This window comes from Sus scrofa, chromosome 1 (assembly GCF_054392235.1).
Source record: "Sus scrofa isolate SSC_HxYL_T2T_F1_AM1 chromosome 1, Sscrofa_HxYL_maternal_Yorkshire_Landrace_v2.0, whole genome shotgun sequence".
Lineage (NCBI taxonomy): Eukaryota > Metazoa > Chordata > Mammalia > Artiodactyla > Suidae > Sus > Sus scrofa.
The window spans coordinates 10,154,487-11,172,240 of NC_139383.1; the positions used below are offsets into that span (position 1 = coordinate 10,154,487).

At 40.9% G+C, this 1,017,754-nt stretch overlaps 2 protein-coding genes, 1 long non-coding RNA gene and 1 other non-coding gene across 44 annotated transcripts in view; 1 reads left to right on the forward strand and 3 right to left on the reverse strand.

Annotated features, from left to right (window-relative positions):
* Positions 1-104,200, reverse strand: part of ARID1B (AT-rich interaction domain 1B) — a 434,918-nt gene extending 330,718 nt beyond the window's left edge. For 21 of the 29 annotated variants that reach the window (XR_014844179.1, XM_085022895.1, XM_085022839.1 and 18 more), the window contains exons 1-2: positions 102,093-103,969; positions 52,011-52,205 (exon numbers count right to left, since the gene is read on the reverse strand). Coding sequence is in view for 28 of the 29 variants with exons in the window: in XM_085022895.1 (XP_084879021.1) it covers positions 52,011-52,205; positions 102,093-103,844 (1,947 nt within the window). In the remaining variant the exon portion in view is untranslated. Of the gene's footprint in view, positions 1-52,010; positions 52,206-102,092; positions 103,970-104,011 lie in introns of those variants that run through there. The other 8 variants (XM_085022933.1, XM_085022923.1, XM_085022940.1 and 5 more) reach the window with 2 other exon arrangements.
* Positions 104,201-146,136: 41,936 nt separating this feature from the next.
* On the reverse strand, positions 146,137-231,237 carry LOC110259923 (uncharacterized). 5 transcript variants are annotated; one of them, XR_014844189.1, is made up of 6 exons: positions 230,853-231,237; positions 177,595-177,729; positions 156,090-156,372; positions 151,922-152,530; positions 151,187-151,305; positions 146,926-150,142 (listed from the first exon to the last, which is right to left on the reverse strand). XR_014844189.1 is itself a non-coding variant. In XM_021086565.2 (2 exons), the coding sequence occupies exons 1-2, from the start codon at positions 187,214-187,216 to the stop codon at positions 186,111-186,113; spliced, it is 570 nt and encodes a 189-aa protein (XP_020942224.2). In that variant the 5' UTR covers positions 187,217-187,345; the 3' UTR covers positions 185,969-186,110. The 5 variants fall into 5 exon arrangements, 1 of the variants encoding a protein (XP_020942224.2); XR_014844188.1 differs by lacking the exons at positions 151,187-151,305; positions 151,922-152,530 and having other exon boundaries at positions 146,137-148,289; positions 156,177-156,372; XR_014844194.1 differs by lacking the exons at positions 151,187-151,305; positions 151,922-152,530 and having other exon boundaries at positions 146,926-148,289; positions 156,177-156,311.
* On the forward strand, positions 175,342-883,930 carry LOC102161179 (uncharacterized). Of its 9 annotated transcripts, XR_014844204.1 has the most exons (10): positions 175,669-175,755; positions 222,238-222,396; positions 230,079-231,508; positions 451,456-451,501; positions 456,073-456,153; positions 628,504-628,578; positions 722,701-722,784; positions 807,055-807,198; positions 859,732-859,848; positions 879,524-883,930. It is a non-coding gene; the product is annotated as an uncharacterized LOC102161179 (long non-coding RNA). The 9 variants fall into 9 exon arrangements; XR_014844201.1 differs by lacking the exons at positions 222,238-222,396; positions 807,055-807,198 and adding an exon at positions 393,553-393,631 and having other exon boundaries at positions 175,470-175,755; XR_014844205.1 differs by lacking the exons at positions 222,238-222,396; positions 230,079-231,508; positions 807,055-807,198 and adding an exon at positions 393,553-393,631 and having other exon boundaries at positions 175,410-175,755.
* MIR9857 (microRNA mir-9857) lies at positions 359,584-359,653 on the reverse strand. Its single transcript, NR_128553.1, has one exon. It is a non-coding gene; the product is annotated as a microRNA mir-9857 (primary transcript).
* Positions 883,931-1,017,754: the final 133,824 nt, after the last annotated feature.

Genomic DNA, 1,017,754 nt, shown 5'->3' on the forward strand with positions numbered 1-1,017,754 from the left:
ATCCATGACCTTTTGAAGTCCATCTGTGAATGCTCAGGGTTCCAGGAACCTCAAAGTGAGAATGACCTTGAAGGAGGAGAGGAAAGGACACTGGTGGACAAGTAACGGCAAGTGCCTACAGCAGACTGCCCACTAGGCAATGACGGCAGAGAACTCAACTGGGGTGAAGGCCACAAAATGAGAGCGAACAGAAAAGCTCTGCCGCAGTTTGCAGGAATCAGTGCTCAGCAGGATGCAAGTAGTGAGGGAGGAACACCAAGCATGACTCCAGGTGGATGACTTAAAGGAGTGAGCTGTACCCTGACTTTATGGGACAAATGATGGACTAGGGAAAAGACAAGCCAATGAGATACTCAGAACTGAGCATCCAGAGACACATCCAGGTGGAGACGCTCAACTGGCAATCAGAAAAGAGAGTCTCAAACTGTGCACGCCATACTCGAGGGTAGAGTCATTGGACCAACATGGAACAGCAGAAGCTGCATGACACATCTAGACGTGTCAGGGTTATTAGGAGGACATGAGCCAGGCCAGAGACCCCAAGGGGAAGCTGGGATTCAGCTTGAAGTCCACAGAGGGGTGACGCTGGCAGGGCCTCTGTTCATAGCCAGACCACCACCACAAATGTCGCTTTATAAACAGAAACACAAATGTACTAGGTTTTAAGGGATTTGTCTGCAGGGTCACATCAGTGCCATCTACCCCCAAAAATGTAGAACTAACTCCATTCAGTGGCTTGTAGGTACAATAAGAAAATCAAATTATCCAGAGATACGATTCTTAATCATTGCAGAGCCCTGATGTCAAAAAGGATAGTATGCACAAATAAAATTTTTAAAGAATGCTTTTTAAAAACCGATATACTTTGGAATACTCAACTTCAGTAACACTAAAAATCTAGAAAGGAATTTGCAACCTCCTTTCAGAAAACCAACTCTTTCAACAGAAGTATTTAGCATGTTATATAAACATGTTATTCAGAGAAATGTACAACATAGGGGATTTTCATCACATTCACTACATTTGTTAGCCAAAATGTAGCACTCTTGTAATCACCAACAGAGCTGCAGTAAAACCTCTATAATATTAAACAACAACAAAACGTGGCAGTAAGCCATCCTTCTATTAAGAAAAGGAAAACAAAGAAAACATTCTCAATAAGTACAGCTTTCTTCGTGACTTTTTTTTCCCTAAGGAACTCGTTTTAAACAATAGCTTACTGGCAAAAGCATGATAACTGTTTTAATCTGGGCAAAGTCTGGCATCTCTACATTGTGAGAAGTTGGCAGGAGAAAAACTGTAATAATTTTGAGGTTCTATTATTCTCACACAAAAATACAGAGTATTAAATAGAAATAACAAACATATTAATACAGAATATAATCCTGGCTGATTATATCTCTTTACCATCTCGCTCAGCTTCTAACTTTGAGAATTATAAATAATCTGAAATAAATAGCAAATGGTTCTCTACTTTCCAAGGGAATAAAATACAGACGTCACGAACTGAACTGAAAGATGGACACAGATATGAAGAAAGTTTATGGTCCTCAGCAATTTCTAAAGCTCTGAAATCCAATTATGCAGTACATGCAACCACTTCCTAACATACTAAAGAATTCTTTCCTTCCACATAATGGGTTTTCTGCTACACAACATACAGAAATGCAATGGTACTTAATGCCAATGTAATAGAATAATGAGAGAACAGGGACAACGAAGAAATGGTTTTCAGTCTCAAATATTAATCTAGATATCCCTCTTGATCTATATACTCAAATAGGCAGTGTAAAGCTGGTCTTTCAAAGTACGTGGTAAAAACTCCTAGAAGAGAACATGCGCAAAACATTCTCCGACATCAACCACACAAATGTTTTCTTAGGGCAATCTCCCAAAGCAATAGAAATAAAAACAAAAACAAACAAATGGGACCTAATCAAACTTACAAGCTTTTGCACAGAATAGGAAATCATAAGCAAAACAAAAAGACAACCTACAGAATGGTAAAAAATAATTGCAAACAGTGCAACTGACAAGGGCTTAATCTCCAAAATACACAAACAACTCATATAACTTAACAACAAAAAAACAAACAACTGGATTGAAAAATGAGCAAAAGACCTCAACAGACATTTCTCCAAAGAAATAACAGATGGCCAGTAGACATATGCAAAAATGCACAACATTACTAATTATTAGAGAAATGAAAATCAAAACTACAATGAAGAACCACCTCATACAGGTCAGAATTAACAAGTCTACAAATAACAAATGCTAAAGAAGATGTAGAGAAAAAGGAGCTCTCCTCCATTGATGGTAGGAATGTAACTGGTACTATGGAGAACAGCATGGAGGTTCCTCAGAAAACTAAAAATAGATTTACCATATGATCTAGCAATCCCACTCCTGGGTATATACCCAGACAAAATTACAATTCAAAAAGACACATGCACCCCTATGTTCACTGTAGCACTATTCACAACAGCTAAAACATGGAAACAACCTAAATGTCCATCAACAGATGAATGGATTAAGAAGATGTTGTACATATATGCAGTGGACTACTACTCAGCCATTAAAAAAGAATTAAATGCCATTCGCAGCAACATTTATGCAACTAGAGATTCTCATACTAAATGAAGTAAGGCATAGAGAGAAAGACACATACCATATGATATCACTTATATGTGGAATCTAAAATATGGTATAAATGAACCTGTTTACAAGCTAGAAAGAGACTCACAGACATAGAGAACAGACCTGTGTTTGCCAAGTGGGAGGGAGAGGGAGGGGGACGGACTGGGAATTTGGGGTTAGTAGATGCAAACTATTATATTTAGCATGGACAGACAGTAAGATCCTACTGTATAGCACAGGGAACTATACCCAATCTCTTGGAACAGATTATGATGGAATAAAAAAAAAGAGATATATATGTATTATTGAGTCACTTTGCTGTACAGCAGAAATTGGCACAACACTGTAAATAAACTATAATTTAAAAATGAAGATAATGAAATAAATTTTAAAAAACAAAGTACATGATAAATTTTGGCAGGTAAAAAAGACATCACGTGTCAAATTCAAATATTTAATTGATCGATTACTATAGGCAAGTTAGTGTTCTTTATCCCATAGAGATGAAGTTAAGATGTGGCTCCTGCTCTTAGAGACCCAAAGGAGAAAGGACCAGTTCTCAAACTGCCATATGTCAAGATTCAATATGCGATGACCACGGTGAAAACCGCCTAAGGCACATTCTGAAAATGAAGACATGCTCCACGAAGGAGAATGGAATTGAGCTTTGAGGAGTGGCCAGAGGTTCAGAAGACAGAGATAAATAGGTAAAGAGATCAGGACTTCCAAGTCAAAAATAATGCATGGGGCATATTTAAGATGGTGGGGTTTGTGTAAGAGGAGAATAAGACACAAGAACAGAAGGAGATGAGGGGATGGGCTAGCACAGAGAGTTTCCATGCAAGGAAGACAGAGATCTCAAAGAATTCTCTAACAAGTGATAGGAGCAGGAGATGGAATTCCAATCTAAAGGTCTACCACATGCTGCCCACTGGACCTACACGCTACGCCGAGGGCCATGTCGCTTCACTCTCTCAATCAACAGCCTGATGAGGTAGAGAGCATCTTCTTCCCCTTACAGATGAGGAGACCAAGGCCACCCAGGTGAGTGACTTCCACATCACACACCAGGCCAGAAGTCTGGAAGACCTGGGGCTAAGACCAATACTGTCATACACGGAAATGACCCAAACTTGAAAGAAGAGTTAACCAAAAGAGGAAACCAGGGCAAAATCAAATATAAGTCTTTGACACTGCCCCCATGGGACTGAGGATGTCACGGTTTTATTAAGAGAAATAAACAAATCAGATGAAGGAAGATCTGTTCCTGAGGAGGCTTGAGAAACTCTTTAGCAGGCAGTTGAAAGGCAAGCCTGGAGCTGGCAGATAGGTTAGGGTTGGAGACAAAGATTGAGGAATGACTGGCCTCAGGGAGATAGCTGGAGCTGCCTGAAGCCTCAGACTATGGTTAACAGAGGGGCTGTACAGACACAAGAAGATGGAAGACCAGGCTTATACCCGGGATTCAATCAGGCAAACACATCTAAATTATGAGAAATTCTCAAAGTGCTTGAAGCATTACAGTAAAGCATTGTACAAGATTTCACTGCATCTGCTAAATAATTTGCATTATATATCATAGCTCTAATCCACAAATCAACTGTTAAGACAAAGGCTCTATGAAAGCAGATTTCAAATATATTATTCTGGATCTTCAATGATACATATTCATATTTTCACTTACCCTAGAAAATCCCATTTTTCCCTTTCAAAAATCGGTCTCCAAATTTTACGCCAACGTTCACAAAAATATGCATGTCTAAATTTAGGTTTAAGACAATAAAAACACACTAGTATTAGTTACCTTCTCCTCAAAGTATGATAATTTCTTCACAATAATGTTTTCTAAGAGGAAAAAAAATCTTCTTGCTTTGACCTTACATAAAAAATATATCAATATCTTGAGTTGAACTATATTGTACAATTACACTGACAGAAAATTTTATGCAAGTGGCCTAACCCAGAATCTTCTAATCATTAATCTACAGGTTAGTTTTACATGGATACCAAAACTTGTGCCCAGGCCCCATTTATTCAACACACTTTCCTTTCAGGCCTCCTATCTGTGAGGCGCTATGTGAGATGTCAGGAGGAAAAACAAGAAAAGCCACGCTCCCTGACTTTCAATACAGTTAGAGTTCACTAGGGAAAGACAATCCCAATGGTGTTTTTCACAGAAATGGGAAAAACTACCCGAAAATTTGGATGCAAACACAAAAGACCCCAAATAGTCAAAACAACCTCAAGAAAAATTAACAAACCTGAAGGCATCACACATTCTGATTGTGAACTGTTACAAAGTTATGGTACGTAAAGCAGCATGGCACTGGCATAAAAACGGCACACGGACCAGTGAAACAGAATATAGAGCCCAGAAATGAACCCATGACACATACAGTCAATTAATTTTTGACAAGCGTGTTGAGAACACTGGTGGAGAAAGGATAGTTTCTTCAATAAAAAGTACTGGGAAAACTGCATATCCACAACCAAAACAGCAAAAGAATGAGAGTGGACCCATATCCTGTACCATACACAAAAAGTTAACTCAAAATGGATTAAGACTTATATGTAAGATCTGGGCATTCCCATTGTGGTGCAGCAGGTTATGAACCCAACTGGTATCCATGAGGATGCGGATTTGAGCCCTGGCTTCACTCAGTGGGTTAAGGATCTGGCATTGCTGTGGCTGTGGTATAGGCAGGCAGCTGCAGCTCTGATTTTGAGGCCTAGCCTGAGAGCTTCCATATGCCACAGGTATGGCCCTTAAAAAAAAAAAAAAAAAAAAAATAGCCAGGACATGGAAACAACCCAAATGTCCATCGACAGATGATTGGATTCAGAAGATGTGGTATATATACACAATGGAATACTACTCAGCCATAAAAAAGAATGATGACATAATGCCATTTGCAGCAACATGGATGGAACTAGAGAATCTCATACTGAGTGAAATGAGCCAGAAAGACAAAGACAAATACCATATGATATCACTTATAACTGGAATCTAATATCCAGCACAAATGAACATCTCCTCAGAAAAGAAAATCATGGACTTGGAAAAGAGACTTGTGGCTGCCTGATGGGAGGGGGAGGGTGTGGGAGGGATCGGGAGCTTGGGCTTATCAGACACAACTTAGAATAGATTTACAAGGAGATCCTGCTGAATAGCATTGAGAACCTTGTCTAGATACTCATGTTGCAACAGAAGAAAGGGTAGGGGAAAAAATGTAATTGTAATGTATACATGTAAGGATAACCTGACCCCCTTGCTGTACAGTGGGAAAATAAAAAAAATTATTAAAAAAAAAAGGACAAAGAAAAAAAAAATAAGACCTGATACTGTGAAACTCCTAAAAGAAAACAAAGGAAAAACTCCTTGACATTGGTCTTGACAATGACATCAAAAGCAAAGGCAACAAAATAAAAAATAAATAAGTGAATAGATGACAGATATAGAAAATCCCCCCAACACACACACACACACCACAGAAGAATATTACTCAGTCTTTAAAAAAGAAGGAAATCCTGCCATTTGTGACAACATGGATAAACCCAGAAGACAGAGAAGGACAAATACTTGCATCATCAAACACAGGACAAGGCAACCGCAAGATGATGCTCCCATGACCTCACACCGTGGAGGGGAGACTACACACATGCTGGCCACCCCTGCAGTAAGAGCACGCAAGAAAAAGACATTCCAAACCAGAATACGTACTTCCACCTGGCACCTACAAACTCACAGAAGTAAGGTAAATGGTAATTCAGAACAGTGTTGGAGTCAGTGAGACCAGGATTCTAATCCTGGCTCTGTCACTCAATTATACGACCTTGAGCAACTTAACCATTCTAATTAAGTCTTAGTTCCCATCTCTATCAGGCCTTTTCTACTACAGGCTATATATAATGTTTAAGAGGATGATGCAAGAAATTTGATTTCTGTTCTATCAAGGACCATTTTCTTATATTTCCATTCATTATGTAAGTAAACAAGACCATGGGGGGGGGGTTCCCTCAACATTCTGCTACCACTTCATTGAAGAAACATGCACTTATCACCTCCTACACAGTGGGAACTCTACCGGCTAGGTGATGGTAAACACAGGGAGGAATCAGCTGTGGTCCTCAGAAACTTCACTCTTCTACACCAAAGACTATAGTTTTTATGGGTCTTTATAAGAAACATAGACTGCACAATACAGAAGAAACTATAAAAACAGGCTTAGTTTCAAATCTGCTTATTTATCTTCATCAAGGGGAGGTCTTTCTTTTTCTAGTTTAATGACAAGTGAAAACAATTATTCAAACTATAGTTACAAAACATAATAAGCACTAAAGCCCTTTCAAATGCAGTGCTAGAAAATCTGAAAGTGCTATGTATCACAAAACAAGAATGAAGATCAGAAATATAAAACAGGTTCAGACTTATGATGGTTGTTTGCGAGATATTGTTAGGGAATTTTTGAGTAGAGAATCATCACTAGATACTGTTGCAGGAAACTGATGTTTTAGTAAAATACTGTAACTCTGATTAAAAGTCCAAAGTCCAATGTGACACAATTTTTTAAAATATTTTAAAACATACACAAAATGCCCAAATATAATACACCTAGCAGCTCTTTTCCCAGTTTATGAGGTTATACACTATCATTCTAAGTACTGCTTAAAACGTATTTCTATTTTCCTGGCAAAGCCCAGAATCCACATTTTTCCGTCATAACTTCTGAGTTACCACAGAGTCAGTCTTCACTGGGACTTAATTCAAAGCAAGCTCTTCAATACACAGCCACTAAAGCATAAGAAACCTTTTAAACTACAGCTATATAGAAGACAATGAGATTTAGCCTAGACAATTTGTGAAATGGCAAATATATTTGCTCCATGTTATCCTAAGTCCTAAAATTAGGACATTTTCAGGTGTCTTTGGCCTCTGGCACCGGCTAAATGCACTGCATTCAGCGTCAGGCAGGGTCTAGCTATAAACAGCCATCGGAATACCAGCTTGAACTCCCTGCCAGCATCCTGTCTCTTAACACAAGCCAGTCGTAGGACTCAGAATTGGGACTTGCTATCACACCATAAATGCATGTAGCTGGGAGAAAGAAGGGAAATTTTTTTGAAACCTCAGTGAAACAGGAAGCTCTCTCCCATAATCACCCAACCAAATGCAAGATGACCAGGAGTGGGCATCTCGGCCATTGGCTTTCCAACTTCTTCAGACTCTGTAACCCAGGGTGTTACAGACCTAGAACAGTCTGGAGTGAAGAAGGTAAGCAGGAGTAACAGAAGAGGCAGAGTCCTGACTCAACCAGACCAGCAGGATGACAACTCCAGGAAAAAGGCAATGATCTGACTGGCTGTCCTCCTGCTGTCCCACTCCTATCGGTCCTTGCTGTGTAGGAAACACTCTCCAGAGAAATCAGTAACAGCCATAATTATCTACTGTTCTATCTTGTTACAATGAATATTAAAACTTTTTGGGGGTCCCGCCCTGGCTCAGTGGTTAACGAACCTGCCCAGTATCAGTGAGGACTCGGGTTCCAACCCTGGCATTGCTCAGGGGGTTAATGCCATGAGCTTTGGTGTAAGCTGCAGACACGGCTTGGATCCCAAGTTGCTGTGGCTGTGGCTATGGCATAGGCTAGCAGCTACAGCTCCAATTCAACCCCTAGCCTGGGAACCTCCATATGCCGCAGGTACGGCTCTAAAAAGACCAAAAAAATTTACATATACATTTTGAATAGATATCATGGAGTGGCCTAGAGGATTAAAGATCAGGCACTGTTACTGCTGTGGTTCGGGTAATTGCTATAGCACGGGTTTGATCCCTGGCCTGGGGGACATGGGCATGGCCAAAAAAAAATTTTTTTTTTAATTCAAAAAAAAGAGATGTCTGAAGTCCCTAAGTATGATTTTACTACTAGTTCTCAGAACCAATTTTCCCCCATAGGAACGCATCGCTTCTTTTAGGTAAAGTATCTCAATGGGCACATAAAATTTGATATAAAGAAATTCACTTTATAGCTCACTCCAGGCAAATCCATCTCTTCACATATTACCTGACATTTGTATTAACTCTTGATGGCTGGCTTCCTCTTCCAAGCCTGAAAGCCCCAACCTCTTAGGCAGAGTAGTTGATATATATATATATATATATCATTGATACATTCCTTCTTTAATTCTCTACTTTCAGATAAATCAAATTTGTGTTGACTAAGAGCTTAAAACTTGAGTATAAAATTTCACTAATATTTACAGGACAGTTGTGTTCAAGTTCATCTCCTAATAAGAGATTGTTCATGCAAAAATATAGGTACAAATTTCAAATATATACTATTATTCACTTTTTATAGTTAGATGCTGAGGCAATAGAAGATGAATGAATTATCCCAAAGAAAGAAGATGACCTAGGAGAAAGACACAAAAGATATTTTTTTAGTCTCTTATCTTTGCAAGAATTATTATTTGGAAAAAAAAAAAAAACATTAAAAATACTAAATTTGAGAATCTGGCCACTCTGAAACAAATCTGAATACAGATTTCCAAAGACTCAAATTCTTCTTGAAAAAATATATATACAATATATAGACATCAATTAAAATGAAACTGAGAATCTGAATTGATAACACAAGTAACAATGCATTCAAGGAGAAAAGACTACATTTATTTTTAAATTGGAAAAGTGTTTTAAACTATCAAATGTCTCTCCTTCGACTACTTAAAATCTGATGCCCCAAGTAAAATTAGGTATCTCAATAATCACCAGTCTTCACTAGTCTGTCATCTCTTTTATAATGAATTTGCTGAAATCCTCTTCAAAATCTTTCAATTTCACATTGGAAACAAAAGGGAAAGTGCCATACTTTAAAAGTGAAATTAAAAGTTATCTCAGGAGCTCCTGTTGTGGCTCAGCAGTTTACGGATCCAACATAATGTTCACGAGGATGAGGGTTCAATCACCGGCCTCACTCAGTAGGTTAAGGGTCCTGAGTTGCCACAAGCGGTGTAGACCACAGATGCAGCTCAGGTCCAGTTTGACCCCTGGCCTGGGAACTTCTATATGCTGCAGGTACAGCAGTAAAAAGTGGGGGGGGGGGGGGGGTTATCTCTAAATTGTATTTCTAAAGAGACCCTATTTATAGCCTCCAGAATAGTCTTGTGAGTGAATGTTTATTATTTTGTTTTGATTTGTCTTAAAGCCTTTCAGCATTTGTAAACTTTTTCTAAAGTCATTTCTCCATCACATTATCCTAATGTTATAATGTTATAATGATGAGATTGTAGTCCCAGGTACATCAGTGGTTAAAGCTAAAGAAACTCCCTTTCCTCCAAGAAGGAGGTGAGTAGTGGAGTCAATTTTTTCCTAAAGTTAGCGATTTATTCAAATAGCCCAACCAATAGTCAAGATCGAGAGGAAAGCGAAGCCAAAGAGACACAGTAGATACCCCTTCACGGCTGGGTCTTGACACCCATGCATTCCGCACAGGCTACAGTCCTTTCCTGCGGGGACGAAGGTTTAAAACGCCCCATTGTCCTCCAAAGCCAAGCAGAGGACCCAGTAGAAGCGGCAGCAGCAAGGCTCCAATATGAAGTGACTACTCATCTGGACATGAATTTCTGAACCAAGCACTTGGGTTTCTCCGTCTCTTTCAATAAAAGCTCACTTGTCTGCAAAGCAGCTGTGTGAGAAGCGCCAAGCCCGGAGCCGGGCTAAGGAGGGTGCGGGCCGGGGCTCAGACCCCGTGCGGCTCCCGAGGGGACAGCGGTCCTCCACAGCCCACCCAAGGGGACCCCTCCCGCTCCACGTGGGAGGACAGGCGTTAGCAGGCCTAAAGGAAAAATAAGTATCCCAAAGCATTATTTTAAAACTTCGAAACAGCATTCTGATGCTGTTCACACATAACCCAAACTGTTTAAAATAGTTTTTCTGATCCTGACATTGTTTGGTGACTCTTCCGCACATTCAGTTAAAGATTCAACTATGCCAATAAAATCGCAGGATCAGCACTCCACGGGCAGCAGGGTGTTCACCTCACTCACGCCATCGGGGAAAAAAACGGGTGGCAACTCTGCAGCTCTCTGCTCCCAGCCTCCCTGCACACCTGCTGGGGCTGGCTGGGCAGCAGGGGTCCGCCAGGCCCTGCGCGGCCACAGTGCCTCCACAAACTTCCAAGACTTCAGACTGCCTGGAAACTTGCATTTTGACATCCAGCGAGGTGATTTCCTTTGTTACTCTGCAGTAGGTCCAGAAATGCCATTTGTACACTTTCTGCGGGTCACCAAGGATCCAAGCAGTATGTGACAGTGCACAGTAAGTGGCAGGAAGAGAGGTCACTTAAGAGTTTCCACCACAAGCTCTAGCCAGGTGGCCCGAACAGGCTGAGGCTGGCTGGCCACGTCCCCTCAGAGGCTGAGCGATGCCCTCCCAGCGAGGAAGGACTGGTTATAGGCACCTACGCCCCTACTCAGTGCATTCATAGATGTCTTTGAAGGAAAATATTTCTGAAACAAATATCGTAATAGTAAGTGAGCACCGTGCCAGGCCATGTTGAATGGGGGTATGCGTGTACAGGGAAAGACTGTGGTCACAAGTCATTTTCAGAAGTCTCTACAGAAAATAAAATGCACGAAGTCACATTTAAATGAAGTGACTTCCCTGATGCTTGCAAAATCGACTGCATTTAACTTGCAAATAGTATAAACCACTCGGAAGAGATCACAGAGTGTAGACAGTTCTTGTAGCTGTTAATTACATTTTAATGTCTGTGACAATTGTGTTTATGTATTGGACAGACTGTAACCCACAGTCATGTACATATTCACATAAATTACAAAGCTATTTATAAAGTAGCGCACTTGGGTCAGACCTACAAATTAAATGTACATATTTATACCCTAAAGAGGGATTCTGTATAAACATGGCAGATTCAATGCTTACATCTAGTATCACTCTCTCCTAAAAACAAAATCAACAGCACAGTTTGCTTTTCATTTGCTTTTTTGTTTGTTTGTTTTTATAAAACAAACTCATAAGAACAGGAACAACAACAAAACTGTGAATGCAAAAGCAGATGGACAAGTAGTAACTAAGTTAGCCAGTACAGTCAACGAGGCAGAATCTTTAAAAGGAATCAGAAATTGGTGTACCAGACACCTCTGAGAGCACCGCCTCTGGTGCTATGCCCGGAGACAGAGGGCAGGGAGGGGGTGGGGGGAGTGAGCTGCCGCCTAAAACAAGGCAGAATACTTAAAGGTTTACTACAGAAGCGGCATCTCTCCTGCTAGGCACTGCGCCTCTCTCTTAACCTAGTAGAAGCCCAGAGAACTCCCAGAATGAATGGTTCCAGAACCCTCGCTGGAGGAGTACTACAGCAGCATCTATTGAATGCTGAGGTACCCTCATACAACCTTGCCCAACAGCCCTCTTGCCCTGGCCAATCTGAGGCCAACTGTGTCCTGGGGTGGGCATGGGGGCTGCCCGAACTCCCCTCAGCAGCCTACCCAGGTAACCTACAGTAGAATTTATGGTCAGCAAGGCCTGCCCAGGCATCCGGACAACCAAGGGTTACTGGTAGCTGCGGAAAGCCTTCAACATGAAACGGAGACCAAAACAAGCCAAGAAGACAAAGGAGAAGACAATGAAATGATGCAAAACGGAGCACAATCATTGATATCTCCAAAAGGAAAAAGAACACAATCTACCCCGAAACAAGAACAGGATTCTATTAAAACCAAACAAAAAAAGAATTCAGAAATACCAAGGAAAAAAGAGGAAAGAGGAGGAAAGAGGGAGAAGGGAGGAGGGACCTTGAAAGGACGAGGAAGTGCACTGGAAATTAAAAATATACAGGAACGAAGAACTCTTCCAGAAACAGGAACAAAAAGGAAATGACACAGAAAACAGTAGAAAAGAAAGTAAGAAGTCCAGTAAGTCCAGTCTGAGATGGAGAAAGTTCTAGAAAGTGAGAAAAGTAAAAATGAGGGGAAGGGAGATAAAAGAAATAATCTGAGCGATTTTCCAATTCAAAGCGCACACAGGGCAGTGGATCAAAAGGGTGAGATGAAACCTAAGGACGCCGGGGCAAAGACGTTAGGTCCCTCAGACATTAGCGACTGTCCAGAGAGGATGGGGAAGCAAGAATGGCTTCAGACTTGAGACGAGCAGCATGGTAGCCAGATGCAGGCAAGCAACTGTTTCAAAATCCTGAAGGCAAAGGATTTCCAGAATTCTATTCCCACTCAATCTGTAAGTCATGCATGAGGGTGAGATACGTTTTCAGAATACAAGATCTTTACATTTTATTTCCCTGCCACCATTCCTGAGAAAGCTCCTGGAGGATGGGCTTCACCAAAACAAGAAAGCTGCAGAATCTAGGAAACCAAAGATCCAAAGAGGTGCTGGGAGGCGCCAGTAAAGGGACACAGTAAAGGGACACCATGGTTAACAGGGGGTGGGTACCCTGAGAGACCGGAGGACGGCGGGGGCTCTAGCAAAGAATGCCCTAGAAGATAAAACTGACAATATGCCTGTTGGATCTGAACATTTTACATAAGATGGACAGCATAACGACAAAAACTCTAAAACGGAGTGAGGGGTAAGCACATGCAGGAAACGAAAGGATTTAATTAACTCCGAGGAAGACAAAGAGCTGTGTGGGAAAGGAGAACAGTCGTTGACGACATGGTTCATTTTTGAACAGACTTTCCTCAGTCTCAATAACGTAAACAGAACAGTGATCAAACCAAAATCATAACACATCTATACTGGAAGGATTCGTGCTTGCGGTGAGGACAGGGTGAGAAAAGAGAATTAAATCATCATCTGCCAGGAGAAATCAACAGATAAAACGGAAAGCAGCAATGCAAGCAGGTGATTCGAAAACACGGAGGCATCCTGGCAGACTCAGCCAGCAGAGGTGACAGCTGCTGCCTCTGGGGAAGGGGCTAGGAGAAGGAGGGCAGCGACTAATGACTGTGATGGCCAAACGTATGGTCATTGGATTTGTAAACCATTTACGTCTTGATACCAAAAAAAACTTTTAAAAACAGGCTAGAAGAAAAAACTAAAGACACCAGTGGAAAAGAAGTACAGTATCATGAGCCCAAAAATGTAAGAGCCACCCTTTCTGTGTTGCCATTACTCAGAATAAAGCTAAAAGCCCAGGGGAGGTGTTGAGGCTATACTCGCTGCCCAAGGCACACCTCCGAGAGACAAGCTAACGATTTCTCAGAGAGCGTCCTCTCCGCATCTCCCTAGGAGGGCTGCAAGATTATTAATCTTCTGAACACAAAGCAGTGGAAAACTACAATTCCCAGTGTACCCTGCAGCCCATTCAATTACTTTAAGTACATGAGGCTTTGCTATGAGGGAGAAGATTAATTTTAAGAAAATACAGAACTAGTTCTCACAAGCCATTTCTAGCCTACTGTGTTCTACAGACAATTTTTCCATTCTCTACTTGAAGAAAAAAGGATAGAGAATAAATCACTTGTGGGGGTTGACCACTACTTTTTTAAAGTTATTTCAAAGAAAAAATTCAAGATGATGGCACTGAAGGCACTAAAAATCTGGAAACACAGAATGTTCATAAGCGGTCATGGAATCTGCACCCCCACCCCCCATCCATCCAGTTCTGCAGAATAAGAACCCAGAACTCAGAGTGGCTCAGTGCCCAACCAAAATGCTCAGGAGCTGTGTGCAGAATTGTGAGATCAAACGATCCATTCAACAAATTAAAGCACAGGAAAGTATAAGAAAATGGAGTGAATAAGTTTAAGATTCTTTAAAAAAAAAAAAAAAATACACAACATTCTACTATCCTCACTATACACAGCTAACACAATCACCTCAAACTCCATCCCAAGTACTAGCCAGGCCCGACCCTGCTGAGCTTCCAAGGTCAGGCGAGATCGGGTGCTTTCAGGGTGGGATGGCCGTTATATCCAAAATCAAACTTATCATCGTCAGCCTCAAAACATGCCTCTCCTTCTATATTCTGGCTCTTGGTTAAAGGTTCCAAAATCTTCTCTTCTCCTAAACCGTGGAATCCGGAATGATCTAAGAATCCCCTCATCCTGCCCTTCTAACCTCAATATAATCAATCTCCATGCCACACGGAACTTACCTGCCGTATGTCTTGGTCCCTTCAAGCTCTAACAGAAATACCATCAAACCGGGGAGCTTAGAGACAGAGAAGCACTTCTCACACCTCTGGAGGCTGGGGACGTACAAGGCCAAGGCACCCGCTCCCTCCCACTTCCTGGTTCATAGCTGTCTTCTGGCTGTGCCCTCACGTGGTACACAGGACAAGGGACCTCTCTCTGGGGTCTTTTTTCTAAGTCACGAACCTCATTCCCAAGGGCTCTGCCCTCAAGACCTAAGCACCTCCCAAAGGTCCCACCTTCTAATAACATCACAATGGGGGTTAGGTTTCAACACATGAATTGGGGGGGGGGGGACAAAAAAAAAAAATTCAGCCCCAGCCCTTTCCTTTTTATCTTACCACCTCTGTACTAACCCATTAGGGCTCCACTTATTCTGGTCTTTGTGTCGCTAAACTCAAAACAGGGCTCCCTTTAAATCCTTCTTCTCCACCAAGCAGCTGGCAGAAAATGGCCTACCTAAAACACTAATTTCAGAGGGCCACCCCCCCCACCCCGCGACCTTCTTTAGAGCTAGAAAGCCTCCATATTGCTTATAGGATCAAGTCAAGCTTCCCGACTTGGCAATAAGAGTTCTCCACGAGCCAGCACTCCCTCCGGTATTATCCCGAGCTCGCTACTCGCAAGCAATTAAACACAGACCCTATAACAAGCAAGACTGGCTGGCACCACACACTATTCCCCACCCACCTGTATGCTAGTCTTTCTGCCTGAGACACAAAATCTGCCTTTTTTTTTTTTTAATGACTCTTATTCATCTTACAAAACTTGGCCCCATCATCTGATCTAATCATCATCACCTTACAAGACCACATACAAGCTCGCTGAGGTTGGGAAGTCATTTAGGCAACCTCACACTGCCGTGATCTAGCACCCACGTGGGCACAGAGTAAGCGATCAGTAATGCAGAAGTACATTGGATCGTACAGGACGAAACATGCCAACTCAAACAGTCGACGCGCACTGCCCTCTCCTTTCTTCATTCACTCCTCAAACCACTGCAATCTAGCCTTTACTAAATCACAGGGGGAAAAAAATCTCTGGCCACTTCATAATCCTTGTTCTTTCTTGCCCCTCCTGCAGCATAAGAATTACTGGCCACTCTGTACTCCTCTGGAACGGGCCACACTCACCTCTTTCATGATATGTAATACTCATTGCTCTGTCTGGTTTTTTTTGTTTGTTTGTTTGTTTGTCTTTTCTAGGGCTACACTTGCAGCATATGGAGATTCCCAGGTTAGGGGTCTAATCGGAGCTGTAGCTACCGGCCTACGCCAGAGCCATAGCAACACGGGATCCGAGCCATGTCTGCAACCTATACCACAGCTCACAGTAAAGCCGGATTCTTAACCCACTGAGCAAGGTCAGGGATCGAACCCTCAACCTCATGGTTCCTAGTCGGATTTGTTAACCACTGAGCCACGACGGGAACTCCTGCTGTCTTCATTATTGCAGTTTCTCAGTGTCTCCTATTTTGCCACTCACCCCCTAAGTGCCTGGGTTCCAAAGTCCGCCCCCAGCTCCCTTCCCTTTTCCATGCCTTTTCCTTTCCTATGGTTTCTACCCATGGACCACAACTGCAGTTCTAGGCTAAGGTTACACTAAGTCTAGGACCCACTCCAGATCAGTTAAAATAAACTCTCTGGGGAAGGACTCGCCATGGACACTTGCTCAAGTTCCCCACTAGATTCTAAAGGGATGACGGGACTCAGAACCACCGGGCCACATATTAACTTTAGAACAGAACCTCAAATCTCTTCAACATCCACACCCCCGACCCTATTTCTAAATGCCCACTGAACACTTCTGTCCCCTGCACACTCCTACCATAAAGCCAAGTCATGACCTTCCCTCGGGTCTGTTCCGCCCCTGGATTCCTTTGTCTCTGTACTAACATCTACACGGGTGCCCAAGCTACACCCACGCTAGTGGACCATCTTAAAATCCCTCGCTTGCCTTACCTGATACTCAGTTACTAAGATCCAGGTGTTCAACCCAGGAGAGGCACCCGGTGAGCCCGAAGGAGGCCAGCTTCTTTCTCACTCACCCTCCTACAGACTCCCTGTCCAGTCTGCCTCCACACCACCCACAATCACCTTTCTAGAATACAGATTTGCTTGTTATTCCTCAGGTAGAACTTCCTACAAAAAAGAGAAAGCCCTCCTATTTAGACATGGGAAAGTTCATATTCCTTGGAATGGTACTGTAAGATCACCCACACTCACAGCCTTTCTCTAATCTACTTTTCCAATCCAAATTTCTATCACATTCTCCAACATCTTTAGCCCTGTGAGAATCAGATACTCTTCGTCAACATACTGTACAAGTTTAGGATTAAAAAACATTTCCACCATCAAGAATATGAAATCCACACACACACACACACACACACACACACACACACACACACACTCTCTTCAGTTATTCTACTAAAGCCATCTCAAATGTCACCCTCCTTTCCTGCTCTTCAATTGTTCTCTAAGGGTCTAGAATGTATATCTTTTTCTAAATTAAGTTTTTCCTACATTAGAGAAATTACAAAATGTTGGTTGCACTAACAGCAAATACCTCGGCACAAAGGGAGAGCTTAAATAGACCAGAGGCTTTTTTCTAAAGAGACTCAGGTTGTCACAGGCTAGAAACAAAATAGCAAGGAAAAAAAGAGGATTTCTGTTTTAGGTTCTCTGTTCTAATTATGAGAAGTACAGAATGCTGTCCCTCAAAAATCAATTATCGACATCTTAACTAAGTATCTTTGGTGGGAGTTACTGAAGACTCCATTAAATGGAAGTAAAACCCACCATTTTGCAACTGAAGACTGGAATTATTTTTTTCTCTCATGATAATTCCCAAGAAAATGAAAGGGTAAAACTACTGTCTTCATCTTGGTAGAGATGTTAGATAATTAACTTGCAGGAAGAGCAAAATTTACAGCTCTGGACTACAGTAATACTATCATTTTATCTTACTACCTTTTTATTGGCATAAATCCCATTTTTTTAATGGTCTTCTTGTTCCTGACTATTAGAAATTATTGGCAGTTTACACTAACAGGCTTCCGTCATGTTTCATTTCCAAATCCTACTGTTAACTGTTCATTTCAATCAAAACCAAAATAGATCAATTTTTAATATTAAAAAAGGGACAGTAAAAAAATAAATTATGCAGGTAACTGAAAGTCCTTCCAATATTATCTATAATAGATTTTGAATGTTAAATAAGATTACGAAGATTATTAAATCATTAAATCTATGCTATACCAACTTTAGAAAATGAAATTTGTGAATATAGCATTAAAAATGGGTAAGAAAGCAAATTCTGCATAAGAAAATGTATCCGAAGGTAAAAGCGTTCATCTCGCTTATGCAATGGACTTAGCCACTACCTTCTTGAGCAGTGACGTTAAATTCTAAGTCCTTTTATGGTTTATCAGATTTTCAAATTTCCACGGTATCATATTTTAAAAGTCTCTGCCTGTGCCCCCCACCCTTTAAAAATTAGGCTAAGACCAAATGGCTAAAGCAATTCCTGCTGCAATTACATAACTAGACAAGAAAGGTGCGAAAGTTTGAATGAAAATATTAGAAGTGACAGCTCTCCACCTTAGTCCTTCTGTGCCCTCTCCAAACTGCAGGGAGCAGATGGTAATTTTCAAGCACATTTAGACCAGGCTTGGAAGGACGACTCAGTGAAAAAGAAATAACTGCACATGCAAAAAACCACATGTTTTGCAACCTACAGTTTTTAATCTAGAAAAGCTTTCGTCCCAGTGACACAAATGGAAAAGCTGCCATACTCACGGCTCCATATAAAATGCTGGCGTATAAATTATAAAATAAATGTTCAACAGTTTCCTTTTCACATTTGCTCTACAACACGACAGTAAACACTGTGATGTTTAAGAAAAAAAAAATGAAAAACTAAAAATTATTTAAGTCACCAAATACTAACACTTAAAGGAAGGAGAAGGAGGGCTCTTCCCGGCTCTGAAACCCATTACGGCCCCCAAATCAGACAACGGGTGGCAGTGCCAATGGCATCAACACCGGGATTACGCTGCACCACACCATCACATTAGGTTTAAGGCCAAAAGTTTAAAGGACAACAGAGAAGGAACGAATCAGACATTCATTTGTATTTCAAATGCAAAACTGACTACTGTACTGGTTAAGGAATACAAAGCTATTTGCCTCTTTTCTCTTCAAGTCAAACTAAAAAAGAAAAATGAAAATGAAAGCATTTCCAGAACAGGTGACCGGCACCTTGGTCGTGGTTCTCTAGCCCCCCTCTCAACTCTAGCTCCACCTTCAATTTCCAGTTCAAACAGAAATTTCAGGAAAAAAGCCCTCCCTGACACTGAGCCCAGAAATGCAAACAAGGAGCAGCAAACAAGGAGCGCTTGGCGGAACCCCCACACCAGAAGTTTGGACCCAGGCCATGGCCACACCAGGGCCTCTCCTTCTATCCACTGGGCCACCTGTCCTTTAATTTCAAGTGGCTTATGCCTGGCATTTAAGCTCCAGAGGGGCTACACACTGCCTCTACATAGGGAGGAAAACTGGGTTCTGACATTCTCCTGAAATTGTGGGTAACAGAAAAAACAACATACTTTTGTCACCAGAAAACCTAGGATCACCTTTTGACACTTCAAAAGTGTATAACCCTGGGAATGTTACTTAACCTAAACCTCAATTTCCTCCTCTGGGAAATGGTAATACTCCAGGCACTATTTAACAAGCCTACTATGAAGTTCAAGTGAGATTACTGGTTTAAATCTTACTATGTTGATATTCTGGTTGTGATACTTTTCGACGGCAGAAAATACAGGTTTCCCTCAATCACAGCTGTCACCACGGGACACCCATAAATTCAACCATAGGCATTTCTGGGCCATTACAACCTCGGAATAAATTAGTCAAGTCAGAGACCCCATCTTAACCTTACATCATCAACACTTCAATCTCTCAAATGCTCATTTTAGATACTGCATCAACCGTTTTTCTAGCTTTCCCCCCCAGTACCTTCCCTTTATGCTATAGTTTCAACACAGTATGATTTACATTTAAGCAAAGTATTTTAAGCAATGGGGTTTACTAGACCTAAGCATTTTTTAAAGCTAGCATTTATTTTCATGTGTGTGTGATATTCGTGTGAGTAAGAATACACACACAAACCCCCCCACACACACATATATGGGCTATGACACACACACACACTGAACATGTATGGCTCTAAGAGAGTGAGCCAAACATGAGAATCCAATACATGAACAAAATCCAACATGTGATGCTGAGGAGGCAGCATGGCTTCGTAGTTAAGAGTACGGAGCAGCACTGACTTGGAGCTTCTCCGCTGCAAGTACGGGGGAAAGTTAGTTATTAATCTCTCCATGCCTTTGTTTCATCGTGTATAAAATGAGATAGTATATACACCATAGAATCACTGTGAAGTGGCATGAATTAAATTATGAAAAATGCTAAAAACAGCACATGCCACACACTGGGGAATTTCAAGTATTTATATTAACATCATTCAAAGTGTCCTGAATATGTAGGTTATATGATCACCATAGAAACACGCACACGTGGACATACGGTTCTACGCATTCAGATATGGGTGACCTTTGAATGATGTGGGGTTGGGGCACCAAAAATCCAAGCATAACTTTACAGTCAGCCCTCTAAATCTGCAGCTCTTCTTCCGAGGTTCAATCAACTGTGCCTCCTGTAGTCCATATTTAGGGAAAGAAACCTGCATATAAATAGACCTGGGATCTCAAATCCTCGGTGTTCAAGGGTCACTCGTATTTCAGTGTGTTTAAGCATACATCCATCTTTCCATGTGGTATCTGCAATTACGTTCATTTGGGTTAACATGGGCAGCACAGACTGAGTTTGCCCTACGCCAGGCACTATTCTAAGAAACCAGTAATATATGAACACGTTTCAACCTCATGACAACCTCACAAAGAAACTGAGGTCCAGAATCACTCCAGAACCCACTGCCTTGTGGACACTCAGCAACCAATTTACATCAACACAGTCACAAATTACAATTACAGTACATAAAACAGTAGGCTATATAGCCAGAAGTTTTCCTTTGAATGTGATAACAAAAAACAAACCACTATTTTTCATGATGGTATTTTCAACAACTGTCTCTGTCATAAGAATACTATAGCATCTCTACGGATGCCATGAATAAGAGAGCAGTCAGCTAGTTCTTATATTCTAAAGCTAATTTTAATTTCTCTAATGTAAATCAATGGATTATATGTTCCTATCTCTAATTCTGTTACTTTAAAACAATAAACACACACACACACACACACACACACACACACACACACACCCCAGATTTAGGACTCCATTCAAAACAACTGTTTTGATGAGCTTAAAGTTTCATTGTTTTAATCAGTCTTCATCTAGCTAACTTATTGCTTGGCTGGATTTTTTTTTTGGGGGGGGGCCACATTGCGGCATGTGGTAGTTCCTGGGCCAGGGATCAAACTCACGCCACAGCAGCAATGTGAGCTGCTGCAGTGACAATGCCAGATCTTTAACCAGCTGTGCCACAAAGGAACCCCTGATTATTAATATTCCATCTTAATATAATTATAAAGTGATTATTTTAGAACTTTTATCAGAAACACTGCCTAAATATATTTTGTCAAAGCAGAAACTAAAAAGTAAACATGTAGGTTTGATCAAATGATTATTTATTCATTTGTGAAATAAATACCAGTTAAACCAGAACATGTAAAACACACAGAAGTAAAAATACAGATCTGCTATACTTTGTGTGCTATAATCAAATCACCTGCTTCTATTTTAACATACACATTCCATGGAGTTCCTGCTGTGGCTCAGCAGTAGTGAACCTGGCTAGTATACATAACAAAACCAGATCGATCCTTGGCCCCACTCAGTGGGTTAAGGATCCAGTGTTGGGGTGGCTGTGATGTAGGCCTGCAGCTGTAGCTCCAACTGGACCCCTAGCTTGGGAGCCTCCATATGCCGCGGATAGGGCCCTAAAAAGAAAAAAAAAAAATACACACTCCACAAAAGAAAGAGCCTATATCCTTTAGAAGGTAAACTCGTGCACACTTGTATACAATAATGTTTTTGTAGCTAAAGTCCACTCTCAGTGTAAATTCTAGTTAAAGCCCTAGCTTTTGAAAATCAAAGAGCAATTTACTAATCAACTTGTTTTTAAAGAATCATGCATACCCCTTGAAAATGTATTGGTAATTCTTAATAATAATTTAGAGTATTATCAACTTGTTCTTCCAAAATTGGGTGTTACTCCCTATCTCTCTGACCTTTTCTCATTCATCCCTTCTTGTTAAATTAAGCAGACACTGTTAGCATTATTACAGAATGGGTTTTACCTTTAACGTATATTCATTCCATTCCATATAGAAACATCCACCCCACCCCCTCCTGCCCTAGGCTACCTGTTTATCACAAAACCCTTATCAAGAAGCCCAAGTAGACAAAAACTGTCTAGTGGTTAACTGGAAGTTAAGAGGACAAAGCAATGAAAGAAACAGAAGCCCATGTTATCATTTAGCACATTTTGTTCATTTATTCTGATGATCATGTTTTTGTTTTAATTATTTATGGTAATTATTGTAGTTAATGTGCTGTAACATTTTTGCAAAAGAAATGAACTCTTAATATAATAAAATCTTCCCAAATTTTTTGGTATTTCATCCATGCCCAACACACTCAAACACAAAAAACCAGACTGCATTGCCTGAGTTGGTTTTGAGTCTGAAAGCATTCCACATCAACCAGGTCACAGGGACGACGGGAAATGAGTCCTCAACCACTTTTATCTTTTTATCATAAGACTTAAAGCAGAGGGAACAGAATGGTCTAGATTTCCTCAGTCCTGAGACAAATACGATTAACTCTGAGATCTCCCCAACACCTGCCTTGGGTATGAAAAGGCTGTTTAATAAGCCTGAACAAATGAACCAGACACTCAGACCTTCAGCATGCTCTGCTACTCCATGACCCCTAACCACCTCCGCCCACCCGAACAAAGGATCCTTAAACTGGCTCGAGGATGGGTACTAAGGATTCCTACCAAATTTTCTGAGTTCCATAGAAAAGCCCCACATATAAATCAATACTCAAGAGTTCCCTAGTGGCCCAGCAGTTAAGGATTTGGCATTGTCACTGCTATGGCATGGGTTTGATCCCAGGCCCTGGAACTTCTGCATGCCCCTGGCAGGGCAAACAAAATAAATTAAAAACAAACAAACAAACAAACAAAATGATAATCACTCAAACCCAAAGAAAACAGAAGCTTCAAATTCATTTTAGCTCACTATGGCAATCATGTTCAATTCTTAGCCAAAAAAGAAGAGGAGAGAAAAAGAAAAAAGGAGAAGAGGGTACGAGATGTTAGCCAGCTTTGAAGAAAACTATTCAAAACTCACAATTCAAAACTCACCGAGGAACCATATTTTTGTGAAAACATTCATAACATTTTCACACACACACACACACACACACACACACACACACAAAATGGTTTCCAGTGAGTCTGTTGGTAAATTCTTTACAAGTGTCATCTCATTTAACCTTCATAAAAACCGATGGAGACAGATGAATGATAATATCTGCATGTTACAGATGCAGAGACCATCTCTCAGAGGTTAAGGGTGAGCTTGAGAGCTCAAAAGTAAACAGGAAGGAGCACCTATGTCACAAAAGTAACACAACGTAAGACAAGAGCAACTGTGCTGGCAAACCAGAAGACACAAGGAGTCAGACATTTCTCCCACCACGAATGCCAAAGTGGAAGGAAAAGGAAGCAGGCTTCCAACAGGCTCCAGCTGTACCCTAACCCAACCCATCAGGTGACCTGGAGGTAAGCAAAGGCCTTTCTGAAAAGGAAGCTTAAGCCCCGAAAATGACCAACTTAGGGCCCATTATCAAGCCTGGGTGGAAATAAAACTCATCCTTAAACACTCTTAGGGCTCTGAATTTTAAAATGACAAGCCTGCCTTAAAGAATATATCAAAGAATTCCACATCACTTCCATATAGACCTTCATCTAGTCTCACAACCCATTACATTACAGGCTGACTTAATTCCAATGGGTTAATTAGGACTTAAAGCACAGAGCTAAGCCTGGAATTTCTAAATTCTAATTCCTAATCCAGTCCTTAAACTCTATAAGATTATCAAGTACCACCCTATACCATGATCCTGGTAATTCCACCTGTCAAAGAGATTGCCTACGTGCAGATGATGTGCACGGTACATTCCTCAAGGTAAAAGGAAAAAGGGTCTGGGCACTGGCCCTCCTATCCACACTGTAGCAGTGTGCTCACAAAGGTATAAGGAGGTTCGGGTTCTCAAGCCTAAGTCTGTGTGGCAAACGTCTATTCCTCTGGTCCTCCGATTAGATGGGGAGGGAGAAACAGTAAATATAAAAACCAAACCATAAAGGAAAAGAGAGAATTTAATCTCTGGGAAGGCTTGTCTCTGGGAACACTAATGACTATATCTGAAAGCTCTGAAGCACAGTAAAGCATAGCACTCAGGCACAGGAAAATGTAATTCCTTAGCTATTAATAGAACCAGAGAGTCGACTGTTGTAATTAAATCATAGCTTAATCTTCTGTACAATCCTCTGAGTTAGTCGTGACATGTTTCCTTGCGGTCAGTTTTGGAAAAACATCCGCTAATGGTAAAATTTTTGGTTCTGAAAAAGAAAATTATATCCTTCTGGATGGAAAAGAGTCATAGCCTTTAGGAGACTAATTTTTATGAAAACATTACATTAATGAAGTCCAGTCACGGGCTCGAAATATTTTTAAGTTAAAAGAGACTTAAACACAGAAACAAATTTATGAAGGCTACTACAAATGGAACAAACAAAATATTCTGATTCAAAGTCCCTATATGCTTATTCCAGCGATAAAGAGGAGAAATATAACTTTTTCCAATTAGAAAGGAAATCCATAATTAACAAGTATTTGTACAACTGAAAAATCCCTTTTCTAGACCAACCCAATACTAAGAAATAACAACACTTCTAAAAGACCCTAAAAATAAGAGGCCGTCCCAGACCACTGGGACCCGTTTACTGCCAATTCTGCTAAAGATCACTTAGACAGCTATATTCAGGTCCATATTTTTTTTTTTTTTTTAAAGTCAAATCAACTCTGAACATGTGCTGGGGTTGTTTTGTTTTGTTTTTTTCATTATTTTAGTATTCTACATGAAGCACTCAATCAATAAATATTCAAATACATTAACTCGGTAAGAAGTTTACTGTACTTAGTTGTTTGAATGCTTAAGTAGTAATTTTAGCAGTCTTTGCAAAATTCCATGTTACATTGTGCAGGCCCAATTCAAACCCACTCCTGACACCCTACAGCTATAAATTATCTCTGGGGCTTGAAAGTAAAAGATAGGCCAGGTCTGAAATAGCACAACAGTTGGACAGCTCCAGCTCAGAGCAGGAAAACTCTGCACTAACCTAGTTCCAGAGTCTCAGAAGGAGTCTAATTCACTGTCAAAAGAAAAAAATAAAATCCTTTCTAAAATATATTCTTCTTTAAAAAAGACTCTTTATTGTTATTTCTTAAATATACAATTAAAATATGGGAGTGCCAAAAGCAAACCAGAAAACAGAAGCTGCAAAATAACAAGGGACAAGCTAAGCCCTTAATGAGTAGATAGTATTTGGAGAACAAAGAGGAGATGTTTCCTCCTCAGAGTCAAAAATCTTTCGGAGTTCCTGTCGTGGCGCAGTGGTTAATGAATCCGACTAGGAACCATGAGGTTGCGGGTTCGGTCCCTGCCCTTGCTCAGTGGGTTAACGATCCGGCATTGCCATGAGCTGTGGTGTAGGTTGCAGACTCGGCCTGGATCCCGCATTGCTGTGGCTCTGGTGTAGGCCGTTGGCTACAGCTCCGATTAGACCCCTAGCCTGAGAACCTCCATATGTCTCGGGAGTGGCCCAAGAAATGGCAAAAAGACCCAAAAAAAAAGACTAGAAGTTTGGTCTAAGGATTTATTATAGTGTTTGCACCTACCCTGCTCTACCTCATGTTATTTTTCATCCTTTTAGGCATTTATGTCTTAAAACTTCAATCAGGAGTTCTCGTCATGATGCAGTGGAAACGAATCTGACAAGGAACCATGAGATTGCGGGTTCGATCCCTAGCCTCACTCGTGGGTTAAGGATCCAGCGTTGCCGTGAGCTGTGGTGCAAGTTGCAGACTCAGCTCAGATCTGGCATTGCTGTGGTTCTGGTATAGACTGGTGGCTACAGCTCTGATTCCACCCCTAGCCTGGGAACCTCCATCTGCCGCGGCCCTAAAAAGGACAAAAAAACAAAACAAAAAAACTTCAATCAAATCCTCACCTGCCTGAGAACAGAAACTTTCTCACACTGTGTTGAGCACTTTGCCCAGAGCAATGTTCAATAAATTACCGACCAATGGACATTATCCACGTTCTAAACTTTAATTTAGCTATAGTTTTGACTACAAAATCAAATAGAACTCAAAGACAAAGCATAAGCTCAAAGAGGTTTCCTAATAATACAGTAATCGATGCAGATTGTACAACAGGAAGAAATAATGTTCACACCAAATAAACTGCAGTTATCATTTTACTAATCATCTGTTATAAAATGCAAGCAAAATCTAAATATTTTCAAACACATTTTCTGTAAAGGAAGGTTTTGCATTCACAAGTCAGAAATTATACGAGAAAGTTAAATGACAAAAATCTCATTTCTAAACAAAAATTAATCCTGAGAGATTTTCCCCTTCAAATTGCAGTTTACCTAGAGTTCTAATTTTTGATGATATAATGAAAGAATACTTTTTTAAAAGCAGACAACTCGCCAAAGTTGAATTCGTGGGTTTTGGTTGTTTTCCTCCTCTTAGAAGAAAAGTAACTGTGACTCTCTGACCCTCCGATTTTACTTCGAGGAATTTATCTTAAAAGAAATACTCTCACAAGGATACAACTTGTAAGACAGCATTCTTTGCAACATCATTTTTCATAGTTAAATAATGGAATCAACCCAAATATTCCTCAAGCAGAAATGTGGCTAAATAAATGAAGATATATCTATACTAAGGAGTACTGTGCAGTATTATCTAAATATGGACAGTGGAAACAGGAAGAAAATGTCTAAGATATAGCAAGCATGGAAAGCCAGCAGTAGAAGAATATGTATAATATTCTACCATTTTAAAACCTTATTTGGAAGTACCTACACCAGGCTTGTTATTTCTGAGAAGTGAGATTTCAGAGGATTTTCGGTCTTTTATTTTCTGCAGTAAGCATTTCAAAATGCCTTTTAATCTTTTACAAAAGTAGTACTTTGTAACCAGGAAAATAAAAGGAAAGTAGAACTAGCCTCCCATTCACCCCAAAACGTGAAGTTCATAGTTCCCCTGGAAATAAAGCCTATCCAAACGGGTTATCGGCACCTCATTTACTGAAAACGAATACCATGTGCAACAAGATTTGGAAATGGTCTTAATTCACTCAGCCTACCAACCCCCTTCAAGTGATGAATATAAGCGACATTAAAAATAGAGTTGGTTTTATGGATTTCCCATCCCACAAAATTAGGAATTCACACTGCGAGTTTACAAAAGCCATTTGCACTGTAGAAACAGTTCCTTCCAAAGAAGAGTATTTATGAGCGAGTTGTGAGAGTTCAGTCCTGAAGGAGAACGTTAGAGTGCGCGATCTCCAGAACCGCCGTCGTCAAAATATCTAAGTTCAGACCGACCAGCAGAAGAAAAGACGCTGCAATCTAATCATAAATTGTTCTGAAGATTTTCCACCAGCGTCCCATCTTATCTATTAGCAGGAAAAGAAATAATGATTCCAAATGGGAATTTGATGCTGATGTACGGGGGAGTTTGTAAACTGGTACGTTTCTTTGCCCATCAACTTAGAGGCATGTAAGCAAGACATCCCCTCACAGGGATACGGGAGCCCTGGGTCCAGGACGACCCAGCTTGTCTGGTGCTACCTGTTCAGAGACAGCCCTTGCACGGGTACTTCAAGTCCTGACAGACACCACGTTGTGCAAAGACATCCCATGGGAGTATTACAAAACAGACAGCAGTGATGTTTCAGTCAACTCCATGTCAAAGGGTACGCTCACACTTTTTTTTTTTTTGGTCCTTTTGCCTTTTCTGGGGCTGCTCCCCCGGCACATGGAGGTTCCCAGGCTAGGGGTCGAATCAGAGCTGTAGCCGCTGGCCTCCACCACAGCTACAGCAATGCAGGATCCGAGCTGCTTCTGCAACCTACACCACAGCTCATGGCAACGCCAGATCCTTAACCCGCTGAGCAAGGCCAGGGATTGAACCCGCAACCTCATGGTTCCTAGTCGGATTCGTTAACCACTGAGCCACGACGGGAACTCCTCTCATGCATTTCTAATCCACAAGAGAAAGTGAACAATTGTCCTTCAATCATCAGTGTCAGGCCCAGTGACGGTTTCCCTTCCTCAGGGTCCACACCCCCGCCCTCCACAATCCCAACAAATATTTGTCTTTTTCTTCTTTTCCCCTTCCACCAAGTGGTATAAAAGGAGAAGGAAAATCAATGTGGTTGTCTGCTCTTCAGGACAGAAGAACACACAAAGCCAGCTAAGAACGTACACAGAGGTGTTTAAATTTTGATTATCTAAACTATGAAAACACAGATGCTTCTATGAATCAAAAATATTAAATAATGATGTTACTTAAGTCAGCAATGGGTCAGATGCCATGACCGACACTTCAGGTGTCTGGCCTGAAGATTATTTCTAATGAAAATTCTGCATCATCGCTCATAATTAAATCATCAAAGTTAATAACAAAACAATATGTGAATGGCATTTATGACTTTAACCCTACGGTTTTCGTGTAGGAAAGAGCACCCAGGAAAGAAGAGAGGATGACTGGGTGTTGCTGGGAGGAAGGGGAAGAACAACGGGAACAAGTGAAACCAGCAGGAGAAATCAAGCAACAGTTTAGAATAAAAAGCAGCATAATCCTTAGGAAATTCTGGACATAATTTAGGAAAAATGCCACTGGACACAGAAGACCAAAAACGAAAACTAAATGTCCCCAAGTTGTTGACATTTAATAAACATGTTTCGCTAAGAACCTGGTGCTCAATTAATTAGTCAAAGTATACGTACTTAGGCAGCAAAGTTTCTCCCTAGCAGATGGTACAACAGGCTTCAAAAATAATGGGAAAATTTACTTCACGTTGTCCCCTTGGTTAGTGTAACAGACATCTTACCAAGAGATATGGGCAGAGTGGGTGAGGGATGGGCATCAGACTACCCTTGTATTTCATTTAGGATGGCTGAGCTATGGGAGGATGGCAGCAGGGCCCCCAAGCCAGAGAAGACCTTACCCACAAGGCCACTCCTGCACCGCCCCTTAGTGCTAAGCTCCATTCCCAGGCCAGACAAGGCTATAAAAAGCCTGGCCTCCGGCCAGCTGGCCAGACCACACACCAGGTATTTTTAACTTAAGGGGGCCTGAGGATGAGGCCAACACCAGGGCACCAAAAATGTTCAGGGAAGAATAACCACCTCCAGCCAGGACGGTGGTCAACACCTAAGATTGTTTTCCTGAAATATCCTAATTACCAGTGTTTTAATAGCGATGGACGCATAAAAAGATAACATTTGTGGAAGCTGATACAAGCGGGCAGAGCCTCCATTGTGAAGAGCACGACCACTGTGAAAGACCATATGCACAGTTACATAAACGGCGATGTGAGCATCAAACGCGGGCCAAATAAATTGGACTCTTATTTTTTATTCCTGACACGTAAGGCTACAAACTTGACTTTTGTTATAATTACTCTAACAGTTTGCTGTTGTTGTGCTTAGTTTCACACTGGTCTTGGCACTGGGCCACACATACAGATACCATGAAGCTGTTCCCTGAGATAGAACATAAATGCAGCAAGATCACAGCTGAATGCTGAAGTACTCAAGGATTGCACTATTACAGTTACTACCATTTTCTAGATAAACAAGTATTCATCAGAAAGTTGTTTTAGTTTCATCCTTTATTGTTAAAAATTACACGTAAACATAGTTATTAGTGAAATTTTCTGCCTTAAATGAACACCATTTCATCTTTTTTTTTGAGAACTGAGGATTCTCGGAAGCCTTTGTCAGGGTTCTTACTCTTGATTTTGAAAGCAGAACTGTGCAGGGACGGGACCAGGTGGAGGCAGCAAAGTGGGGCTCAAGCACTGCCCCCTCTCTTTTACTGCTGGATCCTCTGGAGGCTTCCAGGGTGCGAGGAGCGGGGAGGGGGCTGCTGCCCCCAGCCTGCAGAGAGCACACAGACTGGGTACGGGCCCAGGTCTTACAGGCAGGAATTTCTTTCTAAATATAAGCTTGAAATACTTAACTTGCCCTTTTTTTCCTCCTAAACACAAAGAGCAACCAGAAAAATGTTGTCTACTTGCAGATGTGCACTAATAATTTTATCACAGAATGCACCCACATTCAACATATCCTTAAAACTGAAAACACTCGGATCATCTCTGACCTAAATGTCGTTAAAACGTCTGCCCTCCAACGTTTTCCCCTGCACATCACCTCTCATGCGGACTCTCCTCCCGGCTCCCCTGCACTGAGAGACTCTGACCCAGACAGGCACTGACTTCGCTGGCTGCTGAGAGCCTTGCTGCCGTCCCGCTCGGAGGTCCCCTCGCTGGGTCCCAGACACAGCTGGGGAGATCATTTTCCCCGAGCAGCGCTTCCTGAATTCCATGAGGCTTTTCCTGGCTAATCTAAACAAAGGCCACCCCCTGCCTCACACAGGCTCCTCAGGCCAGGCTCCCTGCCAAGCCGAGGACACTCCAGTTGTGCTGTTCAATTCATTTATTCATAGGTTTATTCTTAGTCTACAAATTCCTTGAGCCACTGAAAAGTCTAGCGTATTACCAGGTAGCCCACTGTGAAAACCTCTTAAATTCACAACAGATTGATAAGGAAAAAACTGCTTTATTAAAGATGTCTTTGTGGAGATTTCCCGTAAACAGGTCAGATTAAATAATCATGTTTAGCTCTACTGCCTCACAGAACCCCATTAAAATGAGAGTAAAGGAACTGTTTTAAACTGGAAACCCACAAGGACAAAGAAAACCTGAGATGAGACGATAGCATATAAGAGAGGTCAAAATTTTTTGGAAGAAGCAAAGCAGGCAGACAAGTGATAATTAAAGTTTTAATTTGTTCTAGGTGAGAGGATAAGGAGCAAACTAATTAAAGCTCAGAACCCCAAAGACTCATGAAGGAGAGGGTGACGGGGGGGCTGAGTGAAGGACCTGGAAGGAGTAGTTCCCAGCCCCCCCCAATCCGCACCCCGATCCCGTCGGAAGTCAGAGCATCACCATCTGGAGAGGCCAGCTAGAGGGAGGCCCTGGAAGAGAGAGGATTAAAGGGACACACACCCCCATGCGCACACGTACGCACACACACACAAACACGCACACGGGCAGCCTCCAGAAGCCCTGATTTCCTTGCTGGATGACGGACTGGTGGCAGAGGAGAATGCAGGTAACACCTGAGGGGTCTCGGAAGAATGATCCGATCTGCTCCCCGTCATCCAGGCTCCCGTCCGGTGGACAGGCCTGTCCGAGCACACGGAGCTTGCTCTCAGTTCTCAGCTCTCCACCATGTGCCCAGCCTGTGACAAGAAAGCCTCCAACAGGTACGGCAGTAAAGGGCTAAGGGCAGTAAGGACTGAAGGGAAACAAAGAACCCAACAGAGCACATCTTCAACAACCAACCCCTAACGTCATCTTCAGAGAGAGAAACTACCGCATCCCTGCAACAAGAATAAGGTGATAGCTTTAAAAAGGCAACTTAGTAGACAAAAAAAGTTCGTGGAAAGTGAAACCATGAAAACAGAAGGAAAAAATTCACCAGAAGCGGCGTTGCCACGAGCTTGTGGTGTTGGTCGCAGACGCGGCTCGGATCCCGCGTTGCTGTGGCTGTGGCGTAGGCCAGCAGCTGTAGCTCCAATTCGACCCCTGGCCTAGGAACCTCCATATGCCGTGGGTGTGGCCCTAGAAAAGACCAAAAAAAAAATCACCAGAAGGGCTGGAAAACAAACTATCTACGAGGAAATACAACAACAACAAAAAAAGGCAGATGAAAATGGGGTAGAAGAAAAGGTTTTTAAAAATAAAGATGTAATAAAAGCAAACAAATAAATCAATCCAGGATTTCTAACATCCAACTGATAAAAGTTCCAGACAGTAAGAGCAGGGGAAATCAAGATCAGGAAATTATAAAAGAAGTACAGCCCTCTCTTCCAAAAATTTCCCAGAATTGAGCTTCACACTGGATTGGTCAAGCACAATGAACAGAAAAATACCAACTCCAAGGTTCATTAATATTTTAGAATTAGAGAAAGAAAAAACTTCTAAAGTCACCAGAGAGGGAAAAAAGGTATCATATAAAGGATGAGGCACTAGATTTCTCAAGAGAAATACTGGAAGCTTAGAGAACAATCAAACAATAGCTTTTGAAAGAACATTATTTGGAGTCGAGAATTCTATTCTCAACCAAACAACCCACCAAGTGCGACGGTAGAAATGGCGTCTTCCTGACATGCACCCTCTTAAGAAGCTGCTGGAGAATGGAGTTCCCATCATGGCTCAGTGGTTAACGAATCCAACTAGGAACCATGAGGTTAGGGTTCGATCCCTGGCCTCACTCAGTGGGTTAAGGATCTGGCATTGCTGTGACCTGTGGTGTAAGCTGCAGACGCGGCTCGGATCCCGCATTGCTGTGGCTCTGGCACAGGCTGGGCGGCTACAGCTCCAACTGGACCCCTGGCCTGGGAACCTCCATATGCCGCAGGTATGGCCCTAGAAAAGGCAAAAAGACAAAAAAAGAGAAAAAGAAGTTGCTGGAGAATACACCCCACTAACATGAAGACATGGATTCAGAAAAACTGAGTTTGAGGCCAAAATAATTCTGAGAGTTCAGGGTAATTTTTACTACATATTTATAGCAGGTTGTGCAGAGGGAGTTCCCATTGTGACTCAGCAGTAAGAACCTGACTAGCATCCATGAGGATGCGTGTTCAACCCTTGGCATCGTTCAGTGAGTTAAGGATCTGGCATTGCTGTGGCTGTGGTGTAGGCTGGCAGCTGTAATTCGACCCCTAGCCTGGGAACTTCTGTATTCTGCACGTGAGGGCTTAAAAAGCAAAAACAAAATAAAACAAAACAAAACAAAACCGGAGTGCAGAATGGAGAATGAGGCAGAACCACTGCTTGCGGAAAACTACAGAAATTTGGAAAGAAGCAACATGAAACATGCTTCATTCCAGATCAGAATCTTCCACGGTCAGTTGAACTAAAAGAATTTAAGTCATCTGAATGTACCCTAGCTGCAAGGGAGGCTATGAATTTGAGTTCTAAATTCTAAATTGCAAGGCAGAGCCTTTAAAAGCGGGCATCTCCCCAAACATAAAACAGCTATTCAACAGATGGTGGGCATCTCTGAACATGAAAAACATGCAACAGAGTTGATTAACTGATGATTTCCAGCTTACTGAGAGAACTGTACAGTATGCTCATCAGAGGATGAGGATAAATTGGTGATCTATACATCTTTCAAAAGTAAAACATGAAAAATATACACATACATACATAAAGTAAAACATGAGGCAATTATCAACTCCAGGATAAGAAAAGATGGGCTATTAAGGAAATATATTCATGGATCATGTCTCAGCTGCAGAGAGTTCTTTCATATCCAGCATATTAACGTAAACAATGAACGCTGATTTAGCCTCAAAAGCACAAGAAGGGGAAAGAGAACTGCAAGGCCGGGCAACGTAAAAGAGTGAACTTCTACACAGTGGAACTAAACAGTCTAAATATGAAAAAATGAAAAAACAGCAACATAATCATGTCACTTAGAAATGGATTTAAGTACCGGAATAAACATTAAGAGTTAAAAAGGATGCCTCCAGGAAATGGAACTCTTGTGCGTGGAGAGATAGATGGGGTGGGAATGGAATTTTTCTCAAGAAGCTTTGGAATACTTTTTAACTGTGCACACATATTATTTAGGACATTTTTTTTTTTAGGGCCGCACCTGTGACATGGAGGTTCCCAGGCTAGGGGTCGAATCGGGGCTGTAACTGCCGGCCTACACCACAGCCACAGCAATGCAGGCTCCTTTAACCCACTGAGCGAGGGCAGGGATCAAACCCGAGTCCTCATGGATGCTAGTCGGGTTCGTAACCCGATGAGCCACAACAGGAACTCCCGTTTTTAACTTTTCACCGTACCTGTCTCCTCTACTAGACTGTATCTCAGTGGCAAGTCCTTAAGACTGAGTGAGGGGCAGACTGTGGGTCAGCTGTAGCCAAACGTCCAACCAACATTAAACATCTGTGACATGACTTTTTAAAGCATGCACACCAAGGAAAGATCCTTCAGAATGAATAGGATAATTCACTAAGAAAATACTGCTGGGCTCAAAACCTAGCCATCAGACTGACTCTGTCGGCCACACACCGGAACCAAACTAAGCAAAGTATAACCGCTACGGCAACAAGGGAAAATTGGCTTACACTGGTGGCCTTTTAAATGTAACATTTACAATTAACTTGCTGGATTTTGCAACCATGCATTATCTGTTGGAGAGTGCTTAAAGTGTGAATATTTGTCAAAGCAAACAAAACCTAAGTTCGTATTCAGTTTTCCAAATGGCAATCAACCCACGAGGGTCCACTAGGATTTGCAACCTTTCTTACTCACATGACAATTATCAGGATAAGTAATCAGCTTAAAACAAGATAAGTCATCCTTTATATCTTCAGCATGAAAAAAAAAAAAAATCATTTGACTCAATTCGTGTGTGGCTCTGGATTTCCAAACAACTGCTTTTTAATAGCCATATAATGCTGAGTCTTACATATTGTCGTTAATATAAAAACAATAGAATGAATACTAATGAAAATACTAAAAAAAAAAAAGTCTGCCCTAAAATATGTTATCAGGGGAAATAATAACAGACAACAACTGGTGGTAATCAGAAAAATGGATGAGCGGTACCGTCTGTTTTGTTTTGTTTCTTTTCCGGGCCACACCTGCGGCACATGGAGGTTCCCAGGCCAGAGGTCAAAGCGGAGCTGCAGCTGCTGGCCTACATCACAGGTACAGCAACACCGGATCCAAGCTGCTTCTGCGACCTACACCACAGCTTGCAGCACCGCTAGATCGAGGCCAGGATCGAACCCGCAACCTCACAGGGACAATGTCGGGTCCTCAACCTGCTGAGCAACAACAGGAGCTCCAAGAAATGCGGCTTTTCACCCTCTTATTTATAAAAGCAGAGGTCAGGCATGAACATAAAAGGCAACTAGTAAGCTCATTTAAGGGGGAAAATAATGTTTTTTATTCAAAACTTAGCTTCTTCACATATTTCCATATCATCATTCACCTGTTAAAAACATTAGAAAAAAAAAGTTCAGAGTACTGATTATACTGTCTGAATATTACTTTAGATTTCTGGCAAGTTCCTGTTTCCTTTTTTGTTCTGGGGTTTTTTTTGTTTGTTTGTTTTTTCGGTTTATTTATGGCCGCATCTGCAGCATATTGAAGTTCCCAGGCTAGGGGTCAAATCAGAGCTGCATCTGTGACCTACACCACAGCTCACAGCAGCGCTGGATCCTTAACCCACTGAGAGAGGCCAGGGATCGAACCCACATCCTCAAGGATACTTGTCAGGTTCATTACCACTGAGCCATGATGGGATCTCCCAAGAAGTTCCTATTTCTAAAAGCAAAACTCATCAGCGGTGACTGCACAGGGCAATATTCATTGTTTGAGCCACAGAGGTGTAATTGTATGATGCAGGCAGTTTTGCATAATCTCTGAGGCAGAAGAAAATAAGGTTAATAGAAATCACAGGCCATTTTTTAAAAGTGTACTTATTACAACAGTGTTTATAGATACATTCCGTTTCTGTCCCCTCGCTATATGAACAGCTTAGTAATTTTCTCCATTATAGAAGCCTAAGCATGGAGAGAGTTTCTCCGCTTAAAAATCAAACAAGATCCTGCCATCATTCATGCAGGAGCCCTGGTACTTTCTGAACAGACCCATCAAAGCACCATGATGGACAAAGATAAAAGGAAAATTTGGAATCACCAGAAGAAGAAATAAAAGATTCTATATTTGTACAAAAATAAAATGTGAAAAATTCCATAAAAATCCACTTAAAAATCCCTTGGAAGCCTAACTGAACCGAGAGGCACCCCCGCTTTCCTCTCCCAGACCCAGCAAACTCCTACTCCAAGATCCAGGTCTAACGTCCACTGTTCCGGGAAGCTGTCTCCCCTTCCCCACGGCGGCATGTTGTCCAGATCTTGACCACAGGCACTCAGCATACCTCCTTCTGAGGACCCACAGACGTGTCTTTCCTTGAGTGTATTTTGAGTTCTCCTACAATTCTCAATAAATGTCCAACTAAGTGAACAAACCATCAAAGACCTTAATCACATTCTATTATTCAATAAACAAACAAAAAAGTGAACAGACGTGTGAGATTATGAGATCATGGTATTTATCTGAATCCAAAAGATCAATTCTAAAAATTCAGCACAGGAGCTCCCGCTATGGCACAACAGGATCAGAAGCATCTTGGGAGCACCGGGAGACAGGTTCGACCCCCAGCCTGGCACAGCAGCTTAAGGATCCAGTGTTGCTGCAGCTAAAGCTTAGGTCTGGACTGTGGCTGGGATCTGATCCTGGCCCCATATGCCACGGGATGGCCAAAAAAGGGGGGAGAAAAGTCAGTAGAGGAGTTCCTATCGTGGCTCAGCAGAAACAAATCTGACTAGTATCCATAAGGATATAGGTTCGACTCCTAGACTTGCTCAGTGGGTTGAGGATCCAGTGTTGGGGTGAGCTGTGTGAGGTGCAGGTTGCAGACGCGGCTCAGATCCCGCGTTGCTGTGGCTCTGGTGTAGGCCAGCAGCTACAGCTCTGATTCGACCCTTAGCCTGGGAACCTCCATATGCCTTAGGTGGGGCCCTAAAAAGACCAAACAAAACAAAAAAGTCAGTAGAGACCTGTTATAATGAGCATCAGTCTGTACTCACACCTAAGGTCTAACACTCTCCCCACATCCCCCTACCTGTCCCTACTCAGTGAAGTGCCCTGCACGTTGCCACAGCACCGGGGTCACCATCAATACCTGCACTCACTACATACTGCCGCTCCACTGATCTCTTTGCAGAGCAGCTCAGGAGCAAAGACGTGGTTATCGCCATCTTCATATTCCCCGGTGCCTGCTACAGTGCAGAACACAGAGTAGACATTCAAAATATATGTGCTGAGTTAAACTGCAAGTGAGTAAACTCAACAGCATTAACTAGTTTTGTTTTTTTCTTTTTTTAAGAGAATTACCGTTTTTTTTTTTTTTTTTTTTGTCCTTTTAGAGCTGCACTTTCCGCATGTGGAGGTTCCCAGGTTAAGGGTGGAATCAGAGCTATAGCTGCCAGCCACAGGGAACGCCAGATCCGAGTGGCATCTGCAACCTACACCAAAGCTCAGGGCAAGGCGGGATCCTTAATCCTCTGAGCAAGACCAGGGATTGAACCCTTGGTCCTCATGGATACTAGCTGGCTGGGTTCATTAACCGCTGAGCCAGGACAGGAACTCTAAGTGAATTACTTTTTTAATTCAAAAATTTTATTTAATAATAAAACTGTATTTACTCCCATAAATGGAAAACCAGCATTACTTGCCAGAAATAGGTTATAAAAATAAATATTATAGAGACAATAAACTCTAGTTACATTCTACCTGGATATTGATGTCTGCCCAAGGCTTTCAGACTGCTCTTTTGAAAAAGAAGAAAGGACAGGAGGAGCTGTGAAATTCTGGAAAGGTGTCAGAGCACACTGCAGTTCATAAGGAAGTCAAAATGTACAAGAGAACTCTGACTGTGTAACCCAGTATTATTTAATGGTGTGTATACATGCCACCCAAAATGATCTTGCCCAACAGGAGCAGAAAGGACGGCACAGGGAGAGACCCTGGGCTGGACGGTCTTGAAGGCTACACTGTCTAAAGGAAAAACGGAATTCTCTACTAGTGCTTCTATGGCCTCAGGCAAGCTACCTAACCAATCTGTCTCCCCACTGGAAAGTATTACCCACCTCAGAGATTTGGTGAGAATCACGAGATGACACATAGAGAGGGTTTGGCAAGTTGTCCTGGCCTCGGTAAGTACCAGAGCGACGCTAAAATCCTGGGATTCTGATGTAAAATGGTACAGCTGCTGGGGAAAACAACCTGTCAGTTCCTTAAAGAGTTAAACCACAGACTTACCATATGCCGTAGCCATTCCACCTGGGAACATACCCCAAAGAACTGGAAACAGGCGTTCAAACGAACACTTGTACACACATGTTGATAAGAGTACTGTACACAAGAGCTAAACAGATGAGGGGATAAATAAAATGTGGTATTATCCACCCGAAGGAATGATGCTGAGCAAAAAAAGGAAGGAGGCAGTGACATAAGCCACCACAGGGACGCACCCTGAAAACATTACGTCAAGTGAGGGAAGCAGCCAGACGCAAAAGGTCGCATGTGACAGGATTCCATTTATACGCAACATGCAGAAGAGATGAACCCGTAGAGACAGAAAGCAGGTTAGTGGGTGTCAGGGGGAAGGGACCCAGGGGAAGAGGGACCAGGAGGTGAGTCTTAACGGGCACAAGGGTCTCATTTTTCAGTGACAAAAATGTTTTGGAACTGGACAGAGGTGATGGCTGCACCACACGGACTGCACTAAATGCCCCTGAACTGTACATTTTAAAGTGGTTAATTTTATGTTCCGTGGATTTCACCTCAAACAAAATGAAACGAAACCCTCCTCTCATTCTAAGTGTGACAGACAGGGGAGGTGACATTCAATTTTCAACTTGGTAAAAGTCACAAAGGAGCATGAAACTAACATTCAATGTCAAAATGAGGCTTCCTTAATTAAATCGGTCTTATTATTCAAAAACTCAAATGAATTCTAGTCTCAGTGATGAGAAGCATTCCAGCTGTACCAGCATCATGAAATGTAGTGCTAGCATGCGTCCAGGGTTAAAGTGCCAAGAATCTGGAGTCCTTGCTCTGCCACTCAGCTGCACGTAGATTTGAACAACCTGATGAGCCTCTCTCGCCTCAGTTTCCTGATCTATACACCGAGGATCATCGCACCTGCCTCCGGGGGCTGTCCTGCGGATGCAGAGAGTTAACCCAGGTAAGGCAAGAGAAGAAGTAGCTCATAGAGAATGAGCCCTGGACAAACCTTAGCTATTATTATGATTCATAAAGTGCAGAGAAATGCAAGTGTGACAAGGATTAAATGAGTGTAACGTAAAAGTACTAACTGCAATACCTGACACCAGGACTGTTATTAGTGTCATCTAGTGACTGTCTCACAATTTACCAATAAGAGAACCGGCTCGAGGAGATGATGGTGGAGTTCCCGTCGTGGCTGAGCAGTTAACGAATTTGACTAGCATCCATGAGGATGCAGGTTCGATCCCTGGCCTCACTCAGTGGGTTAAGGAGCCAGCGTTGCTGTGAGCTGTGGTGTGGGTCACAGACGTGGCTTGGATCCCGAGTTGCCTTGGCTGTGGCTGTGGTGTAGCTCGGCAGCTACAGCTCCGATTGGACCCCTAGCCTGGGAACCTCCATATGCTGTGGGTGCGGCCCTAAAAAGACAAAAAAAAAAAAAAAAAAGAAAATGCTGTTAATAACGAGGGGGAGCAGGAGGCCGATGAGAGGACATCTATCCTGAAGCACTACACTCCTATACTTCCTTAAAAGCGCAAAGGTAAACCACATGGCAATAATTTTTAAAAACTCAATCTAAATTATTACCTTCCTTTATTCCTAGGTGTGGCTTTCATTCTGGGTGTCACCACCACCACCGCTTTTGGAAACAAGCTACAGGGCAGAGTGGGTGGAAGGCAGCTCTTCCAAACCTCCATCCACAACGCTCCCTTTCGAAAAGCCAGGTTTCACAGACGTGCTCTGGCCCCACAAGGCACGTCTACCCAGAATAGCGAGTTCCACTTATCAGTTCCACTTATGGAGAACTTAAATGTCACATTTAAGGGTTTCTTCCCATAAATAAACACTGACTTTTACATAATTCCAGGGTGAGCGTGGATGGAGAATGTTCCCCCACCAGAGAGGGCTTCGGGCCCATCTCTCAGCCCCCACACTTCCACTGCGAAGGACTTCTCTTCCCTCCGGCAGTAAATCCCTACCGGAAAACGGGCTGATTTCTATAACCGGCATGCTGAGCATTTGGGGTGGTGGCAGGGTTTCCTCAAGAAGCAACGTCAGATGACCCGTGCTGGGATGAAGAGCTGAGCTGGCATCACACCTGCGCCAAGTCTGATTCGGCTTTGATCTGCAATCTCTGCTCGCCTCCCCTACTTAGAGCATTACTCTCAATCCGAGCACACTGGAAGAAACATCAGCCACCACGCAGCAAGCAGCAGTGGTCCCCAACTCACTCGGTGGGTTTGCAGCCGCCCGAGGAATACAGGGCCCTGCCCGACAGACACTGAAAACAGCAGCAATGAAAACCACCTCAGGTACCAGAAATCCCTCAGGAGTCTAAAAACATGGTTAAAAGTACAGCTCGGAGCCCGGCGGCAGGTTTCCTAGCAGATCAGCCACGGAGCCGGGCACTGGCAGTGCCGGCAGAAACTTAGCAGCCGGGCCCGGGCACTAAGACACCTTTCCGCGTTGGGTTCCACGGAGTTCCCGGGCCGGCGAGGACAATGCTGCAAATTCTTTCCTCCGCTTGTTGGGAAATGTTTGCTAAGTGCCATGTCCTGTTTGGACGATGGGCCACAGCAGGGCAGAACGAAGTCCCTGCTGTCTAGAGCTTGTCCCAATAGGAGCGACAGACAGGGAAGTTGCAAAGGCAGCTGGGGTGGCGCGCCTGGGAGGACGCAGAAGGGCCAGGCTGCGGGGCGCACGTGCTCTTACTTGAGTAAGTGGGAGACGGCGCCTCAGATGACCTTCACCGACCAGAAAGCGAGGACGAGGAAGAGCGAGCCTTACACAGACCTGGCCTGAGCCTCGCAGGCAGAAGGGGGAGCGCACCACAGGCGCGGAGGAATGGGTAGTGGGGGGACCTCAGGGACCTCGAGAGAGGTGGGCCGTCACAGAAGCAGGGCCTGGCCTGACTTAGGCCTCTAAAGAAAGGACCACCCTGGAGAAGCCCCCGATAATCCAAAAGCCAGAGGGGGCCTGGCCCGGGGGGGGCGCGCGGCAAGGGGGGGAGAAGCACTGTTTCTGAGAGAAGGGTAGCGGGACTACTTCCCAGCTTGAAAGGCTGAGGAAGAGAGGGTGACTGCGAGGTTTCTGGGCAAGCAGAGCAGAGGCACGAAGCTGCCATTTATGGCGCCAGGAAGGGGGTGGATTTTTACACAGGAGAAACTCTGCAACTGCCAAGTGTTCTCTACAAAGCTTGAGTAACCAGAAGCTCTGCCCCCACAGTTACCAATTCAGAACTCAATTCATAGCCTCCCTTGCAGCTAGGATGCACTCGATGACTTAAATTCTTTCGGTGAGAACAACCAGAGCCGAACTGGACTGGAACTACACAGGCTGCACGTTGCTCCTGCCTCACTTCTAGCCCTTCAGCAGCTGTGGTGAGAACCAGAATCCCTCCTGGATGCCTCTGCCTCACTGGCCATTCTGCACTTACTTCTCTCGTGACCTGCTGCTGCCTGTGTGCAGTAAAACATCCTTGACCTGTCTTTCTGGGGCCTTCTCTACACGTGCTTTCTCTACATCTGATGTCATGAAGTTCGGGGCCAGTGATGGCACAGGTGACCAGTCCTTCCGCCCCTTATTTCTGAAGCCAACGAGGAAGAAGAACAGGGGGGACCCAGCCAGAGACCACAGTGGACAAGGATGAGAGCGTGCTCTGGCAGTCCAGTGTGCGTGGAAGGGGATTCTGGTCTTTCCTCTTCTCTCCAGTTATCAAAATTTGGCCAATTACTGGCGAATGAGGTCCTCTCACCTCTGAGACCCTGACAAGTGCCAAAGGGCATACAGGCAGAGGCAGCAGGAAAGCCTCATTTCTGCATGAAGCCCAGACCACTGAAGAGAAACTCCAAAGCTGTAAAACACTTAAAATACCTAGATTATCGGATATTTATTAAAGGAGAGGGAAGTCTCCTTTCTGGCTGACTTTTTTTTTTTTTTTTTTTTTTTGTCTTTTGTCTCTCTTTGTTGTTGTTGTTGTTGTTGTTGTTGTTGCTATTTCTTGGGCCGCTCCCGCGGCATATGGAGGTTCCCAGGCTAGGGGCTGAATCGGATCTGTAGCCACCGGCCTACACCAGAGCCACAGCAACGCGGGATCCGAGCCGCGTCTGCAACCTACACCACAGCTCACGGCAACGCCGGATCGTTAACCCACTGAGCAAGGGCAGGGACCGAACCCGCAACCTCATGGTTCCTAGTCGGATTCGTTAACCACTGCGCCACGACGGGAACTCCTGGCTGACTTTTAAGGAAGTATTCTGGAGTCATACAGCCCACAGGCCAACAACTATTCTGACCCTTCCCTTTCCCCCCAGCTCCCTGTGGCAGCAAGGACGATGACCCTGCATCCCTGTTTGGCTGTCCTTTCTGTGGTGCGTCTCAGGCTGGTGTCCCCCTCCCAGAAGGCCTCCCCTCACCACCCCCCCAGGCTCCTTGGGACCAGCTTAGAACAACCATCTGGATAGAATGAGATTTTTTTCAGTCTCAGAGCCATTAAGTAACAACTACCTTAGCAACGATAGGGTTTTTTTGCGCTTTAATCCCAATACTTTCATTTTTTGCTACTGATACTGATCTTACTTTTTGTTTCTGAATGTTCAATGTTTTCTAGAACAAAGGCGTTTTCTCTGACTAACTCTGAAGAGCCAATTCCACAATTCTACTGGTCTGTTTGGTAGTAGTTGTTTGCTCTTTTTTTTTAAGTATACTCTTAATGATTTAATACCAATAAAGGGTGGGGAACAATTTAGTTAAATCTTTGGAATAGCCTATTGCCTCGATTAAGCTCTTTTTTTGTAGGATGTGGAAAACTGGGGAACCCTCCATTGTAGACAATTTAAAAGATCTTCGTGTTACATGTACACACTAACCACATCAAGTCTCAGCTCCAGAATTTCCAGGAACTTCCTAACACCTGGCTCCATGCGGGGAGTGGAGGCCCTCCTGAGGTCAGAGAAACCCGGAGGGAGCAAGCTCCCCAGCGCTGGTGAGGCCACCCCGCAGCCGCCCTGAGAGGAGCCAGGCAGCTGCTTCATCCGGCTCTTTTCCCTTGTAAATCCCTCTCCCCTCCAAGCACCTTCTCTCTACTAAAGTGCTTTTCTAATTCCACTCACAACTACAGATTTGACTCTTATTTTCAAAACTATAAGGGCAAAAGGCCTTAATAAATTTGTTGCTTATGATAATAATCAAACTGCCATAAACAATTTTTTATCAGAAAGAATTTCACTTTCTTCTACTACATAAAAGAAAAAGATTTCTTTGACCCTGAGGGAAAAACCTGTTGTAAAATACAGAAACAAAGCCATCCAAATCGTCTTTGTGGCAGTTAAAGAGGAGTTAAAGTAATGGCACTGAACAAATCTTTTTCCTTCTTTGTAAAACTTATAATTTCCATTCAGAATTCACTGTACAGTCTATCCCAATGCTGTACAGTATATACTGTTTTCACAACTACTTAAAAAGTAATAATGTGTAAAATAGGGAAGTAATTACTGGATCTCTCTTTGCTTTTTTGTGACTCCAAGTAAAGTTAGCATCAACCTAAGAACCTAAGATTTTTCTACACACTAAAAAAAAAAAAAACAAAAAAAAAAAACAATCTAACCTATACCAGGTCTTCAGAAGAAAGGGTCTATCTAAGACATTTTTCCCTTTAAAAATAATCAGTTAGAAAATAATTTATTGAACTGATCCCAACAATTCACTCATCTCTGAGGAAGATATAGCTCTTTCCCCTTTGAGGGAATTTAAAGAATTTGGGTTAGTAGCTGTATTAACACAACCTGTCAAGCATCAACCCATAAATTTCAGGAGACTGTATCTGAAATGACAAGCCTCTAAAATCTAAAACTAAAATAAAAAGACATTAACTTACTACTAACTTAAAGGGAAAATGCAAGCTGGGAAATCTTAAAGTCATTTGGCAGATGAGCCGAGTGAGATACAGGTTGTTCTAATATTGCACACAGATTGAGTGTTAACGGACAAGGACTAAACTGTCCCAACTCCTGGTTCCGGCCACATTTCATCCCTTTAAGCAGTGGTGTGTTTCTGACTCGCTGGGGCAGGTACAGCTGCAGGTCAGGAACCTGCTTATGGTTCTGTCTCTGACACCGGGGTGTTAGCCCCAGCTGCACAGGGGAGGCACCAGGGGGGCTCAGAAAAAAAGACGGAGGGAAGTGTTCACCTTCAGATGCCACTGATACGGGCATCCAAGCACGGCTGTAAAGCCCAGCAGGAGAGCCTGACCTTTGGCAAAGCTCGAGGACCCCTGGCCTGAGCTATATGCTACTCCGTCAGTTTAACTTCCCATGTATTTTCTGGTATTTTTGCCATCACTGTTTGTTTTTCAAGGAGCACGAAAGGAACGTGGTTGGTTGATTTTACTGATATCAACCGTTAGCTGAAACTGAATTGTTTAAAGTTTAACGTAACTGTCATACTTAATGTTTCTCTGATGAAGGCAAATAAACCAAGTTTATTTAAAACATAACTCAAGTAATTATAATGCTACCTAAAACATATACTCGATGGAGTTCCCGTCGTGGCGCAGTAGTTAACGGGTCCGACTAGGAACCATGAGGTTGCGGGTTCGGTCCCTGCCCTTGCTCAGTGGGTTAACGATCCGGCGTTGCCGTGAGCTGTGGTGTAGGTTGCAGACTCGGCTCGGATCCCGCGTTGCTGTGGCTCTGGCGTAGACCGGTGGCTACAGCTCCGATTCGACCCCTAGCCTGGGAACCTCCATATGCCACGGGAGCGGCCCAAGAAATAGCAACAACAACAACAAAAAGACAAAAGACCAAAAAAAAAAAAAAAAAAAAAAAAAAAATATATATATATATATATATATATACTTGAGATTTACATCTCAAAAATAAAAATATACTAAAAAAGCTTAATAGCTATTTTTTTATTTTATTAGGCTTCACTTTAATTTTATTCCATTTGTCCTCTTTAAACAACTTTAACAGATACTTTAGGTTGAAAGTCTATATATGTAATTTAGAACTCATATGTAAATAATAAAGCAGAAGCTACCAGCAGAGAAGAGGCACTGTCCTTGTATATAACCTTTAGAATCTCTAGGAGTTCCCGTCGTGGCGCAGTGGTTAACGAATCCGACTAGGAACCATGAGGTTGCGGGTTCGGTCCCTGCCCTTGCTCAGTGGGTTAACGATCCGGTGTTGCCGTGGGCTGTGGTGTAGGTTGCAGACACGGCTCGGATCCCGCGTTGCTGTGGCTCTGGCGTAGGCTGGTGGCTACAGCTCCGATTCAACCCCTAGCCTGGGAACCTCCATATGCCACGGGAGCGGCCCAAGAAATAGCAACAATAACAACAACAACAACAACAACAAAAAAAAAGACAAAAGACAAAGAAAAAAAAAAGAATCTCTAGAACAAGGTAAATGTTAGGACATTTTTTTTTAAATATGTGTATATACATATACATATATAGACATATATTTTATATATATATATATATAAACATCCTAATATACAAGTAGCTTTCCAAACTGAAAGATAAATTACTTTACATTTTCCAATTAAACTTTCAAGTATAAAACCTGGTCTTTCCTCATTTTTAGGAAAAAAAGGCTACAGATTTAAAACTTTACCTTTCACCTGAAATGTGATCTCTAATACACTTCTGTTTAGAAAGTCACATTGAATGCTTCAAAATATGTTGAAATTCAACTACCATACAGGAAGTAAATAAAACCAGTTAAATAGTCCAGAAATGTAAATTTTAAAGCACAAATAAAAATTACCATATCTAAAAATCCTTTCAAAAATATTTTCTTGGTACAAAACTCCATCTACAGGGAGCTTTGGCACCAGAGACAGGAGCATCTGCTATCTACTTGGAAGCAGAAATGTGAGGTGTAAATGTATTTTGCTGGGAAACCTTAAATACCTTCATATTCACTGATGAAGAACAACTGAGGGAATCAAGACAAAAATGCGGCCAACAAAAGGCCATTATTTATACAAATCTGCAATCCAGTGAAGAAACTCCAAACCTTTCAGGTGTACAAGCAAAGCAGTGTGGCTCCAAGTCTCTTAGTTCAGAACAAGCATATGTGAAAATGCCCTCAGTGACAGAGCAAAAGAAAGCTCACAGCATTCGCTACTTTACAGGCCAAAAGGTTTACCTTCATTTTATTGATGTGTTTATACATGTATATACCTATATACATGCAAAATATATGTCTAACATATTCTTTAATATACAGATATATTTCATTACGCCAGGATGCCAACATCACACAAATGTTCTGTTTTATATACGTGTGTGTGCAAGTGCGTGCCCGCACACAGGTACAGGTAGGTGTCTCTGAGTGAGTATAAACTATCAATTAGAGTCTGAATGTAAAACAGACACTAGGTGCCCACTGCTCTCCATTATGTTAAGCCTTCCTTTATTTCGTTAAGCCAAGCCTTGCTTTCTCATCCTACCACACTCTAATATGCTCCTTAAAAATAGGAAGTCTAAGGTCTTTTGAGAGAAAACCAAAACTAAGCCCTGACTGTTGAATTCACACCTAGGATTCAGAGAGTAAGTTGAAACAAACATGGCAAAAAACTCTGCATTTTTAAAGTATTTAACCAGTCCTCCTCGCCTCATTCTTCCTTATTTTTCAGAAACACTGTTCAAAACTATACCCAAATATAATCTTAGCTGTATTTTTAAAAGCAACTTTTTTCCAGAATAGACTGACAATATAAAATAAAGTAACACAGGTGGGAATCCTAGAACTCCGTTGGCTCCTTAATAACCCCAAAGAAAACATTTATTTTAGCCAAACAATTGTAGTGTTTGCCTCCTTTTAGAAACATCTGCTGCCAAAATAAACATTTGCATTGGAAGAAGTATTCTGGCTGTTAAGATGGTACCAAATAAAATGCTTATGTTCTGAAATAAATATTTTACTCAAAAAACACACAGCAAAATAGACACATCCAAAGCCTGTAGAAGATAAATTAAGGACGCAAATTAAAACACCTATCCATTTTTAGTGTCTTTCAAAAGAACCTCAGTTTTTAGGTCAGTTGCTATTTTGATTTAAAGTGATACATCCAGATGGGTCACCTTAATAAAAAAACAAGTTCTGTTTAATTTTGCCATGATACCTTTCAAAACAACTATTATACTCCATACTCTTGTTAATGGAAAGGTCTTTCCAATACAGATGTTTTTAAAAAACTAAAAAAGTCATGTTTTCCTATTATAAAAGCACTCATGAACTTAAATCTCTCACTTTGCCCTCTTTCCCAAGGTTTTATAATTGCAACAGGTGTCGGGTTATACAAACATCTGCAAGGAGATAAGGAGTTTTAAAATATCAATTCAATCACCTTTGATAGCTCAGGAAAAGTCTCAGACCACATAACTGAAATCTGCTTGACACAAATAAATATATTTTTGCTTCTGTAGCTTATTTCTTCTCAGTGCTATCTCTTTTACATGAAAAATCTTCTTTAAAGCAAGTTGGCACAGGCCTGTGTATACATTTATGATCACGGAGGACAAACATTTGCTCACCCAGTCCCTGATCCAACAAAAGATATCCTGGTGTCTAAGTTTAAAAAACAAAATCGGATTTTAGTAACATTAAAGATTATATACATCTCTGTGCAGCTCTGTATTAGATGAAATCAACAGTGTACTTCTGTTAACCATCCTCAGGTTGGAATTCCAGGAGCCTAGAGGCAGAACATTCTCCACAGAGGCATAGAAAATTCATTTCCCCTCTCAGCTCAATAAAAACCCAAGTAGACTAGTTTTTAGGGCACCATGCAAAACTAATCTGTTTAGCCATGTATTTGCCTGATGATGTGAGAGAATCAGCAAGTCAAAAACCACAAGTCTAGTTCCAGTTAATAAATACCAAAATGATGTACTTTTATCACATCATGCTTCAAAGACCCATCATGAGTATATTTCAAAAATAAAATCATCACCATACAAATCGAGAATCACCAGGTTAATACTAAAATCAAACGCTCAGTGGCCAGTTCCTCCTGACTCCCAGAGACAGAAAGTAAGCAGTGATACCATACACGTTAAATTTTATATAAGCACGTGGTTCTTTCTAACACAATACTCATTTAAAATTCCTATCACAGGAGTGGAATGCCAGCCAGGAATCAAACTGTGACCCCTGAGCCAAAGACAACTTACCACTCAGCTGGTAAGTGGGCAACTCAATTTACAAACTTGAATCCTGCATTTTAATCCTTTGCAGAAATATACGAGCAATATTAAATGAACTGGCTTCAGCTCATTAGAGGTTCACAAACCAAGCACAGAAAGCTTTTGGAGGCCGTCCAAAGCAAAGTCATGCCCAGGTGGTGATGTCCACTCAATAAAAACTCAATGTCATCATTACCTTCCAACTTTTTCCCTGAAGATGAGCAGCCAGGACCACAACAAAGCTTGGCCAATTACAATAGCACTGGGAGAAGATGGACAGGCCCATCAGCCAATCACTGTGCCAGGACCTTTTCGTAGACCAAATTTATAACCATCCAGAATTCACAAACAAAGCAACTCACTGAAAATTCCTCACCAAAGAACACATACTAAACCTAACCTAATAAATGTGCTCTAATAACCTTTACCAAAACCTTTTTCCCTTTCCAAAGCTATAAATTAGCCTAGACCTAACTGTAACACCTAAGTTCACATGAACTTGGTACTATGCTGTATGTCCCCTTTAAAAATGTTACCCATATTCAAAAATGCATTAGTAATTCTTTTTAGCTTTCATTTTTATTTATTTAATTTTGTCTTTTATTCTTTCAGGGCTGCATCCACAACATATGGAGGTTCCCAGGCTAGGGGGTCTAATCGGAGCTTTAGGCACTGGCCTACACCAGAGACACAGCAACGTGGGATCTGAACCACGTCTGTGACCTACATCACAGCTCACAGCAATGCCGGATCCTCATCCCAATGAGCAAGGCCAGGGATCGAACCCGCAACCTCATGGTTCCTAGTCAGATTCACTAACTACTGAGCCACAACGGGAACTCCCTTTTTAGCTTTTAGATTTCAAAACAAGGTACAATATTGCAAGGCTGTTTTATAACTAAATGAAAAGGTAAAAAAGCAAAGACTATTTAGAACTTTGATTAAAATTAACTCAATATGGGAATTTGACACTTTATAGCCAGGGCATTCAATTTCTTACCAGATACACTATTTTCATTTCATCATCTGTGCTTAATTAGAATTAGGCATTTCTTTTGGTTAGCAGTAAAATACCTAATCTGAAATATTAACAATTTTCTAAAATACTTGGTGGGTAATCTTTATCAATTTGTCCCTTCAAATAAATCCAAGAGCTACTGGATTTCCAAAGTACATAAGATTCACTAGGATTAAATAAAACCAAAATGTTAAGAAAACCGAGGTTATTCCATATATCTCTGTATGTCTTCTACTTTTAGCCTTACATACATGGGAAGAAAATAATGAAAAAAATATTCCTGGGTAATCAATCATTCCTCACACATCTCCATTTGGGACTGCAAACTAAACCAGTGTCATAAACTTTTTCCTTTTTTGTTTTGTTTTTTGCTTTTTTTTAGGGCCACACCCACAGCATATGGAAATTCCCAGGGTAGGGGCCAAATTGGAGCTGCAGCTGCCAGCCTACACCACAGCCACAGCAATGCCAGGTCCGAGCCGAGTCTGAGACCTACACCTCAGCTCACAGCAACAACAGTTCCTTAACCCACTGAACAAGGCCAGGGATCAAACCCACATCCTCATAGATACTAATCAGATTCATTTCCGCCAAGCCACACTGGCAAATCCCTTAAACTTCTAATAAGATTTTAACTCATTCAGAGAAAAAGGTAAAGAAGCATCCAGTAGCTTGCCAGGAGCAGCATCTTCTGTAACGGCTCTCAAATTTCCCTTCAGGAAAACAAGCTGGAAAAGAAGGTGCAGGAACAGGGAGTGGTGGCATCAACTTCTCACCCTCTTTCTGCCTCTACTTTCTTTCTGTGGCCAGAGTATCATACAGGTCTGTCAGCCCCCAAATGAAATTAGCAGTAGAGTAGAATTAGAACTTTAGCAGCTAGCTACCTGGGCCTTCTTCCCCTCAACTAAGGGAAAATTAGCTTTGAACGTGGGGGGAGTTGGAGAGAGAGAAGGAAGAAAAAAAAAAAAAAATCACAACTCTCACCTTACTTTTCAATCCCTTACAAATTATCTCCCTCTCATAACTAGCAGCCTCAACTAAAGATTTTTACTCTGGGCAGCACAATATTACTGGAAGAAAGGGGCAATGCTGAACAAAGTTACGAGCACAATTAAGTATGCAACTGACTGCTAGAATTCCGAGCGGCCTCTCTTGAATAAATAAGGGCTGAGAACTTCCGACAATAACGAAGGCCATTTAAAGAAGCAACAGCTGGGATTCAAAAGCTGAGCTACTCCCATCTTTCCTTACCAACCGCCTTAAAATGAAAATATCGCCAAAAGACAAACTAAGATAAACAAGAAAGGTAGTTTTCAGTCTCTAAAAAGAAAAGCCCCAGACGCAATTTATTCATGAGCTTTCAGGACACAGCTATGGAGCACATAAAGTAGGATGTATCATTCTCCACGTCCACTTTAGAGAGAACGAAAGTTCTACCCAGTTTTTTTTTTCCCACAACAATTTTTGGTCAGACATAGTAAGAATCACTGAGAGAAAGTACCGTGAAACTGTACAGCATAACCTCTCTGGAGGCAGGAAAACGTCCAAGGAAAGGCCCCAGCCTGACGCACCCCAGGTTAAAGGCGCTGTGCGGGGACTCAGAAATAGGCCTTGCTGGTGTCCCTAGAAACCACATACCCTGGCGAGTCTGAAGCTCAGGCCAACAGAGCAAAGCTATATGCGCAGTAGCCACAGACTGTAGGCTTACTCCTGCTAGAAGGCAGATGGTCATTTAAGGGAACTCCAACTATTTGATTCTAGAGAAAAAGGAGGAAAATATTGGATCTTTTTTTTTCAAGAGCAGGAAAAGCCTTTTTTGTTTGTTTTATGTAACAACAAAAAAAACCATCAAACCCAAGAAAACTGATACACATCAAATTCTCTTACCTGAAATACAGAAATCTTTTAGCAAAAGAACGTAAGAAATGTGTCAAGAAATAAAAGCAAAATAACTTTTTGGGAGGCTTAAAAAGAATTTAAGTTGATGCCATCTTTATGAGAAAGACCTTTAAATAACTTAAAACTTCACCTTAAGAAGTTTATTCACAGTTCAAAATCTGACACTGTCTGACATCAGAAATATTAGAAAGCCAAGTTCACTTTAGGGCTTAAATCTATATAATTTGCTGCAAAATGATGACACAGTCAATCTTTCCAATATAGCTGGGAACTCAGGCTTTCTACCAGACATGAATTTTATGCATTTTGTTCTAAGAAGCTCACTTTTCCTTCTTTAAAAGAAAGGTGGAAAAACTGTACCTGTGATTATTTCAAGAAATTTTGAAAATTTGGAGTTCCCGCTGTGGAGCAGTAGGTTAAGAATCTGACTGCAGCAGCTCCAGTCACTGCAGAGGTGAAGGTTCAACCCCTGGCCCAGAGCAGTGGGTTAAAGGAGCCAGCATTGCCACAGGCCATTGTCCCTGCTGGGAACTTCCATATGCCATGTGTGCGGCCATTAAAAAAAAGAAAGAAAAAAACAAAGAAAAAGAAACTATGAAAATTAAAAGAAAGCAGAAAATCAGTTAAATCCCTCCCAATTCTCTCAAAACTAATATTCAGTAGACAGTAAGAGACAAAGACAAAACCAGAACTGATTGTGGGGTGGGGTGGGGTGGGAGTAGTAAAAGCCAGCACAAACCTGCTGCTGTGGATACTGCATTCCCCCCATGGCCCCTGGGGTCCGACCTTGAATGCCGATTGGATACCGCTGTGGGCCCGGGGGGCCGTAGGAACCTGCCGGGTAAGGGCTGCTCTGCTGTGGCTGAGAATGAGGGTTACCACCCATCCCATACAACTGAGGTCTCTTCATCACCATGGGATCCATTGGGCTGCCCTGTAAAGAAAGAAATGAAGTAGCTTTATTAAGTCATTACTACAAAGGGGGAAAGTTTCTTATGCTAACATATACATTAAAAACACAACTATCTTTACTTTTGAAAATATTAAAAAACTGACCTGACAAATAAAACCCAGAAGAACACTAAGAAAAAAACCTAGGTAGATACAAGACATTTCATTTTTTACTTTTAGCAAGATTTTAACAATTAGGAGGGATCCGGAGCAATCAACATAAGGAAAGGTTTCGCATCCTATGTAGAGAGCAAACACCTGCATCTAAAATTCGACTGTGCATGTAGGACGCGGGCATGAGCGTCAATCTCTCCCAGCTCCTGTAGCTTCCCAGTAGCAAAGGCAAAGTAGAGTGAGTGGGCAGGAGCCCTTCTGACTTCAGAGTAGTCTTAGAACAACTGCTTTGTTTTAGACCAGAGTCTGCAAGCCCCGATCAAACATTAATGCATCTGAGTGCTCATTAGAAAGTGAAAGGATAGATTTTAGATAACACAGGACGTCTAGGGTAAAATTTTTCAAAGATCACTAGTGCACATGAATAAGCACCCAGACTGTGAGTCACAAGCCACCTTCCCTATGTAAGTAAGCATCTTACCAAACATAACTAGTTCAAACCTAGACTTTGAGTTTTATTTCTGGCTTGGTGAGTCAGCCCATGGGCCTCAGGGCCAAGGCCATTCAGGGGAGCCTGAACTGAAGCCTCTGCCTGGGCCTTCATGCCCCGGACGCTCCAAAAGAGCAAAGCAGGGGTGGGGAGTCCCTCGCCCCAGTGCACAAATGCCTCTGGTTCCTTCCTTCCAGAATCATTTACTGATGCCTACTGTGTACCAGACTCTGTGTCCACGCTGCGTACTTGGAGGCGGTCAGGAAGGCTTGAAGATGAGCAGGGTACATGGGAAGAAGCCAGCTGCATGGTGGGGAGAGGCAGGGCACAGAGCACCACAAAGCAGAAGACACAGCACAAAACACAGGCTGAGTTCCCATTGTGGCTCCGTGGTAATGAACCGGACCAGTATCTATGAGGATGCAGGTTCAATCCCTGGCTTGGCTGGCTCAGTGAGTTAAGGATCCAGCGCTGCCGTGAGCTGTGGTGTAGGTCACAGATGCAGCTCGGATCCAGCATTGTTGTGGCTGTGGTGTAGGCCAGAGGCTCAAAGGAGAAGAGCTGCCTGGCATGTGTGAGGAAACATAAACAGTTCATATCCAAATGAAGCAGAGAAGCAGCAACTGGAGCAAGCAGAAGCCAGTAGATGGGTAAGCCTTACATGTCATTTTACAGGCTTCAGACTGTATCCTGAGGGTAAAACAGTGGGTGCTTTTAACAGAGCACTACAGTCAGATCCACCTTTCAGAAGGACCGCTCTCCTGGCCGGTGCCTGGAGCCGGGGTGGGCTGTTGCAGCAGGCAGGTGAGCTGAGGTCCTGAGCTGGTAGCAGTAGTGGGAGAAAGCAAGCCCAGAATGGAAGCAAAATGACCTGGGAGGCCAACAGAGTGATGGAAGACAGGTTTGAGAGTGACTTAACAGATGATAAGACACCAGCTGAGACAGAGCACACAGGGGGTGGGGAGAGGCAGATCAACTCCTGCAGGGGGGCGGGAGCCTTCAGTCTTCTGAACGGGAAACTTGAGGTCCCTATAGGAAATCCAGTTGAGAATACCCAGAAGAGCCACCATGAATTTCCAGCCTGGGAGTAAGGTCTGACCTAGACTCCTAAGTAGGGAAGTCAGCACAGAGAGGGCACATGCTCCCGGAGGGCAGCAAGCTCTGTTTCACTCAATCACGGTGTATCTCCAGGTGGAACAGTGTACCTGGCACATAGGGAATGCTCAATAAATGCTGGACGGATTAATCAATCTGAAGCAAGTAAAACCCAAGGACTTTGTCCAACAAGAACACGTGAAAAGAGAATGATGGGTAGAAAACGAAGTTCTAGAGACTAACACCATTTATGCAAGAGGGGAAAAGGAGTCCAGGACAAGGCCAAAAAAAAAGGTCAGAAAGTGTGGTGGGAGGTTGTGGGGTCACTGGGGAGAAGGCACATGTGCAGCAACCGGCTAAATGCGGCGCAGGTGTCCACAAGCTGAGGGCTACAGCTCTGGCTGTGCTTGATGACCAGGAGGTGACCACGGAGCTGGGCAAGGGCAGTCTCACAGACAAGAGGCCAGGGGGAGCCACGAGTGTGGACCCCGAACCCAAGGTAGACAAGCTACAAGAACCACCAGTCCCCTCTGCTCCCCCCAAGGCCACCCGTGGTCTCTGCCCTGCCTCGTTAGGGATACCCTGGTGCTCATTTCAATGACTTGGGCAATCCACTCATCAACCCATCACTAAGCATCTACCATGCGCGCTGGGTGGGACACTGGAAGCAAAAGGCAGACACGTGTCAGCGGCTGACCTGGAGAAATGAACAGGGCATGGAAGGAGACCAGCTGGACAAAGACGACATCCTCTCGGGAGACACGCACTGAGAGGAGGGCGCATTCCCGTGGTCTGAGTTAACCAAGCCTCCTATGGAAACACCTGAGCTGGGACCTGGGGGAGCCACTCAACTGCGCCAGGAACTGATCTCACCTGAATGAAAACATGTGCTGGCCCAACAGTTCTGCTCAAAATTCACAATTTCATGGATTTTTTTAACTGCATTACGTTCACCGGTCAAGAAAACATTTACTTACAATGACAGGAATTGCTCAAACGATATCCTGATGCTACACGACCTGCGCTGACCGCACAATTCAACACACAAACCTAACACGTTGATCTCATGTAATGAGACTAAAATCGAAACCAGAATTTTCTCAGAATGAATTAAATGAGAATTAATGCCTAAGCAAAGCAAAATGTAATGATTTTCCACACTTTCTTTCAAAAGATAAAATAGAACTTTCTATGGAAGTGTGAAAATCAAGGCCAAGCTGGTGATGCTAGAATCCGCAAAGTGAATGCACAGCCCATAGAGAGACTGAGCAAATCAGATTTCAGGCTAAATTTCCAATACGGACCCCTGAGGCAGCCCTATCTGCACATTCAATCTGAATTAGCCAGGGCACAGGCAAGGCCTGCTTCTTCCACTTTAAACAGTGCATGACCCAAACTGGCTTAATTAAAGCAGAAATTTAAAATGGGAAAATGATTGGAATGTCTATATTTTAATGCTATAGATAACAGTGCAGCAAATTCATCTTATCAGTGACTAAAATTGTTTTGTAATATCTTTCTCATCACTGCCATAAACTCTCACAACCCTACTTAAAATTCAGTTAATTTGCACCCATGTCAAAATGTTAGCTTAAACCTGAGATTTCTGAAAATCGAAAGCATGAAATATACAGATTATCTCTACCTCTCAAAATGCATCAAATGCCTTTTAGTGAGACTTCAGATATGAAAACAGATACTTACACAGTGCAAATTATTTAATTTTAACCTTCTCTCCTTATGGCCTATTATTAAATATTCATCCACAATCCAAATTCATCCTGCTGTGTACTCTTGCTATTTTTAACACTAAATATGCACAACTGCAGGATCTCAACCCCTGCATTTTACTACTCTCTTCTTCAAGAAACTGAAAAAAAAAAAAAAACAAATCAAATCTAAGACTTTTCCACAAAAAACAAGTCACTTCTCATATTCACATCTAACCCAAAATGATTTTAGATTTTCATCATCCATCCTTTTGATCGATTCCAGAGTATCACCACTTTCAATCCTCACATAAAATGCACGTGATATCAGAGCCATCATCCACAGTAAGAACAGTCCTCAAATACTTCTCGAAAGCCATCCCAGGCCCTCTACCCTCTCCACGTACCATTCCGCAACTGCTGACGTTTGGACTTCAACTCCGGAAAGTAAGACGAGTGCTGTCAAAGTCACAATGTGTACAACCCATTTTCAAAGAGGTCTTAACTAGTCTCGGTTTAGTTACTGGCTTTTAATGAACTGTATTACTTGATAAGACTTTTTTATAACTCCTCCTTACTCAAGTTTTTAGATATGTATGTATTTAGATATGTACTTATATATATGCATGAGTTTCTCTCTTTCTCTCTCTCTCTCTCTCTCTCTCTCTCTCTCTCTCTCTCTCACACACACACACACACACACACACACACACACACCTCTCTCCTGGATCTCCTTCTGGGAAGCTGCCACTGCTACCTACATCCTCCAAAGCCTCGGAAGGTTTCCCATCCCTGGAGCTACTAAACAAGAAGGAGTACAATGCATATTTTTTTAAACATCTATTTGAATATAGATTCTAAATATATTAGGTAGCACAGTTAGGTGGTATTACAGGCATTTAAATAGGTTTTCAGAGGCTCGCCTGGAAATCTAACTACGCTTTAAAGATTATCCAAGTTCAAGAACAAGTCATTGTATTTTCAGTAAACTTCAGATATACTTGATGCTTTTTATATTTAGAGGCTCCCTCAGTATCACTCTTTCTGAGTATGCCTACACGCGTATTTTATAACAAAGATATCTATGTAACTGTATTCACCTCTAAATACCAAGTTAATGAGATAGTTTATTAATGAATACAATATTTCACAATTTTTCAGCCAAATTCCTTAAACCACAAATTGAAGAAAGGAACTGAAAAACCCACAGAAAGAGGAACTACGATATCTTCATGATCCACAGTCCGTATCTATATACCTGGATTAAACAAGAGCTCAGAAAAGAAACTCTTCCCATTTTGAAGAATTATTTGGGAAGAACTCCTGTCTTACCAACAACTAGAGAAAATTTCTGAAAGTAATATCCCACTACATACGAAACAACAAAAATAATAAAACCCAGAGTGTGAGTCAATGAGTATTTGAACTAGTGGGTATAAAGCAGTGGTGAACTCTTTATGGAATATGACAAAAAGCTTTAAGCAAAAGCTTTAAAAATGATGTTCCAACTACAATACTCGCTCAAATGGGGCAGGAGTGCTGTTTATCCTGACTCCTAAAACTGAAGGGAGACAGCCTGGCAGCATCGTCTGTCATGTGGGGCAAGCATGGGCTTTGGACTCAGCTGGGGTCCATGCCCTTATCCACCACTTATTACCACTGTGCGACTCCGAATACGGTGCTTATTTCTTAGTTTTCTCAGTCACTAAGTGGGAAAAAGGATACCCGGCTCATGATAATAATGAAAGTAGAATTAGTGAAAACTAAAAGGATCTCAGAGCCTCTAACTGTTCAAAGAAAACTGGAACAACACAACTAATAAACGATTACATAATATGAGAATGATCCACAATATACCAGCATAGTGGAACAGACAGGGACACGGAAAAAGTACTTCTAAGACAATGTCAAGTGCTTAGGAGCGATGGGCGTGAATTACAGCCATGTGAAAACCCAGCTGATGAGGATCACGGCCAGCCACAGGGACCTGTACGCAGCGGCCGTCATAGCGGGAAGCAGTCTATGTTGACTTTTCTGGGATGATGCCTCAGCAGAACTCTACAAGGCCTGTGTTTTCCCCAGGCATCCTGCAAACATGACCACAGCTTGCTGTGGAGTGGGGGTGGATGGGACACAGCTGTCCTGCATTCAGCCTCCTCCAACCCCCTAACCCACTCTCAGTTTCAGCACAAACATGTAGGAGGATCTCCTGCTCTCCTCTTGGCCTAAACCCACGCTCTCTCAAGCCCTGGTTCAAGGACCACAGAGCTTCCCCCTTCACCACACGCCCCGTAACACTATCTGAGGGACCTGCTGCAATCTGTCCCATGCAGCTTGTAACTGACTTCTGAGTTGCCCCATATTGATATTTAACTCATGAACATTTTTTTTTATTTGTCATGCGCTATTTCTGAACTCCCAAGCAGACTAAGATGGCAACATCCACATTTTGACCTTTTATGTCACTTAGCACATAGCACAAATGACTTAGAATAAACATGGCAACTCCGTAACTGCCTGGGAATAAGGACTGATCACATGAAATACAATGTTCTCAAAAATGAAAAGTAAAACTCACTAATTTCTACACTGATTCTGTACACACATGCAGAAGATGCATGGAACGTCAAGTGCAATAGTGAAGTTCTCCTCCTAATGGCATTAAAATCAATTTAAGTCAAAAACAGGAGCCGGGCACCAAAGTTTCTTCCCTCACTTCATTCACATTCCTCTCCAAGCCAGAAAGTACCAAGATGCTCAGTTATGCCGTCACCACCACCACAGAATCCAATTACCGAAGGTGGCGTCATGGAGGCTTGGAGCTGCGGGGACTCACCCCAAGGCTGCAGAACTAGCAGAGCTGAGGCGGGGACACACGTTTCCTGACTCAGGCCCACAGTTCCTTCTACTGTATCATGCTCTGTGTGCCTTCATGAGACTGAGGTAGGGGGAAAACGCAACCAAGTTTTCTTACTTCTATTAATGACGAAACAGTACCTGTTTATTAAGACCTGAACACTGAAACTTCAAATCCGGTTATAAATACAGTGTAAGTTCTTCTTGTGTCAATCAGGAATATTTGCCACATTTTGAAATGGTACAGGAAGGGAGTTCCCGTTGTAGCTCAGTGGAAACGAACCTGACTTAGTATCCATGAGAATATGGGTTCGATCCTTGGCCTTGCTTAGTGAGTTAAGGACCTAGACTTGCAGTGAGCTGTGGTGTGGGTCACAGTGGCACCTCAGATCCCACATTGCCAGCAGCTACAGCTCTCTGATTGGACCCCTAGCCTGGGAACTTCCATACACCACAGGTGTGGCTCTTAAAAAAAAAAAAAAAGTATAGGAAGGATCAAGAAATAGACTCCTGGGAGTTCCTGCTGTGACTCAGCAGAAACAAAACCCAACTCGTACCCATGAGGTTGCAGGTTTGATCCCTGGCCTTGCTCGGTAAGTTAAGGATCTGGCATTGCTGTGAGCTACAGTGTGGGTAGACAGTTGCAGCTCGGATTTGACCCCTGGCCCAGGAACTTCCATATGCTGCGAGTGTGGCCCTAAGAAGCAAAAAAGAAGAAAAAGAAATACACTCCTAAGACATCAGACAAGGCAGAAAAGGCTGTTTTGTTGTTGGCTCTAAGAAGCATCAAATTACTGCTGTGCTTTAAGCTTGATGCCATTCACAGCGTGCGAGGAGGGGCAGGCAGGAACCAAAATCCTCAGACGCTGACTTGGAAAGGTGACCTCTGTCAATATTTTTGCTTTTGGTTTCCTTAAGGCGAATGAATGAAATGAATGAAATCTGAAGGGGGCAAAGGGATGAGGAAAAAAAAATGTATTTGTGAAAATGGGATTACAGACAATTTTTATTTGGGCAGTTTTTTTGTTTTGGGGGGGTTTTATGGGATGCCCAAGGCATATAGAAATGTCTGGGCCAAAGATCTTACCCACCATACAGCAGTGACCTAGGCCAATGCAGTGACCACAGTGGATCCTTAACTTTTGTACAGTTTTTAATCAGAAATAAATGTTTTGATTTGTAGTTTTAAATAAAGAAGTTTATTTTTCACACATACATTACCATTAAACAAGACAGAAGACACAGTGCTTTTTCCTAACCACATTTTAAATCATATCTTGACTCAAATAATTTAAAATATCGCTGGATTTTTACTTTTCAAAATGACTAAGATTAGAAATAAAATATTAATATGTTGTTACCTGTATATAAAGTAACTTCCAGAAACTACCGATAAAAAGTAACAATCAGAAGCTGTGATTCTTTACTCTTAGGGATACTTTACAAATATATATATAAAATATATACAATTATGTATTTATACTTATATGTATATGAGTGTGTGTGTGTATATACATACATATATATATATGTATATATATATATGGAGTTCCCATCGTGGCTCAGAAGTCAACAAACCCGACCAGGAACCATGAGGTTGCAGATTTTTTTTTTTTTTTTTTAGGGCCGCACCTGTGGCATATGGAGGTGTGTACGTGTATATACACATACACACATACATGATGTAGATACATCTCAAATTTAGCATAGAGTCAGAGGTTCTCGTAATATACTCTAAAAACCCATCCAAAGACCCTCCCAACCTGCATTATCGTAGAATGACCAAAATCTACCACGCATTTCCAAAGTACTTTAATACATTATCATTTGATCACAATTCTTAAGGCACCTTGATAAAGGATTTATCAATGAAACACCGAACCTTAGAACCGAAAAGAATCTCATAACATACATATGAATCTCCTAAAAATGTCTGTAACCATGAATGTTATAAATTTCTTCCCTTTATATAATAGCAATCTGTTCCTTGTAATTTACATCCATTGGTTTTTAATTTGATCCTTTTGTAGAATATTTGAAGAGAGCTATCTATCTATTTCCCTTTCCTGGACGAAATACGCCAATTCTCAGTCCCCTTAACAAAAAACGTTTTAAGGGGAGGAACTTGCTTCTTTTCCAGATTCTACGTTAGTACCAGTCTGGCCTCAGACCTGTGATTGCTGGACAGCCCCGTCACATGCCTGATCCGCCCATGAGCTGTGCTCATACCCCACCTGCCTCATCTCCTATTATACAGCTGGTCAGCTGGCTCTAGTGGCAGAGTTTTTCTTTATCTCAGCCTATTTTCACTTTGCTTGTTTCTGGTCAACTATTCTAGCCTGACGTTTAACATATTAACTGTATTTCCTATCTTGACATCAGCCACCAATTAAACCAGCATGCCACTTCATTCATGCCTTCCTCCACAGCACTGACAAAAACACTGAAGAGGTCAAGGGAGAGCACCGAGCCATGGCTAGCTACGAGTGCCATTCACAAAGACTGGCATACATGCAAGTATCCACATTCCTGGACAAAGGTCTTCATTAGAAACCTTAGAAAAACCCTTTCCACTCAGCCACAGCACTCGTGCGAGTCACTCACTACACTTGCTACACGACCACAGGGCCACATCTGCCTTGTTGGGATGACAACCTCCTGCCCGCTTCTAATTCCTCCGTCTTTTCTAATACATAAATAGTCCAAAGTTTAGAACAACTCTTAGAATGAGACAAAAAAAAGCATCAGGGAAAGGGAGGTTTAGTGTTTGTCTATTTAGAGTCAGACAAAGCTGGGGATGACTTCTGCCTCTCCTACTTATGAGCTCCGTCAAATGAGGGTCACACTTAATACACAACAGCTGTGTTCACCTCTGGGGTTGCTGGATTAAAGGAGGTGTCACAGGATTCATCACATAGTGAGAGCTTCCTCAATCTTTCTTCTTTTCCTCTTAACAAATTAGCAAACTGAAGTCAGAGCAAAAACCACTCAATAATTTCATCTGTTTATTTTTTTGTCTCCCCAGCATGCCCTTCGTTAAAGGTGGAAATGCCGTCCTAATCATCCTGGCATCCTAGCACCCAGCACGATGCCTGGCATGATTAACATCTGCTGAAGAGAAAAAGCAACGACTTCCTCAGCACACGTCGCGGGTCAGACAGCAGGGCTCTACCAGCCTACGGGCCTCGATGGCCAACAGAGACCAGGGACAAAGGCTCCTGCATCCCCGCAGACAGCTTCACCTTTCCTAGGTTCATATCAGCAAGCCACAGCTTCCATGCCCTGCTCAGGCCGGTGCCCCCGACTGGGTCACCCCGGGCGGGGTGCTCTCAGCCCCGGAGCTCTACATGCAACGGCCGCCGCATTCCGCCCGGACGCCTAGGTTCCTCCCCTCCGGCTCCCCCTCGGTGAAAGGCACCCTCGTCCAGACGGCCCAGGCAGAGGCGGGGACTCCTCCTGCCTCCCCGCTCTCCTGTCCCCCGCAGCCCAGCCCTCTCCAGTCCGCTCAGCTGGACTCGTCGCTGCGGCCAACAGCAGGCCTCCCTCCCACCAGCCCGGCCTCTGGGGGCCTGTGCTGTTGCCGCCACGAAGGAGCAGCTCTGCGCCTGCGCTCCCGCGCCGCAGCCCCCCTCCGAGACTGCCCCTGAGGCCCACCAGGCTGAGGGGGAGCTCCGCGCGCGCGCTCAAAGAACACTTGTGTGCCTACGTGACAAACATCCGCAAGCACACCGTCCCACTGGAGAAGGTACAGCAAAGCAAGAAGACGAGTATTAAACCCATATAAGTCCAGAAAATAAGACTGTTTTGTTCCCTGATTTTTATAAATTGGCAAAACCTATTATGTCCCTAATCCCCCAAGCTCAGCAACTTGAAGTCATTTGATGAGTAAATTACTGTGACTGAACTATACTTTTTGTGTTTTGCTTTGTTTTGTTTTTGCTTTTTAGGGCCGCACTGGTGGCATTTGGAGGTTCCCAGGCTAGGGGTCTCATCAGAGCTACAGCCGCCGGCCTTCGCCAGAGCCACAGCCACTCGGGATCCGAGCTGCGGCTGTGACCTACACCACACACAACTCACCCAACGCCGGATCCTTAACCCACTGAGCAAGGGCAGGGATCGAACCCGCAACCTCATGGTTCCTAGTCGGATTCATCTCTGCTGAGCCACGATGGGAATTTCTGAACTATACTTTTAAATTTAATTTAGCAAATGTAATAATTTTATGAACAAATCAAAGTGTATGTATATTTTTTACTTCAAGAGCAAATTAGATCTAAAAGGAATACCAAAATAGTAATGGAATGTATTTGTTTTCCTTAAGATTAAAAAAAATTTTTTTTTTCTTTTCAGAGCCTCACGTGTGGCATATGGAAGTTCCCAGGCTAGAGGTAAAATCAAGAGTTGCAGCCGAGGCCTACACCACAGCCACAGCAACACCAGATCTGAGCCTTATCTGTGACCCACATCACAGGTTGCTGGATCTTTAACCCACTGAGTGAGGCCAGGGCTTGAACTCTCATCCTCACAGATGCTATGTCAGGTTCTCAACCTGCTGAGCCACAATGGAACTCCTACCTTCAGATTTCTTATGCTCACCATCCAAAACAACTATAAAAAATTACCATGGTGTTAATTTATAAAATGTACATCTCTAAGCATGTAATATTGTTTATATGTATGTATCACTATTTATAACCTAGTAGCAGGCCTTTAAATCTTTTAAAGCTGTACGATGCTAAAAAAGTCACTCCTTCTCTGCATCTCAGTAAACTCAGTGATACACCAAGAACACAAACACGATCACTTTACAATACTAGGAAGGAAGGAAGGACGGACGAGCGGACAAGACATGACTTAACTTCTCTGCATCTTAGTTAACTCAGTGATACACCAAAACACTACCACTATCACTTGAGTTGTGGGGAACTGGAGATAATATAGTCAAATTTTGGCACATGGCAGCCTTTTAAGAGGGACAGATTTTAGAGTTCCCATTGGGTGGTTAACAAACCTGACTAGTATCCATGAGGATGCAGGTGCAATCTCTGGCCTCACTCAGTGGGTTAAGGATCCAGTGCTGCCATGAGCTTTGGTGTAGGTCACAGACTCAGCTCGGTTCTGGTGTTGCTGTGGCTGTGGTATAGGCTGGTGGCTACAGCTCTGATTCAACCCCTAACCTGGGAACCTCCATATGCCTCAGGTATGGCCCTAAAAAGACAAAAGACCAAAAAAAAAAAAGGGACAGATTTTATTGACACCATTATTAAATGGAGTTATAGCTCCAGAAAAATCACTAAGAGGCATGGATACCCTCCACTCCTCCACTAATGTGCAGAGACAGGCATTACTAATCAACCCTAGCATCATTCTGCCAAAGTCCAGTTAGCCTCAGAATCTGTCACCCAGTGGAGATGCAGGCAGCCACTGCCAATTATCACATTTTGCAAACAAGCAGAATCCAAATTGCTCTCTCCAGTACAACGGAAATACATAATTTTGACAGTGGTAGACCTGAGTTCATATCCCTCTCTTGCTTCTGACCAGCCATGAAGTATGCTGGGTAAGTAATTCCAGTGCTCCAAGTCTTAGTTTTCCCATCTTTCAGATGCCTTCAAAAGGTCAGTCATTTGAAAGATATCTGATGGGTGGTCTGCATGGATCAACAATTCCAAAGACACATCAGAACAGTATCTAAAGACAAACAGAAAAGTTACTGATTTCTTTAGCAATCCCCATGGTTGCCATCATGCCTCTTTCAAAATACTTTATTAATTTTCTTAAATTAACAACTTTAAACTTGCATTACAGAGAATGCCATTAAAAATATAATGAATGTGGAATTCCCGTTGTCATGCCATGGAAACTAATCCAACTAACATCCATGGGGATGCAGGTTCGATCCCTGGCCTCGCTCAGTGGGCTGGGGATCTGGCATTACCATGAGCTGTGGTGTAGGTCACAGACGCAGCTCAGATCTGGTGTTGCTGTGGCTGTGGGATAGGCCAGCAGTTATAGCTGCGATTCGACCCCTAGCCTGGCAACTTCCGTATGTCCAGGGTGTGTCCCTAAAAAGAAAAAAAAATGATGAATATTTAGCAACTGACTTACCTATCTCTGGACAAAGAGTGCCTGCTGTGCTGATATAGAGACTACGGCCCCCTGGTATGAATGTGCTTTTCAGAGACGTGGCCCCATTTAAATAAGATCTACTTTATCAGAGCCATAATTAAGTGAAAGCATATACTGTAATGTGACTGTTCAAAGGAAAAAGAGTTAACATGACTTATATGTAGTCAAATTTTACAGGCGAAAAAAGACAAGGCAGCAGCTGAACGAACATATAAGCATGAGTGGGAAAGAAGGAAAGAGGATTACTATACAAAGGCTATTAGGGCAGAAGACAAAATTAAAATGTGGACTGTAGGTTAAAGTACTGATAGTGATCATTAAACTGGGGTATATAAAAGAATAACTTTGTTCCCAGGAAATACACAGGGACTCAGAGATATGAAGGTGTAAAGGCACAGGATGTATGCAGCCTGCTCTCAAATGATTCTGGGAAATACACTGTAAACAGATAGGTATGTGGGTGGATTAAGAAAGTAAATGTAGCAAAATGTTAAAAATTGATGTATAAGAGTAAGACGTATATGGGATGTCTCTGTACTATTCTTGCAACTTTCCTATAAATCTGAAATTATTTCAAAATAAAAGCTAAAAAATGGGGGAAGGGCAAAAAGGAAAGACAAGGATAACTGAAAACCAAAATAATCACCACCTCTCCAAAGGGGTCTGCAAGGAGGTCGGCAGCTCCTCAGAACCAAGAGCCGCCTGACTGCGCCCGCGACGCCAGGGGAGGAAAGGCAGTGCCCTCCTGGGAGAGGGGGCGCGGCAGAGGCAAGAAGACGGGTCGTGAAAAGGTTCACAGCGAAGGGGTGCGGCTGCTGCGCTTTTCCTAAAAGTACTCATGCTAGCAAAACATATTGAATACAAATTTTTACGTACATTTTTTTTCCTCCAAATTCTTAGGAAGTTTCCAAAATTTTAATTAAAAAAAAAAAGATCTTCCAGCTTAAAACCCTGAGACCCTTTCCCACAATTCACCTCTGCAGGTTGTCACCCTCAACCTCAACAAAGTAATGAGGCTTCTGTGGCCTTGGGTTTCTCACTATGTTTTTTGAAGGATCTCAACCTAGTCCTGAAAGATGTGAAATGTGCCCATTTTAACCTAGAGCTCTTCCTTATTTGCTTTTATAAATTTTAAAAGTGCTTTTATAACTGTCACTTTTCACATCACCCTGCTGCTTCCTCTTCCCTACGAAGAGGATAAGCAGACCAGCACCCTGAGCAGTGCCTCGGAGGACAGCCACCAGCAAGTCCCCATGTTTAAAATAAGGAAAGCGGAGTTCCCGTTGTGGCTCAGTGGTTAACGAATCCAACTAGGAACCATGAGGTTGAGGGTTTGATCCCTGGCCTTGCTCTGTGGGTTGAGGATCTGGTGTTGCCGTGAGCTGTGGTGTAGGTCGCAGACACGGCTTGGATCCCGAGTTGCTGGGGCTCTGGCATAGGCTGGTGGCTATAGCTCCGATTGGACCCCTAGCCTGGGAACTTCCATATGCCACAGGAGCGGCCCTAGAAAAAGGCAAAAAGACCAAAAAAAATAAAATAAAATAAGGAAAGCAACTACCCAAATGAAAACATATGCGGAATTAGGCAATAGCTCAAAACTACGATTGACAAAGGCTGCTTCAGTTGCAGGAGACAAAGGGTTCAGAGACCACCAACTCACTAACAGTTAAACTGCTCGCTATGAAGATGGAGCCTAACTCTCCAGCTCTGGGCCGCATAACCTGAAGAAGCTCTGGTACAGCGAGCGGTTGGGGGTGGGGGTGGGGGTCAAGTACACAGACTCTTGAGTTAAGGCCACTTGGCCTACACCCTGGCTCACCACTCACTGTGTGATCTTAGGCAAATCACATAAATTCTCTGAACTTCAGCTTCCTCTTCTGGAAAGTTAGGATAGTAATAGTACCCACCTCACAAAACGCTCAGAACAGCCCCTGGCATGTAGAAAGTGCTCAACTGTAATGTCAGCAATTATTCCTACTGGACAATCCCACTCCCCTGGGCCTCGCGACTCCTCACGTGTAAAGCGAGGGATTGGGAAATGGACTCGTACAGTTTCCTCCCATACCAGCATTCTAGAATCATCCACCTCCCTGCCAGAACTTTCAACCATCATGGTAAAGTATCAAAAGGAACGTGGACCATTGGAGATAGTTATCTTTTCTGTCTCCTTTTTTGACCAGAAATCTTATCAATAAACTGCTCTGAAGGTCAAAAGGTAGAGAGAGGGCTGTGAAGGCGTCTAAAGAAGTTCAACACCCAAACACTCAAGGCTCGTCTTAGAGCGACACACTTGCCACTCATCAGGTCCCCCGACACTAAACCTGGACAGCCCTCTTGTACAGCATCATGCCCAAGCACTAAAGAACACCCTTCTAGAATGTTCCTGCACACCACATACCTTTGGCTACCTGCATACTGAAGAAACTCTTCCTTTTTTTTTTTTTTTTCTTTTCTTTTTGCCATTTCTTGGGCCACTCCCGCGGCATATGGAGGTTCCCAAGCTAGGGGTTGAATGGGAGCTGTAGCCGCCGGCCTACGCCAGAGCCACAGCAACATGGGATCCGAGCCACGTCTGTGACCTACACCACAGCTCACGGCAACGCCGGATCCTTAACGCACTGAGCAAGGCCAGGGATCGAACCCGAAACCTCATAGTTCCTAGTCAGATTCGTTAACCACTGTGCCACGACGGGAACTCCTGAAGAAACTCCTCCTATTCCACAACGTACCACCAGATAAAAGAACTCTACCTTCTAGGGGCTCGCACCAAATATTGAGACTTTCTTATTCAATAGATATTAACCACTTTTCACCATTTATTACAACCAACTGCACCTCTTTGCTTATGTCAGTATGCCTCATCAGTGAATTCCTTAGGGGCAGAAATAATGTCTTCTTACCCTAATTTTTCTTATGGACCCAACTTCTCATATACAGTAAACAAAAACTGTTGCTATTATTTCATTAATTAAAAATAAATAAATAAAAGAAATTGAAGTGTACTGAACCCTTACCTCTTCAAGCCGTCTTCTTCTAAATAATAACGCACTGCTTTCCTACATGTGTCAATTACAAGTAATAAAAACTATGAAACCTGATCTTGAGCCTGGCTTGTAACAGGCACTTAACAATTGTTTGATATACGAATGTGAGAAAGACATCCAACTGTGTCCGCTCTGCCAAGTGCAACTTCTCCAGGATTCAGGTTATAAAGCTCCAGACATAGGCATTTTTATTTCCATGCTACAATGTCACTATTCCTAACAGTCTTAAAACATTATTATCCAAACCATGTTTATAACTGATACTGTAATTAAGAAGGGAAGATGTCTATAAAGCACATACCTTCCACTCTTTAGGATTCATAATACATGTCGGCATAGGAAAATCTAAAACATCCTACACAGAAAAAAAGACCTGTGGGGTCTAACTTGGTCATGCCCAAAGCTTGTCTGGGCAAGTTTTCTGTTTTGCTTTGCTTTTTTTTTTTTTTTTTTTAAAGTAGGACACAGGAAAACATAAACTAGGATGATTAAAAATATAATAATGCATTCCATTCTCATTGTTAGCTAGGTCTACGTAGGTAAACCCACAACCAAAGAGCATGCGTGAGAGTGTGCCTATGCAGGCGTCTGCCCTCCATCGCTGAAGTGTGGGGACAACACGGTGCTTAGCTGACTGCAGGCAGGAGAGCAACAACAGGTATTTTAAAATGTAGTCGGATAGTAAGAGTAACAACAAAGTATGCTGGTCATATATCCTTAGCATTTATGGCAAATTATTAATCAAGTCCCACCTGAAACAATTTGTTAAATTGATTTTAATCACTGGGCCTCTCATGTGAAGCTTTGTATAATCAGCATTTCATTTACAAAATTAATTGCCTGATTGATTCTCAGGAGGCAGTTGCTGTCATTAACCTGCTGTCATAACTTCTGAGTAGGGTGTCACAACATAAAGTTCTGACAGTATGAAAAGCACTTCTATTTTAAAAATGGGTGAGGGGAGAGAGGAATAAAAGTGGAAAACCAAAGAAGTTTCATTACCCCCTTCAGCCTAAAAGAAAGTTGAAAGTGTTTCATGCTAATTACACTCTGTATCAATACCCTTCCGGTAAATTAATTTACATACAAATCTAGGGTTCAGAGCATGAAGGATTTTTACCATCTTAAAAAAATAACTAGACTGTAAAAGCACAGATTCACCACTAGTGTTACATTTTAACCTATGTTCTAAAATATGTGTCTCGACATAGACAGATAAAGAGCAGCACGAAATTGGTCTGGCAGACTTGTCTACTCCTAACCATTCAATTTCCCACACTCAGCTTTTCTCACACTTTCTAATAAAAAAGGCATGACCAGAAATCTTAGGAGTTTATGACTAATACCATATATATTTGTTTTAAGCATGTGCAAAACACATGCAAGCATACATTCATTCAGTCTTTCAAAAACATCTCAATAGTATCCAGTATTGTTAGATCCTTTTTTTGTATTTAATACTTGGCTCACTATTTAATATTTAGTAGTCTATTGGTAATTGATGACTCTTTACCTAAAAACCTGTCACCACAATCAATTAACACAAATTAGGCTAAAAAGTACTTTCATGTAAAAGAAAAGGATGAGTACAGAACAAGAGAGGAAAGAGGAAAATCTTAAGGTACCGAGTAAGCATTACAAGTGAGACCACAAGCCTTTGCCGTCATATTTTCAAATGGACCCACGGGAGCATCAAACTTGTCAATGATTCTGTTTTTCTTTACCTTTAATTTGCCTTTTCAGAAAGAACTGCCCGATTCTTCAAAAGTACCCTCAATCTTGCAACCTCCCAGCTCACAAGTGCATCTCCCACAACCTCTTCATTCTGCACACAACACCAGGTTGTTCTCAAAAGCATACAATAATTTCCACAGTATAGATGGGGACTCATTTAAAACAATCCCCATTCAATGCAATTCAATCCCAAATAAGGGCTCTATTAAATGGGTCACTTTGAATTTAAGAGGTCTCCTCAGGAGATTAGAGGTAATTCACTTTCCTTTCAGTACACGGAATTTTGATTTCCATGTAGAGCCACAAGATCACCTCATAAATTTGCTCTATGTCGTTTGCCTGTCTGGTGAAGAGCGCTAACGGGGACAGTGTACCCACGCCCCCAGTGCAGGCTGACAGTGGCTGCAGAACGCAAAGGCCAGGCCTTTCCAGCACACACACGCCAGGGCAGCGGCGGGGACCTCCGAAGGGCAGGCCCCCCAGACCGCCGGCCACATGTTACCCCTCCCGCAGTGGTCTCCAACTTCCACTTGGCTCACAGGTTGCCCTAGGTGTTGATAATGTCTACAGAGTGAATTCTGGAAAGAACGGCATTGTGAAAGCATAATGGATGTTCAGGATGGCTGCTTAAGATGCACACAGGTAACTGTTTTGGAAAACAGGTTCATAAGTTCAAATGCATGATCAATTTAACACTTTTCATTACAAAAGAACGGAAAAAAGGGAATTCTCTCAAACACGTGCAGAGGGTGAAGACTTGACCTAAACATTTAATGCTAGCATCACTACTACCTGTGACAGGATTATGTTAGAAATGGTTTAGAGCAGCAGCAAGCCTCGGAAGGGAAAAGGGATGAGTGCCACATAAACAGAATGAAGCTGGAGGGAGGGTGCGGCTGAAAATACATATTCAGAATTATAATTTTCCACTTGGAAAAGGGGAGATGTATTATTTTTATAGTATACTATATAAAAATAGTTTGATAACCTTAATTGTTGAGGGTGTGCCAAGAAAAATTAGCGTCTGTCTTTGCTTTGCTTTGCTTTATAGGGCCACACTCATGGCATGTGGAAGTTCCCAGGCTAGGGGTCCAGTCAGAGCTACAGGTACTGGCCTACACCACAGCCACAGCAATGCCTGATGCAAGCCATGTCTGCAACCTACACCACAGCTCACGGGCAAAGCCGGATCCTTAACCCACTGAGCGAGGCCAGGAATCGACACCACATCCTCATGGATCCTAGTCAGGTTCGCTACCACTGAGCCACCACAGGAACCCCCAGCTTCTGTCTTTTCAATGGAGACGGGGAGTAGGCACCTGGTCTTTCAGCAGGAATAGGGACCCGAAGAGATGTGAGAAATTTAAGTTTATCAAAAGGAGGCATGAGTTAGAAAAGGTTAAGAAACAAAGATTTAGATAAAAGAAGCAACAAGTCAGAGACCATATCCATTCATTCATTCACCATTAGTTAAACTGAATGAACATTAAGGTGTAAGGCACCATGAGAGCTGAGCAGACGTGGAAGATGGCCCGTAAGAAACCCACATTATAGTCGAGGAAATGAGGTGTATATAAATAATGCAAGGTATTGGGAGTTCCCATCGTGGCGCAGTGGTTAACGAAGCCGACTCGGAACCATGAGGTTGCGGTTCGATCCCTGGCCTTGCTCAGTGGGTTAACGATCCGGCGTGGCCATGAGCTGTGCTGTAGGCTGCAGATGCAGCTCGGATCTGCTGTGGCTGTGGCTGTGGTGTAGGCTGGCAGCTACAGCTCCGATTAGACCCCTAGCCTGGGAACTTCCATATGCCACGGGGGTGGACCTAAAAAGACAAAAAAAAAAAAAAGCAAAGTATTAATAAGCTTATAAATGCCACAGGACAGAGGAAAATAAAGTCCTAAGAGAGTTCAGTTGACAGTAATAACTTCTAGTTGCAAGAAATGGAAGGACTCATGATAAATTTATCATTTAAGGTGGATAATAAGAAATGAAGATATACTGAAATATCAAGGCACAACTATGACAATCAATAACAGCCACCATTTAACAAGTGCCTGCTGTGAGCTCAGCACTGTGCTAGGTACTTTCCAAATGACAGGACCAACGAAAATCTGCAAAGTAGTTGGTGCTACAAACCACTGCTTTGGTGAAGGAAACCATCTCCGAGATTAGGTACTGTGCCCAAGGTCACCCTGGACGATGGCGTCCGGATTTCCCCAGGTCTGCCTGGTGCTCGCTGGGGAAGACGTCTGCAACAGCCACTGGGTCCCCTTCAAGCTGCTCCAACTAAGACTCCTTGAGATAAAAAACTGTGACTAGAAACTTCCTTTAACCTGAACTGTGTTCCCTCAAAACTCTTAGGCTGGCGCTCTAACCCCTAGCGGGACTGTGTTTGGTGATAGGGCCCAAAAGCAGGCAACAGAGGTTAAATGAGGTCCTGAGGGTCGTTGCTGGCCAGACAGGAGTGGTGGCCCCGTCGCAAGAGGCCTTCCGCCTCTCTCCGCACACAGACACAAGGAGGCCGCGAGAGCACATGGCACGCAAGGCGGACGAGCCGAGGGAAGAGACCTCGGAGGGAAACTATCTTGTGGGCTCCTTGACCTTAGACATCAGAACTCCAGAACCAGGAGAAATAAATTCCTGCTTTTTGGTTTTTGTTTTTTGTCTTTTTGCCATTTCTTGGGCCGCTCCCGCGGCACATGTAGTTTCCCAGGCTAGGGGTCGAATCGGAGTTGTGGTCACCGGCCTACGCCAGAGACACAGCAACGCGGGATTCGAGCCACATCTGCGACCTACACACAGCTCACGGCAACGCCGGATCGTTAACTCACTGAGCAAGGCCAGGGATCGAACCCGCAACCTCATGGTTCCCAGTCGGATTCGTTAACCACTGCGCCACGACGGGAACTCCAAATTCCTGTTGTTTAAGCCACTCAGTCTACAGCGGGTTATTACAGCAGGCTAAGACACACCTGCTACTTCTACTGATTTTTAGCATACGACCGGAATTCAGAGAGGGCTCCCTGGGCTTCCCGCCCTACTCCCATCTCCCATCCCCAGCACCACACCCCTGTGCCATCCCCTCCTCTGCAGTATGGGCCAGACCTGTGACCTGCATCTAACCCAGAGATCACAGCAAAGGTGAAGGGATTTTGCAGAGGTAATTAAAGTCCCTTATCAGCTGACCAGGAGTTAATCAAAACTGAGAAAATCCTGATGGGCCTGACATGATCATGTGGGCCCTTTAAAAGAAGATCCAAGCCTCGCCACAAGTGAGACGCTCCCAGCAGCAGAGATGCCCTCTCCGTGGTGGCACCGAGAAGCAAGATGCTATGAATTTCACAAAGCAAGGAACTCTGCCAACAGCCTGAGGGAGCTTTCCCCAGCCAAGCCTCCGGATGAGAATGCAGCCCAGCTGACTCTGACTGCAGCCTCTGAGACCCTGAATGAGGCCATGGCCTCGTCACCCCTGGACTCCCTACCCACCGAAACTGTGATAATGAATGGGTGTTGGTTTAAGTCACTCAATTTGTTACTAGCAAAAGAAAACTAACACACAACTAGTAAAAGAATGCCTTCCAAATAGTCCTCCCATCCATGTGCAAGCAGACTGCTGCTCCCAACCCTACCAGGCAGAACCTGCTGCTGCTCAAAATACTGCCATTGGTGCTCTGTACCTTCTCTGACAGGAAGCCTTAAAACACGGGGTCCCAGAAGTCATACGGGGCACTTTACTTTTCCCATTTCTGGGAAACTCTTGACTCGTCCTACAAACCTGCACTCAAGAATCACCTTCCCTGTCAAGTCTGTCTTGAAATCATCACACAGAATAAAAACTGCCTCTTCTGTGGTCTAAGAGAACTTTGAGGATACCTCTGTTATAATATTTAGAGCGTTTGGTTGCAATTCTCTGTTTACTTATCTCCTGAGGCCAAATTAAACAGCAAGATAGTTTATAAGGATAAGAGAAAACACCCCTCACATGGTAACAGAGACAGAACTGGAACAGTGAATCCAATTCTAGTTCACCAGCTAGAGGGCTTGAGAAGAGGCAAGCTAACCTCTCTAGGCCTCAATTTCCTCATCTATAAAACAGCACAGTTTGCAAGAGGGTACTAAATTTTTATACCCAGAACCCAGCATACTATATATGCCTGTGGACTGAATAAGACAAAAATATGCTTGGAAGGTCAACCTAAAGTCTAACTCAAAAAACCAAAGTTCTAGCAGTGATACCGATGTAAGAAAATGTGTAGAAAATTATGAATTAAAAGTAAGTGGTCAGCAGTTCCCGTTGTGGCTCAGCAGGTTAAGAATCCAACTAGTATCCCTGAGGATGCGGGTTCGACACACGGCCTTGCTCAGGGGCCAGCGGCTACAGCTCTGATGCGACCCCTGGCCTGGGAATTTCCATATGCTACGGGTGCAGCCCTAAAAAGACCGGAAAACAAAACAAAACAAAACAAAACGAATGGCAGCTCTTAATAGTATAAGCAGATATGCTATCAAGGGCTAGAAATGATGTAAAATAGGAGCAGTTTACTCCTCACTGCCCAAACTCATACCTAAGGGTGGCCTGAGGTCTGAGTCAGAGCCCAAGTCACCTGCGTGCCTTCAGTGCCCTCCTAAATCCTATTCCTGGGCTTTCGGCCACACAGGGTTCCCAGATGAGTGCTTAAATCCTCAAGTTTAGGGCCCTATCTCTTTACCTTCTTCATGTCAGCTTTCCACACAGTACCCCCTGCCCATCTCCACACAGCAAACCTTGCCCCCTGTGCTGAACTTAATTTGGGAAATCCTGTCACAGCTGCAGCCAGGTTTATTGTCTGGTTGGCTTCAGCCCAAGTGATGGTTATTTCTGAACCATTTTTGAAGGAACACAAACTTAGCGGAAAAGGGAGTTCTCCTCTCTCTTCTTTTAAACGAGAAAGGCAAATTTTTAAATGCTCTTGACAACGGTGGTACAGAAACCTCAGATTTGCCCACACTTATCTGAAAGCTGTATCTAACCTAGTAATTCTGTATAATGCAATTGGATTCGCTAGCATCATTTTATAATTCTGATTAGGTTTCTCTAAAATCCTGCTTATTAAATTGTTTCCTTTAAGCATGCATAGTTACTAATTTGTTTCCAACTGAATCAGGTATTGTATGAAAAGATTATATACATACTGAGGCAGTGAAAGAAAATGCCAGGGATTATGCTTCATCTAGATTTCAAAATTAAAATAGGGCAAAATTTTACAACTGTAAAATTTCTTTTTAAAAAGAAATAGACAAGCGAATTTATACATGTTTCTGGGTCAGTAAACGTCAATACCCCATTACAACATCTTGTGTACAAATGACTGCATCATTTACCAAGCATATGAAGCAAGGACCAAAAGACTCACTGTGGTCTCGTGCGATTCCCCCGCAGTCGGGAGGTCAGTCACGCTGCGACGCCACTCAGCAGTCCAGAGTCAAAACACACTGAGCCTTTATGCACCAGCTTGGTGCACAGAATAAACAACATAAAGGAGCCCCAAAATAAGAGTGGCCAGAGGTTTTTTACATTAGGTTACTGGTGTTTTACTTTTGAAAGAATAATAGCAAATCAAATGAGTAAATCAGATACAATGAATAAAAATCTCCAAAAAGTAACCGTTTATAGAGATTTCCTCGGCCACGTGACTTAGGTTAAGTTTAATTGGAGTCACAGAGATAAAACAAACTTCTATGTACAAACTTTCAGATATTCTCCCCTAAATCCAACGAAATTAAAATCCTTCAAACTGTTTTTCTAATCAGAGGTTTTAGTAATTCTAAGCGGGTTTTTTTTTTAGTTTGTTTGTCTGTTTAGGGCCACATCTATGGCATATGGAGGTTCCCAGGCTAGGGGCAGAATCAAAGCTACAGCTGCCAGCTGACACCACAGCTCACAGCAACACTGGATCCTTAACCCACGGAGTGAGGCCAGGGATGGAACCTGCATCTTCATGGGTACTAGTTTCCGCTGAGCCATGACTGGAACTCCCTAAATGTTTTGTTTTGTTTTGTTTTAGGTTCCTTTTGTTGTCTCAAGCAAAAACAAAAGAGGATATTCTTATATTTAAGCCCAGATCAACAAAAAGAGAATTTGTATGACTAATGCATAAATCCTTATTAACACACAAGATGTTTTTATTTTCAATTTTCATTAAATATGAAGATTTAGTGTACCCAAAATAAGTTTCTTCAGCTAAACTGCAAAACATTCAAGCATGAAAGAGAATGAAGGGAAAAGGTATGAGTCCCCGGCAATCTGGGGTCCGGGATGACAGGAGAATCACAAGCACTTGGTTCGGCACCTGGGCTGCTCTGGGTCATGGTCAATTTTGGCCAAAACCCCCACTCACAAGAACACCACGTGACAGAGTAACAAGAACGCGCAAAGAAGGCTCCCTTTTTTTTCTAGAGGTTTTAATTGCAAAGTCATGGCCTACGTCCAACTAGGATACCTACTCAGCCCTGTACCTGAAAGGGAAGGAGAACTTCAAGGAATCCAAGACCACAGACCCCACTCCAGGCGCTCCCTTCTGTTCTCACTCTTTTTTTCTGAAGCTAACGAGATACAATGAAAATAACTTATGGAAAAAAATTCAGCCCATGCCTTCCAAATAGGAAATGCTCGCTCATCGTCTCTCAATTACTTTTGAAATTTCAATTACTGAATTCAATTACTCTGAAATGTCTCCCTCTGCTTCAGCTTTGGAATACAATAGGGTTAAAGCATCAAAGGTGACCCAGCACTGAAGAGGCTGTATTTTAATAACACACTCCTTATGAGAAACTTTGTTATGGATGGCACAGTCACACAGGAGGCTTAGGACAGCGTCTGCGGGTGTCAGGAGAGGAAGGGAGGCAGGGCTGATGCCCAAAGACCCTTCGTGGCCCTTCCAGGCAAATCCTCCTGGCCAACTGCCTCAGAAGTCAATGACATTCCAAAATGACTCAGTGGCCTCGGGAGAAACAATGTGGGTTTTTTCAGTGACTGCTTAGACAACAGTAAGAGAACCTGGACACACAGAAAATTACCCAGAGGAGAAAAAGCAGAACTGCTGCGGTGTGCCTGAAGGAAGCTTCAATGGAGCTTTCGAAGGGCCAGTCCAAGACCATGTATAACACGACCTTACATGTGGATGTTTGTTGACACAAGTGCACATGTTCATTTGCAGTATTTTTTAAAGAAGAAAAATAGATGAGGGGAAAAACATCTAAAACTGCATCCTTTTGGGAAGAAGAAGCAGTAAAAGGAAGTTCAAACATTTGATGTATACATTGTTACCAGTGTCTGAATCTTTTACATAAGAAATGTATTCATGTACTACACTTAAGACAATTAAAAAAAAAAAATCTCCAGAATAAAACTTAAAACTTTGGGAGGAAAACTAAGGAATTGACAGAGTGCCAAGAATATGAAGAAACACAATTTATATCATAGCCAGTAAAAAATAAAACAAACCCTCGTACAGAGAGAGTCAAGAACTCTGGTTTAATACATGCAGCTCTATTTCTAATGGGATTTCCAACCCTGGGTGACCCCTTGACTCCCTCTGGACCTCAGTCTCATCTGAAGGACTTAAAATCTTCCCAGCTCCTTACCAGCTAAGTGCTGCTACTTGAGCCAAAATCCCAGACTTTAGAGTTGTGTAAATAAAGATGGCTAACAGGGGGAAAGGTGAAAGATCTGGATGGAACCTGAAATGGGAAAGTATATCCTGTCTATATTATGTCCAACTTCCCTAAACCAGAGGTTGGCAAACGACGGCCCATGGGCTAAATCAGGTTCACCACCTGTTTTTGTAGAACCAGTGCGCTAAAACCGCTTTTTACATTTTTAAAGAATTGGGGAAAAAAAAGGAAAAGAATATTTCACAACATGTAAAACTGCCTGAAATTCAAATGTCAGTGTCTACACCACTATGGACACACAAGCTCCCCTTCATTCACAGACTGTGACTACTTTAACGGGACATCAGCAAAAAACAAAAACAAAAACAAAAACAAAAACCATGCCCATAAAGCTGAGAATAATTACTACCTGGCTCTTTAGAGGAAAATCTGTGCACCCCAATCTAAATCCTGAGTGTGTCTATGCGCTGAACAGTTGTCATACACACCACAGAGATGGTGTGCTGTGCCAAGGTCAGATCTGGAGCACAAACTCTAGATGAGATTCCAAGTTGTGTCCTTAACCAAGTCAACATGCTTCACCTTCTGCATATATACATACAACAGGGATGCTAACCAAACCTCATAGGATTACTGTGAGAACTAGGTAAGAAAAGTCCTTTGGGAGTTCCTGTCATGGCTCAGCAGAAACAAATCTCACTAGCATCCATGAAGATGCAGGTTCGACCCCTGGCTCAGTGGGTTAAGGATCTGGCATTGCCGTGGCTGTGGTGTAGGTCGCAGACAAGGCTCAGATCTGGCATTGCCGTGGCTGTGGTGTAGGTCCCTAACCCGGGAACCTCCATATGCCGTGGGTACAGCTCTAAAAAGACAAAAAACAAAAGGAAAGAAAAGCACTTTGGAAATTATTAAACAATCTGCAGAATTATTATTACTCAGTATAATCAAGAAATCCACATTTAAACTTTGGTTGAAAATGTGATGCAGAAAAGCTTGTGAAATATATTTTTATGTGAAAAGTCCTTTTAGAAGAAAGGACACATGGCGAACAGGAACTTTGCTAATCTGGCTCTGGTGAAATTATGAGAGCCACGGACAGACCTGTGCTTCAACCAAGTGGCACAGAGGCACCGCGCCTCAACTTGAGAAACTAAAGCACTTTCTGAAGACCATACCATAACCTGTTTTTTTAATGCTTCAAAGGTTTATTTATATATACGTTGAACATGAGTTTATCATTTGCAAGGATAACTTCCTCAGGGCAGTTCACATAATCCATATTTTACTGATAAGGACAGAGAAGGTTTAGGGTTAAGATTCTGGGGTGCAGCATTAACCCTAATTTAGTGAAGGTGACAGCAGCAAAGCAGCCACTAGAGAGATGAGGAATGAGCTTTCTACCTGAAACACCATCGCATCACAAGGTTTCAAGATTGCAAAGAGTTGTAACTCTTTTTTCCTACATTTTTCTTCCTTCCAGGTAGAAAAAAAGAAAACAAATCCAAAGGTTTTGGATAGAAAAAGTTTTCCTATGTGAAAATGGCCATTGGCTAGAAAAAAGTTTTCTGGTTAAGAGCTCTAAGAGCAGAGGGTAATCCTAGAGGCAAACAAACACCTGAACCTGGATCAAGCATAGACCTGTTTCCTTGATAACAGCAATGGCAGCAAGCAGCAGCCAACACTTAAAACACTTTCTATACGCTTGATGGAGACGACCTCGCTAGTCCTCCTAACAACCCAGCACTTCGGTACTGCATCACCGTTTTACACAAAATAAGCGGCAGAGCTCAAACCAGTTGCCTCAGTTGCTGGACGATTCTATCTACGCCTTCCTCTGTAGGCACAAGGTCCGGCAAGAGGCAGGAGAAAGTGTTTATGATAAATCTGCCTTAAGATTCAAATCCAAGAAGCCAACACCATACCCCAGATAAAGCACCAAAGCAGCAGCCAGACTCAGGGTAAGTTAAGGGGAGGTTGGTTCCAGCCTGAATAATAAATATAAGCAAACATATACACATCTACAATAAGCAATTCCTGGTTAAACAAAGATTAAGATGTTTGTATTTATTAAACTCTCGTCCTAACCGCATGCCTCTTTATAAATACTGGCAATTAGTTATACTGCCTAATCTTTCGAATTTACTTTTAGAAGGGGGGGAAAAAACAGGGACAGATTTTAAATACACATTGACAAAAAGTAACAACAGACACAGGAAAAATTTTACATGAATGCCCACTCAGGAAAGGATATGGAACTTGAAGCTTATAAACTGATCTACTCACTCTGAGCAGTTGAGGAGGGACAGGAAGAACTAGATCAAGAAAAGGAAAAAAAAAAAAGGACAAAATGAGAGCAAGAAAGAGCACTTCGAAAACACAACTGGAGAGTTCACTTGAAGTAGGGGTGGGGCGGGTCATAAATGCAAAAACAAATCTAGGTAAATATGAGACAGACATGCACACAGAGGAGTGAAGAGGATATGACGATAGACGGACAGACAGCTGGTTAGCTCAGAGACGAGAGTCAATCAAAGAGAGGAGAAAGGAAAATATTTTGGTTTCCTCTTAAAAAGGCATGTACCATCCACTACAATCTTTGCAAGGCCTATTACGCCTCTACATGTGAAAATCCATAGGAAATACCCATGCATTTCTATTGCATAAATGTATAAATGTGGACTGCATTTCATGAATAAAAATCTGGCTCATATCTTCATTGAAAGATTTTTAATAAATGCACAAAATTATATGCAAAAAGCTTCAATCATTAAAAAAAACTGGTAGTAAGTTCCTAATTTTAAAAAAAACCTTCAATCATCTCTGCTGGATACTAGAATTAGTCTGATAAAAAGGACACACGGTGGCTGAAAACTGTACAATCTATTTCGAATACGCCTTACAAACACCTATCACGATAACAACAAGTAAAAAAAGTAAACAAAAAAGAGGGTGAAAAAGGTGGCTGCACGGAAACCCTAACCCTAACCCAGAAGTAAAAAGTAGAGAGAAAGATGCAAAAGGACGATCAGCCGTGTTAGTGTGACTGGATTGTGCCTTTCACCACAGTCCATACTTGCAGCCATATTAAATACATACACAAATGCAAGACACATACACATGAACATATATGTACACATATATTCATATAGCCCTTTGGTTATCAAATGCTGAAAATACTTAGAAATATAAAAATAACTCAGCCACGGGAAAAACACAGCCAATGTATAATCTTTCTCTTTATTAATTTAATACTTCTTCCCTCACACTTTGTGTGAAGCATCTATTTCAGCCATTCTATAATCTATCCTCAAAATTAAAAGCCCCAATAGGCCAAGAGAGCTGTAACCTTCTATTTGCGATCTCTTAAATTCTAAGAAGCTAAAGAGAAGCTTCAAAAAGAAAAGTGAAGGACGAGCAGCCAAAAATACAAAGTGCCCCCATTAAATGAAACCTCTAGCCATTCTTTAAATTAACATTTGGTATTCTAAAAGTAAAAAAATCCATGATTTAAACACTTCACTATCTTTCAGTTCAAGCATTATTACTCAAACAACTAAATCCTAAAATCCTACATCCTAAAAAGGATCTTATTCTGAGTACTACAAGGCACAGTGAATGGACAAAGAGTAGGGCCATAAAGAACCACTGACAACCCTTCCACATAATCGAGGTTTCAGAAACTCTAAAAGTTTATTTTTGCTTCATCTAATGATGATGTGAAATCAAATGTTTGCAAACAGGAAGTTTATTTCTTCCAATCCATAGCCTATAGTGCTTCTTAATTATTCCTCATAGCAACACTATAATCTAACACTTTCAGAAGGACTGTGATTTTTCTGACACAGATTTAGGTCCTCTAGTGAAGACAAGCTGTGAGAAATCGGGTAGGAGAAAAGGAGAAAGGTGCCGTTTACACATTTATCTGCTCGGCTCACACCTTGGGTGGAACATCACCAGCCAGTTAAACATTCCGTACTGCAATAATTTTGTCTCCATCCTTTTGACAATTTGCTTCACGCCTCATTTGCTATGAAGAGTTAAAACATTTTAGTCAACCTTGAGAAAGCAATTCGATTTTTTCCACAGCAGAATGCAAAACCTATTCCAACTACCAGGCCACTGGTTAAAGTTCAAACTGCCAGAAATCAAGTACTTTCCTTCCAACGGTGCCGAAGAAAGAACGAACACTAACCACTGGGCTTCTTTTACTTGCAGTGGCTATAAAACAAAAACCAAGTTAAAAAGCCTTCCACGTGCTCGGTGCCAAACAGCAGCAGCATCTCCTCTCCTATTAGAAAGCAGCGGATGACAAATCTGCCATCCCCGCTCCTATGATCCGCAGACAAGGCAGCAGAACCTCTGGGCAAAACCCTCCGAGAGAGAGAAAGAAATTCTCTCCTATGATATTGTTTCATTGGGTTTTTCATTATTTTTTAAATCTTAGATCATCACAATACATCTGTACTGTTGGTAACAAAGACAGCTTCAAAAATGGCTATTTCAAGATCCTTATCCTATTTATAGCCATCCAAAATTCAAGTAGCTCACGTTTTGCACTTACTAAGAGCAATGCACAGTTAACCACATGATTTAAAATTTTTACAAGATGCAACCCATCTCTAGAGCAGCACTGTCCTGTAAAATTTTCTGCAATGATGGGAACATTCTAGTCTGTGCTGTATTTGTGCTTTTAAGCACTTAAATTGTGACTTGAATTCATAATTGTATTTAATTTTAATTTAAATAGCCACATGTGGCTACTGGCTACCACACTGGCCAGAGCAGTTCTAGATGGTAATATATATATATATATATATATATTTTTTTTTTGGTCTTTTTGGGGCCGCACCTGCAGCATGTGGGAGCTCCCAGGATAGGGGTCAAATCAGAGCTACAGCTGCCAGCCTATGCCACAACCACAGCCACAGCCACATGGGATCCGAGCCACGTCTGCAACCTACACCACAGGTCACAGCAATGTTGGCTCCTTAACCCACCGATGGAGGCCAGGGAGAGAACCCGAGTCCTCATGGACACTAGTCGGGTTAGTTACCGCTGAGCCAAGATGGAAACTCCTAGAGGGTACTTTTAAATGCTAAAAAGACTGTCTGCTGGAAAAAAGATCCTTCAGTCAAGTTATATATCCTGACGCTGTTTTCTCTTCTGGAAGAAAATGGTAGTGGAAACTAACTAAACCAAGTATAAAGATGCCCTTCACAGTCTCATCAGAAAAGAGGGACACTTCAGTTCAAATCTGCTTCCTAGCTGGACGGACATGCAGAATAAAGAGGTCTGCCTCAGGGGACCGCTGGAGGGACAGGGGGACAAGCCCCAGTGGGCACCTGAGAACCATGTGTCCTAGGACACCAAGAAAAAGGATATGACTCCTCTAGTCTCACCCGCTGGCCGGCGGTCACGCCACCTACGGTGTGGCTTCCCAGAAGATTCTGTTTTCTGTATCCCTCTAACCCAGTGACATCAGATCTATGGAAAGGAGCTATCTTTCTTCATCAACTTTTCCAATATCCTCATAGAACATCGAATGATGTGAATGCAACAAGAAAAAAAATGCTACTATAATGACAGCTTCCACAACATAAATTCAAGCCACTCGCCTAAATCTACTCATGCTAGTAACTGCTGAGAGCGAACAGAGACAGCCGAGCATCTGAGAAGGCAATGGAGTTCCCGCTGTGCCTACGCCACTTTCTTAACATGTGCCTTAAGCGGGTCTAGACTGTGCCTTTGTCTACTCATTTTAAAATGGGTACAATAAGAGCACCTCATTCATAGGTGATGCATACATGGTGCTTAGCGCAGTGCTTGACACCTAACAACTATTCAACGAAGTACATTACAAATGATTCAATACTTAATATCTCAGTACAATGGAAAAGCTAATGAGGTTCCCTAGAGGTTTCAAGCACCAGAGGAAATCTGACCTGGAATCTTAAAACTCCCAAGGGGATGTGGATGCGAGCTGTAATTTAAAGAATGGCGTCACTATAAATAAGTAGTAGAAAACACACACCTGTCTCAGAGTAACAATTTTAACGTCAAAGTACAACTTTCAACATAGACCAAACCGTTTAAGAATATTTAGTGGCCAATCCTGACTGCCAGCTCTCAAATACAAGTTTTCAGAGGAGATAATGAGATAATGTTTAGCAACTTTTACTCCTACTGACCATCGCCTTAGCCCAAGATTATTGCCAAAACCAGAGCTAATTTCCCAAATACAATCACCTGTTTCTTTTGGGGGGAAGGGGCAATGGCTTAACCACACCTGCAGCATATGAAAGTTCCCAAGTCAGGAATCAAACCAGATCCTTAACCTGCTATGCCACCAGGGAACTCCTATTTTAAGGAGTCTCTCCAGACAGCAAAGATATTTCCATCAGACCAGCTGGCTCACTACTCCGAGGTCACAATCCAGCTTGCCAAAAGGTTATCAAGAGCACCCAACACACACTGTAGTTCAATATATTACAAAATTTATTTTCTGGAAATGTTTATAAATAATCTTTATAAAAATGTAGCTCCTTCCTCAGCCTACAAACCTAGTGAAACACCCTCCGCCTTTAATAAACGGTGAACCTGACTCAGACTTGACTCTTGGGGCCATCATTTCATGGCCTTGGTTGAAGTACATGTGCCCCTCTGATCCTACGTTTCCTTAGAATCTATAAAAGGAGGATGCAAGAGCCGTCACGAGGGAATGCTGCAAGGATTTAACAGGAGATGATCCAACGGGCACGGCCCTCCACAGGCACACAGCAAGTCCTGTCCGCGGGGGAGGCATCAGGCACTGGGGACACAAGGAAAAGAACAGTCCCTTCTATGCCCGCCAGAGCAGTGTCTGTCCACTGGGAGAGGAGAAAGGACAACTGACACTTAGGGGGCACCCGGCACAGTGCCTGACACAAGGAAGACAGCACAGCAAAGGCGAGTTCTCTACCCCTCTTCCAGGTCTTTTTTTTTTTTTTTAATTTTGAAACCAAGCCAATAACCCCACCCCTCTTTCAACCATCTCGAAGCCTCTTTCTCATTTCCTAGTCACTGCTGCTCCTACTGCTTGTCTCCTTCCCGACTGCTCTCCCAAAGGTCACCAATGACCAAACGACCCGGACATCGGCTCCCACTCTTACCTGACCACTCCTCGGCGCTTACCACAGCTATGCACACCTTTCTTCCAGAAACCTCTGCCCTCCATGGCTTCTGTGGAGCACGCCCTACATTCTCCATCTCCTTCTACAGCTCTCTGGCTGGCTCCTTTTTCACACTTTAAACGTCAGTGCTCCCTGAATTCCTCAGCACCCCTCTCTTCACACACATGGCAAGGGCAAGCTCATGGACCCACGCTCCACCAACACCCCCTGCTGAGCACCCACGTTTATATTCTGGGCCGAGATCTCCCTCCTCTACTCCAGATCCCTATTTTCTATCTGCCTACGAGCATCTCCATTTAGCTGTTTGGAACACATCTCAAACCCAACATGTCCAAAACCACAGCCTGCTACTAAATATACCGGATGATTCAAAAGCAACTGAACACCTTCAAAAGTTACGGTACCATGTGATGTCTCCCTGCGGAGTCCGAGCCAGAACTCTGGGTCTGCACCACCCCTTCTTCTCAGCGAGGAGGACATGCAGGCAGCATTGGGGCTGCCATGTGCCATTTCAACCAGTGACAGTGAAAATGTCACCATCCTGTGACACAAGAGGTGCATTTCTAAGAGACTACAGAAAGAACCGGTAGCTCCTTTACAAATTTTTAGTATATATAGTTTGTTGTTGTTGTTGTTGTTGTTGTTCTCATGACCACACCGCAGCATGTGAAAGTTCTGGGGCCGGGGGCTGAATCTGAGCCGCAGCTGCTGCAATGTCAGATCCTTTAACCCACTGGGCTGGGCCAGGGATCAAACCCATGCCTCCACAGCCACCCAAGTCACTTAAGTCAGATTCTTTTCTTTTTCTTTCCTTTTTTTTTTTTTTTGCTTTTTAGGGCCACACCCACGGCATATGGAAGTTCCCAGGCTAGGGGTCAAATCAGAGCTGCAGCTGCCAGCCTACACCACAGCCACAGCAATGCAGGATCTGAGCCGTGTCTGTGGCCTACACCACAGCTTACGGCAATGCTGGTTCCTTGACCCACTGAGCGAGGCCAAGGTTCCAACCAGAGTTTTCATGGACACTAGTCAGATTCACTACCTCGGAGCCATGACGGGAACTCCTGCAGTCAGAGCCTTAACCCACTGCACCACAGCATGAATTCCCGCAGTACATATTCTTATACGGCCTCATTATTATGAAATCTTCGATTCTTTCAAGTTCCCCCGTGCTGCTGTTCCTCCCTGGTAGATGCAGGGATCTGCCATCTCTGGGGACTCAGTTGTACTGGAAGATAAACCCAGAAGCAGGGTCTGGGTCTCATTCACTGCTGTAAGCCTAGTTCCAACACTCTGTCACACAACAGGTGCTAAACAGATATCAGTGTCTCGATAGGCATGGAGAGCTGTTTGTTGAATGAGTCAAGTACACATAAAGTGGTGCAGTAGCTGGCAATCAACTCAGGTCCAAGCCTGGCTCCCCACTCTTCCTCCGCAGGATCTCTTGGGGCGTGGAGGGTGTCCCCAGAGCTCTACAACCCTGTTTCTCCTACAGACGGGGCCCAAGGTGCTCCAAGACACCAAGGCATGTCCGCCTGGCCGGCTTCTCCCCGATGCCCTTAAAAGGTCACAAGGGACCAGCCAGTGCAGCCTGCCTCCTCCCTGAGGCCTGGCAGAACTTGCTGCATCTCACCTGCCTGCTTCTACAGGTGCCTCGCTTCTAACCTGCCGCCCACAGCTGCTCGACTAACCTCTCCACTCTGTACTCTTCATACGGCCAAGGGGAAGGTTACCACGGCGAACCAAATTACTATCACCTGTGCCTGGAAAAGGAGGCGATGGCTTTATTCTTCTTTGACAGAGTTAAGTTCATGAGCATTTTGACAGTGATTTTCTTAGGGCTTTCTCAGCTATTTCGGAATGTTAAGATTATACTGTCGAAAATCATAGCACTAGATGAATGATACATTCCTACAGAAATTCTCTGAAAGCACTGACACGGGTAGACAGCTGTTAGCTTTCCAGGCAAAAGATACCTCATATCACAACGAACAAGATTAACACGTGGCTGCAAAGACAATGAAGATGCCCAGCCCTTCAGAAGCCTGAAGGCCGAACAAAACCAAAGGTCCGATCTTAGAGAAAAGGATGTGCCTGTGACATTCAGCAACAAACCTAAAAACAGGTTTCCAGTTTTGTTCTGTTTTTTTCTCTCTGCGGTTCCTACAGGATGTTAATTCATTTGCTTGAGATGGGTTAGGTACAGTCAGCATTAACTACAAAAACTATAAACCCATGGGCACTCCAGTAGTGATACATTATTATAAATAAAACAAAATCAAAAGAGGAAACAGAGACAGGAAAGCCTTCATTTAATCCCAAGCTAAAAACAGCACTATAGCAATACCTCGTCTGGAAATTCTTGCAGCCTCAAATTTAGGAGCAAGCAGGAGGTGAGGGAAATGCAAGCGGAAAACCCAGGAAATAGACATGAACAGAGCCAGTGCTGCCATCCTGCCTACTGCTCAAAAACCTCTGCAGCAGTGGTTAAGTGGGATTTAACTTCACATCACTTGCTTCAAACAAGGTTATGAGCCAAATTGATTTTTTTTTTTCAAAGCTATGAGATTTGGTTTTATTTTAAAAGACAGAATCAGTTGGGGACGTAAAAGAGAAATTCCCCAGTACTGAATGGTAAGGATCATCAGACACAATGAGGAAGACAAGGACCAAGAGGGTCTCCGGACCCATCCAGCATCCTGTGGCCTGGCCAGCCTAGACGCTGTTCCTCGGCTAAGTAGGTACAAATCAAAATGAGATACACGCCTAGGTCTAGTGACGGGGTGCTTTTAACACCTTCCCAAACCACGGCCTCCAGAACAGCCATGAGGCAAGAGCAAAGGCAGACATAATCATGACTATGTGTCATGAAATGACCTCACCAAAGAGAGGATTTTTCTGCTTACATTTGTTCTTTTAGCTGTATTATTAACACCCTGATGGACTTAAGATATGCCAATTTGGGGGTTTGTCTTACAACTTTCACCACCATAGGAGTTCACTCTGGGCACATAACGACATTCGGTTCCATTTTATTGATTTTTCACTCTAAAATTTTCTCCTCCAGCTGCCTGTGTTCCCCCTACTCTCCAATCTTCTGCTCCCGGATGGTCACTTGTCCTCTTTCCTTCATTCTTAAACTTACCAATTTCTGGACCCCTAACACCAAGTGACCTGAGACGTAGGCCCGTCCATTCAACCCTTCTCTCGTCCAAAAATATTTATTAGGCATGTATTAGTAGACACTGTTCTCCATGCCGGTCCATCACCTGCCCATCCCAGAAACTTCGGTCACAGCCACGTACAAATAACTGCAGACGGAAGAGAAGCTGGGTTCCTCTGCAAACATCACAGCCTCCCTTGACAATGCAGCTTAAAGCAACGACCCAGACCATGGAGCAGAGCTTCCCTCGACGGCCAGACGTAGATTCATGTTCAGTGACACTATCAGAAAAACCCAAGAGCCACCTGCATGGGCTGGGAGCACATGCTCTCTCCCCTCCTCTGTCTGGTGTGACCAAGGGGCCAAAATACACTAAAAGCTCCTCAAGCGTAAGAATGTAATTCTGTACATCTTCGTGATGACAAAAGGTCTGTTTATCTAAACTTTACCTCTAGCTCATCAATGACCTCTGTAGGTGGCAGAGAGCTGGGTGTACAGGTCATTCCAGGTCCTGAGAGCACCTGAATCCTGGAGCAGGGTTTGGGGACCTTGTCTGGCCCCCTGGGTGAATCTGACAGGCAGCCAGATCTGGAAGCACTCCTTTAGTGGAGAGAACTGGGCTTTAGCATCAGGTAAACTGGGGGTTGAAAAGATTTCTTAATGCTCCCGGCTTACCCATCTAGGAAAGAGGGAGACTGCCTTGCAGGACTGTTGGGATGCTGCAGTGACTCCAGGCCACATGCCTGGCACACAGCGCAGGAGTTCAGAACAGGAGCTAGGATCGCTGGTACTGCCCTTACTAGATCACTATTATATAGGACTCTTCTAAAAATCTTTCTCTGAACTTACACTTCCTATGTGCGAGGCCAAAACCAGAAAGCAGTGTGTAAGCGTTTTGTCAATCGTGCCAGACTGGAACGAGACTGACTTCATGTGTCTCCACACGGCAGTCTTACACAGGCCGCCCTTTAAAACAAAAAGGGAAAACGCACTCGAGGTTTGGCTGCTGACTCACTACCACCTTGCCGCGCTTCCTGCCTCATCCGCACCCAGCTGGCCGCTCTTCCAGGAGGGCCACTCGCACTGGGCCGCTCTGCCCTTGATTACGTGGCCACCCAGCCCCTCCTCCAACAACAGGCTCACGACGCCACCGCCTCCGGTGCAGGCCACCCCTCCTCACTCCCACCTCGAGTTAATCTAATTCTGCGGGCACACCTGCTGCTCCATCCTCCCAGCAGCACACAGAGATGCTGCTCAGACATCCGTCCTGCCATCTATGGGCCACCACTCCTCAAAAGTCTGCCACGTTAACAGAAATCCACGCCAGGCCCCACGTTCTGCATGAGATGACCCAAAACTTTTCCCAATTTTTTGCTCGTCCTCATATGGAAAAGACACAAGCCTTTCTCAGGTCAGGGGATAATTTCCCTTCCCTCTTAGTCTACTGTATCCACTAAGCCTAGTCCCCACCCAGACATCCTCTTCTGCATCCCACAGAAAGAGCTGGGTACCAACAACGCCTCCCACGGAGCCCATAACGGATGCTCTGACCCATAATATTTCACAAGCCCTAACACACACAGGAAAGGCTGGGCTCTGCAAGCCACACAAAAGCGCTCATAAATTTCAGCCTGCTCTCATCATCCCCTCCGCCTCCTAAGGAACGAGGTAGAATACCACTTCAGACACAGGATTCTCATAAGAAACTTCCTTTTCAGTACTTTATCACAGCAACCTAATCAAGGGTCAAGACTATTATTCATGGTGAATTTTACTTTAGTTTCAAGCACATTTACTAACAGAGAGAAGGTAAACCTTCTTCAAATCTAGGAATGAAAATCCAAAAATTTGCTATTAATCATTACAAAACTGAGTCAGGGCTCTCACATGAGCAAAGCTAAGTCTACGAGCATCGATTCACTTCGCAATTCTGGGGTGCAGGAGTTCTCTCATGGCATGGCAGGTTAAGGATCCAGAGTTGTCACTGCAGCAGCCTGAGTCACTGCTATGGCCCGGGTTTGATCCCTGGTCCAGGAACTTTCACATGCCGCTGACGTGTTGAAAACAAAACAAAATTCTGTAGCACAAAGACAAAGAAACATGCTGACTCCTCCAGACACAGGCGATACATTCATCTCTCCGACTTACTGATGTCTTCTTTCGAAAGACTCATCTAAATTAAGTGTATTTAAGCCCATGCTTGCCCACAACATTAAAATTCTTTTAATTCTCAAGTAGTAGTAAGGAAGAAACAAAAATTCAAAGAAGATTTCAAAAATGTAGGTTAGAAGAGCGGAGTCCAAACTGATTAGACATGCCCGTAAGGACAATTTCCTTTCTCAGAAGGACACTGTTCCCAAACTCCTACACTTCTTTCTCTGTCCCTCTCTGTCCCTCTCTCTGTCCCTCTCTCTGTGTCCGTGTCGCTTCTCAGACCCGTACGTACCCTGCGCGTCATCCACACCACGGACAGTTTCCTCCTGGACCAGGAGGTGAGCCTGCCTGCCTCCCTGTGTTATCTGTCCACGTTCCACTTGAATCCAATTTCCTTGCATTACCTCTGCCCAGGTCAGGGATGAATGGCTGTCAAATTCCCAGAGGAATAAAAAGAAAAAACCCTTTCTTCCTGAGGCAGCAAGTTTCAATTCACAGAGCACATGGCTAATCTACATATGTGAAGGTCACGGCACTTCAGTCAAAGAGGTTAAGAATGGAGCGGCTCACGTAAGGGGTTGTCTTAAACATCTTGGCATGAGGCCCAACAAGTAAGATTGTTGAAAAGCAATAGATAGCTTCTGGCAGCAGCAAGGGGAAAAATATTTTGATCATGTGATGCCATACACACTATCTAGTTTATTTTGTGTGTGAAAGTTTGAGAGTCCCTAAAACATACCACAGATGCAAATCAAATCCAGATTTTAGCTTTACCAGTTTAGCCAGGCTAGCACACCTTCCTCTCCATAAAACGCATTTATATGAAATTTCTAGGTGCACTGAGAATTAAATTTCAACGTACTGATGACCAGTTGGCTGATTACAACTTTCTTTGCGTTAGTTTTTCAAAGAGCCTTGAAATACTGGGAAAAGGTTATTTACACTAAAAAAAAAAAAAAAAAAGCACATTTCCTTCAAGTTCTCAGAGTAAAACTGTCTTAAATAAAATTCATCTTCTCCCTCCATTCCTCTCTTTCTTCACTAACAATATAACAATATGGAAAATTACTGGAACTTAGTGCCCAGTAAAAGACAATCACAAAACTGCTTTTCACATGCTATTTTTACTAATGAATTGTTGACTAAAATAAAACACAACTGCTTTAAAGTGCTCCTACCTCTGACAAACATCTCAATAGAGGATAAAGGACAAAGTCGTGCCACACACAATGGATACCAGGTGAGGGACCAGGGGGAGAAACCAAGACATTCACAAAGCATGCCTCTGCCTGCTGGCAGCCTGGCACAGCCCGAGCTGACGCTCCCCAGACAGATGAAAGGAAAGGGAGCTGGCACCCAAAGTGGGGGGACGGGAAGGGCTTCAAACCCAGCAACATCATAACAAACGTTACTACAATTTTTAAAACTTTTCAACAGTTAACAATAATAAACTATTTGTTTAATATTATGGACAAAATTAATTAGAAGCAAAAGATCTATTTTACCAATCTGGAAATTGTCTGCCTACCACCAATTTCTTTCAATGCAAATTTAGATTGCTTATGAGGCCAGAGTTATTCTATCCATATTTTGAATTAAATGGAATGATAAGTAAAATAAAAATATCCCACAAACTATCTTTATTTTAATCGCCAATATTCACTTAGCAATCTAAGGATATTGATCTATGCTAAACAACGAAACCACCACACTGTTGAACAATTTTCCAGAGTTCCCTGGCGACCTACCGGTTAAGAATCTGGTGTTCACTGCTGTGGCATGGGTTCAGACCTTGGCCTGGGAACTTTCACATGCCCCAGCTGCAGCCAAAAAAAAAAAAAAAAAAAAAAAAAAGATTTCCGATTTTTCCGATATTCTCTGGATTACTTCTTATCTAGTACCTTGTCTCTACCCCCTACACCAAGGTCACTAAATGTTTGCTGATGATGGTGAATTTTTATGTTCTAATTATGAATTTTCCAAATTTATTTTTTCCTTGGTAGTAAAAAAAATTTGACTGTGAAAAAAAATTGAAAAACCACAGGAGACATTTTAGAAAGGTGATCAATTGCTCCATAAATACGCCTAAAGACTTGGCAAGGCAAGGACGTATCAGGCAACAGAAAACTGAAACTGTCTGGATTAGCTGCAGATATCAACCTACTTCTTCTGAGAGGAAAGTCTAACAGGTGAATTACGAGGTAAGGAGCAGAGAGTCACACCGAAGTCATCCGGCCCCTCATTCCCGTCCCCCTCTCAGGACAGTTGCGCCACTCAGCTGTGTCTTCGGGGCTCCCAGAGGCAGAGCCACTTGGCCAGGGCCGCAGAGGTAGGAAGCGTCGGGCCTTCCAGGTTCCGTAACCTGCACACCTCCGGCTCGGGCCCGCGCCCCTGTTTCACCCCCAGGCCTCTTCACTCCGACCGACCGTCCGACGGTCCGCCGCCGGGGCTTGGCTTACTGGCCCGACGTGCACAGAGCCTTCTACTCCTGCCCGGACCCAGGCCCGGCCTATCTGAGGCTCCCTCCTCCAGCCCGGACTGTTTACACTGCAGTGGGTGTCGGATCTATCCGCCCTTAGTCACCGCACCGGCAGGCAGTCAAGGGCCAAGGGCCCGGGATCCACCCGCCACCCAACACAGTGCCGGGCACCCAGCAGGCGCTCCACAAACACCGGCCTGTGGTTCCAGCTCTCGCTTCGCTGACACTGATCCAGAGGCCCAGGGCCCTGACACTGTTCACCACAGTGAAGGGAAAGGAACTGAATGTTAAATCGTTCATAGTAGTGATACTATACAGTCATTTCTTTAGCCAAAAAATCGCCATAGGATAACCCCAAATACAATCCAAATTAAGATCACTTTCTCATCAATGTCACAGCACCCAAGAACAACCTCCACATACAATGACCTTCCACTTGACATAGTGAAACATAGAGTGACACCCATCAGGAAATCTGGGGTCTGGATACATTATCGTCTAAATACTTAGATGATGCACTTTGACGGATCTAGTCTTTCTGCAGAGAACTGCAGAAGAATAATGCAGCCATTTATTTTAATTTCCACTTTGTAAAACACCAGGAGTCTATGATAATTCACCAGGGGAAATTATGGATCATATGTTGTATTTACTCTTTGTATCTTAAGCACCAAGTGGTGCTCAGTAAGTATTTGTTCATAATAGAATTAAATTTTGTCCCTGATACTTTAAAAAATGTCACCATAAAAAAGAAAAACCATTCTTCTCTACTCACATGAGGCAGGCAGGCCCTTGGCATTCCCTGTTTTGACTGTCTGAAAGCAGCCTTCAACTTCCACGATATGTAAATTATAATCCTGCGAAGGACCAAATCTGAACCATATATTCAGTGAAGTTGAAGCAGATACAGAAGCAAGTTACTGAAGTAACGAGAGACCAAAGTCCATCACCCAGAATCTCAAAGACGCCTAGTTTTATATTTTTGAAACTTGGTTCCTTTGCAAAAAGTACTTCTCCTAAAAAGCCAGTCATTTTTGCAGATCGTGACAGTGGGAAAGGTCTAAGAGGCAGAAGAAAGGAATGACTCTTGGCCAGAGAAGAGATCTTAATAATATACAGGATGGAACACTGAATGGGGAAGTGGCTTGGATCCAATGGCATCAGTCCACCGTAGGCAATCTTGGTAAACCAAAACCAATTCATGTAGCTGTTTACAAAACTCCCAATCAGTACAGAGCTACATTTTGTGAGGGAAATTACACTGGAATTCACAAGCTCTGTATATTTGCACAGGTCTCAGTTGATATTCTCTGAACAAGTCTCGGATCTAGTGTAGTTTAATAAGATATCCAGTGGTGCATAGCTGATTAGTCAGTATTTTTTTTTTTTTAATTCAAAGCAGCACATAATTTGGTAGCTGGGAGGGACCAGGGGTCACTAACTGATGGAGGCAGGGGCTTCTCCTCAACTACATCCTGAGTGGGCAAGACAGGCAGAGAACAAGAACCCAGGCCCCCTTCATTACACCAGTGGGCAGACAGGTGCCACGTCAGGATGCCACAGGACCTGCCACACCAGCCCCAGTGATAATCCGGCCCAGCAGGCAACAGAACAGATAAGGAGACTGAGCCCGTCGATGTCAGAGAAAACAGGCACTGAAGCCTATAAATGAATCAAGGTCTGACCATCTCCAAGCCCACAATCTTTCCATTACATCAGGGTGTCTTGCAATGTATTCTTATTCTCTCATAAATCCTCATAATCACAGAAATTAATATACAACAAATATACCAGTTCCCTGAGAAATATGTCTGCTTCTTCAGAAAGATACTTGCTCAGCAGTAGCAATGTTTTACATTTCTAATTCCAAGGTCATTTATAATTCATTGGATAAAGTGAATTTATTATAAAAAACATGAACAGGAAGCAGGTAAGTTAAAGGATAGTAAAAATGGGTTTACCGCTTGATATATATAAATATATGGTCACTAAATCTTAAAATGTGCTTCTTAAAATTTCAGAAATTATATGCCAAATTCTAGACAAATTTTAGAACTATCAACTACTTCAAAATAAGACTGAAGTATGGTGAGTGGTTTCACTTCTCAGATGCTCATCACAAAAAGAAACAGGAGATACTAAGAATTCTGGAACAGCCTCCACTAATCATCAATGCCTTGCTTTCTGAAAGGTTTATTTCAGGACCCAGAAGCAGTAGCTGAATTTACTCCTCAGCCAGCATACATTATCTAAACAGTTACCAAAAATACTCTAGCAATCTAAGTATCTTCCTAAATCTGAGCAGACTGTTTTAACTTTTTTCCCGGGAGCCTATATAATGTAGAAAACTGAGAAAAAGAAAAGGAACCATTCTATATATTTCAAAATGATCATATTTTCCTGCGTTAGTTATTATTCTCCGTAATGGATCTGTATTTTGCTCTGGCACCAGGCCAGGAATTGACTGATAGAAATGGTGGAGTCACTAGCTCACATCAACCACTCACAACAATCCACAATGATCTGTTTCACTAAAATCCACTCCCCCACCCAAAAAAAAAAAAACAAAAAAAAAAGGGACAACAGACTGCCGACCCACGTGGCTGCTATTTGCACTTTGTTAAAATGAGCCAGTCAACGATGCCAAAAATGCCAAGGCAGGTACAGTGGAGCAGGCTTCGGCGAGATGTCTCTGGCCTGAACTGCACACAGGAGCAGCAGCGATCTCCGTCTCCAGCCCCAGCTGCCGTCTGGGTCTGGCACATGGCTGATTAAAAACATGGGTGCTCAATAAATATTTGCCAACTGATAGTCTGGAGTAGACATTTACCTGACATACACCTCATGGCATACACAAATGCTAAATGTTTACACCTTAAGAAGTAATTGTTGCTTCCCAGCACAAGCTCTTAAATCACAGTTCATTTTCTCGGTGCCCTCTGTGGAATCTGGTGTTGAAGCACGTAACTGATCGTATGAAGATGTGACTACATATCACCATCACTAGCACTAAAATACAATCCCGCTATTTTACACACAAAAAGCCCGTTCATGAGAAAGCTAACCAGGACACAAGCTGCCTCTAAAATTTAATTAAGAGGCCAATCATCTTAATTTAGGAATTTTTTCCACCTACAAAGAATTTCTGCAGTTCTGCAGAAGATGACATATTAAAAATGTGAAGGGGGGAAGCACAAGTTTGGAGCACAGAACGCCACGAAAAAGGACAGTTCACGTGGTGGGTTGTTTGCTCTGGGTTAGGCGGGTTAGATGCCCCCAAACTTTAAACACACTGTTTGTTTTTTGTTTTTTTAATTACCATTATAAATGATTCCCACTAATAGGAGAAAGATAAAACCAAAAATTTTTAAAAAGAGGCTAAAGATGCAAAAGATGAGAGAAACAGGGACAAAAGATCAGGCTAATAGTTCATTTCCATATCCTATTACCTAACAAAGTCCCAGATTTCTCTCAACAAACTAACTTAAATCTTTAAACAGAGAGGCTTCAAAAAGCTGCTTTTAAGCTTTTAATGACACAACTGACAAGGCAGCAACTAACCTACACAATGCGCATTTCCAATTTGACAAATCCTGGGAAGATTACCCTAAAGTGAGAATCGGAAGTAATGGACTGAAAACGAACAAAATATACCGTTAGTGTTCCTATGGAACATGGGAGGACACATTTTACTAATTTTACATTTTACTGTGAAGTGGCAAAAGCAATAGTTATAAAAATAAGCTTATTTCACTTATAATACATGTTAATATCCAAAAATTTTAAACTTTCACATGAAAGGGATGAAGAATATGTATTTTTTAATTTCAATTTGGAAGAATGAAAAGGTTCTGGAAATGGACGGAGTGATGGTTGTGCAACGGTGCGAATGTACTTAATACCACTGACTGTACACCTAAAAATGGTGAAAATGGTAAATTTTGTTAGGTATATTTTACCACAATCAAAACAATACACATATATGTACAATTGTTTAGCATCTCATGTAGAAAAAAAAATGTGGTCTAGAATTTTCTCATGTATTTAATCAAATATGGTTTCCCTTCCAGAGTCACCTGATAAAGAATGACTTCTCATCAGATTCTCAAGTTTCACCTTTGATCAAGGCCCAAGTTGATACTGAGAAGTGCGTCCTACAGAATATAGTTTACAGAAGCCAAATCTAGTTCAGTTCAAAAGGACTGTCTTGCTATGACAGATCCATTCCAGATTCTGCTGCCATCTACCAAAAATAGAATCTATGAGTAAATGAGATATACTTAAGATTTTAGGGCTTTAGTCTCTTTCCTAGCAATAAATATCATTCAAGAAACAAATTAATTTCATCAACAGTTCACCTGTCAAATTCAGTAGCTTTCTTTTTGTGCTGTTGTTTTTTTGGTTTTGTTTTTGTTTTTGTTTTTTTTTTGTCTTTTTTTTAGGGCCACACCCTCGGCATATGGAGGTTCCCAGGCTAGGGGTCCAATCAGAGCTACAGCTGCCAGCCTACACCCCTGCCACAGCAATGGAGGATCCAAGCCACATCTGCAACCTACACCACAGCTCGTGGCAACGCCGGATCCTTAACCCACTGAGCAAGGCCAGGGATTGAACCCGCAACCTCATGGTTCCTAGTCGGATTCATTTCCGCTGCACCAGGACGGGAACTCCAAATTCAGTAGCTTTCTAATATCCTTAGCATTAATCCATTCAGAAGTGAGTAGGAAAACCGGCTACTGGATCCCATTTGATTAAGCAAATCTACAGAATAGTTTTCTTAGAATTACTCCACGAAAGTTCACGACTTTGAAAATAGAACATATTTGTTGAAATCTTACTGTGGAAACACACATTTTACTTTGATAAATTCAGTCACTCAATTACCATGAAGTGTTACAACTAAAGTACACATATATCAACAATTCACCATTCCAATGGCATAAGGCAAAATAAGTGGACACTCAGTGATAACCAGGTAATTATACCTGCGTCATTTTCTTTTCATCACTTTTCTAAGAGAAAAAGTCACCAATATGTACCAAGATTTTAGATCAAAATTAACGCAATCACTCAGTTAAACCAAAAAGGGCCAACCGAGTCACATAAACAGCCTCTTAACTGCAAACAGCAATGTTGTGTGACAGTTCTACGTCTATATACACGTATCTTTGGTGGGTGAGCAGTTCTGCCTGGGAGTTCTGCCCCACACAACAGGGAAGGAGGATTGAGATTCCTCAGCGTCAAGCATGCACACCCAGCAGGTGTGCAGCTCTAGTCTCTCACAGAGAATCGGACCAGAATCCTGATAAAGAAAAGGTACCTTTGAAAAGCATGTGATCAAAAACTGCCCAATTCCAAAAAAGACCTGAGATATGGATGTGGCCCCTTAAAAACAAAGAGGACTGTAACATGTCATAAATTTTTGTAATATTCATTTTGAAAAATCTAAGTATTGCCAAAAAATGGAATCTGAATTGTATTAATACTCATTTTGAGCCTCCATAAATCTGTTGTGTTTAGTAACACATAACAGTTCCTTCAAACACAAATATAAATCTCAAATTTATACAACTCCACACAGCCCAAAATGAAGGTGGCTCAAGTGAATTATTAGTTCCTTTTCCTCAAATCTGGATCAAAGCCCAAAGATCCACTAACTGAGCAGTGTCAGTCTTGTGTAGAGCAGGACACCGGACCAAAAAACTAATGCAGTTTCCTAAGCCGTTACATCCAAAATTTACATCTCCAAGTCAGCCTTCAAAATAAGCAGAAAAATTTCGCAGAATGCCCCCTTCAAAATTTTAAATGAAACCACTCTTTCTAGGAGAGGAAGGGGTTAAATAAATGAAATGATTATCTTTTTTGGTTTGCCTGTCATACTGGTATTTATTCTAGGGAAATAAGTAAGTTCCTATTACTTCAGGAGTCATTTTTTAGATACACCCTGCTCCAAATTATAAAGTAATAAAGTCCAATAACAAGAAATAGAACTAAAACTCAACCTCTGTTCTGTTACACCTGTTTTCTTTCAAATATGTCCATGTCTAATAAAACTACCAAATGAGTTTTATATTAAGAGACTTCCTCTACAATGTCTTTCATTTTTAAAAATCGGTTCTCAAACCAGAATCAATACTATTTTTATCCCAGAGTGAAGATGTTATTCTCTCAATTTTAATGACAGAACATGATATTTAGAGAGTAGGTTCATTTGTACAAGTGTCTAAGTGTGATCTGGAATATTTCCCCATCCACAACACAATTCTGCTACTTCTGATACAACACAACATGGGAAAAATGGAACGAGTAGAAAAAGCTTTGCCAAAAATTCATTTCTAAATATAGGGGAAAAAAACAAAAAAAACAAAAAAAACAAAAAAAAAAAAAAACAAAGAAGAACCCAGGGATTAGTGTTTCTCATTACAGACTCAAGGTAAGGATAGGTTGTTCCCTGGATATACTTGTTGATTTCGTGTTACTATAAACCTAAATTTAACTGATAGCTGTCTTACAGAGCAGTTGCCATTTAAAAAATAAAAATTGTCGGAAGTACACAGAAATCAGGACCCTCAATGAAAACAATTTTAAGCCATGCATAATTTCATTCCAGATAACCTAGGAAAACATCAGAGTGCAGACATCTTTGCTATTTTGTCTTTCTTGTTTAAATGATAAACCTTTCTTATGAACCACAGTTGCCAATTCTACCTCTTCTGACGACAGGGCAGCTAGCCAGCCATACCTCCCTCAGCAAATACGTCAATTTAGGCCACAAAAAATTCTTTACAAGATTTAACATATCAGAAAGGGTAAGACTGCCCTGAGAGGGAAAGTGGGGAGAACTATTATGCTATAATGTATCTTATACAAATTTTAAGGTAATCAGGAACCAGCCTGTAACTTCCTGCTTTGTAAGACAGCTAATCACTTTTCTTTTAATGGTAAATAAGGCTCCTTATTTTTATTACATTGTATTATATTCTAGAAAACTAAAGTTAAAATAGCATTAATAGAATTCAGCACAAATGAAAACATCATAAAATCTTAGTTATGTGAGCAGACCTCAGTATTCCTTTTGAGATTGCTTTATCTGAATACTTTATCTCACAAAAACCCACTAACAAACTGCATCGTAAAATGGCTTATTTCACTTACTAAAAAGACCCTCCCGCTACAGTACAGGGATATGTTTTGTTCCCAATTATAAAAAATATTTGCCACCCAATATAAACCATTCCTAAAATCAAAAATGAAACTAAATGTGTTAAAAGCCACAAGAAAATGTCCTCTTTTGACAACGTGACTTAACAGCATTTCATGACCTATGGTTATGTAGTAATTTAACATTTTGGACGATTGATTGCTTCCTGGTATAATTACCATAACAAATACTAAATAATACCAGCCTTCCAAAAAGAAAAAATATAAAAAAGGGACACACTCCACATGTGAGACGGTAAGGTACCTAAGAGAAATCTGTGACTCTAGGTCATATGCCCGTCGTTTTTCTTCCCTCTCAAAATAAAAACGCTATTCCCAAGGGGTCATCCTGAGGACATAATGGACTCACTCTCATTCCAAGAAAGCAAATACTTAAAATGATTGGTACCACTACAAAAAAAATACCCTAAAGTAGCAGCGACCTACATCTGCCTCTATCACCCTGGTTTCTAGTTTAGTTTACAAAGATGTGAATGTTTCCCTTTAAAAGGAAGTTGACAAAGCACATCTTTTTAAAATGATTTACATGGATTTATTTACACAAGATTTTTCTATTTTTTTACTTGTATTCATCAAAAGTAAACACAGAAATCCCAAGTTTTCTATGAAGAATAGGAAAATATATTATTCTTAAAAGTAAAACTCCCCTAACTAAAGATTAGAAGGGAGTAGACACCAACATCCTTAGCCTGGGATTCACATGATTATATGTTACATGCATTACTGCATTCACTCTTGACAAGTCTCTCCTTTAAGAAACGATTATTAAAATACACCTTCCTAAAATAAATGAGCTGAGTAAAATATATATTATAACCACTGTGAACCCTAACAGATTTGAATGTTATGAAAGTTAAAAAAAAAAAATCTAATGGCTATGAAAGAAAAATTATTTGGAAGAAACATACCCGGCAAACTTGTATGTAATGTACTTTCCCTAAAACATTGTGTAAGAAGTTCAAATGAGACTCACATTACCTAATCTAACAAAATACTCAACAGAAGGAAAAAAAAGAAAAAAAAGACTTCTGGGACACTTTTGTATTCTCCAAATTAGAAACAAATATAAAACGATTTTTAAAATTTCACAAGAACACCCATTTCCTTCCCTTTTAACTAATTGTTGTCTGCAAAAATTATTATTTTCATTGCTTCATGTTTCCTTTAATATAATGTCAACCCTAACTAAAACTCCTCAGCCACAATCATCTTAAAAACATCAGAACTGTTAAAACACAGACATATACTAGAAATACACCTTTAATCTTGTTACCAAGCTGATTAATAGTAAAAGATACTGTTGGATATCCGAATTTTGAAAACTATAATGTTATAAGTTTTAATTTTACACTAAACTACATATGACATAATTCAAAATGTTTTCATGGTTTAATCCATAAAGGGTACTTCTACAAAAGCCTTGCAAATCCAAAAACTGGTAAAATTCTTGGTTTAATTATTTTTCAATTGCCCTATTCTCCCCCCCACAATTAAAGTGCATGACATATGTAATGTCTAGGCTAAGATGGTCAAAGAGCTGAATTTTGGAACTGCCCAGGACTGGACACCAGCATAATGTTGTTATGTATTTAATCCTCTTATTAATAACTACGATTCATAATAATTTAAGCTTTAAATAATATTCAACCTTACATCTGCTTGTAATAGAGCTCAGTTATTATTTGTGGCAAGAATTTTTGTGACTGTACTGCTCAGCACTTCTATTTACATCAGCAGTGCTAAATGCCCAATGGTGAGAGGGGAGCCAATCAGATGGCAGATTAGATGTCAACTCAGAGGCAGCTGTCTGGAGACTATTACAGCCAGTTTACCTCCACAATTCAAATTCCAAACCTTGCAAAGGAGATCAAGTCAGTCTTCAGGCTCAGCCTACGAGCAAGAAACAGCAAGAGTGCAGGACACCTCCTAACAACGCTGCAGCTCTTGGGTGTCAGGAAATTTAAAATCCAAATAAATCCTATCCAAAAAGATCAATTTTCACTGGTCCGCTATTTCCCTGGATTCGCTGGATAAAATGTATGCCGAATCCACGATCAAAATAAGTTCAATCTAGCCGGAATGTGTTCCTTCAACACAGTCTATCTGTTGAAGGTGACTCCTTTCGAGCAGCCTGCAAGCCAAAAAATGGACTTCCCGGCTATTCTTAGGAATGAATCGATTTATTTTAGGATATTTTACCTCCACATCGCTGTAAACGTGGGTATTATTTTTGCTACTACACAAACTCAAAGCCCGCATCCGATATCTCCGAATGGCTGGGCACAACTACGAAACACACTCGGCTGCCACAAAGCTAACCTATTTTTCCTGCCTTCACCTAATAAGCTAAGAGGGAACGTAGTGTGGCCGGAGGTAGGACAAAGTTCCTCATTCTTTTCCCAGTTCTAGCTCATTGTTGGCGCTAACCGAGAAGAGGGGGTCAATCTTCCTTCCCCGACCGTACCGGCCGGGAGCGCCTATTTTGTTGAAAAAGCTGCCCGAACGGTCCCCGGCGCCCACACGGCTTCCCGGCGGCGCGGTCCCCGACTCCCGCACGCGCGGCTCGGCGCCTGGGGTGGGGTGGCCGGGCGGGTGCTGCGCGACCGGCAACCGCGGCGCCCGTCCCGGGCCTCGGCCAGACCCCCTCCCCAGGCCCCGGGCCCCGCGCCGCGCAGTCGGACCCCGCGCGCTGCCCGGCCTCGGAAGGAGGCAGCCGCGAGTTAAAATGGCTTTGGGCGTCTCGCCCCCGCCTCCCCCGACAGAAGACGCAGAAAAAGTACGCGGAAAGAAAGAAACTAGGGCTCGCGGCGCGCCGCGAGGCCGCCGCGGCGGAAGCAGGCCCGACCGGCGCGGGGGTTACCTGGGATCTGCCCATGGTCGGGCCGGGGGTGCCGGGGCTCATCGCCGGGTGGCTCCTTTGTTGCGCGGCCGCCCAGGCCGGGCTGGCAGCGGCGTACTGGGCGCCCATGTCCTTGCCCAAGCCCATGCCCGCGGCCGCCTGCTGGCCGCCCGCCGCCGCCCCCGCCGCCGCCGCCTGGGACTGGGGCTGCGACGGCGGCGGCGGCGGCGGCGGCGCGCTGGGGCTGCTGTAGTCGGGGTAGCTGCCGCCGTAGCTCCTCATCATGGGGCTGGGCGAGGTGAGCAGCTGGTTGAGGGTCGGGGTGGCCCCCGACGGGTGCTGGTTCTGCCCGGCGAAGCGCTGGAAGCCCCCCGCCGCCGCGCCGGCGGCCGCCTTGCTGAGGCTCGCGGCCCCGCCGCCCCCGGGGCCCATCATCATGCCGCCGCCCTGCTGCCGGGGGGAGCTCAGCACCCCGTACCCCGAGGACGAGCCCCCATAGCCGCCGCCGCCGCCTCCTGCTGCTGCTGCCGCCGCCGCGGCCGCCGCCGCCACAGCTCCCGCTCCTGCTCCTCCTCCTCCTCCTCCTCCTCCGCTGCCTCCTCCTCCTCCTCCTCCTCCTCCTCCTCCTCCGCCACCGCCGCCGCCGCCCGCGCTGGGCCGGCTGTAGCCCGGATAATGGTTGTACTGGCTGTTGGGGTACCCTTCGTGGGAGTTCTGCAGGGGGTCCATGCTGTTGGGGGCTCCGGCGGTGGCTGAGGCGGAGTGCATCATCCCCATCCCGGGGCTTTGTTGTCCGCCATGTTGATCAAAGCAAGGCCCAGCGCGGCCGCCGGGGCCGCCGCTAGCAGGGGCAGCGCTGCCATAGTAATTATTAAACTCCGAGACGGCCGCCGGGCCGCCGCCACTGCTGCCGCCCCCGGGCACAGCGACCGGCGGCGGCTGCGCGCCCAGGGCGCCCAGGCCCGGCTGCTCGTAGCGGCCGCCTGCCGGCTCCCCCATCTTGGGCGGCGCGTCGTCCTCGTCGCCCGGCTTGCTCAGCAGAGGCTGGCCCGGGGGGTCGGCCTGGCTGCCCGCGGCACTGTCCTTGGCGCCTCCATGTTGCGGCTGCTCCATGTCGGGACCGGGCTGAGCCGTGCCGCCGCCCGCGCCGCTGAGGCTGTTGTTGTTGGAAATGGGATGTTGCTGCTGCTGCTGCTGTTGCTGCTGCTGCTGCTGGAACTGGTTTAGCTGCTGCTGTAGTGCGTGGTGGTGGTGGTGGAGGTGGTGGGCATGGTGGTGGTGGTGGTGGGCATGGTGGTGGTGGTGGTGCTGCTGGTGGGGCGGTGCGGCGGGGGCTTCGCCAACGGTTTTCAGTTTGTGGTTGGGGAGCAGCCCCGTCTCCATGGCCGAGCCCGGGCCCAACGAGGAGGAAGAGGAGGACGCCGCCGCGGAGGAGGAGGAGGACAGCGCGGCGGCGCTTCCACCCTCCTTCAGAGCCGCCTCGGAGCCGCCGCTCTTGGCGCTGTTAGTGCTGGCGGCGGCGGCCGCCGCGCTCGCGTTATGGGCCATGTTCAGTTCGTGACGGGGGTGCAGGGGGTGGTGGTGCACATTATTCAGGCCGCCGCCGTCGCCGCCGCCCCCCAGCATGGGTCCCGGTGCCGCCGCCGCCGCCGCCGCGCCGCGCGCCCCCGCCTCCAGGTCCCGGGCCCCGAGCGCCGGCCGCGGCCCGGGGGGCGCCCGCCGCTCGCCGCTGCCCGCCCGCGCCCGCGCCGCCGCTGCTGCCCGCGCGGCCATGATCGCCGCGGCGTGGCGAGGCCGGGCGGGGGGCGGGGGGAGACAATAAAACCCACTTTTTAGTCTGCGGCCCCTCCTGTGCGCATCCACACGCCCCGACGGGAATCGAGCGAGCCCCCTCCCCCTCCACAGGCCCCGCCGGAGCCGAACCGGGAGTCACGCCTTACGGTCTGGGCCTGTTCCCGCTGTGTGATTTCATGGTGAAAGTTTTTAGTTCAGGTTTAAATGAAACTTTTCTCTTTTCCTCTCTAACCCGGATATGGGTAAATACACGACTCACTGAGCCTATCGGGCCCAGCATGGCATGAGAGGGAGCCGAGCGAGCCCGAGCAACTATTATCCACTTCTCTCTGATTACTCGTGCGCACTCGCAAAACGCGGACTGGACTCGGCCCGGGCCGCCGCCGCCCGCGGCGCCCTCCGCCCGCCTGCCCGCCCGGGCGCAGCCTCGCGGGCACCGGCGGCCCCGGGCCGGGGGCTCGGGCCGCTCGGCCGGCGCCGGGCGCGCGGCGGCGTGGGGCGACGGGAGGCTGCACTTTCCCCTCGTGCCTCCGTCTCCTTGCCAACCGGGCGTTCGCGTGTTTGTTTTCACGTCTAAAAGGAACGATTCAAAGGTGGAAAACGAGTCTGACGAGCAGACAAAAGAGGGAGAAGGGCTGGGGAACAAAGTTGTCTGTTGGCCTCAAAGGTTACGAGGAGCCGACGGAGAAAGAAGATATTTGGGCAATCTGTGCAAAAGCACTGCCTCTCCCAAGAGTTATGTAATTTTTCAGCATGTTAGCCTCTCTGCCTTGATTTCGGGCCGTCAGTGTAATTCCCACAACTTTAAACTGCATAATTAGGAAAGAGTTTAAGTGAAGGTTAGCCGCATTCCAGAAGCGCTGTGCCCTGTACACAGCAGGTACTCAATAAATGCTTAGGTTGATTGCACCTGCCCCAAAAATAACGTTGATATAACTTTTTTTAAGGCATCTTATATGTGTACGTAGGCTTATCAATGAAAACATAAAGTAATCCCAAAGGAGCATTTTTCCTTCCCATGCACTTGTCTGTCCTCGCTCTGAAGAGAAAGTCTTCAAATACGTAGCGTGGTGCGTTATGCTCCCAGCAACTTGCACGTGGAAATTTAACTCCTGGTGCCATAATAGCGACTGCAAAGGTTTATCTCATGTCTTCATAAATCTGTATGACATCATACCTGCATCGTATTTCAGAGGTTATGTGCACAATTAACCCTCTTGATATGAGTTCATTTCTAAGCAATGTGAGACAAAACTAAAAAAAAGTAACATGTTATTTAATAAACATAAAATCAATGATGATATAAATCCATCAAATCTAATCCTAGAGCTAAAAGGGTTCATGCTTTGTTCTTTTAATATTAGCTATTGTTTTATCACTTTATGATGTTTTAAATTTTTTTATTGTGAATTTCTCACCTAGTAACATCCTGAATATCTTCAAAAGCAGGACTTCTTAACCTAAACAATGGCTCAGTTGTATTAGTGTGGACTCAGTTTTCATGGAGAGAAAGCATTTGAAAGCAGAGCTTTCAAGAGGTCATGCTAGCTGAAATAACATATATGATTTTGGTAGAATATAGTTTTCTAAAATCACCTCATTCTTAAGCTTTCCATAAAGACTATTTTAGTTTATTTCAACCACAGGGGTTATTTTTGTTTGCTTGAGGAAGTGTTAATATGTTACATGACTAAATAGAAAAGGATAGATGTGAAAAACTGGTGACTAATTGGGGGGAGGGGACTCAGGTGCACACCCAAGGGTCATTATAGAGTGTAAAACAACAAATTGCAATTCTCTGCAAACAACTGGAAAACAGGAGTTATAGCATCATGTATAAGAGAGAATAACAGAACTGTAAGGTGAATTCATGCCAAATAATTCATCACTTTTTGCCAAGAGAATACTACATCTTTGTTAGTGTGCCTCTTTGACATTTTCTCCCAGATTTTCTCCCTTTATATTTTCATATACATACCAATTATACAATTACACCACATAAGTTGAATTTTTAAAGTTTTCATATGCAAGTAGAAATACGTTTTGTGTATATGTGTACATACAAATATTCTAAAATCAATTACATATTTATGCTTTGTGACATTCATAGTCATGCTAAATACATACATATAATCACAAAAGTGCATTTTTTTTCAAACTGATAAAGCATATCAAAGTCAGTCGTATGAGTGTAGTCATATTTTGTGGCTTATTTTCACAAATAATCCTAAAAGGGGAAAATGAGTCACCCAAGTTCAGCTCTGGCCCTTAAAATTTTTCTTCATAGAGAAAAATCATGAAACCTAAACAGAAAATGAGGTATATATATCGAACGCTCTTTTAATTCCATTTGCTTCAGCAAGTCAACTAGAAGATTGGAACCAAGAGCCTATGAAATAGAGGCCCTCAGCACAATGAAATCAGTCTGCTATAAAAGGCGACACATGCCAGTTTCTCCTCCCCAATGGCAGATGCCACACCCTAAAGCAGACAGAAGGCACTGCAGTCTGTAAGAGAAGCACAACACAAAGCCGGCAGGACTTGGTTTTGTCTCTTAAACCACAGAGAATGCTAACATACCTTTTTAAGAGTGTCTTGCTGAAGATAAGTAGTGGCCTATTTATTCAACTTATGTTTCTCAAACACACCTTCTAAGGAAAACAGAATAAAGAGCCTCTACAGTTTCATTTAAAAACCCAGGACTTAAGCAAAATCGCAGTTGTCAGGGGTCTATTAGAAAGTGATGATGGCTTCGCATTTCACAAGAGCACAATTTAAACTATAGATCATACTTTCTATTGTGTCAGTTGCCTCATTTGTCCTCTATGGAAATTCTACAGTATTTTTTAACATAAAGTACTAGAAATCACCATGTCTATGTTTCCTAATGAGTTCCTTATTTTTACACCTCCTGCCTAAATTTCAAATATAATGACAACCTTAATAAGTCAGTCGAGCCACGAAGGAGCCAAGGAGGTGAAGGCCCAAAGCTGCATCGTGGCCTGGCTGCACCTGCAGCCGACCTCCCACTCACAGGTTGCCCCACGCCCTCGTCTTTAGCGAGAGGATTACCCATTACTTTGTTAAACATTATTTTGTGGCTACAAAAATGGAGTTAGGTTTGATTTTTTTGTTTTAGGGGTTTTTTACTCTATGAAAAATTAATATTCAAATACTCTTCCTTTTGAATAACTTTTAGGGCACTGAATAAAAGGCTCTTCAAACTTGCCCACTTAAAGAGGATTGAGCCAGACGGTAGTTTAAGAATGCCACAGTTCTGTTCTTTTTGCCTCTTCCTGGCCCATCATGCTGTTTGCTTTCAGATGAGTCCCCTTTTACTCTTCTGGTTATTTATTCGATAACTGAAACTATCACGATTCACTACCCATCATATTTCTCCGTATTCTTTACATAATTTGGAAGCAATTTAGAATAAAGCCCTGTCAAGGTTTTACAAATAAGAACTATTAAAGAATAAGGCTTTGGATACTGGCTTTCCTTTTAGATTTATGAGAAATGTGATGAATGGAGCTAATGGGATTTCCCTACTGATCTTGGTCAGGGACTATAAAGAGCACTAAACGATTGTCCTTTTCACGTCTCTGATTTAGACGATAGCAGTGAATAGCTGAGTAAATGCAAGATATGCTATATAGCATTTGATTTGAACAACTATGTAAATTTAATAGTGGCCCATAAGTTTAAGATGCAAAACAATTAGGATCTGAAAAAAACCTAGGCAAGAGATAATTTAAGTACATCTGGGGACCCTAACAGTAGCACTATTATATTTACTAAGAATATTATAGTAGGGATAACAAAACCGGATGGGGAAAGGCGTAAACTACACTTGGTTCTTTTGAACAAATGTATCTAGAATCTACTTTGTGACATTCCCTGAGAATAAAAAGATAAATATTACCTTCGCCCTCTCCTCAACAGGGGAGATAAACTCTTACCTAAAACATACTCCGGGTAGCCCAAAAACGTCGTGGAGGATCTGGCCAGGAAAGAAGCAAGTTCAGACTTCCCCACATTCCCAGCAGCTCTGCCTTGTTGGCTGCTATTTGCCAGGCACCTCACCCTCATCCTCAAACTGGCACGGCTCTGACATGATGCTGGGAACCCACCAATGTTGGAACCAGACTTCCAGGACCCTAAGTCAAGTTTACCATTCGGCTACTACAATTTCTCTCCAGAGTCCCTAGAAACATAGTAACAGGAGTGAAATAAATGATATTTATTTCCTTAACAGATTTTGGAACACTGTACTGTGTGTGTATCTTATGCAGGGCTGTCCACGTTTTGAATGATGTGTAATAAAATCTTTTCTTACAGCCTAGTTTAGAAATTTTCTTTAACTTTCAGACAAATGTGTGTTCAACGGCATTTCCTTCACTTTATTGTCAGTATTGTCCTCATTCATTTTACCATCATCAGAATCACTTATTGAGCACTTTATTGATGATACCACTCTAGTTCCTCAGAAATAAATATTTCAGAAATAAACATTTGAGGTCATTTTGTAATAATCAAAAATACAAGGGAAGTCATTTGGAGAGATAATCACCTCAATTTTGGGGGAAGATCTGAGTGATTTATCTCAAGGCCTTCTGGGTCTTTGTCAAATGCGGTAAATCCCTTCACAGTACGCATAAGCTTCTAAAATACAACTACTTTTCAAGCACAATAAATTCCAAACAATAAATAACTTAGGTGCATTAATGTAGCAAATTTGTAATATTTATTTCACCCTGTTTATCTTCAACTGCTTTGTCCCTAACTCATTAAGAGAATCAGTAGTCACCTTTAAGGGTAGATTAGGACTGACTGTTCTAAGGGCCAAAGGACTTGATTATATGCTTTTCTTAGATAAAATGACATAATTTCATTGCCTATCAATGCATTCCTCTAGAAATGCCCAAGTGGTTAAACATAATTTTTTTTCTCTAACTTAAAGCAAGTCTCTACATTGTAAAATGTTTCTATAGGACTTAAAATTCAGTGGGCTATATCTGGCATCGTCTCTGAACCCTCAGACGTCTCCTCTCAAGCTCTACTTCTCGCTGTGGTGCTGGTGACCTGCTTTCTCGGGGACCACGTGGGTTAAAGGTTTCCTTCCCAAAGCATAACCCATAAGAAGCAGTTGGGAAGGCAGCTTCTTGGCTCAACCCCATTCAGTCATTCAGCAAATAATTGCCAAGGCTTGCCTGCTCTGCACCGGCCCAGTGCTAGGCTCTGCGGACCCTGCAGTGAGGAAGAAAGAAAAAAGAAACTCCCGCACTGCCTACCAGCTCGACATTAATCAGATGATCCCACTAACAAATGCGTAAATGCGCAAAGAAAACGTGCTCTGAAGGAGAGGTGCAGGCTTGTAGGAGCGAAATAAACGAAGAAACTGACAGAGACTGGGGCCTGGGGAAAGACTTCCCGGAGGAAATGGAACTGGGGCTGAAACCCGCAAAGTGAGGAGGCGTGAACCAGGGAAAGAAGCGAAAGGGCGTCCCCGACAGCAGGAGGCCGGTGGGGCTGCGGAGCAGAGCCGGGCTGGCGCACCCGCAGCGGCCGCGGAGGTGGGGCCACCGCGCCGGGCACGCAGCCCAACTCCACCAGGGCTGGTCTCCCACGAGCTGAGCGAACTATCTGCGGCCTTTAAACCGGGGCCAGCGGGCGGGGCCGGGTGGTCCCGGGACCCACTGGCTGCTGGGAAGAGAGGCGGAGCCAGAGTGTGGGGGCGGGAGTGGGGGCGGGCCCAGGCTGGGGGCTGCTCCGCCCAGGCCCGGCCACCCTCCTGTGCTGAGGCTCCCAGTGTTTGGCGATATTAAGGAACAATAAAAGAGGATCATACAAATGACCTTTTTTTAATGTTTACAGTTTTTAAAACATTCGGCCTCAAAAACAGAAGGCGATACAAATGTGCGTCTCACGGAAAAATTAACATTTATTTAATTCACAGTGCCCCCACAAATACACAGTCTGTTAACAGATCCACGTTGAAAAACAAAAAATAGGATGAACACCTTTTCGTCTAGTCATTGTACCTCCAGAGCTAAACACATAACCCAACTTGGCAACCACACCAAAGTCTAAATTTGAGCCTTTTTGTACATGGCTCTCCCACCTGTCTTGTGCACATGAGAAGATGGAAGCAGGAGGCACCATGAGGACAGAGATAAGTGAACCAACTCGAGTCCACCATTTAAGAATGGGCGAATTTTTCACTGATCAAGGGGTCTCAGCCAAGGCTTACTTGCCACTCACTGAGTCTTGACACTGGACTTAGTCTGCTGGAGGATGGGGTGTCTTTTTCTAACTGGCACAAAGCATCAAACATGCTTGCAGTGGCCCTACATGGGAGAGAGGTCGAGGCGAGAACATAGGAGGACTTGGTAATAAGTCAGTCACGAGGGTGAGGAAATGGACCAAATTTCCTATCTCTCACTTCTTTTTCATCCCACCCCCTCCTGGTCTACACCAACGATGAAGCAACTGGAAACTCCAGCTTCTATCCTACCACCCTGTCTGTCCACTTCAGCCTATCTATCTATCCTACCCACTTTTCTCTATACCACCCCCAATCTACCATGCTGATAAGCCAACTCTGTTCATAATAGAATCTTAGACCTAAAAAGAGCTTAGAAGTTTTAAGAAGCTGAGGGAAACTTCTCAGAACCATACAGGGCAAAAAAAAAAATTTTTTTTGGCCACGCCCACAGAATGAGGAAGTTCCTGGGCCAGGGACTGAACCTGTGCCACACTATGACAACAATTCTTAACCCAGTGTGCCTTAATCCACAAGTGTGATATTTTGTGATATAAGAGCCTTCTCTCTTATCTAGGAATTTGTGACTTTGAGACGATCCATAGAAAACTCTTTGAAAGAAATAAACCAAATAAGTTGACACCCAACCCCTAAGTTACAATTTGCCTCCTTCCCAGAGCCTCCTGTTTACACAGAGCCAGGGAGTGTCATGTTTGTTGTCATTCATCTAAAGGACACCTCTCTCCAGTATGGCTGCTTATCCTCTGGAGTTATGCAGTGTGACTGCCCTGCTTCTTCTCCATCTGCCAGAGGCCAGAGCTATCACTTGCAGCGCCTGAAAAGGAGCATGGGAAGAAAGCAGAAGCCCAGGCTGGGAAATGCCCAGACCTGGGCAGTATCCTTGTGTCATGACCTGGCTTTCTGCCACCTTTCCACAGGTGCAAACCTTGCGGCAAACTACCTTTAGTGTCTGGAGGAGGAAAGGGGGAGAGGCCAGCCTTGGGAGTCGGTGCTCCCAGGAGGCAATGTTTGGAGCACACAGCCTGCACTGCCTTCTCCCTCACACCCCTCTTTAAGGATAGGGCACGGGTCTAAAAAAGGGAAAACCTCAGGTGGAAAAGGTTGTATTTAATCAACAAACCAAGCCACTTCTGGGCTGCGGTTTTATAATTATTATTACTTGGAGTTCCCGTCGTGGCGCAGTGGTTAACGAATCCGACTAGGAACCATGAGGTTGTGGGTTCGGTCCCTGCCCTTGCTCAGTGGGTTAAAGATCCGGCATTGCCATGAGCTGTGGTGTAGGTTGCAGCCGCGGCTCGGATCCCGCGTTGCTGTGTCTCTGGCGTAGGCCGGTGGCTACAGCTCTGATTCAACCCCTAGCCTGGGAACCTCCATATGCCGCAGGAGCGGCCCAAGAAATAGCAACAACAACAACAACAAAAGACAAAAAAAAAAAAAAAAGTATTATATTTGATTTACATTGTTCTGTCAATTTCTGCTATACAGGAAAGTGACCCGGCCACATATATATGTTATATATATATGTCTTTTTCTCATGTTATCTTTCATCATGTTCTATCAGAAGTGATTGGAAATAGTTCCCTGTGCTATATACAAGTGTTTTTTCCTTTTTTTAATTTTGTATCAGAGTATAGTTGCTTTACAGCATTGGGTCAATTTCTGCTGTACAGCATAGTGACCCAGCCACACATGTACATATATTCCTTTTCACATACCGTCTTCCTTCATGGTCTGTCCCCAGAGATGACATAGCTCCCTGTGCTGTACAGTAGGACCTCATTGCTTATCCATTCCAAATGTAACAGTTTGTTTAAGTGGGCTCATGAACACCTGTTTTTTGTTTGTTTGTTTGTTTTTAAGTCTACATTTCTCAGATCCCATGGAGGTAGGTGTGTCCATGTGTTTAAGAGAGCTGTGGGGCTGGCTTAGTTACTATCTATCTCCAGACTTGGTTTATGAGAGAGAAAAATAAACCTTTAATTGTTTAAACTACTGATTTTTATTTTATTTTATTTTTTCCTCTTTTTGTCCAGTGGGAAACAAAATCGAAACCTGATATAGAGTGGTATGGTTTCTCATATAATTCTTGCAACAACCCTTTGAGGGTTCAGTAAACTTCCAGCCTTGATTTCCTCCTATGTAAAATAATAGTAACTACTTCCCCGGGCTTCTGAGGATTAGATGAAATAATCCCTGCAAAGCTCTGAACACAGTGCCTGGCACAGGGAAGTATTTGACACTATTCTTTATCTTACTAAGGACCGTTTATCTCTCTAGCTGGATCATCATTTCCTTAGTGACAAAGTCTCTCTCTTCAATTTTTCTTCCGTCTTCCACAATGCTCCAAACAATCCTGCACCCACGGCGGGCTCCTAGAACTTAACTGTTGGAGGATCTCTGTGGCTGAACACAAATGTGCAAATAAAATTATTTACCTGCTTGTTCAAATTAAGCAACGATAACTTTTTATGTGATTACCCTTTAAAAATAAAGACAAGATTCCTAATTTCATTTTTTATTTGCCTCAAGGTGTGGGGAAATGGTTTTAAAAAGTCAGGTCTACCTATTTGTCTGCTTTCCCATTCCCTTCTCTAGGTAAGACTTCATGATTCCTGTTGGCTAAAGGAGCATCGGGTGGCATGAGAATTGTAACTGGAGAGGGCATTACAGAGTTGCTTTGAGCATGTTTAATGCTGAAGCACATCACTGTTAGTCTCAGTCTGTACTAGCTTAGCATGGCACTTGTTTATAAACAACACGATTATTAGTGCCGATACTATGAGATTGGTTTCCCACTGACCCCAACAGAAACAATACAAAAACTCACCCTTTTCTATGGCATAGTAAAACTCCTGTGGTTTTTGAAACCAGACCAAGAATACATGTAGAAAAGCCCATGGATTATTTTAAGTGAACTTATTTTTTTAATCTCATTAATTTTTCACCATATGCTGTTTATTTTTTATTCCTGCATAGGCTGAAAAATGAAAATAAACCAGCCACTATGCTTCATTTGGGGCACATTGTTACAAGGGTGACATGCACAAACGCTGGGCAGTTTGGAGAAAAGCAAAGATGATTAAGGATGTTTTTGAAGAGGACTTATTGGAAAAGATTTTTTTTTAAGCTCTATATGTTCATTAACAAAAAAATCCAGGAGGCAAACAGGAAAACTGTTTCCCACCTTGCGAAAAGAGTGTTACCTTGAGGGGTTTCCCAATCTGTAGAAAGAAGCTGGATGCACCTCCCAGTTTCACATCTAGGGCTTTTGTGAGTGTTTGGCAACTTACTTAACTTTGTTGTGCAGTAGATTTAATGTGAAACACTAAATATCTACTTTGTAGGACTTAGGGGATAAGAATTAAATGAGAGGATATATGTAAAGCATTTAACATATTCCCTGGAATTAAACAGGTAAACACGAGAGAGAGAGAGAAAGAGTGTGTGTGTGTGCATGCGCTTTAATTTCTAAAAAGAATAGGTGTCTGGTGTGTGATTTCAGAAAAACCAGGTATACTCCACTCAACCTCAAACATTTCTATTACCTAATTAAAATTTCTCCATTAAAGGTTTACGGAATTGTTCCTTTCTCTAAAGGCTTTGAGGAGTTCCCTGGTAGCCTTGCTATTAAGGATTAGGCATTGTCAGTGGTGTGGCTTGGGTTCCATCCCAGGCCTGGAAACTTCCTTATGCCATGGGCACGGCCAAAAACTTAAAAATAAAAAATAAATAAATAAAGGCTTTGCTCCCCATCAAAATACAAATATGCTTCTAACAAGTAATACCTTAAGCTTTTTTTTTTTTTTTTTTTTTGGTCTTTTTGTCTTTGTTGTTGTTGTTGCTATTTCTTGGGCCGCTCCCGCGGCATATGGAGGTTCCCAGGCTAGGGGTTGAATCGGAGCTGTAGCCACCGGCCTACGCCAGAGCCACAGCAACGCAGGATCCGAGCCGTGTCTGCAACCTACACCACAGCTCACGGCAACGCCGGATAGTCAACCCACTGAGCAAGGGCAGGGACCGAACCCGCAACCTCATGGTTCCTAGTCGGATTCGTTAACCACTGCGCCACAACAGGAACTCCAATACCTTAAGCTTTTATCAGTCATTTATACCTTATGATAAAAATATTTCAGATCCATGCATGAAGGCCTGCTTTGATGCAGAAGAAGAGGGGATGAGAAGGAGGCTATGAGGACAAGAGAGAAGATGAGAAGACGCAGGAGCCACTGCAGTGCATGGGGAGGCTGCAGTGCATGGGGACAAATTCTGTTTACTGCAGAATTCTGTTATCCTCAGAAAGAGCACAGCATAAGTGGCTGAACATATGAAAAGGAAAGCACATCTGGCATTTCCAGATGGCTCAGTGGGTTAAGGATCCAGCACCATCACTGCTGTGGCTCAGGTCACTGCTGTGGCATAGGTTTGATCTGTGGCCCTGGAACTTCAGCAAGCCTTGTGAACAGCCAAAACAAAACAAAACAAAACAAAAAAAGGGGTGGGGGAGTATATTTGAATGTTGAAGAAGTTATGTTTTCCATCCTAAGAACTCGGGCTTGTGGATCTTCAACCCATCCCTAAAGCCTGGACTCCCAACATCTGTCACTGCTCTGTTAGAGCTGACCCTTGGTACATCAAGGTAGGCACTGATTGGGGGGCTGAGGGGAACCGCCGTAGGGGGGTGCATTTCTAGGCCAAAGTTCATTCCATGATTCTGTGGCTTCAGAGGACCGCATGACGTAGAACGCTTACTTTGGAGGTGATAATTAAGCAGTGAATCACCTACACAACAAAAGAACACCGGTATTAAAGCCGGTGGGAAGGGAGGCGTGAGGGGCGTGGCTGGCCCCGAGGTCTCTGGAAGCCCTGCCCTCCTGTCCGGGCTGCGCTGGTCTGGCTGCTGTGCTGAGGACTTGTGGGTGCTTGGAGCTGAGAAGTTGCCTCTTCTTGGGTACAGTGGAAAAGAAGACAAAGAGGGAGGAAAGAAACTGGAAGGGAAGGGAAAGGGGGAGAAAAAGAGGGAGGGTTGGGAGAAGGACCACAGGCGGACTTCTAGAGACAGTCAGACATTTTGTTACTAGACATCTCACTAGGTCCGGAAAAAACAATGTTGCAAGTTGCAATTTATCCTTTGACACATTTATCACTAACTGTCCTAGACCATCTTACTAATGTGAGATAATTCACGGAGGTCATAAAAATTTTAGGTTAAAGGTTAAAACTTTAGAATAACCTTTCATGCTGACTTTCCATGGAAGGTAAATTCCAAGGAGTATAAATTCCCTGGAGAGTTGGTCCACCTGCCTCCATTTTATTTCATAATCCCTGCCATATTCTGATTTTTAACCTTACCTGGCCACTGGAAAAATTTCATCTCCAATTTTTTTTTTTTTTTCTTTTGGCTGCACTCATGGCATATGGAAGTTCCTGGGCCAGAAACTGAATCCAAGCAGCAGCTGTGACCTATGCAACAGCTGTGGCAATGCTGGATCCTTAACTCTCTGTGCCAAGCAGGAGCTCCCTTATCTCCAATTTCTATTTTCTTCCAGGAAAACCCACTTATCTTTTCTCAGCTTTCCTCAGCTTCAATCTTTTGGAAACACACACACACACACACGTATGTAGGTACGTACATACATACATACATACATACATAGAAACCTGAAGGATGGTGTTCTGTGATCTTCATTCTGCTGCTTATTAAAGTTGGGGGAGGTTGGAGTTCCTGTCATGGCACAGTGGAAACGAATCTGACTAGTAACCATGAGGTTATGGGTTCGATCCCTGCCCTTGCTCAGTGGGTTAAGGATCCAGCATTGCCACGAGCTGTGGTGTAGGTCTCAGATGCAGCTCAGATCTGTCGTTGCTATGGCTGTGGTGTTGGCGGGATGCTATAGCTCTGATTCAACCCCTAGCATGGGAACCTCCATATGCTGCAGGTGCAGCCCTAAAAAGCAAAAAATAAATAAAGTTGGGGGAGGTCTATTTAGATCATCTAAACTCTTCTAAGTGCCAAGTAGCAATGAAAAGATTCAAGGGTGTGGATGGGATGGGAGTTTTGAGGACATGTGATAGAGTCTGAGACCTGAAAGAAGCACGTACTGGCGCAGACTTCAACTTCCTGACCTGCAAAAGGAGATGAAGGAACCAGTCAGTGGGTACTCTAATGGCTCTTTAAGTCTCATAATTGTTTTCCTCCTTCTCTGACTTCCTGAGACCATCCTATCCCAAACTTCTATGCTTTCTCTTTTTCCATCACCAGCTTCTTTTCTTCTTAGCTGCCAGCTCCTAACCCTGAGGATGCACCTGCTCCTGCTTCCCTGAGGCCAGCCGGCTCACCACGGTGACCCTGGGGACAGCCTTGCCTTGGTCAAGATGGCACTCTCTCTGCCTGATTCACTTTTGCTGGTTCCTTTCTCTGAGCCTTGTGCCCTTCATTCGGCTGAATGTCCAGCCACTTCCTCCAGAGTCTGGCTCACTATTCACCTACACTGAGGCGTTGTCCCTGATGAATTACATTTCTAATCACTTGCCCTACCGGACTCTCTCATACCTCTCTGCCTTTACTTTCTATTCTCTTTCTTACTGCTTGCTCAAGAACTATTGTCTTTAAAAGTTCAGCCCAAACATCACTCCCTTTGTGAAGCCTCCTGATCACAGTTCCCACTAGTGAAACAGTCACCTATGAGCTATGCAACTGTGGACATCACTGTTTTAGTCTTGTTTATATTATGATATAAATTTTTGTGAATTTTCATGTCTTCATCCCTAGACTGAGTGTTCCGGAAGGGCACCCTAGATTTTTTTAAATGTCCAGGGCCTAATTTAGGACCCAGTGCTCCATTAGTGTTTGTTGACTGTGTGAATGACCGCTGCAACCTATCAGAGTGATAATAGGGCAAAATCCCCTCCCCCTGGCATGGTACTAAAATGACTGATATACTTGAGCTCCTCTGGTGCTTCCTGAGGAGCCACAAAGTCCCATGCATGAGAAAGTATCCTTAGTAATCAGTCCATTATCTAGGGAAATTAAGCAGAATCCTTCTCAGGTCAGGACGTGGGCGGCGATTTCAAAAGATCACCCAACAGAACCACGTTATTGCAAAATAAGTGCCAGCCACTCTGCTCTGAATGCACTTCATAGTGGCTGGTGCAGGAACGTGAGGTGAGACAACCTCCATCCAGCATCAACATCTTGGAGCTGGAGAACCTTTCACATCAAGACCTCCTCAGGGTCCCTACTTAACAAATGAGGAATTTTGCTTTGGGACAATATGTAACAAGAGTCAAAGATGGAGGAACAGATATCATGGATGTTTCCGTGATGCACAGCTGTTACTGTGAGGGGCGGTGTCTGGAATAACATGAAGGAAATGAGATTTCATGGAGAGGAGCTTTTTTTTTTTTTTTTTTTTTAGCTGCATCTGTGACCTCCACCACAGCTCATGGCAACGCCGGATCCTTAAGCCACTGAGCAAGGCCAGGGATCGAACCTGCATCCTCATGGATACTAGTCAGATTCATTTCCACTGGGTCACAAGGGGAACTCTGAAAGGAGCTTTTAACTAGCATGAAAGAAGACTTTGGGCCCACCCTGCAGACTTAGGGTTTTTTTTTTTTTTTTAGTGCTATAACTAAAATATATGGTTGTAAGATCTTTCTCACTATAATGCCAAAGAGCCCAAGATTATTAAAATTATTAGATACAGTTACTAAATATTTCTTTCTACTACAGCAAAATAAAATCATTAGCATGGTTGACCTACAACTAGGCTGATCATAGCTGAGTTGCAATATATTATCAACTTTGGTTTAACTTGGATTTTTTTTTTTTCTTTCTAGTATAAGATGCTAGTTATTTTAAGACATGCAGTCATGGCCTTATAATAGTCTGTCAAGATCTGATTTTATTTCCTTGTTTTGAAAAGTTTTAAACGTCTAAGTTTGGGGAACTATATGTATATATATCATAGTCTCAGGAAAAGCGTTTCAGTTAGCTTCTGGCAGGCTCCATGTGGAAATCCCCCAGTAAGGGTGGCAGGGCCTCAAGTGGAGCGGGAATGTTCTCTCCAGGACAGAAAGGCAGACGTTATACTACACCCAGGGCTCCGTGTCGTCATCTGTTCCTCTAGTCCTGAGCACCAGTATCCCCTATGTCCATAAAAACCCTGAGCCTTCTCCAGCAGTTTTCTCAAAGCCACTTCTAATGACCAGAGTACAAATGAGAAAAATACAAGGTAGGAAAGGATGTACCCTTCCATACCCACACTCACTGAAAATAAAACTTATTGGCGATCACCTGTGCTCCTCCACAGACCTCAGTCACTCTGGCAGAGGCCTCCAGGCAACAACTCTCAAGTTATTCCTGTTCTTGGTCTGCTAATTGTACGACAAGTCTTCAGAAATTCTTCCCACCGCATCCCACCTGCCACAGGTAATACACAAGAGGCAGCAGCCAGAAGGCTGTGCTCTCTTTCCTCACAAAATATTCGGATCTATGGCATTTAAAGGGGAAAAAAAAAAAAAAAAAAAAAGGAAGGGAGAAGGCTCATTTCAAATAATAAAACATTACTTAGTGAGGGTTTTTATGAAAGTACAATTCACCTTTGATGCTCAAAGAGCAGTCATTGGCTAAAGGGGGTGGGGTTGGAACAATTGGCAGATTTCAAAAGCTCTGGCCAGATGTTTTAGCCTGGACATCCACTCCCCTTGGCTGCTGGTCCTCCAGGGCTCTGCTGTGCCTGGTAACTGAGATCAGTTCTTCATTTTGTTCATCAGTCTTGCTAACTACATCCTTATCTTGCTTCCTGGGATTGGGTCCCAGATACTGAATCCTGCCTGTTGTTCTATCCTTCTGAGCTGGGAGCTCTGCTTTGTTCCTAGCACTGTGGCAGGTTTATCTTTCCACCCTCCCTTGGCACTGAAATCTGGTCCCTCAACCCTTGGCTCATTGTGGCCTTGGTGTCCGCTGACAACTGTATCTGGTGCTTCCCATCTGCCTGGGTTGCTGAATATGAGCGTCCTCCTTACTGAACACTCCCTAACTGCTACTGCATCCCAGAAATGCTGGAGTAACTAGACAGTGACAGCGACAGTGAGTGTTTGCTGTGTGACAGGGCAAGGTGCATCCACATGCGCCATCTAATTTGATCTTCATCAAGGTCCTATGAGGTAGGCATAAAGATAAGGATCCTGAAAAACGTGAAGTAAAATAACTTGCTTAAACACATGCAACCAGTAAAGGGAGAATCTGGGGATGGACACAAGTATGTCTGGCTCTAACTGGAGTCTGGTTCACATTTTAGGGAAGTCCTGGGGCCAGTGGCCACGCTTTCCAGACCTAGGGGAAGCCTGAATAGTTGCACCTCTCCCAATGTCCCAGGCTGAACTGGGTTCTGCAGTTTCTGCCCAAATGAATAGATGGGTCACGTCCCAGGATTGGACACGGCCAAGCTGTTCTGATCTACAGTATTTCCATGCACGCTTCACTCACAGCACAGAAACCATTCTCCTTGCTTCTTCTAGCTTGGCACTACCAATAATTTGGAATGGGAAATGCTACATTTATGAAGAAATAATTTATATTTAGTAAGACTTATTAGGTTTTTACCTTTCCCACTTTAGTTGCCTTCCCTCCTTCCTCCCTCCTTCCCTCCCTATTTCATATTTTCATCCCCTCTTTAGGATTTCCTCTTTCTTTTTCTTTTTTGCTTTTTAGGGCCACACCCGTGGCACATGGAGGCTCTCAGGCTAGGGGTCCAATTGGAGCTACAGCTGCTGGCCTCCACCACAGTAACAGCAACATGGGATCCAAACCACATCTTTGATCTACACCACAGCTCACCAGCGACACTGGATCCTTAACCCATTGAACCTGCATCCTCATGGATACTAGTCAGACTCATTTCCACTGAGTCACGATGGGAACTCCCAGAATTTCAATTTTTTTTAACCTTTAAATTAAAAAAAAATTGGTACATATATATTGGCAAGTGATTTAGAGAAAGATATTGTTTGAGCTTTAGTAATTTAGAATTAGAGATCATTTGAATAAGGGCGAGGTAAGTAAGTATATTCATGGAAAGAATGAAGAGAAATTAAAAATCATTAGGCACAGACACCTACATCCCCAGCAGTCTCCTTCAAACACACATACACACCCACCACCCAGATATACCCAGAAACAAACATATAAAATATCATTAGGAAATTGAAACTATGGGCATTTAAAAAGTTATCAGTCCAACAATCTGAAGGATACTTGAATTTAAAGATAATACCAGGATTAAATACCAGATTGAAGGGTAGAGATGGAAGTGAGAAATATTTTCTATATGGAAGCATAAAACAACTAATGCTTGTTATTATAGAACATCGAGCCTTTCCTGATTGACACCATTTCCTGTTCCATTTATTGCATTTACTTGAAGAAATTTTAAAAGCATTAAAAATACTCAGGCTTTAGATGATCTTAGATTCATTTTCCTCAGTTAGTCTGAATTGGTGACATTTCGTTGTAATGCATTCTAAAGTCAAATATGAAATAATTTTAGAACTTTGTGTGTCTTCTCCCCCTGCTTCACATAGACAGTTAAGAGTAGAATAATTTCTGAACTGTATGGGAATATGATAACCTAATCTAGCTTTTTTTTTGCTTTTTTAGGGCCACACCCACATCATATGGAGGTTCCCAGGCTAGGGGTCAAATCAGAGCTACAGCTGCTGCCTACACCACAGCCACCAGCAGTGCAGGATCCGAGCTGCATCTGCAACCTACACTACACCTCACAGCAATGCCAGATCCTTAACCTACTGAGTGAGGCCAGGGATGGAACCTGCAACCTCATGGTTCCTAGTTGGATTCATTTCCACTGCACCACGACGGGAACTCCCCTAATCTAGTTTTCATTAAACTCTCTTTTCAAAATTGAAATCGTTTAATAATATTTTCAACTAATAAACGTATTCCTTAGTCATTGTATAAATTCTGGACAATAAAAGTAAGGCTTTCAAGAGTTCCCGTCATAATGAATCTGACTAGCATCCATGAGGACACGGGTTTGATCGCTGGCCTCACTCATTGGGTTAAGAATCCGGAGTTGCCCTGAGCTTCGGTGTAGGTTGCCAGACATGGCTAGGATCTTGCGTTGCTGTGGCTGTGGTGTAGGCCAGCAGCTGCAGCTCTGATTCGACCCTTAGCTTGGGAAGCTCAATATGCCACAGATGTGGCTCTAAAAAGCAAAAAAATTTTTTTTAAATTAAAAAAAAATAAAAGCAAGGCTTTCATAGAAAATCAAAATCACCTGTAATCCCACTCGATGGAGACTATTTATTCAAATATAAGGCAAATTTGGGTGTAAATCAAGGCTTTTTCGACTACTTCTGGTTCAGCCACATGAGGGACTGATGCAGACACTCTTCTGTAATAAACACATTAATATTTTGAATAAAATATAATCAAACAAATAAAGATATATTTGTAGATATTTGAGCCAGAAAAGAAGAGAATAAGCAGATTTGAAATAGGACCAAATTGGGCTCCTGGAAATAGAAGATTAATTCATCCAAATTAAAAACTCAATGAATAAATCATCATGTAAAATAGTCAACTGAGGAGTTTCCATCGTGGTGCAGTGGAAACGAATCCAACCAGGAACCATGAGGTTTCGGGTTTGATCCCTGGCCTTGTTCAAAGGGTTAAGGATCCTATGTGGCCGTGAGCAGTGGTGTAGGTCGCAGACGCAGCTCGGATCTGGCGTTGCTGTGGCTCTGGCTTAGGCCAGCAGCTACAGCTCCAATTCAACCCCTAGTCTGGGAACCTCCATGTGCCGCGGGTGTGGCCCTAAAAGGACAAAAGACTAAAATAAAATAAAATAAAATAGTCAACTGAAAAATAGATAAGCAACGAGGATATATTGTACAGCACAGAGAAATATAGCCATTATATTGTAATTATTTTGAATGAAACATAATTTATAAAATATTGAATCTCTGTTGTACACTTGAAACTAAATTGTAAATCAATTATACTTCAATAAAATATCATTAAATTGATAACATCATAAATTCAGATGTAATTGATAACATCACAAATTCAGATACAACAGAAATTTAAGATAAGGAAATGCTATTAATTAACTTTATGCTAATAAAATTTAAAAATTAGAAGAAAACATGCTAATTTCCAGAAAAATGTATATTGATTTTGGATCTATCTTGCTAAACTCTCTTATTAATTTTAATTTCTGTGTGGATAATTTTTGGGTTTCTGTGAAAAATAATTATATAACACATAAATTGTAACAATATTTTTCTTCTCCCACTATCTCTTTGAATGTTTCTGCAACCTTCTCTCTGGAATGCCTCTCAGCAGTATTCTGGGGAATTCCTAGTGTTGCAGCAAGTTAAGGATCTGGCATCGTCACTGCTGTGGCTCTGTTAGCAGCTGTGGCAAGAGGTCAGTCCCTGGCCCCAGAACTTCTATATGCCAAGGGCGCAGCCACAGGAAAAAACTATACTGAGATGTCTCAATGTATCTTCCATGTCTCATAATCACCCCTTAATATTTCCATCTTGTTATCTCTGTGTGGCATTTTGGGTGACTCATTCAGATCTTTTAGTTGACTGTTTTTCCTGCATCCCATAATGTATCTTCTGTATAACAAATGAGATGAGAGGTAATAACACATACATATAAAAACAAACACTGATAAGATACTTGAGATACTTACGATGTACACCCCTTCAATCACATCATATAAAAGATCAGCTCCAGGTGAATTAATGGACTACATGTGAAATAAAAAACTATAAAAATTAGACTTCGATATAGGAGAGTACTTTTATGATCTCACTTTCTTAAACAAGAAAAAAAAAATGAAAACCACAGAGAAAAAATTGACAAATTGGCTACATTAAAAATAATAATATTGGGGTGTTCCCGTCATGACTCAGTGGTTAACGAATCCAGAACCATGAGGTTGCGGGTTCGATCCCTGGCCTTGCTGGGTAGGTTGAGGATCCAGCATCGCTGTGAACTGTGGTGTAGTTTGCAGACGCAGCTCGGATCCCGCGTTGCTGTGGCTGTGGTTAGGCCGGTGGCTACAACTCTGATTCGACCCCTAGCCTGGGAACCTCCATATGCTGTGGGAGCAGCCCTAGAAATGGCAAAAAGACAATAATAATAATAATAGTAATAATAATAATAATAATAATATTGGAGTTCTTCTGTGGCACAATATGGATATGGTGCAGCTTGAGTCTCTGTTGTGGCATAGGTTTGATCCCGGCCTAGGAACTTCTGCATGCTGCAGGTGTGGCCAAAAACCAAAACAAAACAGGGGTTCCCACTGTGGCTCAGCAGATGATGAATCTGACTAGCATCCAGGAGGACACAGCTTCTATCCCTGGCTTGCTCAGTGGGTTAAGAATCCAGCATTGCCGTGAGCTGTGGTATAGGTCACAGATGCAGCTTGGATCCTGCATTGCTGTGGCTGTGGTGTAGGCCAGCAGCTACAGCTCCGATTAGACCCCTAGCCTGGGAACCTCCATATGCCAAGGGTACGACCCTAAAAAAGCAAAACAAAACAAAATTAATAATATCAATTTAGCAAAAGACACCATAATGAAAATGAAGTGACCAGCTACAGACTGGGAGAAAATAGTTACTAAATATATAATTGTCAAGATATTAGAATCCTGCATATGTAAAGAGTTATTACAAATCAACAAGAAAAAAAAGGCAAACCAATTTTTAAAGCTGTCTAAAGAATTACGCAGGCATTTTATGGAATACATAAATGGCCAATAAAGTGTCACTCAGTTTCATTACCAATCAGAAAAATGCAAATTAATCCTACTATGAAGTACTGTTACATATCCACAAAATTGCAAATATGAAAGTCTGAAGCTATCATTCATTGGCAAGGATGTGGAACAAAGCAATCATTTATATAGTACTAGTACTATATAGTATTAGTACAGTCACTTTGGAAAGCAATTTTGCTTTAAGAAGATGCCCATACTCTATGACCTATTAAGTCCACTCCTAGGTATAAACTCTAGAGAAACTATCCTTTTCCAGGAGGCATTTATGAAATGCTTAAAGTAGAATTATACCTACTAATAAAAAACTAGAAACAGGAGTTCCCGTCATGGCTCAGTGGTTAACGAATCCAACTAGGAATCATGAGGTTGAGGGTTCCATCCCTGGCCTTGTTCAGTGGGTTAACGAACGATCCGGCGTTGCCCTGCGCTGTGGTGTAGGTTGCAGACGCAGCTCGGATCCTGTGTTGCTGTGGCTCTGGCGTAGGCCGGTGGCTACAGCTCCGATTCGACCCCTAGCTTGGGAACCTCCATATGCCGTGGGAGGGGCCCAAGAAATGGCAAAAAGACAAAAAAAAAAAGAAAAAAAGAAGAAAGAAATATTAAGTTGAGGATAATAACGGGCTGAAGGGAGAGGAAATAGTTGGGATTGTTGGGGGAGGGGGTACAGGGGAAGTGAAGAATGATGGTGGTATTTTCTTCTTTTCCTACATTGGATGGTGAAGAACCCAAGTGTTGTATTATTGTTCTTTTTAGTTTTTTTCCATATTATTTTCACTTTAAACACTTTTTTTTTGGCCACGCATGAGGCACATGGAAGTTCCTGGCCCAAGGATCGAACCTCCACCACAGCTGTAACCAGAGCCATAGCAGTGACAACATTGGATCCTTAATCCACTGAGCCACAAGGGAACTCCACTTTACACATATTTTTTTGAGATTTCATTTTGGATCTGTTCAGTATTTATTGAAGACAATTTAAAAGAGAGACGCTGGGAGTTCTTGTTGTGGCTCAGTGGGTTACGAACCCAACTAGTATCCATGAGGATTCGGGTTCCATCCTTGGCCTGGCTCAGTGGGTTAAGGATCCAGCATTACTGTCATCTGTGGTGTAGATAGAAGAAACAGCTCGGATCCCATGTTGCTGTGGCTGTGGTGTAGGCCAGCAGCTGCAGCTCTGATTCAGCCCCTAGCCTGGGAACTTCCATATGCACAGATGTGACCTGAAAAAGAAAAAAAAAAAAAAAAAAAGATGCTAAAGAACCATACTTTCCCAAGACTGAAAAAGGACCTCAGTACTCCCCAACCCTTGCAAGTTTAATAAAAACAAATTCAAACCTAGGTGGATGAGAGTGACTCTGCAGAACATAAAAGACAGAAAGAAAAGACAAAGGACAATGTACATTTCTTTGCAACAATGACAAACTCCAACAGGGAAATAACAACTTAAATACTCAAAGGGGGAAAATCCGGAATAGCGTTCTTTACCCAGTAAAGTTTAACTCAAGAGTAAGGGCTAAGTAGTGACTATCAAAGTTTAGCCTTAACAGACCTTCACTGGAAGAGCTACTAAAAGATGTACTTGATTAAAAAGGAAAATTACCCGGAAAAAAAATGTGGGAAACAAGGAGTGAAGAAATTAGCCATCATTTTTGTAAAACTGAAAAAAAAAAAAAAAAAAAAAGAGGTGGTCCATGTTTTCTGGGACCTAAAGCTTTCATAATTTGAGAAACACTTTTTAGGAAAAGAATATCAAAGTATTAAAAGAAAATTAGGTACAAAAGTATATGTTTCCTTAGAATGAAAATATAAATCACAGCAAATAAAAATTTACATTGCAGCTAAGTCCTGCGAAACCTCACATAATCCAGCAATGTATGCAATACAAACTTTTATTATTTTTATTTTAATTTCATTTCCTCTATGGCTCCCATTTTTTGGCTGCATACTCTTTGCTCACCTCTTAATGTGATAATTACTTTAAAATATCACTTATTCAAAGAAGTAGAAAGATAAACCAGTCTTTTAACATAGCTGGTCAAAATTTGTTCTTTAAAAAAAATAAATCAGTCATAGTTTAGAAAGGTTTATTTTAGCTTTGAATTCATTATTGGTGGTGGGGAGACTCTTCAGATAACTCTAGTCCTTTGATCCTACTGTTACAGCAGGCTGATCAAGGTCGGCTGGGTTTCACCACGCCCAGGGACCCTCCCACCCCCTACCTTGCCAGGGCAGTTCTCAGCAGTGGGTGTGCCAAGGTGACCATGAAGCCAAGTCACATGGCCCTCAAGCTGAGAGTGGAGCAGTGTCTCAGTCAGATTCTTCTCCTTGGAGAGGATGCTGACACTCCAGGGCTCCATGGAGTGCAGGCTGTCACTGTGGACTGGTGCCCAATGCCCGCCCCATCTCCTGCAGCTCTGAGACCACTACAAACAAGAAGAATGACCTCCAGGCTAGCAGGACTTCATTCCTCCAACATTCATGGAGCTGCTGCTTCTTGGTATCATTGGCTTGGGAGGGTCCGTCAAACTAAGGGCCCTGAAGCAGAACCATGAGCTTCATGGTAAATCAACCTTAAGCAAGGACTACAGAAAACAATATTAATAAGAACAATTACTTCCCACTCATATCCACAGAACAGAGAGAAATGATACTTCAGTTTCCACAAGGAATAATATAAGAACACTCTCAAATTCTCTCTGCTCCCTTAACCATTCCTCCCTGATGGAAAGTTCAGGAAGAAGACCCAACACGCTTGTCTCAGCCTGTTTTCTCTCCTTTAGCTCTGCCCGCCTCACTGAAGGAAAACTCCCGTCTGCCTGTGTGCAGGTGGTGAGCGACCAGCCTTATTAGGGAAACCTGCTGTTGTCTCACTGCCCCATCCAGGCTAAGTCCGTCTAATTCAGGAATAAAGTATCAGCAAGCCCATCTGGCCACGGACCTAAAACCACTTTCTCCAATCAGCTTAATCTGATATAAAGCTAATATTGTATTTTGATTTTCCATCTCATTCCTGCCTCTCTCCTCCCTTCTTTCTTCATACTGACTCTGAGTTCTAGAGAGGAAGACAAATGCTATGTATGGGACACCTTACAACCCTAAAAACACAGACTAATTTGGAGAGCTTTTAAAAATAGGGGAAACTAATAAACTGGGCAACAATAACATAGCAGAAAAGTGGTCAGAGCTATCAGTCTTTCCTAAGTCAAGTGTAGCATATTCAAAAATGCTAAAGGGTAATCTCCAAAAGAAATAGGATATCTATCTTCCAAAACACTGGAGGTGGCAAAAGGGAACAAACTCAGTCCAATAGGAAGTAGGAAAAAAACCTCAAATAGTGAGAAAACATAAGGTAAATAAAAAACACAAAATAAGATAGTAGAAATAAATAAAACTCTCAGCAATTCTAATAAATGTGAACACTGAATTCACCTGTTAAAAAGCAGAAATTATCTAAACTGAAGTACAAGTTTTATCTGTGAGACTTTTGCAAGCATAAAAGACAATGACCCTCAAAATTCGAAGTAAAATTATGGAAAAAAATTCCAGGTAAATACTAAACAAATAACAATAGAAAAGCAATATTAATTAGATGAAATGGAATTTAAGCAATAATAACTAGGTATAAAAAGGGACCACTATGTAATAAAAAATGATTACCAAGAAAATACAATAATCATGAACTTGCATGCACCCAAAGCCCTAGTCTCAAAAATACATAAAGACAAATAATGATACATACTAAAAGATTTAACTAAAAGTGAGACCCCCCAATCAGATAGGTAATTTTAAAGCACATCCCTCAGAAAATGATATAGAAAGCCTGCAGATAATTAGGAAGTATAAAATGTCTTAAACAACATGATAAGCTGGTTCTAATGAACATATACAGAATGCTGCTCTCAATAATTAAAAAAAAACCTGATAATTATCAGAGTGACCTCAAGCTAGTCACCCAAATACCAAAGTATTCATTTCATACATAGCACATTTAATATCACAAGGCAATACACTCAAAAGTTAAAAAACCAACAAGACAATTTAGAAATTTTATTATTTTAGGAACTAAAAAGCATTTCAAGATAGATAAAAGGGCAACTGGATAGATAAGAGATTTCATTCTCTGATTGTACCGTATTTCAGTTCTTACTGAACCATTTATGAGTCAACATTTTCGTTGTGTGGCAGAGACTACAGGTTACCTCCTAAGACCCTTCTTTCTTAATAAGAGGACTTCTAGATTTACCCGGAAGGTGCTGTTTGGAATAAAGGCTTATTTCCCAGTTTCCTTTGCTATTCGTTCTGGTCATGTGGCCAAACTGAAATGTCATGTTTAATTTCCAGGAAGTATCCTTAAAGAGAAGACCTGTGCCTTTCTTTCTTCATTTCTGCTTAGTGTATCTTCATATACTCCTTCCAGTGTATATGGATTGGATGCTTGGAGATCGAGGTAGAATTCTCACATAGAAGAGATTGATCATGGATTTCTTTTTTGTTTGTTTTAGCTTTTTAGGGCCGCACTCATGGCAGATGGAGGTTCCCAGGCCAGGGGTCAAATCGGAGCTGTAGCTGCCGGCCTACACCACAGCCGCAGCAACGCAGGATCTGAGTCACATCTGCAGCCTACACCACAGCTCAAGGCAATGCTGGATCCTTAACCCACTGAGTGAGGCCAGGGATCAAACCTGCTTCCTCAGGGATGCTAGTCAGATTCATTAACTGCTGAGCCACAATGGGAACTCCCTGATCGTGGATTTCTTATGTTAGGATTTTATTTATGTGGCAAGAAAACAAATTTCTACCTTATTTAAGCTATTATTATTTGAGATTTTCCTCAATGACACAAGTTGTCTCATGTATTCTGCTAGTGATCGGCTGCTAGAAACATTCCTTTATGTATGTACTGCCCCACTTCTACTGGAATGGACACGTCACGCAATATATTCCTTTTAGAGGCTTTTGAGGTGTACTGCCAAATTTCACCCCATGAGATTGTACAACTTTACTCTTCCGCCAGCAGTGTACAGAAGTGCTCCCTTATTCCATACGCATTCCAACACCACGCATTATTCTTTCCAAACTTTGCCAGTCAGGTAGGCCGAGAATAGGACTGCATTTTTTGATTACTAGGATGGTTAAACATTTTAAAAAATTTGTTTCCTATTTGCGTTTATCCTTTAACATATATTTTTTTTCTTTTTTGGACACGCCCACAGCATGTAGAAGTTCTGGGGTCGGGATCAAACCCTTGCCACAGCTGCGGCCTGAGCCACAGTGGAGAAAATGCTGGATCCTTAACCCACTATGCCGCCAAAAGAACTACTTGTATGTTGCTTTTTTAAGTTCCTTGATCATTCTTCTATCAAACATTCTTTTCCATGTTGATTTTAAAAGAGTATATATTGAGTACTTTTTAACCTTTTGTTAAATTTTTTCTAGGTAGTTCATTGATGTATAACATTGTTTGTGGTATTTTTATACAAGATTTTTAAAACTTTATCAGGATTTCTTTTTTAATTTTCTTTTTGGTATCTTTTTTTTAAAGTTCTTTCTTCTTACACATTATAGAAATATTTGCCTACAATATCCACTAATAAAGTGTTGTTTTTATTTGACTTATTTTGAAACTGTTATTCCACCTAGTATTTATTTTGTTTTATGATAAAGATCTAAACTTTTACTTTCCAAGAGGATATTGAATAAGTTACAGCTGTGGCAACAGTGGATCCTTTAACCCATCGTACCGAGCCAGGGATTGAATCTGCACCTCCACAGTGACCTGAGTTGCTGCAAGTCAGATTCTTAACCCACTGCCCCACCAAGGGAACTCCAAATAAGTCATCCTTTATCCCTGATACAAAATGTTATCTCTAGGAAAAACTAAATTCCCCTTATGTACATGGATAATTTTGAACTCTCAGTTGTATCTGTGATCTATATATCTATTTCTCTACCAGTGCCATATCTTTAATTATTCTAGCCTTTTTTTTTTTTTTTTTTTTTTTTGTCTTTTGTCTTTTTGTCTGTTGTTGTTGTTGTTGCTATTTCTTGGGCCGCTCCCACGGCATATGGAGGTTCCCAGGCTAGGGGTTGAATCGGAGCTGTAGCCACCGGCCTACGCCAGAGCCACAGCAACGCGGGATCCGAGCCGTGTCTGCAACCTACACCACAGCTCACGGCAACGCCGGATCGTTAACCCACTGAGCAAGGGCAGGGACCGAACCTGCAACCTCATGGTTCCTAGTCGGATTCGTTAACCACTGCGCCACGACGGGAACTCCTATTCTAGCTTTTAATATTTATTTGTGTAACAACCGATGTGGTATATTTTTCTTAATGAATTTTAAAAATTTTCTCAAGATGTTTTTGATGCTTTTACAAATATAGTCCAACAAAACGAAACCAAACCTATAGATATACCACAGTTGGGACTTTTATTGGAATTTCATTATAGTTTTAGATTGATTTGAAAATATTTGACATCTTTTTACTGTTGACTACCAACATGATATTGATATCATCTGCCAGTATGACATTTTTACTTTCAAATGAAGTCACTTTGATCTTTTTCTGAGATGTTATCAGGTCCTTGAAATTAACTAGGCCACTAAGCCAATATGTTAAACATATTGGTGGGAGTAAGAAAGTCATGAAAGTAGCATTTACCTCCAATGTGCTTATATTCCACTAAAGATAATTAAGATTGCATTGAGTTGACATGAAGCCATGTTAAACAGAAATAAAATGGTCTGTAACTTTATAAATTTACTTCTCTGTACTTATAGCTTACAACCCTGGCTGCAATGACAAATGGCAATAAGAACAGAATGGGATTGATCTGGAACGGTGAAGGCGAGAGTGAGAGTCATTGCAGATGGCAGAAGTAGCATTTGGACAGGAGAAAGCAAATTATGAGGCAGATTTTCATGTGTTCTGAGCTAGCAAAGATAATATAAATGTACAATAATTTTTAGAAAGGGAAATTAGGGAGAAGAGAACCAATTGTTAGAAAACATTTCAACATGGATCAGCAATATGGATTTTGCAGCAGCAAAAATTTGGAACAATTAAAGTTTCTGAAAATGGGTCTGAAAAATCGAAATGGTGCCTAAGGAAGATAATTCTTACTGCAATGAGCACACAAATTTGAAGTCAGAAGGTAATTAATAGTTTGTTTAGGAAATTGGTACAATAATTTATTGTAGAATTTTATCTATTAATTCAATGATTTTTATGGCATATTACTCATTATGTGCCTATCATTGTGTTAGCATTAAAATGACTGTTTGCATCCCCAAACCTATTTTTCCAAGGCCTTCGTGACAGATGTCTAATGACACCACTTACAAAGAGGGAGACATTCCCCAGGTACTTCTGTACTTTGTTCAACAGAAATTTAACTGCCCAAGCGGACGCGTGATTGATGTTATTCAATGATTAATGCAGCAAACTCCTTACTTTACCCTCTGCAGCAGAAATCTCCATTTAATCCCTTGGGATATGTAAGTGCCTCATTTCTTAAGAAACTACAGTGAGATTAGGGAGAAGGGAAGACTTCACAGAGCAATTAGGAAGAGAACAGATTAATCCATTCTCCTCCTTATTGAAAAGCAGCTTCAACCAAGGTATTGCCTACTAAAATAAACTTCTACCTACAAAGGAGTTTGCAAGAAAATTTGATCAAATAGGAAAATATGAGAAATAAATAAAAGAGCTATTAGGATAACGTATGTCTCGTCTTCTGGTTTTTGTTTGTTTTTTTGGTTTTTTCTAGTGCATTGAGTCCAATAGCAGAAAAATCTCAGTGACAAGCATTTATACGTGTATCACCATTGCTTTTCAGTCTGCAAGAGTCACTCTCCTGTAAGTATGGAGATTTTATTTTTTTTAATTTTTTGTCTTTTTGCTATTTCTTGGGCCACTCCCACGGCATATGGAGGTTCCCAGGCTGGGGGTCTAATCGGAGCTGTAGCTGCCAGCTTACGCCAGAGCCACAGCAACACGGGATCCGAGCCGCATCTGCAACCTACACCACGGCTCATGGCAACACCGGATCCTTAACCCACTGAGCAAGGGCAGGGACCGAACCCGCGACCTCATGGTTCCCAGTCGGATTCGTTAACCACTGCGCCACGACGGGAACTCCAAGCACGGAGATTTTATTGTTTTCTCCACACATAACGAACATCTGCGTGATGTGAGGCAACCATGGTGCTGCTTTAGAACTGGAAGAGTTGTTTGGAATTAGATCTACCAAAGAGAGCTTCAAAATATCTACTTCATTTCCTCCCTTTAATTCTTCTCCAATTTCCCTTATTTGAAATTAATAGCTGCTAATTGAGACAGTATGAGAGGATATGAAAAAGTGACCCATTTAAGTATAGATTATTTACAAAAGCACATTCAACTCTTGTTTTTAAAGCCCACTTCCCCCCTCAGACCAGCTGTGCTCATGTCCCTAAGCAACTTCTGGCCTCAGAGGCACCTTTACCTTCTAAAGTCAACAAAGAAGAGTCTCTCCACCATGGATGCTATGAGGGAGACCAGAGAGAAGGGACCAATAATATTCCTAATTTTGTTCCTGTTCTTGGAAAAAGCACAGATGTTGTGGCTCTCTGCAGACTCAGGGACACTGAAACAAAACTTTTAACATAGGTAAAGGTGACTTTCACTCTTAGCTATACCTTTTTATAAAAATAACACAGGCTCTGGGCAACAAACAAGCAAAGAAATAAACAAAACAGAACAGCGAGAAAACCAAAAAGAAAGAAAATAAAAGACGTGGTATGGGACAGAATAACATACAGAGAAAAAGTACTTCTTACTCTCCCACTGCCCAGTGTTTTTCCCAGAGCATGTACATAAAATATTTCCTTCAGACAAACAGGATTATATGTTTTCTCTCTTGCTCTTTTTTTACATGAAACAATTTATCTTGGACTTCTTCCTAGTAGCATATAGAGCTCTATTTCCTTCCCTTAGTATCTGCATGCAAGCACAGATGTGCCATGACTTTTAAGAGAATCAGACCCTTACTGATGGATATTGATGACAGCTGGTTTTTGGCTATTTACAAATATCGTGGCGATGATTATTCCTGTTCATGTATGTAAAAAGCTATAGGGTAAATTTCTAAATGGAATTGTAAGATGAAAAGATGTGTTATTTAAATTTAAAAGTAAAATTTATACATTAAAAATGAATACATCCTGCCAAATTGCTCTCTGCAAAGGTCGTACGATTTACACTCCTACTGGTGGTATCTGAGCCTGCTGATTTCCCACACCCACAACAAATATTTTCATCCCTGGTGACGTGAAAGAAGAAAATTAATTTTCCTCTTTTAGAAATTTTTGTTTCTTCTATTGTACCTGAGCTTGAATTAGGTGTATGTTTATCAATCAGTTTTTTTTTTTTTCCTGTAAACAAACTGTCTTTTTTTTTTTTTTCAGGGCTGCACCTGAGGCATAAGGCATATAGAAGTTCCCAGACTAGGGATCAAATCAGAGCTGCAGCTGTCCACCTACAGCCACAGCAATGCCGGGTCCCAGCCGCATCTGTGACTTAACACCACAGCTCACGGCAATGCGGGATCCTTAACCCACTGAGCAGGGTCGGGGATTGAACCTTCGTCCCCAGGGATAAGAGCCTGGTCTGTTAAGGAGCCACAATGGGAACTCCCTAGCTATTGTTTTTAAGTTGACTTGTTTATGTTTTAATTGACATGTAAGAATATTTGGATAATAGGGAAATTAACAACTTGTCATATGTATAAAAAATGTTCTTCCAAGAATGTGTAATAAACATTCTACTTTAAAAGGATATTCCTAATTTTACCAGTAGAACCCTTATCCAGAGTGAATTTGATTTAAAAGCATTTCTATTTATCTCTCTCACTAGGGAATCTTGAATTAATCAATTTTCCAAAGAAAATGCATTGTTTTATTTGATTTGATCTGAAGACAGTTGTTTGATGTAACTTTAGTACACAGTCATTATCTCAAAGATAGATTTATGTTTCAGAAAGAAGGAAAAATTAGGGAAGAACAATGAAAAGCCAAAGAATGACGATGACCATCTACATGTCTCATGAAATCTTCAGAATAAAATAAATTAAGAATACAAAGCATAGAACATTCATGAGGATTTCAAGCCTGGTTCAGAACTTTCTCCTTAATTAATTTGCCAATTTTTTTCTTTATCATTTCTATTGCAATTTTCTCTTTGGGGGACATATTCCAGACTCTCTCTCTTTATCCATGCTCTCTTTCCCAAATTATCTCATCTATCTTCTGAAATTTTATGTATTTTGAGGGAAATCAGGCTTGACTTCAAAGTTAATCACTGTTAGATTTCATACACAATTTTATAGAAAGATCATTGTCTAAGGCTCAGATCAGTGGGCATACAGTTTATCAGTAACAGTGTTTTTTAACCTACTTGATTTAATTAATGTTCATCAAAGTGTTACCACTGGTAAATGAGAACATTGATGCTACATGAAGCAGTCTAAATGCTAAAGGCGAGTTTATGTAAAATGAAATTCTTTAATTTTTCTAAATCTCTGAGAAGCATATTATTCTATGGTTTAGCCTCTAAAATTCTATGAACTTAAGAGTCTAAGATTTTATATGGAGGGAAGTATTTAACTATGTTTATAAACCATTGTTGCAGGTTCCAGATTGTTTTTGATGCTCAGTGGTTTTTATTTTTAATCGATTGATGAATTTTAAGAAATGAATTATTCCTTGGACTAAAGTGTCTATAAAATTGCAGGCACTGTAATGAAGTGACTAAATTAAAATCTGATATAATTAAAATAAGCACAAGGCAAGCATTTTTAGTTTATTTTTAAATATGATTGATGTAAGCATTATTTAAAACATCTTATATAAAATTTTAAGAATATTTGTTATATTGGAGTTCCCGTTGTGGCGCAGTGGTTAACGAATCCGACTAGGAACCATGAGGTTGAGGGTTTGATCCCTGGCCTTGCTCAGTGGGTTGAGGATCCAGCGTTGCCGTGAGCTGTGGTGTAGGTTGCAGATGCGGCTCGGATCCCATGTTGCTGTGGCTCTGGCATAGGCCGGTGGCTATGGCTCCAATTAGACCCCTAGCCTGAGAATCTCCATATGCCGTGGAAGCAGACCTAGAAAAGGCAAAAAAAAAAAAAGAATATTTGTTATAAGAAGTTCCCATCGTGGCTCAGTGGGAATGAACTCAACTTGTATTCATGAGGATGCAGGTTCGATTCTTGGCCTGGCCCAGTGGGTTAAGGATCCAGCCTTGCAATTAGCTGTGGTGTAGGTCGAAGACATGGCTCAGGTCCCTCGTTGCTGTGGCTGTGGTATAGGCCAGCAGCTGTAGCTCCAATTCAACCCCTAGCCAGGGGACTTCCATGTGCCCTGGCTGCGGCCCTACAAAGACAAAAAAAAAACAAACCAAAAAACCAGTGTAAAAAAAAAGAATATTTGTTATAACATATTTATTTTAATTTATTAATACTTATTTTTCCTTTTTAGTATATTTTGTTTTTATTTTTGACTAAAGGAAAAAAAAGAAGACATATTTGAATATAGGCAGACTTTCAACCCAAGGAATCTGGAGGTGGCAACATTTATAGACCCTTCCATTCATTAAGCTAGTATTTCCTGAGCTCCTGCTGAGATTAATTTGGATGAGAACTGAATTAAAAGTATTTGAGGAATTCCCATGTGGCTCAGCAGGTTAAGGATTCTGCATTGTCACTGCAGTGGCTTGGGTCACTACTGTGGCACGGGTTCAATCTCTGGCCCAGGAATTTCTGCATGCCTTGGGTGTGGCCCCCAAAAAAGGAATTTGCAATCTGAGTCAAGGGCTATCTGGACTTTGTAAAAGCCAAGTGTATGGGGTTTTAATCCAGGAGCGTCTGTCTACCCCAAAATAAATTCAAATTTTAGTTATGGCATATTAGTAATGTGGCAATATAACCAATTACATGTCTTTGAAAATTACTTTATACTGCATTTTAATTTATTCATTGGGGGGAAAATGTCAGTCCTGCTAGTTTAATAACTCATTTACTTTTATTTGTTTATTTATTTATTTATTTTTGTCTTTTGTCTTTTTAGGGCTGTACCCACAGCATATGGAGGTTCCCAGGCTAGGGGTCAAATTGGAGCTACAGCTGCCAGCCTACGCCACAGCCACAGCAGCACAGGATCCAGGCCATGTCTGCAACCTACACCACAGCTCACGGCAATGCCGGATCCTTAACCCACCAAGTGAGGCCAGGGATGGAACCCACAACCTTGTGGTTACTAGTCCGGTTTGCTAAGGACTAAGCCACGATGGGAGCTCCTACTTTTTTTTTTTTTTTCTTTTTTTGCTTTTTAGGGCCGAATGCACAGCATATGGAGATTCCCAGGCTAGGAGTGGAATCAGAGCTACAGCTGCCAGCCTACACCACAGCCACAGCAACGCCAGATCCTTAACCCACTGAGGGAGGCCAGGGATCAAACCCATGTCTTCATGGATCCTAGTTGGCTTCGTTACTGCTGAGCCCCAACGGGAACTCCCAAGACACATGCTTTTATATGTAAGAGAATTCTTGTTGGTTGTAACCCTCTTGGCTCTCTGAGGATAAATTCTTGCAGCTGGAGGGCTATCAGTTTAGGGATTCTCGGAGAAGCTAGGGAACTTGGCGTGATGACTGGATTACCCTGCTTACTAGGCAGGGGTGGGGGTAGGTGGCAGACAAGTTTACCTGGAGAAAATCCTGGAGGAAAGAGCTAGTCTCCAGGAGAGGCTGTGCTGGAGAGTGTGTGAGGAGACCGGACTCCTGAGGGCTGGGCACCTGGGGTCAGGAATGGGGTGCGAAACAGTCAACAGGGCTGTGGCATGAAAGTGAGCACAGTGTGGGTTGTCCCTGCTCATGATGCCACCGCAAATCTTCAGTAAACCCTGAAGGATACTGGGCTGATTGGATTTCTTGTGGAAGCCAGTGAAGAGTTCATGTCCAAGAGGCTCCAGGCAGAAACAGTGTATCACAGATGAAAAGGAGAGCAGACACCTCAGTAACACATACCAAAAAATCGACAGATGAGTACCAAGAGAATTTTACATGTATATGCATATGTGAGACGCTTTGCCATTTGGTTGTGCCTGGGGCTGTGAATGCTACTGGGCCTATGCAATGTTTCTCAAGACACCGTGGCCTGCCTCTCTGGAACAGTCATCAGAATTCACTACAAACACGTTCAGAGACGAAAACCTCCCAAAGCAGCCCTCTATGGATGATTTATTAAAGAAATTACCTGAATATACTCCTCAACAGATTTTTTTAGGTCGTAAGGGAGCCTAAAATCAAAATGATCATATTTTAAAAGTTAGTCAAAAATTTTTTTCCAAAAATAATCTATATACTTAAAAGTCTATTTAATTTTCTTTTCTGTTTTTCTTTTCTTTTCTCTTTCTTTCTTTCTCTTTCTTTCGTGGGGTGGCCTTGCCCACAGCGTGTGGAATCCTGGGCCAGGGATTGAATCCGCACCACTGCAGAGACAATGCCAGGTCCTTAACCCACTGAACCATCAGGGAACTCCCAAGCCTATTTGATTTTCACGGTCATGTTTTAAAGAAAAAACAAGTTTTTCTATCTGTACTGTCTCTGCTCCATTATCAAATATTTTAAGGCTATTCAGACTTAATAAATCTATTATAACATGTTTCTAATATTTGCTATTGGCGGGAGAACACTGTTTTCAATATCTCAGTCCTTAATGTCAGTAATTTTCCTCCGTAAGCCTCAACTCACTGCGGCGATCAGTAATCCTGCCCTACAAGGACAAATTTTGTTCAGTTCTATGAAGACAAATATACTTCCAGTATGTTTGGAAGAGATACCTACACTTTCTAGCATTCACAATCAGAAAGTGAGCATGGTGGGCAAATGAGACATGGAAAGAACCCCTTCCTAGTACAAATTCCTGGAAGTGATGGATAGAATGAAAAAACACAACTCCCCAGATGTCAGAAATAAGGCAAGAAACCAAAGCCAATGCAATATGAACAAGGTGATGCCATAGGGACATATGAGGGTTTGAGCCCCAGATTTATCCTAAAAGCCCCTGGAGATGAAGATGGTACAGATGAGGCCTTACAGTCACTGGCAGGGAGGCTGAAGCCAGTCCCCTGCTGAAAGCCTAGAGCCTCAGAAAGAGAGCTAGTGAAACACCACTCATTGGCCTGTGGCGCAAAGAAGTTTGCTGTCAGTGATCCCTAGAGTGGGCACAGGTCAGGAAGGGACATCTTCTAAGAGAAACTGACACTAGCCTGGGTCACATACTGAGAGGTCTGAATTTATACTATTTGCTTAGAAAACTAACCCTAAGTCCATTTTCTTGGCGTGGACTCCCTACACCAATAAACGAACATAAAATAGGGCCAGAGCCTTGAACTCCTAGGAATCCGATAGAAGCAAATGCAAAAGCACTCTGTGAGGTTGCTTCACCAACAGAGCATCTTGGACACTAAATCAGAGTTTCTGGATCAGAGATCCTAATTGTTGCAAATGCTTGTGTTCAAGAAGCACTGGTTTAGAGTATTGTGCTGTCCACCTAATAAAGAGGTAACCCCCCACTTTTCTTTTTGTCTTTTTAGGACTGCACTCGTGGCATATGGAGGTTCCCAGGCTAGGGGTTGAATCCTAGCTGTAGCTGCCCGCCTACACCACAGCCACAGCAACGCCAGATCCAAGCTGAGTCTGAAACCTATACCACAGCCCATGGCAATGCCGGATCCTTAACCCACTGAGCAAGGCCAGGGATTGAACCCACATCCTCATGGATGCTAGTTGGATTCATTTCCGCTGCGCCACGATGGGAACTCCAAAGAGTTACCTCTTTTAACTCATCGATAATACCCAAGGAACAATGTGAACATTTTCCTATAAACCTACCTAATGTGGCATTTTGATATTCTATTAATAACTAGGAATCACAGTAGGATCTCTTTTTCCACATGTAGGGAAATCTAATATTTAAGTCTATGAAAGAATCAGAAAAAACTGTTTCCCTTTCGATTTAGTATGAATGCAGGCTTGCTCACAATTGCTAATTTGGAAGCAAAGAACTGCTTCCTTTCAGGTTAATGGGTTCCCCCTCATCAAGCTGTCCTTCTTTCATGTAATCGAGACTTGCCTTCACTTATTTATTTTTTCATAACTGTGCTTTTTAATAGGATTATTCATCCTTCCAATATTAACAGCAATTAGACTCACCTCATGGCGCGTCATGCCAACTCAATCTGCGACTGTCAGAGTAGGATGATCTTAGTCTTGTCTCAGTAACAAACTTTGACAACCAAAACAAAGCAGCAGGCAAGATACATGAAGAGAATTAGCAATAACGGATCGCAGACGGCCAGAACTTCTCGACATGGTGGTGGCCTCCGCCTGGTCTGTCCTCATGGAAACAAAGAGATTCACTCTGCTCTGACTGATGTCACTGTGACAGAGCCTTAAACTGTATTTTTCAGGAAAATTTTTAAAGAAGACTCTTTTAAAGCTCTAGAACCATTAGCATTCTCCGTCTAAATCTAATCTATTTAATTTTATTGGAAAACATTTACAGAGCTCATCAGCAGACTCCCTAGTATTGAGTAATATTTAGCATGCTGTAATCATGGGAAGGAGAGATTTAGATTAAATGCTGCTTTTTATTACTATTCAATCATCATAAGTTGTTCCACTTTTTATCTTTTTAGTCAACAGATTTCAAAGGTGGGAAAATATCTTCATTTGCAGACATACCTGTATTTATCTCCTATTATAGTTTCCATTAGTGTCTACCTGAGATTTATTCCCAATGACTCCCAACAAAGTAAATGTGAATCTCCTAACACTAGGTGCTAATAATACAGACAAATGTACCCTATCTCTGAAAGATGTTGTGAGAATAAATTAGATAATATTTACAGGGGGATTTGACCTTCCTAGAGAAGTATATAAATGAATTGCGGGGGGAAAAAAACACGTTAGAGAAAAAAAAAAATTCCATTCAATTGTAGCTAGACTGACTTGACAGTACCACATTATGTTCTGAGTAAAGAAAACTGGCCTACTAATAGTGGTTCTGCTAGTTGTGAGTAAATTCCAAATACTGACAATGATTCTATGTCTGGGCTGAAACCTTAGGCGTCAGTTTGGATAGGCACAACACGAGCTGTTTTTCCTTTTCTTTTCTTTTTTCCTTTTTTTTTTTTTTTGTCTTTTGTCTTTTTAGGGCCTTACTTGTGGCATATGGAGGTTCCCAGGCCAGGATCAAATCAGAGCTGTAGCTGCTGGTCTAGACCACAGCCACAGCAACACGGGATCCAGGCCACATCTGCGACCTACACCACAGCTCACGGCAATGCTGGATCTTTAACCCACTGATCCAGGGCGGGGATCAAACCTGCAACCTCATGGTTCCGTCTTGGATTCATTTCCGCTGTGCCATGACGGGAACTCCTGGTCTTTTTCTGTATGTCTACAGTTATTATACTTGGGATACAGGTAAAGCCTTGCATATGTGGAGTTAAATAATCAAAGTTATTTTAAACCTTTTTCTACACTTAATAACATATAAGGATTGTTAATAAAGCAGTGCTATGAACAAATTTTAAGGATATATGTAGTACATACACCTCTAGACAAACTGTTTTTACATTTATATCATCTTGAAAACCAAAAAGGTGCTTTTAGCAGGACAGTGGGCAAAGAGGGAATCACAGTTATTGCAGAATGAAAGGCACAGTTGTCCTTCCAGGTATGGGGAAGCCATCAATTACATTCTTAATATTATTTGTGGGACACAGGAAAGTCCCCCAAACCTACATATTTTTCAAACATCCTGTCTCACTGCATTAGATTCTACTGGTTTAAATTCTTCTGAGTGAAGGGAAGTGGCTGCATATTCATGTAAAAAGGCAAGATTAAAAATCATAGGATGATGAAGACATTCTGCAACGTAATAAATGAACACTTACTGCATACCTACTATGTGCCAGGCACTACTCTAAGTGCTTTTCCGGAACTATCTCATTTAATTCCCACTTCAGACTCATGAAATAGATACTATTATTATCCCAGTGCCATAGATGTGGGAACAGGCAAAGAGATGGTTAAGAAGCCTGCCCAAGACCACACAGCCTAGGAGTTCCTGTGTAGGAGTTCCTAACGAACCTGAGTAGCTTCCATGAAGACGCCGGTTCAATCCCTGGCCTCGCTCAGTGGGTTAAGGATCCAGCATTGCCATGAGCTGTCGTGCAGGTCGCAGATGTGGCTTGGATCCTGCATTGCTGTGGCTGTGGTGTAGTCTGGCAGCTATAGCTCTGATTGGACCCTGAGCCTGGGAACCTCCATATGCCTCAGACGAAAAGACAAAAAACAAAAACAAACCAAAAAAAAAAAAAAAAAAAAAAACCCAAACAAGAAACAAAAAGTACTTGGCAATCTTTGATACAAAGAAAAATGTGAAACCTGAACATTTTTGGACTATTTAGGCTACTGTTGCATTTTTCCAGAAAAGCCAAGATTTTAATACTGGGGAAGCCTCCATTTTGAATGATGGACTCGTGAAGAACAGCATTCACTGAACAATCCTCCCGTGCTGAAACTGCTCCCTGAGAATGGAGCACGAGATACACTGCCCAAAGGAGAGCTCTTGTGGCACCACCAGCAGATATTCAAGTAGAAATGAGAAAGGCCACAGGACACGAGTTTAGAGATGGAGAGTAGATAGCATACTGGAAGTAATTGCCGTCTATAGCATTATTACTATAATAATGCTATACAGCGTAAGAGGCTACTATGGATCTTAGAAGGCAGACTATCTTCTTGATACATATAAGGTACAGAAGGCCTTTAAAACTGTTCTCTAAGGTCGGAAATATGGGCTGTACATGTTTTTTGTTTTGTGTTGTTTTATCTCAAAACATACGGTTTTTAAAAAGAGCTGAACTGATATCCCAGCTTCCCGGCTCCTAACAGAACACTGTAATATGGTTAAGTACAAACCTTTCCATAGCAACAGACATTGTGTATCAGGCCTGAACCCTATGTATCTCCCTTGAAGAAAGCTTTAAGGTTATAACAGACAAATTCAAAATAAAGCCTATGATCCCATCACCCTGAAGCCTGCTTCCCCAATGGGCTCAAGAAAAGATACATTGACAAACAACTCACCATGGCTTCCTGTAGCTCATTTCTTTGCCTTTCTTTTTCTTTAAATGGCACTTCAGCTTTAATAGTTACAAAGGTTTTCAAGAGAGAAGACTAGCACTACCTGAAAAAGAAAGGCTAAAAATTCAATACAATCATGGTTTGCCGAAGTTCAGCACTGGACAGGTGGGGTAGTGGTTTCTCTGCTTTGAGACCAAAGGCATCATTCCTTCTTCCAATCCTTCGCTGTGTTATTCAGTGCTTTTCCTCTGTGAACACTATGTGAATGCTGGTCACTGGTTAGCGATAATTCTAAAATAGGTATTTTACATAGGGGAAAAGCTAGCTTCGGGGGCATCTTGAAATGTTTTCATAAATACATATAAAAAGCCATGTTATCAGGCAATTGGATGTAGTGGTTAAAACAGGGGCAAATTGGATATGCCGCTGATGCATACTTGCATATGCACACTGCAATTAGGTTCCCCAAATGCTTGCCTGTGCAGAGTGGATACCTCCCTCTGCTCACCCCAATTAGGCAGGAGGTGCTGCCCAGGGCCCAAGAGTGATCTACTCACTGTTGTCTCCGCGTGGGGAGAAGTGAACCTCTGTGCAGCTAACATGGTGCTCTGCTTTTAACGTCTGGAACAGGCTTGCAGACGCTATTGATTATTCTTAGGAGGGAGGAGGTTAATGATACGTTGTGAGTGTACACACTGTATTTCATCCCTATTCAGGTTTTAAACAGCATCCTCTTTCAAATATTCTACTCCAAATATTCTACTCTATAGGTTGCATGCTAAAAAGTGAAACAGATGGTCTAGTTTTCTATTTCTTTTCCTTTAGAATTTCTTATGCAGCTCAGGGACCTTGGTCTTCCGGGATCTCAAATTATATTTCAGCCCATTATACGTATTCAGTTTTGATACTAAGACGGTATGTAAAAATTATTCAAAATCCACATGGCTGCAGCCTTTGCTGGTTCTTAGTGTGCCGTGTGCTGTTCATTTTAATTGAAAATATTCTAAAAGCAAGATTGATGTGTTTTCTATCCCCCTAAAATAGAAACAGGTTCTGGGCTCATAATTGAGCACTCATAAGCCCCCTCTCCTTATTAACATGCCCTCTCTAATTTGTGCCTCTGTTTGCACAATATAAATGGCCTTTAGCAGCCCTTCATTCATACAATGGTCTCAGTAACCCAAAGAAAATTAGTAGCAGGCAAAAGCCTATTTTTACTGACACAGAGACAAAAATGCTAATTACCTTAAAATATTCTCAAGTGTATATCTTTGGCATCCTTCCAGGCAAGGCTCAAAAGTTTTTTTTTTTTTTTTTCCCTCCTGTTATTTACCAGTTATAGGGGAAGTTGTTTTTGTTTTACATTCAGTCCTATACATAAGTAAGTTTATAATTTGAAATCTTTTATTTTGAGTCCAGAGTACTGGTGATAGTTGAGGTATTTGGTTGCTTTCTACTTGCCCATGGGTACACTTGAAAACATTGACTATTTTGTGATTAATTATGTTTTTGCTATTTTTGTTAAGAGACTTAGGGACATTTATAGGAAAAACAATACCTAAGATTTTGAGTTTATTTTATTTAAACATATTAACTACCATAAAATATTAATGTTTCCTCAGAATTCCTTTTTTCTCTGATAATTAAATTTGCTTGTGCGAGTTTATATAAGCACTCCTTCCTTTCAAAAATGGTTTTAAAATGGAAAAATCTGATGTACAAAATAAGTAATGAAGAAACTGGGCTCAGCAGGTTATGAAGCCAACTAGTATCCATGAGGATGTGGATTTGATTCCTGGCCTCGCTCAGTGGGTTAAGGACCCAGTCTTGCTGTGGCTGTGGTGTAGGCTGGTGGCTGGAGCTCTAATTCAGCCCCTAGCCTGGGAATATCCATATGCTACAGGTGCAGCCTTAAAGAGAAAAAGAATACAAGAAAAAAAGCAATAAAGAAAATTCAATTTGACCTACTAAATTATGATACCAAGTGTTCTGATCATATTTTCATAAAGATGATTGATGAGCTTTTTATCATTTATGCAAAAATATTGAGAATATACTTTTTAGAGCATTTTTGCTAGGACTATTTTAGAAAAAAGAAGGTGAAAGTGCTTGGTTTCTTGAAGGAGTTTAAAAATCAAGTTTGGAGGGAGTTCCCCTTGTGGCTCAGTGATAAGGAAACCGACTAGTATCCATGAGGATGCGGGTTTGATTCCTGGCCTTGCTCAGTGGGTTGGGGATCCAGCATTGCTATGAGCTGTGGCATATGTCACAGACATGGCTCAGAGTCCAAGTTACTGTGGCTGTGGCCTAGGGTGGTAGCTGTAGCTCCGATTGGACCCCTAGCCTGGGAACTCCCATATAGAGAAAGTGTTATTGATGGATGGATAAAGGAAATGTGGTATATACATACAATAGAATATTATTCTGTTATACAAAGGAAATGTTGCCATTTATGACAACATGGATGGGTCTTCAAGGCACTATGCTAAGTGAAATAAGTCAGAGAAAGGCAAATACCACATAATCTCACTTATACATGGGATCTTAAAAAAAATGGCTCATTCATATAGAGAATTGATTGGTGGTTGCCAGAGGCTGGTGTGGAGGGGATGGGTAAAATGAAGGAGGTCAAAAGGTACAAACTTCCATTTATATAAATAAGTCCTGGGGGTATAATATACAGTATGATGATTAAAATTAATAATGCTGTATTGCATATATATATATATATATATATATATATATATATATATATATATTTTTTTTTTTTTAATGGCCCCATCTGCAGCACATGGAAGTTCCAGGACCAGGGACTGAATCTAAGTCACAGCTTTGGCAAGGCCAGATCCTTTAACCCACTGCGCCAGGCTGGGGATCAAATCTGAGACTCCACAGCAAGCTGAGCTGCTGCAGTCAGATTCTTAACCCACTGAACCACAGTGGGAGCTCCTATATTGCATATTTGAAAGTTGCTAGGAGAGTAAATCTTAAAAGTTCTCATCACAAGAAAAAAAATTCTTATGAATGATGACAGATGTGAACTAGACCTATTGCGATGACCATTTTGCAGTATATACAAATATTAAATTCTGTTTACATCCACAATTAAAATGATTATATATCAATTATACTTCAATCGAAAAATTTAAAAAAAAATTGAAGAAAGAAAATGCATTCTCCCTAAAAGTTAAATAACAGTATAGAAGTTCAGTAGACGTGGAAGACAGCAGAATACAAGCATCATGAGTGTAAGATGAAGGGGTAATTAATGGTAAAAAAAACCAAAGAAAAGTGGTGTCCAAGCAAGGCAGTTAACCTAGTTTTAACAATGAGCAAAAGATTTGAATAGACCTTTTAACAACAAAGGTATACTAATGTCTAATAAGAACACAAAAAGATGTTCAGCGTCATTAGCCATTAGGGAAATGCAAATCCAAACTGCAATGAGATATCAGTACCCACTCACTAGGATGGCGATAATCAAAAAGACAGACAATAGGAGTTCCCGTCATGGCGCAGTGGTTGGTGAATCCAACTGGGAACCATGGGGTTGCGGGTTCGATCCCTGGCCTTGCTCAGTGGGTTAAGGATCCGGCGTTGCCATGAGCTGTGGTGTGGGTCGCAGATGCGGCTCGGATCCTGCGTTGCTATGGCTCTGGTGTAGGCCGGTGGCTGCAGCTCCGATCGGACCCCCTAGCCTGGGAACCTCCATGTGCCGCGAGGGCGGCCCAAGAAATGGCAAAAAGACAAAAAAAAAAAAAAAAAAAGACAGACAATATAAAGTGCTGGCAAGGATGTGGAGCAACTAGAACCCTCATACATTGCTGATGAAAAAAAATAAAATGATATAGACACTTGGGATAACAGATTGGCATTTTCCTAAAAAGTTAAACACACACTTACCATGAAACACAATTCAAGCCTATGAATCCACTCAAGAGAAATGAAAACATATGTCCAAAGATATGTGAATGTTCACAGTGGTTTTATTCATAATGGCCCTAAACTGAAAGCAACCCAAATGTCTATCAGGTGACAAATAGATAAACAGCACGTGGTATACCCATATAATGGAAATCTACTCAGCAATAAAAAGGACCAAGTAATGAAACATGTTATAACATGATAACATTTTTTTTTTTTCTCTCTCAGCCCTGACCCTGGCATATGGAAGTTCCTGGACCAGGGATCAAATCCGAACCAGAGCTGTGACCTATGCCACAGCTGCAGCAACACTGGATCCTCAACCCACTGTGCCAGGCTGGGGATCGAACCAGCGCCTCTACAGAGACAAGCCAGATCACAACCCATTGTGCCACTGTGGGAACTCCCTAATGTGGATAAATCTTAAAAACACATGCTAGATGAAAGAAGCCAGATGGAAAAGACTACATTTATGTGATTCCATTTATATAAAATGTCAAGAAAAGGTAAATTTACAGAGACATCAAGCATGCCAGTGATTTCTTGGGGCTGGGGGTAAGAAAAGGGATTAACGGCTAACGGGCAAGAGGGAACATTTTGATGTTATGGAAATGCTCTAAAACTGGTTTCTAGTGATGGCGGCACAACTGCATGCTTACAGTTTCTATGGCATGTAAATTACACTTTGATAAAGCTGCTAAAGGAAAACCCAGTGGCATATGTCTTCATTGGAGTGGGTCGAAATAGTCATCTGAACTTTTTATCTTGGCTTCAGTGCTGCCATGTATTTCAAACATGTAACCACATCCACAGATGTGAATAATACTTCACAGTTTACAAGGTCCTTACAATTTCAAATTTATTTGCGCTTCACACCAGTCCGGTGAGGTAGGATGAGCAAGTATTACATAAAAGACAGTAAGCACTTTTCTTTTTTCTTTTTAGCTTTGCTTCGAGAAAACTTTAAATACTGAACAGAGTAAATTTAAAAATCAAGGCCAATCTGGATAATGTAATATGAATAAAGGGGATAACAAATATTAACTTTGCCCCCAAGGACTCCAGATGCTTTTGCAAAGATAAATACCCTCCGTTTACCAAACTATTCTAAACAACAGGTAAGTCCCCAGCTGGAGACTTGTTAAGGTCAACAGATTTGACTGAACAACCTCACCTACAGACCCACCCTCTTGTCCGGCTGCCTGGCTGAAGCCAGTGGTAGTGGTCCACTCTAAACATTTGCGTTTATAAATACTGAAACACATCTCATATAACTATATACACAATTAAGCACACAACAACTAACATTACAGGAGCTAATATCCCCTGGCAGAAACAAAGCTGCCCCCCAAAACAGGAAAAGAAACTAGTGTAAAAATTTGGTTCATAGCAAATCCTTCACTACTATTTCTCTTGAAAGCGCAAAAGGAACTTATACAAACAATTCCAACTTAGCCTGAAGCAGAGAATGGCATGTTTAAAGAAATGAGACTTATACATAGAGTGTCCAATTATGTACTTTGAAAATGTATGCAGCATATGCACAAATATATCCAGACTAGTTTAGAACCACATGAACCTCCCTTATTTTGACAGTCAATACACAAGGCAGGCCAAAATCACAGACCTTTGTTATTTCATGCTCTGGGCTTCTGGATCAATCTCTTACCACTTTCTGCTCAAGGAATTAGGTGTGAAAAGAGCTCTCAGCGGTGGAAAAGGACCAAACTCTTCCAAATCAAAGTTTCAGCCTTCCACTATCAGCCTCAGATTTGCTAATCTGTCTCCATGACATGCTTATGCAAGCTCTGCTTTCCAAGGAAGGCATGAATGCTTTGTGTATTTTAGTATTTTGTCTCCCTGTTTGACCTCCTGAAATCCTTTTGCAGGAGACAAGTGTTGTTTAACGATGTTTCTATGATCTTCGATCTAACACAAGCTCTGTTTTTTGACTGTGACTGAAAGTGAACCAGACTGGACTAGTCAAAATAAACATAGAAATATTCACCTGATTTTGGTCAATAGTTACTTTTGGTATTTTCAAGTTGTAAAAGTTTTATGTTCATTTATATAATGCAATACATAGATTAGTGGAAAAAGCATGTGACTCAAGGCCAAGAGAATTGTGTTTGGACCTGGAATCTACCCCGGTAACTGCAGTGAAGTCCCTCATGTTCCAGGACCTCAGTATTCTGAACTGAAAAGAAAAAAAAAAAAAAAAAAGATCAGAATTTGGAGGTGAAATAGTCTCTAAAGTCCTAATCATAATTTTATAATCATTTCTTGAGGTGCTACTGTTAGTCTACAACATAAAAATATTTATCTAAATAACTTCATTAAGGTCACATGTATTTTGTGCTAACATGCCCTCTGACTTTTTCTGTGGTGTATTTTTTTTAAAGTAAGAATTTGAAACTTATAGACATAGTATCCATTTGCACTATCATAAAATGCCACAAAAATTGCAGCTTGAGAGAAAGAATGATAAAGATAGGAGCCAGATATTGAGTGAGATTTCACAAACACAAAAGTAGGTACATGTACACAGTTGCAAGGAAGAGGTATCTCATCTCCAACAGTGTCCTTTATTTATTTTCTTTTTAATAAGTCTTACAGTACTACACTGGCTTTCACACTTTCTAGAGCTCCTGTATTCCTCAAAGGTGCTTCTGTGGCCCCCTGAAAAGGTCGAAAGCACTAAAACCTGCTCGTCCCCTGGCTATGCCCCAACACTCTGTTTTTATCTATTTTAGTTATTTGGCTTCTGTTTAATATGTTTTGGGGGAAAAGAATCCTTGGTTAAATGCAGTCTGAAAACCGCTACACGATATAATGTAAAAGATTTTTCTTCGATGCTGTACTTTTAAAAAGTGTTTCATTATTATACATACCAGTTAAAATATAAATCATCCTACAAGTTGTTCCAGCAAAGACCAAAGGTTAGAAAATAATCTTATGCTATATTTAATTTGGGAGTCCCAGCACAAATCATCAAATACTTTAATAACTATACAAATATTAATATTTGATACAAGTGATCTCCCAAGTTGCAGCACAATCATAACCCTGGATTGATAGGGGGCTAAGTGGGAAAATCCTGTCGAGAAAATCGTGAGAAAAGGGAGAGTATTTAATGAAACAGCTTTGATAGTCTTATTATAAAATTGATTGATATTTGGTGTAATCTTTGCCAAAAAGAATTTTGAGAAAAGGAACAATCAGTAATTTAGATTACTCCCCCTACTTTCCCCTTCAATCCACTTCATCTACTTCTTACTCTGTGGATGGTCCTTTGGTCTGTTGGTTATAACTATTTTTTGCCCCATGATTTAAACAATTAAGAGTTGGTTTTTAATTGTATTTAAGGACACATGTCAGTGTTGATTTGCAAAGGTGTAAGAAAAAGACTGCCCCATTGTGAATACCATTAACTTTCGAAATTGACTCAGAGAGCATAAGGAAGAGTAAAAACGAAATATAATCTTAGGATCATTTTCTCCATGACTTTGAACCTTATTTACCACTCAGATAGGTTCTATGTTATGGAGAGCCTTCGTGAAATAAAGGATAAATTATTCCAGCCAAAGGGTTTTCTCATTTCAGTTCCCTAAATGTCCGTATTTTCCCCATTATAATAGATAGATTTAGATTCCGCTGTAAAATGCTTTGGGGACCACTGTGATAAAGGCCCATAAAAATGACCACTATATTGGAATAAAGTCGAAAGGGTGCCTTTTCTCCTTGCAGAACACCTTCTAATAAATAACTGGATGTAGAGAAGCAGCTGGTGTCACCGTGAAGATCACTGTAGAATGTGCTGGACGGTCATGAGGAATGGTGTCATTGCTCAGCTTTTTTCAAATCCCATGGAGGTGACAGCATGATATTCTTGTCAGTTTGGGCTTGTAGATCTTTGGGGTCTGACTTCCAGTAGGTTGAGATCACAGCACAAAGCAGAGTGAAAAAGATTTCCTTTATTTTTGATAAGCGGTTCAGCTTCTCTTTTTGCTTTCTTCCTGCGGGAGAGCCTCTGTTTTTCCAAGTTCCACTCTGTTCAAAAGGAAGGCATTCCGAAGATCAGCAAGCTCATTTCATGGTGGCAGAGCCTTCCATAGTTTCCACTCCCACCCGTTTGTTGTTGTTGTTGTTGGGAACCTGATGAGTGGGCGGATCTTCCAGAACAGGATTTTGGTGTCACTAAGGGGGAACCCCAGCGGGTTGGAAGGAAGCCACCTTATGCCACCTTCCTTCTGCTGCTCTAAATTCCTGCAGATCTGCAGGTACACATGCTCAGAGAAAAAAGCAGGAACTGCTGACTCTCCCTGACACTCTAATTTTTAAGAGTCTTAGAAACTAACAATGATTTTACTGGAAATGTAAAAACAGAGAGCGAGGACAAAATTATGATTCCACATAAAGATAAGGGAAACAGAACAGTAAGAATGAATTGCTTTCTTTAGGATCAACTTAGATTTGTGCAGTATGTTCATTGTGACTGTACTATATTACTTTAATCCTAAGAACTCGATTCAATGCCTCACTTCTCTTTTACTATTAGCGAACTAGGTTTCTAAAGGGGATGGGGGTAGAGGTAAGGGTGCGGATGGCGGGAAGCGTGTCCTGAACCTGCAGCCCAGAATTCAGTGACCTCTTTCCTTATTCATGCGAAGGCACCACGTAGCGCTGGCACCAAGCTCGCAGGATTGCTCCAGAAAAACTTTGGCATAGGCCACAGAGGAGGAGAAAGTTCCACAAACAACCCCAAGATCCCTGCGCCCAGGTCTCGTTACACCTGGTTTCTCAAGAGCAGATTGCTTAGCCAACGTTAATAATATAATCCCAGAGGACCGCCAGGGCAGGAGGCTGGATTCCAAACTACCTTTGCCCTAATTTATTGAGGGCTTTAAAAGTAGAAAATAAAACTTTGAACTCAACTCATCTGAAGCTTTGTGAGTCAGGTGTGCTACCTGCCTTAAGGGGCAGCAAAGATCACTCAAGTTAAAGTGACAAAAAAAAAAAAAAAAAAAAAAAAAAAAAATTCTGGGAGCTGCAGAACAGAAAAGCGTGTCCAGACCCGACACAGCTGGTTCTTACACCGCATTAACTTGGCAGCAGGAGCAGAAGTCCCCGGCTCTGCCCTCATCCTTTTCTTATGGGTAGGATTTCCCCTGCTTACAGCCCTTTAATCCTCCTCCTCTCCAGCCATCCAGAGTCTAGAAAAAAGTAACCGTGGGGGGAAGGGAACAGAAAGAAAAGGATGAGAAAAGGAGGAAAAGGACCAAATGAAAACGACTTCTGAGAAAGAGCTAGAGAGAAAAACAATCGGTCAAGGGTGAAATCACTTGTAACTTACGTAGTATTGAAACTTGAGTTTAAAAAGCTAGCTCTGCAAGTCTGAGCTAGTCAGTATGACTTTATACAAACAGCACGACCTACTAAACCCCTTTTCCTTCGCTTACCAGGCAGATATTAATAGCAACCCCATGCCCATGAGTGACGACAAGGTGAGTTAATTTTCGTACAAGTGCCTAGCGTGGTGCCATATCATGGAAGGGGATGAATTTAACTCTGAACCGAAGATCCCGCTGCTGTTCCACAGAAGCAACTGAATGCTATTTTAACCCTTTTAGTTACAGGGAAAGCCAGGCCCAAAAGGGAAAGAGCGGTTTTTGGCCACCCAAAAGTGGGGTGGACTTCCCTCCCTCGCCCTGGGAAGTCAAGCTTCCAGGCTTTTCTAGAGGAGGGCCTGGAGCAAGGGCTGCCTTCGGATTTTTCCTTATCGCTGAATTCAGCTACTAAGCACCTTCCATGGAAAGGGGAGGCACCTACCAGCAATGCCTACTGGCCCAGTGGGTGGCTGTGAGGGAGTGCGCGCGCCCGTGTGAATGTGTGCGCGTGCATGTGCTAGACAGGGCAGGCTTTGGGTCGGGAATCCCTCGGTTCCCCGAGGTTCTCATCAGTAGTGCGCCAGGATGGAGGCCCTGGGACGTGCCTGGCAGATGACTGGTGTTCTTCCCCGCTGGCCGACCCTGGGTGGGCTGGCACGGAAACCGGTTTCCTTCTCCCCAGTGCCTCCTTGGCGGGCGCCTGGGCATGGGGTGGGGAGGCCTCCCAGTGCCCCGCCCCTCGCAGGCCGCTCCTTTCCAGAGGAAGCGTATAGAACAGGACACAGGCATCGGCTTCTGAACACCGGACGACGACTCCCCAAGGGCGTGTGGTGTGTAAACAGAATGGTTGTCAATCAGGTCGCGTCTGTGTTCCAGGAAGTGAGCGGTGGACTCTGGGAAAAGGAAGGTCTCTTTGCTGGGAGCACACGCGCCCCTCCATAGATGTCATTGTTAATTTCTGGTGGTCGTCACCTTTTCCAGTTTTGTTCTGAGTTTCTTTCTTCAGGCTTTTTTGAGAGCCATTTTACCCTTGTCATCTTCTATTTTCCACCTGCTGAAACTGCTGAGAGCATCAGGAGTTAGAACTTATCAGCTTTAAAAACATGAGTTTTTAACCCAAAGATTGGGGTGAATGGGGAACAGAAAAAATGAGAACTTCTGAGCTCTCCAGCATTCAAGGCAGAATGCATGTCCGTTCAAATCACCCGCATTTGATTCTCTGAGCTGGGCTTCTCACCCCCAGGGTATAGCCACTTGGGACAGGTCCCCCCTTATTCTTTTGGAGGAGACAGTGGTTATTTCACAAGGGATGGAGCGATTTATGTGCACAATTTAAATAGCTTTTTTTTTTTTTTTTGAGCTCTGAGGAATGCAAAATGCAGCAGGACTTGAAGGTACAGTATACTTGAGGGAAAACGTGGAATGCACCAAATGTTTTCCTTTCCTTCTTTTTAAAGCTCGTTTAAATCTATTTCACTGACGAAACTGTTTAACCATGTGCAAATGTGTAATTCTGCCTCCTGACCAAGTCGGCCAGGATTGGGATCATCAGCCCTGCCAAGGCTGGAAGCACAGGGGCTTAGACACCCAGGGGCTTCCCTGAGCTGTGGAGTTCCCCCTAAGTTTAGAATAGGAGGAAAGAATAAAAATGACTACTATTTTTTTTTTTACAAGTTCAATGCCTTTCTTGAAACCCCCTCTTAAAAAAAAATATGTGTCTTTTAGGGAAGGGGGGGTCATACATTTTCATTTTTTCCCCAGTGAAGATAGTCTGGGTTTTGAACATAATTGGGTAATAACTGTAATCAGATTTTCTCTTTTTTTTTTTTTGGGGGGGGGTCTAAGGCCGAACCCATGGCATATGGAGGTTCCCAGGCTAGGGGTCAAATTGGAACTGTAGCTGCTGGCCTACATCACAGCCCATAGCAATGCCAGATCCTTAACCCACTGAGCGAGGCCAGGGATCGAACCTGAATCCTAGTTGGGTTCAGGTTCATTAACCACTGAGCCACAAAGGGAACTCCCAGATATCCTCATTAAGTCATTTCTGTTTTAGCAGAAATGAAATATTCTGGTTTGGAAATGTTTTTGTCAAAAAATATATACAAATATTTTAAGAAATTAGTCCAAAAGTCCATGATTGCACCTTCTAGAAATGAAATTAATTACATTTCTAGAGGTACACCTGACTTTAAATTTTTATGTCATTGTATGTGTTCTCTTTTATTGTGAAACATTTCAGGCATATGAAAAACCCATGAAGAAACAGATAACAAACATCTGTACGCTCCCAGTCAGCCCAAGAGATACAGCATTTCAGGTATAATTGAAGCCCCCACCACACCACGCGTCCTTCTTCCTAATCTCATTTCCCTTCTTCACGTAAATTGGTGTTTATTATCCCTGTGCATTAAAATTATTTTTTGCGGAGTTGCCACTGTGGCTCATCGGGTTAAGGAAACCACACAGTCTCTGTGAGGATGTGGGTTTGATCCCTGGCCTGGGGAACTACCATATGCCAAGGGGGCAGCCAAAAAAGGAAAATAAAAAATTTAAAAATAAAAACACTGCTTTAATGGCTGCAAATCAGTTCATTGTAGGAGTAATTCTTTGGTTTTACCTGTTCAACATTCGGATAGTAATTTCTTGCTCTTATAGAGAGCAGCTGTGGTGAAGTACAAACTAAACATTTTGGGGGGCCCCACCCTCACATATGGAAGTTCCCTGGCTAGGGATTGAGTCCAGGCTGCAGCTGCAACTTATGCCACAGCTGCAGCAATGCTGGATCCTAACCCATTGCATCAGGTCAGGGATCAGACACATGCCTCTGCAGTGACGTGAGCAGCTGTAGTCATATCCTAACCCACTGCACCACAGCGGGAACTACAAAACATTTTTTGATTAATCATGGTAATTTTGGTGACTTAACCAGTCCTTTTGCTGGAGCAGCTAAAATCTTTAGGAATAAAATAAAAGCCTCTAACTTATTTTAATTGTTTTGATACTCCTCATCTTAATTGTCTTATTCCTTTCCCTGGCTGTAGAGGGGTTCTGGTAGAGAACTGTAACACAGTTTAGTAATCCTTTCTATAGGAGACAGGCACTGGGATTGTCTCAGGTTTTTGCTGTTGTGAACAGGGCTGCTGTGTGTGTTGACTAGGAGGAGAGCTTTCAGAGAGCTTTAGCTCTTCCAGCTCCAGCCATCAAGTGCCAGTTTTGTGACTGAACAAGTTACATCACCTTTCTGAGTTTCAATTTACATCATCTGCAAAATGGAGCCAGCAGGGGTAATAACTGACATTTATTGAGGGCTTTTGACAAAGCACTGACTGCTCTAAGTAGTTTCCGTGAATTACCTCAGTTAATACTGACGACGTCTCTACCATTACTCCCATGTCACGGACAGTTAAACTGAGGTAGAGAGAGTGTAAGTAAATCACCCAGATTACAATCAATAAGTGGCCAAACCGTGATTCAAACTTACAGGCTCTGCCCCCATAACCTACCCTCCACTTTTTTTTTTTTTTTTTTTTTTTGTTGTTGTTGTTGTTGTTGTTGCTATTTCTTGGGCCGCTCCCGCGGCATATGGAGGTTCCCAGGCTAGGGGTCGAATCGGAGCTGTAGCCACCGGTCTACGCCAGAGCCACAGCAACGCGGGATCCGAGCCGCGTCTGCAACCTACACCACAGCGCACGGCAACGCCGGATCGTTAACCCACTGAGCAAGGGCAGGGACCGAACCCGCAACCTCATGGTTCCTAGTCGGATTCGTTAACCACTGCGCCACGACGGGAACTCCAGCCCTCCACTTTTAAAAGACATTTGACCACGCTCGCTTTTTCAGTCTCCTTCTCTCTCCACATCTTTTCCTGCTGAACCGTTTTCAAGTTGTCGACATCTTGACATTTGACTCCCAAATACTCCAGGATTACTAATCCTAAGAAAATTAACACTAATTTAATATCCCCTAACTTACAGGCTCACAACATCTACATTATATAATGTACTTAGGAAAACAACAGCCAAGATGTAGGGTATACGCACCAAGTTTACTAAATACAAATTGTTCTTTACCAGCTTTACCCATGTAGACACCGCCACCCTCTCACTAATTTGTATGAGAGTTTCTGTATTTTCACACCCTCATCAACACTTGGTATTGTCAGACTACAGATTTTCGCTAATCTGATGGGGTGTAAAATGGTGTCTCATTGTGGGTTTAATTTGCATTTTCCTGATTATTTATGAGGTTGAACTTAGGAGACCATTCTCCCCACCCCCCTTATGTGAAATGCCTGTTCATTTCTTTTACCCATTAAAAAAAAAATTGGTTTGTCTTAAAAGCTTTTCTTTTTCACAACATTGTAAATCAACTATACTTAAATGAAAAAAAAAAAAGGTTTTCTTTTTAAGATGGAAACTGGCATGACAAATTCTTACTGTAACCTCGAGTTACTCAGTAGCTTCGCATCGCAAATAAATAGTCCATGGAGAATGGAGCTGAAAGTAGAGGAATGCTTTCCTAAAAGTGATTACTTGGATATTTGGATTTCAGAGGTAGAAATGAGGCATAGAGCTTCATGCTGAATAGCACAATATACCAATACTTACAGAATTTCCCAGGATAAGTAACAGAAATAGCAGCAGTGCTATATTTAAGCAAGAGAGACGAGTTGAATTCCGTGTCCTATTTCCCACCTGTCCTATTTCCGGGCGTTGAAATCTAAGTTATGAGGATGCTTGTAGGAATGAGCTCCAGCCTTTGTGACTGTCCTTCAGATGGTGAGTGGACTTCAGTCATTAGTGGTCCGAGTTACTCCATTTTCACCAGGACTGAGGCACGGAAAATCAATAGTAGGATCGTTTAATAATGCTCCAAAGACTTGAAAAGAGGCTGTGAAGAGAGGTTTAAACCCAAATAAAAGAATTTCAGAGTTAGGTGTTCCTGTACTTGTTGTTATTTTTCCTTTGACTTAAAGAGAACCATTTGCAGCTCTGTACCCCCGCTGTTAGCATGGAATTCAGCCTAGACTGTTAATCCAGATAGGACAGAAGATAAGGTGTATCAGCTTATTCATATGGCAGTAGAAGAAAATTTGAAAAGAAAATAAAGAATGATTAATCACTTTTCAGCATACGAATGTTAAGATTTGCACATTAATGTACAAATCACTTTACAGTGATTTATAGCATTTTCTGCTTCTTATCTAAATGACTATGGAAAATAGAACTATTCTTATAGATGGGGTAAAATGTACTGTTTACTACACTGTATCTCATTATCTTCAAGTCTTGGATGCTGTTTTTAAGATTGCAAATATAAGATTTGGAAATAGAAGCTATTGTGTTTCATTGCTATTGGGTCCATCCAGAAAATAACTTTTCTTTAAAAGTGATTTTATGGTGTACATTGATTTAGATGGGAGTGGAGGAGTTCCCGTCGTGGCTCAATGGTTAACGAATCTGACTAGGAACGATGAGGTTGTGGGTTCGATCCCTGGCCTTGCTCAGTGGGTTAAGGATCCGGCGTTGCCATGAGCTGTGGTGTGGCTCGGATCCTGCGTTGCTGTGGCTCTGGCATAGGCTTGGCAGCTACAGCTCTGATTCGACCCCTAGCCTGGGAACCTCCATATGCTGCGGGTGTGGCCCTAGAAAAGACCAAAAAAAAAAAAAAAAAAAAAAAAAAACACCAAAAAACACACAAAAAAACATGGGAGTAGGGAGTTCCCGTCGTGGCGCAGTGGTTAATGAATCTGACTAGGAACCGTGAGGTTGCGGGTTCGGTCCCTGCCCTTGCTCAGTGGGTTAACGATCCGGCGTTGCCATGAGCTGTGGTGTAGGTTGCAGACGCGGCTCAGATCCCTCGTTGCTGTGGCTCTGGCGTAGGCCAGAGGCTACAGCTCCGATTCTACCCCTAGGCCTGGGAACCTCCATATGCCGCAGGAGCGGCCCTAGAAATGGCAAAAAGACAAAAAAAAAAACCAACCAACCAACCAAACAAACAAACAAAAAGACGGGAGTAGAATTTCATCAAAATTAATAGAATTAACTTAAAATAGGGCATTTTGTAATATATAAATTATGCCTCAATAAAAAAAAAGAAAGACTTGTCAGGGAAATGACAATGCAGGATCACCCTTCTGGCTGGTATTCCCTCCAGGAATTAGGGAAGGATCTTCAGGACTGGTCCAGGATGTCACGTCTGTCGTCTTGGTGTCTGGGTGAAAATCTTTGCCATCATTTTGAAAAAAGACAGAAGGGCAGGGTCTATATTTTTAACTGCCATAAACTTAACAACACAAACCAGGAGTAAATGCTCAAACTGACATGGTCCCCATGGCCTGCCTGGACTGGGAGAGATGTAATTAGAGCCCGCTCTCTCTCCGCTCTGGCCAGGGTAAGGAGGCTAGCTGTCTGGAAAAGCATACGGAGGGGAATTGTGGAAAGCATCCACATTCAAAGTTTATTCCAGTTCTCTTTGCATCTAACTCTTTGCCTGAGTAAGAAAGGGGGAACAAGTAGGTGAAAGTAGGTGGGTGGTTTCTGCTGTGGTACCTCTCATCTCCCCTGCTCCTCTCCCCCTCTCTCCTTCTCCTCTTCAGGACTGTGGCCAACACCAGGGCGTGCAGGGACTTCCTTAGTTTGAGACTTTCTGAATGGGAAAACTCCCAAGGGGCGCTTTTACCATTTGCCATTTACCCAGGTGTTTGCATGCCAACACGTCGGAGACCCAGTGATCAAGTGTACCATTTTGCTTTCAGAAATAAAATTTTATTAGGCAAATCATTTTTACTTGTAAATATTTTAAGGAAACAAGACTCTTCCAAAACATATATACTAACCTCTATGAAACGTCTACTTTAACCTCTGTAAAAGGTTGAAACATCCTCAGAGTCACATAATCCTTCCTGCACTTTCATAGCAATCTTTTCTTTTGCAAGTTCAATTCATTTTCTCTTCTAGAAACCTCTGCAGATAGATAGTACCAGTAACTGAAGACAAACTGTGTTCAAATCAGCTTCCGTAGGTTTTATTTCCTACTTATTCACACTATATCTGTTTTGTGTACAATTCGTTAAGGGGTAGTTTTTGTGTGTTGCCTATTTGTGTGTAATTACCCTTGGATTAAATCATTTTTCTTCCCTCACTCCCTCTCTTCCTCTTTCTCCTCCTCTTTCTTTTTGAATCTTTTGGCTGAACTGGCAGCACACAGGATTTCCCTGGCCAGGCAGGGGTCAAGCCCAAGCCACGGCAGTGACACTGCTTTACCTGCTGTACCGCAGGGAACTCTTCCTTTCTTTATATCTTTCTGTTTCACAGTATAGAGAAACACTGTGAAGATACGTTGAAGCCTTTGTACCTGTCGTCGGTCCTAGTTTCCTCCCTTCCTCTCCAAAGGTGGCCACTATTGTGAAATTGGTGATTATCTTTCCTATCCTTGTTTTTATATTTTTTCTTCACGTATCTGTCCATTAGCAATATTTTATATTGATTCATATTTTAAAATACATTTATATTCATATATGCATGTATCACTCAATAGGATGTTTTTGGGTTTTCTATTTAGAGTTTACTTAGAATTTGTAACTCGGTTTTTTCCCATCCTCTTCATTTCTTGCCTTTTATTGGATTGTCAGTATCTCAAGTTCTCTTTTTAATTTCCTTTTTTTTTCTTTTTTGATTTAAAAGTTATATTTCTATTCCTTTACTATTTATTCTTAGAAATTCTTAACAGAATGTAAAGTTAGTCAATATGTCTGTTCTCCTCCAAACCAATACAGGACTGTATGAGCTTTTAATTCAGATCTTCCTTTGCAATGTCCCATGTAGCTATTGACTGGTGTCTTAGTATTACTTTTTTTTTAAAATTAAAGTATCGTTGATTTACTATGTTGTGGCAATTTCTGCTGTATAGCAGAGTGATCCAGTAGTGCATATATATATATATATATATAATAATGTGTGTATATATACATATATATATATATATATGTATATATACACACATTATTTTTCCTTATTATCTTCCATCATGGTCTATCCCAGGAGACTGGATATAGTCTGTGCTATACAGTAGGACCTTATTGTTTATCCATTCTAAATGTAATAGTTTGTTTGCATCTACAAACCCCAAACTCCCAGTCGTTCCCACTCCCTCTCCCCTCCCCCATGGCAACCACAAGTCTGCTCTCTCTGTGAGTCTGTTTCTGTTTTATAGATAGGTTCATTTGTGATCCCACATATAAGTGATATCATATGAGCATTACCTTATTTTAAAAATCCTCTCAAATTAGTTACCAGTTTTATTACCTAGAGTAAATCATGATTTAATTTTGTTAAGATGTTTACCAATTTCTTTATTCATCCTCATGTTTTACCTTCCATTTTTTCCTTCTGGATTCAGTTGTTTTTCTTACTGAAGTAAACCCTTTAGGAGATTTTTTAGGAAGAGATGTTGGGTGGTAAACTCCTAACCTTTGTTGGTTTGAAACTTCTCTTTCACTCTCAGTCTGGAATAAAAATTCAGCTGGGTATAGAATTCCAGGATGAGTAATATTTACTCTTAGCAGTAGAAAGATGCCGTTCATTTCCCACAGACATCTATAGTGACTGATGACAAGTTTGATGATGGTCTAATTAGATATTTTATTGCTTTTTGTTTTAAGGATGTCTACTTTGGTTGCTTTGAAGATTTTTCTCCTTATCATTGACCTTCTGAGGTTTCACCATAATACATTAAATCATGAATTTGAAAACTTATACTGTTAGGATGTTTGTATGCTTATGAAATCTGAAGATTTATTTATGTTTTACTCTTTTTCTGGAAATTTTTCAGGTGCTATTTTCGTTTATCTCTTACACCCTTCTGCTGTTCTTTGTTCTGTCTAGAATTTCTCCTTGATATATACTGAAACTTCTTTTTTTTTTTTTTTTTTGTCTTTTGTCTTTTTGTCGTTGTTGTTGTTGTTGCTATTTCTTGGGCCGCTCCCGCGGCATATGGAGGTTCCCAGGCTAGGGGTTGAATCGGAGCTGTAGCCACTGGCCTACGCCAGAGCCACAGCAACACAGGATCCGAGCCGCGTCTGCAACCTACACCACAGTGCACGGCAACGCCGGATCGTTAACCCACTGAGCAAGGGCAGGGACCGAACCCACAACCTCATGGTTCCTAGTTGGATTCATTAACCACTGCGCCACGACGGGAACTCCTTAAACTTCTTGAGCTATTTTTCATGGCTCTTAGCCACAGTTACATAGTTTTTCTGTCCTACATTTGAGAAACTTCCTCAAATCTATCTTCTGGTTTATGAATTCGTTATCATTTTTATACTCATACTTAACTATTTATTACCCTTTTGAGTGAGTTTTTAATTTTAGTGGTTATGTTTTTCATTTATAGAGGCTCAATTTGGTTCTTTTTCAAAGTTGTTTATTCTATTTTTATATAGTCTTCTTTTTTCGTTATGGTTTCTATGCCTTTATTTGTATCTTTAGTTATGTTGTAGGCATTTCATTGTTTTTCTTTCTTTCTTTTTTCTTTTTTTTTTTTTTGTCTTTTTGCCATTTCTTGGGCTCCTGCGGCATATGGAGATTCCCAGGCTAGGAGCTGAATTGGAGCTGTAGCCACCAGCCTACACCAGAGCCACAGCAACTCGGGATCCGAGCCACGTCTGCAACCTACATCACAACTCACGGCAACGCCGGATCCTTAACCCAGTGAGCAAGGCCAGGGATCGAACCCTCAACCTTACGGTTCCTAGTCGGATTCATTAACCACTGAGCCAAGACGGGAACTCCTTCATTGTCTCTTTCTGAGTGCGCTTTATTTGTTTGTTTTGTTTTTTTGGGCCACATTTGTGGCACATGGGAGTTCCCAAGCTAGGGGTCAAATCGGACCTGCAGCTGCTGGCCTGTGCCACAGCCACCAGCAACATGGGATCCAAGCCACATCTGTGACCTATATCATGGCAAAGGCGGATCCTTAACCCACTGAGTGAGGCCAAGGATCAAACTCACATCATCATGGATACCAGTGGGGTTTGTAACCTTTGATCCACAATGGGAATGCCCTCTGAGTGTTCTTTTATATGCAGCTTACTGAGTGCTGATTCTTCCCTCTGCCATATCTGTTGACTTCCCCAAGGTAGTTTATTCTTTGTAATTTTTGACTGTGAACTTATTTTTAATTTTTTCCTTCCCAGGAGATGTGAAAGCATTCTCATGGAGTGAGTGTACATTTTTATGGCTAGGGCTCGAGAGGTTTCAAATGTCCTGACTTGATTTTTAAATTTAATTTCTCAACTTAGGATTCCTGAGTCAAACAAGTAGTATAAATTCAGCACCCCCCCCCCCACCCCACAACTCAGAGCTGGAGATTCTGTTTCTCAAAGGTGTTTCTCTCCCATCCAAGATCCCAGACATTGGAGTTCCCGTTGTGGTGCAGTGATTAATGAATCCAACTAGGAACCATAAGGTTGTGGGTTCAGTCCCTGCCCTTGCTCAGTGGGTTAAGGATCTGGCGTTGCTGTGAGCTGTGGTGTAGCTCAAAGATGCGGCTCGGATCCTGCATTGCTGTGGCTCTGGTGTAGGCCAGCGGTAACAGCTCCAATTAGACCCCTAGCCTGGGAACCTCCATATGCCGCAGGAGCGGCCCTAGAAAAGGCAAAAAAGACAAAAACAAAACAAAACAAGATCCCAGACATATAAGACATCATTTAAGGACGCAACCAAACCCTACTATAGTGGTCTAAGTCAGAAGAGTTTTATTTATCTAACATAACAAGAAGGCTGGAAATAGGCAGAGCAGGGAAGAAATACCATCATCCATGTCATTTTCCTTGAGCTCCCTGTATCCTCCTGCCCCTCCATCCTCAAAGAGTAGATGTTATCCTTGTGCTTGTTTCATGATGGCAAGCTGGCTATTTCCACTTCTAGCCTCATGGCCACAGCCCTTGAGAGGAAAAGGGAGAAGAAAAAAACAAGGAGGAAGGGGGAGTTCCTGTTGTGGCGCAGTGGTTAACGAATCCGACTAGGAACCATGAGGTTGCAGGCTCAGTCCCTGGCCTCACTCAGTGGGTTAAGGATCTGGCATTGCTGTGAGTTGTGGTGTAGGTTGCAGACGCGGCTCCGATACCTCTACAGCTCCGATTCAACCCCTAGCCTGGGAACCTCCATATGCTGCAGGTGCGGCCCTAGAAAAAGGCAAAAAGACAAAAGCAAAAAAACAAAAACAAAACAAAACAAAAAACCAAGGAAGGGATGGCCTCCAGATCAGGAAAACCAGACTTTCCCTAAAATCTCTAGCCTGCTTCTGCTTACATCTTATTGGCCAGAACTGTATCACATGGTCACCCCTAGCTGCAGGGGAGGTGGGCTACACAGCTTGTACATAATACCTTGCCTTTGGGGTTTCTCTTCGTTTTTGCCACTTGGAGATGTTCTTCCTCTTCCTCTACAACTTGACTACTAAAACACATTTTTATTTGTTAAACCTATTTTTGCCTTCTGAGTCCTTTTGGAAGTTCAGAGGTAGACAGGTTCTGCTGTATTTCTCCAGCCTCAAATATCCACATTGCAGGGGGTTGGGGTGGGAGTGGGTCCTTCCCAGAGAAGCATTTCACTTGGTTTAAAAAGCAATTCTGAGACCTGTAGCTGGGGACACAATGCTCAAAATATGTACAAGAGGCAGTGGGGCAGACTATCTCATGTATTCCTTTGCTGTTAATTAATTATCCTGGTTATTCGCGCCACTGTCTACTTAAGCTCTCCTTCACTGCTGAGCTTAGTCCTCCTGGGAAGAATGGTTCCTAGCTCCATAGCAGCCTCACTGGTGCTGGATTCAATCTGTGGTTTCCTTTGGCTTATCCACCAATAGGCATCCATCTGCTTTCTTGTCTTTCATAAATTTGTCAAATTTTCTAATTGACTGTTGGCAACTTTTCTTGTTTAAGCACTATCCTGGAAGCATTAGATTTTGTGTGTCATCATTTCAGTGGGATTTTGGGAAGTAGGCTGAGTAAATGTTTATATGCAATTTGCAACCTTGAACTAGAAACTCCAAGCATGTGGTCATGCATCCTCTTTGCTCAGCACTAAGCAAGACAAGAGAATATGTATAATGTCTAATCCTTAGTACCAGTGGTATGCTGTAGCCAACTTTCACCCATTTGCAAGAGCCAGTTGGTAAAAATGTAAGAATTTTATGAATTGGTGACTTTGCTTTGGTATCTTGAAATTGACTCTGGTCGTGGTGTTTATACCACTGACATCAGCAAATAGCATGCATAAGCCCCCCCTCCCCTCCTTGAGAACTAGTTGGTAGATATTTGTCCACACGCCGCTAGTCTTTAGTACTAATCTACAAGACATATACCGAAGAAAAAAGTCCAAGTAAGACAGCCATCAAATGCAAACCAGAGTAGTAGACACTCCAACGGCTAAGAAATTTAGACAGCAGAAATCACTGTTGACTGTAACAGCTGAGGAAGCTTGGCAAGGTAGCAGCAGTGCAAACAGAGCATTGCTGCTCTAGTCAAAGGATAAGGGGGGTCTCTGAAGCCAGAGCTTGAGTTCTAGCTCTTTCAGTTACTGCTGTGTGACCTGGAAGAATGACTAAATCTCCCTAATAAGCATAATGATAGGCAGCATTTACTGAATCCGTATCACGGGTAGGCACTGTGCTAGGTGTTTTTCCATAGATGAACTTAATTCTTACTTTCATCATGTGCAAAATATTGTCTACCTCAAGGGACTCTTCTGAGTATGCCATGACATCATTCATGTAAAGAGCGTGACATAGGAAAAGCTCCATGAAATGTGTCTGTTTACTGCCAGATTTCTTGTAGAAGGTAAGCAGATTTTTCCTAAAAGGCCTCGAAAGATGGGTGAAATCTGGTTAAGTGAAGGGACTAGCTGAGGGCATTTCAGCCACAGGGGAGGTGGATCCGAAAGCACAGAGAAAAGCCAGACAGGCGCGTGGGCCCTGGTTCCCACGCTAGCGGGAGCGGAGCAGAAGTTGTCCTTGGGGTGGGGCTGTAGTTCAAACATTTGAATGAGTCAGATGATAACCGTCCTATGTTCTAAGTAGAGAACTGGACATTTCATGGAGCCATGGTAAGTTCTTCTTCTTCTTCTTCTTCTTTTTTTTTTTTGTCTTTTCTGTCTTTTTAGGGCCGCACCCTCGGCGTATGGAGGTTCCCAGGCTAGGGGTTGGAGCTATTGCCGCTGGCCTATGCCACAGCCACAGCAACGCCAGATCTGAGCTGTGTCTTCGACCTACACCATAGCTCATGGCAATGCCGGATCCTTTACCCAGTGAGCGAGGCCAGAGATCGAACCCGCAACCTCACAGTTCCTAGTCAGATTGGTTTCCTCTGTGCCATGATGGAAACTCCAACCGTGGTAAGTTCTTGAAAGGGCAGAGGAATGACTGAGATGGGATTTTAAGAATAGGAGTCTGGCTGGCAGGCAGACACTTATGCAAAATGAATTGCAGAGGGTCAAAGGTGGAAGCATGAGGTGGTGGAAATGGGTGAGAAATGAAAAGGCCTGGTCTGAGAGTTCAAAAGAGGGATCTGACCAAGAATTGTGTTAAAAAGACAAAACATCAAGATTATTTTATAAATGAATAAGTTAGACATATGTAGTCACAATACTTGTAAGAGCAATCTGGACCAGAAATTAAGAATAAGAAGGGAGGATTCTTTCCTCATCCACCCCTCCGACCTCCACCCAAAACAAACAAACAAAGCCTACTCTAATTTAAAAGTAAGAATATATATATTTTTAATCAGAGGACAGTTTTTAAAAATTAATTTATTATTTATTTTTTGTCTTTTTAGGGCTGCACCCGCAGCATATTGAAGTTTCCAGGTTAGTGGTTCAATCAGACCTGTCTGTAGCTGCCGGCCTATACCACAGCTCCCGGCAACGTAGGATCCGAGCCACATCTGCAACCTACACTACAGGTCATAGCAACGCTGGATCCTTAAGCCACTCACTGAGGCCAGGGATCAAACCTGCATCCTCATGGATACTTGTGAGGTTTGTTACCGCTGAGCCTTGACAGCGAACAGGGAACTCCTGTTTTTGTTATTTGTTAAACACGCATGTGGGTGTTGGTACTTTCTTTTAATTAGATTAAATTAATGTGAATAAACTTCTTGAGACTTTGTTTAGTTTTGCAACTGAATATCACTGGTATGTGTCGTTAATCTTGTTTTCCTAAATACCCACAAAATTATGTTAAATCATGGTTTGTATCACGGTTTGGAGTGCTAAGTTTTTCTTAAGCTCTGCAGATGGTGGAGAAAGGGGGCAGGACATGCCTCTGGGTGTCCACGGGGAGTGTGGCAGTGAACATTCGTGAGCCCCTCAGCAGCATCTCCTGTGGGGATGCTGTGCTCGGAGTGCTGGGACCCGGCCTCACTCATGCCCTTGTGTGACAGCCGGCAAGGACACCAGAGGGCTGGGTGTGGCACCACACCAGCCCGCCTTCTGCCAAACCATTTTGTGGCAACTGCCTGTGGCAAAGACCTCCAGTGACCTTCGTGTTGCTCAACCCAATGGAGGTTTCTTGATCTTCAACTTTATTTATTTCTGAGCAGCCTTTCTTTTTGAAAAACACTCTTTCCTTTTGGCTTCTGAGATGCCACATCTTCCTGATTGTTTTCCCTCCTCTCTGGTTAGCCCCTCTTAATAAGTTTGTCACCCAGAGGTTAAATTTTGGAGCTTTTCAACATTTGGTACTAACATCGTTCTCTTTTTCGCTCTCTCACTTTTTGTTTTTCCCATTTACTCTCTACCTAGCAAGCTCACTGTTATCCACGGTTACCATCTATATGCCAGTGATTGCTAAGTGTATTTCTCTAACCTGACCTTTCCTTTGAATTCCAGACCTGCAGCCAACTGCACACTCAACAACATTTGGCTGTCTCAAAGGCACTTCAGATTCAACAAGTTCTAAATCGACAGCACAATCTTTTCCCTCGAGGACAGTCCTTTTTTAGTTTTACCCATTTCATCATAAGTCACCAGCATCCATCTAAAATCTAGCCAGAAACTTAGGCATCCCCCCCATAACTCCATCCCCCTCTTCCACCAAGGACCCAAGTCTGTCACCAAGCCCTGAAAATTTTACTTCCAAAATCGCTTTTGTCTATATCTACATCCTTTTTTTTTTTTTTTTGTCTTTTTGGGGCCGTACCTGCGGCATATGGCGGTTCCCAGGTTAGGGGTTGAATCAGAGCTGTAGCTGCCAGCCTACCCCACAGCCACAGCAACTCCAGATCTGAGCCACATCTTCGGCCTACAGCTCACGGCAACGCTGGATCCTTAACCTATTGAGTGAGGCCAGAGATCGACCTTGCAATCTCATGGTTCCTAGTCGGATTCATTTCTGCTGTGCCACGACGGGAACTCCTGTATCTACATCTTTGTATCTCATCATCTCACTGTTCACCATTGTGCAATTACTTGGATTAATGTAATAACTGCCTAATTTATTTTCTAGAACCTGCTTTGGTTTCTTTTCAGTAATCTACTTTCTGAATAGTACTTGCTCATCTTTTCCAAATATGAATTTGGTCATATTCCCTCTGGCCACATGAAATCCTTTGTATCTGTGAGAATAAATTAGGTAATGCTGTAATAACAAACAACCCCAGTAATCTTATTAGCTTTCAACAACGGCAGTTTATTGCTCACTCAATAAACTGCCGTTGCTTTGCTCCATGGAAATTCTACTTCGGGATTCAAGCTGATGGAGCAGCGTCTATGTGGAACATTGTTGGTCATAATGGCAGTGACCACGACTGAACACAAAGTGTGATCCTCATGCTGGCTTTTAATGCATCTGCCTGGAAGGGACACACGTCACATTTCATTGGCCAGAGTGGGCCACAGAGTCTCTTCCGAGCTCAGCAGGGAGGAATGCACCATCTTCTCACAGGGAGAGACACTGGAGGAAGTGAAGCCAGACTATTTGGTGACCAAGGGTACAATTTCCCACACTCTTCCTATTGTTTTGAGGATAAAACTCAAAACCCGTACCAGTCCTCCAAGGCTCTTGGTGATGTTCAAACTCCCTAACTTTGCCTACCTCTTGGTGTCTGTGTTCTAACCACACTATTCTTTCATTCTTCGATCAGGCCATGTACCTTCTCTTTCTGGGTCCTTGAACATGCTTCTCCCTCTGCTGGTTTTTTTTTTTTTTTTTTGTCTTTTTTAGGGTTGCATCCACAGCATATGGAGGTTGCCAGGCTAGGGGTCCAATCAGAGCTGTTGCTACTGGCCTTCGCCAGAGCCACAGCAACGCCAGATCCGAGCTGTGTCTGTGACCTATACCACAGCTCACGGCAACGCTGGATCCTTAACCCACTGAGCGAGGCCAGGGTTCGAGCCCGTACCCTAATGGTTCCTGTTGGATTTGTTAACCACTGAGCCATGACGGGAACTCTGCTGCCAGTTTTTTGTCTGTCTTCTCAACCCCCCCACCCCCACCCCCCGCCCTATTTTCCACAATCTCTTCATGTTTCAGTTGGATCGTCACTTCCTCAGAGAAACCTTCCCTGGTCCCCCTGACTAGGTCAGGTTCTCGGCTTATGCCTGCAGAGAACCATATTCTTTTCCTTCAGAGCACTTATCTGGACTTTTAAGTATCAGCTCATTGATGTGATTAGGTGATGAATGTCTGTCTCTCCTGACTTCACTCAGATCCGTGAGAACAAGAACCATGTCTACTTTGCTCATCATTATAGACAGCATGCAGCACGGTGCTTTAAACATGGTGGATCTTCAGTGACACCTGATTGGATGAATGAAGGAGAACAAAGTTGAAATGCCTAGAATATTCATAGGAAGAATTGAGTGCACCTGGAGACTATTCATGTGGAACAGGTGAAAAAGATATAAATGTATGAAGAGCTACCAAGGGAGAGTGGGAGTAGATTTATTTTTAGTCCTTCAGAGAGTGTATTTACATCCAAAGTTTAGAAGTGAGAGGCAAGGCAAGGCATGGAAACAACCTCAGTGTCCATGGACAGAGGAATAGATAATGAAGATGTGGTACAGATATACAATGGACTGTTACTCAGCCGTAAAAAAGAATAAAATAATGCTATTTGCAGCAACATGGATGGTCCTAGAGATTATCATATTAAGTGAAGAAAGTCAGACAGAAAGAAAAATATATCGCTTATATGTAGAATTTTTAAAAATTATACAAATGAACTTATTTACAAAATAGAAATAGACTCAACAGACATAGAAAACAAACTTATGGTTACCAAAGGGCATAGTGAGAAGGGGGGAGATAAATTAGGAGTTTGGGATTAACATATACCCACCACTATATAGAAAATAAACAACACAGGGAACTATATTCAATATCTTGTAATAACCTATCAAGGAAAAGAGTCTGATAAAAATATATACATACATAAAAACTGAATCACTTTGTTGTATACCTGAAACTAACACAATATTGTAAATCAACTATACTCCAATTAAAACAATAAGTTAGAGGCAGTGGATCAGAGTTCAGTGAACTCTAAGAATAAACTTTCTGCGTACGTTGGTATCAATATTAGAAATGGTATGTTTACTCTATTGGTTCAAGTAAAGACCAGATGAGCATGTGTTGAATATCTCAGTAGACATTCTAGATAGCAGCAGTAATGGAAGAGAGGCATGTGTTTAATCCTTAAACTCCAAAGTGGCATAATTCTATTAGAAAACATAGAGAGAGAGTAAAGAAGGAGACAAGGAAATACAAGGCACCAGGAGTTCTTGTGGCTCAGCGGGTTAAGTACCTGACACAGTGTCCATTAGGATATGGGTTTGATCCCTGGCCTTGCTCAGTGGGTTAAGGATCTGGCGTTGCCGTAAGCTGTGGTGTAGGTCTCGGACACAGCTCGGATCCCACGTGGCTGTGGCTGTGGTGTAGACTGGCAGCTGCAGTTCCAGTTCAACCCCTAGCCTGGGAACTTCCATATGCCGCAGGTGTGCCCCACCCAAAAAAAAAACAACGAAAAAAAGAGGCATCAATTATAAGGCAACAGAAGTGTGTCTCTAGAGTGGCACAGGCAATAGGGGCGATACTAACGTTGTTGTCTCAGCCTGAGATGTGTGAGACCTGTTACAGAGGATCTTTAGGTAGGTCATCCTCAAACTATGCCTTCACCTGTCATTGCTTAAATAAATTGATCATAGTTGTGGCTCTTTTAGAGGGCCCAGAGAGTAGGCAAAGTAGTTTTGAAAGATAGCCCTAGAAAACTAAAAACTCCAACACGATCGAGCATGCCTTGCTAAATAGTGCTTAAGTAGCGGTAAACATTGAGACACAACATGAAAGCATATGTGTTAATTTCATTTTCTAACACTATTATATACGTAACATGTAACATACTTTTTAAAAAATTCCCCTTTTACATTTTTACCAGAATAAGAGATGCGTGGTTAAAAGAAAAGTATGGTTGAGCTTATAATGTTATATTCAGTAGATGTAAATCACCATGATAATAAACATAAGACCACGTGTTATAAACTATTAGTTCAAAAGAAATACACTATAATAGTTAAAAGGGGTTTTCTTGAAGGAGGAGCACTTAAATGAGTCCCTAAAAAGTGGAGTAAATGTTTATAGAAGGCTGAATGGGAAGAAATGCTGTGAATATGACTATCTCATGTTCTAGATCTTCTGAGACAGTTTGATTTCAAATATACCCCAATACATGGTCCTGAAAGTAATTACTGGAGCTGGTGCCCCACTCTGGGATGTGAAATACGGTCAGTGTGGACATGAACACGTGCATAGAAGTGCAACAGGGGATGGCTGAGCAATGAGCCAAGTGGGTCAGTACTTAGTCAGAGCACAGAGTTGCGGTGGGTGGGACAGCAAGTATGTGTCATCCTCCATTGTCCAATAGCTATCGATCTCTGCATGTTCTAAGGCCCCTTAGTAAACCACTGTGACATCCTGATGTCCCAGGGGACGAAACATTTGCAACTGTTGGAAATGTGATAGAACAAGAAATGTGCAGTCAGTATGTACCATCAGCTGCATAGATTGTGAAAGAGCAGCCATCGTTCTATTCTGTGACTGGATAAAAATTGTAGCTCTTTTAATTTAACTTAATTTTATGGCTGCATACCAAGCATAAGGACGTTCCCTGGCCAGGGATTGAAGCTGAGCCACAGCTGGGGACAGAACCCGGACCTCGACAGTGACGTGGGCTACTGCAGTCCGGTTCTTAACCCACTGTGCCATGGCGGGAACTCCTGCAAATCTTTTTAAAGATAGAAACTCGAGCTTAAGAGAGACCCTGGGCACCATTTCCTGCAGTACGTGGCCAGGTCACGTTTTGCCACCCTCTCTCCCTCGGCCACTCCACCTCCCCGGCCCCATCTTCTGCCCCTGGGCCACGGGCCACGGGTTCTGGAGAGCAGAGCAGTTTGGTGAGATTTTGTTCAAACATTGTAGGCTTCTTGTCTTTCTTACTATTATAATAGCAAGGCAGTAGAAATAGGAAGAAAAAGGGAGGGTGGGACTACGGGTAGTAGAACTAATAGCAAACTGGACTTTCTTTTCTTTCCTTTTTTTTTTCGGGTCTTTCTAGGCTATGAATGAAATGTTCATGAACAACAAAAAAGTTGCCTATGAAGTACATTAAAATGTAAAAATATGAATCCAGAGGAAGTATCTCCATAGAATGAGAATATTTTATCATTAACCTTTCTTGGGTCCAAAATTCATCAAAGTAGTTTAAAATTGTGTAGTTTTTATATCACAGTGTTTATGAATACACTACATAAAAATATGAGTAGTAAGGCAAGATATGTTGTTCCAGTGTCATTTTTCTTTTGTTGATTCTTTAATTTTTTTCCTTTTATTGTTTTCGCTTAACAAGAGTCTTGCTTTAATTAAGAAAAGCCAATGTCTGGCAACTACCTGGTAGAATCACAAGGCCAAAGAGATGAGACTGTAGGCGTGACAGAAGGATCCTGATGTCTGCTATCCTCATTTCACTAGAAAATATCACGCATTTAACTTTATTCATAAATGCAAAGTTTCCTTTTTGATAGTATGCCTTATTTTACACCTTCCTTTTAGAATTACCTGGGTTCCCACAGTCCTCCTAAATCTGCAATATTATCATTATATTACACCAAATTAAAATAAAGATCTGCAAAAGATAAAAGTAGCTTCTTTTCTTTTTTTTTGTCTTTTTGCCTTTTCTAGGGCCGTTCCCACGGCGTATGGAGGTTCCCAGGCTAGGGGTCGAATCGGAGATGCAGCCACCGGCCTACACTAGAGCCACAGCAACTCGGGATCCGAGCTGCGTCTGCAACTTACACCGGATCCTCAACCCACTCAGCAAGGCCAGGGATCGAACCCGCAACCTCATGGTTCCTAGTCGGTTTCGTTAACCACTGCGCCACGACGGGAACTCCAGCTTCTTTTCTTGTCTTCTGTGTCTGCTGTTCCTTTCAGTTGACTCAGCTGTCAGCTGTGGCCCAGAGCAGCTCTGAACACATGGTCATATGACCCATTAGCATTTACACAAAGCCTGCATCTCAGCCATTAACACATTCACTCAAACATTTAAACCTTTAAAGACCCGCCTTGTAGGGTTGGTTTGTGCTCATAGAATGAGCCACCTGTGGGGCACCAATAAACATAGCTAATATCTTAATAGATAAATATGCTTAAGTGTATTTAGTTTTGTTTTTGATTTGGTTCCCCCCCCCCCCTCGCCCTGCCTCCAAATTGTCTTTGAGTTGGTGTGAAAATCATCTTCGCCAAAGTGGAAGGGAAATGAGAAGCATTTGGGTTTAGGGGAATGAGTTTACATTCTGCGTTTGGATGAACTGTAGAAGTCTGTGATGTGAAGAAAATGTCATAGTAATTGTGCTCCTTAAAATGATAGACAAAGCAAATATAACTGGAGCAGACAATACTTTAGTGTAGATTCATGTAGCAGAGTTTGGCTTAAACCAATATTTGTTGCTCCTTTTTAGATGCTTCAAAGACAGCAATCTAGGCAATGTATTTTGATGCATCACTAACTTTCTTCACAACTTTTAAAAAATTTTGGTTAATTGAATCACTGTTTCAAAACCACTGAGTACTGATACTGTGCCAGACAATATTTACTGCGCTACTCCGTATTCTTGTTTTTTAACTCAGTCTTTTCTCACTCTCCTCTTCCTCCTTTTCCTTCTATCTCTGAGACCTCTTACTTTTTAAAATTTTTTAATTAAAAAAAAATTTTAGGAGTTCCTGTCGTGGCGCAGTGGTTAACGAATCTGACTAGGAACCATGAGGTTTCGGGTTCGATCCCTGGCCTTGCTCCGTGGTTGAAGGATCTGGTGTTGCTGTGAGCTGTGGTGTAGGCCGGCGACTACAGCTCCTATTCGACCCCTAGCCTGGGAACCTCAATATGCCACAGGAAGTGGTCCTAGAAAAGGAAAAAAGACCAAAAAAAAAAAAAATTTTTTTTTAATGGCCACACCTACAACATATGGAAGTTCCCAGGATCCTTTTAACCCACTGATCCAGGCTGGAGATCAAACCTGTGCCTCTGCAGCCACGCAAGCTGCTGCAGTTGGATTCTTAACCAACTGTACCACAGAGGGAACTCCCTGAGAACGCTTAAATTTTCCTCCTCAGATTTGTCTTGAATTTTTCCTTTAGTTTTCCTTCATTATATGGATGTGAAAATTTCCCACAAAATCTATTTTCCTCCCTGTTTCAACCCTCTTAGGAATAAATGTCCTTTGATTGAAAAGTCGAAAATATCCACGAATTTTAAACGTAAGTATAATTATGTAAATATATAACAATGTTGTTTCTTTAGTGGTTATGAAATACTGAACTTGGTCACTGATTTGTTTATTTGGTATGTGTCCTTGCTTTTCAGGGAATTTCTGTCCACTTTCAGAACCACCTTACATTTCCTATTCGAAGAACTAACAGAAGCAAAGCAGCTCAGCTAAGAGTGAAATAATTTCAGCGACTATGAAAATTTGCAGAAAAGTGTGGCCAACAGAAAGTGTTCATTCTCTGTGTTTACATTGGCACCGATCTTAAAGGCATGGCATTAACTCAACATAAAGCTATGCTTTTTATTTTTTAATTAATTATTCTCTATTTTTAATTTTTTTTTTAGGGCTGCACTTGCAGCATATGAAAGTTCCCAGGCTAAGTGTCAAATCGGAGCTGCAGCTGCCGGCCTGTGCCACAGCCACAGAAACATCAGATCTGAGCCAATTCTGTGACCTACACCACAGCTCATGCAACACTGGATCCTTAACCCAGTAAGTGAGGTCAGGGATTGAACCCACACCCTCATGGATACTAGCAGAGTTTGTTATTGCTGAGCCACAACAGGAACTCCAAAGCTATGCTTTTTTTTTTTTTTTTTCCTTCTCTTTTTTAGGGCCACACTTGTAGCATATGCAAGTTCTCAGATTAGGGGTCAGATCAAAGCTACAGCTGCCAGCTTATACCACAGCCACTGCAATGGGATCCAAGCCGCGTCTGTGACCTACACCACAGCTCATGGCAACGCCAGATCCTTAACACACTGAGCAAGGCCAGGGATTGAATCTGAATCCTCATGGATACCAGTCGAGTTCGTTACTGCTGAGCCACAAAAACAAGTCAAGTTCAAGGGCATCCTGTTTATAACCGGTCATGTTCCAGGCCTATAAAATATTTGCAGAAACAATCCAAAATGGCATATAAGTTAAAGCTCACTCTGGGCAGCTTAAATTTACACAATCATCCTGGGACTTGCTCATCCCATCACATCAGGACACACGACCTCATGATCAAGTGCAATTCACATCTCACGATTCTAGGAATCAATGTACATGGATACAGTTATATTATTATTAAATCCAATTGCTTTGCAATTAACCCGATATGACACCAATACAAATGATTCAAATAACGAGCCTCATGTTTCACAGGAGACAATCAATAAAGTGAGATCACAGCTACTGACAATGCCAGCAATTTGGCTTGTTACTATAGTACTACATTTTTCTCAGGTAGAGGTTGCTGTTCCCCTGTTGAATCACAGCAATCATAACTTTCAACTATTGGCAGTGCCCATGCCTCATAAAGGCATAACATTCAAATATGTTTGGCCATTCCGAACCCATCTTTGCTGAGTCATGAGAAGTTACAATCAATCCGGGATGCAATAAATCACAAATTTTCCTTCTTTGCTCCCAAAATGGAATTAGAGCTTTTTTCCCCAGGAAAGACTCCTTATGGGTGGAAAAAAAAAAAAGTTGCCTTTGTTGATAGATAGCATATGTTCTTAGGAGAAAAGCAATTCTTACTCTTCCCCTTGCACAAATGTTTTCCAATCAGCTGACTGAAAGCAAAACCAAATCATAATAGCATCTTTCCTTGTTATTATTATTATTCTGTAGCTTTCTTATGTCCGTTTTAATTAAGTAAAAGCACCTCACAGTTACAACCCTGATCTAAACCAAAGTTTTTCGGAAATGTTACAACCCTCTTATCATCTCACTCTGTTTTGGCAGATGTTGCCAGTGTGTGTCTGACAGGCAGCTCGGAGTAGAGAATCACCTTCCTGAGGGCAAGGACTGTGTGTCCCTGGAATCTAGCGGACCTGTGCACAGACAGGTGTTTGTTGACAGCCCATTCACATATTGCCTGGTTTAAGACCTCGTGACTCCTTATTTTAAGTGTACTGAACTTGACCTTATGGAATATTTAGGACAGGCACGGACCGAAAAAATTGTATTTTTTCCATGTCTCTCTTTATATACTTGTTTCTAAACAGAGACCCGTCAGGTCAGGGTATGTTTCCATGATGCCATTTTCATCTCCTGAAGCGAGGCGAACAGATCACTAAGTATGCGAAACGTCTCTCTCTTTAAACAACCAGTGCCGATGATGGAAAACAATGACTTATATTTAATACTCTAAGCGGAGTCTGTTCTCCATGAATCATACTGTATACAGAACAGTGATGAAAACGTTCAGTGTTAAATTTCTCCCTGGCCAGGGAGGAAACCATGGAGGTGAATCACAATTTTAGTGATGACTGTCCTGAGGAAGCTAAATCGGGAAGCCGCAGGTTAAAAAAGGACTGGGGAGTGAACCCTTCCCAGGAAGGCAACGGTCATCACCTCCGAGAAGGCAGCAGACGCCCCCTTCCGCCGCTTACACCCAGGCAAGAGTCTGCGGAAGAGTTCCTGGAGAGAAACTCTGAAAGCAGAGGAAACCAAACCCAAGGTACACGTAGAGTTTCCCAGGGACTGGGGAAAAGAAACAGGGCTTCTTGTTGAGGGGAGATAAATGGCTGCCTGTTTGAGGAACACAACTGCACGCACTCACTCCTGTGAAAGAAATTCTTTTAAGAGCAATTGGATTAGAGATGGAGATTTACATGGATGGGTTTAAAGAGGAGGAGCGTGTAAGAGACAGACAAGATGTACATCCATCATTTGCTGCAGTACTGTTAACAGTGCTGGCGACTTAGGATACGTGTTAAGTGGGAAAATGGGCCACTAAACTATAATTAAAGTATGATTACAATTACGTTAAATACGCGTGCTATGGACAAAGACTGACCAGGAATCCAGAGAAATTAACATAGTTATTGTGTTAATGTTAATGTAGTGATGTTGTTTGTTTGCTGCTGTTTAAATTGTGTGGGTGTGAATGTGAGGGCCGGGGTGGGGAAAGACTCTGGGTTGAGTGTGTTAGTAGGACAGCGACACAAAGAATCAGTAAGCCGGAGTTTAGGGTTCACAAGCCACACCAGCTGTGGACTTAACCTCTCCGAGTGTCAGTGTCTTTATATAGACCGTGGGGATAACAGCACCTGCCCTGCACTAATGGGGCAGTGAAAACACTCTGTAAATGGAAACTATTGTAGGAGATCATGTGAGGGATTAAGGTCAGAGTGCTGTATAGACCAGAGGCTTCAACAGTCCAGAACTGAAAAAGTCATCCTGAATTTTTTATCTTAGCAGTCATAAGGGATCTGGACAGCGTGTTAAATCTTAACTACACATGCACAAATTACAATCACTTACTGGGCACCTACTAACTGTTTTACTAACCAGGTTTCCCAATATCACTTACAGAATAATCCATTTTTCTTCCATTTGAAATGATCTGAAATGCTCCCTTTATCACATGCTTGGGTTTATTTCTGAACTCTACTGTCTCTCTGTTTACCATTGTAACTTTATAACTGTGGTAGCTTTATAATGTTTAAAATTCAGTTGGGCAAGTTTTTTTTTTTTGAAACATCACTTGAAAATTTATTAGATTCAAAGCATTTCGTCAATATATATATTATTTCAGTCCTCACAATAATTCTTTTTTTTCCAGCTCTATTGAGATATAATTGACATATAACATTGTATCAGTTTAAGGTATACAAGGTGATAATTTATGTATATATTACAAAACAATTGCCACAATCAACACATCTATCATCTCACAAAGTTACCGTGTGTGTGTGTGTGTGTGTGTGTGTGTGTGTGTGTGTGTGTGTGTTTTGAGAATGATGGTTGGGCAACTTTTTATAGTTTTTTTTCTCTCTGTCTCTTTTTTTTTTCTTGGTCATTTTAGGGCTGCACCCTTGGCATATGGAGGTTCCCAGGCTAGGAGTCTAATCGGAGCTGTTGCTGCCGGCCTACACCACAGCCACAGCAACACTAGATCTGAGCCGCGTCTGTGACCTACATCAGAGCTCCAGCAACACCGGATCCTTAACCCACTGAGCGAGGCCAGGGATCCAACCTGTGTCCTCATGGATGCTATTTGGGTTCACTAACTGCTGAGCTGTGATGGGAGCTCTGGTTTTTTTCTTTTTTAAATAGTATCCAGGGTAGAGTGGGAGCTATTAAAGAGGATAACTAAGCTCGGGCCCAAAGAAGTAAGTAACCAGCCCAAAGGTGCAGGGTGGTATAGCATAGTCTTAGAAGAGACTTTGGAATCAGAGAATGGTTTACTGGGCTCAAACCTGGTTTATTACTTACCATCTGGGTGACATAACATACATTGCTTAATCTCTCTCATCTCTTTCTTCACCTGTAAATTGAAGATAACACCACCTACCTTAGAGTGTTGTGCTGTGGATTAAATTACAATAGGAATGTGAACTTCCCTAATACCACGCCTGGCACGCAGCCCTCCTTTGTAGGCACTCCTAGTGGTGAGGACATGGCTTCTTTTTCTTAGATTTTCTGGCATCTGCAAAAAGAAGCAAAAGAGCCAGGAATTATCACCAACTTCTACACAGCACTCCGAAGGCTAGTTTCATTGTACAGAGATATATGATGACTGCATAGTAAGGACACATACATATTTGCTGCTCCAGGACTATGGCAAAGCAGGAGACACCATGTACCATTTAATCCGTAAAGTACACTGTCTTGCTGCAGCCAAGCACATGGGATGTCACACAGATAAGGATGCCAGGCAGTACGTTCTTGTCAGACCCTGAGGGGAGGCGAGTGCAGGAGAGAGGGACACTGCCATGGGCGATGGGAATGGGGAGAATAATGGGGCCTCTCTTCTCTCTTCTGCTATGACAAGTTTGGATTTTAAGTGATTTAGGGGCAGAGATCATATTTATTATTCCCCTTTTGTAATTTCTAGATTATTGGATGATATTTACAATACTTAATGATCAGAGTGAAGAACTGTCACATAGGGCCTTGTAGTGACCCCCTGTCTCTGAGAGTAACCAGGACCACTTTTGTGGGAAGCTGCTTTCTTCTCTCCCTTGGAAGCAATGGATGGAGTCTGATTAGAGTTAATTTTAATAAAGACCTGACATGATGTGCTAGGATCTTGGGCATTCAAATGAAGTAGAGCTGGCCAGCCAGCTTGGATAAAAATAATCTCAATTCCCCCTCACTACTGGCTTAAGAACAAGTCAAGTCCAGTTAAAAAAGTATTTGCTTATTGAGTGATTTTTGTGTATAGCACTATAAAAAGGTTTACAAAAGAAGGACTCTGTCTGACATTCACTGTCTGAATTGGACAGACAAGAAATAAAATAATAATAGGCACCATCTGTTGAGCCCCTGAATTATACTGTGCTGAGTTCTGTGTTCAGCATCCATTATCTCTAATTCATGAATGCTTCCCACAAATGTTTCTTGAGTACCTATTATGTGCCAGGCATTCTGATTGCTGGGAACACCTCAGGCCTGAAGGAAGAAGAGGTCCCTGCCTTGAGAGAACCCACATTCTAGTGTCAGAAGCAAGGTCAGCCCACATTATGAAGTGCAGCAAAGCAGGGTGGCAGGATGGGGAGGGATTTGGGTGTATGTGGGACATATTTTAGGGCAGGCCTCTCCGACAGACTGAGCTATGTCCAGCGGGGAAGGGGTGTCCCAGGCAGAGAGAAGAGCGAGTGTACAGGTGCCTAGGTGAGATGCGTGTGGCATAGGTCCTGAGGCCAGTGTGGCTGGACTGGGCTGAGGGAGAAGGAGAAGCAGAAGCAGCAGGAGACACAGGCAAATGATAAGCATTTCAGGCTTTGTTCTGAGGACAATGGGAAGCTCTCAGGAAATTTTGGGCAGAGGAGTGTTACCTGGAAACAGACCCTGAGATGGAGATCAGCAGGCGGGAGACAGACTGTCTCATGACTGTAAGAGCACGAGACACGCAGGACTGGGTGATGGCAAAAACCTCAGGGGACCCTGCTGGAAGCTACGGGGTTGGGGCGACCCTGCAGAGTGTTCCCAAGTTGAGGCAAAGGGCCAGACCTGGGAAGCTGGCATCAGTTCTGCCTCTCAAAAGGGGTTACAAACTTTGGGTGAAGCCGCTTCCTTTAGGGCAGTGCCTGAGGAGGTTTGCCTCCGCAGATGACCAGCAGGCACCAGCCCAGCATCTGAGGCATTGACACCTCAGTCCTGGAGGGGAATCTCGGTGGCACACCTGAGGGTCACTACAAATCTGCTTATGTTTTATTTCTCATAACAATTCTCCAAGTTAGGTATTTCTGTGTTCTTTCTGAGATGCAGGGAGTTTAAGAAACTTGTTTAAGCTCACCCATCTGGCAGATGTCAGATCCAAACTTAGGTCCCTCTGAGTCCAAAGACCAGGTACTTTAAAAAATGTGGTTAAAACATATGTACACACATTTTAGCCATTTCCCCCCTTTTCTGGCCTCTCCATGGCATATGGAGTTCCCGGGGCCAGGGATCAGATCCAAGCCTCAGTTGCAACCTAACCTGCAGCTGTGGCAATGCTGGATCCCTAACCCACTGTGTCGGGTCGGGGATCAAACCTTTGTCCCAGCTCTCTAGAGCTGCCGCCGCCTAACCTGTTGCGCCACAGTGGGAACTCGTCATTTTAGCCATTTTTAAGTGTACAATCCGGTGGCATTAAGAACAATTAATATTGTGTAACCATCCCTGCCATCCATCTCTAGAACTCTTTTCATCTTCTTCTAAGTACCTTATGTAAGTGGGATCACACAATACTTGTCACTTGTGACTGGCTTATTTCACCTAGCATAAGGATTTCAAAGTTCACCCATGGTGTAACATGTGTCAGAAATTTCCTTTTTTTCAGACGGAAAGCCCTCCTTAGTATGTACAGACTACATTTCGTTTATCTAGTCTTCTGCTGATAGGCATATGCGTTTGCTGTTTCCACTTCCTAGCTATTGTGAATAATGCTGGGGATGCTGGTAAACAAATACCTGTTTGAATCCCTGCTTTCAATTCTTTTGGGTACATACCCAGAAATGGAATTACGAGATTATATGGTAATTCTATTTTTAATTTTTGAGGAATTGCCATACTGTTTTCCACAACAGTTGCACCATTGTACATTCCCAACAGCATTGCACAAGAGTTCCAATTTCTCCACATTCTTGCCAACACCGCCTTTTTCTTCTTTCCTTTCTTTCTTTTTTCCTTTCCTTTCCTTCCTTTTCCTTTTCCTCCCTCCCTTCTGTCCTTCTTTCCATCCTAATGGGTATGAAGTGGCATCCATTGTGGTTTGAAGACCATGCATTTTTCATGCTGCCATGCTGTCTCTCAGAAAGGAATCCAAGATTGCCAGCATGCATCCAACTCCAACTTTCCATTTGCGGATGGAAATGGTGACAATACTAGGTTAAATCCCAAACTCAAGTTAATTTCCCTGGGTTAACAGTGAGCTACAGCAGAGCAATTCTCAATATCCCCCAAGTCACCCAGACATCTAAAGAACAGGATAAAATTTGGCACTGTGTAAGAGTTAATCTTTAAAGGTTTTGCTCAAGGACCTTAAAATAGTTTAGGAAACTGTCTTCTTTGCACATTAAAGATTAATATTTATAATTTTATCATAAATTTAAACAGGTGCAAAGAATATAATTTGTAGCATATTGTAAATATTGACATTTTAAAATAAAATGGTTTCATTGGTTTTAAATGTATCCAAATGGAATCTAAATCATCCATTTCAGAAATACACAAACAAGCTCATCTTTTTTTTATTACTCAAATGAATTTATCAACAAACAAGCTCATCTTTACCAAGCAAAAATTATATCGTTTTGTTTTCTCTTTGAAATTTTATTTCCATTCTACTTTTCCTTCAAAATTTTATGCTAATGTAACATATTTATGCTTGCACCTCTTTTACTGAGTAGTCCATCATACTTTTATCTATCGAACATTTGTATAAAAGTTAAAATGTATATACACTTTAGAATTCCTGTGACCATAGGGTCTAAGTAATTTCTGGATTGAGTTACCATTACAATTATTAGTATTGCACAATTGATCAAAACAATTTAAATGAATAGAACACTTTGATAAATGTTAACATAAAAGTAAAGTTTTATTGGATATTCTCATTTCTTAATAAGATGGATGATACTATCTTTATTCAAACACAATATGTAGTATAGATAAATACTACATATTGTTAGAATGACAGTGTTTAGCATCCATTCCTTTTCTATTTTTCATTTTTTTAGAGATGCAAAATCTTGTTCGTAAAAAGAAAGAGATGGGAATGGAAAGAGTTTTATTATAAAAATGTCTTCAAAATCTTTGAAACGCCTTCTGACTTCTTTGCCCCGAATCAAATGATAGTTTTAATGATCTGACAACTTCACTATTTTTTCCTTCAGTCTTGTTGAAAGCAGAGTATTGAAAACCACCTGATTTCCAAAGGATTTATCTAATGGGTTATAAGTTGAGTTGTATATCCACCAAAATTCATTATGTTGAAGTCCTAAACAATGCCACCTCCAAATGTGACCTCGTTTGGAAATAATGTTGTGGCAGATATAACTAGTTAAGATGAGGTTATTAGAGTGGACCCTAATCCACTATGACTGGTGTCCTTATAAAAGGGAAATTTGGACATGGACAGATAGCACAGATGGCGGAGGATATCAAGACACTGGGAGAAGCTGGCTGTCCACTAGCCAAGTAGAAAGGCCTGGAATAGAACCTTCCCTCACAGCCTTCAGAAGGAAGGAACCCTGCCCACACCGGGATTAGAACTGCAAAGCACTGCACCTCTGTTGCTGAAGCACTGGTTTGGGGTACTTTGTTACAGCAATGCTAGCAAACTGATACACAGTTCCTAGAGCCATTCACTGACCCTATACTTATGCCACCACCAATATCTTCAACTTTTCCTTTATTTGGTGCCCAGGAGGGTTTTTTAAACTTCAGGGCAATGCATCCTAGGAAGATTGGCAAGAGTGAAAGGGGTGCCGTTCTTTCGTAAAGTGAGGGAAGAGCCATTGCGCAAAGGAGGCAGGGGTATTTAACAAAAAACGTATTGCATTTGAAGACATTTATGCTGCTTTCCTTCAAAATATTCTTGTCTGCAGGCTCCTTTGGAAAGCCTTCCTCAGCCTCAGAGGAGTAAGTGTACCTACTTTGAAGATGACTGGGCTTAACCGTAGAAAACCTACTGAAATTCAGAAATGTGGAAAAACTTCTGTCAGCTGGAGGTGTTGATGACATTTTAATGGAGGATATGACATCTGCTGGCCCTGTGTGCAGAATTTTGACTTGTAGCAAGGAGAAGGAAGGACATTCTAGCCAGGGTGGGAGCGACTTGGGAATGGACTTCTGACTAAACTACTGACTTGGTGGGCCCAGCCTACAGAGGACCTACAGTTATGGGCCCAGGAGCTTGTACTTAGGTGCTAGAGATTTTTGCGTGACCAAGTGGCATGTTGAAAATGATGTTTAGGAAGATCAGCTGGGAGTCAATGTAGAGGATGGGAGGGCATGGGCAGAACTAGGAGGCAGTAAGCAATCCAAGGGTTTGGTCATTAATTCATGGACCAGTGTAAGGGCTTTGGAAATGGACAGGTGGCTTCCTCGTCGATTGTGATGGAAATAGAAATTGCACGCCTGTATTATAGTTAAATCCTGTGCCGCCTGCTTGACGATCTTTTCAGATGGGCTGCCAAGTCCCAGAATGAACTCCCTGTCTTGCCTCCACTTCTGCCATGCCTTCTGCTTTAGTGGAATACTGAACGTCTAGAAAGAGGCGACGCTTTTCAGTTGGTCAAGGAGAGGTACAACAGGGGCAACGCTGGTGTCCTATTGTTTGGGGATCCTTCCATTGTAAGGATGGGATGAGTAAAGGCATGGGGAAGCACTTGGTTGACTATAAAGCACCCTGCAAACGTCAAGCGGGGACTCTTCATTACTGATTACTCTTACTGTCACTCGCTGCTCTTTCTTAGAGGGAGTGAAGAGGTTTCCTGAGTGCCTCATTTAGCATTAGCCTTGAGTAACTGAAATCCAGGTAATAGAGGCTCCATTGTGCCTTGCCTGAGGATTTCACTGGGTTTACATCCCTTTCCAATTGGGAAGGTGCTACCAGACCCCTTGCTGAGCCCCAGTGGGGAGAAGAGCCACTCTTCAAATTCCTTCTGGATCCTGTGAGGTGTCTGGCCTCGTGCCCAAACATCCTCCGAGGGCTGTTCATTTTCTGTCAGAATTGTGAGCCTTCCTGATTATGTAGCAACAGAAACAAAGCAGTTCTATGCTCTGAGAAGCAATACTTTTCTATGGCCACAGGCTCTTCTCACTCCCCAATCTGAGCTGGGGCACGCAGAGCATTAGAACAATCCAGAAACACAACCCTCTTATTTTCTCTCTTATATTAGAGAACACTGTGTTTTTAAGACTCTGAGAGGGTAAGAAACTGGTCTCATACTAGAAGAAATGGGGGGTCACTAGCCTATAGTCATCCCTTAATCACATTCACACGAGTGCCCCTCTATCTGTGACCCTGAGGGTCACTGGAACCTTTCGCTGTTCTTAACCTCCAAAGGACATCTTGGCTGTCCTGGGAGAGACATGACGTAGTGGCCATGTGGCTGCTAACACTACTAGGACTTATCATTTGGTATTTCTTCCAGGGATGTAAAGGCGATTATCAATAACAGTTGAGTGAGTTTTCTTACCTGCAGTGACTCTGCTATCTCTTACTCATGTGTATGCATCTTTACTTGTATGGATGCCATATAAGCTTATCCAATGGTAGAAAGACAACGTGCAAGCAACAATGGACCGCCTTGGTATTGCTGCCTGCTCCTATTTCATAGATGCGGATGCTAAGCCCTCCTGTTGAGATTACAATAATCCCTATCGTTTCCTGTGTACTTCCCAGAGGCCAGACAGAGGGGCCAAGCGCTTTACACATTAACTCATTTTCTCCACCAACCTATGGTGTGGGAATATTCACATCTACATTTTACAGAAGAAGAAATGGAAACCTAGAGAAGTTAAATAATTTTCCCAAGGTCACAAAACAAGTCAGTGGCTGTGTCAGTCAGTGTGAGTTAGTTAGGCTTTGTGACAAACAACCCCCAAACCTGAGGTGCTTACAACGAGAAAGATTTATCCTCACTCACATTCCATGTCTATGGAGGGGGCAGGAGGCTCTGCTTCTCTTCACTCTGGGATTTGGGCAGCTAGAGCAGCCCTTCCTCGGGATTTGCTGGTTGTCGTGGCAGATGGAGAAGAGAACATGGCAGAGGCTCCCTCACTGGTGACACATGTTCCTTCTGTTCATTTTGTTGGCCAGAGTCTGTCACATGGCCACTCCTAACTTCAAATGGACAAGGAAGGACAGTCTTACCATCTGGAAGGGAGAGGAGTTATATCTGCAGGCAGAGTGGGCATCTGAGAGGAAAAATATTTTCTAAAGCCTGTGCTCTGACCTTCTCATGAATGTCTCTACTTGCTGAGCACCTCCTGGGGCTGGGCACAGTGCTAGGAGCTTTAAAGATGTGGTTTCCAGTCCTCAGGACAACCTGAGGGAGACAGTATTATTATCTTCACTTCACAGATGAAGTTCTTTGAGGCCCAGAAAGGTCCTGAAGTAGCTTGAATCAGATGGCACAAGGAAATAGGGTGCCCTGTGCAGCCTTCAGGTCAGCCTGACTCAGGAGACTGCCATGAGGACTTTCTGAGCCACGGATCACTTCACTTTCACAAGAAAAAAGCCATAACATTTTAAACATTTAAAAAAGGTTAAAACTGTAGTTACTCATGTGTTAATTTTCTAATGAAAAAGGTAATAATTGCTCATTGTTAAGATTCAGACACTACTTACAGGTTTGGAGAAAGTGAAAAATCACTAATGATCAAAACATCTAGAGGGAACCCCACTAACATTTTTGATGGGTCCTTCCAGAGGTGCTGACTTATAACTTGCTTCTTCACATAACATGTTTTTCCATACTTATACTTCATTTTTAATGGCTGCATTATATTCTATTGACTGTGTCACAATTTAGTTAGATTCCTTAATGATGTGCAAGATAAATGGCAAAGATTTATCTTGTTTCCAGTCTATCGCTGTCTCTTGCTGTTTTGAGTTCCATTTCTTTCTGAATAGTGATGTCTAACATCTTATCCTATTTTTCTCATCCAGTTCACACCTTCTCAAATGAGAAACTATAATGGTCAAAGATCTTTAATCAAAACACTAGTTTCATTGTTACCTCTTTTCTCTCTCTCTTCCATAAAGACCACCCTCACATGCTATTAAAATGTTTTTGTTCCTACAGTCTCAAGTCAGGGGTTTTCTTTGTCATTTCTTTTTCTTTTCATGTAGTTTGCCTGAAGTTCCCCTATAAACTGCTCTCCTTCTCTTTTGACTTTTTCTTCCTTTTCCTCTTTCTTTCTCTTCCTTTTTTTTCTGTATACCCATACTCCTTATCTTATTTTACATGTTCATGTCCCTATTCTGGATCCCATAAATGAAGCGTTTGTGCTCACGGTTCTCCTGAATTCGAGGCAGCTGCCTTTCTTCCTTTTCTACAGCCCCAAGTTCCCCTGCTCAGATCCACCACATCCCCGCCCACTGCACATCCCTCGATGCTGCCGCTGTTCTCCAATGGAAGGGCCTTTCCTGTCATCTGGGTTTGATCTTCAGAGTTCAGCTTAAATGCTGCTCTTTCAAGAAGCCTTCTTTGGCCCCTTTCTTAGTCAAAACCAGTCGTTCATTCCTCTATGCTTCACAGTGCTTTACTAGGAACTCTGCTAGGAACTTGTTCAGGAAAACATTTATTCAGCGCCTGCAGTATGCTCTGGAGTGCTGGGCCAGTTCGAAAAACTAGTCTTGGCATCCACTGTCTAGGAATCTTCAGCCCCTGGGGAGACAGATGGGTAAGCGCATGATCTCAGCGCCCCCACCTCCCGAGGTGAATGCTGAGGTGGAGGCGGGTGCAGGACAGGCACCAAGAGGAGTAACAGGGCCCGGCCAGCACTGGCTGACTTTTAAATGCTGCCTGTTTTCCCTTAATCGAGGTCAAGATCCATTTTCAAATTCACCAAATTTGTTGATAGTAAGTGTCCGACCTTAATGAACAAATGCCACAGCTGTGCTCAGGGGAAGGAACTAGTGGGTGGACACCAGGCACAGGTCCAAGCCCATTCCCTATATTCCCCGGAATCAGGGTCCTTCTCACATCTTTCTTTCTCCCCAAAATGGACGCACATTCTCCCTCTATTTAGAATAGAAGTAATGACTCTTCCACAAAAGCCTGGAAAATATGACTTTTCCAGAAATGGTTTAGGTCGGTTACAGATCTTCAGCTCCTGGCAACCAACTTTAGGACGGGCTGCGCCCTCACTGGACACGCTCTCTTCGAGGCCCGACAGGGAATCTCTCCGGGGTCCAGCTCACCTGCGCCTCGGCCACAGGCCACGTGCGCGATCCGGGAGAAAAGCCTCCCAGCGCCGCACACCTTGGAGCCGACGCCGCTTCTCCGGCTCTTCCCGCCATCCCGCGCCGCTCCCACCTCCGCGGCCGCCCGACCCCGTCCGCGCCAGATCCGGCCCGGGTTTTGCGGGCCGCCCGCCGCCGCCGCGCTCGCCGGGCAGGGAGCTGGCGCCGCCGAGGCCGCCACGGCCCGGGCGTGGGGGCAGCGCCGCGCCTGCGGGGGTGGCGGGTCCCCGCGCCCCGGCTCCGCGCGCGCCGGGGGCCCTCGCGCTGCCGCCCCGCCCGCAGCCGCCGGGAGCCGGAGGCCGCGCGGCCTCGGACGCAATTCCCCGCCCGAGTCCTCCTCCCGCGGCCGGGAGGGAACATTCCTGCTCTCCCCGCCCGGCCCGCGCCTGTTCCCGCTCCTCCCCCGCCGCGTGTTTTCCGCCCCAGTAAAGATCGTGCCACACAAATAAGCCTCGAATGCCCTTTGCTGAGCGGGCGGGAGGGCATCTAAAGCTGAGCCCGAGTGGGCCATTTTCAGGGCGCGTCTCGGAGCCGCTAAAAGTCTTGTTTTCTCCCTAAAGTGGAAGGTGTGGGGGGCGGGGGCGGGCAAGGGGCCGCTTCCAACTGCTACACACGCTCGAATAGTTGTCAGTAAAATCAAACTGACGTCAGCCCCGGGGAAAAAGATAGGTCTCTTTTGTTCTCCTGTTCTCCCCCCGCCCCCCCACCTCCCCTGCGATCAAAGGCAAAAAACATTTTTTGGAGGTGGGGGAAAGACAAAAAAGGAAAAGAAATTGCAATGCAAAGAGATAGCTTCCATTAGAGCTCCAGCCCGGGCGGAGAGAATGTTTAATGAATGCATCAAGCCTTTTGATCACCCTCGCTCGGTTGGGTTCAGTAGTGCCGGAAGGTTAGCTGCATATCCTGTGGCTGATCTGAAATTCGATCAGCAGAGGGGGCAAAGAAAAGAAAAGCATTTTAATGGGAATCAATAGAGGATCATAGGTCCTGGAAGGAAATACGTGTTGATTAAAAATACCACAAGATTAAAAAATGTTCACGACTGGTTTAAAAAAAGAGAGAGAAGGGAGAGAGAGAGAGAAGAGAGGGGGAGGAGAGGAAAAAACCCTTAGCAATCTATTTTCTGTGTGTGTTGCTGCCAGAGAGGCAGTCAGCAGACCAACAGTTTGTGTAATGCTTCAAGCTACAGCAGGCAAATTTAAAGCTGTATGCTCAGAACAACATAATAAATACTTATTGAAAATGCATTTCTATTTCTAAGCGGGGTTCACTCATGCATTATACAAAACACCTAGGGCTGCAGTATCCAGACACAAGGGGACAAATAAGGTGTACTGTGACTCAAGTTCTTTAAACTCTTGGGCTTTTAACAGTTGAGAGCAAGAGCTTGGTTTTTTTTAAAACATTGAAACCAAACTAATAGCTTTGTAAGATACCACAGACTTATTGTCTGAAACTTTAAAAAGAAGTTGTAATTTAAAAAAAAATCTGAAATCTATGAATGTGAAGAGAAAGGTAGGGTGGGGAATTAACAGTGGTAGATGGCATACTGATTGGGTTACAGAGTGGAAAATTATTGCCTTGTAGGTAGAGAAAGTGATCAATAATGTGATAAAAACGGTTGAGGGTTATATGGCTATTTACCTACTACAGTGGGAAAGGGAAACAGGCCTTTTAAATCCATTCTTTAACACAGGAACACAACTATACACCCTCTCTGCATGGCCTCTTGGAGGAGTCAATAGGGCTTAAATGTTTACAAGTTTAACAAACAAAATTCCTTCCTTATTGTGAGGGAATTCAGCTGGACCGGGTGGTGGACTCTTCCTTTCCATGGTCTCTTCCGTGCTCCTCAACCTGCATTCCTGTCTTCACTCCTACCCAGTTCTTCCTTTTCTTTCAGTCTCTCTGAAGAACAAAAAAGGAGCAAGGAGCATTTTCAGGGCAATTTCCCTTGGATATTTATATATGTAAGAATTTATAGAAATGCTTTCCTTCTCCAAAGATGCCGCCATCCAGGAGCCATGCCTCCTTTATTCAAACTCTTGTGTAGTCCCTGCCATGATTTGGGCTGCAGCTGAGGTGACACTCTGTGACCTTCAAGGCTACATCATAAGAATATTGCTGCTTCGATACCTCGATCCCGTGGAATGCTCCCTCTTGGGACACTGTCTCTCTCTCAGAACCCAGCTGCATTCTTTGAGAAGCATGTGGAGCCCAGGTCATCTGCAGTGCTCAGCTTCATAGCATGCATTTGCTCTCAGCAATGAGTTCCCAGACAACAGATAACATCAACTGCCCTCCAAGTGAATTAGCCATATTGGAAGTCCAGTCCTGTTGAACCTCCTGACAACTTCAGCCCAGCTGCCTTCGCACTGTAGTTGCATGAAAGACCCGAAGCAAAGAGTACCCAGCTGAGCACAGACAACCCATAGAATAATAAGAGATAATAAGTAATGAGTATGAAATGAGTAAATTATAGCTTTTATTAATATCTTAATTTTAGAGTAGATACCCAAACTGCTTGTTATAATAAACTTAAATGAAATAAGCTAGTAGCTCGCAGTCTCCTCCTTGTCCCTTTCCTCCTGCCCCAGGGTTTTTCTTCACCATCCACAATGCTAGCCCTTATTCCTGAAGGCTATTGAGCTGAGCAACATAAAGACACACAATTCTGTAAGCCTTTCCTCTGGGGGCTTAGAGTCCAACTGGGAATAGAAGATGCTTTTTCTAAGAAGGAGAAGCCATTTATGCACTGCTAGGTCCTGGCATAGCAATGAGTGTTAAACCATCTGTTGTTAAATGAAAATATTGTTTATTTTTTATAACATGCATTTAGGAGGGAGGAAAGCTATCTAGGGTTTGAGCTGGCCTTTGCTCACAGGTTTTTTTTTTTTTTTTTCTTCAGCTTCTTTCTGGTGCAGTTCTACCTTTCCTGGGATTTTCAAAATGTTAAGAGTTCAGGAGGACAAATATTTTCTAATTTTAGTAGGCACCAACATGAGCAGATCTCGGGTTTTATTTTAATATTTATAATACTAAATGATCACTTGGAATATACATCCTCCCATGTATGATGGAGCCAGTGCCCTTGGCTCTGCAGTGCCTCCCTTTCCATGAAACCTGTTGCATCTACCATGGCTGCAGCAGTCACTGGACACTTCTCCTCCATCGCGGTTAATTCACCCAAGAAGGGTATGAGGGATGGAAAGGTGTGGGCAGGAAGTCAATTCAGGCTCACAAATCTCTAAGGTATAATTTAATTTGTACTTACAATGTTTGGGGTTTTTTTCTTAATTTGCTTAAAGAGATTACTTTTTTTAAAAAAATTTTGATCTGGTTGATATATGTATGTGTATATATATGTATATACACATAATGAGCCTGGTGAAAAATATTTTTCAGGAGCAAATGGGTCAGCTATTACTCCTCATAATCCTTTATAGATCCTTCAGATATTTTATTCTGAATGTGATGGTTACACCACCTGCCGGAATAGAAGTTGCCTTCTGGAATGCAGAGTGGGAAAGTGTAATATCATTTCATAAGGTGCTGGCCAAAGTTGCATCCCGCCCCTTTGCTGCTACCTCTGGCTTGGTTTGCATCATCTCCAGGGTGGCTTTTCATGCTTCATTCCCATGAGGTGGTTGGGTCTTCCAGATCAGTGTTCTTGGAGTTGAGCTTGATTCTTGAAATGGGGCCCTTTCAATAAGTTTGAAAAGGAAGTACCATCCATTTAATTCTTCTTCTTTTCTTTTTTCTTTCTTTTTTCTTTCTTTCTTTCTTTCTTTCTTTCTTTCTTTCTTTCTTTCTTTCTTTCTTTCTTTCTTTCTTTCTTTCTTTCTTTCTTTCTTCCTTCCTTCCTTCCTTCCTTCCTTCCTTTCTTTTTCTTCCTTTCTTGCTTTTTTCTTTTTTTTGTCTTTTTGTCTTTTCAGGGCTGCACCCATGGCATGTGGAGGTTCCCAGGCTAGGGGTCCAATTGGAGCTATAGCCGCCGGCCTACACCACAGCCACAGCAACTTGAGATCCAAGCCATGTCTGCGACCTACACCACAGCTCATGGCAACACCAGATCCTTAACCCACTGAGTGAGGCCAGGGATGGAACCCGCATCCTCATGGATGCTAGTTGGGTTCGTTAACTGCTGAGCCATGATAGGAATGCCCTTCCTTCTTTCTCTTCTTCACTTCTTCCATTCTTCCTTTCTCATTCATTCATTCATTCATTCAACAAACAAGTATTTGTCTACTGTGGGCCAAACTCTGTTTAGGATCTGGTAATACAGGGATGGGCCTTACAACAGCTTCCAGGTTTGTTGGAAAGACCTGCAGGTAATCAGATAAACGTTGGTGGGGAACTGGAGTGATTATGAAAACTGCAAGGACAGCAGTCAGGGAATGGAGAAGGAAAGGGGAAGCCTCAGACAGTCTGAACTAGAAAAAAGCCTGGGAATTAGTCAAGGGAAGGCCAGGTGATGTGATAATGTAGTAAGAAGGGAAACTGGAATTGTAAGTCTTTGAAATGTTTAGTAGAGAAACATTACTAATTTTGCACTGAACTCTGTAAGGACACCTAGACAGAGAGATGTTTAAGCTAGTCCTGACATTTAAAAAAAATTTTTTTTTAACAGCGATAAATGCAAGACGTCATCACTCAGTCACCTTTCAAGCTATGAGCTGTTTTTCAGACTAAGTGAGTTTACTTTCACTTATGTCCTTCAGCAAAGGTTTCCCTTAAATGTGACTGACCTTTTTAAAGAGTTTAAAATATTTCATCTGAAATAGTGGTAGTAGCTGTTATTTTTAAAAGATTTTTTTCTTTTATGATTATTGTACTCTTAATGTCTTTTTGATGTTGATTGTACTAGTTGCTTTCTTTTGTACTTATAAGTATCTGAGCTGTTTGTACATATTTTGTAGTTACAGTACTCTAGTTTCATGTTACTTTTTTGTGTGTGTGGTGAAATAGCTTTATAACGTAAAATTACATGAAATTTACTATTTTGAGTTTTTTTTCTTTTTTTTTTGGTGGTGCCCACAGCATGCAGAAACTCCCAGTCCAGGAACTGGACTCCTGTCACAGCAGTGACCTGAGCCACAGCAGCGACAACCCTTAAATGCTAGGCCACCAGGGAACTCCCCATTTTGAGCATTTTTTAAAGTGTACCATTCAGTGGCATTCAGTACAGTTACATGACAATGCAATGATCACCACCATCCCTCTCCAATAACTCCCCTTTTCCTCTTCCTCTTCCTCTCCTCTGGAAACTGCTTCGTCTCGTGACTTTGACTACTCTAGCTACCCCATGTAATCATTTCACGTTTTAAACTTTTTGGCAGAATGGCTTTCAGACTTGAAATGATGCTGGAGAAAGATTTTACAAGATGAATTACTGAAATTTTGAACACATTTAAGTGTGCTGCATGCGGATTTTTAATTTTCCATGCATGCATGATTTATTCTGAAACAGGCTGTATCACTGTGTCTCAAGTCATCATGCACGGAACCAAAACTTTCAGCCTGATAAAGACTACTGAACAATTAGGGTGGCATAATAGTACCATAAATTGTCATGAGACCCTGTCTCATCTAATTTGATTGGGTCTTTTTCTATATGTGAAATTAAGTGTTCTCCAGCTAAAACAATCTGATTCACTACACTCCTCGGAACAACTGTGTCACTGGCTCCCTTAATATATGAAAGAGGATGATTAATACTACAATGTATTTTTATAATCACTCATTTTACACATTTCCGAAAAGAGTGAAAATAACATTTTATTTCACTCGCAGATATCTAAGAAATAACACTTTTTACTCTAATGTATAAAGATGTCAATTTAAATAGTAAAAGTGAACTCTGAGAAATAAAGATAGGAAACTACAGCTTCCACTGACTCAAACCTTTGTTAAAAAAGTATTATACAGTAAGATTAGAGACATACACTTGTATTAGAAATAATTTTATTGCCAAATTATCCATGTAAAATTTTAATTAATAAAAATTATATATTTCAATAAAAATAATCTCTACAATAGCAAAATTTAAGCTTTTAAAGCTTTTTGCTTTCGCTATGATGTCGTCTTTGCCAGAATTATTTGAAAAAGGCCTTCACTCTTAGAACTAATTTCTTTATAGGAATTCTAGTTCTTAGGTTGCAGTAAAGACAGAGGAACCTCATTAATTCTCATTTTGCTAATCCATAAACTCTATAATTTCCACAAAAATTCCTCAGCAATATCATTTTACTTCACAGGAAATATTTTATAGCAGGGAGCTCTAGGCAAAGCTCAAATCACTAACAATTCATTACTTTTGCCAAATATACTAGAGACTATTCACTAGCTGACTACCATAAAGTATTATGGCTCAACTACATTTTTCTAAATAAACTAGTAAAGCAAATATCATGATTTCAAATTCGGATGCTAAAAAATCATTTTGTGCATATATTCACATATTTCCATACATAAAAAATATATCATGTGGTAGACTGTGGTCCTGTTGAACTACACTTCCAGGTATTTGTGTCATTTTGCTACGCCTTCAAGCAAGATGTGGAGTATATTATTCTATCCTTCAGCTATGGGCTTACCTTGTGACTTGATTTGACCAATAGATTAAGGCAGAAGTGACACTGAGTGCCTTCTGAGGCTAGGCTTCTAGAGCCTTTGGAGCCTCAACCTTTGCTCTCTTGTAATCCTGAGACTACCATGCTGTGAATAAGCCCAGGATAGAAGACCTGAAGCAAAGGTCCAGGTCAGTCCATTCAACCTGCCAGCTGATTGGCACCTAGGACAGACCAGCAGAAGAACGCTCCAGCTGATTCACAATCTCATGAGAAATAATAAGTTGTGGTCATTTGAAACCACTAAGTTTTGAGGTTGTGTGTGTGTGTGGTTTTTTTTTTTTTTTTGGCCAAGCCTGTTCCTGGGCCACAGATTGAACCTGAGCCACAGCAATGACAATGCCAAGTCATTAACCACTAGGCCACGAGGGAACTACAATTTTGGATGCTTTTTTTTTGGTATGGTAATCAGTAACTTTTTACAGAAGTTGTTATCTGGAAGTGGGTGCAGCTGTAGCAAAAACCTAAAACATAGTATTGGCTTTGGGACTGGGAGCAAGTGAGGCTGAGAGGGCAGCAAGGAGTTTGTTAGCAGAAGCTGGAGGAGCAGTGAGGAAATTGCCACTGGAGGCTGGAAAAGGGGTGACCCATGTTGTATAATGGGCCAACAGATGTAGCAGGGACTTGGAAGATAGAAAATGTGCCTCATGAACTTGGGAACTTGGCCAAGGCAAAATGTTCAAAATACACACTGGATTTTTTTAATACCTAGGAAGAGAGAAATGAACCAAAAAATGAAATATTTAGTTTATAATTAGAATTTATAGAGAATATGGAAGAGCCAGGACTTTTCTGGCTACATAATGAAACTATTTTCCATTCCTGGTGTCTCCAGTGAACAAAAGATTCTCAAAATTCGAAACAGCCTGAAGGTAAACATTGAATCAAGGGTATGGCCAAAAGATCTTTGTAAAGATTTCAGAAGAATTTAAGGGAGTGCCTAAGAAACCCTCTCAGCTGGACAAAATGGCTTCTCACAGTTCTGTGCCCCTTCTTTTTCTAAGTGGGACTATCCATTGGAATGATCTGACTCCTATCTTTGCATTGTTTGTTGGGTGTTAAGGGAGGAGATAACTATTTAGTTCACCAATTTCCAGGTGAAGAGGAGCCACAATAAAGAGCTGCACTTAAATAAGCATGTATGTTTGGCCTTGGTCTGCAGGAGATCATGGACTCTGAGCATGATGCTGGAACTGGATAAGACTTTAGGGATTTTGCACGGAGACATGAATGGCTGGGGCCAAAGGGAAGACTGTGATACAAGATTATGCATCAGAATGGCCCTAATGACTCATGCTTTCTTATGTTCATGCTTTTCTGCAATGTGTCTTTGCTACTCCTTCCAAAAAGAGGTCCATTTCCTCACTCTGTATTCAAGCTGGCCTCCTGACCTGCTTTGACCAATGGAATATAGTCAAAGCAACATGGTACAACTTCCGAGGCTAGGGGTTTAAGAGGCTTTGGAACTTCAGCTTTTGATGTCTTGGACATCCGAGATTACTGTGCTATGAAAAAGCCCAGCATTAAAGATCATGAGGGAGAGAGAGTGTCAGATATCAGTCATCTTGATGGGGCACAAACCCCAGGTGGTCCGTCAATGAGTCCGCATAAATGAGAGCAGCAGAATCAGATTCCGCCTGGCCAACCCACAGAATGGCGAGGAATAAGTAACTGTCGTTTTGAAACACTAGGTTTTGGGGTGCTTTGTTGGACAGCAATATACAATTGATAAATGAGAATTTAGTACTGATTGGTGTGAGTAAAGGATTTCCTTAAAGATTTTTCCTGGTTGTAGTAGTATAGCTCCTCGCTGTGTGGCTTGGGTGACAGTACAAACCCCACAGCAGTTTAAAGTTAAGTGAAAACTGGGAAACCTTAAGAAGCAAGAACTAGAGAAACACTGAGTGGTACAGTGCCCAATTCAATTGCTTAGGGACTGCTATTTAAATCTCATTGCCAGATTAAGCAAAGGTTTTACAGTTTAATTTACCTGAGATCAAATTCTAGCTCCAGAACTTACTAGTTTTTTAAAATTAATAATCTTTATTTTTTAGAGCAGTTGTAGGCTCCAGGTAAAATTTAGCAGAAAGTATAGAGATTTACTATATACTCTCTGACCCCACATATGCACAGCCTCCCCACCTACCCACACTTCGCATCACAGTGTACTTTTAAGATGATCAATGAACCTACAGCAACACGTCCTTATCACTCGAAGTCCATTAGGGTTCACTCTTGGTGTTGTACATTCTATGGGTTTTGGCAAATGAGTCATGATGTCTATCTGCCACTACAGTATGATACAGAGTAGGGTTGCTGCCCTAAAAATCCTCTGTATTTATGCCACCTAGTCATCCTTCCCTCCCATTATCACTCCTCTGGCAACCAGTAATCTTTTTACTATCCCCATACTTTTGCTTTTTCCAGAGTGTCATAGAGTTGGAATCTGTGTGACTTCTGACTAGTGATGTGCATTTCTTTTCATTGCTAGGTGGCTCATTTCCATTGTCTGGATGTACCATAGTATATTTGCTCATTCACTTACTAAAGGACATCTTGGTTATTTCCAAATTTTGGCAATTGTGAATTATGCTGTAGTAAACATCCATGTGTAAATTTTTGTGAGAATATAAGTGTTCACTTCATTTGGGTAAACAGCAAGGAGCATATTAGGAGACGTGGTAAGAGTAGGTTTAGTTTTGTTAGAAACTGCCAAACTGTCTTCCAAAGTGGCTGTACCATTTTGCATTCCCACTAACATGGGCTCCACATTTTTGCCAGAATTTGGTGTTGCCAGTGTTTTGGATTTTGGCCATTTTAATAGGTATGTAGTGATGATTCATTTTTGTCTTAATTTGCATTTCCCTGGTGGCATAGGATGTGGATCATCTTTCATAAACTTCCTTGGTATCTGTATATCTTCTTTGCTGAGGTGTCTGTTGATGTCTTTTACCCACTCTTTAATTGGGTTGTTCATTTTCTTCTCGTTGAGTTTTAAGAGTTCTTTGTGAATTTCTCACAATTAAGTATGATGTTAGCTGTTTTTTTTTGTTTTTGTTTTGTTTTTGCAGATATTCTTTATCAAGGATGAAGTTCCTCTCTATGCTTGGCTTACCGAGTGTTTTTTGTTTGCTTGTTTCATAAATGGGTGTTGTATTTTGTCAAATGCTTTTTCTGCATCTATTAATGTGATCATGTAGTTTTTCTTTTTTGCCCTTTGATGTGATGAGTTATGTTAACTGATTTTCAAATGTTGAGTAAGGCTTGCATATTTTGGATTAATTCCACTTTGTTCTTTTTTTTTTTTTGCCACACCCATGGCATGTAGAAGTTCCCTAGGCCAGGTATTGAACCCACGCTACAGCAGGTACTCAAGCCACAGCAGCGACAATGGTGGCTCCTTAACCCGCTGAGCCATCAGGCAACTCCCTCCACTTTGTTCTTTATAAATACATTGTTGCATTAGATTTGCTAACACTTTGCTGATGATTTTCTCATCTATGTTTATGAAAGATACTACTGTATAGTTTTCTTCCCTTGTAATTAATGTCTTTGTCTGGTTTTGGTGTTAGGGTAATGCCGGATTCACAGAATGAGTTAAGAAGTATTATCTATGCTTTGAGAACTGGTATAATTTCTTCCTTCGATGTCTGGTAGAATTCACCGGTGAACCCATCCCAGTCTGCTTTGGAAGGTTCTTAATTATTGATTTAATTTAATAGACATAGGCCTGTTCAGATTGTTTATTTCTTCTTGTGCAAATTTTGGCAAATTATCTTTCAAGGAGCTGATCATTTCATCAGGGTTATCAAATTTGGGAGCACAGAACTGTTCACAATAATCTTCTATTATCCTTTTAATGTCTGTGGAATATACAGTGATGTCTCCTGTCATTTTTAATATTAGCTATTTATGCTTTCTCTTTCTCTTTTTTATTAGCCTTTTGATTTAATTTTTCCTACTGATTTCTGGTTTTCAATTTCACTGATTTCTGCACTAATTCTTTTTTTTTTTTCCCTGCTTCCTTTGGATTTAATTTGCTCTTTTTTTTTCTAGGTTCTTTAGGGTGAAGCTTAAATTATTAATTTTAGGTTTTTCTTATTTTCTAATGAATTAATTCAATGCTATAAATTTTCCTCTAATCACTGCTTTCACTGCATCCCACACATTTTGATAAGTTTTATTTCCATTTTCATTTAGTTAAAAATATTTTAAAATTTCTCTTGATATTGCTTTTTTGACACATTTATTTAGTCAGATGTTGTTTAATCTTTACATATTTTGGGTTTTTCCATTTAGAAAAAAATGAATTCTAGTTTAATTGCATGTGGCCTGAGAGCATAGATTACATGTCTTTTATTCTTTTAAAACTTGTTAAAATGTGTTTAATGGCCCAGTATGTGGTCTATGTGGTAAATGTTCCATGTGAGCTTGAGCAGAACATGCAATCTGCTTTTGTATGATAAAGCAGTCCATAGATGTCAATTATATCCAGCTAATTGAAGGTGCTGTGGAGTTCAGCTATGTCCTTACTGATTTTCTGCCTGCTGGATCTGTGTATCTCTGATAAAGAGGTGTTAATGTTTCCAATATAACAATGGAGTCATCTACTTCTCTTTGCAGTTCAGTTTTTACCTCATGTATTTTGAGGCTCTGTTGTCAGATACATACACATTAAGGATTGTTATGTCTTCTAGCAGAATTGACTCTTTTATCATTACATAGTGCTCTTCTTTTTATTTATTTAACTACAGCTGATTTATTATGTTGTGTTCGTTTCAGGTGTACATCTTCAGATTCTTTTCCATTATAGGTTATTATAAGATATTGAATATAGTTCCATGTGCAAAACAGTAAATCCATGTTGTTTACCTATTTTATATACAGTATTATGTGCCTATTACTCCCATACTCCTAATTTATCCCTCCCCTTTCCCATTTGGTAACTTTAAGTTTGTTGGCTATGCCTGAGTCTGTTTCTGTTTTGTAAATTAGTTGATCTGCATTATTTTTTTAGATTCCAAATGTAAGTTATATTGTATATTTGTCTTTCTTTGCCTGACTTACTTCATTTAGCATGATAAACTCTAGGTCCATCCGTGCTATTGCAAATGGCATTATTTAATTTTTTTATGGCTGAGTAATATTCCATTATGTATGTGTGTGTATAATTTAATTGAGAATTTCATATGGTTCCATTTTCTCTCCTTTCTAAGCACAGAAAATATGCTTCTTTTAAAAACTTTTTTCAGTGGTTTCTCTAAAGTTTGTTACTTACAGTTACCACTAATCCATGTCTACTTTCAAATAACAGTATACTATTTCATGAATAGTGAAAGTACCTTATAACAAAATATTCCTAATTCCTCTCCCACCTCTTGTGTCATTGCTGTCACTCATTGTACTTATTCATAAGCATACATAATCTAGCACACTGTTGCTATGTTATTTTGAACAAAGTGTTATCTGTCAGATCGATTAAGAATAAGAAAAACAAATTTTTGTTTTACCTTTACTCATTCTCCAGGGCTCTTTCTTTCCTCTATATAGATCTGGGTTTCTAAACCACATCATTTTTCTTTGATGTGAAGAAGTTTTTAAAGTATTTGTTGCAAGGTGGGTCCACTGGTAATAAATTTCCTTGATTTTTGTTTGAGAAATCTTTATTTCTCTTTCAAAGGGTAATATCACAGATAATAGAATTTTAGGTGGTAGGATTTTTCCTTAACACTTTAAATATTTGATTTTACTTCCTTTTTTGCTTGTGTGGTTTCTGAGAAATCAGATGTCATTCTTATCTTTACTCCTCTATAGGTAAAATGGTTTTTCACTTGGGCTTCATTCAAAGCCTTCCTTTACCTTTGATTTCTCTAACTTTGAATATGATATACCTAGGTGTAGGACTTTTGTTTTGTTTGAGTTTTTTTTCTTCATTTATTCTGGTAGGTGTCACTGAGATCCTTGGATCTGTGATTCAGTGTCTTACATTAGTTGGGGAAATTTTTAGTCACTGTTGCTTCAAATATTGCCTCTCCTTCTCTTTTTTCTCCTTCTGATGTTCCCATTATGCATGTTACTCTTTTTATAGCTGTCCCATAGTTTCTGGATATTTTGTTCTGTTTTTATTCAGTTTTTTTCTCTTTGCTTTTCAGTTTCTATTGTCATATACTAAAGTTCGGAGATTCTTTCTCCAGCTGTGTGCAGTTCACTAACAAGCCCATCAAAGGCATTCTTTGATTTCTGTTAGTGCTTTTGATCTCTAGCATTTCATTTTTATTCTTACAATGTCCATTTCTCTGCTTACATTATCTCTCTGTCCTTTCACGTTGTCTACATTTTATGTTAAATCACTTTGTACATTAATCACAGTTTTAGAAAATTACTATAGTATCTGACTCTGGTTCTAATGCTTGTTCAATCTCTTCAGTCTGTGCTTCTTACTTTTAGTATGCCTTGTAGTTTTTTTGCTGTTGTTGAAAGCTGCACATGATGTACTGGGAAAAAGAACTGCAGGAAATAGGCATTTAGTAATGTGGTGGTTAAGGTGTAGGGGGAAGGATGCATCCTATAGTCCTATGATTAGGTCTCGGTTTTTGGTGAATCTGTGTCTCTGGCCTGTGAACTTCGTCAGTACATCTCAAGTTTTTTTTCCTCCCCCATAAGTGGGACAGGATGGCTAGAGGAGGCTGGAGTTAGCTATCTCCCTTCTCCCAAGTGGTTTAGGTGCTGGTAAAGTAGATGCTCCTGAGAACAAGCCTTGTTAAGAAAAGAATGCTCTGGTGTATTTCAAAATGGTTCTTTTTCTCCTTTTCCTGCTGAAAGCACAAGGGGATTTATCTTTGATATTCACTATGAGGACCTAGTTAGATCCTGGAAATAAAACTCGCAGAAATGTTCCCCCTTATGACTAGGTCCTCCTGGAGTTTTGAACTTTGAGACTTGTCCTCACTGAGTCTCCAGCACTTCATCTATTATAATTCAGATTTTCCTATCCAAGCTCTGGTTTCCATGGAGGTTTCTGCTCATGGTGTCTGTTGCTGTTAAGTTGTGGGTCTCTGCACTTGCTTGTCTCTTGAATTTGGAGCGCAACAGTTTGCTATATAACCTCACTTTGATAGATTGAAGAAGAGTTGATTTTTCAGTTTTTTCAGCTTTTTTTTTTTTTTTTTAAGGGGTAAACCCATGACATATGGAGGTTCCCAGGCTAGGGGTCAAATCAGAGCTGTAGCCCCTGGCCTATACCACAGCCACAACAATGCTGGATCCAAGCTGCATCTGTGACCTACACCACAGCTCATGGCAATGTTGGATCCTTAACCCACTGAGCAGAGCCAGAAATCAACCTGCGTCCTCATGGATACTAGTTGGGTGTGTTAACTGCTGAGCCATGACGGGAATTCTCAGTTTATTCAGTTTTTTGCTTGTTAGTACAGAGTAGTCAGGGTCCCTACATGCTGGGCTGGAAACTGAAGTCTTCCTTATGAACTTTTGACCTTTGACACTTTTAACTGTTCTGGACTTCAGTCTCCTCACCTGTAAATGAAGATTATAACCCTCAAATGGCATGGCTGTAGTGAGAATTAAATCAGAAAATGTATATAAATCTGGTATGGGTGCTTGACAATATTGTGCTGGGGATGACCCTTCTCTGAAGCTCAACATTTTATTAGGCATGGCTATCAGACTGATGCTTGGTCCATGCTCTCTACTCAAGGCCCTTTTACCATCATTATTATACTCCATTGTTTCCCAGGTTACCAGGGAGTGGGTGGGCAAGTTATGTCCCTCCTACAGCAAGAGTTGCTCCCCAGCTATTCTTTGTAGCATCAACTTCTACTAAACCATAGCCATGAGCCCATCATCCTACTTTGGGCAGGAAGGCATGAGTTCCCTCCCTTTGGACCAAAGGCTTCAGGTTAACCATGAATCTAAGCAGCAAAGCAACAAACAGTGATAAGGCAGCAGCAGACCATGGAACGATTTATGGAGCATGGAAAAGACTCTTGCTTTCCCATTGGTATTTAAGCTCCATTCTAAGGCTCAGAGAACAATCACTGTCAGGCACATTATCTTTGAATACAAAGAGCAACAAAGTGTAATATAGTCTGCTGTTCAGTCCAACATTCTTGTTAGTAACATTTTCAATTTTTTATTTTTCTCACTACCTGACAATATTATGATTTTTTCCTCCAGGGGATGAAACTGCAGGCCCCTATTTCCCCGCTCGGCTATTATTTGAGGTTCTATTATAAGCCTCTGGCAGAGTGCAGACACATAAACATTTTCTTTTTTAAGGCTATACCATGGTTCTCGGTTTCCATTTATCTTTCTTCCACTCAGGTCACAGGTGATGCTGAGGACAAACCCTAAGATCTCTCTACTCTTGGGAATTTGGTTGAGGTTTCAGAGCCCTTGACTGTAGAGTCAAATCATGTAGATTTGGCAAAGCTGTTCCTGCCAAGCACTTCTATTAATCTGAATTAAAAAACATGGTGCCTGGTTCCAAGCTGTGTGCTCACTTTAAAAAATGCTGTTTTCTGGCATCATTTAACTCTTAGGTCATCATAGTTCAAAATACTGCTTTGCCTTCTGTTAACACCTAATGATAAGACCCTACGTCATTTTGGAAAAGCTCTGTCAATGTTGCGGTATTTTATATTTGGAAAATGAAAAAGAAAATCTGACTTTTTCCTCCTAAACAAGTGAGGAAGCAAGTAGGCAAGCAGATTCAGTGTCATACTAATATTTACATGATATTTAAGTTAAAGCATCTTTCAAGATAAAAATGCATTTAAACAATTACTGTTTGGTGTTTAGCCATGGTTTACTTTGCAACTTTAATGACCGCTGAAGGAATGTGTGACTGCTTATCAAAGAGGGCATGGGTTAATGAAAGTTGGAAAGACTATGGCAGGCTTCAATTTTATTATAAATTCAACACTCATTTAAGGTGATGGTTATTCTACGTCTTTGAGAGAGAAGCCAAGGGGCAGGCAGGCTCAGTACAGAAAACCACAGCGCATTGAAGAACTCTGCTCTATAAACTGATTTGGCCAAATCTCTGGAATCAGAGGGAACTGGAGTGAGCTCTGGTGCCATGGAAAGCACAGGGAGTACAAGAGACTGTTTGCCTATATCCATGAGGCCCTGGAGGTGAGCATTTAAGATGTTACCAACAGCATACCAGTGGCCTGGCTGGTGCTCCTAAGTGGCAGTGACAGCTCATTCAGCTGCAGTGTGAACTTTGGGAGAATGTCTGCCACTTGCCCACGTGGGAGAACCCCTGACTTTCAGGCCACAGGCTCCTTGCCTATGAAATAGGAGATTTGGATTAGATAATATGTAAGGGCTCCCTCTATTCTAAAATGCTATGATTTTATACAATTAGGTCCATTTGACCTAAAAATGGCATTGGGAACCTTCAGAGTATGTGCATGAAAAAGGAGTGGACTGTATTACAGATAATGAGAGGACACTCCTTCTAGCCTTATTTCTGCCTCTTTCCACAGTGCCTGCTATATGTTCTGTCCTGAGCAGATTCAGAAAATTCTGTGGAGGAAATGACTAACACATGGAATAATCACAGTATGAGGTTGTATATAATTCTGCATGGAACAGGGCTGTAGTGCAGATCCAAGAGGAACATGTGACATCTTTCACTTTTTAAAGTAGTTATTTATAACCATTTAAAAATGGAAGTACAGTTAATTTACAATGTTGTGTTAGTTTCAGATGTATAGCAAAGTGATTCAGTTATACATACATACATATATATATCTCTATATTCTTTTTCAGATTCTTTTCCATTATAGGTTAAGATATTGAATTTAGTTCCCTGTGCTATCTAGTAGGTCCTTGTTTTTTACTTTATATATAAGTTGTGTGTATATGTTAATCTCAAATTCCCAATTTATCTTCCCTCTATCCCCTTTTGTAACCATAAGCTTGTTTTCTGTTTGTGAGTCTATTTCTGTTTTATAAAATTTTTAAAAATTACACATATAAGTGATATATTTGTCTTTCTCTGTCCAACTTACTTCACTTAATATGATAATCTCTAGGTTCATCCACATTGCTACAAATGGAATTATTTCATTTTTTTATGGCTGAGTGATATTCCATAGGGTGTGTGTGTGTGTGTGTGCGTGTATGTATACCACATCTTCTTTATCCATTCCTCTGTTGACGGACATTTGGGTTGCTTCCATGTCTTGGCTATTGTAAATAGTGCTTCAGTGAACACTGGTGTGCATTTATCTTTTCAAACTTGAGTTTTCTCCACATACATGCCCAGGAGTGGGATTGCAGGATCATACGGTAGCTCTATTTTTAGTTTTTTAAGGGACCTTCATACTGTTCTCTATAGTGGCTGCACTAGTTTACATTCCCACCAACAATGTTAGGAGGGTTCCCTTTTCCCCACACCTTCTCCAGCACTTACTATATGTAGACTTCTAATGATGGCCATCCTGACCAGTGTGAAGTGGTACCTCATTATAGTTCTGACTTGCATTTCACTAATAATTAATAATACTGAACATCTTTTATGTGCCTGTTGACCATCTATATGCCTTCTTTAGTGAAAAGTCTATTTAAATCTTCTGCTCATTTTTTGATTGGGTTGTTTGTTTATATCTTTCATGTTTTTGTGCAGATTTCACCTTGTCAACAAGGCCTAGCCTGATACCTTTTATTATCTCACCTTAACCCCTGCTGCTTTCCCTGGCACATCTTCTCACCCTCACCCAGCTCTTTCTTGCTTATATGCTTCTGTTTACACTATATCCCCTGGGCCGAGAACAGTGCCTGGCACCAAGTAGATATTTCTTGGATGGGTGAATGAGAACGACCAGGGAGACAGTAGATAAGGAGAGGCGGGACTTAGGGTAGCCTTAGAGTGAGAATATGAGGTGACCTCTGAGAGGTGGGTCTGTGATTATCTCTTCTGGGCATTGCTTGGCAAGATGAAGGTCCAGAGAGTCCTGAAGACCTCAGATCCTTCTTCTCCAAGGACACACTAAGCCTCTAAGGAGGCCATTTTGATCATAACTGAGCTTTTTACTTTGGACTGTAAGACATCACTGGGTGGGTAAACAATCTTGTGCTTTCCCTTCTCCAGAGCAAGCCATTGTTAGAGATGGTTCCCACACCCAGTCACCTGAACAGTACAGCTGCTCTCCACGTGTCGTGGGCCTTGGCAGAGTGCAGAGAGACTGGCGCTGAGGCTTTCTGAGGGGTCATCCAATCCAGTGTTTGCTCCCTAATGCTGGCTGCATGTTAGGGTCCCCTGGGGGCTTTTAAGAAAATACTAGGGTTTAGGCCTCCATTCCTTCTCACAGATTCTAACTTAATTGGTCTGCATGGAGGGGCCCAGGACCCATGGTTGGTTTACAAGATCCCCATATGATTCTAATATGCAGTCAGCGTTAGAGATACCAACTCATCTACCTGCCTCATTTTATGTGTGAGGGAACACAGGCCAGAGAAATCAGGCGACTTGTTTAAAAGTGACAGGCTGTTATTCCCTTTAGAAATACATTAGAGGAGCTGCGAAAAATTTCTTTGGGTTGACAAGTTTTCAGTTGGCCTGATTCTGTGGTGAATTAAATGAATTGAGGCTAGATAATGAAGTCATAGATACGGACCAAATCTTAAACAAGTGGAGGAGACCTTTTCGCCGGATGGGAAGATTGGTGATGAAGCTACAGAGGTGTCTACCATGGGGACCCATACACCTGGGAGATCACAAATACATAACAAGGGGCCTTCTGATGAATCTCTTAAAAGGATTGATGATTGACACTACTGTAGGGTCATGAAGGGGGACTGTCCGGGTTTTGCTGTTTAATGTAAGGGCGTAATTGCAAAGCTCACTGTCTTGATGTGCTCTGCTCTGGGTGCCCTAGTAGTGTCAGGCTGGGGTGATTTTTGAGGCCTTTCCGAGTCTGGTCTTCCAGTAGGGGCCCTATATTGCATAAGAAAAGTCAAGGCTTCCTTTTTCTGCTGAGTGTTCACAATCACGCCAGAGAAAAGGAATCTGGTAGCGGATGTGCTACCAATCCGCTGTTCGCAGATGGAAATACTGTGGAAGAACTGCCACCCAGGATTACTGAAGCTCCAACAGAGCTCCCTTATCCAGTCAGTGATGTTTAAGAAAACACTGAGTCCAGTCGACACATAAAATTAGAGGAACCCAGGGAGGTGGGAGAGGCCCCTTTCCACTGTTCTTTCCTTCTAGAGCCAACGAGATACCAAGGAGTGGCTCTGCCTGGAAGCCAGGCAGATGTGGGGCTAAGCATCTTTTCTCCTGCCTCTGTGGTTCTATGCTTTCACAGCTCCTGGGTCTCTTGACTGGGCTGTGGGAAGGGACTGTGGGAGTCCCTGTTGAAGGCAGCTGCCCTAAAAGAGAACTGTGGTCGGTGGTTAGCCACATCAATATTTCAGACCACATGGAGGATAGTGAGCAGTGGGAAAGATACACAAGAGGTTGTTTCTGCAGGAGGGGGCTTCATTCAAGAGACATTCATCAAGTTCTTACTTGATGCTCTGTTAAACTGGGGAGGGGCACAGTGGTTGTTTTAGATATAACTAGAGAAAAAAAAGGCAGTGAACTGGATGGATGAAAATAAATGCATATCTGTTTTCCTTTCTTCTTGTGGGTATAATTATTGGGGAAAGGAAGCCCTGTCTAAAACTCTAATCTAGTCTAAAGAACATATAAACTACAATTTCATAGTTGCATATTCTCTGTGAAGAGGGATGATTTTTTTTTTTTTTTTTTTTTGGTCTTTTTAGGGTCGCACCTGCGGCATACGGAAGGTCCCAGGCTAGGGGTTGAATTGAAGCTGTAGCTGCTAGCCTATGTCACAGGCACAGCTGCAGGAAAGTGGGATCCAAGCCGCCTCTGTGACCTACACCACAACTCCTGAAGAGGGATGATTAAGGAAAGGTGATTGCTGTATCTAAAAGACAATTCTAAGATACAATATCTGTTTTTATAGAGCTTAGAGGCTACTGGGGGAGGTACACATGTGCAATACACAAATAACAAATTACACATGCACACTTAAAATATTGACAATTTCAAGGAAGAAACATGAAGTGGGTAAAGGTGTATTTTAGGTAGGATAGCTGGAGAAGACTCTGAGGATGTGAAATTTGGGCAGAGATTGAAGGAAAGTCAGCTATGTGGAGTCTGGGAAGAAAGAAGAGCAATTACAAAGATCCTGAGGGATGAATGACCAGCATCTGGCATTGATAAAAACCACAAATGAGGTAAACAGTGCAACGGCCAGGCGGTTGCCTCTGACCAAGGAGTCATCCACGGAGATGGTGGCATATATGGACTAGCCTTGTGGGAGTCATAGGATTTCAATAGCTAGATTCTAAGCAAGGCAAGGGAAGAATAATGCCCTGATATGCACAAGACCTTACACATGGGAGATGCTGAACAGTATTTATGGAGTAAGTGAACAGGTGGAGAGGAAGGTATGGCAGACAGAGGGAACATTGTGAATAAAGACGTAGAAGTGGAATGTGCAAGTTATATTCAGGGAATGGTAGTTTGGTTAGAATATTTGTTATGTAAAAGACCTACAGAAGTCATGATGTGAAAAAATCTAGGTCGAGGGCCTGGTAATGAAAGAGCAAAAATATTAAATTCTGAAGCTTGGACTTTATTTTGTAGGCAAGGATGAATCATGGAAGGTTTTTGAATAGTGGAAATATACACATCAAAACAGAACATACATTAAGAAGATTAGGCTGGATGGTTGGGAGAGACTGGAAGTAGAAGGCTGATATATTTTCTTCAGGGATAATATGAATTTGAGCTCGGGGTGTGTTTCTAGTAATAGAACAATGAGACTGTGCAGATAAGATTTCTAGTATTTTGTGACTGATTAGACATGGGAAGGGACGAAGAAGGTGGGGTCAAGGATGCCTAATGTTTCAAGTCTGATTGATTGGGAAGATCATGCTACTACTGATAGGGAAATAGAAGATATATGATATTGTCTTGGTCCCTTTGGGCTGCTATAACAAAATACCACACACTGGTGGCTTGTAAACAACAGCAATTTATTTCTCACAGTTCTTGAGTCTGGAAGTCCAAGATTAGTGTGTCAGCATGGTCAGGATCTGAGAATAGCCTCCTTCCCAGTTGTTCAATGCTAGCCTCTTGTCGTAGACTTGCATGGTGGAAAGAGAGCAGCAGAGCTCTCTGAGACTCTTACAGGGGCACTAATCCCACTCATGAACACTCATTTTTAAAAAATTTTTATTTATTTAATTTTTTTACAGAATAAAATACATACATTTACACACAATTACATTCACACAGATTATTATAACATGGATCTTAAGAAACAGATTAAGTGACTCCTACTGGAGAAGTGGAATGGAAAATACGCTGAGACAAATAGGAAATTTATTCTATACTTTATCCCAATTTTATGGCTTTCATCTTTACTACTTAGTTTTATCTATTACATTTCAATTTTTCTTTAAAAATTAGCATTATATTAAATTGTTATATTATGCAACTAAAATTTATAAAGAAAGCCTTATATACCATTAAATATTTTATATAGCATAGTAAAAAGAATAACAACTGGCAAGCATAACAAAAATAATACACCCTCTGAAAATAAGTAAAATATAAAATGCATAAGTTGGTTAAAAAACAGTGTAACTATATAAATGTCCTCACAATTTGTTCCATCTCATTGATTCTTCAATAAAGGCATTACACCATTCTAGGTGATGTGATAAACAAGACATTATAGACTTTACATTGTACCATGGAGAGAAACGGTTATTAATAATACAATTGTAGAGCTGTATTATTTAATTGTACAGTGGCATTATTTAATTATCATAAGTTCTTTGATGGAAAGGAAATCAGAATCAGATCTAAGAAGACTTCAGCATTCCAAGAATGATGTCAAATGACCCCCTTCATGGTGGATTATGCACTTATTTACGATGAGATATATTTCTTCTCCAGAGATTCCTTGTTTGTGAATCAATTGTAGATTTTTGGTTTGCAGTTATTCTGAAGTTTTGATGTAAGAGTCTATATGTACATGAGATTGTTTTAAGTTCTTGTTCTCTTAATTGCAAGTTCATCTCCGGTGTCCCGCATTTGTATCCACCTCTTCTCATGATTTCTGATTTTGGTGGTATAATTGTGCATGATTTTGTATTTTTACTGTATATATACCTTTACTGGTGAGCCCTGTCATTTGTGGAATTTTTGTTTCCTGTTGCTGATCTTTTCTTTCCTGCCTAGAGAAGTTCCTTTAGTATTTGTTGTAAGGCTGGTTTAGTCTTGCTGAATTCTCTCAGCTTTTGCTTATATGAGAAGGTTTTTATTTCTCCTTCAAATCTGAATGAGAGCCTTGCTGGGTAGAGTATTCTTGGTTGGAGGTTTTTTCCTTTCATCACATTAAGTATATCATGCCACTCCCTTCTGGACTGCAGAGTTTCTGCTGAAAAATCTGCCGATAACCTTATTGGGGTTCCCTTGTATGTTACTTGTTTCTTTTCCCTAGCTGCTTTCAAGATTTTCTCTTTGTCTTTAATTTTGGTCAGTTTGATTATTATGTGTCTTGGTGTGTTCCTCCTTGGGTTTATTTTATATGGTACTCGTTGTGCCTCCTGGATTTGAGTGAGTGGTTCCTTTCCCATGTTAGGGAAATTTTCGGCTATTATCTCTTGGAATATTTCTTCTGTCCCCTTCTCTCTCTCTTCTCCTTCTGGCACCCCTATAATACGGATGTTGGTGCATTTAACATTGTCCCAGAGTTCTCTGAGACTCTCTTCATTTTTTTTTTCAATGTTTTTTCTCTTTTCTCTTCTGCATCCGTAATTTCCACTAATCTGTCCTCCACCTCGCTTATTCGTTCTTCTGCCTCCTGTATTCTGCTGTTAGCTGCTTCTAGTGAATTTTTTATTTCAGTTATTGTATTTTGCATCGCTTCTTGTTTAAGTTTTATATCTTGTATCTCTTTGCTCAGTGTTTCCTGTAAGTTATCCATCTTTGCCTCCAGTTTATTTCCAATGTCTTGCATCATCTTCAGCATCGACAGTCTAAAGTCTTTTTCCTGGAGGCTGAGAATCTCCTCATCACTTAGCTTATTTTCTGGGGTTTTTCCTTTCTCCCTCATCTGAGTTATAGTTCTCTGTCTTTTCAGTTTTATAGGTTTTTGGTGTGGTGACCTTTTTACAGATAATAAGATTATAGCCTCTCTTACTTCTGGTGTCTGCCCCCTTTGTGGCTGAAGTTGGAATGGGGGGCTTGCTGTAGGCTTCCTGATGGGAGGGGCTGATGCCTGCCCCCTGGTAGGAGGAGCTGATTCTAATCCCTCTGGTGGGTGGGGCTTAGTCTCTGGATGGGATTAGGGGCTGCTGAGTGCCTGAGGCTCTTTAGGTAGCCTGTTTACTGAGGGGTGGGGCTGTGATCCCACCTGGATTGTTGTTTGCCCTGGGGCTTCTCAGCAGCTGACTGACAGGTGGGGCCAAATTTTCCCAAAATGGCCACCTCCAGATAAAGGCAACTGCTGAATATTCCTGAGAGCTTTGCCTTCAATGTCCTTCCCGCACAACAAGCCACATTCACCCCTGTTTTCCCAGGATGTCCTCCAAGAACTGCAGTCAGGTTCCTGAGACCTTGCTCTGCCGTGGGACCTAGTACACGTGAAAGTCTGTGTGTGCCTTTTAAGAATGGGGTCTCCATTTCCCCCAGTCCTGTGGAGCTCCTGCGCACAAGCCCCGCTGGCCTTCAATGCCAGATGATCCAGGGCTCTTTCTCCCAGTGACAGATCCCAGCATGTGAGGGTTTGATGTGGGGCTCAGAACTCTCACTCCTGTAGTTGAGTCTCTGTGAGCCAGTTAGTTTTCAGTCTGTGGAGCTTCCCACCTGGGAGGTATGGGGTTGTTTATATCACGAAATCACCCCTCCTACCTGTGGATGTGGCTTCCTATTTTTCTTCTGGAGTAGGGTATGGGTTTCCGGTCCATTTGGGTGGAGATTGCTCAGTCTTTAGTTGTGAATTTTGTTGTTTTTAGGAGAGAAGTTGAGCTCCAGTCCTTCTATTTGCCATCTTAATCCGTCTCCCTAATCCCACTCATGAAGGTGCAAGTGAAGTGAGCTAATTACCTCACAAGACCCTGCCTCCTAATACCATCACACTGGGGGCAGGGCTTCAACACAAGAATTGTGGGGGGGGGGGGGGAGAGACACAGGAACATTCAGTCCATAACAAATGTGGAATGATTTTTAGGGTGTTTGATGTTTATCTAAACAAGAGGCAGGAGTGATACACAGAAAAAAAGTTGGGAGCAGAAAAGAAAATTTGGAGTCTCTACATAAACTAGACACAAATATTTGGAAGTAATTAAGTAAATGTTCTGGAGATGAGAAGAGAAAAGGGACCAGGATAGAAACATAGGGATGCTCCTATTTAGGTATTAGAAAGAAGGAGAACCTGGGAAAAATAAAAATTTCAGCATGAGGAGCAGAAGCGTATGGTGCCAGGGATGCCAGAAACTGGAGGTTTCAAGGGGAAAGTGGTCCACGGTGTCAAGTGCTATAGTCCACAGTTAAGTTTTGGCAATCAGGGGTCACAACAGACTTTCAGGATATGTATCAGTTAATTACTGGCTATAGTAGCTGGGACCTTTCTCAGGGGGAACCAACCTACCTTCATTTGAGGGGCTCTGAGCTGGTGAGCCTGCTCAGATCTAGCTCATGGTTGAAGGGCCACAACTCTCTACTGTGATGATTTGAGTCAGACTTGTCACCAGATCCAGTAGGTCATACATCTATTTCAGTTCTGGGGACACCAAGATCATTTAGTCAACACCAAAGATTTTAATGATTCAACCATTCTGATAACTGCTTTGGCTCTCATTTGAGATAGCAGAAACTATCTCAAATTTTCAGGGTACCAATCAATGCTCTGATAGTCTTTTCTTTTTATGTTACCTTTCTTTATTTCCTCCTTGAAAAGACACTAAAAGTACAACCCTCATCATGAGTTTCCATGTGTGTGTTGGCAGGAAAGTGAGGGGTGAAATTCATGTTTAAAAAGATTCCTCAAATTCAAAAGGTGTGAGAATCACAGTTTGAACAGGGACCCATTTGATCAAATAGTTTTTTGGGTTTTTTCACCCAATTTTTTTATTGTGGTAAAAACACACATAATAACTTTAACATAATTAAACATAAGAGATTTGACGATTTTCACAGAAAGGATCCTGCAAGATTGTGAATTTGATTTTGTGACTCAGCAATCCTTAGAATGGACTTTGGATTTTTATTTATTTATTTTTCTTTAGAAATCTTGGCTATGAGACACAAGACCTCCTTTAGGGCAGTCCTAGAAGCTCTGTGGTCCTTTCAGTAGACCTCCAACTGGGAATTATAGGTCCCAAATTTATAACTCTCTTTTGCTAAGTTTTATAGTATTCTTAAAAGCAACCAACTCCATTATACTCTTTATTTGCACCAAAATTTATTATAGCAGTAACTACCTGATTACATGAAGACTTATTTGCTAGACACTTGATCAGACGATTGTTAGAGGTGACAAATTAGTGACTACTTTGCCACTGCATGCTACAGGCTGCCAGTGTCCCCTCTGTCCCTAGGGATAGATCCATGAATGACATTACTGGTGGGGATTAGAAATTGGAAAGAAAAATGGGATATGAGCAGGAGGAAGTGAGGACAAACTAAACCCACAAGGACAAACTATAACCTACATCTGTGTCTTATCACCTCCAACCCTGATGAATGACACAAGTGACTTGGAGAAGTTAGTGTCCTTTGTCATGGAGCTGCACACGTTTGACCCAGGACTCAGAAAAGCTGAAGGAGGAGCTCCCACAGGAGAAGGAGCTGTGAGCCAAGTGTACCTATGTCAACATACTGAGCCAGCACGTCCTGGCCTCCCACTCATGACCTCCATTAAAGCAGGAGCCTGTGGTTTCACTCCCACCTCACAAATCTCACACAGATCTGAGCTGCTAGCCCTCACCTGGAACCAGGCAGGTTAGGAAATTCTGAGACTTGTAGTTCAACTTGGCTTTGCTGTCACATTACAAAATTTCCACAGGAGAGCTGTTTGTTAGGGTTGGAGCTTTGCAGTATGCTTAAGAGTGAGTGGGAGGTGAGGAAGCAGGAAGCAACTGTAGCCGCATGTTCAGCATGTGCAGACACAGAAGGGGGAGCCGGAGGGAGGTATTTCCCAAATGTGTCCAATCACATAGCTTGCCCTGCTGGGTGGACATCTAGGGGAAAGTGCCTGGGAAGATGCACATTTAAACAAGGATCTCCGTGACTCTTAGGGAGTGTACAAACTGTGTATATTGGGATGAGAGGTTAATACAGGTTTGTAAGGAAGAGGCTGGGAGTAGGACATATGAAAGTGTGAGAGGGGAAAACTGTTGAGTTAAGGTGTCTGAGTAGGCAGCAGAGATTAGTTCTGGAAAGGAGGAATAACATATCTCTTTTATTAAGGAGTTCCTATTGTGGCTCAGTGGCAGTGAACTCAACTACTATCCATGAAGATATGGGTTCGATCCCTCACTCAGTGGGTTAAGGATTCAGCATTGCTGTGAGCTGTGGTGTAGGCTGACAGCTGTAGGTCTGATTCAACCCCTCACCTGGGAACTTCCATATGCTGTGGGTGTGGCCCTAAAAAGCAACTTAAAAAAAAAAAAAAAAAGAAAAGAAAAAAGAAAAAACCCAAAGAGGAGAGATACAGCATATGGTTGAAGTGAAGAGGAAAGAAGTGGAGGAGATTTGTATGGGAGGGCCTTGAGCTTCTCAGTAAAATGGAGAGCAAATGAGCCTGAGGGAACTGGATTCAGACCAGGACAGGACTGGAGCTGTCAAAAGACTAGTGAAGATGGGATAGCTGTAAGCTGAGAGGAAGTGGACTCAACCTGGGTGGGTTCTCACATTCTACAGTGGGCTCAAAGTGGTGCAAAAATCTATGGGATATCCTAGCTGTTGAGTATTAGCGCAATTTTTAGAGATGGAATTCTTAGCCGCATCATTTTTTTTTGGCCATGCCCACAGCATGTGGAAGTTCCCCACCAGGGATTTAACCTGCAGTAACTTATAACAATAATACAAAATAATTAACAATAATAATAAAATAACTTATATTTTTCCCAGAGAGGTTTCACCAATTTTTCACACTAGGCTTATTTCCTTTCTGAATTCTACACTCTTTGACATTGCTAATTAAGAATAGATAATTAGGGACAGCCTCACTCTACCGTCTTGACAGCACTGATGGAGTTCAACCAAGCTGGACTTTGGTATTTGGATTTTGAAGGCTATTAAGTTTTTTTTCTGGTTATGTTTAGAGGTATGGCATCCAGCAGCCAACAAGAAGAGTAGTTAGGAATGTGAGCCTCGGGAGTCTGACCAGTTGGGTGCAAATCCCAGTTTTCCACCAACTGTCTGGGTTACCTTGGGTACGTTTTCACCTCAATCTCTATTTCCTCATATGTAAGTTGTACTGGCCCCCATGCTAGAAGCGACTGAGGTGATCCATGCTCGGAGGTGCCTGGCTCCAGCAAGTGCACCATCACTATGAGCCAGAGTTGTCAGATTATTTGGGGATGGTCAAGGAATATTTGGGAAATAGTTGAGAATGGATCTGTTTTACACATCTATTTGGGAGTTCTCTGTGGCCTAGGGGTTAAGGATCCAGCATTGTCACCCCTGTGGTATGGATTCCACTTCTAGCCCAGGAACTTCCACATGCTGTGGGTGTGCCCAAATGCAAAATACCCCACATCCACTTGTGGTTCCAGTAAAGAAGTTTTCCGGTGGATTTGGTATCTTTTATCTGACCTTCCAACATCCAGAATTCTTCTTGGGCAGGGCTGTGTTTAATCATGTAGACTTTCCCTCTCCTGCTTTCTTGTTTTGCCTTGGTTTCTCTTCTACTGTTTTTCCATCACACAGGGCAGAGCTTGGAGCCAATTAGTGCAGTTATCTGCTAGCTTTCCTAGGAGAGCTCGTCTCCTCTCTCAGCCTCTCTGAGTGTCAGGCCCTGCCACCTCTCAGTTCCCTCTCCTATTTCCGGCCTGTTCATCCTTTTTTTTTTTTTTTTTTTTTTTTTTTTTGTCTTTTTGCCATTTCTTGGGCCGCTCCCACGGCATATGGAGGTTCCCAGGCTAGGGATCTAATCGGAGCTGTAGCCGCTGGCCTACACCAGGGCCACAGCAACGCGGGATCCGAGCTGCATCTGCAACCTACACCACAGCCTACCGCAACGCTGGATCCATAACCCACTGAGCAAGGGCAGGGATCGAACCCGCAACCTCATGGTTCCTAGTTGGATTTGTTAACCACTGCGCCACAACGGGAACTCCCCCCGGCCTGTTCATCCTTGATCAATGACTAGACTTTCCAAAAACTCGACATGGGAGAGCAGACACCTCACTGGGACCTGCTTAGGCCTACTGAGTCTGGAATATACAGCGCCCTCTTGAGGGCCAAAGCTGCAGTGGCCTCCTAGTTCCTGCTTATTCCTTGGGTGGGCTAATCAGGACATAATTGGCCTCTGATGAGAAACAAAAAGGGGGAACAGCGAGGAAGGCAGAAGGAAGATGAGGGGATAGCTGATCTTAGTGCTCCTGTTTTGCAAAGCCAAAACTCTGTTCTTGTATTCCTCGGTAGGAGAGAGAAAAGCAGTGACAGTTCGTGGCAGCTCATACGTATGGAACTGCATGGATATTCACACCACAACTCACCTGTGTGATGGAGATAAGAGAATTTTATTAGTTTGGAATTAATTTGGAATTAATGCTTTGTCTTAGTGATGAGTTGTCCTTTTTTTTTTTCCTGGGGGACATGGAGGCTGTGAGGAATATTTTATGCATTGTAAGGCTTTCTACCCTCTGCTGAATTGAAGAAGAAAAACTTAGAACAACCCTGCTGGTTGTAAGAGTTCCTTTCTCCCAGAGGCTGGGAACATCCACGTGTGTAGTACTTTTGATTAGATGTGCTGTTTTGCCCATGGCAGTTATCCATAAACACACTCTTTTCCTCTATACATCATTCAAGCCTCCATATATGATGCGGTTGCTTCTTCTTTTTTTTTTTTTTTTTCCCATCAAAGCTAAAGAGGGTGGTTTTTTTCCTTAGTAACATCTCCCTCCTTTTTGGCTCCATGCCTGGCTCTTCCCAAGGTGCTTGGAAAGAAAGGGAAAAATTCAGAATCATCTCCTTTTGTTCTTCATTGATTCATGAGTAGAGGGAGAAAGGGGTAGTTTTCAGTTTGAAACATAGAACAGTGTGGAAACAGTTTTTTTTTCCCCTTTGGCCACAACTGTAGCATGTGCAAGCTCCCAGGCCAGGAACTGAAACTGTTCACAGCAGTGACCCAAGCCACAGGAGTGACAACACTGGATCCTTAACCTCTAGGCCACCAGGGAACTCTTTTTAAAATTATTATTATTCATCTTTGAATGCCCAGCACCAATGCCTGGCACATTTTAGGTGTCTGGAAAATGTAAAACACAGAATGCTGAGATGCCAGATCCTATGTAGTACACAGGGATAATCACACATATGCTAAGAGTGTGTGTGTGTGTATGTGTGTATAAATTAAACACAACATTTTTGTCTACACTGCTATTTGGAAAGCTTTATTCATGGTGGGCTATGGCATAAATCAGTGGCAACTTTGCACAACCCCAAAGAAGAGTTATGTAGGAGCAGGAAAATCAAACCTGTGCTTTCCTAATTATAACACAGGTTTGAAAGCAGTTATTGACTTGTAACATCTCATTATTTGTCTTTCTGTCTGTCCTTATATCTACGAGCCTAATATAGTCTAGAGCTCAGATAAGAATAAAGGCAGATATATGGTGTCTTTAATGAAAGTGATAAGAATCTGACTTGGTCTAAATCTCGGTGGCTGGGGTCCATTTCCAGCACCAAATAGAACCAAACTAGGAGCCCTGGGAGGAAGACCCTTCAGCAACATGGCTTAGCCAATATCATGTGGGAAAAGGAATATGCTTTTACAAGTATATTTTATGAAATGAAAGAAATAAAAGGGGGAAAAAAGGCTAGGAAAAACGAGTACCATCTTGCACATTTTTTAAAAGGAAAATTCATTCTGTTCTCCCTGCCTAGTGCAGACCTGCTGCCTTAGAAGAAAAGCCCGTTAAAAGAACGTATTTGTGTGTGGAACAAGGTCATGCACTTATTGGCTTTCTGCTGCAGAGCATCAATACACCAGATGAGGAGAATCCGTCTGCTTTCACTTCAGCCTTGTACTTTGCACAAGGGCTACAGCACATATATATTTTCTAATGCTGCCAGTGCCAAAGTACAGAGGAACACAGAGGAAAGGGGTTCAGAATGAGGGAAGAATAGCCAAATGTTTGTTGTAAGAAATAAATTTGTTACTTGGACACATCATTACAGTTGAGCAATCGGTGATGGTGGTGGGAAAGGGTGGGGCCTCTGAAGCCATTTCATAGACAGATAGCGTCCCACATGTTTCCTTAATTCTTCTTTCTCTCCTGCCCCAGTCTGTCCAACCACTGCAACTCGCCTAATATTATTAATTGCCTTTGTGATGCTCCTCCTCCTATTACTAATATGGTAACACTTCATTTATCCAGTATCATCAGGGATGAGCTGTTCCTCATAACTCTATTTTCTAGCTGAATGAACTCCACTTCTTTGAACATTCAAATTTAGTTTGTTTTCATCATTTTGAATAGCAATCTTTCTAAAACGTGTTAAACACCTGTTCTCTCGAATAGCTTCCACAAGCATGATGAAAACTTATCTCAGTGATTTGGGGGACACTTTTATATGCACTGGTTATGCTGTGCTATAAAACAGGGTGCCCTGGAGGCACTTATAGGCCACTGCACTCCCTAGGACTGCTCATTCTGAGTTAGTGCAAATTACTTTATCTTTTTCATTTTCTACTTCTTATCTGTAAAAGAGAGATTGCAGTGCTTCCTTTGTTGGGTTGATGTGAGAATGAGATGCACTAATGTATGTGAATGTTAGCAAGGTATGCTGCATACAGAAAGTATCCAATAAATGTGAGCCACCCTTATTCTAAGTGAGGAATTACAACTTATCATGACCACAACAATAGTGCATTAGAGATGGAACTGGTACCTGTGTATAGAACATTTAAAAATTTTACAAATATTTTTTTCAAACATAGTTTAATATAGTTTACATATTATCTTGTAGTGCTGTCCTGGCTGATCATACATCCATGGAAGCATAGGACTGGGGCAGCCTCTCTCAGCTTCCTTCTTCCTCTAGGACCTTGCCCCAAGCACGTGTCCATTGTCTTTTGCCAGTTCAAACTGATGTTCCTCAGGAAAGCTTCCTTCTTCTTTTGACCCAGCCTGCATTACTGGCATCCCTGCAGCTTCATGCTCTTAGTTTGGCCTGTGGCAATTTCCATTTGTAGGTAGGCTGCCCAGGTGTTCCTAGAGGTGAATGTGGGTTTGGACCCATGGGCTGAATCAAGTCGAGGCATCTAAAAGCCTATCCAAACCACACAGCATCTTTCTGGACATGCTGGTCTGGGATGCACAGAATGAAAGATGAAGACAGATTTGTAATTCTCCCATGTGGGAGGGGAGGCAGAGTCTAACATGCAAAAGAACTCGAGGGAGTGGAAAGGAGTGGGCACGGTGGCTCCAAGGGAAGACCCATCTCTAGTTACACGATGGAGACCATGTTGGGCTTTATTCAGCCCTGCCATGTGCCTCCTTTGCCCTCTTGTAGGTTTCTGCTCCTTTCATTCAAGGTCCACACCTCACTCCTGAGCCACTTCCTTATAGACTATCATTCTTGATGCGCAACTGGTGGTTGAAGCGGACTCTCCAGAAGTAAGCTCAGTTTCTTAACTTCCAAGTAGAATCTTCATCTACCCATCCCTGGAGCCTCTTTACATTCTATTCACTCGGCCAACCACCAGGAGCAGAGGTCTGGCTTTGTTTCCAGCAAGCCTCCCTGGACTTCTCCCACAAACTGCCTTTCTGTTGCTGAGAAAGATCCTTGTTCTGTAGAGCAGAGGTAGTGATACACAGCAGCCCAGTCAGGAGTCCCCCTGCATGACTCCTCTCCACGTCTATCAGGCGTGTGGCCTTCCTGGGTCATATCACTACTGCTTTGCAATAGGAAAATAACTATGAGAACAACAAATTTAACTAACACTAAGAAAAGGGCTTTCCTTTATATACTCTGTTACATAATAAATGTGATCCTGAAAAGGATGTAATTGAAACGGTGTACACAGAATCACATTGACAGGGAGCTAGGCTAGTTGTTCACACACTCATTCAGGTGACAGCATACCTGCAAGTCTTGATACTCTTTCCAGTACAAACCTATGATAAGGAGACATACATGGTAATATCATATGAGCCAGGTACAATTTTACCAGCAGGAGGTATGACTATGCCATATAAGTACAATGTAAAATCACAAGCATAAAATCCTCAAAGAAGAGCAGGCTGTCAAATGCAACACAGTTAAGTCTTTCTGAATCTTTTCTTTAACGATTTTTGGTACATGTTTATTTGCTTTGTTGTCAACTCTTTCTCAAGAGCAGGTGAGTGTTACAAACATCAGATGTTTAAGAAAAACACAGGGTTGGAAGTTCTCTTATGGTGCAGCGGGTTAGGGATCTGGCATTGTGGTAGTTGTGGTATAGGCCACAACTGTGCCATGGGTTCGATCCCTGGCCCCAGAACTTCCACGTGCCTCAAGTGCAGCAAAAAAAAAAAAAAAAAAAAAAGAAATAGGGTAGACAATTTATATTTACTAGTCTAAGTATTTCTCTATGCATTGGGATTTCTGCCATTAATTTTTTTGTTTTAAGTTTTAGTGGCCAAAGAATTTTGTTCAATTTATGGGTAATGCTATCTATGTGGCACTTTGTCTTAGAAATTTCTTACTGCAAAGAATCTGTTTGTAAACTGAAAATTAAATTTAATACAAATAATAACCTCTGTTTTTTCAGTTTTTTAAGTTTGACATATGCATGTGTGTGTATGCTTTTCCCTTAATTCATAACATCAGAGAGAACAGTTACTTATAAAGGAACATCTAACCTCTAAGATACAGTTTGATTTATTTAGTTATAGTAGAATACCAATTTAGGAGATAGCTTACAATACGATGTGTGTATAATACAATGTGTGCCTGAGAAAGCTACTAACCACTCAAATTAGCACCACCAGGGGTATTTTATGAAAAAAGCAGATTCCCAGGGTATCCGCCAGGCCTGCTGAGTTAGAATCTTTGGGGTCCAGGAATCTGAATTTTAAGTAACATTTCAAGTAATTTTACATATATGAATGTTTGAGAACACTGGTATGGTATCTGAGAGGGCAGTATCTGAGGTCAAACTCTGCCTCTGCCATTTATTTGGCCTGTAGTAATTACTTGAACCTTGGTCTTCTGCCCTCAGACTGGAACTTATACCAGTGACTCTCCTGGTTCCCAGGCCTTTAGACCTGGGCTGAAACTTACACCACTGGCTTTCCTAGGTCTCCACCTTACAGATGGCAGATTGTGGGGTTTCTCAGCCTCTGTAATCACATAAGCAAACCACAAAGTCAGTCTATTTCTGTATCTATGTATCTATATATCTATCTATGTATCTATCAATCATATCCTATTGCTTCTGTTTCTCTGGAGAACATGGTCTAACATAATAGTGAAAATCATTTTTGCTCTCAATAAACCATCTCAAAACCCAAAAACATCATTGGGGTAAAGTTCATTGGTTTTTGAGGAGTCTTATTTGCACCTAAAGCTGATGTAAATGATGAGAGTCTAGATTTTGAGCTGTGGCTGGGATGAGATGAGACATTTGGGGCACTGAAGAGGGAGTGAGCATATTTTGCATGCAGGAGGGATGGAAGTTATTAGAGGTGAGAGAGTAGTTTATAATAACCAGTCTCCAAGGTCGCCCTAGTGACCCTCAGCTCCTGGCAGTCAAACCTGTTCCGTCTCCTCCTACAGTACATCAGGTTGGTTTATGTGACTAGGAGAATTTGGCTGAAGTAATGGTGAGTGATCTTTGACATTGGCCATATAAGATTTTGCCACGTTTGCCTTGTTCTCTGGGATCACTCAGTGTGGAGGTATCTGGCTGCTATGTTGTGAGGAGACTCAAGCCTAACAGAGAGGTCCTCATAGTGAGGAACTGAGACCTCTTCCCAAAAGTCAGTGGCCCAACAAGAGTGGGCCATGGAGGAAGTAGATCCCCCAGCCCGATTCAGGCCTTCAGATGACTGTAGCCCTGCCCAAAATCTTATTTGAGACACAAAGCCAAAGTCATCCAGATAAGCTGTTCTTAAGTTCCTGAACTATAGAGACCATATGAGACATTAAATGTTTATTACTGTCTCATGGCACCAGGTTTTGGGGGTGATTCATTACACAGCAATAGATAATTAATACAGATTTGGATATTTCTATGGATTGCATTTCAGATGTGATTAACTTTTCACTGTTTTTGTTTTCCATGTGACCAACAAATATTCACACTAGGGGCTGGAGAAATGTTAGCTCTGCCACTTTCACATTATTCATTTGTGCTTGTGTTAAAGATAGAAAGGTCAGCCCTACTACATTTGGGACACCCCTTCTTCTCTCACAGTTCCTTCCATACTGTTTTGACCTCTTATGCTCTGACATTGGATTGAATGAGAGCACCCATGTCAAGCTGTATATTAACTATAAATAGATGAATTGCTTACTGGCTTTTTTTTTTTTTTTGGTGATTAAAAACAAATAAAAGTCACGATACTATTTTTCACACCCCAAAGCTCATCTTGGATTCGATCTACTTTGGGTATCATTATTTTAGAACAAGGGTTGGCAAAACACTGCCTGTTTTTATAAATGCAGTGCTATTAACCACAGCCACCTTGTTAATCTAGTTCATCTATGTATCATCTTTGGCTGCTTTTGTGCTACAATGGCAGAGTTGAGCAGTTGCAACAGTGATGGTATGATCTTTAAAGCTGAAACTATGCACTGTCTGGCTCTTTACTGAAAAACATTGCTACTTTTGCTTTAGAAAATGGATGGAGCTTGAGGGGTCCCAGATGTCTAGCAAACAGTATGCACTCAATTCATTTGTTCATTCAGACGAGGGCAATATGAAGTATAAAAGACACCTGTGGACTTCTGAGAGAATATATTTCTATGTCTGCCCCTGGCAGTAAAATTCTGGCTGAAGCTGAGAGCCTGGCTTTGATTCTCCCAAATAGACTGTATCCTAGAACTCAGTTACAACTTAAACTTTAATGGGACCAGTGATGCTCTGGCAACGCAAATGACAGGGTGTTATCTACCACAGCATCTTATTAACTCCATTTGATGGGAAACATCATTAGCCTTTCTTTCTACCTAGATCTCTCCTAAATAATACCAGGGGTTTTTTGCTCCTTCTTTGTCTCAGAGCCTCTTTGTCCTTAGATTACTCTTCTCTCAGGTCTTGGCTTGGTTGGTATCTTCTCATCCAAGCTCAGGTTAAAGCCAACTCTTTGGTGAGGGCTTTTTTTTTGGCCACTCTGCTGCATATGGAGTACCTGGGTCAGGGATCAGATCTGAGCCGCAGCTGCAGCAACGCCGGATCCTTAACCCACTGTGCTGGGTGGGGGAATCGAACCTGAGTCCCAGGGCTCCCAAGATGGTGCCAATCCCGCTGTGCCATAGCAGGAACTCCTGGACAGGCCTTTTCTGAACTTTCCATCTCAGGAGGCCCCACTGACATTCATTACTCCCCATGTTATTGTTCTGTACTAATTTTTCATTATACTTATCAAAATATCTGAAATTACTGTATTTATGCTTAATTTCTTCTAGACAACAAACTGCGAGACTGCAAGAACCAGAAGAGGAAGAACCTTGTCTGTCTTATTCATAATTTCGTCTCCAGGCCTTAGAACAGTGCCTGACCCCAAATCTGACGACTTGAAAATGAAAAGGAAGGATGCCTGATGTTTTGTTCTAGCTGCAGAATAGGTATTATATCATGACTCTTAAATTGTGCAACTGGCTGGTTAAAATCCAGGTCTCAATAAAACATGTTGCTTTTCCCCTTGCTCTGGATTCAGGAGCAGTATCAATTAGACCAGTATTTAACCTATCCAATGATTTAAAAAAAATTATAATGACAGTATTATTTATTTCTAGAATTCCTATTCAGTTTATCTTTTAATGCTACCTCTTCCTTCCCTCTCCTCTAACCTCCTTACTTTTCTGTTCTTTCATTTCTGGCTTATAGGTATTTTTTTCTATCTTTGGTAGGAATATTTTCCCGATATTCTCTCAGATTATTCTATAGTCTGTATCTCCCCGAGAACAAAATTTTCCACTTGCGACTTCCGCTCGATTCCACGGTGACTCGTTTCCCCATGTTGTTTGTCATCTTTGAGCTCATCTCTAGGGTGACACAGGTGCCTGATTGTGCTCTCATCCACAGAGTCTTGTTATCTACTGCCCTGCTGGGGCCTGAACTGTTTCAGTGGTTATGCACCAGCTTTTTATAAAAATTTCTAATTGTAGTGATATGCACATAAAATTTACCATCCTAACCATTTTTAAGTATACAGTTCAGTAGTGTTAGATATAGTCACATTGTAAGTAATATCCAGAACTTTTTCATCTTGCAAAACTAAAATCTGTGCTCATTAAACAATGACTCCCCACTTGCTTCTTCCCCAGCCCCTACTATTATACTTTATGTCTTTATGAATTTGTCTATTCTAGTTACCTCAGAAACGTGAATACAGGATTTATCTTTCTGTTATTGGCTTGTTTCACTTAGCATTAACATCCTTCAGTTTCATCCTATTGTAGCATATGTCAGAATTTCCTTCCTTTTTAAGGCTGACTAGTATTCCTTGTATGTTATGCCATATTTTGTTTATCCATTCATCGGTTGATGGACATTTGGGTTGCTTCCACATTTCTGGCTATTGTGAATAATGCTGCCATGAACATGGGTGTACAATGCTCTCTTCTAGACCTTGTTTTCAACGTTTAAGGATACCCAAGAAGTGGAATTACTGTACTAGTGTTTGAATGAATTTCTCAGTTGGGATTCTCTCACCATGAAAACAGCGCAGATTTGTATAGAAGACACCTGGTTCCAACTTCCTATAGGCACCTTTTCCCACTGACTGCCCTAAGCTGATGGCACTCTCCCTTGCTGAATCCCCAAACAAATGCGCTTAGTTTCTAAATTCAGTGTCACAGTCCAGGCAAAGACTCATGTTTTATATTGGAGCTTGGTTTTCTGCTTCCTGCTTTTTGTCTTCTGTCCCAATGCAGGCATTAAAATGGGGTCCCAAGCCTACAAGGCGTATCTGTTTACCTATTCCTGTCATGTATTTGGCTTCAGCTCCCACTCATTCCTTTTTCTTTGAGTTGTTCTTCATTTGTGACATCTAGGGATTTCCTTTCATTGGTTCTGAGTTTGAATGTGCATTAAAAAAATAGTTTATCCAGCATTTTCATGTGTTTAGAGTGTGTGTGTGTGTGTCCTTTCAGCTCAGCTTGGCCTGTGGTGCCAATAGAGATTTATTTATTCATTCAGTATTTTCAGAGCATTTATGGTCTGCACAATGATAAGCCCCAAACGACTAAACAGCAAATCTTCTGAACTCCTGCAACCAGGGAAGACATTTAGTCACAATATACAATATGCAAGATACAGATGCTGCTGTTCAGCTCAGGCAATGGAATCCATTTTTAGCCTGGACCCCCAATGGAAAGGTTCTCCTCCTGCCAAAGCTGGAGAGTCAGCTCCTCCTCAGAATGCACTGTTGCGGAGCAGCCAGGGTCAGAACACAGGGATTGCAGACCAGAACTCTGAGCACTGAGGTTCCAGAACAGGCCCAGAACACCACACCTGGATAGAAGGGAAGCTACTTTGCGTCATCAAATAATAATATGCAGGGATCTGTGGTGTGTACTGAAGGACAGCCCAGGCGATGCAGAGGTGGCATTTTTTTTTTTTTTTTTTTTTTTTTGCCTTTTCTAGGGCTGCACCTGCGGCATATGGAGGTTCCCAGGCTAGGTGTCTAATCGGAGCTGCAGCTGCCGGCCTACGCCAGAGCCACGGCAATGCGGGATCTGAGCCGCATCTGCAACCTACACCAGAGCTCACAGCAACGCTGGATCCTTAACCCAGTGATCAAGGCCAGGGATTGAACCCGAAACCTCATGGTTCTTAGTCGGATTCGTTAACCACTGAGCCACGACTGGAACTCCAGAGGTGGCGTTGTTAATCTGCATTTGAATATACATGTAGTAACTTCATCTGCAAAGATTTAAGAATTTTCTGCAAATAGGAATAAGGGCAATGAGACAAGGAAGACCCTATCCCTGAACCAATTTGATATGGGAAAGGAACTGCACTGGATACACAGCAGAGGATTAGAAGATTTTGGAAAATACAAGGATAATGGAATTGTGGACCAAAAGAATAGAGGTCCGTTTATTACTGTCACTGTTATTATTATTAATATTACCTACATTCGTTAATGGTTTTCAACAATCCCTCACTGTGGAATGACCAGAACTTATATCAAAGTGTCATTATAAAGTATTCCTTGTTTATTGTATATAATGTTGCCTAAATTAGCTGGCAGTAAAATATGCATGATATTCATTTGATTTTTACTTTATTCACCTACAATTTATGTTTCTGTGCTTTATATACAGGCATATTTCATTTTGTCACATTTTGCTTTATTGTGCTTCACAAATACTGTGTTTTACAAATTGAAGGTCTGTGGAAACCCTGTGTTGTCAGATGACAGCATTTTTTTTTAGCAATAAAGTATTTTAAATTAAGGTAGATACATTTTTTTTTTTAGATATAATGCTATTACGCACTTAATAGACTACAATATGGTATAAATATGATTATATACACTGAGAAACCAAAAAATTTGTGTGACATGATTTACTGCGATATCCATTTTATTGTGGTACTGGAACTATACCTGCAATATCTCAGAAGTATGCCTGTAATTTTCTGAATTAAAGAGCACTTTTATTAGTTCTGTTGTGGCAAAGCAGAAATGAATCCGACTAGTATCCATGAAGGTGCGGGCTTGATCCCTGGCCTCGGTGGGTCAGGGATCCAGTGTTGCCATGAGCTGTGGTGTAGGTCGAAGATGCAGCGTGGATACTGTGTTGCTGTTGCCTAGGCCAGCAGCTGTAGCTCTGATTTGACCCCTAGCCTGGGAACTTTCATATGCCACGGGTGCTGCCCTAAAAAGCAAAAAATAAAAAAATACAGAGCACTTTTAGGTATTGTAGTTAGGGAGATACTTGAACTAAGAAGGTCTTATCCAACTTCGAAGGCTAAATTCTTTTTTTTCCCCCAGGGCCACATTTGTGGCATACTGGAGATTCCCAGGCTAAGAGCCAAACTGGAGCTGTACCTGCCAGCCCATATCACAGCAACAGTAACGCAGTATGGGAGCCACATGTGCGACCTACACCACAGCTCATGGCAATGCCAGATCCTTAACCCACTGAGTGAGACGAGGGATCGAACCCACGTCCTCAAGGATAGTAGTTAGGTTCATTAACCACTGAGCCATGATGGGAACTCATGAAGGCTAAATTCTCATGCTTGGAATGTATAAAACCAGAAAAGAAGTTATTTCATAGAACACTTCAACAAGCTTGTTTCTGTCTAATTAGTAATGATTAATTAGCATGTGTAATAATAATAATTTACACATCAACCCAGTGAGTTAGATATCATTATCCACCCCATCTCTTTTTTCAGATGAGGACTCTTAAATAATTTTGCCCAAGATTATATCAGCAAGTAGTAAAGGGGTCATAGAAGAAATGAGTTGGATTTTTTTTTTTTTTTTTCTTTTTTGGCCACCCCTGCACCTGGAGCACATGGAGTTCCTGCACCAGGGATCAGGTCTGAGCCACAGTTGCAAGGTTAGATCCTTTATCCAATTGTGTGAAGCTGGGGATCAAACTCACATCCTGGCCCTGCAGAGATGCTGCCAATCCTGTGTGCTACAGCAGGAACTCCGAGTTGGGTGTTTTTTTAAATCTTCAATGATGTGGAATTTTTTCAAATGCCTTTTCTGCACTGATTCATATGATCATGTGACTTTTCTTTATTCTGTTATTACAGCAGATTACAATGATTGATTTTTGAACATTGAACCAGCCTTGCATTCCTAGGATAAACCCCATTGGTCATGGTATATAAAAGTTTTTAAATATACTGCAAAATTATATTTGCTAATATTTTATTATGATTTTTTTACATCAATATTCATGAAGAATATTAGTCTGTAGTTTTCTTTTTTTATACTGTCTTTTTGTTGTTGTTGTTGCTATTTCTTGGGCCGCTCCCTCGGCATATGGAGGTTCCCAGGCTAGGGGTCCAATCGGAGCTGTAGCCACCGGCCTACGCCAGAGCCACAGCAACGCGGGATCCGAGCCACGTCTGCAACCTACACCACAGCTCACGGCAACGCCGGATCGTTAACCCACTGAGCGAGGGCAGGGACCAAACCCGCAACCTCATGGTTCCTAGTCGGATTCGTTAACCACTGCGCCACGACGGGAACTCCCTTTTTATACTGTCTTTTTCTCATTTTGGTATTAGGGTAACAATAGTTTCGAAAGATAAACTGGGAAGTGTTTCTTCCTCTTCTATTTTCTGGAAGAGATTATGTAAAACTGGTGTTATTCTTATTTAAATTTCTTTTTTGGGAATTAAATTATTATGAATTCATTTTCTGAATAGTTATACAGTTATTCAAATTATCATTTAATTTTGGGTGGGTTGTGATAGTGGTTTTTTTTTTTGAGGTGGTCCATTTCCTCTAAGTTGTTAAATTTATGTACACAGAGTTGTATTCATTTGTTATCTTAATTGAGGTTTTCTTTTTCTTCCATTTGTTTCAAGAGCAATTACAATTGCTTGTTGAAGCACTTCTGTAATGGCTGTTTCAAAATTGTTGTCAGATAATTCAACGTCTCTGTCTTCTCAGTTCTGGCATCTATTGATGTCTTTTTTCTTTCAGTTTGAGATTATCCTGATTTTTGGGGTGATAGGTTATTTTCAGTTGAAAGCCTGGCATATTTGTATTATGCTATGAGACTCTGTATTGCATGCATGCATGTATGCATGCACATGTCTTTTTAGGGCCACACTGGTGGTATATGGAGATTCCCAGGCTAGGCGTCTAATCGGAGCTACGGCTGCAGGCCTCTACCACAGCCACAGAAACACAAGTTCCAAGCCGCATCTGCAACCTATACCACAGCACACAGCCATGACAGATCCTTAACCCACTGAGCGAGGCCAGGGATCAAACTTGCGTCCCATTGATGCTAGTCAGATTTGTTTCTGATGAGCCACTGACACCACAGGATGGGGGATGTGATGGGTGGGCCTGATTGTAACCTGGTGGGGATGAATGTCCTGACTCCTTGCTTGGTCTTCTTTGCTCCCTGATGGGAGTGTCAGGTTTCTCACAGTCTCATGAAGGTGAAGGTCTACCTTTGCTGGTGTGGATGGAGCCACAGTTTTATCTGTGGTGTTTGGCTAAAGCAGAGAGGCAACTGTCTGCATGTTTTCTGTCTTGTTAGGCTACCTCTTTCCTAGTCCTTCAGTTAGAGAGGACAGGCTTTTCTTGGGACTTTTTGTCTGCGTCTATTGTAATTTCAGAGTTGCCAGCTTCCCCAGTTCCAAGTCTGTGATACGTGAGACAAAAAACTCAGGGAACTCATCATTGTCTGGATTCTCAAGTCCCAAGGTCCTTAGTCAGTATGTTTCCTTCCCTCCACTATTCAGAGTCTTTGAATTATATATATGTGTGTGTGTGTATAAATATATGCACATATATAGTAAATGTATAATACTTAGTAAGTTAATAATAAATATATTTACTAAAATTATCTATCTATCTATCTATCTATTGTTGTCCAGGCTTTTTAGTTTTAATTAGCAGGAAGAAGGGAAAAGACACATCTTCTCCTTCCTAGTAGAAAACATAATTTTTAAAGACTAAACTGGGTATATGACTTTTCTGATCATTCAAATACTATACATTTATTAAATTCCTGATATTATAGAAAGGCTGAAGTTGAAAGTACCAACTGGACTGGATAGGCCTGAAGTACAGTGAAGGGAGAAAACACAGTTCAGGCAGGGATAAGGGATCAGCAAAGTTTCATTTTCCTACAACTTTAGACACTTTCTGTCCACATTTTCCCCTAGAACTACATTTTTCAATGTTAAAAACAAAAATGAATACAGATGGCCTTGCCTTTATGAAAACCTGAGACATGTAAAAGTGGAATTACAAAGTGAATAAATCAGGATGTGACTCTGGTTTTTACTCTGAATCATACAAAACTTCTCAGGAACTCATGTGTTTCATAAAGTCAACTTGAAATATTTTCACTTGATAACTACTTCAGGATTCTTGGCATAAATATAATTCCACGTAACTAAGTACAGTAAGCCTTTGTTTAGAAAGTGCTTGGCTATCACAGATTATATTACATCTGACTGTTGATCAAATCATATCCCATATATACTCTCTGACAAATGACTTGGGTAAAACAACCCATGAAGCAAACATTATTCTTGCATTCTGACACAAATGTCCTAATAGTGCTCTACTGCATTATTAGTAAAAAATATTTTCAATGAGATGTCTGGCCCTGGATGCAAATTGCAGTGGGGCATTGATGTTTTCACATTAGCATCATCATGCTGAGCGTTACTGTAATGGCATTCTCATGTCACACAACATTGGGGCCAAAATGAGTTTTTCCTAAAAGAGGCCTACTTCATGAGGTAGCCCCAGCCATTTCACACCATTTCTCTCATGCTTCTGTTTCAGCAATTTCCCTATCTTGCTTTATCTTCCTGAAAGAAATAACTACAATCCACAACATGAATTACAATTTTAACTATATTGTAAGGTGGTTATTTAAAAACCAGAATATAGGTTTTTGATAAGCAAGTTTAAAGTGGGGAAGAGCAGACAGCCCAGTCATCAAAGGATAAAAATCTATACTAATCTTAAAAGCAAAACACAGCAGAGAATTTCTTGTCTATTTTTCTACAAAAGAAGGCCATTGTACTTCCGTTCCTGACCATGTCAGCAGTGATGGGCCTCCCACCCTCACCATTTTTTTCCCCAAGCATTGATTGTTGACTTCCCCTGACACCCCATCACAACCCATTAGTACTGAAAACTGACAAGCCCAGCTGCAACAGCAAAAAGGCAAGTTTGAAAGAAAATATCTAAAGCACAAGCAAAGCTCAGCTATTAGGACCCACACCAGTCAGGGATCCAACAACTCCCCCTCGCCTCTCCCCCATGGCACCTTTGTGAAGGTCAGCAAAGTCAGCAGATTTTCTTTAATCCAGACCCAAGGTCTAGAGGAAACGATGAAGAGTATCGCTTTATTTTTACTTTCGTTTTCAAAGGAATTTGGGTTGAGGAATATGAAAACAGAGTTGGCTGAAGCGCTTTTGCTGATAATGCTAATACATATTATGTCTCTTTTCAGACCCAAGCGTTTAGGATGTTAGTGGCTCAGCAATCCTGGGGTCCTGAAGGCCACGCTTGAAACCCTGGCAGCTTCTTAAGTTATGAGTTTTTTGCTTTTCTTTTCTTTTCACTCCACAGAGTTATACAGTGTCTGTATCTCCAGAGTTACAGTAATGGCAATAGTAAGCACTCCTTGTGATTGTACAGTTGATTGCCCAGGGGAAAAAAGTGACAACTCCTGATTTCCAATAGACCTTGTATTTGCAGAGATAGAAGTTCAAGCCAGGGCAGCCAACTTGTCAAAATCTTACGAGCCAAGACACAAGTTGAATCTAACTTTAGTTAAAAGGCTGGATTCAAGTTTTGTACTGTCAAAGCCCAGGAGATGGGGGAAACTGAACAAATAGTGGCCATCATCCACTATTTGAAAAAATCGAGCAGCAGACTGGGTCAAGAACAGGTAAGAAGAGAGAGCCATCCGGCACCGAGCCGGGAGGGAGGCGAGGATGCAGTGCCCAAGCGCCGGCCAGCAATGATCATACAGCCATTCCGATCTGCCACAGGATCAGGCACCTGAATGCACATTTAGCACCATTCTCGCCACACGTGGACATGCTTAGGAGGAAAAACAGGAACATGTCCCCCTTAAGGGAGACTTACGGTCTCCACTGCTGCCAAGCCTGGTGTGCTCTGATCTGACCCACTAACCCCATGACCTCTCACCAAGTTTTATCAAGCTGCCGTGTAATTCTTGCTAGTCCAGACCCGTGAGAGGTCTGCAAAACCTGGAGCGTCAGATAGCCCTGGGGTCCTGTGGTTCGCACAAACCCGCCTGCCCGCCACCCTGACGGCGGGCGGCCCCTGAACTCTCCCTGGTTCCTCCCAGCAGCCTCCACACCCTCTCCTCCTTACCTGCCTCCAAGGAAGGCCTTCAGGGGAGTCCCCGGCGCTCCTGGGCTTCAAGGTCGCGTCCACTCGGCTCGCCCGGCCTTGCTTCATCCGCCAGAAGGACGAGGACCAGGCGGCCGCCACACGCCAGGCCTGACCTGGGTGCAGAGCCGCTGCCCTTCGCCTGTTTCAGGTCCAACCCGCCAGACCTGGCAGCAGCAGCTTCGTCTGGGGATTCGGCTCGGAACCAGTCCTTTCGTCCGTGGGAGGCTCTGAGGAGCCCTGGCCTCGTTACGGCCTTGCGCTGACATAAAGGCTGGGCGGGTACCAGCTTCTCGCCGCAGCCCAGCCCCTCAGGCCTCGGCCTCTCTGTCCGGTCCGGCGCTGTCTCCTTCCGCGCTCACCTCTCTCCGCGCCGGATCCTTCCGCAGAGACGTCGTCTGCGAAGAGATTGGCCGCAAAGACGCGCTTCTGCCCTGTCTCCGTCCGCGACGCCGTCCGTCTATCCCGCTGCCGTCCGTCTATCCCGCTGCCCTGTCTGCGTCCGCGACGCCGTCTTCCTGCGCCGTCTCCATCCGCGTCGGGTGTTTTCCCGCGCGGTGTTTCCACACCGCCTCCTTCCTTGCCGCCTGCAGGTGTACTTGAAACTCCCTGGGATGGCCTCTTCCTCCCTGACTAAGGTAGGCTTTTGGGTAGACTGGCGTCCAGATCTTTGACTGAAAGCCTGTATGTAGCTTTGACTAGACACAGTTCTTGGTTTGGGTCTGTCGTCGGAGGCTTGGCTCTGTGTGCCCCCCGCCTCACTTAACCACCTGTGGCTTTGGTTTCGTGCGCTGACCCCAGGCCTCTGCTGCTCTAGAAATGACCTTGTTCTGAAACGTTCGGGGTGCTCTTGTGTTCAGTCTTTCTGGAAGTTATTCTGTGCATTATTTGGCGGAGTCACCCCTGACCTGAAGTGTCCGAGCCTGTGGTCTCCCTCCGTTGCAAGAGGGAGTGGGGCTGAGGTCTGAGGCGGACCTGGAATGGTGGGTATAAGATGGTCCGTGAAAGCAAGCCAACCCTGACTGTACATCAGGCCCACCCTCAAAGGATGTTGAGAGAACCACGCAGGATGAGTGTGAGATGGCAGCCACGAAAGAATTTGTGCATGAGATGTGGTCCCAGTGAAATCCATAGTTGCGGTGTCAGAGCTTCTGGCTATTATTTTACATATTCTAGCCCTTGTTTTTGTGAGTGAAGCAAGTCTATTTAAAGCTGCTATGATATGACATATTGGCTCATCATCAGTAAGTACTTAAGTACATCTGCCTGCAAGCCTCTCAGTCCTTACAAGGTTGGAGAGCTGAGGTTCAGAGAGGAGTTCTGGCGTGGGGGTGGGGGATGGGTGAGGGAGGTAGGAGGTGCATAGACATCAAGAATTTTCATGGCCCTCTGATGAAAAATTGCATGTTCATGTTTCAAAAAAATTATGTCCCAATGATGAAAAAGGAAAGAGGGGGACGGGGTGATTACATGCTTACTGCGAGTTAGGCAATGAGCCTGTCTCACCTGTGTGTGTGTGTGTGTGTGTATAAAAATAGTATTATACAATACATAATATTGCATATTATATGATAAATGTAACATCCAGTATGTGTAATAGTAGGCCAGACAAAATCATATGAAGCAGGTACTATTCTTAATGCCTACTCATTGGTGAGGCAACTAAGGTTCCAAGATTTAACTTTTGTCCATTTAACATCTGGTTCCTTCCCAGACTCCCATGGTGATTCTTCCCTATTTAAGGAGCATCAAAACTAAGTTTTACTAACAAGAGTGCAAACTGCAAATGATTAAGATTGTTTTGAGATAGATATCCTGCTCTTCCATTTAATCAGGTCTGAGCTATACAAGACTATCTTGAGGGAGAATTTGTAATTTATACTGAAGACCTGAGGAAACACCTGAAGAAACAATTATTTCAGCTTTTTCATAAAAATGGAAAGAATAACTCTAGTTTCCTTGGGTTGATTATTTAGTGAAATATTTTGGTAATGATCAAGATCTAGAGTAGTGGTTGAAATATCAGCAAATTTTTGTCTTCACTCGTTGGTGTAATTTTCCAGGCCTTTACTGAGAGAAGAAATAGAAGTATGTTAAGAAATGGGCCCACAGTATGAATGTTTATGTATTTTGGTGCTTGCAAAAGCAGAAAGGAGAGGATTAGAAGAGGAAAGAAGGGAATTAAAAATTACTTCAAATAATAAACAACAAAACCTGATACAGCATTTTCCCTAGCTCTGAATTAACATAAGGCCTTCCCCTAAATGTGGAGAATGGGACGCACATGTATGTTAGCAGACTTGGATGAGGGTACCCACTCTGTGTTTTCATGAGGGAGTGTCGTAGACTTCCAAAAACCACTTTAACTCGAAGTGTTTTAACTCGAAGTGTTCTTCTAGGTACTTACCTAGTGGACTCATGTGTCAGTCTTCATAAGCCTTCCTGAGAAAATATGGGAGAAATAGGCTGTCTGGAAATTTGGGGATGCTGCAGAGATTCACTGGTACCATCAGGCAGAAATGCGTCATCTGAGAAGCCAGTGTCATGGCCAGATACAGAGACAGTGATGCTAATTATTTGTGATACACGTAGGACCAAATCCAGAAACGGAGCAGCTCTGGTCTGCGCATGGGGCACGTTATTATTACATCCTGTCTCTACCCAGCAGCCTACCTCAAACCTGAGTAAGTCACCATAAAAGTCACATCTTAGCAAAGTGAGCCTGGTTCTACAGCCATTTATTTGCTGCAGGCTGAGTTTGGCTCCCCGCCTGGAGCCGGGCATTTGGGTCCTGTTTATTCTGTGAGGTCACGGTCCCCTGCACGGTGCCAGGTGATTTTTCATTATTCAGTAAAACACTTCCCGGCAGGCTGTTTTCATTACAGTGACAGGAGGGTCTCTGGATTTGTTTTCATCATGTCACGCACCATAGACCTTGAAGGGACTCAACTGCCACATGGTCACTTTAAAGCTCTTTTGTGATCCTGAGCTTGGCCCCACCTCCACTTGCCCTCATGTGACCCTTGATGCTGCTCATCAGCCCCAAGCCATCCCTGCCTTGGTTCCCCGTGAGTGTCAGTGCGTCCAGCCTCCTGGTTATCGTGCTTTGTCATTGTCATAATAATGAAGGCCACGCCTGTTGAGCACCTACCCTATGTTGGATGAACATTGGGTGGGTTGCTTTTAAATCCTAAAAGTAAAACTGTGACGAGGGCAGAAGGATCTAGTGTTTGTGCAAGGACATCTTGGTGTGGGGCAGAGCCAGGGTTTGGACCCAGGAGTTTCCCAAGCCCTGTATGTAACCATCCCCCTTCTCTGTCTTTCCAAACATAAGGTCTTTCCTGTTTCTCTCCTCAGAAGAATACCCCATCTCCTCAATGTGGCTTAAAAATCTACCTGCGGTCAGACTTAGGTCCCCCTAAAACCTCCTTGAATAAGTTAGTGTTTCAGTTTCCATAAACAGTATTTAACCCCTGCTGCTTTCTCAGTGAGAGTACACAGTGATGACTCTTAAATCAGCCACGTAGCATTTGTCTTTAGCTCATGTTAAGATACGTGTTAGGTTTGATTTGTGGTTTATAAGACAAAATGGCGGCTGATAAAATTTTTAAATGGGCATATCAACTGCAGTTTTTAATGGATTTCAGAACACGTTTGCCCATGACCAGAAACTATGGAAATGTATGGAAATGCATGATTGTATTGAAGTTTACAGATCAAAAATCCTTTCCACCTGTGATTAATTATATGTACAAGTTATTTGTATACAGATATACCCTTCATACAAGTATATATATCTATATAGATCTTTTTCTATATAATTATATATGTGCATGTAACTTGGTCACTTGTGTTTATATACAAGCGTTTTCTTCTCTTCTACACCCTTGATTGTAAATTACGTAAAGACTGAGCCCAGTTATAATTTGGATCTGAAATACAATGAAGACAAGCTTGTACAAGAGAGATCTCCATTATCTCTTTTGAGGCTGGTTTATACATTAAAATCAGGTATTTTGATTTGATTTGTGAAATAACTGTTTTTGTAGAGTTGTAAGTAAATACAGTCTTATTTAAAATGCACTGGAAGGAAAGACAAATGGCTAATTAACATATGAAAAATGTTCAAACTTAGAGTATCAAAGAAATGTAAATTAAAAGAACACTGAGACTTTTTTTATCATTCAAATTGGCAAGATTAAAACAGTATTACACTCAGCATTTGAGAGGATGAACATGTGTTGGAAAAGCACTTTGGCAATATGTATATGTATATTTTTAAAATGTTCATATCTTTTGTCTCAGTAATCCTATTTCTAGGGCTCTATCTTAAGGAAATATTGAAATATTTATGATGCAACATTATGTATAGTAGGTTCAAATTAAAAACAACAAAAATATCCATAATAGGGGAGTAGGAAAATTATGATATATAATTTTGATATATCTATGGTGTCTATGATATATAGATACCTATCATAGAGTATTATTTACATATTTTATGTAATTAACAAACATATTTTATTCCTTTTAAAATGAGCTATAGTTGACATATAAAACATTAATTTCAGGTGTACAACATAATAATTCAGTATTTGTATGCACTACAAAATGATCACCACAGTAAGTCTAGTTACCATCCATCACCCTACAAAGTTACAAAAAAGTCTTTTTTTCTTGTGATGAAAACTTCTAGGATTTACTCTCTTGGCAATTTTCAAACATGCACTACGATATTAGTGATTGTTGTCACCATGCTATGCATTATATCCCCATGGCTTGTTTATTTTGTAACTGGAAGTTTGTACCTCTCAACCCCCTTCACCCATTTTGCCCACCCTTCTGGCAACCACCGTTCTGTTTTTTATATCTATGAGGTTTGTTTTGTTTTAAACATACTGTATATTTTAAAAACAAAATATATATATGAAAATTTCCACAATATATTGAATGAAAAATAAGATATTACCCTGTGTGTTGCATTAGTCCACAATCTTATAAAACAATATGTTTATAAATATGCACAGAAAAAAGATGAAAAAGAAATGTATCAAAATGCTAACAGTGGTGATAGGTTAGTGTTGATTTTTACTTTTTTTTTTTTTTTTTTTTTGTCTTTTGTTGTTGTTGTTGTTGCTATTGTTGCTATTTCTTTGGGCCGCTCCCGCGGCATATGGAGATTCCCAGGCTAGGGGTCGAATCTGAGCTGCAGCCACCGGCCTACGCCAGAGCCACAGCAACGCGGGATCCAAGCCAAATCTGCAACCTACACCACAGCTCATGGCAATGCCGGATCGTTAACCCACTGAGCAAGGGCAGGGACCGAACCCGCAACCTCATGGTTCCTAGTCGGATTCGTTAACCACTGCGCCACGACAGGAACTCCAGATTTTTACTTTTATATTTTTATGCATTTCCAAATATTTGCAAGAGTAAGTTAGTTTGTAAGACTCTCATCTCAAATATAGCAATACAGCAATTGTAAAATGCACTGGGATGGGCTTTAGGCAAGATGTCAAAGTGAGTAGATGTGGAAATTTCTTTTCTGCATGTACAGAATTTGTGTACGACTTATAAACAATAGTTGGAATTGCATAGCTGTGCTAAAGGAAAGGAGGAAAACCTCCCGGGATTGGGGGAGCAGAGGCTGGAAGCAGAGAGCTTCACAGAAGCTGGAGGCCTGTGGGAAGTGGGGATGAAGGATTTTAAAGTGGGAAGGGATCAGAGGTGGATGAGTGGTGAGTCCTGCTTGAGCCTCCTGTCATGAAACCAGGGCTGGCATTGTGCTTCCATGCCTGTGACTGGAAGCTGAGAACATTCCAACCAGCCCATCTGGGGTTTCAGCAGGTAACAAGCTGCTCGCCTGTGGCAGAGGGTGGAAGCAAGGTACCTGCGTGGCAGGGAGGTGGACCAAGTTCTTCCTGGCTTGGCATCAGGCATAAGGAATGCTCAGCGAGGAGAGGCTGTACTTCTGAGCTGCAGGTCTCCTAGGAGCTAGGCTGAGGCTTGTGTGTGTTGGCGGGGGGAGCCTCCACTACCAGTTTGGAGTGATTTTAGCAGCAAGTAATTGTGTCCTAAACCTTACAGACATTTGTTATCTTCATTAAAAATAAGAACTGGAGGCAGGCTGTCTAAGGATGGTCTGACAGCTCAACAGTGCCATCCAAGGTTTCTCTTTTTTTTTCTGCTGAGTTTGTTTCTTGCTTTATGGTTGTGAGATGGCTGCTGCAGCTCCACATATCACAATTCCTATCTTCCCAGGAATTCTGTCCAAGCAGAATATCTCATAGCTTTTTAGGCAGAACTGTTTCACATGGCTTCTCTTGGTTCCAGGGGAGACTGGGACATTGAATGTCTGGTAAAGGGAAAGCAATAGTCACAACTGACTTAGACCAATCAGATCTATTGGCTGGACACATTGCCACTCAAGATAAAGACTGGGAGTTCCCGTCGTGGCTCAGTGGTTAACAAATCCGACTAGGAACCATGAGGTTGCGGGTTCGATCCCTGCCCTTGCTCAGTGGGTTAACCATCTGGCGTTGCTGTGAGCTGTGGTGTAGGTTGCAGATTTGGCTTGGATCCCGCGTTGCTGTGGCTCTGGCATAGCCTGGCGGCTATAGCTCCCATTCGACCCCTAGCCTGGGAACCTCCATATGCCACAGGAGCGGCCCAAGAAATGGCAAAAAGACAAAAAAACAAACAACCAACCAAAAAAACCCCCCAAAAAACCCTGAGTTTTATTGCAAAGAAATGGGGAGGGAGTGGCTGTTAGGTGGGCAACTCCCATGCAGTATGAACTATCAAAAAACTTTTAAGAACTAAAACCTGAGAGACAAAATAATGAAGGAATCTGAATATTATTCTAAAATAAACACATTTACATTTTTAATAACATAAAATAATAACTACAAAAACATGAATTAAGTAGGCAGTTACATTAAGAATAGGTGAATGTAAACAAAAATGAATCAGAAATCTTGGAAATGAAAAATGTATTCACTGAAATTAAAAAGCAACCCCTATAAATAAAATATAGAACTGAACATAGCTGAAGAGAGTGAGATGGAAGCCAGAACTTTGCAAGTCACCTGGAATGGAGCAATAGGAGATTAAAAAAGGTGAAATATGAAAGGAAATTTAAGATGGATGTGGGGGGTAAATTGGGAAATTATAAGTTGTTACTAATAGATATTTATAAAAGAGTATGGCACGATTGGAGGAGAAGCAATATTTGAAAAAGTAAAGACTAAGTCTTTTCTAGAATTAAAGGTAGACATGCATGAATCCTGGGATAAAAGGGGCATCGTAATGTTAAGCAGAGCAAAACAAAACAAAGCGAAACAAAAAATCCCTCACACTTAGATAAACTTAGTGAAACTACATAGTAGCAAGAATAAAGAGGAGTTCCCATCGTGGCTCAGTGGTTAACGAATCCGACTAGGAACCATGAGGTTGTGGGTTTGATCCCTGGGCTCGCTCAGTGGGTTAAGGATCTGGTGGTGTGAGCTGTGGTATAGGTCTCAGATGCAGCTTGGATCCTGTGTTGCTGTGGCTGTGGCATAGGCCAGTGGCTACAGCTCTGATTCGACCCTAGCCTGGGAACCTCCATATGCCACAGGTGCAGCCCCCAAAAGACAAAGGGACAAAAAAAAAAAAAAAAAAAAAGGAAAAAGAAAAAATCCTGAGGAGTTCCCGTCGTGGCACAGTGGTTAATGCATCCGACTAGGAACCATGAGGTTTCGTGTTTGATCCCTGCCCTTGCTCAGTGGGTTAAGGATCTGGTGTTGCTGTGAGCTGTGGTGTAGGTTGCAGACGTGGCTTGGATCCTGTGTTGCTGTGGCTCTGGGGTAGGCCGGTGGCTACAGCTCTGATTAGACCCATAGCTCGGAAACCTCCATTTGCTGAGGGTGTGGCCCTAAAAAGAATACATTAAAAGGTGTCTGAGAGAGGAGTTTGCACTTTGGCACAGTGGGTTAAGGATCCAGTGTTGCTGCAGCTTATATTCAATCCCTGGCCTGGGAACTTCCTCAGGGTGTGGCCAAAAAATATACATACATACATATATATATATATGTATATATATTTCTGAGAGAAATACAAATTAAATGAAAGGAACAGCAGTCAGACTGATAGCAGATTTTTCATCAGCAATGTGAGATACAAGATGATGGAAAAATGTCTTGAAAGTGCTAAGAGAAAACATCTGCCACACTCAATTTCTATACCTGGCTAAGTCGTCTTTTCAGAATAATTGTAGAAAACAGACAAAATAAAATAGGAAAGCTAAAATTACTAAACTGGAAGAAAACATAGGAGAAAATCTTTTTTACCTTAGGAAAGACAAAATTTCTCAGATAGGACACCAATAAACATGAACAAAAAAGACAAATTGATAAACCGAACTTCATTAAAATTGAAAGCATTTACTCTCCAAAAGATGCCCTTAAGAAAAAGAAAAGCTGGAGTTCCCGTCGTGGCGCAGTGGTTAACGAATCCGACTAGGAACCATGAGGTTGTGGGTTCGGTCCCTGCCGTTGCTCAGTGGGTTAACGATCCGGCGTTGCCGTGAGCTGTGGTGTGGGTTGCAGACTCGGCTCGGATCCCACGTTGCTGTGGCTCTGGCGTAGGCCGGCAGCTACAGCTCCGATTAGACCCCTAGCCTGGGAACCTCCATATGCCGCAGGAGCGGCCCAAGAAATAGCAACAACAACAATAAAAGACAAAAAGACAAAAAAAAAAAAAAAAGAAAAAAAAAAGAAAAAGAAAAGCTTGAGAATGGAATATTTGCTACACATATATTTGACAAAGGGCTTGCATCCAGAATATATAAAGAACTCTTACAATTAATATTAAAGGACTATCCAATACAAAAATTAAAAAAATATTTGCACACCTTTCAAGAGAATATAAATGAATGGCCAATGAACACATGAAAAGATGCTTAATATGATTAGCCATCAGGGAATGCAGAAAGACAAAAACTACAATAAGAAACCACTATTTACTTACAGAAGTGCTAAAATTAAAAAAGACTAACAGTACCAAGTGTTGTCAAGGATGTAGAGCAAGTAGAACTCTTACGAACTGCTTTTGAGAAAACAGCAGTACCACCACTTTGGAAATCTGTTAGTTTCTTAACAGAGTTACTCATATACTAACCATATGATCCAGGCATTCCATTATTAGATATTTACCCTCCCAAACTGAAAATACATAGACATGCTAATATTTATGCAAATGTTCTATAGTAGCTTTAATTGCAGTAGCCCAAACCTGGAAATAACCCAAAATATCTATCAGCTGGTAAACAGATAAACAATTTGTGGTGTATCCAGTATTTCAGCAGTGAAAAGGGACAAACCGTACAGCAACATGGGCACATTTTTACATCATGCTGAATGAAAGAAGTCAGGTACTAAAGAGTGTATTTTTCTATGTATATAAACTGTAAAATAATCTGTAGTGACATAAAGCAGATCTGTGGTTGCCTGGAGCTGTAGCACAGGGAGAGGTGGACTGCAGCCTTGATTAAACAACAACAAACTTATAAAATACTTTGGATGAAAGAAAGTGAATGAACACAAAAGGGAAGAACATATTGTAAGAAATTTAAGGAGTTCCTGTTATGGCTCAGTGGTTCACGAACCCGACTAGTTTCCGTGAGGACACAGGTTCAAGCCATGGCCTCGCTCAGTGGGTTAAGGATCTGGTGTTGCTGTGAGCTGTGGTGCAGGTTACAGACGTGGCCCGGATCCCAAGTTGCTGTGGCTTGATGTAGGCCAGCAGCTATAGCTCCGATTCAACCCTAGCCTGGGAACTTCCATGTGCTGCGAGTGTGGCCCTAAAAAGAGACAAAAGAAAAAAAAAAGAAAAAAGAAATTTAAAGCTTCAATTAAAAGAAGTGCTTTGAAGAGTTCCCGTCGTGGCGCAGTGGTTAACGAATCCGACTAGGAACCATGAGGTTGCAGGTTCGATCCCTGCCCTTGCTCAGTGGGTTAACGATCCGGCGTTGCCGTGAGCTGTGGTGTAGGTTGCAGACTCGGCTCGGATCCCGTGTTGCTGTGGCTCTGTTGTAGGCTGGTAGCTACAGCTCTGATTTGACCCCTAGCCTGGGAACCTCCATAGGCCCAAGGAATGGCAAAAAGACAAAAAAAAAAAAAAAAAAAAAAAGTGCTTTGAGGGTCTTATGATTCTGAGTGAATCTCTGCATAACACAGCCATCTAGTAAAACTCAGTAGTTCTAAATGAAAATATTTTTATTGTGAAAATTTCAGTGCACAAATATGGAAATATTGGTATAGAGAATTCCCATTATGTTTAGAAAAATCTATACTTTCATACATTTGAGCTTGCTGAATTAGGAAATACATGTATTTGTTAACATCGCATTCTTTGATTTAGAAAGGTATTTCCAGAGTTCCTGTTATGGCTCAACGATAACAAACCCAATTAGTATCCATGAGGATTTGGGTTCTATCCCTGGCCTCGCTCAGTGGGTTAAAGGATTTGGCGTTGCTGTGGCTGTGTTGTAGGCTGGCAGCTGCAGCTCCAATCCAGCCCCTACCCTGGGAACTTCCATATGCCTCAGGTGTGGCCCTAAAAAGAAAAAAAAAAATTATAAAAAGATTATTTGCTGGAGTTCCTGCTGTGGTGAAGGGGGGTAAGGATCTGGCATTGTCTCTGTGGTGGCATGGGTTTGATCTCTGGCTATGGTGTAGGTTGCCACTGCTGCTTGCATTTGGCCCCTGACCTGGGAACTTCCATATGCCATAGGTGCAGCTAAAAATAAATAAATAAATAAATGTGTGATTTCCTTTATGTTCTTTCAAAATGAGTCAGATAAAATCATCATTTTGCATATTTACATTAAAGAAATGTGAGAGAGAATGAAAAGATCAAGAATGCAAAATGATACTATGCTTAAGACCTCAAATCATTTTACAGATATCATTGCAGAAGACCTCCCTATTGCATGATCCTTTCAAATAAAGATTTCCTGGATATTGCTTTTATTTTTCAAATGTATATTTCACAACTTAGGAACATTAACTCAAATCCTCAAATTCTGTGTTTATTGAGCAACTTCCATTTGCCAGCCACTAATCTCAACAGAGTTAAGGAATAGCAAATTTGAATAAGGCTTCATTGGCTCTAGAGGAGTTTATATTTCTGCAAGAACTCTGCTTCATTACTGTAGGTGTCCTGCCATATTGCTAAAGAGATAGGATGAATATTGTTCCTCTTCTAGTTAAAGTTAAGCAGAGTTCATGGGGTCTCTGCTTTGGCTTACACCTAAGATATGCACATGCTAGCTTGGGCTCAGGCTGGACCCCTAAACCCCATTTCCTAAAGCATCCTTTTGTTTTAAGAGAGTTGAATGAGGGAAAAGAAAACAGTATTCTATCATTCCTGGCACACACACTGTCTCATTCCTGAAAATTTATGAGTAAATGCACAATACCTCGTGGGTAAGCAATGGTTGTCCTTACAGCTATTTGTAATGAAATAATGTCATAAATCACCAGGGACTGGCCAGCACCCCAAACAAAATATTTCTGGCTTCAAACTACAAATGTCTCATGTGTTAAGATGTGTCATGTGTTATGTTCTAACACAGAATGTTAGAACTGTAAGGAAAGCGGGAGGGAAAAAAAAGTTTTTGTCACCTTCAGCCTGCCATATTCACTATAAATTGGTAATAAACACACCTAAGTTACTTCATTACAATGTGATAGATTGTAACAACAACTCTGAAGGTCCATTATATAAATCATTTAAATAGAGATTCAGACAATTTGAAAAATTCCCATTAATTATCAGAAAGTCGGTAACAACACCGATGAAGTTCAGTTTACTCCACACTTGTGAACATAGATACCTTAAAATGCAGATTATGACCCAATGGAGCAGAGTAGCTCATTAGTCATGTACAATCTTTTTATTTTTTAATTTTGATGGGAAGAGAATTGTTGAACTAATAGATTATAATTGAGCTTTCATAGTGAATAGGCTGCAGTATCTTAGCTCAACATATTGCCTGAGATTGTTTATGGCTTGTCCATCTTTTCAGAAACACTCAGAGTTTATCACATAATGAGCACTTTTGGAGGGCTGAGCAAAGAGGAATGCAAATGGCAAAATTTTTAGTCCTTATGTGGGAGGAGGGAAGGGAAGACCCCTCCAATCTCACTTTTTTTCTGGTTTATGAAATGATTATCTTAAAACAGAAACCAGGAATGCTACTGAGTACAGTCCCAATATTGGCAAGGGATTTACAACTAAATGATTCCTTTCTGGTGCAGCCAGTCTGTTTTCTGCTTCTAAGAATCTTCTGTGTCTCCAGCATCTCCTGTGCCAAGGATGCTGAGCTGTTAATCATATGTTTTGTTTTGAGAATATAGACTGCTTACTTTGTTTCAGCCTTCCATCCTCTTCCCATGGCTCTGGTTTATTCTTTTGTTACTGGAAAGGATGGATGTCTTCTCCACTGGAATGTTGTATCTTGAGGGCATGGATCATATATTATAGGAATCCATGGCTGATGCTTGATTCAGCAGTCTGTGCAAAGGGGCACTGAATTCATAGTCGTTAAACATACATGCGTGTGCACACACAGATGATAAGGAAAGGCAGGATGTTGAAATCTGGAGTCTGAGAGAATTGAATAAAAAGCTGGGAATCTTTACTTTGCTCAACATGTTCTGCTTTCCTGCTCAGAGGCCAGCTTGGGGTGCTGGTATAGGCCCAGGTACCTCGGCTGGACTCTCTCTTCTCCATCACCTCCAAGCCACCTGGATTGGAGGGTAGGTACAATCCCTGGATTGCTCAGTTTCTTGATCCCTCGCCTCCTGGTTCTGCACTTTCTCTGTGATAATCCTGGGTGTGGTCTGTCTTTAGCCAGTTGCTGGATATTTGGTGGGTGCTTGCAATATAGGAATTCATATCCTTCAGTGTAGGGACATTTTCTTGTATGATCTCATTGGAATTCACCCCTCCCCACTGCACACCATTTTTCCTGTTCTCTTTTGTGGAATCTGTACTGATTCTCATTTTTCTACATCATTTTTCCTATTCACTTTTTCTGGAATTCCTGTTGTTTGGATATGATTCTCATTTGTTTCCTTGCCTGTTTTCTGTCTCTTTGCTCTTTTGCTCTTTTTTTTCTTGAAGATTTCCTTGAGTTTACCTGTCAACCCTCTACTGAGTATTTTTGTTTCTGTCATGATTTTGTTTATTTGTTTTTGTTGTGGTAGAATATACATAACAAAATTCAGCATTTAGCCATTTTAAGTGTACAATTCAGTGGTGTTAAATACACTTGTGATATTGTGCAACCATCACTATATTTCCAGATTTTTTTCCATCATCCCAAACAGAAACTCTGTACCTATTAAACATTATTAGCTGCTCATTTCCCCCTCCTTCCAGCCCCTGCTAATCCCAGTTGTATTTCCATTTCTATGAATCTGCCTATTCTAGGTAACCTCATATAAGTGAAATTACTCAATATTTGTCCTTTGTTGTCTAGCTTATTTCACTTAGCATAACATTTTCAGGGCTCATCCATGTTGCAGGATGTATCATAATTTTATTCTTTTTTATGACTATATAATATTACATTGTATGTGTATATGACATTTATCTCTTCATCTGTTGATGAACATTGGGTTGAGTTTACCTGTTGGCTATTATAAATAATGCTGCTGTGAACGTGATGTACAATTGTCTTTTTTCTTTCTTTTTTTTTTTTTTTTTATTTTCCCACTGTACAGCAAGGGGGTCAGGTTATCCTTAGATGTATACATTGCAGTTACAGTTTTTTCCCCCACCCTTTCTTCTGTTGCGACATGAGTATCTAGACATAGTTCTCAATGCTATTCAGCAGGATCTCCTTGTAAATCTATTCTAGGTTGTGTCTGATAAGCCCAAGCTCCCGATCCCTCCCACTCCCTCCCCCTCCCATCAGGCAACCACAAGTCTCATCTCCAAGTCCATGATTTTCTTTTCTGAGGAGATGTTCATTTGTGCTGGATATTAGATTCTAGTTATAAGTGATATCATATGGTTATTGTCTTTGTCTTTCTGGCTCATTTCACTCAGGATGAGATTCTCTAGTTCCATCCATGTTGCTACAAATGGCATTATGTCATCCTTTTTTATGGCTGAGTAGTATTCCATTGTGTATATATACCACATCTTCCGAATCCAATCCTCTGTCGATGGACATTTGGGTTGTTTCCATGTCCTGGCTATTGTGAATAGTGCTGCAATGAACATGCGGGTGCATGTGTCTCTTTTAAGTAGAGCTTTGTCCGGATAGATGCCCAAGAGTGGGATTGCGGGGTCATATGGAAGTTGTATGTATAGATTTCTAAGGTATCTCCAAACTGTTCTCCATAGTGGCTGTACCAGTTTACATTCCCACCAACAGTGCAGGAGGGTTCCCTTTTCTCCACAGCCCCTCCAGCACTTGTTATTTGTCGATTTATGAATGATGGCCATTCTGACTGGTGTGAGGTGGTATCTCATGGTAGTTTTGATTTGCATTTCTCTTATAATCAGCGATGTTGAGCATTTTTTCATGTGTTTGTTGGCCATCTGTATATCTTCTTTGGAGAAATGTCTATTCAGGTCTTTTGCCCATTTTTCCATTGATTGATTTTTTTTTTTTTCTTTTTATGACCACACCTGTGGCATATGAAAGTTCTTGGACCAGGGGTGTTATTATTTTAAAAAGTAATGTGAAGTGCACCTCATTGTGATTTTAATTTGTATTTTCCTAATGACTAATGATGTTGAGCATCTTTTCATGTGCTTATTGGCTATTTTTATATCTTATTTGGAGATATTTAATCCTTTGCTCATTTTGAACGAAATTGTTTTATCACTTGAATTTTAGGAGTCATTTATATATTTTGGATGTTAATTCCTTATCAGATATATGATTTGCAAATATTTTCTCTTATTTTATGCATTGCATTTTTTCTCTATGAACAAAAGGTTTTAATATTTTTTTTGGCTGCACCCATGACATGTGGAAGTTCCCTGTTAGGGAACAAATCTGTACTATAGTAGTGACCTGAGCTGCTGAAGTGACAAAACCCAGTTCTTAGCCCACTGTGTGTCACAGGGGAACTCCTAAAAGGTTTTAATTTTGATAAAGTCCAATTTATCTATTTTTTCCTCTGTTGCCTGTGCTCTTGCTTTCATATCCAAGAAATTGCCAAATTCAGTGTCATGAAGATTTCCCCCTGTGGTTTCTTCTAAGAGTTTTGCAGTTTTTATGAACCTTGTAAATTTAGGTCTTTGATCTGTTTTGAGTAGATTTTACACATGATTTTAAGTAAAGGTCCAACTTCATCCTTTTGCACGTGGATAACCAGTTTTCCCAGCACCATTTGTGGTAAAACTGTCCTTTAATCATTGATTGGTCTTGGCACCCTTGTCAAAAATCAGTTGATCATAGGAACTCCTGTCATGGCTCAGTGGTAACAAACCCAGTTAGTAACCATGAGGATGTGGATTCAATCCCTGTCCTCCATCAGTGGGTTAAGGATTCAGTGTTGCCATGAGTTGTGGGGTAAGTTGCAGATGTGGCTTAAATCCCACATTGCTATGGCTGTGGCATAGGCCAGCAACTGTACTTCTGATTCGACCCCTGGCCTGGGAATTTCCATATGCCTCAGGTGCTGTCCTAAAAAAAGCAAAAAGAAAAAAAAAGGAAAAAAAATCTATTGATCGTATATGTAAGGGTTTATTTCTGGGCTCTTTTTTATTCCATTGTTCTATGTGTCTGTCCTTAAGCCCGTACTACACTGTCTTAATTACTGTAACTTTGTAATGGGTTTTGAAATTAGGAATTGTGAACTCTTCCACTTTGTTCTTTTTCTAGATTGTTTTGGCTTTTGTTTTGGATCACTTGAGATTCCATAAGCATTTTAGAACAAGTGTTTCTATTTCTGAAGAAGATCAATGTTGGTGTTTTGATAGAGATTGCATTAAATCTGTACATAATTTTGGGTAAATGTATATCTTACCATCTGTATATTTTAACAATGTTAAGTCTTCCAATCCATCAACATGAGATGTCTTCCATTTACTTATATCTTTCAACATTTATTTCATCAGTGTTTCATAGATTTCAGTGTACAAATCGTTTGTCTCCTAAGTATTCTATAATAAATAAAATGATATAAAATTCTTAATATGTTATTCTTTCTGAAGCTAATGTTTGCTCTCATGCTGTTGATTTCTAAGATTTTTTTGGTTAGAATATCCTCTTCCTCCTTTAAAAAATAGGAACCTATTTTTATACCTTGGATGCAATATCTTGTCTTTTTTCTCTGAGTCTGTGATAAATAGTTATATATTTTTAAACTTTCTTCTCCCTGCCTTTTGTTTGTTTATTTCCTTCAAGCTGCTGCCTTATGTTTATTTTGCTCGCCTCCATCTTCTGTATTAGAGTGTGTTTTTGGACATCTTTTCATCCTGTCTTTTCCAATCATGATTGAAAGTGAGGACTACCAACCTGCTTGGGTGGGGCTTGTCAATTTTGATCTTCACTGTAAGATGGCTATTTGTTAGGGAACCTGAAATTGGAGCCTAGACCTTTCCTCTTGGGCTGGTCATACTCCTCAGAGAGAAAGTGGCTAGTCCCTTACCTGCAGAGTAGAGGTCTGGCTTTGGATTTCTGGAGTTGATTGGGAAAAGAGGGCTGGTCCTCCTGGCTCACAACATTGAGTTTGTATGGGCTCACTTTTCCCTAGGTTTTTGATACAGAGCCCACGTCTTCAACTATGCTGCTTGACCTCATGTCCAGATTTCTCCTCTACAGAGAATGAGCCCCTGGTGTGCCAGCAGAATGCGCCAGGGTCCTTGTTGCCTCCCAGACAGCTCTCATCCAGTCCTGTGGATCTCAGCTTTCTCTCCTTCCCTCCACAGTCCTAGAGGCCTCTGTTGTTGCCAAATCCGGAGCCTCTTTAGAGGCCTGCGGTGTAAATCTCACCGGTTCTTAGCTTTCCCACTCTTGGCTTAGGACTTGGCTTCTCCAAGTCTGCTAGGGCAATTGTTGATCATATTTCTGCTTTTCAGCAGTTTTCCTGTTCTCCCTCCCAGGGCATTTGTCTTTCTTAAAAAAGCCCACAAGCAGGCAACCTTTTGGCCTTTAGACTTTGGGATTTTGCCAAATGGCAAACTAAATGAGCTACTGGCTCCTTTCTCCAAAACCGATTCTGAGGAAACTGTAGGAAAACATGGAATCCAGGAGGTAAACAACAAAAACGACAAACACTACAAAAATAAAACAAAACCCCAACAAGAGGAGAACCTTGAGGGAGACTGTGGGTGTGAGTGTGTCTTAGGCTGGAGTGGGGCATGGCTGGGACATCAGGAAGGGGATAGGATAAATGTGTCTTTGGGACCCCCATTGTCAGTCCCTTAACTGAGAACCAGCTCAGGCAGCAGGACGCCAGTTAGGGCCTGAATTCTGCTGGGAGAGGGCTTGAGAACACACATGTGGCATGACCTCAGGCTTTGGGCCCCTTGCTTCTCTGTACCCTCAGGACAGGTGGGTTACACCATGCAGACAGCTCCAACCTTGGCTGCACGTTAAATCACTGGGGAGCTTTACAAACCCATCTCTCAGACCTCACCCCAGACCAGTGAGCCAGTCAGATTCTCTGGGTGTGGGACCAAGGCTTTAGGACCTTAAAGCCTCTCCAAGGTGGTTCCATTGTGTGGTGGTGAGAGACACTCACTCCGGGAAGTCATATTCTCTCCACGATGCTTCTCCCTCAAATTAGCAGTGAAGTCCTAGCCTGAGGATTTGCAGGGAGTGACCCAGTGATTCTATGGTGCCTGGGGCTCTCTCCTGGGCTGTTGCTGCTTCCACCCAGATGGGGGCATGCCCTTGGCCACAACCACTCCCTGCCCCCCCACCCCCAGTATAAATCACCCCACTGAATAGTTGGCATTTCCAGGAAATGTGAGCTCAGGAGTCAAGATGACTGGATACCTGAGGAATGTAACACCTCAAAAAACTGGGCTTCATATAACCATAGGAAGTAGAATTATTAGAACAGATGGAACAAAAGTTTAAGCTGAGCACTGTACACACACACACACACACACACACACACACACACACACACGGTGTGATAAAGAAAGATCATTTTACTGTTAACCTTTCTGTGACTTTTAAGCTTGTCGATATAGGCAATAGATAGTTGGACTTAGATTTTTTTTCTTTTTCTTTTTATGGCCACACCTGTGGCACATGGAAGTTTCCAGGGTAGGGATTGAATCAGAACTGCAGCTGAGGCCTACAGCGCAGCCATAGCAGTGCTCGATCCCGAGCCACATCTGTGACTTGTGGCAATGCTGGATCCTTAACCTACTGAGGGAGGCCAGGGATTGAACCCACATCCTCACAGATACTAGTCAGGTTCTTAACCAGCTGAGCTATAATGGGAACTCCTGGACCTTAGATTTTTAAATCAGCAGGACTGTCTTCTTTGTTCAGTAGTTTGACTCATTTAGATTTAATATACTTCCTATTATAATCAGATTTATTTCTGCTATCTTATATTTTCCATTTGTTTTCCTATATTCTTCTCTTCCATTTTTCTTTTGAATGAATTGATGTTTCTTCTGCACCTTAAGGATTTTGCATTCTATTTTTGTTCTTCTGACGTTTGCCTTTAACTTAAGATCATGTTTCTGTTTATTCCTATTGGTTTCTTAAACCAGTTAACTTTTCTATATTCCTATTTTAAAAGGCTACTCATGAAAGTATTGACCAGGATTTTCATTTTTTGTTATGGATGTATATTCTTTTTTCTTTTATCTAGCCCTGGCCCTTAATTAAAAATAACTAAGACAACAATAAAGTTTGATTATCCTTCCTCTCTGTATATTTTGCAGGCTGTCTTGATCTTATTTCTTCTCATATTTGAGTTCTTTCTCTGAAAATTTTTCAATATGGATTTTTTTATGTGACAGATCTTTCAGGTGGTATATTTCTTTTCTTTTTTCTTTTCTTTTTTTTGCTTTTTAGGGCCACACTCGTGGCCTATGGAGATTCCCAGGCGAGGCATAGAATTGGAGCTGCAGCTGCTGGCCTGCGACCTACACCACAGCTTATGGCAATGTCAGGTGGTATATAGTTCTAAGAATACTTTTATTATACCTTTACATTTGAATGACAGTTCATATAAATATAATGAAATAGATTCAAAGTTCTTATTTTTCAACACTTTAAAACTTAATCCATTGTCTTCTTGAATTCAGTGTTGTTGTTGAGAAGTCTGATGTCAGTGTGATTTTGGTTCCTTTGTATGTGATCTTTTCTGAGTGTTAGGCCCTCAGATAATAAAATTGAATTGATTTATAGTCACCAGTTTATCTTTCCTTCTGGCATTTACTTTTTCAGTGCTACTCTCTTTGGAGTGAAACATACTCTTTAGGATTGGCCCCTTTGTGTTTTTGTTTTTTTCTTTGAGTTTTATGGAGATATCAGTGACATACAGCACAATACGTGTTTAAGATATACAACATACTGTTTTGACTTACAGACATCATGAAATGATTACCACAGTAAGTTTAGTGAGTATCTGTCTTCTCATATAGATGTAAAATTAAAGACATAGGAAAAAATTTTCCTTTTGATGGGAACTCAGAATATATTCTCTTAACTTTCATAATATCACTTACAGCAGCATTAGTTGTATTTATATGTTGTACATTACATCTTAGTACTTACTTATCTTTTTTTTTTTTTTGTTTTTCTTTTTTTGGCCGCTCCATGGTACATGGAGTTCCCAGGTTGAGGGATCAGACGTGAGCCACAGTTGCAACCTACGCCACAGCTGTGGCAATGCTGGATCCCTAACTCACTGTGTTGGGCCAGGGATTGACCTTGTGCTCCAGACATGGTGCTGATCCCAATGCACCTCGGCAGGAACTCCCTTATTTATCTTATAACTGGACGTTTGTACCTTTAGACCACCTTCGTCCAGTTATTCCTCCCACTACCCTCACCTCTGGTAACCACATATATGATCTCTTTTTCTGTGGATTTGTTTGTTAGCTTGTTTTGAAGTGTGATTGACCTACAACACTGTTGTAGTTCCTGTTATACAACACGGTGATTAATATTTCTATACATTTCAAAATGATCACCACACTAAGTCTAGTTACTGTCTGTCACCACACGAAGGCCTTACACAATTATTGACTCTGCTCCTCACACTGTACATTTCATACCCTTGGCTCATTTATTTTGCAACTGGAAGTTTGTACCTCTTAGCCTACTTCACCTATTTCTCTCACCACGCACACTTTCCTCCCCTCTGGCAACCACCTGTTTGTTCTCTATGACTCTGTTTCTGTTTTGTTGTGTTTGTTCATTTGCTCTGTCTTTTTTAGATTCCACATGTAAGTGAAATCGTATGGTACTTGTGGTATTTCTTTCTCTCTCTGACTTATTTCACTAAGCATGATACCCTCTAGATCCATCTATGTTGTTGCAAATGGCAAGATTTCATACTTTTTAATGGCTGAATGATATTCCATAAATTCCATAGTATATAGGTATATATGTATCTCTATATACCATACGTTCTTTATCTGTTCGTCTATTGATAGGCGTGTAGGTTGCTTCCATATCTTGGCTATTATAGATAATGCTGTAATGAACACAGGGGTTCATATATCTTTTCAAATTAGTGTTTTCATTTTCTTCAGGCAAATACCCAGGAGTAGAATTGCTAAATCATATGGTAGTTCTATTTTTAATTTTTTGAGGAATTTCCTTGCTGTTTCCATTCTGGCTGCATCAGTTTATATTCCCACCAACAGTGCACAGAGGTTCCCTTTTCTCTATATCCTTGCCAACACTTACTATTTGTTGTTTGCTGTCCTTCTGTTATCATAGGGAGCTATTCTTTGTAAAGGCTCTGGCAGATATGTTTACATACAAATCTCTAAATAGTGGATAAGACTCAGTGAATTTAGACAATAAATTCTAAGCCGGAATGATAAACTCTCATGGTAGAACCCTAACTACAGGCTGGAGAAGTCTGACCCTCTTTAGACAAGGGTCCTTCTGCTGCCCCCTCATACTCTGCTATGTAGCTGCCCAACTTCCATAGAGCTTATTACATGCCTAGGACTGTTCTGTGTACTTTATACACATCATTCATATAAGCCTCACAACACTGATGTAGATGTTATCCCCTTTTTTATAAACTGCAGGCTGGAGTGTTTAAGTGGCTTTTCCAAAGTCACACATCTAGTCAGTGTCAAAACCGGAATTCAGACCTACTCTGGCTTTAGGATCTGTGCTCCTAATCACTGCATTTTCTCCAGTCATGGGCAAGGAGGGCACTGGTGCTAGACACAGAAAGAATAAGAGAAGTTTAAAAAAAAAAAAAAAAAAAAAAAAAAAAGGAGTTCCCGTCGTGGCGCAGTGGTTAACGAATCCGACTAGGAACCATGAGGTTGCGGGTTCGGGTCCCTGCCCTTGCTCAGTGGGTTAACGATCCGGTGTTGCCGTGAGCTGTGGTGTAGGTTGCAGACGCGGCTCGGATCCTGCGTTGCTGTGGCTCTGGCGTAGGCCGGTGGCTACAGCTCCGATTCGACCCCTAGCCTGGGAACCTCCATATGCCGCGGGAGCGGCCCAAGAAATAGCAACAACAACAACAAAAAGACAAAAAAAGAAAAAAAAAAGAAGTTTAGATTCACTGGGAATATGGTAAATGCCAGCTGAGTACTGAGTGCATAACATGCATTTTTCACTTTTCCGTATTTCAAATTTCTTTGAAAAATTTTAGACATATAAGGAAGTTGCAGTAATGGTACAAAGAATTTATGTGTACCCGTCACAACACAAATTCACCAAATGCTAACATTTTACCACACTTCTTTCTTTTTCTCTCTCTGTACATTATCATTTTTCTCCATTTAGCCATCTCTATCTATATATCAACCTGCCTAGTATATATTATCTCCCTATATATCTCTCTCACACATCGATTTTTTTTTTTTCTGAAACACTGATAGTAAGTTGCAGATAAGATGCCTCTTTAAATTCTTCAGTGTGTATTTCCTAAAATAAGATTATTCTTTTCCAGGACTAGCACAATGGCCCCAACCAGGAAATTAACACTGATACAATGTAATCTCCACTGCAGATCTCACTCAGTTTTCATTTGTACAGCTAGTATTCTCTTTTTGGTCCAGGATTCAGTCCAGGATCATACATTGATATATTTGTCATGCCTCTTTAGTTTCCTTTAAGCTTCAACAGGTACTCATTCTTTGTTTTCTTTCACTTCTGTATTGGTTTTCCACTCTGCTGTAACAGTTTACCATACAATTAGTGGTTTTAACAACACGAGTCTAGTGTCTTTTAGTTGTGTAAGCCAGAAGTCTGACATGGTCTGACTGGGCAAAAATTAAAGGAATGCAGGGCTGCATTCCTTTCTGGAGGCTCTATGGGATAACTTGTTTTCTTGCCTTTTCCAGCTTCTAGATGCCCCCTGCATTCCTTGAGGTGTGGTCCCTTCCTCCCTCTTCAAAGCCAGCAATGGCCAGTTGTGTTGAGTCCCTCTCAGATGGTTGCATCTTTCTGATGTTTCTTTATTGTCACATCTGACGCAGCTGGGGAAGGCAGTCTCTGTTTTGGGGCCTCATGTGATTAGGCTGGGCCCACCCAGGTAGTCCAGGATAATCTCCACACCTGGAAAGACCCTCTGGCCATGCAACGTAACCTATTCACAGTTTCCAGGTATTTGGGGGAGGGGAAAGCACATTATTCTGTCTACTTCTTCTACAACTTTGACATTTTTGCAGAATTTGGGTCAGTTGTTTTTTAGTCTGTCTCTTTTGGGGTTTGTCTGGTGTTTCCATATGACTAGATACAGGTTATGAGATTTTGGCAGGTGGTTGTGCTGTTGTGTTCTCAGTCCTGTTAATTGGGAGGCACGTGATGTAGATCCGTCCTATTACTGGTGATGCTATGGCCTTGGGTATCTTCACTAGGGTGGTATCTGCTTGTTTCTTCCCTGTAAAGTCACTGTTTTCCCTTTTGTATTTAATAAGTATCTCCTGGGCACATTCTTTGAGACTCTGTAAATATTCTGTTTCTTATCATACTTTCAGCCACTAATTTTAGCATCTTGGTTGATCATTCTTCACTTGAAACAGTGATTACTGTGGTGGTTGCCAAATGGTTACATTTTCTCATCTAATCTTTACAACCCTGACACAGGGAGTATTATCATCCTCATATTACAGATGGGAAAACTGGCTTACATAAATTAAGTAGCTTTCCTAAGGTCCTTCATCTAACGAGTGTGAAATATATGGTGGGACCTCAATGTGGAAGAGCCTCAGGACACTGTTAACTGACCTTTCCAGGTAGAAGGGTGGATGGCAGGATGCATGTTAGCTGTTCTTAGGAAAAAAATGGCAACGGTCGATGGACTTTGTTTGATATGATGCTGCATCAAGTTTGATCCATCTGTATTTTGGGGGAAAACCCTCACAATGACAAGTTCTAGGAAGAGAACAGTGGAAATAAAGTCATACTCAAAACTGCTGACTCTGAGGAAGGTCTTTCTCATGGAAAAGCAAGTGGCACTTCACCTAAGCCCCTGTGGGGGACCCTACATCACAGACCCCAGGCTCCCAGGCAGGGCTGGGTTGGAGAAGCCCTGTTAGAAAGCAGCCCTTCTGCTGCTTTTGGTATCGAAACCTCCCTGGAAGGGAGCCAGCGGGGGCTGGGGTGAGATTGGGTTTCCCACTCTAGTCGGCTGATGCCCTAAAGCCCCAGTGAATTTGTATTAAGCCCCTGGTTATCTTTCCCCACTGAGATCCCTTAACTGCCCTCAGCCAATCAAAGAGACATGACAAGCAAAAGACCATCTGGAGGGGTTTCCATGGTCAAGAACCCAAGGCCCATGTGAGCCTGGTTCTGGCTAAGGCTGTTTCCGGTGCCTCCAAGGCCGGCTCGCTTATCTGGGGAGAAGAGGCTGTCATTGCCAGGTTTCCCATAGGAGTGGCCCCAAGCACTCTCAGGCCGTTAAAAGAAAAAGGAATTTTAGTATTCTGCTTTCTTCTGGTTCTGTTCTCGCGACTCTGACCTTAATCGGGAACTCAACGCACAAACAGGAATAATTGGAAACAGGTGATTCTGGGATGGCGCCTGGAGAGTTCTGACTGCTGGGCTGTGGGTTTTCTGTTTCCCACACGAGACTGGGAATTAGGAGCTCAGGATTCTCTCATGGCTAATTCCGTGCAGCAGGTTAAGCCCTCTTACAGAGCTTTAACTTTCCCACCAGGGAACAGTATTTGATTTCCTTGTCAAAGTGTAGTAGTGCATCAGGACTGCTGTGCGATGTTCTCTGAGTGGCCCAGAACCAGGGGCTGCTGTGTAAATCCAGCAGCACTGCGTCTGCAGAACCGACGGCCACAGAGGGAACAATGCAGCCTCACACCGGAGACGCCCGACTGACGACTTTTCATTCTGAGCGCTGGTAAGTCCTGGGTCTCTATACACTGGCAGAGAAAACTGGCTGGATGGTTCCTGAACTTGATTAAAAGAAGCACAACAAAACACAAAGCTGACTGACTCATTTCTAGCTGTCTTTTATAAGTGACATCCTAAGATGAAGTGGACATTCCCAGAAGTAACAAGAAACCTAAGGCTAATGCCTGGAGTATCGTGCAGGCAAGGGCTGGGTAGCATTTAGAGGATGTTCAAGAATAGTTTGAGGGCCTTGGGCTCTAGTGTATTCAAAGTTCTCCAGAAGGAGCACTCTTTTAATAGCCTGGAGACTCAAGCGGCGCAGCTTTTCTCAATGATGTACTCTCTTACCTCGAGAGTTCTCTATAGGTGGAGCTTCATGCCTTGGTACCTAGCCCCTGGGTCTGGTACAGTTCCTGGCCCGCGGTGTTTACTAAGCACCGGTCGAATAAATATCCAAGAGATCACAGTTTCTCTGCTATCAACCTTAATGTCTCCTCTTGCAAATTTCATCCTTGTTTTCTTCTACCCAGTTGGAAGTTGAGTATAACAATTCGCTGTTAACGTATAGGGTTATGGCTTCTCTGCCTGCGGTCTTTCCTGCTCTAAAAGGTCACGTCCCAGTAGAATCAGCCACTTCTGGCCTCGAATGATCCAGCAGGGGTAGTAGGCTCTTGGCTCCATGCTGTCTCGGGACTTATGTCATGGATAGCTTGGCTCTTTCCTGTAATTTGAAATTATGAAAATGAGAGGGACTGCCGCCAGTGTGCAGGCCATGTAGACTTAGTGTCTGGAGTGGCTGTCCTGGGGCCCTGGCAGGCTGATGGACACATGTAGGAAGTGGTCTTCAGGGAGAGGAGAAGGGAGCAGGCATGCAGATTGGGAGCGGATGAGAGCTGTGTGGCCCCTGAGAGGGGGAGAACGTGGCCGGGTTCCCAAGGATACCGTGAATCCGACTGTACAAGGTCTCTTGGCTTCTGTAGCCTTACTTTAAATTCTTTCTCTTTGACCCGAGCTTATTTCAGTGAGAATCACTCTTGAGAATACTCTTAACATAGCCTGTTATCTCTATCTAAAGTGTAAATGGATGTTCATCCTAGCCCCTTTAGTTAGAACCTACATAAGCTCATAGCCAACTAAAATGAAATTTAAGTTGTCATTTTCTAAAACTTCCAAGTATCCTTTGTTCCTTTACTGTAGCTCCCCAGTGTTCTCATTCCTTCCTTGTCTCTAAATGGGTATCCTGAGCAGAACACGATTCTTCTAATAAAAGTCTGTGACACGTGCTGTTTAGAGCCAGAAGAGAACCTCAAAATCCCAGTGCATTTATGTCTTAGATATATTGCTGTCTTAGCTCCGGCTGCTCTCATAGATGGCATAGACTGAGTACCTAAACAACCAACATTTATTTCTCGAAGTGCTGGAGACTGGGAAGTCCACAGTCAAGGTGCCGGCTGATTTGGTGTCTGGGAAGAGCTCTCTTCCTGGTTTACAGACAGCTGCCTTCTTGTTCTGTTCACACGTGGCAGAGAGAGAAAAGGCTCTGTTCTCTTCCTGGGGGACACTAGTCTCCGCGTCATGGGCACCACCCTCATGACCTCACCTAAACCTTATATACATCTATTTTCCCTGGTAATTGTATTGTTATCTTTCTTGGCCACCCTTCTGCAAAGATCCTGTACACCCTGTCATTTCTTTTTTTTTTTTTTTTTTTTTTTTTGTCTTTTGTTGTTGTTGTTGTTGCTATTTCTTGGGCCGCTCCCGCGGCATATGGAGGTTCCCAGGCCAGGGGTCGAATCGGAGCTGTAGCCACCGGCCTACGCCAGAGCCACAGCAACGCGGGATCTGAGCCGCGTCTGCAACCTACACCACAGCTCACAGCAACACCGGATCGTTAACCCACTGAGCAAGGGCAGGGACCGAACCCGCAACCTCATGGTTCCTAGTCGGATTCATTAACCACTGCGCCACGACGGAAACTCCCGCCCTGTCATTTCTTATTCTGTTCAACCAAACGTTTAGCGACATGTGAGCTCCCACAATGCTTGTAAAATGATTTGTTTATCATTATAATGTTAATAATTCTATGTATTTTGAAGCCATGTTATTAAATATAGTTTATCATTATAACATCTTCCCTGTGAGTTTTTCCTTTATCACTCTATAGTGACCATCTTTTCCCCTGCTAATGCCTTTTGATTTAAAGTTTGTCTCATTTGATGTAGCTGTACAGCTTTCCTTTGGTTTGTATTTTTCTGGTATACCTTTTCTCTATTCCTGTATCTCTAACCTTTCTGTAATATTATGTTCTAGGCATATTTCTAATAAAAGCATAACTAGATTTTGACTTTTAAAAAGTAGTCTGAGACACTTTCTTTTACTTGGTAGATCTCCATCTATTGTGATTAAAGATTTACTTTTTTTTTTAACTTGCCTTTTTATTTTTCTTTGCTTTAGCTTTCCTTCCTTTCACTCTATTGGTTAGTTTTCTTTATTTTCTTCCTCCCTACACCTCAGTTTCTTTGGAAGCTAGACATCTTATTTCTATTCTTTTTCTGGTTACCTTACTGGTTTAAAATGTAACCTGATACTTTGTATTCATGTTAAGTATTATATTTAAATACTTTTTGACTAATAACTTAATACCTAATAAATACTTTAGACTGTTTTAACTTCAATTACCCCTCTCATCTTTCATGATATTTATGTACAGTAACTTAGTTTTCCCTTATTTTCATCCCTCTGTGGCATTACTATCAGTGTCACTGATTATCCTAGTCATAGTTTCTTTAGAAATACTCATGTTGGAGTTCCCGTCGTGGCGAAGTGGTTAATGAATCCGACTAGGAACCATGAGGTTGCGGGTTTGATCCCTGCCCTTGCTCAGTGGGTTAACGATCCGGCGTTGCCGTGAGCTGTGCTGTAGGTTGCAGACGCGGCTCGGATCCTGAGTTGCTGTGGCTCTGGCATAGGCTGGCAGCTACAGCTCCGATTAGACCCCTAGCCTGGGAACCTCCATATGCCGCGGAAGCGGCCCAAGAAATGGCAAAAAGACAAAAAAAAAAAAAAAGAAATACTCATGTATTTACTAATTTCTTTGCCCAATTTTTGCATTTCAGTCTTTTCTTCTATATTCAGTTTCTTTCCTTGCTGAAGTAGTACCTTAGTTTTTTGTTGTTGTTGTTGTTTTTGCTTTTTCTAGGGCTGCACCCATGGCATATGGAGGTTCCTAGGCTAGGGATCTAATTGGAGCTGTTGCTGCTGGCCTACGCCACAGCCACAGCAACACAGGATATGAGCCACATCTGTGACCTACACCACAGCTCATGGCAATGCCAGATCCTTAACCTACTGAGCGAGGCCAGGGATTGAACCTGAAACCTCATGGTTCCTAGTCAGATTTGTTAACCACTGAGCCATGACGGGGACTCTGTGTTTTTGTAAGTGAAGTTTTGTTAATAAAAAAAGTGTCTATCTTAGTTTGTCTGAAAATGCCCTTATTTGTCCCCATTCTTCAGTTATAGTTTGGTTGGGTTTAGAATTCTAAGATGACATTTTTTTTCTCCTAGCACTTTGAAAACTTATCGCGTTGTCTTCTGGGTTCTGTTGCAGTTATGAAGTCTGTTGTCAGCTTAATTACTGTTCCTTAATTACTTTTGAAACATGCAAAAAGTTCCTGGGCCAGAAATTGAACCCTTGCCACGGTAGTAACCAAAGCCACAGCAGTGACAATGCTGGATCCTTAATCCACTGAGCCACCAGGAAACTCCTATGACCAATGATTTTAAATATACTCATTCATAAAATCTCCATCTGATTCTGCCATCTAAAGTTCTTGGGGATTCATTATGCATTTTTTTGTGTGTTTGTTGACCTTTCCTCTCCATAGCGGATTTAGTCATTATGTATCTTTAAATTCTAGATTATGTGCATATCTTTGTTGGGGTTATCTGTGAATTTCTCTATGGCTTGAGCTTGGGATCCGCTCCTTCAGAGTAGTTTTGAGGTTGCTTTTTACCAGGCACATTAAAGATATTAGCATTTCAGAAACATTTTCATCTTGATGTTTTAGCATGAAGGTTTCTGGACCACATAAGCCTATAAATTTAAGTGAAAGAGTGGAGCAAGAGCTGGTGCATTGTTGCAGATTCTCAGGATAGTCTTTTTTTTTTTTTTTTTTTTTTTTAGTCAAAACTCAGGTCAATAATTATAAGCTTCCTTGGTGTTTCTCTGGGCCAATGGATGAATTTTCCCCTGACCCCAATTATCCTTTCATTGAGAATGTAGTCATTTGAAAGTCCTGGCTTCATTGAGGGGTTTCAGTTCTTTCAGTCTTGTTGGAGGCTAAGATCTCATTGTTCATGCCTGTGAAACATTATAAACAAAGCCTCTTGGTTTGGTTTGAACAACTCCTGCTCTGACACAGATGACTTTGACTTTCTGATTTCTAATTTCCAGTTCATTTCTATCCCTTGTGTAGTTCCTCTACTTTATTCTAAGTTCAGCTACCCTTCTTTAAGAATACTTGCTAAACTCCATCTGCCTATGAAAGCATTTTTTTTTTAAGTGGAGGGTTTTCAGATTGTTCCTTCCATCTTATAGCTAGAAATGGAATTATAACTATTGTTTCCTATGTGTCAGCACCGAACTTTTGTGTTGTAATATCATTTAGGCTAGAGAGAAACATTTGGTAAATAAAGTGCAAAATCATATTGTCAGTCAACTCTGTACAAATTACTGTGCTATGAGAAGTGAAGCCCCCCAATTACTTATGTATAATCTTAGAATGTGCCTTGGTACTATTACTATTCTCTATGACTGGAGTAATAATATAGAGATGTTATGACAAAATAGTGATTTCAGTAACTCATAATCAAGATGTGTTGCCAGTATATGACCTAAAACTTGTATATATAACATAATACAAATATATTTAAAAGTTGTCAGTTATTTTGCGATAGTGTATGACTTCCCTTTGACACTTTCCCAAAGTGTGTTCCTTAGTATTCTGGTTCCTCAAGATAGCTTACCAAAGAAGATACCATGGGTAAATAAATTTGGAAAATCCTTCATTTAATACCTCTTTTGGGTGAGCTTAAGCATACCACCATACAAAACTCACTGATAAGTCTTGAGGTAAAGAAGTCAATTCTTTTTTTTTCCCCTTCTTTTTAGGGCCACACCCATGGCATTTGAAAGTTCCCAGGCTAGGGGTAGAATTAGAGGTGCAGATGACAGCCTACACCACAGCCACAGCAACACCAGATCTGAGCTGTGTCTGGGACCTATACCACAGCTCAAGGCAACGCGGGATCCTTAACCCACTGAGTGAGGCCAGAATCGAGCCCAAATCTTCACGGATACTAGTCAGATTTGTTACCACTGAGCCACAACAGGAACTCCAAGGACAGGCATTTTTTGAGGGCAGGCGTACAAATAAGCTATGTTAATGGGCTTTAGTTAAATGAGGAACAAGGTAAAAGGCTGAGAAAAAAGTCATGGATTAGACTGTGTGCTTCTGCAGAAAATTAAAGAGGATAATTGTAAGGAAGACCCTGGAAAATACAGGCTATAAAGTGTCACATGTAGTCTAGGCTGTGGGCCATTGCTTCTCTGGGATCACCGACGACTTGCGGAAGAACAGGGCATTCTTAGTTCCAGTTCAGCCGGAACATATAGTACCAAGAGATGATACCATTAATTGTGCTTAGAGTCACAGAAATCCAACTGCTATTAACCTTTTTTTTTTTTTTTTTTTTTTTTTTTTAAGAATGGTAGTCTGATCAGCCTTTAAAGGGCAGAAGTTCAAGTTGAAGCTTTCCCTGTGTATCTTTATTATGTCTGTACCATTCTTTGTATGCACGTGTCTTTCGTCCTAGTTATGTGGCTGCTTGGGCACATGACTGAGTGAGCATGTGTGTGTGTCTGTGAGAGAGAGGGAGCTAGACATATCCACGGAGACAGGGAAAGAGGGGAAGAAAAAGAGAGAGATGGAGGGAGAGGAGCTGGCATTGCAGGCTGCTTGCACTCCCCTGTGTTTCCCCTCTCTGGCTCTTCATTTCCTTCTCATTCTTCCTTGTGTTTGACTTGATCTCCATCTCTGCCCCGGGAAAGATCGCTGTGTTTTCCTTAGAGAGATCCTTGATTCCCTTCCCCGATTCTGGTCCAGTGGCCCTTGCTAGAGGAAACGCTCCTCACTTAGCAGCCTAGCCTGACAGGGAAGGGACAATGGGGAGACGCAGACAGTTCTGTGCCCGGCTTGCCTGGGTGGAGGGGAGTTCAGCAGGCAATAGCAGGTCTCTGACCGGCACCCAGTTCAGCGGGCTTGTCTGTTGATGCCACTACTACAATCTCATCTTCATTCAGAAAGAGCTCGAATGGAGCTTCTTGTCTGTGTTCTTGAAATTGTGTGTGGTAGCTCCAAGTCAGTTTTCAGTAAAGGGTTAGTTATTAGGGTCTTCGGGCATAGCCTCCCCCAAAGGCTTCCTTCATCCATGAGATTTGAGGACCTGTATTAAGTCTCAGGGCCTAGCTGCCCTCCCAGCCACGGATTTCCCCAGGCTCCAGCATCCTTACAGAGCTGACCACCTCGAGGCCAAGAGGGATGGAAGCAAGGGGAAGTGTGTGTAATTCTGGAGCTGAGAGGTGGCCGAGCCGGCTGTAATAAAGCTGTCTGTTAGGAAGTTATCTTTCATATACAATTGCTTCCCCTAAGCTCTTAAGCACATTAACTGCACCTGTAATTATATACACCTCAGAAAATGCATAAAAGCTGCCTTCTTTGCCAGACTAAATAAAACTGCAGTCTCCTTCATATCCTTTACTGCCTACTACACCTTAACATTGGGGGGGTGGGGGGCGGGAAGGGAAAAGAAATGAGAGAAAAGAGAAAAGGCAATTGCCCATTAGAGAGTTGCTCATAAGTGAACTTTGTCTCTCGTTTGCAGCATTAATTTTGCTCGGTGTGAACTGCACTTGACACCCCTCAGAGGGCTGCAGAGTCCCGGCCACTCTTGCTGGCCTGCACAGCTGTTTGCTGCCCCTTTGCATTTCCGACAGTATGTGAAACAACGACAGCGTTTGCTGTGACTCCCAGGAATAGCTTTGCATCAGGGTGGAAGAGCACGTATGATTTTCTCGGAGAGTCTATCTTTTCTTTTCCGCTGACCTACTTTCTTGCATTTGACTATTTTGCACCATTCGGTACTAATGAGCCTGAACCCCCCGCTAAGATCTCCCTTATGCCATCCCGACCTCCTCCTCCCCTCGGGTAGATCTTTCTCAGGTATTCTTGGGGGGCTATAGGGAAAAGACATTTTCCGAATCTGGGCTCCTCAGGCGTAATCCCTTCCAGCTGGGGTTTATCCACCTACAACAGGGCATAGCCGTGGAGACAAATCTGGCCCAGTAGCCAGACACACTTCTCACGCTAGGAGAAAGTAGATAATGGGCAGTGACTTACCATCGCCTACTTTCAAAACCTACTTTAATATAAACCGTTCCTTGTACAGTGTCAGTAGAATTAATTGGCTGGTAATCCACAGGAGACGTGCAGATCGCCTACAGTTTATTTTATGAGTCCTCCAGGATCAATTTCATGTTTGAATGACTATTCCTATCATATATTTACATACACAGTTGTCCTTTGTATTCTGAGATGACTTGGTTGCCTTTTTACTCCCCAGGCATACTCTTTCTGGAAAAGAAAGGCAGAAGTGTTACCTGAAGCCCTTTAGGAAATTAGCAAATATTTATCCAGCACCTAATATGTGGAGACCGGCTGTGGAAGGAACCTAAAAGACGCAGAAAGGCAAAGTGTCTGCCCTTGGGAATCTTGGAATCCCCCTGGGGGCAGGCGCGTGTGTACACACACATACACAGACACACACACACACACACTAAACAGACTGGCAGCATTAGCAGACAACATAATAGCAAGGGCAGAATAACAACATTTGCGTTGAAATAGAGACCAGGTGGGCTGCAGAGCAGGGGAAAGTGGTGTGAACCTCCCCCAGGGGCCAGTGGACTCTTCCTCTTGTGTTAACCCATCACAGGGAAAAACTACTAATTAGAAAAAAATTCATAGCCCTGGTACCTCGCTTGTCTTTGGGAAGTTTTTTTTCGTTTTTAACGCCCCATTCCTGGACCTCTGTCCAGCTGATCTGGGAAATGGGCGAAGGGAGCTGCGGGCGTCAGTTGCATGAGGAGTGTGAATTTAATACTGTAATTTACAAGACTTCGAAGTTCATGCTCTCTGAAGAGTAAAAAGGCCCAGGAAGACCTGAAGAGGTGGGAGGCCAGTCAGGCCGGGGTGGGGAGGTGGTAGAAGTGGTGGGTGTTGGTGGAGCGGGGCCTCTGGCAGAGGGACCCCAGGTTGGTGGGAGGGAGCTGCTCCGCAGGGTAAAGACATCTCAGGGAGAAGTGGGGAAAGGGATTTGGGGGAAATTTGCTCCTTGCATGTCATGCGAGGCCCCCTTTGGGGACTCCTTTAGAGTCATCAGTAAAAGTGCGGCTTTGCAAGGATTTTCGGAGTCCGGTTTATGTTTCTTTGTGGTGTGTGTGGCAGAACGCCAGGCGAGCGCTGGAGAGAAGGGAGGCCCCTCCTGAGGCCCAGCTGCTTTAGAAGGAGAAGCTGTTTCATTTTGTATTTGAGCTGAGAAAAAAGGGAATGAAATGAACTTAAAATTTTGATGACATGCTGGATCCCCTGTTCCATTTGGCTGTTGGGCTTGTCGTTCGGGATGTGGACGTGTTTGTAGGCTCGTCACTCATCCAGTCCTTCATTGTGCATTGATCGAGGGCCTTCGGCGTGGCAGGTCCTGTTCCAGGCTCTGGCAGTGCAGAGTGAGGGAAGGAGTTCATGCTCTTGTGGGGAAAGTTCTCCTGTTGGAGTTGGAAGCAGGTGTTTTTCTGCTTTGGCAGATCTTAAGACCATTCAGATGTGACTCAAACTTCATGCCTGTTATCGACAACGTTTAGTTAATCAATGCTGGAACAAACAAGTCTTGCGAAGCAGTTCTGAAACACAGGTTGCACTGGGTGTTGGTCTTTCCCTGCATCAGAATCATCCGAGATGCCTTTTAAAAACGCAGAAACCCGGTTCCCCAACCCCAGAGCCTGATTCAGAAGGACGAGGGTAGGGCTGGAGAATGTGTATTTAAAAAAAAAAAAAAAATCCCAAATGATTCTTTTTGTACGATAAGCTTTGATTACATACATACTTCTGAAATTCCCATTTGGTACAGTTGCATCCTCATCCTGTTCTCAGGCCCAGCCCCTTTCCTCCTGAGTTTCTGTAACCTTACATGTATAGAGTTATGCTGATAGAAAAATATATAGTATTGTTTTATGGGCATATTGTTTATATAAATGGGAGCATTCTTTCCATGTGGACCTTTCCAAGCCTCCCTTTTTTCTTTTTCTTTTTTTAAGATAATGACCAGGTATGTGGATGGAAACATGGCTTATTCTGACCCAGAGCAGCTGGAGAGAGTCAGGGTCTTGGGAACCAGTATCTTTGCTTCCTCTGTCATGAGGGCAGTGGCCCTGCCACACCTGGCAGCAGCTTGCCCTTGGTGTTCTCAGTGATGTTGGTGGCGGGGCAGCTTCACCTGGCTGGCTTGACTCCCTGACTTGGGATGCTGTCAGCTGCATCCTCCTTCCAGCCTGCTCTGGGCCATCTCTTCCCACATTTCAGGCTCCAAGATGGCCCATTCTCTCTCCACTCAGGGCCTCTTTGCTAAAACTGCAAACTGCCACACTCTCCCTGATGCCCAGCAGGGAACCTTAAGGAATACAGACGGTCCTTTCCTAAGACAGTAGCCTGTTTTTTTTTTTTTTTTTTTTTTTTTTTTTTTGTCTTTTTGCCATTTCTTGGGCCACTCTCGCGAGTACCCTATTCTTTAAGGTTGATTGCTTGCGCAGAAATCCCTAGTGCATGTCAAAAGCCAAAGTCTTTCTCTGGGCATTCTTGTGGTACCAGATCCTAACCATCCTCCACGCAGACCCGTGCTTCAAGTGGGGCAGGCTAGGGGTATGTGCTTGGAAAGATGGTAAGTGCGTGACTCATTTAAAAGTATTGCCCCTACTCATCTCATAAATATGTTGTCTAGTCTTTTTTCATTGGATTGTGTGACTGATGATCAAAAGTTAGCTGGAGTGTTCATTGCATTTTTCACCTCTTTTCAAGTGAACGTACATGAAGGCAGTTCTTGGCCAAAGACTAGGAGAGCCTCCCCTCTCCTAGCCAGGGCCCCAGTTTTTTGTTTTTGCCTTACCTGTGGCATGTGGAAATTCCCAGGCCAGGGCTGGAACCTGCACCACAGCAGTGACCTGAGCCACTACAGTGACAACATTGGATTCTAAGCCCACTACACTGCAAGGGAGCTCCAAGCCATGCCCTCAAATAATTAATCTGTTCTTTTTATAGTTTAATCAGGAAATGATTCAGAAACCCAAGAGGCTGACATCAGTCAAAAATCCTTCACAACAGCTCCCTTTATTTTCTGCTTAAGAAAATATGGGGTAATTGTGGTGAACATACCATAAGGTGACTTCCACTGAGTCACATCTTTGCATAATCCCCTGTCCTTGAGTGTTCATGGAAACTGTGACTTGCCTCTGGCCCATAAAGTGGCAAAGAAGATGAGCTGTCACTCCTGTTATGTTATATTGGTAAAGATGAGCCAGTTTTTAATTAAGGTCCCAAATCAGTTGATTTTGAATTAATAAAAGAATGATTCTGGGTGGGCCTGACTTAAGCAGGCAAAAGCCCCCGAAGAAGGGTCTGGGACCCTCCTTGAGGTCAGAGACTCTCCCTCCTCACTTTGAAGAAGCAAGTTCCCATTAGTTCTGCAGCTGCAAGGAGGCAATTCTGCCAGCAAACCAGGGGCACCTGGAAGTAAATCTTTCCATAGTCGAGGCTCTGCTGAAATGTAGCCCCATTGACATCTTGTTTGCAACCTTGTGAGACCCTGAGCAGAGGAACCAGCTACCCTTTGGTGTAGTCCTGACATAGAGAATCTGTGATATAGTAAATGCGTGTTGTTTGAAGCCACTGGGTTTGTGTTCATTTGTTGGTCAGCAGCAGATAACTAGTGTAGTAATAATTAGTTGCCACTCATCCTGGTTCCTCAGCCCTCTGTTGGTGAGGTTTCTCCTGCCTTCCCTCATTCCCTTCCTTCTTTCCTTCCATCCTTTCTCCCTTTCTTTTCAGGATTGAGGAATAAGGAGACCGAGCTTAGCCAAGTTCTGTGGATGGAAACTGGTCACTTCAGTGTGATATGAATTCACCTAAAAAAAAAGACTTTACTATTTAGAGCAGTTGCAGGGTTTGGTGTAGGCATAAGTTTTTTTTTTTGTTTTTGTTTTTTGCCATTGCCATTCTTTTTTTTTTTCTTTTTTTTTTTTTTTTTAATTTTCCCACTGTACAGCAAGGGGGTCAGGTTATCCTTACATGTATACATTACAATTACATTATTTCCCCCACCCTTTGTTCTGTTGCAACATGAGTATCTAGACATAGTTCTCAATGCTATTCAGCAGGATCTCCTTGTAAATCTATTCTAAGTTGTGTCTGATAAGCCCAAGCTCCTGATCCCTCCCACTCCCTCCCCCTCCCATCAGGAAGCCACAAGTCTCTTCTCCAAGTCCATGATTTTCTTTTCTGAGGAGATGTTTATTTGTGCTGGATATTAGATTCCAGTTATAAGTGATATCATATGGTATTTGTCTTTGTCTTTCTGGCTCATTTCGCTCAGGATGAGATTCTGTAGTTCCATCCATGTTGCTGCAAATGGCATTATGTCATTCTTTTTTATGGCTGAGTAATATTCCATTGTGTATATATACCACCTCTTCCGAATCCAATCATCTGTCGATGGACATTTAGATTGTTTCCATGTCTTGGCTATTGTGAATAGTGCTGCAATGAACATGCGGGTGCACGTGTCTCTTTTAAGTAGAGTTTTGTCTGGATAGATGCCCAAGAGTGGGATTGCGGGGTCATATGGAAGTTGTATGTATAGATTTCTAAGGTATCTCCAAACTGTTCTCCATAGTGGCTGTACCAGTTGACATTCCCACCAGCAGTGCAGGAGGGTTCCCTTTTCTCCACAGCCCCTCCAGCACTTGTTATTTGTGGATTTATTAATGATGGCCATTCTGACTGGTGTGAGGTGGTATCTCATGGTAGTTTTGATTTGCATTTCTCTTATAATCAGCGATGTTGAGCATTTTCTCATGTGTTTGCTGGCCATCTGTATATCTTCTTTGGAGAAATGTCTATTCAGGTCTTTTGCCCATTTTTCCATTGATTGATCGGTTTTTTTTGCTGTTGGGTTGTATAAGTTGTTTATATATTCTAGAGATTAAGCCCTTGTCCGTTGCATCATTTGAAACTATTTTCTCCCATTCTGTAAGTTGTCTTTTTGTTTTCTTTTTGGTTTCCTTTGCTGTGCAAAAGCTTTTCAGTTTGATGAGGTCCCATGGGTTTATTTTTGCTCTAGTTTCTCTTGCTTTGGGAGACTGACCTGAGAAAATATTCATGATGTTGATGTCAGAGAGTGTTTTGCCTATGTTTTCTTCTAGGAGTTTGATGGTGTCCTGTCGTATATTTAAGTCTTTCAGTGTAGGCATAAGTTTTAACTTCATTTAGGTACATACCAAGGGGTAGAATTGCCGGATCACATGGCAATAGTATGTTTAGCTTTGTAAGAAACTGTTGAGCTGTCCTCCAAGGTGGCTGTGCACTTGGCATTCCCACCAGCAATGAAGGGGCATTCCTGTTGTTCTACATCCTTACCAGCATTTGGTGTTGTCAGTGTATTGGATTTTTGCTCTTCTGACAGATGTGTGGCGGTACGTCCTGGTCACTTTACCTTGTATTTCCCTCGTGGCATATGATGTGGAGCATCTTTACTCACTTCTTTTTTATATCTGAGATGGTTGCCAGTGTTGAAATCCATTTGTGACTTTTCCTTTCACCTCTGGGACTCTGAGAAGTGGGCTTTCTCTGTTCTCCAGTGAAAATGTTACAAAGCAGCAAGCGTGAGTAAGATCTGTTATAAGAGAGCAGGTTAACAATTGGTGGAACATCTTCATATTTTGTTCCTATTCTTTATTGTAATTTATAGAAATTTTCTTTGGAAAATCTGATGATGTGGGCCTGACAGTTGCAAGTGAAGGAAGGATTGGTGAGTGGACAAATTAGCTCTTAGGACAAGGTTCTCCAAAGGCTTCCCACATGGGAATGAGCAACAAAGGTGGTGTCTGATGAAATTGCTTTCCTTACAGGTTTCCTTTTCTGGTGGGCATGAGCGAACTGACAGGACTTTGTGGTTATCTGCTGACCCAGTGTTTTCTTGCCCAGTCATCTTAGTGTCCATACCAGGGAGCTGGGTCAAATGAGGCAGCTGCTCATCCAGAGAGTCAGAAATCAGCTCAGCACTCCCTCTGGGCTGCAGAAACATAGCACAGACTACTGGATTGGTTAGCTTAGTTGTGGTGTTAAAGACTAGGGCAAGAAATCACGTTGATCTCCTTTACAGGGGATATATTTTTCCTCTATTTTACAGTTTTAAAATTAAGACGTTATAAAGTGTCCAGAGCTCTGGCAATGGTACAGGTTAGTAGGCTGCACCATTTCCTAGTCTTAAAATAACACTGGCTAAGCTTTGTGACAAATGGTCTAACTCCTGCTTAAATGATGACCTTGTGACTGGAGACACGAACAATTGAGGATAGCTAGGCTGACTTTTCCCACGTTTCGTTCTCTGAGCTTGAAAAGAGACTAAATAATTGTAGGAGGTCACATCGGAAATAAATGTTGGCAATGAGGACACAGCTCACCTGTTTACTGTTAGAGCTGGTGGGCCCCAAGGTTTTGCACGTTGCAAGTATACTCTGCATAAAACTCTTCGATGACATAAGGGCTTAGGCACACATTTTGCTTGTCCATGGACATATTTTTGCTTCAGAAGAGCCAGTTAAGCATAGCAGATGGAACAAATGTGTTTATAGCCACTTCCTCTGAAAATTGCATTAAAATGATGATAAAGGCAGAGGAAAGGCCCAAACTCACAGGACAGTGAGGGCAGCAGAGGGTACAAGCTACAGACAACCACATTTTGAAGGCTCTATGTCAGATGGCTAGTGGTCACTGATTTTGCAGACGTGAGCTGGCCAAGGGAGAAACCCAGGCACAGGCTGAGTTGAGCCACGGACCCAAGGAAGTATTAGCAGTTGGAGTTTCCAGCAACTTCTTGGAGGTGCAGGTGGAGACAAAACCAGGATTGGTTGAAAATCTTTCTCTGAAGCCATTAGAACTCTCCTGATACAGTCCTTCTCTTCTCCCACAGGGAGTCGAGTTGCCGCTCTTTCTTGAGCAGAAGGCAAGAGTTCTGAGGCAAAGTGGAGGACTTGGACAAGGGCGCCAGCTCAGCTGAAGGCAGGGCCACAGCAAAAGCAGGGAACCCAGGACGAGTCAACCTAATGACTACCGCGTGGGCTCCTCTTCCCCACTGTGGTGGTCCATGCCCTGAGAAGCTTCTGTTGGGGGGGCTGCTTCTTCTCTGATGCCTGTTGGCCTGATAAACGGAGGGCCTGGGCTTTGGGGTCAGGTAGATCCAGCTTTCTTCTTAGCTGTGCATCTCCCTAGCTCTGTGAGATGATAGATGTTTACTAAACTTATTGTGGAAATAATTTCATGATGTATGTAAGTCAGATCGCTGTGCTGTGCACCTTAAACTTATACAGTGCTGTATGCCAGTTATATCTCAATAAAATTTAAAAAAAAGATGCAATCATTCTGAAAGCCATCTCTCAGGTTTTTTTTTTTTTTTTTTTGTCTTTCCTAGGGCCGCACCCGTGGCATATGGAGGTTCCCAGGCTAGGGGTCTAATCGGAGCTGTTGCCACTGGCTTACGCCACAGCCACAGCAACTCAGGATCCAAGCCATATCTTTGACTGACACCACAGCTCACAGAAACGCAGGATCCTTAACCCACTGAGCAAGGCCAGGGATCAAACCCACAACCTCATGATTCCTAGTTGGATTCGTTAACCACTGAGCCACGATGGGAACTCCATCTCTCAGTCTTTAGGTATCTGTACAGAAGTGTTTTCAGTACCCCTGCCAGTTACCTATTCTTTTGTCTGACTCTTTAAGATTCAGTTCAATAGATAACAACCTAAATAATTAAGGGGGATTTTCTAAACTCTCCTTACAGCTGTGGTACCATATTTAAAATGTTAGTTAGGGGACAAACATGATTAGATGATCTTTTTAAAGCAGTTTCAAATCGGCCTAATAGTCCTTTTCTTTTAACTCCTTTCTTTGATCAGTTTCACATCCTGAATAATTTCAAAGTCATAGGTTTGATGAGAAAGCATCCTAGTGATCCAGGACACATCTTACGTTCTGCTTGACTGTTGGGGCTCTCCGGACCTCAGTCCCTCGCAGACTCCGAGACATCTCCCTCTTACTGAGTGAACCTCACTTGTACCTATAGCTTGCGCAACGGCAGTCTGAATTAAAATGTTTTCAGTTTCCTAACAGCACCAACAGATTTGCTGATTAACCTATGAATACTGTCAATCTGTTAAACATGATTCTCTTGTTCTTTTAGAATGAGTCATGTAAAATTTCTTTTATTTACTCCAGCAATTTTAGAACTAAAGTCCTCCTAAGGGTATTCCAAGAAAATATGAGTAGCATGAATTGATTCGTCAAAATGGCTGAAGCCTTTTTGGCCTCTAGAGTTTTTTCAAACCAGTCGAACTTCATGCGTTGCCCTTTCTGCAATATCTCACGTGCACATTGCTTTCTGTCCTTATGGAATTCTTGTGGTGAGGTGGATTCCTGATGTTGGTCCAAGGAGCCTGTAGACAGTAGCTTTTATGACCCTTAGTCTGGCTTTCTTTACAAAGTTGCTACAATGTCTCCTTTATCCTTCTGAATGGACCTCAGTGCACAGAATTGGATTAACTATAATCCTTGTTTCATGCCACAATCTCATTACTAATCCATTCATGGATGTTATTAATTCCTGTAATATAATGGATACCTATAGGTCCACCACTCAACCTAGTAAATGGAACATTGATAATGTATTCTCTCTGCTTATGCTCTTTCCTCCTAGCTTTCCCTCTACATTCCACATAGTCCTCAAAAAAAAAAAAAAAAAGAAGACTGGGCTCCCCCACCCCCCTCTTCTTTTTTAAAACCACTCATGTTCCAAGATTTATCTGTGTAGCACGTAGCTGTAGTTAATTTTTACTGCTGGGTATTATTGTCCTCTGTGGATATAGTACAATTTATGTATCCATCTTCTTATCATTCACACAATCTATAACTTTACCATGGCCAACTCTTGGCAAAATTGTGAAGGAGGATGGAGTTTGTCTTTGATGCCTTTAGTATGTTTTTCTCCCCTTCTTTATCCTCTTTTCAAAAGATCTCTAAGCATTCTGCCTGGCACATAGCAAAGTGCAGTAAATGTTTATTAAACAGATATTGGGAGTTCCTGTCATGGTGCAGTGGAAACAAATCCAACTAGGAACCATGAGGTTGCCGGTTCGATACCTGGCCTCGCTCAGGGGGTTAAGGATCTGGCGTTGCTGTGAGCTGTGGTGTAGGTCGCAGACGAGGCTTGGATCTGATGTTGCTGTGACTCTGGCATTCTGGCTACTGCTTCAATTAGACCCCCAGACTGGGAACCTCCATATGCCACTGGTGTGGCCCTAAAAAGACAGAAGACAAAAAAAATATATATATTGTAAGTGACAAAAAAGATTTGAGGACAACTCTAGTCAGATGGAAGTAGCTGCCCTGAACACTGAGCTGAAGAAGCTTTTGCAGCCTCAGCTCAGCTCAGAGCATCGGGATCAATGACCAATGTCTGCATGGGTGGGGGCTGGAGGTATGGTAGATGGGAGCCCTTTATTATCGTCCCAGATGCAGTCATCTCACTTCCCTTGTGGGTATTTACAAATCAGCATGGACTCATGGGCATGAAGTAAAAGCAAAGGAATGAAGTGTCCCTTCTGGAATTTCAGATTCCAGCTAGGAAGATCATTTTTGGGGTGGTGGTGGTGGTTTGGCATTGGAGAGAATAAGATTTTTGTGCTGTTTAGCTCCCCAGGTACTTTAAAAGTTGATCCTGATCTTTATTCTATGTTAAATATCTAATATAAAAACATGCACGTGTCTCAGGAAAATAACCATGCAAAGGATGTTATTTTTCATCCCTGTGGTTAAATGCAGATTTTCTGTTTAAATCTTTGGCTTGTAAAGACTGAATGTGATGACACTTAAAATAATGTGTTTTAAAGTTGTCTAGATATGTAAATGTAAAGTGCTGAAAAATTAATATTTTGGGCTTTAGACTCGATGTCCTTTCCTTAAAATTTTTATTTCTTTATAGATGTTTTGTTCTGGTCCAAGTGTTGATAGTAATATTGGCTTCAGTGATACCACTTCCAACAGTAGCCTTGCTGGTAAATGGTATTAGGATAGAATAATTGAGCTGGAAAGAAACATCAGCTGTCATCTAGTTGAATATTTCAGATCCATGGACCACCTGCATGGAACCACCTAAGGAAACATGAAATGCAAATTAATGTTTGGGATGGAAGCTATAAAATTTGGTTGGGATAATCATTGTACAACTATAAATGTAATAAAATTCATTGAATAATAAATAAATGATGTGTTTTAAAAAAGTACAGATTCCTGGCTTTATCCCTGATCAAATAAATTAGATTATTGGTGTGGAAGCTCAGGAATCTTCATTTAATCAATCCCCCAGGTGATTCTGATCTGTATGAACATTTGAGAAACATTGATTTGGTCTAAATTTCATTCTGTAGTGAGGGTAAATGTAACCAAATAGGTTAGTGACCTCTTTGGTGTTGAGAACTGATTTGGAGCTGGGTAGTCACTTCTGTCATGTTAAGAACTAACTGATTCAGAGCTGGGTGGGTAGTCACTCGAGGTGAGATTATGGCAAAAAAAATTGACTTTTTTTTTTTTTTTCAAATTATATGGTGCGATTTAAAATGGCTTATTCTCACCCCCCAAGCCCCATAGGCTGCAAATACACCCCAAACACCTATTATCAGAGGTTTATCCTTTCTTGTATCCTGAGTATCCTAAAATCTTCAAATGTTTGATGTTATTGGAAATCTGAAAAAAATTCTGAGATCCTTTGCAGTTACTGTGTAATTATTCTTTTGGGAATAAAGGAAATAGTCACTATTCTTTTTCAAGTGACACCAAGATCTGTGAATCCCTTTTCCAAAGATACTGATGTCCTGCAATGTGGAAAAACAGTAAAGTCTGCAAATTTCCTTCCTAAAAGTTCTTCTGTGTTTAGAAAGCAGATTTCTTTGTTGTCTTATAATTCAGTTGAAGAACAAGGATTCAGTTCCTCTTAAACTCCTATCTCTTCCCCAAGGGAGGTTTAAAAGGGACCAAAACCTTTCACCCTACCCCCACCTAGATATTTGCCAAGTCCTTGGAAAACCCCTCTGTATCTGGCTCCCAAGACTAAGTCAGGCTGTGCCAGCTGAAATGTCCAAGGCCATTCAGACGTTTGAAAAAACAAAATAAAACTCCGTCTTTCAGCATTGTGTGTTGACTTTTGCTTGAAATTATATTGATTGGAGAAGAGGGGAAAACCTTTGGTCCGAATTTCCTAATGCCTTGATACTTTGCTGTCATTGGTATTATTTATAGAGGCACAGGCTTGGAAGTCAACCCTAATTTGGGTTGTTTCTAAGACACTTTGGATCAGTATCACATTAGCATTGTAGCATGGATTAACTTCATTAATGTAATCTGGCAGGCCCTGGTCTGGCCTCCTTAAAATAGCTTATCAGTATGTGGGCCTGTCATTGATTTCAGGAAGACCCCATCAACATCAATCATGAAGTAAACCTTGACTGACCTATGATCTAGTTGAATTTACTGGTCATTATTGAGTAGTATTGGGCATTATTCTGTTGCTGTCTGGTTTTCAGATGAGAGAGTTCTTACTTTCAGTATTTAGGAACAAACTCTGGACTATTCATATGGTTTTTGAATCCCCCCAAACCTAAAATCAACGTAATTCAAATGATTTTCAAACCTAAAATCATTTATACACCTTAATAATTTTTTTTCTTGAAACTTTCTTTCACCTATGTTACTGTGTGTATCAGTAGTTTGTTCTTTTTTGTTCATAAGTAGTATCTATGAACATACCACAATTTGTCTTATCAACAGTTAATGGAGTGGGATGGAAAACATAAAATTGGATTGTGATGATCATTGTACAACTCCAAATGTAATAAATTCATATGGTAATGAAAAAAAATTTTAAAGGAAAAAAAAACAGCTAACGGGGGTGTAAGTTGTTTACGGTTTTAGTTAGAATGACTGTAGCCGCTATGGACATGTAAGTATAGGTGTTTGTGTAGCTGTAAGTTTTCATTTCTATTGGATGCAAATCTAAGAGTAGTAGTACTGGGTCGTATGCTAAGTGCATATTTAATTTTTAAAGATGTCACAAAACAGTGTCTGAATTGGCATACTATTTTGTATTTCCGCCAGCAGTGTGTGAGAATTCCGGTTGCTGTTTGCAGTGGTTTCTGATGGAAGCATGGATGGATGGATTAGTTGGTTTTCATAGGGAAAATGTGCGTTGCTATTGGAGCTGTTAGAATTGGTCATGACTGGTGCTCAGTGTCTTCTCAGAGTCACTGAATAAAGTGGCCCCATGCTAGTCATGCCTACATGGCCACCATGAAGTCTGTTGGCGTGTCAGTCTCTTCTCTTGGACCTAAAGCTGCTGAGGTTGGGGTCAGGTCCTGTTCCTCTTTGTTGTCTTGGCTCCCAGCGTGTACAGCCACAGTAGGTCTCAGGATGCACTGGTTGGGCTGAACAGTGAATATGTCTAGTGGCCAGGAGGGGGTTAGGGAGGGAGAGCTCGGGGGTGGGGTACCCCTTACTCCTATTTCTCATCCTCTGTGATGGAGAAACACCCATGGTCACGAATGTCATGTAAACACACAGTAGATGGGGGGCAAAGTTGAGGAAGAGTGAAGGCTGTAATGGCCATGGGACGGCTCATCAGAGGGAGAATATGAAAACCATTGGAAACCATAAACATCAGGCACACAGAGGTGACAGAGGTTTACTTTACCACACACCTAATCCCACCCCCATACATTTCCCTCCTTGGACATGTTTGGGAGGCAGAAGGAAAGAGCTGGGATGTTTCAGTGCTGCCTGAGTTTCCTTCTGCACATTGGGAAGTCCTGTTCGTGGTGCTCTTTTCCATAGTGTCAGTGGCCTTATTTTTAAATTGTTCCCTGTCCCTTCCCTTTTCTCTTTGTTGTTGTGCTTTCGATGGTGAAAGATAATTCCTCTGAGCAAAGTCGGAGGTAGGGGAAGGTCACTCACTCATTCTTAACAAAGTCAGTAAGCCACTGGACTGTCCTGTAAGATGTTTCCATTTAGCAGGAAATGCCATATTTTTTCTTTCTCCTTCCTCACTTCCCCCACCTCCACTTTTATCCCTGAGAGTCAAGTCAGGGCCCCACTTTGAGTTTGTATCACCTGTGATTAATTGGCACTAATACAAGTAATCACTGCTGTGCGTGGGGTTTCTAAGTGCGAAATGAATTCTGTCTGTGCCTCGGAATGGTTGCATCACTTCAGGTGTGTAATTGATTGTGCTGTGAAATGCATTTCCCGCGTGCTACTGCTGTACTAGGAGTGGCCACACTCAGCTGCCGCTACAGTAGGACTCAGGTACAGACACGTGCTGATGGTCCTTTAAAGTGTGAGTAAATCTCATTTGATAGTTGCCATATATGACCACAACCTGCAAGTACAGAAACAAAGAACTTTCCAGCAAGCTGAATCAGTTTCAGAAAGATGTGGGCTGCCTGAGAGGCGAAGGGGTCCGAGCACCCAGAGCACTTAGGCCCAGGTGATGGTGGGGTGCAGAAGGGAATACCCTAGGGGTTTCTGGGCCTGAGCACTGAGGGGTTTGGTTGAGAGATGAGGATTCAGAATGGCTCTTTGCTTTCTGCCACGAGCGATTGCAGGTAATTAATCTACCTTTTCTGGACCATAGATTTCTCAAATGCCATTCTTCAAGCCTTAGTCTGTCATCTTGCAATTTGTTTCTATTTGTGTCATTTGTTTTGTTTTCTTTTTTGTCTCCTTGCTCATTTTTGGATTAGTTAGATATTTAAAAATTATTCCATGTTCTTGCTCTGTCAGTTGTTAAGTTATATATTATTTTGCTGGTTAATCAAGGGCCTAGTGATTACAACAACACTGCCTTAATAAAATCTCACATAAAGTCATACAGATACCTCTTCTTGCATGATGAATAGGTCTTAAAAAGTTTGACTCCTTTAAGCTCCACCCCCCCTTTTATTCTGTTCTTTTTATGTGTTTTAATTCTGTTTACCTTTAAAACATGATAAACTATCATTGTTCATTAGCATCATTATTAACAGTCACTGTCCTGTAGATTTACCCCTGTCAGCACTTGTTTCTTGTTCTTCATTTGTTTCTGTATGTGGTAGACAGAATAATGCTTCCTAGCCCCAGAGGTGTCTATATCCTAATCTCTGGAAACTGTAACTGTTTGAGTATATGACAAAGGAGAATTAATGTTCCAGATGGAATTAATGCTGCTAATCAGTTGACTTTGAAATAGGATTAGGAGTTCCTGATGTGACTCAGCAGAAACGAATATGACTAGCATCCACGAGGATGCAGGTTCGATCCCTGGCCTAGCTCAGTGGCTTAAGGATATGGCATTGCTGAAGGCTATGGTGTAGGTTGCAGACGCCACTCGGATCTGATATTGCTGTGGCTGTGGTGTAGGCGGGCAGCTGCAGCTCTAATTAGACCTCTAGCGTGGGAACTTATTAGGGCGGGTGCGGCCCTAAAAAGACAAAAAATAAAAGTGGAAAGATTATCCTGGAATATCTGGATGGGCCCAGTGTAATCGTGAGGGTCCTTAAATTTGTGGATGAGGGAGCAGAAGAGGGAGTGCCACAGAAATGTCAGTGTGAGAAAGACTCAGCCCAGCAGGGCTGACCTTGAAGGTGGAGGAATGGACAATAATCCAGGGAGTGCCTGTAACCTCTGAAAGCTGGAAGAAGCAGGGGAATGAGTCTCACTTGGAGTCTCTTGATGAAATGCAGTCCTGCTGACACTTTGATTTTAGCCTCTTAGGTCCCTTTTGGACTTGCAGTCTCCAGAACTGTACAATAATACATTTATGTTGTTTCAACCCACTGGGCTTTTGGTAATTTCTTACAGCGGCTGTAGGAAACTAATACACTGTATCTCATGTGCTTTCATTTTACTTCTCTCTGAAAAACTTGTTTTAGTAATTACCTTTAGGAGGGGTCTGGTGATGATGAATTTTGCCAGATTCTGGTTTTCTGAAAATGTCTTTAATATGCCCTCATTTTTCTGATTTCAACTTCATTGATTTCTGCTCTTAAGTATTTCCTTCCTTTGGCTTGTATTGGGTCTAATTTGCTCTTTTCTAGTTTTATAAGGTGTAAACTGAGATTACTGGCTTGAGACCTTCCTTCTTTGCTAATATAAGTATGTAATACTATAAATATCTCTCTGAACACTGCTTTAGTTGCATCTCAAATTTTGATATACTGTGTTTTCATTCAGTTCAAAATATTTTCTAATTTCCTTTAAGACATCCTCTTTGGCTCATGGATAATTTAGAAGTATTTAGAAATATTTGGAATTCCCGTTGTGGTTAAGTGGAAGCTAATCTGACTAGTATCCATGAAAACGCAGGTTTGATCCCTGGCCCTTCTCAGTGGGTTAGGGCTACAGCATTGCCTTGAGTTGTGGTGTGGGTTGCAGATGCGACTCAGATCTGGCATTGCCGTGGCTGTGGCATAGGCCATAGCTCTGATTTGACCCCTAGCCTGGGAACCTCCATGTGCTGTGGGTGTGGCCCTAAAAAGACAAAAGACAAAAAACAAACAAACAAAAACAAAAAAACCAAAAAAAAAAAAAGAAAAATATTTTGGGGATTTTCCAGATACTCTGTTTTTTATTTCTAGTTTAGTTCTGTCATGGTTTGAGAACATCCTTTGTATGATTTCTGTCCTTTTAAATTTGTTAAGGTTTGTTTTTGACCCAAATATGGTCTCTCTTGATGAATATTGTATGTGCACTTTGCAAATAATGTGTGTTCTGCTTCTGGAAAGAGTGTTCTTTAAATTCAGTTTGGTCGATTTGATCGATAGTGTTGTTCAGGTCTTCTCTTTGCTTACTAACTTTCTGTTTTCTTGTTTTTGGTGATTACTAAGAGAGGATTGTTCAGCTGTAACTGTGGGTTTGTCTCTTTCACTTCTATCAGATCTTGGTTCTTGTAACTTGAAGCTCTGTTGTTCAATGCATGTATATGTATATCTAGGGTTTGTTTTGTCTTCTGGGAGAATTGACCCTTTTATCTTTACGAAATGTTCCTCTTTATCCCTAATAACATTCCTTATTCCAAAGTCTACTTTGACGTTGTTAAAGCTACCTCAACCCCCTCTTGGTTAGTATTTACATGATGTATCGTTTCTCATCTTTCTACTTTTTACCTATCTTTGTCTTTATACTTAAAGGAGATTTCTTGTAAACAGCAAGTAGTTAGATCTTGCATTTTTATCTAATTTGTTAATTTTCGTCTTTCACCTGGTGTGCTTAGACCATTCACATTAATGTCATTCCCAGTATGGTTAGATTAAAATCTTTCATCTTGTTTAGCCATTTTCTATTTGTTCTGTCTTTGTTTTAAGTTCCCTTTTCCTGCCTTCTCTTGTGTTTATTTTTTTTTTTTTAGCGATTGCTCTGAGATTTACTGTATATCTTTAATTAAAATGAATCCTCCATTCAAATGCTATTATTCTACCTCCTATGTAGTATAGAATGTTGCAACAGTGCATTCTTGATTCCTTCTTCCATCTCTTGTGCTGTATTATCATATGTTTTCTTTTTTATATGCAATAAGGTATACCTACTATTTTTCCTTTTGACAGTCAGTTATCAAAGCAATTAAAGAAACAAAATCAGTTATACTTCAATAAAAATAAGAAATACTCTGTTGTATAATAAAGTATTATACATTTATTCCATTTTTAGTATTCTTCATTTCCTTGTGTAAACCCTGGTGTCTATTTGGTATCATATTATTTGCCTAAATAACTTTCTTTAACATTTCTAATAAAGTATATCTGTTGGCCATTAATTCCTTCAGAATTTGTTTGTCTGAGAAAGTCTTTATTTTTCTTGAACTCCCATGGCATAATGGAGTTCCTGGGCCAGGGATCAGATCTGAGCTGTAGTTGTGACCTACACCACAGCTGCAGCAACACCGGATCCTTAAACCTCCTGTGCTGGAGTAGATATTGAACCTGTGTCCTGGCACTGCAGAGACACCACAGATCCTGTTGCACCACAGCAGGAAATCCTTCATTTTTTAATTTTATTGTGTAGAGAATTCTGGTTGATGGTTTTTTTTTCCCCTTTTCATCACTTGAAAGAGTCATTCCATTATCATCTAACTGCATGAGTTCTGATGAATCAGCTGCTTAATTCTTACTTTGTTCCTCTGTATGGCTGTGACTTATTTCTCTGGCTGACTTAATTGTTTTTTTCATTGTCTTAAGCAAATATGATATATGAACAGTGCATGTGTATGTGTGTATTCATTTTTCCTTTTGTATTTCAGCTTGACCAGCCTTCATTGGTTCATTCCTTAGCTGGGTCAAATCTACTGATAAGTCCATTAATGATATTTTTTAAAAAAGATTTCTAGCATTTGCATTTGATGCTTTCTTCGAGTTTTATTCACTCTGCTGAAATTATCCATTAGATCTTGCCTGTTTTTCACCTTCTCTATTAGAGCCTTTAACGTATTAATCATAGTTTAAAATTTTTTCTTATTAGTTTCAGAATCTGTATCATAGGCAAGTCTGGCTTTGATCATTGCTTTGCTTCTTTGAGTATTTTTTTCTTTTCACATGTTTGATCATTTTTGGTTGAACATTATATATCTTACATAGGTAATAGAGAATGGAATCAATAGATTTTCACCTGGAATGAGCACACTTTTTCTCTGCCAAGTCTTTTGTGAAGAGATTTGAATTAAGCTATATAGGAATGGGGCTGGGTTTGAGGTTTGTTGTTGCATGGCTACCTTCAGTACACCATAGGTTTCTTTTTGTAATGACATCTGTTGTTTAGTGTGGGGTCTGATTTGCTAGAGGGTTTTTATTCTTTAGTGTATGTTCCATCTTCATTTTCAGGTCTTCCTTTTGTGCTGTGCCTCGGAGAAGGTCTTTTTCTTTGCCCTGTCCCTCTTCTCTCCCTCTCCTAACTGTTCTACATATTGCTTCGTACTTAGTGCTAGTTAGCATTGTGCTGAAGAGGTAATGGCATTGGGGGCTAACGGGGGGGGTCATTCTCTGTTCTGATTAAACTTAAGTCTTAGGCAGGTGATGTGTCCCTATGTCTCAGAAGTGTTGCTTTTTCATTGTCCCTGCTACTCTATTAATTAGATTGACTATGGTAATTATTTCATAGTATATGGGTATATAACATCATCACATTGTATACTTTAAATGTATATAGTTTTCATCTTTCAGTTCTACCTCAGTGAAGCCAGAAGAATAATTGGAATGAGTTAATTGAACACATGTTATGTATGTAGAAAAAAAAAAAAAGAGCGAGAACTGTATCTGTATCATCCTCTAACTATAGTTCTGGGCCCAGCACAGATTCATGCCCCCATCTCTCCCTACTGGGATAGGGTTTTTTCCCTAGTTCTCATCCTTGAATTGCAGTGTGTTTTCCCAAGATCACTAAAAGTGGCACTGTTTGTTGCTCTTCCCTCCACAGGGGAAGGCTTTGGTTCCGTAGAGGAGATGAGGAGAAGGATGTGGGTGGTTCGTTACCTCTTCCTGGGCACCTGCTCTTCCTCTTCTCCAGGTGTATACTTTCGTAGGACTCTGCAACTTCTCTGAGCTCCTGATTAGGTCCCTGGGCAAAAATCCTGAATACAGTGTTGATTTCTCTAATTTTTTTGACTCCTAGGGGCTTTATGCAGTTACAAGTGCACACTCAGCTTTCAGCAAATCACCAACTAACCTAGCTGAGCTCTTCTCACTAGTGTCTACTTGCATCTTCCTTAGGGAAACAAGAAATCTTTCACTGAAGGTGTGTGTATTTCCTTAAATTTTGAATCATTTGGTCATTGAGTTATCTGATGGTTTCTAGAACATAATGAACTATCGTTTTTAAAAATTTTAGTGTGGGAGTGATACTCTTTCCAGCTTTCTACATCCTCAAGCTTACTGCTTTTCTTTTTTGAAAAAGATTTTTTTCCACTGGGTATAACAATCTGTAATTCTAGAAGGTGGCATTTGTATTTTTTCAGCTCTTTGCAATATTTTATTGTCTGCCGAATTCTGTTGTTTCTATAGAAAAGTCTGTTGTCAGTCTCACTATTGCCCCTTTGATAGTAATATGCCTTTCTTCTGTTTGTTGTTGTTTTGCTTTCTGGGTTTTTTTCTGGAAATAGATTTTATTTTTTAGAAAAAGTTTAGGTTCACAGAAAAATTGAGTATGTACGGAAGGCCCATATACTCCCTAATCCCCTCCCCCATTCATAACTTCCTGGTACTATCAACATTTCTGTATATGAGTAGTACATTTATTACAACTGACAAACCTACACTGACACATCATTGTCACCCAAATCCATAGTTTACATTAGGGCTCACACTTGGTGTTGTATATCCTATGAGTTTGGACAAATACGTAATAACACACATCCAACATCATAGTGTGATACAGTATAGCTTCACTGCCCTAAAAATCCTTTATACTCTGCCTTTTCATCCCTCCCTCCATTGTGTTCTTTGGCAATCACCGATCTTTTTATGGTCTCTATGGTTGTGCCTTTTCCAGAAGGTCATATGACATACAATGTCATGTAGTGTGTAGTCTTTTCAGATTGGCTTCTTTCGCTTAGTAATACATGTTTCAGTTTCTTCCATGTCTTTCATGGCTTGATAGCTTATTTCTTTTTAGTAGTGAGTGATGTTCCATTTTCTGGCTGAGCATAGTTTATACATTCACCTACTAAGTGACATCTTTATTGGTGCTAAGATTTGGCAGTTACGAATAAAGCTTCTATAAACATCTGTGCTGGTTCTTTATTTTTTTTTTTTTGTAGATATGGGTTTCAGTTCAATTTGGTAAAGAACAAGGAGCATATCTGCTGGTTTTTATGGTAAGAACATATTTAATTTGGTTAAAAAAACTACCCAGATGTCCTCCAAGTTGACTGTACTATTTTGTATTCCACCAGCAATGGCTAGGAAGAGTTCCTGTAGCTGCACATCCATGCTAACATTTACTATTTGTTTTTTGTTTCTAGGAGTTTTTCCTATGATGTGTGCTTCTTTATAATTATCATGTTGGGGAGCAAATCTGTTATGTTTCTTGAATCTGTGTTTTGATGTCTTTCATCAGTTTTGGAATGTTATCAGGCATTATCTTTTCTTTCTTTCTTTTTTTTTTGGTTTTTAGGGTGGCACCTGTGGCATATGAAGGTTCCCAGGTTAGTGGTCCAGTCGGAGCTATAGCTGCTGGCCTATGCCACAGCCATAGCAACATCAGATCTGAGCCACGTATGTGACCTATACCACAGCTCATGGCAATGCTGGATCCTTAACCCACTGAGTGATGCCAAGGATCGAACCCACAACCTCATGATTCCTAGTTGGATTTGTTTCCACTGCGCCACGATGGAAACTCCAGCCATTATCTTTTCAAATGATGTTTCTATCCTGCATTGAGTTTCAATCAAAGAAGCAGAATTATTAAAAGATATAGGTATACAAACACATACACACAGATTGATTATAGGGATTTGACCTTTTAAAATTGCCCAAACCAGTTCAGTAGTCTAGGGGAAAATGTTTCTTCTGTTTCTGTTACTATAGCCTGAAGTCAAGAGGAGATGTAGATAGGGAGAGGAATATTGGGAACCCATGAAAATGGACTAGAACCCATATTAATCTCTCACTACCTGCAAGACTCCAACTTTGATAGTGAGGTATCCTGCAGAAGAAGCGGCATCCTTTGACATAGAACTAAAAATGTACCCATCCTAGGAGTTGAAGAGACTGAAGAAGGAAATCTGAGGGAGCTGGCTGATGTTTGAAGCCTACAAAGTGAGTCAGCAGGTAAATGACAAGGTGTGTGAGCTGCAGTAGTACTCTGTGCCCTGCTATCACGTTCTGGATGTAAAAGCAATAGAGCTGCTAATTGACTTCTGGGTTCTGAATCTTTCACACAGTGTTTCTTTTAACCCATGTTAATCCATGCTGTGCAACCAGGGAAGAAAATTCTAGCAAAAGTAGTTCCAGCTTGACTAAGTTGGCATGAAAAAAGTTCATCCGATGCCTGATTATCTCACTCTTCTCTAAGTTCCAGTTGCAAATATTAGACATTTTCTTGCATCCAATATCTCTTATAATGTATTTTGTACTTTTCATACTTCTGAATCTCTGTCCTTCAGTTTGGACATTTTCTTATTAACTATCTTCCATTTGACTAAATCTCTCTCCTACTAAAATAGGAGGTTAATCTTTTATTAATTTAATTATTTTAATATTTTAAATCTGCTTTTAAACTCATCTCTTGATTTCTTAATTTTGATTATTTTATTTTCTTATTCAGGATTTTATTTCGTTCCTTTTTTATAATTTCTGTTTCTCAGCTGTCATTGTCTATATTGTCATTTACTTTCTTGAACATGTTAATCATAGTTATTTTCACATTTTATCATATACTTCCAATATCTCTTGTTACTGTTTTCCTTTTGTTTTAAAAAAAATACATCTTTGTCTTTGTATTGATTGAATCCTCCTAGTTACTTTTTTTTTTTTTTTTTGTCTTTTTAGGGCCACACCTGTGGCATATGGAGGTTCCCAGGCTAGAGGTTGAATCAGAGCTGTAGCCACTGGCTTACACCACAGCCACAGCAGCATCACATCCAAGCCACATCTGCGACCTACACCACAGCCCACAGCAATGCCAGATCCTTAACCCAATGAGCGAGGCCAGGGATTGAACCCACGTCCTCCTCATGGATGCTAGTCAGATTCATTTCCACTGACCCACAACAAGAACTCCTCCTTTTTTGATGGAATTATGATCATTGTGTATAAAACTTTGGAGATTGAGTCTTGAATGATTTTATCTTCATTTCAGGAGAATTTACTTGAGCTTATAACAGGCAATAAGTGTAGGGACTGATAATTTCATTCTAATCAGAGGGTAGTTGATTCAAATGTAGCTTTGGTCTTTGTAAGAAATATATTTCTATGTACTCCTACCTGGAAAAGCATATATTTTCCAAGGGATGACCTTTTAGGGATCCCAACTGAAATGAAAACTTTAGGTTCTTAATAGGACACTCCTTCTTTATGGGCCCTATGTTTTAATCTTTGTCTCTACAGCTCCTTTAGAATCCCCAAATCTTTACTCAGCTCTTAGCCTCTCTTTGCACAATTGCAGGGAGCATCATTCCCAGTGTACCGTATTCTGCAGATGTGAGTGGAGTCCTGTTATAGGGTGAGACAGTGCTGTTGAATTTGTATCCCCAGTCCCAACAATGAGGTGTTTTCTGGGTCTGCCTTGGTTTTGCAGCACCATGGAATTGATTTACAGACCAAACTCAGACCAGAGGAGAAATTTCACCAGAGCAGCACGTGTTAGCCTCAGTGTTCCCCAGTGCGCCATCAGCCAAGCTATTATGAGTCGCTGCTGTTGCTGCCACTGCCACCATGGGCTTTCTCTCTGGGAGCTCACCTGAAGCATCCACAATAGGCCCACAGCTGGGACCGACGCATGTGAATTAGGGAGTGGGGTTTAACCTTCCATGTCATTGTGCCATGTACAAGTGACTTTTGCTATTTTTTAAATGAGTACAGTGTCAGTTGACTTTTCTCTTTTGCAACAACCGCAAAGTGCTCATCACCTTATTTTATCTTTATAAGAATCCTGCATGGTGATAACTAGGAAATGGTTTCAGTGGCTCCTCTTGTTCAGTCACTTTCTTCTTTGGGTGCTTTGCACAAGTCACCTCATTAATTTTCACAAACTCTTAGGGGTTAGGTGCTAGCATCACCCCAATATTCAGAGGGGAAAACTAAATCTACCAGAAGTTTATAGTGATTAATCCAGAGTATCATGGGAAATGGCAGATTTAGGATTGGAGCCAAATACAGGGCTCCAACCCCTGCATTCTTAGCCACTGCTGCCTCTCAGAAAAACAACAGTAAGAAGGATGCATGGTGCTGTCCTTTTCCCACTCAGAGAAGAAGGAGGTGAAATTGGCACCTACCGTGGGCCTCCGTGGGGTGGGGAGGGGGGCACAGGCCCGGGTCTGGCTCTGGCTGCTTTCCTGCTCTGCGCCCGCCCCTGCGTCCGCTCCCTGAGGAGGTGTCTCTGAGACGGGGCTGCCGTTCTCCAGGGAGGGAGGCGCTTCTTGCCAGCTCCAGGCTTCAGTTGCAGCCCTCTGAGGGGATTAGCACCGTGGAATCGGTGTACAGCCCAAACCCACGTGTCACAAAGTAAATATTTCACGTTTCATGTTAAATCATATCCTAAAACAAGTGTGAATAATTGGGATTCAGTGAGAAATGCACACTTCAGGGATGGAAATAGGTTTTAATTGGGGTCGAATCCTGTCGGCGCTCTGCCCTGTCCCCACTTTTTCCTGGGGGGGTCTGGCCATTCTATCACCATCAGCAAGAGGTGTGAGGTGGGCAGGGTGGGTGGGGTGGACGAAGTGCCACTAGCCACCCAGGCCCTCCAGACTCAGGAAAAGAAAGTGGGGTTTGGGGCTCAAGAAAAGATATCTTTCTGATTATGCATAAAAAATTAGCAGAAAAGAAGGACAGTGGGGCCAGGAATAGCCCCAGATGGTGAAATGGAGCATCTATGTGATTAATTTGATGTCTTTCTAAAAGTGACTAAGAATTACAGACCCCAGAGGTTTCCCTCAAATGCTGGCACTGCCCCTGCCCACTACTGTCTTTACAAGCAGTGGCATGAAGGGCTCCATGGTACTTTCATGCTGGGGTCGGCCGTTTGGCTTTTATGTGACTGATATGTGTATGGGTGCTCCCCCCACTGGGGCTGGTCTGGTGCCATTAGAACCCTGGCAGGTCCTGGAAGAGCTTCCCCACTTTCACCTTAGGCTCTGCATTTCCTGGCTGTGAGCTGGGACCATGGAGGTTTCAGAGAAGAGCAGTGGTCTTGGTGCACAGGAGAGCCAGGCACAGGGCCTGGCCCTGCAACTGAGGGGTTATTGAGATTTGTGTGTGTGTGTGTTTATGTTTATGTAATTCTGTAACACATACTGATAGATAACATGAAGAAAATAAATTTTCAGTCAAGATTCCTACATGAGTGGTTTCCTTTATGTGGTATCTATGTGCCTGACACATGAATACCCAGTAACTATATGGATCCCAGTCAGTGCCTGATGTGTTATTATCACTTGTCTCAGTCTTCAATGGTAGGGTGGGCATCTCCTGTGAGAGGGAGGCTCACCAGAACTTGGGTACCACGGTTGTCACCCTGCCTCCGTCCGCAGGGTTTTGTAGAAGCCCGTGTTGTTTCCCTCCTGCCTTCAGAGCTCTGCTTAGGCCTGCTCTGACATCCTTTAGCCTCAGGGAGGGCAGGGCTTTCTCTGCTATGTCCCCGCCCCCTTGCGGCGCTGCTCCCCTCCCCTGCCTGACGACTGCTCTCCACATGGATCTGCAGAACTTCAGCACTGACGGGGTTTGTGGGCTAGGACTGTGGTAACCAGGTCCCACACACTGAGGGCTTCAGCAGCAGATGCTTATCTTCTCAGCATTCCGGAGTCTAGATGCCTGAGGTCAAGGCGTCGGCAGGGTTGGTTTCTTCGGAGGCCTCCTCCTTGGCTTGCAGACAGCTGTCTTCTCCCCGTGTCTTCTCGTGGTCTTCCCTCTGGGTGTGTCTGTGTCCTCATCTCTCTTTTTTTTTTTTTTTTCCTTTTTACAGCTGCTCCTGGGGCATACGGAGGTTCCTGGGTTAGGGGTTCAATTGGAGCTGCAGCTGCTGGCCTATGCCACGGCCATGGCAACACCAGATCGGAGCTGCTTCTGTGACCTACACTGCAGCTTGTGGCAACTCTGGATCTTAACCCACTGAGAGGCCAGGGATCAAATCTGTCTCCTCAGGGAGACTGTGTTGGCATCTTAACCTGATGAGCCACAAGGGGAACTCCCTCCTCATCATCTATGAGGACACCAGTGATACTGGATTGGGAGCCACCTAGATGGCCTCATTTTAGTTTAATCTTTCCTTCAGAGACCTTGTCTCCAAGTCAGGCACATTCTGAGGTACCAGGGTTAGGACTTCAACTTATGAATTTTGGGGGATGCAACTAAGCCCATAACACTAACCAAACAAAAATGGCCCAATAGCCAGTGAGCATGACCTTTGGACAGCCCTGGGTTGGGTGGGGGAGGACAGAGGAAACATCCCTCTTACCAGCAGGCAGCGCAGCCTTGGTGATGCTGGGTCCCCCCAGGCCTGTCGGCCTAACCATGTCCTTCCAAGGCCGTCCCTCCCCAGGACCCCAGCTCTCCTGCTGCATCATCACACATCCTCTGACGCTGGCTGTCTGCCAGTTCTGACCCCTGTGCTTCATCTCTTCCTGCTTGGGACTCCCGGAAAAGTGGTCTTGGTTACCCTGGCATTCCAGTTCAAATTTTAATCCTTTTACTCAAGATTTAACACCTTACAAAGAGATCTCTTCCCCCTCACGCTGTTAGGGTGGTTTGTGTCCTGAACATGAAGGCGAGGCTGGTTCTGATGGGGGTTGAGAAGTGGGAGCAGCGTGAGTGGGAGACAGCCGCACAGCCTCGGATGCTGTGATGCGGGAAGAGGCCTCTCAGGGGGAGCGAGTGGGTTGAGGTGTTTGTGCGGCAGCCTCCCTGCCAGCGGCTTTTTTAAATTGAGGTATAGTTGATTTACAATATTATATTAGTTTCAGGTATACAACATAGTGATTCAGAGTTTTCATAGATTCTATTGATTTATGGTTATTATAGAACATTGACTATATTCCCTGTGTTGTACAGTGTATCCTTGTAGCTTATTCATTTCATACATAGCGGTTTGTACTTCTTAATCTTCTGCCCCCATACTGACCCCTGCCCATTGGTGACCACTGGTTTGTTCTCTGTATCTGTTAGTCTGCTGCTTCTTTTTCTTTTTTTCACTAGTTTGTTGTCCCTTTTAGATTCCACATATAAATGATAACGTACAGTATTTGTCTTTTTCTGTCTGACTTATTTCATTTAGTATAATACTCTCCAAGGCCATCCATGTTGTTGCAAATGGCAAAATTTCATTCATTTTATGGCTGAGTAATATTCCATTGTGTTTGTGTATGTGTGTGTATCAGTTTATCTGTTTATCCATTCGTCTGTTGATGGACACTTAGGTGGCTTCCATATCTTGGTGATTATAAATAGAACTGCTATGGACATTGAGGGGTTGTATGTATCTTTTCAGATTATTTTTGTTTTCTTCACATATGTGCGCAGGGGTGAAATTGCTGGATCATCTGGTAGTTCTGTTTTTAGATTTTTGAGGAACATGAATATTGTTTTCCACAGCGGCTGCACCAATTTGCATTCTCATCAACAGTGTACAACGGTTTCCTTTTTCCCACATCCTCACCAATGTTTGTTATTTGTAGTCATTTTGGTGGTGGCCATTCTTCATGCTCATATCTCATTTTCTTTTTCTTTCTTTCTTTTTTTTTTTTTTGGTCCTTTGTCTTTTTAGGGCTGCACCCATGGCATATGGCAGTTCCCAGGCTAGGAGCTGTAGCTGTAGCTGTCAGCCTACATAGCCACAGCAATGCCAGATCCAAGCCGCGTCTGCGATTTACACCACACTCACGGCAATACTGGATCCTTAACCCACTGGGCGAGGCCAGGAATCAAACCTGCGTCCTAATGGATACTAGTCAGATTGGTTTCCACTGAGCCACAACAGGGACTCCTTTTTTCCTTTTCTTTCTTTTTTATTTTATTTTATAATGATTTTTATTTTTTCCATTATAGCTGGTTTACAGTGTTCTGTCAATTTTCTACTGTATAGCAAGGTGACCCAGTCACACATACACATGTACATTCTTTTTTCTCACATTATCATGCTCCATCATAAGCGACTAGATGTAGTTCCCGGTGCTACACAGCAGGATCTCATTGCTTATCCATTCCAAAGGCAATAGTTTGCATCTATTAACCCCAAATCCCCAACTTTTTTCCTTTTCAAGCCACAACCATGGCATATGGAAGTTCCTGGGCCAGGGATTGAATCCGAGCCACAACTGTGACCTACGCCACAGCAATGGCAATGCCAGATCCTTAACCCACTGGGCTGGGCCGGGTATTGAACCCGCACCACCACAGAGACAACGCCAGATCGTTAACCTGCTGTGCCACAGTGGGAACTCCTCATATCTTATTCTTAAAGCACAGATGAATTTACTGATTGGAAGTGAGGGTCCCATTCCATCCTTCCAGTTCCACTGAACAAACATACATTTTATAATATAAAAAAAGAGATGGGAACGTGGGCTATGACGTCTGTGCATCCACGCCTTATTTTTGAGGATGTGGTGTTTCAGAATGGACATTTTGGAGCAGAGGTTCTGGCTGCTTGAGGAGCAATGGCTATTGGGTGGGGTGTGGAGTGTGGGTGGATGCAGATTGAGGCGTACACCTGGGTAGGTTCAGGAGACCATGAGGGAACCAGAATGAAGCCCCTGGAGCAAGACGCTGCTCGTCCCCTCTTTCCATCTCCCTAAGTGAAAGTGCCCTGTACATTCTAAGGCAGTAGTTCTCAGGTGTCTCTAGGCTCCCAGCATTACCTGCCTGGAACGTGTTCACAGTCCATGTTCTTGAACTAGAAATTCTGGGAGTGGGACCCAGCAATCTCTGTTTTTAATGAGGTGATTCTGAGGCATGAGAGGGTTTGGGAACCACTGCTCTAAGGCCACATGGCATGTGACTAAGATATTGTTTATTACCTGCTCTTCAGAGGCAGAGATGGTGTTGATATGGGAGCAGAGAGACATCTTGATTTCCTATAATCTGGTTACTGCTCTTAAATGAACTAGCAGCATTTCATCATCTTACTCAGCTCAGCAAGTGCTTTTAATAATTGTTCCATTTACATCTCACAATATACTTTTAAACTAGTGTTTGGTAACTAGGAGTCATTTCATTCATTCACAGAAATTTATTGGACATCTGCTACCTGCCAGGCAATTTGCTCGCCCTTCATTTCAATGGTTAGCAAAACCAGAAAGTATTCTTCTGAGACTGCAAGAGTGTGTAATTGAGTGTGTGATAGCTGGAGGAGGGGGTAAGCGTTAAATAAATAATCAAGGAAATTACAATTGTGATTAATGCTTTAGGGAGAAATAGACAAGCAAGCACATAAACTAAGGAACTAAATATAAAATTACAAACCTTGTGCAATCTATGAAGTGTGTGGAAGGCCGACTGAGGGATCAGGGAACTTTTCCTTAAAGACGTGACTTTCAAGCTGCTGTCTAAGATGGCCATAGGACGGTGCGGGCAAGCAGGGCTCATCTGAGAGACTGGGCCTTTGAAGCCAAGTTAGGATTTTGCATTTTAATCTCAGAGTAATGAGAAGCCCCTTGTGTTAGCATTTAGTAGATAGTGCTGTGTAACAAAGAGATCCTAGTCTCTCGGCAGCTTCCAATAACAAATGTTGATTTCTTGCTCTGTTATGCCTTGGCTCTGGGTCAGCTGTGCTTCATGGGGCCTCTTCATTGCAGGACTCCAATTGAAGAAGCAGCTCAAAATAGGGGGTTGAGTGTCTCTCAGGGTGGAGGGAAAAGAGCAAGAATAAAGCCCCCAAAGGCCTTTAGGACTTCTATGCTGTCCCCTCTGGACACATATTACTGCTCAAAGCAAGTCCCCTGTGGTGAGGGCAGAAATAACCAGGATTAGGACTCCTTTCCATTGTCTTCTGGATGGAGCTGTTGGCATAAACAGACCTGTTTTGGAGTGTAGTGATTGGGCTGAAGCCGATGCTGATGTACGTAAGGGCAGGTCTGTGGTCTCCTGACGTTCTGGGGGAGAGGTGATACTGGCTTCCACTGAAAAGGTGGGGGTGGAGATGGGGAAAGTCCGTTTGAGAAATATTTTGATTGAGTTCTCCTGTGGTGCAGTGGGTTAAGGGTCTGGCCATTGTTACTGCAGTGGCTTGGGTTGCTGCTGTGGCAAGGGTTTGATTGTCAGCCTGGGAAATTTCTTTCTTTCTTTCTTTTTTCCTTTTTAGGGCCATGCCTGTGGCATATGGATGTTTCCAGGCTAGGGGTTGAATCAGAGCTGCAGCTGTCCGCCTATGCCACAGCCACAGCAATGCCACATCCAACCACATCTGCGACCTACACTGCAGCTTGAGGCAAGGTCAGATCCTTAACCCACTGAGCAAGGCCAAGGATTGAACCTGCATCCTCAGGGATACTAGACAGGTTCTTAACCCACTGAGTCACAACCAGAACTCCTGGCCTGGGGTATTTCCAGAGGCTGCAGCCCGAGCAGCACCTCCCCGCCCCCGCCAAAAAAGGGAAGAAATATTTTGGCAGGAAAATGTCATGAATTTGGTTTTGAGCACGTTCAGTGTGAGATACCGAGGAGCCATCCATATGATGACATCCTGTCGAGTAAGTAGCTGGTACAACAAGTTCTACGTTATTTGCAATAGAAGCCTTTTTCCAATTTCCTTTAAGATATTACCTAAAAGTCAACCTGAGAGTAAGTTTCTCATGTGGAAATAACCTTCGCGTCAGCATTTTTTAAACCCATGGATTATATAGATACTAAAATAAAACATTGTTCATAGGTAACGCAGTTTTCCTGTTTTCATCTCAGGTTTTTCAGTGGAAAAAGAAGCACTCTCTCTTTATATTTCTCAGGTATTGGTACAGGCATTCCTGCTTCACCGGAGACTACAGATACGCCTCCTTTTCCTTGGTAACGCGTGCGGGCGGGGGCCGGGGGAATGGATGTGTCAGAATCAGACCCTTTCCCTTTCTACCGCGGTGTCTGCGGGCCTCCCAGACGGAGATGAGGCGCCAAACACCGACAGCGGTTTCCCATCAGAAAATTGGCAAATATCGTCAAGGACGACGAGCAGCTGAAATTCTAAAGGGCGCCTGGACCGCTGAGACAGATTTTCTTCCTTTTAGGATCAGCCAGCCTTTTCTGAGTGTTGCTTCATCTTATGTAAATTATTGAAGTTCAAGAAAACTCAGTATTTATCATAGAAAACAAGATGGATTGGAGCTTGCTTTCTTGTTTCTCCCAGTGCTTCTAGAGTAAATATGGTTTCAGAAAACACGCCATTTGAGTTTGAAAACCTGCTTTGTCTGGAATCCCGGCACCACTTCTTCTGCTCACGCCCTTCGTTACTGGACCAAGATAACGAATGTCATGGAATGTCAGATGTCTCCACAACCTTAAGGGAAGTTTGGGAAGGTTTACACAGAATGTTTTAGTAAAAATTGAGATATTCTGTTTTCTCACCAATTGCCATCCAATAAAGTATTCCTCAGTTTCTTTAATATGCACCAGAAAATTACCACATTGGACATTCCGTCTTCAAAACGTAAGCCCAACATGTCACAGGACTCAGCAAGCATCTGTTTGTTAGACGTGAGCTTCAGGAGAGCTGAACTCTCTTTGCCTCTCAAAGCACCTGCTGTGGGCCTGGCCCCAGGGAGGTGCCCCAGTAGGGCTTGTGGAACAGACCAAGCTGCCTGTGCTTTGGTTTGGGGAGAGTATCCAACAGCCCAGGCCGGCTTCTGCCCTCGGGATGGGGGAGGAGCTTCAAAGGGGTTCACTGAGCTTGAAGGGGCTGCTTGGGCTCTGAAGAAAACCCCAATTGGGGAAGTTGCTGTTGTGGCTCAGCAGGTTGTGAACCCAACTAGTAGCCATGAGGGTGCAGGTTCCCTTCCTGGCCTCAGTGGGTTAAGGATCCAGCGTGGCTGTGGCTGTGGTGTAGGCCAGCAGCTGCAGCTCCGATTCGGTCCCTACTGTGGGGACTTCCATATGCTGCAGGTGCAGCCCTAGAAAGCAAAGAAAAAAAAAAGAAGAAGAAGAAGAAAAATAAGCCCTCATTTGCCTCAGGATTTAGCTTTTTATTAACATCAGACTTTCTTCTGTGAATTATCCTACCAGGACATCTTACCAGGATAAGGGGACCCAGCAGCTGTGCCCCAGAAGTGCTTCAGGGACTGAAACAAGTCCCATTCAGACAGACCTTTGGCCAAAAAGGGATGTTAAAGCCAAAAGGGACTCAGTGAGTTTGGCAGCGTGTTGTGTCTGCTTCACTTGGCATGAACTGGAATATTTCCTACCCTCTCCCCGCCCAAGTTTTCATTGCCTTTGTAGCCATCTCTGTAGAAGTGCTTCATGAAGGGGGTGTATAATCTCGCAAACCAATATAGCTGGGTTCATCTTTTCGTCTCTCCCTGCCGTGGGTCGCACTTTTGTCCAGGAGGGTGCATCTCTCCATGTGACTGTTCAGGGGAGCAGTCCCGCCTGCCTCTGCACTTGGGACAGCCAAGCACCCTGACGTGAATGATGGGTGAGGAGCCCAGACCTGAACCCTGAGGGTGAGGGCCAGTGAGCCAGGAGCCCAGGTTCCTCGTGGGAAAGATGACGGTGGGTTGCCATCCATGTTGCCTGGCAGCTTTCTTCCGGGTGTCGGCTAGAAGAAAGAAAGTGTGAGAATATTCAGCGGAGAAAAGGGAGTGAATTCTGACACGGCTACATCATTCCAGGTGGGGACATTATGCTCAGTGAGGGAAGCTAGATGCAAAAGCACAAACGTTGTATGAGTCCCCTTTTATATGGTACCTGGAACAAGCAAATTCATAGAGACAGAAACGAGAGGGGTGTTGGCCAGGGCCTGATGGAGGGGAAAATGGGGAGTTAGGGTCTAGTGGGGTCTGAGCTTCAGTTTGGGAGGTTGAGAGAGTTCTGGAGCTGGATGGTGGCGACGTACAACATTGTGGATGCACTTAATGCCACCGAACTGGAAACCTGAAGATGGTTAAAATGGTAAATTTTATGTTATTTTATCACAATGTGGAAACTTGCAAAAAGAGTGAAAGTATCATAAACATTGCAAGGGCTGGTACAAACTCAGAGTATAATATGAAATGTCAATTGTTTGTTTTGCTTGATGAGAGAGACTAGAAGACAGAGTCAGAGGAAATGGGGGCTGACTGGTATCTCTGGTGGTCCTTTGGCTCTAGTGGCTCTGATGGGGATTCTGGGGAGGAGGACAGAGGCTCAGAGTCAGGAGGCGTGGCTGTGGGGGTGGTCTGGCCTGGTGTGTTAGTGGTGACATGTGCGCTCTCTGGGGTTCAATCCAGATGGGCTTCAATTCCCCCCCACCCACCCACCCCAACCCATGGCATTACAGTTCTAAAATTTCACTTCTTTTTTTTTTAAGTAATTTCATCCCCATTTACTCTTATAAACACATAGGAGCAAATCATATTATTTGCATATTAGCTTAAAAAGATCTGAAAAAGAGAGAGATATCTGCAGATTCTGAGAAAAACACCTTATGCAATGAAGAAGAAAACACCCTGGCCTGGCTTCCGGGCCCAGGTGGCCCGAGGCTCTGGCCCTGAAGGGGGCAGGCTACGCTGCTCTGCTGCGCCCTCTGGCGGCCCCTCTCCATCTTGGTCACCGTCGGCAGAGGGCTTTTCCTGGCTTGTGCCTTGGGCTGGGTGAGGACACTTGTCTGAGGAAAAGATTTACAGGGACAAGCATGCGTCTGGTGCTTCGGGTAGACACATGGAAAATGACATCGTTCTATTCTGGAAGTCTATCAGTGGGCAGTGATAGAGATGCCAGAAAAAAGTGGCCCATTCATTATATTTATGTTGTGTGATATTACACCGCAGAGGGTAAAGTCAATGAGAAGAGTAAGTAATTGAAACAAGCATTTTCTCCCTTGGCAGAAATTCACTCATTAGCAATATACCTTTTTACAAAGGGAGATTAGATAAATTAGAGATTAAAGAAAGTGGAACAGATGTTTTTCCTCTGATAAGCATCATTCTATAAGAAAACTCCAGAGAGTTAAAACCAATGCAGAAAGCATGAATGCACTTTTCCGGGGGGAGCGGGGGGAGAGGCTCACCCAGTTTTAGAAGGCAAGGAAATACCAGGTGGTAGGGAGAGCTGACCCAGCACAGGGTCACACCTATTGCAACGTCACCAATAGTGGTACCTTCCATCCGGTGAGTGCCTCACACAGCTCTGTGTGCTCGGTGCCACGTCCTTGTGGACATGGAATTTAATCCGGTCAACAGTAGCTTCACAGCTATTATTATCTTTGTGTCATAGATGAGGAAAGAGACTGAGGCTCTGAGAGGGATAATGATTGGGTCAAGATGAAGGAAACGTGGTTTCAACCAACAGCCTGAGCCTCACCTGGGAGCTTGTTAGAAATGCAAATTTACGGCCCCGCCCCGAGTCAGAAACTCCGTTTTGGGGTGAAGCAATCTGTTTTAACGAGCCCTCTGGGTGATTCTGTTGATGATAGAGTTTGAGAACCGCTGACTGAGAGCTCCGTTTCTCAACCCTCACCTGGCCCCCAAACCCTCTGGGAGGCTTAAAAAACAAAACCACAGGTGTCTGGATCCCAACCCCGGGAGACTTAGATTTAATTGGTCTGGGGTGGGACTCAGGTTCAGAAACACCAGGGTGGAGAAAAGGCATGGCGGGGGTTGAATTTGAGTCTGTCTTGTCCCATCTTGAGCTGTCTGCTCAGAACCACCTGACTGGCTGTGCCTTTGGTCCCCATCCTGCTTCCGTCATGGGGAGAATGTGGAAGATGAAGACCTGGCTGTGCCTAGAAGGTGGAAATGGCTAGAAGGCAGCTGAGCCAGTGTCTCCCAGGGGACCTGACGTTGGGTATGCCCACGGGCGGCACAGCAGTGGACCTGCCACTGATTTCAGCCACGTGGCTTGACCAGACGTTGGCCGTAATCTTCAGCGGAGGTTATCTTTCTCTGAGGGTGAGCTATAGGAAGAGACAGCAGGTGAACAGTCCCTCTTCCTCTATACTTGGTTGTTCCTGGGCAGTTGCTCCCGGATGAACCCGCCTGGGCGCAGCAGGGAGATGAGACGGGAAGGGCCCGTCAGGCTGAGCTGCTGCGAGGAGGACCGACGCTGCTCTGCCTCTGGGCTCAGCATGGAGAAGGAATTCCCTGGCCAGTGGGGAACTCGGCTGAAGCAGGCTGTTCTTGCAGCTGAAAGCATCCTAGCTGACATGCCACCTGCCCAAATGCCACCCACCTTTCAAGGCTACCTTCTGTTAAGGCGCCCGTCTGGCAGAACCCTGGGTCAGTTGCCACCTCCCAGACAGCTCGACTCGTCTCCTCTCTGCTGCTGACCATCTTCTGTCTTGTGAGGTGGTTATTTCTGGGCCCATCTTAGTTTCTCTGTAAGAGTTTGAGACCCACATTCACATTGGAATTTGTCACACTGCCGAGCGGGGCCTGGGCACCGTCAGTGATCAATAACTAGTTGTTACATAATGAGCAAGTGAAGGACTGTCACTCTCTGAAGAACTTCCAGAAACTGGGGTAGAATCACAAGATGTTAGGCACGGAAGAGGCGAGTGAGGCCCAGGAGGAGCGAGTCCCAAAGCCAGGTAGGTGTCTGGAGGATGAGGGTGGATTTCTCTGGACTAATGATTCCTTTCTAGTCCTGTGACTTTGATTGGGGTCTTGCTTTTCTGGAACTGGAACGTTGGCTCAATTCCTTATGCACCTTTTATACAGGGCTGTGGCTTAACATGTACTCACCTTTTCGTTCTTACAGATGCCTTTTCAGATCCTTCCCTTCAGGTAGGAAGGAAGATCCATTTCTTTCCGTAACAATAGCTTTATGATGGGGCCTGCGTAGATGGCAGACTGTCACAGGAAAGAACTGTTAGTGATAATATTATTTATTATTATAGTTATTATTAGTGATAATATTTTTTGAAAATAATAAAGTTTCTTGTTTAGCCATTCATTTCTTCATTCAACAGATGTTTATCAAGTACTGTGCCCTGGACACTGTTTAACGTGATAATGAGAAATCAAAGTACTACTATTTAAAAAGGTCTACTGGGAGTTCCCTGGTGGCTCAGTGGATTAAGAACCTGGCATTGTCACTGCTGAGGTGCAGGTTCAATCCCAAGCCCAGGAATTTCTGCATGCCCTGAATACAGTAAAAAAAAAAAAAAAAATGGTTTTGCTGTTTGGAAAATACGTTTCTCTGGAGGCATCGATGACGGGCTCCTAATCCAGCTGGGAGACAGGTGGTGAGAGCAGCCCAGAGAAGCGGGGAGAATGCCGGGTGACGTGGAGCATTTTCCGATGAGGTGGAGGGAATGGCGAGCCCGGCGGCCCCCACCGGCTGGGAAGATGGGCGGGAGCCAGAAGCCTGGGACGCGCTGGTGGAAGATGTGGGCAGAGAAGCGAGCAGAGAGGAGGCATCACGCCTTCAAGGTTGGCCTTTATCCTGAGAGCCCAGGGAGCCACCCCAGGGGTCTCACTGGGGAGGCAGCGCCAACTGGGCTTTCCAGGAGGACGTACGTGCCCGTAACTTTGGAAACGGGAAACTGCCAGCAGATGCAGAACTACAGAGAATGACGAAGCGAACTGCCATGTCTCCGTCACCCACTTTTTCTTTCTTCTTTTTTTTAAACCGTTGAAATGGATTTATTATCATGGTAAACATTCATAACATAAAATTGACCATCTTGACCAATTTTAAGTGCATGGTTCAGCGGCATGTAAGTACATCCACACTGTTGGCCAACCAGCACCCCGTCCACCTCTGGGACGTGCCATCTTCTCAAACTGAAACTCCGCCCCCGTTAAACAGCAATCCCCCCTTTCCTCCCCCCAGCTCCTGGCGACCACCAGTCTACTTGTCATGAATTCGACTCCTCTAGGGACTTCCAAGTAAAATCCGATCTACTTGTTTTTTGTGACTGGCTTGCATCACATGGCAAAGTGTCCTCAGGGCCGTCCACATTGGGGGATGTGTCCACCCTTCCTTCCTCTTGGAGGTGAATAATATTCCATTGTGCATCTGTACCACATCTTCTCTACCTGGGCATCTGCTGATGCCCACTGGGGTTGCTTCCATATCTTGGCTATTGTAAATAACTCTGCAGTGGGCATGGGAATGCAGATATCTTTTCAATATCCTGTTTTCTTTTCCTTTGGATAAATACCGAGAATTTAGAATCACTGGATCATATGATGGCTCCATTTTTGGCTTTTTGAGGACTCTCCACACTGTTTCCACAGGGGCCGCACCAATTTATAACCCAGCCAACAATGCCTAAGTTCTCCTTTTCTCTATATCCTGGCCAAGACGTGTTATCTCTTGTTTTGTCACCCACTTTCCATACTGTGAATTCATGGCCCACTTCATTTTATGTCTTCTTCCCACTCTTGCTTGGATTATTCTGAAGCAAGCCCCTGATATCATGCCATTTCTTTTGTAAACGTTTTAATATGTGTCTCTGAAGCATAAGAACTCCTTAAAAATTAACCACAGTATCATTCTAATACTCTAAATTTAAGAGTTCCTAAATAACGCCAAACATCCAGTGTCAAATTTCCCCCGATTTTCATATACATATATCTTAAAATCTGGACCCCTTTCATCTCTCTAGTTTTGTTTTGATGTTTTTCTGAAGTACATTTGTTGAAGAACAATGTTTGTTTTGGTTCTATAGTGTTCCCCGCAGTTTAGATATACTGACTGCTTCCTAGTGGTGTCATGCAACATGTTTTTCTGTGTCCTGTAATTCATGTGAATTGGAGGGTGGATGAAATTCAGGCTTGGCTCTCTGGGCGAGTGAACGTCATAGGTGCTGTCTTGGTTCTCAGCATTCTTGTATCTCAGTAATTTTTCATGGTGCCCAGAGAATATTTTACAGTTCAGTTGATTAGTCAAATTTAAATAGCCTCATATGTATTTATGCTTGTCAACTTAGTGGCCTTTTGAAAACTAATATGCATAAATTAAATGAAAAAATATTTGCATTGCCGTCTTCAGCACACTTTCTTACTAGTTGGGCATAGAATAGCTTCGCACATCTTGGAATCATATTAGACACCCTTATTTCCTCTTTCATGTTGATTTTTGCAAGGTTTTCTTTTTTGTGGGAAAACATTTATAACATAAAATGTACCACTGTAACCATTTTTAAGTGTATAACTTAGACATTAAGTACATTCGTAAAGGTGTGCAACCACCACCATCATTTGTTTCGAGAACTTTTTCATCTTTCCAAGGTGAAACTTCATACCGGGTAAACAGTAACCCTCACACTCCTCCTCCCCCAGCCCCTAGCAGCCACTGCTGTACTTTCTGACTCTAGGAAATTGACCACTCTAGCTACTTCATTAAAGTGGAATCATGTAATATTTGTCCTTTGTTTGCTTGTTTTACTTGCATGATGCTTTCAAGGTTCATCTGTGTTTTAGCATGTATTACTAGTTCATCCTTTTTTAGGGCTGCATAATATTCCATGGTATGTATGTACCATGTTCTGTTAATGGACATCTGGGTTGTTGCCACCTGTTGGCTGTTGTGAATAGTGCTTCTGTGAATGTTGGTGAAACAGCATCTGCTAAATACCTACTTTCATTTCTCTTGGGTATGTAAAAAGGTGCTTAATTCTGTCCTGGCAGTCTGGGTACCGCAGCTTGCCAAAGAGGTGAAGTTAATGATGGGAATGTGGCTTGAGCTGGTGAGGCATGTGGGAACCGCCTTGAGCTCGTAGATGGCACTATGCCTACATTTGTTGAATTCGGCTTTTTCCTTCAAAACTTAAAAATCTGTGGCAGCTGTGTGAGTTCATGGAGGTGCCTCAGCCACAGTTTGGTTTGGAAATCACAGGTGTAAGGTTTACATTGCAAAAGAGCACCTGGGAGTTCCCGTCATGGTTCAGCCGAAACGAGTCTAACTAGCATCCATGAAGATGCAGGTTCTATCCCCGGCCTTGCTGTGAGCTGTGGTATAGGTTGCAGACATGGCTTGGATCCCATGTTGCTAGTGGCTGTGGTGTAGGCCGGTAGCTACAGCTCCCATTTGACCTGGGAACTTCAATATGCCACATGCGTGGCCCTAAAAAGACAAAAAGACCAAAAAAAAAAAAAAAAAAAAAAAGTAAGTAAAAAAATAAAAAGAGCATCTGACTGGGAGTTCACAGGGAACCCTTTCGCAGAGCCGTCTCGGCCAGCCGTGCACAGGAAGGCACGGCGTGGTGCTGCCCTTGGTCTAAACAGCGGTGATGATCAGCCCGCCACCAGGCTGAGGCCAGTCACTGCGGTGACTCCATCCAGTCTGGGTACTTCTCCCATGCAGCTTAAATCTTTCCATAGCTGCAAGTTCTTCACAGAGAAGTAAGTCTGGCAAATCAACCCATTCTCACCTTTGCTTTTCTTAGTTCGTTCAGATCTTCTGCCTGGAAAGGCAGAGGGGAGATGGCTGTTACTCTGCCTGTACCAGAGCCATGACTTCAATTTGGGAACAGAGAGCCCCACTCCTTTAGAGAGATTCTTCTTTGCTAGGTTGATGGAATTTAAATTTCTTCTCTTTTTAGAGGTATGGTGTAACAAAAGAATATCACTGACACTGCCCTGCCGACCGATAAGACAGGAACCATTCAGGCTGATGCTTCTCTTCTTGTTCCAAGACTTACTCACCCTTGCCAGTTATTTCCGGTGACATTGTTAGAAATCACTGTGTGACCCAGAAGTGATTCTGATAGAGCTTAGGGGACATCCGAGGTGGGACCAATGTGAGCGTCCCTGGCTGCTTTTCCCAGAAGGCATGCTTTGAAAGATGTCCTCTTTTTTGCTGTACGGAGAGGCCTTGACCAGCAGGCAGGAGAGCAGAGCCAGTGTTGCCAGTGTGTGACCTGGTTCTGTGATGTGAGAGCTACAGGGCCTCCCACAGTGGGTGGCTGTTGGTCTCCTAAGATCCCCCTTCTGGAAGAGCTTTGCAAAGCACCAAGGGCCAGTCAGGCAGTATCCCAAGTCAGGAGTCTGTGGCCTGGAGCAGGCTGTGTGCTGTGGAAACCCAGGGACTCAGAGGACCAGCCGTGTGTCCATAGGTGGCAGTTGGGGCAGGCAGAGCCAGCGCCGTGCTGGCCATGGTGGTCTGAGTCAACACGTCCCTGTCCTGCATCGCACCAGGAGGCCTTCCCGTTGGACGATGCCTCAGTATTTATAGAGCGCCTCCTAGGAGCCAGCCCCCTTCTTCTGCCAGGACCAGGAGGACAGAGACATGGGGCCTGAAGCAGGGGCGGGGGGAGAAAGACACAGAAAACCACAAAAGCAACAGCAAATAACCCCCACACTAATAAATACAGGACTAAGAACTGTGACAAATGCCTGGAGGGCAAAGTGAAGGCTGTGAAGAGAGATTGTAATGTGAGAGCGGAAAGCAGAGAGAGCGGCTCTCTCAGGCTGAGACCCAGTGGGAGTGCCCCCCACCCCCAAGGAAGGCCTGAAGGCCGTGTTGTCCTGTCTGCCATCAAGGTGGGGGGGTGATGTGCCAGCAGGGGCAGCAGAAGGCTCCACAGGCCTTGTCACCTTACTGCAGTGGAGACCATAGAGGATTGGGGCAAATTGTTTAACATCTTCACAGCTTATTTTCTCCGTTAGAGATGGGAATATCTTTCTCACGTGGTCGAGGATAATATTAAGCATTATGAAGCAGTGAGCAAATCTCCGTTATGAAATCATGGCAGGCATAGTGTCCCCAGATATTCTGGTTTAAACCTAAGAATCCTTGGCCCAGGGAAACCCTTCAGTCCCAATAAAACTGGGACAGTTGGTCACTGTGCTTGGCGTAGATTAGATGCTCAGTGATAGAGATGACTGAGCTCCTTTGTCACTTCCCCTCAAGTCACTCGGTGTTGGTCCCTGCTCGGGAAGGCAGCTTTTCCGTGAGGCAAAGCGAGAGAAGTCCTTTGTGTCCCTTCTGTGGATGCTGCTGCTCTTGAGACCCTGTTGCAATGACAGCTCTGTAAATTCCACTTCTGATCTAGACCGGGTTTTGTCTGAACCCCCTCGTGACTGAACCGCCGCCCACATTTGCAGAACTGCTGATTGGTGTGGCAGTGCACACACAGTGTGCTTGGAGTCTGGGGCAGGATCCAGTCCTTCGGGGGAAGCAAGTGACCCCATCAGGTGGGCCACCCAGGTGGTTTCTCGTTTTACGGGTGAACAGGGTGAGGCCCAGAGCTTCCGGAATCTAAATCCTCTGGGTCACAGGAACTGAGGCCAGTTAAACCAGGCCCCTAGGAAAGATTCCCGGCTCTTTCCAGAGCTACCCAGGAGCAATCTGTATAGAATTAAGCCCCTGAAATGGTGCTAAACTATTTGATTTAAATACTGGTCTATCTAGGGCTGAAGACCTAGCAATGTTAGATTCCCATTAATAATGAATGATTTGCTGTATCCTAATCCTGTTAAGCATACAGCTCCTCTGCAGATGTATTAGTGGCAACGTGTGTTTGTGAATTAAGTCCTTGGTGTATCAGGTTTATGAGCCTAATTGTCTATTCAAAAGGCTATCACTTTATCATGTCATGAAAATTAAAAAGGTCCCTTTTGTTGGAGTGTTTTGTTAATCCTCCGAATGATATTTTCTCTTTCTTTCTCATTTTCTTCTTATTGAGCTTTATTAGGATTTAAATGCAACTGAAGCAAATCCTGCCGTTCCACTGAAATTGATTATTAAAATAACACCGATAATTAAACGTAGGTAGTAGAAAATAACACACATGGTGCACTTGCCGGGAGATGAAGTGTTTCCCCTCCTCAGATTGTGCTAAAGAAGACGCGGGACACTAGAAATAGAACAGTGCAATATATCTCTCAGATGGGCTGAAGATTTAGTGACTGTTCTACCTCAAGGAAGTCTGAGTGATTTCTGCTAAAATTATCACCTGTATCCAAAAATGACATCCGCCGTGAAGGTCTGAACAGTTCGTTTGCTGATCTCTTAGCATCAGGCTCTTCCATGCTTGGGAGCACTTTCCTCCTTAGCACCTTTTTTCCTATTCTTCCAACTATGTCTTTTTCTTTTTGGAAAGAAAAAAAAAATCCTTTTACATGAAAAAAATGTTGGTGCCTGGTCTCGGTCACAAAATAGCACTCAGGGGAAAGTTGAAGCTAAATTCTGCTTGGTGGTATTTGAACACCAAAAGAATTCATGGGTCTTTTTTGAAAGTTAAAAAAATAACCTTTTATTTTAGTATGTGTTTAGAAAACTCAAAAGCATCTTTGTTTTTAAACTTCAACGGACAAAGGACTTGTAACTGCTTTGTTTGAAGAAACTGGCTTTTGAAAGACCAAGTTTGGGGAGTTCAGAAAAGTGCAGGCTCAGCGCCCTGCCCAGCCCCCCTCGAGCATCTCTCCCTGCCTCCCTTATGGGGACATCCACAGTCCACATCTGAGTGTCCGAAGCGTGGGCAAAGGGCCAGGTGACTGGACATGGAGCAGGCGAAGAGATGACCCGGGAGGTGTTCCAGGAAGTGATGGGACTGGTTTTTCTAACAGTTAGGTGATGCTTCCTTTCAAAAGTAATGTTAAAGGCACTCATGTTGGGAGATGAGATGTGTCTTCCAGTGAGGCTCCAATTAGAGTTAGAATCGTAGACTTTCACACTGGAAGGGACCTTCCAGGACGTACTGTGGTCCAGACAACCACATGCGGACGTCTTGATGGTATGACAGCTTTTTCTTTTTTCTTTTCCTGGAAAATCGATTGGGTGTTTGAAAATTACCCCACACCAGTTAGATTCATAGTTGATCAATAAGGTGGCTCACAGAACAGAGGGCTGTGGTTTTGGCCCATCCCTGACTCTCAGTCCACTCATCTCACACTGCAGGAGTGGACCTCTGCCCCCAGCTTTAGCCCAGCACAGATGCTCTCTTCTTCTTCTTAATGGTGACCTTTCAGAGTTGACATGGCCCAAATGAGCCAGGGTGTCAGGCGTAGGACTTGTGCGGTAACCTCGAGGCTACTGACTGACACAGGAGAAGAGCTGGTTGGAGAATAAAGCAAACACAGAGGAGAGCAGAGCCAAGAGGGGGAGAGACCAGGCCACCAGCCCTGTATCACCTGACTTTTCAATCACCTGTCCTTCCTTCATTTCTCTCTCTCTCTCTCTCTCTCTCTCTCTCTCTCTCTCTCTCTCTCTCTCGGTTCAAGCCTGTTTCAGTTGGAGTTTCTGTCACTTAAACATAAAAGGATTCTGCCTGGTATTGCTATCAAGCTGGATAAAATACTTTAGGAAACACTTGAAATGAAGTAATAGATAAATATTCTTGCATGTCTCTTTAAAAAAGGAATTAACTAGGTGTTCCAACCGCAGTGCAATGGGATCAATTGGTGGTATCTCTGCAGTGCCAGGACCCAGGTTTGATTCCTGGCCTGGCACAGTGGGTTAAAGGATCAGGTGTTGCTGCAGCAGTGTTATGGGTTGCTACTGTAGCTTGGATCCTGGCTGGAAAGTCCATATGCTGTGGGGTGCCCCCCCCCAAAAAAAAGATTAACTATTGTTTGTGTCTTTATCAGAGAGCTTGTGTCACCACTGAAAGGCAGGGTGTGATATTGGAGTTAACAGAAAAGAGCAGAGTGTGGTCTTCAGACTTAGATCTGATGTCAAATTCTGGTGGAAATGAGAGAATCTGTATTTGCAAGTAATAGGTGCCCAATCATGTTAGATCTTTATTCTAAGCTCTAGTATGTTACACACCAGCCTCTATGGTCCCAATCCTGAGTAAGTAACTATTGGTTTAGGTGTTGGGATGAGGGAGCCCAGAAGAAGTGTAAACCACAGTTTTGGTAGGGAGTGTGTTTGTTACCAACTGCTGTGTAACCAGGAGCCACAACTTTGGTAGCTTAAACCAACATACATTTACCATGTCACTGTTTCATGGGTTAGGATCTGGGTCAGCTTAACTACATCCTCTGCTCAGGGTCTCCCAAGGCTGCAGTCACAGTATAGGCCAGGAGAGTTGTCTGGAGCTTGGGGTCCTCTTTTCCTTCTCTGGTAGTTGGCAGAACTCAGTTGCTTATCGTTGTGGGATGAGGTCCCATTGTCTTGGTGGCTGTCAGTTGGGGTTGCTCTAGGTGGCCTTTTCACAGGTGCTCTGACAGCATGGCAGCCTCCTTCTTCAAGGCTTGTGTATCAGTTTCTAACTGCTGCTGTAACAAATTACCACAAATGTGGTGGCTTAAACAACACCAATGAATTATTTTATGGTTTCCATTCTGTAGAAGTCTGGGCTCAATACAGCTCAGTTGGTTTCTCTCTTCCAGGTCTCACAAAATGTTGGGATCAAAAGGGTGTGCTCCTTTCTGGAGGTTTTGGGGAAGTAGCTGCTTCCAGGCTCACTCTGAGAGTTAGCAGGATTTGGCTCCTCATGGTTGCAGGACTGCTGCTGGCTGTCCGTTGGGGCTACCGTTGGCTCCTAAGGCCTTTCTCTGGTCCTTGCATTTGGCCCTGCATCTCAAAACTGGCAGTAGTGAGTTGAATCCTCCCATGCTGGGAATCTCTCTGACTTCTCCTTGGCTGCATTGCACCAGCCTCTCTTCTGCAGCATTTTGGTGACTCTAGCCAGAGAAGTTTCTCTGCTTTTAACGGTTTATGGGATTAGACTGGGCCTGCTCCCATAATCCAGGATAATCTCCTACAAGTCTGGAGCAGACTTCTGTAGCATCCACGGAGTCTTTTTTGTGTCACAAGTCCCTGGAATGAGGGCATGGGCATCTTTGCTGGGGTAGGGGGATGGTTCTACCAGGCAGTCAGGAGAACCCCGTGGCTAGAATGGGGATGGGGGTGATGTCATCACAGGAAGGCTGTCTGGTCACCTCTCCTGCTCTCTGTGGGTCAGAAGGACCTCACAGGCCCTGCCTGCACTCAAGGGGAGGGGACTCCCAGGTCTGGGACTCACAGGGGTCATGTTGGGTGTGTCCATCACAGGCGTTAGCAGGAAGCTGCGTGGGATGGCATCATTGGTGGCCTCACAGTTGTTGGGCCAGGTGGCCTTTGAGACCAGCGCTACAGTGAGAGAGGGAGGGAGGCGTTCTGTCGACCTTACCAGAATGTTCTTTTCCCACCGGGTCAGCTCCAGGCAGCGTTCTCTTGCCTGTCTTCCCTCTCACTTATTGCTGATTCTCCCCACCTGGGTTCGTGTGGGAATTTGCAGTTTCTTGTGGGGTAGTCTGGCCAGGCCTGCAGAATCTGTTGCTCTGGGCTGAGAAGGATGAGCCTAAGGTTTAGAATGGGTGTTATTTTGTGCCTGAGTGAGGGAGGCTTTGTGTCGGAGGCTGTGTAGTGTGTCCCTTTGGGTCCACCTGCAAGGCAGACACTTGGCCCTACCGTCTGCCTGGTACAGCTGTTGGAGGTGAGGGGATGCTGGGCTGATGGGGGCAGGGGGCACGTGGTCCTTCCCACCCAGCAGACACCTGAGGCGGACATTGAAAACCGCGCCCAGCAGTGCTGTGCTGAGAGTCTGTTCTCCTTGGCCTCATTTGCACTGGCTGCATTTCTCAACTCTCTTTCCATTTCTCCAAAAATCATTTGCAAAAAGCTATTCTTACTGACATTCCTAACCATTCACCAGGCACCAGAGATATAGCCCCTCTTAGGGTGTGAATGAGCGCCCCAGTCTTCCTGAGATAATAACTTGGCTGCAGTCTCAGCCACTGAAAACTGGATGTCTTTGTTAAGTAGGGGTTTATCACAATCTCAGCAAAAAAGAAGGCAGAATACCATTAAATATCAGAATACAGAAGTGTTTCCTGAATTTTTATTCTCCAACAAAACACAATTATGTTCCTCGCCCAAATAGTGATACTTATTTTGTATCTTTTCTGAAATAGACTATTTTGCATTTTGTCTTTATCTAGAAAACCACCAGTTTCTGTCTCCCCTGCTATTTGCTTCATCTAAACCATCTACTGTATTCAGGCTCTCTGGGACTTTTCAATTGCGTGTGTGCATGCTTGTGTTTGTGGTGGGTAATCTTTGTGATGGGTGGGGCTCCAGCAATGGACTTTTTTGTTTTGTTTTGTTTGTCTTTTCACCATTTCTTGGGCCACTCCTGCAGCATATACAGGTTCCCAGGCTAGGGGTCAAATCAGAGCTGTAGCCGCCAGCCTACACCAGAGCCACAGCAGCACGGGATCTGAGCCATGTCTGCAACCTACACCACAGCTCATGGCAGCACTGGATCCTTAACCCACTGAGCAAGGCCAGGGATTGAATCCACAACTTCATGGTTCCTAGTTGGATTCGTTAACCACTGAGCCACGATGGGAACTCCAATGGACTCTTTTTAAATGAATTGAATATTCTAAAATGTTGTCCCTACATATTGTCATTTTGTGCAGGATGGCGGTATCCTAAGCCCTGAAGTAGCAGCTCTCATTTTGCGTTTCCACTTCATAGTAGAACAGCTCAAAGATCTCCCTGTCTTTATTATGTTTTTTCTTTTTTGGCTGCCCCACAGCATATGGAGTTCCCAGGCCAGGGATCAGATCCACACCACAGTTGTGACCTATGCCACAGCTGCAGCAGTGCTAGATCCTTGAACCCACTGTGCTGGGCTGAGGATTGAACCTGTGTCCTGGTGCTCAGGAGATGCTGCTGATCCCACTGTGCCACAGTGGCAGCTCCTCCCCATCTTTATAAGATGTAAGTCTACTCATCTTCGTGTGCGGAAAAGAAATGAGAAAAATACATACATGCCCTTGCGATTTCTGGGTACGAGTTTTGTCAGCACCTCGAACTTGTTGGGAATCCCCCTCAAATGTCTAACTTAAGATGAAACTCAAAGACAGAAACTGTAAAATGTAATGTGATGCTCTTGGTTCAGTAGTTTTATGGGCAGATTAATTCTAAGATGTATTTAACCAGCCTGGAGTATCAGAGATTTTGATAGATAAGAATAAGAGCTCTAAAAGGATCCTTTAATAAATGAAGACTTACTTCAGTGTCTTATTTTGGTCCTCTGACAGAGCCCTTTCATCCATGTGTCTAGGCTTTCACCTTCATTCCCACATCATTATTTAGATAGATTATCTTATATCATTTAAAAAATCCTGAACACTGAGGCTCAGTACACTTTCTTCCCTCTTTTGACCTGATTTGTCCTCGTAGCTGCTCCTATTTGCTTTTCTCTCTTGCTGTGGACACTGGTATATGGAAGGGAAACTCAGGTCAATGGCAGTTTGTGTCCAAGGTCCCAAATGTTCCCAAGTGGAGACAATGCAGAGAATGCAAAGCGAATGACATATTTGCTGTTCAATTTCCATTAAGACACATTTGCTGACTTATTAGTAAATAGCCAGGTGCCCCCTTAGCCGAGTGGAATGGATTGGTGGTGGTGGTGTGGGGGGGACCTCCTCCATGTGCCCAGCTGCCCTGTGGACGTTGCCTAATGTCCTGGGCTCTGCAGAACATTCAAAAAATTAACACGCTCACCAAATATGTTTTTCTTGCTCATTAACTCGATAAAGCCCACTGGTTTTTTAGAATCACAGCAGCAAGTTGTAAATGATGTATGAAATGAAAAATCTTTTCTCGCCCAGTGAACAGGGAGAGAGAACTGACAGTGCTTTCTCACTGCGGCCGCTTGGCGTCACATCTAAAGGCAGAGATGGCCGCTTCCTAGGGGTGACCTCAGAAGGCGTCCAGGATGAGCGTGTGGTGAACTCACACTCAGACCCTTTCGTCCCCAGGATTTCCTCCTCCTACGCATACTTCACGGGAGCGCAGAGAGACTATGCTTGAGAGAAATGCAGCAGGTGACCCAGTTGTCTGCCCTCTGGGTCGAGGACGGCCTGGGTTCTGTGTAGCAGTGGGCCGCTGGTGTTCAGGGCTTCATTTGTGTCATCCAGTTGCAGTTGACCATCATGTGTCGTTCAGCCACTGCTGTTTACGCACTTGTTAAACGAGTGCCTATTTGCAAACTCATATGCTCAGAAGTGGGCCAGGCATTATGGAGGACAAAATAAAGACAGAATACCTATATATAAAATATAAAAACCCAGCTCTGCCCTAGACTGCTTATAAGTCAACACAATGGGTAATTTACTTAACATTCCCAAAAGAATAATTTTATTCTTACTTGTTTTGTTGCCCTGGTGGTGCAGTCACAGTGATCCATATGTAATAATTGACAGTATATTATATGCTGACCCACTTTTGTAAATGGCGCATGTTCATTTTTTTTTTTTTTTGAGAAATGAGGAAAGGCTGAACACAGAGGAAGGCAGTTGTCATCCATCTCAGGGGATGGACCAACATTAACCACGCTCAGACCAGAATGCTCATTTACTGTTTTGAGATGTGCTCATGACCTGGGAAGGGGCACTGTAATCAGAAGACTGCAGGTCAGCAAGGGGCTCTGAGAAAGCCCTGGTCTTTCTCAGCGAAGCCTGGGATGATAGTTGGGTGCCTGGGCAGCCCACCCATTTCAGTCAAGTCTGGGACTCTTCTTTGCTTCCCTGATGGACAGATTCTTTCCTTAGATGTTTAACCTCATTAGCTAGGGTGACTGTCATGTCTTAAATGCTTCTGGGTCTTGCTCTGATTTTAGGAGGCTATGCATGCCTCTTTGGCTACACATATCAATTTTATCGTTTATCCGCAAGAGGAAGTGTTGTCCTCAAGTTTGTGTGCCCCATTTTGCCCCTGTCACCTTCCACTGCATAGTAATCATCATGAGTCACCCACGTGCTGTGACGGACAACATCAGGTCTGGGAGTCTGGACGTCCGCCAGCAGCAGGAAACCAGTGCTCCACCCCCTCAGTGAATAATAACTGTGGATTTTAAGTTTGCTTTGGTATGGGTCTGGGAAATTATCTTTACCTATTCAGTCTAGTGGCTTTAGTGATAAGCCATTGAACAGCTTGGTGGTACAGGCATGTAAGTACACGTGTTACTGTCTTTTGGGGAGAAGACACAGGACACGTCTCTGGACCAGAATGACCGGGTCATGACTTGACTATCCTGACCTTCTGTCCATCTTAACAGTCACTGTATTTCTAAACCACTGGTTGTTCTCATGGTGCTGTCCTACCCCTCAGTGATTGGAAAGGTAGCTGAAGTAACTAGACTGCTAGTGCCAAGGCTGATTTTGGTGGCTATGTGTATATATGTGGGTATATGTATATGCCAGTAGATCAGAAGTTACCTACACTTTCATCAATACATTGAATGTATCCTGAAAAAGAATATATTCAAAGGTGAGAAGTCTGTCGTTGACTTCAGTCGCACTGTAAATGCCAGGAAAGTATTCGTCTTGGGGGTTAAGTATGACCTCATTTGTAGAAGATAGTATTTCCACATTTAAAAATTCGCAGACATTACTCCATTATTTTCCACACCCTATTGCCCCCCCCAATAATAATGCTTTGAAGCCAATTCCATTTTACAGAAAGATTAGCAAATACTAGTCTGAATCCATGCAGATGTTACACAGAAATAACATTTTTAGACAAGGAAAATCTGGATAATCCCTATGACATTATCTCAGAGGCCATAGGAGGCATGCAGCTTTGAAGCACCATTTGCATAACAAGTGTTTAAGAGGGTGTGGAGAAGAGGGAACCCTCCTGTGCTGTTGGTGGGAATGTAAATTGGTACAACCACTATGGAAAACAGTATGGAGGTTCCTCAGAAAACTCAATATAGAACTACCATATGATCCAGTAGTCCCACACCTGGGCATATATATGGATAAAACTTTCGTTCGAAAAGATACATGCATCTCTGTGTTCATTGCAGCACTAGTCACAATAGCCAAGACATGGAAACAAACTAAATGTCCATCAACAGATGAATGGATTAAAAAGATGTGGTACAGGAGTTCCCGTCGTGGTGCAGTGGTTAACAAATCTGACTAGGAACCATGAGGTTGCAGGTTCAATCCCTGCCCTTGCTCAGTGGGTTAAGGATCCGGCGTTGCCATGAGCTGTTGCAGATGCGGCTCAGATCCTGCATTGCTATGGCTCTGGCGTAGGCTGGTGGCTACAGCTCCGATTAGACCCCTAGCCTGGGAATCTCCATATGCTGCAAAAGCGGCCCTAGAAAAGGCAAAAAGATGGTACATATATGCAAAGGAATACTACTCAGCCATAAAAAGAACAGAGTAATACCATTTGCAGCAACATGGACGCAATTAGAGATTCTCATACTAAGTGAAGTATGTCAGAAAGAGAAAGATACCATATGATATCACTTATATGTGGAATCTAAAATATGGCACAGATGAACCTGTCTAGAACAGAAGCAGACTCACAGACGTGGAGAACAGACTTGTGGTTGTGGGAGAGGGGGAGGAAGTGAGATGGACTGGGAGTTTGGGATTAGTAGATGCAAACTATTAAGAATGAATAAGCAGTGAGGTCCTGTTGTGTAGCATAGGGAACTATATCCTGTCACCTGTGATAGAATATGATGAAAGATAATATGAGAAAAAGAATGTATATATGTATGACTGGGTCACTTCTGTACAGCAGAAATTGACAGAACATTGTAAATCAACTATACTTTAATAAAAAATTAAAGAAACACCATTTGCACTGGGGATATCATGCTGACAGATGGGGAACTTTGGGGAGGAGGAGGACCTGGAGGAGAGGGCGGATATCCTGATGGTAGCTCACAAGCCCTCTTCACAAATTAAATACTTGGTAGAAAGATGTTGGCCTGGAGTCCCTTTTACAACCATAGCAAAAATGGAAATTGAACATGGGCTGTAGAGGTTTAAAGAATTTGGCAGAATGAATATAAGGTCAAAGTGATAGGTCTGCTCCAGAAAAATCTGAGCTCTGACCATATTTAAGAATGTCTCTGGTGTTTGGATGCTTCCTGTCACCCGAAGTGGGCATGCTCTCAGTTTCAGTTTTCCTCTTAAAGAAGTTCTGAAGGTAAAATATCCTGGGAGTCACCTTCCATAGACTTAATCTGTCTCAGTAGCCGGGGTCATCCTGAGAAAAGCACATTGGGTTTTGCTGTTTACATATCTTGACAAACTCAGCCTCGGAGGCAATGCATATAGAACCAGCTGTAAGGACATTAAAATGAAAAGCTGGCATCTTCCCTGTTCAGTGAAATATTCACTTCAAGGCAAACTCACCACTCAGCCTGAATTTAAAAGATGCTGCTCGAATGCAAGTTGGAGTTAGTTTGAAAGTTAGTTCACTGCAGAATGCCCTGTAATCAAAGGGGACATTGCCCCTTAAATTTTGAAAGTGTCAGACATGCACCCCACCCAGTAGGACTATACTGATGACAGAGGATAAAATACACATGCATATTTATGACACTTACCTAGTGTTTCTAGAAAGCCTTTCTTCCAGGAACTCAAAAGCTTCACTAGTATTACCTCAGGGACTTCCAATGCTGGGGGAGTCCCACTAGACCACCTGGTTCACCTCTTTGCCTCAAGGCAGCCTGATCTAGGCAGATTCCAGCCTCTTCCCCTGCAGTCTCCGGGGGAAGGGAACTCACAACCTTTATGATAACCCATCTAATAATGAGATTCCTCCTGTTACCCTTGAAGCACATTTGTTCTTCTCTCTTTAGAAGAGTCTTTAATAGTCTGATCACAACACAATTTATATACTCAGGCTGTTTTAAAGTCACCTTCTCAGCATGCTTTTCTTAACTTACATACTACAAGCTATCTTTTTTTTTTTTTTTTTTTTCAGGTCTTGCTTTGGGCTCGTCGAGTTGATTTCCTTGTTTTCCTCTTTTCCCGGTGGGGTGGGGAGTGGGTGATGGATGTTTAAAGGGTCAAATAGACATCAGTTTGAGTGTTTGAGTTTCAGCTCCAGTATTTCCTGGCTGTGATTTGGGGCAAATTACTTGGCCTCTTTAAGCTTTGGAATCTTCATCTGTAAAGTGGAGATAATTGAGTTGTAACTCGGTGAGTGGTTGTGAAGATTACGTGAAATGATAAAGAATTTACCCCACGCTGGGCACAGAGCTGTTTCCTCCACTACATTATTTTAAGATGTGGTATTCCTTATATCCCAAAGAAGATGTGCTTTTGAGAAGCTGTGCACGAGTTCCAATTTGAAGGAAGGGGAGGGGTCTGGGTCCTTTGTGGCTGACATCTGTTCTGATTGGCCCTGTTTTCTTTCCATGTGGTCACTGTTCTTCCTGTACCAGTTTTCAGCTATTTAGAAATGAATGAATTTTGGGTCAAGCTGGGAACTGGCCAAAAGAATATGTAGTCACCTTGAAGACCTTATGCTAAGTGAAATGGATCGGTCACAAAAGGACAAATCCTATGCAATTCCACGTCTGTGAGGTATCTAGAGGCGTCAGATCTTAGAGACAGAAAGTAGAGTGCAGTTGCCAGGTGTGTTGGCGGCAGGGAGGAGAATGAGGAGTTCATTGGGTACAGAGTTTCAGTTTGGAAGGTGAAAAAAGTTCTGCAGACAGCTGGTGGTGGTGGTGGCCCAGCGGTGTGAAGGTACTCAGTACCACTGACCTGTTTACTTAAAAATGGTAAATTTTTTGTTATATTTTATCACCATAAAAAATAGAGAATGAATAATTTCATTTCTGCAAAGAGAAACTCCTTTTTTTTTTCCCCTCAAGGGATTTATTTATTTATTTAAAGCACAGTTGCTTTACAGTGTTGTGCCAATTTCTGCTGTACAGCAAAGCGACTGAGTCTTATATTAATGTACATTCTTTTTGTAAATATAATTTTCTATCATGGTCTAATCCCTAGGGATTGGATATAGTTCCCTGTGCTGTACAGTAGGACCTCATTGCTCATCCATTCTAAATGTCATAGTTCGAATCTATAAACTCCCAGCCCAGCCCTCCCCACCCTCCCACCCCCTTGGCAACCACAAGTCTGCTCTCTACGTCTGTGAATCTATTTTAACAGAGACTCCTTTACTACTGCAAATGATCAGTTCTTTAGTTTTACTGAGGCATATTTTCACATATTAATCAATCAATCAACTGAAAATGTATTCCCGCCTTGCTGTCCGTGAGGACGTCAGAGCATCATGAGAGTGGGGACAGACAGCCCTCTGGCCGGGGTCAAGGGGAGAGTGTGTGGTCCAGAGGCAAGGGGAGAGGAGAAGAGGAGACGGTCTGGAGGAGATCAGTTCTGTGCTCCTGCGGATCCCTGAGAAAAGAGGCAGGGGAATGAACGTGGGTTGGAGGATGAGGGAGAGGGCAGCTTGGCTGGAGCCGAAGGCTCCCAGGAGACAAGGGGGCCCCTCCAGGTGAGAGACAGCCCCGCCAAAGGCAGGTGAGCCATTTCAGCACAGCGCCCAATCAAATGGGCAAATTAGAGGCTTCCGTGGGGCCAGGAGTGTTGGGCAGAGGGCTTTGGAACTGAATCGACAGGAAGCCAGTTTGGAGCTGGAGAAGATAAGCAGTGTTGCAGCAAAATTTGTCAGTGGCAGGCACGGGGCTGCAGGGAGTGGAGCAGAATGGCCTTTTTCCCCTCCGTGCGGCCACATTGTTTCTTAGAACTTGAGCGATTCTTTTTGTACGGATGGCTGCCTACCCTGATTTGGATTTCTCTGACTCCAAGAACCTGCTGAACATAACTAAACTCTCCCTCAGTCCCTACCTCCCTCCCAGTTTCCCAGTTTCTGTTTTGGCAACACGTTTCAGACACACACACTTGAAATACTCACGTTCTCTTGGCCTCCTGCCTCTCCTTCAATCTGCATATCGTAGACATCAAATCATTTTGTGTTTTTCTTTTGATGGAGGCCTGGTTACAAGGGTAGGTAGTCTAGTGTTATGGAAACGAAGGAGAATGAGAACTTAAAAGGAGCCAGTGGATTTGGCAATAGGATGATCACTGGCAACTCTTCTGAAATTGTTTTTAGTGTAACCCTAGGAGTGTGTGCGAGACCACAAAGAGGAAGCAGGGGACTGGTAAGCCAGATGTGCCCGAGGAGGGCACACACCTGGCACAGATTCGTCCTGGTAGGATGTTTGTTCATCTCAAGGGCAGAGAAGTAAGAAGCTTCTTCTCAGCCTTCTCCCTGCCTTTCTTCTGCATTCCCTGGAGGGTGGCAGTAGGGACTGGTTGGGATTGGTGGGGAGTACTCTGCCCTCCCGATTTGTAGATAAATGAACACACACTCGAACTTCACTACTGCACAGAGAAATGTGGGCTTTAAGTTTAGCCAGGGCTTGGTGTCACACATAGCCCAGATATAAAGAATAATGCAGTTTGCTCCTCCGTGCTGCTGCTCTTGTTCAGATTACTCACCTTCATGAATTAAATAATTGATGAATTTTTGAGCATTACTGAATTCATATGTGTGGTTTTTAATTTTAATTTTTTTTTTTTTTGCTGTTAGTGACCCAAGACAGCAAAAGAGAAAAACTCAAAATTTGATTTTCTGGACAGTGTAATTGTCATCCCTGCCTAGATGATCTCTTGAGCCTTGGCCCTTCCCGCAAGCTCCTGGGCAGCACACCAGACAGAGCTGCTCACAGCTGCTCCTCGTTCGGCCACCTGCCCCAGACCCTCCAGGTGACTTTTCACCTGGCCTGTTCCAGCTCTTCTGAGCCCTGGCTGTGGATTCATGGCTGTGCACTTGCTAGGCCTGTGACCGCAGAGTTTCCTCCTTGGCTTCTTTTGTAGAAGCTTCTGGATACTGTGCTCTCCTGCCCTCTGGTGTGTGCCCCCACCCCCCGCCCAAGGGAAAAAACCACTCTCTGGGCTGGGCCCTGCTTCCTTTTCTCTGGGCAGAGGGTGAAGGCTAGAATGTGGAAAGATTCAGTGTTTTACAGATGTGACGTCATTAAAACAAAACGAGTCACACTGTGTAACTTACTCGCTTGAAACTGTTCCTGGGGGAGTTCCTGTAGTGGCGCAGCAGAAACGAATCCGACTAGTATCCATGAGGATGCGTGTTCGATTCCTGGCCTCACTCAGTGGATTAGGGATCCGGCGTTGCCGTGAGTTGTGGTGTAGGTCATAGACACGGCTTGGATCCCATGTTGTTGTGGCTGTGGCGTAGGCCAGTGGCTACAGTTCTGGTTGGACTCCTAACCTGGGAACGTCCGTATGTGTGGGTGCGGGCCTTTAAAAACAAAAACAAACAAACAAAAAAAACTGTTCCCGGGGACTTTTACGCCACCGGTCTGAGATCCTTTTCTCTGGTCACTCTGACTTGCTTTCCAGTCTCCGAGCCTGCTGTCTCTCTGCTTCTTCTTGCCACTGAGAAAGCAACCAGTGCACCCCCATTTCCACCCCACAAGGTCCCCAAAGCATGCAAGACATCACATGGGGGCCATACCACACACTGCAGGTGGGATGGGAGCTCTGAGGACGCCAGAGGGTCTTCCAGAAAGACTGCGGACAATAGCGGGTAGCAAGGGAGCAAAGCCTGGATCAGTGATATGCTGGGGAGCCTGGTCTCGCAGCAGAGGATCTTAAAGATAAGCAATCGGGATTGTTTCTAACGGTTTCGTCATTTGACTGCAGAACTCTGAGGTCACTGCTGAATTGCTGCAAGGGGTTCGTGAACCCAAACCCTGCCTACAGAATGAACAGATGTTTTGCATGTAACTTTTTCATGCATATTCATATATAATTAATAAAATAAGATTTTAAGGTATAACTGAGGTCATAGGTACTTAAAAAAAATTTCTATGTTTTCTCAAACAGTGCCTACCAAAACTCTAATTTTAAGTGAGTGTGCTCAGATTTTCAGTAAATCTGGGTTTGAATCCTAGCTTCACCGTTGAATGATGTTTCCTAACCTTTCCATCTCTACTTCACCTATTGAATGGAGTTTATAATTCCAGAATCATCACATTGTTGTGAAGTTTAAATGACAGATTGATGAATATACTTTACTACCCTTGAATGCAAGAAATGTGTGAGATTTCCTTTCTTTTTTTGAAAACCGGAGTCAGCAGAAAGCCCTACCATCTACCAAAATGGTGTGTGATTTTATTGCAGGATTTAGGGATGTACTTGTTGCTAAATATTTAAAACCTGGGTGTCTGAGTATAGTTTTGACACAGATATTGGCTGATATTTTCGTTTTCATTAATGAGTTATATGACAGAAATAACAAAGCTGTGTTTCAGAACTTCATTGAGTTTGCAGTGTCACCAGATGTATTTACTGAATTGGAAAATAGTTCTGAGTATTAGAAGAATATTTCTTTAATTTTTTGTGCCATTCAGATGCATCTACAGGCCACAGACAACACATTTTAAAGTTTCATCTGCCTTATTAACATTTTCTCCATTTCTTTTTTCAGTCAAGACTAGGGGTGGCAGCATTTTTCTGTAAGGGATCAGGTAATAAATATTTCAGACTTTGCAGGTTCTTTAGCCTCTGTTTCACTATACAATTCCACTGTTGCAGAAAGAAACCAGCAAAAGCAGCAAAAGTAGCTGTAGACAAATCATTAACAAATGGACATGGTTGTGTTCAAATAAAACTTTATTTATAAAAATAGGCAGTGGGCTTGATTTGGCCTGCGGGCCATAGTGTGCCAATTCCTGGCCTAGAGCTTCAAGCCCTGATTTGCAGGGATTGCTAATTCCTTTCTCCTTTTCTTTTCCCCTTCCTTCCTCCCTCCTTCCCTTTCTCTTTCTTTCTTTCTCTTTTTCTTTCTTGCCCCTCTTTCTTTCTTTTTTGTCTTTTTAGGGACGCTCCTGCAGCATATGGAAGTTTCCAGGCTAGGGGTTGAATCGGAGCTACAGCTGCTGGCCTATCCCACAGCCATAGCAACGCAGGACCCAAGCCATGTCTGCAGCCTACACCACAGCTCACGGCAACACTGGATCCTTAACCCAAGGCCAGATCCTTAACTATCTTCAGGCATCAGTTCTTAGTGTCCAGCCTCATCAGAGCTGAGCACAGGCCCCGACCCCTTATGTAAGGAACTCACCCTTTTCAGTCATCTCCATTTCCCCCTGGTCTGGAGCTTCCTTCCCTCCACCAGGTAGAAGCACCTCTGTCTTTAGCAGCATCACTTGGAGGAACCTCTCCTCTTAGGTCTATGTTTGCTGATGAAAGCTGGGGGCCTGGGAGGGGGTGCTCATTTCCAGATGCCTGGCTGACTTCTGTATCTTTGTCCCTCAAATAGGAGATGTTAAAATAAAGCCCACCTGCTTCATCCTCCCCCTAAGTCCAGGCAGAGTGAAAAGAGAGGGGAAAATAATGCCACTCAATCTTTTCACTTGCTCTTGCAATGAGAATGAAACAGAAATTACTCATTAAAAAAAAATTATCTGGGTACCTGTCTCTCTTGTTTAGAGCAACGTTAGCTCTGATTGTTGATAAATGTTAGCTATCTTTCCTTTCAGGGCCGTACCTGAGGCGTATGGAGGTTCCCAGGTTAGGGGTTGAATCAGAGCTGCAGCTGCTGGTCTACGCCACAGCCACAGCAAGGCCAAATCTGAGCCACATCTGTGATCTACACCACAGCTCACGGCAACACCAGATCCTTAACCCACTGAGTGAGGTCAGGGATCAAACATGCATCCTCATGGATACTAGTTCAGTTCTTAACCCACTGAGCCACAACAGAAATTCCCATTCTTAATAAATAGAAGAAACTGGCTATCTAGCTTTGACAATATATTGCACAGTTAAATAAAAAAAAAATTAGGTCAAAGTAAAGTAAACATTGGCTTAAGCCATGTGTTTAATTTAGATTTCTAAAAATGCCTAATGAAAGTAGGTAATTTAAGTCCAAGTATGAATCAGTGACACTAGCTTATGTGGAATTTAAGAAATCAGGAAACCAGTTGGAAAGTACCAGCTATTTATTTATTTATTTATTTATTTTTGTCTTTTTGCCATTTTTTGGGCCACTCCCTTGGCATATGGAGGTTCCCAGGCTGGGGGTCGAACTGGAGCTGTAGCTGCCGGCCTACGCCAGAGCCACAGGATCCGAGCTGCGTCTGCAACCTACACCACAGCTCATGGCAATGCTGGATCCTTAACCCACTGAGCAAAGCCAGGGATCGAACCCACAACCTCATGGTTCCTAGTCAGATTCGTTAACCACTGAACCATGATGGGAACACCAGTACCAGCTATTTAAATTGCTGGACTTTTAATTCAGGGCAGGTGGCAAAAGTGCGCCTTCAACTTCACCACTAATAGACATTTTCCTGATTTTGTTTCCTAATGTAAGTATCAATATCTAGGCCAAAGTAAGTAGATATTAAGTTTGATCTCCTCCAAATATCTTAGGGAGGCCCAGTTTTTCTTCTCTTTATTCTGAGGTGTACTCATCGATAAATATTATTGCCCTATTAAAGGTGTACACAAAAACAGCACTGCTCCAGATTCTGAACATATGTATCCCCGAGGCAGTGCGTGAGCCTGGAGAAAGTTAAATAGAACTCAGAGGGCACCCAGCTGCTCATCTTTATGCTTTGTGTTGACATTTAATACCCCAGCAACAGCGATTTGCAGTAAATGTTTTTTTCTTTCCTAACCGGATTCTATATCAGTACCCGACTTCGGCTGACTTCTGTCTTTTCTTTCTCCCACCAACTCCTTTTAAGAAAAATTAATAGACTTTCTTTTCTCTCTCTTCTCTCTCTCTCTCTCTTTTTTTTTTTTTTTTTTCCTGCAGCCTATGGAAGTTCCGGAGCCAGGGATTGAGCCACAGCCACTGTAGAAGAAGCCACAAGGGAAGTCCTAGACATTATTTTTTCGGGCAGTTTTTGACTTCCAGAAAAATCGAGTTGAGAGCTGAGTTCCAGTATACCCCCTCCCCACAGTGTCCCCTGTTATAACATCTTGCATTAGCGTAGTAACTCTGTTATGATTGATGAACCAATATTGATACATTTTATTGACTAAAGCCCATTGTTTAATTAGGATCCCCTCTTCCTATTGTACATTCTTTGGCATGTCCAACAAAAATATGATGTCATGGGCCCCATGATTGTATCATGTACTTTGCCTATTCGCCTGTACTCCACCTGTTCAACCCTCCCTTCCTCTGAAGCCCTCCAAACCACTCATCTTTTTACCTGTCCAAAGTTTTGCTTCCTTCCCGCTTTATCTTTTTTGGCCATGGTGTGTAGCAAGTGGCTCAATGTGGGATCTCAGCTTTCAGACCCAGGACTGAACCCAGAGTCCTAACTGTTGGGCCACCAGGGAACTCCCACATTCCCCCTTTTAAAAATTCTTTATTTATTTATTGCTAGATTATTCTTGATAATTGGATAGGCCACTTTGTCTTATTTCTCCACGTCCGCTCCAGAACTCACTGCTCTAAGAATTGGTTTCACTATTACAAATTTTGTATGTAAACCAGAGTTCTATATAAAGGAAAATACTTAAACCCTTTCTGCTCTAATGTGGTTTCCTATCTCTTTCAGGAAACTTTTTCCTCAAGTACCTACCCACCACTTCAATTAGGTCTAATAAAGCATGTCAAAGTTGGGAGGTAGATCTGAAGCAAACATATTTTGCAAGCCCATTTTCTCCTTTAATTATTTTGAGCCGAGTGCTTCTAGTGCCTAAATTATGCTCCCACTTCCCATAAATGGGGCCCTTCGGAAGATGCATTCTCTCTTTGAGGTTCCCAAGGTATTATTTACTGTGCAGCAGCTTTAGTTAATTGAAAGCGCCTTTCTTAGATCTTGGAGCTGATGGCTTATTCTATGCCCATCTGCCTAAAGTGAGTTATACTTAAAGGACAGGCAGTTTGCAAGTGTGATTAAGTCATATGTAAATAGTAGTAATCCCCTTTTCTTGGGCTGTTAGATCTGGTCCAATGTGAAACTCCAGTGGGAGTTCCTTAGATAAATATACAGTCTTGAGAATCCCCATGTAGAGAGAAATGTTATATGAAGCAGTGTGCCATATTTAATTTTAATACTAGCGTATGAGATTAGCAGGGATGAAATTTACCTTGGGAAAGAGAGCTGACAAAGGTCACCCAAAAGGGGGAAAAAATCTCTTTGATTTTCAGATTTTGCATAGAAAAGAATTCCTACGTTCCTTCTTCTCACTTCCCTCCCTGCCGTCTGGGATCCCAAGCTCTCTCTTAAGCTCTTAAGAGGCTGAGATTTGGGGCCTGTGGTCATGCCAGAAGGGTATGATAAAAGCAGAGAGACCATCTAGTTTGTGGCCGTCCTTACCAAGATATAGTCTGGCCTTCCTTATAAAGAAACTGTATAAAGCTCAAGATGCTTTGCCCCTGACTGTGTCACTTGGGGGCATATTTTGATCTCCATTGCCTTGCTCTCAATACATGAGGTTTCTCTCTCATTCCTAATTTTTTTTTTTTTTTTTTTAATATAGTCTGTATTCTGGGTTTGGTAGGCGTCCCCGTAGACTTTAATAAAGTTTTCAAATCTGAGACGCCAGATTGGCTGGGGTGGTTGTTTTTCCTTGTTTCAGTTGATAATCAGCTCTATTTAATATTTACTTGTCATAGTTTTGATTGATCTTAAAAGGCACTGAAAACACAAGTCCTATTACCATCACAGTGGAATCCATTACATAGACACCTTATATGCTTCTCCTGGTGGGGCAGGCCAGAGGCGATTCTGGAATGTGATGGCACAGCACCACTGTTGATCCATACACAGCGGAGTAAAGTCCCACGGGTAATTTACGAATTCAGATGGCTTTAGACTCTTTCCTCCCTTGTCACAGTGAGCTGGGAGCTTCTGCTTTCAGCCATAGCTCAAGATAAGTTTAACGTGCCTGCCTTGAGCTGCTCTGGTTTCTGGGTGAGGTACCTTGGGGAGGTTGGTGTGACGAGTGTTAACAGGTGAGCATTTGAGCTTATTAGATTTTATTCACAGTTTGCAAATCCTTTCTCATACCTAGAAATGCAAGAGAACTGATTTTACTTTTTATGAAACAAAACAAAAACACGGCCGCAACAAATCCACCTATTTTTAGGCTGAGAATTTTATGTTGCTTCTGCCCACACAGCACCGAAAAAATTTTCATCCTATTTATACCCCAACTCCAAGAACATTTCCATCCTTACTTGCTTTTGGGATTTGAAGTACAGTAGATGTTTTTAGTATATGTCTGTAGTGTCGGATAAAAATGTAGTCAAGTTCCAGCTACGTGCCAGGCTCTGCGCTGTGCGTGCAACTCTCGTTTCATTTATTTTGATATTACTTAATATTAACAGTGGTTAAACATTGATCCTAGCAGTGGTTAAGCTACTGAGAGCTGCGTGGAGGGAGGCAGGTACCTAGCTGGGGAGAAGAGAGCCTCAGTCTGGCCCCTGCCCTCCAGCCTTCCCCTTGTGCCCTGGCCACAGGGTCTTTACCTGCAGGCTGAGCTCTGTCCCCAGCTGTGGAAACCATGCTGAGGGGCTGGGAGAAGCCCTGGTTCAGGCATTCAGCTAACTCGCCATCAGATTAGGTCAAATTTTCTACTCCTTATTTTCCAATCTTCTACCATGGTTCTAGTAGCCAGGCTTCTGCCCTAGTCCTATAACCAAGCCACGATGCCAGGCCCAGTTCTAGAAACCCACGTTTCTGCACATCCTGCCCATACCAGGCCTCCACGTGTGGCCTGGCTCCTGCCAGTACTTCTCTGCCAGAAGTGAGCTCACCTTTACTTCCTCCGCTTGCCTTCTTTCAAAGTCTTTAAGGAGTTAAGTGTTCATGAGCACTTGAGGAAAAATCACATTGTGCTGAATACCTGTTTGCACACTTCAGTTCAAGCACTGGCTGCAAGGCACTGTGATTCTTTGTTTTTATATCTGTCTCCTTCGATAGACTAAGAGCTACTTGAGGGCAGTTACTGGGCCACTCCATTCATCCATCCATCCATCCATCCATCCATCCATCCATCCATCCATATGTCCGTCTGTCCATCTCTTCTCAGCATTTATTGAGCACCTGTCCTGTGTTTGGCACTAGGAATCGAGTGATCAGTAGGAGATTATTTTCCTTTCCCCTTTTTTCCTTTCCCCTTTGAGGCCTCAGCATCTAGCACAATGCCCTAACTAGTGGCGGGTCAAGAAATGTGGGCTGAATGAATGCGTGAACAATTTCCTCCTGATGCAGTGATCTGGCTTCTCATACAGATTTCCTCTAGTTGTCTAGAGCAGCTCCTTGGAGCTGGCTCTCTCTGCTGAGCGTGCCTAGTCTCCTGTCTCTGCCTCTTTTAATCTTATTTGTCCAAGGCTGACAGACTTCTGGAACTCTATTCTGATCCAAATTTTGGTTTCATCTCAACCAGTGGGTTGGAGGCAATTGACATCTTAGAAGGTGATTTTGCTTTGGACTAGTGAACCCCTCCCTCTCCTTTTCCCTGTTGCCTTGGTGTTTTTAGAGAATTTTGAGTGATGATGAGTGTTTAATGCACAATAAACACTATTTAGTCAATTTATCCTTTTTTTCTTTTTCTTTTTTAACTCATTGTAGACTAGTGATTCTCAAAAAGTATCATTCCAGCAGCCTTGGTCCCTAAGACTCTATCAAGAGGTCCAAGGAGCCAAACTGTTATCATCATCATAATAATGTGTTATTTGCTATTTTCACTCTTATTCTCTCATGACTCCATAGTGGAGTTTTCCAGAGACTACATGATAGGAATTTGCAGTAAATGAAGTGCAGAAGTAGGTGTTAAGTAAAAGTGTGATTTTGGTTCTCTTCTGTTAAGCCAACATGAAGAAATTTGCAAAATGATAATACCTTCTTCTCACTACAATTTCTTTTTTGTTTTGGGAATAGAGTTTTTTTAAAAATTAAAAGTGTATTACTTATGTTAATGTGATGAGTTTATCATTAGTATTTTTTGATGAATTAAAAAATTCTCATTTTGGATGTGGTAAATATTAATAGACATACCAATAGAGAGCACCAACTAAACAGAAGCTCTCTGGGGACCTCAGTAATTTTTAAAAGTGTAATGAAGGCTGAGACCAGAATGTTTGACAACTGCTGATGTAGATTGATGTAACCATGTGTGCAGGCTTGGTAATTACAGGGCCTAAGTTTACCCACTTCACCACTTAAAACCTGCTGGCTTTGCCACTAACTACTGTGTGACCTTGGGTAAGTTACTGTCCCTTTGGCTTTTAGTTTTTTAACTGGCAAAATGAGGGTAATAGCACTCGCTGCCTAACTCACAGACTTGTTGAGAGAATTAAATGAGATAATACATGCTAGATACTTTAAATAGGACATGGCACAGAGTTAGTTATTAACTCATGGCAGTGATTTAAATATAATGTGTATTTATTTTAGAAAACTTAGAGACTGTGGAAAACTATTGGGAAAAAATAAAAGTCACCCATGCTCTAACTACTCAGAAAAGGCCTTTGTTTATTTTTTGGTGTCTCCCCCGCATCCCATTCATGTGTTTGTGTGTCTGCGCATCTTACACAAAATTCTGTGCCCTACATAGTGTAATATATTCTCAGCAATCCATCATATAGTCTTGTGAAACATGCTTTTCATGGCTCTATTATGTTACTTATGTTTCATCATATAGTCAATATATGCCATAATAAATTTAACCCTTCTCCTTTTAGACTGGGTCCAATTTTTCATCGTTACAAATAGTGCATAATTAACATTCCTGTTAATTAACAAATCTCTGTCTGTATCTGTGATTATGTATTAGGATAAATTGGCAAAAAGTGTATTTATTGGGCAGAAGCTCTTTATGAATGTTTCCAGGTTGCTATTTGGAAAGTTTGTATCCATTATACTTTTTTGCAGTAGTGTATGAGAGTGCCCATTCTATGGCATGCACATTAGTCAGCACTTAAAAATTTTGGGAGTTCCTGTCATGGCTCAGCGGTAATGAACCTGACTAGTATCCATGAGGATGCAGGTTTGATCTCTGGCCTCGTTCAGTGGGTTAAGGATCTGGCGCTTTAGTGTAGGTTGGATCTGGCGTGGCTGTGGCTGTGGCGTAAGCCAGCAGCTGCAGCTCAGTTCAACCCCTAGCATGGGAACTTCCACATACCTCAAATGTAGCTCTAAAAAGGCAAAAAGAAAAAAAGTTATTATTATTTTTGTCTTTTTTTTAAGGGCCATACACATGGCATATGGAAGTTCCCAAGCCAGGAGTTAAATTGGAGCTATAGCCACAGCCACAGCCACAGCAAGGTGGGATCCAAGCTGAGTCTGTGACCTACACCACAGCTCACTGCAACGCCAGATCCTTAACCCACTGAGCGAGGCCAGGGATAGAACCCGAAACCTCATGGTTCCTAGTCGGATTCATTTCCGCTTCACCATGATGGGAACTCCAGAATGGTTTCTTTATCATTTATTAACTTCAGATGTATACAAGGTCTGTTTCAGGGCTTCCCACTTTCAATCTGTGGATCTGCAGAGTGGTTTTTGTGCCAGGATCATGCTGCTTTAGTTGTTTCATAAGGTGTTTTAATATCTGGCAGAGCAAAATTCATAGCACTTTTCTTTAAAACCTACCCAGCCATTAAACATGTTTTCTTGTTCCAGATATGTTTTCTGAATCTTTTTTTTGGGGGGGGGTGGGGGCAAGTCTCCCTTTCTCTCATTCCTTGCATCCCACTGACCTTTTTGGTTTTGATTCTGATTGAGGTAAAATTTGATTTCAGAATTAACATCTTTAGTCTTCTCCTGAGGAACAGGCTATCACATGACTCATTCAGCTCTTCTTTTATGTCTATCAGGGAAGTTTTGGATGCTCTTCACACAAATATCACATTTATTGCCAAGATTATTTCTAGGATTCTTCTGTGAGTGAGCCTTCCTTTCCTTTAGAACCTCTGGTTATTGCTCATATACACAAAAGCTATTGATTATTGTATATTTATCTTATATTAGGAATCTTGAATAGTGTTATTAAGTTTCAGAGTTTATAGGAACTCTTTTTTATGTGTATAATCATGTTATTTGCAAATCACTGTAATTTACTTAATATATTCATATATAATAAAAAATAAAATCTGTAGCATGTTATATACCATGTTATACAAAATATTATCTATTATCTATTTTTTGTTTCATTATATTGGTTAATTAGAATTTATAGGCAGAATGTTAAACAGTCGTAGAAGGACTTCCTATTGTGGCTCAGCAGATTATGGATCCTACTAGTATCCAGGAGGCTGTGGTTTGATACCTGGCCTCACTCAGTGGGTTAAGAACCTGGCATTGCTCCAAGCTGTGGTGTAGGTGTAGCTACAGAAAAGGCTTGGATCTGGCATTGCCGTGGCTGTGGTGTAGGCCAGCAGCTGGAGCTCTGTTTTGACCCCTAGCCTGGGAACTTCCATTTGCTGCATGTTCAGCCCAAAAAACAAACAAACAAACAAAAAACAAACTAAAAACAGCCATAGCAGACATTCTTATCTGGGTTCTTCCAGTGTTTCACAATTAAATGTTAACTGGGGGTGTGAGATGCATAGTGTTTGTTATGTTGATGATGTGCTGTGCTTCCACTGGTGTGTCCTTCCTTCCTTTTTTCCTCCTTCCTTCCTTCTGTTTTCTTTCTAACAGGACATGGGTAGAATATTCCCAAGTGGCTTTTGGCACTTTTGGGACTTGTGGTTTTTCTTATGTAATCTTTTGATATGATGAGTTATAATAACAGAGTCTGTAATAGTAAACTATCCTTGCATTCCCAGGATAAAACCCATTTGGTCATATTTTTATTCCTTTTGAGGTTTATAGGTTTCCTTCATCTTCCAAAGATAAAACAGAAGGAAAATGTTTTCTCTTTGGAACATTAGAGGTATTGGTAGTAGGTATTGGGAGTAAACTGACCTGCTGCTTTAACGGTGCAATTGTTTGTGAACTTCCTGAATTCAATGACAAAGTTTATGCCAGAAATTACTTTTCAAGTTTTAAATCAGTAACAGTGTAGCCTTTTCTTTCTATGCAAAAATACTTTATAGACTCCAGTTTTCATCAATAAAGGCAGTTCTTCTCTTCCTTTTTCTTCTTTTTTCTGCTTAATTTGACTTGGACCCCATGTGTTAGCAATATTCAAAGAACTGTAATCCTAATCCAATTAGGGAAAATGGTTACACTGTATTAAAAGTGAATATCCGTTAAGGATTTCATTCCTGTTATTTACATTGCCCTACAGAAAACAGGGATCGCAGGGATAAAATATGAGTGGTCTAGAAACTAGACACGGAATGGATTAAAGCAGCTATGGTATATAAATAATTAAATTATAGTACTTTAGGTATTAAATGTGAATATATTTTTAGTTTATTGGGATTCAGAAATGTCCTTTTAGCAATATTGACTATAGTTACATTTATACCTCCAAATATAAAAAGAATTAGAGAATGTTAGCTGAAAAAATTTTTTTTCTCATTTTATTCTTAAAAATTAGTTTACACATTCTAGCTGCCAGCAGGAACAAGCCAAACAATTATGACTTTAATTATAACTATTAAAATGTAAAGGAAGCCTCAAACTTTTAGAGAAAACACAGCACAGAGGATTTTTCTAGTAGATTAGCTTTGGGAGTGGGGCAGTCCTGGCAGCCTTGGGTCCGTCCCTGACTTGTTCTGGACTCTCCCTGGGGTTCTCACTCTGAGGAGTCTGACTTCGGAAGGGTGAGAATGGCTGCCTTGACGTCCTCTCCACTTGTAAGGTCTCGGGATGTCCCCATAGCCTCAAGGATGCTTGACTGCCCCTTCTTATCTCTCAGGAGGGATGGGGAGGCCCCTCAGTTCCCCTCTTCTTAGCCTGGTAAGGGGTACCAGCCACCTGCCAGGTGCTGGGCTCATTCCTCAGGTTGGCTTCTCTGTCTTCCAAGCACCCGGCTTTGGTCCTCAGCCATGGCCCTGCAAGCAAGACTGATGCACAGGTGCATTTGTCTCCTCCCGATTCCAGAGGAGTCACCACGCAAGTCCTGTCTCGGGCACAGTGTTAACCCAGCTGGGGTGAGCGGGAAAGATGACATGTTCAACGTGCCTGTCCATGTAGATGTTGCCTGGTCGACATTCACAGTTGAGTCTTGAGCACCTTCTATGGGCCAGGTGCTGTGCTGGGTTAAACACATCAGCCCGATACTGTTTCTTAAAGCCCTTGAAACATCGTTTTGCTCCACTCATGTGCCTCACAAGCCCTCATGTCTTCTGCCTAGTCCAAATCAGGGAAAGGAAAGTGATTTGTTGGTCAGGTGGTAAGCACAGCTGGACTCCTCAGCCTCATGTGGTCATGACCATTAAATGTCAGTGCCAGTGGGGGCAAGATAGCCGAGGGACCATTGGTTTAAGATGGCAAAGGACATGATTCATAGTACAGATTCACTTCCTTGGATGAAATGTGAATAAAGAAATAAATCCTAGTCAGCTTAGTACCCTGGCTCAGCAAAATAGGATGCTCAGTTTTGAAATTAACATTGCAGAAAATATCGAAGTGTGTGATTATTTATACTAATTGTTCAAAGCTGTTAACCTTAAAATATTATTTTTCTTGTTTCTATATCTTGTGTTTATATCTTGGTTATAGTAAGATCAAGATAATCAACATTGGAGGAAGAGCCTAAAGACTTTAAAATCATGTAGGGGAGAATCTATTTTTGGATGGTTAATGAATATATTGAATTTTCAGTTGGACATACCTCATTAATAAATATTATAGAAATGACAAGGAGCAAAGAAATGGGGTAGATTTCACTGTACTTCAGCATCTTGTTGGCTGGAGTCCCCTGAGATTCCTAACGCTCTAACTTGGGACACGCCATGGAGCCTCAGGCTGGTTTGCTCAGGCTTTAGGCAGATGCTGACCGTTGCCATCAGAGCTGGTTCAAAATATCCTTTCCCTTTGGTGTGACTGGGAAAATCCTGCAAAAGGTGGTAGAAGGAAAACAGCAGGAGAGCTTGCTCGGATTAGAGGGTGAGAGGCAGTCACAGCAAATGGTAAAAGCATCTCTGGGGGTTTAGGAGACAGACTGGTGGATGGCATCCTGCTGGGGATGCAGAGGAACCGGAGACCATGGGAGTCACCCGTTCTGGCTCCATGGTGAGTGGGGACCGGAGTCTGATGGTCAGTGAGCGGGGATGGAGTCTGATGAGCACACTGCAGAGGTCCTGGGGGGCCACAGAGGGGCTCTGGAGAGCTGACCTGATGTCAGCTTCCTCTTCTCCATAATGCACCTGCCATGGTCAGAGAGCACTTACTCCTTTAGGGCGGCTGGAGGGACCGCTCGAGGCCTCAGCACAGTGGCCTCTCCCCTGGATTTGCCTTTCTACCAATTCTTTGTGGAGTGCCTCAGGCCCCACACCACCAGCCCCTCCTCAGCCTTCTCTGCTCCTCCTCCTCAGCTGGGTGCCCTGTGTAGAATAAAGAATCTCCCCTGCATCCCTTTATTTCTTTATTCACATTTCATCCAAGGAAGTGAATCTGTACTATGAATCATGTCCTTTGCCATCTTAAACCAATGGTCCCTCTTGGGGACAGGCCTATAAGAACCCAAGGCCTAGCTCCCTTACTCTCTGCCAGGCCAGTGGGGCAAGGAGGCTGTGACATCTAGTGACCACCTATGGGGGGCTGGTTCCCAAACTCACATGCAGGGAGATAGCAGAGTCTCAGCAATGCAGCCTAAGGCCACCTGGAGGTGTTATCTGTGAGTAACAGCCAAGTTCAAGAACCTCTGAGGAAGATTCGAGAGTGTGATGTACATGGTGATTTCAGAGAAAGACACGCAGAGATGGAGAGAGAGATGGGAGTAGCCAGGTCACAGTGGCTGAAGGGTTAGGAGGTGTGAGACCCCAGCACCCAAATCCTCCGGGACCGTTGCCTAGACTCGGAACCTGGATGAGCGAAGACTGAGTACCCTTTTGAAGGCAGGTATCTCCAAACCAATATTTTTATAGTAAGGATAGTATTTTAAGGTTACATTATTTAAATTCACACACACAGGGAAGAGGGAGTGACAAGTGCGTTCTCTTTTCTCGGTTAAGTCTGTGTAGGCCTTATAATGCTTTATTGTCTAAGTGTTTTAAGATCCATTTTATGGGTCGCAGGTAATAAGAGTTTGAGAAAAAGTTTTGTCTGGGTTTGGAATTTTCTCCTTAAGATAAAATTTGGCAGTTTGAAGATGCCCAAAGCTAAAATATTAGCAGTATAGTTTATAAGTTCTATTTCTTTTATTCTAATCTTTACCTACAAGAAGCTTGCATAATAATTGTATTTTAATCCAGGGAACCTGTATGTCTCTGTCTGGGGGTGGGGGAGGTTAAAGTCTGTTGGCGCCCAGGGGTGGGAGTGGAGGCCTTGGCCGCCCTCCCAGGGCCTCCATGGTAGAGGCCGTCCCAGCGTGGGCTTGTCTGATTTCAGGGGGAAAGAAGGAATAGATAAGGATAGTTTTCCTTTGAAATTAATAGCCTCCTACAAAGCTTTTGGTAAAACAGAGACACCTTAAACAGCGCTTTGCATCCCTCTCTCTTCCCTGGATGGGGAAATCCGAGGACACCAGGGCCTGGGGAGGTGGCTGTGGGCTGGTCACAGGGGCTGGATGTTTGCCTCAGACTCTCTGATCAGGATGAGGGGCAGCCCCTCCTCAGCCTCCTCTGCTCCTCCTCCTCAGCTGGGTGCCCTGTGCAGAATAAAGAATCTCTCCTGCATCCCTCTTCTGCCCAGTCTAGACGGGAAGGAAGCCCAGGGAAGCGTCTACATGGCTGTTGTCTCCCTTTTTCATTCCACTGAATGAGGCAGGGAATACTTTTTGGCGCCTTCCACCACCCCAGCATGTGGCAGTTCCCTGGCCAGGGATTGAACCTACCACCACAGCATCAACCTAGACCACTGCAGTGACAGCCCCGAATCCTTAACGGGCTGCTCCACAAGGGAACTCCACAATTTGAATGAGCTCCATCTTCTCTTTCAAAGGCATGTTCTCCAGATAGCATTTGGAGAAGAAAACAGTCTATTTTCTTATGACCATGACTTATTTGGTGAGAGAGACTATTTCCAGGACAGATAACACTGGAGATTTTGGAAATACCCTAGGGATAAATATTCTGGATATGTTGAACTTGGAGGGATCTGTAGATGTTTTAAAAAGACCAAAACCAAACCAGATGTATTAGTGGCCTCATACTCAGACAACACTCAGACATTAAGGACATTTTACGTGCATGAGGTTGAAGTTCACAGTAGTGGGGGACATGGGATGAGGGCGATGAACTTGGAACATCTGTAGACCCTTGTGTGCATGTTCCCTTATTTAATCTTGCCAAGAACCACCGGTTGGTGGGGTATTTTAGACTTCTGTTTTATTAGTGAGAAAACAGAATCAGAGGGGTCAAGCCCCTTGTTCAAATCATAGCTAGTATGAGTTGGAGCTGGAATTGCACCCCGTTCTCAACTCCGCTTTCTGTGCTCTCTCCCTCCCCTTTATTCTCGGTACAGCCTCCAGACTCAGTGCCCCTGTAGGAGATGGAGCTTGAAATAGTTTGATCCTCCAAAGGCTGTTGGTGAAGATTAAAGGAGGTAATGCAGATGAGCACTAACACAGTGCCTGGCACACAGTGAGAGCTAATGGGGTTAGGGGTTATCATTACAAATAATTAATTGGATTAATTCAGCAGGTCTGGCTTTTGCTAATCACCCCCTTACTTGCGGTTGGGTTTTGTCTTACCATTGGTGTCCAAGAGTCTGAGTTTCTGTCCCAGTTCCTTCATTCTTGCTAAGTATCAAGTTTATTTGTTGATTATTTGTAAGATATGGGAATTTCCTAGAAAGGTGTTACTGTATCAACAAAAATAAATAAACTTCTAAAAAGAAAACCCAATGAGGAAGAGCTTTCATTTAAACTTGCAGCAGTGTAGACATGAGTAAATATTCTTCCATGGATCTGTGTTTCTTTTCCACTAAGTCTTGCTATTTTGTAGTTAGGGGATTTTAGGATCTTGGTATATTTATGCTCCATCTCTGGTGTAGTTGGCACATGTGTAGAGTCAAGATTTCTCCTTCAAGTGTCAGGGGTGTGTGAAAGAAGGCCTGCTGTTGAAAGAGAGATCCCTGGATGCATAATGAATGCAGTGGGAATGTCTTGCTGTTTTCCCTGTGAAGGATTTGAAGGACTAGCAGGGGAATTTACAGAGTGTGTATTCTGGTGGGTTAACAGACTTAGAAAACCATGCTTTTCTCCATTCAGTTACTCACTTTTGAGATCATGCATTGGTTCTCCATCACCTTTAATAAGTGACTACTTTAAAAATAATTATTAAACTTACAGATTTAAATGTGTATGTTGATGTTGAGTTTTAATCCTTACTGAAGCTCAAACAGACCTTGATAGCTTTCTTGATATCTGCTATATCAAAATGTACTAGGCTTATCTTCTTATCTTTACATTTCTTTTCTCACCTGTTACTCCAAGAAGCTCTCCTTGCTTTTTAAATAACAGGAAATGACACATCAAGACTAGAATCTAGGAACCAACATATGCTCATTGTTACTGGATTGCTTATTCTTTCTAGGTTTTTCCAGTTGACAGATCTAGGAAATAAACATGTGTCCATGCTTACTTAACAATATAATACCTCATAAGTTTGTATTGATACCTCCAGTTCAAATTCAGAACTACAGAATTTCCCCCTACACTCTTCTACTTTATATCTATATTTGTATCTTCTTTCTCCCGCATCAGGAGTGACACGGCATGATATAAAGGGAATATCCCATAATTACTCATTTGCTTTAGGTATAAAAAATATAGGAAGAGCAATACTAATAGGACACTACCAATTTTGATGACTAAAAACAGTGAAATAAAATTACTAAAAACAGTTAATTTTTTTTTAAATTAAAAGAGAATGAAACACAGACATTATGCTCTTCCTGATGAAAGACTGTCACGGAAGCTAGGGTCTTTCAAAAGGATTCAACCTGAGTGGGCTCCAATCTTCGAATCCAAAGACTTGTAAATTTCGGCCAATTAACGGGAAATACGCTATCCTCCCTCACCGCCCATTTGAAAAATGACCTAGTCAGATTTGTTAACCACCCACTGCACCACAATAGGAACTCCTTTTTTTTTTTTTTTTTTTTTAAACGTTATCCACATGTTTGGTTTTACCATCCACACGTTTTGTTTTATGTGAAGATTCTGGAAGATCCCAATCTGTGCTGTTGACACTGCAGCCATCTTCCCAGAATTCTACTAACTGGTTTCTGGAAGTTTGCATCTGTGTTACTAGTGATGGGGTGCAAGTCAGAATGAGTTTGCCCAGTTTTTCTCCCAGGCTGAAGGGCCCCTGAGAAAAGGAACGACCCTCTACTTCCTTCCAGGCAAGCTCACCCTGAGGCTGAACTGAATGACAGCAGTGGACCTGCCTCACAGAGGCCATGTGCATGGAAATAACCAGTTAACAGTTAAAAAATTCAAGTTGAAGCAATTCCTGGCCTCTGCCCTTCTACTTTTCTCACGTGCTCCCGAATTAGGAGCAATGTCTGCAGTCAGATCCTAGAATATGCCTCAACAAGTCCACTCTTTTCCACCCAGATCCTCAGAGGATCGAGTGAGAGTTGAGTTTTATAGTTAACATTTTGCATCCCCCATCCTTTTTTTTTTTTTTTTTTTTGCCTATAAAACATTTGTTTGGTCTGTATAAAATGTGCCATTATAAAAGCACAAGGGCATACATGTCTGAAATAACCTTAAGTGAAAATAAGTGAATTAATTAGCAGACAGTAGAATCTCATTGTTAAGTGGGAATGTAGCCCTTCCTGTGGGGCTTGGTGTTCAACAAGATGATTGATACATTGTTATATTCGCATGGTGTCGCTCAGTGATATAATCGTGCCTTTTGTAAATATTTAGTCAAGAGAGCAATCCAGCTGTTCCCAGTCAGGTTCCATCCAGTGTCAGCCAATGCTCTGTGCCTCTGATTTATCTCTCGTGCTGTTAAGTATTGAGGAAGCTCACATTTTTATGAGCCTCTAAATACCCATAATAGTAAATAGTGAAAACGATGGCTATACTAGCAATAGCCCAAGTAATTATAAAGAAGGATATCTGCGATGGCCAGAAATAAGAATAAGGAAGAAGCTTTTTTTTTTTTTTCCTATTTCTTTGTGAAATGAATGTCACTCCCTCTACCTTTAGGACACTGCTGATACCAAGAAGCCCGTTGCCCCTCTTTATCAGGGTCAACAAAGGCCCATGGGTGAGAACAGAAAGATCTGAATTTTTAACCTTTGACCATTTTTTTGATTGAAGAATAAAAGAATGTTCTAGAATGTACTTTTCCACTTTTTTATTTTGAGTTCTTCAATATGAAAAAGTGCTTGTTTGAAGTGTTTGGAGTTACAGCCTTTAGGGGAGGGGGACAGAATTGTTCTCCTGGGTCCTTCAGGCTGTTCTGTGACAGTGGGAGCAAGGGGTGGGAAGTGGGGATGCTGGCCAGGGAGAGGTAGAGGTATGGTGCTGAGGCCACTTCTCCCTCTCAGGGAGGGAGCAGCTGAGGAAGGGGAAGGGGGGTGCTAGAGCCACAGTGGAAGAGACCCCTGGGAGGTAGCCCTGCAGGGGTGGGCGGCGGGGGGGGGGGGGGGACTAAAGCCCCACCACAGGGAGACAGAAGAGTGATGGCAGAGAGAAGGGTCAGGCAGTAGGTGCACCTGTACCACTCAGCAGGATTTCTTAGCCCAGGAGACAGCAGATGGAGCAAAGACAGAAGTGTAAAATATACCTGTTGTTCATTTTTTTTTCTGCTGCATTTAATAATTTGTTCAATTTCCTGTCATTTGGAATCTGGACCTAAAGATCTTCAGAAGCTCTGATATTGGAGGGTTTGCATTTCACCCCCATTGTTTTTCTGGGTTACCTGTCAGCCCCTTTGCTATTGGTGAGAGTTAAGGTAATCAGGTTTTTATAGTAGCAAAAAATATACACTTGGAGTTCTCCTGTAGTGCAGTGGGTTAAGGATCCAGTGTTGGCAGTGCAGTGGCTTGGGTTGCTGTTGTGGTGTGGGTTTGATCCCTGGCTCCAGAACGTCAACATGCTGCAGGCATAGCCAAAAAAAAAAAATTCTCTCACCGAGCTCCGTGGTGGGTGGCTCAGTTGGTTAAGGATCCAGCATTGTCTGCTGTGGCATGGTTTTGAACCCTGGCCTGGGAACTTCCACATGCCGTGGGCATGCCCCCCGCCCCCAAAATACACTAAAAAATACAAGTTAAGGTTTTTTTTTTTTTTTTCTTTAATTTGAAAAGATATGTCCCTGAGCATGAGCTTCAGTTAAAGCTTATGTGGTCAGTCATTACTGGAGGTTTGTGTTATGTTTCCACTTACGTAATAAGCCACTGAGCTTATTATATAAGCTTTTCGTGTGTGTGTGTGTGTGTGTGTGTGTGTGTATAAATTTTTTTTTTTTTTTTTCTGGTGAGACACTGTTTCAAAAGAGAGAAAAGATGAGCCTGAAGACCAGGAGTTGGCTAAATTGTTTCATGGAGAGGCATACAGGAACACCAACAATAATTGTAATTAAGATGGATGATAATCAGACACGTCAGTGTGGCCAATATCTGACCGCTTCAGAAAGACATGGTGACAAGTGTGAGCCCAAAGTGGAGAAGTTCACCACAGAGAACTCTCCCTGAAGATCCTGGCCAGTATTTTCCAGGTGTAGCCAGCATAGTGGGAGGACTGGGAGAACTCAGCTGGGCCCGTTATGTATCTTCCAAAAAAATGACACAATTAATTCAGGATCTTTCCTGAAGGTTGTAAGACATTCTAAAGCCGCATCTTTAGGGAACCTTTCTAGACCTTGATAAGCACTTCCTTGCCTAATGACTGCCTTAGTTCCACAAGTAATAGAAATGGCAGTGAAAAACCCATTATTTACATTATTCCAATTGATATTTCCTCATAAATTACACTTTTGTTTTCCAGACCCATTACATTTCCTGTGTGGCTAATTATGTTAGGCAGTTCCTTTAATTTACACACGGTTTCCTGCAATTTACACTCCTTTCTCAGAAAATGCTTGGTAAGCATCCGCATTCTTTGCTCTTAAAGAGCAGACCAAGGTTATTGCAAGCATCCAACAAGTGTTTAACACCTTCTTTAACGATTGATCATCTGCTTGCAATACTCCTGCAGCAGATACTTTGATAAGAGGTGCTAATAATAGGGACTGAAACCATACGGGTAAAAATGAAAATGTAAAGGGTAAGTTGATGAGGTGGCACAAAACCGCATTGATAAGAGATGGTTTAGCACAGGGGATGGGGCAGAATAACCCGTGACGTCTGGGATAGTTTTTAAGTGAACAGCATGCTCTAAAAGAGATTTAAATTTCACACCCTGGATTATGATTTTTTTTCTTCTTCTCTGATCCTCTTTCTTGATGGCTTCATCTATTCAGCCCATTCCCAAATTGACTTAGTAAGAACCTAGTTATCAGTGACATTGTGCTCCAGATTCTGCAAAGTTACTTCCATAGATCAGTGTTTCCCAAACCTTATTTAACCGCAGAACCATGGGAGTTCCCATTGGGGCGCAGCAGAAACGAATCTGACTGGCATCCCTGAGGATGTGGGTTTGAGCTCTGGCCTCGCCCAGGGGGTAAGTACCCAGCATTGCCATGAGCTGTGGTGTAGGTTGCAGATGCCACTTGGATCTGGTGTTGCTGTAGCAGTGGTATAGGTCGGCAGCTGCAGATCCAATTTGACCTCTAGTCTGGGAGCTTCCGTAGGCCACAGGTTCAGCCTTAAAAAACACCCCTCCCCCAAAAAAAAAAAAAACCCCAGACCAAACAAAAAAACCCAAACCAAAATAAAACAAAAAGACAGCAGAACAGTTTCTTTCAAGGGCTCTAAGCTGAGGCCCCAAAGAAATACAAATGGGTTGCTGACCAGGGAGGGGGCGGGAAGTGGGATGGACGGGGCGTTTGCATTAGTCAGTGCACACTATTACATTGAGAATGGATAAACCACAATGCCCTGCTGTACAGCACAGGGAACTATATCCATCTCCTGGGATAGACCATGACGGGAAAGAATATCAAAACAGATGTATATGTACCTATAACCGAGTCACTTTGCTGCACAGTAGAAAGTGGCACAACATCATAAATCAGACAGACTTAAAATTTTTTTTTTAATCTTTTTTTTTTTTTTTTTTTTTTTTGCTATTTCTCGGGCCGCTCCCGCGGCATATGGAGGTTCCCAGGCTAGGGGTTGAATCGGAGCTGTAGCCACCGGCCTACGCCAGAGCCACAGCAACGAGGGATCCGAGCCGCGTCTGCAACCTACACCACAGCTCATGGCAACGCCGGATCATTAACCCACTGAGCAAGGGCAGGGACCGAACCCGCAACCTCATGGTTCCTAGTCGGATTCGTTAACCACTGCGCCACGACGGGAACTCCCAGACTTTAATTTTAAAATTAAAGAAAAAATAGGTTGCTGGTTTGAAGCAGGGGCTTCTACTTCCTTATCCTTTCCCTTCTGATTCTGGCCCTGGTTATTCAATTCATCAATTCACTAATAAGCATTTATTCAACATAAATCATGGCCGAGGTGTTAGGGACAAGGCCAGCTTCATGGTGTGCAGTCTGCAGTCACACAGGGCCCTGGGCTTGGTTTGAGGCTCTGTGGCCATCTTCTTAATGTTCTTAATAATTTGAACAAGGGGCCTGTTATTTTTAGTGCACAGCGGGCTCCACAAATTCTTTAGCTGGTCCTGATTATAGGAGATACTAGAGAGAACAAATAATACACCAAACAGGGACTGTGACCTCAAGGAACTTACACTCTTCACCTGTTCTTGTTCTTCCACATCTAAGCCCTGGGGCTCTCGGGACACCCTCAAGGAAGCGGCTGTGAGTACCGCTGTGGTCCTGAGGCTGACGGCCATCGTGTTCCTGTGGCCCAGTGATGCAAGGACCCGGACTGGAGGGAAAGCAGCCTTCCCTGGACTGGAAGCCTGGTGACTTCCGTGTGACAACAAGGTTCCAAGAACAGATTCTGGCCCCGCTTTTTGGCCTCAAACTGATGGAGCCTTTCTATATTTAGCTGTTTGTGTTTGTAAATCTGACTGAACTTGGAACTGTGGAGAATTCGCTCAGTTTTTTTCCCTGTCTACCTTTTGGAAGCTGTTTTGATGTAACCGGGAAGTATAATAAACAGTTGACTGTCGCAGATATTTACCGGGGTACCTGTCTGGGCTGTGAATGGGAGGACCGAAGCTGGACCAAATCATGAAACATTTGGTGCCCTGCGAAGAGGGGCTGCTCAGCTGGAAAACTCCTTCACAGCTCAACTCAAAGCAACCCAAATCAGCAGACACACTCAGCTGCCTTGTCTCTCCAAGTTTTCTGTCCCTAGGGCCTGAAAATCGTCCGTGATTTGGATGATAGCTGGGTAGAGGGACTTTCCTTTGCTGTAAATAGTATATCAAGAAAGAAAAAGGAAAAGTGAGTAGATGCTGAAAAAAACTGTGTGAAAAAAGGTAACCGTTTTAGTTGTTGGTACACTGAGAAAATGAAAAAAAATATATAAGGTTTTGCTTATCTGTTGTGGCATGGCCCTGATTCATCTCAAATTGGGAGGGTGAGGGAGAGAGATGTTTATTTACTTATTTTCTTTTCAGGCTAACAAGCTCTCTGTGGGATTGCAGGAGTTTGAACGATTCCACTGGAGCAGTCCTGAAAGGGGGGTGCAGTTGGCTGCGGGTGGGGTTAGTTAGTGCCTTTCACTGTATCCCTTATCTTTCGCTTTTTGGTGGCAAATGACAGAAACTGAACTCAAACTAGCTTAAGCAAAAAGGGAGATTTGTTTTAAAAAAATCGTTTTGGGTGACTCTAGAAAACCAACATGAAGAATGTGGCTCATTCAGGCAAAACAGGGAGCAGAAACTTGGAGTTTTAAAGTTGTCTTGGTCTGTTGTCTGGGTGCCTCCTTGCCCTCCCACTACCTCTGTTTCTGTCTTCTTGCCATTCACCAGTGGGGGGCATCCTCTGCTCCCCCACCCCCGTGACTGTAACATGGTGCCCACAGTTTCCAAGCACTGCATCTCCAGCGCAGGCACCAAAGAGACATTAGCTTTTCTGCTTCAGTTTTAGCGCTAGTTTCTGTTACCAAAATAGGATTGGCTCAGCCTTGGGCAGTTAGTTGCCCACCAAGGCCGGGCTTGGGATCACGGTGACTATGTGAAAACTATGTAGATGGCGTGTGAGGGAGAGGGATCGTTTCCAGAAGGAGGGGGAGCTAAGGCCATGCAAGAGTTTACTCCATGTGTACAAACTGTAACCCAGCAATTCATGTAGAGGCGAACGTATTTCTTTTTCCGATGAGGGGATTGGACTTAATAGATAGTGGGATGTTCTTATAGGATAGAGCTTGCTTCTTATACTATTCGTGTAGACACGGTGAAGCTGTGTGAGGTGATGGGCTTGCTTCAGGGACAAAGGACACATGAGGGAATAACAATGTCACCTGGTTTCAGGGGAGACTTTTTAAGCAGAAAGTGAAGTCTGCAAGTGGGCAGCTTGGGTCAGAGGGATGAGAAACCAGGAGCACCCAAGCTCAGAGGAAAGTTGCTTATAAGGATGGGACATTGGGCCTTAGGGGGAGCTGGCGTACCATACAGGGCCGTTGAGGGGAAGCTGGCCTCTGGAGTCATGGACAGAAAGCACAGAGGGTAGCAAAATAATGGATCCAGGGAGTTTCTGCACACTTCATTCCTCTCATTCTTAAGGTAGCTATTGCCTGTGGCTGACCCTAGAGCAGTGCCTGAAAAGAAGTATGTGAGCAGAGCACCGATTGAGGAAATCCATCCCTAGTTGAGTGACCAAAGAGTGTGAATTTGTGACCTAACACCAGCCAGAGGGGGACTTACCCGCGGCCTCTGATAGGGCTCTGCTCTTGGCTCTGTTTCGTTGGACAGATTCATTAGTAACATGAATGAAGATGTAGAAGGTCCGGCTCACAAATCTCTGCGATAAGTAAGGTGCTAGAAGACAGACAGGTGATAGGCTGAAATAATGGACGCGGATAGAAGAGAGAAAATAATACTTCTGCATGTCACATCCTTGATTGACTAACCAATGACACAGGTGCAGAATAGGGGCGTGGTGGCTGGAAAATCTGGCAGTTCTTCCTAGGAGAAGGCCTTGGATTTTGAGTCTGTCACTTGAGGGTGATAGTGTGAGAGAAGACTCCCCTCAGAGCAAGCCTAAGAGTATCCAGAAAATGGGAGGACATAGTCTTATTATCTTTTTTTTTTTTGTCTTTTTGCCATTTATTGGGCCACTCTCACGGCACATGGAGTTCCCAGGCTAGGGGTCGAATCGGAGCTGTAGCCACTGGCCTACTCTAGAGCCACAGCAACGGGGGATCCGAGCCGCGTCTGCAACCTACACCACAGCTCACAGCAACGCCGGATCTTTAACCCATTGAGCAAGGTCAGGGATCGAACCCACAACCTCGTGGTTCCTAGTCGGATTCGTTAACCACTGCGCCACAACGGGAACTCCAAGTCTTACTGTCTTATGATGTCGAATGATATTTGGGTTCTAAGCATAATATTTAAAAGGTAATAGAGACAAATTGGAACTGTCCAGGGAAGGGGAGGGAAATATCTGGAAACCATGTACCAGGAACAATTCCAGAGGGAACTGGGTATGTTTGTCCCGGCGTGGATGATGGGACATAGCTGTCAGTCTTCCCTACTTGCAGGTCCTCGGGTGGAAGTGAGCCTGTACTGGGTAGATCTAGAAGGTGCAGTGAGGAGAAATTGGACATCATGTGGAGGATGAGCTTTGTATTTTAATAATGAAAAGATCCAATAATAACTTATTTTTTTCTTTTCTTTTTTTTTCTTTTTGCCTTTTCTTGGGCCGCTCCTGTGGCATATGGAGGTTCCCAGGCCAGGGGTCTAATCAGAGCTGTAGCTGCCGGCCTACACCAGAGCCACAGCAACGCGGGATCTGAGCCGCGCCTGCAGCCTACACCACAGCTCACGGCAACGTCGGAGCCTGAACCCACTGAGCAAGGCCAGGGATCGAACCCGCAACCCCATGGTTCCCAGTCGGATTCGTTAACCACTGCGCCACGACGGGAGCTCCCGAGTAATAATTTAAAAACTGAATGCAGTCCTTATGAAGTGATGAATCCATCATCCCTATAGATTTGCCTGCATCTCAGGGATGCTGAGGAGGGGACTCCTGTTGGAGATAGAAAGTTGAGCTGCTAAACCTCTCATCTTCCTTCTAAGAGTCCAGGAGACTAGGTTTCATTCCTGGCTCCGCCAGTAATATAGCTGAATGATTTTGGGCAAGGCTCTTACACCCTATGAACCTCTGTAAAATGGAGTTAATCATTTCCACCCCCACTCTCTCTCAAAGGATTGTGACACAGCTGAAATGAGGGAAAAAAAAAAAAAAAAAAAACAGGCAAGCAGAGATTGAAAAGTTGAAATCACTCTATCCTTGTAGGATTTTACTTTGACTCTCCCCTTTGTGGATTTTTTAGACAGCTGCCAACCTCCAGCAGCCCTGCTTCTTGCAGCCTCGCTCTTTTGACGTTTCATCCTCCTGAAAGTTTTGTTCAGTAGTTTACACTCACGGCTTTGAAGCCATCTATCAAAACTCCTCTGCCAGGAACTGCATTAAGATATTGGCAGCAGGTGGCTGATTCTCCCCAAATGTACTGCTTGTTCTGGCGAAGGAACGTTGGGGAAAAGTGGGGAGGTGGTTTTCTCCTCTTTCTGCCAAACCACGTGTATTCTGATGATGCCACCTAAAATCTCAAGAGGCAGATTCTTCCTCGGGAACTTCACAAGATTAGAGTGTGCTAACCTCATCGCCGTAGTAATTATTAGTTTCTGATTCTTAATAAACAAATGAGTTACCAGCTTGAAGTAATCAGCCCCATAGCTGTGGTGCCGTGTTGACCTAGTATTTCCTGCACTCACCCCTCCTGGAGGCTGTGTTTGAGCAGAACAAAGTGATCTGAACGCAGAGAGGGACGAAGGCAGTTTGTAATTCCATAAAACACTTTGAGGCTTTCAGAAGGTGCTATATACATCAATAAATAATAATAATTTTCACTCTTTCTTCTTTGTAATACTCCCTTAGAAGGTTGAAAATAAAATTTCTTTTGCTATTGATTTTGTCCTTCTACATTTGGCAAACATTGATTTTTCCCTTTCCTAATGGAGCAGAAGCCAACATAGCTGTATTTCATTTACTTCACTCTCAGAGCCCAGCCTCACAGCTGATGCGAGTAGGACCATGGGCAGCTCCCAGAGACACCAAGGGCAGATGCTTCCCTGGAGGGCATGAGGTCTTACAAGACTTTGCCTTGCACACCAAGCACATAGTAGGCTCCTAGTCAGTCTTTTACTTCAGTGTAAGTCAGTATGTTCTGATTGATTCAGGAAGGAAAAGAGCTTTGAAGTGTGGAATTATGTGTGCAGGAATGTAAGAGGGAGTAAGGTACATGGAAGACGAAAACATAATTGCCTTCTCCTGCTTGGGCTGCCATAACAAAATACCTTGGGCTCGGGCCTAAACAAAAGGCATTTAGGGAGTTGCAGCAAGCTGTGGTGTAGGTCACAGATGTGGCTTGCATCTGTGGTGTAGGCTGGCAGCTGGAGCTCTGATTTGACCCTTAGTCTGGGAATTTCTATATGCTGCAGGGGTGTCTGTAAAAAGAAAAAAAAAAAAAGGCATGTAGTTCTCACAGTTCTGGAGGCTGAAAATCCAAGATCAGGGTGCCAGCGTGGTCAGGTTCCTGGTGAGGGTCCTTTCCTGGCTTGCAGATTTCTGCCTTCTTGCTCTGTCCTTACATGGCAGGGGGAGACAGAGAGAAAGAGCTTTGAGCTCTCTCTCTCTCTCTTTTTTTAAAATAAGGGCACTGATTCCATCATGAGGGACCCACCCTCATGACCTCTTCTAAACCTAATCACACCCCAGAGACCCCCATCTCCAATGCCATTACTCTGAGGACTGGGGCTTCCACAAATGAATCTGGGGGGACACAATTCGGTCTGTAGCGGTATTCGTCTGTCATTGTCTGTTTTATCCCAGTGATTTGTTGAGTTTGGTGCACAAGCGTCACCTAACTTAATCCTCATGCCAGTATCATTCCCACTGAAGTGTGGAGATAGGTGTGCTGGAGACTTGGGGTTGCATTACAGATCTGTCAGCCAGAAGTGCAGGAACTGGGTGCAAGGGTTATGCTGTGTCCCAGTGAACTCTGTTCCAGCATGACCTGGGAGCCAGCTGGAGAGAAGAGAAATACCCTGGATGCACGTGTTTATTTTTATCTAACCATGCGGAGCTAAGTAGGTTAAGTAGAGGATGCCAATTTAGCAGGCATGCAGTTGATGGTATTACCTAGAAATGGAGCTTTTATTTTTCTGAGAGGAGGGAGGAAGGCTTTAGGTTCAGACTAGAGCTACTTCTCAAGAAGGGTCAAGTTCTAGGGCAAGGAACAGGGGCCAGAGGAAGGCATGTGCATCAGAGTCGCACTTCCAGGTGAGGTAATTGCCGAGGGCCCCTTGTGGTGGTGGCGATGAAAATGGTGGTGGTGATGAGGGTTGCCCCTGCCTCTGGGCCATGTGTCATGTGCAGGAGAATCTGATTTTTGTGCCCACAGCTCAGGAGAACATGGGTGGTGGGAGACACAGCCATGAACACACTCTGGGTCCTTCACTCACATTTTTTTTCTTTTTATGGCTGCATCTGTGGCATATGATAGTTCCTGGGCTTGGGGCTGAATCAGAGCTGCAGGTGCAGGTCTACACCATAGCCATGGCAACGTCGGCTCCTTAACCCACTGAGCAAGGCCAGGGATTGAACTCACATCCTCATGGATACTAGTTGGGTTCTTACCCCACTGAGCCAAACAGGAACTCGCTCCACACACATATGCTTAATTGAGAAGACAAGAGCTGGGCTGATAAGATCATAATATCAAAACTGAACATAGACCTGTGCTGAGAAGTGGAAGAGAAAGTACATAATATATTAAGACTTCCTATTATTATTATTCTTTAACTCTCTCAGGCTCTTCATCCACCCTTTTCCTATTCAGTAAGAAGGAGTGGGATTAGCAAAAGAAAAATAATTCGTTCTAGCATGCATGGAAACAGTGGGCCCTAAATTCCCTAAAATTGATCTTTTCAGTTTGCAACAAAATCCAAGGGAGTCTAAATCTCACTGCTGAGTGATGTGACATCCTTGTGTCAACTGCTTTGCTAAAGAAGGTTTCTCTTTGGAAGACTCCCCCAGCAAAGCTGCAAGAATCAACGTTGTCTTTGGAAGGTGGGCTCTTTCTGGGCAGGTCCTTCACTTAGTGTTTCTATGCCCACTGCTTCCAAAACAGATTCGAGGTAGCTGTTTGTTACGAGAGATAAAAACTTTATGGTTTTGATTCCACATACAAAGGATGAGAGTCAGGGTAATTACCCTGATAATAATGAAGGTTAAAAGGCTTTCTCCTGAAAACGCAGATAATTGAAACTAATATCTATTTTGGCTTGTGTCAGCTAGATAACAGCTTTACTTCTCTACCTCACTTTGCACACATAGACTCTGCTAGCAGAAATTTACACAGTTTGCATGTTGGAGCATCAGTAAATCTGAACTGCAGCGTTAATAACAGACAAGCCAGGCAGCTGGTTTGCCCACTGTGAGAAGATGAACAAATGCAGATCAACTGCAGTCTCATTCTTGTTCTTTTAAGCAATATGAACCCACACACTCAATGAAAATCTGAATGCCTTTATGCAGGATTCTTGGAACTCATGGATTTTTTAACAGTGCTTAACTTATATATCTGTTTTTATGGAGACAATCTGGGGAAAAATTAACAAGCAAAAATTACTCAGCTCTATAAATGTGAAGAAGTGGGCATGGGGGATGGATAGTCCTCATTTGCTAAATATACAGCTCCTCCGTTGGAGACATAAATAAGAACAGCGCCTAAGTAGGTCAGATTTGAGCTGGGGCTTTTCGGAAGACTTGAAAGCGGCACCGTGAATATACACTTCAAAGCCAGGATCCCTTGTTTGTGTGCACATTTTGTTCCTGAGAAGTTTCCCATCTGTTTTTGTGTCACGGCTGTGCCACCGCGGCATGTCCTCAGACTCTCTGAGTTTCTGGTGCCTCACAGAATTTACTTTCCTGTGTGGCAGGAACAGGAGGTACAGTGCGGGGTGTGGGGGTGGGGGGTCGGTGGGGCAGGGGGTGGTGCTCACCTGGCTAGGAGCTGCCAGGGTATCTACTGACTGCAGGATGTGGCAGGAGAGGAGGGAGGGGTCTGCAGCACTGCCCCAGGGGCTGGCCCAAAATGCGACACCAAAATGCAACACCAAAATGCAACACCGACAGAGGTTCGTGAAGTTCCCAGCTCTGTACCTGCTCTGCTCAGGATTCTGACAAATTTAAACGCCTGCTCAGCAGCTACGTGATCTGCCTGAGACTTTCTCAAGTGCAATCTCTCTGATTCTTTCTCCAAGGAGCTCCACAAGGGGAGGGAACCTTTGCAAGTAACGTGTCACTCAACCCACCCACCCAGACACCCACTGCTCCTTGAGACTGGCAAAAAGAAAAAAAAAATATGGATTGTATACAAACCTGAGAAAATGCTTCAAGCCTTCCTCCCCTGTGTGTGCTTTATGGAATGTGACACGACTCTGCAGTATTGTTATCAAAAAGCCCAAGGTCGTAGGTGAGGCAGGGCAGAAATGAACTCTCCGTTGTTTCTCAAGCTATAGCTCTCCTGGATGGGAGAGGGTGTGTTTTCTTTTCCTGGGTCGGCTGGCATCAGTGCAGTTCTGATGGTGCCATTTAGAGCAGCACATGAGACTCACTCTTGTCTGTCCTTTGAGGCTTTTCTTTGCAGGCCAGGCACCCGTCCTGGGTCTGCCCATGGTTCCCCGCACTGGCTGGTGTTGCGAGCAGTGGATCTCAAGGTGGCATCCACCTTTCATGTCAGAATGCAGGGACATCCCGGGACCGCATTCTGTCAGTTCCCTCGTCAGGGGATCCAGGCGACAGATGCAGGGGAACAGAGAGCTCCTGGGGTGGGGGAGTCATAGTTTAGGGAGCCTCCAGTAGACAGGCAGCCTGGCCAGAGGACATTGCTTCTCATCCCGGCCCCACAGACTCTGATCACAGAGTTTGAGCTCTCTGACCCTCAGTTTCTTCATCTGTAAAAAGAGAAGGTAGAGTTGATGATCCCTCGTGCCCCACAGAGTGCTGACATGCTTCTATTCTGTAGGTAGATTTGGGAATGATTGGGATTTTATAGACTCACAGAGCTGAAAATGCCTTAGAATATGTCCATTTCCAGGGGTATTTATGAATCAATAACAGGTTCCCAGATAGCCTTAGGCAGGTATATGACACCCTTGAAAGTGTTGTTAGCACTTGAGGTGTATGTGCATTTCTTTGAGAAGAGTGTCCCCAGTAGGCATAAGACTTTTCAAAGCCTAAATTCTGGGAAGGTCTTGATCTTGACCTTGGTCAAGATCTTCTGGGCCAAACGCCCTGTTTTGTAGTTAGGAAAGAGGATGGGAAGTTAAATGGCCTGCATGCTGGTGCCAGAGCCAGTTGCCAAACAAGGGTTTTTGCTTTCTGACTTCTGCTTCCTCAGCCCCACAGTGATTCCATCCTGAGGTGTGCCCTAGGCTGGGGGTGGTGGTGAACATGGCCTTCTAGGGTCACCAGGGCTCCAGAAGGTCCGGCCAGGTTTATTTGAAAAGAGATCCCAGCAGTCTCCTACAGCGCATTGCCACAAAACCGCACTCAGGACCCAGAGTGACTCTGTCTAGTCACACAGCTGGTGTTCTTCATCCCGGTCCAGGGTGGGTGTCTTAAGCACCAGCTCAGTGCCTTTTTCCATTTCCATGACTTTGCTTTGAAAGACAGCAATCCAAGCGCTCACCCAATATTCATAATTTTCATTTTTTTGCCTTTACGGCCTGCATGGGTTCATTTAAGCACTCTTATTTTCTCTATTATTTTATTATTTTCCCTGTAAAATAGAGTAGAAGGAAAGAGGCAGTCAAGCAAAAGAGGCAGGTCAGGAGGGAAGCCTGAGTATTGCATCTCGCCTCATTCACTAAGTAGAAGGAAATTTAACGTAATATAAGGGAGGAAATAGGAAGATAACTAAAATCTGAATTTAAAACAGCACAGTTTGTTTCTTCTTAAAGAGTAATAGCAAAATGAAATAGTTCACATACTAGAGGATGAAATGTGAATATCATTATTCGATTCTTCCAAGAGAGGAAAGTGATTTTATGGCATTATGCTCATGACTTGGATTGTAAGACATGATAAAGGGTCTCTTAACACCACTGAAACATGCTGTTTTCAAGAGGACAATGGAAAAGGAAGCCAACATCTGTGTTTTGATTATTCTCATGAGTTCCTGATAGTCTCTCTCTAATGTATGTATGGATGGAGATTCAAGAAGCAAGGCAATGCAGTGCTTTTCTTCCAGTTTTACATGTGGCCTCTCTGAGGCCACCATTATGCAATTGCCATTTTGAAGTCATTCGAGCCTCATACTGTTGCCCCTTTAAGTGGAAGATAAATCTTGGACGGAAACTGAGAAGTGGCATGAGAGAGGAGGAAAGCTTCTAGAAAATCTGAATATGAGTGTTGGCCTCACTCTTACTTTGGGGGTCTGTCTATCTCCATCCTCCTTGGTGGAACTCCCCTCCTGAGGGGTGGGCCTGAGTGGCCAAACATCCTGGGATCAATTGATTGTGTCCTGTTTGAAATCTGTCCCTAAGATGAGCCAATCAATTTCATAATTTGCTGAATTGGAGGGGACATAGAACCTGTGGTTAGAAGGTGTTAGGCTTCAAAGTTGGGACCACATTCTGGTACCCTGGCAACTGAGAGCCATATGCAAGCTTTGGGTCGTGAGGGACAAGAAATAAGAGCGTGACAGATATAACAAGGGAGCAGATGTGCAGGAGGAAGCTGAAATGAGAGGCTGGTGACTTTACATTTCCTGCAAAGCCCTGGCTGGATCCTGTGAGAGTCCTCAGTACTCTTATGATAAATCTTCCTTTACTTAATTAAGCTAGCTTGAGTGGGTCTCCCTTTATTGCAACCCTAGAGTCCCTTACTAAGACATTATGTGACCTAGCCAAGCCACTTTGCTTTGCTGGTCTTAGTTTCATCTTGAATAAAATGAGGTGGTTGAATTAGATAACCTTTAATGTCCCTTTGGATTTCAGGAATCTATACTTTTAATTATCTATGTTGGCTGTATATGAGGCTTAAGAACCAAAGGATGCTTGATAACTCTGCCCTTCCCTTTGTCCTGTGTAGGCTGAGTGTGATGATGAAGTTAGTCCAGAGGACCCTCCAGTGCCAATCAAGGTTATGTGTGCAAAGAAAGATGCTGGCTGGGGGAGAGAGGAGCCCCCTGCCAGACTGATATGTGATGGGCTAGATAAAGGCCTCCTCAGTTCCATCCTGTTTTGATGCTCCGGTGGACTCAGGCACTGTGAGGAAGATGCTGGCAGTTCCTGAATACTCACTGTCAATGAGCAGTATAAGTAAGTGCAGCCTTGTTGATTGTACATCAATTTGATGGACTAACTATGGAACAGTAATTAAGCCAAAGAGAACATTCAGAAGTACTTATTGCTATTTGCTGTCTGTTCAATCCCCAGAGTGCCACAATAAATAGAACCATAAGTTTAATTAATACCTGCAGGTCTGATTACCCATTTAGGATAGGCCATGGTGGACTAGAGGTTCAAAGACATCCTACTGTGAGTGATGCTGAAAATATCTGTATTTGCCTGTAGCAAAAGTCTGCACACTGTGCCCTGCTGAGTCCTTGGGGGTCCAGCAGAGGTGCCCTTACCAGTCAAATTTTGGGGACTAAAACTGGGAAGTCCAGGAAAGCACCTTAGTTGGTCTCCATGACATGCATGTTTCTTCTGTTCTGCAGGCCTTGACACTTTTGGGTGTCAAGGTGGTGCCATATTTCTGTTGTCCTGTGTCAACTGCTATCCCCCTTCCCACTGCACCCCAAGTCTAGTTTTTACAGGATGAGTTTCCATAGGATGTATCAGGCAGAGGAGTCTTCCAAGTAGCCAAGACAGCCAGTGCCCCTGGAATGCAGACAGCTTAGCCACGAGAAAATCATCTATCATGACCGTGCCTGGCCCAGAATCAGTGCTTACCAGGGCTCAGCTGTCATGGTGGTGCTTGCCGTTAGGATCATCCTTGGAACACTTACTATGGTGTGCATTTATCTCCTTTAGAAGATGTGGATAATGAAATACCTTTACTTGTAGTGATGCTGCAAGATGATGCAACTAAAGGCCTAGCTCACTTCTTGGCACATGGAAGGGATCACTTCATGTTAGCTGTCATATCAGTATTCATGTTTGTCAGGCACCAGGTTTAAGTGCTTCTCGTGAATTGCTTTTTAAACTTTTTACAACAGCTATTATGATTATCCTCATTTCACAGGGGAGGAGACTGAGACCTCAGTGGGGGGAGTTTAGGTAACTTGTTGAGGATCTCAAAGCTGGGATTCCAGGGTGGGTTTATCTGACTGATGTCTATGTCCTTAGCAATCACACATGACAACTAGGGCAACTGTGTGAGGCTTTTGCCCTCTGAGAGCTAATGTGAGGGCCTGTGGAGCTGGGGAAGGGCTTCCTCCATTAGCAGGTAGAGGAGTGTTTGGATCAAAGGAGGAGAATTTCTGGCCAAATGCAACAACCTATATAGCTTTCTTCTTTTCTTTTCTTTAGGCCCTTCTAAGCTTTATTGAGTGCAAGTATATTTAAAATGTACAACATGATGGAATGGCATAGGTATACATTTGAAAGGATTCTCCCCATTGAGTTAATTAATACATCCAAAAGACCCCACATAGCCAAAGCAATCTTGAAAAGAAGAACAAAGCTGGAAGCAGTATACATCCATATTTCAAACTATATTATAAAGTTATAGTAATCAAAACAGTGTGGTATTGGCCTAAAAGCAGATGCATAGGTCAGTGGAACAGAATAGAGAGCATGGGAATTCCTGTTGTGGCTCAATGGTAATGAACCCGACTAATATCCATGAGGATGTGGGTTTGATTCCTTTCCTCACTCAGTGGGTTAAGGATCTGGTATTGCTGTGGCTGTGGCATCGACCAGTAGCTGTAGCTCTGATTCGACCCCTATGGGAACTTCCATGTGTCACTAGTACAGCCCTAAAAAGACAAAAAAATAAATAAATAAATAAATAAATAAAAAAAATAAAAATAAAAAAGAAAGAAAGAAAGAGAATATAGAGGCTAGAAATGCATATTTGGTCAACTGATTTTTGCAAAGGAGGCAAGAAAATGCATTGGGGAAAGGACGGTCTCTTTAGTAAATGGTGCTGGGAAAACTGGACAACAACATGCAGAAAAATGGAACTGGACCACTATCTTACATCATAAACAAAAATCAACTCAAAATGGATTGAAGACTTGAACAGCTTTTCTGATAGTAGAGCAAGAGGCTTGAGATGTGTGCCATGGTTGAATCAAGGACTAAGAAGATTTTTCCGATAAAATTTGAGGAAAAATAGTGTATTGCATATATTGAGCGGAGAGGAAGGACTGAAAGAGGAAAAAGGTGTTTTTACAACAAAAAGAAAGGTAGACAAGAAGGAATAAAAGGAAAGGCCAAAAGAAAAAAATAAATTGTATTAAAAATAAATGGAGCCATCGGGAGCAACAAATAATCACCAGGAAGTGAGGAAATAGAAACGAGAGGTTCAAACTCTAGAGCAGTGAATCAATCAGCTATTCCAGTGTGAAGACACAGAAATATGTGCAGACATTGACGGTGGTGATATTTAATAATTCAGCCCCCTACTGGACCGGGCTGATTTTCATTCAGGAATCATGCCATGTTTAATAAAGCGAGGGCCAGGAAAGCAAGCCACATCTTCCATCTGGCTGAAAAGTCCTGGACATTCTGCTGCTTTTTGAGCCGTCAACTATGGCTCTGTTGTTTAGAGCGAGCCACTGCACCAAGCTGTGTTCACACTTATGCCTTGTGAGTGCTTAATTAGTGAGGAGGAATTATTCGGAAACACTAAGGTGGGAAGTTTCCATAAATTATACAGCAACAGGAGTGAAAAGATCATATTTGTAACCACACTGGACATTTTGAAACTTTGAATAGTGAAGAAGTGTCTAAATAGATACCTTGTTCTAGATGGAAGCAGGAATCTGGCTTCAAGAAGTTATGGCTCAACCCTGGTAAGCTGAGTTCACTAAATTGAGGTGTGGTGTTTGGTGGTGACTCAAAGCCATTTCTGAATCCAGAACCAAATTTCTGGTACAGAATTGAAAATGGGTCTGATGCCAGTCAAGTTTTTATTGGCTTTCAAAAGCAGTTTGGCAGCATTCTTATATTGTCTTGTGTCCAGTTTCCCCAGAATTACATTGACTTATAAAGGGACAGGCCAACTTTTTTAATAACAGTAAAATATACTAGTTGGCGAGAATTTGCTCATGGCTTTGAAATAGTCATACACCTGACTCAGGCAGCGACAGTTAAGGGTCGGGCAAGAGCAGCATGGCCATTCTAGTCCTCTTCTCTTTCTTTCTTTCGTTCATTCATTCTTTCTTTCGTTCGTTCGTTCTTTTTTCTTTCTTTCCTTTCTTTCTTTCTTTCCCTTTCTTTCTTTCTTTCTTTCTTTCTTTCTTTCTTTCTTTCTTTCTTCCTTTCTTCCTTCCTTCCTTCCTTCCTTCCTTCCTTCCTTCCTTCCTTCCTTTCTTTTCTTAAGAGATTGGATCAATGTATGGTTGATACAGTTAAGTGTCATATAATCAATTGAAAAATTAAGGCAAGAGAAAAAAATACCTTGTTGATTGTGGCTGTAGCAATATCATCTCATTATGTAGATGTGCTCTGAGTCTACACAAGTAAATGTAGTGAAATGTGAAGAGGAAAATTGAGGCAATTTCCTGAATTATTCAAGGGGAAAAAAAATCCCCTTGCCTCAATTATTTATATAGTACTTTTCTTTGAAAGTGGGGAGAGTGGGAGAAAAAAGGAGGGAGAAAAGAAAGAAAGCTTGATTGCGTTAATTCTCCACTTCATTTTGTAGATTAAAGCACATCTACAGCCCTTATTACACATCCTCGTACACTGCAGTTTACTTCTTGACAAAATATTTCTTTGCCATTGTGTTTACACAGACTTTACCCACCCTTCGTTTTTCTCTAAATAGTGAGAACTTGAACTGACACTATTCTTTCTTTTCCATAATTAAGGTGCCTATAAAAAGACTAATTTCCCAGTCATCCAACCTATTCCAAACATTCCACCCACAAGGCAGCAAGTTAGGGAAAAACAGAATTCTGCCTGAAGATGTAAGTCATAATTATCATCAAAAGATTTATTCCACCTCCATTTGCTTGGTGCTGGAAAATATCAGTGTTGGGACCCAGAGTAGAAATTTTTGAACAAAAGACACGAATGTGTCTAGAGTTTATCTGCAAGGGCCATCAAATGTGGTATGCAGAAGAAACATGGCAAACTAGATGTATGTCTCTATTTGTCTAGCTACCTGTCTATCCATCCATCTGGCTACCAGTCATGTGACAAACATTATGTAGCTGCATATTTGTTAGGACAAATTTCTGCTAGCAGTAGCTTGTCTTACCAAAACTAGTATATGTGACAATTTTCCATGAGATAGAAGTAAAGTGTCTTGAGGAAGGAGTGCTATTTGCTGTTGCACATAAAATCACTATGTGTGTTGATGGCAGCTCTGAGTTGCCAATTATTGTAAGATTTAGATAATGTAGAGAGGATCTAGAGAACAGCAGTGGAAATAATTAGTTTGAGAAATAAACCTCAGGAGGAGATGCTAAAGGCATAGAATTACAGAGCCTGGAAAAGAGAATGTTCAATAGAGAAATCATATTGATTTTCCAGAAGATGAAGGTGTGATGATTGGTGTATAGGCATTGGTTAGTGGCTCTTCTTGGATGCACTAAAAGCAGTCTGGAATGGAATGGGCTTAAATCAAATGGACTTAAAGTATATTTAACTTAAATATAATTGCTTAGAGTTCCCATTGTGGCGCAGCAGAAATGAACCTGACTAGTATCCATGAGGATGTGGATTTGAACCCTGGCCTTGCTCAGTGAGTCAGGGATCGGGTGTTGCCATGAGCTGTGGCATAGGTTGCAGAGGCAGCTCGGATCTGGTGTTGCTGTGGCTGTGGTATAGGCTGGCAGCTGCGGCTCTGATTCGACCCCTAGCCTAGGAACTTCCATATGCAGAGGGTACAGCCCTGAAAAACAAAACAAAACATATATATATATGTATATATATATAATATATATATAAATACGTATATAAATATAAGAAATATATGTATATTTGCTTAACTGGAGTTGACTATGTAAAAGTCCCAATATGGCACTCATTTCATGACAAAGTAGGTCCTTTTTAGAGAAGAGATTTTCACTGTTAGTGTCTATAACCTAGGTTATCCTGTGGGCTGTGAGAAAGTTGGCGAACAGCCCAAAGCCCTAGCAGTGATAGTCTGTGTGACTAGAGGCTTTTCTGTTGCCCCTCTAGCTCATAAAATGTGCTTCTCCAAGTGTGTGGTGCTCTCTGGGCTCTGTACCCCACCTAAGGCTCTCTGAATTGGAACGTTTGGTGGTTGAGGCTCTGGATGCTACACTTTCTCATATCTATTTGTTGTATAAATATTAAGTTAAACTATGAGCTGTTTAGTGACATGAGTCAGATATTATTCATTTTTATATGCATTGAATTTTGTAAATCAGACTCTCAGAAGCTGAATCTCTTACTCATTGCTGTATTGACCTAACAATACAGTAAATGATAAGGTGGTGATATTTAAATAGTTTTGTAGTAGCAACTTTGATTTTGTGTAAGTTTCAGAATTATTATGTAAACATCATTTTGTGGGGATTTGAAACATTAGAAAATTATGAAGCTTATTAATAGAAATGTGCACTAATACCTTGTGACTGCGTTAAACATAAATAAGTCTTTCTGGTGTGATGCTGATCAAGAAGACCGACTTCCTGGCATTCTTTTATTATGTCGACAAATGCATTTTCTCTGTCACAGGGAAAGGAAGACGTCAAGGGATTTGCCTATTTGTCAGTGAGTCGACAAACTGAGTCCTGGCAGGTGGTACATAACTGGTCAAAAATCTTTTTTTTTTTTTTTTTTTCTTGAGCATTCCCATTGTGGCTCGGCGGAAATGAATTTGACTAGTATCCATGAGGATGCTGGTTTGATCCCTGGCCTCACTCAGTGGGTTAAGGATCTGGCATTGTTGTGAGCTGTGGTGTAGGTTGCAGACATGGCTCAGATCCCACATTGCTGTGGCTGTGGTATAGGCTGTCAGCTGTAGCTTCAGTTCTACCCATAGCCTGGGAACTTCTATATGCCATGGGTGTGGCCCTAAAATTAAAAAAAAAAATCTTTTTTTCTTCTTTTTTTATGACTGCATCTGCAGCATATGAAAGTTCCTAGTCCAGAGATCGAATCCAAGCTGCGGCTACAACCTACACTGCAGCTGCGGCAACACCATATCTTTTAACTCACTGCACCAAGCTGGGGATTGAACCCATGCTTTCACAGTGACCCGAAGGGTTGCTGTTGGATTCTTAACCCCCTGCACCACAGTGGGAACTCCTCAAAGATCTTGAGTTTGTACCAGTGATAAGATTTAAAAAGTGGAGCAAGATAATGTTATAAAGTGGAATAAAATCATAGAGCCTATGTCAGCCAGTAGCCTAGAATGACGCTATCTGCTCCCTTTGTGCACATGCCCTCCTCTCCCTACTTTACTATCTGAAATAGAATTCAACAGTAATCCATCAGGAGCTCCCATCATGGTACAGTGGAAACGAATCCGACTAGGAACCTTGAGGTTGCGGGTTTGATCCCTGGCCTCGCTCAGTGGGTTAAGGATCTGGCATTGCTGTGAGCTGCAGTGAAGGTCACAGACACGGCTTGGATCCCAAGTTTCTGTGGCTGTGGTATAGGTTGGCAGCTGTAGCTCCAACTTGAGCCCTAGCCTGGGAACCTCTATATGCTGCAGGTGCGGCCCTAAAAAGCAAAAAACAAACAAAAACAAAAAAACCCAAAACCCAAGGAAAAAACCCCAGTATCCCATCAGTCAGCAGTTTTGGTTGTAAAAGAGGAAAAGGAGGGCAGATTTCATGAAAGTAAGAGCATCCTAAGGATGTGTCCCCCATGAACTCTGCAGGCTGTGTAATCTTGAATTTCAACATCCATCTTTCGTTGGCTTTTTCCAGTGACTCCATACGGAGGTGGCACCGCCTTGGTCCCTGTCCTTGTGCCTCCTTCAGCCCTCATCCTGTCTATCACAGTCTCATGTGCAATAGATATGTGCTTCGTTAATAATGCCAGCCCATTCACAAAGCAGAGATGACGTGGGTAATACATTTAGTTCCTCCTTGAACCTTTTGGTAACCAAGTCAACTTTTTACGCAACCAAATTTTTTAACTATAGTAGCAAAACCCAAAACCAGTTGCATAAAGTCTTTTTTGACTGGTTCTGTGGCTTCTTGTTCTCAGTTGATGGCCACAGGGACTGAGTGGGCAGGGAAGGGGGACCACGGAGTTCTTGCCATGTCCGTGAGTCAGCAACTTCCCCTCCTCACTGCCCCCTGCCCCCGACTACTGTGTACTGAGTCAGACTGTGCCAAACACTGTGTATGGAACAGGATGAACTATAGGAACTTGCCACTTTTTAAGGTCAAAGCAGTTGTATGTAAGCAATTTACTATGATTTCTCTGAGAGAATGTTATTTAATCTTTAGTAACTTTATAAGTCTTACTACACTTACCTTCTAGATAAAGAAAACTGAGTCTCAGGGTGATCCAGGTCACCCAGCCAGAGTGTGTGGAGTCCGGAATGGTCTCTGTTCTGTCATTTGCGAGCACCCTTGGGCTCCACCACTGGGCTGGGTGACTGGAGTGCATCAAGCATTGAACATCACCAGCATCATTACATTTCTGACACCAAATGTTTGTAACCAATCTCAAATGTCTATAGTTTTCCAGTTATGCAATAAAATTTCATTAAAATATTTCCTAAGTTCATGGTAGTGTTTTTAAAATGAGGCATCCTCAATCAAAGAGTGTGTAGAGAAATTGTCCCAATATTCCATGGATACATAGCATTGATTCTGCCTCAACTCCATCCCCACTAATTGTGCAGCCTTGCTGTTTTTCTTGGGAGGAATTTAGAACTTGTCCCCTGGACCGCATTTCCCAAGGTGTGTCAGCCCACGGTCTGTCTGCCTTTCCTCTAAGCTGCTTTGAGTCTCTGTAACTTGCAAAGGTTCTGAGGAGTTGGTGAGATAATCCCTGAGAAGAGTGTAGGTGAGGTGCTCAGCAATGCCTGCAGCAGAGGAAACTCTGAGTAAATAACATCGTTGTTAGTATCATCTGGACATTCTGATGACCGGGAACTCAGCCAGTCAATACTTCTGAGTCAACGTATGATATAATCAAGCTTTTTGATTCTTTGTTAGCTTGCCCCCCACATCTGCTAATTCCACCTAAATGTATTTCTATGTATTTTCTCTCTCATCTATTATCTATGTGTCTGTCTACCTACCTACTACCTATTTTCCATCAACCATACCTACATCCATCCTTCCTCTTTCTCTCTCTCCCTCCTCTTCTCTCTCCTGTCTGCAATCTTGAAGACATAACTTGCATGCTGCTTTGAAGTTCTCTTCTTCCTCGTCTCCAGCTTTTTCTAGATTGGAGCCGTGGATTCTCATTTTCACAAGAATCCATACTTAACTATGTCAAAAATGGCAAGAGATTGTATGTGTGCAATAGGTAGATTATACATTTACACTTCTGCCTGGATAATGGTTCCAAGCCACTGAGGCTGAGTACCTAAAGGAGGCAATAGGGCACCATAAAGTGCCAGTGGCTTCGTGATACCTGAATCACAGGCTCTGAGTATTTTTTCTTGAGAATGGGTGGAAAGAAGTATGGATTAGTAGGTTTCAGTTTCTACCATTTAAGGAAAATTGAAAATGGATGTGAAATAACCTGCAGATACTAAAAGTGTAAGTGAAGGATGCTGGTCGATTGGTTTTATAATATGGTAGCATTTGAATTGGATATGCTGGCATTGAATCACACAAAATATGTATTTATGCATTAGATTTGTTCAGAATTCATGGTGTAGTTTTATTTTGAACAAGAAAGTAAATGGTGATTCTGATTTTTGTTCTTAGGTAGCTCATGACAGTGATTCAGTATGTCCCTGTACTAAATGGGATTCACAAAGGTGGTAAACACACTTTAGAAACCAGTTTGAAAAAGTCGTTCATTGAAGCAAAATAACCCTACCTCCTTGAATATATAGGATTTGTTATGTTATCATAATCCTCAAAAGAGATTTATCGAGGAGTTCCCATTGTGGCTCAGTGGGTTAAGAACCCAGCTAGTATCCATGAGGATGTGGGTTTGATCCCTGGTCTCACTTAGTGGGTTAAGGATCTTGCATTGCCATAAGCTGTGGTGTAGGTCGCAGATGTGGCTCAGATCCTGAGTTGGTTGTGGTGTAGGCCAGCAGCTGCAGCTCTGATTTGACCCCTAGCCTGGAAATTCCATATGCTGTCTGTGCAACCCTAAAAAGAAAAAAAGAGATTTATTGAGCACCTACTATGTGCTTAGTTATAATTCAAGTGACTTTGATACTAGCTTTGTAGTAAAATAATCCACAAATGAGGGGTCATTTGTGGATTATATTCATTATGTACACTTATTCATTGTATAATTGGTATTGGCTTATCAGTGATTGCTTTTATATATGCATTTATGTGTTTGATTATGCTTCATATATTGAAATGTTTAAAATAGTCATGTGAACCAATTTCTTATTGAATAAATTGGAAGTCTTCTCTAAAGAGAAAAAACTACTCTCTGCCATATGAATTTTGTATAGCACCTGCACAGAATACTTCAGAGAGTGCATTTCATGAGAGAATGGCCTCCTGGAATTAAAGAGCATCAAAACACAATCATGATAATTCCTTAGGCACCTGTAATTTAGGTTTTTAAAGGGTGTTCACGTACTTTAGTCCAGCTAATCATCTGATGGCATATAGTGCACTTTTGCTAAATGGCAGTCATTATTCTAGTTACCTCATCTAATCCTTTCAACCCCCGCCCCTGTCCCAAGTGGAAGATGGTCTTGCCGCTCCCCATTTTACAGGTGAGGAAAGTGAGACCCGTGGTTACTAAGTGAAAGAGCCAGGGTTTCTGCTCGAGCATTTTGGCTGTTGAGCTTGTGCCCTTAGTCATTGCCTTACTCACCCTCCACCTCAGCCTTGTTCTGTAAACTGGCGTTTAGTTACAGCTCTTACGCTTTGCAGATTGCAGGTGAGGTGCAGAGGAGCATAGAAACAGAAGTTGCGCACACAGCTGGTGTCTGTCTAATGTGGTTCATCTGGTTTTGTTAGTGCAGCGTGACTTCCATCTTTGCTATGATCACTCAGTTGCTGCCTCTTTCTCTACCTCCCCTCACTTCAGCCCACTCCCTGCCTCAGCCTGGTGAGCTCCTCCTCACCCAATTCTCTTCCCTTTGAAATACCCCTTTCCATGTTCTCCCACACCACTGGCTTAGTTCCCAACGCTAAGAGATCTATACAGGATCTCTTTCTTAATCTCTTAGAAGCCTCCTTCAGCTCCAGCCTCTGTGGACACCCCATAGCCTCTGGCTGAGAGTGAAATTTGCTTGCCTGGCCAGGCCAGCCCCCTGCATGGTGGGTCTGCAATGTGATGCTCCAGTGTGACACTTTCTGTTGTGCCAGGCAAGGAAGAGTCAGGCGTCTTTTCCAGGCCAACTGGTGGAGAGCAGTTTGCTTCTCTGCATGGTTTCCACTTCCTGCCTTGCTGTTGTCTCTCCCATTTTTTTCCTCTCCTCTCCTCCCCCAACCCCAGCAAGGGCAGATTGGCAAGCCTGATGTATAAGCAGGTGCCCAGCCAGGGTATGGAGATGCCAAACACAGTCCCAACATCTATGAGACATTCTTTTGGATTCCCCTTACTTATGGAGGGAAGAGTCATGGTATTTTCTTGAACCCATGTGGATTATCAGTTTCTTTCTCACCATTTTCTACTCTCACTAGTCTTATTCCATTTATTTTTTAAACTAAGTTGACTGATTATTAGGGAACTCTGAGGATTTATCTGGTCCAGTGTCAGCTCTCTGTGTGTTTGTGTGTGTGTGTATGTGTATGTGTGTGACTTATCTTTGTCCTTAGCTTTGAGTCCAGCAAAAGTCACTTTAAATATCCTGTTACCTTGACAATTACTTATTTAATATACATCTTCCTATTAGGCCCAATGCAGTACTCCCTCTTAATCTCATTTACCCTGTTTCTTCCTGCGTTGCTGCAGATGATAAGCATACTGATGGGACCAGAATTTAACCAACAGGAAGAAAATGCTGATGGGATGATATGGTTTGAACTAGATTTTAGAGCTCATCACCATCTGATCCACATCTTAAATATTCCATTTTTGGTATGAGGTATTTGTGAGGAATAAATAATATGGAGAGCATTTGTAAATATGATGGAATACTTACTGCATTGACTATAAGTTAATTACTGGGATAGGATAAAAACAGAGAATAAGTACATGAAATTGATACGTTACCATAAAATTAAAATATCTAATAGTTGCAATTTCTACTCATGTCAAACTCCTTAATAAAATTCCTGTAATTATGTTTAATTTCCTTTCTGTTTCTCTGCCCACATTCTGGGAACTGTCCTATTAATAATGAAATAAGAGATAGATAGAATGACAAGGAAGATAATCTTACGGGTTGCTTATTCTTTCTGTGATTAATCAAGGAGTCATTAATAATATTTGAAGGATATAATACTATCTAAGAACAAAAACCTCAAAATATGTGTAGCAAATCAATATATGCAAAAGTTTCTTAATTAGAGAGTTAAGACTTCACACTTAAGATGAAAGTTCACTGAACTTAAATTACAATGTGAAAGGAAATTAATTCTTGTTAATGTTTTCGCGGAAGTTTGCAGGGCTTAAACACGGTACAGCAGTTTTCATACTGTCATTAGGTGCCCACCTCAACATGTGAAAACTTCCCCCTCCTTGCAGTTCCCCACTCCCATGCCTGCAAAATGCTGCTCTTTTTTTAAAAATCATCAATGTGAATTAATCATAAGTGAAATTCACAAATAATCAAGCAGGCTGTGGGCTGGGATCAAGAATGGAACTCGTCCTAGAGTATTTCTCCTTGGCTGTGGAGGTCTCTGATGAAGTGGAGAAATGTCTGCTGTCAATCTCTAAAGATAGCCCTTTGTCAATAGAACTTGTACATTTTAAACTTTTCATTCTTCTCTGCATCTAAATTTATGGAACATCAATTTAATTAAATTTTATATTTATTAGTGGTGATTTTAAAGGCAGAGAGGATACTCCATGCAAAAAATCATATACCTAGGAAAAAAAAGTACATACATTTGCTTTTTAGGGCTGCACCTGTGGCATGTGGAAGATCCAAGACTAGAGGTGGAATTGGAGCTATAACTGCCGGCCTTCGGCACAGCCACAGCCATGTGGGACCCAAGCTGCATCTGCGATCTATGCCACAGCTCAGGACAGCACTGGACCCTTATCCCACTGAGTGAGGCCAGGGATTGAGTCTGTATCCTCGTGGATGCTAGTCGGGTTCATTACCATTGAGCCACAACGGGAACTCCTAGAATTGATGTTTTTTAAAAATTGTTTTTTAAATTATGAGAAATTTCAAATATAATCTACATGAATAGGAGTATATATACCTACCACACATCTTTATTAAGTCTTAACATGGTACCACATTTCTTAATTTTTTAGCTATGTAAAACAGGAAGATGCATTTGAGCCCCCTTATAACCCTCCTTGATCTTCTTTCTTTTTCTCCTTAAACTATTGTCCTCAACTCAGTATTTGTCATTTCCATGCATGGTTTTATACTTTCACTGTGGTATAATAAAATATATGATGGTATTTAGCATAGTATAATATTGTTTTCAAAATTTTAAATGTTTTATTAGCAGCATAATATTGTACTTATTCTTCTGTAAAATTTTTTTGTTCAGCATTATGTTGTTGAGAATTATTCATGTTGATGGATATAGCTTTAGTTCCTTCAGGATTAAATGTGATCTAGTGTTCTATTGGATGAATGTACACTACTTAATTTAATCCAGTCTCCTGTTGATGGGCATTTGGATAGATTACAATTTTTTGTTATAGCAATAATGTGGAACTGATCATGCCTGCTTGGTGTATGAGAGTTTTCCTAGGGCAGGGATTCCTTAGGGTGTGGACCCCTGGGAATCCACGGTACCTTTTCCAGGGGATCCTCAAGGTTGAAACAACTTTCTTTCTTCCTTCCTTTCTTCCATCCTTCCTCTTTTCCTCTCTAACTCCCTCTCTCCTCCCTCCCTCTCTGTCTCTCTTTCTTTCTTCTTTTTAGGGCCACACTCATGGCATATGGAGGTTCCCAGGCTAGGGGTTGAATCAGAGCTGTAGCTGCCAGCCTACACCACAGCCACAGTAACTAGCAATCCGAGCTGCATCTGTGACCTACATCCAACTCACAGCGAGGCCGATGCCGAATCCCTAACCCACTGAGCAAGGCCAAGGATTGAACTTGCGTCCTCATGGATGCTAGTCAGATTCAGTAACTGCTGAGCCACAATAGGAACTCCACTGTTTCCTTCCTTCCTTCCTTCCTTCCTTTCTCTTTCTTTCTTTCTTTCTTTCTTTCTTTCTTTCTTTCTTTCTTTCTTTCTTTCTTTCTTTCTTTCTCTCTCTCTCTCTCTCTCTCTCTCTCTTTCCTTCTTTCTTTCTTCTTTTAGTTCATTTATTTTTTATTTTTTAACATAATTTTTATTTTTTTTCCATTATAGTTGGTTTACAGTGTTCTGTCAATTTTCTACTGTACCCTGGTTACACATATATGTATACATTCTTTTTTCTTACATTATCAGGTTCCATCATATGTGACTAGACATAGTTCCCAGTGCTACACAGCAGGATCTCATTGCCAATCCATTCCAAAGGCAATAGTCTGCATCTCTTAACCCCAAGCTCCCAATCCATCCCACTCCCTCTCCCTCCCCCTGAATAATAGATGTTAATTGCCCCTTTCACTGTGCTTCTATTTGTACTAATGGGGAAAAGCAATGATTACTCAAACCATTACAGCCATAGCATGAATCAAAGGGATGACATATGGAGTTCCTGCTATGGTGCAGCAGGATTGGCAGCATCTTGGGAGCCCTGGTACACAGGTTCAATCCCTGACCTGATGCAGTGGGTTAAGGATCTGGCATTGTTGCAGCTGCGGCTTAGGTTGCAACTACAGATTGGATCTGATCCCTGGCCTAGGAACTCCATATGCTAAGGGTGGCCAAAAAAGAAAATAAAAACAAAAAACCACAAACAAACAAACAAAAAACCACAAAGAGATGGTACATATAGTGCTAGCAGTCATTTTCTTCTTTATCATTGTGCACTCACAGATTAAAAAAACTTCACTTAAGAATGTCCCTAGAGAAGCACCAAATGCTTAATAAAATGGTTTTAATGTTTAACAAAACAATTAGTTTAATTAAATCTAAACTCTTGAATACATATCTGAAAATTCTGAGTTGCACAGTGTGGAGTGTGCTTACAGCCCTTCAGCTGCACATTGCAATTGTTTAAGTTACCAGCTGAATTAGCCACTTTTTCATGGAACATCCCTTTTACTTGAAAGAATAATAAATGCTGACTGAACTAAACTAACCTAAACTACTAGGTGTCTGGCAGACATTTACTGAAAAATGAATAAAGTAAGCCTATCTTTTTAAGGAAAACAACTGAAAGTGTTGTTTCCAATGATAAAATTTGAGCTTTCAAGTAAAATTTAGAATTTTGGGAAAAATTGCCACTGTGAGGTTGACATTTCCTAATACTTAGAGACTTTTTCTGATTTGATTAGTGATAATGTTAGTAAAGAATATTTATTTTTTGATACTGTATTATGACATGTGTCCACATTTGGAAGATCTATATAGCTAAGTGTACCAGTATTTCCCAAAGGATCAATCCATCATGTTACAAAATTATGCATAGATGAATGATCTATTCCAAGTACAAGGCTAAATTTTCTTTGTATACTTCAACCAAAACAACGTAGTTCATCAGATTGAATGCATAAACAGATCTGAGAATCCAGCTATTTTTAAATCAGATATTAAAGACATTTACAAAAGTCTTTCTAATTTTTGTTGGTTTTAGAAAATAGTTATTTTTCATCGAAGTGTTATCTTTACACTTAATAGGTGTATTATTTTAAAATTAATAAATATTTAAAAGTTATCATGTATATTTTCTAATACTGTAAATAATTATAGATATGACCCATATAAATAAAAGCTCTTTAGGGTCCTGAATAATTTTTAAGAATGTAAAGAGGTCGTGAGGTAAAAAAAAATTTTGAGAATATCTTTTTTAGGACATGGCTTACAAGAGTGGGATTACTGAGTCATGGTGTGAGTATCTTCAAATTGCTCTGTGAAGGTTGATAAGAATTTGCATTCCCATCAGCAGAGTATGAGAACCCTGTTTTTCCATGGCTTTCCTCACTAGAATTTATTTGTCAAACTGTAAAATGTTTGCCATTCTGCAGTGTGTGAAATGATATCTCATTATCCTTAATTTCTATCTCCCTGATTGCTAGTGAGTTTGACATAATTATATATATTTATTGGCTTTTTGGTGTTTTCCTAATGTGAATTACCTATTTGTATCCTTTGCTCCTTCCCCATTTGCATCCTGTTAGGTTGTCTTTTTGTTGTTGCTGTAATTGATTTTTAAATATTATTTATATTTTTTGGTTTCTAATCATTTTTCAGTTATATGAAGCAAATATTTTCTCTCAATCTGTGTCTTTTAATTTTCATCATGTTTTTGTTGAATGGAAGTTCCAATTTAAATATAATTGATTTATCAATTTAAATTTTTTTCCAGTTTTCTGTATTTTATCTTGTGTAAGAAATTCTTCTCTACCCAAAGTCCACAGATGTCTGTTATGTTTTTCTTCTAAGACTTTTAGGGTTTTGCTTTCCATATTAGATTTGTAGTTACTTTGAATTGAACTTTATGTATGGTGTGAGGTGGGTATCTTCTTGTTATTCTCAACCCTGAAGACACTTTGTAATAAATTATCCTAGCATCTTTTAATGACAAATTCAACCTTTCCCCACTGATTTGTGCAAATGCTTCTGTCACAGATCTAGTTTCCACATAGGCGTGTTTGTTTATGTATACTCTTTATTCCTTTCCACAGAATCACTTGTCTGTCCATACACAAACACTCCAGTCTCTTGATATTATTATAAAGTTATAGTAATCAGCTGCATAGTAATTGTTCCTGAAGTCCTCCAACCTTGTTATTCTTCAAAACTCTCTTGCCTATTCTAGGCCTTTGGTTTTCCATATAAACAAACGTAGAGTTTTCTGTGGTATTCTATGGTAAACCCTACCTGAGACTTTGATTTTCATTTTGAATTTATAGATTTATTTGGGAATAGTCAAAATAATTAATGTATGTAACCTCATAATCCTTCAGGCCTTCTTTTAATCCTTCAATGAATATTTGTAATTTTCTGCATAGGGATCTTGCACATGTTTTGGTAAGTTTATTCCTGGGAATACCTAAGAAATATTTGCTAATATTTTTAGTAGAGTGTGTGTGTGTGTGTGTTTACATTTCAAATTGGATATTACTAGTGTAAAGGAATAGTAGTTCTTTTGCATGGTGATTTTTGTGTCCAGCAACTTTTCTAAAAACTCATTTGATTGTAATAATTTAGATTCTTGGGAGTTTCTGGGTAGATATTCTTATTATCTGCAAATAATAATTATTTTGTATTTTTTTTCAAAATTTGTACACTTGTTGCTTTACTGATGGAAGTGGTGATAGCCACTTTTACATCATTTGTGATTTTAATGTAGATGTTTCTAAAGTGTCACTAGTCATATGATTCTTACACAACTTCCTCATAAAAAGCATTTGCTAGAAAGACAATTCTCATAGTTTTAGTTCGCTAGGCATGTTAATCAACAATTAAGATTTCACTTTGTCACTTTTCTTTGTCTGTAGCTAATAAGCTGGTGATTTTTCTTTTAAAATCTCTTCAGGGAGTTCCCGTCGTGGCACAGTGGTTAACGAATCCGACTAGGAACCATGAGGTTGCGGGTTCGGTCCCTGCCCTTGCTCAGTGGGTCAATGATCCGGCGTTGCCGTGAGCTGTGGTGTAGGTCGCAGATGCGGCTCGGATCCAGCGTTGCTGTGGCTCTGGCGTAGGTGGGCAGCTACAGCTCCGATTCGACCCCTAGCCTGGGAACCTCCCATATGCCGTGGGAGCGGCCCAAGAAATAGCAAAAAGACCAAAAAAAAAAAAAAAATTAATTAAAAAAATAAAATAAAATCTCTTCAAATGATATATATTAATGAATCATCTGATATTGAGCCATCTTTGAATTCTTAGAATTAAATCTTCCACATAATGTTTAAAAATTATTAATAATTATTTTATACATTGCTGAAATTAACTTGCTGGGTTTTTTTTTTTGTTTTTTGTTTTGGTCTTTTGTCTTTTTGTTGTTGTTGTTGTTGCTATTTCTTGGGCCGCTCCCGCGGCATATGGAGGTTCCCAGGCTAGGGGTTGAATCAGAGCTGTAGCCACCGGCCTACACCAGAGCCACAGCAACGAGGGATCCAAGCCGCGTCTGCAACCTACACCACAGCTCACGGCAACGCCAGATTGTTAACCCACTGAGCAAGGGCAGGGACCAAACCCGCAACCTCATGGTTCCTAGTCGGATTCGTTAACCACTGCGCCACGACAGGAACTCCAACTTGCTGATATTTTATTTTGTCTTTCCATATATGTTTGCTAAAGCAATTGATATATAACTTTCTTCCTCCATACTCACTTACCTACTTCTGATATTTTGATTTTACCAACTTTATAAGTTGTTTAATTTGCTCTGCTTTTCTGTTTTTGGAATTTGCCTGGATGGTAAAACTTTGTTTTTTATTAAATGGTGGAATAAATTCACCTGCAAAATGTTCTAGTTCTAGTGTCTTTTTTTTTTTTTTTTTTTTTTTTTTTTTTTTTTTTTTGCTTTTTTAGGGCCATGCCTGTGGCATATGGAAGTTCCCAGGCTAGGGGCAGATCAGAGCTACAGCTGCCAGCCACACCCACAGCCATAGTAACATGGAATCTGCACCGTGTCTGTGACCTACACCACAGCTCATGGCAATGCTAGATCCTTAACCCACTGAGCAAAGCCAGGGATCGAACCTCCATCCTCATGGATACCAGTTGGATTTGTAACCTGCTGAGCCACAACAGGAACTCCTAGTTCTTGTGTCTTTTGATTTAGAACCTTTTGATTACCAATTCAATTTCTCCAATGATAATTTGTTTATTCATTGTTTCTATTTTCCTCCTAGGTCAGATTGAGAAATTTGTATTTTTCTAAAGTGTATCTATTTAAGTTTTCAAACTCATTACATAATGTTCCTATCCTCCTGCAGTATTTCACACCTACTATCTATTTTTGTCCCCCTTTTTATTACCTTCCTTTATTTTTGGTCAGAAAGGCTAAAAATCTGTCTATTTATTAGTTTTTTCCAAGAATCAGCTTTGAGTTTTATTTATCTCTTCTATTATCTCTTTTTTCTGTTTCTCTATTATAATCTTATTTTTTTAATTTTCTTTAGATTTACTTTTCAGTTATTTTTCTAGATTCTTGAGTTGAACATATATTTAATTTTACTCTTTAATAAATGAATTTAATGGTTTAAATTCATTTCTAGATAGTAATTTTACTTCATTCACATGTTTTAATATGTAGCAATTTATTCATTCAGGCTTTATTTAAGAATCTCTCTAGGTACCTACATATATACTTTTGCTATGTATTTGCTACTTTGCAATGTTGATTGCTAATTTTATTATATCACAGTCAGAGGAGATGATGTGTATAATTTAAGTTCTTTGAAGTCCTGTTATCATGCCAGTATTTGTAAATGTTCCATGACTTCATAAAAAGATGATAAAGTCTTTTTTGTAGTGTGTGGTTCTCATTACACCTCTTGGATTAAGCTGGTTAATTTTTGCCCCTTCAAACTTCTGTATTCTAACTAGTAGTAGTTTCTCTCTATGATTATAAATTTATCAATTTCCTGATTTAATTGTGCCAATTTCTGCTTTATATATTTTAAGGTTATAATAAATACAGTGATTTCATGTTTTATATCTTCTTGTTGGATTGTGTCTTTTATTCTTATACATGGTCCTAGTTTACTTATATTAACGCTTTTTGGACTATAGATCTGTAGTTGCATTATGTTAATATTGCTGTATCAACTGTGTTTCATATTGTATTTGAATGCCATGTCTTTTCTAGCCCTTCATTTTCATTCTTTTGTGTGGTTTTATTCTAGATATGTCTCCTGCAAGTAGCAAAGGACTGGACTGAAAAACCAATATGATAACCTCTTTAACTGATGAGCTTAATCCACATATAATTATTATGATTGCTTATATATCTGAACTTATTTTCACCATCTTATTTTGTTTTTACTGTTCACTGTCTTTTTCCTTTGTCTATCCTCTCCCTTCCCTGATTTTTGTTGTATTAATGCATTTTTTAATATTTAATTTTCTTCAGATGATTTGAAAATTGCAAAGTGCATTTTTAGTGTTTAGAGGTTACTTTTAATCTTAAAAGTACTTAACCAGCCTTTAAAAAAATAAAATAAGTCTGCAGTTATTCAATATTTCCTTCTCCCAGTGACAATAAGGGTGTTAACACATGTTCTTAATAATTGTTGTTGACTGTTATTGTAGTTTAGAGTTATTACTTGCTATTTTTTATAGTCAATATTTAATGGGATTATTACCTTTTTAAAAAAGTTCTATATTTGTCTCAAATTCCATATCTTCTATGTTTACTTGCTGCATTCCTTTAAAAAACAAACAGACAAACAGGGTCCTTGGTTGGTACATTCCTTTAGTGTTTATATGCCTTGAAGTACCTTATTTTATCTTTATTAAAATGATAATTTGGATGAGTATCAATTTCTTGGTCATCAGTTACTTTTCCCTCAGCATCTTGAAGATACCATTTTGTTGCCTTCACCATCCTCTCCAGTAACTAAGTTGACACTTTTGAATACTGGAATAGGTTGGACTTGCAAAGTAAACAAGTGTCCACAGTTTTTTTCTTCAGCGTCATGTCTGTGACACCATGACACAGATTAACATGTTATCTCCAAGACATGCTGAGATAGACTGTCCCAGGAATGTGTGCAGTTCAAAGAATTGGTCATGTATATCCATAATTTTTCCCCAAAACTTCTAATTAAAAATATTTAAAACACTGCACACACATGGATTGAATACATTTATATATTTATAATAAGAGAAAATAGGAGCCAAAACAAGATCTGAAGAAGTCCCTTTGTGGGCAGAGTTGTGTTATGTAGGGAAAACATTAAGACACATTTAGAAGCACTGACTTCTAATTCTGATTCAACCTGCATGACTCTGGGCAGTCACTGAATCTCTCTCTCTCTCTCCTGTCTCTCTGTTCCATTGCAAAGAGAAAATGCTGGATTAGATGAATGGTTTTCAAGCTATGTTCTATGGAGTTCTATGTGTGGCTTGTTCCACTGGTTGGTGTCATGTGGATGAGTGCTGGGCTTGCCATTCTTCCCTGGATTGTTGTCCTTTTCTTTTCCATGAGTGTCCTCTCATGCTCTTCTGCAAAAGGTTTCTACTGAAGAAAGTATTCTCGTAGCTAAAATAATCAAACTACTAAACCATGTAATTTGAAAGCCCACATCTAGCTCTATGACCGTTTCCATATAAGTACATAAGCATGACTACTCACCCATCTTATGTATTATTAATTGCTGTTGACTTAGTCAAAGTTAAACTCTGAATTTATTTTTATTTTTATTTTTTTGCTTTTTAGGGCCACACCTGCAACTATGAAAGTTCCCAGGCTAAGAGTCAAATCAGAGCTACAGCTGCCCGCCTACACCACAGCCACAGCAACCCAGGATCTGAGCCACCTCTGTGACCTACACCACAGCTCACAGCAACGCCAGATCCTTAATCCACTGACTGCGGCCAGGGATTGAACCCCAGTCCTCATGGATACTAGTTAGATTCGTTTCTGCTGCGCCAGAATGGGAACTCCCTAAACTTTGATTTTTTTTTTTTTTTTTTTTTTTTTTTGTCTTCTTGCTATTTCTTGGGCTGCTCCCGCGGCATATGGAGGTTCCCAGGCTAGGGGTCTAATCGGAGCTGTAGCCACTGGCCTCCGCCAGAGCCACAGCAGCGCGGGATCCAAGCCAAGCTGTGTCTGCAACCTACACCACAGCTCACAGCAACGCCGGATTGTTAACCCACTGAGCAAGGGCAGGGACCAAACCCGCAACTTCATCGTTCCTAGTCGGCTTCGCTAACCACTGCGCCACAACGGGAACTCCTAAACTTTGATTTTTTAACTTTTATTAATGTGCAGAATTTCTAGACATCATAAAGCGATTATTGTGTCAGCTTTTCTAGAATGTCGCATGCTCTGCAGTTTCAGCAGGACAGCATTAAAGATACTTTACTCAGGTTTTATTAGAGCCAAAGTGACAGCCCTTATTTCTTTGCTTCCCTCATCACACAGAAGTTAAGGGAGATCTGCTGTATTCCTTCTCCAGTCGGTTCTTCTCGGGCTTGATTTGCTGCTCCCTTTTCAATATAAGGTCAGCGATGGAGGCTCTACAATAGCAGCTGAGGGAGATCATGGCTTTTCCTGTGCTTGTTCCTCTCCCTTCTTTGTGCTTCTGCTTAGGACATTTTGCCTGATGACTAAGTTAAAAGGGATTTACTTTCTCCATAGTGATTCATAGAATGTTTGCTTCCAAAGACGTTATCTCAAGGCTTCCATCCCTAGAGTTTTCCAAATTTCTGCTTGGAAAAATCTATATAAAAAGATGATTTTATATATAGACTTAAAAAGGGGTTCAACTTTTTCATCATGCTTAACCTAACAGTTTTTGAGCATCATTCTTTTTTCCTACCAAGAAAGATCTTTCTTCTAGTCTGGGTGATCTTGACCTGGTGTAAAGTGCCAGTGCTACCCTAGCATCTTCCATCTGTAGAACCCAGAGTTGCAAGTTGATGCCATTTGAAGAGAGCAGTTGAAGGAGAGAATGTGGTAAAATTTAAAAAGTGATGGGGGAGCTCCCCTTGCTTGTGTGCATATTTAAAATAAAATATTTCACTACTTCTAGAAATTCAGGTGATATCTCAATATCAAGATATTTGTTGTTTATAAACCCTCTATGGTATGTATAAATGGGATCCATGTGTATTATAAATGTATCTTCATCATATCAATGGATTTGTGTTTACAGTCTAGTGCTTGAAAATTCCCAACAAAGTTTCATGTATGCAGCTACCTTTTATTACATAGACGTTGTGTTTTATAATAGGTATGGCGATTTTTATGGGTTTCCATTTTTATTTTTTCTTTTATGTTTACAAGTCATTGAGTTCTTAACTTTTCTGGGTTAATTCTTTTTTCCTTTCTTGATAATTATATGTTCCAGTCTGCTCTGTTTTTGGGTTTACTGTGTCCTTTTTTGGGGGGATATGTTGGATTTAAGTGTCTTTCTCAAAACTTACTCTGGTGTCATAATCCAATGGTGAGGTGAGCTATCTGTCATGTCGGCTCCAAGATTTCACTGCAGCCCACTGGAAATGCAATGCAATAAAAAGTTGCAGTTTCTTAACTGTAATTAAGGAACATTCCACATGTTTGCAGAAGCATGGAAATACAGGAGAAAAACAAGCAAGCAGACCTCTCAATGTAGTCTAATCACACCTCCCTCTTCATGTTATTGCTGTGGTTTAGCCTACATATAGAGCTTGTTTTTCTGTTTGGATCTCTATTCTGGTATTTCTTTTTTTTTTAATGTTTTAATTTTGGATATAGTACTGAACTAGCAGCTGGTGGTAAAAATGTATATTTTGCTGGGTATTTTTACAAGGAAAAGGAAGTAGTAACATCATATTTTGGAATATAATTTAACATTATAAATTCAGTTTAAATCTAAATTAATAATCCTTCGTCTAAGGTAGGGTTTATAACTATCAGCAGCATAGATTCTATTGAAGTCCTGGGGCAGAGCGAGTTCTTTAATATCTATGTAAACTTTGATGTTCTCATTTCCCTCAAACAGTTAATCAAGGAATGTAAATCAATTTTAATATTATCCAAATCAGGACCTAAGCTTGGAGATACTCTACATATGCTATAAAACACTTTCTACCTTCAGATATTTTGGGGGACACTCATGCCCTTTGTGTTGTTTTAGGTGAATAAATAGCCTCATTTGGCATAACTTTGGGGAGATGGGTCTGCTTTAACCTTTAGGTGTGACCGTGACTCAGTATATCTCAAAATCCTTGAAGCTCATATCTTTTGAATTATTTCATGGAACTTATCATGGGGCATTGCACAATATTTATGTTCAAGAATGTCATTATAGAACCATTTTAAAATAACAATAAATTGTAAAAAACCCTCTGTTATGGACTGAATGTTTGTGTCCTCCTAAAATTCATGTGTTAAAATTTTTATTGGATGGAGCTCTCATGAATGAGATTAGTGCCGTTATGAAAGAGATTCAGGGAACTCTCGCTTTCTCTGCTGTCTGAGGACACAATGAGAAAATGGCCATCTGCCACCCAGAAAAGGGATCTCACCAGAAGCAGATGATGCTGGTACTCTGATCTCCAACTTCCAGACTGAACTAATTAATATGCCCTCCAAATACTCAATAATTAGGAAAATGATTAAATAACTTCAGATACATTTGTACAATGGAATAATATGCCATTTAAAAAATTCTAATCCTCATGTAGTATAATTAAAAATGGCAGAAGTCAAAGATGTACATAGAATGTGACCCCAGTTTTGAAAAACAATACTATATACCTATGTATACACATGGAAGGAAGACTTGGAGTTCCTGCTGTGGTGCAGTGGGTTAATGATCCTGCATTGCAGCAGCTGTGGCATAGGTCATTGTTCTGGCTTGGATTCCATCCCTGGCCCAGAAATTTCTATATGCTTCGTATGTGACTGAAAAAGAAAAAAAGAAAGAAAACTGGCCTAACAGTGGTTTCTTAGGGTGGGAGGGTTTGTTGAACCAATCGTCTTGAGTATGTACCACGAGGAACAACATGATGTAAAGATAAGGAGCTTAGAATCTGAAGTCAGATGGCCTGGCTTCAAAAACAGGCCCAACTGTTCATTATCAGTAAGGTTTTGGACAAATTTCTAATTCTCGATGCCTCAGTTTCCTCACTTGAAGATGAGAAGAAGAATAGCATTTATATCATAGAGTTATTGTGAGGATTAAATGACTTAATGGGTATCATGTACTTAAAACCCGCTTAATACATAGAAGTGCTATATAAATTTTATTGCTGTTATTTTTAGGTGCTAAGTACTGCACATGGATAATAAAAAAAGGCAAGGCCTTGTCCAAACTCATAGTCTAGAGGGGGAAACAAATATTCCTCCAATAATCAAATAGATCAATAATTAAAAAGTGTGATAAATGCTTTGAGGATGAATAAGAAGGTGGTTTTAGGGGGTATAATTGCCAGGAGACTGTAAAGTTTAGTTAGACTGTAAAGTCAAGGATTGTCTCCAATCAGAGGTGACATTCAGTGAGAAGTATGAGTGGCTTTGGGTGTGGAGAGGAACAGAACATAAATTAAGTCCCAAGACACATATATGACAGCGGAGAGCTGGGGGAGGGGGAGGAGGAGGGCCAGGTGACTGTAATCCAGGGAGTGACGGGCAGAATGGCACAGGAAGGTGGGAGGGTAGAACACACCGATAGGTGGGGCCTGGTGGCGTTTGTCCCCAGTGCTGCAAGAAAGCCCTGGAGGGGTCTTGGAGGGGAGAGGGAGGGACATGACCTGGTTTCCTGGTTGCAGAGCAGATGCAGAGTTGGAAGTGAGGGAGGGTGAGTGAGTTGTAATGCAGAGGCCTTGGGGACAGGCCAGGCAGGAGATGGAGGTGAGGGAGGCGAGGGGCACAGGATGGTGGCAGTGATGCTGCAAGGAGAGCACAGAGGCCCGCCATTGTGGAGGAAGAAGCAGTAAGGCTTGGAGATGGGGGATCAGGGAGAGAAAAGGATCCAGGCTGACTTCCAAAATTTATCTCTTGAGCAGTTTGGTAGCCGGAGGCTTCTTTGATGAGACTGACCGGAGGAGAGCAGTGGCGAAAAAAGAGGCAAAAAATTATTTTCACTCTTTTATATTATACATATTTTATTAACTCAACAAGTAAAGACATTTAGATTATCAATATTTCGACATAGGCCAACTTAAAATTATTTGCTGACCTAAGTACAGGGAACAAACAGAGCAGGAAAAAGACAAAGGAAAGAAGTATCAAAGGATGCATGTAATTTAATTACCTTTTTTGGTGTTTATGACGAGAGTGTTTTGGAAAAGAAAATCAAACATATGATATAGGCTGATGAATAACCTGTTTTTAACTGACTGCAAGGTAGATCATGAGCATTTTCTCAAGTCACCAAATATGCTGGTAAGACATTTTTATAGCTATATAGTATCTTGTTTTGTGTTACACTATATTTTACTTACTTGTTAGTCCCATAGGTTATTTTCAGTTTTTCCCGTATTATGAAGGGATGCCAGAGACCGTTGCTGGAGCTCTCTCTTCGAATGTATCTGTAATACTTTACTTAAGATCAGTTATTGGCAATGGAATTGTCTTCCAAAAGTACTTACTCTCATTTTTTATTCCCTTGAATTCTTTCACATGATATTTTAATATCAGGGTCCTGCTTTTTCTCTTGTTATTTTTTACTTTGCCTGATACTTCTTTCCCTATTTTTTTACTTTTTTTGGAGGACATTTTGCTTGATGTTACCTCTTTTCCTTCCTTCCTTCCTTCCTTCCTTCCTTCCTTCCTTCCTTCCTTCCTTTTTCTTCTTCCTTCCTCTCTTTTTTCTTTCTCTTCATCTTTCTTAACCTGCCAGTTCTCAGCTTATTAAAGAGTTCTTTTAAATTTATTGTTGCATGCAATGTTTTTGATTTTCTGTAATTTGGGCTTCCTTGGCTGCTTTCTTTGATTTTTATATTTTAATATAAACTATGTCTTCATCTCTTAAAAAGTTTTGGAAGGTTCATTTCTTTCTAGTTCATGCTTAGCAATGAGCCTGACATCATAGCAAATACTGTGGGAAGCACACAGATTCTGCTTATAGTTCTACTAGTGTTTGCTGTTTCCACTGAAGTTTTCAGAAGCGTTACCTGGCCTGTTTCTGTAAGTGTCGTAGTCAAAGGTGAAGGGTCCTCTCCTGCTTGTCTCCCCCTTCGAGAGAAGTTGTTCAGTAGCCTTTCTCCTCTTATCGCTATAAGCTTTTGTTCCAGTTATTTTTTATGTTCTAAGCTATTAAAATTCCTCTTGTTGGCATTATTTTTCATTATACACAATGCCTGTTTTATTTGTACTCCGTTAGTGCAAGAAGGATTTTCTCAAGTTTTACAGGTCTCTAGTAGATCCTTTTCAAAGCATTACTCTCCCACTGAGTGTCTTGGGTGTGGATGTTTTCTTCTCTTTATTCATCTTCCAGTGGTGCCCAGATCCTGCTTTTGTCCAGAGACAGGAGCCTGAAGGGTGCTGGATCATGAGTGATATCTGAATCCTCTTTTCAGAGCTGTGCATCTCTGTCTGATGTTTGGTGGACAGCAGACTTCTCACCACAACCCCTGCTCTGCCCAAGGGGGCTTTTCTCCCCTACTTTACTCCTTTGTTTAGATGTAGCAGAACAACCTAGCAGACAGAAGCAGTGATTACCAGAATGTGCTACCAAACCTCTTTTTGCATCTGCCCGTGTCTGGGCAACTTGACAGTTGAGACCTTGCCTACCATGCATGCTGCATCACTCTACGTTCCCTTCTTCCTCACTGGTTTTCTGGAATCCTAGCAACTGACCATAGGAAGAATGAAGGGAGTGTGTGTGTGTGTGTGTGTGTGTGTGTGTGTGTGTGTGTGTAATGGAGAAGAGAGAGAGTTGTGCTGTAGTTCAAAAACCGTCAAAGCTTTCTGTGTCAATCAGTTAATACAGTTTAGAAACCTGGGGGCGGGGGGCAGTGAGACAATGGAGAGGAAAGGAGTACTTACCATAGGAAAATCTATGCCTGTGTATAGTCATATCCACAGCATACCATGGTAATGGGTATTTATTTTAAATTTACTCAATTTTTTCTTCTCTCATTAAAATAAGTTTAATTATGGGAGTCCCTATCTTGGCTCAGTGGTGACGAATCTGACTAGTATCCACAAGCACGCAGGTTCGATCCTTGGCCTTGCTCAGGGTTAAGTATCCAGTGTTGCAGTGAGCAGTGCTGTAGGTACAGACGTGGCTCACATCCCGCATTGCTGTGGCTGTGGCTGCACCTCCCATTCGCCCCTAGCCTGGGAACTTCTGTATGCTGTGGGTGTGGTCCTAAAAAGACACAAAAAAGGAAGTTTAATTATATTTCATGTAATCTCTAATTGGCAGGAAAATTTATGTATCATTTTAGAAGGATCTCCCCCCAAAGTGTTAACCTATGTTAGCAACTAATGAGGGACTCTCCAGGTCTCCTTAATGACTGATGCCTGAGTCTTCTGATGCCTGGGATTTAAAACCATTGCACTGTATGATGATTTCTTCCGTAGATTTTCTGCACCGCTTTTCCTCTGCCGGAATGTGGACACTTGATTTTGATGCTACAGTCCATGGTTTTGAGGATCAGGTGTAGATGTCCTCTAAGGGTAGAGGGGGTTATTTTATAAAATTTCTCATTTGAAAGAAATCACAGTATCGTATATGCTTCCTCTAAATACAGTGTGTTAGTCTCTTGTAGCTGCCGTAACAAATGACCACAAACTGAGTGGCTTGAAACAACAGAAATGTACTCTTTCACAGTTCTGGAGGCCAGAAGTCCAAAATCAAGGTGTTGACAGCAAACCCCCCCCCCCTCCCCGTGCCTTGTTTCAATTCTGGTGGCCTCCCGCATTCCTTGGCTTGTGGTTGCGTCACTTCAGGCTCTGTGTCCATGGTTATATTGCTGCCTCTTCTGTCTCTGTATAATCTCCCCCCTCCTCCCTCCGCCTCACTCTTACGTTTTATCACTAAAATTAGGGTCCACCCAGATAATGCCAGGTGATCTCTTTATCTCACAATCTCATCTAAATTACATCATCAAAGACCCTTTTTTCCAAATAAGGTCACATTCACAATTTCCAGGGATTAGGACATGGACATATTTTTTTGAGAGGGGCGCCATTCAGCCCACTATAGTTAATTCTGTATACCTAAACCCTACAAGTATCTTTTTATTGAGCAAATATTAAAGCAAGTCCAGGTTTTTATGAGACCGCAGACAAAGGTTGTACATAGGTCAATTCCTATTGGCCCGTGTTTTGGAAAAGTCAGCAGGCATCTCACCAGGTCCACTCATTGTGAAAGTGAGTATGTTGTGATTCTTTTTTCCACCCTCCTCTTTTGCCTGGGTACCCAGCCAAATTATAGGCAGCAGGAGAGCCTCGGGACACATAACTCTGGTGTCTGACCCTTGAGTGAGAGTTTGTTGTGTGTGGCAAGAGGAGATGGAATCACAGTGTTAGTCATGGAGAAAAGGAAATGCATCTAATTTGGGGAGAAGAAGCCAAAACTAGAGGGAGGGCGGGGGAACCATGGGTCAGGGCCAGAGTGTCTGGGGATGCAGAGAAGATGAAGGGACAATGGGGCTGTGACCAAGGGGGAAAGAAGTCTTAAGGAAGATCTCAGAAACGACTCACTCTGCCACCAAGGGAAGGAAGGGAAGGGAGGGAAGTTGGCAAGTCGGGAATATTCCATATTCCCTGATGCCAACCTGTTCTTCTCACCCCCTGCCCCAAATTCCAGGAGGCAGCAAATAGGCGAAGAGCAAGGAGAATCACCTGCATTTTAAAGTACCTTTCTCCAAGGACCTTAAAGTAATTGTTGATTTTAAAGAGGATTTATCTTGCAGAGTTATCTACTGTTTTATTTTTAACTTGCAAGACCTCAGCTCACAAATGCTAGGGTTTCAAAGCAAATTAATTTGAAGGTCTCCTGGCTCACCTGGGAACATTTTTCACCATCACATCACCTGATCTATCTTGGCAACCCTGACCTCTGGCCCCTGGGGTTCCTAGAAGTGGGTGTTCTGAAGGTCAGCTCCTGGAATCAGGAGCTGCAGGAAAGAAGATCTCACACATTTAGACCAGAAAAGGCTCATTTTTTTTTAACCTGCACAATCCACATTGGCTTCCTTTTTGCCAGTGAAAAGGAGAAAGAGTGGGAACTAACATTTATTGGGCTCTTCCTATATGCCAGGCAGTTTGCATAGTTTCCCTCCTTTACTCTTCTCAACTGATAAAAATATTACTACTACTATTTTGAGAGATTCGGAAAAAAGTTTCCGTAAGCTTAAGTCACGTGACTGAAGACCCTTTAACAAGGGCTGGAACGGGGGTTTGATCCCAATGTGGCTGAAGCTCTCAGCAGGTCTCACCACGATCTGCTTGCCCACCAGCCCAATTCGCTCTCCCCTTTACTCTCCTGGTTGCAGCCATCCTGGGAGTTTTCCTGTTTCTTGAACACACCAGGCCAGTTCCAGTCTTAGTTCCTCTGTGCTCCTTCTTTCTGGAATGTTTTCCCTCTGATCATGGTTTGAATATTTTTTTCTTGGTTTTTAGCTCTGAGTCCAATGTCTTATACCCAGTGGCACCTTCCCTGACCACTGCCCTAAACCCATGTCACCCCCAGGCATCTTGTTGCATGGTATTTTCTTCATAGACCAAATACTGACATCTGGTATATGTCTCCCCTCGAATGTCAGCTCCATGTGGGATCTTAATGATCTCCCTCATTCACTGGGAGATGAATGAATATATGTATTTCAACATGTATTTGTTGAATGAATATATGTATTTCAACATATATTTATTGAGTGAATGAGTGAACATATGAATAAATATGTTATCTTTTTAGTGACATTTCCTAGACCTTTTAGTACCATTTCCCTCTGTGGTCACTGTGGTCCAACTTTAATGTTAGTAGTGATGCTATTTTTTTTTTGGACCTGAGAACTTATCTCCAGCAGGGCCTAGGTAGTGTTTACATATTCAAAGTAAAGCAGAAGAATTAGTGCTCTTCTCAGTTGAAAAAAAAAAAAATTGAGATTGGACAATATAAATAACCAATCCTTGATTTTTTGTTTTGTTTTGTTTTGCTTATTAGGGCCACATTGCCAGCATGTGGAGGTTCCCAGGTTAAGGGTCCAATCGGAGCTATAGCTGTGGGCCTACACCACAGCCATAGCCATGTTGGATCCGAGCTGCACCTGCGACCTACACCACAGCTCATGGCAATGCCAGATCCTTAACCCACTGAGCGAGGCCAGGGATTGAACCTGCAACCTCGTGGTTCCTAGTCGGATTCGTTTCTGCTGTGCCATGACAGGAATCCCCCAATCCTTGATTTTTGAATCTCCATCTCCCCCATCTGAATTAGTCTAGGCTTCTACAGTTAGGCTAAAGAAACCAGACATATTCTGGGAGACCCGTGTTACGTCTGGAGGTGTGTGTGACAGTAATCTGCCTGCGTTAGTTGACTCTTAGCCCAATAGCAGTCCCCAGTGGAGCCCAAGAGTTGATATTAGGAATCATAACGTATTCCTGGCTCTGAGCACTAGCAAGAAAAATGTCCCGAACTGAACTCATTATCTTTCCCCTGAAAATGTTCCCTCCAGCTTTCCCAATCTTAGTGACGGTGGCTCAGTGTTTTGTCACCTAAGCCGTGTACCGAGTAGGGGAGGGATATCTCTTCGGCTCTTTCTCTTGTTAGTAACTCATGACTGTCCTCCCACCTGCTGACCCCACGGGCACACTGCATACGTGAGAATCCATTTCCCAGTGCTATCTATGCCTGTGCTTCTTCTCTGTAGACTGTCTTCTCCTGCCCATCCACCCCTGTTCCCATCCACACCCTCTCAATTTTCAATACTCAATTTAAGTGCCATTGTCCCATTGGAACCCTTTCCTCCTCCTTTCCACTAGCAGTTATCCCTCCAATCCCTGAGCATCTGGTATACCTTACACACATTTAATTCACCTCTTCCCGTAGCACCTAGCGCACTACTTATTCAAAGTCCTCCGTGACCGCTCCCTGAATGAAGACGGAGAGATACAGAAAAGTTGCCTTGCTTTCCCCTGAAGCTAAATCTATAGCGTGGCGAGGTGTTCGACATCGAGTCCTCAAAGTCTGTACGGTTGAGATGGAGGAAAGCCTGGGATTTAGAAATCCACAGTGGATGCGCTCCAAAGTGTGTCATGGATAATCTTGACATGAATAATTGATAGCTGACTGTAGCATCATCAATTCGTAATGGAGGTCAGTCTTGTTTCATTAGAATGTAACTTCCTAGAGGTACAGCTTTTGTTTACATATGTCCTAATTTTTTAAAAGTTACAGTGTCAAAAATAGTGTGGGTGTTCAAAAAGTTGAAAATCAATTCATCAAGTATATCAGGTTCCAGAGTGACCAAAGGAGAGGCTGATATTCAGGAAACCCATTTGCTCTCATTAATAAAACAATCTTATCCATATTAAAGTAACAGTAGATGGAGGATAGGAAAAGGATCTATTAGTGGGGTCCAGCTGGGGACCTCTAAGATCATTCCTTCCTTCACGGAGCTCATGAATAATAAAATAAATCGGTGTGACACCAGGGAATAAGCTGTAAAGTGTCACAAAATGCCAGGAACAAAATCCATCCAAAGTGCTCTTTTTCTTCCTGAGGAAAACCTAAAAGAACTTTTCTGATTACCTGACAGTCCATTTAATCCCCAGGAAACATTCCTTTGTTATAGTTTCAAGGAGAATTACTTGAAATAATCCTTTGTACAATGTGCCTGGTTCTATTTTAGTTTTAAATCGTGTCCCCTTTCTTTTTGAATTTGTTAAAAAAAAAAAAAAAGACATCTAATCAATGCCCAAGTGGAAGTGGTATGGCCAAGTGTGAGTTTCTTTCTCTCCTGGATGAAGTTACCTTTTGTGTAGAGGCCCTTTTAAAAGAGACTTAAAAGACTTCAGGGGCTGAGAAAGAATAATAAAAAAAAAAAATCTTGAATGTTATAATTAAACTGTACAGACTTAACCATCTCTCCTGAGGATTATTGAAGAGGAGCGTTCTTTCTGACCAGCTCCATGTACTGATGCTCACATGACCCAGATTTTAAGGGACTTGGGCATTTCTTGGATAAGTTCCTGGGAGAATTCATCTGTAGCATGTAGTCAAGCGGGGGACACAGCCCTGCCAATATTCAGGCCTGGTCTCCTGCTTTTCCATTGAAAAGTGGGATAAAAAAGAAAAGGGAAGGGAAGCAAGAGTCTGATATCCCATATTCCTTTTAGACTTCTCCGCATTTTGCTTTGGAAATGCATCCAAGCCAATAGGAATAAAGAGAGAAAAATATCAGGGGGATTTTAATTTAGGAAATAAGGCAATGTTTAAGTTCACACCTGTGGACTCTGGGAGACAAAGGTAAGAGTCTAGGTGAGCTCTTGGCTGCCCCCCCTCCCCCCCAGTACTGTGGCTGGTCCTCAAGATCCCCGCCAGGAGTTATGTGTTTTCTGATTTAAATATTTTCTTCTCTTCCTTAGGTTTCTCCTTCCTCTTTCCATTCTCCAGGGCAGAGGTGGGTGTGTGTGTGTAGTTCCCCATGTAATTCTAACATTTCCAACACTCATTCCACCCAGTGACTCAATTCAAATTCAAAATGCAAAGTGAATGAATAGTTAACATGGATGCAATAACTCAGTTCACAGCTCAGACACTTTTTTTTTTGTCTTTCAAAAATGTATTGCTTTCTTTTTCCTCTAGAGACAGGGTTTCTTTTTGATCTTTAAGTAGTAACATAAGGTTAAACCATAGAATGATTTTTTTCAAGAATGGAAACTGTTCTAATAGTTTTGAGGTAGCTAGTTGCAAGGAAGATTCATGACAAAATTAAGGTGGAAACTGTGTTCATTCTTTTGCCCATTGAGGGGTTTTTAAATTTTTCTTAAAGCTCTTTTTTTTTTTTTCTTAATTTTAGGAGAAAATGGTAGATTCCATGACTGCATTTTAAAACAAACGTTTAGTTAAAAATAATATCCAATTTGGCCTTAACTAGAGCATGGCAGAAATAACAAAAGGCAGTTAATGTGGGATGAAGTAAATGCTTATGTCAAGTTGCCAGCACATTATCTTCGTGTCTTTTACAAGGAGGACTTCACTTGCAGAAATGGCTCTTGACAAAGTTAAGTGGTCCTATATATTGTTTGGGAAATTGCCCTTATTTTGTGTGCTTCTTGTTCCAGTAATGGAACCCATGAGCAGTAGATAATTGTAGCGGCCTCATCTATCAAATAATATTAGAAGTCAACAGCTATAATCTGAGCCACTTGCTTTACACAGCTTTTCTCTATATTTTCTGTTCAAATTGTCAGTTGTTACCTGTAAGTGTCCCCATTCCCTGTGGTTGATAGAAGCAAAAAGATTTAAGTAAATCAGGAGGTGAGTGGTGTGCGGGCTTGGGCCCAGGCTCTGCAGCCAGCTTGCCGCAGCAGATGATAACAGCTCCCTGAATAGGGAAAAATCACGGTTCTTTGTGCTGCATTATATGTTACTATTACTGGTGCAGAGGCTGGGAGAAAGAGTGTTTTTTTAGAGATAGTCTGGGCAGTTAAAAACTGAGTTTAAGAGGGTCAGAAAGGAACCTCTCATTACTGGAGGGTAAATCCATATAGCTTTCAGCATTCTGACCTACTTTTGTTCATCTCTCTCACCCCAGTGCTAAAAGCAAAGTTGCTCAAAAATAGAGGTGTGTCAGCTTGCTGGGAGATATGTAGGTATTTACTAAATTATTCCATAAACTCACTTGTGGGTATATTCACGTGGAAAGGAAAATGTTTGTTTTGCAGGAATAGTCCATATAAACATCTTTGGGTTGCTTTATCTATCAGTGAACAATCAGAAAAACACCAAAGCAATCAAGTGAAATCCTGAATGGACTTCCCTCAGTGATGGAGATTTTTAATGCATAGAAACTACTGTTATATACATATCAAAATCATAGGGTTTATGTATATAAATAATAGTATAATATGTGTGTGTATGCACATATATATACACATATATATCAGGATCATATCGTGTCCACTATGTAGTGTTCTCTGTTTTCCCACTTAATATATGGTAAACATATTCCATGCTTATAAGTATTCATTTACTACACTGAATTCGATGGCTGCATTCCATTCCATTACATGCATACCTTATTATTGGACACAGGATATTTTCAAATCTTTGCTGTTATAAACAATGAATATCCTTGCAGCCTTATCAACGTTCATGATCACTTCTTTAAGTGAAATTATTGGAATTTTATTAGAAGAATTTCTGGAAGGATAAAGAATGGGTTAAGCAGCTTGTACAAAAGAGGACAAACCAGTTTCTACTATTACAAGCAGTATGTGAATTGCTTTTTTTCCTCAGTGTTCACTACATACAAAGGCTTTACAGATACAGTCATGGGGAGATGGTCACAGAAGAGGGGAGTGAGGGGACCAAGAGTCTGTGATCAGGAACAGCTCCGGCTACAAGGAGAAAGGCTGAACTGTTCTGAGATGGAGGGTCTTGAGTCGGGGGGCGGGGGGTACCTGCTGTTGGAGAGTGACATGGTCAGATGCACAATGACGGCCTTAAGACACAGAACTAAGCAGACTGGCCCCATCAGTGACTGCCTGGTTAGGTGGGCCCTGCTGCTTTGGTGCCACCAAGTTCTCCTTTCTCTGAACTTCTACAGAATTTAAGTTTTTATTTTTATTTTTTTGCCTTTTTAGGGCCACACCCACAGCATATGGAGGTTCCCAGGCTAGGGGTCCAATCAGAGCTGTAGCCGCCGGCCTGTATCACAGCGACAGCCATGTGGGATCTGAGCCTTGTCTAGGACCTACCCCACAGCTCATGGCAATGCCAGATCCTTAACACCCTGAGGGAGGCCAGGGATCAAACTTTTGTCCTCATGGATGCTAGTCAGATTTGCTTCTGCTGAGCCACGATGGGAACTCCTAGAATTTAAGTTTATATCATCCAGTTTAACACAGAAAAACTATTCCCTCATGTTGTTCTGTCATTGGCTATTTGTTATCCTTGCTTTCTCAATGGTATTGAAAAGTTTTTGGGGGCAATTACTTGGTGTGATTAGAGCAGAGAGGATCTGAAAACTGCCCTGTGGGCGGCACTGTTCTTTCTGTCCCCAAATGCTAATAGTTCTGCTTGTATCATTTTTATCCTCTGAGATATGATTATGTTTTAGAGAAAGTTTTGGAATTATTTCTATACATCTGCTTCCCTCTGTGTTTTTTTTTTTTGTTTTGTTTTGTTTTGTTTTTAAGCCACTAGGTTGATTTAAAGATTTAACTCAAATGAGCAAACCAGCGATTCAGTTTTCTGTTTTTAGTGGAGCTATTATTTGGGGGCATTTTGTTGACAGCCAGTTTCCCAACTTGAGTACTGTATCTCCCAATCACGAAGTGTTTAGGGCAGGTTTGTTGTTACAGTTGTTACAGTGGGTGCTCAGAAAACAGGCATGGAGAATTGGCATCTTTACGGAGGCTTGTTCTAGTGGAGGGGTGGCCAATAATTTACTCTCAAGTACAGCTTGTGTACTTGATCTTCATACAGCTTCTTGTGCTGGGCTTCACCAAACAAAGCACAAAATCAGGTGACAAAACCCACCAGTGACTCTTCGTGGAGCTCAGTGGAGAGATATGTGCTTGAACAGGAGGTTTCTGTGTTGAGGACACTGGCCCAGTAGCAACTGTGCTTTTCAGCCTCTGATTGGTCCAGAATCACCTTTCCAGCTAGTGGAGAGGCAAAGGGTGTTTCTATTTCCATTAGTGAGTAACGGCCCAGGGCCAGAGTCCTGGGCACTTTCCAACCTAGAGCCGATATTTCAGCCCTGATACTCTGGGACACAGTCATTTGCATTCCTAACATAGGATCATTTTTCATACAGTGTTTCAACAAAATGTTTACATAGTGCAACGGTTGTTCATGACACAAATGAAGAAAAAAAAGGTGATCATTATACAAATGTGGGATGAGGAATCACCATTTGCCATTAGAGAGGTGCCATGTCACTCTCCTCTACTGCCTGCTGCCTGAAGGGAAAAAAAAGAAAAAAAAAAAAAAAAAGCAGTAGAAATTCCAAATGGTCCTGTCATGTTTGAAGTTGCAGCAGTACTGGTGGATAATAGAATGTGCTCTTGAGATGCAAGGCTGTGAGTGGCTGACCTGGAATTTGAAAAGATCCTCTGATACTTGAAATCATTTCAAGGTTAAATGGAAAATGTGAGCCAGGATTATCTGAATCCTTCTTTACCTGGATAATGTATAAAGAATGATGAAGAGGAGAATAAACCTGCACTCGAGCATTGCTCGTACTGCATCATCATCCAGAATGTGTTTAAGTTGCTGGAGAGCAGTTTGACCATTTGCTTCATCACGTTAGCAGCTACGGATTTGAATATTATAATTTTCATAATAAATAGAGATTACGAAGGCCTGACTTTGTTTTGAAATGCTTATGTTAATTTACCAGTCTCTAAGAAATTCGGTTTAGGAACAAATTCATACATATACTGAAAATAAAGATAGAAGCAGTGTATTCAAGGACTCCTCCAACATCTGTTATTACATTCACACAACAACACTGCAAGGCACTTATAATTAATCTCATTTTACAGATGAATAAACAGAGGCCCAGCGAGGTTAAATGAAAAAGCTACTAAGTGGTAAAGGTGTGAATCAAACACAGGTCGATCTGATCTCCAAGCCAATGTGCTCAACCACTCAGCTATACCAAATACTTTGCTAGACTTTTTTCATGTTTCTGAAACAGAAACTCATCTGACCTGTGGGGCTTAAAAATGACTGTGTTGATTACAAGATAGCAATATTTAATTCCACTCGATTTCATTCCTTTAAAGGAAAAAAAAAATCATCCATTTGCAGCTGATTGCTTTGCCCTTTGTGCATCTATTTTGTGTGTGAAGGTTTATAGCAATATATTGACTTTCTTCATTATCTAAATTTGATGCACCTAATGATACTTAGTGACCTCCTTTAAAATTTTTTGCAATAATTATGCACTCCCCAACAACTCATCTAAGTAGTTTTTAGTTGGTAAAATGCCTTCAGTGACCAAGTTAAAGCCATATATATATATATACTCACTTATGAGAATGCTATTCTTGCAATTACCATTGGAGTGACAGTTTCTCTGAGGTATTTGAATGATGCAACTTGTTCAAGTTTAATGCCATCTATTATGAACTCTGCTGCATGCTGTTAATAGCTGGAAGGCATTGATTTTGTTTTCTGCTCTCTTATCTCAAGCCCATACATTTTGCTTGCATTATTGACTGTTCTGATCATTTCATGCACCATCTCTTTAGAAGATGTATAAATCAATGTCAGCCATGAAACTTAAGTTGTTTATTAGGCTGCCATGTAGGTTTACACCTTCATGAGAATCATCTAATATGGTTGGTGTCAGATATTTCAAACAATTGTTGACCAGGTCTGATGAAAGAGGACAGCCTTGGAACATGTCACCCCTGGAGTAGGAAAGTTCATTCAATTATTTATTTGGGTCACATGTTATACTTGACTGGATGCACTTTTTAATGATGTTAATTAACTTCTTCAGGGTGTTAAATTAGTTTAGAACTGCTATGATTATAGCATGACATAAATTGGACTCTCTATTCTAGGAGATGCATTTGAGTTTTGCACACCAAAAGGATATTTTGTACTGAATTAGTGCAAATGAAACCTCATTGCTTACATTTGAACATACTTGATAGAAGACCCATACAGACTTCAGATCAATTTCACACTTAAATCACAGAGTTGGAAAACAAGTGCAGGAGCCTGAAAGCCTGTCCATCATTTTATACAATTACTGAGTTCTTTATCTAGGACCCAGGGAACATTGAATTGCTCTTCTTACCCGATAAAAAATGTTTTCTATAATTAAGGCAGTTCTGAAATGCCTTAAAAAATCCATTCTTAAGAAGCCGTTTCTAAATGTTTCCTATGCATAAAGCAAATTTTGGATTAGTTTAGACTTTACTTTCTTCCCTAATTTTTACAGTGCTTTTGATGCCTGTCTCTTGTTTAGGATTTTGTACAGTATTTTTCAAGTGTGGAGAGAAGTTTCCTCCTTAGTATGGGAGGTGAAGAGTTGCACAGGGCTGTATGACTCATGGCTGATTTCTGGGACAGCTGTGGTTCCAGGAATATCAGCTGGCTGGTACTTCCCTATGTGTGGTAGGAGGTGGGTTTGGCAGTTCCCTCAGCAGTCAGTCACCTGGACTTGGTGATGATCTCAAAACCCTGCCAACCCTTAGAAATTAAATTCATGTATAAGTGATATCATATGGTATCACTTTGTCTTTCTCTTTCTGACTTGCTTCACTTAGTATGAGACTCTCTAGTTGCATCCATGTTGCTGCAAATGGCATTATTTTGTCCTTTGTTTATGGCTGAATAGGACTCTAAAATATGGTGCAAATGATCCTGTCTATAAAACAGAAACAGATCACAGACAAGGAGAGCAGAATTGTGGTTGCCAGCGGGGAGGAAGTGGGATGGATAGGGAGTTTGGGGTGGGTAGATTACATTTAGAGTGGATGAGCAATATTCTCCTGTACAGTGCCGGGAACTGTGTCCACTCTCCTGGAGCAGATGATGATGGAAGATGGTGTGTGAAGGGGAAGGTAGATATAGGTGTAACTGGGTCACTTTCCTATACAGCAGAAATTGATACAACACTGTAAATCCACTATACTCTAATAAAAAAATTAAATTCAGGAAAACAGTAATCGAATTGTCTTTAAGAATTTATTGCCTGGATTTTTTTTTATTCAATCCATAACCAAATATAAATACAAGGAAATTTCTTTTCTTTTTTTTTTTTTTTTTTGTCTTTTTAGGGCCCGACCCGCAACATACGGAGGTTCTCAGGCTAGGGTCCAGTTGGAGCTGTAGCCGCCAGCCTACACCGGAGCCACAGTGACGTGGGGTCTGAGCTGTGTCTGCAATCTACACCACAGCTCATGGCAATGCCAAATCCTTAACCACTGAGTGAGACCAGGGATTGAATCCGCAAGCTCATGGATGCTAGTTGGGTTCATTAACCACTGAGCCATGGCAGGAACTCCAATACGAGGAAATTTCTTATTAAAATTTTATGTTTATGTGAGAGATGCCCTGCATAGGCCTGAATTGTGACCCCTAAAATAATGTCCACTGTGAACCTTAGAATGTTACTTATGGGAATAAGGGTCTTGGCAGAATAAGGATCTCAAGACAAGATCATTCTGGATTAGTGCAGGTCTTAAATCCAAGGATAAGTCCTGAGAAGTGAAGAGATGGGAAAAGGAAGGGAAGAGAAGGAAAGGAAGAGGTTGGGTAACAGAAGCACAGAGGGATGAAAGCCAAGTGAAGATGGAGGCAGGGATTGGAATTGTGCGGCCCCAGCCAAGGGGCACCAGGATTCCCAGCCACCAGCCGAAGCTGGGAGAAAGGCATGAAGGAGATTCTCACACACAACCTCTGGAGACAACCGACCCTCTGACACCTTGATTTTGGACTTCAGGCCTTGAGAGCTGTGATAAAATAAATTTCTGTTGTTTCAAGCTGCCAAGGTTGTGGTAATTTGTTTTGGCAGCCTTAGGATGCTAATACATGCTCCCAGCCACTTCTGTCTGGTTTGAGGCTTGCTTCCTCCTTCCCATTCAGGAGTCTGCTCACCATGCCCCTGGCACTGGAATGCCCTTTGCTCCCACTTCTGCCTACTGAGGTCCCCCCTGCTTCCACGGCCAGTCCATAATTCTCGCCCCCGCCCACTGCTCCCACCCTGTGTCTACTTAATTCCAATAGCTCCCTCTTTGTCCATAGCATACGTGTCTATATCCAGTGCAGGCTGCCCACGCCCGTCTTGTATTATGCTGCATGTATATGTTTCCTCCCCTCATGTTTGGAAACATGCCTTGTTCAGCTCTAAATATGCTAGAATGCTTAGCACAGACCTTCATCTATAGTCGGGCTTCAAAATATGTTGAATCTAGTTGCATGGCATCCTTTGCCATGAGACAAATTCTGTTTTTGTTTCACAATTTGGGTATGAAATTGTGTATGCAGAAAAAATTGAAGCCCTGGGAGAAGTAATTTCAACAAAGCCAAAATTTGATGATTCTAAAAGCAAGCGTTGTGAGAGCTGCTTATATTTCAATATGTTTTTGAATGAAAATATGTTGTTCAATGGGTAATTCCAAGTCCAAATATTTTCCTGGGGAATATGATGTTGAATCATACTTACAGTTGGGGATACTTAATTCACTGTGTTAATCAGTATGCATTTGACTTCTCTATTTATAGTCATATTAGTTACTCAAATATTCTTCTAAAATATAATATACTTGCATAATAAAAATACTGTTCAGGACTTTAAAAGCATCTTATTCACATCCAGTTGACTTCTGATTGTTTTGTTTAGAACTTTAAACAAGATAATGTGTTGGAAAGTACTTTTCAGAACTGCCATATGCAACACTTATTAATTATGACGTTTGAAAAATAGTCTTAAACTCTGAACTGCCAAATTCAAAGAAGCACTCAACAGCATTTCACCTTGGTTCAGATCATCTTTTTGCATCCCATCTCTTTCTGTATTTAAGCCCTTTCATGCCATGCTGATGTGTGGGTAGTCTTGCTGCTACTTCCTTTTGATGTTAGATTCTGGGGAGCTGTGTGGTGAAGTGGAACAAGCAAGGTCCTTGGCTTGAGAGAGATTTAGGCGTGAATGCTGGGTCACATTTTAGCTCATTGTACACCTGTCACCAAATCATTTAGCTCAGTTGAGCCACAATTTTATCATCTGTAAAGATGACTAATAGTATCTACATCATAGCACTGTCATGAGGGTTAAATTGGATAAAATAATATCTTTATAAAGTATTTAGACTATGTCTTAGCACATGCAAGGTACTCACAGATACATGGCAGATATGATTTTATTGTAGGTGATTAAGAATTAAACCATCTGAATTTAATTCATTCAGCAAATATATCTTGCTGTAGGTCTTGAGAACACAACAAAGGTGAGTCACCATGTCTGCCTTTTCAGATACGAGCCAGATTTTTAAATAGGTTAAGGGTAGAATGAGAGATAGTCTGAACAGTCTGGTGGGCACATATCATCACCCAGGCCATTCAAAGTTCAACTCAACCCTTTCTGGTTAAACATGGCAGAATGTCCATACATCTTGATCTTCTTTCCCTGGACAAATCCAGTTAAAGGGGCAGCAAAGTAATAAAAATGGGTAAATACATAAATTCAAAGCAAAGACAAATGGAGACATAGTAAATAAGAGATGATTTCCAGAAGGCTGGAGTTGCAGCTGAATGAACAGGGTAGAGGAAGGGATAATCCCAAGGGCCATCATGGGAGAGACTGTGAGGAGTGACCAACACAGAACTTAGGGAGGGTGAACACTTTGACCCTCCAGGGACCATGGACCAGCAGGGAGTTGTGAGGCACCAGGCTTAAAGGAGATGGGCAGAAAGTCTATATGCAGTGGTTGGATTCTTTGGGTCTTGCCCCACCCCATGGGTCCAGTTGTCTACTTCCACAGGCAGGAGGTGAGAGGTTTATATTTTGGATAAATGAAACTGGAGAGATTTACTGACAACCAGGCATAGGAGAGGGCAAGGATGGAGTGGATAATTAGATACAGGGAACGAAGTGAATGTCTGACCTCTAATTCCCTTCCCCTACTCTGCAACAAACATGTTGGAAGTCAGGCATTTTATCATAACTCCCTCTCTCCCCATCCCTAAACACACACATAAATCCAACCAGGGCAGAAGATAGACTCTTCTCTAGAGAAACAATATGCCCGTAAAGAAAAGACCTTTACGTATTGACATTGTAGTTAGTCTAGTGAAAAGTTTATATTAACAGCCCATCACACTATAGTGAAAACTATTGCTCAACAAGCCCAATCCAGGCACCTCGAGCTTCCACTTAGATTTTTAGGGTTTTATTTTTAAATAAAAGTGGACAGCCAAGAGTCACTACTCATTTGAGATAGACAATCTGTGAAATGAGAGAGACTAAAACAAAGAAAAAAGGAACTTTAGAGGAAATAGATGCAAGGCAGAGAACTGAAGAAGACATCTAGAAAACTAAAATTAATTTTAATTCAGGAGAGAGGGAAAGATATTGCATATATGAAAGAAGACTAGGATATTATGAAAAAGGAGCCACCAGAGAGGATGAAATGGTATTGGAAATTAAAAATATAAAAACTGAAATAAATCCCAACAGAATGATTGGAAGATAAACTTGAGGGATTGTCCCCCAAGCAGAACAGAACAAAACAAAACAGAACACACAAAAAACTAAGAGATAGAAAATGAGAGAAATGGTAAGATTTGGAGGATTAATCCAAGAGTTCTCCCATAAGACTAATACAAGTTCTAAAAGTAGAGAAGAAAGGAAGCAAAAGTAAGAGACGTATTAATGAACTAATACTAGAAAATTTCCTACAACTGTAGAAAATGAGCCTTTCAATTGAAGGGGCCTATTGAGTATCCAGTGTAATGAATGAAAGGCATTTCATCATGCTATACCAGGATATAGGAAAAACAAGATGATCCTAAAAGTTTCCAGAGTTTAAAAAAAAAAAAAAACTTTGGGAATCAGAATGGCATTGGATTTCTTAACAGCAACACTTAATGCAAGAAGACCTACACAATTCTGAGGAAAAATAACTATCAAGTAAAATTGTGTACCCAGCCAAACTATCTATGATGGATAAAGGTACAATAAAAGAATTTCCTGATGGGAAAGGACTAAAACATATATTTCTCATTTATATAGTATTTTATATATGGCATATATATATATATATGTAAACATATAGAGATGTATTTAAAGGAAACTGTGTCCTAGCAAAGTGAAAGCAGAAACTAAGAAACCAAGAAAGAAGATGATCAGGGGCCCAAGAACAAGGGATAAACACAAGAAATTAGGGGAAATGAAGTCTCAGGATGACAGAGAATCTAGAGATCAGTCCATCCATCACCATTACTTTTGTAGTTGGCTTTGGATCCTGCCTGGTCCAAACCCTTTCCTTCTCCTTTCAAATATAACCAATATGCTTTTATGTCTAGCATTCCTTTGCATTTCCTTATAATTTTACCACATGCCTATATTTCCAAGCAATGTGTCATGAAGGAGGACAGAAGGCTCTGGGTGGGAGGGTGTTGGGAAAACAATAGAAATAATGACTTATATGGTTATTTCGAGCTTTTGGCAAATAATATTGATGTGAATTTTTAGATCCGATGAAATGTGAAAAAAAAAATTGATAGACACTTGGATAACTAAGCAAATGGGAAACAAGGAAACTGCTAGCTCGTGCCTCTCTTATTTTCCCTACTTGGTCAGGAGCTGTTGCAGGGAAATGACCATGTTCCCACATCTGGCTCCCTGGTCAGATATGGGCAGCACTAAAGGTGTATGAAGTGAACAGAATGAAAACTGTTCATGAAGACACTGTCAAACCCACAGATAAACCTCCTCTATAAATCAGTCTGTGTGTGAAATTATTCCAATAATTTCGTGATAGTAAAGCTTGTTTTCTCCTAAAAAATGGTTATGCGATATTTTATCAACAACAAATGCTTATCAGCTTATGATCTTTCTTTCCTTTTTTTTTTTTTTTTTTGTCCTTTTAGCTATTTCTTGGGCCACTCCCATGGCATATGGAGGTTCCCAGGCTAGGGGTCGAATCGGAGCTGTAGTCACCGGCCTACGCCAGAGCCACAGCAACGCGGGATCCGAGCCGCGTCTGCGACCTACACCACAGCTCACAGCAACGCCGGATCGTTAACCCACTGAGCAAGGGCAGGGACCGAACCCGCAACCTCATGGTTCCTAGTCGGATTCGTTAACCACTGTGCCACGACGGGAACTCCTTCCTTTCCATTTTATATTCAACTAGAAAACTACTGTCTCCTAGAAACTCAACCCACAATTAGGGTGTCTAGTTTCCTTGAGACGTTGGTGGTTTCCCTGTGGTCATATTTTCTGAGTGCATACCTGTGGGAACTTTATCAGATCTGTGCTAAAGCTGGTGTCCTTCAGAGATGGTTTATATTTGCTTTAGCCAGATGCTTGAGGGGAATGGCCAGCTTGAGATCCCTTAAAGTAAAAGTGTGGTTTTTCTAGGATGCTAGACTGTATAATTTTGAAATTCGGGCTCATCAGAGATGGGCTTCTCTGTGGTGATAAATTTGCTGGGAAGATTTTTTTAGCTTTGAAATTCAAGGCATAATCTTCTGGGAGTTCCCCAGTGGCCTAGTGGTTAAAGACTTGGCTTTTTTACTGCTTTGGCTCAGGTTTGATCCCTGGCCCAGGAACTTCCACATGTGGGTGTGGCCAAAAAATACAGTCTTCTTGTGATCTCCTGGAGAGTGAAGGACTTATTTTTGGTTTACCTATGTTGAGGATATAGCCCTTTGGCATTTTTGTATCTTTACATGGGGTAGAGTGTCTATCTCCTATTTTATGTTCTATCTTAGGTTTTGTGTGCTGTTGCCAGTGTCTCTTGAGGCCTTGAAGACCAAGTTCAAGTTCATTGGGTTTGGCTAATGACATCAGGTAAGAGGTAGCCTTGGAGCTCTGCTCTTCATTCAGAATCTGGCTTTTATGTGGATTTTGACTTCTGAGTATTCCTTATTTTCTTATCAACTTATTTATGCAAGCTAAAATACAGATTTTTGATTTTGTTAAGTGTTAAGATTGTTTATACCAAACAGTTTGATTAGAGTATCTACTTTATCATACTCCTGGAAAAGTAACTCTTTTCAAGGATATCAAATGATAATCTTAAAATATACCGATCATCAATTCATCCTTTCTAGAGAATTGAACAAAAGAAAATGAGTCTAAATTACAGTGAATCCAGTTAAAAGTTCTGGGACTAAAAAGCTGATTGGACACTGGTCAAGTCACTAAGAGAAATCTGAATCTGGATATTTAAAAAACACAAAGCAAAATAATGCAGTACATGCAGTCATTTTTCTTGTCGGATGACATGCTCTTTTGCCCAAGGCCAGAGGCTGGAAAAGATGACCTCTTAATGCCCCTTTTGAGTTCTGTCATTTTATGATATTTGAGGAAAAAGAGCTAAGACTTTCAGAACAGTTTTTCCCTGTGAGTTTGTGAAGTGATATTATGAAACTGGTCTAGTTTCTATCTGTCAGTTTCAACTTCCTGCAGTGAAATTTCTAGGTAGTGAGTTTTACTCTGCAGGACACAAATTTCTTTTTCTTGTGATTTGTCTGTTTTCTTAGGCTTTCCAAACCGTATACAAAAAATGTGTAAAGAATGGTTCCCTCCATCGATATCCATAGGGTCTCCCTTTGACTTCTCTGCAGATAAGGTAGACTAAGCATCAGAAATAACAAAATCAATTTTCCATTAATAGTTGGTAGTGTAGTGAATGAAAAGATTAAGGGAAGGGAAAATACTTTTAGTTTTCAGAAAGGTTTCAATGTCAATGTCGTAAGTCACCAGGGTCTTTTGCGAGATGATTGACACAGAAAGGCACTCATCAGGGGTTATTCATTGATATAGAATTTGATGTCTGATGTCTTATTGGTCCCTAAAAGTTTACCACTGTGTGACAGACAGTGCTTGTCCCTTTTAGTCCTGGCTTATTAGGATAAATAGCTTGTCTTAATAAGGAGGTACATTTTTCTTAGTGGATTCTTGACTTTGGAGTTTTGATTTTAGGGAAAAATAATGCCATCACAGGCAACTTTCTTTCTTTTTATCTTTATTTTTATGGTGGCCACATATTATTTTATAGCTGAAAAAAAATCCAAAAGAATTCATTAAAAAGAAAAGATAGTACTAATTCAGACTTTCCTTTGGGGGGAAAGAGGAAGGCTCGATTGTGGATCCGTGCATTCAGTGGATCAAACTTAGAGGTTCGTTTGGCATTTTCTGTTCGTTTTAGGTAGTTTTTTCCCAGTTCCGGGGAAAGAATCACTCTGGCCTGTTGTGTAGTTTTACCTCTCATCCCGTAAGATTTCTGAATACAAGATGAGCAAGGTCAAATCACAGATCACTTTGAATCTTTATGGAATCCAGCCACCTTTCATTCTTTTTAGATTTGGAGTCTGGGTAGTTTAAAGAGGCGTGGTGTTCACACCTCAAGCATTCCACGTGGTTGTGAATAGCACGTGGCAGATGGTCCTGAACTGATGCTGTGGTTCTCCAGGCTGGCCCAGGGGTCCCTTTTGACGGCTCACCTCATCTCAACTGCAAAACCTTTTGAATCCACCTTGCTCCTTTATGGTTATTTTGTTTTACTTACAGATGATATATAAGCATTGCTACCTAAGGTGCTTTATTTATCGTAAGACATATACCAACATATAAAGTACTATTGGATGAAGGAACAAAAGACACATAAAGAGAATGAGTAATATATCTTCCCTTCCCTCCGTCTCCTGGATTAATGTGGTCCCCACCTTGTATGTACCTTACTTTAGGTCTTACTATTGAAAGACTTAAAAATGATCTAAGAATTACTTCTGATGGGAAAGAGGTAAACAGGGAATATTCTGGGAAACTGTGGACTGCTGCTACTCTAGATGGAGGAACATCTGAATAGTGTTGTCAGCCTTTAGTTCTTTGGGGTTTTACCACATGAGGTTGCTGGCAAACAGGGTTAGAGGAGGGGGAAATAATGAGATACCTAAATTATGATGAAAGGAAAATAAGAATCTCCCTAATTAATTTTGTTCATCTTTAGAGATCACAGGGAAGGAAATGAAAGGTGGTGGATGCAGGCAGGGTGAAAATCTTGCAAATTCTTCAAATGTGAGTAAGATTCTGTGATAAACCCTCACTTTCTGGTAAGCATTTTAATGGATCCTTTAATTAGCTTTTCTGGAAAGTTCACTGATGATATGCTGGAATAATGATCCCCTATGCTCCAAAGTGTCTAGTCATTAGCTTGCAAGGTGACTGAACATACTAATGCATTTGACTTATTAGACAGTTTAAACCCATGTTCCTATAATAAGGGTCTTGCCTTTGTTTGACTCAATCATGGAAAGGCATCTCTGGGCCGGGTTCTCTCAGAAATGACAAGGACAGTGAACCAGGCTCACCTTCTCTCAGTCCCCATGCAACTCCAGCTCCTGAAAAGGGATTCTTGGCACAGATCTTTCTGGTACTGTTCTCATGCTGCTTGCCACTTCTGTGTAAAAGTTTTGGCTGAGCATTTATAGGCGTCCCTGAGATTAGGAATCCATTAGTTTAGAGAATTAATTATATTTCGTCACCTTTATCAGTAACATCTTTTTGAGGCCGTCTCTTTCATCTATGCATATCTATTTCTCCTTCTAAATGTGCATTATTTTTCCATTTTATTATGAATGCATGCTTTCTACACTTTGCAGTTGCAGGTCAGGCAAGGTGAGGGGTAGGTTAAGCAAGGTGAGTGGGTGGAAACTGGGAAGGTGCTTCTGCTCACAGCTGAGCCAGAGACTTGGCTTTGCACCAAGCCAGTAAAAAAACTGGGCTTGGATCATATTTTGCGGTCCCAGCCTGCTTTGGTCCCAGCATGCTAGTACTTGCTGGTGTACGCAGCCTTTTGCATTGCGTAACTACTTCTGCCCCTGGCTGAAAGTAGCTAAACTGCAGATAATTTATTCAGCATAAATTATTGCTAACCTTAGCTGGAATAACGCATGCTTTTGATCCTCTTTAGATATGGAGCCGATGGGGGAATTGTCAGGCTACAAAGTTTTCCCTATATCTTTCAGTTAAGTCAAATTCCAAATCTTGAGGACATCTGATATTCCTCAAGGACATTAAATCTATAGAACTGATGCCTGAATCATATGTCTAAAAAACATAATTCACAGTTTGTTTTGTTAGTGTGCACTATCAGTAACATTTTAAACATCTCATTACATTTCTCATTTAATAATTTATTCTTTTAAAACTAGAGACTTAAGTTATGCAACATGCTTAGGTTTTAAAATGTGGACATCTTTCTTAAGTGTTTTACACCAATGTCTATGAGATGAAACATAACAACAAATGCATATTATTAAAAATTTAATGCCCTAGCTACACAAGTTTTGTTTTTTGGCCCAGTACACCCTCTAGGCAGTGCTGGGAGGTATGTTTTGAGTGGGAATAAAAGATCCAGCTTGCCCAAACTACAGACTCTTTAACCAGGCTGTTGAGGGAAATCTTCCCACCTTATTTGCTTTTAACTTCCCTCCAAGTAGGCACACTTTATCTCCATGGTATGACTGTTTAGGTCAGCAAGCAACCTTATCAAGTGATTTTGTACAAACCAGTTAAAGTGTGTGTGTGTGTATATCTTGTCCAATCAGAAATCCAGATTCCTGGTCCCTCTCCTATGGCTTGGCCTGAAACTCATTACGAATGGAAGCCTGGAAGCAACTAGTTACACTGTTGAACTGGTGAATGTTGATCCTAATCATGTTGGGGAAAAAATTGCCTGGTTTTTAAATTGAAAAGGTAATATTTTGGTGTGGTAAAAGCAATTTAAACAGTGCAAAAGGGCCTATCGTGACAATGCATAGATCTTTCCACCAGATCCCAATCTCTAGTTCTGCTTCCCATGGGCAACCACTCTGCCCACGTCCTGGGGAATTCTTTCTGAAATAGTCTGTGCATAAACCAGATTTATATGTATGCTTCTCCTTATTTTGAAAACCCCATGGGGCGTCCTATCTGTTCTGTTTGGCTCCTCACTCATTTCACTTATCAATTTATCTCACTGAGGTGAGAAATCGATCACAAATTCTTTTCACGTCTGTATAGTCATCTTCTCTTTGGATGAACCATACTTTATTTAACCCATCCCTTATGGATGGACACTTGGCCGCTATTGCAGATGAGTCTGTATGTGCAGTTTGGGGCTCAGGCGTGAATAGATCTAGAACATACGTTACTTGAAGCAGATTTGTTTGGTCTGAGGGGATCCATATCTTAATTTTCATAGATGTTGCTTCCCCCAAAGATTACACAGTATAAGATTGTAACAAAGGTAGACTGGTCGCTTTAGAGGGATACATCCTGAACGGGTGCCTCTCCAAATCTCAGAGTAATAGCCGCTGAGATGGGGAGGCCTGGGCAGGCAAGGCTTCATGTCACCCTTGTAGCATACGTGATTTAAACTCATGGAAAATGCTTCCCATGTATCATCTTCTTAAATCCTCAACACACACCCTCGAAGCAGACAGCATTATCCCATGGTAAATCACTGCATGATGCCGCTATTTGACATCAGTCAGAAATAAATGAAAACGTGAACATTTGACATCTGCTCGCCGAGGATCTCTTTGTAATTGAAATCCTGCACATTGCTTACACAGAATATTCTAGGATCACTGTGAAGTGTGGGTAAATTCCATCATGTGTCTCCGTAATACTAGAAATGAAGCAACTCAGAAGCAGCACACTTGCATTTTGGTGCTCTGTGAGGACGTGCTAGACAGAAGTCCAAGCCGTTTAGGTTACAGTTTAGTCCAAGCCGTTTAGTCCAAGTCCAAGCCGTTTAGGTTACAGTTTAGGCTCAATACAGATTTGTAACCTATTCAATTTTCCTTTATTTCAAGATGGCAAAGCATGTTTGATGAAGAGGAGCAAAATTCATAATGAATTCCAAAATCTATAAAAAGAATGTATCCAACGGCCCTTCCTATTTTTTTTTAAACTCAATGAATGAATTTTATTATATTTATAGTAAAATAAACACCATCACAACCTAATTTCACAACATTTCCATCCCAAACCCCCAGCCTGTCCCTCCCACCATCACAACCTGTCTCCTATGGTTGGAAAGGAGACCAACCGTAAGTTTTTTGAAGTCTGTGAGTTAGTTTCTCTTCTACAAAGAAGTTCTGCAAAAAATCTAATCTTTTTTTAGATTCTGCATATAAGTGATAGCATATGACGTTTGTGTCTCACTTTGTAACTTAGCACAATTAATTTCTAGGTCCATCCATGTTGTCGCACATGCCATTATTTCATTCCTTTTTTATGGCTGAGTAATACTCTGTTGTGTATGTGTACCACATCTTCTTTATCCACTCTTGTGGATGGACATTTAGGTTGCTTTTTTTTTGTTTTGTTTTTTATTTTTTGTTTTTGGTGTTTTGAGAGATTCAAGCTGTGTTTGCAACTTACACCACAGCTCATGGAAATGCTGGATTCTTAACCCACTGAGTGAGGCCAGGGATCAAACCTGCATCCTCATGGATGCTAGTCAGATTTGTTTCCACTGAGCCATGATGGGAATTCCTGCTTCCATGTTTTGGCTATTGTGTATAGTGCTGCAGGGAACATTGGGGCACATGTATCTTTTCGAGTCATGGTTTTCTCTGGATAGATGCCCAGAAGTGGGATTGGTGTAATTCTACTTTTAGTTTTTTGAGGGATCTCTTTTACTGTTTTCAGTAGGGGTTGCACCAATTTCCAACTTACATACCCACCAACAGTGTAAGAGGGTTCGCTTTTCTCCACACCCTCTCCAGCATTTATTGTTTGTAGATATTTTGCTGATGGCCATTCTGGCTGGTGTAAGGTGCTACCTCATAGTAGTTGTGATTTGCATTTCTCTAATAATTAGTGATGTTGAACATCTTTTCATGGTGTTTTATAGCCATCTGTATATCTTCTTTGGAGAATTGTCTATTTAGATCTTCTGTCCATTTTTTGATGGAGTCATTGATTGATTGATTGATTGATGGCATTGAGCTGCAGGAGGTGTTTCTATATTTTGGAGATTAATCCCTTGTCAGTCGCTTCATTTGCAAATATTTTCCTCCCATTCTGTGAGTTGTCTTTTCATTTTGTTTAGGGTTTCCTTTACTGTGCAAAAACTTTTAATTCTGATTAGGTCCCATTTGTTTATTTTTTGTTTTTACTGTCATTACTCCAGGAGGTGGATCTGAAAAGATGTTGTGGTTTATGTCAGAGAGTGTTTGGCCTATGTTTTCCTCTAAGAGTTTTATAGTATCCAGTCTTTTTTTTTTTTTTTTTTTTTTGTCTTTTTTTTTTTGCCTTTTCTAAGGCTGCTCCTGTGGCATATGGAAGTTCCCAAGCTAGGGGTCTAATTGGAACTTCAGCTGCCAGCCTACACCAGGACCATAGCAATGCCAGATCAGAGCCACGTCTGCAACCTACACCACAGCTCACAGCAACACCAGATCCTTAACCCACTGAGCAAGGCCAGGGATCGAACCCGCAAACTCATGGTTCCTAGTCGGATTCATTAACCACTTAGCCACGACAGAACTCTGTAGTATCCAGTCTTATATTTAGGCCTTTAATCCATCTTGAGTTTATTTTTGTGTAAGGTGTTAGGGAGTGTTCTAATTTCATTCTTTTACATGTAGCTTTCCAGTTTTCCTAGCACCACTTATTGATGGGACTATTTTTTCTCCATTATATTTTCTTGCCTCCTTTGTTATAGATTATTTGACCACGGGTGCATGGGTTTAATTCTAGACTTTCTATCCTATTCCAGGGATCAATAGATCTGTTTTTGTGCCAGTACCATACTGTTTTGATGACTGTAGCTTTATAGTATAGTCTGAAGCCTGATTCCTCTAGCTCCCTTTTTCTTTCTCAGGGTTGCTTTTGCTATTCTGGGTCTTTTGTGCTTTCAAACAAACTTAAAAACATTTTGTTCCAGTTCTGTGAAAAATGCCATTGGTAATTTGGTAGGAATTGCATTGAATCTGTAGATTGCCTTGGGTAGTGTAGTCATTTTGACAATATTGATTCTTCCAATCCAAGAGCATGTTATATCTTTCTATCTGTTTCCATCTGTTTGTGCCATCTTTGATTTATTTCATCAGCATCTTATAGTTTTCAGAGTACAGGTCTTTTGTCTCTTTAGGTAGGTTTATTCCTAGGTATGTCATTCTTTTTGATGTGATGGTAAATAGGATTGTTCCCCTAATTCCTCTTTCTGATCTTTCATTGTTAATATATAGGAATACAGTCGATTTCCTTAATTTTGTATCCTACAACTTTACCAAATTCATTGATGAGCTCTAACAGTTTTCTGGTAGCATCTTTAGGATTTTCTAAGTATGGTATCATGTCATCTGCAAACAGTGATAGTTTTACTTCTTCCTTTCTGATTTGGATTCCTTTGATTTCTTTTTCTTCTCTGCTGTGGCTCAGACTTCCAAAACTATGTTGCATAGTGGTGGCAAGAGTGGACATCCTTGTTTTGTTCCTGATCTTAGTGGGAATTCTTTCAGATTTCACCACTGAGAATGATGTTAGCTGTGGGTTTGTCATATATGGCCTTTATTATGTTGAGGTAGGTTCCATCTATGTCCACTTTCTGGAGGGTTTTTATCAGAATTGGTGTTGGATTTTGTCAAAACCTTTTTCTCATCTATTGAGAGGATCATATGGTTTTTATTCTTCAGTTTGTAATGTGATGTATTACACTGACTGATTTGTGGATATTGAAAAATGCTTGCATCCCTGGGATAAATTCCACTTGATCATGATGTACAATCCTTTTAATGTATTGCTGGATTCAATTTGCTAATATTTTGTTGAGCATTTTTGCATCTGTGTTCGTCAATGATATTGGCCTGTAATTTTCTTTTTTTATGATATCTTTGTCTGGTTTTGGTATCAGGGTGATGGTGGCCTCATAGAATGAATTTGGGAGTGTTCCTTCCTCTGTAATTTTTTGGAATAGTTTCAGAAGGATAGGTGTTAACTCTTCTCTAAATTTTTGATACAGTGCACCTGTGAAGCCATTTTGTCCTGGATTTTTGTTTGTTGAAAGTTTTTAAATCACAGTTTCAATTTCAGTACTTGTGATGGTCTGTTCATCTTTTCTATTTCATCTTGGTTTAGTCTTGGAAGATTGTGCTTTTCTAAGAACTTGTCCATTTGTTCTAGGTTGTCCATTGTATTGGCATATAGTTGCTTGTGGTAGTCTCTTATGATCCTTTGTATTTCTGCGATGTCTGTTGTAACTTCTCCTTTTTCATTTCTGATTTTGTTGATTGAGTCCTCTCTCTTTTTTCTTGATGAATCTGGCTAAGGGTTTATCAATTTTGTTGATCTTTTCAAAGAACCAGCTTTTAGTTTCATTGACCTTTCCTATGGTTTTCTTCATTTCTATTTAATTTATTTCTTCTCTGATCTTTATCATTTCCTTCCTTTTTCTAACTTTGAGTTTTGTCTGTTCTTCCTCTAGTTGCTTTAGGTATAAGGTTAGGTTGTTTATTTGAGCTTTTTCTTATTTCCTGAGGTATGCTTGAATTGCTATAAACTTCTCTCTTAGAATTGCTTTTGCTGCATCCCGTAGGTTTTGGATTGTTGTGTCTTTGTTATCATTTGCTTCTAGGTATCTTTTTAATTTCCTCTTTTATTTCTTCAGTGATTCCTTGGTTGTTTAGTAGCATGTTGTTTGGTCTCCATGTGTTCATGTTTTTTGCTGTTTTTTTCTTGTTCTTCATTTCCAGTCATATATCATTGTGGTCAGAAAAGATGCTTGATATGATTTCAATTTTCTTAAATTTAATGAGGCTTGATTTGTGGCCCAGAATGTGGTCTATCCTAGAGAATGTTCCTTATGCACTTGAGAGGAATGTGTGTTCTGCTGCTTTTGGATGGAATGTCCTATAAATATCTCTTAAGTCCATCTAGTCTAATGCATCATATAAGGCCCATGTTTCCCTGTTGACTTTCTGTCTGGATGATCTGTCCATTGCTGTAAATGGGGTGTTAAAGTCCCCTGCTATTAGAAGATTGTTAGCAGTTGCCTTATATACTGAGGTGATTCCATGTTGTGAGTATGTGTGTGTGTGTGTGTGTGTGTGTGTATGTGTGTGTGTGTGTATAAAACCCTAACCCTAACCCTAACCCAATTTACAATTGTTATACCTTCTTCTTGGATTGATCCTTTGATCATTATGTAATATCCTTCTTTGTCTCTTATAACATTTTTTATTTTAATACTATTTTATCTGATATGAATATTGCTAATCCAGCTTTCTTTTGCTTCCATTTGCATGGAATATTTTCTTCCATCCTCTCACTTTCAATCTGAATGTCCCTGGAACTGAAGTGGCTGTCTTGAAAACAGAATATATTTGGGTTTTGTTTTTGTATCCATTCAGCCTGTCTCTGTCTTTTGGTGGGGGCATTTAGTCCATTTACATTTAAGGTAATTATTAATATGTGTGTTTTTATTGTCATTTTATTCATTGTTGTGGATTTGTTTTTGTTTTTTCTTCCCTTCTTCTCTTGTGGTTTGATGAGTCTCTTTAGTGTTGTGTTTGGACTGCTTTTTCTTATTTGTGTGTGTATCTATTGTAGATTTTTGGTTTGCAGTTACCATGAAATTTTATATAGGAGTCTATTTATATACAGATTGTTTTAAGTTGTTGGTCTCTTAATTGCAAGTACATCTCCATTATCCTGCATTTGTACCCTCCTCTTTTTACAATTTCTGGTTTGGGTAGCATATTTGTGAATCTTGTCATTTACAATATTTTTGTTTCTAGTTGTGACCTCTTCTTTTACACCTAGAGAAATTCCTTTGGTATTTGTTGTAAAGCTGCTTTAGTGGTGCTGAATTCTCTTAGCTTTTGATTGTCTGTAAAGCTTTTGATTTCTCCTTCAAATCTGAATGAGAGCCTTGCTGGGTAGAGTAATCTTGGAGGTTTTTTCCTTTCATCACTTTAAGTATATCATGCCACTCTCTTCTGGCATGAAGAATTTCTGCTGAAAAATCAGCCCATAACCTTATCAGGTACCCTCGTCTATTATTTGTTGCTTTTCCCTAGCTGCTTTCAATATTTTCTCTGTCTTTAATTTTGGTCAGTTTGATTAATGTGTGTCTCAGGGTGTTCCTCCTTGGGTTTATTTTATATGGTACTCATTGTGTGTCTCGGGTTTGAGTGAATGATTCCTTTCCCATTAGGGAAGTTTTTGGCTATTTTCTCTGGCCTTTTCTCCCTCTCATCTCCTGGCACCCATAATATGGATGTTGGTGTATTTAACATTGTCTCAGTGTTCTCTCAGACTATCTTCATTTCTTTTCAATTTTTTTTCTTTTTTCTGTTCTGCATCAGTGATTTCCACAAGTCTGTCTTCCCACCTTTCTCATTCATTCTTCTGCCTCCTGTATTCTGCTATTCATTCCTTCTAGTAAAATTTTTTATTCAGTTACTGTATTTTGCATCTCTGCTTGTTTAATCCTTAAATCTTCTATTTCTTTGCTCAGTGTTTCTTGTAATTTATCAGTCTTTATCTCCAGTTTATTTCCAAGATCATGAATCATCTTTACTGTCATTAGTCTGAAGTCTTTTTCATGGAGGTTTGTAATCTCCAGATCACTTAAGCTGTTTTTCTGGGGAGGTTTCTTGTTCTCTTATCTGAGTCATAATTCTCTGCCTTTTCATTTTGTATAGATTTTTGTTGTATTCTCCTTTTCACAGACAATAGGGTTATAGCCTCTCTTGATTCTAATGTATGCTCCCCTTATGGCTGAAGTTGGCATGGGGGCTTGCTGCAGGCTTCCTGATGAGAGGGACTGGTGCCTGCCCAGTGGTAGGTAGAGCTGATTTTTATCCTTCTAATGGGTAGGGCTTTATCTCCGGGTGTCATTAGAGGTGGCTCTGTGCCTGGGGGGTCTTTAGGCATCCTGTTTACTGATGGTTGGGGCTGTGTTCCCACCTGGTTTGTTGTTTGGCCTGGGGCTTCTAAGCCCTGGTGGGCGGGGCCTGATTTTTCCAAAATGACCACCTCTAGAGGAGTTCATGCTGATGATTATTCCCAAGGCCTTTGCCTCCAATGTCCTTCCCCCACAATGAGCCACAGCCACTCCCTGTTTCCCAGAAAATCCCCCAAGAACCACAGGAGGATATTACCCGGATTCCTATGGAGTCTCTGCTTTTCCCAGGGACCCAATGTACATGAAAGCCTGTGTGCACCTTTCAAGTGTGGAATCTCAGTTTCCCCCAGTCCTGTGGAGCTCCTGTGCACAAGCCCCACTGGCCTTCAAGACCGAATGCTCCGGGGCCTCTTTCTCCCAATGCCAAATCCGCAGGTATGGGAACCTTACATGGGGCTCAGAACTCTCACTCCTGTGGGTAAGCCTCTGTGATATAGTTACTTTCCAGTCTGTGGGCTGCCAACCTGGTGGATATGGGGTTGTTTGTATCATTGTGTAATTGTCCCTCCTGGCATCTCCATGTGGTCTCCTCTTTGTCTTCTAGAGTAAGGTATCTTTTTTGATAGATTCCAGTCTATTTGGTTGAAAGTTGTTCAGCATTTGGTTGTAATTGTGTTGCTGTTAGGAGAGAAGGTGAGCTGCAGTTCTTCTACTTCACTATCTTAATCCCTTCCATCCTATTTATTTATTTGTTAAGTTATTAGGGACATTTCATATTGAATTGAAATGACTGAATACTGAAAAGTCTAAAGTGACCTGCGAAATGTGAATGTAAGAAAAATCTGATTGTGTGTGGGTGTTTACCCCTCATCAGATGGGTAAGAGGACAGGAAATGCTTAAATGGAAATATTTCATAACCTCATAAAATCTTCTCTTTGGGGACCCCAGAATCACCCCTCCAATGATGCAAAAGGCATCTATTGCTTTCTTTGCTTGTTAGTGGAGACACTTGGGTTACAGGCTGTCTGTTCATTACTACTTCATACCTTTGTGTGTTTTTCTTATGCCTGCGGGCGTGAGATGGGTAAGCTGTCTCTGGTCCATGACTATGTAGCTGGCATTTGTAGAGGTAGACCTATGTTTTCTATTGATTAAGGATGGACTTGGAAGCCAGAATGTGTGGACTTGAATCATGGCCAGTTATTATCTCTGTGTTTCTGGGCTTCTAGTTTCCTCATCTGTAAAATGGGATCTTGGTATTGACCACCTTACAGGGTGGTCAAGAGAATTAAATGAACTAATTAGGCAAAGTTCTTAAACTAGCTTGAAGCCCATCATTTTAGGTCTTTAAAAAAAAGCCAGCTGTCTTTATTATGAAGCCCCTTTCATATTAAAGTACTGTACTCAACACTGTGAGGTAAATAAAAGTTTAAAAATGGGATTGTCCTTGTCATTTAGGGCCTCACTGTTTAATCTGATAAGTACACACCTCATATTATGAAAGAATAAGGAAAGAGATTATTGTTGAGTGAATGACATCTTGGAGGAAGTTGGATTTAACTTGAATAATAAAAGACTCAGTTTTTTTATATGAGGCAGGGTGTCTGAAAAGAAGCATTTGCCTGGGTACATATAATGCATACTTTTTTTTTTTTTTTTGCTTTTCAAACCACATGAAATTTCCCATGCTAGAGGTCAAATTGGAGCTACAGCTGCTGGTCTACACCATAGCAACAGCAATGCTGGATCTGAGCTGCATGTGCCACCTACACCACAGCTCATGGCAATGCTGGATCCTTAACCCACTGAGCAAGGCCAGGGATCGAACCCATATCCTCACAGATCGTAGTCAGTTTCATCAACTGCTGAGCCATGAAGGGAACTCCCTATAATGCATACATTTATCTAATATTTATTGACTATCTATTATTATGTGTTGGCAATGAGTTAGGTGATGGTGATATAGGAAAAAAAAAAAAAAGAAAAAGCAGACCCCTGCCTGCATGGAGTTTCTCACTGAGACAGACAAACTCTGAGTGATATGTTTGTGTCTCCCTCAAGAAAGGAGCTCCAGGAATAAGAGATGCATACCGTATTTGGTTTTGTGTATTAACGTACATAACTTTGTGATATAATGGTTTAGATATATAAAGTGGAATAAGGATCACAATTTGACACATAAAATAGATTGCAGTGGAACTGGTAATTTACAGAAATAATTTCAAAAGAAATAGGAGAGACTAAAAATTTCATGTATTTTTAAAAAGCAGAAGCCTTTTAATATTGAAAAGGATTTTTAACCTAGACTGATTTTGTATGTCAGTAGCTCAAATCACATTTGGAATGGTTTCTTTTAGGGCATGCTTTTGTTCTGCCATTCATTTCATACATCATTCACTGGCCAAATACCATTGGGTCTACTCTGTGACAGGTCTTGTGCTGAACAGGTAATGGGAAGCAGGGCTGAGGTAGACAGAGTCCTTGTCCTCATGTGGTTGGTGTGTTCTTGGATTGAGTTAAAATAAACAAAATTATCAAATAAACAAACAAGCCCACCAGACATTATATACTCAGAACTTATGTGTTGGATTCTCAGGGGTAGTCCGGAGCATCTGTGATGGCTGGTGCTTGGTACATGGAGTGGGATGAGCCCATTGGTCATGCTGGGAGTGGGGTGTCATTGTTGGTTCACACAGAGGATAGGCTCTAATCTGTGCTTCGTATGGGGAGTGGGATAGACCACTAGCCTGGCGGGGGGGATGTTTTCTTCCCCTCATACTTTTGGACTGTAGGATGGTGAGGAGGGTAGAGAAAGAGGGAGTTTTAGGCTTTGCTGTTAGCATCCCAATTTGATGTTGCTTGGTGAATTTCCTACCCAAAAGCATTGACCCCATTGCCAGGATTCTCGGCCACGGGGTATTTCTAAGGGTGGTTGCAATGTTTTGCTACCTTTAAAAGAACTAGAAATAGACCCTGTCTGAGATGTTTGGTCCAGGGAAGAACTCTAAGTCCTAGAAGGACTCAGAACTGGCTGGCATCAGCAATTTGTCCTTGATCCAGGGCCAAACGTGGTTGCTGCTACTAGATGTGAATGGTCCCTAAACCTGATGTCTTGTGTTTAGGGAATTGTTTTCATGTAGTAGATTTTATACCTTCATTGTGGCTGATCGACTTTAAAGGCATAAGACCCATGTGAGGTTTTGACTGTTATGGGTAAAAATCAAGGAGCACAAAGCCCAAAGAAAACCTACTTGTGAAGAATTGGAAAAATATTCCCCACCAGGATACAATGGATGAATCATTCGGAAGAAAAATTTAGAGTTCTTTCAGATTCTTGGTGCTTTTCAAGGCAGAGATGTATTTGTTTCCTGGTTCAGTGAATGCCTCTCCAATGAATACATCATTAACTACAAAGCTAAAAGCAAACTGAGTGGTGATGATGTTTCATGTCTAGACCCAATGACGATCCTGGTATGGCCAGCCCTCTGTGACTTACAGGACTGCCCTGGACAGCAGCGCCCTGAGGATTTCCCAAACATGCAGCAGGAGCCTCTGGAAATTTGCCTTAATAATCAGAAGTTTATGGTGCCTTACATTTGCAATAGAAATGTTTTCAGGCTGCCAGAGTAAGGCTTGGGCACGCCAGTGACCTATTTTGCAATGCCGAGCTCACATCCAAGACCCTCTCAGGAATTGTAAGTAATGTGTGTGGAGAAAGAGACTGAAAACATGAAACAATCCCAGAAATAATTTAAAGTTTCAGAAAAATTATAATATAATTTGATGTTTCTTTGAAGATGAAAGTCATTAAAGGTCTTTATTGCAATACGTTGGGCTTTTTAAAGTAGTTTGAAAAAGCAAGTCAAGGATTCTAGCTTTTTTATCTGATTTCTAGACCCTCATCAGACCCTGGGAAGCAGGTAGTCAGCCAGTGTAGGATACAGGCAGGTCGAGATGGGGAAGCCGGGCACTGGGCAGTGTTGCTTGGGTCGCAAATGCTTGATTCTGCTAATCTGATGGGGCTGTATTTGTGGTCGAAGTATTCTGAGAATTCCTGGAAAATGCAGCTCCAACAGTCCCAATGTGTGACTCTGACACATCTACTCAGGGTTAGTAAATAAAGATACATAAGCTGTCATCAAGTCAGTTGTGAGGGACGTGTTGGCTTAGTGCTCTTTTAGGTAAATGGGAGAGATCAGAGAGACTATGTATAGCTCTTTCCAGCAAGATACATGGAGAAACTCCCAAGTGAAATGAGAGGTCTAGGAGATGGCCCTGGTTCTCACACAGACCCTTCTATTAAAATTCCCTTCTCTAATGCATGAACTGGTCCTTCTGGGTTAGATACATAGGGGGATAAAATCACCAAAAAGCATATTCAGCTTTGCTCAAATGAGATTTTTTTTTTTTTTTGTCACGAGATAACTAAGCTTTGCACTACCAAGAAGCAGCAGGTGACAGCAAAAAATGCCTCGCAGGTGGTTGTAATAACCCACAGAGGAACACACAACACACACCTTGTCCTCTCTGTAGTGCTCCAGTTCATCCCCATACATCTTCCTGTGCATGGGCATCATGCCAGTCTCCTGAGCTTGCATGCTTTGTTGATAAAAATTGTTTAATACAGCAATCGAAACATAAGTAAGGGTCCTCGTTTTGAAAATGCCAGTGATGAGCAAAAAGCGAAGACCTTAAGTATTAAGGAGAAAATGAAAATAATGAAATGCTTTAAAAGGTATGAGAATAGCGGAGTGGATAGTAGGTCTAATGGAGTCCTCATCAGAGAGAGTGCTAGCAGGAGAGACAGAGAGGGAGAGAGAAATAGTTGGAGAGAAAGACAGAGGTGAAAGGTGAGCTGGCACATCATGGACATCATGGTGGTTGTGCTGGTTGTTAAGTGTTGCTTTCATTCCAGGCCCATCCTTTATGTGCTGCCTTGTGAAGCAAAGCACATTTCTGCTTCACTTTTTGGCAGCTGCACCTTGTTGGGATCTGTCCATGGAGGTGCTCGAGGGAGATTTGAACCTGGAGGAGCAGCAGCTGTTGCCAGTTTCCAGCCTTTTCCTGCACCCTGGAACCTGACCCGTTTCACCAGATCCCTGATCAAAGATCTGAGTTCCAGCTCCATGGGGTCCCTCCTCTAAGTGTCTGAGGCATCACCACCAGCCAGGCACCACCGCTTCTTCTGGAGTGACCAACCGTGCCAGTTTCCCTGGGACTTTTTTGGTTTTAGCCTCGAAAGTCTGTGTCCCAAACAATCCACTTCCCAGAAGTCTGGTTTGACCATGGGCTTGCACCTCCTAGGACCGGCTTCATTTCTTTGTCTTTTTCCTCAGCCCCAGGAGTAGCAACTTCTTCCTGAATTTGCCGTGGAGTTTTCCCTTTGCCTTTTCAGTCATCCCTTAGCTACTTAACCAATCTCCTGTATTGAATTCTCGCTCTTAAAATAACTTGCATGGCAGTTATAAGCTCTTTAAATGGGTTTTAAAAGCACCTCCAGTGCACTGAAGATGATGACTTAATACCCAAATACAACAAACTAGAACTTTGTGTGATAAAAAGAGGAAGCTGGTAAAAAGCCAAAACCTGGGTTTCTATTTAAGTCGATGTAAAAGAAAAAAATATAAAATCATGAGCTGCAGCTATCCACCTCTGGTGTCCCAGTATTTCATGTTGAAAATTAGGATATCATTTCTTCCACCTCTTCTTAATAATTCAGAAGCCATAACATTTCACACACCTACTTCCACAAAACAAAATTCATGCTATTTGTCAAGGTAATATGCCAAATCGTATGCTATTTTCTTTCATTTATTAGCAATTTCAGATGTTTACGACTATGGTAGCATTTTAATAGTGCCATTGTTTCTTCTTATTTTTATTCTTTATAGCATATTACTTAGGAAAGTTTTGGGGTGTCTTTTTTTTTGCTTTTTAGGGCTGCACCTGCAGCATATGGAAGTTCCCGGGTTAGGGGTCACACTGGAGCTGCAGCTGTCAGCCTACACCACAGCCACAGGCACATGGAATCTGAGCTACATCTGTGACCTATACCATGGCTTGCAGCAATGTCGGATCCTTAACCCACTGAACAAGGCCAGGAATTGAACCTGTGTCCTCATGGATACTAGTCAGGTTCTTAACCCACTGAGCCATAATAGGAACTCCCAGTGTCTTCTTTTGGGGTCACCAGAAGACCCTGAGATAAGAACTTGAGCACAAGTAGTTTAATTGAGAGGAAAAGGAGGTGCTGGAAGGAAGTGGGAAAATGAGACAGGGAGGAGACAGCCAACAAAGGGTGTGTGAAGACAGTTGCAGCTGTGGCACCTGCAGTTTAATCCTCCTGGAGAAACTGAGGGAGCCAGTGCAGCAATGTCCGCCTGACTTATCCCACCTGAGGGACAAGGGGGCGGGGGCATTTAAACCCCAACTCCTGTTAGACATTGGTTAGAGCTGCTCCTGGGATGTATTAGCTCCCTAAGCATTCCTCGTCCTCCATGTGCACCGGCAAGGATGGCTTCTGGGGCCAGAGAGACCTCAGCCAAACGAGTAGTCACATGAACAGTTCAGGTCCACATGCTTTAAAGGGATGAGGGTGAGGGGATATGGTTGAAGCACTAACAGCATCCGCTGTGTTTTGTTATTTTTATTGCGTGAAATTCCATAACATGAGAAGAGTTAGGAACCCATATTCATTGTTACAAGAGAAATCACTGTAATTTGACTTGTCAACCCATAATCAGTTCCTAGGGCTTGGGAACCTATAATTCTTGTGCGGAGGGGTTCATTTCTGGTAGATGCTAGAGCACCCTGGGACGTATTTAAAATCAAGGGCAGTATTGGAAATGGGACACTGGCTTTCCCAAATTTATCCTGCAGAATTTCTAAACACTAAACAATGGAGGTTTTAAAAGGGACATGAGAGTTCCAAGATAAATTAAGGGAGATGCCCTTTTCAGATGGGGAAATGAAGGAGTGAGAGAGAAGGGGAGCAAATGGAGAAATTGGACACGGAGGAGGAGCAGGGGTGCTGACCCAAATAAAGATGGAACAGGCAGAGGGGAATGGATAAGGGGGTGGCCCGTGATCAGGAAAGACTAGTAAAGAGGAACCTGTGCTTTCACTAAGTAGTAAATCATAACCGATTCACACAAATGAAAGAAACTCAAAAGGCCACCTTCTGTCTTTTGGGAAGGTGAGGTGAGTTTTGCGTACTAAATCATAGGGTAAGGGGTTTCCATCGTGGCTCAGCAGTTAACGAACTAGGAACCATGAGGACACGGGTCTGACCCCTGGCCTCACTCAGTGGGTTAAGGTTCCAGCATTGCCGTGAGCTGTGGTGTAGGTCGTTGATGTAGCTCAGATCCAGTGTTGCTGTGGAGGCCGGCTGCTACAGCTCTGATTGGACCCCTTGCTTGGGAACCTCCATATGCCATGGGTGAGGCCCTAAAAAAAAAAAGAAAGAAAGAAAATCATAGGTGGGAATGGGTGGCAGTGGGGACGAAGAAAGAGTCCTTGCAGTGTGAGAACAGAGGTCCTCAGGAAGGCTGGGATCTGGAGATGGCCTCTCCCTGCACCTGAATCTCTATCCCAGAGTTTGTGTCTCAGGCAGCATGAGCTAAAAAGATATTTAGGTGGCATTTCTGAAGTTGCAGTTGCAGTTTGGATAGGCTATGGGAAACCGTACCCATGCCACCCCACTTCTCCCTTTGGAGTAAGTCATTCATAAGAATATAGCTTTTGATAAGATCTAGCAATCTTATTTCAAGTGGCATGGGGACAGCTTTATTCCTTTGTCTCTGGTTGGACTCCAGAAACCTAAGAAGGAGAGAATCAGGTAGGTTGCTTGTTCTCTGGGGAGAGTTTGGTACCGTAACACTTTGATGACTTTGGTTATGGTCCTTAGTATCCTCTAAATTAGCTCATCTGTCTCCCAGGTCACTCTATAAATAAAGGTAAATAAACTTGTCCTCTCTGACATTTGGGGGTATGTTTTGATGGGAACACTTATAGCTAAGCAATAATTTTGGTGATGAACTTTTCATAATGGGGGGGGGGCACACTTTTCCTTCTGTGTTTGCAAATATCACCTGAGAGTGTGGTTTGACTTGTTTCTTTGTATTTATTATCTAGAGTTTCCATGTGACAAACTTTAGGTCTTTAAATTTAGGTAGATTTTATTGAACTATGTCTTCAGATGAAATTCAAAAACAGTTTTAAAAGAAAATGCATTGAATTTAAAACCTGGTAGGATGTTGACAATGACTTAGGATATGCAGAAAATTCAGAAAAAGAAAAGATGACAAAAGTCCCTTTTTCAGAGATGGAGCCCATTTGTTTGGAGTGTGTTGTAAGTAAAATGTAATGACATAAACATAAGCTTTGATTAGTAATGATCAGGAGCTGGAATAATTGTGCAGACTCCTTCGAGCATTACTAATTCAGGACAGTTCTATTTGTATGGAATTATTTGCATTTATGTTTTTCCTGACTTAAAAAAGAATACCCCAGAGTCTTGCTCAGAGCATGGGGAATTAAACATACAGCTCTCATTAACAAGCCTGTGAATTGTACAGTCTGGTTCATTCCCTAAACACTTTGCAGAAAGTGCTCTGTCTGCCAGTGTGCTGGATACAACTGTGGTTTCCAGATTGGAAAGCTTAGCGGAGTGACATAGCAGTAAGAAACAAGCCACCATATGGGAGGTCTGTCACCCAAAAGGTGGCATTGGAGCCAGACGTTTTCTTGGGCCGGGGCCAAATGAGGAAGTTTGCTCAGGTGAGAGCTGACCGGTGCTAGGATTAAGCTTTTTCACCATTTTGAATTTGCTTTAAGGGAGATGTTCCTTACTGATACAGGATCTCAGAACTCTTGGGTTCCCTTCGTGTGAGAGCATGGTAGCTGACAGGTGTCAGGAAAGGAGCCCTCTGGGCCTGAGGCAATGCCATGGTTAACTGTCTGGCCGTCACTGTCAGATTTGGGTGCCTTGCTCACTAGCCGATTGGCCTTGGGGATGCTTTTAAACTTTGGTTTCCACCACTGCAAAAATGGGTATAAAATATTACTTACCTCATGAGGCTTCAGTGGAGAATCACATAAGAAATGCCTAATTCTTAGTAATCACTTAAGAAAAAGAATTTTTTTTTTCACTCTTGGTCCCCAGGGATCAATCCATTTGGGGAGCAGTTTCATCAGCACTTGTATTTGCTACAAGTCAATGGGCAGCTTGCCTGGATTGGGGGCAGAAGGCAATTTAATTCCAGTGTCCCTACTGTTTGCTTGGTCTTGCTCTGAATTCAGGTTGTAAAAGGTAAGTTGGCATCAGCAGCCAGCTGTTCCCACCTCTTCTGAATGCCAATGTCCTCTCCTCTATTGACACAAGAAGAAAGTAAATAAGGTAATGTCCTCAGAATTTTCTTTACACTAAACATGTAATTAGCCACTTACCCATGATGAGTAAAATTTAATTTCAGCTAAGTGAAAAGGAATGCTGATTAGATTTATTTTATTATCTGTTTACTTTCTGGGAAGAGGGCAGCTGGATAAAATATCTTCTTGAGCTGTACTTTAATGTCCTGCCGTGCTTACCAGAAGATATAGGCAGAAACTTGCAGGGACTGCACATATAAATGCAAATAATAATTTTATTGGCATTTTCCTTCTTTTTATTTGTTAGAGTGAAGGTGAGTATGGCTGCAAAGCTCCTGTCTGCCCAGATGCCAAGAGAAGGGCAGGAGGAGAGAGGGAGAGAGAGCTGGAGGTGAGGTGAGCAGCCAGCCTGGAGAATGCTGTTTGGAGGGTCATTCCCCTCTGCCTTCTCTGTTTCTCTGTTTCCTGTGACTTTGCTTCCCTTTGGCAGCTCAGAGCCCCAGCCTGGGTCACTTTCCTAGGCAGCCTCTACCCCAGGACTCCTGGCTGTCCCCAAATCATCGCTCTTCCAGCCCACATTTCACCAAAATCCTGTTTCCAAAGGACCCAGCTCTTAACACTTTTAAGGGAATAAATAGAAATCAGTTCCTATGGAGGGTTTCTTCATCAGTGATAGCAGCTTGATGCACGTTCTTGCTAATGTGGTATTTTTATAACGTGGATACCTTGAAGGGCTAGTGTTTTGTTGGAGTTCCTGTTGTGGCTCAGCGGTAATGAACCTGACTAGTATCCATGAGGACTCGGGTTCAATCCCTGGCCTCACTCAGTGGGTTAAGGATCTGGCGTTACCACAAGTGGCAGCGTAGGTTGCTGATGTGGCTTAGAGCCTGTGTTACTGTGGCTGTGGTGTAGGCCAGTGGCTACAGTTCCAATTTGACCCCCAGTCTGGGAACTTCCATATGCCACAGGTGCGGCCCTAAAAAGCAAAAAAAAAAAAAAAAAAGGAAGAAGATTTAACCTTAGAAGATGAATCAGAAATCATGGCATTTCAGAGTTCCCGCTGTGGCCCAAGGGGATCAGCAACATCTGTAGTGTTAGGGTGCAGGTTTGATCCTGGCCTGGCACAATGGGCAAAAGGATCCAGTGTTGCTGCGTAGGTTGTGGCTTGGATATAATCTCTGGCCTGGGAACTCCATGTACCTCGAGGTGGCCAAAAAAAAAAAAAAAGAAAAGAAAATAAAAAAAGAAATGTGGAATTTCAGAAGGCCCTCTAATTGCCCTTCAGATCAGATCACCTACGCAGCCTCAACCTTGCCTTTGCCTGAGGGGACACCCGGGGAGGTGGGCTGTGATGCTGCTGAGCACCTGAAGGCGCCTTTGGACTTGAACTCTGAGCTTCCTTTCAAATCTAACAAACAAAAGCAACTTCTGCCATGCTAATGTTTTAAGACACTCCTACTAGCAAGGATCAGCCAGTTCCTAGAAAAAGAGCCCAGTGAACATCTAGAGAGCTTGCCTATGAATTCCACCCCCTTGTTTAGGGACAGTTATACATTGCTCACCATCTGGTACCGCATAAGCTGTGCTTGATGGAATGTTCTCATTTGATATTTTTTCAGGCTCTGGTGTAAAGGTGGGGATTGTGGACGACTTCTCTGTTCTTCTTGTCTCTCTGGTTTCCTGGTCATAGAACTAGAATGGAAATATTTTTATCATTGCATTTTTATTCTTTACTAAAGTATTATCTTCCCTGCTTTGAGGGGGTCTGGGAATGGCCATCATAACAGCACACTCTCAGTGCCTTCACCCAGCACTCCTAGGATGGTTGTCCAGGCTCCTCCTTGGGGGCACATTGGATTGGTACTTGGGGTAAATGGGGAGCATCTGTGGGGTATCTGGGTCCCATTCGAAACCCGTTAAGATGACTGGCCTTTCTCCTCACAATCTCAGCTGTTTCTCGAAAACTGGGTGTCCAGGTACTCACTCTTATAGATGCAGTCGACCTGGCTTGACTTTGCTACAGCATGACATGACTTTTTGGAGTCTGACAACCTCTTGGAGAGTAAAGCAGTTCTTCCTTTTAAAGTGGTGGCCATGGGCAGGTTTTCAGAACTGGAGTGTGCTTTGCAGAGCTGCCATGAATCTGCCCATGGCTGTAACTTTTGAAAGAGGGTGTTTAACCTTGAAAGTCATTGAGGTTAGGAGTTCCCGACGTGGCGCCATGGTTAATGAATCTGACTAGGAACCATGAGGTTATGGGTTTGATCCCTGACCTTGCTCAGTGGATTAAGGATCTGGTGTTGCCGTGAGCTGTGGTGTGGGTCACAGATGTGGCTCGGATCTGGTGTTGCTGTGGCTCTTGGCATAGGCCTGCGGCTATAGCTCCGATTAGACCCCTAGCCTGGGAACCTCTATATGCCTCGAGAAGCGGCCCTAGAAAAGGAAAAAAGACAAAAAAAAAAAAAAAAGAAAGTCATTGAGGTTGGGAATGGCTTGCTGGGGACATGGCCAGATGTGCTGCTTCCTTGGCCCTACACAGCCACTCTCTCCACTTACCACCCCTCCCACTCCCTACCTCTGACCCCCACTCCTGGACCATGGAAATCAAGAGGTGAAGGTGTAGAACTGGAGGTGACCGGAGATGAAGTCACATGGTCAAGGGAAAAGGTGATGCCTTTCTATAGTTAGAGCTTGAATGGGCATCAGATGCAACATTTGTATTTCCTTTTGAAGGTTGCTTATTGCCTTAAACTTGGGAAATGGTGCTGTGAAGCACATAGAAGATGCCCAGAAAACACTGACCAATGGGCTTTGTCACCTCCTTAAGGATACTAAATTTATTATTTTATTATGTGTTGTCACTTCCTGGCATGGTTAGTGGTGAATTGTGTGCCATCCTGTGCAGTTAAATGTGAAGGGATGAAACAGCCGAAATATTCACAACCCTGCCTCTCCCGCTTACCTTCTGAAAAGCAGAATATAAATAGGTTGTTTGGGCAAGTATTATAGTATTATGGTGATTAGTAAATATTTTGATAGCACCATATACTTTCATAGGACTGAACAGTAAGCAAAATTATGCCAAATGAAAAAAGAGAACAGAATCTCCTCACCTCGGGAGCAGAAAACTTCCTCTTGTTTGCAGTTGCCACCTGTTTGGATGGCTACAATTTGACCAAGGCTCATTTTATGTCCATTACTCAAACCAAGGATGCACCTGTAGTCTGCCTCTAGCAGGTGATAAGATGCTTCCTACCCAGTCTTTGCAAGGGCGGAGAAGAAAGGAAAGCTTGATGTTAGTGGTCAGAGTTCTGTCTTAGAAACATCAATTCCTTTTTGTTCAAACACTGAGTAAATAATGTTGATAGCAGCTCCCCACCTATTAAATATTAACTCAGGCGAGGTGTTTCAAGTAAATGACTTTTCTATAGTTATTATAAAAATCTTTCTAAAAATATGCTACATACTTACTTGCCTTTCAACACAAAGGATGTGGAACATAGCTTAAGCTTCCCTAAATAATTTATTGTGATCAATGTGGTTGTCATTCACTCTAGATGCTCTGTTTCAGGGTGATAATTCCAGGGACTTGTCTTTGCTGTATTCTTTTCCTCTGTCTGCTTTCCATAGGTAATTCCTTCTCTATTTGAGCAAATATTTATTGAGCACTTATCATATTTGAGGCAGTGTGGATATATGCAAAATAATCTCTGCTGTCAGGAACTACTGAGCTTGGCCAGGGAAGCAGACACATTACATTTTGATCTACATTTAATTCAGTGGCACAGGTGGACAGATATGTGATGGGAAGGTCTCACATAGGAGGGGATATTTGGGTTGGGTATTAAAGGATGAGTAGGTGGCTGGTGACCAGAGAGCCTAGGAAAGGGCACCCCAGGTACTGAGCTCAGCATCTGCAAATGTAGTGGCTGTTAAAGTACGTTGCCTGAATGGGTGTCTGCATAGGGTATATGCAGGGGTGGGTGTGCATGAGGCTTTGGGGGTTGAGAGACTGTCCCCTGCTCCCAGGACTCTCTTTTGTTTTTCATCTCTGTTGTCACTTTGCCTGTCTCTACCCTTCCTATCATTGTAGCACTTTGAAATTTGTTGGCTGTGAAACTAGGTATACAAGCTTGTCAGAATAATATTTTTTTTCTTTCTGTGGCTGCACTTGCAGTATATGGAGGTTCCCAGGAGGCTAGGGATCAAATCAGAGTTGCAGCTAAGGCCTACGCCACAGCCACGCAGGATCTGAGCCTCCTCTGCAATTTATGCTGCAGCTTGAAGCAACATTGGATCCTTAACCCACTGAGTGAAGCCAGGGATTGAACCAGAATCCTCATGGACACTATGTTGGGTTCTTAACATGTTGAGCCACAATGCAAATTCCAAAATAATGTTTAAAGTAAGAACAAGCAGCTTCTAAGGGACTGCTTCTTCTATGAACCAAGTGTAAGAACTTTGGTGCATCTATTTGGGACGCTCAGAGGCTCCTGGCTCTTATTTGCATACTGAATGATGGAGGATTGCAGAGAGGGGACCTTCTGAAAAATGAGATTTCTCTCTAATTGTTTTTCTTAAGGCCAAACAGAGGCATAAACAGTTAAAATGGAACTCACTCATGATGGAGGATAAATGAATCAGTGTTTGCAAAGCATTTGGCTGTATTTTTACAAAGGATGCCATTGGATGCAAAAACATCGTTGTCATTCTAAGAATGATGGATGGTGGCAAATCTCTTTAAATAAACCACCTCAGGTCTCATCAACATTCTCCCAATGTACCAACTCTGTGCTTTGATTCCGGGATAACCCCCTGCTCACTGTAGATTTGAGACCTTGATATGTATCAAAGCATGAAAGAAAATAATATCATAAAGATAACCAACATCAATAGAGCAGGAAGTGAGATTCACCTGCACTCTGTGGGCTTCAGCGAATAAGGGACACAAAAAAGAAATGATTGGCATCAGCATGCAAACATACACTCTGATGACACCTGGCCGTGTAGTTCAACAGGAAAGTAACAGCCCATGACCACAAGAGTGATCTGGGCTTTTTTTTGTTTTGTTTTGTTTTGTTTTTTGCTATTGAGCTTTTTTTTTTTTTTTTCCTTAAGTTTTATTGAAGTATAGTAGACTTAGAATGCTCTGATAATTTCTGCTTTACAACATAGTGATTCAGTTATACACATATATGCATCCATTCTTTTTCAGATTTTCCCACATAGATTATCACAGAATACTGGATAGAGTTCCCTGTGCTATACAGCAGGTTCCCATTGGCAAGTCATTTCATATACCACAGTATGTATATGCCAGTCCAAAACCCCTGTCCATCCCTCCATGCTGGGCTTTGAAAGTGAAACACTCTGTGAACATACCCTCTTACCCAGCTCCTAGTGCCTCTTAAGAACTATACTGCCAGTTTACCAACCCCATTTCTGTCTCTTCTTGCTAAATCTTTGAGTCCAGGTTCAAACAAGCTCAAATATTTGGCTTCCTGGCATGGACCCTTCTTTCTGCAGACCTATTAAATGGTGTCCACGTACAGGCATACTCTGCATCATGCCCTCCTGGATGGCATGGCCTTAACCTTTCCCAGAGCTTACCCGAAGATCCCAGCTTATAGGATGCCACTTGCTAAATGGGAGTGGTATTGCCATTTGAGTTGGAGCCAAGCACAGAAACCCTATTGAGGCAGAGTGTGGCTCAGGATTGTTCTGAAGTTTCATTTAGAAAACCATCATTTCATTGATACCTACTATATCCAAAGCATTGTGCTGGGTACCATTGAAGGATTAAAAACAAAAAGGCAGGGTTATTTTCAAAGAGAAATTTTATAGTCCTGTTGGTAAGAAAGTACATAAATACAAAGATCAACATATCAATCAACCAGCACTCTGGTTGAATGGAGATTGGTTTATCTGCCAAGGCTTGCTAGAGGGCCACATTCCTATCTCTAGTGGAGGAGTAGACCATAGAGCCAGCTTCCTGGGCAGGCGACCACAGCAGTCAGGCACAGCACTAAACGTAGAAGCACCCCATGCTTGCGTTACTGCTCTGCAGTTGGCATGTTAAATTCTTAATGATTTTTGAGCAAGGGGTCCCACCTTTCACCTTTGCTATGGGACCCACAGATTATGTAGTTGGTCCTGGGAGGGAGGAAGTTTGTGACATGACCTAGGACAACAAGACGGTATCTTGTAGAGGAGCCACTGGTAGATTGGCTTGGTGGAGCTGAAAGCCTGAGTGTAAGGAGTGTGGGCAAGGGAAGGGTCACTGAGGAAAGATGAGACACTTAGGTAGCAAGGGATTTCCAGGAGAGGTTGCAAAGCATGGCCAGCATTTCCTTTTTGGGCATTTGCGTGGAGCCTGTATTAGCCTGTGAGGTCTCAAGGGATGGGCAGGGTAAGGATAGGCTCAAGTGTGCCGTTTCCCTCCTGCCCCATCACAGATGTTGTGTGGCCACACCCACGGCACCTGTCCCCTCTACTTGTACCTCGGTGTTTGGAACCAGGCTCTGCCTGGCTTTCCCCAAGAGACGCTCATGCCAACAATTCTGGAAACCCCTGTGCTGCCCTCATCAGTCTTTTACCAGGAGGAGTCAGGTCCATCGAAACTCATTCCATTCACCTTGAGGTGTGAGAATCAAAAAATCCATATTAAATTTTGCACGGTGTTCCAAGACGTCTAATTGAGATTGAAATTCATCTAGTTAAATCCCAAATAAACTCATTCCCTGAAAGTCTCCCCCCAAGATCACTCTGCGGTTAGCCTCCGATCATGGTTAATGTTCTGAAGCAGGGTCGGGAGAGCTGGGGAGGAGGACTTCCCAAGCCCCAAGCCTCTATGATTTTTTTGGAGTGAAGTGAGGGAGTGAACTGATTCGTTATTATATGTCACTTTTGCGGGGAAACTGTGTGCTGGCAGGGTTGCACTTGGCAATGACGTCCCCCAAATGGGAGCTGGAGAGCAAACCTCTGGTGCGGCTGCCTGCATGTCCTTGGGCAAGTTCCTTAGTTACCAGCTCATTTCTCTGTCCCCTTCCTCTGCCATACTGAGATGTTGATGAGGATCAGCTGTGAATTGCATGGAATTCTTGGAAAGCGATTACATCTTACATAAACCTAAGATATTTTCTTTCGCTATGTCAGATCTTTGAGAGGATTTCAGGGAGCCAGGCTGGCTTCTCAAAACATGCAGATGTTAATTGCATCTGCTCCTCTAGCCATTGTTGAAAAAAAAAAATATCCATCGCCTTAATTCTCTTTGTCCATTTCCTTCTCTTCCTCTTGTTCATTCTCCTCACATCAATTCAACTTACATCTTGGAGAATCTCACAATTGGTCCTAAGTGGTGGTTGCTCATGGGTATCATGCAGCATTTTACAAGGGGAGAGCAAGGTTTAGTGACAGGAATGATTGAAGCTGGCCGGAATAGGTTGTTCCGTGGCATTAAGTTCTGCTCTGGTCACTATTAAATCTGTCCTCTACCAGTGGGAAATTACCTGGCAGTGTGAGGGGATTTTTCTAAGTAGCAAGAAAGAGTAAACTGATGGAAATCTTAAATTAACCAGGTTGTTTTCTTATCACACTTTATGGTTAGACATAATTAAGCTCACAGCAAATGCCCAGAAGAATTCACATGATAGAACCTTCTCAAGTCCTCTGGGGGTTGGGGAGAGAGGTGCCGTCTTTATTGTCAGGTGGGTCATTAAGTCAGGAGGCATTCAAGCCATGGAATGAATCATCTCTTTGAGACTAACTTGGTGAAGCAGGCATGTCTAAGGAAGGTGGTATATTCTTGCTGGAAGCCTCTGTAAAAAACTTTGTCTTGCCTTCTCATTACCAGCATCAATGGAGATAGGTGTTGGCAATTTATGATCACAGAAAATGTACTGTTAATTGTGATAGTACATTATATCCATAAAGAAAAAGTAATGGGTTGGGAAAAAAGGTATAAATTGTGAGGAAATATAATGATATTGTAAAAACAGGATTCATTGTAGCACTTTTCTGAGTAGACCCTTGACCTGGTAGGAAGGCTGCAGTCGCCTGGAAATACTGGCTTCAAAGGGTGGAGGTTTGTGGCTATACTGACGTTCTTTCTGGTGAATGGCGCTTCTAAGAAGAGCTCCCCAAACAAAATGTCTTCTCAACTAAGTTCACTTTGTTGCCCCTGCTGGTTACATTGTAGTCACTACTCTGATGATACCAAGAACTGGGGCTTCTCTTCAAGATCCCCTGGATAGAATCCACTTTCCTATCTTCACCTGGGCAATGGCAAGGGGGTACCTATGGTGGTTTGTGATCGTATAGCTATGTCTCCGCTCATTTGTTTAGTATCTGTTTTCCTTATTCATCTGTAAGTTCTGTGACTGTGGAAACCATATTTGTTTTCTTACCAGTTTGAGTACCTAGAAACTCAGGCTGAAAGTGGATGTTGTTATCTATTGCTGCTGGTGTTTCCATGTGGGATTTCTTTCTTGGCATTTCTTTGGGAAATTTACATGTTTTTCTGAGTCATGAATCCTGAGAAAAATCAGTCATAAAATTGGGAAAATTGGAGAAAATAATGTAAGTTTGTAAGAATTAGCACAACACAACATAGGGACTCCCACTGGTTCTAAGGAATTCACTGATGTCAAGTAGAAAGCAATAGCAGAAAAGAGTGATACTCATAGAGTCAAGTATAAAGGTCAACACTTATGGGAACTTGGACAGGAACAAACAGGAAAGAACTGGTCACAAACTAATCAGCCATGCTCTAGTCATAAGTGTGGGTTTGTTATTGGGTCTATTTCTAACAGTAAATCCTTCCTAAAAATAAAATAAATATGAATGATGATTCATAATTATTTCATATGCATAGTATGTTTTATACAAATCCTATGAGTGATGCTTCAAGAAATAACACATATTGGAGGCAAAATAAGCTCTTAATTGGTTATTTAGATACATAATTTTATTAGTGCTTGCTTGGAGATCTAAATGTTACATTTATTTGAATACTACCCAGTAATGTTTGTTGACATTTTCCAGTGTTTGAATATTCTTTACAGGCTCTAGCTTGTTGAAAACACTACTAAATTTAATATTTCTGATTTATTAAAACTTTTTAAACTCTTCATTATAATGAGTAAAATTATGAAGACTATAAGAAGTATTAAAGTAAGTTATAATTTCAGGAATTTTTGTTTTAATTTTTTTGTTTTTTGCTTTTTAGGGCTACATCCGAGGCATAAAGAAGTTCCCAGGCTAGGGGTCGAATCAGAGCTGCAGCTGCAGGCCTGCACCACAGCCACAGCAATGTGGGATCCAAGACACATCTGTGACCTACACCACAGCTCACAGCAATGCCAGATCTTTAACCTACCTAGCGAGGCCAGGGATCAAACCCACATCCCCGTGGATACTAGTCACTTTCATTACCACTGAGTCACAATAGGAATTCCTTTTTTTGGTGTCATTTTAAGTTTTTTTTTTTTTTTTTTTAAGAATTCTCAGGAATTCAAATTCCCATTCCTTAATTCCAAAGATTAAGATCTGCTTGGATTTTGGAACCACACAGCTACGTCACAAACCACCCCACCATCTAGTTGCTTAAAATAACACCAATTATTATCTATCACAGTTCTCTGGTTTGGCTGAGTCGGCCAGACGGTACTTCTACATCTCATGATGTTGGCAAGAGCCGCAGTCATTTGGGGGCTGTTTAGGCTGGAACTTCTGCGGTGACTCACATACCAGGCTGGCAGTTGATGATGACTGTCAGTCGGGAGCCGCGCTGTGGCTTTTGGTCCTGTTCCCACAGTGTTCTTCTAGGTGTCGTCCTCATTTGGCTTGAGATTTTAGCGTCTAAAAGCTGGTTCTGGAGGGTATGTCCCAAGACCAGTCTTCCCGAGAAGGAAGGAAGAACTGATATTCCCTTAAAGCCTGGGCATGGGAGCCCCAGAACATCATGTCTGCTGCCTTCTGTTAGTGAACACAATCACGCAGCTCTGCCATGTTCAAAGGGAGGATGCCGGAACTCTTATCTCTTGGTGGGAGGAAAGCCATATATGTACAAGGAGAGGAGGAATTTGGGGGCCATCTTTGGAGAGCCTACCATCATCTGTCCTCTTATTACAACTGTTTATGTCCATTGCACCCTCCTAAGATTTGCCAGAGTCTTGTCTCTATTCTCTTTATGTCTGCAGAGGGCTGGAATGGCCACAGTGTCTTCTTCACTCCTATGCTGATGTTGCTAGAGTTATGGTGAGGCTTGAGTGTGGTCCTGTGTCTGGGTCCTTGGTTCTCCCTCTCTGTTGGCTCCTTGGTTATCTCTGTGTGGTCTCAGCGCCTCTCCTTCTCAACACGATCTCTCCACCAGGGTAGGTGGGCTTCTTCAGTGACAGCTCAGGACTCCCAAGAGAAAGCATCATAAGAGGACAAACCATATGGAGCCTCTGCTTATGTTGGAATGACCTGTGTCCTATTGGTCCCCACCAGCTGCAGGGCCAAGCCCAGAATCAACATGGGCGGACTACCCAAAGGTGGCAGGAAGCGGGGCCACCAGATGAATAGTCTGCTGTGGATGCTCGCTGATGGAGTGAGTAAGCAAATAAATGGGTGATGCCCTATCACTAGTTCATTCTTTTTAAGCCCATTTTTGGACAAACAGGATCTTTCCCTGAAGGGGGTCTAGCTTCAGTGCCATCGACACCACCCTCCCATCTCACCACCTCCAACATCAAACTAGACCTGAGTTCCCTGGACCTGCCCCTGGAGACCTGTGGGCCATTCCCTTGATTTACTCATGCCTTGCAGGAAGTCACCTACTCCCTTCCTCTGCTCCTGGGGCTTTCTTGTTAGCTCATTTTTGCTTCCTTTATTTTAGATTTTTCTGAATTGTCAGGACCTCTGAAAGCTCCTACAGTAGTTTAATCACAACCTGCTTTATCAGTACATAGCTCACCCGTGCCTCTCAAGTTGTAGTTCACTTATACCTGGGGCATTAGCTTTGAAAATTTTGTATGTATGCTTCTTAGATCATCAACACACACACACACACACACACACACACACACACACAGAGTAACTTATTTTAATTTTAGATTTTTAAAATTGAATTGATGCTATTTAACTGAAAGCCATTTATATTTTTGGCAGTAGGTAGCCCCATTAAGCTTTATTTTACACACACACACACACACACACACACACACACACAAACACACACACACACCCCTAAACACAGAATTCTTTTTCTCTTCTTTCCCCAAACTGCTCTCTCAGCAGGAAAGCCCAGTGCTTCATTTCTGTCTTGGAACCTTGGCTGTATTTAAGAATCTTGGGTGTATTTAGACTTTTTCTGGTCTCCTATAGCCAATTCAAGGTATGGATTTGCTCACTGGGATGTGAAATCCCAAGGAAATGCACTGGTATCAACCACATCATTTCATTTGTAATAAAACTTTTTATCATGGGAGGGGCTTGGTTCCTGGACACTTTTAGAAATATTCTGCAAACTTAAATAATGTCAACACATCGTGAATGGAGGAGGCTGCTCGAGAATTATAACCAAGCAGTCATGATGACATTAGGCAGGGAAATGCAGAGGGGCATTGGTTTTTTTTATCTCCTCCAGTAAAATCCTTTTAAGAGAAATTTGGAGCTTTGTTGCCCTGGAAAACATAGCTGCTTATAGGCAGGGATGAGATCATGTTTTTCTATTGCCCCGAGGAAACTTAATTATTAGAAATTCCAGCCTTTCTAGGGGACTCTGACTCATGTTTTGAGATACATTTTATCCAGCAAACCATAACATTCACACGACCATCTTTCTCTCAACTGAAGCATCCGGCACAATATTATGCTTGCAAATGTTTAAGCATTTTTCTTTGCGTAGACTTCTGTGTGAGTCCCTGCCTTATTTCTTTTACCTCCCACCCACGTCGTCTGCTTCACAGATGGAGGCAGAAAGTGCACATGAATATTCTTCACTCCCCCAACTGGTGGGTGGCAGAATAAAGTCACACTCTCTAGTCAAGGACTGAAAGTTTTTGTCATAACTTTGTTTCTACCTCATGCTCACTGACCTAAGTCTCACCCCGCAGATCTCATCCAGCAGGCTTTGGGTGAACCCTGGACACTGATTCATCTCTCTAAGTGGTCACTTCATTCATTCATTTGTTCCTCTGTTTAACAAATACGTATTAGGTATCTCCTATCTGTCTGTGTTTGAAGCACAGGAAATAGAGCAGTGAACAAAACAGATAAAATCCCTGTCCTCATGCAGTTCACAGCAGGGGGATTTCATACTGCAAACATGATAAGTAATTATAATATATAATTTGTTACCAACATTATGTAACATACTGTTAGTATCAATAATTAGTTGGGGATAAGAGCTGCAAAAGTGCAGCGGGGCATGGGAAAAGGAGTGTTGGGAGCAAGGGTTGCCATTTTGTTTTATTTTTTCAACTTTATTGAGATAAAATTGACAGATGTAATTGTATACATTTAAAGTGTGGAGCATGATGATTTGAGAAACGTTGTGGAATGATCACTAAGATCAAGATAATTAACAAATTTTCACCTCACATAGTTAACTCTTTTTATTTTGTGGTGTGAATGCTTATGATCTCCACTCAACACCTTTCAAATATATAACACTGTATTATTAACCACAGTCACCTTGCTATACATTAGAATCTTAGAAATTTTTTTAAAGTGAGAGTTTATATTCTTTGACCCAAATCTTCCCATTTCTCCCTCTTACCAGCCCCTGGGAACCACTATTCTATTTTATATTTCTGTGAAATTGGCTTTAAAAAATAGATCCCACATATAAGTGATATTGTGTATTATTTATCTTTCTTTGTCTGGCTTATTTCACTTCGCAAAATGCCCTCTAGGTTCACCATTTCCGTGTTATTACAAACAGCAGGGATTTCTTATTTTGCTTGAATAATATTCCATCATATGCATACACCACACTCTCTTTATCCATTCACCCATTGGGGGACATCTAGGTTGTTTTCGTATCTCAGCTGCACAGTGCTCTAATGAACGTGGCAGCGCGGATGTCTCATTGACATACTGATTTCATTTGCTTTCAATACATACCCAGAAGTGGGAGTGCTGGGTCATGTGGTAGTAGTGTTTTTTGTTTGTTTGTTCGTTTTTTTGAGGAACCGCCATACTGTATTCCATAATGGCTGTGCCAATTTACATTCCCACCAACAGTGTATAAAGGTTCTCTTTCCTCCATTTCCATACCAACATTTGTTATCTCCTGTCTTGTGTTGTTGTTGTTGTTAATTTAGGGCTGAACCTGTGGCATATTGAGGTCCCCAGGCTATAGGTCAGATCGGAGCTGCAGGTGCCAGCCTACACCACAGCCACAGCAACATGGGATCCAGGCTGCACCTGTGACCCACACCACAGCTCAAGTAAATGTGAGATCCTTAACCCACTGAGTGAGGTCGGGGATCAAACCTGCATCCTCAGGGATACTATTCAGGTTCGATATTGCTGAGCCACAACAGGAACTCCCTGTCTTTTTAATAATAGCTATCTTGACAGGTGTGAGGCGATATCTCATTATGGTTTTGGTTTACATTTCCTTGATAATAAGTGATGTCAGGCCTCTTTCATGCTCATGTTGGCCATTTTTATGTCTTTGAAAAAATGTGTAACCAGGTCTTTTGTCCATTTTTAATTTGATTATCTGCTTTTTTGCTATTGAGCTGTATATGTTCTTTATATATTTTTGATATTAACCTCTTATGAGATATATGGTTTGCCTTTTCAATTTATTGATTGTTTTCTTTGCTGTGCAGGAGCTCTTTAGTTTGATGTTTAGTTTTATGTTTTGCTTTTGTTGCCTGTGCTTTTGGTGTCTTATCCAAGAAATCATTGCCAAGACCAGTGTCAAAAAGCTTTTCCTTTATGTTTTCTCCCAGGAATTTTATGGTTTTAGGTCTTACATTTAAGTTGTTAATTCACTTTGAGTTAATTTTTGTAAGTGGTATTATAAGATAGGGTCCAGTTTCATTCTTTGTGTGTAGATATCCAGTTTTCTCAGCATCATTTATTGAAGAGACTATCCTTTCCCCTGTGTGTTTTTGGCACCCTTGTCAAAACTTAGTGGATTGTATATGGGTGTTTTTTTTTCTCTAGGCTCCAAATTCTGTTTCATTGGTCTGTGTGCCTGTTTTTATTTTATTATTATTATTATTATTTTGCTTTGCTTTTTAGGGCTACACCCATGGCATATGGAGGTTCCCAGGCTAGGGGTCCAATCAGAGCTACAGCTGCTGGCCTACGCTACAGCCACAGCAAAGCCAGATCCGAGCGTATCTGTGACCCACACCATAGTTCACAGGGACTTACTATTGCCATTTTGTTAATCGCTATCTGATTAATTTGTGGTTCCTTTGTTCCTTTCTTTCTCTCTGTTTTTCTTTGTGAATTGACTTTTTCTTGTAGTGGTATGTTTTGATTTTTTTCTCTTAGCATTTGTATATCTATTATAGCTTGTTGCTTTTAATTACCATGAGGCTTTCATAGTACATCTTATATTTAAAACCAATAACAGCTTAGCTTCAACTTCACAAAAAAAGTTCTACACATTTATGTGCCCCCTTGACACATGATATTGTCATCACAATGTGCGTCCTTTTATATTGTGTATCCATTAACAAACTGTTTTAGTTATGTTTATTTTTAACACTGTTGTCTTTTATCCTATATGCTGGAGTTCAAAGTGATTTACACACCACCATTTCCATTTAGAGTATTTTGAATTTGACTATGTATTTACCTTTACTAGTCGATTTTGTGCTTTAATGTATTTTATACTTTAATGTATTTTCATGAAACTAATCCTTTCATTTCAGCTTGAAGAACCCCCTTTAGCATTTCCTATAACACACAAATTCCCTCAGCTTTTTTTTTTTTTTTTTTTTTTTTTTGTCTGGGAAAGTCTTTATCTCTCCTTTATTTCTGAAGGATAACTTTGCTGGAGATGGTATTCTTCCTTGGCAGTTTTTTCTTTGTGCACTTTGACTGTATCACCCCCCTATCTCCTGGCAGATCAGCGATCTGCCGATAGCTTTATTGGGGTCCCCTTGTATTGGTGTCTCTTTTTCTCCCCTGCTGCTTTAAAAGTTCTCATTGTCTTTTGGTTTTAGAGAGCTTGATTATAAAGTGATCTCTTTGGCTTGAATCTGTGTGGGCCGCTCTGGGCTGCAGGATGGCATATGATGCAGGTAAAATGCCTTCTGTGGTTTCCTATGTGTCCATCCTCAGGTTTTGAGCTCTGCAGAGTTTCCGCTGCTTCTTTGTTACAGTACAGAGCTTGCTCAGAGCTGTTTCCTTCAGTTTGTCGTTGTTTGTTTACTGTTTTGGGAGGGAGATGAGTGTTGGGATCGTCTGCTTCTCCATCTTGCCAGTGCTACCTCCTGAAATTTAAATAGGGTGGTCTAAGGAGGCCTCACTGAGAAGGTGACATTGAGGAAGCTATGTGGTTCTATTTTAGGAAGAGAAAAAAGCCCATTCCAGTGTCCTGAGATGGAAGCATCCCTGGTATGTAGTTTAAACCTGAGGAGGCTAGTGTGGCAGGAGTTGAGTGAGCAAGGGTGACAGTAGCAGAAAGTGAGGTTAAAAAAAAATGGGGGTTCTATTGTGTGGGGCCTTGGAGGACCTTGTAGACTCTGGGTTTTATTCTGAGTGAGATGAAAAGTCATTGGAAAGTTCTTCTTATAGAAGCAATCTGACTTTGCTTATAGAAATATCACTGTTGTTGCTGGGTTATCAATAGACTATAGGGGGCTAAGAGTGAAAGTGAGAGACTAATTTAGAGTTTGTTGCAATACCTTAAGATAAAGACAATGCCAGTTCACAGGAAGCGGGGAGGGAGTAGATGGAAGAAATGGGAGAGAGAGAAGTGCCAAGGTGACTGCATGGTGGTCAGCCTGAGTGACAGGAAAGATACAGGTACCCTCAGTGAGCTGGGAAACCTTTGGAGGAGTGAGAAAGAGGTTATCTGGGGCAGTGTTTGACCTATTTTGCTGAGATGGTATTAGATCCCCAGCTCAGATATTTAGCATGCCTCTGGATTGGTGAGTCTCAGGTGCAAGGGAGACACTGCAACTAGAAATATAAATCCTATCTTCTTTTACAGATTTGATTCCAAGTCTCAGTCCTTTTGTCTGAGGCCTGTTACCTACCAGCTTCAGGCCTCCCTGACTCCTGAGGTACTCCTTCTCAGTCTGATTTCCTGGAACCCCCTAACTCTGCTGGCTCTGGGTACTGGTTATGTCCTTGTTGCATTCTTTCATCCATTGTTGACCTAATTCCTAGTTCAAAGTCTTGTGATGATTCTTGGCAACCTCAGCATCTAGGTAGATGGTCTACACCACATCCTGGACTCTCAGTTCCTTGACCTTCACAGCTGCAGTGTTTTGTTTTTTTTTTCTATATTGGTTAGCCACCCACTCCTATGGCCACATCTTAGATCTCTGCACCAAAACAACTGAAAAAAAAAAAAAACAACAAACCTTAAATATCTGAAATGCTGATGCTCACACTCCTACTGAAGGCTTTTATTCCTTTAGTTAACTGTTGAAGGAATCTCTACTATCATTGTTCTTTGGCTTCACCGTGGTCAATCCAACACCCTAGTTTCTCACTGTTCATTCATTCCCTCCCAGCTGCCTTCCCTTTTTTTTTTTTTTTGTCCAGCTTAGGTTCCATGCTCAATCATATTATTGTCTTGCAGACATCTGCTTCTTTTTGGCTGTCTTACTCCCCTTTCAGAACTCATAATTTAAAGTGCTTTAACAACACCAGAGAGCCTTCAAAACAATCTATGCATGGGCAGGTGAACTGGACCAGTCTCTGGAGGAGGAGCCCAGCTACCAGGATTTTTTTTAAAAAAAGCCCCCTGCTTGTTCTCACATTCAAGGGCTGAGAACCACTGCCCTGATGAACCCAGCTGTGTGCCTTTTTTTGCCTGCTTCTGAGCTGCTGAGCCTCTTTGGAGGAAACCACAACTGAGCAGACTGAGTTCTTTTAAATTCTTGATCTCAGACCTCAGGAAGTTTCCAGTACTGCCTGGGCATCTGGCCATATGTCTCTGTAAGCTCTTTGTCCCCCTTTGAGATGACTGTTTAACGCTTTTTCTCGCTTCTCAAATCTCCTCTCCTTCTCCTCTGTCCAGTCACACTTAGCAGGTGACTTCATCTCACCCCTCACTAGAAAAGTGGAAACCACCAGATGCCAACTTCCTCATCTCCCCGTTTTTCCCCTTCCCTGTACTGGGTGTGGTCACTTTAGTTCATGCTTATATCTAGTCTGTTTTCTTGTTTATTGTCTCCTTCACATGAGACTGAACTCTGAGGGGTGTATTGTTTATTTACCAATGTACATGACACGCAGCACAGGGCCCAGATCTCATTTAGCAGAGAGAAGACATTCCAATGCCTTATTTTTCGCCTGCACCTGCAGCATGTGGCAAGGGATTGAACCCATGGCACAGTGGTGACTCGAGCCGCTGAATTGACAATGCCAGATCCTTAACTTGCTGTGCCACAAGGGAACTCCAAGACTCCAATATTTGTTGCATGAATAAATCAGCCAACTCTTGATCATATGAATTAATACAAAGATGTAGATCATGCTTGCAGCTGTTTTTGTGGCTAGATAGAAGTTAGAGTCATTCCAGTTCAGTAGTCTTGCTTTGCCCAGACTTAAGCAGGTCAACTGACTTCCACTTGACCACACAGATGATAGGCTGCAGAGGTCAGCCCAGAATTCTTACCTCGCCCAGCCCATACAGTCAACTACAACGAGTGTAAGAGCTAAACTCCATTTGCCCATTTATATGTGGCTTTGAGATGCAGGGTCTTGTTTTTAGGGCAGAAGATGGTGATGCTGGGTTCAGGCCAGTATCCGAATTGGCTTGTGTTTCCTCAGAATGGATTGGCAGAGTTGGGGATGGCCTCAGGAAGGAGTTGCTATGGAACAAGGCCAGCTGGCAGAGCACAAGAATGAATTGTTCTCACCTGCACATTCGATACTTTCAAAACCCTCTTATTAAAAGCACTTTGCTAAAAATAAAGTTTCTAAGATACCGAGTGACTTTAAGGAAAAAGTACCTATAAGGACTTACATTGTGCTTGTCACTGTGTAATCACAGACATTTTGACAAAGGTACCATTTAAGCAAGAAATAGTAGAAAGAGAAGCAGAGACATCTTCTTCTTCCACATTAAATTGGTTTAAAAAAAAATCCCAGATTGACTTATGCAAAGATTATTCTGAAAGAGAGTGTTCCTATTGTGTGATTTGGCCAACTGGTCTGATAGTCCCTGGATGTGGACTTGCTGTGTAGTGGTAGCTTTTTTCGGAGGCTTGGAAATCTTCTTCGGAAGACTGACCCATCTTTAATAGGTAGAGGGGATCTTCCTGTCTGCACCAGACATCAGAGGGGACCATTACAACATGGCAGGTCTGTTTTACCCAACTCTAAACCGAGGGAATGTCCTCACGGTGGTGGAACTGTGGCATCCTTTCTAGGTTTCCCTAAGATTGACGGGTCTCCCGGGACACAGGACTTTCAGTGCCAAATCGGGAGAGTTCTGGGAAAGCCAGCATGCTTGGTCACCCTAAACACCAGTGATGTTGGGGAATGGCTCTTTTTTCTCCATCATAAGAAGTCCTTTCTTTAGTTCTGTCCATAGAAAAGGGAGCTATGAATCCAGCCTCTGCTTTCTAACCTTCCCAGTAATAACCTATCTCCTTTGGAAGCTGAACCTGGGTATAGATGCTCTGGCTCCAAAACAGTGTTTGACACCCTATCACCTGAAAACCCCAGCTACTCTTTTAGCTCTTGTCCTAGACTTCTCTATAGACCTGGACCCATATAGGGCCTTGCCCTACTGGAAGATTACAGAAATTTTATACAGTCCAAGTTATTATAACCCACCCTTCCCATCCCTCCCCACCCCTCTTGGAGTTAGAAGATCAGTAATCCAGGTTCGTCTGCCACTGTCAATGGGATGATGAGACATCTCCTAAATGCTCTGGTTCTTCATGTCCATCTTTGTAAACGAAGGTGCTGTGTTTCCCACATTCAAACTGCAGACTCTGATATCTGGGGACTCCCAAAAGTCTCTGTGAGAACGGATATTAAATAGGACAAAAAATTCTCCCATAAATACTTCCCAAATCCATATTATAAAATTAGATTGTCAAGTTCCTGTCTGTTCATCGTTTTGTACTTGCTTGCCACATCCTGACATTGGGAATAGTTGTCAAAATAAATACAAATCTCACTGTTTGAAACATGCATTAGTGATATTAGATGAGAAGAATTTTCCAGACATTTTTGAACTCTTGCAATGATGTGATTTATTCTGAAGTGTTTGGAAAGTTGGCCTGAAGTTTGGCAAATGATCACAAATTGCCTGGAATTATTTAGCTCTGTATGATTGTTTAATTTTTATGAGTGTGCGCCTTGCTTTCTCAATTAAATTGTAAGATTATCAGGGCCAAGAATCAAGGATTATGCTTCCAGAAATTCTCTATAGTGCCTAAGACAGAATTCACACATTGAATGGAAAGGGTGCGTATATAGTCATTGAGCAAAGCATTGTATGTCTCCAAATATTGGCATTTGCCTTGGTTGGTGGATGGCCAGTCAGCAGAGTGGCCTTGGAAAGAGAGTTATGTGTGGAAATAGCCCTAGGTTATGGGAGGAACAGCCATTCATTCATTAGGTTGTAATTAACCCTACAGGTTCCCACTGTGGTGTTAACATCGAATAAAAACAGAGACAAGATAAAAAGCTCTTTCATGTTGACACAAACTTGAACAGGGCAGCTATTAACTACTGATGTTGAGCTATATTTTGTCAAGATAATTTCATGCCTCCCTTTGAGGTGAATCTAATATTAGGAATATTTCCTCCACTACTCAGCTTCTTCACTCACCTCAGGGTATTAAGGTAACACACCAAGATAAGCTGTGGGGGAAAAAATTAGAGTCACCCTTTTTTCTTATTTTTGAATACAAAATGAAACAGATCTTGTGCCAGTTAGTTCTGATAAAAACATTCAACCTTTCTGGTCTTATATTTCTCAATTTTTTTTAAATGGGAAGAATTCTAATTATGGCTATGGAGACGAGATATTTGTGTATATTATGTCATAGGAGTACACAGTGTAACTATTATCAATAAATCTTATTATCAGTGAATCTTAAAAATAGTAAAATCATTGCATTTCTTTTAAGCAGGGAAATTGCACATTATATACTAATGGAAACTACTATGAGTCATTTTGACCTAGTATGCCAGGGATGCAAATAGGTTTTATCTTGACTGTCTGCTTTGATCTATTGGCAGGAACTGACTTGAACACTGAGGTAAGGATTGTAAAGCTACTTCTAGTCCAAGAGTCAGCAAACTTTTTTGGTAAATGACCATAGTAAATATTTTAGGCTTTTTGGACCATATGGTTTTTGTTGCAACTGTTCAACTTTGCTGTTATTGCGTAAAGATAATAAGTAAACCCAAGAGCATGGCTATGTTACAACAAAATTTTATTTACAAAAATGGGTGGCAGTGCGATTTCGCTCATGGGCCATGGTTTGCCATCTCTTGCTCCAGACTCAGAAAAAGTCATGGCTGACTTGCTTTGTCTGCTGTGGGTGTGGAAGCAAGAAGTATTGCCACAAATATTCTTCCTTTGTTCTCTGCGAGTGCCCACAGCAATCAGTCGAAGAGTTCTGATCATAACTCTGGCTAGTGATCAGTGTGCATAACCTAGATATATAAATAGAGGTTTTAGATGAGAATTAGCCAGTTGCTCTCTGCATAAATTAATACAGTCTGCAGTCACTTATCTACTATTCTAAAATCCCAAAAGCTCTGGAAATCCAAGGTTTTTTGTTTCAAGTGGCCAAACCTAAGCTGACCAGAACACATCTGGCAGTAAAACCTGGCCGTGGTGGACATAAGGCTCTTTGTAATCTTTATTTATCCCCCTTACTGTGACAATTGATGTGTCTTGCTGTTTGATTACAGGATGCCTTTCTAGACTCTGCTGGGAGGGTTGCATGCTGAAAGGTATATGCATCAAATTACCTTTCTGAACTCCAGAAATTTCTGAATTTCTGATGAGGAATTGTGGACTTATAAACACACACTCTCCTTTTCCTTTTGTGCTGTGTGGAAGGAACAACATCTTCACGAATTGCATGTCTGAATAACGACAATAAATTAGTCTAATCAAGCCATCTGACCGATTACTAGTTATAATGGTGTAATCAGCTTAATCACCTGTGTTAATGAAGAGTTAAGCTTCTGATTTTAAACCCAAGTAAAGCCAGGAAAATCACCATTCATCTTTCCCTTAATGACCTTTTCTCTACTCCTTTTATGTAAATGTATTTTGACAGATAGTTGTGTTTGGCACATCTATCCATATGAAACGGTACAGATTTTTTTTGGTCAATAATTGGCTTCAGTAATCTTGGGTGATCTCTGCAGGGGCAACCAAGTGTGGTTTATAGCAGTGAGTGTCAAGGGGATGCATGAGCTTTGGAACTAGATCAGATCAGGACCTAGTAGTAGAGCCAGAAGTTAGAGGGACTGGATCTTAGTCTTGCCCTTCCACTGGCTGGGTCATGTTTCTAGTTCATCCATAAAATGGGGCTATTGAAACGAGGGTGGAAGAGCACAACTCTCATTATCTCTATACACTTGTGACCTCTTATCCACCTTTATTACAGCATTTACTATTTCTTGCTTTCCACTGGGCCATAATTTCCTTGAGAGTAAGAAAATATGTTTTATCCCCTTGTATCTTCAATCTTCTAATTTTTTTTTTCTTTTGCTTTTTAGGGCCACACCCACAGCCGATGGAAGTTCCCAGGCTAGGGATCGAATGGGAACTACAGCTGCCAGCCAAAGCCACAGCCACAGCAACTCGAGATCTGAGCCGCATCTGTGGCCTACACCACAGCTCAACGGCCTTAACCCATTGAGCGAGGCCAGGGATCAAACCTGCATCCTTATGGATACTAATTGGGATCGTTACTGCTGAGCCACAATGGGAACTCCTAACGCTTTTTAATTTTTGATTTTTGGCCACTCCTGTGGCATGTGGAAGTTCCTGGACCTGGGACCAAATCCATGCCTCAGCAGTGACTTGAGCCAGACAGTGACAATGCCAGATCTTTAACCTGCTGAGCCACCAGGGAGCTCCTGTACCTTTAGTCTTTAACATAGAAGTCAGTGTGTTTGTTGACCAACTGGATGCTCACAGATTCAAGGACTTAAAACTAAAGGGGACCTCAGATATTATCTCAAAACTTTCTATTTTATAGATGAGAAAACTGCCATCTGGAGAGGTTTATTAGACAGCCCCACATACTGGGTACTATTACCATGTACTGTACTAACAGTTTTATTAGTCCTACAGCAGGTCTGGGAATTAGGTGTGTTATCCATAATTTTATGAATGAGGCAGTTGATTCTCAGAAAGCTTAAGGTCACTTGGTAAGAAGCAGTGCAGATTATTCCAGGTTGAACCTAGAATCTTCCTTACTTCAGTGTGTATTTTTTCCATCACATTATAGGATCATGCCTGCCCTTAATGACTGAAAGATGCCCCTAGATCCTTGTAGGATATTGAGTTAATTTTGCTTCATATCCACTGGAGAATTTTTTTTTTTTTTTTTGCTTTTTAGGGCTGCATCCACGACATATGGAAGTTCCCAGACTAGGGGTCAAATCAGAGCTGTAGCTGCTGGCCTACACCACAGCCACAGCAATGCATGATCTGAGCCACATCTTCGACCTACACCACAGCTCACAGCAATGCCGGATCCTTAACCCACTGAGCAAGGCCAGGGATCGAACCCACATCCTCATGGATCCTAGCTGAGTTTGTTAATCGCTAAGCCAGGGCGGGAACTACTCCACTGGAGAATAGTAAAATGAGTAAACATAACCCTTGCCTCTCACAAAGTTTACAGTCTGAAGCAGAAGCAGGTGTTTGTCACCTGGATTACTGCTATAGCTTCTTTCCCCCCTAGCTTTATTAAGATATAATTGAGAAATAAAATTATAACGTACTTAAGCTGTACATTGTGACAATTAGATATACATAGTGAAATAATTACCACAATCAGGTTAATTAACATATATATCACCTCAGGGAGTTCGTGGCGCAGTGGTTAACGAATTTGACTAGGAACCATGAGATTACGGGTTCGATCCCTGGCCTTGCTCAGTGGGTTAAGGATCCTGTGTTGCCGTGAGCTGTGGTGTAGGTCGCAGACTCTGCTTGGATCCCGCATTGCTGTGGCTTTGGCATAGGCTGGTGGCTACAGCTCTGATTAGCCCCCTAGCCTGGGAACCTCCATATGCTGTGGGAAGCGGCCCTAGAAAAGGCAAAAAGGCAAATGGCAAAAATAGAAAAAAACAAAAACCTCACATACCTTTTTTTTTTTTTTTTTGGTGAAAGTCTCTTAGCAACTTTCAAATGTACAATACAGGATTATTAACTATGTCACTGTGCTGTCCATTCATTAGATCCTCAGAACTTACCCTTCTTATAAGTGAAAGTTTGTACCCTTTGACCAGCATCTTGCCATTTCCTCCACCTCTGGCCCTTGGCAATCACCATTCTTCTGTTAATTTGAGTTCAACGTTTCTGTTTTAGATTCCACAAAAAAGTGACAGGAGACAGTATTTGTCTTTCTCTGTCTGGCTGATGCTCTCCAGGGTCATCCATGTTGCAAATGGCAGGATTTTCTTTTTTCTATGCCGAATGATATTTCATTGTGTATTTCTTTCTATCTATCTATCTGTCTGTCTGTCTGTCTGTCTGTCTATCTGTCTATCTATCTATCTATCTATCTATCTATCTATCTATCATCTATCTATCTATCTAAAACATTTCTTTATCTGATCATTTTTCAACGAGTGGTTAGGTCGTTTCTATATCTCAGCTATTGTGAAAAATAGTGCAGTGAACATAGGAGTGCAGATATCTCTTTAAGAGTAATTATTTCATTTTCTTTGGATATATATCCAGAGGTAGGATTTTTCTATTTTACATTTTTTGAGGAACTTCCATACTGTTTTCCACAATGGCTCTACCAATTTACTCTCCTGCCGGCAGTGTGAAAGAGTTCCCCTTTCTCCACATCCTTGCCAACACTTGTATCTCTTATCTCTTTTTAATGGTCGTTTTAGATGTGAGGTGATATGTCACTATAGTTCTCATTTGCATTTCCCTGATGATGACTGATACTGAGCATCTTTTCATGTTCCTATTGGTCATTTGTATATCTTCTTTGGAAAATGTCTGTTCCGGTCCCTTGTCCATTTTTGATTGGGTTATTTTTTTTTCTATTGAGTCGTAAGAGTTTCTTATATATTTTGGATATTAACCCCTTATCAGATATATGGTTAGCATGTATTTTCTCCCATCCTGTAGGTTGCCTCATTTTGTGATTGTTTCCATTGCTGTGGTGAAATTTTTTAAATTAGAAATATTTCCACTTGTTTATTTTTGCTTTTGTTTCCCGATGCAAAAGTTATTGTCAGGACTGGTGTTAAAGAGCTTACCCCGCTATGTTTCTTTCTAGGAATTTTATGGTTTCAGTTAAGCCTTTAATCCATTTTGAGTTTATTTTTGTGTGTTGTGTAAGATAAGGTCCAATTTCGTTCTTTTGTCCTTGGATATCCAGTTTTCTCAACATCAATGAATAGAGAGATTATCCTTTTGCCTTTGCTAAAAGTTAGTTGACCATGTGTGGGTTTATGTATGGACTCTCTGTTATGCTCCATTTTTCAAGGTATCTGTTTTTATGCCAGTACCACCCTCTTTTGGTTACTATAGCTTTGTAATATAGTTTGAAATTGGGACATGTGATATCTCCAGTTTTGCTATTCTTACTCAAGATTCTTTGGCTAGGCTGGTTCTTTGTGGTTCTACATGAATTTTAGGATTTTTTTTTCTGTTTCTGTGAAAAATGCCATTAGAATTTTGATAGAGATTGCATTAAATCTCTAGACCACTTTGGTTTTCCATCACTTCTTAACAGTAAATGTGCTTTTCCCCTCATCCCTTAGAGACTTTACTCTGCATAGCACCAGAGTAATTATGTTTATTTATAAGACGATCAAATTCCTTCTCTGTTCTAAGCCCTCTGATGACTTCTGACTGAAATTAGTCTAAAAGCCTGAGTCCTTTCAGTCTAGCTGCCATTATTTCTCTGACATAATCTCTTACCTCTCTCTCCTTGCTCATTCCATTCCAGTCTTTTTGGTCTTCCTGCTCTACCTTGAACATGCCAGGCATGCTTCTAACTCAGGACCTTTGCATTAGCTATACTTCATTCCTGGAAGACTCTTTCCCAGATATCCTTGCATGGTTTTCTTTTTTATCTTCTTTAGTGAGATTTTCACTGGTCATCCTATTAAATATTTCAATCCCTTCTACTCTTCCTGTACCTGATATATAATAGGCACTCAAATATTTGTTGAACATTGAATAAAATATATTATTTGGTGGAACGTAACTGGTACTTTGAAAATGTCTAACTGGTGTCATAGGAACCCAGCAATCTTCTTAACCACATGGGATTTGTAATTCCTCTGTTTGGCAAGAATCAAATTTCTCATCAGTCATGAAAATGTTGCACTCAACTATGCAAAGATGAAAAATGTTATACTAGAATTGATTGAAAAATATATTCTTTAGTTATAGGATTGGATGAATCTGGTTATGCAAGGAACTGGTAAGATTATGGGATGTCTGGTGAATGGAAAATGATTCAGTTAAATAAAAATAATTGTCTTGTGGAGTTCCTGTTGTGGCTCAGTGGTTAACGAATCTGACTAGGAACTGTGAGGTTGCGGGTTCAATCCCTGGCCTTGCTCAGTGGGTTAAGGATCCGGTGTTGGCATGACCTGTGGTGTAGGTCACAGACGCGGCTCGGATCCCGCATTGCTGTGGCTCTGGCGTAGGCCGGTGGCTACAGCTCTGATTAGACCCCCTAGCCTGGGAACCTCCATATGCTGTGGGAGCAGCCCTCAAAAGGCAAAAAGACAAAAAAAAAAAAAATTGTCTTGTAAAAGATTAATGACATGGAATTATTTTATATTATTAAGAAAAAGCAAAAATCAAGGTATAAAATAGCATAAAATGATTCCATCTTTGTATGTGTATTTCAAGTAAAGTTTAAAATTTTTCATGAGCTCTTTTTTTTTTTTAAATTTCCATGAGTTCTTAACCTATTTTCTTCCATAGAGTCTTATGAAGTCTATAAATTCCTTCTAAAATTAATGTTTTTAAATGCATAAAATAGGATAACAAAAGAAGCTAATTATATTTAAATGTACTTATCAAAATGTTAAAAGACAAAATTTTGATCTAACTATATATGTTTTTAGTTATCACACTGAATAATAAGACAATTAAATACAGTCATGCCAAAGTTAGACTTTAATTTTTAGTGACAAATAACAGTGTGAAAGCTGTGGTAGCTTTGTTTAAATAAGAACATTAAATCGTGGGGTGGTCTTTACCAAGGCAACACTCATTCATGTTGAACATCCAATCAATTTTGATTTCTTCGTGATCGTTACAAGTAATGAAAATCTAAATTTGCAAAGATCTACCACTGTAACTGGACCAAATTACTTCCATAGCTTGCTTTACAAGATGACCCTAGGCTCTCGCAAGAAACACCAGAATTCTTCAAACTTCTTTTTCCTTCTAGATCTTTAGTTTTTTAACATGTTAGATTTTTAAAAATTGTGGTATAATTTACATACAGTGGAAAGCATAGATCTTAAGGTACAGTTAAATGAGTTTTGACTAATGCATAATTATTTCCTCCCACCAAACATTTTCTGATTTCTATCACTATAGCTTACTTTTTGCTTACTTTAAACCTTAGTCAAAGAGTTGTGTAGTATGTACTTTCTTGTGTCTGGTTTCTTTTGCTTAGTTTATTGTTTTGATCAGTATCTACTTAATTGCATATATTAGTTGTTCATTCATTTTTATTGCCAAGTAGTATTTCATTATAAACCAATGATTTATTTATTCTCTGTTGATGGACTTTTTGGTTATTTTCAATTCTTGACTATTATGAATACAGCTGCTGTTATCATTCTTACATTTCTTTTTGTGGAAGTAAATTTTACTTTCACTTGGGTAGATATCTAGGAGTGGAATTTCTGGGTCACAGGGCAAATTTATGTTTGTGTTAGAAGCTGCCAGTTTGGCAATTTGTTTTTTCTTGCTCTATTTTTTTTCTGTTCAGTCCTGCTAAAGGTTAATCAAATTTACTTTTTTTTTTTTTCCTTTTGGCTGTGCCCATGGCATGCAGAAATTCCTGGGCTAGGGATCTAACCTGTACCTGGATCCTTAACCCACTCAGCAGTGACATGAGCCACAGAAGTGACAATGCTGGATCCTTAACCCACTGAGCCACTAGGCAACTCCAGTTTTAGTAATATTTTAAATTTTTTAATATTTAAAATTTTTTTTTTTTCTTTTTGAGGCTGCCTCTGTGGCATATGGAATTTCCAAAGTTAGGGGTCGAATTGGAGCTGCAGGTGAAGTCTATATCACAGCCACAGCAACACTTGGTCTGAACCACATCTGTGACCTACGTCACAGCTTGTAGCAACACTGGTCCTCAACCCACTGAATGAGGCCAGGGATCAAATCCGCATCCTCATGGACACTTATGTTGAGTTCTTAACCTGCTGAGCCACAACAGGAACTCCTACTAATATTTTTAAGGAAAAAAAAAAGCTTTGTGTTACTTTGTCTCTTTTTGATTTTATTTATTTCTGTCCTGATCTTTACGACTTTCTCCTTCTACTTTAGGTTTAACTTACTCATTGCTTTCTAGCTTTTTAAGGTGAAAATCTAGATAATTAATTTTAAGCCTTTCTTGATTTATCATATAAACATTTAAAACTATAATTTTTCCTCTAAGCACTGCTTTAGTTACATCTTACCCATTTTGCTATGTTAGATATATATGTTATTGTTCAATGTAAAATATTTTCTAATTTCCCTTGTGATTTCTTCTTCCACTAATAGGTTGTTTAGAAGTATGGTGCACTGTTTCCAAGTATTTGGAGGATTTCTAGATTTTTAAAATTGATTTCAAATTAATTGCATTATAACATACTTTGGATAATTTCAGCCCTTTGAAAGTTATTGAAAGATATTTTTTCCATTTATTCTTTGCTTCTTTTCTAAGTTAATCTAATATTTTTATATACCATTTCTTCTATTAGTTTTTTAGCTCCATCACCATGTCAGTTTCCTATTGCTGCCATAACAAATTACCTTCAACCTAGTGACTTAAAACAATATAAATATGTAATTTTTTAATTCTAGAAGTCAGAAGTCAAAAGTGAATCTCACAGGGCAGAAGTCAAGGTGTCAGCAGGATGGCTGCCTTTCTTTGGCAGACTTGAGGGAAGAATCCATTCCTTTGCTCCTTCAGCTTTTTTTGTGGCTGTCCATGTTCTTTGGTAGTTGCTCCCTTCCATCTTCAGCTACATCATCTGCCCTCTCATTCCGTGATCACATCCACTTTTCTGACACTTTTTCACTTTTTGTGATTACATTGGGTCCAGCTAGACAAACCATCATAATCTCCCAATCATAAGATCTTTAATTTAATTTAATTAATTAATCTATTTTTAGGGCCACACATGTGGCATGTGGAAGTTCCCAGGCTAGGGGTCGAATCAGAGCTGCAGCTGGTGGCCTTCACCACAGCCACAGCAATGCAGGATCTGAGCCGCATCTGCAACCTACACTGCAGCTCACGGCAATGCCAAATCCTTAACCCACTGAGTGAGGCCAGCGATAGATCCTGCATCCTCACGGATACTAGTCGGTTTGTTACCACTAAGCCACAAGGGGAACTCCAGGATCTTTAATTTAATCACATTTGCAGAGTTCTCCTTTCCATAGGCGATAACATATTTGCAGGTTTTAGGGATTAGGACCGGGACATCTTTGGTATGTGTGTGTGAAGGTCATTATTTTACCACCACCATAATCTTATTTCTTAGTATTTGCTGTAGGGATTACAGCATGCATCCTTAATTTATCCCGATTTAGCTTGAGTTAAATATTTCACTACTCTATATGTGATGATGTTGTATAAGAGCTTTATAACTGCATGGTCTTTTATGCATTCCATCCTTTGTGCTATTTTTGTCAGACATTTTAGTTCTTTGTATATTGTGAATCCCCAGATGAATTATTGTTAATTTTTTCTTTATATAGTCAATTTTCCATTAAAGGAGTTAAGAAATGAGAAGAGCCTTTTATATTTATCCACATATTTACAATTTCTGGCATTTTTCGTTTTGGGGGGTAAATCTGAGTTTCTGTTTTACACACTTTTCCTGTAGCCTGAAGAAATTCTTTTTTCCTATTGTAAAGGTCTCCTGTTGACCAAAAATCTTTCAGATTTTATCTGAAAATGTCTTTATTTCACTTTTAAAAGAGTATTTATGCTGGATGTAGAATTCTAGTTTAAGGGTTTTTTCTCTTTCACCACTTTAAAGATATTTCGTCTTCTGGCTTCTGTGTCTGATGAGAATACTACACTCCTTTTTGTTGTTCTTTTGTATGTAATATGTATTTTTTCTTTGCATTTGCAATTTTCTATCTTCAGTTTTCAGCAGTTTGGATATGATGTACATACGTGTGGATTTGTGTGTGTGTGTGTTTTTGGTATTCATTGAAGTTTTTTGGTTCTGTGAATTTGGAATTTGGAAACATTTTGAAAAATTTTGCCATCATTTCTTAAAAAAAAATTTTGGTCACAATTTCTCTCCCATCAAATTCTTAAATAACAATTATACATTTGTTAAACTATTTGATATTTTCCCACAGTCACTGAGGCTCTGTCTTTTTAATTTAGTCTGTTTTCAATCTGTGCTTCAGTTGTCTTGGTTTCTACTGATCTGTCTTCAAGGTCACAAATAATTTGTGTTCTTTCCAATCTATTTTTAAATCCATTCAGTGAATATTTTATCACATATTTTATTTTTCAATTCTACAAATTCCATTTGGTTGTCTCAAATAGATACCATTTTTTTTCAGTTTAGATTCCCCATCTGTTCAATTATTTCTTCACATTTTCTTTTAAATCTCTGAACATATTTACAAAAATGGTTTTAAAAATTTTGTCTGCTAAGCTAATTCCAATAGCTGTATCATCTCTAAGACAGTCCATGTTGATTTTTTTTCACCCTGGATTATGAGTCACATTTTCTTGGTTTTTTAGTATGTCTAGTATTTTTTAATTGTCTGATGGGCAGTGGAGATATAAGCTGTTGATAGTTTGGATTATGTTCTTTCCTTTTAAGGGATATTAATTTTTATTCTGTCAAGCAGTTAATTAAGGGGATCAGTTTAATCCAGAGTGGAACTACTCTTAAACTATGAATTTTCTTAGGTCTGAGATGAAAGCCCCAGGTAGTCATCACTGGACCTCCACTTTGCTTGAGTCAGTGCTCCATTTCCTAGCATGACGAAACTTCCAGAATATCAGTCAGGCCTCCCAGTGGCTCCTTCATGCTAGGCTTCTTGGAGTCTGTCTTTGTGCATGCATAGCATAGTTTTTATCCAAAGACCCATGGGGATCCCATGCAGATTTTGAGGGATCCTTCATTGGCCAACTTCTCCTGACTCGTAAATTCTAGCTGCCTCAGTAGCCCCAAACACTGATATTGGTTCCTTTTCTCAGTGAAGCTACCAGTCTCTGTTTTGGTTTCACTTCCATGTACTGCACTTTGGAAAATCCTTCCTTGCAGAAAACTGGGGTTGATTTGGGACTTATGTGGTTTCCTTCTCTCAGGGATCACAGCCCGTGATTTGTGTTGCCAATGGCTGAAAATAATTGCTTTATACATTTTATGAAATTTAGTGGTTATTTACAGCGGTAGAATAAGTCTGATACCTCTGATTTTCTCATAGCCCAAAGTGAAATTCTCTTGTAAAAGATGTTTGTGTTTAATTTCAGTTATGAGAATGTGCTACTTCACTCCTTGGTGGCTAAACCACTATCGGGTATGGATTTGACTAACAGTAGGTCAGCTATATTATATCTGTATCTGTAGATAGATACTGGTTATCATTTTTAGTGACAAGTCCAATAATATAATTTTAAAATACTGATGGGTATAAATGATGTGCTAAGACATCTTCAGTAACTGCAATGTGATTCTTATTGGTGATAGGGTCACAAGCATTGCTCATATTACTGTGTTTTGTATTTGTCTTTGACCTGGCTTCAACTTCACTGATCTTTTCTTCTTCGGGGTTTAATCTGCTGTTTAGGCTATCTGGTGAAATTTTCATTTTGGATATTCTATTTTTCAGTCTTAGAAATACCAGGTTTTTTTTTTTTTTAAGTTTCCATTCCTATTAAGATAACCTACCCATTGTTACTTTTGTGGTTTATTGTCTACTTTGATAGTTAAAGGAAATGTAAAATTTTAGTGAGGATATAAAGATATATTTTATTCCTATCCAAATTGAGTCACTTGGATCCCAAAATATTAATACTGCTTACCCTTGGGGAGTTCCCCTTGTGGCTCAGTGGGTTGTGAACCGGACTAACATCCAAAAGGACATGGGTTTGATCTCTGGCCTCACTCAGTGGGTTAAGTATTCGGCATTCCCCTGAGCTGCAGCGTAGGTTGCAAACATGACTCAGATTGGGTGTTGCTGTGGCTGTGGCCTAGGCTGGCAGCTGCAGCTCCAATTTGACCCCTATCCTGGAAACTTCCATATGCCACAAGTGTGGCCCTAAAAGGCAAAAAAACAAAACAAAACTTGTTACCCTTGGGTGATGATTATGGGAGATGATAGCTTAGACATATTAAGATTTAAGTGGCATGTACATAAAATGCAATATTCTTTTCAATAATATTATGTGCAGTTTTAAAAAAAATAGATGTTGCATAATGTCGAATTCATTATATTCCAGTTAAGGTAAAATGATTAATCAGACATGTTAAAATGATGGTAATTTTTCTTAAGCATGAAAAATAGAAAAAAGCAATATGATTAAGTATAACAATATTTATTATAACTGCTTTCTCAATTTTAATATATTTGATATTCTATAAATAAATCTACTTCATATATGAAAAACCCATTATGTTTAAAAATGATAATTCATATGAATAGAGTAATTGTAAATACTTTTATATATTCATGCCTTATTAGTCTAATACATTTTATTTTTTCAGTGTTGGAATTCACCAATAATTATGTCTTGTCATTGAGAGGTGATAGTTTTTTGATTATTCATTACAGTTAACTGCATGTATCTAACCAGATTATTTAAAGGTAGTTACTTCATGAAAGTAGGTTAAGCTGTTGAGGAGTATTTTTTCTTTCAGTGATATTTATTAAATCAATATTATGTGAAATATTGTTAAGGGCATAATCCAGTAATGATTAACTTCCAAATTATCATTTTAAGCAGTCATTATTTAATATAAAATAATCATGCCTTTCTTTTGCTGTGTTTGCGATTCTGTTAGTCCTGGGCAATGGTGGAGATGGAATAGACACTGAAGGAGGCAGAGTTTCTAGATAAACAGCAAGCTCCATTTAAAAGATAACCTTAAAAATTTAAAAACCAGAGTTCCTGTTGTGGCGCAGTGGTTAACGAATCCGACTAGGAACCATGAGGTTGCGGGTTCGGTCCCTGCCCTTGCTCAGTGGGTTAAGGATCTGGCGTTGCCATGAGCTGTGGTGTAGGTTGCAGACGCGGCTCGGATCCCGCGTTGCTGTGGCTCTGGCGTAGGCCGGTGGCTACAGCTCCGATTCAACCCCTAGCCTGGGAACCTCCATATGCTGCGGGAGCGGCCAAGAAATAGCAACAACAACAACAACAATAACAACAAAAAGACAAAAAAAAAAAAAAAATTAAAAACCTCAAGATGGATAAATGTTAAATGAACCATCCAACAGGATTTCAATGAAAGCACAAAATCTTATCTCTCAAGTTGAGCCCTATTAGAACTTGGGTTCAGGTCCAGCTTGCAGGATGCCATAGGCCAGCTCACGTTCCCAGAGAGAGCCTTACGTAGAGAAAAAGGGGGTCTCACCTCTTCGGTGCATGACCGCCTTGATCTGGGCAGCAGTATCACATGTTAAATGTATGTTGTGAGGGATGCAGCCCCAACCCAGACCCATTAGTGCATGTCTCTCACACATCTGGTGTACAAACTCGTTTCTCGGTGTATGGAAGTAGCATTCCATCTTTGGCTTGGGCCCCGGTGATTTGTAGTACATTCAGTATTAATTGCTCACTATTCTGGGAACTTCACATATCAATTTGACGGTACCATATAGTGTGATCATTCACCACAGATGTGTTTGAAATATTTCCTTGCAGCAGCAACTGCTCAAATGAAAAGATACTCCTTTTTATCATAAAATGAATTACATCCTAGAACCTCGGGCTTGAAAGAGGCTTGCGGAATCACCGAATAAATAACAAGGGAAAGAGGAATCTTCATGTTTAAGAAGTTCAGGTATAACATCCACCAAGTTTCGATGGGATTGTAGGAAACAGATGCCTGCTGTCTTCCGGGATGGAGACGGTCAAGTCCTTTAGAAACCCACTCTGTCACTCTTGGCTCACAACGTGTGGTCAGGTGGTGTGCTCTCAGCCTGCCTCCCCGAGAGCCCCAGGGCAGTGAGGGGAGCTAAGAGATTCCTGGGACTTCAGATCACATGCACATCATAATAAACAGCAAAGAGAAACAGCTTCCATCATTTCTTTTTCTTCTCCTCTGTACTCCACTTTACAACAACTTTCCAGAATATCTGTCAGGGCAAAAGTGCCCAGAATCACTTAGGGGGGCTCCCCTATGCTCACTTTTTCCAGCTGGCATCGGAGCCCAGGGACCCCCCTCATTCTAGATCCTGCACAAAAGAGGACACCCTGTCTCCTGCTCTTAATAATTCAGGCTCCTCAGTTTGGGGCATGTAAAAGTTGTTCTGCTAATAACTACATGGAGAGAGGTATTTATAATACACAGGGACAAACAGGGAGCTCATAAGAAACCTAAAAAAGGTAGAGTTCTGGTCACCTTGTCACCTTGTCTCCTTTCCTACATGGAAATGACAAGAGAGTGAAGGAGGATATTTCTTAGCTCTTGTCTGTTTCTCTACAATGTATTTCTTCTCTTTGGAGGTATTTCTGTCCATCCCCTGCCCCCTTTCCTTCAGAAATAGCAAACCCTGAATTTGCCCTATTTTATAGAGCAGAGTTGACCAAACCACTCAATTATAGGGATCACCTGACATTCTTGGCAAAACAAGGACCAAATGGCCCCATCCATGATGTAAAAAGTACAAGTCTCCAGAGAAGAGACCCTGGTTGATTGTCTTTTGAATCATTGCTGTTTATCATTTGATAAATAAATGTTATTTATTATTTATCATATAAATAATTTATATGATCAGACCAACTTGAGGAACAGTGTAGAGACCTACCTACAGAACCAAGTAAAAGTCCCCCTGCAATTTTCCCTGGACTGCTGGGCTCTTTAGAGAGTAGGACAAAGGTGAGTTTGCAACCAGAATTCAAACAGAGCTTTTCCTAATTCACAAGAAATGCTAGAAAATAATTTCTTCTAAGAACTATAATAGAAATAAAATCATACAAATATAATAGAAAAGTGTTATGGCCACTCACGTATTTGCTCGCAGCCTGCACCCTTCCTCAAAAGTTCGGGAGGCTAAAAATCTGTGTCATGAGGCTGTCGGTCAGGAAAAGGGCAAGGAAAAGCGTGTAGAGGCATGTGCTCTGCAGAAGACTATGCTTGGTATGCTCTTCTCCCGTATGTGTGATGTATGTGTGAAAATTCTAGAAACTTCTGTGGGAAACAGCCTTTCACAGAAGGGAAGGATCGATTTGGTTTTCCAGTCAACATATTCAGTCTTGATTGGTTTATATTGGTATTTGCAAAAAAGCATTATCTTTATTTTAAAACTATTAAGAATTTAAAAAAAAAGACATTTATCTTTCTCAGTATCAGTGGGTTAATCTTTCTCCACCTGAAGAAGCCACCATAGCCATTTTCAACTGATAACAGAGAGCCACTGAGGCCACCCCTCTGTGAACTGAATTTGATTGATGTCTTCATTCCTGTGTCTGGTTCTTTTTGGCCACACAAGCATGATTAGATTTACTGGGTCTCTTCTTTCCTGTAGCCTTGTCAAGGAGCTCTGCAGAGCCCTTGCTTCTCAGATCTGTTCAGGAAGAGTGGAGGTGGGCTGGAGCAAGGCTGCAGGACTGGCCAGCTCTAAGGCCACCCAGCTTATAATTAAAAAGAAAAAGAAAAACAAAAACAAAACCCAAAACCCAAACCACCAAACTGCATGCAAAAACAACCCTCCTGCTATCCAGCAAGTAGCAAAGTGCTCTTTTAATTGTAGCTGTTGTGATAATTTAAACAGAAAGTATTTTACATCCATTTTTCTCAAACTGCTCTAATCACAGTAGTTCTCATTTTGCCTTAATGTAGCAAATACATCTGACGACTTAATTTTGCTTCTTTTTATAATATAGCATTTTACATTTAAGCATCCCAGGCTGCTCTTGTGTATTTCCAAAGTAGAAATAGACTGATGAAAAACTCCCTTAGTTATGCTATGACTTTAAAAAATTAAACAGTACTTTCAAATGACTTACTTCATTCAACTCCAAATGAAATAATGGCTTTAGATGTCTCTTGTATTTTAAATTTAGATGGAAATTAAATTCAACACAAACCACATTGGGTATATAATAGTCAAATATCGTTTTAAGAGATTATTATTTGAATGGATCATTTTCTCGGGGGCTACTATTTGTAGCTAAGTGAGTAACAGTGGGTTCTGCCTATACTTATTAATGCATGGATAGCTTTTCTTGTTTTCAATCCCACAGATAAAAATCTTTTTCTGAGGATAGAAAAATTCCCACTGGGTTATTGTAATTTTCTCCTGTGACAGACAAATTTCTCCATATATTTGTCTTGAAATATTGGCTTAGCCATTGTCCATATAGTGGTTCTTGACTGAATGAGGATTTTAAGTGTATTTTAAGTGTATCTGTACATTTTTTTTTTCTGGAAACTTTTGGTTTCAGGTTTATCAGTGTCATTGGTGGGCCCTTAAATGATGGCAGATCTTGTCCTCCTTGTCCTCAGGGAGGGGCGGGGAAAATATTATCTAAGAATTCATGTTGGAGAGGAACCTGGACTTGAGAATGTTAACCACCTCTCAAACTTAATGCAGTCCTATTCCAACTGTTCTCTTGTACACCTGCCCTGCAAAGTCCAAACCAAGATATTTAATAAGTTATGGGGAAAAGCCATTGAAAAGCAGAGTACTTCCCTTATAAATGCTAGTCAGACATCTCATTCTGTACCTTTTGTGATAACCTTAAGCTGCTTAACATATAATGGCTTAATAGTCTATTGTCACTGTTTTCATTTAATTAAAATTTATGAAATGCATAGAGACTATAATTAGGAGAATTTTGTTCAGTGTAAGATGTCAGCCTAATGCTGAAGAAAGGACTTACATAGGCAGGTGAAAGGCCTGGACTTCAGTCATTTTTCTGTGCTCATTGGGAACTTGGAAAGTCACTTAATGTTTTTAGGACTGTGTCCTCCTTATTTGAAAAGTGGAGCTGATAATATTTACCATTTATGGACTTTGTTTCTTTACCTGTAAATTGAGCTAATTACTGCTCCCAACTTCCCCCCCACCGTGTTCTATAATACACAATTATTTTAAAGATATGAAACAGGTATAAAATATCTATAAAATGCAGAATAGAATTATCTGCAAATAACAGAAATGCAAATATCTATGAAATACAATATATTGGACATAGATTGTTGCCAGCTTTTTCAAGGTAGGATTCTGACATGAGGAGTTGGAGAAGCAGCTGTTTTGGGAAGTCCTGAAAATTCAGCCCTATCTTTTCTGAAGAGGGAAAAATAACCTCTTAAAATGTATTAGGACATGGATATTTAAAAAAGTCCTCATCATTCAGTTCTTCAAATGGGCCTCTAATGTGCTAGGGCTGATGCGGAGTTTGTGGCAAAGGCTTTAGTCTGTAGTTTGGCTGAACTTTTTCTGAATTACATAAAAAAAAAAATTGCCAAGCAGGTAATAAATTTCCTTAGCTGTTTGGACGCAGATTTCACCTGTATTTAGGGTGTGAGGTGCCTATTTTTAAAAAACAGGACATAAATAAAAGATATAAATAAAATATCATTCCACTAAGGTTTGTTTTTCTTTTTTATCCTCTCTAGCTCTTTCCAAGGATGTTGAAATCTGCAGAGATTTATTTTGATGAAGGTAAGTTGCTTCTCGTTATCTGGCAATAAAGAGCTTCTGTTATTGTTTACTGTTTCAGCAGCTCTGAAAGGTGCCATCGGAAAACTCATGGTTATAATAGGCAGAAATAATGAAAAGCCATTTTTTGCTAGTGGTGTCCAAAGCTTTGATTTACCTCTTCAGAAGGTGAAAGATTTATTACTGACACCTAAGGTGGTTTTGAAAGATAACAGGTCATGGAGCCCTAACTGTGAAAGAGACTTTTGAGGTTTTATCTTGGGAGCAGTGGGTTAGTAGGTGGAGAAGGATTTTCAGAGATGGAGATCTTGCCCACGGCTGCTGTGAGGCACACAGAGAGAAAGGGGTTACCGGGTATGGAGGTCCTGATCAATCAGAGGATGGGCAGGTTTAAGTCATCACCTTGAGTTGCTCTTCCAAAGTGTTATGTGTTAAATGTAGCACATGCCTTGTAGGGGCAGTAATGTGGCCTGATCATATCCATATACAACAGAGTCCTGGACTGGGAACAAGGGGACCTACCTGGGTTGGATGCTGGCTAGATTTGTGATCTTGAGAAAGTAGTTTGGATTTTCTGGAACCCAACCAGGGCTGGGTCAATGGCTGTTGAGATTAAATTCCCCCAAATGAATTCACTTTATTTAAATATGCATTTGTTGAAGACATATGGATGGCCAGCAGACACATGAAAAAATGCTCACATCACTAATTATTAGAGAAATGCAAACCAAAATTACAATTAGGTACCACCTCACCCTGGTCAGAATGGCTATCATTAATAAGTCTACAAATAGCAAATGCTGGAGAGGTTGTGGGGAAAAGGGAACCCTCCTTCACTGTTGATGGGAATGTAAATTGGTATAACCACTATGGAGAACAGTATGGAGGTTCCTCAGAAAATTAAATATCGAACTACCATATGACCCAGCAATCCCACTCCTGGGCGTATATCTAGACAAAACTACAATTCAGAAAGATACATGCACACATATGTTCACAGCATCACTGTTTACAATGGCCAAGATGTGGAAACAACCTAAATGTCCATTGACAGGAAAATGGATTAAGAAGATGTGAGATATATATATATATATATATATATACACACACATATACACACACATACACACACACACACACACACACAATGGAATACTACTCAGCCATAAAAGAACAAAATAATGCCATTCGCAGCAACATGGATGCCACTAGAGATTCTCACACTAAGTGAAGTAAGTCAGAAATAGAAAGGCAAATACCATATGATATCGCTTATTTCTGTAATATAATATACAGCACAAATGAATCTTTCCACAGAAAAGAAACTCATGGACTTGGAGAATAGACTTGTGGTTGCCGAGAGGAAGTGGGAGGGAGTGGGATGGACTGGGAGTTTGGGATTAGTAGATGCAAACTATTACATTTCAAATGGATAAGCAATGAGGACCTGCTCTACAGCACAGGGACCAATTACTTGTAATAGAACATGATGAAAGATAATATGAGAAAAAGAATGTGTATGGGTGTATGTATACACACACACACACACATATATATATGTATTTATATGACTGGGTCACTTTGCTGTACAGCAGAAATTGACAGATCTTTGTAAATCAACTAAACTTTAATAAATTTTTAAAAAAATATGCATTTGTTGAATTCTGGACATTAAGCATCTGAATGTGAATGAATCTCGGTTCTTGTGGTGGTGGTGAGCTAGATATGAAGGTGAGTACTGATAAAGCCGTGTAGTAAGAGATATAGTAAAGAATGGCTATGACACAGTGAACACAGAAGTTAGGGAGCCACTTCTTGGAGAGCAGAAAGGCTAATGAGAGGGAGTTAAAGGAGATTGCTCTTGAACTTTGTCTTGTATGATGGTCCCAGGATTAAAAAAAAAAAAAAAAAAAAAAGGGCCAGTAGGGGGACAGGGTGTTCAACACAAAGGACCAGATAGTAAAGGTTTTTGGCTTTTCAGGCAGTACGGTTTCCATGGTAACTACTCTGGCGACATTGTAGCACACAAGCAGCACTAGTAAATGTAGGGGCATGGCTGTGTTCCAATAAAACTTTATTTACTAAAAAAGACCAGATTTGGCCTATAGTCTTTAGTTTGTTGACTCTGCTGTGGAAAGGCCATATGCAGAGATGGACTTCATCAAATACTAAGATGATCTCATATTAGTGCTTTTTTTTTGCATCTTTGGGGTTTTAATAAACATGACCTCACAGATTCATAAACTGTGTCTATGTATAAACCTAGGGATGTGCATCAGACAGCTCCTTATGTGCCTACAGCACTTAACAGTTTCCAGGCATACATCCTGGCCCACCTGCTGGCTGCCACACTGACAACCAGCTCTCCAAAGATTTTCTCTGGCTGCCAGGGCTGCTAGGCCATGCATAGGGAGCAGGGCACGTATGCTGGGGAATTATATGACCTTCCCCTCCTCCAGGGCATCAATCAGCTATTGGCTGGAGTTGGTGGATGAGTATCCCAGCCCATCATCAGCACGGGCTCTATGGACTGTCTGCGAGTTCCCCAAGGACATGAGTCCAATGGCCCACAGTTTTCATTTGCTTCACAACACACTCTCATTGGCATCTTACCTTTCCTGTCTCAGATACCTGCTTTACCTGGAAGTCCATGGTCCCCTCCCACATCATCTGCTTTACTGGAATCTGTGTATTAACATTTGTTTCTGGAGGAATGCAAACCCAAACCATATTGGGGGCCTGGAGGACGTAAACTAATCTCTGTATGTGATTACTTGGAAACTTCTGATTAAGAGATGCTGCAGAGAACCTTTCTCCAAGCAGGGCAGCCCCCACCTCTGCAGAACTGACTACAGAAGGTCTTCTTTGGGTACAGAGACCTAACAATGAAAAAATTTTCTTAACTATTGATAGATTTACCTACTTTTTGAGCAAGGACTGTAGCAGATGCCACTGATCCCCTCCTGAAACTTCCCTGCAACTGCAGACAGTGCCCCTGCCCCACCTCAGGCAACTGCATCCATCTCCTCTCCTCCACTTTTGGAGGTGCGTTTCTGGGAACTGATACAATCTAGACATGTTGAGTAATCAAGGCTGGAGGAGGTTTGGAGAGACTCACTGGGATGGGTTTGGAGGAGGTAAGACTTTACAGGCTGGAGAGGAGGATGGGGTTTGATCATGATGGGTCCCAAATGACTGGCTGAAGCATCTGAATTTCATTTTATATCCAGAGTGGAGTCATTAACAGTCTTTAAGGAGAGTGTGGCAAGAGTGTTCAATGACATTCAGTAAGTACTTGTCGATAGCCTACAAGATGCCTATTCAAGTGTTGTGGACAGGTCCACATGGACAGGGAGGTGCTGAAAAATCACCTCCTTTATGAAGCCCTTCCTGATGCTTCAGGTGTTCAGTGCTCCCCTGCATACCACTGCTCCTTCTGATGCAGCATCCTCTAGCACTTTAGTGCACTTACTAAATACTTCCTGTCTCCACCCCCTATCGCCTGTCTTATTACCTCTGCATTGAGCTTTGTGCTACAGCTAGCCATACCGAATGGATTTTCAGGGTTTTTTTGTTTTGTTTTGTTTTGTTTTTCCTACAAATGACATTTGGTTCATAAGAACACTGAACCTAGTCTTTAAGGTGGGAGAAGTCATAATCAGTCAGCATGCTTTGTGAGAGGGATGGTCTTGACCATAATGCCCGAGACTTCAGGGCTCATTCAGCACCATCACTGGACCACCAGAGGACCTGAGTCACTCTTCCACCTCCAGATGCAGGGATTCTCAGCGTTTTTGACTAAGAGGCACTCCATTTGGTACTTCATTGTGAAGATTCTGAAACATACACAGATGTATTAATCGTGAAAACATTACCCTCATATACCCTTCACTCAGAATCAAGTTATCTGTTTCCTCTAGTCATTTCTTTCCTTTTTGCTTAAGTATTTTCAAGTAAATCCCAGCCATCACCTCATTTTACCCATCCATGTGTGAGTATGAATCATTTTTTTAAAAAATTTACTGAAATATAGTTGATTTACAATGCTGTTAGTTTCAGGTATACAGCAAAGTTATTTATTTATATGTGTGTGTGTACATATATATGTGTGTGTACATATAGTTATATTAAATTTATTAAACTTATTAATTTATTAAATTTATATTAAATATATGTATTTGTTTTATAAGTTGACTTGTATCTTTTTTAGATTCCATATATAAGTGGTATCATATGATATTTGTCTTTGACTTACTTCACTTAGTATGACACTCTCTAGGTCCATCCATGTTGCTGCAAATGGCATTACTTGATTCTTTTTTATGGCTGAGTAATACTCCATTATATATCCCTATCTATCTATCTATCTCTACACACACATATACACCATCTTCTTTATCCATTCACCTGTTTATGAACATTTAGATTGCTTCCATATCTTGGCTATTGTAAATACTGCTGTGAACACTGGGGCACGTGGGTCCTTTTGAATTAGAATTTCCATGTTTTCTGGATATGTGCCAAGGAGGGGGGTTGTTGGATCACATGGTAATTCTATTTCTGTTTTTTTAAAGAACTTCCATATTGTTCTTCATACTGGCTGCACCAATTTATATTCTAACAGCGTGGGGAGCGCCTCTTTGATCCACACCCTCGTGAGTATGCATCTCTTAAAAACATGGCTATTTTCTTATGCAACCACGACGCACCGTCATACCTAACAAAACTAAGCATAATTTCTTGGTATCATCTAATACCAAGTCTAAATTTTCCAGACAGTTTCAAACAACATCTTTTTATTGTTTGCTGGAATCAGAAATTAAACAAGATCCACATATGCCATTTGGTTGTTGTGTCTCCTAAATTTCCCCACTGGCAACTCCCTGTTTGACCTCCCTGCCTGTTGGGGCCTTGCGACAGTCCTTCTATTTTTATGGTTTTGCCCCTCTTCTTCCTCCTCCTTCCCTTCATCTTCTTTTCTTTTTTAGTGGCAGAAAATTGTATTAAATGTAGATAGTTTTGGTGGGGACACTGAATTTGAACTTCTGTTCTTATCTTAGAGGGCTGGTTCTTGTCTTTGAAGATTCGACCTGAAGGTTAAAGCATCATGAAAGATAAAACTACAGGTGTAAACCTGCAGTCTTTTTTTACCCCTGACAGCTTTGGCCTTATTACCTCAAGCAATAAGTCTAACCCTTTTTCCTCAGTGTATTGAAACTAAAGAGTAAGTAGTTGATTCCCACTGTTCTTCCCACAAATTTTCAGCAGGGTAGGTAGGGACAATTCACTGCTTGTTTTAGGCTTAGTCCTCCTCCTGAAGCGCAGGGTGGAAAAACGGTGTGTAATTGAAGTTGCTGGATATTGTGCCCATAAGACGGGAGAGTGAGCTGAATTTCATGGGCTTTTCTGCAGCTTTCTCTCTTCACGAAAAACGCTGGCATTTTCTAGGAAATTCGCTGTATGTTTATTGAGAAAGAGAGACTTCTCTTCAGTATAGTGTGACATTTCTACAAAAATCAATGATTTAGAAACAGGTATCTGAAATGAAATGTGCAGCTTCACTTTCCGTCTGTTGGAAATCCTGCTGGGCTGGTTTTGAAATCTCCATACATGTTTGGTACACCTTCGGGGGTAAAAATTATATTGACCCTACACTTTGGAACATGGAACAAATATGGAAGAGGGCAAAAAAATATAACCACCCCCTAGTCCTATGTTTTCCAAATGATTTGGGGGTATTTAAATTTTTTTTTTTTGACTTTTAGTATAAGTGTTTATTTTTTCCTTTTATCTTGGAAGATTTTCATCTTTATTATACACGATTACATCCAGTGGAAGGGATGGTAATGAATGCGGCTCAGCACTGCCTTATCCGTGTGTCAAGTTGAAACTTGTTCTTTGATTATTAGAGGTAGTGAAGCTTAGAGGAGCGTGATGATGTTTTAATTTGAATTTTAAAAATTAAAAAAGCCAGCACTGACTATTGACACAGTGAAGAGGGAGAGGCTGAATCCACTTTGAAATCCGGCTCCTCCCCCGCCAGGATACTCAGGAATTTTTACATCTTCTTTAAGTCCTTAAAATATAAAAGGATTAACTTCTAAAGTTGCTGATAAAGGGGGAGAGAAAAATAGGGATGAGTAGAGAAAGACTCTAATGAAAACGCAGCACAGGGCTAGCACTTAATTCCATCACACAATAACAAGAAAAAAGCATAATGGAGAGTGAGGAGCAGAGCCATTTACATAATAACTTCCTAGCAACAGCTGTAATGAACAAATACGGGCAGATGAGTCAATTCTCAGATACTACCTCACATCAGAGCTTAGAAAGAAGGGGAAAAGGAAACAACTAAATATCTTAGGTTCCCTGAATTGGGGTTATGCTTTTTGTAGTTTCAGACCAGACCACTTGATCTTTGGTATTGTGGCTTAAAACTGACTTGGCAAAGGAGAAGTACTCTGGCGAGATCAATATCATCTTCATCCAGGCATAGGCGGGGGTGAAGGGGTGAAAGAGGTACCTTTTCCGGGAACTGATGGTTAGGACCGATGCCTGTGCATTTTCTGGCTGCACTTGAGCATCACTAACACCCAAATCACCGTCCTGCCCCTCTTCTTGCTCCTCCTCGCCCCTCCTCCTCGTCATCACTGCGATGGTTTGTTGAGTGTGTCCTTATTCTATGCCAGGCACTGTGCTAGGCACTTTACAAATATTTCTTTCAAACCTCCCAACACTCCTATACGAGTAGGTGCGATTATCTGCATTTTACAGATAGGGGATCTGAGAGGCTCAAAGGAGGTAAATCACTTGACTAAAATCTCACAGTCCATAATAATCCAAGGACGCAGAGTTCACTTTGACGGAGCATGTTCTGTACCATGTGCCTGGCACGGGGCTGAAGGCTTTGCTTGGATTGTCTGATGTGACTGTACTCAGATGATAGGTAAGGAAAGAGTCACAGGGATGGCAGGTGGTTTGCCCAAGGTCATACAGCTGCTCGGAGAGAGAGCCGGAACTCGAATCCAGGCAGCAGTGGCAGAAGGTGGGAGAATTAGGATTCAAACCTAAATATGCTTGATGCTAAAGCTCAGGCTGCACTGTTGCCACTTACCATCTCCATGGACACTTGCAAGGGGGAGGCCACTGTGCTGGTCAACAGTCATGTGACTTGGAATCCTTATAGTCACCCTAGTGGTTGCAACAGAATTATTAGCAGCTGCACTGGGCTTTGGCAAGTGACTAAGGCCAATTTTAGACAAAACTATAGGGAACTTGTGTGTCAAAAAATGTGTGTGTGTGTGTGTGTGTGTGTGTGTGTGTGGTGCTTCTTCCTCCTGTGGACTCCAGCTAGGCAGTGTCTCCTACCCCAGGACTTTCTCTGAATAGTTACTTCCATGACCTTTGCCTCAGCCTGGCAACTGGCTGGATACTCTTTGAGAAAATACTTTGTGCCACAACCTTAACTCCAAGAATAGATCAAAGGGTTCTCTTGCCAGAATAGCACACTTACCTTTTCTTTAGGTGCAGATGTTCTCAGTGCTTTAAACAAAATCAGTGACTAAGTGTAGAATTTCAAGCCCTTGACCAGGAGCGGGAGTATCTCGAGGTGTATGTGCTTCTGTGAGTGGCAGTGAGGGGGTGGCTCAGAGAGGATTTTCTGAGAAAATAGGGAGGCTTTTGCCCCTCTTTAAAACGTCAAACAGACCCATTACACCTACATTAGGATGCTGGGGCCTCGTCTTCCTCCCTATTGGCTAACAGGAGGATTCCGCAAGAGGTAGGCGTCTGGCGGAGATAGTGCCCAAGGAAAGCGGGTCAGTAGGCTGAGAGGCTGGGGACAAATCTCTACTCAATTCCCCAGATCATGCCCTTTGCCAAGGTGCCCACACATACCGTGTCTGTGTGTTCCAGTTTTGCAGAATTGCCTTCCCTGGTTAATACCCAGACCCCAGCCCCAGGGTCTGTAGAAATACTCGCCTATTGGCATCCTGTTCCTTTTCCTCTCTTTCTCAAGCTGTTCAGCCTTCTCTAGTCCTGTTGGGATTTGGGGCATTAGCCGTTTTTGCTTAACCACCGCTGAATGTCTGGCCGCTGTTTAAGCAGGCTCCTCTCCCTGGACACCTCTGAGTCAGTCCCCGTCTTTTAAAGGGGAAAGCCCCTGGGTGGGGCCCTCTTTCCGGCCTCCCTGCCCCTGGAAGATGGGGTGGGGGTGGGGCGCAATTCACGCATTTGGGTGCGGGGCGGGCGCGCCTGGACCATCCTGGCTCCCCGCGATGTCTCCGCGCCGGTGTTACCCTATGGGGCTCTCCGCTGCTCCACCCAAGGTCATTTAAACAGGTCAAAAGCTTAACTTGCTGCTGCGCTGGACGACGCATTCATTACCTACTAGCGGCCAGCCAGAGAAAACAGAAAACTGGGACAGCGGAGGTGGGCTGGGGGTGGCGGCGCGGCGTCAGCCGTGGAGCAGCGCACCTGGTGTGAGGACCACATCCTGGCCGCCTTCCCTGGCGTTTCAGGTCGCGGAGAGGTGCTGCTGCAGTTGCACTTCTAATGCACCGGCTAGGGCATGGCGGACACCTCGCCTTTCTCCAGCCTTGTTGCCTGAAGGTCATTAAGCCGGAAATCATTTTATTTCTTGTTTTTTCTCCCACACATTTTCTGTTCCTCACTAATCCTGGGATTTGAAAAATTCTTTGATTTCCAAGCTTGAAACGGCAGGAGAGAAACACTGACATCACTCTTGCTTTGCCAGCTTTTGTTTGGGGTCCAACAGAAAGGTTTTTTTTTGCTTTTGAGACATTTTGAGATTATGCAGATTTGTTAATTTTGTTCTTTCCTACTTGAAAAAAAAAAAAAAAAAAAGGCAGCTTACCTTTGCAGTAAGAATTTCCCCCACCTCTCTTTTAGAGAAAGTACTTGATGGCAGGCACTGCCGTCCTATATTAATAGACCAATAATTACTACATTTCATACCATGTAGATTTCCCTCTGAAACCTCAATCACATAGGGATACTGTGGTGGGGGTTTAAATGCAGCAGCTAATGTGCTGTTCCAGCAGGCATTTCTCCACCTCTAATCTTTTTTATTGAACCTTTAAGTGGAACTTGTGCTCCTCTGGGTGGGAGCAGGGCTTTGAGATTGTGTTCCTTGGTTTAGTCTGGTTCTTTAGTGGGAGATTCTAAGAGCCTGAATTGTATCATGAGCTGCATTTGTTGGTGTGGGTTTCAGATGAAAGCATGAAATCTCACTGACTTGCTGAACATTGTGGTTTTGAATCAGGGCTTTGGAGATGAAGCTGCTATACCCAACCTAACTCTTAACAGAAATCACAGGATTATTTGCATATTGACTTGGCTACAAAGTTTTAGCTCCACCCTGTTTCAGTGGCTACAGTGTCTTATAAATAGGAGTATTTTCTGATGTTTAATCTAAAGCTCTCTTCGGTTTCCAAAAATCTGTTGCTTCAGACAACCCAGGCACCTGTGCCATGCTTGGGACAGTATTACTTCATGTACTTAAAGGCTGGATATTCCTCCAGACTAAATAAATCTGGTGTCACCGTCTATTAAGATGAAAAAATATCCTTTTGCTGACTGACATTCAAAATGGAAATGCAAAAAGCTTGGACTTTTATTTTTCATTCTCTCTTTTTAACCCTTGTTAAGGTGTCAACACACATTTCAGTATGCAGCTGGTGAGGTTATGTTTTTGATTAATGATGGCCTTGCTTGGCATCACGGTCTTGAATTTACCATTTACTGTGAGTGTGACTGACCTGGTCATGCCCAGACCAAAGAAGGCCATGTAGACTATTGACCACATCTGTTAACCATCTTTCCCCTCCCTTAGAACCTCTCCCAGGATGGAAGGCAAAGCATTCTCTTTAATAGCAAATGGTGAAAAATGTGTTCCTTGCTTTAAAAAAAAAATGGTGAAAATTAAGTCAATTGGCAACAGGTGCTTATCTCCCCAATGGGCGGAGAAGGCGCCAGGTGATACGAATCTGTGCCTGCGTACTGGAGCAAGCTGGAATTGTAACCATACCACCCACACTGCCAGGTAAAGTCCATTTAGTTCCAGCAGTTGGGTCATTTGCCAAATGTTTGAATTACTGTCCAAGGTTTCACAGATGGCATTTCGACTGTGGAGACCCTTCTCTTACTCACATAGAGAAAGCAAAGGAAAGGGGAGATGATGCATTGATCCTTGCGCAGGGCGCACACCTGGAGGACTGGCTGTTACGGGGTTTGTGGAAACATGGCCTTTTCCTCTGTGACTGGAACAGGTGATGACGTCGAAAGGAGGCTGGCGTCTTTGAAATTTTAAGTAAGGGTTTTGTACTCGCAGTGTTAAATGTGGCTCAAACAGCTTATGGGCCCCTTTAGAAATTTAAATATGGTATAAGAGACCCTTAATTACTTATAGGGAAGGCATCTCTTCAACTGCTAGTTGGAATATACGTAAACAGATCAGACATTGCACAAGTTTTTGATCTTGAACACTGGTGTAATTGAGTATCCCACATAGACTATCAAGGTGAGGGGTCATTCTTATTGGAATCCTCCTGACATCTCTGATGCAGATGGCTTTATCTGCCTATCATTAAAGATGTTAGTCATGAAGAAAGTTCTTATCTTGAAGACTTTGATAGTTGTAGCAAACCTTGTGAGCAGTGTTTTCTTCTGCTGTTTTGTCAAATCAGATTTCACTTGGAGCAATAATGCTCCATCCTGCTCTCAGGATATCTCAAGGTACCTCTGATTCTTTCATTCAGTACTGAAAATGTTTTCATTCTCAAAACTTTCACAGATCTTTCTGATACAGTCACTTAATAAGAAAAAAAATCACCCTGGGCTCAAAACTTTGATGGCTCCCCATTGGCCTTTGAGTCTTGAAATGGAAACGGGTCATACAAGTCCAGTCTCCTGCTGGTTATAGACATTATCTCCTCAAGAATCTTGGGTTTCCTGCTGATCATTTCAGCCACAGGGACTTCACCGCTTCATGAAGTAATTGGTTGCATTATTGGCCAGTGCGAGGTATTAAAAAGTCTGTTTTTGTATTGAGGTAGAATCAGTTCCTTGAAGCAGGTACCGATTGGACACAGTTTTGTCCATGAGAACAGCAACAACCAAAGCACCTGCTTTCTTTTGGACCCAGTGTTTGAAGTCACTCCTCTGATGTGTTATACGTCATCAGTTCAACTTAGAGCCCTTTCACTCTTTCTGGGGCATGGTCTGCAGGTGCACCTTAGCTGATCATTGCTCCTCTCAAAGTGCAGAGCCAGGTCAAGCCCATCCTTGCCATCTGAGTTTCCAAGAGCTATTCTGCCAGCCTGTCTACTGTATTCACTCACATTTGTTTTCAGGACTTTGCAGTACAAATACCCAGATTCAGACTGTCTCTTCACTATCCTTTAAATAAAGCAATGATAACTCTTCTTTCTTTGGTCTGTCTGAAAGAATCTGGAGAAGTACAAGTTATAATAATACCTTATAATAATATTTCAGGAACTTACCATATGCGTAGTGCTGGTGCTCGGTGAATGACTCAGTCTCTGCTGTCTTGGAGCTACTGTAAGCTTCCTAAATGGACACTAAAAAAGTGAACAAAGAAATTAGTGATTGCAAATTTCACTAAATGCCGTGAAGCTAAGAGCCATGGGGTGCTGGGCCAGAGAATTAAGACCGCGTTGATTCATGCATAGGAAACCTGACCTAAGTAGGGTTGTCACAAAGGCCTCTCTGGGGAGACAATATTGAAGCAACACCTGGATGATGGTAAGAAGCTGGCTTTGTGCAGAGTCAAGGAAGAGGAGGAGGAGAGGCCACCTGTGCAGCGATCTGAGGCGAGAAGGGCCTTGTTGTTGGAGGAACCCAGAGAAGCTCCAGGGGGTGGGGGTGGGGTGGGGGGAACGTTAAGGGCAGAGGCCAGATGTGAAGGGCTCTGCAAGCCAGTTGAAGATTCAAACTTTCCCCTAAAAGCAAAGGGAAGTTTTGTTCTGAAGACATTTAAGCCAAAAGTGTGTTTGTGTGTGTGTGTGTGTGTGTGTGTGTGTGTTTGTGTTAGAGAGAGAGAGGGAGAAGAGGTTTCAATTTTATAAAGACCTCCTAGGCGTCTGAGTGAAGAAGGTTTGTGGTCCAGCACTGTGATGGGTGCCATAGTGGGACAGCCTGACTGGTTGGAGCCCATTCTGAGCTCCCATCAGGCACACTGGGGTGTCAGGTAAGAGCCTTGCAGGAGAGCACAGGGCATGGCTGTCCTCCAGGTGAGACTTGTCCAGGATAAGCTTTAGACAAGAATGAAGAGCCATCTTGATAAGGAGCCAGCACCTCAGAACCGATGCCATTGGTCAGGTTTTTCCAGTGTCTTCCTCTCTCCCCTGGGGACCTGGAAAGTCACCTGACACTTGGGTCCCCAGGATTCCAGTGGCAGGGACAGCTCTCTTTGGAGGAAGAGCCTGAAATGAAGACCTGTATCTTCCTGAGTTACAGGTTGGAGACACCAGGGGAGAGTGATGTCAGATGAACAGAGACCAAATGGAGCTTTTTTCTACACCCATAACTTTCATCCTTTCTGGCTTGCTGGCTGTCCTAAAGTTAGGTGAGACTCAAGGGTAGTGAAGAGGTAGGGTGGGTCTCTTTCCCCCCAGCCTCGGGACAGGTAGCTCTTCTCTCCCCTGCTTTTCCTTCCCCTGTTCTCTGCCTCCACTAGCCCTTCCTGTTTGTACCCAAACCACCATCCAGATCACAAACCAGGGGAAGGAGTCACCCTTTATTTTCCTCTAACCTTGACCTCTGCAGGGAGAGCCTTGTAAGCAGACATTACAGGAGGGAAGAAGTCTTGTTACCTAACTTCTGTGGTTGAGAAACGCCAACCTGTGCTGAGCAGAAGTGGAGGAGGAGTGGGGACAGGCAGAGTTAGTGGTGGCAGAGAGGAGACGTTGAGCAGAGAACAGAAAATCCATGGAGAACTTTTATCCATTTCTGCTGTGTGGATTCTATAATGAGACTTCCTCCCTATCTGTCCAAGAAACTATCAGTAGAATCTGAATTTCTCCTGTTAAATAGAATTGGAACTGGGAGGGCGGGGGAGCTGTCATTAACTGAACCTCTTTCACTGTCTTGCTGGGTAGTGTAGGGTGTGTCCACTGTGAAATTGGCTCAGACAGACCTGAAAGAAAAGGTCTGTGCCAAACACACACGCATGTTTCTCTTTCTTTTTGTCTTGACTTTTCATTGCCTGCAGTGTGTGGTCACTTGTGAGGCCTGTGAGCATCAAAATTCTAGCTCATCATTGACTCATGAAAGGAGAGAATCTGGTACTGGCAGCACCCTGGCACAGTGTTCTGTAATTGCATTATATTTCATAATTGTTGGGAGCTGGATTATTTGTCCAATTCCATCACACATGATTATTTCCTTCTCTTGCCTTGGAAATTGGATAAAGCGCTTATCAGTATTCGCTCAGCCATAGTGAACGGCCTGAGAGTTTTTCAGGCCCTCACACTGTGCTTAAACGGAATTTTAACGTATCTAAAAATACCAGGCCCAGTGCTGTTTGTTTAACACCGTTATTACAGAGCCCCTTTTTTTTTTGGTCCAAACCAGTCCCAGCTGCAGAAAGCAAAGAATACAGTGAATAAATATCCATAAAATGGGAGCACTGCGTTGCTGACTGGGGTCAGCAACAGGGTCTTCGGCAGCTACTCTAGCAGGTGGGCGGTCAAGGAAACCAGCCTTCTTGAAGTTCCATGTGGACAGCCTTGGGGCCTCCTTGTGCAGGGACAGAAGCACTCTCTGGGGCAGGCAAGGCTCTGGATCAGCGGGGATGTGGGGCATGTACACACCTGTCTCCCTCTAGCTCTCCATCCCCTGTACTGGTAGGCACTCTGCCAGATGGTTTAAGGTATAGCTGCTTCCCAGCCTGATGAAGGACGCAGTGCTGGTGTGATTCCCGTCTACCGGGGAGAGATAGTGGCTCAGCAAGGCTTCATGTCACAAATACAAGAGACCTCACCATGTCTTGAACCTTTGCCTTCTGACTCTATGTCCGGTGCTCTTTCTGTGACGTTTTTGCTGGCTTAATATAATCCCTAAGGCAAATGCTTTCTAGTTGTGAAAGAAAACCCTTGAGTCAGAGAAAGGCTGAGATGATTGGGTTTGAACATCCTTGGATATCAATGGAGATTTCAGCAGAGGGAGAGGAGGAGGAGGTCTTAAGCCTCTGCCCAAGGGATTGGCTCAGTGTTTCATGGAAATTGTGTAAACCAGGGGCCATTCAATAACAACACAACCTTGACTCTGGAAACATGTAGGTCGCCAAGACGTGCACCTGCACTTGAGCTGACGTCCCTTGCCCTAGGCTCCGTGGGATTCTAGCTGCCACCACAGCCCTGGGGATGATGAAGTAACCGAGGATTTAAAAGGGCCCCAACTTGTGTATGTTAATGAGCAAGGGCAGCACATTCTTTTAACTGAAGGAGCCATTAGCACTTCCCGTGTTAGAGTGATTTGATATAATTTAAAAGAAAACACTCATTATTTTAATTTTCGTTGTTAGCTATAATATTCTTTACAATCATAATGTAATCCTAAACAGTTTTCTCAGAGCTTCACTAGTCGAGTTAAAAAGAGGAATGTCAAAAAAAAAAAAAAAATCAAAATTTCTAAAAATGGCACCTGGGTAGGATTTATTTAAAATCTGCTTATGTATTAATATATACAAATAATGACAAATGTAAACAATGTCAAAAAGCAAGAAATACAATCAAGCATTTAAAACTCTCCCTATTATTATTGAACTAAAACAAAGCTATTCTATTTTTCTTTAAAAAATAAACCTTTCTTAAGTGAGCAGTCACTAAAATGACTGGTAATACAGCATAATGTATTTTGCAGTTTTACAAGTGCATCTAAATTTCTCTTATTTCTTTCCTTCTCTTTCTCACTTTTGCATCCCATTGCCTTGAAAATATTTTCTGTTCTTTCCAGGATGGGCCCTCTCTCTGTACCTTTGTCCTTGTTCCCTGTCTACCTTGGGCTTGGCTCCTTTGTGAAAAGGTCCTTGGTTTGCATGTGACACCTCAGCCCTTGTTTCAGCAGCAGTGGCTGGTGGGACCATCTAGACTACGAGTGTGTCCTTTGACAGCAGTGTTCTGGTTCGCAGCACTGTACCAGGCTGGCCTTGGGCTCTATGCACCCTGATGCAGGGTTTGGCCAGATCTGCCTGAGTAACACGGCAGATGGTGCCAACCTTTCCTCCACTCTTCATATCCTTCTTCTCTTTAGAAAGAAGAGACAGCTAAAGGGAACTCAGATCCACTGCAAGGCTTCTAGAGAAGGGAGTTGCCGCTGGTCTTGCTAACAGCAGATACAAAGAGTTTTAAATTGAGATGCAAGCAGTGGCTCCATCTAATGGTCTAGGCCAACCAATGATCTGGTTCCTGGTTAAGACACACACCTGAAGATTTAAATAGACCAGTGTTCCCTGGGACTAATGTCTGACATTAGTATCAGGTGGAGAGGTGTTTTGGAATATTCTGGCCTGGGTCTCTCTCAACGTTCATAGAGTCAGGTTCTCTGTGGGGCCTCACCTTTGGAAAAAGTTGTCAGGGGATGCTGACACACATCTTAGTTAAAAGCCACAGGTTTAGAAAAAATGACCCCGAGTTTTTTGGAGGTCACCACCTGCCAGCCAGTCTGTGACGTATTCCCTTTGGTCCTTTCATCTGCGGCGAGCACTGCATGTCGGGCACAGGTATCACCCAGCGTGCGTGCCGTGAGGAGGCTGAGCGGCTGGGTGCTCATGAGAACAAGTGCCCAGAATGTTCTGTCAGCTTCAGAGGAGCGTAGTTGGGTGTCCTCATGGGGGAGGGTGATGCTAGGAGCCTTGGGCTGGATGAGCAGACTGACTCCACTCCAGGCTCTGTTTGCTAAATTAGCTTACTTGATTTCTCTGGGCTTCAGTCTTCTTGCTGGCGAGAAGATTAGATTGGGTGATGTGTAATTTCCTCTAAAGGTCTAGGCTACTGTGTGTTCGACGTAAAAAAAAAAGAAAAAAAACCCCAAGACTAAAGTATGATACAAGTGACCTATTTTAATTGTAGAAAACCATTAAACTTTGGGATCAGCAAGAAGAAAAGAAAAACTTTATCCTATGACCCTGCCACTCTAAGAGAGCCTTCAGATATGAATTCTTTTAGTCCTTGTCCGAAGAGCAACATAGGTGTGCATGTGCGCACACAAAGATAAACATACTTATATTTTAATGTAATATGCATTTTATTAAAAGCTGGTCATATTATGTACTGTCTTGTAATCTATCTTTTTAGTTAATATAACAAGATACAGGGACAACTTTCCATGCCCCTCAATGCATATTTGATGTCTTTAACTTGGGGGGCAGATGGCTTAGTGATCAAGAGCCTGGCCTTGGAGACTCTGGCTCTGCTGGATCCTTGCTGTGTAATCTTGAGCAGATTACCTCACCTCTCTAAATCTCAATTTCCTCCTGTGGAAAATGGCCGTAACAGTAATGCCCGCTTCATAAAGTGTTCTGAGGATGGAATCAGACAGTGTGTGTTATATGCTTAGTGTAGTGCCTGCTAAGTGCCTGTAGTAAGGGCCCAATAAACGCTAACTGGAAATGCTGCCTATCATTTCATTTTACTGATGTGTAATTTCACCGATCCTCTATTACTGCTTATTTAGATTTTTCTTTGCTACTATACACAGTGCTGCACTGATTGTTTCATAGATAAATATTTGTGTATATTTGTATGTATTCTTTTTTTTTTTTTCCTCCTTTTTTGGCCACCCCTCAGCCCATGGAGTTCCAGGGCTGGGGATCAGATCTGAGCTGCAGTAGTGACCTAAGCCACAGCTGTGTCAACGCCAGATCCCTAACCCACTGTGCCAGGCTGCAGATTGGAATCTGTGTCCCAGCTCTTCCAAGACACTGCTGATCCCGTTGCGCCACAGTGGGAACTTCTATTTGTATGTAGTCTTAAGACATTCCCCTTAAAGCAGAATTGCTGGCCTAAATGAAGGGCTCACACATTTTAAAGATGTCAATACATAGCGCCCAAGTCCCCTACAGAAAATTTACAGCCTTCTGCGAGAGTAACCTTCCCCATGTATAGGGAATGTATTATTATTTTTTCTTTTTCTTTTTTGGATTTAAAGGGAAGATGGGTGAAAATGGTATCATTATTTTATTTTGCATTTATTTTTATAGACCTACTCATTTGCCCACTTCTCTGCTGCGGCATTTGCCTCTTTATTGATGGTTTGTAGAAATGTTCCTACATTGAGAGTAGCAGCCCTCTGCTTTCCTCTATTAAGCCGTGAGAGCCAGCCACATAGCCGGGCACTGGAGTAAGTGCTGATGGTGGATAGGTCGTTCCAGTCCTAGCCCCCATGGATGCAAGCTTCGTGGAGGAAAATGGACATTAAAGAAACAATTAAAACCTGCAGTCAAAGAGGATCACAGGGCTATCCTGGAAGACTTCCAGGAGGCAGTGTTGAGTGAAGAGACGCTGGAGGAAGAGAACTTAGCTAGGTATAGATGGGGTTCCTGGTATTTAGGAACATTTTTCCTTGTTGGTTCTTTGCTTTCTTTGCTTTTTAAAACTTGGCTCATGGTCTATGTTGACATCCTAAAGTTTTTAAATTAGTAAAATTTATATTTTGCTAATATAGATATTTATTTATTTACTGATATAGAATCTATTTATATTCATGTATATTTTCTACCTTGGTGTTTTGCTAGGAATTTCTACCCTATGAGATGTTTATTTAAAATTTTTTGTACTCCTAGACTTCCTCATCCTCAGTGAGACAGATGTCTGTTTAAAATAAACATCAAAGATTATGCTTCTAGAAGTTATCTTGTGGGTCTGAGCTCATGGTCAGGAAGACTAACCCTCATGACGATCCTTTAAAACCTGTTCTCAGTGGTGATAGAAGCTGAATAGGTGGAAAACATCTTCATTTGCAGGAGAATTGTGAAGAGGAAATTTTCGTGTTCAGTTCCCTCCCTTCTGAGCCATTTGATTTGTAGCACCCCAGTTTTAAACACATCTATATGGCCCCAGGTGACTCTGTTGGTATAAGAAAGTTTTCTGCCAAACTAATTCATGTTAAGATGTGAATGACTGAATAAGCTGTCTGTCCCTAGACAATTAATTTTTTTAACAGAACACCATAAAAATAATGCTTAAACAAAAATGGCAGAATTTCAGACGTCGAAGTCAGACTGAATGTAGGAGATAAAGTTTTGGTCAAATGGATTTCTACCTGCATTCCTCGACCTAATCACAACAGCAGCTGTTCCAGGCAGATGCTGAGGTTTGAGAGATGGAGTGTATACTGCTTAAGAAAGTGAATTCTAGAGGTAGAAAACTAGGGCCCAGTTCTACTTCTGCCATTTTTTTAGCTGTGTGACTATGGCCAAGTTCATCAACCTCTCTGCTTCAGCTTCCTCATCTGTAAAATGGTAATGATGAAGGCATCCCCCTCATAGTAATGATGAGAGAATTGAAAGATTTATTAAATGTGTAATACCCAGAACACTGCCTGGCAGAAAGCAAGTGCTCAGTAGATAATGGCAACTGTTGTTTTGACTGCAGACCTTTCCTTGAGAAAAAATTAGAAAATTGGCATCCTCTCTTTACCTTTTCCCTGGGGATTTAGACACTTGACTTTTTTGGTCTTCCTCTTACCTTCCTAATGCTCTGTTCCCTTTTTTTTTTTTCCAGCTCACGTGTTACAGTACATGTGATGATCTGTAAAGTCTCATCCTCAGTTCTTATCTTTTTTCTTCCCCTCCTCTCTCCTTGGACCACCTTTGCTTCTCTTGCTTCATTTATCACCTCTTTGAGTGATTTCTCAAGTTTATATCACCAGCCCAGCCTAACAGTATAATAACATTTGGATATTTTATCAGTTAACATGTGTGTGTGTTTGCTATAATGATAGAAAATACAACTTAAACTGGCTTAAATGATAAAGCAGTTCATTATCTGAAAAAAAATCCAGAATATATAGCTTCAGGTATGTTTCGACCCAGGAGCTCCCATGACAGAACCAAGAACCTGGATTTTCTTATCTGTTTGCTCTGCCTTCCTTGGGATTGGACTCATCCTCTGACAGCCAGGACCTTAGCTAGAATCTACGAACTATTCATGCTGCTTCTTTTCCATGCCACCAACAGGGAAGTGAGAGCCTCTGTCTCTAGCTTCAGAGAAGAAGCAGATCTACCACGCTGTATAGCTTAAAATCTGCTATGAAAAGAAGTATGAAAAGCACTGCTTTATGAAAAGAAGTATAAATGGATGCTGATATGGAGAAGCAGCAGATATTCACTGCAAATTTGCTTTCAAATTTGCTTTCCCTCAAATTCATCAAAACACAACCAAGACAGCACTCAATTCTTCTGTTACAGCTTTATTGATTCTGTTGGAACAGTTACCATTCTCCCATTTTCTGAGTTCAAAAACTCAGTATGCAAGTTTGCTATTCCCTTTTCCCATAACTCCACTTGCATTCCAGCTGCTGGGTCCTAGGATACATTCCACTGATGCTGATGCTCCCATTCATTGGTCCAGCTCAGTACAAGCCCCATCTGTTCTGTGTTCAGCTGACACTGGGGTCTACACTGAATTCATTTGCCCAGCTCTATAACAAGGATGCCCAGCACTCATGGGCATTTCTTCTTATATCCCATTTTATATTTTTAATAATTTCTGCCTTACTTCCTCTGCTATTTTTACTACCTAACTGGATCAGGAGTGAGTGCCTCAGGGGAAGTCTGGTACTTCCTTGAATCTTCCCACACCACCTGCCAAAGCTCTCCAAATTATGGAGACACAACTGAAGCTTCCGTTGACTGAGGGAGCCTCAGGCCTCACCGAGGCATGCTGGGGTGCGATTCTCTGCGGTCAGTATGGAACTTGGGCCAGCCTAGGTCTTGGCAGCTTCCCAGGGGTGTGCCCTGCAGAAATGTGGGTCTGTGACATGTGAAAAGATGTAATATGGAAAGTTCTGGGGTCAGATAAGTTGGGGGAATGCTGCCCCAAACAAGGTTAGAATTTTCTTTACTGTATGAGATTTCAGCGCCTTGATAGGGTATTATGTCTGTGAGTCTGCACAGAAGGGGTTATGAGCTGAATTGTTTGGGGCTGAATCTCCCTCCCCTGCCCCACCCCACTCTGCTGAGTCCATATCTTGAAGTTCTCACTACCATGGGGGCGTGTGATGGTACCTGGAGAAAGGTCTTTAGAGAAGTAAGTAAATTAAAATGGGGTCCTATGGTGGGTCCCCATCCAGCTGGACTGGTGTCCTTATAAGAAGAGGAGATGAGGACACAGACCACGGAAAGACCCAGGGGAAAGACATCTGACTAGAAACCAAGGAGCGAGGCCTTCAAAGAAACCAGCCCTGCCTACACCTTGCTCTTGGACTTCTAGTCTCTAAATGATGAGAAAATCAGGTTTGTTTTTTTTAACATATATAAATGATTTTTATTTTTTCCCTCATAGCTGGTTTACAGTGTTCTGTCAATTTCCCACTGAACAGCAAGATGACCCAGTCACACATATGTATATACACTGAAACCCGGTCTGTGTCACCTTGTTCTGGCAGTCCTAGCAAACAAATACAGGGGGGTTAGCTGATTGTGTTTTGTAAATGAAGTTGCCAGCACAATTTCTCTTTTACCTACAGAATTTCATAAAGTGCGTGTCTCATGTCATTCCTTAGGCTGCAGCACTGTTGGCAGCGCTGGACATGGTGGTGGCCTCCCAGGGACAGCCTGGCAGTACTGGGCACTCTGCCCTCTACACACCTCCGTGCACATGGTGCCTTGCCTGTCTCATAGCCATGCTCATGTCCTAACAAGCTGTGGCATGTGATGGGCCCTAGTTTAAACCTCATAAGCTATGGAAGACTGATTTCTACAACACAGTCTTGGATTCTCCAGAAGTCAGAGATGGTATTTAACTTGTATAATATAAAGTGTACGCAATAGTTTGCTTACTGCCTAAATTAAGAGGAGGATTTAGATATGCATGCATTACATCTCTCGCTCTCAAAAAAGATCTGGTTTAAAGCCATTGCTTTGAGTAGAAGTTTCTAGAGTCTCTTTCTTTTCCTTGATGAACATGTTGTCCTTCAGAAGGATCCTATTTGCTCTTTAATCAAAGGGCATGATGTGAAGCAAAGTTTTGGTAATAAGGACATGTTTAGATCTTTTGACGCCTCATGCATATTTTCTTTTCACAAAGATTTCTCCCATCTTTTGGTCATAGATCCCACTGTTTGGTATCGAGAGGTACAGATTGTAGGATGGCCAGTGGGAAAGGAAAAAGAGAAGGTGCTATTCATTTATCAGAACATATGTGCCGATGCTTGAGAGGGGTGCCCATGTCAAGCACAGACGATAAGTAGTTTTTGTAAGACTTTCGTGAAGGAATGGAGAGTCTCTTTTAAAGATGAAATAATTATTGCAGTTGCAAGGGGAGAGAAGAAGAGGGAAGGCTCTGGTTCTCTGGTAAATGCAGCACTCCTTCAAAGGGTCAAACTAACATCTCTAGAACAGTCCCAGCACAGGTTCATCTTGAGAAAAGAGTCAGGTAAGCGTTTTTATTACCTGTGTGTGTGTGTGTGTGTGTGTGTGTGTGTGTGTGTGTGTGTATTTAATGGAAAATAGTGCCTCAGGTAAGAATGGTTGTTGTGGAGAGTGAGAACTAGGGAGGGGCTGTGGACATCTGGGTGTTAAAGGCAGCAACCCCCTCTTAAATTGAATCTAGCATTTGATGTTGATCACCTGACCAAACACAGCCAAAGAGCTGACAGATACACCAGATATAAAGGAATTAAACTGGAAATCAAGTTATCACCGTTTAAAGGGTCAAACTCCAGCGTCCGCAAGAATCACTGTGGGATGCTTGTGAAATTGAGATTCTGGGGATTCTTCTCCCTGAGATTTGGCTTCTGTACTGAAAGGGTAGGGACAGACATCTGCATTTTTAGCAGATAATTCCAATACAGCAAATCTGGCTTGGGCACTGCTGACCTCGAAGGTCCTATTTCTGGGCAGAGGGTGGACCTGCCTGTCTCCCTGCTGATAAAACCTGCCAGTAAGCCATGCAGCCTGGCTGTGTTATGGAGATAATACCGCAGACGGAACCCGGATGAGTCATATGTAAACTTATTAGGTTCAAATGTTTTCATAAGCAACTTATCCTTTCCAAAAATCAGGTTATGATAGATTTTGGAGGGAGTCTCTGTGCTTGCTTGTCAGAAACAATAGCACAGGTAGATATGGGGACGTTGCCGCCCCAGCAGTGGCTTCTGTCATCACAGGGGCACAAATCTTGGCTGACGGTCAGATGACTAATCACACCGGACTTTTCTGCAAGGGTCCCGCTTCGGGTCACACGTCCCCCTGGCCTCTTATTTGGAATGCAATAAACCACCTGCCTGTTAAGAGCCGTTCGCTCCCTTTAAAAGTGTCCCAGGAGGCTACTGCTCTCTGTCCTGCCGAGTTTAGAGCCTCCGCTGAGGAATGGGCCTCAGTCTTTACTGAATTAACTCTTTGGTGTTATTCCATCAGGGGGAATAACAACCCTTAAAAAGGGGGGAATTTCAACCCTTCACAAATAACAGAGATTATTTATGTCCTTTGTAGCCCCGTGTTTAACCTAATCCTAAGAGGGTTTAGATTTTATGCAAAACGAGTTTAAGACCAATTGTTGCTCTTTCTGGCCACTGATGAAATGATGTAAGAAAAACACAGAAGTTTTCTCAAGGGTCATTGTTGTTTCATTGGACTTTAACCCCTAGACAGGAGTTTTTTATGGGCCGGTCTAGAAAACATCATTATATATCTCAGGCCATGAGTGTTTCTCAAAGTCTAACTCACAATACTATTGTCAAAATTTAAGTGGGAAAGAAATGATTTTTGTCAAGTCAAAATCCAGTTTAAGTGGTGTATAAATAGTGCTGTTTCTATTAAATGTGTATTTAAGTCATGATGCAGCAATTAGTTGATTTGAATGCTTCTCTGCCTATCATGGGAACTAAGAATACACACATCCACTTCTATGTTTATTATGACATAATCTTTTTTTCTTTTCCATTATGGTTTATTACAGGATGTTGGATATAGCTGCCTGTGCTCAACAGTCGGATCTTGTTCCTTATCCATTCTGCATGTAATAGTTTGCACCTGCTAGGCCTAAACTCTCCATCCATCCCTCCTCTACCTCCTCTTCCCCCCAGATATAATCTTAAAATCACAAATGAGAATGGCCATAAAACCCTGTTCAACCCATTGACTGATTATTATCAGAAAGGATAGTATCAACAAAAATTATTGCGGGTGGTCAAGATTTCTGTGTTGAGTTGGGCTTTGTCCTAACTGGACAGTTCAAAATGAATAGCTGATTCAGAATTAAATAAGATAATGAGCATTCTGGGTAAAATATGAAGTTCTAGTCATGTTAAAGACTGTTGTGTTTGGGGGCTTCTTACCCCAGCTAACATCCTGATGGGCTCTCATCAGAATTTAGGGCTATTGAAAATCAGAAATCCTCCTGGGACCATATTGGGATTTAAAAATTATTGAACCAGCCAGCCAATAAGACTTAACCTTAAAAAATTTCAGACCAAAATTCTTTCTTTCCTTTTTGGATTCAGAAATCTGGGAGTTGCAACCCCACATCTGTCTGAAATTTGGCAGATTTAAAGTCCAGGTTTGCAAAAGACTTTAGTCCTACATTTAGGCCATAGGTTCTCTACTGGGGATAGTCTAATCTCTGTCCCTTGGGCACGTTTGGCATTTTGTTTGTCACACCTGGGCAGAGGTACTACTGACACCTAGGGGCATCTATTAGGATGCTAAACGTCCTGCAGTGCATGGGACAGCCTCTCTCCTCCCCCTGCCGCAAAGAATTGATCTCTCTCATGTGTCAATACAGCTTAGGTTCAGAATCCCTGTTCTAGGGCATCCTGGGAACATCCAGGTGTGGTTATGGGCAGGTAGCCCATCAAGGTGAGAACTAGGCTTCTCTGTCTTCTCCCAAAGACTTCAGTTCTGCATCTGGCATCAAAGACTCCTCTCTAGTGGACTCCAAGACTTACTGATACTGAGGCCCTTATCTGGGATGTCAACTCTAAAAGCAACCCAGAATTTTCCAAAAGGTCAACTGACTTTTGATATGATGGAGACAGTTTAAGGGAGGTTTTGCCCATTCATTCATCTAGGATCTCAGAGTCCTTCGCTGAATTGGGTAGATGTTAAGAAAAAACAAAACAAACAGACAACCTCAATATATATGCATTTTGTTATCTTAGTTTGCCAAATATTTCCGAATTGAAGTGTCGAGATGATTATCTCCTGGGATGGGTTGAGTTAATGAAAGTATACTGTAATGTGCCACGTTAAGTGTTGGGATGATAATTGAACATTTTTCTTGTAGCTTTTTTGGTGGCGTCATTTAAGACTCTTTTATATGACAAGGATTTTTGTGACCTTATACAGCGTACGTGTATGACTATACATCCTGCAACCTAACGTTAAGATTCTGAGAGATACAACACAAGGAAGAGACCAGGCCTGAATTCCCCTCTTCTTGCATCTCCCCAGGTGACACAGAAACCTCAGTTGCCTTCATAAACTAGACCAGAGGCAGCTTGAAGCTTCAGCTCCTCACCTCCCCACCCCCAGCTGCTGCCTGGCTCAGTAAATTCAAACTCAAACTCCTCTTAAGAGGATGGGACCCTAAGTCCCAAATTCCACCTTCCGGAGAGGTGGCTGGAGGTGTCTTTAACCTGGAGCTCCCTTCTGGGGATTCCGCAGGATGGAATAGGTGAACATCAGGCCACAAGGCACCTCTGAGAGGCCCTTCATGCGCTTTGGGCTGAAGGGGAGAAGAGGGTGTGGGAGGGACCAGCCTCAGAGGTAAAGAGTTTCCTAACCTATTGCTTTTTATATAAACATGCGAGCGTTAGAGTCTTCCTGGGATATAGAACCTGGAAGCTAAATGAATCTCTTTTCAATGAACCTGGGTGTTTCCTTTAACCAGGAAGCCAGGGTCAGCTAACAGAAAGCCTGTTGGAGTCCATCATTGCAGGACTAATTAAACCCAGATGCCTTCCTTTTAATTGATTTGGATCTGTCTTTCACTTTGAATTTTTCTATATGACTTCATAATGTAAGACAGCTCAACTCCTTGGGATGTGAGCAGGGTAGACTGCTCTTCTGAACACCGATCTTATTAAGTGCTGGAAAAGACAGTTTTATCATCAAATAAACAATGTTTGTAAAACAGTACATGTTGTGTTTGGCTTTTAAGAGATTCAAAATATACATTATTGGTACCTTATGGTCTCAGAGAATTCTTGCCAAGTTCAAGTTTATTTATCTTTGTTCTAAATAAATAACAGGTAAAAAATTAGATAAGAAGTTTGAAAGTTGGTGCCTCTTTAATAACACAGTATCAGCACTGGACCTTTGCTAACCGGGGGTGAATGAGTAAGAAACAGAGGCATTCGGGTATTTTGTTTAGGGCTTGGTGGTGCCCTTGGATATGTGAATGGCTTCCCCAGTACTACTTGCTTTCTTGTCTGCTTCATTCTTCCCATAATGGACTCGACAACCTCCACCGTCCTTCCTGTGAATGCCTCTTCTCTGTTCTCCAGTTCTGTGTTTACTCTTGCCTAAGGCCTGACACCCTAAAAAAAAGATCTAAAATGGATTAATTCCTTTGCAAAGAAGTCTACCTATTGGGCGTCCCTATGCTGTTACAAACTATTTTGTAACATTATAGACAGGGCATTATATGAAGGTAGAAACTCTATGTTCAGCTCCTTGACTTCTGAGATGATTGGCTTTAAAGGTGCCAGCAAATCCTTGAAAGAACCAGAAAGGCCCTCCCCCTTTCTGTCCTTAGCAGCTTCTGCTGCACTGAGTCTTCTCTTTCCATTTATTCTGCTTCTCGCTGCCACAGGGAACCTTAGAGATGAGCCATCCTCCTGGGTTGGATAACAAAACTAAGGCCCTCAAAGCATCAGGACCAGAGAACACGCTCCTCTGAGTTTAGTGCTTTGCCTATAATATTCCATGGGCCTGGCCTCAAAACTATTTGAAGCTGAGTTCTCACCATCGTCATTTAATAGAGCAAAGTCATACTAATTTGGATGTCCTGGAGTTGGAATTTATGGTTATTCATCCTCAGTTCTTGTGCCAGATCCACATAAAGGGTCTTTCTAAGTCGGCTTTTCCTAGAGTGTGCTCTTCTGAACACCCATCTTATTAGATGCTGGAAAAGACAGTTTTATCATCACATAAACAATGTTTGGAAAACAGGACATATTGTGTTTGGCTCTTAAGAGATTCAAAATGTACATTATTGGTACATTATGGTCTCAGAGAATTCTTGTGGAGTTCAAGTTTATTTATCTCTGCTTTACTCAGTGTTTCCTAAATGTGCGTACCCGTAACTTCCCTACTCCCTCTTTACTCTTTGCCTGCTCGTAGCCATCAATTAATAACATCTCTGTGAATTACGACCCCCTGAAATGCACTTTGGGAAATGATGTTCTAAGCAAAGTTATGGAAGGACCCTCAGTGCCTCTGACACTATGACGTTACCTGGGAAACCACACTTTTGTCATACTGCGTGGGGTCAGTCCCCATTTCATATCCGGCTGCACATGATACAGCATCTGTCTGTATCCACCTCAGTCGTGTTTTGAGGGCTCCGTGTTTTCCTGGTCTATATCTCTCCAGTTGCAGCAGGTGGTAAACATGGGACAGACCAAAGTGTTTTAACTACAAAGCAAACCTGTAATTCTTGCAAAGGAGCCAGGTTTCAGAGGTTCATGAACATGATGTTGGAAAACAGCTCAAAGCCTCCCCGATGCCGTTTACAAGTGAGATTCTGGGAGATTTGACCTACTCAAGAGCAGAAGAAGAGGAACCAGCAAGGATAAAGACAGATGATTTGTCCTGACAGGAAAATTCTGAATCTCCAAAGAATAGGAGACGCCACTGGGAAAACTAATGATGCCATTAAACATATGTGCATATCTACACACGCGCACACACACACACACACACACACACATTTATTTATATTATATTTTTATATAAAGGTCATTTTTGCAAAAATAACTTTCTTTATAATTGTGCAATGATAATCAAACATGAAATAAAGAGTGTTAGATAATCGTGTCAGAAATTTGGTACCGTTGGTCTGCTCCTCAGATGTTCCCTTTTCGTTCTTCCTAAGGCTGAGGGGCGGCCTGTAGGAGGCGGGCTGTGGCAAAGGCAGAGGAGAGGCCGCTGTGCTGACTCACTGGGCCATGTCCTCTCTGAGGCATCCACCTGTCTCGGCTCCAGAATTTCTTCTCTCATCTTCATCTTCTGAATCTTTGTGAAACTACAGAAACTTACCTGTCAGGCCCTCCCCTTGTGAGCGACCCTTCCAAGGCCCTGGGAGAGGCCCCCCCCCGTATGTCTCCACATGGACATGTGTTTTTGTAAAATGTGCAGAAATAAAACATTTAACCTCAGTCAAATAACACCACTATCTCTTTGCTAACGTATCTTCTGTCATACTTTCCCTCATCCTGGGTAACACTGGAGTGGCCCTGGGCAAATGTAAATAAAATAAATAAACTTTGTTTGGAGCAGTATTAGGCTCACGGTAAAACCGAGCGACAGGTGGAGAGAACTGCCGTATCCTCCCTGCCCCGCACATACGTAGCCTCCCCCGCGCTCACTCTTCCTCACCAGAGCGTACGCTTGTTGTAACCGGTGAACCTCCATGGACACATCATCACCACCCCAAGTCCACGGTTCACATCGGGGTTCCCTTGTGGTGTCGACACCTGTGGGTTTAGACAAATGTGTAATGACGTGTATCTACCACTGCGGTTTCGTACCAGATGATCTCACTGCCCGAACAGTCCTCTGTTCTCCACCTACTCTTCCTTCTCTTCTCTCAACCCTGGCAACCTCTGGTCTTTTTACTGTCTTCATAGTTTTGCCTTTTCTGGAAGTTCTTATAGTTAGAATCATGCACTGGAGCCTTTTCAGATCAGCTTCTTTCACTTGGTAATATGCATTTAAGGTTATTCCCTGTCTTTCAGGGCATAATCGCTTTCTTCCTCCTCCCTCCCTCCCTTCCTTCCTCTTCCCCCCACCTCTTCAGCTGTGCCCACAGCATGCAGAAGTTCCTTGACCAGGGATTGAGCCCGTGCCACAGCAATGAAAATGCTGGAGCCTTAACCCACTGAGCCACCAGGAAACTCCTGGTTTCTATTTTACTCTGACTAATACTCCCTTGTTTGGATGTACTATAGTTTGTTTATCCAATCACCTGCTGAAAGCACTTGGTTGCTTCAGTGTTTTGGCAATTATAAAGAAAGCGTCTGACAAGCACTGGACTCAGGAAAGATAAGATGGGAGTACATTTACGTTGGGGTCAGTGAGATCCAGGCCTGTGAATTGTGGTCACTTCCATGTCTCACCAAGCATCACCAGCCATTCTCACCAAGCATCACCAGCCATCCTGGTGCAGGAGTAGCTTCCAGAATGCTTGTACCCCTCACTGCACCAGCTCCCCTAGAGTCATGGCCCAGAGGCACCACACACCATCCTGCAGTTTGTGCTCTTATCACCTGGACCCCAAAATGGGTGGGCGGTAGAGGAGAAATAAGGTTGGAAGTACATGGAACCAGAGGCCAGTGTATGAAAACTCCATGTGATATATGGCGTTGAAGTTGAAGATTTGGTTCCCATTAACACCTAGTTGAGTGGAAGATCCCTCTTGTCAAGGGCATAATCATTAATGCAGCATCTTTCTATCAGTTGTACAAGAAGATAGACTGAGCTATCTTTCTACTCTCCGTGTAGAACATATACAGCATTTTTGTCTCATGAAGAGGTGATCAAAGAACATCCAGCCAAAAAATGAAGAAGAAAGAGTATTCTAGAGCTATGTTAGTTATTTAATTTATAAAACTATTATGGCTTTGTTGCATTTTTATGCCGGTCTGTGGTCTTTGTCAGTTTAAACTGTAATCTGTTGAGATTTCTTTTCTCAATTGTATATTAAATATACTTCTGTAGCAACTCTAAATTTATACTTTTGCATTCTTTTTTAAAAAATCTTTTTAGGGCCTCACATGCGGTATATGGAAGTTCCCAGCCTGGGGGTCGAATCGGAGCTGTAGCTGCCAGCCTACACCACAGCCACGGCAGTGCGGGATCTGAGCGTGTCTGCGACCTATACTACAGATCATGGCAACACAGGATCCCTAACCCACTGAGCAAGGCCAGGGATTGAACCCATGTCTTCATGGATACTAGTCAGGTTTATTACCACTGAGCCAGAAGGGAACTCCATATTCTTTTTTTTATTAAAGAGGAACCATAAGATTGAAGAGTCTTCTAGGACTAAGTCTAGATCCTTCCATGCCCTTTGGCTTCTTTATCTTAAGATTTAGCAGTTTTTTGTGGTATCTGACCAATTATTTTTGTCATATCCAGGCACTTTTAATACCCAGCAATAAAGTGAATATGATTTTAGGAGCTTGACACACAGAAATTAATGGAGGCAGTATTTAAAGGAAGAGGTGCCTCCCAGCCCCACCCATCTGAGAGCATCTGTGAAGTGATATCTTTCCTTACATGCTGAACATCTTAGTATGAATGGGGGGATTTCTGAATTTGTCTTGTAGAAATCATCTTTCATCATATAGTTAAAAATATTGCTATTGAATTCATGGAACTGTTAAATAGTGTTTTAAAATTCTGCAAAACTCCTATGTGTTCTTAATGTTAAGATAAATGATTGATTTTTTATTACAACATAAGCAAGGTGCTGCTCCTGTTTTAACTAGGGACATTTGATTATTATTAACTATATTTTAATGGTTTTTTTTGGCTGCACGCATGGCATATGGAAATTCCTGGGCCAGGGATTGAATCCCAGCCACAGCTATGCCCTATGCCGCAGTCGCAGCAACAGTGACTCCTTAACCCACAGTGCCACAGCAGGAACCCTATTTTAATTTATTTAATAAAGTTTTTCTATACTTGTTTTTAACTTATTCATAAAATGTTGAAAAAAGTCGTAAACTATGACCTGATTTGCCTATGGAACATGCTGTTAGGACTGGACTTGTTTAACAGTGAGTAGAGAAGTGATAAAATTTCTAAACAGCTCTTTTCCCCAAACCCCACTTTTGTTGTCATTTATTTGTTATTTGGGATTAAACTGGGCTATTTTGCTTGAGCTAAACACATTTCCACCTCATTTAGGTGGGCAGTCTTAGCTTCAGAAAGATGAGAATTTGCCTATTTTGGTTTTAAAAGGAGCTATAATAAAGGACTCTAAATCTTTAAATGGCCAGTTTAAATAGGGTATAGCTAGAAAAAGGCTGGGCTACATTTACGTCTGGGAGTTTCCCCAGTATTACTGATGGCAGTAGAGGAGCAGCCAGTGCATTGTTCTGTGTCTGGACATTGAGATGTTTGCTCCAGTTCCTTCCCGAGAGCGGACTGCCCGCTGTGTATGCATTCTACCTCCTGCCTTTAGCACAAGACACAGCACAAGTACACGGAGCTGGAGAGGACTGCAAATCATAAAGATTCTTGAAATACATTTTCTGGCATTGCCTTCACTTGTGCAAATCTTATGGAGTTGTCCTTAAATTATGCAAATTATGTTATAAAAAGGAAACAACATAAGAAGAACTATGTCAGTGTCACATCAAAATGACTCTACTGCTGTATAAAAGAAAAACGACTTTTAAATTTGATTTCATTCATTTGTTATTGGCAGCGTGCTTTTAGATACAGAAGACTTTTCTAATCATAAGGCCTGACTGGAGTTCTAAACCACTGGACTTGGTACATCGCAAACATTCCCTGAGGGGTTGAAATTGAATCCTTGGTATTTTCAATCCTCAGCTCCTCCTGAGCCACTGCTGTGCATTCGGCCTGGTTTTCAGCACCAGAGATGAGAGGTCTGTGTGACACTGGGGTCCTTGCTCTCAGAAGGCTTCAGTTTTAAAGTGATGGAAAAGAAACCAGTGAACAGATTTGTAACGTGGGCGCCACCCAAAGAAAAATAAAGCAGGAAAGGGGCAAGAGATCGAAGAAGTGGGTACTTGAGAGGGAGTTATCTGAGAAGGCTTCTTGGAGGTGGTGACGTTTGAGTGGGGCACCTACTTGGGAGTCATGAGTGGTTCTAAGGAAGGAGGTTTCCAAGTGGAGGGGCCTATGCAAGTGTCTTGAGGTGGGCATATGCAGGGCTTGTTCTAGGAGCAGCCAAAGGCCGCTGTGCCTGGCCTGTGGGTGATGGGCTGATGATGTCGGGAAGCCAGCAGGGGCAGAGGTATGTTTTGATTTTCAGTTTCAGACCATCACTTGTTGCCCTGCAGAGAGCATACTGCAGGTGGGCGAGAGAGGGAGCAGCCTTTACCCATCAGCGTTGGCAGAGAAACCATCCCCAGATGTAGTGGCTTGAAACAGCTGTCCTGTGTTTAGCTCACAAGTCCACGGGTCTGCACCTTGGGCTGGACTTGGCTTCAGTTTCCGCGGTGCTTCACTCTTTCAGTTCAGGGGAACAAGGCATTAATGACATACTGTGTGGTTGGGGAAGGTTTCCTGGAGGAGCTGAGACCTGAGCTGTCTCTGAAAGAGGTGGTGGGTTTGGACAGATAGGCCGGGGCATTTTGTGCAGAGGGGCAGCATGAAGGGAGGAACCGGGGTGAATGCACATAGGGTGTTGACGATGGAGTATGAGATCAGTCTGACTAGAGACACAAGGACTCTGGGGCCCTACCGCCAAGGTGGTGGGTGTGGCTCGGCTTTGGAGAGACTGGACCACAAGACAGTGTCAGCTCTGAGGTGGAAGGGAATAGCCATGGAAGACTTGAGCAGAGAGCAATGTACGAGGTGACAAGGAACCTTGGCCTTGTGCTGGATGATGGGGACTGGCCGGGGGCTGGGAGCTGCCCACTCCCTGGAGAGCCTGGTGCTGAGAGGGCCACCCTGGCGTGATCGCCACAGGAATCAGGAGGTGGCTACGCAAGCTGACTTGTAAGGTGAGGCAGGAGGCCTTGCCAGGGGATTAGATTGGGGAGGCAAGGGGTGCTTAGTGGAGGGTGGTCCTGAAAGTGTGTCCTCTCTTCCGGCGTGCGTTCTCTCTTCCCAGCCTGTTGACTATGTCCCCTTTCAGCACGATGGTCACAGATGCACAACTCCAGGTGTTCAGGAGGAAGGGACTTAATACAGGGGATTCCTTAGTCTTTAGAGAAACAGGAGGTTCTGGAGTCTCTGGGAAACTCTCGGATGCAGCTGCCTCCAGCACAGAGGGTAGTTTACTAAAAAAAAAAAAAAAAAAAAAAAAATCCCCTCTCTGCTGGAGCCCTCATTTGCCCCCCCTCCCCAATGCCAGAGGAGCCGTCCATGTGAGGGTTTCTCTTCTGCCCCCAGTCACGTGAGCACCCCTCTGGGGTGGGGTCTGACAAGAAGCCCTGCAGGCGGAGACTCTAGAATGGTAGATATGAGATTTCTGCAACATGAGAGGATTTCAGGAGGAGGAAGAGATGCTGAGCAATCCACAGATTAACTCCTGTGGGTCTGTCCGTCCTTCCTTCCCTCCTTCCTTCCTTCTAATTCCAATTCCTGCAGAGATCCCTGCCCTACTTTATAAGATTCCTTTTAGCAGCGTTTGGTCAAAATCCACCTTGGCATTGCTCTAAGCAGTTGTGAAGAAGAATTCTGTTTTAAGGACTACTTAGCAGTGTTTCTTATTGTTTCCTACTATGGAGCAAGACTGGACAGAAAATCTGAAGTAATCTGGGTTGCAGAAAGTCACTTGTACCTGCCTTGTATATTTTATCTATATATCTATATATTTATTAAAGTAGAGATATACCTACATAACGTGCTAGTTAATTGAACCTCAGATTCATCCGGGAATATGTGTGTGTATGTATTCCATCTTTACCTTCCGGTGTCTTGTACTCTGTGCTACTCGTCTGCCTCCTTTGACAGTCCCTCACCTGTGCTGCACCATCAGAACACACACAGCGAGGGGGAGGCGTTGCTCAAAAATATTTCTCACATCTCCTTAGGCCGACTCTCTTATTTTCCTCCCTCTCTAATGCTTTGGTAGAGTAAGAAAGGAAGACTAAAGGAGAACAGAGACTAAGAAAACTTACAGAAAGTTCATCAAAACCCAAGAGAGGACAGCAGATTCCTGGGGAACATTCTTGAGTCTGTTTTGATGGTATGCATGACAAGAACGGTCATGGTTTTCTCACACAGCCTTACCAGCCCTTAATTCTTCTATTTCTTCATTCTGCAAATATTTATTAGGAGCCTCTGGTTTGCCAGAGATTGTGTTAGAATTGGAAGATAAAAACATAGAGTCTTAACTCTCAAAAACCTTGGTTTAATGTGGGGGATAGATACATCAGTTTGCAATTGTAGTGTTTTTTGAGACTTGTATAGCAAGATCCCAAATTTACAAATATTTCAAGATGAGGAATTTAGCTTTCCTACATTCTATGACAGCTTTTTTTTTTTTTTTTTTCTTCTGTAAGTCCCTGTGTTGGTTGATTTAATGTGTCAACTTGACTGGACCAAGGGCCACCTAGCGAGCTGGTAAAACATTAGGCCTGGGTGTGTCTGTGAGGTGTTTCTGGATGAGATGATCATTTGAACTGTCTGATGGAGCAGTGCAGACGACCCTCCCCAGTGTAGGGGGCATCGTCCAATCCTTGGAGTGTTCGAATAGAACAAAAGAGCAGAGGAAAGTGGATTTGCTCTCTCTCTGCTTGAGCTGAGAAATCATTTTCCCCTTGGACACTGGGGATCCTAGTTCCTGGGCTCTTGGACTCAGATTGAGACTTACCCAACGGCCATTGGTTTCTAGGGTTTTGGACTAGGACTGAATTATACCACCAGCCTTCCTGGTTCTCCTACTTGCAGACAACAGACTGTGGAACTTCTTGGCCTCCATAATTGCATGAGCCGATTCCTGTAGGAAGTATGTGTGTGTGTATATATGTGTGCATAGATATATATTCTCCTATTGGTTCTATTTCTGTGAAGAACCCTCCCTGGGGCAGTCACCATCCAACTCGATATGTGCTGTGTGTCTCTATGTGTGTGCTGGGCTTTAACTGGTTAGTTAGTTATCTCAATCTAGCTAGTTAATTTGGTTACTAAATTAAATGCTAAATACTACTAGCTAGGTAAATTATCTCTTTTCTTGCACAATAGTCTCTTACAGGCCATTTAATTCCTTTCATGTATCTTTGTAATATTTTCATTTTCTTCCCCTTGTTGAGACTCCTTCTAGAATGACAGGAGTATACGGTGGTGAGGGGTTAACTGCCTGATGGTCGGGTGGAGTCAGGGAGAGAAGTGTCTCAGAGGCGTGCCTGCTGGTCCCTCGTGGTCCTTCATGTCCCCCAGACTCTGCATGTAATGTCCTCTGCCCACCTGCTCACTGAGGATGATGATGGACTCATGGCCTGGCTTATCTTGGCCTGGTGATGTTCCTTCCTAGACTGGGGTCCTTCTCAGTCCCCCGGGCACTGCAGATGCCCCAGGAGGCTTGGAGCTCCGTCCCCAGGCCCTGGCTGCCACCACCTCTCCACGTTCCCATTCCCCTGTCTACCCACCTCACTAACGAGTACCGTCAGCTACCTTCCACCACCCGCAGGGCACGTGGGGGTCTCCCACCACACAGAGGCCAAGGGGTTAATGCCAGCTCCCTCTGTCATCGCACATGCTACCATTTTACTCCGCAGGCCACCAAGTCCAGTGATTTCCTCTTTCATTTTTATTCCAAATAGAAACTGGCAGGAGCCCCATATCTGTTGGCTTTTCTTTTCAATCTATGCCTCCCACCCCACCTCATAGGTGAGAAGCCATGACACACATACATTACCAATTGTTACCTCCAGTTTTCTTTTTTCTTTCGACCCTCTTCTGGGCTGGAAAAATCAGGGTTTCTATTTTCTCTTCTCTCTGGAAGGACACCCCCTTTGTTATATGTCCATTCTTAATAGGGGAACTCAGCTTTCTTGGCTTGACTTTCATGGTAGATGGTATGCAGGGAGAGAACTAGGCTTGCCAATGGTTGGGACTGTAAAAAATTAATAAAGGGAAACGTCTATTAATAAAGTTTGGGAGACCAGAAGGGAGTGCTGTCACACCCTGCAACACTAGCAGAGCCAAAGAGGAAGAAGGAAGACTCCTCTTCTTTTTTGGCAGTGACTCAGCCAATGAAAAGATGTGGACTCTTCCTATGCTGCATCCCTCCCATCTTCCTTTCCCCTCTATAAAAGCTTCTCCTTCCCTTTTTGCTTATGCAGGGTTTTACACATGACTCACTAATGGTTACAGATCTTGAATTGCAATGCTCCACCTCAGATAAACCCATCTTTGCTGGAGGAATATCTGGCAGTTGGTTTGTTTTAGGTCAATAGGACACATACAGAGAACTATTTCTAAAACATGGGCCCTCTGCTACCTGCTGTCTGGGGGAACCCAGTGAACTTCCCAGAAAAAGTCATTCTTAAACTGAGACGGGAGGGATCACTTAGAATTTTCCAAGTAGACAAGAGTAGGATGAGCATTCCGAGCTGAAGCACAAGTATTTTCAAGGCCATGGAAGCACACAAGTTTGGCAGGTGCCGGAAAAGAATGTTTTTGGCCTCTGAATGTTTATTTCAGAAAGTCCTGGGCAAGAGTTATTTTTGTCAGTGGGAGTAACCTGGCCAGCTCCACCGAGCTGACTCTACAGTAAAAGTCAAGACGTGTGGTTCCAGTTTAAGATGGGCCCAGAGCCCATGCACGTCTCTCTCTTCTCTCCACACGTGGCCTTTAAAACAGTAGAGGGATAATAATGACACCACTGAGAGTAATAATTATAAGGAAAATGACAAAAGACTGGGATTGTCTTGTGTGAGCCTACCCTTGATTTCTTTATTTTGGTTCCTGGACTGAAACTGGAGGAAAAAAAAAAAAATAAGGACTTGGAAAAGGGTAACTGGGTTTTTCCTCTTGGAGAAAACAGAACAGCCCTGAGAGCTTCGTGGCATCTACTACGCTCCCGCGCGTGCCCCCGCCGAGTGATCATCACGATGGGTAGTTCAAGCCTCAGAGTCTTCAGGCTCTGTGGTCCTGTCCCCACCTCTCTTCCCAGCCAGAGCCATCCTCCTAATGATTCAGCTTTTGAATATCTTGTTTTTAGTACAGCCTTCAGTTCTAGGTAGCCTCTGCTCTTCTGTTCCCTGCACTCTCCTGGCTCACAGCTCTTCTGTGCAACCTGCTGTGGTGTCTCAGTCACGCCCTGTCCCGTGTCTGGGTGCCCCTGTGCCCTGGACCTTCAGTCACGCCTCTTTTGCCAACCTTCGACTCTACTTTCTGCTTCTGAGCAACCAAGAGTTGCTGAAGATTCTGAACACACAGAAATGTGTTGAGTTTCCTATGTATTTATTGGATACATCATACAGAAACCAGGAGTGTTTTTTTTTCTTTAATTAAACTCTATTTTTCTCAAATTCTCAGTCCAGTACTCCTCAAGCATCCATGGAAAAGGGCCGTGGTTTAGGGCGAAGAGTGTTTCCACTTAAATTCAGCTCCCTCAGCATCCCCCGTCTCTACTTCAATACTTGTCTATATATTTGCCTCTCCTTTCCTTCTCCTTTACGGTGTCAAGGAAAGAAACTGCCCTTCCATACTCCTCCACGTGTGCTGTGGTTTGAATTCTTTTAGGCCTTCTCATATGTCTAGCATCATCAGTTTTCTTTTCTTTCTTTTTCTCTTTCCTTCCCTCCTTCCTTCCTTCCTTCTTTTCTTTTATCCTTTTAGGGCAGCTGCTGCGGCACATGGAGGTTCCTAGGCTAGGGTTGAATTGGAGCTGTAGCTGCTTGCCTGCACCACAGCCACAGCAACACAGGATCCGAGCCATGTCTGCGACTGACACCACAGCTCATGACAACGCCAGATCCTTAACCCACTGAACGAGGCCAGGGATCAAACATGCGTCCTCACGGATGCTAGTCAGATTCATGTCCTCTGAGCCACAGTGGGAACTCTACATCATCAGTTTTCTATACTGTCAACATGTTTCCTCATCCTCCCTCTCCATGGGTCTCTTTTCTGTCTTTTGTTATATTAATGTTTTCCACCCTCAAAACAAATCTTCCCTATATTCTGCTATCACCATTACTAACTCCCTTCTTACTTTCAGAATTCTTGAGTGTAGTCTACACTTCCTGTTTCTTATCCTATACTCCTTACTCTCTCCCTTCCACATTGGCTCTGTTCCCAATGTAGTATTGAAACTTCTTTCTCGAAGGTTGTCAATGACCTTTGATGTCCCAAATCTAGGATCTTTTCTCAGGTATAATTTCCCTTGACCTTGCTCTGGCATTTAACATCATCAATTAACTTCTCCAGTTTGAAATCCTCTCAGGTCTTTGTTTTTCATGACAACTCATTTTACAGGTTTTCCCCCCTTTTGACTTCTTTTGCTTTTTCCTTTCCTCTTCTTCCTCAAATGTAAACATCCATTTATACTATATTGTTAATATTGCCACTATTATTATGACTAATACTACTTTCTTGAGCACTAAGTATTCACCAAACACCCTTCAAGTGCTTCCCTGTATTAAGTAACTAATGACGGCCACAACTCTATTTGGCAGTAGCTATTATTATTCTAACTTTACAGGTGAGGCTATGGAGAAAAGTTAAATGATTGACAAGAAGGCTGGTACATAGCAGAGCTGGGATTCACACTCATGCATTCTGACTCCAGAGAGTCCAAGTTCCTAACTGATCATCTCTTCTAGTCATCTCTAGGTTTTCCAGGTTCCCTCCTCTCCTCCCGGCTTGGAAACTCACTCCTAGCCTGTGACAACTCCCCCTTCCCTTCTGATCACTCTGCTGCCCAAACAATAAAACTCTGATGCCTGTTCACAACCCCAGCGGTTCCCGTCAAGACTGTGTATCTCCTCCCCAATAATAGCACTACCCTGATATCATTATTTCTGTTGATGGCTCCTCTTGGTTCTAACACTCAGCATCATCACTGATGTTTCTACCTCTCTTCACCCCGTAAATTCTATCTCTTCAACGTGTTTCTTCTGCTGCTTGTTCCTCTACCTCAAGTTCTACATTTCTCCTCCTTCTAACAACCTCTGTGTCAGCTTTTCATCTGCAAGAAAGATGATTTGGTGTGTATGAGTCAAATACGTAGTTGTCATAGAGTGGGCTCTCTGGAAAATTCTTCTTGATGTCACCAGAGGGCTGCTCCACTTTTAAGACCCTTTTAGCTCAACTCTCTGAGTCTGTAGGCAGGAGCCTTAGCCAGGCGGGGTCTTAAGTACAAGTGTTTATGACTTTGAAAAATAATCTCCCATCTACCCCTGCAAAAAGTGAGTTAGTTTCCAACCCCACTTGAAGCAAACCAGTTCTACCTGGTGGACAGGTTATTGAGCAAAACATTTCAGATGAGATGGCATTGTGGGTCAACTATATGCCAGACAGGAAGAGTAGACCCCTGTTGAGAGAAGACCACCGAAGTGGGTCTTGAGGAAGAATCCTCTTGATGGACAATGACCATGACCAAGACCTCTGATTTTGGTGTGCTGCATAGGTGCGCTCCTGCTGTCCTTCTTGGTCTCCATTCAGGATTCTATATCCCGAATTTTAAACCTCCCCTCCCACCTCCAGCCTTACAATTTCGACATATGTGTTCTCTACTCTGTATTCTTAACCCTAAGGTTGCTTTTCCTAGCAATCATGTTTCATGAATAGGCTTTTAAGATTTAAAAAAGTAACTATTTTTAAAGTGAAAGATTTTGTTTGCAAGTGAATGGTAGAATAAAAGAGATATATCTGAGCCTGGAGGCTGGGGGTTCTGATCCTCCCCCAGGCAGCTCATGCAGAGGCAGTATACAGGGTGTGGAAGGGTGTGTGCCAGCCCTTGGGGATGAGATTCTTGTTGCCTGGTGTCCTTGGGTAAAGCACTCAATCCCCAGGAATCTTGTTTTCCTCCTATTTATAATTGTCTGTAGAATAATACTTGCCTCAGCTAACCCTACCTCAAAGGATTTAGAGATAAGGTTCTTTTCAGGGAAAGATAATATGAAAAAACGTGAAAAGTCTCCGCAAAATAGAAAAAGTTTTGAAAATGTGAATTGCCACATTCAGATTAAAAGAACTTCCTGAATTTAATCAGTATTTGTTGACTTTTTAAAATGGTTTTAACAAATGAATGGGTGCCTGTAATTGTTTTTAGCTGCTGTGCATCTTTCTCATTGTGGCTTCTTCAGTGAACAATGCCCAAGGCTGCCGTATTAAGCAAAACCAAAATGAACATGAATAGCAAATCTCATTCTTGTTAAACGAGAGATGGGTACACACCCTGGTATACTTTGTGCTATAGCTGTGGGATGCTGTGAAAACATATTGTTGACTGAAAAATAAAGACATTTTATTTGTTCTTATTTTTATTTTTCATGTTCTATATCTGAAAACTACAAGGAAATAGGCTCAAAGACCAAAGTAATGGGGGTTCATTTATGTATTCGGCCCTTTAGGCCCTGCAATAGAATTCCATTGGTGGATGTATTTTGCATGATTTTCCCATAGAGCATGCTGTATTTAATAACATCTGGCACATTTCAGAAGGCCCCATTGCATATCATGAGATGTTTAAATTGTATTGAATACTTTTATAGAAGCAGTTTCCATTCTGTTGCGTTCTTTCTGCAGATGGTGATCTGAAACAGTTAACAGTGATAATGCGCTTCCTGATTTGTGACTTACCACTGTTGCAGCTGAAGAAACAACATTTATGGATCACTGTTTCTATTCCCTGATTTTGAGGCTGACTTCTCCTTAGACAATACCTTAGATTTCGCATTGAGGTCTCTAGTGCCAGATGGAAGCTAGCGTTTGTGCGCATGGACTTGATTTGTACCTGTAATAGTCGGGTAGGGCGCTCAATTTAATAATGACTGGTACCCACAGAGACCAATGAACTCGATTCTTAAGGTAATGGAACCAACACAAATAGCGTTTGAAGAATGTGTCTGTCTTGCCCAATTTCAAATGCCCATGAGCACGCACTTACTCAACCAACATTGAGCAAAGTGGTTGGCTCTGTGGGGCTGCGCTGCTAATAAGGCACACGTCCTGCTCTCAGGGATTATCTAATCAAGCAGGGAGGAGTTATTTGATAATAACACATATTTATCAAATGTCTCCTTTGTGTCAGGCATTGTACTATTGGAGACAGAACAAGTGCATTTTATTGAGAAGATTTCCAGGTAACTTAAATATCTAATTTGAAGCTTTAAGGGGGAAGATAAAGACTTTGAAAGTTACTGTGATAGTGATGGGCTTAATTAGCCTTAGTGGTCCAAATAGCACCACCAAATAGTCTATGTTAGTAAGTGGTTGGTTGGTAAGCCAACAGCTATAGGTTAACCCCTTTACCAAAGATGTCTCTAACTTCTGCTTTCAAAAGTTAGAGGCTGAAAGTTTTTTTTGTTTGTTTGGTTTTTTTTTTGGGCATTGTCTTTTTTTCTTTTTTATTACTCAAATGAATTTATCACATCTGTAGTTATGATCATAACAATCCAATTTCACAGGATTTCCATCCCATAACCCAAGCACATCCCCCCACCCCCCAAACTGTCTCCTCCGGAGACCATAAGTTTTTCAAAGTTTTGATCAGGGGAGAGAAATAAAATCAATATAAAGAATGTTTTTTCTAATTCATTTAAAGGAATGTGGAGATTCACATTTTAATGATAGACTCTAAATCTCATTACGTATATATTCATATCCAAAGTTAAGTGCTAAGATGCTTTTTATGTGTAAAGTGTAACCATATCATAATGAAATTGATTGTAAAATACCAGAACACACACAGGCACAAACCTTAATATACAAATATATATTTCTGTATCTCTCAAACATCTGCTGTCAGATTCTACAGGTATTACTAAATTCATGCAGTTGAGGATGAAGAAGAAAAAAAAAAATCTGTCAACATCTATCCATTTGTTTATTCAATCATTTAGTCTTTAAAAAATATGTAGGCACTATTACATATAAATGTTTAAAGAGTACCTGTTATGTCATAAGTATTGAATGTTGCAAAGAGAAATGAATCAGGCAGCATCCCTGCCCTCAAGTTGCATGAAAATAAATGCCTTTAGTACAGTGTGCTAAGAACTTCTGCAGAGGTAAGCAAGCAGAGAGTGCTTGCAAGGAGGGAGGTGACAGCTGCCTTGAGGGCTGGTGAGTGGCGGTGACTGTGTGAGTGAAGCTTTCTCAGAAGAGGAGATGGGAAACATGGGGTCCATCAGAGATCTCCAGGCAGGTCCCAGGTGTGGGTGGGCTCTGGTGGGGGCACTCAGATGCAGCACTTGTGAGAAGGCTGGCTCCCGCATGCCAGAGGTGGGTCATCTAATCGGAGCCTTGGGTGGTTGGAGAGAACTGGTCACAGATGCAGGACCAGATCTCGGAGAGTTTGCATGTGTGATGATGACGAAGAGTTTGGACTCCAGTAGTAGTCCAGGTTGTACTCTAGGCTATGGAGGACCAGCCAGGGGTTTTAAGCATTGCCATACTTGTCTTTTCATCTTATAATGATGCCACTGGTAGTAGCTTTAGGGACAGATTCAAAAGGATCCATTTTCAGACAAAGAGCTTCCAATCAAACCGTAATTAGTGAAGGGGTCAGAAATGAGGGATGTAAACGGAGGCATTACACAGGGGTGAATGGAAAGGAGGTTGGGGATGGGGGGGAGTGAGTGCCGGACTTTGGAAAACCCGAGGGATGGTAGTATCTTATGTACCAGGAGAGAGAACTGGGAAGAGAAGTGGTGTTTGGCTGCAGAGTGATGCCTTTAGTTTTGTTCCTGTTGATGTTGAGGTGGTGTTGGATGTTGGGGGAGGGGAGGTCCTGCAGGCAGTTTTTGCAAAGTATAACTCACTGTACTGTGCAGCCAGGGAACATGAGGGTAAATAGAACATGAGCTCTGCAAAGAATCTGCAGTCCAGTGGAGGAGTTAGTGTCCACATTCTAGAAGAATGCAAGCACGGCTGGTCCTGAGCTATAATGGAAGACATTCCCAAAGAGTCGTCCCCATTCCTCTGCTTGCCTGCAGACCCCCCTGGTGCCCTTCTCCTTGAAATCCTGGCTCCAAACCGGCCAGATTTGGAACACATTCTCAATTATGTAACTCCCTAGTTAAAAACTCCTTTGATGGCTCTCAATTCCCTACGGAATAACTCTCACACGCCTTAGTGTGTCACTTAGGGCTCCTCAGGGCTCATATTCCACACCCCCCTTTGACAGCGATAGCTGGAGCCAGTCCACTTGACTGGCTACCATTTCGCCGGTGCACTCATGCTCCTGAACTTGGCCCTGTCTGTTTACTCGGCTTGGGCTGGTGTCCCCAGCTGCCCGTGGGGACAATTGTACTAAAACTTAGCCTTGACCTCTGCTACACCTAGAATAATGATTCTGTGATAGAAGAATATGTGATGAAGGCTGGATACTAGTTGGAAGACCTGGATTCTGGCCTTGACCCCATGCTTTCCAAATCTCATGGTCTATGGTCAGTCACTAAATTTCTTTAGGTTTGAGCTCTTCATCTACATAATGGAGTTGAAAATGCTGTTGTAGTTTTCCCTGGGTGATGGAGAAGTTCAGAGTGATATACAGATGTATGGTAACTTGTAAATGAAGTGCTTTAGAAGTGTATTTTCTATGGACATTTCACTTTACACATTGAAATGTCTGTTTCTAAACAACAAGACAAAATGTGCAGTTAATGACATTTTTCCATTGCAAACCTTTTTTCTTCCTGAGAAATTTTTGATGAACATATGTTGCAAACAGGGAGTAGGCCATCTATCACCACCCTAAATTGATCACTTGTTTTGTATTTGGTGCCCTGCTAGGTACTGAAAAGTGATCATTTATTTTCCCCTTTGGGAGATTATATGCATTTATAGGTCCCAACTAACTAGGCTAAAAATTGTGTTCTCTGATATTTCAGGGAACTTCAACTTTATCTCCGATTCCATAACTAACTTTTACTTAGGTTTGGTGGCACAATGAGTCATAGATGATTTCTCATGCTTTGGCTGAGCAGCCCTCAAATATTCTTCTCTCTGTGTTAATCTGATGGTGCTGGAAGATCCTTTGGTGAAGACTGTGCAATGGGAAAGACAGTGATGGGTACTCCTTTGGCAACTGCATTAAACTTTTTATCTGCTTTGTCCAAACATCTGCAAAAGTGAACACATACACGATGGGAGAATAGAAAATGGGCTACTTTGAAGATAAGGGTTTGCATATGTCTTCTGCCATGGGAGTCCTAATTGGCCCTAGATAGCTGCTAAAAATATTACTTGCCCCTCTGTGTGATCAGAGCTTCTCTGTCCAAAGTAATTATTCGTTTCTTTCATATATTTTTTTTTTTCTGTGCCAGCAGATATACCAAATGTTTATGTATCCCCCTTTTCTGAAAATTCACATTTTCAGCCCTCATTTCTATCCCCTAAGCACTGATCTTTAGCCCTGAACATTACTTAGCAACGTCAATAGCAATTCTTGTATTGCTAATATTGTAACTAGAAGTATTGAACATTTCATGCACCAGGCTCGGTGCAAAGTGCTTTTTCCACAGTATCTAATCTATTCTTCACAACACGGGTAGATGTGCACAATTATATTGATAGGGACTATGCTCTCTCCATTGTCCTGACTAGAAAAACGAAGCCTGGAGAAGTTAAATAATTTGTCCAAGGGCACACACCTAGGTTGCGGTAGGGCAGGGTCTAAAACCTAGAACTTTCGGATTCTGGAGCGCAATTAACTAACCACTGAACCACACTGCCTCTTGAGGTTTCTGTCTCCTAGTTACATTTCTCTTTGCAAAAGCTTTTTCTCCTCTTCGAAGAGTTATACATTCGTTTACACTGCCTGTTTCTTCTCTTATAGCCTTCCCTCTGCCTAATTAGATCCCAACCTACACCTGACTGAAAGCAGAGTGTGTGACCTGGAGGGTTTTGAATGGGTGACCAAGGGTAGCGAGTGATCTCCTGCGCCCCAGGGTGGCTGGCGGCTCCGGCCATCACTGGCTATGAGCATCATCAGTTTACCCTGTGACGTACACACACACATCATTCTCTGTGTGTGGTGTGGAAAAACCAGGCATCTGTTAGGGTCCGTGGCAAGCCTGGTTTCTCCAGGAAGCTGTTGTAGCATTCTGGCTCCACAGTAATCAAAGCCTTATATTCTCTCTCACTAAATCCAGCTCTTAATGGATCCTTGTTCAAGTTCACTGATCTTGCTGGTGTCTAAGTGTTGACTTCAATTAGAATGAAACTTCCTGAGGGCAGTGTGAGGCACACAGGAGTTGCTTATTGATAGATGAACATGATAAATAAATAAGCAAATGTTTCTGCCCTGTACAACGACCTGTTATTATCCTGTGACGAGGTTTCTAAGTCAAAGTGAAATGGAAAATCGAGGTAATTATCTGAACAATTTAGCAGGAAAATAGTGGCAGGCTAAACTTTCTGGATACTGTGTGACTGCTTCTCGTATCCCTTAGATTAGGGGATCGGAATTGTGTTTGCCCACCCGGATCTATATATTAGGATTCAGCTGTCAGCTCTTTCGGAGCCGACTCTGGATGTTTATCCGGAGAATTCGTCTAAATTCACCTCCCCAGCCTGGCCTCTAGTAGTCGAGTAAATCACACAGTACAACCAAGCATCGCATTGTCTGCAGTTCCCCTTGACCACCCCGTTGGAGAACCAGGTAACCATTTATAAAGACACACGTAGCACATGCCTGAAAAACGCTCCTATATGGGGAGTGTTGCAAAATGCCACGAGCTCCACTACACGTGGCCCAGATAAAACGCTTTCTTTGTAGAACCGTCTCTGGTACAACCACAGTTGTCTAATTAAGGCACCCACGCCCATCCCACCAATAGCAGCAAAGGACACAACAACACAGAAGCATCTCTTTCTCCCCAAAGGCATGCTGTTTTGTGCTGGAGACTCTTCATAGGTGGAAAAGCACAAAGAGAGACAGCACAGCATTTGGGCTCTTCCATTAGAGCAGAACGGTGGGGGGTAGAAGAGGGGGGCCAGAAGGGGAGGAGGTGACTGATTTCCATTTCTAAATAATACGTAAAAATCCATCCCCTTCCTTGTCGCCCCCACGACACCCACAAACACGTCTCTTCCTGCCCAGATCTGCACCTGAGTATTTCCTTCTCAATTTCTCAGATCAGACTGTGGCCGTTGGTATGAGCCAAACAGATCCTTAGAGCACTTAATAAATCCAGAGGAGGCATATAGGGGAGCCCTTATAAATATATAATAGCCACCTCTGGATAACACTTAGACATTTTAACTCCTGAAAGAGATGTTATTTGAGGGTCTCCAGTTGTACCATCAGGAAAGGAGCCCCACGGATGATGTGGAAAAGGAAGGGGAAGATGCATTTAACGTGGCTTTTTAGGACCACTCTTTCATCAACTATTGATTTGCTTGCAGAAGCCTTTAGTTAGTGCGGGAATTCCACTGGTAATAATTAAATTTTCAAGAGATATGCTCGTAGGAGAAATGAGGGGAGTAGGGAAGGGAGGGGCTGCGTGTGGAGTGGGTTCCACGCATGTTAATGACTCTGTTAGAGTTACATAAAATTAACAGAAATTAGATCTATGGTTATTGAAGAGCCTCCTTTATATTGAGAGGAGCCATTTAAGTATAACGATTGGGGATTATGGTTCAGTGGAGCCTTTTAACTGTTCATTTGCCTGCCTAACTGACCGCTGGGTGGGGTGCGATAAATTCAGGATTTTGTGAAACGACTCGACTCCTGTTTCCCTTGAATTTGGACTCCTTTACCCAGTTTTCTTCCTAACATCACAGTGAGGGTTAGTGTTGAGACTTGTATGTGAGGTGTGTTGAAATGCACAGGTCTTGCCAACTGTACAGTAACTGTTTCCCCCATTTATCTCGATTTCTGTCTGAAAGACACCCCCTCCCCATGTCCATAGAACCCAACTGGAATGTAGTTTTAGCGTTTTCTTCTCCCTACACGGGGCCCACGGTCGCTCTCCTGCTTTACCGTGATCCAAACATGCTTTCTGTCCAAGGGGGTGGCGGGCGGACATTCCGACCGAGGACGAACCATTGAAGGCAATGGAGTACCCCTCCCGCGATGGACAGAATGTTTTTCCCCTCCTAGAGACGTATTTTGTATGCTACTGTGCTTGGAAAGCAAGGCGAGCCCTGCCTTTTTACTGCCAACTCCAGCACTGGTTGCCGAGTATGTTCGCTCAGGTTTCCTGGGAAAAGATATTCTCTGTGAGTAATGGGGTGAGAAGTGAGAAGAAGAATGCAATCTGACGGTGTGTGATGAAGACTTGACAAGAAAGAGTTAAATCCCAGGCTCTGGTCTGAGGCGTGCGTAGCGTTAGCAAACTGGGGCACATAGACGCATTCACCGGGGGACCAACCGCTTGATTTCTCTCCCTGCTGCTTGGCACAGGAATGAAATGGTAGCTGCGCTGATAGCAGAAGGCTGGATTATATTCTCTTTTGTAGAAATTAGACCCCATAGAATAATTTATGTACAGTCAAGCAAAATTAAGTCGAGACACATCAAGAGAAGTTGGTGGAGTTATCTGGAGGCAAATACCCTTTGGTTTTGGTGTCAAAATAGAGTTCGTGCTGTGTGCCACCCTGTGAGTGACGAATGCTTCTTGGAAGAGAAGTGTGCACAGAATATTCTGTGGTGCTTTTGCTTTGGGTTCTCCTTTCTACTTTTCTTGCTGCCACAACCCAGGAACGCTTGGCTCCTACAGAGAATGGACAGACTCATTCACCCTTAGGCTTCACCACCACCAGACAGTCGTAATGCTTTTATTGGGATGGGAGTCCATATAAAAATGTGTGCCACCCATTAGCCTGTGACTTAATGTGCACTTACTCAGGGTAAATAATTCAGATAGTTTGGGGAAAGCTAGGTTTTTACATAAATATTAAAAGGGCCTGCCTTAACTGCTTGTGCCAGAAAGCCCACCCCATGTGGGATATGAGATGGCCAAGGTTAAACTGATAAATCAAGGCGAATGATGAGTTTTGTTCTAAGGGGCTGTGCGAGGAGTGACAGAATGATGAAAGGAAGAGAAATTGCAGGATGCTGTGTTCAGCACCCCGACCCCAATTTGCGATGCTATGGTTTTCCCCCTTATCGGGGGAGGGGGTCACATTTCCAGACTCCCAGTGGATGCCTGAAACCGTGGATAGTACCAAACCCTATGTATACGATACGAGGTTTTTTCCCTCTCCATATATATCTATGATAAAGTTTAATTTATAAATTAGACACGGTAAGAGAATATCCAAATTGCCAGCATCACTACTTTTGTGCTTTGGGGCCATTATTAAGGAAAATAAGAGTTACTGGAGTAGAGTACGCTGTGATGCTGTGGCAGTGGCTCTGATAATGGAGACAGCAGACGAGTGTGTGCGTGCTTGTGCTGGAAAAACGGAGGCTCCTCGTCCTGGGTGGGATACCTCGAGATTTCTGCCACTCAAAACCATGCACGGTTTAAAACTTATGAATTGTTTATTTCTAGAATTTTCCATGCACTATTTTCAGATCACAGTGGACTCTGGGTTACTTGAAACCTCAGAAAGGGAAAGCTAGGCTAAGGGGGAACTACTGTGCTTTGAGCAGAAGTGCCTTTCAAGGTAGTTAGGTGTGTGCAGCTCATCCTCAGACAGAGGAAGCCTCTCTCAGGTTGGGGCTGAGGACTCTGATTCTAAAGCCAGAGGCTTTGGAGCTTGAAGATGCTGGTGGGATGAAGACCTGCTGCTGGGGGTAAAGCAGTTATCAGCTCGAGCAATTAGTGTTATTCTTCTTATTTTAAAACCACAAATGAATTTTTTTTAATATTATGTTTTTGGGTTTTTTTTTTTTTGTCTTTTTAGGGCCACACCCACGGCCTATGGAAACTTCCAGGCTAGGAGTCAAATCGGAACTGTAGCCACTGACTTAACGCCACAGCCAGAGCAACACCAGATCCAAGCCACATCTGCGACCTACACCACAGCTCACAGCAACACCAAATCCTTAACTCACTGGGTGAGGCCAGGGATCAAACCTCACGGTACTAGTCAGATTCGTTTCTGCTGAGCCACAACAGGAACTCCTGAGTATTATATGTTTTGGATTGCTTAGACAAAAGAACTAGATAAACTTTGAAGAAGAACATTGTTTTGCAAAAGATTGGAGTATGAGTATATACAGGTCAGTTTTGCTAAATGGCTTATGTTGAAACCATGCATTTGTTCTTGTGCTAGTGTGCTAGTGGTCTGTTTGAGAACAATTGGAATGCAAGATGAATTTTGTTTATGTCAGCTTATGCGTGATTTCATCAGTAAGAAACACTTAGGTGAATGCAGAAACCTGCACCCATCTGAACCAAGCTTCGTACACGCAAGGCACATGCCTCAAATGTTGGCCAACCGTCTCTGTCTACCACGTGTGTGACGAGCCACATAGCCACAGCTATGCCCAAGGTGTCACAATGTCCCATCCTGTTCAGATAAACTTCCTGCCACCGCTTCACAGTAAGTCACAAATAGCCACCTTGTGATGCTCACAACCTTATGATGGTGAAACGCTATGGTATTTATGGTGGTATATATAATTTCTTAGCCATTTAACTGTTGCATTACTGTTTTACATAGATTCTTGTTTAAACATTTTTAAAACCAGGAGTTCCCATCATGGCTCAGTGGTTAACGAACTAGGATCCATGAGGACACAGGTTCAATCTCTGGCCTCGCTCAGTAGGTTAAGGATCTGGCGTTGCAGTGAGCTCTGCTGTAGGTCACAGAAGTGGCTCAGATCCTGTGGTATAGGCCAGCAGCTGTAGCTCTGATTCGACCCCTAGCCTGGGAACCTCCATATGCCGCGGGTGCAACCTTAAAAAGATAAAAATAAAATAAATACATAAAAATAAAAAAGTTTAAAAACGTCATTGACTAAATTTTGGAGTATTGTGCCCTAATCTCATAAACCTTATGGTTTTTATTGTGTGCTCTTGCATAGTGTCATGATACAGTGAGATATAAGAACCCATATGTCACATTGTAGCAGAACTGTTTTTGTTATAGTAATTCAGCAAAAACTCAATTTTCTTCCTCTCTCTCCTTTAAAAAATGTGTTTTCTGGGTTCATTAGAGCCTCTTCTAGTTTTAAACTACCTTAGTATAAAATAATATTCACCATCATATTATATCTAGCTTTGTAAAATCATAGATCACTTCATATTGAATGATCTCAAAAAATGTTTGTTGAAATGATGTGAATTGGTTTATTCACTGTTTAAATAATAGAACCTGTAATTAGAGATGATGAGATTCCTGTCTCAGATATCTGTTCAAGCTCACTACTCTCATACCCATGAATTTTCTAGACCTTATTTGCAGAATTAAAATTCTGTGGACACAGCAGTATTTCCAAGGATCAGTTTTAATAATGATACATTGAAAGCAAGATTTTAATAAAAACAAAATTAAAGGATCAGTTTTTTTTTCCACTTTTCATTTGTAAATCTTATTAGTCACAGCTTAATCTAGGAGTGGATTTATCAGAAACTCTTAGGTTAATTTCTTCCTAGGTTAATTTCATTCTTACCTTGGAGTCAGTTGCATTGGAGGATGGTCATAGCTCCATCATTGAGGATCGGATTGACAAGAGCAGTTTAGGGAATTACTGGTTGAACTACTGCATACACAGCTTATGAACAGATGTCATTCTCTACCGATTTTCAACTCATAATTCTCTTCTTTCCAAGGAAGAAAAAGAAATTGCCCTATTATGAAAATGTCCAATACTTTCTCCCCCAGTATGGCAAATGGAAGTTTCCGATTCCTGTACAGGATTACAGAAGTATTTTTAAATAGATATTTCTACTGGTGGTATTCTGAATTTTAAATCTGATGACTTTCTTCTTCCTCTGAGGTTGTATCAGGTAGAGTTTGATGCACTCCTGGAGCAGATCGAAATGTCCTATTTGGTAGAAGAGTTTCTTAGAACAGACGTCTTAAGAATTCTGCATTCACCGTCAGTACATTTTGAAACATTCAAAAATATTTATATGAGATTTAATACTTAAAGATTAATTCCAAAACTTTAGAAGTACTTTTGAAATTAAAATTTTTTTAAAAATTTGCTCTTGAACAATTTTATTTCCTGGCATTTCCTGTCATATCTTTTTCCTGATTCTTTTATTTTTCTTTGCTATTTCAATATTTTTTGTATAGCACCTATGCTGATTCCTTTTTTTATTTTCTAACTCTTTGTAAGAAATTCCTGTTGTGAGAAGGTCAGAATCATGGCTATTAGGAATTCTTCTTATTCCAGAGAGTAGTGTGTGAGAGAAAATTCTTTTATTCCTTACTTCTCTCAGTTAGCAGAATTTGGTAATTGTAGGCCTGTTTATAATCTTTCTCCTTCACCATATCTCTTTGACAGATTGCTTCCTGCAAATATGGCTTTTGTTTGTGCAATTCTTTGTTCAGACTCAGCTATTTTGCATCTGATAGAATGAAGCTGGAGAGGAATATTGCCCAATGGGAAGTTAACATGCAGTTAGTTGGTGGTGAAGAGAGATGGATTTGAGAGAGGCACTCAAAAATATTTATGTACTCACATAACTTGGAACGAACAGAACTTTAAAGATAATTCTCGAGTTGTTCCTTTGCGGTACAGTGGGTTAGGGGTCCAGCATTGTCACTGCAGGGGCTCCAGTCTACTTCCATATGCCACAGGTGGCGGCCTTTAAAAAAAAACAAACAGTGGAGTCCTGTTGTGGTTCAGCGGAAAGGAATCTGACTAGCATCCATGAGGATGCAGGTTCGATCCCTGGCCTCATTCAGTGGGTTAAGGATCCTGGCGTTGCCAAGAGCTGTGGTGTCTGTCTCAGACATGGCTCAGATCTGATGTTGCTGTAGCTCAGATTGGACCCCTAGCCTGGGAACCTCCATATGCTGAAGGTGCAGCCCTAAAAAAAAAAAAGACAAAAGACAAAAGACAACCCCCCCCCAAAAAAAAAACCCAAAAAACAAAACAAAACAGAATATATTACTAACTCCTCCCCTGGTTCATGTGATAAGCATGTAATAAAGTAGTTCTAGAGATTTCAAACATAGAGTTGTAAGTATCCACTGTATATTATATATTTGTATAAATATACAGATATATATATTTGGAAAAAAGGGTCTCAGATGTCCAGAAATGACTTCCAGTAGGCAGTGGATGTTCAGAAATCACAAATTTCCTCAGCCAGGCCTGTTACCTCGCTCTCAGTTCGCCGAGCTCTCGTCTCCCCCGCAGACTGATAGAGTGAAAGAGCCGCAGATAAAGCCATTTTGCAATACGGAGGCAATCACACCAACGTTGTGCCAGATAATAGCCCTGTTTAAGCCTGCAGGTGGGATCCTTTATTGGCCGTAAACTCCAAGAGCCTATGCACAAATATCGGCAGGCAGGTAACCACCTAACAGTCGGAGAAGGCAGGCAAATAGATGAAGTAGACGCAGGGTCTGAAGAAAGACCCTCATTGTTACGGCCACATAACTGGAGGGTGTTTTTCCTTCTTCCTTTGCAGTCACTCAGTCATCTTTCTTCAGCAATTGCTTCTGGCCTTGCCTTTGGTCTACAGCAGTGGTTTTCAATCTTGGCTGTCTATGAGAAGCATCCCAGAGGTTTTGAAAAATACTGACACTGGGTCGGCAGCTAAATAAATTCTGATGGTCTGAGGTGGGGCCCAGGACTGGGTGAGTTTTAAATTCCCCAGGTGATTCTAATGTGGGGTCCATGCTGAGCAATGCTGGTCCCTTCAATTTCTTGGTAGGGTAGCAGTTCTTGGGTCTAGAGAAGTAACACTTGACCTTGGCTGCTGATTAGAATCACCTGCACAGCTTTTTTTTTTTTTTTTTTTTTTGTCTTTTGTCTTTTTAGGGCCACACCCGTGGCATATGGAGGTTCCCAGGTTAGGGGTCTAATCAAAGCTGTAGCAATGCCGGATCCAAGCCACATCTGTGACCTACACTGCAGCTGCGGCAGCACCGGATCCTTAACCCTGAGCGAGGCCAGGGATCAATCCTGCATTCTCTTGGATACTAGTCAGATTTCTTTCCACTCAGCTGTGACAGGAACTCTACCTGCACCACTTTTAAAAATGCCAGTGTCTAGGACACACCTCTGACCTATTCAGAACCTCTGGAGTTGGAATCCAGGAATCATTGTTACTTTAATTCTTTAATGATTCACTTGTGCAGTCGAGGTTAAGAACCACTGATTCGAAAGGCCGTGGGGGCCACGCAGGAGAATAGTCCAGGTGCGAGAAACACCTCTCCATAGAGAGATGTGCTCAGGGAGACAATGGGCTGTCACAGAGGCCACAAAAAATCCCTGGAACCTCAGAAAAGTGGAGAGTGGGGTTGGCGTCCCTAGTTCGTAGTTTAGGAAGCTGAGGTTTTTATGACGTTGAGAGAGCACCTGACCCGCATGGGGAGAAAGAGGCAGGGGGACAGTGGGGATATCTGGGCAAGGACCCATGCACGTGTGAGCTCCCTGGAGTGGCAACAGGGAGAGGGGGTCTGGGGGGCTCTGAACCCTGAGGCTGTAACAGTGACTGTTAGTCTCTCCTCCACTCCCCCTTCTTCATTTTTCCCACTGTGAGCAGCACCTTTCTCCTCCTTCCAGAAGATCTCCGGCCACCCACAGCTCCAGATGACCCTGTCACAGCTGACCCAGAACACCCAGGTGTGAAAAGCAAAGCAATGGCAAGCCTGGAAAACTCATCTTCATTAAAGAGTGAATAACCAGAACTCCTGTAGTGACTCACTCAGCAGGTTAAGAACCTGACATGGTGTCTGTAATGATGCGGATTCGATCCCTGGCCCCACTCCGTGGCTTCAGGATCCGGCACTGCTACAAACTACGGCATAAGTCGCAGATGCTGTTTGTGGTGTAGGCCAGCTGTGTTGCTGTGGCTGTGGTGTAGGCCAGCAGCTATAGCTTCAATTCAACCTCTAGCCTGGGAACTTCCATATGCTATAGGTGCGGCCCTAAAGAAAAAAAGGAAAAAGAAAAAAAAAAAAAAAAGAGTGAATAACCATTACCCCTCAACAAAGAAGTTTCCAAAAGTCTGTGTATCAGTATAGGAATTCCTTTCAAGCTGGTTTCACTGGCAGGTTCCTGGCCGCCCTTCTCATAGATCCTGACTCAGTCTGCAAGCCTAACTCCGAATCTGCATCTTCAGTAGGCCTTCCAGGCAGTTCTCATGGCCTTGGTTCTCCAGCCTCAAGCAGAGAAAGTCAGCAGCACCTGCGGATCATTGGCTTTTAGGGGAAAATGGCTGATAAGCCAAATGAAGATCTGAGGTTGTTCCCACCACCCTCACCTTCCATCTTTCATTTCTAGGTCTTTCCACAGGAATCAGGGTTTGAGCTGAGTACACAGCTATTGTGCATTTTCATGACGTTTGCAGTTGTCTTAAGTTGTAATCCGTGTATCCCGTCCGTGTATAATGGGCAGGTACTTGTCCCCAGTCCTCCTTTATAATGAAGCCTCTCTCTTCAAAAGCCTGGTTGGACAAACTGTGCAAAGTTCTTATAAAGCACAATAATATTCTTCCAGAGCACAAAGAGCAGAGCAGTGTTGTGATTTTTCTCTATGGCATGGTTGTCTGGGGCATAGTGGGCAGATGTCTTGCAGGATGGGCCCCCACAGCTGGCCCTGGACATGGCTCTCATAAGGGACATCATGGCCCCTTATGTCTGGATCTTAAAGATGTTTAGGGTGAGGACGTGGACTGGGATTTTTTTGATACATGATCATAGCCCCCTTCAGTCCATGCTAAGATCCTCTTCCGCAGACGGTAGACGTATCCAAGGTTGATGTAAGTAGTGAAGTCATAGCTTGAATCCAGATGCACCTGAACACAAGGCTGTGTTCTCTCTCCTACCTCGCTTCTCTGGAAACTGGAGAGAGGGGAAATTAAGGTATTCTCACCCTTCCACTGCCGCACGTGAGATGTAAGACATGGACAAGTCCTTTAATTTCTGTCAAAAGGGCTCAGAGTCTGAAACCTCATCTTCCTTCCACCTGAGACACCTACTTTAATTTTATTTTGTTTTGAGCTTTATGTATGCATATCTGCTTTATATATGCATGCTTGCATTGGAAGAAAGGATTCCACAACTAAAAGTCCAAAACTATAGGAACAAATGATGTCTAAGATGGTCTTCCAGGAACATGTTTTGAAAATTCTAGATCTCAGAAATGGATCTGGGGCTCCTGGTAGAAAAATACAGATTCTCTCTGCCATGATTGTGGGAGGTGACGCTCCTTCTCATCTCTGACCTATTATGATCACCAGCATTCAGGTAGCAGAGGAAACTTCTGGGACGCTTGTGGTTGGCTGTGGCAGCGTTAGGCACCAAACTGTGATCTATCAATACAAGAAAACAGAAGTAGAAGCTCCCATGTGGAGTGGATCCACAAGAAGGCAATCGTTTCTAAGCAGGTGAAAGTCCCTTCATTCGAGATGCACAAAGTGGAATTTAGGAGTATGTGACGCATCTTACTTAATCGACCTGTCTGCCCTCCTGAGCTTTGAACCTAAAGTGCTGCTTGTAGATCAGCCACATCAGCATCACCTGGGAGCTTGTTAGAAATGCAGAATCTTGGGTCTACCCTAGACTCACGGAATTGAAACCTTCATATTAAAAAGAGTCCCATGATATTTGTACATACATTAAGGTTTGAGATTTCATGATCTTAAAAAAAATTTAATTGCAACAATGTTTTGAGGAATATCTTGATGTTTATTTTTGACATAAACTTGGTATCTTTTTTTTTTTTTTTTTGACCTCACCCACAGCATGTATAATTCCTGGGCCAGGGATCAAACCCACGCCACAGCAGCGACCTGAGCCACCATAGTGATAATGCCAGATCCTTAACCCGCTGCACCACAAGAGAACTCTGAGATCTCATGCTCTAAGTACCACTTACTGGAAAAGACTGGAATGTAGAATCAGAAACCTGTGATGGAACAAGAGAGCGGTGGAAGATTTCTTTTAGATACCAGATTGTCCCCTAAAACCCAAATGAAAATATGTTGTAAAGCTTAGCAATATCAAGGAGAGCACCCCACTTCCAGTGCAATCCTTTCCTCCTCTGCGTTCACGGTCCTGATTCGTAGGCAGAGACATGCTGGAATGCCCAGGTTGGTTGTTGCAATGTGGAGCTCTATGTTGGGATATAAGGGGCAGCTCAGGGAGGAAGCAGAGACATTTGGGAATCACCCTGGCTGTGAGTCACTTCTCAGTGTCTGAACAGTGAACCTGGGTAGAATTTGGCCACAACCTGCAGAAAGGCTTCCTGCTTCGTTAGAAATAAATCATGTGGGGCTGCACTTTGATGAATATGAAAGTGCAATGAGTAGGACTGAGGTGGCCAGGCTGACACTAGTCTTTGGTGAGCGTTAGTCAAGAGCTGGCACTGCTGTTTTAGGAAGAATGAGTCACGCTAGTTGCTATAACAGGCATGCCTTCCTGTCAGGGTTTAACCTAACAGAGGTTTAGTCTTGCTCATGTCCCAGTCTCCTCTGGTCAGGTGACTCTCCCAAGCTTCACATCCGAGACCCAGACTGCTTCCTGTCTGTGACTCTGCCGTGGCCTGGCTTCAGGTCACCTTGACCTCCCTCAGCACTGAAGAGAGGACTGTGTGGGATGCTTTCATGAGCCCGGCCTGAGTTGGCATCTATGGCTTCTACCCACATGTTCCATCGTCCAGAGTTTGGTCACCTGGCTCTACCAAAATTATAGGAGAGTGCGGGGAGATGGCAGGGAGGAAATAGGGTTGGTAGCCATGCAGCAGAATCTGCCTCTGTCTGAATCCACAGAAGAACCTGTACTGCCTCCCTCACTGAGAAAGGGATGAAAAAATCCTTGTCTTTCCTGTGTTTATTTAGGTGAAGCCCATTTGCCTGAGATAAAATGTATTTTTATGCATGTGTTCTATATAAGTGAGCGTGGGGAATACAAATTTGACAATGTCCTAGAACTGATGGGTAAAGACTGAGCGCTAGGAAGTTCATCTGAAGACCTGAAGGAGGAGTGAGGGACCTCGTAAGAGTCCTCTCTGCTCTTTGCCAGGCCCCTTAAGATCAAGAGGCAGTACCCTGGGTGGGCACTTTTTAAGAAGGTCATGTATGCATGTAAGCAGTGAGAGAAAGGAAGGAGGGAAAGATGGAAGGAAGGGAGAGGAGTTCCCATTCTGGTTCCCCAGGTTAAGAACCCAACATAGTCTCTGTGAGGATGTAGGTTCAAACCCTGGCCTCACTCAGTGGGTTAAGGATATGGTACTGCTGCAAGCTGTGGTGTAGGTCACAGATGTGGCTTGGATCTGGCATTTCTGTGACTGTGGTATAGGCCAGCAGCTGTGGCTCTGATTCGACCTCTAGCCTGGGAACTTCCATATGCTATGGGTATGGCCATAAAAACAAAAAAAAAGAAAAGGATAGGAAAAAAGAAAAAGAAAAAAAAAAAGAAGGAAGGGGGAAAGAAGGAAGGAGGGAGGGAGGAGGAAACTCTGCTCCATCAGCCTCCTTGGTAGAATCCCTGTCGTTGAAAGGGACTGGCTCAGACTCTGGCTCCCCGTTCTTTCTGGTTGTCAAGCCTGGTCCTATGGCTGCCGTCTGCTTGAACACTCTGTCTCTGTGACCCCAGCCTTTCCCCATCAGTTCTGTTTGCTCTCATAGAAAGTACCAGACGTCGTTTCTGCTCCCAGCTCTGTCCTGCCATCAGCTCCTTTCTTCTCCTTTTTGATTTCACCCTGAATTTCTCATTTTCACACCCTGACCAGTTTAATGGCAGAAAGAAGGAAACCAATCCTAAGTACCCATCCTGTGTCTGGCCCTGTGAAACTGGCATAGTTGTAGAATCAGCCTTTGACATGGGTGTTAATAATCCCATTCAGAGGAAGAAAGGAAAGAAAACCCGAGCCCAGATCCTGACAGCGGTTAAAGAGTTTTTCTACACCACACTTCTAGTAAGTGCTGGAGTTAAACCGTGAGCCAGACTGACTCTAGAGACTGGCCTTTCCATCCGGGTGCAGATTAGCCTTCTGCCCCGGAAATATTTGTCTCCATCACTAACACCTTTGAAGGTCGACTGTGACAGCCAGCCTTCCCAGCTGATGACAAGATCGGCAAAGTCTGGGCCTAGACCAGAGTAAAAACTCTGATCCTGCTGAAAACTCAGAGACAAAGAGATGAAAAATCAGGCATGGGAGCTGGAAGGAAGAGGCCAGCACCTCTATCTTTTGCCTCTCCTAATCTCTGCTTGATTTGTATGTGGGAAGCACTTAATTAATCCAGGCTCAGTGAATGAAAACCCAGTCCCTTATAGGTGAGGGGCTGGCCAGAGGTGGATATGGGGATTTTTCTGTTTGGGGTTTTGTTGGTGACCGACCCTGAAGCAGTGGCCAACAGGGACTCAGAAACTCCTGGCAAGATCATTGCTTTCTAAAAGCAGTGGTGGACCCTAAGCCCTTCTGTGTGCTGCCCTGGGGCTGTGGAGCCAAGCACAGGAGCACTGGCTTGATGAGAGGAAGGTATGTGGGTTTGGAGAAAGATGGGTTTGAGTCCTGGCTTGACTATTTACCAACAGCTAACTTTGGGTAAGTCACCAGACAGGTCTGAGCCTCCATTCCCTTACTTTAAAATTTTAATTAAGTAACAACTACGTTGCAAAGGCTATTTTGTGGAGTGTGTGTGTGTGTGTGTGTGTGTGTGTGTGCACGCGTGCACGCCCTGGTGAAGAGCAAGCTCTCAGTAAATGTAGCTGTTATCTTTATTCCATGCAGATGTAGTCTCTGCCCTGTAGAAATGCGTGCTCTGAACTAGCTAATATTCATTCTGATACCTTATTGAAATGATAAATGGCAGTGATGGGGAGGGTCAGCTTTACATGCAGTAGGAGCTGGTGTGATCTAAGGCTTTGCTGCTCACATGTGGTCCATGGACCAGCGGCGTCAACATCCACTGAGAGCTCGCAAAAACTTTACACTCACAGGCCTCCCTCCCTCCCAGACCTCTGAACCAGAATCTGCATTTTAACAAGAAGCTCCAGGTAATTTATATACATTTTAAAGGCACTGGCAGGATATGTAAAGCTTAGAAACACATCTTCAAACCACAGAGAGGTTAATTCTTAATTCATAGCTCAATGAGGAAATGTTGGCATTTTTCTTATTTTCTCTTTGGGGCAGAGATATTTGCCATGTGGTGTGCTGAGGACCCCCCAATGGGGTCTCTTCCATCACATGTAAGAGGTATACAACCTGCGTGGGATGATAATTCTGGGTGTGGTAGAGATACAGGGAGAGAAGCTTCCCGCTGGCATTGACTTTCAGCCCCAGTCTAACTGATTGCTTTTGGGGATGCGTGGCCACTGATGCTGAGTCAGGGCATACCCGGGAGGGGAGAAAGGCATGGGTCTGCTGGTGGTGGCATCTGCAGTTGTGACCTGTGGCCTCGGTGGAGCACAGTGCAATGGTTGCCATGGTAACTGCTGTGCTTGGTCAGGGGTGACTAGCTGAGCTACAGGAACTGGACCAATGCTCCTCCCCAGTGTCCTCCCGTCGCTGACACAGCAGTGCAAGTGCTGTTTGGCTCCACCCCCCTGGGAATTTGACAGAGAGGCAGAGTGAGCCTTCTCGTTCCTTGTTTTGCCATATGTCCTTCACCCTGGGGAAAACCAAGAGCTCTAAAACACTGAAATGAAAAGAAATTAATCTGAAACTGAAAGTATTCCGTGCTAAGCATGATGAACACGAAACACATAAAATGTGTAGGAACCGAAGGTACAAAGGGATGGACTCGCCCCCAGAATTCCTGCTTTCGAGTGAATCTAGGAGAAAGCTGCCTGGGAGTTAAGAGGCCGCCTCCTTGAACACTTCATTTTACAGATGACAAATCTGAAGCCCAGAAAGGGTCGGTGATTTGTTCAACATCACACAGCAATGGGTAGTAAATAAACTCAGTTTATGATCTTTAGGATCTTATGGGTTAGAGAGGTTTGAGAGAAGGGCTGATTCTAGAGCTTGGGAATCCTTATTCCTAGTGCGGTGCTCTTTCCAATGTCACACACTGCCTTTTTGACTTACTATTTATGGTTTTGGATCTCAGTTTTTTCCCAGAAAGAAAAAAAAAAAAAATCACCTGTCATCTGCTTGCTGGTGGTGTGGTCCAGGGGAAGAGTGTGGTCCTTGGAGTTGTCCTGACTAGATTCCAGCCATGGGTCTGATACAGTGGCTTTGGGTCAAATTGATATATCTTCCTGCTCTTGGTCTTTGTGTATAAAATGGGAATAATCGGAATAATAACATCTACTTCGTAGGGGTATGGAGATCATACCTGTAAAGTGTCGGACAGAGTTGGTGTTTGGTAAATGTCAGTTTTCAGTCCTGCCTTAACCTCAAGGTGGAAGGGGCTTCCCTTTTATGTACCTGACCTAATTATTATGGAAAATTTGTAACTTTTAATGGAGTGCATATTAAATGCATGTCATTAGTGTGTGATTTCAGACAACGACGAATCAAGTGGCAAACAATAAATGGGTTATAACCTCGAAGCCTCCAGCAGCCTGTGGTTCCTATGTGACAATAGCTAGTACTTGAAACCGCAATGATAAAGCCGTACAAAAAATGTACCAACAGCTTTCAGAGGTGTGAATAGAGCGTATTGAATTTGAGTCAAAGAGAATTATTCTACCATTATATAAAAGGACTAGCAGAGCCTCATTTAGAATATCGTTTTCAGTTCTTATCACTTTGGTGTAAAAAGGATGTTGTAGTGATGGAGAAGGTAAAGCAAAGCAGTGAAAATGATTCAGGGACTCAGGGAACTTGGTTGTATGGAAAAGCCAAAGGATCTAGACCTGTGTTGATTAGAAATGAGAACCTAGGTGCTGCCATAGAGCACATGAAGAGTTACTACTGCAGAGAGGCTGCATTTTTGCTCACGTGAGAAGGGACCATGTAGGGGATAAAAGCGAAGTCTTGTGCAACCTAGAAGCAAATTCCCAACAATTCTAGGGTTTATGTACATGTTACGTTAGTTTCCTAGGTCTGTGATAACAAAGTACCACAAACGAGGTGACTGAGAACAACGCAAATCTATTCTCTCAAAGTTCTGGAGGCCAGAAGTCCAAAGTCAAGATGCTGGCAGGGCCAGGATCTCTCTGAAGGCGCTAAGAAGGAATCCTCCCGTGCCTCTTTCAGCTTCGGGTGCTTGCCGGCAATTCTTGGCATTCCCTGGCCTGCATCTGCCTCACTTCCATCTCTGCTCCACCTTCTCGTGACCTGCTTCCCTGTGTGTGTCTGTGTGTCTTCTCTTCTTATAAGCACAGAGTGCATATTGGAGTAAGAGGTCACCTACACCGGTGTGACCTCTTCTTAATTAATTACAATACCATGACCCTATTTCCAGATCATGGTCAGAGGTGTCAGGACTTGAACATATATTTTTTGGGGGGACACAATTCAACCAGTAATATGTAGAGGTAATTTACGGAGTTGTCCACTGAAAATTACTCTTTGCTACCTTGAAGGTAACCATAGAAGTTTCTGAGCACAGGTTTTGTTTTTTGTTTTTGTTTTACTTGGAAACCTTTTTTTATTTTAAAAAGAGGATGACTTTGATTAAGGGTAAAAAACCAGGAGTTCCCAACATGGTTCAGCAGAAACAAATCTGATTAGCATCCATGAAGACGCAGGTTCAATCCATGGCCCCACGCAGTGGGTTAAGGATCCGACGTTGCCATGAGCCGTAGTGTAGGTTACAGACGTTACTTGGATCTGGCGTTGCTGTGGCTGTGGGGTAGGCTGGCAGCTACAGCTCCGATTCAACCCCTAGCCTGGGAACCTCCATATACCACAGGTACAGCTCTAAAAGACCAAAAAAAAGTAAAAAAACCAAAGAAAGGGCTGTTCAGCTGCATTATCTAATAGTGGATAAACTCTCAGCAGGGTGTTGGCACTGCAAAATCCCTAATCTCCAATGGGATGGTGTTTGGAGGTGGGGCCTTAGGGATAATTAAATTCAGATGAGGTCATGGTGGGATTAGTAGAAGAAGATGGACTCGCTCTCTGACAAATGAGGATTCGGTGGTGAGTAGGGGCAGCTGTCTGCCAGCCGGGAGGAGGGCTTTCACCAAGAACCAGGCTGCCTGCACCTTGATCTTGGGCGTTTCAGCCTCCTGAATTGGGAGAAGTACATGTCTGTTGTGCAAGCCACTGGGTCTGTGGCTTTTTGTTACAGTCCTCTGAGCGGACCTCTGTGTGGTCTAATATAGAGCTCAGGGTCTAACCTAGAGCTCAGACTCTTAATTGCAAATGCCCAGATCTGTCTGAATAGGCGGGATGGAAAAGCCCGTTGACGCCCCTCGTACTGAAACCTTATGGCTTTGAACCTCATCTGAGCTTCCCAGTCCCTTTTCCCCGGCCCTTCGCCGCCTGTTTCTGCATCCCTGCTCCCTCTGTTCTGCGGGTCCAAAGTCAGACCTACGTTTTCCTGTCAGAGGAACCCGCTCCTCCCCCACCGCGTGCACTGCGTGCAGGAGGCCAGGTCGAATCTTTAATGCTAATGGTTTGGAGCCCTGCCATAGACCCGCAGGACGAGCTGGGCTGGGCCGCTGAGTCCCTCGCTCTCCTCCTCCTCCGCTTCTCTGCCTCTCTGCCTTTTCATCAGCTCTGTGGCCTCACTTGTCTGAACTCCTCAGTGACCCGCCAGTGACACCCCCCCAGCACACCTCGTCTCCAAGCTCTCGCAGTGGTGCTGGCACTGTCTTTTCAGACCCTAACTGGAGACGGCGGGGCGGGGTCGCCAGGATTGCAAATGAGTCTTTCGTTAGGCGGCGGCGGCGGCGGTGTGGATGAGAGCAAACCTTACTTGCAGAGGCAGCCTGAAGCCAGAATAACTCTTGGCCGCCTGGAGCCATGATTTCCTGTGTGTTGTTGACGGTACACACATCAGTGCCCCGCACTTGCTGACATCAGGAGATGCAAAAGTGCTGGGAGAGGCAGCTGACTGGGGAGCTTATAGCCCGGCAGATAATAGTGCAGCGTAGTGAATTATTTTTACGTAGATAATTAATACTGGAGAAACAATTTAGCGACACAGAGCCTCCCACGAGAGAACACTGTCAGTCTCTTTATTCATTTATTCTTTTCTAACCAAATTGATGGGCCAGTCGACCGCCTTTCTAGATCCACATGGATGATGAAACTGCAAACAAGTTTCATTTAAATAATGGGCAAATCTTCCAATTAGGCAAAGCCTAATCCTCATGCCTTAAAAATGACAACCTGCTCTTACCACTGCTTCTGTTTGTTGAAGAGATAAAAATAAGGGGGGGAGACCCAAATGAGAACATTGATTGAAAAAAAATTTAGATGCACTGATTCTACTCCACATTAATCTAGGGGGAGCTTTACCAAGTCAATAATTGTCATAAAGATTCATTGGTCAACATTTAAAATCTAATTTTAAAAAATATCTGTTTGATGGTTTTATTCCTAGAACATATGTCTTTTCCAACTCTCAGACTATTTTAATTTCTCTGGAAAACCAAGGAGGTGTAATAAAGAAACAGGTGTAACTGATATAAATAACATTTAAAAATAAGCAGGTTAAAGTGAATTTATTATCTATATGTTTAAATGTTTCTCCTGTTGATGAAGAGAAACGGAATCCTCTACTGGATAACTGTTTGAGTTCTTGTTTAGAAATGGTTCCTAAATATGTAAGAACAAATCACCCTCAACATACTCTTTTGTCTACCCTGCAAGCATCTGTTGAACACCTCGTCTGTAGCAGGCCCTGGGTAAGGACTTAGCTAGTAACAAAAACTGCCTGACTTGTAGGAGACTGATATGTAAACATTAAGTTGGCCAGTTCTCTTATTTGTAGCGCTTTGTAACCTGTACTGGGAACAGGAATCCCTTGAGCTCTTGGCAAAATGCAGATTCCAAGGTAGTCGGTCTGGAATAGGGCCAAAGATGCTGCCTTTGTAACATGATCCCAAAAGAAGCTGGGGACCCCTCTTGGAGGACGCGGTCCCCAAAGAGCCACAGGGGCTATGTGAGAAGAGAGAAGAGGGCACTTGAGCTTCTGGGGAAGGAGCTCAGGAAGTGGAAGAGCGGACAGGTGAATTGAGAGGTAAAGCCCGTTTGGGATGCCCTTGGGAAGGAGGGTGTGTCCTCACATTCCAGCCTCAGGCTCAGAAGGCAGAGAAGCCCTCTGGAAAACTGTGATTAGCTCGACAAGGTTGGAATACAGCTCCTTGGGAGTCTACTTGGCATCTGCCGGGGAACTTGTATGGCTAAGTTAAGGACATAAATTTCATCAGTGTAACTTTGTCCAGGGTGGGCTGGCTTTCAAAGCATGATCCACAGACACTTGGGGGTCCCCAAGACTATTTAAGTGGGAGATCTGTGGGGTCAAAACTATTTTTTTTTTTTCCTTTGTTTTAGGGCCATACCTGTGGCATATGGAAGTTCCCAGGCTAAGGGTTGAATCGGAGCTGCATCTGCCAGCCTATGCCACAGCCACAGCAATGCAGGATCCAAGCCGTGTCTGTGACCTACAACCACAGCTTGAGGCAACGCCTAACCCAATGAGCAAGGCCAGGGATTGAACCTGCATCCTCATGGATATTAGTGAGGTTCGTAACCCACTGAGCCACAACGGGAACTCTCCCAAACTGTTCTTATGATAACTTAGATATCATTTGCTTTTGTCGCCGTTATGACACTTGTAATAACGGTGACAAAGCAAGGATGGGACAAACTGTTAAATCTAAGCATGAATCAAGGCAGTGGTCCCAAACTGTGCTAGCATTCATTGCATCCTTCCCACCACTCACTCACTGCAAAATAATTAAAAACAAAACCAGAAAACCAAAGAAATCCCAATTTCAGGTGAGCATGTCTCAATACAGCATTAAAAAGTATTAATTTTATTAAAGCTTGGCCCCTGAGTACACCCCTCTTCAATATTGTGTGTGAAAAAGCAGTCAGTACCTATAAAACGCTTCTGCTTGGTGAAGGACAGTGGTTATCTGGAGGAAAAGCAGTTGTGTGATTGAGTTGTGAGCTGAACTGGCTGCTTTTTTTTTCATGAAATACTATTTCTCTCTTGAAAATATCTGACAGACAAACTGGTTATTCAAACTTGGATATTTGGCAGACATTTTCTTTTAAAAAAATGAATGAAGGGAACCTGTCACTTCTAGGAAAACAACTGACAGTATTTGTTGCCAATGATAAAATCTGAGCTTTCAAGTGAAAATTAGAATTTTGGGAAACTCGTATCTGCCACTATGAGCTTGACAGCTTCTCATTGCCTACAGATGTTTTTTTGGTGAGGTTCACGGTGATATAAATGAATGTGGCTTTTTAAAAATAATTTTTATTTATTTGTTTATTTGTTGCATTATAGTTGCTGCATGTTATTATGTAAGTTACAGGTGTACAGTATAGTGATTCACAATTTTTAAGTGATATGCCATTTATAGTTATTATAAAATATCAGCTATATTCTCTGTGTTGCACAGTATATACTTGTAGCTTATTATATGCCTAATAGTTTTTATCTCTTACTCCCCTACTCCCCCTCCCCTGTCCCCACTGGTAACTACTAGTTTGTTCTCTGTCTGTTAGTCTGCTTCTCTCTTGTTATAGTCACTAGTTTGTTGTATTTTTTTAGATTCTACTTATAAGTGATACCATATAGTATCTGTCTTTGTCTGACATTTCACTTAGCATAATACCTTCCAAGTCCACTCATGTTGCTGTAAATGGCAAATTTTTATTCTTTTTTATGGCTAAGGTGTTTATTTCATTGTGTATATATACATCTTCTTTATCCATTCATCTGTTGATGGACGCCTAGGTTGCTTCCTTTTCTTGTAATTGTAAATAATGCTGCTATGGACATTGGGAAGCATGTATCTTTTCGAATTAGTGTTTTTTTTCCCACCCAGGCATAGAATTGCTACCATGTGGTATTCTATTTTTAGCTTTTTGAAGCCTCTCTAGATTGTTTTCCACAGTGGCTGCACCAAGTTACATTCCCACCAGCATTGTAGGAGGGTTCCCTTTTCTCCACATCCTCACCAGCATTTGTTATTTGTATCCTTTTTGATAATAGTCATTCTGATAGGTGTGAGATGATATTGTGGTTTCGATTTGCATGTCCCTGGTGATTAGTGATGTCGAGCATCTTTTCGTGTGCCTGTGCTTTTCTGATATTATGTAGTGCCAGAGCCAACAGCTGGAAGAGGTACATATATCCATGAACCAATCTTTTCCACATAATCAAGGCATGAGTAAGAGATCCATTTGAAGTGGATTTTAACACAGCCATTTGAAGTACATAAGTGAATTTTAATACAACCAAGTAGGGAAAAGTTCATCAACATAGTTTCAGGTTCCATATCACAACTAACCTTTAAGAAATGACCACTGTTGGGTTTTGGCATAGTATTGAAGAATATCCACAATTATCTGAAAGGCTATAAAATACTCTGCCCTTTTCCAACTGCATATCTGTGTCAGACTGCAGTTTCTTCTTATGCATCAACCAAAATAAATATCTCAGTGGACTAAATGCAGGGGGAGAAATGAGAATTCAACTATGCTCTATTAAGCCAGATGTTAATGAATTTGCAAAACTACAAAACAATGTCATTCTTGTCACTCTTTCCTGTTTTAGAAAATTAGTTGTTTTTCATGAAATTATATAATTTTTGGCAGTATGTACTGGATTTATTATTTAAAAAAATAAGTAATAAGTATTTAAAAAATTATGTCTCCATTTCTAACACATTAGTTAATAGATAAAATCCACATGAACAGAAGCTCTTTGGGGTCCTCAATAAATGTTGAGTTTATAAAATTCTCTAAATTAGAAATTTTGAGAATTATTGTTGTGAATTACACAGTTGTGGAGACAGAAGCAGGAAAGGATACACATTTTTGATACACAAGTGTCATCAACTACTACAGAGTTGCTTAAGCCCCAGATGAAGAAACTATCCATTGCTCTGCCCTTGCCCTCATCCCCACCCCAATTACCTGGTCCTCTTGGCTTCACTTGCAGAATTCCACCCACATCTTGACACTCCCATCTCCACTTCTGCCCCCAGTCTAGGTCACGCGAGGGAGGTTGCAGAAATAGGTCCCAGTTTTTTTTATGCATCCTTGTACCAAACCCTTGAGTAGTTTCCTCCTATAGTGACTCTGGGCCTGGCCTTGTGACTTGCTTTGGCTATGGGGTGATGGCTCTGACAGTCTTTGCAACCCTGTGACCACCATCATGTGAACAAGCCTGGATGCTGGGAGAGACATGGCTCAGTGCCCTTCATCACCTCCCCAGCCCGGTCACTCCAGATGACCAGAGATACACGACAGAGCCCAGTCAAGACCAGCCAAAGAAGCACCCAGCTGAACCCAGCCCCTGTTGCTGACCCACAGAATTAAGTGCTAAGTTAATGACGGTGTTTCAAGCCACTGTGTTAGAGGGCAGTCTGTTGAGCAGCAAGGGCTAGGGGACACATCCTGCCTGTCCTGTGTCTGGATGGCAACAATGCCCTCCTCACTGTCTCCTTCCTTCCAGTGTCTCCCTCCCACTTCTGGTGTCCCCTTCACACTCTAGCCCCAAGCTCTTTTGAAACATAAGTCTGCTCATGTCAGCATCATTTGATAACAACCTTCAATGCTTCTTTGTTGCTCATTGAATGAAATCAGAACTTCTGCCGTGGCTTCTCAGGGCTCCCTGATCTGGTCCCTGGCCTTGGTCAGTGAGCTCATCTCAGTTCCTTCTGTTTTGCACACTGCTCTTCAGCCACGTGCCCCCTTCCCTGCCTCGCATGATCCCACTTCTTCATCCCTCAAGGCTGTGGTCTTGCTGTCCTCTTTTGCCTGGACCACATTCCCTCCTGGCTGGCTTGTTCTCATCTCTCGGGCCCCACCTTCCCTGACCACTTTATCCTAAGCACCGGCCCTCCTTGTCCACATCACACATGTGCCATAGTTCCGCCTGGCACTTGGCTCAGGCTTATGGGCGGAGACTTTTTATCCCCGGTGTACTGATATGTTTCCGGCTCCAACCTATGCCTGGCTCACAGCAGGAGATCAGTAAATGCTCAAGGGATCACTGACAAGGAGGGAAAGAGGACTGACTCTCAGGGATGGATTTATTCAGCAGCAGCCGCACACAGGGTGTCACTTGAGGGATGGCCTCCTGCTCCCAGATCTGTTCGTCATGTGACACAGCAAGACACTGTGTACTTTCGTGCAGTTTTCTCCAAACTTACCTTAAACACAGGAATCACTAATGTTAATAAAATACAGAGTTTGGGTCCTAACAATCAGACTCTCTGGGGAAGGTTCCTGGGAATCTATACTTGAGCAAATACCCAAATGATTCTTAGGATTAGCAGGAAAGGACAGAGGCTTGGAATCCGACAGCATTGGTTTTAAATTCTGCCCTGGGTCTCACCAGCTGAGTCACCTTTTTCCTTTCTCCCTCCATCACTGGTTCCTTCACTCACCCATTCACTCACTCACTAATTCTCTTATTTAGTCAAACTTCACTGAACACCTGCTCGGTTTGGACACAGCTCTTGATAGTTGGGAATAAAGCAACAAACAAGATGGATAAGGTGCCTGCTCTCTTGGGGCTGTCTTGGGGGAGACAAATAAATGAACAAAGTAGTTTCAGATAAGGCAGAATGCCACATATGGGATGAAAAGTGATCAACAAATCAGGGCATTGGGATGGATAGGGGGTACCAGAGGCCGAGTTAGATGGGGTGGTCCAGAAAAGCTTTTCTGAGAAGGCAACCTTTGTGTGGAGACTGAATGACAAGAACGATGCAGCCTAGAGATGCTATATCATTAAAGCATTTCAGACACAGGGAACCAAGAGTGCAGAGCCCCTGGGCTCAGGGTCACGGTCAACGCCATCTGTGAGACAGTGGTGACCCAGTCGTGGTGCAGAGAACAGAGGATGTATAGTGAGTGCCTCATGCATGGGAGCCACTCAGCAGATGTTCTTTTCCTTCTCTCCTGGGGGGCAGGAGAGGAGACCTCCTCTTCATTTCTTCAATGAGTACTTCCGTGTGTGAGGCATTGTGGGAGTGAGGGCTCTTCTTCTCAAGAGGCATGTAGTCTAGGAGGTAAGCTAAAGCAAGCAGAGGCCATAATGCAAAGCAGAAGTGGGAAGTGATGTTTCTAAGTTACTCCCCATTATGAGAGGAGTTTTGATGGGGCCAGAAGGCCGGGAGAGGGATGGTAGGTGGAAGGATCTGAGGAGAGTGCACGGCCCAAACCGTTAGGGTCTTCATTCCAGAGCTGAGCATTGCTGAGGGCACCTGGGGATGTTGAGAGGCTGCAAGAAGGACCAGAGGTGATTGGAATGGTCCTGGGAATGACCTTCACCTGCTTCTTAATCGTGCTTTTTGTCTCCCTCCATTTCCTTCATCCCTCAAGCTCCTCAGAATCATTTGCCAGCTCAGGGTCCATGGCAGGATCTAACAGCCACCAGGCAGCCCCCTTTCTCTTGCTCTGCTCCTGCCCTGTGCTCACCAGCGCCCCCTGCAGCCCAGTCCAGCTGCCGGTGGACGAGGGCACATTCTGCTCATCAGCAGGCAAAGGGGAAGAACAGAAGATGGGGAAAAGGATGGTTGGTCCCCTTTCCTGCCATGCTCAGGTGACAAACATTTCAGCAGGTCAACAGGGCCTGACCTGTATTATCTGTTTATATTTCTAGCATCATTCCTAGGAATTTGGGTGTCACTAAAATTGTCACTTTATGGCTGTAAACACTGAGGTAATAGGTAACAAGGCCCTATACCCCTTAGGTTTGTTAAGGACAGAATTTTATTTTCAGCTTTTGAGTTACTCAAGCTGAAATCATGTGATGCCGCATTAGTCCATGGATTTGATCAATGTAGGTCAATGACTGCTTCACTAGGGCAGAAGCATCAGGTGTTTAACTGAATTACCCAGAAGTTGAGGTGGGAGTTTGGAGTTATAGCAGGCTGGCTGAGAACTGGTGTCTTGATGAGGTCAGATTCTGAGTCGTGTGCTTAATTTATGGCATAAAAGATGTTTTGTTGGATGGCCTGTTTATCTGATAGGCCGTCCAGCAAAAGGTAGAAAGGGTTTTCATAAAATGCTGCAGTAATAGAAGAATCTTTATTTTGTGAGATGTGCTGGAAGGCATCATAGCGAAGCAAGTCTGGAGCATCAGGAGTGTTTTGCGGTCCAGATCACCAGAGTGGAAGTCGTTAATCCTCATGATATTGTGGTTTTAAGCCAATTTCAAAGTTGTGAAAAATATTGCTGTTGTGCCAACTCAAATAGACAACTGTATGCATGTTTAGAATTACTAAAGTGCATGTTTGACCTCGGTCAAAATTAACCTTACATTTTGCACAGCACTCATCATGATGATAAATAATAATCACATCTTAGCCTTAGGATGTATGTTATTACTGTTGCTCTCACATTTGGTCATTTTTCCAGTACTTGAGAATTTTCCCTTTCCTTTAATTTTTTCTTTTATCTGTATTTTATAGAGCTATACATAGGTTATTAGCTGGTTAAACTTCAGATTACTTTTTATTACCCAATTGTTCACAGAAATCTACTTTTAATAGAAGGCACCCCACCCTCTTATTAGTCTTACCAAATTTTGTGGATAGGGAAAGCATTGTTTAGGATTCAGAGATGAGTCAAAGTTCAAAACGAGTGAATGAATCAAAGAAACCTTGACGCTCCTAGAAAAAAATGAGTGCTATCTTATAACTTCCAGATCCTGCACACGCATAATCAAGCGTAATGCTAGGGAGAAAAGCGTTTAACCAGTGAAACCACATGGTTTGATGCAACGCAGGATTTTAATAATTACTTCCTCACTTCCAGCTGATCCTGTTATAACCTCAGACTAGAGAGCATCTACCTTAAACATGGCAACACTTCAGTGTTTGAGGTCTAACTCTGATTCCCATTGCTGTGTATGATGTCGTGTCTCTAAAATTTCTTTTCTTCTTTCTTTTTCTTTTCTTTTTTTTTTTTTTTACAAAGTGGGGAGATTGGACTTGCTGACACTTCCTAGGAGCTGTCAGCAAATGGAGCAAATGGAGGGGATGAGGGACTCGGAAGCTTCTCTGATGAATGTTTAGGGTTCTAAGGAGCAGAGTTTGAAGACGCGTCGGTAAGTCAGGCTCTAGAATCACATGCCATTCATTGAAAATGGGCATTGGTGACATGCCTCTTTTACCATTCGCCAGGTGGTTGGCATAAGGAACTCATCTGGTAACTAACCTCCCTAGCCTCGTTGTAATCTAAAATGCAAGTTTTGACCAACATTTTAATTTTTTTACAACCAAATATATATCTTTGAAACAACAAACACAAATATTGTCATGAAAACATGCAGACCACCCATGGCTGTGGCCTGCACGTTAAAGCAGAGCCGTGTAATTCCAGGAAGGAGTGAGGTTTGAGGCCAAGTAGTCCTGGGTTCAGATCCTAGCTGGCTGCTTACTGATGCTGTGATTGGAGCCACAGTAATTAACCAGCGGCTGCCAATCTGCCCCTTTATTTGTAAACTGGACAGAATGAAACTTGCCTCAGTGTTTCAGATGTTATTTACACATGAAAGCTTCTAGTGCAGAGCCCTGCATAAATTAGTGCTTAAGAGTAATAACAGTGGTAACTGGCCCAAACTTTGTGGAGTTTTCATATTGTGCAGATGTGCGTAACACAAACTACTTTAATTTCTGTAAACAAACCATTTGACCATAACACCATTTTAAAAGTGCTATCACCTTGCCTAAATGCCTCGGTCAACAAGGGAGAAAACTAAATAGGGAAATAAGGAAGGGTTTTGTTTGTTTGCTTTTTTTCTTTGGTTTAGTTTTGGTTTTGTGTTGTGGGGGATGGAGGTTCATATTAAACTTGTAAGAATATTTTCATTTTCTTGAAATATAGACTCTCTTAGTCTATCTTTCATTGGTTTACTATTCCTGGTGACATGAAATATACCCAAGAAATAGACCCATCTCTTAGCTACTATAAGGAAATTATTGGCCAGAAACATGAAAATAAAGAGCAGTTGTCTATGGTGTTGGTAACAGGAGAGGTTGCAGGTGAGACTCTCGAGGGGAAAGTCGCTCAGTGCTGTTCCAGCCAAATATTACCACCCGGGAATTAGGGCCTAATGTTGCCAGATGGCAGTTTTTTAAAAAGATGTAGAAATTAAAAATTTTTTCTGGAATCTTCTTATAGTAAATGTTGATGCTATTTTAAAAGATGGCTTGATAAGGAGGAGATGGTCTGTGGGCTGCTCTGACTCGGCAGCTAGAAGCTCATAGGAGACCCGAGGGTAAAATCACTGCTGGGGACCCAGGCCAGGCCCACCCTGCCCTGTCCTCCCTTCTCTGCCCTTTGGGGTTCCCAAGTAGAGATACAGACAGGGGACAATAGCTGGTTGGGAGGAGGAGTTAGCGGTGATGCAGGACAAGCTCCTGGTCCTCTAGTGCAGTTTGCTGGGTCCTCGGGCTGAGGGACGCGGGGATCTTCTTCCCGACCTTGCCGCCCCCTGCCCTGCCCTTCCCTGGCCCCCTCCTCCAGGTCTTGTCCTGGAAACCAGACACTCCTGTGCATCTTCTGTGAGACAGGGTGGCCGAGGCCTCAGAGTGCTGAGTCCACTTATTCACCCAGCCACACAGAACCTGGGAGGGGTTAGGGTGGTGGAGTTTAGCAAGTCTGTGAAATGGGGAGAAAGAAGAAATGTAAGAAAGAATGTTTCCAGAGTTCCCGTTGTGGCTCAGTGGGTTAAGAACCCAACATAGAGTCCATGAGGACGTGGGTTCAATCCCTGGCTTTGCTCAGTGGGTTAAGGATCCAGCATTGCTGTGAGCTGTGGTGTAGGTCAAAGACATGGCTCGGATCTGGTGTTGCGGTGGCTGTGGTGTAGGCAGTAGCGAGCCCACTCCCCTAGTGCACATGGCCCCATCAATGTCTTGTGAGACTTATCCTTTCTCAGGGAGGTGGGTATGGGGGCAGCAAGGGCTCAGAGGAAAGAGTGGTTTATAGGAAGATTCCTGAGATGAGGGGTGAGGGCAGATTTGACCTCTGCGTCATTTTGTTTCTTCTGTCTCTAAATGTTACAGAGCCCAGGTGCCTACTGCTCACCACACAACAGGCCAATAAATTCGAGGGAAACGAGTTATAGAGCAAGGAATAGCGACTTTGTTCAGAGAGCCAGCAGACTGAGAAGCTGGTGGCCCAGTGTCCCAAATACCACCTTGCCCAGGTTTGGATGCCGGTTTCTTTTACAGAACAAAGAGGAGGAGGTGAAGAGGGAATTTAAAAAAAGGTGATAAGTTGTTGCACATATTTCCTGTTTCTGGCCAGTCTCTGGAGGGGATGTGTTAATTTCTTCTTCCCCGACAGGTGGGCCTGGTCAGAATGTTTCCTGTGAGCTAAACAAAGGTATTTTAGCTTAATGCTCAGGCCTGGGAGGCAGAGTTCCTGGAGATGGACCATGATGTATACTTTAAGCAATAGGCAAAATCCCTTTTCTGATTAACTTGGAGCAATAGCAGCAGAATACAGAGATTAAAATAAAAGAAACAGACCCTATATGGAGTCAGATTTGTTCTTCCCGACTATGTAAATAGTCTTTTGGCCAGTCCAGTCACTTCATCACTGCACATGTCTCAGAGCCACATTTCTTCAGCATTTCTGTGGCTGCGACCCTAACGGGAGGGGTTCCCACTTCATGCCTGGCATCGCTCCCCATGTCCACTCTTTCTCCCTCAGCCAGCTCTCATTCAGCCGCTCTCTGGGCTTCCCAGAGCTGCGTCTTCCTCACATCTCCCTCCTGGCCAAAAAGAGTTTCATGTGCTTTATCAAAACAAGTCTAGACCCCGTCTCTAGCCACCGTTCCCCACCACATCCTCCAAATCTGGTCCCGTGCTGCCTTTCCAGGGTAATTTTGAAGGTTCCCCCTTCTGCTCCTCCTGGTCCAGGCAGGCAGATTTCTCCCCAGGGAGATGCAGATGGCCCTAAAGCCACAGTGCTTCCTGTCCAAAGGCCAGGCTTCCACTCTGCCCACGTGACTTAGGGCAGCCATAGGCTTGTGTTAGGAAGAGTGACTATTGCTACTAGAAACTTCTTTTAATTCAAAGAAAAATAGGTTGCCAAATTTTACAATTTATGCAATTACAATAAAATATTTACATATGGGGAAATACTAGAAAGCAATATTTTAAAAATCACATTGGTGATATTAAAAGGTAGAAATCAATAGGAGATTTCTCTATTTTGTAATTTTTCTGTAACATTCTTATATTGCTTTGATTATTACACTGAAACAAAAGCAATGAGTTTTAGTTTTTAATTTAAAATCTGGACCCAAAACAGAAGGTCTCTAATAAACCAAATTTAAAATTCTCTGGCTTCATGAAATAAAGTTAAAATGTCTAGAGAAAATAAAAGGATGAATAAGCTAGTAGATTATCTGTAGCCGTCTCTAAAGACAGCATTCACATGTATAACCGTAGGTAATGCATATTAATAAAAGATAAGGGTTAAGATTTTTCAATCTATTGAATCAAGAACCTAGATGATAAACTACGCTTGTTTTAAGAAAGACTATTATTTTTTCAGAAAAAATTTATCTGCTTTTTCTTACAAAGCCTTCTATTAGAGACGAGCTTTTAAGGTTTATGCTTTTATTTAAAACACACACACACACAGCCAACTTTAAAAAAAAGGAGGAAAAAGAAAAGCCAGCCTCTGATAGATTGCCCAGTAGAGAATTATTTATATGAAAAATCCTGCCTAAGCATAATTTTTTGAGATGACATGTGCTTTGAAAATACAATGTGATTTCATCTTGAATGTAAAAAGTAACTGTCTTTTTTTTTTTTTTTTTCTGCTGACACCAAGAGATACAGAACCTGCTGATGTAACACGGATGGTAGTTGGCTCAATCAATCCTGAGGCCCATAAATCCATGTGATACACAGCATACAGTATGATATTGAGGAAAATATCATTGATTTATGTAACTGGAAATTTGAGCAATACAATTTTACTTAATTATATTTGGTTTTCCTTCTTGAGAGCCTGTGTCTCTGATGACTGGGCCTCAGTCATGATTCTTACAGAGCTGATGTTTCTTCCACTCTGGTTCCTCTTTGGAGAACAATTTCGGATCTATCAGCCCTGTGTGTGTGCTCCACTGAGTGTGAGAGCCTGCAGTGTGCTGAGGAGTGAAGATGGAATCAGGTTTCAAGGATTATTTGTGAATAAAACTGCAGCACATGACACTCAAGGAAATAAAAAGACAAACAGATAAAAGCAGACGAGCCAGCTAGTTCCCTGAGAGTATTGACATCTCAGGCAAATCTCAGTACTAACCTCTTTATCTTACTGAGTATTTTAATTGTACATGATCTTTCAATTTAGGAAGAATATTTGTTGTATATTAGCTCCTCTCATGCAGAGAGAGGGGACTTGATACATGTTTGCTGAATGAATGAATTTCCCCTCAAATGAAGTCTACCTACCCCTGCCAGGAAAACCTTTCTCAGATGATGCTTTCGTTACTTCACTTCCTGCTTCCGAAATCTCAGAGGCCTCGCTTCACCTGGAGCCCACATTTATCACTCGTGGTTCTTTGCAGTTTGGCCTCAGCTCTGATTTTCTCACTTTATTACCCGCTCGCTGCCCCCTAGGTGAGCACCCTGCTGGGCTTGACCTGCGGCTGCTCCCAGGCCCTGGGGAGGAAGCGCACACCCTTGTTCCCACTTACTGACGTCAGATTTCCTCCTGTTTAGTCCCTTTCTGACTCTAGGCAGCTTGTCTATAAGCTTCCAACCGGTAAGTGGTCCATATCAGCGCTAAGTGGTTTCTAACCCCCATTTGTGTAGCTGTAACAGAAGTACTTCTCAATGTGTCTTTTTTTCTCTTACTTTCCTGTGATATCAATCATGCAGTTGCTATCATTGTATATAAATTTTGTCATGTTCTGAAGGGCAGGCAGTCTCATATTTTGGATTCCCAACAGAGCCTGGCACAATGCATGTAGACATGTGTTATGGACTGAACTGTGTCTCCCCAAAATTCATATGGTCAAGCCCTCTAACAATAAGCACCTCAAATGTGACCTTGTTTGGAAATAGGGGTCTTGCAGATAAGTAGAAGTTAGGTAGTGAGTGCCCTCAATCTGTGTGCTTGGTGTCCCTATAAAAAGGGGAAATTTGGAAACAGGTGCTGACACAGGGAAAATGCCAGGCCGGCATGAATTCAGAGGCTGGGAATGCCACCACCAGAAACTAGGAAGGAGACATGGAACACAGGCCTCAGGAGGAACTGACTCTACTAGCACCTTGATCTTGGATATGTAGCCTCCAAAACCGAGAGACTGTAAATTGCTGTTGTTTGAGCCATGCAATTTGTGGAACTCTGTTAAGACGGCCCTAGGAAATTGGTACTGCATGCTTAAAAAGCATTTATTAAATCAAGCGAAAGGGAAACAAGGGTAAAGTGTTCACTGTGGACTTTAACACAGTTTTTTTAAAGAGAGACTTTATTTTTAGAGCAGTTTTAGGTTCACAGAAAAAATTGGGTGGAAGGTTCTGAGATTTTCCTTACTTCCTGCCCCTGCATACACACAGCCTTCCCACTATTGTCAATCTTTGCCAAGTTGTACAGTTGTTACAGTCATAAAAGTGCACTGACATATCATTATCACCCAAAGTCTGTAGTTTACCTTAGGTTCTCTCTTGGTGTTGTACGTTCTATGGGTGTGGACAGATCTAGTCACTGTTACAGTATCACACAGAGGTTTTGTTTGTTTGTGTGTTTGTTCGTTTGTTTGTTTAATGGCTGCACCTGTGACACATGGAAGTTCCTGGGCTAGGAGTTGAATCGGAGCTGCAGCTTCAGGCCTATGCCACAACCACAGAATGGGTCTGAGCTTCATCTGCCACCAATCTGTGTCTGCAACCTACACACAGCTCAGGGCAACACTGGATCCTTAACCCACTCAGCAAGGCCAGGGATCGAACCTGCGTCCTCACGGATGCTAGTCAGGTTCGTTAACCCCTGAGCCACGACGGGAACTCCTGGGATTGCATTTTCATAAGCACTTTTCTAGACCCATTGTGATTTCTTTCCTCAATATATGCAATGAGCTGCTCTCCAGGGAGTCCTGATTCCCTCTAGTAGAGAATCATGTACAAGTGCGACCTGTGAGTCCTACACTGAACACTAAAAACTGGTGGTGAGTAAATGTGCTTTCTCCCTCTTTCTGAGCTACTCCCACCTTTGCCATAGCTTGTGGCAACCCTGGATCCTTAACCCACGAAGTGAGGTCAGGGATTGAACCTTCATCCTTGCAAAGACAGCATTGTGTTGTTAACCCACTGAGCCACTACAGGAACTCCTTATACCGAGTATCTCCACTTGCCTCAGCATCCTCTGTGCTCTGTCTAGTTATCGCTCCCTCCCCCCCCCCAACCCCCAAACACTGATCTTTATATTGTCTCCTCTCCACAGTTTTACAGTTCATAGCCTTTTCACACTGGCTTCTTTCACTTACTGATAGGCACTCAAGATTCTTCCATGTCTTTTCACACTTAATAACTCATTTCTTTTTAATGCTAGATCATATTCCATTATCTGAAATGTCCCATAGTTTATTTATCCATTCACATACTGAAGGACTTCTTGGTATTTCCAAATTTGGGGATATGAATAAAGCTGCTATGAACATTTACATGCATGTTTTTCTGTGAACCTAATTTTTAAACTCATTTGATTATGTAAAAAGAGTGTGCTTGCTGGGTTGTATGGCTGTGTGTTTTTAGTTTTGTAAGAAACTGTCAAACTGTCTTCCAAAGCGGCTGTACCATTTTGCATTCCCACCAGCAATGAGTGAGAGTTCTTATTGCTTCCATCCTTACCAGTATTTGGTGTTGTCAGGATTTTTGTCATTCTAATAGATGATGTAGTGGTATCGCTTTGTTGTTTTAAGTTGCATTTCCACAATGACATATGATGCTGAGCATTTTTTCATATGCTTACTTGCTGTATGTGTATCTTCTTTTGTGAACTGTATATTCAGGTCTTTGTTTTTTAATCAGGTTCTTCATTTTCTTGTTAATTAATGATTTTAATTTTTTTCCATGATAGCTGGTTTTCAGTATTCTGTTAATTTTCTACTGTACAGCAAGGTGACCCGGTTATACATGCATATATACATTCTTTTTTCCCCCATCATATGCTCCATCATAAGTGACTAGATATAGTTCCCAGTGCTACACAGCGGGATCTCGTTGCTTATCCATTCCAGAGGCGATAGTTTCACTCTTTTAACACATTCTTTTGCAGAGCAGACATTTTTTACTTTATGAAGTCCAGCTTATCAATTACTTCTAAAATAGGTCATGCCTTTGGCATTTTATCTAAAAGATCGTTGCCAAATGCAGAATCACCTAAATTTTCTTCTATGTTACATTTTGGCGTTTCATAGTTTTGCATGTTATGTTTAGGTCTGTGATCCATTTCGAGTTAATTTTTGTGTAGCGTGTAAGGTCTGTGCCTAGATGATGATGATGGTGATTCTTGGCACATGGATCTCCAGATGTTCCAACACCATTTGTTGAAAAGACTGTCTTTGCTCTATTGTGGCACCTTTTCTTTCTTTATTTCTGTAGACATATTCAGTTGAATGTATTTATAAGGTTCTATTTCAGGGTTCTTAGTTCTGTTTCATTGATTTATTTGTCTCTTCTCTTACCCATACCACCACTGCCTTGATTACCATAGCTTTAACGAAGCGAGTCTTGAAGTTGAGTGGTGTCAATCCTATGATTTTATTCTTCTCCTTCAATATTGTGTTGTCTGTTCTGGATCTTTTGCCTCTTCATGTAACCTTTAGAATCAATTTTTCAATATCCGCAAAATAACTTGTTGGGATTTTGATTGGGACAGCATTGAATCTGTAGGTCAAGTTGGGAAGGACTGGCATCTTGACAATACGGAGTCTTCCCATCCATGAACATGGAAATTTTTGTTAGCTTATTAGATGTATACCTAAGTGTTTCAATTTTGGGGGTGCTAATTGCATTTTAAATGTCAAATTCCACTTGTTCATTATCAGTACATAGGAAAGCAGCTGACTTTTGTGTATTAAACATGTATCTTGCAACTTACCATAATGACTTAAAAGTTCCATGAGGTTATTTTGGTCTATTTTAAACATTTTCTATATAGACGGTCATGTCATCTGTGAACAAAGATAGCTTAATTTTCTCCTTCCTAATCTATGTATTTTTTATTTTCTTTTTTTTATTGCATTAAGCTAGTACTTCCAGTATGGTGTTGAAAAAGGAGTGGTAGAGGGGACATCCTTGCCTTATTCCTGATCTTTGCAGGAAAGGTTTGAGTTTCTCATAATTAAATATGATGCTGGCTGAAGGGTTTTTTTTTTTTTTTTTGTTAGATAGTCTTTATCAAGTTGAGAAAGTTCCCCTCTATTCCTAGTTTATTGACGGTTTTTATCATGAATAAGTGTTGGATTTTGTCAAATGCTTTTTATGAATTTATTGATAAGATCATGTGATTTTTCTTTTTAGCCTGTTTATGTGATAATCACATTAATTGATATTTGAATGTTGAATCAGCCTGTGTACCTGGAATAAACCCTAGTTAGGAATGGTGTGTAATTCTTTTTACATGTTATTGTATTCAATTTTCTAGTATTTTTGAAGATTTTTGTATCTCTGTTCATGAGAGATATTGATCTATAGTTTTTTTTTTTCTTGTAATGTCTTTTTATGTTTTGATATGAAGGTAATGTTGGACTCATAGAATAAATTAGGAAGTATTTCCTCTGCTTGTACCTTCTAAAAGAAGCAATAGAGAATTGGTATAATTTCTTCCTTCAGTGTTTGGTAGAATTCACCAGTTACCCTATCCTGACCTGGTGCTTTCTATTTTGGAAAGTTATTCATTATTGATTCAATTTCTTTAATAGATACAGGCCTATTCAGATTGTCTTTTTCTTCTTGTGAGTTTTGGTAAATAGTATCTTTCAAGGAATTGGTCCATTTTATCTAGATTATCAAATTTATTAATCCTGAGTTATTCATACTCTTCCTTTATTATCCTTCTAATGCCCCTAGGGTCTGTAGTGATCTTCTCTCTTTCATTTCCGACATTATTAATATTTTTCTTTTTATCTTGGTTAGCCTGGCTAGAGGCTTATAAATTTTATTCATCTTTTTAAATAATCACCTTTTGCTTTTAAAATTTTTTCTCTAATTCTTATTTTAAATTTTATATATTTCTTCTCTTATTCTTGTTTTGTTTGTTTGCTTTGGGCTTAATTTGCTCTTCTTTTTCTAGTTTCCTAGATTGGAAGCATAGGTTATTGATTTCAGATCTTTCTTCATTTCTAATTTATGCATTCAATGCTATAAATTTCACTTGTATTTCTTTTACTACATCCTACAAATTTTGATAAGTTTTTATTTTCACTTAGTTCAAAATATTTTAAAAATTTCTCTTGAGAGTTTGTCTTTAATCCACATGTTATTTTACAAGTGTGTTGTATTAATATTCATATATTTTGGGATTTTTCAGTTATTTTTCTGTTATTGCCTTCTACTATATTTGTTACAGTTTTCTATTCACTTACCTTATTCTTTGTTCCTATTTTTGTATGTCACTCTTTTTCTACCTTATGTGGGGGTTTTTTTGCTTTTTTTTTTTTTTGTCTTTTTACCTTTTTTTTTAATAGGGCCGCGCCCACGGCATATGGAGGTTCCCAGGCTAGAGGTTGAATCAGAGATAGAGCTGCTGGCCTACATCACAGCCATAGCAACGCAGGATCTGAGCCGCGTCTGCAACCTACAACACAGCTCATGGCAATGCCCGGTCCTTAACCCACTGAGCAAGGCCAGGGACTGAACCTACAATCTCATGGTTCCTAGTTGGTTTCAGTAACCACTGAACCATGACGGGAACTCCTCTTATGTGATTTTAATTGAACATTCAATGTAATTCCATTTTCTCTCCTTTTAAAGCATATCAGTTATAATTCTGCTATTGCCTGAATGTTTGTTTGTGTTCCCTCCAACATCCAGGGTTGTTGAAATTTTAGCACTTTATTTTTTTTTTATTATTTATTTATTTATTTTTTTTTTTTGCTATTCCTTGGGCCGCTCCTGTGGCATATGGAGGTTCCCAGGCTAGGGGTCGAATCGGAGCTGTAGCCACCGGCCTATGTCAGAGCCATAGCAACGCGGGATCCGAGCCGCGTCTGCAACCTACACCACAGCTCACGGCAACGCCAGATCCTTAACCCACTGAGCAAGGGCAGGGACCGAACCCACAATCTCATGGTTCCTAGTCAGATTCGTTAACCACTGCGCCACGATGGGAACTCCAATTTTAGCACTTTAAAGTAACGGTATTAGTAGGTGGGGCCTTTAGTAAGTGATTAGGTCATGAGGATATTATATATATCATATATATGATATTACTACTTTGACTAAATTGCTATCAGATTAATTAAGAATAAGAAAATAAACATTTTTATTTTACCTTCACTTATTCCTTCTCTGATGCTCTTCCTTTCTTTACGTAGAGCCAAGGTCTTGATATATATATATAATTTTCCTTTTCTCTGAAGAATTTCTTTTAACATTTCTTGGAAGGCAGGTCTACTGACAGAAAACTTCCTCAATTTTTGTTTGTCTGAGATCTTTATTTTTCCTCCACTTTTGAAGTACAGTTTCTCGAAATAGAGAACTAAAAGTTTTTTTTTTTTTTTTTTTTCTCTTTTCTTTCAACGCTTTAAATATTTCACTTAACTTTCTTCTTCCTGCATGGTTTCTGAGAAGTCGGATTTAATTTTTATTTTTGTAGCTCTATGGGTAAACTGTCTTCTTTCAAGTTTTTTTTTTTTTTTTTTAAATCTTTGTTTTTTCTAAGTTTGAATATGGTATGTCTAGATATAGTGTTTTTTGTATGCTGCTTGGTGCTCCCTGAGCTTACTGGATATGTGGTTTGGTATCTAATGTTAATTTGGGGCAAATTCTCAGTGATTATTTCTTCAATATTTTCTTCCTTACTCCCTGCCTTCCTGCCTGCCTGCCTTCCTTCCTCTTTTTCTCTCTCTCTGTCTTTCGTTCTTTTTTTTTTTTTTTTTTTTTTCTTTTTAGGGCCACACGTGCAGCATACGGAAGTGCTCAGGCTAGGGGTTGAATGGGAGCTGTAGCTGCTGGCCTACACCACAGCCACAGCAACATGGGATCTGAGCTGCATCTGCGATCTACATGGCAGCTTATGGCAATGCTGGATCCTTAACCCCCTGAGTGGGACCAGGGATCGAACCCCTGTCCTGGTGGATACTAGTCAGGTTTGTTACAGCTGAGCCACAATGGGAACTCCTCTCTTTCTTTCTCACTTACTTTCTTCATCCCCATTTCTCATAGGTTACACTTGTGCAGTTGTCCCATGGTTTTTGGATAGTCTCTGCTTTTTAAAGAAGTTTTTCTTCTCTTTGCTGTCCCATTATGGGAGTTTCTATTGAGGGATCCTCAAACTCAGATTAATTCCTCAGCCATATATAGTCTACTAATGAGCTCATCAAAGGGATTCTTCATTTCTGTGACAGTATTTTTGATCGGCAGTGTTTCTTTCAATTTTTTCTTAGAACTTCCATCTCTTTGCTTACATTTTTGCCTGTGTTCTAACATGCTGTTACTTTATCCATTGTAGCCCTTAGCATATTAACCATAGTCCTTTTAAATTCTAGCTCTGATAAGTCTAACATCCATGCTATATCTGAGTCTAGTTCTGATGCTTGTTGATTTCAAAGTGTGATTTTGTCTCAATATCCCTTGTAAATTTTTGATAACTGTACATGATGATGTATTGGGTGGGAGGAGCTGTGGCAGAGAGGCCTTTAGTGATGTGGAGGTAAAGTGTAGAAGGAAGGGAAGTGTTCCATAGTCCTATAAATAGGGTTTATTTTTTTTAAATTAAAGTGGAGTTGATGCACAATGTTGTGCCAACTTCTGCTGTATAGCAAAGTGACCCAGTTATACATACATACATGTATATAATATGTAATATAGATACATACATTCTTTTTTTCATATTATCCATCATGTTCTATCCAAAGAGGTTGAATATGGTTCCCTGTGCTATATGGTAGGATCCCATTGCTTATCTGTTCTAAATGCAATAGTTTGCACCTACTAAGGCCAAAGTGAACCTACGTATCTGGACAATGACCTTCGCAATTGCTTCTCAGTCTCCCCATCGCCATAGGTGGGACATGATCGCCAGAGTCAGCTGGAGTTGAGTATTTCCTTTCCCCAGATAAGTTAGGCTCTGATAAAACTACAATGTTTTAGGCTCTTGCAATAATTTCTCTTGAGAACAGGCCTTGTTAAGAAAAAACAAGTGCTCTGGCATGTTTCTAAATGGATCCTCCTCCCCTCCCCCTGCCAGAGGCACAAGGGATTTCTCCTCTGATATTCACTGTGAGAATCTGGTCCATCTTTTAGAGGTAAAACTCAGAAAAATGTGGGCCCTGCCATGATTGAGTCCCCTGAAGTTTTTATCTCTCAGAGATAAAACTCTGAACCTGTAGCAATTTCTCAATTATTGTTCAGATGTTTGTAACCCCGTACTGGTTCCTGTGGAGGTTCTGCTCTGCAAGTTTTGATTTTCTGTATTCTCCTGTCTTTCTAGTTTTTGAGGCAGCGGTTTGCTCTGTGACCTTACTTCTCTTATTATTAGGAGTGACACCTTCCAAGCTTCTTATGTGCTGGTCCAGAAACCCAAAGTCCTGTGGATTTTTTAATTAGCTGCTGGAGTTGCACATGGCTACTCTGGCTATGTGTTCCAGGCAAAGATGACTCACTGTGTTTTGATATGATGCCATTTGAAAATTATAATCTACTGCTGGAACTTCAATAGGAATTCATTAGATACCATGTGAGTTTGGATTAAAATAACAAAAAAAGGTTTCTCATATAAATTAATTGCTGCAAGAAATGATCATCAAAACAGCAACAAAAATTTAGGTAAATTTAGTCATTTATATTTTATTAAGAACCAAGTATATATAGAAATACAAAACATCATTCATTTTGCTTTTTTTTTTCTGCTCTCATATGTGGCATTCAAAAAAAAATATCTCCACCCTAAAAAAGTGAGAACAACATATTTATATTATTTCTAGGCTCACATATTCCTCTGCTTTCAGAAGTCGTCTTGGATTGTTGGTGCAGACTCATGTCTTCCCCAGCTCCCACCCCCTTCATTCATAGTTGAACAGTGTAATTCTCATTCCACAAGACTTTCTTTTTAATAAATGGAAGAGAAACATCCCTGCATATTTTACAGCAGTTCCTTTTTTGTGAATTAGGCTGCTCCAAAAATTAAGTGTTTTATTGTGTAGAGCTTCTCTCCTGATTTTTTTTTTCTTTTCTTTTTAGAAATAGGAGCTATAGTTTGTTTTCTTTGAAGTCTTTCATCATTTTGCTTGGTTTGTTTAGATGCTTTCTGAAATATTTAAAAATTTTTTTAGTGGGCAATGTCATTTTTTTCAGTCATGGAAACATTTAATAGTAACATTAAATATGAAAGAAACTGCAGGGTCTGAAATCTATACTGAAAAGTATATGGCTGTGTAGCAGCATAGATTGGAGGCAAGTGAGTGATATTTACGTCATGGGGTTTCCCATGCCGTCCTGGTCATGGCCAGCCTTTAAAGGTATATTGTATACATGATATATAATAATTATATATATATATATAATATAAAATTATACATATAATTATAGAATATAGAATATAATTATATATAGACATATATATAATTTATCACTCAACTCTATAGTATTTAGTTACATATGATCAATTAAATTACCCAATCTGACAGCAAAAATCTGGTGGTACTTATAAATTGTGTGTGTGTGTATCTCCAGTAGGGGCTTTTATCTTTAATTAATTTACTTTTTTTTTGCACACAGAATAGCTATTGCTGACTCATGGAAGGAATGCTCTTTCATCAATGATTAGGAATCTCATGGTGTGAAGACCCAGAGAGGTTTATTTTGATGATGTAATTTATTTGCATATTTAGAAAGCTTTACTTAGTTAAAGTACATTTTATATATGCATGTATGAAATATATTACTGAGATTGGCTATGATTCTTTGGAAGTGGAGAAATAAATCTCTCTGCATTGAGATTTAGTTAAGCTCTGAATTTTCTCAACTTCTTCTTCTTCTTCTTGTTTCTTGATTTTCCTGCCTCTGATCTAGTAAATAATATTGGTCTCATGGTTACGTATGTATCTGTTACTCATTAATTTGAAGCTCTGCAGGGCAGGTATTTGATGATGTGGGCGGAGAACCCTGGGCCTCTCAGAGCTGGCCGAGTCTTTCTGTTTGTCTTATTCTAGCTCAGATGGGTTAGCATTCATCATATTGCTGCAGGGGGGCGTTTGGAAGGTTTTGTCATCTCTTACCATGGAGGCCAGGGTCAACACAGACAGGCAGCACGTGCTCTGCTTCAGCCTCTTCCTCAGCTGTCCCCATCCCATTTGTCCTCTTCTCTGAGCCAACCTGTGTGGGAAATCACAGAGGGAGGTTTACAAAGGACTGGAGTCCTGGTCTGAGGCCAGCATTTAACCTGTTCCCTGTAGCCCTCAGCACAGCATGAGTTGCAGCTTGACCAGGTTACACATCAGAGAGTAAGGGCATGTGGAAAGATGACACATGTACGCAAAGAAGGCCATCATGGCCATTGCATGCATCGCTTCCTGGATCCAACTTTCCTCTGACAAAACAATAGGAAGCTCTTGGTGAAGATAGAGTCTGTTTCAAACTCCTATGAAAGAATGATCAATGGAGAAGCAGCATTTTTTTTTTCTTTCAAGATGAATGAGTAGTAGAGTTTTTGGATAAAATGAATTGTTATTGCTACATCTGTCCAACCCCACCAAGTAGACTCATAACTTTAAAAATTGTGCTACTGCTTTTAGGATCCTAAATAGTCATATATTCAATATAGAACTCTCAGATCTATGGAGATGGCTTGAATAATAGTATCAAATTACAATTTATCACTCAACTCTGTAGTATTTAGTTACATATGATCAATTAAATTACCCAATCTGACAAAAAAAATCTATAGGGTGGTACTTATAAATAGCTAATATATTGGTATAATACAGAGAATCAAAACAGTATAGATCTGAGGTCCACATTTCTGTGGTTGTGATAGACATAACATTTCTGATTCAAATATGTCTTCAGGTTTGAAAAATATCAGAATAACATTCTCCTCTGCTCATCATCCCTCAATTTCTTCTATTTTTCTGAACATCAAATTTTTTTTTTTTTTTTTTTTTTTGAGCATGGGAAGATCCACAGTTGCTGACATATGAGAAAGAGCTTGTTTTGACAGAATCTCCAGATTAGTTTGGTGGAAGAATTTCATGAACTCTGGTGAACAAGATAATTTTTATAAAAATTCTGGGATTTCAGCAAACTGGTCAGGGAACATAGTAAGAATTTGAACGGACATCTCCAATGTTAGGTAGTTTTTCTGTCCTTTCTCCTTTTCCAAGACATGCAAAATCAAGAATAAACAAGTCCCTGAATAAAAATGCCAGCGATTTTCATCCTCAAAGTCCCAAAGCAGTGAAAGGTGCCGGGATTCCACCCCTGCTGTGTCCTGCATTTTGCCAGTTGCCCTGGCTTCCTTGGCACTTTCCTGAAGCCACTGTCACCCCCACAGGCTTGGACCCCTTTGCTCTGTTCCTTTCCTGTCAATGGGGGAGGCATTTCGCATCTTCTCTCTCTTTTGATCAACCTCCAGAGGCCCTATGAGTACACTTCCAAGTGTCACTCCTGAAAACTCATCTCTCCTTGTCAGAGAAGCCCCTCGAGGACTTCAGCTTTTTCCTCCCTCAGAGGAAATTCTCTGCCTCCAAAGGACACCTCCCCCCAGAGTGTGGGGAGCTGTGTACACTCTTCTCTTGGGAGTGTTAATTCTGGGTGTAGAGGTCAGGCTCTCCACCCAACGTTTTTTTTTTTTTTTTTCAATATTTCTCCCAAGGAGCTAATGAATCTTCAGCAATTAAAATCAAGAATCCTAGCATTCAGCTTAGGAGCCTCCTGTTGCTCCAGTCGAAGCTGTCTGGCTTATAATGAGTGATGGAAAAGATGCCTGTGCATGTAGATGACAGATACTCCCACCAACTCCAATATCAATCACCCATTTCCCCAGGGCCAATAACAATGTTTGTTTTTGTTACCGTATTTCTGAACTCTGTCCTGGAGGGAGGAAAATTCAAAAGAAAGATTAGTCTCCTTACATCATCTGTTCTTGTTTGCAGCAGTTTATACGACACACATATTAGCCATTTAGAAATTCACTGTGCCCTCATTTTCTGTTTCTCAGTGCCGCTGAGTCATTTTTTCACTCAGTGTCTAGGTGTTGAGCACGTGCTGCCTGATTGTACCATGCTCTGGGCGAGGACACGAGATGGACGTGAACTTGACCTCCCAGTCTTGTGGGCTAGTGGCTGTAAATCGTTTAACTAGTTAACTTCATCGTAACTGTCCATCTCAACTTAGGAATGATTATCTTGTTGAGACCCAGCACTTCTGGTCACTTTCAAGGTGAGAAGAAATATAATTTTAAAACATGGGAATCAAATCATACAGAGAGGCGCCGATATGCTAGGTGACTTGAAAAATGTTAATTTGTCGTGTGTTTCAGCAAGGGCAGTCTGCTGTGAAAGTGGTAAAGGACTGTAGCTGCTCATTAAGGCAAAAGAGTTAATTGTGAGTATAATACACTTGTTTTGTATACAATGCAAATAAAATATCAAGAATATATTTGATTACTTTGAGAAGTCAACATAAAATGTAGAATGTTAATGCTGTAGGGACCTGGAGAAAATCTTATCTCATTCCCCCCCCCCCCTTCTTTTTTTCTTTTTAGAGCTGCACCCATGGCATATGGAAGTTCCCAGGCTAGGAGTGAAATTGGAGCTGTAGCCGCCGCCACAGCCATAGCCACGTCAGATCCGAGCCACATCTGTGACCTACACCACAGCTCACAGCAATGCCGTATCCTTAACCTGCTGAGTGAGGCCAGGGAGTGAACCCGCATCCTCACGGATCCTAGTTGGGCTTGTTAACTGCTGAGCCACGAAGGGAACTCCTCCTTCCCTTATTTTATAGGGAGAAAATGAAGAGGGCGAGATGGTGCTGGCTCACCTCTCCTCTGCTTCACATGGAGGGTTTAACTGAGATCAGCTGAGGCCGAATGGCCTTACCACTGGCTCCAACCATAAAAAGAGAATTATCGAGGAAAATGAAAACTTAGAAGAGGCAGCTAGGTTTTCTCTAGAGAATTGGTCTAGTGCCAAGCCTCATTGTCCATGACAGCTTCGAGGCAGAAGCCTGTTACAGAGTTGTTACTTTAGGAGGTGGCTGGCTTGAGATTTCCAGGAAGAGGGTTGGTCAATTTTGAAAGCCTAAGGAAGAAGGGAACCAGGGGTTGTTCTCAAAAATTTCACTCTAAAGGCAATTCATTGAATTTCCTTGGAACTTTTGGCCATTTAAGAATAGATCACCAACTATTTTAGAGAGAAAGAATTGGCTAAAATACATTTATTAAAAGCCAGTTATCCATTTCATTAATTCTGAGTCACAATTGATTTTAAATGCTCCATTATTTTATATACCACTAAGAAGGAAAAATCACCACCCATGAAACTAGGCCACAATGCTTTCTTATCACTTAGAATTTCTTTCACACTCATTTAAAGTCTTTGGACTTAGACATTGGTTTTTAAAAGATCCTCTATCACTCTTTCACCTACAGAGAAAAGGAAAACAGAGGAAAATAAGATATTAAGGTATTCTAAAGCTTCTTCCCTCCAAAGTTCAGTACGTCTGCATCCCTTTTCATTTATTGTTATTGCTGTCCATGTTTGTGTATATTTTCAATGCCTTCGAAGACGTTGGAGGCTCCTTGTTTCTTAAAAGAAAATTGATGAGATAATGGAAAGCCGTTGGCGTGGAGCCCTTTTCCTGGCTTTGACTCCCAGTTCAAGAATGCGGCTCATCCCTTAGTTACCACCCCAGATCCGCTCCCCACAAACCTGTGAGAGTGAGCTCTTCACAAGAGTGCCTTTCTGATTTTCCGAGATTTTTTCCCCAAGTTGCTGGTGTTTGGTCACGCCTGGACAATGAGAACTCTGTTGTGATGGCCACAGGGCAGACAGAGAGAGTTAGACACCACCTCCGAGACTCATCCTGATTTTGGATCTCAGACACTGTGAGTCCAAAGCAATGCGACTCTCAGAACCAATGAAATGTGGCACTGAAAGCCTTTATTGCTTCTCTCCCTTTGGTATTTGACCTATTTTGCGGACAAAGTAAATTAGCTGCTTTGTTTTGTTAGCGTAAGTCATTGAGCCTGGGGTTGTGTGTGGTCCCTGCCTCATTTCTCTTGGTCAGGATTTCCTACTCACTTTTTCAGAATGCGAGTGACCTCTGAGTTGTTCGTAGGTTTTCTGCGTGGAAAGAATCCCATGGTTACAGAGTTTAGGAGATGCCAGCGGCCACATTTCTTTCTTGAAGAAGCCCAATTCCCATCCGTGTATCAAAGCCTCTGAAAAGGCCTGCAGTAGGCTTACCTCTTTGTTTTCGAACTTGTGTGACCCTGAAAGTCTCTTCCCCTCTTCAGTGAGTGCTCCCGCAGAGTTTGAGAGATCCTCCTCTTGAATGTCCTAGTGCTCAGTCCTAATCGCCAAGCCTGACCCCCTCGCTGGCCGTGGATGTGGTCCTAGCACTTATTACCAAGTCGTGATGGTGCTGCCCCTCCAAGGGCACTGTCCACAGTCCCTCAGGATTTTCCGAGTCCCCAGCAGCAAAAGCCTGTCGCAGGATGAGCCTTACCAAGGCTTTCCGCAGCCTCCCCTCTCCTCCCGCACACCTCAGTGGCCCTGTGCTCACGCCTCCGACGTGGTGGCTGGTCCCTCTTAGCTTGTACTTGTCCTCCCATGTGCTCTGTCCTCACCTGTCGGTCTACGTATTCCACACCTTTCCTGGATGGTCTCCTGCATGCCCAGGGCTTCACCGTATGTCCTGCTGAAGGTTTCCAAAGCCGCTTCTCGGGCCTGGCCATAATCTGGAGCCATGGCTGTGACAACTGATGGCGAGTCCTAAGAGGAATTCGTAATATCCACATGCCCCCAAACACACGGTTCTTGGTTACTAACCCACCAGGAGATAAAGCCCTGTTGAGGCACCACTCATCTCCTATTTTAGTGGCTCACGGTCAGCCTTCAGATCCTGTAAGTTCAAATCCATGAATTCCCTGTCTGACCACCCCTGCCTTAATTCAGGGCCTCTTCGACTCCAGCAGGAATATTGGTGCCCTTGGAATTCTTTTTGCTGGGATCCATCTTCCTTGCTGCCTGATTGTTCTCTTAAAATCACATCACACCACTCCCCCTCTTGAAAACATCTTCTGGTTCCCATTGAATGAGAATGTTTAGCATTGCATAACCCAGTTGGAAATCATTAGAGGGGTCAGTAAAAAAGAAAATTACATATACATTTATGGCAGAATACTCTGCAGCCACGTAAAAAATTGTACTCAATTTATATTTCTTGATTCAGAAGACTGTCTAGGCTGCATTTTTAAGTGAGAAAAAAAATCAGATTACAAAATAGTATGTATCCTATCCTCTACAAGGATACATATGTATTTTTACATTTTTGTGTAAGAATTATCAAATGATATAAAAATGCTAAAAGCTGTTTCTCTCTTGGCATTGGGGGGTCACAAACAGTTTTAATTCATTTTTCTCTTGTTTTTGCTTATGTGTTTTGAGCTTTTTAATAGTGAAGGGGTTTCCTTTTAAAATTAAAAACATTAAAAACTATTTGAGAAATTTGGTTCTAACAGGCTCTCCTCTGTGCAAACTTCCCTAATGTTACCGTTCCTGGCACTCACTACTGAAAGGCTTTGTTACTCAGAGCTCCCAGAGACAGGCTGACACTGTCCCTGTGCTGGGCTGTAAACTCCTTGAGGACAGAGGCCGCATCTTATGCCTCTTATATCCTGATATTTAGCCCAGTCTGGCCCCCAGGGAGTGTTCAGTGAATGTTTAGTGAATGATTGAGATTGCTTTTATTTTCAAGAAGTTTAGAATTAAGGCTCTTTCCTTGCTGGTACGTATGTGTGTGTGTGTGTGTGTATGTGCACATGCTTTCTACATGCTGGGCCCTGTTCTAGGCATGTTACATGTATTACCTGTGAGGGAGAGAATGTGATTACTACTGCTGTTACAGGTGTAAGTGGAAGCTTGGAGGTAAGATCTGCCTGTGGATTTGCTCTGAGCTGTGTACACCTCCGTCAAAAGCTCCTGCTTTTAAATGCAATTACACTCTCTCCCGGGGCTCCATTCCTACCTCACAACCCTTGGAAACAAATGCACTTCACTGCAGCAAAGCCTCAGGGTAGTCACCAGCCTCGTGGTGGAGGGAAGGACACTCTGGTCAGAACGGAGACCCGTTCGCAGCCAGTGCTGTGTTGCTGCCCCGCGGTTCTGCTCAGAGCTGGCTCCATGTGTGGAAACAGATGCAATGTACCAGGTCAACACGCTGACCTGAAGCTGCATCAGTGTCTTCAGTTGGCTCTTGAAGACGTGGGCCTGGCATTTCTAGTTCCTGAGCCCAGAAGGGAAAGGAAAACAACAGCAAGGCAAACATAAGCCTAGAATCTTCTGTTCTATTCTCATCTAAAATCCTTCATTGCCTACCCTGAATCAGCAAAGTGCCTTTGTATGTGAGATGGAGAACCTGGAGGGAACACAGAGCTGCTCTTACCTTTTCTGTACTTGGGGTGTTACTTACATTTCCAAATCCAAGGATCCTGGGCAGCCCCTTGGGAAGAGGCAATGCTTTCTAGCTGGTGGAAAAAATCATGGCATTCGTATTACGGCCACTCCCAGCAGCTTTGCTGATGTCCCCTTGCCTGGCTTCCTGTAGGGTGATCAACATTCTAGCTTTGCCTGTGACTGAAGGGTTTTCTGCAGCTTGGAGCTTGCAGTGTGAAAACTGGGATGGTGGGCTACCCACCACCTCACTCCTATAAAACCCCGTTAGGTAGCATCTCCTTACACTTTCCAACACACACACACACACCGGCACACACACCCTCACACGTTACAGATGCTGTTTACTCTCTTCTCATTAAAAATGAATACATTACAAGAGATTTGGAAAATAAGAAAGGTATAAAGAAAGACAAAACACACACTCACATAATCCCACAGTCATCCAGGGATACCTGCCATTAGCATCATGATGTATTTCTCTCTCTCTCTTTTTTTTTTCCTATGCAGACAACCTTTCTGTGACTTATTTTCACATTATATAGCTGCCTTCAATACTCATTCCAACCAAATTATCTTCATAAAATTATTTGTAGGAGTGAGGACAGCCTGGGATGATTTATTTCATCCCATATTCCTGAGATATGGCCCTGGACAGATGCCCAAGGTGTAACTCCCAAGGACTTCAGAATCAGGTAATTAAATCCTTAACAGAGGTTAGCAACCATATTTTGAGGTTTACAGGTAAAGGAAAGTGAGAGAAGTTGCAGAATATTTAGTGGAGAACCCCAACAACCTTGGAATATTTCATTACGAGATTGCCGAGCTAATTCCATAATTATTATCAGTATATGAGTATCTCTTATATGAAAGAGAGTGATAAATGATTCCCTGTACCTCAAGTGAACAGTCAGACAAGAAGAAATGAGTCTTAAGCAGAGAGTGAAGGATTTAGGCTAGATAATAGGAAAAGTTATTAACTACCTTAGTGGGTTAGAGAGAGTCTAAGAAATCTTCTCTGAAAGTCTTTAAAAACGATAGAGATTTTCCTATCAAGGAAGGATTAAGTGTGGGTCTGCCTAATGGAGAAGAATAAACAAAATAGCCTGTCAGGGTCTCAGCCAGCCCTCCGGTTCTATGATTCTAAATATAATAGCACATAAAAAAACATGTACAATTGATTTTTGTTTCACATTTTCCTTTGAGAAACAAAGAAAAATAGAAGTGATATTTTTAAAGTTTGAGTTTAATGTTCAGACGGTTATGGAGCATATTGCTCTGGGGTTGGGCAGTCACATCAGAGGGGGCTCATTGGAGTGTGACCAAGTTGACTTTCATTATTTTCCCAAATTGCATTCTTGTTGCTTTTCCCTGAAACTTTAAAATAGGTTCATTTAGTTTAGCAAATGTCTTTGCTGGGATTTTAAGCCCTATTTGTGTTTCAAGGGATTAAACCAAATCTGCATGGCTTGCAGCACCACGGGTAACTTCCGGCCTTTGCTTCTTCATGCCTGTTATGTTGATCATTCTTAATTGTTAACAACCTTCGGTCTGTCAGTTGGGCACTCTTTCTATTTTCTGCTGGTCTTTTCCTCTCCTGCACATTCATGCGCATAGTGTATGCATTGTAAATATGGTCATAGAGAAAGCATCCCTTTCTATGCAAATAGGCAGCTCAGGGAATAGTTGGGCACTCACAATGTCATTGAAAGTCACACAAATCAATTGGCAAACATTACTTTCTGTGATTATCTTGTTTTTGCACTTACATTTTTAATTTTGACAGTTTAAGTGTGTTTGGGGTTCATGGTAGTGAAAGGCCAAGTAGAATGTGGGGCAGGTCACTGCTGAGATTCCCGTCGCTTGGCTAATGAGGTTTTCTTTGGACTGTGGGTGTCATTTAATCTCATTAAGATTAAAGAGAGATACTTTAGAACAAAACAAATGAACAAATATTTGTTGGGTGCCTGTGATGTACGAGGGATATATGCTGTAGAGTAGGGCATAAAGATTAGAAGCACTTGCTTTCAAGAGCTTTACTGTCTAATTAACAAGAAAATAAATAGCAATAAAATAAGGATATGGACCACATAGGAAAGGGTGGCCCAAAATGGGACATGAGTGACTGTTGGTTGAATTATTCAGGTGAAGATGACTTGATTTCGGAAAGAAAACTGTGTCAGGCTCCTTTCCTTCAGGTGATGAGCTGTAAGTTGGTCTCGGCTGCCTTTACTTTCATGATAGCAAGTTCGTGTGTGTAAATCCTGCCTCAGAGAAAACAACAGACATGTTAAGGAAACAAAGAAGGTATTTTGGCTGAAAAGGAAACTTGGAGCAGGAACATAGTAGGAACGTTTGGGGACGGTTCTTGGTTAATATCAAATGAATTCATTTCCTATTGCATTGCAACAAATTACTGCAAATTTAAGAGCTGAAAACAGTACCCATTTATTATCTCATAATTTTGTAGGTCAGTAGTCTGGGTAGATGCAACTACGTTCTCTGCTTAGAGTCTCACAAGACCAAAATCAAAGGGCAGCGGGCTAAGCTGGAGATTCTGGACAGAATGCTTCCAAGTGATTGAGATTGTTGGCAGAATTCAGGCCCTTGTGATTCACGGGAGTGAAATCCCTGTTTTCTTGCTGCCATTCTCACCTCCTAGATGACACACTTGCGTCCTTGCCTTCTGGTTCTTTCTATTCAGTGATAGACAGCCTCTCTGGTGGTGAATCCTTCTCCCTCTTCTAATCTCCTAACTCCTTTTCTGCCACCAGTTGGAGAAAACACTTTGTTTTTATTTTTTTACTATTTTTTTATGCCCACATCCATGGCCTATGGATATTCCCAGGCTAAGGGTCAAATCAGAGCTGCACCTGCCGGCCTATGCCGCAGCCATGGCAACACTGGATCTGAGCCCCATCTTTGACCTATGCTGCAGCTTGTGGCGATGCCGGGTCCTTAACCCACTGAGCAAGGCCAGGGATTGAACCCGCATCCTCATAGACATTATGTCATGTTCTTAATCTGCTGAGCCACAGCGGGTTCTCTAGCACTTTGTTTATAAAGGTCTCATAGGATTAGTTGAGGTTCCTCCACATAATCTCCTTTTTGCTTGATTCAAGGTCAACTGCTTAGTTACTTTAATGGTGTGTGCAAAGTCTCTGTCTCCCTGTAATGTAACATAATCACCTTCATAACACAAGCAGATGAAGATCATGCGGGTCAGCTTAGAACTCTGCCTACCACACCGAGCCTGTAACGTGATGCTGCCATGTCCCTTTCTATTGCCTCAGAGTTCAGATGTGTGAGGAAAAAGTGGCTAGTTTCAGTAGTGGCAGAAATATGGTGGAATTTGGCACTTTCATCAACTCTGTTTTATTTTGCAATCAAATATCCTTTTCATGGAGGAAAAATGAACATGTAAGGAAAGTTCTTAGATAGTCTTCCATTCATCTTTCAAAGTTAGAAGCCTGTGAAAGGCTTCCTTACGCCCATAAAGACTTTGGCAGCATTACTGTCTTGACCTAGATGGGAAGACAAACTTCAAAGGGTAAGAAAAATTCCACTGAGGGTGTGTGTACTATTCATAAATCCTTTTTTTCTTTTCCTGGCCCAAGTATCCTTATATTTGTTACATTTTTAAAGCGTCATGTCATTCCACAAAAAGTGCAAAATCCTATTTCGAGGGATAGGCGGTAGAATTGGTGTCAGAATTCAGTTAAGAAAAATTAACTCTAGATGTTTATAACTCAAATTTACCATGCTAATGGTACTCTCTATTCCAACATGGCTGCAACATGTTGAATCATTCAGAGAAGAAACAAGGTTTATTTATATCTGTCTCACTGCGTCATGGGAAGTCAAGTTGGACAGTCATCCAAGTGGGCAGAGGAAAAGGGGTAGACTGAGTACAGAGTGTAGAAGAACAGGAAGGTCCTTTCTTGTACAGTAGCTTTGGAATCAGTTGCTAATGCAGTGTACCCAGTTGCATGCAGGTGGGGTAAATACTGCCAGTCAGCATATTCATGGCGACCCTACCAGCTCTGGGCAGAGCAGGGCACAAGCTGCTGCTGGGATTTTTTCAAAATTGTTCAAGTTCTTTTAGGCTGTGAAAGTAGCTCTTTCTCTTCTCCAGGGTTGCTTAACTTCATTTAGGAAGAGTGTTAAGACCTTTCTCATAATCTACGACTCCCATGCTAATGGATGTATGCAAATATTGTTATCACCTTCCATTGACAGAAGACACCATTGTTACAACGGAGAAAAGTGTTAATCCCTTTGTAATTAATGCCTTATTGGGGTCTGCACAGGTCAAGGATATAGTTGGATTTTGGTAAATTAACTTTGAAGTTCTTTCCCTAACCCTCATTTTTCTTTTATCTTAAAAAAAAAAAAAAAAACCCATTACATATACTTTTGTTCTTTTTTTCTTACCAATGATATAAGACCTGGTCTATATGCTGAAATGAATCTAAACTGGAAGAAAGGTGAGTATGAAGGACACGTGGCTCTTAATGTAACACTTTCTAACAAAACATGCAGAGAAATCCAACATGGAGCAGCGAATATGCTCATGTGGTAAAAATTCACCATGAGGGTAATAACTTGGAACCATTACCCTATAGTCTCTCCAAAAGTGATCAGGAAGAATGTTTTTTCCTAAATTCTATCACTGACAACATGTATCTTAAATCCAAATGGAAGCTAAAACCTAATGTATTATATTAAGTAATGAGCTCATCGGTCTGTGACTATTTGTTAGGGATTGTGTGACATCCTTAACAAAATGCATTTTTCCCTCTTGATTGCAACTTGCACTTAAAACCAGTAGAGAGCGTGATGGTGTGTTTCAGTCCATGAGTGCTAAGTGTGGCTCAGCCATGAGAAGCAGGTGTCTGGAAGGTACCCAGGAGGGGTGGGCCTGGGTCAAGCTCACTGAGGAGTAGAATCTGGGTGGGTGAGGAACATAAAAGGTGGGCTTAATCGGCCAGAGAGTGACAAGAGCAAACCCATGATCACAGTAGCTTTGCTATAATTGATAACCTCGAATATATTTGTATAGACAGCACACAGAATAGTGATGATCAATGTGGGCTTTGCATCCGGGCAGAACTTGCTTTAAATCCAGCACCATCACTTATAAAATGGCCTTGGACAAAGTATTTCATCACTGGCCTTCAGTTTCCCCTCTGTAGAATGAAAACAAAAATAGTGATTACCTAAAGATTGGGAGAGGACTGAATGAGAGGATATCTAGAAAGCACTTAGAATGTATCTGGCATAATAGTAAATTTTCAATATTATTGGCATTCTTTTGTGGTGCATCGGGTTAAGGATCCAGTGTTGTCACTGTATTGGCTTGGGTCGCTGCTGTGGCTCGGCTTTAATCCCCGGCCTGGGAACTGCCACATGAAGTGGACGTGGCCAAAAGTGTTTTTTCAATATTATTTAACTTATTATTACTATGTAAAAATACCCATGGGGATGGTCAACCAAGAGCTCTAGTCATCCCAACAACCACTGAATGTTTACTACACGCCAGACATTCTTTGGGGGTACCGACGGGTATTACCGTACTAATTACTCACAGCAGTGCTGTGGGGTAGGTAGTATTGTCCTCCTTAAGTTACCTATGGGGAAAGGGGAGCAAGGAGAAATGAGGTAACTTGGGCAAAGTCACACAGTTTGTGAGAGACAGAGCTGGGATTTCCACCCAGGCAGTCTGGTGCTGGGATCTGCCTTTTGGTCCCCGTTCTGTACCACAATTGGAGCTCTTCACCCAGTTACGATTCTCCTCCTAATCAGGGTGGAGGGAGGCTGTCCGTCATCAATCTCTCAGTCTACTCTGAGTGTACTCCACATGCCCCATTATGGTGGGAAGCTCAAAGTGTATTTACTAAAGATGTCCATCCTTTATTAATTATGTCAGTAAGTTGTTATGGCTTCAAACAGCATTAGAATTAGGTAGTTTGTTTCAGAGTCAGAATTTATTTTAGGAGATGTGAGATTTTCTTCAATAAAAATTTAAAAGAAAATGTTTCTGATTCTACAAAGCTCATGAATCCAGAGTCTGTCGTCTTACTGCTGGTCTTAGGAAAGTTTCAGCAGCCAGTTAATGAACACGTCTGCGGAGCACTTAGCACATACCAGCTACTCAGAAAGGCATGGCAGTCTCTGATGCTTAAGGGGTGGCCCATCTAGTTGAATGCACAGAAGAGAGCTTGGCATATGGATTACACAAGACACAGAACTGACACACAGGTCCATGACTTACTGGCTGTGTCACCCAGATTTTGAAGTTTCTGAGCTTTGGTTTGCTAATGGGTAAAATGGGGATAATACCACCTGCCTCTCAGGGTTGTTAGAACTGAATAAGCCAAGGTTGTATCTGCAAAGCACCAGTATCATACCTAGAAAGTAGTTGGTTCTTTTTAAACGGTGTCTGTTATGGTTATGATTGATATTATTTTGACATCCATACATAACCAGTCATTACAAACAGACCAAACTAGAGATGCAAAGGATAACTGCGTTGACTTCGGAACGTCAAGATCAATGGGATGAAGTGTTAAAAGGGATTTTCCTGAAAGAGATGGAGTTTGAGTCAAAGTTTTCCTGAGTGGTTTCTAAAAGAATCCCTGGTTTATTCAGAGGAAAGAGTCTTGAACTCAAAGACATTTAGGTACCCTTGGCCAAAAAGCTTAACTGGGCCTCTGCACAGTGTGATTTCTCAGAGCCTTTTTAGTGACAAATACAGAATAACTCTCCAAAGTAGAAACTCAGTATGCCATGTTTCTCAAGCATATTTATCTTTTTGTTCTGTCATGGAGGTCCCGTGGCTGGGATGCTGGAGCGGACTCTGGGAAATGTGGGGTGAGGTTATGTCTGGAGGGCAGACTGACAGGCTTCTGGATGGAGTTGGGGCCCAGGCATGGAAGGTGTCGAGACAAGAGCATGGTACACCATTGGAGATCAGGCTGAAAGCGTCGGTTGGGGACTATTTTGCCAAAATAGGGAATGCTTGGAGGGTTTATTGTTTTGTTTTATTTTCATAAGTTTTGGCTTTTTAAGGAAGACCAGTCAGACGGCGTGGTCCAGAATGGTGGGGATGGGTTGAGGCCACAGCAGGAAAGCTTGTCAGAAGGTTTTGTGTTGGTTCAAGCATGAGATGACCAACTCCTTCCCAACCTTGCCTTTCTCTCATGAAGTCTCAACTGAAGACAGCATGGTGACTGCTTTGCTGAAGCTCCATTATTGCCAAGTGTCCAGCTTCATCAAGGGCACCCAGCATTTGTGCCAGGTCTCCAAGACCCCGATGCCTTCATTAACTCATGGATATGCTGTATAACATTTCTGTTGCTCTAACTCTGCCTTTTGCTTCAACATCATTTAAGAAGAACATTTTAACATGTGGAGACATTCACTGTTAGGTACAGCTTCTTTCACAGCTGGTTGATCTAAAACTTGCAGAAACCACCGCCCTTTATGGTCCATTTCATGTTTGCCTGTCTCATTTGACATGCTTCCCAGACTACACTGGCAGCTGACCAGGCTGAGCACACAAATGGGGTGACCTACCAGCCTTTGGGGCCTTTCACCTTTGAAAGATCAAAGAAACAGTGTGAATGAGAATTAAAAAGATAACTGGAGAAAATTATCAGAAAGCTGATTAAGTCACAGTTTACAATGGCTGTAATTCCAGCTAAGAAGGATGCAAGGACCGTCTGACGATCTGCATGGAAACAACTGTTACTGCTTTTTTGAAATCCCCTCTCTCTCCCTCCTCACCCTTATATCATTGGGATTAGTGGGTCAATGCCTGGTGAGCAATAGTTGTAGGATGAGCTCCCCATTTTTCTCCCTTATTTCTTCATTGACTTTGACCTTGACCTGGAAGATATCCTTCCAGCAGGGAGGAATTTGCATCAAAGTGTTGCACTTGGCAATAGCAACCGTCTGATCACTTGGCTATTTGGTGTGAATTATTTTTTAAAAAATATACAGAGAATAATTTCTGTATATATCCTTGTTGAACAAGTGAGGGGTGAAATAAAGGAGCTCTTCATACATATAGAGATTAAAAAGCAAAACAAAAACAACAGCAAATTCTAACCACCCTACAGCCAACAGCTGCCCAATTAATGCCATGTGCGTTTAGAGCACAAGTGGTCAGTGACAACGGCAGAAGGCAACTCGGGTCACAAATCCAGAACAGGAAATATATTTTCATCTTGTTATTTATGACCCAGCCTTAAAGGAAAACAGATGGTAGTACTTTCAGAGCTGTTTTGCTCTTGTTTCAAATGGCTAATTCAAATCAAACACGGATTCTATTCTTAGTCAAAGCAGCTGCTGCATTGTCTGAACTGGGCTGTTTTTCCCAACCACACCCCCTCCCCTGAACTGAGTAGCCAGAGAAGACCACAGCGACGTCACCCATCGCCGCCCGGCAGCCCGAAGAGAACTGCATCTGCCGCCAGCAGAACTGCATAGAGCGGGATGACACCACTTAGAATAAACTGTGGCTGCATTTGGAGAACAATCCACAACTTCCACACCCTCCACTCCTGCATTTCATCCTGTCAAAAGCATAACTTGCCCTTTGAAAGCAGTGATTTATTCCAATTTTAGAGCAGAGTGACCTCTCAGGGACTCCTTTAGGGTGGGAAAGATTGCAGAGATGGGAATAGAAGGCAAAGAGGAATGTGAGACGTTCCCACAAGCCAAAGGGAACGGCAGCTACGGCGGAAGTGGCTTCTCCCCGGGTGGCCATATTGCCCTGGTGATTTTCTTTAGCTCAGGGCTGTATTTATGAGACTCAGTAGCAAGAAGTTGAACATAAACGTTTGAATTAACCACTCTATTAGGAAAATCAGTTTTTTTGAAAACAAAGTCATATATGTACATCTTTTAAACAACACAACACCTCCCATTTCTTGGGTTTCCTTTCTCCATTCTCTGGGACAGTTCTATGGCTGAAACCTTCCACTTTATCCCCCATCCTGATGAACCCACCCTGCAAGCAGTCCCTACAGATTCCTGTGGCTTTTAACCTCAGCTCTTTACCTCCATATTTCTAAGAAATACACTTAAAACTGTTGGTTTTTTAAATTTTAGACAGTAACTCGTGATGTTCTCTACAGGTATCACGCTTAACCTGCCTAGAACTACTCTCCTCATTTACCCATTCTCCCACTTGAGTTATAGTACAATTTTTTTTTTTTTTGGTTAATTATCTGACAGTTTGTATATTATTATGAGTAAGTAACTATTTTTCAATGTCAAAACATATGGCACAGTATTCCTAGACTTCCTTTCTTGTACAATTTTTATTTTTGTTTTTCCTGCAGTTAATAATGGTGCATTTTAAAAACTTGCTTATTTTTAATGTTCTTTTTTGAGACTTTTTTTCCTTAGGGCTAAAAACTTGTCAAGTGAATAGCCATAATATTTTTCAAATAATCAAGCATGTCTGATAATGTTAGCATCCTTTCTGCCCCTTATCCCCTTTCTCTCCCGGAAACCTCCCTTCTTCCTCTTTCCTCTTGCACTGATCTATTTGCTGGCGAGGTCTTTTGAACAAGGCTTAATCTAGGACTTTCTGTTATTTTTACTCTGTCTTGGCTCCTTTCCCCAAGATTCCATGTCCTGTGATAGCATCTTAAACACAGATGCATGGGAAGTAAAACTTCTAATTCCTTGCATTCCTGAATCCATTGTTATTTTACCCTCATATGATACATATAATAGTTTGATATGATAGTGACAAGAAACTAAGATTAGTGAACTTGAAGACATGCCAATAGAAATGCTTTAAATGAAATATAGACCTCAATGTAAAACCTAAAACTATTAACCTTCTATAATAAAATGTAGGAGGAAATTTTATGATCTTTGGGTTAGTCAAAGAGTTCTAAGTTATATCACTAAAAGTATGATTCATTCAAAAACTGAATTTTACCAAAAAACAAACAAACAAAAAACCCCCAAAACTTTGGCTCTTTAATAAGAGTAGAAAAAGACAAGCCACAGACTGGAAGAAAATATTTGCAAAACATGTATTTGCTAAAGAACCAGCAAGTAGAATACATTAAGTTAGTGAAACAAGGAGGCTGTTAGACGGAGGTGGTTCCTATACCTTAGCAGCCTGTGTAAGCAAACCCAAACCTAAGCCTGTAAATGCCCCAAGGTTAAGAAATTAACACCTAAGGACAAACAGTCACAAACAACCAACCAGCCTTTTCCAAGTAAGGCTAAAGCTTAAGCTATAGTCAATCAGATAATCTCATGGCTTTGTTCTGGCTCTTTCTCCAAAAAAAGTCTTTCCTGTCGATTCTCTTAGTGGACTGCTCCTAAGCACTCTGCTTTGGCATTGCTGAATTCAAATAGATGTTTGCTCAGATAAACCCTTGGCATTTTTAGTATGCCTCAGTTTATCTTTTAACTGTTCTGATGTCAGAAGTGGATACCCTTGATGGCCTCCAGGAGCAGCAAGAAATATGGAGGCAAAAGGTAGCCCCTGAACCCCTTGTGCTCACTGCTTTCTTGCTGCCTCTGAAGATCACAGGTAAGTCCTTTTCTGATATTTGAGTTCCACAGCATTTGTGTTATGAGTTCTCAGACTTTATGTGAGCATTACTTTTCCTGGATTAGATCCAAGGTTGAACTGATTCTTACACTTGATTGGGTCCTGTGTGAGGCCTCAGGTAACTAAAATTTTGTTTTCAGGGGGGTTAAAAAAGAGAGAAAGAGAGAGAAAAAAATGAGTTCCTCTGGGTCCAAAGAGTCTGGGACTCCTCCATCTGGGACTGGCTAACTATATGTATAAAAATGATGGGCCCAGACCTGTGTTGTCTAACCAAGTGGATTAATCTCACCAAAGGTAGTCCTGAATTACTGTAGCCACAGTGAGAAACTTTTAGCCTAGATAAGCTTATCGATTTACTTGGTTCCCTAGAGAAAAAGGGATCTTGGTCAAGAATTCAATGTAAAAGGTAGAGAGAAAAATATTTTTCTCCCTGTACAGTTTCTGGTGACTAGGATGAGACCTACTGAGACATCACACTTGCTCTGGAGCTTGCAGATGGGAATCCTAGAGAAACTAACAGAAGCTGTGAAGGGTGAGAAGTCTTAGCAAAGTCAGCTCTCTTAGATCTCTGTCTGGAGTGCCTGGTTGAGAGAGGAAGGTAAAATGTCATGCTCTCACTGTTCAAATTCAGACTCTTGTAAATTTGTCTTTGAGGTACCCTTGGGTATCAATCCTTTCTCTCCCAGTGACAGATATTTTTTTCTTCTTTGTATTGTTTTGTGTCCTGAGAACTTGGTATGGCTTTCTGCCTGTCATGTATGCAGTCCATTTATGGTTAGTGTCCTATGGACTGTTGCCAGTCTCATGGAAACTGGCTAAGTCTTTTGTTCTTTTAGTTACCTTTGACAGTGGTTCTGAATCTCGGGAAGTCTGTATCTTTTGCACCTTCTTAGGGGATGCCTCTTGTATCTGTGGTTAAGCCATAAAGAGCTTATTGGTTTTGGTTTTGAATCACTTTATAGGTTTATAAGAAAAAAAAAAAGGAGTTCAATATTGCCAGGAATATTTACTGTTTGCCTCAGCTAAAATCTGATAATAAGATATTTGAAATAATTTTAAAAAATGAGTTCTACAGTCAGAGGTGGGCCAAACTGGAAGCCAATATTGAGAGCTTGATAGAAACTTTTTACAAGTCCATTTCCCTTAAGTCAAAATGAAATTACCTACCCACAGGGAAGGAAAACATTCTGAAGCCATGGTGGGAGGATTGACTGAAACATTCCAAAGACACATAACTCTAAATCCAGAATATAGAAGTCTTTTCTTTTTTCTTTTTTTTTTTCCCAGTTCTGCTCTTTTTATTTATTTATTTATTTATTTATTTATTTATTTATTTATTTATTTTTTATTTTCCCACTGTACAGCAAGGGGGTCAGGTTATCCTTAGATGTATACATTGCAGTTACAGTTTTTTCCCCCACCCTTTCTTCTGTTGTGACATGAATATCTAGACATAGTTCTCAATGCTATTCAGCAGGATCTCCTTGTAAATCTATTCTAGGTTGTGTCTGATAAGCCCAAGCTCCCGATCCCTCCCACTCCCTCCCCCTCCCATCAGGCAACCACAAGTCTCTTCTCCAAGTCCATGATTTTCTTTTCTGAGGAGATGTTCATTTGCGCTGGATATTAGATTCCAGTTATAAGTGATATCATATGGTATTTGTCTTTGTCTTTCTGGCTCATTTCACTCAGTATGAGATTCTCTAGTTCCATCCATGTTGCTGCAAATGGCATGATGTCATCCTTCTTTATGGCTGAGTAGTATTCCATTGTCTATATATACCACATCTTCCGAATCCAATCCTCTGTCGATGGACATTTGGGTTGTTTCCACGTCCTGGCTATTGTGAATAGTGCTGCAATGAACATGCGGGTGCATGTGTCTCTTTTAAGTAGAGCTTTGTCTGGATAGATGCCCAAGAGTGGGATTGCAGTGTCATATGGAAGTTCTATGTATAGATTTCTAAGGTATCTCCAAACTGTTCTCCATAGTGGCTGTACCAGTTTACATTCCCACCAGCAGTGCAGGAGGGTTCCCTTTTCTCCACAGCCCCTCCAGCACTTGTTATTTGTGGATTTATTAATGATGGCCATTCTGACTGGTGTGAGGTGGTATCTTATGGTAGTTTTGATTTGCATTTCTCTTATAATCAGCGATGTGGAGCATTTTTTCATGTGTTTGTTGGCCATCTGTATATCTTCTTTGGAGAAATGTCTATTCAGGTCTTTTGCCCATTTTTCCATTGATTGATTGGTTTTTTTGCTGTTGAGTTGTATAAGTTGCTTATATATTCTAGAGATTAAGCTCTTGTCAGTTGCATCATTTGAAACTATTTTCTCCCATTCTGTAAGTTGTCTTTTTGTTTTCTTTTGGGTTTCCTTTGCTGTGCAGAAGCTTTTCAGTTTGATGAGGTCCCATGGGTTTATTTTTGCTCTAATTTCTATTGCTTTGGGAGACTGCCCTGAGAAAATATTCATGATGTTGATGTCAGAGAGTGTTTTGCCTATGTTTTCTTCTAGGAGTTTGATGGTGTCCTGTCGTATATTTAAGTCTTTCAGCCATTTGGAGTTTGTTTTTGTGCATGGTGTGAGGGTGTGTTCTAGTTTCATTGCTTTGCATGCAGCTGTCCAGGTTTCCCAGCAATGCTTGCTGAATAGACTTTCCTTTTCCCATTTTAAGTTCTTGCCTTCCTTGTCAAAGATTAATTGACCATAGGTGTCAGGGTTTATTTCCGGATTCTCTATTCTGTTCCATTGGTCTGTCTGTCTGTTTTGATACCAGTACCACACTGTTTTGATGACTGTGGCTTTGTAGTATTTCTTGAAGTCTGGGAGAGTTATGCCTCCTGCTTGGTTTTTGTTTCTCAGGATTGCTTTGGTGATTCTGGGTCTTTTGTGGTTCCATATAAATGTTTGGATTGTTTGTTATAGTTCTGTGAACAATGTCATGGGTAATTTGATAGGGATTGCATTGAATCTGTAGATTGCTTTGGGTAGTATGGCCATTTTCACAATATTGATTTTTCCAATCCAGGAACATGGAATATCTTTCCATTTCTTTACATCTTCTTTGATTTCTTTGATTAAAGTTTTATAGTTCTCGGCATATAGGTCCTTTACCTCTTTGGTCAGGTGTATTCCGAGGTATTTGATTTTGTGAGGTACAATTTTAAAAGGTATCGTATTTTTGTATTCCTTTTCTAATGTTTCATTGCTGGTATACAGAAATGCAACTGACTTCTGAATGTTAATCTTATATCCTTCCTCTTTGCTGAATTTATTAATCAGTTCAAGGAGTTTTGGGGTTGAGTCCTTAGGGTTTTCTAGGTATAGTATCATGTCATCTGCATACAGTGACAGTTTGATCTCTTCTCTTCCTATATGGATGCCTTTTATTTCTTTTGTTTGTCTAATTGCTGTGGCTAGGACTTCCAAAACTATGTTGAAGAGCAGTGGTGAGAGTGGGCATCCCTGTCTTGTTCCAGATTTGAGTGAGAAGGCTTTTAGTTTTTCCCCATTGAGTATTATATTTGCTGTGGGTTTAGCATAAATGGCTTTGATTATATTCAGGAATGTTCCTTCTATACCCACTTTGGCGAGGGTCTTGATCATGAATGGATGTTGAACTTTGTCAAATGCTTTTTCTGAGTCTATTTAGATGATCATATGATTTTTGACCTTTTTTTTGTTAATGTGGTGTATGATGCTGATTGATTTGCGTATGTTGAACCATCCTTGTGAACCTGGGATGAACCCAACCTGGTCATGGTGTATAATTTTTTTGATATGTTGTTGGATTCGGTTGGCTAAGATTTTGTTGAGAATTTTTGCATCTATATTCATCAATGATATTGGCCGATAGTTTTCTTTTTTGGTGGTATCTCTGTCTGGTTTTGGAATGAGGGTGATGGTGGCCTCATAGAATGTCTTTGGGAGTATTCCTTCTTCTTCAACCTTTTGAAAGAGTTTAAGGAGGATGGGCACCAATTCCTCTTTATATGTTTGATAAAATTCACCTGTGAAGCCATCTGGTCCTGGACTTTTATTTGTAGGGAGTGATTTTATGACCTCTTCAATTTCATTTCTAGTGATCGGTCTGTTCAGTTGGTCTGTTTCTGCTTGATTCAGTTTTGGCAGGCTGTAAGATTCTAGAAAATTGTCCATTTCTTCCAGATTGTCAAACTTGTTGCCATACAGTTGTTCATAGTATTCTCTTATGGTTTTTTGTATTTCTGCTGTATCTGTTGTGATTTCTCCTTTTTCATTTATAATTTTGGTGATTTGGGTTCTTTCTCTCCTCTTTTTAGTGAGTCTGGCCAGGGGTTTGTCAATTTTGTTTACCTTTTCAAAGAACCAGCTCTTGGTTTTATTAATTTTCTCTATTGTTTTTTGAGTCTCTATTTTATTGATTTCTTCTTTGATCTTTATAATTTCCTTCCTTCTGCTGACTTTAGGACTTCTTTGTTCTTCTTTTTCTAATTCGTTTAGGTGGAGGGTTAAGTTGTCAATTTGGGATCTTTCTTCTTTTTTGAGAAAGGCCTGGATTGCTATAAATTTCCCTCTGAGCACTGCTTTCGCAGCATCCCATAGATTTTGAGAGGTTGTGTCTTCATTATCATTTGTTTCAAGGTAGTTTTTAATTTCCTTCTTGATTTCCTCATTGACCCATTGGTTTTTTAGTAGCATGTTGTTGAGTCTCCATGTAGTAGGTTTTTTCTCTTTCCTTTTCCCATGGTTGATTTCTAATTTCATGGCATTGTGGTCAGAGAAGATACTTGAGATAATTTCTACGCTCCTAAATTTATTGAGATTCGCTTTGTGTCCCAATATGTGGTCGATTCTTGAGAATGTTCCATGAGCATTTGAGAAGAATGTGTATTCTGATTTTTTTGGATGTAGTGTCCTGAAGATATCAATTAAGTCTAACTTTTCTATTGTTTCCTTTAGGATCTCTGTTGCTTTATTGGTTTTCTGTCTAGAGGATCTGTCCATTGATGTGAGGAGGGTATTTAGGTCTCCTACTATGATTGTATTCTCATCAATATCTCCCTTTATGTCTGTTAATATTTGTTGTATGAGAAGTCTTTTCATTTCCATCTTAGTTGGAAATTTTCATATATATATATATATATATATATATGTACACATATATACACATATATGTGTAGAAGATTTATATATATATATAAAAACATGCAAATTGAAGATAATGTAGTTGAGTGGCTGGGTTAATTCTTTGATATCATTCCTTGATAGCATTCAGATTGCAACTCCATTTCTTTGAGGAATTAAAAACAACTGTACTTGTCTTTACAAGAACAGAAATGTGGCTCTAGAAGCAATTTAAAGCTCATCTATCCTTTTTTTGCGGGGGGGTCTTTTTGTCTTTTTAGGGTTGCACCAGCGGCATATAGAGGTTCCCAGGCTAGGGATCCAGTTGGAACTGTTGCTGCCAGCCTATGCCAGAGCCATAGGGATCCGAGCTGCATCTGAGACCTACACCACAGCTCACGGCAACTCCGGATCACTGATCAAACCCGCAACCTCATGGTTCCTAGTTGGATCCGTTTCCACTGTGCCACAATGGGAACTCCTCATCTATCCTTTTTACCAATCCTCAAACCTCCCCTATTTATCTCAAAAGGCTTGCAGATATTGTAAAAGATCCCGACTTAGGAAACAAAAATCCTTTTTGGAGGAAGTTACCTCCTTTCTCTGTGCCCCTGATATGTAATGTTTTACCAGGTTTTCTCTAGGAACCAAGAACCATCTCTTTGAAATTTTAAACTTTAGTGGAGTAATTCTTATCAGAAGGACAAAAAAAAAAAAAATATAGGAGTTTGCGTCATGGCAAACAGTAATAGTAGCTAACCCAACTAGGATTCATGGAGATGCAGGTTCTTTCCCTGGCCTCGCTCAGTGGGCTAAGGATACAGCATTGCTGTGAGCTGTGGTGTAGGTCACAGACGTGGCCTGGATCTTGTGTTGCTGTGGCTGTGGTGTAGGCCACCAGCCTATGGAGCCTGTAGCTCCAATTTGACCCCTAGCGTGGTAACTTCCATATGCTGCAGGTGTGGCCCTAAAAAGCAAAAAATAAAAAATAAAATTAGAAAAATAAAACATAAACTAGGTGAATAAAAATGTTAAAGTCTTTTCCACAAGTATTAGTAAAAAGTTTAAGCCATCTGAGCAGGAAGCTCATCCTGTTACAAAATTTATCATTAAGAAAAACAACTCACAGTGATGGTTAGCTGTTTAATGTCTCATGAAATTTTCATGAGTAAGCAAAACATAATCATTAGAAACAAAAAAATTAAATATATGTAAGTAATAGAAAAGTTTATAAGTAAACTTCTCAATGATAGTTAAGTGTTATGGTATGTTTACTTAAAAATACTTTCCAAAATCTTTTTGGTAACTTGAAACCTATATGTTTTACTAAGTTAGGTTAAGTAAAACACTGAATAGCTAGATTATTTCCAAATAAGGTAAAATACAGAAACATTAATTAGTGAACATAAGTTTATCTACTTTTGGTGTCTTATTAGAGGAACTTAAGATATTTGGGTTTATTCACAAATATGTCTTGTGCCATACTGAAAAATTTACCACAAGGAAGAATATACTTCTGGAAATTATAAAATGTATTTATAAATTTGCCAATCCACAGAATAATAATATAACAGACAGTTCACACTTGTTTAGTTCTAGTTTTCACTAGAAATTAAGGTTTCTGAGGGTTAAGAATTCTAACCAATATATGTAATTAAAACTTGTAGAAATAATGTGGATGAAAGGAAATAACTATGTATAAAAAGTAGGTAAGAAAAGTAGAATTTTTTTTCTATAATTCAAAGTATAAAGAGAATTTTTGTTGTTGTTATTGTTAAGGGAAAAAGAGTAGTTTTGTCCTAAAATAGAATGACCGATTAGAACGAGAAAGAAAAAATACAGGACAATCCCTTAATGAATATAAAAAAGTTGTAGAAAGTTTGTGGAAAAGGAATCTTGGGAAAGGAATTTTATATATGGTCAAACTGGAATGGATTTGTGTGTGTGTGTGTTTAAAGAGTGAGTCTTAATATTAAAAAAAAAATCCTAGTGCAAAATTAGAATTTGGTTTTCTCTATGCTAAAAGGACAAAGTTTATTGAACTATTGGTCTGCTCTTCACAAGAGATGATGAAAGTATTTTTCTTTACATTTTGAGTAGTCTGCTTGAAAAGCACAGATACTGTGTCTTACCAAAATGATTTCCTAGACTTCATGCTGCCCTTATCAGGCTTCTGATTACTTGAGAGAACTGAGTTTTCTTAAGGTAAAAAGTGAAAAAAAAATTTAACAGGTATATAACCTTCTATATTTGCCTTTAAAACCTTCTAATGTCACAGTAGTTAAATAAATAATTGAGTATTACCTCATAATGATCTGTGTTCTATTTAGTCAAATGTTCAGACCTTTTGCAATTTTGACAACTTCCCCAAATCAAATTCACTTTTGTCAACAGACTAACTTTGAGGTTTCCTAGAAAGTCCCTGGAAAATCTCAAAGGATTTGTCTTACCTTTGAGTAAGGCAAAGAGAGATATTGAACCAATTGGGTTTATTTAGTATGTTAAATTGTGTGGGATGCACTGTCAACTAAGAAATGATTATAAACTTTAGGTTATATATGTATGGATATATGTTACTAATATAAATATTCCAGAAATTGTTTGCAGTTCATAGAAATTTTTCAATACCCTTGTTCAGTTATTATCCTAAATTATTTTATGCTACAAAAATAACTAAATTTCTTTATCAAATAGACTCATTAGATGTTTGACCATGACTATTTTTTCTTAAGGTTTTTGATCACTTATAAAGAGTTATTGTTGGAGTTCCCACTGTGGCTCAGTGGTTAACAAATCCGACTAGGAACCATGAGGTATCGGGTTTGATCGCTGGCCTTGCTCAATGGGTTAAGGATCTGGCGTTGCCGTGAGCTGTGGTGTAGGTTGCAGACACGGCTGGGATCCTGCATTGCTGTGGCTCTGGCGCAGGCGGTGGCTACAGCTCTGATTCAACCCCTAGCCTGGGAATCTCCATATGCCGGCCCAAGAAATGGCAAAAAGAAAACAAACAAACAAACAAAAAACCAAATAGAGTTACTGTTTTACTATGGTGCTTTAGCAAAAGTACTTTGTTTTCAGAGAGATTCATTGGAATGACTCTGATAAATACTCTAGAGTACAGGTTTCTGATAACTTTAAGATCATACTGAGTAATAATTTCTAGTACTCTAATGGAAAAACTCCATTACAGCAGAACAAGAATTAAAAAACATGTATTAACTGAACAGAGAGGATGGTTATGATTTTTTATGACTTTTTGTTAGAAAGATTCCTGGTTCCTTAATGTTTTGGTTTTCTATGTTTAAGGAAATCCTTTCCTCTTTTCTCTTAATCTATCTCTGACTTACAGAAGTTTGCCAAAGTGTACTTTTATAAACAAAATTGAAACATTTAATTTTTTCTCTCTACCCGATCCCTCCAATATTCAGAAAATTACTGAATATTCTTATTTTCAGGGTAATATAGATATTTGCGTAAGTTTAATAGGAATCTGTTTTCATTATAGCAGGACAATTAGAAACATTGGTTACATTACCAAGGCTTTGACTGGAATGTCATCTTTGCAAATGATGTGCATAAATCAGATATGAGCAGATAATTTTAAGGAGCTAAGGTCTACTTTCTGGAACCATTAAAGCCCCCTGGAAATCCAGCTTACAAGATTCCAAGCCTTACCAAGTGAGAAAGAAGGGTCATTTCTTGGCAGCCCTAGAAACCTCAGGATATTTTGGGACCTTGAGAAGAGAGGAATTAATTCAAATTTACAGTACAGGTGAAGTCTGATGGTGTATGCTTGGTTCTCAAACTGGAGTTTGAGATTCCTTATGAAAAGTTCCAGCTACAATGATTTAAACAATGTCTATATGGTCAATCACTATTCTTGCTGAACTTAGGTAAATAATCAGGCTAAGTTTAAGGAGACTAGACTTAATTGTTTTGCAAAACAATCTTACTATGATTATCCTTGATAGAAATGAGGGTGATCATAGAGAGAAGAAAACGATACTCCTTTAGGAAATTATGACACAATCTGTGGATATTAGATTTTAGTCCGGTTATTGAGGTTTTGTTATATATCCGTGAATCAAACTGGATCCTGAATTCTTCTAGTGTCCTTAAATATCTGACTATAATCTCCAGAATCATGTTTCCAGTTTTCTCCCACCCTTCTAATTTGGAATCACTAGAAAGAACTCTTGAACTTTGTTGGAAGGGAGTGTACCAGGTCCTCATATCTACTCAGACTGCAGTCAAACTCCAGAGTCTTGAACCTTGTGTCCACCTTTCCCAATTAAAAGGGGCTCCTCCAGACTCTTGGAGTTGTATAGCATCTAGAGATCTAATATTAAAATTATCTAGAAAGATTCTTCCTCAAAAGCAGATGGCATCTTGAGGTACACAGCTCTCCCAAGATCACAGAGCAAAACTGTCTTCCTCAATATGAAATCTTTATTTCTTTTGCCGTTCCTCAACTTGCCTTTTCTCTTTGTTAATGCTTGGAAAGACAATGCATCTTAACTCTGGCAACTGTTATTGAATCTATTGATAAGGCCTCATCTTCACAACAAAAGTCACTAGACTTACTTGCTAAGGTGGTTTTAGAAAACAGGATTGCTTTAGATTACTTATTGGTTGAACAAGGCGGAGTCTGTGCTGTGGCAGATACTCTTGCTATGCCTGGATCAACATCTCTGATATTGTAACAGATACAAGAAATTAGCAGGAGCTCCCATCATGGCTCCGCAGTAACGAACTCGGCTCGTATCCATAAGGATATGGGTTTGATCCCCGGTGTCACTCAGTGGGTTAAGGATCCAGCAGTACTGTGAGCTGAGGAGTAGGTTGAAGACGCAGCTCAGATCCCATATTGCTGTAGCTGTGGCATAGGTCAGCAGCTATAAGCTCCGATTCGAACCCTAGCCTAGGTATGTCCATATGCTGCACGTGCGGCCCTAAAAAAAGAAAAAGAAATTAACAAACACACCACAGCACTTGGCTAAGTCAGGTTGATGCTCCTTCAAGTACATTCCCTGATTTAGTTGATAATGAACTTATTTGGTTCATAGGAGCCATGGCTAAGGAACATAGTTCAGTCTGTTGGTTTCATCCTCCTGACAGTCATTATTTTAGTTTCTCTGGTGCACAGTATTCTCTCAAGGTTCTTAAATACCCTCTTGCAGTCATCAGCAGTACATCAGATGGTCTTTCTGTGCTGGGAGAAATAGAAATCAGGTGAACAACAGATGAACAGCAGAGACAACCTTCCCATGAATCTAACATCATAACCTATGAGTTTCACGATGCGACAAAAAGAACTTAACCATGATGGTGACTGAGAGTGGTACTAATAACACATTTTGGGCCAATTTCTCATGTATGCAAGGATGTCCAAAATGGGGGAACTATTAAATAAATAGGCAGGCTATTAGACTGAGGTGGTTCTAATATCTTAGCAGCCTACCTAAGCAAAACAAATCCTAAGCCTACACATGCCTCAACGTTAAGAAATAAAACCCTAAGGACTACCAAGCAATAAAACTTTTCAAAATAAAGCACATGCTTAAGCTAGAGTCAATAAAATAATATCTTTGCTTTGATTCTGCATCTTCTCTATAAATATCTTTCCTCTGACTCCTGCAGGTGGAGTGCTCCTAACCTCTTCCAGTTTGGTGCTGCCCAATTTGAATGGATTTTTTTTTTCTCAGATAAACTCTTAAAATATTTAATATGCCTAGGTTTTATCTTTTAATGATTTAAAGAACTCTCAAAACCCAACAGTAAGAAAACAATCCAATTTAAAACATTGGCTGAAGGTTTGAACCATTTGCCAAAAGAGATACATGGATGACATGAAAAGACACCCCATAGTAGTCAGTAGGAAAATGTAAATAAAAGCCTCAGTAAGATACTCCTTTGTACTTATTAGGATGAAAAATTAAATACTCTGACTATACCCAGTATTAGCAAGGCTGTAGAAGAATTGGAGCTCTCATACTCTGCTGGAAATGTAAAATGTTCCCACCACTTTGGAAAGCGGTCTGGCAATTTGTGAAAAAGTTAAACTTACACCTATTATGTGGTCAGTCGTTCCACTGCTAGGTATTCACCCAAGAGAAGATTAGGTATATGTCCAACGTTCTTAGCAGATTTTTTTCTAACAGCCCAATCCTAGAAGCAAGCCAAACATCTATTAACAATGGATAAACAAACTCTATGATGTCATTCATACACTATGATATTGCTCAGCAATAAAAAAACAAACCAAAATATTGTTATACATAACAATATGAATCTCAAAATAAGTATGCTGAGTAAAAGAAGCAAACAAAAAATATGTACATAGCAATGGGTGCATTGATATAAAACTCTAGGTAATGCAAATTAATCCACAGTGACAGGAAGCAAGTCCGTGGTTGGAGAGTTGGAGGGGAGGAACTCGAGGATTCTAAAGGGTTCACTGTCTTGATGTGGTGATGGTTTCATGGATATTTGCATATGTCAAAGCTTATCAAATTGTACACTTTAAATATGTGCAGTTTTTATACTAGAACTCAAATTAAAAAAAAATTAAAAAGGAAAATGTCACACAGACATATCTGAGATTAAGCATTTTAACAATTGCAAGAATGTTTTCAGATCACTATATCTATTCAGCTAGGCCCTGAGCAAAACAGAGCCCCCAATGTTACTGGCTTTCAGTCTGATGGGGAGGAAGACAACTGTATATATAAAATAATGACATCATGTTGTGCGTCCGAAGCCCTTTCTATTTGCCAGGAGTTTAAAAAAAATGTGCATGTATAACTTGTTATCTTACTGGTGAGGAAACTGAGGCAGAGAAGGAGAAGCACTTGCCCAGGGTCCCACAGGAAGGAGCAGAGCGGAGAGCCAGACCCAGGCAGGTAGCTGCCTCCCTGTTCTGCCTGCAGGAAGACCAGCTGATGTGCGGTGTGGTGTGAGGCTGAGGCGCGGCCCAAGAGAGCGCCCCCTAGTGGGCGGTGGGCGGGGTGGGGAGCGGCTGCCTGGGGGAGGCCTGCTGCCCTCAAGAAAGGAAGACGGAGGAGCCGCGAAGGGGAAAGAGGGCATGTAGGCGTCTGAGACTCATTTCTTGGCCCACGTTCACCCATCTGGTCATGCTCTCCATTCCTCTCCTTTGTGTCTCTTCATTCTCCTTCTCTAAAATAGATAAGGGTGGGGAACCATATATGCCCACTGCTCTAGGCACGCGTAAGGAATAGAACTACATCCTGGGGGGCCTGGAAGCAACCAGATCTTCTTTCTTGGTCGAGTCTGAGAAGGCTTGGCAAGAGCGGCTGGAGATCTGTAAACACTGCCTAAAAACATCCTTCTACTTTCAACAGGCAGGGGCTTTCATATACTTATAGAGACTCTTATTAGGCTTTCTGAGAGGTTCCTGCAGCTGCGGAAAGCTTTACCCAAATCCAATTTTTGGTGGAAAATACCTACATGGTTATGATAGTGTAATAGTGTCATTCAAAGTACCGGTCTGAACTCACGCTTACTCACGCCGAGAGGGGAGATCAACTCCGATTTGCCGTCACACAAGGCCAAGGCTGATCTCCCCCAACTCCCCAAAGCTCTAAATGAAACACATTATACAATTAAAATTTAGAATAATTGGCAATTAGCAGTGGTCCTAAAGAGTGCAGGGCACGATTGTAAAGCCTCTTGTAACCCGCTGATATTATTATAATTGTTTTTCAAGGAAAAACTGGATTAGAGATGCGACAGGATGACATGAAGGACGTTCACCGTTTGGCAAGTCGAGACAGGCAGCTCAGGGGCCCCCCTAATCTTTAAGTCCCTGAAAAGTATATTGTTAATACTACATGACAGGCAAATTATATTGCGAACCCCAAGAAATGCCTAGAGGGAAATCAAAAAATGCCGTTAACAGACAGACCTTTTATGATTTTCCCAGGATACTGCTATGTTTCCAGAAACTCAGCTTACAGCCTCACTGAATCACATACGTCACATTACCAGAAATAGTTGCTGACAAATATTTCATTTAAATGCTATTGAGATAAAAGCAGGAAGGCTGTGAACAGTTAAAGGCGGAAAAGTGACATATGTGTCCATTGGTATATTGTCCCAAACGGGGAGTGCCTTTATCATTTTTTTTTTCATTTGGCCTTGTTCTGCTGGGGGACTGGAAAACATATGTCACTTTTCCACCTTAACGGGGCATTTTCTAGTTTGTTTGGATTTATGTCACAAGCTTAATGAGATTTAAATGGAATTTTTGTATGTGAATAATACAGAGCATTAATGCAAAAAAACTTTACTTTGCTGGGCTGCTGGTAGAATTTGCATAAGGGTTTTTAAATATGAAAGAAGAATACTGACGCCCTTATAAATCACAAGGCATGAACACTACTGGCGAAATAGAGGGAGCAGATCAAATTATCTAGGTAACTACAGTTTTAGGAAAAAGGTGACACCTTTAGATTTATGAAAGTTGCCTCTGTTGGAGAACAGCAAAGTGGCACGAGCCTGGGTGTGAGGCTAGGCACAGTGGGACGTCAGCATCCTTGAGAGGACTTAGCTATACTAGCCTGCTATGCAGAAATGAATAATCATGGAAATAATCCTATTTCACTCTGTGCTGTGTAGACAGGGTTATAGAGAGAGCCCCTGGGAAAGAGAGTGTAGACCATTAACTTCCTTGGGAAAGAGATGAGCTTGCCTTGTCTTTGCAGACAACTCAGCACTTCCAGTTCCGACACCCCCGTGTGCTTACAGGAGTGTAGAGACCATTTTACTGCTGCCTTGCCAGTCTCAAGTCTAAGGGCTCTAACCACTTTCTCAAACCCCCTGGATCTTGGGGGATCTCTGTGAACTTGCCTTACTTGTTTTGTGCCATGTCTCAGTGGTCCCTACCGGGGCATTTTGCCCCCTGCCCACACCCCAGTTCTCCTCAGGAACAAAAAGGAGAACCTTTGATCTACTCTTGCAGGCTTGGAAGCTTTGCCTTCAGAAGTCAAGACTTGCCTTTGCTTGGTCCCCTTTCCATGCTGTGTCACCCTTCCCTGAGGCTGTCAGCAGGGAATGTCCTGCTGAGGCTGGGTGGGCAAGGGCAGGGAGACAGGCTGGGGATGCAAGGGACAGCCTTCCAGAATTTCTGAAAATTCCCCCCACGCTGTCTTCAGTCTGAAGCTGCATCTTAATCAAGTCAGTGCAAGTCAGGGTACGGGGTGGCGCCTGAGGCAGCTTGCTGGTAATCCATGCCCTCCCAAAGCTCTTAGGGAAATGAGATTGTGATTGCAATCTTGATCACATGCAGAAGACTGACGCGAGCCACGTGAAGTCAGTCTCTCTTTAGGACAGGGGGAGGAGAATTAATTGGAAGGTGCAGTCACTCTCCCAGGTCACCCTGACGATGCTCCTATGGGGCAGCGCTGGCCCGAGCCTCCCTGTCCAGGTTTGGGGGGGGGGTGGCTGGAGCCTCCCTGTCCAGGTTTGGGGGGGGGGGACTGGAGGGGCCCATGACCAGGCTGCCAGTACAGACTAGAAGCCTGGTTCTAGAATGTTAGAGGACCAGAGCGGTGCTGAGACCAAAGGCACATCAGGACTACTACTCAGGCTGTCTTTATTTAAACACGTGCTATTTTATTCATCATGCATTTTTTTGCATGCAGTTTACGTTGTGGCAGCCCTGGACATTCTGCACAGGTAATGAGTACCTCGCTTGAGCTCCCTAGTCCTGGCCCAGGATCTAATCTAGCTCCTTAGATTTTCAGATAAGAAAACTGAGGCAGAGAGCACAATGTGGCCTGTCCAGAGTGACGGAAATAATTAAAGGGAGTATGAAATTCAAATTTATTTTCAGCCTACTGGTTTTTTTTTTTCCTTTCTGTCTCACCCTATGCTCTTTCACTTGATATATTTTTTTTTTTTTAATGGAAGAAAAAGTTTCCAGAAGTCTAGAGAAAGTTTCCTTCTCATGAAGTTTAAGGCCTATGGTGAGAGGTGAGCAGAGAGCGGTGAGATGACAGATGTGCTACAGGAGGGAAGAGCCTGGGAACTCAGCGCTGGTTTTACAGAGCGGGTCCCAGTAGAGCCTACTTTTTCTATAGCTACAGGTTATTTCTTCCAAGGTAGGTCAAGTAGAATCTTTAAATGGCTGCTTCTTCAGATTTATAGCTATTTTAATTTAACTCCAAGTGCTCAGAGGAACGCTTTTATTTAACTTCAATAGAGTATAGCTTTATTAAAGTCAAATAAGAAACGAAAAAAAAAAAATGAACCCAGAGAAAATATGCCAATGGAAATTCTTATTTGAGAAATGTCCAGATATTACATGTCTTTCATTTTAATTTATTTCTTAAGCATTGAATGAAATTTTAGGCCCACCTGAGAAGCAAAATAAGATTAGTCTACTGAACAATAGGTAACCAAGTTAAAAAAAAATGCAGCAAAATTTGCAGAGATAAAAGTTTAATTATGTCCTAGTTGCTTGCTGAGATCTGGAAATCAATGTAGTTATTTCAATATAATTCTTGGTGGGCTATCAAATGACATGAGGGATCTTTGTACCCCTTCTGTTAAAATATAGCCACCATAAAATAATTAACAATAATGGAGTTGACATTAGATTAATGTAGCTAACCTCAGGTTGGTAGTGGAATTGCTTTTTGAATGAAACAGAAAAAAAAAAATTAAGAGCAGACCTCTGTGTGAGAGAAACAGCAAGGAACGTGCTTGGAGCTCTGAAGACATTTTATCCTTTGTCTCAGTGTGGAATAAAATTCTAAACCCTGCCTAAAGACTCTCTTTTAGGAAAAAATTATGAAAACTCTCCTAAGTGGGAAAACCTGGGTGGTGTGAAATGTATCCCTTTTTATACATTTGCAATTTGATCTAAAATATTTAATACACCATATTGCAAAATCAGCACCTTTGTTTTTTCTTTTTTAAGGGGATGAGGGGAGTGGTGATCGTGGGAGACTGAGGTATATTCGATTCCCACTTGGGCTGCTTAGCAGCCAAACAGCTAGGCTTTAAATTTTTCCCATATGCAATTTTGATGATAATAACATCAACTTATTTACCTTACAGAGTTGTACAGATTAAACTGCCAAATTCTCTTTCCAGATATATGGGTGTGTATATATACCTAAACACATATATATGCATATACATAATATATACATATATACATACATACATATCTATGTTAACTTTTATTATTTATTAAATATGAATATTTTGGTAGATTTTTAGAAGTTAAAAAATCTGCAGCGCTACCTGCTAACTAATCCAGATATTTTGGTGGCTATTATGTGGTTGGATTCATGAGACTAAGAAAGGAACTTTTACTAAAAAAAGAGAGAAAAAATATTTGGAAACTTTCTGCCTGCAGCACATTCAGCTGGTCAGCTAGGTCTCAGTAACGGATTTTCTTGTTTTAACCTCATGAAAGTATGAGTCGTTTCCACTGATGTTATCCTTCTATCTGACTTGTAATTCCACACTTTGTTTTCTGAACTTTTGAATTCAGAATGCATGGTAGCCATTCTTGAACTGATTGCTTTAGCTTAAATACCCAAGTAACTTTGTGAGGACCTAAAAATGTTGTGGATGTGGTTATTGGAAATTTCTTCATCTGACTCCGTTGCTAGGAAATGCTCTGGACTTCGGGTTCCACCAGATATCTGGATCTGACTTTTTGTTTTTGTTTCTTGCTTTTTTATTTTGGCCATACCTGCTGCATGTGGATGTTCCCAGGCCAGTGATTGAACCTGTGCCACAGCAGTGACCATGCCAGGTCCTTAACCTGCTGAGCCACCAGGGAACTCCATGGATCTGACTTTGCACATCATTACTAACTTGGTGAAATCATTTAAATGTGCATTGGTTTGACAAGTAAGAGGGAATCTTCCATGGTTTAAAAACAACAGCCATGGCTAGAATGGAATATGGAACCAACAGGTATGGGGGGGGCCTTGAATTATTGGTCCCCTAACTAATTCATGAATTTAACAAGTATTTGTTGAGAACCTGCTACCATGCCAAATGCTTTGCCAGATGATGGGGATACACTGGTGAGTCAAACTCAAAGACAGAGTCCCCGCCTTCACGGAGCCTTCAGTGTAGTAAAAAAGATAAATTTTAATCAAAGAGTCACACAATGAACATAAAATAATAACTCTCCCAAGTTCTGCAAGGATGAGGTCTGTGATGATTTAAGACTTTGTGGTAGAGGACGTGACGAAGCTTCCTTGAAGAAGGCATATGTGAGCTGAGATCTGAAGGAAGATCTCTAATTAGAAAATGGAAGGAAAGGAAGAGGGAAGGGGAAGAAGCATTCCAGGTAAAGGGCACAGCAAGTGCCAATGTCCTGTGGCAGAGCAAGCATGGCATGCTAGAGGAGCTGAGGGCAGTCTGGGTGGCCAAAGCATGCTACAGGATGACCATGCGGCAGTGGCTAGGAGCCAGACCATGTAGGTCCTGGTTTTCACATTAAGAATTCTGAGACCTGTGAGAATCATGGAAATAGTTTAATGTGGCTTGTGGGGTGTGTGTGTGTGTGTGTGTGTATGTGTGTTTGTGACAAGATCATACTTGCATTTTGAAAAGATGACTGGTTGAAAAATGAACAAAAGATTGAAGATCAGCTCTAGTGGATGCAGGAAGATCCTTTGAAAGGTTCTTGTAGTTGTCTGGGGAAGAGCTTATGGTGGTTGAGGGTAAGGTGATCAGGGCAGAGGTGGAGAAAGGTGGAAGGTTTTGAAAGATACTTAGGTAAGAACTTGGTAAGAGTCAGTGCAAAGATATGTTATACCTTGGGATTTCTTCTGATAGTTTTACAAAAGTCCATTTTATTTGTTCTGATTTTTCATAGTCTGTCCTCTCAAAATAAATTTATTTATGTATTTATGCACATCTATAAGAGGCAAGGAGTGTGCCGTGCACTGGGATTTCATGAAGGGCCAGAAAAGATGTGCCTGCCCTCATGTATTTATAGGTAGGTGATATGGGCACTTTCTCCAGAGGGGTACCATATGCCCATTTCTGTATTAATATTTTTGTATGTTTCTCTCATCCATACCTTTGAATGCCACAGACCTCATGAATTGTGATGAGCAGCTGAAGTCTCTTCCATGTTCAGATAACCACGTTTCTTATAGAATTTTCACTCGTGAGTTTCTGACTTGCTCTTCTACTGACGTCCTTGTTCAAATGTACTGCAACTTCTGTGTGGTCTAAAAAGTGTGCGGCATCTCATCTTTTTCCTTTAAAAATATGGTTTTCATTGCTCAAGGGACATCTATTTCCAGTAGCACTTGGCTCCGAAAAATGATGGAAGGACTGGGTCCCCAGTACCCTGAATGCGGTCGATTGGGACATCCAGCTATAAATGGAAAGGTGTGATATTAAATCCGACCAAACAGCTCTCAGAATTTAACCTCCTACTGAGCAGTTCTGTTATGTGAAGGATGAATTGTGCTGGCTGTTTGGGGGGAAAGACTGTCTCTCTAATAGCTCCTTCAAAACCTTTCCTCTTTGACTGGTATGGAGTCTTTGTTGTTAAAAATGGAAGTTAACAGTAGGAAGAATATACAATAAAGAATAAAAGGCATTCTCTTAAGCCATCTAGTTATTATCTATATATATTTTAAAATCTTTATTTCTATTTAGTAGAACGAAAAAGTTAAACAGTAAATTTATCTCTATTAGAAGCAAAATGACTTTTTTCTCACAGTAACCTTTCCTCTGCTTCTGTTTTATTTAGGTAGACACATTTAATGACTTTTTTTTTCTGATCGTCAATATTTCAATTAAAAATTACTTCTCTTGGAGTTTAATTTCTCTGGGTTCTCTTGCGGGAAAATGCTTTCTGTCTGGGATGTGTTTCTCTCAGTTGATTTCTCACAAGTGAGCTGACTCGATGGGTTCTCAGAGTTGCACAGTGATTGTTAAAATCCATGACATGGCCTTGACATTTTCATTCATTAGATCTGGGCTGAAGCTAAGGAATCAGATTTTTCTGTAACATCTCAGGTGAGTCTCTTTTTCAGCATCCTAAGACCACTCTTTGACACTGCTTTTAACCAAGGATCATTGTTTAAATAAGAGAAGGCTGGATGTATAGCAAACGTCTTTCCTTTTTTTTTTTTTCCTTTTTAGGGCAGCACCTGCAGCATATGGAAGTTCCTGGGCTAGGGATTGAAGTGGAGCTGTAGCTGAGGGCTACCTCTCAGCCATAGCAACACTGGATCCGAGCTGCCTGTGTCGCAGCTTGTACAATGCCAGATCCTTGACACACTGAGTGAGGCCCGGGATTGAACCTGCATCCTCATGGATACTAGTCAGGGGTTCTTAACCTTCTGAGCCACAATGGGAACTCCGTCTTGCCTATTTAAAAAAATTTCTGAGATGAAGCACCATTGGAAGAGTGGCAGTTGTATGTGCATTTTTGTTCTCCCTAGTTTCTGCTGCGTGTACAATAAATCTAGTGTGAAATGCCATTCTTTATTTTCAAATACTCTTATTGGAAATTTTTTTCCCTCTGTCTCTGGGTATGCTAAGACAAAAAAAAAATAAATCTCAGTATTTGCTTAATAACTGAAAAATATGAGAACGTAAACCCCGAATTGAGTCTTCAGACTGCTGAGCCCATTGCTAATTTTTGTGCCATAAGTGATGTAGAGTTTCCATTGTTACCTTTTTTATTTGATAGATCTGTCATAGAGCTGTCACATCCCAGCCTTGCATTTTGCCAAAGCTTCTTTAAACATATGTTACATGGATGAACATCTGTATGACAAATTTAGCCTGTGCATATGTAATAGTCTAAGCCATTATCTGGGAATTTAGGGCCTTTGACCATCAGGTGGTGGTAATCAGAATTTTGTCCAGGGATTGCTAGATTGAAAAGACGGAAAGAATCAGTCATTCATTTGCTTTTTTGATTGTGTTACTGGGCCTCCCTCTTATGGGAGACCTGAGAACCTCAGATAATACAAAATAAAGACACTATTTGCAACAATACAGTAAGGCTTTCTAGATTCTTGCTGTTGTTTCCAACAAGAGTTAATTATTTCCAGGTGCATCTTGAAGCACTGATTAAAACAGCCCCATATGACTTGTAATTGATTCACTGGAACAGCATCTTCAACCTCTGTCCTGTGAGCAGTTGGAATAAACTGGCGTGTCTCGCCTGTTTCACCCACTAACACATGTGGTGGTTTGGGAGATTTTTAAAATACAGGCTTTCTGAGTTGATTTTCTAAGATAGAGCTCCAAATAGTCAGGCAGAATGGGATGACATGAGTAAGCTGATTAGCTTAGAAATAACTCCAAGAGACACAGTTTATTCGAGGCGAGGGTGCTTGTGTGGACTGCATGTGAGATATTGTTGGATTGCTGTTAGTCCTGGCTATTTAACCAAGAGTCGTGGCTTGGGGGTTGCGACACTTACCCTTCTTGGGGAGGATGAGATGTGGAATATTTGTGCTGAATTTGAGAGAGTCAACGATAAGTCATTCATGAGTATTTTCATGGTATTGCCGTAGGAGAGTGTATTGATCAGGATTAGGAACACCTGCTGCTGAAACAGCAACCTCCAGATCTTGGTGGCTTACCAAGTGACGGGTTATTCCTGCTCCTGGGACAGGTTGGTGAGGGTTGGCCATCCTTTGTGGAGGCGTTTCTCTGAGAGATGGCTCAGAGATCTGGCGCCTTCTTTCCTGTGATGCTGCCGTCTGAAACACAGGACCTCGACGGATGCAGAAAAAGGAGCAGAACTAGTGTGGGCAGCCCATAGGATGTTCTCTGGCTGGGCCTGGAAGGCACTGACATTCCACTGTCCAGAATCTGGTCTTGGAGGCATAACCTATTTTCACGGGAGGCTAGAGTTTCTCCGGTGCTTACTTGGAGAATGTCAGATTGGTGAGGATCAGGCCTTTCTCTGCTGAGGAGAATCAGGCAGACTTTCATAGTGTGATATCTCTCCTGGGTGTGGCTGTGTTTGGACAGTAAATAAAGAAATTTGCCTGAAAATAAGGATGTAGGATTCTGTTTGGGAAAGAAAGCTTAAAGTTCGGCAGACTTGGATTCTGGTTCTTGTTCTGCCACTTACTCTGGTGTAATGTTGGGGAAGTTTATAGAATGAAAATAGTATCAGTATTTAGTTCATGGGATTGGTGTAAGAATTAAATGAATAAATGCTCAGAAATTGCTTGTATATGCTCAATAATAAGCTCAATAATAATAATGATTATTATAAATAAAACAACTAATATAAACAACTAACAATAATCAGTATTAATAATTAATAAGCATTAGATGATAGAATATAAATGTGATACATAATATATTAGTTATTAATAATTGTTAATAAAAATTAATAACAGCTATTATTAGTTGTTTATTTCCCCAGTGACCTGAGAGGAAAGGGGTTTCTACACCAGTGGTTTGCAATCTGTCTACACAGGGGAGTCACGAGTGTGATGTTTTGGAAGTGCCCATGGCGGTAGCCCCGGCAGTGATGAGTCTGAACCTCCTCCCATCCGTCCGCGGAGGAAGCCATTCAAGCTGTTGCACAGCCAGGACTCGGAAGTGCTGGTCTGCACTTAGCACAGGGTAGCTGAGGGGGGTTCAAAAGGCGGGGAGAACAGGTGTATTTGAGGAAGAGCCTGCCCAATATAGTCTCCACGGCGAAGAGACAGAATAAGATGGAGGGGAATTGAAGACTTCGGTAGTGGGAAGGAGGCCCAGTGCTCAGCCCTACACGTCGCTCCAAAACGTTGAGGAGACCACCTGTATGGTTGATGGGAGAGGGCTGTGTGAACTGACCCAGCACACTTGGTGTTGGCTTCTCAGATCCTGCAAGTGCCCCTTGGTGGTCATCTTTCCAGTCATTTCTTGATCTACCTCATCAGTCTGATCCATTTGTCTAAAACACAGCCGGAGAGAATTAATCACTCTGAGAAAGAGGGAAAAAAAAATCTTCCTCTTCCTTGTAGGAGAATGGCATAGATCCATCTGCTCTGGATCTGAGAAGTCATTCCTTCTCTTGGGAAACATAAAATAAGTTCATGTCAGCAAAGGCCCCCAAACTCAGTGGTGGCAGCTGAGGGCTTTTCTTTTCTCTTCTTCATTCTCCATTCCCCACAGAGAGAACCCCTGAGAACATTTCACGAGTGATGCTAAAAGAAGGTATAATTCAGGATAGGCCTAGTTTTGCTGCAGTAACAATTCCGAAAACTTGGTGCCTCATTACAACCAAGGGTTGCTTCTTGCCCTTACGCGTTACTCACGGTCAGGTGGGGGCTCTGTGCCATGCTAGTCTCTCTCCAGGACCCAGGCTGAAAGATCAGTTATCCAAGGGAACACGACCTGCTTTCAAGAAGGAACTGCCTGGCAGGTCTAGCATGGACGATTACATGCTCCCGCGTGGAGGTGACTGATATTCAAATGTCAGAACTATGGTTGAATTTTTTTTTTTTTTTTTTTTTTTTTGTCTTTTTGCTATTTCTTGGGCCACTCCCATGGCATATGGAGATTCCCAGGCTAGGGGTCTAATCGGAGCCGTAGCCACCAGCCTATGCCAGAGCCACAGCAACGCGGGATCCGAGCCACATCTGCAACCTACACCACAGCTCACAGCAACGCCGGATCGTTAACCCACTGAGCAAGGGCAGGGACCGAACCCACAACCTCATGGTTCCTAGTCGGATTCGTTAACCACTGCGCAATGATGGGAACTCCACTATGGTTGAATTTTAAGCACCTGATTAAGAAAGTAAAAATAACTGAGGAAAAGAGGGCCATTCCCAGTCAGAAGGTACAAAGTATCAGTTATAGGGTAAATAAATACTGGAGATATAATATACAATATGATAAATATAGTTAAAACTGCTGTATGTTACATATGAAAGTTGAGAGCACATCCTAAGAATTCTCATCACAAGGAAAAAATTTTTTTTCCTGTTTCTTTAACTTTGTATACATATGAGATGATGGATGTTCACTAAACAAATTGTGATAATCATTCCATGATGTATGTAAGTCAGATCATTATTGCTGTTTATCCTAAGCATATACAGTACTGGATGTGAATTATATTTCAATAACACTGGAAGGAATAAAAACACAGCCATTCCAAGTAAATTTGTCAAGGAAAGACCTCTCACCCCAAAGATGCACTGAAAATTTGCTCAAACATTAGCCTAAGAGGAATTTCTTTTCTAAAGTTTGTGAAAGTGGGTACCACAGACTTTACCCATGTCTTGTTCTTGAGCTAAGGGTTGCAGTCTTTGGGAAATTTTTATCTTTCTATTTTCTTTTATTTATTTAAAAATTTTTGAGAGGCGGGAATAGATCCTTCTTGTCTTCAAGAACAAGTGAATGGTCTTTCAGTTTTAGGATATTGGTTTGTTTCTCTGCTCAGGGTGGGTGGGGACTTCTGAGTTTTTAATTTTTGTGTTCCTACTGCCTGCCCACCTGTGCCTACTGTGGAAGAGCCAATCTATTCATGTTGACTGGAACCAGCATTGTATGATGAGTCAGCCTGAAAAATGAATGAGCCTTGGTTTTATAACACACACATCCCAAGTATTTCTGAGGCAGGTGTCAAAATTTCAAAGCAAACTTTATTTCAATTGGTTTTCGCTTAGGGAAAATGTGACGCTTCTGGTAATGTCACAATTCCAAACACTAAAACCATATCTGTTAGGAAGTTTTGAGATGGTCATGATGAGAGTCCCTTGAACACCAAAATAAAGATCATGTTACATCTTTGGTAAGAGACCGTGGGCCCGTGGGCAGGATACATAGCCAGGTATAGTATTAGGTCCTGATTGCATACAATTTTCCAGATTGTCACTTTTCTTCCTTGGAAATATTTGGGGGATTGTCTCTTGACAGCACTCTATTTTCATTAGTCTTTTGAAAAGTTCTATGTAAAAGAAAGGCATTTCTCAAGGAGAAGGAAGAAGTTTTCTTAAGTCCTTCCATCTGAAAATTCTGTCTGAAAATCAAGATATTAGAATATGTGAGTCAGTTTAGCCTTCAGCTTGTGAGCCTAATTAAGCGGATGAAATAATTTTCATTCAGAAATTTTTTTTAATTCAGTCTCTCTTGTATTTCAGTATCCTTTAAAAACATTCTTCTTATATGCTTTATGCATTTCCTAATATCCCTCTCTCTCCCCCTTCATCTAAGGTAAGATGCTGCTTTCCAAATGCACCCACAGTTCACCAGCACATACTCAGCCTAATGCCTCCTTTTTTTCCTCTTTCTGTAAGCATTGGATTTGTCATGGCCATTGTTTAAATATTAGGGACAATTACCGGGTGTCACTGAATGTGCCCGGTTCAGCTTGTCCTCTTTGCTTTGGTCCAGACAGTGCAGTCATGGTTGAATGGGAACCCCATTAGCCCTTGTAGCCATTGACAGCGAGAGGATAGATTGCAGAGAAGCCAATTCTTTCTTAACTTGTCATTGTTCCCTGACTGTAGGTTAGAAACACTCTTCTTTAAAAAAAGAGATGCCTGCACCTAGCAAATCTGCTCTAAAGATATGTAGCAAGTAAGACACTTGTAACAATGAAAAAGCTGAGGAAAATAATAAACACTGCAAAAATGCTGCAGCAATTAAGAAACACTCATTCCCTCTTTTGCCCCTGGAATGATATGTTTTATGCATGTGCCTAGAGTTGTGTCTAAAATTCTCAGGCCCACTTGGTAGTTACCAACTCCTAGAAGCCATTGGAAAAATCATAGGCTTTGATGTGTAAAATAACCGAGAAAAAGACCTATAAAATACCTGGGTTTAATCTGGACCAGTCAGGAGCAAGGCTTGAAATCCTCTTACTGAGGAAAATGAACGAAAGCACACTTGCCTTTGGAGGCACAAAATAAAAGAAACCTATAAAATTTGTGTGGTGCAGTGTCCCAGAAATCAATTATGTAATTTTGTACAATCATATCAGGTAGAGTATCAACCCATTACTGAAACTCAGAGCTTTCAAACCTAATGGAGACTATTTGACATTCCTAGGCAAGCTGCCAAAGGCCCATTTCCAATTGCCAACATGACAATTATTGACACAGACATGTACAGGCAGGGAAGGGTTTTCAAGGAAATAATGTCAATAATTTTCTACTGTGTTTTAAGCAAAAAATCAGTAGAAGGTGAGTGACTCGAATCCTTATGGAATCCATATCTGCAAAGGCCTTGAATCTTGGAACAGGGACAGGCAGCAATGGGGAAATAGGCATCCATGTGAAATCCATTTAGGCTGGAAAGGGAGAGTTGAGCTGGGCTTGCTGGAGGTGATTAGAACTGTATATTTTATTTTGCTGGTTTGGGGCTGCACCCTCAGCATATGGAGGTTCCCAGGCTAGGGGTCTAATCAGAGCTGCAGCTGCCGGCCTACACCACAGCCACAGCAAGGTGGGATCTGAGCCACGTCTGTGACTTACACCACAGCCCACTGCAATGCTGAATTCTTAATCCACTGAGCAAAGCTAGGGATCGAACCCAAGTCCTCATAGATACAGTTGGGTGTGTTTCCACTGAGCCACAACGGGAACTCAGGTGATCAGAACTGTATTCAGCAACTCTTCCTAGCATTGAAGATTACACCCTCACTTGCATCCTCGCTCTGTAAGCATATCGGGGCCAGGCTGATCTTTTGCAACTCTGATTTCATCAAGCTACTCAGCCCACTGTGGCTGGCTTCTCTTAGCTCCTCAGCCTGCATCCTGGTATTTGAATTGGTGGTTTATTCAGCCCATCTTACCTGTCATTGTTCCCCAGAGAATTCCTCTCATCATTGCGGTCCTTCTCCTGAATTCCTCTCATATCCGAAATGTTAAATCTTCCTTCTGTGCTGATTCCCATGCTGTCCCCTCGTCCTGCAATTTTTCTCCACTCAATTTACCAACCTATTTCTGCTCATTCTTTGAAGCCAGACTTGAATCTAGTTGCCTCACATTCACAAGATTAGCTCTTGTTTACTAAGGGTCTCCTAAGGCCAAGGACTGTAATAAGGATAATTAATATCTGTATCTATGGCTTTGGTACCTCTATCTATCTTTCACATGTACATAAATAAACTGATGCATGCAATTTACAGGAAATTATTTTGTGACCACAGATAAAGTATACTTCTTATTGGATAGTTAAATAACACTTCTTTCCTTAGAGAAAAACATGATAACTATGCATAGTAGGTATTACTTTCCCATATTACAGGTAACGAATGAGGTACAGAGGAATTGGACTTCTTGTGGAAATTTGTTCAGATAATCAAACAGAGATTCAAATACTCTAGAACCCATATGAAATTGTAAAGTTTTCCCATTTCCAGCACCCAACGATCTCTTTCTCTGAAGTTTTCTAATCTTAATAGTGATGAAGACAACAAAACCATAATGATAACGCTGAAATTTGCCAAGAGCCTTCCTAAAGGGCAGCCCTTTGCTATGTTCTCTTTACATCTGTTCTCTCAGTTGGTCGTCACCACAATCCCAAGAAGGGCTCCCTATTTTTCAGATGAAGGAACTGAGGCACAGAAAAGTTACTTAATTTGCTTGAAGCCACACAGCTAGTAAGGGGTGAAGTCAGGGTTCACAGCCTCATCTTCCTGACTTCAGAGCTTGCTGATCCTGGTTTCTGGTTTTTCTCATGGTCCTGCCTCCACAACTCGGTTCCTCAAGGCTGGGGCACCACCCTCTATGTCCCTGTATCCCCCCAGTCATGTGCCTTTGGACATACATGACCCACCTCCTGAAGTTGACCAGATATCTGGGGTTGGCTTAAGTGAGCCTTGACGTCTCTGCAATGATCCTGAACCCTGCACTGTTTTTTTCCGTCTAAACCCAGGGTCCAAGCATCCTTTTATGCTTTGGAGAGGGGTATAGAGTGACAGGAGTTACAAAGGCACCTTTTCCGTGTCCCAGAGATACAGGAGAGCTAGCCTAAGCTGCAAATTATAAGGAAAATAAGTACCAACGATTATCTGTAGGTCAGGCTCTGATGGGTATTATGTCATGCTTTCTACCATCAGTATAGGCAGTCCAGGAAGCTGGGCCTATCTCAGGCAGCACTCCTTGTGTTCAGAGCAGGGATCCTTGTAAAAGGACCTTCTTGCAACTATTAGTAAAATAAAGCAATGTTACTTTTTCTCCTGCTTTGTGTAAGGTGAAGGCGGATAAGTTTGTTTCTGCCTCTCGTGTGAAACTGTTGTGGGGCATGTGGTGGGGGCCGCCCAAAGATACTGCTCCCCAAGATCTCATTCCTTGAGTGATTTCTCTTTCTAAGAAGGGCCATACAATTAATTCCTTTCCTTATGTGATGGTCAGCTTTGGCATATTATGCCAAATACTATGTTACTCTGTTAGATGGGAAATAGTTGAGAACTATACAATTCATCTGTTTGACTTTTTGTCTTGGCTTCTAGGAAACTCAGAGCTCATTTTTATGCTCAATTTCAGTAATTACCCTTAACATTTACTTTTCCCTTATACCTGCACAAGTGACTGATTGATGCATGCAATAAACAAGGAGTTGCTTTCTCCCCACAATATGTTTCTTATCGTGCAGTTAAATGACTTTGTTTCCCTTAAAGAAAAACAGCTTGAGTTTTGCTAGTTCAGGTGACATGCTCTCTCACCTATAATTTCCAGGAGAGAGAAAATATCTAGGATGCTTTTAGAAAGTTTTGTTGAACTATATTCTTATTCCCGTTGCATAATTTATAAAATTTAAGGCAAGTTTAAATTAAATCTAGTGATCTGTCTATAGTTGGGATTCTAACCAATACCTAACCTGGCTTTTGATGTCTCCAGACCTGCCTCATGGCTTGGAGAGGGTGCAGGTGCCACAAAAGCTGATTTTCTGGAAGAGCTGTGATTTAGTTTTGCTCAGAATACCTGGGGTCAAGGAGGAGGGGGAGGATGTCTGTCTCTAAAACTGGTCCCCATTTATAGCCCAATAGATTGATTTTTCAGGCTAGAGTTATAAGGTGCTTTTTTTTTTTAAAAAAAAAAAATTAGAGACCTTGTGATACACAGGAATGCAAATGGTGTTGGTGCCAGATAGACAAATAGTATCTGATTGCAGAAGGGGAAGTCTTTGCAAGCATGGATCACAGTGTAGCCTTGGTTCTTTGAGGCCAGGGACCTCCACTTCAGACATTAGGGGCACTGGCAGAGTCAAGAGGGCAAACCTACAGCGATGCTCATAGGGAGGGTCTGAGCAGCTGTGGTCATGAATGAGAGCGACCCTCAAGTGACACCCGGGGGAGTGAGTACCAGCAAGAGGGGAGATGAGATGTAAGACTCCAGGGTAACCAGGTAAAGATTGGGGAGGGGTGGGAGGCTTACTGACAGATGTGACCCACACCCTGACAGTGTGTATGTATGTCTCACACATGGGTTTATTTAGTGATACATATTTATCCTTATTGATAATGTGACTTTATTAACACCCACTGGCTGCTGAGGCCTGGGGAAACCAGGACCACCCTTGCATTGGACCCAATCATGGATGGGCCGTAGAGGCAGGAGGAAGACGCTTAGGGTCCTTCTGTCTCCTTCAACTCACCTGAGCTCTTTAGACCTTGCACAGCTCCAGTGATGTGGTCACACCTGTAAAATGAGAGGTCTGGGCTAGACAGTCTCGGAGATCCTTTCATCTCTCAAATTCTCTGACTCCATTATTCTGTACAAACTAAGGTGCTGGAAACAAGGAGCAACCAAAGGAGGTGGAAAGTGTTGCTCAAGTGTGGGAGGCCCAGGAGGGCTGGAGGAGTCAGGCATCGTGGGTTTGAGTCCTCTCCTGATTTTTATTTTTATATTGATTGATTGATTGATTGCTCCCAAGGCCTGCATCTGTGGCACGTGGAGGCTCCCAGGCTAGGGGTTGAATTGGAGCCACAGCTGTGGGCCTACGCCACAGCCACAGCAGCATCAGATCCGAGCTGCGTCTGCGACCTATACCACAGCTCACGGCAACGCCAGATCCATAACCCACTGAGCGAGGCCAGGGATGGATCCTACAACTCTATGGTTCCTAGTTGGATTTGTTTCCACCACACCACGATGGGAACTCCTGATTTTTAACCTTAAGCAGATTACTCCACCAGCCTGCACCCAGATTTCTCTGACTGATCAGGTAGATCAGGATACCAATCCTGGCCGCAGTCACGTGCGGTGAGTCTTTCTTGAGTGTGTGAGCGTGTGCGCACATACTCCCGCAGGGGGCTGGCTGCGGGGGAGGCACTGAGTGTGCAGCATGTGCTTCTGACCGCAGTGCACCCAGGGCTCCAGCCTTGCAGATGGCACTGACCTGCCTCTGTGACCTGGTGCTGTTGGCGCTCCCTTGATGTTAGAAAACTGCATGGAAAGGGACCAGCCTTCTATTAACCAGCGCATCTGGGTCTGAGAATTCACTCTGCCATTTATTAGAGGAAATACGGAGTCGTTCAGGGCCTGACTTCCTCATATGTAAAATGAGGTACTAAGGTTACATAAAACCTGCAACCTTTTTTCTCTTATGATTCCAAGCTTTGCAAACTAACCTCCTTGAAGGTCGTTGCTGTTTTAAAATTTAATCTTTCTGCTACCCACTACCTCTTGCACATAGTAGGTGCTAGCAAATACTGTCGGAGTGAAGAATGAGATGGCACCAATAATTTAATTCGCTCAGCCTCAGGAGGGTAAGGAATCTCACCGAAAACCAAGGGACGTGAAACCTTAATTCCCTGAGTGCTGAACTATCTGAGTCATGCTGTTTCAAAGATTCAGGCTTGTGGCCTAAACTGATAACAAATTCTTTCCATTAAGAAATTGCTCTTTCTGGTGAGCCTGACTTTTGAAGCAATGCAGGCAATGCAGACATGGGCAAAGTGACTGGGTTTGCTCATAAAATGATTGCTGCCAGGGTGGGCTCTCTGAGCCAAAGCGCGGGGGCCCCCCAAAGATAACAGAATACAGCTGAGACCTACAGCCCGTTAGAAGCTGGACATGAGGAGGGTTAGACATTTCCTGTGCATGTTCTACTTCCTTCTGGTCACGTTTCAGAAACCAGATTTGTTATATAGTGATTTAAAAAATAAATAGATATTCACCTGTAAGCATCTAACTGAAGCATGGGGAAAATCTGGCCGTGGAGAACACTTTGCCTTTATGCTTAAGTAGTTCATAATCTAATGGATACAGGATGGGCAGGTGTGGAAATGCCATTCTCTGTCTCTCTGGCACAGGAGAATGGGTTGGATGTGCAGAGTCTGAGGCCCTTCCTTTTTTTTTTTTTCCCCCACCTGCTTTTGGGAAATGTGTCTGCTTGGATGGGTGGGGGTGCTTTGAAGGGTAAAGTGATCTTGGGGTAAAGGTGGGAAGAGAAAAGGGAGAAAGGGCATTTTTTTTCTTTTTGGGCCACCCCGAAGCTTATGGAGTTCCTGGGCCAGAGGTCAGATCTGAGCCATAGTTGCAACCTCAGCTGTAGCTGAGGCAAAGCCGGATCCTTAACTCCCTGTGTCACCACTGCCCCCAAGATGCCACAGCAGAAACTCCAGAAAGGGCATCTTTAGAGCACCCCTTCAAGGTCTCGTTTCTCCAGGGCATTCTCCCCATCTTCTCTCCTGAGGAGCAAGTTCTCAGGCCCAGGGGCCTCATTCTCTGTTGGGACCAGTCAGTGGGAGGGGTTTCTTTCTCCCCTTGTCGCCCGTGCCTGTGTACTCACATTGTTTCCTGGTGTAGTTACAGGACACCCTATCCATCACAGAGCCTGGAATTGGGCAGGGACCCTTGGGAATTCAGTAGGTTTCCATCATGTGGATGTGCAGATAACAGACCACTAAAGGACTTGCCAGTCTCTGTTTTTGGTTTTTATTTTTAAGATCACGGGGGGGAAAGTGCACCTTCAAGGTTTCATCCAAAGCAAAGAATGGTGGCTATTGACTTTTATCCACTTCCTAAGCACTGCATTTCTTTCAGGCTTCATCAAAGGCATAATCCTTCATTCAGAATCTTTTTCATCACTTTAAATAGTCCTCCCGCCTTTGTTGAAGTTTTCTGCCTTAAGAGAGACGAGGTCAAATGTGCTCCAATGGAGGAAATAAAATGGGGGAGGAAAACTAGCCGTAACCTTTGAGCTCAAATCCTGATAGATGGTGTATGATTTTTTTTTTTTTTTTTTGAGCGAGCTACTGCTTGGGTACCCTGTTCTCTTAAGAAGCATCTGAAATTATAGTGCTTTTTTAAAAAAAAAAAATATTAAGGACAAAAGTCTGTGCTAATGTATATATTTCAACAAAGTTTTTAGAGAGAAAAAATGATCTCCAAATTGTTTGAGATAGTCAGCCTGGCTCTATTATATCTGTGTAGCAGTAGGGTATAACAAAGCTAAAGATTTAAGGCAATTCTGACACCTTAAAGCAGAACTGCTAGCATTGCACAGGCTTTTAAACCCAAAGAGGATTCGGCCTGCTCACTTATTACTTTCCACATCTTCAAAAGGACAATGTCTCTTTTTTAATCTTTCAGCTTTGCTGTGAAACCATCGGAAGTTATTGACTTTTCCGGCACTTTAAGTATACAATCAGGCAGAAAAGGGACATTGGTGCACTCAGGGGCTGTGAGTTCAAGTTCTCGCCTCTTTGCGCTTCGCTCCTCCCCTCACAAATAGAATTGGAAAGGGCAGAACAAACAGCGAGGGTCCACCAAGTGTTTTGATTGGGATCCTCTTCTTAAGCCATGGGCACCTGGAGCCTTTCAGTGAAAGACGGGCTCCTTTCTCGTTTTTGTTGTTATTTTTTAATCTTGACAGCTCCCAGGGTTCTGTTGGATGATGTGCTCGGAAATGCCATGCTTCCTTGCAGCCCCTGAGAGCTAAAATAATGAACAAGCAATTAAATCTCATGCTTGAGGGCCTGTGCTGATTGCTTGCAGGAAAGGGGCCTGGCCCAGCCTTATTCCCTGCCTGTGGGGCCGGGGGGCCTGACTCCTGGCTGGATTTCTCTTGGAGGAGAAGCTGTGTCAGCTGCAGGAGAGCGTGGGTGCTCCACGAGAGGGACTTGGTGTGAAACCCACGTTCACTAGTTCCCTGTCCTGGAAATGGGTGCAAGGGGACATTGTCTTCCTAAGGTATTGTTAGGGCTGTTAATTGGTGACAAAACACAACAGGCTGGGACTCCACTTTTTCTTCCTTCTTAATAACATCCTCTGCAATAAACTAATGTTTGCTAAGGGCATACTTTTTGAAAAACACAAACGGTCTGGTATTTGGCTGAAGATTGGATTTTTTTGTTTTACCAAGTTGCTGTGAAGCTCATTTTTGTCTTGCTGAATTTCCTATGCCAGCTACCCAATTTTGGAGAGGGTGGGTTGGGAACAGTGCCACCTTGACCACCATCACACCCGCTAGTGAGAGGTAGAGCCAGAAATGGATAATTGGCTGTTTTCTTGGGGAAGCAGGACTCGTAACCACTCTGCTGGTCCACCTCAATATTAACTAATTAAAGGAGTAATTCATAATTTAATAATAATTTAATAAATAATTATAATTTAATAAATAATTCCATGAATAATTCAATAAATAATTCCATGAATAATGTAATAGATACATATTAAAGTTGCACTTGGACTTGCCCCTGGGAACTCTAGGATAAGCAAGACATACCTAGATCTGTCCTGCTGGACCATACACTCTAGCACAGGAGATGGACATTGATGGAAAGAAAACATACTGTTATATAATAGCAAACTGTGGTGATGCCACGCAGTAAAATCATGTGATGAGATGGAAATGTCAAGAGGAAGATGTTGGAGTTCCTGCTGTGGGGCAGTGGGTTGAGAATCTGACTTCAGTGGCTCAGGTTGCTGTGGAGACATGGGTTTTACCCCCAGCCCGGCACAGTGGGTTAAAGGATCCTGTGTTGCCACAGCTTCTTCGTAGGTCACAGCTGTGGCTTGGATTCAGTCCCTGGCCTAGGAACTTCCATATGCCATGGGTGTGGCTAGTTAAAAAAAGAAGAAGATGTAAACTAGTACAAGGGGTCATAGAATGTGATTCTGAAGAAGTAAACTTGAGCTGAGGTCTGATGGATGAGTGAGGCCCAGGGGGAGGGGGAGGAGGCCATGGGATATTGGAAGGAATGGGTGACAAGGCTGGTGAGGTAGCCAGGGCCAGGTCATGTGGGATTGTATAGGTCTCATTACAAATTTGATTTTGGATCTGATGAGCAATGCAAAGCTGAGGAAGGGCACAAGCAGGGAATCAACATCATGGCATTTGTGCATTGGGAAGGTGCTCCAGCTCTAGCACAGGAGTTTAAGTGGACAAATCAGTGGTAGAATGAGACGTAGGTCTAAGACATATTTGTGAGCTCTTTAGGAGGCAGAATGGACAGGACTTGGGATGGATGGATTTGGGAGATGAGTGAGGCATCAAGGATGGTTCCTTGGTTTCTGTTTTACACAGGGGGATGAACGGTACCATTAGCTGAGAAGGAGGACACAGAGGGAAGACTGCCAGATTTAGGGAAGAATTTGAACTTGGTTGAGATCTATGGAATGGGAGATATCCCCACATCGAGCTACTATAATAGCTATCATAGCTGTTGTAATAGCTGCAAATCCTTGCACAAAAGGGTCTGAAATTCAGGCTAGAGTTTGGAGGTAACTGACACTGAAGCTGCCAGTCTTAGAGAGAGGCTGCAGAATGGAAAGGGAAGAGTTTAGGATGGAAATCTTAGGAAATGCAGTGGGAACAGGGCACAGAGCAGAGGTGTAGAAGAGTCCAGAGCAGCTGGGAGGAGCTGAGCAGTGTGGAGCTCAGAGAGGAGGGAGGTGCAGAAGGAAGGGCTTGATGGGCGTGGGGAGGACGAGGACTTTCACACATCCCCAGCCATCCTCAAACACCCTGCAAGGCAGGAATTGCCATTTCCTTCATTTAATAGATAAGGGAGCTGGGCTCAAGGACGTTAACTAATTTGCAGCAAATCACACAATAAATAAGTGGTGGGGGCTTGAAACTAGATTTCCAGGTCCAGATCCCATGCTTTTGTCCCCGTCTCTCTGTAGCTTAATTTCTTTCACATTCAAGTTATTATGTTTTTTAGAAAAGATAACAACATAATGGTATTTTGGTTTGTTAAGGAATCATGATGAGAAAAGAACAACTGACATTTATTATGAAAGTTCCCAGGCTAGGAACTTCCTGCCACTGCCAGCCTACACCACAGCCACAGCCACTCCAGATCTGAGCCATGTCTGCGACCTGAGCTCATTGCAACGCCAGATACTTAACCCATTGAGCAAGGCCAAGGATTGAACTTGCATCCTCATAGATACTAGTCAGGTTTGTTACCATTGAGCCACAGCGGGAACTCCATAACTGACATTTAATGTGAAGCTCATAAACTGATTAAGGGTTTTGAATATATGATAAGTAAATAGACTTTAAAAACTTATGTGTCTGACCCCTTATTAGGGTGCTAATTTCAAAACTGACAGCACAGCTACAACAATTGCTGAGGGGCTACATGTGTCTTCTGCTTCAATTACTCTCAGAACCAATTTAGTAAAGATGATTTTTCTGAAGTTGGCCAGTGCAACCCAAAATCAGGTAGGCAAGAGAAAGACCAGTCATTGATGGTGGATATAGAATAACCGTTATAGGGACTAAGAATTAAAATGAATGGAGAGTTTCTGCTTTTCATCTTTATAAGATCAAAAGTTGAGACCAAAGATAAAGTGGATGTCTGCTGACTTCAAAAGCAATTCTAAGCATCCTGAACTGAAATTTCACCTTTCCCAAATCATATGTGGATAGAACTCAAAAGTGGATTGAGGTGGGTTTGATTACAGGGGTTTTAAGTGTTCTGGTGTTTGTGGTGGTTTGTATAAGGAAAAGGTGCTGAGTCTGGGTATGTGACTTGCCAGCTGAAAAGCAATATGGGAATTCAGACTTGGAGTCAGGGAGGTTGACCTGGTGTCTCTGTGGGGCAGGTTGATAGAAAGGGGAATATTTAAACCCTTTACAAAAGCCAAGCTCTGTGAATATGTGCACCTTCAGGAATAAGGAGAAAGAGACAGAATCCCCAGCTGGCCGGGCTGACTCTCTTTGAGGGCCCTGAAATGCCCTGGGCTTAGCCCTGTCCCTGCCCTTCCTCTGTGGTCTGTGGTTGGTCTCGCTCACAGCAGCATGAACTTACTTATGGCAAGGATTGCGTCTTACTCTCTTTGTCTCCTGGCACTTTGTTAAGTGTCTGGACCATAGTAGATAGTTATCAAATAAACATTTGCTAGAAGATGAAACAAGAGCACAAATGTCATGAAAGGCTTGAGAGTTCCAGAGGAGGTCGAGGAAAGGGAAAGAAGCTGACTTTGGCCTTTGTGCTAGGAGACTGTGGGGAAACTGTGTGCTCACGGATGCCCAGGAGACCGTTACTGGTGGTCTGAATTAAATGGAAGCCAAAGACCCGGATGACTCAGGCAGAAATGTCTCCATTCTTTGAACTGAAAAGAACCGAAGGACCGTCCCAGTGTGGTTCACAAGGAAGGAAAATTCCATCATGGATCCAACACAGTTGGGTTGGGTACCAGGAGGAGAGAGCCCTGAACAAGGCAACGGTGTGAACCAACCAACAGGAAGGGAGCCTGTGAGAAAGTAACATGAAAACAGCCCAGTGGTGGTAGTTGTCAAGGAGGGGAAGGGAAAAGGCCCTTAGTCCAAGGATGCTGTCTTTGGAGATGGGCCTCTCCCCTTCCTCATTTTCTTGTTTCGGTTCCTGGGAAAGAGGAGATTCTACACCTTGGTGATTAGTCAGCTGGAAAGTAAATCTATCCAGTGGAACTAAGAAGGAAAATGAAGCCAAAGATGACTGGTGTGATTCGCTTATTTCTAACCCTGAGTCTCACTTCTAATTAACTCATTGGAGGCCAGTATGTAGATTTTTGCACAGTGCGTTCTTGAAGACCTAATTTTCTTTGTGACCTCACGGAGGACATGCTCCCCAGAAGGTGGCCTCCAACTGTCGTGAAGTTCAGGGGATTCTAAAGGATCATTACTTTTTCTCTCCTTCGTGGGTCAAAAAGCTCTTTGGATAAGAAAACTAAATTTGTATGCCAGGGGCATTAATTAATTAACTAGCTAATTAATTAAATTAATTAATTAAAGTGTATCATTGTGATTCACTATATTTCATATAAATTAGTCTGTTGAAGAGGGAGTCATCAACTGTCCTGAAGTTGGTTTTGCTTTTTTTTTTTTTTTTTTGATTCCTTCTTAGTACTGGCAGTTTCACGGTACAATACGATAGGTTTAAAAGCAGTCAAATAGGGAAGGATGAAGCTCAAAATAGGAATCATGTGGTTTACAGTGATGAACATCAAAGTAGTGGAAATATGTGCTTTTATCTGAATTACTTGCTATCAAGCTTTGGGAAGTTGTTTCTATAAGTAAGATTTTAATGGATTTTTGAATCCAAGTGTTCAGTGTTACAAAATGATGGCTTTTAGAGTTTTCTTCAAGTGCAGGGGACGAAGCAAAAGATAAGACTCAGGTCCCTGCACTAATTGAGAAGTGCAAGTTCCAGGCAGCTTCAGTGAGTGGGTTTGCAGTCAGATAACTACTCGTGCCTGCCTGACCTTTGACAACTTCCCTAACCTCCCAGAATACGTGACATGGGAATATCTCAAAGGAGATGACGAAGAGAGAAAATCCATGTTTGTTTTTGGTGCTGTCCTCATTCTAGTGTATAGAAAGCGATGAATAAATATTGACTGTTAAAATTTTTTTTTCACGTTACTGAAATTTGTTATTAGAATGTAATGTGATTTCCCTTCCTTGTCCCTTTGGCCCAGAAATTTACCCCTGAACATTTTCATTCTCCCCTTGACATTCTGATGCTTAGGTTTGCTGACACTGGTTGAATACATGGATGGATATGGTTAATGTTTCCAGACATTGCATTTTATCTGAAAAAAGGGGAAGCACTACACCTTTAGAGAGCTTAGAGTCAACTGGAGATTAAATATATTAAGACCTTTTAAAGGATGTTCTCGCTCTTAAAGAATTCATCCTCTATGTCCAATCTCTTGGGATAGAACATGATGGAAGATAGTATGAGAAAAAGAATGTGTGTGTGTGTGTGTGTGTGTGTGTGTGTGTGTGTGTGTGTGTGTCTGGGTCACTATGCTGTACAGCAGAAATGGACACAGAAATGTAAATCAACTATACTTTAATAAAGAAAAAATAATTCATCCTCTGGTAATTTTCTTATTTCAAGAGATACTCTTAGGCTCCAACTGTGTCTATAATTTACACTTGTCTTTTTAAAAATTATACATATATATTTAATTAAAGATAGTTGATTTACAGTGTTGTGCCAATTTCTGCTGTACAGTACATTTATTTTTAATGAGATTTTTTTTTGGTCCTTAGAATGGTTTTTTTGGTTTCTTTTGTTTTGTTTTGTCTTTTTAGGGCCACACCTGTGGCATATGGAAGTTCCCAGGCTAGGGGTCGAATTGGAGCTACAGCTGCCATCCTACACCACAGCCACAGCAATGCCAGATCTGAGACACGTCTGTGATCGCCACCATAGCTCATGGCAATGCCGGATCCTTACCCCACTGAGGGAGGCCAGGGATCACACCTGTGTCCTCATGGATGCCAGTGAGGCTCCTTACTGCTGAGCCTTAATGGGAACTTCTGAGTAGTTTTTTGAAGAATTTATCAGGACACCATCATCCAAAACCTACTGTTTTGTTGAAGTTACGTTTTAGGCAAGACTTCCAGTGCTTCTCAAATGTATCTATCCTTTGTTGCTCATTGACTTGCTGTTGACCACGTGCACATGGAATGACAGGTAATTGGGAAATGGGCCTTACTTCCACCGCTTTAACAACAGAAGCCTTGACAACAATTTGCGGCATATTTTGGAAGGGCCCTTTAATTTTTCCTGGGCCACAGTATAGATTGATCAAATAGATGATCAAGGTTTGGGCATTGTTTTTAACTTTCAGCATTCTCCAACTTAGGTTTACCATCAGCTTCTGGTAGGCTGCTGTAAATGTGTTTTATTCCTTAACTGTTTCTCTGGTTCTCTTTTTTCCCCCCACTGGTATTCAAACTAGCTTTTAAGATTTCAGAGGAAAGATTATAGAACACATTGGGCATTAGGGGCTGGAAAATTCCAAGTTTCTGGCTCACTCTGCATGGTTTGTTTGCTCTCTCTTTGCATGTCTTGGTTTCCCAGTGATTAAAACTTGGTATAAATGTTGCTACTTACCCACCTGTCAAGGATGGTGTGAGAATGAGTAATAATATCCGAGCCATATTTTTGCTCCTTAGAAGAAAGGTGCTATATAAATACAAAGTGTTATTTCATTAAAAAATACTTGTATGATAACAGCATATGTTAAATTCAATTTTCTTGACCAATTTTATAAATATATTTTGGTGTTACAATATGGTTGTTTTTATGGTTAGTATGTGTGTATCCTACACTCTGTGTTTTATTTTCTGTCTGGGTGATGTAACATATTCAATGTTTAAGAAAAACAAAGACATCGTTCTAGATAGATCATGAAGCTACCGCTAAATGATATTTACTTTTATGCATTTCCGTTAGATGCTAGCGACATACCTACTTATATAGACCAACTATACACGCATGGAATAGGCTATTATACAAACAAAACCTGGGTAAGCAATTACATTTTTCTTTTTAATCTCAGCTCTGTACCAGTGGTTAGCAGCCCATGTGACAGAGGCATTACCTTGTTAAACATTAAGATCCTGGGTTCAGAGGCCAGAGGCACTTGCTTATTGGTGTCATGCAGAGGGATGCTGGACTTTGTGCTTGGCCCTGGCAAAGGGTCATCACTTCTTGCCTCAGACCACCAATCGGAACACTTCTCCTTTTGCTGAAAAGGTGTCTTGGGATCGCTTACATCACTCCAGCATGCCCAGAGAACACAGGGGTGGCACATACATGGAGACATGGCACAATTACGGCACAGTAGGATGATCTGGGGGGATACCGTCTTAAAATGCAGAGTAGACTTTCTGGCCAGCGGGGCAAAGGGCTTTCAGCAGTCCCTTTGTTTTACTTTTCTCAGCAAATTACTTGACCTCCTACCTCACAGATCAGAGACAGGTCCATCTGTACCTCTCACCACATTATTTGCAACCACGCTTAGTTTTTCACCTTTTAGCTTCACATCATTTTAGATTTACTGAAGAGTTAGTAAGAGAGTACAGACGGATTGCGTACACCTTTCACTAAGCTTTTCCTGAGGTTTAATTCTTACCATGGAACATTTATCAAAACTGAGAGATTAACCAACGTTAATATTATTATTGAAACTGCTGACTTTATTTGGATTTACCATATTTCCATTAATGTCCTTTTTCTGTTCTGGGGTCCCCTTGGGGATCCTACATTCCATTTAGTTATCATGTCTCCTTAGTTTCCTCTAACTCAGACTGTTTTTCGGTATTTCTTGGTCTTTTATGACCTTCAGCATTTTGAAGAGTTGCAGTCAGGTATTTTGCAGATGTCTCTCAGTTTGGGTTTATCTGATGTTTTCTCATAGATACACTGGTTGTGGATTTCAGGGAAGAATATTACAGAGGTGATATGCCCTTCTCATTATATCGTATCAGTGGACACATAATATGAGCATAGCTAATTCCGGGACATGAATCTTGATCAGCTGGCTATGCTGATGTCTGTTGGCTCTCTCCACTGGAAAGTTACTGTTTTTCGCTTTGTGGAAGCTGCTTACTAGAAGCAGGTTCCTAAGTCCAGCCCACACTCAAGAAAGAGAGTGTGAAACTCTACCTCCTGGAGGGAAGGGTGTAAAAGAATTTGTGGTCATGTTTTCAAACAACAACAGTACTTAGTAAATTTGGGAGATGCAAAAGTCTGATAAAATACCCTCTTTCTTTTTAAAAGTTTCAGCCACTAATTTTAGCAATTATCAATTAATCTTATCTGGAACAATAAATACGGTGGTATTCCAATGGTGATTTTCCATTTTCCTGATTCCTTCTACATTTATTAATTGGAATTCTTCCTTTTGGAAGATTTGACCTTTCTCTTTTGTTTCTTTATTTATTCAACTATTTATGTATATAAGCATGGGCTCCTGGATATTTATTTTATCCTTTAAGTGATAAAGCAGTACCATTGTTATTTATTTTTTATTTATTTATTTATTTATTTATTTTATTTATTTATTTATTTTTTTTGCCTTCTCTAGGACTGCTCCCACAGCATATGGAGGTTCCCAGGCTAGGGGTCCAGTCGGAGCTGTAGCTGCTGGCCTGTGCCACAGCCACAGCAACCTGGGATCCGAGCTGCATCTGCCGCCTAGACCACAGCTCATGGCAACGCCGGATCCTTAACTCACTGAGCGAGGCCAGGGATCGAACCTGCAACCCCATGGCACCACAACAGGAACTCCTACCATTGTTACTTATGATGTTGCCCAAATCATATTAGCTTTGGCTACTGGGAGCCTTTTCACTTTTGTTCTTAGGTCCCCTGGACATGCTGTCATTAAATATATTGTTTTAAACTTTCCTGCACTAAAAGATGTTCTAGGATCAACTTGTTGGTTTTGTTGTTGTTGTTGTTGTTGTTGTTGTTTTGTTTCATTTTGTGCCCTGGCCTTAGAATCTTGGAGAGCTCTGTGGGGTGAGGAACTGAGACTTTCGTTCCAGTAGCCATGTGAGTGAGTCAACTTGAAATGGGATTCTTCAGGGAGTTCCTGTTGTAGTTCAGCAGGTTAAGAACCCAACATAGTGTCTGTGGTGATGCGGGTTCAATCCCTGGCCTCCCTCTGTGGGTTAAGGATCAGGTGTTGCCACAAGCTAAGGTGTAGGTCTCATATACATCTCGGATCCTGCATTGCTGTAGCTATGGTGTAGGCCAGTAGTTGCAGCTCCAAATTGACCCCTAGCCTGGGAACGTCCATATGCCACAAGTGCACCTGTAAAAAGAAAAGAAAGAGAAAAAAAAAAAGAAATTGTATTCTTCAGCCCCAGTCAAGCTTTGAGATGATTGTAGCCCTTGATGTCCTGTCTTAGTTTGTTCTACTGATAACCAAATACCGTAGACTGGCTCAAACAGCAGGAATTTATGTCTCACAGCTCTGGAGACTAGGAAGTCCAAGGTCAGGCTGCCGCAGACCTGGTGTCTGGTGAGGATCCTCGTTTTGGTTTGCAGACAGCCAGCTTCTCACTGTGCCCTCACATGGTGGAGAGAGGGCGCCCCAATCTCCTCTTCTTATAAGGGCACTAACCACATCTCGAGGGCTCCACCCTCATGAACTTATTACCTATCAAAGCACCACCTCCTAATGTAATCCTATTGGAGTTAGTGTTTTAACATATGAATTGGGGTGGGGTAATACAAACATGCAGTTCATAACAACCCTGACCATAAACTCCTGAGAGACTCTGAACCAAAACCACTCAGTTCCATCTGGAATTCTTGACCCGAAGAAACTGTGTTCAGCCACTACATTTTGTGGGAATTTATCACACAATAGATAAGTAGTACAGATTTTGGTGCCAGGAAATGGGGTAATTTTGTAACCAATAACTAACATATGGAAGTGACCTTGGCAGTAGCCAGTGGGCAGAGGCTGGCAGGACTCTGGGGAGCGTGTCCGTGAAAGCTTGAAAAGCCATGAAGAAATTGTCCATAGAGATGCGATTGTCACTAATGAAGTGGTGGGGAGGGCTTACAGGAAAGGGAAGAAAACCTTACAGAAAACTCCTGTTACAGAAGGGCAGAAAGTTCAGCAGGGTCATTGCCTGTATTAGCAGGAAAGTAAGGAAGGCACCCGATGAACTGAACTGGGTGGCCTGCAGCTAAGGAGATTGCACAGAGACAATGGAAGCTGCCTCCTGGCATCTTCTTCGCTCTTAGACTAAAACATAGAAACAAGAGGAAAGACTGTTAAAAACAGAAAGGAGGCAGAACTTGTTGGATTTGAAAATTCCTTGCCTTTCCAGGTGGGAAATGATGCTGAAATTAAGGAAGGGACACTAGGTAAAGATCAACATGGGGGCCCTGCCAAGAAAACCTGGTCTGGAGGTGAAGCCAGGACCTTGTACCAGCAGCAAGAGCCAGAAGGTGTCAGTACGTGCCTTCTGCCTTCTAATCTCAGGCAAATTCATTAACCCGTTATGCCTAAATTTGAATTCAGAACCTTAGCTACTAAAAAATGAGGGAAATACAGTTATTGGTTGGGTAACTACATGTTTTTAGTTTATGCTAAAAGTTTATTACTCTGAAAAAACAAGGAGAACCTATTTTAGGGGACAATGACTGATCTCTTTCAAGCTCCAAGTGCCCTCACATTTGAAGGAAGAGCTGCCAGACATACACTTACTAAGAGGTTCCTATTGTGGCTTGGTGGGTTAAGAACCCAACGTAGTGTCCATGAGGATGTGGGTTTGCTCCCTGGCCTCACTCAGTGGGTTAAGGATCCAGCGTTGCTGCAGGTTGGGGTGTAGGTAGAAGATGCAGCTTGGATCTGGCATTGCTGTTGCTATGGCTGTGGTGTAGGCCTGCAGCTACAGCTCCAATTCAACCCCTAGCCTGAGACCTTCCGTATACCGCAGGTGCAGCTGTAAAAATAAAAATAAGTTCCCTTAGTCTATTTATTAAAAAAAAAAAAAAAAGCCATGAAAGTTCCTATCTGTGGCAGGTCATCCTGCCTGTATCCATGGAAAGCAGAGTTCAGCATGACAGTTGATGGGATTAGCGTATGGATCCAGAGATAGGGTCAAAGTTTTGGCTTTTCTCCTTTCTTTTCCATGGGAATGAAGAGGTGCCCACAAACAAAGTGTGAGGGGCTCCCAGAGAAGGGCTCCCAGAGATGGGAGAGGCTGCAAGAGGGAGGCTGGCACAGGACGTGGGGGAACTCAGCCTCACGCTGGCATATCCGAGGGGAGAGGAGTGAGTCTGGTCCTCCCGGAGCCTGAGTTATATCCCCTGGGGTCTGAGAGGCTGTGTGAACGAGGAGACTGTTATCTGCTTCCTGCCTGAAGGATACAGAGGCCCCAGGCTAGTGGAGTCTCCTGTGGTGAAAGGGGAGGAAGAGAGGTGGTGCCGAGAGCAGCCTGGCTCCTAGTGTGTGGAGGATCAAGGCTGCATCTTGGACGTGGTCCAGTGGTCCACGTGAATGTACAGAAGGGAGCAGGGACAAGCCGTCCTGACGAGCCCAAGCACACAGGACAGCCTTGGTTAAGATCACGGTAACAGTCTGCGGGCTACATTACCCAGATATCAGGGGAGGGGAGGGGCTCACAGAAATTCAGGTGGAATCCATGACCAAGTCAGGGAATTTTACAGTTTAGAGATTTCTATACAGTTCATTGATGGACCCTTGGCTCTGTGGGTGGGCCAGCACATTTGGCTCCTGCCATGATGGAGAACTCCACTCCTGTTAAATGAAAAGACTCTTCACTCTTGATGCTTTTTTTTTTTTTTTTTTTTTTTTTTTGGTTTTTAGGGCCGCACCTGCAGCATATGGAATTTCCCAGGCTAGGGGTTCTTTTGAGCTGCAGCTGCTGGCCTACACCACAGCAACGCAGGATCTGAGCCAGGGATTGAACTCACATCCTCATGGATGCTAGCTGGGTTGGTTACCGCTGAGCCACAGTGGGAACTCAGATATTATTATTATTATTATTACTGTTATTTTTGTTCTTTTTCTCTCTACCCCTTTTCTGACCTGTTCTTCCTGAAAAAGCAGAGTGAGTGGGAGAAGAGGTTGAGAAGAAGAACCAGAGCAGAGGGTGATAGGACAGATCACACCCACTTCCTTCTTGCCCTGAGCCGGGAGCCCCACCTGCACCAGGGAGTGGGAGAGACTTTGAATTGGATGCGGCGTCGAACTTTTGATTTATGCTGGAATTTATGGTTCAAAAGCCAAAGGCATATGGTGAAATGTCTTCCTCTCAACTAGCCTTCATTAAGACTGAAATTTTTGATACCTGAAAATGAATTTTGAGCTATGAGACTGTAATTATACATGAAAAAAACCCTAAACAATGAAGTTTATGAGAAGTCAGTGTCAAGCAGCGAGGAAGGGAGAGTGTGTGGTGGAGAAAATAAACCCATTTCCTGTTTGTGCACCAGTGGAGATCAGCCCATTCAGCGAGGGGGTTACCTTGGCTCCATTGCACTTTGTGTCCTCGTCACCCCGTGGCTGTTTTCTTGATCAGAATGAAATGGGAGAGGTTCTTAATATCATTGACAATGACACTACATTTACTTAACTGCAGCCTAAGAGTGTGGCTTTGAATGATAAAATCCTTTTTTTTTTTTTTTTTTTTTTTTAAACTCATGACCTTGTTTTATGGTAGATCTTCCTACACTTTATTAAGTAACTGATTATTTAGGCATAAATGCAAGACTGTTAAAATGCATCACGTGTGTTTAGACTCTTCCACTCTATTAAGATTTTCTGGTTGGCGTGGAATGTACTGTTATCCTCCCCAGCTTAATGTCCCCTGCCCATGAGACAAACATGCTCAGTTACTTAGGATATAGGTTCAGATGCCCAGAAAGAGACTCAGTGTAACAAAGACTTAAAGAAGGTAGAAGTTTCTTTCTTTCTGAACTGAGTATAAGCAGTCTAGAGCTGGCAAGCAGGCTCCATGGGGTCAGAAATCCCACTAGCATCTATCTTTTTTGCTCCTCCATCCCTAGGGCCAAGTTGGTGAAGCGGGGGCGGGGAGGAGCAGTTACACTCCTTGATTTTAAGGACAAGATCTGCAGAACACATAACATCTGCCTTCATTCTGTTGGACATACCTTAGTCACATGGCTATTCCAACTTTTTAAGAAGGCTGGGAAAATTGTCTTCTTGTACGTTCATTGGCTCAGCTAAAATTTCTCATGTGAAAGAAAGAAAAAACAATTATTGGAAGACCATGAGCTGTCTTTACCACATGTAATTTCTGTGTTTCTACATATGCAGTTGTATGGATGTCGTCATTATGGGCATACCTGCGGGTCTTCATCTTCAAGTTTATAATGCTTCTTTGATTAACATTCCAGGTTCATGGATTTCAATCAGCCACAAATCTACCCCATGCCAAATCTCATTCAGTCCACATTTCTCTATCTTTGCCTGAAGGATCACATGACAGCCTTTTACCAAATATCTTCCTGAAATCTAGATACAGTCTGATTGTAGCCTTCCCATGATCTCTATCAACTGCCCTATCAATACAGGAAATGAGGTTAGCTCAGCATGCCTTAATCTGAGTGAACCTTGATTCTCCTTTATGGCTCTATTTTCTAAGAGCTCACCAGCCACCTGTTTAGCAATCCTGCTCAAAATGTTGTCAAGGGAATTTGTTTCAACTGTATTCACCTGCAATTTTTGAAATTCATGCTGTTTCCATTTTTGAAAGTCAGATGGACTATTCTGAAAGTGCCTATTTCCATCTTACAGTTACTGGCACTGTTTTCATTACTTCTGCTAAGTTTCAGGCACTCAGTGAATCACACATGAAAATTCCTTTAATACTGCAATGTATTTGTCTCCTAAGGTAGCTATATTAAAATACCACAAACTGGGTGGCTTAAAAAACAAAGTTTTATTTCCCATGGTTCTGGAGGCTGGAAGTCCAAGATCAAGGTATTAGCAGGTTTGGTTTTTCCTGAGGCCACTCTCCTTGCTGTGTGGATGGCCACCTTTTTCACTGTGTCCTCATGTGGTCTTTCCTCTGTGTGTGAACACCTTTTGTATCTGTGTCCAAATCTCCTCTTCTTATAAGGACACCAGCCAGATTGGGTTAGGGCCCCACCCTACTGGCCCCTTTTAGCTTAACACCTCTTTCAAGACCCTGTCTTTGAGTATAGTCACATTCAGTGGTATTAGGGTTTAAGAACTTCAACGTAGGAATTTGGGAGGACACAATTCACTCCATAGCATATATATTTACTCCCTTCTGCTCCAACATGCTTATGTATCTTTCAGACTTCAGCTGTGATATCATTCTTCCAGGAAGCTTTCATTTCCCCCTCAAGACTGAATTAGGAGCCCTGCTCACATGGCACTTACTGCACTTTGCAGTGATGGGTGACCTAGTCATCTGTCTTCCCCATTATGTGATGATGTGGATTTTGTTCTTCACCCAACCTACCACGTGCTAGGGGGTCTGGTTAAAAACCCAGAGAAAGGTTTCATTTGAATGATAGTTAAACAGGTTGGGAAATTGTTTCTCTAGTTTTAAATATGCATACCTGATACATTTTATAGAAGATATATTTATATTGTTGCAATAAAATTGCATAATCATGGAAACATTCCTGAACATTCCTTTTTAAAAGGTTTCATTCATAGCCTGAGTTTTGAAAAACAGTTTCTTCTTCAACCATTGTTAAACGTTATCTTGCTTTTTAAGGGGCATATGAAATGTGATTTTCTTGGAAACTTTTTTTTTTTTAGTAGCCAACTACTTAGAGCTGTTTTTCATCATGGAGAAGGTCAGCAAACTGGGAATAGTTGTCACTTTGTGAAGGAAAATAAATGTGTAGCTCAAATGTAAATGTGGCAATTATTTTACATAACCTGCCACAAACTAAACCATGAACCTCTTTGTAGAACAAGAGATTTTCATCTTCTCTTGCCTATTTTATTATGAAATATTGTAAATTTTGTACTGTATTTTAAAGGTCTTCTTTTTCAAAATCAACCACATGGATGACAGTCTGTAGCCTTTTGTGCATTTCTGGCTTCAGCATCTTTGTTGCATTGATCTTCCTGTAAATGATATGGTGAATGTATTTTAAGTGTGATGTTATTTTTATAAGCTTAATCTGGACCATTTTAAAGGGTCTGTTCGTGGTGGCTGAGGGGAACTTTGTGTTGGCGTACTGCCACTTCCCTCGGGGTACTCACCCTGCTGCAGATGACTCCTGGGTACTGACACAAGCCTCTAGGAAGGATGTGATGGCAGTTTGCACGTTAAACATTGGTCAAGATTAATTTTTCTTCCAGTTTTAGCTAAAAGCTATCAAACTAGAAATTTAAAAACATTTAATCTCATCCACTGGTGTGTTGACCCCATTATGATACACTGAACTCCCAAACAAGCTTGAAATTATTACTTGTTCTGCACTCTTATAATTATCTGGTAATTCTGTCATTGCATTTACGATCACACTTATCTTAGTCATTCAAACTTTAAAATAAACCTTGGTGTATCATAGGCAAATTTCATCTCTCTCTTTTATTGAGAGTTATCTTAACTCTTCTTGAATTTATGATCTTCCATATGAGTTTTAGATTCAGATTTATTAAGCTCCCTAAAATTTTGGTGCAATTTGTTTTGGAATTGTTTTGAATTTAGAGAGACATCTCATTTTTATTATGCCGACTCTTCCCATCTATTAGAATGGCATATCTCCCATTTATTTAGACCTTCTTTTAAGTTCTTCTTCTTTTAAGTTTAGACCTTCTTAAGTATTTCAGAATTTTCTCCCTAATGTTTTGCTACATTTTTTTCTTGCATGTATTGCATTATGTCTGTAATATCCTATGTTTCGGTGCTAAAGTGAGTGGGACCGTTTGGCCAAGTGCATGAGTGGAAATATGCAAACTAATTATATTTCCCATATTCCCTGCACCCCAAGCTACCTGTCCTTCCTGAGCCAGTTGGCTATATTGTTATGTTGTTAGACATTCATAAAGCTTGAGCTCTGTTTAAATCTCTTCTTTGGTGACAGTGAAATCCCAGTCAGTGGACTGGAGGATGAAACACAAGAACCATTTTAGAGCACAGAGCAAACGTATGAAGAGGCAGAAATCATGAAGGAAAAGAGACAGAGCTAGATCCTGGACTTTAATAATATGTGAATAGCGGGTATTCCGTATTAATAAACAAGCATTCAAAGAAAGTATTCATGAGGTCAGGAGAGATTTAATCTTGTGATCGAAAAGTTTCGCAGAGTTGCAGGGGGTACTGAGGAGTAAAGACAGACATCCAAGTATGTCCTGGCCAAATTTATGAAGGAGGATGAGAAAGGATAAGAGCCTGGAGGCTTCCAGGCAGAAAGAACGAGTTACCGCAGAGTAGATATTCTGGGTTTTTAAAAAAATATTATATTAAGGCAATATTTTATTCTGCTGCAGAGAAAAATACTAATTTTTATGATGATCTTAAATCCAGCGATCTCTATGAATTGTCTTGCTTGGCTCTAATGATGCTTTTGCAAATTTTCTTGGATTTTATATGTAGATAATTGCATTATCTATAAGTCATAAAATGATGGTTTTTCTCTTCCAGTTCTTAAATATTTAATTCATTTGTTTGTTATTATTGTTTTGCTAAGATTTCTAGTACCATGCATACTAAAAACGGTGGCAGAAAAAGTTTTTAAAGTGTCACCACTATCTGTTAGTTTCTTATCTTGTAGATTTTTGGTACAAATTGTTACTGAGACTTAAAAAAGCTACCTTTTATTTTTGTATGTAGAAGCTTTATTTATTTACTTGTTTGTTTTTTATGGCCACACTTGTGGCTTGTGGAAGTTCCCAGGCCAGGGATTCAATTCGAATTGCAGCTGCGAACTATGTCACAGCTGCTGTGCAACATCAGATCCTTTACCCTGCTGTGCTGGGCCAGGATGTTACCTGGTCCTCCATCCCCCTGCAGAGACCTGAGCCACTGCAGTCAGATTTTTAACCCACTGTGCCATAGCAGGAACTCCATGGAGCCTTTATTATTTATGGCTATTCGATTTGATTAAATTATATTTTTCATTTATTTAAATGGTCATATGGTTTTTCTTCCTTAATTTATTAATGTGTAAAGGTCATCTAATAGCAAATTATCCTTACACTTTTTTTTTTTTAATTTTCCCACTGTACAGCAAGGGGGTCAGGTTATCCTTACACTTTTGAATAAATTCAACTCGGTCATCTGGTTTTTTGTTTTATTTTAATGATTTTTAAAAAACTTGTTACATTAGTAGATTGTATTTACTAATATTTTAGTTAGGATTTTTTGCAGCTACTTTTATGATATTAACAATACTTTCCCTTTCGTGAATTGTGCCGTCATCCTTTAATGTCTAGGAAGGTCTTTCCCTTTTTTCTTTAAAATTGTTTTATGTATTCTGTAAAAATTATTTGCTCATTCCAGATTTGTTGACTGATCTGAGTTTTATATCAATTTTAAGGGAAGATACTAAAAGTAATTTTATATGATGGTTTATGAACCTTCATGGTTATAAAGTAACTTTTAATGATTCATACTTTTTGTAGAAAATTGTACATTTTCACTGAGTTTTCAACTGCACTGACATGAAATTGTTGACAATGCTGTTAGGCTTTAAAAATCTCATGTGTATTGAGAGTCATTTCCCTTTCTTTTTTTCCAAAAAAAATGTTACTTGTATCATCTCTTCTTTTTCTTGATCATTGTTACCAGACTTTTTTGTGTTATGTAATTAGCTTTAAACAAATCGTTGTTCTTGGAAGTGGTCTCTACATCTTCTAATCTGTCCTATCAATTTTGGCTCTTATTTGTTAGTTCCTTTCACTTCATCTTTGAATTTTTTGATTCTTTCCCAGATTCATGGACTACATGCTTAGTTCATTTACTTTCAGTATTTCCTTTTAAAAAATATAGTTAGGCCATACATTAATTAAGCCACACTTGGCTCTATTTCATAAGTTTTGGTATATAGTTGTTTTAATGGTATTTTTCCAAAAATAGTATTTTTTGTTGTAATGTTTTCTTTAACCTATGAATAATTCCATAATATATGGGAGAAAAGTGACCAAGTTGGCTCAGGCATATGTAATATTTGTCATCTCTTTATTGTTTGACTTCCAATTAAATTGCATTGCCGGAATTCCCCTTGTGGCTCAGTGGGTAAAGAACCCAACAAGTATCCATGAAGATGTGGGTTTGATCCCTGGCCTCATTCAGTGGGGTAAGGACCTGGCATTGCCTCAAGCTATGGCATGGGTCATAGATGTAGCTCAGATCTGGCATTGCTGTGGCTGTGGTGTAGGTCAGCAGCTGTGGCTCCGATTCGACCCCTAGCCTGGGAACTTCCATATGCTGCAGGTATAGCCCTAAAAAGAAAAAAAAATTTGTGTTGCCCTCAGAAAATGTGTTTTTAGCAGTATAAGTTCTTTAAAGTAATCATAATATCGTTCATGATCTTGTAGGCAAAACTTTTTTGAAAATATTTTGTTTGCCCTTAGAGTAAGCTTATTACTTTTGTCATTAAAATATTTAGCCTCAATAATATTTTCCCAAATAGACCTTTCTGTTTGATGGAGGTATGTCCATTTTACATTTGTAATTCCTGTCATTTTGGCTTTAACATACTTTGAAATTATGCATATGAGTGCATGCAGTTTCATGGCTTTTTTATTAATTATTTATTATTAGAAAATTTCCCTTTGTTATTATAGTGTAGCTTTTTATATATGTTAGTTAGTTCACCTTAAGTTTTCTTTTGTTAGATAATGATTTGCCATATTGCTTTTCATATTTGTCTGGAATATATTGTTTGTATCTTTATTTTCAATATTTCTGTGAAGTTTTGTTTTAGTGTCTCTTGAAAATACCAGATAGCTGAATAAAATCCACCTGGTAATCCCCCTTTTTGAAATAGAAGTTTAATTTCTTTATGTTTTTTAATGATTACTGATGTGTTTGTACTTATTTTGAATATCAAATTTAGCATATCTGGTTTACTATCTCTTCTCTCTTTTTCATGCTGGTTATTTTTATTTTTCCCCATCATGATTTGGAAGTTATAACTTACATGTCTTATATTTTTAGTAACCTTAAAATTAAAAATATATAATCAACTCTAAATTTTGTGAACACGTCTAAACTTGTTCATTATTTTTTTCATTTTCCATAAGAAGCGAAGATTTTCCCATACATTAACCTTGCCTTTAATTCCCCAGCTTTGACATGATTGCTGTCTAGAATGTTTGTTTAACCATTTCTTTTTTAAAAATGAACCTCATACATTCCTGCTTAGTTTACTTTTGTTCTCACTGAGATATTTCCTTTAATAATTCTTTTAAAGAAGTGGTTAACTCTCTTTATCATTGTGTGTCTGAGAATATCTTTATTTTACTTCAGTCAGGAATGATATATGAACTAAGTCTAACTTCTAAGTTGACAGTTAATATCTCTGAACATTTAAAGCCATGAGTCCAATGCGATCTGGACTTCCTTGTTTTTCAGGAAAGTCTGCAGCTTTTCTGCAGCCTTGCCTTTCTTTCAGAGCATTTTCTTTTTTTAAGTGAGCACCACGTCAAAGATTCATTCAACTTGTGAATGAGGAAGCCAAGAGGATGGTGAGCTGGCTTTAAACAGTGTAGGAGAGTCAGTGGCATGAGATTCTCACCTTTGAGATAACATCTTCCCTACCAAACAGAAACCATTTGTTTATCCACAGGAAAAAAGAGCATTTACCTTGCCATAGGACAAAAAGCATTTGGATAATTATTATTTTTGTAGAGATTGAAGACTATCCTTATAGATTTGTAAAATACCCTAATTAATGGTAAATGATTAAAGGACACACTCCTAAAGAATCAGATAATCCTTGAGTATTCCTGTCAGATAATGCTCTGGGTATGACTTTGAAGCATGAGCCGTCTTTTTATCTGTTTCCAAGTTTGGATAATTTTTTCTCAATAGTCCCCTTTTTTTTGTATTCTTAAACTCTCTCCAAGGGAATATTCTCAGTTCAAAAAAGGGTGATCTCATTGTGTGTTGGCCTGCTTTCATAGATCCAGCATTCAGTATTAATTAGCACATCTAAACTCTGGTATGGTCATCCATTCTGTAGTCATATGGCAATTAAGCAACTATTAAAACCATAAAAACAAACTATGTCAGAGATTTTGTAAGAAATCTAGGATTGGATTTTTTAAAACATTCTCCAGAGATTAAATAAAACATTTGCTTGTATTTGGTCTTCTATTCTGAGGCTTAAAAGCTGAACCCAGGAAATTTATCTCCATCAGCTTTTGCTGAAAATGGCTCACTCTGAAACATCCTTCAATCTTCTAAGATTCCTGGCCTGCCAGAAAGTGACTCTCTTACTACCTGTACTTCTGGGACCCTGTAAGACATAAAACAGACGTGAGAGCAGTTTCCTTAAAAAATTTTGGAAGTGTTGGTTCCACCCATGAAGTATAACCCTCGATCTTTATTGGTGGGCTTTTTTGTATCTGACTACATGAGATTTGTTCTGAAATATGACACTTCATGTACAGACTTTATTACACATTGTTCGTTTGGTTACATTCTGATTAGTTTTATTGAACAAGTAGAACCAACTACATTGCCATTAAAAGTGAAGAAACTCAATAAAAATACTTGTTTCTGAATTTTGAGAAGCCAGAGAGAACATAATGCAAGCATACAGTTATTAAGATGAGGTCAGACATAGATCACGGATTAACCTAACAATTCCTCTCCTAAATCGATACCCCTAAAGAATTCCAGAGACTCAAATCAAACAGACATTTTAGCACAAATGCCCATTGCAGCATTATTCATAATAGTCAAAAGCTGGAAACAATCTAAGTGTCTATCAACAGATTAATGGATATGTAAAATATTATCTATAGATACAGTGGAATATTATTCACCCACAAAAAGCAAAGCTCTGATGGGTGTCGCAGCATGAATGAAGCCTGAAATCATTGTGCTAAGTGAAACAATAGCATAATGATATTTTATGTCAAATGTTGTATAATTGCACTTCTATGAAATATCTAGACAAATTCAAATACTGTATGATTGCACTTATAGGAAATATCAAATACTGTATGATTGCACTTGTATGAAATATCAAATACTATATGACTGCACTTGTATGAAACATCTAGAGTAGACAAATTCATAGAGACAGAAAATAGATTAGAGGTTACCAGGGGCTGGGGGCAAAGTTGAGGGGATGCAGAGTTTAATTGGTACAGAGTTTCTGTTTGGAGTAATGAAAAAATTTTGGAAGTAGATATGGTGGTGTTTGCTCAGCATTATGAATGTAATTAATGCCACTGGACTGTACATGTAAAAATAGTTAAAATGGCAAATTTTGTATTAGGCATATTTTATCACAATTATAAGGAAAAAAGGAATCTATTGAGAAAAAAGAAAAAGGGCTTTCTCAGGGAGCCTTCAGAAAAGAGAATATTAAAAACGTGATAAACATTCTTCCAAAATAAATAATGCCAGTAAGAAGTTCCTCTTGAGTTCATCCATTCTCTCTCTCTTTTTTTTTTTTTTTTGTCTTTTTTGCTTTTGAGGGCCACACCAGAGGCATATGGGATTGAATCAGAGCTATAGCTGCCAGCCTACACCATAGCCACAGCAACGCCAGATCCAAGCCCCGTCTGCAGCCTATATCACAGCTCTTGGCAATGCCAGATCCTTAATCCACTGAGAAAGGCCAGGGATTGAAGCCTCAACCTCATGATGCCTAGCTGGATTTGTTTCCGCTGAGCCACGATGGGAACTGCCATCCAGTCATTCTTAATTGATTCTTGGCTTTCATAAATTATCTCGTAACGAATTCAAAAGCATCCTGGAAATCCTGTGTCCCTCTGACAATTTTCTAAGTGATACCAGCTCCTAGGTCTATTCCATGAAATATCAGTTGTCAAAAATACCAGGTAGAGTCCTTTTCATGAGGGTCTGGGGCTGTTCTTCCCTGTTGCAAACCAAATTTCTGGCCAGGGGCTTTACAGGAGAACCTTCAGGAAAGCGGGAGAGAAAAGCAAACGCCATCTGTTGATGATGCAACAGCTAACAGTCTAGAATGGAGAAGAGTAAAACCTCTGTTAGAATAAGATATGCACCTCTTTTGTGAGGTTTTGATCAATGTTTTCCTGCAGAGTAAGACACTATATTATACTCCATACCGATAAAATCGAGGAAAAGACATATTCCTGAAGCTCTGAGCAGATAAAATTCCAATGACATTCTTCCAATGACTTACTGCATGTTTGATTATTTGCTGCTGCTGCTGCTTATGTATAGAAAGGGGATAAAATCAGCAGATACAGCAAATAAATACTTGTGACTCTACTGTGACCACTGTTTATTTTATATTGCAGTGCTCATTGCCCCAACAAAGATAGTTGTGGTTTTAATTTGCTCTGTTAGCCACAAATTAATTCTCTCTTTATTGTACTTGCCGAGGGATCGCAGTTTTAAAAATCAGCAAAGTCAATAATTTCTCTATTGGCATGTGTCTCTTTCCTTTTGATTAATAGTGCAGACTGTTATATCTTATATTAAAACTATAAGATCAGAAATATTTCCCTCCACCCTTCTCAAGCTTACACTACCCATAAAGTTTGTCCATTAATTACAGATTGTTAAAATGAAAAATTTTTTTAGAAATATAGTTGATTTACAATAGTATATTAGTTTCAAATGAACAACAATAGTGATTTGATATTTTATGGATTATACTGCATTTAAAGTTACTACAAAATAATGGCTACATTTCCCTGTGCTTTACAGTAGTTTCTTGTTGCTTATCTATTTTAGACATAGAATTTTGTACCTTTTAATCCCATACTCCTATTTTTCCCCTCCCCACTTCCCTCTTCCCACTGGGGACCACTGGTTTGTTCCTTATACCTGTGAGTCTGCTGCTGCTGCTTCTTTTTTTTTTTTTTTTTTTTGGTCATACTCACTCATTTGTTGTATTTTTTAGATTCCACATGTAAGTGGTAACAGAGTATTTGTCTTTATGCAGGTATCTTATGCTTTGTCTTTTACCAAAGAACTTCATTCATTCAAAGCATCTGACTCTGAAACCTGACTCAGTGCCCACATATGCAAAATACAATCTTCTGTGAGACAACTTCTGGGAGAGAAAAACAAGTTGTTTAATTAAAGACTGACTGCCTTTCTTTTTCAAGTTATGTGATTATTTATTCATTTAGGTGAGTTTAACAACTAACACAGTTATGAAGATAAGAAAGATAACCCAAGTAATCACTCTTTAGAAAGCCAGATATTAGGTAACAACTCACCATGGGGGCATTTCTTTCCACTTGTTTTTTTAGCTTCTGTGGATGTCACTTCACTCATGGACTTCTTCTATCTGGCCCCTTCCTCTCTCCTATTTAGGGCTGGTTACTGATTGGAGACTGGACAGATTTGGGTGGGAAAAGATGATTAGAGATGATTGTCAGCATCAAAGAGGGCTTGAGCTTCAGGACGGGTCTAGGAAGGGAAGTGTTCTAGCAGGAGGTAACACCATTGCCTCTGTTAACAGATTTGTTCAGGCAGGATGCTGGTGGAAGAAGTGTGGGTACAGAGACTTGAGGTCCGAAGAGGCTTTGGGGAAGCAAGATAGTATTGTGGTTGCAGAGAAATAAGCTAAGGAAGCAAGGGGAAGGAAAATGAAGCAGGAATTGTGGGGTGCTCATAAGTAGCTTCTATTCCCAAATTATTCATTCCAAGTCTGCTCACTGCTAGAAAGCAAGGGTGGTGTTATTCTGATTCACTGCCAAGATCCTAGTGCTCAGCAGAGTTCCTGTCTCATAGCTGGTGCCAATAAGTTTTGTGGACTTAATGAATGGAAGAAAGCAAAATTTGGGGGGACATATTGTCTAGAATTTTAGCAGTCAGGAGGTTTGGTTTCAGAGAAAGCAACAAGAGCCTAGATAATGAATGTTGACCCAAGGCTGGTGCAGGGCCCCTGTGACCCAAGCTGTGGCCCTGGATTCTATCTGTAGAATTCAAATGCTCCTTTGGTGATGCCTATGGGCACCGAGGCAATTAGCCCATCCCTGTAGAACCCCTCAGAAGATGAATGAAATCTTTTCTTAAATTTCATGCTATTTCCCTTTTCTTTCTCTAGGGGGTTTGTGGTCTGCTTGTCTGTGTGTAGTACAGAGCTGAGGTAGCCACACAGAGCATGGATGTGGGAAGTGCCGGACAGATGAAAGGATAGCAAAGAGTCAGGGGCTAGGTAAACAATTTAAATCATGAGTAAATAACTGAATACCATCAGAGAAGTGTGAATTCAAACAAAAATGAGCTCTTATTTTCGACAGATGACTGCTCTAACACTGCTGCGAGGATGTGTGTGTGTGTGTGTGTGTGTGTGCAGTGAAATCGAGATCGTACAGTTGTTGGCAGTGGCAGAAAATGCTCTTTGGTATGTCTTCAGACGTCTTTGCATTCTGTGTTGGCAGCTCGCTTTGTCCAGCCAGCTCTCCATTTGTCTTTCCATTGACAGACGAGATCACTTTGTATGTTGGGACAGGTACACATAAGGCACCCGGGTCTTGGGAACAGCTCTGAAATCTGAACGAAGATGCTTCAGATATTAGTGATTAAGTTGTATGCAAGTAATATAACGCTTGTCTTTTTGGAGGGAAAATTGGATCTTTGTAAAGATTTTTGTAATATTTTCCTTTGGCGGAGGACAGGACAGAGCAGCTGGTTCTAGACTGAAAGCCATTACCTTAATCTTGGACTTCCCAGGCTCTAGTATTGTAAGAAATAAATTTCTATTGTTTATAAGTACCCATTTGATGGGGGTTTTTTGTTTTGTTTTTGTTTGTTTGTTTTTCAATACAACAGGCCAAATGGATTAAGACAAGGAACAAGAAATTTTAAAGAATTAGTTAAGAATGTTTTCTTTCACTTCTATTCTTTTCTTAACTCAGCTCCTAGTAAATTTGTATATGCTGCCTTCATTTTAGTTGTGCTAGGGAATGAAGTGTCCAACCTGTATCCACACTTGAAATGATGTAGATGTGGATAAGGCATAGCTTTAAGGGAAAGAAAGTCCTTGGTGGCACCAGTGACATGAGGAGAAGTGCAGTGCACTAGGTAGGAAGGCAAGGACAGCCAGCTCCTGGGATGGATTGGTGGATACTGTAAGAGTACCCTGAAGAATCTTAGAAACAAGGAAAATGAGCTCAAGAGGAGATGTGTATTGTCACACAGAATGGGGCTAGGACTTTGTTCATTGCATATTGAAGGGAAGGATAGTTTTTTTTTTAATTGGTTATGTTCATGGTACATAAATTATTGATTGGAATATATATTAGCCTAATCCTTTGGGAAACTATTAAGAAATGTGCATCACACTCAGATGTTTTTGTCCCTAGAATCCTATATTTTATCAGTGATTTTCTTTAAAGGCAGTGATAAAAGTGATTTATTTTCTACTTTTATATTTTGTCCTTTTCAATGATGAGCACATTGTAATTAGACAAAATACACGTCATTCTTTAAAAAAAATTGTTTAAAAAAATTCCTGAGACCCAAACCCAGGGGATTGTCCAAAAAATCCAAACAATAAAGTGATTAAGATCTGGATTGTTAAGCCCTGGTCACACAATGGACTGTGTAATTTATCCTGTCCATCCTGCTTGCCTAATTGGGTGATAATGAGCATCAGTACAAGTACTCTGAAATTTCCACCTTATATTCCAATAAAATTTGGTTTTTCATTGTCTTTGCTTATTTCCTCTCATTTAAGTGTTTTTCAAAGTTTTTCATAATTTAATCTTCAGTCCACGTCACCACTGCCCAGACCACAAGCCTTTCCACAGGAATTAGCTTTCACTGTCTGCTTTGCAGAGGCACAGCTCTCCAAAGTGTACTTTTGGGTTTTTACCACCCAACCCTGTGCATTTATTTCCTGGACAGTTTATTTATTATTATGATAAATATTTCTAAAGTATTGAATCATACTATATGTGGTATTTTTTCATGTTCCCTCCACTTAACATAGCTTAGAAAACTTTACCAACACTTATGCTTATAATTCTTGGCAGAGTCGTATATTGGATGTACCATTTGTATCTTTTTGTTTTGATTTTCACTTTTTGCTTGTGTGAGTGATGACATTTCCCATATATATATATATATATATATATATAGGTTTTTTATGTTTGTTTGTTTTTTCCTATTTGAGTTTCTTACTGTGAGCAATGCCTGTTTTTCTGTTGGGATATTTATTTCGTTTCTTTCTTTTTTCTTATTGAGGTAAAACTGACTTCACAACATCATATTGGTTTCAAGTATGAAATATAGGGTTTTGATTTTTTCACAGATTATGCTCCAAATAAGGTTATTCTAAAATATTGTCTACATTCCTGCTACTGTACACTACATTCTTGTATCTTATTTATTTTATGCCTGATAGTTTGTACCTCTTAATTCTCTTCATCTATCTTGCTCCTTCTTTCCCCCTGTCCCCACTAATAATCACGAATTTGTATCTTTGAGCCTGTTTATGTTTTGTTATATTTGCTCATTTGTTTTATTTTTTAGTTCCACATACATGTGAAAACATACAGTATTTGACTGACTTACTGCACTAAGCATAATACCCTCCAGGCCCATCCATGTTGTTGCAAATGGCAAAATTTCATTCTTTTTTATGGATGAGTAATATTCCATTGTATATATGTACCACATCTTCTTGGTCCATTAATCTGCTCAGTTGGTTGCCTCCACATTTGGCTGTTGTAAATAATCCTGTGAACACTGGGGTGCAGGTATCTTTTTGAATTAGTGTTTTCAGTTTCTTTGGATATATACCCAGGAATGGAATTGTTGGGTCATATGTTATTTCTATTTTTAATTTTTTGAGGAACTTCCATACTATTTTCCACAGTGGAAAAACTGCTTACATTCCTATCAACAGTGTTTTAGAGTTCCCCTTTCTCCACATCCTTACCAACACTTATTTGTTTTTTTTTTTTTTTTTTTTTTTTTTTTTTGTCTTTTCGCCTTTTCTAGGGCTGCTTCCCATGGCATATCGAGTTTCCCAGGCTAGGGGTCCAATCGGAGCTGTAGCAACTGGCCTATGCCAGAGCCACAGCAACCCCTGGATCCGAGCTGCATCTGTGACCTACACCACGGCTCACGGCAATGCCTGATCCTTAACCCACTGAGCAAGGCCAGGGATCAAACCTGCAACCTCATGGTTCCTAGTCAGATTCATTAACCACTGCACCATGAGGGAAACTCCCCTATTTGTTGTTTTTTTGAGAATTGACATTCTGACAGGTGTGATATGGCATTTTATTGTGGTTTTAATTTGCATTTCCATGATGATTAGTGTTGTTAAGCATCTTTTCATGTGCCCGTTGGTCATCTATGTGTCTTTTTTTGTATGTTTTTTTTTTTTTTTTTGAAAAATACCTGCTCAGATTCTCTGCCCATTTTTCAATCAGGTTTTTTTCTTGATATTGAGTTTCGTGAGTTCTTTGCATATTTTGGGTATTAACCCCTTATCAGACGTGTCATTTGCAAATTACTTCTTCCATTCAGTAGGTTGCTTTTTCATCTTGTTGATTTCCTTCATAGTGCAAAATATTTTAAGTTTGATTAGATCCCACTTGCTTATTTTTTGCTTTTGTTTCTCTTGCCTGAAGAGACAGATCCAAAAAAAAGAAAAATATTGCTAAGACTGATGTCAAAGTGTGTAATTCCTATGTTTTCTTCTAGGAGTTTTATTTTTTATAAACTTGCAGAAAGTCTCTGAGTATTGGTCTGATTGTATATTTCATGTTTTACAAATCATCCATTTCTGTTTGCCATTTTTCTTTTGATTTTATTTATGATGATTTTTTTACAACATAATTAAAAAGTATCAATTTATCAATCTTTACTTTGTCAAAGAGACCCTGAGAAAAGACAGTGTCTGCTCTGCTTTGGATGTGGTCGTGTCTCAAGGGTACTTCTGGAGATGCCACCATACTGGGATCACCACCCAGAAGGTTCCCTCTTGTCCCTTCCTGCCAACACAGCTCCCCAAGACATCCACTTTTCTTTTCAATTTTACATCATGTTCCTTCTTCAGAGCCTTATATCAATAAGGTCATACAGTACATAGTACTTGTGTCCATCTTATTTTGTTCAACAGACACTGTTCTTGCCTAGTGTCTTCCACTGCATGAATAAACCATTCCTTCTCCTGTTGATGGACATTTGGGCAGTTTCCAGGTTGGGGCTATAATGAAAGTTGATACTGTGTACATTCCTCTCCAAGTCTTTCTAGGGTTTAATATTTTCATTTCATATGAGTAAATTCTTAGGAGTAGAATTGTTAAGCCATTGGGTAGAATAGTTTATATAAGAAACTGCCAAATGATCTGCCAATGCCTCACACCATTGTATACTCCTGCCAACAGTATATGAGAGTTCAAGTTCTACATTCTCACAAATATTTGGAATTGAAAGTCTTTTTAATGTTTGCTAGTCTAGTGGGTATGTAGAGGTTTTAGTTTGCATTTTTATAATAACTAATGATGTTGAACACTTTGTAATATGTCTAAGTTTTTTGCTTATTTTTAATTTAATTGTCTTTGTTATTGGGTTGTTCTTAACATTTTCTATATACAACCTTTTTGTCAGATAATTTATAAATATTTTCTCTCACTCTTGCCTGTTCAGTTTTATGAATGATGTATTTTGATGAGCAAAAGTTTTTCACTGGATAAAGTCCAGTTTATCGGTGTTTTTCTTTGATGGTCCTTGCTTTTGGTGTCTTGTCTAAGCAATCTGTGCTTATACCCAGGTTGTGAAGACATTTTCCTGTTTTAATTCTTCTAGAAGCTTAAGGTCTGTGGCTCAACTTGAATAAATTGTTGTATATTGTATAAAGTAAGGGTCTGAGGTCAATGTTTTTCCCATAAGGATATATAGTTATAGCAGCCCCATTTGTTGAAATGATTGTCTTTTCCTTGTCGTATTTGCTTAGATGCCACTGTCAAAAATTAATGATTGGGTAAGTGTGGTCTGTTTCCGGATTCTCAGTTCTGTTTGATTGACTTCATTCCCTATCCTTATAATATTGCTGCATTCACTTATTAACCCTAGTAGTTTTGATGCTATTGCAAGTAGACTTGTTAGTAAAATTTTGCTTATTAATTTTTGCTGCTAGTATATAGAAAGATACTTGGTTATTATATATTTAGCTTCATAAATTTACTTTTAGTTATAATGTTTATTTGTAGATTTCTTAGGATTTTTTTTTAAATGAAGACAAGTCATCAGCCTGCAAATAGATGCAATTTTGCTTCTTCCATTCAAAGCTTTTAATTGTCTTTTAGCACCAGTTAAGGCCTTTAGTACATTATTGAATAGAATTGGTGACATTCTTGCCTTTTCTTTATCTCAAGAAGAAAGTTTTCAGTCTTCGCTATTAAATATGATAGCTGCAAGTTTTTTGACAAATGCCCCTTTTCGGGTTGAGGAAGTTCCGTTCTATTCTGTTTGCTAAGACTAGTTATGATGAATTTTGTTAAATACTTTATTTTCATCTACTGAGGTGATCATTTGGTTGCTTATTTGCCTATTAAATCCGTGGATTACGTTGATTGAATTTTGAATGTAAAATGACCTTGCAATGCTGAGATAAACTGTTCTTGGTTGTGGTATATTATCCTTTTGGGTGTGTTGTTGGATTCTACTTGCTAATATTTTTAACAGGATTTTGTGTCTATGTCCAGGAAAAGAACTGGCCTGTAGTCATTTTATAATCTCTCTAATCTTGTAATGTCATCATCATGTCTTTGTATTGGGTTTATGATCACCTCATTAAATAAGATGAGAAATGTTCCCTCCTTTTCTGTCTTCTTAAAGACTTTGTGTGAATTTGACATTTTTTTTCCCTTAACATTTGAATTCACAAGTGAAAACAGTTGGGCCTGGCGTTTCCTTTGTGGGAAGATTTTAATAAAAAATTGAACTTCTTAAATAGAGTGTATGTAGATTTTCTGGTTCATCTTGTTTTAATTTACATCTGCTGTTTGCCAAGGAATTTGTTCATTCCATCTATGTTGTCAAACTTATTGACATAAAAGTTGTTCACAGTATTCCCTTGGTGGTTTTTAATGCCTGTGGAATATGGAGAATATCCCCTTTGCTGTTCTTAATTTTAGCAATTTGTATTTTCTCTTCTTTATTTAAGAATTCATCAGTCTTGTTTGAGTTATCCTTCTTATGAATCTTTTCAGAGTCAGCTTCTGACTTAATTTTCTCTATTGTATGCTTTGGATTTCATGATTTCTGCTCTTATATTTCTTGATCAGTCTTGCTAGATATTTAGCAAGTTTATTATTATTTCAAAGAGCCAATTTATGGATTTGTTAAATTTCTCTGCTATTTGTTTTCTGTTTCAATGACTTGTGCTCCCTTTTTTTGGGGGGGTGCACTCCCACAGCATGTTGAAGTTCCCTGACCAGGTACTGAACCCACACCGTAGCTGCACCAACAGCAGTGACAATGCAGGATCTTTAACCCACGGAGTCACAAAAGAACTCCTTGCACTCTTATTTTTATTATTTCCTTTCTTCAAACTACTTTGGGTTTAATTTTTCTTCTAACTTTTTATAATAGAAAGTGCTCTTTATTTTTTTTAAATATAAAGTTTTAAGTCTCTCTCCAATTGGTACTTTAGTTATATCCCACCAATGTCAATGTGTTGTATTTTCATTGTATTTCATTTAAAATATTTTTGAATTTTTCTCATAACTTTTTTGACTCATGGATTACTTAGAAGCATATTGTTAACTTTCAGATAATTAGGGCTTATTATTTATTTCTAAAATTCAATTTTATTTTTATCAGAGAACATATTCTGTGATATTTCAATCTTTGAAATGTATCAAAACTTATTTTATGATCCAGGTGTATGTTCCCTGTGTCCTAGAAGAGACAGTGTATTTTGCCATTATTGAATATATTTTTTTTATCCATATCAATTAGGTCACTAGTGGCCTTTATATTTTTACTGAATTTGTCCTAGTTATTCTATCAATTACTGAGAAAAATGGTGTTTAAAATCTCCCATGATTAGTATGTTTTTGCTTATTTTCCCTTTAGTTCTTTTAAGTTTTTTTGTCACATATCTCGAAACTCAGTTATTAGGTTCATGCATGCTTATGACCTCTGTTCCTTATAATTGATCTTTATATTATTAAGAAATACCTTTTGGAGTTCCTGTTGTGGTTCAGTGGTTAATGAATCCGACTAGGAACCAAGAGGTTGTGGGTTCGATCTCTGGCCTTGCTCAGGGGGTTAAGGATCCAGCGTTGCCATGAGCTGTGGTGTAGGTTGCAGACTCGGCTTGGATCCTGAGTTGCTGTGGCTCTGGCATAGGCTGGAGGCTATAGCTCCAATTAGACCCCTGGCCTGGGAACCTCCATATGCCACAGGAGCAGCCCTAGAAAAGGCAAAAAGATTAAAAAAAAAAATTGCTGATAATTCTCTTTATCTTGATTTCCATTGCATCTGATGTTAATATACCCACTTTAGGTTTCTTTTACTTACTCTTTGATTGGTATGTCCTCTTACATCAAAATTTTTTCAACCCATATATCTCTTGTTATTAAAAGAGCTCTCTTGTAAACAACACATAGTTGGGAATAGCTTTTTAAAAAAATTTAGTTCAACACTTTTTGCCATTTATTTAGAGTGTTTGATCCATAACGTTTAAAGTGATATGGTTAGATTTAATTCTATTTGCTATTTTTTTTCTATTTGTCTCGTCAGTGCTTTGTTCCATTTTTCTTTGTAAAACCTCTTTTGTGATTATTAAACAATTTATTATTTTGTTTTATTCCTTCCTTGGATTTTTAAGTATACTTTTTCTTTTCTTTTCTTTTTTTTTTTTTTTTTTTTTGTCTTTTTGCCTTTTCTTGGGCCGCTCCCGCGGCATATGGAGGTTCCCAGGCTAGGTGTTAAATTGGAGCTGTAGCCACCGGCCTACGCCAGAGCCACAGCAACGCAGGATCCGAGCTGTGTCTGCAACCTACACCACAGCTCATGGCAACGCTGGATCCTTAACCCCCTGAGCAAGGGCAGGGACCGAACCCGCAACCTCATGGTTCCTAGTCGGATTTGTTAACCACTGCGTGATAACAGGAACTCCAAGTATACTTTTTCTTTTAGTAGTTGTTTAAAGAATTCTGGTATGCATCTTAGTTTACAGTATCTTATTAGAGTAAACACTTTATCCTTTTCAGAATGTATAGCCTTGCAATATACCTATGTTCTATTTATTCTTCATACCCTGTATTATAAATACATAACTTTTACACATTTTTAAACTGTTAGTATAATTTTTGCTTTAAAGAGTTTTATGATTTTTGAAGATATTAAGGGAAAAAATAAATGTCTTTTATATATAGATTCACATTTCTCACTTTCATTGTTCTTCATTTCTTTCTATAGGTTTGAATTTCTCTGTCATATCATTTTTTCTCCAGCCTGAAGAACTTCTTTTAGAATGTTCTTAGTAAAGGTTTGGGGGTGACAAATTTTCTTGGTTTTTCTTATCTGAAAATGTCTTCTATTTTTGGAAGATACATTCTCTGGGTATAAAATTCTTGGATGTTATTTGTTTTTCCTTCAGCATTTTAAGACAACATTCAATATTTTAAAGTGGATTCTGTTGTTTCTGATGAGGCATTAGACGTTATTTATATTCCTATTCCCAAATGTATAATATATTGTTATTCTGTGGCTACTTTTAAGATTTTCTTTTTATCTTCTTTTCAGCAGTTTGATTAGTATGTGCCTAGGTGTAGTTCTTTTTGTGTTTTTCCTATTTGCATTTTTCTAGCTTCTTGGAACTGTATGTTCATCTTTTTCACCTAGTATGGGGAATTCCCTGTTATTACTTCCTTCAATTTTTGTTCTGCTCTATTTTCACTCTTAATATTCTCTTATAGGTTAGTGAGGTTCTGCCCATTTATTTTGATTCTTTTCCTCTATGTCCTTAACATTCAACAAATTTTATTGATCTTTTTTCAAGTTCCCAACCCTTTCCTCTTTCCTCTGATGCTCCAAATCTGTTAGGAAACCCACCCAGTGAATTTTTCATTTCAGATATTGTGGCTTTGTTTTATTCAATTTCCATTTGATTCCTTTTTTATAGTACTTCAATGCTAAACTTAGATCCTTTTATTCACTGAGTTCGTATTTACCTTAGGACCTTAGATATATTTGTAATAGCTCTTTAAAGTTTTATCTGCTCTTTCCAACCTCTGGGTTATTTGGGAACTTACTACTACTAACTACTTTTTTCTCTAGCTCTTGGGTCAAATTTTCCTGTCTCTTTGCATTTCTACTAATATTGGAGTATATATTGGAATTGTAAATGTTATGTCATAGATAGTATGGGTTATATCATCTTGCTATAAAAGATGTTGAATTCTTTTTTTCCTGGAAGACCTTAAATTCTGTTAAATTATTTTGATCCTGTCAGGTTTTTTGTTTTTTTTTTTTTTATTATTCACAAAGATTGGTCTATTTCAGATTGGGGCCAAATTCTATAGTATCCCCTTTTATTCCAGAACATGGTTATTGTCAACTGAATGTTCACTGTACTCAGTGTATAGTCTCTATGTTATGGCTGAGATGAAACTCCAGCATCTCCTAATACTGCACAGTCTTATGTATCATTGGTAGCGCTCATCCTTTTAGCAGGCCATCTTGTGTGGTCTTGCCAAATCTCACCCTATTAATGATCAGTCCCATCCTTAGCTTAGAATTCTACTGAATCCCCCAAAGACTCTCCCCACCACCACCTCGCACACAACTCTCTTTTTTTATGTACTCTGCTCTGAAAATTTTCCCTGCTTCTGCAAACTGGAACTCCACTGTCTGCCTCCTCAACTGAAAAAGACTGTTGCTCTGCTTGATTCCACCTTCCTGATCTATAGCAGAAAATATCATTAGGTACAAAGTTAGGGCAGTTGTGGAGCAAATGTGGGACTTCTCTCAAGGATCATACCTATTTGTCAGCATCTGAAACAATTTTTTTCATATGTTTTGAACAGTTTTATAATCGTTGGAAAGGCAAGTTCAGTACCAGTTAAGCTGTCATGGCCAAAGTGAGAACTATATATATATATACACATATATATATATATATATATATTATACACACACACACATATAGAAACATCTATATACATATATAAACATATAAAGCAATATAAAAAGTGAGAACTATGTGTAATCTTATGCTTAGTTATGATCACGCAGTAATTTCTGATTTTTTTCCTGTGCATATGTGCATACATATATGTACATCCATTACATGTATCATTCCCAGTTTTGCCTTCATAATAATATAGCTTGAGAAATTTAATTAAAAATTCTTTAAAAAGATACTTTATGTAGACTGAAAACTATAAGGCACTGATAAAAGAAATGGAAAAAGATACCAAAAATTGGAAAGATATTCCATGCTTATGGATTGAAATAATTAATATTGCTGAAATGTCCAGATTACCCAATGCAATCTATAGATTCAGTATACTTCCTATCAAAATGCCACTGGCATATTTCATGGAACTAGAGCAAATAATTCTAAAATATGTATGAGATAACAAAAGACCCTGAATTGCCAAAGCAATCTTGAGAAAGAAAGATAAATCTGGAGGTATCATGCTCCCTGATTTCAAACTAAACTACAATGTTATAGTAATAAAAAACTATACAGCACTAGCACAGAAACAGACACATAGATTAATGGGACAGGATTACGATCCTAGAAATAAACCAACTCATATATGGACAGTTAATATATGACAAAGGAGCAAACAACATACAATGAAAAGGATAATCTTGTCAATAAATGGTGTAGAAAAACCTGGACAGCTATGTGCAAAACACTGAAACTAGACCAGAATCTTATACCATACACAAAAATTAACTCAAAATGGAGAAAAGATTTTGCTGTAAGACTGAAAACTATAAAATTCCTAGAAGAAAATATAAGCTGTAACCTCATTGACATCAGTCTTAGAGATGATTTTATGGCTCTGACTCCAAAGGGAAACAAAAGCAAAAATAAACAAATGGGACTACATCAAACTAAAAAACTTCTGTACAAAAAGGAAACTGTCAAAAAAATAAAAAGACAACATGCAGAATGGGAGATGATATTAGCAAATGATATGCCAGATAAATGGTTAATATCCCAAATATATAAAGCACTCATACAACTCAACAACAGCAAAACAAACAACCTGATTAAAAAATGGGCAGAGGATCTGAATAGACATCTTTCCAAAGAAGACAGATGGCCAATAGGCACATGAAAAGATGTTCAACATCACTAATTATCAGGAAAATGCAAATCAAAATTACAATGAGATATTACCCCACATCTGCTGGAATGGCTATTATCAAAAAGACAAGGAATAGCAAATGTTAGGGAGGATGTAGAAAAAAGGGAACTCTTTTGGTGAGATTGTAAACTGGTGCAGCTGCTGTGGAAAACAGTAAGTAGAGTCCTCAAAAAATTAAGAACAGAACTACCATATGACCCATCTACGTCACTTTTGGTTATGTATCTGAAAAAACATGGAAACACTAATCTGAAAAGATGTATGCATCCCTATGTTCATCTCAGAATTATTTACAATAGCCAAGCTATGGAAACAACTTAGGTGTCCATTGATACATGAATGGATAAAGAAGACGTGGTAAACACACACACACACACAAAAACACAAAATGGAATACTACTCAGCCATAAAAAGGGAATGAATTTGTGACAACATTGATGAAACTTGAGGATATTATGCTAAGTGAAATAATTCAGATAGGGAAGGAGAAATATGATTTTACTCATATGCAGAATTAAAAAAAAACAAACAAAATAAAACAAAAACAACAAATTAGTGATTACCAGAAGGGAAGTGGTTGGAGGTGAACAAAACAGGTGGAGGGGGTCACCTGTATGGTGATTAATGGTAATTAGAGTTCTGGTGATGGTCACTCTGTAGTATATACAGAAGTTGAACTATAATGCTATGCATTTTGCAAAAAAAAAAAAAAAAAGGATTATTTTTAATTACAGCATAAAATTCCATCCTATAATATACCTTACCTTAACCAATTCCTTTTTCTTGAAGACTTAGGTTTTCATTTCACTATTTTAAACGATAGTTCAAGGAACATCCTTATACATAAATTTCTGTCTACATGCCTCAGGCCTCATCAAGTGTTACTGAATTTTGTAAAATGGGATTGAATTTAGGACATCTCATTTGGATTTAAGGCTTGCTTGTGTCCCAAATCTGAGGTGACCTTAGATTTGAATGTTCAATTTAGTTAAAGCACGCTGGAAAAAGAAGCACTGATAGAATGATTTTAAAAAATCTCCATTCCTTTGGAAGCCTGTAGGCTCCCGGAAAAGGAATTTGACTGTTCCTGGCCGGCCCAGCATTTAATCCCAACCTGTCACTAGTTTCTATGAAGTGAGGTTTCTATTACTTCCTGGATGGCTCTAGTCTATCAGAGGTCACCATCTCCAATTTAGCCTAGATGTGGATGGGAAAATACCCTGTACAGCCCTAGCATCCCAAGAACATTGGTGTCAAATTCAATTACTGGAGAAGGAGACCTTTTTTTTTTCAAAGGTCTCTGAATCCATTTTAAAAGCTTCTCAGATTCCTAGCCCTTGGACTTTATGGTGAATGTATCTCCCACACAGGCCTTCTGACAGCTTTTTTGTAATTTCACATTGTCAACTGCTTTTGTGGTTGGAGTTTCATTTATTGAAAAGTGTCTCAAATGGAAGTAGAGACAGTTATGTCTTTAACATATGTCTGAGGGTGCCTGAGTGGGGCGAATATTGTAGGCGCATAATTACCCAAGATGGTTTCATTTCATGTAGCTTTCCTCTTTTCAGATTTTCAAATATGTTGATTTTCCAAATGTAAGATATTAATTCTGGATAGCTGTGACCACAGTTTCCATTGAATCCCTTGTGGACCTCTAAGGAATGAAAGTATTCTTGAAGTCTTGTTTTTTTTTTTTTTTTCATTTTATTTTAAAATTCTCTTTTGTGGAAATCCCCTACATTTCTTTTTGTTCAATTTGAAGAGCTTTTTCTTTTCAGTGATTAAGGACTAAGTGAATTCATTTTGAATTGAGGAAATGGCACAGCGTATTTTTTTTCCTCTGTACCTGAGAAATTTGTTTTCACAATTACATTTCAGTAAAACCACCTAACAGTCATGAAAGATTAGCAGTGTTTTCTTTCTCTGCCATACAGCTTTATAATTTGGAGCGCAAATGAATCAAGAAATGTGGCTTTGCAGACTGTTTTGAGTATTATAGAATATTGCTTTAACTATTGGGTCAGTCAGTCCAGGGTAGATAAGCCTGCCATTTAAATGGTTAAGAACTATTTCCAGAGAAGATACACTTCTGTGCTGCTGATTGAGCTTCCTTTTCATCCTTTTAAGTTTAAATTTCATAATTAGAACATGATGAACAATAGAATTCTCACTGCAGAATAAAGACATCTTCTTGGCTTCCTTTTTACTACTGCCTTTGAAACATGGAATAAATGACATATTTTGCAGCCTTGCTAAATCTTCTGTTCCCTCTTATGCTGTTATATTTCTGACCATTTTGATGAGAAAAGGGGAGGCACTCAGATGGTATTACCCTAGACAAACCTTCAAAAGTTCAGACTGCACAGTACTAACTCACAGCAGCCATTAAAGAATTATTTTGGAAGGTAATATGCCAACATATTTAGAATGTTATTCTCTAAGAACAGCTGCCATTTTTGTTTCTCCAAATATTTTTTATCTTATTCTCCTTAAATTTTTTTTTTACAAGCATCATTCATGTTAAAGCCAAATTTTTCTTGTAATTCTCATGAACTGAATCTTCAGTTCAGACCTGTGGGAATTCTATCCATGATGACCAGTCTTGTAGAATGGAAAGTTTCATCTAAGCTATGCAACATCAAGTCAAACTAGAACCCGTATTTGGTGTTGATGAGCTACCATCATAGTAATGCTATATTATCTGGGGAGCCAAATGACTTCCCCAGATAGGGATTAATTGAACATCACATACAGATTGTTTTGTGAACATTCAAATTTTCATTTCTCTGGGACAATGCATAGAGTGTTTGCTGGGTTGTAGCTTAAGCACATTTTAGTGTTTAAAGAAATTGCCAAATTATTTTCCAGGGTAGCTGTACCATTGGTGTTCCCGCCATCAACTATGAGAAACACAGTTTCTCTGCATCTTCACCAGTATGTGATGTTGTCACTGTTTTATCTTCTCTATTTTAATAGGTGTGTAATGATAACAGATCATAGTCCTAATTTGCATTTTCTGTATTGCCTGGTGATGGTGAAATTTTTTCTTGTGTTTATTCACCATTTGTGTATCTTTATTGGTGGAATGTCGCTTGATATGATTTGTCCCTTTTCTAATTGGATTGTTTGTTTTACTATTGTGTTTTAAGAATTTTTATACATTATAGATACCAGTCCTTTGTCACATATAGTGGTTTGCAGACATATTCTTCTAGTTTGCAGCTTGTCATCTCATCTCTTTAAAGGATCTTTCACAGAGCAAAAGTTTTTAATTTTGATAAACTCCAATTTGTTGATTTTTTTTCTTTTATGAATTGTGTCTTTGGTGTCATGTGTAAGTACTCTTAAATAAGCCCTAGTTTCCAAATATTTTATCTTGTGTTTTCTTCTGACAGTTTTACAGTGTTACGTTTAAATTTATGATCAATTTTCAGTTAATTTTTGTATAAGATGTGAGATTTTTTTTTTTTTGTCTTTTTGCCATTTCTTGGGCCACTCCCACGGCATATGGAGGTTCCCAGGCTAGGGGTCTAATTGGAGCTGTAGCCACTGGCCTGCACCAGAGCCACAGCAACGCGGGATGGGATCCGAGCTGTGTCTGCAGCCTACACCACAGCTCACGGCAACGCCGGATCCTTAACCCACTGAGCAAGGCCAGGGATCAAACCTGCAACCTCATGGTTCCCAGTTGGATTTGCCAACCGCTGAGCCACGATGGGAACTCCCATAATTTTTACCTAATGTGCTTTATCTGATCCAGAATACCACACTACAAAACACAAAATACAAATTCCTTTGAGATACACATGGAACATTTAGCAAAATTGACCATATGCTAGGCCATAAAGCAAAATACAGAATATTTTGAAGGATTTAAAGCATATGTTCTCTAATCAGAATGAAATTAAGGTAGAAATCAATAACAAAGACAAAAATTCTTTAATGTGTAGAAATTTAAAAACACATTTCTCAGTAATACTCTTTGTCTTTATGGTTTCTGGGTACAGTGTTCTGTACATTTCAGTTAGCTTAAATTTATTGATTATGTTGTTCAAAATCTGTATTTTTACTTTTTGCTACTAAAAAATTATTGTTATCTTAGGGTTCCCTTAAAATCACACTGAAAAAGTATGTGGGCCAGGGACTATTTTTGAGTGGTAATCCTAGAATTCCAAGAAGGAAATAGAGAAAATGATACAGGAAAGGAAAGAAAAATCCATAAAGGGCATATACTAACCTGGTTACCACCTTGAAAATGAGGATGTAATGCTATTTGGGACTCTCTGAATATAATATGTAGCACATTCTTCAGAATTTTTCCACTCTCACACACAGTAAGGCAAGATAATTTTATCTATCAACTTCCATGCTCCAGGTGTATTTCTCAGTCTAAGCACTGCACCACGTTCATATTGTTAGACGAGTTGAGGGGAAAGTGGCAGAGAATGCAGGATGATACGGATGTAATTCCCTTTTCTCCAGCTCTTGACCTCTCAGGTTCTGGATAATTTGGTATTTCTCTGCTAATTCATATATTTCAATAATTTTAATTTGTATTTTACTTGTTTACTTTGTTGCTTTTGGTGGGATGATTAGTGTGGTACAAGTCAGTCCACCGCAGCCAGAAATAGAAATGTGTATGTCTTCGTTATTGATTTCTAGCTTTTGTTCCCATCGATGTTCTCTATTGCTTTTTCCTATTATTATGCATTGATCTCCATTCTGATCTTTATTATTTCCTTCACTCTTCTTGCTTTGGGTTTAATTTATTCTTCATTTTCTAATTTCTTAACATGGAAGTTTGATCATTGATTTCAGATCTTATTTTACAATGTAAGTATTCAATCCTGTAATATCTGCTTCAACACTGCTTTATCTGCATCTTACATGTTTTAATATTTTTGCTTTGACATTTTCATTCAAGCCCAGATACTTTCTATTTCACTTATAACTTCTACTTTGACCTGTAAATTATTTTCGAAAAAAAGTGTGATATTAAATTGCCAAATATGTGGGCACTTTCCAGCTGTCTGTTATTGATTTCAAGTTTAATTGTTATCGACAGCAAAGATATTTTGGGTGGTTTCTATTCTTTTAAATATGTGAAGGTTTTTATGTATATATATAATCCAGAATATGATCCATCTCAGTGATGCCATGTTCACTTATCACTTTATTATCTTTGTCTATTCTTTATCAAAATTATTTTGTTCTATGTGAAATGAGCTGAAGAGCTTGACCTGTCTATTCTTCAGAAAGTTTTGCTTTACAGAAGGCATATATATTTTCTTAAACATTTGGTAAATCTTTCCATTTAAAATGGCTTCTCTGTATGATACTATTATTTTAAATTTCTGACAGTGATTATTTGTCACATCCATTTTATTCCTTCTTGATCAGTCTTACCAACAGTTTATTAATTTTATGAGACTTTTCAAAAAATTTTTCTTTTTGCTGATCCTCTAGATAAATTATTTTTTCTATTTTATTATTAATTTTTTTATTTCCTCCTTCAGGTTTCTTTTGGGTTTATTCAATGGTTCATTTTCTAACTTCTTAATTTGAATACTTAGCTCATTGCATTTCTATACTGTTTCCTTTCTTAATACATAAAACTAGTACTTCCCACCATGTACGGTTTTAGCTGCATCCTATAAATTTTAATATGAAATTATCATATGAGTTTTGTTACTTTTTGTTGTTCTGTTTCAGATATTCTATAATCTCTGCATTATGATTTTCCCAGAAACTGATGAATAATTTAATGGTAATTTTAAAATTCAAAATGCATAGTGTTTGATTTCTAATTTTAATAAGCACTGGTCTACATGAGACTAAATCTTTGTAAATATAAGGAATGTATAAATGTAAGTGTTTTAGTGAATGAATGCGAAGAAAAAAAAATCTGGAAGTTCATATACCAGGAAGTTGATAGTAGGTATCCCTAAGTTCTGGAATTTAAAAAGGCTTCTTCTGTTTTCTTTGCATTCTTCTGTATCTTCTTAACTTGAAATGTGAATATGTATTTTTTTAATTAGAAAAATGGAGCTGTTTATAATTTATTGGGGATAAAAACGAGCTCAGATGAATATAAACTACCTGTGCAAGGAACTCATTTCTAACCCTCTGCAGATTTTAGAGTTCAGAATCTGTTCATTGACATACCAAGAACAAACAAAAATTTTAAAATCCCATTAATTCCCTTGGCATGGATTTCAAGGCAAATAGGTGATTAGCTATTATACATTTTCTGTTTATTTTTGAAGAGACCAATTCATTCTATAATTTTGGTAACCACAGAATTCCCTTTCTTTCATTTGAGTTCATTTTTTAAACTTTGATTTATTTTATTCAGTATTTCAACATGTTTGCAGCTGAGGGACAGAGGTTGAGTCTATAATGTCAAATTATAAAATCTAGAGGTTTATGTTTTGTTTGTTTGCTTGTTTGACTGTTAATATATCAGAATCCTGTGCTGGAGGACAGAAATCAGGTTTTATTATTTATCTCTATATTTCTAGACACAGAACCTAGCCTATTATAGAAAACCCGAAAAATGTTTCATTAATGGGTGAATTTTGAAATAGGTCAAAAGATACAAACTTCTAATTATAAGATAAATAAGTACTGAGGCTATACTTTTGACTACAGTTGACACTGCTACATGGTATATTTGAAAGTTGTTAAGAGTGTTAGATACCCAAAGTTCTCATTACAAGGAACATTTTTTTTTCTTTTTTGTAACCATGTGAGGTGAGGGATGGTAACCAAGCTTATTGTGGTAAATATTTTGCAACGTATGTAGGTCAAGGTATTCTCAGTACACCTTAAAACTTATACAGGGCTGCTGTGTGTCAATTACATCTCAGTAAAACTCAAAGAGAAAAACAGAAAAATGATATTTACAGAAATACTGTCTTTAATTAGTTCCTCCTTGAACTGAAATTCCATGTGAATAAAGACTTCATTTTGGACCCAGTTACATCCTCGGCACGTTGCTGGGCACATGGCAGTGCCTCACTGAATATTTGTTGGATAAATGAATGCATGGCTGCTTGATTGTGATCTAGTTGAGCATTGTTAAATCAGATGAATTTCCACCCTTCCCTTTAGTTGCAGGGAGATCACAGGTAAAGAAAACTCAGGTAAATCAGTACTTTGCTTTCTAATTGTCCCTGTGATCTCTAAGTCAGCCTCATGGCAGACTGCTCTTCTCTTTTCCTATTCTCACCCCTCTTGCAATGCTTTTTTTCACTCCTCCCAAATCAACAAGGAGGACGAATTCCTTCAGCCTGGGCTCAATGGACCAAGACCAGCAGGGAGGGTTTGATACTCTCTTTTTGATGTTTTACTTTGGAAATAAATAGAAATCATTCACGTCTGTTCCTCTCACTTCCCTCCAGTTCCCTGCAGTACTGAATGTCCTGGGACTCTGAACTGTAACTCAGCAAGGGGGCCATGCAGCCAGTCTGGCTCTTGATATTCCCAGTTTAACTTCAGTTTACACTTTCAGGGGCCCTTGAACTTCTTGTTTTCCAAGCTCTGCTTTCGTCCCACTTCTGAGCAAAATGTTATGAATCGATAAAAGCCCCTTGAATTTTCCCTGTATTAAGAATTCCTTACTCTTTGAATTTGGCAGTGTGCTGACAAAGAAGATTTTTGTGTTTGAGTAGCATTTGCTCCAGGCAGATTGGTACCCTGTGTATATGACCTCTGTTACACTGTAGTTGATTGACACATGAGTAGGATGAAGAAGTCCTGTGCTTTTTAGTGGTCCTTGTATTTGCTGAATGTAATCATATAGGTTTTTTTTGGTTCTGACTTTCAAATACGGTATTTCCCATTTTGTGAACTTTCATTCTGACTAATGATTTCCTCTAATATCTTTTTATCTCCCCATTATACAGCTCTATGAATGTGCACACACTGAAAACTGATTCTCAAGTCCTCAAGACCACACCCAAGAGGTTCATGTTGTTTTGGTGAGTAAATTTCCTTGGAAGGGGTACACAAGAGAGACCTGGCTGACATTAAACTCCATAGTGCATTAAAAATGTGTTTTGATGTACTTTTAACATATATTCATCTGAGTTCTTTTTCCTGGAGATTAACATTTGCATTTTGGTATATATTCTTCCAGATTATTTTTCTTAGCATTCACTCATTCAAACACAATATGTACATATATATTTATATCTAGAGTTTTTATGTTTGTAAAAATGCATTCGTAATATGCATAGGTTTTTAACCTGATTTTGCCACTGAGACCTTTCATTTAACAATCACTGGGTCTTTTGATAAGCAATTATTCTGCTGTCTAATATCAAAACACCTTTTCCTTCCAAGGCTTTTCTGTGTTTATTATATACTATATTGTAACACCTTTTTACTAAGGGAATGCAAGGCACAGTTTATAAATCTTTAAGTGAAAACCTCCAAAAGGAGTAATGGAAATACGGAGCCCAGTGAGAAAGAAAGCAAGAGTGTAAAAATCAAAAAGGAGGAAGCGACTGTCTGTAGCTTTGGAAATGGGGGTGAGTCGTGTCGTGTTTTGAGAGTTGTAAGATCCCAGTTCTTTGGGTGCTCTTTACACAACGTTAGCTGATTTAACTGTATTGATGTTACCTCATGATGCAGTGACCTGCTCTCACAGAAATTCCCCCAGTGACTACCCACCTATGCAATGGCTTGAGTCAGACCCCTCTGCCTCGGTACCCTCTTACTTCTTCCCATGATGCTAAGGGACAGTGTTTCAATGCTATTCACGTGACTTTCTTCCACCATTTTCTGTCTTAGTTGGTTCTGGCTGCTTCAACAAAATGTCATTGATTGGGTGGCTTAAAGAACAGAAGTTTATTTCTCACAGTTCTGAGTACAGGGTGCTGGCAGGGTTGGGTTTGGTGAGGGTCCTCTTCCTGGTGTGCAGAAGGCCACCGACTTGCTGCGTCCTCACGTGGCAGAAAGAGAAAGGAAGCCTCTCCTTGTCCTGTGAGGGTACTAGTCCCAGCATGGGAACTCCCCCCTCATGACCTCATCTAAACCCAGTTACCTCTGGAGGCCCCGCCTCCAAACACTTCCACATTGGGTATCAGAGCTTCAACAATTCATTTAGGACAGGGGCACGGACATTCAGCCCATAGCATTTTCTTAACACTTAAAGGTCAGAACTCCATGATAACCTATGAATCTTAATGCAAACCAATGATCTGGTGAAGGAAACTCATCAGTGCAAGTCAGTTGCCTCATTAGAAATAAAATGGAAGGTTAGCAATGAAGGCATTTTGCATGTAGGCTTGATGCTGAGAAATAAAGCCAAGGAAGCAAATTGCAACAGCATCTCTTAGCTGTTAGCAGGTCCTGAACACAACAAACTCTTTTAAAAAGATAATAAGGAGGCTGGGCAGGTAGTGATGGTATGACCACAAAAACGGATTGGACAGAGAAAAGACTCAGTATTCAGCAAGAAGAGACGGGTGGGGTGGGAAGTGTCATACTCCTGTAACACGAGGATACAATAGCAGAATCCAGAATCTTTGTTGCCCAGCAGCAAGTAAAAAGAGATCTACCTCTGTTCTCTTCGTTGGGGATGGTGCCTTCCACATTTTAAACAAAAGAACAGCTCTGGAAAGCCTAGGATGCCCCAGAATAGCAATATAAACTCTCAAAGGAGTAAAACTCTCTTAATTGACACACCCAAAGATGACTCACCCAATTAACCAATGCTCTTAATTCTTTCTTTAAAACATAGTGACTGATGCCCCCACCTAGAGAATGGCATAGGCTGCTTTTAATATGCCCACCCATGTCTGGTCCCTCCAGATCTAAGAGTCAGCTGGGTTTATGCTAGTTGATTTTGTTATTATAATAATATACCTTAATTCAATATTATGTGATGCTAATGAAATATAACAGAGGGAAGTGTGGCTATGCCTATGAAAGGAAAGTTAAGAATTCAATAGGAATTTTAAAAAATTATTAAAACTTTGCAGCTGTGGTAGGTAGGAATAAGAGGATTGTAACATATAGGGAAAATTGTGAGAGATCAACCCTCGTTCCCCAAGGGTTCTTGCATTCTGTCACCTTTAAAGAAACTGAAATCAGAAGTCATAGACATTGCATTGAGTGTGAATCATACAAAAACTAAATGGTAAAATGATGTGGAGCTCTAATCACTCACTGGTCACCCATTTTGAAAGCAAGGATTGACTGTTGACCAATCAAAGGATTGGTGAGTAAATGTTTCTAGTTAAAACAAAATAGTAAAATATATATGTGTGTGTGTGTGTGTGTATGTATATATTTATTTCACAAGTATATTTTCACATGTATTTTATATATACTATTATTTTCACATATATGATAATTTTAAAACTATTTTCTGCTTTAATGAGCTGCTTTGATTAAATGACTATGGTATTCTACAGTATTTCATTAAATTTCCTGCGTGAGTCACCTGTGAGACAGGTAGGATTTTTAGATCCGTCCCCATAATACCATTTCCGTTCCTAAAGCTAAATACTTAGGTTGGTGCAGAAAGGGATGGTGAACCTTTAATTTTTATTACTTTATTATTTTATAATTTAAAAATTTTTATTGTTTTATACAAATAGGCCTCCCCACACTTGTAAGAGCCAAATTTCAACATTAAAAAAAATGCCTCTAGATACTCATGTCGCAACAGAAGAAAGGGTGGGGGAAAAAACTGTAACTGCAATGTATACATCTAAGGATAACCTGACCCCCTTGCTGTACAGTGGGAAAATTAAAAAAAAAAAAAATGCCACGTTAATATGGTGCTCTCACAACACACACACACTCACAGAAGAAGACCATTTCAGAAATGAAGACAGAGTTATGCCGAACAAAATAAAATAGTTATAGTTTGAAGTATAGTTGGGAACATAAAGATTAGAACAGAGACAATAGGAAAAAAATAAATTTAAAAAAATGGATGTGGACAAAATGATATAGAGGAGAGGCAAAGGAAATCTAACATTTCTATAATTGAAATTCCCAAAGAAGAAAACACAGTGAAACAAAGAACACATTTTGAGACTATAATTCATGACACTTTTCTGGAAATGAAACAGATGTAAACGTGTATACTGAAAGTGAAAATTGACCCCAAACTGTTAACACTGACTCATAATTGATTACAGTATTTGACTGTGAAGATAAAGCGAGGGAAAGGGAAAGGACATCCAGGTAAAGGAAAACCCTTTTAAGGAAGAGAAAATCAGGTTGGCACCAAGCTTCTCAATGGCAGTGTCCCACAGCAGAAGCCATCAAACAATTTACACAGCGTCTGAAGGGGAAAAGTGTGAGCTGACTATTTTCTATGCAGGCAAGTTCCTCACAGTTATACAGACCAACAGTTTTGAACATATCTTGCTGGGGAAGGTACTAGAGAATAAACTTTGGCCAACCAAGGGGAGATTGGCAGGGGTGTGGGGTGGTTTAGGAAAAGGACTAGTGGTGAATATTAAATATACTTAACTTTGAAATTCAGACCAAAGGAAAGTTACAGATAATTGTAACAAAATAACATGTACATTTTATAGTTCTGCAAATGCAGAAATAAATGTACCAACAAAAAGGGAAGAATGGAATAAAAAGGTGGAAAGTTGTGTAAGATCATCGCTTGCTTCATGGGTAATAGCTGGGAGTCAGATATTATCCTCTAAAGCTCCCAAATCAGGTGGTAAATGTTTTAGCTTATTGTATAGTTCAAGGCAGATATAAAAGGCATTAATTGTATTGCTTAAAATAAGGTGGTGAAGGAGGAGGAACTTACAAACTAATTGTTGCTTATAATAGGAAACGAAGACGTAATCTTTAAAGCAAAGAAGGAATTAAGAACATTATATAAAAGTTTAACATAAAAGTAATTCCAAGGACAAAACAAATAACTTTATAAATATTAGAAAAATAACTGGCAATAGCAAACGTAAACGAGCAAAGAGATCACATTGTGAAAATTATACATACATGTTCATGTATATATACACATGTATAAACATAATATGAATTGATATTACAGACTGAGAATACACATATCTGTTATATGAGTAAATAAAAATAGACAACTCACTGGTTAAAAAAGTTCAAACTGTGGAGTTCCGTCGTGGCGCAGTGGTTAATGAATCTGACTAGGAACCATGAGGTTGCAGGTTCGATCCCTGGCCTTGCTCAGTGGATTAAGGATCTGGCATTGCCGTGAGCTGTGGTGTAGGTTGCAGACTCAGCTCCGATCCCGAGTTGCTGTGGCTGTGGTGTAGGCTGGCAGCTACAGCTCTGATTCAACCCCTCGCCTGGGAACCTCCATATGCCATGGGAGCGGCCTGAGAAATGGCAAAAAGACAAAAAAAAAAGGTTCAAATTGGGTTACAAAGCACACACAACTCTATTCTACATACAAGAGAGAAAACTAAAAGCAATTAAGTTAAATAAGGGAGTTCCTGTTGTAGCTCAGCAGGTTAAGAATCCAACTAGTATCCATGAAGATGCAGGTTTGATCCCTGGCCTTGCTCAGTGGGTTAAGGATCTCACATGGGTGTGGCTGTGGTGTAGGTTGGCACCTGCAGCTCCAGTTTCACCCTTAGCCTGGGAACTTCCATAGGGCTGCAGGTGAGACCCTAAAAAGCAAAAAAAAAAAAAAAAAAAAAAAAAGGAAAGAAAGAAAAGTTAAATAAAAGGACAAATAAAGTCATGCCAGGAAAATGTCAACAGAAGTGGAAATAAAGGTCATAATCTTAGTTTCAGACAAGGTAGAATTCAGGCCGAAGAACATTAATAATGACAGAAAGGAAACCTTATAATGCTCAAGGCTACAATTTCCACAAGATGCAATAATTAAAAATATTTACATGGCAAATGAAGTGGAAACTTCCATGAAACAGAAACCACAGCCGATATAAGAAATTCTACTAATAACTGGAAGCTCCGACTGACCTCTCTCAGTACGTGATCTTATTTAACTGGGGGGAGAGGCAACAATAAAAAGACCTAAACAACACAGTAAGTTAACGCTTCTGTATAGATTTCAACTGCACAAACCTCCCCCTACCTTTTAAGTGCTTATGCATCCCTCACCAAAAATTGATCACATGCCAGTGAATCCACAAAGACAATCTCAATATATTCTAATGAAATAGAAATATAGAAATAGCACAGCAAAATTGTCTGGTAGCAATACAATGAATCTACAGTTTGATTCAGAGCAAGGCCCCTTCACTCCACAAGCAAAACAAAACTGTTAAACAATCCTCTGGTCAAAGAGGGAGTATAAACCAAAAATGCAGCATTTCATAATGATGAAACACACATCAGAATTTTGGAATATCAGTCATTTTGCTAAGAAAAAAAGTTGTGACAGAAAATGCTTAGGTCAACACAAGATGAAACAAAGTAAGTTGCATGACTCAAAAAGCTGGAGAAGCCCTGAGTTCCCGTCATGACTCTGTGGTTAATGAGCCCGATTCATGTCCATGGGGACATGGGTTCCATCCCTGGCCTTGCCCAGTGGGTCAGGGATCCGGCATTGCCGTGAGCTGTAGTGTAGGTCTTGGACACGGCTCGGATCCTGCGTTGCTGTGGCTGTGGTGTAGGCCGACCCCTTGCCTGGGAACCTCCATATGCCACGGGTGCGGCTCTAAAAAGACAAAAAAAATGTTGGAGAAGAGAAGCAAAGGGAGGTAATGACAAAGGTAGAAACATACATAAGGGTTGATAATAAAGGAAATAGAACATGTTCCTCTTTGCTTCAATATTTGTAATAAAAAAAAAAAAGGTCAGAAACAGCACAAGCCCAGAAAACAAAGAGGATGGCTGACCACGTTCACACAGGGTGACGCCGAGGCCTAAGACGTGAATGAGGAAGATCTCTAGGTACGAATGCAGAACAATTTTGTTAACTGAAAAAGGCGGGGTGAAGGATGGTGTGAAATGAAAGAAAAGAATATCAAAGCACAGTTTCCTTTTCTGGCTTTTGCATAAAAGAAGCCTTGGAGGGACCTAGGAGGAACCCACCCAGATGATTTCTCCTCAGGGTGACAGCGACAGGACAGGGCGAACGAGGACAGGGGTTGGCAAGAGATGTCTCACTCAATACAGTTTTTTTTTTTCTTTTTAGGGCCACACCTGCGGCATATGGAACATCCCAGCCACAAGCCTACACCACAGCTACAGCAATGCTGGATCTGAGCTCCGTGCACCGCAGCTTGCAGCAAGCCTGGGTCCTTAACCCACTGAGCGAGGCCAGGGAGCGAACCCACATTCTCATGGATCCTATGAGTTAAGTTTGTAACCTGCTGAGCCACAGTGGGAACTCCCTCACTCAGTACATTTTACTTGAGGGACCATTTTAATATAGTTTAAAAAAAAGAAAAGCAGTTAAAGGAAAAAAAAAAAAAAAAAAAAAAAGGAGGGCAAAACACAGGCTGATAAGAGAAATAATTTCCTAAGTCTCTGGGCTGAGAAATAGAGAAAAGCTGTGAGGAGGCTGAGTGACAGCCTTGCCATCCTTAACCCCTTGGTGGGTGGTCACAGATGGGAGAGACACAGGTCAGATGGAAGAGTCCAAAATGTTCTCTTGACAAGCGGAGCTGCGTCTGTCAGCAGCGGGGTGGGGTCTCCACTGCTCCGTGGAGGTAGCCGCGCTCTGCTGGGACCACAGGCTCCCGTCTTCCTCACCTGCTCCACCCTCTCAGGTCTGAGAAAGGGAGGCAGGCAGTGATGCTCCAGGCCTTTCCTCCTTCCTCTGGGCGGGACAGCCCATCAGCTTCCCAGTGGGGATTGAGAGATGGGGGCCCGGCGTTTGCTTAACTTTTCCTGATTTGAAACGGCTTAAAGTTCGTGCACGTGCGATCCATGAATGAATATACTGTATATTTAAACAAGTTCACCCACAGACGTAGGCACACCCAAAGAAGAAATTTTAATCACAGACTGGCAGTTTGTCTTTTTTTAGAAATCAGAATCTGTTTTCCTCACATAGTAGGAACACAAAATATCAAGGAACTCAGAAAGCTCCCGAATTTTTTTACACTCACAATTTTAAGAAGAGTCTTAACAGATTTAGTCCAAATTTAGTGTTAAAAAAAAAATAAGAGAAAAAGCCTGCTCTGGTACTGCAACTATAAATGCCAAGTTTCAATCCAGAGCAAATTTTTACAGCTGAGCTGGCAGGTCTTTAAAGAGGTCTTGTCAAAACAGAAACCATCAAGAACCCAAAGAAAGAAAAATCTTACCTGCCTTACGACTGCTCCTTTCCCCGGATGTGGAAATGAAGGCTTGTAGCAATATTGCACCGTCAGAAGGGAGACCTGGGGCAGAGGAGATGTCTCGTTACCTGTTCCTTTTTTTCCTTCCTTCCCTCCAGGAAAAGAGTATTTAGTATGACTAGGAATGGACATAGTCATTCTATTAACAGCACATACCCAGTGAAGGTTTTGTTGGAGTGATGATTCCTATGAGTCAGAAAAAAACCACATTTATCCCGTAGAAGCTCTGCTTCAAACTATCTGAATCATAGGGATCTTTGCTTGGAATCTTGCTGTGGAGACGCTGGCGGGGGAGAATCATGAATGTCTGTGGGGGAGGGGTGCTGTGGAAGAGAGACTGCAGGTGAAAAGGGAGCTCACGGGTGCCTGCCCTGGGGAGACTCACTTCGAATGATACACAGGTTTGTGTAGACCCTGCCTGTTTGATGACTGACTTCCAGAACAGCCTGCCCTCTGGAAATGGCCTGAATTTGTACTGACCAAAGGCCTAATCCTCATGACCTCACTTCCTTCGATTTCACTCCCGTGTCTCTGGACTTGTAACAACTGTTTCTTGAGAGAAAGAACAGTCTCATCAAAGGGTTTGTGTCTTCGGTGTTGAAAGCAAAGTGACTCCACAAGTTTTGATAAATATTTGTTTGGGGGGGAGCACATCTTGCCATTAAAATTCCTCTTAATTGTTTTCTAGATGAAAGCATAATGCAATAAAATCAAACTTCCTAGCAGTGTCTCCCAGTTTCCCTTGAAGCCCCGTCCCACAGACAAACAAAACAAATAGAAAACAATGGTAATATAAATGCATTTTAGTTAGAGAGTCAGAGGGTGGGAGCAGAGTTCCCAGATGCCCAACCGCCTCTGACTCCTTAAAATAAACATCTCTCTCTCTCCCTCCTCTCTCTCTCTTCCTCTCTCTCTCTCTTCCTCTCTGTCTCTCTCTGTCTCTCCCTCTCCTCCCAACCCCCTTTCTTCCTCCCTCTCTCTTTACAGGAAACAGCAGAGCTCTGGTCTCCCCATTTTACTTTGGTATTGAGTCCCCTGGGAAAAGAATTTCCCTCCTCATTCCCTGTGCTCTGCTTCCCCTTCCCTGCACCCCTGCCCCCTTGAGGCCTGTGGCTTCTTTGTCCTCCAGGCTGGACTTGTCAGTTTGCTGGAGGCCTAGGCGCCTCCAGCCTGCAGAATACTGCCCATATAAAACTAAGGGAGGAATCTCCTCTTCCTGTCTCCTCTTGCTAAATGCCTGGTGTTGAATATCTGATTTTGCTCTATTTGTCACCTCCCCAGCATTCCTGGGGAAACGTCACCTGTGTAATGAGAGTAGGCCTTCCTATCTGTGTTTTTTTTTTCCCTGCTGATACATCCCCTCTCAATTTAGCTCTGTTTGCCTTTCCTGTTTCCCTGGAGCCTTTGGGTGGACATGGATTATCAAAACTCTAACCTTCTTCATGCACTTAAAAAGAGAAAAAAATGTAGTAGCTACAAACAAACCAGAGAGACCTGGGAATTAAAAACAAATCGACTGACAAGTGGCAGTTCTGCTGGGATATTAAAAAAAAGAGGTGAAAAAAATATGGTTCAGTCTCTTAATTCAACAAGCCCACAGTTGATGTTATATTGAAAGCCACTGTGCTCTGACTGTAACAGCAGTGTAGACCAAATTGAGTTATTATTATTCCCTTCTTGTTGAGTTTTTCTTATTGAAGCTCTCTGCTCTCTGGTGGTAAAACAGTAGCTACAAATAACATCCTTTCCTCCTTCGTAAGGTGGTAGCATTCATTATGAGATGATTTTTTTTTTCTCTAAATAAACTTTAGCACCTTCATCCTCCAGGAGCAAATGTTAGCATAGCTGAGATGTGGAAACTTCTGAGGGAAAGTTCTAAAATTTTTTGCCTTTGGAATATGTTCATTATAAGGCCAAACATAGTGCCAGCCCAGTCTCTATGTACCACTTTTTTTTTGTTTGTTTTGTTTTATTTTGTTGCTTTTAAGCACCACACTTGTAGCATGTGGAAGTTCCCAGGCTAGGGGTCAAATCAGAGCTGCAGCTGCCCGCCTATATCACAGCCACAGCCACACCGGATCTGAGCTGCATCTGTGACCTACAAGGTAGCTTCTGGCAAGCTGGGATCCTTAACCCACTGAGGAAGGCCAAGGATTGAACCTGCAACCTCATGGGTACTAGTTGGCTTCATAACCTGCTGAGCTGCAATAGGAACTCCACCGTTTGCTTTTAATTTTCTTTTGAACACAGGTTATGGCAAAAATTTATGTCCTATAGTGATTCGTATATAAGACACAATGATATCCTTTCACTTTTGTTTGCCCCTCCCAAATCTACTATTTACAGTTTTACCACAGAGATCTTTTAAATCACAAATCTGGCTACTATTCTTCCCCTGTTTATAACCTTCAAAGGCTCCTCATCATCTGTAGCAGGCATGGCCAGGAGATTTCATCTTGCCTTCTGATAGAGTGAAAAGGACTCCCTAGGGTCTCAGGCCAAGAAAGATTCGGAGGCTGCATCTGGGTTCTGTGGGAATGCTGTAATCAATTAGCCATGCCTGCCGTGGATCTGGAAAGAGGAGCAGGAGTGGATATGTCATGCTCAGTGTACACAGTCGGACCTTCGTCTTGGCATCTGTGTCTCAGTATATATTCTCCTGTTAAGCAGTACAGAAATTCTTGCAGTTTCCTAAACTGACAACATTTGTTTCCAGGCTTTTGCATTTACTGTCTCTCTACTTGGATCATCCTTTTCCCAACTTCTTCCCTCAGGTTAGTTTTATTTGAATTTCAAGAGAAACCCTTCCTAGAGAAACCCTTTTTCTGCACTCTTTGCAGACCAGGCACTAAGCCTATGTGCTGCTGTTGCAAACTAGTTTTTTGCATCTACCGTAATACTTAACCCCCTGTTTTATAATTACCTAGGCAGGTGTCTGCTACTTTCATGAGAGTGTAAAGCCTCTGAGGGCAGAAGTATTTAATTTTCTCATTTATCTAGCATAGGGCTTGAGCTTTTAACTGACAAACAATAATTGTTTATTGGAAATAATATGGATGAATGGCATATTTCCTATGTGTGTGAAAAATAAAACAAAGCTTTCTAGTCTTTGCACTTTATAAGAGCCATGCAAAGAAATTAAAAAAAAATGTTCTGAAAAATAACAAACAGTAACTGTTGGATAATTTTAGTAATTTTTTCTCATTTGTTACCATGCATTTATTTAATATACTCATTTAGGGTTAAATTCAATGTTGTTTTTTGCAACATTCCTGGACGTTTTTGGTGAAAACCAGCTTTCTACTGCCTGTTTTACTCTTCCTTCAAATAACTTTCGAATATATCTTAGTCAGCTCTGCCTGCTGTAACAAAATGCTGTAGACTGAATAGCTTAAACAATAGATGCTTATTTTTCATAGTCTGGAGGCCGACAAGTCCAAGGTCAAGGTGCAGGCAGATTAAGATTCAGATCCTGATGGGAACTCACTTCTTGGCTTGAAAATGGCCCTCTTCTTCCTGTGTCCCTACATGATGGAGACAAGGAGAAAGAGAGAGAGAGAGAGAGAGAGAGGGAGGGAGGAAGGGAGGGAGAGCTCCTGTCTCTTCTTTTAAGGGCACCGATTCCATCATGAGGGCTCCATTCTCATGACCTGTCTACCTCCCAAAGACCCCATCTCCAAATCCCATCCCATTGGAGGCTTGGGCTTCGACATACGAATTTTGAGGGAACGTATATATATATATGCATGCATATCTTTTGTTTGTTTACCACATGCACTTATATATGTAAGTGGAATAAAGCCTGAATTCCCAGAGTTCTTTACCATATTTATTCACTCATCAAATATTTGTTGGTCACCTACTATGTTCGATGTGCTGGGAATAGAGTAGTGAAGAAACAAACATTATTTACACGCAGAGGTAGCTTACAGCCTGATTTGCCCTGCCTGAATTTGCGTGCATTGATGAGCTTCCAGTAGCGGTTATGTTGGCCCCATCATATTGAGAAAAAAGAGTCCAAGTAAGATTACATACTGAGCATAAGCGCCCCTTTGCTCTGGAGAGCTGCAGCAATAAAGAGGGTGCTTTATTAGGTGGGTGGATCTTTAGGGACAGATGATAAAATGGATGTTTGTGGACTCCAAATTAACCCATACCCCCCTTAAGGCTCACTGCTCTTGCCCTAAATCTCCCCAACCCCCATTTCCCTTTAAAATTTTATTTTATTGTGGTAAGAACACTTAATATGTTTTCCATCCTTTTAACAAATTCCGAAGTGTACACTACAGCTTTGTTAACTAGAGGCACTTGTATAGTAGATTTCCAGAACTTACTCATCTTGGGTAACTGAAATTTTATGCCCATTGTCAATAACCCCTCATTTCCCTCTTTCCACAGCCCCTGGCAATTGTGATTCTATTCTTTGGTTCTATGAATATGACTATTTTTAACACCTCATCTAAGTGGAATCATGCAGTATTTGTCTTTCGGTGACTGGCTTATTTCACTAAGAATAATGACTTTCAAGTTCATCCATGTTGTCACATGGGGCCGAATTTCCTTCTTGGTAAAGGTTGAGTAGTATGTATATACCACATTTTCTTATCTAGTCATCTGTTGACATTTAATTTGTTTCTACACCTTGGATATTGTGATTAATGCTGCAGTGAACATGGAAGTACTAGCATCTCTTTGGAATCCTGATTTCAGGTCTTTTAAATTAATCCCCAGATGTGGGATGGCTGAATCATATGGTAATTCTTTTTAATTTTTGAGGAAGCTGCATACTACTTTCCACAGTGACTATACCATTTTGCTTTCCCACCAACAGGTGCAAAAAAGTTCTAATTTTCCACTTCTTCACCAACATTTGCTGTTTTTTTTTTTTTTTTTAATAATAGACAAACTGATGGGTATGAGGTGGTATCTCATGATGGTTTTGATTTGAATTTCCCTGATGATTAGTGACAGTGAGCATTTTTTTTCATGTATCTATTAACCATTTGCATGTCTGCCTTGGAGAAAGGTTTACTCAAATCCTTGGCCTGTTTTTAAATTGAGTTATTTGTTTGTTGCTGTTGAGTTAAAGGAGTTTCTTATATATTTTGGAGATTAATCCCTTCTGAGATACATGATTTGCAAACATTTTCTCCCATTTCATAGGTTGCCTTTTATAGAAAGACATCCTAGGTTTATGAGTTGGAAGATTTACTATTGTTAAAATGTCCATACTACTCAAAACTATCTACAGATTCAATGCAATCCCTATCAAAATCCCATCCCAAGGCATATATATATATATATATATATATATATATATATATATATATTTTTTTTTTTTTTTTTTTTTTTTTGCAGAAATAGATAAATAGTTCATTTAGAGCCATAAAGATTATGGGCAGCCAAATAATCTTAAGAACAAGTCTGGAGGCATCAACTTCCTGATCTCAAACTGTATTACAAATCTGCAATAATCAAAATAGTGTGGTACAGGCATACAGTCAGACATATGGACCAATGGAATGAATAGAGAGCCCAGAAGTAAATCGATGTACAAGTGTCAAAAAGGCTATTTTAAGCAAAAGGATGACATTGGATCCTAATCTTACATTATACACAAAAATCAGCACAAGATGGATTAAAGACTTTAGACCTGAAACTGTGAAACACCTGGAACACAACAGGGAAAAAGCCTTTTGACACTGATCTTGGCAATGATTTCATGGATAGGACACCAGAAGTATAGAACACAAAAAGAAAATAAACAAATGGGACTACATCAAACTCAGAAGATTCTGCACAGCAAAGGAAACAATCAGCAGAGTGAAATGCCCCCAATTTAGTATTATCCTGAGGAACTTGCTCTAAGAGGGTAGAGGTAAGTCTACTTGACTAGTTAGTCCCTGTTACCGTGTGACAACTTTAATTTTGTGTTTTCACAATTGATTTTCAAAATAACTCTGTGAGCAAGGTTGTTACACTCTTTTTCTAATGGATGAAGAAATGAAGGATCAGAAAGTTGTGCTGTTTGCACAGGGTGGCACCTTGAGAACAGGGGTACTTGCCAGGACTTAAGTATTGGGTGAGTCTTAAGATCCCTGTGCCCCACAAGCCATGGACTGGGTGAGCCTATCCTGTGTCCTCTCTCTCTGGGACAAGGATGCCGAAATGGTGGCCAAGAGCCCCCTCGGTTGGTAGACTGTGATGGTAAATGGAAACCCTCTCCCCTCTTCATCTCTCCTGTCAACAGCTGGCTCTGACCTTGTTAAATACTCATCTGCTTTGCATTTCCTATGGGGACTCTGAGTAACCTAAGGGCTAGACTGAGAGCGGAGAGGGCAGAATAGTGCTCTCTTTGTGCATGTCCTTTGGCTAACTTGACAAGCCTGGCCTACTGTGTCCAGCTTTAAATCCATTGATTTTACTTTACTGAACTTCCATCCCCTTCCACTTACGTCCCTGCACTCAGAGATATTTTTATACTGTCCACTGTCTTCTCTCACCAGGTCTTCCACTCTGAGCCTCCTCTCCACTTTACCAATCTTTCTTCCCTTAAAAAATGCTTCCTCCCAAGGGAAAATTAATAGGTATGCTTCCTCTGAGAAAAATTCCTCTCCTGCCCGGATAGCAATGCTTTTCCTAAAAAATCAGACTTTTTATCTTGTGGAAAGTGAACTGTGTAACTTATCAGGCTTTCTTGGTTGGGCTAGCCGTTAAAAAGGTGAGAACTAAGTTCATGAATTTCCTGTATTAAGTACCTGATTCTATCATGGGCATTATTATAGTAACCTCATTTAGGGGTTACTTTAATATCTCCACCTGTGTTTTGCTTTCTCCCTTCTCATGTATTTTAAGACATGTTCTCTTGCTGTAATTTATACATCTTTCTAGGCCACTAGAATCTTATCTGAAGCAAAGTAGGGGCATAAATTGTTATTTAGGAAACTATTTTGTCTTTCCAGGTCTTGTCTCTCCCATTCACTTGGTCATGGAATCTTTGACTTTTTTTCAATGGAATACATGGTCATTTGGGATAAAGACTGTATTATCTGATCTTCTTTGCAAGGTGTGGTTTTGGAGTCATATCTGACCAAGAACAATCTTTGAAAGTGTCAGTGGGTGAATTTTGGGAAGTATCCTAAAATGGAGGGCATAACCTTTATTTACTTCTCTTCTTCTTGCTAATTGGAATGTAACTGCAATGACTGGAGCTCAAGCAGCCATTTTGGATCATGAATCAACAGCATAGTCTGAGGAGCAATGATGTAGAGAAGTCTGAGTTTCTTATGATTATGAAGTGGCATCGTGAGTTTTGGATTGTCTGCTTCCATACTGTCTACATGAGAAAATAAAACTTAATATATTTAATGCATAGTTAACTGGGTTTTCTTTCACTTGAGCCAAGACCTAATTCTAATATGGCAGACTTTCAGTTTTGTATGGTGAGAGATTTTATCATCTGTGACACAATTTGAGCCCAATAGACATTAAATTTCTACAAGCAGTAGGAACATTCTTAATGATTTAGTTCTTGTGTTTGTGTTTCTACTCATGTTCTCACAAAACTGCATTCTTTTTCTTTAGGGCCACACCCACAGCATATGGAAGTTCCCAGGCTAGGGGTTGAATCAGAGCTGTAGCTGCCAGCCTGTGCCACAGCCACAGCAACATGGGGTCCAAGCCATGTCTGCGACTTACACCACAGCTTATGGCAATTCTGGATCCCCGACCCACTGAGCAAGGCCAGGGGTTGAACACGAATCCTCATACTATTTGGATTAGTTTCTGCTGTGCTACAACAGGAACTCCCAAAACTGCCTTCTTATTTTTTCTTGTATTTATTACTCTTACAATTGTCTGTATTAAATTAGGGCTCTTATAATCTTTGCATAATGCCCAATACTGTGTTTATAGTGCCACACACATCCATATGCCTTCTTCTTCTTCCTCTCAATGTCACACACCAGATTGGACCTTTGCATCTCATTCTTTCAGCAACCACTTGTGGAGGTGGGTGCTATGAGGAATATCAAGGTAAATAAGAGACCGTCTGGTTGAGGAGATGATAATCCACAAAATTTTAACAAAGATTTAAAGGGACAAGTCCTGTGAGAGAAGCCAAAATAAGTAGAATGTGGGTGCCACAGTACTTAATCTGACTCCCCATTACCTCTCTGATATCATCTCCTACTCTTTCCTCTTCCTCACCCCACTTCAGCCAGAGTGGCCCATGTGCTGTCTACAAACATTGTGTGCCTAAAGTGCTCCTGCCTCGGGGCCTTTGCATACGCCGTTTCCTACACCAAGAATGTTGTTCCCTCAAGGTATATTGCTCTCTCAAAATGGACCTCCAGTCTCTTTGCTTTATTTTTCTCCATAGCCCCTTGTTAGTATGTGACATTCTATATATTTTACCTATATATTCGGTTTCTGCCTGTCTGTACTTGATGGCATATGGCCCAGTAGAGCTTTATATTTTTTGTTTCCTGCTGGACCCCTAGCATCTATAACAGGGATTATAATATAATGGGGACTCAACAAGTGTTGTTCGAATTAAGAAATTAATGAATGAGGAGTTCCCGTCGTGGCGCAGTGGTTAATGAATCCGACTAGGAACCATGAGGCTGCGGGTTCGGTCCCTGCCCTTGCTCAGTGGGTCGACGATCCGGCGTTGCCGTGAGCTGTGGTGTAGGTTGCAGACGCGGCTCGGATCCTGCGTTGCTGTGGCTCTGGCGTAGGCCGGTGGCTACAGCTCCGATTCAACCCCTAGCCTGAGAACCTCCATATGCTGCGGGAGCAGCCCAAGAAATAGCAACAATAACAACAACAACAAAAAGACAAAAAAAAAAAAACAAAAAAAGAAATTAATGAATGAAAGATCCCAAGAGAAAGTACATATCTGATGGCAGTTTATTTGTGGAGGTGGCATTTAAGTTTGAGTTTACATGTATGGTAGGTAGAATTCAGCTTCTGTGAGGGTCCTTTCCACAGCACTGTGTTCACTGGCAAGCAGCTGGAGACAACTTAGGTACCCACATAAGAGGGAGGGGGTGAGTAAAAGTGAAAATGCAGCAGATGGAAGTTGTGACCTAGCTTTACAAGGCGTTACACTCAAGAGGAGAGGTGAATTGAAGAGATCAGAGAAAATACTATAGCATAATATCATTTACGTAAGTTTAAAATTTGCAAAACAATATTTCATGTTTTAAAAGAAATGTGTGTATACATATATAGATGTCTGTTATATTTATATATGTATATATTCATAGATATCATAAAAAGATATATATTGCATGATTGGAGAGGAAAGTGAGGGATAAGGAAGACAAATTTAACATAAATACAGGAGTTCCCATTGTGGCTCAGCAGTAATGAACCTGGCTAGTATCCATGAGGACATGGGTTCGATACCTGGCCTCGCTCAGTGGGTTAATGATCTGGCGTTGCTGTGAGCTGTGGTGTAGGTCACAGATGCGGCTCAGAACCCATGTTGCTGTGACTGTGCCATAGGTCAGCAGCTGCAGCTCTGACTTGACCCTCTAGCCTGGAAACTTCCATATGCCACACGTGTGGCCCTAAAAATTTAAAAAAAAAAAAGAAGGATAATACATACATACATATGTGCATACATACATACATACATACAAACAGGAAATTCCCACTATGAAGCACTGGGTTAAGAAGCTGACTGTAGCAGCTGGGGTCACTTCAGAGTACAAGTTCGACCCCCAGCCTGGTGCAGTGGGTTAAAGGATCTGGACCAGCTGTGTCACTGGTCCCAGATGCAGCTTGGATTCAGTCCCTGGACCCAGAACTTCCAGATGCTGTGAGTGCAGCCAAAAATAAATAAATACATATATATTTATATTAACATATAAACATGAACAAAAGAAGGACCTCTGCAGACCATTGGTGAGGTATGCCAGGCCTAGAGGGATCACTCAACTTTCACACTGGTCTCACAGTTCTGAAAACAAATGGAGGGCATGTCACTGGGGACCAGGAGGGCAGGACATGTGGGCAATGAGCATCCTAATAATGGTAGAGCCGTGGGCAGGAAACACAAGGAAAGGAAAAAATGAAGACCACAGTGGGTGGTAAAGATGGAAACAGATTGGGTCTCAACTTTTAGAGCCCTAAATGCTGGGCAAAGGAGATTTTCTCACTTCATTAAGCGAGGAGGAACCCTTATGAGTTTGGGGACAAGAGGAAATGTCGTAGGAAACTGATGTAATGCAATGGATTAGATAAAATAACAGATTCACAGGCAGGGAAAGAAGTTAAGAGAATGCAGGAATCCAAACAAGAAGTCCTGCTCAGTGTGAACCTAGAAAATAGTCTTGTAAAGAGGATCGTAATTTAATATTTATCAGCTATTAACCCGTTTTTATGCGTTACATAAATTCTAGCCCCGTGTTAAAGGCTAGAGGAAGGAATCAAAAATGGAATATGTAGAAGACTTACAGTCCTTTGGTAGGAAACCAGGGTGGGGACGGATACGTTGCCGTCTTACCCAAGTGCTATGCAAAGTTGAGAAGGGACGGAGGACTGCCTTCAGTGGGTGGGATGTATCTGGACTTGAGTTGCCAGGTAACTGAAAACACAGTTGTCAGGACCTGAGGACCAGTCTGATTTTGATGGAGAAAGAGAGCAAAGGAAACTGGAAGCGTTCAGCCTTCATGATTGAAGAAGGTGATGTATGAATAACAGCTAAAAGCTGGTGAGCTGTTTAGGGAGAGATTCTTTTGGTTTGTGGGAGAATCTTATTTAAAATTCCACCAAGTCACCCCAATAGATTTGTCTCATAGACTGTTAGACACATGAGATTAGTGTTTGAAAAGTCCAGGGCTGACACTATTGATCCAGGACCCACTCTCTCACAGGTGACGGCTAGAGCTGTGGTCATCACCATGGTTACAGAAGCAACAGATCAGAATACGTTTGTGTGATAGGATTGACCAAGGAAGAGTAGACCTTTCTAAATGGGAGGTGATGGAAATATGAATCAGGTGAATTAAAAAAAAACAAACTGAAGACGATTCACCATTTATCTTATTAAAAAGTGGTAATCTCTATATACCACTTAACTTTGGCTATGAAGCCCCAGCCGGAAAGCTCTTTGCTGAGAAATCATACAGAATGCTCTTGAATGAAACGTCAGAGAAATGAGCAAAAGGGAAAGAGAATAGTAAAGTTTTCAAACTGAGTAATAGGGAAACGGGAGTTTGGAAATGGGTAAGCTAAAGTCAGATCAGGTGGCCCTTAGGTTGCTGTTCAGGGGTTTGCGTGGCCTGAACTGGAAAAGGGTTCATCCAGAGACGCCCGTTTCTGGCAGAGGGGCAGGTCCTGTGTAAGAGGATGTGCTCTTCCAGAACCTGCTAGAACCCGCTTCCCCTTTGAGAGGTCCGGGGGAGCCAGGGAAACGTTTCCACTATGTAGGAGACAGCACTGTGTTCTGACCTTCCTTTTATCCTGATTTACAGGCGAGCCCCGGTCTGTTGGAACGCTCTGCCCAAATCTGGATTTTATTTATCTGTTTGGTAATTAATTTAATTACTTCATCCCTGCCTTCTCATTCTTTCCTTTAGTCAGTGATCATTGAGCTCTTACAAAGTAGTACATATTGTTCAAGGCTCTGTGGGGCATAAATAGGAAAATAGAAGTCTTGCTCCCAGCCTGCTGCCAGTGACAGGTGTCAATACATGCACTCACCATAAAAACAAGAAGTTAAATGCTCTAGAAGGGGAGTATGCCTCCAATCCCATGGGCCCACACAAGGGAGAGAGCATTTTGAGAAGGGCTCCTCTTTAGAAGAGGCAAAAAGGGGGAGAGGATGTTTAAGTTGGGCAGGCAGAGTAAGGTCTGGGGTGAAGCTCTTCAGCCACAGCAAGTGCAAAAAATATGGATGTTTGAAAGTAGGTCTGTTCAGGGGATGCTGGCATAGGGGTCGCGGCAGGGGTCAGATAAAGGAAGTGCTGTTCTCTATGTAGAATTTAGTCTTCTTTTCATTTAAACTTCAACGCATTGATGAAAGACCATCCTGACTCCAGTGTACTAATTCTAATGGCTCCCATTGATTATTAATTGATACAAATTAACAACTAGTAGTCTTTGAGTCGATTTTTATCTTTGGCACTTATCAACCTCCACTGCAGTTTGACATGGAAAATAGCTTTAAAGTAACCGCCCTGTTCCTTCTTAGTTCATTACTGTCAGAACTGATTTGAGTCCAGAGTAGTACCAGATGATAGCGCAAAGTGAACCTGGTCTCTGAGCTTCATCTCAATAGGACAATACACACTGAAATTTTCCTACTTCCAAAAAAAGCAGCTACTGCCTTTTCTATCCTAGGATGTTAAAATACCTATCAATACACTCTTGGCCACAGGCATGACTTCACATTTTCCTTTTTTCTGACAAAAAAATAATTCAAGTAAGAAATGACATGGATAAAAATTTTATGGACCATGAGGTTGATTTTGTTTTCATTAACTGTGCTCAGTTTTCTTCTAGGAAATTATACAGGAAGCTTTACTTTATTTAAAAATAAACTGTCAGTTGTTGTGCTTGGTGTAAAAGTACTGTGGCTCCAGGACCCATGGAAGATTTTCAGTCTGAGTTTTGAGACTGTGGTTTCTTGTTCAGTTTTCAGGCTCTCCACAAAAACCTTTCTATAATGAAAAATATCCTCAGCCAAGGAACATGGAGGAACTCCAGGCACTTAGCTGATCTCCGTAAATTGGCAGCCGTGGACAAACATCTTCCAACTGATTTTCAGACATCACTAGCAACCAACAAATATTTTCTGAGCATTGCACACACACTGGAAGGCTCTCTTTGAAATAAGATGCTCTTAAGGGCAATGCTGGGCCCTGCTCCTTCATGGAGACCTAATGTGTCTGTTTCCACTCTTTCATATGGCCTTTTGAAAGCATTCTGAACCTTTGGGGGAACGTGGCATAAATCACGTGACTACCCCTTTGCGTGGGCTCAGTTTAAACTCTGGGTCACTGTGAAAGTAAATAGGCTCCATCCTCTATGGGATGTGTGTGTGTATGTGTGTGTGCAGGTGTATGTCAGTGTGTGTGTCTATTCTGAGACTGGTTAGAAGGTTGAGTTGGAGACCACGTGAGTGGTTGCCCTTTTCTGTTTCTTTGCAAGACTGGATTTTATCCCTCTGGTTGCTGCACCATTTAAAGAGTGTTCTGTGAAAAGGAAAGGAGAAGCCTTATCTGCCAATAGCATCACAGGATGCCACTGAGCATAGCTGTCTCCTAAGTCACTTGGACCCAAGTGCTTATCACAGCTGAATCGGTTTCCTTTAAAATTGCAGTGGAGGTGGGTCTAATTCACTGCACCAAAGACACTTGCCTCTGCTGGTCTAGAGAAACCTGGGGAGGGTTGTGTCAGCCATTGAGCCACAGGCACCATGGGCTGTAGGGATCAGAGGCACCGGCTATATGGATGGACAGATTTTGCTGCAGGGGTGTGTAGACCCAGCCAGTGCGAGTTTCTGAGGCCTCACTCCCCCCCCCCTTTTTCTTTTCATTTTTAGCAGGTTCATGTCGAGGTGATTTCCTTTGATTTGTGTTATTGGGAATACAAAACCAGTGTGCTTCTCACTTTTTAATGGAGACCCAATAGATGAGATACTCTTTTTGGAGTAAAAGGAAAATGGAGAAAGTTGGCCTAAAAGTGCCTGTTTGGAAGTTAAACACAAGCAGGAGCTGACTATTTAAACTTTCCCTGCTGAGGGGGAAGCCCTCATGGGTGTGTGCCGATGCGCGTGCGCCCGGCGGGTCTGAACGCTGCCTGGGAAAAGCCCCAGAGAGCAGCTCGGCTTCCTTTTGTGTGGAGCGTGGTCACACCCAGTGGCCGGTTAGGTTAATGGCACGCGCGTGTTCCCCTAGGTTACCTGAGAAAGAGCAGCTGGCCCCAGTCAATTCTCAGAGTGGATGCCAGAGGCCAATTTGGGTAATCGCAGAACCACGGAGTTCTCTTCCTTTGTTCCAAAAGGTGGTGCCTGGGTAGGAAACAGCCCCACACCATTCATGATGTTAACAATAGCGGCATTAACAGGCCCTGGACTCCCACCGCGCCTGTTTTTCTTTAAATTAAGACCCATGAATATAATGAGATGGATTTTCACAGGCTGAGACAAAGAGGTATTGCTTTTTATTCTTAGTTCCCTTTATTGGTGCATAATTGAAACATGTTGAAGTTAATTGTTCTTTTCATTTTGTTTTATTTTTGAGTTGGGGAGGGGAGCAAGAACAGATCACCTTTTTTTTTAAGACCATCTTTTTAGAATGCAAATAGGGGCAGAAACCCTATTTATAAACTTTTAAGGCATCTGATGAAACAACTCCAAACTGCAGCATCCTCTAGTAGCACCGAAGTAACGCTTTGCTTTCTTGGGAACTTGCTTTAGAAACTCTCTTAGTAGACACTGCTGAGGTCCTGTTTTTACTCAGGGGGAGAAGCACTGGAGTTGTGTTTGTGACAGGTGCCTTCCTGTGAGGCTGATCATAAAGTAGTTTGTGATTATGGACGCTGTTTCAGCAAATTAAAATGTAGCTGATTTCTTGTTAGGAGAGAGTCTATTATAGCCTTGTTCCCTAGGCGGTAGATAGAGTTTCATACTTTGGGAGGTTTCAGGGCATCCTGTGAAATCAGGTTCTCACCCTTGCTCTGATACTCATCCCATGGAGAGCCCAAATTAGCCTTGCTTTTCTAACTGAATGGGCCTCAGGACCTCTAGTCCATAATGATCTCCCCTTGTCTGAAATTCAATCATTTCCGCTTTTCATAAAAATAGGAACTTTAACCACTCAAAGCAAATTGAAGCCAAGAGACCAAGGTCGAGTCTATAGCTCCACCCCCAGTGAGCAGCTGACTTGGTTGGAAAATTACATGGTTTCAACCAGAAGGACCTGATCTCCTTCTGTAAGTTCAGGAAATTGTACGAGAAGATATTTCACACCCCTTCCAGCTGCTCGGGAGCGTAACTGTAATCACAACCTCTTTCCTTCTCTAAACCACCTCCACAACTTGACTGTTTTCTCCTTGAAGCTATTCATTTCTTGGTTAAAAAGAGCCATTTATGCTGAGCCCTGTAGTCTCTGGGCCTGTGTCTGCACTCCCCCAACCCCTGCCATCCCACCCTCATGTCTGGGCTTCCTGTGGATCCTGCAGCCATGATGAACTGTGCGCGACGTGATATGCGTTCTTGTGTTCTTGACATGGAACTCTTGTTACTATTTCCGTGCCCGGATCACTTCCCACTGGATGCTCAGAAGCGGCAGGACCGAAACGTTTTAGCATTAAAAACAAAACCCTGCCCTCATTGTGCATGGTCATTGCTCCTTCTTTTCCACCTTGACTCTCACCAACCCGGCCTCCTCTGAAGAGCTGTCATGGCCCCAGCTGACTGCACCACTTGAGGCGTTTTACCAGGAGGATGTTTAAGGAAGTTACATGGAAGGTAACAGGGCATTCTGTTTCTGCATAGTGATAGATGACTTTCTGTTGTTCCTATAAGCAGGTGGAATATTTTCCTGCCAGAAAGACTTTGAAAACCTTCCTTGGCTATAGTGAAAAAAAAAAAAGAGAGAGAGAAAATCTGATATGCTGATAAGAATGTGGGTGCCAAAGAGAACGTGGGTGCAGCCACAGCCAAGCACCTTCCCCAGCTGCCACATCACTGGCCTCCATCAACTTTGGCAGAATTTTTAAAAAGGAAGCCTTTGCTGCAAATTGAAAGTGAAAAGCTCAGTGCTTAGAGATTGTAGTTTGATAAAGCAAGTAATAGACACTGAGAGACCATAGCTTTTTTTTTTTTTTTTTTTTTTGGATGCAGCATGCAGCGGCCTGATGTGGGATCTTAGTTCCCACACCAAGGATTGAACCTGGGTTGCAGTGGTGAAAGTGCCAAGTCTTAACCATTAGGCCACCAGGGAACTCCCCAAGACCACAGTTCTTAAGAGGACAATACTTTTGACCAGTGGTTCTCATAGTTTAATCTTATCAAAATCTCACTTAGATGACCTCTGATAAATCTGAGGGCTCGGATTCACCCTGAGTTTCTGATTCTGTCCATCTGGGATGGGGTTCTAGAATTTGCCTTTTTTTAACTAGTTCCCAGATGATGTTGATACTGTTGTTCTTGAGATCACACCTACCTCATACTGTCCTTTTTTTTTTTTTTTTTTTTTTTTTTTTTTTGGTATTTTGTCTTTTTAGGGCCACACCTGCGGCATATGGAGGTTCCCAGGCTAGGGGTCCAATTGGAGCTACAGCTGCTGGCCTACGCCACAGCCACAGCAACATGGGATCCACAGCTCACAGCAATGCCACATCCTTAACCCACTGAGTGAGGCCACAACCTCATGGTTTCTAGTTGGATTCATTTCTGCTGCACCACAACGGGAACTCCGTAACTTTTTATTCTATTTCTCTGACTGGAACTAATCCATAGTCGGTCCTCGGTTGTTGGTTTACTTATATCTATATTATTGTCCCTCTAACATAAACAAGAGGGGCAAGCATTATGGCAGACACAAAGAAGATAAATCTTCTGGCCCCTGGGAAACATATTCACAATGCATATAGCTGATAGAGAACAAATATCTAGAACACATAAAGAAATCTCACAACTCAGTAATAAGAACACAAACAATACAACTTAAAAATGGACAAAAGTTTTGAATTGAAATGATACAAAAGATATGTGAATGGCCAGTAATCACATGGAGAGATGCTTAATTATCGTTAGCCATTTGGGAAATGCAAATTAAAGTTATAATGATAAACCATGTCTGCCACTAGAATGACTAAAATGAAAGCTGTGGACAATACTAAGAACGTGGAGCAAATGAGTCTCTATCATACTTTGCTGGTGGGAATGAAAATGCAACAACCACTATGGGAAATGGTTTGGCCATTTCTTACAAAATGAAACATTTCCTTACCATACAAACCAGAAATTCCATTCCTAGATTTTCACGCAAGTGAAATGAAAACTTATGTTTTGTTTATAAGCACCCCAAACTTGAAATACCCCAAACACCCATCAAATTAATGGATAGACAAATTTTACCATCTCTCACAAACACAGAAATGCAAAGTTTCTAGAAACATTATGCTGAGCAAAAGAAACCAGATGCAAGGTAATACATACTGTGTTAATCCATGTATATGAAATTCTTAAAAAGCAAATCTAAAGTATTGTGATTAAAACTAAATTAGTAGGAATTTCTGCCGTGGCACAACAGGATCTACGCCACCTCTGGAGCACTGGTAGGAAGGTTCGATCGCGTTCCTGGCAGCACAGTGGGTTAAGGATTTGGCTGCAGTGTAGATCACAGCTGTGGCTTGGATCTGATCCCTGGCTCAGAAACACCATATGCCTCTGGGCGACCAAAAAAAGGAAAAAAAAAAAATTGAAAAAATTTTAAAAAGTAGGTGAATGGTACTTGGGGCTGGAGGTGGGAAGATGATGGAGATGTTCTATATTTTGATTGTGGTGATACTTTTACCATTTGTCAAAACTCAAAAAACTGTGCTCTCGCAATAGGCGGATTTTATTGTGGGTCCATTATACCTACATAAAGTTGAAAATAAAACAAAATTAAAAATTAAGATTTTAACTATTTTTGCACCTTCAACTACAGCATCCAGGGTGAGTCTTCAGCCTCGTGATTTGAGCCCCCTCTCTGGGAGCCTTCTCCGAGGTCAGGCCATGAACTCCGGCTGTACCACAAGCCTGCAGGGATCCCAGTCCACACAGCAAATACAGACCCCTTCATTTCCTGTTCTTCTCTGCTTTTATCTGAACTGTGGCCAGAGAATCTTGATCTTTTTATGTTTTAAAAAATGGGAAATAATTTTGTAGAGCAATGATAGATGTTAAAAAAAGAAGATATCTCCTCACAAAAGAGTATCTTATATATCTCTACCTACCTGTCTACCATCTGTTTGTCTGTCTGTCTATCTATCTTTCTTATCTATCCATCTATCTATCTATCTATCTATCTATCTATCTATCTATCTATCTATCTATCTATCTATCTATCATCATCTATCCTTTCTCCCAAAGTGTGGATTACCTTTTAATTCTCTTAGTGGCATCTTTTGAAAAGCAGAAATTTTGATTTCGATCAAATGTAGCTGTAGGTTTTTCCTTTAATGTTTAATGTTTTTTGTGTCCTAAGAAATCTTTCCTTATCCCAAAATGGTAAAGATTTTTCTCCTGTATAGTTTTCTAGGAGTTTTATGATTTTAGCTTTCATGTTGACTCTTTAATACATTTTACATACAGTTTTGTGAATGGTGTGAGACAGGGCTAGAGGTTCTTTTTTTTCCATTGTCCAGCACCGTTTGTTGAAAAATATATACTTTCTTTATTGAAATGCATTGATGCCTTTGTCAAAAATTACTTGACCAATATGAGTTTGGATCTGTTTCTGGAGTCCATTCTGTTTCATTATTCTGTGTCTGTCCTTACATCAAAACCCCAATGTCTTGGTTTCTCTGTAGAGTAAGTCTTGAACTCAGTGAAAGCCTTCCAATTTCATTCTTTTTCAAGATTGTTTTGGCTCTCTTCTATGTACTTTGCATATCCACATACATTTTAAGAGTAGCTTGTTAATTTTTGTAACAGAATCTGATGGTATTTTAATCAAGATTGCCTTGAAGCTGAGATCAATTTACGGAGACTGCTTATCTTAATACTGTGTCTTCCAATTCATGAGGAAGATATATATTTCAGTTTATTTATATCCTTCATTTCTCTCAGCCTTTTTTTTTTGTAATTTTTCAGAGCGTAAGTCTTTCACAAATTTGGTTAAATTCATTCCTGAGTACATTTTTTGCTTTTGTTTTTGAGGCCAGTATGAATTTTGTTGGATTTAAAGTTTTCAACTCTTAATTGCTTACCGCTGGTATGTAGAAATACATTTGATTTTTGTATATTATCTTGACCAATGACCTTATTAAAGCAACCTATCAATGTTTGTAGATTCCTTAGAATTTTCTATACAGACAATTGTGTCTTCTGCAAAAAAATTCTTACTTTCACACTTTGTACCTTTTATTTCTATTGCTTGTCTTATTGCACTGTGTATAAGACCTTCAGCACAGTATTAGAGCATAGTGGAGAGCGGTGAGAGCAGATATCCTTGTCTTTTCTCCGATATTCAGGGGAAAGTAGAAGGTATTTTTTTTTCCACCAGTAGGTATGCTATTACTGCAGGTTTTCCTTAGATGTCTTCTATCTGGATGAGGAAGTTTGCTGAGAACTTTTATGAATGGCTATTGAATTTTCTAACGTGCAACTTCTGTATCTATTGAAATACTGAAGTGATTTTTTTATTTATCTTGTAAATGTGGTAAATTATACAATTACACAATTAATGTGGTGATTCTCAAATATCAGGCTAACTTATCCTGTTATGGTATAATATTATCTTCATACATTGCTGGATTCTATTATCTAATATTTTGTTGGTGATTTTTGCATATGTATTCACAAGGGATTTTTATCTGTAGTTTTCTTTTCTTGGACTATCTCTGTTAATTTTGTGTCAGAATAATGCTGGACTCATGAGAAGGGTTGGGAAATGTTTGTTCCTCCTGTATTTTCTGAGTGTTTTTGTTTAAAGATTGGTATGTTTCTTTTCCTGAATGTTTCATTGACTTTAGTGTTAAAGCCAGTTATACCTGAATGTGTTTGTGACTTTAATTTCTTTAATAGATCTAGGGCTACTTAAATTTGGTATTTCTTCTTTAGTCAATTTTTTACACTGTGTTTTTTTAAAGAAATCGTTCATTTTGTTAAAGTTATCAAATTTATTGGCATTATTCATGATACTTGCTTTTTAATCCTCTAATTTCTGGAAGAATTTTAGTGCTATCTCTCCTTTAATTCCTGATTTTGGGAATTCATTTTCTCTCTCTCTCTGTTTTTTTTTTTTGTAGGTGTAGCAAAAGATGTGTCAATTTTATCGGTATTTTCAGAGCACCAACTTTGTTTCTATGGTTTTTTGTTTTCTATGTCATTTATTTTTACTCTAACCTTTATTATTTCTTTGCTTCTGCTTTTTCTAGGTTTTAATTTACTTTTCTTTTTCTGACATCTGAAGATAGAAGCTTAGATGACTGATGTACTACTTTTGTTATTTTGTTTATGGGTATTTTACATACGTTAGCAAATTTGTGCCACACGTACGGATATCTGTTTTATCCATCTTACAGATGTATGGATGGATACATGGATGTACACGTGGATGTGACATGGATCCATGTATTTACAGATACAGAAACTGAGGCTTAAGAGAGCTTGTAAGTCCTCTAGGGTTAGAGAACTGCAGTGGAATTCCAACCCAGGAGGCAAGTCTCCTCAGCCTGCCTGTGAGCCCCAGAAGCCAAGGGCGAGAGGCATTGCACCTCAAGAAACTGGAAGGTCAGAACTCAAGGACACTTAAGAGGTCCCTTCAGTCACTTTCTGCTCACCTCCCAGTGTGTTCTTTTCTGTAGCTCCTTCCTTCCTACAGCCGTGAGCAGCACACACAGTACAGGGTGCTGGGATTCCACCAGCACATGCTTAGAGGATTCAGATCCCTGTGGGTGGCTTACACCCTCTTCACCCTCTTGTCAAGTGAATGTATGATGTTTTTTTTGGGGGGGGGGCACACCCACACCATATGGAAGTTCCCAGGCTAGGGGTCCAATTGGAGCTGCAGCTACCAGCCTATACCAAAGCTCATGGCAACATCAGATCCTTAACCCACTGAATGGGGCCAGGGATCAAACCCACATCCTCATGGATACTAGTTAGGTTTGTTACTGCTGAGCCACAAGAGGAACTCCAAGTGTATATTTTTAATGCAGCCTCATCCGTGATTAACCCTCACTTTCTGCTCCACCCCCACACCTCACTCATACTTGTCTTCCTCTCTCCTCCACCCTGGTTGCATCGGGGGACGGGGGAGGTGAGATCTCACTGTGACCAACTAGTGATTCTCGAATATCCAGGGGGCTGCAGGGACAGGAGTGCAGGAAGTTTTCAAGGTCTGTGCTTCAGGCTGTAGGATGCCTTGACTGCTCCCCGAAGAGCCCTCTGCTTATAATTGCAGAGTTTTTGGCATGTGCTCCCTGACAAAAGAACAGATGTTTCCTTCAAGAACAAAAGAACAGGGCATAACTGTTGGCCTAACGGTTTGCCACAAATACTATTGAATGGGGGAGCAACAAGTCCTGACAAGAATGTCCCTACAGGATCATGGAGCCAGTGCCAGGAATTAGAGTGAAATGAAAAGACTCAGCGCTGCTTTTACGTTTTAATAGGCAGCGTGCTGGATGTTTTTAGCTTCTTCAGATACATGACAGTAGAATAGTCTTTCTAGCCAGTGTTCGTGAATCGTGGAGCTGGGCACTAATGATGGCTTCGTGAGTTACCTTACAAGATCCTACCTCTGTGTGTTCATTTCAGAGATGCAATTAGGTGATTATTACAGAGGCTCCTAAGCCTGCAAGATCAGCCAGTGATCCATATGGGGGGAAGCCTTGCCTAAATCACAGCTCAGTCAAACTAAAAACAGTGCAGGTTCTTCTCTTCATTGCTGGCTAGAACTTCAAAGTACAGGAGCCCACACACACAAATGAGAAACAAAGGGGCTGGCCTCAGAACCACCCCCGCCCCAAATTCAGCAAACCTCTCATGTTAAAACCCTCTTGCAGCGCATCGCACGTCACGTGGCTTAGGTCACATTCCTGAAGTCGTGCCTCTGACTTTCCATCTCCGAGGACAGTCTCCTTTGAGGTTGTCCTTGGCTTTACCCCAAAGGAAAGACCATTTCTTTTCCATTCTTCCCCCTAACCTTCCATCCCAACTATTTTTTTTTAATTAATAGAAATGGGAAGAATATTATTTTGGTTCTGGTAACTTCTTTTACCATAAATTGCTACTGACCAAAAGAGGCCAATGTTGGAGTTTTGCTAGGTTGTGGTTGGAAAAGTACATTCATGGCATCTCCTCTTAAAACCTGAACTATGTCAACATGGTCTTTACAGATTTCCCCACATCGCCTTTGGCCCTTGGTTAGAGTGATAATGCTCCAGTGTGGCAACTGGGCAGGCCTGGTTTGTACTTGTGGTCCTGGCTTAGCTCTCTTGTCCTGGCATTCAGTTTGCTGGTTTGGACAATTCATCACATGGTCACCATAGTCAGTATTTCTGAAAATGTTTATCTTTTACTCTAATAATTCATATCAAATTTTCTGGGGCTGTCCATATGCTGGCAATGTGGAACCGGACATTTGGAGTGACTTACGGTTTTCCAAATGTGGATCTCTTAATCACACAGACATTTGAGTTCATATCGTGGTTTTTTTTTTTGTTTTTGTCTTTTTTTTCCTTTTTGTCTTGTCTAGGGCTGCTCCCACGGCATATGGAGGTTCCCAGGCTAGGGGTCCAATCAGAGCTGTAGCTGCTGGCTACAGCAGATCCAAGCTGCGTCTGCGACCTACACCACAGCTCATGGCAATGCCGGATCCTTAACCCACTCAGTGAGGTCAGGTATCGAACCTGCATCCTTATGGATACTAGTCAGATCTGTTTCCGCTGAGCCACAATGGGAACTCCCATGAGTTCATATAGTTTTTTCTTTATATGTGAGTGAAGTAAGGTCGTTAGGAAATTTTTTTTTGGGGGGAAATTTTAAGGTTTTAAATTCAGGACGGTACCTCTAACAGTTACAGATGCTCTCAAATTCGGGTTTTAAATATGGGTTGCATTTGGGGGTTGAATACCAGCTGAGAAATATATAAAAACACTATGGTATTATGACTTTGTTACTTATAATGTATAATGATATATTCTGTGTTATAGAAACAAATGTTAACAGCAGAGTCCTTTAGTGATTGGGTGGGTATGAATTACAAGGTGACAAATCTTAACATTCTAACATGGTGGCAGAATTGAGTTAGGGGTTTCTACAAAAGGTACAAAAATCAGATACAGCAAAGTCAGCCCAAAAGTCAGATACCTTGGGAGTTCCTGTCGTGGCGCAGTGGTTAACGAATCCGACTAGGAACCATGAGATTGTGGGTTCGGTGCCTGCCCCTTGCTCAGTGGGTTAACGATCCGGCGTTGCCGTGAGCTGTGGTGTAGGTCGCAGACGCGGCTCGGATCCCGCGTTGCTGTGGCTCTGGCGTAGGCCGGTGGCTACAGCTCCGATTCGACCCCTAGCCTGGGAACCTCCATATGCCTCGGAAGCGGCCCAAGAAATAGCAACAACAACAACAACAACAAAAAGACAAAAGACCAAAAAAAAAAAAAAAAAAAAAAGTCAGATACCTCGGTGTCCACTGCTAGGCTTGTCTCAAATCATCAGTGTGGCTCTGGGAGACCGGCTTCCTCCTCCATCCCTGTTCTAATCTGCTAACTGGTCATAAATGCACTTTTTAAAACAACCCCTCACAAAATTCTTATGAAGATAAATGGGCCTCTATTTTGGATAGCACTTTGAAAGTAAAATGTATTACACATAGTTCCTCTAGCTGTATTTAGTATCATCCCCTACAAATCTGTGGCAGCCATATCATAAGATGCTAGAACTCTCAGCCTCTGCGGGACAGCCCAGCACTCAAGGTGAATTAAAAGTTTTGATCAGGAGTTACCATTGTGAATCAGTGGGTTAAGAATCTGACATAGTGATGCTGAAGATGCAGGTTTGATCCCTGGCCTCGCTCAGTGGGTTAAGGATTTAGCCATGCCATGGCTGTGGGTGTAGGTCTGCAGTTGCAGCCTGGGAACTTCCATATGCCACAGGTGCAGCTGTAAAATGAAAAAACAAACAAAAAAAAGTTGTGATCAGAAAGGCCTAGCTGTCATTGGCTATTTTTTCATATCCCAGATTGTGCTTAAAATACCGCAAGTGTCTCTTCTTCTTTATTTTCATGGCCTGATTTTGTAAAACTTTATGAAAACAAATGTGCCCCTCTGACAATTCAAAATTGAACCTCCTCTTATCCATTATCTTTTACCATTATCTCCTCTTTTTACCTGTGACATCTTTTGAGTGAAAGCTCATGGTATAAAAGCAGCCACCGGATCAAGGGTCCTAGTCTACATTGGATTTCTGGGAAAGCTGTGTCCCTGAGTTGCCTGGGACAGTCTGGGTTTGTACCTATGGCCCAGTGTCATTATTCATAGCACCTCCTCTCATTCCTGAAGTGTCTGGGTTGGGTGAGAAACTGCTTAGTCACATCATAAATGCTGGATGCCATGCACACAACCTGGGCAGGAGGCTTCCTGAATCCTCACCAACCAGGTAACATCAATCAGTTACCAACATCAGGGTGGACCTGGACGCCTTGATGACAGTCGATTTATCAGTCTGCGCTCTGCCTTTTAATACATATTCCCCAACTAATTGTCTCACTAAATCCGCTAAGTGCATTTTCTGGCTGCAATGTTTCTATTTGGGAAAGGTGCCAGAATTGTCAGCCAGTGAAGACTTCAGCCCTTTCTTGGCCACTTTGCCAAAAAAACATCAGAGGGAGTTATTGATCTTTTCCCTTGTACTCATTCAGCTAAATTTTCCCCGTTTCCTTTCTTTTCTTCTTCTTAAGCTGACATCCAATAAAAGCTATTTCTTTCAGGTGCCAGCTGCATGTCAGCAGCGACACCATTCACAACGTGCGTTGCCGTTTCCCCTTTTCTCTACAAAACCCCTTTTCTTGTTTCTATTGACAACACAGGTATCTGTCAAGTTTGCTTCCCTCCTGTATTTATTCCTTGGGTGACTGTGTGCCTTGACTGGTACATGAGACTAAGTCCCTCTTGGCTTACATTTGGATGCGATTGCAAGTGGCCCACTTTTTACAAAAAAATTGCACTGTATACAAGTTATCAGGGCAATCTTATTTTATACTTAATTTGTAAAAGACATCTTAGAAGATCAGTCCGGGACATTTAAATAGCTAATTGGTTTCTCAACAGGAGTAAGTTTGGGATCTGGCTTTCGGAAAAACAAACTATTCTTTCAATCTCTGACACTGGCTGGTGCTACAGTTCCCATTGTGAGAGCTGTTCACCTGCATACGGTCTTTTCTTACCTGGATGCCCAGTCTCATACCATCCTATTAGGTAAGAGAAAGGAAGGAGAGCCTTGGAGATTGTGGCTGAATTACCAGAGAGACGGGCCAAGTGGTTATGGTGGTAATAAATATTTAGGATATCTGAGGAGTTGTGAAGAGCAGGAGAGTGACAACTGTTAGCAGGTGCTGGTGAGCTCTGTGCAGATGAAGGGTTGGACTTGATGAATCTGCAGCCTATTTGCCTGAGTAATAGCTCACCCCTCCACGTGAATGATGCATAGAGCTGCCCCGATGATGCTTGAATGCACTGTCCCATGGAGAGCTCCATAGTGAGTACAAAAGTGTGGACCAAAGGTGACAGAGACGTCTGAATAACTCTCACTCGATTATGGATCATCATGAGAAGAACTACCTCCCGTTTTCTACCTCAGCAGCAAAGGATGCTGCTCATCCAAGTTCCTGGCTTGTCAAACAGCCTCATCGCAACTTCTCATTCCCTTTGATCCTTCCCTTATGCTGCTTCATAGAATTTCAATTCCATAGGAACTCCAACCCGCAATCTTTTCTTTTTAGTCCCTTTCTTTCCTCTTTCTGCCCAATCCTGTTTCTGGTGATTCTGGGACCAGGGCTCCTGAGGTTATAAAAGTCAATTTGGGTAAGAATTACTTGCAGCTAGAGAAGAAGTGTTGTTATGGGGATACATAAGTAATTTACAAATTGATACATGCATTCTAAAAATATGCCTGTGAAATTTTTGTAATTCTAAAATGGGAAGGGAACCAAAATGTTTAGTCAGACATGATAATTATAGCGAACATTTATTGAATGCTTATAATGGGCCAGCTACTGTTCTAATTGCTTTACATTTATTAGCTAATGTAGTTCTCACAATAGCCCAACGAGACCATTATTATCACTGTTTTACAAAGCAAGGAGCAAGCAACGAGAGGGTGGAACGCATGGAAAGTCATCAGCTGGTGGATGATGGAGTCGGAATGGGGACCCAAGTCTTTTTCACTCCTCATTCAACACTCTTAAGGGCAGCCCATGCTGCCAGTGCAGTTCCAAAACACCCCGTAACTTTCAGGAGTTTTGCAAGGGCATTTCGCATCACACATAAAGAACAATATTTGAATTTCTTGTCTCAGAAATCTTAGTAGTGAGAAGGTGATACCATAGCATAGATTATGCCTGGATATTAATGGCCTTGCTCATGTATGCATCGGTTTCCTAGGACTGCTGTAATGAAGTACCATGAACTGAGTGGCTTAAAACAACAGAAATTTATTCTTTCACCATCCTTGGAGGCTAAAGACTAAAGTTAAGAGTGGGCAGGGCCCTGCTCCCTCTGAAGGCACCAGGGAAGAACTCATCTTTGCCTCTTCCAGCTTCTGCGTGCCTGCCACCAATCCTTGGCATACCTGGGCTTGTGGATACATCACTCTGCCATCTGCCTCCATCACCACAGGGTGCCCTCTGCGTGTGTGTGTGTCCAAATTTTCCTCTTCTTGTAAGGACACCAGTCATTGGGTTAAGGTCCACCCTAATCTAGTAACTTGATTACATCTGCAAAGACTCTATTTCCTCATAGTCCATATCGCATTCCCAGGGAAAAGGGATTAGGACTGGAGCATATCTTTTTGGGTCACAATTTGACTCACAGCAATATACATACCTGCTTAGCTCATATTATGTTGTCTCTTCTAATTTGAAAATAAATTGAGAAAAATATTTTGCTCATATGGTTTCTTTCTTTTCCCTCTAACACACATGCTCAATTCTTTTATTTCCTCCTTCAAGGAGGCTCTACTCTACCAACAGATGTCTCTCCCATAATAACAAGCAGATAATACCTGGGATCAGGGTGGAGCAGTTTTCATGACAGACTTCTTACAGCAGACTTATTTTATTTTCTCTTCTAATCTGATTTTCCATTTCTTGTCCATAGTAGTTACAATAGTAGCTTGGAAGTAGTCTTATAGTTCTCATATACAGCAAGGACTTCTCCACACTATTATAAAAACTTTGCTTATTATTTAATCTACCTTACAAAATTTTAGCAACCAAAATATACATAATTTAGCCATTCTTGTATTTAGCGCTTATTTAGGTCTCATATTTACATTGTTTCCATTTTTTCTTTTGCTTCAGTACTGCAATGAATATTGGTGCCTATATCTTTTTTCTTGCTTTGACATTTTTTTGGAAGAGGCATTTCTAAAAGAATATAGTGCTTGTTATATCTTGATGGTTTATTGTTTGATACAGATTGCTATCGGAAATTCTAGCAGAATCCCTCCGATGTTGTTATCCTCAAGCTTATCAGTTAAAATTTTGTTTTAAATGGTCTTTAGCCACTTTAATTTAAACTTCAGTATTATCGTGATTGAACACTTTTCAAATGTCTCTCTTCTAACCATTAAAATCATTGGGAAACTGCAAAACAGCATAGCTTATCTTTCGTTCACAGTTGTTAAAAACTCATGAGAAGGAAGTGAGATTGAATTAGTTGCATAACCCAATATTTAAAGTTTCCTGAGTTGATACAGTTGCAGTAACTTTTGTTCATGATGCCCATATTTACAAATTTCATAATTAAAATTAGATAAAATTTAAAAAATACATGTACTTGTTTTACTAACATAATTATAAGTTTGTCAGAGAAAAGACCCAGGATATATAACTTATTTTAATTAAATAACATTATTTAAGTGTCTACTATGCTTGGTGGTGTTTTGCCCCTATTTATGACAGTAAACACCTGTCCTAAATTCTCACTATAAACCTGTTGAATAGAGAATGACTCATCTCTAATCAATTCATAACTATCTGCTGAAATTACCTTTAGTAAATAAAATTCCCAGCTTATCACTCATTTTCTTACCATGACTGCTGCCAACTTAATTTGTAAGTTTATGAAATTGCACTATGACTTCAAAATGTAGAGTAATCCACATTGATTGGGAATTTACCTTTATATGGGATTTCTGAAATGTATATAGTTAAGATTCTCTGTGCGATTAAAGGAGACGTTATATTTCAAGAAATAGATATCCTCAGTGATCAGTGTTTTAAATCACATCTACTTTACATCAGTTATTTATTATAATTGAATCCAAGAGCATTCAGCTGAGGCCTGGCTGGCAAAGGGAGATTTTATTTAACCAATACCATTACACTTTCAGATTAATTATGTTTTTTCCATTCTCCCATTTTACTGCAAGCATGGCGTTGGTCCCAAACTCAGAGTAAGCCTAGACACTCAATCCTACATTTATTTAATGCCAGCTTCCTTGTTGGCCTCCACCTATTGATTCAGACTTGCCTTAGACTTACAAGTCCTAGCCACGACACCTAATTCAGTGCCCTCCATGTACTGAGTACTGAATTCAGGATTTAGTAGGTCTTGATTCTGGTCCTCTTCTGACCCCAGAACCACACCACAGCATCAGGCAATCGGGCTTCCTTCTTTATTGCTAACTACATGTGTGTGTGTATGTGTGTGCGCTTGTGTGTGTGTGTGTGCTTGTGTGTGTGCACATATGTATATGCACAAGAGTATGTGTATATATGTATATGTTTAAATTTTCATCTTATCTCTTGTGTTCTAGGCTAGTCTTGCAGTTCTAAAGTGGTGGATAGCCAAATGTTTATAATAGAAAAGGAAAGAAGATAGTTATTCAAACCAACTTCAACTGGTTTAGCTAAAAATTGAAGAAGCATCACTTCTTAGACCAGCTATCCTTTTGTTTAAATAAAGTATCTTAGTTGAATTTTTACTGCTACATTTGAAGGCTCAGGAGTTGGACTGGGAAGAAACAGTGAAGCCAAGAAATAATGGAAGTCCCCTGCAAAGGAAATGAATGTGACTCTGTGTCGCGGGTGAGACATAAAGGGGGGGGATGGGGAGGAGAAGGGGCAAGAACAAGAGGGGCCTTCTGGAAATCTGAGGAGATAGAAATTTTTTGTGGTGGTGACCAGAAAAAAATGAAAAAGACAAGGCATGTCTAACATTTGATTTTAAGTTGTTACTTTGGGGTGCTACTGTTTCATTCCTGTCCATCGCCAAGCCTTTGGGGAATCAAGAAAAACGGGCCGTGGTCCCTGTCGGGGTTGACATGAAGACAGTGAATGGAGAACAGGCAGGAAATGTATTCACCTTCTTGAGAAATGAAAACCTTGGCTTTACTGACCAAAGCACTGCTGGTCCCTTCCTTGAACTCTCTGTATTACAAAGAGTTCTTGCATCAGCTAAGGCCTCTCTTTGTATCAACATGATTCCCAAATAGTTTTGTCTGATGCCAAATGGCTCACCAAAGAGCAGCAAGGCTTGATCTCAGCTCATCCAGCATGCGAGCCAGGCCCAACAGCCTGGAGGACATGAAGCATCACAACAGCTGGCATTTGGTCTATACTGATTGCAGTCTGCCATGGGGGATTGCAGAATCTTCCAGGGCCTGTGAACCCAGCATCTGCCTACTTGCAAGTGGGCTGCTCCTGGCCGCTTGGAGCCTGCTGGTCACCAAGACCCCATCTTGGACAGACTGGTCTTTGGCCTCTGTTCTCTCACATATATTTCTTCTTTGTGCTTTGTCTGGCTGAAACTCTCTATTATTTTCTTAAATTTTTTTAAAAATTAAAGTATAGTTGATTTATAATGTTCCATCAATTTCTGCTGTACAGCAAAGTGACCAGTCACATTTATACACATTCTTTTTCTCATATTTTCTTCTATCATGTTCTATCACAAGAGATTGGCTATAGTTCCCTGTGTGCACAGCAGAACCTCATTGCTTATGCATTCTAAATGTAATAGTTTGCATCTGCAAACCCCAAACCCCCAGTTCATCCCACTACCTCCCCCTGAAACTCCATGTTTTTGCTCTACCTCCATATTTGTTTCATGTTCCCTTGATAAATATTTTACCTTTGCCCACAGCTGAAGGAGACCCCCTAAATTTTCACTCTTAGACTTCTGTAGAAGGACTATCAAAGGCTTAGTCCTGGTTATTACACAAAGTGGGACTCAAAGCAGATAAGCTGGACTCATCAAGACACAGCCCTTCTGACTAAGCTACAACGTAGCTTCCATACAACCAGCTTTGTCGACTGTTTCCTAGGTGCCTTCCAAATAAAATGCACTCAACATACATTTCTGAATAAATGGATTTATGTTTTATTCTGATGGGAAAACAAAGGGAAGAGAGGAATAGGAGAAGCATTCTAGTTGAAAAGGAATGCTGTTAAGGCTAAATGTATTCATTTGTCTTTTTACCTAATAGGCAAAAAAAAAAAAAAAAAAAAAAAAAAAAAAAAAAATGGCCCCGTTAGAAGAGAAACTCAAGGCTGAGTGAGATGCCAAAGGGGCTTTTGTACAAAGTTTCCTGATATCCTTAAGCTTGTCATAGTTCCCCCTGGAGCGTCCTTCTTAAAGTTCAAAGGCATCAATTATAGATGTAGGAGGAAAAACACAAAAAGAGAAACAAAAGCATAAGCAGAGGTATATTCAGCAGGAATTAAGTACATAAGGAAAATCATTAGTGAGGTACCTAACTTTTCTACAGGTTTCTATTTTTATAAATCACACTCTAAATTATCCAGTAGGCATTTGGGAGAGGGACTTGAGATTTTGAAACAAACAAGCAAACAAAGAACCATGATTTGGGCTTTGGTCCATTCTCTATAAATTATATGAGCTGAAGCAATCACTAGCCTCTCTAAGTTTCAGTTAGAAATAATAATTGTTGCCTTACTTGCTTCCAGAAATCTTTTGAGGATCAAGATGAAGATTATAGTAGCTAGCTATTAATAATTATACTCCTTGAATAATTGAGTTGTTTTTAGTTAAGATTTGAGTGAGGTGTGGTCCCTCCCTAGTCCTGGGTTAGGGGTCCAAGATCCCCACTAGGAAGAGAGGTTGCAGGATGAGAATGTTAAGTCTTGGGCAGAAAATAGGATTTAAAGGACCGTGGTCAGTCACGTCTATGAAAAGCTTTGTAATGATTGTTGTTTCTACTTGAATTAAGCAAGACAGCACACTAAAAAGACAACCTAAATACCATTTTACACATACAGCAGAGGGATAACTCTGTGTCTTAATCTTTCTAAACCTCAGTGTCCTCATACATAAAATGACCAAAGAACTACTCATACATTTGTATGTTTCCTTTTACCATCTCTTGTCTGCTGGACACTTTCCAGGATTTTTCAAGGAGATTATTATAACTTTGGCTTTTTTGGGGGGGTGGAGGCAAAGATGTATATATTAAGATGTGTGTGTGTTTTTTTTTTTCATTTTTCCCCTATCTAGTCCTTTTCCAAGAGACTCAGCATCAGCCTGACATTCTTAGGATATTTTCCCAGTCCTGCCCTCTGGGTCCTCCCAACTGCTAAAATTCTCCCAAGATTCAAAGTAACTGAATGCTCGAGCTGGGAAAAGCTTCAGTCCTGTACTCATTTTAAGTCTGTCTTTCTATAGCTCTCATTAGAGTGTGATTCTAAGCATGAGTTGACTTTTCCTCATCTTGATTTTCCGAGATTTTATAGCAGAATATCTCTTTGTTTTCTGCTACCTTTACCCTCCTGTGCCCACCGTAGCCACTTCACGACTGAAAGCTGAAATGGAATCTTTTTTTTTTCAGTTGGAGCAGAAATGTTGAAGATGCTGCAAAGTCATGTTGAAATAAATTGGTATAGACTCAAACTTTGTGTCAGAGCCACTCACATTTTTAGAAGGTTTGTTACATTTGGCTTAACTGGGATTATTCTCATGGCGTAAAGAAGCTTGGCCCAGACATGGGGGTTCTAGTGGCCTCCTGTGCAAACTGCAGGTCTGGTCCTTGGGAGGAGGGCACAGTAGCTACACAAAACTCAGCACCAGGGGAAGAAGAACCTGCCTCCTCCCTTCTCTCCAGCCCTCCACATTTTTCTTCTTCATTTCTCCTGTACACCTGTACGAGGGAGCTCCCATTGTGGCTCAGGGGGTTAAGAATCCGACATAGTGTCCATGAGAATGCGGGTTTGATCCCTGGCCTTGCCAGTGGGTTAGGGATCTGGTATTGTCATAAGCGTAGGTCGCAGATGTGTCTCGGATCCTGCGTTGCTGTGGCTGTGGTGTAGGCTGGCAGCTGCAGCTCTGATTTGACCCCTGGTTCAGGAACTTCCATATGCCATGGGTGCAGCCCAGTAAAAGGGAAAAATAAGTAAACAAATAAAAAAATAAACCTATGTGGAAGGAAACTAGATCCACTTTCTTAAAGGAATTATCTCCCTTCAGTGTGAACTTCAAACCTACATATAATCTTTCAGACTATTTTCACCGTGACAGTTTAATATGGACTTGGCGAAATTAGGGACAAAGATTATTTTACACTTTTGGTTCCAAGACGGTAGTCAGTGTTCAGTGTCAAGACAGTTTTAACCCAAATTTTGAAGGCTAGGAGAAAACATTCACTCAGGTGGAATGTCTTTGCAGCTTTGTGATTATTGTTAGATACTAAGTTACTCTCAAAGTTCACACCTGAAGGACTGGTGAGGGCAACTAGGGCTTCTTGTTTCAGTTTTACTGAATGTTGAGCATTAATCAGATTATTCCATCTATAGATTTATAGCATAAACACACACGCACTCATACGCATGTGGATAATTATAATAAATTTACTTCTTTTCAAAGTGACCAAATTTTAAGTTAAAAAAAAAGAAACCAACATTTAACAAATAACGAAATTATTAAATCAGAGTTCATTGTTCACATTTAAAAATGATTTTATTTTTTGGCTCTAGAGAAGAGCTCAAATTAGGAAGCTTTCAAACCCCCACCATGCAGTAGAAATAAGTCATGTATAAGACGATCTAATATTAGACAGCAATGGATCTTATATAAGAACTGAAACGAAGTTAGAATTGAAACAATTTCATGTGAATGTGAGGGAGTTGGAAATATTTTTAAAAGAATGTTTCTCATTGTTGCACGGAGAGTGAGAGTAACTGCCAAAATGTGGGCAAAACGAGAGAATTATGCAATGGGGGGAAAGAAATCAAAACACGTAGCATAATTTTGACTCTCTTGTTATCAGGGCTTTTTTTTTTTTTTTTGAATTAATAATAACATTGAGCAGGTGGAATGAGTCAGTTGATGACTCAGGAAGGCCCATAGGAAACGTCAAACTGTTAAGCAAAACACTCTTCCTTACCATGAATTTCAGTTTCTTTAAATGGTCTTGCAACAGAAAACTTAATCTGTAGGGAGATCTGTCCACTGGGGTTAGCAGCAAGCCCCCTGCCCCCATCTGCCTCCAAAACTTTATGAAAATGATGGATTGCTAGCATAGATCCTTCACGTAATGTCTTTAACGCTGGGAAAGCGAAGGTTTTTAGGGCGTAGCCTAGCTGTTCCTGGAGAGGAGGGGGTGTGGGGGAGGAAACCTAGGAAATGGTCTCTGTTTTGTGTCTTTACTTTTTTTGTTCATTAAAAAAAAAAAAAAAAGTATTTTCTTGGAGTATAGTTGATTTACCATGTTAATTCCTGCTTTGCAGCAAAGGGACTTTTCCATGGTTCATCACAGGGCAGTGAATGTAGTTCCCTGTGCTCTACAGTAGGACCTTGCTGTTTATCTCTTTTGTGTCTTGAAACAAGAAGGAGATCACCTTTAGTTCGGGCCTTTGCTCTTACCCAGGCCCTGAGCTGGTTTTCAGACTCTCCGCCTGCTGGAATCCCGCTCCAGTATTTCCACGGCTTTGCCAGACTGTGCTGGTGATCACAGCAAGAGCCACTCAGGAGGCCGTCCGTCCGTGGCCAGCCCAGGTCCTGGCCATAAGTTCCTTCCTGCCACTTTCAAGCTCTTGTGCCCCAGGACACACGGTTCCCCATCAGAGATTTGGTTTCTCATTTCACTGTACTTTCAAATGCTGCCTGGAGGCCGTCTCTGGTCTCATGACGTGTGTGTTGTTCATTGCATGTCCTCTCTGTACCCCTAGCATTTTATATTTGCCTCATTCGGCACCTTCTGTTGTTCTGCAATCATTCACGTGTTTGCTCCACTTCTGGACTGTGCCCTCCCAGCCACCGTGGACCAATCTTTTGTCTTTGGTGACCTTAACATTCCCTGGGCCTGCCAGGGTATTAGGTGAGGCTATGTGAACGGTTTGGTGTGTGTTCCACTGGCTGAGGAAGGACCACGGCATTCCTGAATTTCTTCTTGGTGTTCCTGAGCCTCTGAAAATGCCTTTAGGGAGGAAGTCACCTGTCACCTCTCACTGCCTCTCCCTTGTGGAGGTGGTGCTGCTGCTTAGGAGCCATGTGGGGGCTCTGACTCCTCAAGGCCCCCAAATGTCTGTACTGCCCACAGTGGCACCTGCCACACTGGTGACATAGAGAGGTCTCTGTTTTCCATGTAGCAATGGGGACAGCATTTTTCTCTTTTCAGGGGTCAGGCTTGGTCCATGGGGCCAGGCTGAGAATGACATGCTTGATTCTTTTTATTGCTTTGTCTGCAGATCAGCTCCTGGGCAGACACTGAAGAGGGGCCATTTACCTACCGGTTTATCAAATTCAACTGAGATGTGTATCCAGTTTCCATCCCAGCAGGGATTGGACATTTATATGACAAATGTCCAATATTTGTCCATTTAGATGTCAGCCTAGTACATTTATATTTCCCTCCATCACCTTGAAAATGGCTAACGTTTAGCAGGTACTTTCCTAGGAGTTTCTGGGACCCTCTGAAGAAGGGCTTCACATCCCTCCAGGCCTCCCTTACTGACACTGACCATCCTGGCCTGGGGTTCGGCACCCAGTCCTGCTGTTTTTCTTCATTCTGGTCGTAATCCACACCCTTGGAGCTGAATTCTCAGGCTGAGCCATACTTCTGGGATGCTTAGCTGCAGGCTTGGAGGCAACCTATGGAAAATAGTACACAGCAGGGAACAAACCCCTTAAAACTGGATGCTGGCAATGGCTGCCTCGTAAGGGCCTCTCAGACTAACTTCAGTAAACTCTCTGAGAGCTTCAGAAAATAAAATATTTTATTCTGAACAAGAACCACATGCATCATGATGCCTTTTTCGATGTTATTAAAATTTAGGTCTACATCTCAGCGCCCTATTCTAGGAAAAAATGTTTACTCCATTTTCGTATCATCGAAGGGACTTCCAGAAGTATTCCCTTGGGAGCATGGGGAGCGTCTGCTTCCATGTCCCAGTTTCCTGTTCAGAAGATACGCTTTCAGTCATCAAGTTGTCAAAACCTCCCGTGGGTGGGGTGGGGTCGACGCTCCCAGTACAGGCAGCACCCCCCTCGACTTTCCAACCCCCTCCCCACCCCACTGCCCCGTTCTGACCCCGAGCATCTAGGATGGGATGCTGTATCTGAGAATGCTGCTCTCGGAGGAAGTTAGAGACGTCACATGTGTTGCCACCGCATATACTTCGAAGCGGGGTGGAAAGGTGTAGAGACTAGTAAAAAACTAGATCATATTACTAATAATATTATCTTTATTTACCACTAGACTTTTAAATAGGAACTTGTCAGCATTGCTTCACCATCCCTTTTTGGAAAACCCTTCTGTGTGCCAACGTGTTTCAGAGTTTGGAATTTGTCTGATTCTGTCATTTATGTAACATTTCCAGTAGGGTAAGGAGGTGCCCCATAAACAGCAATGGTGACATTCCACAACTGCAGATCAGGTCCTGTAGCCAAGGGCATGAAATCAGAAGTATCCACGGCAGGTTGTGAAAACCATTCTGAAGAGACAGCGGCACATACCTTTGCTCTCTGCTTCTTCATCCCTGTCTCTCTTTTGCTGCCTAGAAGATGGATGCTGTCATCTTGGATTCTGAGGATGAGGGGTGGGGACCATGAGCTGTAAGGACCCCCGGGGTCAAACCAGCCCTGCCCAGCTGACCTCTGGTCTTCACTTTCATAGGGAAGAAAACAACTCTCTCTTCTAAGCCATTGTTATTACTTATGTAATGAATTAATTAATTTTCTGTCACATACAACAAACATAACCCTAACTAATGCAGAGTGAATGGAGAACTAAAGTCCTAGATTTGGTGGGATTTTTAATTCCTTACTGGGCAATATGTATCTCAATTTTCATATTTAGTATGTGTTGTGCAACTGATTCGATTAGATTTTATACATGAAAATATGAAAGCACCACAATAGAATCCAGAATAGAGTAGGTCATTGATGGTCTTGAGGTAGGTTCTCTCTATTTTCCTCATTTATCTTGGGAATGACAGGTTTTTTTTTTAACTTTTTAGGGATGCACCTGGGGCATATGGAAGTTTCCAGGCTAGGGGTTGAATTGGAGCTGCAACTGCTGTCCTACACCACAGCCACAGCAATGCAGGATCCAAGCTGCATCTGAGACTTTGCTACAGCTCACAGCAATGCTGGATCCTTAACCCACTGAGCAAGGCCAGGGATCGAGCCCTCATCCTTATGGATACTAGTCGGGTTCTTAACCTGATGAGACACAATGGGAACTACTGTTTTTTTTAAAAGAACAGTTTACAGGAGTTCTGTTGTGGCTCAGTGGTATCAAACCTGACCAGTATCCATGAGGATGCAGGTTCGATTCCTGGCCTTGCTCAGTGGGTTAAGGATCTGGTGTTGCCATGAGCTGTGGTGTAGGTCGCAGATTTGGCTCGGATCTCATGCTGCTGTGGCTGTGGCATAGCCCGGCAGGTGCAGCTCTGATTTGACCCCTAGCCCAGGAACTTCCATATGCCTCAAGTGCAGCCCTGAAAAGACAAAAACAAACAAACAAAAAGACCAACCCTCCCAACCCCCCAAAAAAAACCCCCAAGAACAGTTTACACAAACTGACTCCTCATAGTGGAGGAAACCATTCCCTCATCCTAATGGTAAGTTTAACAAGTAGTTTGTTTTGCCTCAATTTTTCCAACTCACAAAACATTTGTGGTTTAATAGTCACCGAAAAGATACCAGCAGCTCAGAGCAGTCAGGGAGAAGTGCCCACTGACTACATTTACTCTGGAGGAGATGAAGAGCAATCCTAAAACAAATAAAAGATTCTTATACTCATTCATTTAGGGCTCGATTCTTCCTACACACGGGCAAATCAGTACTGTTATATGTGACTGAACTCTGGTTGCCTCGAGAACAAAGATTGACCTCTGTGAACAGCTCATTCCAGGCTGGTTTGTGGGACTGTCTTTAGAATTTTTTTGTAAGGTCAAGGTTGGCACAACCTGGAAACAGCAGGACTCCAAACAGCTTTGACTCAGGATCTGATCCATCAGGATTGGCAGCTGGCTGTTCTTATTGATAGGTTTTTATTGCTGTTGATATTTTTAGCAAAATATTTTCTCTCTTGAAAAGGCTCAACTGTCTTTCAGTTTTATTTTATAATTAATGCATATGCTTTTAAACATGTTCCTTTGAATAAGGGCTCAGATGGTTAGTATGCTGCTCTCGTGAGGTGGATACTGTCTGTGCATAATTAAGTTTTCTGCTTGTTACCATGACCCTAAGTTTATTCATCTCTTGTGCATTCATTGGTCTGTTTTGCTGTGGCCTGAGTCTGAATGCGTCATTGCAGGGGTTTGCAAACTATGCTCTGAGATCCCCTAGGATTCACAGAAGTCTCTCATGTGCTGCCAAAGAATGTAGGATGTGTTCCTGATTCTCCAACCTGCTTTTCTCATAGCAGATCAAATTTTATCTGCTTTATGTATCAGGCTACCATGTACACTTCTGTTTGAATAAAAGGGATCTGCTGTTAGAAGATAAATTAAAAAGTACTGGCAGAGGGAAAATCCATCACTGCTATTGGAAAATAGTCCCCACTGTATATACTATTAAGTGTGGATAAACATTACCAGTATTAAAGCATTTGAAGTATAACACTAATCAGTTTTCATATGCCATAGGTCAAAGCAAAGGAAACAGGCTATTGCTTCTCTTCTTAGCAGCAATGCTATTTTCCAATATCTGTGAGTTTGGAATGCTACGAAGTATGAGGGATTTGCAGACAAAGATTTAGGAGGCACTGGTCTCCTGAGTTGCTGCAGTGACCTGAAGAAGACTGAATATGCTTTCAAAATGCTTACTGCACAGGGTAAAACAGACATTGAAGGTGAACTGGGCACATTAAACTCTACTTTAAATTAGATAAGTATGGAGTTCCCATTGTGGCTCAGTGGTAACAAACCTGACTCGTATCCACAAGGAGGTGTGTCTAGTCCCTGGCTCTGCTCGCTGGGTTAAGGATTCGGCATTGCTGTGATGGTGTGGTTTGGTCTGTGTGTGGTGTAGGTCAAAGAGGTGGCTTGGATCCCAAGTTGCTGTGGCTGTGGTGCAGGTCGGCAGCTATAGCTCTGATTCGACCCCTAGCCTGGGAACCTCCATATGCCTCAGCTGCAGCCCTAAAAGGGCAAAAAGAAAAAAAAAATTAGGTAAGCATAAGGAGAATTATTCTTCCCTTTCTGAAGGCTACAAGAGGACTGAACCTCAGGGTGGGTGTCTTGCTCACCTACACTTACCTGGATTTTAGCAGGGCCTTTGGAGAAGCCCCCTCAAGCACAACAGGCTCCCTGTCTCAACACTGTCTGACCATTTTCTCCTTCATTGCCCAGGGTGTTGCCTCCTGTAGCCTTCTCCATGGATCTCCTTAGTGCATCCCACCCACTTGCTCTCAGCTGCTGCCTTTGTCTTGAACATCTGAGACAGAGCCTCCAAGAGGGAACTGCCTCTGCCCTCATCTCCATGTAGCCCAGTGCCCAGGGAGCCTGAGTGCCCTGGTTTGCTTGGAACTGAGATGGTTACTGAGACGTGGACCCCTCCGTGTTAAAACGAGGAAGGTCGCAGGCAAACTGGGGAGTCAGTTGTCTCATTAAGCATCCCTATCTGTCTTTTATCTTCGGCTCAACTTTGTCCCTTTAAAACTCTGTCTTTGGCTCAAGAAAGCTCATCAAGAGCCCAGCTAAGAGGTTCTTTGCAGTAAATTCCTGAATTCTGGATTCCGCCACTGAACTATCCAGATTCTCCAGCTCACACCTGGTCCCACCTGGATGGGGTCTCACTGCCGACAGGTCTTCTTTCTCAGTCTTGCCTCTGCTGAGACCTGCTAGATCTGAAGCTCAGACTCTAAATTCCTCTGTCCCTGCCCATGCATTCTGGTCAGTTCTTTTGTGCCTGCAACTCCTGGTAATGACTTACGGCTTGGCAAATTCTGGTTCTCTCTGATGCCTGCCTAGATTCAGACTGGCCTAGCAAGCCACCGGCCCATCCTGTTTGGGTGGTACTGCTGATGTCCCTTTTGCTGGGCACCCCTCTTGGCCCATTGTGGGCCATGGAGCACAGACTAGCAGTGGATGACCTGGCTTTGAATCCTTGCCTCATCTAACCTAACCCACGTGACCTCGTCTGGCCTAGATTTCCTTATCATAGAACAGAAATTTGGGCTAGTAAATTTCCAGCTCCTTCCCTTCCCAACACCCGAAGTTCACTGTTCTTTTAAAAGCACACCTTAATGTGATAGGGTTTTATTTCATGTGCTAATACGACCATTCCTAAAGAATTTACTGGTTAAGTCCTTTATACCAACAACATACAAGTGAAAATCAAAAGCAAGAACTTTTGAGCTATAATGCAATATTTTTCATTGTATTATTATGACTATTATCATTATTTTATCGTGGGCATATTTATAGCAGAAGCTTGGTGGGTTGAGAAGAGGCAAAGTTTCAGGAAATTCAATGAGATGATCATTTCCCGATACAACCTTTAGACACTGTCACATCTACTAGTTTTTTTTTTTTTTTTTTTTTAAACTCGAAACATGCGAGATAAGGTAAAGGAAATAACACCAATGACTTTGACAGCTGAGGAAAGTGACAGTGAGTAGATTTCAGGGACGACACTCAACCAGTTAACGGCAGAAGTGATATTAGAACTGATGTCTCTTGGGTCTCAGTCTTATGATTTTTCTACCAAGTCGCAGTGAGAACCGTGGAGACATTTAATGAGAATGTCTACAGACACTGTCACTAAAATAACACCCTGTGAGGAAGCTGGTCAAGTCAACTTGCTTGCAGCCCTGCTTGATTCGAGGCTGTTGCTCCCACGCACAGGGCACACCCTCCCGTTGTGATTCACCTGCATCCATGTTTGTGGGTGGGACACTTAAACTTGACCCAGTCCAGGGGGAGACAGTTAAGATAAAACGTCCTAAGTGCCACAAGTGAGATGTGAGTTGTGTGCACGGGAAACGGCTGGGGGAACTCGTAAAAACTGCGGATTGGGCGACGGAGAAGGTTTCACAGAGACGATGACATTTCAGTTGGCTTGGAGATGAACGGGAGTTTGCCAGGCCCAGAAAAGAGCAAATGGCATTGAGGCAGACGTCTTCCATGCAAAAGCATGTTTCGGGGAAGCGCAGTGGCGCATTGGGAATCAGCGGTGCCCCATCATGGCTGGAGCCTGGTAGGGGGCGAGACTTCAGGGACAACTGGAAAGAAGGGTCCCATGATAAATGTCACACGGTTCACACATTCACACCTGGGAGGAGACTCAAAGTGTACATGTCCCTCACGGGTAGGAAGGCAGCTCCTCTTGGTACCCTCTTCCTTTTCTTTGGGTTTTAAAGTGACCTTGAGGATGCTCTTAATTCCCTGCCCTCCCTGTGCTCTCACATCCTTTTCTACCTCTGATCATCACCCTCCACGCAGTTACCTGCTCCCCACCCCCACCCCTGCCTTCTCTTCTCTGCTTTTCTCGTGAAGGTTCTGGTGCTTCTGAGAAAGCTGGATCCCTGGCTGCAGCACAGATACACCCATTTCTATTTCAGTCCTGCTAGGCTCCAAAACCCAGGAGGGAGCCTTCGCCTGATGGAAGGCCTTCTTCAAGGAGGCTTGATACGGCGGGGAGAGCCCCCTCCCCAGGGGCAGCGTAAGGATGGCCAAACACCCCCCCCCTGCCTGATGCTCTGTCAGGAGCTCCAGCAGCTCTTCTCTGAAGAGAAGACTGTTCATCTCTGAACCTAGAAACTATACCTGCCCCTGGACCCAGAATATCCTCTTCCAAGCTGCAACAAAAAAACAATTGTTCTTTTTAAATGGGGTAACATCTCTGGAATATATCGTTCCCAAAATAAGATCCTCCAATTTGGAAAAATCTAGCTGAAATAAATGAAAATAACAGATGGGAGAGAAATAACAGAAGCTATCCAAAGAACAGCAAGCGATAGGAAGTGGGGATTCATCTGTCTAGAAAATGGTACTCAGTTGTACTTTTGAAATTAAAGGTACATTGACTTCTGAAGAGATTGCAATTTTTCTCTTGACAGTTCCCCTTTGCACATTATGTCCTTTCTGGGCCCAGGTTAGTGTGGGAGAGGTCCGGGTTTGCTTTGCTATTCCTGTTTCTCCCTTTTGTGCAGTTTCCATCTGTTCAAAGGTGTTAAGATCAACCGTTCTGGTCTTCTGGATAAAGGCTGGGGCTCCTGGCAGAGTGCTGGATAAATACAGACTCGCTCTGTTAGCATAGGGATGTTTAATAACAGATTTTGTATGTCTGTTGAGGCTTGCCTGAGTGCAACTGCGGGCACGCGGGGCCTCCTCGGCAGCCTGCGCGGGGCCCACGACAGCAGGGCTGGGCCTCGGCTCCCAGCTCAGCGAAGCAACAGCCCGGCTCCCCTGGCGAGCAAGCTCCTCCGCTGGTTCTCCTCGCAAGATGGGTCACACATTCATATCCCAGTCCTGCTCTTGCCCGCGGACTTCCTGTGTGGCCTGCGTCCCCCTCCCTCCCTCCTGATGCTCCCCTGAAGGCCTTTGAGGGGGCCATCTGCTTTGGGGCAGACGGGAAGTGCTTTGTCCCTGGCTGTGCGGGCACCCTGTCTAGCTGCGAACCCCTCCCGTGGGTTGCTGAGCGGTGTTTATACAAGGGAAGAAGCCAGGGCTTTGGTCAGGCAGTTTAAGTCCAGTCCCTACCCTGTTTGGTCCCGTCTAGTGAACGAAACCTCGCTTTGTTTAAGTTTAGGAAGAGCGGTCCGTGAACCACTAACCTTTCATTCTTCTCTAAGCTGACCCCTGAACCCCAGCCCTTGGTACCCCTCCATGGTCAAAGGCATTCCTGGATCCAAATCTCATCATCCTGTAGAAGGAAGAGAGTATTTGTCAGTCTTGAGGGGGTGTATTTGCCATGTAGGCGCCACTGTGTCCTGAGAAAGCTTTGCGCGCGCGCGCACGTATGTGTGTGTGTGGGGGGGGGGGGTCTTTTTAGGGCCGCAACCATGGCATATGGAGGTTCCCACGCTAGGAGTCCAGTCGGAGCTAAAGCCACGGCAATGCCCCATCCGAACAGCGTCTGCGACCTGCACCAGAACTCACAGCGATGCCGGATCCTTAACCCAACTGAGTGAGGCCAGGGATGGAACCTATGTCCTCATGGATAGTAGTAAGATTCATTTTTTTTTAATTTTTTTATTTTTATTTTTTGTGTTTGATAAAGCTTCTCGGAAGGCTATGGTGAGAATAACCTGGGCGAAGCCAACGTCATCATTTATTGCATTGCCATTTTTACAAGTAGGTGTTAAGTAAGGTCGGGGAGATTTTTAACTGGGGGCACTGTATGATCTCCCTAAGACTTTGATGGGGAAGGTCCCATAAACAATATGCTGTAGAACTTCTTACTCCCCCCGCCCCAAGTTCTCCCTTCACAGTTTTTATAGAGCCTTAATGCAACAAGTGAAGCAGGTACCACCCCCCAGTGTGGGAGTGGGCTCCCAAGGTTGAGCTTCTCTAGTTTATGTCTGAGGCAGGAAGAGGCGCCTGTGGCTCAGCTCCTCTGCAAGGCTCTTGCTCTTTCTGCCACATTCCTCACTGTCATGTGGGAGCAGGTGGTGGCTGAGAGAAGCAGGGCGAGGAGGAGGTGCTGGGAGCAAAATGAACGGGGGAGTGGAGCCGAGTGGAGAAGAATGACACAGCTCACTTCCCACTGGAAATTCCCAAGCAGAGATGCTATTGTAGCAATAATTTGGCATCAAGTCTGAACGTTAGGCCAGAGTGGTACATCTGCTTGCCATCAAAGCTTCCCAGATCATTGCTTTTCTCTTTCCTTCTTTTTTTTTTTTTTTCCCCTCCAGCTGCTAGGAAAGGACATGTTCTTTCCTTGTAGTCTGCGTCTTTGGAACCTGACATCATTCTCCTCCTTCTGTGGCAACATTAACTCAACAAAGACAGGGAGACAGGGCAACAGATCTTTTTCTGAAATGGGATGAGAGGGATTTTTGAAGAAAAGAAAATTCCTACCACTCTTCCCAAGGAACACTTCTTTTGCCTGGCGCCATCATCTCTTGTTTCTCACATCAATTTTTGATCTTAATGATCAAAAACATCTGACGTCATTGGACTGTTGCCTCCCTCACGTTGTTGGTACCCAGTTTTCTCCCTGATTAGGTCTACCCATTAGAGGCCAGATTCCTCTCTGGTTGGACCGTGAAACCCAGGCTCCCACTGCTAGACTCCTTTAGAAAAGAAACATCCACACTGTGACCCCTTTCTCCTTGCCTGTCACTTCTTAAAGACTTGGCTTCTGCCTCCCCTCCCCTACTGAAACTGCTTCTGTGATGATCACCTTTGGTCTCTTGATTGCATTCTGTTTCAATGCCCACACTCCTAACCTTCCTGCAACACTGTCACTCTCCTTTTTCAAAACTTCTCTCTCTTCTCTGCCTCATTCCCTAGAAAACTGCCTATCTCCCATGACTTTCTCTTCTTCCTTTTTTCTCTCCCTCTTGGCAGTTCCATCCACACTGTGATCTTACCATTTCCCTCCCCCTTTCCAGAGCTGATGCCTCTCCCCTGCTTTTGAGCCTTCCTTCCTCTGCCTCATAAGCATCTCTAAAAAGTTGTCTTCCAAGCAATGAAAACTCAAGATTTCCAACAGAACTTGCCATTTTTCTCCCCACCTATCACTCCTCTGTGTCCCCTACTTCCAAGGCACTTAGGACCATCATTGATTATACCTTTAATCCATCTGCTTTCCATTCCATTCCCATTTTCATTGCCCTACTTAGGTGCTTGATACCTCCTGTCTAGGTCATTGAGGTAGTGAAGCTGATGCCCTTTCTTCCTTGTCCCTCCACACTCAAGCATCACTATAGATCTCCCACAAAAGATGGGTTTTCCAAAATTATAGCTCTGGTTACACTGCTCTTCCCGCTCAACAACCTTCAGTGATGGCTCTTCATTAACTCTCAAGTTACAAATTTGCCAGAGCTTTTACTATCCTTGATGATCTGAGCCCAGTCTACTTTTTCAGTTTTTATTTCCTACCATTCAGGTAAAACTGAAATGTATTATATTTCCTTCCTATGCTTTATATTTTTGTTACTCTACTCAGTCTATTCTTTTTGCATTTCTCCCAATTATCGCATTCCACAGTCTTACCTCTCCTTGAAGGATTCCATCTTTTCCAAGACGTCTAGGTTGGTTTCCCATTCTCCCTCCCACTTCAGAACACCCCTTACAGTCAATACCAATCACTCTTGGGATTATCACACGTCAGCTTAAAACAATGGTGTACAATTTATCTGTCCTACTAAACTCCTGAGGAATAGGGAAGCCTATCTCATGTATTTTTTGACTCTCCTCCAGCATGTAACATATAGTCTTCCTTGCCTAGTAGGTGTTTTGTTAAAAAAGTAGATTTCATCTACTTGATTTTTCTTACCATACTTGGTTAACAATCAAAACTACCTTTATCTCCTCCTCTCTCACTCCTCCTCCTTCCCCTGCCCCATTTATATATAAAACACAGACTGCTACCATATGGTGCCTTTCTAGTCACACACTCGTAGGAGAGGAAGAGACATGTTATTATAGACTACCCATCCTTTAGCTGTATAAAACAATTCTAACTGAAGAGCAGACAGTTGATTTAAAGTTTTGTAGTTTTAGTGTTATTCTGACTGGCTTAAACAGGAGGATGAATGATGGACACATATCATAAAGACTGTATTGATTTAATTTTATAAAGATTTTAACACAAAACACCATTAGCTGGAAAATCAAAAGCCCGTGGTGGGCAGGTCGTCTAGAAGGGACACTCCTTTCTCTTAACTTTATATCAGTGCACGTCAGTGTCATGACAGAACAAAAAACATCAAATGGCAAATAAAACTAAAAATGGCAGAAGTCAGTAGACAAATTGTTCCACATAACAAACATATGACAGACTTCTGATATCAAACAAGGTGGGGGTAAGCCTACTACCTCTTATCTATCTCATTTATAAAAACTCAAACCTCAGGACAGAATACAAAAGACAACTGCTTGAAGACTCAGAAAAGTAATAGCAGTCAGGCAGGGGAGGAACATCAAAACTTGAAGAACAGCCAAGGCTGGTAGGTTTTCTATTTTTCCCTGCCTATATGTCTCCGTTTTGATTCATGAAAGGCCAGCAGTTTGAGAGGTGGAATTATTCAAAAGGTAGAAAGAGTGGAATCTCAAAGAAAGTCATCTTTTTGGCTGGAAGACCAGGAAAAGAGGGCTTTGAAAGTCAGAGACTGTAGGATGAGATCTCTGTTGTTTTGTTGTCATTTCTCCCCCCTTTTCTGTCCGTGTCTGAGGCCAGCCCAGTCCTTGTGTTGCACTATTAAATGTGGTACTATTGGGGTGTCTATATCCCAAGACATAACTCATCTACATGGTTAGACGAACAGGAAAAAGGGGCCCCAGTGGCCTGAGTAGTCTGTAGGTTGGAATTCTTTATTTGTTCTCTCTTCTTATGATCCCCATTGCACAAAACAGTGCAACCCAATGAGGCTTAAAACCCCAAAATTAATTCATCTTTCTGGCCAGAGATCTGGCAAAATAGGCCTCTGGGGGCCAGAGAGCTGATGAGTCTTTGAGAGAAGACAGAGAAAAGTATATTCTAGTTAAAGGAAATGAAACAACACAAGCCCTGGAATCATACCTGAGCTGTATTTGTGAAAAACAAACAAACCAAAAACCAAAAACACAGCAGAGAAACACAGTAAAGACTTTGCAAACTAAGCTGACATTGGAACCATCATCCACAGCAGATGAGACTGAACTTGCAATCTGAACTTACTGAATTGATTGACTTCAGAAACAAACCAAACAAAAGCAACATTCTTTGGGGGATTTTAATGGGATTCAGAGTCTCATAACATTATATTCAATATGTCCAGAAAACAATACAAAATCACTCAACATACAAAGGATCAGGGAAGTATGACTAATTCTCATGAGAAAAGACACCAATAGACCCAATTTTGAAAAGACTCACATGTTGAAATTATCAAATAAAAATTTTAAAACAGCTTTTATACATGCATCATGAGACAAAGGCAAACACTCCTGAAATGAATAGAAAGATAGAAGTTCTTAGCAGAAAAAAAAGAGACAATTAAAAGGTAATCAAATGAAAATTTTAGAATAAAAATATATAACATTCGAAATGAAAGTATTGTATGGTCTTAGTGGAATGGTGGAAATTACAGAAAAAGAGTAAATGAACACAATGATAGACTGAAATCATCCAATCGAAGAACAGAGAAGAAAAAAATTTAAAAGAGCCTCAGAGATATATAGGTCAATATCAAAATCTTTAACATTTATGTCACCCAAGTCCCTGAGAAAAGAGTGCAGTAAAAGTGCAGGAAAAAAGTATTTGAAAAGTTTATGATTAATAACTTCCAAATCTGGTGAAAGATACAAGTTAACAGATTAAAGTTGCTTAATACACATGAAACAAGATAAACTAAAAGAAATACAGGCCCAGACACATCATGCTCAAACTGCCTAATACAAAAGATAAAGAAATAATCTTGAAAAGCAGCCAGGAAAATGTACATATAGGAGATAATTGCACTGCAGATTTCTCATCAGAAACCATGGAGTCCAGAAGGCAGTGGAACACTATCTAGAGTGTGAACAAAACAAAAGAAAATATTCTCTAAACTTTGAATTTTATATTCAGGGGAAAATTCCTTCAGGAATAAAGGTGAAGGAAAAATATTTTCAGTAGCTAAAGGAGTTTATTTAGAGTGAAGGGAAATGATATTACAGGAATGACTGAAACATGAAAAGTGGAAGAAGAGAGCAACAGAACTGGTAAATATCTGGGCACGTACTATAGATTTTTTTTTTTTTTGTCTTTTGTTGTTGTTGTTGCTATTTCTTGGGCCACTCCCGCGGCATATGGAGGTTCCCAGGCTAGGGGTCGAATCGGAGCTGTAGCCACCGGCCTACGCCAGAGCCACAGCAACGCGGGATCCAAGCCGCGTCTGCAACCTACACCACAGCTCACGGCAACGCCGGATCGTTAACCCACTGAGCAAGGGCAGGGACCGAACCCGCAACCTCATGGCTCCTAGTCGGATTTGTTAACCACTGCGCCACGACGGGAACTCCTAGATTATTATTCTTATTTTGAGTTTCAAAAATATGTAAATGTTGACAGCAGAAACTACAATGTTTATGATGTGGTTTTAAATGTGTGTAAATATAATACATATAAAGATAGCATAAAGGAAGATGAGAAAATGGTCCTAAAATAAAATATTAACTCTAAGTGAACTGTGAAAAAGCAACAATAAATAGTAAATATATGTATATCATACATGTATATATACATGTAGTACATATATGTAATACATATATATTCCAAAATCCAAAAAAAAAAATTAAAAGGAAATATTTAAAAATATTCAAATAATCTGAAAGGAGACAGAGAAGAGGTGAGACAAGCAAAATAACAAAGAACAGTAGAGTGAGCCAAATAATAAAATATTCATTCAAATTTAAACATATCAGTAATTTCAGTAAATATAATTTTTTAAAATAAACCAGATAGAAAACAATGATTGTTCAATTGGAGAGCAATTCAAGTCTCAAGTATCTGATGTCTAAGTAAACCCATAATAAATACATTATAGATAACAAATTAAAAACATGGAAAATTATATGGTAAAAACCAATCAAAACAAAGGTGGAGGTGCTATACAATATCAGACTAAGCAGAGTTCAAATGAATGAAAAACTTACCAAAAATAAAAACAAACTATTACATAGTGATAGTCAGTTCATCAAAAAGACATACAATTCTAAATGTGTATGTGCCTAACAAAAGAGTTTCGATATACATTAAGCAAAAACTGATAGAGGAGTTCCTGTTGTGGCTCAGTGGTTAATGAACCTGACTGATAGCCATGAGGACGCAGGTTCTATTCCTGGCCTCACTCATTGCGTTAAAGATCCGGCGGCGTTGTGGTGAGCTATGATGTAGGTTGCAGATGTGGCTCCGGTCCCATGTTGCTATGGCATAGGCTGGCAGCTACAGCTCGGATTCAACCCCTAGCCTGGGAATCTCCATATAATGCAGGTGCAGACCTAAAAAGACAAAAACAAAACCAAAAAAACTGATAGAGCTGAAAAGAGCAATAGACAAATCTTCAATCATACGTGAAGATGTCAACAGACATCTCTTAGTAATTGAGAAAACAATTAGATTTAAATCAGCAAGATTATAGAAATCTGAATAATACTGTTATCAATTTTAGTAAATCATATTCATAAAATACTACACCCAAAAATCATATAATCCACATTTTTTTTCAAGTACACCTGGAACATTCAATAAAATGGGCAATAAAACACACCTTAAAATATGTAAAAGAATCAAGATCATACAAAGTGTTTTCTCTGATTATGATGAAATTAAAATAGATATAAAAGGAAGATATCTGGCATTTTCTCAAGTATTTGGAAATAATACAACACACTTGTGAACAGGTCAAAGACAGAATCTTAAGCGAAATTAGGAAATATGTTGAACCAAATAAAAATGAAGATATATCAAAATTTGTGAAACATAGCTAAAGTAGTGCTTACAGGGAAATTCATAGCATTAAAATGCTTAATTGAAAAGAAAAAAGATCTGAAATAAATAATCTAAGCTTCTAACTTTAGAAACTAGAAAAAGAGCAAATTAAACCAACTATAATATTGGTTTTTATATGTAGAAATTAAAAATATAACAATAATAGAATAACTGAAAGAAACCTTGAAAAAAGTAGTGATAAACTTTTAGCCAGACTGATCAAAAAAAGAGAAAGAAGCCACAAATGATTAAAATCAGGAGGAAAAGGGGGTAGTTAAAATGTAATAAGTTAATAACACACAATAATAAAGAGAAAATCTTTGTGACATTGAGTTAGACAAAGAGGTTGGTCCATAAAATTAAAAATTAATGAATGAGACTTCATCAAAATGAAAAACTTTTGTTTTTCAAAAGACACTAATAGAGAAATGAAAAGACTAGCCATAATTAAGAGAAGATATTTGCAAAACATATATCTGATGAAGTGTATGTAAGCCAAATATATAACCACTTCTCAAAAGTTGGCATAAGAAAGCCAATACTTTAATAAGAAATGGGCAAAAGATTTGAAAAGATTTTTGACCAAAGAAGATATATGGGTGCCATTTAATGACCTGAAAAGATCATTCAACATTGTTAGTCATTAAAGTAATTCAAATTAAACCACAGTGAGGTATTACCATGCAATTATTGAAATGGCTAAAACTTAAAAAGGAAAGGAAAACCAACAAAATATTACCTGATTAAACCACATGCTGGTGAGGACGAAAAGTAACTAGAATTCTTATATATTATGTGTAGAAATGCAAAATGGTAGGTGAATATTATACCTGTTTTTATGACCTAAACATACATTTAATATGTGATCTAGCAGTCCCACTTCTAATTTATGAAAGAGAAATGAAAACCTATTTTCATGCAAAACTTGCAAATGAATTTATATTACAGCTTCATTCATAATTTAGTCTCCACACTAAACAGCCCAAATATTCTTCAGCTGGTTTTATTCATTTCCTAGGGCTGTCATAACAAAATACTATAAACTGGATGGCCTAAAACAACAGATTTATTTTCTCACAACTCTGGAAGCTCGAGGTTTAAAATCAAGGTGTTGGCAGGGCCACACCCCCTTTGAAGGCTGTAGGGAAGAAATCCTTACCCGTTTCTTCCCAGCTTCTGGTAGCACTCAGCAATCCTTGATGTTCCGTGGCTTGTGGATGCATCACTGGACTGTCTCCATTTTCACATGGCCTTCTTGCCCATGTCTCTGTACCCAAATCTTTCTTTTCTTCTTCTTATAAAGATGTCAGTCATTGGATTTAGGATCCACTCTAGTAGGTACGGTCTCATTTTAACTTGCTTCATCTGCCAAGACCCTGGTTCCAGATAAGGTCACATTCACAGGTAATGGGGGTTGGGACTTTTTGGAGACATAAGTTCACCTGCTAAACTGATGATAGAATAAACAGGCCATGGTATATCCATTCAGTGGGCTATTCTTCAGAGATAAAACATAACAAACTACTTATAGGCAACAGTATGCATGAATCTGAAATGCATTGTGCTAATGAAAAAAAAGCTAGATTCAAATAGCTGCATGTATGATTCCATTTGTAGAATATTCTGGGAAAAGGAAAATGACAGAGAGGGAGAACAAGTCAGTAGCTTGTCGTAGGTTTCAGGAAGAGGGAGAGTTTGATCATGAAAGGGAAGCATGGAAAACTTACGGTGGTATTTCCTGTTTCCTGGTTGAGGTGAAGTTTATGCGACTGTTTGTTAAAATCCATAAACTATATATCAGAAAGAGTAAATTCAAAAATAAAAAAAATAAAATGGATGTTAATTACAATTAGTTTGGAGTTTTTTACAATAAGTTTTTGCAATATATACAAATATCAAATCATTATGTTGTACACCTGGATCTAACATAATGTTATATGTTGAAATAAAAAATATATGGGAGTTCCCATTGTCTCTGTGGTAATGAACCCGACTAGTATCCATGAGGATGTGGGTTCAATCCCTGGCCTTACTCAGTGGATTAAGGATCTGGTGTTGCCGTAAACTGTGGTGTAGATCACAGATGCAGCTTGGATCTCATGTTGCTGTGGCTGTGGTATAGGCTGGCAGCTGCAGCTCTGCTTCAACCCCTAGCCTGGGAACTTCCATTTGCCACTGGCGCGGCCCTAAAAAAAAAAGAAAAAACATATGGACAGAGTTTGGAGGGTATAGAAAGCCAGATATTCAAGGAGCATCACCAGTGCAGTGAGATGGGGCCTGCTATAAGAGGGTGAGACTTTAAGGAAAGAGAATAGTAGAAGAAATACCTTTTTAGAAGTCTTGTTGATGGTAGGCAATGTTATTTTATTTTATTTTATTTTTTTGAATTAAACAGTGTTGAGCCTGGCCTCAGAGAAGAACAAGTTAATGTATGGTTATAAAATAATCAGAGGCCTACAGGAATTCCTTTTCAATGAAGTCCTTTTACGTCAACTATTTTCAACTGTGATGCACAAGTTAGGCCCTGGAATGTTGAGTTAGGGAGAAAATTTCCTGCATATGAGACAATTTCCTGCATATGAGAGCACAGAGTGTACACCACCTACATACACATATTTTCCAAAAACACTTCAACACATACTTTAGACAATCAAGAAAATAACCAAAATCTAAAATATAAGAACAACGATGTCTTGGCTTAAGAGCATCTGAAGAGTGAAACAATAATTATAAATCTGAGGTTTTATAATGTTTGAAAGTGTTCAAAACTTTAGAGTGATTTAAAAACCTTTGAACAGAAAGTTGTATAATGTAAAATTACAATGTGGTGGGGGAAAAAAAAAGTTTAAAATTTATGTTTAAATTCATGAATACCCAGAATTAAAGTGTGGTTCTGCAGGAGTGTGGCTGCAGGTGGGGCTGGGGGTGAGCAGAAGAAGCAGACAGATGAAACACTGTTTCACTCTTGACTTTGACAACCTAGAAACAATAGGTAAGCAAATTCTCTTTGCCTAAAATACATTCTCCCTTCTTCCTTACTAAGAAAAGCTCAGTTTTGTTCAGAGTGGCAAACTACCCAGATAAAAACCCTCTTTCCCAGCCTCCTTGCAGCGAGAGGTGGCCGAGAGGTGGCCGTGTGACAGGGCTGTAGTCAAGGAGGCAGGAGAGAACCTCCACAGTGGAGCTTCTGGGAAATCTTACTCCAGAGATAACAGACAACTGCCACTTCCTGTACACTCCTCCTGTTTCCTCCTCCTCCTCCTTCTTCTCGTGCCCCTTCCCTTTGGAATGTGGACTCCAGGTTGAAGATATAACCATCCCCTGGGACACTGCTTGGTGGAATGAAGCCTTAAGCTTGGGATGATGGAGTGGAGAGAGGGGGAGCCTGGGATATGGAGGTGGGGGGGTGGCCCTAGGGAGCAGCTGCATATTTTGACTCTGTCCTGGCTTCCTGTTTCGTGAGAACAGTTAAGTCCTGGTCTGGACGATTTTCTATTTCAGGTAACTGGATTCAGTTCCCAACAAACAATGTTTTTGAAAGCATAAATCTAACCATTAAGAGAGTCATAAATAAAATATATACTTGCCCAGCTACGAAAGAAGATAAAGGCAGCAGAAATGTTCTTTAAACAGCAAAAAAACCCAAAATAATACCCAAGGAACATAAAAATAAAAATGATAAAATGATCTAAATAAGTCCACATATATCACATATGACAATAAATAGAGAACAAAGGTTAAAGTAACATAAAATAAAACCTCGCTATGACTTGTTTACAGGAGTCAATTCTTGGTAAAGAACTGACAAAAAAAGTTAAAATAAAAATTTTTCAAATGTTTTTCAGGGAAACAACAAAAAGGCATATGTGGTGGCAGACTTAACACCAGACAAAATAGATAAGGCTAAAACATTAAACCAAAGACATTCCTTTATTTTGATAAAAGACATCAATTATGAAAAGTTTTTTAAAGAGGCATTTACCTAAATTAAGCCTATTAATCAAAATTTCTTAGAAGAAAAAAGATAAATTGGTTGAAAACTGTTGTGAAAACATTTAACATAATCTTCAAAGATCTTGGAAGATAAAAAATAAACAACGGCATAGAAAATTTAAATAATATACTTGAGGTGAAAGTAATGATTGTATATTAAGCTGAGAATGTATGTTCTTTTTGAGGGTTGAATGCATTTTTTAAACTAAAACTTACAAAAAAATTACAATATTCATAAGTTATATACTCTGACCTTCATTCAAGGGAAAAACAAAGCTTGAGCTGTGTGGCACCAGAAACACTCTGGAAAATATTCCTAATATTACAAAAACATAATGTAAAAAAAGCATAGTTCAAAATTGTGTATCTTACTATTCAAATTTCTTAAATGTAAGCAATGAAATAATACAGCTTCCACAGTGGCTACCTTTTTGTGAAATTAGAGGAAATATAACTTCCATACTTCTGTATTTTATGAATTTTCTACCAGTGAGGTGGTATTATATTTAGACTACATGAAAAACTGTAATCAGTCATAAAAGCAGAAAGCCAAACTGCAAGTACAGCACGAACTAATTTTTTAAGTGTGTGTGTGTAAATTTATAGAAGACCAAGTTTGAAAGAAATATGCTAAAATAATAATAGTGGTTATCTCAGACCTATGGAATATGTAAGTTTCAGCATTTCCCAAATTTTCTGCCAAGAATAACCATTACTCATCTAATTAGGAAAAAAGCAAATATTAATAACAAATTAAGCACTTATTGGAAGTCTCCCTTTCAAGATGACATAGAGGTTCATCCCCGTCTCTCCAAACATACAGCAGTGCAAGTTCAAACATATTTTTTTTAAAGGAACATAGAAAAAAATAACTGGGCTCAAAAAACAATAGCAATTTAAGGTGGTGTGTTGAGCTGGCCTACAGGTCTTGAAGACAGGAGAGGGGAATCTGTGGCTGAGGATTTAACTTCTGTGGGAAATAATATCTAAACATTCTCCTTAGGAGACAAGTCATACAAAGCACACTCATTGAGAAAAGCCTAGGACACTGCCCATCCCAGGCCCTGTGCCCAAGAGAAGAGTCTGGGCAGATGGCACCTGACCAACCTGGGACCTACTGGGACGTACTGCCTAGACTTACAGTACTAGGAACAGGGATGGAGCAGAACAAAACACTAACCTGTGACTAGGGGATGGATTGAGTGGCCGAGAGCCCGGTATATATGGACTAGGAGCCCAGGAATGTCATTTTTAGAATGAGCTCAATACTGGCAGGTGTGGCAAGAGGGAGGCAGAGAGGAGTGATCACAGAAGTTCTAGGCAGGAGTAAAGGGATGGTCGAAAAGGGGAGAGGAGAGAGAATGAAGAGCAATAACTTCTCACTCAAAATTCCTAAGCACATGAGGAAATCTGTTGCAATGACCCAGTAAAATCATCACTCGAGGCATGAAGTCATCCCAAATTGTTGCCATAGAAGTAGAGGGAGGTCCAATAAGCAGCTCAGCATTAGTCCTTTTCATTACTCCCTACAAGGCTTCTTTAGGGAGTGATCAGTGTAGGTAAAAGAGCGTGGAGTCCAGACCAGCTAATCTAGTTATCTAATGGCTGGTCTTGTGAAGTGTTTGGTGTGAAAACTGTACCTTAACATTACCATATATGTATATGCAAACATATATACATAAATAATACAAATGTTTGTATATTATTAAATTATCTATATTATATATGTGATTAATTAAAGTATTTATAAGCCTTATCTCCTATTAGGGGAAATAATCAAAAACAGTTAGCAAAGGAGATTATTCTGTGAGTTTAGTGATTGCATGACTCAAAAAGACACTCAGGTTCCTCAGTGATGAGATGCTTGGTGATTTACTAACTTGTTAAAAATTTAGAAATTGCAGCATGTTTGTGCAGAAGCACACCACACCTGAGGGCAGCCGCCTCCCCCCTCAGGTTTCAGCCTGATTCTGCTTTGTCAGAACCCTCCCAGGGAACCTGCTCTGGGGCTCCATTTAGGCTCTACAATGTAAGAAGTCAGTGAAAAACCCAACGTGCTTCCAGAGAGCAATCTGAAGGCAGGAGAGCCTAGTGGTCCTGCGGGACCCCTTGTGTTGTTCCTCCTGGCTTCTTCTCACAGGTGTCGAGCTCATTTCCCACCTCTATCTCCCACTTGCAGCCCTGGCTGTGGTGATCACCAGTGCTGTTTGCTGCTGCCTTGGTCTTGTCACTTGTGCCCTTGAACTCAGGCTTTCAATTAGAATCCCTTCTTGTAGGAGCATATATTCTAGGGGCTGGTTGGGAAGGGCATTAAGGACGCCTTCTGAGCTGTGCTCCTTAGCCTTTGTCTGCAACAGGGTCTGTTAACTTTCTTATAGCTGTAGATGCCTCCCGCCTCCCGAGGCACCCTTCTTAGCACTTCATCAGAATAGATTTAACCTTTCCTTGAGGAGAGTCTTAATCCAGGCATAAGAGGGCCTGATTGTCAGTCCTAGAGTATCTTTGGTAGAATTCCCCTACAGAGCTGGGACGTACTCCCATCTCCGGGCCTGATTCCATCTCCCAGGGTTCAGATTGTGGCTGTCTACACTGCTGATGCATCACACACGGGAAGGTGTCCAGCTGTTTCCCTCTTCAGCAAGGATGGAGTGAGAAGAAAGGGTCTACCGAGCAGCAGAGAGAACTCGAGTTAGGCTGTAAATAACAATTTTCTACTATTGAAGCTTACTCATCATTCGCATGCCTGTGAAAGAGATTTTTTTTTGAAGTGAATAGACTCAGCAACAATCACTTCTCATGGGTGAGTCTTCCAGGGGCCAGGCATCCAGAGACACCTAAGAAACAATCATGGGCTTGTCGTGGTTGGGAGTTGGTTCTTTTGAAAGAAGGTTTCTCAGCCTCCTCACTCTTGACATCTGGGACCAGATACCTTTTTGTCGTTGGAGGCTGCTCTGTACATTTCAGGATTTCAGAAGCATCCCTGGTCTGTATCCACCAGCTTCCAGTAGCAGCCCTCCCCCCAAGCCGTGCCAACCAAAAATGTCTCTAGACATTGCCAAATGTCCCCTGGCAGGTGAGGGTAGGGGACACAACTGCCCGGATTTGAAAATCGCTCGTCTCAGGCTATATTAAAATCAGTGAACCTTGATTATTTTAGGCAATGTGGAGTTAGGGAAGAGAGAATTCTTTTCACAATGCTTTGATCTTGCACTGACCAACTAAATGGGTAAAAGAGAGTGGAGAAGAGGGAGTAACCTGCTGGAACCCAGAGTTATAATCCTGCCAGGCAGGGTTTAGTCAGCCCCTAAAATAAGATAATGGAACAAGGGGTGCAGTCACTCACTGGGGATGGGAAAGGTGCCCTTAGTGATCGGTCGCACCCGATGTAGCATTAAGGCTCAAGAAGGCAAGCCGTGAAAACAAGTCCTCCCTGGCATCAAAGAAAAGGTTTTTAACCACATGGAGCAAATCATTCTCTGGGCTGTGCCAGGAAGGAGTCTGGAAGGAACACAATTATGGAGATTATGACTAGAGAGATGATTAGAGACTTGGGGAATTCTTTTTTTCAAGGACTTGCTAAGGAAATGGGACTGTAATTAGAAAGGGAAGCAGAATGAAGGCTTTCCCCCAGCCCCCTCTCTTTTAGGTGAAGTAAAAAGCTTCTGTAAATACATAACAAGGACCTACGAAACTTCCAAATCATTGGGAAAAATGTTCTGACTTCAAAAATCGCTAATGAATACATCCTGAAGCAAAGTACTGCGTGTGAAAATCAGTCTCCTGGTTACCTGTCAAGTCTGGAGCTTCAGGAGTTTTAGGTGTATCCTGAAACAGCAGCTGACAAGCTGTTGAAATGAAAATTCAGAATAAAATCAGGACAGCCCATTAACCCAAACGGGGGGAACATGGTAAAAGACTTAAAGGATTTTGTGAGCCGTGATTTTCGTTGTTGTTGATATTCTTGGGGGGGGGTAATAAGAACCCAAACTAAGATCTTAGTTTTTTATCGTTTGGCAAAACCTTCAAGGATGTGAAAATGGAATTTTTGGCACCCAGGGATTGAGAGGCAAATGACATCATATGGCTTGAGGGAAAGAGAGAGCTAAAAACATACATTTGGAAACTTTCAGAAGCTGGCTGCCGCTGAAATAATTTTGAATTTTTTTCCAGTAAATTTAGTTGTCACAAAAGGTGCGAGATTGACAAGCCCGCAGAGGAAATTGTGCGCGGCGGGGAGATGCCATGTCAGCTCCCGCCTGAGAGCATCAGGGCTGGAAGGCCTGCGCCTGCCTTGTCAGAGCTGGCCTTCTGGGGTGACTCCTTGCATTGGCCACACACTGGGGGGCCTTAAAGGATTCAGCTGCAGTCCGGTTGGCTTGTAAATACATTGTCACCACCCAGTCTCTGTTTCTGGAGGCTCGTGGCATCCCAAGGTGTTATTGGGATCATTTGGAGTCTTATTCATCTGGGGATCAAGGTAAAGCTGTCCCAAAGCTTCTCTGTTACCTTGCATTCCCTAGAGAGCTCGTGGAAATGATATCATCTTCAATAAAGGGCAGATGGCATTCCCCTCGTGGTGCAGTGGAAATGAATCCGACTAGGAGCCATGAGGTTTCGGGTTCGATCCCTGGCCTTGCTCAGTGGGTTAAGGATCCGGCATTGTTGGAGTTCCCGTCGTGGCGCAGTGGTTAACGAATCCGGCGAGGAACCATGAGGTTGCGGGTTCGGTCCCTGCCCTTGATTAGTGGGTTAACGATCTGGCGTTGCTGTGAGCTGTGGTGTAGGTCACAGATGTGGCTCGGATCCCGAGTTGCTGTGGCTCTGGCGTAGGCCAGTGGCTACAGCTCCGATTCGGCCCCTAGCCTGGGAACCTCCATATGCCGCGGGAGCGGCCCAAGAAATAGCAACAACAACAAAAAGACAAAACACCAAAAAAAAAAAAAGGATCCGGCATTGCTGTGAACTGTGAGGTAGGTTGCAGAAGCGGCTCGGATCCCACATTCCTGTGGCTTTGGTGTAGGCCGGCAGCCGCAGCTCCAATTCGACCCCTAGCCTGGGAACCTCCATATGCCTCGGGTGCAGCCCTAAAAGGAAAGAGACAGTAAAATAAAATAAAGTAAAATAAAATAAAATAAAATAAATGGCAGACGAATTCAAACATGGATGGCAAAGATGGTGGGAAGGATGAGTGGGAATATTTTTTTCCCATAAAACTGTTATTGACTCCTTCTGTCATCCACTGGCACATTAGGGGAAAGGAGATGGCTGTATCAAGGGTTAAGATGGAACAAGGCTGGGAGGATTGAGCTAAGAGGAATTTTTCTGTCCTCCTTTTTCTCCTTGCTCTCCAAGCCTGATAATTCTCAACAACCAGCCTAGAGTTGCAGAGAGATGGTAAATGAAAAGTTACATAAAAGTTACATCCTTAAGTGAGACCAAAGGATTAAAATCATATAAAAATAAGATAAAGAGGAAAGGCTAGATAAGTCAGTCTAGGGAAACTCTAACGGCACCAAACAGAAATCAGGATGAGTAACATGCTCATCTGTATATTAATGTCCAGTCAATGTCCTACTTGCTTTCAAATCTTGATTCAAAACATTTGATTTGCTGCCCTCATTGTCTGTCATGGCGCTGGATTGGCCACAGCTCTGCCTATACCCGGAGAGAGGTCGAGGTTTCTACCCTGCAAATCACCTCAGAAACACTGCTTTCTGACTATGGGATCCTTCCCCCCTGCCCCAGTGTTTCTCCTCCCACCTCACTTGCTTCAGGATCTCACTCAACCTGGAGGAACAGAAAACTCTGAGCAAAGCTACCTGTCGGCTCTCTCCTTGCTTTCCTTCTCTGCTACCCTGAAACCATCAGGGATGAATTCTGTCTACTCCTTGCCCTCTGATTTACCAGCTTGGGTGTTTTTTTCTCCTTCCATCCTTTCCTTTTCTTTGCAGGCTAACCCCAGCACTTGTGGACTGGATTTTATCTCCTTTCATTTCCCCGAAGTCTCTGCTACATCAATTATTCCCTCTTTTTCTTAAATCTTCAATTACTCTTCCTCTACACTGGCTTCTTCCCCCTCTGGCTACAAACATACTTAGATCTCCTTCATCTTAGGAGATAAACATATCCTACAAAAACTTCTGTGTCTCCCTCGGCTGTTATCCTTTTCAAACTCCCTTTAGAATCAACGCCTCTATTTCTTGACCTACACTTGACTCATCAACACAACCTGATTCACAATTTGATTTTCCCTCTGCCCCTCCCCCACCACCCCTTTTCGTAGAAATTTCTCTGGGAAAGGTCAACAATGATCGGCTCCTAATTGTCCTATCAAATCATCTGCTGTTGCCTTTTACCTGGCCCGACACCAGGATTTATTTTTCCTCCCGGAAATTCTTTTTCTCCTGATTTTCCTCCCACTTCTAGGTACTCCTGCATTTAATCCTCATGGGTGCCTCTCCCTTTATCCTCTGCCTAAAAGTTGATTCTCCCCTTGGTACCACCTTCGCCTATTTCTCTCCTCATCCTACAAGCAATCCCTGGGCAGTGTTATTTAATCCTGTGTTTTCAACCGACATCATCCCCGTGGATGACTTTAAAATCCTATCTTCAGCCCTGACCTCTTGCCTGAACTCCCTCCCTTATAGTCTTTCCACTTGTCTTCTGATATTTCAAATTCAGGCTTGTCAAAAACTGAACTTATTGTCCCCAGAATCTGGCTTGGTGCTTGGCATGTGACAGCCTTGCTGAAGCAGAAAAGTTCCTAAGCTGGTCACATCTGCATTCTCCTTTCCCCTGGAGAGTTCAAAATCAGGCAGAGACCACCTGGTAATTCCCATCCTGACTTATCTTCAGAATCTCTACCAATTCTGTAATTACAGAAAAGGGTGAATTCAAACTCTTGTCTAAACAGATGTGTTGGCTAGCTTTGCAATGGGACCAGAAGGCTTGGAACAGCCTGACCTCTGGGCGAGTAGAGAATTACTAGAAGCCTTAGTGTTATTTCTGTGTACCTTAATGTGTTCTTGTTACTTCCCTGCCAAGAGATAATCATCCTGGAAATTCTAGATCTGGAATTCTGCTATGGACGTAGTCTGCTGAGGCCTTGTTACCTGTCTCGAGGAGGTACAGTTCTGCTCTTTTCCTGGCACAACATTTATTAATCAAGTTATTGAAGTTCATGTTCATTATCCCTTCTGATAGAGACTGACAAGTTGCAGTTCACCCAAAGATTCTGGGAGGTGGGGGGGGGGCAGATTCTGTCCGCAGGTGGTACCACCCATCCCAGATCTCATCAGATGAATGATGGTTCTCCTGAATGCCTGTCTATGAAACCCAGTGAACAGAGCAGTAGAAAAGGGTTTGAGGGTCAAAGCCCTGCAGCCTCTCCCCAACCTCCTTAAAAATACAAATATCCCTGTCACAGTGGTCACATCTTAAGCTATTACCTATTATTAAAAAAACTTAGCTTAGCAATGCTTAGTTGGGGCCACCTGAATCATTCCATAGATTCTTTGGGGGATAGAATATAGGCAGTCTTGGGCCAGTAAAAAAAAAAATCAAGAATGGGAGGCATTCAGGACACAAAGACAAATATGACTGCACTACTTTTTCTTGGGTCAGCAAAACTACCCCAAGATTTCTGAACCCTGCTGTGTATGGTGGCATGAACAGCTAAGAGAGCATTGGGGATAGAGCATTGGGGATTGTTCTCCTGGGAAGCAGTATTATATTTTTGAATGTGTGCAGCATCAGGTCTAAAGATGATGAAAATATACATGGATCAAGCTCACATCAGGCTGTCCAGGTTTTGCATTGGAAGTGAGGAAGTTCAAGGTTCACCTGGGATGAAGGTGGATGTTGGAGTCATTCCAAGAATGCAGAGACCTTCCTGGCTTGATGGGAAGGCAGTTCAAACAAGGATAAAATATACAAATGACTGATCATATAACTCCTTCCTGTCTTTAATATCTTTATCTGGACCCACATTTGAAGGTGCATTGTGCAGCCTTATTTAATCCTCCCGTGGTGTTTCTGTCTGAATGCTCTCAGATCTTTTGAACTTGACGCTCTTATCTTACACTGACTCTGCCGATGCAGATGAAAGGGTCCCATGAGGCTGTAATGTCACCAAAAAGCTCTGTCCTCAGCTCTTATTGTTATAATTGCATCTGCTCCATCAGACATTGGAATTGACACAGTCCAATCAATAGTGACAACTCTTAAGTGAAGAACCATTCTTGGAGACACTGCCAAAGCCTTGCAGATTTACAGATATTTTCTCATTCAATTAAGAAGATGGAGACCATTCAAGCCCTGCTGGTCAGAGACCTAGACTTCCTGTAACAAACTTCCACCCAACTAAATTTGGCTGCAGGATTCTTTTATAAGAGAAAATTTGGGCCGTGTCCCCTGACTTGATGCCCAGTATTTTAAGTATTCAAAAGAACTGTGTGCAGTGTAGAACAGAGTGTCCTTCCAGTCTACTGGGAAAAGGGTCTCTTCATCCAAGCTCTCCTGACAGCTTTGCTTGCATCAGGGAAAAGGTGGCCCATGGAGGATGTCTCACAGCCTGCATCTTCTCTCTACATCCAGAGAGAGATCGCCACAGCCGTGCCGTCCCTTAGAGAAGCATCAAGGTTTTAATGCATATAGAAAACAATTTGAGTCCCTAGATTTGGTTATTTGCTAGAAGGTCTCTCAACCTTTTGTAGACAGATGGGGTCTCCAATTGTAGATGGGACATTGGCCCTAACACGGAGACTCTGACAGGTAAAAGGCAGGAGCAACTAAGATACCCAGGACTCAAGGTCATAAGCAAGTAAACAATACTATGAAGGTATAATATATGTACAATAAAGTGCACACATTTTTATTTTATTGTTTTGTTTTTTAGGGCTGCACCTGTGGCAAATGGGAGCTCCCAGTCTAGGGGTTGAATTGGAGCTGCAGCTGTCGTCCTATACCACAGCCATAGCAACGTGGGATCCAAGTCACATCTGTGACCTGCACCATAGCTCACAGCAAACCGGATCCTTAACCCACTGAGTGAGGCCAGAGATCGAACTGGCATCCTCACGGATACTAGTTAGGTTTGTTACTGTTGAGCCACAATGGGAACTCCCCAAGTGCACACATTTTAAGTGTATAGTTCGGTGAACCCCCAACCCCACATACCCAAATCACGGTCTAGAATACCGCCAGTATTCCAAAAGGCTCAATCCTATTTTCTCCTAGTAAATACTCCCTAAAGCCTACCATTATTTTGAATCTTATTCAGAGAATAAGAATCTTAACCATCTTATTCTCCATAGATTAGTTTTGGCTATTTTTGAAATCTTTTGTAGTTTGCATTTTCCCCTCTATATTATGTTGGTGAGACTCACTAGAATGCTGTTTGTAGCATAAGTTTGTTCCTTGGGATTGCCGTATGAATACTAAAGTGTATTTACTCATTCTGCTACTGGGGGACATTAGAATTATTTCCAGTTCTTGGCTCTGATTGAAAAAAAAAAACCTGCTATGAACATTCTTATATCATCATATACACTGCTAAAAACTTTCCAAAGTGGTTTACATTGTTACAAACTTTCCAAAGTGGTTTCCACAGTGGTTTACATTGTTACCAGCAAAGGGGGAGGGGTCTAGATATTCTACATGGTTACCGGTACTTAGCATTTTCAGTCTTTTAAATGTAAGCCGTCGTGGCAAGTGTGTGGTGATATCTCATTGGGGTTTTACTTTGCATTTTGCTGGTGCAGATACCATTTTGCATCGAGCCTCCCTTTCTGTGCTCGTGGGTCATTTGGCTAGCTCATTTAGGAAGTGTCTGTCCAAGGGTTTTGTTCCTTTTGAAAAACTGGGTTTCTTGGCTTTTCCTTACAGATTTATGGTAATTTGGTGTATATTCCAGGAGTATTTCACCAAATATACATGTATGGCAAATATCTTCTCTGAGACTATCAGTCGGCTCAAAAGTGCTGTCTCTCCAGGATTCTCTCCTGTTGACACTGATAGTTATGCCTGATTCCAGTGTTTCAGTGCCAGACTCCAAAGGGAACAGGGATTTCCCAAGGGGGAAGTGGAGAGTCCCATAGCCCGTGGGAAGCTGCATTTTCTGTGACACTGTCCCTAAGCCCCCACGCCTGATGATCTTTTCTGTCTTGGGTGCCTTGTAGGCACGTCTCCTAGCAGACGTCATATCATACTGCATTGAGCATCATGTTCGTCTCTCCACTAGACTGTGAGCTTCTGGAGACCTGGACCTCCTCAGAGCCACATCCTCAACAGCCTACTCAGGGCCTGGCACAAAGTCCACTTAGCTGTTGCTCACATACCGTGGACTAAGCAAATAGATGAATGAGATGATTTTAAGCACAGAAGTGACAGGACCAGATCTGCATTTCCAGTAGATAATTCTGGCAATGGTATGGAGAGAGAGGCTAGAGGTCTCAAATCTTAAGTGGCAACTTAGATCCCATTGGTTTAGGCAGTAACACCAGAGAAAATATGCTGAACAATAACAGGAAAGGTCTGCATGTGTTTTTCTTCTGCAGCCGAGGGATGCACAATCAACCCCAAGGCAATGATGATGTCACATTTCGTTAGGGAATTTACTGACTCTGACTCTGTGGTAGATGACAATACAAGAGAACAAAAAAAGATATGTCACAGAGCCCCCAATGACAAATGCCAATTGAACAGCGCAGACAGTCAGAGCTGAGAGTTCACAGGAGCGAGCAATGGCGGTGAACCACAATGATCAGGGTTTACAGTAAGATTTTCCCTGTAATTCTCTGACGTTAGCTGATGTGCATTTTATTTTTATTATGATGATAGAAATACTATCATCAGTGTGGGACTAGAGTGAGTTGAATGAGAAAATATAAAAGATGAATCTTGCTGTTTCTCGTATCTCTCAGCCTTGGTATCTGCGTTAGGGAGCCTGGAGGATTAGCACCGCCGAGCTGGGGACAGCAGCGACTCTGTGGCTGCTGCAAACTGTAGGCTCTTGGGTGTGGCTGACCTCAGCCTCTCTCGGCAGTGGGGGCCCTGTCTCTGTGCTTGTGCTATGCTCTGTCCCAGCCAGGAGCCCTGACAGCACTGACCTAGGCTTTCTGGGGATCTATAGAGGGGCAGATATGTGGCTTGCAAATCCCTAGGTTACATTGTAAATACAGAATTGATAACACTCAGAAAACCCCAGCAACTTTAATTACTTTCAAGTGGTAATTTTTTAATTGCAGTAAAATACACCTAATTCACCATTTTAAAGCGTATGGTTTCATGGTCTTAAATATGTTCATACCATGGTAGCACCATCACCACCATCCGTCTCCAGAACTTTTTCATCTTCCCAAACTGAAACTGGCCCCAGGAAACAACTCCTCTTTCATGCCCCACCCCATCCCCCCCCCCACCCCCCGTCGCTGGCAGCCACTCTTCCACCTACTGTCTCTATGACTTTGATTACTCTTGGTACCTCGTATAAGTGTAATCCTTCAGTATTTGTCCTTTCATGACTGGCTTGTTGCCCTTAATGTCTTCAAGGTTCATCCGTATTGTAGCATGTGTCAGCATTTCCTTCCTTTTTAAGATTGTATAATATTCCCTCATACATACTTATCGTATATGTCGTATTTTGTTTATTCATCAAGTTTAATTTTATATTCCTCCTTCTCCAAAGTGACTGTGGATACTTTTATGTCTTTTAACATATTGTCAGAAGAAGAGATAAAACAGGCTCAGCAGAAACGAATCTGACTAGAATCCATGAGGACTCAGGTTTAATCCCTGGCCTCGATGGGTGGGTTATGGATCCCGTGTTGCTGTGGCTGTGGCATAGGCTGGCAGCTGAAGCGCCCATTCAACCCCTAGCCTGGGAACCTCCATAAGCCGTGGGTATGGCCCTAAAAAGACCAAAAAAATAAATAGTCTTTACGTGGTAACCATGTCTGTCTCACAGCAGCACCATGAAGTGGGCATTGGAGCATCATATTCAGGTGAAGAAAGTGGAGTGAGTTGTACCCAAGTACATTGAACCACAAAGGTCATTCATTCCCTACTTCTTTGCTGCGCCTAAGACATGGCCTAGAGAAAGCCAACACCTGTGCGCTTTTGAAATGTATGAAGTTTATCTTTGGTTACTCCTTACACTTTTAACATTTCCCCCCCTGCACCCCCAAGTAATCTGTCATCTAAGTCAGCCCTGGGCTAGCATTATTAAAGAGGAATCATTTTCTTTTATTGAAAAAGCACATAGCTGAATAAGGAATACTGTATGATTATTTCAGTAGGTGCTGAAAAGCATTTTAATTACCCACATTCATTATTAAAAAAAAAAAAAAAGCTCTAACACTTAGCGAACTGAGTGACAAATAATCAAGGCCCTTGACTTCAGATACTTCATCTGTAAAATGGGAACTAGATCTCTCCAAGTCTTGACTTCCCTTCTCTTTTTTAAGTCAATGCAATGCTTGATGTTTGTGAATACATTGCCATTTGTTTCTGTTGTATTTTACAATCCTGGAAGGTCCTTTAGTGATGGCAACTTTGAGTCACAGAGAAGTAAGATTGTGTTGGGGGCTGGGAGCTTGCATTGCAGACTCTAGAAGTATCAACCCAAGAACACAGTTTGTTTTTTGTTTTTTGTTTTTTTTTTAATGGCTGCACCTGCACTATATGGAAGTTCCTGGGCTAGGGATCGAATCAGAGCTGCAGCTGCCAGCCTACACCACAGCCACAGCAACACCGGATCTAAGCTGCGTCTACAACCTACACTGCTCTTTGTAGCAACACTGGAAACTTAACCCACCAAGCCAGTCCAGGAATCAAACACGCATTTTCATGGATACTATGTCAGGTTCTTAACCCACTGAGACACAACAGGAATTCCTGAACTCACTTTTTGACTTACTGAACAGCTGAGCCATAGGAATAACTGCTGCTGGATAGATCCATTCAATTTTGATGGAGGATTCTTATGGCTGATTTCAGGCCTGTCCTACAGCTTTAATTTTTGTTAATTACTTGGATGAGATGTCTGCTAAATGATCACATTTGTAGATGACATGAAGCTGGAAAGGATAACCAAATTAGGATTCTTATGTATTTTTATAAGCTAGAAACCTGGCTTGAATCAAAGAATATTAAACAGATGTCAGGACCAGTACTTAACTCCAAAAATTCAACTAATTGTTCAAGCAGAAATAAGGTAGAAGTGACTTAGTCAGGACACCTGGAGTCGCAAGTGACAGAAATAAAGCTTTCATGGACGCAAAAGGAGGTTTTTGGTTCTTATAAGCAAACCCTGAGTGCTGCTGGAACTCTCTTTGTCCCACTTCTGATTTTCCTTGTGTACTTTTTTGGTTTTTCTCTATCAAGAAGGAATTCTGGTCTCAAACAACTCTCACATGTTTCTGGTTTAGTCAAAAGAAATGAGATAAGTGTCTTGCCTCAGTTAAAAATATTCCTGGGAAGGATGCTAACTGTCCAGAGTCAAGTCCCACTCCAGGCCGAGTGGGACAGACGTAGAGGGCAGTGTCTAAAAATCAGGCACTTGCTATGTGAACTCAGGGTTATACAGTTTTTCTAGAATGAGAGAAGGTAATTGATAGAGGGTCTAAACAAGAAAGATGTGGGGATTTTGTTGACTACAGAGTTGATAGGAGTTGATGGTAATATGAGGATGTCCAAAAAAAGCTAGAAGTTTGCTGGGATGGTACTAGGGTGACACCCAGAGTGAGCACACGATGGGTGTCTGTTCTTGACTCTTCAGACCATTTCTGGTGTATCAGGTCTAGTTCTGGTCACCATGCTTGGAAGGGAATGTGGGCAGATGAGAATGTGCCCATAGAAGTTTCCAGGAAGGTGGAAAAGCACAAAATGTTATTGTGTGCACAAAATGAGTGAAAGGTCAGCATACTTAACCTGGAGAAGAAGATATTTATGAGATGTAATTGGCATCAATCATGAATTCGAGGAGATGCCCTATGGAAACAGGATTGCATGTGCCCTGTGCTGCCAGAGTGAGACAATTTGGTACCAACACCACCTGGGACCTGCCACCAATAAGCTCTGCTATGCAGTGGGAAGTGCAAGGGGCTTGGAGTCACACAGACTGGCCACATATTAACCATCCTGTTTGGTGTTTCACGTGAATATGAGTGTCTCATAAGGTTGTGGTAACAATTCTATGAGGTGATGAATCCACTGCTGCTAATAGATGCCTGACATTCAGCAGTGGCTTCATTCATGGTAGCATTAGTATTAACAGAATCTACGTAAACATAGAGAAGCATTTTCAGCACACAGGGTGATCCCGCAGCAGATGAGAACCTTTGCAGGTAGTGAGCTTGTTGTCACCAGAGGTGTTTAAGCAGAGGCTTGAAAACCACTTGGTATAGTGAAATCAAACCCCTCCTCTGGGTACTGGACTAGGTGGCCTTCAGGGTCCCATCTGATTCAGAGACTCAGTGATTCTAGATCCTTATCCATTTCTTAACTCCTTAAACTATTTTTCAAATTCGTATTCATAATTTATCTGTTTTCAAAAATTTAACAAGTAACAGTTTTAGCGATAATTATTGCATTTCTATATTTATAGATAACTGGCACATATGGAGGTGGAATAGCACAATTTGATATTTTCTCATGTGCCAGATTTTTTTTAATAAATATAGAAAACCCTATAGTTATGAAAAACTATTTGTTAAAATTAAACATATATGCAACTGGGCATCTGTTCTGATATATCCAATCTCTTGAGAACTGGTTTTCCTGTTGCCATGGGATGGAATCCAGTATTAGCCCAGAGTTTAAGGGCCATAAATCTCAGGCTACCTAAATAAAAATTGAAAAAAAAAGTTACTAATTCCTTAACATAATATACTTATATTTGTCCTAGTTAAAATTTAATTTTGAATCTATAAAAATTTTAAAAATTGGAGTTTCCATCGTGGCTTGGCGGAAACAAATCTCACTAGCATTCATAAGTATGCAGGTTCTATCCCTGGCCTTGCTCAGGGGATTAAGGATCCAGTGTTGCCATGAGCTGTGATGTAGGTCGCAGATGCAACTGGGATCTGGTGTTGCTGTGACTGAAGTGTAGGCTAGCAGCTGTAGCTCTGATTTGACCTCTAGCCTGGGAACAATCCATATGCTGCAGGTATGGCCCTAAAAAGACAAAAAAAATTTTTTAATTAAAAAAATTATTTCCTCCCTGCAAAAAAAAAAAAAAAGTACAGTAGGATATTTTTTCTTTTTCCTTTTTTCATTGCTCAGAATTTCATGTGGCTTGCATGGTACAGTAGAAAGATTAGATTTTGGAGCCAATCTTTATACCTCTGTGATCCTGGACAAGTGGTTTAACATCTTTGAGGCTTCCTTTCCCACCAAGAAAAGGCATAGAGTAATATCTATCTTTAGGTATATAAGGGGGAAATAATACCAACAGAATGCTTTGCTTGCGGTAGACATTAAAAAATGTTGATTCCCTCTTTGAGATGTGTGAGCCTGTGAATTCTGGAAATAATGATAGGGATTTTATTGGCAATGGCAATAGTTGATTAAAGTAATATCTAGCAATTATTGAGCACTTCCTATGTGCTGGGTACTAGATGTAACATCTAAAATACATCTCTTTTAACCCAGTTCTGTGGGATGTGTGGCAGCCAGACCATTGCACAAGAGAGGAAACTATAGAGAAGTTAACTTCTTGAAGGTTCTAAAGATTTCAAGTGGCAGAACTGGATTTCAGACCCAGGAGAGGCTGATTCCAGAGCCTGATTTTTCCCTTATTCTATACTGCTTAGCTAGAATACTCTAGAAGAATATTTGAAAGAACTAAAGTGATGGTATTTGTACTGAGCATAGATGATGCTCTCATTTTCATTTCACTCAGGTGAGAGTTTTTTCTTTTGCACCGTTAAAATTTCATGACCTGCCATCTTTTTGTAATCACAATTCCCATAGATTTTAATAGGTAGGCGGCATTGGGCCCACGACTCCTTCCTGTTGCCATGGTTTTTAGTCTCCCATTAGGTCTGTTTCTGGCATTGTTATGTCTTGCTTATGGTATAGAACCAAAAATATGTGTTTACCATTCTCAGTTTATTCACATGTAGGGTGAAATATTCCAGACCCTATAATCTAGAGAAAATTATGGATTGAGTTTTATCTTTTGTCTGACTTCACTCAGGGAATTTCACTTTGGGTCTGTTGTGCCCACTGCCCCCATCCATAGTCAAGTCCAGCTGCTTCCACCCACATCAGAGTGCCCGAAGGATGGGAGTCTCACCCACGGTGGACTCGGCAGAGTGCCTGGTACTAACTGCCCGGTGAGCTCCTGTGACCCCAGAGAGTTTCCAGAGATGCTCAGGACACCTGTTCTTTTGGTTTAGAAGGACATAGCTCTTAGCTTTCAATGAATGTCAGTGTTTAATTTGTTAGCTTCCAATTTAGGCTTATTTTTGAGAATTCAAATCTCCTTTCAGACAAATTAGGTTAAACTGCTTGTGGTGAGGGAGCTGCTTGACCTTGAATCATTTTCTTTTTCCTTTTCGAAGGAGCATTGACAAAGGGGCTGACAGATGAGATTTAACACACTCTGGAGAAACCAGAGAGAGCTTACGAGCATAAATACACAGATCGAGGAGCAAGTGAATATGTCAGAGACTGGTGGCATCACCTCCCGAACAGAAACCAACCTTTTGGATGATTATATCTAGTGCCAAACAAATTGAATGGTATTTATTTTAAGCAGCTTTCTGTATTCAACTTCTAGGGATTTAACTGAGTCTAAACAAATTTTAGATAGGCAATATTAAAAATATGAAGAGACCCCAGAATGTCAAGAGTCTAATGTCTTCTTTAAAATATGATTGTACCTCTTTCATTTTTTTAGTTCAAAAAATGTTTTCCTATATCCGTAACAAAGATGCTGCTCTTAGATTCAATGAATGCTTGTCCCTAATGTCAGACAGAAATAGAAGGTCCCTAAAGAAAAGAGTCTACTCTTTTGAGCCCAAATTGAGGACCACCTAGCAGAGAAATACAGAAACTCATTTGACATGGAATATCTGATGTGGTCATTATCTAGGGCAGTGGTCATCAAATGTCGCACATATCAAAATCACTTTGGCAGGCTTATTAAAACAGGTGGCTGGGCCCCACCAGAGTCAGATATGGGAGGTCTGGGGTGAGGCCCACGATTCTGCATTTCTAGTAAGTTACCAGGGGATGCTGACTCAACCTCCTTTAAGAACCACTGTCAATAGATTTATAATGTGAGTCACATAGGGAATTTTAAATATTCCAGTAGCCTCATAAAATCATTAAAAGGAACAGGTGAAATTAATTATAGCAATATATTTTACTTAACCTAAGGTATCCAAAATGTTGTCAGTTAACATAGGGTTGATATAATAATGATTAATGAGCTATTTCCCATTCCTATTTTGGTATTAGGTCCTGGTGACCTGGTGTGTATTTTTGCTTCTGGCACATCAGATTTCAGACTAGCCACATTCCAAGTGTTCAGTAGTCACGTGTGGCCACTGGCTCCTGTATTAGGAAGTGAAGAGTGACTGTTCTAGTAAATTACATAGCCAAGAAAGAGCTTAGAGAGATCAACAGTCATTTTTATTTTTAGCTCTGGTTGGGCATCAAAATCATGAGTGGGAGCTTTTATTTTTATTTTTATTTTTTTGTCTTTTCAGGGCTGCTCCCACTGCATATGGAGGTTCCTAGGCTAGGGGTGGAGTCTACCAGCCTACACCACAGCCACAGTAACGCTGGATCCAAGCTTCACCTGCGACCTATGCCACAGCTCATGGCAACACCGGATCCTTAACCCACTGAGCAAGGCCAGGGATTGAACCTGCACCCTCCTGGATGCTAGTCAGATTCATTTCTGCTGAGCCACGATGGGAAGTCCCATGTGTGGAAACTTTTGAAATCTACTAATGCCTCAGGGCCACTAAAAATCTCATTTAGTTGGAGTGTGGTTGGGTGTTAGCACTAGTATTTTAAAAAACCTCCCCCAAGTGATTTCAATGTACAGCCTGGTTGAAAACCACTGGGGCTGGTGGAGGCACAACCAAAGGAAGGATTGACTCGTATACATAGGTTTCACCTCCACGTGTTTCCTTGGTGCTCTGGTCTAAATGTTTGTGTCTCTTCAGACCTCATATGTTGAAAGCCTAAGCGGACAGTTTTAGGAGGTGGGGCCTTTGGAAGGTGCTTTGGTCATGATGGCAGAGTCCCATGAATGAGCTTGGTGTTCCCATGAAGATAGGGCTTGGGCTATTAGGGAGGACACAGGAGAAGTGGGCAGTCAGCAGCCCAGGAAAGGGCTGTCACCAGACCATGCCTAGGTGGTGCCCTAATCTTGGACTTCCAGTCTCCAAAACAGCAGAAATAAATGTCTATTGTTCAGAAGCCACACAGTTTATAATATTTCGTTATAGCAGCCTAAATGGACTAAGACACTTGGCAAAGGAAAAAAAAAAAAACTAACACTAAGAGGACAAAGGAAAAGAATGCTAATACTAAGAGGTATGACACCTACCACTGGGAGGCAGACACTTCCAAAAAGATTATTTGATCCTTATAACCTTGTAGGCAGATCTCATTGCCATTTTGCCCAAGAGTCGAAATGCAGGAAGGTCAAGTAGGGCCCCCAGCTTCAGCTGTATTGAATCAAGAGCAGATCAAGCCACTGATCCCAAGACCCACTCCTTCTGTGGTATGGTCTTGTCTCAGTTGTCTTCCTTAACTCTAATTCAAATGTCCCTTCGTCTAAAACTGTGAGTACAAGCTCCTTTACCCACTTGTATGACTGAATACAATCTCTTCACTTAAAAAGAAAAACAAGTACATGGGAATTCCCTTGCGGAGCAGTGGGTTAAGGATCAGGCATTGTCACTACAGGGGCTCGGGTTGCTGCTGAGGCATGGGTTTGATCCCTGGCTTGGGAACTTCCACATGCCTTGGGTGTAGCAAAATCAAAAAGGGGGGGGGGGAGACAAGAAAAGAAAAACAAGCACAAATTCCATTAGTAATAAGAATCTAGATAATTTTCCAAATGTTTGGAGGTTGATTAAGATGATTTTAAAAGGCTGACTGTTTCCTCTTACTCTTTTGTTTTAAAGGGAACTTCCTCTGGGTCATAATTTAGATTTGCTTCTCTGAGCTGATAGAATGTCCATGTCATGTCTGAGAAACTTTTCTAGCCCTGACTTCTGTATCTGAAGTTGCCTTTCTTAGAACTTGCAGGAAGGCCATTGGCAGCGTGGTGTTGGGTGGGTTCTGGTAGCCTGGGGGAGGGAGGACCTGCAGCATATCCATCCGTGTAGTGCTGGCAGTCAAGGGCAGGTGCAGAGGGCTATTGGCTCACCTGGAACTACTGGTCCACATCCTCACATATTTTTATTATGAGATTTCCTGAATTATAATGTTTGTCAAAAGGTCTTTTGTGATTTTCTCTTGTATGGAATTCAGTATATTTAATATGTAATTTGAATCTCAGAACTGAAGTGACTTAAGCCCTTATTTATTTCAACTTATTCTCTTCCGCTCACTAGTTTTCAGGCTATATTATGTCTATTTGATGCTTAAAATTTTAATTACATTCCTATGTTTCACTTACAGTGTTTTCCTGGCCCACTTTTCATGTCCATCAAAATGATTAAACAAAACAGGAATTTGGGTCTCTCATTGATTTCAATTATCCTCAATTTCTCCTTTAACATTAATAGTGTAAGTAGATCTACCTAATTAAACCAGTTATTTGTTATCTTACCATTTAGGCCATGAGTGTGACCTTGGAATCCCACTGCTGAGAAGATTAGCCCTGAAATACTTTCTTGCAACTATTTTTGAGTGCCTGGATCTAAAAAAATTCAATAATAACCCTGTTCAAATACATGTTATACATTCCTAAAATTTGGTGGCTACTTGTTCAGAAAAAGGCATTTAATCTATCCTTTCTTCACTTTTTAGCAAATGGTCTGCATTATGGATCTAAGGATTTGACACAGAGGTAGTGATATTTGGCCAATTTATACTAGATTCAAGTCCACAACAAGGAGAAAACTCCAGACTGTGGACAGTCCTGTCCACAAGCAGAAAATAAGGTTGTATGGTTAGGTCTAGTTGAATTCAGTAAACTCATGCAATTAGGCCAAATAATTTTTTTTCAAAATTTTCTTCTTGACAAGAAAAGGGCATTGTATGTCTTCTCATCAGGTGAATTATGGAACTGAATTTGAGTCATGTACTAAGGGCTGCTTGGTGGTTGTGGTGGGGAGTGGGCACTTTAGCTCCCCTCAACACGATTTAGTCCCACCCCAAAGTTACTCCAAATAACAGACGAAAACATTGTACTTGTGATCCAAGTCCCTTAGGTCATTTCTGGCCAGACTCTATTTCCTCCTTGTGGCTTGTCCTGAAGTCTGTCTGTTCCATTCAGCTGATGCCTCAAAAGCTGAGGATGACATGATAGCTGTCAAGCACCTCCTCCTCTGAAGCTATGTGTGAGGCCACTTCCTGCATGTGTGGAGACTATGAGTCCAGACCATCAGCAGCCACCACCTACCTCTGGTCTTGCCAAAGAGGCGTGCTCTTGAGGACTGCTTAGGGACAGCAGTCAGTGTGCTGGACATTCTCCACCACCCCCAGCAGTGAGGACATTGGGCTTTACTGCAGCCAAATGAAGGAGGGAGCTTCAAGAGAAGCCAGCAGCGAGTTTTCTGCATCTTCTGAAGGTTAGGGAACACAGGCATTCTAGAAAGATGCATGCTGGCTTGAGCTGGCAGAGAAAAAGAGGCCTGAGTTCCCAGCAACATCCACACCACCCTAGGTAGGGCCAGGGGCCTTGTCTCCAGGCCAGGCAAGGGTCTGACAGAGAGTGTTACAGAGAGAGCCAACCTAGAGTTAGCTTAGAGGGGTTTTGCCCAGGAAGGCCCCTGGAAGGAGTGGTTTGACCCCAAGGAGGGATGGACACTTCATTCCGGGTCAGGAAAGAGTCAGCCCAGGGAAGTTCTTTGAAAGAACTGTAATAGAAAATACAAAGTTGGTTTCTGTTAGCCTCCTACAGAGTTGGTGCTGCAATAAAATAGCTATGAAAATGCAATTTCAAGTCATCCTCAATGAAAGATACAAGTAAAGGCATGGCTTATTTTGTAGCTTCTCTGGCTTTGTCTAAGTTAACTGTCCCTAAGGAATTTTGGAGCTATCCCACTAACTGTCTTGAACTAGAAAGATTTGTCTGCAGTGGCATGAGAGATGGGTCAGGGGAGCGAGACGAGTGAATTCCTGCTTCTTTTGCCCTTCCCTTCACTTTTCCCCCTTCAGATGTCCTTGTATGGAGCTTCAAGAATAACCCCCTGCCTAATCTATCATTGCACTTATAAAAATTATTCTTAGTTACTGCAATATGACTTATCTCCTGAACAAGTCCCTCAGCACAAAACTATCGGGGACTCACCCATACTTCGATTTGTATTTTCAGCACCTAGGACAGCTCCCGGCCCAAGTTTGTATTCTCGGAATGCTAGTTGTGAGGATGAATGAGCCTCAGTTCCGCCACTAGGCCTCGGCAGGCTGGGGCCTTCTTTGACAATTGACTTCATTCGGGCTGCAGTTTTCTCAGTAGTAGAAGAATTGGTCTCAACTCGTAAGTTTTGTTCAAACCACAAATCTCCAGTTCAGTAAGTTAAGAAAAGAAGAAGCAAATAACAGAAAGCTGCAATGAGGATGCTGAAGGTTGTCAGCTTGTAAGAATGGGGGAAGAGAGTGATACCACAGGCCAAACTAATTTGAGAACTACGTTCGGAGTGGTAACTGGGGCACTGGGAAGAACATTTTGGAAACATGTTTATCTGGAATAAAGCATATATCTCGTTAAAGACCAGTCTGTATCTCAGGTTTAAGTTGGAAATTTGGGGATTATCCTTATACGAGTGATAGAAGGTTGATCATCAAGTTGATTTAAAGTAATCAGGACAGAGTTGAGGATAAACTGAGAGTTGATGGTTAGAAAAGGGTAAAAGGGAAGAATCCTAAAAGGATAGAGCTATCAGGGATGGGATTCAGGAAAGCACTGTCCCATAGGAACCTAGGGGGAAAATTAACTCAAGGAATTTTTTTTTTTTTTTTTTTTGCAAAAACCAGACATTTTTAGTGTTTCCGGTTTAAGGTAAGAAAATAAAGTTTAATTTGATCGGATCTCCGAACGTCTCACCAATCCTCAGGGATTAGTGTGGCCTCTTTTACCACCACTGTCCCACAAAAAGCTGTCAACATGATATTTTTACTGTATCGTTCTGTACCCACAGGACAGAAAGTTCCAATTGAATTGGAGAAGAAGTAAAGTATACTTTCATTTGTATTTTCATTAATTATTGGGACAAAAAACATGTTAATTATTTCAGGTAGACTTTTAATGGATTTCTCTTAGAGCAGAGCAACAAATGATAAAGGGCTAATAAACCTTTGTCCACACATGAAGACACATTTGTTCTTCTTCTAAACATCTGTCTGACGTCACGTTGTCAGGCAAATGGGACTAAGTCTAGTTCTTTAAAGAACACCCAAAAATCCTTTTCTCCAGCTACTAGTGTGTGGAAAGGACCCTGGGATAGAACCAGGGATTGAGTGACACAATGTCCAGAGGACAAGTGAGAGTTTAGGCTTGGCAGAACCAGATAAACGAGCAGCTCAGGGGTGGGATAACCAAAAACTTCCGAAGGCAAACTAGTATGGGGACTAACTCTGGTAAAGTAATTTAAATATGCGTGTATTGGATATTATAGAAATTTTTCCAGTTTTTTTCTTTCTGATTGGGAGGTCAGTATACCTCTAGGTAATGTCCACTAACTTGAAAAGATTCAATGGAAGTGCCAATGACAGGAGGACATGCCCCAATATTTTTTCCCCTTATCTTTATAAAGGAACAAAATATATCCATGGTACCTCAAGGCAGAGGGAGAAAAAGATGTCTATATTATAAAAGCCTCTTTTGTATATATTATGAAATATCAAGAAATCCAAGAACAGTTTGAAAATTGCTCAGAATGCTGGGTGCGAGAAAGCTGTACTGAATCAAAGAAAGCCTCCAAAGGACACATTTTCAAAAGGAAATACTGCCAGCAAAGAGCACTGTGGACAATCAACATGAAAACAGGGGCTGATATAATCACAGCGAAAGGAACAAATGTTAAGCATTCTCCCCTTCAGCTCAGCTGGCCTATTATACCTCTGAATACCCAGGCTCACAATGCCTCCCGCTCCCTCCCTCCAATTTCAGAAGTGTCAGACAGGAGACACAGTGCCAGCAAAAAACCTTCCACCGATCTCTTGTTAGCTAACTGCGGTGTTTTGTTCTGCAGTTACATGTCTGCACGGGCCGTCATTGTGTCAGTCATAATTACCACCTGTTCGCTCGCTGCCTTCAGGTCCCATCACCTCTGCAGCATTAAGCAGCCGGCGGCAGGAAGCGGTGTCGATTGCCCAGGAGCAGCGACTGTCAGGCTCTGGGTTTCAGCGTATAATTGCCGCCTGTGCACAAACAGCCCTGGCCTCTTCCCCTGCCTCCCCTCATGCATCGGGCCGGAAAGAGCCAGCTGCAAGCGCTAACACTAACTCCCATTCTTTAGGTGGTGGAGATCAGAGGCACGTCAAATGTCATTTTCATGCCACAAATCAGATCTGAACTCTCACACAAACATGTCATTCTCTTTTTTAAAAAAAATGTTCAATTTTTAGAAACTGTACAGACCACATCTTCCTGCCCCTGCTCTTTAGTTTTGCTTTTCATAGCATCATCCTCTGAAGTTTTGGATGGGAGACTTTTTTAAAAATGATGTTTGGATGACATATTTGCATCTTTCCCCACTCATTTGAATATCACATGAACAAAATAATAAACTCTAGCTAACACTGATGGAGCACCTAGTGTGTAACAGGCATGGTTTTAAACATTCCCCATTGAGTACATAATGTCACCTTCACGATGCCCTAGTCAGGTGAGTAGCGGTTTAGCTCCCTTTTATGGGTGGAACTATCAAGGCATAGAATGGAGAAGCTCTAGCAGTCCCTTAACTGTGCCATTATCTTTTCTTGCCTCCAAACCTTGGGGGGTCCACATGGGGGTCCTCCTTATCAAGCTCATCTCTGCCTGCACCAAAAATACGTTTCAACTATCAGTTGCTTGGGAAAGCCCTTCCTGATCTCATCACCCAGCGCAAATTAAATACTTCTCTGAATTTGGTTTATAGCAGTCCGATAACTCTTATTTATGCCACTGTAATCATTGGTGTGTGTTTGTTACTTCCATGTGGGTAGGAACTCCCAACCTCCAAAATAAATTAGTTCCCCAAGTGAACTGTCCTCTAACTGACCCAGGACTAGTTCACCATTTATATAACTACTAGCAAGAAAAAGGTGATAGAAACTATAGCTTTTTTCCCTTAACTTTTCCAAACTATCAGGCCTTCATCTTTGTATGGTTATCGTGAAAGACCAGTCATGACTGTTTATGACTGACACAGTACTGTTCGAGAAGAGAATACTACATAGCATGTTTTAAATGTCATGCATATGCAAATGGACTCTATAGGTTCAAAGCTGTGATGCTTCCATGGGGCAGCCTGACAGAATTTGGAGTTATTCTGCCTTCCAGGAATCTCAGGGAGGGAGATGTGCCCACATGGAGTAAACCAGAGGTTCTCAAAGCGGGCTAACCGGGAGAAACACCTGAGGAACTTTAAAAGAAACAAACAAACAAACAAACAAAAACCACAGATTTCCTAGTATTCTACCACCGGTGGAGTGGAATGTTTGGAGTAGGAGCCCAGGAACACTCATTGTTCAAATTTACTTTCATTTTGATGATCACCAGTTTTGGAAGCAGTTATAGGCCTTGAAATGGCTTTAAATTGTTTGGTTTAAGTAGTGACTGAATATATATATGTAAGTGATCATCTGACGTGTGTGGCCATGGAGACCCCAGAGAGGCTGAAATAAACAATTCCCTAGAGTTGCATAAGTAGCATGAAGCAAATAAATGTGAAAGGGACTTTTTTTCCTCAATAACAGGGTCATTGGGAATAACCTAGAGGAGCTTTTGTACAATGCCTGTGCCCCAGGGCCCACACCTGCCAATTCAATCAGAAACGTAAATCTGAGCCGGGTTCAGACCACAGGGTTTGTAGGCAAGCAGTCAGGGACACAGCCAGGTCCCTGGTAGGATGAAGCGCATGGAAGGGAAGGTCTTGATCCGTGGCTCTTTGGGAATCATCCTGTGCTGGAAAGACAGCGTCATTCAGACAGACGAGCATTTCCCACCGACTTTGCTCCACGTGTTACTTCCTCAGGATCCTCTGAACAAAGGACGCCATGATCAAATACACTTGAGAAATGGCACGTCTTGCACATTCTCATCTCTGAGACTTACACGCAGGCATACGTTAGTGTCCCTGAAAAGGCCTGTGACCAAGAAAAAATTAACATGGTTTAATTCAGGTTTTGTCCATGGAAGCCATTTGTATTGTCACAGCATCGACTGACATCCTGTGGACTTCAGAGGCCGTGGCTCCGGTGAGGAGGAAGGGGACTGGAGCCCCGTGCAGGGTGGCCTGTGGCTGGGGCTCTTCTCCATCGTATATTAAGCAGTTGAGGGACCTGGACCTCAGAATCCCAGGTTTGAGAGCTCGGTTATAAAGGACGGTGGTGTGCTGGGAGGATGGAGATGGGCCTCTATCAGTGTGAATGAATCAGGGTGCTTGGACTCTAGTTCTGGGATGTCTTCATTTATTAGGTTGTAGAAGCTTCAAGAGGCCACAGAAACCTCCTTCCCCCACCTTCAGCAGAACAAAAAACTTTGGCCTGCATCCTGACTTGCTCTGTTCATTGACATGTAGGAGGGACATACATTGAGTCCTGGCAGAAGCCTTCAATATACTTGCATAGTTTGGTCCTGACTTCTGGCTCTTCCTTCTGCCCTGAGAACAGTGAGCTCAGATAATAGCTGCTCCCCCAGATAACAGTGGGCTCCAGGATGAGAAGACTCACGGAGCAGGACCTAGCCCAGCCTGGCTCAGTCCTCATGTAACCCAAGCAAGAAATAAATGTTTATGGTAAAAAAACAGAGAGATTCTAGTGTAGTTTATTACCACTAAGTGCAACATATAAACCTTCATTAGTTCCTGATTCAAAGAAACCAAACCAAAAATATATATATATATAAGATACTCAGAAAAATTTGTACACTGACCTTAAGAAATTGGTGTCATTTTAAAAGATGTAATAGAACTATTTTGCTTGTGTTTAAGGAAAGAATCCTTATCTTTAGTGATCCACACTGGGATACTTTTGCATAAAGTGATACAATGTGGGGACAGGGAAGTGTGTGTGCTACAGCAGGAAGAGAGCTAGGTAGGAGCAGAGAGAGGGGGGCACGGGGACAGGTGGCAGGAAGCCACAGCAGGGTCCATGGGCAGATGTAGAAAAGTGGGAACCTCCAGACTGACAGAAAATCACACATTTGGGGTGATAAGTGCCCTGGAGGCAGACAAAGAGAGGTGGAAAAGGGAGGGAATCTCCAGCATCCAGGTGGAACCTGTTGCTCATTATGCCCTCATTATCGTAAAATTGCCTATGCAGATAAGAAGTACCCACCATGCACTGACGCCATGACACTTCCAATCAAAGCTGAATAAGGACAAAAATCTCTCCTCCCTTCGAGAAGGTGGACCTGGGATGAAAATGAAGGAATACAACCCCCAAACCCCTCCTTCCCAATAAATATTCTGCCCACTCAATTGAATGCCTCATAGCTGGCATGCCAAAGAAACACGGGGCAGCTGCCTGCCTCTCTGCCCACCTCTCTTTAAGAGGTGTGTTTCTCACTTGAAAAGATCCTTACTTTACTTTCTCAATTTCTGTCTCCTTTCTGAATTCCTTCTGCGACCAGACAACAACCTTCCCTTCAGGAACAGGTGGAATTATAAGTGAACTGAGAATGTCCAGGGATTGGTCATCCTTGAAGCTGGGAAATGGATAATTAGGTGTTCACCTTATTATTTTCCTTTTGTCTATGTTTGAAATTTTCTACAATAAAGCGAGAAAGTCAACATTCACAAAAACTCTGTAAGTTGAAGATTCGTGGAGTTCTTTGTTAGAATGAGAACAATCTTCTAATTTCATAGCGTTGCCAATGAGCTATCGCTATCATAAAAGAGTCAGCCAGAAATATCTAATAATTTCCACTATGCAATTATTATCACTATTTATCTCAGTGGAAATTGGTGCATACTTGGAGTTGGAACACTAAGAAAGAGAAATGAAGATCTAGAGAACTCAAGGGATAATTATCCTTTTTGAATATTGACACACTTACATGTTTTTCCAGACGTAGATTTTGTGTAGGCGAAAGCTATTTGATTATAAAAGATCCGGTTTCTCCAAATTTTTCAGAGGTAAAAACTTCATTAATTAACATCAAGGAAAATGGAGCATCTGTTACTTTTTTGTCAACAGATTTTAATAATATTGAACATTGCTAATTGGATAGAACTGAAATATAGCTCTTTGTATGTTAAATTAAAATGGTTTCTTTTGCTATTTTTTTCCACTCAATTTTATTTAAACCATGGCAACTCTTCAGTGTTTTCCTCCACCGCTTAAGTGATCTTGAATACTTACAGACAAAATATGATGCATATCAGAAAATACTGTCGTTATTGCTGTTGTGATAGTTACTGTGACCTAGAAGGAGAAGGAAGGCAATCAGTCTTACTCATATTCCAGCTCATGAGCTCTGGAAAGTTTCTAAAGTCAGAGATGAAACAAGTACACTTTATAGGCTGATGGAGAAACCACAAATGCAGCCCTGGTTAAAGACCTGTTGAAAGATCTGCCGACATAGGAGTGATGGGATCGTAGATGGTAGATAGTGGATCTTTGTTTATCTTTAAACACCGACTTTATTACCAACAGATTGTAAATTAACCATGAATAGCTGGAAGTAAACTTTGGACCCAATTTAACCTCAGCATTGATTGATTGGAATCAGAGTCACAGTTGAACTAATCAGAATCTAGTTTGGAATGAAATGGAAAGATGAAAATGGAGGCAGATAACTCAAGGTCCAAATATGGACTTTAACTATTTTAAGCTTTGTGGCTTTGGGCAAAGAAATTACTCACCTCCCGAGTAATATGCTTCTTCGTTTGTGCAGTGATGATGAAAAGATTTACCATGGAGCATTGCAGTGAAGGCAAATTTTTAACAGCCCTCAAATTCTCCTCCTCTTCCACCTTCCCCTGTGCCTGTGCAAGTCCTGGGCCAGGAATCAAACCTGTGCCACAGCAGTGGTCTGAGCCACGGAGGTGACAACACCAGATCCTTAACCCACTGAGCCATGCTGGAACTCCTCAGAGAAAGGCTTTTAAGTATTCTTGGTTTTCACACACTGGCATCCTCTTGGGTGCTGTTGGTGTGTCAGTTGTGGGTCCTGACAACAGTCTTTGTCAAAGGCTAGGTTAGGCTAGGATCCTGCAGGAACACTTCCTATCAGTGGAAGTGGCTTAGCTCATCTCAGAGAAATTGGAGCTGAGATGTTACTCAGCCTAAGCAGGTTCTGAAAAATCTCACCCAGGTGACTCAATTTTCCTGCAAAGACCAGACTAGACAGGAAAGCTTCACCCTGACACAACACAGCAGCTCTGATGCCCTGAATTGGTGACCTCTCTCCTGGTATAAGGTTCCCAGGGCCTTTTCTTTTCTTTTTTTCTCCAGCTTTTGAGGTATAATTGACAAATAAAAATTAATATGTATTCAAGGTGTACAGTGTGATAGTTTGATATACATACACATTGTGAAGTGATTACTACAGTCAAGTAAAATAACGCATCCATCACATTTTGGGGGAGTGTGATGAGAACACAAAATCTGCTCTCAGCAAATTTCAAGTATACAACGCTGTGCTGTTAATTATAGTCATCGGGCTGTGCATTAGGCTCCCCAAACGTCTTCATTTTATAACTGAAAATTTGTACTCTTTGACCAACATCTCCCCATTTTCTCTGCCCCCTGGTAACCACCCTTCTTCTGTTTGGTTCTATGAGCTTGAATTTTTGAGATTCTACATGTAAGTAAGATCATACAGTATTTGTCTTTCTCTGCTTGGCTTATGTCATTTTGTATAATGTCCTCTAGGTTTATCTATGTTGCTGCAAATGGCAGGGTTTTCTCCTTTATGTGGCTGAATAATATTTCATTGTATGTATATTTCTACCACTTTTCTTTATCTAGTCATCTATTCACAGACACTTAGGTTGTTTCCATAGCTGGACTATTGTGAATAAAATGGGAAAAGAAGATTATCTTTAATAAATGATGTTAGGATAACTGGATATGAACACGCAAACAGATGAAACTGGACCTTTCTCTTTACACCCCTAGATCTTCCTTCCCCAAAGCTAGTAGTATGTCTCCTGTTCTTGGCAACTAAGTCGTAAGACAAGGCCACCTTATTCCTTGAGTCCTTCTCAAATCTTTCTAAATGTTTTTCTCTCTCATTCGAAGGTATTCAAAGTTCTTAATTTTTTCCCTTAGAGGTAAAAGCTGTGGGGGTTATATATCTGATATAAAGTTTTGGTCTTTCCAGTTCTTTCTGTAAAAGGCAGTCAAGTTTATACTCACCAACACAGGCACACACACACATCCTCTATGCTTCATAGCCTCTAGGCTACAAAATTATAAAAAGCAACTCTGTTTTTGTTTTTGTTGTGTTTGTTTTGTTTCAGTTGGTCCTTAATTCTACATCTTTATTTTAGGAGTTGTGGGGAAAAGACAGAGTAGAACTCAGGTGTAAATTCTGTACAACTCTATGCGATATTCAAAAACAACTGTCAACACTCTTGGAACTCCTCATTTGAATCAGGGGCTTATGAAGATGCAAAAGTGTCTAAGATAATAGTTCCTGGGTTTAATGGGCCTAACATCCTTAATGTTAAATATAGTTTATGGAAAGCTGCGACTTTTTACCTCTTCATGGCATAGATGACTTCCAGGATTTTCTCTCTTTGTGTATCGTAATTCTGGGCTCTGAGGGGAAAGGAGAATAATGTTTAGGGTGTGAGAGCAAAGGAAAAGCAAGAGAACAAAGTGCCACTAAGGGTACACTTAGTAGCACTTTATTGCTAATAAAATGCTTGTTCATCTATTGCTTCATTGTCCCTCAAGGAAGGCACCTCCCTCCCTTTGCCCGCACTGTGTGTTGGGCACCTTCTGTGCCAGGACTCCAGATATCCAGGAAAGGAATGATCCCTCCTTAGGCTTTGAGCAGTCTAAGAAGCAATAAGAAAAATCAGCAATTCCAGTACGGTGTAATAGGTTACATATTATAAAAACAGATTTCTAGTAAAAGTCGATTGAGCCCAATTCGGCACTGCTTACTGAATAGAAATTCCAGGCACTGTTAAAGGATCTGAATCGAGTTTGATGTGTAAAAGAAAACAGGACAACACCATGGAAAGAGAAATGAATCTGGTAGCTTGAGGTGGACTCAACCACTTGTGAGCTGGGTGCTCTGGGAAAATTATTTTGGGATGGGTCGGGGAACTGCATAGGATGAGCATCTGGAAAATCACGGTAGAAGATGAATCTTGACGAGTGAGTAGCCAGTCAGTAGAGGAAATGGGTGGAAAGGCATTTCAGATGCTCACTGGTTCATAAGCTCAGAGGCAGGAAGATGGGTCGACCAGTTGGCTGCAGAGCGGAGGACTAGGGCTGGTGGTGGCTGGACAGGCAGTGATGGAAATCAACTGGTAAGCCCAGTCTGAGATCTAGGTGAAGTCATTACAGGATTCCCAGCAGGCATGACCCTTCGCCTTTGCACATGCACAGTGGATTAGAATAAATTAGAATGACAGCAGAGGCAGGGGGCCTGTTGGGATACTACAGGAACATCTGTGGCAAGAAATGATGAGAAGCCAGACCACTCTGGGCTCTGCTGTGAGTATGCAAAGGAGAGGATGGGCTGAGAGAAATATAGTATCATAGCTGACAGCTGACATGGAGCGAGCGTACCAGTACTGGCAGGCCCCTTTACACAGATATCTAATTTAATGCTCAAAGTAGGGCACATGCAAAATGAGATACAAGGCACAGTTAGGCTGCATCACACATTGTGTGAATTAGGAAACAGTGCCTCCTAATGGTGGGTACAGGGTGTGGGGAGAAGATGGTATCTGGGTGGGTAGAGAAGTACCCCCTTCCTGTGGGGAGGCAGAGGTGTGCCAGGTCACACAGCTCAACAAATGAAGGATCCAGCTCTCCCTCACTGGGTGCCTTTGTGTAGTGCCCCCTCCCACAGTGTGAATGACCAGTTTTCAGATGAGGACCTCACTAGTTCATTAGCCAGCGCTTACATCTTCATGGTCTAACTTTAGGGGCTGTGTTGGTAAACATGTGTGGTTGGCATCATCACCTTGACTTTTACAGATAAAGACACTAAAGCTCCCAGGGCTTAATGCAGTTTGCCCATCACTAGAAATCCAGAGGGGTAGAGAGGGACATGAAACTCAAAATGTGTCTCCAAATCTCACTCTTCTAAATCAAGTTAACCTTGATAGTTTTAACTGGCAAAAATAAGACAGAGTCCAAGAAGTTGTGGGCTAGCAATTCGGGGGGTTGAACATGGATAAATTGCTTTAAAGTTATGAACTGTGTTTCTAAAACTATGATTTTGGAGCGATTAAATTGTCATCAATCTCTTGTGGTCATATTTTCAATGCTGAAAAAATGCCTCGTTTGCAAATTTGATACTTCTTTCCCCTTAGCATTACTGAATAGCATTTTCTATGAAACAGAGGGCAGTTTTGCAATATTACCAGAGTTATACAAAAATACACTTGGGTACAATAAGTACTGTAATATTTGTGAAAATGACCCCTATCATATGGAGATTTCCTGTTGCGGGTGTTCCGTAATTGTGTATTCAGATGCTAATTGCATGAAGAGCTCGCCACCGCTTTGAGGTGTGTTGACAACTATATATCCTGAACTCGTGTGTCTTTTCAGCCTCAGAATACACAGAGTCATAATAATAATGACTCTAAAATGTCTGTCATCTAACAAGTCTTATGTTCTTCCCACACAATAACTGATAAATCATTTTTTCCATCACCCCTCTGAGACAAACAGTGCTTTTCTATTCCTTTTACAATGAATCTGAGATTTGGAATAATCTGCAGCCATATGCTGCTGTGATAACGGGGATGGGACGATGATGAAGAATGCTTTCCATGTGGTCCTTTGTGGATAAAAGAAACACCTACCTGCGCATCATCTTGGATACTGACCAGGACCTTGTGTGAAAGGATTATTATGCTTCTGTCTTCACAGATGGGGAAATAGAGGCTTAGGAAACTTGAGTTCATTCACTCATTTATCCACTAACTCAACAATGGCTTAGGGACTACATGCTGGGGACCAGCCAAAGTGCTGACTAAAGGGATAAAATTATCTTCCTGTGTGAGGCTTATATTTTGGTACCTGGTCACCTGCTATATTAGTCAGCTCGGCCTTCCTCAACAAAATATAGACCTGGTGGCTTAAATAATGGAAATATATTTCCTGAGTCAGAAGGTTGGAAGTCCATGATCAAGACATTGGCAGGGTTGATTTCTCCCAAGGGCTTGTCTCCTTGGTTCATGGATAGCTGGCTTCTTGCTGTGTCCACACGTGGCTTTTCTTCTATGCATGTCATGTCTGGTGTTTCTTTGTGTGTCATAATTTCCTCTTCTTAGAAGGACACCAGTCAGATTGGGTTAAGGCCCACTCTGAGGTCATTATTTAAACTTAATCACCTCTTTAAAGGTCTCTCCAAATACAGTCATGTTTATGGTACTGGGGGGCAGGAGAAGGTTAGTACTTCAACACAGGAATTTGGAGGGACACCATTCAGACCATAACACCCGAATAACACATCACATCCACAGATGATGGATATGAGAGTCAGGATTTATAGGTTTGCTTTTCCAACCTATTAGCAGAACCCAAACATGCTGCCTGCATGTTATCTACCAGATTAAGACCAGAAACACTGATGTAGGATGCCAGGGAAGTGTGTGTGTGTGTGTGTGTGTGTGTGTGTGTCCTTATGACCAAACTACTTACACAAAAGAGAAACTTCAGTTTAGGGTAACTGCCCTCTTGAAGCTGTGCTCCCTAGAACTTTCTGATTCATTCTTAGATCTCGCCAATTATTCCTGGCCCTTCAGCGGTCAGGTCTTGCCCAACCCTCTTCTAAATCTCATTCGCTGACTACAAAATTCACACCATTTAAAAGTGGTAGCTTCAGAGTTCCCATCATGGTTCAGTGGTAACGAACCTGATTAGTATGCATTAGGATGCCAATTGGATCCCTGGCCCCAATCCGTGGGTTAAAGATCTGGCGTGGCTGTGGCTGTGGCTGTGGCTTAGGCCAGCAGCTGCAGCTCTGATTCAACCCCTAACCTGGCAACTTCCATGTGGTCCTAAAAAAACATTTTTTAAAAAAGCAAAAAATTGAAAAATGTTTCCTCTTCTGCACCAACCGCTTAATCTTTACCAGTGGTTTACCTTTTCTAACACATTTGATAATAATACTTTTTGTTTTTCTTCTTTTTAAGATCAGTTTTAATTGTGCATTTTTGCCTGCTATGCTAGTATAAACAAGGCTATTGACTGAATAATATTTTTTGTAAAAAATGTCTTAGGAAGCCCTTTTGCTTTTTTTTTTTAAACACTTCTCCTAAGCTCAGCCACATCTGTACCACTGAAATTTCTGTTCTGTGCTTTCAGTATACAGACTGTGAAATAAATAAAAGACAGCTTCTGCATTTGATAACCTTGAAGTTCTCAGAGTATGTTTCCTTCCAAGGCTGGGTAAGTAAATGTTTTCAAGTGACTTAAGTAGATGAGGATGGGGGTGGGGATGTGGTGCCGAGGGAGTGCACCTGGCTTTTACATGAAACAAGAACAGGGCTTGAGATATTCCAAACTCAAATTAGAAGAAGTAAGCAAAAGTGAGGAGGGAAAAAAAGACCGCAGTGGCATGATTTTATAATTTCAGATGCACACCATGTGACCTGTCAATACTGCAATACCAACCGAACCTCTTATTTCCCTAACGTATTCAGTAGCTCTATGGTGCTTTTCTTCTGGAAAGAGTACAGATGACTTCACATGTGCCCCTTTTTCCCCACAAGTACCACCTCTGCATGTAATGCAGCTGTCTCTAGTGGTTCTAGAGCCACGATTTAATGGAAAATAATTGGATACCTTCTTCAGTGATCATCAGAAAGATACTTGGGATACAAAGGAAATAGTAAAGGCAGTCTGAATGAATGATGTAAGTGAATTCTGGACTAGATATTAACTATTTTTTTATGTTAATGATAGTAAAAAATGGCCCTGTTTTAGTAAAAACAAAAATAGTATCCAAAGCATGAAGGTCTGTATTTCTCCTATAAATATGCATTTTCTTCATAGACTTAGCCATTTTGAGGGTTGAAGTTTTTCAGGGCAAATAATTCTGTGGTGCCTTATTTTTCAAAGGATGAAAAGTTCATGTAAGGTACATACAATGATCTTTTGCTGTCTAAATATGAAGCAGATACTAGTGTAATCTCCTGAATCAGGGCAGACTGGCGTGTTCTGAGATAAGCAGGGGTCAGCGAGATTTTGCTATAAAAAGCCAGATAGTAAATATTTTAGGCTTTGTGGATCAAACCATCTCTGTGACAAATACTCAACTTCGCACTTGCAGCATGAAAGAAGCCGGAGACCCATGCAGATGAATGGGATGCTGAGATTTCAATACAACTTTTATTGTGGACACTGAAATTTGAATTACTCATGTTTTTTGTGTGTCTCAAAAATATTCTTCTGATTTTTTCCGACAACTTGGAGGAGTAAAACATTCCTAGCTTGTGGCTGGTACAAAACGTGAGGTCCACTGTTACTTGCTGAGCCGTAGGATCAAGGCTTTTGTGGCATCAGACGTTGAATTTATGCTATTTAGGGATATGTCCCATTATTGATTTGAATGGGGCATTAAGTAATAATATCAGTATCACTGAAGTATCAGATAATTGCACTGCTATATTGATAAGACCTTGATTTTCTGCCACATGTAGCCAAAATCTGCCAAATTGCCGCATTCTCTTAGATTCTAATTCCACATAGTAGGGTGTGTGTGTGTTTTTTTTTTTTTTTTTTTTTTTTTTAAGGGTTAAGTCTTTCATACCTTACTTCTCTCCCTACCCATTCCTCCATTAAAAGAGACTCTTTTGTAGCCTGGTTCCAGATCTTCTCTGACGTTGAATAAAAAAGAGAAGGCCATGGAGGCCCAGGAAGTGAAAGCCGGAGAAACTAGGCTGACTTACTGGTCAAAGACTGGAGAGTAAAAGCTTATTTGCTTATTAAATATTGGAGTTCTCATTGTGGCTCAGCAGTTTACGAACCCAGCTAGTATCTATGAGGATGTAGGTTTGATCCCTGCCCCCCCCCCCAGTGGGTTAAGGATCCAGCATTGCCGTGAGCTATGGTGTAGGTCACAGATGAAGCTCGGATCCTGCGTTGCTATGGCTGTGGTGTAGGCTGGAAGCTGCAGCTCTGATTCTACACCTAGCCTGGGAACTTCCATATGCTGCAGGTGCTGCCCTAAAAAGACAAAAAAAAAAAAAAAAAAAGGCAGGTATGAGAAGATAGGGAATATCATTACAGCTGGAACTAGAGGAAGTTTTGGACTTTCAGATATGAGAGGCTGTCCAGAAGAGAACTGAAGGAAGCAGGAAATAAATCTGAGTAGTGTTTTATGTTATTAATTGGTTCCCTTTTGATCTTTTTTAAGAAATATGAGTAAATATTAAAGATCTCTTTTTGAGTTTAATTTTGGCTGCTAGGATATGTGTCTTGGTTAAGATTCCATATAGAGACCAGTCCACATGAGGCCCCAGAATTTATTAGTTAGATAACTGTCTAAAATATCATAAAGAGAGTAACATCACATGCACAAGACAATGTGTTTTATTTTTACTTACTCTTTTCTAGATATTTTGGAATTACTAAATATTTCAAGGACTTTGACAAAGAATGTACAACACTCACAGGGGCTAGACTTGCCAAAAAATAGGTTAATTAGAATTTTAGCTTTGGGCTTTGATGGTAAGGATTGCTCACTGCTTGTGCTTCTTCTAAGAAGGAGGCTGGAGCCTTTGTTTTGGTTCACAGGTGGCAATCTGAGTTGGATTCCTCATTTGAGTAATGCACTCTCTAAGAGACCAAAGAACAGCATTAAGAAAATAATTAATTTTAGAAGGCAATTGCCACTTTGTAAATTAAGAAGTATCTATTTATGTGCTCAGACTCAGAAGAATTATAACACATGATTCTTATCCAGTGAGGGCTTACTGTCGACTTAGTTCAGATAAACATGAAAAGGTAGAGAAGAGAGAGTAACCTAAGAATGACGGCCACATAGCCTACTGGGTCACAAATATAAATCTACAGATATACAAGATACTATGAATTGTTTAGAGTAGCTGTCAAAACTTCCATTAGAAACTTTATTTGAAAGGCAGAAAGATTATAAAAACATGTTCAATGAACAAATGATTGCAGTAGCCCTCTATCCTGAGCCTAAACCTGTGCTTTAGGGTCCATCTGAAACACACAGTTGCTCTTCTTAAGCCATTTGGTTTCTTATACATTTTTTCACTCTGACTGACACCATCCACATGCTTGTGAACTCTGATAGGATCATAGCCCCCAAATAACTCTTTCGAATGCAATTAAATTTTAAAGTAATTTAACAACTAAAGGACAACATCCAAAGGAATGAAACTGATTTGCTCAGTTCTTTCAGACCTCAGGCAGCAATCAAATTATCACCAAGATCTTTGCCAATAAGAGCAAAAAAATGGTTTTGAATAATCAAATGCTTTGCAAATACATGAAACTCTTTCCCCCCCTCTAAAATCTCTATTCAATGGTTCCTATCTTGGTTGTAAAAGATTTTGATCAAGATGTCCTATAATCACACTGGTACACCAGGTTTGCTCATCCGCATAGTGGCTGACTGATATATATCATTGTAGGAACAGTTGCCTGTAACAGTAGAACTAAGCTTATGCATAGGATGTCAGATAAACAGGGAATATGACATATTCTCTTATTTACTCTGAGTCTGCTAAGGTCTCAGTTATAAAGAGTATGAGGCAGCTACATCTTCAGTTCATATAGTGAGAGCCTCATGTCAACCACAGAAAGCTAGAAATGCACTGAATGAGTCATTCATCTTCTATTTAAATTTTAATACATACCATGACTTAAAACATTTATTCTAGTGTGTTTCAAGCTCCCCAGAGGTCCACCCAATGATGGATGATTTCCATTCATGGACCCAGCACTGAGTCAGTCAGAGCAGAAGCAGGACCCTAATTCCCACTATATGACTGGATTGTCCGTTAGTCTTGTTAGGTGACTCACATGCTGGGGCTGCCACGGATGTTCCTGTAGCCTGAATCCTCACTGTGTTTGCTAAATTGGGCTTGTGTGTAATTTCCATGCCTGGTGCTTGTGTTCTTTCCTGACACAGAAGGCTTGTTCTTAATTCAGGCCCTGCTTGATAGGACCTTGAAGTCTTGTGAGAAGATGATGGGGCACTGTCTTTTTTTTTTTTCTTCTTTTTTTTTGCCGTTTTTGGGGCATATGGAAGTTCCTGGGTCAGTGACTGAAGAGGCCCAGCCACAGCAGCCATCTGAGCTGCAGCAGTGACAATGCTGGATCTTAAGCCTGCTGAGCTGCAAAGGAACTCCCAGGGCCCCCATCTTTTAAAACTGATTAAAAAAAAGTCAACCTAAAATTCCATACCCAGTAGAAATGTCTTTCCAAAAGAAAAGCAAAATAAAGACTACATCACACATGCACAAGCTGAAAGAATTCATAACATCAGCAGAGCAACATTAAAAAATGTTAAAGGCAGTCTTTTAGTCAGAAGACTAAGAACAGATGGGTATATGAATCCATCCAAAGGGATAAAAAGCAGCAGAGATGGTAACTGCATGGGTAAATATATGAGATTTTTTTTCTTATTATTTAGATGTCTTTAAAGTATAATTGAATGTTTAAACAAAATAATAATAATGCATATAAAAGTAAAATGTTTAACAACACTGGCATAATGATGACGGTGGGATAAAAAAGAATCTACTATGGCGAAGTTTTGATATTATATATGAAATTAGTATAATATCACTTTAAGGGTAGATTGTGATGAGTCAAAAATGTACTCTATAGGAGTTCCCGTCGTGGCGCAGTGGTTAACCAATCCGACTAGGAACCATGCGGTTGCGGGTTCGGTCCCTGCCCTTGCTCAGTGGGTTAACAATCCGGCGTTGCCGTGAGCTGTGGCGTAGGTCGCAGATGCGGCTCGGATCCCGCGTTGCTGTGGCTCTGGCGTAGGCTGGCAGCCAGCTACAGCTCCGATTCGACCCCTAGCCTGGGAACCTCCATATGCCGCGGGAGCGGCCCAAGAAATGGCAAAAAGACAAAAAAAAAAAAAAAAAAGAAAAAAAAAAAAGGTGCTCTATAAACTCTACAGCCACTGCTACACTAATAGTATAGTTATAGTGAATAAACCAACAAAGGAGATAAAGTAAAATTGTGAAAACAATCAATTAGAAAAAGACACTACAAAGAACAGAAAGAACAGAAAACAGAACGCAAGATAGATTTAAACCTAAGCATATTGATAATAACATTAAATATTAGGGTTCTGAACACCACACAGAGATGGTCAGAGTGAATATGAAAGTGACACTTGACTATCTGCTGTTTGCAAGAAACTCACTTTAAATATGAGGACAAAAACATTAAAAGCAGAAGATGGAAACCAGTATAGTATACTAACACCAACCAAAGGAAATCTGGAATAATTATATTATCAGACAAAGTATATTTCAGAACAAAGAATATTATTAGGGACAAAGAGGATCATTTTATAAAAACAAAGGGGTCAGTTTATCAAAAGGACATTAAGTCTTAAACATAGATGCACCCAATTACAAAACTACAGAGTGCATGAAGCAAAAATTGATAGAACTATGGGGAAAAATATACAAATCTGCAATTACAGCCAGAAATTTCAGTACTCCTCTCTAGATAGAACAAGCAGATAGAAGGTCAATATGGACATAGAAAAGTTGAACAACACCATTACCCACCTTTATCTAACTGATATTTATAGAACTCCACCCAATAACAACACTACCTTCATTATTTTCCTGTGTACACAGGGCATTTCTCAAGAGAGATCTTATTCTGGGCCATAAAATGTCTCAATACATTTAAAAGGATGTAAGTAATACAGAGTAGATTCTCTGATTACAATTTCATTAAATTAGAAGCTAGTGACCGAAAGATCTCTGGAAAGTTTTCAAGTATTTGCAAACTACATAACATATTTCTAAATAATCCACAAATTTAAAAAAAAAAATCAGAGGTGAAATCGGAAAGTTTTAATCTGAAAAAAAAAAAAAAAAAAGGAAAGAGCATGTTAACATTTGTGGGATACAAAGTATACAAAGTAGCACTATGGTGGAGTTCCCTTGTGGTGCAGGGGGTTAAGGATCCAGCCTTGTCATTGCAGCAGCTTTGGTCACTGCTATGGCACAGGTTTGATTCCTGGCCTGAGAACTTCCACATGCTGAGGACTTAGCCAAAAACAAGGCAAAGCAAAACAAAACATGACGAAGTAGCACTATGGCAGAACTTACAGCATTGAATACCTATATTACAAAAGAAAAAATGGTCTCAAGTCAGTAGTCTTAGCTTAAAATTTAAGAGAGGAGAGAAAGAAACCACTACGCATATATTAGAATGCTCAGATTTTGAAAGACCACAATGTCATGTTGGTGAGGTTGTTGAAGAACTAGAATTCTGATGAATTGCTGGTGAAAACACGAAATGGTATAACCATTTTGGCAATTTCTTAAGACTTTAATCATACACTTCCAAGATGATCCAATCATTCTGAGAGAAAAATAAGCAAATGTCCATAGAAATAACTGTACAGGAATACTTGCACCAGTTTTCTTTGTAATCAACCCAAAATGTTATAGACTCGTGAATGGATAAACACATTCTAACATATTCATATTATGGAATATTACTCAGCAATAAGAAATGCAATGAATTACTACCACATACAATGTAGATAAATGTCAGAATAAATGCACTGAATGAAAAAAGCCAGACCCCCAAAATCCAAGCTGTATGATTCCATTTATATGAAATTCTAGAAATAGCAAATTTATCTGCAGTGGCAGAGAGGAGATCGTGGTTCTGAGAGGACAAGGCCGAAAAAGAGAAGGAAGGGATTACCAAGGGTCGTGGAGAGGGGGAGGCCGCAGGTGATGGATATGTTCACTGCCTTGATTTTGGTGATGGTTTCATGGTTGAGTACATGTATCAAAATGCATACAATTTTACACTTTAAATATGTGCATTTTATTGTTTGTCAATTGAAACTACCCATCTTTTCCATGCACAAAAATTTCTTTCGCTGCCATCTTCCTAACATAGCAATTGTAATTTTTTACTCCTATCTATCAAAAACTTAGAAAGTACTAGGCTTAATGTTAGGAGTAGGAAATTGAAACAAATCAAATGGATTTAGCTTTCAGTGAGATTTCAGTTTTGGAAAAATCATAAAGAGGCAACTTCTGTGCTGGGCTTCTTAATCTATAAAATATTGTTTTTTTCACAACATTATCTCATTTGAGAGTGATTATTTTTAATCTCAGGTAATAATTATGTTTCAAAGGGACACATAAATAAAAATAAAATGAGATTCAAACGTACCTTCAATTTTGGGAGCAACTGACACAGTCCACGCAGGATGGTTGTTTCTGTGTCACTGCAGGAGCCTTAAAGTCCCCGGTTCGGGTATTTCAGGAAGAGAAGGTAGTCATGGACAGAGGTGGGGAAGACTGGTACCTGAGATGGTCTCTCACCACCTCTGAGCCTTTAACTTTCACGATGGAATTAAACACTCCGATGGCTCAGAAATTGAGTGAGCTGGAAGCAAGCCCCATGGTGACCTATTCAGGCAGAAAATAAGACAGTGCAGATGAGCTGTGATGATCTGCATAGGTGAGCTTGGGACAGCTCTGTTCCGATCTTTCAAGAGTTAAAAGCAGGATGGCAGCTGCTCCACTTGACCTTCCAAATCTTGCATTAAGTCTTTTGTGGACAGGACATGTAGTTCAGTGAAGTTACCCTGACCCTGACCCAATCTAAATCTTATAAACACAAACATGTGTATATGTATGTAATATACATACACACAAATGAACATATACAGAAAAACATACATACATGTGTGTCTGTGATTTGGATTATGTCGCTATAGATTGACTGAATCTATAAACCGAATCAATATAGGCTGACATGTCCTAGAATTCCCTTCCTGGTCCATGAGATCATCTTTATGTATATACTAGAAACAGAATTACATATTTACTACTTTTGGAGAAGCTCTACTACAAAGAATAACGACCATTATGGAGCACGTGTAGTGTGCAGATTGCTCTACATACATTATATACTTTTATCCTGAAATGATTTTATGAATAGGATTATGTCACCATTTCACAGATTAGGAAAATGAAGGCAGAGATGGTAAGTGACTGACTTGTCCAAGATTAGATGTTACAAGGAGGTAGAAAAAGGGCCTCAAACCCCAAAGCCTGTGCTGGTAGCTTGTATTGTAAATCTACGTAGCAATCCAATAAGATGAAAATAAAAAACAAACCTAAAAAATAGAAATCGTAAATTACCAGGACATATTTAAATTACCAATTAAAGAATTTTAAAAACATGGCAATGTTAAACAAATTGAAAATCCTCTGAGAGAAATAACTTCTCAAATCACATTCTAAAGATTTTAATCTCATCTGTGTAGGACTCTCTTTAATTTGCACTGAGTATACACACTCCTAAAATATATGCCAACAACATGCAAATGTTTACTGACTTCAATTACAAAAAAAGGAGGCATCAGAATAGCCTCGTGGATCAGAGACAGGCTGGTGGATGCAAAGGGAGGGAATTTGACAGAGGGAGGGAAAAACAGGAGGGAGAGATTGAAAGAGACTGAATGCAACACAGAGAGAAGGCCTGAAGCTGAGGGAGACAAATGCAAATGCTCATCGACTCTGTAATGAAAAATCTCCTTATTAAACTGTGCTTTATCTGAGAACAGTCTTCCTTTTAGGAACATATCCAAGCAGAGATAAAGGCATCTTACTATCCTCATTAAACTGTGCATGGTTTGATGCAATCAGACTTGTGTAATTTGCATATGGAGCGGTTTAATCTAGCTCATCCTGTCTTGCACCTATTGTTAATCATGTCCAGGCTTCCCCTCTCCTTCCCCCCTCCTCCTCCACTAACCCTTTGATTTAAGCAGATAAATGAATAGACATAAGGACATCAACATCTTTGTGAGTGATCATCAGCCTTGTACATTCAGAATATCCCTTGGTTGGCTGATTATGCCTTGGAAGGCATTCCATATGGTTTTGATAGTGTCCATCTTGGCCAGTTTAGAAAAGGCTGCATAAGGGCAGTCCGAGATGACAGAAAATCATTATTAACATACACTGTGAGCTTAAGTCTCTAACCACCATAAATAATAAGATAGGTGTTCTCACCTTATGTATTGGCTGGGAGCGCCTTCTAGCAAAGCATCTTGGCATCAGTGTGCCAGGTTTGACTGTATAAAGAGGCTTTGAAGAATGTATGAAAACTTTGTAATTACTTCTTGGCAGTAAGTAATATGCAGTTATGAAGATGGTTGCGATTTGATGTTCAATGTGTTGGTCTCGGATGAATATGAAAAGAACTGTTCAAAGTCTTTGGTCAGTCCCATGGCTTCCTGCTTTTTATATCAAAGGGGATAAGCATGGACAGTGAGCAAAGGGAAGCAGTGTAAGCTTTCCTCTACCTCCTATCGTCTTTGCCACCATTCCCCAAATCCCATGCTATTCTTCACGGATACACACACCCTCTCAGTGTTGGAGATGGGGCGGATTTAGGAGAGAAGAGGGTGGATGTGTTCCTCGGGAGGGCATCGCATCCACTCAGAAATGGAAGGGACCACTTACAGCGCCTGTGAAACGTCTTAATCGTACCATCCCCACCGTGTATGTGGTTGCTTCAAAGGGCAGCTCCTGCCCTGAAGAGACGTTTGAGAAAATGTGCAAATATACCTCATGGTGGGGCTCTGAAGCACTCAGAAGTGTGAGGCAGATAACATCTAACATTTTAAGTCAGTTCTTTACAGGACTCGTACTTTGCCCTGCACACCTCCTCTTCAGGTTGAATATGGGGAAAGACACACCCGTATTGTATGTTCGAGGGCAAGGGAATTACAGGAAACAGGGGTAATCGTGAACCCTCTTCGGTCCATCTGGGAGAGTCTTCCTGAGGGCTGACAGCCAGCCTGGACTTTGAAGAGGTGGGAAAGCATAAGAAAAAGGCAACTCCAAGCTCTAGGAGTCAGTACAGTTTGGAGAAGTCATTGGTGTTAAGACAGTGAAAAAAGCTGAGACAGCAGAGAAGGAAGGAAGGCTGAGTGGGGAGAGTGAGTTCTTCACAGGGAGATGATGAGGTGATCTTTTCTTTAGAAAGTAAAGGAAACCCTTCTGCATAGGGTTTATCAATGCACCAACTTTCTTCATTTCCCTCTGTACCTTCAGGATGTGGAACTAAATACAGGATACATTTGGAGTTTGAAGTTAAATACACATGGGTGTCCAAATCTGGTTCTCCACATCCATCCAAATAATAAATAACAACAGCAACAATGAGAATAGACATTTATGGAACATGCACTAAGCATCGAGCTAAAAGCTTTCTATAAATTATCTTCTTTAATTTTCCCTGAACACTAAGGCAGTTCTTATTGTCATCATCTCTATTTTCACAGAGGATGTAACAGGCTTGGGAAGGTACCTTAGGTACCTTTCTCAGGGTCACTTGGAAATGTGTTGGTTTTGGCTTTCTGATATCTACCACTGTTTCTTCGCTTCCTGTTAACCTCTGACTTCCATCTGGGGAGATGCATTTCGTGTAGTCCTTGTGAGAGAGCAATTCTTAGTGCCTGCCTCTTATGTCTCCCTCTCATGCCACGTCTGACTACGGAAGCTGTGTGTGGGGAGGAATCCAGGGTTTATGTGTTTGTGGTATACCTAGGGCAGACATGTGACCGGAGTTCATCCTATCAGTGCTGGATCCCCAGAATTTGCATCCTAGTCACAAAATGAAAAGCATGCTGGGAGAAGAGATTAATTCCTGCAGTGGTGCAGCCTTGCTTTCAGTCCAAAAGGCTCAGATGCTGGATTTCCTTAGTTCCTGCCTACTCTCCAACCCCAGGCTTTGTGGCTTTCATGGTTCCAGGTACCCCAGATATCCTTAAAATAAAGGCCCCTTTTCCACATGGCAAGAGGACAGTTGTCACCTTGCATCTCAGGGCCAGAGCATCACTTCATTCTCCCACCGCCAAAAGCCTTTGTTCTCCCTTTGTGATTTGCCGATGGCATCGGCTCACTTCTTCGCTGTACCCGTATCAATCCTATCCACCGTCAAATTTCAAATCCTCTCATGATGGCTTTCCTGTAGCCCTGGCTGACTCTCTGTTACTATAATCAGTTGTATCCAAGAGTGTGGCCCAGACCATTGAGCATCAGCACCTCGCCTTACACCCTCCAGTGCAGGCATTCTAAACCCATCAATGCCTTGATTCATTCAACGATATTTGTGCTGTGACAGAACTCTTCTAGATGCTTGTGACAAATGGGAAATATGCTTCAAATAGGTCACATGTGTTTCCAAAGAGGAAGTAAGGGTGCCAGGCGAAAGTGTGATGGGAAATCTAACTGCATCCTGGACCACGGAGGGGTCCGCAGGGTGTGGGAACACTCTAAAATGTATACGTATCTGAACTTTTCTAAACAAGCCTCTGTAACTGCCATCAGATTGTCAGAGATCCATGACCCCCCAGTATCAAGAACCAAGACTCTGAATGTACATACTTGTCTCTCTAATTAGTGAAATCTCCACATTAGGGAACTGTCTTATAAGAGAGCATATGGAAGGTTCTCAGCAGATTCTTATTGATGACTGAGAGATTCTGGGAAATGAAATCATTTGCTTCAAAACGTTAGTCCACAGCGTCCTTCCAGGAAGATGTTTTTCTAAAACTCGAATTTACTCGTCATGTCTGTGGCTTCATATCACGTTCTGCAGGACTGTTATCGCCTGCGATAAAATCCCGGCAGTGAAAAATTGAGATCATTTTTAACTTTTGATCATGATTTTAGCTGGAAAACTGTACTTTTTCAGTGACAGCTGACTTCCTTTTTGGATGTCAGGCTGTGGCCCCACCGTTTCTGTGATCTTCCAGGGTGACTAGCAGGTAACCGCGTGTTTTAATTTCATCATTGCCTCCGTGGGTAACTCGCTCTGCTCCCTCTATCTGCTACCAAGCTGAGAAGAATACAAAATACCGTTTCTCATTCATAATGACTGCTATCTGACCTCTGGGAGATCTGATTGAAAAACTGAGTCCTTCTGGCCAGACTAGGAATCTGGAAATTAGCTTTTTATAGTTTCGAGAAGCCTTGCAATGAAAGGAGATGTTAGGAGAACAAGTGGCAACCAGGTCAGAATCAATATTTATTGGCTTATTAAAGGAAAAGGGGTGTTGGAAACAAGTGTCTCTCGGCATGTGTGGGCTGGGGAATATGAGTCTATATATGCCAACTGCTGCCTGCCTGTGCATACCAACTGTTAGGGTCAAGCATTCTCATTTTTCTTATATTTACAGTCTTTGAAGTTTCTCATTTAACATGCCACAGGGTGTGCACATTAGCCATTCAGGTGTTAATGCAGCAATTATTACCCCAGAAAGGATTCTTAGTTTGGGTTTCATCTCTCTCTTTATCCTACCGTTTCACCCCACACACACTTGTCTTTTCTCTCTTCCAGCATTTAATCTCTGTGGGGGACATTCTAGTAGGATTTTAATCTTCAAAGACAGTCCATCTCTGTGTCACAGAAGTCATGGCTGTGCTCCTGAATCAATCTCTTACCTCATTAAGGCACAGAGATGCATAGATACTGAGGGTTCCGAGGAGAGCCATTTCCCAGGGAATGTGAGGGGGTCTGGGGGGTGTTGCTCAGCCCACCCCATCCCTCTCTTTCTTGTCTTTCCTTCCATAACCAAAAAAAAAAAAAAAAATCTCCTCCATTGTTTCTGATACTAGAAATTTCTCCTGTAAGATTTCCTCCTTTGGATCAAAGCACTCTCTAGCAGGATCAGGATTATATACTAAACTTTATGTGAGTTCTAGACCACCTGATTAATTCATGCAGTTTCAAACATTTGAGACCATTTTTACTGAGCAGCTATTCTGTACTGACACTTTACCAGGTGCTTTATATAGGTCAACACATATCATTTTCTCAAAAACCTTGAGTAACAGCCTCCCTTGTATCAATTCCACAGTTGGCTTAAAACTTTTTTCTGAAGGTTATTTAGTTGACGAATGATATGATCAAAATTTGAAGTCTTTCTAACTTGGCTTCAAATTTAACATCTTTCCACTATACTAAGTGAAATAAAACTCCAATTTCTATACATAAAATACTTAGATAAAAAGTTAGTCCCTTCCCACATCAATCCCCCCAATTTATATTAGGGAAGATTATCATAAACTGTAATATCTGAATGCTATGCTATTGGGGAACAAGGGATGAAGAGACTCAGTCCTTCAATAATATTGTGTTCCTACTATGTGCCGGGAACTTTTCTAGTTGCTGAGGTTATAGCAGTCAAGTAGAGAAAGTTTTCAAGTCTTACCTTCTAGTGGGGGTAATTATGTGTTAGAAGTTTGTATGTTATATATATGTGTGTATATATATGTATATGTGTCTGTGTGTGTATGTAATGTTTGAAGGCTACCAGCGCTGTGATAAACATACATCACGGATGGGAAATGAAGCAAGGAGTATGGATGGATTGTAATTATAAATTATAAGTCAGAGCCCATGTAGCCTTCGCTAAGAAGGTGACATTGAGCAAATACTTGAAGGATATGTGGGAACAAGATATGAGCAGAGAGTCCCAGGCCAAGGAAATAGCTGCTAAAGACCTAGAGACAGGATTATATCAGGTGTGTTCCAGGAGCAAGGAGGCCAGTAGGACAGGCAGTTGGGGCTGAATGAGCCATGGGGAAGAGGTAACATGGAGACAGGATCAGGGAATCAGTGATGAAGGAGATTGCTTGTTGCTTGTAGGCCTTATGGAAGCTTCTGATCTCTAATCTGAGTGAGATGGGAAATCCCTGCATGGTTTTAAGCAGAGGAATGATGTGGTCTGAGTTACCTTAGACGGAAATCGCTCAATTGTCATATTGACTATAGTCTGTAGAGAGGAAAGGTGGAAGTAGAAAAATCCATCAGAAGGCAGTTGCAGTAACTCGGAAAAGACATGATGGTCACTCAGATCAGGGTTGTAGTGGTGGAGATGGTAGGAAGTGATTTCATTCTTTATGCATTTTGAAGGTAAAACCAATGGCATTATTAACTGACTGCCTGAGGGAGGTGAGAGAAAGAGTGAAGTCAGGGTTAGCACCATGATTTTTTGGCCTGAACATCTGGAAGAATTAAGCAGCCCTTTCTGAGATGGGGGAGATTTAAATAGAGACATTGAGACTTTAGTTTTTGATGTAGAATCTGTTTATACTACTGAACATCCAAAGAGTAATAGGCAGATGAACATCTGAGACTAAAGTTCAAGGGACCTATCTGAGCTAGTGATTAAAAAAAAAAATGGTGTCTGTTAGAATATATGCATAGCCTTTAGAGTAGAGGAAAGTTATTGATAAAGAAATTCAAGAAATGAATCTTGGAGTACACCATAAATGAGAGATTAGAGAGATGTTTGGAGAGGTGTAGAGAAAATGGCAAAGGACAGTGGGTTGTTAGAAAAACCAAGGCAGTCTGGTGTCATGGAAGCTAAGTGAGAAAAGTATTTCAAGAAGGAGGAGGGGAGGATGTTCAGAAAGGTCAAATAAGGTGAACACTGAGAACTGATGACTGGATTTAGCAGCATGGAAGTCTTTGTTGACATTGACAAGAGCAACAGGAGTGGAGTGGACTGGCATAGGTGAAGGCTACCACTGGGATTTTAAGAGAGATTGAGAGGAGTTCTTGTTGTGGCTCAGTGGGTTAAGGACCCAGTGTTGTCTCTGTGAGGACATAGGTTCGATCCCTGGCCTCACTCAGTAGACTAAGGATCAAGTGTTGCTGCAAGCTGTGGTGTAATTCACAGATGCAGCTCAGATCCAGTGTTGCTGTGGCTGTGGCTGTGGAATAGGCTGGCAGCTACAGCTCTGATATAGTCCCCTAGCCTGGAAACTTCCATATGCCACAGGTGCAGTCATAAAAAGAAGAAGAAGAAGAAAAAAAGGTAGAGACAGAGAGAGAGAATGAGAGAAGAGGAGTTGGAGACAGTTAAGTGTATAGACAAACCTTCCAAGGATTTTTGCTGTTATGAAGAGCAGAGAAGTAGCATATAGAAAAGAAAGTTGTTTGTTTTTTTCCCAAGATGGTAGAAATAATAGAATGTTTGTTCTTCACCACTGTCACTTACCTACTTGAGTCCTTTGTGGATATGACTCCAGTGGCCCCTGTTATCACTCTGGCTAGCTGGTCAACTTTGGCTTTGTATGTTTGGAAAGGTTTCCAAGAATTGTGTGGGCTTTGGTGGTTAACCAAAATCTTTGTGACTTCCAGAATTAGCATCATAGAATGCTAATAGCATCACTGAATGTTAAAAATGGAGGATCCTTAGCAAATGTCTGGCTTCATCTTGCCAGTAAGACAACAGAAGCCCAGAGAAGAAAATTGATTTGCATAAAGCCATCTAATTTGGGATGGAAGTGAGGCTGGTACCCAGATTTGAAACTCCTGCCCACTGCTCCTTCTGGCACATCTCTCAGCTGGTTTCTTGGATTCAAGACAACTGCACAACTTCTCTTAACTGTGAAGTAAAAAATGGCTCTAGCTGAGATGTCAGATTTAAGATTTCATCAATAATCAGGACAATCAGTACAATAGAGAGAATTTTCAAGTTTACAATCACCATCAGACCCCTTATCCTTTCCATGACATAACATGTTATAAAGCTACATCTTAAAATTAAGAATTGTACTTGTACTGTGTCCCCTGGCCACTCGTGTAAGACGTCAATGGCAGTGTGAATTCTAGACCTTCCATTAGGCTGATTAATGTTAAATGTGAAAACAGGGGAGTAGCGTGCTATCCGCTATATAATAATTTTAATTTCCCAGCAATAATGGTGAAACTACATGGGACAAAACAGTATGAAGACAAAACAATTATGAGGGAAAGTCATGAAAAAGTTTTGCTTAGTATCCCATTATTATGTAGATAATTTTTTGTCATTTCTATGAATGGATTAACATGCCCTGTAATGTACTTTTTTCTTCAGTCCATAGTGTAATTCTTTTTTTTTATTTATTTTTTATTACCTTTTAGGGCCACACTCATGGCATATGGAGGTTCCCAGGCTAAGGGTCAAATTGGAGCTACAGCTGCCCACCTACACCACAGCCATGGCAATGCAGGATCCGAGCCACATCTGTGACCTACACCACAGCTCACTGCCATGCCAGATCTGTAACCCACTGAGCGAAGCCAGGGATCGAACCCACAACCTCATGGTTCCCAGTCGGATTCACTTTCCCTGCACCACGAAAGGAACTCCTCATCATGTAGTTCTTCATTTGCTTCAGCAAGTTGGGAATTGTGTGGGCTGAAGCATGGGAGAATGGTGCCATGGGCTGTTCCCTGAATGTAATGACTGATTATCTGATGGGATTTGACTACATTAAAGGACACTCTGAAGTGAATCACAGGCAAGTTAACTTAAATGCAAAGTTTCCAGTGAAGTGCAGCTTAGAAGCTTAAGTAGAATGAATGAGCATGGTTTAATTGGCTAGTGTAGATATTTGATGGTGATTTGGTCCCAAGGGAGTCTGGCTGTGAGGCTAAATCTGGAGAGGGAACACCCACATTACTTTGTTTCTGTGACATGCACACCTGGGACATCTTTGTTAAAGCAAAGCTTTATTTTCAGCCTCACCATGAATGTGTAGTTCTTGCTGGAAACATCTACAGATCGAAGGATAGGTATCTGTGTGTGCGTGTGTGTGTGTGTGTGTGTGTGTGTGTGTGTGTGCTTGTACATGCACCACGATGGATTGGTTTTTGTGGGGAGGGATTGGGTTGGAGGAAATCTAGTTATCTCAACTCTAATATTATCTGAAGGAACACAGCCCTGTGGATTGTAGGATAGAAGCTGAAGGGTGGTTGTTTCCCTACACAAACCTCGAGAGGGTTTTATCACAAAAGATCTCTGAAGTACCCGGAGACATACTGGAGGGATTTAATAATGCCACCAGAGCCCTTTTCTCTTCCTTCCTGCCTCAGACTCTTTGCCTAAGAGAAGGCAAGAAATCATGGTTTCTTTATAAATGCCTGTTGCTTAAGCACGCAAATCCATTTTCTGAACCATGCCATCTTTTCCATCTCTGTCCAAGAGCTTTTGGCAAAGACATCCCTGTGCTCACTGTAGGTTCTCAGAAGATATTTGGATGTAATGATGATGCCTCCTGTAAATGGGAGGCCATGCCCTCCTAAATTTACTTCACCCACTCTGACATGATGAACTAGCTGATAAAACGGTGTTGCTAAAGCACATTCTGTTGGGCAATAGACATTGTGCAAGGGTGGGCTTTATTATAACTTATACCAAGTACCTACCTGGGATACCCTTAGGGAAGAGGACGTGCTCTTCTGAGTCCCATGGGATGATCTAAATTATTCTACAACTAGTTCCAGCATCTTCCCAAACTCCTGATTAGCTTTAATAGGAAGACTTAGAAAGGAGGAAGAGGTGAATGTCTTCATGGAAATGAATGGTCATTGTTTTGCCTTAGAAATTACAAGCAGAAATAAGAAACCATAAGCATAAACAAGAAATTATGAATGGAATGAACAAAGATTAGTAACTGATGTTAAAAAAATGGCTTTCTGCTGTTTTGGAGACAAAGGCAGTTTATAATTTTTAATCCGTTCATGAAGTCCTTAGGGTAACTGTTCAGAGGCCTAGGTTTTGTGGGGTAGAGGCTGGGATGGACTGTGTGGGTCTTGCCTTGCTGAGGAATTCAATCCTGGGATCTTAGAGAAGTGACTTCTCAAAAAAGAGATTTGAGGGAGGTCTTCTCAGATGGCAGTGAGACTGCCTGGCGTGCTAATTTGACTATTGAGGCATTATTTCATCACTAATTAATTTGAAAGACATTTTTGGTAAGACATTGTGCTGGGTGTTAGGGTTATACAAAGATAACAATAGGCCTTTGCATGTGAGGCATTGACAGTCTGGAGAGGAAAGTGGGCATTGCAAGTAGAGCAGTTTTAGGATTTTAATATAAGGCCAAAAAATAAATGGCCTAAAAAATGTAAATGGAAAGCAGTTCAGATGAGGCACCAACCAGGTTTTCACTGAGCGCCTGTAGAAACATGTGGGACAGGTCCTCATGCTTTCAGGAAGAGTAGGCCGGTTGCAGCAGTGACGTCCTCCTCTTCCTGGTCTAAAGCAATGTGAGGCAGCTGGCATAGTGGTCACTGATGACTGCAGTGGGTGTTCGTGCAAGAAAGACGTACATTCCAGCTGGGGTGATCAGAGAAGACTTTATCACTGAGGAAGGGTTTGGGTCTGCTCATGAAATGTGTCATTTTGAGAGATGAAGGTGAGAGAATAAGAGATATCACAAGTGGGTAAAAGCATTGTCAGTGGCAAAGTTCTGGAATCGGCAAAGTATAGGGCAGATTCTGGGCTCAGTGTCTAGGTTTCTCACAAGGAACAGTCCTGAAATGCTGGTCTAGGTGGCTCTGAAAACCTTCTAGTGTAATGGTAGCTTCCATAGGTCTCCAGTCAAAGTGGGCACTTCCTCAAGAGTCCCCAAGGATCTGTTCACCAGGCAGATCTTTACAACCTGCAAAGGAAGGTGTTATTTACCAAGGGGAATGAAAAAAGGTGAGACAATGGATGGTTGGGGTCAGATTGCAGAGCCCTGAGTGACAGGCTGAAGCTTTTGGTAAAGGAGGCGCTGCCTCCTCTTTCTAGAGGCCACTCTGGGACTTGTCCTAACGGTCGTGATCGGTCTAGCAGAGGTTGTTCTGATTTGGAGAGAGCATAGATCGTGTCTGTCCCAGCCCTGGGAAGCTTGGGGACACATCTGGAGCACTGACTGGCCTCAGAAAGTGGATGTGGAGGGGATTCAGCTCCTGTGAGCTCTCCTGTGGTTGCTGCAGGGACCTGAGATGCTTGCTAATAGCCAGCGGCCCTCACCTAGTTTCCCTAGGACCTCAGGGATCACTTTTATGGTCAGTACAGACCATAAGGGGGCACCGAGGAAGGAGCGCACACACGGGCCAGCCCAGTGTTTTGTCAGAACCAGCCAGGTACAGGGTGTAACCTCATCTTTTCGTTCCTTTACGTTCCCTTTCTTCACCTCAAGCCCTGGTTCCCAACGCTTTTTCTCCCCTGCCTCCGTTCCTTTCTCCTCATCATAGCACACATACAGTTGCACCGAGTCCCCCCTCCCTACCTCTGATGCAATGAATGCTGCTGTCAGTTCAGATAAGAGCACCCGCTGGATAGAACGGCAATCTTTTCAGTCCTGGCAAACACGATCATAAGTTCAGTTTATTAATATTGCAACAGTTGCACTAAATGAGATCACTTGGCTAACAAAACATTTATCAACAAAACGCTGCCACCTACTGAAGTTTTGCAAACAGCCCAGATGATGGGATAAGATCACAAATTCACTCTGTCACAAGCTTATGGTCTTTTCTGAAATCGTTCTGAAAAAAAAGAGAATGATAACCAGCAAAACCAGACAAGACACCTCTTTCATACAGTCTGTTTAGAAAACGTCAGGGTAAATCCAGCAGAGAGGCAGCCAAACAGAGAAGGAGGTTTGGGGATCCTTGATGTTATTTTATTATGGAATTTTCCAGCAGGGCTTGGGATGCTCCCAGGCAACTTCTAGAAAGGGTTGTGGCTATTAGGAACGCATTCTTTACAAACTGATTTGCAACACTGATGTTTGGTCTGCAGTGAAGGCACAGGGAAACAAGTCAGTTTTAATTTTTATTCTCTAGGAAAGGAATATTTTTGGTACCAAGAAACATCCCAATGAAACTCATGATAATAATAACAGCTATTTTTGTATGTGAATGCATAACCCTGGAAATACATCTTCATTCAGTGGTTCCTAAAAGTGTGGAAACCACTTTAGGAAGGGATAATTAAGTTGTATTAGGTTTATAAAGTTCAGACTGTTTTCCTAAGTGATGTGAGAACTAATTTGTAATGCCAAGGGGGAGTCAGGGAAAAACAAAACAGTGATGATGTCTCTGTAATTTATTTTTGCCAAAGCTAATGGTTATTGTCCTCTAAAAAATCTTAGGATGTAAGTGGAAATGCTGAATGACAAAACAGGGCTCTGGGTATCACTGCTTGCCTCCCCCAGCTCCATTCTGTAGCAAGTGGAGGTTGGCTAGGAATGAAGATATGCTGGCACCTCTGTGGAGGTCACTGTCTTTTCCATACTTGTGAATATGTTATTTCCCCCACAATATGTGATATTCTCAAGGGTAGGGCTCTGACTCCCAGGGTCCAGGACAGTGCATGGTACTGCATATTGCAGTCACCAGAAAATGAGACATCGAAGAAATTAACATGTGTGAGATCCCCTTAGCAAGCCACATCAGTTTTACATAACCGTCTAGATCCTTAGCCTTGAGGGGGCTTTAAGAACTGACTTTTATCTTTCTGGAAATTCCTCTACCTCCCTGATAGCAATGGGTATGAGTTGCTTTTTTTTTTTTTTTTTTTTTTTCTTTTTAAGTCTGAACTTGCAGCATATGAAAGTCCCCAGGCTAGGGGTTAAATCGGAGCTGCAGCTGCTGGCCTATGCCACAACTATGACAAGACCAGATCCGAGCCACATCTGCAACCTACACCACAGCTTGTGGCAATACCAGATCCTTGATTGACTGAGCAAGGCCAAGGATTGAACCTGCTCATGGACACCATGTCTAGTTCTTAACACACTGAGCAGGAACTCCGGAGATTATTGGAGATAATTATTATTATTTTGGAGATGTTTATCATTGGAGATTATTATGAGAGTATTGGTTGAAAGATTTCGGAGGATGAATGCAACTTTCTCCCCACTCTCTGCAAGAGCAGAGGGGTAAAGAGGAGGAACTTGTGTCTGTGCCCATTTATGGTGGGGGGTGGGGCATGCCTGGCCTGGGCCTCACCTAGGCTTCTCCAGGCCTGGTGGGGGTGGGGCATGCCTGGCCTGGGCCTCACCTAGGCTTCTCCAGGCCTGGTGGGGGTGGGGCATGCCTGGCCTGGGCTTCACCTAGGCTTCTCCAGGCCTCTGCTCTGCCATCTTTCTAAATTTGTATCACAAAGTAAGCCTGAAAGAGAGGAATGCAGGGTGGACACGGGAGAAAGGAAGCAGGCCTGGTGCTGGGCTCAGGGTCAACGAAATATGTAATATTAACAAATGACACTGTTTATTGAACACCAAACATATGCCAAATCCTGCTCAAGGCATTTTACCTGTTTCAGTTCCATTCTGCATGACAGTCCCTTAAGATAGGGATCCTTGCATCTATTTTATAGATGAAGAAACTGAGGCCCGGAGAGGTCAAATGACTCAGTCAAGGTCATCCAGATGGAAAGTGGCAGGGTAAACCCAGATTTAGGTCTGTGACATCTGGCTCAAAAGATCCTGCTCTTTGGGGGAACCCTGTGGGCATATTTCCCTCTTTGCCGGCACAGGGGTTAAAAGAGAGAGAGGAATAGATAGAGGAAGTTCCTCTCTGCTCCAGGGACGTTGCAATGCTCTTGCACGTGGGAGAGTAGAGTTCACAGTGTGCTAGTAAATGACATCATGGGTGGAGAGCCCTTGGACCTCCTTAGAAGGAAGTGACTGTAAAAAATCCCAGCCATTTGTATTACTCTTATAGGTGATGTGATTTCAAATGGACATAGAGCACAGTTTGTCTTCTGTTCAAATTGGCATCCCTTCACGCCGTTCTGGGAATTAGTTCAGAACTGACTACAGGAAGCATAAATCACCTTTGCTACCCAGTCCCATTTCCTAGCAGACCCATATTTTCCCAGGAGGTTCTTTCTCTGTAGTAGATAAAAGTTTGCCTTCATTTCATGTGATCTCATTTCACTTTCCTCTTCAGTAGATACCAGCCAACGTCCATCATTCTGGGCAAAGCAAGAGCCTGTCCCCATGTACCTAAATTCCAGGTGGCCCTACAGGAGTCTCACTTTTTCCATTGACTGCCTCCACCGCTCCTGGTGTTACCAGGGGAATACTTCCCATTCTCATTGAAAGGAAAAGCACATTCTGAATATGTAACAATAACCCGCATGAAGCTCTCTGATTATAAATATCAAGTGTGATAAAAGCCCCAGCAGTGTAGTGATCAAAGGCATAAGGGACTCACTGCAGAAGCAACAGGTGACCCAGAACAATCAGAAGAAAGGGAAATGCTGAGTAGACATGGGGTCCCAGGAAATTCACATTAAAGATCTTTTCTGATGTATTTCAGTTGTGCTTATAAAAGGATTTAACGGGGAGCTAACAAAGCAGTTGGTTTTGCATTGAGTGTGACCTGATAATTAAAAATAAGTTTAAGATTTACTGATCAGTAATAATTGCCATGTTTCATCACTAATAAAGCTAATAAATGGGCATTATAAGAATCACTTACACCTCCAGGAAAAAAGGTAATAAAAATGTTCTCATTGCCACCTTCTTACAGAAAGATATTGTCCTATAAACCTAAGGGGTGCAGGTCACGAAAAGAAACCCAGAAAGAGCTGGTGGCCAATTAATCAAAGAAAGTGTGTGTTTGGTCACAAAAATCCCTTTTTCTTTCTGAGAGTTAATAATTCAGGCTAAAGAACCATCAGCTACTCAGAGTGAATGTACCTGTCATGGTCCCTCTCAAAGTAAGTTTGAGGAGACGTCTACCACGACAGCACTCTTCCTAATTTTTTAAGGTCATTAATTAACTTTTTTTTTTTTTTTTGAAATGAGTTTGTCTCACAAACAACTATCCCAGAGAGTTAAACTGACTAAGAATGGCGCTGTGTTAACTCCAAACCAAGGGAGTTTCTGAGACACCCAAGGGCAAGTGCTATGACCACAAGACATGGACTCTGAGATGAAGGGTAGAGTCTGATCTCAGGACTCCAGGGAAATACAAGGTAAAGCTGACTCTATGACTCTAAAATGAAACACAGTGGAAAAAGTTCTTGTTTTCACTCCAAAGAGGTAAGACTGTCTATATTATTGTTTTGTATCCACATCGTTAAGGTGTGTGTACTGCCTGGTCACAGTGTTTCAAATGTAAATACCAGCGATTATAACATCAACACTCTTCTGTCTGAAAATCTAAATTTGTTACTTTAAAAGTTTTTTTTTTCATTTCTGGTGAGTGAAAATCAATTCCAAACATTTCCTGATATGTGAAGAACCCCCTCAGGTTCCATGCTGGCCGTTTCTCTGCTTCTTCTCAGATCCTCTCCTGGCACTTACTGATTGGCTCTGAATTTGGGGGATCTCTGCCTCCTGGGTCCCTGACCTTCTAGTTGCTGGTGAGGTTCAACCTGTGGGGGGGGGGGGTGGTGCCAGCAGGAGATTGGAGGGTGGGAGCCTGGAAAAGCCGGGGTATCTCTTCCCGTTTCTTTCTGTGTTGGGTGGTGCCTCCTGCAGAGGTGTTGCTTACCTGGGCAACCGCTCCCTGTGAGAACAGGCTGGGAGGGTAGTCTTGGTTCTCCTTTGGACCCAAGGCCTTTCCAATGATCATAACTCCCCTCTAATGAAAAGGTCTGAGTTGCCTCAGTGTCCGTTGTTTGGCTTCTCAATTCACCCGTCATTATGTAACTCATTCCCTATATTAAATTCTCTGTTCGACATGCCTACAGTGCTTTCTGGTCCACTGGTTAGACACTGATTGATGCTGTGTCATATTGCATTAATTAATAATCTGTTTTTTAAAATTTTTATTATAGTTGATTTAGAATGTTCTATCAGTTGCTATACAACAAAGTGACCCAGTCATACATATATATTCATTCATTTTCTCATATTACCTTCATGTTTTATCACAAGTGATTGGATATAGTTCCCTGCACTATACAGCAGGAGCTCATTACTTATTGATTCTAAATGTAATAGTTTGCTCCTACTAACCCCAAACTCCCAGTCCATCCCAGGCCCTCCCTCTCCCCCTTGGCAACCACAAGTCTGTCCTCCATGTCTGTGAATCTGTTTCTGTTCTGTAGATAGGTTCATCTGTGACATATTTTAGATTCACATATAAGCGATATCATATGGTACTTGTTTTTCTCTTTCTGACTTCACTTAGTATGAGAATCTCTAGGTTCATCCATGTAATAGTCTCTTAATAATGTGTTTTATATCTCAGTGTCCAGTAAGTCCGTGTGATCTGACCTTTCACCAAAGAGGCTTTGTGGTTATTATTTTTCTTATCATCATTGTTATTCCTTGTTCCACTACAGAGTCCCCTTATTTTTCTGCAAGAATGTGTTTTTCAGGTAATGTCCAGAGAGGTTCTTATTTTAAAAATCATGAATCTAAAAGTGTTGCCAAATTTTATACTAAAAGTTTTAAAAGATTCCAGATTCCCAGTCTTCTAGACCAAGGGTCCACCAAGGACCATGTGCCCTTTCTTTACTTTTCGTTTCCTTGATGATATCTGTCCCCATCAAATGTAGATGGTGCATCTCGCAACTCAGCAAGTTTGCTTCCGCTCATAGCAACAGCAGCATGTGGCACCCTTGTTGGCCAACTGTAGCAGTGCATATTCAGAAATAAAAGAGGAGCAAACCTCTGCACATGTGCTTTCTTCTCGTCCATGAAAGGGGAGGCTTTCCAAATAGCCAGGCAGGGAAAGTGTGAATAAGCCATGGTGCCAAAGTCACAGTCCTTTAAGTGATCATGAAATTAGACCATCGAAGAGCATAAGTGGTATTTTCCAGCTGGGGATCATATGGAACTATGGTCCACAAATAGCTTTAGTGACCAGTACATCAACAGAAGGGCCATGCTGATTTGGGAAAAAATAATATTCATAAAATGTGAATGTTGCCTATGAGTATATATTGTAATTTAGAAAAGATATAAAGAATCTCATGAAAGGCTGCAGCTTTGTATTTGATGCTGTGGGCTTTTTTCATTTCAGCATGAGGCAGTGTAATGTTTCTGGGGGAGGTGTGGGTATCCTCGTACCTAGGGTGGGGGTCTCAGGATGTGGCCTTGGACTTCACCTTGGGTTACTGTAAGGGCTGGGTCGGTGACAGGGTCTGTGTCAGGCTGTATTCAGATCCAGGAGTGAGAGCCAGCATGCCCATAGGCTCCCAGGAAAGAGTCCCAAGTGTGGGCTTTGGAGCCAGGCAGGTTGGATTTGAAATACCACTCTCCCATCGCTACATCTGTAATCATAGATAAGTTACTTTACCTCCTGGAGTTCCATTTTCTTTTTCTGGAAAATGAAAATACTAATTACATCATAGCATCAGTGAGATTAAATCAGATAATACATCAGTACATATTCACCATGGTTCCAGGCACAAAATTCATACTTAGCTGCATGTGAGTTGAGGGCCTGGAGAGCTGGACCACACCCAGGGCATGCTGGAGGCACCCTTCTGGCTGGTTTCTGCAGACTCTGAACTCTCCTGTCCCATCTGTTTTTGTAGGCCAAAGATACTTGCTATGTTTTGCATTCAAAACATAGGACAGTCTCCGATAATCCCAAAGTTTCTCGAGGACTCAGGGTGCAAACCAAGACCTCAGCCTCTGGTTCAAAGCTTCCAGTATGTAAGAAGCTATAGTCAGCTACATTCTAAGACGTTATATCTCTCTAGGAAGGGTTCCTGGTTTGAAATACTTGTTCTGGATTTAATGTTTCCATATAATATACCCAAATTAAGTTGCATCATTGTTGAACTCCTACTGCCAATTTTAGAGCACATGTGCTATTTATTCTGCTTATTATCTTTTAAAGCACTTAAGTATTCATAGCAACTGGGAAGGTCACTGTGAACTTAATGACTAGCTGTAGAAGTCGGCACAGCTGGTCATTAACTGCCAGGAAGCACCTGATTAGGAGAACATTATTTCTAGAAGCCTAATTGAATTGGCCCATCCCTGGCTTTTCCCTGTAGCTCAGTATTGAATCCTGTGGGCTGCTTCTGAGGGTTTAGGGTTTCAAAGATAGTTCATTCATGACTTTTAGCAACTGGGAAAATTATAAATAGGAATAGGGCCTTTAATCCTCAACACCTCATTAAGTCTGCCTAAGGTCTGGGAGAACTTTCTAGAAGCTGCCGGAACTCGGGGAGCATAGAGATAGGATACTAGAGAATGGGAGCCATCTCTGGGGATGGGACCCCATTGTTATCCCCTTTGAAGTGGCTGCAGGCAATAGTCCTAGAAGTGAGGAAGGAAGGAAGTGCCCTTTTTGGTTTTATTCTCTGCTGCTTTTCGTGCTGGGCTCTTTGGAAACAATATTTTCCTTAATAGTGTTTTCCCCTGTATTCCTCCCCACTTCTCTTTCCTTCCTCTGCTTTTACGACTCCAAGCTGTAACCATGATTATCTCTTTCTGTCATTTCAGCTTTGTCCTGCTCCCCTTAATTGGCCCAAGCAGTCCTTTCACTTACAGGCTGAACAGGACCTCAGCCTTTCCTGACCCTGAGAGCCAGTGTCCCGCACACAGTTGAGGGCCTTTTGTGTTAATATTGTCGGGCACTCCCAGTGCTCCCAAGCCGGCCTCCCTAATGCTGGTCCATTAGGAACCTCCCCATCCTTCACACAAGTGAAGATGCACTTTGCTGCAACACTGGCTGTCTCGCAATCCCACTAATAGCCTTTTACTGCTGAGAGACCATCTACAGCAGCATCTAAAAGTGCCTCCCGAGGAAGGAGCGTGTAGGGGAACTAAGAGAAGCCTAAAAGCTTTGTTCTCCCACTCTAATTACAGTTAAAGAAAGTCACTGATGGTCTGTAAGGACCGTGGGCTTTCCCCTTTTCAACCACGTTTCCACCCCCTGGGCTAGTAACTGCAGCAGACATGGAAAATAAGGGCAAAGCAGAGCACCTTGTAACTGGGACACTAAAGATACAGAATGTTTCATTGTCAATATTAGTAGTAAAATCTAGCATGTAAACTTCAAAAAATTTCTGACCAGAGGCTCAGTGGTAACAAACCTGACTAGTATCCATGAGGATGCAGGTTTGATCCTGGCCCCGCTTAGTGGGTTAAGGATCTGGTTTGCTGTGTGTTGCTGTGAGCTGTGAGCTGTGGTATAGGGCACAGACGAGGCTTGAATCCCATGTTGCTGTGGCTGTGGTGTAGGCTGGCAGCTGCAGCTCCGATTCAACCGCTCGTCTGGGAACTTCCATATGCCACAGGTGCAGCCATAAAAGCAAACAAACAAACAAACAACCAAAAACCTTTCCAACCAGAGCCATGCAATGCCTAGAGGTATTTGCCACAGATTAGTCTGTGCAGTGTGGTTGATGATACACTGAAATGAGTTTTCAGCGCAAAGGAAAATAGAGTTTTCTTTAATTTTCTGTAACCTATCTCATCTTCTGCTTGGGGCCGCATCCTTTTGTGGATGGAGAAAAAACTGCCTGTGACATGTAAATGGATTTCTTTCCTCTAAAAGTATATCTTGGGGTTAATTCAGTTTCTCTCAGGTAAATGTTTCAGCTTTTAGGGCTTCTCTTTCCCTTCTCCTCGCCAGGGTGGTATCTGGGCATAGGGAGAAGGCATGTCCTCCTCTGCCTCTCACTGGCCAGAGGGCAGTGTCTTTCTCTCCTTGCCACAGCGCAGGGTCCACACTGGCTTCTTCCCTGGGGAACACAACCCTTCCCTCCTCAGGACCAACGCCCTTGACCTTGGCACCGGATGTCTCTCCTTTGGATCTCAGCTGAATCTGATAGGGATAGAGTAGGGTAGATATACAGGTAGTTTTAGAAATTCCACTAGGGGATTCTAGATAGAGAGGGAACTTTGTGGGGGGGGGAACCTCTGTAAGTTAATGATCCCCCGAGAAAGCTATCAGAACATGGTGAAGTGAAGTAGGCATAACCAGTAGAAACACAAGCTATGCCCCTGGCCATTAAGTGAAAGAATGAGTCCTGCATCCTGGTGGTTGAGTCCAGCAAGACAATGATCCTTAGAAGCAAGGACAGGAATAGAAGGGAAGGGTGGAAGTCTAAAGGAATGACCCTCATTCTACTGAAATCTAAGAAGACTGAACACATTTTAGCATGACTTACTACCCTTCTGCTGACAAGAATAAGTGCCATGACAGTCCTAGTTTGACCTTATGGGGTCAACACTGTCCTTGCTTCCTAAAGTGAAGGAGGAGCTAGTGATGGAAGCCTGATGTCTACAGAGAATGAGGCAGAAGGTGATCTTCCCTCCCCACGCTCCTTTGACTATAAAAACGCAGCTTGCTTAATTCTCCGGGCAGAGCCCCCCTGCCTTCCTGCCTGTATACTTCACAAGCATCCTATATTAGTAAATCTACTTCTTGCCTATCACTTTGCCTTTTGCCGAATTCCTTCTGTGCTGAGACACAAAGAACCTGAGTCCCCATAAGCCTTGACACCAAGTGAGTGATTCTAATTAAAGGACTGTGGAGTTTGGGTTTGAGTCCCAATCTGAGTCTTGCTGGGCTAGAGTCCCAGCACATGAGTTCAGGTCTCAATCTGAGTTGTACGGTTTCACACCTTCCATCCTCCTCCTAGAGGAGCTGACCTGCCTGCAGCAGCTGTTACAAGGACAGTTCACCTTCCAGCAGGCTTGTCATGGCAGGTCCACTGCTCCTCAGCTCTGCAGGCTAGCTTCTTTCCCATTGGAAACTCTCAGTCGTTTCACTCAAATTCACTAAAATTCAGCCATTTAGTGAGAGAAAGAATGGTGATGAGAATTTGAGGCTGAAGCAGGAAATCCAGAACATGTATTTTGAGACACTTCCAAGAGACACATAAATGTCCTAGAATGTGGTCATTTGTAGCTGCATTCTGGAGGTCTGAGATGCTCTCAGAGTTCACGGTATGTACCCCAAGTGCCTGCAAAACTTTGCAGTTGCTGGAGCCTGTCCTGCGCATCCACCGTAAAACATGGTAAGTGTTTGTAACTGAGCAGGACCCAGTGGGGCCTTCCCGGGACAGGCCCCTCCCCCACATCCTCTGCTTTCGCTCCTCTCCGAAGTATCTCTCGCACCTTTCCTGAGTTGTGCTACAAAAGCGAATGCCTCCTTCCCCCTCCAAGATGGAAGGACTTAATTACTTGCTGACCATGCGCACAGAGCCCCCAGGCCTCCTGGAGCATTGGGACTGATAATGGTAACCCCTGTGACCCCAGCCTATTACCTCACCATCAGCCAATCAGAATTGTGCATGAGCCGATCCTATACCCTGCAACCCTCCTCCCTCACTGGCTTTTAAAAATGCATTGCTGAAAACCCTTCAGGGAGTTTGGGTTTTCTGGGGCCGGGAACATAGCTATCTGTCTCTTTGCATGGCCCTGCAGTAAAACTTTCTCTGCTCCCAACCCTGATGTTTGGGTTTGTGTGGCCTTGCTTTTTGTTGGGTACACAAACGTGTGCTAGAGAAACACACAAGGAGGTCGAGGAGACACATAGGACACACCCCCAGTCCTGTCTATGACGAGATTTTCCCTTTGGTCATTTTTGACCTCCGTGTGGTTGGTACCTTGTTGGACATAACACTTATATAAGGACTTTTGATATTATCACCATCTGTGAAAGTATTAGATAAGGTGATGTAGAGGTTCACGGTTCTGGGACCCCCCCTCCCGCTTCCCAGAGCCCACCCCCCACCCCACCCCCATCCCAACACACACACACACACACACACACACACACACCAACCAGGATTGTAGCTGGAGGAAGAACTTCCATGCCGACATCTTCTGCACCTCTTCTTTTCCTCTCCTTTTCCTACATCTAAGGCTAGAAAAATTCCTCATTCTTTCTAAGGTGAGATGGAAACTTCTCTTGGCCAATCTCTATCATTCCAGAAGTTATCCCCTTGATAAGCCAAAGAGAGATTTTGGAGTCTAGAAACCATTTCTCTCTTAACAAACCCTAGTTCTCAAGACAGTGATATCACTTTATACTTAAAAGGAGTCTCATTTGGAACTAAAGCTGAGCAATGGCTGCCTTGTTCTCGCTGGCATTTTCAGAGTTCACCCATTTCCTTAAGCAGGAAATAGAGCAGTATTCCCTGACTAGGGACCTGGGGTTCGAGGGGAGAAGAGATGCGATTAGAAAAGAAATGCATACAATAACTTTTTTCCTTTAAGGCAAGCTTCCCAGCCTCGACAGATAAAGCAGCAGAGAATCTCAAACACAAAGACAATTAAACAAATAAGAACCACCAGCCACCCAAACTAGAGGCATAAAACAGAGTATAAAAGAACTAAAGCCCAGCCATATGCAGTGAATGGTGAAGGTATGTCTTAGTTTGGATTCCCCCTGAAGCAGACTCAGAGACAAAAATGCAAATGTAAGTAATTCATTGGAAGGTGAAGGAAAGAGCAGGAAGAGGGAGGAAGTGAAGCCAGCACAGAAAAGTAGTCACAGGGAATGACATGAAGCCAGCAAGCACTGTGGCCACTGGACTTAGTTCCACCAGGGAAACTGGATCCAGGGTCAGACATGCGTCAGAGTGACCAAACCTGAGGGTGAGGGAGTTGGGGTAATTGCACACCAGCTGACCACTTCCCACCAGTGATTGGTTGAAACTCCCACAGTTAATTCCTCAACTCCTCAAGCCTGTGATTTTGGCAGCAATGCAGGTATTAAAGGCAAGAGAAAGACATTAGGCAATGAAATAGTGCCAACAGTTGCTTTGTGTGCATGTTTTCATTAAGGGTAAGAAGATATACCAAGGCACAGAGACAGAGCTGACTACAGAGGCTTGGCCAATGGCTTTTACAATTGTTAATATCCTCCCTCAGAAACACGTGAGAAGAAATTATATTCATTTACTTAAACAAAATCATTTATTAAAACAAAATCAAGCATAGAATTTGGAAATTAAAACATGATACACATGTGTGCACCCACACACACAAATGAAGAGTAAATCGGTGCAATTATTAAATTAAAGAATTTTTCCAGAAAATAATGGAAATGCACCAAGAGTTAGAAAACATGAAACAAAAGTTAAAGCATAAGGGATGGATCCCAAAGTACCCATTTCTTACTGAAGAAGAGATTAGAGACAATGTAAGAGAAAAATTACTCACAAAACAAGATAAGAAAATAGTATCACTGAAAAAAGAAGCAAGTTTTTAGGCTGAAATGTCCTACCAGTTCCTAAGAACAATAACGTTACCAGGACAAACATGTGGACATGGAGCTTTCACAATGTAAAGTTCTTAAACAGACCTGCGTATATGAGAAAATATGGCATGAGTTAAGGCGAATTTTCAAGTTAGTGAGGAAAGAAAATCTGTTCACCAAACATGACGTCATCACAATCAGCCATCGACTTAGAAAATAATAGACCTCTACCTCATATCATACCACAAAATAAGTTACAGATGAAATAAATATTTAAATTCAAAAACTTCAAAAAATCTTTAGAAACATAAGAGCAAAAGTATAGGAGTTTTGCCTCACATTTATGATCAATTAATTTCAACATTGGTGCTAAGACAATTTATGGGGAAAGAATAATCTTTTTAGCAAATGGTGCTGGGACAACTGGGCATCTACCTGCAAAAGAATGAATGTAGATCTCTCTCTTAAAGCATGTACAAAAATTAACTCAAAATGGAGCAAAGACCTAAATGTAAGAGCTAAAGCTATAAAAACCGTAGAAGAAAACATGAGGGTAAATGTTTGTGAGCTTGGATCTAGTGGTGGTGTCTTAGACATGACAATAAAAGTGCTGGGGACAAAAGGGAAAAAAAATAAATAACTTAGGATTCATCAAAATTAAAAAATGTGTGCATCAAAGGACACTATCAAGAAAGTAAAAAGACAATCCAATGAATGGCAGAAAATACCTGCAAATTGTATGTCTGATAAAGGACTTGTATTTAGAATATGTTAAAAACTCTCACAACTCAATAATAATAAGAAAAATAGCCCAATTTAAAAATGGGCAAAGGAGTCAAGTAGAAATTTCTTCAAAGAAGATGCAAATGACCAATAATCACACACAAAAAAATGCTTAGCATTATTAGTTATTACGGAAATGCAAATCAAAACTACAACGAAATACTACACATCACTAGAATCAAAAAGTCACGTAATAGAAGGTATTGGTGAGGATGTGGAGAAATTGGAACCCTGCTAAACTGCTGATGGGAACACAAAGTATGCAGCCACTTTGGGAAACAGGCTGGCAGTTCCTCAAAAAGTTAAACAGAATTATTTGACTCAAAAATTCCACTCCTAGGTAAAGACTGGAGGGTATTTAAAACATACGTCCATGCAAAAACATGTACACGCATGTTCCATAGCATCATTATTAACAACAGCAAAAAGGTAGAAGCCAGTCAAATGTCCATCAACTAATGAATGCCCAAGTAAATGTGGTCTATCCATACCATGGAATAGTATTCAGCCATGAAAAGAATAAAGAACTCTTATACATGCTACAACATAGACAAACCTTAAAGACATCATGCTAAGTGAAAGAAGCCAGTTACAAAAGACTCCACATTGTATAATTCCATTTGTATGAAATGCTCACGATAGGCAAATCCGTGGAGATAAAAAGTAGATCAGTGTTTGCTAGGGCTGGTGGGGATAGAAAGCTTGGGGGATGCCAGCTAAAGCATAAGGGGCTTCTTTTTAAGATGATGAAAAGTTCTAAAATTGATTGTGTTGATGATTACACAACTCTGCAAATATACTAAAAACCATTGAATTGTACACTTTAATAGGCCAGTTGTAATGCATGTGAATTATATCTCAATGATGCTTTTACAAAAATAAAAGAGTCTATTTCCGTAATCTTGAAGTATATAAGGCTTTGCTAAGCACACAAACTGCAGAAGTTAAAAGAACAGATTGATAAATCAACATTCAAAATCTATATTTGGTAAAAATATGATAAAGTTAAAAAAAAAAAAAGAAGTGACAGGCTGGGAGAAAATAGTTGCAGCATATATGTCAGACAAAGAATTAATATCCAGAGTAAGTAGAGAGCTTCTACAAACATTAAGAAAACACACACGCAATAACTGAAGGTGAGTGTTTGAGGGGAGGGAGGTGAGGACGGAGTGGGAGTTGCAGTGCCCATGCTCATGCTTCCCTGGAGGTGGAGAAGGAGATGAGGGCGGGAGGGGGTGGTCCCAGCCTGGCCAGAGAGGAGGAGCAGGGGGCAGAGCAGCTTTAAGTTGAATGAAGAATTATGGGCTTATGAGCCTGAATTGGACCTTTTAGTTCCTGTAACAAGATTGCTTCTGTGACTGAAAGAGATGAAAAGACTTTTACTCTCTGTTAGTCATCGGAAGCACAAAGGGGTATGTCTGAGATTTCGTTCAAAATGTGCGGAAGAGGAAATAAAGATGAAAACGCCTAAGTTCTGAATTGCGTTTTGAGTTGCGTTTTGAACGGGAAGTTGTAAGAACGAATAAAGTTTTCTGCTTAGTCAAGGTACTACTTATAAACCTGTGAAAAGATACTCAAATTCAGTGGTAACTGGAGAAAACTAAAATGGTATATGCTTCATCCACCAAATTGGACAAATTTTTAAAGTTTAGCAAGGGTGAGGGAAAACTGATATTTTTGGGAAAACTGATATTTTGGGAAGACAATTTAGTAGTCTCTATCAAAATGAAAAATTCTGATTCCCTTTGACCCAGCAAGTCCAAGTATACATAAAGCAGCAATATTATTACAAAGATAGAAACGTGAAAAAAACAAAACAAAACTGAATGTCTATAAAGAAGAGAAGAGTCAATGAATCTGAGGGACGGTCATACAGCGCGCCTACAGCAAAAAGGAAGGAAGAGAGATGCACATGTACCTACGTGGAACCATCTCTTAGGCACAGTGTTGGGGGAAAAACAAAGACAGTTTCAGGAAAATACCTATAAAATGGTTTCCTTTCCTTTGTAACTGCTTATGTATCAAAAAATTTCTTTAAAAATACATAAAATGGGAGTCCCCGTCATGGCTCAGTTGTTAACGAATCCGACTGGGAACCATGAGGTTGCGGGTTCGATCCCTAGCCCTGGCGTTGCCGTGAGCTGTGGCGTTGCCGTGAGCTGTGGTGTGAGCCACAGCAATGACTCGGATCCCGCGTTGCTGTGGCTCTGGCGTAGGCCGGCGGCTACGGCTCCGATTAGACCCCTAGCCTGGGAACCTCCATATGCCGTGGGAGCGGCCCAAGAAATGGCAAAAAACAAAAATAAATAAATAAATAAAAATTTAAAAATACATAAAATGTTGCAAGTGCTTTTTCTGGGGACAGGAATGCTGGAAGTGAAGGGGAACTTTCATTTCATCTTCCATTTTAGCACTGCTCGACAGAAATATAATGAGAGGCACGTAAGTGAACCACAGAATTAAATTTAAAATTTCTGGTAGTCACGTTTTAAGAAGTAGGAAAAGACACAGATGGCATTGATTTTTAAGAGTAAATCTTTTAAATCTAATATATCCAAAATAGTATCCCTTCGACATACAACCAGTATAAAATTATCATTAGCTTCATGTTTTACAGTCTTGTTTTCATCCAAAGCCTTTGACGTCCAGGTGTGTCTTAGGCGGGTCAATATGGACCTGCTACATTTCAGGTGCTCCAGAGTGACCTGTGGCTATTGTCCACCATATTGGATAGAACGGTTCTGTTATTTTGTGTACTTCTGGCTTGTTTCGAATTTTTTATGGTTGTAGTTTTGTTTCTTTTATTATTAAAAAATACAAAGAATCAGAAGCTTTCAGCTCTTCCTAAGGAGAAAAGAAGGTAAGAAAAAAATGGAAAGTCCCTAGCCAGCTGCCTTGTGCTCATCATTTGCTGGAAGACTGGCTGAATCTCTTCTGAGCTCTGGGTCATTGCTATTGATGTAGGCGATGGGCAAAGGTTTGGAATTGGGTGAGGGAAGCAGAGGAACCGGAATGAGGTTCCTGTCTTAAGGGATTGTGGCTTGTGGACAAGTGGCTCCCGAGGGGGTTGGGCAGCTCTCTCCAGTTTCAGGGGTCTTGACCTCCTCTGTCCAGGCAGTAATCAGATCACCTAGAACTGGTGCTGGCCTCCCTCACGCATGTGAGCAAGTGATTATTCCTGGAACCGACATAACCTTAATCCCCCTGCTGCCATCTGACCCCTTCAACTCGTCCAGGCGTCCCTGCCTTTTTTCCTCTTTATTATGCTGACACACGGACTTAAAACTGCCTCTTAGTTTTCTCCTGACAGAGTAAATATTTCCAGTTCCTCTAGACTTTCCAGTGCAGATTTGTGGTCCATTCTGATGGGCTCTTCCCCAGTTCTTCACTCCTCCTTTTAGTGCAAAGCCCCAACATTGTTATCTAATTAGTGGGGTTGCAAGATTAACCTTTGGTCCCCGCAGTCTCTACTGTGGTTTATATGTTATGGCATTTTCCTCCCTTTGTTTTTTGTTTTTCCCCCACACAGCAGCATTTCTCTCCAGCAGCTATTCCCATAATGCATTTGGAGAGAAAGCTCTGAAACAGGAGTTCTTCCCCTTTTCATAGGATAATTGACTCCCCTGGCAGAAATAAGGTAAATTATCCTTCCTGGAATGAACCTCCACTCCTTTAAAGCTCCGACATGACAAAAGTGGGAATTCAAATTTGAGAGAGGCCCAGGATCGCTATTCAGATTAGAGCGAAATTCCCTGACTTGAACCATACATGTGAGAGACTTGAGGAAGATTGTGCTATATACTGTTTTTCATAGTGGATTCATGATCCTGGAGTCGGTTCAGACCCTGAACCTCTCCTAAGTCCCTGGGGTTGGATTAGGATCCTCTCCTGTGGATTTCCACTCCTTTGGTCCTTAAATGGGGAATTTTAATTGCCTATTTACTGCATTTACCTCCTCTACGGTTTGGGGCTCACTTAAAAAAACGTACTGAGGCCAGATTTTTGTCTAGGGCAGAGATTGTTAAAGGTAAGAGGCCCTTTGAAATAGTCTCTCCCATCAAGACAATGATAAATAGATGTGTTGTATCTGGAAAGAAGATGGAAAACCATGCCCATTACCAGCCTGACCATCCAAAGGACCCCAGAAATGTCTGTGCTGCACATCAAGAATCACAGAAACTCAACCTTTCATGTTTTTACTCTTATTGAGACTCAATCAAATAATAATAATACTGTTCCTACTACTATAACTAATACTGAAACCAATTAAACTTGTGTAAATGTTCCACTGAGCTCTCATCTCCTTGAAGGTGGGGACTCTTTCGGGTGCTCTGTTGACCAGTGTCCCTCATACAATGCCCGGAAAGTAGTCAGTCCTCAGAATGAGATTGTTGAATAAATGAGATGGGTTAGATGAAATCAATTAAGCAAAGAAATCATTCCTTCTTTTAAGAATCCTATTTCTAGGCAATTGAATGCCAGTTGATACATTTGATAGTTTTGCTCATCTGATTGTTAGTATTTGTTTTCCAGGTACAAAAAGAGTGAAAATAATTGGTATATATGTTCATTCATTTATTTTTTGCCAAAATGTTAGCAGGAGCAGGATATGTGATATTTGTGAAACTTGCTGCAAATTCCTGTGTTGCTATTTCAACTACTGTTTTATAACATAATTACTAATGATGTTAATGCTTTGTACTCATGTAACAATTTCCATCAAAGAATTTCAAAAGCTTTCAAGTCAAGGTATTTCAAGAACAAATTCACATTATACTATAGAATCCTGTTTCAAGAGTGCTTGCAGATATTGTTCATTTCTTTCCAATTTCATTTATTTTAAATCCCGTTTCTTCTCTTTGCAATTCAATTCAATAATCTGTCACCTTTTCAAGCACTCCTTCCACCCCACATCTCAGTAGACATTACACTGTATTTTAGGCTAGTCAAATGTTTCCTACTAAATACTAGTTTGAAATGGTTCTTTATAAGCAGATGATTATTGCAAATGGAAATACCAATTTACATTCCAAATAATGCAGATGTTGCCCAAGGATCAAGAAATAAGGTCCATTACACCTGCTGGATGCAGACCTATAGTTGCGATTAAATCTTGGAAACAAAGCTGCTATTATTATCAAGTAGAAGCTCTCATTTTAGAAGCTCTTAAAATTCCAGTACATGGTTTCAGGTAAGGATTTCTGATCAACTGAAACTGGAAATATGATCCTGTGGATCATTAATAACAATAAGATATTATATTTTTATATTTTATAATGAGTTTACTTTACTATATATATAGTATGATTTTCTGGAAGACTCCAGCTGGATCTCAAACCAGTTTGGCTCTTTCTTAATTTACTCAAGTTGGAATATGAAAGAGATTTGGAACAGAAATGATCATTTGCATATTAAGTGTTATTTTATGTTAGTATCTGTGGGATTTACTTATCCTTTGCACATATAGGGTAGGAGAGAGAGATTAGTTAAAGGAATGATAATATTTTTTATTATGACAGTAAATCAAATGTTGAGTCTAAGTAGCCTTTAAAAGCAATGCCTATTCTCTAAAAGTTGCAATAACTTTGAGTAGAAACATTTGAATGAGAAAAGAAAAATTCAGTCACTTACTCAGTGCCAAAATACTTTGTTATTATTTGTACAGTGCCAAAATACTTGACTAATCGGAAATGTTCGGGTGACTAACTGGCTGAGGTATATGAAATAGTGAGTCTTCTATACCAAGTGCCTTATTAGTACTGCTATTGTGATTATTAGCTACAATTCATATTCCTCTTTGAAGTTTGGCAGACTGTAATCAAATGTAGTTTTTCTTAATTTTCAGAATCTAAATTTTTACCCTTAGAAATATTATTCCAAGAGGGGAAAGAAGAATTACATTATCCAGATGGCGTATTTATTCAATAATGATGAAAATAAAACACTTTTATTGAGGGAATCGGCCTAGTTATTTACACATCTGCATTGATGTATTAAAGCTATGGAGTCTCACACATTCACATCTATGAAGGGGTGTGTCATTATGAGTTATCTGGTTTTATGAATTAGCTTGTAAAAATAATGCTAGTGCTATTTAAGCTATAATGCATCATGGAATTTATTTTGCTTGTTTGTTTTGACAAGTGAGGTTTAGTTTTATTATAATATTTCAGAGCACATGAGTAAATGCCCTGTAGTCTGTTTTGTAAAGGTAATGAAGCCTTAGTGATCTGCAGTCATACTGCTGCATCTAGATATTAAATCTTTGCTTGAAAGTAGAGTGAGGTTGCTATGTTCATTGAGAATGCTTAGGGCAAGAGAAAATGGTAAGAATCACCACCATAGATACTATTTCTGTAAACTTACCCTGGTCACTATCTTGATGTGTCAGTATTTCAAGAACATTATTCAGAAAGTTGACTATCTTACTTAATAATAACAACACTTTATTTTGAGCACCCACTGTTGCATTCCATGTACTGTCAAACACTGAAGGGTATAGCAGTGAAGAGAAAAAGAGGTACTTCCCTTGTGGAGCTTATATTCTAGTGGAAGGGGATAGTCAAAGAAAACAGAAGAGTGAAAATGCAGACTTCAGGGCACAGCCATTCTTACTTGGGCTTCTTCTAAATGGCATCCCTAATCTACACCTTGCATAGAAGCAAGGACAGTCTCTCTGAGACAGAGATCAGACCTTGTCACTTCTCTGATTATATCAAAAGAAAGAAAGAGAGAGAGGAAGGAATGAAGGAAGGAAGGAAGGAAGGAAGGAAGGAAGAAGGAAGGAAGGAAGGAAGGAAGGAAGGAAGGAAGGAAGGAATAAAGAAAGAAATAAGGAAGGAAGGAAGGAAGGAAGAAAGAAAGAAAGAAAGAAAGAAAGAAAGAAAGAAAGAAAGAAGGAAAGAAAGAAGGAAGGAATAAAAAAGAAAGAAGGAAGGAAGAAAGGAAGGAAGGAAAGAAAGATAGAAAGAAAAAGATCTAACTTATTGCCAAAGCCTAGAAGGGTGTCTTTGCTTACACTGTTCCTTTTGGCCAGGATGCTCTTCTATCCATTTCATTGTACCACCAGCTCTTTCTCATGTTTTCAGACTCCACTTAAATGTTACCATCTCAAAGTAGCCTAATCTGACTACCTTGTTTGAGGTGGTTCCTCTACCATGTCATTCTTTCTTTTACCTTTGTGTGGTTCCCTTCATAGTGCCTACAGCATTTGTCATTATTTTGTATGTTTCTTTACTTGTGTTTTGTATGTTTCTGCAATAAGATCCAAGCTCTGCAGGTGGGGGCCATGTTTGTCTTGTTCATCATTCTAGATGCTCAATAAAGATTTGAGTGACAGATTCTGACTGAATGTTTGAATGAATGAAAATGAATGAATACCCCCACCATGATGCTTTGTGTTCATTGTCAGACACGTCATACTAATTGTCTGTGTTTGAGAAGAGCGCTCACTCCCATTTTCACCCTCTCAACACACACCCACATGTAGGACTATATCAAATTCCCTTGCCCGTTGCTACTGTAGCATCACATTTCTTTTTCTGTTTTGATCCCACCTGGTACTTTTTCATGATGAAATATTACACTACTTTGGGTACTATTTGCTTAATACTGGCTCCTCTAGAGACTGTGAGCGTCACAAGGGCCAAAGCTGTATTGGTTTTGCTAATGCTAATATCCACAAAGCTAGTACAAAGCCTGACAAGGTATAGGCACTCAATACAAATGCATTAAAGGAAGAAAGGAAAAGAGTTCTAGCAGCCCACCTGCCAGAGAATGTCCTGTGCACAAATATGCCAATTTAACCATATCAGAATTGTCTAGAATAATTCAGGATTTAACAACCAGAGAGGAATGCCCCTCAAACTTTTACCTAGTAAAACCTGGACAGGGTAAGGAGTGGACATTTTTTTCTTACCCTTTTACCAAAATTAACAAGGGTTTAAGTAGAAATTCCTTCTCCGGTTTAATTATCAATTTATAATTTGGATGTTATAATATGGATGATTCCTCTTCCTCCTTTAGCAAGTGGGAGATAATCAGCAACATTTAGTCTCCATTGAAAGGCATGGACAGATGGAGTAAATGGCGATGCTGTGTGAAGGCGTCAAGAGGAGAGAGAGGTGAGGGCTGAAGACTTGGAGGGGACGTGGCCTCTCTAAATACATTCGAAGTGCATACGGCAAAATAAGACAAAGAAACAAAAACCTAAACAGAGTACAACAGATAGGACATGCCATCAACACCAAACATGACCAAACGCGAGCTTATCATCCACTGACTGATGAACGGATAAACAAAACATATTATTGTCACAGAGTAGAAAATAATTCAGTCTTAAAGAGGGAAGACATTCTGACACATGGTACAGCATGGATGGGCCTTGAGGACATCCTGCCCAGTGAAGTAAGCTGGTCACAAAAGACAAATACTCTATGATTCTACTAGAGGGGGAACCTAGAAGAGTCAAACTCCTAGAGACAGAACATGGACTGAGGGCTGCCACAGGCTGGGCGAGAGAGGAATAGAGAGTTATTTAAGGGATACAGAGTTTCAGTTTTCCAAGATGTAAAAGTTCTGGAGATGGATGGTGGTGATGATTATACAACAAGGTGAAGGTACATAATGGCCCTGAACTGTATAGTTCAGAATGCCCACAGTGGTAAATCTTATGTGTCTTTTGCCATGATTGAGCTTTATTCATTCATTAATTAAGTAGGGACTTAACAAATGTGTCTATATGGGCCATTCGGGACCTGAAGTCTTGTGGTGTGATTTTCTCCCTAGTGTCCAGGGAGAATTAGAGACGTTGCTCACCCCTTCTTTCCTGCTTCTGGTGGGTTGGTCACCTGCAAAGAAGTGGACACTGACTTAGGTGATGGGCAACAGTAGAGAATAAGAGAGACAAGGCTTTCATTTTCACAGAGCTTATCTTCTAGTTAGAGGTAGAGATGATAAACAAGCACATTAAATGAGAAAATGGTAGTGGCACTGTGTTGGGAAAGTTAAATATTTTCTACGATGTGACCCATTTGGTTTATTTTTACCTTGACTGATAAAAATATCCTCTATCTTTCATATCATGTACATGAATATACCCTCATTACCACTGAGCTCCCAGCTTGACTGTGCACAAGATAACCCAAGTTTTACTTGAAGGGTTATGAATTGTGGCAACGCTGAAATTTTGCAACACGTGTCTTGTTGTTTTGGTTATCAAAAGTAAGATGCATGAATAATAAATTAAAGTGTGTAATAATATAACTAAATCACATTTATGGGATGTTCTTTGTTTTGCAAATTAAAATGCACAAACAGCTCAATCCCTTTGTCTTTATTAAACAGTTTCCTGGATTGCCTCAACTTGGAGCATGTACATAAATATTCAAATTGAGTTTTTCACTCTGAGGCAGTTTTGACATTTCCATATTGGGTTCCTCGGTGTTTTATCAAAGAAAAATTAACCACATGTGACCAAAATATGATCACTTACATTTGTCTTACAATTCTTCCCGTTATATACCTGACATGTGGATGATTTTACCAAGCCCTCCCAAATGAAAGTATTGTAAAGAGTTTCATGTTAGCCACTTAAAAGTATTAATAAAAAAATGTTTATGGGGGAGAAAACTACCATTTGCTCAAATCGTCCAGCTGGTCTCTCTGTGGCTCTGTATCTACTATTTTTTATCAGCCTGCCACGTGGATGATTTTGCCAAGCCCTCCCAAATGAAAGTATTGTAAAGAGTTTCATGTTAGCCACTTAAAGAATTAATAATACAATGTTTATAGGGGGAGAAAACTACCATTCGCTCAGATTGTCCACCTGGTCTCTCTGTGGCTCTGTGTCTATTTTCTATCAGCCTGAGATGTTCTGGGGTGAAGCACTTTTATTTAAAAAGAAGGTTGTGCTAGCTAGCTGCTTAGACTGATTTCAATTGGGTATGTGAGCAGCATTAAGAAAGCCGTGCCAGCCGGATGCATATGGATGCAGGAATGAAACCTGCCCTAGCCCAATCTCTCTTGCAATTCAGATGAATTCCTTGGGGACAGTGCCTTTCCATTTCACTCTCAGCTCTGGCCTTTGCCACTTTGCAAGTGATACAGAGGGAAAGAGCTGCATGTCCTTGACAAGGGTGAGCTAGAAGCACATGACGCAGCAGGCGCTAGTGAAAAAGCGGGAGATCCAGCAGTAGAAAGTGTGTGTTTTTGGCCTCACTTACTATCTAGCCAGACAAGTAGGAGCAAAACCTCACCTATAAGGCGAGTGTGAAACTGCCTCCTCCCCCAGCCATACTGCAGTGAGGGTGTGACTTCCCTTGAGAAAGCATCCCAGGAATATGAGTGGAGCCTCAGAGTCCACTGTAATTTCACTGTTATTGGTATTCAGGATAAACAGCTTCCTCCTAATGCTTCGCCTCTCCCCACTCTGTTTTTGCTGGAAACCTCACCTAGATTTCTGCCTATCCTGGCTGCACATTTCAGATGAATGGGCAGTGATGGGGGGCGGGAATGGCTCGAACTAAAGGACCTTGAAGACATGAGTGTCTGCAGAGTCCAACTCAGAGACACCACCAGAGGAAGGCAGAGGAGTTTGGTTTACTAGCAGAGACAAAGCATCGTTGTCCATGAAAAAAAAAAAAAAAACAAACACAAATTGGGCACCTCCAACCTGTTACGTATCTGTACCTCCACATATTAAATTATGCTTTCAGGGATTCTAAAATGCCAGGTCAAATTGTCCCTTGCTGGAAGCAATTTTCAGGGCACGTCTAAGGGCAGCTTTGACCTGAGTTTATTAATCCATCATTACTGAAAGTTTCATTGTAGTGCAATGTTAGATTATAGTATCCAGAATTATGGTTGCTTAATAAATATGTTGTCTGTCTGACTCTTGTCTTTATTTCTGTACGCGCATATGTAGTATTGTACATGTTTATATGTATGTGTATGCATGCATATAAACATGTTTACATGTTTATATGCATGCATACACATATACCTATGTATAAATGTACATACACAAAGGATACTATTTATTTTACCTGCAATGACTAAACTTCCAGGCTCTATAGGTTTATATTTTCTTGGGCTTAATGTTGCATTAATGCATTTTCGCTTGCCTGAATGAGTTATTCCCAGCCCTGGCTTGAATCTGTTCATTAAGATTTCATGAAGTCAGCCCTTGATGAATTCACAAGCCAGAACTGCAACTTTCTCACTGTTTTTGCCATGTGAAAAAGCACAGCCCCAGCTTTTCGTACCGGTGGATGGGAGAGATAAATTCTCCAACTCCAATTCGCCACCTCCAAATGACAGACCTCTTGTGGAATTTACACAAGTCCTTTATGACATGAAGTGATTTGAGTGAAACAAATGGCTTAGTTATTGTGTGGCAGACTAAGAAGTGACTCCTTTAAAATGGTAAATATTACAGTACATCATATCTGGAAAGATGTTTTTGCAAGTGTTTGTCTGAGATTTCTGCAGTAGATGTGAAATGTGTACTTCCAGAGCACAGATTTCTTTCGGGGGAGAGGGGGCCTCCAGAGAGGGGGTCCGTCCCCAGGGTTTTTTGGATGACTTGCACAGTGCTGGTCCTGATCTGGCTGACAAGTTGTTTTCAGGCATTTCCTCATCGAGGGCTTTAAAACCACAGAAATCCTATTTGAGGGGATCACAGGGGTATTGCTTTGTCTTCAGTTTTTAGCTTTTTGAGCTCAGGGAAAGTACATGATTTGAGAGCAGGACACAGTGTATTGTCACTGAAGCTTCTGTGAAGTAATGGATTGGGGGGATGGGAAATACCGTTACTTAAGTAAGATTAAGAAAGCTGAAGCTGGAGTCCTTGTGAGAACCCTCTTCAGCTTTTGGCATGAAATTCTTGGTGGTGAGTCAGTCTTCCTGAGAACTGGGGAGGGAAAGTGGGGGCCCAAGGGCTAGGGCTTCTGATAGGCATCTGTGTGTGGCCAATGAAGTTAATAATAAGCAATAAATACCAAGGATCAGACATTCTGCCTACTTTTAAAGCTGTAACCATGTAACCCTTTGCAAGGCATGTTTTATTATCACTGTTTTCCTTTAAGGAAAGAACATTCAGGAACACATGGTTGGTGGGTGGTAAGTGTGAGCTATGAACTTGGGCTTTTCTGACTCTAGATTCTATTGCTATTCCATTGCATGTCACACCATTGCACCATCACAGTACTTAGGATACTGGTTACATAGCTGTAACAAAAAGACATAGGAGGGATGTTCATTTCTTTCTTATAAAACAGACCTCAAGTCATCTGGGGAACCAGGCTGGCCAGGTGGCTTTGCCTTGCTCCAGCCAGCAGGAAGGAGCTGATGAATGGCACGCTGGGGAGATTTCTATGGAATTGACCCATTCTGTACAGAGAAACAAAGAAAAAAATGGCAGCATATTTTTCATTGGAAGTCATCAAGGCCATTAGAAAACAGAATGGCATATTTGAAGTACTGGGGATAAAACCTATCAACCCAGAATTTTATATCCAGCAAAATATCTTTAAAAAATATGAGCAAAGACTTTAAGATCAACAAAACCTAAGAGAATTCATCACTGAAGACCTACATTAAAAGAAATGTTAAAAGAACTTATTCAAGCAAAAGGGAAAGTATACCATGAACTGTGGTTGAACTATGATCCACGAACCTGGAAAAGAGAATGACTAGAGCTCCAAATGGTAAACCTGTGTGCAAGTATGAAAGACGTTTTCTTCCTTAGATTTAAATTTCCTTAAAAGGTAATTGTTAAAAGAAAAAACAATAGCCCTGTATCTACTGTAGGATTTATAAACTATACAGAGATAAAGTATACAATAACAATGCACAGAGATAAAAGTATATTGTAGTAAGATTCTTGCCCTATATGTGGGAGATGGGAATATAATTTGAAAGCAAACTGTAATAAGTTAAAAATGTTTGTTATAAATCAATCCCGTGTAATTTTAGTTCAGATATTTTACATTATTTCTAGAATTTCCATTTTGGGGTATTTAAAAATTTATCATCCATTTTTCTCCTCCTCGAGTTCCTGTTTTTTTCTTCCATCTTTGAATGCATTTCATGATGCGTGAGCAGAGTGGTACCAAGACAAAGACTCGAGCTTGCCCTTGGCAGACCTCTGTAGCTTTCTCTCTGTGAGGCTGCCTGTTCTGCTGCTCCCTTCCATGGTACCAGTGCCTTGGTTTTCCTGAACTCCATCTTTATCTCCTCCATGTGATCATACCACTGGCTCTGTTTGGGAATGGCCCTCCTAGTGTTTTGACTTGGATTGGTCTCCAGTCAATAGGCTAGGGCAGTGATAAAATTCACCGTGATTTCCTTCTCCCTCAGGTCATAATCCAGTGCTGATCGTTGTCCAATGTCTGAAGATCATTGTTTCATATATTTCATCCACTAGTATAGTTGTTTATGACAAGAAGACATTCAAGTGGCGTAAGATCTCTCTTGGGACGTGGACTCTTCCAGAGATTTCTGTGTTTCCCTCCCATGCTGAGGTGTGTTTGTTACCATCTTTGTCTGCTCTCAAAGCTCTGTGTTTACACTCTACCTTTGCATACTGTGTTTTGACTTACAGTTTGGAGGTCCATCTCTCCTCTGGTCTCAAAAGACTTTGAAATCAGTGGCCATCTTACTTATCTCTGTGTTTTAACACCTAACATAATATCTACATAGAAATGTGTCTCAAAAAAAATACCTATTCAGGCTTTCTAGTTTTGTGATCCATTTCCTTGGGTTCTTGGAACATGTTTGCTAGAAAAAAACCACATGCATATCAGGGATGGCAGAAATGGGGCATGCTTTGTCTCTTTCCCATCAGCACGCACACAGGCCTCATCAATCTCCAGGGTTCTACTTTTCATCTGAGCCCAAATGTGGCTTTGAACGTCTTCCTAACATGTTTTCAGATATCCCCTACTACTAAATGTAAGTTTACTCTTATACTGAAGTTTATTTGCTATCCATGAATTAGTATTATCCTTTCTTTGGGAAAAAAACTATTTTGTTTCATTTATTTAGTAAGCATTTAAATGGCACTTAGTTTGGCCAGCATCATTCTAAGCACTTTAAGGTATTAACTATTTTATCCTTACAACAATTGTATGATGTTGGAACTTGTCCTACCTCCATTTTACAGAGGAGGAAAATGAGGCACAGGAAGGCTGTCATGCAAGGTCACATGGCTAGTAAGTGGTATGTGCAGATTCCACTCCAGGGAGTCTGGCTCATGTTCCTGTCTTCACTGTTACACTATGCTGCCCCCTCTGTGACCTAAGCCAGCCAACATGTGTCTCTGCAGGAGGAAGCTAAGAAAATAGTTATCTCTTTTCTGATAAGCAGAAGTAAGGGGCAGGCTGAAGGAGATGGGGTGTAGAGTTAATGGTACCTTGGACCTCTGAGAACACGAGGCAACAATACCATGGTTCCTCTTGATTTATTCATTTAACAAATACCTATTCTTCCCTCTCTATGGCCCAGACACTGCTGGAAAGGAAAGCAAACGTGAAGCCAAGTGAAGCACAAAACAGTTACAGAAGCCAGTGTCACCACAGACACACAAACAATCAAGTTTATGAGAGCTCAACTTAATTCCAGGAACTGCCAGTTAGAACAACAGATATATTTTATACCCTGGGCAGGATTTTTTGGGATGCAGGAATTGCAAGGAGGGATTGGGAAAAGCGGGAGGTGACCTCCACCTTCAGTTTCTAACGTCCTTTTGATGGACATTAGTTCACCATTGTTTCAGTGCGTCCCCATCCTCGTGCTGCTGTTTTCTAGGTCACACAAAGTATGTGCTGGTCCCTCACAGCCCAGGGCAGAGAAGCAGCAAGAGGTCAGAGCAGGAAAAGAGCCCAATATTGGATGTAATATTTTTGTCAGAAAAGGCAGGTAATTCATGACACTTATACAACAAGATGAGCAGACATTCTCGTGTTCTCTTTTATTTGTTTTCTTGTGGTTTGTTTGCTTTAAAAGCCAGCTACCCCAGAGGAGTGGAGTACAATGATTCTGGAGGAATTTTCTTCCTCCGTTTAGGCTGATACCTTGGTTTTACCATGGAAGATTGGAACTCTGGGCAAAAAGAGGTAGGGAATGTCTTTCACTAGTATTTTGAAAGCTGGCTAGTCGACTCGACCTTTGCCCATAAGTCACCAGGGGTAACTCACAGATTTAAAAAATGTGGAATACTTGCTTACTTATTAACATGTAATTAGCCAGGCTGACTCTGTGTGTGTGTGTGTGTGTGTTCGCTCACACTCATAGTATATTATTTGTCACTGCCCAAGGTCATTTATCCTGTGCTCTGGTGGGGGAAAACACCCCAACTATTTCATTCAGATGCTTTGGAAAAATCTTATTTCACAGGGATTCCACCTCTCACTTCAAAGCCTATTAGATACTATGTTTCTCAGCAGCCCCAGAGCAAAATATTGTCAGAACATAGGTTTTTAATGGGTTGCTATACTTTTCCTTGTCTTTCTTCAGAGAGAGCTTCCTGTGAATGCATATACCTTCTGGGGCTCAGAACACTCATGGATGGAGTTTCCAGTGAAAAAAACACTGGTTCCCCTTCTTCCTTTCCCCATCAGTGGGCTTTGGAATGTCAGGGAAATAGAGGAAACATCCATCAAGCCCACTAGGTATCAACTACTGGCTTTGGGTCTCATTCTTCCAGAATTCTGGACAGTTGGTTGGATTTTGAGCAAGCTATGCCCTACCCAGCTCTATCTTTTCAGACAGCAAGTGAAAAGTTAGGAATGAATGTATATTCATATATTTGTAGAGATAAGGCTGTTGTGATCTAAGTTAAAAAGAACTAGGTTTTTGTTTGTTTTTATAGAGTGAAACATACACAGAATAAAACAAAACAAAACAAAAGCAAGGACAAAGTGAGTGGAAATTAGCTTCCCTCAAGAAACCAATCCCTGATATCAGTTTTCTAGCTCAGAGAAAATCATTGTTACCAGTTACAAGTCTTGTATAACTGGTTATTTTTGCATATACAAGCATGTAGGCATATGTGAAATTTTAATCTCTTTATAATTAGCATGCTTTCTTTTCCTACAAATAGTTATGGACCTTGTTGGGGAAGTGGTGGTAGGGGTTCTTAGACAGGATCGTTGGTCAAGAAGTTGTCTTACTTGAAAGCAGGAGAAAATCTATTAACTTAAATTTCATCATTTTATCAGGAGGGTAGTATGGGGAGAAGAGACGTGAAATAAGTGTTTTGTGGCTATTTTGCAATAGACGTTGGGCAGAGAATTTTATACACAAGATCTACTACACAATTTGTGGGGCCCTGCATAAAATAAAAAATACAGCTCCCCTTGTTCAAAAATGAAGAATTCCGAGTTTCCGCTATGGCTTAGTGGGTTAAGACTCCAACTGCAGCTGCTCAGGTTGCTGTGGAGGTGCAGGTTCAATCCCTGTCCCAGCACAGTGTATTAAAGGATCCAGCATTGCCGCAGCTGCAGTGTAGGTCACAGCTGTGGCTCAAATTCATTTCCTGGCCTACAAACTTCCATATGCCGTGAGTGTGGCCATAAAAAATGTACTACAAATTTGTGTTTTAAATGAAGAATTTCAAGACAGGACAGCAGAGGATTACACCAAGCCAAAGGTCCACTGACACAAGGTGCTGTGTTAGCTGCCTATGCAGCTGGCCCTGTGTGTAAAATGTATATGTAAAATGTACATATTTTCAAATGTATATGTAAAATGATGCCAGGATAGAAATACCATTGCCTCCATTCTTACAGATGGAAAGCTGAGATTTAGAAGCTTCGCTCCTCCATGTCCTTTCCAGTGCATTTACCTGTAGTAGGATCTCATGTTTTGAAAACAGCCTCCAGAGCAAAACAATATGAGTTCCCCAAAGAAGGGAAATATTTGACCCTGATATTGATCATCTGGACAATGTGAATTTTGTATGGCAGAGCTGCTCTAACTTCCAGCTACCAGATGTCTGTAAAAATTCATAGCAGGCTATTAAATTTAGCAGATCCTGTCTTAATTAGATTAGCTTTTTCACAGCACGATGGCAGAATGTCTCTCTGAAGGAGGGTTTATAAAGATTTCTGGTGGGAATTCTTTATGGAAGATGGAGTCTTTTATCCACAGAGACTGACAAATTGAAGGGAAAAAAAACGCCTCATAATAGTATAAAAATGTGGTCATGGTGTGTCAAAGCAGAAACATGGGTCTTTATTTCATTGATGTTTCCTTTTTATTGGGCTGAAGAACAGGGATGGTTTGGGATAAAGATGGGGGAGGGGTGTTCAAAACGACCAGCGAAGAGAATAGCATAAGGGAGGTGAAAAACTACAAGCAAATTCTTGTCGTCAAATCCTCCAATAAATCTCGCACCAAAGGAGTCCTCAGCACTCGCCTGCCTGTCAGTACGTAAGGGATTTTTTTTTTTCCCTCCAGCCCAGAAAGAAAACTGCACAGTTTGTCTTGAGCTGATCTCCCTGATTAAACTCAGTGTCTGTTCTCTCTCCCCATTTAAGGTCATTTGAAAAAGCTCACATACACAAAACCAACAGCCCAAAGCCCCCTGTTTGTGGGGGCCTCTCTATTCTGCTCCCAGCAGAGGCCCTAACCCATGGTGTTTAGGGGAAACATTACTTGTTTATTGACGTGGGAACATAAATGTTAACGGTTTCGAGAGCCAGGCAGCACTTCTCAGAGCCTGGTGTGTAGGTCACTCCAGAAGGATGGCAGATGCGAGTCATTCTTCTTGTCCTATGATTCACCAGCTGAAAGGTCACGTTCACGCAAAGGCCTTCCTCCCTCGACTGCAGAGTCCATGGAAGGAAACCAAGAGGACGACAGGAGAAGATGAGAAATAATGTTTCCACCTCACAAACTCCCTGCTCTTGTTTGGGCAGGAGGGGAACTGGGGTTTCCAACCCAAGCGCTTGAAAGCAGGACAGGAATGATGGCGGCTTGCGGAAAGAATGGCCCATCACTTGCTTGGAGGCAGACTGTTCAGATTCACATCAGATGCAGGCAAGGTTACTAGGCAACCGATTAAATAAACGTGCTGGTCCTACAAGCAAGCTTGCAATTAATTAACTTAACCATTTTCATTTCAGCTGTTTTCTTCCCTTCTCCACCTCAAGCCGCTTTGATATACTGAAATGTGAGAGGCTTTGGGGAAGTGAGGCTGAACACCCATGTTGCCTTAGATGGGAAATACCTGATTCCTATTAGTGCTTCCCACGCATGGAATGGGCGAACCTGATCAGCAGGTAATTAGCCTTTGAAACAAATAAGAAACCTTACAGGAAAACACCTAAAAGAGTGCTGGGCATGTTCTTATGCAAAACTTGCCTTCTCCCTAATCATGCTGGTCCCTGGGTTGAACAAGATGAGCAACTTACACTCTGGGAATCCTTTCAATAGACAGATCGTTTCCAGGTAATGTAATACAGAAGAAAGAATCTGACGCCATATTGGATTTATTTCTTTTACTTTAACCTTTGTAGTCTATTGCTTTTGCTATAAGAATGTTGTCTATAAGCTGAAATGTACAGGATAGCCCATTCTCAAGGCTCTGACCTTTAAAGGTGTAACACTTTTCCATCCATATAGAGATAAGAAGTTGCAGGACAGAGAATAATGTTTGTCTTGTGGGAGGTTTACAAGAACATCATGACCTGACCTACATGGACAGGTGCAAGAACAAAGGATTCCGACAACAAGAAGTTTGCAACAACCAACCAGCCCCCTCCCCTTTTAGTATAAAAGAAGCCTGAATTCTAACCTGGATAAGATGGTTCTTTGGGACACTAGTCCACCATCTTCCTAGTCTGCTGGCTTTCCAAATAAAGTCACTATGCCTTGCTCCAAGAACTCATCTCTTGATTGACTGGCCTGTCATTCAGGGAGTAGTATGAACTCGGACTCGGGTAATAGTAATAGGGCTTTGTTGAGGGAGAATTATGCTGATGCTACACACACATCCTACCTGCTGTGGGGATGGGGTGGGGTGATGGTGTTACTTTAACCAGCCTAGACAGTCATCAAAGAATTTTTGGAGGACAGAGAGGCCTTAAACTTTTCTTGAAAAATGAGAGAGAGTCTGGGGAATTACCAGTTCCAGGGAGAATCTGAACAAAGCACGACAAGGGAACAAAGTCCCAGTTATCTTGGTAACATTAGGAAAGATTTGGTTTTGATAAAGTAGAAAGTGAAAAGTCTAGAGAAATTGGTAGGGCCCAATTATAAAGCTCCATCCCTGTCCATCTAAAAAGATTATATTTTAAAGTGTGGGCAGAAGAAGCCACTGAAGGACTTTACAAGCAGGCTTACACCGCAGATGGCTTACTTTAGTCATACAGAATTAGGATTTAAGAGGACTCTGGAAGGGAGAAAATGCTGAAGAGGCTTTTGGAATAGTTCAGAAATGAGATGAGGAAATGAAGCAGGGTTAGAGAGGAAGGATGGGGCAGAAGATGCAGGTGTGAGAGAGATTTGGCACTTGGATCTTGACTGGCAATGGGGTGGGAGGGAGAGAGAAGGGTCCAGGTGACAGCCAGACTCTGGATCTGAGAGACTGAGTGGGTGACGGTCGCTTTAAGATGAAAGCAGGAGCACAGAAGGAGGAGGGTGGAAATAAATGAATCTGTCTGGCACTTGTTGATTCCCAGGATCCTCTGTCCAGCAGGCTATTGGTTAAATAAAGCAATTACTTAATATTCCCTGAAAGACAGGAATAAAGGAGTTCCCCTCGTGGCTCAGCGGAAAAGAATCTGACTAGTATCCATGAGGATGCAGGTTCGATCCCTAGCCTTGCTCAGTGGGTTAAGGATCCAGTGTTGCCAGGAGCTGTGGTGAAGTTTGCAGATGCCGCTCAGATCCCGCATTGCTGTGGCTATGGTATAGGTAGGCAACTGTAGCTCCAATTTGACCCCTAGCCTAGGAACCTCCATATGCCATGGGTGCAGCCCTAAAAAGACCAAAAAAAAAAAAAAAAAAAGGCAGGAATCAGAGGAGATTCCTTATTGGACCTACAGTCCAAAAAAAGACCCTTGTATAGATTTCATTTCCATAGTAATATTTAAAGCAGGATAGAGAATTTGTAGAGAGAAGGGAATAGGTTGGGGGAGAGGGGCAAAGCCACAGCCAGATTCTTTTCCATTTCAACATATTTTAGTAACAGCCAAAAAAAAAAAAAAGACCTAATATCCCCAATAAAGTTATTATTAGTCACAACTACTTGATTCACTCTAATCTCCCCTTCTAATTATGGGATGGAGTTGTCACATTCAGATATGAAACAGGCTGGAATTACCCACGGCAAATAGATGAGCCCCAAGCATATGAATCATCCTGGAAGATCTGAGGTCCTCTGTGCACTTGATCAAACACAACCGTCAGCCTCTCAGGCAAGGGCGAGATCACCTCTGATGGCAAAAAGGGCTCCTGGCATGGAGACCCTAATGAGGAGCTCCTGGCTACCATGCATGGGTACTGAATAGAGAACTATTTCTCCAGGTCCCAGGAATCAAGGTTCTGTTTTCTTCTGTAACAATCAAAAGATTTATGGTTTTGCCTTCACATTTGCTTTAAATTGGCTGTATCTTGGTGTAGCTACTGTTCCCAGCGCTTTTCAGTGAAATGTGAATGACCAGAATGGGACATGGTCACCTGGACCCTCCTCCCTCCCTCCCACCCCATTGCCAGTCAAGCTCCAAGTGCCACTCTGGACATGAGGGTGGTGTGTTGATTCAGGGAAGCTGGGGAAATGCCACAGCACCGGATTGATGGGTTCCAAGGAAGATGCTTTAACATTTAGAAGTAAGCTAGGACATATGCCCCTCTCAGCCAGGGTTTTATACTCATTCCCTATTTTTAAAAAATTTTAAATTTACATTTTATATAAGGTGTCTTTTTTTTTTTTTAATTCATAGACTACCTGATGAGCTATAGTGATTTAATCTGCGGAGGTAGATGTAGATGGTCCAATCCTGGTGAAATAGTTCACTGACAATCCAACATGTGTTTTCTATTATTCCCTGAGATTGCTGCCTCGGACCTTACTTTTTGGACATCATGTTTTTTTCCCCACTTAGTTACTTTTTTCCTGACTGCTTCTCTTCAGGCACAAATTCTAAGTGAAATGGCTCCAAGGGAAACTTTATTTCCAACATTTGCTGTCCACTTGAAATGTAGGCAGTTTTGTTCAGTCCTATTTGATGCTCCAGCTCTCTCCAACCTGACCATTTGGCATTCATAGTCCTTTACTCTTCATTTACTGCACTTGGCCCAACCTTGGGCCAAAGACTTTCTATCTGCCACGCCCCCCCCCCCCCCCCCGCCCCAGCCAGAGAGATCTGAATAAAGGAATGAGTTTCCATGGATAAGAAGCTACTAGGAAGGCCAAATATCGCCCAGAATGTGGCAAGCTGAAAAAAATCATTGTCACGTTTTAAAAGTTAGTTGTTGCTTTATATTGAGTATCATAGTTTATTTACTTAAATGCAATTTGCTTTTTTTCTTCCATACAGTTGCTATATGTTGTTCTAGTTCATTGATTTTAAGAATGGTATAGTATTCAATTAAGTATCACGATTTATTTGTCTTCTTATTGATGAACATTTAGGTTGTTTTACATTTTTCAAGGATACGGACAGTACTGATAGTTTTAGGATTTGCCTTGAAATCTCTCTGTTTAATCTTAATATGGCTGTACCAGCTTCATTTTGGTTAATATTTTCCTTTTCCTTTCAAACTTTCTATATCTTTATGTTTCAGTTGATATTTCTATAAAGAGAACGTAGCTGGAATTAATTTTCTTCTTTTTGTTTTTTACTCTAATCTGATATAAAGATCTTTAATCTTTAACTGGAAAATGTATCCTATATACAATCATTGTTAATTTTTGGCTTTGTTTCTACCAACTTATTTTATTCTTTTTACTCATCCGTTTCCCCTCCTTTCCTATCTTCTTTTGATTTGTTCATGGCTTTTTTTTTTTTTTCCACTGTACAGCAAGGGGGTCAGGTTATCCTTAGATGTATACATTGCAGTTACAGTTTTTTCCCCCACCCTTTCTTCTGTTGCGACATGAGTATCTAGACATAGTTCTCAATGCTATTCAGCAGGATCTCCTTGTAAATCTATTCTAGGTTGTGTCTGATAAGCCCAAGCTCCGGATCCCTCCCACTCCCTCCCCCTCCCCTTATTCAGAATTCCCTTTTTCCCCCTTACAGACAATTTTTCTCTTTTTAGAAATGTATCCACTAGAGGCTCCTTCATTGAAGATGTGATAATGGCAAATAATTTTTTTTCCTAAACGTCCCTTTACTTTTGACTTTCTATGTTATTTGTCTTTTGAAATAACTGTAGATTTATAAGTTGCAAAAGGCACTGTGCACTCTCTTCACCCAGCCTCCCGGAAAGGGAACCTCTTGCACAACTGGAACATAGTATCAGTATCAAGGAATCAGCCACTGGTACAAACCACAGAGTTTACTCACATTTCTTCCCGTCTGCATGCACTCATTTCTCACTCTTAGTTTTTAGCAAGTCTATAGCTTTGTGTAAATAACCGTAGTCAAGATACTTGGTGTACCATTGCCACAGCTTCCCTCTTGCTACCCTTTGTAGACATACCCTCCATCTGCAGCCTCTGCAGGCAATTAATCTGTTCTCCAACTGCTTCATTTTGCTTTTCAACAAAGTTACATAAATAGAATCATGCACTCTGTAATTTTTGGGAGTGTCTTTTCTTCATTCACTGTGATTCTCTGGAGATTCATCCAAGTTGTTTACCAGTGGTGTGTATGAATAGCACATTTCTTTTTGTTGCTGAGTGCTGAGTAGTGTTCCATGGTGTGAGTATGCCACTCTGTCTAACTAGTCACACAATGAAGAACATTTGTGTAGTTTCCAGATTGGGGCTCTTATGAATGGCTCTGGACATTTGTGTCTGTTTCCTTGTGGACATAAATTTCTCTAGGACAGATGCCTGAAAGGACAATTGCTGGCTCATATTCCCTTTCAACTTTTTTGGGAATATAGTTTAGCAGTTTGTAAAATTCAATTATTTGTTGTCATTTTTCTTTTAATCATTTTTCTGTTTTAAGTTGATTCTCCCCCTCTGGCTGCTTTCAAGATCTTCTTTTTACTTTGGTGGTCTCAAGATACATCTTTCCTGTTTGGAATCTTTTAATTCCATGAATCACGTGTCTCATACATTTTGTTTTCTGGAAAATCCTGTTATTGACTCTCGCTTTTCCCTATTTCTTCTATTTCTCCTAATTGACAAAGTTGGAGCTTCCTTATTCAATTTCCCAGGTCTTTTAATCGTTCTTCACATTTTTCTTCTCTTTATTCTGGGTTATTTCTTTGGTTGTATTTTCTTAGTTTACCAAATTTCTCTTTCTCTGTTTCCAAACTAATGTTTAATCCTTTAATTGTATTTAAATTTATTTTTGTAGCTGATGATCTATAGTTTCTATTGCCTTTCTCATGTTTTTAATTTTGTAAATTCTTCTTAATAGAAATATCCTTTTATTATTGTTCTAATAAATTGTTTGCCTGGATTTCTTAGGCATTGAGTTCCTCTACTTGTTATTTTTGCTTATGAGGGATTACTTTATCATTTCTTTGTTATTTTGCATTATGAGCTCATGCTTTTTGGGGAGATTTACCCATGGGAATTGTTGCTGCCTGGCTTGAAAATGTATCCTTCCAGAGAGATTTTCTGTTTCTTTATGTGAGATACCTAGGGCATTACTAGTCTGGGACTGCTTTTAGATTGATTCTTTTACTTGGGAGTTCCCAGACCAATTAAGTAGCATGAATTCAAACCTGAAATCCATGTGAGGGAGACCTTTTATTAATTCCAGAAAAAAAAAGGTATATATTTTTTTGTCTACCTGGGCTAAGAGAGACAGACTAAAACCATCTAAATGTATGCTGCAATGTGGATCTACACTCCCAGGAAATTGTCATTAATTCAAACCTGAATTTATTTGGATTTCTTCACTTACACAATCGCTTTCAGGTGGAAGGACTTGTTTCCCCAGCTAGGAGTTCTGTCTGCTGTCAACTGAGGCTAGGAACTTGTCATCAAGCTAAAGGTCGTGCCTTCCCAGGGTCAGCCTGCATTCAAATGGGGTTCGCAGTCTGGGCTCTGTCATTCCAACTAAGGACAACTCTGAAGAGCCATTCGGCTTCAGAACTCTCTGCAGGGCTGGCTGAGGACTTGCTGTGAATGTGGCAGTTCAGCTTGTCCCTCTGCCCGTCCTGATTCTGTCCCTCCTCCCAGGGGCACTGATCCCAAGAGCACCCCTAGCAAACCATCCTGAAGGCTAAGCTGTGTCTCATAGTCTGATTTCCAGGGAGAGCAACCTGTGACAGCAGGCCAGCGCTGTTTCACAAATATGCATCCATTTGGTGCCCTGGATAATTTCAGGTGTCTCTGGTCACACTCCCCACATCATGCAGCACAAGTCCTCATCTTCTCTCCTAGTTTAGCCAATGAAATGCCTGTCTCACCCAGGCCATTCACCATTCATTTTCCACTTCTTATTCCCCCCTGGGGATTGTCCTTATTATGTCATAAATTCAGCTTTGCATTAAAAGAAGGTTTTAGATGTTAAATTCATTATTATCATGTGCTTTGTAGCAACAGGTTTTTTAAGAAGTCCAGTAGATTACCACCATGTCAGAACAGAAGCCTGGCACAAGGGTTTCAGATGGGACCACCCAATAAATGCGTGTGCCATTCTTTCTGCAAAAAAAAGCAATTTGCTGATTCTTTCTTTCCCTGTTTCTTGGATGTTTTAAGTCCTTGTGCCTCTATCTATTGCCTTTTCCTGAGTGATTTTTGGATGCAAGAGCCCCTCAGTCTGTAAAGCTCTTTTAGGCCAGAAGATAGGGTGGAGTATCTCTTCACCCCAGTTAGACTCAGGTTAGTCAGCCTTCCTCAACTTTTTCAAAGCAGAGGAAACACATCAATATTTTTCTAAAAAATATTAGTACCCAAAGATAGAACACACTTTCAATAAATTTTAATGAGGTATAATGACACATAATAAGATGCACCCATTTTAAATGTACTTAATGTGCTTTGGCAAACTTATACATGCATGTAGCCATGATTATATTGAGATATGGAACAATTTAATCATGCTTTAAAAGTTTCCCGTGCTTGTCCTAGTCAATGACCCCCAAACTTCTGGCCATAGGCAACCACTGGTTTACTTTCCATCAGCATAAATTCCATTAATTTTTCCTATCCACTCTATAAATGAAATCATACAGAACATATGCTTTTGAATCAGGCTCAGTGTTTCTGCAGTGTAGCCGTGTTGCTTGTGCATCAGTGGTTCATTCCTCTTTATTACTCAGTAGTTTTTTCTTGCATAGTGCATCACAGTTTGTTTTTCTGTCCATCAGTTGATGGACACTTGGGTTGTTTTCAGTTTGGACTATTACAAACAAAGCTTATATAAATATATAAAGACACACACCTTTAAATGTCTCTTTTCTCTATTCCAAAAGATTTGGGTCTCTAAAGCCCTTCACCACCAATATATCATAAAGTATTTCTGAGATGTGACAAACTGGGCACTCAGTATCACTGGATACATATGTTCTCTAAGAATAAACATCTAAGCCATACCACAGAAAACAAAAACAAAGAGAGAGAGGGGCTCCTACATCATCCAACTTCCTTTTTAAGCTTCCTTCTTGAGTCTTTGTGTCTCTTTCTGTGACTCCCTTGATCTCCTAAATCAGCATCTCTGGTCTCAGCATTCCAGTTGCCACTGAGCCAGCATGAGGCTTTTCCATATTCGAAATCCTCTGCTCACTGTTCCCATTGAATTAATAGGATGTGAAGAGTCTTAGTATATATATCGCCACAGAAGAAGATTTCTGTGGTTAAATTACCTAGCAAGTTGCTGGGTTAAAGTGAAAGAATGCTAGTCCTTTGGTAGGGGTTTTCTCCTTTAATGTGTTATGGGGCTTTGGGAAGTAACTGCTGGAGTGGTGATTTAATTATATATTAAAACTAAATTCCTGTCCTGAGAGCTTCTGCACCCTCAGGCTTTGCCCAGTGAATGGCTGTCCTGCTTCTTCTGTTAGAGCAGTTGTGCATCTACCCGTGCTGCCCACAAACACTGCTGACCCAACATGGTCCCCTGCTGGGTTCAGCCTTTTTTCTTCTTCCTGACAAACTCTGCACTTCAATTAGAATCCCATTTATAAAGCTCATTGTGGGTGAAAGGCATACAGATTTTTTTCTTTCTTTTCTTCCATTTGTAATTTCCAGGGTACAACTGAGTCCAGAGTAGGATCACAGAAAGTCCACCCTTGAAGGTACAAGGGCAATCCATGGTTAAGGGCAATCTTAACATAGCTTAGATCTCCAGAAAAAGACTGATGAGTCACTTCTTCTTTAAAACCCAAAGAAATAAATGCAATTTTTAAAAACATGATTATCAAAAAAAAAAAAAAAAAAAAAGAAATGCTGGGAAAGGTAATGAAAGAGACATTGGAGGAGCAATTGGGAAATGGAAATCAAGCACATGCAGGAAGGCCACTTGTCTCTCCCCAGACTTTCTCGGCCCCTCACCCATTGGCCAGTGGCCCCCATGGATGTGGGACTTTCCAGGGGCATCCTGAGCATCTTCACCAGGGCATCTTGGCCACCTTCAAGCCCAGCTGTCTCCTGCATGAGCCTGTTCTCCATCCTTTCTGGTATTCTTGGGCGCTCAGGACCTGACCACCATGGCTTTGACCTTGAGGTTCCTGTAGCCCTTGGCGCTCTGAGATAGTTGGACCCTTGGGCTATTTTTAGTATAATAAAAATAAGTAGTTCTCTGCAGCAAGGCTGTGATGACTAACCACTAAGTCACTTTTTTTTTTTTTTTGAGGGGGGAATCATTTAAAATCAGATGTACTAAGATCAGTTTGGGATGATTAAAAGCTCCGATGGCAATTCTGCATGTTGTCAGAGAACACACACAATGAGCCAAATTAATCAGCAAGCAATAAATGTTGTGTAGTTAGTAGACAAAAATTTGTGAAAATGTGCACCCTATGGAGAAGAGTAATAAAGGTGGCCCTCGGTGGTGAAAGAGATTGGGGATTACTGCTGTAAATCTTTCCTGGACTATCTTTACACAAATTCTTTCTCAACCTAATTACTCATTTTCTGTTTTACTATTTTTTTTCTCCTTTCACAAAGACTATTCTGCCATCTAGTTTCCTCCCCCCTCCTTCCTTATATAATATGTGCTGAGCAGCTGATTTACAGCATTGTTCTGTGTTCCTTCTTAAGAGTGATGGTTTTTAAGTGACGAATATGCCAGCTTACACGAGCACAGTGTGGGAAACAGTGCCCCTTGTATTAACATAGCTCACCTCCTTCAAATCTTCTGTGACCACCATACCCCACATCTAACTTGAGCATCCCTAGTTGAAATCATCCAGGACAGGGCACCTTTTTTCCTTTATTTCTTTCCAGGCCCTTGCAGTTTTGAGTGCCACTCTGAACACATGGTGAAATATTCAAGAACTCCTTAAACTGACGTAATGGTGTCAGTAGTATAGAACTTCACATGCTATTAACCAAATCCGGACACTTACAAATGATGAGGACATGGCTTGATACCCACACACACACACATGAAAGCTTGACATTTTCCTAGGGGGTTGAAAAGACAGCAGAAGATAAATGCCTCTGTTCTGGTTTAAATTTTAGGCTAAGGTAATATGGCCATCTTATTCCTCATCTTTTCAAAAGCTACCACAATCCTTGACAACCTCCAGATAGGGCAATCTGAATGAATAATCCTGGTTAGAAGGTTTGGTTGGGTATCTCTGTAGCCAGATTTGCAGGACTGCTGCTATGGGGAGCTGGTTGTATTGTCAGCGTATTTGTAGGTTTGAGGAAATTGAACTGCGAGTTTGGCTTACAACAGTGCTAACTGTAGTACACAGCTTGACGTGATCAGACATTTCATTTATTTTCCATGTCACACAAATAACATGAGATGTTAATGAAAATTGAAATGAAAGAAAATCTTTGCCTGTGATTCACCACTGCAGTAAATGGCCACTTTCATCTCTTCATGTTCTGTGTTCTCTGACCAAATGAATACATTTTTATGTGGTTATAACTGTAATGTAGACACAGTTCCATATTCTGTTTTACATTTAACATTTTATCACAACCATTTTTCTATGTCAATACTGCAGCTTAAGGCTTTGCAGCCTGGAGCATATGTGGTGCCAGGCTTTGCTGTTTCCCTGGAGGAGGGTCAGACGGAGCTGGGTGAGATCTGTTCCAGGACTAGGCTGGACCGTCCCACTGCCCACTCTGGTTGGGTGGTTTGTGGGGGCTTATTTTATTATGAGGCTATGAACTGGGGAAAGAGGACCTTTGATCTGTACAAAGATCAACTTTCCATTTTCTTTCCAGAACAGGCCCTGGTGGGACTTTTGGAATTAAGGCCCATGGGTTTGGTGAGGAAGTGAAGAAAAGGGAAGTTGGAATTTGGAATTACTCTGTTAAGCACCCAACATGGGCCTTGGGAGCATAGTAGTCTCATTGTAGGGTCAAGAAGGATGTTTTCTGGGCTGGACCTTCTGTGCAGATGGCCACGAAGCATATATTTAGATTCAGGTTAACCCTGGTCAGTAGAAAAGCCAAGAAGACCTGTGGGCGCTTAGAACTGACAGAACTGATAAAGCTTGGGAATCACCCTAATTTTTGCCTATTTATCTTAATTTCAGTTTGAACTGCGTAGACCATTTGATTAATTTATATTGGATTCTTACTTGTCTTCCTCCATCAAGGATCTGAGGTTTTTTTTTTTTTTTGTCATTTTAGGGCCACACCTGTGGCATATGAACATTCCCAGGCTAGGGGTCAAATCAGAGTTGCAGCTGCCAGCCTCTGCCACAGCTGCAGCAATGCAGAATCTGAGCTGTGTCTGCAAACTTCACTGCAGCTCATGGCAATGCCAGATACTTAACTGAATGAGGTCAGGAACCTGCATCCTCATAAATACTAGTCAAGTTCGTTACTGCTGAACCACAATGGAAACTTCAAGATGTCTTGTCCAAGACACCACAAAGTCAGTAAATCTTGCTAAATACTTGGTAAATACTAAATATGCTCAATACATACACTAGCATCCGTATCCCTTTTCTTTAGACTTGCATGGTGTAGAGTGCGGAGAAAGAAGAGCTGGGGAAAGACAAAGCTTAAGGAGGGCTGTAAAATACACAGAAGTAAACAGGTGAACTTGGCCATTATTTCTTAGACAGGACACACCAGGAATAAAAAATACACGGCCTACTATTCCTCGGAGGAAATGATGCATGAAATAAATGTTATTAGAGGCCCAGGGGGATGCTTTTCCTTATTTGTTAATGTACCTCATGCTGAAAATATGCCAAGGGCTGTCAGCACTGGGCTGCAGAATTACAAGAAGCCTTTCTTCCTGAATCTTCTGGTGAGGGGAAGGTACACACACGCCTCCGTCTTACAGAGCCTCCACCGTAATGAAGTCTGCATCTCCTGTATTCTCTTTCCATCTCTTTTTTTTCTGGTTGTTTAGTTGTTTTGCTTTGCAAGTTTCTTTTCTTTTCCTTTTTTCTTTTTACAGCCGCTCCCATTGCATTTGGGAATTCCTGGGCTAGGGGTCGAATTGGAGCTACAGCCGCAGGGCTCCGCCACAACCACAGCAACACCAGATTTGAGCTGCATCTATGACCTATGATGAAGCTTCTGGCAGTGTGGGATCCTTAACCCACTGGGCGAGGCCAGGGGTTGAACCTGCATCCTCATGGACACTATGTCTGGTTCTTAACCCCCAAGCCACAAGGGAAACTCTGCAAGTTTCTTTTAAAATTTTTTTTTTGAATTTAAGTTTATTGGCGTAGAGTTGACTTACAAAGCTGTGTTAGTTTCAGGTGCACAGCAAAGTAAATCAGCTACACATCTCTTTTTATTCCTGTCCTTCCTAGCCAGTATTTGACAACTGAATGCCTTTCCAGGATGAGTACAACAATCTTGAACACTTCCATTTTATCCCTAGAGCATCTTTCTTGCCTTGAAGGAGGAAGCATCTTTCTCTTGCTCTCTTAGTTGAGATTATTTTGCAGGAAAATATGATTGCTGCCTGGGCCATCAGAATGGTGAGGAATGAATTCGAGGATTCCCCCTCTTTCCTCCTGTCCGTGCTGGAGCCTCAGGATAATGTGTTCTGTCAGTGATGGGAAATAATCCCACCCAAACACATTGAAGAGACTTGGAGGGTGTCTCTTCTTCTTAGTGTAGCAAAGAGAGAAAGGGAGGGGGAAGCAGTGAGAAGTGCCGAACACCTGGAGTTTGTTCTCAGAGCTGACAGGTTGTAGCTCGCCCATCTTCTGCCTCTGTCTGATAGCACTTTGTATTTAACGCTCTCTAATTGGGCTTGCACTCCTTTCTTCTTTTCATCTCTCAAGGTTTGCGCCCAAATATGGCTTTATTTCAGCCTTTATTTTCCACTTCACTTCAGATGCACAATCTTGTGGGTTGGGCAGAAAAGGCAGTTTGCCAAGTCTAGGGCAGAACTTGCCTCCAGGGGAGTCTAGGAGCCCCCTCCTCCCTGGGGTGTGTGTGTGTATATATTTATATCCCCATGTGAGAGAGACAGACAGACAGACAGATAGAGACAGAGGCAGAGATCCCTTTGTAAGCACTTTGGAGCTTGCATCTTCCAAAAAGTGGTCATGAATCCTTGGTATAGGTATGCTACTATTCTAGGACAACTATCATCCAACCAACGGCCACAATATTGACCTTGGAATTGACTCATTCATCCATCCATTAATTCAAAAAATATTTAGTGAGGACACCTGTTTTGTGTGTAATGTGCTTGACTATTAGTTCTTTTCTCCTGGATTTTCTCTGTTTCTGCCCAGGGCTTGATATAGTGCTACACTCATAGTAGATAAGCATGAAGTGATGGGTGGTTATTATTGAATCATCCAGCTCCTTCCTTTGCAACCCAGAAAATACTCAGTCATTATATTTCCATGTCCTGAAGCAGGATTCTCCTAAAGAATATGTTCCAGCTTCTGCAATATGGCAGCTCTAATTACTTATGGAAAATATTCATTTGGGGGTTCACCAGCTTGGATTTGAACCCTGGATCCACCACATTTTTGTGTGTGGCCTATGGACAAATTATTTGACACCTTGGAATCTCAGTTTTGACCTATCACCGTCAAAACCTATCACAATTCCTGTTGTTGTTAATATCAAACATATCTGGTAGGAATTCCTCCATCTCCTTCATTTCTCATCTCCAAAGCCTTCTTGGCATAATTCCTTTGCCATTTGTAGGGTGACATAATCCTCATCCTCAGCCATGCACTGGCAAAGCATCAGATATGTACTCAGTAGATACTTATTCATGCACAGTTTTTAAAATTCTTTCTTGTTTTGTTCATAGTTTTGAATCTAATTTTTCAGAAATTGATAAATATGTGATTCCTCCCCAGCTCTTCTCTACACCTGTGGGTTTTCAGGGGCCAGAAATGGAGCAAGTGAAGGGTCTGTTAGAGAATTAACAAGAGATTGTCTCTGTGTTGGGGCTACTGAGAGATAAAATTGAGGAGCTTATTTTTTCATATAATAGGGAAACTGCTGTAGCTCCCACTGTGGCACAGGTTAAGGATCTGACTGCAGGGTCTTGGATCACTGCAGCAGTGCAGGTTCGATTCCCAGCCCAGCGCAGAGTGTAAGGATCTGGTGTTGTCGCAGCTGTGGTACTCCAGTCTATTAGAAGATTGCAACGGTGGCTCAGATTCGATCCCTGGCCTGGGAACTTCCATGAGCTATGGGTGCAGCCAAAAAACAAAACAAAAACAAAAAACAAAGACAACAGGGAAATTGCTGACTTTTTTGCGATTAAAATTCTATCCCCTTAAATATCTGTTTTTGAACTTATTAAAATATTTTGAAAAAAATATTTTAATTTAAAATTATTTTCTCCAGTAGAAAGTTATTTTCTTAAAAAAGAAATATATTTTTATGGAGATGGAATTTTGGAAAATCAAAATGTTTCTCCCAGGTATAGTGCTTTAAAGTATTAGTTTGAAATTTTCATCAATAACATACATATTGTCTTTGGCTCCAATCTATCCGAAGATTCATGACTCTTTGTGCTTTTACAAGTAGCCAATTGTTTGTACCTAATATCTGCATTTGGATTTGAAATAAACTCACTGGTTTAAGTATTTTATCTGACAGTCCTTTAACTACAGTTTCTTTATTCATCTATTTTCCCCTTAAAGGTGTTTTATAGATTTAGTGTGTATCCTTCCATTTTTTTCTTTGCACATTCTTCATTAATTTTTGTTATTTCCTTAGGCACAAGGGGTTCTCCAAACCTAGCCTGTCACCTGATATTGTAAATAAAGCTTTATTGGAACACAGTCATTCCCATTTATTGATGAATCATTTTTGGCTTTTTTTTTTAACTTAGTGTAATGATTTTTATTTTTTTCCATTATAGCTGGTTTACAGTGTCCTGTCAATTTTCTACTGCACAGCATGGTGACCCGGTTACACATATGTGTATACATTCTTTTTTCTCACATTATCATGCTCCATCGTAAGTGACTAGACATAATTCCCAGTGCTACACAGCAGGATCTCAGTGCCAATCCACTCCAAAGGCAGGAGTCTGCATCTATTAACCCCAAGGACCCAATCCATCCCACTCCCTTCCCCTCCCCCTTGGCAACCACAAATCTATTCTCCAAGTCCATGATTTTCTTTTCTTTGAAAAGGTTCATTTGTTCCATACATTAGATTCCAGATATAAGAGATATCATGTGGTATTTGTCTTTCTCTTTCTGACTTATTCCACTCCAAAACATCAAATATCTGGGAATACACCTGACTAAGGAGGCAAAAGACTTATATGCTGAGAACTATAAAACATTAATCAAGAAGGAAATTAAAGAAGATGTAAAGAAATGGAAAGATACTCCATGATCCTGGGTTGGAAAAATTAATATTGTAAAAATGGCCATATTACCCAAAGCAATCTACAGATTCAATGCAATCCCTATCAAATTACCTATGACATTTTTCACAGAACTAGAACAAATAATCCAAAAATTTATATGGAACCGCAAAAGACCAAGAATTGCCAAAGCAATCCCGAGGAACAAAAACCAAGCAGACTTGAGGCAATATTTAAGAGCCACAGTCGTCAAGACAGTGTGGTACTGGTACCAAGACAGACATACAGACCAATGGAACAAAACAGAAAACCCAGAAATAAACCCGGACACCCATAGGCAACTAATCTTCATCCAAGGAGGCAAGAATATAAAATGGAGAAAAGAAAGTCTTTTTTTTTTTTTTTTTTAACAGCAGAATTAAGTAGTGCAGGCAAAGAACAAATGACCTGCAAAGCTGAAAGTATTTATTGTCTGGTCCTTTACAAAGATAGTTTGCCAGCTCCTGAAATATAACACAGTTTCTTATTGATGAATATTTAGGTTGCTTCCTAAGGTATAGGGTCTGTGTAAACAATGTTTCCTTGAACATTTGTAAGCTGCTCACTGTTACATGCGTAAAAGTCTCTCTACATTGTATGCTTAGGGGTGATTTGAAAGGGCTGAAGAGTAGGAACATTTTTAACTCTGCTCAGTTTTGCTAAATGGTATTCCAATCCTCTGTTAACTCTTTTCAAAGTGTTATGAGCACTGCATTCTGTGCCAATCAATTGCTTTTCTTTTTGAGCAATATTAAAACAAGGCATACATTCTTGAGTCATGCTTTCTTTCTATGAGAACTTATATGCCTTGGTCTGAATGCTTCAGTAGAGAAGTCTGAAGCTAATTTTTATTCTTATTTTTTTATCTCTCATGGGTACCTGATTATTTGATGTATGTATGTATGTATGTATTTACACTAAAGATTCTTTTCTCTTTTTCTTTTAGTTGAAGCCTAGAAACTCCATAATTTTGATCTGTAACAATTGTTACTGGATGATGGTTCCACTTTCAGGATGAGTAATAATATAAGGCATGGGATGATGGTATTTTCCTCCATTTTCCTATTGCTTCTGCCAGAAGCCTGGAGGTACTAGCCACCCTGGGTCATAGAGGTAGGATAAACAGTGTTCCCTCAAAGGCATGTCCTTCCTAGAACCTTGGCATGTGACCTTATTAGGAATTAAGGTCATTGGAGATGAAATGAGTTAAGATGAGGTCATACTGAAGTAGGGGAGACCCTTAATCCAATATGACTGATGTCCTTATGAGAAGGGAAGAGACATAGAGACAAACACACAGAGAAGAGAAACTGTGTGATGACAGAGGCAGGGACAGAGCCAAAAATCTACAGGCCAAGGAACTCCACAGATGCCCAGCAACCACCAGAATCTACGAGAGAGACATGGACCAGATCCTTCCTGGGCACTTTCAGAAAGAACCAATTCTGATGACATCTTCATGTTGGACCTGGCGCCTCCAAAACTGCAAGAGTCTGTTTCTGTGGTTCCTGCCACCCAGTCTATGGTACTTTATTAGGGCAGCCCAAACAAACTAATACAGTCATGTTACTCCAATTTCAAAGGTTGGGGTTTCCCAGACCTTGACTGATTTCAAGTCCATGCAAGGGGTGGCTTCCCCTGGTCCCTCTATAGTACAGCTACAGCCTGTCAGTCCCCAACCTTGAGTGTGTGGCCATTTGCCAGGGCTCCCAAGTTTGACAAACCTGGACAACTGCTTTGGAGATGTTCTTTGAGATTGACTGGAACAGGCATCCTCTCATGGTGTCTGTCCTCTTTCACTCTGCCGCAATTTTCACTGTGCTGGTAGGCTTTATACATGTGTGTGTATATATATATATAGGTTTGGGTTCTAAGTGATTCTATTTTCATGTAAAAAGCAGTATTTATTTTGGTTTTCCTCTCCTGCCCCCTCTTCTGCCTTGATTTTGGTTTATAGAAAGGAAAATAAAGGGGCAGCATTATCTTTACTTTGTCATCTTATCTTGCATCCCAATGACAGTATTTTCAGTGGAAAGTTGCTTTTTGAAAATCTTCCAAGACGGTCCAGAAGATAGGCATCTCTGGATCCTTTGTGATGCCTTGTTCAATTTGTAATACTTCAATTCGATGTATAGCAAAAGAGCCAAGGTTGTATTTCCAGCATCTATATCATTTGACTGGTTGGGAATGATGAGATAATTCAGAAATGTGGAGGCTGGCATTCTGGAATCAGACTCTTGCTGATGGACAGTCCAAATCCACAAAAATTACAGTTGATGACACAGATTATACAAATGTGCTGCAAAGTGAACAGCTCTACTTATATATCAATAATTTCTCTGTTTTCTCTCCTTCTAAAAGCCAAACCAAAGCCCGGCCCTCTTAATTGGAAAGTCAGAGGGTCAAAAACCAAATTTTAAAAAAGTTGAATAGTATTTGGCAGGTAGGAAAGCAGAATACTTGAACTTGGTCCTTTATGACAGATTCCATGAGTCCCTGGAAGTGTGGAAGCAGAAGAAGAATGAGGTGAGAACACAGGGAAAAGTTTCCATCATGTAGAACCCTTTCCCCTTCTGCTGATGATTTATAGAGTTAATAGATCAGTCTTTTAAGTTTGTTAATTGAGGAGGCATTTTGAATTAATTGACCCATTTTGAAGGCACAGGTTAGGGAGATAATATTTCAGAATAGCTATTCATACGATGAATTGTGAATAATGCAAGGGACAGCTAAGGTACAGCAATTGTTTCCAATTACTCACTCCAGTTCTTGGAGTCAAGGTAGACCACATTGAACTTATTATGTGTTAACATCTCTCCCCAGAACAGCATGTTCAGCCTTTTTTTTCCCTGTTATTACTTGGGTCATCCTTTTCAGGCTATTTCTGAATTCTGCTGTCTTATTTAAACTGATCTGGCTGAAACTGAACTTGGTCCTTAGAATCAAGGGAGGGGGGGCTGGGGTGTTACTCCATGTAATGGCTTCCCTCTAACATCTCATATTCACTTTAAGGGATTTTGGAAAGATTATTGAAAATGATTTCCAATGTAGCATTACTTTTCCTTATCTAAGCTGAATTTCTTTCCTTGGCCACCTTGGTGACTTATTTCTGCCTTCCCCACAATTTCTCCCAGCTTTGACAGACTGTGTAATTATTTTTTATCAGCACATTTTGCACTTCCAGGTTGTTAATAAATATATTGAAGAAAATTAGCACTGGAGGATTAACTATAATCAGATTCTTAAGGCAGTAACTATTAACTTTGTCTGAGGCTGAGAAATGACCATTGATTTCTGTTCTTTAGTTTCTGTCTCAACCAGTTCTAAAAACTCATAATGGAATTTCACATCATGCTTTATATATTCACCCAGTTTCCCCCAAAGTCACAAATATCCTTTGGAAGCCTGAATTTATTTTGTGCACTCATTTTTCCTTTATATCTATATTTTAAAAAGACCTCTTAAAACATCTCTAAGCTAAACAGTAACACTCTCCTCTGTACAGAAACAAGTGTGTCTTTATTATAGAAAACTTATTCTTGCAGGTGTATTACAATATCGTAGTTATTGTCCATACATTCCTAACCTCTCCCCAGTGGCTGAAGAAGTAGAGGCAGAAGGAAGGCTTATCTTGTGGGTTTTCAAGGGGATAGTTTCTGTATTCCTAAGCCCTGAGCTGTGGAAGCAGAAGAGGGGATTAACAGACATCATACTTTCCCCAAAGATATTTAGAGATGAACTCAACCAAGGCATTTAGAAACTTAGATTTTCTGTAACTTAATAAAGGGTTTCTAGAGTTCCCATCATGGATCAGCAGGTTAAGAATGCGACATAGGAGTTCCTGTGGTGGCACAGCGGAAATGAATCTGACTAGGAATCATGAAGCTGCAGGTTTGATCCTTGGCCTCACTCAATGGGTTAAGGATCTGGTGTTGCCATGAGCTGTGGTGTAGGTCGCAGACACGGCTGGGATCTGGCGCTGCTGTGGCTCTGGCATAGGTCAGCGGCAACAGCTCCGATTCAACCCCTAGCCTGGGAACCTCCTTATGCCACAGGTGCGGCCCTCATAGGACAAAACAAACAAACAAACAAACAAACAAAAACAAGACCTAATGTCCACGAGGAGGCAGGTTTGACCTCTGGCCTTGCTCAGTGGGTTAAGGATCCAGCATTTCTGTGGTTGTCATGTACGTCAGCAGCTGCAGCTCCATTTGACCATATGCTATAGGTGTGGCCCTAAAAAGAGAAGAAAAAAGAGGTTTCTAGAAATATTATGTCTATATACTTTTTAATTATGCAGGTCTGTACTTCTTCAATCTTTGTTACTTTTCATCTGGAGACATCCCAAGCAAGGGGCCCCTGGGTTTAGGCTGGAAGCAATCTTGGCATGGCTTTGGAAAGAGTAACATCTCTTTCTAGGCACCCACATGATCTGAATTGGAACCATAAAGACATTTCTGTTGAGAGATCAGCACAAGTACTGATACAAATGAGTGGCTTGATAATTCTGGTAAAGGGCAGGGATGGAAACAATGGTTCAGATGAAATAAGAAGCCCCTCACACCTTCTATCAAGGTGTTCCTTGAATCCCACTTGGACAGTGGGAGCTTTCCACACCTCTTCTGAAGGGGGCCTGCCAAGAAACCCCCCCATCCTGATTACCATTTTCTCCAACCCATGGAGCCCGACAACATTCCTGATGAAACCAGTTCTGTCATTTGCCAGCTGTGTTCAGTGGCCCTGAGTTGTTACCCTGGTTTTACTACAGAGCATTAAAAACTGAGCTGCGTCCCTCTTCTCAGAACCTGCAGGTTTAGGAGCTGTTGAAGCTTGGCTTCTGCTCCAGTGTTAGCAGAAGGTGCAGCAAGAACAACCAGAGCAGTGCTCTCCTCCAGCCACCCATCTTCATTCCTCTGATCTACTAACCACCCCCCCCCCTTAAACTGCTCTCTCTATGCTCATGACTTTCTCTGAAGCAAGGATATGAGAACCATTCATTTTACTTTATTTAGAAAATAAAGCAGATTTAGGAAGATTGAGGGGTTTATTCTATAAATCATGGCAGAAATATAGTGAAGAGTAAGACTGTGTCTTCTAAACTGAGATCCACTCATCTGGCACATGAGTCTCCTGAGGTCCTCACATGCTTTCTCTGGTGTGTGCCATATTCCTTAAACTGGAATGACCCCAAATCCATTAAAGGGTATTGAGGTTTCAGAGAAATTACTAGGAGACTAGGGAAAACTGCTATGGATTGGATATTTGTGTCTCCCCCAAATGCATGTTGAAGCCTAAATCCCCAATGTGCTGGTATTTGGAAGTAGGCTCTCTGAGAGGTCATTAGGTCAGGGAGGTGGAGCCCTCATGAATGAGATTAGTGCCCTTATAAGGGGGTGAGGAGACCAGAGCTCTCTCTCTCTGCCATGTGAAAATACAACGAGAACATAGCTGTCTACAAACCAGGAAGGGGAACTCCAGGTTTTCTAGTACCTTGATCTTGGACTTCCCAGCCTCCAGAACTGTGAGAAAGACATGCTTGTTGTTTAAGCCATCCAATCAGTGGTAATATTTTTAAAAATAGCAGTCTGAGCTGACTAAGACAGAGACCTTCAGTAAAATCTGTACAAATTTCACTTCTGGAAAATGCGTGGTGAGGTCTTACTATCTTCTTTATTTCTCTTCTTTTATGTACAACTTCCAACAAAAAGATTTTTTAGAAGTCCTTATTTTAGCCTTAACAATTCAGCACTCCCTTATTACCATATCATGGGCTGTGTGTGTCCATTTTTAATAATCAGATATGTCCTTAGAGACTCAGGGATACATATCAGAGATTAGTAACTATTGGTGCCTTAGCTTCAAGATCCCTAGATAGAAAGGTTGAGCTCTCTCTTCTCTCTCTCTTTGCAGCTAAATGGATATCAATACAGTGTATATAGTTAATAAGTACATTAAATTAATTCCAATTATGACTAATCCTGCAAAGCTTCCCCCATAATATGATAGTTTTTTAGATAAGATTAGGAATTTGAAAAATAGAGATGATTGCTGTCATACAATTGACAATAAATGTCTGTTAGCTTAAAAAAAAAAACATTTATTTTAGTTTGCTTAACAAGCATATTTAGAATTTTCTGATCTCCTCTTTTCTGCTGGTTCTCTGTACCTCCTCACTCCTAAAACACACTGAGTGAACCAAGGAAGTGTGGTCTTTTGATTTATGCTGACAGTAGTAAGGCTATCATATGCCAAGGACTGTCTTAAGGACAATAGAATTAATGTAAAGAACTTTAGGTTATTTCATTGGCTCAAAATTTGCAAAGCACTGTTATTATTTACATTTTACATATAAGGAAGCATGGCCAGAAGCCGCTTAAGAGATGACAGATTAGAAGTCATAGACATGACATCCAGGCTTAGATTGGCCTCATCCCAGAGTCTGAGCTCCCCCTACTTTATTGCACGCTCTCTATTTGTCAAAGCCCAACATCTCAAATGTGAGTGTACTTCTGAGAGAGCATTGGCGATAAGGGTGAAGGGGAAGTCTTGTTGTCCTCTGATGCCACGGTTTTCCCATGACATGGCCCATGATGGAGGGGAGTTGACTGGAAGCACATCAAGTGTCCTGTGTCCTTATCAACACTACACTACCCACCAATCAGCACTGGGATTTCTTCAACGTTTGTTACCGGGCTTCTTCATGAACAATGGTCTGAGGAGACATGTAAGCGATGATGTATGTCTAGTTTTAATTCTTCTTCTTGTGTGTCCTATGGTGGTACTTTAGCTCATGCATTTGCATATGGCTTATGCATTTACATTCAGAAAGTTTTTGTTTGATGGTATTTCTCTCCCCATGGTTATAGCAAGATCTGTCATGTCATGTCTTTTTGAGCCCTTGGTGATTTATTGTGTCTGTACCTTTTGGAATTTTCTAAAAATGTTCAGACAACCTTACCAGGGTTGTCATACTATTTCTGCCTCCTATTTTTTGGCTGATACTCTTTTTTTTTTTCTCTCTCTAGGGGGAGGTGCAGTTGGGTATATGACAGGATGAAGATGGGGGAGGTACACTTGGCCTCTGTGAAGTTTCAGTTCATGAGGAAGGAGAATTGCTTTAATTAATGTGTCTCCTAGGAAATCTGAGATAGAGTGGGACAATCTCATCACAATCAGAGCTGTCCCCTACCTAATTAGTGAAATATTAAAGCAGAATTGCTTAAGTCAACCAATCTTATGTTCATAATCAAATGTGCACCCCAAATTTGCATGCATTCTCATCCGGCCTTTCTACTCTCAATTTATTCCAGTCTGGAGGTGAAAATTACTTCAAAAAGAATTGTCCTCCTCAAGAAATATGCAATTGGACCTAGTGTCCCGTTAGTTAGCTGAGCAGATTTGTGATATTTGGGGAGTTTCCTTTTCCCCAACATCAGTCCGAGATGCTTTCTGTCAAAATTCATTTGTTTATTTCTTTAGTTGGATCTTTAAGGAAAAAGCTGGGGCCTCATAAATTCAATAAATCATGTTTAACATACAAATCTGACCTAAGATAGGAATAATTCTTGTTTGGAAAAAAAAAATGTTTTGCCCTTTGACATCATTTAAGTGACTCCCATTCGTAATAGACATTTGTAGTTTTGAGTAAAGCCTTAAGCATTTTCCAAATACTTAATGTTAGGCATTCTTAGTTTATCGTCACTCAGTTTGCAGTTAGGCGCACATGTCTGGCAGCTCCAACCGCTCCACCAGCATAAGTGGCCCTTTTCTCTGTTTTTACCAAAGGACCGATCAGGTCCCTCACCTTGGTGCCTTCCCAGCTCCTGAGCGTTGAAGTCGTCTTCATTTACTTGGGATCTGGACAGTTCCTGTGAATCTAGTTCCTTTGTCCCCAAATCTGCATCTGTCAGAGAACTCTCACGTATTTACAATTCAGGACTTTGGCCCTAGACAAGATCAGCGTTCATATAAAACAGTGTTCACCACTTCATCACAGGAAGTCAACATTTCTGGTCAATTTCTGCTTCTCTTGGAGTTGCTTATTCCCCCTAATTTTACATTTGTTTTACTTATTTTTCTGGAAACTTCTCACTGATTAATCACACAACTATAAGCTCTTCTCAATACCTCAGGGAATCTCTCTGTTCATTGTCTCAGAATGTCTTCCTGTCCCTGTGTGTGGATGGACGGTTGGCTAAACCTGACGTGCAGCTGCCTCTGGCGTCCTCCTTGGACGTTCAGCAGGGAATCTCCTCTGCTTCTTCCGGTCTTCACCAAACTCCATGCCTGCCTCTCTTTTGGCTTATCTCTTAGTTCGAGGAAGCGCTGCTTCCAGGTGCTTTCTTAGATCCTACACATGTATTTTTACCATCTGAAAATGTTAATCTGTACTCACACTCGATTAATAATTTGGCTGAGTTAGAATTCTAGATCAGAAATAATTTTTCATGGGCCTTGGAAGAAATTGCTTCAGTGTCTTCCAGCTTCCACTGCTGCTTTTGAGAAGTCATTACTACTCATACTCCGGATCCCTTTATATGTGGTCACTTTTTTGTTTCACTTTCCTTTTTTTTTTTTTTTTTGGAAATTTCTATTATCTTTTTCCCCCTGGTGTATACATTTAAATATGTAAAAATTATGTGAATTGGTGAGGATATTTTTATTTAATGGGCTGGACACTTTTATCAAAAATTTTGTTGTATCTCTCCTCTTTTTTATTTAATTTGGTATCCTTTCTGACATTCCTGATACTTAACTACTGGGCATTCTAGATGGATCTTATAATTTTGTATCTTTTTATGTTGGCCATTTCTTTGATTTTTTTAAATTCTACTTCCTGGAAGATTTTTCTAAGCTTGTTTTTCATGCTTTCTATCAATATGTTTTCTAAATTTTTACTATGATACTTTAATTTCTAAGACCTCTTTTTTATTCATTATTGTCTTTATATCTTACTGTTCTGACTTTATGGATTCATGCCTACTTTTACCTCACTAAGAATATTTTTGGAAGTACTTTTGCCAACCCCTGTCTGCACTCACTGTGTCTGTCGGTGCAAAATCCCCTTCCGGCTTGTTCGTTTTCATCTCTTTTGCCTTTCCTGGCACAGCTTTCCTCGCATATCTGGTGATCCTTGTGTCCATTCCTTTGTAAAGACAAGGCCCTGAAAATGTGGGATTGCTAACCAGTGGTCTTCACTGACCAGAGACAGGGTGGAGACCAAGCCTTTCTGTCAGGAGTACCTTATAGGCTAGTTTCTGTCTCTTTTTCTGGGCTCCTCTGGGTCCTCAGAGAGGAATCATCCAGTCTTCTGCCCACAGAATACAAGCTGTTTTGTCTGTATCCTGGGAACCATCGGGGAGGGGCTGGGACCTCAAGGCTGATGTGCAGGTTCTCACTCAAATCTCATTTGTGAGATGGTCCCCAGCCCTAACCCAGGAGGTGCCTAGTGCCCCCAAGTCTGGAGGACACTCTGCTTTGACCTTTTCTAAAAGTGTCTCTTTCATCCTCTGCCGGGGTAGAGGGGCGACTGCCTACCTGGGCATGGAATTCAGTGGTAAATGTTATTCCTTTCAGCACATTATCAGCTAATCCTCGTTACATTCTGTATACAGTGTTCTGGGTGGGACAATGGATGCTGATCTAATTCCCATGTCTGTGACCTGCGTGTTTTCCCCAGAAGCTCTTGGAATGGTCTCTTCATACCTGATGTTGTGATGAAACCACTTGTGAAGGTATTGACATTCAAAATGTTGGGGATTCTCTGTGGATCTTTTCATCCTGGCAACGCCTGTCTTCCCAGAGCTCTGAGAAATCTTTATTATATCATTTCTTTAATATTCTCCCTTCTGCTCTGTCTTCTTTCCCCGAAACGCCTCTTAGTCAGATACTTTACCTCCTAAAGTAATCAACTCTGTCACTTCTCTTTTACCTCATATATTTTTCATTCCTCTTTTATTTTTCTTTTGTATGAGAATTTTTTTATCTTCTAGACATTTTATGAAATTCTTCAATCAAACTATTTTTCTTGTGAAGACATCATTGTTTTCCTATTATATACATATTTTTTTTTCTGTAATGCCATCCTGTTCTTGTTTTTTTGTTTTGCTTTTTGTTTTTTATTGCTGCACCCATGGCATATGGAAATTCCTGGGCCAGGGACTGAATCCCAGCTACAGCTGTGGCAACACTGGAGGCTTTACCCACTGCACTGGGCTAGGATCAGAACCCGAACCTCCACAGCAACCCAAGGCGCTGAGGTCGGGTTCTTAACCCACAGCACTGTGGTGGGAGCTCCCTGTTCTGGTTTGTTAAAGTAATATCTTCCTAATTTCTTTGAGGATACTAATGAGAGGCTATTATTCTTTTAAAGTTCCTTTATGTTATGTTCCGTGTTACTTGTCTTTCTCTTACACATCCCATTCTTTCCTCAAGTTACCTGTTCATGTGCTGTGTTGAGCAGCTGCAATGTTTATGGCAAGACTTGCCCTATACATGGACTAGCAGCTTTAGATGCAGTAGGGAGGTGGCCATTAACCTCTGAGACCACAAAAAAGAGTGAATTTGCTTTGCACTCAACACCCATGCATTTCTTTTCTTTTATTTAATGAAGAGTCATAATTTTATAAAGGAGTGGTGGCTTTCAGTGCCTGGCTTCCCACATGCAATTTGCTGGAATAGGAGTGGAGAGTAGAACGTTCTTTGTTATGAGTTCTGAGTCTCAACGCATCTTCCTGTCTTCAGCCTTCATGTTCTGTTCCCAGCTTCTGTTCCTGGGATTTGCAGTGTTGAGACTCTCCAGGTTTCTGCAAGGATGCTCTCTCTGCTGCTCTAGCCTACCTCTGTTTCTTCTCATTTTCTTGGAAATCTATTTTTATTGCTATAGTGAATGGAATATTTTTTTTAAAGACCTTACTTTATCATTATCTTGGTATTAATACTTATAGATCTTTGATGAAATCTTTTGAGTTTCTAGGCATACAATCATATAACTTACAAACAGTATCTCCCACTATTCAAGCTTAAGTATATTTGATATATATATTTTTTCATTACATTAGCCAGAATTTCCAAAACAATGACGGCTGATAGAATAGACACATTTCCATATTCCTAATTTAAATATAACTATTACTAGTGTTTCACTGATAAGCCTCATATTGGTTTCAAATAGGTATTGTTTATCTACCTAAATATCTAGATTATATTCATAATGATTTCTTGTAATAACATTTCCTTGGGAAAAAATTATTATTGATTTTGTTATAGAGTCAGGAGAAAAAAAGCAGTTCAAATTGAATTCTAGAAACTTACATTACCTCAAATTTGGAAAAGAGAAGAAAAGGAAGCTCTTGTACTGAAGGACCACTTGGCATATATCAATGAGGAGATATGCATCTGGTAGAGATACGCTGACTTTTGATTCATCTGTGGAATTCAAATTTTCACTGATCTCCTGGGGCTGACAAGCAGATCTTGAAAATTAGGGCACCATGTTTTGATCAGCTGCAGAATAAATAAGGAACTGAAATCAGTTGTTTGAAAGAAATATGACTACAGGGCTTGCGTTTGATCATCAATCTTCAAATTTTTTAGGTGAATGCAAGTTATCTGCATAAAATTCCTTGTTTATTCTTTGTAAATTTTTCCTTAAAAGAGTGACAAAAGTCTTTAAAACTAATTCTTAAACTTTGGTTTATTAGCCATTTAACCTCTGATTATCCAGATAAATAGTTTGTTTCTCAAGAGGTTACTAGGGTTTCCTTCTCGAAGACCCCCACATTTTAAGAGACAGGGGTGCTGTGAGGGTCAAACATGGCCTCTGCTCGGTATCACTTATGTTTTGGTATTTCCAGGCAGAGATGTTGTATACTTAGGGCGAATAATCAATTACACTTTTTCCTCCCTTTCTTTAGGCTTTCTTGTATTCTTCCTTGGTTTCCTGTGTTGATACTTCTTTCTTTCTTCCATCATCAGGGTCACAGAGCACACTCTGACTGCTGCTATGGTCTGAATGGTGCTCACGTTGGACTCAGCTGAGAAAGGGGAAGCTTGTTGTGATGCTAAAACAAAACATGTAAAGATATTATAGAAAACAGCTTAGTTTTCTTGGCTCTAGTGAAATTGTTTTTATTCAGTTTAACCAAACAACCATATTTATGATGACCCAGATTTGAGAATGTTTTCAGCCTGGGGAAAGAAGGAAGAAAACAAAACAAACCTTTTTTTTTTTTTTTTTTTTCTTTCCTGAGTTGAGTCCCAGATGGAGCCCAAGGCCTCTAAGTGGCCTAGGCTGGGGACACATCCTCTTTTGGGTCCTTACTATTCCCATAGGAATACAACTCTCCTTGGACCATGGTTTGCCGGATTCCTCCCCACTTCTTTACCACGAGCATCTAACATTGGGAATTTCTGTGTCAGTCGTCACACCTGCATTCAGTTTCTGCTTCCTTCTTTGGATGTCCTAGCATGATGTGTGCTGAAAGGGGGAAAAGACATGTAAGGTTTCCTGGGAGTGGTCTGGGCACCAGGCTGTTACCACAGATGTTTTCCTCCTAGAAGCAGCAGGTAAAAAAGCACTTCTACTCCCAATCCAGCCCTTCCCTTTCTTTACCCTGCTCTACACAGAGGCATAAAAGCCAAATACCACCTCTGCCTGCCACTGGATTTTCCCCCCTTATCACTTTCCTCAGGGGTACAAAATGCTGATGCTGTTGAGATCTCGAAATAAGTGATTTATAACCAAAATGGTCCTCTGCAGTGAAAGGTCTACGAGAGACCGCAGAATTTATTTGCCGAGTTACTATGCAAATTTCACAATTAAATCTTAACTCAGCTCCGGAGGGAATATCAAGGATTACTGAGGGAAAGGGGCTTTGACACGATTTTTTAAAAAGGAAAGAGAGCAGAGAAAGAGCAGAATACCCTACAGTTTCTGAGTCTGCACCTCCATGTCAATCTCTCAGTGGGAATCACTATGGGGAGAATCAGGTAGAACAGGGAACAGGGAAGATGTAATCAGGGGAAAGGCAAAGAAAACTGCTTTCTTATTTGTAAAACTGAGGTAATGAATTTTTAGAAACATCCGTTGCCACAACGCTCTGTCCAGGGGGATATACGTTTGGAGATACACACAGCCACCCCTCTCTTCCTTTATCCCTTCCCAGTGTGCCCGCATCCCCCTTCCTTCTTCCTGCACTTTGCTTCCCAGACTCTGGTGGGTGGGTGGGTGGGTGGGGAGTTGACCCTTCCCTGACGCTCCCCTCCCCCAGCCCCTCCTGACTACCCCTGCTTTCTCAGCTAAGGTAGTTTTAGCAAGAGACTTCTGTTTTGACAGGCAGTCTCTTGGGTCTCTTCGCTGAAAAGGCCAAAGCTCCCAGTGCAGCTAAAATCTTTGCCTTTAAACAGCTCACTTCCCTGAACTGCATGCAAATAGCAGGGCTCTCAGAGGTTCCCTGCTCCCCCAGGCTCCTGGGTATCCTCACAGCCCTTGAAAACCATCATTTTGGGGAAGGAAGGCTTGCATCCTTCAGACACTGGCATGCTGATGACCACCAGGTTGTCCTCAGAGCCCTGCTCCCATGGGATTCCTGGGCCATCGCCTGCCTTCTGCTTTCTTGTAGGGGAAATGTACTTTCTCCTTTTCTCCACATTCAACTATGCAAGAATGCAACTGGCTTGTCCATAACAAATGATGCCCTGACAACACCCTAGCTCATTAGCTTAGTTCATCTCTAAGAAGGAAGTGCTCCTCCTCTTCCATAAAAGAGTACCTGTGGCTGCCAACACCACGCCTCTACCCCACCACCACCCCCAGGCCGGCAAACACAACAGCCATTGAGCAAAGCACAGATGGGCACAGGGTGAGTTGTCTATATCTTAGGAAATTAGGAAAGTGAGGTTGAAAATTCCCAGTAGTCCCAAGTACCCATTTTATTTAGTTTCTTTCTTCATACTCCTTCCCTGATAGAAAGCCACACCTGTGAAATCGCTTGGAAGAAATCCAAGGGCTTGAGGCTTTTCTGTGCCTCCGTCTGAGTCAGTTGTAGTACCTGGGAGAGTTGGCAGTAGACAGGAAAGACCATAAACTCAGCAAAGACAATGGAAAGTTGTGAACTGGTTTCTCCTCAATTACCCTGCAGGCTGTGGTAAAGGAGCTTCATCAATTCCTGGCTTTCTTAGGGTGTGGAGCCTTCCTGATTTGATTGCATTTGGTTGCTATGCCTCTCAGAATTTTATCTGTTGTGCCTCCCCAAAGTCTATTTCTATGGGGAAAATGTGAATGTCTTTCCTTGGGATGGGGTTAAGTTTGTAAATCTTGATACAGTTGAACAAGGCTGATATTAATATTATATCGGTGCTGATTGTATATTGAGGGCTGTTATGTCCACTGAGAAATTGTTCCTGTTAAGAGCCACAAATTATCATTGCAAACATTCCTAATCCCAGGGAACGCAAAAAGCTTTTTCTTTCAGCAGATAATGAGTTTCTTTTCTCCAGCCTAGCTTTGGTATGGAAAACATTCGTAATTATACGTTAACACCTTGTGAGGCGGGGACCTCATTCTGTGGTATTGCTGTACAGAAGTTGTACATTTCAAAAGATGTTAGACTCTGAGCACATTGTATAGAAGCCTTTTTGTTGTTGTGTCTACTGAGTTACTTTTCCAAGGCATCTCCATAAATACCTTAAAAAAAATTGTGATGATTGTCATAGTCCTTTGAGGCAAGTGGGACAGACAAGGTGTTAAGTGGGTTTTTTGGAATATATATGTGGTGGGGTATAGTTTTCATTATTTCCCCTCCTAATAATAATGAGAAAATGGAGAATGTACCAGCCCTTTGGGAGGAATGAATGCACAAATAACAGGAATCAAAAGCGCTCATCACAGGAAGGGAACTTAGGTACTATTTATTCTCAGGTAGAGTATGATCACCAGTCCCCTTGCCCCATTGCCCATTTGTGGAGCTTCAGACCCTCACAGACACTTCTGCTGGCAGAGGATTCCTCTTTGGTCTCAAGAAACAGTGGATTGTTGAAGTACAATTTCCTAGATTGAGCCTCCTTATAACTTGTACCCACTGGTCCTTATTGTTCCTTTGTTTATCTCACATGGAGAGACAAATCCCTTAATTCATTTATTCAACAAATATTTATTGAGTATCCAACATACGTCAGGCATTGTTCTGGGAGCTAAGGAGAGAGCAGTTAATAAGACACAGATCTCCGTGCTCAGGGGACTTATATTCCAGGGAAAGAGATGGGAAGCAAAGCAAGAAACTAATGTAGGAAGATGGATATGATTGATGATGCTATTGAGAAAAGTAAGATGAGGAAGGTGATAGCATTAGGGGAGGGGAGGCGAGGCTTAAATAATGTGCTGGGGAAGTAACATTTGAGCAGAGACCTGAAATGGGTGAGTGGGTGAGCCACTCACCTACCTGGGTGGATCCTATTTCAGGCAGGGTGCTCAGTGAGGAAAAGACTGTACCCAGCATGTAGAAGAATGGCCAGTGCTCTAGCAGTGCAGTTGTGGCAGCATCAGCTGGAGGAAGAGCTGTGGACAACATGCTGGAGAGGAGACTCAGCAGGTGGGGCAGGTGGGCAGTGCAGATTCTATGCTCCTCTGGCTCCTTCTTGGAGTGAGATGGGAAGCCACTGGAGGGTGGTTGGAAAAGACATGATCTGTGAAAGGAGCATTTTGGCTCCTGACTCCTGGGTTTAAAATAGACCTGGGTGAGGGTTGTGGGTCAGACAAATTTAGAGGCTATTAGAATCATCCAGTGACTTGGAAGCAGTGAGGATGTTGACAAGTGATACATTCTGAAGATTAAAAAGCCACCAAGATGTGGGTTAAGATGAAGAGAAGATTCAAGGATAGCTCTTGGGTTTTTAAGCTGGGCCACTGAAAGGATGGAGCCATCTTTTAATTCAGATGAGAGGAACTGTGGGTGAATCGGAATGGAGAAACAATCAGGAGCTTAGCTTGGGGAATATGATATTAGAAATCTCTAACCCAGAATATTTCAAATATTAAAAGACATGTCATGCCCAGATATTAATCAAATATAGTCAGTTCTGCTATAATGAACATATGTATCCCTAAAAAATCATCATGTCATGCAAAATTGTACAATAAAAACTGCAGGGCTTATGGGGAAAAAATAAGAAGTGGGCATAAGATTCAAAAACCTTTTCAGAGATGCACCAAAAAAAAAAAAAAAAACCCCAAAACCAGCATGGTTTCAAATGTGTTAAATGCTTATGGAATACATAAACATTAAGATAAAAATGGCACTTTGCCCTGAAAAAACTAGGGGTTAGCTTGTGGAAGTGGGCTTTAGAAGGGTTGTAGCATGTGAGTTATTGTGAAGTGGTAAAAAGTGGAGTGTCTGAAATGGCACGCAAAGTGCCAGACTGGAGATGGGTGTGGCTTATTGTTCTTGGTTTAGCATTGGCATTAAACATCATAGTTAAGTGATCTTTCCCAGCCTTAAATCCTGGGCATGTTTTTCTTCCTTGGACATGAAGGTCCTTCAAGGCAGACGTTTATAGCAGATGCCTGTTTCATCAAAACTGAAAATTTGATGCTGTATATATCCTTCTTCTTTAATTAACTTCTGTATAACCTGGAAACTCTTTTATGCATTTGAAACTCTAGCAATGTTTGAAATCACTAAACCAGCCACTGCTAGCATCAAAGGGAGCCACTTCTGTAGAACTGAGTGATTTCCACTGAAAGTCTTTGAATACAGATAGTGCTTTAAAAATAAAAAATAAAGTCCTGCATGCACTGCTTGGCACTTTGAACCAAGACACATAGATAAGTTTGGGATGTTTCATTAGTGTGTGTCTATATGTGTGTGTTTTGTTTTCGTCTCTTGTTTTATGTTAATAGAAAAGCTCAAAATTACAAAAGAATAGCAAAATGTAGTCTTGAGGAATAACACACTGGGTGAGCCAGTGTGGCTGGTAGATGTTTAGTCATAGGGAAGAACAAATCTGACTCCGTATTAGATCCGTTTCTTTTACTTTAACCTTTGTACTCCATTGCTTTCTCTTCCAGTTAAGAATGTCACTTATAGCCTGAAATATACAGGACAGGCCAGTCTCAAGGCTCTGATCTTTAAGGGTATAACACTTTTACATTAATATAGAGATAAAAAGTTGCACAACAGAGAACAACCTTTGTCTTATTGAGGTTTATAGGCGCATTGTGACCTGACCCATGTGGACAGCTGCAAGAACAAAGGATTCCTACACCCTAGACCAAAAAATTTGCAACAACAAATCATGCCCCTCCCTCACCTTGCCTTTAAACATCAGAATGGCCATCATTAGTAAGTCCCCAAATAGCAAATGCTGGAGGGAGTGTGGAACCCTCCTGCACTGTTGGTGGGAATGTAAGCTGGTACAACAACTATGGAGAACAGTATGGAGGTACCTTAGAAAACTATACATAGAACTACCATATGACCCAGAAATCCCACTCTTGGGCATTTATCCAGACAAAGCTCTCCTTGAAAAAGACACATACACCCCCATGTTCATTGCAGCACTATTCACAAGGGCCAAGACATGGAAACAACCCAAATGTCCATCAATAGATGATTGGAGTAAGAATATGTGGTATATATACTCAATGGAATACTACTCAGCCATAAAAAAGAACAAAATAATGCCATTTGCAGCAACATGGATGGAACTAGAGACCCTCTTACTGAGTGAGGTAAATCAGAAAGACAAAGACAAATATCGTATCACTTATATCTGGAATCTGGCGCAAATGAACCTTTCCGCAGAAAAGAAAATCATGGACTTGGAGAATACACTTGTGGTTGCCAAGGGGGAGGGGGAGGGATTGGGATGGATTGGAAGCTTACAGTTAATAGAAGCAGACTCCTCCCTTCGGAATGGATTAGCAATGAGATCCCTCTGTGTAGCACTGGGAACTATGTCTAGTCACTTATGATGGAGCAGGATAATGTGAGAAAAAAGAATGTATACACATATGTGTAACCAGGTCACCATGCTGTATAGTAGAAAAAAAAAATAATGTATTGGGGAACAAAAATTCTTTGCTGAAATCCTTCAGGGAGTTTGGTGTTTTGGGGTATAGCCACCTGTCTCCTTGGATGGCCCTGCAATAAACCTTTCTCTGCTCCAAACTCTGAGGTTTGGGTATTGTTTGGCTTCACTGTGCATTGGTTACACAGACTTGTGTTCGGTGACAGTTTGAGGTGTGGGCATGTGTATTCCCAAGCAGCTCAGTTCAGCCTGATGCAGTTTTCTGTTTCTTGGGGACAAATCGTGCATCATCAAATATACAAAATTCAAATTATACTCAAATTTTCCCCAGTCTATCTGTGGATCAGTTGCCCTGGAACAAATACACAATTGTTATGGAAGAACTAATATTAACATAGGAAAATTTTAAAATACTGGAAAATGTATTTATGTAGAAAAGAAATTTAAGAGTGCTTTTACTCTCTGGTATAAGCTTCATGTAGAAGAGGGGCTTCGTGGTCCAGAGCCAAATGGGACTTCAGTTTATGGAAAGAAGATTATCTGGAAATCTGCTCCTGACCTCACATGGTGGACGGGTTTCAGTAACTCCCAATCTGTAACCTGCTTTGGGACGGAATCCTGGGCAGCTCAGAAAGCTCCCTCCCAGTGGGATCTCCCATGGCCTTCTGGCCCCAGCCCGGCTGAGGGTAAGGATTGCTTAGTAATTGCTTGCCCTGTGCCGAACTTTACCTTGACCCTATCGGGGCACATTAGCTCTGGCCCAGAGGCCCAGCACCTCAATGAAATGTAGCTCAGCTCACAAGGAGCCTGAGTCTCAGCCAATAAGAACCACGTATAAAAATGAAAACTTGGTCCCATATGTCTTTAAACCCATGACGGTTACTGCTGATATGATACTGCAGGGGAAAATGACTTAGATTTTTGTTGGGTAGATGGATTTGGGGGGGTCTCTCTGCGCAATTTTCTTTAACACAGTGGGGTCTTTGTCACTGTAATGAAAACTGCCTTCAGCTAGAAGGAAAAAAGAAAGGAAGAGAGAGAAACAATAGCAGCCTGGAAGCAGAATTTTCCAAATAAATTAAGCAGTTTTGAGACACAGGATTTATATTAGAAACACTGATACAACCTTATCCTCAAAGGTGTGAAGATCTAGGCTTTTGAAATTAATGTAAATAGCAGTATTACTGCCCCCGGCACCAATGGAGATTGCTGCGTGTATGAAAGGATATGTATTAAAAGGAAGGACAGGGAGTTCTTTTCTGGTGTGAGTTCGATCCCCGGTCGGGGAACTTCTATAAGCCACAGGGACAGCCAAAAAAGGGGGGGAGGGGGTTTACATCCCATAGTGTTTTCAGAATTTTGGAGAAATTCGTGCCGCTTTGAATGATAACACCTTTCACTGTTATTTTTTCATAGATATTATGTAAAATGCTGCACAAAGAAAACAACAAATGGGTGATTTTGCACACGCCTCATTTACATGAGCACACTTGGAGTTTTTAGTGCATCTTCTATTCTGTGTGTGAGTGCACAATTCTGTGGACCCACAGTCAGGGGGCCTGAGATCTATTTTTAGCCAATCAGAGAGATGACCTTCGTTGTGTCTCCTTCCTATAAATGTAAAAACCCACTCTCCTCTCGGGTTTATTGGTCAGATTAGATGAGTCAACGCATCGGAAAATATTTTTCAAGTGGTAATATGCTGATCGAAGATGAAGTGTTATTCCTGCGGGAGCGTGGAAGGAGGAAAAACGGTCAAGACAAGAGGAAGATTGCTTTAGTTCATGCAGCTCTCGTGGGAAAGGTGCGTTTTGCTGGTGGGGAAACTGGGGCAGCTGCATGTGTGAAAGGCAGAGAAAGACAATGTGCACATGTTCAGGTGTTTGTAAATGCAAGGGGGACAGCCCTTTATTAGGCAAGAGATATGCTGAGTTTTAGGTTTCCAGTACCAGGAGACTTGGAAAAGTTGAAACACAGCCTAACGAGGGCTGCCAATGGCCTCTAATGAAAATTTCCATTTGGAGAGACTGGATGTTGACTTGGCATGACACCAAACAAGCAGCCTGCTGCAAAATTTTACACCAATTGTATTTCTCCTAATTAAACCCTGTCTGACCTCAGCATTAAGAAACAATTTGTTTCAGGATATAACCAGCACACATAAGCAATTACATTCTGTTTGCCCCATTAGCATTATTTGGCTCCTTTGCTATCCAGGGCTGCTACTGCAGCAAATGCTGCCCCAGAGCCAGAGCTATAAAAAGCCTGGAGTGTTCGGAGGCTTTTTTCCCCCATACTAAGAACTAAGAATACCATCATATTTTAGCCAAGCCCAAGATTCTGGGAACAGTGTGCTTCTATGTTTATTATAAGGGTGTGTCTATATATGTATATATATGAATATTTTTCTGAGTTAAAAAAGACTGCTTATAAAAAACCTGAGGAAGCTATAATAATCTAAGTTTATAATAATCTTAAGCTTATCTGGTATGCTATTTTTCATTTTCCCTTTCAGCTGTGACCCTTGTACATTTACTTTTTTGTAGCTGTCAGACTTGGTGAATTTTGGATTTTAAACAGAAAAAAAAAAAAATCGGGTCCTGCAAAGCTTTTGGGGGGTGTTGGGGGCAACTGTTCTTTTCTAAAAGAAGCAGCTTATCCGTATAACAGAGAGTGAAATGGAGAAAGACCACATATGAGAATAGTCAGCAGACCTATCTGTATAGTTCATTTAAGTGGCAAGAGCTCTGGGCCTGGGATCGGGGAGGGAGTTTGGTCCTCTCAGCCCTGACACTTACTTGTTGGATGTCAAGCCCATCTCTAACCCCTTGAGTTTCTTCTTTTCTCTTCTCTTTTCCTTTTAGGGCAGCACATACAGTATATGGAAGTTGCCAGGCTAGGGGTCGAATCAGAGCTGCAGCTGCTAACCTACCTACACCATTGCCATAACAATGTGGGATCTGAGCCCTGCCTGTCACCTATACCACAGCTTATGGCAACGCTGGATCCTTAACTACTGAGCAAGGCCAGGGATCGAACTTGCATTCTCATGGATATGAGTAGAGTTCAAACCACTGAGCCACAGCAGAACTCCCTTCTGAGTGTCTTTCTTCTTTTATAAGAGGGGACAAGTGATACCTGCTGTGCTTCCTCTGTAAGGTAATTGCAGAGATTAGCTGAATCAGTTTGTATTTCCACTTGGTTATGGAAAGCTGCCGAGCCCTAGTAGAACATTTTTTTTCCCTAACTTTATTCTGAAACTTTTTGTTGTAGGCTTCTCTTCTTCTGTCATCCTTGGCTTGGGAGCTGTGATGGGAAAGAGAGGAAGGAAGGGACAATGAATTCCTTGTAGGAAGGGGATGGATGGAAAGGAGGGAAGAAGTCTATGTGTTCTGTTGGCGTAAACGATAAGGTGGGGGTTTGTCCTCAGCTTTTGTCTAGTTTTTACATCCAGTACCTAGCAAAGATATCTATCATTGGCCTCTCAACTCCGAGTTTTCAACCTGTAAAATGGAAATAAAACCTTCTTCCCATTTTATTTCAAAGAGATACGGTGGGAATAAGCAAGTCTTCCCTGTTGAGACCTTTGAGAGTCCCCAGATGCAGATGTTAGTAAATGGAACTCAGTCTGTCTCTGTGAATTGCAGTGAGGTATAAGAGAGGCTCTGAAATTCACTCTTCAGAGCAGTGCTTCTCTGTGTGCATCAAGAGCACCTTCTGTTGGCAACTAAGTCTCATGAGCCTTAAAAATAAAGGTAAGTGTCAGCCTTGAAGCAAACTTAAAGAAAACAGAGCAGAAAGATTAAGTACGAATTGACCTTAATAAACCAAAAGGATGAATATCCACCCCTTTCTCCCGTCTTAACCCATCGTTATCCTGCTGCATCATCACTCTGGTCTAAAAGTGTGACAGATCAACTCCTATTTTGAGACCTAGGGTCTGGAATTAGCAGGTCACGGTGGAGCAAGAGCTGCCCTTTGAAATAGAAAACTTCCGTGTGAGCCCATCTCAGGCATTTCCCAGCCGTGTGGCTTGGGTGAGTCCCTCCAGTTCACCTGATACCAACTAGTCATGTTTAATTTTCCAGATATTGTTATCTGCATTTTGCTTTCCTCCTAATCATTTCTCATAAGTTGAAGGCACTGACATACCCATTTGTATTAAACAGTTGATAGATCAGTGATTTGAAAATTTAGGAATATTTGCAAGCACTTGGGAAAGTTCAGATTCCCCTTTAGAGGTACTTATAGCACATTTGGGGCCCAGGAGTCTGCATTTGAAGATGCAATCCTGGTGAGTTTGATGCAGGTGGGCTGACAGTAAAATACACTTGATAAACTCATATGGCATCCAGAAGAGTGCCTGATGTGTTATAAACATTTAATAATATTTATTGAATTAAGGCAGAAGTGGTGGCCTAGCCTACCCATATCAAGAAAGACTGCTTGCCCTGTAGGAAATCTGAAACCATACTGGTTGGAGGAGCTTTCTATCTGAAATTAAGGTGTCAATTTTCTGGTACAAGGGGAGGGAAAATGAGAAGTAGTAAGAATCAGGATAGGATGCTTTGGAACTTTAAAATTCCATGACAACAAGACCCTTCTGGCTGGCTTTGAGCTGAACTACAGCTTCTCTCTTTTTGATAAGCAGTTTCACCATTTTCTGTTCCTTCACTGGCACTTGATTTTCACTCAGTTCATGGCTCTGACACTGGTATCTGCTCTCCCCTGCTCTAGGCATCGCCGGCCATAACTGCTCTTACTCTGACCCTTTGTCTCTGCAATTTCCACTCAGTCCACTGCCATTTCAAATATTTCGTTGATATTAATCTGGTTTCCCCACAAGCTACCTAAGAGCCAGTGAATTCATAAGTTCTCTGCCCTTGGCTGATGGTTAAACACAGGACGCCCAATTAGATTTTAATTCCGGATAAAACACACTTGTCTTTTAATATTAGCATGTCCCAAGCATTGCACAGGACATATTTATACTTAAACAATTATTACTTTGGGCTTATCAGTAATTCAAATTTAACTGGGCATCCTGTATTTTTATTTGCTGAATCTGGTAACTCTGTTTCTGGATGATCTTGCTTGGCACCATTTGCTCTTGTTAATCTCTGATTCTTTTTTTTTAATTTAATTTTTTTTTTTTGGTCTTTTTAGGGCTGCACTCACAGCATATTGAGGTTTACCAGGCTACGGGTTAAATCAGAGCTGTAGCCACTGGCCTACACCAAAGCCACAGCAACATGGGATCTGAGCCGTGTCTGCGACCTACACCCCAGCTTATGCCAGCGCCAGATCCTTAACCCACTGAGTGAGGTCAGGGATCGAGCCTGCATCCTCATGGGTACTAGTCAGATTTATTTCACTGAGCCACTATGGAAACTCCCTAATCTCTGATTCTTGATTGTCAAAGTTACCCTGATGATTTATTTTGAGCTGCCTTTTCATAGCTGTGTCTACCCAAAATTTTCATCTTTCTATGCTTCTAGTCTTTCCATTTGCATCTTTCTGGTTCTTACTGCCCATTTTTGTTTTAACCCAACATTTCTCTCTAACTGGAATTGCCCGGAGTGGAGATTGCTCTAGATGCCTGTCTCCGATTTCAACGTCATCTCGGAAACACAGGAAGGTGATCTGGTGTATTCTCCCAGTGACTCCTACCTGGCTCCTAGTCCTGGAAAAAAAAGTAGGAGGTGGTTAGGAGCAGCAATCAGGTTGGAAAAGGGGACTGGGCTGCAGTGGCCTAGCACTTAATGCTAGTCTGGGTTCGTCGTGGCTGCTCCTGACCAGGGGTGGTTGGTTATAAATGGACGCAAGGACGTCCAACCGCAGTTCTATTCTTTGTGCCTTGAAATCAGGAAAGGAAAATCTGGACATCGTGGAAGGTCTTTTTCAAGATCTTGAAGAGGGCTCTTCTCTTCTTCTTCTCATTCCTTTGATCTTTCCCATCATAGCACCTTCATCTCATCACACACTAGTTACCGTTTCCTTGTCTTTATTCGCTTTTATTGTGCCATGTGTGTGATCCATACAAGGCATGTTGATTCTCTAAATATTTTCTGACTGTCAGAAACTATTCTGTTTTCACTTAATAACAGTCAATATTTATTCAGTATCTTCCAAGGACAACCACTGTGCCAAGCATTATGTTACCTACATGATCACATTCCAGTTTCAGATCACTATCACCCTGACCAGGCAGAAAACAGAAGAGCACATGCATAAAGGTTAAAATAACGTGTTCTAATTTATGTTCTCTGGTGAAGCCAACATTTGAATCCAGCTCTGAGATCACAGCCCTGCTTTTAACATTGTGCTGTTCTTCCCTCTATGTGACTTAGATACTAAGTTCTAAGAGGAATAAGAATTATCTACTATTCAGGCTATTTGCAGTATTCCTTTGAGTTTATAGAAGAATTAACTGTTATCTGGGTTTGGAACTATGACCAGAGAGACCTATAGTCTTCTGTGATGTCGTCTGTGCCTTGATTTCTGCCACAAAACTTTCCCTGCTACACCTTTCACACGGTGGCCCAGACCTAACACCCTTCCCCGAATCTCTTCCTTTGACATTGTCAATCATTGTCCCCATCTTTAGTGGGTATTTTTGAGTCATTGTAACTAAAATGGTACTTTCCTTCCTCTCCAATTTTTTTTTCTCCAGCTGTAGAATTTATAAGATTCTTGAGGATCAGATCTAAATTTGGAGCAGTGAGCCTGTTGAGACAGTTCACTGAAGTATGGAATGTTCCTGAAGTAATAAGATTCTGTTGTAAGTCTACCAATGTTCAAAGGAAAATACTGTTCTCCCTTTTATAAGCACTACTTCTGGAAGAAACTGACCCCAGATCTACCCTGATAGAGAGCATGATGGCAGGGGTGGGCTGAGTTTCCATTTGCCAAATTATCACCCCAACCCAAATCTATCTGCATTTGCTCTGTCTCTGCCCAGAGGGTCTGCCTGCTTCTAAGAAGCAGTGTGGTTTGTTGACTTTGCTTGAACCAAAGAAGAGTGAAGAACATAAAGTCACAAGGGCATTTTATTTTTACTTTTCAACATGTCTCACTGAAAACTATTACTCTAGTTTTAAAGCTGCACATATTTCCATAGAATAACTTCCTCTCTGGGTCCCTCATGCTCTACAAGCTGAGTGACTTCTGTTCTCATGGGACAGTGCAATGTGGATCTTTTGAATCCCCCTTTGGGCTTGGCCTTTCTGGTTAGCTTCATATTGAGATGTCAAAGACCAGCATGAAGGGCATGTGTGATTTGTGAAGCCCAAGATGCAGAAAGCTTTTAGGAAGCAATTGTGTCTGCCTATTAAACACACAAATGTATGTCTGTGCACACACACACACACACACACACACATGCACACACAGGCACACATGTTCTCAAGAGCAAGAATTCTAGGTTATCATGTGGACAAGTCATCTTGAGGTCCCGTCTGTACTTTAAAGGCCAGATTTCTAGTGCCCTTGATCTGCATATCACTGAGATGGGCTAGGATGTCCAAATCCTTGTGGTAATGTCCTCCTGTAGGACAGCCGAAGGTGAAAGCTGACCTTTGAGTGATGAATAGAAATAACCATCACGTCTCAAGACATGTTGCCCTCACCAAGATGTTTTTACTTCTTTTCTAGTTCATTGGGGTTGATCAACTAGGCAAGAGGTGATCTGAAAAGAGGTTGTGATCCCATTAGATAATTGGAAGAAAGAAAGAATACCCTCCATTTAGGATCTGGGAAGGAGGAAGAGCATTGTATAGAAGTCATTGCGTGAAATCTGACATGTGGTAATTTAAGGAGGCAGAAACCCATATTGGTTAAGAGCCCAGCCTGCCTGGGTTTGAATTATAGTTCTACCATTTATTATACATACGTCTAGACTCCACCACTCCAAAGGTCTTTGTGGCCTGTAAAGTAAGGATAGTTGTATTATCCAAGCAGTCGTTGGTGCCAGGATTAAGTGAGATAATTATGTAAAGTGCTCAGCAAAGGGCCTGGGACATAAGAGGTGATGAAAATGATGGGAATGCTATTACTTTTCTATTGCTGAGCAACAACTGACCACAAAGGTAACAGCTTAAAGCAACACTCTTTTATTACTCATGATTCTGCTGGTCATAAATCTGGTTCAGATGGGTTCTCTACTTAAGGTTTTACCAGGCTAAAATCAAGGTACTGGCTGGGCTGAGTTCTTTTGTGGGTTATCCAGGGAAGAGCCTGCTTTCAAGGTCATTCAGGATGTTGGTCAAATTTATTTTTTTTTTACGGTTTGTTGAAGTATAGTTGATTCGTGATAATTTCTGCTGTACAACAGTGATTCCGTCATACATATGCACACATTCAGTCTCTTTCAGATTCTTTTCCCACATTATTGTCACAGAATATGGGTAGAGTTCTCTGTGCTGGACAGCAGGTCCCTGTTGGCCAATCATTCCATAGACCTCAGTGTGCATATGCCCATCCCAAACCCCCAGTCCCTCCCTCCACCAACCTGTCCCCTTCAGTAACCATAAGTTTTTCAAAGTCTGTGAATATGTTTCTGTTCTGCACAGAAGTTCATTTGTATCTTTTTTTTTGATTCCACATATAAGTGATATCATATGATATTTGTCTTTCACTGTCTGATTAGGTTAACTTCACTTATTATGATAATTTCTAGGTCCATCCCTATTTCTGCAAATGGCATTATTTCATTCTTATTTTGTGGCTGAGTAATATTCCATTGTATATATATGTACCACATCTTCATTATCCATTCCTCTGTCAGTGGACTTTTAGGTTGCTTCTGTGTCTTGGATATTGTAAATAATGCAGCAGTGAACAGTGGAGTACATGTATCTTTTCGAAATGTGTTTTTCTCTGGATAGATGCCTAGGAGTGGGATTGCTGGGTCATACGGTAATTCTATCTTGAGTTTTTTGAGGACCCTCCATACTGTTTTCCATAGTAGTTGCACAAATTTACACTTCCACCAACAGTGTAAGAGAGTTACCTTTTCACCACACCCTCTCCAGCATTTATTGTTTATAGACTTTTTGATGACGGCCATTCTGGCTGGTGTAAGGTGGTATACCTCATAGCAGTTTTGATTTGCATTCCTCTAATAATTAGCCATGTTGAGCATATTGATCAAGTTTAGTTCCCTGTGGTTGGAGGGCAGAGGTCCTCTCCTGCCTTGCCGCTGTCGGGTGGAGGCCTCTCTGTCAAGGCTACTTACATTCCTTCTCATGTGGGTGATTTCATTTTCAGGCTAGCACAGTTGTGTCCGATCTCCCTGTGCTTTGAGTCTCTCTGAATTCCTCTCCTGCTACTAGCCAGGGAAAACTTTCTGCTTTTAAAGGGCTCACCTGTTTGGCCTACCCAGTTTATCTCTGCATTTTATGGTCCATTGACGAAGGTCCTCCACTATCTTCAACATCTCCTCCCAGCAGTGCCTAGATCCATGCTAGATAGGAAAACTACAGAGGATGGAATCTTGGGGAAGGCATCTTTATAATTTCCCCTCCTCTGGCGATTTTGAAGTTGATATCAACTGATGACTCAACCTTTTGAGTAGTGTTTGCTTATACAGAGAGGGCTGAAGTTCGGTTTGGAGGCAGATGGTAGAAATTGTCTAAATGTTCTGCAGTAGAAAGCAGAATTCATTTATTTGCTCCTGGGAGGGCAGAGGAGAATTGTACAAAAGAGACCTGGATGGAGAGAGAGGAGCCAAGGTACATGGCAGGGGAGCTAAAGAGCTTTAAGAAACAGGGTGTTTCCTATGATTTTTTTTCTTTGCCAGGCGTTGTGCATGCCTTTATTATTTTTATCACCATATTAATTGAAGAATAATTAATTTACAATGTTGAGTTAGTTTCAGGTGTACAGAAAAGTGATTCAGTTTTATACATATACACACACACATATATATGTTTCTATTTTTTTGATTCTTTTCCATTATAGGTTATTACAAGATATTGAATATAATTTCCTGTGCTACACAGTAGGTCCTTATTGTTTATCTATTTTATATATAGTAGTGTATATCTGTTAATCCCAAACTCCTAATTTATCTTCTCTCCCCACCCTATATCCACTATCACCTTTGGTAAACATTAAGTTTGCTTTCTGTGTCTGTGAATCTATTTCTGTCTTGTAAATGAGTTCATTTATATTACTCATCCATAAAAAGAATGAAATGATGCCATGTGTAGCAACCTGAATGGACCCAGTGATTATCATACTAAGTGAAGTAAGCCAGACAGAGAAAGACAAATATCATATGATACCACTTGTATGTGCAACATAAAAAAGCAATACAGATGCGCGCATATGGTATTTCATATTATATTTGAGATTTTTTGGTCCCTTTTTCTTCTCAAACTTCCCCACAGTGCTGCATGTGTGTAGATTTCTGGAAAGTTTCAGGAAAACTGATTTCCAGGCCTGTGGTTTTCTATGCACTACACTGATTCAGTAGAAGAAGGAGCTCCGAGCTAGAGGTGGCCCTGAAAATCTGGAATCTTCAAATGGGCATTGTTTTCTCTACAAATTAAAAGTTTTATTGCAATTTTTACAGATTTTAGGAGGTGTTGCAGTTACGAAATAGTATCCCAGTTACATATAAAACAGAGCTCGGCAGGACAACTAGAGGCGATCAGGCCTGAGTTCTGATGAAACAATGCAGGTATTTCTTCCTCTAGTGAACATGTTCTTCCATTCACTCATTCAGTCATTCAACAAACACATCTCTAGCTCCTGATATACAATACAAGACACTGCTTTAGATATTGAGGATTTAGCAGTGAACAGAACCAAGTCCTTGGCCTCCTGGTGCTTGTGCTCTGTGGGAGGAATTGGGACATAGACAGTAAATACAAAATAAATACAAAATAGTGTAATTTAAGTTCGTTGTAAGTGCTGGAAACAAATAAAGCAAGACTAAGGGGCTAGGTTTTGATGGTGCACACTATTTTAAATGAGGTGTTCAGGGACGATCACTCTGCAGTGACAATGAACAAATCCTGAACAATGTCAGGAGTGACGGAGAAGCTGGCCATGTCGCCTTAACTAAGTGGTCCAGGTGCCTCCTGGGAGGACCAGGAGGGAGCGTCAGACAGTCCTGTGACTTATATTATTTCCTTTCTTGCTAAGGCTGGGAAGAAATTGCCTAGGTAAATGCTTACAGAACTATTAACTATTAATAAAAGTGTATTCTCCACCACAACTGTCATGATATCCACGTATCCTCAGCATTGCCTGGAGATCAAAGTGGGCCATATCTGAGGTGTGCTGGGGGCAGTATTCTGAAAGGACCCTCACCAAATTTGTTTGGAGTCTTGAGTTTAGACTCCCTTCACCAGTCTTGTACAAAGAGGATTGATGGTTCGGTTTAGCCATCCTCACTTCAACCCCCTCCTCCCCTAGTATTTTGGGACAAGATAGGATGGGTTTTCATTAAATGTAAACCAAATCTTAGACACTAGTGTGCCCTGTGAATGCTGAATTAGGCCGATGTACCAGAAGAAACAACAGTGGGACAAATGTGAAGATCTGTGCTTATTTCTAGGTGGCAAATGTCAATGGCATCATGATAAGAGGTATCCAGGGGGTGAGTGGTGGATGCTGTCTTTATTTAGAAAGGAATGATTATTGTGATTTTTTTTTTTTAGGGCCTCACCCACAGCATATGGAGGTTCCCAGGCTAGGGGTCCAATTGGAGCTACAGCTGCCAGTCTACACCACAGCCACAGCAATGAGGGATCCAGGCAGCGTCTGTGACCTACACCACAGCTCACAGCAACGCCGGATCCTTAATTCACTGAGCGAGGGCAGGGATTGAACCTGAATCCTCATGGGTACTAGTCGGGTTCATTTCTGCTGCACCACAATGGGAACTCCCAGTAATGTGAAATGTTTTATGTAGAGAAAAGTAGATTTAGGGAAAGATGGCACTTAGCATAATTGCAATTCTCCTTATAGTTAGGGGCACCCTCATGCCTCTGGCATCAGCCCAAACCCGGCCTGTTGTAGGTGCCCAGTAAATATTTGTGGAATGCATAAATAATGAATAGCAATGAAAAGGCATTTTTCTAAGTGGAAGAAGTGGTTTTTTGTGAGGAGTAAATGATTGTTGCTCTAAAAGACACACTGAAGCAATGATAATCCCGGGAGTGGATGCAGCTCCTTGAAGAGACAATTTTATTCTAATTCTGATTGTGCAACAGTTGCCTTCGGGAAAGATGGAATTCCAGACAGTGAAAGTATTCCAGTGGAGGATGGAGGACCTTTGTCCGTAGTGTCCTGGAGAACATTCCTCACTGAACAGGAAGTGGTCAGGAGATGTGTAGGATCACTTTAACTATACAAGTCCCAGATCCTAAATGGGGGAGATGGGAAATACGTTTCCTGGAAGGTGGGAGGTTTCCCAGGACAGTGGCTGGGGACATTACCGTGGCAGAGTTGAGATGATACTCTAATTAAATGAGGGATATCGGGCAGCCATTGGACACCCTTGTAATTCATGCTCCTCCTCATAAATCCCTTTCCTGAATCCCTCAGTGCCGTCTCTTGACATGAGTGCTGTTCTTGGAGTCCTGAAGGATGGCCCACAAAAGTCAGTGTGGCAGAATTGAGCGTTTAGTGCTGGTTGGAATCCACCATCCAGCTGAACGATAGAAAGCTTTTCCACTTGCTTCTCTTGCTCATGGCCTGTGAATGAAGAATCAATGAAATGAGTTTGGGGGCAGATGAATACCCTGGAGGGGCTGTGACCCAGTCCTTCCCCTGAAACCATTTGCTTTTAACTCTCTCTTGAGCAGCCGTTCAGTAAAGTTAATAGCCACCAGCTCTTCAGGGGAAGGTTTGTTAAAATCATGTCCAAGAAAATAAATATAATGAATGAACAATCTCTGGAGAAAGCCTTGACATTTAAAAAAAATGTAAATGAGTCTCACAAGGATCTGCTATGAAATAGGCAAAGTGCATTAGTACAAATGAGATATTTTTACAGCGATTAGAGGAGCCATCTCCTGGGGACCACACCTGAACTCTTAAAAGCTGAACCAAAACCCAGTTGTGTACCCAGGAATCTAGCGTGACAGATTTGAATGTATTCCACTAATAACTCTCCTCACCCCATGCCTGCATTTCAGTGCACGGTCCCCCCGTTGTTCAATGAGCTTTGATACAAGGATGCTGGAGCATGGCTTTGAACTCCTCTGAACCCAATTATATCCAGCTATTTGGAAGTGCCATGGTGGGATGATGGGGGAACAGTGCTCTCTGAACTAGCACACAGAGAGTTCAAGAAGGAGTTGACTACGGCAGGTCTGGCAGCCGATTCATACATGGAACTGTGCCGCCAATGGCACTGCTGTCTGCCAGCCTGAAACGAGGATGGAGAATAAAAAAGAGAGAGAGAGATTCAATTAGTTAACCAAAAAACGGATGGAGCAAAGTGAAGGGGCAGCTGGTAGCAGCTTCTCTGCTTTGATTTGCAGGAGAAATGTCCTACTCCAGCACGTGTTGCTTGCCCTGGGTGAGTGTGTGAAAGGAGAACTCTTTCCCGCAGGGTGGGCAGCATCTCCCAGAGCACTTCCCAGCTCTTCAATCAGAATGGAAGTCAGGGGGAGTTCCTGTTGTGGCTCAGTGGTAAGGAACCCAACTAGTAAACCATGAGGATTCATGATCAATCCCTGGCCTCGCTCAGTGGGTTAAGAATCTGTCATTGCCCTGAGCCGTGGTATAGGTTGCAGACACAGCCTGGATCCTGCATTGCTGTGGCTGTGGTGTAGACCTGCAGCTGCAGTTCCAATTCGACCCTGAGCCTGGGAACTTACATGTGCTGAGGGTGTGGCCCTAAAAAGACCAAAAAAAAAAAAAAAAAAAAGAAAAAAAAAAGAAAAAGAAAAAGAAAAAAAAAAAAAAAAGAAAAGAAAAAGAAAGAATGGAAGTCAGTTCTCCAGGTAACAGTTCAAGCCTTTTTCTCTCCAAATCAGCTTGGGACCAATTAGGGTGACCCTAGTAGAAAAAAAGAGGAGCCAGCAGGCAGGCCACTGCTCTCCTCCCATAGGGTAGGAGGTGGACACACTTTCCTTTCAGACATAAGGCATGGTCCCAAAGAGTAAAGTATCCAAGATTTAAAAAAAAAAAAAAAGGTGGCTTTTGTGACCAAGCTCTAAAAAAAGGAGCCGTATTTTATTTACAACATAAATCTGTTTTGTTTTATGGTCTGACCATAAAACCTTAAAATGACATTTTAAATCTGTACTCCCTAACATGGGTCTGTTTTAGTTGATTGAAGTGGACCTGACCTGCCAGCCCCTTAAAGTTGTGCAGCCATTCACGTGTCCTCTTTCAAGTTTGGTGGGGGTCACAAGGTGAGGGGCTAGAATGGTTAATTTCTCAATTTTGCTGTAGGTGAGAAATCACTGAACCTTTAAAACACAGCATTCCATTTTGTTAGACTCCTGGATTCTTCAGAAAACGGGTAGGCGAATTGTTTTCCTAAGCACCTCAAATTTATTGCAGAAGGTGGTTTCTCCATCTTTAGATTAAATGACACAAATAGGCAAGTCTTTCAGGGAAATGAGCCCTCCGTGTCTGGCTGGGTAGATGTGCTGACACCCAGGACTTTGCAGCTGCCACAATACAGTCCTATGCCTCCTGGGTTGGTCATGTCATCCAGTTCAGACAATATAATAGGAACAAAAGCTTCAGAGAGGCATGTGTGAAAGGTTTGCTTTCCTGATAGAATAGTCGCTGCTTCTTCATCCTTGTTTCTTCTTCCTGCCTGGAATGTGGCTGCCATGCCTGGAGTGGAGGCAGCCATCTTGCAACCAGGAGGATGAGAAGCACATGTTAAGGATAGAAGAATAGTTGGAATAGGAAACAGAAAGGAGACTGTGGTTTTTTTTGTTTGTTTGTTTTGTTTTTTTTTTTAATATCTGCCTTGAAATCACCCAACCCTCCCCATGGATTTTATTTATTTATTTATTTATTTTTATATATATATTTTTTTATTTTCCCACAATACAGCAAGGGGGTCAGGTTGTCCTGACATGTATACATTACAATTACATTTTTCCCCCACCCTTTCTTCTGTTGCAACATGAGTATCTAGACAAAGTTCTCAATGCTATTCAGCAGGATCTCCTTGTAAATCTATTCTAAGTTGTGTCTGATAAGCCCAAGCTCCCGATCCCTCCCACTCCCTCCCCCTCCCATCAGGCAGCCACAAGTCTATTTTCCAAGTCCATGATTTTCTTTTCTGAGGAGATGTTCATTTGTGCTAGATATTAGATTCCAGTTATAAGTGATATCATATGGTATTTGTCTTTGTCTTTCTGGCTCATTTCACTCAGTATGAGATTCTCTAGTTCCATCCATGTTGCTGCAAATGGCATGATGTCATTCTTTTTTATGGCTGAGTAGTATTCCATTGTGTATATATACCACATCTTCCGAATCCAATCATCTGTCAATGGACATTTGGATTGTTTCCATGCCCTGGCTATTGTGAATAGTGCTGCAATGAACATGCGGGTGCACGTGTCTCTAGAAAGGAGACTGTGTTTTGCTGACTTCCTTGAGCATTCATTTTTTTCTAGACTGCGTATCTCCAGACTTTTTATCTCGTAGAAAAATAATTACCCGTGTGGTGAAATCATTGCAATGGGGTTTCTACATTAGGATGAATACAATCTTGACACACCATCCTTCAAGGCTAAATGCTACATAATTTATGAAGGCAAATGCCATAGTCTAAATCACAGTCATCTCTAACATGGAATTGAGAGTAACCTCTTAATCTCTCCTGTGTCGACTCTTCTCAGCAACATTTCTACTATATATTATCTACTCTGCAGCCAGAGTGATACTTTAAAAATATGTACAAGACCATGAGAGTCTCCAGCCAATTACCCAGTCCCTCAGTAACTTCCATAATTATGCTTAAAATAAAACCAACATGCCTTTTTAAGTAAGGCAGGAAGAAGGGAACCAAGATGAAGAAGCAGTGACTATGATATCAGGAAAGCAAACCTTTCATATTTGAAATGGAGCCCTCTGTAAGCTGAGTCTTACCGATGTCAATCTACCACCCGCCCCAGCCCTCACCCCACTCCCCTTCTTTGGCATCCTCACATTTAATGAAAAATCTATGTGTATTCTAGTATCACCTTCCTTGCATTTTTCCCCCTTCCCAAATATTGAAATCTTTACTCCCTCCATTCCTTCAGGTCTCTACTTAAATATCAGTCCTTAGATAGACTTCCTTGATTATCCTTTCTGTAATATCACAATAATCTACACCCTCTCTGGTTAAACAGTATTGTTTTTTCATAGCATTTATCACTGTTTACATTTATATAATATTGTATCTTTATTCACTTACATTTATTATCTGTCTTCCCTATTAGAATGTAAATTCCACCGATCAAAGATTTTTGTCTGCTTCAACTACCATGATATCTCTAGCATTTAAAATATTATCTAACCCCTGGTAGGTGTTCAGGAAATAATTATGAAATGAATCATTGGAAGAAAGGAAAAAGTCAAAGAAGGGAGGTCACAGATCTCTGGTAGGGATTAGAAATACTCGTAATGCTCCTTAAGAGAAAATGAAGGACTGATTTAGGACCTGCAATTCCTCTGAGGATGTTTTCCCAAGAATAAGTGACAATTACTTGAGATAACATCTCCCTGGATTCCTCCCTACATTTGAAGATGGTAAAATCACTAAAGCATGTTATGTCGACACCTTGCTCTTGCAGTTGCCAGAGGGAGTGGTGTTAATGTTGCCACAGCAACGGTACATCTCATGTAAAATCTCCAACGTGCTACAGATGTGGTAGCTGGTTTCAAAGTTTTCTTGGGGATTCAAAAATATATGCTGCCTTCAAGTTTTGCTTAACCCATTGCTTCTGTTTAATAAAAGACCAGAGCGTGGTCTTAGGTAGAGTGCTAAAACTGCTTTTGAAATTTGCCCCTTTAGGGAAGACTAAAGAGCACTTTGCCATTTACATAGGACAGTGTTGCAAGTGTCAGTTGCCTTTATTATAAGTTCTAGTGCCATTGATCCAAGGTTGGGAAGACAAGACTTGTAACATTCTAAATAAAAAATGACTTTGTATCTTTCAATGTGTTGCTTTCTTGTCCTGGGCCCCATACATGGGATGTTTTTGAAATTGCTTCTGGTTTTGGTTTCTTTAAACTTTGTTTCCTCTGCCTGATACACCTAGATATTTTCAGTTTACATCTTCTCTATATTCATGTTTTTGCTCAAACAGCATCACTCCGGTTGTCTTTCCTGACCATCTGCCCTAAGGCGCTGGAGAATAACAGTTCTCATGAGCTTATATCCTTTTACTTTCCATTTCATGGTCATCTTCATTTTTCTTTCTAATACTGTTGACTGCTGGTTGCTTTTCATATACATTTACTTGCTTACTAATTTGCCTCCCTCCTGAAAATATAAACTCCATGATGGTAGGGGCGCATTTTTGTTCACTATTTATGGGTAATAGTCCATTGCCTATATTACCATCTATTTATCCATTCAACAGTTGACAGATATCTGAGTTGATCTAGTTCAAGGTCTGTTACAAACTACTAAGAACACTTGTATATAGGTCTTTCTGTAGATACATGTTTATATTTCTCTTGCGTAAATACCTAAAAATAAAATTGTTTTGTTTTTACTGAGTATTTAAATTTATAAGAAACCACCAAACTGTTTTTCAGAGATTCGCTACCATTTAGCAAACCCACTAGCAATATGTAAGAGTTCAAGTTGCTCCATATCCTTTCCAACCCTTGGAATTTAAGACCTTCTCATTTGAACCATTGTAATAGATGTGTAGCAGTATTTCATTGTGGTTTCAATTTTCATTTCCTCGATGACTAATGATGTTGAGCATCTCTTCATGTACTTATTGACTCTTTGTTTATATTCTTGTTGAAATGTCTGCTCATCTGTTTTGCCCATTTTTACTGAGTTGTTTGTCTTCTTTTTAATCAATGTTTATTAAGACCTACTGGAAGAACAGCTACATGAAAAACACTCCTGCACATTTCATAAAATTGATGTTGAAATTATGACTTACATTCTTCAAACATGGTTTCTTGTACAAGGAAAATTTACCTCTTCCACATAGCTAGTGTTGGCTTTTTTCATCATGGCCAAGGAATTGTATTCTCATAATATTTCCAGTTTTGCTTTGGATAGAAGAATTTCAGTGCTGAATTTGATGCTTAATCATGGATATGATGTTATTCCAGGTTTTTGATGAATCTGATCACCCTCCTACATGTTCTGTTTTTCTTTTAAATGTTTATGGTTTTATTGTGTACAGGCTTTTAATTAAGCAGCTCCAAATTTCTTCTGAAATAAATGGCATTATCTTAGTTTCTTCATATTTGAATATGAATAAGGCTACTTCTGACCCAATACAAGGGAATAATAGAAATTTCATTAATGCCCTGACATTGTTTTTGGTCTTCTTGGACTAATATAATCTAAGATGGCCTTTATACAGCACATGGGCACTCAAGTAATTATTTTCCTGTGTTTCTCTAAATAATTACCGTTTATCTTGAATATATACAATTATTTACACTTACAGCAGCACTTCTCAATATGATACATAGTTTTAGGCTATGTTACAAAAGTATGACATTGTTTTCTAAAACAGAGTACATAGCATAGCATAGGAACTATATCCAGTCACTTGTGAAAGAACATGATGGAAGATAATATGAGCAAAAGAATGTATATATGTGTGATTGGGTCACTTTGCTATACAGCAGAAATTGACAGCACATTGTAAACCAACTATAATTTAAAATTTCTTTTTTAATTTAAAAAATTTCTGTGGGATTTTTATTGAAAAAATGTAGAAGAGAGTACACACAATTTTTCTTTTTGTATTCGTATCTCTCCTTACAGATAAGGTTTTCGTGTCAGGAATCATGTTGCAAGCATCTTTGTATTCCTTATAACCCAAAAAGCACTCCCTGTGCATGAAGTATTAAATAAATATTTGTTAAATAAGCGTCAGATAAACGAGTAGCAGTAACTGCTGACTTTTGCACACCAGCCATTCACTTATTCAGCTGCTTATCCATCCATTCTAGGGTAGACATATGTGAGCTGCCTGCAGGGAGCCAAAGAGCAAGCCGGAAGATGCAACCTTAATGTTTTCCAAATGCAGTTTTCTTTCTGGAAATACCATGTCCACTTAGTGATCAGGCAAATGAAATGAATAAGAGAAAAAAGTGATGCGGAGCTAAAGCTGCTCGGTGGGGAGCCAGAGCTGGAGAGGAGGAGGAAGTGATGGTGAGAAACAGGGGGCCCTCAAGTCTGCAGTTGTACTGAGCAGGCTCGACTTGAATACCAAGGGTTAATTCGCCCTAATAAAATCAGCATGAACGCTGCCAAAGAGGCCTGAGCAGACCCTCAAGTAAGTAATTAATTCTGGCTGCTTTCCGCTCTCTAGCTTTCATCATTCTTAATGTTATCTAATTGTAAAATTATCCTTCAAACCTTCCTAGTATAAAGGAAGAAAATGCCCAGATCTACCCACGTTTCTTGAGGGCACGGGTGCCTCCTGCGTCTTGGTGGAAGTAGCCAAGATGCTGCTAATTAAGGCATGTGAATACTTGAAAACTTTTGATCAACTTTCAGAAAACTGCCTACAAGAGATTTCTAGAAAAACCTGTTGTGCGGGCATGGAGCTGCCATCCTAGGGGAACCATGGGGTTGCCTCCACAGCTTCCCTGGCCTCCAGACCCTCACACTGACCTTGAGAGACCCTGGGTTGGAGACGCAGGTAAAAGACAAAGGTGTAAGGAGGAGAGAGACGTTCCTGGCCTCCCCTTACGTCTGCTGTGGGGGGTGATAATTTATATCAAGGACCCGTCTTCCACTTAGTCATAAGCCAAGGCTCCCATGCCAAGGTTTTAAACTCAAGTCAGTGCAGACAGATCAGTAAAGTCTTCGCCTCTAAAGGGCTCTCTTTTATCCTTTGTGTCTTCTTCCCTCAAACACAAAAGCGCTCCAGCAAAGTCATTTCTCTGTCCGTGACTGCGGCGAGAGAGACCAAGCTGTCTGTTCCACCATGATTACCTGCCCAGGCTGTAGGCCTTGGGATCTGTACGTATCCTTGGCAACGCAAGGGCAATGCACTATTAAAATAATGACGATTTTCTTCAGTCCAGTTAAAAAATAGAAGGGACAGCCTCGGATGGCATCCTGGTCAGGGGGAAATATCTCATGTGTCTCTGGGGTGAGATATAAAACGAAGGGCTTGACCTCTTTTGGCCATTAAAGAGCTCCGGGTCCTCTCCTGTCTCTTTGTTTCCTACAAGAGTAGTGGTAGTATTAATTCTGTGGCTGGCTAAATTCTAACTGGGGTAATTATACTGTCACCCTATATTCCCCTGGAGATTCCGTTAGAAAAGTTACTCTTTGATCACGCTCTTAAATCCTACTGCGCTGGGCTTTGTAACATGGCAGGTGAAGAATGGCTATTGGATTTTGCAGGCCTCCCTCCGCTGTGTGAGTGATGCTAATTCTATGTATGTATTCTGCTCGGTGCTTGGGGATCCTTCTGGGGCAAGCTGCTGCAGTAAGCATGAGCTATTATTAGTTGAGTCTCCAAAAAAGAAATTGTTGTTCTAGGCTATATTCCTTTAAATTCCTATAAATTTTAGTTAAAGCTCCCAACAAACAATTATCGAAAGAATGGGGAAGATTGCTAGAAGTTTAGGATTGTCAGAAGTTCATTTTGTGTATGTGTGTGTGTGTGTGCGCGCACGCGTGTGCGTGCGTGCAAATTATATATATACACACACGATTTTGGCAGAGCTAAAGATAAGCTTTTTACACATGCAAAACTCTTTCTTCATAAGTGTCCCAGGGGACCTATTGGGTCACAGTGGTTTTTTATTGATTAACAGTCTCCCATGCTGACATGGCCAGTGCAATGAGGATGTTAAGGGTGGTACCTGAGCTGGGCACATTTCAGGTACTTTGATTTAGAGCCAAAATTTATTACTGAAGATGCTTTAACATTTTGGTAAGGGAGTCATGGAGACAGTAACTATAGACTTCAGTGAAACTTCCCAAATGCTAAATGATGAAACTCTTAAAAGGAACAGCCTACCTACAGAGTTTACAGAGCTTAAGGGCTTGGTGAGCACCGAGGGCTTAAATACAATGTGTGACTAGTGAGGAACCCACTTCCGACTCCAGTGTAAATTCACACTGACAGCGATGGACACACCCACGTATATAATTTTAGGGGCAAATCTAAACACAGCATGGATGCTTATAGCTTTTCAGTCTCTTCCTTTGTGTCTCCTTTTTTTCCCATTATATTTATTTTGGTAACTAAACTTTTAGAAATAATTTGGCAGCTTTTATAGCTTACATAGAAAAATCTAAATGTAGCAATTAGGGATTTGTTTCATAAGTCAGAATATGTAACAAAAAATAATAATCTAGAGTCCCACTTCTGAGCATGGAAAGATGGTAAGTAAGAAATCCAGTTACAAAATCATATTTTTACATAATCACAGGCTTCTGAAAATACACACTTCCGAGTGTGTATGGTGCAAGAATTAAGTTGGGCATTTATACCAAACTTTGTGATTCTCTCCCAGTGTTTTTGGTCATTTTTATCTTTTTAAAAGTTTTGCTGAATAGGATAAATTATATTTTATAATAAATACCAAGTACTGTGTAAAGTAAATTAAAAATAAGTTCAACCACATGATTCACTAGTATAAGCATTTAGGAGAGAGGAATTCTTTTATTTTTAAAATTTTTTTATTTTTATTTTTTTGCTTTTTAGGCCCGCACTTGTGGCATATGGAGGTTCCCAGGCTAGGGGTCTAATTGGAGCTGTAGCTGCTAGCCTATGCCAGAGCCACGGCAACACCAGATCCGAGCTGCGTCTGTGACCTCCACCATAGCTCACAGCAATGCCAGATCCTTAACCTACTGAGTGAGGCCAGGGATCGAACCTGCAATCTTGTGGTTCCTAGTCAGATTCATTTCTGCTGAGCCACGACGGGAATTCTGGAATTCATTTTTTGGACTGTATCAGTTATCTGTGGTAAAAGTCAACAGAGGACTGGTTTATTCTGAATATGGTATTTTGTTGGATGGGGAAAAAAAAGCTCTTGGACAATTGCTCTGAGATGATATTTGTCAAATGGATTTAAATCCTGAGTCTCCAAGCAGACATTTCAGCAAACCCCTCCAACTCAACTGAACCTTGGATGATCATGTGACCCTCGTCCCCTGCAAGCAAGACCCCAGTAGTACTGAAGCTGCAGGTGATCTGTCCTTCTCAGGGTGAGGAAGCTTGGGAAAGGACTGGGTGGGTCGGACAGGGACCTCAGGGGCCACGTGGAGACCGACACGGGAATTCTGCAGCTCTTGTGCTGCTGGCAGCAAATAATATATGAAATACCAAAGGGATGACACAAATTAATCACATATACGTTACTACAGAGAATCTTATCTAAACTTCTATTATGAGAGGCCAAAATTATTCTAGATGTTACCCATCAAAATGTCCCTTTCAGATTAATCTCAAAATAGGTAAAATAGCTGGATTTTCGCAAATGTTTATGATGTCAGGTATTCTTCACATATATTAACTCATTTAAAATTTGCAATGAGCCTAGGAGATAAATGCTATTATTGTGCTCCAGACACCAACCCTGGGGCTCAGGGAAGGTAATTAACTTGGCCAAACTTAGCTACCTAATATAAATACTGGCTTCAAAACTCAAGCCTTTACCCTTCCCCTCCAAGCCCACGCACTCTCCCATCATTCTAGAAATTGTTGAGAATGAGAAGAGCCTTTGAAATGTTTTCTGAGATTCTGTACCTTCATGTATGAAACAAGTATGACAACGTTGACTTAAAAATTGTGAAGATGGAGTTCCCATCGTGGCTCAGTGGTTAACGAATCCAACTAGGAACCATGAAGTTGTGGGTTTGATCCCTGGCCTTGCTCAGTGGGTTAAGGATCCGGCGTTGCTGTGAGCTGTGGTGTAGGTCACAGACGTGGCTTGGATCCCGCGTTGCTGTGGCTCTGGCATAGGCCGGTGGCTACAGCTCCAATTAGACCCCTAGCCTGGGAACCTCCATATGCCGCGGGAGCAGCCCTAGAAATGACAAAAAGACAAAAAAATAAAATAAAATAAAAAGAATTGTGAAGACTGTGTGAGAAGGTTTATTTGAGCAATTGAAGTGCCGGTAGGCGTTTATAGCCCTTGGATGGGTGGGTGCTTAGGCACTAGGCAGGCTGTGGTCACTAGCTGTAGAAACACCAAATCCAGATCTTGCTAGTTTCTTTCTGCAAACATCGACATGGGTGTGAGTAACAGAATAGGCTTGTGATTGATTTTCCCCACCTTTTCAAGGTACGGGTACCACCATGTTTTTCATATAGTAACTAAACACGTGATCTGATAAATTATTTTTTTCAAGGCTTTGAATTTATGTACTGTATGTGTATAATTATAGAATGTTATGGAAGGGTATAACAATGTGTTTGTATACATAGAATGAATTCTTTATTGGACATAATAATACTACATGCAATTTAAAACTGTACTGGAAAAATCTCAAGCAGGTGATCACCAGAACTTGAACAGCCACTACTCATCGTGTAACAGGGTTGGGGGGATACAATAGTAGCTGGCATCAGACTTCCTCTTGGAGAGTTTTCTGTTGGGAAACTACCCAGATAAAAAACCTGCTTGGGGAAGTGAGAACAAGGGGAAACAGAGGCAGTCTCCCTGCGTGAGACCAGAGAAGATGCAGATTGATTTTGCATCTCAAATAGAGGAGGAAAATATGACTAGTCCTGAGACTAAGGGAAGAAGATAGAGATTTTAGCTGCAAATGACAGGCATATCAACCCACAAGTAACTTACATAATTTTTCCATCTTCAAGATAATCCCTGCTTTTTTCTTTTGAGAAACTTCTCTGTTTCTGTCTCTCACTTTCCTCATTAAACTACGGTTGCTTAGATTCTTCCCAGTGGTATCTTGTGACAAGGATATAACCATTGTGAGAGCTTAATCCTGCAGCTGTGAGATCCTGTGGGCACATGACCTTTGTACTACATTGCAAGCAGCCTGACTTCTGGAGGACTGACAGGCGGTAGGTCTTTCTCAGGGTTCATGGAGCCACAAGGGCAGGACTAACTTCGCCAACAGAGACTGCAGGGTCAGAGAATCTTAGAAAAAGTTAAAGTCATATTGGTGTCTCCACGTCTTTATATGCCAGTTATTCCTATGCCCAGTTTACCATCTCCAAGTACTCAACCACCAACCCCAAAGGGTGTCAATGGCTTTCAACCACAATGACAAATTTTCATTCTTATTTGACTTGACTTCACATTTGATAGTACTAATCTCTCTCGATTTTATCCTGAGTTTCCCAATGACGCCATTCTTTTTCGGTCTTCATGTTTCTAACCATTCACCTTAATTTATTTTAATGGTTACTTATCTTTTCTTCTTTTTTTCATGTTCTATTTCCTATGCCTTTTCTCTCGTTCCCCAAACACTATCTATATTTTTAAAAATGCCCACAGACTGATATAACTCTCTACTCAGTGTCTCCAACAAAACTGTTCTCAATCTCTTTCTCCCCCCTCCCAACCCCTCACATCAAATATGTCACCAGGTCTTATTGATTCTACTCTAGTATTGTTCTTGTCTTAATTCTATTCTTTCTACTTGAGTACAGTTCCTCTTTATCATATCTTTTCAATTGTGTCCTTTTTCTACCCTTTCACACCATCCTTTTTACTGTGGGAAGGTATCTGCCTCCCGTTTGTAGTAGACTGTCACACTGGTGGCTCCCCAACAGGTATGTCTCCCCGTGCTCATGTCCTTGAGTAGTCATGACTTACATTGACTTGGGGTTGGCCACGCGACTTGCTTGGACCAAACATATATCAGCACATATGATGCAATTGCAGAGCTAAGTGCTGACACATCAGCGCTTGTCCTTTAGAACTCTTCCCTCTTAGAACCCAGTCATCATGCAGTGAGGAGGATGGTCCAAAACTGGCTGTTGGAGGAAGAGAGGCCATGTCCAAAAAGCAAGGTGCTGCAGCTAAGGGTAAGCACAAGGGCCCCAGACATGAGTGAGGTGTCTTGGATTTCCAGCCCCAGCTGAGTTCCCAGATGAATGCAGCTGCATGAGAGACTCCAGCTGAATCTACATGGAGAACTGCCCTGCTGCTGACCCGTGGAATCATTACAAATTATAAATCACTATTATTTTAGCCACCATATTTTGATGCTTTGTTATGCAGTAATAGAAAACTGAAACATTACATGTAAGCTTAGGATCCTTTGTTAGTTTCTGATTTCCTGTAGGTAAAGTTAAGATTCCTTTGCATGTTCATATCAGCCTTGTGAATCTGTATATAACCTGAAATTGTGGTCTCATCTCCCATTTCTTTTTATCATTGCACAGGCCTTGTCCCCTGCATGAAGTACCATCCACCTCTTTCCTATGTGATCAGCTCCTCACCATTCAAAACTTCATTCAAATATCACTTTCTTTGTGACCTTTTCCAGGCCGTTAGTCACTCACTCCTTTATGTTGCTATAGCACTTAGTACATGTATCTTTTTTATTATCCTTGGCATGCTTATTTACATTTGTTTGGGTTATATATTTGTCTATGAATTTGTCTCTTCAACTGAACATAGAGATTGAGTGATCTGGTGCCCGCTGACCACTCTGGCCTTCATTTTCCTTTGACAGCCCAGCCATATTGAGTCCCGTTCACTCTTCCTGGGTCACTTGTCCATCCTCATCCTTCCACCACCATGTACCCACACTTTCATTTTCCATACCTCTATCCAACAGTTAGGTAGACCTCACTTCCTTAGCAGTCTTTCCTGAATCTGCAAGACTAGCACATGCTCCATTTACAAACTTCACTCATAGTGACTCACCCCCAAAGCCAGCCCTTCTCTCATCTCCTCCTAAGTGCCTCCGTCTGCACCTCAGAGAAGAACAAAAATGCTTAGAATCAGAGAATGCTTCTTCCTTACCCCTGAATCTAGAATAAAGCCTCGCATAGCATACAATTGAATAGATATTTACTCCAACAACAACAACAAAATAAGTGAATGATCGAATGTATAAATGACTGTTCTTCAAATACATCAACGACAGATTTTTTAAGGATAGTAATGTTTTCAAATTCCATGCCAGGGTCTCTGCAGGCACAATCACATTTGCCAAATTTGGGGTTTGAAAAATAAGATCCATGTACCTATGAGAGTAAAGTATAGTGGGGATATTGCCTTTCTTTACTTGGACTATTCACTTAATGTACCCTAAACTTGCATTAACTTTTATTAGCAGCCATATCATACTGTTAGCTTATAATGAAATTGTGGTCAAATAAAATCCCCAGGTCTCTTTCACATGAACAATTGTCAAAATGTATAAACAAACTGGTTGAATTAATAGCTGGGAACAGCTAATAGGGAAACCCTATTGCTTAAAATGCAATTCTTTCTGGGCCAAATGTTCACCCATCTTAACAGTAATTGCACAATGCATTTGCAGCTAAGGCCTCATTAAAACTTCATGTTCACCTGTGCTTAAGCGGCACCAAGGATGCACATGGGTTAGAGCAATAGCCAGGTGATTGCCTCCTGGGCTTGCCCCATTGTGAATTTCAGCTAGAGCCACAAAAGTCTGTGCCTTTGTGCCATGATTTATTATAGGGAGCTTGTATCCCAAGGGAGTTTAAGCAATTCAGAAGCAGCAGGAAGAGACAGGGAGGCAGGTGAGCAAAGAATTGAGCGACTGTTAGAGGTATTATGACACCTTGTTAATTATTAACTCTGGCAGCAGGCTGTCAAGTTAACCGGAAGGGGAGGGTAGACCTAATTAAGTATCCAAACAGCATTTCTAAGGAGCAGATATAGTCCAGAAACAGGTAGTTTCCATGGGGTTGGACACAAAAAAGTCATACACTTTGAGTCCTAAGGAACCTAGGTGCAGTCCAGAAACCCTTGCAGGTAAGTTTTGTGTACCTGCACTGTTTTCTGAATGGATTTGTGGCACATGCCTCAAGCTGCCTCCATTAAAGAGACACTATTTGTCTGACGGCCAGTTTTTAACCTAAAGAAAGATGGATAATACATAGAAAAGAAGGAAGAGATAGATACTTGGGCTATATTAGGGCAGTTGTTTAAATTACCTTTCTGTTCAGGGCAAAGTCACAGATGGGGAACCCTATGATAAGACTGATTTTGTAACACCTCATATAAAGTGATCCTTTTTTGCAGGATAATTTGGGAAAAATTATACATATAGAGGGTCTCAGTAGATCAAGGGAATAAAAATCTAGAGGCTAGATGAATGGAAAAGTGCAACTCAAAAAAAAAAAAAAAAGAAAAAAAAAAGAAAAGTGCAACTCCTTGGAGGAGGCAGAGAAGAAAGGGTTCTCAGGAGAGAAATGAAGGGCTTTGGGGCAGGTGCTGGGGCTTTTGGGGAGGCGCTGGGGCTCCCTCGTACCTCTTCCCCGCTAGGCCAGTTGCCTAACCTCTTTACCTGAGATGCACATGTGTAAGATAAAGGAGGCTATCTACTCACAGCGCTATCATGACAGTTAAATGAAATAGCCCAAATTAATTTCCCAGGACCAACCCTTCTCCCCATAGCAGATGCTTGATAAACAGCAGGTACCTTATCCACATCCGGGTAGGAATTAGCAACTAGGAAGAGTGGCTTCAGATGTCTGAAGATCACTTCCTGAAGCGGAGAACTTCACACTGTCTAAATACTCAGCCAGACACCGCGCTACCCTGTGATTTATCTCCGAGACAGGGCAGGAAGGTAAGCCCTTTCATCTGGCGCAAGCCCTTCACACGGACTCTGATGTAAAGGGAGCCTTCTAGAATTGTGCAGTGGGCAGCCTGCAGAACAGAACACACACTTGGGCTGCCTCTCATCAATTACTTTAAGTGTTTGTAGGATTTTTTTGTTGTTGTTTTCATGAAAGTCCATTACAGAAGAAAACTCAGGAAGTATGGAAAAACCAAGTTGACAGAACTATTCAGTTGCTCAGAAACAGTCTCTCCTATGACTTTAACAGGTTGGTTCATTTCCTTCTAGTTTTTTTTTTCTTTACACATTTACCTCTGGCTATTTAATAGGCTGTATAGTCTCCTTTCCTTCTCTAATCTTTTTTAGGTTGAACAAAAATGGAATGCTAAGAATCAGAGAGACTCTGTGTGACTCCCTTGTAGGATGATAAATTCAGGAATCATTTTTCGGATATAATCTGAAGTATTAGAGCTAATGGCTGATTGATTTCTACATTATATCTATATATTTTAAGATTTGTTACATTGCTATCTGTATGTCATAAAAAAATTAAACTCTTAAAAAAAAGGAGGCAGAACCAAAAGAATCACTACTGTGATGGGTTTAGAACCCACCAGAAGAGATTATTGAATTGACAAAGTAATACAAAAAAAGACTGGATGAGAAAGTAGAGGCAGGCAGACCTGATAACTTTGAAGCCCTATGTGTCTCTGTTAGATGCAATGGTATTCAAAATTATTCAACTGGGAATAAAACTTGAGATTTATGTTTGCCTCAAGTTGTTAATCCTTCCTTCTCACTCAGCATCACCAAGAGTTACTGACAAGATGGTGCCTAGAGGGGCTCAGCTGTAAATATTCTTAAAAAATAAATTATTAGACAGCTTTGCAGCTTACAGTGTATATTTACTTAATGCATTACCTGGAATCTCCATAATGACCTTTAGTCGTTAAGAATCATTGTGTTCATTTTTTACATATGAAGACATTGAGACCCAGAATGACTTAATTATTTTCCTAGGGCCATCCAGGTAGAATGTGGCAGAAATCCCATTCCATATCTGAGAATCTTCTCCAAACCTGGAGGCTTCCAGGGAAAGCACTTGACTTGCATAAAAGAACAAGAATGTCAGTGGGCTCCAGTTTGAGGTCAAGGTTGTGAGTTGTTTCCTATTTGAAGAACTCACACACTGTATCTATTCACTATAGGTTCCAAGCCTCTTTCTTCCTCTTAAAAAAAAAAAAAAAAAAAGAGTCAGTATGTTTAATTAGTGTCTACAGAATGAATTTATATTTTCTCACCAGTGTTACTTTTGAACTACATTGAATACATCCACACACAAATTCACTCACTGCAGAAAAACAGCACATTCATTGTTGTATTAATATGTTTTGTTTTTTCTGTTTAAGTTGTTAAATCAGAAGAATAAATGGAATGAATCATTTTTCAGTTTATAGAGGGGGCCCCACAAGAGCACATTTACCTCAAAGTTTGGTATGATGCTAAAAGGCTTAAAAAAAAGCAATTAAAAAATTGCTATTTCTGTCACCACAATTTTCTTCCCTTCATTGTGTATGTAGGATATATACATATATAATTTGAATATATATTTATAGTGTTATAATATAGTGTGTATATCTATATATCTAGATAGATGTAGATACACTATCCAATATATCTTTAGCTGTCACTAAAATAGTTTGAATCACCCAGATTAATCCCCCTGTGATTTATCAGGCCTTTAGTGTCCTGCATATACAGTGATGAGATCGCTCTTCTTTTCTTTCTGAGTCCTTAAGAATTAATCTAAGTCTCTTCTCAAGGATGAGAAAGAGAAACCTCCGAAATGTGTATTTCCTGAACAAACTATCCCTTTATTAAAGATTTAAGATCAAAAGAAAAACAATAACTCACTCTCTCCTGTAAGAATGTAGGTAATGATGTTCCAATTCAGAGCAAGAAATTTAAAAACACGACAGAGGTAATTTTGAGAAATCTGTTATTGCCTTCTATAAAATTTTTTATATCTAGTAATTGACCTTAATTTAGAGTTAAAGCTCAAGTTTAATCTTTCTAGTATATTAATTGATTTCTAGATCTATTTCCAATTGATGCTGTCAGTGTGGCTTTAACCTGGGAAATAGGAAGTGGAAATTTAGGTCTTTGTGCCTTTCCAGAATGTTTTTTGATCTTCTGATATTACAGGTAATGAAAGTCACCTAGCATCATTGCTTTTTCAGTAGGAGGTAAAATTTAGCATGTAATGGGAAGTGTTTACTGAAACTGAAGATTTTGTTAGGTGAGGAAATGGTCGCTGCTGGGAATAGTTACATTTTAAAGGATCTAAACTAATATAAAATACTGTACTTTCAAATCAATTTAGAATACAAAATAGTAAGGTTTTCAAATAAACCACTGTCCCTGTTTTACTGTTATGTACATAATCTATCACTGGAATTAACAGTTTATTTGACAGTAAAAATATTTCTCTATATGTTTTTATATTATGTGTTATTAACGTGAGTTACATCATCTGCTCATCACCTTATATGCACCCCACTCCCCTTTCCCCCCTTGTGAGATGTAGGAGTATTTGCACACAAAAAAAGAAAAAAGGAGTTCCTGTAGTGGCTCAGCGGGTATGTACCTGACCAATACCCATGAAGATGCAGGTTCGATCCCTGGCCTCACTCAGTGAGTTAAGAATCTGGCATTGCCATGAGCTGTGATGTAGGTTGCCGACACAGCTTAGATCTGGTGTTGCTGTGGCTGTGGCATAGGCCAGCAGCTACAGCTCTGATTCAACCCCTAGCCCAAAAACATCCATATGCGCAAGTTCGGCCCTAAAAAGACCAAAAAAAAAAAAAAAAAGAAAGAAAGAAAGAAAGAAAAAGATTATTTTTAGCGTTATTGTAAATCTGCTGAAATCCCTTTTCTAACTTGATTTTTCCAAGGCTTGATTATGGATTTATCCAAAGCGATAGCCACCTTTATTATGTCTTTACTAAATGTCAGGCAGTGAACTCAGGTGCTTTTATATATTTCTCCATGTAAATTCTACCACCTCTGTGTAAAGCAGATATTATACTACTATTCTGCTGATGAAAAGACTGAGCCTCAGACCAGTTAAATAATGGACCTCAAATCATGCAACGTAGAGCTGGCATTTGAATCCAGTTTTGTCTGGCTCTAAAATCTGCCTTCATTTCTGTTCTCTGGGTCACATTGCTTCTAAATTCCCCCCGAGTTGGGTTGACGTTATGGAAGTCTTCAGTTCCACAAAGCTGGCTAAGTAAGTAGGATCCTTACTTATCACGCCCTCACTGAAAGTTCTTACCCCTCAATTTATTGGCATTGAAACACTTGCTGTGGGAACTCCTCAGGCTCCAAGTGTGCAGGGAGCCCCGGGGAGAAATCAGAGGGTGTTTGCTTGCACTTAATGTAAGTACCACATTTACATAGCGAGCGATTACATTTACATGTTTTCACCTGTCAGTTCCAGCCTTTCACCCAATCAGGGGGCAAGTACAGAAAACACCGAAGAAGAGGAGAGAATACATGAAAGTTGTGTCTTTTAATATAACTACGTCTTCTCTTGTGATTTGCAAAAAAAAAAAAAAAAAAAAAAAAAAAAAAGAAGAAACAAACAAAGTTGTTTATTTCTTATTTTGAATTCTGTGGGTGTTATATATGTACATTCTGGTGATTAATGAAACAAGTTTTGATTGTGTTAGCCAACACAGCTGAAGGGCGAGAAATAGGTTAGGCTTTTGACATGGCTTCAAATAATATGAACCAGTGCTATGCTGCCCTAAATGGAACCTTTTTTCTTTTTTAAAGGAACTGGGATGGGGAACTCAAGGGCAATGAATATGCACACGGAGTTGTGACAAGTTCCATCCTAACCTCTTTGTGCAAGTTACGAATCTATCGGATTCGATAGCCTCAGTGATCTATGTGTAAAAGGGCAGTGGGGACAGATGAAGTGTGTCATGGGTCCAGCACAGAGATTATAGCGGGAAAGCAGAGTCCTTTGCTGACAAGGGTTGCTGTGACGATGCCACATGGCTCTCTTGTCCTTGATCTCACGGTGCCCTCATTTTCTGATGATGGGGATCAGGCACTTTAGTATTTATCTCCTTGTTAATTGAATGACTAGTTCTGGATAATGGATAATTCTCAATTTTTTATTTTTAGAAAGTGTATAAATATCTAAATTAGATTTAGGCAAAGTGAGCTGCAGTATTTGATATGCCGAGGACATAATTAGGTTGCTCCGTTTACCTACACAGTTGCACGCAAACGTTAACTCATTAATCTGTAACGGACTTTGATGAACCTTTGAACTAGATAAAAATATGCCAGTCATGGCAAAGTTCTACTCTATTCTTTGAGAACTTTCAAAGGATTGAAAGTGACTAATGTATTTGGTTTTATAACCTCATCTGCAAGCTCCGATCACACCACCCTGAAATCTTCAGAGGATTCTCACTGCCTCAGAGTCAAACAAAAGAAGTTAGGGTGAATTCAGTCCACTGCAGAGGGTGTTAGGGGTGCATTTTGAACCAGCAAGATTAGGGGCACTGCTGGGCTTGTACCAGCAGGGCAAGGCAGGAAGTTAGAGTCACCCTGACTTCTGGCCTGTCCTTGTCCCTGTCCCAGACGTCTCTCCACCAACCCTCTGCCCCCTCTGCCCACCCCTAATCATGCCCTGTCCTGAAGGTGTGGGGCTCCTCAGGGATTCACGGATCCCTCAGGCTGCCTTCTACTTCTGACCCTAGGAGAACTGAGCCCGGTCCTCCCTCCTGCCCCATCCTTGGGGGCTACACCCCACAACGCCCTGCACTTGACTTTCAATACTCAGGCTTCATACTCCTGAGGTCCAGGCAGAGTCAGATGCCTCCTTGGAGCCCTGCACTTAGCCACGGGCAGCAGTTTCGAAGGAGGAAATGAAATGACCAAGAGGGTGGGAAGGGTGCCGGAGGGGCCCGTGCTGGTTTTGTGGAACCAGCCCAGGCTTGTGTGGAATGCAGGGAGGAACAGGAGTTGGGTGTGAGTTGGAGGGCAGGGGGCTGCAGGAGAGCTGCCAGGCTGGCTGGGGCTGAGGCTGAGGACGTACTGCCCCTGGGCCAAGGACCAGGGGAGGAGTGGGGGGCAAAGGGCCCTTTGGAGTTGCCTGAGCGCTGGAGAATGGGGAATGTGCCAGATTCTGGTTGATTTGAGGGAGGTAGAGAAATGAGAGAAAAAAAAAAGAAAAGAAGCAAGGGTGAGCTAAAAAAGAAACGGAAAATCAGAGGACCTGTGCTCTGGTTCTCGTACCTCCTTTTACCCGCAGTGGTCTTGGACAAGCTGTGCAGCCTTCAGGGCCTCGGTTTCCTTGACTGTGAATTAAGAATAATAATCCCAGGGTCAGAGAGTGGTTCAAAGACCATAGCATCTGTGAAAATGCATTTGAGAGTGCTAAGGGCAGGGCTGGTGGGTAAGTACGGCTATGAAAACCTTGGGGTGTCTCTCTTTCTGCCTCTGGCACCCACTCCACTTTCCAGAACCCCCTTTTTTCCATTCTTTGGACCCTCCCTGCCCTGCTTTACTATGTCAGGGCCTTTATTGACATTTGTTCTGGTACAAGAATGTCCCATCCTCAGAAACTCACCCATCAAGGCCAGACTGCGATGCCGCAACTTCCCTAAATCCATCACCCACGGTCCTGGCCAGCAGGTGCCTCTGCCCCCAGGCTCCCGCAGCACTGTGCATTCTAATTATTGGACTTACCCCCTTCTGCCTTGTTTTATATTATCACAGACAACCCAAATCCATGTCACTTACGTGTTGTTACCATTCTTCTCTGGATTTTCACCCTTTGGCCTCCTGGTTTGGAGAAATTAAAAACCCACCACGTGTGCCTTCAATCTTGTTCTTTCTCACCTCCTCTGAGAAATTAATCACATGGACCCCCCCCTTTACTTCCTCTCAGTGGAGCGCATTCATCAGCCTACAAACACGCCTGGGTGTCCCCAACCCTTACACAACTCCCATCACCTTCCATTTCCCATCAGCCTTTGGAAAAAGCAGCGTGCAGCGCTGCCTCGGTTTCCTCTCCTTCTCGCTTTCCACGCTTATGTCAGGACCTCAAGCCCATGGTCCTTCGTGGAAGCAATTCGTTGCTATCTCTGCAGCTAAGCCATAATCTTTGCTTGGTTGTTCTTTCTCTAATTCATCCTAAATCCCTCTGCTAACCACTTCGTTTTCAGATGGAGTTCTTACCGTGTTCCTGCCCTCCTTCATAGAAAACCTTTGTTCACAAAGAATAAGAATTCTCAAAAAAGAAACAAAAAATGGCCAATCAACATGTGAAAAAACATTCCACCTTACTAGAAAGCAAGAAAAAATATCTTATAGTTAATTTGTTTTACCTTTCTTATTGATAAAGTTGTACCAATTATAATTGAATTATAATTGAATTTAGGGCTAAGTAAACACATTTTAGAAGCAGTGGTTTTAGTGTAAATGGGTTCAGTCTTTCAGAAATCTTCTTAAATCACATATGCATAATTTTAACCAATTAAATTATAGTAAGCTGTGGCAATTTCTTATTGCATCATTGTTTATAATGGCTGAAATTTGCTTAACAATTCTGTGACAATGGAAGCATATATCACTACAATGAAATACCATGTAGCCACTAAAAAATGGTGTACAGATACACTTATCAACATGAAGTATTTTAATGTATATTTATGCAAAAAAAATTTAAAATGGCGTATAAGATATTCTTCGTTTTGGAGCTCCCCGGTGACCTAGCAGGTTATGGGTCTGGCATTTTCGCTGCTTGGGTCACTGTTGTGGTGCATGTTTGATCCCTGGCCCAGGAACTTCTGCATGCCAAAGGTGTAGCCAAAAAAAAAAAAAAAAAAAAAATCTCAATTTCAGAAATATTTACTCAGAAACTGTTTCTTGAGCACCTGCTCTGTACCAAGGCACTCTTCTAGATGCTGGGAATGTGAGTATGCATAGAAAGTTTGGAAGAATAGCCACAAGATATTAATAACAGTGAAGTTTTCTATGTGGTAAAATAATTTTTTTATGTTTTCTACAGTAGGTATGTGTTATTTCTACAATACTCTACTTTTTTTTTTTTTTTTTTTTGACTGTACCTGTTGGTTGTGGAAGTTCCTGGGCCAGCGATCAAAACCCACACTGCAGTTACGGCCTGCGCCACAGCTGCAACAATGCTGGATCCTTAACCCATTGTGCTACAAGGGAACTTCCAACTCTACAATTTTTAAAATGCCAGTTTCTTTAGAATAAACATCAGACCCTTCAATGTCCTATTCCAGCCCTATTTCATGTGAGTCTCTTCCACTGGACATTTACTATATATATTTTTTGTTGTTTTATCGGTCCCCTGAATTTCTTTTTTTTTTTGGTCTTTTTAGGGCCGTGCCCCAGGCATATGGAAGTTCCAAGGCTAAGGGTTGAACTGGAGCTGTAGTGGCTGGCCTACGCCACAGCCACAGCCAAGGCAGATCCCAGCCATGTCTGCGACCTACACAGCAGCTCATGACACTGCCAAATCCTTAACCCACTGAGCGAGGGCAGGGATTGAACCCACATCTTCATGAATGCTAGTTGGGTTTATTACCACTGAGCCATGACTGGAACCCCCTGAATTTCTTCATGTTGTATCTACCTCATGAGATGTTCTTGTTCCATCTTCTCATGACCGAATCCTATGTAACCTCCAAATGATCTTCCTCATCTCTCAACTCCCATATTCTCCCAACTCTGGTCCTTCACAGCATCTCTGTCTCCTTTCTTCATAGGACCAGCCTGCATGATCTTTGACAGCAGAGTCCATAGTCTTCTCTCTAATCCCAAATGCATACTCACTGAGCAAATTGACACATGCATCCATCCCTCTCTGGATAATACATTCTTTGAAGGCAAGGGGTTCTTACTCTACACTGAGTTTTCTCCCTCAGTATTCATCACATAGGGGGCGCTGTTCTCTTGAGCATGATTACAGGCATAAACACGGAGCAGTCAGAGTCCAGGTCCTCACCTTCCACGTGTACTCACTCCCCAGACTGAGAACGCAGGCTTCGGAACTGAGGTACCATTCTGGTGCTCCTGTTCCATCTCCTTTTCTTTTTCATCCTCTCCGACTTTACTAAATAAATAACCATTGCCCTAAATAGCAATGTCTCCTGGACCTCAAAGAAAAAAACAGCTTAAGTTTTTTCATACAATAACATCATTTTTTTCCATCCTCCTGGCTTACAGTCTTCCTTGAGAGCTGTGGCTTCTTCTTTCATCCAAGTGACAAACTCTTAGCTAGGTTCTTTGCTCTATCTAGCTACCTATCAATCATTTTATCTGTCTCTGTTTTACAATTAGAATACAACAGGGAGACGGTTGTCAAGGAATCCATATTAATGCATTCCTTTGAACTGAAAAGTGAAATACATTTTCAGGCAGAAAGGGGTTCAACTGGACTGTTAGCTTTGACAAAGAAGAATTGTTTACCCTTCCGTCTATATGGTGAACATTCCATAAATTCAGTGAGCTGTATTCACATGTTGACAAAAATGCGCTTAAAGCATGGGATGAGGTAAAATATTTAATTGTATTAGCAAAGGATTTTTGAAGTGAAACACTACATTGTTATAAATAAATCTTTATTAGTATATTGTGTATAAAGTATTAGCATATTTAGTACAATATACCTCCAAGTGAAAGAGTAACTGATATAATTGGTAGTCATTCAATAAGTCTTGGTAAGCCTTTAAGTTTCCTTCCTGGGAACTGAAAAAGAATGTATTTAGTACATGGGTAAAGGTTAAAATAAATCCTTTTGCAAGTTTTCTAATATTTCGCTTTCCACAAAATTGAAGGAGAGCCTAAGCAAGTTTTCAGCTCATCATGAAAATCTTTGATCTTAGATTGCTTCATGGTATCTGCATAGAATTTAGAGTTCATGAATTTGAGTGACAGTGCTATAGCAAAATCTTCATTCTCATCTGTTTATTTATGTCAACAAATGTTTTCAGCACTACAACTATGAAAATGACATTGAAAATGGATCTAATGCTAAGATTATCTAATTCTAGCAATAAGGAAAGCGTTTATAAAACAGCTTTTATTTTTTAATAATGACTCATCAAGATTTATAATATGATACTGTTAATGATGAATCAATGCAGAAGAATATTTTAATATATAGATCCTGGTGGCCAGGTGAACTAATAAATAAGTAAATGCATTTTAATTTACATACCTATTTTCATGGCAGAGATGAATGATTAAGTACCATGAAAATATCAGTTCAAGAAGAAGAAGGAACAATGTAAAATTACTGACTCTTGAAGAGCTTGTTAATATTTTTCTGTTGATGATGGTGGATAAGAAATTGCTCTGGTAGTCATATTCTTCTTGATACACTACCAAGAGTGATATAACCATTTTATTGAAAAATGTCAGCAGTTACAATTAGCAAAAATTACACCCTTTTCAACAATTTGAATTTGTGATTAAAAATTTAGATATCAACCCCAAAAATGTATGAAGTCATACCTAGGTTTTTGAAATTCTTTGGGAGGACATGGACAGAGATAATTAATAAAAGAACTTGCCCTATAAGGCAGAGTACCTTGCCCTTCAATGGTACTCAATAAATGTTTGAAAGTGATTAAATCTAAAGCAATACTTAATAGAAAAGGTAAACCACTGATGTTATCTTTTCAAAATCCCATGCAGATGGAGTGTAATTCTTGGCTAATTTCTTCCCAGAAAAAAGTCTGGTCCACTGGTCATGGTGACAAGAACAAAAGTGATGGCTCAGTTTTCACCTTCTGCATGGTTCGTATGTTGCTCTGGGTTTAATTTAAAAATAAAAATAATAAATTTCCTCATTCTTTGACTGCAAATAACAGCTTTGGCCAATTAGTCTCTATATTGCAAGCTTACACTGACTTTAAAATATTTTCAGGTGTAGTAACTAAAACAAAAGTAAGTGAGGGTTGTGCCAAAGAGAAAGGCTTTGACATTGGATATTGGCCAGGGAGTTCCAGCTCCCTCGTGGCTCACAGCCCCAACTTTCTAAAGTTGTGAAGACCTGACTTTATTCTTTGCAGAAAAGGACATATCATCTCATTTTGAGCAGAAGCAGAAAGTGATCTGATCATGGCATTCTCTGTTTAAGTTATGGTAACCAATTCTGAAATCAGGGATATTATTAACAATTTTGTCACGGGGGTGGGGAGAGATTGAGCCCATCTTAAACGAGCTTCAACATTTCTGGAAAATTGTGATGAATGTTTAAGTAAGGTTTGCACGTGCGTGGCTGTGATTCAGTCTTACCCAAGCCTTTATCCTCTCAGTCTCCCCCTTGCTCACGGCCACTCCACCCACACTTACCTCTTGCCACTCTTCAAGCATGCTCTGTCCACTGTCTGAATAATGTCCTCAAAAGTCAATGGTTCACTCCTTCTGACATTCGGGCCTCTGCCCAAAAGTCACCTCTGAGCAAATGCTCTTGACTACCTATCTAGAGTAAATCCTCCCCATCACCCTACAATAGTACTCTCCTCCTAATAATTATCTAGGGACAAGCACCTTAAACTGGGACTGTCCCAGGCAGAGGCATATGGTCATACTATTCACAGCACATATCACTAGCTGACTGTGTTCCATACAAGTTCCTTGAAGAAAGGGTTTTGCTAACTTAGAGTATTGCCTGGCACATGGTGGGTCTTTAATATTTTTTTAACTAATAATAAAACTAGCATCATATAGCAAGAGTTATTCCATGATGTTATTCTTTCACAATATAAATTTTAAAGATTATTAATACCCATTGCCAAAATGATTCCCAGAAAGACTATTTTTCAGCAACCATCTATGATTCTTTCATAACATTAATCAAATACTAAAATATCTTAACATCGTTACCAATTTGATAGACAGTTCCAATGTGCATATCTACAATTACTGAGAAGAATTAATATGGTTTTTTACACTTATTTGTTGTGTTCTGTGATTATCTTTGTGGTTTTTACTAGTTTTTCTAATCAATATTTATTACACACCCAGGAGATACTTTGCCAAGTAGGAGGTAGAGACAATAATTACAATCTTTATTTAGTGAAAAGAGTACATTATATAAAGAAGAAGAAGTACAAGAAAAGTTTCAAAAATGAATTCATTGGGAAATAATTATAGGAAAAGTATTCAAAAGTTTTAAAAGAGTGAGATTGGAAAGCATCTGCATAAAGTGCTAAATCGGCAAGGGTTAGTTACTGAGACATACATCTTTAAAAAAACAAATCCATGTTTCCTGATTGATTTTGCTCTATCTGCACAGTGGATGAGAAAGAAGCATGGATTTTAAAAGAGGAACCCTTCCACTCCCACTGATCATAAAAAGGGGCTGCTACAGAAAGGAACTAGCTACAATCTGTCTAATTCCTATTGAAAATAGTGGAATGAATTAAAATCCACTATACCAAATGATAGCTATGTTAACTGAACTGCAATTAAAGTGGTGTCATGTGGTGTTATCTGGCAAAGAAATAGCTGAGTTCTCTGCCATAGATACATCTTGGGGTGAGCTTTCAAGAGAAACACAGTCACAAGAAAAAGACTATCCAAGATTGATAAAACTGCCCATCTTTTCTGCTTGGACTCTGGCCTTCATCCTTAACACCCACCTCTAGCCAGTCAGCAGTTCTTGGAACACTCTTCCTCCCTGAGCCACATGGCTAATTCCCTAAACCCAATCCTGAGTCTTTAATGGTACCAGTCATGTTGGTGGAGCTAACGTAGACCTTCCAAGCTGGGAGGAAATATAAGTTAATGGAGGTAACGAGAAGCGTGGAGGGGGGAGAAGGTGTCTGCCTGAATGGAGTCTCTGCTCCAAGTTTTATCAAACCTGGGTCCTTGCACCTCTGACCCAGGGCTGCCCCTTGAGAGACAGGAGGGAGTCTGAAGTGGGAGACAGAAAGATCTAAAGATCAAGAGAGATGGTTGGGATTTCTCTGGGGGGAGATGGCTCTGGTACTCGTTACCATTCTATCTTCCATGGAAGAAACAGAGTCTAGAGAGGAAGTATCTGCAATCAGGTGCTGCTACCCTTATCTCTTCGATAGCTGTGCCAGGACAAAGCCCTAGGGTTTCAGCCATTCAGATCACGACCTTTTCTCCTCTGCAGTAGGGTGTAAGACCCTGACTCATTCTTGAAGAGTAGTGAGGAGGGGTATGGAGAAAAAAAGCAGAGAGGCACGCTGAGTTTCTACTGGATGTCAAGGCTCACCATTTGGATGAGAGATAAAGATGGTGTAGGAGGTGCAGGCCAATAAAGAGGGAGCTTTCCTCTCATCTTAAACGAGATGAGAATACTCAGCAAAATTAGGTCTAAATCTCAGAGAGATGCTCTTTGCTGCAAAAGGGTAACACTTGAAATAGAACCATCTGGGGATTGATTAGCCTGAAATTTTCAGGAACATCAAAGGAAACTGAAAGTTAACTGGGAAAACATCAATTCTCCTTAGAGTTAAGAAATTTAGGGGAATAAGAACTATACATCAGAGAGAAGACATATTTTACATACATATTTTTTATTCATTTGTTTTATTTAAAAGGATACTAAATGAAAATTTTAGAAGCAGAAGTTTGACACTAGAATGAACATTTTACAACTGTGCTGATGCTCTCATATGATAGACAAGGAGGCTGAAACATGGATATCACTAATCAAAACTAAATCCAAGTTTCTAGACTCACAGGCAGGGCCTTTTTGCACTATGATGATTATGTCTTGCAAGAGAGCAACTTCATTTTAAAAATGATAAAGATTGGCCATGAATTAACCTAGATGTATATAAATCTTGAAAAAAAGTTCTGTGTCTGAATAAATGAAGAATTGCATCTCCAAAGTAACCAAAACACGGTTTACTGATCGCTTAAATAATCTGCAAATAGGTGATCCATTATGGTCTTGGAAAGAAAAACTGCTGGTACTAATCAACAGAGCACATGTAACATAAATGTATGAAGCAATGTAATGCAATGCAATGCAATGCAATGCAATGTAACAGCTCTTTCTATATCCTGGGCTTCATTATAAGCATTTTACATACTTTATTACATTGTATCCTGTTAACAGCTACGTGTTGTTATCATCCCCATTTTACAGATGAAGAAATTAAATGATAGAGTCCAAGTCACTTGTTCAGGTTCACAGAGTTTTTTAATGGTGAAGCCAGGACAACCCAGGGGTACACTGTTGATAGAAAATGCTTGTAAAATCTGAAGGAGGGATCAGAAACTGTTTCCTGGAGTAGAATTTTATTCCAAATATACCATCAGAATCTGGGAAAGATTGAGGAAGATTATTTAAAAGATGTAATGTGTTGCTACTCATTTAGTTATTCTTGATTTTAGTTTTAATCAAACTTCATCAGCAGAAGGCTACACAATTTAAATATGTCATGACCACTCATGGAATTGCCTTCACAGACATTCAAGATCGTGGCTTTGCCTTTCTTGAAGGGTGTTGCAAGTTCAGTTTCTTTTTATATTTTATTTAGGAATTTTGTTAAGGCATTGTCTAGTATGCTATTAGGTGCCTGGTACCTGAATCTCACTGCAGAAAAACTTACTTTGAAATTTGTGTTGGAAAATCTCTGCTTCTACTATATAATTTTTGTATCCTAAACTTTTTTTTTCTTTCATTTTGGATGCCAGGAAGCTTAGAGTCAAATTTGAAAATGATCTATTGAAATTATGGATAAACGTGAGGGTGGAGGCATCTATCTTCATTTTCTTCTAGTTTTGACTCTTCCCTTTATTTACTTTTCTCTTGGGCACAATCCTCCATCATCATTATTCTCCTTTCCTTCCTGCAATCCCTCTTCCTTCTTCTCCTTTTTCTCCCTCTTCTTCTTCTTTACCATTTTTTTTGGGGGGGTATTCTTGTTGTAAACCACCTTAAATCCTTTGTATAATTATGATATCTGTAAGTAAACTAATTTCTGCAATTCTACATGGAGCATAGGGACAAAAATCAATGTCTAAAAATACCTTGAACCAGAATCTTTGGGATAGTTTTTAATTCAACAATAGTAAACCAGTTAACACCTTTGCTAAATGACTAATTACACAACATAACATGGAAAAAAAAAAAACAGACATGAGAATGAAGATTAGTGTTACAAAGTTCTTAGAGATAATTTTACAGATGATGAAGCTAATGCTTCCACAGGCTAAATTGTTTGCCTGGTGTTACTCAGCTGGTTAGCGGCAAAGAAACCAGAGAACAAGTATTATTTATATACTTAGGACATAAAACTGAGTCCAGTATTAGCTTTTTTTTTTTTTTTTTTGTCTTTTTAGCTATTTCTTGGGCCGCTCCCGCGGCATATGGAGGTTCCCAGGCTAGGGGTCCAATCGGAGCTGTAGCCACCAGCCTACGCCAGAGCCACAGCAACGCAGGATCCGAGCCGCGTCTGCAACCTACACCACAGCTCACGGCAACGCTGGATTGTTAACCCACTGAGCAAGGGCAGGGACTGAACCTGCAACCTCATGGTTCCTAGTCGGATTCGTTAACCACTGCGCCACGACGGGAATTCCCAGTATTAGCTTTTTAATTGAAGTGTAGTTGAATTACAATGTTGTGTTAGTTTCCGGTGTACAGCAAAGTGATTCACACATGTATAGATATATATGCCTATTCTTTTCCATATTATTTTCTCTTATAGGTTATTATGAAATATTGAGTATAGTTCCCTGTGCTACACAGTAGGTCCTTGTTGTTTATCTATTTTATATATAGTGTGTATAACTCCAAACTTCTAAATTCTCTCTCCCTCCTCCAATATTGTGTTTCAAGCTCTTCTAGGATTCCAAGAAATAACATTATTTTTAATATAGAGAGCAAATCAATCGTTTAAAAATGAAAATTTGATTTTCATTTTTTTTCCAACAAAAGCAGAATGTGATTAGAGCCTAACAAGGGAGCCGCAGGAGTAGTTGTGATCACTGCAGTACAATATGGTCAAGTCTGAAACAAGTGTGCATGGGAGCTCAGGGAAACAGACAATGGTCACCCAGCTTAACCAAGAAAGGCCAGAGACAGCTTCCCCAAAGAATGATCATTGAACTCAGCCTTGAAGAGAAAGTGGGACTTAACCAGATGGGCAAGGCTCAAGACAATTGGAAAATAGGAAAAAGAAAACAGGAGAAAGAGGCAGGAGTTAGAAACCAACCAAGCATTTCTCCTGAAGCCTATGGCAGTTCTCAAGGATCTTCAGCAAGAAAGGATACTGTTCTTGCTTTGGCATCATCTCTACAGAACAGACTGGAGAAGAGGTGATGGTAGAGGCAGGGAAATGGGTGAGCAAGCGGTTGTGAAAGTTCAAGTGAGAAATTAGAAGGATTGGAACAACACAGTGGCATGGAGGACAGAGAAGAAAAAAATTATATATATATATATATATATATATATATATATATATATATATATATATATATTATGGCCGCACCTGCGGCAATGAAGTTCCCAGGCCAAAGGGGAAATCAGAGCTATAGCTGCCAGCCACAGCCACAGCCACAGCAACACAGGATCTGAGCCTCATCTGGGACCTACACCACAGCTTATGGCTATGCTGGAGGCTTACCCACTGAGCAAGGTGAGGGATAGAACACACATCCTCATGGATACTAGTTGGGTTTGTTACTGCTGAGCTACAATGGGAACTCTGAAAAAAAGTTTTTGAAAAATACTAAGTGGACATTAGGTTCTGTAGGACTTGGGATCCCATCAGCTTGATGGAGAGGGGGAGCAACGAAGGACAGGGAAAAATCGTGACTAACAGGCTGGCAGCTTGGGTTCCTGGCTATTAGGGACATCACTTCACAAAAGAGAAGTGGCAGAAAAAAGGTGAGTGTGCAAGGAGAGCAGCCAGTTGAGCACATTCAGGAGCTGTTGTTAGACAACCTAGTAGAGACAGCCAGTTAGCTTTGTGTCTCTGGTACTGGGTTGCAAGAGAGTAATCTGCAGGGTAAGATGAGAATTGGGAATTTTTATGAGATTACTCTCACTGATTTTTTTTTTTTCTGTTTTTAAAAACTTGCATTTTTTTGCAGGGGAAAATTTTTCTTTGGAATTGTGATATGTAGTTTAGGGCCCTGTGATGTATAGATAGATTCAGTAGCATAAGATGAAGCTGTACAGAGAAAGCATATGGAGTAAAATAAAAGAGATACGAACCCCCCCCCCCTTGTTTAAATAATGGATGGAGAAAGAGACCCTCCAAACGCAATTGAGAAGAAGCAGTCAGAGAGGCAGGAAGAGAACTTTATGTCACAGGAACCAAAAACGGCATTGTTAATTGTGTTCAACAAATTCAACCAAGGGAAAGTCATGTAGTACAAAAAACGGTCAATGACAAGTAATTTTTAAAAATAGAATAGAAACTGCCTCTTTTGATTTTGACCATTAGAAACTCATTGATCATATTATCAAGATCAGTTTTATGTCTTATCTCACACAATGTAAAAACCAAACTGGATATACAGTAAATCCTCAAGAACTGCTTACTGAACCAATGAGGGGGTTTTCAGTACAGGTTGGCAAAAAAGCATTTGGGGGTGTTTTATAGGAACTCTGAGTATGAAAAAGGCAAAAACTCTCATATGATTGGTGTATACCTGTAAAATCAAGATGGTAGTTGGGTGGTTTATATCAAGCAAAATCATTTAAGCCTAAAAGTGGGTTAACTTTAAAAGAAGGGTAAAAAAATACAGTTCAATGCGTTTCTCTATTTTACATAGATTTAAGCAATGCAATGAAGCTTCAGTCTGGGGAGGAAAACATGAGGTTTGGGGGTTACATGAGAACTTCTATATTGAACCACCTAGTGTGATTCTGACTGGGTGTAAATGCTCAATAAACGATAACCATCAGCATCCTTCCAGCATTACTGGAATTAAAATGCTCTCCAGTCAAAGGCAAGTTGGAGAACCTAATGGCTCCTGCATGATGTGCCTAAGTGGAATTATTGGGGGATTAATCTCAAGACATTATTTTTTTCTGTTGAAACTATGTTCATAGTAACTCTGGTATGAATGGTAATAAAGTTGAATTATTGCCATGATAGCATTCTATTTCCTCGAACTCCTGCTATTCGGGAGACATTGTCAAAATTATCCTCTTAGGCATTTCATTCCTTTCTAAATATCACATTTCCCAAACTCAGTAGTATGTACATAACTATTCTTGCCAGGGTAAGTGTAGAGTCAAGAAAGAGAGGGAGTTGGGACTCACTGCTGTTATTCTTTATGTCAGCAAGCATTACAGGCATTTTTTAGCAGCCTGTTTTGGTCTATTGCTTGTTAAAGCAATATGAAAAACTATGTAATTATATTCCACGAATAATTGATATAAAGGATGAATCACAATCCTACCTTGTATTTTTTTCTCTCTCCTTTCAAGCCTCGCTCTTTTTACAGTAGCTGCATGTTGGTTCTAGGCTGAGTGCCAGTTGTATCAATTAAACAGTAACTAATTCAAGTACATTTGCAATCTGTGTTTGAAATGCCAGCCCATACAGTAGTTACCAATTAAGCACGAGGCAGATTAATGGATGCATTGTTCTCCTGGGCTAACTCTACCACACTGTCATTAAGCAGTAAGCCTTAGCGAACCAAAGCCTTCCATTTAAAGGGAAAGGGAAACACATGCTTACATTAAAAAAAAAGTTGGGTGTTTATATCCAGCAGAATTATTTAACAGGAAAGGTAGCGGGTAATCTTTAGAAGGGAGGAAAAATTACGACTATTTAGTGTTTTTCTCAGTCCCTTTATTTTGCATGGATTTGATCAATGCAGAAATATAAAGGTGCAAAGTGGGAAAGGAAATAGGGAATGGATCAGACAGACTAATGGCTCCTGGAAGTTCCCAGTTCCTAAAACAGATGTTCTTTTCAGCTGGCCATAGTATATCATTATCTCCAGGAACCCTGACGAGAAAGTACAAAGATTCACCAGGGATGGTGAAAATGCAGTGTATTAACTGTGCAAAATACTTGGCTTCCTCCCCCACCCCACCCCACCCCACCCACCACTGCCTGTTTCAGAAGACAAATATATGGGGCAGTAATTTGGTCCATTTTAAATCTATAGGCTTATGAGTTTTAGAATCAAAAGTAATTGTTGCAAAATAAAACTGGTTTTGGCACTCACTAAGCGTTTAATGATTGTAGTTCATATAGAACAAATGGAAAGAGGCTGAGCATTTAAAAAGAAGCAATTCATTCCCGTTCCCCCTCTATGCCTGAGTTCCTGTGGAAAGCCTCTCTTCCTTCCTGCTTTCCTTCCTTCCTTCCCTCCCTCTTCTTTCTTCCTTCCTTCCTTCCTTCTGTCCTTTCTTTCTTTTTCTTCTTTCTTTCTTTATTTTTCTTTCTCAATTTCTCTTTTTTCTTCCCTTTCTTTCTTTTTACATTTTTTGAATGTTTTTATCTAACCACAAAGAAATTTGATGCCTAAAAAGTCATGCCGTTCTTTTTTATTAAGGAAAAAAAAGTCTATTTTTGTTCTGTTACATTTTCCAGGGGGCATGATGGAGTTGAACAAATGGTTGCCCAAACCCTCAAGTTGATCAATTTCCAAAAAAAAAAAAATCTTAAAAAATTACACAGCCTATTGTATTTGTTTAATATGCAGGGTTTAAATTCTATCTAAAGAGCCCAACTGCTTTTGAGATGCATCTACTCACTCAACTCTGTCCCAGAGATGGCCACCTCAGTCTGCTCTACTGCCGCCCAGAGCTCCCTGCTCCCTCCAAAAAAAGCTGGACATCTCCACCAGGCTGTCCAGGAACAGTTCAAAGATACATTCAGAAGTGGACTCACCACCTTCCAAACCCTGTTTTTTTGTCTTTCCCCTCTCTTGGCAAATGGCTCTTTGTCTGTTAGCAGGAAGACACAGTCCACCAGGGAGAAGGGACAGAAGCAGAATCCACTAAATCTGTGAGGAAGGTGGTCACTTGTGTGATTCACCTTAGATACGTGCAAGGTCTCTGATTGCAGAAGGGGTGTGTGTGTGTGTGTCTGTGTGTCTTTCTATCTGGTGTATGTCTGTCTGATGTGCGTGCCTGCCCGGTGTGTCTTTCTGTCTGTCTCTCTCTTTAGAAATGGAAAGAACACCTTGGTATTGCTGTCTTTAACTAACTTGAATCATTAGTGAGCCTCTCCCATTTGGCTGTCATTTCTGCTTCCAGTGCATTTAAGATGCACTTAGGTTTCCCAGATAACTGGAGTGTGCGGCTTTCCTACTAATGAAAGTATCGAAGGGCTTTCACTTTCTATTCCCCTCTCACCCTCCTTCTTCTGGTTCTTCTTCCTCCAACCTCCTCACACCCTTCCTCCCCGTGCCTGCCCCCCCCCCATTATTGGCTCATTGGTAGAGGAACAGAAATGTTGAAATCAATATGAGAATAAATTGCCACATGGTCTTTATTGTGGAGGCAAGGTTTCTACAGAAAATCCTTATAATCAGAAAAGAGGGAAGATGAGATTAAACTGATTAAACTGAGAAAGTCAAAAAAGGACAACTTGAAAGATTAGCTCTACCAGCCAGAGAAGCGTAATCCTCCATGCATGCTAAGTAGGGCTGTCCTGTTCGCTATCAGCCCCTTCATCGGCGACCTTCTGCCGCATTAGCACAGAGCTACTTGATCCAAGGCAAATACTGGAAATTGAAAAGGCAGAATGCCAGTGATTACAGCAGGTATCAATATTATTGTAATGATGCTTCGTTATCGTTAGGGAACTTAATTACTTAGGGAGAGTGAGAGGGCCAGGAAGGAAAGCACTGGGCCACCACTGCAGTCAGCATCTAGATTGGGCTGAGATGTGAGCACTCAAAGAGAGTCAGAACATGGGAGGAAGGAGCTGGGTCTAACAAGACCGTCATGAGCTTAGCAGGCTCGCATAGAGGATGGCTGGCCACTAAGATGATGCTTTTGGAATGCCCCTCACAGTGTCTGCTACCTAGTATGCTGTGTACTCCATAAACAAGAATGAAAGAGTCCATGAATATGGAGTTCCCGTCATGGCACAGTGGTTAACGAATCCGACTAGGAACCATGAGGTTGCGGGTTCGGTCCCTACCCTTGCTCGTGGGTTAACGATCTGGCGTTGCCGTGAGCTGTGGTGTAGGTTGCAGATGCGGCTCGGATCCCGCGTTGCTGTGGCTCTGGCGTAGGCTGGTGGCTACGGCTCCGATTAGACCCCTAGCCTGGGAACCTCCATATGCCGCAGGAGCGGCTCAAGAAATAGCAAAAAGACCAAAAAAAAAAAAAAAAAAAAAAAGAGTCCGTGAATAAACCAAACAAATAAACCAACCAGCTTACTGTAGTGGCATGCTAAAAACGATTTAGTCCATTAAAAATAAAGATGCTAAACTATCATATTTTGAATATTGATCTTCAGCAACTCAACTCCTTTTTAATGCAAAGCTAATCTTAGATTCCCAATCTGTTTTTTAACTGCCCCCCTCATCTGCCCCCAATGCCACCACCCCTGCTTCCCTTTTCCCATAGAGGTTTATAGTTCTTAGCCTGGTTGTTGGGATGTTATGATTCTAAAATGCAGAGTTCAAGCTGGACACATGTTTTCTTTTAACTCTGACCCCTAAATAGAAACATGGAGCATTTCTGAACACTCTAGGGCTGTGTTTGTGCTGAGCCAAGCCAGAATTAGCCCCAATTATTGACCTACAAATAGACTTGACCCAGCCTGCCCTGCTGGGTTCTGGGGAAAATTCATATGTCCACATTTATTGAATCAAATTTATTTATTTTTGAGGAGGCACAAAAGCCAAAGTAAACTTAAACTGCATTTGAATGAATTCATATCCAGTCCTTATACCATCAGCAACGTTTGTCCCATTGATCTCACTGCAAAGCCAGTTATTTCTTTGGCCCATTTGAGTATTAAAAAATCTGAAAAGGGAAACTGTGTTTTGGAGAAAGGAAGGTGGAAAAGTTAAGGTCAGAATGGAGTGTTTTGAAGGCAGATTAATTTAGGAGTCAGCTGTATTGCAGGGCAAAGGTTATGTTCACTCTTTGACGTTCACTCATCTTTACAAGTTGGCAACTCTTGTTGGGGCAACAAGGTAAACAGTGATGTCAGGCAAGCTGGGATTTTTTTTACGACTGTCTCCTTGGAAAAGCAGGTGCGGTCCTGACTGAAACCTCTTTCTTTGAATAAGAGATGGGAAGGACAGGGTATAAGTACCTTTCATGCTACCCAGGATGCTCCTTTCAGAGCCCACAGCCCAAATCTAACTGCAGGGTTTCCTGCAATATTGTCCTCCTGCCCAGTCTCCGTCCCTGTCCGGAAGCTCAGGCATCTTCATGCTGGGAGTTGAGGCTCCCTTGTTCCTCTAGAAGAGGAAATGCTTGCTTTAGGCCAAGGAGGTGTCCTGAAATCATCATTTCTTTTCCTGGGATAAACTCATTCCAGCATGGATTGAATGTAGGGACACTCCTTCCCCTCCAGGGAAAGCCCCGCCCTCCAAAGACTCTAGACCCAAGAAGAGGGCCCCATTGGCTGAAACACATCTAAAAAGTCCCAGACGGGAGGATTTCCGGGTTGCTTTTTTGTTATTTTTGTGCTGTACTTTTGAGTCATTTGGGAAGATTTTGATAAATACCCCCCTTCCCTGCCCCTTCATGTTCCAATACAGTTGATTTGGAAAGAGGCTCTTGTTTTCTCCATCTGGACCATTAGAAATCCCAGTGTGATGTGGTGGTCATTTATTTCGTGCTTCCTCCACAATGCTAAGCTTTTCTTTCTTTCTTTCTTTGTTCCTTTATTTGTTGCTAAACCCCCTCTCCCCAGCTTTTTAGCTTTCTATTTGGTTCCTGGGGTTCACGGCATAATGTCCAGAGTAGCACCGTTTCTCCTTGCATTGTTTACCTCTAGGTCTACAGTCTACCATCAACTCTGGCTGCTTATTAAAATACCCTGGTGAGGTTTTAAAATATATGGACACCTGGGCCCCCCTCCAAGACATTTAATTGGTGTTGAGTGGAGCTTAAAGTCAGCTTTGTTGTTTTTTTAAGTGAAATCCTCAAGGGCCATAAATACACACTGTTAAGTGAATTTGAAAGGCTCAATAATCTGAAGGCTCTGCCAATTCTGTTTTGTTTGTTTGTTTGTTTTTTATAACAGCAGAAAAAGCATGGGATGCATACTATTTTTTTCCCTGAGACATGTTTGATGAGTAATATTTTATAGTGATCAGGAAGTCACTTGCTGAATCAAAAATTTGCAGGGACTTTTGCGAGTGGCAGCATCATACTACTTTTACTCTGAATTTGAGGCAGAATAATAACTCAGATGGTCCGTGTAGGAGCACGGGCTTCGATGCATTCTTTGATATGGCTATTGATTAACATTTGTGGTTTAAGGGCTCCAGGGAGTAACATCCCCACAGGCCTTGTTTACTATAGGGAGTGTACCTCTGCCCAGTTGGGCATTAATCCCCAATCCCCTGTGACTCAGTTTCCAGGAAGAAAAGGGCAAAGAAACTCTGAGACTTACAGGACATTTCCACCCCTAAGACCTCTCTTGGACAAGGGCAGATATAGGTAACTGGGCAAGGCCAATGGGAAAAACCACATCTTTCTGGACCCCATGTTGGTACCCCCCACCTTTAGCGATGAAAACCCCTATAGGGCAATAGAGAGCGGGGGCTCTTCTCCCCCTCCCAGCAGCCCTGGAGCTCTCTGCTTTCCTGTAATAAAGACGTTGCTTGCTTGCTGCCTGTGTGTTCCTGGAGTTCATTCTTCAACTGCGTGAACAAGAACTCGGATTCTGGTACCATCTTTCCGGCATCAAGCTGTTACAGCACAAAGTTTTCTATAACCTTTCAAGCCAGGTTCAGATCTAGCGCCTCATTTGTAGTCACTGCAGAAAAGCTAATGCCTTCATAACTGTTTACCAGCTGAAATGGCACTGATACCTTTTTTTTTTTTTTTTTGGTATTTTTGGGGCTGCACCCATGGCATATGGAATTCCCAAGCTAGGGGTGAAATCCAAGCTGTAGCTGCTGGCCTATGCCACAGCCATAGCAGCTTGGGATCCAGTTCGGGTCTCCCACCCACAGCTCAAAGCAATGCCGGATCCTTAACCCTCTAAGCGAGGCCAGGGATCAAACACACATCCTTATGGATACTGGTCAGGTTAGTTGACTATTAAGCCATGATGGGAACTCCTTATTCTACATTTTGAGTTTAATGTGTACCCATCACATCCAGGATCCTCATTACAATGGAGAAAATACACATTCTATCTTTCTTGCCTATGGACTTAATTAACAAGAATTCAGCAAGATTAACTAGACATATGATCACCATACAAAGGTCAATTGTAATTCTAACAATAGCTATGAGAATTAGAAAATTTAATTTTACAAAAGTGTTAGAATGTGCAATGGCATAAAGAATATAAGGTAACTGGGAATTAATCCCATAAAATGCACATGTAACCTTTTTGGAGGAAAGGATAGCATTTAAAAATGCCAAAATACATGGAGCAATACGTCATGTTCATTAACAGCAAGTGTTAATATCCGAAATATGTTTGTTTATCTATAAATTGGATGGAATTTCATGCAAAGTCTCTTTTGCAGGGAATTTGACAGAATTATCCTAAAGTTACATGGAAAAATCAGAGGTTGGAGAATACCCCCAAGAGGTTAAAGAAGAAACAGTAGAGGGGCTTGCCTACCAGATATCGAAATACATTAAAAATCTATTTTAAGGCCATGTGTTATTGCCATATGGAGTGACAAATACACCAACCAACAAAACAGAGGATACAAATATAAATATAAATACACATGCATAGAAACTTGATTTGTGGCAGAGTTGACCTTTGAAATTAGTGGGGAAGGGATGAGCAATAAATGGAACTGGGAGAACTGGTTATTAATGTACTGAAAAAAAAAGTTACTAAAATCAGTACCACGTATTACCTCTGAATAAGAATAAATTCTAGGTTGCTTAAAGATTTGCTAGTGAAAAGCAAATTCTGAAAGTTTTGAAAGAAAATGTAACACAATATTTTTATTACTGAGGATGCGAGAGCATTTCTCAATAAGATACCAAAAGCACAAACCATAAAGAAAGAAATTGGTAAATTTGACAACATTTCTAAAAACTTCTTTATATCTAACAATCCATAAAGAGAGGAGGATTATAAAGTGGGATAAGATATTTGCAGCAAATGTGACTGAAAAAATTTTGCTGCTGAGAGTATTTGAACAAATTCCACAAAGCAATATGAAATAGATAAGCAAAATAAGTTAGAAGAAAATAAGGTAAACAAATAAATAGGTATTTCACATAAGCAATGGGAATAGGTGGAAGATACTTGAAAAATATTTAAACTCCCTATGGTTAGGGAAAGATGCATGAGATTCAATTTCAGACTCATCAAATTAATAAAAATTAATACGTCTACTATTAATAGGTGTCGGCAAAGAGGTGGAGAAAGGAATATTTCTTTTTTTTTCTTTTTTCTTTTTAGGCCACCCCATGGCACATGGAGTGTCCAGGCCAGGGACTGGATCCAAGTTGCAGTTGCAACCTGCACTGCAGTTTTGTAACCCACTGTGCTGGATCAGGGGTTGAACCTGCATCCCAGTGCTCCAGAGATGGTGCCAGTCCTGTTGTGCCACGGTGGGAACTTTAAGGAACATTTCTAACACTGATGTGTAGGCGTAAATAAATGAAACAACCTTGGAAAACAAATAGCAGGCTTCTGAAAAAGTTGAGCATGGTAATTCTCCTGGATGTAAACCCTAGAGAAACTCCCATGTGCCTACAAGGAGGCATCAATAAGAATGCTCCAAATAGGATTATTTGTAATGTAAAAATTTAAGAACCACCTAAATACCAACAGAAAAATTAGTAAATTATAGTACTTTATAGAACTATATTATGTTCATATACTGTAAAGTTTTGCAGCAATAGTTTCCTACACTTTTCACTCATAGAAAATAACATTTGTATGGCATGCTGGTATGACCGGGCGGGGGGAGGGTGGCACTTAGGGTCATTTATATTTAGAATGACTGTGGTTTGTCCAGGACAATACTGTTTTTTCCAAGCCTTTTCTAGTTCAATCAATTGTGTCAGTACAATTATTCACAGTGCCTGTTGCACTTTCAAAATATTCTAATTTGAGCAAAAGTTATATGAGCCCCCTTTGTCTATGGGGCTTAGTGAAACAATCTTCATTATGTTTTCATTTTGTCTATAAACATGATAAAGATATATATGTATATATTTATACATTTATATGCACATATTTTTTGGCCATACCTGCAGCATGTGGAAGTTCCTGGGCCAGGAACCTGCACACCACAGCAGTGACCCTAGCTGCTGCAGTTACACCAGATCCTTAACCAACTGTGCCACAAGGGAACTTCCTAACATACAAATACTATGGAAGTATTTATTTATTTATTTTTGCTTTTTTACGGCCACACCTGAGGCAAATGGAAGTTCCTAGGGTAGGGATCAAATAAGAGCTGCAGCAGCTGGCCTACACCACAGCCACAGCAACATGGGATCTCAGTCACAACCGCAACCTACACCACAGCTCACAGTAACGCTGGATCCCTAACCCACTGAGTGAGGCCAGGGATCAAACCCCTGTTCTCGTGGATACTAGTCGGGTTCATAATCCACTGAACCACAACGGGAACTCCTGGAAGCTTTTAAATATTAAGTATTGAACTAAAAGATAAATTTAGGCCCATTTAAAAAAATCAAGAGTTTTATTTGGGGGAAAATTCACTGCTCTCAGGTAGTGCCAAACAGGAAGTGTCTAGGAGCTCTCCATCCACAGGAGCCAAGGGAAGACTTTTATAGCAAAGGGAAAGCAAAGCAAGGAAATTATTTGATTGGCTGTAGTTTGCATGTTTGGGTTTTTTGGGAAAGGCTGGCTGGTCATTTGTGATTCGTTATCTTTAGGTTTTCAGGCTTTGGTTTGGTTGTTTGCATAGGCTGCTAGGGCATTCAAACCAGTCTAATGGCCTCCTTGTCTAATTAATTGAACAGAATATATGCGAAATAATTTTTAAAACTTTAATGAGCAGCTGGAATATATTCACATTGTTAAGTGATTTTTTTTTTGTAAAAGGTAAAATTGTGACTCCCATGAAACAATGAAATGAATGCACGTCAAAGATTTTATTTAGTTTATCAATTAATGAGGGATTCAGAAAAACGTTAAGTTCAAATGAGAATCCAAAGAAAAGACTCATACATAGGCAATCAGGAATGCTGAAATGAATTTACTAATAGAAGCAAACTGATCCAAGAGCCAAAGGACAATAACATGTAATGTTTGGAATCGTCTCTTCCAGGTGGGAAGAAATCAGTGACGATCTCCAAGAAACAAAGCTCATTTCCATTTCTATGAATAGGACCATTTGCGTTACCTTGAACCAGAAACATCGTCACCGCCAGCAGCCCTCTACAAGGTAACTTTTATCTCTACAGAGTTGCAAAATAGGTCAAAGACAGAGAACTTATAGACTGTCAGAGAATCAGACAACCCGGAAGTGCCTGCAAGACAACACAAAGAATTTTTCAAAGGACATCCAGGAACCTTGCTACTCATTTTTTTTTTTTAAACATGGAGCTAAAGTATCCAGAGTGTATTCATTTACTGATTCACCATTTTAATACCACTAATCTTCACAGGTAGAAACATTCAGTGAAAAAACATTGGCTCTCAGGCTTCTTCAAGTATTAAGCCTTCGTGTTTTCCTGTTTTTAAACTGTACCAGCAATACAAAATATACAGAGTATTTGTTTAATACCTTGTTTCAAAGTATTCATTTATTACTTTCAATATTTCACACTCAGTAGTTTGTTTTGGTATGTCTTTGCAGAACTAATAATGTTCCATAAAGCATTTCTCTTGAGGACTTCTAATGAGTGCTATTAACTGAACACTCTTAATAACATCTGCAGATTCATTCAACTGAAAGAAAGGCATGTTTTTATAGTTTCTGGATCAGTGTTGTCCTAAGTCATATAGTATGTTGACAGTAAGTGCAGTAATGACACCTTTTCCATCCCCTATGCTTCATTGGTTCAAAACCTAATATGTATTGATAACTTCAATACAAGGTGGTAAAAGAAGTGACTCTAAAATTGTTTGAGGCATTGTGTAATCTTTAGCTATTCATTCAACTCTCTTGCACCAGTTCCTTATAAATAAAGTCCTTTCCTGATTTGGCTTATGAAGACACATTTAAAAATCTAATCCTTTTGTGTGAGAAAGAGGAATGTTTTTTAGTAAATTTTAGTGTCATTATTGCTTCATTTAATGATTTTTCCATGTAAATAAGATATTAGGCTGAAGAAAAAAAGGATTAATAGGATATAAGACTCCAGATAGATAGATAGATAGATCTCGCAGGCTTGTCCTGTGAATCTGAGACTTTATAACTTTAATGAGAAAGTTACCTATCATAACAGAAAGAAAATAAACCTATTTGAATGTAAATTTCTTCAAGGAAGCCTAAAGTTTTACAAATTCAGGAAACTGAAATTTCAGAATATTTATTTAATGCTTTCTACACTCCTAAGAATATTTTATTTTAAATGTTTCATTGATGAATTTAGAAAATAAATATGTGGTAAGCAAAAACTCAAAAAACCACTAGTATTTGTTCAAAAGTTCTGTGAGATTTTGAGTTCTAAATCTGTATATGCCCATAATTACTTCCCTTCAATCAATGCAAATTAATGTTTTCAATTATTAGTGACTTGAAGAAATAAGCGAAAATTTCCTTTCTAAAGCAAAATTTCAAAATAATTATGAATATTAGGCATTCGATTTTGACTCGTCAGCATCAAATGTCACTAATAAATAAATATTAGTGTTTCTATATAATGTTTCTCCCCCATCCTCGTTTATCTTCTTCTGGAACTCCGATGACTGTTCATACTGTTTTCCTATTGTCTTAGTCTGTCCAGGATGCTACTACAAAATACCACAGACTGGCATTTAAATAATAGAAATTTATTCCCCGTAGTTCTTGATGTCATACTCTGGAATCAGGCTGCCAGCATGGTTGGTTCTAATGTGAGCCCTCTCCTGGTTTGCAGGTGGCTATTTCCTCAATCCTCAAATGGCAGAGAGCACAGAGGAAGCAAACTCTCTCCTGATTCTTATAAGGGCACTAGTCCCGCCCCTTACGACCTGGTCTAATCCTAATCACCTCCCAAAGGCCCTACTTCCCAAAACCATCACATTTAGAGTATCAACATACGAGTCTGGGGGAGACACAAACAGGGTCCACAACTTCTATCCATTCTCCAAATGTACTCCTTTTTCTTTAATAGTTTAAGTTTAAATTTTTGTATTTTTTATTTCTGGAATTTTATTCTTAAATATGATCTTTTTATACTCTCTTGGGCTTTACTCACATTTTTAGTTTCTTATTTCTCTAAGAATATTGAACATGTCCATATTACGTTCCATGTCTGAGAATTCCATTATTTTAATAGATTTGTATTTGACTCTAATATTTGCGTTTCCTGATTTTTTCTTTTGGTGCCTTATTTTGTTGTGCACGTTTGCTTCAGCTTTTGTTCCTTATTTTTATTTTTTACACTGTTCCCAAATCTCTTGAACTTGAATAATGTAATTTCATTGAGGTTTGTGTTGAAGGGAGTTCCTCCAAAATGATTTGTACTTTTGCCAGACAACCTGGGAATCCTATTAGCTTGGAATCACTTTATACTGAATTCTTAGTTTGAAGGTTTCATTCAGATCATACTGAGTATTACAAATTCAAGCTGTAAACTCTCTCAGGGCTAGCTGTTTACAGGTTCTCAGGGCAGATATTTTCCCTCTCAATTCTAAATGCAATATTTGAGGCAATTTCCCTGAAAGTTCCAATGGTCTGAAGGTCCATTTATTATTTCTAATGTATGTTAACACTGAGGATATATAGACTTTTGAAGGTCTATATATTAGACTCTATTAGAGTCTTCACTTTAGGCAGGTCCTGGACTTGGTTTCTTCTCTCTTGAGCCATATAAACCAAAAGCACCATATAAATATAGCTCCTTCAACAAGTACTCTAAAGCAAAACCTGGATTTAGTGTTTAACCGACTTTTCTTTGTTCTAGTTAACACTTGGTATATTAGTCAGGGTTCTCCAGGGAAACAGAACCAGCGGGATGTGTACAAATAGGGAGGGAGACTTTTACTTTAATAGTTGGCTCATGTGATTGTGGAGGCTTGTCAAATTGAAAATCTGCAGGGTAAGACCAAAGGCTGGAGACCCAGAGAAGAGTTGCTTTTCTAGTCCAATGGCTTTCTGCTGGCATCATTGTCCTTTCTTTCGGGGAAGTCTTTTTTTTTTTTTTTTTTTTTCCCCCAGTAAGGTCTTCAACTGATTGAATGAGGCCACCCATATTATGGAGAGTAATCTGCTTTACTAAAGGTCTCCTTATTTAAACATTAACCTCATCTAAAAAACACCTTCACAAAAACCTCTAGAATAATCTTGCACCAAATATTTGGGTACCCTGGCCTTGACAATTGACTTTTAAAATCAACCATCACAGTTGCTTTTGAAATTTGTTTGTATATCCATCATTTGCTTCACAGTTCTTCATTACATTAAGAAGCTATATATTTTTTAAATAAGTCATCTAGTATTGCTCTGCTGAGGTGTAGTATGTATACAAAAAAGTGCACAGAAACAAACAGCTCCATTTAATTAGTTTTGACAAATTTATACACTCGTGCAACCCTCACACAAAGTACGATATAGACCATTTTCAATAAAGAAAGTTCCTATTTGCCCTTTTCCAGTCAAATCCAACCCATTATTTAAAGGTACACGTTTCTGATTAATACTAAGGTAGATTAATTTTGCCTGTTTTGGGGTTGAAAGTAAAGGTACTCATATAGTACCTTTTGTGTCTTTAGTCTTTGAGATTGTTTAATGTATCAGTAATTCATTGCTTTCATTGTTTAGAAAGATTCCATTGTATGATTAATCCATAGATTGTTTATCCATTTCTTATTGATGGATATCTAAATTGTATCCAGTTTGGCTGTTATGGCAAAATCTATAAGTATTTTTGTAGAAGTATTTCTTATGGAAAATATGGTTTAATTTTTCTTGGATAATATTTAAAGTAGAATTGCTATTTTATAGAGTAATGTAGATTTAACTTTATAAGAAACTGTCAATTGTTTTCCAAAGCAGTTATGTCATTGTAGACAACCATGAGCAATATACCAAAGTTCCACTTGCTCAATATCCTCAACATTTACAAAAGTTAAGTATATTCCTGTATACCATCAAAAAGTGGAAAATAAAATAAATACTGTTAATAATAATAATAATACCATTTTTAGTAGCATAAAAATATCAATGAAGAATAAAACCGATGAAAGATTTGCAAAACTACAATGAAAACTACGAAGTATCTTTTTAGAGAAATTATAGACCTAAATAAATAAAGAAAAATACCACATTCGTGGATTAAAATTAATGTTGACCTCCTGAAGGTTTAGAATGGCTCACGACACATTCCTTATTCCTTACTACACACTCAGTGACATCATGTTGGTAGGTTACTATCAATCATGGTGGAAATATTTACACTATGTAAATTAGCAAATATTCTGAACTGGTGGCCTACTCTCTCTCAGAGACCCCATTGTTAAACATTTATCAGCACATCGCTGACTGGAATAGTCAATATTTTAAAGATAACTCTTCTCCACATTGATCTACAGATTTGACATAATCCCAATCAAAGTTCATCAGAATTTTGCAAAGAAATTTCAAAGCTAGTTCTAACATTTATATGGAACTCAAAGGATCTAAAATAGCCAAAACATTCTTGAAAAGGAGAAGTAATACTGAACTCATATTTATTTTCTTCAAGATACTATTTTAATAATATGTTTATAACCTTTTAAATTTATGTAAGGTTGGTAGCAATGCTTCCTATTTTTTTTCTGATCCCAGTGATTTGAATATTCTTTTTTTTTTCCTTCAAACTAGCTAAAAGTTTGTTGATTTTGTTGATTTTTTTAAAGGAACCAGCTTTTGGCTCCATTTACTTATCTCTATTTTCTTTCTTTTTTCCTTTTTTCCTTTCTTTCTTTCTTTCTTTCTTTCTTTCTTTCTTTCTTTCTTTCTTTCTTCCTTCCTTCCTTCCTTCCTTCCTTCCTTCCTTCCTTCCTTCCTTTCCTTCCTTCCTTCCTTCCTTCCTTCATCTATCAGAAGATTGTGATCACAGAAAAAACTACTGCCTCAAAATGGAGAGACAGGCAAATACAGAGAATCACAGCTTACTGGAGCAGAAGCCTAGCCTATAGATAGATAGAGTCAATAGCCTACCTCATATCTACATTTCAACGACATCAACAACAAAAAAAATTACAAGCCATTCTAAAAGACAAAAACACAGCTTGAAGAGACAGAGCAAACATCAGAAACACATTCAGATGTGGCAGAAATTTGGGAATGATCAGAACTAGAATTTAAAATAACTATAATTAATATACTTAAAAGCTCTAATGGAAAAAGTGCAAAGAACATTCAAGATGGGTAATATAGGCAGAGAAAAGCAAACTCTAAGAAAGAATCAAAGGACAAATTTTCAAAACCAAAAACACTGTAACAGAAATATGAAATGGTTTTGATGGCTTGGAATAGACTGAACAGAAGGTAATAAAAATAATAGTGAACTTTTTAAGAATGTCATTAGAAACTTCAAGAGTGAAATGCAAAGAGAAGAAAAGAAAAATATGAGACAAAATATCAGGAACTGTGACATACATACAATAGGAGTGACATACTTATAATGGGAGTATAATGGAACACACATATGAAAGACAAGAGAGAAATAAATAGAATAAAAAATATTTAAAATAATAATGACTGATAGTTTTGCAAAATTAATGACTGACACAAAACCACATATCCAGGAACCTCAGGTAATACAAAACAGGTTAAATACCCCAAATTCTACACTTATGTCATATCATATTCAAACTGAAGCCACCAAAAACAGAAAGAAAAGTTTGAAATAAGCCTGAGGGGGAGAAAAGAACACATTGCTTCTGGAGGAGCAAAGATAAAATGACACTGGGCTTTTTTTTTAGACATCATGCAAGCAAGAAGAAAATGAAGTAAAATATTAAAAGTCTTGAAAGAAAAAACCCACCAACCTAAAATTCTGTTTCTAGTGCACTCTCAGATAAACAAAAAATAAAGAACCCCCATAAGATTAGCCTCTTGTCTTGTGACAAGACAATTCTATGGAAAGAGTAGGTTTTGTGTTTTTTTGTTGTTGTTGTTTTTGTTTTTTAATCAGCAAATGGTAATAGGACAATTGGATAACCACATGAGAAAGAATGAAGTTGAAGCTATATCTCATACCATATACAAAAATTAACCCCTAAATAAATCAAAGACCTAAATTTAGAACTAAACTATTAAACTAGAAGCAATATTCAAGACCTTGAGTTTGGTGAAAGATTCTTAGATATCACCAAAACATGAGCAACAACAACAAAAAAATTGATCAATTGCATTTGATCATAATTAAAAATTTTGTGCTTCAAAGGACATTATTAAGAGAGTTCCCATCAGGACTTAACTGTTAACAAACCTGACTAGTATCCATAACAACACAGGTTCGATCCCTGGCCTCGCTCAGTGGGTTAAAGATCAGGCATTGTTATGAGTTGTGGTGTAGTTAGCAGATGTGGCTCGGATCCCGCATTGCTGTGGCTGTGGTGTAGGCTGGCAGCTGCAGCTCTGATCCAAACCCTAGCCTGGGAACTTCTATGTGCTGCAGGTGCAACCCTAAAAAGCAAAAACTAAAAACAAAAGACATAATCAAGAAAGAAAATACAACTTAAAGAATGGGAAAAATATTAGTAAATAATATATCTCCATGGTGGAATAGAAGGACTGGAGCTCAACTTCTCTCCTAAAAACAACAAAATTCACAACTAAAGGCTGAGAAATCTCCACCCAAATGGATCAGAAACCTTAAAAAAGATACCTTACTCCAGAAGAAAAAGAGGAGGCCACATCAAAAGGTAGGACGGGCGATTTCGTGATATAAACAACCCCATACCTCTGGGGTGGGAAGCTCCACGGACTGAAAACTAACTGGTTCACAGAGACCCACCTACAGGAGTGAGAGTTCTGAGCTCCACATCAAACCCTCACATGCAGGGACCTGGCACTGGGAGAAAGAGCCCCTGGAGCATCTGGCATTGAAGGCCAGTGGGGCTTGTGCACAGGAGCTCCACAGGACTGGGGGAGACAGAGACCCCATTCTTAAAAGGCACACACTGACTTTCACGTGCACTGGGTCCCAGGGCAGAGCGAGGTCTCCATAGGAATCTGGGCCAAACCTGACTGCAGTTCTTGGAGGACATCCTGGGAAAACAGGGGTGAATGTGGCTTGTTGTGAGGGACGGACATTGAAAGCAAAGCTCTCAGGAATATTCAGCAGCTGCCTTTCTCTGGAAGTGGCCGTTTTGGGAAAATCTGGCCCTACCCGTCAGTCAGCGCTGAGAAGCCCCAGGGCAAACAACAATCCAGGTGGGATCACAGCCCTTCCCCTCAGTAAACAAGCTACCTAAAGACCCCTAAATACCCCTTGGGCACACAGCTGCCTCTAATCCCATCCAGAGACTAAGCCCCACCCACCAGAGGGATTAGAATCAGCTCCACCTACCAGTGGGCAGGCATCAGCCCCACCCATCAGGAAGCCTACAGCCAGCCCCCATACTGACTTCAGCTACAAGGGGGCAGACACCAGAAGTAAGAGAGGCTACAACTCTATTATCTGTAAAAAGGTCACCACACCAAAAACCTATAAAAATGGAAAGACAGAGAACTATAACTCAGACGAGGGAGAAAGGAAAAACCTCAGAAAATAAGCTAAGTGATGAGGAGATTCTCAGCCTCCAGGAAAAAGACTTTAGACTGTTGATGCTAAAGATGATGCAAGGCATTAGAAATAAACTGGAGGCAAAGATGGATAACTTTCAGGAAACACTGAGCAAAGAGATACAAGATATAAAACTTAAACAAGAAGAGATGCAAAATACAATAACAGAAATAGAAAATTCACTAGAAGCAGCTAACAGCCAAATACAGGAGGCAGAAGAACGAATAAGTGAGGTGGAGGACAGATTAGAAGAAATTATGGATGCAGAATAGAAAAGAGAAAAAAGATTGAAAACAAATGAAGAGAGTCTCAGAGAACTCTGGGACAACGTGAAATGCTCCAACATCCGTATTACAGGGGTACCAGAAGGAGAAGAGAGAAGGGGACAGAAGAAATATTCCAAGAGATAATAGCCGAAAATTTCCCTAACATGGGAAAGGAACCACTCACTCAAATCCAGGAGGCACAACGAGTACCATATAAAATAAACCCAAGGAGGAATACACTGAGACACATATTAATCAAACTGACCAAAATTAAAGACAAAGAGAAAATCTTGAAAGCAGCTAGGGAAAAGAAACAAATAACATACAAAGGAACCCCAATAAGGTTATTGGCAGATTTTTCAGCAGAAACTCTGCAGGCCAGATGGGAGTGGCATGATATACTTAATGTGATGAAAGGAAAAAACCTCCAACTAAGATTACTCTACCCAGCAAGGCTCTTATTCAGATTTGTAGGAGAAATCAAAACCTTCACAGAGAAGCAAAAGCTGAGAGAAGTCAGCAAGACTAAACCAGCCTTACAACAAATACTAAAGGAACTTCTCTGGGCAGAAAAGAAAAGACAGCAACAGGAAACAAAAATTCCACAAATGACAAGGCTCACTAGTAAAGGTATATATACAGTAAAGATATGAAATCATCCATGCACAATTATACCAACAAAATCAGAAATCATGAGAAGAGGTGGGTACAAATGCAGGACACTGGAGATGAACTTGCAAATAAATTAAAACAATCTCACATATATAAAGACTCATATCAAAACTTCAGAATAACTGCAAACCAAAAATCTACAATTGATACACAAACAAGGAATCTCTGGAGAAGAAATATATCTCATAGTAAATAAGTGCATAATCCACCATGAAGGGGGTCATTTGACATCATTCTTGGAATGCTGAAGTCTTCTTAGATCTTATTCTGATTTCCTCTCCATCAAAGAATTCATGATAATTATAATTAAATAATGCAACTGTATAATTAAATAATACAGTTCTACAATCATATTATTAATAACCATTTCTCTCCATGGTACAATGTAAGGTCTATAATGTCTTGTTTATCACACACCTAGAATGGTGTAATACCTATACTGAAGAATCAATAAGATGTAACAAATTGTGAGAACATATTTATATAGTTACACTGTTTTTTAACCAACTTATGCATTTTATATTTTACTTATTTTCAGAGGGTGTATTATTTTTGTTATTCTTACCAGTTAAGTTATTCTTTTTATTATGCTATATAAAATAGTTAATGGTATATAAGGCTTTCTTCTTTATAAATTTTAGTTGCATAATATAGAAAAGTTTAATATAATGCTAATATTTAAAGAAAAATTGAAATGTTATAGATAATACTAAATAGTAAAGATGAAAGCCATACAAAATGGGATAAAGTGTAGAATAAATTTCCTATTTGTCTCAGCCTATTTTCCATTCCACTTCTCCAGAGGGAGTCACTTAATCTCTTTCTTAAGATCCATGGTATAATAATCTGTGTGAATGTAATTGTGTTTAAATATATGTATTTTATTCTGTCAAAAAAATAAAAATAAAATTTCGAAAATAATAATAATAATAATAATATATCTCATAAGGGCCTTGTATCTAAAATATATACACAACTCAGTAATAAAAAGACAAATTACCCAATTAAAAAATTGGCCAATTAATAGGCATTTCTGAATAGACATTTCTCCAAAGATATAAAGATGGCCAATAGGCACATAGACACTCAACATCATTAGAATTAGGAAAATGAAAATGAAAATCAAAATGAACTATAACTTGATACCTATTAGGATGGCTAGAATAAAAAAATCAGATAATAGCAAATGTTGGTGAAGATGTGAAGAAATTAAAACCTTTACACACTTCTGGTGGGAATGCACTCATTTTGGAAAATAGTATGGCCGTTCCTCAACAGATTAAACATATAGTTATCATAAAACCTAAAACTTTCACCCAAAGGCATATACCTAAGAAATATTAAAACATGTCCACACAAAAACTTGTACATGAATATTCATAGTAGAATTATTCACAACAGCAAAAAAGGTGAAAACAACACAAATGTCCATCAACAGATGGATGGATAAACAAAGGTGGTATATCCATGCAAAGAAATATTATTTGGCCCTTAAAAGGAATAAAATGGTGATAAATGCTTCAACATAGATAAATCTTGAAAACGTGAAAAAAATGAACATAGCCTCTTATAAAGTTCCATACATATGAAAGTATGGAATAGGCAAATCTACAGAGACAGACAGTAAATTAGTGGTTGCTTCATCTAGTGGGGACTTGGGTAGGATAAAAGGGATGATAGCTAAAGAGTATGAGGCTCTCTCTCTATACATGTAAATATACAGACTAATATAAATGTATATAATTAAGATACAATTTCACATAAGCTGTACAGTATTATCAGTTATAGTCACCATGCTGTACATTATATCTCCAGGACTTGTTAAAATAAACAAGGCATAACTGGAAGCTTGTATCTCTTGATCAACTTCACCGGTTTCGCCTCCCCACACTCCCTCCCCTCTGGCAACCACCAATCTGTTCTCTGTATCTGTGGAGACTTCTTTTTGAGATAATTAAGAGAAACATTCTAAAATTGACAGTGGTGATGCTTGTACATATCTGTAAATACACATCAAATTGTATAATTTGCATGGGTTTTGTGTGACAGGTGGATTGTATTGAGTTTTAAACTCCACCTATTTAAGTTACTATTTTTCGGTCCATGGTATCAGTGTTTAGATTACAGGCATGTTTACATTTATTTCATTCACAGTGCCGTCATATATCTCAGGGCCGCTCTCTGCTTTCATTGTTGCCTCTTGAAGTATGTCCTTTAAAAGTTTCTTTGGTAAAGGTATTTTGGTGGTGACCTCTGTTCTTGTTGATCTGAAAATGTATCTCATCCTTCCTCTTAAAAGTTTTTCTTAATATAAAATTCTAGATCGATAATTATTGTCTGTCTGCACTTTGAAGATATTGATTTATTCTATTAACTTCTAGTGTTACTGTTGAGAAGTCATCTGTTTTTCAGTTTAATTGTTATACTTCTGTGTGTGAATTTTTAAAAAATCTAGCTGCATTTAGTGTCATCTCTTTGTCTTTGGTAATCTACATTTTTGCTCTAGTATCTATAGAGAGGTCTATGTCTTTATATTTATCCCATTTGAAATTCATTAAATGTCCCAAAATTGAATATTTATCTTTAAACAATTTTCAAAAACGATCAGCTATTATACAGTTTAATATTTATTCTCCCTCCCATTCTTTCAAATCCTCTTTTTCTTTGAAACGCCCATTAAGTGACTGCTGGATAATTTTATCTTTCAGGTCTCAATTTTCATGCTTTCAATCTCTTTGTCTCTCTGCTTCTTTTTGGATAATTTCTCCATACATGTGATATAATTCACTAATTCTTTCTTCAGCTTTATGCAATCTGATACTAAACTTTTCCTTTGGATTTTCAATTTTAATGATATACATTTTTAATTTTAATAGTTTCTTAATGTCTTTGACAGTTTTGAGTATCTATTTTAGTTACTGACACTGGGAATACTCACCCAGTCATTTTCCCTCTTGCACCAGCACAACTGTATAAACAATGGGCACTTGTTCCAACTGAAACTCACAACCCCATTAGCCTGCCTCTCAGTGTCTCTGGCCTTTGTGTGATTCCTAGTTGAGTTGCTTAGAGAAGGCTGTCCCTCTAAACATCCAAACTTGGACAAAGAGGCCAGAAGACAAGGACAATCTAATTTAAAGACAAGGCTGCAGGACTTCTAGAGTCCCCTGGGAAAGTCTGTGAACTTTAGCAAATGCATGCGTAGACACAAGGAAGAATTGCTTGCTTCAGTCTGACAGATAATTCCTCTACTGGGATGAAAGATCCATCTCTTATCCTTCTGGGAGGCTAGGGAAGTTAAAACATAGCAGGACAGCTTAACAGGATTCCTCGAAGCAAACCTTATGTGGCCTGGTGGGTGGAGGCACCTGAGAACTGAGAAGCTCAGAAGGTTCCTCAGGATAAATCACATCATTGTGCATGTACAGCATGCATTCTTTCATGACATATTACTGAGAATTTTCTATGGAGTTTCAGAATACTCAGTTCATCATATTTGTCAAATGTCAAAGTCTTAAACATTTTTTTACAAGCATGATTCAGACACCAATCCACTGTCTTTCAAATCACAGTGGATAAAAATGCAGCCTGCAGGAGTTCCCATCGTGGCTCAGGGGAAGCAAATCTGACTAGTATCCATGAAGATGTGGGTTCGATCCCTGGCCTCACTCAGTGGGTTAAGGATCCGGCATTGCTGAGAACTGTGATATAGGTCGAAGACACAGTTTGGATCTGGCATTGCTGTGGCTGTGGTGTAGGCCAGTGGCTACTGCTCGGATTGGACCCCTAGCCTGGGAACCTCCATATGCTGCAAGTACGGCCCTAAAAAGACAACAAGAACACCAAAAAAATGCAGCCTGCAAAGTGATCACCTTGAAATCTCTCCTTTGGTTTCACGTAAGAGAAAACAAGTCCTACTGGTTCTCCATGGAGGTAGAGAGAAAAGAATAACATAGCAGCCCCCAAGCTTTTCCTCTTGCCTTCCATTCAACCTTTTAATAACCTTGCACCTCGGGATTGCAAGGTTATTAAAGCCTTGGCATTCTGCATTTGTGAATATGATACTATTTGCCCTGTGCATTTTTGTTTTATTTCTTTTTTAAATATTAAAACTATTTAAATTATTTTAAATTTTAAATTTAAAAATATTTTGAAATATCAGCCTGAACTGAGGCAGAAACAATCCCATTAAAAAAATCTATGGCATCTTCATGTTTATATTTCACTCATATACCTGTAATTCTCAGTGTGTTCCATCCATTAAAAACTTTGAATACATTATTACATTCTAGACAATAAAAATACCAAAGACAGAGTTTTAAAAGAATGGTATAAGACAAGTATGAACAGAAATTCTCATTTTTCTTCATCTATGCCAATCTGTTACACCTCCTACTTTGGGGATCAAAGCTCTGAAAAATAATGAGGGTTTGACTCAATTTATAAATTACTAAAGCAGCAAAATTTTTGAAAAATATTTAAAAATGCTATGAGCTTTTTAAAAGTTATAATTGGTACAAGAATTAACTTTCTCCATTAAGATTCTAAAAAGAGGGAGTTCCCTTCATGGCCCAGCGGTTAATGAACCCAACTAGGATCCATCCCTGGCCTTGCTCAGTGGGTTAAGGATCCGGAGTTGCCGTGAGCTGTGGTGTAGGTTGCAGACACAGCTCGCATCCTGCATTGCTGTGGCTGTGGTGTAGGCTGGCAGCTATAGCTCTGATTCAGCCCCTAGCCTGGGAACTTCCATATGCCAAGGGTGCAGCCCTAAAAAGCAAAAAAGAAAAGAAAAAAGAAAACATTCCCAAGACAGGACTATAAAAAAAAAAAAACAACCCTGTAGTTATGAAGCTGCAGGCATATTTGGAATCCCACACAAAATGTACTTTCTAGTTATCCACCACCTCTTCAACAGACTCTCAAAGGAATTGTTAAATATGATTATTTCTCATGGTTTGAGACTTTTAAAAAATGACACAGCATGGGCTGGTAGACACTTCGGTATTTGTTGCTGGTATATTTCTGAGCTGTGTGATAACGGCTTCCTGCTCCAGGAGTTATATCTATGAGAAACCTGCACTCTTATGATCATATATGGGAACTGCCACCACAGCTGTCCCAAACCATAAAATGGCTCTTCTGAAGAAAGGATTCCAGCCCAAAAGAGAAATTTAAAAATAAATCTTGTTCACTGGTTCTTATTTAGCCAAGTGATGTGGTTACAGATACTGTCAAAGTCACTAAGCTATAGACCAGCAGAGATTATCAGCAGTTGATTGGTTCCTGTTTGATTGTCCTGTTTCATATAAATACCTGTTTTAGTCCATCCAAGTTGCTATAACAAAATAGCACAGACTGAGTAGCTTATACACAACCAAAATTTATGGCTCACAATTCTGGAGTTGGGAGTCTCAGGCCAGGGTACCAGCCAGGTCAGGTGAGGGCCGTCATCTGGATTACAGACTCCCAACTTCTCTTTATGTCCTTACATGTCAGGCATGTCTAGGGAGCTCTGTGGGGTCCTTTTATAAAGGCCACTAACCCCACTCATGAGGGCTCCACCCTCATGGCCTAAGTGCTTTCCAAAGGCCCATCACCTAATACCGTCACACTGGGCATGTACATTTCAACATATGACTTTGGGAGTGGACACAACATTCAGACCACAACAGTGTCATTTTTTTGGGAAAAGTAAACTTGAGACTTAAAAGGAAACACCTGTGGTCATATCAGTTTCATAGACTCTTCCCTTTATTTTTTGCTTTCTCTTTTTTCAAGAGTTGGAGCTCCCACTGTGGCTCAGCAAGTTAAGAACTCAACATAGTGTCGTGAGATCACGGGTTTGATCCTCAGCTTTGCTCAGTGGCTTAAGAATCTGGTGTTGCCATGAGCTGTGGTGTAGGTTGCAGACATGGCTCAGATCTGGTGTCGCTGTGCCTGTGGCGTAGACCAGCAGCTGCCACTCCAGCTCCAATTTGACTCCTAGCCTGGGGACTTCCATATGCTGCAGGTGTGGTCATAAAAATATTAAAAAAAAAAAAAGAGAGAGAGAGAGAGCAGTAAAGTAAAATATATCTAAATGAAATCAGTAAATGGCCTGAGGACCAAAATGCTCCTCTTTCCTACTATTTTTAGGTCATTTAAGTTTTACACTCAAAACTTATTTATGGAAATCAACGGCCCCTCTCTCTGGCTCCTAATTTTATCTGAAGTTTCCAGTGTGGGTTAAGTTTAGTCTTAATTATTTTTGCCATCTCTAGTGAGGTTAAGAGCTAAAAGTGGTGCACTCGCTCTATGGGCCTTAAATAGTATTTGGCTGAATGCCGCTAGATTCCAACAGAATATTTTCAATAGATTTCAGCAACTCTGAGCACACTTTACTGTTAAATAATAATGATGTTGCTGTGAAGTGCTTGTCTAGTATAAGTGAAGACTGCACACATTGTCCATCATCTTGTGGGAAAGATCATTACCTTCATGTTTCAAATGGTAAAACTGAGGCAGGGGATCCAGGGGATTTGCCAAAAGCAGCATTCCAAGTCAGGTAAAAACAGAATCTCAACCTTCGCCAGTCCCCGACTTTTAGTCCCTGTCTCCTTTAGAGCCACTTTTATAATTGTGTGTGTTTCTTCCTCCCCTCTCCCTTTCTTAAGGAGAAAGATGTATGTTTTTAAAGGAACACACTTATATTCTTAAATTTTTCATACCTTGGAATGCATAGGTTAGTGAGCATGGAAGTCGTTGAAATTAACCTAATTACTCTGGGAAAAACCCAGACGTTAAGATTCAACTCAGGTGTAGACCACAGACATTCAGCTGTAAAGCCATATTCCCTTCCATCCACTTCCTCATGTCTCCCTTTAGGGTTATTTGTGCAAAAAGGCAGGGAAAGTCATTATTATCACTACATCGTTTTGCCCTAATTCCTTTTGAGAAAACTTGCCATCTCCCCACCTATGGGTCCTTGGAGGCATTTCTAAATCAGAGGTGTTACACACATTTTTCCACAGGAGGTAATTTTTTGGCAGAAGGGTGGGCCGAGCCCACACATGGGGCTCACTTTCTTTCTGCTTCAGCCAAGTGCCAGGTGGTCACCTGTACATCCCTTGGCGGAAAGGGCTCCTTTCATGGATGGAAGGCATGTGGACCAGCCTTGAGAAATGCTCAGGAGGACAAAGCTCAGGGCTGTGGACTCAGCTGACAGTGAAAAAGATCAAGAACCAAGAGCCTGAATTGGATAAATCCAGGAAAAGAAAGACTTTAAATGGAAACATAAAAAGTAAACCTTATTACTATAGGCGAGGAAGTAGGAGTTTACTTATTTCGTCTTTTATCACTATCACGAATATAGACTTTTCACTCTATTTTTGTAAGCTAGTACAGAAACTTGGCTAAAAATGAAAGCCCCCCCCCCTTTTAATCCGCTGCTGATTTTGAGGAAAGGTGCAAAAAATAGAGGAGAAAAGTAATTGATACACTGCAGTGACTGGACATTTATATATTTTACACTTTCCTATATGTAGGTCTGAGTTAGACGTTGTGGGTGATATATAGAATTGTAGCACATGGTTTCTATTCTGAAAGAGCTAGAGAAAACCAAATATATATATAGATTATATATATGTATGTATAAAGATTATGTAAGACTTAAAGTCTTATGGTCATCCTTTGAATTGCTAGAGTCCAAACGAAAAGCCTTTGCGGAAATTTGATATTCGAAACTTCATTACAGAAATGGTATTAAAAAGTATTGTCTTGACATCCAGGTCAGTTTATAAATCATTTAATTCCTGATCAACTGCTCTTCTGTATATTTCCAGTAAGTATATAAGAAACAAGATGAAATGAAATTGGCTATGTCTTTTAAGCATTGCGACAATATTTTTATTTATTTATTTGTCTTTTGTCTTTCTAGGGCTGCACCTGCGGCATACGGAGGTTCCCAGGCTAGGGGTCGAATCGGAGTTGTAGCTGCCAGTCTACACCACAGCCACACAGGATCTGAGCCACTTCTGCAACCTACACCACAGTTCACGGCAATGCCAAATCCTTAACCCACTGAGTGAGGCCAGGGATTGAACCCGCAACCTCATGGTTCCTAGTCGGATTGTTTCCACTGAGCCATGATGGGAACTCCATATTTTTATTTTTTTTGAAATTTTTCAGTGTAATTTTATTTTATTTTTTTTATTTTATTTTCCCACTGTACAGCAAAGGGATCAAGTTATCCTTACATGAATACATTTTCCCCCCACCCTTTGTTCTGTTGCAACATGAGTATCTAGACATAGTTCTCAATGCTATTCAGCAGGATCTCCTTGTAAATCTATTCTAAGTTGTGTCTGATAAGCCCAAGCTCCCGATCCCTCCCACTCCCTCCCTCTCCCATCAGGCAGCCACAAGTCTATTTTCCAAGTCCATGATTTTCTTTTCTGTGGAGATGTTCATTTGTGCTAGATATTAGATTCCAGTTATAAGTGATATCATATGGTATTTGTCTTTGTCTTTCTGGCTCATTTTACTCAGTATGAGAGTCTCTAGTTCCATCCATGTTGCTGCAAATGGCATTATGTCATCCTTTTTTATGGCTGAGTAGTATTCCATTGTGTATATATACCACATCTTCCAAATCCAATCATCTGTCGATGGACATTTGGGTTCCAAATCCAATCATCTGTCTCGATGTCCTGGCTATTGTGAATAGAGCTGCAATGAACATGCGGGTGCATGTGTCTCTTTTAAGTAGAGTTTTGTCTGGATAGATGCCCAAGAGTGGGATTGCGGGGTTGTATGGAAGTTCTGTGTATAGATTTCTAAGGTATCTCCAAACTGTTCTCCATGGTGGCTGTGCCAGTTTACATTCCCACCAACAGTGCAGGAGGGTTCCCTTTTCTCTACAACCCCTCTAACACTTATTATTTGTGGACTTATTAATGATGGCCATTCTGACTGGTATGAGGTGGTATCTCATGGGAACTCCATATTTTTAAAAAGCAAAACATATTTGTAACAGACATACTGTCCAGACACCAGACCTACAGGGCAAATCAGTTCTTCCTGACCTCCTCCCACTGCCATTTCTAAAGAAGGACAGGTTCATTCCGTCTTAACTAACATTAGTCAAGCATTTCATGCCGTGAAAAGGGGGGGTCACCATTATTTTATTTAAAAAGTGTGTTCAAAAATTGCTTAATTCTGGTGGAAGTGTCTTGCCAACATCTAAAGGCATTTGATTAAATATTATTGGAGCAAATGATCATGTTTTTGGCATTTAACCCCCTCTATGGATGGCAAAATGTAACCGCCCTATGAGGAATTAAAACTGGTTCATGCAGCTAGGAGTCAGGTTGCCGTCCTTCCATTGAGAAGTGGATCAACAGTGGGTAGCAGATGGAGGGAGAACTTGAGTTCCTGCAGCAGTTTGATTAGAAAGGGAGGAAGGAAACAAAGACACATGAACAAATTCCATTCCTATAGAACAGACTGTGAATGGAGTTCCCGTCACGGCTCAGTGGTTAACGAATCAGACTAGGAACCATGAGGTTGCGGGTTTGATCCCTGGCCTTGCTCAGTGGGTTAAGGATCTGGCATTGCCATGAGCTGTGGTGTAGGTTGCAGAAGCGGCTCGGATCCTGCTTTGCTATGGCTCTGGTGTAGGCCAGCGGCTACAGCTGTGATTCGACCCCTAGCCTGGGAACCTCTGTATGCCGCCGGAGCAGCCCTAGAAAAGGCAAAAAAATGGAAAAAAAAGAACAGACTGTGAAGGATGGAGCCCTCTTAGGCGGAGTCTTGATAAGACAGAAACATTGAAGCAGAGAGAAAAGTTTGCACAGGGCTGCTTCAAGGGACAAGCATATTAGCTCATCTTTCTGCTGTATCCTTTCAACAGGCTATTTTAAATACTGCAGCAGCATCTGCCCCAGACTCTAGAGTCTTTTCACCTCTTTAGTCTTTTATTGGCTGCTGATGGGGAGTTATCAAGAGGGCAGTTAAGCTCATATAATTTGTAGCAGTCAACAGATACAGGATGCTGGAGAAATGCTTTGAAGCTGGGTCAAGCAAAAGCATGCTCCCAAGACACAGACCCAGGTAGAAACTTTCTTTGAAGCAACAAGCAAGACTGTGGCTATAGCATCAGCACTTTGCTGTAGATCTCAAAGCTTCCCTGCAAACATGAGTGTTTACCCTGGGCCTTATATTTCTACTATAGTCCTTACAATCTTAGTCTTTTTATTAACGTTTTTAGTTCATATTTTTAAAACTCACATTTTCAAAGTAGTTCATTGTTTCAGATGTTACCCCAAAGAAACATTGTGAATGAGTATCTACGATATTTGTAAGTATGGTCTTGCTCTCCAAACCACAATAAAATGTTATTAGATCTGAAACGGACAGCAGTAACGGTCTAAACCTAGCCAGAAGACAGATTGGGACTTGAACTCACGTGCTGGGACTCGAACCCAACCTAAAGCCAGATGGGACTTAAAGCCACAGTTTTACATTAGAATTTCTCACCCTGTGTCTGGACTCACTGAGGTTCAGGTTCTTTATGCCTCCACGCAGAAGAAATTCAGCGAGAAACAAAGTGACGGGCAAGAAACAGATTTATGAGGATAGGATGCTTGTGAGAGATGCAAGCAGGCAGGCAAGGAAGTTCTGACCGAGGATTGGTGGGCCACAGTTTTATCATCCAAGGGGCGTGGGAGTTGGAAAAGCCCACCTCTTACCTTTCCTGAAGTAGTAGCTCCTCCTTAGTATCTGGTAAGGTGTGTATTCAAATCAGCTGAAGGTCTTCAAACTCTTGCCCTTGGTCTGAATCTGATTGCAGGCCTCGTCCCATCCCCCACCCAATGACCTGCGGCAATTCTGGCACCTCCACTTAGTTAAGCAAGCCTGCCTTAGTCTGGTGGCTTTCTTGGAACTTACAGTGGTTTCCCAGCATCCCCCAGGTTCCCCTCTTTTTCTATGATCCCCTATTGGGATTTCTACCACCACCTGTGCCTACTCCATCCCTATCAGATCCATTTCTGCAAGTCAGATTAGAAGAATGTGCCATATCTGACAGCTTGTGACAGTTTCTATCAGGTGGCCTATTTTAATATTTGAAATATATTGGCTTTTAAGTCTTAATGTCTTGCTTTGACCAGTATTTTCTCTATTGCTGACTTCTGTGCAAATTAGGACGGAGTCAGATTTTGGGTCAGATCTGCCAAGGCGTGAGATGATAAGTAAACTCTTTTTTCTGTTGCTTTTTCAGGTCAGAAAAATAACTACATCGTGTACATTCGTTTCCTGTGGGAGAAAAAGAGCAAGGTTGGGCGACCTTCCCCTGGCTCTCCCCCACTCCTCTCCCCTACAGCTCTCAGGGGTCCTGCTCCCCTCCCCCGCTTTCTGAAGGTGGGTGCTCCTCTGCTTGGTCAGCTCCGGCTGCTCTAACAAAGCAGGTAGGCTGATGGCGTCAACAACAGCACTTTGTTTCTCGCAGTTTTGTACAACGGGAAGTCCAAGATCAAGGTGCTGGCGGGGTGGGTTTTATTCTGAGGTTTCCTCTCTTGGCTGGCAAGCTGCTGCCCCCTTGCTGTGTGCCCATGTGACTGCTTCTTTATGTGTGAGCACCAGGCAGGTGTGGGTGGGAACAAGCTCTCCTGTGTTTCTTCTTAAAGGGCCCTAATCCCATCAGAATTGTCAACCACAGGCCCCATCTCCAAATACCATCACTTTGAGGGCAAGGGCTTCAGCATATAAATTTGGAGGAGACACAAACATTCATGTCTATTGGCCTCTCAATAGAAGAGCTAGTGAATTTTTTTATCCTCACTGGTTCAAGGCAATTATTTCCTGTGAGTTTGTGTCGTTGTGTTCAATACATACAAATGAAACTTCCAACTCTATTTGTTTATTGCTAGTAACCTAAATTAAATGGAGAAAATCTAGTCTAAATACTGACCACATGACCCATCACAAGTAGAATTGGAAATAATGTTCAGATGACATAAAGATAGGTATCAACCCTACTGGGTGAAAAAAAAGAACTAAAAGGATATATGTATTCTGAAATCAGGAGAAACAAGTGTTACTCTTTTGATATTACCTTCCTTTGAAGTGGCAATTTGAAGGTCTTCCCGTGTGTGCCATACTGCAAAACACTTTCGGAGTATGTTAAACATGTCACAGTGTCCTTAGAGAATGTCACCGCATCCTTAGAACAGATAATCAAATTTGCCATGTAAGAAACTTTCAATTTTATTCATTATTGTTATTTGTTACACATGTAATAGGGACTATTGTAGGGTTATTTGAAAATATAAAAAACACAAGCTAACTGGACAAAGATATCCATCCATTATTACCATTTTATTATTTATGCATATCTTCTCTCTCTCCACACAGACACATATATACACATATACAAGTGTGTACATTATGTTTTTGACACACGTATTTAAGAGAAATATAACAATACATATAGTGCTATAATCCGTTATTCTCTCTTATTAATATATGATAGACTTTCAAATCAAGAAATGAACTTTTTATCATAGCTTTATGTGACTTGTTGCAGGACATTTAGATTGCCATGTCTTATCTCTAAGTTAACAAAGTTGTGATGAACAGACTTCGTATATATTTGCTCACTTGAACAGCTATACTTAGAATAAATGCCTAGCAGTCGACTTGCTGGGATAGAAGAAATAAACACAAATCTGTTTGCTAAATACTGCAGAATTTCTCTGAACAAATTTTAAAGTTTGAATTCCTCTAGCAATGCATGCAAATTTGTATTTTCCTGTGTACATAACAATAATATTATGTAAAATTTACTTTCCTTGTTTGCCAATCAAAAAAATATTTAGTTTGTATTATTTTGATTACCAGTGAGGCTTAATATTTCTACATGTTTAATGACTATTTAAATTTCTTATTCCCTAGAATTATCCTTTCATATCTCTTATTGCCATTTTTGTCTTGAAATAGTTGTTTTTTCTTGGCTTGTATGAAGTATTTGCCTATTGTTGATTTTATTCTTTTATCATTTAAAAATGTTTTCAATTATAGAGAGTTTGAAACAGAAACAAAAGTGAACGGAATACTTGGTTAGTAAGGAATGGTATATTTTGTAAATATTTCCATATATGAATTTCTTTTAAAATTTACTATGAGTTCCCTTCATGGCTCAGTGGTTAACAAATCTGTCTAGGAACCATGAGGTTGTGGGTTCAACTCCTGTCCTCGTTCAGTGGGTTAAGGATCTTGCGTTGTTGTGAGCTGTGGTGTAGGTTGCAGATGTGGCTCAGATCTGGCCATTGCTGTGGCTCTGGCGTAGGCTGGTGGCTACAGCTCGGATTAGACCCCTAGCCTTGGAAGTTCCATCTGCCCCGGGTGCGGCCCTAGAAAAGACAAAAAAAAAAAAATTTATTTTTGTGAGAGGAGAGCTCAATTTAGCATTGATGAATTTTATTTTCCTTATGCTGCTTTTCGAGTCTATGATGTACCATCAGCTCTTTGGAGATTATTAGAATATGATATTCAATTTTTAAAAGGAAGTCTATTTATCATTTTGCATTAGCACTATGTAATGGAGACTATGCTGACTCACCTGAATTCTCTAATCTCACTACATTATTTGTCAAAGCTACAGGGGTTTCTTTTTTTTCCTTTTGGAAAATATTTCTTTTTAAGTACTGAATTGACCTGCATTTTGAAAAAATAAGCATCCTATCACTTTCTTTGAGTCGTATACAGAAGAAGTAGTTAAAATTATACAATCCTATTTAGGGCGCTCTAAAATACGCCGAGAAAAGAGATCTTCGTTATCTAAAGACGTAAAAACAGTATCTAAGCAAAGGGAGGCTTACCCCAGATTGCTCAGCAGGCAATTAAAGAAAATGATTGCCAGAATGAAATGCTTTAAATTGCATGTTTGAAAGACCCAGGAATCCTCATATATGCTCTCTGCCTCTCTCCCATTATAATGCTTAAAAAGTTCAGAGTTTTCTAAGTTGAGAAATATATGAACAGATGTATTTACTGAAATGTTTGAGCGGACAGCTCTTAGGGCACTGGCACTAAGTTTCCTCCTTTTTGCTAGTAATGGCCTTTTCCTAAATATATGGATTACTAAATTTTTTAAATAATGATTTGTTTCTTAAAAATGATATTTCTACTATAGATAGATAAAATGGGAATTTTATTATAAAATCATATTCTTTAAAACTTTAATGGACACATAGAAAAGATGTTGCACATTGATTCTCATTTTTTTAATAGTCTTTGGAAGTAAAGAATCAGAAACATTATGGTAAAGAGTAAAGAACATTTTTTTTTTTTCAAATAGATGGACATGTGACCCCCAAACTAAAACAAATATAAATTATTTCCAGGATTTGTTTGTCTCTCCCATTCTCTCTTAAAATAAAAAAGTGGGGGGGTAAAATAACTTTAATGACTCAAAGTGTATCCTTTATATAGCTTTTCCATGTAGCTAAATGGCAGATGGACAGCTGACAGAAACTAGTTCAATAGTGATGCATAAAAACTCAGAATCACAACTTGAAATGTTAAGCCAGTAAGACCTAAAATGCAATTGCTCTTCTAGAAAACCCGCAGCACTCTCTAATTTCACTTGGCAGAGGATTTCATGTTCTCATGTTTGAAACTCCCTTTTACAGAAATAAGTGGGTCGGCTTTTCAGAGGCTAGGAGTCAGTCAAGTTGATCTGCAGAATCTGTTCGATTAGGTCAACCTGAAACTACAAGAAACAGATGAAATGATTTGGAACCAAGTATCATTTCAGTGCTGGAGCATATTGACATCTGTTACAACATATTATTAAACATCAAACTCCACATGGCACTTGAAGGAATGCAAGGAAAGAAAAATACTACAAAATGCAAACCTTTTGGATTTTGTCACAAATGGATGCTATTTAAAACAAACTAGCTGATGTCATATTTGTGTATAGAGAAAATAAATGACACAATCTAATAGCTTATTTCAGCAGTTGTCTTCAGAAGTCATTTCCATTCGTAATTGTCAGGTGTGCAGTCCTGTCTTTAGCATATGCTTTCGGACTGCTTTTTCCTGGAAATGATGTAATACCAATAGATGCACAAAACAAAATATTTGCAGAAGACATTACATTACCATTCAAAGAAAATGTAATCACTGAAAGACAATACTTTCCAAGATCCTTTGCTTTTCTTTCCCTTGTATATAGTTGGCTTTTGGCAACTTTACTGCTCAGCAAAGTCATGCAGATAAGAAATCGAGGCAAGATTTATTGGAATTTGGCAATGGGTTGTTATTACCTTTCTCCATAACTTTCTGTTTTCTTTAGACTTGATGTCCATGGACTGCTATTTGTAAGGAACCTGACATCTAGTAGAACTGGGGCAGGGATAAAGGCCAGATCTGTGCAACAGCTGACAGAGGTCTCTGTCTACAGGGGGAGCTGGAGAATAGGAAACCCTTTTACATCATTGATGGGCATGTAAATGGGTGCAGCTACTGCAGAAAACAGCTTGAAAATTCCTCAAAAAATTAAAAATAGGACTACCATGTGATGCACCAATCCCAATTCTGGGCATATGTCGAAGGAAAACAAAAATCAGTATCTGGAGGAGATACTTGCACCTTTATGGTGACTGCAGCATTATTTTCAAAAGAGAAGAAAGACATGGAAACAACCTAAGGGCCATGGAGAGATGAATGGACAAAGAAAATTGTGTGTGTGTATACACATACATATGACATATATTTTACACACACACACACATATATGCACATAATGGAATATTACTCAGCCACGAAAAGAAGGAAATTCTACCATTTGCAACAACAGGTCAAAAGGTACAAACTCCCAGTTAGAGGATGGGTAAGTCGCAGGGATGTCGTGACCATCCCGGTGGCCACAGTTAACAATGTTGCATTCTATGTTTGCAAATCACTAACAGAGTAGATCTTAAAAGTTCTCACCACAAAAAGACATTTGTAACTATGATGAATGTTACCTAACCTTACTGTGGTAATCACAATAGCTACCAATAGCAAATCATTTTGTTGGATACCTGAAACTAATGTAATTTGATATGTCAGTAATACCTCAATAGTAGCACAGGCACTTACATCCAATCTCTTGCAATGAAACATGAAGGAAGACAATATGAGAAAAAGAATGCATATATATAGAGAGAGAAAGGTCACTTTGCCACACAGCAGAAATTGGCACAACATGGTAAATCAACTATACTTTAATACATACATTTTAAAAATAAAACTGGAAAAATTTTAAAATTAAATAAAATTAAAGCTGAGATAAAGATTTGTGGGACAGCTAACAGGGTACCATCTACAAGGAGTGCTGTGCTCAGGAACGTCACAAAATGAGGGCAACGTATTTAGCAGGAATCCTCCGAGGAACGAGGAGTGGAAAGAAGACATCACGGAGCCCCTGGTGGCTGGTGTGACTTTGCCATGGGCAGGCTCCATGCCAATAGCTGACTGCATTTAAAGAACCAAGGGTCGGGTTTGATTAGTTGCAAAGATATTTGAAATATTAAAGGGAGTTTCCATTGTTGCTCAGCGAGTTGTGGACCTGACTAGTACCATGAGGATGTGTGTTAGATCCCTGGCCTTGCTCAGTGGGTTAAGGAGCTGGCCTTGCCGCTAGCTGAGCATAGGTTGCAGATGCAGCTTGGATCCCACATTGCTGTGGCTATGGTGTAGGCTGGCAGCTGCAGCTCCAATGCGACCCCTAGCCTGGAAACTTCCATATGCCGCAGGTGCAGCCCTAAAAGGCAAATATATATATAGTGAATGGGGCAGGTCTGACCCAAGAGCCAAGAAAATGCTGCTGAGCGGAAGAAGTTCCGTATTTTTTTTTTATTTTTCCTGTACAGCTCTCCCTCCTTCTTCTAAATAACTGCTTTTTAAATAAAGTTTTATTGGAGATAGTTGATTTACAAGGTTGTGTTAGTTTCAGGTGTACAGTAAAGTGATTCAGTTATACACATACATATATCCATTCTTTTTCAGATTCTTTTCCCATTAAAGTTACTACAGAATATCAAGTAGAGTTCCCTGTGCTGTATAACAGGTCCTTGTTGGTTATCTATTTTATATAATAGTTGTATGTATATGTTAACGCCAAACTCCTAATTTATTCCTCCCCTCCACATTTCCCTTCGTTTACCGTATGTTTGCTTTCTATGAGTCTGTTTCTGTTTTGTAAAGAAGTTCATTTGTATCATTTTTTATTAGATTCCACATAGAAATGATATTATGTGATGTTTCTCTCGGACTTCATTGTACAATGATCTCTAGGTCCATCCATGTTGCTGCAGATTGGCATTTTTCATTCTTTTTTATTGCTGAGTAACATGAATAAACTTATTTACAAAATAGACTCACAGACAGAAAGCAAACTTATGGTTACCAAAGTAGGTAGTAGGAGTGGGAGGGAGAGATAAATTGGGAGTTTGGGATTAACAGATACACACTACTGTATTACACAGATAAACAAGGACCTACTGTATAGCACAGGAAATTGTATCAATATTCAGTCTTATAATAACATATAATGGGAAAGAATCTGAAAAAGAATATATGTATATATTTGCATATGTATCAATAAATTGCTGTATACTTGAAACTAACACAACATTGTAAATTTATTATACTTCAATTATAAATGTTTGAAAAAAATATTTTTTTTTGTTTTTTGTCTTTTGTCCTTTACCCATGGCATATGGAGTTTCCCAGGCTAGGGGTCGAATCAGAGGCGTAGCTGCTGGCCTACACCACAGCCACAGCAACACCAGATCTGAGCTACGTCTGCGACCTACACCACAGCTCACGGCAAGGCTGGATCCTTAACCCACTGAGCGAGGCCAGGGATCGAACCCGGAACCTCATGGTTCCTAGTTGGATTCATTTCTGCTGTGCCACGACGGGAACTCCTGAAAAAAAATTTTAAGAATATCACTTAAGATACAGTCAATTAATTACTTGCCTATGACTCACATATGGCCCTGGCTAGAAGTTTATGTTTTTTTAGTGCATTGCTAGGCGAAATGTTAAAAAAATGCTGTCACTGGAAAACATATGTGGAGTGTCAACTAGTGACGTGCAGAGCCTTTTCCTGGTCATGAGATTTGAACAGTATTTTGTGTAGAAAACATTTGGGAACAAGGCAGGGGTAGAATGGACTCTATATGAACTTTCTCCGTGGGGTGGCGCTCTTACCATCTGACACAGGAGTTGGAAATCAGGCGTAGGTATGAAACAAGTGTGCCTGGACCGTCCCAAAGCATAGATAATTGAGAGAGCACTCATGATTCTGTAATGTAGAAAAAATCGTATTCATAGCCTTAAATTAGAGAAACTCAGCTTGACCGGATGAAAAGTCTGAGGGAAACATTCAGAAAAAGTCGGCTTTATTAACTACACAGTAGGACGGGGAGACGTGTGGTTGTACAACTTGAAATGAATACAAATAATTTGTGGTTATCATATTTATTATTAAAACAAAAAGGCTGCTGCTCAGATGGTATTTGGAAAAAAGCATGTCATCTTTGCTTATGGATGCGTTTATTCAAATGTCATATATTCAAAAATACATTTATGTATTGTATGTATATGCTATATTATATATAATATATATAATCTCAGTATGTGCTCATGTATTCTTTTTTCTACTAGTTTCATGGTGATATGAATTACATAATTAAAGTCACTTTTTTTTTTTTCTTTTTATGGCCACACCTGCGGCATATGGAAGTTTCCGGGTGTAGGGGTCAAATCAGAGCTGCTGTTACAGACTACACAGCCATGGCTACACCAGACTGGAGCCACATCTGCGACCTGCCCTGCAGCTTGCAGCAATGCTGGATGCTTAACACACTGATTGAGGCCAGGAATTGAACCTGTATCCTCGCAAAGACGGTGTCGGGGCTTTAACCTGGTGAGCCACAGTGGAAACTCCAAGTCACTATTTTTAAGTGTACAGTTTAATGGTTTTAGTAAATTCCTGGAGTTTTGCACCATCACTGCAATCCAGTTTTATAACATTTCCATTACTCCCCAAAGATCCCTTGTGCCTACTTCCAGTTACTCTCCATTCCCACACCCAACTGCAATCTTGGTAGAGTTATTTTTCTGGACGCGATGCTGGGGACCATATCTTCTGTGTCCTACCCTCAAGTAAAATGACTAGAATGGGGGACCCACCTTTTGATACTTTAGTGACTACCTTGGTTAAGGCAAGCTTTCTGTTGAGAGAAATGACTACATGGAAAGCTTAGAAGTCAAAGAGATCTCTGAAGATCTTCTCTTTAGGGAAGCAGTACAGTTTAAGTGTGAGCTCTGGAATGAGGCACACGCTTGAGTTTAACGCCTAGCTCTACTGCCTTCTGGAAGCGTGACCACAGCAAAATAATTTAACCTCTCTAAAGTGTTCGTTTCTTCGTATGTAAAAATAGGGTTGTTGGAACACAGCAGGAAGTAATGTCCGCACAGTGCCTGGCATCCCATGTGTATTCTATAGACACATTACTTATAGCCATTTTTAACCTTTCTCATCAAGAATAGTCTACCCAGTTTTTGACTCTAGTGTAAACTTCAGAATTTTTCGGCAATTCATTGTGCTTCGCTGCAATTCACTGTGATGTCGTATCATGTTTCCTTTGCATTTAACCCAGACTTTTGGGTTGTTCACTAAGGAATAGCTGGATGCTATAGAAGGTCATATTATTTCCCGAAAATATTCTGACTTTACCGACTACATGCGTAACTCCGGTGTTTGTGATTGTTGTGTGGGAGATACGAAGAAGGTGCAGCTGAGGCATGAACAACTCACTTGGAAACAAGCAAGTCACCAGAAATCAAAGGTGAATTAAACAATTATTTAGAGACACAAACAGTGATGCTTCTACTTGACCAGCAATTTTGCTCCTGAATACCTATTGAAAAGAAAGAATTTTAAATGCAGCAAAGATTTTTGAACAGAGACTTAGCCAAACATCAATTATACTTGGAAATAGAAGGAGAGGGCTATTGAGATATTCCTTGAAGGATGAATGGAATTTCAATATGCAGGAAATGGCAAGAAAGGGCATTTCAGAGGAAGTGAACTTCAACTTCATCCATTCATTTATGTTTTCATTCATCAAATATGTGAGTGCCTGCTTGTATCATCAGCTTTTACTAGATCATTCTGAAGTAAAGAACAACACCAAAAATCTTAGTGGCTTTAAAAAAAAAAAAAAAAGATGTATTTCTTACTCACAGTAAATGTCTCTCTCCATCTCCCCCTGCCCTCCCTCTTTCTCTCTCTCTTCACTTTGCCAAAGCCTTGTTCTTCCCTAGAGGACCAGAGCTGACAGGGGAGCCTCTCTCTGGGACTTATCAATCTCATGGAAGGGGGGGGAACCAAAACAGTTGCTGACCCAGGAAACACACAGTATCTCTTATAGCTTCTCGCCCTTGTCACTCTGTTCACATCCCACTGGTGAAAGCAAGTTGTAAGGTCAAATAGGATGTCCAAGCTGGACTTGGTAGAGATGGCCAGCTAAAATTATAAGCAAACAGCATATGAAAGAAAGCAGAGGAAAGTGAAACCGGAAAGAAAATGTCTGGCTAGATAGAGAAAGGCCTTGAATACCATGTTGTACAGAGTGAATTTACTTTTAGAATCAATGGTAAACAACTAAATTGTCTGAAGTTGAGGTGTGATGGTTAGTTTTAAGTGTCAGTTGGGCTAGGCTATCTTGTACCTAGTGATTTAATTAAACAGCCATCTAAGTCTTGCTGTGAAGGTACTTTGAAGATATGGTTAACATCTACAGTTAGTTGATTTAGGGAGATTATCCTTCCTGGAGTGGGTGGGCCTCACCCAATCAGTTGAAGGCATAAACAAGCCAAAACGGAGGTTTCCTAGAGAGAAGAAATTCTGTCTGAAGACCTCAGCAAGGTCTTACACTTATGTCTTTAATCCATTTTGAGTTTATTTCTTATGCAGTATGAGAAATAGTCTGGTTTCTTTCTTTTACATGAAGCGATCTGGTTTTCCCCAAAAGACTGCCTTTTCTCCAACACATACTCTCACCTTTTCTGTCATAGGTTAATTGGCCTTATGTGCATGGGTTTATTTCTGGGTGTTCTTTTAGACCAAGATCTAAGCATGTGATCAGGAAGGGCCTGACTTTGTAGAAATGATATACTATTATTATTTGATTTATTCAAAATACACTCAGGTTTCTTCAAGTGAGTGAGAAAATACGATCAGAATTTCTTCGGGGTTCCTACCATTATCTCAAGTAGAGTGAGAACTCATCAAATGTATCTGGAATTTGGGATTAAGTGAAGTGACCTCGGCCCCTTGGTCTGTCCTGATCCATTTAATTCTTTTCACTCTGACCCCATGACCACCTCTATAACTCCTCAATTTCTCTCGTGGTTTCACGTGATCCCGATCTATAACTAGGTCAGATATTTTAGTGGAATTGTTGTCATTTAGTATTTAAGATTGAAGTCACAATATTAGATGAAGTTAGGAAATTGAGAAAGGTAATGCTTGCCATATCCCTCTGACATAATTTGTGATATATTTTGAGGGAGAAAATGTAAAAAGTCGTATAGTTGCAGAACAAAAAAAAGGGACGTCAGTGAATCTATTATCTTGGAGGAATTGCGAAGTCAGTACAGTGGGCAAAGCTCTTCCCTAGGGTTTATCAAACAAAATGAGACAACTACAAAACAATGAAAATCATATAAGCCATCAAGAAGCTAATAGTCTGATTTTAAAGAAAATTCTAGTGTAAATTAATCCCCTAAGTAGCTTGTTTGGCCTTATTACAAGCCTCTGTTTCCTTTCCCAGTGCTAGAGGAGCATGTCCAAGTTCCTCAGTGTGACTTGCAGTCCAGTGGCTTTAACTTCCTTGTGTCCTCAGCCTGTCCTTCCTCCTTCTGTTCATACCCAGTTGTGACAGTTCCAAACAAATCCTTTGTTGCTGTTGTTTTATATGTTTAAAAATCATATTGAAGTATAGCTTATTTACAATGTTGTGATAATTTCTGCTGTACAGCAAAGTGACTCATTTATACAAATACACACATCTATTCTTTTCCAGATTCTTTTCCCATATAGGTTATCGAAGAATATCGAGTAGAGTTTCTCATGCTGTACAGCAGGTCCCCACGGACTCCCCCCAAAACATTTGTAATTTTTAGACAACCTCATTTTAATTCACTATGTCCAAAGCCGAAGCCCATATTCCTCCCCAAACCTCTCCATTCTCAGTTTTATTTTTTCCAGTTTTATTGAGGTATAATTGGCAAATCAAAATTGTATGTATTTATGTTGTACACTGTGATTTTTTAAAGGTCTACATGCATATGATTTAATATGCATATTCTTGTAAAACGATTCCCACAATTAAAGTATCTGTCACCTCCAATAATTTCCTTTTTTTTTTTTTTAATTTGAGAATACTTAAGATCTACTCTCCCCATCTCAGTTTATGATAATTTCATCCTTGCACTTTCTCTGGCCAATGTGAGTTTTGGGGGGGTGCAGTTTCAGTCCTTGGCACCCACCACAGTCTCTCATTTGATTTGTGGTATTGCCGATTCTATTTAATTCCTGAACATTAGATAATATGTATTCAGACTTGCATTCTGAATATTGTTACATTTACCAGCTACAAGCCTAAACCGTGCATGAATTTATTGTTCATTAAGATGGATTATTTAGATGCTTACCACTTGCTGTGTTTTGCATACTTACTGGTTAGTGCACAAAGTTGCCATAATCAGACCACAGGTATGCACACATTTATGTAGGGAATAAATTCGAAGTGTTTAATTTTAAATGATATAGTATACCTTTCAAATGAAGTAGCATTTTGTCTTATTCCTCTGTATTAAAAAAAAACAAACTAGTCTAAATGTCAGTTAGGTTTTAGCGAAAATCATTTATTAAATGTTGTATACTCAGTTTAAATCTGCCTGGGTAACTAAACATTAAAGTAAAGGGGAAAAATCTATATCGGTCTAATTTGAATTATATGTTCTTCTCAACAAGCATAATTGCTATTGACTGCCTAAAGCACCATTGTCTAAGTCATGAATAATCATAAAACATTACAATTGGCACAAGAAGAATGGAATGAAACCCATCAAGGAAAAAAAAAAAAAAAAACCAAGCCCAAGATACCAACAACCACCCCCTCCCTTTCGCTCTGCCTAAAAGAATAAAGCCATGCAAAACACAATGACTTTATTACCTGAGAAAATGTGCTACATAATAATCATGAGGAGCCTCATTTATTATAGATAGTATTTCACGTTGGGTTTGACATTTTATTCTGGAATGAAGCTCCCTTGTTACTAAGCCTGTGTCGTAAAGAAAAGAGAGACCCTTTGTACCTCGCCCTCCCCTCTCATTAGCTGAGTCCTCAATTCAGAGCTAGCAGTACACATTTTCCTTTAGCAGAATATTTTCCCCAAAGCTCCAGAAGTTGGCAAAATGTCACGAGTTGAATATTGTGAAGAGGAGTTAAGGTTTAAAGTCAATAAGCCTCTTGCCTATGGGGAATCTATGACCGCTTTGTAGAGACCATTCGCTAAATTGTCCTGTGCTTGGTCTTTGGCCTCCAGAGGCTTTAGGTCCTAGTAGAGTCTTCCACACTAGGTGATATTAGAATACTGTAACACACGTGCCATTCTAATACCTTGGTGGTTAGTTGACAAACCCATAGATTAAGTTGAAAGTCAATTTCCTTTAAATTGCAATGTTAGTTTTATAAAGAAATCTCATTAAATATGCATGTAAACAAAAATGCTAATTTCTGTTTCCAAAATAGTGTGCAAACCTTGGGAAAGGGTTTCTTAGCCTCAGTGCTACCCACGACTGGAGTGGGTAATTTTTTGTATGTGGGGCTGCCCAGTGGATGCAGAAAGTTGGGCAACATCTCTGGCCTCTCTCCACTCAAAGCCACTAGATGCCAGTAGCAATCCCTGAGGTGTGAGTGTCAAAAATGTCTCTAGACGCTGCCAAATGTCACATGGGGGCAAAATCTAAACACACACACACACACACATGCACCCACACCCCAATGCCCAAGCCTCTGCCCAATCCCCTCTAGTTGAGAACCACGCTTACTCTCCCAAAGTAAGTTCATTGTAAGATGGTTAAAAATGCAGAGCAAAGATAAATCCCCATTTAGAAAAATAATGAGATATATTTCATCCCACTAAGTTTCCCAGCATCTGTTTGAAGTACCTGGAAGAGGTATCCCGATATTAGGGAGCAGCATTTCCATGGCTCCTCTGATGGTCCCCTCCATATGTAGGAAGTTCCCATTATGGCTCAGCGATAAGGAACCTGACTAGTATCCATGAGGACTAGAGTTCCATCCCTGGCCCTGCTCAGTGGTTAAAGATCTGGTGTTGCTGTGAACTGTGGCGTAGGTTGCAGATGTGGCTGGTATGGATCTGGTGTTGCTGTGGCTGTGGCACAGACCAACAGCTGTAGCTCTGATTTGATGCCTAGCCTGGGAACTTCCATATGCCCTGGGTGTGGCCGTAAAAAAAACAAACAAAGGAATAAAAAACCTGTGGTAATCTAAGTACCTGTTCTTAGGCTTCTCACCTCTACTCTGCCGTGAATTCTCGAAGGAAGCACCAACACTAATATATGTTTCTATTCCCAAAGTCTGACCTATCAAACTACTTAATAAATGTTTTTAAAATAAATCAGCAGGTGGGAGTTCCTAGAATTTGTTACCCCTGAGCCACAACTGAGCTCTGTTTGTTCAGAGTGAAGAAGGCCGTGGCTAACTTGGAGTAATATTTTTTTCTGCAAACCGTACATTCAATTTTTGTTAACAGAAGGAAATTCCGTATAAAATTGTGCCTTGAAGATCAATTTCAGTTAGAATAATTAAATATGGAGAAGTAGAGGCTGATTATTCTCTCCTTCCAAGTACTAAAAAGTTGAGAGCAGAATTGCTAAGTGGAAACATTACTGGAGTGAGAGTTAAAGTTTGGGTTATGCTCCTGCTTAAGCCCCAGGTTATGCTTCCCATTTGGGGGAAATAACTTAGGCTCCTTATTTTCAATGTATTATTTCTGCTTTTTCTAATGAATGAATTCTACTGTTGCCATGATGAATTACCAAATACTCAGTGGTTTAAGCCAATGCTAATCTATTATCTTAGAGCTGCATAGGTCTGAAGTCTGATGTGGGACTCCCTAGGTTAGAATCAAGATGGCAAAGGCTGCATTCCTTCACAAAGCTTTATCCAGCTTCTAGATGCTGCTCACATTTCTTGGCTTCTGTGCCTCTTCTTCTAAATCCAAAGCCAGAAACATAGCATCTCTCTAACCCTGCTTCTCTTGTCATGTCTTTTTCTCTGATCACAGCCAGGAATATGTTTCTAATTTAAGGATTAATGTGATTAGATGGGACACATCTGAACAACAAAGGAAAATTTCTTTATCTCAAGGCTGTGCCCTTAATCACATCTGCAAAGTTTCTTTTGCTGTGGAAGGTAATATAGCCACAGGTTCTGGGGATTAGGCTGTGGACATCTTTAGGGGAGCACTCTTCTGCCAGCTGCCTGGGTACAGTGAAATGGTGTCAAAGGAAGCTTGGATGCTCTGGCTTATTCATTAATAAGAATTTTCCCAATATTTGAGTGCGTTGATCATGATTGAACATCTGTAGTGACAGATTCTTACTGATCTGATGTGTGAGATTAAAGGAAAAGACAGCATAGGTATGATTTTGATATTATTATGGACCTGGAAATTTTATACGATTATTGCTATTTTGACAAAAAATGGACACAATCAGAATTCCAGGTACCATAGTATCAGAAGCAATCCTTGTGGAGTAAGTATACAAAGTGTTTTCCAATTTCAAAGAAAGATGCCATGGAGAGGTAGTTTCTTTTTGGCAGTTCTCAGCTTTTTGCATTTAAAATGTCGATAGCACCAGCTCTTTGGATTTGGGGGTGTTGAAAATGTTCATCTCCCACAAAACACTCTTTGGATTTCGAGTTAGTTCTTTGTTATTTTGACAGGAGCAAAGGAGGAGGGAAGTTGAGTGATATATTGTTCTTTCTACTTGTGAAACGGCGTGAACACATAAAAGCTTCCTTCCTAGAAAACAAACAAACAAATAAACAGGGTTCTCCACAGTTAGCAATTCTGTAACCAGGAAATTCTGAAACATTTGTTATGTTTTTCTTATCCTACTCTCTAGTTTGACAACTTTGTGGGAATTACTATACTTGGAGAAATACTGTTTGGACATTTTTACTGCTATGTTTTCTCTTCAGAAAAACCTACTTGGTAGAAAGCAGAGGGAAGAAAAACTACTGAATCAAAGAGATAATTCTAAAGTCTACGAATTTTAGAGTTTAAAGCAATCATACAGGTCCTTTAGTTCAACCCTCTACAAAGATGAGTCTGCTCAGTCCCATCTTCTGTAAATGGCTACCCAAGTATGTCTGGACTTTCACCTGTTCTTTACCAGGCTTGTTTCTAGGTTCTTAATGTCTTTTTTTTCTGTCATTTTTAAAAAGTTTTATTGAAATATAATTGATTTACAATGTTGGGATAATTTCTTCTGTACAACAAAGTGATTCAGTTATCCATATACACGTAGCCATTCTTTTTCAGATTCTTTTCCCACATAGATTATCACAGAATATTGGGTGGAGTTCTCTGTGCTACACAGTAGGTCCCTGTTGACCATCCATTCCATATACTGTAGTCTGCATATGCCAATCCCAAACCCCCAGTCCATCCTGCCACCCCCTTTCCCCTTTGGTAACCATAGGTTTGTTTTCAAAGACTATAAATTCATTTGTAGTTAAGTTAATTTGTATCATTTTCTTTTAGATTCCACATATAAGAGATATCATATGAGGTTTGTCTTTCTCTGTCTGACTTACATTACTTAGTATGAGAATCTCTAGGTCCATCCATGTTGCTGCAAATGGCATTATTTCATTCTTTTTTACGGTTGAGCAATATTCCATTGTATGTGTATATATACACTGCAGTCAGTGTCCTCCCCTCCCTCCTCACCTGGATGTATTCTAATGGTTTACTGTTCTTTTTTTCCTCGTACTAATTTTTATTATATGTTGGCATATAGTTGATTTACAATGTTGTATTATTTTCAGATGTATAGCAACATGATTCAGTTATACACATACCTATTTTTTTTCAGACCCTCTTCTCAGCTTTACTGTTCTCCTGAACAGTGCTCAGGGTGAAGCCCCTTGTTCCTATTGAGATTAAAGCTGTGAAGAGTAGGGCAAGTCTACCATTTTTATCTTAGACACTGTACAAGTCTATTGTCCTACTCATGATGCAATCCCTCAACAGTATCAACATGGAGTGAGAGCAACCAGTTAACCCCAAGTTCTTGAGTATGTGATGCTCTACCATTGTGCAAGTGGTTGACATCCATCTCTTTGAATGTTATTTGTGAAGACGTGAAGATTGGGGCTCTATAATTCAATATTTCCCATTCCTTCCAATGGCATGACATCCATCAATTAGGAAATCTGTGCCTCCTCTGCCATCATCCCAGAGATCCTCTAGTTTCTATTGGTGTCCTGGGACCAGCTGACTGCAAACTTGCTTATGGGTAAGGTCCTCAGCAAAAATTCAGCTAACAGTCCCTGGAATAGCTTGTAAGATCTGGCCACGTGCCCACTGAAATAAAGAACATATGTAATTTTACCAGTGTAGTTTATGGATTTGCTTGATATTTATTTTCTTATCTGTCAGAGTTTAAATGCATATATGCAAACTGAACGAACAAATCCATTAAAATGACAGGGTAAGTTTTATTCAGGAAAGTTGCATAGTTTGGCTTATGATTCCCAGAGGGTCTCCAGCTTAGAAGAAAATCCTGTCTGTGCAGTGAGGCTTTGAATTCCTTTAATTTGTAGTTATTGCTTAATTAGAAGTAAGCTTTAGATTAATATATGTGGAAGGTTAGCATATTGACATGATTTCATACTAAAGAAGAAACAGCTAATACCAGATTTGTTCCCGAGCACATTTGATTCAGAATAGTAAGGTAAGGATAAGAGCGGATTGTTCTCAATTTGGTTCTGTAAATAATTTGTGACAATTCATTTATCTGCACAACTGAATTGAGTGATTTGGGACTAAAATTAGAAACAACATGGCATGTGGCTCACAGTTCCTGAGGCAGCTTCTTCTCACTCCTCCCAAAATACTTCTGAAGGACCAGCAAGGGTGAAAATTCTCCAAGAAAATGGAACACAGAGACTGACATTCCAGTAACTACTAGAATTTTGGAGAAAATTCCAGCAACCACAAAACCTGTGGAGAAGAGTAGAAAATTATCATCAAAATCACTCCCAGATTTTGGGCTTGGAGGAGCAAACCTGTCCCCATGAGACAGGCTTGGCACTTCCTTCCTCCCTGGCTGCCTGCGTCTTGGATCTGTGTTCTGAATCTGATGGACCAACCTGAGAATTCTCTCTCTGAGATGACACTTGTTGAGGTGACCTGAATTCTACCTGGGCCCACCCTCCAGTGGACATTTCCCTTAAGTCATTCACTAGACTTCAGGAGGAAGGGAATTGGAGAGGAAGAAGATGGGCTGTGGATCCCATCTGGATCCAGGGAAGCTTGGCTACAATTACTAAAGCAGAGCAGATGGAGAGAAATCTGAAAAGTCATCCCATTTCCCCTTAGTCTTTTGTTCAACAGTGGTTATCCCTGTGTTTTTCAATATGAGTTAGTCTATGCCACCTTCAGTGTATCCTGACTCACATCTGTGTATCTCCTCCTAGCCATGACTTTGTCAAGTGTTACAGAATTTAATCTTGAGTATAAAAAACAATAATCATGAGTTCCCATCATGGCTCAGTGGTTAACGAACCTGACTAGCCTCCATGAGGACGTGGGTTTGATCCCTGGCCTTGCTCAGTGGGTTAAGGATCTGGCATTGCCATGAGCTGTGGTGTAGGTCACAGACATGGCTTGGATCCTGCTTTGCTGTGGCTCTGGTGTAGGCCAGCAGTTACAACCCTGATTGGACCCCTAGCCTGGGAACCTCCATCTGCCACAGGAGTGGCCCTAAAAAGACAAAAAGGTAAAAAAAACCCAATCATCATATGAAATACGCTCTTTTAAAGCATCCCCTCCCAAACACCATATGCACTCAGTCCCCATTCTTATTGTGCAAATAAGAAACACAGAGCTAAACACTGAAAACTGGGCTGAATACCAACCTGGGCTGAATATCAATCTGTCGTCTAGGTTTAGGTCTGAGACAAGGAGAATTCTATTAACCCCTTTGGGCTTACACTGTTATCCTCCTATTAATTTTTCCTGGAAATTTTTTTTTTTCTGAATGAGTATTGATAAATTAGATGCTCTGTCCAGTGACAAACACAAGTACTGCAGACATCACCTCATTTTAGAAAAAGAAAGAGAAAGAATACAACCTGGAGTAGTTGGTGAATCACCCTGAAAAATATCTCTGGAAAGGACTTCACAAGAATTTTAGAAATGTAGAAAATTTCTTTGTATCTTCAATATGACAGAAAAATTATGAGCTCCATGAATTAGGCACTGCAAAGAAAAGAGGAGACCATGTTGATAGCAGAAGGAAATGGGTGAGTTAAGAAACAGTAATAATCATAAAATTGAAATGAGTGTTGGGAGCAGTGAAGAGGAGGACTGATGCTGTGGAAAATGGAAACACGAATCTGGACCATCGTTTTGAGATGCTTTCCCAGAATGCAGAAGAAAAAAGATAAACAGAGACAAAATAGTGAGAGAAGATGGTCAATATGGAATATAGAGAAAAAAAAAGAGCCAATATAGGTAAGACTAACATGCTTGAAGACAAGACAAAACAGACTCACAGATCTGGTGGTTGCTAAGTGGGAGGCAGGGGCAGAAGGTAAGATTGGGAGTTTTAGATTAGCAGGTGCAAACTATGATGTATAGAATGCATAAACATCAAAGTCCTAGTGTAGAGCACAAGGAATTATATTCAATACCCTATAAGAAACCATAATGGAAAAGAATATGTATGTGCATAACGGAATCACTTTGTTACAAACCAGAAACCAGCAACATTGCGAATCAACTATATTTCGCTAAAAAGGTAAAGGAATGCGTCAGTCAGGCCTCAGATTTCTCATCTTTGTTTCCAACTGCCAGGGAACAATGAAAGAATTACTCTAGAGATTTGAGAGGGGAGAAAAAAAAATACCCAACACTTGTATACTTAAGCAAGTAGTCTTTCATATGTGATCACAACAAAAGGAACTTCTAAGATACGCAATTATAGATTAGATGTAATAATACATACTTCACAGAACCATTGTGAGAATTATATGAAGTCATAAGTGGGATAATACTTAACTGCTCCCAGGTACCTCATAAAGGTAGGTTCCTGTTTCCTGAGTGAAAATCATAGTTGTTTACTAATACTCAGAGCAGGAATATCAGGGATCTGTTACGTGACAGGCTCTCTTTAATCTTTGTTGAAACTGAGAAATGGACACTGGCTACAACTACAGCTGTCTCACTCTGAGCATGTGACATGGTTTAGATGCTACATTTTAATATTCCTTTGCTTTCTATGCTAGGTTTTATTTTGGAGACACAACACTTACTCCAGGCGGATGTATCGAATAGGTGAGTAGTGGGGTCAGTCTCTCAAGGCAATAGGAATAAAAACAAAAATAAACAAATAGGACCTAATCAAAATTACAAGGTTTTGCACAACAAAGGAAACCATTAAACAACAACAACAACAAGACAACCTATGGAATGGGAGAAAATAGTTGCAAAAGATGCCACTGACAAGCGCCTAGTCTCCAAAATATGCAAACAACTTATACAACTCAATAACAAAAAACAAACAACCCAATTGAAAAATGGTCAGAAAACCTGAACAGACACTTCACTAAAGACACACGGATGGCGAATAGGCGCATGAAAAGATGGTCAACATCCCTAGTTAACTGAGAATTGCAAATCAAAACCATAAGAGGTACCACCTCACACCAGTCCGCAGGGCCATTACTAATACGTCTACAAATAACAAATACTGGAGATGGGGCGGAGCAAAGGAAACCTTCCTGCACTTTGGTGGGAATGTAAATTGGTGCAACTACTATGGAGAATAGTATGGAGATTCCTCGAATAACTAAAAATAGAATTATCATAGGATCCAACAATTCCACCCCTGGGCATATCCAGAGAAAACCACAATTTGAAAATAAACTGCAGCACTGTTCATTGCTGTTCATTGCAGCACTATTTACAATAGCCAAAACGTGGAAGAAACGTAAACATCCAATGACAGAGGAGTGAATAAAGAAGATGTCGTATCCGTAAACAAGGGAATACTACTCAGCCATTAAAAAAATGAAATCAGGAGTTCCCATCATGGTGCAGTGGTTAACGAATCCGACTATGAACCGTGAGGTTGCGGGTTCGGTCCCTGCCCTTGCTCAGTGGGTTAATGATCCGGCGTTGCTGTGAGCTGTGGTGTAGGTTGCAGACGCGGCTCGGATCCCGCGTTGCTGTGGCTCTGGCGTAGGCCGGTGGCTACAGCTCTGATTTGACCCCTAGCCTGGGAACCTCCATATGCCGCGGGAGCGGTGCAAGAAATAGCAAAAAGACAAAAAAAAAAAAAAAAAAAAGAAAGAAATCATGCCATTTGCAGCTACATGACTGGACCTAAAGGTTATCAGACTAAGTGAAGTGAGTCAGAAAGAGAAAGACAAATACCATGTGATACCACTCACATGTGGAATCTAAAATGTGACACAAATGACTCTATCTACAAAACAGACTCACAGATATTGAGAACAGACTTGTGGTCGCCAAGGGGTCTGGGAGCGGGATGGACGGGGAGTTTGGGGTTAGTAGATGCAAACTATGACCTTTAGAATGGATAAGCAGTGAGGTCCTACTCTACAGCACAGGGAACTGTGTCCAATCTCCTGGGATAGACCATATGGAAAACAAAAGACAAGAAAAAATGTATACATATAAGTGTGTGTGTGTTTATATGTGTGTCTGAGTCACTTATACAGCAGAAATTGGCACAACATTGTAAATGAACTGTACGTTCATAAAAATAACATCTTTATTTTATATTTTACATGTCTGGTCAAAACGGTCAGGGAATGAGCCTACTTGAAAATGCAGACAATTAAACAAATAGGTTCTGGGTGTATATATAAAGTGCTTTGGAAATTATATTTAAGGCCAGAGAAAGGTTTGAAATGCTCCAACCCACAATACCATAATATTCGGGTGGGTGAGAAGGGATAGAGCTGTAATGGGGTTAAAGAGGAGCACAGTTAAGTTTTGTTAAGGGAATCTCTACATGGATTGTGTAGGAACTTAAACACATTAATAATAAAAGCCCTGCTTTAAAACTGACCTTGCAGTTGAAAGATATGCACTTGCATCATTACCAATTAATGTGTTAGGTAACATGGCTTGGACTTAGAGAGCAACAAGGAAGAGTATCTAAGTGATATTCACACATCTTAATTAGTGTCCTTAATAGTTTCTTCACCATCTTTCATGAAACCAATGGCACTACGTTGCGAGCATCTTGTAATAAGCCAGACCAGGAAGCTAGGTTTGAAGCCAAGTCCTTAAAAGTGGTTTTAAGTTATGGTGCTGACATGACCAGACTGTTTCTCTAGGGCCCCTTCTTAGCTGCAGGACTTTTGAAAGCAATCAGCCATAGCTTCAGCCCGGAAGGTAACGGTGACTCCTGGGCAGCATTTCAGGGGCTCTGTAAGATTGGAATGCGAAAATATAAAGAGAACTACACAAACCGAATTTCTTCTTATAGGGCCCTCCCCCAGGATGGACTAGTGATTTTAATATTGTCGGTAATGAAATATTAATGGTTCATCTATAAATTCAGTATTTGCTACTGAACAGCTAAAAGAATGTGGAGAAGTAGTTTCTGAAATTTACTGAAAAAGAAGGCCCAGTGAAAAGCCTTATTACTGAAAAATGTTGGTGCAGTTCCTTACTGTGGGGTGCATACAAACTAGAATAATTTAGGGCCCACCCTATAATGGGTATGCTTTAATCCTTTTGCTTTCCCTGGAAACTGTAATGCACACTTAAATTTTCTTGTTGGGTTTTCTTCTGATTCTAAAAGTATTCTATCCTTTAAGTGGTATGAGAGGGGGAACTGGAAAATTACAAAATGGAATGAATAAGGAAAAAAAAAAAACACAAGTTGAGCAATCGTTCAGCCTTTTTTTCTACATATAATACTTTCTTTTCTATATAAGCATAATTATTCATACATATATTCATAAATGCAGTATTTAGTTGAAATGTATACTTTTCTTTGGTCGCTTTCTTATGTCATTGTTTTTTTCCAAAAGTGCAATATGTACGAAACTGCTTACTTGATTGATATATCATAACTTATTTTACCTGTAACTTATTGTTGGACGTTTTTTCCAGTTTTATACTACTGAAAATAATTCTGCATTAAATATCTTTGTTCATTAATTTTATTTACATATCTAGATATTTTATCAAAATAGATTTCTGGAAGTAACATTTCGAAACCAGAGGGTACCTCTATCCTTAAGAACCTTTCTACATACTGCCAAATGGTTCTAAAAATGTTAAGCCAGTTTTATACACACCAACCAGTTGTGTATAAAAGAGTCTAATTTGCAAATGATTTCATTTTTTGTTTTAAATATTGCTATTCATTAACAGCGAAGATGAATGTTTTCAGATTTATTAGTTCTTTGTGTTTTTCTTCTAATAATAATCTGTTTATATCCTTTTGGACACCAGGATGTTACTAGTAATTATATCTTGGAGTCAATTAGGTCCCTGAGCATTAATAAGCATTTAAATTTAGTATTTTATAAGTGACAATAGAAAGATCAAGATCTCATCCTACACTGATAGGATTCTCTAAACAATTCACCACAAATAATGTAATAGACTGTGGCAGGATCCCACATAAGATCTGAACAAAGCTGCCGAGTGATTTGTTGTTTAACCATTTGAGGCTCATTTATTTGTGGGCTACATAACACAGTTATTTAAGGTCAACTGACAGTGTCTCCAAATTCAACACGTTTTTTCCAAGATTATATTAAGAACAAGATGGAGTGATTATAACTAGAGCTCTCTCACAATATCATAACCAATTCTTGTTTATCTCTTACAGTCCCAACCAACCGTGACATCACAATTTTTAAGGACAGTTTTTATGACATTAACATTCATTTCTCCACCTCTTCCCCACATCTAATTGGTTTTTCGTTATTCTGCTTTTTTTTCTCAAGCAGTACAGTTTTTTAGGCAACCCTTTTCTTCTATCCAATTTAAGCATTCTAGACACTTAACATTTTTATAGAAACATTTTTTTTTGAGTGTTAACAAAAATACAAGACCAAAATTATGGGACTTTTGATCCTTTCAGCAGCAGAAGGATGATTTCCTTGGTGAGACAAAATGCAGTATTGTAATGCTGCTTTAATATTTTCACTTCTACAACTAGGCTGATTAACCTGGCTCACGATTAAGGCAAAAATAATATCAACTAATGGCATTCACATATCTTTCTTACTTTTTGCATGTAAATACAGAGTTAAATTCTAAGGCAGTTACTATAGCAATGGTCTATTCTATTCCATCATGTGAAAATTTTTAGAAAATAAGGCAAGAATTTGCTTTTGGAAACATCTCTCGCCAACAAAATAGAGACCCAGCACAGCAAGAAACTTTTTTTAATTTTATTTTTTAAATAATCCAATGAATTTTATTATATTTATAGTCATACAACATCATCACAACCTAATTTTAGAACATTTTTCCAACCCCTGTTCTCCCTTTCCCTCCACCTGCCCCTTTGGTAATCTTAAGTTATTCAGTCTGTCAGTCTGTTTCTGAGGGCACCCTAGCACTGTGTCTGTAGCTGTAGTAGTGTAGAGGTGAATTTTTCCCCTAAAAACTTCTGAAGTTACCCAAAAGTATGCTGCAAAGGCCTAATTTTTATTTGACTTTAACTGGTCTGATATTTTCATATTTTTTTACTTCCTTTAAAAGATGCCTTCAATATGACAGTTTTCTCCTCTGAGGCATGTACCTGTTTCCCGTTTGAGTTCTGGTCCTAAGGTTTGTACACCTCAGCAGTAGGAGTCGTTTCTTTCTCTTCTCCTACCATGCACAATGTTTGCAAAGCCTGGCCTACCATATAATACCTAAGCATCTTATTTCAAAAATGTGTGCTACTTTTATTATGTGGCAGAAATGAATCAATTCAGCATGATATCCTATTTAATCACTGACCAGAAGAAATCTAAACATTCCCATTTTATTCCAGTTCAAATAACTGATCTTCAGAAAAAATTCAAATTTGGCTATATCTCTCAGAGCTGTTAAGCAGAGCAGGAAATTTTTGGGAGAAATGCCATATGTGTGACCGTGAGTAGAGAGCAGTCTGTATCCCATACAAAAATATTCCAGACAATTTATACATACACAAACATTTAAAATGTGGGTTGAATAGTCAAATGCCTTCTTAAATTGTTTAATTTATAGTTAATCATATTTACATAATTAATTCACATGTTAGGACTGCGTGTGTGTGCACGCATCTGTGTATTCTTTCCACTTCCACGTTACCTGAAATTAATCTACCTAGCCTTCACCTGCCTGGCTGACATCAGTGATTGGTTATCTTCAGCTTCATTAGAGTTGGTTTTTGAGTCATCTAACCAAGTGTTCTGCGGTCTTGCTCCCCAAGTGGGGTCCAGAGACCCTATCCCAGGCCCTGAACTGGTCTGAAAGAAACATCCCAGGCCCTGAGTCAGGATCACCATTTTTAAAAAGATCCCCAGACAAAAAACATAAACACTAAATTTTGAGAAAGCATTGCTATAGGGCATATTGGTTTTACTTCTAAGCACATTTCATTTTTTTTTTAATAGAGCATTCTCTTCATTTAGGTATGTGTTGACAGAAGTATTATCTCAGGTTACAAATATCTTCACTTGAACATAGGGGGAAATTTTCCACTTTGTCCTACAAGAATATTTTCATGACTTACAAAACAGAACCACTGAATATATCAGCTTGACTTATTAAACAACATAGACCCCTAGAAACCAGGTGATTGTGCCTTCAAGAATAATGGCTAAATCTGCATTAAATATATATTTTTAAAAATGTTTGAAGCCTATATAGTCAGGTGATCTTCATAAGCATCCCAAACTAGGCTTGTCTGAGGAGGTTTTAAGGGAATATATTTTCTCCAAAGACTACTCAGTTGTTAAAAAAAAATCAAGTCACCAGGGAGTATAACTCAGTGGTATAAAAGACTTCATAAAAATTTGAATAAGTGGAGGAGTAACTGAGGGATGAGCAAAAGCCTCACCTTATATGTGGGAATAAATTGTTCTTGCTGAATGCTTTTAAATATAAATATTGGCAGAGCACTTCATCTCTTGCTCTGTTTTGAGATGTTCAAATATGATATACCCCTGGAGGACCTGATGGGCACGAAAAATATTTCTTTCTCAATATACTATGTATACAATGTGGATGTCTGATCAACTGCCACATGGATACACACACACACACACACACACACACTATGACAAAGGAAATAAGGCTTCTGAGAAGTCGAGATGCCCCAAGAACCTGGCTTAATGTTAAATTCAACTCGACTGGGAAGGTTTTAGATAAATCCAGTTCCTGGTGAACTTAGATGGCTTCCCTTCTCTGTAAATCATTGGAGCCGATCAAGCTTCACAGCGTGACTTCAGGATGGCTCTTCATTTCTGTTGTTTTTCTCCCTCTTGCTGGCTAAATAATGTAGCAAAACCAAATAAATTCAAGCAAAGCTTCTGATTGGTTTGTCGGCAGTTTAGCAATCTAGAATAATTTACTGATCTCAGAGACTTCATGGGAGCCTGTAATGTTTAGACGAGAAATAATAAAATGCACTCAATTGATTAAGCTGTTTGTAGATGTCTAAGAATTAGCATATTGTATAATGGCAAATATTTTATAATTACCAAGTGGCGCTGATAAAAGGGTTCGGTGCTATTGACCACTGGACAGGTAACCTCGATGACAGGAGAGTCTCAAGGAGTGAAAGAGGAATTCTCTGTGGACTGAATACCAAGTGAACCTGGGCCCCTCCTCGCCCAGCTTTTTCAATTGCTTGTTACTCAGCCTGCAGCCAGGATTCCCCAAACCCCCCAGGCATTGGGACCGCACTGCTGCTCAGTCCTGAGAAAATGCTCTAATGAGACCCTTGGCCGCCTGAGGCTGTATCTTTTCCCTGGAGTTCCTACCTTTCTCAAGACTGAACTCTTTAGGACTCAGTGTGGAAGATCAACTGAGAGCCTCATCAGCTATAGTTTTCTAATGAGGTCTTTTTCCGCTTTTGTTGGTTTTGAAATAATTCCTCATGGCTTTCTAGAGATTTTGGGGGGCAACTTCAACATTGTTGCTCATACTTTACCTTCCTAAAAGTAGCACATGTTCGTGAACCTTGACTCTTCTATTATTATCTCAACTCAAAACGAAAAGTGTGATTACTTACCAGTCACGCTTTTCAGAAGCAACCCTTTGAAAGGTTTTGTGTTAATATTCTTTAAACTTTATAACCCCAAATAATGTGTTTTAACCAATAGTTCTTGTTTTATTAGCTTTAGATGGCACATAAATATCCCCTCAACCCCTTTCTTAAATATTATACATTCAAAAAAAAATCAGGAGTTCCTGTGGTCGTTCAGTGGGTTGAGATCCTGATATAGTGTCTGTGAGGATATGGGTTCCATCCCTGGCCTCGCTCAGTGGGTTAAGGGTCTGGCGTTGCCACAAGCTGCAGCATCAGTTGCAGATGTGACTTGGATTCAGTGTTGCTGTGGCTGTGGCATAGGCTGCAGCTGCAGCTCCAATTCAACCCCTGGCCTGGGAACTTCCATATGCCACAGGTGCAGCCATAAAAATAAATAAATAAATAAATAATAAATAAATAAATGTCAGCTTCAGTTCTTCTTTAGCTTATTTTTAAATTTTAGCATAATATAATTATTCTCATGATTCCTCATCTATAAATAATACAGAGGCTCTTGATTTTCTACCATGTAGGACAAAGAGCAAAGTATTGACTAGACTGTTAAATGTGAAACTTTCACATTTAGTCTGTACTGGAAGTAAGTCTTTTATAGTTTGTTTATGGATTAATTCTATGAAATGGAAACCAATATAATTTATAAAGTTTTAATAACATAATTATGCAAATATAATTTATTGTAGATCCATGTTAGGTCACTTTATAAGAATCTACTAAAATCCTAAGTCACTTGGCTTAGCCCTTTAAATAAAAATATTCCAAGCTTCAAGGTTAAATGGATTATATTTGCTTATATTTGTTAATTAATTAAAATACTGACATAACAGCTTAATTTTCTACATAATTGATCATTATCTTTTATCTACAGATATTTGTTTCCTTAGAGTTTTTAATCATTTTCCATTTTTTTTCTCAGTTTGCAAAACAAAGATACACTTTTTTTGCCAATCCACAAAGATAGTTTAGATCTTACTCTGTTGGAAACAGTTCTTCCCATTTGTCTTAATATGTAAGTTACTACTTCTTGTTCTCATGTAACCTGATTATTTGTAGACCTCTGTACTGCTGATAGTCTATGATTTCATTTCAGAGCACCTCTCAGTTACACTGTTTCTTTTTCTTTTTTTTTTTAGGGCCACACCCATGGCACATGGAAGTTCCCAGGCTAGGGCTTGAATCAGAGCTGTAGCTACCAGCCTACACCACAGACACAGCAACGCCAGATCCGAGCTGCCATCTGCAAATGACACCACAGCTCATGGCAACGCTGGATCCTCAACCCACTAAGTGAGGTCAAGGATCGAACCCGCGTCTTCATGGATACTAGTTTGGCTCATTACTGCTGAGCCGCAGCAGGAACTCCTTACTGTTTCTTCTTCTAAAAATAATTTTACTGAGATATAATTCATATGCCGTAATATTTATCCATTTAAAGTGTAATAATTCAGGAATTTCTGGTGGCCTAGTGGTAAAGGGCTTGACGTTGTCACTGCTCTGGCTAGGATACTGCTGTGGCTTGGATTTGATCCTCGACCTGGGAACTTCCACATGCTGCAAGCCTGGCCAAAAAAAGTTTTTAATGTATTCACAGATATATACCATCACTGTACCATCACCCAAATCTAGAATATTTAGAATCATTTCAGCACCCCCAAAAGAAGTTCTTTTTCCATTAGCAGACACTCCCACAGCCTACCCTCTCTAGACTTAGTCAATCTCTAGCCTATTTTATGTCTCTATAGGCTTGCCAATTTTGGACATTTCATATAAGTGGAATCATTTAATACGTGATCTTTTGTGACTGGTATCTTTCACTTGGCAGATGTTTTCAAGGTTCATCAATGTAATAATAGTACTTCACTTTTTTTATTGTTGAATAATATACCATTGTATGGATATTTACTTACTGTTTAGCTATTCATCAGCTAATAAACGTTTGGGTTTTTCCCACTCTTTGGCTATTATGAATAATGCCATTTTGAATATTCATATACAAACATTTGTGTGGACATATCTTTTCACTTTGGGGGGATATGTTCCCAGGATTGGAATTGCTGAGTCAAATGGTAACTCTATGTTTAACATTTTGAGGGACTGCTAAACTGTTCTCCAAAGTGCCTGTACCATTTTACCTTCCAAATCTCAATGTATGGTTCCAATTTCTTCACATCCCCTGAATAATGATTATCGTTTGTCTTTTTTATTATAGCCATCCCAGTAGATGTGAAGCAGTAGCTCTTGTGGTCTTTATTTGTATTTCTCTAATGCTTATTAAACGTATTAAACATGATCATCTTTTCATGTGCTTATTGCTCGTTTGTCTATTTTCTTTCAAAAAAGTCTGTTTATATTCTTTGCCCATATTTTAAGTTGTTTTTTAAATACTGAGTTATAAGAGTTCTTCATATATTCAGTATGGAAGTATCTTATCAGCTATATGGTTTTTGAAGCATTCCTCCTGCCCCTCTTCCCCCCTGGCCATGCATGCTTTGGTTGTGTTTTCCTTTCTCCATAGTGTCCTTTAAAGCATAAAATTTCAAATTTTAATGAAGTCCAATTCATTTATTTTTTCTTTTATCTCTTATGCTTTTGGTGTTATACCTAAGAAGATGTTGCCTAACCCAAGATCACAAAGATTGATTTGTTTGCTTTCTTCTAGGAGTTTTATAGTTTTAGCTTTTACATTTGGGTATATAATCCATTTTGAGGTTAATACTGTATATGGTGTGAGGTAGGGGTACAACTCCATTCTTTTGCATGTGGATATCCAGTTTTACCAGTGTAATTTTTTGGAAAGATTATTCTCCCCCTATTGAATTAGCACATTTGTTAAAAATGTTTATTCAGGACTCCAAATTCCATTCATGGATTTATATGTCTATCCTTTCTTTTTCCAGTGCTACAGTGTCTTAATTATTGCAGCTTTCTAGTAAGTTTTGGAATTGGAAAATTTGAGCCCTCCAACTTTGTTCTTTTCAAGATTGTTTTGGGTATTCTGGCTCCCTTGCATTTCCATATGCAGTTTAGGATTAGCTTGTCAATTTCCACAAGATAAAAAAGCCAGCTGGTATTTTGATATAAATTGTGTTAAAACTGTAGATTAATTTGATATTAAGTCTTCCAACCCATAAATATGAGATGCCTTTTATTTAGATCCTTTTCAATTTTTTCAACAATGTTTTATAGTTTTCAAAACTACAAGTATTGCGCTTTTATGTTCAGTTTATTCTGAAACATTTCATTCTTTTTGGTGCCATTGTAAATGAACTTGTTTTCTTAATTTCATTTTTGGATTGTGCACTGACAATATTTTATTTGGATGTACAATTAATTTTTGAACATTTTTCATTCTGCAATCTTGCTAATCTTATTTGTAACTTCTAATAGCTTTTTGAAGTATTCCTTAGGATATTCTATATATGATTATGTCACATGTGCACAGAGATAGTTTAACATCCTCCTTTTCAATCGAGATGCCTTAAATTTCTTTTTCTTGCCTCACTGCCCCGGTTAGAGCCCCTAGTCAAGTGTTGAATAAAAATAGTAAAAACAGATGTCCTTGTCTTAATCTTGATTCTATGGGGAAATCATTCAGTTTTTTTGTCATTGTTAGCTTGTAAGTTTTTTGTAGATGGCTTTGTATCAGATTCAGTAAATGCCCTTTGATTCCTAGTTTCTTGAGTGGTTTTCTCATGAAAGCACTGAATTTCGTCACTTAACTTTCATAGGTCTATCAAGATGATCATGTGAATTTGTCCTTTATTTTGTTAATGTAATATATCACACAGTAGTTTTTCAGATGTAAACTTTGCAAATTATTTTGGATAAATCTCAATTGATAATGGTGTATAATCCTTTTTGTATGTTGCCAAATTTGGTTTGGTATACTAAATGAGGATTTTTATGCCTATATTCATAGAGGATATTGGTTTATTGCTTTCTTTCCTAATGATATCTTTGTCTGGTTAAACATCAGGATAATACATCCTTCATAGAACGAGTGAAAAGCATTAACTCACACTTCTATATTTTGGAAGAGCCTGTGAAGAATTGGTATTAATTCTTTATTTTATTTTTTTATTTTTTTTTTGTCTTTTTGTTATTTCTTGGGCCTCTCCCGCGGCATATGGAGGTTCCCAGGCTAGGGGTCTAATCGGAGCTGTAGCCACCTGCCTACGCCAGAGCCACAGCAATGCGGGATCCGAGCCACGTCTGCAACCTACACCACAGCTCACCGCAACGCCGAATCCTTAACCCACTGAGCAAGGGCAGGGACCGAACCTGCAACCTCATTGTTCCTAGTTGGATTCGTTAACCACTGTGCCACAACGGGAACTCCTTAATTCTTCTTTAAACGTTTGATAGAATTCACCAGTGAAGCCATCTGGGAACTGGTCTCTGGGGGAAGTTTTAATATTATTAAGTTACATACCTGTTATGTTACTTAGTTATTATGAAGGTAAGGACCAAAATTACACAACTCCATCCCAAATTAATTCCTCTCCAGCATAAACCTTCCAAGAGATGCTTTCCCTAGATAGTCTCCCAGCTACATTTGTTTCATTATCTGAGACCTCAAATTTCCACTACATTCACTTAGCACTTCCTAAGCAGGAGGAGGAATTCAACTCCATGGGTGACTACTACATACAATCATGAGGTCACTTGAAGAGCGGTGCCTTGTAATAGTTTCTGATGTCATGCTTATTTGAACAGCCAACGTCCTCTATTGGTAAGCACCCATACTTTAGAACCCCAGGTACCTGGGTCAGCCACCAATTCCTGTAATTCTCAGCCTTTTGTTGCTACTTGAAATGGTCAATGGGGGCCCAGTGTATAACACAGGGAACTCTACCCAATATTCTGTGATAATCTACATGGGAAACGAATCTGAAAAAGAGTGGATGTGAGGAGCTCCCATTGGGGCTCAGTGGTGATGAAACTGACTATTATCCATGAGGATGTGGGTTCCATCCCTGGCTTCAGTGGGTTAAGGATTCCATGTTGCCCTAACCTGTGCTGTAGCTTGCAGATGCGGCTAGTATCCTGTGTTGCTGTGGCTGTGGTGTCGGCTAGCAGCTGCAGCTCTGATTCAACTCCTAGCTTGGGAATTTCCATATGCCACAGATGCGACCCTAAAGAAAAAGAAAAAAAAAAAAAAGAATGGATGTGTGTGTGTGTGTGTGTGTGTGTGTATAGTAACTGAATCACCTTGTTGTATAGCATAAATTATCCCAACATGCAAATCAACTATACTTCAATAAAACTTTAAAAATAAAAAATAAAAAGTGTTGTAAGGAGAATATGACTTTATAGTTGAAAAATAAGAACCTGAAGATTCATGAGGAGTTTTCTCTTCTGATTGAAGAGTTTTGGTGAATGTGGATTAAAAATAAAATAAAACAAAATGACAAAATCCCCTAAGCTTAAATACTTATCAAGACACAACTAGCTATATATTCAAAAGATTGGGGATAGTCTATTGTGGATTCTAGTCCAGATTAAAATATAACTCTCTTGATGGAAACTTTCAGCAGAAAAACAGATGATGCTCCAGAGATAAATGCTGAGGACATTGGCAGAAGGGGAAGTCTCATGAGTTTTCAGAGTCTGAATATTTAGACAGACGTTGCATACTAAATCTTCGCTTTCAGAAGTATCAGAGCCAAACATTTTGTAGCAAAATATGCAAGTTGGAATTGGGGACTAGGCGACCTGCATTTATTTCTGGATACATTTTTTTGATACACAGAGCAGGCAGAACACATGTGTTCATCCATTCTGAACTCATTAACAAAGCAGAAACATTAGTAAAATATGTCTTTGGCTGGTTTCTGGAATGGAAGAGGGAACAATTAGGCTGTAAGGCACTCCAGGGTGGGTATTATGACCTAATAATGACATGCCCTGGTAGTTTTGACTGAGTGCCATTAACTGCAAAGGCATATTATTGCTTGTCTATAATATGCACTCTGGAGTATCTTATAGGGAGGGTTAATTCCTAAGGAAACTCATTCAGCAAGAGGAGATACTGTTGCTCTAGGACGGGGAATAGGTAAAAACCTCCATGTTGAGTTCAGTATTTTAAGGCAGACTGCGTCACACTGTGTATGCATTTATCTAGCACAAAGCAGCGCAGTATAACCAGAAAGAGCAGGAGCTGGCACATCAGAGATGGGAATGTGTGTTCCAGCTCTGCCAATGTCCATTGATTTGTTCCCGCCCTTGTTGCTCCAATACCCATATCCTCAGTTTCCTCCCTCTTTAAATAAGGCTGATGATGCTACCAGCTTATTCTATAACTGGGAAATGAAGTGAGATTAAAAAATACCTTAAAATATTTATTATAAACTATGAGCTGCTTAACAAATATGTCATTGGCCATGATAAGTAGCAAACAGCTTGAGAGAATTTAAAAACACAGTATCAAAGCAATGAATATTTTATTTCTAAGGGAAAAATTTGATGGGTATAAAGGTTTGGCACCAAGCCCTTTGTTCAAAGTTGGTCTTGGCCATTGGCACGCCTTCCTTGGGGTACCACTAGTATCTTATTGCCCTTAAATCTCCCTTCTGGGCAAGACACAATAAGCAGTTCAAGACCACACAGCCACTTCAGGAGTAGGAGGACAGCACAGAATTGCTGTTTGCCTTGAAACCTGTCACCTGTGACCAAGGGTGAATATTTTGGTCAAAATATACCTCTATCTCAACTCAGAAACTCAGTTTCTCCTTCTTCTTTTTTTTAAAGCCACGCATGTGGCATATGGGAATTCTCAGGCTAGGGGTTGAATTGGAGCTGCAGCTACACCACAGCCACAGCAATGCCAGATACTTAACCCACTGAAAGAGGCCAGGGATCGAACCTGCATCTCCATGAATACTAGTCAGGTTCATTACTGCTGAGCCGCAAGGGAACTCCCTGTTTTTTCTATTTATCTGGATTGTTGTTTCAGTGTGAAGGCATTATCTCATTGTGATAACACTAGGAGTGTAATTCTGTCATTTTTAAAGGATTTTAATGAACATTTGTCCGTGGAGGGTAAAGTTTCCAGAACAGTATGCCTAGATTTTGGAAGGTTGCTCCAACTCCTTGCCTGTGTGGGCTGTGTGCAGAGCAGGAAGAAAAAAATTGCAATGTTTATTTTGATCTATATAGCCTTGGTAATATCACTAATAGTAACCAAATCAGCAGCACTAATGTTTATGAAGGATAAATAATACTATCTAATGCTTATGTGCACATTATGTGAGCACAACAAATAAAAGATTATTATATATCTGAATTCCTGCTAAGTACATGCACAGAAATAAAACTAAATGGGTTGTCCATTGTTTGTAATTGAGGCTTCTCCAAAACACATAAAACAGATGTTATGATAATGGATGAGAATTTTTCTTAGTAGAGACGATAGTTTTGCCAACTTGGGGATCATGAAGCCAACTTTGGGATCGTCACTATTTATTTATTTTTCCCTGTGGATCAGTTGACTTTCCCTATCCTATAAGCAAAACATGTAACCCTACTTCCATCATCTTGCTGTTTTGCAAATTCACTATCTAGGGTAGCAGTATGAGGCAGTGTGAAGAGATCAATGCAAATTTATCACCACCACTAAAAGCAAAGCAAAACCAAACATTCAAAAAACTCATTGGCACTACCTTTGTGAAGCCCCCCCCCCTTTTTTTCTTGCATCTTTCAACACCTGCTCTGTTCAGTGAGCAAAGGAAAAAAAAGGAAGACTTGACTGATACATGAAGCCTAACAGTTTGGGCAGAAGAAGAGATGTCAAATTGGGAAGCAGCTATAAGTCAGGTGGGAGAATGCCTCAAGGAGATGTGAGATGTAAGATGCCTGGGAAGAAGGATAAGATTTACAGAAACAAAAAGAAAATGTTTTTTGTTGTTGTTTTCATATCTCTTTCCCTGTTGGAAAAGTATTTATAAACCAAGATGCAGTAGTCCTTAATAGCTAGGTTTACTGAAACAGAAGGGTTTTGAGGTACAAGAAGAAAGCTTAGAAAAGGATGATGAGACAAAATTAATGTCTTCTTTTAAAAAACTTTTTTCTGCATCAAAGCAGATATAAGTCAATGGATTTAGAAAAATATAAATATAAAATAGTGTGCCTCTTGCTTTCTAGGACTTTGCAATTTATTGGAAATGAGCTAAGCTGTAATAAAAATAACTTTAATATAAGTTGGGTCATTGCCATGAAGGTTGAGAAGACTGGAAATTAAATGATCATTTGGGTCTTCCTAGAGGGCAGGATAATTCAGTATCATAATCCACTTTGGTATAGATAGAAGGAACATTTCAAGGAAGAGGCCACCATATTTCAGGATGAGATTGGCGAAAACATAATGAGCCTGGGGGATCAGAAAAAAAACAAGACATGACAATGGACTTACACAATGGACGGCTATCAGGGAGGTTCCAGCAGAGAGGCTGAAGTGTTAGGTGGAAATTTCCAAGACACAGTGAACGAGTTCTGTATTGGTCAGGTCCTAGGACAGACACTCGGGAGTGGGTGCTGTCTGAAGCTGTAGACAGCTGGTCAGCCCCAGGTCAACCTGACAGAGGACACTGACAAGAGTCAGAAGAGCTTTTCTAGACCAAAGTGGATCACGATAGTGAAAAGACGTTAAAGATGGAAACCCAAATCAGAAATTCAGTTACTAAGATTAGGATAAACAATGACAAAACTGAATTTTTTGATCTAATCGTTATTTTGATTTTGCTCTTACACCCAGGGAAGAAGAACAGAAGGACTCAGCGAGGTGACAGGTTGAGTGGGGCTTATGGATGGGCTGAGAGTAGGTGGTGCACACTCTTCCTTGGTCATTGAAATGTACCTGGCATTTAATGATTTGTTTTTCTGGGCCATATCAAAATATCCTTCTATCAAAACCATCATATTAAATGTCAAGTACCCCAGCAAGGGAACAAAGCAGAAACTGTTATTATAGTAGAAATAAAGGTTTATGGCTAAAATAGTAGCAATGCTGCCTTATCCAGAATCTCAAGTGTTGGATGGATTAATTTAAATCGCTCCTACCTAAGTAAAAATGGCCCCACACACAGCAGCAAAGCTGAAGCTCCCCATGGGCTCCAAACCAAAGGCTTCTGTGATAAGCCATTGGTGGCTATGGTTATGATCAAACAATCACTGCCTAAAACACAAGAAGAACCTTGGAAAATGTACATTTAGGATAAGCCTTGAGGAATGGCAAGAGTTTATCCCCAAAAGGAAACTTTAACAAAAACTAGAAAAATAAACAAAAATTTCAACTTACATTTTCTTAACTCTATAAAGTACAGCTTTTAGCTTTTAAGGTAATGAAAGGAGGCAGAAGGAAAATATCAACTGTTTCTACAGCAATATTTGTCTTTAAAAACAATATAAAACTGGAGTTCCCATTGTAGTTCAGTGGTTACCAACCTGACTAGATTCCAGGAGGAGGATGAGGGTTCCATCCCTGGCCCTGCTCAGTGGGTTAGGGATCCGGCATTGCTGTGAGCTGTGGTGCAGGATGGCATCTACAGCTCTGATTCGACCCCTAGCCTGGGAACTTCCATATGCCACAGGTGCTGCCCTTAAAAAAACAAAAACAAAAACAAAAAACAATATAAAACTAAAATAAAAGGAAAAGTGTTCTTAACTGTTGCCAGAAGGCTAATACCCATAGTGTATAAAAAGCTCATATGAATTAGTAAAAAAAAAAATAAGACTTCAAAAATAAATATGTTTATTTACAGCACAAAGATATTCTGAGTGCTATTTATGTGTCAGGAACAGTGGAAAATAAGACTGACATGGCCTATGATCTTTTGAAATTCACAAATTTAGACAGACAATAACACAAATAGACATTTTACATAAGAACAAAATGCAATAAACAAAATATGAAAAATTTATATTTTCTAGTACTAAACATATGAAAATTAATATATTAATAAGGTTGAATTGTTTTTCCTTTGAGCCAGCAAGTTCGTAGTAAAAATAGTATACTCATATATTATTGGTGGTGGTATAAGTTGGTATAACCTTTTTGGAAAACAATTTGTCAATGTACATCAAAAAACCATAAAAATTTTATATCTTTGGCCTAATTCACTCCTGCAAAGTTATCCAAAGGCAATAAACCCAAGAGAGAATGTTATACATGGAGCTATTAATCGCACCATTATTTATAATGGCTAAAATCACAACATTATTTATAAGAGCTAAAACTTAGAAAAAGCCCCAAATGTCTAGCTTTAGATCGCAGAATGGTTAACTGAATTATGGCACATCTGCTGGTTGGAAAGTTATGCAACTATTAAAATGAAAAGTATGAAGATTATATTGCCGAATGGAAAGAGATTATAATGAGAATGCAAAAATATATGTAAAATTGATTATAGTGATGAAAACACATATGCATATATAAAAGTAAAAGAGAAAGGACTATATAAAAGTTGAAATAATTGTGTTAGGAAAAAGAGCATCATGTAGCTTTATTTCTTCTTATTCACTTATTTTTTAATAAGTGAAAAGGGGTAGAGATTCAATAGCATATGGGAGAGAGTAAGCCAAGTCCCTTACAAGAAGCATGGGCTCATGTACATGATACAGGAACCATCCCAGTTTGGCTCAACCACAGGATATGAATAGACAAATAGAATAAGATAATTTGTAATGCTGCTGAGAGCCTTCCAACTCTGGCTAAGGCATTTTGACATCATTACCTAGAAGTAATTAATCAAAAGTATGACTTTGTGAAAGCGAATAACAGGATGAGAATGGTGAACCCGAAAGGTTAATTTGAATTGGAGAAGAAAGAAGCTGGAGGCTCGGACACCAGAGAAAAGGGCACTGCAATAATTTAGATGACTGTGATCAGGAAGTGGATATGGGAGATGAACGACCAAGATAAATATGAGGTCATGACTGGACATGGGCTCTTGAAGCCAGGTGACAGGGAGAATGGCAGTGGCATGAACAGAGGTAGAAACTGGGAGCAAATACAGATTCACCAGGTTCTAAGACATAGTATTGGGATATGTAATTAAAATATGTTTTCAAATATGGTTTAGCCAGCCAACCGTGAACATTTAAAATGGACAGAGCAGAGCTGCTCAGGTTGAAAAAGAAGGTAGAGCCCAGATTGCTTGTAGGTATCCCTGAATCACATCAGAGACCTTCAGACTATGGTGAGTGTATCTCTCTTCCAGAAACATGCAATGAAGACACCTGTACTCTAGGTGACCGCGGCTCGGGGGTGCTCTTTACTGCCTCTCTAAATATGGCATTTCAGTTTTCATGATTTCCAGCAACCCTCCCTCCTTTCCCTTCCGGTACTCGGCCCTGCTAGCCTCTGGTGGTTGGTCCTTCGTTAGTTTCACCTGCGTGAACCGCTGCATCTGTGAAATATAATCCCAGGATGCTTAGAGCGGGTCTCCCAGCCTACAAACCAGAATGTTTGAGGAAGAGGGTTGGCCTGTGACCAGACACCTTTGAGAAGTCCCTAGCGTGACCCTCTTTCTCATTTTTTTTTTTTCTTGTATTAGAGTATAGGGAACTATATCCAGTCTCTTGGGACAGACCATGATGGAAGATAATATGAGAAAGAGAAAAAATACATATATGTATGACTGGGTCACTAGGCTGTCCAGCAGAAATTGACCTCTTTCTCATTTTACAAGAAGGAAATCAAGGTCAAGAGGACACTGGCCAAACTCAGATTTCCTGACCCCTGGTTCAGCGCGGTTTCCACCCCACCATTAAATACCACGCCAGTCTCTGTCATTGGAAATTGAATTGAACGTGGTGCATCGGGCAGTGTTTCCTCTTCTTTTATCCTCCAATGACAACAAACACTAGTGCACAGTTACTCATAAAATGTTAATTCCTCTCCCCTCCCAACAACACCCTGATTTTCAGTTTAAACTATTAGCTTGAAGCATTAAGCATTTCAACAATAAAAAGCCCTTCTCTTTTCAATACACTTTCAATTTTTTATTTCTTATAAATATTCAATTGAATATTTCCATTTGTGGTGTAAGTTTGCTAATTTACTGGAAGTTGATTCTATTCCCCGGAAATGTCACTTAGGTGGCCCTGCTGGGCTAAAATGGAAAGTCTAAGTACCGATTTTTGAACCTAGAGTTCTGTGTAGGATCCAACAGCTGTTTGCTTTCTCTAAGGCATTTGAGAATAACGTAGTTTCAAGAGTAATCAGAAAAGACTCCTCTTTGAAAACAGAAGTTTCCCTAAAGTAGGATTCGTGTTTTTAAAATATAAAGAACTTAACTCTGATGAGATGATTGCCTATAATTCATATTTTATTGGTAACACAGCATGGAAGAGTCTTTCATCAAATAAAGCTCTAGCATGTTGATAAGTGAAAAACCTCAAAGGCATGGTGTTTCCCTAGTTGATTATGCGAGGTCTCGGCCAATGGAGCGTTTGTGAGACATTTTGTTAAAGATAAGCTTGCATGTAATCACCTCACCTCTGCGAACCCTCAACTAGGAATTAGAAAAAAAGTGTTATTAACGATGAAGAGAGAGTTTCATCTTCATAGGGAAAATGGCCAATCAGTGGACAGCTAGTCTGAGTACAGGAAAGACATCACACATCCTTCAACAGAGAAATTGAAGAGGCTGATAAAAATTTAGGAAATGAGACCTGAAGTGGGTATGGAAAGCCAAGGTTTTATCTCTTCCCAACAATAAACCTACTGCAAGAAAGACTTAGGGTTCTTTCGCGCTCTAGTCAATGGCAGGGGCAAAGTTCAATTTGTGAATCATCAGATTGCCTCATAATCCATGTAACAAATTAACCAAAATATTTTGGGTGCATATAGATATCACCCTAGAGCCCAGGGGATATTGATCAAAGATGAACTTATATTTAACAGTGTTTGCTTAGACCCCTAAATTCTGAAATTTCAGGGACCCTCAGCCCCCTCTCTGGATGTCCAGTCTAGAGTCTGGGGTTGCAAGCAGTGCAGCTCCAGCCACTCCAGGGTCCACTGAGATGAGAAGTAACTTGAGTCTGTGAGTAAATGGGATGGGGCACCGGCTGTCCCTTTGGGTGGTAGCAACCACCTGCTTTCTCTCGTCTTACACTTGGACTAGGGAAGACCTGTGGAAGGACCCCAGCTTGGGCCAGCAGTACAAGTGGCACTAGAGCTAGCGGGATGGGTGGGGTTTGGAATCTCACAGGTGCTAGGTCTGCCAGGAAGTTCAGATTTGGTCTTTTGGGGGAGAGGACAATGCTACAAATTTGCACTTTGAAAAATCTCTGTAGGTGGTGCTACTGTGGCAATTCTCTCACTCCTATACATCCCTTTATTCACACACACACAAAACAAATGAACAGATATAAAACAATTTTTCTGGCTGCACCCAAGGCATACAGAAATTCCTGGGCCAGGGATTGAACCTGAGCTACTGCAGTGACACCACCAGATACTTAACCTGCTGAGCCATACAGGAACTAAAAAATAGTAACAATAATTTTTTTTGAGATGAAACTTGTCCTTTAAAGTTTTCTCTCTTTTTTTTTTTCTTTTTACAGCCACATCTGCAGCATATGCAAGTTCCCAGGCCATGGTCGTATCTGACCTGCAGCTGAGGCCTACACTACAGCTACTGCAGTGCTGGATCCAAGGTACCTCTGCAGCCTACGCCACAGCTTGCGGTAATACCAGATCCTTAACTCACCGAGCAAGTCTAGGGATTGAACCTGCATTCTCACTGACACAAGATCGGCTTCTTAACCCACTGAGCCACAGTGGGAACTCCTCCCTGTTTCTCTCGATTGGAGAACGCATGGCCTTTTTTTTTTTGCTTGTTACACTAATATACTAAAACAGGAAATTTTGTTTTTCTAATATACTAAGAAAGGTATATATTTCCTCATGAATAAGTTCATTGATATGAAGTTATGGTTTACTGTGAGATGATTTAAGACCATGGTTCTCTGCCCCTCAGAGACCCTGGAATCACATGGGTCAGAAACTTTTGAGGTGAGTCTCAGATAGAGGATGTTTTTAAGAGCACTCTGGGGTCCTACGAATTGTGACCAGGGTTGAGATCCCCGGCCAAGCAGCGTCTGCTTTCTGTCTTTTCACCTAGTATTGTGTGATTTCTTTATTATAGTACAGCAGTTAGTGTTCAGATTTTCACTCCAGTGAAAATTCCAAATAAAATTCAGGAAACTAGAAAGTGGAGGGTGAGGTGGCGCCGAGGGCGTATACTTATTGTGCTTACATGATTCACTGCTGTTATTTACTTCCTGTGTAATCTATGGTCACGATCAGACATTTGTGCCTTCACAGTATATCCTACACCCTGTTCTTTCTCACAGTTGCTGTAGTAACAGTAAATTGCCACCTTATTTTAAGGAATACAATTGTGACATAAAGTATAAGGTTCAGCGGTAGGTGTGCAGATGGCTGGCATCTGGATGAATGAATGAGAAGCTCCCATTCTCTTTCTATCTTTCTCAAACTGTCTCTTTGCTCCAAGAGCCAGTTCTTTTTCCCACCAATTCTGTTTTTATTAGGGAAATAAGACTGCTTTCTGGGAGATAAAACGCGTCCTGGATAAAATCAGAGATATTCGCCTCCCAGGGCAGAGTGAATGACTTAGCTATAACTTAATTCAAATGCTAAGGAGAGAGTGCCCTTGTTTTCACTGCTGGACATGTTCCTGTTGCAGAAACAGATGCATGAGGTTTTTGGATCCAATTATAAGTTTAATCATTGTTAATAATTATCACTCATTTATCTTTCAGTAATCTATAATTCAGTATCTTCCTGAAAGCTGTCCTTGCTGGATAATTTTGTCAGCCTCAGCTCTAGGCGCCAAGTGCAAGGGAGTTTAGCCATGGGGAGGAGGCTACTTGACCCAAGTACAAATAGAAAATTAGGCTTAAAGGGTGCTTGTCGCAGAGGGGCCAGAGTATGCTGACGTCAGGGGAGCTTTCCCGGTGAAAATGATCTGCGTGGAGCCTGACTGTCCCAGCAAAGTTCCGCGTTCGGGGTGGTGGCGATGGTGGCTGTGACTGCTACGCCACCGCGACTGTTGTTAGTGAGACCCCTGCCGGCTGGATTGGGTGCCGACTTCAGCCGAACAATGCCTCATGTTTTACCTACCTAATATTCCCCCCTCTCCGAAATAACAGGTGTTGCCCTGTTTCAGACAGGTTTGCTGAGGCTTAGAGGGGAAAGTCAGCTCAGGGCTGCCCCCGCGCGCACTAAACTGCCCAGGCAGGATTTACGTCCCCCAGGCTGCTGAGTAGGGAGCTCAGTGCTCTCATTCACTGCCCTGTGTGCTCCACACCCCGGGATTTTCTTGCAGATCTCTTTAGGGTCTAAACATGTGACAGATGACAATATTTGAGACCCGCGGTAACATTCATGACACCGTTTTAACTGAGGCTCTTGGGAGGCGATTTCCATCTTGCTTTGGAGCAGACTCCCAGACGCCGAGTTAAAAATGGTCATCTCCCTTGTGAAGGACCCTCCATCATGTACCAGGCACTCAAGGTTTCTTGCAGGCAGATCCAAAAGATAAAGTTCTGATGAATTCTCTTAAGAGAGTGTTGGAAATTTGTCCTTTGGAGCTCTGCAGATGTCAAAGATTTCAGCATGCTTAATTGGAATGAGAGGGCTGGATATAGCATAAAAAATGGCATTTACAATTGCTGGGTTATAGATCTGTCATTTCATTGAGGTGGAATTGGAAAGCTATCACGGTCGATCATCTTTCTTTTTGGACTTGCTCATTCTTACTGCTACGTTTCTTGGAGATGGCCTTTAAAAGCATTTATATTTTGTCTTATTCTGCCCTGAGCCTTAGTTACTAATACCTCTTGGAGTCTTTCTGTATTATAATCTTCTGCACATCTTTCTCTTTGCTCTCTTTCCAGATTACTTTTCCCCAAGCCCTCCACATCATAGTTTTTGTTTATTTTTATTTTGTTTCATTTTACTCATTATCTTTCCACATCTTGACTATTATTTTTGGACTTTCCAATTACCTTATGTTTTACATCTTTTTTTTTTTTTTCCCTTTCTTTCCTCTTACACGAAACTGCACTATCCCCCTGATGGCTTTTAAAATGAATTTCAGAGTTTCCCTTGTGGCTCAGTGGTAACGAACCCAACTAGTGTCCATGAGGATGTGGGTTTGACCCCTGGCCTCACTCAGTGGGTTAAGGATCCAGCATTGCTGTGAGCTGTGGTGTAGGTCACAGAAACGGTTTGTTGTGGCTGTGGAACAGACCGGCAGCTGCAGCTCCAATTGGACCCCAGTCCAGGAATTTCCATATGTCACACGTGTGGCCCTAAAAAGAAAAAGAAAAAAAAAAGAATTTATTGTTCAGAACCGTCTAAAGTTATTTGGAGATTCCTGGACTACAGGCCCTGAGGGCAGGGACCACGTGGGGCTCAGCATTGAGGACTATGCGTGTGTACCCTGCTTGACCATAACCTTTGCCTCAGAAATAGTGGTGGGACGAGTAAGTGCTCATGAAGTAATATAGGATCTGAACATAAAATAATATTGTTTTCATGGTAGCTCATCACAATAAAGCACTTTAAGAAATTACAAAAGATGGATTCTAAAATTGTTTTTGAATAATGGGAGTATCATTGGAAGAAGTGTTTAGTCTTTAGCCAAACTACTTTAAAAAGGATGTCATTTGCTTCTGATGTGTAAAGTTTTGGCTGAGTAGTTTTTGAGTAGCAAACTGTTTAAAGAAAACTGTTTAAAAACATTTATCTGGTTTATGTAATTTGGATATGAAAATGCTGTCTTTTAAACATTATTTTTAAGTCTGGATTGATTCAAATACACAGCAAAGTACAGAAAATAATACATAAGATATTTGTGTATCTAACAAACCAGATTTAACAAATATTACCATGTTTTCTTCAAATTGGTAATTTTTAGAGAAAAGAAGTGTTCAACGTAGCTAAAGCTCCATTGTAGTCTTTTGTTACATTTTCAGTGGGAACTTGTATTCTGAAGCTAGAAATTACATTTTCTTTCATATTTTGTATTTTACTTTCTGTGTACCTTATAGAGAATATAGTACTATTCTGTCTGAAAATTTTACAAAAATATTGTCATAGTCTACATTTTCTCTAAAAACTATTTTTTACTCTAAATATGTTGACATATGCAGATTTGGTTCATTTTTTTAAATGATGGATAGTATTTCATTTCATTAATAAATGAAAATTTATTTATCTGCTTAATTTTCAGCTTTGTCATTATTCTTATAATGAAAATCTTTTATATCTTGTTAATATATGTATGTGTGTATATATATATATGTTTCATCCATTTTCTAGAGTAGAATTAGATTGGTCCTAAAATATGCAAAATTTTAACTTTACAGGATTCATCTTGTTTTATTTATATTTATTCCCCCTTTCCTTTCTAAGTACCTTCTATTTCTTTTATCCAGGAGTTATGCTGAAATTTTTAATCTGTCAACTTGAATTAACAAAGTTTAATTTAAACAATATGTCTACCATCCTTCTGAAAAATAAAAAGACTTCAAAAAGTTTTAATTGCAAATACTCTTCTCCCCTTTAAAATATTACTATCTGGTATTTTAGTTCCATCCTTCTTTTAAATGCCTAGAGATAATCATTGTCATTACTGTTTTAGTCACTCAGTATTTTTTATATTTACCCACATGCATATCAATTTTCTAAGTGCAATAGTTTGTATGGAATATTGCTCTTTTGTCATTACTTTTCATGAAGAAATTTAGACAGTAAAATGTCTCACTTTTTGCCTGAAAAAAATTAGCATTTGCATAATTTTTTTGCTAAGTATAGAATTGTTTCCTTCAAAACTTTAAATATATGATTCCATTACTTTTTTACTTACCTTCTTTGGTTGACAATTATACTCTTATTCTAGTTTCTGTTCTCTTGGAAGTGAATTGCCTTATCTCTGGTTATTTTTAATAATTTTTTCTTTCACTGTTTTGAGATTTATTTTTATTTATCTTATTCAAGACATGTGAGTTTTTAATCCAATGATTCATATCTTTCATTGATACTGGAAAAATTTCAACACTATTTCTTTGAATATTACTCTTCCAAAATTTTCATTATAGTCTCTTTATAAACTCTTGTTAGATATATTATGAGCTTTTAATTCTATCTTCTATATCCTTTAACCCTCTCTTCAATATTTTCTATGTTTTTCCTTGTGTTCTGTATTCTGGGTAATTGCCATTTCCAGCTTACCAATTTTTTCTTCAGCTGTATCTAATCTGTTGTTTATCTACTAAATTGCCAATTGTTTACATTTTGCTAGTGGGAGTTTAAGTTTATATGACTTATCTGCTGGGTAATGTGGAATATATATATATATATATAGAATCAGTCTTATTGGGTGTTTCTACTGCGGCACAGTGGGTTAATGATTTGGTTTGTTTCCACGGTGGCAACAGCTGGCTCAGCACAGTGGGTTAAAAATCCAGCTAGCTGTGACTTAGATTTGATTCCTGGCCCAGGAACTTCCATATGCTGGCAGGTGCAGCTGGCTGTGTTTTGGGGATGGGGGAACTTAAATGCTTTCAAGTTATGCAATAATTAATCTCTTTGAAATAACTCTAAGGAATTTATTTCACAGTTTACTCACCATTGCACAGTAACATCACAATTTCAGTGTTTCTAAAGAATGATTTTTATTGTCTTTCTTTTATAGAATTATCTACTTAAAAATTTCTACAATGTCTAAAATTATTATGTAATAATAAAAAAGCTTTTTAAATTGTATTCATTTTTTTCATAGGACCCAGAATAGTTTTAAGCAAAGGGAAAGATCAAACCTATTGAAAATTTATGAAGATAATGTAGTAATGAGGATATTACATGTTACAACGGTACAATTTCAGTACAGGCAGAAGTATTCATTTGAAATGATGAAAATCAAATACAAGGTGAAGGAAGATCTAGATTATGCAGAAGAGGAAAATCAACCAAAAGATTCCAAAGTTTTGTGACTGGGAGGACAAGGGTATTGGAAACAGCAAACTACAGAATTCTATTTCTGGAAATACACAGCTACAAACCAAACTTACACTATACTTGACCCCTAAAGGGGCTACCCTCTTATGAAAATCAGCTTCAGTGAGCCAGCCAGCCTCTTTCTTGGTTATTATTCTTTGATGGCTAAAAAAGGAAAAATAAAACAAATCATTCATTGATTCAGAAAAAAATGCATTGAGGATCAACTATCTGACACATACTGTTAGGTCCTAGGTTATAGCTCTTGTTGCACTTTCTAAGATTACTAATAAAATTGTAACCTACCCATGGAATGTTTGACTCTTCCCTTTTGTCCAATCTCCTTCCTTCAGTTCTATCCAACTGCTTTCAAACCTGACTCCCTGAGGAAAACGTTTTAGTAATCACTCCACGTTAGGTTCCATTTCTAATGCCAAGTATAACCAGCTTATCGTGGCTGCCTGAAGCCCTGTGTAAACAATGGTACTTTGACTCAGTGGGAAACGATGCCATACTTGATTAGTGATGCCTGGCAGGGCCTAAGGCAGAAGAAGTAAAAGGAAGTGTTCCTATGAACTGAGCTCTGTGCCACCCTATTGCCTCCAGCCAATCGGAGCCTCAATCACTTTTATCAATGCATTACACTTTTAAAAGCATGACATGACCTGAAAAATATTTCCTACTCACAGAGTACCTGTATAAAGATAACACAGACATAAAACAAGCGGAGTGGGAAGTACTGTGTGTGTGCTTTTTTCTGCCTTTTCCCTGTAAGAATGAAAAGGGGTAATGGATAAAAATCAATGTATCCTATAAATGTTCTTCCAATCTGTCAGGTTGTTTTGTCTGGTCATTGATAGTGTAGGCTTTGATGCAGGGTCTTGGTTCTTACTCTAGATTATTCTTCCATTTGTCTCCAGCCTCCTGGGCTTGACCTGATTTCAGATGGCACTGCAGTCACTGTTAGAGGCTTCCCAGCCTCCTTTCCTTCCAGTGAGTAGGCTGCTATTGATTAAGCTGCCTCCAGGCTAAGCTCTTAGATGAAATAGCTGTGTGTGTGTGTGTGTGTGTGTGTGTGTGTGTGTGACCATATGTATGTATTTGGGAGGCATTCTGAGATTTCTCTAGGAAAGTTTCATTACAAATAAAACTATTGTTTTGCTGTTATATTGTAGTTACATCAGATGGAACTGTTTTGAGGAAGTAGGAAACTGAAACTTCCTCTACTCTCTTTGCAACTTCATGTGAATCGAGGATTATTTCAAAATAAAAATGTTTAAAAAATACATAAGAAAAAACTTTTGGAACATGCGTACATTCAACGACAAGCCTCGGTGGAAGAAAAGCAAGCACTTTCAAAAGACGAAAGCTGGTTTGCAGTAACTTTCTGCAGTGAGAACCCCTGACACAGGAAGAGGAAATGCCTCTTAGCTTCCTGATAGAAGATGCAAAAATGAAATGCTTCAAAAAGAAAGGTTGGATTTTTCAACTATTTTTTTCCATTTTCAATTGACTAATGTAAAAATAGTTTCCCTAATTTTTTATCTTTTTTTTTCTTCTTCTCCTTCTCCTTTTTTTTTTTGGCCACCCTGTGGCATACGGGGTTCCCAGGCCAGGGATCCAGATCTGAGCTGTAGATGTGGCAACACCAGATCTTTAACCCACTGTGCCCAGCCAGGGATCAAACCTGCATTCTGGTGCTACAGAAATGCTGCTGTGGAAACTCCTGCCTATTCTTTTTTCATGAAAAAAAAAAAAAAGTTCTCAATCTAGATTGAAAGTTTTAATGATATATCATATTTCTTTTTCACAGTTTGAAGAACTCTAATAAGAAAACTTGACTAGCTGGGTTACTGAGAAAATCTGCTTTCCTCTCCAATTCCACATCTCAAAAAATCTCTTGAAACTTAGAGAAATGCTAGTTTGTTTATTTTAATATGTACATATATATATATATATATATTTTGTCTTTTTAGGGCCACACCCATGGCATATGGAGGTACCCAGGCTAGAGGTCAAATCAGAGCTGTAGCTGCTGCCCTACACCACAGCCACAGCAACATCAGATCCAAGCCGTGTCTGTGACCTATACCACAGCTCACAGCAGTGCCATATCCTTAATCCACTGAGCAGGGCCAGGGATTGAACCTGCGTCCTCATGGATGCTAGTCAGATTTGTTTCCGCTTAGCTATGACAGGGACTCCTGTACGTATATTTTCATTTCTATAGATCTCAGGATTTTTTTTTTTTTTTTTTTTTGATTAGGGCCAGAAGACGCAGGCTTTGATTTCTCTCTCTCTTTTTTGGCAGTGCCATGGCATGTGTCAGTTCCCAGGCCAGGGATCAAACCCGTGCCACAGTGGTGACGACGCTGAATCCTTAACCTGCTTACTGCCAGAGAACTTTCCCAATTTCTCTCTATTTGAAGGTATAAGTGTTAGAAGTTCTCAAGAGAAACTTATTTCTTCCCCTCCTTCTTCCTCTATTTTATTATATACTATTTTGAAAACATTATGTTTTTAATTGCTTATATATGTTTAACACTCACATATTAAATTGCTTATATGTGTCTGTGTGTAGAGGCACATATATTCCATATTCAACCCTCCAGTGATCCTCAGCTCTGAATAACAGTAACGTTTACTGAGAATTTACTAATACTGGGCATCATACTAAACACTTGGCAAGACTTAGCTCATTTAATTCCCACAACCACGCTCCAAAGGGGGTACGACCTTATCCCCATTGTAATTTAGTGTGTACCTGAGGAGTTGAGAGATTAAATATCTTCCCAAGGCCACGCAACAAGTCAGTTAGTGGAGCCTTTCCCATGTAACCATTGCATTCTGCCTCTTAAGTGATGGCTTTAAAAGTTATCATTTTGAACGTTATTATATTATTGCCCCCTGGTCTCCTGGTGACGCTCCTGGGCTTCCCGGAAGCCTGCTGAGGATGGTAGACAAACACAGTGGGGTGGATCTGAAAGGCTCCCACACCTCCAGTCTCCTGTGTGCATCATCCCCCATGCTAAGCAGTGGCAGATCTACTCGGGTTTAGGGTCGACTAGCAGAAGGTAGCTGTCCTTCTGGTCAGTGGATTAAAGCATATACCACAGGGCACATTTGTACACTTGGTGTTTTCATTATTGTTATAGTTGAAAGACCAGACTCATCAGCATTTCATATATTCCACGTCCTGCTAAAATATTTGGAAAACAATAGTTTTCCTCCATCTTAGGCATTCGTTCTCGAAATTAAGAAGGAATACGCTTGATAGCATCAGAAAGTCCTGTATTCAGTACAGAGGTCGGTGGGGTGGGCACACAAATATTTACCCCCTTTGGGCACAGCGTCTTGCTGGAAGGCTGCCCCTCCCCCCCTGCAGCCCTTGAAAGTGCATCCCAGAATCCTCTCACTCCCTGTCTCTAACCTCCCTGACTCCGGCTTAGCAACTGTGCCCACATCCGCTGCATGCCAGCTTTAGTTCCTGCTGCTGCCTCTGCGTTGGGCTAGGACCTTACCAGACCCTCTGTGAAGTCTAGGTAATGCATAAGCCCCCAACCACGGCTCCTTTAACTTTTGGTTTTCTTGATCCATAACTGCATGCCATTCCCATACCAGAGTGACTTTCCCAAGAGAGGCCTGATCCTTCTTCTCCATACCTGAGAGAATCCTGAATAAAAAGAGCTTTCATAAAGAAAAACAAAAACAAAAAGCTATGTTTCTAGATGCTAATTCCAATCAGCCTGTGTTCTGATTCTTTAAACAGTTACTTGAGAATCCTGCAGACTCACTTTTCTATGACATTTCTAGTGCTCTCTGCAGCTATGATTCTGGAAGGTTAGGATTGCTAGTCTTCTTGAAAGGTGTTTGCTAATGTCTATTTATAGCCCCATGAAAATCCGTGGGAAAGAAGCACACCCACAACAAGGTGAGGGAGCAAGCAAGGGGGACCCAAACCAGAGCCTGACACCCTGATCCTGCTCTTTGGATCCTCCTAGCATCGGGGTGTTCCCATTCCAGGGAGCAGAGGTGCTAATGCTCCCCAGATAAAACCATATCCTACTGTGTAAGAGGAACTTGCTCTTGCACAGGGATGCTCCTTCTGGTCAGGGCGAGGCAGAGAGGTGTCCAGAGTCAAAACCTCTTACGTATATTGTAACCCACAAGGACGCAAGAAGCACAAAGATTCTTTCATCCCCTCGAGGCTTCTTAATTTTGATCCTATAGGAGTGCACCTTGGTTCATATTAATTAAAGCAGTACCTCTTGCTTACCAGGAAGAAAAAAAAAAAGAAAGGCTTAAAAATAGTCATAGCCTGGACAGCTTATTCAGTGAAAATTATTGTTACTTATTAATTGTCAATGGAAAAAAAAAACAAAAAAACCCAAGCCAGATTTCCCTTGGGGGGTTGTGTCTCTGCTCTTTGTGTTCTTATAACCTCATTGGGAATTGGCTGTACGTTACAATGGCAGACTCAAACTTAGGGAAAAAAGAGTTCTAAAAGTTCATCCAAAAAATGTTCATCTCATCATCATGAAAAAAAATGTTTTTTCATTTTTTATCTGTATAAGAGAATAGATGTCCACTAAACTCGTGGCAAACATTTTGTGATGTATGTAAATCAAATCCTGATACTGTACACATTAAACTTACACAGTGCTATATGTCGATTGTATCTCAACAAAAGTAGAAGAAAACATTTATAGAAATAATTTTATAACAATATTAATTTCCAACATTAATGTATAAAACTTGATTATGTCATAATGGAGAATGACTCTCAAACTGAACCAACTGAAACTTTTTGTAATGGGATGGCCCAGCTGAGACTGATATTTATAATTTTCTTCTGTTCACTTACCCATCCTGCCATTCATTCATTCAAAATGTATTGGCTGAAACTGACATGGTCTCCAAGGGGCTTATGGAGTAAACAAAGTAAAAAGGTACTTCAATGAAAACAAGATGTGGATAAGGAAACCGTGGCACAGAGAGGTTAATTGTCTTATCCAAAGAAACACAGCAATCAGGTAGCATAAACATTGAAACCCGGAGTCTATATTCTTTACCATTATGAATCTGTGCTGCCTCTACTTGCTATAATTCAATGTGCCATTATATATGTTTTCATCTCTTGTTAATTTGCTTCCGCACCATCTGAAATATTTTGGAATCTTCTCATTAAGATATATCCACAGAATCCATCCACCAATACAGAGCCAGTAACCAAAACTGACACATTAATTATCTTTCTACAGATGGCATGATTTTTAAACAGTTGATATAGTCAAGTGCATGTGGGTCTGTAATTGAGTAGAGAAGTCTAAACAAAGCTGGAGGAGCTCACGGGGAAGAAGAGATGATTCAGAACAAGGAGACTTCTTGACTTTTGCATTGAAGCTTGGAGGTAAAATGTCATTGAGGAGACGAGGTAGAGCAGGACATCCCTGCAGATGGCAGAGGTTGGTCAAATGTAAGACTTAGGACCTTACCAGGCCTCAGGAATGTAGGAATAAACCATCTAGAGAAGCAAGAGGGACCGACAGAAATCTGTGTCAAAGCACAGTGAGGAGAACACTGATGGAGAATATCATGCCGAGATTATTAATGAGGGTGTCATGTGAGCCAAGTGCTACACCTTGCTGAAGTCAAGATAGATTATGTCCATTATTTTTCCTCAATCCAGGGGCTCTGTCATAGAAGGAGATTAGATCAGTCTAGACTTGTTCTTAACAATGCCAGTGACCTGTTCCTCTGTAGATGTTTTTAAATGGATTTTTGGATGATTAATTATATAGTCTTTCAGTCTAGGAATTATCCACCAGTAATTCTTTGAGTTCAATTTCTCTTGCTTTTAAAAAAGAAGCAATATGGATTAAATAGTATTACCTAAGATATCTCACTAGGAATTCTTAAGAATGGCAGCTATTAGGCTTATGATGACTTTGACCAGTGCTTAGCGTTCCTTCATGGCCAACCATCAAGGACTGTAGATAGCATAGGTCTTGCTTACCTATATAATCCCCCATCTACTCTTATCTAGACCAACATAATTTCCTACCCCTCAGTCTATGAACTCTTATTTCTGTCCAATAGTATTTTGTTCAGAACTCTCAAAGCTCTCCACTAAGGTCATCATTAAGAGGGTGATGATGGTTGTACGATATAAATATAAAACTCATGGAGTTCCCGTCGTGGCGCAGTGGTTAACGAATCCGACTAGGAACCATGAGGTTGCGGGTTCGGTCCCTGCCCTCGCTCAGTGGGTGAACCATCCGGCGTTGCCGTGAGCTGTGGTGTAGGCTGCAGACATGGCTCGGATCCCACGTTGCTGTGGCTCTGGCGTAGGCCGGTGGCTACAGCTCCGATTCAACCCCTAGCCTGGGAACCTCCATATGCTGCAGGAGCGGCCCAAGAAATAGCAACAACAACAACAAAAAGACAAAAGACCAAAAAAAAAAAAAAAAACTCATTAAAATTAAAAAAATCATTGAGACCAATGATGCCTACGATGCATCAGCAGCAGTTCTTGAGGATATTCCATGATTCCTACTAATTAACACAAAAATATCAAAGAATGAAATTTTGCATTCAGTTGTATTCTAGGGTACAAATAAGGTAGCAGGAGAGCCAGCAGTAAGTCCAACAGGAACTGCGGCATTAAAGGTGACTTGACATTTTACTCAGAAAAAGAGAAGTATGCAAGAGAATAATTTGGGAACACTGAGAACCATAAGACCCACTAACAAGTAAGACAGAAGGAATTCTTCTTTATTCAAATGGTCTGAGTAATGATCTGGCTGCAGTTAAGATCTGCTCCTCCTTTTGATCACCGATGTCTCTCCTGAAGATGGCATCTCGTAGAACTCAAAACTTAGGCTGGCGATCAACAAACTTACCAGAAAGTCGTTTTCGTCTTTAACATGAAAGCACCACCCAGGTTACTGCAGCACCTGCAATTTCTACCTTTTTCCCATTTCTACCTTAATTGCCATCTTTCTCCCCCCCAGTGACCCTTTCCCTGGCTCTGAGGGACTCACTTTGCTTATTTGATACTCTAGTCCTTGAGGTGTGGATGGGTAATGTACAGTTTCCCTCAGGTATATCTGCAAATTGTTAAACTTACGCAACACCTTAAAAGAATAATTCCAGCTAACAGGTTTTTTTGTTTGTTTTTTGTTTTTGTTTTTTTGTTTTGTTTTGTTTTGTTTTGTCTTTTTAGAGCCCCACCCATGGCACATGGAGGTTTCCAGGCTAGGGGTCAAATCAGAGCTATAGCTGCTGGCCTACACCACAGCCACAGCAATGACAGATCCAAGCCGCATCTGTGACCTACACCACACCTCATGGCAATGCAAGATCCTTAACCCACTGAGCAAAGCCAGGGATTGAACCTGCATCCTCATGATTTGTTTCTGCTCAGATTTGTTTCTGCTGAGCCATGATGGGAACTCCCCAGCTAACATTTTTCAAAGTTAATATATATTAACTCAATTAATCCTCTCAATAACTATATGCTATAGGTACAATTGATGACCTTACGTTATAGAAGAAAGAACTGAGGCCCATAAAATTTACTTCACTTGCCCAAACTAATCATGTAGCTAGTCTACTTGACCTCCCCAAATTCCTGTGTTGGAAACACTAATATGTAACCTTGTCTCAAGGAAGTTTCTGGAAAAATGTTTTGTTTGCTATTTTTCTCCTAGTCTTTTCAAAATTTTATCTTATTAATTTTTTTCATGTCTGACTTCTACTTTGTATAGAACGTTGCTACTACAATTTATCAAACTGAGGTTGAGATATAGTCAAAAGACATTTCTACTCTTTATTCTCTCATTTTTATTCTACTTATGTCAAATATACACACACGTTTTTTTGTTTCCACCCCTGGCTGGGGCCACAAATGCTCTAAACATATGGCAAACAGTATAGATCTGCTCAGGACCTCCAAATAAGTGTTTTGTTTGTTTGTTTGTTTTAATGTGTTGAAAAAAAACACACCATCTTTATTCCCCATTGACGTGCTTATAAAATAAAGATAGCTATCATAATTATCCATAAATTGTTTCTACAGCATAAAAAGAGAAATCAGATTTGCAGATTTAAAATGCCTTGCCTAGTTTTCATAGTCGTATTTTCTTTTTGACAAATAGGATGTGGCATTTATATGAGAACAATCAAGGGAAAACCTCATTTGGTTTTATTCAATCCACAGTTACATTTATGCCTTTGATAAAGAGTAGCTTAATCCTAGTTTGCATATACGCCATCTGATTTCAGCAAGAATAGGATTAAGAGTTCGTCGGAAGATTTCTGTGAAGGACTTTACCTTAAGTTATCAAGAAATGCAACTTATATAGAAAAAAGGATGAAAAATGATCAGCTCTTTCCTTTTAAGATTTAGTTTTCATAATAAAGAGTAAGTATTCTCATTTGTATTACAATTAAGTTGTGTATATATTTAAAATATTTTTTTTGCTTTCTTTCTTACTCTTGTTTATATGAACTCAGAGGTTTTCACTTGGTTATTGTTTTTCAGGCAGTTTTATTCATTATTCTTATTGATAATCAAAGGGCTGCATCCTAACCAATGAGAGGCCTCAAGTTTCCTTTTTCCATGCCCATCACTAATTGAAAGCCTCATTGGGGCCCAGCCTCATCTTATGTTTCATCTGCCTAAACCTGGGCGATTATCTATTTTTCCAAGGAGCCTTGGTTCTGTAGGTGGGAAATAGTGTTTAGAGTCCAAAATCTGGGCTTTTGGTATATTAATTACTACTGGGTTGTCTTTTTCTAGGCTTCTCAATGCACAGAGTTAGGAACTAAGTATTTTTTTCTTTCTTTCTTTCTTTCTTTCTTTCTTTCTTTCTTTCTTTCTTTCTTTCTTTCTTTCTTTCTTTTTTTTGTCTTTTTGCCTTTTATAGGGCCACTCTTGCAGCATATGGAGATTCCCAGGCTAGGGGTCCAATTGGAGCTGTAGCCACTGGCCTATGCCAGAGACACAGCAACACGGGATCCAAGCCACGTCTGCAACCTGCACCACAGCTCAGGGCAATGCCAGATCCTTAACCCACTGAGCAAGGCCAGGGATCGAACCTGCCACCTCATGGTTCCTAGTCGGATTGTTAACCACTGCACCACGACGGGAACTCCCAGGAACTAAGTATTTTTGTAAAGAAAATAAATCATGAGTTTATATTAGTATTTTTTTGTCTAAGTAAATATTATAAAAAAATTGCTTTTATAATTATATCTTTTTTCTTTCTTTCTTTTTTTTTTTTTTTTTTTTTTGCCCTTTCTAGGGCCGCTCCTGCGGCGTATGGAGGTTCCCAGGCTAGGGGTCTAATCGGAGCTGTAGCTGCCGGCCTACGCCACAGCCACAGCAATGCAGGATCCAAGCTGCGTTTGCGACCTTCACCCAGCTCATGTTAATGCCAGATCCTTAACCCACTGAGCGAGGTCAGGGATCGAGCCTGCAACCTCTTGGTTCCTAGTTGGATTCGTTAACCACTGCGCCACGACGGGAACTCCTCTCTTTTCTTTTGTGCTGAAAATTTTGTTTCCTAACCACATTAACTTAATTTCTTATTTATACTATCCTATTATGCATATGTAGATATAAAAATAATATTACCATTAAAATTATATTTGTAAATAAAGCTTATATTTTCCTGCATTTGTATGAGTCCTTAAAATATATCTTAATAAGGACATACAGACAAAACTGTGTGCTGTAAGCTGACCTGGAATAATTATTTTCTATATGGCGGTGATAAGTAACTCGATATATAATTATGCTCATTTATTTCAGTTTTTCATGAATTTTCAGCTCTTGCCTTTTTTATTTTAGATTTTTTTAAATATGTTAAACTACATAATATAGAAATTCTGTTGCTGGCCAAGTTAGAGAAACAGAGACTGGATTTACCTTCTTCCTGAAACAATTAAAAAACTGGAAAAAATAGATAACGCAATCCTTTCAAGACACTGAAGGTCAGGAATTGATGAACATTGATTCCTGAGAAGGAGGAAGCAAACAAGATGCGCTCTGTGATCACCCAAACTCACTGCCACAGGAGGGGGAGACTAGGCAGTGTGGGACAGACTCCCTGAGTTTATAAAAGAGAGCTGTGAGCCCAGGAAGACCTGTATAGCTTGAGATTTTGTACATAATATGTAAGAAGAGCAATCTTTGCAGTGATAACCATAGAGAACAAGGATACTCTTCTAAGTATCCAAAGAGCACCGGTCAATGCACGAATGTGAGAAACACCTGCAAGCCTGGGAGAGAAACATCTAGGTGATTAGAGTCAGCGGTGTTCAGGCACACACAGGGCTTGCTGCCACCAGCCAGCTTGCAGAACCTTGTAATTCACAGGATGTTAGAGCATCCTAAAGGATCTTACTTCAGTAATTAGAAATAATTAGCCCTAAACACTAATCTGACTCTGCCTAATAATCTTAAAAAGCAAGACCCAGAGTTCCTGTTGTGGCTCAGTGGGGACAAACCCGACTAGTATCCATGAGGATGTGGGTTCGATCTCCAGCCTTGCTCAGTGAGTTAAGGATCCAGTGTTGCTGTGAACTGTAGTGTAGTTCACAGATGTGGCTTGGATCCAGTGTTGCTGTGTCTGTGGCATAGGCCAGGAGCTGCGGCTCCAATTGTGGCCCTAAAAAAGCAAAAAAAAAAAAAAAAAAAAAAAGACTCAAAGGATCAAACTGTTTCCAAGTAACTTAACTGCATCCTAAAGCAAAGCTTGAGTGCAAAGATATCAAACTGACCCAAAAGGTAAATGTCACAACCTCTGGGTCCTATTGAGTTACCAAGCATGCAAAAAAAAAAATACAATCTATAAGAGCAAATGCAATTGAAGCTGACACAAAGATGACAAAAATGTTAAAGTTAGCCATCAAGGACTTTTAAAAATATATTTAACTGTGTTCCAGTATAGGCTTTTAAAAGTTAAGGGAAGATATAAAAAAGATCCAGATTAAGATTCTATGGATAAAAATATCAATGTTTTATATTTAAAATACATTGGACGGGATTCCTGACCACTTAGAATTTACAGAAGAAAAGATTAGGGAATGGGAAGACACAGTAGTAGAAACTATACCAAAGGAAATATAGAGACAAAATTAAACAAATAAAAGTGAACAGAGGAACAATTTCAAGCAAACAAGTATACATATAATTGGAATCCTCTCAAGGAGAGAAGGGAGAGGGATTCAGAAAGAGTAGTTGAAGACATAAAAGACAAACATTTTTCAAATTTGGTGACAATTATATATCTATAGATCTTAGAAGCTCAATGAATCCCAAGAACAAGAAACACAAATTATAACAAGGTGCATTAGAGTCATACGGCACAAAACAAATGACAAAGAGAAGATCTTAAAAGCAGCCACAGAAAAAAGGTACATTCTGTACAGAGGAACAAAGAAATGGATGAGAGAAGCTTTCTTATAAAACAAGCAAGACAGGGGAGCAACATCTTTAAAATACGTGGATGCAGAAACTGTTAAGCCAGAATCATGTATTTATATTCAGCTAAAATATTTTTCTAAAACCAAAGAGAAATGAAGGGTTTGTTTGTTTGCTTGTTTGTTTGTTTGTTTTCCAATCACATGAATTTCAGAATTTATCTCCAGTGGAACACACCACAAGAAACATTAAAAGAAGTCTTTTGGACGAAAGGAAAATGATACCAGGTAGAAGTGTGTATCCACAGAGAAGGATGAAAGAACACTGGAAATGGTACCTTTGAAGTTAATGAATCTTTTTTACATTTATTTTTAATTCATAAATTTCTTTAAAGATAACTTGCTGCTCAAATAAAAGTAATATGTAATGTAGAGTTTATAATATATGTAAAACTTAAATGCATGGCTATAATAGCATAATGGCAGGGAGAAAATATTTGAAGGGACTTATATCAAAAGTATATAAAGAACCCTTGAAATTCAATAATAGGAGCCCAAACAATCCAATTAAATAATGGGCAAAAGACTGGAACAGATATTTTACCAAAGAAGAAGCATTTCCCAAATAGACACAAGAAAATATTGTCAACACCATTAGTCATTTGGGAAATGCAAGTTAGAGCCACATGAGATAAACATTTATTAAAACATCTAAAATTAAGAAGAGTGACCATCCAAGTACTGGCAGGATTTAGAGGAACTACAACTCTCATATAATAATGTGGATGTAAAATAATATAATCACCTTGCAGACATTTTGTAATTTCTTGAAAGTTCAGTATACACCTATCATATGATCCAATGATTCATTCCTTAGGATTTAGCAAAGAGAAATGAAAAAATATAGCACATGAAACTTGTACATGAATGTCCATAGCAGCTTCATTTGCAATAGCCAAAATTAGGGAGAAAAAAGCAATTGCCCAGCAGCCAGAGAAAAGAGAAACAAATTGTGGTCTCTGTATACTACCCTGTGATAAAAAGGAATGAACTAGTAATACATGCAACGATATGAATGAGTCTCAAGACAATTATGCTGAGTGAATGAAGCCCAACAAAAAGGATCACATGTTGTCAGAGTTCATTTACCTGCACTTCTAGAAAATAAAAGCTGATCTGTGGTGACAGAAAGTAGACCAGTGGTGGGTGAGTGGTGGGTGAAGGAGGAAAAGCCAGAGCAGGGGAAAGAAATGGAGGCAGATGTTAGAGAATGCAGAAGCAACTTTGCAGATTAAGAGACGTGTTACCATCTTGCTTATGGTGGTGGTTTCATGGTTGTTCACCTTAGTCAAAACTTATCACATTGTGCCATTAAATAGCTGCTGTTTATTGTGCATTAATGATACCAAAAGGAAGCTGTTTTTGCCAAATAAAACGTTATTTTCAGAAAAGTCTGTCTTTTCATCCTAGTCCCCTGTTCTCTGCCTCCTATTTTTTTTTTTTTTTTTTTTTGGCTGTGTCCATGGTAGGCAGGAGTTTCCAGGTCGCGAATCGAACCTGTGCATTGACAATGCCAGATCTTTAGCCCATTGAGCCACAAGAAAGCTCCTCTATTTTTGTGTGTGTTTGTGTGTTACTTTAAAAAATAATAATTTCATTGGAGTATAGTTGATTTACCATGTTGCATTAGTTTCAGGTATACAGCAAAGTGAATCAGTCATGTACATTCTAGTGCTCCTTTGCACAAATTTAAGTAAGTACATGTATGTATTTAAGCTTATTACTCCCTAAATACCATCGAGATATATATATGTATATAACATATACATGTATTTCCATGCATTTTTCTTTCCTCCTTTAGTCAAATATCCCTGGAGATGACATCATATTGGCATAACAGAGATTTTCATCATTCAGTTTTCCATCAGCATGGATGTCCCTTGTATAGTTTTACCAGAGCTTATTGAATTGGTCCCCTATTGAGGGACACATATGTTGTTTCCTTTCTTTAATTATTACAAATAATACCACAATGAATAAACTTATCCATAAATCTATTTGTATTTTTGACAGTTTACCCAAATTTCAGATAGATTGCTAGAAGGATTGATGATAGGCTAAGAAGTAAATGCTTAGATCAATTATCTAAATATCAGCATCCCCAAACTTAACATTCCTGATTTTAACTATTTGGGGACAACTTTGAAAAAATTTTTGTGGGCAATTTTGGACAATTTTGAAAAAATGGGGTGTGATTATTTGTTCTTTTGATTCAGGTCAATTTTGAACAATGCAAACGTTTAGGTTTCTGTGTGAAAGTAAGTTTCTGGGCAAATAAATTAGTCTAGGTAACTGTCTTGCAGACGCATATCATTATTTGCTTGTAGGATCCAGGAACAGACCTCAAGTGTCCAGAATCCTGGGACTCGAGGAGGTTCTTCATCTGTGAAATCAAGCCTTGCTTAATCTCAGGAATATGCTGAGGTTCTTACCAGCTAATTATATCTAGTGCACAGACAAGCTGTTGGTCAGAATCTCCAAGCGTTACCAGTTGGCAGCAGGGTTTGAAGATCCTGGAGAGACTATGTAGACTAGACTTATTAAAGTATGAGATGGGATTCATCCCCTTTGTGAGATCCTTGTGGGAACTTAAAGGTGAAAGGAACGTGCTCCTGAACCTAGGACTATGCCTCTGGATGTTTTCCTCTCTGTAGCTATTTGTGACAAATAGATTCTCATAACCTTTCCTTATATTAAAGGAATTGGTGTTCTCTGCATGGGTCAAAGGATGGCTTTCTGCTAGCATTTTGTGTGATAACCAAGCGTGTTGGATCTGAGTTAGGCTATCTGGGTTTAAAACTGGCTCCATCGCTTTCTAGTTACTTGATCTTGGGCAAGTTTCTTAACTTCTGTAAGAATTTCTTCTTCTAATAAAATCGGGATAATCATAGTTCCCACCACACAGGGTCCTTGTAGGAATTAAATGAGATATACAAGTGTGCTTAGAATGAATGATGGACCCTGGCAAGGAAACACATGCCATTATTTCCGAAATGGCCATCACTTTGGAACAGCCACCTAGTTGTATTACAGGAATTAAAAGATTGTTTTTCCGTGGTGTTTGAAATTTGGAAGATTTTCCAAGCTTGCAAAGAGGCATCTATTATAAATATCAGACTCCTCTTATGCACACAACAAATAAGTATATTAAATTGTGAAGGATATACACTGAGTCTGATATTAGACACTTATTTCTCCTTCTCTTGGGGGCTGCATCCTCCTGGGTAAGCAGTGTCCTTCTCTACCTTATGGCAATGTGAAGTCTCTATGTGGCTTTTGGTAGAAAGAATAACTTCTTAAGTAGATTCTTTCCCGAAAAAAAAAATCTGCACTTGTCTAACACCATGGCACTTCCTGTTTAACTCCATTAAATATCCCCTGGCAGCAGTAGCTTGGTAGGTTGCTGCTAAATACTTAATGTCCCTGTAGGTAACCCATTATTCTCAGAAAGGACAGCCCACTGGAGACTTGAAAAGATCATGACTGGTTTGAGTAGAAGTGTGTGTGTGTGTGTGTGTGTGTGTGTGTGTGTGTGTATGTGTGTGTGTGTATGCATGTAAAATACTGATTAAGTTCAAGAGACATTTCTGGATGGATAGACAGACAACAGAGAATTTCCATTTAAAGAGTTTTATTATTTTTATTAAATTCTAATTAAGACTGGTTATAATGTTTTTTTACTTAAGCATTCCACTCAGATGGAGTCAGCAAGAACTCCCTGTAAGATGGAAATTTTAATACATGGGTGGTGCATTTTAATCAGTTCACTTTTAAATACCTGTGAAGTGGCTGGATAGAAGAGTTAAATGCATGTAAACTATGAATACTAACACGATGCTCTTTCTACTCTATGTTGAGAATTTTAATTTTAAGTGTCTTAGAGCCATATCTTGTTTCAGAGGAAATGGAGCTCCCAATATATAGTGGAAATCAACAGAAAACCTTTCCTTAGAATGATGCCAGGCACATAGTAAGCACCCAACAAATGCAAGCTATTGTTTCCATAATGACCCTCACCTTAGAATAACCACTCATTGAGTATGCATTATATGACTTAAAAGAACATTTGTCAGTAGTTTTGCAATTTGGGAGATTTTCTACTTAAGGTTATTTATATTGTACACAATTTTATAAGACTGACTTAATCACAAGGTATACTGTAAAATACATTGGATTGAATGTCCAAAAAAAAAAAAATTGGCTTGGGCTCTAACTCTGCCACTGATTGTGTGAGCTTGACTTGCGTGGCACTTTTCCTTTCTCATCTGAGAATAATGAGTTTAGGAAACGTCATCTCTCTAGGTGCATTTTTGTGCACTGTTCAATGGCTCCCCTGCTAAGGGCCAAAGGACAACTAAAGTTCAGCAGAAAGAGAGGCTGCCTCCGAACGCTCCTCTTCTTCCAAGCCATACACCTGATGCAGTCCTGCATCATCCAACAGAGTTCCTCCTTCCTCCATAAGAGCTAAGAAGAGACTCTGTTTCTCCCCCAACTCCAGTCCCCACCCCAATTCAGGGAACCAATGAGTTACATAGGCTAGGCGATTCTAGCTTTGAAGTCTGAGAATTGAATTAGAACATCAACCAAGGTACATGAAATATTCAGGGTGACTCTCAGCCCAGAACAAGACCTAAGTGTATCCAGATCAGTGGGTTTGCTCCTAGTTTCTATCTCCCTTTTCCTACTCAACTTGTACATCATGGCCAAACAAGCACTATGACCAGTACCTTAGCCTCCATCATTTGGCCTTCAGACGGAAGCCAACCCCATGGAGAGGGCAAGGGATTTGGGGATACAGAGAGAGAGAGAGATGTAGAAAAGCCAAACAACAGGACTATGCTAGTCACTAGAGAGGTGTTTTATTGGTGGAACAGGAATGACGTTTTTGACTCTACTATAGCCTGGATGATTTACACTCAAACCTTTGTACAACAAACAAATTTCACATCACTGAAATTATTTTCCAGGTACTCTGATACCATGAAAGTGCTCACTATAAATATAGGAATTGGGCCTGCTGGTCCCCTAACAGGTAGATTACTCAACTGTAAATATATAAATGAAGATTCAGCAATTATACATCAGTAAATTATAAATTTAATTGGCGTCTCAGTCGACAGGGATCTGATAATCCTGGGACTCTGTTAAGCTTAAGTCTTGGACCTGAAAACCTGAGGATTAGACCCTAGATCATGGTGAATTTACCAATATAATGACACCCCGGAGGTATTTCGACAGTCTGTTAGCTCCCTTGGTAGCACATCTATCTGAACTGAACCCCAAAATACACGCACTCAGGATGGTCAAGACAGGGGTTTGCTTGCTGTGTTGTCTCAAGTGCTCTGAGCATTGCTCCAGTCTCAAGCCACTGTATTTTCCAGTAATGATAGAGGCCCTTCTAAACTGTTTAGAGGGCTGGGTGTCATTATTATTAAAGTAATGAAATGATGCCTCTTTACCAACTCTCTGACAATGCCCTTTCTATTAACAAAACAGGCATTATTCCATCTCAGCCTAATTAATATCCTGTTTAATAGGTATCTCACTTCATGCTAGGTTCCCGCACTCTTTTCAAAAGCAGCAAGCTTAAGAAATTTTTACTAATTTAATTGAGAGCAGTCTTAAATTAATTGTATAATTAATCTTGTCAAATTAAGTAACATTTCATACACTACCTTATTAAAGAAACTTGAATATTTTAAATTACCATGCTATTAGGCATTAATAAAGAAGTTCTTCTTCTGTATTGTTCTGCTTTATAACACAAAGAAGGTAATTGCAATATAAATTGCAATATAAAAGCTAATTTCTATAGTACATTAATAATTAGATACACATTATTCCCCATTATATCTTTTTTTTTTTTAATTCCAGGGGTGATCTTTTTTTAAAGAAAAATTATCCCCCAAATGCCAGGATTTAACTATTGTATTAAAGATCAATTTCAAAACTGGACTATGGGACACGTTCAGAAGTGGTTCAATTAAACCTAAAATACACTGGCTGTGAAGAGCCACAGTGTCAGCTACTGAGAACTTGAACCCCTTGAGCTCTGATATTAGTGAATATGCAGCACACCTGTTTTTTGGAGTAAGTGAAGAGCTCTGATCTTGGCTAATTCCTTGGGGATGAGAAAACAGTTTCCTCACATTTGAAACCAGAGGTCTTTTCTCCAGAGACAGTCCTGTGTGACCACGAGGACCAGGTATGGAAATGGGGATTCTAATGTAGTGTTGAGTAGTGGGGTGGACAGGGAAGAAGGAATGCATAATGCCTTTCCACCAATATTTTATAAAAAGATAGAACTTACTCTCAAGGTCAAAAACCATAGCTTCTTAACTTCTGTGAGCACAGACATTTTCATAAATATTGGTTCGAATTTTAAGTTTCTGAGGCAAGCGCCAATGAAAACCTCAGTGAGCAATGCCCTAGTCGGATCCCAAATTCACCAGGCATGGAATCTGCCCTAAAGTAACCCAGAAGCTAGCTTATGTGCATTTCCAGACAGATTTAGAATACACCGTACTTACTGATGATGCTTAAATATTGGTGAGCATTGCTTACACAAGTTCGAAGGATTGATATAGTCTGTGCCCAGCCAAGTCCACAGCTCTTAGCAGGCATTCAAAAATATTCTGGTAAAGTGCATAACTCTAGCTAGATAAACAAATCAGTAAATTAAAAAACATTCTTAAAAAAAAAACCAAAAAACTTGCTCATGCCAGTGCTCTGATTAAGCCTAGTAAAGATTTCTTTTTTCTAATATTTTTCTACCTGTGCTTGGTAGTGGCTGATATGTGAAAATGGCCAATCAGCTTACACAGTTTTTTCTTTGAGAAAGTGAAAACTATCTATTTCCTTTTTTAAAGAACAACAGTTTTGGGGACTAGAAAAAGTGTAAATAAATTTTTGCCTGGCAATTTAAAACAAATCTGTTATGTGGAAAACATAAATTTAATGAGCTAAATCCATCAGACTCTTACTGAGGTCAGCTGTTGTTTATCCTAGGGTTCTATGGCTGACATTCGTGCAGTTCACCAACTTCCTGGCCTTTCTCCTCCAGAGCAAGGGGTAGGATTTTGTTTTTCCACTCCTTTGTGGTGCAGTATGGTCATCTGACTTCCTTTGGCTTATGAAATGTGAAAGGAAGTGACTCATGTCATGTAGGCAGAGAGTATTCAAAATCCAATGATGTGATTCATCACACTCCCTTTTCCCAGCCAATGTGGAAGCACAGAGAAGGAGACTTCCCCAGCCTGGGTCCCTGAGTAGAGATGAGTTCGAGCAACGTTCCAAGGAGAAACTGATGGGCATGTAGCTTATCTGTGTAGCAAAAGCAAGAAATCCACGTGTGTTTTTTAAGCTCTAGTTTGAAAAAATTTTCTAACACTCTGTAAGCCCTTTTGATATCTTAGGAGATTGGCTTTACCTAATAAAAATAAAAATAGGGATTAAAATATGTGTAGGGTGGAACTTGCAACATAAACAATTCTTACTAATAGGGAGGTGTTCTATAACAAATGTATTATCACCTAAATATGTTTCCACTCAAAGGTAAGTTTAATAAAGTTTTCCAAAGTTATACTTATTTACTGTGGAAATTCTGGTAACACAGAAGAGCACACAGAGGCGGCAGAGTTTATATCTCATCTTATCCGACCAATGGTAACATTTGATATATACAGTTTTTTCTTTCAGGTTAACAAAAATGATAAGTGTGCATGTTAAAATTTGGGATGGGAAACATTTTCATAAATTACTTAAAAAGTTTCACCTGTCCCCTTTATTGGTCCTCTACATGTATACCTACTTTCGAAATAGCCCCATTAGTCATTCTTGTTTTTCCTATGGTTAAATACACACACCTATATCCATATCATGTCTACCTTTATATTTCATGCTATATAAAAATTTCCACAACTTTTTTTAACAGAGAGATATTCATTTATAACAACACACTCTTCAAGCAATGTAAAGCTCTTAGGCAAAATCATGCCCGTACCCAAAGGGCTGTCTCACTTGTTGAAATGGCTAAATAGTATATATTCTATATGCAAAGGTGTGCCTCCATGTTACACATTTTATATAAAAATGTTTCTTTTGTTTTTTATTAATTGAGATCATGCTGTTTGGAATCTTTTTTTTCCCACCTAATAACATAGCCTGGACTTGCTCTCATTCCATCAGCTATTTATAAAAATGCATATGTCCTAGTATTAGCATTAGGCTGTCTTTCCATTTTCCACAGGTGCTCTCTGATTTTAAAGTGACCAGCCACCAGCCTGTTGATTTTGATCAGATCTGTCTCTAGGCAAAGCTGAGCATCCTATCTCCATGGTGGTCCTTGGTGCCCCACAGAGGCAGGCATCCAGAGCAGGCAGCCTGTCTCCTTCACAGGCAGGCACACGCCTGGCTTCACTTAAGACTTGACTCCATTCTGTCAGCTCTACCACCCAGCCTGTCACTGCCCTCCTTCCAGCAGAGAACATGCTGGGAATGTCCACAGCTTCAGGTAAATCTGAAATAGAGATGGATTGAACAACATTTACTCACTCTAAAGCCTCCAATTTTCCAGTTTTCAACAAGGATTTATTTTAAATGTTTCTGAATCTCACTATACTCTATTTGACACTCATGGCTAATACTTATTTCTTCTATAAGATATATGTTATCTCACTCATTATAATAGCCTTTTCTTTATTTTAATTTGATTTTAAAAACTAAGTTACAGTAAAAATTTTGAGTGAATTAATTCTATGTATTTTTAGTGTAGACAAAGACTCACGACAAATTATGATACAGGACAATTCCACCACTTTCAATATTTCCTTTTTCTCTTTCTTCATCATCATCACATCCTTTCTCAGCCCCTACACTTTGCCAGCCACCAATCTCTTTTCAACCCTACAGCTTTGTCTTTTCAAGTATGCCATATAATAGAAACATACAAGATGTAGCATTTTGAGTCTGGCTTCTTGCACTCAGCCAATGCCTTTTGTATTAATACAAGATTTTTCTGGGTATCCATAGTTTGTTCCTTTATATTGCTTTGTAATATTCCACTTCATTAATGTGCCATAATTGGTTTATCCATTCCTCTATTAAAGGGCATTTGTTTTTTGTTTTGAGTTTGGGAAGTTATGAATGGCGCTTCCATAAACATTCACGTACAGGTTTTTGAAGTACCATTATTTTCATTACTTTAGGGTAAATGTCCAGGAATGAGATTGCTGAGCCATATAGCAATATGTTTAAATTTATGAGGAACTTCCAGACTTGTTTTCCCCATTTCAGAGTGCCATTTTGCATTCCCACCTGCGATATCTGAGAGTTCAGCTGCTCAGCTTCATTGTCAGCACTTGACATTGTCATTACTTTTTTAATTATAATTTTAGCCATCCTCATAGCTGTGTAGTGGTATTTTATCATGATTTAACTTCACTCTACCTTAGTAACCAGAGATGCTGATCATAATTTTATAAGCCTGATAGTGAGCATTTACTAATGTTCATCTCCTTATCTTCTTAGTGTAATGTGTTTGAATCACTTGGCCACTTTTCAATTGGGTTGTCTGCTTCCTATTGAGTTGTGAGAATTATTTAGATATTCTGGCAGAAGAATATGATATGTGATATGTCAGTTATATTATTTGCAAATATTTTCTCCCAATTCGTAGATTGTTTTTTTCATTTTCTCAATAGTTACTTCCACACAGAGAAATGTTTAATTTTGATGAAGTCCACTGTATTAGTTACATTATGGTTTGTGTTTCTGTTTCATTTCTAAAAACTCTTTGCCTACATCTAGATCACAAGAATTTTCTCTTATGTTTTCTTTTAAACATTTTATAATATTAAGCTTTATACATCCATCTCTTACCTATGTTAAGCTAAATTTTACATGAAATGCGAGTTTAAACTTGCATATGAATTTGCCTACTAATTTTGATTTCCAATATAATTTGTTGAAAGGAGTATTTTTCTGCATTGAATAACGTTTGCATTGTGATCAGAAATCAACTGGCCGTATTTGTATGGGTCTATATCTAGACTATACATTTTTTTTCATTGATCTATGTGTCTATCCTCTTGCCAGTATCCCACTGTTTTATTTACGTAGATTTACAGTAAGTCTCAAAAGAGTTACTTTATTCTTCCAAGTTATTCTCCTTTTCCAAAATTGGCTATTTTAGTTTCTTCACTTTACACATAAATTTTTGAATCAGTATTCCTACACTCCAAAAATATTCCACAAGGGATTACATCAAATCTGTAAATCAATTTGGGAAGAAGGAACATCTTTACTATATTGAGTTTTCCAATCCATTGAAAATCTATACCTCTTCATTTATTTAGGTCTTTTCTGATTGATTTTATATACACTGTGTTTTCAGCATGCAGATCCTGTACATGTTTTCTTACATTCATATACCAAAGTCATTCATTTCTTGGAAATGATTTTAAAATACTGGCTTCCAGGTGTTCATTGCTACTACATAGAGATACTGATTTTCGTGTGTGTTGACCATGTGGTCTGTGTCCTAACTACATGTCCTAACCTCTTAGTTCTAGAGGTTTCTGTGCATAAATTCCTTTGGGAATTTCTATATAAATAATCATGTTGTCTGAGAATAGGGACATTTTATTTATTGCTCTTTAGTCTAGATGCCTTTTATTTCTTGTTCCTATCTTATTGCACTGGCTTAGACTTTAACTACAATATTTACTAAAAGTTGTGTGTGTACATCCTTACCTTACTTCTTACTATAGAGGAAAATATTCAGTCTTTCACCAGTAATTTAAGTTTAGCTGTGGATTTCGATAAATGCCCATTATCAGGTTGAGGAATTTCCCTTCTATTCCTGGTGTGCTGAATTTTTTAAAAATCATGAGTAGAGATGAATTTTTTCAAATGTTTTTTCACATCAATTGATATGCTTAGGAGGTTTTGCTTTTTCAGGCTGCTAAAATGGGAAATAACATTGATTTTTCAAATATTAAACCACATCCTCATCTTTGTGATGAATCCCAACTAGTCATGATGTATCATTTTCTTATATGATTCTGAACTCAGATAAAATTTTGTTAGTAATGTTTGTGTCTATGTCTGACAATGTTTGTGTATATTGGTCTGTAATTTTTTTTTCTTGCAATGTCTTTGCATAATTTGTTATCAGGGTAATTCTGTCCTCATGAAATGAATTATTAAATGTGTACTACTCTTCTAGTTTCTTGAAAAGATTATGCAGAATTGCTTTTGTTTGTTAAGTTTCAATAGAATCAACCAAAAACCCATCTAGATCTGGACATTCCTTTGGGGGGAGTTTTTTCAACTATGAACTTAATTTCTTTAATAGTTATAACACTATTTGGATTACCTCTTTTAACTTAGGTGAGTTTTGGTAGTTAGAGGTTTTAAAGGAATTGATCTGTTTCACTAAATTTGTGAATTTATGTGCCCAGATTTGTTCATGATATTTTCTTATTACCATTTTAATGGCTGTGGTGTAGTGGTATCCTTTCTTTCATTCCTGATTTTAGTAATTTGTTTATTCTCTCCTTTATGCTTTGTCAGTATTGCTAGATTTAATCAATTTCATTGCTCTATTCAAATAACTAACCTTTATTTATTTATTTTTATTTATTTTTATTTTTTTATTTTCCCACTGTATAGCAAGGGGATCAAGTTATCCTTACATGTATACATTACAATTACATTTTTTCCCACCCTTTGTTCTGTTGCAACATGAGTATCTAGACAAAGTTCTCAATGCTATTCAGCAGGATCTCCTTGTAAATCTATTCTAAGTTGTGTCTGATAAGCCCAAGCTCCCGATCCCTCCCACTCCCTCCCCCTTCCATCAGGCAGCTACAAGTCTTTTCTCCAAGTCCATGATTTTCTTTTCTGAGGAGATGTTCATTTGTGCTGGATATTAGATTCCAGTTATAAGTGATATCATATGGTATTTGTCTTTGTCTTTCTGGCTCATTTCACTCAGTATAACCTTTATTTTTTTGATTTTCCCAATTAATTTTGTGTTTGTTTCATTAATTTCTGTTTTAATCTTTATTATCTCTTTCCCTCTCACTTACTTGGATTTATTTGCTTTTATTTTTCTATTTTCTTAAGATGGAAATTTAGATTATTGACTTAAGATTTTTTCTTTTTGAATATAAGCAATAATGCTATGAATTTTCCTCTAAGCACTGCCTTAGCCCCATCACAGAAATTCTGATACGCAGTATTTTTTTTTAATTGAAGATATTTTCTGATTTCCAGTAAGACTTCGTATTTAACCCATGGAGTTTTATATATGTGTTTTTAATTTGTAAGGGTTTAGAGAGTTTTCTGTTATCTTTTTTATTGATTTCTGCTTACTTTCTTTAAGATCTGATAACCTAGTTTTATAATTTTAGTTATTGTACATGTTAAAATAATTTTCCCTTCTAGGATGTGATTTACCATGGTGAATGTTCCAAGTGCACTTGAGAAGAATGTATCCTACTATCATTTGGTGGGATAGTCCATAAATGTCAATTAGATCCCATTGGCAAATGGTGATGTTCTTTTCTTCTGTATGCTTGATTATTTTTTCTCTTACTTCTACATATTACAGTGAAAGAAATGTTAACACATCTAACCATAATTGTGGATTTGTCTATTTCTCTTTTTAATTCTGTCTTAGTCTAATTTGCTAAATACTAATGTGAATACTCAAATTTCCTTTTGAATAGTATTTGCATGAGTTACATTTGCCCATCCTTTAATTTTTTATCTTCTATTTCATATATTCTTATATTTCAAATTAGTTTCTTACGGAAAACATATAGTTGGGTCATTGTTCTTATCCATTTTGATAATACATTTTTTAATTAGTTTTTAGACCATTTGCACTTAGTATATTTTTATGTTTAGATTCAATTGTAACATTTTATTATTTGTTTTATGTTTGCTCATTATGGCTTCCGCTTCTGTTTTTCCTCTTTCCTTCCTTCTTTGTGTTTATTTTGAAGGATAATACTTTAATTGATCTATTGTATTTTTAATCATATCTTTTTGTATAGATATTTTAATGGTCGTGCCAGCTTACCTTGGGTATTCTGATTGAGGATCTCTCATAAGACAGCAGTCACCCCATGACTCAACTGAGGTAGAAAGATCTGCTTTTAGACTCATTCTATGTGGTTGTTGGTAGACCTCAGTTCATATAAGCTATTAAGGAGAGGGCCTCAGTTTCTTATTATGTGGGACTATCCATAGGGCTGTTCACAATATCTTAGCTTGCTTCCTCCAGGGTGAGTGATGAGAGAGAGAGAGACAAAGAGACAAAGAGAGAAACTGCAATTTTTTTACAACCTATTTTCAGAAATAACCAACAATTTCCTCATTACTTCATATATATATATATATATTGTCACACAAATCAACACTAGTAATGTTTGAGGGGGACTACAAAAAAACATGAGGGGTCATTTTGAGGCTGACTACCATATCATTGCTAGGTCCATAATAACCACATTCTCTAAACTGCTATGAACATTCCCATTCCAGGTCAAGTCAGTTTATTTGTGACTAGCTTATTATTTACAGCTATAATCTTGGTACTCATACTGCTGGAGAAAATCATGTAGAGGAGTTGTAAACCTTTGCATTTATCTAAGGTCCCTTTGCAGTTGAGAAAAGTCCAACCTATTTCCTGAAAGCTTACAAAATAATAAGAGTTTGCCAAGAGATTTGTAAAAAGTGTGGTATGTTTTAAATGTCTACATTTAGTGAGTTAAGGATTTTAACAGCTACACGCAAATGTAATGATTATATTTGTCACCTCCATTGATGATATGCTGACAAGTCTTTTTTTTTTTTTTTTGGTTTCATCCACAGCATGTGGGAATTCCTGGGCCAGTAGCCCAAGCTGCTGCAGTGACAATGCCAGATCCTTAACTCACTGCACCAACAAGAGAACTCCAAATTCTAAATGTGAAATTTTCATGACTGTAAAACAAAAGACAAATGGCCACCTGATCTACCCTCCCTATAACCCATAGAGGACAACTAAGATATCACTTTATTTCTTAAAATCTATCAATAAGTCTCACAAATTCTTTTGTCTGAAAGTCACCAATATTTTCTATTTTGATGTTCTACTAATGTTTGGAATCTAAGAGTCAGCTGCTTAGCAACAGCTTTTCTAGCAAGCATACAAACCCAGTGTGTTTGTCTGACCCTCTTAATCACTAATTATATTTGAGTTGGCGCTCAGTGTAGAATTGGAACCTGGTGGCTGACCAGTCACTCTCTGGCATTTATTGAGTGCAGACCATTCTACTGGAACTGCAGATAAAAGGGGAAGGGAAAAAGCAGTTGTTAAACTTCAGGGTCACGATGACATTCATGATGCTGTAACCACCAGTATTGCCCCCTCCCATTTAATTTAAGCTTGCTATATTAGATGCTTCAGAGTGATGTTTACGGGTGAATTTTCTCAGGCCTCAGTACCTAAATAATTACACCTTTTCTGAGTAAATGTTTTATTTATCCAAAGCATTATATGAATCAGATATTTGATCAAATTTTCCTGTTAGTTTCAGAAACATAGAAGCTCAGAATCCAACTGCAATTTCCTTGTCCAAAGTGTATAAGACTTATGCCCTCACTTTTCTTACTAACTTGACCACAGGCTGTATCTTATTTTCCCTCCTTCTGTTTTCTTCTTACCCTTATTTAGTCATCTAACTCCCATTAGTTATTTTTTAAAAAAGAAGAGCACTTCAAATTACATTTGGATAAAGAAGTTTAGACTAGAAAGAAAAGAAGAAAGGGAAAGGATATATTCATAAGCTTTGTAGGAAAGCTTCTTCAAGGTAAGAATGTTTTGAATGATGAGAATACCCAGACTGGAAAGTGGTGCATTCTCAGTTAGTGGGGTACCCATCACTATAATAGAGGCCATGTGGCCAATTTTCAGATGAGTTTTATAGGAGACTTAAACCTTAGGTTGAGACTATGTGTCCACCTGCTCATCAATTGAGGCTGAGACTCCCTCTCAAAAAGAAAGGCTCTCCTCCTTTTTCTAATGATTTTCTATGGTAGGAAATACTATACTGAAGTGTTACTTAATCTTTTAGAATTAAGTTTATCTAGTTCTAGTGATAGGTACCGTCACACACTTTTGTATATGATAATGATGGCTGCAATAAGCCCTGAAAGAACCCAGTATACTTTCACATCACAAAACCAAAACACAACCCCCCCCCCAAGTAAAATACTTAGTGTAGTTTCAAGCATCTTTTAATAATCTATTTAATTAAAATTTGGTATATGGAAGATTGAGAGTAACCTGAGTGACCTTTCTCAACTACTGTGTGAGATAGAATAGGGCTTCTAGGATTCCACGTCAGAGTTAAAAGCTAGTCACAGCGGTTGATGATCGGGTTCTGTGTATGAAGACCAGATGCTTTTTCTAAATATCAAACTGCTTTTCAGAATCTTCTTTTTTTCTGTTCTGGGCTCAATGATAAAACGCTTTGAAGGAATGTCTTTAAAATTAAATATTGGGCTTCTGAAATCAATGCGTACTTGTCACGTAAGACAGACATTAAGGGACTATGCATGGTTAATAGTATTCTTTTTCAGTAACATATGTCACTTGTGCCGAAATTTCTCCTGCCTAGTTTTCTGAAAAGAAGGCAGCTCAGAGTAGTCAGAATTTCATTGTCTTTTTAAAAAATTGCCATTAGTTACTGAGGTCATTTTGTTTACTTCCATTATAAACAGATAGTTTCGTGGCCTCCTACATGTTGCTGTTCAGTGAAGACAGGTCACTCATTTCTGGCACCTGACATGTCCCCAGAAATCAAGATCCAGTCTGCCTATAATTAGACATCACAGGGTAAACACACCTCAAAACCCAGGACAGGAGGGAGGAGCAAAATGATGTTTGGCTAGAATCAGATCCAGGTGAAATGTTACCAGGACAGAACTGCCCCTTAATTTGAACATTAACAACCAATAATATAGATGTGTGTTCTCACACTGGATAGCAGGTGTTGGAGCCTTCTGATACCAGGTATTGCTATTTTTGTTGTTGTTATATATAGTGGATCTGTTTATATTGCAAAGAGAATAACTCACATGTGTTTGTATGAGATTTTAATGGACTTCAAGAAGTGAAAGTAAGATTGTCCCTACAGATTTTTCTTCCTCTTGCAAATCATCTTTAGACTATAATGAACCAAAAGGAGATGTTCTGTTACCAATCACCATTTTCTTTTGCATAAGAAACTAACAAAGAAGAGATTAAAGGAGTTCATATATGCTCAGAAATTCTGACAAATTCATCAGAGACAGTTAAAAAATCCACTGAATGATTATGTCTGATCCCCATACTCTTACAAGGGGAATTTTGAGGTTACAAGTATTAGCTGGAAAACTAGATTGGGGTGAAATTGGGAACTGTATGTCATAATCATTTTTACAGAATTGCATGAGTATATTCTTAGCCTTCCCCCTACATATACGATATGAAGGAACTCAGTTGAAACAGCAGAAGCCTTCCAGCTTCTGGATTCAGTTTTCTGTGAAATTTTCTGGCAAAGCAATGGCACTACTATTAGAAATTTAACAACTGCATAATTCTATCTCATGAACTTCTCCTATGGAGGCAGCATTTGAATGCAAATGTGATTCAACCATGTGACTGGATCTACACTACTATTTGGGTCAGGGTTAAAAACTATAAGAAGACAGAGAAGGAAAACTTGGTATATAAATGTTAGTTGAGATAGGAGAAAATTGCAAGTTGTCTGATCATGTCATGGACTTTTTACTTTACTTATCATTTCCACAGGTTTGATTAGTAATAATAAATTACAAATCTAGAGGAATTTATAGTTCCTCATACAATACCTAATTTGATACTTATAATTCTGTTAAAGTAGGTATTATTATTACATTTTTATAGGTGAGGTGAAACAGAGTAATTTAAGAGACTTACAATGATAAAATTGTAGGTCTGCAATGGAATTTCGAGATCATCATGTAATTCTCTAATGTTTTTGTCCCCTTTTCTCTCTCTTTTTTGGCCAAGAAAGTGTTTTGGGTTCTTTTTTTTTTTTTTGGTTTTGTTTGTTTGTTTGTTTTACCACAATGTTCATATGGAAACTCAAGATATGAAACAGATAAAAATGATATTTTATTTTTCAGTTTAAATTTATAATATTTTCTTTTTCTTTACTTATTTTTTGCTTTTTAGGGCCACACCCACAGCATATGGAGGTTCCCAGGCTAGGGGTCAAATTGGAGCTACAGCTGCCAGCCTACACCACAGCCACAGCAATGCAGGATCTGAGCTGCGTCTGCGACCTACACCACAGCTCATGGCAACGCCGGATCCTTAACCCACTGAACGAGGCCAGGGATCGAACCTGCACCCTCATGGTTCCTAGTCGGATTTGTTTCCACTGTGCCACGATGAGAACTCCACATTTTCTCTTTATTAAATCATTGTGAGAACATTGAAAATGCTTTGACAAATTCAAAATTTGAAATTGGTCATTAATGTCAGTAGGCATAATATATTTTCCATGAAATCCTCCTTTACCTCCTTAATTTATGAATTCTTTTTATTTATTTTGTATTTCCCCCTTTTTTTTGGCATGCCCTCAGCCCTATGGCACAGAAGTGACCTGAGCTACTGCAGTGACAATGCCAAACCCTGAACCTTCTGCACCACGAGGGAACTCCTCCTATTTCTTTTTATTTCTGTTATTCCTCTTAGTTGCACAGCACTAGAAATAATTGTCATTTATGTGAAGTAGTACTTATAGCTAGCAACTTTTTTTTCCTTTTAAATGGACTGCCTTGTGAATTAAGTATCCTTAAATTCAAATGATTGCAAAATCCAAAATATGAGTAATTTATAAATTTTATTTCAAAATTGAATGATTAAAAATCTCTAAGTGCCACTTGAGTCCTTACCGTAAATATAAAAGTCAGACAGAAAACGTTCCAAATTTATATAGCACAGTTTACAATCATGCATAATTTGATATGATCATGAAATAGTAAGTCATCAGTTGCTTCCCATCACACATATTACTATCATGATCAAGTTACTATGCAAGTTCCTATAATTGCAACAATAGTATCACCCAATCCTCTCTTGGCAGTTAAAAATACATGCTGGGACTGCCAGTAAAAGATAGCCAGTTCAGTGTGGGTCTTTACATGTACTCTTTTGTGGAACTCCACTAAAATAGTAAGTGGAGAATTTTTTAAAAAAAGAATAAACTCTCAAGGACAAAGAGCACGGGTGAGGAGACAAGCCAGTAAGGGATATCATCAAATTTTGAAAAGATATTCAACATGAATAATTGGCATATCTGAACCAAATCCTATATTTCTGCAGAGGAAAAAAAAATCTGGGTAATTGCTCTCATAGGGTTATAGAAGGTTTCCAGTGTGGGAAGAACCAGATGAACTAGAAAGTGGTGGAAGACCCAAGGCTGGATCCAGAGGGACTGACTAGACATCTGTGTCGGGAATGGGGAGATACCAAGATGCCTCCTCCCCCTCCACACAGTCAATAAGAAACTTGTCCTAAACAGTGCAACAGGCCATATGTTTATGCTCTGGAAAAAACTGATCTAGTGAGATCCTAGATTTGGGGACATCCAACTCGGTGGCCAGCAAAAGGGCCAGCAAGGATTCTTCTTTGGAGAAACTGAATTGTCCCAGAGGAGACGCACAGAAATTGGCAGGTACATGCCTCCATGGAGATGCTAGCTTCTGTTTTTATCACTTGAAAGCACAGCTGACTGATAACAAGCTCTGTCCATGAAAGTAGGCTCTTCAGGTTATGTTTAGAGCCTATTCTTTAATATGAATAATGATGACTATAATCATAGATTATATGATTATATGAAACACAGAGACTAAAATAAACAAGCACTACAAAGAGAAACAGAGAGAGTCAGAAAGCAGAAGAAAACCTCAAATTCACTAAGACTGGAGTAAAAAAAGGAGACTATTAATTCAGTAAATGAAAAAAAAAAGGCTGATAAAATAAACATTCGGGGGACAATTGTTAACAGTAATTTAACAGGTATTTTGAGGAAACATGCCAATAGATATATAGAAATCTAAGAAAATAAAAAGTAATTGCTAACTCCAGGAGAAGAAGTAGAAAAAGAAGAAAAGGGAGATAAGAAGGAAGCATGGGGTAGGGGTGGGGGAACAAAAGGATGAGGAGGAAAAGAACAAGCTTAAGGAAACAATGTTTCAAGGTCAAAAATATACTAAATCTTTAATAATGTGTCAACCAAAAATTGTGATATAACTTTTTAGATGAAGAAGTTAGGTGATTGGAGAGAGAAGATTTTTTTCTCATTTCTTCTCAAACAAGAAGCCAGTAGTAATATATACAATACAAATTAAAGTGGTGGTCACTGTAAATCAACTATACTTCAATAAAACTTTAAAAAATGAAAAAATAATTATAAAAATATTAGAAATATGCTTCTAGGAAGTAGAATCTGAGATTGGAAAAGGCTAAGGTGAAGTGTAAAATGTTACGAGATTTTAGTGCTATTTTTGTTCTTTCTGTCTTCCTTTTTAAACCATATGCATATGGTTTTTTGATACACATGTAAATAAACAAACAAAAAAAAACCATACCTCTAGATGTAAGGGACAATCTAAGACTGGTAGACAGGTACTTGAAATGCTCTGTTTTGGGGACATTTACATGCTTATAGAGATTGTGAAGATTTGGAAGGAAAATGTTTGAGAAGTATAGAAAATAGAGTTACTGAAACCTTTAAACAGAGTCTGGTTCAATGAGAATTTTTGTAGCTCTTCTGTCAACACACCCTTCCTTTATTTTATTTGCCAGTCTCCTGGTCATTCAGCTGCTTATGAGGTGGGATGGAAGATTCCAAAATGTTCCATGGCTTACTGCCATTGTGCTTAAATGTAAAAATACCCCAAGAGGATTTTACATTAAAGTTATGTCTTAAGTGAAATCCCTGGTCCTAGTGTCTTTCTGCAGGGAAGTGGCTTGTACTCAACACAAGTCAATTGTCCTCTAAGTATCAGCTCTGTGGGCTTAAACATAAAATGTGACAGGTAAACTCTGTTGAGGTATAATATAAAATGTATGGGTTGGTAGATGTTATGCTATTATAACTGATAAATTTGTTCAATTAGCTAATAAGAAATCAGAGCTAAGAAAGTGTAAGACAAAAGATTTTTAACATTGAGATGGGGGAGACTGGATTAATCTCAGAGAGAATGAAAGTGTTGGCATTTGAGAGGAATGTGGTGATTAAAAAGCAGAGAGGAAGAGAACTCAAATACAGAAGCAGAAACAGATAGAACCCAAGACAACCTTCAACAAGCTTTTAATTTCTCTTGACTTGCTCTCAATGACTGATTCAAAATTGTTTTGTTTTGTTTTTCTATTTAGGGCCACTCCTGCTGCACATGTAATTTCCTGGGCTGGGGTCGAATCGGAGCTGCAGCTGCTGGCCTATGCCACAACCACAGCAACACTGGATCCAAGCCGAACCTGTGACCTACAATGCAGCTTGCAACAAAATCAGAACCTTAACCCACTGAGCGAGGGCAGGGATCAAACACGTATCCTCATGGATACTGGTTGGGTTTTTAACCCACTGAGTCACAATGCGAACTCCCTCAAAATAAACTTTTTAAGAAGTCTAGATTTTCACACTAAGCAAGTTGAGTATTGTGTTCCAAACCCCTGAATATTCCTAACCAAGCTTGTGTGTCAAATAACAGAGTTGTGCACCACAATGGGAAAGATCCTGCTCCAGAGATGTCCTCGGAAGCATCACCCTGGACTTGCACCAAAATTTGTCATTCCTAGTAGCAAATGGAACACTATCCAGTAGAGGGGAGGAAATCGACTCTAATAATAAGCTAGAATTTCTCATGTATGCGAACATGTCATTGAGAAGACATTGTTGGTAAATGATAAAATGGATTTAAAGTGAGGCTGGAAGTTACAAATTATGAACATCTCTTCTTGAGTCTATATGAAGCAGCACAAAGAAGGCAAATACACAAGTTGCTCAGAGTCCGTGTTTTTGCATGCACATTCCCAGATCCCAATTGTGACAATGTAATCAAAAGCTGGGGACCTGGAGTCAGGAGTTTTGCCTTCATCTTCACCCTGCTCTCCAAGGTGCTGCCCTTGTCTGACCTTGGCCATGTCTTTAGTCTAGACCTGCAAAATGTGCTTGTATTTGGGGGGCAGAAACAAGGAAGCAAGACCTGGCTGTGGAAGATAATCTGTATCCTGTAGTTAATGAAGATGATTCAACAAGCATTGTTTTACCCCATGCCTTGTCCTGCAGATATTTGGGCTTTTTAAATCCAAAATTAATATTTTATTATGGTTGGTACAACTGGTAATTGTGAGCTTTTGGAGCCAAAATTAATGAACTATTTCTACTGCTGCTGATTCTGGGGGGACAAAGCCATAAACCATAAGCCTCCACAATTCCATCAGAAGTGAACATTTTTGCTCCCTGAGAAAGTCATTATAGAAGTTTGCTTTATTAAATGTACCCATTCTCTAGCCCAGAGGACTAATCTTTGATCCATTACTTCTGAACTGTATTTTTGTAAATACTCTACAATTTTGAATACTTATGAGTCTATCTTGTATCCCTATTCAATTTTAGCTTCAGAAAAACAGCGATAATAGGATATATCTTCTGAGTACCCAAACCGTGGTTTATCAATAAACTAAATCAGAGATACATTGAGTAAATTCAGAGGCCCCATCTTCTATGAAGAAGATTTAGTATTATTGGACCATATTGGGACTTGGCCAATTTTAAAAGGACACAAATTGTTCAACAGAATCAACAGGGTGCTTTTTCAAGTGGTTATGCTCACAACCCAGCAGAGTGGCATTTTAAAAAGTGAACATCGGTTCCATTTCAAAGCACAGTTTGTCATGTCATTGCATTCTGAGGCTGTCTGGGGCCAAGGAGCTCTTTCAACTAATGGAGGTTGAATGTCAGGTGCAATACATGGACAGATTGTCTTCGGTGGCAGTAAATTTTACCTTCTAGTTTGCCAACACTTCTAACCAGCAAAAGACGAGATGGAAGAACCCATGTATATTAATATTGCTGCCCCATTTCATCAAGTTTCAGAAATCATGAGACATTGAACATTTAAGTGTATAGCATGTGGATATGATAATTATATATCACAGATATCAGAGATGATAAAACATAAGGGGATGAGGAGACTCTTTAAAATTGCTGAAATAGGAGTTCCTGTTGTGGCTTAATGGATTAAGAGCCCGATGTTATCTCAGTGAGGATGCAGGTTTGATCCCTGGCCTCACTTAGTGGGTTGAGGATCCCTCATTGCCACAAGCTGTGGTGTAGATCACAGATGTAGCTTGGATCTGGTGATGCCATGGCTGTGGCATAAGCCTGCAGCTTCAGCTGCAATTCAGCCCCTAGACTGGGAATTTCCACACAGATGCAGCTATAAAAAAAAAAAAAAAAAAAAAAAACTGCTGAAATAAAGTATTTGCAAAACGGTTCTCTACTCACCATGAGTCATCAGTGGTCTTCTTCGAAAATGAAAATAAACCCCAATACATGGCCATTTGAGTTGCAAATTCCTTGGAACTAAGGACTCCTGTTCAATGACTTTAGCAATGGCTTGAGCAGACACCACTTTAAGATTTCTCTGCTGTGACAAATCTCATTTCAGTTTTAAAATGCCTGGTGATTACACAGTACTATTTGCATGGTGCCCCTTTTAGCTTTTAGGTCACTTATATTTTGTCAATCAGTCCTACAGTGTTATTTATTTATCTATCACTTAATAAGCATGCAGCAGAGAATAATTTCTCCAGCCTAGCATGGTAATTTGTACTATAATTTCTCCCCTGCTGCTGTAAACTTGAATTCAGCCATAGCTATGATTGCTAAAATTAAGATTTCTAGGTCACTTTTCAGCCTCTGTGGTTCCTGTCTTTCATCATTTCAACCCACTCCATCTTCTTCAGTGGATATATGGTTCATCAAACATATGAGCAATGAAAAATGTACCAGTTGTTTCTTACAAAATGTGGTACATACTTGGCAGAGCAGATATCATTTAAGTACTTCTGTGAACTTGAGTTTTATAGTGAAGTCTTGTGTCTGTGTACCCTGAGGTGAAATTCAGGGAAATGTGAAAGGCACTATTTTTAGAATCCCCGGTAGTTTACTTCCTAGAAACTTCCACATTAGGAAAAACCAAGTGGATAAAGAGAAAGGAATCAATCTTTCTAACCAGGAAAGCTAAGTGCATTCCAGGAACAAAGAGACAATGTGGCAGGATTTCCCAGTGTTGTGTAGGTGGGAAAGTTTATGAAAAGGGGTAGTTTTCCTGTTTTCTATGTTTGGACAGGAATTTCAGTTTTGCCAGATGACGTAGAATGTGGAGATTAGTTAGCACTTAGGTAGAGTCTTCTCAAAACTCACTGTCATTAACAGTTGAGGGTTTATGAGCTGCACTGTGAGTTTGTAAAACAATCACTACCAAGATGGAAGCATAATTCCTGACATCTCAAAGCTTGTCCTTTAATTTTCTAGCTTCATGAGTTTTCATTTGTTATTTTAAAAGGAACTTTATAAATTCTTTTTGTCTCAAATTCTTCAACATTTTTGGTAATGGATTCTCATCATTTATTTCTCTTTATTTTGGGTTTTTATCTTTTGGGCCAAGTCTATTTATTGTTTCCACTGTTGTAGGCTTTTAACTGGTTGGATTTGGGTCCAAGCCATTACCCAAGGAGGCAGGAATCTTACCTGCAACATCATTGAAAATAAGGGGCATTTCCTTCTTAAAAAATTTACAGTTGTAATTTTTGTGACCTCTTTTGTTGTAGACACACATAGAATGGAGTGAATCAAGGTTCTTGGGTGCTTTTGGTGCCACACAGCCTTGGACAACAAAACCCTGCAGTGTTGCCTTTTATAAGTTACAGGTGTTGAGTATCTTCATAGCTACCTCCTGACTCAGGCCACACAGAATAGAGGCAATCTGGTAGAATAAATCAAAAACTCAGTTTCAACACCTTCTGAATGTGACTTTGGATAACCGACTTACATTTTCTGTTTCCTCATCTGAAATATGAGAGAAGTAAGATCCATCTCTTAAATATATCACAAGGAGTAAATTTTTAATGCGTAAAACCTCCATGCTCTTGAACTACATGTAGTCAGCATATAATAAATGTTGCTTTCCTTCTCCCAGGTAAGAAGGACTGCTTAATAAATTATAAAAGCTTTATGTGAATACAAGTCATTTTTATTAATATTATGTTGCTTGAGGATTCAGAATTTTACAAAAGAGTTTTAGAAAGGGAAAATAAATTTAGTTATTGTCTTACAATACCTGGCATAATATAAGTATACAACAAAAGTCATTTTTCTCACCATTTCCCAAACTCTTTGGCACTTATTAGCACAGAAATGGCATGTCAAACAAAGGGTTTTCCTGCATCAAAGAAATGTTTCCTTCTTTGTTTTGTCTTTCTTATGGAACATCAAAAATATCCTTTGAAGGATCATAAATATGGTAGAAAAGAAACACCAAATATAAAGTTTCCCTCTCTCTTTTTGGACAAAACTCGAGAGTATGCATCTGAACTACAGAGCAAATGACAAAAAGTGTTCTGATCTAGCCAGTAGAATCTTTAGCCCCTCGTGTATACTTCTCAGAGTAGACATGCTTTGCTGTGTTTGCCACTGCTGGTCACGTGTTCATTTTCCATCCTTATAAGAATTAGGAAAGTCTGCAGCAAATACCTTCTCCGAGTCAGTGTAGGGTATCCATTCTGCCTAGGTAACTTGGTTCTACCGTCACTATTAAAATCACAAATCCAGGATTCACAGTCCTGATTCACCCAGTTAGAGAAACGAGGTCGTATTTTGGTAGATTTTCTAAGTAGCTATAACTCTTTATTTTATAAATTTTTTATCTTATCATGGTAAGAGACACACTTTCAAAACAGATATTTTAATTTATTTCATTGGCTTGCTGAATGCTTTTATAAATGGTGATAGTATTTTGGAAGAAGATAACACATGTAGTCTTTCATCATTTCACATCTATCCTTTCCACATAATCCTCTTGCAACATTAGCCTCTTGCTTTGGATGTGGGATTGGGCTTTATTCTCATACTACAGAATTGCAGATTTTAAAAACTGGCTCAAGTTTAGAAAGTTAGACCAGATATTTTTTCATTAAATATGGATCAGTAATTTATAGCCATGACAAATGAATAGATTTGTGTCTATATAAAGTATATGTGTTTATTCTTACACCATATTACTTTAAGTAAAATCAATCAGTACAAAGATACATTTTATGTATAAGTTATCTAGCTCTGCATGATTTTAGCAGCATTCACAGTGTGTAATGTCACACAAATTCCAAACACAGCAAAGATAAATTGGAATCATGTAGGTCTAAGAAATATAAGAAATAAAAAAGTGTCACTAAATTGAACAAATTATCACTTATTAGAATGTCTATGGGATATGTCAGCTATCAATTTGGAGAATCAAATTATACTGAAATTCTACTCAAAGAAACCTAGGGAACCAGTGGAAATATTTAAGGTAGATTTTCCCTATGAAAGAGTCTTCATAAATCTTACAGATTTTATAGAATATAAAAGATGAACTGGAAAACCCATTAAAATATATAAAGCCTTTGGGTATAATATTCTTATCTCTCTACTAATTGATGTATTTTAGTGTATTATATCACATACTTTCCACAAAATAAAACATGAGATTTAATCAATGTTTTCATTGTATTTAGGATATGTCAGTTCTATTTCAGTTAATAAACATATGAGCCATGAAGGATGATTTTAAAATAAATACCCATGAACTTACCACCTAAGCTGAGAAATATGACCTACTCAATGCTTGGTATCTTTCAGGGATTCTTTTCTCAGCCCATTCTCTTGCCTCCTTCTTAGCGGTAACTGCTGACCTGAATTTTGGTTTGTTATCATCTGATTTTTCTTTAAAATTACTCTTCATATACCTACCACCTTTGCCAGTGTGTTGTTCCATTTATTTTGAATTTAATAAAAATATTGTATGTACCAGCAGCATCATTTTCCACTCAACATTATGTTCCTAAAATTTATTGAGTTCAGTTGGTATGACTACCGTCCACTAATTTTTACTCATACATGATGTTTCATTAAATGGCTATATCACATTTTATTTATCTAGTTTTCCATGGATGGGCCTTTAGTTGTTATTAGATGTTTTTCTTATCACAAACCATACTGCTAGACTATTATAATTATCTCTTGGTGCAGGCATGCCAGCGTTTTTCTAGGCTATTTATCTAGGAGTAGATCTGCTAGGTCATAGGATAATTTAGTTGCAGATCCTGAGACAGGGATTTGAGTGCGTGAGTTTATCTGAGTGGATATTTCAGAAAGCACAGTGAGGGAGTGGGGAAATGAAGAAATGGGGGGAAAGAAGGAATGCTAGGAAGATGTGTTTTAATGAGTGGTCATTGCTGCAGGCAACTTCAGTCAAGTGACTGTTAAACTACCTAAGAATTGTCCCTCCAAAGGATGAGAAAGTTGGGGTATTTTTCCACTGCTTCCTATTCCTCCTTGCTTAGGGTTGCTCTTCCAGCCTGATCCCAGCACAGGCTGAGCAAGCTTCCAGCAGGCACTTACGAAGGCATCAGCATGTACAGAGCCTGCTTGTTTATCTGACTGCAGTTCATGCTCAGGGTTGACTACAGAGATGGGAGGGCACTGATTACAAGATGTACACACACAAATACAGTATGGAATATTACTAAGCCATAAAAAAGAGTGAAATAAAGCCATTTGCAGCAACATGAATGGATCTAGAGATTATCCTATTAAATAAAGTAAGACAAAGTCAAATATCATATGATATCATATGTGGAATCTAAAAAAAGATGCAAATGAACTTATTTACAAAATGGAAACAGACTCATAGACTTTGCAAATAAATTTATGATTACCAAAAGGGAAAGATGGGGGGAGGGATAAATTAGGAGTTTGAGATTAACATATGCACACTACTGTATATAAAATATATACGTAACAAGGACTTACAGTATACACAACAGGGAACTATCCTCAATATTTTGTAACAACCTAAAAGGAAAAAGAATCTGAAAAGGGGAGTTCCTGTTGTGGCTCCATGCTAACAAATCCAGCTTGCATCCATGAGGATGTGGGTTCGATCCCTGACCCCACTCAGTGTGTTAAGGATCAGGCATTAATGCAAGCTGTGGCGTAGGTTGCAGACATGGCTCAGATGTGGTGTTGCTTCGGCTGTGGTGTAGGCTGGCAGCTGCAGCTCTGATTCGACCCCCAGTCTGAGAACTTCCATGTGCCATGGGTGTGGCTCTAAAAATGAAAAAAAAAAATTTAAGTCTGAAAAAGAATATATATATATATATATATATATATAAAGCAACTATACTCCAAAATAAACATGAAATTAAAAAAGACATATACACACAAGTTTAACTTTGTAAGACAATGATAATGCCATCTAGAGCAGCTGTCCCAGCATAAATTCCCAGCAGCCCAGGATTCCAGGTTCCCTGCTCCCATGGTCTTTCAATAGCTTTAAACTCTTGCCAGTCTAGTGGGTGTTTTAATGGTACATGGTATTTTTAAAAGAAATTATTGTATTGATTTGATTGCTAATGAGTCATAGCATCTTATCTTTCCTCCCAAATGCCTCTTTATGGCCTTTGTTCATTTCAAACAGGTACCATATATTTCTACATATACTTTTTTGAAGTACTTTGTATATTTGGTATGCTAAACCTGACAGTTATATGTGTATAAAGAAGTTCTTTATTTTAAAGAATTGAATTTACTGATTTTTTCTTTTATGGGTAGTTCTTTTTATATTTTTTGTTTAAGAATACACAAAACAAAATGCATTTTATTTAAGGAAACCTCAAGAACATAGATATGTTTCTATAATATATTTTAAACTTTTAAAAACACATTCCTTTTAATACAAATTAAATGTTTACTTTTTTTGTTTTTCATATATGGGTATTTAAACAGTCTGAAATGTAACTGCATGCATGCTGTAAAGAAGGGTCAAATTTTGTTAGTTTTCATATGAATAACCTATGGAATGAACTATCTTTTCCCACTCATCTGCAATGACACTTCTCTCCTATATTAAATTTTCTTATATATATGGTTTTAATTACCATAACTTTGTATATAGTTTTGGTATCTGCCAATTCTCTTCTTTTTCTTCTTAAAGAATTTTTTGCTGTTATTGGTTTTTTTGCTCTTTTCCATAAACTTTAAGTTTTACTTTTGAAGCATAAAAAAATCCTTGTTAGGATTTTACTGCAATTACGTGGAATCTAGATATCATTTGAGGGCAATTAACATCTTAATGATACTGAGTCCCTCTCTGTTTGAACAAGGATTATCTCCCTGTTTATTTATGTCTCATTGATTGTCTTTAAGATTTTATAATGTTTGCTATGTTTCCTTTTTCTTCCAGATACCCATGTCATGTTAAGGAGTTTTCTTTCAATCTTTGTTTGCTAGAGGGTTTTTTTTTTTTAATTGTGATAAACTTTAAACTTTACCTAATGTTCTTTCTGCGTCTAAAGTGATCATCGTGTGGCTTTTCTCTTTTAGCCATCAATGTGGTAAAAAACATTAATTTATTAGGTGAAGCAACCCTTATACTGTTTTGATAAGCATGACTTTATGATATTATACTTTCCTGGACAATAAGTTTATAGCGGGGAATGCAACAAAGTCCTTGCTTTCATGCAGTTACATTCCAGTGTGAGTCTGGAAGAGAAAATGATAAACAAATGAACATCTAGATGTCTGACACAATATTGAAGTGGAACAGATCTCTTTGTCCCCTGCCTGCCTTTTGTCTGTAGAAAAACTTTAGGCAAAGAATAAATTTAATCAGAGAAGTGAGAAAATACAGAAGCAAAGGAAAACAGTGAAACAAGACCAAATAATAATAGCTTAGCGATTAAGCAAAATCAAAGACCTTTATTTATTTCCTTCTCAAAGGCTAGAGGTAATATTCTGAGCCATATCCTATGAGCTGTCTTCTAGATACTGAAACCCCTACCAGGTGGAAGAAGTTAACTACATGATGACCAGAGGGTAGTCATGACATGAGAGAACTGGTGAACAGACCAAAGAATGGTGAACAGACTGACCCTGGAACTAAAGATTAACTGTACTTAAAACAATCAAGATAACAACAATCAGTCCACCACATGGCCAATTTCAAGACGACTGTCAGAGCTGACTGTGCTATTTCTACACGTAGCCCACTTCCTCTGCCTATACTTCCTGAAACTCCCCTTTAAAAGCTCTTGCCCACCAGTTACCAGGGGGAGAGTCAGCCTTTGGACAGGCGTTTACCCTCTCCTCCCACCTGTCCCCCTAGTTACCAGCCCCTGAAATAAAACAAACTTTCCTTTCCACAAAACTTGCCTCATTATTCACTTTAGAGCAATGAGCAGCCAGATCTCATTTTTGGTAACAGTAGCAGGCACTGGTACTAGGGGAATGATACATGTATTCGCCATGTGGTTTGCCACAGAACCAAAAAGATGTTTGCTAATCAATTGAGATTATAAAAATAAATCTTCCCTAAGAACCTGAAAGTGAGGCCATGCAAGAAATCATTGCATATGACATTCCTGATCTCAGGGACCATTACAAGAGTGGACATTAAAAACACAGAGAAATAATGTCACAAAAAAACATCAACCGAAGACACAGAGTAGGAAAGTTTGCATGTTCTATACCATAAAATGGCAGCCAAATGGAATTAGAATTCCTTATACTACTTTTGGGTTCATGCTTCTTAAAGATGTTCTTTAGACATTTTTCTTTATAGTTTACAGCATGGGTACAGGTAGCATTAAAAGAAATTTTTTTTTGCATTAATTTCATGATATTGCTAGAAAAGAAACCTAGAGGGAAGTCATGCAATCTCCTTTAGAGTACCCAGTAATAAGACATCAGTATCCATCAATATTTATAAACAAGTTTATCCACCCAACATTAGCTATGAAAAAAGTATCCCCAGGCTCCTCTGGCTGTGGTAGATAAACCAGGCACATCTTTTTGTGCTGTGGCCAAGATCCTGAGCCTGCATACAGACTGAAATAAAGGGCAGAAGTTCATGGCAGAATATAGCTGGCCAGTCCCCCTGGGGAATGTGGGTAGCGTGATCGGATGAATGCATAGCACTTGCGTGGGAGAAATCTGCATGGATTTCCAAACAGCAGTGCAACATGCAGTGGGAAGGTAAGAGGAAGAAAGGAATGGCCAAAATGTGTTTAGCTGAGAAATAGATGCAACAGTACTAATCACGTGGACCCAAACAGAGTTCCACTCAGTGCTGCCTGTCTCATCGAAAGGAAGCGAATCCCCAAGTGTCTTTATGGAGGGGCAGACCTGGGATGGGATGAAGGCACAATCCTCCAGAGAGGGTCTTTGAAAGGAGGAGCAGCTGAAGGTTAGTTTTCCCTGGAGGTTTGCTGAAGCATCTGCTATAGTGGAGCTGCTCTGAGAGAAGGGCCCATGAGCCCCTGCTTCCAGTTCCACCCAGAAAGATGCTGCAACTTGAACAACTACATTGTGTTCAAATTGTGCATTGTTCCAGTGGCTGGGGATTAGAAGAAACACATTGGACAGAGGTATTTGGTGTCCACTGAGGCCTTGAGCAAGAGTGTCAGCTCTGAGTCGGTGCTGGGCTGGGACAGAGAAAGAAGGGAAGGGACTCAGATGGAGCAAAGCAGTAGAGATGGTTTGCAGAGCAGCTCCTGAATGCCCAGACTGCACTTCAGTAGCCACTGTAGGATTCTATTATGTGCATTTTTTTAAAAGTCAGACAAAACGGGGTTTACATTCTGTGTTTGCTTCTGCTAGTGGAGTGATTTTCGGTGCATTGTTTAACTCTTAATAGCCTCAGTTTCCTGATCTGTATAATCCTGCCTCCTTGGGTATTTGGGGAAGTATAAATTGAAGTAATTCACATCAAGTGCTTATTTTCCTGTATCATAATGCTCACCCATAAAGTAATAATGAAAAAAAAAAAATCATTCAATAGGCATTCTCCTGTGGCACAGCGGGTTAGGGATCTGGCATCACTGCTGTGGCGTGGGTTCAATCCCTGGCCCAGGAACTTCTATATGCTTCAGGTGTAGTCAACAAAAATAATTCGATAAGTGGTAGCTCGTGTTCATCTGAGATGCTGGAAGAAGGAAGAGACATGCTCTTCACAGGTGCACAGAGAGATGGACAGGTGTCCATGAAAGGGATGGAGAGACCGCATGGTGCTTGGGAAAGAGTTCCTGCATCTGGAATCCAAGGGTAAACCACGTGCAGCATTGAGCCAAAAAAAAGTCATCTGTACCCTTCCCCTCACCCTGGCCCTTGATTTCTTAACAACAGATGAGACATAAGGCATGTTTAAATTTGAAAAAACTCAAAGGTCACCCAGTCCAAACTCTAGCTCAGGGTTGGCCCCATGTGCAAGGGCTGCTTCTCTCTTCAGCTTGGTATCTTTAGAGAAAGGGAGTTTATAAACTCATTACCCAGCATTTCCCACTGATGCCCATCTTTAATTGTTAGAAAGTTTTTGTTTAGATGAGCTGAATCCACCTTCCTGTTACTTAGTTCAGCCACCCTGAAGCAACGCAAAAAAAATACCTCCCTGTTTCTACATGTGCTCAAGTGTACGAGGCTAGGTCCCCCAGTGTCAGAGATTGTGAAAAAGTGGCTTACATAAAAAAGAAACCTTGGGGGATACTCTTATTACTAGAACTGTTTAAATTGATTTATAGAGGACATTTAATGAGAATAGGGATTGAAATTACACTTGACTCAATTCAGAGCAGTGAGTTTTTATTAAGCAGCCAGAAGGGGTGCAAGATACTTTAAAGAGTAAAGAAAAGATATAAACCCTGCCCTTAAGGAGCTTAAAATCTGATTAATTTAGCCATGTTAATGATAGCATAAGACAGTCTGGGTGGGCAAAGAACACAGTTCAGATTAAAAAAAAAAAAAGAGGACTCCATAAAAGTCTACATTTATTAAAGTTAAAAGGTAAATTTTTAATTAATATGATTTATTATTTCATTATAAATGCAATTTATGGCCACTGTAGAAAAAAAGGAGAAAATGACAAAAACCAGATATAACCAAGTTTAGTTTTGTAGATATAAGCCAAGGGAATCTCTTCTATAGAACAATACGGGTTTTATATGGAATTACACATGCTAGCTCATAAACTATCTTTTCACTACATTGTAATGAGTATTTTTGATAATATTCATTTGCAATATGTTTAATGTCTAATTAGTATTTTATTAAGACTATATTATCATTTATTTAACAAATTGCCTATAGTTTTATATTTTGGTCATTTCCAAATTTTGCGGATATAAACAACATTCTTGTAGCTAAATCTTTGCATACCCTTAATTACATTTCTGGACGTAGAATTGCTGGATCAAACACATACACATTTTTAAGCCTTTCGATAAATTGTACAATAAATTTCAGAAAGACTGTACTATAGCAAGGTAGCAGTGATAATTTCTTTATCATTTACCAGTGATGTGAGTATTAGTGTTTCTTTTTTCAACATCTTCCAGTTTAATAGGTGGCAAGTGTCATTACCTTAACTGGGTTTATTTGATTACTAAAACGTAAAATTTCTTTGAAAATAATTATCACTTTCGTGAAGTTTATTTTTATATAGGGTATTAATATTTTTCATTTGACAAAGAGTTTTTGAGCATCTGCTATGTTTCATAAACTGTTCTAGGTGGGACTATATTCGTGAATGAGATAAAGGAAAATCCCTGCCCTCGTGGGGCTTGCATTCAAATGTGCGTCTGTGGTCCAAGATGTTTAGCAGGGAAAGGATACTGACGTTTCTGCCGTATCCTGCTACTGTGTTTCAGACGCGGTATGTCATTTTGAAGTGAATGCGTGCATATAGGAGAGGAGGGCAAGCGAGGTCAGATTGTGATTGAAGACAGAGGTGGATTAGCCCTCTAGAGTAAAACCCCTTCATGTTATCCCTGAGCAACCAGAGGAAGCGCCCAGAGAGAAAAAGACCCATCCAGGCTCACAGTAGACTAGTGACCTAGAAAGATGGCAGATCCCAGGGCATATTCTAGTCCAGATAAATAAAACAAAGACCTCTTTAATGAACTGTTTTTATTTGATCTTCGCTTCTGCATTGTACAAATGTACTAAAATTTACTAGCTAAACTTTATGGCGGTCTTTCTACTTGCCAAGCATTGTGCTAAGCACCTGACGTGCATCAGTAATCTGAGGTTTTATTTATTTATTTATTTATTTAGTCTTTTTGCCTTTTCTAAGGCTGCTTCCATGGCATATGGAGGTTCCCAGGCTAGGGGTCTAATCAGAGCTGTAGCTGTTGGCCTTTGCCAGAGCCATAGCAACGCGGGATCCGAGCCACGTCTGCAACCTACACCACAGCTCACGGCAATGCCAGATCCTTAACCCACTGAGCAAGGCCAGGGATTGAACCTGCAACCTCATGGTTCCTAGTCGGATTCGTTAGCCACTGAGCTGCAGTGGGAACTCCAGGCATCCAAGGTTTTAATAACTAGGTCTTGGCAGAGCTTTCATTCAAATCCAGATCCATCAGACTCCAAAAGCTGCCGCTATATCATTCCCATCTCTAGTATGTTCGCAAAGCATCTATTGATGCGAGATACGTGTAGGGGAAGGAGAGAGTTAAGGACTGGGAGAAGCAAGGCAGCCACATTCTGAAGGCTGGAGGTGGTGGCTGCTGTGGTGGTGGGGCAGCCCTAGAGAAGGAGGAAGGGGTTCAGCCTGGGGGTGACACTGAAGTTGCCACACATGGCTTATGTGTGATGTCAGCCTGCCCTGGTCACTCTGATCCTCCCCTGCTCACCTTTCAGCTGCCTGGTGCCCCCAATTCTTTCTCCATCCTCTACCCAAATTATCTTTCTGATTCCTCTGTCACATTAAAGCATGAACGACAGGACAACAACGTGAAGAGTTATTCAACTAACCAGCCTGTGACATTTTCATTCCTCAACAAGTCAGGACCTTGGACTAGAGGGGTAAGAACAAGTGAGAATTCTAGGCATCCACATACCTTCACGGTGAGAGACTTTATCCTTTTTTTGTCTCCTCCTTCCTTTCTTTCCTCCCTCCCTCCCTTCTCTCCTTCTTTCCTTTCTTTCCTCATTCCACCCCCCTCTTCCCCCTCCTTCCCCTCTCCCTCCCTCCTGCCTCCCCACCCCTCCTTTGGAAGGGGTCATTTAATTGAGAACCAGTTACCCTGTTATCACAACAGGTCTCCTTTTAGGACTTAATCCTTGCCAGAATGCTGATGTTGCCTCCAAAGTCCACGTCTAAATCCCAACAAGTCCACCATCAGGAAAGTGGGACAGACCTGGGCCATCGCAGACCTACCTGCTCCTTTCTCCAGATATAGGGGAGCTTCTTTATTAGTCTTTCCTTCTTGTGTCTCTTCTCACACCACCCTCCTTCCTCTCCTTAGCACCCAGCCCTTTCATGTATGGAGGTGCCATCTCAAAGGGTTCAACCCAGGGCAGGTGACAGATTGTCAGTGACACACAGGAAGAGCAACCTATCATGGCTATGGGTCAACTGAAGTCTGTAGTCAGAATGGTCCTCCTGGGAGAAAAAAGAAGCTCAGAGGCCTCAGCTGGGAGGCCTGGAAGCTGCAGTTTGTATAGACTTTGTTTGTAGCCGGAGGTCCTTTTGGGTGATAGCAAACTGCAGATTGGCAGAGAGCACACCAGTTTGTGAGTCTGACCACAGCCTTGTAAAAGGCTAGTATTTCTTTTGACCTAATTAATTATTGGTTTTCTTTTATTCACAGTACATAAAGGACTTTTGGAACCTATGAAAACCAAATGCTAATAATATCGCAGTGTCTTTTCATCACTGTGAAGAGGCATCTATTAAGTGCTTCCCTGTCTGTGGCGCTTTCTCAGGTCTTGTGTGCGAGGTGAGTCACACGGATGCGATCCAGACACTCAGAGAAAATTTTGAAATGCACTCACTCAAAGGACATTCAAGCAGTGGAATAAGTATGTACAGAAGCCAAGGCAAATGATCTCAGGCACAAATGTAACTCGCATGCAATGAGGCAGGAAGAAGCTAAATGATGTAAAAGTGCTGAAGAGCACATTTTGCTGAGGAAGGCAGCGTATTAGATCTGACACAGCTTTTGCTTATTGAGTTCAACCATCTTGTATGTTAGAAGGACAGTTGCATATTGTTTTGAGTCATCAGCAAAAAAATTATTTTTATATATATGTAAATAGTCTGCTCTTAGAGGATAGTGTTCCAGGGGATAATTATCATAGAAATTATTTTCCTTACACACAAAAAGCCCTTAAGCAATTGTCCACCCTCCCTTATAGTCGGGACAACTTTTTCAATGGGCCCCGAAATCCAGGGCAAGTCAGGGAAAGTGACTGGACTGTCTGAGGCCATAATGCTTAGTGTAGGTCATGGGGCTGAGAGGACCAAGGAAAGAAGTGCCCAGAGAGAAGCCTATTGCATGAGTGGATATAAAGGCAGTGGTAGAATTCTAGACTAGAAGGCAGACTGAGACTTGTCTCTGCGGGCCACGTAGCTAATGACAAAAGGCCTTGAGATATAAAAACCAAGAGGGAGATAAGAATTAAGATGGAGACGTTGCAATGAACCTAGGGCATCGTCACAAAATGCATCTATAAGAACAAGCCACAGACCAGAAGAAGATACTCTCCAGTATAAGTAGTCAAGAATTTGTGCTCCAATATATGAAGAATTCTTTTAAAAAACACTGCAGGAGTTGCCGTCGTGGCGCAGTGGTTAACAAATCCGACTAGGAACCATGAGGTTATGGTTTGATCCCTGGCCTTGCTCAGTGGTTAAGGATCCGGCGTTGCCGTGAGCTGTGGTGTAGGTCACAGACGCGGCTCGGATCCCGCGTTGCTGTGGCTCTGGCGTAGGCGGAGGTCTACAGCTCCGATTAGACCCCTAGCCTGGGAACCTCCATATGCCGCAGGAGCGGCCCTAGAAAAGGAAAATAAATAAATAAATAAACACTACAAAAAAGACAACCCAATAGAAAAATAGGATAATGATATGAGAAGGCATTTCACAGAAAAAAAAAAATTAAGAGGTGTTAGAAATGTCATATTGGCAAGGATGTGGAACATTTGGAATGTTTATAAACTGCTGGTATGAGAATATATCAGTGTACCCATTTTGGAAAGCAATTTGGTATTATCTTTCAAAATGTATACAGATGCATAATTTTGACAGGGTAATTTCATTCCTAGGTATATAACCTAAAAAAAAAAAAAACACTTACACACAAAACCCAAATAGAAATTTATAAAAATGTTCTAGAAGCATTGTTCATAGCAACACTGGGGGAAGACATCAGCAGGAATAAAAGAAGATGAAATTGTGGACTATGCATGCAGTGGAATATTAAGCAAGAGAGACAGCTCTACTCAACAAACTGAGATTCTTAGAAATGTAATATCAAGTACAACAAAGCATGTTGTTTCAGCTTCCATACTGTTTAGTGCTATTTTTTAAAAGCTCAAACCCAGCAATGGATACATATGTTATGAAACAATGTTTTGATAAAAGCAGGGGCTATCCTGAAGCATTTGATTTCATGGCGGGAACATCATGTGCTTCTAAGACATACAAACTAAGCTTAACACCTGACGCAGGTATGCAGTACCTTTGTTCCTGCAAGCAAGTCTTCATTCTTCTGAGCATTCGTTCGGTCATAACATAACAAATCAACAGTTTTAGCGATAGTTATTAACCCAGTTTAGAAGTTAAAGTTCATTACTGAGTTATGTTGTTCATTTTGGAATCCTTACCATAAGAAAGAAGATAAACAACTGGATCATATCACCCAAGGAAAGGATGCAAGACACCAGGAAGAGAACTGAGAAGTGACCAAATCGAGTCATAGCTTAATACACATAATGTAGTGATACAGGTGAGTGGAAAACTCCAAACTGATTTTCCTGTATGATTATCTTATCTCTCAATCTTTTGTTTACAAGTCCCCCCCCCCCACACACAATCTTCATTCAGGACTAAAGTAGAAATACTGAGACCAAAATGTGGATAAAACCAAAAGACCACCTGATGACAACCTTGGAACTAAAGCTTATGGACCCTTGCTGAGTCTGTCCATTCTGCAGTTTCACAGCCCATGTACAGATGGGAGTATCTTCTGATTTATGTGTTGCCAAGTAATTCATAATTATATAAGCAAACAAGAAAGTTCAATATAATATAATTTATATTGATTATTTTGGCTACACTATAAGACCTTGATGTTAATATATAGAAAAGAAATTCTCAGTATCCCCCAAACATTGTTTATTGTTGTTCTAATAAACGGTTCTTAATATTTTAAAATCCCCTGATTGTTCTCATGGGTCTTAGAGTGTGGAAACCCATTTTTATTAGGCATCATGATTCAGGCTCCTGGTAGACAGTTTTGTGAGCATAATGACCTCTCTATAAATATTACTGGCTGAGTCAAAACTAAGTGGAACAAGTGAATAGATTTGTGGTTTTCTCCACAGAGACTTCAAAACTCCCCAGGTTTTATTTTGGTCTAATTATAGATTTTGACTTTTTCAAGGTACATAATCAAAGCTTGGCCCCTACACAAAACTAATGAAGCTATGTTTCAAAGACCACAGAAATGGGCAGGTCATTTAAAGTGCCATGGGATTAATGAGTATAAATCCATGTTTTCTGCCCACCAAGGCAATGAGGCATCGCAGCCATAATAAAAGTCTGGGGCAGAGAGGATCTGAATACCAGCTAGTCTTTTGTCAATATGTTGGTAACAACAGTCTCAGGTAAAGAAACCAGAGAGAGCGAGAGACAATAAGCACCTCGCACTGACAAAAGACAACATTTGCAAGGATTATCCTGGAAAGCATAGCAGCCTCAGGCCTTGAAAATCTAGTCTTCCTGAATGGCATCCTGGCTGACTGCATCATGGTAAAGCAGATATGGTAAAACTAAGCTGTATTGTAAAAAAGGTTTTCAGGCCAGGGAGGTAAATTGATTATGGGCTTTGATTTTGGCAAGCATATGAATACGATCTAATTGACTTTGACAAAGTAACTTCAGCTCTGTGAGCACCTCACAAGGTTATCAGAAACATCGCATAAGATCCTGCGTACACCACCATGAGGTATCACCCCACACCTGTTAGAGTATCTATCTTCGAAAAGACAAGAGACAACAGTTGCTGGCAAGAATTTGGAGGAAAGGAAACCCTTGGACACTGTCGGTGGGAATGTAAACCTCTCGACTGGTATAATACCTATGGGAAATAATGTGGCGTTCCCTCAAAAAATTAAAGAGAGAATTATAATATGACCCAGCAATCTCACTTCTGTGTAGAGAACCAAAGGAAATGAAAACAAAGTCATCATCTCAAAAAGATGTCTGCACTCCCATGTTTAATGCAGCATTATTTAAAACAGCCAAGCTGCAGAAACCACCTAAGTGTCCCATCCACAGGTGAACGGCTAAAGAAAAAATAATACATATGTATACATTATTCAGCTTCAAAAGAAAAAAGTCCTGTCATTTATGACAACATGGATGAAAGTAGAGCGCATGTTGCTAAAATGAAATAAACCAGGCAGAGGGAGATAAATATTGCAGAGTATCTCTTATCAATGATTTGTAGAATCTAAAATAAGAAGTTGAACTCTGTAAATACGTGGGATGATGAGTATGTCTATTAACCTGATGAGGGGAAACTTCTTACAATGTATACTTATATCAAATCACCACATTGCACACTTTAAATATCTTACAATTTTATTTGCTAATTATACCTCAATAAAGGTGAAAAAGTCATTCGCTACTTTTAAAAAGATCATGTGCATAAAATTTAACATTTGACCCATTACATACTAAAAAAGGGAATGGTAAAATATTACAGTTTGAGGAAACAGATGGTTAACCTTAAGAAGACTAACTTTCTTTATGTACCTTCCTCAAAAATAGGAGTAATTAAACTCTGTTAGGCAAATTGTGGGGTTGCTTCGAGACCTTATATTTCACAGGATTAATATCTGTTTTGTTAGTCTGGACTAATTCTCTTGTTTCCATGTCTTTTATTCCCCCTTTAGCAAGATTGGTTACATCTTACTTTCCTTTTTTCTTAACATAATTGAAATTAGCTACCAGGAATCACATTGTGACCATGGCCGTCACCCAGACTCCATAGTCGTGGTCCATTGGTCGTCTTTTGCTGATTTTAAGTAACACCTGGTCAAGAATATCACCCTCCAGGTGCTCACTTTCCTAACAGACACCTTTGGAAATGGGTCCGCATGGTGTTGTTTTAGCAGCATAGTCTCTCAAAGGTACAAACCTACAAGGCAGCTTATGATGTTCGCCGTGGCACACATCGATGACAATAGCTTTTATTCTAACAATTAGCTTGGCTATCCCTTGAGCAGAATGACTGTCTTTTGGACCAATCTTTTGAGGAATCTTTTGGATGACAAGTGAGTTAACAATGTGGCCAAGAACATTCAAATATATCACCTGAAAACTCTGAAGAAACAAGACACCAAGGAAGAATGCTGGGTCCTCGATAAAGAGAGCAAAGTTGCCTATTTCTAACACAAATCCTCCAAATCACCTCTCGTATTCCATAATTCATAGACTTGCTCTTTGGTGTCAGATTTGTGGCCGTGCACAAAGGTTGGGGCTAAAAGAGTACAAGATGTGTAAATCCGGGGGCGGAAATTGTTTTTCCCTATTACTTATTTATCAAACAGGTGGCTGTCAGATGGAGAGCCTGGGCATTGCTTTCCCTTTCTTCCTCCCGTGCAAATAATCTTCCTGTGTCCTACCATGTTAATTTTTCTGTTTATTTCTCTTCCCCTGCAAGTTCTTATTATAGTTGCCAGTTAATCACAAGTATATTAAAAGATTTCTTTTTCATCCAGCCACCTTCCTTGCTTTGTGGTATCTGCGCACAGTTGCACCATTGCTTAAGAGGGTCCAATTACACTCGCCGCAGGAAAACCAACAGATCAGCGGTTGACTTTGCTTTTTTTGTCTAAGGTATCAAATGCGAAAGCAAATTAGGTATCCAAAAATAAAAACTAAAATTAATACTAATAAAATGAAGGTTTGACTCTTCTCATCACAGACTCATTTATACTTAATGAAACAGACAGACTGGATGGGTAAAGGTTATCATCTCTCTTGAAATGGATTTTAAAAATGGCTGATCCATCACTCCTTTTAGGACAGGCAAATAAATGGGCGCCAAAACAACAGAGAAATAAGAAAGAGTTCATGCAGTTATATATTAATTTAATATAATTGGCTTGCATATAGTTGCAGCCAGAGAGAGATGGGCTAGCCAATGTTACTTAGAAGTGTCAGCGTAAAAATTCACTTGTACATTATTTTGCTCACGGAGCTCTACCCGTTGGATCACACATTTGAAACATCAGAAAAACAGCACCAGAATTTTCTTTCCAAAAAACCCAACCCATTTTGCTTTAATCAGAAAAAAAATGATACTTTAGTATTAGAATTTATAGAACTCTTCTCTCTCCGGAGAGGTACATATTTCCTCTTTCTGTTTACAGACACTCCCCCAAGATTCAGACAATGTATTAATATCTCCTGTGAGATGAATACTTCCTGCCTTTCCCCTCCTCTAAACCACACCTTTTCCTCTCTTAACTCACACTCTCCTCCAGCTCAGGGCCACTATCCGCTGGACAGGAACTGATTCTGAAGGGATTATAGCGCCACCTGAAGGCTAGAGCCAAAAATTATCTTATCCATTGTTTTCCCCACCATCTGCGGCTCTCCTCTAAGGATTCTTTATCTTCCCAATGCTGTAACTTTTTTTTTTTTTTTCTAAGCTCTTTCTTACTCTCAGTTATTGCCCTTTCCACCCCCAACTCAGAATCAGGGGGAAAATCTAACAATCCCCCCAAATAAGACAATTGAATTCATGGAGTATCTTTTTCCTGGAGATGCTCTAAGTTATTTAAATCATCCCCTTTTTGTATTAACAACAGACTTGCCACTTATTAAGTGCTAGATTTTCTTGTACTTTATTTTTGGCTTTATTTTTCGGGCCCCTCCCAGGCCAGGGGTCTAACCCACACCATAGCAGCAACCAGAGCCATAACAGGTGACAATACCAGATCCTTAACCCAATGAGTCACCAGGGAGCTCTTCTTGCACTTCAAATATCTTAATTTAACTCATTTAAATGAATGAATGGATTAAATGAGCAACTTATATAATTCATCTTCTCCTCCTCCTAAAGTTTACATATGGGTTGATATTTCGTATGACAAATAATGAAGGGAAATCAAAGATCCATAAAATGATTAAGTTGTGACTCTCTCTCTCTCTCTCTCTCTCTCTCACACACACACACACACACACACACACACACACACACACACAGAAATGGCTATTATGGTGACATAATTTGAAAGACAACTCTCTTCTGTCTTACAAATCAATAGGTTAATAGATTCTTCTTCACATGAGTGACTGAGCTATGCTAGTTTGTCCTTTTGGAGTCCTCAGATCCAGCACCACAGGATTCAAATCTCTGTTGACATGTGTTGGTAAATCAAAAATGCAGCATATATGTGGAATCGACACAGAAAACAAGCAGGAGCCCTCGTTGCATGCAGCAACTATGTACAGCAAGAGGGACTCCTCCTGCATGTACCAAAGACCCAGTACAGGATAAGCCACACAGCTGTGGTCAGTTCTTCCCCACCCACCTCAAAAGGCTGGGCTTGGCCAGCATAGCGGGTGCATGTTGGCTTTTAAAATGCCTATAAAAACCACGTGAGACCTTACTAACTCTCCCTTAGGATATCGTTATTTTCTTTTAAAAATACATTTTTTAATCTATAAAACACTATCTCAAGATTTAAAATTTTGTCAAGCTTTCATTTGGGAAAAGTTAATCTTTCAAGTACTGGCATTTCCCTAAGCTGAAAAGGAGAGAATTTAAAATTATTGTTATTTTTTTCTTGCTTTTTTTTTTTTAGGGCCACACCCATGGCATGTGGAGGTTTCCAGGCTAGGGGTCTAATCAGAGCTACAGCTGCCGGCCTACACCACAGCCACAGCAATGCCAGACCCGAGTGGCATCTGTGACCTACATCACAGGTCATAGCAACACCGGATCCCTAACACACTGAGTGAGGCCAGTGTTCGAACCCACAACCTCATGGTTCCTAATTGGATTCATTTCCACTGCTCCATGATGGGAACTCCCCTAAAATTATTTTTAAAGAAAGAAAAACTTCAAGCTTTAGTAGTAGGTTGTTGAAACTGGATCAGCCCTGTAGTGGTAGGTTACTCACTAGTATTTGCATTTTTTTTGAGTTAGGAAGGGAAAGCCTGTATATGAGGGAGGGGAGAGTCAGGAACACCTTGGAATATAGGGATTTTTTAATTACCATTGAATGCTGCGCTAGGCCAGAACCATCTGTCAGTAGGAAGTACTCTGGAGGCACCCTGTACCTGTTTTCTGTGAGAGTAGGAGGAAAAGGAAGCCCTCATTTCAAGACATGTTTCCATGACTCCACCAGCAACAAAGGACCTTGAATTGGAGGAAAAAGTGAAGGCATCTGAGTGGAGAGGCCTGAAAGTTCTCCTCTCAAACAAAGGCCAGTCCTTAGGATAAGCATCTTAAGGGGCTGCCTCTACCCGGTGCTCTATTTGGAAAGGCCAGTGGTAACTGATGAATGTTCAGTTTTGTTCTCTTTATCCTTCTGGTAATATGAGAAATCAGTTTGTCTAGTTCTGATATTTAGAGTTTTCCTTTACGTTCTTGTGTTTTTCTCTAAAATCTATTTCTTGCGAGGAACACGGTCGGAACTGGTGTGCTTTTCACGGGGGACCTTGCTGTTCCTGCTGACTCTGTAAAAACCTGGTCTCTTCTAAAGATGCTTCTGCAACACCACATCCCCTTTGACGTGGTTAAACTTGAAAAAAACAAGGTACTTTCCTTCCAATTCACCTAAGTTTTATGGCAAGCATTTTTTCCCACTCCCTTAATTTAATTGGTCTTAACTGAGTAAAACTTTCTGCTCCTCCAAAAAAGAGATTGATATAATTTCCAGTAATTGCTGTCCATGCTAACATTTCTCCAAAAAATGCACAGATACCAAAACGTGAAGCCACAACCTCGTGTGGCTTCTCAAGGAGATGCCGAGCACAACACAGGTGGTCCACAGCCCTGGAGTCCACCATAGAGCTGACCAGGGGGTACTGTCACCTGGCTGCCACAGACCCCGTCGGACACCCCAGCAGTCCTCCAGGAAAGAAACCTGCTCTATCCTATGTCTTCTTTCATGAACTGTCTATCCAACAATTGTCCCCATTTTTCTTCAACATTTAAATTTTCTCTAATTTCAAACTTGTAAAAGAAATTGCAAGACTTTATAAGGAACTCACGTATAACCTTTACCCAAATTCAACAATCCTGTATGATTTGCCCCATTTGTCTCTCCCTTTCTCCCTCTCTTTTCCCTCCTACTCTCTTGCCCCTGCTCCCTTTCTCTCTCCATTTGAAATTGGAAATAGCAGGATTTTTATCCTGCCCCCCAATACTTTAATATTGACTTCATAAAAAGAAGGACATTCTCGGAGTTCCAGTTGTGGCTCAGTGGTAAATGAATCCGACTAGGAACCATGAGGTTGTGGGTTCGATCCCTGGCCTTGCTCAGTGGGTTAAGGATCCGGCGTTGCCGTGAGCTGTGGTGTTGGTTGCAGACGTGGCTTGAATCCCACGTTGCTGTGGCTCTGGTGTACACCAGTGGCTACAGCTCTGATTAGACCCCTAGCCTGGGAACCTCCATATGCCACAAGAGCAGCCCAAGGAAATGGGAAAAAGACAAAAAAAAAAAAAAAGAAGAAGGACATTGTCTTATATAACAAAAGTATAATGATCAAAATCAGGAAATTTAATACTGATGTAATACGGATACATTTTCTATTTTAATACTATATCTGATATTAATATTTTAATACTGACACATTTTCTAACCTACAAGGCATATGGATATTTAATTTTGTCAATCATTCTAATATTATCTCTGTGTATATACACACAAGTACACAGCCAAACATATATGCATATATAAATATACAAATATACACACACCTGTATACATATATATATAAACCCACATCCACACATTTATACATTATACATTATATGTACACACTTCTCAGTCCAGGCTGTTATTGAGGAGTATGTATTGTATTTACATATAATACATACATTTACATATGAGGAGCAGGTGTCTCTAAAACCTCCTCCGTGTGGACAGTTCCTCTGTCTTGTCTTCACTGTTTTGAAGACAGTCATGCAGATGTTGTGTGGAATGTATCTCAGAATGAGTTTGTCTGATATTTCCTCACTATTACATCATAAGTATGCTTCTTTTTTTGTTTTTTGGGTTTTTTTTTTTTTTTTTTTTTTTTGGTCAGGAGTACCACTGAAGTGCTGTGCCCTTCTTAGTGAATAATATGAGGAGACATAAGATGTCAATTTGTCCCAGGATTGGTGACAGTAACTTAGATTTCTTGGTAATTGAGAGCCTTCTACCCTAGAAAGGTATTATTTTCCTTTGGTAAATAATAAATAATTTGTGGGCAAACACCTTCATACTATGTAAATATCCCCTTCCTCATAAAACTTTCACTTAACAGTTTTAGCATGCAATGATGATTCCCTAGATCTACCATTCCCTTGATATTTATCAACTGGCATTCTGCTGTAAGGAAGAGGTTTCCTTCAGCCTGTTTGTTGGATTGTTTATTTATTATTTGTATCAGAATGGATTGTGGAATTTTTTTATCCAGTAGAGTATAATCCATCACTATCATTGCTTAGGTTCTTACTTTTTTCTGATCGTCAGTTCTTTGAGCCCCTTCTTAATTTCATGACACAAAAGAAGTTCCAGAAGTTTCATGTACTTTCCCTGCCCCATCTTTGGAATCACCTTTGCTCAAGGGGCCCTGGTCTTTTTAAGAAGAGGGTGGTGTTTGGGAACCAAGATCTCAGCATGAAGTATGCTCATTGCCATGGGTAGCTCATTGCGTCCAGCTCTTCTCATCAGAAAGATGTAGGAAAAGGGTGCAGTTTAGGAAATGTATCCACATACAGGCAATTGCTCATAACATCTGTGTATATTCGTCTCTTTAAAATCATGAGTTCATACTGATATCTCCAACTCCAGTTTGACACCACTGGATGCATTCTATACTTTCATATTTAAAAACTTGTACTCCTCCAATGAAAAACCTATCAAATTTTCAATTCTTACCAAAAAAAGAAATCTTGTGAGATTATGGTTGGGATTTTGTTCAATCCATAAATCAAACTGAAAAGCATCTTCTTATTAAAATTGAACTTTCAGAGTTCCAGTCGTGGTGCGGTGGAAACGGATCTGACTAGGTTTTACGGGTTAGATCCCTGGCCTCGCTTAGTGGGTTAAGGATCTGGGATTGTGGTGAGCTGTGGTGCAGGTCACGGACACGGCTCGGATCTGCTATGGCTGTGGCATAGGCTGGAGTTGTAGCTCCAATTGGACACCTAGCCTGGGAACCTCCATATGCCGTGGGTGCAGCTCTAAAAAGCAAAAAAAAAAAATAAAAATAAAAAAATAAAAATAAAATAAAGAAATAATAACAAAAATTGAACTTTTATATCCACAAACATAGAATAGCTTTTCACATATTCACAACCCTTAAAATTTCAGCATTAGTTTTGAAATTTTTATTGTAGAGGTATTGTATTGCACACATCCCATTAAATGCATTTATATTTATTTTGTATTTTTCATTCAATTTTAAGTGTTTTATTCATTTCCTTTTCTAACGGTTTCTTAGTTATTCTACAGAAAACCATAGCATTGTTAAATTCACTCACTATTCCTAGTAATTATTTTGCAACTTCTTAGGACTTTTCTCCTCATGTAAACAAATAGTCTATGAACAGATAATTTCTCTTTTTTCCAATATAGATGCTATTTATTTATTTATTTATTTACTTATTTTCTGCTTCATTCCACTGTTTAGAACCACTAGTTCAATGTCGGATAGAATTGGTGAGAATGTACATCCCTGCACTGCTCCCAGTCTTGGGGAAAGCATTCAGTGTTTGAATTATGTATAAGGTCAGCTGTAAGTTTCTCATAGATTTTTTAAAAAATTAGATTGAGGACGTTCCCTTCTTTCCCACTTTGCTAAGAGGTTGTTTTTGCTTGTTTGTTATTACAAATGTATGTTAAATATTTTCAAATGCTTCTTTGTCATCTCAAATGACATGATGACCTCTTTTTTACTCTAATAATGTGGCGAATGATAGAAATTGATTTTTGAAAGTTACACTACCTTGCTTTCCCGGGAAAAGTATCAATAGGTAGTGACGTATTGTTCTTTTCTTGTAACTGGATTTGATATACTCATATTTTTTCAGGACTTTAATATCTGTGTTTATGATAGAAAATCTTCTCTTGTCTTGTAATGTATCTGTTCTCACTGTCAGATTAATACTTGTCTCACCCTTCATTTTCTATTTTCCATTCTCTTATGGAAGAGTTTGTATAAGACTGTAATTTTTCTTCCTTAAATGTGTGGCCCACATGGAGTGTTCTATGCGGGAAGGTTTAAAATTATGAATTCAACATTTTAACAAATATGTAAGATGTTCATGTTTTCTTCTTGGAACTGTCACGGTTTTTGTCAATTTAAACAAATTGTAAAAATCTCTTGATATAAAGTTGTTCATATTAACCTTAGTAGCCTTTTAAAGCATCTGTACAGGAGTTCCCGTCGTGGCGCAGTGGTTAACGAAACCGACTAGGAACCATGAGGTTGTGGGTTCCGTCCCTGGCCTTGCTCCGTGGGTTAAGGATCTGGCGTTGCCGTGAGCTGTGGTGTAGGTTGCAGACGCGGCTCGGATCCCGAGTTGCTGTGGCTCTGGCGTAGGCCGGTGGCTAGAGCTCTGATTAGACCCCTAGCCTGGGAACCTCCATATCATGGGAGCGGCCCTAGAAAAGGGAAAAAGACAATCAATCAATCAATCAATCAATCAATCATCTGCACAATGTGCAGAGACCTAACCTCTTTCATGTCTGGCATAGTCATTTATGGTTCTCTCTCTCCCCGCCCCTCCACCCTTCACCTCCCTTCTTTCTCTCCTTTTTCTCTTGCTATGGGCTTATTATTTAAAAAAAAAAAAATCTCTTCTCAGAACCACTTTTGTATTTGTTGATTTTCTCTATTGTTTGTCTATTTTCTGTTTTGCTAATGTTTGCTCCTATTTTAATTCTATCCTTCCTGTGCTTAGTTTCATTTTAATTTGTTCTTTCTCTAATTTATGGAGTTTACAACTTAGAGCATTGACTTTCAACTTTTATACATTATGGATATAGGCCTTTAAAGCTATCAAGACCTGCCTAATTATAGCTATAGCTATATCCCACATATCTTTTTTTTTTTTTTTTGTCTTTTGTCCTTTTTAGGGCTGCGCCCACAGCATATGGAGGTTCCCAGGCTAGGGATCCAATTGGAGCTGCAGCTGCCAGCGTACGCCAGAGCCACTCACTGCAAGGCCAGAGCCGAGCCGCATCTGCAACCTTCACTACAGCTCATGGCAACACCAGACCCTGAACCCACTGAGCGAAGCCAGGGATTGAACCCACAATCTCACGGTTCCTAGTTGGATTTGTTTCCGCTGCACCACCACGGGAACTCCTATATCCCACATATTTTAATGTGCTATGTTTTCATTATAATTCAGTTGAAGAAATTTTCTGAATTCTGTCGTGATTTATTCTTAATTTCACCAGTTATTTTAAAAATGTGTTTCTTGATTTCCAAATATTTAGGGTTTTTCCGTTTTTTTGTTAGTAATTTCTAATTTAATTCTTATCTGATTAGAAAATACACTTAGCAACATTGCAATCCTTTGAAATTTATTGAGACATATTATGGATTACAATTTAACTTTATTAACTTGTACTTAAAGAATGTGCATTCTATAGTTGCTGAGTGTATTATACAAAATATGTCTATTATGTTAATTAGTTCGTAATGCTATTCAAATCATTTATATTGTTTCAAATTTTGTCTATTTGGTCTATCAGTAACTGAGAAAGGAGTATTAAACTCAAGCTGTAATTATAGATTTATCTATTTCTGCTTTTCTTGTCTTTTCTTCATGTGTTTTATTTTATTTATTTATTTAGTCTTTTTGCCTTTTTCTAGGGCCACAACTGTGGCATGTGGAGGTTCCCAGGCTGGGGACTAATCGGAGCTACAGCTGCTGGCCTATGCCAGAGCCACAGCAATGTGGGATCTGAGCTTCATCTGCAATCTACACCACAGCTCATGGCAACACCGGATCCTTAACCCATTGAGCGAGGCCAGGGATCAAATCCGCAGCCTCATGGTTCCTTCTGGGATTCGTTAACCACTGAGCCTGAGCTGTGACGGGAACTCCTCTTCATGTGTTTTAAAGGTCTGTTTTAAATGCACACATTTTAAGATTGTTCTGCCTTCATGATGAATTGACCCTTTTATCATTACCAAATATTCCCCCCATTGTTAATGTTTATAGAATATTTCTCTTTTGTATTATCTCTGATATCTATGAGACATTTCTATTTGTCTATGATATCAATTCATATATAATTCACCTTATATTAATATAGGCGCTTCCTGTATTACTCCAAAGTTTTTATGATTGGTGTTCTTTTTCTATGCAAGTTCTTCATATCAAAATGTTTCTCTTATAAACAGCATGCTTTTGGATTTTGCATTTTTTATCTAGTGTTACTATCTGTGCCTTTATGTTGGTGTGTTTATTACATTTACATTTAATGTAACTATTAATGTGTTCATGTATAAGTCCTCCATCCTGCTATTTGTCTTCCACTTATTCCATCAGTTCTTTTTGTTGCTCTCTTCTTACCTTCTTTGGCATAACTCATATGTTTTTATTATTGAATTTAATCCCCTCTTTTGGCTTTTTAGCTATTTTTTATTATTTTAATAATTTCTCCAGAAATTACAATATACATCTTTAAAATACATGCTCTATTTTCAACTAATAGATTTCTTCATATACTATGTAAGATATTTCCATCATTCCTATGTAAGTACCTTATAACTGTGTAATTTTATTGAACGCCACTGCCCTCTGGTGTGCTCTTGTTATCACATATATTAATGTTTTGCTCTGCATATGTTGTAAACCCTATAATATAGTGTTATTATTCTATTTTGACAATCGGTAGTCTATCAAAGATATGACAAACAAAAATAATTAAGTTAGTTTATATTTACCATATTTACCATTTCCTTGTGTCTGTTTTTTTCTTATTTCTGTAGTTTTAGGCTTCCATTTAATATTGTATCCTTTTGGTATGAAAATTTTTCTTCAGCCTTTCTCATGGCACAGGTCTATTTGTTATTAATTTGCTTAACTTTTATCTATCTGAAAGTATCCTTATTTCATTTTCAGTTTTTGAAAAATATTTTTGCTGCATATGGACTTCTCATTTACAGTATTTTTTTCCTGCTCTTTAAACATTGTCTCCTGGATTCTGTTGATTTCTGATGTGAAATAAGCAATTACCCTTTTTTACCTCGTTTTATTAAAAAATAATTGATATGTATCACTGGATAGACTTAAGCCATATGGCAAGATGGTTTGATGTACACACATTGTGAAATGATTGCCACAGTGGGTCATCTAACATCCACCCATTTTTTTCAGATTTACTTTCTTAATGACTTTTCTATACCATATACAGTGTTAACTATAGTGACCACATTGTATATTACATCCCTAGTACTTATTTTCTTATAACTAGAAGTTTACACCTTTGAACAACCTTCCTCCAATTCCCCCTCCACCCACTCTTTGATGCTGTTAGCCGAACATCTGATCTCTTTTTTATACAAGTTTTTGATTTTGCTTTTGTTTTGGACTCCACATATAAGTGAGATCATGTAGTATTTACCTTTCTCTGTCTGACTTATTTCACTTAGCATAATGCCTTCAAGGTCAATCCATGTTGTTGTAAATGGTAACATTACCTCATTTTTAATGGCTGACTGCTCTCTCTCTCTCTCTCTCTCTCTATATATATATATATATATATATACACACACAGATATATATGTATATATGTATATATTCCACAACTTCTTTATTCTTTCATCTATTGATGGTCAGTTAAGTTTGTTTCCATGCCTTGGCTCTTGCAAGTAATGAAGTAATGCTGCTATGAACATGTGGATGGAGATACATTTTCTTTTCCTGTTTTTTTTTTTTTTTTCTTTTTGCTGCCTATGAAATTTCCTGGGATAAGGGTGGAATTGGAGTTGCAGCTGCAGGTATGCCACAGCCATGGCAATACCAGATCTGAAGTCTGCAACTTATGTTGCAGCTTGTGGCAATGCTGGATCCTTAACCCACTGAAGGAAGCCAGGCATCAAACCCACATCCTCATGGATACTATGCTGAGTCCTTAACCCACTGAGCTACCATGAGAACTGTCATAATGATATCTTTTCGAGTTAGTCCTTCCTTCCTTTCCTTCCTTCTTTCTTTCTTTTCCTCCCTCCCTCCTTCCTTCCTTCCTTCCTTCCTTCCTTCCTTCTTTCTTTTTTTCTGGGGCCGCACCCATCGCATATGGAGGTTTCCAGGCTAGGGGCTGAATCGGAGCTGTAGCCGCCGGCCTACGCCAGAGCCACAGCAACGCCAGATCCAAGCTGCGTCTGCAACCTACACCACAGCTCATGGCAACAACAGATCCTTAACCCACTGAGCAAGGCCAGGGATTGAACCCACAACCTCATGGTTTTAGGCAGATTCATTTCTGCAGTGGCATAACGGGAACTCCAAATTTAGAGTTTCTGTTTCCTCTGGGTATATTCCCAGGAGTGTAATTGCTGGGTCATATGGTAGTTCTATTTTTAAATTTTTGAGGATCCTCTATAACGTTTTCCATAGTGGCTGCACCAATTTACAGCCCCACCAACACTGCACAGGATTCCTTTTTGTCCACATCCATGCCAGCATTTGTTCTGTCTTGTCTTTTTGAAGGTGGCCATTCTAACAGGCATGAGGTGATATTTCATTATGGTTTTAATTTACATTTTCCTACTGACGTTGAGCATCTTTTCATGTACTTGTGAAGCTTTCTTATATCTGCTTTTGAGAAATGTCGCTTCAGATTGATTGCCCTTTTTTCATCTGGGTTATATTTCATTTTTTGCTATTGAGTTGTGTAAGTACTTGTACACTTCAAAAATTAACCCCTATTCACATATATGGTTTGCGAATGATCTTTTCCCAATCCATAGGTTGTCTTTTCACTTTGTCGATGGTTCCTTTTGCTGTGCAAAAACTTTTGAGTGTAATGTAGCCCCACTTGTTATTTTTTAATTTTGTTGCCCGTGCTTTAGGTGTACATCCAAAAAATCATCATCAAGACCCAAGTCCAGGACTTTTACTCTTCTGTTTTCTTCTAGGAGTTTCATGGCTTTATGTACTATATTTAAGTCTCGATCTTGTGTTAGTTTGTCTGTGTGTGTGAATAGTAAACCTTGTTGTTTTCCTCTGTGTAGATTATCTTTTGCCTCCGACAGCTTTATATCTTTTCTCTTTACTTTTGGTTCCAAAAGTTTGATTTTGATGTGCCAGGGTGTGACTTTCCTTGTGTATTTACTGTTTAGGGTTTATTGAGTTTCCTGGATCATAGAGTTTTCTGATTTTTCTTCAATTTGCTAAAGTTTTTTTTTTTAAACATATTCCACTTGTTTTTTCTGGCATTTCAGTTTCACACAAGTTAGACCACTTTATAATACTCTCCAGGCCCCTGAGTCTCTTCATTATTTGAAATCTTTTTTTTTCTCTCTGTACTTTAGTTTATATAATTTCTGTTGCCCTATTGTGACAGTTATCCACTTATTGCTTCCAGCTCCAAATTTTCCCTTCAATATCCTCTTTATAATAGTGGATGGCATTCTTACAGCATTTCTCCTTTGCACTGAGGATTATATTAAGCTTCTCAGTAGTTAGTGCTGAAAAGACACTGGGAAGGAAGGGAGCTTCTCTGGTTGGTCTGACTGCTGTATAGTTGGTCAGCGATGCAGATATGTGGCCATTTAATGGTTCTTTGCCCTAATCATATGCACCAAATGCGCAATCTCTTAGTGACCTTGCAATCCTAGCCCAGGCTGGTGGTCACCTTCTCATAGCCCTTCCAATATGCTTTAAGACTTCTAAACACAGCATCGACCTGGCTCCTTCAGGGTGCCTGCTCCTTTACCCCATCACCCTGGAGGTGTGTCTTCTGTGAGTCTTGCTGCAGACACTACACATTCACACCCAACCACCTTTAGCAGGATCCCAACTCTTTCTGTGAACCAGTTCACTGGCTGCAGCTCATTTATTCCGTATAGGTTTAACTCTCACTGCTTTTCCAGTGCAGACCTGGCTTGCTCTAAACACTCGCTCACCATCTGTGGCTCACCTGTACCACAGTTTTTTCCTGATGGCTTGATGACTGTTGGCCAGGTTTGGCCTGCAATATTCAGCAAATTCCTCTGCCATCCAGTGGACTGCAACCGTACCTTTCCCAACAAGGTCTGAACCTCCATCCTCAGGAAGGGATTCTTCCAAGTTTATCTTTCTTTGCCTACCTGTTCTAACCCTTGAGAATTATTTTACATCTTATAATTTTCTATAACAGCTTAATTCTTCATATATATCTTCCCCTGTTTGAATCACTGTGTAATTTCTGTCTCTCTCTCCTTTTTTTTTTTTTTTTTTTTTTTGGTTTCTGCACCTGTGGCATATGGAAGTTCCCATTTAGGAGGTCCAATCAGAGCTTCAGCTGCTGGCCTATACCACAGCCACGGCAATTCCAGATCTGAGCCCTTACCCCACTGAGCAGGGCCAGGGATTGAGCCCACATCCTCATGGATACTAGTCAGGTTCTTAACTCACTGAGCCACAATGGGAACTCCTGATTTCTCTCTCTTTACTAGACCCAGACTGATATACCTGCTTTCAAATGTATTGATCTTTGTTCACTGAAGTTCAATTTGCTGTTAAATCCATCCACTACCATTACAATTACTTTTGCATTTCATTATATTTTGAAATGATAAAATTTCAATTTCTGTGGTTTTTATTTCTTGGTTAGGATGTGCTATTTGTTTACTCATTGTGTAATATCTTTTTTTCTTTACATAAAGTCTAGAAATTGTAATTTATATGTTCAATATTGTTTGCATTACACTTTTGAACTTCTGTATTACATGATCTTTCTCCTTTTTTTTTTTTTTTTTCTTTTTTGGCCACATTCATGGCACAGGGAAGTTCCCAGGCCAGTGACTGAATCCAAGACACTGCTGTAACCTATGCCACAGCTGTGATGATACTGGATCTTTAATCCACTGCTCCACAGTGGGAACTCCTACACTGTCTTTCTTTAAGGAATGTTGTCTTTTGTTCTGACATGATTTATCCTGTTGAGTGTTGGTTTGAGGTTTTGGTATCTTCTATCTAAGACTATCATAGCTCTATACTCATAAGGGACCACCTTTTTGAGACCTCAACCTCCACTCTGGCTACTTGAAAGCTTATATCTCACAGCACTGTCCAAATGTTTTATATATATATATACATATATATACACATACATACATATATATACATATATATATATACATACATACATATATATACATACATACATATATATACATACATATATACACACATATACATACATACACATATATACATATATATACATATACATACATACATATACATACATACATATATATATACATATATATACACATACATATATATATATTTTTTTCAGTTCATAGCCTCCAAGTAGCTATTCTACTAGATATCATCATTTCACACATGCTCAGCTTGGTATTTGGCAAAAGATTCAAGGGATCTCTTGCAATTTGCTGGAGTTTCTTCTCTATACCACTTCCTTCTTCCTGAGAACTTGCTTCTCAGCAGCTTCCTCATCTGCCTGAGTTCCAATTTCTATTTCCTCCACCAGCAGAGACCATGGCTGTCTTTTCGGGTTTCAAATGCCAGTGCTGGGTTTTCAGAGAACTCCTGGACAGAAAGCAAAAATTAACTTTGAGTATTCCTTATGCATTTCGATTTTTTCAAAGGTCACAACCTTGATTAACCAGAAAACAATTGCTTCATATATGTTCAAATTTATGGCTTTTTTAAAATGGTAAGGCCCATGACCATTTTTTAACTATAGCTGGAACTTGAATTTTTTTTCTTTTTTTTTTGTCTTTTTGCCTTTTCTAGGGCCTCTACCGCAGCATATGGAGGTTCCCAGGATAGGGGTCTAATTGGAGCTATAGCTGCCAGCCTACACCAGAGCCGCAGCAACGCGGAATCCAAGCCGCGTCTGTGACCTACATCATAGCTCACGGCAACGCCAGATCCTTAACCCACTGAGCAAGGCCAGGGATCGAACCCGCAACCTCATGGTCCCTAGTCAACCTCTGTGCCACGACCGGAACTCCAAAATTACTTTCTTTTAAAGTCAGCTGGCGTGTGTGTGTGTGTTTTAGATTTCGTATAGTCAAATAAACTCACCACATTGTAAAATTTAGGAAAACAAACAGAAAAGCATACAAAAGAAAATCATTGGTAATTCCAACACGCAGAGATAACTATTGTAACCCTTTTATATTTCTGTCTTTTGGTATATGTGTATGGACATATTTGCATGGAAGTATACGTAAATAAGATTGAGTTTATATGATATCTACTGTTTTTATAACTTTTTTTCACTCCAACTTTATTATGAACACTTTTTAATGTCATAAAGTAATTTTCCACAACCAACAGCACAGCATAATTTTAGACTACTAAATCCTTCCTGAAATGCAAACACTACCAATAGAATTATAGATGGTTTAGTACCTGAAGTTTTTCTTCAGAATTTAAATGGAAAAATTTCAAGTGAATTAATCTATAGTTTATGTATACCTGTTTTTTTTTCCCTTCTCATTCAGTCTAGTATTTTCTATAAGCCATGTATTCTTACTGCACTTGTAAAACTAAGCTAAAAACCCTGTAACTGGGTAATTTCCAGTGCCAGATTGGTAAAACTGCAGAGGTTTATGGTATACAGTCCAACACATCAAACGGCTTGGTTTGGGTTCATTGCCTAAGTTACCATGGCATCTTCCAAAATCATAAAACCCTGCAATATAATTGAAGCTTTAAAGGGAGGAAGCTGTCCTCAATTCAGAAGTAATAAAAGGTCAATCTGTTTCACTGCTGCCTGCTTTAAAAATCTTTAGAATAGACCGAAAAGTACCTTTTAGCTCCTTTTCTCTCCCTTCTCCTCTCTTTCACACATATATACACAGACTTAGATGTTAAAATCACAACAAATAGAATTTTACATAAGTCCACATTTTTCAGTGTTTATTGGAAAGTGTAAATGAAAGAGTTCTGATGCTTCACTGCGCAAAAGCCACCTCTGAACTAATTTCACAGGCAAGACCACAGCTGCTGTTCACCCAGCTTTGAATTGGCTCAATATATCCTGCCTGTTTGGGTGGATGTTATTGACTTGCCTCATTTGTCTGTGATAACAGGATCTTTTTAGAGAAAGAAACAGAAGGAAGGAGTAGGGATGGAAGAAAGGAAGCAAAAGGAAAGAAAATAATTTGAAATTGTTACACCGATCCAGTAGGACATTTCTCATGGTGTCTCTGTTTTGATTAGACTTTTTGGTACTATGAATCTGAATGGGTTTCCTGTGTCTGTTACTGATCAACTTCAATGATACATTCAGTTTTGCTCATATAGACTCACCCCATACCCCCAACAACTCCATTCCTTTTATTTCAGTGGAAATCAGTGGATTTTATATGGGAGATTTTGATTCATTCAATTTTTATTCATGGTATTTTGTTCCTAAGCACATTCTTTTCTATAAGGACTGCATATTTCATCATTTAATTTTGCTTTGCTCAAAGAAAATATCAACCCAAATGACTGAAAATGACATGATGCATCATCCACGTTTAAGGAAGTCTCAAGCAAAAAGACCCATGCTTTTGTAGTGAAGATTAAATTTGTCAGAAATGACTGTCTGTTCAATCATGAATCAGATGATGACATACACAAGGATGTCATAACACCATGCTAATTCCCATTTCAAGCTATGACTTAAACCCAGTATTGCAAAACATATTCTATAGACTCTAATTCATTCTGGAAATAGAGTCAAAGCATAACGATCACTTTCCTTATGCTTTTTTTTTTTCAAACTTGATATACACATTTCATAGTCAATACATTTAAACGCATATACACACACGCATGTTACAAAAAGAAATCAAAAAGTCACCACACGTGTCACTCAGATGTTAGCTAAACGGAGTTCCCATCCTGGCTCAGTGGTTAACGAATCCAACTAGGAACCACGAGGTTGCAGGTTTGATCCCTGGCCTCGCTCAGTTGGTTGAGGATCCAGCGTTGCCGTGAGCTGTGGTGTAGGTCACAGGTGCGGCTTGGATCTGGTGTGGCTGTGCTGTGGTGTAGGCCAGCAGCTGTAGCTCCGATTGGAACCCTAGCCTGGGAACTTCCATGTGCTGTGGGTGCAGTCCTAAAAAAAAAAAAAAAAAAAAAAAAGAAAAGGAAAAAAAGATGTTAGCTAGAAGGACCTGCCCTTTAGGATATACATGAGCTTGATTAAATTTTATCTTCTATAGTTTGTGAAAAGTTTGTCCATTTCTTAAGACCTCGAAAAATTCCCAGAAAAATTAGGACTTTATGATCAGTTCTGCTTTGGGGATTTTGTTCTGTTTTGGCCATTTTCCCATTCCACACATATGGAAGTCACTTGCCCATTCATCTCAGCTCTTCTTCCTCTCCTGGTTCAGAGTGTTGGAGGCCCCAGAGCTCGCCTTCTGACATCTCTTCTCCATCTCTGCTCACTCCTTGTCATCTCCTCTAGCAGATACCCTTAAATATCATCCACGTGCTGATGTATAGATGTCCCATGACAGCTGTAACAAATGACCACACATTTAGTGGCTTGAAACAATAGGAGTTTATTCTCTCACAGTTATGGAAGCCAGAAATTCATGGATGAGGATCACTGGAATGAAATCAAGGTATCAGCAGGGCTATGCTCGCTCTGGTGTCTCCAAGGAAGAATCCACTCCTGGCTTCACTCACGTTCTGGGGCTGCTGGCACTCCTTGGATAGTGGCCACATCACTGCACTCTCTGCCTCCTCCTCTTCTGCAAGTGAGAACTCTGCCTCTGCCTCTCCAGCAAGAACACTATGATGGCACTTAGGGTCTCCCTTGACAATCTGAAAGAATCCCTCCTTCATCCATGATCCTTCATCATATCTACGAAGACCCCTTTTCTCTAGAGGGTGACATTTATAGGTTCCAGGGGTTAGGACCTGACAACTTTGGGGGTCATTTCTAAGCTTCCTAATCTGATCATTCAAAAGCACATGCCTGCAATGCCATGTCTCAACACTCAGATTAGAGTAAGGTCACAGGCCACCAGGTCTCTTGTGATATCTGTCTGACCTCATCTGCCACCATCCTCCCACCATCCATGAGGCTCCGCCACATGAGCCTCTCTGCTTTTCTATAGTCGGGGACCCTAGAACTTGCTTTCTCAACTTGATGCCTCTCTTCAAAGGCCACCTCCACTGGGAAGTGGCCTTATATCCTTCTTCATCTGCCTGCCTAACTCTCCTCTTGCTCTTCCCTCCCCACCCCTGTCTTTCCCACCATCATCCCATATCTGCCCTGCACCCCCTCTTCCTACAAAATCACTTACACTTCTAAAAGGATACTTCTAAGTTTATGGTAAGCATATCACAACACACAAAACACATAAGAAGTTTTATGCCCATGACTAGAGCAATAGAATAGAGTTACTACTGACTAATTAACAACCCAATTATCATATAACATTTCATGCACTTATTAAAGTGAAATGCTTATTACAGAAACAAGCCATAGGCATCATTAAGAGGAATAATATACCGTTTGTCCTAGTCTATTTTAAAAATATGTCTGTGTTGAAAGAGCCAGCCCTAGGTATAAATAAATGTGTGCCTTTGGAGACCTAGTGTCACCCCTCTCTGAGTTCTTCCTTTAATGCAGAGCCCTCCTGACAAGGACTCTGTGTGACGACGGCAGTCACACATCCACAAAGTCAGACCTGGACAACAGATAGTTTCAAGAAGATTCCTTCTTGGAGTTCCCATTGTGGCTCAGCAGATTAAGAACCCAACATTGCGTATGTGAAAATGTGCGTTTGATCCCTGGCCTCACTCAGGGGGCTGAGGATCTGGCATTGCTGCAAGCTGCAGCATAGGTTGCAGATGCAGCTCAGATCCAGTGTTGCTGTGGCTGTGGCAAAGGCCAGCAGCTACAGCTCCAGTCTGAACCCTAGCTTGGGAACGTCCATGTGCCACAGGTGCAACAATTAAAAAAAAAAAAAAGATTCCTTCTTGAATCTAAAATCTCAAAGTAGGCACTGAAGAAAAATGGATGTGTGTATATATAAAAATGAATCACTTTTTTTGTATAGCAGAAATTATTGCAGCATTGTAAATCAACTATACCTCAAAAAACTTGAAAAAAATGAAAAAAATTAAAACAAAATATAAAACCTACTTTTTTTGTGCATACTATTTGTTTGTTTGTCTTTTTGCCATTTCTAGGGCCACTTTCACAGCATATGGAGGTTCCCAGGCTAGGGGTCTAATCAGAGCTGTAGCCACTGGCCTACGCCAGAGCCACAGCAACGCCACTGAGCAAGGCCAGGGATCGAACCCGAAACCTCATGGTTCCTAGTTGGATTAATTAACCACTGAGCCACGACGGGAACTCTTATTGCAAAATTAAAAGAGAGCCTCCCTATAATCATCACCTTATTTGTTTTTATTATTTATTTATTCATTTATTTTTTGTTTTTTTGTCTTTTCTTAGGGTGGCACCCACGGCATATGGAGGTTCCCAGGCTAGGGGTCTAAGCTGCTGGCCTACTCCACAGCCACAGCAAAGCCAGATATGAGCTGCATCTGCGACCTACACCACAGCTCATGGCAACACTGGATCCTTAACCCACTGAGCGAGGCCAGGGATGGAACCCGCAACCTCATGATTCCTAGTCGGATTTGTTTCCGCTGCGCCACGATGGGAACTCCACCTTATTTGTTTTTAAATAGGATTTTGTAAAAGTCATCAGCTAAGGGAAAGATTATCCTTGCTGTTGAGGTTTGGGCACCTGAACTCATGTAAACTGACTTGGAAGGCCTTCTCTGACCAGAGATAGTGGTGTCCTTTCTTTGTGCTTCTAGAACATCCTGAACCCACCTTGTCAAAGAATCTGACAGATGGCATCACAATTGTCAGCTCACTTCCCTCTTGCCACCAATGCATGACCTGTGTAAGGGGAGGGAACATGTCTATTTTTTTTCTCACACAATTTTGAGACTCTGGTAAATTCCTGGCACAAAGCAGGTGCTCAGTGACCATGTGAAGCCACGAGCAAACAAGCAAGTAACCCAGCTAGCTGGATATATTGAGAGGCCAGGGGTCTATCAAAATCATACTGCTTTTTAATATTCTTGTTTTATTGCAGTCCAGACAGATTCGCAAGCATTTTGTAGATGTGGTCTGTAAAAGCTGGATTGAATTTATGTTAGTAGCTGCAAATTCCAAAAAAATGGAAAAATGAAGCAGATGTTTAGGAAGTTGAATGGTGCAGGGGGGCTTATGGTAAATAACAAGCTGGATCTAAGTGACAAAACTTGTCTAGTCTTCCCTTAGAAATTTGTGGCAATGATTCTTAGAACAGACTGAGGCAGATACGAAGAGAAAAATAAGCGTGATTCTACTAGTGCTTAAAAATTATTAAATCCGATAAAAAGCAGATTTCGAGGTTCACAAGCCTTTATAATGCCCGAGCAGGAAAGATGATTCCTTCACATTAACTTCCTCTCACTGAGGGGGGAATAAATAAAAGTTCAGATGAGCTATTTTTATTCTCCAGGTGAATTCCTAGTCTTTATCGACTTAGCATCCAAAATAAAGCCCAGCCATCTCCTCTTTGAACAAGGCCTAGGAGTTCAGTGTCATCTGGAGTAGGTCTTTGCTGGCTGAGACCCACACAAAGCAAATAGCAAAATCACAATTCCCGAGGCTATCAAGAGTGACCAAGATCTTCTGTCTCTAGGTCATTGCTGTTTGGGATAATCATGGAACTACCCTTATATGACCCCAAGCAGGGCAAATCGGAGTTTTAAAGAATTGATTGTTGCTTTGACTTGTTAGAGCTCTTCATTTCTAAAATCCAAAGGAAGACCCTGTAGTTACAAACTAAGTGAATCAGACAATTGGATAAATATACACACAAAGAACCAAGCCCACTGGGGACCAAAACGGCTCTACTTGGGAACACTGTAATTTTTAACTTGCATAGCTGCAAAAGGGGTAGTGAATCCTAAATTATTCTTTTTTTTTTCTTTGTTGAAATCACAGTGCATAAAGTCATCTCTTATGCTGCGAAGCTAGTGAGTGACTGATGTTATTTCTTCCTATATTAAAGGACGTTTTCTGAAAAGATGATTGCTGGTTGACCCTACGCCCCTCACACTGATTCAGGCATTATCAGCCTTTGGTTAAGGGCTGTCGCCACTCCCAGTCACTCATGGCTCCTCATTCTTGCTGCAGGATCAGCGTGAGGTTTATCGTGGAAACCAAGCCACCCTATGGCTGACTGCTGGGTGCCCACACCTCCTGTTGGCTCTGTTGCCTCCCAGTTAATGATGACTGTGCCATACGTGCCCAGACTGCCTCCCTGTGTCCTTGAGAGACTCTCTTCTGCTTCCACTCCAGTCACAGTGCTCTTGCGGGTGGACTCCAGAGGCCCGGGGGCAGCCACTTTTATGCTTTATTGATTGCTGGGCCATGTTATTTGCTTCCCGCTCTTTCTTCCCATAAAGCTTGGGATTGGTAAATGCAGAGAGCTCCTAGTTTATAACAGGGCTGTGTTTCAAAGTTAACTTGTAAAGCTGTTGGAACGTGGTGAAAATTTTCCTCTGGAAACAAGGTAAAACAGGTTGGTGAGGTACTCTCTTCAGCCTCGAAGCAGCCCAGGTAGAACTGAAATAGTATGCATCCGCAATGAAAAAAAGTCCTGATATTGATGCAAAAGTATTTCAAGCTACATATAATGAAGGCGGGGCCCCAGGCTATATGACCCATTTAACGATAGCTGGATGAAACAGGCTAAAAGAGGCTGGGGCAAAATTTCAAACCTCAAAGCCCCACGGAGGCTCTGGGAGAAATTCTAGTGAGGTTGAGAAAATGCAGTATTTGGTCGTATCCAAAGAAACTGAAACATCACAAGGGTTCCTGTGTGAATGCGTCAGGAAAGGAGAACAGGGTAGCTGCATGGATGGCTTCAGGACAATCATGCGCCTACTAACACATGAAAATGCCGTAGCCAGTGATAATGGCAGCAGAAAGGTCGGCAGGGTGAGTGTATAAAGGACTAGGGATCCAAGAAGCTCACCCTCTGAACCCTGAGACAGCAAGCAAGCTATTGTGTTCGTAGCAAGAGACGTTCTCTCACTAAAGCCTGTTTTTATACAGTGTTTCCCAAACTTTCCTGATCATGAGAATTATTTGAGCCACTTGCCAAAATGCAGATTGCCTTTGAGAGTTACTGAACCACAATCTCATAGTTATAAGTACTAATCAGCGTAGAGCCACACCTGTCATGAAAATGCCACTTGACTTCTTTGGTCTTTCCCCCTAAAGCTCATAATCCAGGTCTAACGACTAGAAAAACATCAAACAAATCTAAATTGAGAGGCACTCTACAAAATATCTCACAAGTACTTCTCAAAACTGTCATGGTGACCCAAAGAAAAGGCATGACTGAGAAGCTGGTTTCTCGTTGAAAACACAGAGTTGGATCTTTTATTTTTTATCCACTCTCTAACAACCTTTCTCTTTTAATTGGCGTTTTTAAACCATTCACATTTAAAGCGATGGTTGGTATAGGTGGATTAAGATCTATCATGCCTGTAACTTTTCTCTTCCTTTGTTCCTTGTTTCTTTTTTCTTTCTTTTTCTGCCTTCTCTAATTTCAACTGAGCATTTTAGAGGATTCTATGTCTTCCTAAGCATATCAATTATACTCAATTTTATTTTTATTTTTTTAGTGAAACTCAGCGTCCATATATGAAAAATGGAATACTTCCTAGATTATAGGCTTCTTGTGAGAATTAGAAACAATGTAATAAGCTACATATTAACTTTTCATTCCTTTTGTTGTAGCTAATGCTTACTTCCTACTACTGGTGTATAAGCACTAATTTTGTATTGGCTGATTTCGTCTACATAAACTTTATTGAGATGGATACTAATTCTTTATAAATGAAGAAATGAGGCATAGAGAAATTAAGTAGGTCTCACAGGTAGTAAAGGAGGGAGCTGGCATTTGAATCCAGGTAATGTGGTGCCAGAGTCTATGCTTGTCTTTCACACTCTGAAGGGATTTCTGCAGTGTGTTTAGAGGGCAGTGAATAGGTTAATTTGACTGTTGAGTAGTTTGTGTTGTGGTAAAGTTGGACAAAAATTAGCATGTATTCAAAATACATTAGATTGAGTAATAGAGGATAGAAATCGTATTAGAAGTAAAGACTGTATAAAATTAAAAAGTAGAGTTGTTTAAAAATCTGTGTACATGAGACTTTTAGCTAGCTGAAGTAAATTTATATTCAACTGAAAAATTTGTTGTATTTATGGGTCTTCCCTAGGAAATCCAAGCTGGGATTCAGTCTCCTTTGCAATTTGTATTATCTAATCTTTTTATTATATAACCTGAATTTGTTTTAAATATTCTGAATGTGATAAATTTCCTTTATATAATTCTGTCTATTTAATCTGCAAACCTAGTTTGTGTACATTATTTAAGGAAAATATTTTAATTCAATCAACCATTTCCTCCCCAGTATAATAGCAATAAGTCATTTTGTTTTCATTATTTTTTTCTTTTTTGGCTGCCCTGAGGCATGGCATAATCCAAGCTGCAAATGTGACCTACACTTGACCTAAAGTGGGATCTTTAACCCACTGTGCTGGCAGGGATCAGACCTGCATCCTGTCACTGCAGTAATGCCACTGATCCCATTTCGCCCCAATAAGTCATTTTGGATCTCTTTCTTTTTTCTTTTGCTTTTTGGGGCCACACCCGCAGCATATGGAGGTTCCCAGGCCAGGGGTCCAATGGGAGCTACAGCTGCCAGCCTACACCACAGCCACCGCAACACTGGATCCTTCACCCACTGAGTAGGGCCAGGGATCAAACCCTCATCCTCATGGATCCTAGTCAGGTTCGTTCACCACTGAGCCACTAAGGGAACTTTTTGAATTACTTCCTTAAATGCTTGACCCATAAGGCTATACTGAAAAGGGGAAATGTTGTGACTTACATAAGGCCAATGTATATTTCTGGTTTTTAACTAAATATTTCAAAACCATCTACACAAAATCAATTCATTATACCTCTAATTTCAATATTAGCACATGACAGCACATTATTTGCTGCTTAGATTAACAGTCATAGTTATTTTTCCATTAGGTTTATAAAAACTTTATTGAGATGACTATTCATGATTAAAGCATTCTCTAATGGAATTAAAAACTCAACATTAAGAGATTTTTGAGAACTATCTTAAATGCAAAAAAAATGATTTTATTTAACATACCAAACTGAAAATTATCTGGCGATGCAGCAAATTGTCAAAACTAAAATCCCTTTGCAGTAGCCATTTATGTTTTAGTTGCCTTTCCCCTGCAAATCCTGTTAAAACAGATGCCTCATCAGATGGCAAGATTTCTGTGTGTTTGGATTACGAGAAGTATGGAAAGACTGAAATAGGTTTCAAAAGCACTCTGAATAATTATTTAAAATCAAAATGCTTTTTGTGTTTAATGGAATAATATTCTACTAATAGAGACTTTGGTTGCTTACTGTTTAGGGACTTCCGAAAGCCGTTCCTATATCCAAAACATTATTGGAGTTCCTTCAATGAGACCTGGGATACAATCTGTTCCGATACCTTCATTATACAAAAGAGCCATCACTGTAAAATGTATGGCTCCATCATAACCTAATACAACACAGTGATTTGCAATATGGTGATTACCACTGTGATTTGATTCATTAATTCTCAGTAACAGTTGTTAATCAGCTCATTAAGCAAGTATTGTACAGAAGATTTCAACCAGGGGAACCTCTTAAACACCACTAAATATCTTCTTTTGCAGGGGGAGGAATGAGGAAATAGTTTAATGCCAGAGGAGTAGCCTATAAATATGGCAGCTTTTCAACTATGGCAAAGTTTTAAGTAATTACACTTTTATAAAGCTGTAAATACCAAGCACTTTGTGCCTTTTCCAAAAATGTGTTCACAGCCAGGATTCTGCAACTCTTTTGTGACTGAGATGTGGAAAGGAATTTTTGCCCTGCACCTCACACTTCACCAATATGCTCATTCTTTTTCTTGCTCTTATACCATATTCTTCAGATATTTGAGATCTTGAGGGTTAAATTTAAATATAATTTTAGTATTGCAGTAGTTGATTTTCAGCAGCTTAGTTTATCTTGAAACACACAATATGTAAGTACCTATGAGTGATAAGCAAATTAAAGCTCTTTAACAATGATTCATGACTTTCTTCCCAATTTGCAAAGAAATGTCAAGTGCTTGACTTAATTTGACTCATACAAAACCTGGAAGGATGTTACTAGTAGCCTAAAATTACCCGAAAGAAACATGAAGTTCAAGTTAAGTAACTTACCCAAGTTGAAAAGGTTTTATGTTCCAGCTACTATATATAAAATAGATAAACAACAAGATCCTACTGTATAGTGCATGGAACTGTATTCACCATCTTATAATAAACTGTCATGGAAATAATATATATGTGCATATATGTGTATAAACACACACACCCACACACCCACACACCCACACACACACACACACACGTATAATCAAATCACTTTACTATATACCAGAAACTAACACAATATTGTAATTTAACTGTACTTCAATACTTAAAAAAAAAGAAAAAAATGTTTGTATGCTCAGTTCTTACAATGATAAATCCCCTGAATTTTCTACTACAACTCTGATTGTCTCAGTAACTAGGCAAAGGCTAGTAGCCTCCCTAGGAAAGGGCTTATTTATACTGGGAAGCAAGAGATTTTAAGCACAAGGGTAAGAGCGATCTTGTAGATGTATAGGAGGGAAGTGGTATAAAACCAAACTTCAAGAGAAGCTTCCATGCAACATTATTTACTTTTGAAAGCACAGCCATCACACCTTCCCAATACAGTGCAAAGTCATCTGTCCAGGGTCAAGCAAACTAAATGACTGAGAAGATTTGTTGGATTAGAGCCAATCAAGCGTGTGCCAGAAATTATTCCAGTAGAACTCAGATACCAGCATCTTCTACCATTCTAGGTGCAATGGCTCATGAAGCATGATGAGCACTTGAAGTGTTTTCCTTCTGAAATGAGGAGACAGTTTCTTCTAATTGCTTGCCCATGCGTGTATGTACTCCACGTGTGCTTTGTCACCCACCTGGCGCTTCCACCTCTTAAGTGGTCTAAGGACAGACACTGAAAAGAAGCTGATGATTTTGCATGAAAAACAGGATATTGATGAATGCCAAATCAATCCGCTCACTTTATATACAACAATCCAAGCAGGCATTTACTAATCCAATTTAATTTAATTTCAGCTTCCCATGTATTGATTAAATTGATCAGTATTAATTTAGATTTACCAGTGGTTGGACCCATCCTGTATTAGTTCGGCTCTTTGTCAGTTCAGTGAATAGTATTTTAAACATTGCAAATGAGCAAATTAAAGTGTTAACTGGTAACAATATAAATATGTAATATTGCTTTAAGATGTGCTTTAAACGAACACATTTACAAATTTATTTACACTCTTTTTCCCCCCAAAGAATTTCAGCCTGCTTGTAGAAGGTGCAGCTTTTTATGTGAATAAAATGGAAATAGGAACAATATTGTTGAAAAAATTCACCTCCCAGTGTTGATGAGGACCCAATGTTGAGTTCAACCTTTTGAAATCATAGCATATCCAACTCTGTCCTCAAGTGTAATTTTAACGGAAAAATAAAGCCACAGTTTCTCACCAGGCTCAATTGTGCACTGCCAAATTTCTAAAGGAAAAAAAAAATAATAGAATGTTAAAATTTTCTAAGTGACAACTAAGCATCTCCTTTTTGTATTTCTGTGTTCCATTTGCTATGCTGTCATGCTTTTATTGCAAGTTACCAGTTTGTCCTCTGCCTGATAGGTGGTGTTGTTCCCTGTGCCTCTTGATCAAACCAAAAGCTAACATTCCATAGGGTATACTTTGGGAAATTCTGTCTTAGAGGTATAGTCCATCAAGAAACTAATTTGTCCCATATTGTTCCAAAGAGGCCACTGGCCACGTCATTGACAGTTTTGATGTGTGGTTCTCATGTGGCCATTGAATACATGAAATATTTATTGTTGTGAAGACAATTATATTCAGACCAGAAATGTACACAGTTTTTTCTGCAACTTGGTGAGTGGGGCAAAAAGATTACAGCATACTTTTCTACTCTGGAAATTCAAGTCAAGATTGCTTTGAACATAAAGGCTGAGAAATAGTTTGTCCTTGCATGGAAGTTCAGCATGTTTTCTTCATGAATCAGGAAAGGAAAAGGATAAGGGGACATGGAATATGAGAGGCTTTATTTATTTTATTTAAAATCTGTATCTCTTGAAGGCAAATGTTCTAGCCTACATAAAAATAATGAAAAAGATACTTTGCATTCTGAGCCTTCTCCTGGCACATTCTAGGAGAGGATTCTTTGTCATCAAGAGGCATATCCCAAACATAGGCCAAACACTCTCTGACATAAATGACAGCAACATTGCCTCAGATCCACCTCTTAGAGTAATGATGGTAAAAAGAAAAATAAACAAATGGGACCTAATTAAACTTAAAAGTTTCTGCACAGCAAAGGAAACCCTAAACAACATGAAAAGACAACCCACAGAATGGGAGAAAACCTTTGCAAGTGAATCGACTGACAAGGGATTAATCTCCAAAATTTATATACACCTTCTGCAGCCCCATACCAAAAAAAAACAAACAACCCCATTGAAAAATGGGCAGAAGGTCTAAACAGACAATTCTCCAAAGACACACAGATGGTCAAAAAACACAGGAAAAGATGTTCAATGTCACTCATTATTAGAGAAATGCAAATCAAAACCACTAGGAGGTACCACTTTACACCAGCCAGAATGGCCATCATCAAAAAGTCTACAAACAATAAGTTCTGGAGAGGGTGTGGGAAAAAAGGAACTCTAGTACACTGTTGATGGGATTGTAAATTGGTGCAACCACTGTGGAAAACAGTATGGAGATTCCTCAGGAAATAAAAATAGAACTACCATTTGATCCAGCAATCCCACTCCTGGGCATCTAACCAGAGAAAACCATGACTCACAAAGACACATGAACTCCAATGTTCGTTGCAGCACTATTTGCAATAGCCAAGACATGGAAACCACCTAAATGTCCATTGACAAAGGAGTGGATCAAGAAGGTGTGGTACATATACACAATGGAATATTACTCAGTCATTAAAAGGAATGAAATACCAGCATTTTTAGCAACATGGATGGACCTAGAAACTATCATGCTAAGTGAAGTCAGCCATACAATGAGACACCAACATCAAATGCTTTCACTGACATGCAGAATCTGAAAAAAGGACAGAATGAACTTCTTTGCAGAACAGATACTGACTCAAAGACTTTGAAAAACTTATGGTCTCCAAAGGAGATAGTTCAGGGGGTTGAGGGATGTGCTGGGGTTGTGGGATGGAAATCCTGTGAAATTGGATTATGATGATCATTGTGCAACTACAAATGTAATAAATTCATTGAGTAATTAAAAAATTTAAAAAAAATAGAATGAATAAGCAATAAGACCCTGCTGTACAGCACAGGGAACCGTATCCAGTCTCTTGGGACAGAACATGATGGAAAATAATATAAGAAAGGGAATGTATATGTACGTATGACTGGGTCCCTTCGCCATGCAGCAGAAATTGGTACAACACTGTAAATCAATTATACTTTAATTTTAGAAAAAAAGTAAAATAAATAAAATTTTAAAAAATAAAAATAATACTACAACCTAAAAAAAACGAGAGAGACATATTCCAGCTCATTTGTCATATCTAGAAAGATGCCATAATTCAACCCACCCTGTTAGTGTTATAGACTCATATAATACAGCTCTATGTTTATAACAGCTGTTTGAATAATACCATTAAAACTTGAAAGCCTATTTCATCTGAGCTGACAAATACCACAAATGATCATTTTTATTATTACAAAATTTTCAGACCAATCAGTCCGTAAAAGTCCAGTTTAAGTTTCAATGGGAAAAATGGTTATATTGTTGCTAGAAATACTGTTTGAACTTTGGGAAGAAAAATCCCAAGGATCTAAGTTGAAAGCAGGGAAATTTAGATGAGACTTAAAAAAATGATCTGTAGGAGTTCCCATTGTGGCTCAGCAGGTTAAGGAACCAGCATTGTCTCTGTGAGGATGCTGGTTGGATTCTTGGCCTCCATCAGTGGGTAAAGGTCAGTGGGTAAAGGATCCGGCGTTGCTGCACGCTGTGGTGTAGTTTACAGATACAGCTTGGATCCGGTGTGGCTGTGGCTGTGGCACAAGCTGCAGCTGCAGCTCCAATTCAGCCTCTAGCCCAGGAACTTCCATATGTTGCAGGTGCAGCCTTAGAAGATGAGCATGAAAATATGATGGATTACCAGAATTTGAATTTGGTATAGCCCACCTGGGTGGAAAATTTCTCACTCAGAAAGGATCCTCAGGATGGGGGGAGTAGCATAAGTAATCAGTAAAAATACTACTAAGACAGGATTATTGGGGAACTCCAGCTTAATCTAAAATACAGAGGAAGCTCAGAATTAGAGATTTCTCTGGTGTAACCCATTCCTCAACTGGACTTCTTCAGGCTTGAGTGACATGTAGCCCATGTAGAATCATGTAACAATAATTCCCTCAATTTCAGAGAAACAGTGAGTATGGCTTAAACTTATCTAGGTTATTTGGTCATTTGCTGGGATGGTTATATACAGTAAGGCCTTTATCAACTGAAACTAAACCCTAATGAAACCCTCAATTAATGGTAATTCATTGTGGTTCCACTTTTAGGAAAAATAGGACAGTCATAAGAAAACAGGCTGAGATCAAAGGTTTAGTTAGAAAACAACATTTAGAATTCACTCTACATTTTTCTAAATCATCAAAAGGGAATTCATTTTATACCAAATTATATTTATCCTCAGCCAACATATTTTCCTGACATATTTTGAGGGATTTTACACAAGGGAAGAAACACAATGTTATGCTAGTGAGGACTCTTGGATGTAAGTCACAGAAAACCAAACCCAAATCGGCTCATGTAACTAAACCCCACGGTGGATCAAGAACAGTTGGCTCCAGGTCATTAGAATTTGAGGTTCAGATTTATCCATTGGATTGATCCTCAGATCCTGAGTTGTGACAAAAACAACTGCCAGCAGCCCTATAACACGCTTCTCCCAAGTTCAAATCCAGAGGAAAGAGTGGGTGCTTCTTTCTTAGCAGTCAAGACGGGCCTCAGGTTACACCTGATTGGCTTGAATTGAGAGGCTGTGGCTAAGACATTATGACTTTTGGATAGACCAGAACAGGGACAGCAAAACACTAAATATCCAGTAAAATTGTTAATTATTCTTTGGGTCTAATAATAAAAGAGCTCATGGACTTGTTTTTTTATGGGTATTTTTATCTTTACACAATACCCGGCACATATTAAATACCCAGAAAGGTTGCCTTCCCTGAAGTGAATTTGAGGTTTTCATTAATTAATAATTATAACAATGCTAAATCTCTTGGGAAAAACGTCTGACCTTAAGTCGATAGCAGAATGCCCAAACAGAAATGAATGTAAGTTGGTGACTGCATGGGATCAGAATAGTGTGTCTTAGAGTGCTCTCTGTGGAACACGAGGTTCTTGAAATGTTTGGTAAGGAAACAAGACTGGGAAAAAATGCTTACTACAGCTCTCTCCTATAGCTTCCCAAGAATTAGTCCCATAGTAAGGATTCCAAGAATCTAAGTGTAATAAAACCTGCTTTCCTTTGTTATTCACATTTCTCAAATTGACACAGCAAAGAAAGAATTTGTCTGTCATAGACTTCATCTTGGGAGACAATAGGGTGGAACTTTACAAAGTAAAATTAGAGATATGACAATTGAAGTGATTGCTTAGGTGGGGAAGAGTGGGTTTTTGGACACATGATACCAATAAGGAAAAATTTTCAAAGAATGTAAATGTTCAAAATTAGGGAATTATTTAAATTAATTATTAAAGAATGGAACACTAGAAAACCACAAAAATCACAAACATCTATACTTAGTGGCATGAAAAAAGCCAATGATCTATCATGTATATAAAGAAGATTATAAAATAAATGCCTATTATCCCATTCATTTTCTTTATAAAAAAAATGAAAAAGTAGATATTTGTAGGCCAAAAAAATCTCTCAAGTTGTAAAACAATAAGATAAAAATGGGGGGTTATTTATGGTAAATTTTTATTTTTTTCTTCGAACTTCTTTGTAGTTTTAGGATGTGAGTGTATGTAAATTTTTTGAGTTATTTTAATTTGTCCAAAAACTCTCTATTAAGTGTTACTGTAGTACTTCTCATGCCTTTTCCTTTTATAATTGGAACATTCGTTGATGTACTTTTAACATCACGAAAAATTTCAAACTCATAAGCTTTTATTCTTTTCTCAAAAATAAAACTACTTCTAGGTGCTACAAAAGTCAAAAAAAAAAAAAAAAGGGCTTGTAGGCAGAGCACTTCAAAAAGTCCTCAACCGATTCATTTTTCAGTACCAGATTTCAATAGAGCACACAAATCAGGACAACTTGACATCAAGATCAGTCCAATAGAGATGTCAAAAGGATAAGGTGCAATTAGGAGCTGAAAAATAACAAAGTGATAGAATATCATCGAATCACAGCAGAGATTAAAATAGCACTTGACACCAGCCACCTAATGAAGCTGATTGAACTATTCAATGGCTTTTATTTCAGGGAGGAAGGGGTGGAGAGGACCTTCATGGGCAGTGGAAAAATGGAATCCCTTACAGAATACCCTCAACAGGAGTTCTCTTCAAACTGCTGAGCTGGAATAAAGCGGTCACGTTCCGGGTCAGCGTAGGCTTGAGCTGTGCACTGTTGGGTCAAGGATGCAGCAGGCAGCAAGACTGGATGTTTATATCCGTATCTGGAAGATAAGATCAGGTCTTTATCATCTGCCATAAGAGAAGGCCACAGAGACAATGGAAGCGTCTCTTTCCTGGTGTCACATTATTTTTTTTTTTCCTCCTGGATGTCTGATGTCCGGATGAAGGTAGAATTCCCAGGTATAACAGATAAAGGCAGATTCTGGCATGGAAATTGCCTTGCATTCATTCTAAAAACAAAAATGATAGAAACTTGGTAGGAGTCAGATCAGCAAAGGTATGTTGGAATTGGTTCTTACTCAGAAGTCTGAGAGCAGCTGGGTGGGCAAATGCTGAAAGGACATTTTTCCCTTGATATTTCATTATGAAAAATTTCAAACATGTAGTAAAGTTGAGAGAATAATAGTGAGTACTTACATACCCATAACCTAGATTAAGTAACAGTTTACTTTTATCATTTATGATTTATTTTGGTAGATATCTCATCTTTCTATGTTTTTCAGAATCACTTGAAAATGAGTTACAGGAACCATGACATTTTACCTGTAAATTCTTTTTTTGGTATTCATCTCAAAAAAGAAAAAAAAAAAAAAGCACCTCCCTATATAAACAAATGTCCATTATCTTACTTGATCAAAGTAAAAAACAAAAACAAAAACCTAAGGTTATAAAATCTCCTTTTCTATAGAAATTTCTTTTTAAAATTTTTTTAATAAAAGTATAGATGATTTTCAGTGTTGTGTCAATTTCTGCTGTACAGCATAGTGACCCAGTCATGTATGTGTGTATATATATATACATTTTTTTTCTCATACTATCTTCCGTCATGGAAGAGAGTAGATATAGTTTCCAAAAGAGTAGATATGGTTTCCTGTGCTGTAAGGCAGGGCCTCATTTCTTATCCATTCTAAATGGAAGAGCTTGCATCTAGCAACCCCAAACTCCCCATCCATCCCACTCTCCACCCCCTTGGCAACCACAAGTCTGTCTTCTATGTCCCTGAGTTTTTTTCTGTTTTATAGGTAGGTTCATTTGTGCCATATTTTAGATTCCATATGTAAGTGATAGTATATAGTATTTGTCTTTTTCTGAGTTATTCACTTAGTATAAGAATCTCTAGTTGCATCCATGTTGCTGCATATGGCATTATTTCATTCTTTTTATAGCTGAGTAGTATTCCATTCCATTGTGTATATGTACCACATTTTAATCCATTCATCTGTCGATGGACATTTAGGTTGTTTCCATGTCTTGGATATTGTGAATAATGTTGCAAAGAACATAGTGATGCATGTATTTTTTTGAATGAAAGTTTGACCTGTATATATGCCCAGGAGTGGGATTGCTGGGAAAACTGGACAACTATATGTAAAAGAATGAAATTAGAACATTCATACACAAAACATAAACTCAAAACGGATTAAAGACCAAAATGTAAGACCAAATACTATAAATCTTCTAGAAGAAAACATAGGTAGAAACACTCTTTGACAGAAATCACAGCAACATCTTGTTTGATCCACCTTCCAGAACAATGACAATAAAAAGAAAAATAAACCAATGGGACTAATTAAACTCAAAAGCTGTGCATAGCACAGAAAACTGTTAATAAAACAAAAAGATGACCCACCAAATGGGAGGAAATCTTTGCAAACAATGCAACTGACAAGGGCATAATCTCCAAAATATACAAACAATTCATCCAACTCAATGATAAAAAAACAAACGAATCAAAAAATGGGCAGATGACCTAAATAAATATTTATACAAAGAAGACATATGGATGGACAGCATGGATAAGTGTTTGTTGAGAAGAAAGATAGGAAGGAAGAAAGGAAAGAAGAAAGGGAGGGAGAGAGAGAAAAGAAACTCAAATTTAACTCAAAAAAATACTTTAACTCAATTCATTATCTTCAACTATAATCATATAATTCTAAGCCTCGAAAAACAAATGTTTTATTTATTTTTTCTTCCTAATCTAGAAAGAAATTGGGACATATTTTTCAATCGCTAAAAAAATTCTCCCTGGTGTGAAAAGAGTGGGGCCTCAAGAGAATCGTTATGACAGATTCAGCTTTAAAAATTTTTTTCATGCACATCTCATGCATATAGCTATAGTTTCACAGCCAACACTCAAGCAAAGTAGTTTTAAGAACATCTAAGTGTCAGCTACCCACACTGATTTCAGTTATTAAAGGATTAGTTGGAACATATAATGAGAATTGATTCCTCTAAATCTGGATATAACTTCTTGGGGAAAAAAACTGCAGTCTATCAGAAATACATGGAACTCACAGAGGTCTAGAACCAGGTAATATGTTTCTGAGCTGATTTCACTCTAAATATCATCTCGTGGACTTAAATGTTGGGAGGCATTTGTTTTGCTAAGACTTTATCACTGCAAAGTCTGGACTGGAAAGACTGAATCCTCCATGACTAACTCTGAATTTTAAAGGCAAATATCTGTTTATATGCAATTATTGCTATGATTATTTTGAAATAACTTGTGGGACTGTTCTAAGAGGAATTATACTTAAATCTTTAATAAAGGTGACAGTATTATTGATTATTTAATAATTAGCTTTTATTTACTTCCATCCTTGAGAGGGCACTTTAAGACTTGGGTTGAAAATAATCATTTGTGCCTTAAAAATCTATGTAAAGCAAATATTAGCTCTGTTGATAGATGGCCTTTTCATACACACATAACAACTCATTTGAAATATCTGGGGAGAAGTTCTTACTGTGGCTCAGTGGGTTAAGAACTCAACGTTGTCTCCATGTCTCCAGATCATTTGATCCCTGGCCTTGCTCAGTGGGTTAATGTCCAGCCTTGATGCAAGCTGTGTTGCAGGTTGCAGATGCTGCTCAGATCTGGTGTTGTCATGGCTGTGGCGTAGACCTGATGCTGCAGCTATGATGTGACCCCAAACCCAGGAATTTCCAAATGCCGCAGGTGTGGCCATAAGGAAAAAATCTTAAAAAAAAGAAAAAAGAAAAGGCAAGAAAAAACCTGGAGAGAATACTGAGCACTGGGTTCTAACTCTGAACCTAGACCATGAATGAGGAAGTAGTAAGGGAACTCAGAGGTAAATAAACATAGTGACAGCATCACGTGGTAAGGGCTATAAACATTAAATAGCTAAGAAAAGACTTCTAAGGAAAATAGCATGTAAACGTGACCCCTACCACAGCAGGGGTGATCTAGCCAATAGCAATATTTCTCTTGTAAATAAGGTGATTCCACAAATTCTCTCTTATCAAACCTCCAACACCCCCTGCACCTCTCACTTTTGGCTGATGGTTGTGTTTCACATTCACAGAGAAAAGAGAAACAAAAATTATTACTTCTCACCCTCCTCTCCACAACCCTCGTGCCCCAGCCTCCATAAAGCCTACCCTGAACATATGCTTTGCAATCCATTCCCTTGTGTCTTCCAAGAACGCTGCTCCCTCCCTCTCCCGGGAAGTCCAATAAGTCGTCTTTACTAGAACCTTCCCCAGGACTGTCAATCACATCGTAGTGTTAACCATCTTTTGAAGCAATTCCCCGTGTTCCACCTCTCCCTCTAGGTAGAGCGCATCCTGTTTTTCTTTAACTTCGCTAGCAAAATTCCTCAAAAGCATCATCTCACTCACTGTCCTCTCTTCCTTTACTCCTGTTCTCTTCTCAAGGCATTTTTGCAGGCCCTTTGTCTCCCCCACAAAAGGGAAACAGCTCTTATCAAGGTCGCAGAGGACAACCTGAGACTCGCCAGAGGCACGCCTGTGGGACTTGTCAGCAGCAGGTGACCTGGAGGACCACTCCTTGCTTCTCCAGGCCCCCCTGACCTCAAACCCCCAGGCCTCCTTCCCACCAGCCACTCATTCTATTCTCTTCTGTTGGCGCTTTCTTAAGTACCATCTCCCTAAATGTAGAAAGAACTGAGGTTTGGCTTCTCTCATGAGTATGTATTCGAGCCTGAAGTGACCCCCCTTAAGTGGCTTTAAATACCATCTATATTTTGACGACTTTCTACAGCACACCCAGGCATCTCCCCTGCCTGCCAGACACTACTTCATGTGTGCTGGGATGTTTATTCGCCCTTGAGATGGAGGTACAGGTTGTCTCCAATCCTGTAGCCACAGGGGATGGACGCCATTGTTGGACGTGTCCTCTAAGCTGTTGTAAAACCTTCTCAAGGGCATATAGTCCAGAAGCAGGACTGCTGGATCACATGATTTGCGTAAATAGAATTTAAGTACTGACCATTGTTCTGCTAAATGGCTCCATAGGCACTAGCACTCCCTGATAGGTTTTCTATCCCAGTGGTACTTGGCCACTCAGGCCACAACCCACAGAAACTAAATCTGAAGACTCTGGGGGTGGAACTGAGGCAGCAGTAGTACTGACGCATCCCAGGTGATTCCAAAGTGCAAAGAAGGTTGAGAATCACTGCTTTATTTCCACTTCCTCACCAACGCTTGGCTTTTTCTAGCTTTCTAACTTTGTCAATGTGATAGATGGTAAGCATGGCCTCCTTATTATTTGAATCTGTATTTAATCTTAGGTACCTTTATTATTTCCAATATAATGAACCAGTTTTCTCAATACTGTCTTCTAAGCCATTTGACCTTTCCCCATTGATTTATGATTCTCTAAATCACCAAGCTCTTTGTAAATGGAATGTTGTAAATCCATTCACTTTGCGATATCTCATCAAACACATAATTCTGAAAATGATTTCAGGCAGGATGTATCTGTCATAACTTAAAATACTGGGCACACATAGTATTAGAGGTGTGTGCGTGTGTGTGTGTGTGTGTGTGTATTTGTGTATGGACACACATAGTATTGGGTGTGTGTGTGTATTTGTGTATGGACACACATGCACGGTTTTTATACAGCATAGTTTTTGTGGTGATCTTTGATTTTGGAGGTAGTATACAGTCCAGGATCTGAGAGCTCAGGTTTTGGTGTCAGATAGACCTAGATTTGAATTCTAGCTTTGCCACTCACCAGCGTGGTGACCTTGGGGATGTTGCTAAATCTCTGTCTGAGCCTCAGGCTCCTGACTGGTAGAATGAAGATAATAACTTCTACCACATATGTTTGTTGTAAAGATTAAGTGAGAAAAGGCAGATAAAGCCTGAAACAGAAAGCCCAATACATTATTCAATGCTCAGAAAACAGTGGCTTTCGTCATTACTATCCTTAGTGATGTCAACTCCACTTGCCTTGCCATGCCAGGTGCTATATAACTGGAGTTGGGAGCACTTGTTCATTCAGTTGTTGGGACAGATCGAACCTCTCCTTTGAGGGAAAAACAACATATGCACATTTTGCAGGTAGCCCTGAAGCTCATTTTGGTTGACAGTAGCTTGAAATTCCACTCAGGTAATAGGAAAAGTATCTCTTAAATTTTTACAACAGGATGACAACTGTGCAGCGTGTGTGTCTCTAAACATAGGTTACTTTTGCAAAGTCAGAGTGCTAACACTTGGAGCTTGTTGGAGAATTTACCCATTGTATGAGTCTGCTCCACAAACACCGTGAGTTGATTCTTGACTGTTGCTGGAGATAGTCCAATGCAGTGATTTTTCCAAACCTGGACAGTCAACACAAGCAGTCAGTTGTTGCTGGGTGATTCAGGTCTTCTGATTTTCAAAGGAGTAAAAGATCCAATTTTTAAATAACTTTTAAATGTTTATAAATGTCAAAAAGTGCTAAATCATGTGAGCAAAACAAAACATGGGTATTGGTCACACATGGCCCCTAGATCATTAGTGCTCAACCCCTGCTTGTCTCCAGATCTACTCTAGCACTGCCAGCTTGCCAGGAAGGGCACCAACTGAGCTGTGGAATTTTAGCTCTCGTTGAAAATTTTTTTTTTTTTTTTTTTGCTTTTTTTTTTCTGGCCACATCCTCAGCATATGAAAGTTCCCAGGCTAGTCATCTAATTGGAGATGCAGCTTCCAGCCTATGCGGCAGCTATAGCAATACAAGATCTGAGCTGTGTCTGCAACCTACACCATAGCTCGTGGCAACACAGGATCCTTTACCCACTGAGTGAGGCCAGGATTGAACCCACATCCTCAGGGATACTAATCAGATTCATTTCTGCTGCACCACATGTAACTTAGCCCAGGACATATAGGAACAGAACTCTGCTCCCATTGAATTTTATCTCAAACATATCTTTCTATATGTCCTGGGCTAAGTTACATGTTTCTCAATGTCCTCTAAGTTCGCAGTTGTTATTGTCGTACCTGCCACGTTTTATTGTAATATCTATTATGTGAGTTGTCCTCTCACTAACTGGAAAATTCTTTAGCATAGGGATTGGTTTGGATCTCAGCACCTTGACGGCACCCAATATATTTCAGGAAGTTAAAAAATTCTTGTGGAAGGAATGAATACATACATCCATGTCCTTTCAGGAGTTATAGGAAGTGTCCATTTGCAAAACGGGTCAACATCTTTTGCAAAATAGTTACCAAAGGAAATAATAATTTAGTTTCTTAAATATACATTAAGTTTGCAAAAAAGGTCCCATTAAGAATTCACACAAAATTCTAACAGGTTTTTACTTTAAGAGAAATTTTTCTCTTCAGATGAAGATAAATGTCTTCCCTTTTCTCCAGCATCTACCATAAAACCATTTTTTCCTTGGCTGCCGGTAAGCTCGGAGGGCTACTTAGCACTCAATTGTAATAATTAACTCATTGCTGAAAATAGATCTTTTCTTATCCTTATTTTTTCTCCAACATTTTTCATTTTGTTTTAATTGTCCCGTTTTATGCTTGTTAGTTGTGTCACTCAAGTAAAATATGTAATGGAAGCAGGCAACATAGAAATCATTAGAAAACAATTATGAAGTAAAATATACAGTGATTTGCTTTAGGACAAATACACTCCAGAGGCTTCCTCCATTTGGCAATTAGCATCCAGCAGGTTTTAGCACCCATTTGCCACCTGTTCAGTAGGCTTGACTTTGCACTCAGGAACTCTGCTTGGCACTAGTGGTTCCAGCGAAGGGCTTGGTTTCTATTGTACGAGTAAGCTAGGTGCTTGGGGTTGGGGGAGAGATGAGCAGAGTATAGCGTAAGGACTCTGCCTTCATGGAGTCTGGCGTCTCATTAAGGAAGACGAGACACTTAACATGAAACAATTAGTAATCGACCGTGGTTGGTATACTAGTTTCTTAGGACTGCTGTAACAAGAAGCCACAAACCCGGGTGACTTAAAACAATGGAAAAGTGTTCTCTTAAATTCCTGGAAGCCAGAAGTCTACAGTCAAGGGGTCTGTAAGGTCATGGTCTCTCTGAGGCTTCTGGGAAGCATCTATTCCATGCCTTTCTCTTAGCTTCTGAATTTTCTAGCAGTCCCTGCCATTCCTTGTTCATCAGCTCATCACAGCAATCTTGTCTTCATCTTCATGTGGCGTTCTCCCTGCGTCTCTGTCTCCCCGTATGTCTATCTCGTTTCTTCTCTTACAAAGACAGCAGTCATGTTGCATTAAGGCCTCTCCCTATTCCCAGATGACCTTATTTTCTTCTTATATATTAAGTACCTCATCAGAGCTTATGTTCAAATAAGGGCAACAGTCACATTATCAGGAGTTAGAATTAATTCAACCCACACAGCTGGCATATGAATAAGCACCCAAAAAAGTGTGGAACAGACAATTGGAGAAGTCCTAGAAAAGAAAAGCGAGGCCTTAGCAAGGAGCCTTTCTAATTGGTTTGCATCTCAGCACTGCTCTAGGTGCTGGTCCCCTTGCTGAAAGCACTGAGATATTCATCCTCTGTGTGTCTGTTTTTCCACTAAGTACACGTCCCTGTTACCCTGCTCACTCACCGTACCTCATCTTTCGTTACAAGCCGACTCTCCCGGATAGCATTCTATGTGGGGAGCAATCTCACTTCAGCCCCTGGCATTCTTGGTGTGCTGTGCATGTCGAGTTTTTATCAGTTTTGTGTGATGAGAAATTTCTAAGGCACGTTTTACAGGGAGGCCTTCCTTTACTCATGCTCTTATCTCTTATTGCTATCACAAGCTTGTGTGATAAGACTTGGCCAGCCTTAAATTCAAATTCATAGGGTTCTCTGAAATAAAAAGAAAATATACACTCCTGATTTTTTTTTTTTTTTTGCCCCTAACAGCATAAGTGCAAATATACAGAGGCCATTAAATTACGTGCCCAACTATCAGCCTCACTGCAGTTTATGTGGATTTGAAACAAGACTTTGTTTATTTCCCCATCCTAGTGGCCTTTGCGTTTAAAGGAGTCTTTGCCAGTTTTCTTTTAGGGATAAATTGTAGATTTTCATTTTATAAGGTCTTATCATAATAATCTCCATTCTCTTGGCTGCTCAGGTAGAAGAACTTTAGAATGTTCTTCAGCTCTTTCCACGTCACATCTGATAAGCAACCTAGATTTGGAAATTTTCTTACTTTGCTCCCTCAAATGAAAATAATGAAACTAGAGCTTTATCAACTTATTGCTATTTGGTGAGTATTTGAGCTACTTTTAATTTTAAGAACTTTGTTAGAACATATATCTTTGTTAGACACCATCACAGCTGTCCTCAATTAACTTTTTGTTGCGTGTCTGTTGTGTGGTGTCTTGCTCAGCTATAATGGAGCAAATTGAGGCAAATGGTCTTTTGACACAAAATACCAGCTAGTACAGAGTTACAAGTTTATGACCTGAAGGGCGCACTGAGACTAATAAAGCTGGAAACATATTTATCTCATTGCATAGAAACCAGAAGTTAGAGTATTAAATTATTTAAACAGAATTAAATAATTTCAGTTCCTCTATTTAAGTCCTCAGTTCCACTTTGAATCATTCATCAGCTTGACCAGGACCTCCTCCCCTCACTCATGCATGCTCAGCTGCCTCTGGACCCTCTAGATTCTTGCCAAAACTACTCCCAGGGTGACATTAAAACACCACTCCCGTATGTGTTTATAATAATTTATCATCTTCATCATCCTTCATTCGCCTTGCTCAAGGCTGAGATGTGAACATCGAGTTCTACCCCGGAACAGGGGGTGTAGGTCCAGGACTAGTCCCACTACCTTGCTGTGGCCTCCTCCACCGATCGCCATACTTTTTCTTCCATCTTTGGAAATCTTCCCAAGGTGTCTGTTCTCACATCAAGTCAGATCCATGGCATTGAAGGCCCTCCTAAGAGTTCTTCTTTTTTTCCTCTTGGAAATCCATATTTTTGTTGTTGTTTTTCACTTTGTTATTTTTTTAAGTTTTATTGACGTATAGCTGATTTACAATGTTGTGTTAGTTTTTTCTACCAAAGTGATTCAGTTATACATGTACATACCGTTTCTTCTTTAAAACATTCACCTCCCCCCCATTCTTTAGCATTGATAAACCCTACCCCTTTAGTACAACGCCGAAGCTACCCAAATACATGCTCTTCTTCCTCCTCCTTGCCAGTGCCAATGTTACAGTCCTTCCAGGCGATTTAGAACCTTAGACCTCGGTGACACTGTCTATGACAACTGTGGGCTGCACTGACACCTCCTTTCTTAGAACTGATGTCTCCTTACATTTATGTTTTATACCAAATTATTTAGCGGTTACATTTC

What these genes read in the sequence shown, in the direction of transcription:
- LOC110259923 (XM_021086565.2), bottom strand. Translation starts at nt 187,216, where the DNA reads ATGGCCCACTCGGGCTCAGCTTTAGATGCCCTCCCGCCCGCTCAGCAA.